At 45.9% G+C, this 1,096,514-nt stretch overlaps 2 protein-coding genes, 3 long non-coding RNA genes and 1 pseudogene across 5 annotated transcripts; 1 reads left to right on the top strand and 5 right to left on the bottom strand.

The window, feature by feature from the left end:
* Positions 1-26,232: 26,232 nt before the first annotated feature.
* LOC146799084 (uncharacterized) lies at positions 26,233-54,962 on the bottom strand. Its single transcript, XR_014969235.1, has 4 exons — positions 54,587-54,962; positions 31,001-31,066; positions 28,007-28,053; positions 26,233-27,896 (listed from the first exon to the last, which is right to left on the bottom strand). It is a non-coding gene; the product is annotated as an uncharacterized LOC146799084 (long non-coding RNA).
* Positions 54,963-56,969: 2,007 nt separating this feature from the next.
* Positions 56,970-149,838, bottom strand: SPC25 (SPC25 component of NDC80 kinetochore complex). Its single transcript, XM_085626484.1, has 7 exons — positions 149,703-149,838; positions 140,746-140,894; positions 140,595-140,660; positions 132,580-132,726; positions 101,633-101,737; positions 85,646-85,744; positions 56,970-58,401 (listed from the first exon to the last, which is right to left on the bottom strand). The coding sequence occupies exons 2-7, from the start codon at positions 140,885-140,887 to the stop codon at positions 58,274-58,276; spliced, it is 687 nt and encodes a 228-aa protein (XP_085482610.1). The 5' UTR covers positions 140,888-140,894; positions 149,703-149,838; the 3' UTR covers positions 56,970-58,273.
* A 167,855-nt stretch (positions 149,839-317,693) lies between these two features.
* Positions 317,694-330,509, bottom strand: LOC146799082 (uncharacterized). The gene is made up of 3 exons (XR_014968844.1): positions 330,449-330,509; positions 321,472-321,583; positions 317,694-317,846 (listed from the first exon to the last, which is right to left on the bottom strand). It is a non-coding gene; the product is annotated as an uncharacterized LOC146799082 (long non-coding RNA).
* Positions 330,510-375,341: 44,832 nt separating this feature from the next.
* LOC146799081 (uncharacterized) lies at positions 375,342-451,027 on the bottom strand. Its single transcript, XR_014968843.1, has 2 exons — positions 450,923-451,027; positions 375,342-379,020 (listed from the first exon to the last, which is right to left on the bottom strand). It is a non-coding gene; the product is annotated as an uncharacterized LOC146799081 (long non-coding RNA).
* Positions 451,028-451,112: 85 nt separating this feature from the next.
* On the top strand, positions 451,113-937,879 carry BTBD7 (BTB domain containing 7). Its single transcript, XM_085626483.1, has 11 exons — positions 451,113-451,296; positions 549,737-549,931; positions 550,767-551,849; positions 638,331-638,539; positions 660,268-660,343; positions 716,261-716,421; positions 774,912-775,055; positions 801,170-801,359; positions 853,691-853,869; positions 865,577-866,005; positions 933,094-937,879. The coding sequence occupies exons 2-11, from the start codon at positions 549,835-549,837 to the stop codon at positions 933,904-933,906; spliced, it is 3,381 nt and encodes a 1,126-aa protein (XP_085482609.1). The 5' UTR covers positions 451,113-451,296; positions 549,737-549,834; the 3' UTR covers positions 933,907-937,879.
* LOC146799080 (transmembrane protein 183-like) lies at positions 739,380-740,542 on the bottom strand (annotated as a pseudogene).
* Positions 937,880-1,096,514: the final 158,635 nt, after the last annotated feature.

Genomic DNA, 1,096,514 nt, shown 5'->3' with positions numbered 1-1,096,514 from the left:
TCAAAGCTTCTTGACCACGAGGAATTCCATATTTACTACTTGTTTAAAGTAAAACCATTTGAAGGTAGAATCTGAGGATCATTCTGCAGAATTCAAAATGTCCTCCAGTTACACTTAGTGCCTCTAGACACATAGAAAGTAACCTGTTCCAGGGTAAATGCGAATATCAAGTGCTTTAATGTTGGAGATAAGGCACAGCAGCGTAGCCAATTACCCTGAAAGTTCTTTATTAGAAAGGTATGTATCTCTTTTCCAAGAGAAGAAAAGGTTGAGGGAAGATTCACATCCCAAAGAACCTTGGTTCTGGCAGAAGGGAGACACAATTGCCCCCTCATTAATTTACAGACTAAGGGGTGTTCCACAACTTGATAGCTGTCAATAGGGGAGATGTCCAGCAGAAATAGCTGAATAAAAAGTGTTCACCGATCTATAAGCCATATCATTGGCTATAAGGGGTGACCGGAAATGTAAAACCTAAACGACTCCCACTCCATCCTTCTGGAGACACCAACCCAGCCATTTCGACCATGCTAAGCGATCAATCTTGGTGGGGCCTTCTGCCCATACCTTTGATTGGAGGCATTGAGCTTCCTGCAAAAGTGAAAATACTAAAGGTATGCTGTTCCTAATATCGAGACCAGGGAAAACTGGTTTTATGTGGTCATGAAGTGTAGGAGGATGAGGATTCCTCCTCTTTGAATATAGGGCCCTCACACACCCGGCAAGGGGTCATGCTTCATCATATGGGCTGCTCCTCGTCAGGTCGGCGCTGCAATACCTGACAGTCTCCCTATGAGGGGCTCTTTGGCGGGGGTCTTTTATTCCAAATGCCGTTTGGTGCCGTTGGGATGAGGTGCTTAATTAGTGTAGATTGTGTGGAGGTGTATAATGGGAATTTTTAAAACTGGTAAGGGAGTACCAGCGAAGACTATTTTAATCAATAGGTCTCCCACCCTGATTAAAAGAAACCAGGTAGGGCGCTCTATTGTGCGGTCAACTTGTTTCTCGCCTGGTAGTTTAACAATCTGGAGGAGATTCGTCAGGACCTAATCAAATCTATCTACACGTGGGTGGTTGTATGGTGTGATCTACCCTTTTAAACCAACCTAACATATGCTATGTGTAGTACCTGATAGAGAAACCCAACTAGGGTTGGTCATATGCTATCTACTTCATTGATACCTGGCAGGTAGCTCACAAGGAATTTCCTTGTGTGGTTTTGCAAAGTCCACAAAAGGCCGGCCGACCTACCCTCGTCTCCTGGGATCGGGAGAAGAGGGTAGGCCTTGAAATGAGATCTAGTCTCCGAAACATTGATACTAAACTGGATGCGCTGACCTCCCAATTGGACGAGGGAACGCATGAAACTCTGCTGGATGTGCTTGAAAACCGGGTCTCGGACTTTCATGAATTCCAAGTGGAGACGAAGGAACAACTCCTCCAGATCGACCAAGTGTTTAGCATAATCTGCGCCAAAATCAAAGATTTAGTGACCTGGTCCCGCTGAAACAACCTCCGCATCACTGGAATGCCGGAGATGACAGCGATTGCAAAGACGGAGACCTACGTAGCAGATATGCTCTATGAATTGTTTGACCCCCACCTTTCTCCAGTCTTTGCCGTGGAGAGCACACCGCGCTCTGGGATCCAAGCCTCCAGTCGGCGCTACCCCCAGACCATTCTGGCCAAGATCCTAAACTATCACGATCGAGACGCTGGACGATTACGTATGGAGGCAACAACATCTCCTTATACCCAGACTTTACTCCGGCTGTGCAGGCAGCGAGGCGGGAGTTCCTTCAGGCTGAACGTCTCCTCGTGCAAGCCCAGGTCCCATATGCACTTTATCCCGCCAAACTCAAGTTCAATCATGATGGGTCAGCTCCTTTCTTCACGGACGCCAAATCCGCCCTTAAATTTGCAAAACATGTTGGTAGGAAAGCATCCGGACAACGTTCCAAAGGGTCAGATGTAGAGGAGAACACTTTGACCGACAACGATTGAAACCGACTAAGGTCCCGAGGTTCTACTGGTTCAAGTTATGTCTCCTGTTGGCATAGTTTAGTTTGTGCTTGTTGGAACTGGGGTACGGGGATTACCTAGATGCATGCGATACCTGGTTTACAGTCTGTGGCACTGTTACACATGTTCTTTGGTTCTAGGTGCAATACGTCTACATATGCAGTATACTGAATTTAGATGGGCCCCACAAAATTTTTATAGCTTTGAAGTTCACGCAATAGCTGGACACCCTTTATACAGACTTCTGTAGGTTTGGGTTCTACTATTGAGAGACAATAAGTAAGACTCACCGAAATGTTCTTGGCCACCCTGAGTAATCGAGGGAGTAAGCCGACGGTACTACGCCCCCTGGTGAGAGCTCCTACTGGTGGTTGTTTTGATGTTCGGGATGGGTATTCTGCAACCTGATTGGGGGGTTGGGGGGTGGGAGGCTGGTTGGGGGGTGGGAGGCTGGTTGGGGGGTGGGAGGCTGGTTGGGGGGTGGGACTTTTGTTTTCTGCCACATCTATGCTTTTTGATTTACATGAGAACTGTCATGTGCAACAGTATATGCCGTTCTGTTTTGCTCCTTCTGATTCGCTGCACTTCATAGCAATAGCCACCCTATGACTTCTTTATACTTTCATACCTGGAACATTAGAGGGTTAAATGATGGTAGGAAGGCCAGATTTGTACACTCCTACTTCCTTAAACACCACATTGATATTTGCATGCTGCAAAAGGCACATCTCAGTGTTCCTTCCTCCCCTAGATTGAGACATAGTAGATGGGGATCGGTTTACTCAGCTATTTATTCAAATTGTTCTAGAGGAGTTGCTGTGCTGATCAGACGAGGTCTGGACTGGAAAGCGGGCGCACTACAACTAGACCCAGAAAGTAGATGCACAATAATGCAGGGTACCCTTGGTGGTAATCCACTAGTGTTGGTTGCGGTGTATGGCCCCAATGCTGACTCACCAGAGTTTTTTCAACATGTGTGGGCTAAGGTGAAAGAGACAAACTGTGACACCATTATTTGGGGAGCGGACTTCAACACCATTCTTGATGACGTACTGGACAGGAAAGGGGTGGCTAGAACACTACACCCTTCGGCTAGTGCTGCATTACAAGCCATATTATCAGATGGGGACTTAGTGGACATTTGGAGATGTACGCACCCGACGGTTCAAGAAGGAACATGTATTTCAGAATATCATAAAGCGTGGTCACGATTAGATCATTGGTTAGTTTCACATGATGTGGATGAGGGAGGCCCTACATTTTCCCCCGGTCTTTATCAGATCATGCACCCTGTCTCCGCTTGGAATTACCAAATTCCGTGCCGCGAATGTACACCTGGAGGCTGCCACAGGAAGCTCTCTTAGACAAAGCTTTTAAGGAGGAGATTAGGGAAGACATAACTGATTATTTTCCCCCTGAATAAAGACTCTGGACACGGCGGCTACGTTGTGGGAAGCTCTTAAAACTGTGGTGAAAGGGAACTGTATAGCCTGTCAGGCGGGGGTGTTGAAGGCCATCCGTGGGACCCTAGACAGACTTGAAAAGCAGATTAAGGAATTGGAATCACAATTTTACTCTTCCGGTGCGCCCGATAAGCTGACAACGCTGAAAGAAAAATTGCTTTAATTTGAGGGAAGTTAAATTCCTAGGTAAACATGCCCATGCTAGGAGATACTGGCAGGGGGACAGGCCTGTGAGAACTCTAGCGGCAATGCTCCGCGCCCCACGGTCTACTGTCTTTATCACGGAGTTGAAAACTGCGGAGCAGTCGGTCATTAGAGGTCCGAGAGCTATGTTAGATGAGTTTTCTGGTTTTTACTCAACTCTATATTACCACACAGGACTCCAGCCCCGAAGGCCTGCTACCATTCCTTGATTCCCTAGAGTTGCTATGGCGGAGTACCAGACACAGGGACTATCCAGATTTCCCCTTTACGGTAGAAGATGTGGCACAGGTCATAAAAAGTTTGTTGTTGAACAAAGGCCCTGGCTCGGACGGTCTAACCACAGCATTTTATGAAAACCTATGTTGAGGAACTAGCGCCCCAGTTATTTGAGCTCTTTGTGGAAGTTTGTGAGTCTGGCGTCCTTCCCCCCCCATCAATGCGTGAAGCGATAATAATTACCCTGTTAAAACCTAGGAAGCCGGAGGCTGAACTAGACTCCTATAGGCAGCTATCGTTCATAAATGTAGACTTAAAGATCTTTGCCAAACTGATTGCTAATAGGTTGTGGCCTCTGCTTCCACTGGTTACTCGTCCAGATCAATCAGGATTTATCCCTGGTAGATCAACATCCCAAAATCCCAGGACTTTGTTTTCGGTATTACATTATTTGCATCCCGAGGTACAGGTGGCCGTTGTATTTTTAGATGCCACGAAGGCATTCGATATTCTAGAGTGGCCATACCTCTTTGCAATCCTGGGTCATATGGGTTTCAGACCATTATTTATAAAACTCTACACACAACCATTGGCAATGTGTGAGGGTGAATGGTCTCCTCTCGGAACCATTTAACATCTGGTGAGGTACGAGGCAGGGATGCCCGCTGTCCGTTGCTTTTCGAGATTGCGATGGAGACGCTCGCAGCACGGATCCGGCAACATCATACCGCTAAAGGGATTGGCTTTTGTGCCTATAGTCTTTTAATTTTATTATATGCTGACGATGTTACTTTATATGTGTCAGATCCAGCATCAAACCTGGATCGGTTATTGAGGGAATTTATTACATTTGGTGGCTTTTCAGGTATCTCGATCAACTGGGCTAAATCTGTTATTTTTCCTTTGATGGACAACACTGTCCAAAGCCCTTCCGAGTTCACTCTTCAGTGGACGGTGGAACCTGTGACGTATTTAGGCATATGGATTAGCAGGGATATACAGGTCTTGTGGAATATGAATTATGGTCGCACCGTAACCTGGCTGGAAGGAAAGATAACTGCATGGGCTGGGCTCCCGCTCTCTTTAGCTGGGAGAATAGCATTGGTTAAGATGGTGGTGTTACCGAAATTCCTTTATTTGTTAATCTTCCCCTAGTCCTTACACAAGGCTTTTTTTTATTATTATTATAAACCTTGAGGTCCTTGTTGATCTCCCTGGTATGGGCAGGTGGACAGGCAAGAATTTCATGGGACCTTTTAACACTTCCTTTGCGTCAGGGTGGAATGGGAGCTCCAGACATGCATGGAGTGCACAGGCTCCGTTTTTACACTACTGGGTACACCCTACTCCTGTTCAGCCTCACGTGGCTGTGGAGGCAGACATCGCGGCTCCCCTTTCTCTACAGGTTTCCCTGTTTAAGGAGTACAGACGCCCTAGGGACGACAAAGATACCGTGGAGACCCTACGTTGGACCTGGAACGAGTTACGGAAAAGAACTGGCACTCCCATCCTATATGCCCCGGGCACATAATCCAATGCTGTTCCCCACGGGAGATGGAATTGGAAGGGAATTGGCACACAAAATGAAACTTCACACCTTTGCAGACCTCTATCCAGAGAGTTCGTTCTGCCCTCCCCTGACGGCAGTGGAAGATAGGCAGGTGGCTTTTTCTGAATTATTTGCATATCATAAAGTCAAAACAGTGTGTCGATCTTTACATAACACTTTTCCAGACACCCCGCCCATTTAAGCGCTTTAATTTTTTTTTTTACTTAAAACGTAGTCTCATCGCCGTCTTATCACAAGGATATATACCCACATGCAGACATCGGCTCCTCTGATGAAACCCCGGGCACTAATGGCGTGGAACGAAGACCTGCAACTGCCGCTCACGGAAGATCCATGGTTGTATTGTTGCAGCCAACTAACGGCACTCTCCTCTAACTACAAACTCCGCCTAATACAGATTAAATTCCTACACAGATTCTATAGGACACCTACCAGTATGCACCGTATAGGTCTCAAGGACGACGACTGTTGGAGATGCGGGATTGCTCCGGCTTGTTTCTTACATATTGCATGGGACTGCCCGCGATTGGAAATGTAGTGGTCCAATGTGTTTAATATAATACACCAAATAACTGGGTTGGTTGGGGATCCCAATCCCATACAGGGGCTGTTTGGGTATTTTAAGTACACACCTGTAAAGTTTAGGAAGCTACACGCTTTACTACTCCTTTTTGCTAAAAGACGGGTAGCCATTCATTGGGGGAGGTAGGAGGGCTCCATCTAAAGAAGATTGGATAAAAGATGTAACCTTTGGCCACTCGCAATTGACCACTTTCTGGGAGCTGATGCCCTCCGTATCGCGACCTAAGGATATTTGGGAACCATTTGTTACGTGGGCTCGCGAACATCAAGAGACGATTGTAAACGCATGGTCACAGGAGCAGCCTGGAGGGGGAACCAGTTAGGACATGGGAAACCATTTATGGGGTCACCACACATGCAGGTGTACATTGGTATATTGACTTCCCTATGATCTTTACATTTATGGATGAGAAGTGCCCTGCAGCGACTTATCGCGTTAAACTTATGATCCAACTCTTTATAATGGCAATACCTATTTGTTGTTATAGGGGCTATGCGTAGAAGAGAATGTATCTAGAAGTAAAATTATAATTCACATGATGGTATTATGTACTGATAACACTAATGAATAAGCAACTGACTGGCTGTTCTTTGTAATGTGTTTATTTTAACAAAATATCAATAAATAAAATGTCACCCCAAACTTGGCCAGGTCTTTCACTAAGGGGTCTCCAAAAGACTCTCCCCTGTGCGACTGGGCCTGCTTCAGATAAGTAAAGATCACCCAATGTGGGATATACCTTTATCATGAGAGGTCTCCAGCCCTCAGTGGACAGGGTGCAAATAGCAATGCCCAGGAAGATCATCATGCATTGCACCCAGCAGAGAGAATGTTGGGGAAAATAAGTGACCCAGACTATTTCACTTCCTAAGCCATTGTGAGGATTTTTGTAATGGTGCCTGCCATGTCCAACAACTTGTCCTGGTATGAGTGCCAGGAGCGGTCTATGCCCTTCTTTGGGTCTCTAATATACATCCCTAAGAAGATCGCAATCCTTGCGTCTATTTTGGGGATTAGGGCGATCTTGCTCTTGAGGTAGGGTGACCAGTATTTTAAAGCAACAAACCGGGACATTTCTCAAAAATAGAAGGACTATAATGTTACGTAAAGCGAGCGCACATAATGACAGAGCTCCTCAGCAGAGAACTACAAAAGGCAGTAATAACATACATAAGATGCTATTTTTAAACCCAGTAGCTTGGCTGTCAGTTAAATTGCTTTCTTGGAACAACTGCTAACTATCCCCGCTTTGTAAAACATAAAAACATCTTCCTACCCCCCCCCCCCCCCCCCCCCCTGTTTTCAGTCGACCCTTTCCAAAAACCGAGACATGAGCTACATTTCTCGAAATCTGCTGGGACAGCTGGTGAAAAACGGGGACCGTCCTGGCAAATCCGGGACGCCTGGTCACCCTATCTTGAGGGAAGGGCCGGGGCATTCCACCTGAAGGCGAGCTCAGGTCTCTCTATCAACTTTCGCAGCTGACCTACGACATGAGTCACAACCTTGGCTGCTGGGGGCCATTCAGAGGAGCGAGGGTGCATCAACTCGTCGGGGTTCAGCATTTCTGAGGTGTCAGTGGGTTGGGATTTTGGGATGGATGCATCCGGTTCTGGGGACAGATGCCGGTGAGCCCAATGGGTGTTGCGCGCCTGATGGGCACCGTTATACACCTGAACCGATGGTTATACCATGCAATTCAAGTGCACTCGCCTTTGTTGACATTACGGACTAAATGGGAAACAGACCTTGGCTGGGTCATGTCTGACAAAGAATGGAAATACCTGCTCGACTACTTGTGCTCATACTTGCAAAACGCCTTATAACTAGGTGATGGAAATCGGCGGCTCCACATTCCCTACTTGCCTGGAAAGAGGGGCTGAGGCGGTGGGATCTGCGGAAGTGAAGCCGTGCAAAGGGAAGAGCCCCGTGGATTGAGGAAAAAGCCCCTTGCCATGAATTGTGGTCTGGAGTCCTTCAAGGAAGGAAGGAAGGAGCGAATGTAATACTAACTGGTGCTCGTGTACATCTCTGGGTGGATTTCGCAATAGATAAGAACAATATAATACTGCAAACTGATCAAGTGCCCAGAGGACGTCTTTGTTGACATGTGTGCTCTACACACACGTTATTTACATACATATGTGCATACCGACACTACATTGAGCGACTGAATAAATATAAACTTTAGCTGTGAGAACACATGAGTGCACTCGTAGGCAATCAACCTGGCCCCCGTATCTCGACCATGTGCAGCATCCACAAATCCCGAGTGAAAACCCCTGGCAACCGGGGTGGGAAGCCCCTTACCACGAGGGATCGTGCACGATTGCGCCTAGGTAAGGACAGGGAAGAATGGGTGTGAAGAGAGGGGATGAAGAAAGGAAGACTGGGCGTGAGGGGAGAAAGAAGACGAGAAAGAGAGCGCGAGAGAGCGAATCGGGGAGAGAGTGTGGGTGTGGGAGAAGGAGAGGAGGGAAATGAGTCAATATAGTGGTGAGAGGAAGAAGAGAAGGAAAAAAAGTGAAGGTGATGGAGGTGTTAGAGAGAAGAGGGGAGCAAAAGATAGAGAAAATGGACAAAATGTGGGTATGAGCGAGAGTAGCAGGGAAACAGAAAGGGCATGAAACGGGGGGACTGAAAAGAGACGAGAGAGGCAGAGGAACGAGAAGAAAACAGATTACCCTGGTCACTACAAGTACAATAAAGGCAGTGGGAGAGGGAGACAGTGGGAAGGAGGAGAACGCAGGAGAGAGGATGCAAGAAGGGTGTCCCATAAAACTACGTAGCTCGTCACACATAAGTTTACATTAAAAGAATATGAAAACAGCGCTTATTTACGTGGAGAGGATTTCCTGAAAACAACCTGGAATAATTTGGCTCTCCTGGACAGCCTGGCTCCAGAGACCTGAAGCTGTAGCTCGCAAACCAACTTTGGCTTCACAGAAGACCTAATAAAACCTATCGCGCCGGGTCATCGCTCATAAAACTTTACTTTATCACGCTCATGGTATAGTTTATTAGTCAAAACAGTCACTCTATCAACAAAAATACGTTGTAAATATTCATAGAATAAGCAATATTTGAAATCATTAATTTTCAAGGAAAAACCTTATGAGAGGGCAGTAATGATGGTATGTGCTCTAATTCTGCTTTCCTTTAGGTGTCTGTGTGTAGAAATCTGCTATGTACAGGGTCGAAACCTTTTGTTCGTCACCTGCCACAATAGAAGCATGTGAGAACCGTGCAACACTACCGCTGCCGGCCAAACTCTTGCTCTAGGACAGTGTTCAGACCACGCTATGCAATACATGCCACAGTAAGTGTGTGGAGAAGCACAAAGCCCCATTGACAATATCCCCCAGTTTCTCTGCCCAAGACTAATAATATGCTTAATGTATTCCCAAATAGCGGGTAGGGTTCACTAAAACGTATAGTGCCCTACGGAGGGGGAATGCTCTGTGCAATGAAATCCTGGGCATACCACCGGCAATGAAATAACTTACACACTTAGGCAGTTCGGGCTGCACTGTTCCCATGAGGCACAGGGTCAGACTGATTTGCATATGGCCATGTCTGAACTGGGGTGGCAGAGTGGGCTAAAGAACAGTGATGGATCAAACCCAGATCTGTTGACTGGGTGTGAGTATTTGATTGGTTCTGATGCTCTGTCCATCACCACCCTCTTTTGTACCATATTAACAACTTGTGCCACAGATCAGAAGGGCGCATGTTACCCAACATTGAAGTAAGCAGGTAATGAGCAAGATAAGGTTTCCTGCAAAGGGCCAAACTTCTCTCATTTGACACCAGTCACAAGACCGAAGGAAACAACGGGTCTTTGTTCATACTTCACATGCCCCTTATCTCCGTTGTCATACTGATCAGCATTAGGCTGCACTTTTGTCTTCTGGTGTCTGGAAATATCAGTCACAACCGTAAAACTGTGTGGTAAGGACAGGATCCTATTTGCTTCTAGCGTTCACAAAGCGGTAACTTACAGTATTTGAGGGCCATCAAAAGGGGACTCCTGCTTTCCCCATCCACCACTCAAAGTGCAATTCAAGTGTCTACGTCATTCAACGTCATGATAATTCGTGCCAGGCGAGCTCTTTGAAAATGCCGACACAACAAGGCTTAAGGAGTGACCAAGGCACCAGGCAACCTGCTAATTCCCATTCCCATCTTTATTCTTCTGGAGCTTCCTCGTTTCACTTAATGTGGTTTGTATTGGAATTAACATAAAACAACATAATTTGCATTTTCAGCTGTTCTTCCACTGGGTTAATTTTGCTCTGCCCTTGCAATGGAATTAGCTCATTTAATTTCACAGTTGCATTTTTAAAGGCACAGTACTTTGCCACCTGATCGGTGTATTTCCCATAGTGACTGTGCTGTCACCAGCCTTATGGCCTATACATTTGACCACTACTATTTCTCTAGGTTGTTGTATTGCCTCTAAAAGAACAAGAAAATAGGAACCATTCCTAATGGGAGTACCAGACGTCATAAAACATCTGTGTGACCACAGCTGCTCAAAATCGTGTACCACTCCAAATCCATACTAGCTATCTGAATAAACTGACACACTCAGTTCATTTGCTAGGCAGCAAGCCCCTGTCAAAGCAATCAGCTCTGCCACCTGTGCTGACATTGCATTAGGCAGGTATGAGGTTTCAATGATTTCTGAAATGGAGCAAAATGCAAAAGCAACTGTTAGTGCTCTTTGAGGGTCTCTCAGATAAGAAATATCTAGAAACAAAATTGGATCAGCCATTTCAAGAAGAAAACCTTTAATATCTGGTCTTGTTGTGGTACACAATTCTGTCATAACACAATCGTAGTCCGGATCCTCAGCATCATCATCTTCTTTGCTGACTGAACCTGGGAGCTGCGTTGCAGGTTTTAGAGAACTGCACCTTTGAATCAAAATGTTTTCAGCTGCCAGTATGATTTGGTCATACCGTGTGAGGCAGCTGTTTGTCAGATGCTGAGTTCTAGTGCAAGTCAACAAAATTTCAACTGAAGAGGAACAAACACAATATGTCCCATGACAATCTCTTCACTTTGTTCAATTGCAGTGCAAACAGCTGCAACTGCCTTCAGCAAACCAGAAAGAGCTACGGCTGCTAGATTTAGTGTAGCAGAACAATAAGCAACAGGTCACATTACTCCTCCATGTTTTAAGTTAGTATGGGTAAAACAAACCCACTTTTCTTCTTGTGACAGTAAAGGTTAGATTCCTTGTCATAATCAGGCATTCCGAAAGCAGGTGCACTACATACATTTTCTCTTAATTGTCTGAAGGCCTTCATGCATTTGTCATCCGATGGTACTGGATCCTTCATATCATTATCCTTGATTTTTTTATTTAGAAATCTGTTTATTAGAGTTTTCGTTGCAGGTAAAACCACACAATACATCATACTTCATCAAATAGCATTGTTACATAAATCTTGTAGTCAGGCGTCAATGTATAACTGATATAAACATGGTGCGTTATATTAACTGTACTGTAACCGGTTGTGTCCCAAGGTATAACCTGTCAAGCCATAAGTAAATCCATCTCCATTCGTATCGTTATGGTCCCAGCCCTAGTGGAGAGCAGCCGCTCACCAGCGTCGATGCCAATTGTGTGCTATTCTCAGTGCTTCCCCGAATAATTATACAAACAGTGCTATACTCCCCATTCTGTAGCTGGGCAGCTGTCCTTCCAACAATCTAACAACTAAAACAATGTACAACAGCAGCTTGCGTCTTCTAGTCTAGTCGGCCCCCACTTCGCTGACCCCTCTCCCATCAGGCTCCACCCTCCCTGGTCCCCACCACTCAAAAAGGGAATCAGGCGCTGATATCCTATCTGCGGCTTGCACTATCTTCGCCAGCCAGCCAGTCGCACCCACCAGCGCGGAGTCCCAGTCAAGTGAACAGCGCCCCATCGCCTAACGCGGCTCCTATAGCGCAGCCGTGCCCTCCCCCAGGGCCACCTCCTCCGATTGTGACAGGAGCTGCCTCATTTCCCCCCACTGGGCGGCGACGGGCGTCGTCCTAAGGCCCAGTGTCTCTTCCCGCCGAAGCGCCACCTCTTCTGCCTTTGCCCACACCATAAAAGAGCTACGCCACGCTCGCACATGCGGTGCGGTATCTGCCTTCCAGCGCTTGGTGATGAGCCGCTTAGCCACTATTATCCCCAGGTCAAGGAAACGACAGGCCATCTTAGCCGGTGGCGGTCGGGGAAGGAGATGCAGCAGGTATGTGGGCCACTCCGATGGAATCTCCCGGCCCGTACACCTGCGGAGTTCCCCATGTATCGCCTGCCAGTATATCTGCAGTGTGGGGCAGCCCCACAGCATGTGGATCAGGTCGGCGCCAAGTGTCGCACAACGGGGGCAGCAGGCGTCCGTTCTGCAAAAATACTTATTGATGGCGCCCGGTGTGAGGTAGGCCCTGTGTAGGACAAAAAACTGTATTTGACGGAATCTCATATTTCGGGGCACCCTCCTTGGCCCCCTCAGCGCTCCCTCCCATTCCCTGTCTACCATAGGGCGGGCAAGGTCCCCCTCCCACTTCTCGCGCAGTGTCTCCAGACTCGGCGCCGCATGAATCCGCAAGGCCCCAGCGATCCACTTAATCAGGTGTCCTCCTCGGCCCATAACATGGAGATACTGCAGCACTAAATGCTGCTCCGGTTCCACCTGCAGGTCCCCCCAGTGACCCACCAGAGTCTCTATCAGGGCCCGGTGACGGAGAAACTGGCCTTGCGCCAGCCCCGTCTCTTCTGCAAGGGTCGCAAACGGCAAGAGGCCCCCATCATGGTATAGGTCCTCCATGGTGTGAATATCAACCGCATGCCAATCCCGTAACTCCGCAGCTCCCAACGTGTCTCGCCCACAAGGGGAACCCTCCAGTGGGATGGCCGGGGCGTATGGGAGCGTGGCCCTCGTCAGCCGGAGGCTTCTTCGGTAGCTTTTACAAGCCACCACTAACAGCAACGGTTTAGGCTTCAGCGCTCCCGTCGTCGGGTGAAAAATCTTGAGGAGCTCGGTCAATGACCGCGGCGGATTCTCCGCTGTCGCCGTATCCTCTCGACACCGGTCAGCCAGCCAGCGAGCCACCCACTGCAGCTGTGCGGCCAGATAGTAATGCTCCAGGCAGGGCATCCCGAGCCCGCCCCCACCCACGGGAAGGCACAATTTCGGCAGCGCAACTCTGTGGCGCGCCGTTCCCCATATAAAGTCGCGGAGGGAGCGCGTGAGGGGCGCAAAGAAGGACACCGGTAGGTACACCGGCAAGTTGGCAAAATAGTACAGCAGACAGGGCAGTACCACCATTTTAACGAGCGCTATTCGGCCAGTCACCGAAAGGGTAAGCGTGCTCAAACGCCATCTGGGTCCGGATCGCGGTCACCGCGCGTCCCAAATTACCCTCCACTAGGTCCGCCGGGCGGCGATAGATCTGGACACCCAGATAGCGAAAGGTGTCCGGCTGCCACTGTACCCGCACTCCTCCAAGGCAGTAGCCGGGGTCCTGGACGTCGCCCCCAAAGGCGTACAGACAGGATTTGGCCGCGTTCACTCGGAGGCCTGAGAGCCGCTCAAAGGTGTGTAGGATGCGATCCAGCCCCTCAGGAATGGAAGATACATCCCTGACATATACTAGGAGGTCATCCGCATAAAGGGACACCTGATGGGTTGCGTCCCCCAGCGGGATGCCATCCGCAAGTTCCCCACGGAGCGTCGCCGCCAACGGCTCCATTGCAAGCGCAAACAGGAGGGGCGACAACGGACACCCCTGCCTAGTGCCCCGGCCAATTACGATGGGATCCGAGACATATGGGCCCGTGCGCACCTGCACCGTGGGTCCTTTGTACAGCAGAGCCGCAAGTTGCAGGAAGCCCAGCCCCAATCCGAACCTCGACAGTGTCGACACTAGGTATCCCCATTCCAAGCAATCAAAGGCTTTCTCGATGTCCAGGACCAAACAGCCCGCCCTGGGCCATGGTCGGGTGCTCTCCCCCATCACCCTAAAGAACCGCCGCAAATTAAGCGAAGTGCTGCGCTTGGGCACGAAACCATTTTGGTCGCCGTGCACCAGCGCAGGCACCACCGGCGCCAGTCTCTCCGCCAGCACCTTCGCCAATATTTTATAGTCCGTGTTGAGTAGGGCGAGCGGGCGATAGGACCCCAGCTGCGTGGCGTTTCGCCCCGGCTTAAGCAGGGAGATCAGATAAGCCTCCTTCAGCGACGCTGGCAATGTGCCTTCCTCTAGGGCAGCCAAGTAGAGACTATGAAGCTTAGGGATAAGGGACTCACGGTGAGTTTTGTAGTATTCCGCCGGGAGTCCGTCCGGTCCCGGCGTTTTCCCTGAGGCTAAAGAGGAAATAGCGTCCCCTATCTCCTCCATCGTGGGGGGGCATTCCAGGCTCTCATGGTACTCCTCCGGAACCACCGGTAAGTCCACCGCTTCCAGGAACTCATCCAGATCACACGCATTCCTCCTGCCCGTTGACCGGTACAGAGAAGTGTAATGTGCCGTGAACGCCTGGTGGATTTCCCACTGCGTGTGAACCAGCACTCCGTCCGGCCCCGCGATCGCACCCACGGGGGTACGAGTCGCATCCTGCCGGATGAGCCAGGCCAGAAGCCTCCCTGCCCTGTCTGACGTGGCGTGTACCCGGGCCGAGTGCGCCGCATAATTAAGGCAGCGGAGCCGCTCAAGGAGATCGTTATGTTGCGCCCGGAGGTCAGAGAGATGGCTCGCGTCCGAGCCCCCCCCCTCACCACGCACCTCCCATGAGAGGAGGCGAGATTCCAAGGAGGCGAGAGCCCCCGCCAACTGCTTCCGAATATTCCAGGTCGCACCTATGCAATGGCCCCTGATGTACACCTTATGCGCGTCCCACTCTATCAGCTCACTATCCATGGAGCCCTCATTGAGATCAAAATACTGTTCGATTGCAGTGCCCAGGGAGGCCCGAAATTCCGGGTCCTCCAGCGCCGCTGTCTGAAGACGCCACGTCGGCACCGGGGGCCTATCGGGCCTCCAGCGAAGCCCCAGAATAAGTGGATTGTGGTCTGAGTGCGTCCGACCCATGTATTCCGCCCGGGTCACCCACGGAAGCACCGAATGGGTGCCCACCACCCTATCCAACCGAACATGGAGGCCGTGGACCGCGGAGTAGTAGGAGTATACTCGGTCGCCCGGATGGGCATTCCGCCACAGGTCGGTGAGCGTCCAGTGAGACAGCCATGCGGCGAGGGCCCTGGCGTTCGATCCCACCTGCGTGCCCCGCAGGGGCGGAAAGGACCGGTCCATGTGCACATCCAGCACGGAATTAAAGTCCCCCCCCCAAAAGCCAGGGGAGGCCGACAAACGGTTCCAGCACCGACGACAGGCTGGCCAGGTAGGATGGCTGCTCCACATTTGGCGCATAAAGAGACCCCAGCAGCACCTGCTGGCCATCTAGTTTCCCATGAACTAAGGTGTACCTCCCACCAGGGTCCACCAGCGCCTGCAGACAGACAAACGGGGTACCCGCCCTTATCCATATCAGCGTGCCTCTAGCGTGCGCCGAACACGTGGTGCCATAGACCTGCCCCCTCCAGCGCGCACGCAGCCTACCCAGTTCCCCGGCCGTCATGTGCGTCTCCTGCAGGAGAGTGATTGCCACCGCGTGTCGCTGCATGTATGCATAGACTGAGTATCGCCGCGCCGGTGTATGCATGCCCCTGACATTCCATGTAATCACATTTGTAACAGCCATGCTGAAAGGACTAAGGGTAATACTGTGGCAGGGGAGTAGGGACGCTCGTCCGGGGCGGGGGGCGGCGGGCCTTCACCTGACTATGAAGAAAGCTGCAACATAAACACCTCAACGCAACTACGCACCACCATGAAGCCGTGCGAAAAACCGAGCCAAACAGGCCAACTGAACTGAAAGGGCGAACCCCTCTACGGGTAATCGTCCAAACCATGTAACAATGCTCGCTAAGTAGAGCTAAGCCCAATTGTGGCTAGGGGGCAGGCAAGTGAGAGTCAATCCGCGCGGGTGCACATCTGCAGGGATGCCTGTGTATATGTGACATGAAGGGACCCCCAGAGTCAGAGCGCAGCGCCGGCCCGGGGAGTGTAGGATTCCCCCCCCCCCCGTCACGCCACCCACAAAGGCAGATGAGCCCTAGCTCGGGCAGCCGCCCTATCGCAGGGGGGCGGAAGTCCAGCCACCACCGCAGCCCACCTGGTCCATCAGTCCCCGGCAGTCCAGCAGCAGGCGTGCTCCCATCCGCAGCTCATGCCTCCGCCCACTACACGGTCAGGAGCCACAAAGTGTCCGTCGGAGGGCTGCAGGACCCATATCCAAGGAGCACCTCCAGCCGCGACCCCAGATCCCTCAAAGTTTCGTTCATATTACATCACTTGGTCCGATGTCTGCGGAGTGACCAGCGGCAACAGCTGGTCGTCAGAGATCACAGTTGATGGGGAGGATGAGCCGCTGGACAACACTTCACCCCGCTCTTGGGCAGCGTCTCCACTCCCGCCGTCCGGCGACCCGAGAGTGGCCACTGCCGCCAGCGCATCCTGGCGCTCCAGTCTGCTCTTCTCCGGGCTGGGGGCCACCCCCAGCCCCCGCCCCTCAGCGTGCCACCGCCTCCTCCCCTGCCTTTGGCGAGATCTCCTGCCGTGCGGTGTGGCAGCCTCCTAACTCCGCGGCCGCCGGCCATCACTGCGCCCCGTGTCCTCCAGCCAATCCCAGACCTCAGATGGCGTGTCGAAGAAGCAGACACCATCCGTGGTGGCCACCCGCAGGCGGGAGGGGAACAAAAGAGCATATGACATTCCTAGTTCACGCAGGCGACGCTTCACCGCCAGGTAGTTGCTGCGGCGTCTCTGCACCAGGGCAGTGTAGTCCGGGAAGAAATGCACCTGTCCACCGCCAACAGTGATGTCGCCCATCCCCCGGGTCTCGCGGAGCACCACGTCCCTGTCCCGATAGTTGAGGAGTTTGAAGAGGAAGGGCCGTGGTCGGGACCCCGGGGCGGGCCTCTGTGTGGGGACCCTGTGGGCACGTTCCACCACGAAGTGCGGGGAGAGTTTCTCCGATCCGATCAGGTTGCGTAGCCACACTTCCACATATTGCTCCGGCTGTCTCCCCTCCTCGCCCTCCGGCAGGCCCACCACGCGCACGTTGTTGCGCCGAGAGCGCCCTTCTGCATCATCCACGCGGTCCTCCAATGCATGGACGCGGTCAATGAGATCCTGGAGGGCGGCTGTATGAGTAGACACAACTGGTCGCACCTCCTGGAGAGTTTGCTCCTGCTGCTCTACCTTGTCCGCCAACTTGCGGTGGTCCGCGTGGAGCAGCGTGAAGTCGACCGTGACCTTGTCGATGCGGGCTTCCAACGACGACCTAGTCTGTTCAAGCGAGGAGCCGATCCGCTCCACAGCCGCCAGTACCGAGTCCAGCTTGGCGGCCAGTAGAGCAGTGGGCGGGGCCGCTTCAGGGTCTCCAGGTGCCGGGGCAGGGCCCAGTCCCGTCACCGGGGCCCGGCCGTCTTTCTGGGCATTGCGCAGCCGGCCCATAACCAACTGTTGTGCAGTGGGCATCCGCCCGTAGTCCAGTCTGCCGGTAGATGGGCCCAGTCTAGCCGCAGCAGGCCCCTCCTCTTCAGAGCCAGCCGCTGTGTCAGGGCCCCACCGCACTCCAGGCGGCCCCCTGTCCCGGCTCAGCGGTCACCGTCACAGTCCAGGTGCCACAACGTAGGGAGCCAGAAAGTGCCCGCCGTCGGTGGGCGTCTCGCAGCGCGCCAAGCGTCGGGCGTCGTGATCCCTCGCCTTCCACCTCCTCAAGGGCCGAGGCTCCCAAGTTGCAGGTCCCACCGGGGTCGTGCCGCCTCCTCCGTCCGCTGTCTCCGCTCCGGGGCAGCCACGCGATCGCCGCTGCAGGGGGGCGCGCCCCCTCCGCCGCCTCCTCCGGGCTGACGGGCCCCGGCGGGTCCCGGATCACAGGGCCCACCTCCGCTAAGGCTCCGGACGCGTCCCGTCCAAGCGGCGGCCAGGCAAGAGGCCCCTCACTCGGGGATCAGCTGCCTCCTGCGTCCGCACCTCCGGCCACTGACCTGCCGAGCGTCGCCGCTCCACTGCTGGTGCGGACCTCCGATATGCCCTCAGTGTGCTCCCGAGGTCCAAGCTCCGCCGCGCCACCAGGCCGCCACAACCAGCGCTCCAACGGTCACGGCCCAGGGGTTACGTGGCAAGCCGCGGCGCACAGTAGCGTGTGCGGCCGGCCGCAGGGCTCCAGCTCTCCTCACCAGCCGCCGGTCTCTCTCCTCCGGCGATCCCGAGCCGCCGCCCAGCAACTTCGCGCTCCGCTCAGCAGACCGCTGCAGCGGGGGGTGAGCGAGCCGTCTCCGCCATCATTTTCGGCCGCTATGGGGGTCCCTGACAGGATATTTTACAGGATGCAGGCACCGATGCGCCGGAGCTCCTCTAGCTTGCGGCCATCTTGTTCGCGCGCCAAGCCACGCCCCCTTCATATCATTATCCTTGATGCCACTAATATGATATCAATATATTGGACCTAGACTGAGTTACAAGGTAGCTGTACACCTTACAAATCTTTCTTTAGGATCTGACTAAAAATTGAGGGACTTTCAGTATACGTCTGTGGAATTTTACACCAAACAATGACGGTATTAAGGAACCAGAATGCAAAAAGATATTGGCTATCCTCATGCAGAGGAAAAGAGAAGAAAGCTTGGCATAAGTCAAGTCATTGATATGGTATACCTTTCTGCATCTGTAGGAATCTGAAACCATATTGCCGCAGGATTTGGTACCACTGGACAACATGGGACCACTATCTGATTAATCTTTATAAGGTCCTGCAAAATCCTCCACTTACCACTCGTTTTTTTAATACCCATCACAAGAGAGTTACAGTGACTACCAAGAACTTCCTGTGAAATACCTTTTTCTAACATTTTTTCTTTGATGGTCTTCATTCCCTCTTCTGCTTCTCTTGAAAGTTTGCATTGCAGAATTCTGGAGTAAAGGGTATTTGATTTGACCTATATTTTAACTCGTTCTGCACGTTCTCTTTGCCTATAAAATCCCATTTCTCTTTTTTAACAGAAGGTCTTAAATTCAGAGGCAGGTCATCGTTTGTGAAATCCGGGAACAGCAGAACTCTTGAGTCTTCATTTTGTTTTTAAAAATTGTATCTTCATCTTGGGTTTCAATTGCAAAACCATCCGGTGTACAGTAGATTACACAGTTCATCTTGCAAAGCAAGTCTCTGTCAAGTAAATTAACAAAACCCGCATCACACAACACAAACAAGTGACAGTTTTCCATTGACTGTTTTATCGGGGACATCTGCTGTTACTTGCATTTTGTTTCTGATTTCTGTTTATTGCTTTAGTGCTAATGCCTAGAACTTGGACTTCTTTTCCTGAGAGGGGCAGGTTTAGGACTTCCACAGAATGAACTGTAGAAGGGTAGCACCAGTATCGATCAGAAATTAGTCTGGGTGGCCATCCACCTCACCATCTACATATGTGCCACTCTGGGCTATCTCTAGGACTGAATAAAAGCATGCAATCCTCCTCCCTCCTCAGGTACCGCCATTGTGAATTTGTCTCTATTGAAAACTGAGGAAAATCATACATTTTGCACATTATGCACAAGGGTTGGTTGGGCATGGGCACAGTTTGTAATCTTCATTTGATTTGTGTTTCGCTTTATTTGGGGAACAAAATCATTCTGGATTGGATATGGATTCTGTCTACTCGCTCTTCTTCAGCAAATTAATATTTGCATTGACTCACAAATTTGTCCCATTCCCTATACCATGACCTTCTGTCTGTACTATTTCAATTCTCACTCCGACACCATGCACCTTGTTCATTCAATAATTTTTAAGCTGCACAAAATGTGAATCAAAACTTAGTCTAATTTCTGTAGTTTTTCGTACTCTGCTTGGTCTGTGCAATTATCAATTTCTCCTTGTTCTTTTTCTGCTTTGCGTCAAAATAATAACTGCAGTATTTGGCATACTTTCTAGCGGGTTCTTCAGTAAGCCAAGCAACAGCAGCCTTGCACTCTATCCATAAATAACTAGGAACAACAATCTCAAATAATGTGTCTAAATTTATCTAAAACATCTTCCAAATTGTGAAGGCATATAGATCACTTCTATTCCAAGGCATATGCACATAATTCCCTCCATGCACTTTCCTTAAAGGAAATTCTGACACTGCTTCAGATTCTGGATCACTTTTCTTTATAATTCCTAAATCTTCCCAGTCCTTAATTTTCTCAGCTAAATCTTTAAAGTGAGTTTGCAAAGTTACTAAACCCATCTGAATTTTTTCTGCTTCTGTCAAATCCATTCTGTAATTCCTCTGTAAATTTATTCTCCTGCTTATATCAACCTCATATTATCCAGTTAAATTCTCAAGTTTATTATGTGCTTCACTAGCACATCTTGCGCAATTACATAACTTTATTCTTTTTAAGTAAATTGTTCCTCGTAAAATGTCTTCAAATTCAATGTTTAAATCTGCAATATTAATCTCCCTCTCTCTAGGAAGTACAGAAGGCTCAAAAGAGACAGAAGCAGTCACACCAGTAGAAATAACAGTAGCATCTCTACTCATGGGTGATTAGCTGTGCTCTACAAATTCACATAACATACAAGTACTAGGCAAAGCAATCAATTTATTCTCAGGTGGAGCACTTGCACTCATTCCTGCACTTGCTACCGCTGTTGTACTGCTAGGGGCATCAGTCCCTGTGCACTCATACCCTCTCCCTTGCACCTATGTGAGGTAAAATCGGTCACTGTGATGGTGCCTGTGTAGCATCAGCGTATGGAGGAGGTCTAAAATCAAAAAAATTATTCTCATCATCTGAATCTTTTTTCTTGTCTAGCTTCTCTCTGTCATCTACAGAGCTATCAGCTTTCTTTCGGTCTATTGTCTCGTTAACTATTGCAGGGAAAACTCTCACTTGTACTGTACCCTATCTCCAGAATCTCTCCTGATTATCACACTTGTTTTCTAATCACCGTTTTAGCAAGCCCGTACACTGTTGCTACATTTTCTTCCCTAAAGTCATTTGAGCCTGTCAGACCTGGCATCATTGGCGTGGGTCTCCCTTCCTCTTTTCGCTTCCTACCTTTTATGTTGGCTGGATTTAGATGCTCTGGGCGCCGTGCCACTGCTGATCAGTGCCACAGCGCAAATGCTCCCCGTGTAGATATGACTGTATGAATTAGGATAACCATAATGCCTAGGTCTGTGTAGTATGTTCTAATAGCAGTTACCCCCATTTCACTGTTACTATTGTGAAACTATCCGTTCTCATAGGCCAAAATAAGCAGGTTGAGGATTATCTGCTATAATCCTATCTCACCTCCAGAACCTGATAGGAACTTCGCGTTTGATATGTTTATGCACAGGACATTGAGACACACCTTTTAGTAAGAACCATTTATATATTCCATGTTCGAAAATGCCTCTTCTGGAAACATGGTATTTTCGTGTCTGAGCTTTCCTGTAGACTTTGCTAGTATATGTATTGGCTGTCTGGTTTTGGAGCAGCAGGTCCAGATGGGTCAGACCTGGCTGGGGAGAGAGATCGATATTCAAAGCATAGGGAGGGGTGACTCTTTGATCTGAGCAAGGCCGTGCCTGGCAAGGTGAATGATGGCTCCACCCCCCCACTGGGCGTCTTGATAGCAGATGGGTGAATGTATGACATTGTTCTGCATTCTGTCCATCAACTGTTGTTTTTGCATTTGTCACCCCGAGTGGGACGGGTATGCTCAGACGTGAGTCCCGTGCTCCCCATGCCACTGGAATCAAGCTATCCTGGCTGAAGAGGGGTGAAACCCCGAAACCGGTCCTAGGATGCTTGGTTCCAGTCCAGGGAGGACCTGGCTTGGCAGTTCGGGCTGGACTATTCCCATGAGGCACAGGGTCAAGGCTCATTTGCATATGGCTGGGTTCAAACTGGAATGGCAAGGTAAGCAAAAAACTATGGATTTAGGCCCATATCTCTGTACTGGGGTTGATGTATGACATTGTTCTGCATTCTGTCCATCAACTTGTTTTTGCATCCGCATTCCGAAAGGGCAGGATGTTGCCTCGTAAACCAAGTGCTCCCTGACCCCACCAAACTGGTTCTGACTGGATGTAGTGATTTGTGGCTTTGGAGAACAAATTCTTTTTAGGTATAAAACGCTGCGCTAGAACTTTGTCCAAGTGTGTTCCTTCTGGATGTCAAGACGAAACTCTGTCAGAGTGAACATAGGAAAGGACTTTTGAAACTTTCACCAAGCTTGCGGAAGAAACTACCCAAGGGCCTGAATTGAGAGCGCCTTCTGCCGAAGTCTCAGGGACATTAGACTTCACCCCGTCAGCCGTCGGAATTCCTGTGCGAGGAATTCTGCTTGCAGGTGAGGTCTCCATCGAGTAATAAGGAGCCTCTAGTTCTACTGTGAGGAACGCAGACTGGGAACCTTGGCTGAATCAGTGTGGGCCGCTGCAGCTAAGAGAGCTGCCGCCTCTGAGAGCCCGCCTGAAATTGAACCTTCGCAACCCTCGCTGAATCTGTGTGGGCCGCTGTAGCTAAGAGAAAGCTGCCGCCGCTGAGAGCCCACCTGAATTTGAACCTCCGAAGCTTTCGCTGAATCTGTGTGTGCCGCTGCAGCTAAGAGAGAGCTGTCACCACTGAGAGCCCACCTGAAATGGAACCTCCAGAGCCTTCGCTGAATCTGTGTGGGCCGCCACAGCTAAGAAAGAGCTGCTGCCGCTGAGTGCCAGCCCCTTTGCCACTTTGCATCCTTGTGATCCGTCCTGTGGGCAGTCGCAGCTAAAGAGAGAGCTGCTGTCGCTGAGTGCCCGCACTTTTGCCAACTTCTCATCATTGTGGATTGTCCTGTGGGCCGCCGCCGCTAAGAGAGAGCTGCTGCCGCTGAGTGCCTGCACCTTTGCATCATCGTGATTCGTCCTGTTGGCTGCCTCAGCTAAGAGAGAGCTGCTGCCACTGAGTGCCCGCACCTTTGCCACTTTGCATCATCGTGATTCGTCCTGTGGGCCTCCGCAGCTAAGAGAGAGCTGCTGCCGCTGAGTGCCCGCACCTTTGCATCATCGTGATTCGTCCTGTGGGCCGCCGCAACTAAGAGAGAGCTGCTGCCGCTGAGTGCCCGCACTTTGCCAAATTTGCATCATTGTGGATTGTCCTGTGGGAAGCCGCAGCTAAGAGAGCTGCTGCCGCTGAGTACCCGCACCCTTGCCGACTTTGCATCATCACGATTCGTCGTGGGGGCCGCAGCAGCTAAGAGAGAGCTGCTGCCGCTGTGGGCCCGCAGCTTGTTCACCATTGTCGAGGAGTGTTGCTATCGTCTCATGGCCCGCCGCAGCTAAGAGAGAGCTGCTGCTGCTGGGAGCCCGCCACGGAGCTGCAAGACGAGAGTCATCGCCACCACCAGCCCGGGCCGCCGCTGAGAGCCCACCTGTCCCCGAGTGTCCGAATCATTGTGGGTGCACGCTGCGGACCCATGCAGCCAAGACCTGTGGTCGCTGGGAGTCTGCCTGTCACCGTCTCCGCTTTTCCGAGAAGCTGCATGCTGTGTCCCCTTTCAACGGCAGGTATCTGGTGCGCAACCGGCCTTGAACTCAGTGAGTGTCACGTTCTGGTGAATACGTTATTGCCTTTTGAGTCTCTTACGTGCATTGTGATTGTTGAAACACATTGAGAGTCTTGAATTGAACCTTAGATAAAGATATTATTTTTCTGTACCTAATTGAGTTATGTCCTTTTTGTGGTGTTGTTACTGCCTTATTGTACATGGTCATAAATGCTTCACACACTGCCTCTGAGATAGGCCTAGCTGCTCGTGCTACATTACCACAGGGTTGAGCAGGGGTTATCAAAGGGGGTATCCCGCTTGCCCTGAGTTAGGAAGAAGGGTCCCTATTTGGACATTGGCACCAGCCATTGCCAACTGGAGACCCCCATTTCTAACACAGCCCATTTATTCAATGCCTCAAATTATGTATGTCTAGGTAGTGGTTTTCTCTCATTTTTGCCGGTGTCAGGAAATTTAGCTTTCTAATAGTAAAGGTACCCTCTAAAGAAAATGTCAAATCCTTGTTACCAGAAGTATACTCATGCCAATCTATGATCCATGTACATGTATAGCGCCCCACGCGTTAACATTTTGTTCGCAGGCAAGCACCCTGAAGGAATCTTTTGACACTCCATAACAGGTACACTAGGGGCTTTAGGCTTTTTCAGCATTGCACCAATTAGTCACTCTTTTCTAAAAAACCTCACAAAACATGTAAATATACAACAACGAATCCCAAATCTATGCCAAAGGTCAACTAATCACAGCACAACTACGACAGCACCCAACCAATGACAGCACAACTCTGTGTTGACGTTTCACTAATCCTAGCATTACTCTAAGAATCACCTAACCAATTGTTGAAGTACACAAAAAAGTGATAGATTGAATTCTTGAATTAAACTCAGCCGTTACTAATTATTTGGGGCCACAATGCAGTCCATTGTTATTTTGCACACAATTCCGCCTCAGTTTGGACCCAGCCATATGCAAATCAGTCTTGATCCTGCTCAAATGGGAACCGTCCAGCCTGAATGGCCAGGCCAGGTCATCCCTGAACTAGAAGACAAGCAACCTAGGACCGTTTTTCAAAACCAATTCCTCGAAGTTGGGTAAGTCCTAGAAGCATAAGGAGTTGAATCGCTCTTTGGCTTTCCCGTCCTAACACCATGCTTCGAGGCCCTGCTTTCCACCTCTGAAGCTAGCAGTCGGATTTGCACTGCGCTTTCCAGTTTCACGGAAATGGAGCGACCCCTGCCCAACTAAAAGAGTTCTATAATGCCATACATGCCATCTTTGGGCCACTGACTCCCTTGGCTGGTTTGCCCCCGACAGCAGTCAGGCCCTCTGAATCTGCCCCTGGAACTGGTCTGATGCCAAGATGGGTGCCTCCACCCACCCCAGCCCCATGACGCAGGTAGTCTCGCGCTGGATGACTAGCCTATCCTGATTACAGACTCAAAGACAACACTGGTCTGACGCTACTCAATATCGATTCAGCTGCCGTCCAGGCAGTATCAACCCCTGGACTTGCCACCCTTGGACAGGCCCTTGCCACGTGAAGGGGGTGAGGGGAAAGAAGGGTATGACCTCTTTGGAAGAAATCTGGTATGAGGAGCTAGATGAAACCAGTGGCCTGGATACCTCCCCAGACATCTGGCAAGCTTTCTCCTCCGGGCCATTATGGAGAAAGTTGCATTTTTTGCATCTGTTATGGTATGGCAGTGGAGGTCTTTGACAACTGCTAGACTTTGAGGTCAGGGCAAACATCTTGACAGAGGTGCCTCATCCGGGGTCGAACTCTTGGAGCCATTGCTGCCCTTTAATCAGGCCCTTACAGACATTTTTCTGGGAGCTGGTAAACTGGAATGTAGTGGCGTGCAATAAAACAATGGATTTAACCCAGATCTGTGACTGGGGGGTGAATGTTTGATTAATTCAGCATTCCATCCATAATTTGTTCTTTTTGCATTTGTCATCCCGAACTCCTGAGAATGAGCATCCATCCTCCAATCAGGCTGCCCCTTCGAAAGGCTCTTCTGTCACACCAGCAGGGCAGCTCCCTACCAAAGTCTGTGATTTTATCTTGGCCTCAACAAAAACTGTATTCGCCTGCCTTTGAGACAAATTTGTGGTTTAGTGCTCTTCACAATAAGTGGCCCTCTTTTCTGTATCTCTGTCGGAGGTGCTGCTGTTTGTGTGCTGTCATTAACCTCAGCAATATAAACAAGCAAGGCTTGGGTCCTTGACTGCCTGGACTGGACCACTATACTAATTGAACACAAGCGAAGTATCCAGGAAGACAATTAACCATGTATTTGATGGGCACATTAGACTAACAATTCTAAAGTGCACAAGCTTTATTCAGCTTAGTTTGTAATATTTTCATGCAGTAGACAATTAAACTCAATTGTACATGTCTTAGAATGAACAATACTTGATTGAAGTACACATTGTCAAACAATACTCATTTTGACACATACTTAAATTCGAAACATACAACAAAGCAAATTTAGGAAAAATTACAAGAGACATTTAAATAAAAAAATAATACAACAAAAATACATATATGAACATAAAACACTTAACCAGTCCTGAATTTAGAATAAGACACTAGGTGGACACTGTCCCGTTCCAAGCTGATGCCTATTGTCCTGCCTGTGACTGAGATATGGGTTTACACATACTATCGGGGTGTTACCTACAAAGGGGAAATACAATTCAACTAATTCCCTCCTGGCATGCCCCCTCATGAATCCCCCGTACTCAGAAGTCAACGCGTTTCGAACCCCTAATGGTTTCGGGGCTCTCCTCAGGACTCTGATCAGGATTTCATTTGTTTGGATTCCCTCTCTGTGGTGTGGTGGGGAACAAATTGGGGTTTGGGCAACTGGAGGATGCCTCTACCAAACTCTCAGTTGTCTTAGGAGAAAGTTAAGGTCCTCTGGAATAGGTCTGTGCCTTCTGGCTACATGCCTTTTAACTGTCGGACAAGATTTGGCTTCACCCAGATGCCCAACAGAATGTCAGTAAGGGCCTCATTAACAGGCAAAAGTGATCCCTGAGTTTACTGTGCCGGGTTCAGAACTGCTGTCAAGAGATTTGTTTTGACCTCAGCAGTATTCTACGAATGACTGTGGCAAAGCAGGTTGATTCCTCTTTCGCCATTGCTGGATTGTGGGATGAAAGCCAACATCTGGGGATGTATCCAGACATCTAACATCTTGGATTTCGTCAAATAAATTGCCATTCTCAAAGTATTCACCCTCCTGCTAATCACCATCCTCATCGGCCCCATATCTGAAATGTGGGGCAACCATATTTGGCTCTGAATGGGCATATTGTCTTGGAAGGATATGTGTTTCAGAATCGGACAGTACTGTTGGCTCTGTTTCTGGTGTCGGTACCAGAGTAGGTCCATGGACAGCTGCATCGAGGAAGAAGCAGGATGTAGTGTCAAGGGCAATGTAGTTTGAACCAGACTTACAGTCATACTTTGTCTTGGGTTGAGTTCTAGTGGCACATTAGGCATTGAGGATGGATCCTCAATGCTAACTGGAGACCCTTTCGGATCCATGGCCCCAAAGGGACTGCAGAGAGATCTGGTGTGGCATCATAGGTGTGGGCATGGGCAACCTTGAACTGCTGAAGCGCTTGTGGTGTAGCTGTCCAGGAAATCTGAACTAGTGTGAGAATCAGTTCCGGGGAGGGAGAGTGACTTCAAGGCCTAGAGGACCTTGGGGAGTTGCATGACTTAAAGAAACCCATGATTTGAATTCTTGTTTTTTGAGGGACTTCCTAGACTTACCTTAACCCGGCAACTTTGAAGACAATCGGCCACAGGCACGGCCTCGGGACTGTGTATGCGCCCTCAACTTCGCCTGAAACTGCCTCACCTTCCACCATTAGTGCTTCTTCTACCTGTGTAGTTCAGCAACTGCAAATTCTGCTTCTCTGTTGCATATAGCCTTTTTTTCATTTTAGTACCACATGGACAAGAAGCTGAGTTGTGTTTTGAGCCAAGGCACCATAGATAGACATCGTAGGTGTTTATCACCGACATCTGTCAGTTACAGTCACAGCATGTATTAAACCTGAACGTCCTATGGGGTAACCCTGTCTGTACACTTCAATAATTTCTGATAGAAAATTTCGGTCAAGAGTGACAGGATTCAAGTAGCTCCAGATCCGTGTCAGAAGGCGCTGAAAGAAAGGAAATGACATCAGCAAATGGAGGTGGTGCTGATATAGTGATCCTGTCGTCACTTCTGATGCTGGAGAGACCTGACACTGAGCCACACGATGCCACCTACCTGGGTGCGAAGGAATTGCTGGAAAGATTCCAGATCCAGCCTGATGCCTGGGGAAAAATCACAACATGAGAAATCTGCAGTTATTAGTCTCTATCAGACATGTTTGTACTCAACTTGTCATCTGAATCAGTTTAATCGCATAAAAAGAAGATCCATATTTATTGCCATGTTGATTGCACAGACTTTCCAACACTGGAAATCGAGTCCCAACTTTTACAGACTTGAATGATAAAAGGCAGAGTTGTGTTACCATAATCATTGTATGCGCGGAGAGAAAATATAAGTCTCCCCAAGTTTGGAAATAGTTTCAATTAAATCTTTCATTAATGCATGTGTAAAGTAGTATTAATGTACATTATCAACCTTTTGCTGAGTTTGTTACTGACTAAAGATACTGCTACCGCTCATGTAGTGCTACTTTAATGTGCAGATCTTAAAAGGTGGCCAGGACGGTGCTGCAGGGACTAAAAACAAAAGACCACCACAAACATATATATGCAAGTACAAATGGACACATCACACACCTGCACCACCCAGTCATACTGCTACAAAGAAAATGGCATTGGTATAATGGGATACGCATACATGGCAACAGACCTGAATCAATTTTGGAACTCACGATTTTTAAAGCCACAAAAGGCTTTAATTTAGTACTCCCCCCTCTATAAATTGTCCCCACTTCAAAACGAAGTCAATGAGCAAAAAGATACATCCCCTGATTATTTATTTTAAATCTCCCTCTTTCTGCTTTGCAAATTTTGGCATGCATGGATATGTGCTGTGAAAGTGACAAGCGTTCCATCCTTGCTGGGGGCCGAGCGTACCTCCGGCTCCACCATTGGCTCCAGTGATATGCATCCTATATTGTGGCCTAGATAATTATCGATGGAGCAACATTATAGGCTAGTAAATCAAAGACAAGAGAGGCTTTTGCGAAACACGTTTACACTTTGACCTTAATTCATGAGGTATGAGATTAGTGCAGGGGTGAGAGGCAGAATCCACATTATGCACAATGACCACGTTTCTGGAAAGCGTTCTAGCAAGCACAAACCCAAATAAAGACACATCGTACGTGCCAGGCACTCCATCAGTGAGTACACTTAGCCGACTTGAGCATCTTTCGCTCTGACAGGGAGTGCCGACTGCACCCAAAAGCGGATCGGGGGCTGGAAAGAACGGCATGCAGGTCTGAGGCGCCAGCACTAATGAAGCCATAACAGGCTCTGCTGGCGCAGCTACCAATGAACGTGCAGCAGCTTGATTCCAAAAAGCTGCACACACAGGGAAATGGAGCCAGGGCAAAGGGCGAGCAGGTTAACACATCCATTACAGGAAGGGCAGAACCTACTCATCAACAAAGAAACAGAATAGCAAGCGCAGATGCTTGGTATTCACTGCTTTATATAGCCAAATGTCCAAGATGGCCACGGTAACATGGAAAGCCATCTGGTACATGTACTTAAATCATTTAAATGTATATTTAATAATTATAGAGTCCACCTCCCACAGGAGATAAATTCAATAGCACCGGCCCTGTGAAATAAGTGCCAGTGCTCAGCACCGTAAACCATCAGCACAAATTAAGCACTGATCTGACTATGCTAGATCCTTCTGGCAATGGCATATCTTTAATCTTTGCAAAGCCAGGTAGTGAAGAGAACTGGGGAAAAAACCTTGAACAGAAGATGCTAGAAGACCCACTACGAGGGCCAGAGATCTTAGAGATATGCGAGTAAGAGTTAGAGTGACAAATCTCTTTTTTTTAAGGGCACTTTCTGTGAAATAAGTGCCAGTGCTCAGCACCGTAAACCATCAGCACAAATTAAGCACTGATCTGACTATGCTAGATCCTTCTGGCAATGGCATATCTTTAATCTTTGCAAAGCCAGGTAGTGAAGAGAACTGGGGAAAAAACCTTGAACAGAAGATGCTAGAAGACCCACTACGAGGGCCAGAGATCTTAGAGATATGCGAGTAAGAGTTAGAGTGACAAATCTCTTTTTTTTAAGGGCACTTTCTGATGAGGTAGTTGTAAGACAGCCCGTGTTGTGTCTATTAGGAACCATAGAAACTCCAGTTGTTTTGAGGCAAGAAGGGAAGATTTTTGATCATTGATGAGAAAATCTAAATCTTGGAGAAGAGTTTGGCATGAACATAAAAATGAGAAAGAAGACATTCTCTGTCTTGTGCCACAATTAGTAAATCGTCCAGATATACTAGAAGTCTGACCTCCTGAGCTCTTGGAAAGGCCACCACTTGGCAAATCTTGGTGAAGCACTAAGGGGCTGAAGACAGACCGAAAGGAAGTGTTTTGAAACAGAAAACGGATCCCCCCCCCCCATTGCAACTGAAGATACTGTAATGTCGATGGACGGGAACATTATTCCAACGGATGGTTACAGTTCCTTCAGAGTGGAGGGGGAGATTACAGCCAACAGATAAGCTGTAAATAGTGGGGAGTGTCTCCAAGGATCGAGTGAGTGTGCAGAGTAAGGAAAGAGTACTCCTTAATGTGGTATCTAGTGCCCTCACACACCCTTGCGGATGTATAGCATCATCATTGGGCAAGGTTGCTCCTCGTGGGGGTGGCGCTGCAGTCCCTCACGGGCCCTTGGTTAGGGGCTCTCTGGCGGAGTTCTTTTAAGGAGTTGCCACATTTGTGAGTGAGGGTGTGTGGGTAGGGGAGTGCTGGTGAGTGCAGGTTTAAAATGAGACAGGGACCTAAAAATATTTAATCAAAAAGGTCCCTGGTACAGGCTAAAAGTTCAAGGGGATGGAGATGCACGGTAGTGCTGCTGTGAGAGGGGAAACAAGACCAGAGTCCCACTACTCTCAACCCGTGTTGTGTATTAACAAAAGTGAATGTGAAAAAGGTCTACATGTTTCGCGCTGTTAGATGGTCCCTATTGGATCCAGGAGCGCTTCGTCAGGACCAAAGAATGGGTGAAAAATAGGGTTCGGGAAAAGACAGCCCGTAATCCTATATGTTACCTGGGTCAGGTTTGCTTGACAATAAATGTCCAGAATCCGTTTTTATACGTAAATCCTGTTCACAGCCTAGAGGGAGACATAAAAACAAGGGGGGGGGGGGGGAAGGAAAAGGGGGAAAAACAAATAACATATCAAGGTTTATATTGTGGTAAATTTAAATTACCTAGACTTAATTTATGCGGTAAAATTCAGTAAGAATAACTCAGTAAAAATAAGAGGCAGAATCCGTGGTATTTGAGGTTATAAAAGGGAATTTATTCCTTACAAAGGAATGATGGTTCGAACCAGGCAATCGAGTTCCGTCACCACGAAGGTTCAGGAAGGGATCAGCAATACATTATTGACAGGTTATAATATTTATAGTAAAATGCATTACAGTAAAGACATATGCAGAAGGCGTTACAGTTGAGAAGAGAGATAAGAGTACACATACGTAATGAAAAAGGCGTTACAATAGGCGTGCATAAAGGCGTATACTAGAAACGTCATTATGATGATGACACAAGTGGGTGGATCCATAAGAGAATCCTGCAAAGTCAGCAGAAATACATGGCAGAGATGCGCGCGCAGCCGCATGACGTGTGATTGACGTGTAACTAGAGGGTGAAGGGAACTTGACATTTAGCCCTACATGAGGAGACAGAAGTCTGGGGTGTCAGGACAACCTAATCCCAAATCGTATCTAATATCTTGTGTTTAAGGAACTATATTATCTGGAAGGAAAGGTCTTTTCGAACAGAGTCTATTCTATACTGACTGCTAGTGCGTGTACAAGCGTCTAAGTGTCTACATGAGATGCGAGGGGGCATGGGCCTACCATGGTAACGAAAGTCATGAATTACTTGCACGGAGACAGTAAGGCCGGGCCCTTTGCTCTGCAGCTGGAGGGATGTTTACCTAAGCTACTAGACAGGAATGCATTTCTTGAGGAGCGGAGCAGATAACTTGAAGGCTGAATACAGTTTTGGCAGGCAACAGGCCGGGCTAGGCACCGTTAGCCGCGCAGGAAGTAAGACAAAGTTCATGGATACAGATACAGGTCCAGGCTGGAGCATTCAGAGGCAGAAGCAGGAAAAGCTCGATGGCAGAATTCAGGGCCTACCTTGCCAGAGCTGGAAAACGTGAAAAGTATACCATATAAAGACGGTGGCAAGGCATACTTAGGAACGGAGTATCTGACCCATTCATGGCAGATCTGAAAGAGGACATATTAACGTTGGACACAATTGTATTTGCGTCTTCATAGCTTGAAGTGGAGGGAACATACATGTACTTGTAGCATGTACATGGAGCCGTTGGGGTCTAGATAGGGGACACAATTGATCATAAAAATTCATATTTCCTCAATATGATACACTTGTGGCTCAAAGGAGGGCACTGGTGCACGGGGTGTGCTTAGGTGCCTTGTGCATGAAAAGGACAACAACCGAGGTAATATCATTGTGTTCATGCAGAATTGTAATGCTAGAGGTGTATCCAGCATAAAGGTGAAACCCACGGTGGTGGTGGTAGGTTCCATCCTTAATCATCATAAGACATACACATGTGTGGTCGTGCCTAATTGGAGACCGATGGTTCGTAGATGCAGGCAAGGGTGTGGCGGTGGACAAAAGGTTCAAAGGTGCCCACCGTGGCGGGTGCCATGGTTCTAAATCACCTCGACGTGCCTGGCGGTGTTAGTACGGTGATCTATAGTAACTGTCGCGCTATGACAGGGAATGGAAACTGGCCGTGGATGAATTCAATGACATCGTTTTAACTGGAGGCGGTAATGCGTGCAATAAACTAGTAGCCCTTGGTGTCAAGTGCTGATGTAGGGTGATCTAGTGTTATGCAATTAACGGGATAAATCAACCCAGGGAATGTTTTTACCGATGCCTTGTGTTGACGTGGAGAGGGTAGGCACTCGGTGACGTTATGTATTATTTTTGTTATACTTTTGTGGCCATCGTATTTACCCATCCAGACCACCTGATAAGAGCACTATATTTTCACGTTGGCCGCTCCAACACTCGCGGTTGCGCCGCAGTCCTTACTGGCTGCCAGGCTGCATATCGCCGAGACGTTATACAGAGTTCCGCTCCACTACAGTTAAAACGAGGTCATTTAATTCATCCACGGCCAGTTTCCATTCCCTGTCATAGCGCGACAGTTACTATAGATCACCGTACTAACACCGCCAGGCACGTCGAGGTGATTTAGAACCATGGCACCCGCCACGGTGGGCACCTTTGAACCTTTTGTCCATCGCCACACCCTTGCCTGCATCTACGAACCATCGGTCTCCAATTAGGCACGACCACACGTGTATGTCTTATGATGATTAAGGATGGAACCTACCACCACCACCGTGGGTTTCACCTTTATGCTGGATACACCTCTAGCATTACAATTCTGCATGAACACAATGATATTACCTCGGTTGTTGTCCTTTTCATGCACAAGGCACCTAAGCACACCCCGTGCACCAGTGCCCTCCTTTGAGCCACAAGTGTATCATATAAACCTTGATATGTTATTGTTTTTTTCCCCCTTTTCCTCCCCCCCCTCCCTTGTTTTTATGTCTCCCTCTAGGCTGTGAACAGGATTTACGTATAAAAACGGATTCTGGACATTTATTGTCAAGCAAACCTGACCCAGGTAACATATAGGATTACGGGCTGTCTTTTCCCGAACCCTATTTTTCACCCATTCTTTGGTCCTGACGAAGCGCTCCTGGATCCAATAGGGACCATCCAACAGCGCGAAACATGTAGACCTTTTTCACATTCACTTTTGTTAATACACAACACGGGTTGAGAGTAGTGGGACTCTATTTGGTCTTGTTTCCCCTCTCACAGCAGCACTACCGTGCATCTCCATCCCCGTGAACTTTTTAGCCTGTACCAGGGACCTTTTTGATTAAATATTTTTAGGTCCCCGTCTCATTTTAAACCTGCACTCACCAGCACTCCCCTACCCACACACCCTCACTCACAAATGTGGCAACTCCTTAAAAGAACTCCGCCAGAGAGCCCCTAACCAAGGGCCCGTGAGGGACTGCAGCGCCACCCCCACGAGGAGCAACCTTGCCCAATGATGATGCTATACATCCGCAAGGGTGTGTGAGGGCACTAGATACCACATTAAGGAGTACTCTTTCCTTACTCTGCACACTCACTCGATCCTTGGAGACACTCCCAACTATTTACAGCTTATCTGTTGGCTGTAATCTCCCCCTCCACTCTGTAGGAACTGTAACCATCCGTTGGAATAATGTATGACTTTTAGGAGCATTGGTTCAGGACCTCTTTCTAATTGCTCCTAGTCCCCCCTCTCATTGATTTGATGGACGGGAACAGCCAGGTAGGCATCTTGAAGATCTAATCTTACTAAACAATCATCTATATGCATGTTAGGAAACCCGGTAAGAGTGTCAGACTTGTCATATATCTTTTTTCAAAACAACATTACTGGCATTTATAATTTGCAAGTCATGTATACAGAAGATTTTCAATTTACTGGACATAACAAGAATTTAGTGTCACATCGGATGCATAACACAAGCATTTGCCACTTAGGCTGTTAACACATTTGGCCCTGTCCCAAGCATACTGAGAAACCTTAATCAGCATCACATTAGTAATTTGTCATTTAATGCCTACTGTACATTACATAGGCTCATTAATTAATTGCTTGGTGAGAAGGAGGGTGATGAACTGGAGGAAGGGGGGCTCAGATCGACTCGAACGCCATGATTCTGACTCTCTGGGCTGTAGTGTCTCCCCCAGCTGTTGCAATCAGTTGATGTCATTCAGTGTGCATCAGTGTACCCAGTAGAATCGCTCCCGTACGTTCTAGCCGGTGTGCCTTGTTCCTCCATCTCACTCTCCGTATCTTCCCCCAAAATTTCCCAAGACTTATGCATCTCAGCCCATAGCCCTACGATTGGGCGTCTGTGGATGCCAGGAGCATCTTCTCTAATCAGCGCCCCCTCCTCTGCTCTAGCGCAAAACTGTGACATCCATTACCCATGTTGTGACCCCTGGGGGTCGCTGCAGATTTCCACATCATTGCTATACTTCTTTTGGCCACAGCAGGTGCCAAGTCAATGAATTTGGATCCCACTTTCCTTTTCTGGGGTCTGGAAAACAGCCCCAGAAGGCAGGGTTACCGGCAACAATCAAGGGTGCAGCCTAGAGCAGCATAGGGAGTCTGTATCACAGTTTCCCAGAACGGCAGCAAGTGGGGACAATTACATGTCATGTGGCCAAAGTCTGCATTCAGAAAGGCACATCTGGGGCAGGGCTGAGGTTCTCCACAAGAAATTACCTGGAATCTGTGGAGAGTCAGATATGTCATGTGGACATAGTTTAATTGGGTGTTGTTAGGCCTGGCATTTCTTGGCGGCGTGATTACCCCTGACTTTTTGCTTCTACCTCCTCTATTTTTGGTACTAAGATGGATAGGGTGTTGCCAACTAAGATGCTTTGGACACCTTGCCACTGCTAAACAGTGTCAAAGTGCAAGTGCTCCCTGTGTACAGTGTAATGGTAATTGGTTGTCCATGATTGGTATGTTGTATTACTATTGAAGTCCCTAGGAAGACTATGTGTGCCAGGGATAGTAATGCAAATGCTACTTGTGGGCCTGCAGCACTTATTGTGCCACCCACTCAAGTAGCACTAAAAAGGGAACTCAGGCCTGCCATTGCAGGGCCTGCGCGCAGGTTCCTAAACTGCCATGTTGTTCTGGTAAGTGCACGCACTTACTAGACCCTGCCCTTCCCTTTCCATAAACACCAGGCACCCCTATGGTAGGTCTAGGGTACCCCCTCGACAGGATGCAGTGCATGTGAAAGGTGGGACATGTACCAAGGTGTGTACCATGTCCTGGCAGTGAAATACTCTTCCACTTCTGAATAGAATGGGAAGGCTGTGTAATATGATTTCCAGCCTATCTTCCCAAAGGCTTAAGATGGAAAGGTGAAGTTTAGTATGCCTGAACTCACCCTGCAATAACACATCTTTTTATGAAGATGGTTCTTGCATTATGTGTTTGTAAGCCACTCTTTCAGAAGTGGCTGGGTTTTTGTGCATTAAACATTTCTGTGTGTCTCTGCCTGGTTGTGGATTGACTGGCTGGATTTGAAAGCGATAGGATCTGGGGGATGTCTTGACCCAGTGGAGGAGGTTAGACAGCACAGGCTGACCTGAATCTGGAGTGTAGGGGGAGGAGTAGCTCTAGAGGTGAAGAGGCCTTGGCTGGTGCTATAAAACAATTCTCCCATCGCCTGCTGAGTGATTGAGAATCCAGACCCCCACTAATCAAAGGAAGAAGGTGTCACTGGTAGAGAGGCACCCAGAACTGGTTTGAGCAGGGGTCAGTGCCCCCTGTAACACAAAGACTTCAAAGCCATTGAGGGGTATAACAATGCGAGCTGAAACCCCTGAACTTTGGAGAATGGCTTGATCAAGTGTGAACAAGACTGGAGCTACTTCGTGGTCAAAAGGAACTTTGCCAAGGAAGAAACAACTGAAGAGATTAATGGATAGGACTGCTCTTGCTGTGTGATCTGGGGCTGGCCTGCAGTTTGCTGTTTCAACTAAGGAAAGGCTAAAGGAATTTTGCTGTGTGCTGTGTCCCCCTGCTTGAAGGACTTTGCTGTATGCTGTGTCCTGAAGTAACTAATCCCAAGGGCCTGAGGTGAACTGGCTCCCTGTTTGGAAACACAGGAACATAAAAGTTTCCAGAGAAGACTCTCAGATACGCTGTGTGCGTGTGCTCTGTCTAGCCTGAGACCTTCGTAAGTTGTGCCCTGTGATCTTAGGCACCTGGAGTTCCAAACGAGACTCAGCGACGCAGTGTGCGTGTGCTTGGTGCAACCTGAGTCCTTCAAGAGGATCGTCCTGTGAACTTGTGAACCGGGAGAGTCAAGTAAGTCTCAGCGACGTAGTGTGCGTGTGCAGCCTGAGACTTTCGAGTGGATTGGCCTGTGATCGTGCACATCAGAAGGGCAAGTGTGTCTCAGCGACACTGTGTGCATGTGCTGTTTTGCAGCCTGAGACCCTCGCCAGAGGTGTCCTGTGATCGGGGGCACCTGAAGATCAAGTGTGTCCTAGCAACGCGGAGTGCGTGTGCTTTCTACTGCCTGAGACCTGCGCAAGTTGTGCCCTGTGATCGTGGACACCAGAAGATAAAGTGTGTCTCAGCGATGCTGCGTGCATGTGTCGTATGCAGCCTGAGACCCTTGTGAGGAGTTGTCTGGTTATTGTGCACCCGGAGTTCCAGTGAGTCATTGGCTCTGAGTGCGGGTGTAGTGTGCAGCCTGGGATATTCCCATTGCCCGGAAATTCAGAGAGATTGCATCGGAGGCCCAAGTCGCTGGACAAGGAGAGGAGAGTGGGTTCGCGCCCCCCAGGTAACGTGTGTTGACTCCTGGGGCTGGGCGCGGAGGGAGACGCTCTCGGCCTCTTTCTCTGTCCTGCAGCGCGAGCCTCTGCTTCGGCTCAGATTGCGGCTCGTGTGTCAAGGGAGTGGGAGCACTGGGGCCGGAGTGCGAAGCTGCATTTACTGTGTTATATCTTACCTGTGGGGGATAACGCATAATAATAATAACGCATAACGAACTGCCTGATAGGTGTGTTACGCATTGGACTAGGTTTGCATAACGAACTGCCTGATAGATGTATTACGCCTAGTCTTAGTCCTGCATCACAAACTGCCGGATTGTCGTATTACACATTGCATTAGTGTTGCATACCGAACAGCCTGATATATGTGTTCTGCATTGCATTAGTTTCACATAACGAACTGACTGATAACTGTATTACATGTTGCATTACTTTTTCCTAACAGAGTATCTGAAGGGGACCGTACGCATTGCATTACGGGGGCATAACAGTTTACAACGTTGTTGCATTACGCACTGCATTCCAGTGACAGGACAAATCGCCAGATAGCCGTATTACGATCTGCATTATTCCTATGTTGTAAGGTACCCAATTGATGCATAACGAACTGCATATTACGACATTAGGATTACATTGGATTGTTTAGTTTAGCTCAATAATAATAGGCCAGGGGGAGCATTACCCCGAAGCAAATGTTGGTTTGATATTGTGTGGTCGCATCGTATGTCTTTTTATAAACATATACTTGTTTTTCGATGAACCCCGTGTGGAGTCTATTTGTGGTGTCATCATTGGGTTGCTGTCAGCGTAATTGCGAATATTTTACACATTGACCTTGAACATAAGCCTGGCTGCTCGTTCCAAGCTACCAAGGGGGTAGAGCGGGGGCTATCTCTAGAGGTGACCTTTCTTTCCCTAACGTTGTGGCCGCGGAGTGGGATTCTAACACCGGGTCCAACAGGTGTATTTTAGCCTCATGTTTCTAGAGACTCTCTTGGGGTAGGCTAGTGATTTAAACCATTCTGAATCTGTGTTCCAGCAGTGCTTCCCACCGGCATCTTATGGTCCCCAGTGGTTCCCCAACCAGACTCATCACATATCTGAACGGTTTTCTAATTCATAGATATCCTACCATTTTACTAAGAAGAGTTACTTATATAAGATGAAAATCATCCCCAACTACTAACATTATTATTCTTGTAATAGTGACCAATTCATTCAAGATTACATTACTGGCCACCACATACAAGATTAACAGCTGTGTCCATCTCTGTGCATCAGGCAGGGTTACCAGCAGTATTGTAACAAGGCTTTGTTAATTTCGAGAGCCTCTGCATGAGGCAAACATAATAGCTATGGCCTTTCACGGTCCCAGCACCAAGATAATAAATTAGTTAAAAGACTTCCCAATGCCACATGATTTATCGCTCAAATATCCGTTTTTAATATATTCTGGAAATTTGCCCGTTTTTTTCCGAACATCGCTTATGGGTTCTGCAATTACACTAATTTTCATCTTGAATACACTTAACTCTGGTATACCTATACTAATTCAACCATGCAAAAGCCTCTAATTTAGTAGGGTGGCCTGCACACAAAAGGGATGCTTACAGGTAGCTTGGAACCTACCAGTAGCTCATCAGCTACTCGTTGGAGAAGCATGTCTAATTATAACACAAGACAGAGCTTGTTTTCTCCCTCTCCTTCAAATTTATGCCAAACTCTTCTATTGGGCTTTTTGCAAAGATTAAAGATACATCATCTCCGCAAGGGTGTAGCATATTCAGATCCCACAACGTTTGTCCAGATTCCAAAAAGGACCTCCAATGGTGGCTGAACCACTTAGACGCCTGAAAAGGGAGGATGATTTTCTCTGTCGCCCCAGATCTGGTCTTGGAATCCGATGCAAATTGGTCAGGTTATAGCTAAAGATGTGGTCAGTTCTCAAATGGTGGTACATGGTCTTCTGAGAAGTTGAACTTGCACATCAATTGTTTAGAGATGCTTGCAGAGTCCTTTGGCATCCAGACCTTTGCAAAATACAGGATAAAATGCACAACACCTTTAAGAATAGACAATCTGTCAGCAGTCAGATATATAAACCACCTAGGGGGCACAAAATCCAAACCTCAAGCAGACCAAAAGTCTCAGGGAATTTTGCCTTTAAAGAAATCTGTCAGGTCGGAGTACCTTCCAGGCAATTTGAACCTTGTAACAGATTGGTGTTACAGACACCTTCAGGATTCCAGCGACTGCTGTCTTCACCCTTTGGTGTTCAATCAACTTTCTTCTATCTTTGGCATAATATCGATGGATCTTTTAGCTTCCTATCTCAATACCCATCTTCCCTCCTTTTTCAGCTGGAGACCGAATCAGCCTTGGCCATGGGTGAGCTTCTTCAATCTTAGCCTCAGACACTGCTCTATGCCTTCCCTCCTCTTGTGATGATTTCTTGGGTATTAGCCCAGGCCTGCAGACAACAATCGTTGTTAGTACTTGTTACCCCCCTTTTGGCAGGCTCAGCCTTTGTATCTAACTATCATAGAACTGTCTATAGAGTATCCGGTATAAATCCTTCACCTTTCCAACCTACTCCTCAGCCCTCAGGGAACGTGTCACAGCCTAATTTTAGATGGTCGCTTGGAGGATTTCAGGTCTTCCTGGAAAACCCCAAACATTTCTGAAGAAGCTGTCCATTTTATTCAACAGTCCTGGGCTCCAGGCACAACAAAACTATACAGACCAGCCTGTTGTAGCTGGTGTTTGGACAAGGGTTCGGATCTCCTTTCAGCTAAATGAAAGCCTGGTGGTCAATTTTCTTTTTAAAAAAAATCTTTTTTATTAAACCAAAACTCGGACTTCTACCATCACATGACAATAACATGTTCGAGTAACAATGCTTATACAAAGGGCCCCAACAGAGCACACTACTCCTCTGCACTATGTATGATCTTAGGTACGGCACTTTTACAGCCAAACAACAGTCCTTTCGTCGTACCCCCTCCTACCCCACCTCCTGTAGTCCCTCCCACAGTTTTCTAATCACCCTTACCCTCTGTGCATCCTCTATGCCCCCCACACCTTTTCCCAATTTGTAGTGCATCCTCTCGCTTTATAGGCCTCACGTTCCATCCTCTGACACCAGTCCACGTCCGCCTCCCAGTCAGTGTCTATCAGCGTAGCAGTGGCCCCCTGTGCCCTCGCTATATTGGGGTTAGCAACTCCAGCTGCCAGTTGCAGTGTACCCAGACCAATCCTGATCCCCTTTTAGTCCCAGAAGCAGGCATTTTGCGCCAAGCAGGACTTCCATGGCCACTACGCTGGTCATTGCCGCCGTCACCCTTGCCCACTATCCATGTATCAAGGGGCAGTCCTAAAGGGTATGAATAAAGGACCTCTCATGTTCTATGCTGATGAGCTCCCACCTCTGGGTCCCCGTCAACCCCCTTATTTCCGACAGCAGTGCGCTGCACCAAAGTGTCATCTGACCAGTAAGCCTCCTCTTCCAGACCAAGAACCGGGAGGCCTACTTCCCATATCGACTACTACTTGTGTATGGCATGGTCGGCAGCAGCCTCTCGCTGAACCATACAGGAGCTATGTAAATCCCTAAAAAACAGAACACCTCTCAGCACACCGGGGACAGACAGTCCTGAGGCAGGCGGGGGCCTCCCCAGACAGAGGGTACACCACGGACTTGGACCAATTGATCGTATACTCGTAATGGTCACCAAAAATACCAAACACCTGCATAACCCGGACAATGGAAGAGTGAGTTTGTGCAATGTACAAGAGAACATCATCTGCATAGGGGAGATCCATTCCTCCCATCTCCCTGGTGCCTCTATACTCCAGATCAATGGTTCCTGTCTAATCCATGTCGCCAGGGGTTCAATTGGCAGTGCAAACACCGTGGGGGACAACTGGCACCCCTGTCGCATGCCCTTTCGGAGTGCAAAGCTCCGTGACACTGTGCCATTAAGCTTGACCCTGGCCATGGGGGCTGATAAAGTAATCTAACCCACGCCCTAAATTTTGGGCCAAAGAAGAGCCTCTCCAGCACCGCAAACATGTAATTCCACTCCACGGAGTCGAATGCCATCCTTGCATCCAACACCATTGCCACTGTCTGCGTCTCCATTTCCGACTCGGTGAGATGTTGCACCCCTTATATGTGCCTCAAGTTGAGCAGTGTGCTTCTGTTGGGGACAAACCCTCATTGATCAAGGTGGACGAGTTAGGGCAGGATCCTCTGCTGTCTGGTTGCCAGGGCCTTGACCAACACTTTGGCCTCCACATTCAGCAATAATATTGGTCTGTATAACTCACAGTCAGTCAGGGGCTTACCCTCCTTAGGTATGACCACTATTGTGGCTGTTCGTCGATTAATGGGGAGGCCCCCCGTGGAGTTAGCTTCCTGGAACATTGCTAGCATTGGCCCAACCACCACTCTTGCTAAACCCTTCTACAACTCGACCATTAGGACCTTGTGTCTTGCCCAACTGAAGCTCAGTCAGTGCTCTCACAATTTCTTCCATGGTCAGATCTAGTTCCAAGCCCTCGCGGTCCTCCTATGACAGCACCGGGAGAGCCACATTTTGGAGAAAGTCCTTGCAGTCTGCATCAGTCATGGATGTCCGGGAGGCGTATAATGCCTCATAATAGGTGGTAAAGGCCTCCGCTATAGCTGCATCGATGTTGTGTGTCTCCTTGTTCGTCACAGATCTCTAACACCCAAGATCCAACTGTCACGCCTTTCCATCCACGCTAATAATTTATCTGCTTTGGCCCCCACAACGTATAATCAACGCTGTGTTGCTAATGCATGCTTTTTTGCGAGGTTCACCGCCAGGGCCCGTAGGTCCTGCTGACGTAGACAAGGGTTTTCCCCTCCCTATCCTTCTTGCCCCCTATTACTAACTGGGCCCCCCTCTAAATACAGGTTTGAAAGCCTCCCAGAGTGTCACTGCCGAATCCACCGACCCCTGATTTCTCAGAAGTTCAACTCAGCACAGTATTGTACTTTATCCCGTATCTCCCAGTCATTCAGGTACCAAGCATCAAGTCTTTGTGGCATCTGGTGGCCCGCCGATGGGCCCGACAAGCGGACCTCCACCGGGGAGTGGTCTAATATTCTTCTCACCAGGTGCGTTGTAGCGAAGAACCACGGCACCTGGGTTCGGAGTGTATGCAAGTGATCTATTCTGGAAAAGCTACCATTTGGTGCTGAGAAATAGGTGTATTGGCGGCTGTTAGACATGGGGGTCTCTAGTTGGCAAGGGCTTACACCTTTGTCGAAGTAGGGACCCTTCTTCCTAGTCAGGATAAGGGAGTTACACGCCTAAAATAACCCCTGCTCACCCCCTTGGTAGCATGGCACGAGAAGTCAGGCTTATCTTAGAGGCAGTGTGTAAAGCATTTGCACAAAACCAACAGTAATACAATGTAAGCACTACAAAAGGACACCACACCTGTTAAGAAAAATATCCAATATTTTTATATACTTAATACAAGACCAAATACGATAAAAATCCACAATACAGTACTTAAAAACCTTCAGTTATCAAAGAATCCTTGAAAGGCAGTTCCTTGATGTCGATAGCTCCGTCCAGGGCTATCACGGCGTCGTGAACAAACAAATCCAAACAGTTCTGGCTGACCGCGGTGTCGCGGGTCAGCAACGGTGTCGGGAAAACCCGCAAACAGTACCTTTTAGAAATGCAGGTCGTCAATGACCTCTCGTTGTAGGTCGATCTCCTCTCTGATGGAATCAGGAGCGCTGGCGTCAGCAGGCGTCGGGTGCTGCGGTGCAAAGTGCAGCGGTGCGGTGCCTTCAGGTCGCGGTGCAAGCAGCGGCTGAGTGGCAGCGTCAGATGGCATCGGTGAGACCAGGGTCGTGGTGTGAGGTGAGGGCGGTGCTCGTCACGGTGCGGGCAGATCACGGTGCAGCAGCGTCATCGTCGTCGTTGCTGAAGCGCTGTCGTCGGCTGACAAACTGAGTCGATGGCACCAGCATCGGTAGGCCAAGGCTGCGGTGCGGGATGAGGGTGGTGCTTTGGGTAACTTTATGAGCGGTGCCCTCGAACCACGGTGCAAGCAGTGGCGTCGAATCCGGCGTGGAGCATCGTCGTCGGGGATACCACGGCGTCGTCGTGAAGCGAGGCGGTGCGGTGCCCACAGGTCGCAGTGCGAGCAGCGGCTCGGTGGCAGCGTCAGCAGGCGTCGGTGAGACCAGGGTCACGTGCGGTGGTGCGCTCTGCCGTGCCAAAGCTTCGGCATGAAGCGAGGTGGTGCGGAGCCCACAGGTCGCGGTGCAAGCAGCGGCTCGGTGACGGCGTTAACAGGCGTCGTCGGTGAGACCAAGGTTGCGGTGCGGCGTTGCCTTCTGCAGTGCCTTCAGGACACGGAGTTGGCAGCGGCGTCATAGACGGCATCGGGCTTGAAGTCTTTGCTGTTGCTGAGACCTCGTGAACAGGGGGCAAGCTCTACCTCAAGCCCTTGGAGCAACTCAGCACAAGTAGAGAAAGTTCAGTCCAGTCCTTTCATTGGCCAAGGCAGAAGCAGCAGCTGCAGGCCAACCCACAAAGCAATAACACAGCAAAAGGGCAGTACTCCTCCTGGCAGCTCTTCCAGCTGTTCTTCTTGGCAGGTTCCTTGATTCCAGCGAGTTCTGAAGTTCTGGGGTTTGGGTCCCCCCTTTTTATCCTCAAATTCTCTTTGTTCTCTGGAGGAAGAGAGGCCTTAGCCTAGTCCAAACCAGTTCTGGTCAGTCCTGGAGCACTTTGTTGACAAGACTCCTTCTTTCCTTTCACAGTGTAGGCCAAGGACATCAGACGCACCACAGGAGGTGGAGCCAGCATTGTGGAGGGAAGGTCCAGCCCTATTCAGGTCCCAGGTGCAACTCCTCCCACCCATCTACATGTAGATCTTGCTATTCAGCCCCGTACAGACTCACCCTGTCTCCTGGAATCCCCCAGCCCCTGTCACTCAAACTCCAGACAAGGAATACACAACCTAGAAGAGGCAGGCTCGGATGGTTAGACAAGAAAATACCTACTTTCTAAAAGTGGTATTTTCAAACACAGTATGTTAAAACCAACTTCACTAAAAGATGCATTTTATCATTCTGAGTTCAGGCATACTAAACTCGAATTTCTACCATATTCCCTGGGTCAGGTAGGATTATAGGATGTAATAATCAAACTGCCCATTCTGGCCTAGGGGGTAACAGGTAGCCTTGCAATAGTGAAAAACGAAGTAGGCTGTAATTCACTATCAGAACATGCCACACACACCAGGGCATGCCCTGCCCTTCACATACAATCAATCAATCAATCAATCATTTGTAAAGCGCACTACATACCCGCGAGTGTCTCAAGGCGCTGGGGATGGGGGGGGCCGCTACTGATCGAACAGCCAGGTCTTGAGTATCCTCCTGAAGGTCAGCAGGTCTTGGGTCTGTCGAAGGCTCAGTGGGAGGGTGTTCCATGTCTTGGCGGCGAGGTGGGAGAAGGATCTCCCGCCAGTGGTTGTTCTTCGGATGCGCAGGGCGGTGGGGAGTGAGAGGTCGGTGGAGCGTAGCTGGCGGTTGGGGATGTAGAAGGAGAGCCGTCTGTTGAGGTAGGCTGGGCCAGTCTTGTGGAGTGCTTTGTGTGCGTGGATGAGGAGCGTGAAGGATATCCTCTTGTTGACAGGGAGCCAGTGCAAGTTTCTCAAGTGGGGGGTGATGTGGCCGTGTCGTGGTACGTCGAGGATCAGTCGCGCCGAGGCGTTTTGGATGCATTGTAGTCGTTTGATGAGCTTGGTCGGGGATCCCACGTAGAGGGCGTTTCCGTTGAGTCTGCTGCTGACGAGGGCTTGGGTGACTGTCTTTCTTGTATCTGTCGGGATCCATCTGTAGATCTTGCAGAGCATGCGGAGGGTGTTGAAGCAGGAGGAGGAGACGGCGTTGACTTGTTTGGTCATTGAGAGCGTTGAGTCGAGGACGATTCCCAGGTTGCGTGCGTGGTCGGTGGGCTGCCCCCAGTGCCGGCCACTAGGAGTCGTCCCAGGCTGAGGGGTTGGAGCCGAGGATGACGACCTCCTTCTTGTCCGAGTTCAGCTTCAGGCGGCTGATCTTCATCCAGTCCGCGACGGCCTTCATTCCTTCGTGGAGGTTGGCTTTGGCAGTGATGGGGTCCTTGGTGAGGGAGAGGATCAGTTGAATGTCGTCTGCGTAGGAGATTATGTTGAGGTTGTGCTGTCGGGCGACGAGTGCAAGCGGGGCCATGTAAATGTTGAACAGTGTCGGGCTGAGGGAGGATCCCTGGGGTACGCCGCAGATGATCTCGGAGGCTTTGGAACGGAATGGGGGGAGGCGGACGCTCTGGGTTCTGCCGGAGAGGAAGGAGGTGGTCCATTCCAGAGCCTTGTCTCGGATCCCTGCGGCGTGGAGCCGTGCACGTAGTGTGCGGTGGCAGGCAGTTTCGAAGGAGGTGGAGAGGTCTAGGAGGATGAGTGCTGCGGTCTCACTGTTGTCCAGCAGGGTCCTGATGTCGTCGGTGGCGGCGATGAGGGCAGTCTCGGTGCTGTGGTTGCTGTGGAAATCTGACTGGGAAGGGTCCAGGATTCTGTTTTCTTCGAGGTATCGGGTTAGCTGTCTGTTGACAATTTTCTCGATGACCTTGGCCGGGAAGGGGAGCAGAAAGATGGGCCGGAAGTTCTTGAGGTCCCTTGGGTCTGCCTTAGTAGGGCGTTTATCTCGGCGTGTTTCCAGCTCTCTGGGAAGGTCTCGGTCTCGAGGGAGAGGTTGATGATGTTGCATAGGTGGGGTGCGATGGAGCTGCTTGCTTTGTTGAAGACGTGGTGCGGGAATGGGTCTGACGGAGAGCTGGAGTGGATTGTGCTCATGGTCTTGATGGTGTCATCGATGCTCACGCTGGCCCAGGCTAGCAAGGGGTCGTGGTCGATGGTGTGCGGAGGGTCTGTTGTGTTGCTGTCTGTTGGGGCTGTCTGGGTGTTGAAGCGGTTGTGGATGTCTGCTATCTTGCGGTGGAATAAGGTGGCGAGGGAGTCGCACAGGGCTTGCGACGGCGGGATGTCGTTGGTGTTGGAACTGGGGTTGGAGAGTTCCTTCACGATGTTGAAGAGCTTCTTGCTATTGTGTGCGTTGTCGTCGAGGTGGTCTTTGAAGGAGGTCCTCTTGGCCACCCTGAGGTGGTGGTGGTTGCAGATGGCGTCCTTGTGTGCTGCGTGGCTGTCCGGAGTTTGTTCACTGTGCCATTCCTTCTCTAGTTTCCGGCGGGCTTGCTTGGAGGCAAGGAGTTCTGGGGTGAACCAGCTGACCCTCTTGCTGGTGTCCCTGTGGGAGGGGGGGGTGTATCTTTAGCAGGGCAAGGGTATTGGCGCAGTCCTCGATCCAGCGTCTGAGGCTGTGGGCAACGTCGTCGGTGTTGGAGGGTTCGGTTGGTGGGCTGAGAGTGAGGTCTGCATGTAGTTGGTCTTCGGTCATTTTGCTCCAGCAGTGGCAGGAGATCTGTTGGGTGCGGTGGTGTGTTTCTGGAAGGCGAAGTGGATGCAGCGGTGGTTGGTCCAGAGGAGTTCGTGGTGTGGCTGACGGAGACGTGCGGGCTTGAGAAGATGGGGTTGAGCGTGTGGCCGGCGGAGTGGGTGGGCATTGAGACGAGTTGCTTCAGTCAGAGGTTGGCGAGGTTATCGATCAGGGTTGTGGAGTTGTTGTCGTCGTTGTTCTCAAGGTGAAAGTTCAGGTCTCCGAGGAGGATGTAGTCGTTGGAGCTCAGGGCGTGCGTGCTGATGAAGTCGGCGATGGAGTCGCTGAACTTGGGACGGGGTCCAGGTGGTCGGTAGACTAGGGTGCCTCTGAGGGTGGAGTTAGTGTCTGTGTGGATCTGGAAGTGCATGTGTTCGGCGGTGCTGAGCGCGTTGTCAGTGCTCGTCGAGACCCTGATGCTGTTCTTGTGGACAATGGCGATTCCTCCTCAGACTCCGTTGGTGCGGTCTCTGGAGGGGATCCTGTAGCCGTCTGGGATGGCTATGGCGATGTCGGGTGCGGAGGAGTCGTTCAGCCAGGTCTCTGTCAGGAAGGCGACGTCCAGGGATGTTGTGTTGAGCAGGTCCCAGAGCTCGATGGCGTGTTTGCGTGCGGTGGTTGGGATCTTTCTTGGAGGGTGGTTCTTCTGCTCTGAGGCTGGTGTAGCTGCAGTTCCGGCAGGTGAAGGGACCGTGTGTGCGTTTCCGGGCGTCCTAGAAGCAGGTGTGGGACCGTCCGGAGTTGAGAGTGTGCAGAGTGCTGGCATCGTAGTGGCGGCGGTCGTCGTGGTGGGGGCCAGGGGTTCTGGTGCTGGGCACGGTCCAGGCGCGGACGGGCGTAGACGGGCTTGCCTTAGGCGCGACAGCGGCGCGGCCGCGCAGATGCCGGCATATATGGGGAGGTGGGAGGGAGGAGCAGCTGGGAGGCAGGGGCAGCGAATGGGCAGTCAGGGGGGCAGGGCCGCAGGGGACGCAGCGGCGGGGGCGGTGAGGGACGATGAAGGGAACAGAAGGCAAAAGGGCACAAAAAACGAGGGAAAACGAGTGTCACAGAGGGCAAGAGGGCACACAAATACAGGAAAAATGAGTGGCACAGAAGGCAAAAAGGGCAGAGAAATACAGGAAAAACGAGTGGCACTGAAGGCAAAAAGGGCAGAGAAATACAGGAAAAACGAGTGGCCAGAAGGCAAAAAAGGCAGAGAAATACAGGAAAAACGAGTGGCACAGAAGGCAAAAAGGGCAGAGAAATACAGGAAAAACGAGTGGCACTGAAGGCAAAAAGGGCAGAGAAATACAGGAAAAACGAGTGGCACTGAAGGCAAAAAGGGCAGAGAAATACAGGAAAAACGAGTGGCCAGAAGGCAAAAAGGGCAGAGAAATACAGGAAAAACGAGTGTGACAGAAGGCAAGAGGGCCAAGAAATTCTGGGAAAAAACGAGTGGCACAGAAGGCAAAAAGGGCAGAGAAATACAGGAAAAACGAGTGGCACTGAAGGCAAAAAGGGCAGAGAAATACAGGAAAAACGAGTGGCCAGAAGGCAAAAAGGGCAGAGAAATACAGGAAAAACGAGTGGCACAGAAGGCAAAAAGGGCAGAGAAATACAGGAAAAACGAGTGGCACTGAAGGAAAAAAGGGCAGAGAAATACAGGAAAAACGAGTGGCACTGAAGGCAAAAAGGGCAGAGAAATACAGGAAAAACGAGTGGCCAGAAGGCAAAAAGGGCAGAGAAATACAGGAAAAACGAGTGTGACAGAAGGCAAGAGGGCCAAGAAATACAGGGAAAAACGAGTGGAACAGAAGGCAAAAAGGGCAGAGAAATACAGGAAAAACGAGTCACAGAAGGCAAGAGGGCACAGAAATACATACAATGCACCCTGCCCACAGGGGTATCTTGGGCCTACCAGGGGGGCGACTCACATGTAGGAAAAGGAAGGTTTAGGGACTTGCAAGCGTGTGCACTTGCCAAGTCGACATGGCAGCCCAGGCTGCGCACAGGCTCTGTAATGGCAGGCCAGAGTTACACTTTATGGGCTGTTTGTGCGGGTGGCACAATCCAGTGATGCAGCCCACCAACAGCATTTGATTTATAGGCCCTGGCACTCGAAGTGCACTTTACACTGACACATAAATCAAATAGGCCAATCATGGAAAACATCAATCCATAACATATTTTATACAGGAGCATTTGCACTTTCCCACTGGACAGCAGTGAGGAAAGTGCGCAGAATCATTACACCAGCAAAAACAGAGTCAAGCATGGGAGGTCAAAGCAAAAAGTAGGGGAAACACGCCAAAAGATGCCAAGTCTAACAGCGGCCAACCGGGTTGTACTCCCTCCATAAATCTGCCATCCCCATTACGGACACAAACTGAGCCAGGGACCCCCCCCGCGGTGCCATCAGCTCAATCCATGCCCGTATCTAGAACTATCCTATCACCACCTATCAGCAGTATTCCTGGTGGGGAGGTTCCACAATAGGCCTCCCACGTCAGTGAGAGTCGTCCCCAAGAGCTGCGGCGGCATGTAAACCGAGCAGATATTTATAGCAGTCCCCTCAGGACCACAAAGCGACCTTAACCATCATACCGCACCCCCTGAGGAACAAAGGGCAACTATTTCTTTACCAGGATACCCACCCCCCTTGAATCAGAGTTATATCCTTCATGGACCTTCAATACATATCCCTTTCTATCTAAAGCTTTGTAGTGATGGCCCTGGACGGGAGTCTCCTGCAGCAGCACCACATAGGGGCTATGGAAACATAAATGTTGTAAGCTACCGTGCATTTGATGCCACTCCCCAGCCCGTTAACATTCCAAGATCATATTTTCAGTTTCCAGGAAGCATTATGTGCACCCCTCAACAACATCCTCTAAAGAATACGCCATCAACCTCTGGCAAATGGCCCTCTCTCCAATGATACTCGGGGAACATACTAAAGACCGAGGCCCCCCCGCCCCCCTCAGGATTCACCATTACCAGAGTTAAAAGCACTGTACTGTGAAGCCTTTGTGAACCATAAATTAAACTGTAAATCCCCTAACTCCTACTACCCTGCTTTGTGGACATCGAACTACCCACATCCCCAACTCGCAGAGCACCTGTCGCCCCAAACTGAACATCCCATTTTAGCCGCAGCCGCCTGGTCAACAGCCTAACAGATAATCAATATTGTCGTTTGAAACATCTCCCATAAACCTTGGTTTAAATGTGCACTACCCAACCCAGAGCAAGTCAAACATTTCACTCCCAAAATTTCCTTGACCATTTGTCCCACATAGCCTCCTCCCATGCCCACCTTTAACCGGTCTCGTACTGCACTTTCTATTTGAGATCACATGCCATTCCTTTCATAGTAGTCTATCCTCGGGTGCGCTCACGTACCCCACGATGGGGAGGCAGACCCTGCCGGCCATACGGCGGGCTGTCCTTTTCTCACCGGGGCCCCTGAACCAATAATTTTTTCTGTCGCAATTGGTCCCCTTTCTGGCCACCCCCTCCCACCAGCCAGCCAGTCCCAAGCTTCTGCAGGGGTGGCAAAGTGCCATGTTTTCCCATCCGTGATAACTTTCGGTTTGGAGGGGAACAGCATCATGTATTTCAGTTCCTTGGCCCGTAGAGCTCTCTTCACTTCGTCAAAACTCCTTCTGTGGCGCTGAATCTGTAAGGTAAAGTCAGGAAAAAAGCAGATCACAGTGTTGTCTGGATGCAGATCTCCTTGTGTGCACGCCGCCTGCAGTATTGCATCACGATACCTGAAGTTCAGTATGCGAGCAATTATTGTGTGTTGAGGGGTGCCTGGTCTTGGGGGTAGGCCCAACGCCTGGTGCACTCTTTCCACCGAGAAAAAGGTTGAGAGGCGTTACGGGGCACTCTGAACCCTCCGGAACGCCTACCACTTGTATACTGCTCCGCCTCGCTTGCCCTTCCTGGTCCTCAGCCTGGCAGACATTGCGGTGCTTTGCGTAGTCAAGTTCTGTACTTGTTCTTCTAGGCGTTTCGTCATGAAGAGAATTCCATGTATGTGTGTCTCTGCCATAGCTCCCTCTGCAGAGATGTTGCCGAAGTCAGCCTGGAGCAGATTGACATCCACAGTTACAGCATCTTCGTTGGGTTCCAGAGGCGCGATAAAGCCCCGCAGCTCCTGCAGGGCAGCCATTGTTATACACACTGAGGGTTCCCACTCGTGCTGTGATCTCCCCCAGGGGCCACACTCTTTAACCCCCACCTCGGGTCAGCGCTCCGGACGCGGAAATCCTCACTGCTTATTTGTCCAGGCTATTTTGTTGCAGTGGTCTTGGAGGACACCCCTTTGTCATTGCAGGGTCTACCTCCTCACCAGCCCTCTTCTCGGGCCCCGGGTCAGGCAGGCCCAACACCCCTTTCCGCTTACTCGAACACTGGATTTACTAGGCCAACTCTTTACTCATTCAGGCATAGCGTCAATCACCACAGCGGTGACACGCTCCAGTCCGCCGAACCCAAAGGATCTTCAGATGCTGCCCCTCCCAGGGGGGCCCCAAACACCCCCTTCAGTAAACTGCAGACACCGGAGTTCAGGGCCTTACCTTCCCCCCCCCCCCCCCCCACCCGGGAAAACACTGCAACAGTACACGTCAGACCCCACTGTCCGTCTTCAGTCTCCTAGACACACACCCGGGACTCACCCGTCTCCCCGTCAGTCACCTCTGGCAGGCGGAATACAGCCTCCCCCGCTGGAATCGCTACATGCGCCGCACCGGATTGACCTTTCACTGGTCTCACACTTCGGTTTGCCGTCTGCTCACTGCTCTATCCAAACGCTGTTGAGCTTCTTCCAGGCCCACCGGCCACCGCCTCAGCCGCGGAGAAGGCAGGGTCCTCCGTATTCCTTTCAGCTGTGAATTTCACCCTATCACACCATCTCCGTCAAGGCTTCCAGGCCCCGCCCGGGATCAACTCATTCTGCCGGGCTAGGCAGAGCCATTCTCCACCACAGTGTCTCAGATCCACCCCCAGACCACCTCTCCCTAACACAGACTGTTCAAGTCCGGGAGGCAAGAGGCCAGGGTTGTTCACCACTCAATGAGCCCCCGGGTCGGCAGGGCCGTGGTCACCATCTTTTCTGAGCCGCCCAGTCAGCTTCGGGCTTGCCCCACGTCACTACTGGATCCTTCTTGGTCTCTCATGCCCCACCACACCGCCACCATAATATCCGCACCACCATAATATCCGCAACACTTTCCTCTCCGGGCCAGGGCCAACACCACAGGATATCGGGGAGATTAGCTCCAGGCGACATGGAGCCTGATCAGTAAGCAGCCATCTTCCTCGGCTGCAAACCATGCCCCCTCCACCCCAGGTGGCCAATTTTCGAGTGCAGGGAAAAGCTTATTATCAACACCTAGAGATCATCTATTTCTGCGGAACATTTCAGAGTGGATGGTGAACCCATCAGAGAACACCCTATGGTCTGTTGCCTATTGAAGGTAGTTAGATTTTCTAAACCTCCAAGTTCCAAATATAATGCTATGTGGAATGTTAACCTTATGTTCAATATGATTATCTCTTGGCAGGATAATATGGATGTTTCTCTCAGAAATCGGTCTGCAAAATTGACAATGCTTTTTGTGTTTGATTTCTTTGAAGCGTGTTTCGTATATCAGCACACTTGATGTCTCCTCTATCCAATTTTCATCTCTAGGTGTTTCTTTTCAAGTTCACAGACGCACCAAGACCAATTTGATGTCTGTACATTACCCCTTTTCCCTGCTCATCCGAAGTTGTGTGTGCAGAAATTGATTGAAAGACATTTTATTGCAAACCTATTTATCATTTTACTGACTGGGCTTTCAATGCTCTAAACAAGCATAATAGAAGCCTCTGATCTTGTAATAAAATTGAGATTTCCCTAGCCTTGGTGTAACAAAGGCATTAATGACACACAAATTAACGTATGAGATGGCTTTAAGAAACTAGCCACACTATAAACAAAGAAAGAACAGAAGAAACACAGATAAAGCAAGGATGAATAAAAGAGAAAAAAGGAGAGGACGGAAAGAAAGGAAGGGGAGGAAAAAAAAAAGGCAGCAGTGAGAGAAAAAGGAAATGTTAGGAAGAAAAATGAGGAGAGGAAAGAAGAGACACTGAGAAAAAAAAGCTAAGGAGAGGAGGAAAGCCAGGGAAAGAAAAAAGGTTTTACAAACTGGGGAAAGCAGTAAGAAAGGGGAGCAAATGAGAGGGAAATAAAGGGGGAGACAAAGGTGGGTTCGAGAAAGACAAAAGAAGAGAGTTAAAAAAATGAGGCAGAAAAAAGAGGGCAAGAGTAGAAAATAAAAAGGACACAGTGTCGTAGTGTGCAGTGGTGCAGAGAATCGTAATAGGCAGTGGCGTAGAGTGTCCCAGAGTGCAGTAGCATAGAGTGGCACTGAGTGGCACAGTGTAAAGTGTAGTGGTAGAGTGCAGTGGAGTGGCGCTGAGCAGAGTGTTGAGGAGTAGAGTGCAATGGCTATGTGGTAACAGTGGAGTGGCGTGGAATGGGCTGGTGTAGAATGCATTAGCGTAGGCCGTAGAGTGTTGCAGAGTATAATAGCATGAATTTAGCTGCGTACGATGCAGAGTCGTAGAATGCAGTGGCGTAAATTAGTTGTGCATAGTAGAAAGCAGTTTTGCCGAGTACAGTGGTGTAGAGTGCAGTGCTGCAAAGTAGAACTCAGTACTGCAGAGAGCAGTGGTGTACAGTCGATTGTTTCAGAATGGAGTGAAGTGTAGTTGTGCAGAGTAGAGTGAGGTGGAATAGAGTGTAGTGGTGTAGAGTAATGGCATAAAGTGCAGTGGCATAGAATGCAGTTGTGCAGAGTAGATTAGAGTGGCATACAGTAAATTGGCAAAGAACGCAGGCGAATAACGTGTAGTGGTGCAGAGTAGAGTCTGATAGCATATAGTGCAGTGGCGTAGAGTGAGGTGTTGCAGAGTGGAGTGGTGTAGAGTGGAGTGGAGTAGAGTGCAGTGGCGTAGAGTAAAGTGGCATAGAGTGCATTTACAGAGTAGAGAGGCGTAGAATGAAGTGGCCTAGAATGGATTAGTGCAGAGTAGAGTGCAGTGGTGCAGAGTAGAATATACATGGTGTGGTAGCACAATTCTACTACAGACAAAACATCTTCAATTGTAATCTCCATTTCATTTGCAGACATACAGTTTCACTGATAGACATATACAGCGCACAAACGATAAGTGATCTCGTGTATTGATGAGTTTTAAAATATTTCTTAACACACTTTAGAATTACCAAAAAATGAGCTTCGCTTGGGCTTTTCCAATTCTGAAATATCTGCACAGTTCATTTAGGAACATTTAAATGTTGTTGTGTACTAGAAAAAAAAATATCATACAATCTGCCTCAAGCTCTCACCCAGAGCCAGTATGATTGTCGCATAAAACCTCTCACTTTGAAGTCAGAGAAAGAATTGTAAACACCAAGCACCCTTGAAGAGAGAGCCTGACATTTGACCTCTGTCTTTGAATGCACAGCAAATGTGACAAAATAAGAACAAGGTTTAAAAGCCTGTTTCCACAAATTGTGCACTGGTGGGTGAACAATAGGGTTTTGACCAGGGAAGTACTCAAGATGGACAGCCTAAAACAAAAAGCCACCAAATAGAAAGCAAGCAAATGCAAGTTACAAACCATAAAGCCAATGGTAAACAACGCTTGGAATACATTCCCACGGAAGCTTTCTGAATGTCCCCAAAATAGTGGTAGCAAACCAGAGGGCTGCGCCTGTTTGGTAGACTTTGACCTAAAAAACAGGAAAAGAGAGTAAGGCAAGATGGTATGAGGAAATGAAAGAAGGGAATGAAGAAGAAAGTAACAAAGAAAGAGAAAGGAGTGACAAGGGAGAGACGTAGAAGAAAAGAAATTGAAAGAAAAAAGTGAAAGAAAGACAAGAAATTGTAAGATAAGGACAAGAAGAAACAAGAAAGGGAGTCAAAAAAGAGAAGTTGAAAAAGAAGCTGAGTGAAAGAAGAAATTGGGCAAAAGGAGAGAAAATGGGGAGAACCAAGAACCAATAGTAAGCGAAAGGAGGGAGAAGAAAGAAGAAGTAACCGACAACATAGAAGAATGGACAGAAGCCCCCCCCCCCCCCCATTCCACCCCCAAGACCCGTTCTAGTGTAAGTGGTGGGACTGAGAGGGTGAAAGTGAGTATGCGTACTCCTATGGAATTGCATTCTGGTGAAAATTAAGACGGTCTTTAATTTATTGTCTCTCCTTTTTAATTATCTTACTTTTCTCTGCTTTCTGTAATGGCGTGCAAGTTGCATGCCTGTTATACTCTTATTATTATAATGATGCATTGTACAATTTATGTGACTGATGATGCCCGATAAAAACTGCAAAAGACACAAATGATGGACGGAATGCAGAACAAATCAAACATTCACCGCCAGTCAAGAGATCTGGGTTAAATCCATTGTTCTTTTGCTCACCATGCCACCCCAGTTTGGACTCAGCGATGTCAGTCTTGACCCAGCTACTCATAGGAGCAGTCCAACCCAAATGGCCTGGTCCTTCCTGGACCAGAAACATACATCTTGGGACCAGTTTCATGGTATCCACCCTCATCAGCCAGGCTAGCTTGAATCCAGTGGCACAGTGAGCCCGGAACCCATGTCTGGGCATACCCGGCGCACTTAGGAGGGCGAGAAAACAAAAGATACACAAATGAAAGTGAGCAAAAGAGCAATGGATTCAACCCAGATCTATTGACTGGGGTTTCAGCACTCCGTCCATCATCTTATTGTATCTGCTATGTTCGCCTTAAGTGGCCACGGGTACGCGCAGACATAGGTCGGTTGTTTGCTGTGCCACTGGATTCAAGCTAGCCTGGCTGATGAGGGGTGAAACCCTGAAACCGGTCCCAGGATGCTTGTTTCCGGTCCTGGCCTGGCAGTTCGGGCTGAACTGTTCCCTTGAGGAGCAGGGTCAAGACTGATTTGCATATGGCAGGGTTTGAACTGGGGGTGACATTGAGCAAAAGAACGATGGATTCAACCCAGATCTCTTGACTGGGAGAGAGTGGTTGAATAGTTTCAGCACTCTGTCCATCATCTTGTGTTCGCACTAAAAGAACTGCCACACAAAAAAAAAAAAAAAGATGGACACAGAAAAAAGGTTAAAACAAAAGTAGCAAAAGGAGGAAACAGAGTAGTGAAGGAAAGAAAATATATAATTTTCAGAAGAGTGTGGGCTAGATAGTCATGCATTTTCAGTTTCCTAGGCACACAGAAAGCAGTGCACTGTGCTTTACAGTGTTGCCTTAGCATGTTTGCAGACTGCCTATTTAAAACCAGCCGACAGGTAATTATCGCATGTGAGCTATTAAGTAGTAGCTGAGAGCTACTGGTAGCTTGTGATCGAACTGTTGGAGACTCCTGCTCAAGCCTATGCTGAGCTAGGACTGTACAATATGCCTTAGGGTTTGTCTTTGCCGAGTGATTAGAAGCCAGACCACTGCTATTGATGTATATCAATAGTATCCCCTGGTTGTGCCATCCCTACCACACCATGATTTAGGAGATGCTGCTACTCTTCACTATATTTTCTTTAACTGATATATTATGAACCTCATGTTAAATAACTTTTGACTTGAAACATCCACCTTGACTCCAACACCCATTTACGTCATATTTCTGTTCTTACCATTTATCCCTTATTGGATGCCTGCTAAAACCATCTTTTCAAACATTGCCTTTCACCGCCACACTAACCTCTGCTCCTATCTGAAGATCCTGGAGGCAGCCAGTTATTCTCATACTATACATAGTTGGAAGCCTCCAATGTCTTTTATTCTTCAACTTGTAGTTCCTATTTCTCCTTTCGATTTGTGTCACTTTTAATCACCCCGATTTTGCCAGTCTAGTATAAAAGTATATATTTAACAAGTAAACAAATAAAATAAAACTCTAGACTGAGCATGACAATATGCCAAACCTGTGATGGGAAGAAGTGATCCATGATATAATGCCCGCCAAGGAATTTTATCTGTATTTTAAGCAAAATGTTAGTTCTTTCAGTTCTACAAATGTTTATTCATTTAAATAAATTCATTCTTGTACACTGTTACGCACAAATAAAATATACATATACAAAACAGCATTAAAATGCTTTAAAGACAAAAAATTATGCTATATTTTGGTTCAAAGCGTATTTCTTTAACATTTGTGTTGGAATTCATGTAGTACATTTCTTTCACATGTAGACTCTAAGAAAGTCTGATCAAACAAAAATCTCAAACCAAATCAGTGATTAATACATCTAAACTTTGAACGGCTATACAATTAGTAACCACATTTATGAGATGTAAAATATGAAGTTAGTTTTTCACATGAAACAAAGTTTGTATGACTATCTTAAACAAAATATAAAAGGCCATCAGCTTTTTGAAAGATGTATCTGATAAGTGTAGAGTTTACCAGTTTGTAGTATGACGTTGAATATTAAGTCACACTGCTCCATGCCATATGTTGAAGGCTAACCATATTGTCAATATGGCTAAACTCTGTACAGATTTGTATGGAACAAAAAGGTAATAACTGTAACTGTGCCACCTTTCCCCTCACTAATCAAGTCAAGTCTTTTTTTTTTGTTTAAGCAGTGAACATAAAAAGGAACAGGTGTGTATTGGATGCCCTATAATTCTCTATATGCTTTGAGGATAAGGCTCCATAAAATAAAGAATTTAAAAGTAGAAATGCAAAACTGTACTGCACTGGGGTAGGGCCAAGACTGGTTTGCGCAAGGTTGGTTTTTATTGTGGCATAGGAGACAGAAGTATGATGGAAAGGACTGAGGCACGGAGTAGTTACCAGTAGCTGCTGTTTGAAGCATTCACCCACCAATTTTTGCCATTTCTTTTACTAGTGGCATTAGACTTTTGAAAGAACCACCCACCGCCCCCAAATATTTAAATTGAATTCCAAAAGGCAAGCTTAGACCTTTTATAATTTGTGCAGGATGCACCAACAAGAATGACTTTCTGCAGGGTGGCCTTCATTTGAGCTCCTAGATACCGCTCATGTGTTCAGGAGTATTGGAAACCATTTCAAGATTTTCTTTACTACAAAATTAAGTTTTGACATTTTGCAATTTTTTCAGCCCATTCTCAGATTTACATTGTGACTAGTTTTCACATAAATTCAACATTACAAACATAAGTATACATGTACAAACGCTAAAAACAAAATAATAAAATGCAGAACAGTTAAAAGTACAGCTGACAGGAAAATATATTTACAAAAGCAGCTTCATATATACAATATTTATATTGTCAATTTATGTCTGGCCTTTGTGATGCAGCCTGTTTTCAATGTGCCTACTCCGTGCATGCTACAGCAGTGAATGCTTTTCTGAAGTTGGCGAGCAAAGCAGAAAAGTTGTTGGTTTCTCTCACTTTCTGTTGAAATTCTGGCACAGATTCCAAAGGTGGGTCACTCTGAGACACTAGAAATAAACAGATTTGAATTATGGTCAACTACTTCCATTATTTTTTAAGTCTAAGCATATTTTTTTAGGTCCACTGTCAAAGGTCCAAAAGTTTATTGAAAAAAATATTACATTTTGATACATGAGGCTTAAAAAAGTAATAGAGTTAATCATGCTTTGTGTCTACTAATCAACATTTTTCAATTTCTCCTTTGTGGCACTCAAAAATGCACATTAACGTAAGCAGGTTAGACAACACAAACTAATGCCTCAACTGCGCGTGCTTAATTGTAAGTTATCTTATTATTCAAACTGTAGGTTTATATAGTCAATGCACGACATAATTTACAATCACATTCACAGCATCTTGATCATGATAAAGCCCAAATTTCATTCAATCTCCTTTGTTGCTCACATCTCCACTTTATAGTGCAAATTGGAGTGAATATATTGAGTAGCCAAAAGACTCAAACTGCCTGTGATCAAATCGAGGATAAGATTTTTGAATAATTATGCATATCCTTATCGTTAGCATAAGGCCTCACTTTGTTCTCTTTTTTACCATTCTGTTTGTAATGCCTTGTCTAGTAGGATAGAATCTTTCCCTCCCAGCAGTTGCTCAGACTTACTGAATAAAATAATTTCTTTGGCTATCTTGTTTTTTCCAGATAGCATCTAATTTAGTAGTTCTTATCCATCTGACTTCTGTGGGAGCCCCACTAAATCATTACTGGGAGCTGGGTCTGCACTCAACAATTTCTATAATTTCACCTTAAAACCATACACAAAAATACTGACAAGTATACATACCTTGATAAAAAAATATGAACGTTAGTTTATTCATAAACAAAAAACAAGCAAAAATCACATTTTAATGGGTAAGTTGCAGCTTTTATAAATTTGGTTTATTTTTAAAAGATGAAGAAAAACGCTAGACTCCAGCTTACCACTTTATTTTTTTAACTCCGAATACATACTCTCTTTTTGCCAACGCATACCAATGCTTCAACTGAGGACACACTAGATCTTATTTTCATTTTCTTATGCTGATCTAATGACTTATGCTAAGGATACCGACATAATGTTTACCTGCCAATGTCAAATTCCTTCACGTTTATAGGATATTTTCAAATTATCAGTTTTACATTTTCTCCATGTATACTTTAGTAATCAGAAGGCCCCCAGAATAGAAACCACACGCCCAAGATTGAGAACTGGTGTTCTAATTTACAGACCTGCAGTACCTCCTGCAGCTAGTCACTCGCCCACTTCATTTAGGTTTTTGCATTTTCTCTAGGAATTTGAGGAGTCTAATCTAGTCAGTGATATTAAAGTCTTCTCCATAGACAATCATTGGGGAAATGCTGCTTACGTTATCTTAATCTGTATTAATGGTTTTGAGTTAGACGTGGGGCCATAACTAGACACCAGTGTAAGCAGAATCTTATCAACAAGGGCATTTGCAGTAATTCATTTGCCTTTAGTGTCAAACTCTTATTTTACCAGCTGTATTCCCCCTACATCTTTCGATAGAAAATAACAGCTCCATGATGGGTTGCTGTTACATAACAATACAATAGGTATTTAATCCAACAATATATCTTTATGTCCATTTAATTTTTCTCACCCTTGATTGCTGCATGTGTGCCTCTTGTAATATAAATGTGCCATATGTACTGAAAGAGAGCATCTTTTTCGTACGTAGACTTCACGTGAATAGGTTAGCCGAATTCCAAATACATTTTTAACCCAGACATTGACAACTTTGTTTCTTGCTATCTCTTTCTACTTGTCACTCTTTTTTCCCTACCCCAAATGGTTTCCCCCTCCCTTACATCTCTCTTCCAGGTGTTTCTTTGTACAACATGCCCGTTGCTCCACTTCCTTTCAATCTGAAAGTATGATACTCTTTTCAGGCTTACTTTTCATAAGTCAGGGTTTAATATAGTGAGTAATTTATGACATGTATCCACTACAACTTAAGTTAATGGAATAACAATATTAATTCTGTGATGACTGAAAAATTTAATTAAACACAGTAATGTTACACTTACAGCAGTCTATTTTGTTTACTAAGCCAGAATAATACCTAGATGTCTTCTTCAAAATAAGTGTTTTAATCCAGCTGTAAGTGAAAATTGCATTGGTTAATTCCATCAGTGCCTAAGACAACAGCTACCCGAAACTCACCCCAACCAAAACAGAACACAATTCCAGTTCCCACAAAAAAACAGTGATTCTTATATTAAACAATTAGCTTTATAGATCGGAAACTGATTTATAAAGCACAGGCTAAACTACAGCACTCTCTAATTTGGCCTGTGACAATGCCTGGTTGACAGGCTTCCAGAATAATTCCCCATAAAAGCATCCTGCAAGCAGGTGCATGGCTTCACAAGTTAGAAGATACATCTGAGCACAATTACTTTGGCCTAAACTGGATGATCTTGCAGGCCCACAAATAAGGCCGAGTACATCACCCATGCAACAAAGATTGCACATTCCCCTCCTAGCTAACAGAGAACTGGCCGGCCAAATGCACTCACTTGGTTTCCTGTGTGTCTATTTAGATGGGGGGGGTCCCTTCTTCCCATTGTCACTGTGCCAAACGTATCAACATGCGAGTGAAAGACATGGAAATGGGGAAGAAACAAATTGAAGAGAGAGGGCTCTACTATTGTGCAGAGCCAAACAGGGAGCAACTGTAACATCATGGTTATGCCACCCTGCATTCATAAATGTAGATTTTCTAGCCACCCTCCGTCTGATAATAAACTCCTCGTTTGAATCTTCAAAGTATGATGGGACATGGCAGATTATTTAGTCTTTAAAGTATCCATGTCAGTTTTCCCTCAGGGGGCAGCCTTGGTTTAGAAGTATTCCATCTCCTTTATTTCACTGACTCACACTGCTATTTTAGGGAGGTGTTTTCAGTCAAATGTATTTAATTTAGCTGCAATAAAAAATTTTTAAAAAAGACGCCTACAAATATTTTTCTTCATTAAAATAATTCTTTATATAAATGTGTAAATCGGAGTTCTACGATATTTCCCTTTATGAATAAGAGATGATTTAGCAGGCGGAGAACACTCAGCTAGTCTCCACTGTCAACCTCACCCTTGACCCCACCACACAATACAGTGCTGTGGGAATCCGAACAGGGAAGCAGGAGGATCGCATGTGAATCAATGAAAGAAATCAACACTGCAAAATTGTAGTTGCAGCTAACTTGTATTGTCTCATGCATGGACTCTTTCATAGATCCACATGCCTGAATCAGAGTAGCAATCAGTGAGCAGCACACAGTGTACATATGAGATTAATATAACATAATTTAGAGATCAAAAATATCAATAGTAAATGAGAAGAGGAGCACCTCAATGGAAAAGATGACAAAAGATGGGTCTCTTGAAGAGCCTGCATTTAGACAATAGTGTCTTGTGAAAGTGTGGCAGCTCTCTCACGTTGTTGCTCTACAGAAGTCTGGCAGACACACTCCGGCATAAAGAGCTGTTTTGACCTCAATAGCTCTCATGGAATGCGCTGGCATTCTGGAACATAATGGAAAACCAGTCTTGAACTGGCAAAAAGGATTAGCTGCCATTGTACACATTGTGATCCCTTATTCTGAAAGTGAACACTTGATTTGATAATTAATAAAGCGTTAACGAATGTTCGAAGGCGTCAAGGCACTGATGTGGTTAGTCCACTGTGGAAGGAGAAGAAACGTATAGTCCCAGCCCTAGGGAGGCATTACATGGAAAAGAGCCAGGTCTTTAAAGCCTTATGAAAACGAAAGTGGGCTTCCAGGCAAGAGATGGAGTAAGGAAGAGAATTCCAGAGCTTGGATGCAGCCAAAGCAAAGGCTCTCCCCCTCCCCCATCTTACCCTTCAGAACTTGGGAATGACCAGTAGATTTTTCCCCACTGAACACAACTGCCTAGATAGTATATATTGTTGGAAAAGGTACTCAATTCCCTCATAGCCTGTATTGTGAAGTGCCTTGAGTACAATGCATAAGGCTTTGAAACTAATTAGTTTATTAACCGGTAGACAGTGCATTTTATGAGTCGCAGCAGAGGCTGAATGATATTTGGGAAGATCATGAATGAGTCTTGCGCCGCATTCTGGACGAGCTGCAGCTTAGCAAAAGTTAGCATATCTTATTAATGTCCAGCTAAAGCACACTGTAGTGATAAAGCCTGGATATAGTCAATGTCGAGACCACTTGTTTACGTGCAGGGGGAAAAGGAAACCCCTTCCTAAGGGTCTTAATCACCCAAAAACAGGATGAAAACATCCTGTTTACCTGGGGATTGAAGGACAGGTTGTTGTCCACCAGAACACCAATATTTGTTGTGGAATCAACAGGATTGGGAAGTTGACCCAGTATTTCTGGCCACCAGGATTGGGTCCAGGTGGACAGTTGGATACCAAAGATCAAAACGTCCGTTTTATCACCATTGAGTTTTAGGTGGGTTTTTACCATCCAGACATCCACAACCTGCATGGAGTTCTTAAAGTTGGTGGCGGATGCCTCTATGTCCTTCGTGATGGACATAATTATTTGTGTGTAATCAGCGTAGGATAAAGCCTGTAATCTAAAAGATCTGCTCAATCTGGCCAATGGAGACACATATAGCTTGAATAATGTGGGGTGCATTGAGGATCCCTGATGAACCCCATATGGAATAGCTATAGGTTCAGAATAGAACTGGCTCACCACCACCATCTCTGATCTATCTGTCAGGAGCTTCAGGGAAGAATCAGTAATCCCAATTTCCTGCAGATGGTCAACCAGCCGGGTGGGAGGGATGTTAAAGGCTGCGGAATGATCCAGCAGGATCAACAGGGCAGCCTGTCCATCATCCACCATGAATGGATGTTGTTCTTCGCAGATAACAGTGCAGTCTCAGTCCCGTGGTTGCTCCTGAATCCAAACTGGGAAACATCCAGCAGATGTTATTGTTCCAAAAAGGCCATCAGCTGGGTATTCAGGTGTTTCTCTCCATGATCTTAGTGGCAACCGGCAACAGAGAAATGGACCAATAGTTTTTCACATCAGATGGGTCTAGGTTCAATTTTGAATAAAGCGGAGGCTTGACGATCGTGGTTCCCCAACTTTGGGGATAGCAGACGGAAGAAATAACCTTATGAAGAGTTGATGTGAGGTGAGAAATAATGATGTCCACTCCCAGCTGCATCAATTTAGGAGAGCAGGGTTCAAGTGGAGAGTCGGAGTTCACACTTAAAAGATACTGCTCAGTCAGTTTGTGGGCCAAGGGGGAAAAAGCAGACAGACAGAAGTCCCAGCTCTTGGACTGTGAAGGGCTACGGGCAAATAGATATGCACTTGAAGATTTCAGACTGTTCAAAGTAGAATAGATAGAGATTTTGGTGAGAAAGAAATTTGCCATACGATTACAGAAGGGCCTGAGAACTCAGTCCTAGAGGAAACAGTGGGTGCAGATAAACAATCAGTTTAAAAAGGTTTCTAGAGCAGCTGGCCAGTGCCATCTTCTTATTACAGTAAATAAATTTTGCTAGCCAGATGGCTGCTTTGTATTCTTTCAAGATAGCTCTATAGCTAGCTCTTTCGAGCAGATCATAACATTTACACCATGCACACACTTGCCACATTTTTGGAATGCGTAAATTCTACAAAGAGTTTAATTGATTTTCAGGAAGACTTTGTATGGTCAATACAGAATTGTATAGAACATCTAATGAGTGCAGTGCTCTTCGCATTTGCTGTCTGGTTCTGAAAGAGAGCTTTCAAAATAACAGGCTCAGAGATTATAGTTGGAATGCAATTTTGCAATGAACTTTAGACTGGTGCACAGAATATGAAGAATCACAAAAGTGGTGGTTTGATTGTGAATTTACCTGACTCCCCTAGCAGATGGGAGCGCCAACAGAAGTTCAGTCTTCCATGAAAGAAACCTGATGTCGGCTTTGTGTAGAGGTTCGGAAATGTCTCTTTCTAATCTTTTAAGATAGGTGTTTAACTCCCCTGAAGGTGCCTAAGTCTGACTGGTGGGGAAGTCTTAACAGTCCTCTGAGAAATTGCTTCATGATTGTTGCTGAAAGGAGAGAGGATGAGAGACAGCCAGTAAGTAAGTAAATTTAGAATAGGAAGAGTCAGGTGGCTGGGACGGCTGGTGGTGGCTGCCAATAATACATCATCTGTGCAGAGTGCTGACAGTCCTCTGCCCCTTAAACCATGAAAGGATGCCTTAAAATGACAGTCCTCTGCCCCTTGCACCATGAAACTCTTTAGGAGTGGGCTGTATGGGTGTCTAAATTGATCCGACTGTAGTGCTGCATCACCATGTTTGACTAACAGGTGGTTGCTGTCAAACTGCATGTTTTGGATACAATGCTGCTTTATCAGCCGGATTTAGTCAATATACTGAATATTCTTTTGCAGAGGTATTGGAGGTAGATTTGGCTTTCATGGTAGTGAATTATTTTACAGCTGTCATTTTCACCAGTCACTAGGACATTGGACACTATTGAGGGAACATTCCCTTTGATGCAAATTGCTAAAAGGGATCAGTGCTAAACTTTTCTGAGGAATATTTACCATTTATCACTACAAGAAAGATGAAGTCCAATACTCGGGCCATATCCTACCCAAGTTTTGAAGGCAATCCTAAATTGTGTGTTGTTAAGTGTCTGAAAGCTTTGAAGAGAAGGCTAACGTGTTTAAACTTGGAGTTAGATTCATTGCCAGCAGCCATGCCAAACAACTTGGACTTCTGACGACCAAGTATTTGACCATGTCCTCTTGATTGTTCAGGTAGTACATGCTGATTGTATTGTCTGTCTGTACTAGAACTCTGTGCACAGCGCTGGTAGGGGAGCCTCGAGGGAGAGATGGACTGCCTTGAGCTTGAGAACGTTATGTGGTAGTTGTTGTTGTTGCGATGACCACAGACACTAAATTGTCAGATTGTGCAGATGTGCTCCCCACCTCGTCAGAGGCATCGGTCATTTTGGTCTGAATAGGAAGATATTGATGTAATGGGTCTCCCTTTAGTAGAGTCTGTCTATTGAGCCATCACTGAAACCACTATTTGGTTTGTTGATTCAAGCAGATTTTGTATTCCAAATCGCTGTGATATTGTGACCATTGGCCTTCAAAGCATTGTTGCAGTGTTCTTATGTAAAGCCTGTCATTTATGCTGTAGGCAGAGTCAATAGGCAGGGATGATCCATATCCCCCTTGCTTTTCGCGATATGGAGCCAGACTTAGCCTGGGGGGTAAGGCATGGGGAACTCCTTGGATGGTACAACCAATGTGGTGTCCCTGTATGCAGAGGACATACTTCTTTACATTCGTGACATCCTCTCAGATCTCTCCCCAATACACACCACGATTCAGGCGTTTGCACAGGCAGCCGGTTTCCAGGTCAACTGGGCTAAGTCGTGTGTGTGTGCCAGCTATGTTGCAAGATAACTCCGCTGGAGGGGAGGATTGGTGGAATTTTATTGAACTGGGGCGAGGGGGGGTGCAAGGCAGTTTGATATCTCAGAGTTGGTCTCTATCAATTGCAAACCGTACAAGGTGTTTTTTCTGAGACCTGGGCACCATGTTAGAGGAGCTTATCTGGGGAACAAGCGCCATTGCATTGCGTTGAAAAAGCTACAAAGAGCGACAATAGCCAGTCAGCAAGGGTGGACTCGGAGCCCCATCGTTCAAGGTTTGCTACTTAACAGTGCAGTTGCAATGGGTCTCACAGTGTTTAAGCGATGATTAATGGGGGAAACATGCAATGGGTCGGGCCCAATGTAACCATCTGACCTCCAGTGCTTCCTCTTTCCCCACAGTTGCCCCTCAGGCTCCATGGTCGATGCAAATCAGGATTGCCCGCCAATGTCTGGCTAAGGCCTTTCACCTCACACGTCATATCTCACCATACACCCCTGCACTCCCTCTGCAAAGCCACGCTCCCCCGAATCCCTTTCGGCCACTGACCTGAGGAGCTGGCATGAGCAATCCTTGATCACAGCAGGTGACATCTTTGCAGATTGCCACTGCCTTTCTTTCGATCAACTAATCTTGGACCGCGCTCTTCCGAGTGGCAGTATCTAACACACCCGCAGCTACACAATATGTGCCATGCCCTGTGGTTCACACAGGACGAAGAACCCCCGACACTCCAGAATACAGACACTTTTACACATCGGGACGGGACGTCACCTGATGACACAAACACAAAGCAGTAAGGGAGCACATGGGGAGGTCACTGACGGCCCTACGGGGCAAAAGGGAAGATGTTATCAGACGGGCGCTTAACACCACCAAATGGGACCAGGCCTTGGAATTTCCCAGAGTGTCTTGAAATGCTCAGTTTAAAACCATACAAATTCACAATTTTACACAGAACTTACCTGATGTCAGAACAACTCAATAACTCTTCCCTAATGCACACCTGAGCTGCCCCTGCTGCCACTCGCCTTCAGCTGACCTGCAACATATGGAGTGGTCTTACCGGGCCCTGTCCGTATATTGGCATTCTGTACAGAACACATTAAAAGAGGTTACTGAGCTCACGAACATCACATGGGAGGCATAGGAAACGCCAGGAGGTGAAACCACGCTGTGCTGGCATGGCTCTACTATTCGCTAAGAGTCCTCAACCGAAAGTGTTGAGCAGATAAATCGCCAACAGTGGTTGCTAGGCAAGGAGCGCTACTGCAATGGGGAAGGGACAAGGGTCATGCCATGAGTTATGAAGCGGTTCAACACATTTGCAAAAAGCCAATTTCTATGGCCTTGGATGCAATCTTACACACAGGTAGCACACAGGCATTTGCGCTGTTATTCCCATTGCTGCACTGCTTTACTTGCTAATTTGCACATTTATCTGCTATTTGCACTGATTGCTCTTAGACTTTTAAATGTTTTAAATCTCAACGCGCATAGGCGACTGTTTTTAATTATCTGCTTAGTCACGGCAATCTCGCTACGGTCCACCACGGCTCTTGGATAGCCGAATGTTGTGGAGGGAGCTGGGAAATCAGGCAGGCCAGGCGCCATTGGAACGGAGCGTGCAACGGCCGCCATTTTAGGTCGGTTGCCGCCCTAGTCGTTTCACACCCAGACAGGAAGGCTACTTAAACTCTCCTTGAGGCGGACGTGCGCCTTGGGTGCGCCACCGGCATGCCAAAGGCAAGCCCGTCTGTGCCCATCCGCGCTCGTGCCACGCTCAGCGCCCGCCACGCTGCCCGTTCCCGGACAGAATGTTACCCACAATATCATACAACAGAGGCAAGCTCCTAGCACTTTCGTGCAGATCTCCGGTATGTCCTGGCCCAATTTTAGGAGGCACAAAGAATACGAGGACGCAGACTTGTCAATACTGCAACCTCAGGCTCTCAGACATCAAATGTAAGCTCCATGATGAGCTGGCCCCAACCAATATTTATAAGGGTTCTTAGAAATAGGGACTAAGTACTCTACCCCTAACAATTTAAAAGCGCCCCAAGGACTGTCATGTGCACTAGTAAATGCACGGTCGTTAATTAAACATCAGTTCTAATTCAGTCACTTTGTCGACTCCCATCCTCTGGACCTGATATTTGTCACAGAAACCTGGGCAGATGAAGCATCAGGTCCCGATCTGGTGACAGCAGTTCCACAGGGGTTCCCAATAACCAGAAGAGATCCCGGCGGACTTTATGGAAGCATGGTTCAGAGAACATGTAGCTCCTGAGGGTCTGTCGCCATACTTCTGCGTTGAACAGGCGCACCGGATTCCAACTGGAGCACCAAAAGTGGGAGCCCCTCCGTGACCACGGATAGTCAAAATTCTGAACTACAGAGACAGGGACGTGCTACTTCAAAAAGCACGGGAAATGTCGAACATTCAATTTGAAAATCAGCGGATATCCTTGTACCCAGACTACACCATCATGGTACAGCGTCAGCGGACCTCCTTCCAAGCAGTGAAGAAGAAACTACGGGCAGCACAACTCAAATATGCCTTACTGTTCCCAGCTCGGCTCAAAATAATGCATGATAAGAAATCTTACTTCTTTGACAGTCCCAATGATGTGGAAGAGTGGCTGGAGGTAATGGACTTAGTGCACAGCCAAGGAAGTCTGTCTGTCTCGGTGAGACATAGCCCCGTACAGTCACAACAGCGGCCACCCCGAGGTCGGGAAGGAGGTTCGAAGAATTCGGTAAAAATAGAACCGACTCTGGCCCAGAGGGTGGCGGGCAGGGCGGAGGCGCTGGAGGTCGCCGGATCCTTTAGGGAGGATAATACCAAGATCTCAACGGACTCGGAGGACAGCACCATTCATTCAGACTTGGAACATAGCATCACTCTTTTCCCATCGGCCACGCCCCAAACTGGGGACGGGCTACTGGTTGCCTAAGGGATGAACATACAATCTTGCCCCGCACTAGACTTGAATGTGGTTGACTGCTGGGGCACGACCACAATGCCTTATGCTGGACAGTATCCTTTTTTCTTGACCTGGGTAGTCCGGGCATCTCATAATGTCTTCAATGCTTATAATGCGATTTATTTGTCGATATGATTGTTCTTGCTCACACGTGAAGTCACTAATCTAGACTGGTAAGATTTTAACACTGAATAATGGTCCTGGGATAATTACGGTCCAGCAGCTATAGTAGACCTCAGATTTCACATATGGTACTCCTTACTACAACGTACACTGATGAGTATGACCTGAGTGGTACAAATACCCCCCCCCCCCCCAGGGCCCAGTAGAGCCACCGGAGCTCAGCAAGCACATATGTAGACGACAGTATGGTTTGCGGCGCGTACCCCCCACACAGCGCACACACTGTTCTATGGTTCATATATGTTTTAATGTTTGGTTTGGCTCACCATTGTTTATTAGCTGCGCCATGTATGGTTAGTTTACGAGGGATAGGGACTTACTGGTCTGCACATACACATAGCCTCCGCATTGAACGGAGGACAACACAACTGGAGGATACATGTCTCACAAGCAAGCCAGCTTAGGCTCATACACCCTGTTGACCTGGAATGTACGGGGACTGGGAGCTGTGACTAAGCGCCATAGAATACATGCCTACCTTCTTCGGAGACGGGCACAGATAGTATTCTTACAGGAGTCCCACCTGATGGAGGCAGAGGCGGCAAAAACTCGACAAAAATGGAGAGGCCGCCTATACACCACTAATTACTCGGCATTCGCGAGAGGGGCGACCATATGGGTTCGTCATGGCGTTCCATTTGAGGAGGTGGACAGGCGTGTAGATGATCAGGGGCGGTATATACTATTGAAGGGTACTTTAGATGGCATGCCCCTAATACTTGGTTGTATATATGCGCCGAATTTTGACCAAGACACATTTTTCTCTGACTTGGGCAGAGCTCTAACGGGTTGGGATAACATTCCCTGGATCATAGGGGGAGACTGTAATGCGATCTTATACATAGATTTAGATAGATCGCATCCTCCATTACACGAGGCCAGCACACACAAACAGGCTGAACTCCTGAATGAGGGGGTGGGGACTCCGGGACGCATGGCGAACACTACACCCTACGCACAAAGAATATTCCTTTTACTCCCCAGTCCACCAGCTCCACACCAGACTTGATAGATTTCTCTGTTCCCCCACAATAGTCACACAAATACATCACTCGACATATCTAGCCAAGACATTCTCAGATGACAACCCCCTGGAAATTACTCTAACGTGGGGCAGGGTCCCGACTCCGGTGCCGACTTGGAATTTAAGGCCCCAACTACTAGAGCATGCCCCCTTTCGGACCTCACTACTTGACACCATTAATAATTACTTTACAGGCAACTGGAATACAGCCTCCTCCAACCTCAGACTGGGACGCATTTAAAGTAGTGGTCAGAGGTTCAACAATTAGTGCCACTGTAGGGGCACGTCAAGAAGCACAAACGACTTCTAGCCACTGAGACATTGATGACGGAGCTAGCTAGAACCAGCTGCAGTGACAGAGGAAGAAAAACTGGCATCTCTCCAGGTGGCTCGCATTCGACACGCAGAGATGCTGGAAATACTCCGGCTCATTGATTACAGAGCGTATACACAACTGAAATACACGGATGCTGATAAATCAGGAACATTACTAGCTCGGATCCTAAGGGGTCACCCGGAAACACCTTTGATCACCTGTATCCATTCACCACAGAAAGGAATGCTTAACACGCAAATTGAGATTAATGAAGCATTTTGCACTTATCTCAGTACCCTGTATGCGACACCAGCGCATATAGATGACGACCTCCTAAATACCTTTTTTGACAACTTGCAATTTTCCCAGATAACGGAGGCTATGAGGAGGGACCTTATAGGCCCCATTACTCAACATGAAATAAGAGCAGCGATCAAAGGCCTTAACCGTAATAAAGCCCCAGGCCTAGATGGTCTGCCCGTAGAATTCTATGCGACATATTTGGATGTTTTAGCACCTAAACTAACGGAGATGTATAAAGCGGTTTGGGATGCCGGTAGGCTACCACACTTTACGATGCAAGCTATGGTGGTGTCGCTTCCCAAACCGGAACGGGACATCACTGAGATGTCCAATTACAGACCGCTCTCGATGCTGGCCACTGAATATAAAATCCTTAGTTAAGTGCTAGCTAGCCGACTAGCCCCTGCTCTCCCCATTCTTATACACAGGGACCAATGCGGATTCCTCCCTGCACGTAGCACTTCACTCAATGTTAGGAGACTTCACCATATAATGAGGGCCACTCCCAGCGAGTACGACAGGGCGGGATGCCTGGCGTTGGATTTACGTCAGGCATTTGACTCCATTACGTGGGAGTACATGTTTGCAGCCCTGCACCGTTTTGGTCTCCCACGGGACTTTCTATGCTGGGTGCACCTACTCTATGCTGAACCTACTGCAAGGGCACGTACCGGGAGGTATATTTCCTCAGCATACGCGGTACACAGAGGTACTAGGCAGGGGTGCCCACTTTCCCCTCTCCTGTTTGTGCTTGCATTGGAACCACTGGCCATAGCTCTGAGGCGGTCGGCAGGAGCTCTGGGAATTCCCATACAGGATGACACACACATTATATCCATATATGCAGACGACATCCTTATATATCTACGAGACTTAGAGGGCGAGACGAATCCACTCCCTATGATTTTCTCCGCCTTCGAGACTATCTCGGGCCTGGCTATTAACGCAGGAAAGTCTCACACCTTTTATTTCCGCGCAGGTCAACGGCCAGGGGTGATCCAATTTGGTACATATCAGATATCTGTGGCACAAGATACATTTAAGTATCTCGGTATCCATGTGTACAGGACTCCTCTGGACCAACTAGAAGGAAACCTAATGAAGGCCATTGCTTCGCTACGTTCCAGCATTTCCTTCTGGACGTCCCTGCCACGGTCTGTAATGGGAAGGATAGCCATCTCTAAGATGGTGATGCTTCCCTGCCTCTTATATTTCTTTGTCAATCTGCCTCTGACGGTGCCACAGGCTACATTTCGTATACTAGACACAATTTTGCTGGAACTCATATGGGGCAGTGGTAGACGCAGAGTTAGCCTCAAGAATTTACAGTTGGCATCGAACAGGGGAGGCTTGGGGGTCCCTGATCTCCGAGTATATTACTATGCATCCCAATTGCAATGGCTGTCCTTTTGGACGGCGGGTAGGAACTTACAAGAAATAAACATTAAGGCACCAGACCTAGATAGGGGTACACTCCATAGGATGTTGCTCCTGGGGGCGAAACTACCCTCGGATGGCTCACCGCTGTTAAAAACGGCATTGCAATGCTGGAAAAAGGCCCTACAGTACACAGCGACCGCAATTCCTTACGCGCTTAATATCCCACTACTGGGGTTGCCGGTGATGGGTGGTAGGCTCACAATGGCTGGGTTACAAGACTGGGTGGATGCTGGAGTGGAGGAGGTGGGTTCGTTCTTTGGGGATGGTGTACTCCTAGATCATGACACATTTGTGAGGGCAACCGGAGCTTCTGACCGCCATTACTTGCTCCATGCAAGGATAGTTCATTACATCAGGAAGACGTGGGCACCCCAACGTGATGAGCCGCCACAACATGACCTGGTACACCTGCTTTACTACATGGGGAGGGGTGGACATCTAGTCAAGTGGCTATATACCAGCATCCAAACGCAAGCCTCCATTAGTCTTGAGGACCTTCGGGGGAAATGGGCAGAGACCACAAACATGGTAATCACAGATAAAGTCTGGGAGAGCATTTTAGGACACCCCAGACGGGTTTCCAGGAGTGCCAAACTTAGGTTTATACAGTATATGGTACTTCATCGAGCATACCTAACCCCAAAGCGGATACACTGCATGTTCCCAGAGGCCCAAAATTATTGCCAGAGATGCAGGGAAGAAGAGGCAGGCTTTGTTCACATGCTGTGGGCTTGCCCACACCTCCAGGATTATTGGGGTCATATACGAAGTGTGCTGGGAGAAATCACACACCTCACAATGACAGACAACATATTAGAGGGTCTCTTAGGCCTACATAAACGCACTAAAGCCCAGAAGGTCTGCCTGCGCTTTCTAGATCTAGCGCTTATACTGGCGATCAGAGCAATCACTATGAGATGGAAATCCCCGAGGAGCCCCCCAATGCATATATGGAGAGAAGAGGTGCTCAGATGGGGCAGCGCGGAAAGCGCGGCACTTAGACGTGAAGAGAGAGGGCTGAGAAAACATCCCATCTCCATGGAATGGGATATTATGCTGGAAGAACTCACACAATTGGACATCCCACTTACAAACCTGGATCCACTACCCTGATGTATTATACTATTAAGCACACAGCTAGTGACAATTAGGGTAAATATGGGGAAAAGGTCCCTAGCACACCAGAGGTATAGGCTGGATTACATGATGTCCTCAAGGGTATGAGGCAATTTAAACGGCTACACACAAACAGACCAGGAAGGGGGAGGGGAGAGGGTGGGGGTAGTTAATTTAATTAGTTTGGGGAACAAAAGTATACACAAATGTTATGGACCCTTATAAACATTACTGATTACTATAGGCGAATTCCGCATGTGGTATTTACTGCATTGTAATTATTAAGTTGTGTAACTGTTGGATACAAAGGTTGAAGCATGTATAGTCACTCAGGAAGTATGACGAGTCAATGCTACACAGGAATGAAAACTGCCATGAAAACCTGATATCATGTAATGTCCTCTGACTGTTGGCTCAATAAAGTTTGTATAAATAATATATATATTTTTTTAAACCCAGAAGAGATCGACCAGGGAAAAAAGGAGGAGGGCTGGCAATAATTTATAGAAACCACTTAAAAGCATTTAAAGACACCACAATAGGAAGCAGAGGTGCTTACGTTTAAGATATCAGCTAGTCATGAATATTCATTTAATGGGATGCCTGTTTACCGACCGCCAGGTTCCAGAGGGAACTTCTTACACACCATGGGCCAAACTCTTGGAACATAAAGTAACATCTCAGAATTTTACCATTTTGGGCGATTTTAATTTTCTCTTAGACAAACCCCTCGATAACGACTCTAAGGCCTTCCTTGACCTAATGAAAAGCACAGGACTCTAGCAAATTGTGACTGGCCCAACCCACGCAGCAGGTCACCTCTTAGACGCCATGTTCACAGACTGTCCATTGTTGAAATATAATAATACTTTACAACTTCACTGGACTGATCACCATGGCGTAATTTTTTCTCTTATTCCACCTTCCCAAATGATCCCCCAGCATGCCCTAGTGAGCAGCGAATCAAGCTATCAATGGCATAGGCTAGATAGTAATGATTTCTTCACCCAGCTGAATAAAAACAGGCTGTGTTTCACAAAAGACCCAGATGTTGCCTTATCACAATACCATCACGGGATAGCAGTAGCAGTCAGCTCTACTGCCCTCTTAGAACAGGGAAAACCAGTAGGACAGCACCAACTGAACCTTGGTTCTCTGCAGAACTAAAAACCTCAAGAAGATTATGTCGCAGTCATGAAAGACGCTGGTGAAAACACTACGATCCCAAAGAAAAGGAAATTTACAAGTCAATCCTGGCACAGCACAAAGAATTGATCAAAAAAACTAAAATTAGCTATTTTTCTGAAAAAATTGAAGGAGCAGAAAATAACTTGAAGGAGCTCTTTGCAACAATGCTGCAACTCAGTCAAATACAAGAAACCAATAACTGCAATATAGACCAAACATTCTGTGACCCACTAGCCTCAACGTTCCACAATAAAGTTTCCACTATCTAGGACACCTTTGTCTTAAAACCAGCTAACCCCAGGGTATCCAATCTGCCACCACATGTTCTACCTCAACCCAGTCTACCTTGGTAACCAAATTTACCGAATCCTGTTTCTCTAATTTTACATCACTTTCTCATGAACAAACATCAAAGCTTCTATTAGCAACAAAATCTGGTTCTCCCCTCGATCCCTGCCTTCTGCAAATAACCCATCTGTTAGTGGAGTAAAATGCTGCGCCCCTCACGGAGGTTCTCAATTCGGGCATAGTAACTGGGACGGCATCCTGATTCATCGGCTGGAGTAGAAAACTTAGCATTAGCACTACTCATATCCTTTCTGCATAACCGAGAACAAATTGTTGAAATAGGCAGCTACAAATCTAAATGTTTCCAGCTTCCTTGCGGGGTGCCACAGGGCTCATCATTGAGCCCTACCCTTTTTAATTTATATGTTGCTCCTCTGGCATGTCTGATCAAATCCTATGGGTTTGAATTGGTGTCGTATGCGGATGACACCCAGATCATTGTATCAATCTCAAGCAACAATCCTAAGATAGCACAGAACTTAAAGGAGTTTATGAGATGTGTCAGCATATGGATGGCCGAGAATTGCCTAAAGCTGAACTCTGATAAAACAGAGGTACTCCTTTTTGGGAAAGCTACCTCCTTCTGGTCCGCAGAATGGTGGCCAGCTGAGCTGGGGACCCTCCCAACACCAGTTATTAAGGCAAAAAACCTCGGAGTCATTATAGACACCACCCTTTCTTTCCATCACCACGTAAACAAACTTAATTCTTCCATATATTACATCTTAAAAATCCTGAAGAAGAAATTGCCCTTCATACCGACAGGATTGCAGAAAACAGTGGTGGCAGCCTTGGTGTTGTCTAAACTCGATTATTGCAACGAAATACTAGTTGGAGCACACAAATCAGTAATAACAAAACTACAGGTTCTCCAGAACTCCACTGCTAGATTGCTCTTCAGTCTGTCCAAATATTCATCTGCCAAACAGGCTCTCAATACATTGCACTGGCTACCGATCGAGAAGCGAATCAGATTTAAAGCACTGTGTGTTGCTTTTAAGGCCCTGCAAAACTCAGGTCCCACTTACATAATTAAACACTTCCAATGGTATACGCCAGTCCGTACTCTCCGCTCAGCCTCCCTGAAACTGGTGAAGGTACCATCCTCCCGCCTCCAAAGATTGGGCGGCAAAAGCTTCAATGTCACATCCAGATGGTGGAACAAACTACCTCTCCATGCAAGAAGCTCCACCGACCTCGTCCTTTAGGAAAGGACTGAAAACGTGGCTTTACACCATGTAACTTGGGCTTGCATGGGTTCCCACACATGCAGTGCTCTGCGAACTTCCTTCATAAGGCGCCTCTGGGTAGTAGAGCGCTATATAACTTCCTGAAACTCACTCGGAATGAGGATCTAACCCCCGTAAACCCTGGCACCCAAGCTGACACTACACATACCCCACCTACCACCCCTCCCGCTCTCACGCCCCCCCATCCTCTGGTAAGCCTGTCCTGCCTTTGCTAACTGCCCAAAAGGTGTCCTTCCATACCAGGGTGCACGTTATAAGCTTCCCCTGCCACACCTCATCATCACTTGGGGTAGCTGTGACCCTACCCTGTCAAATATTCAACCCCCAATGCCAACCACTACACATTTGAACCCTTGATCCAGTTCTACTCTATCATCCTTCATACACAATCCCCCTCAGAACCCTCCCCCGCCGAGTCCGCATCACCATCCCTCCTTTCCCTAATTTGGGTGCACCCCCTCAGCTAGCCAGAATGAGTCATTACAGAGTACTTACCTGACACACCCACCATTCACCTCCGAGATTGAACTGTCCTGATGGCTGCATAACTAAAACCCATTGCCTTGCAAATTTGTCAAGTAGCCGCGAGCACTGTGGCCCGGCACTGTTTTTCTGAATGCCAAGCATGACATGGGATACAGTCTGTTTCCATATGAAAATCCTAATAAAAGCTGTTAAAACAAAAAATTTAGAGGCGAGCACTGGGCACTAAGAAAACGAAAGTGACCACGCACCCTAGCCCTGCCTCACTATCAGTTTTGCAGCATGCAACAGCTGACATTTCTGAGAGATCGTACACACACTTTTCTCCGAAGGAAAACACTTCCCTGATGGTATTGAGAAGTGCGCCCAGATAGTGCAAAATTTAAACTATAGACATGACTGATTTCTCTAGATTCACGTACAGGCTTAGTATGTCCAATAATGCAACAGTGAAGGAAAAGCCCTTTTGCGCCAGAGATGCAGCGTTTGCTTTTATTAACCAGGTGTCTAAGTATGGGTGGATGAAGATTACGTTTTTCTCGGAGATGAGCCACAACCACTGCCATGTATTTTGAGATGCCCATGGGGCAGACTTCAGGCAGAATGGAGAACCTTGTATTGATAATGAACTTTGGCGAAAAGGAATCTGAGAAATGTCCCATTCTTTCCTGCATTTGGGACCTGGAAATAAGCATCCTGAAGATCCACAGAGCACATCCAGTCTCTTTTGATGACCTATGGGGAGATCCGATAAAGTACCTGTTTTTTGCCTTTTGATGCAATTGTTGGCCTGTCTCAGGTCTGTCTATGTGTGTCTCAAGTCAAATTTGGAGCCTTTCTTGCGTACCAAAAAATATCTGGAATGAATACCTTTCCTCTTTGTATAATGGAGGATCTGTTTTTTGAGCAGTAATTTTACTTCCACTCACAGATGGTGTAACTGATTTTGTTGAGGGAGGCAAGGCCCTCTGCCACGTACGTTGCCTGCGTCAGATTGGTCAGACAGAATACTTTTTTCTTGTTCAGCCCCAGAGCTTTGAGTGTATCTGACTCATTCTTCATACTCTACATCTCTTCATCAGCGTGCGGGCCAAGGAGCACAAATTCTGAAAACTGTAGATTTTTAAATTTCCAATTCAGCATCCAGTTTCAATGACGAAAGACAAAGCCATGATGCATGTTGTAGTGCTATGCTGTGACAAAGTGCAGTCGCAGCTACATGAGCTGTGTCTATGGCTGCACTAATGACTTGTTTGGATACAATCTGTCCTTCTTTTAAGACCTCTAGAAAGTATTGCCTCCGGTCTTTAGGCAGAGCATCTGCAAAAGTGAACAAGGATTCCGAACGTATTTCTGAAGAGACTAGCAGTCACTAGCAGATTACAGACTATTTCTGCTGAACCACAGACCTTCATGTCCACCACATCCATGTTTTTGCTCTGCTTCTCAGGTGGTATCAATTTTTCTGTGGCCGATGGGTGCAGTTTGCGGACAGCAGAGATTAAGAGTCAGGTTTTGTTTCCAGTCGAAGAAATGCAGATTTGTATTTCTTGAGGAGATATGATGTAGCAGTTTTTAAAGTGGCTACTGTTATAAATTTCTCCTCTGCAATTTCTGCGAAGTCTGGGATCAATGGCAGAGCAGGTTTCGGAGAAGCTCGATGTTGCAAGGTCTCCATTATAACCGAGTCAATGGTGTGAGTAACCACTTTGTATACAGAGTTGTGCAGCACTTCTGACTAGGACATAAATATCATCCTAAATATCATTCACTGGAAATGAACGTAGTGGAGAGACTGGTGGTGACATGGGTGTGTTGGATGTACACAAAGTATGATAGCTGGATGTACTTGAAGAGGTGTAAGGTGTTCTTGTATGTTTACATCGCTCAGGAGTACGTGGATGACACACAGATGTCGTAGGATAGACCATCGTGGAACCATTGATGGAGCGGAGTCCCTTGTAGTTAAATTGGTTCCAAGGTTATTGATGAAGAAGCAAAAAAAAAAAACAATAAAAAAAAACAAACAAAAAAAACAGTAGACAATGAGAGATTCTGGAACAGGTGGTAGAACAAGTGGTTGCAGAGATTCTTGTAATGGATCCTCTGCTGGTATAATCGGTCTGGGTCCTGCTGCATAAATGGGCTCTTCACCTAAAGATGGCATTATCAGAGTGGGTGGAAGAGACAGTATGAAATGAGGCTGGTGAGTGCATCAATATTGATCTTCACCGTCAACCTCAGGTTTGACTCAAGAGAGGAAGACATACCCGTGGCGAGAGATGGGGACCTCTTGATATCAAAGCAGGTACAGTGGATTGCCTTGACATCAAGTGATGTTATGGAGTTACAGCTGTTGAATGAGTCATCCACGTCAACTAGGAATGGTGCGATCAGGGTACCAAAGGGTATACAGAAGTTTGGGGTGTACTGGGATAGGGCAGGGTCTCTAAATGGTTTTAGGCTTATTAATGACCAAGAGCATGTTCCCTTCCGCAATGGGCTTAATTTCCTTGACGGCGGATGTGGGTGAGGAGTTAGGGAGGGAAACTTAATGAAAGCATTTGTATATCGCAGCAAGGTTGGACTGAGGCGGAGTATAATTCTCCATAGTAAGCATGAAATGCACACATCATTCCCTTATGTATTGTCTGGGTCACCCGGTCTCATTTTTTATCTTTTCAATGTATTGCCGTACTCGTGTAGCCCAGACTTTGTATGCTACTAACATCCTGCCTGGTTACCTCTCTCATGGAATCGAAATCTGACTACAGCCAGAATGTAATTTGCATTGTGAAATTATAGGGCACACACCTGGCCTCGAACAGAGGCCTGCTGCCTTCCAACTTCCTTAGAGGGAATCGCTGTTTGCTTCTGTTCCTGAGGTATCTGTTCCCCCAGGAGACATGCTGAGGCTGCCTCTCATCCACCGAAGATGGCTGGTTTCCTGTATGAATAACCATCTGAATACTACTTTAAGAACGTCCCACACTACACCAGGCTGAGCTCACCCATCTGGTTAAGCATTACATATTCTTTAATGGATTTTCATATTTCGTGTAGGACAATAGGTCATTTAAGAGAATCCTTCAGGCCCCAGCTGCGCCGCTCTTTTAGCACTCCTTCCAGGTCAGTACCAGTTGCATTAGCCCATGGCCTGACATGCCCCTGTTCCACCTCCCAAATTCCAGGCACCAGTATTTGGTAGAGTAAAACACGGGTGATACATAAGTTGGTAGGCTGCTGAAAAGAGGGAGAAGTCTATCTTAATTGTGTTTCTGAAACGCCATGCATCTACTAGGCCCAGATGATTGAGCGAGGACTTACCAGAAGCCAACAGAGCTGGTGTCCCCACCTATTCATTGCTGTGATTTGTCCTGAGGAGGTGACCTGTCAGCTTTAGAGGGGACATCCCCCAAACGTTTTGCCCTAGTCTTCCATTTTTTTGCTGATCTCTTTTTAGTTGGCCTTAGGACTCTGTGCTCTTTACCACTGCTAACCAGTGTGTGTATCCCCTCCCCAAAACATGGTAACATTGCCACATTTAATTTACTTGTAAGTCTCTAGTAAAGTGGTACTACCTGTACCCAGGGCTAGTTAATTAAATGCTTCTAGTGGGCCTACATCACCGAATTTGCCACTAGCCTTGTAAACATATCTCAGGCCTGCCATTACATCCTGTGTGTGCAGTTTAAACTGCTATTTCGACTTGGTAAAATCAACCTTTTTTTTTTTACCAGGTATTAAGCTTCCTTTATAATACATAAGTCACACCTACGGTAGGCCCTAAATAGCTCATAGGGCAGGTAGCAGTGTATTTAAAAAGATTGGACATTTGCTTTTAACTTTTACATGTCCTGGCAGTGACAAACTCTCAAATCCGTTTTTTTTCTTGTGCAAGGCCTGCATCTCCTATAAGATAACATTCTGTTACCTTATTAAATGTAATAAATGCACATCACAAAGGCTCTGTCTGAGCACACTCACAGAGGGTTTGACACTAGTCTTTTGTGTCCCCAGACAAGCTGGGGCCAGGGCAGGGAGGCAGGAAATTCCAAACTCCTTTGGGGGTGGAAACCTCAAGACCCTTCTACTACTCCAAAAAGCTGGCACTAACTATAAATATTGGACCCTCAGACACAAATCTTCAGTACACCCCTGGACCTGTGGAAGACTCAGGACTGTTGTGCTGCTCTGCTGGAAGAGGACTGCTACTCTGCTGCCTGAGTGAATAGGACTGGACCTGCATCTTTAACCCACGACCACCAGAGTGACTCCACAGACTAGTTGTCTGGCCTCCTAAGCAGAGCCTTAGGGACAGAAAAGGCTCCAACCACCTTGAACCACAGCACCTGGACTCCACCCCCAGTCCTAGACCATTAAAGCTGGGCCTGAAGAGGCTATACCAACTAAGCTGTGGACTTTTGGGCAGAACCGAGGCAACATGCTGCATGGGAAATGGTGCTGTGTGACGCATCGAAATCGCTGCTGCGCGGTACATTCTCGACGCAGGACCTTGCAATGCAGCCCCACTGATCTCCAGAATAGCTGCTTCGGAACGTATCCCTGGTGCTGCACCTTGCACCGCAACCCATATGAACCGTCGCTGCGCGATGCATCCTCAACGTGGGATTTTGCAATGCTCCTCAACCAGGATTTAAGGTACTTTGTTCAGCGTGCCAAACTTGGTCTCTGTATCCAGCCCTCGCTCCATCGCGGTCGGCCTGACCGTGCGACTTAGTCCCGGTTTAGCGTGACCAGTTAACCACAGTTGGTGCTCTGGGCTTCTCATCATTGCTTTGACTTACATTTTTTAAACTGCATATCTCCTACACTACAGATTGGATTTTTGGTCTCAAATAATTTATTACCTTTTCCTTTATTTTTCTAAATTGATGTGGCATTGATTTTCTTGTAATGTGTTTTCACTTCATTACTGTTTGAAGTGCTGCATAAATACTTTACACAGTGCCTCTAAGTTAATCGTGACCGATTTGGGCCTACCTACAAGAGGATTAAGCAAAGGTTTATTTGGCATTTGCTTGCGACTTCACCCGGACAGGTATTGTAGTGGCTGTTTGAGCAGGGTTTCACTCCCCTCAACCAGTAACGCTATTTCCTACAGTAGAACCCTAGAGAAATTAGAGGGGATTTTGATAAGCAGGTTAACTCTTGACTGGAGTAGTGATGAATGTGTCCCAGTCCGTATTTGGGGCATATATCGTGGTGACAGTAATTGGGGCGCTCTCCTACCAACCTACCATTTTCAACCACTGCCCAGATTTTACATTCTAGCTGACTTCTTTGTAGTCATAAATTTATCACCAATCAGTATGGCCCCCACAACCTTTTTCATCAAGTGGATGCATGGAACTGAAAAGAGAAGAATTGAGAGCGGAGCCTAAACTGGCCTTTAATCAGGCTCGTCTCCTGTATGAGACAAATACTGGATGCCACTCTCCAGAGTTTCCTCAGTACGCTCCAGCATTTTGTGGGGTTGTTCAGGCATCTTACATTGTACATGGGGATTGCCAGGTGTGGTGGTTTAGTCAGAGTGTAGATGATACAGGGGTTGGATAGATGGTGTCAGGTTGAGTGTGTGTTGTTGAATAAGAGGCCTGGCTTTTAGTGTCAATTCTTGCCCTCCTTCCCTTTCGCAACCCAAGAAAACTCCTTAAACTCCGAGTCGAAAACATGGAGCTGCAACTAGGTAGTATTAGCAGATGATAATCCAGAGCACTGACCTTCCTTCCATTGTTTTTTCAAATGCACCGACTAAGGGTCAAAAACAAGTGGAAACTCTAGGAGGTGTAAAGGGCTTGTTCACCCGCCTGACACCCCTGGGCCTCTCATCCCCCCCCCCATGCATGAACCAAGCACTGGTGTCGAGAGTGAACAGAACTGGCTTATTGGGGACAAATATACCCATTATTGCAGGGATTCTGCTCATGCACAGAACTATGGGCAGGAAACCAGGACCTCAGTGAATTGTGGTGTACCAAAAACTCACCCCAGTACCAAGAACCCCTATCCGACTAGCATCAGTGTCTCATTCGTTCTCCGTATCATCTCGAAGCTACCAATGATTAGACAACCCAGAACAAGCGACTTAAGAGTACTCTCAGGAATGGTGGAAATCAGAAACATCTTTTCGTTATTATTCTCATATATCAGTCCACAACAAGAGTAATCAGAGACACAGTAAAGTGTAAAATGTTTATTTTTAACTACGTGCCCTAAGGTGCAGTACTTTGGCTAACATAAGCAGACAAATTATTAAAAACAAAACCATCAGCATTGTTACAATACCATAGAAAATGAAGGGAGAAATCACATTACAAATGACAGTGGAATACAACCACCCTCCCTTCACTAGTAAGCTAGTTTTATGAAACTAATAGAAGGTCTCTAGGCTTGAATGGGGAACCCCATACCGTAAATATCAGCTTAGGTGAATCACATCACAGGATCAGCTCTGCGTCTAGAAAAGGTTTTCTCCCAGTGCCTGAATCATGCATGTAAATGCAATATTAAAGGCACCAGAGTTTCAGATGTTTGCAGCTGTGTGCGTGTTATGACTAGAGTGTGGGCCGATCAACCTGAATTCAAAAGCATACAATGTTATTTGACCTTGACGGCTTCTGCACACAGTGTTCGGACTAAGGTCGCGGTGCACGTCTAGGGATGTGAAAAACAGACAGTTCTCATGTGAAGAAAAAGCAAGCAAGCAGTTTTTCTTGTAATAACAGCTACCTGCAGTGTTGTGTGCAAAAGCAGCAAAGTGGCAAGATGGCGTTTTACATCTAAGGTGCTTATGCTAACATAGCAATGTGTATACATGGAACTCCGTCTCCACTACACCATCATTCTTTTGGAGTCTAGCAAGGGACTGGTGAGTGTGCTACACCTACCACCAAATACTGCCTTGTAGGAGTCTGGACCGCTCAGGCCATCCCAGGCCAGTGACCCCATCTTGCTTTCACCCTAGGACCGCTTTTCTTTTCTTGGTTCCGCCGGCGACCACTGCTCTATATATTCTACATTCACGCTCAGCAGAACGTGTTGTCTCCACGGCCACTACTGGCATTTGGATGGCACAACTGTTGCCACATGGACCAGGCCCACACCACAGCGATCTTTCAGGCTTTCCTGGGGCCAGCACCTGCCATCTCACTTTTGTGACTGGGCCACTTTACTTCTTTTTTGTCATGTCCTGCCGAAGACTTCTTTTAAAAATAGTTTCTGTTCGGACCCCAGCAAAACAAGATGTCCTCTCGCCCCACTCGTGTGTCTTGTATGGTGTGGCTGTTGTATGGCCGGGTCAGGAGCCACACTCCACAGGACTGGGTATTTATATACTCTTGCGAAGAAGCAGTAGATACTCAGCTAGAAACTGCACCATGAAGAACTGACAGGACCTCAATATCTGGGAATGGAATAAACGGGCAAGTGGTGGCTGGTTTGTGTTGCAGATCCATATAAGTCATGGGTGAGACTGGAACAGCTGACAGTGAAATTATACCGAGATAACCAAAATGTAAATGTACATAAGGAAATGCAGTATAAATACATGTAAGCTCACATGGTGCTTAACAGTTATTCTTTTGTTTTCTCTATGGAAGAAAAGGAATAAAAACAAAAAAGTAAACTATGTATTTGGTTGGAAACTAATTCGAATGACTGACTGTACGGTGCAATAGGAAATCAACCCTAAACAACAACAAACCAATGCTAAACTCATGGTTCCTCAAGTACGTCACGTGGTATGGGGGCAGGGTTGAAACTGTAAACATTAGCTGCGCCTTTACTAACTTCTTGATAAGTATGATAAGCATACATACCAGACATCATTGGGGAGGGGGGGGGAGGGGTGTGTTAGATAAGCTTTTTAAAGACTTCATGAGGAAATTCAAGGGGGTTGGGGAGGCGGGGGATCTCCCTTCTTAAATTTAGGCTCCCTTTAAAAAGAAAAATTAAAGTCGTCCGACTCAATTTACCGGACCTTCGTAGAAGGAGTGGATTGATTCCACTGATACCTCTATAAAAACCCACCCATGCTCGAAATTAAGCACAATGTAGTTTACCAATGCGCCTGATGTTTTCAACTTTCATAATAAACCCAAGGTGGCCCGTTTTACAAATATTATTAACAGTATAATAATGACACTATGCAAATAGGAAATCAACCTTTTGTCATTTTCCAAATTACAATCCATACATTCCTCCACAACACCAACTTTTATAAATTCTTAAAACGACACCATAGTTTTTAGCAAATCAAAAAAAACGATTTGCTGTGGAAATCTGTTCCCAACAATAACTACCCAGTGGCAACACACACACACTCCCCTCCCCCCCCCCAACCCCCTTCATATCATTCCAGAACAGCTGGTTAGTTGATATATGTATGTTCCCATTTGAAAGAATTACAAAGATGGGCCTCAGTTTAAACATGAAATGATGGAATGGGTGGAAGGAAACAGTGCTAACAGAAAAACCTAGGCTCTGGAGGGTTTCACATCTTGTGTCAATTGCAGCACCGCCTCTTGCAATATAGATGCCTGAAAAGAACAAGACTTCAACAATGGATTATTCAGAAGTGGAGTTAACAGGACTCTCATGCTGTGCATATGGGGGGCCCTACACTGCAGGAAGATCAATGCGATATTACTAAGGGAGAGACATCAAGGTGTTCAAAGACAGATGTATTCTGGGGAATAGACGGAGTCAGGGACATCTGAGAAAGAGCACAGGCAGACTTGAATACATACGTTTGGTCTCGTCTAGGTAGAGGGCGATCGCTGTTGAGGTGGTAGTGGAGTGAGAAAAGAAATTACCAGTTGGACATTGTTCAATATCATTGTTCTATTTGGTCAAAACGTATTCAACTATAATACTGTGTTAAAACACAGATTGCCAGCACTCTGCATATGGTGCTAATTTAGTGTCAGATAGAAAAATAGTTGCTAGCAAATGTGAGTACTTGTTTAATTTTTCGAGACTTTATCAAAGGAATCGAGTTGAACGCATTCTGATTGCAGTCAGGGTCACCTTGTTCTTTCATTGAGTTGGGAGCCTAACAATATATTTCTCAATTGTGCATTGTGTGATTACTAATGATTAGTGATTCAGACTAGACTAGCCCATGCATCCAACTAGAAGGATTACATATTTTACAATCCCTTTACGTACCTTCATAGTCTCCCTCTTCATTAATATGCAAGAGAAATGTGTAAGGCTGGTCCAGATCTTTGGGATTGATACATCTGAATACAAACTGCAATCTGTCACCTAAAAGTAAAGCAGTAAAGTTCATATGCACTACGGTTTCCAGTTGCCACAATTCAAATCCAATGTACCAAAGAGCATTCACTGTATTTTGCTCCATGCTAAAATAATTTGCATCAAGGTAAACATTTCATCACAAAATGTTGCTTTGGCACGCCCTGTATTGAATGGTTTGCTCAAAGGTATGTTACTTGCAGAAGCAAATAAATGATTTAAATTATATAAATGACATTTCTGTATGAATCCACCCACAGCTTATATTCTTTTCAGAAATAACAGGCATGGTGGCAGTTCAAATGACTAAGCATACTATTATGCGTTCAACTACTTTACGCAAAAGCAAATAGCCTGCTTTGATAGCAGTGTCATGGTGATTTAAATAGAATATGAAAGCCCTACCGTATTGATGCAGCTTATGGAATTGAACTGCATCCAACGAATAAATGTTGTAGTAGGAACTTGACATTTGCACTGTCACGTCAGAGAAAGATGTCACAAATTAACAAGTTACTTACCTTTGGTAATGCTCTTTCTGGTGGCTACTCTACCTAACCACAGATTCCTCACCTTAGAATATTACCTAGGCACCAGAGTGGATCCGGAGAAATTTGTAGCAATGCTCCTATAGGTCACTGAGTGGAGTTTATGCCTCCACGCTGGTACCATATCGCAACAGAAGTGATGCAGCAGAGCCGCATAGAAGCGCCACCCCTGTGTGCTGACTTAGTTTGTCTTCCCTTTCCGCGCTCTTAGAAGCAAAATGTGAACACTTGTTTGTGACTGCGTGCCAAGTACTAAAGTTGGGATCTTTTTAGATGTTAAAATGAGGCCACTCCACAGAATGGAGAGGGAGGAATCCAAAGTTAGATTTAGAAAGTGCGTTACCGTAAGTAATTAACATGTTTAACTGCAATTCTGCGATTCTCCACCTTACACTAAATACCAAAGCAGTAGCTCCACAAGGTGAAGGGTCTGGGGAGTAGACGCAGATCAAAAGGTCTTGCAGAACCAAGCAAGAAAAATGTCCTTCATATCATCCAATCGGATCTGGCTGTCAAAACAGTAGTGCTTCGTGAACCTATGTAGTGAAGGCAGCAATTTAGATACATAGATTGCTATGTTAGCATAAGAGCATTAGATGTTAGAAAAGCCATCTTGCGACTTTTGCTGCTTTTGCACACGACACTGCAGAGACATGTTATTATTTGAAAACTGCTTGCTTGCCTTTTCTTCACATGAGAACGGTCTGTTGTTCACATCCCTAGACGTGCACTGAGACCTTGGTCTGAACATTGTGTGCAAAACACTCTGAGCCGCCAGACAATGTATGTTTTTGAGTTCAGGTTGATCGGCCCACTCTCTAGCCACAATACGCACACAGCTGCAAATACCTGAATGTCGAGAGCCTTTAATATTACAGTTTGCATGCGTTAGAAACACATTCTGGAGAAGAACATTTCCAGGCGCAGAGCAAAGCTGATCCTGTGATGTGATTCACCTAAGCTGATCTTTACGGTATGGGGTTCCCCATTCAAACCTAGAGACCTTCAATTAGTATAATAATACTAGCCTACTAGCGAAGGGAAGGTGGCTGTATTTCACTGTCATTTGTAATATGATTTCTCCCTTCATTTTCTATGGTATTGTAACAATGCTAATGGTTTTAATTATAATCATTTGTCTGCTTATGTTAGCCAAAGTACTGCATCTTAGGTCACGTAGTTTATAAAATAAACCTTTTAAACTTTACCGTGTCTCTGATTACTCTTGTTGTGGACTGATATGAGAATAATAACGAACAGGTATTTCTGAGTCCCACCATTCCTGAGAGTACTCTAAGTCGCTTGTTCTGGGTTGTCTATACATTGGGACCTCCGACAGAATACGGATAACGAATGGGACACGGATGCTGGTCGGATAGGGGTTCTGAGGTAAGTTTTTGGTACACCGCAATTCACTGAGGTCCTGGTTTCCTGCGCATAATTCTGTGCATGAGCAGAATCCCTGCAACACCTAAACACCGATGCCCACATCCCAGCCAGGTGGATAGCAAGGACAGGCTTTCTCTTGTGCAACTGCAGTAATAGCGTCCTTCATCCTGATGGAATGGGCCATCAGACCACTGGGTAGCTGCTTCTTCGTCAATGTAGAGGACTATCCACTTTAACAAGAGCCTCTTTGGAGCAGACTTTCCTTTCTTTGCACGGACAACATTGAAAACAGTTGATCATAAACCGGACGATCCTTGGTAAATGCTTAACGCCCTTTTGTGGGGCAACCAATCAACTTTCCACTCTTTCGGGTGTGAGATGGGGCTAAGAACGCTGGTAGAGTGATGGACTACCGCCAGAATCCTCAGCACCACTTTGTCTGGAAAAAGCATGGTGTAGGGCAGCTACACTGACAGTTCCTGCAGGCCACTCACAAGGTTAAGTAATCCCAAAGAGGAAGAGAGCCTTCAAGTTCAAGAGACAGTTAGTAGCTATACATAGGCTCAAAAGGAGTACACATGCAAAATGTCAAGATCAAGTTAAGGTCCAACTCTGGCATTCCAAATGGCAGAGTCTTATACGTTGCTTTCAAACAAGTACAGGCAGAGCCTTAATCAACGTCCCTCGCTGAGTGATACGGGGAAAGGTGCATTTAGCCTTCACTCAGCTTATCTACTACCTTGGAGATTCCGCTAGTGGGTCTTTTTTTGATCATTGTTGCTATTGTTCAGAAGGTTGTTCAGGGGTAAACATCTAGGACACCGGAAACAGGCTACTTTTTAGTGCTAAAAGAAGCATAGTCAGTAGGCACAATATTTTTTAAATTTGTTATAATAGCTACAATTTATACTGTCTGCAATAGGATAGGATTTGTATTTCAATAAATCAAAATTCCAGGTTTCCTAGTATTCTTGAGTGAAATACCTATTTGTGATGAAATAGTGTTTGGAGTTCCACTAGCTATCCCTGTGAAATGTCATGGAATTGTTACCTAAAACGCACCTCACTCAAGTAATGTTCAGTGTACTGCATTCCATCAAGGCTCTCTGTCTAGAGTTGACATATTGGCTAACTCCTTAGTTTCATGGAGTCTAGAAAAACCATTTCCAGGCCATGTTCTGGGGAGGAAATTTTGAAAACGTATCAGGGGATTTAAACAATTAAGTGTGGAACAGAAAACACAGAAAGGCAGAGAGGAACAACTGTGATCGGTCTGCCACCAATGCCGAACTTGAACCATCTCCAAGACCTGGATGTGTCGAAAAGGCAGCCTTGATGCAGAGTTCATGGTGATTTCAGATTCCACTGCAGGGCTTGCATTTATCAATTTGTAAAGTTGAGCAGGAGTATGCAAGAAGCTAAGAGCCAGATAAGCCTCAGAATCACCCTCACCTAGATCTAGAATAGAGCCTACAACATTAGAATCAAAGCCCAAATGTACTGGATAGGTAGTGATCACTGCCATCACTTTTATAAACACCTTAGGTGCACTGGTGAGGCCAAAGTGGAACAGGCCACTCTGTAAATGCTCCTACCCCACCTTGAACCGCAGGTAACACCCGTGGGACTGCAGGACAGGTATGTAAAAAGAAATAACCTGCTAGTCCAAGGACACCGACCTCCCTGGTCCAGAGGTGGCAGACTCTCAGCCAAGGATACAATCTACTTTTTGAACAAATAAAAAGGAGGAAAGGAGCATTTATGAGGAACACCCAACCCTGAAAGCCAGAGAAAGAAAGTGATAGATAGTAAAAGAGAAAGAGGCTCCTGTACGTTTCAACTGGGAATGCTCAATAAATCGGTTATGTTTACTAACTTCAAAACCTAGTCATCTTGAGTTTACAACCATACATATGAAACAAACAGCATGTGAAAAGGCCTGGGTTTAGTTTCTCCATTTACTTAGGGCTATGAAGAATAGTCTCCAAACTCCTGAGATGTGTAATCGACTCCTGTGAGGATGTCCAACTGGAAGTAGGAACAGCGTTGTGTACATGTATCCCTTACTTGAGAAGGTGCCCCGCTTCTGCTACCAAGATGGACAAGTTACTTACCTTCGGTGACGATCTCTCTGGTCGCTATTCTATCTAACTGCAGATTCCTCACCTTGTGAATATTCCCCAAGCATCAGAATGGAAACTTTAAAAGAAGTACTCCTGTGCATTGGTAGGTTGCATTGTGCGGTTCTAAACAGACATTGTTCAACTCTGCAAGTGATGAGTGGAGCCGTATATAAGAACTACCCATGCTCATGGACGTCAGTTGCTTACTAGGCTGTCTGCACCCATGGATGCAGAGCCCATTAGCAGACTGTGTAGATCTCTAAAATTAGGACAGTTTTAGGTGTTTAAAAAAAAAAAAAAAAGAGTCTAGTTCACACAACGGGGAGGGGTGAGCGTCCGTGAGGAATTTGATATTAGAAAGAGTATCTACCAGAAAGATTGTTACAAAAGGTAAGTAGCTTGCGATGGATATGGCCAACCACAGATTCCTCACCTTGTGAATGGATACCAAAGCAGCAACTCCCACTGTTGTCGGTCTGTGAACAGGTTCATACCAAAATTTCTTGCAGGACCGATCAGACAAAATACCCCTCCCTAAATACATGACTGTAGCGACAGTAGTGCTTTGTGAACCGACACCCACGTAACCACTTGACAGATACCCAGGACAAGCATTATGTGCCAAAGCAGTGGTAGCAGCTTTGGCCCTGGTGGAATTAGCAAACAAGCATTCAGGGGTCCGCTTCTTCACCAGCGCATAGCTGATCTTTATGCAGGGAACAATTCAACAAGAGATGGTTAGCTATTACAGCCCATCGTCCACTCAAAGTTATTTGGTACGATCAATATAAAATCTTAGGGTCCTCATAAGGTCCAAATGATGGGGTCTCTCTTTCTCCTTAGAGGGATGAGGTGGAGCCAAGAATGCCGAATAGGCAATAGCCTGCCTGACATGTAAAAAAATGACAACTTTCGAAAGAAAGGAAGCTCCGGTCTTCACCAACTTGTCTGGAAAGAAGTTGGTATAAGCAGGGGCTCTGTTTCAGCACAGGAGCGTCACCACACTAAAAAACGCCCCAGGCCAGAGCTGAATAATAAAAGGTAATAAAGTTTATTTATTACCATTTTATTTTTCAGCAACCAACCCGTCCCGAACTGAGTGTCAGGATGAAGCGGGGCCAGTGCTGCCGGGTGGCAGCAGAGAGCTGTGGGCTTAAGTTTAAAATGGGCATTTCCCTCCTTACTGGCCTCATGGGACCCATTGACGATGACGATTGGTCCGAAGCACTCCAATCACCGTGAGGAGCTGCTATTCCCACCCGTCTCCGTTACATAAAATGTAAATACCTACACAGGGTGTACTACACGACACAGATTATGGTGGTTGGAGTTGATCGCCTCTCCCCTGTGTCTCTTCCCCCCCCCCCCCCCGCAACATGCCAGCCACCACTGAGTATAAGGTGAGTTGACTGAAAGAGCCTGCAGCTCACTCACACGTCTAGCCTCCGTTATGGCAGCAAGAAAGAGTTTTAAATGTCAGAAGTCTCAAGGGATAACTGTAACGGGGCTCAAAACCGGTACACACCAAAAGAGTGAGGAGTACGTTCAGGTCACACTGGGGCATCACAAAGTGTTTTGGCAGACCTTTAAAAAATCTCATCACAACAGGTGATTTAAATAAAGATGGCTGATTCAGCCACTGCAGGAAAGCTGAAAGTGCAAGAGAGTAGCGCTTTACAGTGACCAAAGCAAGTTCATGCTGGGCTAGTAAGAAAACAAACAACAAATCTTCAGACAACTTTGGCTGTAATGGGTCAATGTGTCTGGTGCACCACAAATCCAAAATTTCCCAACATCCGGCGCACATTGCTTTTGTGGATGGATGCCTCGCTGCCAAAATGCCATCAACAAACTTAGTTCAAAAGAAGTCAACTGCTGATGCTCAAGCTCCAAACATGGAGGCGCAAACTGTGCAGACCCAGCTGCCCTGCTTCTGCAACAGAAGATCCTCCCGAAGTGGCAGCTTCAGAGGACAGATACTCATGGCCAGGAGTTCAGCGTACCACACTCTGCTAGCCCAATCCTGGACTATGACTTGAGTTCGGTGTTTGCTGATCTTCTACAGACATCGGGGCAGGATAGGCAGCGACAGGCACACAGGAGGCCCTAGCACCACCCTAGATGGAAGGTGTCTCTGAAAGAGCACCTTTGGAAACTCTAGCGCGCAAAAGTGCTGATATTGCACGTTCTCTGTGGTGGTGAAGAGATGGAGCCAAGGTGCGCCCCATTGCTGAAAGGCGCACCTCCAGATGGAACTGTTGTTTGTGATCAGATAAATGCCAGAGTTAGCATGCTCTGGCTTTTAAAGATCCCACTAGGTAGTTGACCACCAAGTCCAGTCAATTCCAGAGGTGCAAAACTTCCTGACACAGGGCCCAAGGCCATGACTCACCTTGCTAGTTGCAGTGCCCTGATGGTTGCGTTGTCTGTGAGAATCTATAGCTGCCTTCCTTTGATGGTGGCAAGAAGACCTTCAACGCTAAGTAAATCCCTCTCAAGTCCAACAAGTTGCTTTGGAGTTGAATCTCCCGCACAGACCAGAGGCCTCAGAGAGGGAGAGGGGCCTGCCACTGACTATCACAGTCCAGTAGCCACCACTGCAGATCTTTTGCAGTCTCCTCCGAAATCTGGTTACAGTCAGACAGATTCCCCTGATGTGCCCACTGGGATTTGAAATCCCACTGCACGGTCTGCATGTGCCACCTGGTGTGTTTGGCCAACAGGATGCAGGAGCCCACCAACCCCAGGAGGTTCAGGGTTCTTAGCACAGAGATCCAGAACAGAGGCTGACACATCAGGACCATAGCATGAATGTGCTGGACTCGGCTCTCCGACAGAAAGGTATGAAATCGTACCATATCTAGGTTAGCTCTGATGAAGAGGAGTACTCGTAAGTAAGTCAGATGTTACTTCACCACATTGATGGTGCATCCCAACAAGGTTAGGAGATTTGCAGTCATCAGCATGTGGTTGACCACCACACCTTCAACAGCCATTTGTTGAGACAGGGGTAGACTAGTACCTCCAAGGTTTGAAGGTGTGCTGCGAATACCGGCATTATCACCACTTTTGTGAACACCCAAGAGGCACTGGCAGGGGCAAAAGGGAGCGCTGAGAACTGAAAGTGCTTCGGGCTTACTATAAACCTCAGTTAGTATTTGTGGGCCTGCAGGACTGGGATATGAACATAGGCGATCTGTAGGTCTAATGTCACCATTCATTCTCTCGGGTCAAGGGCAGACAGGACCTGGGCCAGCTTGAGCATCTTGAAGTTGTCCTTCTGGAAGAAAGAGTTGAGAGGGCAAAGTTCCAAAACAAGATGAAGGTCTTCATCCTTCTTTGGCACAAAGAACTAGAGGGAGTACTGTCGAGTTCCTACGTCTGAGGCCAGAACTTTCTATGGCCCCTTTGACAGACTGGTGGTCCTCCATCAGTCGCCTTGAAGGTGGTGGAAAGTGCGGCAGGACCCACTTTTCTGAAGTGATAGCCTGCCCCCCCTTGAGAAATGACTGTATCCTTCTTCCGGCAGGGTGGCTGTGTGATGGCAAGGACACACTAAAGCAGCTTTGCAGCCATGGCTGCCGGAATAAAACGGGGTCTGGTAAGGGGAATAAGATGGAACGTTGTGCCCGCTGTCTAGAATGTTGTTTCAGAGAATCACAGCACGGGTCTTGAACGTTCAGAAGGGCTTGCTGGACTGGTGGAGGAGTATGGTGCTGATGAAATGCCATGCAGAGAGGGCAAACATTTTGTGAAACTGCTGTAGCTCTGCTTGAACGGTTTCAATGCAGAATACATTTTTTGTCTTCAACTTCAACTTCAAAAAAACTTTATTCGATTCAAAGCAAAAGAATCATAAAAGTCAAACAATTTCATTTACAAACATTATTTCAAGTTCATTTTTAAAAGACAGTCTTACAATTATAACACTAAACTAATATAATTCATTAGCTAATATAATCACAGATGAAGACCCCATAGCTTTTACTTTCAATCAAATTAGATGATTTCATAGATTCTTCGTGCCGGGGCATACATTGAAGGGCAGGTGAAATAAATAAGAAAATCACGATGCAACAATATACAATATACATGATCAAAGGGTCAGCTTCTTGGGGCCAGATTTAGCCATACCGTTTTCTAATCAAAAGTGACACCCGTATAAAATTTAACATTGCACAGCAGACACCAGGTGAAGACAGAGATAATAAATAATCATAACCCTCTTTATAATGGCATGGTTGCTTTTCCTTAAGGATCGGCTTAATAAACCTGATTCTCGGGTCCTTATATAGGGAACAGAAAAGAACAATATGCATCGTGCTTTGGCTATCTTTGTTATTACAAGGACAGGGGGGCAGTCTCTCACACCAACCCCCCGGTTTAGGAAACGCAAAAAGGAAGTGCAAGATGTGTAGCCTAAACCTTGTCAAGTAGAATCGCCATTGCACATGGTTTGTGAAGGTTAAATAAAACTGGTGCTGCAAAATAGCCTTAGGAACATAAGGGCTAACCAGGGAATTCACAAACGGTGATTTCCAATAATTTGTTTTAATTACAGCTTTGATATCTCCCTGTATATTTTCGGGGTTGTCAAAAATGTCACCCAAGCCTATTTTATGGAGCATTTAATTTACATAAGATAGCCAGGGGATCTGTTTCATGTTTGCCAATTTTAAACAATCCCGGAGGATATCTCTGGTGAGCTGTAAGTCCTCTGATAGCCATATTTTGCCCCATAACAGTAAAGGGGAAAGGCGAATGGTGTCACTCACGTAGCTTAGACCTATTTCATTGTGGGCAAATCTGTTTGAGGAGCCTGGTGGAATAGCCAATACACGCTTTAAAAATTTGTTCTCCATGATCTGTATCGTGTCAGGGCTTTCAGTCCCCCAAACCCCTGCCCCATAAGTAGCAACCGACAAACATTTAGCTTTATACAAGGTTTTTAGATGTATAACAGGTTTTTGTCCTAGTTTGCCACAGAAACGAAACAGACCCTCTATAGAGCGACTAGCACTTTGAACTCGAGTCTGCATTAACGGGGCCCAGCTTAGTTTGTTGTTGAAGAGGTTTCCCAAATAATTAAAGTTTTCAACCTTTTCAATGGTGGAGTTATTGACTACAAACTTTCTGGTTTTGGTACCCTTTGGGCCACAAACCATAGCAAAGGATTTGGCGAAGTTTACCTTGAGGTCTAGGTCCAACATGAATTTGTGGAAGGCATCAAGACAGTGCTGCATACTGTTTCCTGTGAGTGTCATAAGTACCGTGTCGTCGGCGTAAGAAAGCATTGGAATGCTCCTGCCGTTGACCTTTGGAAAATCATGACAGTGGTCCAACAGGTATTTTTCCAGACCATTGGTGTACACAAGAAACAAAAAAGGAGCTAATATGCATCCTTGTCGAACGCCCTCAGTTGAGAGGATAGACTTAGTTTTCTCTCCCCCTGGCCCAAACCTTATGGCTACAGTAGTGGATTCACGGAGTCTACGGAGCAAGGTGACCAAGGGTTCCTCGAAACCCATGACCTCCATCATTTGCCACAGCTTGCTCCGACAAACAGTGTCGAATGCACTTGAAAGGTCCATGAAGGCAAGGTGGATGGAGGATTTCCTTGCCTTCATGTATTTCCCTATGATCAGGGCCAGGTTCAGGCACTGTTCGACAGTACCTTTACCTTTTCTGAACCCATATTGGGAATTCACAATAAGGCCCACCGAATCTGCCCATGTTTCTAGTCTGGCTAAAATGACCCTACCCAATATCTTACACGATGCATCAATTAATGAGATTGGGCGATAGCATCGGGGGTCTGATCTATCGCCCTTCTTAAAAATTGGCACCACTACTGCCTCCTTCCATGATGCCGGAATACGGCTAATGACAACTGCTCTAAAAACATTTAACAACAGGGGGGCCCAAACCTTAACATTGTGTTTAAAAAAGTCCAAAGGCACTAGATCAGGGCTTTTAATGGTATGCCTTTCGACAGAGCATCTTCCACTTCTTGTAAGGTGAGCAATGAGCTCAAGGACAAAGAAGATTGAGAGACCACCGATTCCCTAGCGTCTCCTAGTGATGGTTCATTGGATAAAGTACCATGTGGGTTAAAAATGTTCCCAAAATGTGATTCCCATGTTTCGCATGCAATCTGCATCACAATGTTATCCTTGACATTACTTGTAAAAAGGGGGCGATTGATAACTTCCCAGAAAAGCCTACTGTCCTTCAATTCCGAGGCCTTTTCTAGATCTTCCCAGGCTTGGTTTTTTAAGTCCAACTTCCTTATTCTTATGGCTTCTTTATAGGCCAGTCTAGATGCTCTAACCAGTTCTATGTCCCTAGGTTTTTGTTTTAATGCCGCTTTCAAGGATCTGTGTGTTGCCGAGCATGCGGCATCAAACCATCTGGGACCTAGCATTTTGCTTTTACCAATTGGTTTTGTGAGGCGTTCGGCTACATGCCCACATAGAGATTCAAAATTCCCTATGACCTTTTCAGGGGTAGTTGTAGGTGTTAGACATGCCTCGTACTCAGAGCTATATCCGTTTAGGATCTCTGCCTCAAGACCTGCCGCGTCTATTTTGCCCCATTTAAGTGTGATACCTTGGTTCCTACTATACTTTACAGGTTGCTCCCAAACAGAATGTTTGGGTTTAACGGGACAAAGCAGAGATAAGTTTAGACGGTTGTGGTCACTGGCAGCATTAGCAATTACTTCCAACTTATCAACATGATGGAAGTGCCCACTAGAGACAATTACAAAGTCAATAAAACTCATCATACCTCTACTTCCCTGAAACGTCGGTATTGGAGCAAAATTTGGACCAACCCAGGGCTCCACTATGCATAGATCATTTAGAATAATGATGTTGTTTAAGGCGTCCCCCTGGGGTGTATGTTTGAAGTGTAACAGGGGTTGATCATGGGAGTCTCTCAAGCCACACACCTTCGAGTCCCCGTAGGTGCATAATGAACGGTTGAAATCTCCCACCCAGATGACAAATAGTAGGGGTTGCTCGTGGCGTGCCCTGGCTATGGCCTCCTCCAATTTCAACATTACGCTTGTCTCATTGTTGTCAAAGATGTTGTAATACCAGTTAATCAACAACAATGGTTCAGGAAACAAATTAACCAACATTAGCACTTGAAACCATGGGGAGTCAACTATCATAGAAGTTACAAGTTTGCATAGTTTTAAAGAGGTTGCTGTCATTAGGCCACCTTTTGCCCTACCCGCTTGTGAAGGTATCGCTAGGGTATTAAAGGCTTGGAAGCCCTCGATGTTCTGAGTGGATCGGCTCCATGTTTCCTGGAGGCACAGGATGTCACAGTCACCCACAAAGTCTAACCATGCCTCATCCTCCAATCTTGAGGCGAGCCCAGCAATGTTCCAAGAAATAAGGCGCATCCTTACTTCGCTTTGGTTCTTTCTGACTGGTTCAGGTAATACTTCCGGATTATGCCTTAAGATGATTGGACTTGGTTCGCTTTCTTTAGTAAAGCCAGCCTCAGGGACTTGGGGGTTAGAAGTACGATCGTCACCAACGGAAGCACTCTCCCGTGAGTTATCGTCACAGCTTTCTCCCTTCTCCCTCTGGCTGGGCTCTCCTGTTGTCAGAGTATTAGTATTGCCAGGAGAACTTAATGGTGGTCAATCTATCTCTTCCATGCCCGCAAGTGCATCAAAGCGGTTTCTTAAGGGGATATTACTTGGAAACCATCCTAGGTAGTCTTCCCCCTGGAATCTTGGTCTTAGTTCATTATACCAGGTTTGCGAGGAGTTGTTATTGTTATAAATTGATCCCCTAAAGAAACCATCACTCTGTTGCAGAGGACCCCAGTTGTTTTGGTTTGGCCATACGGCTCTATTTCTCCGGGCCCACCCAGGGTGTGTTTCACTGTTAGATGTCTGCCCAGTGTTTTTGTAAAGCAAAGTCGGGGGAGCAAGATTCAAATTTGGATAGAAATATTCTAGACCTATACATTGAATATCCCCAGCTCTAGCAAATCTTGGTTTACAGCAGATGATATTTTTTACCCAGGTGTCGCTGAAGTTGATCAGGATACAGTCCCCCTTTAGGTCCTTCTCACTTGGGCCCACCCAGGGAACTCTGCGTACACTAAGTATTTTTGTTTTAGAATCAGGAGGGAGTGGTCTGTTATTATTGAGCCAGTATATTACTTTGTTTAACTCCTGGTTTGATTCCGTTTTATTAGACAAAACTGGGGGTACTCCTGTGAGTATTACCATAAAAGGAGCTGAGTCTGGGGGCAAGTTTACAGGTGGTGATTTCCTTTTATGTGCTCTCTCGTTGTCATTTTTTGCTGCAGGCCCCTGCGAAGATGTTTGTTTTGGCCCTTGGGTAGTTCCCTGTTTAGAAGTAGTAACTTCTGGTGTTAGTACTGTACTACCCATATTTTGACTAGGGGGCCCGCCACTGCAAGTTTAGTACGAGCTAATGGAACAGGTTTTGTTCGTGCTAAGGGGACCGGTGCTGCCTTAGGGTCACCAGTTATAAGTGTTTTAGGTGTTTTACTGGCATTTTTATTCTCTCCCCCTTTTTTTGAATTACTATTATTGGCGTTACTGTTTTTATTATTGTTATTAGTACCCCCCACCTCGAGTGATTTATTTTTAGTTACTAGAGTTTCAAGGGAGTTGGTGTTAAGAGAGATAAGGTGTTCCAATTGGTCTAATTTTAGATTAACAATTTGAATTTTCTCTAGAACAGGCAGCAAGAGCATCTGAACCGATTTCTCAATTTCCCCCAAAAGTCGGTCATTATTATTGGTATAAAAGAAAAAAATTTCTGTCCCGCGTCAACTGGGTGGGTGCCCTTTTGTTTAGTTGGATTTGTCAGAACTTTGGGTGGAGCTGGCTTCGCTGACTTGGATCTGGTTCCTTTTCTATGGTTTCCCCCTCTTTTACGTTTGTTCGGATTGTTTGGTTCCCGCTCACAGACTACTACATGATCTTGTATGTGGATGGGCCCATTATTGCTCAAATTGCCGTCTAAGGCGTTATCCCCCGTGATACCTGATGAAATAGGTATAGGAGTGAGTGTGGGTGCTTCAGCTTGGGAGTCCCCTGGGTCTGCTATCGTGATTGTCTGGGAGTCAGAGAGTGCCACTAGATTTGGACTAGCCTCTAGGTTGCTATCTGCACTTTTCTCGGGAGTGGGTGCCTTATTGGGGGTAATTTTAGACGCAATATCTCCCAAGGATGAGCGTTTGCCTGTTATTAGATCTAGGGACAAACGCTTTTCGGTAAGGGCGATTTCTTTTTCTAAGATCACAGTTGCCCGAGTTATAAAATCGTCTAAAGTTCCAGTTGCTTTCCCATTGTTCGTTTTTACGGTAACCTGTCTACCCTTCCCTGAGCGCAAGGACATCATGTGGGTTCTAGGAAACAACTAAATATATAGTGCTATAACTTACAACCAAACAGTGTAAAGTAAGAGATCTGGGATCACTGATAAAGGGAGTAGCCCCGACCCAACCTTGATCGTCCCTGGACGGCCCCAGACGGCCCCGCCCCCGTCCCGGGCCTCTCCCGGCGAGCTCCCGCGCAGCGGTAAGCACGCGTTATTTTATGGCTGTTGTGGTGATGGGCGGGTCGTTGGGGGCGGGGCGGGGAGGGAGAGCAGCCCAGGTGGAGCGGGCGCGGGTTCCTGGGACTCCTGGGAAATGGAGTCCCAGCCCTCTTGCTCGCAGCCCTCAGCCCCTGTTTTACCCCAGCAGCAGCTTCAGCCCGGGAAGGAAAGCGCCCCTCTGCGCAGCGGGTTCCGCGAGGCGTGGGGAAAGTTGCGCTGAGTGTCCTCAGGAAATCCAAAATGGCAATGGCAGGTTTGCTAGGAGGTCCCACGGAGTACAAGGCAAGCCGGTATTTGATCACCCGGTCGTTGGGGGCGGGGCGGGGAGGGAGAGCAGCCCAGATGGAGCGGGCGCGGGCGCGGGTTCCTGGGAAATGGAGTCCCAGCCCTCTTGCTCGCAGCCCTCAGCCCCTGTTTTACCCCAGCAGCAGCTTCAGCCCGGGAAGGAAAGCGCCCCTCCGCGAGGCGTGGAAAAAGTTGCGTGGAGAAAGTTGCGTTGAGTGTCCTCAGGAAATCCAAAACGGCAATGGCAGGTTTGCCAGCGAGACTCACCAATGCTGCAGCTCCTCACAGGGCCTCGGGCCCCCAAAGCAACGGCTCTCTCTATTCGCGCTTGCATAGAGCGAAGTCTGCGTTATTCGTGGCTTCTCTTTCCGTCATCTAGCAGGCTCAGGCAGTACACGGGGCTCTCCTCGATACCACGGGAGCCCAGCACACAAACAGGTGTCCTTCGGCTGACTTCCGGCTCTGACTCTGTCAAAAAGGCAAGAGTCGTCAAACAGCTTGTCCATTAAGGATGTCTGATATCCCTCAAGATGCCTGTAGACCTCATCAAGGCATGGCACCAATGGGCCACACCAGTACCCATTGCTCACCCTAGGTAGTCGGTCGTTCCCAATCTAGAATGAATGACAAATTTTGCTGAATAGCAAAGTCCTGAATAGACTAAGGAATGTCCCAAGGTCGTCCAACAGGCAGCAAAACCTGCACCACAGTAGTATCCTAAAAGGCATTAAAATAGCAGCCCAGCACACAGCTGGCATTTGGTGATCTTTCCTACATGTTTCTATTTGTTTTGGTACGCGATCAGACAGAGTAGTAGGGAAAGCACTGGGATTAATTTTGCTGGTGGACATTGGTTTCAGCAGGCTCTTTGACATCGGGTGTTGTGTAAGAAAAGCCTGTCCCCGGTGCCGGGCGATGGCAATGATCAACCTGTATGTTAACAGGCAGACCAGAAAAACGTCTTTCCTATTCATGAGGTTCCTCTCCCTCAACCTCAGACTTTGCCAACCTGGTTTCTGAGGAACTGGTATACAACTATTTCGGTCTACCTGTTGGCATTTTGGAGATCTCTTATGTGGGCAGAAAACACTGCACTATGTACCAGTAGCAGTGCTAAAGGCTCAGATTGTGCCACAGTTAGGTACTCTTGCGTCTTTTAGAGCTATGGAAAGGTTGAGATTTCACTTTCAAAAGGCATTAAACGGCATATGGTAATGGCCAAGTTGAGTTAATACATTTTTCGGAGTCAGATGCTATCTGTAAAGTAGACACATGCTACTCCCAATATATGAACTAGAAGAACTCCTTGGATAGGAGCCTCAAATCTGATGCTCATTTGGCCATGACCATTTGGAAAATATCTGTGGTTAGTCCAAGTTGAATCTTCCCTTGATAATAATTTTTTTAAACCTCCACATTAGCCTTGAGGAAAAGAAATGAATTTAGCTTGAAGTAGATCATATTTGCTGTAGTGGCTCTTGTACTACAGCTCCTTAGACATGCTTCTTAATGCCAGCTCACCATCCCCTTCCCTTTGTGCATCTCTTGGGTATAGGCTGAATTAAATGACTGCAGTATAGAGAAAGATGACACTGGTGGAGGAAGCTGGCTGTTGCTCATGCATAATGGACTCACCTTTATAACATTCAATATGCCGTGAAATAAATTTTCCAGGCTCTGGGACTACCAGCCAAGACATCATAGGGGACTGGAGCAATGGCTATTAAGAGCCACACAAGAATCACTTTGGCAAGTAATGTTCATTTTCAACTGTGTGCATGTTCATCTCATGTCACCATTTAAAAAACACAATCTAAAACATCTGGCCTTCTCAAAGTAACATCACGTGCTATGATAATCTTGGCTATGTGTTGCTGTTATGGTGTGTGATAAAACAATAAAATAAATACATTTAAAAAAACAACAATAAAGTACACACAGGACCACACTTACCACACACTTTGCGGATTTCAAGCCCAAGACGCTCTTTGAAAATACTTGCAGATTTATGCAGCTCCTTTAAACGTTCCTTATTTGCCCTTTTGTTTGCTAATATGGCTGCAAGAAAAATAAAATGAGTTTAAAAAGCATAACTTCTAAACAAACAATTTCAGAATGCACCATCACCCAAATTGAGAGACCGGCAGCAAATTCCACAACAGAAATCTGATATATGAGCTACACTGGGGAAGCTGAAAAAAATACAGTTGTACCCTACACAAGATATCAATGGATTTGGGATGGAACATCCCTTAAAGAAAACTAATCTTAACCAAGTTTAACGCCTTCAATCCATTAAGGCCATACAACTACAGCCCCAGTCTGTGTTTTGAGAGGTTAGAGCTGGGCTGCTCCAGCTTTTTTTTTGTACTGCGATAGGGATTAAACTCCTAAATATAGCAGGTAAGAGGGAAATCTGAAGGCGCTGTTCTCTTCTTCAACACAAGGACACTTTAAGGAGGAAGACATCAGTATACTTCCCGGATAAACTTAAATGACATGCATGTAACATCACAGTAGGAAAAACAGGTCAGAACAGTTCCTCTTGATGGCCAAGTTAGTAGGGATCGTTATTGGTCAGCTGTTATATCTGATCTGATCTGGGAGGGAAATTTAAATTTCAGATCTTGTTGCCCTCACAGACCTGTTAGGGTGTCATGCTTCATCATTGGGCGCTCCTCGTCGGACCGGCGCTGCAATGTCCAACGAGCCTGGTGGCATCTTTAGCGGAGATCTTCTGATCTGAGAACGCCGTTATGTGAAGACCATGTGTGAAATTGTGGAGGGCAGTGACTCCTAAATTATGTGGGGACTCAAAAGAGCTAAAATAGACCCTGGCCCCTAAATGATTTTAATTAGGTTATGTAGGGCTGGGACTAGATAAAACCAGGGAGGCTACTCATGTGATTCTAGGTATCAGGGTAGCCTATAGTTGACAGGGGTCAACATGTTTCGTGTCGTAAGTGCTCAAGATCGAGCGACACTTCTTCAGGACCGTGGGACCACCTAGAGGTATGTATACCGCAATTCTTATCAAAGGGTATCCTGGGTCAACCACAAGTGATGCTGAACCTTAATTATGGTCCAGATTTGAAGTCTCCGCCTAAAAAGATGGAGACAAAATGGAGAGGACAAACAAAAACCACCCATTAACAGCTCGATCATGGAATCATTGTCCAAACATCTTGCGGAGGGGTCAAAGTACCATTCCAAAAGGACCTAGAGTTCCTGCTCTCAATAACAGACTAGTTAGAGAGATTAACAATAAAAAGAGAAACATAACATAAGCTAATATAAGTGAAACCATAATGAGCAAAATCTACAAGCAACAAGAGACTTGAGTGGCCTAGCACTCCACAGGAGAGTACAAGGTATCAGTTCTTACCTCAAAAGGAACGGGTCAGAGCTTCATAGATGATGGAGAAGCAACCGGACCACTGGAACGGTCCCACTATGATAAAACAGAAGGAAACAAGGGCATCGCCAGGTAACAAGCATGCTGTGCATCAAGGACGAGGGGCGTGAAACTACCCATTCTATCAACGCTATGAGCATGGGAGGTGTTACTCAGACCGGTCAATATGCCACAAAAACAGAATAAGGACATCTATATCCTCTCGACAAAGTTTGTGAAAGACCCAAAGTGAAGTGGGGCTTAGGGAGTGTCCCCGGTTACATACGAAAGGCAAGTGATGGTTCCTAAAGTGTCCGGGTTACGGGTGAATGCAGATAAGACATAGGTACTTACAAGTAAATGATGGTGCAATTCTTGAGGGTGAACTATATTACCCTGGTATTAGAGTTAAACAGGTGCACCTCAAGGGAGCCGTGCCGAGTGAAAGACTGATCCCGTTTTGACTGTGTAAAGCGACCGAGCGCATCGGGGCGGTTCTATACAGTGAACCGGGAAGATAGCAGTGGCGGTGTCCCTCGATTGACTCTCAGTATCAAAACTGTATCAGTGCGGAGTATGTGATCTCACGAATGCGACCAAAGAGCTCATTCTTGAAACAGGCAAAGTCTGGACTCAGAAAAACCACACGAACTGTAATTCCAGTAACTGCGTTTATTTAATCACATGCCCTTGCGAATTAAGATACATTGGCATGACAACACGTCCAGTCAAGACAAGGATTATGGAACACCGCAGCAACATACGGTGTGGAAAATCGACGACAAAAATGAGCACACACTATCTCACTCATCCACATGGACCTAATGAATTGCATTGGACCATGATTGAAAGCAACCCCTCATGGTCCAACACAAAACTCTTTGAAACTGAGCAGAGATGGATTTTTCGCTTATCCACCCAAGAAAGAGGTCTTAATGATGATATCCCGTGGACTGAACTAACTTGAATCTTTTCAACACTCCACTACAAAACATATACACTACACGTGGATCTTGTCTGTACTATTCCTCTGTAATCTGAGACACATACCATTCACTGTCTTGGTACTCTCAGTGGCCACCGAAGGGAGCCTCCCACACATTTTATTTACACTACATTTTATCAATATTTCATGTTGCTATTTTGCATATAGAAAGGCCCCCCGACATTTTTTAGCGGGTATCTCTTCTTCCAAATACGACTCATACAAAAACACTGCATTATCCAGATATACATATCACCCCTTTTGAAGTGAACTTAGCAAGATGCGGTTGGAAGTGCATATTATATCTGTATATAGGATAGTCCCCGCTGTCTTCTGGCGGGTCCTCACTTTTAAATATGCAATTTCTAGGAACTTTGCTTTTACCATATACATAATTCCCCTTTGGAAGTGGGCTCATAATATGCACTTCCTTATTCTGAACCAGCTAATTGTGGGTCGTTTTGCTTTGTAATATAGTCTCTTATCTACATAGTTACGTCCCACTTCAACTTTACTATGTCAATTGCGGGTTCACTCACAGAGCCGATTTCTCGCAGTGGTTTCCTCGTCCATAGTCAGGCACAACACTCGGGACAAGATGGGGCCGTCTCGCGAGACTCCGCTACGCTGCCCACGCTCATATACAGGAACTCTCTCCAGTACCGGTAATATCCAGGTGAGGAGAAGACACGTCCTGTTTTGGCCTGCCCGCTGCCACATTCGGGTAAGTCCCTACGGCATGTTCCCTGCACGGACCTTCGACAGAACACAGTTTTGATACTAAGAGTCAATCGAGGGACACCGCCACTGCTATCTTCCCGGTTCACTGTATAGAACTGCCCCGATGAGCTCGGTCGCTTTACACAGTCAAAACGGGATCAGTCTGTCACTCGGCACGGCTCCCTTGAGGTGCACCTGTTTAACTCTAATACCAGGGTAATATAGTTCACCCTCAAGAATTGCACCATCATTTACTTGTAAGTACCTATGTCTTATCTGCATTAACCCGTAACCTGGACACTTTAGGAACCATCACTTGCGTTTCGTATGTAACCGGGGACACTCCCTAAGCCCCACTTCACTTTGGGTCTTTCACGAACTTTGTCGAGAGGATATAGATGTCCTTATTCTGTTTTTGTGGCATATTGACCGGTCTGAGTAACACCTCCCACGCTCATAGCGTTGATAGAATGGGTAGTTTCACGCCCCTCATCCTTGATGCACAGCATGCTTGTTACCTGGCGATGCCCTTGTTTCCTTCTGTTTTATCATAGTGGGACCGTTCCAGTGGTCTGGTTGCTTCTCCATCATCTATGAAGCTCTGACCCGTTCCTTTTGAGGTAAGAACTGATACCTTGTACTCTCCTGTGGAGTGCTAGGCCACTCAAGTCTCTTGTTGCTTGTAGATTTTGCTCATTATGGTTTCACTTGTATTAGCTTATGTTATGTTTCTCTTTTTATTGTTAATCTCTCGAACTAGTCTGTTATTGAGAGCAGGAACTCTAGGTCCTTTTGGAATGGTACTTTGACCCCTCCGCAAGATGTTTGGACAATGATTCCATGATCGAGCTGTTAATGGGTGGTTTTTGTTTGTCCTCTCCATTTTGTCTCCATCTTTTTAGGCGGAGACTTCAAATCTGGACCATAATTAAGGTTCAGCATCACTTGTGGTTGACCCAGGATACCCTTTGATAAGAATTGCGGTATACATACCTCTAGGTGGTCCCACGGTCCTGAAGAAGTGTCGCTCGATCTTGAGCACTTACGACACGAAACATGTTGACCCCTGTCAACCATAGGCTACCCTGATACCTAGAATCACATGAGTAGCCTCCCTGGTTTTATCTAGTCCCAGCCCTACATAACCTAATTAAAATCATTTAGGGGCCAGGGTCTATTTTAGCTCTTTTGAGTCCCCACATAATTTAGGAGTCACTGCCCTCCACAATTTCACACATGGTCTTCACATAACGGCGTTCTCAGATCAGAAGATCTCCGCTAAAGATGCCACCAGGCCCATTGGACATTGCAGCGCCGGTCCAACGAGGAGCGCCCAATGATGAAGCATGACACCCTAACCGGTGTGTGAGGGCAACAAGATCTGAAATTTAAGTTTCCCTCCCAGATCAGATTTAACAGCTGACCAATAACGATCCCTACTAACTTGGCCATCAAGAGGAACTGTTCTCACCTGTTTTTCCTACGTAGACCCCAGGGAGCATTAGAACAGGACCGCTTTAAATAACCAGCTCTCCTGTCCCCCCCCCCTCCTGATTACACATTCCTGTAAAATCACAGTGACATCAGCAGCATTTCAGAGTGGCTTTATAGGGAATTCTTTATTCCCCACCAAGATCATGAAGGAACGATGGAGGCTGTGCTTGACAAGGGGAGAGGATGAAAGCTATCATCACTGCTTCCAGTCCTCACCCAAGAGCTTCCCCCTTACTAATTACCTTTAAAGGAGACAGACGTAAATTCTCCATCATCGTTCTCCACAGGAAGACACATCATAGCTTTTCAGTATCCAACTATTCAAGAAACGAGATCAAATCCTGCTGTCTCCTTACTTCAACCAGCTTATCAGATCATTACACTAGCCAAGCATCAGACTACTGCTCTGAAAAGCTCTGTCAGTACCTATAGGGACAGGAGAGGCCTAGAGCCAGAACTCATGTTCCTCAGAAACCTAAAAGGTCAGATATGATCATACACCTCCCCTTACTCCCCACAATCAGACATAGACCACAGGAATTCTCACATAGCATCCTCACCCCACACAGACACAACCTCATACACATTCCAATTACCATCGTGCACCATCAAACTACTGAACACACATTCCAACTTGTGCTCACTGCAAGCTCTACAGTACTTCGCGGTGTGGTGGTGAGGTTTTCCATGCTTGGTTACCAAAGGCTACAGCATCCATCACGTTAACGACACAACCGCAAACTCTCCTGGACCTGCATCCGAGGCAAGCAAGTGAGCCAACTCCTTGGAGGTCAACACAATATTACTCACTCTCTTTAACTCAGTCCTCCACATTCCATCTCATCTTCAGGCCTCTCAGGCAGCAAAAGACTTAAATGGCAAATTCGAAGATCTCATCTACACGACCTTCCTGGGTGACTTCAACCTCCTAGACAACACAAACTCAAAAAACAATACACACCCTTCACAACCTCAACACACTTAAGGTAGTACAACACATCAACTAACCAACACACTCCAAAGGCCACATCCTTGATCTAGTTTTATCAGCATCACCAACAATTCAAAGCAAACCACATGTACCTTGGGATTGGACCAACCACCTCGCCATTCCCATCATCCTGCTCATCGTCTAACTAACAGAGGTCAACCCTAAGTAGGAACACCAGACCCATCAAAGACTTCTCCAACAACATCCTAAAGCATGAACTGATCTCTTGCACTGCCAACTCCACACTTCAAGTCAACATATCCCAACTCTCCAACTAAAACACAAGTCGAAACTTTGAGCACCATGGTACTCCACAGAAAGGAAAAAAAAGGGAATGTAAACCAAACCACGATTACTTCACATTGTTAGGGGCAGGTCTTCTTGGCAACAGGGGCAGGATCTTTTAAGTGCATAGGAACGGCCTATCATCTCCAAAATCAAACCCAGATGCCAACTGGGAGTCTAGAGTAGCTGCAGATAAATTATATCCAGCAGGAAGGAAAGAACAGGGACCAGAAAAACTTTCAGGCTATCCAGGCCAAGCAGCAAGGCAAAAACCAATAAGAAAAGCAAGCAGGAACTGGAGGAGGCGGCGCATCCACGGAGTCCAGTGAGCGACCAGTCAAACAAGCACAACTGTGATGTAATTGACTCAAAATGGACTCCCGTTTTATAATGACAAACAGGATATGACAAAATTCAGAAGTGGTTTGGCCATCTTAGACTGGGAGATGAATTAATGAGAAACACTCAAATCCACAGGAATAATATATTTGGAGCGAAGCACTAAAGAATACCATTGCAAGATTTGTAGCCGAAAACATGATTAGAGTGCTTAAAAATGCTGTGGAATTATATTCCTCCTTTATGTGGTGTTCTAAAACCGACATGCAGAAATCGCCCCATAGTTCCTTGCGTGTGCTGACTAGGTTGCCACCGCGTCCTAGACTACAAGCTTGCCAAGGAACAGTAGAAGGTGTCAGAGAATGGAAGGCACATCGGAGCCTGCGTCACATCGTGGTGCATACGAGATAAGGGTAGAACCCTTACACATACTACTGAAGTCCCTCTGTATAACACATAGACAACCAATACTAATAAAAGATAAATGGTCCTAAAGACAATCAAGCACAGCATCAAAACCCTGTCTGATTCTACTATTCTATGGTCCAAAGACAAGTGTGGTCATTAACCTCTTCTTCAGTGAAATATACTGTCAGCGAATTGGCAAACCTCTATCTCTTATCTTAGCATCCTGAAAAGGTCATCCTTCCAAACCCCATCTCTTACAAAAATACTTAACCCTTTCCAAGACACCTCCTATGAAGAGGTCTTAACTTTATTCATCAAAGCTCTCTCTGGCAGGCAGAGTGGCAGCCTAGCAATTAGGCCATTCCTCTAACATCTCACTAGTGTGATTAAGCTTCATTTTTCCAAAGGACACTTGGACACACCAGAAGCCAAAAGAGTGGTCAGCACCAGAACACTACAAAACAATCTGAAGGCACAGGAATAGTGCAGTCTCAGAGTCCCACATCTGGAACAAGCATCACCTCTTCTGCGCTGACCCTCCATACCAGATGCCTCAAGTAACTTGCCTCCTTCTCACACTCGTATCACTATTTGATCAGTTATACCCTGGACACAACAGCCTTAGGCATCCTATACATGTCGCCTCAGGGCAGTCACAAGTCTTGATTGAGCAGTACTGATTCACTCACAATGCCTTGCCCCTGCCCAGGACTGCAGTGTGGGTTAACAGTATCCAATCACAGTTAAATAGAGGCCTACAGCTGCTGCCATGGTTGCCTCCTGCACGCTGTTCACGACTAGAAGCCAAATTTGCAGAATGGGAAAAGAGGTAGACTACCCTGAGCATCTCATCGATCTGGTGCTGGCCATGCCCAAGGACACCTTTTGGGTAAAACAGGATTTATTTTTTAAAATGGCATGCATCCTCGACCCCTGCCCTTGGACAAAACAAGGGCACAAATATGCCCTAAACATGGAGAAGGTGAAGGGTATATCCAACAATCTCCCCCCCTTTGATCATCCCCTCCCCCCCACACACAAAGAAAAACCCTTAGGATTGAGATGCAAACACGCCTCACAGTTTGGTGGATGCACCATAAAAGTTAACCACTGCTTCAGAGGCTGCAAGCACTCACTCATTACTGCTTGTCCTCCACTTATGATCGTTTCTGCATAGGCCTATTAATACTGATGAATGAATGAGACCACTGACACTTGTTAATTCATGGCTCTATCAGGCTTCATTACTTCCATATTGATGCTCATGTCTGATCTGACCAATACGGATTCTTCTTATAGGCAGAGTACATTCATAGTCTACTGCCTGGGGCAACTGAGGCACATAAATGCTAGATGACACTGAGGCCAACAGAGCCTCATTACTGCCTCAGAGACTAATGTTCCTTACTCTCTTCCTGCACTGCTATGTGCATTTAAGATTATCAGGCCAAAGGCCAATAACTGCTCAATGCAGACTGGGGAAAACGTTTCCGCCCTAATATTTCTGGGCCTCATTTAGCCTATTTGCACCAACTTTTTGGCATGCTGAATGCGTGAATTTTGAAGGTTTAGTAAAAATTGCTGATACGGTAAAAGGGATGCAAAGGTGATTCCAAACTGTGCCTTTTCCCAAATATCATGGACTTGCCCAGGCAAATGTTTCTGTGTTAAATCCATGAACTTTTAATGAAACAAAAGTCTCTCCGAAATGTTTTTTCTTTTTTTTCTTGGTTCGGTGAATTTTCGTCTAGTTATTTTGGAAATAATGTGAGCGTTCACTCAGAATACACGAGTACTGCATACTATCCATAATGATTGCAATCTCAGGAAAACTACACATTAATTTAAAGCATTTAGTTTAAAAACTAAAAAAATATGCATGTACCATTTAGGTACTAGAGCAACAGGCACTAACTCCCCCAATCCTATCAATGTTCAAGAGGAAAAGGCTAAAGTATAAACTTAGTGTATATATGCAAATCTCTGGAATGTAATGTGCTATTTATTACCATGGTAGACTGTGGGAAGGGACCATGACTCACAAGAGGCGAGGCCTAAAGCGAGTCATGATGCTGCTACCTTTCATCAACAGTGATAATAAATAGAATATTTTACTTTGTGAATCAGCATATATAGTTTATGCCACAGCATTTTTTCATGTGCGTTTGTTATAACAAAAGATATTTAACCACAACCAAGATACAAAGGTTAAAATTGTGCAGCAAGGTACACTGAAGAAATTGTGACTATTAAGAGGGCTGTTTCCATTTGTACCCTAAAAAAAGTGTCCTCCTCATGTAAATTTTGCTATACTATTGTAAAAAACTAAAATTTGACCTTTGCTCTGAAGTAATAAATGTATGTTTATAAGTATAATGTCCCTAAAAAAGGAGTTATAAGGACACTTACTTTTAATGGAATGAGAAATATATATAGTTTTGCCAAGAGAGCTTATCCGAAGTAAGTCCTTGACAAAGCCACTTAGAGGTTCTCCACAAAATGTAGGAATGAGATCCTGTTTGGACCTAGTGGTCGCAACAAAGACAGCAATGACAACCCCAAAAACTCATCCCAACATTTAATAGAGAGTTAGGGGATCATAGCCAAGAATAAGTGTTTATTCAAATGTGACTCAATTATCGGTGTGTCTATGGGGAATACTCCCAGAATTACCTATCACAGAAATAGACCCTTAAGCGACATGCTGGTCAAAACAGATATAAGATCCCCTACAGTGCCACACACCACACTGGGACATCAGCTCAAGGGTTTCTACACCTTTGGCAAGTGTAAAGCTTGCGAACACTCCACCAACTGCAGCAAATGTACTATCCTCCACACTGCGAAACAAAAACATATCAGTCAATTCATTACCTGCAGCACAACCTTTGTGATCTATGTTCTACAATGTCCCCGAGACCTCAGATATGCGGTACATTCGGTACGCAAGAGAATCCTGGATAATTCCAGAGCCATTACTAATCATGAACATTGCCCAGTGGCATGTCACTTTGAGACACACCGTTATAGTGACCTAAAACAGCTGAGGTTCTTCGGGTGGAACAGGTCAGTCTTGATCCCAGGGGGGTGACAGGGTAGCCAATCTTAGGAAAAGGGAATCCAAATTTATCATGGAGCTCAACAATAACCTCTTTAGTTTGAACTCAGATGAAGAGTTATATGTGCATTTGTAAGAATACACTGTAGATTGTATCTTTGTTTTTTTCCCTGTGCTTTGATGCAATCATGTTTTCAGCTATGGGATACCTTTTTCTGGTTTTATTCACAGGAAGGATCTCTCACCTGGCGTGCTTAGTTTGGAGAGGCAGCCCCCGGCTGGGGCTTCCTACCTTACTCTTCCAGGACACTTTGGACTCAATTGGTGTTACGTGAGAGCCGTGTCAAGGGTTTCACGCACGGACAGCCTCCTGGGAAGGACATATTTCAATGCTTTCTAGTTGGCAATTCTCACTTTTGATCTCATTTTACGTCCCACCCACGAATCTATGCACTAGAATCCACACAGGCTCCATACAACTTTTTTGAGATACCACAGCCCTTCACCATGGGACAGGTGGTTTTCCCAGGGCCTAAAAACTCAAGTTCTAACTTGGTCCTTGCCCCATGGGGCTTTATGCCAGACTGTTAGCCTCTCACCATGGCATCATTGTACATTTCATACGTTTGTTACTGTTTTTCCATGGAGGCAGTGCTCTGTGTAATTCCCCACTAGGGGATTATACTATAATGCCCACGGCTCAGGACGTCCCCATGGAGAGTTGCCTGTACTGTGACAGGGAATACATGAAGCAACTATATTATTGGTATATAATGATATAAACAGATGCACATGATTTTCCTTTTATATCCCTCTGTATCGTATTTGACACGTATACTGAGTATTATGTTCATTTTGAGATTACCTCTCATATCTTAAAGCATTGTTAGCTATATACTCATAAGTCACGGTACAGGCATTCTGGTTAAACATAGAGCCTTTTCTAGAATAATGTACACTTCAAGATGATCGACACAGTTACCATGGTTTTTAGTGTTACTGAAGTATCAGTTGGTTGTCTGTGTTAATGCATTTTATACACCTGAGGCCTGTTAACGGCTATATAGTATGCATGTATCACAGCGACTCCCAGGCATGATCAATGCCGTTAGCTAAAAAATTGTTGCAGGATGGTAGGAAGACTTAAAACACGAGGGTATGCAGGAAAACTATCAGAGCAGCAATTGAGAAGGCATCTAAAATAGATACGGCAAGCCTACTAACAACCAGATGCAGGGAGAAGAACCAACAGGAGGTGAGATTGACCTCAACCTTCAACTGTGAATCCAGGTCCACTCAGAGGATTGTGAAAAAACACTGGCGCCTTATAAGATCAGACACAACCATTGGCAGATTAGCCAGTCCCAGCCCACACATCACATATCATAAGAGCAATTCTTTACGTGAAATCTTGGTTCACAGCCATTTGGCGCAAGACAGTGCACATGTTGGATCCTGGCTGAGGGAACTCCTGGGTTTTCACAAGTGTGGGATAAGTAAGGCCTGTGCCAACAGCTTCCACATGAAAAGATATAACCTCCCAACAGGCAAGACAACGAAAATACACAAATTCATTTGCTGCAACAGCGATTATGTGGTGTATGTGTTGGTATGTATGTGTGGCTTGTACTATGTGGGCAGCACCATTTTTCCGGTGAAAATGAGGATTTTAGAAAATCTTCCAGCAATCAGGAACAAGGACATGATGTCTACGATTGCCAAACATTGCGAACAAGTACATGGGAATGTTTCAGACATGTGTTCTAAAATATAGTTTTTTGGTGTTGACCGGATCCCAGCCAAGGCGAGAGTGGGAAGACAGAACGCAGCTTGAGGCGATTGGAGTCTGAATATATCATCCGACTCAGCAGCAGACACCCTGGTTGCCTCAACCACGATGAGGAGCTCCATGTACATTTAGGATAGTTTCCCTTTCGGAATAATCATTGCAGATTTTCTGCATGGTAATTTACCGGTGTTAAAATGCTCGAGTTAGCTTAACTGGAAAGAATAGCACACAGAGCAGACCCCTTTTTTTATGTTGTTTTATTTTCTATATCCATTTCATTTTGGCACCCTTTTTAGAAAAAAATTAGCATCAAGAGTATGCAGGACTTTTAGAACACGACCAGAGATGCGCAGAGCAATACAAGGGAGGGACAAAGCCACTTGGCTTAGTCCCATTTCATTTAGGTATTACACTGTTGGTACCTTGAATCTGCCACTGGGCATATACTTTGCAGTGGTTGCTTCAAGTGCAAAAAGCATGTATTGTTTACTATGTATAAACTTGAAAATATTTTATTGTAAAGTTGAAATATGTATGTATTACTATGTGAGCATCACAGAATAAATTATCTGTGTATTTTTGTCACATGCAATAATAAGCAGTCTTTCCTCCCATGAAACCAGAAAATAACTCATGTTCTCTTTCTCCATGATTGTTTACTCACGTTTTCTGTAGAAAATAAGAGCATTTCCGGGTGTTGAAAATGACTCTGACAAAGACCGTTCCGGTCGAAACGAGTCAATAAAACATTATTCTCCAAGATCCTGGAGTGCGGTAAAAAAATGTACAGGACCGCGTGAGGACTTTTTTTTTGTTTTTTGTTTTAGTCCTCATCTCACCATTCAGCGTCTGCAATTCTAACAGGAAGCCATCCATCTGGCCTGGGCACCCTAGGCTTCTGCAACTGCATTAGCTTAGGCCTAACAAGGCCAGCTTCTTCGTGTAAAGCTTGGTGTAATCATGGGACCAAGGGGCATTCAACCCATCTCATCTCTCTACTTCAAGATAAAAACTGTGACCAAATATTGAAGTTGTTATCATTTAAATGCCCCTGGTCCAGGCGAGCCAAACCCAATGAAGCTTTCAACCAGTTATTCAAAGAGTGGGGGCCCGAGGATCTTTCCAAAGTTTGCACATCTCCCTTCGGGCTATAAGGATCAGGTTAGTAAAACAAACATCTTTGAATTGGCCGCAGCAGGTCCATCGATTCGAAATCCATCCCAAAAATTACTATAGAGAGATTCAAATTAATCTTAACTTTAAAGATGGCACCAAGAGCGCGCTCCACATTCTGCCAAAACCCGCTTAGCTTGGAGCACTCGAAAAAGATATGTACATCAGCAGCAGCAGAAAAAAAGTCACATCTTGGACATTTGGAGGAAACTAAAGGGGCAAATCTAGCTATTTTCTTTTTTAAAGATGTCGTTTAACAAACTTATATAGAATTTGGAGTGATAAATCATATAGATCTACGGCTTTAGAGTCCATGGGTGACTGGTTCCAGGCAACATGCTGTGGGGAAAGAGCTGCGTCGTCGGCATCAAGGAGTTTCTTGTACCAATATGCATCCTCTGTTTTTTTAGGGTTAGAGTTCTGAAGAATAAGCTCAATTTCCCAATCACCACAGATAGCTGCCTGGTACACAGCAGAAAAAGAGTCTAACTGTAGATGTTTAAATTTAGAAAAAGAGCATCCTATTTTAGATCTTAAAAATTCCCACGGATGAACTCCATCTGTGGATACAAGATCGGACCAAATCGCAATGCCAGCTCTTTTAATAGGCAATGCAAGACTATCCTCTAAGCAGGCAGGCAGCCCGGGAGAATCCCAGATGGGAGCAAATTCAGAATAATAACCGATCCCCCATCTGCATCTGACCTTATAACACACCTTAAGTGCAGCTTTTAAGACTTTCAGGCGAACTTTTTTGAAAAACCTTGGTGCACCAAACTTATATAGGAATCCTTCTCCCCCACCCTCTAGCGTGGCCATTTCTCTCAATATCATCCCCCAGTTAGATTCCTCGGTTATAGTCAACAGCATCCGTATGTTTTTTAATTGAAAAGCAAAAGAATACCAAGCTAAATCCGGGACAGCAAGACCACCCTTCAGAAGCTTACGTCTTAACTTCTTCCAGGAGAGTCTAGCGCTCTTATTGGACCAAATAAAACTACCAATTTTACCTTGAATTTTGCGGATATCCCTGCTGGGGAACTCAAGTGGAATAGTACTGAACAAATATGTCAGCTTGGGTAAGATGACCATCTTTACTAGGTTAACTCTTCCATAGATGGTCAGGGGTAGGTTTTTCCATTTTGTGAAGAGATGGTCTACCTCCTTGGACACCTTCTTTAAATTAATCAGAGGTATATTCTCTAGTTTTTTAACTATAGTGACCCACAGATATCTAAATTCCTTACTCAATCTGCCGACCCAGTTATTAATGTTCCAGCACATCACCTCTGTCTTGGAGGGGTTGACTAAATATCTGGAATATGAACCAAATTCCTCTAAAAGATCTTCCACTCTTGGTAATACCTCCACTGGATTGTTAGTATATAGCAGCAAATCGTCCGCATATAAGGCTAACTTGCTGCTAGATTGATGAAAGCTAAAGGGGGTAATTAGTTCGTTCAATCTTAATGCTTGGGCAAGAGGCTCAATATGGAGATCAAACAGCAAGGGCGAGATGGGACAACCCTGCCTTGTACCCCTAGATATGCCAAAACTTGCTGTTAACATGCCATTTAACAGGATTACTGCAGAGGCACCCTGATAGCAGCTGATCAGAGTCTGTATAAAGATTGATCCGAATCCCATTATCCTTAGAACTTCCCAGAGGTAGACCCAGCAAACCCTGTCGAAAGCCTTGGCTGCATCAAAAGCCGCCACAGCCAAGGGTTCCGACCAGGCCACCGCCAGGTCAATACTACCGATTAATTGGAGAGTCTGCTCCTGAATATACCTCCCTGGGATGAAGCCCTTTTGATCTGAATTAATCAGCTGTGGTGCTAGCTTAACCAATCTCCCTGCCAAAACACTCCTAAAGATCTTATAGTCGGCATTTAGCAGGGAGATTGGTCTATATGAATTAGCTTTAAGGGGATCTTTCCCTGGCTTCAGAATGAGAATAATCGTCGCCTCCTTCCACGATTTAGGGATTTTACCTTCCGAACTGTATATAGAATTAAACAATTCACACAATCTTGGGACTAGCTCCCCCTGGAGAAGTTTATAAACTTCGCCTGGCAGGGCGTCAGTCCCTGCAGGTTTATTCTTCTTGATGTTATTTATATGGAGTCTTATCTCACTCTCTGTTATAGGGGCGTCAAGAACATCTAGACGGCCCTCTGTTAATTCAGATAGTTCTTTGTGCTGCAGCCATTTTTGAATATTTTCAGAGCAGAGAGTAATCTCTTCTCTATACAGATCAGAAAACAAGGAGAGGAGGCGAGTTTGCATCTCCTCAAGTTTACGAGAGGTGGCCCCGTTCTCATCTATTAATTCGCTAACATTATTTTTAGCTCGATCCACTCTTGCCTTCCAGGCTAGAAAGGCGCCCGCCTTTTCACCGTATTCATAATTTTGCATATTATGGGATGTCCACTGGGCCTTTACCTTTTGGTCCAGTTTCCCCTATATTCCTGGCGAAGGCGGTCAAGATCACTGAGAACTTGTGTCTGTTTTTCAGGATGGACCTGTAAGCATCTCACCCTTTCGTCCTCAAGTTTAGATATCTCTCCTTTTAATTTATGAAATTCTTGGGCCTCCTCCCTATTTTATTAACAAATCATGCTATGTAGCTGGCCTCGCGTATGAGCTTTAAAAGCATCCCAAACATAATCTAGAGAAATTGATCCTAAGTTAACAGCAAAATAGTCCAATGTGGAGGCTTTAAGTTTCTTAATTATTTCAACATTGGACAACATTGCCCTTTTCAACGTCCATCTTGGCTTAAGACTATACCTCCTCCCTAAATATAAAAAGGAGATGGGAGCATGATCTGATCGAATACTGGGTAAAATGTAGATATCAGGTAGATTTTCTAAACTCAACCGGTCAGCTAAAACATAGACAATTCTGGATGAATGACCGTGTTTTTTACTGAAAAAAGAAAAACCTGATTTATCTCCCATCTTAGCCCTCCAAACATCGGCTAACCCAAGATCATGAATCATGTTGGTCATTGCCCGATGTACACATGGGGCTCCAACATGATAGCTCTGATTTGATCTATCCCGTAAAGGGTCAAGAAGGATGTTGAAATCCCCTCCAATTTTTAAAGGATAAGTGGTTTCTATTAATTTAGATTGCATTTTACAAATGTGCGCCGGATCATTGACATTGGGGCCATAAAATGAGGCTACAGTTAACTCAATCGCTCCGATCTCCAACTGCGCAGTAATCCATCTCCCTGTCTGGTCGGTTGATATTGATTTAATATTACCTCTAGCTCCTGATTTGATCATGATGGCCACCCCTTTGTTATGAGATACCTGTGCCGGAGAACAAAAATGTTCAACCCAATGGTATTTAGAAAAGATAGCCCTGCATTCTAAGTGGCTCAAGTGTGTCTCTTGCAGGAGACAGACTTGAGCGGGCGATTGTTCGAGATATTTCATGACCAATCATTGTCTACGTAGACATTTCAGGTCATTAATATTCCATGAGATAAATTTTATTTCACTACTCATTAGGGCTATTACGTCTACCTAATAAGCTAGCTTTATACAGACATTTTAAGGAGGAGTTTAAATTTAAAATGAGGCTGAGATTGAGGCCATTTTTTTTTTTTTTCTCCCGCAGCATCCCCACCCGTACAAAAGATTATATTTGAGAATTAAACCAGTCTCTCCCGGGAAGCCAAACTAAAGAATAAATAACAATGAATAACCGATGAATAAACCACCCCCCCTTCCCGCCTATTCCCCACTCTCGTTCCTTATTTTGTCAGTGATGACTTTTGGAGATATATATACATATACATTGTTGCCAACAATTGAGCCTTGTTGTAGCGCGCAGCTCGACGGGTGCAAGTAGCAAAATGGACCAGTTTTGCAATTAATTTTACCAACAAAGAGATACTCTCACTCCAGGAGACAGCTAATCCAGGCAGTTTTTTTATTCCTTTAATGCCATCACCATACACAACCTATGTGTATGGTGATGGCATTGATGGAATAAAAAAACTGCCTGGATTAGATGTCCCCTAGAATATATACATACATACATACACCCCCCCCCCCCCCAAGGTAGATAGTTAGGACCAAAATTTCCAGAGGAAAAGCATTTTTTGTTTTACCAATAACTTTGGAGCAGCTTGACGAATCTTCACGTGATATTCAAAAAACTTCCCCTTTTTGGTTCAGATGCGGTGTTGAAATTTCAGGGTGATCCGTCAAGCAGGGGCTGAGAAAAAAGGGGGGCCCGAAAACCTGGCTTCCCGATGTTATGTCTATGGGGATTTTTCATTTTTTGAACAAGACTACGGCCCGAACCGCTGAACGCAATTATACCAAATTTGGCTAGATGTTGGTACGAAAGTGTGCTTTTTGTTATTTGGTGTACATCCGTCCAGTAGTTCCAGAGATATTTAAATTAGATATCTGGTAGCCCAAAAGCCTACTGAAATTTGATTGGCTGCCAACACTTCAACCAGGAAGTGTTGACAGCCATCTTGGACATCGTAAAAATCCTACGGACTAGCAGCTAGGCTGTATTGGTCCGACTTGGGAAGCGTAGATTGTGGTATTCTAAAAATCTATGACTCCAACTTCCACCTGTGGTGTAGCATTGATAGATGTGTTCTACATAGGGAATCGCAATATGCTCCATATTGGCCGCGAACACACCAGCACTTGCTGTTAATTTATTTTGTAACAGATAATATCCAATGGATTAGCAGTTTCACCGCACTTGTATAAGTTAGGATGTTTATAGTGAAACTTATACTATCGAACTTGAGCACGGTGACACAACATTGGTTATATTAATGAATGTAGCAAAGTTTGGCAAGATTGGCCATGTTATAAGAAATGTACTGCATTTTAAAAGAAAATGAATTTGAATAATTTAGCATGTTACAAGGTGGCGATTATAATGAACTGTGTAAATTCCTCCACTCCTTTGTTTTTTTTTTATGTTTTACACCATGCAAAGCCATATACGCAGAAATGTCGAGAGCCAGGTTGTAACTGGACAACCGAAACACATTGACTTTTCGCTCTATCCCGTAATAAACATCATTTGGGACCCACAATTTGGAGTGTCGCTCTTTGTTTTGAATCTTAAAGATGAGACTTGAGTATATGTGAAGCGATTGCGGGCGCTTCGGGCCAGCGGCGCCACTGGCAATTTTGGCAGCACTCCAGCACCAGCAACGGAGTGACGAATATATATATATATATATATATATATATATATATATATATATATATATATATATCTCAAGATTCGTCTCTGTTTCAGCCTCTACCTTTTATTTCTTCCCATTGAAGCAAGGACACAGCAGTATAGCCAGGGTTCACAAAATCCTTTTTTTTATTGAATAAACATCACTATTGGGTGCAGACATGAGACCAAAGCGTTTCAGCCATAGCCTTCTACAGGGTCATAGAATTTTACATGTGCAGAGAGTGCTTTTAAAGGGACAATTCCCTTATCTCCACCACCATTAAAAATACTGACTAGACTGCTGCCTTTCTTTTCAGTTATAATAACAAACATTCTAATGTATTGATTATCCCACATTTCAAAATGAATCAGATATACATTTACATACATGATTTTATTCTACTTTTTTAATTTACTTATTTTATTTATACTTTCTCTGAGTTTACGGTAAAGTACCCACTTTTAACTGAAACAAACATTTGTACAACCAAAAGGAAGAGGAAGAGGTCATCAACCAAAATAAAGTGGAAAATGAAATTAGTGCTTAGAAGAGGGAGAGCATTGAAAGGTTAGTAAGATAACGACCCTTCCTCAATTCAGTGTCTATCTTCATTTCATCATTCCATATATCTTTTTAAACTTTTCTGTTTTTCTTTCCTATTCCCAATGCACGTTCACACATATATAAGTAGTAATATACACACGAGATAATGTATAATACTATACCTCAACAAATGTTAGTAATAAAGTGCAATTAGATTGTAAACATTTTCACTCTTCTGTGCAAAATCATGTACAGAGTAACATACAGTACTATGTCTGACCAAATTCTAATAATAAAGTGCGTTTTGCTCATGAACAATTTCATTCTTCTCTATAGAACCTCAGATGTTTTCTCAAGAACTGTCCTTTGTGAAAACAATGCATTTGAACTTGTGCAAAAGATCAGAAATAAGTTCTATTAGGAGAAGTCCCAAAGCCCAATAGTCCCCATTATATATTGATTAGTCTTTTAAATAGAATTACAATCCTCTGTGCAAATTTGCGTATGGTGCTTTGAGATATATATATATATATATATATATATATATATAGCCTCAAGATTAAAACGGACCATAGTGATCAATTCCCCCTTTCCCGAATATGTTTATACCTAAATGTGCAATTCTGCATCAGCACTTAAGCCATAAGTTATTTCTGTACCCATCAGGATAATCATTTTGGATTCTTCTCTCCAGAGCTCTAGCCCTCTTTTTCTTCCTCTTGGTTTTTTCATGATATAAATTGCTCCATAATATGTCATGTTCTCTGCTTCCCCTTCATGGAACTCCCAGATGTGTTTTGCCATTGCATATGGCAAGTCCCGATCCTTTATCGGTCGTAAATGTTGAAGAACACAGCATTTTAGTGTATTAAAAGTGCTCCCATGCCACAAATACATTCAAGTACATAATTTACAAAGTCTGCTTCACATGTGATCTAGTTATATTTCCATATATTCTTTGGTGTTTTTAGGTCTCGCCTGACCCAGCGTATGCGCTGGTCTGGCGAGACTTATTGAGAGCGCTCCAAAAAGTGCTACCAGGCCAGCCTAGAGCTACAGTGCATGTGCGCGCGCCACGCTTGACCGAGATTACTTTCGTGGCCGCAGGGCCACTTTGATCGCGATCACTTTCAAGGCCGCTTGGCATAGCCAATAGGTCTCGCTTTTGGGAACTTATACGTTTTTAGTTATGCAACTGTTGCATGGCTAAACACTTTTAAAGGTCCCAAAGGCGAGACCTATTGGCTATGCCAATGCTTGTTTTGCATGAGTGCAGGCTTTACACTTTGAACATTTACTGAAATCCTTCCTTAAGTTGAAGCCAGTTCGTAGACAAGTTTGCCTCTCATCCTTCAAAGGGAGATAACATGAGCAATTTAAATGGAAACATTGTAACATCTACTTAAAAAGGCAAACAGTATGCCTAGTAAGACCTTAGTAAATCCTAATTCGCATAGTACTTGGATTAAATATTAAGTATTGCGATCAGTCAATAGTTGGCTGTATTGCTCGTCGCCTCCTTTGAAATGGAGAATTCTGTATTGGATTTAAAGGAGAGCGGAGTGTAAGCCGTTTGAGCCCGGGCCACATCTACTCTATCCTTCCTTACAAGGTTATAAGCTTTTTTTGAATGCCCGATATATTTCATGAACAAATGTGAATTGGGGTTGAGGGCAGTCAGGTTCTGTCAATGACACAGCCTACCGGAGCAGTAGGTCCGGGTAGTATTGCCATGTCCCCATTATTTCCAACTAAAGTAGAAGGAAGCCATGAACAGTCTGTTTGGCAAAAGCGGTTGAGTGGTGAAACCCTTTCGCAGTGGTGTTGACCATCCCTGGGACTGTTCTTATTTTTTCACTTTGGCATTGATTTGATTATGCAATACCAAAACACTGAAAATAGGAGAATGGATGGACGACTTTCCAGGCTGTAAATCTGGTCTAATTGTTCTCTGTATACTTTCGTTGCCAGTGAAGAAATGTTGTGTGATTGCTCGTAGCAACTGTGAAGATCTCCCTGGCTGTATTGAAGCAGCTGCTTGGGAAGTGGTAACTGCTAGGAAGGTTGGGCAGCGATTTTCCTGGAAAGGCGCGATATTCGTTTCCCAGTCCCCGATTTTTTCTTTTTAGCATAACACTTTATTTGGGGAGTTCCAATGTTGCAAAGGCTATCTGGTGGGGGTCTGTCGTTTGGGATCCCTTGGGTTTTAAAAAGGCTACCGAAATAATGTCTGAAGAGTTGAATTGTTCTACGTTCTCATTGTTCTTAAATAATGTCCATGATTCAGAACATCATGATGCCCTTGGAGGTGTATTGAGGAATAAAAAAAGGTTTGTTGGCTGGTGACTGTTGGGGCAATGTCCACTGGGGCAGTGTTGTGAAGGCCAATCCATCATTTTGTGCAGGAGGATGTATTAAGTCGGTAGGCATGAGACCAGTCTCAAAAAGTGCTGCATTGGAATACATATCGTTAAAATCCATTTGTGATGCTTTGGTTTATTGGGAGTTGTGTTTGCTTAGTGACTTGGATGAAGTTGACAAACGACTGCAAGTCATCAGGTGATTTGGCATGCCTTGGACACCCCCCCCACTGCTGCGCCTTCCACTTGGTTTATTGCCATATAACTCTGTGCCAGATGCTTATAGAAAAATAGGGAATAGTTTTTTGTTAGTTACCTTCTCCGCCTAAGCAGCTGGTCTGGATTCACATTTCCATCTTTTACAGATTCTTTTACATTCTCTCTTGGTCATCTGTCCAATTGGTCTCAAAATCTCTTCAGTTTTGTTGTGCACCTCTTCTCCTTGTGCAGTTACCCCAATGGCTGTGCAGCCTGGACCTAGATATAAGTTTAAGCTATTGCACCTGTTTCGCTAAGCACTGTACCCCTTGATGATCTGTTGGGGGATGACTATCATGGGAGTGCTCTTCTCCAAGGGCCACTAATGATGGGAAATGAGATGTTCCTCTTGGAACATGCTCTTGTGCTTCCTGTATTTGAGACGCAGGTGACTCCGGGTGGCAGTCTGAATATCCAGGATGTGGGCGGCAGCATCCTTGGCTCTGTGACTTTGGACTTAAGGAAGGTGGTTCAGCCCACACCGCTCAAGGTTACTTCAGCTTAAGTTGTTTTTTCCCTCAGGTTGTTGGTTATGTTCAGGGGTGTCATGCTCCTTATTAGAATGTGAGGGAATGGGGGGGGGGGGGGGGGGGGGCGGCTTACATGGACGACTGTGTTGGCCTTTTTACTGGTTCATTCCTTAACTATGTTTGGTATGTGCAGTTGTCTAGTACTTTTCTTCATCTCCTCAATCAAACTGCTTAGGAAATGTGCTCACCTTTTCTAGTATTGAGGTGCAGTGTCATTCGTTAAATTTGGAATCAGTATCTCTGCGTTCTTGAGATCAAGTTGTTTATCACCCCCAGTTTGGTCTCAATTCCCAAGACAAATACAGCCATGGTATTTAACAGGTCAACCTGCAACTCAGGTTTAGATGAATTGAAGTTAATGGCTTTGGCAGTTGCCTGTAGTTTTCAGGAGTGTCCAGAACTTTGAATAGTTAATAGTCTCTTTCGCAGGAGTTTTCAAGCAGTCGTGGGGACTGGCCACCGACTTGGTACAGGGGCCAGGTGTTGACTGATTAGTGGGAGTTAACAGGTGGATATATAGCTCAGAGTAGTATAGATTTCAGTCTGTTTGATGAAGTGTCTTCCTAAAGCGTGCAGCGTTATGTTGCAGCTAACGGCTATCACTGAGTTTGTAGCAGAGAAGTCGGGGTCTCTTTCCATTATGCTCTACCTTTTGCTTGCACCTTGTTTTTGCTTTCTAGCAGCTTTTCCCGATTGCGGGCCTCACCGTGGGGTATCGTTTGAGTTACGACAACTGCTGTGATACTGGAGTCAAGCTCACGGCTAACCTAATCATGAGGGTTCCACTCCCATACCGTTTCACCCGCTCCAGGGAGGCAGCGAGCTACAATGGGGGGCACTCTTTGTTGAGCCTAACCCCTTTACATGTGCTACCCTCTCCCTGACCTTGCCACGTCCTCCTCTTCCCCGTCTGCCCCGCCCCACTTGCAACACATCTCCACCAGCAGGGACAAAGTCTGGGCACAAGAGGCAGCAAGAGATGATGCGCCAAGGCCAAGACACAGGCCAAGAGGGTGAGGCAGACTAAGGGAATCAGGCATCGGAGAAGCACAACTGAGGCGACCATTTTCTGTGCTCTCCCAAGCGTTTAGCTTTGGCAGGACGGCCAAAGTCAGCTCCCGTCCTGAAGGAGGGCTGCTCTCCAACAACATTGATCCCCTCTGCAGTGGGCTCTCTTGCCTTGCGGGCCAGCATTGATTGATGGAAGGGGCTGGTAGCTTTTACAGGCTGTTGGCAAGGGGAGACTGTGAGCTACTGCTGCAGGCAGATGAGGGAGGGTGTCCTATCTGCAGGGATCAGGCGGGCACTGGCCACATGGGTGCTAAGCTGGCCACTTCTCCGACCACACGGCGCTCAACCCTTGCGCGGGGTTAGTATCACATCAAGATCGCTCCTGTCTGGTCTAGCTGATTCCCTTCTCTTTATCTCTCTCAGCACAATGCATGGCATGCACCGCTGTGGTCCCTGTTCTCCTGCCGAGCTCCAATGCTCTACTAATCTCTTCCTCCACATGTCAGACCTTTGCATTTCAAAGTCAATCCTGAACGCCAAGTGCAATCAAGTTACACGTTCTAGTAGATAAATGAAAATAAAAATCAGCAAAATCTAGGCCAAAATAGCAGGCCTGGCGGTGAGGGTAGTAAATTAGTACATCCATTAACACAAGAACGTGTACTCTCATTGTTTCTTGATTAAGGATGGCTAAACTCCTCCCAAAATGGTTTCCACACGAATATGAATAATTTTAAAACCCGAAGGGATAGGGAGACAAAGGCAACAAAGATTCCTAAACCCATGTTTGTCTTAGACAGAATATTTAATGCATAATTACTAATGCGATGAGATACCTCAGAATAGTGTTTAACAAGTGACCTCGTTTTCACCAATGCAGCATGTAAGGGTGTGGTATTACATACTGTTCGCGGCCCATTGGAAAACTAGGAACATACAAATGAACTAGCTGGCTGACCCGCCTACCCAGCCTGTTTATTTGTTTCACCTAAAAGACCAAATGTCTCTATTCAGCTCAATATGGAACTAGAAATATATGCTTTTTAGACAGTTCCATACTAACCTTTGGTAGCTTTTCTTGATTTGTACTTAACCTAAGGTATGATTGATCCTTCACTTTCTTTATAATTAAAAATGTAAGTGATCAACTTTTCTAATGTTTTCTATCTTACATTGGGTTTACCCATCTTAGGCCTTCATTACAAGTGTCCTCTTAATTTTTTAATATCAAAACATTTGGAATGTGCACGGAGGCTTCAAGGGAATCAAATCCTATTAAAACATGAAGTCTATTGGCTGAGCAATAAAAATGATCACATTGAAGGATTTACCCAGGGATAAAGATCTGCATCCCACAACTCCAGAGCATGTGATGTAATACTACCACACTAGCCAATCAGAATGAGACTTGCTGGTTTTAGTGCTTAGTCCTTTGGTAGTCATTACAGTTCAACCACCATTTAGTAAATTAGTTAAAAGCACATAATTGACATAAGCTTCCATTTAGTGTAAACCCTTTTGAGTTTTCTAAGCCATCGCCCCTCCAACTTATAAAGATCGAATAGCATTAATACATGTTTTACAAGGACAATGCCATTGAGACCATATCCCTTTACTCATTTTGTACCCTCACATTTGGCTTGAGGCATAATTTGAATGGCAAGCAAGTATCTCATAATAATACACGAAGGAATATTCATTAATGGAAAAAGGCATTAGTCTCATGCGCTGGAAATTCAGAGTTTACTTAAAGTTAACGCATTTGTGAAAATACGCAAACTAGGAAACCCAGAAAGTGTCCTACCTTAAAAGAATCATGGAAGACCCTGGGAATGCATCTAGAAGTACACAATTCACTCAAATGAATGGACTTTTTCCTGACATTCTAAATTTCCACATTTATAAATACAAAGGTTAAAATATTCCCATAAAATACAATCATCCGCATATATTATCAAGTTAAAAACAGTGAGGAATAAAATATTGACAGTATTCAAATCCACAATATCCTTCTAAAAATAACTCGCATTTCGAGCTTACAGACCAAGGGCATTAAAAAGCTAAGCTTTTTATGACAAACATTAGGATCTGATAGAATCTAAAATCTTCTGGCTTGGTGAATTTAGCCACTGCAAAGACCACACCCGCCCTTGTGTCGCTTTTACATAGACTTGGTGAATTGAGACACTGCACAAAGACCACAACTGCCCTTGTGCCACTTTTACATATTCTCAAAGAATAAACACGCTCAGATAGACCCAAAGTCATACACATTGCGGGGTACTAGGCAGGGTTGTCCCCACTTTTGTTTGATCTTTATATTGAGCCGCTAGCCAAGAAAATAATGAGCAGTATTGATATACTGCCTTTTGAATTCAATGGCTGGACCAGGAAAATTGGGCTCAATGCGGATGTCATTTTAATTTTCACAACTAATTTACAAAAAACTCTGAGGTGTGTCCTGGAAGTAACAACTGACTTTGGGAAAGTCTCAGGTTATGATATCAATAAGGAGAAAACGGAAGTCATGGCTTGGAACATGGAGACAGAGGTGATAGAGTGCAAGAAAGAAATGAGATACTTAGGAGTTAGGATCACTCAGAATATTGCAGACCTCACTAAGGCAAATTTTGACAGGGTTAAAAAGGAAATAAGTGTCAGTTTGCGGGGTTGGATGCATCTTCCATTAACATTATTTGGCTGAGTTAATCTAGTGAAAATGATTGTTCCTCCGAAGCTAACTTTCCTGTTTGACTCAATTCCTTTATCATTTAGGAAAGAGTGGTTTATGAAATTGAAGAGTGAAATTAGTTATTTTATTTGGGCATCTAAAGGGCCGCGGATAGCCTGGAAAAAACTTAGGAGGAGGCTGGTGAAGGGTGCTTAAGCACTGCCTGATCTGTGTTTCTATTCCTGGCAGTTTTTAATAAAGAGTGGTAGAATGTTATTGGATGCTCGTACAAAATCAGAGATAGGCAGGATGTTCAAGGAAACGTTAAGAAAAGAAAAGGGAGCAGAATGAGGGTTCATGTATAAATATGCTGATCGGAAACATTTTAAGAAAGTTAGATTAAAAATTTTAAAAGGGCATGGCTGAATTGTGGTATAGAATCAGGAAGACCCTAAAAATTCCTTATTTTAGCCAGTTGGCCCCTAATATGGGAAGCACCAGGTTCTCCGGAATGGACCAAGGACATATTGGCATTACCTTTAAGAGAGGCGGGTATACTAAGGTGGAAGCAGTCATAGGCAGAAGGTCAGTTGATTTCGTGGGGTTGGTAGGCGCAGGCGATAGGTCCAAGGTTTGAGATTTAAGCTCCTCCAGATTCAAAGCTGGTATTTGGTGTTGGGCGAAAAATATAGGAGATCCTAACGAACTCGAGGAAAATTGCTGTCCGGCGTTGTGTTCAAAAAGGAAATTGCAATATGGTATTGGCTGATGCTAGAGATGGAAGATGGGCCAGAGGATCTGTGGGGAGGAAGCTTGCCGGGGACCGCGCTGGAAGACCAATGGCAAGTATCAATGTCTGTGCTTTACAAAACAGTTAAACCTGCATATCTGAGGAGGAACCATCTTTTTACTATGCATAGGGCTTACTGGACCCCGCAAAGGCTATCCAAATTTGGGTCTGGAGGAGTGGTGGCGTGTCCGAAGTGCGGCAGTCCGAATGAAGATGATCTGCATATATTTATATACTGCCCGAAGATTCAGACATTTTGGGAGGCCGTGAGTAATATCCTGTCCAGTGTTTTAAATCTGCAGATCAAGGTATGCGCTGTATTGGTCATATTTTGAAGATTGGATTTGCAATGTACTGTTAACAAGGACAGCGCAAAACTGTTTTTTATGCTATGCTCTTGGCGCGTAGGGAGATCTGTAAACTATGGGTATCTCCGGCTCCCCCAACGGAGGATGATTGGCTGAAATCTATGAGATATATTGCCAAGTTGGATATTTCGGATCAGGGGAAAAAGAGATATGAATTTTGGACTCCCTTTTTGTCTTGATGTGGTTAATAAATAGGGTATACTGAAAAAAGGTCCAATGATTAAGCCTCTACCTGCCTCAGTTGGTTTAGTCTTCTCTGTGTGAGCAGAGGGACGTGGGAAATGGTGTGTGGATCGGAATTAAGGAGGAGGTTTCTTTGTACAGTCCAAGGGCGCTATCTTAAGAGCCTTCAACTTGTATCCCCTTTTTCCAGCGAATGAGGTTTGTTAACTCAGGGTTGGCATCGTTAGAAGACAGGTGGAAACTAGGCAAATGAGGACATAAAAAAAATAATTAAAAAAACACTTTAAAGTGTTCATCTCATTCCCTGGGTTGTATGAAGGATTTGGGTTGTTTAACCCAATCTTTGGCTCCTTGTCTCACTATCTGCCAGAATGGTTTTGAGTCCTTAAGTGAGGCTTCTAGGCCTTCCTGGATAGATTGTTCCAACGTTACTTTGGCCAATTTGATGGTCTCCCTATACGCTGCTCTAGATTCCCTGATCGCAGTCCTATTACCCGACTTTAGGGTAGTTACCAAGTTACTCCTCGTATCCCTACAGATAGCAGAGAACCACTCCTGAGATTTTGGGTTCTTGACAGCCTGTTTGAAATGCTTTATTAAGTAACCTTTAAGGTTCAAACATAGGTGTATATGTCCCTTAAGGATGGAATCTGGGCAAGCCCAGTTCTCAAGCATCTTCCCCATGTGGATAGCCACTGTATCATAGATCCGGGGATTATGTCCTCAATGGAAGAAAATCTGTTCCATTTGACGTTCCTTTGATTATTGGCTACCACTAAAGTATTCCCACTAGATATTGGGCCTCCACCAATGTATGAGACAGAAGGTTACAAACTGGTAATATCAAAGGGGCGTGGTCGCTGTTGAGGCTATGCCCGACGCCCATATCCACCATATTTCGCAAATGAGGAGATCCAAGATAATATATTCTACGGAGCTGGAATAGTGGCATCTATGAAATGTTGGGGAAGGTCTTAGATTCGAACCAGAACAACCATTACAAGCATGTAATCCATGGGTAAGAATAGCAAGGTCCACCATTGGAAAAACGTTAGCTTGGGAATATTCCATGCTGCATCCTACTCTACACGCAAGTCTTGTGCACTATAACTAGGCTCGAAGCTTTAAATTAAATCATCCACAATGATGACTTTATGGGAAGCTGCATACGAGTATAATGTGTCCAATAGGGCAATAATTCTCAATTCTTCCTGCCTACCTGTACTTCTATTGCAGATGTTAATGAACAGAATGGGAGTCATAGTGGATTGCGTCATGAGAAGCCCCTGCCAATTTGGGGAAGAAAGTGACAACTCTGCAATGAAACACTTAAGTGTAATGTTCACCCATGTTAATAAACCGCCTGCTACTCTCCCTGCAGACAAACTAATTGCAGGTATGAAATACCTCTTGTAAACATTCTTTTAAACATTTTTTCACTGCCATTTATCTTGAAAGAGACAAACCCCATGATGGTCGATAAGCTTCCCCTACTAAGTGTTCAAGTTTAGTCTTAATCCCCGCCACATTCCCATTTAGTAATAATGTTGACATTTGCTGATTAGAATAGGTTTCCAGGGGTACTAGTGTAGCAAAGGGGACAGCAAAATTACTAGATGGAATAAGATTAGGAGAAAGTCCTACGGGCCTTGTGGTATTTCGTGCAAGTGGGAAGGGGGTATAGACCTTTCCTGGAAGACTACCAAAGTGGCTCCCTCAGGAGCAACTCTAAATAACTCTAGGGCCAAGTCACGCGTAGTGGAGATAAGAATATTGGACACTCCTTCACTAGGTGCCAATCCCCCGTTAGGTGTGTCAGCGTTCGCAGCCAATATACATCGTGCGCAGTGCTGACACAAGCGGCAGGGTCAGCCTGATCCTTAAAGCCAAAGCTGGTCTCCTGGAACCTGGTGGCCTTTACTCGGACCCTAAGATACTTTAATACACTCTTGAAGGATGATGATGCGTCTAAAGTCTCCTAATTGTGCTGGGAAGAGATTCAATGTAGTGAAAGAATGTGGGCAAAGGAAGTAAGAACCAGAATAATTGCCGTTACGAACCTCCATTCAGATAGTGGTACAATCACATCGTGGTTCCCCTTCCCAGGCAAGCACTCATTGAAAGAATCTGTTGCTTTGGTGTCTGAATCAAATGACCTTTCTTACCTGAGCAAGAAACCATCCATCAGGGTCTCAATCCCTACTCTGGGCCAGGACACCGTTTCCCCTTATTTATCGCAGTTCCCAGACCAAGGATTGCGAAATGAAATATTAAGTGTTAGGGTGGGATCTAATCCAATCTATTCATCCCACTCTACTGCATATAGTTATGGCTTGTGTCTTTTATCTTGCAAATAGAATTGAGTTTTTAAGACCTCTGTTTTTTAAATAGGATGTTCTCCATAGGAGGAAAGCTGTGGAGCAGTTGTCAGAAATGCGTTACTTAGATGTGGCAGTTAAAATGGCTCTGTTTTTACGGTCTGTCAAACAGAGTTTTAATGATGAACTGTAGTGGGTAGTTAGGTTGGGGACCTTTTAATGATTTTGTCAATTGAGTTTTAAAATGTTTTATGGACAATTGTCTAAATAAACTTGTTTTTCTACCTTAACCTAAAGCGCCAAACATATGTGACCCAGTTGTTATATTCTAGTAAGGAAGGGACTAGTTTTGCTTTATTAACAGAGGGGTGAGGGATTTGAACCCTTTGGTTTAGCCAGACCCTGAAGGAGTAAATCCACGGGCAGTCAATCATTCTCATTCAGGCATGCAAGGAGTGCGAACTGATTGGCAGTGAACATTTTTAACTGGGTTGGAATAGAGTCCTTACTATGAAAGTTATTCCTATATGTGTACTGAAGATAGCGGTAGTACTAGCCAAAGGCTAACAGCTTTATGCCACACTTCTGCTTATTAATTTGATAGTGTTTTTAAAGAAGAACCTTAACTAGACTTGGATACCAATAGTTTTTTTCATGCAGTCACCTTCTAGGTTTTTCTCTAGCGTGCCCGTCCAACTTGCCCTACAAACCATTAAAATGTTGTGGGCATTTGAAAAGGAAATGCCCGACAAAGGTCTGGGGAGGCTGGAACGCTTATCGGGGCAACATATTTGTTGCCCCCCCCCCCCCCCCCCATTAGATGAGTCTGAGTGGGATACTAGTGAATGAGCACACTGTACTATGATATTTATGGATCACACTCTGAGAGAACACTAGGACATGCGGGTTTGGGCTGATACGTCTCTAATATGGAAAATGATAGAATCAATGTCTGTACAATATTCCATCTATTTCTGTACACCATGTGCAATATACTGTTTAAAAAAAAAGGGAAATGCCCAATTTAGAGTGTAACCAATGCAAAACCTTGTCCCCAAGCTGTTGAAATGATTCTTCTGCATCCTGGGGGTTGAGGGGAGAATCATGAGACATTACTGCTACGTGAATCATTGACAAGCATGGGGGTTTGCAAACACTCTCCAATGGGGACAGAAGTGATTTTAAAGTGGCAGTGAGCAGTTTGCAGAGCAGTAGCTGTTCAACAACAGGGACTAAAACCAGTAGCTTTGGATTTGGGTTCTCGTCAGAAAAGTCTTGGCTCCTGGCTCTGGTTTAGAGCAATAATGGTAGCAGGTGGATTTACCCCTTATTAATTTCTAGAAGAAAGCCTTTCACTTGTATAATTGGGCCAGCGGGATACGAGGCAACACACACGGTTAGAACAGAGGTTTGAGTGGCTTTCCTTACTTGTAGAAGCAGCAACAACAAAAAAAGAGTCCCTGATGGAAGAGCCTCTGGGTCCCCGATCCAAGAGCCTCTGCGCTCCGACGGGCGTGGATTGGCCCGCCCTTGACCCCAGCAGGGCCTGCCTGCATCCCTCACCGCTGGGTGTGAAGTGCTCTTATATAGCGTGAGAGTCACTCCCGCCCCTCCTCATGGTGCTGGTAAGACTCGGACATGCAGTACCCAAAGAGCCCACAAAAGAAAAGCGTCCTGACATTGCTAATGCAGACCTCGTTACCTTCGTGTACAGCTGCATACGTGAAAAGAAAATCACGAGAGTATAGAGATTTTTCTTCTTCTTCCCAGATGGGAAACAGAATGCATTAATTAAACCTTTACAATTCAATGTTTAAATAAACATTAGATTGTCAATACCTTATTTTAAGATTAAGCATTGGAATCCCATATCAAATTCCTTATATTTGAGAACTTTGTTGGCTGTTTTTGATAGTCTACCTTTTTTTTACCTGTAATTGCGTTAATCTGAGAGTGTAAACACTTCACATCTTAAGACACTGATGTGCTGCCAGCCATAGAAAGGCATTACCTTCCTTCTTGTCTCGAAAGTCTTCCTTCACATCCTGAATTTCTTTTCCCAGCCTCTCTCGATACTGCTCATCCTCCTTTAGTTTTGATATTGTGACCAATAATCCAGCCTGCTTTTCTTCAATTCGTTTGTTCAGTAGAAGGATCTCTGTGATAAAAAACACAAGTCATGCAAAGTAAAAATGTATTCAGGGATGTAGCCAAATAATTAAACATTAAACACCAGGATCATACAATCCATGCAAAGCTGATGGCTTTCCAACAGGTCTCGAACACTGTAGTAAGACTTAGGGGGGGGGGTGTAGAGGGTGAGGGATGACTTCTGACAACAAACCTGCATGGGCACACTATCAGGGCCATTCCAGTGTTCCTTTGCCTCTATGCAAAGCCCGGGCCTCCGAACCAGAGTAATTGTGTGTGGGTGGAAGGAAGTGGGTATACTAGATGGAGGTTGGTGCCCCAGATGGCCAATCTTATCTGGGTGGTGGTGGTGGTAAGGGGGTAGATGGGAATTCCTATGCTGATGATACTCTGATTATTCGGAGGTTCGATAGACCAACTGATTAAATTAATTCAGGATGGAAAATCTGATGGTCTTAATGCTTGAAAAACATTCTTCATGGCATCTCAATTTATGGTCAGCCTGCATGGGAGATCCGCCCTCAGAATCTGCAACATTTAAAGCCTAGGCTACAGTCTAGATAAGGACCTTTCAGTCTAATCCCATAGATTTACTCAGTGGCATCATCCTGTTCGTTCCAGAAGGGGATACTAAAAAGTATCCCCATGCCCAGCTCACATCATGTTGTTAATGCCTTAATTATATCCGGGTGAAAAGATGCCTACGCCCGCTCTGTGGGCTTTCTGATTCCACTATCTGTCAACTAAACTCAATTTAGAACATGGCAATTTGGCTAATCCCTGGCACGTTTGATAGGGTCTCAAAGGCCTTTCGTAAACTCCACTAGATGGTAGTACCTGGCCGGATTTATTTTATGCCCCTCTGTTTGGCACATAAGCATTACTATAGTCACTCATCCACCTCCCTTCAGAAATAAGTTCAGCCGAGAACTTCAGTCATCTTCATTACCTCTGGTCCAGGTTCCTCGCTTCAAAAAGCCCACAAGGGCGAGTCTGCCTTTCCTGTCATTGCCTCCTCTGTTTGGAACACTTTCCCACTGGCCCTTTCACAGAGCCACGTGACCGACAGTTTCAGTTGTTAACACCATGAAGCTTTCAAGTGTATGCATGTGCTGGAGCAGAGTTTTCAGTTTGAAAATTCTGTGGCTTTTGAAGCTCTGGCATGTCTATTCGTTGTACTAATTTATTAATAATTAATTATTTGTCTTGTGCAATTGCGTTTATATTAATCAATCCGTTTGTCCTAACAAGAGAGAGTTACACGTGGGTGTGCATAAATGTGCTGTTTAAAAAATAACGTGCGTGTTTTCATGTTTAAACGTTGCTATGTGCTGTTTATTTTTGAGCACAAAACGCTTTCCGAATTAATGCTTTTCTATGTTGCAAGTGCTAGATAAATGCATACACATAAGGGTATTAGAGGGGTTAACACTGTTTAATCACTATGCTGTGGTAACGTTGTTTTTGTCTCTTTTAATTAAGATGGTCTATTGAGGCCTATGTTGGCCTAAGAAAAGATGGCCGACTTGTGAGCCTGGCTGTGATTTAGAATATGAAAACTGTGACGAGGGAGACCCCTGCTGGAAATGGTCTTGAAGCTAACTGACCATGGTCCTTGCTTGCATGTTTGAAAAACTTTCCATGAGGACAGCAGCAGTTTTTGGGAAATCTCCAAGTGAAATGAAAGTGTCCTTGGCAGCCTTGGGAAACAAAGGAGCCTTAGAGAGAAGCTCTGAACTGTGGCTCGATAGCTGAGGAGAAGCAGGATTAATATGATACATGTTTTATTTTCTTGGTTCCTGTTCCGTAGTTTTCATTATGTGTACTTTTCCTGAGCGGAGATTCTCAAATGTAGCGATGTTACATCCTTTCCTTCTCGCTCTGCTCAGCAAGTCCGGCGGACATTATAGTTTTTTCTATGTTCCCAATGTATCTTTCTATTGTTTAGAAACTATAAGAAATGTTAGCCTAGAGAGGGTTTTTGCCACTTGCCATTTTGCCTTTGCCGCGTACCGAATCTGCGTTGCTGAGGATTGATGCTGAAGGGACTTCGTCTTGAGAGACATTTACCGAGAGACTTGTCCTGACCCGTTCTGACATTTAGCTAGAATAGGTAACTATGAGAAATGATTTACTCTGATTGATTTCCTTGACTAATTTTAGATAAAGCAATATAATTTTAAACATGGTGTTGGATATTCTTTCTTGTCAATTATTGGGTTTGCATTATTGATTATTGTTGTATATATTGTATAGATTATGCTTAGGGACAGTCACAAAAACCAGGTCTTATCGACCTCGGTATAGATGCAGGGTGTTTAGGAGTTTTCCTTCCACAGGTTTATTGCTGGTAGAGTATTTGAGCGTATGTTAGTGAAATGGGCCCTAGCGTATGATGAATGCATGTGCGTGTAACTGTGAGATTACTTTATCCGTGGTAGTGGGTATATTATACACACCCTGATCTCTATCACATGCACTTTATAAATTGTATTTATTTGATTCACGGTTATCCATGACCATTTTTATAAAGACGCAGCATAGTACAATGACCATGTAGCTGCGGTCACTGGCTTTATCCATCCACAGCGCCAGAACTGCTCCAAGCAGCATGATGAATGGGGAAAGTGCAGTAAACACCAGCGTGCTAAGCCCAGGACTAGAGTAGAAGCAGTTAACTGCAGGTGAACTTAAGAGAGGAAAGGGACTTATGAAGGCAATGGAGAAGCATAATTAAGCTGAAACAAGGCATAAGTTGAAACAAGGAATAGAACAGTATAAGTAGATGAAGGAGAGCAATAGAATGTTAAGAACAAGGCAATAATATCAAGCTTTCTCCTTCTTAAGGCTAAACATTAAGAAAAAACGGCCTTAAGACAGTGAATAAGGACATAATAAAATGTTACTTATCTGCCTGTGAGCCGCATTTAAAAGAGGCAGTCTGTTTGTGCCTCATGCCACTTGTACCCTACTCTCTACATTCTAGAACTTTCTTGTTTATGATGTAGTGCGGCTGTCTGTGTGACGCATTAAAGGATTAATGCATAATGATAGCCTCCGTGTCTTGTAATGAAATCCAGATTCTCTGGTCATGTTAATAGGAGAATCGCAATTTACCTCTAAACAAGGGCATGACAAAGTCGGATTATAGATGTAGCTGGAGGAGCAGCAAGAGAAGCAGATTAGAATTGATTACTTATAGTCACTGGTCTACAATCGTAGTGATCGTCACTCAAGTCAAACATTAGAATAATTCCCAACTGTGTGGGGACCAAGAACACTTTTTCCACAAACATTTCTAATGAGGGTGTCAATTGAACATGTCCAATTTAAAAACGCACCCTGTAAATAATTTATATAGCAGTTTTTTTCAAATTTACAGTGCTGTATTAACAAACGTTGATCCTAGGCTGTTGCTAAAAAAAAGTATGCAAAATGATGGTAAAAGGAGCACCAATAGGCATTATATTCACCATGCAAGCAAAGGTTTCCTGTGCCTTTAAGAAGCCTAGATGTTTTCAATCCCAGAAAGCACTTTACTGGTAGTTACCTCTCAGTGCCAGTTCTTTTTGATGGTTAAGAAGAGCAAGCTCAAGAACCCATTGTTGAGGGGTTTTGATCCAAATGGCCAAGAAAAAGCCACGGAAATCGGAGGGTTGTTTACAACTTCAGTAGTCCAGGCCTTAATCCTCTCTGGAGTGGACTACTCCAACATTCTGCACCTAGGGGACCCCGACTACCTAATCCAACGAATGCAAATGGTGCAGAATATGGCAATCAGCCTTTTGTTTAAACTTCCCAAGCATGCCTCCATCTCTCATTACCGTAACCAACTGCACTGGCTGTCGGTTAAAAAAAAAACCATTATGTATAAAGCGCTGACAGTGACACACAACTCTTTCTATAAAAGAGAAGTCCTAAATTATTGTGCAAAAGGATAGTAGAAACCTGTCTAAATGTGTTTGTGCTCACGGTCTGACTGGTTGCTAGTCATTCCCTACACCAAATGGAAGAAGTAGAGTGGCTCAGCCTGCTCGGTTCTGGAAGCCAAGTACTGGAACGATCTCCCTCTTCCTCTCAGATGTATCCCAGAAAATAATGTATTTCCCAAACAATTGAAAACACACCTATTCAAAGTGTAGGGTGGGTGCTGCTCCCCATTGGCATCTGCCCTAGTGCTTGGACACTCGTAGTAGCTGCAGGCTTTAGAAATCAGCACATTCATTCATTCATTCAATGAGAACCATTATGATCAGAACCAAGACTACAAATAACTTCTTCTGCATTGTGGGATCTTCATGGATAGTCATAAATGTTACAATACGGTAGCATGCACATCCCACTAAGAACGTCTCTCTACCATTACAGGTTGATAAGAGATTCACGGAAGCATACCAAGCTTAAGTAAACACATTTTTGTGAGTATCTTGAACTACTAAAGTCAGCCCTCAAATCAGAATCAAGTAAAGTAATGTATTAACCTATGGACTGATTTACAGGATGCGGCCTTACAAATCTCAGGCAATGGGATTTTTTTTTAACACTGCTGGTGTCTTCTTTGACTTGCATGTAATATGCTTACAGGAAGAGGTTTATTCACCAACTACAAAATATAAGAAACAATCCACTTTGAAATGGATTGTTTTGAAACAGTCAAATCTGTTTATTGAACTGTGTGTTTGAGGAATACCTGGTTAAGCCTTGTCAAAATAAAATCCTAAAACACCCCAAACACCTAAAGTGTGTCAGCAATCTGGTGAGGTAGACAGTTCATTGGAGAAGAAGGAAGTATGATTTGAAATTTTGAAAATACCATGGAAAGAAGAGAAGCGTACGCTGCTGGAAGGGAAAAACTGGATAGGGCCCAACAGCTGAGGGAAGCTTTAATTTCCTGACCTTAACTAGATGAAGAAATGGCAACCAAGAAGGTTGTCTTCTAAGATTGAGGTTGCAATGAAGCCTCATGAAAGTTCTTCAACTGAGGGCACGTTAATTTAGAGAGAAGTAAATTTAATTTCCATGGAGGGGAAGGTTTTCTTATGGGAGGGTAGACTTTAAGCATTTGAGAAAGGCTTCCCCTAAGATTATTATTAGGTCCTGGCTGTACTCCGACTGCAGGGTGCTCTTACATTACCCACAATACATGCCCGCCATAGGATACGGCTTGTTCGAGACAGGGCACCATATGCGAATAGGCTTCTGTGGTAAAACAGCATTCCTTAGTAAATACCCAGCAGTCGGAGCATTTGGAGATCAGGTAATAAATCCTTGAAGGCATGTATACTGGAGACTTTTCCCAGTCTGTATATTGGATAGCAGCGTCCCCTATTGGGCGTATTTGTCATAGAAACACTGAGATTAAACTCTTGACCGCATGGTGGACGCATTTGAGCCATTTAAGGCCGTCTATAGTGAGCTGTGGGGGCCTGGACGATACGGCCTCCACTCACCTTAAAACAAATAAAGGGATGAAGGTGAATATAAATTAGAAATCCCACCGAAACGTGCGTTGACCTGGTTGTACTTTTCCCAACCTATAACACCATAACGGAAATTCTTCTGATATATACCAGCAGGGTATGCAATTGGTTGGGAAGGTCATGTATGAGATGAGAGTGGGATAGCGTATTAGTGTGCATGAGGTGAGAATGGTCAGGTGTGATTGACTATAGGGGTATACTTTTTGCAATAATTGATATACGTTTCTTCACATTTGTAGAATTGTCACTTTGTTTCATCTGTACAAGACAAATATTTAATGTGTCACCATATGGAAAAATTGTATGAAAGAATTTATGGCGTATCTGTGGTCTCATAACATGTTTTTAATCATGTAATTTTGTATTATTAAATGAAAAAAGAAATCAACACTGGAAAAATATATAAACAAGTTTTTATAATTTAATTTTTTTTAAAAAACAACACCAGTATGCACAAGCTTATGACTTAATGATTTCAGTAATGGTTAGCCCAGGGAGCACTAGCAGGCCTATATAGAAGAAATGCGGTTGTGTGTGAGTTTCTCGTTTTTCATTGTTTCCCCCACCCTTGGTTCTAGACCTGTAAAGTATTTCTAGAGGGTACCTTTTCCTTGTTAGATTGCTAATTTGCACCATCAGGCGAGAAACGACCTTGCTGACTGAGAAACTGACTGGTCTGTCACATTTTTCTCCTAGCCCGTTGACCCAAACAGTGCTGAAAGCCTCATGTGAAATCTTGCACTTGGTCTAGTGGCAGTGCATCACGTCATCAAGCCCAAGAAGGATGATATAGGACAGGCTGTTGAAATCGGAGACTTTGTGGTAATATTACACTTTTCCAAGATGGAGAATACTTTGGGCGCAGAAGGAAATAATTTTCCTTGTCTTGTATTCAAGGATGCTCTGAAAGAAGTTAGGGTTTGAACTGGTCAAAGTCGACTTTTGGAAGTGGATATGGAGGCCTAATCAATTAAGAAGAGACTGTAATTAGTAGATTATTTTAGTTTTATTGTGTTGCTGGCTTTGAGACGCCAATCGCCCCGTTTTGGATAATCCTAGATTTTTGGGTGACATAAGTGAACAGTTACCACTGCTGCTATGCGGAAGGTTAAAAGGCCAACTTTAGACTAAACGGGAGAACAGTTTATTGGAAGAGCATCTTCCCTACTAGAGAACAAAGGAATTTTCTATGCTTTTTACAACCAAGATTTGAAATTACGCATCACATATCCAGATCTCTGTTCACAAATGCAAACAGATTTGCCATAATGTGCGCATTCAGAACTTCTCTCACCTGATCCATTTGTTGGCTAAAATAATGTCTAGTATCCATCTGTAAGCTTTCTTTGACTTCTTTTTAAATCAAATAGCATTTTAAAAAGACTCCTTGCCCCTCGAGACAGGGAACCAGTTCTATAGTTTACTTCTATAACAATACAGCTGTTTCCTTGTGCAAGTCAGCAAGTTGGTATGATTGAGTAGACACCGGTGATATAGATGGTAGTGGTTTATTCTAAATAGCGAATATCCTTACTGCATAATTGTTTTGACCCACTTATCACTTGTTACACTTTGCCACTCTTAGCATTTGTAAAAGACAACCTCCCCCGCCCCAATGGAGTGGTGTACATGGAGGGAGGCTGGAGGAAAGTTGAGGGGATGAGAGAGACCCTCCAGTCAGTGCCTGGTATTAGATGGAATCCATTCAGAGGCACTGGAGGCTGCTGCAAACTGAAAGACCTTAGCTTTACTCCTCGCTTATATTGATGAGTACCTCTTCTGCAATTGATATTGCTACTGATGGGGCCATCAAGGAGATGGATGCCTCAGCTGCAGATAATGCTTGTGGTCTTTATGGCAATATTGTGTCCTGTAACCCTTTTGTTCTCTCTTGACGTTCCACTTTTTTCAAAGTCTCCACTTCGTTTTATACGAATCTCTTCCTTGTTAGGATGAACAAAAACGAAAGACCTAAAGCAATAAAGACTGAATATCTTTTGCTGGCCATCTGGTTTTAAAGATGTACTACTTTACGGTAAAGTGGGGTCTGTGTGGGCCAAGACACTTTATTAAGTTACTTAACTTTCAAGTTCAGACTACTTTGTTGATTTTTCATGTTCACAAACGGTATTTGCTAAAAACAGAAAAACTAGGTAAGGTGCCACAAGACGAAACAACATTGAAAGACAAAGTTTTCTATATAGACAGCTTTTTTTGAACGGATAACATGTTGGAACACTTTGCTAACAGAAAAAACTCAGTTTAGAGAGTAAAATGCTTTTCAGCAAAAAAATTATAATAATGGAACTGGCAAGCAGGGGAGGTATAAAGGCTGTGCAAATAATATTCTGATTTACCCTCAAGTAGCAGAGTTAAACACATGGTTTATACATACCATTTTGAACTTCTTTCCTTTTTGTAATCATTTGAATTCCCTCTTTGTACTTTCTAGCCCAACAGTCTGTAACACAAAACAGCAGTTTAGTAAGGAGTGGGAAAAAAATATACACATTATTTCAGTTTTGATGAAACAGTAAGCACTTTACCTGTGAGAGCCTTTGCGATCTCCTTGTGAGACTCCACTAAGAGATGAATGGACTCCTCACCACTGGGATTGACAAAGCGAAGCCTAAATTCCTCCATGCACCTGTAAAGGTTTTGCTCATCGTCTGAAAGTTTTTGGGACATGGTACCACTAAAAACACAAAATTCCAAAGTCATATGCTAACCAAATAAACATGAAAGCAGGCCTGCAGAATATTGTGCAGTAGAGGCTAGACTATGGTAAAAATAATCTAAATAGCTTGCATTCATAATTGCAAAATACGTGGGGCAGAGGAAGAAAGCAGTTGCAATGCAATCGTTCTCGCCTTTGGGACCTTATAAGTATTTAGCCATGCAACACATTATCGCACATTACTGCAACGTAGCCTTGCTCGCATATTAGGAAATGTAAATTCTGGTAAATGTTCGTAAATTAATATTTTCTGAATGTTTATAGTTGTACTGTTAGAGCAATGCTCATTTAAGGATTTTACATTACGAACATGCGCCTACACAGTTTCATTTAAACATTAGCATTGAAAGATATGCCAATGCATAAAAAAAAAGAGATTGGGAACAAAACAAAGTAGAGTATATGTTGGTGTACTGCAGTACAAGAGCACGTGCCTGCCCATGCCCCTTCCACCTCAAAAGAACAAGCATTTACAATGCAACGGTCTCGGCATTGTTAAAGTTAGAGCTATTGGCATTGCTCATGACATTATTTTTGTTTATGTTTTTAAAACATTTAAAGAAACAGCATTGTTATTTACAATGTCAATAGCTTAATCACTCTCAAATGCGAGACCTATTGCATTTGCACCCACACACACAAAGCCACCCACACACACAGAGCCACACTGACCTATTTAAATTATGTGCACTTTGTGATCTGCATGGTACATGTTCTTTGCTGCAGGCACATTAACCCTATGTGCTACCTTTCTAGGAGTCAAAACTTCCACTAGACAAAACTCCGATCTCTCTCTAGGAAGAACATTAAACATCAATCATAAGTATACAGTTTTAGAAAAATACACTTATTGATCCTCCTAGGTAATAAAGGTCACGCGAAAACAACTGAAACATTGTGCACAAGTCTGTTGTGAGAGACACTGACAGTTCTGATGGCGTCAGCTGTTCAACTCACTGTCTGTATGAGTGACAGGCAGCTCCTTGGGAAACAAAGTGTTATCATGTATTTGTACCTTAACCCAGGGGAGGCCCCCACAAATTATTTGTGGAACACAAGTAGGAGCTGGGAACGATTTCTACTGTTTAGGGCTGGCACAATGAAATATTTCCTATGCTCCTGGCTTGGAAACCAGCACAAGCTTGATAATATGCCCATGTAATCTGTTTAAACAAATTATGTTGCACTTTCTGTTTTTTCTGCAGCTAAAATAAATTGTATACCAAACAATTTCTTGTGCGTTTCTGTGGCTAATATAAGTTGTATAGCAAACAATTTCTTGTCTGTTTCTGCAGCTATTATAAATTGTATACCAAACAATTCCTTGTGCCTTTTAGGAGGCTTAGAAAGTTACGATCCTGTTCGCAGGGCTATCGTTTTTTTTTTACAAACTTCTGTCAGATGATGAAACTTGTGGCTATGTAGTTGTGTTTCTCCAAGCTCCAGAACCCACTAGGAGGTCCGTGCTTTTAGAATGATTGTATTGATGGATCACGCTAAGGTCGCTCAACTATGCAGCATGCGGGTCTAGCACACTTTTGAACGCTGTTGTTTTATCTGATATGATATAACAATGTTTTATGCATTTTATTCCTGTGTTTTAATTTCTACGGTGGGCTGTGTATTTTGATGTTATGGTTCTTTTGCACATATCCTGTAACCTTTTGTGGCTATTTTAAGCTGAATAAAGTCGATTCTGAGTGACAGGTAAACCAGTTTGATGCTGGATAGGAAGTGGCGTTGTTAGTGTATGTCTGTTTTCTCACGTTGGACTCTGCTGCTACTGACATTTTCTTAGCAGCACGGACAGAAACACACGGCACAGCAATGGCGTCCCCATTGAGAGTGAGACCCACCTTGAAACAACCTGGTCAGGGTCCCTCCCGGCAGTGTCTGTGCCTTTGTCGCCTACACCAGGCAACACCGGCCTGTGAGCCCAGAAGTGCCCCAGTCTTGCTGGCTAGTTGTCACGCTGGCGGCCCTGCCTGAGGTTCAGTCTACAAGTCACAGAGGCAGGGTGAGACAAAAAATCCGATGCGCAAAACTGATCGGACTTTTAAAATGAGTGGTTGGTGTGTACGCCACACATGCGCGCATCCTGCTTTAATCATAGTATGGTGAAAGGGGGTGGGCGCCCCCGCCTCCTCCACCCTCGTAGGAGCTGCTGCCAGGGATGAGCCGGCCATGGCAGCCAGCCACACGGGAGGTCACACGCTGCTGCTCTTAATATTTTCCAGGCGCCTCGCCCTCCTCCTCCTCCTCCCCGCCGCCGCGGGCAAATCAACTCCTTCATCGCGCACAGAGCCACGGCTTCCGATCCCGGCCGCGCCATCTTAGAGGCAGATGGAGAGGGGGTGGTACAGCACGAGAGCAGGGGCAGACGATTCACGGCAAACTTCTCGGGGCAAGGTCATTGCGTGCTTTATATGCCGTTCCCCAACACAGACACAAAACATACTGTCAAACAGGTTTCCCCTTCTGCAGGGCCCATCAATGGAACCCGTAAGCGTTGGGATGCCCAAGGGTACTACGTGATATATAAATGCTTAATAATAATAATAATAATAATAATAAGCCTCTAGTGGCAGAGCTGCATTTGGTCATGGGTGCCTCCCCCACCCCTCATTACAGATTAGTGGGGAAACCGAGTTCCGGTTGAGAAGGTGACTGTGTACAACACCCTCCCCTCCCTTCCAGCGTACTTGGGAGAGCAAGACATGAACTTTTGGGGAGGATTGATCTTGTGGAAATCCCACGGGAAAAGGAACGCGGTTTGGGGTGATGGCGTTGGGTGTAGCTGCGCAAGATGACCCCCTGGAGTTTGGGGGTGGGTCCACGCCTTGCTCTTAGTTGGACAAGGACCCCCTCCTCTTGCAAGGAGACCTTTTTAATTCAGGGGGGTGGGGGGGGGGGGGGGGGGGCAGTGCATGGCAGTCCCCGCGTCTTCAGTGTTTATAGCGAACTACACCTAAACCATGGGTAAAACTGCGCTTTACAATCACGTAGCACTTGTTATCAATAGGCTGCAAATTTAGAGAAAAGCAGTAGCCCCGGATTAAAGAGGCATGCAGTAGATTCAGGACCATGCAGCCTCGGACTTCGGTCTTCTAAACCGACCATCGGGCACCGGGTGACATTTTTCAAATTGGACACCAAGTAACTCACAGAACAGAAAAAAATGTTTCTGATAAAGCTTGTATACAGCGAGGAAAAACAGTCGACAACACAATAAGCACATTTAATGGCAGGGAGTGCGTTCGGGGGTAGACACGTCTGAAGAAAATGAAACAAGCCGAGGGCACCGGAAGACACCGCCGCCTTTCTCCGAGGCGAAGCAGAAATGCCTCGGAGAAAGGCAGCGGCGGTTTCGGATTCGGGGGCGTGTCTTGCTGTTATCTCCTCTTGCCATTGGCTGGAGGAGATAATTAGACTTTCTGCAAAAAACACGCCCCCCGATCCGAAAAGGACGGGGCCTGATCGGAGTGATGGGACCTCTTCTCCAAAGGCTGGCCAGCATTGAAGAGGCCAGCCAATGGAGAACAGGAGAGAAGAGGGGCAGGTTCAAGCCCCTCTTCTCCAAGTCATTAAATCTCGGATCGAGACTGCGCAAGCGCAGCCTTCGAGCCGAGACCTAAAAACCACTAGTAACAATCTACCCTTTAAATCTTTCCATCCAGTTACCATATTATGTATGTGGCTTAAGGATTTACAGGGGTGTGATGATTCAATGGCCTTGCCAGCTGCTCGAGTTGACTATTTAGGAAATGTAAACTGGAAGTAAGTGCACAGGGGCACCGACCATAAAGTTACTTTATAAAAAAATCTCCTGTATGTTTATAGCTACAGACTTAACCTGAAAAGTTAAGTTTCTTGTGAGTGCAATAAATGAGTTATGCTATATTTGGACTCAACATTCTCATGTGCTAGGCCACGACTGCTCAACCAATGACCTCGTCGTCCCTACTTGGTCTCAAACCAAGGACTGGGTTCCCTGGTCGATAGGACCCCCTTACAGACTCCCCTTTGATGCCGCTACATGGACATTCCAAGTTTAAGATCTGAGAAAAGGACAGATATTTTCACTACCAGGGTGAAGACCTCTGTAAGCACTAACGCAAGGCACTTTTCTCATCTGTTTTGCTTCTGCCACTCCCTCCACCTCAGGTCGCAAGTGGCCCTCAACGTGCAAGGTGACCAGAGCTGCTGATTATTCTATTTACTTTGCCCCTAAGCAGACTAGACTAGATCTGTTTTGGGACACAGTTTTGTAGGGAAGGCCACACCAAAGATTATATTTAAAGCATGTGTAGTGGCCTTCATCTGGTACAGCATCACAAGCCTTCACTAACGGGAGGACCTCATCTCAAGTGGATGCGTGATGAACAGGAGAGGCCAAGGGCCCAGACAAGTTAACACCCCAGTCAGGGCTTTAAGTGGGATTAAAAAAGTGGGTGGTCCCTAAAAGTGCGCGGCTTGGAAATGTATAAAAAAATATTCCACTAGAGTGCCAACCTACCCACACATTTGCATAGAATCTCAACTGCAACTGGCATAGGTGACCACTGTCCTGTGAGCTTTGCAGAGAGGCGAAGGATTGGATGGCCACTATTCTGAACACCTTTTTTGACCCACTGACCGGCCCAGAGAGCAACTCACACTGCCTTCAGTCACAACTCAATTCTGCCCCATTATAAACACCCGGAGGAGACTCAGTTCAAAGTATGTCTTACAAAGCAGTAACAACACCCTGGAAAAAGCAAACACACAGGGAATGCACGACTAAGTAAAGCATGTGAAATAGAAGCAGAAAAGACATGGGTTACCTTAACTTTTTTCCACGTTCATTGTTCTCAAATAAATGTATTTTTGCCTGAAGAGCCTAAGAAATGAATACAGGATCCGGAATGGACCCGTTTCAATGACCGTTTTTAAGCGACCCAGCCCACTTAAAGCCTCGCACAAGGGCTACGTCAACTGTGCAGTCCAGGCCCACATGCAAACACCACCTGTGCAGTCTAGGAATGTACAGATGGCTGAACGGGTTCTCCTTTGCAAACTCCTGTTTGAGCTTGCGTGTAATGTTCCCACAGGGCAGGTACGCTCCAAACGTGCCGCTTTCTTATTACAGAATGACAGGTCCATGGCCTCTGCCCCTGAGGCGGCACTGGCTCGGATAGCCTGCTCAGCAGAACATGTCCAGCAGCTCTGTGGAGCAGGCGACCACAGCAGCACCCTGGAGCAGGGGTTCGGTGCACACATTTCAAAGGCGCCGCTTTCTTATTACAGCGACAGGTCCAGGACTGCTGCCCCAGAGGCGGCGCTGCCTCTGGTAGCCTGTTGATCAGCTCTCTGGAGCATGCGACCACAGCACAGACAGCAGAACCCTGGAGGCAAACGGGCAGTGCACACATTTCAAAGGCGCAGCTTTCTTATTACAGAGTGGCAGGTCCATGGCCTCTGCCCCAGAGGCAGCACAGGCTCGGGGAGCCTGCTCACCAGAACAGGCTCAGCAGCAGGAGACCACAGCAGCAGCACCCTGGAGACAGACGGGCGGTGCACACAGGAAGCATCACCAGGAGTTCATATCCCCGGGCACTTGAGAACTTAAAAACAGAATTAAAAGTTAGAAAATGGAGCAGGGCCCGAACCAGCTCAACAGCAGCCAATCAGAGGCGACCCAGGGCCACATTCATCGAATGGGAGACATTTCCATTTGAGAGAATACGGGAGTTGGGATTCTAATTTGTGCGTTAACACCACACCCTGTGAGTTTCCACAGACACTGGCCAGGTTACATCTGCAGGAGTATGTCTGTGGATGACAGACAAAAATGCAGGAGGAAATCAGTACAGAAACACCAATTTCAGTGATAATTCCCCACCTCCTAAGAACACTGTAGTAGTGGTAATCCCAGATGCGGAATTACTGAAGAGGTATTCCCAGGTATTAGTGTTACTGATGATTTCGTTTTACTGCAGTAATACCAGACCGAATTAAAAACAAAACACCTCATCTGCTGTATTTAAGAGGGTGTTTGTGTGTGTGAACCTTTAAGATTTCACTAATATACCCCTCTCACATGAACATTTTGGGAGCGATTCCCTGGCTATCTATTGAACACACAGCCGATGTCTTTGTATTGTTTTGTTTTTCAAAACTAAATAAAGCTTTAAAAAAAACATTTTGGGAGCGACAACACCAGAGGCGGTCCAACCTGGCACTCGATAGGTGTGGCCATCACAGTATGGACAATTTACATTACACTGGGCAGCAAAATATCACGTCGACCACTGCAACAAAAAGGTCTTCACCAGATCCAGGTGACTTCTTGTTATGGTTCCAAACCACGTGGTTTGGAACCATTTATTATAGAGAAAAAATAAATGGTAGAGGGAATAATGGGTGTAATCTTACCCTCCGGGATTTACCATGGGTAGCACCCTTTCCGTTATTTTGTTCACTGTGACATTACAGAGACCAACTTTATGCAAACCAACCTTGGCTCCAACCCTGGAGGGGTGTTACCAGAGCCGCTTGGCAGCATTTCCTCTGAGGCGGGCACGTGACTGTAGTTGCTTGCAGTTTAGGGCTGACCCATACACAGGTGCCCCTCCCTGCATGGTACAGCAGAACTAGCAAAAGATGATGGAATGGAATGCCAGCAGACTAATTACTGTGGCTTAATATTAAGTCAGCAAACAAATGATGGACAGAATGCTGACAATGCAAACATTCTCCCCCAGTCAAAAGATCTGGGTTAAATCCATCTTCTTTTGCCCATTACGCCACCCCAGTTTGGACCCAGCCATATGCAAATCAGTCTTGACCCTGTGCCCCAAGGGAACAGTCCAGACCGAACTGCCAGGCCTTTCCTGGACCGGAAACAAGCTTCCTGGGACCGGTTTCAGGGTTTATCACCCTTCTTCTGCCAGGGTAGCTTGAATCCAGTGGCACAGTGATCAAGGGACCCATGTCTGGGCATACCCATCTCACTTAGGGCCAAAAGTGTTACAGCAAATAAATGATGGACGGGATGCTGACAATGCAAACATTCTACCCCAGTCAAAAGATCTGGGTTAAATCCATCGTTCTTTTGCCCACTACGCCACCCCAGTTTGGACCCAGCCATTTGAAAATCAGTCTTGACTCTGTGCCCCATAGGAACAGTACAGACCGAACAGCCAGGCCAGGTCCTCCCTGGACCGGAAACAAGCATCCTGGGAGCAGTTTCAGGGTACATCACCCTTCTTCAGCCAGGCTAGCTTGAATCCAGTGGCACAGTGAGCAAACTGTAGTGGCATGGTGAGCAAAGGAATGATGGATTTAACCCAGGTCTCTTGACTGGGGGTGAGTGTTTTGATTTGTTCTGCATTCCGTCCATCAATTGTGTGTCTTTTGCTCAATATTAAACCAAGCATTTGACCCAGCGGTCACCTTTGGCTTCTCAGTCAGCCCTATGTTACTTGAACATGCCCAGTGGTCGGTACTGAGCCAATATGTCACACAGACCCACTGAACACAGACACACTGATGGCCTGTAAAAAGGTTGTAAGATACATACGGGCAAGGCTGAACAGGCAGCTGTCTTGGGGCGATAAACGGTTGGAGTCTCTCGGTTACAGAACAGTGGAGCTGAAATCTATCAAAGGCTAAAACCTATCCCATCCTCGTCGCCACTGTAATAAAGTCCAGTGCAATCCACAAGTATGGCATGCATTTAGTGCGGCAGCACAGCGACCTCCAACAAGCCATTACAGGATAAACTGGAGGGCCTTCTGCATTCCATGACCAAACATTCTCATGGAATGCAGAACACAATCTAAAACACAACACAGGCAAGTACAAGAGGTTGTTATGGTAACAATTACCACACGTGCCTAGAGCACATACTAGTGGTTCAGATTGATTCAAGCATTTCTAACCAGCGCTTCGAGGCCAACCAAATGCGCTTCAAGGCACGACTGTGGCAAGAGTAAAACGCTGCAGTGAGTGACTGGCGGTGGGACACTGATTTGCAGTTCCCATGGGGGGAGGCAAGCATGCAGGTCCCACAAGCCCATGCAAGTCCCAAGATGAGGCAGAGAGCAAGGGTGGCGTAACAGCGGGGTGAAGTCACCCACGCGAATGCCCTTGGGAGAAGAAGACACAAATGTTATCCTTCTGCAGATCACTCTGTGCTGCGGGTTCTCCTCAATCGGGTACACCAACCTGCCCTGCCTGCAAATAAAACTCAGACTCGCAACAAGGCTGAGCTCTTTACCATGGAGATAAGACCACCGTTCCACCAAAACACTCATTTAGACAAACATCCATTCTGACATCTGTCAGCAGGACCATTGGAATGATGCAATTGTGCGGCCGCGGTGATTTTCACAAAATTACAGATTTTCCTGCATGCATCTCACGATCGATAGCCTATTATCCCTCCCGCCCGCTCGCTACTCTACTGATCTCGCCATCACCCCAACTCCCTTCCTAATTATCCAACATCCCGGCTTCATAAGCTGTGCCTCTTCTCAACAACTCGCCGTCCTCTTTATTCAGACTTCTTTCCTGCCATAGATCTTGGACCAATGTACTTGCTAGCAGTAAGAAAGCTTAACCATGGATTTGAGGCAAAACGAACGAACACAGGGAGAGTAGACTATTATTGTAACACGCATTTGTAATCCCTGGACGGGGGTCTATTGTACGTAGCCGCTGACATTAGAACACTTAGTGTTTCCATTTACTACAAACGTCTTGATAACGGCAGTGCATACTCACAGTTTTCTTTTACCCTAGCTTTCACCACTGGTTTTGTGATGGTGCCAACATCGTCCGTCAATTTTGAATCCACCTCCCTCTCTGCAAGTCTCGCGTTTCGAAAGAAAATCCCGTTCGCATGACGTATTCATCAACACTACGTCGTAAACAAAGTAAAATAGGTCCAAGTAGGCGGCCATTATCGAGTCAGGCACTACTCATTTTAGGAATAAAAATAACAAATGAGAGTTTCTTTCGCATGGCGAGCAGAATGTATCTCTCTAACACCTCGCAGATTCAGCAAACTGAAAGCGCTGTGCGCCCGCGAGCAGAGGGCTAAGAAAAGAAGCTGCAAGGGGTGGGAGGAGTTGTGTGAGGCACGGAGACAAAATAGTGCTAGTGCCCACGGGCAAGTACAAGAGGTTGTTATGGTAACAATTACCACACGTGCCTAGAGCAAATACTAGTTGTTCAGATTGATTCAAGAATTTCTAACCAGCGCTTCGAGGCCAACCAAATGCGCTTCTAGGAACGACTGTGGCAAGAATAAAACGCTGCAGTGAGCGACTGTAGGTGGGACACTGATTTGCAGTTCCCTGGGAGAGGGGGAGGGGGGGGGGGCAGGAATGCAGGTCCCACAAGCCCATGCATAGCTGCCAAGGTTTCAGATTGCTTATGTGTGACATTTTCATAATTGCAGTGTAATTATGAGTGACATTTTAACGACTATGAGTGACACTTTCACAGGAGTAAAATCAAGTAACGAAGATGAGGGAAACATATCAATAGCAGAAGTTACACCCATTTGAGCAACAAGAAATTCTAATTAATATCTTAAAACTGCTGCAAAACACCAGAAATAGAAGGGCAGTAGGATCAGAGGCTGACTCTCTCACTCGCGTTGATCATTTTGCTGATCACAGCCAGCGTCAGTGAACATTGCTAAGCGCCTTTTTAAACAAATTGCTATTTTGCACGATTGGGGTCTGTGAACATTTAGGATCTAAGCCAATCAAAAAGATAGGCGGAGAGTGGGTGGAGCTTCCACGAAGCTTCCGCCTATAGTGTATACTGCATGCCTCGTAAAGCGAGCAGCGCATGCGCTGCAACGCTAGGCGAGACCTAAAAAATACATACACTACCAGTAACATTTAACTGAAACACATTTACATGACAAGGTGCCAGCCAGCGTGGCACATTATGGGATGCAGGACTCTGCTCCTGCTCACCTGCATGCCATACATAACTTGCAGACATGATAGCTTCAACGCAGAAACCAGCAGAGGTGATAGGAAATACAGGATAAGATGGAATGGTGCTCAAGATCAATAAGAGGTGGGTCGCCACACAGACTATTTTACAGTTCAACATGAATAGTCTAGGACTGATGCAGTCTAAACTAGACTCTGACAAGTGAAGACCAAACCATTTAGCAACTACCCACCCCCACCGCAGTGTGCTGTCATTGGGTGCTATTGCTGCACACCTGGTACCTTACTCTGAGAACAAACTGCAGCAATCCTCCTCTATCTCTCCATTGCCAAATCCAGTGCATCATGAAGCATTGAGAAAGTTCACGAATAGCTGCATTCCTTCTGTTTCTCGATAAAGCCCATTTCCCAGGTAACAACTTATATATGATCAAAAATGTAGGATAGCTTAAGACGTTACTGCATATGATTTTGTGACTACACAGATTACCAGGCTCACTCGGTTCCAGAAATACTGAAAACAAAGAACTTGCAACTGTTCATTGCAAATTTGGGGAGGAATCCGTGCCCAGGGGTAAATGTAAACAGAACTGGGAGACAATGTAGAACGAGTGATGAATGGAATACCACCTTCATGGTCATTTTACTCTACTGGGGAGGAATATATGTCGTTACTACGCATTCAGTTGCAACGCATGCCTTTACCACGCATTCGTTACAACAGAATGTTTTTTCTACGCATTGCCTTTACCTCGATTTTTCCTTTACCCCGCTTTTTCTTTTTTGGGGGGGAGACCCCCCCAAGCCCCCTTTCTTCTTTTTTTTGCCTTTTTCTCACGTCTTCGCCGACATTAAAAAAGGACTGACGCATTTTTTCGGATGAGGAAGAAGACGTTCCGTGATGACGTTGCTTGCGTGGTAAAGACGGTTGTGGAAGCAATACGCATTGTGAAGACGTTTACGAGGTAAGTGTACCGTTGTAAACGTAACGCGTAGAAAAGCCTTCGTGGTAAAGGCTGTTTTCCATTGGGGAGATTACCACAGGTTTCCATACAAAGCTCATATTTCCTTCAATTTCTTTCCATGTAAACAAGGCGTTTTGACAGAAACAACCCACCTACGTGGGCCAGAGGTCAGTACATTCTAAAAGCTCAGTACCAAAGTTTTAAAAATTAGACACATTTAATAATTTGGTCAACTTTCAGCCAATGTAATATTGCAAACTGAAACATGACTGTCTCTCTAGCATGATTATCAGCTGCACATCTGAGCGATCAGACGTTTGGCCAATAACTTTTTAGCTGTCTATGTAAAGACTAATAGCACGGTCTAAGAAATTGGCACTAATTTTCTCACCTGCTGGCTCGAATAAATAACAATATTTCATTTAAATAGCTAATAAATGATGTGGTTTATGACGTGCAATCAGAATTCTTCGATAATAGCAGGTCTAGAAGGACACCATGGTTCTTATCCTTATGTCATAGCATTACATTTTTGATTTTTTGTTGTTGTTTAAAAGGAAGCTGGTACCTTGGAGATTGTGGTTGTTATGACAGCTCTTTTTTCCTGAAAAGAAGAACCTGTTTTGGCCCTGTTCGCCTGCTGTCAACTACAGCACATGCATAATTTAATCTTAAACTGACAACTGAATAAACTTTTCTAATTACTGTGAGTCCCATCCAATTTAACTAGCGTGTATACGTTATCGATATTAGACTGAAAACAAGATGTAAAGTAGATATGATGGGTGACAATAGGAACTCTAGTGAAGCACCATTCTTTTTATAAATGTATTGTATTGATTTATCAAACCAAGAACAAGTCATGTATTGGATTGTGCTACTATTACACTGAGAGGAACATCGGCATTAGCCATATCATAATTACAGTTTACATATACATAGCGTGTCTGCTATGCAACAGAGCAGATAGTTTAATTAAATACGCATTAAGGTAATGTGATTTACAATGCAAAATGAGATATTACATGGCCATTCGAAACATCCATACCCCCCCAAAAAAAAGAAAATCATGCGTTATAACATAGTTACGCATTATTAGCAATAAGAGTAGTGGAGGTCCATGTGTTTGAATAGTTAAGGTAACTATACAACTTGTTGGGCATGGTAAAGACAAGATGACAACGCTAGGAGTGGGAGACCGGATCTGAGCAGCCACCAATCCACAGCAGCTAATCAGTCAATGTCTTCTCCTTGGGTACTCAAGGGATTCTCTAACTTGCTCCCAATAAGGGAGCAGTATGAGGCATGACCACAACACATGTAATCTCTAGTGATGCACCATAATCTACTTTAGAGGTAGCAAAATAGACAAATTGTCATAGCAAAATCTTTGAGAAATGAGGCAATTCATTCCAGTTGTGTGCCTTCAATGCCGGATATCATAAAAAAGCGTTACAAAAGCAGTTCAATCAATCAATCAGTCATTTGCAGAGCGCACTACATACCCGCGAGGGTCTCAAGGTGCTGGGGGGGGGGGGGTGGTACTGATCGAACAGCCATGTCTTGAGTAGCCTCCTGAAGGTCAGCAGGTCTTGGGTCTGTCGTAGGCTCAGTGGGCGGGTGTTCCAGGTCTTGGCGGCAAGGTGGGAGAAGGATCTCCCGCCGGTGGTTGTTCTTTGGATGCACGGCACGGTGGCAAGTGCGAGGTCGGTGGAGCGGAGCTGGTGGTTGGGGATGTAGAAGGAAAGTCGTCTGTTGAGGTAGGCTGGGCCAGTCTTGTTGAGTGCTTTGTGTGCGTGGATGAGGAGCTTGAAGGATATCCTCTTGTTGACAGGGAGCCAGTGCAGGTTTCTCAGGTGGGGGGTGATGTGGCCATGGCGTGGTACGTCGAGGATCAGTCGTGCCGAGGCGTTTTGGATGCGTTGCAGTCGTTTGATGAGTTTGGTTGGGGCTCCCGCGTAGAGGTGCTGCTGACGAAGGCCTGGGTGATTGTTCTTCTTGTATCTGTTGGGATCCACCTGTAGATCTTGCGGAGCATGCGGAGGGTGTTGAAGCAGGCGATGGAGACTACGTTGACTTGCTTGGTCATGGAGAGCGGTGAGTTGAGGATGATTCCCAGGTTGCGTGCGTGGTCGGTGGGTGTCGGGGCTGCCCCCAGTGCCATCGGCCACCAGGAGTCGTCCCAGGCTGAAGGGTTGGAGCCGAGGATGAGGACCTCAGTTTTGTCTGTGTTCAGCTTCAGTCGGCTGATCTTCATCCAGTCGGCGACGGCCTTCATTCCTTGGTGGAGGTTGGCTTTGGCTGTGATGGGGTCCTTGGTGAGGGAGAGGATCAGTTGAGTGTCGTCGGCGTAGGAGATTATATTGAGGTTGTGCTGTCAGGCGACGTGTGCGAGCGGGGCCATGTAAATGCTGAACAGTGTCGGGCTGAGGGAAGATCCCTGGGGTACGCCGCAGATGATCTCGGAGGCTTCGGATCGGAATGGGGGGAGGCGTACGCTCTGGGTTCTGCTGGAGAGGAAGGAGGTGGTCCATTCCAGAGCCTTGTCTCGGATCCCTACGGTGTGGAGGCGTGCACGTAGTGTGTGGTGGCAGACGGTTTCGAAGGCGGCGGAGAGGTCCAGGAGGATGAGGGCTGCGGTCTCACCGTTGTCCATCAGGGTCCTGATGTTGTCGGTGGCGGCAATGAGGCCGTTCTCAGTGCTGTGGTTGCTGTGGAACCCTGACTGAGAAGGGTCCAGGATTCTGTTTTCTTCGAGGTATCGGGTTTGCTGTCTGTTGAGAATCTGCTCGATGACCTTGGCCGGGAATGGGAGCAGAGAGATGGGCCAGAAGTTCTTGAGGTTTCTTGGGTCTGCCTTGGGTTTTTTGAGTAGGGCATTGATCTCGGTGTGTTTCCAGCTCTCTCGGAAGGTCGCGGTCTAGAGGGAGAGATTGATGACGTTGCGCAGGTGGGGTGCGATGGAGCTGCTGGCTTTGTTGAAGATGTGGTGCGGGAATGGGTCTGACGGGGAGCCGGAGTGGATTGTGCTCATGGTCTTGATGGTGTCATCGATGCTCACGCTGCCCCGGCTAGCAGGGGGTCGTGGTCGATGGTGTGTGGAGAGTCTGTTGTGTTGCTGTCTGTTGGGGCTTTTTGGGTGTTGAAGCTGTCGTGGATGTCTGCTATCTTGCGGTGGAAAAAAGTGGCGAGGGAGTCGCACAGGGCTTGCGACGGCGGGATGTCGTTGGTGTTGGAGCTGGGGTTGGAGAGTTCCTTCACGATGTTGAAGAGCTCCTTGCCATTGTGTGCGTTGTTGTCGAGGAGGTCTTTGAAGGAGGTCCTCTTGGCAGTCCTGATCAGGTGATGGTGGTTGCAGGTGGCGTCCTTGTGGGCTGCGTGGCTGTCCCGAGTCTGTTCACTGTGCCATTTCTTCTCTAGTTTCCGTCAGGCTCGCTTGGAGGCTAGGAGTTCTGTGGTGAACCAGCTGGCCCTCTTGCTGGTGTCTCTGTGGGGGGGGTTTCTTCAGTGGGGTGAGAGAGTGTTGGCGCAGTCGTCGATCCAGCGTCTGAGGCTGTGGGCAGCGTCGTCGGTGTTGGAGGGTTCGGTGGGTGGGCTGAGAGCGAGGTTTGCATGTAGTTGGTCTTCGGTGATTTTGCTCCAGCAGCGGCGGGGGATCTGTTGGGTGCGGTGGTGTGTGGTGGGTTTCTGGAAGGTGAAGTGGATGCAGCAGTGGTCGGTCCAGAGGAGTTCGGTTGTGTGGCTGAAGGCGACGTGGGGGCTTGAGGAGAAGACGGGGTCGAACGTGTGGCTGGCAGAGTGGGTAGGCGTTGTGACGAGTTGCCTCAGTCCGAGGTTGGCGAGGTTATCAATCAGAGTTGTCGAGTTGCTGTCGTTGTTGTTCTCAAGGTGAAAGTTCAGGTCTCCGAGGAGGATGTAGTCGGTGGAGGTCAGGGCAGGCGTGCTGATTTTATCGCTGAACTGGGGTCAGGGTCCGTGGGGTCTGTAGACGAGGGTGCCTCTGAGGGTGGAGTTGGGGTCTGTGTGGATCTGGAAATGCATGTGTTCGGCGGTGCTGAGAGTGTCGTCGGTGCTGGTCGAGACCCTGATGCTGTTCTTGTGGACGATGGTGATTCCTCTTCCGACTCCGTTGCGGTCTCTGCGGGTGATCTTGTAGCCGTCTGGGATGGCTATGGCTATGTCGGGTGCGGAGAAGTCGTTCATTCAAGTCTCTGTCAGGAAGGCGACGTCCGGGGATGATGTGTTGAGCAGGTCCCAGAGCTCGATGGCGTGTTTGCGTGCGAAGCGGGTGTTCAGTAGGATGCATCGGAGGTGGTTGAGGTCTTTCTTGGTGGGTGGTTCGGCGGCTCTGAGGCTGGTGTAGCTGCAGTTCCGGCAGGTGAAGGGATCGCATGTGCGTTTCGGGGCGGCCTTGAAGCAGGTGTGGATCCATCCGGAGTTGAGAGCGTGCAGTGTGCTGGCATCGTAGTGGCGGCGGTCGTCGTGGCGGGCGCGGGGACCAGGGGTTCTGGCGCTGGGCACGGTCCAGGCGTGGACGGGCGCAGACGGGCTTGCCTTAGCCGCCATATATAGGGAGGTGGGAGGGAGGAGCAGCTGGGAGGCGGGAGGCAGGGGCAGCGAATGGGCAGTCAGGGAGGGCGGGGCCGCAGGGGACACAGCGGCGGGAACGGGAGCGGCGAAAGGAACGGAAGGCAAGGGCACAGAGTCACAGGGGCAACGATGGGAACAGAAGGAAAAATGGGCACAGAGTCACGGGGCAACGATGGGAACAGAAGGAAAAACGTGCACAGAATCACGGGGGTAACGATGGGAACAGAAGGAAAAAAGGGTACAGAATAACGGGGGCAACGATGGGAACCGAAGGAGAAGGACACAGAGTCACGGGGGTAACGATGGGAACAGAAGGAAAAAAGGGTACAGGAGAAAATACAGGCACAGGAGGAAGACAGACAACAGCAGTCACAGACACCAAAAAACAATAAGGGCAATACAATGAATGACACCGACAATAGGACAGACCTGAGGCCTACCACTGGCCACCAGGGATGAGGCGCAGGTGGTAGCCTGCGGGTGGAGGAGGGCCTTAACTTTCCTCAGCAGCGGCAGCTGGGGCAGGGTCAGGACGCACGAGCGGTGCTGTGCAGAGGGGGAGCGACCTACCTAACAGGTCAAGGATCGCAGTTGGTGGGTAACTACATCAAATGTGGCTGCAAAGTTTTATAACACCACCAGGGCAGGTTTGCTTGTGACCGTGACCTTTTAGATATGGTCAGGCGCTTTTGCAGAATCATAAGTGTAAAATGTTTAAGGCAACAATCTGATCCCAAAGATTCTGCAATTGAGTAGCTACATCGTTCTCAGTAACCCCTGCCCCTCCAACAAGAACGGGGGGAGGGGGAAGTGGGTAAGGCCAGTTAGATTTCCACTACTAATCTTCGCTACAGTAAAAAGGCATCAGTACTCAATAGATTTTTTTTTTTTACTCAGAAGAATTGTCTCTTATGAAACAGTGTCAAACTTTAATAACTTATCCTTTCCTCTTTTTTGTCTTCTATACCATGAAAATTAGTTTTACGATTCTTAGATTTAGGAATGGCACCTCAATCTAGGTCATCACAGACATTGTTTCTAGTGCTTGATAACCCTATGCATTCAGGGTGTACTATTCTTAGTTTGCATCAAATAGAAGTAGGCAGACTATTAAACCTAATAACAATGATTTTAAGTAAAAAGCCCAGGCCACAAACACAGTGTGTATGATGTGTATGATGTTATGGAGTGAGGTACCAGTCACCGATAAACATCCCTTTATTAAATGTTATTTTCTCAACAAAGATATTCGTATTGTTTAATTAATTTTAAAAAAAACCTTTAAAAAATAGTTAATGAAAAACAAAGAAAAAAATAGTTGTAATGACATAAAAAGAAAATAACAGAATGATCCTACAACATGCAAGTTAGTCTCAAATGTCCTAAAGAATACTATCAAAGAGTTTTGAGTAGTCAAACACTAAGTATTCACAATATATCGGGGGGCGTGGTTTCGCCGAGCTGCGAAATGGCCCGCACTAGAGCGGCTCCGCTGGCCGAGCTGAATTAATCCTTCAAAATCCGACACTGTTACCCCAAGTGAGTGCCCGCTGCCGTCCCACTGTCTTGTGGGTGCGGCGACATCACTGGAGACCGATAGTGTGTACCATCGGAGCAGGTGGAGACGAAGACGCATATATGGCCTGCACGCGCATGATCTCCAAGAAGCCGGGACCTCGGTGAATTCTTGCCGGGAGGCCCCGAGTGGTGGCTGAGGGATGTGGATTCGACTGAGCAGTGGCGGAGGGACTGAGGACGGAAATCGTAGAGGGAGAACCTCACGTTGCAACACGCAGCTGCCAGCTGCCGTTGAAGGACTGTGTGCGGTAGGAAAAAGGAGGAACCTGTACGGGAGACTGGGAGGACAGATACACGCCGCACCTCGTAGGGAGCGGCGGTCTCCAGTAGTATCGTTGGAAAAGTGAGGCGCAGCGGGGTGCTCAGCAACTGCGACCTGGGAACATTTGCAGCGGCCTATTTATATCACCACAAGAGTGGGGGGCGCACAGTGGGAGTGCTGCGAAGCGCATAGTGGAGACACTCTGCGAGAGCCCTATAGTGCTGCTGAGACAGAGGGACGCATGCCTGCCCTACTAATCTGCAGAGGGGAAAGACGTCAGTAGTGCCGTTTGTTGGTGTGTATTGATCCCTGGTGGAGGTGACCAGTTGCGGTCACGCTGAGTCTCGCGCCCGGCAGCGGTATCCCTGGCAGACGGGAAGCCCGATTGCGGCAGACATCGTTGAGAGGAGCCATGGGTCGGCCGAGATGGGGAAACCAGATATGAGGCAGCCAAGGCTCACTTTTGACAAAAAAGCTAACAAAGCGGCAGATGGCGAGACTGGGCAGCAGAGTCAGGTGGAGGTGGGGGCATCCGATCCATGTTCAAGGACCTTAAGGCAAGTCTGCAGGGTCTCGACTCCGAAATGGACTCTCTGGCAGAGCGAATGGACCGGATAAAGCAGAGAATGGACAAGCAGGAAGGCCGAATGGGAGTGTTGGAAACTAGAGTCACGGAGACGGAAGAGGGGCAGACGGAAATAGACAAAAAAACTACGTGAAATGGATGGGGTGCTACAGATAATCAGGTTAAAGAATGAGGATTTGGAAGCAAGGTCGAGAAGAAACAACGTAAGTATTACGGGCATATCGGAAACCACAGACATTCAGAACATGGAGAGATACATAGAGACCATGATGAAAGAGCTTTTTGGCCCTGCCTTGTCCCCCATGTTCCTAATAGAACAGGCCCATAGAACGTTAGGCCCTTGGCCGCGACCAGGTGCTCCGCCGAGACCTATCCTGGCAAGAGTCCTCAACTATCGGGATCGGGATGCGATCCTTCGATCGGCACGGGAGAAAGGGGACGTGCAATACGATGGGAACACCATTGCCATGTACCTAGACTTCACGTTGCAGGTTCAAGCGGCCCGCAGAGAGTTTCTGCCAGCCAAGAAGATTTTCCAACAGATCAGAACTAAGTACTTGCTGATTTATCCAGCTAAGTTGCGGATACAAGGTCCCGGCAAGCCCACCTTCTTCACGGATGCTCTGTCGTACGCAAAACAGCTGGCCAAGGAGCAGAGACAAAGGCCGCAGTCAGAAGATGCACATGCAGTAAATAATCTGAGCAACAATGACTGAGGGCTCCGGAGTGCTGCACCAGATGGGCAGATAAGTCCATGGCTTTGAGATATTGTGTAGCAATGGTTTAGTTGGAAGGGATGTTAAATGTATGTAAGAATTTACCTGATAGGATTGTCAAATTCTCTGGTGATGTTGGGGATTTCCCGGCGCACATGTTGATACTGGTACGTAACCATAATGGCTCCATGACTTGGGGTGGTCAGTGTTTATCTCGGCACCCATGAGTGCAGGGGTGTTGTGCTGGCGGACCCACATTCCCCACAGGATGATTCCCTTAGGGCTCCTACTATGGGGCCATTGTTTGCAAGTTTTGGGAATTGGGGGGGGAGTCACAACCTGTTTGGGGGGTTGGTGTGGGAGGGGATGGGGGAAAAGGGCAAGTTTTCTTACGGGTATCTGCCAAAAGATAAATGCACACCCAGTAGTCGATGGTGGTTGGCACAGGAGGTTATATCCACATTGGGGCACCGCCTGGCTGCTAGTACAGATAGCACTAGGCTTGAGGATCTCCGCGCGGTTGATTTGGGGAGCCCCGCGTCTCTTGTGGGGTGTCGGTATGCCTGGTCTCTGATGCAATGATGTCATATCTAAAATGTATTTCTTGGAATATTAGAGGTCTGAATGATCGTTGGAAGGCGAGACTGGTCCATTCATACCTCACTAGACACGGAGCGGACATATGTCTGCTGCAAGAGACACACCTGACGGACAGCACGGTGGGTATGCTTAGAAACAAAAGATGGGGCGAGGTAATCGCCGGAGGGTACTCCAACTATTCACGGGGGTGGCTGTATTGTTGCGCAGGTGACTGCAGTGGCGCACACACCGCACAGTGATAGATAAAGAAGGTTGGTACATTATGTTACAGGGTACACTGTACAACACATCCACGATGATCATAAACACCTACGGCCCCAATACGGACGACCCTGATTTCTTTCAACTTATCGGGCAAATAATGCAAGCATTGAATAACACTTCGGTCATATGGGGGGGCGACTTCAATGCGGTCCTCTCGGACGTAGCTGACAGGCAGGGTGCATCGCGTGAGCACCACCCGAGAGCAACTGCGATGCTGCAAGATATTATATCTGACATGCAACTAGTGGACTCATGGAGAGTGCTACACCCAACACTTAGAGAGGGCACATGTGTGATGCACCATCACAGTGCCTGGTCAAGGCTAGACTTCTGGTTGTTGTCTAGGGACATGCACACTTGGGTAATGGTGGCTGAACACCACCCGCGTACATTCTCAGACCGTGCACCTGTACAGCTGACATTTAAAGTGCCCGGTCCATATATTGCTCCGTTCAGCTGGAGATTTCCTTCTGGGGCATTGCAGGACCAAGTCTTTAGAGAAGAGTTACGGGGGAAGATAGGAGACTACTTCACACTAAATGAGGGCTCAGTGGATTCACCTGGCACAGTATGGGAAGCGTTTAAAGCTGTGATACGAGGTGATTGTATAGCACTCAATACAGGGGTCCTTAGAGATATACGTACCACATTGCGGAGATTGGAGCTGGAGATTGGGGAGCTGGAGCAAATGAAGGTTTGCTCCCCAACTCCTGCTATTATGGCGCGGATCCGGTCTAAACTGTCAGAGTATCATGCGGAGGCGGAGAGAGAAGCAGTGTACCTATATAAAAATGCACAGGCAAGGCGCTATGGAGAAGGAGATAGAGCCGGGAAAACACTGGCGGGATTACTCAGACCACCTAGGGGAGCGGATTACATAACCGAAATGACTGCAGAGGACGGGGAGTTGGTCAGGTCACCGCCAGAAATTTTAAACACAATGTCCCGGTATTACAAAACGTTATATGCGTCCAAGACTAACCCTTCCCAGTCTGATATAATAGACTACCTGGATACCATGGCATTGGCATGGTTTAGCAACAGTGCTAGGCAGTACATGGAGCTTCCCATCACGGTGGAAGACGTTCGGCAAGTAATAAGCAGTATGCCGGCTGGGAAGGCTCCGGGGGCAGAAGGCTTACTGCGGCCTTTTATAAAGAGTGCTCTGATATTCTGGCGCCACGCCTGTTGCAGGCATATCTCGAGGCTATGGAGACGGGTATCCTACTCCCCACGCTGAGAGAGGCTACTATTATAGCTTTGCTGAAACCTGAAAAAGATCCTACAGCACCCGAATCATACCGCCCACTCTCCCTCATAAATCTGGATGCTAAAATCTATGCCAAACTCATAGCCAACAGGTTGCAACCCATGCTGCCACAAATAGCATTGCCAGACCAGTCTGGTTTTATACCAGGCCGCTCAACTGCCCATAATTTACAAACGTTGTTTGGCATTCTGCACTATCTGGCCCCCCATGTACAAGCAATTCCTGCACTACTAGACGCCACAAAGGTGTTTGATTCGTTGGAGTGGCGATTCCTCTTTCTCTTGCTGCCCCGCATGGGGTTTAGCCCCTTGTTTATTAAACAAATACAGTTGCTGTACACAAAACCTATGGCACGGGTACGAATAAATGGGCAGATGTCGGAACCTTTCGCCATAACCAGGGGAACAAGACAGGGCTGCCCATTGTCGCCACTGTTGTTTGCCATCGCCACGGAACCATTGGCAGCTCGGCTTCGCCAACATCACACGCAAAGAAGCATTGGGTTCACGTCCAGAGGTCTGCTGATCTCAATGTATGCAGATGACATGATAATATACCTCACAAACCCCAGGGACAACTTTGTGGAAGTAATGCGAGAGATTGTCCGTTATGGTGGACTTATAGGCATACAGGTGAACTGGTCCAAGTCCGTGATATTTCCGCTCACTGACAACACTACCCAGATCGACACGGAATACCCTATTCAGTGGGCGAGTGAGGAAGTAAAATATCTAGGAATATGGGTGAGCAGATCGGTGCAGGAAATATGGCTGGCAAACTACGGGAAAGTGATGGACTGGATAGAGTGCAAAATACAGAAATGGAAGCACCTTCCGTTGTCACTAATGGGGCGAATAGCCATCATTAAAATGGTGATACTACCCAAGCTCCTATATCTGTTTGTCAACATACCGATGCCGCTAAACACACACTTTTTTAGAAAGCTGAGATGCCACGTCCTCGACTTGGTATGGGCGGGTAAGCAGCCGAGAGCATCCTGGAAGCTGTTGACACTACCCTTTGCTCAGGGGGGCTTAGGTGCTCCTGATTTTGAACTTTATGCCTATAGTGCTCAGGTGCAGTATTTGCATTTTTGGCAGCACCCTATGCCCTTCCAACCCCATGTAGCGATAGAAATTGATAGAGTGGCTCCCATTCCGCTGAAAACGGTGCTCTACCAGCCTTATAAAAGGCCTCATTTAGAAATTGACACAGTGGAAACAATGAGGTGGGCATGGAGAGGGATAGCTAAGAGGGCCAATCTTGAGGAATTATACGCACCATCCATGCCGCTGGGGGGAAACCCGCTACTAACTCCACTAATGGACAAAGCAATCATGCTTAGAGCCACGGCACATGCCTTGGTGAAGGGAGGGGATCTCTTCCCAGACAATAAGTTCCTTACATTACAACAGATGTGCAATGCTCAAACACCCACGGCATCAGACACACTCCTGTATTATCAACTTTGGGCCGCATGCCGTGCTCGGTACGTGTTCTTCCCGCAAGCGCCGCCTGCATTACCTGCGCTAGAAAATGTGCTGGTTAATCCGTCTCCTCGCAAATTGATTACGCGTATATACAGCACAACGCAAAAAAATCGCCGATAATTGTATGCACGGCCAGGGCAGAGTGGGAGAACGACTCATGTATTGTCATCACGGACAAACAGTGGCAATACTGCTGCTCACAGCTAGAACATCTCTCACCCAATTATAGATTGCGGCTAATCCACTTTAACTTCTTGCACAGATTATATCGAACGCCCTCCCAGCTGCACCGCATGGGCATACACCCGGACACGAACTGTTGGAGATGTGGGGCTCCTGGCGCCACATTCTCACACTTGGCATGGGACTGCGGTCCGATACGGACGTACTGAGAGGCAGTGATTGGGCATATTCGACAAATCACGGGACATCAGGTACCAGCCACTCCACTGACGGCGGTTCTGGGCTTTGTATTTGAGGTCCCAAAGAACTCTCGAAAGCTTACGGCCATGTTGTTGCTGCTGGCAAAGAGGCAGGTGGCAATCCACTGGAAAAAACAACAGCCCCCTACAATAGCAGCATGGGTAAACACTGTGGTCTATTGCAAAGACCAGCTGTCACACTATTGGGAGTTAATGCCTAGTAGATCCAGGCCAGCGGACATTTGGAAACCATTTGTGGCCTGGCTGGAGGCGGGGGGCTCTGACCTTCAGTGGGGCTAAGCAGAGAGGCACTGGTGGTATTACCATAAACTGGGGGCATTGACCAATTTCTGAAGTCTGCGTGACACATTTAGAGACGCAAGGGGAGAGTCTCTCTATGATCAGAGATATATAGGAGACTATGGGGCCAGCCTGATCACGACAACCAAGTAAACCGCACGACATGCTCGGTGATATCGCAGAAAACTAGGGTAAGGCAGAGGGGGTGGGGGGGAGGGAGGGATTGTTGTTTTGTTTAGACTTAATACATACACAATTACGTCATCAGCTGTAATGGGATGACGAATGGACATAGCGGATGTTGTACTATTGGACCGTTGCATCGCTGCAGGCCCGCTGGGTTGTACGCGTACAAGCTGTGTTCTGTTGGTAATGCTGATGCCAGAAATAAGCTGCCGGCCTCCGGGTTGTGGGCAAACAGCTGTGTTAACATACTTTTTCACGAGAAAAAAAAAAGTATTCACAATACATCTACCATTAAACTGAATTAATTTAATGCAACAAATGCTTCCAAAGCTTCCCTTAAATCCCTGTTGTGAGACACCAGTAAATTGTAACACTGTGCAAATACATAAATTAATATTTCTACAGTTTTATCACAAAACATACATAAATGATTGTGAGGAAGTACAATCCTAATTTGTGACTTTGATGCAGTGTGCATTTATAATAAGTCTTTAAAACTGAGGAGGAAGAAGGATTATGGATTTAGTTCAACAGAAGGTGCTACAATTAATGTCCGGATTACAGGTTCCTAGGACTTCCAGATTTGGGCACAAAAAGGTGTTTATGCCTAAATCAGAAATCCTAGGTATGCAATATTACCCCACTCTTGGGGTTTTGAGAGGACAACTTTTGTCTGGCAAAACCTGTCCAAATACGGCAGTCAAAAATGTGCAGAAGTCAGTTCAGAAACACTGATTACAATTGTAATTCCCCATTCCACTGGAGAAAATGTGTAATGTGTTGGAATTCCACGTCCCAGAATTAGTGAAGCCTGCAATATCAGTAATCCTGGATGCTGAATTAGTGATCTAGAGTTCCTACGTTGTTTGCAGCCCAGGAGTAGGACCACCAGTTCAGCTGATTGGATTTGAAATGGTTTTGATTTTTCACACTGCACTCTCGTAAATTATTTAGCACTTACTATGAAACATATACTGATGCAACTACTGATTAGAAATCTACTCTGAAACCCTATCCTAGATCACCAATGGTTTACTGGAGGGTATTTATCTCATCTAATTGCATTAGTCATTTGATCGCAGCCCAGTTAACTGGTAATTTAAAAGATGGATATTTACAAATTTGAAGCTAAAGTAGTGGTTGCTCAAGAGATGTACTGTTCTTCTCAAATACCTCGAGTATTTACATTTCCTGGCATATGATAAACACTATTATACCAAGGACTATATTTTTTTAGGACTATATATTTTTAAATCATTGATAGGAATTCTCAGAGGGAGTTAGGTATTTTCGATGCAATCAGTCATGTATCTCGAAGAAGCAGAATTGGCTGATGCACACTGGAGTTGGAATCCTAGCTTTTTGAAGCGCAATTTCAGGTGTCTTGGTTCTTTTCTCCAAATGAAAACATGAGAGTGAGAGGAGATCTGGTGAGCATGTACACTACACTTAATTGTTGTTGAACTCATACTTCTGCGAGATCCCCGCTAGTGGTGTAGTAATTTCCTATATCTCTAACCATCTGATGCTGCCTTATTTCACAATCGCCAAGGTCAAAGTAAGCAACTTGGTTTGATATTTTATCTTCTATACAGTGTGACACATCTAATTGATGTGCCAGTTCACATAATTACAGAACAAAACGTTTTATTTTGTGACTTGCAAAAAGAGTGACAGTTACAATAAATAACTAGGGGAAAAAATCTGCAGGAGATCAGATCAGACAGCATCACCAGATCAACTCATACACAAAGATTTTGTTCAAAATTCTAACCAGTTTTCACATAACCAGCAGGTACTTGGTGTCTGTTTCAAAATATACAAATGTGAAATGGATCATAAAATTACATTTTCATTACCCTAGAGCAATTACTGGAAAAGTGTCTCATACTTCTCAAAGAGTGGCTATCTCACGCTTTGGTTTAAAAGTGCATGAAACAATGTCTAAATTACATGCCTGTAAAAATGTCCAGCTCTTCTCTACTTACACTGGCAGTTCGTAAACTCTGCCTAAAGTTTCTCCTTCAAATTTGTTCTTTTAACGGATGTCATTTGTTTGTAAATTTTAGCGCTCCCGGACCGGATAACAACCAATCCCACGATTGAACAGATTCTGGAAGGCGTCTGTGATGTTAACGTGTAAGGTTACCTTGGATTGGAGCATTGTGGGCACCTCAGCCAACCATAGTGTGCAGCACAGAAGTTCGAAGTGCCGAATGGCTGTTAAGGGCACACGTGCCTATGCCCTAGCGTCCTACGGAAGTGTGTTGATGCAGTGTGCATTTATAATAAATCTTTAAAACTGAGGGGAAAAATGATTAGGGATTTAGTTGAACAGAAGGTGCTACAATTAATGTCCAGATTACAGGTTCCTAGGACTTCCAGATTTGGGCACAAAAAGGTGTTTATGCCTAAATCAGAAATCCTAGGTATGCAACATTACCGCACTTTTGGGGTTTTGAGAGGTCAACTTTTGTCTGGTAGAAGGGGTGGGACTTAGGTAGGTTATATGTAGGAGTGCTTTTGGCGGGATGTCACTTCGGCGGTTGAGCCTGGCAGTGTTCCTGTCTTCATTGACAGTATTTTCTCTGGTCAGGGAGTTTGTTTGCTGGGGTTTTGTCATAAGTGGAATTTCTGGTGTCATGGCTGCGGCGGTGAGAGATGCATTGCGCGTTCTCTGTGAAGCGGGGCGGGAGGACCTGTTTAGGTTCGGCGTGTCTGCCGCAGCTGGGGCAGGTACTGTGCGCCCTAAACGTACGGCGGCGCGGGGGTGGCAGAGGCAGTTGCCGCTTTTTTGCTGGCGTCGGGCAGAGCCCTGCTGTCGGCATTGAATAGGGGCCATGCAGTGGAAATTAAACAAAGTTACGGCCGTCCTTACCTTAGGGGCAGCGGTGCTGGGGTGTTGCTGGCGCTCAGTTCTCTGACAAGTGCAGAGGAGGCGGGTCAGCTGGGGGTAGTCCCCACCCCTCGTAGAGGCCGGGTAGCTAAGAAAGGATCGTCCCTAAAGGGCGTTACCGCCGCACAGCTTTCTGCCTCGCTCCCTCGTGGAGGGCTGAAGCGGGGGCGGGGTTTCACAGGCAGGGTGACAGCCTCTGTTTCTTTGCCAGCGAGCTCCTCCCCTACAAGGCGGGCCAGAGGTCAGGTAGTTACTGGCATGAAACGTTCTTGTTTAGGTGTGGGCAGTGAGAAAATAACCCTTGCGCCTCACATTATTCCTGTCAGGTGCTCTGCTTCCCTGGTGGCTTATTCCAGCGACAGCGGTGAAGAGGATATGGTGGACTCTGTATTGTTGTCTGCATCTAATCATTTAGGTAAATCACAGTTATTAAACAGCTTTATGGAATCGGGGCAATTGTTGGTGGGGGATAATTCTGTAATTTCACAGTCTCCTGTTCCCAGAGGCCCCCCTTGTTACAGCGCTCCTCCTGTAGTTGTGGACCCACATGTAGCTTTACAGCCTGAGGATCATGGGTTTCCGGTGCATAAGTTTCCCTCTGAGGGGGTTGATGTTTTAGAGTCTCTTTCTCATGGTGGGCATGGAGAACATCAGTTGAGACAGTTGGGGGTTTCATCAAGGAGTGAATTCATTTTTCCCACACCTCGTCCCCCTCCTACTCAGCCCACTTTTTCTTTTTACTCCTCTTTTGGTCCTCAGTCTGGTCAGTGGGTGTGGGTTGAGCATTCAAACGCCCCTCTTTCAGCAGCAACAGGTATCAGCTCTTCACGGGGGTTTGGGGGAAGAGTTTGGAGGTCTCGTATTCTTCAGGCAAGTGCGGCTTGAAGGCGCAAGCATCGTCAGGAGTATTGACAGCGGCTGGAGTCTCCAGTTCTTCTTCAACTGAGCAATTTGCATTTTGAGTCAAAAACCAGACAGGCAAGGTGGATCACGAGCGGATTTTCCTCCAACAGCCGGGCATCCGGAGCGGATGTCTGCTTCCAATTGGAGGTTGTATGATGGGTGTGTGGGTGATGGGGAAATGCCTGGAGTAAGCAACATGGGTTTGGATTTGTATGATGATCAATTGGATTATGGGGATGATTGTGTAGATTTGGAAGAGGGGGAATTGAGGGAAGTGCCCAGTGATGATACTGCACAGTTTCAAATTCACAAGAATGTGGTTTCAAGGGCTTTGTCTGGGGCAACAAATGTTCTTAGTGTGTTGCACAAGTCAGGAGCGGACAACTCACGGTTCAAGAACAGAGACGCGGTCATCGTCAGCGTGATGATCCTAAGGAATTTCAGAAACGCTCCGCTCAATTACCGACAGGTAAGCCACAATGGTGAGCTTCTTGGTCTCAATCTGCTAATAAAAAGTGCACTACACATTCTATTGGTGTTGGGGAGGCATCGTTGTCTTCTGATTTGGGTGTTCTTCCTGGGGAGGGCATGTGGAGTATGATTGCACAGGACAAAGCTGTGGGTAGTGGTTTAGTGGACAGCACTTCTAGTAGTCAGGCTAAGAAGGTTGATGAGGCAAATATTGCTGGCACCGTGAAAGAGAGTGAAGATCAGAATATTCACAAGAAGCTCCCTTATATGGGTATAGCGATGCCATTGGGGACTCATCTTTCTGATAAAACAAAAAATAGAATTCGGAAGCACGAGTTTGTAGATGTTTTTAAATTACTACACAGGGACATACAGGCTAAAGGGGGGTCCAAAGAGGAAGAGTGGAAGCTTGCAAAATGCCCCAGGGTCCCCAAAATTGGACGTGAGCCTTCTTGATATATGCGAGTGTATATTGCAAAAGACATGTTCAAATACATGGATATCATTTGTAAGGCCCAAATGCACTTCGGTGGCTATGCATGGCTCAGCTACGATGAAGAATTTAGGGCCAGAGTTAGCATATTTCATGACAAACCATGGGGTGACGTCGATGCTGAGCTATGGCTTCAATGGATGTCCTCTACTCAGCCACCAGCAATGACACATACGGCAAGTGGTTTGCCAATTACATATCGGCCCTTTCAGCCTCGCCCCGCCCAAACGGGTTGGTTTGGAAGAGGACAGTCTCCAGTGTCGGGAGCATGTTGGAACTTTAACCGGGGTTTTTGTACCAGGCAGTTCTGTAGATTCAAGCACGAATGCTTGCAATGTGGGGGTAAACATGCTATCACCCAATGTTTCACTGGGCAAAGGTTCGGTGATCAAGGGAGATTTCAAAGAGGCAGGGGTACAGCATTTCAAGCTATACCAAAGGGCTCATATCCCAATTAGGCTGTCGGTTTTGGAACTATGACGTGATTATCCATATGTTGAAGCTGCTTCTAAACTTTATTGGGGTTTCAGAGACGGTTTCAAGATTGGATATCAAGGGCCAAAGCAAAATAGATGGGCAGACAACCTCAAATCTGCTAAAGAGTAACCGCATAATGTGCAAAGGAAATTAGATGCGGGGTTACAAGCGGGCAGAATAGTGGGCCCATTTTGGCAGTTTCCTCTTGAGAACTTTATTGTGTCACCTTTGGGTTTAGTGCCCAAGAAAGTGGCAGGGGAATTTCGATTGATCCACCATCTATCCTGGCCGGAGGGTCAGTCCATTAATGATTTTATTTCCCCTACGGATACTAATGTGTCTTATGCTTCAGTGGATGACGCTTTGAAATTGGTAAGGACGGTTGGGGCTAGGGCTGAATTGGCAAAAAGTGATATTCAGTCAGCTTTTTGCTTATTGCCGATACATCCATCGGATTTTGAGCTCCTGGGCATGTTTTTTAACGGGGCCTTCTATGTAGACAAAGTTCTTCCAATGGGTTGCTCTGTTTCTTGTGCTCTATTTGAGAAGTTTAGCAGTTTTCTCCAATGGTGCTTTACTAGGAGGAGGGACCATGTTTCTGTTTGCCATTATTTGGAGGACTTTATGTTCATTGGAGCCGCCTATTTGGATCAGTGTAGGAGGGCACTGAGCAACTTTCTGGACATGGCTAAGGAATTGGGTGTTCAGTTGGCCCCAGAGCAGACAGAGGGTCCCAACACCAAGCTAACCTTTCTGGGAATTGAAATTGATACGCTGGATATGACAGCCTGTTTGCCGGCTGAGAAAGTCCAAGAAATTAGGTCTTTTTTGTTGAGTGTCATTGATCAGGCAAAGCTTGAACTCAGGCAAGTCCAGCGTTTGTTGGGTTATTTAAATTTTGCCTGTAGAGTGGTCAAGGCAGGTAGGACTTTCTGCAGGCGTTTGGGAATGGCAATGTCTGGGGCTTATCTCCCCCATCACAGGATCAGGATTTCAAAAGCCATCAGGGAAGATCTTTACATTTGGCTACAGTTCCTTGAAGATTTCAATGGAGTGTCCTTATATTTTGTTGAGGACAACACAATTTGTCAGATCCAACTTTTTCAGATGCGTCATGGGCACATGGTTTGTTCTGGGAGGGTCGCTGGTGTGCAGAAAGATGGCCTTCTCATTGGCTTCAACAAGGGCGTAGTATTGCCTTTCTGGAGTTATTCCCTCGGATTGTTGCTCTGCTGGTTTGGGGGAAGAATTTTGTGATAGATCTTTTCTTTTCCACATTGACAATATGTCTGCGGTAGATCTAATTAATATCCAGAGAGCGAAAGATTTAAGAGTTTTACTCCTTTTGCGGGTTTTCATGTTACAGAGTCTTAAGTTGAACATTGTTTTCAGAGCAAGGCACATTCCTGGCACCAACAGTTCTATAGCATACGCTTTATCTCGCTTCCATTGGCAGAAATTTTGCAGTTTGGCGCCAGGGGCGGACAGCTTCAAAACTCTAATTCCACGGAGCACCTGGGTGCTGGGGGATTAAGGATCATCAAGTTAGTTGAGAAATCTGTAGCTCCCTCCACCACACGAAGCTATCAGCAGGCTTGGAAAGAATTTTTAAGTTATGGAAAATCTCAATGTTATTTTGTGAAGTTAGATGGTAACACACGATTCATTCTACAGTTTGTGTTGCATTTAATAACAAGGGCTTATCTCACACTACCATTGCGGGGAAATTGGCAGGGATTTCCTTTTATGGCCAATTATGGTGGGGTCACGACCCGGTTGAGGATGTTTTGTTAAGGAAAATGTTGAAAGATATCAGCAGAGAGCGAATCCATACATTGCCTTTACGTGAACCAGTGACTTTAGATTTATTGCAAAAGTTGTTGCTACAGTTAGCGTTTTGTTGTTATGATGAATGGGAGGTTTCTTGTTTCAGGTTATGCATGATTTAGTTAGTTTTTGGTGCTTTCAGGGTTTATGAATTATTGGGCCTGCGCGATCAGGCTGACATTCAGAGCAATGAGGTTCACTTATAAGGGAGTAAGCTGAGAATCTGGTTGATCATTCACTAAGGCTCCTTGTTTCAGGCCTGGTACGATTTTTTGTCACATCAAAGGGAATAAGATTTCTAGCGCACACTTGTTAGCTGTTTTAGAGGAAGGTCCTGGTTAGGTTTGGCAAAGATCCTCTCCTGTTTGGCACACATTCTTTTTGTGTTGGGGCAGCCACTGAGGCTGCCAGGTTGGGTTTGGCTTGGGATGATATAAGGAGGATTGGGAGGTGGAAATCGTCTTGTACCCGCTATGGCTATGTCTGAAAATGAGATTTTGTTTTTGTTTAATATGTTTCTTTCCTAATATTTGTTTTTCTGTTTAGGTTGCGTGAAGGCATTGTCAGCAAAAATGCACACCTGGATAGTGGGAAATTCTTTCATTAAATGGGCAGCGATTTTTGCAGAACAACAGATATATGGCAGATCACTCAGACTTCCAAGCATTGGGCATGAAGTATTTTGGAAGGGTTAAGGTGGTATGCGGTGGGCGGGTTTGTTCCCCACTCTATCTGAACTGTCTTCTGCACGAGGTTTTCCTGACATGCTAATTACACATTTAGGAGAGAATGATTTAGTGCCCTTGTCGGGTTTGTCTCTCATTAAACAGATGAAGTTAGAACTCGCTGTTTTAAAGAACAATTGGGCGGGCACATGTTTAATTTGGATAGAGTTTGTATATAGGAAGCATTGGAGAGGGGCAAGGATTCACGCAGCTGTGGAAAAGGCCAGACGGAAGCTCAATCGGGCTATGAAAGTGTTTTGCCAAGCTATGGATATCAAAGTTTTATCGCATAACAATATTACAGGTTCTGAAGGCCACTTATTCAGAGAAGATGGATTTCATTTATCACAAGCTTATTATCTATTAGAAATGAGGGATTTGCTTGCTAATTTCTGCAACGAAAATTTATGGTGCAATAAAAGTGTTTAATGATTATTTCCTTTTCAGCAATCGCTTGGGTGGGACCAGGAAAACTCTGTGGTTTTCCTGGGTGGCGTTTTTGGGGGGTTTGGATAGTCTGGAGCGGGCTTATCCATCCTTCGGGGGCGGGGCGGGGGAGGTCAGTAAGCTAAGGAGGGGAAGGGAAATGATGGGATTTTGCATTTACATGGGCTGTATTCTGCAAGTTTTGTTGGTACTATTTGGGGTATTCTTATGTTAAAATATTGAAGTATAATTCAAAGGGGTTTGATGATGTCAATGATTGTTTATAAGTTTTGTCTAAAAGAGACGAACATTTTTACCTGTCTTAATAAAAGTGGCCTTTTCTGCTATAATAAAGTTAGTGGATTGTGATTATTGCGCGATGGGGAGCATGGTGCGAGGCAGTATCCCCCTGGGTTTTTTTGCGCGGTAGAGCAAGCCACGCTGAATGATACGTAAGTAGATGGGCCGGGACTCAGGTAGGTTATATGTAGGAGTGCTTTTGGCGGGAGGACACTTCGGCGGTTAAGCCTGGTAGTGTTCCTGTCTTCACTGATACACCCACCCACCCTTGTTTTAAAAAGAAAAAATAATTATTACCGTCACTATAAGACAGGTAAAGATTCCCTAATTTTCTTGCAATTTAGGCATTTTTTTGGGGGGGTTTGGATAGTCTGGAGCGGGCTTATCCATCCCTCAGGGGTGGGGCGGTGGGGGGAAGGTCAGTAAGCAAAGGAGGGGAAGGGAAATGATAGGATTTTGCATTTACATGGGGTGTATTCTGCAGGTTTTGTTGGAACTATTTGGGGTATTCTTATGCTAAATTGTTTGGGGTTTTGTTGAAGTATAATTTAAAGGGGTTTGATGATGTCAATGATTGTTTATAAGTTTTGCCTAAAAAAGACGACATTTTTTACCTGTCTTAATAAAAGTGGCCTTTTGTGCTATAATAAAGTTAGTGGATTGTGATTATTGTGCAAAGCTTTTGTTCAAAATTCTAACCAGTTTTCACATAACCAGCAGGTACTTGGTGTCTGTGGCAAAATATACAAATGTGAAATGGATCATAAAATTACATTTTCATTACCCTAGAGCAATTACCAGAAAATCGTCTAATACTTCTCAAAGAGTGGCTATCTCACACTTTGGTTTAAAAGTGCATGAAACAATGTCTAAATTACATGCCTGTAAAAATTACCATCTCTTCTCTGCTTACACTGGCAGTTCGTAAACTCTGCCTAAATTTTCTCCTCCGATGTTGTTCTTTTAACGGATGTCATTTGTCTGTAAATTTTAGCGCTGCCAGGCCGGATAACAACCAATTCCACGATTGAGCAGATTCTGGAAGCCGTCTGTGATGTTAACGTGTAAGGTTACCTTGGATTGGAGCATTGTGGGCACCTCAGCCAATCATAGTGTGCAGCACAGAAGTCAGAAGTTCCGATTGGCTGTTCAGCGCACACATGCCTGTGCCCTAGCGTCCTATGGAAGTGTGTTATAATGAAAAGAGGAACCAGTTCCAGGTAAACTTAAGGTAGTATTTATACAAGTAGATAGTTCCAGATAAAAGGTACAGTGAGAGCCCCACCAGGAGCAGCCTTTCTGCTGCTCAGCCCATTCTCCCAACCTCACTCATCCAACCAGGGCCTGACTGGGAACCAAAACCGGCCCTGGCAAAGTGCTCGGCCGGCCCCTCCTGGGGGTAGGGGGTGCGACCGAGCTGTTTGCCAGGGCCGTTTTGGGCTTTTTTGTTACAGGGCCGATATTGCAGCTATGCTGCAAAAACGTCCCTGAAACAAAAACGGCCCCCACCCTAGTGGCCCACCAGGGAAACGCCCGGTGCCCGCTACGGCCAGTCCTGCCCTGCATCCAACATTCCGCAGCATCATCCACACCAACATTCTACACCACACTCACACTGGCTGAGCAGCAGGTACAACACTTCTCCCTTCGTCATAGTAAAACACAAATGCTATGGTCCAAGGAAAAAGCACACATTGGTATAACATGCACAGAAACCTGAAATGATCCATTGCAACGACCTGAAGATGGTTAAGGAAAAACCAGATAGGATAAAAAGCAAGGAAGACGCAGTACAATGGGTTTGCAAGTAACAACAAAAATGCAAAAAACACACAAGATGAAATGGCAAATTGCATGAATGTCAACATAAGGCAATGCAAAAATGAAAATGACAATGCCCACCCATGTACTCACAAAGAAGAAAATATTTTTTAAGCAGAAAGACAATCCCTACTCACATCCACTCCCCTTCCACACACAACAAACAAACCAGTAGGCTGCACCATGCACAACCAACCAACCCCTTGAGTCACAAACATGCCAGCTGGCCAGGCCGAAATGACGTGAACACAGAGGGGAACAAACCACAACGGTGCAGAGGAAAACACACCACAGCAAAAACATGCTCAAACTAGGACAAACCTCCGAGCTGCAGGGAGGAAGGAAAGAAAGAGAGGACAAGCATACAGAAAAACCTCAGCATCAACGCCAAAACTAAAGGTGAAGCAAAATTCACCTACCAACCACACAAAGGTGGTAGACAAGAGTGACAGAAAAACAAGTCAGCTCGAACACCACGCCCACAAGGGTGACAAACCAATGTCAACCCACAACCACAAAAATAGTGGTAGGCAAGAGAGGCTCTACAACAAGGAGCCTTCACACACACACACCCCCAACAGTGAGAGGTACACAGACTCCCACGACAACAACAAGGGGATCAAGTCAAAACACTGCCCACAAAGGTGACAAAACTATGTCAACGCACAACCACCAAAATAGTGGTAGGCTGGAGAGGCTCGGAACCTAAGAGCCTTCTCGTACACACATCCCCAACAGTGAGAGGTACACAAACTCCCAGGACAACAACAAGGGGATCAACTCACAAACACTGCCCACAAAGGTGACAAAAGTATGTCAACCCCAAACCACAAAAAATAGAGGTAGGCTAGAGAGGCTCGGAACTTAAGAGCCTTCTCGTACACACACCCCAACAGTGAGAGGTACAGAAACTCCCACAACAACAAGGAGACAACCCAGGGTGACCTCACGTTTAAAATATTGATGTTGTCAGGGTAAATATTTTCCAAAACTAGATTTAAAGAGCACAAATCACCAGGTGAAACTTCATCCACATTGAAGACAATTCACGTCATTCACAACATCGGAAAGGACATTCCAATTTAATAGACTTCCATTTGGATTATGGTCATCGACTAGCGTCTTTCAGCGGGTTATAACACAGATTTTGAGTGATCTTGGAAAAGTTGTGTTTTTGTAGATGATATTCTTGTTATTGGGGATACTGAAGTTGAACACAATAGAATTCTTAGTGAAATATTGAAAAGAATAGGAGAGGCAGGACTGGCTGTGCAGAGAGAAAAATGTGTTGTTGGGATGCAGGAAGTTGACTGTTTAGGTTACTACATCACTAGTGATGGCATAAAGCCAAAGCAAAATTTGTGAGTGCGATTGTCAATGTGCAGGTGCGATTTGACAGAGATCAATTAAGGTCCTTTATGAGTTTAGTGAAGTACTACTCCAAATTTGTGCAGGATTTTGCAAGTAAGAGTGAACCACTGGAGGAGGAGCCAAGATGGCGACCGGAGCAGTCGCTTGAGCGCCCGGCTCCGTCGGCCCTTGGCCTCGGACTATCATCCTGATTCCTATCCTTGCTGATTTTCGAGGTGCAACGCGTGCGACGACGCGCTGACTGCGCCGCCGCTTTCCCGAAGTCTTAGCCCGCCCGGATGCCGGAGTTTTTGGTGCCTTTGTTCCTCGCCCTGGACCCTTGCTCTACTGTGGCCTCGGCCGGCCCCCTGGAAGCGTCGCAGTCACCGGACCCGCTGGTGCAAATCTGAGCCCGAGGTCCCGATCCCGCCTCACGCCACGTACGGTCGCCAGAAGAGCCGGGAGAGAGACGCCCGGACACCTCCTGTACCCTGCATCTGACGGGCTGGAGCCAGAGGGTAAGCCCCGGTGTGGCGGGTCTCCTACCCCGCTCTGTGGACCACGCTGTGGAAGGCTGCAGACCCCCTTCTTCTATGGTCTAGTCGGCTGCAAAGAGAGCCCGAGGGAGGGGAAGAGACTGCTGGCTTTCACCTGTTGCGGCGCAGACCTGTTGGGAATTGCCTCCTTGTCACGATCCCCCCCCCTGGCCACGGTACCGTTCAACGGTAAAACATGGCGCTGATTGCCTGCTCGCTGCTGGGGGGTGATGCTCCGGTCTCGCCCGCTGCCCGCTTCGCCCTCCCTCTACCAGACTCCAGCTCCCCAGTGCCGTCCCGGATTGCTGCCGTTGGGGGGACGCAGCTTCCGCTGACATACGGCTCCGTTCTGGCTGCCCTGCGGGACTTTCGTCTGCAATTGTGTGTCGGCTTGCAAACGCTGAGTGAGCGGTTCGACTCTACACTGTCTGCTGCAAGCCGTGAGCGCCCCGTTTGTGATCAACAAGACGTGAGTCTGCCAGTGCTGTGGTCCTCCTGCGGGGAAGCAACAACTGGGTATAACGGTGCTACACCGGTGTCTGCATTTGGCTTTCCCGGCGCTCGGGATCAATCGCTCTCCTGCTCAAGGGCAGATACTTTGTTTCCCCGGTCATTGCTGCCTGCTTTGTTGTTGCCTGCCTCACCGTGCCCGCAGGAGTTTCCAGCTGAACTACACCTGGCGACCTCGAGGAACCGTTCACGGTGGCCTGCGACTCCTTTCATGTGGAACTCATGTACTTTACAAGCCAGGTCTGGATTTTATATGGTGTGCAAGGGGACCTCCATAGATGATCGGCGGCCATTTTGTGACTCTACTTCTCCATCTTCTCCCAAGTGGCCATATTGTCTTTGTCTGTTCGGGATGCGGGGCATTCACGAGGGGGCGGGTCTAATCGTACGCCCGCGATCGGGCCAGGGCTAGATTACTTTCTATCATTATGGCTTCACGGCCGGGCTGGACTGGGACTGGAATTGTCTACTTATGTTGTGCGCACTCGTCGCGATCTGTCTGCCTTCATTTCCGTGGTGTTACATGCTACCTTCCCACGACCGCCTTTGGGTGTAGTGGGGTTTCAGTGTGTGGAGGCTTGGTTGGCCGGTGGTGTCGGGCGCTCCTGAGGATGCGTGGGCTCCTCCCCTCCTCCTTTCTTCTTTCTTCTCTTAGTTTCTTTACTCTATTCTTACTTTCTCTCTCGTCTATATTTCGGGTTCATTGGGCGACAGGCACTATGCTGGGGGGGGGGTAGGCCATAGCCTCCGCATTGGTGTAGGGTGGGGGGGTAATTTACTGTTTCTTTTTAGTTCTATGGGCCTCTTTCTTTCATGTCTCTGCGCTATACTTATTTCGATTCGGGGTCCGGGTGTGGGGTGGATTGAGTGGGGGCGGCTTTTAGGGGGTGCGTATTTACTACTGTGATGATCCTGTTATCTAATTGCATCGCCTTACTGTATGAGATTTTCTATGGCTGTTTTAATGATGCTGCTGCTCTCCAGTGTATGAAGCCGACTTGCGGACTCGAATCTCCTTGTTTCTATCCTTTACTGACTTTATTCTCGATAAAAAATTTTTTTTGAAAACCTTAAAACTAACCTTCACTTCTCCTTCCCCCGGTGTCAAGGATCCCTCCAGTGTATGAATCCTGAATCGTTGCTAATCTTGACCTTGCCGCACAGGGGATGTATTGTTTGTCTCTGTGCTCAACCGTATTGTGGCCGGCCTGCTGGTTGTAGGCCCGTATTTGTTCTTTTACTATGCACAAATAAAGGTTTTTAAAAAAAAAAAAAATAAATAAAAAAAGAGTGAACCACTGAGGGAATTGTTGCGAAAGTAGAAAAGGTTTGTGTGGGGTGAAGTACAACAGAAAGCGGTCACATTGATTAAGGACAATATAGCCCATGCAAGGATTCATTTACCATTTCAATTAGACTTAAAGACAATGTTGACAGTAGATGCTAGTGCAGTGGGTATTGGTGCTATGTTGGCATAGATGCATGGCAAGGTGGAGAAAATGATTTCTTTTACCTCATGGTTTTTGACCGACACTGAGAGGAAGTACTCGGTCATAGAGCGTGAGGCATTGGCGGCAGCCTGGGCAATTGGGTATTTTTGTGGGGAGGAACTTTCACTTTAAGAATGGATCATAAGTAGGGTTCCCCGTTTTCTGTTTTACTGATTTTTACAGATAAATACAGACAAAAAACGAATTATTTTCCTGTCTGTATTTATTTTCAAATACAGAAAAATTCGTACAATAGACCTTCTTTAAATTATTTATTTCTACTCTCAATCATGAGTGCCAGGTCAGTAGGTGACCAGATTGAGAGATAGGGGAGATGAAAAAAGACAGTAGTTTTCCAAATTAAGTTTAATTAAGTGCAGATCTACAATTATGTTTGCTATTCTACAATGCAAGTGTTTTCAGATAAAGCTATTACACTGTATACTGTTGAAACCTTTTCGACATGCAAATGTGAGTAAACTTCTATCAGTTAAATAAATGTGGAAAAATACCCATTGCGGATTCATTTATACAGAATACACAATATAAAAATGGATAAATCCAGAAAAAATGAGCAAAACATAAATTGGGATAAATACAGAAGGAAATGTCGAAAAAACTAAATATTATTAAACCGGGAGCCCTAATCATTAGCCCTTTCTAAAGGTTTTGGGGCTGGATGGCACTAAAAACTGTTCAGGAAGATTGGCTCTTTTGGCAGTCAAATTATAAGAGTACAATTGTTGTGTTCAATATGTGCCTGACTGGAAAAACACAGTCACAGATTGCATGTCGAGGTTACCAGACGATACTGTAGACAATATTGACCTTCCTTTTGAGAAAGTGGTGGCTAATCTTGACAATGTCAGAGAAGGTTTAAAAAACACATTATCAAAGAAGGATTGGAGGGGGGCGTGGCCACGACGCCGAGCAAGATGGCCGCCTGACGCGGGACCTCCGACGCACCGGAGCTTTTCTTTTATGCCGGTTCTCCTCCGGAGAGGATTTAAACATCACGGACATCGGTTTTCGATGTGGGAATGCAGCGCGCTTCTGGTGAGCGCTTTTTGACACATTTTTAGGACCGGGCTGCCTCTTTTTTCACCGCGTTCGTTCTCTCCTCAGAGAACGGCCGCCATTTTGTTTGAGGCGCGATGCTCGTTCTTACTGCTGGCTTGCCTGCATTTGCTCCACATTGCCCTTTTTTAGGGTCCTGCGCCTCCTGAATGCTGATTCATCCTCTTTTTGGACACTGCCTTGCCATATGACTACCTTACTGCTTGTGCTGCTTCACGCTACTGGAATGAGGTAACCTCTGATGATGACTTCCATACTATGTTTCTGCCTCCTCTTTGATTACATTCATCATTGCCTCTGACGGGAGCGTCCATGGCCTGGTTGGTCACTGACCCTGCACTCTTCATTTTTGCATAGTCCGGCATTGGCTTGTCTCTATCTGTTTATTCTGGACTGTCTTCGGGAACATTTCTTTATTCACTCCACAAGCTCTCCTATGGTTACTGCTTCACCTTATATGTGACTGAATGCCTTCACTTTTTGGTCTTACCTTATAGTCGTCCTCTTCCTTACTGCTGGTCATTTCTGATTGGCTTCTATGGGCAAGTTACGTAACCCAAAATTTGTCTTTACTCCTTCGGGGAACTCTCCTGTGGTAACTTCTTCACCTCACTCAACGGCGGACTCTCCTCCCAAGGCAGCGCCAATGGCGGGAGTAGCTCTCCCTCGCTCCTCCTCAACACAGCCGCCTTTAAACAAATCCTCGCCTCCGTCAGCAACATCTTCTAAGCGTCTCAAACAAGATGCCTCTTCATCAGAGAAGTCACCATCCCCTATTTCCATGGAGATGCTTTTTGAGGAAATTCGTGCCCTTCGGCCATTTGTGGAGGAGACCAACAGTAAGATGCAGTTTCTTGAGGAGAAATGGTCGTCCATGGACAACAGAGTTACATCTGTGGAGCAACAGATTTCGGATCTTCAATCTACTTCCCAGAGGGTCTCCTCCTTGGAAAAATCTGTTTTGGCGCTTCAACAGCATACGGAGGAATTGGAAAACAGAAACAGGAGGAACAACCTTCGTATTTATGGTTTACCGGAATCTTTAGAAGGGGACGATCCTGTGCTCTTTTTCTCCTCCTTTCTCCCGAAGCTTTTGGATATGCCGTCCACCACTTCCCTCAATATTCAGAGAGCACATAGACTTGGTCCTCGCTCGTCCACATCAACCAAGCCACGGGGAGTCATTATCCTTTTTTTGAAGTTCACAGATCTTCTCTCTGTTCTCTCAGCGTCCAGGGCCAAGCGGCAGGTCTCCTGGTTGGGTCAGAGAGTGTATCTTTCCCAAGATGTTTCAAATGCTACTGCCTCTCGTCGGAAGGAATTTTTGTCTCTACGAGCTCCTTTGAGGTCTCTTGGTGCTAGATATGGTTTATTCCACCCATGCACTTTCAAAGTTACGCACCAGAATCAGACTTGGACCTTCCAGGATCCTGCTGAACTCAAACATTTCATTCATATCCGTTCTAATTCTGCTATGGAGACCGCTTCCTCTTCTTGTGGCTGATTGTTTAATTGTTTTACACTTTCAGATTACTTGAAAATGTCTAACTTTTGCTTCCCTTACAGGTCATCCATTTTTGTCCCTGTCTTTGTTTCTGTTTATTAGTCTTTTCGTATTGATTATAAATATACTTTCTTACTCCCTTGTATCTAACTTTCATCTCCCTCTATCCTTTGTTTAATAATTGTATCTTGTTTTTGTCCTTCAACAATCCTTTTTGACTTCTCTGCTCCTTGCTTCCTCAGTTCTTTCCTCTATGTGTCGCTCTTGGATTTTTACCCTTTGGTCGTCATAGTGTCTTTTCCTATTCTCAAATGTTACCCATTCTTTATTCATTTATCTAGATGGACCGACTTCCTCTCCACCTGGCTCTTCGGTTATGTTCTTTGTTCCGGTGCGATCCGGCCTGGTCTCCCGTCTTGGGGGATCTGTCTCGTTGAGTGTCGCCATTTCCCCGTTGTCCTATTTCGTACTCCCCTCAGGTATGTTTTCTTCAGTCATCCCTTTGGGATATGTGCTGTCTCTCCTTGTATTCGCTTTCCTTTCCCGCTTCCTTTTTCCTTTTCTCTCCCCTTTACTGGTTGATCAATTCCGATTCTCCTTTATTTCTCTTTACCCCTCTCCTTCCTTTTTCAACCTACTTTATCGATATTTCTCAAAGTTTTCTCTTTTTCGGCTTGTCTTTTGCGCATGCCCCCTCTTTTCCACTTTTTCTGTCCTATTTGATTCTATGTTATTTGTTAATTCAAAGTTGTTACCTGGAATGTAAAAGGTTTCATTAACCCTATTAAGCGGCAGAGAGTTCTGTCCCATTTGGCTTCCTATAACCCAGATATAGCTCTCTTGCAAGAAACCCACCTTAATGATGTTGAATCTCTGAAGTTAAAAAGAAGTTGGGTGGGTACAGTTTTATTTTCACCCTCTGACAACAAAAAGAATGGAGTCGCTATCCTCTGTCACAAAAGGCTTAAATGTACGGTTCTGTCCCAGGAGACGGACTCTGAAGGTCGTTGGATACTAGCCAAATTACTGCTGAACTCTATTCCTTTGACTGTTTTCAATGTCTATGGGCCTGTACAAGCAGATTGTTCTTTTTGGCCTTAAATTACAAAGAAATGTATTCAATATAAGGATGTATCATTTATTTTTGGTGGTGATTGCAACCAGATTGTTGACCCGTTCCTTGACCATAAATCCACAGTCCGTTTCACACCGCACAAACCCCACAAACAATTTCTTAATACTATTTCACAATCACACCTTATTGACTCTTGGCGTCTTGCACACCCTGACACATTGGACTATTCCTTTTTCTCTCCTCCTCACTCATCTTTTTCTCGCCTTGACTATATTTTCCTCTCTAAATCTTTATCTCAGAATGTTCTGTCTTCTTCCATTGAACCTATTGTCATCTCGGACCACGCTCCCATCGTAACAGATTTTGACCTACTCCCACCACATCCTAAACCCTCCCGGTGGCGCTTTAATAGTGCACTTCTTACTGATCCCAACTTTTCTTCCTCTTTTCGCTCTTTTGTAGAAGAATTCTTTTCTCTTAATTCAGATCCTAGTATTTCTTCCCACACTCTGTGGGATTCCTTTAAAGCCTCTGCGAGGGGATTCATCATTGACTTTGTCTCTCGGAAGAAGAAACAGTTTACTCAAAAGCGGAAATCTTCCCTGGTCCATATAAAATTTTTGGAGCACCAGTTCTACACATCTTCTGATAAATTTATGGCGCCGGATCTCCTGCGAGCTAAGCTGGAATCCAACAAATTAACTACTGACAATGCTTCTTCGGTTCTTCTTCGCAGTAGTGCAAGGTATTACGGAGGTCGCAATAAATCTGGTAAGCTCTTGGCCAACTATCTTAAATCCCGTAAGGAGCGCACTCTTATAGACTCTATATATTCTTCTGCTGGCACTCTTCTCCACAAAGACAAAGAAATCCTTGAGCAGTTTCAATTGTTTTACCAGAATCTTTACACCCCAGAATGCCCTCCCACTCCTTCTCTTATTCAGAGCTATTTTGAGAATCTCCCTAAACCGTCTAATTCTCACCTTAATTTTCCGGATCTTGACCTCGATCTCTCACTACATGAACTCTCTGCAGCCTTGACATCCCTTACTAAAGGCAAAACCCCTGGCCCTGACGGCTTTCCTGTGGAATTTTATTTGCACTTTTCAGACATTTTACTGCCTAAACTTTTAACCCTCTTTCATTCATTTTCCTCCTCCGGCAGGGCAGAAGGCACTTTTCAAGATGCTACCATTTGTCTGATCCCCAAAGAAGGTCGCGATCATCAATTTTGTAAAAATTATCGGCCGATTTTGTTAGTCAATGTAGACTACAAAATTTTTGCCAAATTACTTGCAATGCGCCTAGACCCCCTTATGCCTCACCTCATTGGCAAAGAGCAATGTGGCTTCGTTAAGGGCAGACTTACTTCGGACAACTCTCGCCTTTTTCTTAACGTCCTAAATAAAGCTCCCTCACTCTCAACCCCTCTTGCTGCTATCTCTGTTGACGCAGAGAAGGCCTTTGACAGGGTTGACTGGTCTTTTTTGTTTGCTTCATTGCGGTGGCATGGCTTTGGTCCCAAATTTATATCCCTTATCTCTCTCCTATATTCTGCTCCCAAGGCCTCGGTACTTGTGAATGGACAACTTTCTCCATCTTTTAATCTTCAGAGGGGTGTTCGCCAAGGTTGTCCTCTCTCCCCACTTCTTTTTGTCTTATCTCTTGAACCCTTTTTATCCTCCATTCGCAATAACACTTCCATTTCTGGTTTCCCATATGGTTCTAATCAATTGAAACTTTCTGCCTATGCGGACGATATCTTATTGTTTATTTCTGATCCTGAATCCTCCATACCCCCCTTGTTATCCGAGTTTAACGCCTTCTCTTTGGTTTCAGGTTATAAGATCAACTCGGACAAAACCGAAATTCTCCCTCTCACCTCATCCTGTCTCCCCCATCTTTTCTCTGCTACTGGTTTTGCCTGGAGTAGCTCCAAGATTAAGTACCTTGGCATTTTGTTTTCCAACTCCATCTCATCCTCGGTTAAATTAAATATGTCGGCAGTTATTTCCAGGATTGATCAGTCGCTCTCAGCCTGGAATCCCCTCTTTCTTTCCTGGTGGGGTCGATTGGATTCAATTAAAATGATGATTGCTCCTATTCTAATTTATACCTTTTCTATGTTGCCGGTTCATATCCCTACATTTTACTTTAAAAAAATCGATTCTCTTCTTTTTCGATTTCTTTGGAAAGATAAGAAATCCAGAATTTCTCTTACCACCCTCCGTAAGCCCAAATCTAATGGTGGGGTTAACTTCCCTGATTTCCGTCTTTATCATAGATCCTTTTCTTTACGTCAGGCTTCGAGATGGATCTCATCAACTCTTTCTCCTTTCTCGCCCCTTTGGCTTCTCATTGAACACTCTTTACTATTACCCTTCTCCTTTGCCGAGGTGGTACGATTCTCTGCCAGGAATCCCTATTCTCTCTGTCCCCTATTCAAACATACCTCCTCTCTTTTAAATCCTTTGGTTCTTCCCTCCGTGGTCACACGTACGTCCTTTTTGAATTCTCCTATCTGGTATAACTCTCTTATTCTTCTAAAAAATAGACCCATTTTTTGGAGATCGTGGAGGGTAAAGGGCGTAATGTGGGTCAACCAACTTTTTGACGGCATATCCCCTTGCTCTTTTTCCCAATTTCAACTTTTATTTCGATGCCCTTGTTCCTTTCTGCGGAAATTCACAACCCTCATGGCAATTATCCTTGATCGTTATTATTCTCTCCCCTCTACAACATCATCGTCACCTCCCCCTCCTCTTCTCAGTATTCTTGCTACACTCCCTAAAGCATCTCTCATCTATAAATCTTTTGTATCTCCTAATCCTAATCGTGTCAAAACTAAAGTGGAGCTTTCTTGGGAAACAGATTTTTGTTGTACTTGGCCGATTGCTCTTTGGGATAAGCTGTGGTACAGATCTTTAAAAATTTCTCGCTCTGCTTCTCTTACTCAATCCTTATTTTATCTGTATCACAGACTCTACCTCTCTCCCCTTTCTTTATCCCGTTTTTCCCCCTCCTCTGACTCTAAATGCTGGTCTTGTGGCTCTTCTGATGCTGACCTTTTTCACATGTTTTTTCTGTGCCCAGTTGTTTCTACCTTCTGGGGGAAAGTGTGGTCATGCCTCTCTCGTATCTTCCCTCTCCCTTCCTCTTTCACAAACTCTTTTCTCTTTTTGGGTAGCCTTTCTGAACCTTTGAACCTACCCGTTCATCTACACGGTCTCTTTGACCTGACGCTTGCTCTTGCCTTCCAACACATTTCTTCCAACTGGAAATCTCTAGCTTCTATTTCCTTACAAGGCTGGTGGAATTCTTTATGCCATTTTCACAGACTGGACGTCTCCTTTGCCTCCACTTGTAAACCTGTTCGTAATGTTGATCTTTTCTGGTTGCCACTCACCACGTATCTGGACTGCTTGGCCCTAAAGAAACCTATACGTCTCAATGCAGAAAATTTTAGACCCCCTTGAATGTCTTGAACTCTCTCCTTTTGTTATCCCGTATAGGTTTATTTAATACTATTGCTTGTTTATGATGGTAATTTTGCATCGCTGATTTATATAGTTTGAATAAATGCCGTAATTATTAGATAATGCATGGTCTATATTATTATCTTTATATCTTCCCCTCCCCTTCCCCCTCTTTTCCTCCCTTATCTTATCCCTTCTCTTGTCTCCTTTAATGTTAAAATTCTCTTAAAATGCTTTGTGGGTTTCTAACATTGATATTAGCAGTATTAAGTTTTTTCACTGGATTCTGTATTATTGCAATGTATGCTGATATCTTCCTTTTGTTATCAATTCTTTAATAAAGCTTTCAAACATAAAAAAGAAGGATTGGAACATGGGTATGCAGAGTGATGACACGCTCAAGGGTGTAGTGAGACTCATTACAGGTGGTGTAAGAAGGGAGAGTCCCATCCCGGCGGGATTGAGACTGTTTTATAAATTAATAGATGAGATGTCTGTCCAGGGTGTTTGGATACAGATGTGGGGTAAATGGTTTGTACTACCTGTTTCAATACGAGACAAGTTGATAAGGTTCGCACATGAGGTACATTTAGGCCAAACACTCACCAACACGAGGGTAAAAGGAAGATTTTGGTGGCCAATCATGCATAAGCAAATCACAGACTGGGTGGAGAGGTGTGAGAGTTGTAAGGAATCAGAGAAGAGATTGCGTGTGGGGATTGGAAAGAAAAGGTGCATGAAGGTCGACATGTTGTGGAAGCAGAGGATGTATGGGGACAATGAGAAGTATGCTGCGGTCCTGATGGACACGAAGTCAAGGTGGGTAGAGATGGTTTTTATGAGGTCTTTTACTACTGAGGCTACTATTAATGTGTTGAGTGAGGTATTAAGATGTGAGGGTATTCCGACAGTGATCCTCACTGACAATGGGACACAACTTACATCTCTGGATGTAAAAACTGGGAATAAGGCATGCTGTGTGAGAGGATAAACAAGATGGTGAAAAGTACCATGCAACTAGCATGTACTACTGGTATCCAAGTGCAGAGGGATGTAAAAGAAATGTTATAGGCATATCACACCACAGTACATGTTGGAACAGGTAAGGGTCCGTTCTAGATCAAGAGGGGCAGACGTCCTTGTACTAAATTGGTTCCATTTTGGAAGCATGAGAAGATGACAGAGGGAAAAATGGGTGCAGGTGGAGAAAGGGCACATAGAATAGTTCAGTTGGGAAAAGTTCAAACCAGGAGGAGTTTGAAAGTGTTTGTCTAAATTCAGAGGCCCATGTCAAGTAAGTCTGGTTGGTGGTAACTGGGTATAGTTGGACAATGGTCAAACGTGGAATTTAAGAAAAGTGGCTTTGTATCAGAGGAAGAACAGTGTGGAAAGTATGCCTAAGGGTGGTGATGATGCATGTTTGCAGTGGTTACTTATGAATGATAAGGATTGTGGAAAATCACTAAGCAACAATGAGACTCAGATAAAGTGATTGTGTCCCAGAAAACAAAACACAAACAGAACGAGAAGCAAGAATAAGATGAGCTTCTGTTTATTTTGGGGATTATGTATGTTGATACAGCTAATCAGGGGTTTAGAGCAAAACCATTTTTTCTTAAGTAAAATAAATGCATAGGGTTGTTTTAAGTATAGTCGTTCGTATAAGCAAACATTCATGCCTATTAGTACACAACCTTCTATTTCCAGTTTAAGGAAAGGAAATGTTTAGAGTTGTTTAATCTTTGATGCTTATTTGCTTGCATTACTTATATACGTTTTCATCATCGTTGTGGTTGTCTTTCACTTTTTATATGTTGTTTTGTCTTCGGATTTATTTTTATGCTTGATGTAAAGAGAGGAGATGTGTCATATTGTACTTAGTTAGGCTCAGCCAGGCTGAGGCAATTATGACATGTTAAAATTCTGATTGCTATATGTCAACATTCCAGGGGTTGAGAGAAGAGATGACAGTTGCGCCTGGCTGAGAGGAGTTGGGTGTCTATATCTTTGACTGGAATACACATCGATGGAATACAACTGTGGTACTGGTATCTTTGACAAAATCCATTCAGTGTCTGTTGCTTCACCTTTCCAAAACTTGTTTGGTGGAAGCTAAAATGAGAAATTATACACTTTTCCTCCCCCCACTCTAGCTCTTTTTCCGGTGGGTGAATCTTCATGAAACTTGCCACTGTCATGCTGAAACTTAGCTGACTGAATTGATAGATTGCCCAGTTTCATGAAAATATTTCCACAGGGTCAAAAGGTATAAGCAAACCACGTTTTTTTGTTACAGTGGAAAGTGCAGCTGCACCATAAGTACACAATATTATATATACATAAGTCAAAATAATTCTATTTATTTATCATTTCCTGTGGGGTGTTATTTTATGTCCCTGTCTCCGTTATTTGTTACTCTGTTGCAGTACTAGCAACGGCCAATGCATGTTGCTTGCCTTACTCCAAGGTGGGGCTGGAGTACATTTACCACTGTTTTGTAACTTTTATCATTATAGTAGCTTTAGAAGTGTTGTTTGTGTTGGTCAGCCCTACACAGCATGGGTTTATACCAGGGAGAGGAACGGCGCAACATGTTCGAAAAGTAATTACTTTATTTGACGCTATGGAAGTCTCAGGAGAACCCATGGCGGTTATGTTTTTAGACGCAGAAAAGGCTTTTGACCGGGTCTCCTGGGACTACCTTTGGGCTGCATTATCATGGTGTGGTATTGGAGTAGGTTTCATTAAGTCGATACAGGCACTTTATCGGTCACCCACAGCCCAGTTTAGAATTAATGGAGGGCATACATTGCCTCTCCAGATTAATCGAGGCACCCGACAGGGGTGTCCATGCTCGCCCTTGCTATTTGCGGTTTATATCGATCCGCTGATCCGTAGGCTCGAATCAAATAACCAAATTGCCCCGATTCGCATCCAGGGTCAACTCTGTAAAACCTTGGTCTATGCAGACGATGTGGCGATAGTGTCTCCCTCCCCTACCAGGGCAATGTTGGAAGTAGAATTGGAGGCTGAGGTATTTGGACGGATTTCGGGATACGCTTTAAATGGTCCTAAGACACAGATCATAAAGAATTTACAGGCGACCTGCAATGATGTGTGGGTAGTGAAATCGGCAGTCTATTTAGGTATCAATATTTCGGCAGATTTAGGAAAGATCGTGGAGCAAAACATCGAGCCTATAATGGTGAAATGCAAGAAAGATCTCGATAGGATTCACAATCTCCATCTTTCTTTAGTGGGCCGCTCTAATGTGATTAAAATACTTATTTTGCCCAAATTCCTGTATTTGTTTAGGACAATCCCTCTGATATTTGAAGGTAAATGGTTTCTGGCAATTGAACACCTGATTAATAGATTTATGTGGGCACAAGGGAAAACTAAGAGGGGCCTTCGATTTCTAACTCTTCCTAGGGATAGGGGAGGATGGGCAGTACCAGACTTTAAGTTATATTATTGGGCATCAGCCATACAATATATGAGAGGGCTTATGGGAGGAGACACTTCAGATATCCAGGTCAAGTCAGGTTCATTTGACATTTATGCAATACTTATTGGTGAAGATGCTGGGAGTTGTTTCCTGAAATATACTGATCCTGGGTACTATAAACGAACCAAATTTAAGACACTTTCAGCAGGATTTAAAATCTGGGCAGCGCTAAGTAAAAAACTCGGGATGGGTAGATCCAATGCCTACACTAGGATTGAGGGGAATGAATCTCTTCCAGTAGAGATATTTGCGGATGGAATTATGAGTGATTGGGGACAACGGGGGATCCGGAAATTTGGGGATTTTATGGGAGATCAAGGCTTCTTAGAGTTTTTGGAAATCCAAGGGAAGTATGATATTCCTAGGAACAACTTCTTTACGTTTTTGCAAGTTCGGAGTTTCTTGATGAATAAGAAGGGTGGGACTGCTGGGTTTAGTAAAAATAGGGTTCTGGATATGATTGAGGCTGGAGCAGATTGTTCTATAAAGACAATTTATGCTGAGTTATCTTTATTAAAAGGTGACGATTTGGGAAAGTATGGAAGGAAATGGGGAGATAAACTCCAGGTTGATCAGGAGTGCTTACAGGATTCTCTTGAATTAGAGCGGACTATACTCTGCTCGGCAGCCTTACAGGCCCAGCATTATAAGACGATTTATTAACTTTACCATACACCCGATAGGATCGCTAAATGGGAGGAACGACGGGAATTACGTGCCCCCGGTGTGATAGTAGTGAGGCTGATATTGTTCACATATTTGCGCTGTGTCCCCAGCTTAAACTCTTGTTTAAGGCTATTGAATCTTTTCTAGACGTAAATTTAGGAATAAATGTTGTTCTTACACTAGTATGGATCCTCCTGGGGGTAGGAGGGGCAGAAAAGCAGTCTGGCTCACCTTTCTTTTTGTTTGTGGCTATGTCTGTCTTTAGAATTTGTATTGCATCAGTATGGTTGGATAAGGTAGCTCCAACATTCCATCAATGGCTGGCCAGATTGTTGTCAGCATATAATTTAGAAAAAGGGATATACGATAGAAAGGGGAAAAAGGGTAGAGCTCTTGGCAAGCGTATATGGGAACCTGTCAGGAGATGGAAGGAGGATCCTTTAAAATAAGGAGATTGTTTTGGGAACCTAAATTCTGGGGCGGATCTAATGCCTCCCTTTTCTTTCTTTCTTGGTTTTATCAATGTTCCTCCCATGTATTGACTAATGCTGTGTGCAAATTATTTTGATGTGTTGAGTATGGAAAAAATCTAATAAACATATTTAAAAAAAAAAAAAAAGAAGTGTTGTTTGTGAATAGCAATGGGCTTACTCTTTTATAGGTGGGTGTTTGTAATAGCTTGTCCCTCCCGAAGCCCCTCCCTGCGTCCATATTGTGGAACTTATTCTCCCTCTTTCTGCTGCTCCCCCAGTTCCTCACACATTTACAACAAAAACTTCAGCTCATGGGTGTGGCAATCTCTGTACAGAAAAAATAGGAGAGGCGGAGTCAGAGGTCTCTATTCAAAGGTTAGTGAATAGCATTTTGTAGTATGTGAGTACTACTACTATATGTATTAGAAAATGCAGTATGTGAGTTAGCAAAATAGTGTACACAGATTCCTATGGCGTCTTAGACCTGCTACTCAAGTCAAGGTACTGTGTTTTCCAAAGTGTTAGACATATTTTTTTATATGCTTTTGCCTTCCAGCCATGGCTTTCGTAGGATAAAACTCATTTTATATTTAACTCTAGTGATAGGTATGTTTTTGGTTATTTGAATAGTGCACTGTTGACAAAGCTTCTGGGCACTAAAGAAACTACCACACAACATTTTGAAAAACACAGCAACACTATAATGTGAAGAGACAGGTATTTACTTCTTTCCTACAAGTGAACAGCACTGTCTGGGAGCATAGTTCAAATGCAATGAAATTCCAGCTGCTGCTACAAAAAAGGTACTGAATATGGACTTTATGCAGAAAAAGTTGATTGGATGACCATATGTTTTATACATGTAAATGCCATTTCAATTTTGCGGCTATAAAAGGAAGGGAAGCCACATATACCCCATTACATACGGCTGTGAGAGATTAAAACATGATTCTTTTCCATACAGCTGGCAAGTGAAGTTGATAGAGAGCAGGGGAAATATGCTTAGACCTTTACTGTCGCTTAAATAGTCTGGCTGCAGCATTTTGAATTTGTTGAAGATGAGTTTGAACTTTTTCTGTTTCGCCTAGATAGACACTATTACTGTAATCTATTCATGATCGTATAATTACATTGTACGAGTGCAATATGATATTTCATATTCAGAAATGGTGAAATTCTGTGCAGACTCTTCAGTTGGATAAAGCAGTAAGTTTTAACTGTACAACTTTGGGTTATAAGGTATGATGTGCGTCCATAAGAACACCTAGTTTTCTAACTGTTTTAGAAGGTACCGGATGAATACCCAGGGAGAGAGACCATTTGGTATTGTTCGATGTTGAGGACTTTCTGTCTGTCAGTAGTATTTCTTTCTAAATAGGATTTCGCTTCAGAAGGTTTGTTGAAATTTCAGTGCTTCTCTTTATGCAAATTTCAAGGACCATACAAATCCCCTTAGTATTTTTGTGCTCCAAACCTGAGCCTGGTCAACAAATCAATACATTCAATATAATGTGAAGCACATTAGGCTCCACAAAAATGACAGAGAATATTTTAGTATCAAATCATGGGACAAAGGAACTGTGTGTCAGGGTAGAAACGTTGGAGGTGCGCTGGTGTTAAATAAGCTCTGTGAAGTATGTAGTATTGAATGTTTTTAAAGCGTGCGTTTCTAGACACCTTCTTGGGGTACTCCAGAGCCCTCTCCCACTCCCTCTCGTGAAGCACGCGCCCAATTTTAGTTTCCCATGTGGCCCGCAAGGTCTCTAGTGGTCTAATGGTTAGCTTCCGTATGGCCTTATACAGCCACGTAGTTAGATGGCGACCCGCTCCCATGTGGAGAATCGTGTGGAGGACTGGATGTGCACACGGTTCCCCCCCTGCGAGGTCTTGATAAGGACGGTAGCTATCCAATAGTTGAGGGTGAAGCAGGAACTGCCCTGGGGGCAGGTCGTAGTCATCCACAAGATTGTGGAAGGGTCGAAGCTGCCCGTCCTCAAAAAGGGATTCCATCTCCGTGATGCCACAGGATGTCCACGTGCGAAGTACGCTGCTGGTGTAGAAGTGTTCCCGGTTGGGCCATCCTACCAGAGGGAGCAATGGGGAATCCAACGGTGTCCCCGAGGACATGCAGTGAATTTGTTGCATGCACCTCCGTGCCACTGCCACCTGAAGGGGGTACGTACGTTTCGGCTTAGTGCCGGGGAGCAGCAGGCGACATATCTCTGGAACAGATATCCGCCCCGTTATGGTATGCGTTTCCACAGTGTATTTGTCTGCCGTCCAGTGAGACAGCCACTGTAGTTGCGCAGCTAAAAAATAGGTCTCGAATGAGGGAGCACCCAAGCCGCCCTGCGTGGTGGGCAACTGCAGTTTTTTCAGTCCTATTCTATGTCTGGTGGATCCCCAAATTAGCGAACTAAGGAGGGAGTCTAAGTCCCGAAAAAAGGTTCTAGGAGGAATCACTGGTAGATTGGTAAAAAAGTATAATAATCGCGGGACCATAATCATTTTGGCTAAAGCCACTCGTCCAATTGGGGCCAGCGGGAGGCTCCTCCAAAAGCAGACTGCAGCTCTAACGCCCACTAGTGCCCTACCATGGTTACCCTCGAAAATATCTGTCGGAGAGTGATAGAGACGAATCCCCAGGTACCGAGGGGCATCCGCACTCCAAGGTACGTGTTGGGTACCCAGTCTAATCTCCTGAGGGGGAAGGCCCGGGTGCAGCGGGTATACCGTGGATTTGTCCCAATTCACCCGCAGTCCAGAGGCCGCCGCGAACTCCGTCAAAGTCACCCACAAGGGGGTCAGGTCGTCCGTGATATCTCGTATATAAATTAACAGGTCGTCCGCATACAAAGAGACACTGGTGCACCGTGCCCGCAACAGGGATGCCCCAGTGAGCTCCCTCCTGGCGGAGTCGTATGGCTAGGGGCTCGACTGCCAGGTCAAAAAGTAAAGGAGACAATGGACATCCCTGTCTCGTGCCCCTCTGGACCGCAAACTCTGCTGAGATATACCGGCCTAGGCGCACCCGCGATGTCAATTTAGTGTACAGAAGTTGCGTATATGCGAGAAGGGTGGGACCAATGTCTGCTCGCTGTAGGACCGCAAACAGATACTGCCATGTGAGGGAATCAAAAGCCTTCTCTAGATCTAGGATGAGACAGGCCGCCCGGGGGTAAATCCCTTGCACCTGATCTTGGATGTGAAAAACCCGGCGTATGTTCTGGGAGGTGCGTCTGTCAGGGATAAATCCGCACTGATCCGGGTGGAACAGGGGGCGGATTATTTGTAAGTATCTATCTGCAAGAATCTTCCAGAGAAGTTTGCAGTCAGCGGATAGCAATGTTATGGGTCGATAGGAAGCCATTTGCTGCGGATCCCGATGCGGTTTTAAAAAGGCCACGAGTACAGACTCTCGCATAGATTTCGGTAACTCTCCCTTCTCAAGCACAGTCGCCAGCATCGCCACCAAGCGAGGGACCAGGTGCCCTGCAAAGGTTGAGTAGTATTCTAGCGGGAACCCGTCTAATCCCGGTGCCTTATTGCGGGCTAGGGCGTGTAAGGCCCGGGTCACATCTGCTGCTGTTATCGGTAAATTCAGAGCCTCCTTATCCGTCCTAGCGATTTTTGGTATAGTTAAGGCAGCAAGGAAACGCTCAACTATGGCTGGTGGAGTAGCGGCAGGGTCATTATATATCTTCGCATAGTAGTCGTGAAAAGCCCCCAAAATCTCGGCCTGGGACCGCACCAGTACACCCCGGGAGTCTAGGATCTCTGTAATGGGCTTGATATCCGAGTCCTGCCTGGCTAGCCACGCCAAGAGAGTGCCAGTTTTGTCCCTCTCTTTATGCATCCGTGTAGCGCACGATCTGAAGTTATACCGACGGAGATCCACGGAGGCGGCTTGGTATGCTGTTTTTGCGTCCGCTAGGCGCTCTGTCTCTCCCTCGGATGAGGTATCCTGTTTGGTGAGAGCGGCGAGGTGCTGCTTCGCCTTGGTGAGCGCCTGTTCCAGTAACCGTTTAACTCCCGCTATTTGGTGCATGCACTCACCCCGGGCCACGACTTTAAATGTGTCCCATTCTACCAAAGTGGAAGACGCTGTACCAGCATTATGTGTGAAATAATCCTGGATACTACGCTCCTGCTCATGCCTGAAAACCTGGTCTGATAGACAGTCCCGTGGCATCAAATCATGAAGATTTATGCAAAATTAATGTTTTACAGAAGGCAAAAATGAAGGTTTCCTCACAATACAAGCTTCTCTCTGCATCCTTCCAACATACACTTTCTGTCACACTCTAAATATATATGGACTAGTCTGCACACTGCAGGTGTCTGTTGAATGTGATAGTCATTAAAACAGCAATCATCGATAACTACAAAAAAAGAAAAAAAAATCTTCACATTGGAAAGAAGGAAAAAGAACATTGCATACAACTCAACAATATTAGAACTCCATCGGGTGTCACAAAGAAAAGATGGCAACCAACTCATTTTGACATTCAGGCCTATATGAGCCACAATAAAATCTAAATGTAAATACAATTTCTCTCTAGAATAGCATTAGCGTGTCTATATGTTAATATCATAATAATGCAAAACATTTAGTACAAAACTTTATCACCGTCCACCACCGACCTCAAGCAAGGGATGAGTTGACTTGAATGTCCTAAACAATGAAGTTCTTCAATTCTCAGCACTGCAAGAGAAAGGAAGTGGATGAAATGAAAGTCTACAATTATTAAGGACTATTGCCCTGCTCCCTCAGCTGTCCAAATCATTTTGACCTTTTAAATCCATTTACTCACCATGTCCCCATTACTTCTACTGGCATGTGTGTTTGACAAAAAATGCCAGAACGGGTTTTGGAAGAAAATTATATTACCAATATTGCAGAATCCTTCTGGTATCTTTTCACAGACCTTGTGTCTCACATAGCTTTGCTGCTGCCCTTGCTCTCTCCTCGCTTTAGTTTCCTTCCTGTATCCACACTCCAAAGGCACAGATACTCTGTGACTTGAGCCTTGGGGCTCCATGGTAACCTCTCTAATGGAGTAACAGAGCATGGGAATCCTGTCCCCAGCAGTGTTTATAGAGAGGGGGTGTAGGGCTTCTCTAGAAATCATTCTTTTTCCTTCCCTAAACTACAAAGCTTGTAAGTACTGCTGTGGAATGTAGTGATTTTTAGGTGCATTCCGAGTCACCCTGCTCAATTTGCCTATTATCCTGATGTGTTATGAGATTTTATGTTATTTGTGCAATGTGCCCTTCTAATCCTCTTATGGTTTGCTCATTTTATTTGTAATCTTGTGTAATCATTTGATGGACACAGCAGTGTGGTGATGCAAATCTATCTCCTTATTCCATCTATACATAGTAATAATTTACTTTACATTGTTGCAGGCCATATTTAGGCCAGTTGTTCTCTTGATGTCATTCTTGATGTTCTTTTTATAATAAGGCTGTCTTGCCCTATTGTGTTTTACTCATTTACAGCAAGGTTCACAGTTGAGAATTACTTTTTCACATTTCTTTGGTGCTGATTTTGGATTAAAGATATTGATCATAACAGAATGGTTGAGGATGAGGGGATTCTATCTTTTTGTTTATGGCCCGAGTCCCTTACTTTTTTTCCATGTTTGTAGTGGCTGATATTTTATTTTGATAGCTACATGCTACCATGGTTTTCAGTTTTGCATTTCCATTTTGTGTCTCACTGTGCTGAATTCATTGCCATCCTAAATTCCATTCACTTTTTCTCGTTTTCAGTTTGATTACTGTTCTTATTTCTGAGACCCCCAATATCTAATGGTATTTATGTTTTATGGTATTCTTTTTATGGTCAGCTGACTGCTAAGATGAATATTTTTCCATGTGCTATTTCTAACAGAGTGGTGATTTTTGTTTTAAGCAGTGCCAATAAGCAATATCACATTTAATATACGTTTACATTCCTGTGATGTTCAGTAAAAGAGGAAGTCACTATTTCCCTGAGACAGTTAAATATCCATTTGTTCCTCTATTGTGGCCATGCACGTTGTGTTGGCCTCTAATTCTAATTTCAATGACATTACCATACCTTTCTTTTATTATTTGGTATACTTTAATATCCTAATAAATTTAAACCTCTCAGATCTATATAAAACCCTTTGTCTAGTGAATTGAGCATAGAAGTTTAAGTCTGTCAGTGAACACTCAATTATGGGCATTTTAAGCTAGTTTTATATTGTCACAATGTTAATACTTTATCACTTTTCTAAAATAGTTTTTGTGGCTCACATGTGTATGTAGAAAGTGATTTAAGCCATTGCGAGACAAATGTATGAGCTACTGCTGCAGAACCACAGCACTAGGAGCCTTTCTAAATATGGAAGTTTGCTAACTCCCTGGGCCAGTCTCATATACTCGCAGAGACACTTATAATGGTTAGTGTGTTCTTTTATTGGAATTTGTCACAAAGTTAATACTTTATTAATTTTCTAAAATGTTTTTTGTGGCTCACCTGTGTGTGTAGAAAGTGAGCTGAGCCATGGAGAGACAGATAGCCGAGTTTCTTCCACAGAAACTCAGCACCAGGAGCCCTTCTAAGTATGGAAGCTTGCTAACACCTGGGCCAGTCTCATATACCTACAGAACCACCCATCATAGAGTCTGCTTCCAGGCAGGGCTGGGCTGGGAATGCAAACCAGTCCTGGCAATTAAATTGGACCGCTGCGGTGGGGGTGGGGGGTTGCAGGTGGGAAACACTGCTACTGCACATTTGTTACAGGGGCCCGATATTGCAGCACTGCTTCAAAACCAGCCTCCAGTAGCAAAAACGTCCCCCACTGCTCCAAAACCGGCTCCTACCCTTCCAGCCCACCAGGAAAATGCTCGGTGCCCGCTACGACCAGTCCGGCCCTGCTTCCAGGCTCCTCTTTTGCCTTCTGAAGGCACTGTAAAGCATGTTGCACTACAAGGACAATTGTTGCCTATGTACCCTTGTGGGTAGCAAATCCTGATCATTTGTACAAGAGCATGATGACCTCTTATACAAGCAAATGATGGACCACATGTGTTTCCATCGCAGTGTGTCACAGTACAGCACAAAATCATTTTAGTGTGGCTGAGAGAAGTCATCAAAGCATAAACATAGGGCTACCCTGTGTTCCAAGAGAGAACTGTGTGTAATATGGAAAAAATATAATGTTTCGTCAGGATTTGTCGTTGGATTAAACTCAATTTAGAGGAAATCAAAATCATTGACCAGTTTTCGGCTTTATGCTATGAGCATATCCTTCACTGCTCTACATTGCCAACATCTGGCCTTTCACTTTCAATACCATGTGCAATGTTTTATTGGGATGTTCTATTTCTGCTGTGCCAGTTTTCTTTAAATTGATTGGTGGCTTTTATTTTTGCATTCGTCGTGAAGAACACGTCACCCAAACCTGCAATGCAGGTACAGCGGCGATCACACAACAGGTATTAGTTGATAGCAAATAACTAGAATAATGTTTTAAAATGTTGGACCTCCTCTGCCTTGTGTTTTCTTAAATCCATTGCTTGTTTGACACCCTCTTTGCTTGTGCACATGATCACAGTTTATATTGCCACCACCATTTGCTTGCTTTTTACGATTCAGATTAAATGCTTTCTGTATACTTCTACATTCAAGGCCTGTTTTCACAATTTTTGACAATTTATTACAAAATAAGCATAATAATAGTTTTTATGGCAATAATTTGACTTTCTCTTGAATTTATGTTGGTATTGCAAATAGAGGAGATACATTTTCCTCTCTCCCCGTTTGGTGACATCACATTTGCCAGGCTTTATGGAACTGCCACCACAGAGTTTGTCACCTAAGGTGGCTGCCATTGTGCTGGCAGAAGCTGCTTTGTGATGAAATCCCACTTTTTCCAGTGTATCAGAAGTGCATCGAGACCCACACTCAGAATGGAAGTTCATCTATGAAAGTCTAAATTAGGTCATCGTGGTCCACAGGTATTTACCTTGAAAGAGTCCTGTCGGAGGACTCTGTGGCAGATGAAATGCACCTTGCTGCACATTACAACAACAACAAACAAGCATTTGCAATGCAATAGGTCTCGCATTTGCGAGAGTTTGAGCTATTAGTATTGTAAATGACAGTGCCTTTTAATTATGTTTTAAAAAAACCAAACTTAAATAAAAAGCATTGTCATTTACAATGCCAATAGCTCAAACTCGTATAAATGCGAGACCTATTGCATTGCAAATGCTTGTTTAAAATGTATTATTTTTTTAATATGCCGACATGCCCTGGACCACGTGCACGGGAGACCGCATTTGTTTTTCCTTACATTTTTGCCACGGATTCGCAACTCAGTCACGATTTTGTGGCAAAAATGTAAAACAAAAATATTTTTTGCCCTGGTGGGTCCCAGGGGGACCCCAGGACCAGAGCTGGGCAGTCATGGTATTCCCACCCTGCCCAATGGTAAGTAAAGTAAGTAAACGTTTATTGTTTAGTTAATTAAAACCATAACAAACGATTAAAAGAAAAATTGTCCTTTACAATAAACAGATAAAATTATTTCCAGGCGCAGTTTAAAAAAGCAGAATTTCTGAAAATACCCTGCCCAATGGTTCATTTGTTAAAAAAAAGAAATGCTAGGACTCCCGTCAGTAGGCAGCTTCGACCAGCCCTTTTCTCCTGTAGGCGCTGCTTAACACAGGACCAACAATCCCTACAAGTGGAGAGGAAATGTGGCGTAATGGCCAGAGCTGCCGACTTCGGAGCTGGATAACCAGGTTCGAGTCTGGCGTCGGCTCAACATCCTGTCATTGTGGGTGAATCCCTTAATGTCCCTGTGCCTACCAAAAATGAATGTGTACTTAACTGGTGCTCCAACTCCGGTGTTGATGATCAGGTGCCGGTGCTGAGCACCGGAAACCACTGGCTCAAATTAAGCACTGATCCTGCCCCCTTTCCTTTTTTTAAACATTATTTTTGGAATTCGGCTGAAGCGGAGTCCTGTGATGGCTGCCAACACTTCCTGGTTGAAGTGTTAGCAGTCAATCAAATTTCAGCACAGGGACTGTTAGATCCTCACAGTATCTTCGTCCCTAAATTTACAATTTTGGTTTTCTTTTAATATCTCAGAAACTACTGAATTGATTTACACCAATTCACAAAAAGGTCGCTTTCTGGGCTAAGAGCTTCTGCTAAATTTGGTGTAACTCCATTCAGCAGTTCGGGCTGTGGCTGTGTCTAAAACCACTTGCGGTAATTGCATGCAGAAAACTGGTTTTGGGACACCCCCTTGTTCTCTGCCCCCGCTTGACGAATCTCCACCACCTTTCAACACAGCAGCTGTACCGATTGTCGTATTCATTTTGAAAATTTTGTAAAGATTCGTCAAACAGCATCAAAGTTATTGGCACAAAACAAAACGCTTTTCCTATGGAAGCTAGTTCCTAATTATAGCTCTACAACTACCTACTGGCAACTGCCAGTAGAAAATATTTATATATACACATACATGTTTAGTGCAGTAAATGCAGTGGTATAAAAGTCCCATATTTCACAGTCAACCATGCAGTATGGGAAATATTTCTGCATGACGACAATCATCAAACTACTCTGTAGAACTGCAACCATTGTCTGGGCTACTAGGATTCTGCAAGGTGGAGATCCAAATTACATGGCATGATTTTGTTAGTTATGCATCAAATTATGGGACACCATTTCTGGAAGTATTATGTCCATCTATTTTAGTTAGAAACATTTTCTTTTTTGGTGAAATCTGCAAATTTTTGGATCTCACCATTGAACTTTTTCATCAACAATTTAGTCATGAAAGGCAAACCTAAATCTGCAGTGAGTACCCATCATCCGCTCCGGTTTGAGGGAAACGCATTTTGCAAGTTAACCGCCCCAAATTAAACATGCAATATTAAAAAAACATAACGTGTAATATGTTCCTAATTTGCCTTCTCAAACTTCTGATGACATGTACAAACTAGTCGGCTTTTGGCCTCGTAGTTTATGATGTTGCCAGAACATTTCAGTGTCTGTGTGTGTGTCTGTGTGTATATATATATATATATATATATATATATATATATATATATATATATATATATATATATATATATATATATATATATACACACACATATACACACACAAACACATATACATGTATATAATGGTTTATTTAACTTTTTTAGCATAAATCTCGTTCTTTCAGTTTAACACTTTCATTCTGCTTCAAGTGTGGTATGACTGGATTTTCACAGTGTGTAGAACACATTGCCCATCTTTTGTAAAGGTACTGACTTTGTATAATAGACTTGTTAGCAATATAATATTCAGAATAACTTATCTCTTTGCACTGTATGTTACAGCTGATGTGGCATTTTGTAGTGCTAGAAAAGCAAAGTTACTCAGTTCAATGAAACTCATAATGTCAAACAGATAGGGGGGAAATGTGGAGTTGGGACTACTGAATTTCTCTCAGGTGCCCTGCAAGCTGACTTCAGATCGCAGCACTGTATAAAACCGACTACAAGAGCTCGTAGAGGACACATAGTAGAGCACACGAATGTGTGCGTATGTACGCACGATGGCACGCGTGCAGTTACATTCATTCGTTCAAATGTAATTCAGAAAGACATAGTGCACTTCTTTATTAAATATGTTGTATTGCCTTAAGGATTCTAATGCAAAAATGTACTGCGCCCTAATAAGTTTTTGTTTTACTTTTTAAGCACATTTCCAGGGGTTGCAATTGTGTGGTTTGTGGACATACTGTTGGTTTTCAATTCTTCTAGTGACTTTTTATGTCTGCCTTTCTTGTCTTGTTTTGAAATCCCCCACATCCGTTCGGCATTGTGGTTCTCCGATATTTCTGGTTAAAAATGCCCCCAAGCTATCATTATCCTCTCTGTGGGCTGGAAATTGCCTTCTGGATTATTTATGCCCCACAACCACTGGGTTCTCAACGCTTTCGGCATGTTAACGTGTTTTGCTTTTTTAATAGACAATACAATAAATGCACGTGCAACCTGGTCACTAGATGAAGTCCGCTACCAAGTGTCATTGCATTAGCTCTATCCAGGGATGTTTTCCGGGAGCAATGCATGTGCATAATATTAATAAAATGCCCGCCCCATACTGTCACACAATAGGAAGATGGCCCGCTCTGTGCCCGGTGTTTATTGCACAGGGCAGCTCCATTTGCAGTCCGTTTTCAGCCGCAAGAATCTCCCTGAAACGTGAGCCTAAACTTCTAGCGGCTGCATGTGGGCACTGACAGGGCTAATAAGGAAGAATGATGGCGGCAATAAAGGCGGCCGGTCACATTCCTCAGCCGTTGCTGCTTGTAAAAGGATGGTCCTGCCACAGAGCGGGGCGGGGTCCGGGAAGTGAAATCCGGCTGGAGAGCTTGCAGCGGCTGCTGTGCTGCGGTGACCTCCCGCAGCCTCCAAGCATAGCGGTATGTAAAACAAGACAAGCCCGGCGGAGCGTGGCGCGCGCGCTTGGCGGGGGCGAGGGAGCGCATTCCAGGTGGGGGAGCGGACCATTTGAAGTATGATGCCGAGGGCGCCAGTGGGCTGAAGCGCTTCCCAAAAGTGGATTGTATGGCGGCACGATGCACGTGATTGTGCGCGTGCTCGCCATGCAATCCACTTTTGGGAGAACTTTGAAATGCCCCTTTACTAGAGTCTCGCATAGCGATTGCTATCGCAATAGCTAGGCGAGACCTAAAAATGAATAATTAAATAAGGCGGGTGATCCCTTAGGGATGCCTTTGTCTCAAATGGTGGAGCATCTGTCAGGATAAATCCTAAGCGTACTTTTTTTTATCTAGATTTTGTTGCATGCGGGGCGAATTTGGTGAGGTTTAAAAAGGTTCAGAAGAGCATTAAAATTATGAACAAATGATTTGAAGAGTCGTGGATTTAAAATTCTTTTATGATTACAGTTGTATGATATGGAACGCTGGATCGGTTGGTCATACAGCTAGGGAAGGACACAGATTTTATGAAAGGGAAGAACCTCTCCTCCTTTTTGTTGATGGTCTCCATTAGTGGGGGGGGGGGGGTGACATAAAGCAGGATTTTGTTTATTTAGCTGGCTAGTTCATAGTGCTAGATCAATATCAGTTTTATATGAACTTTCGAGCACTAAGGTTACTATTGCAAAGGCTCTTATTCATGGTGTATTGTACCAAGTCCTGAATATTATGCTTTTTAAAAAACATTCTTTATTAATTTTAGGGTAATGTCAGCAAGAAAACCTGACAACAAGTCAGTCAAAAACAAACACCAAATAATAACAATTCGCTGGGAGGTATAGATCCAGATTCACAATACAATGTAAAAACCAGAATGTTAATGTAATATAATAACACACACACAAGAGTCTAAGGAGATTTAAAGACCTGTAGGGGCCAACTCCCCAAAAAATACAAAGTCACAGAACACACTGAGGCCACCTGGGTCTTATGTATATATGCATGTGCTTATGTAAATATAAATATATATATATATGTATGTATATATATATATATATATATATATATATTTACATAAGCACATGCATATATACATATTTATCCACTGTGTGATCAAGTCAGGAATTGCCGAAACGCGTTGCAGCGTATTTCTGAATTAAAGACGGTATTGCCAAATGTTTCCCCCATGTTAGTGTCCGGTTTCGTTGTGAGGAGTCGAAAGTGGTGTTCATATATACATATTTATATACATATATATAATACATATATATATTACCTTATCAACCGCTAAACCCTACTCACCCTAAACCCTAAAATTAGCCTTGCCACCCGAATACCCCTCCCCACCCTAAACCCTAAAAATACCCTTGCCACCCAAATATCCTTGCCCACCCTACACCCTAAAAATACCCTTGTAACCCAAATACTCTTACCCACCTAAACCCTAAAAAATATTGATATTGATATTTAATATGTTTGTTAAGGGCTCGAATGACCAAAGGCCTTGGTGCTGGCACCCGTAAAAAGATCTATTAGGTAGAAATGATGATATTAAAAATCTGCTTTTGTGAGAAGAGCCATATTTTTAGCTGTTTCCAAAACTGTAGGAGGGTAGATGCTGCGTTGATACTTAGAGGGAGTGTGTTCCATAACTTAATGGTGACATCTGAGTAAATTCTCACCCCATGCGGGTCTCTTAATTTTAGGACGTGCCATGCATTTTTGCCGCTGGAACTAAGGGATCTGCACGGCCTATACCAACAGAAACCTTTCCTCACATAGTAAGGGCCTGTGTCATGAAGCACTTTGTACGCCGACCATAGTGCTTTAAAAGGCACTCTTTTTCCCAAAGGCAACCAATGCAGCGGCTAGATAGCTTGAGAAACCAATGAATGTTTGGGAATTTTCATCAGCAGTTGGGCAGCAGCATTTTGAAGTGTCTTTTTTGGATGCTCAAATAAAGAGCATTACAGTAGTTAATCTTAGACAGCACTAAGGAGGTGATAACTGTTTTTTATAGGTCAAAGGGAATGAACTGAAATATCTCTATTAATGTTCTTAGAAGGTAGAAACATGCAGAGGTAGTTTGATTTATCTGTTCTGAAAGCGTGACCCTTGTGTTGTCCCCCTAGAAGTCTATAGCCCAAGTAACACAAACATGCATACATATATATTATACACTTACCTGCAAATTAATTACATTTTCGTTTTAAAGGCATGCGTGGCAAAGGCATATGCGTGGTTAAAAATTTTGTGGTGAAGACATGCATGATAAAGGCATATGCGTTGTAATGGATGTGTGGTAAAGGTAATGTGTGGTAATAACTGAGTTGTAAATGCTGTTTTCCACCCATAACACGAGGTACCACAAGGAATGTGACTGCCACAGGAACCAATCAGCTTTGAGAAACCCAGTCTCCTAAACCAAATTACATTTTGTTTCTCTCCCTCAAACTTCCAGGCCTACTGTTTTTTTAGGTCTCACCTAGCGTTGCAGCGCGAATGCGCTGCCATCGCTTTGCGAGGCATGCAGTATATACTGTAGTGTGGAAGCTTCGTGGAAGCTCCACCCACTCTCTGCCCATTGGCTTTTGTCTTAAATGCTGCCTTCCGATTGGTTTAAGGCTTGTTAGTCCCTCCTCATTCATCATTTTTATCCTTCCACGGCTATTGGCCCCTTTACTCCTAGCACTATTTTCTTTTAAGCCTCGTCTAGCATTGCAGCGCGCATGCGCTGCCATCGCTTTGCAAAGCATGCAGTATATACTGTGGTGTGGAAGCTCCTCCCACTCTCTGCCCATTGCCTTTTGTCTTAAATGCTGCCTTCCGATTGGTTTGAGGCTTGTTAGTCCCTCATTCTTTATTTGTATCCTTCAATGGCTATTGGCCCCTTTACTCCTAACACTATTTTCTTCCCTGTCTCCCCACCCCATCGCCCCCTCCCTCAGTCTGTGACTTTTCAACCTCCCCTGCCCCTCCCCCCACCACTCTCGTTCGTGTTTTCTTGCATGCCGGCACTTCCGTTTTCATCTTTATTATTGCCACCTTGAAATATGCACGTTCAAGATGCGTGCTGTACAAAAACTTCTCTTGTTTAATGAACTAGATTTTAATGTTACTCTAAATATAATAAGACTCTAGGCAACATTCGGGGTATGCATGGCAACTGACGCCTCTTAGTTCACAAATGGCATTGTTGTCGGGCAGGAGGAGCGGCAGTGTTTTAACTCATGCTTAAAACAAGCACTTTTAATAACTTCCTCTCAATTCAGTGCTATAATCTTGTGTACTGAGGTGACGCGCTAAAGAAAGGCACTTTTTTGAATTCTGAAGAGACATTATCGCACATTTACATCATGTTTACTGTCTGATTAACATGCCGATCATTTTCACGTCTCGCCCACTGGCTCGTATACGCTTGGCTCTTCTCCGGCTGGCTCTACCTGCTAATTAATATATTGGCTTGCACACCTCTAACAAAGAGAGATGAATGGATACATGACAGTGAGCCCGGTAAATGGTAGAAAAATAGACTGGTGCAGACAAACAAACAGTCAGTCTCAATTGCCTCACTTCAAAATCATCACTTTCAATTACCTGGAAATCTGCCGGCAACTCCCGCATGCCCCAACCTCATCCCCCTCACCTATTCTTAGCAGAAGCGGCAGATTCTGAGCTGTGCCCTGCTGGGGCAGAGGAGCACGACAGAGTCTGTAGAAGTGCTAGGATCCCTAGCCTCTCCGGGCGGGCACCTAAGCCTTCCGGGTGCCTTCACACTCAGGATAAATGAATACATTTTGTTCTGTGCTTTAGTCGCCCCTCTGTGAGCACTGTCTGGTAGATGAACCTCTGTGTTAATAAACACATTCAAAGAGGTGGTTGGGTACAAACAAACAACAGCCACAATACCGTACGTTTTGAACGTGTAGTTAAATAACTGCTCATCGAGTACCTCATTGGCTGATCATTCCATGGCACTACCAAAACTACATTTGGACACGTTTGCTCAACTGTAAAAGACTCCCTTCTATGGGTAATTTAACAACTCGGGGCTTTGGGGTTAGGTAACCTACTTCGGATGCTGTGTAAAAGAGTAAATACAAAAATTAATGCAATGAAACTAAGCAATCAGTACTGTCTAAAACACTGTGAAAACTGACACGCATTCTGGCATTTTGTTTAGTTAATGTCGATTTCCTAATAGATGCAAGAAAGGACTCTAATAACTTAATGAAATCTGCACTCTTTTAACTAATAGCACCGGGCGACCTTTGACAACTAGGCAATGAATACATTTTCACGTAGCCCCGAAGCCCCCCTGCCCCCGCCCCGATGGCAAACTTCATTGCCTCCCAGTGTTTTGGCGATAACCAAGACGCAGGGTAGTGAGTCAAATAGTCCAGTAAATGAAAGAGAAGCCGGGATTCAGATTCACATGCTCCGATCCCGATCGCGTTGTTTAGTCTGTAAGCACTACTTTTATTAATGAGTTTCGTATTATTAAAGCACCACGGTGTGCATGTGTGGCGACACTTCACCCATGAGGTACGTACCAAGCAATTGTTGACACAATCCACACTGCGTCTTTTTCAATATATTTATTACTAAGTGCAGGACCTTTCCAAGGGATTTTGCACACTACATACATTCACTCCAAAAATAAAACGTGTAGGTAAAAAAGAAATTGCCATTTACAACGTCAATAGCTCTAACTCACAAATGCGAGACCTATTTGCATTACAAATGCTTGTTTTAGGTAGAGGGGATTTGCCCATTGCAAGGCCATATAGACAGTGGTGGCATCAAAGTCCAACAATTGAGGGCACATATGAAATGAAAAGGGATATCGAAAGGTTTGTGTTTTTTACCGGAGGTGTTAAGAAACTGACATGCCAGCCAGTGCTTTAAATGGGACCGGAACTTTTCCTTCTCCAAGGAGAGTACCGGTACTCTTAGGGGAAAGTCAGGCAGGACAGGCTTGATGGCATTTGGGACTGTGCAGCTGCACAGAAAGTGCTCTGCTGAACTGCTGCCGAAAAAGAGAAGGCAGAATGGAGGGAGAGGCCAGTGTTACACCTCTGAATGGAGCCGCTGCTGAGCAATCCCGCAGCGGCTCATTTGCATCACTTAAAGGCTGTTTAGGGTCTTTGATGCCCTGCGGCCATCTGTGAATGAACGTGAAGGGTCTAATCAGACCCTGCCCAGTCAATCAAACTGTAGGTCTGTGTGACACTGGGCCTAGCCCCTAACCCACAAATCTAATTTACTTTTGCAGCGTGACTCCCGAGATGACTGCACTGCTCAGCACCAGTCTGAAGGGGGGTGGGGGGAGTGTATGACACGCTACCCAGCATTGGATTGGGAAGTCTGGCATTGGGCGATGAGGCCAACGGGTCTCTCTTGTGGGTCGGTTTTTGTCAACCGGCCTACAGAGCCTTGCTGTCAGGTCTCTGTAATGTGGCCCCAGCAAGTTTGCAGCAGCGGCTCTAGGCCAGTATTATTCTGGCCACTCAATTATTTATCTTGCCCCCTCCCTCTACCCTGAAGCGGGTTTCAACACCCCTGCCATGTTGTTAAACTGAGGTGAGGCGTTGAGAGTGCAGCTGGGTGCAGGTGATGCGGCCGTTGGGCCATCATCACCTCAGCTCCTGTGGAGCAGCAGCTGCTTTCTGCTTTTTTCCACTGCTCGCCATCCAGGCTAGCGCCCTGAGGCTATAGCTGGCTGGGAAAGGAGGAGAGTAAGTGAATTGGCCTCGCTGAGGGCCTGTTGTTAGCACCTAGGCCCAAGTTTCTTTCACGCCTTGGTGGGGTAGGTATATGTGTGCCTAGGCTTCGCTGTGAGGCACCTTTCCCAAATAGGAAAATTGAGAGGCTGTAATGTTAGGGTCAGAGCTTCAGAATAAAAAACTCTGGAAATAGGTTTGAGTTCCAGCTTCAGCTCAACATCCTGTGATTCTGGGCAAATGACTTAATTTTCCGAGGCCTAAAATAAAAATGAATTTGATTTTCGGTAATGTTACTGGTGCTCAAGTAATCTCTGCTCTTGGGCCTAGTTCACCCTACATAAATAAAAGTACAATATAAAAAGAATCTTCTGTTTGCTCATGTTTTCAGAGTCTGCAAAGGCTGCAACATAATAATGAGAGCGGATTATTTATACAATAATACAAAAGTTTGTATTTCTTCAACATGGCTTTTCTTCCGTTTTTTTAGTTTTAACCATCAGTCATGTGTCATTAAAGCAGCTATACACCACATTTATGACTGCTTTCACCTTATGTTTACTGTTTAAACTTTAAAGTGCATATCAATCAGAGGAGAAATTACCAGCTTTAGGTAATTTTCTTCATTTTTATAATGTCAAGGACATTCGACCACTGGTAATGCCAGTAAAAAAAAAACATCCAGGTGTGAAACATAGCCAGATCAGGAGTTGTGGCCTGTCGGCCACTTTATTTCACCTCGCCCGCCTGGCCAAAATGTAGTGCTTCTAATTTTCGCCGATATTTCTGGCTCTATAAGCTTTAAAATACATAATTTATCAAACATGTGTTAAAAAATTAGCCGAATGAGATTTGCTGTTTCAGGAACAGGTGTGATCTGGGAATGTGGGCCACTTTTTTGTTGGTGCGCGGCCGAATTGTGATCCCAATCCGATCTTGCTGCTACCATAATTGGGCGATTAGCATTCAGTTGGGCACTCCATTGTAGGGCAGGCAGACAGTCCATCAGCATGCACACTACTGTCTCTACCCGTCCCAGCCCACCTGTGTCCATTTGACAAGTTTCACATACTCAACCAAATTGCAGTATAATCTGGTTAAGTGACATGCGAGCTCCAATTGTTCCATTGACTTGTCAAGAGGCAGAGTGCGCTAAAGCAAGAAAACTGGTAATCCACTACATATTTCTGTAACAGAACTTTGGGATAGAGTAATTTAGACAGACTTGAGGTTCAGAGGAAAATCTGATTCTACAGTTGTGGGTTTAATCCTTTTTATGATCAAAAGATTTGAAAATACCCAAAAGCTCCCATTGGGCAGAGAGTACTCCAAGCATCAATGCTATCCACCTACCACAATTAATTAAATTCCCATGCACTTAAGATCAGGGTTGAATGTCTTTAGTTTAGTTGCCCATTAAAAATGAACTCCATCATCAGTTTTGTAATCTGCAACCTCGTCTCATGTTTGAATGCCTTTTACTGTGTGCATGAATATTACTTTTTCTGACTTTTGAGAGATTATTGTGGACAAGGGGTGTCCACCATAGGTCCAGGAGGGCCAGTTCGAGTCCAGGTTTTCTGGCTATTAACATGAGGTAAATGTGCAAGCTAATTATCTGAGTCAAATTCTGTGTGAGTGGTCGTGAATGTGTGAGAGTTTTTTTATGTGATGGGTGAGTATGTGTGAATAAGCGTGTTTAGTCTAGTCTGGGAAGATGAACTCACAGCCACCTAATGGAGTCCAGCCGGGTCTGTGTGAACCAGAGGCAGCATAAGCCCATACTACAGGGTTTGCCAGACTGAGGGTGAGAGGCAGATGGCCCGCAGAACACAATATAAAGATCCCCCAAGCATAGGAGAACAGGCAGTCAATGAATACTGCAGGTGAGAAAGCAAGAGGTTGGGGGGTTGTTCAAGCATGGATGCTAGAGTTCAACAGACTGTGGATAATAAACAGGTTTTCTTGGCACTGAAAAAGAGGTGTTGAATAAAATATCATGGATTTTGAGACGCTGAAGGAGATGGGCAAGAAAAACAAAGGGAAATGAGTGGCTTGAAAAAGAATGGTCTTCAAAATAACGCACACTCTCATGATACGTAGTGACTTTAATCTTTATGACTAGTGTGATTATGTCCAGATGTAGCCTCCTAACATTCTGTCTTCTTGTTCAGGCACTTCCTCAAACCCTTTTTTTTTAAAAATGTTGGCTTTACTGAGCCTCTCACACCATAGGTGATCTTCAACAGTTGTGATTATGCATTAAGCGGGTGTTGTCCTATTTTTTAAAAACTTATGAAAAACACAATTCTCTTAGACCAGGCCAGCATCTCTCAAAAAAAAATATACTATAGAATGTTTGATGATGTCAGATGGGGTTTTGAGATCTAGTGTGACAGTATTCATTAGATGGCCTCTTTAATTTGTTTGTGTGTTTTTCAATGCGAGGTATCAAGACACAGAGGTGAGTTTGCCAGTGTTTCATATTGCAGTAAAGCAAAGCTTTAATTACATTTAGTAAAAAAGCAACACAGTCTTTGCATTCCGGGTCAGTATTACAGCCAGAGTCTCTGTTGTTTGAGAAAGTCAGGTCACGCATAAAGTCCAGACCGCGCATAAAGTCTTTTGTTGGTGATCCATTATTTTGGAAAGAAGAGAAGCAGGGGTGGAACCTTCTTTGTTTTTTCCACCTTCCGTATGAAGCTCTTTTCTGAAACCAAAATGTTTTTCCCCAATGTCTACGCTTGTACTATCTGGAGGGAAGTTGTAGGGAACATCCAAATGCTAGAAAATTGTACTAACGTCTCTTTTGCACCTCTCAAATGCCCAGGAGGCCTTGTCCGTGCTACAAAAACTACTTTAAAATCCCATGGTCTCCTGACCTTGAGGGTCCCACTGTACCTACAGTGTGCTGGATTTATCCAGCCTTTACATGCCTTGCACCTCTTCTGCTTACCTTATGCAAGCTGTACTTCCCTCTCCCACAGACCCAGATTACTTGCTTTACTCAACCGGTCATCATCTAGACCACCATTTGCTCGCTTGTGCTTGACTCACCCATCCTGTGGTTTCCTTGCCAACCCTTTCTTACATCATGCAAGATGTGCTTCACTCTTCCACTCTGTACTGACCCACCATGTTTGATTTACTCAACCTGCCTTAACAGACCCATCCTTTCTCTCCTCACAATTCTCACCTGACCCAGCCAGTTCAAGGCACATTTGCCCTGTGCTTGCTTTGCTTACCCTGGTACCTCTCGTTGTTCATTTCATTCATTTTATGTTGACATATGCTAGCTCAAGTCATCCCATTGCGTTCATCTCAGCCATTTATATATAAGCCATTCATCACATGTATCACCACTCTAGTTCCCTGTAATCAATTCACTTGCCCACTGCTCACATTAGGTACCTGGTGCTCCCATTGAAGGAGCTGTGGATGGTTTTGATTGACCATAGTAGGTGCCTGCTGTATAATAGATGATGGCTGAGAAAGTATTGTAGTCTGCATTGTGTTAAAGACCAGATTGAAAATGTTCCCTTTCCTTTGGGTTGGTTCTGTGACTTCAGTTTTGATGTTTACTGCGTGAAAAGCGAAGGAGGCAACAGAGAGGAAAATGATGTACAGATGCAAGGTGTACCCTAAAGAATGGGTGGCAAAAGGAATAGGCCTATCGTTATCCAGGTTTCTTAGTGAAATTGCCTACAATAGTTGTTGTGCACAATGAGACAATTACTGACTTTTATGTCTCATATGTGCATAGGCTTAGAGACAATCTGCATTGGTATGACATTCCCCAAATAATAAACGTAACCTTTTGCACATGGGAGGAAAACCAAATACTCTACAGATAGCAGAAATATTTCTGTATTATCAAGCACAATTGGCACCAAGAAAATGTGGCTCCCATTAAATGTCTGCCTCCAAGCCCCACCTCCAGCCCCGCCCACAATTGCCCCCTTCTCCATTCACTGCGTCAAATTGATGAGTACCTGCACTTATTTTTTCCCATTTAGAGCACTGATGCCAGCAAACTATTTCAACTGTTCATTGAGTGTTCTTTACCGCCAAACTCGACGCTTCATGGCCACGGCAAGGCACTCTCCAGGATGGATAGAAAAGTGTACATATTGATAGATAACTTCCCTGTACACACACACATATTTTCTCGCAAATGTTTGGATGGCCACGCACAATTAGCCTCGTTTTGCTTCTGAATGTGGCGTTGACGTGAAAAAAATATTCAACACGATTTTGCAATTGTATATTAGATGTGCAATGCATACTCCAGTTCTTAATATTTCCCCAGTAGTTTACTTGACTCCTGACCTCCTCCAACTGAGAGTTCTTGAATTTCTCTAACAATTATACTTTCAAGCTGCTCGCATGGAGAATATTTACTCCCTTGAGACCTACAGGACGTCCAGCAGCGTACAACTTCCTCAGAACTCGCGGCTGCTTCCTGCACGTTTCATTAAAGAGGCTGTGAGGAAAGACGCGGGAAAATTCTGACCTCTGTGGAGCACCCAGTCAAAGCGAGTTCCCAGAGCTGTGTGTTCCCACGTCTGCAGCAAGCGGTCGAGCTTAAGCCAGGATCAGATATCGCACAGTTGCATCAAAGCGAGCTAATATGCATGAGAACTAAACAAGCTACATTTGTTTCAGATTTAGAGGTCGATTTAAGAGTAGTGAGTGGCTTCTCTCACATGAGCATACGCACAAAATACCTTTTTTTGCGTGCAAATAAACGGTGGATCTGTTACTCCGACAGCGCACCTACTAAGGGCCGTGTGCACAACACCCAAGTTGCAAAAGAAGGAAAATGCTTAGGACTATCGATATGTTTGTTTGGAGTCGGTGTTTGTCTTTCATGGGGTTCACAAAGAGAAGCAACGGCTGGAAATCTAGGACAGCCATGTTCTTCCATGAGCATTCTAATTCACATTTACTCATGCAGAATTTCAATCTGGTGGAAAAGTTTGCTGCAGAAATATATATTTTCACTCTCACTTTTTCCTTCACAGAAGAACACTTTTTTCCACAGAAAAATATTTTTTTTCCTGTGGCCAAATCCCATTTCTGACTCTTTACATATTCATGCAGAATATCCGCCATTCTATTCGTAAATGCAATTAACAATACCAAATTCAATCCAGAGTCTTTGGAGCAGGATGCCACATTTACTGTCCCAAATTTAATTTCTTGTGCACTTAAACATTTGCAATATAGGTACCATTGAACGATGCAATGTTTGTATCATTTGTCTTTGGGTGTCTCGAATAGGTAATTTCTACCACTCAGCAGAAGGACTGGCAGAGAATTCCTAAAAGTCAATCATTCCAACTCAAAAGCTAAAGCATTTTAAAGTCAACTGTCCTTGATGGATAAAAGAAGGGTTTCACAGCCATGTGGCAAATATGCCTGAAGGAATAAAGATTTCAGAAAAGGCAATTGTTTAATGACGGAAAGGTGGTTTGTTTTGGCAGGTCCTTAGAATGCAAAGTGTCTATCTGATTTTGAGGTGCAGGTTTTCTGGCGACATGAAGTAAACTTTTGTTGGCAGAGAGCAGGGGTGCCACGTGCCTAGGGTTGAAAGGTTCTGCTTAATTGTTGAGTGATTTGGTGGCTTCGCTGTGGTGGTCTTGTGGTTGAGGGAAGTAGAGGGCTCGGGCACTTACCTGAGAGTTTACATAGCAATGGTGGTGAGTGTGCACTGCCAGGTTCTCCTTGATACTTCCCTCCTTGATCTGTAACACCAGATGAGTGAAGCAGCAGCCCCTTTGGGTTGCTATATTATTATTGTGTTCATTTTGTTCTCCATTTCACTATTCATTTATTTTTGTCAGCGAAATTATATTATACAGTGCTTTTCAGTAAAGACTCTCTAAATTCTTTCTATGGAAGAAGCATGTCTAGACTCTGGCTTTGTGAAAGGGTGACATAGCCACACCCAATCTGAAGACTATTGCATCTGCTCAGATAGTCACGTTTGCATTGGTTATCAACCAACTCTGTGTCCAGAAGTCCCTGCATAACAAAAACAGGCTTTATTTACGAAATGCATCCTGCCCAGGAAGTTCCTTTATGTTAACATGGCTGTGGTCTTTAACAAAGCAGGTTGGCTTACTCAAAACTTCATGCAACAGTTCACAATCAGCTCCTGCATGGAGCAGGTCTTCAAAGTATTTGCTGTCAATGATGAAAATACCTATGCGATAATTCACACTTCCAAAAAATAGTCAAATAGATTCTCGCAGCCTTAGAATCTCTAAGACATGACATTACATACCTACATGTACTTCTGGTTGCACATGCTCGAGACCTGCTAGATATCTATCTAACCACTTAACAACATTAAATCTAAAGAAAGCCTATACAAACTATCATTTCGTCACCACAGGCATACCCAGTGTCAAATAAAGCATGTCTGCAGTCGCACAAGGAAGCCCCTCAAAACTACATCTAACCACCTCCTGTCTAAAATCCGTAACATCACAAACTTTCTCACAACTCTACACCTTATCCTTGAGATAAACGATGACACGTCTCCTATGTGCCCTCCTAAGCTGCAGTTCAGGCATCGCAAATTCTCATCAATAGCAGACCCCATATGCAATAATAAGCTCAAACAATTATTCCTTATTGCCTCTTGATTAACCCATACTTCACAACCTCTCCTTAGCTCCATTATCCCATATGGTTTAGTATTGCTTGGCAAGACTTTGTGGGCGGTTTGGAGGAATAGGAGTGAACCACAGAGCTAATATCAACTCTAAACACTCCCGCCTACTCCTCTTTCCAATATTTACTCACTGAAGTGCAAATCTTCTCATTTAGGTCAATATGATTTCACACCTTGTACCACCCTGCAGGGAAAAAGCTAAAAACACTGAGGACTTCTTCGACCAAAAGACAAATCATCTCCTCTGAACATCTGACAATTTTATTTAAGGAGACTTTCATTTCCTAAATGTCAAGATCCCCTGCCATAAGAAATGCAGCATCTTTTGCTTTCTTATCTAAAAAGAACACCCTAAAAATGGTACTCATCATCCTGTAGACTTGGCATAATAACAACTTTCAGTATAAAATTATGTCCTGTGCAAATAGATCGATTGAACAAAAGATAAAAAAAACCCTAAGAGTTATATATGATCAAGGCTGCATGTTTGGCAGCCGAAACGCGTCATGTTGGACCTTTTCTTGATGTGTGAATAAACTACCACCCTTCTTCACACCAGCTTTCGGAGTCTGTGCCCGTGTCTGCTTGTGTAAGACCCGCCTCTGCTCCAAACCAGAGGACGCGTCGTTGTGCTGGACCACCCAAGCACGGTCCAGATCAAATTGCCACTCGACCTCGTAAACCCAAGGATGACGACGCCTTGTCTTGAACCACCAAAATAATTTATTTAATGGCTTTTGTCGGACGCGTTTCGCCTGCACAGCAGTCTTGCTCACCAACAAGTCAATATAGTTTTCAACTGTTTTAAACCCCATTTCATAGCGTGTCACGTGAGAACTACCACAACAATGAAAGTGTAGACAGACCGGTAGTTTCTTTAAGAATAATAATATTCATCATTATCACAGTGATCTAAATTTCATTAACTGTTGCTGAAACTATCTGTTAATAATTATAATTATTTTACTTTTACAACCATGTGTGGGTTCATGTAATTCTCTACCCCAATTATTGCATTTCATTACCGATATGAATAATATCTCTCGTTTCACCCCAAATGGGCAATCTAATGCAAGTAAATCAGTTAACTTGAATTTAACATATATCAAGCCCAAGTGGGCAATTTAGCATGTATAAAGTCATGGATTGTATTATATACTTCTACGGGAGTTGTGTCCTGCCCCAATGGGCATAGTTATAGCAAACAGTTTCATATCTTAAAACCAGTTGTCTCCTTATAAAGTGATCGTGCAGAAATAAAACAAAACAATAACCAATGTAAAACCAGTTAAAAACACAGAGAGTGCTGGGAAGTTTTACACTTCATGATCTATTCATAGATGTGTATGGAAATCCTCTTCCATATTGAAGCCTTCCGGGATTTTTGTGTTAAGTTCTATAACATAACACAACTCCAACCTTCTCAATTTCTTCTCCCGGTTCCACCCACTTGTATTTGGTGGGATTGCATCTATTACAAAATATGACAAGTCTTGTACATTTTTGCCATGATATTGCTCAAAATGTCGTGCCACTGGATAGGCCCTATCACCATTCTTTATGGCCTTCAAATGCTGAAGTACTCTTTTGTGCACAGGTAGAATTGTGCTGCTGTAGGAAAGTGGGTTTCTGTTGCAATAAACCCCCCCACTTTTTGCCAGACTCCTGATGCATTTTTACTTGGTGTACCCTGGGTCCCTGCCAATCAGGTTTCCAGGGCCTGTGTTCTTTCCCTAAAACACACCCAATTGGCATCTCTGGCCACAGGTCAGGCCCTGGTAACTGGTAACTGGTACTACAGGTACCCATGGCACTGTGACCAGAGAAGGCCTCTAAGGGATGCAGCACTTATTGTGCCACCCTTAGAGGTCCTGTACTACTACACTCACACACTGCTTTTGCAGGCTGCGTGTTTTGGTGCAGTACAAAGTGAAAAGTTGACATAGCCCACATCCCTGTGTGCCATGCCTACAAAGCACTGCCCTGGCCTAGGTCAGCCACCCCTCCAGCTGGGTGCACTATGCCAGTGGTGAGGGCACCAGGGTCTGAGCCCTGTGCCCCTACAGTGCCTAAGTCCATTCTTGGGCATTGTAAGTGCAGTGTTGCAATTAATAGTATATGGTGCCGGGAGTTTGTCATTACGAACTCCACAGCCCCATAATGGCTACACTAAAAACTGGGAAGTTTGGTATCAAACTTCTCAGCACATTAAACCCACACTGATGCCAGTGTGGGATTTAATGTAAAATGCACAACGGAGCGCATCTTAGAGATGCCCCCTGAAACTCAACCAACTTCTAGTGACCTGACTGAGTGGCTGCTTAGGCTGCCACCACTAGACATGTTTCTGGACCCCTGGGTCGATAGCCTGCTGCTCTTGGGGTCCTGAAACAATGCACATCCTAGGACGAGGTGCCAAGTCTTCTCCCCCAGGCTGGGCAGGGTTCACGAAGGAGAAGCTTCAAAGTAATGCCACGTTTGTGAGCCTCTGCAGATCATTTGCTGCTTTCAGCAACTGGTCCCCACTGGTTTTACCCCCCACTTTGGGCGGGAGAACCAGTGGGAAAAACAAGTGAGGAAGAGAGGTGTGCCCACCTCTGCCAACTCCACCCCTAAGGTGGGGGAGGCGAGCTGAAGCACAACCTCGAGTCCCGCCATCTTGAGGATGGGGGCCCCAGCCAACCAGGGACAGGCTCCTGCCCCCTCCCACTGGAGAGTGGCAGAATAGGGGGTGTACCCACCCCAGGGAAGGGATCCATTGGTCCCTGCCCTTTACCTACCTGTAACGCCCCTAAATCTAGTATTTAGGGGGCACCCTGAACCTTGCTTCCACAAATTAAGAAACCACAAGAAAAGAAGATAAGAAGAAGGACCGAAGAGCCATGCAGAGCTAACAATACTCCATCTACTCTTTTTTTGCCCGAGCTACCAGTCCTTGAGGAAAAAATGGATTGTCCCGCTATGTTTTCTAGTGGGACGGGGGCATTAGAGGTCCTACGTTTTTTGTGTACTGACACTCGTCAATCTACTGTATTTGGTCTTGCTAGATCTTGGCATGCCCTTTGGATTAGGTGCAGGAAAATATGTATGGGAGACAACTCGTCTTGAAAAGTGATGCTAATGGCTGTGTAAATATGAGATCTTAGCACCGTAATTTTTATTATACATTTGGCTGCTTCTGCATGTGGCACTTTTTCAAATGTTTTGGTGGCCCTTTTTATTCTGAATTTGTATAAATGTTTCTATGGATTTTCCTTTTAACCTATACCTTTTAATTGTATTGTTGATCTATCTTTTTTAAAGGACAAGCAATCTGTGTTGTATACTTTTTAGGATCTGTGTGATCGTAATAAAGTTTGTTGATGATGATGAGTATTTAGGGGGCACCCTGAACCTTGCTTCCTCAGATCCAGCAACAACAAGAAAAGAAGATAAGAAGAAGGACTTAAGAGCCATGCAGAGCTAACAAGAGAACGGCGCCCACTGACTTGGCCCCAGCCCTACTGGCCTGTCTCCCCTCGAACCTGCTCCTATGAAAACCCCGGTGTGTCCTGCAGCCAGCAACCTCAAAAACCCCGGAGGACCTGCCTGCCTTCACTTCAAAGACTGAATCTCCCATGAACACCGGACTTGTTCAAACTGAAGCTTCTGGCTCTGGCCGGACACAGCGAATCCAGCCCACTCTGCACCCGCCAAACCCGGCCCGAGCTTGAGTGGAAAAACACCATGAGGAGGTCACCCCGGCGATCCTGACCCGAGATCTGGCAACCCCTGACCTGCCTCAAGCCTCCAGACGACGCCTGCAGCCTCAATCCAGAGGATCCCCCTACCGTGACCAGAGCGGGTAAGAAAATCCGATGTCCCAAGGCACCCCTGCACCCGATGCCCCACGGCCTTGTGTGCCCAAACCGACAGTGCCTAACCAACCCACAACATCCCAACTTACCCCTCGAAGTGGTGGTCGCACCCAGAAGATCCTCGTCCCCGAGCCTGCAGTGTTTCTTTGTACCGGAGGTTCTCCATTGGAAACAACAGGGCATCCGACCTCAAAACAGCACCCTGCACCCGGCCGTCCTAGTGCCGCTGAGGGTGCGGCTTTGGTGCTACTTTGGTCCCCAACTTGCTCTGAGCTAAACCCTAGGAGCTTTGCTCCCAGAACCCCATGGCCTGCTTGCCAGCAGCCACCAACCGGAGACCCCCTATCCTCCATAGGATAACATTGGGCCTCAACACTCTGCACCCGGCCGCGCTAGTGCCGCTGAGGGTGCAACAACAGTGCATCATTGACCCTGGGGGATCCCTGAGTCTAACCCCACAACCTTAACTCCCACAGTCGATTACTTACCTGTAAACCGATAACCTGTTTTTCCTCCATAGAATAACATTGACAATTTTCCTTCCAAAAAAACGACTGTGTGGAGTTTTGAAAACTAAAAATATTCTTTCAAAATCGTACAAATAACAAAAACGTGTTTTCTCACCTGTTTGCAGGACATGTCCCAGTGCTGAATCTAGGCATCCAGCACTGAGTTAGAAAAAGTAACGTAAAAGTAACTTACCTGCAATTTGTTGAAAAAGCCTATTCATTTCAATGTACAGCTCCAAAAAGTTTCTAAGTGTGGAGTTTTGAAATCTGAAAATATTCTTTAAAAATCGCACGAATAATAAAAACGCATTTACTCACCTGTTTTCAGGAAATGTCCCTGTGCTGAATCTAGGCATCCAGCACTGAGTTAGAAAAAGTAACGTAAAAGTAACTTACCTGCAATTTGTTGAAAAAGCCTATACATTTCAATGTATTGTGTTTGCTGAGTGTTGCAATCTACTACATTATCTGTAAATCAAAGCAAGTACAATTTCTATTGCATTTTCGAACTGTATTCAATCAAGTAACTTATTACTGCAAAGTATTTAATGCTTACCTGCACCAGACTTGCTTGGTTCTAAAAATAAAACAACAGTATATTTTTTATACAAAAACAATTGGCCTAGAGTTCAGTTATTGAGTGTTTGAATTCATTTGCTGACTGAGTGTGTACATCAAATGCTTAACACTGTCCTCTGATACTGCCTTACTGCTCGACCAAGCTACCACAATTGGAGAGTAAGGTTCTATCTAACTTTAACCTCTGCCTACCTCTGGGGACACTTGGACTCTATACACACTATACCTCACTTTGGTGTAGTATATATAGAGTCAGTTTCTTACAGCTGCCCACGTACTTGGGCACTGAAGCACGTAGACTGCAAAGTCAGTTTTGCACGAGAATCGCCCTTTTATTTTCATTTACCTCTTCGAGAGACTTGATTTATAGACTGAGGTATTTTTACCATGGGCACACGCTTTGCACTTGGTGCATTTTATGAAACCATCTTTTCTGCTTAGCCATGTTGTTGCTGTACTTTTTGGTTTAGATGTAGTTACCATATTGCTCACGAGAGTTTGTTTTAGGGTTCTAGCACGTCTAAACGTTCTTTGCGGCCTGCGCTGCACTATTTTGCCTAGTACAGGGTCATTGCGTATGACGTGCCAGTGTTTACACAGAATGGAGCTCAAGCTGTCTTCCTGTTTAATATAAGTGGTGATCATTCTACACTGATTAATATTCTCACTTTCCAATTTTTCTTTTGCCTTACTTTTGTTGAAAAGGATTTCTTCCCTTGATTTTTTATTTGCTTTGTACAATGCTGATTTTATGCACACTTCTGAGTAACCTCTAGCTATAAAGCGTGTTTTTAAGCAGCTCAATTACTTTTCCAGTTCTTTTTGATTACTGCAGTTTCTCATCGCGCGAAGACACTCTCCATAAGGGATACTTCTAATCAGATTTTTAGGGTGGAAACTCGTTGCGTGCAGCAGCTTATTGCCTGCTGTGGGTTTGCAGTACAATTTTGTTTCAAGTTTCCCTTCATGTATGTGTACAGTCAAATCAAGGAAATTGACACTAGTTGCACTTATGGTGCTCGTGAACTTAAGGTTAAGATAGTTGACCTGAAGTTTATTTACAAAATCTTTCGCTCTGTTTTCAGAGCCTTTCCATAAGACGAATAAATTGTCGATGAATCGACTCCAATGCATTATATTCTCCGCCATTTATTTTTGGTATAGCGCCTGGACCACCGCTCCTCCCACCAGCCCATATGCAAATTAGCATAGCTGGGGGCGAAGCAGGTGCCCATCGCCGTGTTGCACGTTTGATGAAACAGCTCTGCATTGAAAAGAAAATAGTTGTTCGTAAGGCATGTAGATGTCATTGTTAACAACATCTGTGGGTGAGACCATAATTTAAATGGACGGCTCCCTAAAAAATACTTGATCGCATTGAGACCATCCTCGTGCTTGATAATAGTGTATAGCGTGGTTACATCTATAGTTACCAGCAAAAAATCCTGTTCCCATGGAAGATAATAGATTTTCCTTAAGAAATCCCCGGTATCCTGTATATAGGATGAGAAGTCTTTTACAAAAGGGCATAAAAAAAGAGTCTACATATTTTGATGTATTTTCTAGGGCTCTCCCAATTGCTGAAATTATTGGGCGGCCTGGGGGATTTACAGGATCTTTGTGTACCTTTAATAGCAAATATAGTACTGGGGTAACTGGGCTACTGATTTTTAAAAACATTAATTCATCCTGTTTGATCAAGCATTGGTTATACCATTCTTGTAACTGTACATTATACAGGCAGTGGCTGGTAGTCATCACTTCTGTACTGACTTTCACATAATTTGATCGATTGTATAGTTGTTTATAAGCTTCACAGAGATATTGCTGTTTTCCCTATAAAACAACATTCCCACCCTTGTCTGCAATGCATACAATACAGTTTTCATTTAATGCAAATGTATTAACCAGAGCATGATAGTCTCTTTGCTTCTGCGACAAAATCTTCTGCTTTTCACTTGTGTTCCTGTGTAAACTTTTTAATTCATTGATCACAAGTTCACTGTAAATGTCCTCAGAATCTCTGGCTATCATTGGTATAAACTTTGAAGTTGGTCTGAAGCTTGTTGGAGCATCACTACAGATATTTATGCCTTGTATTTCCACTAGTTCTGTAGCCTGTCGATGGTGTGTTGTGTACCAAGGGTTTCATCTATGGTGATGTTGTTGGTTTTAACCTCTAGCTGTCTGAGATCTAACATTAGATTCATATCATTCACCAATAAGTTTCCCGATTGGGCATCACTAGTATTTGATGATGGTACTTGCACTCGCTTTTGATTCACTGTAAAATATTTTTTAGATTTCAAAGTTCATATAAACTTGAAGATATCAACACTTGTTTTTACATAGTCCAAGTCTGCTTCTGGACAATATGATAAGCAAAGTTGTAAAATATTTTTTTCTTTTTCCGTTAAGGTCATTTTGGTCAGGTTTATGATTGATGCCTCCTTGCTGCTGCTTATTTCTTGCTTTGCTTGCTCTTGGGTTTCTCTTTGGCACCTGAGTTGTTTTTCGCCTTTGCGCCTCTGACTCCTTTGCCTCTTCCTCTTTGAGGCTTTATGTTTATTGCTGGTGCTCGGGGGCGAAGGTTGAACCTCCGCTCTTCTCGTGAAAAATAAATTAATCTACCACAGATGGCACGGGACCTCCTGATTGCCCACTCGGGCCTTCGTCTGCGTCAGTGTCTAGCTCAGAACTTTGTATGCTGATTTATTCTGATTGTTGGTCTTGCACTGATTTGCCAACAGCACTCATTCTCTGTCTGCGCAGATTTTCAAATTTTTTGGCAAGCGTGAAAATTTGTCCGCGATCATAGTCGATTTTATCGCGCAAAAACTTTTGCGCGTTTCTCTATTTGATCGACTCCTCTAATTTACCCAAGCGGTCTTTCATTTCTGTTTTGAACTTAATTATTGTCTATATATACACCCACATATATATTTTCCAGATATACAAATATTTGTCGCAAAGCAGCACAGGAACCAAAGCTTGTGCCCTGCCTTGTGTCAACTGAAGAACAGAAAAAATGCACCATATCTACTAAAATATGCCAAATTTGTTCTCTCCCCAGTGCTGGTGCACTTTTGGCTACCATTCACCAACGAACACACCTTTGACCTATCGTGCAAAGGTGTGTGCGTTCTCTAAAACAGGTTTTGTACTGGAAAGTAACCTACCCAGTACAAAAACTATCCTTTAAGACTTTCCCATTTTGTTTGTGTGATGTACAGAGCAGCACAAATGCAAAGTTGGAAAAATACAGAGGAATGAAAACATTTCTCCTCGTTATGCCTGTCTCAAGGAGGCATAAGGATTTGGCACAAATTCCAGTCTAAGAATGCTAGTAGATAGAGATTTGTGTAAAAACGCAAGGGTTGTTGCATGGGAATGCCCATGTACCATCCATGGAAGGGAAACAGCATTAACCACGCTGTCTGCATCACTCATGCTGTTACAACTCAAGCGTTACCATGCACATGCCTTTACCACGCATATCCCTTCCCCATGCATGCCTTTACAATGATTTTCATTGCAAAGGTGATAAAGGCATACGAGTGGTAAAGGCAGTCAGCGCTCTAGACTCGGAGCGAATGGGTGGGGGTGGGAGGTGTTGGAGACTTAGAAGGACTTCCTGCTTGCACAAGATTGTGATCAATCAATCATGGGTTTGTTGAGCACGACTACTCACCCGTAAGGGTCTCAAGGCGCGGAGGCGTAGGGTCCTGTCCATCAAGGAGGAGGTTTATCAAAGAGCCATTTCTTGAGGTCCCTCATCAAGTTGGGGAGTGATGTCGTCTGTCTGAGGTGGAGCGGGAGGGCGTTCCAGGCTCTGGTTGAGAGGAAGGTGAAGGAGCGGCTTCCCGATCTGGACTTCCTGGTGCGAGGGACCATGGCGTGGGAGAGCTGGGCTGATCGTAGGGTCCTTTGGGGTGCGTGAAATGTGAGTCCGTTATTTAGGTATGCTGGTCCGGTATTGTGGAGGGCTTTGTGTTCGTGGGTGAGAATCTTGAAGGTGATCCCTGCCTCAATGGGGAGCCAGTGTAGTGTGCGCAGATGCTGGGTGATGTGGCAGTGTCGTGGCAGGTTGTGGATTAGCCTGGTGGTGGCGTTTTGGATGTTTGGGAGTTTGCGGGTGAAGTTTTTGTTGATTCCGGTGCAGAGTGCATTGACGTAGTCAAGTCTGCTGGTGATGAGGGCGTGTGTGACGGTCTTTCTGTGTTCGAGGGGGATCCATTCGAAGGTCTTGCGTAGGAGGTGGAGGATGTGGAAGCAGGAGGATGCAATGGAGTTGATCTGGTGGTCCATTTTGAATTCGGAGTCCAGGATGATTCCGAGATTGCGTGCGTGGTCCGTGGGGGTGGGCGGGCCTCCGAGGGCGGGGGGCCACCAGGTGTCATTCCAGGTGTCAGGGGTGTGGGCCCATGATGAGTACTTCTGTTTTGTCCATGTTGAATTGTAGACAGCTGCTCTTCATCCATTTGGTGACTGCATCCATGCTTTCTTGAAAGTTGTGTTTGGCTGTGTTGGGATCGTTGGATAGGGAGAGCGTGAGTTGGGTGTCGTCTGCGTGTGAAACAATGTTGAGTCCGTGGGTTCTGACGATGGGGGCGAGGGGAGCCATGTAGATGTTGAACAATGTGGGGGCTGAGGGAGGATCCTTGGGGGACTCCGCAGGTGGTCGGTGTGGGGTCCGAGAAGAAGGGAGGGAGTCTGACCCGCTGCATTCTGCCAGAAAGGAATGAGCGGATCCAATGGAAGGCCTTGTCCCGGATCCCTGTGTCGTGAAGCCTGCGTGTGAGGGGGCGGTGAGAGACTGTGTCGAAGTCCGCTGAAAGGTTGAGGACGATGAGTGCTACTGTCTCTCCTCTGTCCAGGAGGGAGCGGATGTCGTCTGTTGCGGCGAGGAGGGCGGTTTCCGTGCTGTGGTTCTTTCTGAAGCCTGATTGGGAGGAGTCAAGGATGTTGTGCTCTTCGATGAAGGTGGCGAGTTGGTTGTTGATGGCTTTCTCAATGACTTTCGCTGGGAACAGGAGCAGGGAGCTGGGTCAGTAATTCTTGAGGTCGGTGGGGTCCGCCGAGGGTTTCTTCAGGAGGGGGTTGATCTCAGCATGCTTCCAGTTGTAGGGGAAGGAGGCGCTCGCGAGAGAGCAGTTGATGGTGTGGCGAAGCATGGGGCGATAGTGTCCGTGGCTCTGTTGAAGATGTGGTGGGGACAGGGGTCCGTGGGGGCCTCGGAGTGGATTGACTTCATCTTCAGTGTGTCTTCGGTGGTGAGGGCTGTCCAGCTGTCAATCGTTGGCTTCAAGGTGTCAGGGGTGGTTAGTGAGGGTTCTGTGTGTTGGCTGTCTTCGTCAAAATTGTCGTAAATGTTCTTGATTTTGTGGTGGAAGAAGGTGCAGAGTTTGTCCCAGAGGTCTTGTGAGGTAGGGATGTCTGTAGACTCCCTGATGGGTTGAGTGAACTCCTTGATGATGCTGAAGAGTTCTTTGCTGTTGTGCGCATGTTTGGAGATTCTGTCTTGGATCGCATTCTTTCTTGTATTTCTGATGAGTTGGTGGTGGGCGTTGGTGGTGGCTCTGAAGTTGTTGTGGGCTTCCGTAGATATGGAGTTCCTACAGGCCTTTTTGAGGTGGTGGCATGTGCGTCTGGTCTCTCGGAGCTCGCTGGCTTTCCTGGCGTGAGTATTGTTGTTCTTCTTGAGGGGGGCTATGGTGTTGGCACAGTTGGAGATCCATCTGTGCAAGGTTTGGATTGTGGTGTTGGGGTCGTCATTGTCAGTGATGGTTGGGGTGGAGTTGCTGAGTGAGATGGTGAGCTGGTCATCGGTGATTTTAGTTCAATTTCTGTGTGGGAGCAGGTGCTGGGTTCTGTGGATGGTGGGTGTACTGAAGGTGAAATGGATGCAGCAATGGTCTGTCCACGGGAGTTCGGTGGTGTGGCTGAAGGTGATGGAGTTTCCTCTGGTGAAGATGGGGTCGGGGGTGTGTCCTGCTGAGTGCGTGGGCTCAGTCAGAGGAGGTTGTCCAGGAGGGATGTGGTGTTGGGGTCTTGTTGGTTGTCGAGGTGGAAGTTGAGGTTTCCCAGCAAGGTGTAGTTGGTGAACGCGATGGCCTGCGGGGTGATGCTGTCCGTGATGGAGTTGGTGAATGGTCCGCAGGGTCTGGGGTGTCGGTAGATGAGGGTTCCCCGGAGTGGTGGTAGGGCTGGCCTGTATCTTGAAGTGTAGGTGTTCCATCAGGTCTGTGGGCTCGTCGGAAAGTGTGCTCAGTTGGATGGTGGATTTGTCGACAATGGTGATCCCCCCCCGGGGCGGGTGGGCGGTCCTTCCGGGAGATCTTGTATACTTGGGGAATGGCGATGGCGATGTCAGGTCCCGAGGTGGTGTTAGTCCAGGTTTCAGTGAGGAATGCGACGTCCGGGGTGGTACTGTCGAGGAGGTCCCAGATTTCAATGGCGTGTTTGTGGAGGGATCAGACGTTGAGGAGGATGCATTGCAGGGTCTTTGGTGCGGTCGCGTTGTTGCATGCGGGTTGTGCTGGATCCGTGGTCTTGGCGATGCTGCAGGAGTGGCGGCAGCAGTGACAGCTGAAGGGTCTGTGGGTGTCAGCTGGTGATGCTAGCTTGCAGTTGTTGTTGCGACCTGGATTGAGTGCGTAGAGTGTGGCTGGGTTGTAGTGTTGGCGGTTCAGAGGTCCATGGTTCCTGGTGCTAGTCGCTTTCGGGTCGCGGACGGGCGTAAACGGGCTTGTCTGTGGCGCACCAGCAGCCGCCATTAAGTAGGGGTCGGGGAGGGCTGGATAGCTGGGAGGCGGGAGCAGGGAGGGGAAACTGGCTTGGGCTGGTCATGCTGTGGGGTAGGGGCCACGGGGCAGAAGCGCGGGGAAAAGCGGGAGAGAAGTGTACAGAATAAAGAGTAGAGTGAAAACAATAAAAGTGAAAAGGAGGAAGGAAAGTGATAGAAAGAGAGTGACAGTAAAAGGGTGAAATACGAACATGAAAGGAAAGAGGTGAAAGGAAAAGGCAAGCAGAAAAACGGAGTGAGAGAAAGAGTGAGACGTCCACTGGACCACCAGAGATGAGGCACAGGTATAGTCTGCGGGTGGAGGAGCACCTCGAACACCAACACTTGAGAGTGCAGGGGCTCAGGAGGGCCTCACTTGATGGTGGAGCTGCAAGGGTGGGAGAGCAATTTCACTGACAATAAGTCAGTGGTCTTGCTCGTCTGTTCCCGCAGCGGCTGCCATTAAGTAGGAGTCAGGGAGGGCTGGACAGCTAGGAGGCGGGAGCGGGGAGGGGAAATTGGCTTCGGCTGGTCGCGCTGGGGGGAGGGGCCGTGGGGGCAGCAGTGGCGGGGAAAAGCAGGAGAGAGGTGCACAGAATAAAGAGTAGAGTGAAAACAGAGTAAAAGTGAAAAGGAGGATGGAAAGTGATAGAAAGAGAGTGACAGTAAAAGGGTGAAAAACGAAGGTGAAAGGGAAGAGGTTAAAGGAAAAGGCAAGCAGAAAAACGGAGCGAGAGAAAGAGTGAGAGGTCCACTGGACCACCAGGGATGAGGCGCAGGTAAAGCCTGCGGGTGGAGGAGGTCCTCGAACACCAACACTCGAGAGTGCAGGGGCTCTGGAGGGCCTCACTTGATGGTGGAGCTGCGAGGGTGGGAGAGCAATTTCACTGACAATAAGTCGGGAGGAATGGGAAGGATCGGGACGCAACTTGGTGACTAGTTTTTGGACAGGGTTGGGTTCAATGTAGTTTTTTGGGCTGGGGGCCAGGTTTTGGGTCTCAGGATGGGTGGTGAGGGTAGTTTGTAGGGCTGGGGAACAGTGTTAGGGCTCAGAGTGGGGGCTGGGTTGTTTTTAGGGCTGCGGTCAGGGAGGTTTTTAGGGTTGGGGCCCAGTTTAGGGCTAAGGTGAGCGGCTGAGATGTTTTTAGGACTGGGATCATGGTTGTTTTCAGGGCTGATGGATGGGTTTTTGGGCGTGGGGTTGGGGTCGTTTTTAGGACTGGGGGCTGGTTTTAGGGCTTAGGGTGGGGGGCCGGGGTGTTTTTAGGGATGGGGATCGTTTTAGAGCTCAGGGCGAAGGCCTGGGTGCTTTTTAGGGCTGGGGTAATTTTCAGGGCTGGTGGCCGGGTTTTAGGGCTTAGGGAGGGGGGCTGGGATGTAACCTCTACCACGCATATGCCTTTACCAATCATGCCTTTGAAACAAAATTCATCGTAAAGGCACGTGTGGTAAAGGCATGCGTGATAAAGACGCGGTCGTGGTAAAGACCGCATTGTTAAGGCATGTGATGTAATCGCATGTGTGGTTCCATCATACAACCCCCATGGACTGTCAGCTTGATGCACAGTAGTGCAAACTAGCATGTACTGCAACTTAGAATTACTTAGGGGGAACTTCTCAGAGCAAATCCTAGTTTGCACTGAATTGTAAATCCCACCCTAAACCTTTGCATCGGGTTTGCGTTACACAAAGCCTCCACAAACCTTTAGTAAGTCTGGGGCCTCATTTTTCAGTTTTTCTCAAGATAGACTCTTATGCCCATTTTCTCCTGATATCTTTCTGAACTCCTCCATCTGCATTTCTCAGACTTCACCACTTTCCTTTTCTTCACCCGCCTTTCATTCTCTCCATTGCATACTTCCTTGCATCTCCTTCCCCACATCTCCCCATCACACACACACATGCACCCACTCACCGGTAAGCACTGCCTTTTCTTTATCTTTTGCCCTGCCAATATTTCAACAATTGTGTTCCTGCTTCACACACTTTAACATAGAATCACATTTACAATTGACACACCTAAGTGTTTCTCTATGCAGTTTGTAGAGAGGCCAAGGATTGGATGAGCCCTTTTATGACACTGTGATGGGTACTGCAAGAAATGTTCTCTGTCTTCGCCCTGACCTCTACAGTTCTCAATCGTGGCCCATTATAAACACTAACTTACACCCTGAACTCACACAGATACATAAGGCAATATGTTGCAAGACACAAACTACAGAAGCACAATATCCTGAAAAAAATCAAATACTCCCAGGTAATTCAAGAATAAGTCAAATGGGATATATAAATGAGAACAACATCGCTGTTCCCAGGCTTAGGGCCAGTTTTTGCTGGCTGCAGCTGTCATCTGGTGGTGGGGCACAAGGGGGGGCAGGACATTTTCAGAAGGGGCACTGGCACCAACAATAAGACCATGATAATTGCGTACGAATTACATTCCAGCATCCCTAAGGCAGAACGCTACTGATGACTAGAATATCAACCAACCACAACCGGGTCAGAGTTTAAAATCATCTCTCTAACCTCCATGTGAAGCGTCACCTTGTGCACAAAATCGTCAAATTACATAAATGATCTGATTCATCCCACTTCCCCATTTGTAACAAAAGAAATACGCCACACCCTCACCTCCACCTGGCTGGACATTATAAACTCCTTATTAAAACAAGCATTGGCAAAGCCGAAAGGTCTTGCCTTTGAGACAAACTGGCTTTGTTAATGTTTTTTAGCCGTGATGTACAGCATCCACAAAACTGTGCAATATACCTAGGTGAGAAAAAAAGCCTATGACGCAGCTGGCTAGGTCATCTCATAGTCGTGCATACCATGCATGCGTGCACCCGTAAAATGATAGGCTGCTTTTTAGGTCTCGCCTGGCGTAGGCTGCGGACATGCGCAGTCTCACTGGGGAGATTTAATGATTTCGGGTATTTTCTGTAAAGGGCATTAAGCCCCGCCCCTCTTTCCATTGGCTGGCGTCACCGTTCATGCTAAACGGTGGCCAGCCATTGGAAAAGAGCTGTTCGTGATGTTTTTGTTTGGCTTTTTGAGCCATCCCAAGCCAAAAAGGCTTTCACAACGGACGAAAGTGAAAGCGGACCGTGCTTGTTCCCAATAGTTCCCTTGTAGTGGTTTCAGTTGGGCAGTTTGAGGGCTTCCTAATACCCTCGCATGTTTTGCATTGTCTCCGATGCTTTACACCACTTTGACTGGGTTTATAATGTGAATAAATAGTTTATATATCGGGGAAGCTATGGGCACTCATTTGTTGCTTGGAGTTGCAATGGTAGCCTCTTCACCCTTGACCTGCAATGGCAGCCTCTTCACCCTTGACCTGCAATGGTAGACTCTTCACCCTTGACCTCGGACATCCCTAACACAGCCTCTGACTGGGTTTATAATGTGAATAAATAGTTTATATAACTGCATATCGGGGAAGCTATGGACACTCATTTGTTGCTTGGAGTTGCAATGGTAGCCTTTACACCCTTGACCTGCAATGGCAGCCTCTTCACCCTTGACTTGCAATGGTAGACTCTTCACCCTTGACCTCGGACATCCCTAACACAGCCTCTGCCGGTTCTAAAGACAACTCTACATTTTACTGTCCCTGCTGAGCGGATCTTCGCAGCTTCCCAAAACAGAATCCGCAGGTGACCTAAAAATACAACTCCTCTGTGTCCCCCTTTTGTGGAGATAATGTCCCCATCCTCCGTGGCACCCTGTGGAGCGCCTCCCGGGATTGCTTTCGCCAGAGGGGGGTCCCTCGCGTCTCTCACACCCCACCATATAGACTCCGTGGAGTCCTTTCCCTACCTTGAATAACCTCTGTTATTTGCTGTCATATCTGCCCCACGTCAGCGTTAATAGCCTTTCTGAAATAACTGCCCTGCTCAGTAAACAAAGCGCCCGCATTAGAATATTTCCCGGCGGCCCCCGTGGTGCCTGGTGCGCGCAGGCCGTGGTACATTAATGGAGGTTAGCGATAAAAACCGGGGGTGGGCTGCAGGCGAGCCATTAATTCCGAAATTATCCTCGACTCTTGGACGATGCTGGTTGTAAAGTGCCACTGGGCCAGCATCCAGCACTTTCATGTCTGAAACAGCCAACCTAAGCTCGCTAAGCACGCTTGTGGCCACTGCGTGCCAGAGCCACAGGGACGCGCACACGTCAGCCATCCTCAGGGGACTACGATGGCAGTCGTTAACTTCTTCATAAAATGTTCAAGTATTGACATCATCTGGGCCGTGAGAGGTGAGGATACGGTGAAGGAGCAGAGTTTAAGGTTTCGCGCCAGCGACAAAAGTTTGGTTAATGCCAAGATTCACGTCTTATATACCAGTGAATTCTCGTTGCACCCGTTTCCAAGATATTGTCTCACGACCACCCAGTGGTTCTCCATCCAGCTCCACTCTCTTTACTCCAGGGTCCTCCACAGAGCTGTAAGCTGGTACATGTGAGGTTGTTGTAGAGTGTGTGCGCGTGTGTACTTTTGTGTTGGGGGTCGTTATGGGAGAGGGCCCATTGTGTACTCACGTGGTTGGGAAACTCGAGCATGGCAGACCAATGCATTTAAGCTGTGATCTTGGACAAGCCATCTCACATCTTCAGATAAGGCAGGTGTCTTCAAATTGGGGGGGCTGGCTCCCCTAGGGGCGCCTCAAGTGATCCCAAGGGGGGTGCCAGCCTTTGTCCAAAAGAAGCATTATGCTGATAACAGTGCTTTGTTTTAAGCTGAAACAAGCATTTGCAATGCAATAGGTCTCGCATTTACGAAAGTTTGAGCTACTGGCATTGTAAAAGACAATGCCTTTTATTAATGTGTTGTTTTTAAAATAGAAGAATAAAAGGCATTGTCATTTACAATGCCAATAGCTTAAACTCTCGCAAATGCAGACCTATTGCATTACAAATGCGTTTGGCGCTGTGCTATAAAAATTTTAAAAAGTGTTAGGAGAGAGCGTGTCCTGCCTGCAACAACAGGCAGGACAAGCTATTTGAGAAAATAGTGCTCGGAGGCTGTAATTAAACCTACTGAGTAACAACACACGTAATAGGGGGTGTCGCCATGGAAGGTTACAAAATGAGACAAGGCGGTACTAAGGAGGGCCTACTAAGCATATTCGCGAATGAACAGCCACAGTTTACAGTGGACAATACACAAGCCAATAAAAACTTTGGGCGGAGAGTGGGCGGAGCTTCAAGTCCATACCTGAATACAGCATGCCTCGCAGGGCAGCGCATGCCTTGTCCAGACTCGACCTAAAAATGAGCTGCAGTAAGACGCTCTGTAATTGGCCATCAATAACATCTTTTGTCATTTATATCCTGCCTGAGAATATGTGTCAAAAGGGAAGGGACTCCAAATATTCTTCAAAACCCCGACCCCCCCCCCACTTCTAAGAATCACTCTAGGTATACCTGTACACGTTACTAAGGCTGCCTGACCAGAATAGTAGTTTGGCAATCATGTATTTGATTGCGTTTTTAAAACAAAAACAGAACTTAACTGCAATGTTTAAATAAGTCTAGACGTATTTAAACATTGCAAATTTTAATAGAATAACTGTGAAAAATTCTATGGAGGGACCCCAATATTTTTTTTTCCCACGGGGGGGGGGGGGGAAGGGGGGGAGGGTGCAGCATAAAAAAGTTTGAAGACCACTGCTCTAGTGTCTGACCTACCCATGACCCACCCTCAGCTAGAGGTCCTATCTTATTCCTACCTCCATCCACAGTATTAATCTGGCCCCTTTCCTGGTTTCAACTCTGAGTACTTACTTTCCTTTGTTTTTTGAAAAACAATGTATTGAGGCGTAGTTTACATGTCACAAACACAGCGTCTTATTTTATTAAATTATTCAGTAATTCCGTCAGCGTCTGCTTCATTCGCTTTTGAACTCTGCAATTGAAGGATTTGGCTTTGGAAACAGGAGTCGATGCATTTAGAATCCACAAGGTACATCATTTTCTCTTTGCTTATGAAACAGAAGGGACATCAGCGGTGGCTACTCACTGATGACAAACCACCCAATCTCTTGTCTCTGATAGCATTAGACACAATGCCGAGCAATCGGGCTTTTAGAATGTCACTTTCAGACAGCACAAGTCCACAATGTACCTTCATCTAATGTCTTATTGGGTTTATGCTTCCACTGTGTCTCTCTTCTGTTGATTCTCTGCTTATTTTGGATTCCACAATATCCCCTAGTTTGATGTTGTCTGTTTGTGTTTTTGAATCCGGAATGTCTCTCTTTTTTATGTCGTTGTTAGTTTTTTTGTTTTCCACATCATCCTTTTGTTTAATGTTGCCATTTGTGTTTTAGATTCCCCTCTTTTTGATGTTGTCCAGTTGTGTTTTCAATTCTAGAATGACCCTCTTTTTGATACAGCTGGGTGTGCTTTGAATTCCACAGTACCCCTTTGATTGACAATGTCTGGCTATATTATGAACTTCCCAATGTCTCTCTTAATGTTGCTGGGTGTGTTTTGTATTTCACTATATTCCTTAGTTTGATGTTGTCTTGTGTTATGAATTCCCTACCTGTGCTTTGGATTCCACAATATCCCTTTGATATTGTTTTGGTTGTGTCTGATGTTGTTCGGTTATGTCTTGAACAACCCAATGTCCCTCTTTTAATGTTGTTGAGTGTGTTTTGGATTCAACACTATCCCTTTTTTGATGCTGTCTAGTTGTGTTTTGGATTCCACAATACATCTTTGTTTAATGTTGTATTTTTGATTCCAGATGTCCCTCTTTTTATGTTGTTGGGTGTGTTGTGGATTCCACAATATTTCATTGTTTGATGTTGTCTGTTTTTGTTATGGAATTGAGAATGTTCCTTTTTTGATGTTGCTCTGTTTTTTTGTATTACACAATATACCTTTGTTTGATGTTGTAAGGTCTCGCTGAGTCAGCACGCATGCGCTGCTCGGAGAGACATTTAGTGGGTGAGTTTTCAAAGTGCTGCTGGCTGGACTAGCACTAGCGTTCACGCGAGCGTGCACATGCGCAGCCGGCAGCTTTCATTGCCCGAGGCGCCATTTGGAGCTTTCACTTTTTCCGCCGTTGCGCGCGCACCACTGCTTTCACTTTTGCCGTCCCACTCACGTGTTTGCCGGCGCGCACCCCTGCTTTTATTTTTTTCGCGCGATCACTTTCCTTTTGCTTGTTTCTCCACAAGCCAAGCTTCACCCATCTCCAAGCCACCCACAACGTCCCCACTGCGTCGCCGTATTGTATGTCTTCCTCCTGTCAAGCTACTTTTCTCCAGATGCCAAACTTCTTTCCAACTCGAGCCATTCTCATGTTCTTTGCCTACCGAGCTTCTCTTCCACCGCGAAGCAAACCTCTTTTATCCCGGTGGTAGAAATCTTCTCTTCCTATGCCACGCTTCCTCACCACCCTTAACAGTTTTCGATCCCAGTGGCAAGCTTTATCCACGTCAGGGAAGCTCACAACACAGCGCTTTCAAGGTGCGTGTGCATTTTATAATCATTTGTTTTTTTGTAAAAATTCTGAACCAGATGTGCTATGTCACTTGTTTTCAGATGCCAGTTGTGCGTGTTTGCCAAAGCTGCTCAGTGACTGGTGCTATCTTTGTATTCCTGGATTGGGTGAAGAGTAGGACTGGGACAGGAAATTGCCCCTGCACCAAAATAGACTGCCACCCTTTATTAAATCAGATAGCTAAATAAAAAAGGCTCCCTTCCTTCCAAAACACTACTTGCCCGCCCCCACCATGCCTCCAAGATCGCTGCTTTTGTTTTGGTTTAATTCAAATTATATTTTGTATACTTTATCTCCATGTGCCTTCTTTCCTCACCCTCTCATCCCTCACACAACAGTACATGCGCGCCCCACCACCTCTACAGTATCGCTATAATCGCAGTTTTTTTTCTTTCAATAAAATTTTTGTGGGTGGGGGATAATATGTACTTTACAAAAATTTAAAAATATTTATAAAATATTGAGCTGACGCTGAGGCTCCAAGATGGGTACCCAGCTCCCTAGTCAGCAGTTTGCATGGAGGTTCCAGTGTCAAAGGGCTCACTGATTGGCTGTGTCCTCTCTCCCCAACCAACTTAATTTTGCAGACACACTGTTATACCGCAAGCTTGCCCTGAAGGTATTGTATCACTCAATGGTTATTTTGAATCGTTGTCAGGCTCCCTTTATTACTATGGTGAAATTGCTTGTTGTTATTTTCTGTAAATTGAATAATAGCCCGCTGTGCATATCTCCAAGAACACAACTTACAGAAAATAACTAACAACAAGCAATTTCTCCACTGTAATAATACAAAGCAGGTGTTGCTTCGCTTCCCCCATCCGATGATGTTTTGTCTTTCCCCTGTGTTGCTTTCCCTAGCCCCCAACCTCCTTTGTATTGCTTCTGTCCCCGCCATTGCTTGTTGTCCACCCCCATTTCGCTTCAAAGTAAATGGTGCAGCAGACTTCTTCCACTATAGCAGGAAAGAGGATTTTAAATATTGGGTCCAGGTTGTAGAGAAATCGTTTCAGAGGCAGTTTCGGGGTGTTCTCAAAATAGGACTGCACGTCATGCAGCTTTAGAAAGTATTCTCCGGTACCTCTATAATTGCCAGACAAAAAAAGAAAACAGGCGTACAAGTGTTGCCTTTTTTTATGTCATTTGCACTGTCCTGAAAGATCCAGGGCTGACACATCTTTCCAAAGACAGTGGTGACATTCTTTGACTACTAGGGTGTATGTGAAAAGCTGTGTGAGAGGTAGGTGGGACAGTTGCATTTGCAGAATATATGGACTCAGGGGGAGCTTGTTTCTTTAAATATCTAAATTCATTCACATCTGTAATCGTAATTTTGGCAGCAACAGAAGATCTCGGTGCTTATTTCATTTGCAGCGAACACAGACCTGGCTGCTGTGAGCAGTGCAATTGAAACAGTATTTATACTTCCCTGCCACTCATTTGTATAATCGGCCGCAGTTAGCCATGCCATAATCACATACACAAAATAAAACAAGCATTTGCAATGCAATCGGTCTCGCATTTGCGAGAGTTTGAGATATTGTATTATAAATGATAATGCCTTTTATTTGTGTTTTGAAAACCTGCAAGTGATACGTAAACACGTACTTTGTACTTATAGTCCTTGCTTACGAGAAGCAAAGCTGGCAGCAACTGCGCCTCTTTTACAGCCAGCCTGGATTCCCATTAGCAAGCACTATAAGTACAAAGTGCCTGTTTACGCATCGCTTGCAGGTTTTCAAAACACATAAACAACAAGCCATTAGGTCTTGCTTTTGGGACCTTATAAGTATTTAGTTATGCAGCACAATATCCTTACATCAACTGCTGCATGGCTAAACACTTATAAGGTCCCAAAGGCGAGACCTATTTGCTATTCCAAGTTTGATCAGCAAGTAAAAAGAAAAAATGCGTGAAAGCATTTTTTGAAGTGCAAGTTGGGGAGAGCAACAAGGAGGCTGCGGGTGGGGGGGCAACATCAGGTGGGGAGGAGAAGCGATGGGTGACAGAGAAGGAGTACAGGAGTGGGGGAAACAGCAAGAAGGGTGGGGAGGAGAAGCAGTGGGCGAGATGGAAGTAACATGGAGCAGGTGGGGAAGGATACGAGAATGAGCACAACAGCAAGGTGGGGAGATGCACAATAGTGACAGAGAGTAACACAGAGTGTGGGGTTGGATTTCATGAGGGAGGCAACTGGAAAACACCTGAATTTTTGTTGTGTGCCTAACCAAAAAGAAAAAAGGGGTGTTTGAAAAGCAAGCAGAGGGAGTATAGAAGCCAATGAATCAAAAGAGATGGTAAAGAGGCTGTACTTCATGGGAGGGACAAACACAATACTGACACGCTGGGACACAAATAAGAAGCAGGCATGTGACAATGACAGGAAAGCCAACTAATGGTAAGCGTTGGGCGTTCTCAAAGCCCCTGTATGTTCTGCGTAGGCCCACAACATATCTCGCAACAGTCAGATCATGTGCTATCTAGAAGGCTCGACCTGAAAAACGTACTGTGCCCAATGCCCTAATCTAATCTAATAAAATTCCTCCTCAAAAATCCACTGCGGATAAAAGTGGAAAACTGGCAAACTATCGAATGGCTACAGTTTATGGCTAAAATTATGAAACACTGTGGTTTTTTTTGTAAAAGATTTTTATTGATTTTCCTCCATCCAATATAACAAAATGGCAAAGTTTCAAGCAATGGCCTCTTGCAAGAGGCTTAATCATCAGAAAGAAACACTGTGTTACTGCTCAGTTGAAAGATTTACTCAAAGGTAGTAGACCACTTGAAAAACATCAACAATATAATTGTGAGCAGGTAGGAATCACTGTAGTCGGTTTTGTGGTTGCACGGGGTTTTATTGCAGTATGCACACGCCTTTTCACTAGGTTATGACGATAATAAGGTAGGGGTGTCTCTGTATCGGCTTCTCTTGTTTCCGGTCGTCGTCGGTTCGTCCTCGTCCACCAGATTGGGCGCTGTCCCTCCAGAATGAGCGGCCTGCTGTGTCGATCCTCCGGTAAGGCTCCCCCGGAAAGAGAAACAAAAGGTTCCAGGGTCAGTGACCAGCGTATGTGCACTATAGTAGTATTCGGGGAGGGGGTGAGGGAACACTCGGTGCGGTATGTACAAGAAGCGTGGTGAGGGGTAGGATTAACCGGGATGTCCCAAGCTTGACTCGGCTCTGAGGTGTCCCCCCTCCCCTATTATCTACAATCGGCGTCCTTTAGCACCCACCCAGCCCGTGAAACGATCGCGTACCTGGGAGAGCCACGCTCCTCCAGGAACGTGGCTGGGCGGCTCACGGGGTCGTTGGCCTCCTGGCTTCGCCGTTCCGTCTTCGTCTCCTCCTCTTTGATTCCTGCGATATTCTTCTCTCCTTCGACCTCCGTCCGGCTCCTCTGCACCTTCCTCCGCACTCCTCTCCACGTCTCGTCCTCCGGTGTCAACGCACACCTGTGAGAGAGCAGTTCCGGGTATTTCAGCCCATCCTACGTCGTCGTCATCGGTAGGGGCTGGGTCAAGAGAAACGCCTTCCCACTTAAAGGTACGGTGGGCCAATTCCTCGTCAGGCAGTGGGTACTGAGGCCCCTCGGAAGTCCATTCTGGTTGCTGACGAGAAAAAAGAGGGGAGAAGGGGTCGATCACTGCATTAGTCCTGGGGGTAGCTCCGCTGCCTGTTCCTACGCCGTGACACACCTCCCCCCTAGGATTCTCCCGGTCGGGGAGAGGATAGCGAGAGAGGTAATCTGCGCTTCCATTGTCCGTGCCTTTCTTGTGCTTGATAGTGAAAGCGAACGGTTGTAGGGAGAGAAATCAACGCATGACCCTCGGGTTTAGAGAGATGTTACGACTCATCCACTGCAAGGGAGCATGGTCAGTGTACAGGGTGAAGGGGCGTCCCTCTAAGTAATACCTCAGCTTATCCACCGCCCATTTAATGGCTAAGCATTCTTTTTCAACTGTAGGGTATTTTAGCTCTCGGGGAAAAAGTTTTCTACTGACAAAAAGGATGGGATGGTCAGTGCCCTCGTGGTCGGTTTGGGAGAGAACCGCACCTATACCGTAATCCGATGCATCGGTGTGAAGGGTAAAGGGGCGGGTGAAATCTGGTGAAGACAATACTGGACTGGGGGTGATCATGCGTTTCAAGGTGTTGAAAGCTTTCCACATCACAGGAGAAGGCGTTAGGAAGACACTAGGTCGGACGTCTTGTTTGAGGGTGTCTGTAAGGGGGGCAGCTATCTCGGAGAACTGAGGGATGAACCTACGGTAATACCCTACTAGCCCTAGAAAGGCCCTCATTTTCTTCTTGCTGTTGGGAAATGGAGTTTCAGCTATCGCTCTGACTTTTTCTATCTGGGGTTTTATCATACCGTGACCCAGCATGTAACCTAGGTATTTCACCTTGTGGTAACCCACCCTTGACTTTTTGGAATTGACGTGTAACCCTGCATGTTGTGAGGCCTCTAGCACTGTTGTAAGATGTTGTAGATGTTGTTTCCAGTCTGAGCTGAAGATGACTATGTCATCGAGGTATGCCGATGAAAACGCCTGGCAGTCCTGGAGGACGGTGTTCATTAGGCGTTGGAATGTTGCGGGAGCTCCATGTAACCCGAAGGGTAATACGGTGAACTCAAACAATCCGTTCGGGGTGGCGAAAGCTGTTTTCTTTCGGTCTGCTTCCCGCAAAGGCACCTGCCAGTAACCTTTGGTCAGGTCCAGCGTCGTAATGTATCTGGCCTCTCCTAGTTTCTCAATCAATTCGTCGATGCGTGGAATGGGGTATGCGTCAAACTGTGAGATCTCGTTCAGGGCTCTAAAATCCATACAGAATCTCGTACTCCCATCGGGCTTTGGTACCATAACAATGGGGGAGGACCACTCACTTCGGGACGGTCGGATGACCCCCAATTGTAACATCGACTCCACTTCCTTTTGTATTGCTGCTCTCTTGGCCGCGGGGATTCTGTAGGGCCTTTGTTTAACTGTTTTCCCAGGAGTGGTGTCTATCCGATGTTCTGTTAGGGTGGTTTTCCCTGGCCGATCGGAGAAGAGAGAGGCGAAGGGTGATAAGATTCTCATGAGGTCTTCGTTTTCTGTATCCGTCAGCTCTTCGTTAACTACCAGCTCGTCCAGGGTGGAGAGGGAGGAGGCGGGCGTCGGTAGGGTGAGATGAGCTGTCTTTGGGGGGGGTCCTATCCACAACTTCAGAAGATTTATATGGTATGTTTGCACCTTTCGGGTGGTTATTTGTAGTTGGTAACTGGTGTTCCCGATGGTCCCCACCACTTTGTATGGACCTTTCCATTCCGCCTGGAACTTCTTAGTGGACGAGGGAAGTAACACGAGAGCCCAGTCTCCGATGTTCAGTCTCCTCCAGCGTTTCCCCCTGTCATAGAAGGTTTTTTGTTTCGTTTGGCTTTTCTCTAGTGAGGAATAGGCGAGATCACGTAGTTTCCCGATCTTTGATTTGAGGGATTTCGTGTACTCTAACATCTCTTGTTCCTGGTCTCCACTTTCCTTCTCCCACGCTTCTTTGGTCATCTCCAGTAGAGACCTCGGTTGTCGGCCGTAAAGCAGCTCGAAGGCTGAACATCCGAGGCTACTCTGTTTCTGTCCCCGGATGACATAAAGAGCCAGGGGCAGAAGCTGGTCCCATTCCTTCCCGTTCACCATCAACATCTTCTTCAGAGTGGTTTTCAGGGTGCCGTTATACCTCTCTACGAGTCCATCGGTTTGAGGGTGGTATACCGAGGTCCGTATGTGTCGCAGTTGTAAAAGCGCACACACCTCCTTCATTAGACGGGAGACAAATGGAGTCCCTTGATCCGTTAGGATCTCTTTGGGGAACCCTACTCTAGAGAACAATTCTAAAAATCGTTCCGCTATATGGGGGGTGGTGGTTGATCTTAACGGGAACGCCTCAGGAAATCTGGTGGCATAGTCAACTATCACCAAGGCGTATTGGTTCCCCCGTTTTGTTCGAGGAAGAGGGCCGATCAAATCCATCCCGACTCTTTCAAATGGGGTTCCTATGATAGGAAGGGGTTGGAGCGGGACGGCCGGGGGACGATGGGTGTTTCTCTTTTGACATACTTCGCAGGACTGGCAATGAGCCTTTATGTCCTTATATATCCCGGGCCAGTAGAAGTGGCGCACTACGTTTTGTGTGGTCTTTTCGGACCCTATGTGTCCTGCTGTTAGATGTGAATGTGAAAAAAACATGATCTGCTCCCTAAATGAGGTAGGGACTAACAGCTGTTCGGGATCCCCCTTGTTCCCCTGTCTATACAGCAACCCTTCTTTAATCAAAAAACGGGGGAAGGAAGGGTTAGGATTGTCTTGTTCTCTGTGGGCTTGTTCCCATGCGTTCATTAAGGAAGCATCGTTTGCTTGGGCAAACCGGAAGCTTCTGTCTAGTATCCAGGGCTCAGGAGTCGCTAAGGTAGGGAGAGGGGTCCCCGGGTCCTGTCTTACACCCCCTTCTCTTATCTGTTGGTGTAACGTATCTGTAAATAGGTCTAGAAAGTTGGGGTTATCTGTCCCTAAAATGAGGTCTTCAGGGAGAGACTCCAATACTCCCACCCTGACTATGCTCTGTGTACCCTCTGGCAACTCCAGGGGAACGCGGGCCACGGGGTAAGGCTTGACGTCTCCGTGTACACATCTTACGTGCACCTTTACATCGGAGAGGTACTGATGGGGTTTTACGTACTCAGCCTGTATGACTGACTGTCGGCAACCTGAGTCGAGGAGGGCTTTAATCAGGGTCCCGTTCACCTGTACACTTACATGGAAAGCGCTTCCCATCTCGGCGGTGTATAGAATACTTTTGGGAACGTAGCCAATCTCCATCGGTTCTTCGGTCGTTTTTCGCTGGGGACATAAACGAGCAATGTGTCCCCAAGAGCCACACTCAAAGCATTGAGGTCCTCTAAACGTCGGTGCCACAGGTCTCAGGGAGGGGGTCTTAACTGGTTCTGGTCTGGTTTTCCTCTCCGCTCGAGTACCTAGGGGTCGGGATATCTTCTCAGTCTCATACAATGGTTGTTTCGGCTGGGCACGGGCATACGTGGCGGCCATCTCAATGGCCTGGTGGGTGGTAAGGTGGGAGTGTTGCCGCAACCATTTTTGAGTGTTATATGGCAGTGCCTCCAGAAATTGTTCTAGGTAGATTCGGTCCATTATTTCCTCTTTTGAACTGTTGGCGGGGTTCAGCCATTTGTCGGCGGCGTTTTTCAGCCGAAAGAACAAGGTCTTTGGATTCTCTCCGGGTGTACCCCGTTCCTTACGGAATCTAACTCTGTACGCTTCGGCATCTAATCCCAGGTGGTCCAGGATCACTGTTTTAATCTCTACATAGGTGGTGGTGCCGCCCGGGTTGGCCACCTGGTAGGCCGCTTGGGCCTCCCCTGTGAGTAAAGGGGCCAAAAAGAATGGCCATTTCTCTAGAGGCCAGCCACAGGCCCTGGCAACCCGCTCGAAGTTGAGCAAAAAGGCATCGGGGTCTTCTCCCGCTACGTATTTCTGTAGAGAGATCCCAGCCGGCCCCGGAGTCGTGGGACGGGGTTCCGTTGGTGTAGAAAGTCCTTGGGTTTTCAGTACGTCATGGAGCCCCTCCCATTGGGCCGAGACTGTATCCTTGAAGGTGTCCCTGTCGGCCTGGGCTGACTCAGCTGCTGTTCCACTACCCAGCTTAGTTGATCTTGACCTTTCACCAGGTGTTGTAGTAATGCCTCCATCTTTTCGTTACAGATGGCTACTCTGCCGGCATTCTCCACCACTTGTGAGCGGGTAGGAATCACTGTAGTCGGTTTTGTGGTTGCACGGGGTTTTATTGCAGTATGCACACGCCTTTTCACTAGGTTATGACGATAATAAGGTAGGGGTGTCTCTGTATCGGCTTCTCTTGTTTCCGGTCGTCGTCGGTTCGTCCTTGTCCACCAAATTGGGCGCTGTCCCTCCAGAATGAGCGGCCTGCTGTGTCGATCCTCCGGTAAGGCTCCCCCGGAAAGAGAAACAAAAGGTTCCAGGGTCTGTGACCAGCGTATGTGCACTATAGTAGTATTCGGGGAGGGGGTGAGGGAACACTCGGTGCGGTATGTACAAGAAGCGTGGTGAGGGGTTGTGCTCGGGGTAGGAATAACCGGGATGTCCCAAGCTTGACACGGCTCTGAGGTGTCCCCCCCCCCTATTATCTACAATCGGCGTCCTTTAGCACCCACCCAGCCCGTGAAACGATCGCGTACCTGGGAGAGCCACGCTCCTCCAGGAACGTGGCTGGGCGGCTCACGGGGTCGTTGGCCTCCTGGCTTCGCCGTTCTGTCTTCGTCTCCTCCTCTTTGATTCCTGCGATATTCTTCTCTCCTTCGACCTCCGTCCGGCTCCTCTGCACCTTCCTCCGCACTCCTCTCAACGTCTCGTCCTCCGGTGTCAACGCACACCTGTGAGAGAGCAGTTCCGGGTATTTCAGCCCATCCTACGTCGTCGTCATCGGTAGGGGCTGGGTCAAGAGAAACGCCTTCCCACTTAAAGGTACGGTGGGCCAATTCCTCGTCAGGCAGTGGGTACTGAGGCCCCTCGGAAGTCCATTCTGGTTGCTGACGAGAAAAAAGAGGGGAGAAGGGGTCGATCACTGCATTAGTCCTGGGGGTAGCTCCGCTGCCTGTTCCTACGCCGTGACACAAATATGGTTTCTATGCAGGTAATGGAACAAAAATCCCATTAGTGTTTGATGATAACAAGATGCTCCGAGCATTTCATTCCCTTGTTTCTCTAGTTGTGTTCTTCTTAGTATAGTTCTACTGCTATTGATTTCTTATTCTTTAGTTGTGGCTTCTTTGATTCCAGAAAAGATTTTTTAAGTGCTGCATTTTTCCTGTCTTAGCTGGGGGCTTTATCTAGTATGTTGACCATCTTCTTTTTGGAACCAGTTCATAAATGCCAACAGACCCATTTCCGAGAGGAGACTCCTGATTTTCAAAGCCAAAAATGCCTTTAATTTAGCTTTCTCCTGCCTGAATTTGTCCACACGTACAATACAAGTCAGTGGGGAAAAATATACCCCCGATTTTAAATTTCCCTGTTTCTTCTGTGCAAATATTGGCATGTATGCCAGTTTCCGACATTTGCTTACTCTCTTAATTGGGAGTCCACAGGGTGGAATCCTGAGAAGGTCCCTTTTACCATCCAGCTAGACACAGCCAACAACAGGTATGGGCAAATCTATGGGTGTACTTATCGAAAGAATGCCCTGTTATACCCCTTCTTTGTGAATATATGACGGAACCCCGCAGGCATTTACCCCGCACGCCTTTTCCACGCAGTCATTACCCCACGTGCGACATTACTACATGTTACTTTAGCATGCAAGTCATCACAACAACTTGCTTTAGAGGTGCTGGACTTTGGAATAGTACAAATTACTATTTCAACTCCAGTCTACGCAACAGTAGGGAAGGTGTTGAACTTAAAAATCCAGCACCGGTCCAACAAGGAGCCCCCTACAGCAAGTCATTGTAACCTGTGGTAACGTTGCAAATGTGGGGTACCAACCTCGTTGTAAAGGCTGGCCGTTGTAAATACTGCGTGGTAAATGATATTTCTTCTTCTTTGTATGTGCACTCTCACACACACACACAACCAACGAGCAATATCTCTGAAGCAGCCTGTTTGACGGTTGGAGCTTAACAAAACTAAATAAATAACTAAATGATATCCTTTTTCTTAAAATATTTTTATTTGTAACTTTGCAGCATGAACAACAATAAAAACAAACATATAGTGCCAAATACTACGACATCTTGCACTTACACTGTAAGAACCACCATGACTCGTATAGGCAGAATAGCCGCTACGCCCATGTGTCCACAATTACCACCTCAGTTCCTCCCTAGGCACCCACCATCAAGTCCCTGCACATTGATGCCCAATCATCAGCCAAATGTTCATCAGCGCAGATAATTTTCATCATTTCCTCCGCCCTCTCCCACTCCATCAAATCCTGCTCCCGCTGCACAGTATTGGGTCCCGTCACCTGCATACATTAAATAGGTATGCGCCGTTTCGCCAACACCAACCCCAACCCCATCCCCATCCCCAAAATGCAAACCAATACTTTATCTTCTTCCCTTTGGGTAACAGAAGGAAGCCCAACAAACAATGATGGGAAGATCATGCAATATTTAGCCCGCTAACCCTGCATAAGGTCTCTATCACACGTCCAGTAGCCCTGCAGCCAACCACACATCCATGTTGCGTAAAAAAAATGCACAGTCTTGGTTGCACCTGGGGTAATCCGAACACCTGGTCCGAAAAATCCTAGCCAGTCTCAGAGACATATAGCAGGTTTGGTGCAGGTAGTGGAAGTGCATTAGCTGGAAGCGGACGTTACTGGAAATTATTCTGACTTGCTTACAGGCGTACCCCCAGTCTGCGCCCATACACAGAGTGTTGCTAGATCTGTCCCATTGCCTGCGGGCAAGCACACCTGTTTTCAGTCCCTGAGTTTTTAACACTCTATACCATTGGGACACCCCATGTGCCAATGTACGGACCCCAACAGTATCTTCAGCATACCAGAAACCGGGGAAGTGGCAGGAAATCCCGGCCAAATCTCACTCATCGCCTTGGTCAACCGTGCATATTGTAAAAATTGCCTTGGCCCCACCCCGAACTGATTGAGCCTTCGCAAATGTCAGTAGTTGCTCTCCCTGGAACAAGTCCCCCAGCGTCGTGCAACCCCTTTTGTGCCAGTGAACCATTGTCATATCACTTGATATTTTCTGAAATGTTGGTAACCACTTTCGGTCTATTGCCCTGGAAAAAGGGTAGCAACGGACCACTCTACATTTCACCTCAACCCACATTTTTGCAGTGAGTCTTATCACATGAGGGAGGTCCGAAGGTGCATCCCCCTCATCAACATTATCTTCTGAAGAGCATGAACACCTTAGCAGCCAGCCAATAAACACCACTTTTCCCAAATATCACCCGATTACACCAACTAATGGTTTGCTGCAGGTGGGCTGCTTAATAATATAATTCTAAATCAGGGAGGTCCAAGCCCTCCTACTCCCTGTCCGGCTTCAAGGTCGTCAGTGCAACCCTGCTGTCTTTGCCAGCCCAGAACAACTTAATCAACAAGTAGGCCAGGTCCCGAAATGTGCCCCGGGGGACCTCACAGATCGTGTTCAGATGTTACAAGCATCTTGGCAACAACACCAGCTTTTCTAGACTCACGCGACAGACCAGCGATAATGGGAGAGTATTGCAGAAGTCCGAAATTAGGGAGGTCGGTCACTGGTGTTACAGCCAGGCGTCACAGTGAAAAAACAAGTGACTTCGCTGCATTAACATGCAGCCCTGCAACCCCTTCAAACTGCTCCAGCTTGGCCAGTAGGAGTGGCAATGAAACATGCGGGTCATTTTAGCTACACCAGCAGGCCATCTGTCACCCGGAATTCGCCACAGAGTGGCTCCAACGCCAGCGCAAATAATATGGGTGAAAAAGAGCACCCCTGCCATGTCCCTCTTTCCACATCCCAGGCCCCTGACAAAGTACTCCCCACTCTCACCCTTGCTTTGGGCTTTGTGTATAACAAGCACACCCACTTACTGAAACGCGCCTCTAGGAACATGCACCACGTCTCGAACATATAGTCCCAGTCCACTGTGCCAAAGGCCTTTTCTATATCGAGGCCCATCAAAGCCCCATCAATATCCATAGCCGTTGTGGAGTGGAGGAAGTGGGTAAGTCTACGAATATTAAATGTGGTGCTCCTCCCAGGGATTAACCCACACTGATCATCATGTACCAATGTGCCAACCAAAGGCTGTAGCCTGTTGACCAAAACCTTGGCCGGACGTTCAACGTCAGTAGTGATCATAGATTGGGGTCAATAGGATTCCATATGTGGCTGGTCCTTATTGGGTTTAGAGACCATCACATTCACCGCCTCCCTTATCGTGGGCAGAGGCTGAGATGCGACAAGTACCTCACTGTACACCTCGAGCAGATTTTCTTATTACCATGGGCACAAAACATTTGTAAAATTCAGTGAGCAGATTATCCAGCCCCGGGATTTTGAGCACCAGAGCTAACTCTTCTTGTGCAAGCTCTCCATCCAACCACTCACACTGCTCTTCTGTGATTCTAGGCAGTGTGCAACCCCACAGTAAATCCCAATCTCCTCCATCCCAACTCCAGGTGGAGCCCTATAGGTTTCAGCCAAAGAACATCGCAGCATCTCCGTAATGGCCACCTGCGTGTTCTCCCGCCCACCATCCAGCTTTATGAGGGAGAAGATCTGTAGTTGGGGTGCTTCCTGCTGCAGCAAACACGCTAGTAGCCATCCAGACTTATCGCGCTCCCTTTAAAGGCGTTGCCTGTATTCTCGTAGTGTGAACCTATCCAACTCCTCCCACATAGACCGGAGGGCCCTGTGCACCGCTACAGGGCCAAACTATCTTCACGGTCCAACTGTACCCTGCGTTGTAGGGTCATCACCTCCTCCTCCTGCCGTGACAGGTCCACCGTTTTACCAATGCCCTCCCCTCTGACCACACATTTGAAGGCCTCTCACTTCCAGCCAAAGAGGTAGTTGTACGACTAAATTGTATCCTTCATAATATCCATTAACAGGTAACCGGCTTCCGAATCAATTACAAAAAAACTCGGCCAATATGGGGAGCGGGTCCCTTGATGACAGATTTCCAGCAACAGGTCGAGTGCAGGGGTTTTGCATGGGCCCATAACGTTTTGCAGTATCTAGGGATTTCTATACCATGAGACCCTTCAAATGTATTCCATTTCAACATCCTGCCTCTGCTCGACACTCTCTTTAAGGACCTCTATAGATGGGGTTACTTAGAAATTTCCTGGATGGGTAAAGTCAACTGTCTCATAATGAACTTCTTACCGAGACTTTTGTATGTAGTTAGGGTTCTCCCACTCTGTATTCCAAAAGCGGCGATCACCCTCATCCTGAAGAAGTTATGGATCTTTATACGGAACAAAAAGCCCTCTAGGATTCCTAAAGTGGCCTGCTTTCATTCCTCATGGGAGGGTGGACTGGGAGTTCCAAATGTGGCTTGCTATATTATGGCTGCCCAAATTGTTCTGGCACGGGACTGGGTCTCCGACCCAGCTAAGCCGTGGGTTCGATTAGAACAGCTCTCATGCAGGCTCCCCTTTAAACATTGAGTTGTGGAGAGAGTACTCTCCACAACTCGATACATTGATTCACAAATGCGTTTACTGGAATATAAGTAACTCTGAGACACATGCTGAATGGGACCACTTACAGGTTTTGCCTGGACTGTGGCGAATCTGCTTATGAATCTACGTTTGCCCTGAGGAAGTCGTTGGGCGATATACCCAAGACGAAACACGTATTGGCTAAATCTTGGCTACATCTTGGCTATACCAACTATGCCAACCTGCTGTCATGAACCATGTGTAATACATCTACGGTTGTGAACAGGATGAGAAAATTAAGAGATGAGAAAATAAAGAAGAATATTAACACACAAGATTTGGACTGACACTTTTGTGGATTGACTTTCTGATGATATACCTTTGATTACACTTTGCCTTTTGCTCGGGAACGGTATTTTGTTTTGCAGTTAATATCATGAAATGAAACAAAATCGAATTATTTCAACTGATAGAACCAGAGTTATGATTTTTTTTAAGTTTTAGTGAAAAATAGCACCTAAATGATCAAAGCGCTAACCACAGGCATTTTGGTCGTGGAAGACCGCAGAAAAGTCAAAGGTTAAGGCTGATTGTGTTGGAGCGGCGTGGGTCAGATAGAAGCAGTGGTTTGTGCTTGGTCTGGGCTTACCTTTGGACTTAGAAGAATTTCAAGAAAATGTTCTTGAGAAGGTAGTGTCTCAGTGGGAAAGGCAGCAGGATGTATCTGGGGATAAGTGGTCGACAACGGGGAGCTGCTGGATGAGGTCTTGGTGAAGCTGTTGACTAAGGCGGGAAAAGTTCAAAGCGGGAGTAGCTGGATTTCAAGGCTCAGTAGGTCTTCATCTTCGTCGATATGGTGCTGGACCGTGTCGGGCTCTGTGAAGATTTCGACCTTCAAACTCAGAAGTTTTACAGGAAATCGAATTCACCCAGAGGGACGCGGCTGCAGGTTATAGCCGAAGAGGACTCCATAATGTCGGACACCGTTGCTGGGAGGTCCCACTGAAGAAGATTCAGGCGCAACTACAAAGTCAATCTCACCGACAATGCACCCTCGTCGGATCGGCTTGCAGTTAGGTTCTGGTCTCCTATTGGTTCTCAGAGCATTTTTGCAGAAAATATTTCCAAGTCCCAGGTTTGCGGTTTTAGTAGGAGGAGGCACTAAAGCAGCACAAAGAGTCCAGGACCTGGGGGCATCATTTTGGGGTTAGGACTCATTCCAACAGGGACCAGCAGCAGCTGGCAAGTATGTTGCAGGGTCTCTGGAGCTTGTTGTGTCCCTGTAGCTCACACAGAAGGACAGCCAGCTAGCCTTAGAGTAGCTCTGGTGGTCCTGGGTCCAAGGAGCAGGTCCAGTAGTCCTTCCTCAGACAGCAGGGCAGTCCTCCCAGCAGCAGGGCAAAAGGGCAGTCCTTTCAGCAGCAGGGCAGCAGAACAGTCCTTATTCTGAGTCTTCCACAGGTGCAGAAGTGATCTGAAGGGTCTTTCTGGGGGTCCAATGCCTGGTGCCAGCCTTTGTGTGTGTGGGGGGGGGGACACCCTGCCCTACCCCCACATTTGGTTCTGCAAAGTTCTTCCTTTCCCCTGTAAAAAGTCTCCAAACTGTCTGGGGTGACAAAAGGCAGGTGTCAGGTTCCTTTGTGTGTGCTGGAGGCAGAGCCATTTGACTTGTAGGTGGGGCAGGGTACATCTCCGCCCCAGCCATCCTGGCAAGATGGCCCATACTGTCCACACCTAATCCCCCAATGTGTCCCTGCCTGGAAGGAATACACAAACCCCAACATCAGGGCCATTCACAGTCACAGTACCTTGGACACTGGCAGAAGGCAAAAATGGTTGGGACAAGAAAATATCAACTTTCTAAAACTGGCATTTTCAAAATGTTTGACTTAAATATGACTTTACCATTAAAGATGATTTTAAATTACAATTTATTTGAGTCTAAATAGCATATCTCTACCTACTCCCAATCCAAAATTAGCACTTATTAAATCTAATAAGGTAACCCAGTGGTAGTCAAGGGGAGAGAGCAGTCTTACAACAGTGAAAAACGTCCTTACGGTTTTTTTCACTGCCAGAACATGTAAAACTGTAGTACAAATGTAATAAGGTAATCCAGCGTTAGTCAGTGGGTGAGACAGGCCTTACCACATTGATAAATGACTTTGGGAGTTTTTCACTGTTAGGGCATGTAAAACGTAAGTATACATGCACTACCTTTTAAATACCATATACCCTGTCCTAGGAGCTGTGTAGGGCCTACCATTGGGGTGACTTATAAGTACTAAAAAGGAAGGTTTAGGCCTGGCATTTTATAGTCTGTTTTCCAGCTATCAACCTTCAGACTTGAAGGTCTTTAAAGAGTCTGGTCTTACCTTGCAAACGAGGGACATTTTATAATTTGTTTTCAAAAAGGCACATATCCTCTCCTTTTCTGTTCACAATCGGCCTCATCAGCAGGCACCAAAAGAAGCAACTAAGGATAAGTTCAGACACTGGTGGGGTATGGGACAGCATGTACAATGACTGCCTTTGTTTAAAGTAATACTTAGAGTTGAATCTTTGTCTATGTGAAAAAGTAAATGGAAGAAGCACTTTCTAGAACCATATTCACACACAATACATACATGTTCACACACATTTGTATTAAAACATGGCACAATTCAAAAATGTTCGCTAAACTGCACACTGAATTCACCATTAAGATCGAGTTCTATTTGGCTCGAAACCAAGAGAACAGGATGATCCATTTGGCTGTGCTTGCGCCAAGTAGTTCTCCACTGGTTTATCATGTCCAATCCGTCTCGAAACGCCAATCAGGCACATGCATCAAGGTAGGATTTTGCGAGTCCTTAATTGCGATTATTAAGGAATCGCAAAAGCCTATGCATGTAGGAATCGCTATAAAAATAGCGATTCCTACACAATCCTTATTTGCGACTGGCAAATTGCGAGTCGCAAATAAGGAATGGCTTCCCATTCATACCTATGGGCCTACAGGCCCATAGGAATAAATGGGAAATTGCATGCGCAATTTGCGCATGCAATTTCAAGGGTGCAAGGGTGTCAAAAGGACACCCTGTTGCACCCCTGAAATCGATCTGTGCACATATGTTGCGCACACACACATGTTCCAAGGACGTGTGTGTGTAACCTACAACTTTGAAAAATGCACTTTAGTGCATTTTTCTAAGTTTCCGCTATTTACCATCTGGTATGATTTCACGGTAAATAGCGGGCACAAATAGTGAAATCACTATTTTAAAAGGCATCTTGCATTGCATTTAAGAAATCGCAAATAATTGCTATTTTTTAAATTGCGAGTGGCAAGTTGTTTCTTGCATTGCAAAAGCTAATTTTGAGATCGCAAACGGATGATTTTTGCGATTTGCACAGTTTGCGATCGCCTGCATGTGCCTGAATGTTCCCTAAAAGATGTGCTCACAGAGGAAGCAAGCTACACTTTGAATTCTAACTTAGTTCTTCCAGCTGTCCCCTTGAGTTTGATACCACCTCTAGCTTCATGAGGATTATGCCACATAATTTTCATAGAGATCACATACTAGCAGAGTAACCAAAAACTTGGAAAGTCAAATTTGTAAAATAAATGATCAAATAACTGCCCTAAATGGCATATTTAACACAAAGGCTTTCAGCCAAGCTCTTTGTTGAATATACATTACTTCAGTGGCTGCTGCACGTAGGTCTTGACTAGGCTTTGGAGGCGTGGAACATGCCAGGTATGCTAAATCCACCGTAGTTCATGTTTCCCCTGCAGGATTTGCCATATGTGTACAGGGCTTGGTCTCGGGACATATTCTGTGCTTACTACCCAACTTCCATAGCGCCTAGAACCACAGCGCATGGCCTTCAGACGCTGCATATTCTTGCTACCCCTGCAGCCATTGTCTGCTGCTCAGGTCTACGGTAGCTGCTCGGCAGAGCCTGTGGCTATTTCCAGCAGGCAAAGAGTATGGCCTTTCTCCATATCCTATGCCACACAATCCTTTCTTCAGTGCTAATTGGCCCATCCTGCAGCCATGCCAGGCGGTCTTAGGGTGTGGCCAGCAGCCATGTCCTTTACTGCTACTCCTCCTCTGGGGCTCAACCACACCTGGAACCAGTGTTCCCAGCGCTTGTGTATTTGTCCACAGCGTTCCCAGATCAATTGGAGTCACATTAACAGTACTCATTTTTGACTGGGAAAGCAAGGCCATATTTCAGCCTTCTGGGGTCTGCCCCACGTCCCACCTGTGGTTGTGGTATTTCCACCATGCCCCTCGTCTCTAATTTCTTTTTAGACTTGTGTCTGCAGATCAACCCTGAGTCTCTGAACATAACAAACTGTTATTTGGTCAAGAAGGTATTGCATGGGGGTGGGGTGCGAAGTGTCCTAAAACTAGTGACTTTTGAATAAAACGTTAGAAAAACATGCACTAAATTTTAATGCCATGATATCCTTTCTCTTAATCAGTGTTTTTTTTTAATTCTTTAATTTTCGTTGAGCCATTTTGGAGGGAGTTGGAAACAGGCGAGCGTCTAATGTGTATGTGCCAGAGCAGTGTATATAATCATTAGCTGTAATCTCCGAACAAAAAAGCTCACTGCAATAACAGAAGATTCATTGCAACAATAACATAAAAATATGCAATTCCCGCTGAAGCTCATGCACAGCTGACATTCACTGCCCCAGTGCCATAGCAGCCTCCCCGCCTTGTCTTGGGGCCAACAGGAACTGGTTTTCCCTTGCCCCCACCCCCTCACCTTTTCCAGCAGCCAGGCGAGGGATGTGTAAACATTCCCCAACTTTCAGGCCTTCTAAAGTGCGAGAGGTAGTAGAGGGGCCCTGGAGTGAGTGGGCTCTGGTCCTGCAGCATCGGTACTTCCTGGTGCGGGATCACCCAGCTATTTCCTTTCCCCTTACCCACTTTCATTTCCCATCACTCACCATTTCCCCTTACTTAAAGAGGCTCCCTGACATACACCACATGCTGTGGCGACTTTAAACGGTCATTTAAACTAAAGTCGGTTGTCTTTGGGATGTCTAAGCAGGTGTGCGGTACCTTCATCAGAAAATGAACATGTTACCTTCAGTATTGTCTCCCACACTCAGCCTCGCAAACTGATGCAAGCTTCAAGTACAAGCTACTTTTAAAATAATGATGACAAAGTCCTTACAACCTGACTAATGTGACGACAGGTAAATACTTAACATTAGTCAGTCTATTTCAAAACAAAGAGGTTTATTTAGAAAGCTACTTTTGTAATACAAGATCCTTACAGCCTGAGTAACGTGACGACAAGTAACCACCGAACTCTAAATAAGTCTTGTACTGCTCAGAAGCCAAACAGTTATTGATTTTAGACAGTCTTCTCACTAGGGGTGGGCAAAGGATTCATTCCCTACATTTAACAGGAAAAGACCTATTTTAGAAAGTTATCAGAGTCAAAGTGTCATGAATGTGCCCATTTCTTCAAAGGACTAGGGGCAGACATATTTTAAAACTTCTCCTGAGAAGTTTGCAAAACTTGCAACGTGAAAAGACTGCTATGTTTTCCAGCTTCAACCACCTTTGGTTAAAAGAGAAGTTTTCCAAACAAAGTACGTTTTTCAAGATAATACCATTAATTGAAGTGTTTCAAAATAGTTTTTCTCCCACAAACCTACTTTGAGCAAATGTTTTTTCCAAATATTTGCTTTTTTTAAATAAAACTTTGCAAATATGTGAAGTTTCCGGTTCCTCTAAAGTTGTAAATAAAAGTTAACCAAGTTACAGGGGATCGATATCCTTTGTGATTTCGCACACCTTTGGTATCACCCCATGTGGTACTGCGCACTGAAACATGACTTCATTGCATTTATCAAATTGTAACCAGGTTACAGGGGAAAACCAGTCAAAACTTCGAGTACCCTCACCCTACAGAACAAGATATGAACCTCCTAATCGAAGATTCTTCTTTTTTAAGCAGCTGTCCGTTCTGGGGCGTCTTTAGGAGGATCTCGAAGGGGGCCTGAGGCTGCATGCATCCTCGCTCTGCATTTTATTAATTCGCGGGCTAATTCGATTTCGTGTGGGTTCGTCCCCCTATCCCAGGCTCTGTGCCTTGGGGCTGATAATAAAATTACCGGCAACAATTGTGCTCGTCTGCTTTTCGCTAATTCTCAGAAGATGATTAAAGCCCCCATCTGATGAAGAGCAGCGTCAGTAACAGTTAAAGGCCTGTGAAAGCCCGAACTCTCTGGTAACCGATGTAAAATTACATTTTACTGTGGAATAACACGATTATGATAGATCAGCGATTGCTGCGGTGGCCGCAGGCTCTGTGTGCTTTTCACGATGACAAATCGAATTAAGGTGGAATGATTATTGAATTTACGACACCTCCAGGAAGAAAGAGCCAGGGCCAGTGTATTGTTTTATTAGACGAGTAATACATGCGAGAAACCAATTTTCTACATCTGGATAAATTACGGCCTTTTATGCTTGTGTCTGTCTTTCCTGCCGTCTGTCCTTGCGCCTCGTGGTCTTTCTGCCTCTATGCCTTTGTCTCTATCAGTTTGTCGGTCAAGGGTGAAAACGTTCACCTCACTTGGTGCAGTCAGCAGCCTTCGATGTACTGACGCACAAACCAGTGAATTTAATAATGTCCATGTAACTGGAAGAACTTTAATTAAGCTTCACTTGCATCAGTGTTAAAATGCATTGGTCTTTTATGTTAATATCTTGCACTAGACTGGTTTTCAGCGCTGTTAACCTTGCCTGGTAGGTTGCAGGTTGAATTATGCTTGGATGGCTGGGAGAATGTGTGGTTGAAGGGTGGTCAAGGTGGATAGAGTTTGCTGTTGTTTATGAGGCTTCTGGGAATGCACAGAAACTGTGCATCAGCCTGCTCCTGTTCTAAAGAGGGTGAGGCACTAATATATACCAGGCAATGGCACTCATGGTTTCCAAAAACATTAATGCAGCTGAGACCCTTCAAAGAGTTACTACAGAGGGAAGAGTTATATTATAAGAATGGTTGCATCTGCTGTTACAATGGCCAGCACAGGCATTCCTGGGTTCAGATTAGGGTATGTAAGGCAAATATTACGCGTTGAGGAGAAAGTCTTAATATCACATACTTAAATGTCCTTAGCTGTCTATGCAGGTAGATAAGGAGCCAAAAGCTAAATGCACTCAGTATTGGTTGAGGAGGGATGAGAAATGCCCGGATTCAAAACCTCAGCCAGAAAGTTAAAGAAATCCAGATTCCAAGCGTGCTTATCTTGACATGATTCAGGAGTCCAGTTGAGATAGCAGAACCCCATTGGGGTGTCCCAACAGTGTCCAAGCGACTCTACACCCGGCCCTTTATTTTTTATCCAGTAAGCAGGATGAAGGTTACGATAAAGAAAAAACAATGTGAAGGGGTCAGGCCTGTTTCCTGGAGGTTATAACCCTTTGTTTAATGTGTAGGCCAGAGCCAGGTTTTGGTAGCCCGTTTGAATGATAGCTGGTACTTTAGTTTCTTGATGCCCGAAGGTACTGAATTACAAAGATTAGGAGACTATAACGTTTCTGGTAAATGTGGTTATTTACATCAATGCTCTTTCTGTTTTGAAGAAAGAACGGGGCTATACCCCACTGCTTAATTTTTTAAAGCAACAGTTCTGTGCCCGAAGCTCTGCTCAGTTGCCGGCAATCAGGGCAATTAAACGTCAGCCCACCGAAAACCAAGGCCGGTGGTCTTTAACCCACAATCAGACACTCCCTGCACTTTTTTCTCACTCTTGCAAATTCCCGCTTTCTCCTTTTGTGACGGTTTTGCTGTCTTTCTCGTCCTCCGTCTTTCCGATGTGTGTGTTTTTCCCTCTCTTGCTCGCAGTAAATATCTGATGCGGAAAAATAAGTGCTGGTGGTCCCCACTGGCAACCATCGAATTAAGCACTGGCTATTCCATTTCAAGCCATCTTAGTGTTACAAAGAGCGTGAGGGAAATTTGTCTTTAGACTCTGAGCTAGTGCAGAGATTATAAGGCTTTTGGGCTCGTCCTGACTCATAAATACAAGAGTTGCGGTCAGGGTCAGGTACAGTGGACTAATCTAGAGTTTTTGTATAGAGCATGGCTACCCGAAGACCTCCCAGGGCTGCAACGGACACCGAAGATAATAGGGCTGCAAAGGAATCAGTCACGGAAAAGCCATGTCTTCAGTGCCTTAGGAAAGGGGAGTTCGGATTCCATTGAGCACAGCTCCAGAGGCAAGGCATTCCAGAGTTTAGGAGCCAAGAACGAGGTGGAGCGACGACCCCATTGGGATCTTTTAAACCTGGAAATTCTCAAGGTCCGGGCAGAAGAGGATCTAAGTGTTCTCCCTTGCACATGTGGAGAGGCTAACGGTCTCAGCAGTGAGGGGCCTTTACTGTTGAGAGCCCTATGCAGAATGCAGTGTCTTAAATTGCACTCAGCGTTCCACTGGTAACCAGTGGAGTTCCTTAAGAGCTGCCCTAGCAGACTGGTGCTTAGGAATTTTCATTAAGAGTCAGGCAGCGGCATTCGGCACAGGCTGCAACGGTGTCTAATCACATCCCAAGACTCTTTATTGTGTTTTTTGGAGCTGGCAGCTTGCCCAGGACATCGGATAGAGGGATCTGGAAGGCTGCTAGCAAAGTTGTTCCCAAGCAGCATCACTTCTGGCTTTGTCCTCATTAAGCTTTAATTTGCATCGAGCCATCGATCTGGCTACTGTGTGGAGCCAGGAAGTCAAAGTAAGATGACTGGAACTAATGTCAGGGGCAATCGAAACAACCAGCTGGATGTCATCGGCATATGAGACCAATGACAGGCCAAATGACTGAACAATCTCAGCAAGAGGGCGCATGTAAAGGTTAAAAAAAGTGGGGTTCAGGGCAGAGCCCTGAAGAACCCCACATCTCAAAGGAAGAATGGCTGAATAGCAGGCCTGATGCAAGATCTGGAAGGAACGATTTTCCACGAAAGAGGCAAGCCAAACTAGAGCTCTGCCCCGACACCGGCACTTGAAACTCTCTGAATGAGAACGGCGTCAAAGGCAGCACTAAGGTCTAAGGTCTTCACCTTGGTGAAGGAAACGCCTGAGCACCTCGACCACAGCCAACAATGCAGTTTCCGTACGATGTTTAGGTCAGAAACCCATTTGGGTGGGGTGGAGCAAATCCTTTGATTCGAGGAAAACAGGCATGCTATTGACGTGCTTTTCTAAAGGTTTGGAGACTCCAGGGAGCAAGGAGATTGTCTTAAAGCTGCTCAACAAAGGGGATCCAAATTAGGCTTTTTGAGCAGTGGCTTAATTATGGGAGGCCTCCAAGGCTGGAGGACCTGCTCACACGAAAGGGAAAGGTTTACCAACTCTGTGGATACCGCAGTGACACATTTTGAGCCCTGCCTTAAAATCTGGGATGGAGCCGAAAAGATTGTTAACTAGGTTCACAGTGAGCATAGGAAATATAGTAAGGGTGCTCTCTTGGCAATCAGAGTGAGGTACAGTAGAGTAGGGCCTCACTGAGTTGGGTGTATCTGAAAAGGAGCAATAGATATCCAGGATTTTCTTCTGAAAAAAAAAGCCAAGTCGTTACTATGCTCCACAGAGGCAACTGGATTAGAGCTGGTGATTAGAGGCTTCGTAATACTTTTGAGGATCCTAAAGATCTCTTTAGGAGAGTTGGAGGAGTTAGCAATTTTAGAACAGAAAAAAGCAGCTTGAGCAGATTTTATTTCTGCATTGTAGGACCTAATAGACTTCCTGTAAATATCTTTACTAGTCTCATCGTAGGTCTTTCTCCATTTCCTCTTTAGGCGCTTACACTCCTTCTTTAGAGTCAACAGATGGTCGTTGAATCAAGGGGATTTATGGGTCAGTTGGGTGTCTTTCTGCCACCTAACAGGAAGGACCTCGTCCAAAGAATTGCACATCCACTCATTAAACTGAAGAGTGGCTGCCGCATCTTGATCAGAGTGCTCCGGAATAGATACTTCCAGAGCCTCTATCCAGTTTTCAAGATGGAGTTTGGACCAGAGACGCTCTAGCTGCCTGGATAGCGGGGGAGGTAGGTGAACTGGAGATTTGGAGAGACAAAAAGGGATAAAAAAATGGTATGTCCAGGTTAGGGTAAGGGGGGTCTGGACTTAAAGATTGTGAATATTGTTAAAAACAAGATTACTCGTGTGACCCTTATGCGTCAGACTCTCCACCAACCGCCTTAACTCCAGAGAGGCCATGTCGTGTAGGAGGGTTTTGGAAACACAGTCATTCATGAAGATTAAAATCGCCAAGTACGGTAAAATTGAGCCCATCCATTGCTAATCCAGCAATCACTTGAGGGAGGACCTTCAGAAATTGGGTATATAGGCCAGGTGGTCTATACAAAAGTAGGTCTGAGAATGTAAAGGTAGTGCAGAGTGTTAACGAAAAGAGCAGGATTTCAGAGCCCTGAATATTGAACGCCGTAGTTTGACACTGTAGAGATTCCCTGTATATAATCGCTATCCCACCACCAGTTTTACCCTGCCTGTCTCACCCTACGATGCGAAACTCAGAGGGGGGGCTTGAACCACATCCGTCCGAGTCCTCTGTTAACCATTTATCTACACCATAATGGCCAAATAGTCTATTACGAAGATAAAGGTTATGTATTGCCTATAGTGAACTCCGTATTTGTCTTGATACTGTCTGTAGATCTAAGCTCTTCGAAATATTTTTGGTAATAAAAGCTGATGCCGTCTTAGTGGACTGAAGATAGGATTGTACTCTGGCAATGCAGTGACGGTCCATTAAGATCCTAAATGTTCCCTTACAGACCCCTTTGAGATTTTTGATTTGGAATATTTTTATTATAAGTCAATCGTTCCTTTAAACGTCATGCAAACAATGTCAGCAAATAAGCTCTCACTTTGTGTCCTATTTGTGTCCTACCAACACTGCCTCTGGCCCCTCCCACCAGTCACGTAAGTAGTCGATAGCTTAACCTGATATCACTACATGGTTCTTGGCGTTGGCGTGAATCTTAGCTAGGGTCGAAAACATTTGTATAATGCTGTCATTAATCTTCTTAAGGTTACAAGTCCCTCATAAAAACATCTGCAACTTTCTAAGCAGTTTTGAGCACCGGAAATATCCATTATATTAGGTCATGTGTTTCAAAAGGGACAACATTCTTGCCAAAATGACCCCTTATTCTTTTTGAGGCTATTCATAATTTGTTCATTCGGTAAGACATTCCATACTGTCACCAGCCACATTGTTTCAGATGGAGGCTTTTGCCTAAAGAGTTGCGATAACCAATGTCTCTGTTGTTAGCATCTGTGATCAGGCTGATGTGCAGTTCCTTACGACTCTGTTTAGAGTGAAACCAGAGAATTCATTATAGTGGCTTTTAGGCCACAGCATATCCATGAAGCCTCCGTGTTGTTCAGATTCAAAAGATAACCAGTCTTTCAAGACTTTCAGCTGTTGTGATAACTATATCGATGCGGCAGCCGAGCCCCCCACCTTCCCAGGGGCTGTTTTCTGGCTCTCCCTTGCCATTCCAGATTAAGGGGTTCCTCTACTGCTACAGCTTACTTAGCTCAGCTCTCAGGATCTCTACCAGTATCTCTGGGAAGATTTACAATAACGGAGGTGAATCACAATTTTTACAACTGCTGTCCTTCCCCTCCGTCTATTTGGCAGTTAGTCACTCACATTCTTCTGGATAGCTGACCCTCTACAAGGTGGCTACTTGCTTTGTGACATCAATTTTTACATATTTTTAATGTCTCTGCCACACAAGGAAGTGGAGATATCTCAGTCAGGAATCTCTTCTCCTTTGCAGACAGGGAGATATCAAATAGCTCGCACTTCCCCAACTTTAACTTAAATTTGGACACCTTGGAATGGCCATAATTTCCTGGGATCCCCCAGGAGAGTAGGATTTCGTCATTGAAGAGGTTTACTTTATCTGGTGCCTTCCTCATCATACCTTTTACAGAACTATTCATCCTTGTGTTAGCTGCCAGTGGCACCCCTACCATTGCAAAGAGTAGACATGATGCTAGGTTTCAACGTCCCAACGAAAAGGGTTTTGTATGGATCCAGTTTGCCATAACAGAGACATAGGGGCGGGACACGTAGTTTGCCAATACACATCTTGTCATATTCCCCCCATCTCACTTTTGCTAAGATTTGACTCATAAACGACAAATTCACATGAGCAATACCTTTTTCGGTGTCCTTGCAAACCAGGAGCCCTTCTTTACTTTTGTTCTCACATGCTTGCCTGTGTCTGATAAAGACTGCCTGATAGGCATTAATATGACAGTGAAGAGCCCCTACTAGAAGAGATGCCAGAATCACACACTGTGTTGTCCATTATTGTCTCTGGAACTACAGACCTCTTGATAAGTGCAAGATACCAGGTCCTGGACCTCAGACTAGACACTGGAATAAAGGGAACCTTGATAACGAGATTTGCCACTCTCCAGAAGGGAAAAGTCCAACTTTTCAGGCAAACTTTGGTAATGGTGTTGTGTCTGTGTCTAACTGAATTCGCCACTCAGTGAGCTCACATCACGAACCCTATCACAGTATATGAGCATGTACTACTGGAAACACACATATATATATGTCTACTGATGACGGGCTCAACCCAGAAACACGTGTCTAGAGATAAACAGCAATGTCTGCACCAACTTTGGTGAAAAACTCCAGCTAATTTTGAAGTAAGTTTGAACTGTGTACTGCATTTACCAGGATGCAAAGGAGCGAACTGTGCTGGACTGTGAGGCAGTGTGCTCCCAACCCCCATTCTGTTTAAAAGGCTCCCTTGAGCCAGCAAGCTGACGAGCTTTGGAGATGCACCTGTGTGCCTGTGAATGGTACTGTGACCTGAGAGAAACTTTGCAGCATTTCCAGCAATCCCAGATCATTTTTCTTTGCTCTCTAATACTGCTGCTCTCTACTGATGACGGGCTCAACCCAGAAACACGTGTCTAGAGATATACAGCAATGTCTGCACCAACTTTGGTGAAATACTCCAGCTAATTTTGAAGTAAATTTGAACTGTGTATTGCATTTACCATGATGCAAAGGGGCGAACTGTGCTGGGACTGTGAGGCAGTGTGCTCCCAACCCCCATTCTGTTTAAAAGGCTCCCTTGAGCCAGCAAGCTGACGAGCTTTGGAGATGCACCTGTGTGTCTGTGAATGGTACTGTGACCCGAGAGGAACTTGGCAGCATTTCCAGCAACCCCAGATGATTTTTCTTTGCTCTCTAATACTGCTGCTCTCTACTGATGATGGGCTCAACCCAGAAACATGTGTCTAGAGATATAACCAACTTTGGTGAAATACTCCAGCTAATTTTGAAGTAAGTTTGAACTGTGTATTGCATTTACCATGATGCAAAGGGGCGAACTGTGCTGGGACTGTGAGGCAGTGTGCTCCCAACCCCCATTCTGTTTTAAAGGCTCCCTTGAGCCAGCAAGCTGACGAGCTTTGGAGATGCACCTGTGTGCCTGTGAGTGGTACTGTGACCTGAGAGAAACTTGGCAGCATTTCCAGCAACCCCAGATGATTTTTTTTTGCTCTCTAATACTGCTGCTCTCTACTGATGATGGGCTCAACCCAGAAACACGTGTCTAGAGATATACAGCAATGTCGGCACCAACTTTGGTGAAAAACTCCAGCAAATTTTGATGTAAACTTGAACTGTGTACTGCATTTACCATGATGCAGAGGGGCGAACTGTGCTGGGACTGTGAGGCAGTGTGCTCACAACCCCCATTCCATTATATATATATATATATATATATATATATATATATATATATATATATATACATATATATACATATACATATATCAAACAATGTAGGTCAATTTCCAGGCACGCTCAATGCGGTTGCTCGCAAGGGGCTTCACCCAAAAGCCCAAAGCAATTTTTTGTTTCCAAAGAATTTGCTGCACTCAGTGATTCCAAAAGTCAAACCAGCGCTACTTCACCAATTTGAATTAAAACTGGACTTTTGGAATCATTGAGTGCAGCGAATTCTTTGGAAAATACACACACACACACGTACGCACTCACTTATTTATTTTTTGGTGTCAAGCAACCAGCAGATATATTTGTGTATGCACAAGCCTACTGTAAAAGAGGAGAGACAGAACTTCAAGTGAGTAGTAAGACTATTTCAGTATCCACTACTTTGAATCAAAGCACTAATGGCACCAGGCAAGCAAAGCAAGTGATCGCAACACTCCCCAGAAAGAGCTCTCTTGTCTCTTCCATCCAAGCATCTGTTCATTCATCCTTTCATACACTCACATTTATTCAGCATTTCACCTCTACATTCGGTCATCCATTGATTCATCAGTCTTTCATTATTCCATCTTTCTGCTCATCGATATCCAAACCTAACTATCCATCTCCAAACCTATCCATCAACTGTATCCATCCATCCATCAGCCATCCTTTCACTCATCCAACCCTTTCACTCTTCGATCCACCCTTTCACTCATACATCCGTCCTTTCACTCAGCTATCCACCCTTTCACCCATCCATCCATCATTTTACTCATCCATCCATCTTTTCACTCATCCAGCCTTTTACTCATCCATCAACTCTTCCACCATCCCTCCATCCACTCATTAATCCATCAATTTACCATTTCAGTCATCCATCCATCCTTTCACCAACTCGTCCATCCATCCATCCATCCGTTATCTCATCATCTATCCAATCTTTCTCTCATTAACCATCCACCCTTTCACACATTCATCCATCCACCCTTTCATCCATTTATCCACCCATCCATCCACATATCCACTCATCCATCCATCCTTTTACCCACTCACCCTTTCATGTTAATTATACGCCTTTGTCTGCCCAGTTGCAGAGAGAATAGGCCCATTAAGAAGTCCACCCCCGCTGTAACTGCTAGAGCAGGGAGTTCACGATGCCCCTGCAGAGCTTTTGACTCTTGGTTATTGACTTTGTGGTGCACCCCTTGAACAGTTTAATTCCTTTCAGGCATTCCAGACGCGTTGGTAACACATATACAACTTGCCACTATAGACCACCACCTAATGGCAATTAGGTCAGATTTATAACTTATATAATACAAAAGACAAAACTCTATTTTTTTCCAGAAATGTATATTCACTTTTTTACACTTGCACAGCCCTAAATTACTAGTAAACACCAACAACAAATAATCCGGGAGACATCCTATTTAAAGTTAAATCCTGAATTGCCAAAGCACGAGCCATCAATTCGTCTTCCGCTTGTACTCCGGCAGGTGACGTAGGATCCATCCGGCAGGGGTCAGCATACCCGCCGCGAACACAGCGAAGACAAAGACTGTCTCCTGCAAGGAAGGCAACAAGAGCGAGTTACATCAGGGCACGGGAGAAATCACACTTTACAGCCTGTTGGCAGAATACGGACCCTGAAACGTCAGTAGCCATTACTTAAAAGAAAGGGCAGCAGTTAGAAAACACAAATTTCAAAGCCATGCGGTAATGCGATAAACTGGCCAAAGAACCATCACGGCACCATAAACTGAGACTACTAGGCAATGGCAGATTCAATGCAACTGGCTTCCAGCAAAAAATTACTAAACGTGGCTCACATAAAGCCAAGAAAAATCCCTTTGACAGCCATCAGGCAGTTTAGTTAGTTTCCTGTAGATCTGAGGTTTCCAACACAGGGGCGGCTCCTCCACGTGGGCGGAGGAGCATCGCCCCACTGCTTTCTCGCATTGCGAGAAACAGAAACATAAAATGGTATTTTAAATACCATTTTATGTTTCTGCTTCTCGCACTGCAAGAAAGCAGAAGAGTATGCCTGGTTGGGGGCAGGCGGGTGGGCAGTCCTGCAGGAGTCCAGGGGAGGTGTGGCTAGACCACTGTTGTGGGCGCTGACTGTTTTGTCGGCCCCAGGGCTGATCAAACCAGTCATACGCATGCAGCCTACATAGAGAAAATGACCTGCCCATAGAGGCCTATGCGGACGGCATCATAGCCAATCACAACGCTGCCATTGCAGCATTGTGATTGGCTTAGAGGAGGGAGGGAGGCTGCCTGCTTCCTGTATAGAGAGGAGACGCGACGCGACGCGGGACCGGAGGAGCTGGTAAGTTACATTTTTTTTAATTTTATTAAATTAACTCCCCCTCTCCCCGCGCAATCCCCTCCCCGCGCAACCCATGCGAGCGTCACCCAATCCGCGAGTCATACCTGCCGCGACTGTTCCAACCTTTTCTGTAGTGAAAACTACTTCTGGTCACTGAAAAACATCATGAACTATAGCCAGGGCTTTCAGTGGGCCGGGTCTTGCCGGTGCTGCACCGGCAGTTCTAAAACACAGGTGCTGAGACGAATCCCTATCGGGCTCTCCTTTTTTGCCCTCACCCTCAGGGTGGAAAAAAAATCTTAACTCTGCAGCAGTACCACCCTTCACTGGGACGGAACTTCAAAGAGACTCGTTATAGTTCAGTCTCATCATTTCGCACTGAAGCGTTTTCAATATTATATACAACAAAGCCACAGTTGTTATTTATTTGATGCAACTAACAACCATTGACAACGCCAATAGTCCTGGCTTGTTGTAGGTGTAATGTTAGTTGTTGTATTATATATCTGGATGCAATGACAGAAGCAGGAAAATACCAGTTAGGCAACACACTATGCTAGGCACAGATGTTTAGCTTAAGTGTTTTTAAGCCGCATCCTTAATTACAACCACCACGCCCTGTAACCACCCCAGTTTTGTTTATTTCCACTTAAAGCTTTGACTACAGCCTAATAAATGGGTTTTAGATACTGTTACATGAAGTCCACAGAACTAAAAAAAACGCCTCTAGAGTATCCCAGGCCTGTTCCAGTGAGCAAACAGCATTAATGCCACATGAATTTCATAGCAAATATTAACTTGTGTGGTTTTGTCCCTTGTTTGTGAATCACACTGAGACTCAGTGAGAGAAAAAGGGAGAGCCGAGCCTAGGGTCAGGCTTGGCACTGAGAGCCCATGCACAAGCTGGGCCCTGAAAACATGACATAAACTAAGGTATAATGTGTTCAAAATTCATAAAAGTGTACTTTTAACAGCTGGAAGCTTCGACATTAAAAAGTCACATTATAGCCCTGTACTCAGAAGTACTTATTAAGAGTGATAATTTTTAAACATGAACCATTAGAGAACTAAGGGACAAAACAGTTGTCATGTAAACTCTGTATGTGACCAAGATTGTTAAAGAACATTATAGTCCATTAAATCAACCACAATAGGTTTTTGTGCAACTGGTATTCAGAACTCACATATTTGAAAGTGCTTTCATATGCAATACTGAAGAAAAGCTTTGGTGAAATAAAATATTTGCCTAACATCACACAATTTAGTTTTCTGGTTTCACTTTGTATAAATCAGCCACTATTGGATATCTATTTATCCTTCCTTTTTTATGTTGAAACATAGTTTTTACCTCTTTGAGCATTTTTCTGCAGAATTTTACATAGGTAGAAGTCACATGAAAGCTTGGCTCATTATGGACTCGAGGTTCCAACAGGACCTCGTGCTGAGCCTGAGCCAGAGCCAGGCTTCTAGCTCGGCTTGCGGTTCCAACAGGACCTCAAGTTGAGCCAGAGCCAGGATTCATGCTCCGCTCGCGGTTCCAACAGGACCTCAAGCTGACGCAGAGCCAGGATTCAGGCTCCAGTTTTCAGTGGCACACCCACTTCTATAGATATTTACAAAAAACGTATCTCGAGAGTGACCGGCACAGTGCACCTCAGTAAGACAATAATGACACACAATCTAAAGCTTGCTTTAAGAAGCTAGGCACTCTTTAAAAAAAGGAAAAGACAACAGAAGAAAGACAGAAATAAAGCAATGACGAATGGAAGAGAAAGGAAGGAGAGGAAGAACGGAAGAGAAAGGAAAGGGAGGAAGAAATAAAAAGACTGTAGTAGGAGGAAAAGTAAATATAAGGAAGAAAAAGGAGGAGATGAAAATAGCAAGAGACAATGAGAGAAAGAAGTAAGGAGAGGAAGAAAGAAATGCAAGAAAGAAAGAAAGGAAGACACGGTAAGCCAGTAAAAGAGAAAAGGATACAAAAAGTGAAAAGCAGTAAGAAAGGGGAGTGAATGAGAGGAAATGGAGAGAGAGAGAGAGAGAGAGCATGAGAAAGATAAGGAGAAAGAAGAGGGAATAAAAGAAAAACCAAAAAGAAGACAATGAGAGAAAAAAATCAGTGATTCCAGAATAATAGAGAAGGCAAGAATAAAAACAGAAAAACAAAAAGAGAAAAAGAAAGTTAGTAAAAACAGAAGCTAAACAGAGAAGAACCAATAAAAGAAAAAAGAAAAAATGATTAAAATAAAGAAACTGAGGAAGGGGAGAAGTGAAAGGAGACGAAGAAAATGGAGCAGCGCAAAAGTTAAGCTCCACTTACTTCTATATATCATTTATGTGCATTATATATTCAGGGCGGTTAACTTCATAACTTGTGTGTTTCACCTTAATAAAATTGTAGTAGGCTATCATTTCCGAGCACGTTAACAAATTTCATGTAGTTGTACCGAACTGAACGATAATCAGTGTAACCGCATTTACTGAAAATATTTAGATTTGATAATAACTGTATAAGTGCTAAGGATTAATAATATTGTAATGTGCTTCTATTTTGTTTCTCGAGTTAACTTAGCTTGACGTAAGGCCTTAAGCTGAGCATTTGCACTCATAAAGTTTGCCAGTATGCTGTTTTCTTTTTCATGCAGGTGTGTTATCAAGTTCCTCATTAGCTAGAGAAAAGTTTATTGTTATATATTAGACTGATAGGGAGATCTGAGAAAGGAAAGCTGGCAAAGGACGTGAAGGGATGACGGTGAAAGGAGTCTCCTGTACCAGGCATACTAGGAAGATACAACTTTCAAGGATGAGAAGATGTGTACCTAATTGTGTGGAGATGGGAATTTAGGGGGTTTACCAACTCACAGTAAATGTCATTATGGGATTGGCTTCTGATGGTGAAAAAGAGATATGGATGTTCAGGAGCCTTCAATTGTGCTTTTAATTAGTGTTCCAGAGTTAATTAGGGCAGACTTCATCCTGACTCTGAGGAGAGCAGACCTTTCAGCTGGGTTTCCCCGAGTGGAAAGCTTCATGCTAGACACACTTTCATTTCCCCATAACTTCTACTGAGTTTCACATTATGCTGAAACCTTCTTCGCTTCCCCTTTAGAAATCCCCAGCCTCTGGCATTACTTAATTTAGATAGTTTCTTTATGGAACACCTAATTTGGATATTTTGCATTCTTAACATTTTAGTTGTTACTATTCTGCATTTCATAATACTGAAATTTAGAGATACCCGATCAGTGCAATATTTTGGCTGTATTGATATACCTTCTTAATCATTGTCAATTTCGCTGATTTGTGATTTGACTCATTCTTGGAAAAGAAACCTTTAAGGTTGAATACCATCCTCTCTGTCGTTGTTGTGGACCCACATCGGCTATACTATGTAGTATCAATAGCTCCCTCTCAATGCTTCAGGCCAACAACCAAAGGCCTACATGACCAGAGAGGGATACTATTTGATGATTTCACCAAGGGATTTCAATATCCCCGCTCTGTCAAAAGAAAAAAAAAGAGGTATGTTATGGTATGTTATTTATATTTAATAGAGCGCAACAAATCACCCTTGAAGGGGTATCTCGGCGGTAGAGCGCAGGCCCAGAGAAAGATAAAAGAAAAGATCAGTGGTTAGAAAAGCCAGGTTTTGAGAAGTTTTTTTACGCAAACAAAATCAGAGCACACACAGATGTATAGTGGAAGATAAGACTGAAACAAGTAAAGAGCAAGCCAGAAAGAAAAAAGAGTTTAGGAAAGGAGATCAAGTAGAGTACAAATCAAGAAGAAATAATAAAAAAAGAGAACAAGAAAAGAAAAAACAAAGTGAAAGAAAGAGAAAAACTGGGAAGGAGGGTAAGTCAAGATGGCAATATGGAATGAAAAAGAGGAATAAAAACCAAAGTAACAAAGAAAGAGAAATGAGTGAAAAGGGAGAGAAGTAGAAGAAAGGAAAAACATAAAGAAAAAGTGAACGACAACTAGAAAAATGAAAAAGACGAGAAGAAAAAAGAAAGGAGACAAAGAAGAGAAGTTGAGAAAGAAGCTGAGGATGAAAGAAGAAAAAACGTAGGAGAAAGGTGAGAAAGTGGGAAGAACCAAGAACAAATAATTAGAGAAAGAAGAATGAAAGGAAGCAAAAGAAAAAAGAAGTAGCAAACAAAACAGAAAGATGGACAGAAGGCACCCCAAGACCCCATCTATCGCAAACAATGGGATGGAGAGGGTGAATGTGACTATGAATATGTGTACTCCTATGGAAATGCATTGTGGCGAAGATACACCTATGTCTTTCATTTCTTGTTTCTCCTTTTTTATTACCTTCTACTTTTTTTGCTCTCTGTTTTGCCGTGCAAGTTTGCATGTTGATTACACTCCTATTATTAACATGACACATTGTACGGTTTATGTGACTGATGATGTTGAATAGCATAAAAAGAAAGACGGACAGAAGAAATGGAGGAAAAGAAAATAGCAAAAGAAGTAAACAAGAAAATGACAGAAAAGCGAAAGAAAACAAAGAATTTTGTAGAAGAGTGTGGGGTACGTGGTCTTGCATCTTCAGACTCCACAAGAAGCAGTGCATTGTTTTACAGTGTTACATTAGCATTTTGCCAGCTGGCAGGTAATTATCACGTGTGAACTATTCAGAAGTAGCCTGCGAGGCACAGTGACCTGTTGGAGACCCCTGCTGTGGATGCTTCTCATCTGATATAGTAGCCAGTGTATTCATTCAGGATCAGTCAGTTTGTGTATTGTGGCCTTGGCCTGCAGATATATTGCAGAGCATTCACTAGGCTTGTATCAGTTGCCGTAACTCGGTATTTATTTTTAAGGGTCCCTTCCTACACAGTGAATGGACATGTAAACGCAGTGATTACGTCACTCTTGTGCATTCCTTTATTAGGTGCATGCTCATTTCGGCCTCGTTTGAGCCCACACCGGGATTACAAGTCATGGAGGATAGTGCAGACAGAAACGCACACTCCAGTCGTCACTAAAGGGAACTGACACAGACAGACAATGAGCCACCTATGATGGCTGACACATGGGCTACTGCCTGGCAGGCCACCAGGACTGACGGTAGCACCCACACATTTTGGGTTAGATGGCCCTGCCAGTGACGTGCATGCCTGGCAAACTTACTCTTCTCCTCCTAGGGTGCTTGGCAGCATGTTTCCTACCAGGTGAAACAGGAACAACTGGGGTATGCACCCAGTTCCCAGTCCTACTAGGGGCCAGTTGCCAGGTTACTGCATTCATTTACTCACTCGTTTTCCACACCCTCCCCTCCCTAACATGGCCCAGTCCCTTGGGTCATTATGGAGCCTGTCATTATATCATGCAGCACACAGCTGTGTGTACACCAAGTAAGTCTCCTTGCCTTTCTGAACCGTATTTCCGGTCGCAGTCCTACAATCTGCTGACTACTACAAAATGGCGGCCCCCAAATACCTTATATTCTCCTGATGGGTTTGAGACTGCAGCCCTCTAGAACACTCCTACCAAGGAGTCCTTAAACTCACATGCTATTTCATTATATTCACTAGGTATAGATGCAGTCACATGCAGACCACAGCCTCACCCTGTTGTATCCAGAGAGGGTTTTCTGCTGTGACATTCATTACATCCTTCACAAAGACCAACATGCGTTGGTAAATTGAAATCAGTGTATCAAATTCACAAATAATAAAAAAAAAGCAGAACCATGTACCTTAATTCTGGGGCAAAGGTGAGAAATGGCATAAACCCCCCAAACTCTGTGGATAGGTGAGGAGACTTAGACCACCCACCCATGGCTAAGGTGAGAAGCAAAGTCCCTTGCCCTTTGGAAAAGCATGAGGTGAAAGGGCACTAAATGTGCTCCTTGGGCAAGGTGAATGGTGCTTAAATACACCCCCATCTTAGGGAAAGGATGGAGCAAAAAACCAGGGTGCTAGGGCCAGTGTTGGCACCCCTGGTCTTCCTTGTCACTCACCATTTTGCAGCACAAGACAAGTCACTGGTGCCCCAGCGCCCTGTTCCCAGTTGAAAATAAGGACTGGATGAGCTGCCATTAGTCCTCAGCTTCTCCCTCACAAATAAAGGTGATGGAGGTCTGGGGCAGCAGATTGCTGCCTTGGCGCCCTCTTTACAGTACTGAACATGGCACTGGGGCAGGTATCAGATGCCCCAGACCTCCTTGGGCTTTATCAGCCTGTGAAAGGCGATTGCTGCCCCACCACTCTCTTTATAATTTTTAACAGGGCACTAAACCAGCTGTCACAGGCCTCCTTCACACTTTGAACACATGAGGCTGAAGGCCAGGAGACAGGTGCCAGGAAACCGTGTTTGCAATATCAATATTAGGGTGTGGGGTACTAGTCTGCCGCCCCATTCCTCTTTGACGAGTACCATTTGTATGATCCCATAAAATGAATTAATGCTCACCTTCATCATTATATTGTTTTTTTTTTTTTTTTTTTTTTGTAAAAACCTTTATTGACATTTCAACAAAAGACAAGTATGGGCCTACAACCCCCGGGGCCGGCCGCTAAGCAGTCAGAGTAACAGAAGCAAATTTTAATCACAGGCAGCACCTCGGGGAGCAGATTCTCCATGCTAGCATACTCTTGGCCACTGAACAGCCCAAATAGGGACCAGGATACAAAAGGTTTTCATTTTATAATAAGGGATAGAAGGATCAGGTGCCAAACAATTTCCCAGCAGCAAAAAATGGCAGGCAGAATAGTAAACGCCGACAATAAACAGCAATCTATCCAGGCAATGGCGCTAAAACAGGAGGTTCAGGATGTGGAGGAATATCACGGCCATTTGCGCCTGCAGTCCCCTGCCCTAAGACCCAGAAATCACCACGGAAATTGAGGCACACATAAAAAAGCAGTGATTGGCAGCAAAGGAGACCTACCGTGCTGACCCCAGAAAAGAAGACAAAGAAGAATAAGAGAAGAAAAAGGAGGCCATAGAAACAAAGTAAAAAACTAAAGAATCCCCTCCCCCAACCCCCCACCCTGCACCTCTGCAGATGAGTACGGCCCCCCCCCCCCAGCAGTGTGCCTGTCGCCCCGGAACCAGACCCGAAATATAGAAGAAACAGAGAAAATGGAGTAAGAAAGGAAACCCCACCAGATGGGGGAGTAAAGAGAGTATTAATAAACTGGAGGAGGGCCTTCAAAACATGCCCCCGGCTTCTCCCTCCCGCACAATATGTTCCTCCCCAAAACAAACAGTAAACAAACACAAAATCGACCATGTCAAAGAAAAAATTGGGAGCATTATGCACCTATTACACTATTAGTTACGTCGTGAGAGCACGCAACCCCTGTGCCAGCCCGCCTGTTAGATGACAACCTCTGAAGGATCAGCCTTATCCTTGGCCACTCTTTGCGAATCCACCCATGCATACCCATCGACCCAGTGCCATGTCCAATGTTACAAGGAAGAGGAGCGTCCAAAAAAGACCAGGAAGCGACACACACATGTAGGGTGGACGTCTCTGAACACCAAAACAGTCAACATTATGGAGGACCATCTTTCCCAGTACTGCCCCAGGGTCTGTACTGCACACAAGGTCCAGGAAGGCGGAATCAGCCAGAGCAGGCGACTGTTGCTGGAATATTGCCTGGGTCGCCGGAGGTTGCGCGTGGGACAAAGCCACCACCCCCCGCTCAAATCCAAAACCTCCGGAACAGACCGGACCCACAGCCAGCTGATCACACGTTGGCACATTGTCCGAAGTTTCCAGCTTTCCCCTATTCACAGGGGCGGCCACGACACTGTCCTCCTGTGTGAAGTGTGACAAGTCCCTGTGTGCCTGGGGACCGGCAGATCGTAACTGTTCCGACGCTGAAGCAACACTATCAAGCTTTCTCCCCAATACCGAGGCGCCGTGAACCAGGGTGGAATGAAGGGCACCGAGAGCTTCGAGAAGGTCACCGTACCCCAGCCCAGCTCCCGGCGCCCGCTCCGCTACGCTCCTCTTAGGCACACACTCCCAATCTTGCTGAGACCCAGTGTACAGGATGATAGACTCCATCCTAGCAAGATGGCCGCCGGGTAGGTTCATCCCAGATTGGGACCGGGACTCAGGCACAGGCGCATCAAGTTCCATGTCACTGGAAACAGGGTTCCGGGGGCAGACAAAAATATATATCCAGTGTGTGGCCACAGGTAACAGTCATCCCCACCACGGACCAGCGCCCGCGAAAATCCGGGAGCAGCCCGCGGAAATCGGGACGCGTTACGGGCAGCGTCCGGGCAGCTCACCGGCGAAGGCTCAGGCAATTACCGGAGAATCCTGGAATTGCCACCCCGGGCATGCACTCGTTCCGCTACGCTCAGTGGTAGGAATGACCACAGCGAAATTCAGGCCAATATTCGCACCGCTCCGGTACTCCGGCTCCACCCAGTCACCAATGGCCGCTGTTGTTGAACTGCCGCCCGGCCATGTTGTCCACCCGAGGTCCCGGTTCCAGGGTTGCACAGGCCGCAAACTTCAAATGGACATTTCTCCGGCGGTACCGCCGCCAGAAACTTCAGAATCACACGATCGGTTGCCGCTCTCAGCCACCAACACGGGCAGATAGCGCAGGCTAAGGATCTCATGCAGGATATCTGTGCGGGATGTGGAGGTTCACGGAGCCGGGAGCCTACGCTGCCGTCCCGATCGCCATCTTGGCTCCTCCCCCCATCATTATATTGTTGATATATCAATAAAACAATGAAAATTCCTGAAAAAACTAAAGTTAGAGGGTATCAGGGACTGAACAATTTGAAGGTCTGTTGAGTATCTTATTTGATTGCTCGTCCCAATAGCCATGTTGCCACCCTGCACTTAACAGTAGACGTGAACGGTGTAAAGTGTCTCCTTATGAGGGTCCCATTTAGGACGGGAAAACACAAAGAGTCAAAAAACATCCCAAACAATCCCAGATCTTGATTGAAGATGAAGATTAATATGGAAATTACTAGTAAGGCCCCAAACATCAAGAAAGAGGAAAAGGCCACGCAAGAAAATACTGAAGCAGATCTGGAATTCAGGGACCAAATAATAGCAACAGGATGAAGAATGCAATCTAAAATAGGAAATGAATACATTGTGACTCATCCATCACTTGTAAATGCCTCCTTATATATAATTCCAAGAGGAACTGCCTTCACAGGAAAAGACTACTTCATCTTAGATTGAGAATTTCAGACTTTCTAGGATTGATTACCATCTTGGAAAAGGCGGTTTAAGTATCTTGCCCTGGTTCCTCTCCTGAAAATTCATGGTGCCGCTATAGCACATGAAGAAGCCCAAGATTGATATCCCTTGCCCATTTCTGAATTCTGCTGTGCCGTTGCTGCCCTTTTTGCCCGATGCACGGTGTAGGTCAGGGAACATCTCTGTGTGCAGTCTGGGTGACGAGGACAATTAACCGCAGGCTGAGCATGGCGTACAGCAACATGCTTCTTGACTGCGCGAGGAGCACATCGTCTCCTGAGAGCTTGCTACCTCTGGTAAGCGCTCAGTACAGATTTAGAAAAGGAAAGCTAAGGATGTAGCAAAAAACCTAACAAGCATTTACAATGCAATGGTCTCGCCATTGGTAAAGTTAGAGCTATTGGCATTGCTCATGACATTATTTTTGTTTATGTTTTTGTTTTTAAAACATTTAAAGTAACGGCATTGTCATGAGCAATGCCAATAGCTCTAACTTTAACAATGCCGAGACCTTTGCATTGTAAATGCTTGTTTAAGGTGCAATAGGTGTATTTATTGAACTCCGGCCCACATTTACAAAGATTTTGCATCGGGGTTCTGACGCTTTTTCAATGCTGCTCCAACATAAAATCTTTTTTGGTATTTAAAAAACACGCAAATATTGATTTTCTTCTTTCCCTGGTAATACTTACATAGAAGTGGCGCAACGCAGCATAGCAAGCAAAGTTGCAGTGCTGCGTTGCATTGCATGTTCTCTGTTCCCGACGGTACTGTGCTTTCCCTTATATGACCCTAGATATGAATGCATAGCGTCACTCTTATTCCCTCGTCTCACTGCTGCTTCTGTCTCGTTTCACTTTCCGCTAGCGCCAAGATGCTCCTTGGAGTGAACGCAGCGCTCTGTAAATAAACTCATTCATTCATTGCCCTTAGAGAGCAGAACGGAACCACATCTTCAAAGAAATTGTGCAGTTCTGGTCCCTCACGCACTGGCACTATTTGGGCTGCTTAGTGTTAACTTGAGCACCCTTGGGCTATGGTGCGAGGGTGTCTGTGTTGTGGTCAGGATCGATTTTGTGCAGAAAGGGGTAACTTCCTGCACAAAAACCATACCTTGAGGCTATTTCTTTTTTGCACATGCTGCAGAGTGCAGCACACGTTCAAAGAGGAAATATTTATGAACGGTAAAGATATTTCTCATCATTACGCTAGCCTCAGGTCTGTCTCTCTTTGTAAATATGAGTTTGTGTCAAAAATCATTGGTAGAACCAAGGGAATGCCCATGCACCACCCATTGAACGCCAACGTGATGCAAAGTAACGCAAGGCACCACAATGCTCTGCAGTGGAGTAGCAAGGTCAGGGGGTACCCGGTGTAGAAACTTTGTCACCCCCGGCTTGACAAAATGGCAAAAATATGTCTTTAAAAGACATATATTTGCCATTTTGTCACCCCCCTCCGGGATTGCTTGTCACCTCCGGCTTAACAAAATAGCAAAAATATGTGTTTAAAAGACATATTTTTGCCATTTTGTCACCCCCCTCAGTGATGACACCTGGGGTGGCCCGCACCCACCGCACCCCCCTTCCTGCGCCACTGCTGCTCTGCTCTGTGCTACTTTTTCTTACAAAGCAACGCAAATCAACATTTGCATGGCTTTGTAAAAACCCAAATAGATTTTGCATCGGGCCTTGTCAAACAACTGACACCACCACGACACAAAATCTTTGTAAATATGGGCCTAAACGAATAACGTTAATTGCATAACTAAACACAAAAGAATGACGTTTGGCGTTACAAGGAAGAGAGAAGGATGTAACCTCACAGTCTCTGAACTGTGCAATATGCTGTCCTGAACTCATAACCCGGCTAACACACTTGGCCAAGCTGTGTGGTCCACAGCCCATAGCTGTACTTGATTACTTTCAATAATTGTCACTTAACGCAACGATATAACCGTATGTTCTTGAGACACTGTCAAATGTTGATTATATATATATATTAATGTATGTATATATGTCAAAAACTTTAAAATCATATATATATATAGATATATATATATATCTCAAAGGCTTTAAAATTATATATGTATATATATATATATCATTTTAAAGTCTGATATATTTTTGTGACGTCTGTTGCCTGATTTATATCTCTTGGTGGTTTGCTTGTGCTCTGGCTCTTGAAGCCGAACCAGACACCTGGCTTTGCTACCCCCAAGTCTGTCATTGTCCCCCGCGTGCCGTGGTGTCCCCTAAGTCTTCGGGGCACAGGGATCTCACAATACGCCGCCTGGCTCCGCTGGCCTCGAGGTAAGGTCGCGACTCCCGGAGCCGGGAAGTGAATTCAGATTTGGAAATTTGTTTAACTCGATTATTTCGCCCCAGGTTCTATGATCAATGAATAGATTAATGTGTGCATCTTTGAAAAGCTGTGCTCTTAGCTTTGGAAGGCGCTGTCATGTGGCCACGTGTTGGTGCGGTTGTGACTCGTTCCTTTAGAACGCGTCACGATGAGTTGGATGCGCGCGGACGGCCGGCGAAGCGCTGCCAGTAAACAAGGACATGTTTGTAACCTTTCGTCCTTAGTCGTCTAGTATATCAGACGTGGCCGCTGCACCTGTGCTTTCTGCTTAGGCATCTGAGAATGTAAAGAGATTTAAACTTCCGCTCAGCGCTCTGAAGCAGCATCCTTGCGGTGTAGGCGCTATGGGGCAGGCCACAAATAAACAAAGTTTACCACCCATGCGTTTGAACGCGAGTGGGTTTGTTACTGGCAATTTACACGACGTCACAACATTTTTACTTTTAGTCTACAGCACTGCAACAAGAAAGATTAACGTTGAGAAACTAATATAATGTTTAGACACTCACTACATTAATGTATTTATTATAAATAAAAATCATGTTTGTGAAATTAATTTGGGTTGGGTGTTTCGGTGACATGCTGTCAGAGACCGATTTTCTTTTGTCATGCTCAGAGCACTGCTGGGGGGTCGGGGGGTCATGCAGATCCTGGTGTCTGTCCAGCCGCTGGCATGCAGCTCAAGAGAGAGGCATTCTGGGAAAGCGAGCACAATTTGTTATCAAAGGACAGTCATCATGTCACATGCCGTTAATCGGAGACGAAGCTATGGCGAGTAACCCTGCCGCGTGCAGGGAGTGTCTTCTGAGTTGAGCACTTTGAGAAAACTCGGTGTTGCCTAAAGGTACTTGACAGCGAGTCCAGGGCAGAATCGTGTAACCTGCCTCACTGCCTACGTATTTGGGCGCTGTGCAAGTTGTGATGCAGGCCAGTGTATCTGGGCAGTAACGTCACTTGATTGATTGTCTTCTGAGTTGGACGCTCTGAGAGTCGAGTTGAAGGGCAGTGGTTTGGGACAGTAATAATGTCATGCGTCTGAATGGCTTGAGTGTGACTCTCCAAGAGTTGATGTGCAGGGCAGTGCTTCTGTGCAGTAATCTGTCATTGGTCCAAATGTCTTTAAAATTAAACATTGAGAGCTAAGGTGCAGGGCAGTAGAAATGGGCAGTAATCATGTCACCATCTGACTACCTTGTACGTGGCGCTCTGAGGATTGAGGGTCAAGGCAATGGTGGGCTGTAATCTGTCATACATCTCAGAGTTGGGAATTCGGAGAGCTGAGGTGCAGGGCAGTAGGAATCGGCATTAACCATGTTACAAGCATGTCTGCTAAACTCCCAGATCCGCAGGGCCCTGGCCACACCTGCTCGCGCCAATACTCACGTCTATTAGACGCCCGGGCTCTGTACTCTTACCTGCTGGATTGCTTGCCGCTGGTCCCAGGATAGGCTGCAAGGAGCGGTGGAGGGCGCCCCTTCCTCGTGGTCCTGTGAGATGCTGGGAGCGGGGGGCAGGATCCATGGCTTAGTTCCATTCGTCATCAGAGTATAGAAGAGACAGGCAGCCACCCCAAGAGCCAGGAAGAGAGGCCGCCAGCACAAGCGTCGACAGCGTTGACGGCACCCCCAAACCTGCTGCCAGAACATGTCACAGACTTTTCCATATCGATATAAACCAGCCTGTCCTGCTCGCTGCCCTCAAAGCAGTACTCTGCCCGTTTCTCAGAGTCAGACCCGTGGGGGCTGCCTGCGGAGTCGTTGGTCCCAAAATCCATCATTCCTTGAAAAAACCCCATCCATTGATGGTTGACGTGTGCGGGACATGTGCAAAACGGAAGTCTCGTCCCCCCTGTGCTGACCTGTCCCGTCAGAACTTTCTCGAACGCGGAGGCAGCACTCCGGCCTTCCTTCAGCAGTGCAGCATCCTGACTTGATTTAGTTACAGCACGAGAACGCGACAAGCTAAATAAAGGAAATCAAAATACCAGTCTGGAGCCTGTCCAGGCTTACTGGCAACCCCTCCCTACTTTTAAAAGCATTGACTTGTCTAACTCAGCCGGTTTAAGGGACATTTCCTTTGCAAGGTTTGAACTGTTGTCTCGTGAGCTAAATTCTCCCCTCCGAGTTACAGGGCAGAGGCTGAGGCGGCTGGAATCTGCTTTTCATTTGCCTGGTCCAGATGTAACAAGGCCGAGCAAAAGGCAAGCACACCACTGCCTTTCTCTGAGGCAGAGCAGAAATGCCTCGGAGAAAGGCAGCGGCATTTTCGGATTCGGGGGCGTGTTTGTCTTTTCTCTCCTCCAGCCATTGGCTGGAGGAGATAATTAGACTTCTTGCATAAAACACGCCCCCCGATCCGAAAAGGACGGGGCCTAATCGGAATGACTGACCTCTTCTCCAATGGCTGGCCAGCATTCAAGAGACCAGCCAATGGAGAACAGGGGAGAAGAGGGGCGGGTTCAAGCCCCTCTTCTCCAAGTCATTAAATCTCGGATCGAGACTGCGCAAGCGCAGCCTTCGAACCGAGACCTAAAAACCCATGACATTCAGAAGATAAAGTACTATCTTGACTTTGTATTCAATCCCCATTTCCACATAACCTTAACTCCCTCCTACGCTATACATTTTTACCTGCTTCAAACATGTTTTCACACATGCAGTACCACATTATACAATCTGCAATATCAAGACTTATATTTCTAATTATTACACATAAATGGAAAGCAAGATTTCTAGGAAAAGTGTGTGGATTACCGTGATGCAGTGCTCAAAATACTACCAAACAGTAGCATATAAGTAATGGATCATGTAATTTATGAACCATTACAGCTCGTGACCATAACAACAAGCCCACCAATAATGTCATCGAGGTCAGAAGCTTTCACAAAGACCGATACTTCACACACAATGAAACAATTGTACTATGCACATTTCAATTCCGTATATCTTCTGCCACTATGCCATTTAACCATAATCCATGCAACAGACATGCAAACTATAACTCACACACCAAATGCAATCTGTACAACTTCACAAAATTTATAGCAATAAGTAACAATACCTAAAAGCACAACATGATTACATAACAACACCTACTCAAACCAATCGATAATACTATAGTCACAGCAGTCTCATCAATGGTAACGAGATGGATAATCACACTTGTATAATCGTTTACGCCACTGATGCAATTTGTAATCGCATTTCTCACATCAAGGGTGAGGTCAAAAGAATTGTATTTTGTGTAGTTGATGGAGCTAACCATTACTGGTGAAATGTAATAAATTTTGGGTTGTCATTCGTAAACATAACTTTGCATTAACTGTAGTTTTCTAAAGTGAATTTCAGATGCTTTTCAAATGTACATTTATGTGGTAGGACCAAACCTAACGATAACTTCCTTGTAACAATAGTCTTTCTTTTAATTTCAAGATTTTCTGATGATATACTGCATCCAACCTCTATTAAAGCAACCTCTTCGACAGTGACAGTGGATATTGGTTAAGACCAGGCCTAGCGCCCAACCTGCCATGGGTGACCAGCCCCCACTGTCCACAGCCTTTGGGGCTGTGGGCAGCTTTGATTGACTGCAGGGCCTGACCTTCAGGTATGCACAGAAGGGGATGCAGGGCCTGGTCCATGGCAAGATCATTCACATTGTATCTCAACCCCTGTTATAACTTGAGGAATTAGATGTGTTTGAGAGACTAACTGACTATGTTAACAAGCATTATAGGAAGTAGTATGATGGTGTGACTAGTCAAGGTAAAGGGTAAAACAAAATGGCTGTTTTCACATGGGGTTTGTAGACCTCGAGAACAGGTCTGAAAATCTAGCAGCATGATTATAGAGTTTGGAACCTGGCTTGTGAGTTCACTACAGAATCCAAACACTCAGTCTGGACCCCCTTTTGAGTTTGTCGACCTGGTGTGGGTTTACAAATCCATGGCTGAAGACTGGTGAACCGAGTTTGGACCCCCTCTTTGGTCACTAACAGCTTTGTGAACCTTGTTTGGGTACTGAGCCAGTCAGGAAACTCAAGAAATATTTAAACACCACTTTCAGATTTTCAAACACATGGCGTCTTAATCAAATTTAGGGGCCCATTAGGATGGCAGGCGGACTTTAGTCCTCCCGCCACCCTAGCGGTGCTGGGACTGACCGCCATTGGTGCAGTGGCATCCTCCATTCCCAGCATTGTGGCGGGCGGTGCTCACAGCTGGGAATGCACTGTGTGCATTGTTATGCACAAGGTGACAGGCACCGCGAGGTGCGTGCCACCATGTCCATGACAATGCCGATGGTACCCCCATGTGCACCCCCACCCCCCTCTACTCTGGGGGCCCGCAACGGGCCCCCGACAGCAAACCCCGCATGCCTTTGCCACCACAGAAAGGCACGTCTCCGCCTGCATCCAAGCATGGATGGCGGTGTCATGCAGAAACTGCCACCATATTGAGCACCTTTTCCACCCGGTCGACTAGTCGACTGGCGGAAAACCGGCGGTCCGAAATGGGTGGCGGGCAGGGAAGGATGTAGGACGGATCGCCACCACCATGCGGGCGATGGTGATCCTCCCTACATCCTAATGGGCCCCTTAGTGTTTAGGTGATGGCTAGGATCAATATGTGAGATAGAGTGTAGTGTAATGATAAACTCATCTTGAAGGAAAAAAAACATAGGGCCCTGCAGGCTCAAACTCAGGTCCGTGGAGACTGTACACCTAGTAACAAGGACTGTACTTTCTGTAAAGTTAGCAGACTTCTGGTTGTGTCTGCTTGTCAGGTCACATGACTCAGTTGGGCATGAGGAAAGGCAATCTTGGAAGAGAAGGCACACAGGACAATTGAAGGTCTGCACATAAAACTGCCTTTCCCAGAGTCAGAGTTGCGGCCCCAGGCACCAGAGGACCGGCACACACTGAGACACTTCCAGGTCCATAATAGCAGTTACAGTATTGAGGCCTGACTCACAATGAGCACACTTGTCTGGCAACAGTGATTGTTGTGTCTCATCGCTACTGGCACTAGTTTGCACCCAGCTTGACTCATTCCTTTACTTTTGTTGTTTCCCCAGTTTTGGTTCCCCCTACTACCTATTCTACTGTTCCTCATTATTTCTCTTGATTACTATTTTGTCTAATTATATTTCCCATTCTGTCTTTTTTCTCCGCTGGTGCAGCAGTGGTCTTCATTGTCAGCTTCTTTCTTAGGGGCCGATTATGTTGGCGGGCGGATCGCCACCGCCCGCATGGCGGTGGCGATCTTCCCGCCAACATTCACCGCCCGCCTACCTTTTCCCTTCGCCACATTATGATGGCGAGGGGGAAGACCGTCCACCGGTTTTCCGCCGGTCGACGAGTCGACCGGGCGGAAAAGGGGCTTAACATGGTCGCCATCCATATTAAGATGCAGGTGGTCACTCGCCTTTCCATGGTGGCATTGCCGCCATGGAAAGGCTCGCAGACTTTGCTGTTGGGGGCACGTAGCAGGACCCCAGGGTGTTGGGGGGTGCACATGGGGGGTACCGATGGTACCCCCCTGCATTTGCATGCACAAGGTGGCAGGCACCGCGTGGTGTCTGCCACGTTGTGCATGCAAATGCACAACATGCCTTTTTCACATTGCGGCGGGTGCTGCTGACATCACCGCCCGCCGCAATGTAAAAAATGTGGGATGCACACGTCAGTGTGGCGGGCGCATCCTAATTTCAATCGCGGGACCGCCGCACATATGGCGGGTGGTCTCTTTTGCCGTCACGGTGGCAGGCGAACTTTGTCCGCCCGCCATCGTAATGGACCCCTAAGATTTCTGGTACACAAGGGGCTAGTTACTGCTTACCATCTGCTTGCACTGGGTAAGTTCCAGTCTGTGGTGTTTGTTTCTCATACTTACCTTCTGTGTTTAGACCTCTGAGCAACAGCGGTCGGTAGTAGGAGTAGCTGCAGGGCGGTGATGTGGGGAGGGGGAGGGGCAGGGTGGGGGGTAGTAAACTATGGATTGCGGAGGTCTACAGGTAAGTTAACATATAAATTAATAAAACGAATTTCGTTGCGTGCACTGCATCCCCAAATGCGATGCAGTGCACGCAACAAAATTCGTTTTATTAATTTATATGTTAACTTACCTGTAAACCTCCGTAATCCATAGTTTACTACCCCCCCACCCTGCCCCTCCCCCTCCCCACGTCACCGTCCTGCAGATACTCCTACTACCGACTGCGGCTGCCTCTGAGTAATTTGTGTTGTTCGTCCCGTAGGTGGAGACCTTACCTTGATGCCTCTGACTACAGACACTGTGTATAGGAATCTACTCTGGATTTTCCAACTACCAACCTACAGGAGTGTTTCTATCTCTCTCTCTCTCTCTTTTCCCCTCTGTTCCCTTACACCCGCCCTCATCCACTTAGCCTGTGTCCTTGACCTCAGACAAGGATGTAAGTCGGTCTCTAGGGAGAGAATGAAGGATTGGCTTTGACAACATCATGTTTGCAATAACAAGTCTGTGACACTGCTTTCTGCAACTTTAAAAGCATCCTCAATTTTACATTGGACAAAACTTTACATATCCTTTCACCTCAACAGAAAGTGCCTATTCTATAGCAACTTGAGCCACGTTCATCAATTGTGTAGAGCAGAAGTCCATAGCAACTGCTGCTGGGAGTCCTGTTGTTGTTCATCTCAGCCATGTCTGAAACAGCTGACAAGGAGCTTTCTAGACCTTCGAGGGCTTCTCCACCTCAAGAAGTGGGGAAAAATCAATTACACAGAAGAGATTGTAAAGAGCGAAAAACATCCAATGACTCCATAGTTTGGACAATTTTTAGTCATTATCCTGCACCCGAAATGTTTTTATTACAAACTCTGCCACCAGACGTTGAGAGGCCAGTACTCCTTTGGAACGTTGACCATGAAAAGTCACCTAAAAGCAAACCCGAAACAATGCAAACCACTGTAACAGAAGCTAGCCAGGACACAGAAACAGGACAAAATGTTTCAAAATAGATGATGCAAGAGATTGGATGGGATAACCGTCCCAATCTCAGCATATTTGCATTGCACTGCATTCAGTGCAAAATAGACGTGTTTTGCCGCCAAGAACCAAATCCCAGGATTAAGAAAGAGAAGATGGCAGACCACTACTAAAAATACCTTCAATAAAAAGATAATAAACACATTGCTTTATATATTCAAGTGGTTGTTCTCACTACAGTTCCACCATACTTGATTGAAGAGTCAAAAAAATCTAAACAACCCACAACACCAACAAATACTAAGGTGCCGATTACGATCCGGTAAAAACTGGGTACGAACCGTCGGTCGGAGCGTTTTCTCCGTCCGACTCGTACCCGGTCGTAAAACTTTACAAACATGGAATAACGATTCGCACGGAAACACCATTTCCGTACGAATCGTAAAAAACACCGACCGACGAAAATATACATACGAATGTGATCCGGGAATGCTGCGACGTGACGTCGGGACGCTTTCAGGCAGCGTTTCACGACCCAGGAACCACGATTCGAACCGACAGCAGTCCGGACGGCAATATTTTCACGGCACCCAAAAAGTGCCGGAAAAGCGAAGTACGTCGCGAAACGACCAGAGTAGGTGGCCCGGTACGCGCCGTACCCCCCCCGCCCCCGTACGTATGCGCCGACCCCCCCCAGCCCCCGTACGTCCGAGTCGTACCCCCCCAGCCCCCGTATGTACGCGCCGACCCCCCCAGCCCCCGTATGTACGCGCTGACCCCCCCCAGCCCCCGTATGTACGCGCCGACCCCCCCCAGCCCTCGTACGGCCGAGTCGTACCCCCCCAGCCCCCGTACGTTCGAGTCGTACCCCCCGTGTATGTACACCCGTGTACGTTCGAGTCGTACCCCCGTGTATGTACACCCGTGTACGTGTCGAACCCCCCCGTGTATGTACACCCGTGTACGTTCGAGTCGTACCCCCGTGTATGTACACCCGTGTACGTGTCGAACCCCCCGTGTATGTACACCCGTGTACGTTCGAGTCGTACCCCCACCCGTGTATGTACGGTGCGTACCCCCAGGGGGTACGCACCGTACATACACGGGTGGGGGTATGACTCGAACGTACACGGCTGTACATACACGGGGGGTTCGACACGTACAAGGGTGTACATACACGGGGGGGTTCGACACATACAAGGGTGTACATACACGGGGGGTTCGACACGTACAAGGGTGTACATACACGGGGGGGTTCGACACATACAAGGGTGTACATACACGGGGGGTTCGACACGTACAAGGGTGTACATACACGGGGGGTTCGACACGTACAAGGGTGTACATACACCGGGGGTTCGACACGTACAAGGGTGTACATACACGGGGGTTCGACACATACAAGGGTGTACATACACGGGGGGTTCGACACGTACACGGGTGTACATACACGGGGGGGTACGACTCGAACGTACGGGGGCTGGGGGGGTACGACTCGGACGTACGGGGGCTGGGGGGGGTCGGCGCGTACATACGGGGGCTGGGGGGGTCGGCGCGTATGCGGGCACATGTCTCCATGGTTGCTATGGGAGTTCGGTGCGGACGGTGTTTTTTCCATACGGTTGTAACATCGGACGCACGGGATGGATCGTGATTCCGCGGTCGGACTTCACTTTTCACATTTGTACGGTAAATCGTCCGTGGACGTGTCGGACACATTTTCCGACCCGAGGCTGTGTGGGGAATAATTCCCAATGCGATTCGTATGGACTTTTTACCATGCGAATCGTAATTGGCAGTTTGTACGGCACTTGTACGATTCGTACGGTAAAAAGACCGGATACGAGTCGTACGAGGAATTTTTTTACCGGATCGTAATCGGCACCTAAATCTGAAATAGAAAAAAACCCAGTCCTTCTGAGAACCACATAATAAACTCAGTAAATGACGGGGTCTGAATTTTGCCCATGGAGGATGAGGTGCAGGGCGGGCAGCTGGGGTAGGCTGCCCATGTTGGTCTGGATGGCAGGCATGGGCGAATGTCATGTGCAACAGGGGTTGACCACCTGCGTCAAGTTGAATTGTGAGACATTTGAATGTGGTATATCATTAAAAAGGAACACTGAAAAAAACATACTTTTTAGTTTTGATTACAAATCTCAATTTTGCCAGTTACGGTTAGCTCCACAAACCATAATTCTTACCCCTGCCTTGCGTTTGGCATGCCAGTTAGGTTTGCATGGCAGGCATGAGATTTATGGATTGTGGAACTAACCATCACTGGTGAAATTCAAGTTTTTATTTGTTTTTATTTGAATCCATTATTAAATATTAAATGTCTTTTTAAGTGAGTCTATGTAAACACTTTCTGCTACCAATAAAGATATCAGAAGTACAGTGCACTTTCTTCAAATATATAGCACGGAAACACAAAGGTGTCTGAACCAATCGGTGAAAACGATAGCGGTAGGCAATTAAGACCAGATTTTGCTGGCAGGACCACTGCTGCGCTTTTGTTACAAGGGGCCGATTTTGCAGCACTGCTGCAAAAACGGCCTCCAGTAACAAAAACGGCCCTACAGGTCGGAAACCGGCCTTCACCCTTCTGGGCCACCGGGGAAACGCCAGGTGTTTGCTATGGCCAGTCCGGCCCTGATTACCAGCAAGAAAGATTTCACATTGAGGCATGCCTTATAAAGTGTTTGCTACTATCAACGCACGATACACAGCAAGTGTAAAATATTAATAATAATCGATATTTTTAACAACTATATTTTTGCAAACAATGTTATGTATTTTAGTATATATTTTATATGTATGCAATGTATGTTTTTTGGTATAGGATTTGTTTGTATTTTTAATTTTTAGTAGTTATTAATTTTTTTTATTTGATTATTGCGTTTTTAGTTCCGTAGCGGGTTGTGGGTTTATAGGGGAATAGGGTGGGAAGTAATTTAATTATATAAAATTAATTGACTATTTTTAGTAGTTAATAATATTTTTCATTTAAATTTTGTGTTTTTAGTTCTGTAGCAAGTGATTATATTTGTTAAATGGGTAAAGTAATTTATTATTATTAATTAACTGGTTTTAATTTTAATTAGTTAATTGGTAATTAATTATGGTAATTGTGTAATTAATTTTATGTGTGTTGTGGTGTTTATAGGTGTAAACGGTGGGAAAGGTGGGAAGTAATTTATTTTTAATTGATAAATTAATTAGTTGTTAATTCATTTTAATTAATTAGTAGTTAATTATGGTAATTGTGTAATTAATTTTAGGTGTGTGTTGTGGTGTTTATAGAAGTAAAGGGTGGTATTTTGTGTTTAGTTAATTATTATATAGTTGTTAATTAATATTAAGTATTTGATATTTATTTTGTGTAATTGTTCATTTGTTGTGTGTTGTTTTTACTTTTAGAGGGGTAAAAGATGGGTATTAAATACATTTTTAAATATTTAGTGATTATTTGTTAATAGTAATAGTTTTTCTATTAAAACTGATATTTTAATGTGTTTTATTAATTTATAGTTTAATTTAGGTGTGTGTTGTGGATATTATAGTGTTAAAGCATGTGTACTCAATGAATGTTATTTATTGTTTATTAATAAGATTGTTTTCATTAATTATTATTTATGTTAATTATGGAAATACATGTAATTAAAAATGTTGAAGTGTTTTGTTAGAGTGGTGTTATAAGGTAGGAAATACAATAAATATATTTATGCTTTAATTATTTTTTTTGCTTGTTAATATTTGCTTCTTTTAAATAATTTGTGTTTATAAATGTATTTATTAATTTATTTTATATATTATTTGTAGGTGTTTGTTACATGTAAATAATATTATAATATTTGTTCTTTTTATATGTTTAATATATTTAATTTTATATTTTTTAAATATCGTTTATTTTTATGATTTTTTATTTAATTTTGTAATCATTTTTGGGTTTTTTCAATTGTTATTAGTAACTTTTCTTGCTCTGCTATCCAACACTTTCCGTTATGTTGCAATCACTGGAGTGGGAATAGTAATTTTTACATCTCTGCTATCCAGCACTTTCCCTACTGTTGCATTCAATGGAGTGAAAATAGTAATTTTTACCCTTCCGCCATCCAGCCCTTTTCCTACTGTTGCACTCACTGGAGTGGGAATGGAAATTTTTACCCCTCTGCTATCTAACATTTTCCCTACTGTTGCACTCACTGGAGTTTGAATAGTAAATTTAATTCCTCCGCTATCCAACACTTACCCTACTTTTGCACTCACTGGAGTGGAAATAGTACATTTTTCCCCTTATTTTAAATTATTGATATATATGTATATAGATATATACATATTTTATTTTTATATCATTTAAAGTTTAAAAATAAAATAAAGATAATAGTTAATGCATTATTTTTAAGTAAATATAATGTATATATATATACATTTTTATGTTGGTTTATATCTTTTTAAATTATGTTTATTTGTTATATTTAGCTAAAATGTATATTAAATGTAATTTATTTTGTTACAAATAATATTAATATTTAATATATTTACTATATATTATTTTATATATATTTGTAAATCAATATTTTTTACATCTATATTTTTTACCTCAATATTTTTGATTCAATATTTTTGTACTTACCTGTTAAGGTATTGGAGTCGATATTTTTGCAGTCGATATGTTTTTTCCAATATTTAGACCATTGATGTTTGTTAAATTGATATTTTACTTGTAAGTATGTTAATAATATATATCTAATGTATATGTATGGTTATGCCTGTGTGTGTTATATATGTTTGTAAATCTTATACACCCCTGAGTGTAAGGTGTGCATGTATCAGTGGGGGTCATGACGTCCATGGCGTCCCTCCAAGAAACGCACCTTAACGACTAGTGCAGGGGTCTCCAACAGGTCGATCACGAGCTACCAGTAGCTACTTCTAAATAGCTCACCCATGATAATTACCTGTGAGCTGGTTTTAAATATACAGCTGGCAAAATGCTAAGGCAACTGAGCAAAAAACAGTGCACTGCTTTCTGTGGCACCTGGGAAACTGAAAATGCAGAACCATGTAGCCTACACTCTTCTGAAAGATTCTCTGTTTCGTTTTTTCATTACTTTTTTTTTGCTCCTTTCGTTACTTTCTTTTCTCCCTTTCTTCTCTCCATCGTCTCTTTTTAGGTCTCGCCTGACCCAGCGCATGCGCTGGTCTGGCGAGACTTATTGAGAGGGCTCCAAAAAGTGCTACCAGGCCAGCCTAGAGCTACAGTGCATGTGCGCGGGCGCGCGTGCCGCGCTTTACCGCGATTACTTTCACTTTCGCGGCCGCAGGGCCACTTTGATGTTTGAACGCGATCACTTTCACTTTCGTGGCCGCATGGCCGCTTTGCATAGCCAATAGGTCTCGCTTTTGGGACCTTATAAGTATTTAGTTATGCAACTGTTGCATGGCTAAACACTTATAAGGTCCCAAAGGCGAGACCTATGGGCTATGCCAATGCTTGTTTATGTTGCAGTTCTTTTATTGAGTAACCCCAGAGTATAACTGACATGTGAACTTGCACGCCAATATAGAGAGCAAAAAAAAAGGAAGATAAATAAAAATGAGAAATGAAGGACATAGGCTTATCTTCAGCGCAGTGTAATTCGATAGCAGTCTCCGTCCCAACGCTTGTACTAAACGAAGTCTTGGTGTGCCTTCTGTCCATCTTTCTAAGTTTTGTCAGTTACTTCATTTTCTTCTGCTTCCTTTTGCTTTTCTTTTGCTAATTATTTACTCTTGGTTCACCCAACGTTCTCTCCTTTCTACTATTTTCTTTCTTCTTTCATTCTCAGCTTCTTTTTCAACTTATCATCTTCTTCTACTTTCTTTTTTGTTCCTGTCTGTTTTCAATTTTTAGTTGTCTTCCCTTCACTTTTTTATTTAAGTTTCTCCTTTCTTCTACTTCTCTCCCTTTTTTACTCCTTTCTCTTTATTTGATATATTATCCCTGCTTTCTCACCTTTCTCCTATGTTCTTTCTTCTTTCATTCTCAGCTTCTTTTTCAACTTTTCTTCTCTTTACTTGTTACTTTTTTTTATTCCCCTCTTTTATTCCCTATTATCTCACCTTACCCTCCTTTCCTCTTTTTCCTTTTCATTCACTTTGTTTTTCTTTCTTGTTATTTCTAGCATTCCTTCTTGATTTTTACTCTACTTCTTCTCTTTTTCTCTTTCCTTTACTCTTCTTTCTGATTTGTTCTTTCCTTTTTCAGTCTTATATTTTTCTAACTCTTTCTTTTTCTTTCTTCCCCTTACTCCTTTCATTTCTTTCTCTCCCTCAGTTTATTTATTTTTCTTCTTTTTGCTTTTCTACTTTAGTTGTTCTTCTTTGTTTAGCTTCTGTTTCATTTGTCTTCCTGTCTTTTTTCCATTTTTTATTCCCACCCTTTCTAGTTGTTATTCTGCCTTCTTGCATGTTTTTCCTCTCATTGTCTCCTTTTTTCTTTGTTTCTCTTGGCCTCTTTTTTCTTCCTCTTGTTTTTCTTTCATTCTCTCTTCTTTCTCCTTATCTTTCTCATGCTATCTCTCAACCCTCCTTTTTCCCTCTCATTCAGTCTGCTTTCTTACTGCTTTTCACTTTTTTGTAACTTTTTATCTTTTTCTTTCACTAGATTTCTGTCTCTTCCCTTCTTCCTCGATTTCTGTCTTCCTCTCCTTAGTATCTTTCTCTCTTTGTGTCTTACTTCCTTACTCTTCTCCCTTTTCTTCCTTACATTTCCTTTTTCTCCAACAACTGCATTTCAAAAAAAATCCTCTAATTATTTTATTTTCCTTTCTTCCTCTCCTTTTCTTTTCCATTCATCATTGCTTTTTTTTGTTTGCTGTGCAGTGTGTCGGCCATTGTCAAGATAGATTTACTTGTAAATAGCTAGGAAGTTAGAGGTGGGAGAGCAACTGAAAACACGTGCGATGCTCGAGTCTGAAGCCTGGCTCTGGCTCAGCTCGAGGTCCTGTTGGAACCTTAAGCCCATAAAGAGCCAAACTTTCATGTGGTTTCTGCCTATATAAAAACCACAGAAAATGCACAAAGAATTAAAACCAATACATCAACATAATGAAGGGGAAAATAAATAAATGAATAAATAACCATATAGTGGCTTATTTTTACAAAGTGAAACTAGAACACCTGGATAAATTGCGGTTTCCCCGCTGAAATTGTGTGATTTCTAGCAAATATTTTTTTTCACAAAGCTCCCTTTTTTTTATTTTCACATAAGCAAGCACTATCAAATATGTGAGTTCAGAATACCAGTTGTACAAAACCTATTGTGTTTGATTTAATAGACCATAATGTTGCTTTATGATAATCTGGGTCACGTGCGTGGTTTACATGACAGCTGTCATACCTCTTAGCCCTATAACGGTTCATGTTTAAAAACGATCACTTTTGATAACTACTTCTCAGTGCAGGGCTATTACGTGACATATTAATATCAAAGCTTACACATGTTTAAAAAAAAATCCACATTTTTCAAATTCTGAAAACTAACATATTTTATGTGAAATTTGTTGTATGATTTAGATAGCAAAGATTTTCAGGGCTCGGCTACTCGGCTCAGAGCCAAACCTGACCCTTGGATCGCTCTCCCTGTAAATTAGATGGCTCGCCCACCTCTATATGAAGTCTGCATGGGTCTCGCAAAATGTATTTTTGCTAATGGTCCTTCATGCCCTGACTCTCAAAATGAGCAGTGCCATCTTGTGTACAGTGATTAATTTGTAAAAAACATAAGTGTCGGGGTTCTTGTCAAGAGGCAGCTTGCACCAGCCCATTTCCCTTGCTAGCGCCGCCTAAAACAGAACCAACTGCTAACAATGAAAGTGGGCAGAGGTTGTGGTCTAATGGCCAGAGCTGCCGACTTCGGAGCTGGAGAACCAGGTTCGAGTCTCGTTCGTCGGCTAAACCTCCAATGATTCTGGGCAAATCACTTAATCTCCCTGTAAATTAAAGAGTCCTTTACTGGTGCTCATGAAAAGCACCAGTGTTGATGATTAAGTGCCGGTGCTAAGCACCAGAAACCACCACCTCGAATTAAGCACTGCTTGTGTATTGCCCAAAACTAAGAACACAAGTCTCAGTGTGATTCATAAACAAGGGACAAAACTGATCATTGGGGACCACACACGTTAATATTTGCTCTGTAACTCATGTGGCATTAATGTTATATACTCACTGGAGCAGGCTTGGGATACACTAGGGGCAGTGTTCAAGTTATGTGGACTTTATGTACTGTTCTCTAAAACCCAAGTATCAGGCTGTAGCTCATGATGTTTTTCAGTGACCAGCAGTAGTTCTCACTACAAAAAAGATTGGAGACCCCTGACATAGACACTAGGGGGTCTATTATGATGTAGGGCGGATTGCCACCGCCCGCATGGCGGTGGCGATCCGCCCTAAATCATACCCCGCCCGCAACCCATTTCTCCCCCACCATATTAGCATAGCGGGTGGGACCCCGGCAGACGGAAAGACCATCCGCCGGTTTTCCGCCAGTCGACCAGTCGACCGGGCGGAAAAGGGGCTGGATATGGTGGTGGTGTCTGGAAGACACCGCCATCCATATTAGCATGGGCAGCGGTGCAGGGCTTTCCATGGTGGAGACCCCGCCATGGAAAGCCATGGAGAGTTTACTTACGGGCTCCCGTTGCGTGCCCCCAGGGTATTGGGGGGTGGGGAGTGCACATGGGGGGCACCTATGGTATCCCCCTACATTGTCACGGACAAGGTGGCAGGCACGTCGCGGTGCCTGTTACCTTTTGCATGACAATGCACAACGTGCATTCCCAGCATTGTGCGGGCAGTGCTGTGAGCACCGCCCCCCACAATGCTGGGAATAGAGGATGCCACCGTCACGGTGGCATCCTAATTGCCGGTGCGGGACCGCCGCACCACTGGTGGACAGTCCCTGCACAGCTAGGGTGGCGGGCGGACTAAAGTCCGCCGATATCACAACATAACTAAGTTATGTGAGCAGTACTGTTTAAACCTAACCAGTAACAGAATAAGTGCAAGCCAATATTAATCGGGCAATAGTTTAATATTTTACATCCATAGTATGCTTTCTCGGAAATGACAGAATGTAGCACAGTTTAAACCCCAACACACACACATGCACAAACACACACACTCATTCATTTATCATGTGCCATATGTGCATTCATGCATAGATACATTTATAGCCAAACAAACACATCACTACACAAGTGAATTATATGTTTACATACAGTACATATATAATACATACATTCACATGTACAACTTGGCACCAAACTGACAGAGTTGGCAAAGTGATGCCTCCAAACACTAAAATATACTCCTCACACAAACCAGTACACACATCCACAGCCATCAGCCACACTTGTCTTTCACAGCCCATTAAAATGGTTAGTGGAACACCCCACACCAGTGTGCCCCCAACGCCAAAGCCACGATATTAGCAAAATGATACTCACCAACATTGCACAATTTTCACACTTACCTATGACCACAATTACAACACAAGACATTATACACCCTATTCACACAGGCACAGCACCAAAGCCATTTAGTTGTCTAATCAATGGTCCCCATTAATCACCCCTCATGAACAAACAGAAGATATTAGTAAAACCATCTGTAATTCTGATCTGCAAGAAAACTGAGAACCATGACAAGAGGCACCTTCCGAACTGCGGACATCACTGAGGTGCCAGTCAAAGGTGAGAAGATGTTGATAACATAACTTAACACCGCACACAGGCATAAACATGTATACGTGTAAACGCAAGAAGTAGGGGGGACTAGGAGCAGATAAAGGTCCAATACCCGCCTGATGATCAAGCATGCCATCCCCAGGGGTGTGTGAGGGCAACAAGAGAAAATCCTGGGGATTTCCCTTGGCATCCTGTCCATAACCTAGTTATATATAGGAACAGTACCCCCTTGTTGAATTGATACACATGTATACACCTGCATCATATACACGAGTCTACATACATCACAGACATTAATGTGTTTATAAAGACGTGACCATAGGAAGAAAAACTGATGTGCTGACATGACGTTTTTGACATAAATATGAACTTGCCATTGTCGATACATTATTCAATATTTTCTGCTTAATTTACAGATTTTAACAAAGAATTGTGTTGCTTGCTCAAGCGCATCAGCAGTTACTAAAGCCTGCACATCGGGTTCATCGTCACACCAAACACTTTGCAGACGTTAACTGTTCATCGTTCATTAGCAATCCGGCATTAATAGGGATACAACTTTAGCCCAGATAGAGTAAAACATTATATTGTGACAAAACACCGCCACATAAGGTGCCACAGAATTCTGCACAGTTTAGCTTTTCTTGACTCATAACTTACCCAACATTGCAGCATGATTTGGTCTTCTTTTGCCGCATAATTCCAGTGGCCCTGTGTACACCTCCACATACATTCAGACTACTACAAACATACTTTACAATATGCACACCTTACACGCAGGAGTGTATCAGATTCACACATATATAGCACACACATGCATAACCATACATATACATTAGAGTTTTATATTATTAACATACTTTGCATGTATGCACCGCTTGCAACACAGACGCTGTCACATTCGTAGGTTTAGACGCACTTACAGCTGGTCCCACTTTCCCCTTGGGGGGCTTGCTCTGGATTGTGCGGCGCTGTAGCGTCAGAGAGGGCCGCCCGCAGAGTCTCCTGGCCCGCAGAGCTCCCATCCACGCCGCGGACATCCTTCCAAACTCCCCTGTCGGCCGGTCCGTCACAGCGGCGCAGAGAGAGGGACAGGCAGGGCAGACCAACTCCGCACCTCCTCCTGTTGGCCTACAGTGACATCGAACGGGAGCAGCACAGCCAGGCTTCTGGCAGCTCCAGCTGGCGTGGGGAGGAGGGGCTGAGCAAGGCAGCCCGAGGGAGAGAATGGAGCATCAGGGTTAGGAAGAGGGGCTCACAGGGAACGCTCAAGGGTCACTGCAGGAGGCCATGAAGTAAGCAATTCAGAGCAAGTTTTAAGGCTGCGTCACAGTTACTACGGCAGCCACTCAGAGATTACTTCCATGGAGGAGATGTAACCTAACGGTCGGAGCAGCCGACTTTGGAGATAAGGGGCCAGGTTCGATTCCAGACCTTGGCTCAACAACAACATCCTACACTTCTGTGAAAAAATGGGTACAACCATCTTGTGCTCGTCTGAAGCAGTCCAGTGTCCTTGGGCGCTGTTAAACACACACACAAATCACTTCTGGGTGCCTCTGTGTTGCTGGTTGCGTATAGAGTCGCCAGTAATCTTCCTTACTCGGAGTCCAGGCCTTCCTCGTCACAGTTATGACTAGTAAGCGAAAGCTCCTATCCACAGAACAAGCAAATGAAAAAGCACCTATCTCCAATCCCTTCAAGATGGCTGCCCCTCATGTAGTGTGGAAATGCTATAAAACGGAAACTCGCTTACCTCACTTCCTGTAATACCAAAGCATTAGAACATTTTCAAATCACTCCTTACGGGATGGGAAATTAGAACTGTGATGATGAAGATCTGGACTTGGAATAATGAAGATTACTAGTAAGTAACCAGGGCATTACCTCTTTATCTGTCTTCTTCACCGCAGTCATTACCCATGAGCTGAAAACAAAGCAGATATCGGCCTCAAATACACAATAAAATCATGTATGTTCATTAGTTATTGATAATCTACCCTCAAATCTGTACATTGATCAGAGCTCAAAATTTAGTCTTCTATCACCCAGCTCAACAATGACTGTCAAAATCCCACTGACATATTTCTCCCACAACTGTAACCTATAATGTGACCTAAAAGTGTGTTGAGAAGAAACATGTAGCCACATTACAAGCACCTACCATAGAAGCATCTTTGAATGATGCTCAGAAGACCGCAATTCCTCTTGTTGACCTCCCATCTACCTGACTCCACAATGCTGCTTCCTTCCTTGCATGTGTTGTCAGAACTGAATGTTTCGATCATCTACTCACTGCAGATTGGAAGGTTTCAACCCCTGACCTGCTACACTGAAAGTAACACACTTACCCTAAACCTTCCTAAAAGACCTTGCCTATTGAGATAAATCAACAAGGCTCTCTTGACATCTAACAAATGCAACCGTTCTTCTTCCACTGACATAGCAGCCAGATAGAAAACTGGTAGGACTATTGCGGCTGATGCAGGAAACTCTGACACCTCTTTAGCCTGAAGCTGAGGCTTATCTGGGAACACCTTAAGGAATTGTTCTGTATACTACAAAGCACCCAACTGCCCTATCCTTCTGGTAGATGAATGAGATGGGCACCAAAAAAATCACCTTACATGTTGAAAATGTAAGACCCACCTTGTCCAAGGGCTCAAAAGGAGATTCTTGCATTGCTTACTATTGAAGGAGTAGGTCAGCGAATGACTAGTCTCCATAGAAGAAAGGTTTTACCAATCTGAAGACCAAAGAAACCACTCCATCCACCTGTGGGCTCCTAAAAGCTCTCATTGCCACCCACTGAGCCAGTAAAGCATGTGTCACCAATCCCATAGCAAAAACATTCTTCAAAAACTCTAACATCATAATTGTTTTTTGTCAAAACTCTCTTAACCGATACTCATATACCATTTGTCAAAATGTCCCCCAATGTACAGTTAGATTTTAATGTGGATGGTCCTCTAGACTGTTGGATTAACTCCTCTACGTCGTTAAAACAAACTGTAGGCTGCAGATTTACCCTTTCAACAACCATGCCCCCAACCTCGCGCTGGCCGAAACCCCACGCATCCACATAGCCAGAGCAGGCAGAAGATCCTTCTCTCATATTGCAGCCAAGACCTGGAACGAGCTACCGCCAGACATCAGACGCGTCCCCTCCCTGAACACCTTCAGGAAGACCCTCAAGACCTGGCTCTTCGGCTAAACAGATCTGCAGTCCCCCCCCCCCCCCCCCCCCCCAGCGCATTGAGGCACTCACGGGTGAGTAGCGCGCTTACAATTCCCTGATTGATTGATTGACATAAGGGGTTGGATGGTGACTCTTCTCGGGACAGGAGTGTTCGCTCATGAGTAATGGCTGTGGTGAGGAAGACATTCAAGGAGGTAATAGTGATGTGTTAAGGCAATAAACCTAACAGACATGTACATTACTATTGAGGCAATAAGCGGGTTGACATCCTCAACTACAACAAGTGTTTTATGTAGCTAGTGCCTGCTGCTCCACAGTAACATTACTCAACTCAAAGTTGCCTATTCTCTCGTACTAAAGAGACAAATTGTGAACCTCTTGGAATTAAAAAATACGGGTTACAGGCTGCACAGAGCCTTGTGCAATAGACATCTCAACCTGGGGACTTATTACATAAGGTGCCCCGGGGCGCAACGGGCGTTTGCGCCCGCTTTGCTCGCCCCTGGGGCACTTTGGTATTATAGAAGGGGACGCAGGCGCTTGTGCGGCCCCTTCTCTATTACCGATAGCGCTGGCGCACTTAACGCACCAGTGCTCTCAACAGAGGGTGTTTCCTCATTTGCATAGGGGCGTGCCCTATACAAACAAGGGAATTCCTTTGACTCTGCGCCCGCGCCATATTACAGATGCAGGTGCAGAATCAAAGAAACCCTCATGAGGCGCCCTGAAAGTGCGCCAATTAAAAGGTGGCACACTGTCAGTGCGCCTCTAGACAGCAGCTCTCTGCAGGGGGAAAAGAGAATCACTGACTGCACCCACCTGCAAGGGGATCGCTAAACCCCTTTGAAAGTGCATGCGGGTGCCGCCTGCATTATGAAAACACGAGCGGCTGCTCAGTGTTTTCACATGAATGCGCTGCCCTGGGGGCAGCGCGAGTTCACAGATGCCCTGGGGGCAGCACATTAACCATAATGGGGCGCATTGACATTGTTTGCGCCCAGCGCACCTTTTCAAAGGTGCGCTGGCTGCAAACAATGCCAATACGTAATATGGCCCCTGATGGGTTATCTTACCACTATTTGATTACCAGCTTGTGCATCTAAAACTGAAAGAGGAAAGTGTTTGATTGGACAGAAGCTGTTTTTTGCTTTAATGTTCCCTCGGTTCAGATTAATCCTGGCTCCTCGGTTAAATGAAAACGAGGAGCTAAACCTCCGAGTGTGCCACCCTGACTTTTAGGTTTCTCTAGTCAAACTTTCAATCTGGCAAAAGTTTTCACATTTTTCTCAAAACGTTTGGATGGATTTACTCGAAATAAAAGACGTAGTTGAAGCTGGACAACCCAATAACTTATAGTCTAAGGTTGTTTCCAATCCATCCAGCATTTTCTGCTTGTTAGTGAGCTAGAGTAGGAGGAAAAGTGAAAAATTCTACTTTTGGGACCATGCCTTTACCGCTGACCAATCTTTGAATTACTGTGACCAATTGAAAGATGGTTGCCTGAGCTCACCATTGTCATGAACTCCGCCCATCACTGCGGTTCCTGACAATGCTTTTATAAATGACTGCTTGCTTGGCGGTCATTTATAAATTAGGTAGGTGGTCCTTCCATCATGGGGATAAAGTAATTTACTTTGTCCCCATGGCGGAACAGTGGTCCGTCCACCTAATATTGAATTAAGGCCCTGGGGCTTAATTAAGATGGCCATATGGAATGGAACCCTCTAATATATCCATGACTCACTGTCCACACCATGTACATGTTTTGCTTCTTCTATGCCCACGGTACACCCCCACGACCTCTACCCTGCTGGCATCAATGCGTCCTTTGGTCACACCACAGACAATGATTTTTGGTCCCTGGGAAAATGTTCACGAGTACCCAAGCAGGACAGCATCGATAAAAAGCTAAAAATAAATAAAAGAAAGGTGCAATTACATGGCTGGGTTATTTTGAAGGCACACACATGCTCTATTACGCATGTGCACCTACAAAATGGCATGGGTGCCCCTTTTTTTTTTTACCGAACCGAGATGGATCAGTAAATGGAAAAAAAAAGAACAAAAGTTACGAAAACATTGGTACTGTGAAGTGTTGGAATATTTCACGAGTTTCTTTCATGAACTGCCTGCAAAAAACGATGGTTTTCTAGCCAATTGATTGACAAAGAGAGTGTTCCCCTACACCCTTCTGGAGAGGATCTGTTAATGGGGTTGCCATGAAAAGATGTTCCACGCTTGCCCTTCATCCCCTGTCCAGCCTTTGTCTGCACATTGTGCAGTGCCCTCATTCCTGGAGGTTGTCTGTGCCCATTTCGTGCATGGTACATCGCATCAGTGTGTGCCTTGTGCTTTCCAATGCTTCTCTTTGTTCAGCACTGTCTGTCAGTACAGCTCTTTCAGCAGTCTTTGATTGCTGACTTGACAAGGACACCTCTGTTCTTTTCGTTCTAACAATTGTTCCTCCTAGGTTCTATTTGAAACGGCTTTTCTTTCAAGTATTTCATATTTCATTCAATTAATTTTTCAGCATTTTTGCCAACTTGTCACAGGCATTTTGCGATGTGTGCAAAGAAGATTCCTTGTCTTATAATTCTTTCGGTTCACAGCATGGCGACGATGGCTCCCCCCCCAGTCTTTGAGATGGGGACTGCGAGGAGAAAACGAGCCGATTACCCCTGTTTTTTGGGCTTCATGGCAGGTCCCGAATGCTGAAGGCTGAGTCCCAGGGTCTGCGCTCACCCTTTAGATGCTGCTCTGGCACTGGAAGAAGTCACCGGTCCAGCAGTAAATGTGTCTGGCAGGCTGCGGGTGGCACACCTTGTATGGGTTGTGGGAGAGTTAAAAAACCAGAAGAGTTTTCAATTATTTCTCCTATAGGAATGTTTGTTCTCGGTTGAAACATAACCCAAAAGGAGGAGGCAAGATGGCGGCTGTGTGAATGCTGTAGGTGCCGCTCTCCCTGCCGCCGGTAGAATGTTGGTAAAACGGACACTTATATAAAAAAAAAAGAAAAAACCCCCGGGAATACGTGCAAAAACTAAAGCAAAGACTTACCGCTGAAAAGGGAAAGAAAAACTCCTGGGGAGTGGACCAGGCTCGGATGAGGTTGGAGCGCGGGGCCGGCGCTTTAATCGCAGCAGCCGCCCGTGTGGCGAAGGGAGCTTGCTTCGCTGCAGCCAGAGAGCAGCTGAAGATTTCCCGGTGGGCCTGAAAGACTCTACAGGCTCAGGTGCATTCCCAGGGCAATCTGGATACTTTCGGGTGTAGCAGCAGCATGCCGCCGAGGATTAAGGTCCCACTGAAGGACTCTGGTGCAGTTGGGGGCAGCAGTAAGGGAGCTTCATCGGTCCGACGTGTGAATGCTAATCCGAAAGCTCCGAACACTGCTCTCTCTGCCAGCCAGAGCGAGGAGGGGCCACACGCAAGGACGCCTACGGAGGAGAAGTGTCTTGTCGACACAGCAACTAGACCGAAGCAACAGACGCTTCCTGGAATGTTTGCAAGGCGCGCAATGGCGGACTCTATAGGGAGAAAGTCAACAAGCAAAGGTAAAGGCAAAAGTAAATCTAAGGCGGTAAATATCCCCGAGATAGTGGAAAATACAATAGAAGATTCAACTGGGGAAGTTCTTGCTACAAGGGAAACATCCTCTGTGGCAGTGACAGTGTCTAAAGTATCTATAAATGCAGAAAGGAAAGATCTAAGCCTGGATGACTCGAATGTTAAGATACTGAGTACAAGCACAGAAGTAGAAGAAAGAAGGGAGGTCAGTAATGGAATACAAGGAGAACCCTCTAAACAAATTGCGCTTGACACTTGCAACCCTCAGGAGTTAAATTCAAAGAATAGGGTTTCCTCCCAGATGGATGGCAAGTATACAGGGACTCCAGAGGGGGATACATTTTTCTCGCTGATAGATGAATCAGAACTCACCAATAATAGCGAGAATGAAGGTACTGATTATGAGTTCACTGGGGAGGCTAGTGGTAGCCCTCCCTCAAAACCTGAAACTCAAAGGTGATTACCAGTTTGCACTAAAAGGCGAAGTATCAGAGATAAAGAGAAAAGCCTAGAGTCAAAAAACAGCCAACTAAAGTGGGACTACTCCACTACTCATTTTGGGATTGAAACTGACGACGAGAATGGTTTTCAGTCGGACCCCCCCTAAAATACCAGTGTAACCTAAAAACAATCCGGAGCTGCCCCCATCAATGGAATTAATTTATTCAACGTTAAAACAAATGCACACAGAAGCACGTCACGAGCATAAGAGAGCCCATTTGGCCACTAAGAAACTCCAAGGGGCTATACGTAAGGTTAATAAAACTTGCTCTGAAATCAATGAACGGCCCACAGCACTAGAGGAGCGTATCGTTCAACTTGAGGCAGGGGCTGATAATACAGGACAACAAATAGCGTCAAATGAGAGCAGGATGTCTGATGTAATCTGGAAATTAGAGGACTTTGAAAATCAGCAGCGACGAAATAATCTCCGCTTACTGGGGATTGCTGAAAAGGCAGAAGGGGATGACATTTGCGGATTTGTCCTTAGACTACTTAAGGGCGCTTTTCCCGAACTGACCCAGTGGAACTGTGAAGCGGAGGTTCAAAGAGTGCATCGATTTCCTTTGATGTTAAAGAAGAGAGCTGGACAGGATGAGATACCCAGAGCTATACTTATATTCTTTGGAAATTTTCTGCTGCGTCAGTCCATTTTCGAGAAAGCCAGACCGGATGTGAGACGTACAGCAGAGGGGCACTCATTTTTTGTTCGACCTGACTTCTGTCACACCACGGTAGAGAGGAGATGGAGACTCCGGCAGTTAATAACCCCTTTTCAGAAGCTGGGCTGCGAGGTCTTTTTAATGAATCCCGCTAGACTCAAGGTTATCCTTAAAGACACAAGTAGAGTATTCACATCAGAGATATTGTCCCAGGAGTATCTGCATGAACTTTCTCAGAAGTAGAGTTTTCCCCCCTTCTTTTTTCTTTTTCCCTGGGGGGTTTTTGATTCTACTGTACTTTTCATTATGTTCTTCTTGGCAGGGAACGGCAGGGGGCACAGCATGACACAGGAGGCATCACAAGGGTCTATGGACCTGTTTTGCCTTTTTGTAGGGGTTGGGGAGGGGTCAGGGGTGGAGGGGGGTCCGAAAGTGGGAAAGGTCTTTATTTTTTATTCACACACTGGTTTTGGGTGGGCACTTTTTAGGATGTTTAAGCATAATTTTCAGTGAAGAAACTCAGAATAGCCACAATTAATATTTGTGGACTGAATGCTCCACAAAAGAGACGGAGAATTAGTTTGGATATTCAATTTCTGCAGGCAGATAGTCTCTGCCTGCAGGAAACACATATAGAAGCCAGCAGGAGTGGGATTTTGGAGCTGACAGGCTATCAGTTGATTTCTCGTACTACACAGGATACTAGGACCAGAGGGGTGGCCGTATTGGCAAGGAAAGGTTTAGCCAGATTTCCACGATCTTATGTTGATAAAATGGGTAGGTGGATAATCATACAATGCTGTTTGGAAAATAGCGCTTTTACACTTTGTTCGGTTTACGGATCGGTGTTTGATGCTGTAGGTGCCGCTCTCCCTGCCGCCGGTAGAATGTTGGTAAAATGGACACTTATATAAAAAAAAGAAAGAAAAAACCCCTGGGAATACGGGCCAAAACTAAAGCAAAGACTTACCGCTGAAAAGGGAAAGAAAGGCTGGTATTAGAGGAGAAACATCTAAGTTTGGTTGGGAAATGCAACGGAAGGAAAAAAAACTGCTACAGACATTATATGATGATCTGGGAAGAGCAGAAGTTGACCTGATTGAGATTCTTTCTGGCGGGGGCGACCCGGTGCTAGCTCAGTCTAGAATTATACTCATCAGGTCAACAATTACAGAGATCTCGATCCAAAAGTCGGCTGGTAGATATATGGCCTGGCAGAGCAGGGCGTATGAAAGTAATGAAAGGGTTGTACACATGCTAGCAGTCCGTACTCATGAAGAAACGGTCCAAGCCCAGATCAGTGAAATTAAAGATCCCAGTGTTGGCATGGTTTCGGACCCTGAAGATATTCTCTCTGCTTTTCAAAATTTTTATCAGAATTTGTATACAGATGATATCCAGATAGGGGATCAAGAGATCAGTGAATATCTTATTGGGCAGAATTTAGAGAAGATTTCTCCAGAGGAGAGAAGAAGATTAGAAGCACCAATTTCAACTGACGAGATATCAAAGGTGATTGACTCTATACCGTCCGGCAAAGCCGTTGGTACGGATTGGATACCTGGGGAGTTTTACAAAAAGTTTAAAACACAGATGATAGATATTATGTTTGAGCTTTTTCTAAATGCACAACTAAGTGAGATGGCTCCGGAATCGTGGAAATCCGCCAATATTGTAGTTTTTCCGAAGAAATATAAACCTCTAAATGAACTGGGATCATACCGCCCAATAACGCTGGTTAACAGCGATACAAAAATCTATTAGAAGATTTTAGCTAACAGACTTGCCTCAGTGATTCAGAAAGTAGTTTCTCCATGTCAACACGGCTTTGTCCCGGGGAGAGGAATGATAGATCATATTCGGCGTACAATTGCTTTATTTGATTCTTCTAAGGTTACGGGAGACCCTATGGCTCTTATACTTTTAGATGCAGAAAAAGCTTTTGATAGGGTCTCCTGGCCTTTTTTATGGGCAATTATGGAAAGAAAGGGTCTGGGAAAAGGATTTATAGGGGCTATCAGCAGCATGTACCAAGAACCTGTTGCCAGAATTGCCATGATGGGCTCTACTTCTGAAGTAATTAAAATTAGCCGTGGCACGCGACAAGGGTGCCCTTGTTCTCCTCTATTGTTTGCGGTTTACATCGATCCTTTAATAAAGAAAATAGAGGAGAACCAAAAGATTCAAGCTTTTCATACTATTGGAGGGTACACCAAGATTTTAGCAAACGCGGATGACTTGGCAATAATAACACCAAATCCGAGAGAGGCCCTTACAGAAATAGAAAGGGAAGCAAATCAATTTGGCAAGATTTCAGGGTACCATCTTAATGAAAGTAAGACGTTAATAGTCAAGAATGAGAAAGCTGTTCTGGACGATGCTAGAGTTGTTGGCAACGCTAGGTATCTAGGGGTCAAAATCAGTGCTAACATAGATGAAATTGTCAATATTAATCTGGAACCTCTAATACAGAAATGTAAGGTAGAGTTTGATAGGATGAATAATCTTTATTTAACACTATTAGGTAGGTGTAACATGATCAAAATGTTGTTTTTACCTAAAGTTTTATACTTTTTTAGAGCCATTCCTGTGGAGATAAACAAATCATGGTTTTTGATGATGAATCAAATGATTACTAGATTTTTGTGGGCTGGGCAACGTCCTCGAAGAGCTTTGAAATATATGACCTTGTCTAGAGATCGCGGAAGCTGGTCAGTTCCAAATTGCCAACTATAATATTGGGCTGCGGTATCACAGCAGATGTCTGTGCTATTGGGAAGACACAGTGGGACAATAAGAGAAACAGCCAATGTCTCCATATATGAGTTAATATTTGGGACAGAGGCCCGCGGTGGTCTCATGCGACATATTGACTTTGCTTACTTTAAGAGAGTTAAATTTAAGGTATTGATTGGAGCATTTAGGATGTGGACGACAATCCGAAAAAAACTGGATATTGGTAGAATTCATAGATATTCCCCCTTAGATAATAATGATTTGCTCCCAGCTATATTTCATGATGGTTATATGAAAGTATGGGTGGATAGAGGTGTGAGACTTATCGGGGATTTAATGGAAGATAAGGATGTATGCTTATTTGATACTATTAAGGACAAATTTGGGATAGGGAACATTAATTTTTTCAAATACCTACAATTGAGGGATTTTTAATTAAAAAGGTAGTTAACTGCAGTAAAATTCCCCTATTGGAAATGTTGCTTGTGGCTTTCCCAACCTTATCTACAATATGTAAATTACTTAATAAAGAAATGGGTGACGATATAAATAACCATATAACCCGCTGGCAGGAGACGCTTCAAGCAGACATTGAGGAATGTGAGGATTCACTTTTGTTCAGCCAGACAGCATTTATTTCGGCCAATCTTCAAGTGCAGTGTTTTAAAACATGGCTTAACTTATACATTACACCAGCACGGATTTTTAGATGGGGCGGGACGTCAGGTATACATTGCTCCCGCTGTGGATTATTAGCTGCTGATAGCGTGCACATGTTCGCCACCTGTCCTAAACTCGACCCCTTGGTAATTGAGTTGAGTAATTATTTGAGAAATATGCTGGGATTTGAGGTAGATGTTACACCTCAAGTAATAGTCTTGGGGGTAAGTAAGCAGGAAATGGCAGAACCAAATCAGATTTTGCTATTTACAGCTATGGCGGTGTACAAGCTATGTTTGGCTAGTGCATGGCTTGACAAAGATCCCCCTTCAATACATGTTTGGGTGGGGAAGTTATTAGCCATATATCGGTGGGAGAGTGCAGTATATAAGCGCAGGGGATTCAGTGCGAAAAAGAAAGGGACTGCTATATGGGCACCAGTATTTGGATGGCTTAATGAGGATTTGGTCCCTTCGACGTTAGAATAGCTTTATTATTTCAAAATCCTTCAAGGGTAGGGGTTACAGAATGTACTTTCATTTTTCCTTTTCTTCTTTTTATTTTGGTATATAATATCCGTAGTATTTCTGTATAAATGTACCTCCTTAGGACCTGAGGGAGGAGGGTGGGATGATGAGGGTCGGGGTGGGAATTGGGGGTGGGGAAAATGAAAATATAAAAGACATCGAGAGTTTATGTGTTGGCTAGCATATGCCGTGTTTGTTGTTCTTCTGTTTGATGTCAAAATAAAAAAATAAAAAAGGAATGTTTGTTCTCTGCTATAGCAAAAACTGCTGAATGGAATCACAACAAACTTGTCTTGAAACCAAGGCCGTTTTGTGAAAATCTGTTCAGTAATTCATGAAATATCTGTCTTACAAACAGTGTCAGGCAGACTTCGAAGGTATAGAGCTGTCTCTGCAAAATCTGAAAAACAAATGGATTTGCTAAGACAAGGGAGCATATCTACCATCATCTATTCTGGGTCCACAGACCCCAGTAGAATCCTCAGATACTCATAGATTGATGAGCTGGCCATGACTGGAACATTTTTGTTGCAGCCGTCATTACTTGATGTGAGGCTCCATTTCTATGTCACAAAGAAAACGCTTCAGGGGGGAAACGTGAACATTTGTGGGGCAAAAAGGGTCCTACAATGGCCTTAATTTAAATAAAAAAGCACATAATTTCTGCCATCACTTGAGTTCCCAAACCACAGAAAATGACCAAAAACAATTAACAAATCACAGTACACATGTAAACGTGCAGTGAGAACTGTTGCTCAAGAGGATAGGTGCTGGGCCGGGCTGCAGCCAAGTCTGTGAGCCCAAACCCTGGGCACTACAAGGGTTGGTCGCCATGGGAGGTCCGGCACAGAGCTAGGCCACCACTCCAGTACCTGCGGCTAACACTAGCTCTGCATACATAGAGGCTGTGTACAGCGGGTGTTGTATGCGCAGCCATTTGGGGGCCTCGCCCTGCAGTCAAAGTGTGCTATGCACAGGTAAAGGCCATGCTTAGTAAGCCATGGCACAGGATGGGCATCATCCATGGCCGGTGAAGGGCATGCCAAAATGACATCATAATCAGATTAGGACATGCCTTCCAGCAGTCACAGCTTTTTATTTGTATTCTGTTACCCACAGTGCCCTTTGAACAAAGGGTGTACTTTCTAGCTACACATTGTGACCAGATTTAGAATTTATATTAGAACATTGGAATGTGGAGCACTCCAATAAAGACAATGGAGTGCTCCGTGCTTCTACGGGCCGGTAAAGGCCTGTAAAGCAACATTCCAATGTTGTTTTCACAAAGGCCTCTTGGAGCCCGAGGGGATTTAAAACCCCTCGAACTCCAAGACGCCTTTGTTTAATTTGTTAGAACATTCTGCCCTCTAGTGGCAGAATGTTATAATAGCCTTATAGCCCTTCGTAGCTTGGCTATACCGGCTTAAAGTCAAGCTCCCTTGTTAAAGTTCCTCGCCTTCGGCTCGGGCCTTTAACGCTGGAGCGGGTGTTTAATAGCTGGTATAGCTCGCTACAGCAGGCTATAAGGCTATATTATTTTATGTGTGTGGTTTCTGTTTTGAAAGTCACAGTCAAATATAATAAATAGAGAAATACACAATATCTATGACAATAAGAAGACCAAGGAAGACGGAAAAAATATGTTCAAAGTTGTTACCATTTTAATAATTTCTTCTCATATTATTTAAAACAATGATATTTGTACAAAACATTTAAAAAACTTATTTGAGTTAATAAAGATATTGCCACTTTTTAACCTTTTATTTATACATATTGATTAAATGTAATGTGTTAAATATTGTGTTTCATTTTTTAAATGTTTTGTACAAATATCATTTGTTTAAATCATATGAGTAGAAATTATTAAAATAGTAACAACTTTGAACATATTTTTTCCGTCTTCCTTGGTCTTCTTATTGTCATAGATATTGTGTAATTTGTTTACTTTATTGATATTGCCAAGGAGTTTTTGTCATTACTATTCAAGTCCCTGCCCTAGGAATTGAACTATCCATTGTTCAGGGGGTCCTTGTTTTTTCTCATTTGACTCAGGGTCCTTGGACTGTCTGCGGGCCCTACTTATGTGCAGAGGGGGAGCTTTCTGTTTTTAAGGTCCGCTTGGCTTTGTGTCCTGGGCCCATAAAAAGAGCTTCTAATATATGACAGCACATTGTGTTATACATAAAAAGAGTGCTTAGGTGATGCCTATGCCCACATTGTTGGTAATAAAATGCATTTACAGTGAACTCAGCTTCTAAAAAAATGAATCATTAGGTCTGCAGACCATCTCTTGAGATCCGGAGAGTTGGATAGAGGAAGTCCCACATCCAAATCTACAATAACACTTTGGCGGGGTCCCTTTTTTTGGGTCTGCACATGAACCCCAAGTCCATGGACTTAGCACATAATAAAAATGGTTTGTAATACAGGGTTATACATTGTTTCCACGTTAAAAAAGAGTTTTTAGGAAATGCCTATGCTCACATTGTTGCTAACCATATATGTATTTTGTTTAATAAATGCTCGAGAGCCACCGATCTGGACTTGAAGTCTATGAACTCTTAAGCCGCAAGGCATGATTGAAATCTGTGACAAACCTATAAGTAGCGGAGTGCTTCCTGTTTCCAATCCGCAGACTCCAAATGCGGGACTGTGGACCAGCCATAAAGGTTTAAAGGGAAAGCAATGATCATACTGGTTTAGACGTTAGATGTTCCTCCTATTAAAACATTGTGTATGCTTGATTGAAAAAAAGACCCTGTCTTTATACATTTGTATAAATCTGTGCTGAGGAGAAGTAAGCATAATAGTATTTTGAGGCAATACCATAGATGCCATTTCTGAAGTGAAGCAACCGCCTTAAGAACAGATTATTGCAGTGCCCTCATAGCCCTCAGAGGCAACACAAGAAAGTTATCAATTCGCCACAATGGAGGCGACTTCACAAGGAACGGATCCAACTTTAAGGACAAGTTATTGTTTCTTCTGCTCACATGATATTAATGTATGTTTAAACAAAACTCAGAATTTCCCTGTAAAACACAGTTAAAGTGACATTATAGTTATGAATCAAAACGTAGAACACAAAGAAACTCACTATTTATGGTTAGCTATGTAAAACTATAGCCTACAATTTATTGCTCATGATCTCACAAATGACATCACTGACACCTCAAATGACATTGTCAATCATAATTTATGCTTTTTGAAGATAAATGAATGTCTTACTAACAGAAGAAACAATAACTTTTAGATTAAGGTCTTGTAAATCCCATAGAGGTTTATACAAGTTTTCTATAGATGGGGAGAAGAAGTTGGAAAATCTATGGGTAACCTGTTAACCAATTACGTCAGTGGTGAGCTTTAAACAAAAAGAGTGTAATATTCACCTTGCCATTCTTCTTTTAGTAACTTACAATTAATGATTACCTTTATGAGTATGAACAGATTCATTTCAGCCTTTAAATATGTTAAAGTTGATGCTTGTCCTGTAGAAAGTTGTTTCATCGATGCGCACCACCGATATGCAGCATTAACGGGTTGATTTATTTTCCTTACACCACATCTATGTACCTTGCAGAAATATATTCACAAAGTGCATAGACGTAAAATTAAAAATAGTAAATCCATACTTACCTTAATATAAAGGATATTTTCGCAGTTGATATTCTAGCTGTGACATTTTTGTAACAGGATATTTAGGACGTCATATTCCGGTAGTATACTATACAAAAACCCCGTACAAACACACACATGCAAATCAATATAGGGTTTATTTATCCTTTAGCCATCTACTAAGTGAATTGATTAATTACTTCCTCCGATTAACTGTTTGTCCCATTTCTGTAGATAGGCAGGGACCTAAAATAGTTTTGATGATAGAGCTTCAGCTCTCCCTCCCTTATTAATTTATGGGGTTACCCTTCAGGTTACCTGTTGGAGTTTGGAGAAGGGATATCATTTACTAGAGGGGAAGTGTTGAAAGAGTCCTGATGCTCTTCTAGTCCTTCAACAATAGTAATAAATGCCATATTACTCTCTGAGAATCTGCATGGTGAATGGTATGCTGTCTTCATTATCTAGTAATTGTAAACAAATATACAAACCTAATACAGAACATAAGGGGTTACATTTGTACAATGAAATAAAATCACGTTTTGTGTGCCTTTTGAGCACTGGCAGATTAGATTTCCTATGTCAAATCATTCTAATGTTTAATGTGTAAATCGGTAGGCAGTGTTTTATCACAGTGTAAGGCGGTACTATGGTAATAATAATACGGAATTTGACCTTCGCACTGTAGTAATAAAGAGAATGTATGTCGCACATGTTAAAAAAAAACATTAGCTGACGAACAGGGTGTCTACCCTTGAATTACTTACGTGGGGTCTGGTGACGCGGGTTGAAGATTCAGAGGGGTGTGCCCATCGCAATAATCTTTGCCTTACTGGTTTCCTGGAAGGTTGCGAAGGAAAGGATGCGGTGGATTTCCTCACCAGTGGCTCAGGAGCTGGCTGTCACCTGAATCACTCTCTTCATGTTTCGTCCTGTAGCGAGTTCACCGTGTGTTGCTGCAGAAACTGCCCCCGGGCGCCCGCCCTATCATCGCCCGTCTGCTTAACTACACGGACAGGGATGTCATCCTTCAGCAAGCGAGAGCGCGAGACTCTCTTTTCTACGACTCGCAGCGCTTTCTCATATTCCCAGATTACACCAGACGCGTGCAGCAGCACAGGCAGTCTTTCCTGGAGGCTAAGGCTCACCTTCGGGGCCTTAAACTCCCATACTCCCATCTCTACCCGGCCCGCCTACGGGTGATATATGAATCACGCACCCATTTCTTTGAGTCCCCTGAGGAGGTATTTCAGTGGCTTGAGAAGAAGGTCCGGCTTAAGCACCACACTCCACGAGGATTGACTCTGACTCATAATCTAGTGGTCCCGGGCGTGGTTCCCTGGGAGAGGGTGGTGGACAACAACGTCGATCATGATCTAAGAAGAGATCCACGGCTCGCAGCAAATCCAATAATAGACTCCCTGATGCTCAACCAGAACTCTCAGCGTCCTGAACGATATAGCTCCAAGAATTGTAACTATGTATGCTTTATGTCACTCAGGAGATATTTTTATTGCAGGCTTCCATTGTCTTACGAGTCTCTGACCCTTTGTTGTTTTGTTTCTCTATGGGCTGGAGACTTGTACAGGAGATCCATTGGCAGCTCCTAGCTGCTAACCCCTGTTGGGGTTCTTGCCTGGACCATGCCGCGACAGATACTTCTATGTTTATGAGGTATTGGGGTGGGGAGGTGGTTGGGAATTTTATGCGGGTTTTGTTAATGCCACTATGCTCGCTGCCATGTGTGACTTAGGGGTTGTCATTGCCATTCACTTCACTCTCCCTGTGACTCTACATTATTGCCAGTCATGCCACCGGAGTTAGATAGGGGTGGGAGTAGAGAGCTCCGAATCCTTCATTGGAATGTAAATGGCCTGCTTGATAAGATTAAGCGAGGAGCGGTGCTGCACCAAGCCAAACGCCATAGGGCAGGCGTTCTCCTTCTCCAAGAGACTAATTTAGCGGGAACCAAGACACCTTGCTTGTGGAGGTTTGGTTTCACACACATCTATCACGCTGGATTTACTAGAGGCTCCCGGGGAGTTGCGATTCTTGTACACCGTTGTGTCCCCTTCGTTCATCATAAGATGTGGTTGGACCCCCATGGTAGATTTGTCGTGATCTACGGGACTCTGTATGGGGAACCTATTGTTTTGGGCAGTATCTATGCCCCCCCCATCCTGGTCCTTTGTTGAAAAGCTGACGACACTCTGGACTGAACTCCCGGCAGGGTTGGCCCTGGTTGGCGGAGACTGGAACGATGTTCTCTCTCCATAGCAGGATAGGTGGCGTGCCGCGGCTCGCATGACAGGGACCCAGGATTCCAAACTATTACCCCTGGTGCAGGGATTGGGATGGATTGACTCGTGGAGAATGTTACACCCCACTACGTGTGCGTACACATTTTTCTTCGGCGCACATGAGTCCTTCTCGCTGTTAGATTACCTTTTTTCTCAGGAGCAAATACACATAGATTGCTCGCAGCCGATATTCTCCCTCGGGGTCTATCGGATCACTCGCCGGTTTCCCTTCTCCTGTCTCTAGATCCCAGGCGCTCCCAGTTTCGGTGGCAATTGTCACCGTGGTTGCTACGTGACACTGAATATAGAGCACATATCCATAAATCTCTCGCAGAGTACCTCTCCTTAAATACTGGCTCGGTAGCCTCTCCTGTTATTTTCTGGGAAGCGTTGAAACCCACCCTCAGGGGGGCCGATATTGCAATTTGTACGCCGCGGCGCCAACAGCATCGCGACAAATTGATACGACTTGAGGCCCAGTTACTTGACTTGGAACGTACGAGTAGGGGCTCTGAGGGAGGCTTTGCGCGCAGACACTTGGTGAATGTACAGCAGACATACGCCAGAGAACTCCTCGATGAAGCCTGTTTGTACTGGCTTGCCACCCGTAGCCGGATATATCAGTGGGGACACAAGCCTAGTGCTTTGCTGCATCGTCTATGTCAACAGACGCTGCGCCCTCAGACGCTCCCATGTATACGTGGCCCTGACGAGAATGCTCTTACGGACCAGTCTGCTATCGTTGATTGTTTTGCCACTCATTTCACGGATCTATATGCCCCCCACGAGGTCCTGCCCGCGGCACTCGTCCAGAAATGTATAGATGACTTTCCACCTCAGGCCCTGTCCGATGAGGTGCGAGACACGCTAGATGTTCCTGTGTCGCTAGAGGAACTGCTGACGGCACTGCTCAGTATGCGAGTGGGTAAGGCGCCAGGCCTGAGTGGTTTTCCCTGCAAATGTTTTCAGAAAACCCATCTGCAACTCCTAAAACCGTACTTAGCAGCTCCTGAGGCTTCTGCAGAGAGCGGTAGTATTCCTCTTGACTGGCGGCATGCAGAAATTGTTGTGTTCTTGAAGCCTGGACGCCCCCCGGAACAATTCTCGTCCTACTGCCCGATCTCTTTACTCAATGTGGAGGCAAGCTCTTGGCCATGGTGATTGCCAATCAGTTGGTCCCACATATCACAGAACTGGTTCATCCAGACCAGGCAGGCTTTATGCCGGGTCGTGCCACGCGGCACAATATCAGACACGCACACAATGCTATAGCCGCGGTAGCCAGACTGGGGTGCCCCGACGCGCTCCTACTAGCGGACATGAATAAAGCCTTTGACTCCCTTAGCTGGACCTATCTCTTTGCCTTGCTTAGCCATCTAAATATTGGCTCCCGGCTACTGAATCTTATTCACCTACTATATACAGATATAACCGCCTTGGTTAGGGTGGCTGACTCGGCTTGCAGGCACTTTCCTATTGGGCGGGAGACGCGCCAGGGCTGTCCACTCTCCCCTTATCTTTTAGCTCTCACCATGGAGCCACTGGCGACCTGGATTCGAGTGGACGCCCAGATGTGTGGTTTTGAATGGGCACCGAGAATTTCCAATCGCATAGCGCTGTATGCGGATGATGTTTTATTTTTTCTCACGGATCATTACCGGGCTGGCCCATGCCTCCTTCGCATTATGCAAATATTTGGCAAGACCTCAGGCTTGTACATGAATCGGGGGAAATCGTTTCTGTGGCTGCTGCAGGCGGGTACCGGCTGGGCGGCTGGTCGCAGGAAGTAGTTATGGTTCCAGATGGCTTCAAATACTTAGGTGTCTTCCTCTCGGCATCCCAGTCTGTGGCGTGGGACAAAAACCTTGCCCCCCTGTGGGTACAGGTAGGCGACCAGGCGCGTGTATGGTCTCATATGCCCTTGTCTCTTTTTGTCTTTTTGGCAGATCAGCTATTTTTAAAATGGTTTCCCTACCCCGCCTTCTTTATCAGTTACAGACTCACCCCTACCCGATCAAGCAGACATGGTTCTGTCAACTGAACGCTATTCTCGCCCATTTTCTTTGGGGGGGAGGTGCATCGCGAATTGTGCTGAGGACCTGCTTCCAATCTACCTATTCCAGTGGAGTGGCTTCTACGAACGTTCATGCGTACTACCAGGCATTGCACCTTCTAGTCCTTAACGAATAGTGGTATGGGGATCGTGGGGACCCGGCGTATACCGTAGAACGCTAGCTGCTGGGAGATACTGCCTTACATATGGCGCTCTATTCGGTGACGCTATTGAAAGAACTACCGCCTGCCACCGTCATCATCTTCAAGATCTGGAAGTCTGCGCTCCGCCAGATGGGTTGGTGGGGGAGGCTCATCAGAGAAACACCACTATGAAATAATGGGCAACTACCAGAGATGGCACGACTGCCTGGCTTTCAGGGCTGGGGGGCCATTGGAATAGACACGGTGGGGGTGGTTATGCGTGGCTGTACCCTCAAGTCCTTCCTTGATATGCAAACAGATTATGATATGCCCCGCACACAATTCTACCGATACTTACAATTCAGACATGCTTTTACCCCTTATATATCCCGCCTTAGGGAGTTGCCTGAGTTTAACCCTGTTGAGGCTAAAATCTTTCTGGGGAGTTGGGAGACCATAAGATCACCAAAATATACCGTACGATTATCAACAATACACCTACCACCCTACATAAAACCAGAGAGGCATGGCAACAAGATTTGGGCCCCTTAGAGGAAGATGACTGGGTGGAAGCTCTGGAGTCCCTGCATAGTGCGGTTATCGCGGCCCTCATACATCTTATCCAGTTTAAATATCTCCATAGAGCTTACTACACAAGACACAGGTTGTGGCGTGCTGGGCTAATTGTCTCTACATTGCCTAAACTGTGGGTCACTGGAGGGTACCTTCTTACATACTGTGTGGTCCTGCCCTACCCTGTCGAGGTTCTGAAGGGGGGTACTCACATGCCTGTCTGAAGTATTGGGGTGGAATGTTTCCACTTCCCAGAAGCTGGCCATGCTCCATATTACAGAGGACCTGGGTGGCAACAGGTACAAGCGCCACCTTTTATTTTTAGCCTACATGCCTGTCTGAAGTATTGGGGTGGGATGTTTCCACCTCCCAGAAGCTGGCCATGCTCCATATTACAGAGGCCCTGGGTGGCAACAGGTACAAGCGCCACCTTTTATTTTTAGGCCTTACATTGGCAAAGAGAGACATTGCCCGAGCCTGGAAGGAGGAATCCCCGCCTTTGCTTGGGGTATGGAAAAAGGGTTTGGACTTCTGTATGGGCCTGGAAATCCCTGTCTTTGAATCGAGGGGGTGCCCTAGGAAACATTATAAGATCTGGAAGAGGTGGGCCGACTATAGAGGTCTATATCTAGAACCTCCTCCCCCGCCTGATATCGGGACCTATTGCTGTGAATCCAGCGCACTGGACTATGTGTTGTATACCTGCTAGATGTGATTCCGGATGGCATGGACTCTCCATATATATGTGCCAATTCTTTTTGTCTGGCAGAAGCGGCGTGGCGCAGTTCTTTGTTCTTTTGTTATTATTTTTCTTTGTAACTAATTCTTTATGTGGCCATTGTCATGCTCATACTGAAAATGTTGATATTCATTTTTGCTATCACCTACGTGTATTGTGGGTGTTGTGTGAGGCATTCCTTTTGCATTGGCTGTCAACAATAACATTTAGTTGTGAAAAAAAATATTTTTTTAGTTCACATGTGTTTCTATTGTCATGTCAAAAATATATTTTTATTACCTGAAAACCCTGTTGAAAAGTCTTCTGTTCATGTGAAGCTATGGTTTTAATTGCAGAAATTTGCCAGTGACAGTAAGCTGTCACAATAAAGCCAATCCTCTGCTATGCACTACCCTTGCACTCGTAATTTCATCAATGCCTTTTATAAACAATTTTTCCACTGTAAAAATAAGGTTAAGAAACTTCAACAAAGATTTTTTCAGTGACTTTTTTTATAGTTATATACTTAGGCCCGTTGCCAAAGGAAGTAAGCAAAGGGAAGTAAGCAATGTATTTGTGTCATAGCTACGCATATTGGTATGTCAACGCAGGTTGCAGGCTTTGGGCCTGTCCCAGCGACTCTGACTGTGGGACCAGTTGTTTACAATCAGCACGGCACTAGGTGTTATGCTCGCTCTGCACACCTAGGCCAGCCCTGCGCCCTCCGCTGTAGAGCCGCAACTGGCAGTGGGTGGCCTTCGGCTGCGCACAGTTTCAGAAACTGCCTTCGAACAGGCCCTGCACTCAGTGTGAACGACCTTCAGCTGGGCAGTTCCCTACTGTGAACAGGGCACCAGGTAGCTGCTACCTGGATCCAGTGGTTGAAATGGAAAAATAGAAGTGTACGCACCCTGTAACAGAGTACCTCTTGTTTCTGAGAAGTGCTGGTACTCTCTAATTAAACGTATTACATCTGTACTCTACCTCTCAAAATAAAAAAGTGCTAGTACTCAGTACTGGACAGACCCAGCCCATTTAAAGCACTGCCTGGATCTGAAGGTGGACTAGGACTGCTCACAACTGCCCAATGTATACATGTCTTGCTTTGTTTTGTTTCTTAACAAATATCGCCTCTGCACTTCTGCACATTGGGGGAGACATAAACAACCCTCATTTGTGGAGACTCGTTCTGCACTTTTCCCAGGGTTTCTTTTTCCTATTCAGGTGTTCACAAATGTGCTGTATTCCTGTATTGATGCTCAGAGGGAAGCAGAGTGCCCACTGCATAATATGTGAAGTTTTACTTTCCTATTTTAAATTTCTAAGCCGGATGTCAAGCCCCTGTGGTCTTAACCATTAATATTAGCTGGGGACATTAATCATCATTTCTGCATGGGGACATTAATGCTTTTCAGATGTGCCACTGCGCCTTAAAACAACAATATCACTTTTGTGTGGTCCAGGGCCAACATTCAAGGATTTTATCTTTATTTGGTCTGGCTTGACAGCGCAGCTGCGCCAGACAATTATGTGAGAACTGTGAGAAAGTGCCATCTTTCTTGCATGGTGTGCCCCCACTTTTTGCTAAATTGCTGAATGTACTTCGATTGATTGTACCCTGGGTTCCTGCCAATCAGGTGCCCAGGGCCTATGTTCCTTCCTTAAACCACACAAACTCCAAATTGGCAAACCCTAGCCACATGTCAGCCCCTAGTAAATGGTACCCTAGGTACCCAGGGCCTTGTGGCCAGGGAAGGCCTCTAAGGGCTGCAGCACTCATTGTGCCACCCTCAGAGGCCCTGTACCCTTACACACACACTGCCCGTCTGGGTGCAGGACAAAACAAAGAGTCGACATGGCACACATCACTGTGTACCATGCCCATCACCTACACTACCAAGGCATGTCAGCCACCCCTCTAGCTGGGTGCATTACGCCTATGGTGTGGGCACAGGAGCAGGAGCCCTGTGCCCCTACAGAACCCGGGTCCATTCCTGGGCACTGTAAGTGCAGTGCTGTCATTTAAGAGTACATGGTGCTGAGAGCTTGTCAAACACGAGCTCCACAGCACCATATTGGCAACACTGAAGCCTGGGAAGTTTGGTATCAAACTTCTCAGCACATTGAACCCACACTGATGCCAGTGTAGGATTTAATGTACTAAGCACCCCAGAGGGCATCTTAGAGATGCCCCCTTACAGCTAACTTACAATCCACGTCTGCTCTGAGGCTGCCCAGGCTGCCACACAGCAGACAAGTTGCTGGACCCCTGGGTGGGAGAGCCCCTGCTCTCCCGGGCCTGCAACAATGCACATCCTGGGTGAGGTGAGAAATCTCCTCCCCCAGGATGAGCAAAGGGAAGCTTCAAAGGCAGGCCGCCATTTGGAGTTTCCCCAGGCCACTGCAACCCCCCACTCTGGCGGGAAGCTTGGCCGGAAACCCCATACAAGGACAGGGGATGTGCCAGCCTGCCCACCCCACCCCTCAGGTGGGGGAGGCGAGGTGAAGCACATCTCCGGGCTCTCGCCATCTTGAAGATGGGAGGCCCTACCCTATCAGGACTAGGCTACTGCCCCCCTCCCACAGGAGAGAGGCAGGATAGGGGGTGTACCCACCCCAGGACAAGGACCCATTGGTCCCTGGCCTTCACCTACCTGTACCGCCCCTAAATCTAGTATTTAGGGGCACCCTGAACCTTCCTTCCACAGATTCCAGATAGAAAACTACAAGAAGAGCAAGAAGAACAAGGACCTGCCCTGCAGCTGCTAAAAAGAGAAGAAGACACCAACTGCTTTGGCCCCAGCCCTACCGGCCTGTCGACTCTCGAACCTGCACCAGCGCGGCATCTCTCGTGGCCAGCAACCTCACCAACCCCGGAGGACCTGGCTACCCTTTTGGCTCTAAGCCCCTGGGACTCCCATGAGTAGAGGCTCTACTCAAGAAACCTATTTTTAACCCCTGGCAGCAGCCCGGAACCGCGGACCCAACACACACTGCACCAGCCAAGCCTGGCCAGTGCCGGAGTGGACAAAGACCCTGAGGACGACCCCACGGCGACTGTGACCCCGAGTCCGGCACCCAAGGACCCCCCTCGACATCCCGGAAGAAGCCTGCAGCCTCAGAACCGAGTGCCACCCCAACCGCGATCAACCAGAGGGTAAGATTCCCGACGTCAAAAGGCACCCCTGCACCCGGCGCCCTGCGGCCCCCTGTGCCCAATCCCGGGGTACCCACCTAACCTACAACTACCCAACTTACCTCTCGAAGTGGTGGTGGCACCTGAAACATCCTCGTCCCCGAGCCTGCAGCCTTTTTCCAAACCGGAACATTCCCATTGATTTCCATTGAGCGCCCGAAGGCTCAAAAGCACCCTGCACCCAGCCGCCCGAGTGGCCCTGGCAGTGCACTCTCTACACTAACCTACTTCCCCACTTGCCCTGAGTAAGTGACCAGGAGCCCAGCTCCCACAGCCGCGTGGCTTGCTAGACAGCAGCCACCAACCAAGGCCCCCCTATCCCTCATAGGATAACATTGGGCCTAACTCTCTCTGCACCCGGCCGTCCTGAAACCGCTGAGGGTGAACCAACTGAACCTACCTGACACTGGGGGACCCCTGAGTCCATGCCCGGAATTTCAACTCTGCCAGTCGAGTACTTACCCTTAAACCGCTAACTTCATTTTCCTCATAGGGTAACATTGACTGGCTTTTTCTTCAAAAATCTTCTAAGTGTGAACTTTTCAAAACTGCAAAAATTCACCAAAAATCAGCCAAGTGACAAAAACAAATTTACTCACCTGCTCCTAGGTGAACTCCCAGTGCTGGATCTTGGTGCCCAGCCCTGACCCTGAAAAGTGTTCACAACTATACTTACCTCTAACTCATTTTTCTCCCATAGGAAACCATTGTCTGCTTTTCTGTGAAATTTCTTCTAAGTGTCTATTTTTGCAAATTTGAAATATTCTTTTAAAATCGTACCATTTCTGCAAACAAAATTACTTACCTGTTTTTGATAAGGACCCCAGTCCTGGGTCTAGGTACCCAGTCCTGGATTACTAAAGTAACGAAAAAGTACTCTACCTGCAATTTGAATTTCTTACCATAGAGATCCATTGAATGTTTTCTCTGAAATATTTTCTAAGTGCTAACTTTTGAAATAGCTAAATATTATTTAAAAATCATTACAGTTATTAAGTCGACTTTCATCACTTGATTCTGAATACTGACCCAAGGCTGGATCTAGGAGCCAGACCTGGAATTCCAAAAGTAATCTGAAAAGTAATTTATTACAAATAACCTGAATTTACCATTGAGCTCAATGCATTGTTATGTTTAGGAAATAGGATTGTTTATTGCAACCAACTGTGACTGTTTACACAAATGTATTGCTTAAGACAAAAGTATTTATATTCAACCTCTCATTCTGAGAAAGTATATTTTTACCCCTTTGTGGTTCTAAAAATAAAACAAGCATATATTTTATATATACAAACCATTGGCCTAGAGTTCAGTTATTGAGTGTGTGAAACCATTTGCTGACTGAGTGTGTACAATAAATGCTTTACACTGTCCTCTGGTACTGCCTTACTGCTCGACCAAGCTACCACTTTTGAGAGTAAGGTCATACCTAACTTTGACCTCTATCAGCCTCTGGGGGACTGTGGACTCTGTACACCCTGTACCTATTAGGGAACAGTATATACAGAGCCACTTTCTCACAAGAACCACAAGGAAGAGGGGATTTGGCTCCGCCCACACGTTGGGTGCCAGGAGTTCATGTTTTGATTGAGCAGAAGTTGTGTGCTTCCACAAAAAGTGCTTGCCCATCACACAGCTGTGATCATTTTGTTTATTTATCCAGCTGCCTGAGCTTGACCTTTAAGGGGCGCACACATGCCACTGTAATGCTATTAAAGTGTCTCAGAGAACTAGATAATGAATGGTGCTTTTCCCTGCAGCAGCACAGATAGGAGGAGGCAGTAATTAACGTACATGGAGTTTTAGGTCTAGCTTGAGAATGCATTCTTAAGCCTGACCTATTGGCATTGCTAATGCTTGTTTTGAAGTAGCTCTCTCCTTGTCTCTCGCTTCTACCCTCCTAGTTAGGCCCTGTTTAGGGCCAGAATCCTTTCCCTTCTCATATCTGTTCCTGTGATCCACCCTCTTTCAATTTCCTGTCATATTCCTTATTTAGTTACATCTTTCCAGATGATTAGTCGACAACCCTTACACCATCAACCCTAGCTACACAGACTCCTCTGGGTTGCACAACATTGCACATGAGTGAGGTCCCCAGAGGATAGAACACTGTGGACTGCATAATTACCTGTTTCTGCGAGTTGCTCGTCCGCGTCTCCATGAACTAGTTCTGTAATGCAGGTTCCTATGGGTTGCTGCTCCTGTGCCCCTTTAACTGGTTGTGTTGCCACTATTCAGTTCCCCCACCCGTAAATAGATCTTAAATAACGTTTTTTCAAACTATTTTTAATTGCCATTCCAGATCAAAAAAAACACAAACTACACAAAATTTGAAATATAGCTAAGATTTCAAAATTTGGCTAAGCACAGATCTGTTTGCTCGTGAATAGATTTTGAGAGAGTTTAAGGCTGGTAAACAGTGCTCAAATGAGCCTTATTTATGTCATGATACTTATTTCTCATGTTGTCGTCTTGGTCAGATGCCAAAGGGTCATTTCCTCTCAGCTCCACTTGAAATGGGATTTCCTGTGATGTCGTCACTGCAACAAAGATCATGAGATGTCATCCCTGGTGATATCATAATTATGCTAATTAGTTATTGTGCAATTTGAAAGTTCTGCCTCTGTTTGGTCAATGTTGGTAAGTGTGAGTTAGCATTCTAGCAGTCGCCTCACTTCATGCACATTTGGATACACAGATGCAGAGGCACACAAGAGGCTGTATTAGAAAATATTCGCTCTGGTGCAAATACAAGTGCAAAACAATTTGGATTAGTGCATAAACCATAGGCTTTCTAAAAGAAAAGAAAATGGATTTTGCATAATGTTTGCAACTCCTAATAAAATAGAACAAATGATTTTGTTAAAAAAAAGTCTCAACTTTCGCATTTGAAAGGGTAAGAAAATGTATTTTATCGACTTAATATTAAGTAAAAGCAGCAAAAATAAAGCAAATTCAGTTGGTTACATGTTTGCCCTGCCGCAGATCCCACTTTCTCCTTTCCCTATAAAACATGCAGCAGGAATGGTGCAACTGGATGTGTCCTGGATTTCTGAAATATGTCTTCAGGTGTAGCAACCACAGGGCAATAAACAGGACATCCTCCATGCTTGGACTGGAGTCCAGAATGGATCAACGCTGTACGTCTGTCACTGAGTATGCGCTTGTGAGGATACCCTCGTTCCAGGGAGAGCCCCCACAAATAAACACATAGATCCTCTGTGAGCACCCAGCCATTTGGAATGTCAATCGTGGTTGCCATGTATCGTGACGTTATTTCCATGTCCAGGTTCTTCTGTTCGGTCTGAGGTCTGCTCCTTGAGTGATGCCTCTGTTTTTGCACCCCTGACGGCTGTTCTTCAACCACAGGGGATTTCCATGTCTGTTTGCATCAGGGGCTTCCCTTCCCCTGGCCTGTTTTCTGTGGGGGGCAGTGCTGGATCTGCTGTCATCTCATTAGTGACTGCAAGGGAGTCTCAGTTGGCTCCGACTCCGGATCTTGTTTTCATTGGGGCTCGGATGCGGTCGGATCTGGGTATTATGTCATTTCCTGCCTCGAGGGGTTCGAGATTCGGTCTCATCTGTGGTTTGTTGTCGGATTCTGTTCGGGCGGTGTCTCTCCGGTTGACGTTGCCGGTGATCTCGCAGCCATAACGTTCTTGGTGCCCCATGGCCCGGTGGCCCCTCTCTAGCCTCCATGTGGTTCATTCTGAGGCTCTGGTGGGTACACGTATGGTAGTTGTCCTGCCTTCTGCCTCTGTCCGTGAGTTCCGAAGGGGACTGGGCTGGTCGCTGCTGACTTCCTACATCCTGAGGGGATTTTTTTTGTTCCCTCTGGACCCGTTGATACTCACTGCGGTTACCAGCTGGTGTGGTTGGGGGCCTGGTCAGGAGCTCTCCGGGTCAGAGGCCTGTAGGATGTCTTCTGGAGTGCCCGTTCTTCCGACTGGTGGCTATTGGAGGTGTTTCGGCTGGTCCTCTTTCACTTTTCCCCTCCACTGTGGGGCTGGGTCTTCTTCTTTTAGCTGGCCCACGCACCTGCCTTGTCCTCTGTCAGTCGGCAGGGTGGGAGGAGTGCTCTGTCTTTGTCTGCTGTTGCGGATCGGTTGTTCTGATGGGCTCATTCTCCTGAGGGTCTCTCTGGGCCATTTTCTTTAGGGAGGTCTTACCTCTCCGACTGGTCGCCTGAGCAATGAGGTTTCCTCCTTCTCAGGACTTCTGTGTTCCTCCCTTTGTGTTGTCAGGGTGTGTCGGTAATGAGGTCGCCCTCCAGTAATTCAGATTATGTGCCACAGCAATGCTCTTCTTCCCTGGTTGTTTTCCAGGGGATCGGAGATGGCGGTGGATGCCCTGTCATGTCCTTCGCATTTGGTCCTGTTGTGGTGTTCCTTCCATTGCAATTGTTTCTGCTTTGGGTACAGAAGGAGAGGGCTCTGGTTGTACTGGTATCTTCTGGTTTACTCATCTGATGAAGGCTGTGGTGAGGTTGGAGTAGCCCCCCTCCCTCCCCCTGCCTGTCGATTCCATGTCTCCAGGTTCAGTCATTGGCGTGACTCCGGCTGTGAGATTGGAGATTGGACAGGAAGGTTTTCATGTCACAGGGTCTCTCAGCTTCTGTGTCTTTTTCAGTGCTGGCGTCTGGTCTGTTGTCACCTCGGGCTTCCTATGCTCCGTGTTAGATGTCGTTTCAGGCCTGGTGTGATCGGACCAGTTTGATTTCTCATTCCAATTCTCTTCCTCCGGTGTTGGGATTCCTCTTGGATGTTTTCAGTTGGGTCTTGGCCCTTGCATTCTTCAGGGTTAGTGGGACCCTTTGTCCGCGTTCATATTCCCTTGGGGTGGTTTGGTGGACAACCTGGGTCTTGTCTCCAGGAACTTTGTGGCTTTTTTTCTTCTGTACGTCTGGTCCCGCAGGTGGTGTGTCCTTCCTGGGTTCTGCAGTTGATGTTGCGGACTCCAGTTTTCTCTATTTGTGCCCTTGTCTTCTGAGGGGTTAGGTCAACTTGGGGCCTGTCTGCAATCCTGGCTGGGGTGCAGAGTGCTTCTTTGCAGGTTTTCTGGGGACTGCCACTTGGGCAGTTTATTCTCCTTTATGTCTCGTTGTCGTGGGGTCCAGGGTCCAGTGGTTCTAGATTTGTTGGGTTCCTCAATGCTGGTTTTCGTGTTGTGCACAAGCTTAAGCCAGTGGCTTAAGCTTGTTTGCATTTTTTGTGCAGTTGTCCCAGCCCGCTTATTGGCTTAGGTAAATCTCACTGAGGGAGTCATCTGGGCAAGAAGGAGGAAGGGGTAATGCAGTGATTACTTACTGGTAATAGCATTGCTCTGAGTTCTTCTCTCGCCGTGATGGCTCAGGCCCTGTGGTCCCATGTGGGAAAGTGTTGTGATTGGAGGCAATGGGGCCTCACTGAGTGAGTCATTACGGCGAGAGAAGGACTCAGAATAATCCCATTACACGCAAATAAATGCAGTATTCCTGTTACAGGTGCAGTATCAAGTCACTTAAATGTATGAGGGTGTCTAATGGCTGGTTTGGGGTCGGAAGTGTCAGAAACCAGGATTTGGTGTTTCTGTTTTGCAGTGAATTAGCTAATCATCCATCTTCATGCAGGTCGTGAGAGGAATAATTCATAAGGAATGAAGTCTTTAGGAGTACTCAGTAAGGAGCTATAAAGCAGAAGAGAACATGCTACAATTTTCATCATGACCACTAGAGGGCAATATGACATTGTGATTTACCTTTTTTTTTAAACTATGTTCGTTCTCCACGAGTTTATTTATCGATGTAATGCAATGTAAGCACACACGGGAGTGTAGCGTACCCAAAAGGGAATTTATAATTCAGCGGTAGACCGAACAGCCAGACGCATTTAGCAGAGATAGAGACGAATATTTCTTGTTACAGTAAATAACGTTAAAAACTTTCTGAAATAAATTAAAAGCTCTAAGAGGCCCAGTATTTATTGTGTTCCTCTTGTGTTCTTGCACACATTGAAGCGAGAATAAGAAGTTTGATTTATACATCCTGTAACAAATATTTATAAACCAACACACTAATGTAGGCATACAGAGGATTTATGAAACAACCCAGAAAATATCATATGGGGGTACATAAGTAAAGGTGTAGCTTTAACCGTCCGTCTTGGACAAAGCGCCTCACGCTCTTACCGTCTGCCTCAAGTAGACGTAAGCGAGCCAAAGCTGTCTCCTCTGCAGATCACTGACACGGCTCCATGACACAGACACATAAGCAGTGAATGCATTTTCCATGTCATCATTCCTGAAAATTAAAAATATATATATATATTCGTTCAGAGAAGAGTTTGTGATCAGAATTGGTCACATTGCTTACCTAATTCTCTTGAGCTGATGCAGACTTGTGCAAGCCAATAGAACAAAGCATTTCAGAACTCAACAATATGACATGATTTTGCCAAAACATGCATAACTCGTGAGGTGAACATAGCAAACACAACAAGATGTTGGACGGAGTGCTAAAACCTTTCAACCACTCACCCCCAGTCAAAACATCTGGGTTTAATCCATCGTTCTTCTGCACACTTTGCCATCCCATTTTTGGACCTAGCCATATGGAAATCAGTCTTGACCCTGTTTCTCATGGGAACAGTCCAGCACTAACTGCCAGGCCAGGTCCTCCCTGGACCGGAAACAAGCCTCTTCAGCCACGCTAGCTTGAATCTAGGGACACACCGAAAGCTAGGGACCCACGTCTGGGCATACCCTTAGCTACTTGTGAGGTGAACAGTTGTTACGTAACATGATGGTATTAATGTTATCAGCCTCAGAAAGATGAAGGCTGAGCTGCTAGCCTGTGTGACCATCAGATTATGTGCAGTTGTCTACATTAACACTCTAACCTATTTTAACCTGATGATGAAAAAGTTATTTAAAGATTTATTTTTTTGTGTATCATTAACAATGTGTAATAAGCATTTTCATGCACCATTTTGCATGTAAAGACTGATATGGTGTGATAGCCTTTCAAACCAATTTCCTATGATGTGTAGAAGTACGTTTAATAATGTGTTTTACTTATGCCACATTTTTTGTTTAAGACTCCACCTTGGACAAAATGGATGCCATCTCTGTCACTCATTCATGCTCCCCTTCAGACACCCTCTCCCCACAGGCTCTGCAGCACACAGTCAAGATGAGGTCATATTAGTTTATTTTCATAGGTGTATTGTTTTGCTCATAATGCACTTTCCATGGTGTGGATGGACATTTTTGCTTGTAACCACATCTTCCATTTCTACACAGGACCTATTCTCTGGAAAAGGTCTATTGTCTATTGTCAATGTTTCATATTTTGTTCAATCATATACGGATGACATTAGCATCGGGGGTGCTAAATAATTATAAGGAAATGGGCTAGTGCTTAAGTGCTACAACAATATCTTATTTATTTTCTAAGTGTTCTGATTAGCAGAAGAAATTATACATTTGCTCACAGCACGATGAATCTACAGAACTGTTAATATGAAATAGTTATGTATAAAAATGTCTAGAAGACTTTGCAATGTTATGATGGATGCTACCTAATTTCTTTTTGATTTTGCTGCTCATTTTGGACTTAAAAATAATTTCTGATTTTTGCCTGCTCTGTATACCTCTGTGTCTGAGAGACTTTATGGCATTGACTTAGTACCACTTAGTTTGAATTTTTGTAATAAAACTCTTTAGCTTTTCATTGATCTAGAACTCAATTATTGAGTGGACCCCATTACTTAATGAATTGTATTGCTCTGCTATTTGATGTCTGAGGACGTGTCTTAACCCGGGCACATTGCCTCATGAAATTAAGGTTTAACACCGTCTCTGATCCAGTAAATGTGGGATGTTTGATTTAAGTACATTTTTAAGGTGTCTACATTTTGAGGTACCAATTTGTTTCTGCAAAGTTTGGTAGCAGAGGATGGCTGCATGTTAAAGAGCACCTCCTTTTGCTGTAAAACACCTCTAGATTTCCTTCCTTTGCACAGTCTGTAATGACAGTGGATTTCCCGATCTGAGGATTTTTCTGAGAAATCTGACTTGTAGTGCTGTTCCTGACCAATTTGGAGTGCCAGTATGATTTGGCGGAATGAGTTTGATGACTGAGAGTGATTCTAGTGTTTTTGTGGCATGTTGCTGAACTTTGTATGTGAGATGGATTATTATGCTATATGTGACGTGTTTGGCTATGGAATGCTGCTTTTGGGTTGAATTAGTGGTTTGATCACTGTTGTTCTGATGCATCATTCTTATTTGTGATTTTATTTAAAGGTTTGGTTGTATTATTGATTGATTTGGTTATCGGATTTTTCTATATCCAAGATCTCAAGATATTGTGGTTATCCGTCTGCATAAGGTAGAGTGTAGTGCAAAGCACTGCATGAAAACAGATAGGGGTTTCTGAATTTAAGTTTTCTTTTTCAGGGTTGCGTGTCTAATTTAGGTTGGTGTCTTTTGTTCCTAGGTGCACAGGAGTAATTGCATTAGCCAGGGTAGATTGCTACTGGAGGGGGTGTGTCTAGTGTGAACGGGGTTGATTATTAGAGCGTTTTCTGTAGCTGCTCATGTTTTGTTTGCCAGATTAGTCTTACTTTAACTTGATTATTCCTTTCTATTTACGTGAGCAGACAAGGTTTATTCTGTTATTTTTGAGTAGCTTCATTGAAAAAAGGATTTAGCAATTGTTTTCCTCATTTACAGAGAGGTTGAGATGTGAGTGGTTAGCTGGGATTGGTGAGACATCACCACAAACCACAATGGCACGCCGCCTTTGGTTGGCTGCTAACAGAGCTGCATTGTGATAGATTGATCTTTGACAGAGCCATGCTGGAGTTGGTAGTTGTTCACGAGGTTGTTTTGTGTGATTTTCAGATCGTTTGAGCAGAAATAATAGGTGCTGTGTTAAAAAATAAGATTCAGGATTTTGCTGTTGAGGTAACGTCTCCATACAAAATGATTAAGGTCATTAGGTTTTACGCGTGTACCTGAACGGCATGAATATACTGCTTCAGATAAAAACGTACAATTTCCTTTAGAAGGTACTTTAAACATTAGAAAGCAGGACTATCTGAGACAAACTATGAATGACTGAAAGCCGTTACCTAGACCTACACCGTTAGAGGCACTGCACAAATGGGATCGAAGGGCCACAGAGAAAGAGAGAAAGAAATTGACAAAGCAAGTGAGGGGCTCAGTTATAGCTGGAAAATAAATGGGATTGACAGGGGAAATGTTGGAGGGAAGGTAAGAGATAGGGAGTGAAAGGTTTTCCAGCAATAGTCAAGAGACAGATGACAAAAGGAAATCAAATGAGGGAGAAAAACAGAATCAGGATTCAGATGAGGAAGATAATTTTCTAAATGATCTTTTGAATTCCAGGCCTCTCCCATATACTGACAGGGTACTGGGACAAGGAACTGTCTCACTCTTAGTGGAGTGCCAGATATGGGTGCAGCAGAATATAGGACAGAGGATCTGACAGACACTTCAAGCCGCAGATTATTTACTGTAGAATGTTCCCCCAACGTCAACTGGATCCAGAAACTTTTTTGCAGTACCTCTGCATGCCAGTAGGTGGCGTTGATCGGCTCTGCATCAGCGTCCATGCCGGATGTGACATGCGCAGTGCCTTTATAAGCACCACCCCAGCGTGCTGGCATCAGTTCTTTTCTTTACATTCTATCAGTGCAAATTCAAAGAGAACTACCTCAGTCCAATTTCTGGATTATTTTCTCGATGTTTTGTCGACCCTTTCAGGGTTTTTCACTTCCAATATGCTTAGGGATGTCCCATAAAAAACGTATCGGGTTTAAATCCTATGGTTCCTGTCATAGACAGATGTGTGTGACATAACCCCATGTTGGGCCACGACTTCAAGGCCTGTACGGAATGTCACGCCATAAATCCAAAGGCAGTTCGGGAGCATTCCCTTAAGCTCCTGGTCACCCAGCGGCAATCAACCCCATGACGCCCAAGGTCCCAGTCATCAGAACATCCCAGGCCTGTTTGTGGAGCCGTTCCTGGTACTTGTCATCACGCTCAATGTCGTCGTTGAGTAAGTACCACAAAAAAATCTAAAAAAATGTAAGAAATCGAAATGCTCTTCGACTTTACTGCACTGGTCCAAGTCTCTGGACAAAGTGTGGGAACAACACCACCATTCTACGCCTCGTTCTGATACGTCAGCTGCAGAGTGTGAGCCTGGGTCCGCTCCGGCCTCCTTCCCGAAGTGACTGATGCCCAATTAAAAGATTTTTATGAGGCCACACACCTCATATTTGGGTGGGCCGACCCCTCTGGAGTAACTAAGGGCCCCACTGGATTTGCAGATTCCTCCAGTGGATTCCCGCTGGTAGGTCAACTCTGGTCGTCCGAACGTGACCGTCTTCAGAGCCCGTTCTGGTGATGTTATTCCTGGCATCGCCAACGCCTCATGGTGATGCTGACCCCATTGTAATAGTTGAATCAGATACTGGCTTTTTGGGGGATGTCCCTTATGGACATGCCCTTTAATGGCACCTGCCTCTTTGGCGACAAGGCAGATTCGGCACTCAAATGATTTAGGGAAAGCAGGGCCACTGCCCAATCGTTAGGACTCTCCACAACCCCATGCCAGCCCCACTCTGCCTTTTGCCCCTTCCATGGCAACGGTAGGGAGTACCAACCATGTCCATGCCCACCCAGGCACCAAGACCAGTACTGTTGTGGCGCGGATGCATTTCGCATAACCCCATAAGACCCAAGGCCTGAGGTCTGCCCAGTTCATCTCTTCCCCGGCAACCACAGCCTCTAAACCCCTTTAGTTTGCCTATCACAACTATGGGCAACCAGTTTTTGGCAGGATCAAGCACCACCTGCCCCATTGTCAGTCCATAAGATTGGACAAATGGATGCTCCAAATTATTCAGAGGGGTTTCACCCTTCCATTCACCAAAACCCTTCTGCCCATGTCACCATTCTCAGATTGGCTGACGGAGGACCACCGCTCCATCAGGAAGTGAGGACTCTTTTGGCCAAAAGGGGCCATGAAGCGAGAGCTAGCATCAGAAGTAGGCCATGGTTGCTATTCCTGCTACCTTCTGGTGCCCAAAAAGGATGGAGGCCTCTGCCCTGTGGAGGTCAGCTGTCCCAGACTTACCCTACAATGACTTTTGGCTGCTGAAGGCAGGCTTACCCCAGGCAATCATCACCCACCTCCAGACTATAGTGGACCTCTTGCATTTACTGGAGGTTCACTAACAACATGCAAAAGTCACACCTGACTCCCTCTTAGACACTCCCTTTCATTGAAGCCATTCTGGAAACAGTGCAATTTTGGGCCTGTCCTCTGGAACGGTAGGTCCGAGATGTTTGGGCTGGGACTCCAATGTTTCAGCCTCTATCCTGGAATTCAGTGAGACTAACTCAGGTTGCTGGGCCTCATGGCCTCCTGCTTCCTGCTGATAACACATAACAGATGCCAGCTGGCATATGCGGCTCTGCAGTGGGACCTAAAGTCCGAGTGAGGGCAGCATCAGGGCAGTCTCTCCGACCTAGTCCAGACATCAAAAGGAAACTGCAAAACATCTGCAGTGGTATCTGACGAACTGCCAATTGGTCAACAGCAGATTCTTCTCCTTGTTCCACCCCCCCCGATCTGACTGTGGTGACAGATGAGTCACTCTTGGATAAGGAGCAGACAGCTGGGAGAGGTGAAAATCAGAGGACTCTGGTCTGCAGCAGAGTCTCAACTCCACATCAACCTGTTGGAGTTGAGAGCAATTCACCTGGCATTGAAAGCCTTTCTTCCTTCTATCAAGGGATGGCTAGTTCAGGTGTTCACAGACAACAAAACTGCCATGTGCTGGTGTAACAAGCAGGGCAGGACGTGTCGTGGACTCTGTACCAAGAGACCCTGCATCTCTGGACATTGGCAGAATGTCAGAACATATTCCTGTGTGTTATTAGAGACAACGGTCCCTATCAAGGAAATTATGCAATCAGTGCAGGGGAACCAATGTCTCGTCCATAGTGTTCTTCCCGCGTTGCTCAGAATCGAGCAAAGTCGAGGGGAATTTCTAAAAAAGAAGGGGGGGAAACGGTGAGGCGCGGGTCGGCGAGTGGGCAAGTGAGCTTACCTTGTGCAACTGTGGTGAAGCTGATCCGGGGGTGCAGGAACACTGTGTGCGTATGCCAGTGCATGGACTAAATCCGAAAGTGGCTAACACTGGTGCGCATGCGTGCACCGAGTGAACACTAGAGCAGCTAGTGGCAAGGTTATGGAAATCGGTAGGCGCCATGATAGGTGTAGTGCATCGGGGGAAATACGGTGGGAGATGGTTGGGTAAAGGGGAGAAGGGGAGAAGGGGACAGCAGATCGAATTTAGTCAGATCATACACTATGAATAGTGCGCAGCATGCCATAATATGTCAGAGTAAAGAATTGAGTATCCAACAAACATGAATTATGTTGGTAGATTGTGGCAACATTATACAAGCAATGAAAATCTTCAGGCCTCCTGTACGCCTTCCCGCAGATACCACTTCTGTCCAGAGTTCCGGAGAAGATCAGTAACAACCGGGCTCAAGTCATTTATGTGGCTTTGGAATGGGCACAGAAAGTATGGTATCCTGAACTCCTGTGCATGAACATTGATCCTCAGATCAGGCTGCTCTTTTGGAAGGATCTCCTATCACAGCAATAGGGCAGGTTCTGCACCTGAACTTTTGTACGCTCTGCATTTATGCATGGAGATTGAGCTGTGGCAATGGACAGTCTTTGACCATCCTCCAGACGTCTGCGATGTTATTCAGCCAGCTAGTATACACCTGCCATTGGGACAAGTTTGTGGCTTGGTGTACTTCCCAAAATCTTGATCCTCTGGCTGCACCTTTGTCGGAGGTGTTGTTATTTGTTCTGTCATTAGCCGGCACGAAAGTTGCCATATCGACTTCTTTGTGGTCGCTGGATCAGGCCTACCTGTTCAAGTCACCTGTTGGGACTTGTTTTCGAAAAGGACTGAAACACATGCGTCCTCCACAATCCATCACCATGCCCAACTGGGACCTGAACTTAGTCTTGGCATTTTTTGATGTGCTAGCTCATTGAGCCCATGCATACCTGCCCTCTGCGTCTCTTAACCATCAAAACAGTCTTTCTAATGGTCATTTAATCGGGCAGGAGGGTTAGTGGATTGCAAGCGCTCTCTGTACACCCTTCATACACAACTTGTTTCCAGACAAGCTAGCTTTGAGAACACTTGTCTGGTTGCTGCCAAGCAACACCCTTTCACATCAGCTAGACCATCACATTGCCGACCTTCTTTGCTCCACCTCACCTTCCCAAAGAGGAGGAGAGACCCTGTCACCTAGACCCAAAAAATGTGTTGTCATTCTACATAGATCGTACCAAACACTGGGTAGATGATCAACTCTTCATTGGGTTCGCCAGAGTAAAGAAAGGAAAAGCTGTGCAGAAACTGACCATTTCCAGATGCATTGTTCTCTACATTAATATCTGCTAAGCACGGCCCAAAAAGCAACCACTTGAGGGCTTGTGTGCTCATTCCACGAGAGGCAAGGCTGCGACTACTGCGCAAGCTGGTGGAGTGTCCATCCTGGGCATCAGTCAGGCTGCGACATCTTCTTTGCACATGTTTGCCAAGAACTACTGCCTGGACAGTGAGGTCTGTTGTGCGATCAGTCCTCCAAGACTTCCTGGTCTGAGTCTGTTCATAGACCCACCTCCAGGTAGGTACTGCTTGGGTAGCTATTTTAAGGTAAGGAATCTTGGGATAGAAGTCTCTATCAGATTAACAAGTTACCTTCAGTAACTCCTTATCTCTTAGAAACTCTACCTAGTTGTAGATTCCTTACTGGCCCTCTCATCCTTCCTGTCATTTTCAGTATCAATTTTTGAATCATCAATTCGTTCTTTCATAAGTTTCCATGTTTAAGCATTTAAATCATCACCCCAATGCCAAGGAGATGGAGACAGCTTATAGTTTTTTTAAACCCACAATGACATTAGATACTGCTTATGCTCATAGGAACAACCTGATATGTTCCTTGACAGATGTTGAGAATAAATGTTTAGAGCTAATCGAACACAGAAGAAGAGCAATGGATGGTAGATCGAAATCAGAAAAGGACCAAAAGTATAGAAACAAGTGGGCTAAAGAAGAAGTACAGCATCAAGAAACAGGAACTATGGCAGCACTGACAATAGATTAGAAACATAAAGGGAAATTATGTGTACTTAGAGATAAATACATAATTCACACTAAAAGTAAGGGAAAAAGTGATTGCGATTACACCTTTGAGTATGGGGGCAATTGGCCAGTCTTCATGGGAGGTCAAGATCTTGTTATTCCTAGAGTTTATTATGTTTGTGGGGAACATGCTTATTTTACATTATCCCAGTATGGTTCATATTATTTAGGAGTAGTTTTCCCAAAGATTTATCATGTAGAACAGTTAGATGATCCTATGTAGAGTTAACATACTAGAAGTAAACAAGGTGGTTGTGGCACTGAAATAGTTGGAGACATATTTGGTGCATTGAATCCTTCTGTAGGAGTAGTTCTTAATGATTTCAAGATTAGAATATTATCCACTATAGTTGAAACGTTATCCAATAGTACTGCAAGGTCATTGTTAGCTGAGGACACTGAAATGATAGCTGTAATGTCACGGTCCCTCGGAGGCCTCTCAGGATCGGTTCGTTGCTCAATTGGGATCCACCTATTGACAACCTTAATTTCCGAGTTGCTATAAAAGCACGGACATTAAAGGGGCTCAATCGGGGGAAGGAAAGGAAGGGAACAGCGGGGAGGGAGACCTGTGGAGAGAAACGATAATTAAGACACTATGAGCGTGGCACCAATACAGTTTATCTCACGCCTTCCTTGTGGCAACATATGTGTATCTACCTGTAAGGAAAAAGAACTCTTTTGTGGCAGCTACAACAAGAAGGACGATCGATTGTGTCGTCATCAGACCTTCTAAGGGCTACCTGGTTTTTGTCTGTCACTCGTATCACATACAAGTAATACTCAGAGGAGGAACTGTGAACAAATAAACATATACACGTAAACAAGCTCTTCACCGTTCCGTTGTTGAAACACTCCTTTACAAGGCATACCTTACTCACCATAAAACGTGTGACTGGGCCTCACAAGGGAAGAAGGGATTACGCTCTATCCTCAGCACCTCTCAAATCTCCCCTGCTAAGACGAAACAATACACACATAAAACACTTATGTTGGTGGATTACTGAAGTCATTGGTCATGCATCTCATCTTAATCACCAATACCTATTCAAAGTACCCGTGGAGTTTAGTGTAGATATACCACCTGGTAGGGAAATACCAGTCCCAGCATTCAATGTCCCAAAACAAGAGAGATCGCTTTCGTAGCAAAAGATGTGCAGAAGTTTCTATGGTCTCAATGATGCGATAGCAGCCGCTAGCGCTGGTGTCCTTAATAACAGAAGTGGACTCTAGGCGGTGTCACCGACACCCGTTTTCAAAGTACATGTGGTTTCTGCTCAGCGGTATTAGCCAATAGCGCTGTATCGTATAATAACAAGGAATGACTCTAGGCGGTGTCACCGACACCCTTACCCCCACCCGGGCGATCTGGAGCAGTGTCGCGAAGTTCCCTCGGCGTCCAACAGCAAGTCCGGAATAATCTGCCCGGTTCCTTCTGCCAGCTCCGGCTTACGTAGCCGGCCGGACCCGCGCTGCGTCACTTCCTGTGCGCGCGCGTAGCGAAGGAGGCCGGGAAGGGTAGTTCGGGATCTTAGGCCCTCCAAAACTCCTGCATCTCGCGGAGACGGACCACGGTCCTCTCCCAAAAGGCTTCTTGGTTCGTTAGCCATACGGAGTGTGCAGCGGGCGAGACTTGGCACATGACAGCACATCCCTCTCCCAACGACCGCTGACACGAGCCAGGTTTGTTGGGGTAGCGAGCATGAAAAGCTTTTATGCACCAGGGAGCATGCATTCCCGCTGTGGGTTCCCACGAATTCTCCTCCATGCCGTATCCTTTCCATGATACCAGATACCATAACTTGGACCCCCTACTTTTGGAATCCAGGATTGCTTGAACTTCATACTCCGGCTCGTGGTCAATCCATATGGGTGATGATCTTTTCTTTATGTGTAGGATGGTTTCAGTAATGACACATGAAAAACCGGATGTATCTTCATTGTTTTTGGGAGTGCTAACCGCATGGCCAAGGGCGATATCACTTTTTGTATTTTACAGGGACCAATAAATTTGGGATTGAACCCACTGTGTCTACGAAACCGAATGTTTTTTGTCAATAACCACACTGCATCTCCTACCTTGTAGACTGGGTTGGGTTGGCGGTGTTTATCAGCCATGATTTTGTAGATACCCTTTGCTTTTTCCAAGTTTCTATGGGTGTCTTTTAAGGTCTGTTGAATGTGTTTATTCTGGCCTGTACTTCCGGTACGTCCAGTGTGCTTGCGGGGTGGATCAAGGAGATAAAGCGGGGATGGTACCCGTAGTTGCTGTAAAAGGGCGTGAACTGTGTGGATTGATGTTTGGCGCTGTTATAGGCCAATTCTGCCAGGCATAAGAGGTCCACCCAAGCATCTGTGTTCTTCTCCACATAGCACCGTAAGTATTGCTTGAGGGTTTGACTCAGTCTCTCTGTCTGCCCGTCTGACTGAGGGTGAAAACTGGTGGTTTTTGATGTCTTCATATGTAGCGCCGTGCACCATGCTCTCCAAAATCTCGCAGTGAATTGAGGGCCCCTGTCGGAAACAATATTGGCCGGAAGTCCATGGAGCCTTATCACGTGAAACAATAGTAGTTTGGCTAATTGTCCAGATGTGGGTTCTTTTGCACAGGCTATGAAATGTCCCATCTTGGTGAGACTGTCCACCACGACCATGATGGCTGTACATCCCTGATCAGGTGGTAGACCCACAACGAAGTCTATTGAAATGGTTTCCCATGGTACCAACGGTGTTGGTAGGGGTTGTAACAGCCCTCTGGGTTTTCCATGGTCTGTTTTAGCTGTTACACATGTCTCACACCGGTGGATCATGTCTGTGGTGTCTTCCACCACCGTAGGCCACCAGAACTGGCGATAGATCCGATCGAGGGTTTTCCTGATACCATTATGTCCAGCACTGTGCGTGTTGTGACACCACTGTAGCACCTCCTTCCGTAAGGCTCGATTGGGTGCTAGCAATTGTTTGCCTTTCATCGGGAGACCCTTGATTACCTTCCACTGCGTGTGTTCTTGTAACCATTTCCTCCAGTATTGGTTCTTTATCCCTTGTGTTATTTTCTGGAGGAAGGTGTCGGTTTGCAGAGCCCCGATGACTTTTTGGGGGTCCAGAACTGAATGAAGTTGTTCTATCCGATTATTATCGGGGGTGTCTTTGCGGGACAAGGCATCCGCCTTCTTGTTTTCCGCCCCTGGTCGATACGTGACTAGGTAATGGAATTCTAAGAAAAAAAGCATCCAGCGTAATTGTCTAGGAGATAACATCCGAGTGGACCTCATAAATTGCAGGTTGCGGTGATCTGTATATACAGTCACCACGTGTTTGGCTCCCAACAGCTGATGTCTCCAATCGCTAAACGCTTCTTTTATGGCTAGTAGCTCCTTTTCAGCTATGGTACACCGGGTTTCTGCCAGATTTAGTTTACGCGACATGTAGGCAACCGGATGGAGTTGGCCCGCCGTCTTACGTCTCTGCGAGAGAATGGCACCCACAGCAACATCGTAGGCATCCGCCTCCACTATGTAAGGGCTCTCAGGATCAGGATCAACGCAGGGGCTGTGACAAAGGCATTCTTTAATCGCTGAACGGAAGTCTCGGCTTCTGTTGTCGAACTAAAAGGTTAGTTTTTTCTCAACAGTTTAGTAATGGGAGCCACCACAGTAGAAAAATGGTTGATAAATCTGCGATAAAAATTCGCAAATCCGAGGAAACATTGAATTTCTCTAACAGTGGTAGGTTGTGGCCAGTCTTTTACCGCTCTGATTTGTCTCTCGGACATGACCTGTCCGGAGGGCATCAGCATAACTTCTAAGAATTCCACTTTTTCCACATGGAACTCACACTTGCTGAGTTTACAGTATAGTTTATTCCGTCTTAGGGCTTCAAACACCAGACACACATGAGCCTTATGCTCATCTACTGAGGAGGAATATATTAGGATGTCATCTATGTATGCCACCACAAACCTGTCCAAAAACTCCCGCAGCACCTCGTTAACAAAGTATTGAAATGCAGCGGGGGCGTTGCACAGGCAGAAGGGCATCACCGTGTACTCATAGAGCCCGTATCTGGTACGGAAGGCTGTCTTCCACTCGTCCCCGTCCCGTACTCTTACCAAGTGATATGCTCCTTTTAAATCTAGGAGTATGTAGATGGTGGCTGATTTAACCTGTTCCAAAAGAACTGGTATCAAGGGCAGTGGATACCTGTTTTTAATCGTCACATTGTTCAATGCCCGAAAGTCTATGCAGACTCTCTTTTCTCCGTTGTCCTTCGGGATAAAAAAGAGCGGAGAGGCGGGCGGTGATCTTGAAGGGCGTATGAAACCGTTCTCAAAGTATTTGTCTAAATATTCCCTTATGTGAGTGTTTTCTGCTTCGGTTAATGCATATAATCTCCCACAAGGTATTACAGCTCCTGGCACTAAATCAATCCGGCAATCGTAATGCCTGTGTGGGGGGAGGGTATCTGCTAGTTTCTCACAGAAAACTTCTTGATATTCTAGATACCAAGAAGGCAGCTGTACATTTGTTTCTGCCACAGTCGCTACTTTATGTGCCTCCCCTGTACTGATTGCTGTCCTACACTTTTCACTATCACAATGTTCATTACACCATGGACCACCAAACTCCACCTTGTTGTTCCTCCAATCAATACACGGGTTATGTAATCTCAACCATGGAAGGCCGAGAATTACCCCGTATTGAGGGGCTTTAATAACATTGAAACACAACCATTCGGTATGCCCTTCCCCACAACTCATTAGTAAGCTATCCGTGTGGTACCTAATAGGGCCTGTACTCAAGGTCTTTCCATCCACAGCCAAAACCTCTTCGGGGCTGTCTTTGGCAATCAACCCTAGGCCTAACTGCCTGGTAGTCCCTTGGTCCATAAACATCCCCGTGGCTCCTGAATCGACCATGGCCTCACTCCTCTGCCATCCTATAGGAGTCTTGAGCTTAACTGTTAAAAACAAATGTTAAGAGGACAAGGCAAGTGCATTCATTGTAGAAGGTATGTGTAAACCACCCAAGGACTTCCCTTCTGTTTTCCTCGGGTGTATCAGTTTTCCTGTGGGCTCTCAGAGTACATCCCAGATACCCTTTTAACCCCTACGCTTGTTCGGGGTTTGGCCAAGCATTCCCTGACGAAATGCCCCTTTTTTCCGCAATACATGCAGAGGCCTGTTTTTCGCCTGATCTCTCTTTCGGCTCGGGTCAGTGGGGCTCGAACGGTACCTATGTCCATAGGTTCCACTACCGGTACAGCCCCCACACCTGGCGCCCTACCTTTCTCGAATCACATAGGCTGGTGCTCTACTCTCTTCCTATCCCCTCTGCGTTCCCCCATACGATAATCCAATTGTAGAGTGAGGTTGATAAGGTCTTTGCAAGTGGAGGGCTGAGGATCGATCTGGGCTAGCACGTCTTTCATGTCATCCTTCAGCCCTTGATAAAAGAGAGCAGCCCTCTTTTCCTTTGGCCATTGGGGTTCTGCTACCAAATGTTGGAAGGTGTTGAAGCACACCACCAATTCCTTGTTACCCTGCTTAAAGTCTAAAAGTTCTCTGTCCGCCGAGAAGGAAGCCGCCCTACGGTCGAACACTGTCTTGAATTCTTTCCGAAATGCTTCCCAATCGTACAAAAGTGGGTCGTCACGACGCACATAAGGTACAGCCCATTGGGCCGCATCTCCTGTCAGATACGAAATCATAAAGGCCACTCTAGCTTGATTTGTGGGAAAGGCCTTGGGTTTACAAGAGAAATGCAATAGCACCTGTGTCATGAAGACTTGTACTTTAGAAGCCTCCCCATAGAAACGTTCGGGGGCTGCCAAAGGAATGGGCGTGGGCATCTCCACTGTAAAAGGGGAGGGGACAGAGGAGGTTCCAAACTGAAAAGGGCTCCCACCCACCTCTACCTGACTGTGCGTCAAAGGGATTTCTCTGTAGTCTGTTAACTGTTTCCTGCAAAGCCGCGGTTTCAGCCCTAGAAGCCGCTATTTCCACCCTGGAATCTATGATCTCCTGTTGTAGTGCTCCTAACGTGACTAGTACGTCTTCCAAGGTGGCCATCGTAACAACGAACCGACCGGGAGAGGTATATTTAAGTAGGCAGATTATTCTGTCACGGTCCCTCGGAGGCCTCTCAGGATCGGTTTGTTGCTCAATTGGGATCCACCTATTGACAACCTTAATTTCCGAGTTGCTATAAAAGCACGGACATTAAAGGGGGTCAATCGGGGGAAGGAAAGGAAGGGAACAGCGGGGAGGGAGACCTGTGGAGAGAAACGATAATTAAGACACTATGAGCGTGGCACCAATACAGTTTATCTCACGCCTTCCTTGTGGCAACATATGTGTATCTACCTGTAAAGAAAAAGAACTCTTTTGTGGCAGCTACAACAAGAAGGACGATCGATTGTGTCATCATCAGACCTTCTAAGGGCTACCTGGTTTTTGTCTGTCACTCGTATCACATACAAGTAATACTCAGAGGAGGAACTGTGAACAAATAAACATATACACATAAACAAGCTCTTCACCGTTCCGTTGTTGAAACACTCCTTTACAAGGCATACCTTACCCACCATAAAACGTGTGACTGTGGGCCTCACAAGGGAAGAAGGGATTACGCTCTATCCTCAGCACCTCTCAAATCTCCCCTGCTAAGACGAAACAATTTACACATAAAACACTTATGTTGGTGGATTACTGAAGTCATTGGTCATGCATCTCATCTTAATCACCAATACCTATTCAAAGTACCCGTTGCGTTTAGTGTAGATATACCACCTGGTAGGGAAATACCAGTCCCAGCATTCAATGTCCCAAAACAAGAGAGATCGCTTTCGTAGCAAAAGATGTGCAGAAGTTTCTATGGTCTCAATGATGCGATAGCAGCCGCTAGCGCTGGTGTCCTTAATAACAGGAATTAACTCTAGGCGGTGTCAACGACACCCGTTTTCAAAGTACATGTGGTTTCTGCTCAGCGGTATTAGCCAATAGCGCTGTATCGTATAATAACAAGGAATGACTCTAGGCGGTGTCACCGACATCCTTACCCCCACCCGGGCGATCTGGAGCAGTGTCGCGAAGTTCCCTCGGCGTCAGACAGCAAGTCCGGAATAATCTGCCCGGTTCCTTCTGCCGGCTCTGGCTTACGTAGCCGGCCGGACCCGCGCTGCGTCACTTCCTGTGCGCGCACGTAGCGGAGGCTGGGAAGGGTAGTTCGGGATCTTAGGCCCTCCAAAACTCCTGCATCTCGCGGAGACGGACCACGGTCCTCTCCCAAAGGCTTCTTGGTTCGTTAGCCTTACGGAGTGTGCAGCGGGCGAGACTTGGCACATGACATGTAAGGTCTGTGGCTGTGCAGAATCGTCGTGTATTAGACATCCTTCTTGCAAAGGAGGGTGGAGTCTGCAACATGTTGAATTTTCGGCAATGCTGTATCTATGTACCTGATAAGAGAGAAGAATTGAAGTATACGAAGAACATTAAAGGGAGATCTAAAGGGATTGGATGCTACAGGTACTTGGGGAGCAGTTGGAAATCGATTTGCCGCAGTAAGCAAATGGTTTGGAAACCTTGGAAGTGGAATATTTTGGTCAATTTTGAGACCCTTTGTGATAACTGCCTTTTGTGCAATATCTTTATTTATAATCTAAAAGGAGTGCAAGTATATGAAAGCAAAAAGAGAAGTACAGCAGTAGAGGGTGAGAATAGGAAGAAAGAGAAAGGATGTGGAACTAGAGGAGAGTCAGTGTAGATACTATGATTACATGAAATAATTGAAAGATTCCATATGATATATGATGAAAACCTCAAGGTTTTGATTTGTCATCTGATAAGATTTGTGTATTGATTGTGGTGGCTAACAATGCCATCAGAAGGGGGACTGGAGCAGTGTAATTTAGACTCCACCCTTACACATCACAGTAGTGCAATTTTATATGTGCACCTGACACTATATTCACTGTGTGCCTTAATTTATTAATAAGTGAAGCATTTAAACAAATTACTGAAATGAATTCACTGCAGATACTGGAGATTAATATACGGTTCACTAATATTTAGTTTGAACACAGATTTTGTATTCTTTATTTCATTTTGCACTTACAATTCAAATTCTATTGCATATGTAAAGATGTGTTCTTTTACTCATGTTTTGCAGTTCATTTAAAGTTATACATGTGCATGCATTCTCAAGTATTCGAAATGCACATTAAATGCTAATTTAAGGTAGTCTGCCTACAGGTCTTAGTTGAAATGCTTCTTGTTTCACCAGAATGTTTTCACTTTTTTCCTTGCAGGTTCATTATCATGATTTATGTTAGCTAGTGAAAGCTTTATGTCTGTATTAGACGGCTGATAGAGAGGCCTGGGAGAGGTGTGGCAGTGAATATGGAGTAAAAATGGTAGAAACGGAAGCTTTATGTTGACCATGTACCAGAATGGCAAGATGTTCAAGGCTGGGAATGGCAGCTTTAGTTGATGCATTGGGAACTTAGAGCAATGTTGCAGAAGCACATGAATCGCATTTAGACTGAATGCTGGTAGCGTGAACAGGGATAATCTCATGTTTCTTTTATATTAGTGTACGCAGAGCTCTGAGATAGTCCTGTTGGAGTCAGGTATTAGGAGAGATCCCTTTTAGACTTTGAGAGGTACAGACCTCTCTGCTTTCCCTATTGTTGCAAGTGGGAGGCTTTATGCTAAACACGTAATTCCTTTTCTTTTAGATTTCTACTGAAGTCTGGTCATGCTGACAACTACCTCTTCTATTGCTCCTGAATTAGAAACCCTCAATAGATCTTCTTTGATTTGGTGGTAGAGGGGAGATACTGCCTTTCTCTAAGTTTCTTTATGGAAGACCTGTTCACTTTTATTAGCTATTACATCGTTGTGGCTGTCACAATTCTGTATCTCATGTTATGGCATCTCAACCAACTGAGATATTTTACTTTGCCTATTGTACTAATGTAATCTGCATATGGTTTGCGTATTGACTGGATTGATTGGTAATCCAAATAAAACACTTTAATCATCTTCATTGATTCCTGGTCCTCATTGTGGCATCACATAGGCTTCACAAGTTAAATTGTATTGTTGATGTTTACACCCTTCCAGTGTTTCATGTCAGCTACAAAGTTCATTAAATCTATAGAGTAAATTCTTCGATTTCAAATCACAGTTGTAAAGCCTAGGACGCTCCAGGAGGAGCAATAAACATAGAGCCCGCTCAGGAAAGTTCAGTGCTTTCAGCAATGCTGCTGCACTGGTGGCTCCACTGAAAGAACTGCCATTCCCTTCCTACCTGGCAAGAATCTCTCAATTTGGCAGGGGATCCTTGCAAAGGGAGAGGTGGGCATGGCTGCCGCTGACCTTGTGGGCAACTGGCCAGGTTGTGAATTACCCCATGATTCTTAAGATTGTGCTATTCTATTGTTTATCATACCGGTCCCTCTCTGAAACAGTGGGTTTCTACTTCTAAGGGTACTTGTCTCCCAACCTGCTCACCTATACTTATCTCCACTGTGCTTCTTATTTCCTTGCATCCACTTCCTTGCTGTCTCTAGGCAAAATTGGCCGCTATAGTCCTCATTACGAGTATTAAATCCTCATCAATGGAGTTAATACTAATGACGGTCTTGCTAACTTTGGGCTTGTAAAATTAACAGGGAATACAGGTTGAATCCTGAGAACACCCTGAGTAAGGATACTTGCCTGGGGAATCGGCAATTCTAGGTCTGATTCCCCATGAATGCCTCTGTCTCTCCCACAGTCTCCCCTGGACATTTCAGCTCATTTTAGTTTTTAGGAGAAACATGAGCAGTTCCCAATAACTCTGTCGACCTCATAATTCCAGCTGAGGCCGATTCCAGGATTAGAGGCCATATCATGAATTACGTGTCTCTCAAAATGAGGTACTGAGTGCCCGGCCTTTACCTGACAAGTTGTGAAGTTGTTTTTACCCTGTGAGTAGGTTGCAAACTGTGAAGCTATGTAGCCAACTATGAGTTGGCTGCAGTGGTATCCCCATGGGTGAAATTGCCCTGACAGATTCTGAGTTCGTAGGGTGCAGACAAGCTTCTGGTGCGTCTCCCATTGTTTTCTCCCCACTGATTCGGAATCGGGACGAAACATGCAGTAAATGCCCTGTATTTTCGTACCACCAAACAAATGGGGTTGGGCTCATAAAATCAGTCAAGCTGAGCCACCAGAAAAGTATACAACAACACACTGCCACAACTGACTTCCTTTGAGCAGCTCGTGAGCCATATTGGAATTTCATATACGGCTATGAAGAATTCAATTCAAACTGTTCTTCGTCACCTATGACGGGTCAGTTGAAGAAGTGGATGACCATGTTACATAGGATGGGCTGCCAGTCCCTGCTGCCTGAACCAAGTTTATGTTAGCACATTGGTGCTGTCATTTCCTGCCACATGAGAGTGGATATCAGTTCTATGTCCTGAAGAGAACCCCTTAAAAGATGATGAAATGGGTTCAAAACGCGTTGACCATCATTTGTGCTCCTCCTATGTTTATAAATATCCCCTTTTCGATAAAGGAGTGACACTGTTTCCCAGGGAACCACTAACTTTCATAGATTTTCTCACATATTTGTCACCTGGCTCAGAAGTCATGTCTCTCTAGAGGTGCATTGTCCATTTATCACGGAGCAGCTGAATTTATTCTGAAATATTATATATATGAAGGAATCTGTTATTAAGCTTATGCTCTTGTCTTGGACATTTGAAAATAAGAACTGGCATATTGTATTGTATTGTTTGTATTGCTTTTTGTCTTGCATATGTTTTTAATTTGCTTTGCAATTACTGTGATTGTATCTAGTGTTGTGATTTTTTGTTGGTGGGTGGGTAAAATATCTGTGATTTAATTTTGCACGTGTTCCTTTGTGTAAAACAACAGCATTTTGTATGATGACTTTTAACACTAAAAAAACCATAAAATAAATGGTGTCCGTCTTTATTGATTAAAGCGGTCACGAATGAATTGAATTTGAAAGGATTGGTCAGTTATGGCACTGTTGGTGTTGTATACTGTATTTCCGTACCAGCATGTTACTTATGATTCTGGATCTGAAAAGATGTAATTGCATGGCGCATGGGTAGAAGGTCTGGCTGGAACTGGTGATTCTGACCAAGTAATTTCAGGCAGGGTCAGACTAGGACTAAAAATTGGCTTGAGCAGCAAAATAAAAGTGGCCCCCATTAGCAAACCAGAAAGCTAAAAAAAGTGGCCAGCATTTGCAAGTCAGGCCATTTTTTTACTTTGTAGGACGCTGTATGGGTATTTTCCAAGGTATAGGAGATTGCATGCAGTTTTGTTTGCAGCAGCAATGCTTGTGGCAATGTTAGCGAAATCAAAAGCAAAAACCGGCCCACGTGGCCAAAAAAAGGCCCAAAAACTGCTAAAAAACTGGCCTGCACACTGATCTTTCAGACCAGCCCATCAAGCACTGCCTTATTGTCCTATAGGCCAGTTCAACACTGATTTTGAGACTCATGCAGGACATAAATTGTAATCAGGGGTTATATGTCTTGACTTTGCCTTCAACATCGTGAAGTGTAAAAGATGATTTGCACAATTTACCAACAATTTATACAAAATGGCAACTATAATCTCTATGAAGGAAGATGTCAGCAATAATAAATACTTCCCCTAATTGCAAAAGAAACAAGCATTGGCAAAGCCTGCAGGTTTGCCTTTGGGATGGCATGCAGATTGGAAATGTTCATGCCTTACAAACAACAGCACATTGGCTTTGTCAATGCTTGTTTGCTAAAAGCAGTTTGAAACAAACAAAGACAAAAGGATCTGTAAAATGAATGGAACAGCAAACAAGCACTGGCAAAGCCAATGGGTCTGGCATTGGTCTAGTGACCTTTTGGCTTTGCCAATGCTTATATTATTTGGGGATGGTTATTGTATGAAGACATCCATTGTATGAAAACAAGCACTTTGTAAAAACCAAAAGTATATTTTTGTATGTAAATACACACATTGCAATAGTATTTCCTTGCACTGAAGGATACTGATTGTGCATATGGTTTCATTGTCCATGAGCAAAATGCCGTCACTCACAGTCAGGTAAGCCAATAGCTGAAGTGGGCTGACCCTGTACCCCATGCTGTATGCTTTGGTGGGCTGAGGCAAAATATGAAAGACATTACAGCAGACCAATATATGGTAAGGGCTGACTGAAACCCCTGTATGTGTAATATATACATTTTTTTCTAAGAGGTGTTGGTTAATGGCAGACCTAAAAAGTTTTGCTTTCTGTTCGTGGCATCTGTTTTTTGTGTGCTTTTAGCAGCACTCGCTTCCTAGAGCTAGCTCGCCAACTGATTTTAGATGTAAACTTTTCCCTTGTGGATTCTAATGTAAGTGAAAGAACACACCCAAACAGCTAATAAAACAAGCACTGGCATAGCCAATAGGTCTCGCTTTTGGGACCTTATAAGTATTTAGTTATGCAGCAGAATATCCTTGGTGCAACAACACCAACTGTTGCATGGCTAAACACTTATTAGGTCCCAAATGCGAGACCTATTGGCTATGCCAGTGCTGCAGCTCCCAGAGTCCTGAAAAAGATGTTTTAGTTACATGGGGCAGAGGGCACACTGGCTCCACTGCAGGTGAATGTGTGGGCGATTTGGAAGTCACAAATTTAAATAAAAATTTTAAAAATGAAAATAAAGAGAAAAGTGGTCATAGACCAGACAATGCGGCCAACTGCCATTGTGCAGGATGTGCAGAGTGGTTTTGGTACAGGGCCAACCCACCATGAGCTCAAAGTTGACAGGAGGCCAAGCCCAAGCATTGCTTACAATGAATCCCTTGTGCTTAACAGTTATTCTTAGGTGGTATGCAAACAAAAAAAGTAATTTAAACATACTCCTGTAGAAAGCAGACGGTCCACACAATAAAAACACTTCAGTACGCCGTTTACTATAGTTCAGATACTGAAACCGAAGAAGACGCTATATAGTCTAAGTCTGGCATCATTCATAACTTTTATATAAGCATTAACAACAGTCAATATAATCGACCCCGCTGCCAAGAGTAGTTCGGAAATCAGTTTCATAATTTACAATAAATGACTTCCTCATAAAACACGGCCGTATGAGTCATCGACTGTCACCAAATTCACGTGTGCTCAGTACACATATATCCGTAACCCGAGCCTTAAGAACACAGAAACCAGTGCCAGGTGGTGATGTGCCTACTTACTGTTGAAGGAGAAAAGTTGCTTTCCACAAAGAACAAATACAAAGATGACAACCGGGCAGACTAAAGTGAGTACCGGGGGTTTGTAAATTGTTCTCTTCTTCCTTGGCAAAGGTTTTTTTAAAAGCGTGCTTTTATGAATTGCTTCGCTGTGTGCTTCTCAAAATGCACGCACCTTACAAACAGGAGTGCAGCACTTCGCTCAGTCACACATGCAAACATTTTGCAATTTGCAACGGAACAGAGTAGGGGTTCAGTTACTCCTCCCATTATACACAAATATTTTGATTAGCTCGCTGTGGGATCATTTACATTGCTACTCTCCCACAAAACTTAGCTTTTGCTAAGTAGAAAAGGTATATTTAACAATCAATCAATTCCAATGAGAAATACTATTTAAACAAGACCAATTGAAAAGGGGAGGTACGCTTTGAGAAGATCACGTTTGTAGTGCGAAATACGGTTAAAAATGTAAAATTCATTAAAATTGTTTTGGCAAGTGAGCCCACCAAAACAGAAGTTTTACCAACATTTGTCAGAGAAATATGGTTCAATGTACACTGAATTTCACAGTAAATATATCGCCACCTTAGGGGGCGATGGAATGGGCAGTGCGGTGGCAACATGTTAAAGTGGGCTGCACCGCCGCAAGAGAGCGACTGTAGGTAGGATGGTAATGAGACACTATGGTGACCAGTGGACAAGTTGATAGGATAGGGGCAGAGCGGTGGTTGGCAACAGCGATGGGCCAGGTGGTGGTGTTCTATCCCTTAAGTATGTATTCTGATGATCAGGGTGGGTTGGGTGATGATCTTTACCTCATTTGGATAAGGTGCCTGCCTGAAGCTAGTTTAGGTAAGGCGTGTGCCGTGGGCTGGTTGTGAAATAAGCATATTCGTGGCCAGACTCTGAATCTGATGGCGGGTGGGAATGTCTAGCCATGGAGTGGATAGGGACCTGGCCTATCTCTGAGGCAGCATGAGCGCAGGTTTGTGCTTGGTGCAGAGGAAGCCGTGCCTGAGCACAGCACTGGCCTGGCATTGTGATCAACGTGGTTGGCAAAACATCCAGAATGGAGGATAAAAGGAGAACTACCGATACGCGGGAAACAGCTGTTAATCCCGCTCATTTCCCTATGGAAGCGGGTTTTTGCTTGGTGTCACACCCTCCCCAGTTCAGGGCACAGTGGCATTGCAAAAACCACCGAGAGAGTGTTGCAAAAGTTTTGGTGGCCCTCTGTGAAAAGTGATATCTGTTTGTGGGTCATGGAGTGTGTTACTTGCAACCAAATGAAAACCTCGCATGCCCGACCAGCAGGACTGCTGCACCCTTTGCCAACCCCAGACCTTCCCTGGGAAAACATATCTGTGGATTTCATTGTGGGTATGCCGTCAGACAAAGGATACAAGAACATCCTGGTGGTGGTGGACTACCTCACAAAAATGGCCCACTTTATCGCCTGTAAAACCATGCAAACGGCAGGTCAGTTAACCCAACTGTTACTGGTCCACGTGGTGAGGTTACATGGGCTCCCGCAAGTGGTAGTCTCAGACCGTGGATCCCAATTTACAGCCAAGTTTTGGAAAGCCTGGTGTGCAGCACTCAAGATAACCCCCAACCTGTCCATGAGCTTTCATCCTCAAACGGATGGCCAAACCGAAAGGGCCAATCAATCCTTGAAACAATACCTGCGGTGTTATGTGGATAATACCACCGAAGACTGGGTGGACGGCTTATGGGTAGCTGAGGTCGCTTACAACAGTGCTACACACAGTTCCACCCACCACTCACCGTTCTTTAGCACTTATGATTTTCACCCCAGATTCATCCCCTTTGTACATCCAGCGAAGACTGAGGCCCTACCAGAAGTTAGGGAGAGAGTGCTACACATTCAGAAAACCCTGAAAGAGACACAAAGGAGGTTGAAAGAGGCAAAAGGGCGTTATAAGGCACATGCAGACAAACATAGGCGTTCAGGTCCCGTTTATAAATTGGGGGATTATGTGTGGCTATCCACTAGGAACATTCAGTTCATGAGGTATAGCATCTTTAACCCAAAGTATATTGGTCCCTACAAGGTGGTGAAGCTCATTAATCCAGTGGTGGTCCGACTAGCTTTGCCCTCCTCCCTGAGGATACATCCATCTTTCCATGTTTCCCTCCTCAAACCCTCCTGTTCAAAGGCCACCGGAGGTCCGCCTCCGGTGCTGGTGAACGAGAACCTGGAACATGAGGTGAGGGGTATCCTAGACTCTAAGTGTCACGATGGACGGGGAATTCTCTCCTCAGGATGACGCTGAAGTTAATGGGGTCCACCTCCCATCGTCCCCAGTCCGGAGAACGTGTAACACACACGGACTATGGAGACAGGTGGGCGAGGGAAGGAAGGGAAGGAGCAGCTGGGAAAAGGGATCTGGAACGAAACAAGCACACCGTCAGACACCCGTCAGTAGTGACCCACTTGTTGCCTCCCCCCTCCCACTTTGCAGTGGTTTCTCACCTGTCACCTTCCAACCCGGGGTTTTGGGGGTTCTCTGGCCTGGCCTGCGTGATGCTCAGTTGAGGTTAGCACTGACGTATCACCGCAGAGCCCGGGCGAACCCTTGGGATCGTACCGGACGGGCAGAGGGATGCTACCCCCTGGGAGCAAAAGCCAGCACTTGAACGGCAGTGCTTGATGCCCCCCAGAGCGCGTTCTGGATCAGGGTCGCTCCCAAAAGAACGAGGAAATCGCCTCCCTGAAGGCTAAAGGAAAGAACAGTACTCACAGTTGTGCAGTGCTGAAAAAAGGAACGGGCGCTGCTACTCTAAACCCGGAACTCCGTGGGCTGAGGAGCGCCCCAGTTCGCGCTTCCACTCTGGACCCAGTTCTCCGTGGGCAGAGGAGCGCACCAGTCTGCGCTACAACTCAGTACCCGGAACTCCGTGGGCAGAGGAGCGCGTGGAATGGATGAGGGAAGAAAACAGGAACGTGGAAGGTTGTTCCGACGCGTACCCGCGTCGGGGCTCACCGGCGAGGTTTTCACCTTCGCGCTACCACTCTGGACCCGGTAATCCTTGGGCAGAGGAGCGCTGATGGAGGTTCCCTGGAGTCTGGAACGTTGAAGCTTGGGAGCTCCCCGCGGTCTTCCTTGCTTCAGGGAAGCGGCGAGGTAACACTGCTGGAGACGGAGAGGCTGGATACAAGGACGAGGGTAAGGCCGAGAACGCAAGGCTGGAACGTTGTTTCCGAAACAAGAGTGCGAACAGGACTGGCTGGAATCATCGGCACCGCTTGGTGTTTGTTGGCGGTTTTAACTGCTGTCGCACTCAGCGCCGAACACGTGGGGCATGTTCTGCCGGGCGTCTTGGGAAACGTAGTTCCCCCGCGTGGCGGGGATGCGAGCGGTGTACTACCGGTTCTCGCCACCTGACAGTACACCCCCCTCCCCACTGAGTCAAGCGAGGGCAACAGTGAAATGAAACCTAAACATATAAAAACAATACTGGCATGCCGCGGCTGCCCACTCCCTGCCCTGAAAAGATCATAAAAAGGAGATGCCAAGATGTCTCCACGTTGGCTCAGTCTTCGGGTGTGGGGCGGGGGATGGGGAGGGTTTTCTTTCTGACTCTCTCAGCACCAGGACTTTGATTTTGGGCTACACTGCTTTCAGACTGACAAATTAGCTTCAGTAAAATTGACATTCTTTTAATAAGAAAAGTTAAACAATTGGTAAGATACAATATTGAGCAGAGGGCGACTTCCAGACATAAAGGTTGTAGTCTTTGATGTCTTTGCATGTCTGATAGCACACGATGCTGGCATTTCCTCAATGACGTAACAATGAAAGATCCCTACACAAAAGGTCCTGCCCAGACCCAATAATCACATGCTATGTAAATCTCTTCTCGTTTCTTTTCTTGTCATATTTTTGCCGTCATAGAGATGTTTGTCCAGCAACAGAATAGACATTCTCAGTGCCAGAGGACTTGATGCTAGCTAACGTTTCCGCCATACAGGTGCAATGCAAGGATGTTCGACACTCCAGGCAAAATAGCATTTAGCTGCTGAAGCACTACCTTTCTATTACACTAAAGGCTGTTTTTCATGCATTTCCTTGCTGTTTAGCACCAACTAGTGATAACACAAATAGGCTGCAGTCTTATCTCACCTGATGGGTGTAGTCAGAAGCAACATGCTACATCTAGCGCAGCATGGAGTATCTTGTTGGGGACTAACACACAAACATTACATTCCTCTGTTAACAGCTCTTTCAATCTTTCCAGGTTTTGCCCAATGTGCCTTAATTTGCAGTATTTTTTCTAAAAATATTCTTCTGGCTGTAACTACCTATTCACTTATAAAGTGGTCGCTAAAGGGACAGTCTTATATTTTCTCACATCGTTTATATGATTCAATAATGCACAGGGGTAACGACCTGTCCCTCCCTTCCTTCGTTGAGAACGACATCTCATGTAGATCAGCCCGCATTCTACCGCCATTTATTCATTGTATCTGTCATTCATGATGCATGCAGTGTTGCCTGTGCAAAGGTCTGGAAAGTTTACCAATGGCCTTGGCGTTGGCTGTTGGCTGGGACCACACATGCCTATATCAGGTCTAAAGTGTGGCCACTGATGTCTTGAGGACCATCCCACTAAGGCTCTGCATACTGGTCAAAGTACAATCCCTTCTGCACTTGACTCAGAGTAGTGAAGGCGAGCAGGCGCAGGCGTCCCAGCGAGGTAGTGAATGGGTACTTGAGCTCAAAGCTCATGAGTCAATCAACAGATCCAGTATAGTGAATATCCAGCCTAGTGTTTGTCTTTGTATGAATAGAAAATACTTTAATCACCCAATTGTATGCAATATTACACACTTCAATAGTCATATACTTAAATAATGTATCTAGACGCTATCTCCCTTGCTTGCCTGCCCTAGCCTGCTATCTCACCATGTCCTCCCAGGGATTTCACTGGGTACTGGGTTCCCCGAGCTCTAATGGCAATCATGAGTTGCGTGAATTCGACTCATGTCAAACAATCATCCACAGTTCACAAGATGCACTCATTCAGTATGTCTTTTCCCTTCGTGGGTAGAAGAGTCTTGCAAGTCTTTTCGGCTGTCACGTTGCACTCCACGGATTTCTCCTGAATGCTTATTAAAAGTTGGATGGAATCAGCAGGTGTCTATTGAAGTCTATCGGCGAGGTGTCGGGCGCTTTCAATAGCACATCAGCACGGCCATCTTCTAGCAGTTGCTGTGCTAGGTCCTGAGAGGGTGGTCAAGTGCCGAGTCGCTCTGTGATTGCCAATCCTGAAGGGGTTCCAAACGAGACGTTAGGCAGGTACAGTCCTAGGCAGGGGGAGGTCCTCCGCAATCTGCAGCGGTAGCTCAAGTCTGGGCTGACTGCTCCACAGATGCAGCCCTGACTGGGACTTTAGTTGCATCTCCACTTGGGTCTCCAGCAATTCGACAGTATTATCTCTACTCGGACCTTTGGCAATTTGGCAGTTACAGCCCTGACTGGTCATTCAGAAGTCATGCAATCGCAGACCCGGCTGGGCCTTTGGCAATCACGTGATCACAGTATTGCGTTCCCTGCCAGGATCTGGAATGAGAGTCTGGGGGAGGGGGGAGCACAGTTACAGGGAGTGCTCTCAAGCAGTCAGATTCTTCCCAGGTATCCCTCAGCCACTGGGGATGTGCCGGACCTCTCTCTTTCTTGGATAGTCACTCCTGCTGCAGGGAAAGGCAGGCTCCTTCCCTCTTTCAGAAAGCAGGCTGACTTGCGGCATTTCAGGGCAGGTGCAGCGCTCTTCCAGCAGGAACTCTAGACTTCAAGTGATGTTCCCACACCTCTGAAACTAGCTGTCAGGTAGACACCAGCCCTTGTTGCAGAGCAGTCCTTTAAGAACTCTGCAAAATCCTCCTTTCCTTGCTCATAGAGAACTTGGAACTGAAACATAGTTTGGGTGGGGGGTTGGGTCCCACTTTTCCATCTGTGGATGTGGACTCACTGTCTCAAACAGAAGAAGTGGTTTGAGGTGGGTCTTCTTCCAAGTGTCCTTCCCATGCTATACTTCAGACACAGCCTTTGTCCAAAGTAAGATTTCATACAGCAGGTAGCAATGTGGTGGTCTTCACTCTGGAGCACTCACAACAGATGTTCAAAGAGGTGTGAAGTTTCTACACCTGGCTGTCATTAGTCCAACTGAAGGTGTAATCAGGGAAATTCAAAACGTAAGGCCTTATCTAGAGACTTCCTCACCTTTCACAACAGTCTGCAGTGCCATCCTCACGTCTACCAGCTGCCAAATGGAAGGGTCATGGGTACTAATCAGCAGTTCGTTGCAAGCCAAATGGCCTCATAGAAATCTAAAGGATCCCTGACTCCAATGTATTTTCATGAGTAGAATGGGGCTACTGGGTTCAGAGAAGTAAAAAGGCCTAGCTATGGTGTCAAGACATAGTGTTCTCTTAAGAGTTGAGGTTTCCGGACTTGCAAGAAGGTTGTGGCGGTCCTGATGGAAACAGAGCAGCCGTTCTAGTCCTTGGGTCCATTGATGGATAAGTCCTTTTTCCTGTTTTTATCTTCTTTTTTTGTACTTTTTTGTGTCAAGTATGGTGATGTCCTGACTTTGAGTGCAGTCTGAGGTGTTATGTTTGTCAGACAGATATGTGGGGGTGCCTGTTGTGATGGCTTTGCAGACAATGCAGCTGTTCTTCGAGATGCACAGCACATGCACAGTAACAGCTAGAGCGAGCGGTGAGGCCAGTCCTCCTTTCCTTTTTAAATCAAGCATTTTTGCACATTGCTGGATTGCACATACTGTTGTTTCAACGCGCTGTTTTAAAGGGTGAAAAAAGACTTTTTAAAATATTCGTGAGCACACTGTGTAATTTGCACTGTTTATTTGTCTGTGACCGGACATTACGTGAGTGCTGGTGAGTTGTGGTCCCCGGTCCGTCACGGCAAACAAGTGCCGATTGAACGGAGGGACACAACGCGACTCCACCCACTCCCGCCCCTCATTTCCGGTCTCGGAGCACTTTAGGGAGATGAACTGCCGGCCGCGCCACAGTAACAGCTAGAGCGAGCGGTGAGGCCAGTCCTCCTTTCCTTTTTAAATCAAGCATTTTTGCACATTGCTGGATTGCACATACTGGTGTTTCAACGCGCTGTTTTAAAGGGTGAAAAAAGACTTTTTAAAATATTCGTGAGCACACTGTGTAATTTGCACTGTTTATTTGTCTGTGACCGGACATTACGTGAGTGCTGGTGAGTTGTGGTCCCCGGTCCGTCACGGCAAACAAGTGCTGATTGAACGGAGGGACACAACGCGACTCCACCCACTCCCGCCCCTCATTTCCGGTCTCGGAGCATTTTAGGGAGATGAACTGCCGGCCGCGCCACAGTAACAGCTAGAGCGAGCGGTGAGGCCAGTCCTCCTTTCCTTTTTAAATCAACCATTTTTGCACATTGCTGGATTGCACATACTGTTGTTTCAACGCGCTGTTTTAAAGGGTGAAAAAAGACTTTTTAAAATATTCGTGAGCACACTGTGTAATTTGCACTGTTTATTTGTCTGTGACCGGACATTACGTGAGTGCTGGTGAGTTGTGGTCCCCGGTCCGTCACGGCAAACAAGTGCCAATTGAACGGAGGGACACAACGCGACTCCACCCACTCCCGCCCCTCATTTCTGGTCTCGGAGCACTTTAGGGAGATGAACTGCCGGCCGCGCCACAGTAACAGCTAGAGCGAGCGGTGAGGCCAGTCCTCCTTTCCTTTTTAAATCAAGCATTTTTGCACATTGCTGGATTGCACATACTGTTGTTTCAACGCGCTGTTTTAAAGGGTGAAAAAAGACTTTTTAAAATATTCGTGAGCACACTGTGTAATTTGCACTGTGTATTTGTCTGTGACCGGACATTACGTGAGTGCTGGTGAGTTGTGGTCCCCGGTCCGTCACGGCAAACAAGTGCTGATTGAACGGAGGGACACAACGCGACTCCACCCACTCCCGCCCCTCATTTCCGGTCTCGGAGCACTTTAGGGAGATGAACTGCCGGCCGCGCAGCGGACGCGCGCAGCGGGCGCGCCGACGGCGCGCCAAAGGCAAGCCCGTCTGCGCCCGTCCGCGCCCACTCCGCGACCGGCACCGGCCATACTGCCATTCCAAGGTACGCTCAACCCCTGCGCTGGTCACGCGAGGAGCTGCTAAGTCTACGCTGCCCTCCCTGTGCCTGCTCTCAGAGGCCAGAATCCCGGCCCCTTTGAGCTGTAGTACTTGTGGATACATACCAATATGTGGTCATCGCCCGTCGAGGGATAGTAAGACTAAATTTAATGCCTGCCTGCTCAACTGCAGATCCATGATTAAACATGCCTCGGAGATCTGGTCTCTTTTAACCTCTTGTGTGCCACGCCCTTTCCCCGCCCTGTGCCGGCCGTTACATTAGCGGGCGGGGTTCATGACGAGCTGGACTCGTCATGGGCACAGCGCAACCGCGGCCCATGACGAGTCCAGCTCGTCATGGGCACTGAAGGGGTTAAGCGATGGGACGTGGGATGCCATGTTTCTCACTGAAACCTGGCTTAACCTGGATACTGTGACTTCCATTACACTAGCAATTCCATCTGGCTTTAAAATGTGCCACGCTAACCGCGAAGGGGGAAAAAGGGGTGGCGGAGTGGCCATTATCTTGAGAGATACTTGGATTTTGGTGTCCACTGTCCCATCGCTTGGACAAGGCATTGAGGGCCTACACTTCTGTATTAATTTTAATCCCTCTTTTTCCCTTGCTGGTATCCTCATTTATAGACCACCAGACTGCACTTCAATGGCGCTCCAAAATTTATGCAGCATTACTGCTCAAATGTCTGTAAAGTATACTAACTTTATGGTTTTAGGCGATTTCAACCTTCATGTGGATGATGTAGGCTGCTCACAAGCCAATCAACTGGTTTCATCCTTAGCAGGTGCTAACCTTATTCAACGGGTGTCTGCCCCTACGCATACAGCAGGTCACACCTTGGATCTTGTATTCACCAACCTTGCTGATGCTGCTATAGCGTCCCCCTCTCCTCTAACTTGGTCTGATCACTATTTGATTCCTCTCAGCTTCTCCCTGCCTGACCTTAGACAAAGAGAGGGCCCCCGTTTCATACACAAGAGAAACCTGAAAAATCTGAACGAAGCAGGTTTATGCGCTGCTATACAGGCCACTTCCCCCAGCCTGTCGTATGATCCGAATGCAGATGCAATCTCCGTGCATAATTGGATTGCAACGGCAGTGGACTCAGCTGCTCCGGTTAGAGTAGTTAAAGTTACCAGACTGTCCCCCACTGCCCCCTGGTTCTCCTATACCCTTAAAGAGTCTAAAAGCAAATGCAAGTGACTTGAACGCCTGTGGAGAGTGCGCTATGACAAATTAGCCAAGATATCTTATAAACAAGCTCTAAAAGTTTTCCATAGGGACATTAAAGCTGCCAGGAGAGACTATTTTGTTAACCGCATTGTGAATGCCGACCATTCCTGTAGTGAAGTGTTTAAAGTAGTTAAATCTTTCTTTAATCCCACGGCTATAGAATCTAATATGACTCCTACTCATGGTTTATGCGACAAAATTGTGCACTACTTTGACAGCAAAATCTTAAAGGTCTATGACTCTTTCGGCCCATCTGTACCAACTATAGAATCAGACACACCCCCATCGAAGTTAATGTTTTCGGCACTTAGCAATTTTTCGCCCATATCTTCTAAAGAAGCACTAGTTGCCATTCAGAATTGCCACTCCAGTGCACCCGATGACCCTTGCCCGCCAAAACTGTGGAAAATACTATCCGCCCCCCTAGTGGACACGCTACTCCAATTATGGAACTCTTCGCTGTCTACTGGCATTTTCCCCGATACCTGGAAACATGCCACACTTTTACCTTTAAAAAAGAAACCAAATGGGGACCCAGATGATCTCACCAACTTGAGACCTATCTCCCTACTCCCTGCCCCTGGCAAAATGCTCGAGAAACTAGTGCAACGACAAATGACTACTTTCATCGAGCAAAGCGGAGTTTTGCATGATACACAATCGAGTTTGAGGGCAGGTTTCAGCACAAAGACCGCCCTCCTTGAGGTAGCCGAGTTGATAAGATGGTCACTTGACTCTGGAGCTTCATCTTTACTGGTGCTCCTGGATCTTTCGGCGGCCTTCGATACCGTGGACCACTCCATAATGGTCAAAAGACTACACGAGGCAGGATTTGGAGGAATGGCGCTGGCTTGGTTGTCTTCCTTCTTGAGCGGCCGCACGCAGGGGGTCGCTCTCAAGCCTTTTGAGTCATCCCCACTCCCGCTAAGGTGTGGTGTCCCTCAGGGCTCCGCCCTGAGCCCATTACTTTTCAATCTCTATCTGGCTCCGCTCTTCTCATTGATCAACAACTGGGGTGTGAAAGCGATTTCCTACGCCGACGACACACAGCTGTTCTTCTCATTTAAGGAGCGATCCGCAGAAGCTTTCATGAACTTTAAAGGCTACCTGCGTGACATAGTCATTTGGATGAACGCTAACAAATTAAAGCTTAACGCTGGAAAGACCGAAGTCATGTTCTTCGGTACGGGCGATGCCCCCGACGCGGATCTATGGTGGCCAGAGGAAATGGGACCATCACCCCCCCCCCGCTAAGAGCATTCGCAATTTAGGAGTACGGTGGGAGTCGGATTTCTCTCTCCTTGCCCAAATTCAGCAGGTCTCCGCTACCTGCTTCAGAAAATTAAAAAATGTAAGGAAAATTCTGCACCTCCTCCCGGAAGATTGCCGGAAAATAGTAGTCCATGCCACAGTCACATCCAGGCTGGACTACGCAAATGGCCTCTACCTAGGTCTCCCCAAATACGCTAGCCATCGCCTCCAGCTGGTTCAGAACGCGGCTGCGAGACTGGTTCACCGAATTCCTTTCCGACACCATGTCTCTCCGCATCTTAGGCTGCTCCACTGGCTACCGGTCGAGCAAAGAATTATTTTTAAGGCAATGACTCTGGCCTATAGGGCCTTACATGGCAATTGCCCACGCTATCCGAAGGAGAGATTACGCCCCTATAAGCAGAATCGGGCATTACGTTCTAACTCTCAGAATCTGCCACACTCCTCCCGTTTCAGAAAATCACGTCTGGGTGGCAGATCCTTCACGGCCAAAACAACCACACTGTGGAACCTTTTGCCTAGCCATTTACGGCTGGCAATTTCTGAATCCGGCTTTCGAAAAGCTCTGAAAACATGGCTCTTCGGATCAGTCTAGGGCTCAAGGAGACCGGCCCTTCTCACCTCTGTATGTCATCCTAGCTTTCTCTACTGCGATAGCGCCGGGACACCCCTGTTTGGGGTAGCTGTCGCGCTTTACAAGCTTCAGTATTATTATTATTATTATGCTGCCGCCTGGTGAGGAGAGCCAATGGAGTTCCATCAGGATACAAGCCATGTAGTCACATTTTGTAAGACCCTTGATGAGACACGTTGCAGCATGTTATGCTTTACAGGGGGAGACAGTATGACATTTGGAATGAAAACATGTCAGTGTCAGGCAGAAAAATGCTGCCTTAGCCTTCACGAAACCATCGTCAACATTTTTCACCGGCGATAACGAGGGTATTTTTGGGGTAATAACAGCTGTAAAGACCCAGAGAAAAAGCCATCAAATAAACAGCCATTACGCTTAGCAACCTGCCAGGAAACAGAGGAAATCATAGTGTCATCGTGAATTACTCCTATTTTGAGTCCAAACAAACTTGTACTTTTGATTTTTCAGGTTGTTGTGATCTGTTTGCCACTGTACCTTGATGACAACGAGGTAGAAAGTAAGCTAGGAGGACCAGCCACACCAGTCACTGCCAGCGCATGATTTTTAAGTTTTTGATGAATATTATGTAATGTCGGTACCCTTTGATGATCTTGTGTGTGATAAAATTTCACCTTAAAGTTGATCGGTCATGGATTGTAAACGGGAAGACGAACTTAACACAAGGCCGCTACAATAGACATTTTCTATCAAAGCGAAGTGGTAAACGATTGCAAAGCCTCGGAGGAACATCATGTAAACTCAGCATTTTTAGAATACATATGTGGTAGTTTATTGCTCATTATTACTTGTAATAGTCATAGACAAAGACAACTTAACCTAAAACCCACACAACTCAGCAAAGGTATGATAATAGGTTTTAACAAATTGACTATAAGATTATATGAAGATAGATATATAATCAGTTGTCTGCAGATGCTAGTATTGATATCTATTGTTCAAAATGAAATTGTCGAAAACCGATCTATAAAAACCAGTGCACTTTCTACTGCTTTATTTGTACAATATACTATGGTTTGTTTTTATTAACTGAAATAAAGTTACCTTTGACTGCCAGAGCACCTGATAGACACAGGCTGTATTCTATAGTTGATTTTTGCATTTCATTGGCCCACGCTCTCGTAATAATAACATCCCATCACTACTCCCGCAAACAAACAACACTTAGATAATGGGCCCAAATAATAAAAATCATATATGATGTATGTGTAATACTACTGGAGTCTCACTTGACGTATTCATCAATGCCTCTTTGAATTGCCCTCATAGTCTTTAAGCTAACCGTAACTGAATGTTTCAGTTCTGGTGTCTTCCTTTTCTCTATGATCATTGCTTGAATACACATGAAAACCACTTTGCAGACTCGTCTGTATTCCAAACTGTGGATGCAATTCACAAAGGCATTTATGAGTACATGAAGTATTAATCCATGGATTCAATAACTTTTTTGTGAATTAGCCCCAATATCTGCAAAAGGCTTCTACTCGTAAGAAGAAACTCAACTTCACAAATCAACATTTAAAGATGCATGTGAAATTAACAGATAACTTCTTTAACCAAGCCCGCACCCATGGGTTAATTTAGTCATTGAAGTATTGACATATCCTTTTTGGTAGGTAGCTGCTTCAGTTACATCATTTGACATATATCAATGTGGTGCTGGAAGTAATATCACAGGTCATTTTTCCCTCTCATGACAATGGAAGTGACACTACAAAACCCTGAACCCTAAAATACGCCTAAAATACAGGTTCTAAAAGTTGTAAAAGCTAAGGAGCTTTTGAAGATCAGTTATTAACATTCACTAAATAATGCAATCAACAACATACATGGTCAGACTGGAACAAAAAATAGGCCCAGGCACCGAAATAAAAGTGGCCCACGATACTAAAAACAGACACACGGAAGGTGATCGTTGTCAATATAGCAAAATATTTGCATGCTGTGTGGAAAATTGGAACTAGCGGATAGAGTGCTATTTAGGAATTTAGTAGTAGTCTTTCCATATACTAAAGGTATTTTAGACAAATTTTGTAGAAATTATGTTTTGAAAACGGTGACCTAGTTCTCCCATGAGATTATTGTATTTATGGCACAGGAATTATACAGTGTAAAAACATGCCTACTGGGATGCTGCTATTTTTATACTTTAAAGCCGTTTTTAGACAACACTGTAGGGAATGTCATTTTGTTGGAATCTAAGATATGAATATTTTTGTACAGTTGGACTGTGATATAACTGACTATTTTAAATAATTATAAATAATTAAAGTGATTTTATGAGAATGTTTATAGATTATTGTTTCTGTACTATACTTATGATATTTGTATTGTGTATGTTTTATGGATTGTTAATCCAAAAGAAATAGTTATCAATATAAAAGCTTGGACCCTAATTATGGTACATTGTATGTTTCTATTTTAAAACAATCTGTATTGAAAACTGGAGACGGTTTATGTCAATAAACAGCAATTGACACAGCGCCTAAAATACATGTACTCAAAGTTATAAAAGCTAAGGTGCTTTTGAAGATCAGTTACTTACATTCATTAAATAACGCAATCAACAACATACAGGGTCAGATTGGACCAAAAAATAGGTCCAGGCACCGAAATAAAAGTGGCCTACGTTAGCGAACCTGATAGCTAAAAAAGTGACCCACATTTGCAAATCGGGCCAGCTTTGAACTTGTGAATACACGCTATATGAGTATTTTGAAAGGTATGGGTGACTGCATGTATTTGTGTTTGCTGTAGGCAATGTTTATTTTAATAGCAGGGAAATCACTACAAATTGACCCACCTGGCCTTAAAACCGGCATAAACTCCTAAGAAAACTGCCCACACACTCACTGATCTGTGAATCCAGCTCATCGGGCAATGCGTGATAGCTCTATAGGCTAGTCTAGCCTTGCCAACACAGGGGCAGCTCTGGCTACCATTAAATGGTGCCATTGCTGAAGTCCTGCTAAGTGGTACACATCGCGGGTTAGCCTAACGCATTTCAATGCTTGGCCCCGCAATGCCGCACTGAATTTATGTACCACACCAATTAAAGCTCCCATTGAATTGATGGAGGCGCTCTCAGCATGGCAGCTCGAAAATTCATTCTACTGTTATCCTGCTCGTGAGAGCTCAACGCAGAGACTGAAGACGAGGAAAGGTGAGGTTTCCTCCGAAACAGCTCTCACTTGGTTTCAGGCCCGAATATCAAATACTGGTGCCTGGAGCAGTCCTCTGACCCTGTGATTAGAGACAGGTGCTGCAGAACATCATAAAGCAAAGATGGCAAAAAAACAGTGATAGGGCCTATTCTGTTCACATTTGTGTTCCTTTTTAATCATTAACATGTAAAAAATACCAAAGTTGTAATCTTGTGCAGTTTATCACATGGCGATGATCCAGATTTCACTTCCTTGAAAAGTGACACAGGAAAAGATGGATTGTTATGACAACAATCTATTGAATCGAACTGAAATATGTGCCTGGCATAACACAGAAGTTTACTAGAATATAGTAATGGCTCTAAAACAGGTATCCATTGGTTGTTAAGGTGAGAACTATGTCCCCGAGGTGAACGTGGTAGTAAAGGGAAATAAGTTAGTGGTCTTGCATAAGCACTTTAAGAGCACAGGGCAGTTTTTATGCAACTATATGGCCTAATTGGCGAAATTTGTCTCACTACATGAGCAAAGCTTGTTCCCTATTCGGCTCCCAGTTCTCTTTTCGGTACCACTGAAAGTGTCACTCAAGTGTAAGCAGACTGAAATTGTGGATATGTCACATCAGCAACCTCAAAACCTGGCAGCTAGGTTGCTGCCGTGGATATTTCGCTGTACAGAAAGCTGGCTCCAGGGCCGCCGGCCCGCAGTATTGAATTAGCTGTCACACAGACAGCGTTTCGATTTACCAATGTAACTGAAAAAGCATAAAAGAAGAAGAATGTCGATGCACCAATAAATTTAACTTGAATTTCTATATGATTTCTGTTAGTATCAATTAGTGTTAGCTTCACTACAAATCTGGGCCGTTTAAGTAGTCCCTTCCTAATAGACTTTCAGAAATAAAGCTTGTGCCGTAGTTTATGAAAACATATATATATATATATATATATGTATAGAGGTGATCAAGGCAGCTTGAACGGCCGAAACGCGTCCTGACACAGAGGAAATAAAATAATGCTGCACAAAGTTGGTCTACGCTGGTGATTTCCGCGCACAAGCGGGTGAATATCGCGAGTTGCTGTGATATATATATATATATATATATAGCAACAACCTTAAGGTGACAAGCATAGATGACTCTCTATGAATTACTAAATCACCCGATCGCAGATTAAGAAACACGGAACTCCAGGTTTATCCAGTTCTGCCATTCACCTGACTCTTGTATCCCACAGTTTAATGCAGTTTCCAGCACTGTATGTACAGTCATACTCCTCCCTCCTGTCAGTCATGCCATGGCCTGTAACAATGACCCAACAGCGCCCTCTACCAGTTTGCTGCACCTCTCCTGCTGCCTTGTGCTCCTATCTCCCACCTCAGTGTCGGCCTACACACAGAAGGGGTTCACTTTCTTAACAAGTGGTGTTAGGGGAATATAATAAATAAATTAAAAAACACTTACCTGCTGCTGCACTGCTGGCCGCCGTCTCGGGATTCTTCTCCTCGGGGTCCCTGCACACTGCGCAGGCTCCTAGACGCTAATCAAGACGCTGCTCTCATGAGAGCAACACTGTGATTGGCCTGAGCTGGCTTCTTTAACGCTTGCTCTGGGCCTAGGAGCCTGTGCCTCTATTCCACCCTGCTGTATACCACAGCTCGGGTGGAGAGAGATGAAAGTGCGCCTGATGGCTTGGTCGGCATTAAACAGCTGGACAAACCCTCATGCGCACTTTACAGTGTGTGCTACTCCCCCTGAACTCCTAAAGGCCCGACCTGCCCAGACTTGGCTGCCTGCAGCAAAAAGAAAATGGTTTCACTATCATTTTACGTTTCCTGTTTCTATCTGCTGCCTGGCACTCAAGCAGGGGGGGTTTACGCTCCTACGCCATAGCAGAGTAGCCGCCACTACCTACACAGCTTCACGCTTGCTATGCGATCTCTCTGCCTGCCTTGAGGTACTTCCTGTCCTGATGATTCTGGGAGAGCCAGGCCCCTGGCAGGCTCGGACAGAGATAGAAAATAGGCCAGTTCACCAAAATAAAAATGCCCCCCATTAGTGAAAGTGTTAGAAAGCGTTAGCCCTGATATCTTTTGGCATGGTTAACTTGTCTTTTTGCTTCTGACCTACTGTTTTTGACTGTATGCGAGTTGAACTTCGTTGTTGCTGGTTCAACTCTGGGCACTTTATCACTGCTGACCGGTGCTAAAGGGCATGCTCTGTGTCTAAAATGTATTGGCATCTGGTTTCTCCATTATTGGCATGTTTGATTTACTTATAAGTCCCTAGTACAGTGCACTGTGTGTGCCCGGGGTCTGCAAATCAAATGCAGCTAGTGGGCCTGCAGCACTGATTGTGCCACTCACATGAGTAGCCCTTCAAACATGTCTCAAGCCTGCCACCGTAGAGCCTGTGTGTGCCATTTTTAACTGCCATGTCAACCTGGCAAGTTCACCTGCTTGCCAGGCCCAAACTTTCACTTTTATTACATGTAAGGCACGCCTAAGGTAGGACCTAGGTAGCCCATGGGCACGGCACATGGCATTTAAAAGGTAGGACATATGCTTTTAAGTTTTACATGTCCTGGTAGTGAGAAACTGCAAAATTCGCATTTCACTACAGCAAGACCTATCTCTCCCATAGTTTAGCATTGGAGCTGCTTGAAAACTTTACAAGGGTATCTTCCAATTGGGAGCAGACAGAAAATTGGAGTTTGGTGTCTCTGGACTCACAATTTAAAAACACATCTTTCAGTAAAGTTGGTTTTTAAATTGCAGGTCTGAAAATGCAACTTTTAGAAAGTTGACATTTTCTTACTGTAACCATTCTGTGTCTCTGCCTGTCCCTAAAATACATGTGTGGGTTGGATGCCAGTTGGGTTTTGTGAATTCACTCTAGACAGTCACACACAAAGAGAGCTCAAGTGTGCCCTGCATATCCTGATAACCCATCACCAGGCTGATCGGTCTTCCTGAGCTAGAGTGGTGGGAGGAGCTGACACTTGAACCTGCATAGGGCTGTGATTGTCCCCACACACACAGCTGCATAGCCCCCTGTAGTGTGTCTGGAGCAAGGGCCTGGAAGGGCAGGGTTGTGTGCACTACAAAGACTTTTCTTTGAAGTCTCCCTACTTCAAAGGCTAGAATGGGTATAAGTACTGGACCTCTGACACCATATACTCACCATTGTACTGCCAGGAGCGACTGCCACTTTGATGTTTGCTTTGTTGCTGTCTGCTGCTTCTTGCCTGGGAGTGAGAGGACTGGACTTTGCTCTCTGCATCCTGCTTCCACAGTTTCTCCAAGGGCTTAAGTTGAGCTTGCCTCCTGTTGGAAGTCTCAGGGCCATCAAATACTTAACCTGTAGCACCTGGGCTCCTCTGCTGAGAGCCCTACTCTTCCAAGTGGTGCCAAATCCAGGTCCTGGGCCCTTGGAAGTGAGTTTGCTGTGCTAAAAGAGAAGAAAACTGCACCTCGACTTCAATTGTGACTGGTGCCGCTTTTCGCCACCGCACAGCTGTCTGCACTGGAGCTGTGGTCACCGCTCAATGCAACCACTGCAACTTGACACGCAGGCCCCGGTGCCTCTGCTGTGCGTCAGATGATCTGCCACAGTGTGAGTCTCGAGCACCACCTGTGACTCCATGGTGTGACATTGACATAGTGAAGTCGACGCCTGTTGTGTGCACCCATCCGTCCTGTTGCTTGCCACATGCCACTTGCCCCTTCCTTCATTGTTGTTTGCCCCGTCACATCTTTCTTCTGCACCTTTTCGTCTCTCACCATTCTAAAAAAAAATCCTACACTAGATGAATAACTCCTAAGTTATAGCGCCTAACCTGGCTCATGATTATTCTTTCTGCACTCGTTGCCTACTGCCTTTCTGAATGAAAAGACACAATGGTTTACAAACCCATAAATGCTAAAGAAACACCAGGAACAAAAATAAATATGAGAAAGCTCATTTTCCAACTATAATGACTGAAGTGTGAAAGATAAATGCAAAAACAACAGTTGATGGACAGAGTGCAGAACAATGTCATACATTCACCCCAGTACAGAGATCTGGGCCTAAATCCATAGTTTTTTTGCTCACCATGCCATTCCAGTTTGAACCCAGCCATATGCAAATCAGTCTTGACCCTGTGCCTCCTGGGGAACAGTCCAGCCCGAACTGCCAAGCCAGGTCCTTCCTGGACTGGAAACAAGCATCCTAGGACTGGTTTTGGGGTGCCACCCCTCTTCAGCCAGGATAGCTTGATTCCAGTGGCATGAGAGCATGGGATACACGTCTGGGTATACCCGTCCCACTCGGGGTGACACATGGAAAAACAACAGTTGATGGACAGAATGCAGAACAATGTCATACATTCACCCCAGTACAGAGATCTGGGCCTAAATCCATAGTTTTTTTGCTCACCATGCCATTCCAGTTTGAACCCAGCCTATGCAAATCAGTCTTGACCCTGTGCCTCATGGGAACAGTCCAGCCCGAACTGCCAAGCCAGGTCCTCCCTGGACTGGAAACAAGCATGGCCAGGTCTAAACTGGGGTGGCATTGTGAGCAAAAGAATGATGGATTTAACCCAGATCTCTTGACTGGGGGTGAATGTTTTGATTTGTTCTGCATTCCATCCATCAATTGTGTGTCTTTTGCTTTCTCGCCCTAAGTGCGCCAGGTATGCCAGACGTGGGTCCTGGGCTCACTGTGCCACTGGAAGCAAGCTATCCTGGCTGAAGAGGGGTGAAACCCCGAAACCGGTCCTAGGATGCTTGTATCCGGTCCAGGGAGGACCTGACGTGGCAGTTCGGCTGGACTGTTCCCATGAGGCACAGGGTCAAGACTGATTTGCTTATGGCCAGGTCCAAACTGGGATGGCATGGTGAGCAAAAGAATGATGGATTTAACCCAGATCTCTTGACTGGGGGTGAATGTTTTGATTTGTTCTGCATTCCGTACATCAATTGTGTGTCTTTTGCTTTCTCGCCCGAAGTGTGAAAGATAAGCATGTCTTTTTTGTCAGGCACCGTACGGTCATGTGATACATTAGAATCTGGCCACACACTGCTTTCTGATAAGAGATGCCACAGGCTGCTTTCCAACTAAAGTTACTTCAGGTCCTTGTGGTGCAGAGTGCTGGGTACTGGACGTCTCTGTCCCAGGCAAGAGCACTGAGAAGTTATCAACCAAAATGACATTTCTGAGCCTGGAACCCTTCACCACTGTACACCATGGGATTATATCTATGAATTGCCACAGTGACTCCAGCCTCCAGCTTTGAACCGCCTCTGTGAGCTCACTGCACCAGCTGTTTAAACCTCATTCTCTTTGTTAATGGCCCTCTCCTCTCATAGGTACAGCTTTCTAACGTCCAGCTGAGCCATAGACGACCGCTGTAGACAGCCGAATACTTTCTCCAACTCCACGGATCATCTACTACAGCGCATTGACCCCCACATTTGTGTTACATTGTATCCAGAAGTGTTCAGAAGGTGACACAATTATGTGATATAAAGCACCTGAATAGCATATCTGTGAGTTGATTCATTCAGGCTGCAGTGACAATGCATTATGGTACTATATTATTGGTAGACCTGTCAGATTTAGGGTGGTCTCCCCACAAACCTTTTGCCTTACTCCTCCATATTGTTCTGATCTTGTTTTTGTTTTCCTTAGAATTCTGTGCAATTTACCACTGCTAACCAAGGCTTAAGTGTGTGTGCTTACTCCTTAAAACATGGTAACATTGGTTTCTCCCTGTTTGGCATATTTAATTTACTTATAAGTCCCTAGTAAAGTGGTACTGCATGTGTCCAGGGCCTGTAAATTAAGTGCTCCTAGTGGGCCTGCAACACTGATTGTGCCACCCACTTAAGTAGCCTTTTAAGCATTTCTTGGACCTGCCATTGCAGCCTGTGTGTACAGTTTTAAACTGCTACTTCGAACTGGACCAAACCTTTTTATTACATTTAGGTCACCCCTAGGTTAGGCCCTAAGCAGCCCACAGCGCAGAGTGCAGTGTATTTAAAAGGAAGGACATATCATTTTAAGTTTTACATATCCTAGTAGTAAAAAACTCATAAATTCATTTTTCACTACTGCAGGCCTGACTTTCCCTGAGGATAACATTGGACTTACGTTGTTACATTTAATGAGCTGTAACTTCCAAGTGGCAACAGGTAAACAGTTCATGATTGGTGACTTTGGAATTGTAATGAGAAATCCACTTTTATGGTAAAATGGGATTTCAGATTACAATTTTGAAAACACCACTTTTAGCCATTTCGTGCCTGCAGCATGTCTCTGGGTCACATGTGTAGATGTATTTGGCAGTTGATCTTTGTGTATTCCTCCCAGACAGCCACACACAAAAGAGAGATTAGGTGTGCCTGGATGGGCCATCACAGGCAGGATTGGGGTGGAGCTGGGCACAGCCACACTTACACCTGAATAGGCTGTGTCCTGCCATTACACAAAGGGAAGCATATCCATTGTAGCTAGTCTGGAGCCAGGGCAGGGAAGGCAGGAAATCAGTGCACTTCAAAGGGAATCCTCTAGTAGCTTCTCCCAGTTCAAAGGAGGCACCAGGAATAGGTATTGGACCTCAGACACCAACTCTTCAGTACACTTCTGGATCCGTGGAAGTCTATTCCAGGAAGAAGGACAGCTGTGCCATTGAATGAACTGTCACTTTGCTAGACTGCTGACCTGAAGGACTGCTACCCTGCTGTACTGACGTTCTACCCTCTTGTGCATGGGTGAGAAGGACTGGACCTGCAACCTGTACCCAGGACCACCAGAGTGAATCAAAGCGGTAGTCTCTTGCAACCAGCTCCTGGATTCTGCAACTGTGAGTCTCACCCTGCCATGCGGTACCACCTAAGTCCTGGACCCTTGGAAGTGGGCCTGAAGGTGCTCTGCCAGCCCACCTGTTGACCCAGCAGAACTAACACAATCTCATCTACTGTGCGGCGCAACCCCCAGCAGAACCGAAGCATCACATCTGCTGCATGGACTTTTCTGTCGCAAGGACTTTGCTTTGCTGCCGCAACCCACAGCCGCATCGGAATTGCTGCTGCACGATGCATCTCTGATGCAGGTCCTTGCATCGCAAGCCCCTCAGGACTTCGGAACCAGCTAGTGTGTGAGGCATCGTCGAAGCACGACCTCATATCACAAGCCCCCACATTGACGGCCTCCTTGATAACAACTTCACATTGCAGGTCCCCGGAACCAACGTTACGTGGCTCAGCTCCGACTCGGACCTCACATTGCCTCGGCTGCACGATGCATCCTGGACACGGAATCTCATACAACTTCGCAACCAGGGTTTAAGGTACTTTTGTTCAGCAGGCCTAACTGGGTCTCTGTAGCAGGCCCATGCTCCATTGCGGTCGGCCTGAACTTGTGACTTTGTCCTGGTCCGGCGCGACCAGACATCGAGAGTTGGCGCTTTGTACTTTTTGGCGCTACTTTCACTGCTATCCTTAAACTTGCATATCGTTGGTTCTAATAATTAGATTTTTGTCGTTTTGGTCTTAATTTATTTATTAAAAATTACAGTTTTTCTAACTAGGTGTGGAATTCTTTTTGTGTTTTGTTTTCACGTTACTACTGTTTGGAGTGTTGTGCACATACTTTACATATTGTCTCTGAGTTAAGCCTGATTGTTCTGTGCCAGGCTACTGGAGGGTTGTGCACAGGTTAATTTAGGATTTGCTTGTGACTTCATTCTGACCAGGATTGCGGTTGCTGCTTGAGTAGGGTTTTAACCTCTTGACCAGTTACCCAATTTACTACAATTCGCGTTTTTTTGGAATCACTGAAGGTAAAGACCAGATGTTCCTTTTCGAGAAATCCACACACAAAAGGGAATTAGAAGGCCAGCCTGATGTGTACTATACTTAACTCGAAGCTACACGTTCACACTGTCACGCAAATTATCTTCCGGGATTATTATTTTTATATGCAGGACATTTCATAATATCGCACCGATAACCAGTAAAGAACAGGCCGAAAACCTACAATTCCAGCAGGGACTGTGCTTAATTAAAAGACGCACTCAATGCACCAATGCTTTTTTTAGTCCTTTATTTTAGTAATGCTGTATTTTGGCCCAATTTACGGGTAGCCAAGAATTGTCAAGAGGTTGCAAATTCCAAACTTCTGCCGCAGTTTTAAAAACATGTCTTCCTTCTTAAGTCACATTTTGGGATGGCCCTTAGTGGGTAACAAAACCATGGTGTCTCCAAGCAATCTGGGTTCCAATCTTAGCTTCTCTCCTTAAATAAACGGTGTGGCCCTAGGCAAATCATTTCATCTGGTTCATCACTTTTCAAACTGAACCTATACCTAAAACCTGATACTAAAACCTCGGTAAAGTCCAGTGCATGGCTCACCACCCTCACATGGCTGAAGTAAGTGTTCCTCAGGTGAGTCCGAGGTAGAGACTGCTTTGTGACAGAGTGTGCAGTGTGAATGCAGCAGTCATTCTGAGGTATTCCGCAAAAAGTGCGAAGCCTTCTTAAATTGATGATAATTAACCAAACTAACGCACATAAGGTTCAGTAGAACTTTATGATTTTCCATCAGTTTAGCAACATCGCAGAAAAATTCGAAAACCAATGGCAACGTGAACAGTTGTGTATTTTTTTCCATGAGAAACATAATTGCTATAAAGGCGGGGGCTCTGTGCATGTCATAAAATGTAGCCTCACGCAGGAAAGGAAGGGCACACACTGTGGGAGGAGGTGTGGGAGTCTGATCGCCCTCTGGACTCCACCTTTTCTGACATGGGTGTTACAGGCATGCACCAGTCTTTAATGTGCACCAAGTTCATCCCTGGCCTGTGGCCATGCCATGTATTCAGTATAAGGGGAGCATGGTACATAAAGGGCTTTGCACAGAACCCAGTATATAGGTGTATATTGGACGCGACACATGAAGTGCGGCTACTATGCATTCTATTTAGAGGTGTGCAGTACACAATGAGATAGGTAAATAAAGACAGGGCAAGACCTGCGGCTTAGCATTGCGCGCACTGCATACAGGTGCACAGTACGTCATGCTCCGTCCCTCCCTCCCATGTTGTTGTTGCTCACCCCGTCCCTCACGCATCCCTGCTGCTTACCCCGTCCCTCCCGCATTCTTGCTGCTTACCTCGTCCATCCCGCGTTCTTGCTGCTTGCCTCAACAGTCCCGTCCCCTCACGTTTTCTTGCTTTGCCCCATCCCTCACATCCCCTTTTTAGGTCTCGCCTGGCTCTGGCGTAAGCGATCGCTCAGCGAGACTCTAGTAAGGGGCTACCAAAAGTGCTCCCAAAAGCGGATTGCATGGCGAGCACGGGCACAATCACGTGCATCGTGCCGCCATGCAATCCACTTTTGGGGAAGCTCTTCAGGCCACTGGCGCGTGCACTGGCGACGGGCGTGCGGTTACGCGCACAATGACGAGCAGAGGCGCCATATGGCTTTCCTCTCTCGTCATGGTGCGCGCACATCGCACACCACTCGCCAGCCAGCCTGCTTTCACTTTTGCGGGTTCCTGTATGCGAGGCTACTTTGCTGGCATTGTTTTTCTTCCATCAGCTTTGTTAAAATTAAAGGCTACAACATCCACGTGTGCATGGGAAAAGAGAGACAATTTGCAGATATATAAGGAAGGATTCTTGGCTATTAATCATTCTAATACAACAGCCTTCCTTACAAAAAGTTATTTCCAGCCTAGAGAACTTGAACGTTTTTAAAGGTAGTTCCTTTTTCAGCCCAAACAGATATGTTTTTCTGCAATTTAACAACTACTTCGGATTAGCATGCACATTCAATTACCCCTTAGGGGCAATTGGTTACCTCTGAGGGTGAATCATTGCCCCTCACTTGTGGCACTTAGATTTGTGGCGCTTAAAAGTTAAAGCAATCGGCTTCATGGTCTTTCAGAAGAGCATCTTGCTGCTCTGCAGCCAAAATACCACATACCTGGGCGCGATCTCTAAGCAGAGTTTTGATTCTGTGATTGGTATGTGGAGACAAAGATAAAAAGCATAAGTGATATCGAGATGTTTTTAAAGCATGTTGGCATCGATGTGGATTCAAGTGCGCTGTACTTTACAAAAAACCGAGGCCTGAGTTTGGGAAGCCGTCTTTGATCCACCCCTGACTCAGATGACTTTCCTGCTGATGATGGCATCAGCGAGCTACAGGCTGGTCATGCCTTTTAAGTAGAATAAAAAAGTAATTAAAAAAAAACTTCTTTGTTTCAATTAAATGCATGATTTTCATGTTTTTTAAAAATTCCAACTTACTTTAACAAGGCCTCAGAAGGTGACTCCCCCTCCATAATCGGGACCCTCGATTTCTATGGAAATTCTGTAATTTGGAAGGTTACATCACCTATGCAGCCCTTCATTAGCTTGATTAACATGCATTCAACTAACTCTGTAATTGTTGCCATGTCCTGTCATGCCATGATTATGTAGCGTTTGCGACAGACGTCCTTTTACCATCCTCTCCATTGCAAATAAATCCATACATAGAACTGAGCTACAATGCAAGAGTAAGTACACCACCAGTTGTACTGTAAGTTTAATCTTTTCAGTCATACCTCTCATTCTGCATTTTTATTTACTACACCACCAATCCTGCCTCTTCGCCTTGAAATGGTGTACAGAGTTTTGCTATTAAAATTGTCAGGGGGAGAGAGAGAGGGAGAGAGAGGGAGAGAGAGAAAATAGATGACTGAATGTAAATTGAGTTTGTCAGTTGAGTGTGCAGTACAAACATTTGCTCACAGATGTACCGCACCCTGAGGAAAACAGCATTCTATAAAAATGCATGAGGCAGTAGAAGCTTTTAAGCATAAGGGATGCAGCAGCATCGGCGACTGCACAAGAGTACACAGAGAGGCCGTTCGTGCATCTGCTGCCGGGTGTCTGGCACAGAGATTCCATAGATCCGAGACCTCACGTGGAGGTTGGGAGGCATGGCATACACGCAGGAGTAAGGGTAACACACTTGGACAGGAAGGATAGTCTATGTCAGAATACAATCTCTGAGTTAGGAAGTTCCAAGTTCATTTCTGATGCTGTGTCCTGACCTAAACCTAGCTAGAGTCAAGCTATCCCCTTGATACCTCAAAGTAGTTTTTCACTTACTTCATTACAGAGTTCTCAAATTAAGGCCAGAATGGCAGGCTGCTGATGGGCTTATTATTATAAATAAGGAAGGACTGCTAACTCTTCTTCTGTGCAGAGGCACAACCCAGTTTTAAAGTCTGGTTGACAGTGCAGTTGTCTGCATGACGTATTGTTACCATTCCTTTATAGAGAGTGGGCTTTGGCCCCACCCAGATGAGTATCACTTTCTCACCACATGCTATTGGCTGTTTGGTGTTTTATTCCTCCTCGTATAGAGTGCTTGTATTGAAATCCACAAGGGACTATTTGACATCTGAAAAATATTTATCAATCATCCCACATTCAATTCTTTACTTCGTATATGTATTTTATAGAGAAAACAATGTTTTTATTCATTTTTTTGTGAGATAAGCTTTTTAAAATTCTTTTGTCAGGACACGTGAGCGTGCCATTAGCATCACCACCTCTCCTACCTCAATCACTACTACCACCATCATTGAACCACACCAGCAGTACTCTTACCACCATGATACCAGCATCTGTGTCCACCATCTTTGTAGGTTCTTCAACATGACAGCCCGACTTATTGGCTTTGTCAATGCTTCTTTAAGGAGAAACTTAAAATACCCGAATCTTTTGACACCAGTTATTACACCTTGTTCAAGGGGACATTAACAATATTCACTGGCCTCATTGAGCCTTGGGGTAGTCATTTTTGCTAAGGAAGCCGGAACGGGCCATCTATGTGGGTGTTCGATTTGGTTTGAATGTTGACAACCTGGCATTTCAATCCGTTTGGTTTCACTCAGCGGCCTATCAACTTGTTCCACTGCAGTATTTGGGATGATTTGCAAGCTCTTTTCGATAAGGAGTTTGGCAGCCGATCAAAGCTATGGGGTTGACGGACAGTCAGGCTGTTTCTTGTTTTCTTTTTTGTTTGCACTTCAAAGATCTTTTTTCAGTTTGTGTTTAGGTGGTTAATTTAGGAACTGAAAAAAATCAGATGTTGTCTTGTAGATGTCTTTATACAGCTCCTTCCCAGCCCAAGACGGCAGAGAGTGCATGAGAAAGGGGGGTTTTCAGACGTTTCCTTTCTAATTGTCGAGTTTCCTTCCTGTGGTTGATTAACGCTAGTGTTTCCCCGGGCAGGGCAGAAAATTTAGGGCTCATCTTTTTTTTTTTTTTTTTAGGGTGGGCCGTGAGTGTGGACTGGGTCGCCACCTCGTTATAATGAGGGACTAAGACCAATGCGTCATCAGTCAAGCTCTGCGGGAGCTGATCTCTGCATCTAGTTTCTCTTAGTCAGTTTGCTTACGATCTCTAGTCCATATTATCTTTTTTTAGGTCTCGCCTAGCTATTGCGTTTACGCAATCGCTATGCGAGACTCTAGTAAGAGGGGCATTTCAAAGTGCTCCCAAAAGGGGATTGAATGGCGAGGACGTGCACAATCACGTGCATCGTGCCGCCATGCAATCCTCTTTTGGGAGCACTTCAGCCCACATGCGCCCTCGGCATCATACTTCAAAGGGTCCGCCACCCTGCCTGGAATGAGCTCCCCCGCCCCCGCCACAGCATGCCGAGAGATTGGGCAAGTTGAATTGCAGCGTGAAAATAAAAATCCGAGCTTAATCACGGCGTCTCAGCTTCCGCACTGTGTGATTTTGGCCAAATTCTTTTTCACGAAGCCGCTTTTGTGCACATCACAAATGACCGCATCTTCAAATGCGCCAGTTCGGAAAGCTCTGAAATGCGCCTACATGTTACAGAAATGCATTCTTTTAACTTTAAAGACATTTGATCATGTATTTGTTTGTGTCACAGCTCGCCAACCTTCACCCCTTCTCTCGCTCGCTCTCTCCCTATTCCCGCCTCGCCTTTGCTTTCTCCCTCCCCTCACTTCTCCTTCCCTCATCTCCTCCACAATCCGAGCTTAATCACGGCGTCTCTGCTTCTGCACTGTGTGATTTTGGGCAAGTTGAACTGCACAATGCACGAGTTCGGACATGCTTTCCTGCAACATGCAGTGCCATGTGCACTTTCACTTTTCAAGCAGCCCGGGGGAATAGCGGCCGCTTCTTTCAAAGGAAATAGGTCTTGCATTTACAGGAGATGAGCTATTGGCATTGTCAATGACAATGGCTTTCATTTATTTGTTAATTATAACAACAGATAAATAAAAGGTATTCTCAGTTACAATGCCAATAGCTTAAACTCTTGCAAATGCGAGACCTATTGCATTGCAAATGCTTGTTGCGTTCTTGTTGCTTGCGCCTTTCCTGCCAACCCATTCCGCGTTCTTGCTGCTTTTCCCCTCCCACTCCTCATTCTTATTGCTGTCAGAAATGGCGAATACCTTTGTAGACCTGTTTTTTCTGGCCCAAATTCCATGAAGAATTCCCAATTTCATGTGTGTTAATGCTATCATGTATGAAAGCGAGTGCTCTGAAGGGCAGTAGGTGGTGGCAGGGTGGTGGTAAAGGTGGCAGAGGGAAGAGGGAATGTAACCTGGCATTGGGATGCATTACAAGTTCGCCCCTTCATGCAGACGTAGATAGGGCAAGGGCCATGAACTAGAGTAGACTTTTTTTGCTATCGAAACCTGAAGCTAATTTACAAGCAGGATTTTTCATAGGGAAAAATTGGGTACGTTGTTCTACACCTGGAAATTCTGGGTGCCGGAACAACGGACCACTTATACTTTTGCGGAACAGTGTCCCTCCTGGAGATACTATTGTGTTCGATTTGTAATCCAGACCTATGCAATATCCAATAATTATGATGTATGTTATAATAGAATATTTCGATAATAAAGCTAGTTCATCGTTAAAAGCCTTGGGGCGCAGGCTCCAGTCAACCAGGTCACACAGTTGTGGTGTTTCCGGATTTATGACTAGATTTAGGGGTTGAATAATGGTTAATCCGGCCACCATTGCCTATAAAGCAGAGGGAAATCTGCCATATTTAAAGCTCCCTACAAGAACGGTGGAGGTCTCTACCATAGCAGTTGCCATCTGAGAATAAGCTGTCAAAATGACTACTCAATAGCAAAAAAATATTCCTACCTTGGAAAATATCTTTGTGAAGGACATGTTTATGTGTTTATTTCCAGGAAATTAATCTCGAAATAAGACAGCATGTTTTCACATTGGATATAAATAAGCGACTGCTAAAGGTGGAGAGTTTTCTAGTGGATGAGTACAAACATCTGCAAGGGGACTATTGAATTTTCACAGGCCGGGTTGAAGCGGGCAAATTACAACCGTGAGCCGTGGTCCAGATAATACCTGCAGAAAATATGTGGGTCACAAAAGCAGAGAGGAAAACTGATCCGGGTCAAATAACAAGAACAATATCAATTCAAAGAAGTCGAGCACAGAACGCTGTAATCCTATACACAAAAGACCCACCAGACTTCACGCTGTTTGAGTATGAAGAACTATACACACTTCTGCAAAGGCAAAAACAGTTTATTTTACTGTTTGCTTTTCGTGGACACCCACATCTTACAGCTCAACTCTCTCAATCAGACAATGGGCTACTACTGGACTTATAGCGGTGGAATTAAATAACTAACATGTCTTTTTTAGATAATGCGATCGAAAGGCATCTTTTATTTTTTAATACAATTCTTTTTCAGGAAGGAAATGTTTTTAAACTTTCTCCTCCTTAGTTGTTCAATTTCAAGCCAAGACACATATGGAAAAATGTACTGAAGAGTGAGAAATTATGATTTCTACACATATGTAATAAGAGGCTATGATATCTTAACGATCTGACCCATGGGGGCTAATTCATCACCCTGCTTACCCTCTCCTGATGCATTTTTAGATCTGGGTTCTGGTTCGACAGTGCAGTAGTCTGCAAGAACTGTTGATATAAATGTTTCAAAATATACATAGAGTGGGCTTTGGCAACGCCCAAGGGAGCTTTTGGCTCTTTGATGTACCGCTTATGGGGTGCTTGCATTGAACTGGATGAGGCACTATCTTGCTTTTCAAAAGTACACTGAATTATCACACAGTATTTTCTTATTCTCATACATGCCCAGTATGCGCTGTATACTTTATTTACTGTACAAAGGTAATAGGCCTAGCTTTAATGTGATAATGCATGGAAACAGCAATGTGAAAAAGCAGTTTGCTTACATTAGTACTTTAAATCCAGACATATTGGCTTCACGAATGCTTGTTCCAACTTGAATAGATCCCGGGAGATATTAAAGCAGTATTTAAAAGAGAAACATAAGTGCCACCCTCTGCAAGCTACCATTGCTTGTGTGACTCTTCTGTCAGGGAAGAGTAGATACGTTCTGCATGTTATGCCATTTCCCAGCTGGTGTCACTTCTGTTCGTGTACATTGGATGGATGGAGCTTTTGACTGACAAAAAGGTCTGAAATGTACGATTTGAGCATTTGCACAGACAATTGGTTGGATGTAGGTATAGTCTGGGTCTCTTACAGAACATCCTTTATATACTAAGGCTGTACTTTTGGGGAGCATCCTAATATATCCAGCATGCTCCTGGCTTGCTAATGCACACTGGTCTGAAACCAGTTAAACAGGCACTTTAACAAAACTCAAATATAGCACTCACATTCATATAGTAGCATTGGAAAGGATTCTCTTATTAAAGTGCTACATTTATCATAATTCTACTATACAACAGCACACCTTCCGAAAATGTACATCTTTTTTGACACTCCATGAGGTACGTTATATTTTTTCGAGAAGAATAGAAGCAAAAATAACTCTACTGTTACCTCTTCTTGCTCCTACAATAAAGAAACCAAGAACAGATTATACACCCAGTCGTCCAGAATATTCTTTTTTACCCAGTACAAAAATCCAGTCATCATCAGAATAGAGATCCTCTATTCTTAGTCAGCAAGGTCCCCAAAAGCTTTCTCTCATCCCTAGTTAGTTTTGCTTTAGCCAATATTCACTGTTTGTGCTTCAGGTATGATTCTGGCTCTCCAAATGTTTTTGAAGGCATATCTGAAACTAATTTCTCTACAGCTGTTTCATGGTCTTAGATCTTCCCTTCTCTCCAGATCTCTCCCTAAAAGTCTCCACTTCTACAGAAGGCCTCCATCGAACAGACATTGATTGCTATCTTTATACTGATTTCACACTTACTATGTCTCTCACAATATTGGGATGTGAAGTAATTAGCCACGAGCTACATTAATTTAGTGCCGTCTTAACGCATGAATATGCTGGGCAGTTGCCCGGGGTCCCCACGAGCAAAGAGGCCCCATACAGACCAGAATTTAACACTAATTTTCGGTTAAACGTTTTTATTCCTGTGAGTGGTTGTGTAGGCAGGGTCCAGTGCACTCCTTTGCTCGGGGCCTATAAAGCTGTTAAGAAGGCCCTGCACTCATTTGCGGAGTTTGTCAGTCTGTTGAACTCACATAAAACAGGTTTATGCAGGAGTCGGAAAACAACTGACCTACTCATAATCAGGGCTGTAATGTTATGTTGTGTCAAGCCATGTTGGTGGCCTATATTATGTACACTGCAAACACATTTCTGTCTAGCTGCACACTGCGGCGTAAAGGTTTGAGGTTACCATCTGACCTTCACACAGCTGCTTCGATATTTCGGAGGAGGATAAGTTTAAGGGCTAAACTTACATACTGTACTTCCAGGTGGAACATAGTAATATATGGGGAGAGAAAGAGCATAACAAGCTAGTAGTTACTAGTTAAACTCACAAAACCAGGGCTAGCAGAGAATTATTGCTTTGGTTTGGGAGTATTAGAGTAACTGTGCCATTGTATATCAGGGCAAGGGGTTAGTCAAAGCATGATTTGCTGTGGGCCACAAAAAAGACCTAGAACCCACTAACGAAGACCAGTTGCAGATTTGAATTTATTAGGTGAAATATTATTCCAAATCTGTAGGCTATGTCCTTCTATGAAAGAACCACTTTGGAACTTATTGAAAAAGGTAAGATATTTGCGTGGAGTGAGGAGCACAGGGCTTAATTTGAGTAGGCAATGAAACACATTTTAAGAGCAACAATTTCAACACCTTTTTGAGTAAAGAAACAAACAATACTCAACGCTGAAGCAAGTGACTAGAGCTTTGGTGCTATGCTAGCACAGAAATGTAAAGATGGGGAGGAACTACTACACTTGCATCTCGTACACTCAATGAGACAAAAAGAAGATAAGCAGTCATAGAGAGGAAGACTCTGCCCAGTGGCTGGGCACCAATAACTGTGGGGTCACCTGTTCCTCCTGAGAATTTACCACTAGTCCCTACTTAAGAGTCCTGTAACCAAGCAGTGTTTACAAAGCTACGTCCAGATTATCTTGCCTGCCTTCTCAGGACTGGCAGTACTGCATGAAGTGTTTGTTTGGGTGGAGAAACCAGTGGGCAGATGGCCTGTTTTTGCAAGCCTGGAAACACTGGATGGAGCACTTGGCTCAATTTCCAAGGAAGTATCGAAGAAAAGAACCTGTGGTAGATCAAATGTGTTTCAATGACATTCATACAACGCAAAAGAGATCAAAGAAATTCCTTGGGATCACCAGTGACAAGAACCTTAACATGCAAACACATGTAAATGCATCTGCATGCAGTGCAATTCTCCATCCCAACCTCTCGAAGAAGGTCAAACCTTTCATCCTGTCTCTAGACAAAGACCACAGTTCAATAACTAGTAATATCCAGACTGGATTACTGAAGAGCAAAATTAACTGGTTTATCAAAATGCAGTTTGGCTGATTTGGAACGTGGTTCATTAGTAGGTGCAGGTAGGTACCTACAGCTAGTAATAAAACCACAATCACACGTAAGGTCCAGTCAAGTCTCAATTAATTAATTCTTGCTCAACTCTTGGTAGCTTGGCTCACGAGCAGTCAGGCTTAACTTAGGACACAGGTGTATAAAGCATTTAATATCACCAAAACAGTAAATAAGTAAGACACAAAGCACAATAAAAATCCAACACCAATTTACAAAAATAGGAAATATTTTTATCTTATCTCAGAGTCAGAACACCAGCATCCAGCAGTCCAAATGGGGGCACAAAGTGAGGAGACACAGCAAAAAGCCTTGTTTTCTCACAGGCTACTATCAAAGTGACCTTTAATGCCAGCATGAGAGTGGTAACAGGAACAGGGCGTTTAGACCATATCACATCTTCCCCACAATCTCTCTGATGGCTCCATGTAGAAGCTAGGGTCCACTTTAAGCTAGTATGCATGACACCTTAAGCCCTACTCCTTGATATGCCTAGATACTTCACAAAAAAATCTCATGATCTCAGGAGGCAGCAGTTCCTTGCAAAGTACTGATTCACTATTGCTCAAACCCCCAAGATTCAGAAAAAAGAAAAACAATGCACGCACTTTCGCCAGATCCACTCCGAGAATATGGAACTCTCTCCCACTTGAGATTCGGGACAACCCATTGATAAGCGCCTTGAAAAAAAGAAGTCAAGAGGATCCTACAGACCAGACATCTAACTTAATGCTCAATAGTGGGCTGGACTTGGAGACTACCGCACACACAGTGTAGTTCACACAGCTGTGGAACCATAACATAGCAACAGGAAGATGTTTCTTGTGCAATGAACTTTTCTTCTGGTGCAGTGTGTTAGTTACCACAGAATACTATGTGATGTGTAATATGTTGTATTAACTCAACGTTTATTTTCAGGTGCTCGATGTCTATTTTTATGAGGTATACACATTATGTAACAGGTTCTTCCAGTCTTGTATCTGTAAAGTGCCTGGATACCTACAGGTCACGTTCGCACTTTCTAAAACTCTCAAAATAAGAAAAATAGGTGGACAACATAGAGAAGTAAAGAGACTGCATTGCAACCCAATTGGAAAATTAAGGAACAGTGCCTGTGCAAAATGATACACTCTTGAGAGGTAACAAATTAGTAGCCTGTACTACCACCAAGAATACATTTTTGACCATGGTGCCAGCAAGAAACATAAGCAAAGCTCAAACCAAAAGGAGTGTCTAGGAAAATCATTGCTGCCTGGAATGAGTCTGACAAGGAAAACACATAGTGAATAGATGCTTGGCCTGTGGGGAAAAGGAAAAAGTGACTAGTAACTTGCATTGCACCAGTGACCCCAATGATCATTCCAGAAGATGTATGAGTTTGAACTTTAAAGGAGCAGAGTTTGCTTTACCACAGAAAAAGTATGCTATAGTCATAGAAGACTGTAGGAGCAAACAGTTTACAGTTAATTTATTTCTGAGATCTCAACGCCTACCATCCTCACATTTCAGAGTAAAGTTTTTTTTAAAGAGCGGGCTTCCCTCATGAACTGCTAACTGATAATCAAACTGAATTTGTTTTCAGTGAATTGAGGTATTTCTTGGAGAACACCGGCATCAAAATCAGAGGTCTGTGTCCTACCTTCATCAGAGCAATGGTTTAACAGTAAGAATGACTATGTTCAGATGATGGTAAGTTACAAATTGGATGCAGACATAGCAATACAAAACATGTAAATTGCTGACTGGTGCTCCATCGGTGACACCACAGTGTTCTCGCTGTACCAGTTCATTGAGCTGTGATGTGGGTCAGAGGGGGTGCAAGCCAGGTAACAAGTTGAATCTGTGGAGGACTGTGGAGCAGATTAATTAATAACCTGCTGGTGCAGGGATCAGCACTTTGCCACCGGTTCTTATCAAGTAAGGAGGAATCAACAGTGGAGCGAAGTACAAACCATAGGTAATTTATTAAGCATTCAGAATGGGTCTCCATCCAACGAGCACCATGGAGTTACTCAAGGAAAGGAGCACACTTGAACAATGGCTACATTGGTTTTTATAGGGAAGATCACAAACAAGGAATGCCCAGAGGTAAATAGCACTTTGGAAAGAACACACAAATGAGCTAAGGCAAGAATCTGACAGCCTCGGTGTTTTGTGCAATTTCTACGTTTTAAGGCTGAACAACAAAATGTGCTAGACTTTACTTAAAGATTAACTATTGCCTGAAAACCTTCGAGCAAGCTGACTCTGCATGTTTACGCAGCCTACAATGTCTCAACTTTAGCTTTGTGACCTAATGTTTATGCAGGTAGCGTCAGGGACAGAATCAGGCTGGGAACAGATCAAAGGTGAGCATGAATGAAGCACAGCTAAATTAAGAAAATAAGAGATTCAGATTTTAAGGTTTCACAGTCCTTCCTTTTCAGCTGTGCTGAATCCATAAGGAAGTTACATATATCAATTTTCATTATTTCATCAATTTCAAGTTGCACCATCATTTCTCTACTTAATTCATGAACATTAATTGGGGAAGGCTTGATACTGTTACAGGTAGCTATATAAGCTGTACATGTCACAGGGGCATGCTGAATGCAGCAACAGCAAGTGAGAAAGATGGCTCCTATAATCACTATTCCCTTTAATTATGTCCAGCCCCAAGCAGAAACAATACCTCAAAACCATTCTGACCAAATCCATGTTCCTTTTTCCTGGTGTAATTCTGCAGTTATTTGATTAAGCTTTTGTGTGGCTCAATTAACATTGAGGGCGTTTTATGTATTTGACAGTGTGAATCATTAAGAGAGACGGTGAAGTGATAATGTTCAGATGCGGTAGAAGTAGGGGGCACTAGGCTATGAACAGGGTAATATGTTTTAAGCCTCAAAAATAGACCCAAAGAAAAATCCCAATACTAACAATAGAAAACATACAAATATCCCTATTTTTCTCTTTCTAATCCAAAACTGTCGGCTTTTAGCGAGGGCATTCGGGGCAAGTACTTTTATTACAATAGGTCAAAAACACCTTCCTAAAGGGCCTTAATGACCGACAACTCTACCTATTTCAACGTATTCTATATACAAATACCTATTTCAGAAGAACACCTAACACTATTCCCTATACTGATCTTTTATATCCAACCTGTATGTTTCTTAACCTTCCTTCCTCTTACTGTAGTATTTGTTGTTTGATTGCCAAGGTAACAAAGAGTAGCGTAACGATCAGCCAGAAACAGAGCAATGTAGTCTCAATTTTCCCGAAATTTCCCCACTACACTATTAAGTCCCAAGTGTCTTTTGCTTCAAAGCCTCACTGGCAAGCTTATGTACTGGTCCGGATGTTGGTGGTCTTGACCACCGGCATGGGTTGCCATCTCTCCAGAGATAGTTTCTTCAATCAAAGTCTATAGTTCTTTTCTGCCCTTGGCCACACTTTGTATCAGGGCTGAACAATGTCAGGATGTTCAAACAGAATCTGTTCATCTGGATCAGGCATGATGGCAGCAAGTTATTATTCCAATGTCACCACTTCACCATGTTTTAAAAGATCAGCATCTCCAAAAGGCACTTGCTGAGAGATCTGATCATATTCAGGTATTCCTCTTGTTATCCACTGATCATATGGAAAAGGGAGTGGCGCTTACTTTCTCCACATCACTGGCATGGAGCTGGTGTCTGTGCCCTGTGTGCTTAACAGCAGTCTGGGTAGTGAAGAGAACTTGCACTGGCCTCTGAAACTGTTGGGTAAAGACACCGTCTCTAGGCCTCAGCTTGTGACCTGGACCTTTAAGACTGGGAGAGAGACTGGCCTTCACCTGTGAATGGATCAAATGCAGATCTTTAGTCAACACAGTAATCAACAAGAATGGTAAATTCAATGTCAGATTGTCCTTGATCTTGGTACACCCTATACATTTGCTGACCTCCCCATAACCACCTCAACTGGTTGCAAGACCTTCAAAGGGCAGATCTGGGGGTGCAAAATATCCTGTTGAAACGGGGTACCTTTTCCTGTGCTATAAGTTTGGCACATCATGCACTTCTTGACATAGAACTCTGCCACTCTGGGGATCAGATTATTGAACCATACATGATCTAACATGGCCACTATTCCTTTAGCACTGATATGGGCTGAACGGAGGGCCATGGTAACAATAACATTCACATAATAATTTGGAAGCATTCATCTTTGCTTTCCTGACAGATCTATCCAACATCCTGTTGCATCCTGGCACCTATATTTTTTACATTGTTCCTTCTGTTCCTCCGAAGCTTCTTCCTGTACTTCCTTAATAAAATCTAGAGTTTGATTAAACATAGTCACTTCTGGTGTCCATCTTACTGCCTCTACAATATACATTAAACTATACTCTAAATAGGCTGATCGTTAAGCTGTTTCATTGGAAAAAGTATTTCCCTGTATTACCTCATCTATAATTTTCTTGTGGACAAAATATTTAACAATAGCAGCTCTATTTGGTAACATCAAGGTATCCAGTATCTTTACTGTTCATTCCCCATACTGTATCTTATCACCAAGCAAAATAAAATAAAACCTCTTTTTTTCTTTTGTCTTTTCAAAGTCATCCGAATGAGGGGGCATCTCCAAAGGTATATATATTGATATTTACAGTCAAATCTTTACTTAATTCACAAGCTCTAGTCAAAGCTGTCAGCTTCACAGATTGCGTTGACATTTGTTGTATTTTACATAACTCAACCACAGATTTCAAGGGAGTAATTATATAAGCAGCAGTACTAGAGCCATCAGGTAGTTTGTAACATGCACCATCCACGGACAGTTCCCCTGGTGGATCAGATATAGGGCTATCTGTCAGGTCTACCCATCCCTTAGTCTCCTTCTCAGTAATAAAATATGCAATCATCATCTTGTTGGGACTCCACGAGGGGTAGTACAGTGGGTGGATTCATGTTACAGCATTTCAGAGTGATGTTTTGGAGCAAAAAGTATCAACTCATACCCTGTTAATATTGCACTGGTCAGGTGCTGGGTCTGAATAATTTTTTAGAAATCCACTAAATGTGGTACTATAACTGTTCAAATTGTGACCTTACATATACATTTCAGATTGCTTTATCGCAGTGTGGTCCAATGTGGAGGAGAAATATGCACATGACCTATTCCTTCTTACATGGGACCGTGCCAAGTTGCAACCATATTTTACATGCAAAAATTTATAATAATCAAGTTTTACCTAAAGCAGGAGCATTACATAAAGCATTTCTAAATTGCAAAAAGACAGCTTCACACTGATTAGTCCAAAGAAAACGGCATGCATACGTGCTTTAATGTTAAGGCAAGCAGGGGGTTTGTAATTTATGAAAAATGTGGTAATAAACGCATAGATATTAGATTGAGTCAGTGGTTTCTGCAAGTTCTGCACCAATTATATCCTATGTTGGTGTATCGTCTCACCCCCCCTTTGACACGAGAGACCTAAATAGGTAATCTTCTGTTGATAATACTGTTATTGAAAAAGAGATACTTTATGTCCCAAGGATACTAAGTGATGCAATAATTTCACTGTAACTTGTTTCAAACTTTCTGCTGTATTGCTGTCTCCAACGAGTAGCTTACCAGTGTACGGTCCAACCTGTATTTTAATAAATAAAACTCAGGCATTCAAAACAACATCTCTTTTATATTTTCACAACTCATAAACTGATGCCTATAGAGAAAATAGGTAACATTTTAAAAATGTGTTTAAAACTATTATTTCAGTTGGAGATGTTTATTACTCACTTTTTATATCTTGGTGCAAGGGGTATAGTAGCTATGGTTTGCATGCACTACACATGCAGCTCTTCAGTTTAAATTGTCAAAGCCTTGCTTTTTTTTCTTCATTACTGCCGAAAATCCTGCCTAATGCACCAATGTGATCACTGCTAATACTCTTGGATGGGGTGCTCATTTTACATTACCAGTAACTTTTGTCACAGAAAATGTTGGAGACCCTTGTACTAACATTCAGTTGTTGTGAAATAGGGCTTTGAACAGGGATGTCAGAAATCCCATGGGTGTATTAACTTTACCTGAGAAACAACAGGATATTGAGGGACTACTATCTTGTTACTTTACTCTCACATCAATCACAAATTGATACACTTTTAACCTGTATTTCATCCCTCCTTTTAAGGACAAGAAGAATAGGGCTATTACATACATTAGAGGACATTTCCTCAAAGCGAGTAAAGAAATCAGGGACGGCCTCTTCCCTGTTTCTGTTTACAAGCAGTAAGGAGTGCCCAATCTATTTTCCTAGCTGGAACCATTGTTTTTATATAAGTAAGTATGTTACCATGGTAGATCCAGAATGAGCTGACTAGGTTTCTGACCAAGTTTCCTATCTCTATCAGCTGCTATAATGGCAGTCCAATCTCCTCCCAAATCAACAGCATGATCCTGTTTCCAGGTAAGTCACCACATATCTGGTGTCAGGATCATACCAATAAAAAAAAATATTGATATCTGCTAAAGTCATGATACAGGATTCAATGGCTGCCTATACATGAGCATAAAACCCCCTAGGATTTTTCCTTATGTCTGGTAAGGAGGCTTTTAAAGAAAGTACATCCATCCTTTTCCAGGGCGTATATATCCAATTGTATAAAAAAATGGGCTCTAGCATTAGGACTATTTGGGTCATCATTATCCTCATTCCCTCTTCCAGGAATGAACTGTGGCGCAGCTTCCCTCATAGGTCTTTATTCAAGGAGAGGAAGAGAGTTCATTAAATTATCCAATTATCATTGCAATAGCATTATTAATTCTATCTACAGGGAAGGCCCCTATCTGACACTGTCTATTAATTGCTCTAACATCATCCGGGCCATTTCGCCCTGTAGTCATCTCCCATTGAACCATAAGTTGATGAGAGAGCTTATTTATAAGACAAATAAGCTCACCTTCAGAAAAATCCTGAATCTGGTTTATCATGTCTTCTACTTCTATATCACTTAACCAATTTAATACCATCAATCTCATCGCATCCTGACGAAACTGAGGTACAGCAGAGCGAAGAACTCGAGGGGTTAGAGCAGATGCAGAAAGTACAGAATCATTAGACATTTGAAGTGCAGTGGCCTGAGGTGGAGGCGCAGAGGCTTGGGATGGGGGTGCAGTGGCTTGGGTTGGGGGTGCAGTGGCCTGAGTTGGAAAGGGTAAAGAGTGTACCAGTACTGGTTGAAAAATAAGGGGCTGAACAACCGCAGGCAAAGGAGGTGGAACCGGGGGTACAAAGGGAAGAACATTCAATGGTGCAGGGGGAAGAGGTGTTAAAGGTACATATGGGGGTGGGGGTTGTTCTATCAACAACCTATCAAAATCTGAATCCACATCTTCTTGGTGGACCTGAACTGCTACAGTTGGTCTAACTATATATTCCTTAGATATTAATAATCTATGCTCACTATCTAAACATTACTTTTTCTCCTGAACTTCCTTATCCATCAATTCCTTATACTTCTGATACTCTGTTTTCCTTTCCTGTTTCCTTTGTACCTCCTCTGCCTTGAGCTGCCGCTCCCTCACTTCTTTTCTCCACATACGCAAACTGTCAAACATAGCTGGCCCAACTTTCTTTAAAAACAATCGTTTCTCTAAATACTCGAGTTTGTGAGGGTCCATGGTTCCCTCTAATGGCCATTGTAACTGGGGATCCCCTTTTGTATATTTGTTCTAAAATGCATTTATACATGATGGAACAAATACCATATTTGATGTACATCTCAAAATTTGGCATACCTTCTGGTGGCGCCGGCGAACTTGCTTCCAAAATGCTCTGCTTATCGCAGCAGCAACAACAAAACTTCCACAGAGTGCTAATCACAGGCATGGTATACAAGATATTTTTTTTAAACTTATAAACAGAGAGAAATAAAAAATATTCTCACATTACCTGTAAGAAAAAATGTTAGCAAAAAACAAATAGCAAGTTCCAAAACAGAGTCTAAGTTTCAAAATACCAAACAGATCCTAGGTTTCAAAATTCCAAACAGATTCCGAATGGAGTACCAATTCCAAACGGATTACCAAACAAATACCAAGTCAAGACGAATATCAAGTCAAGCAAATACCAAACATATCCTAACCAAATGAACAAATAAACCGGTTTAATACAGATTTACCTCATGCGTAGTCTTCGCCTCCCACCTGTCGATCCTCCCTGATCCAAAGAAAATCACCAACCGAAGGCCCCAGTCAAGGCTAGCAGCCGCCAGGAAGATCAGAGTTGGAGAGCAGAAAAATCACCTTGGACCACGAGCAACACTAATCTCATCAGGTGGGGCGCTTCCTCAGCGAAGTTCGTCTTACCAACCTGATCTCCTGCCCTGGTCCGATTGCAAGCGCTTGATGGAGACCCACGTTTGAGCACCAATTTGTGGAGCAGATTAATTAATAACCTGCTGGTGCAGGGATCACCACTTTGCCACGGGTTCTTATCAAGTAAGGAGGAATCAACAGTGGAGCGAAGTACAAACCATAGGTAATTTATTAAGCATTCAGAATGGGTCTCCATCCAACGAGCACCATGGAGTTACTCAAGGAAAGGAGCACACTTGAACAATGGCTACATTGGTTTTTACAGGGAAGATCACAAAAAAGGAACGCCCAGGGGTAAATAGAACTTTGGAAAGAACACACAAATGAGCTAAGGCAAGAATCTGACAGCCTCGGTGTTTTGTGCAATTTCTACGTTTTAAGGCTGAACAACAAAATGTGCTATTCTGAGTAGACTTTACTTAAGGATTAACTATTGCCTGAAAACCTTCGAGCAAACTGACTCTGCATGTTTACGCAGCCTACAATGTCTCAACTTTAAAACTGTTTATGCAGGTAGCGTCAGGGACAGAATCAGGCTGAAAACAGATCAAAGGTGAGTATGAATGAAGCACAGCTAAATTAAGAAAATGAGAGATTCAGATTTTAAGGTTTCACAGGTCAACCAACAAATACTATAAGTTTGACAACAGCACTGGGAGCACCAAAAAGTATACAAGTATGACAAGCAAACAAAACTTGGAGAAAGCGAATGAAAAAAATCTCAACCATCGTAAATAAAGTGGGGGCATTGTGACAGTAAAGCTGCAAGGGGCATTCTGGCTAAATGAGTAAAGACCACCAATGAGAATGGTGAAATGTCAGAGAGTTGGGCCAATGCTGCTAATTGGAATAATTCCAATGTTGCTCTCTTTAATAAGAAAGGGCAGGGGAGTGATTGGAAGAGCTCAGTGAAGAAGGACAAAGCTACGGTGTTCATGGTCACAGACATCATCTTGAGGGAGAAAGCCCACACATCCTCTAGCACTGTGAGACAAGAATCTCAGTCAAGCAAGAAGCGTATTAGTTGTTGTGCAAGAGAATAAGTCATTGACTGCCAAAGCCCACAGCAGTATTGTAGCCAATTGGAGAAATTTTCTGGCATTAGTTGTCTTTCTCTTTATTGCTATACCTCACACTGGTCTAAACTCTTTTAAAATTATTCGTGGTAGGGATCCAACCGCTAAACAATTTGAGTTGGATTTAACGCTGTCACTCTGCTTGCAAAGAGATAAAGGTATTGGTCTTCCACTAGAGTCAAGAATAACACCAAACGCACTTGAGAGATGTACATGCAGTATTTGGATCAAAAACATGGTGCTAAGAATGTGAGGTTGGAAATTGGAAAGTGGGTCAGGGTTAAAAATTCTAACGAAGTATGCAAGGGTCAAAGCACGTTTTCTGATCTGGTACAAGTGACGGAAAGCTACACTAAAGCAGAGTGACTGTAAAGTTTGGCATTTCAGTCTGTTATCTTACTTTGTAAGTGGAAACTCTTGAATGGATGATAGTGTGAGTATGTGGGAAAACAAGAAAGATGCATCCTCTTACAGTGAAACAGTTGGGGAATTTACAGAAGGTGTGGATGTCCGTGAGATGAGTTCTAGCAGTATTCAAGTAGAACACTCTGTGGCTAGCAAATAAGACAAAGGTGGTTGTGGTCGATCCACGAAGGATGGAATAAAAACCAATCAAGTGATGGAATAATCTGGATCAGAACAGGTTTCCAATTTTGGACATTCTCTAAGGTGCACTGTGAGATTTAAAGATGATGTTGTAGGATAAAGCTTCTTAGGTTGTTCTATAGGTTTCCCTTATATTACTATAGACACTTTTTGGAGTTTAATTTACGTTTTTATTGTTTTGTTGTTATGTAAAATTTACTCTGTTGCTGTGTATAAGTAAGGAGGATGTGTGATATTGCTCAGCTCCAGAAATAGCATGGGAACTCTAGAACGAAAGATTGAGAGCAATATTAGGATTTTATTGTCTGCAGTAGGCAGATCTGTTTTGAGTGTATCTAAGTGCTTCGCAAACGTTTTAGAATCATGACTCAATTTTAAGAACCAGTCCTAGGATGCTTGTTTCCAATCCAGGGAGGACCTGGCTTGGCAGTTCGGGCTGGACTGTTCCCTTGAGACACAGGGTCAAGACTGATTTGCATATGGCTGGGTTCAAACTGGAATGGCATGGTGAGCAAAAAAACGATGGATTTAGGCCCATATCTCTGTACTGGTATGAATGTATGACATTGTTCTGCATTCTGTCCATCAATTGTTGTTTTTGCATTTGTCACCCCGAGTGGGACGGGCATGCTCAGACGTGAGTCCCGTGCTCTCCATGCCATTGTAATCAAGCTATCCTGGCTGAAGAGGGGTGAAACCCCGTAACCGGTCCTAGGATGCTAGTTTCTGGTCTAGGGAGGACCTGGCTTGGCAGTTTGGGCTGGACTGTTCCCATGAGGCACAGGGTCAAGACTGATTTGCATATGGCTGGGTTCAAACTGGAATGGCATGGTGAGCAAAAAAAACGATGGATTTAGGCCCAGATCTCTGTACTGGGGTGAATGTATGACATTGTTCTGCATTCTGTCCATCATTTGTTGTTTTTTCAATTTTAAGAACGACAAGACTTTCAAGAATCACCTTGCTTTAATGGACATAAGGTGGCGATTTCTTATGTAATTATTTTGTAATACTGTTTTTTTGCATTTATTATTCAAGAAAGAATGATGCTATCTGCAATAATGACCCCTACTGGCTGAGCACTGGGTAGCTATCTGCATGGTCCAGGGAGTTGTGCTATGGTATGATCATGCACAGACTGGTAGAACATAATCAGATTATTGAACTCCAGGGACTTCCTTTGGCTTGTGTTAGTCAACAAACTACGGATATAGTTTTCTTCTGACCCCTGTTTGCGCAGTTCAAATCAAGCTCTTTCAAGAGATGATACACAGGTTTTTCCAGACTTCACAAATGTGCAGCTTCTGCTTTTCTGTTGTTTTTGAGGACCAATAGCCTTGGTCTGAGTTTGGGACTGCATCCTACAGTGCCTTGGTCTTGTTGGCTGCATACACCTCTCTTCAGGGCTAGAAAGGGACTAGGCTACACAGACAATTTAATGTAATTGCCTGAAGAAAGCTGTAAGGCCAGTAGGGCTGAGTCAGTCACATTTAAAGCTACTGTTTGATTTGTAACTCAATCCTTCCCAGTTCAACTGGTCAAAATACTTTATTTACAAACTAAATTCACTATGACACCAGCTGATAGCGCGCACTCATGTTCCCAGTGATGTGCGCGTTCCTGGCATTGTCCTATTCAAACCATGTTACAGCAGATTAACTGCTGACGTATTTCCACATCTTCACTTCTTCTACATGAACATTGCCGGATAAAATGGGGCGATGTGAAGTGGTGGAAATATGTCAGTGTTTCATCTGCTGTAACATTGTTTAAAATCATAGTACAATGCCAAGAACACACACATCACTGGTAAGCACCAACCAAAGATTGCCTTGCGACTCACCAGTGGTTTGAAACCCACAGGTTGGGAAATGCTTGTGTAGCTGTTTTGGTGTTGCCTCTGAATAAACTTATGTTATTCACCAGAAGAACCATACGTTCATCCTTACAAAGATGTTCTCCTTTTACATTGTGCAACGTGTCATCTCTTCTTTGAAGCGTTCGAGAATCTAAGGGAAAGTCAGCCCTGCCAAGTACCACGCATCCGTGGTCAGACTAAGAGATTGTAATGCTGGTGTTCGCATTACCACATTAAAATGCATTTGTAATGCATATATAGGTATCTGGCACATTTTGGGGTCACCAGGTGCTCCAAAAAACAGCCTCATGTGTAGCACTTAATCTCTTCACTGTTGCCCTGCCATGGCATTCAGCCTGCCGGCGGGCCTGGAGGGCTCGTTGTTATGATGGACATGGTATACAAGAGATACACTGTACATATCCCGTGTGTAAAAACAGATGTTGTTCTCTCGCTCAGCTTTTCCCGGCCACTCTGAGACACATGTGCATCTGCGAGAACATGAGGATTGGCTCGCATGAATTCAGAGACCACACAAGATGAAACAGAGCGCTGCGGTTGGTGTGAAGGGCAGACAAGTCAGAAGCTCCGTCTGGGATTTGAATTTGTCTACTGTGACACGTAAGGGAATCCTTTTCACATGTCTGATTTTAATGATATTTACTGGATTCGTTTGCAGGATCTACAAGCAGGACTACAACACAGGTGAGCTACCTACACACACTGTAATAACTTACGCGCGTCACCTGTAACTGAGGCATCACTACAGTGGGCACTTGACTTCTAAGAACGACACATCTGGAGAGGTGAGAAAGAAGAGTTATTAAACAGGTAACAGCTCCTCGTACACAGACTAGGCGCTTTAGTGTCAGAGTAGACGAGGCTAGAGCGCTGATTTGTTGTCCGGAATTGCAACTTTTTAAGATCTTTATTTTTATGGTAGTATACTGGCATTTTATCTCCACTGCCCCTAAATTGTAGTCGTCTAATCTTGTACATTTGTATGTAAAGGGGTGTATGCATATACAGAGATTAGTGTGCATTTTAGACACAAACGTTACGGATGGACAGAGATGAATTGATATTCCACACTGTGTGCACATGTGGATCAGAGGTCGTATTTCAGACAGTGTGTGTGTGTATATTTCAGGGTTTCGTGCGGTATGTGCAGATGTACTTCTCTGAAAATCTGTTTTTGTGCACTTGTTCAATGGGGCACACAACACCGTAACGAGTCCTCTGTCCCCTCCTGTTCAGCACATTTAGGGTTGTTCACTTTGGGTATTCTACTGGGTGCGCCTCCCCCTAGATAGGGGAGGGGGGGCACCTGGGGTTCAAATTATCTGTACTGTGCAGCAAGCATATTCAAGCACAGCTCTTGTGTTCGTAGGTTAGAGTGGGACACTGGGGTTTTTATTAGGGGGTACCAAAAAGTAGACTATGTAGAAAGCATGGAGTGCATCCGTCTCTGCAGGGGTGTTTAGGATCACACATGGGCACATCAGAATGATTACATTGGCCCCCACCGACAGAATAAAAGTGAGTGAGAGTGACCTATCAGCATAGAAAAAAGAGGACTCTGAATAACACGGGCCACATAAATCCAAAAATGCTGCCGAGGATTATATCTGCTGATCACCCCGAAGGAAGGAATCTTCTTTGTTACCTCAATTGGTTAATGCAGTCACTGCAGAGATGTTGTGTTTAAGCAGAGAAAAACAGAATTGAGTTGTTGTGGTTTGTATATTGGAATACAAGGGCATGACATGGTCTGGTTTCAGGTTCCATTGTATCAATTTGTCTGGTTCCACTGTGAGCATTCGATTTATTATGGTTGCATCAGTGAAGACAGATGAACCTGTGTCCTGTATGGTCAGAGCTTGAATAAAGAAGCTGAATTCAGATCGCTACGCTTCTGTATATACTTTTGCAGTATGGAACCTTCCACGCCAATTTGGCTAAGAGCTGGAGATTGAACAGTTTCTACGACACTTGGACTACATTTTGGTACCTCATTGGTACTGTCATTCAGATGCAAACTTTTGTGCCAGCAAGTACAGTGTAACTATAGTTCCTGTTTTATTGCCTGCGGATACGGAGATTGGCAAGGAAATCACTGTGTTACAATCATTGGCCAGAGGGGTGCAGAGCATTTTACAACCCTAGAATTCAGTTGGAAACTTCGCCAGGCAGCGAGGAGCGGGTTCCAACATTTGAAGCCTCTGGGTGCGCGAGTACATCATTCTGCTGTAGGTGCCATCATCGTTTGCACACACTCAGGGTTGGCCATCTTTCGCTAGAAAGCGCGGTGCTTGCCACACCTCATTTACACGTTGTGACGCTCATCGCGCATCAGGTCACGCTGCGTGACCGTGGGTGGCTACTTTGGTTCTTTACATGAGAAACAAGCATTTGCAATGCAATAGGTCTCGCTTTTGTGAAAGTCAGAGCTATTGGTGCTGTAAATGACAACGTTTTTTAGTAAATTTTTTGGTTTCTAAGCATTTTACCTTGCTGTTCCGTAACATGATTCAAAGTTACAAGAGCAACCCTTATGTCCCTGCGAACCGGGTAAGTACACTGTACTACAAAACAATGTTCACAAGGAACTAATTTGAAAATAATCATCTATCGCATACAACATCAATAGTTGTGTTTGAATTAATCTCTCATAGAACTAACATGAAGTCAATACTAAACACAGTAAGCCTACACAGAACCTTTCATAATTTACCAAGCCTCAACCGAGGTCTTTTATTTAACACAGATTTTTAGATCACATATAAAAACATATTATATATACATTACTCCTCTCTTTCTTACATTCGCAGTGCAAAGTGAACCCCAGTGAAGAAAACCATAACCTCACAAACATGAATAAACAAAAAATAATGAAGGTGCAAAAGGTTATTGGAAAAATTAACAAGGACAGTTTGTAAATAATATATGATAATTCAGTCAAAGCTGTCTCTTATTTCGTTTGTCGACGGCGTTTCGACCCACTTCTAAATACCGGGTCTCATCAGGACTGTAAATATGGGGACTGGTGGAGGGAAGAAAAAAGAGGGCGAGTATAACTATATTGGAATCAAGATACTAATATATACAGTTAAAAACTTTAAAGGTATTGTGAATTGTTACTTTATGGCTTACCAGTTTTTAGCATACATTAGTCCATCTCGGATCCAGTATGCAAAAGAATGAGCAAAATAAAGTTTTGTGTCCAAACCTGTAGGTAAGGAACATATATGTATTTTAATTCATGGTGTAAATTCAATTGTGACGTTAATCATCGAATCACCACGGTGTGGAATATTTAAATGTACTTACTTTGACTTTTTTAATATAATTTTTTATATTATTTTTCATCCACGGATAATGGTCAAATGGTAGACCGAATATATGGCGAGACACGCTTCCCTACAAATAAGGAATAGGGGTTGTTAATTGTATTTCATGAATATTCAATCATGGGGGTCCTAAAGTAACACCACGGTGTCGTGAATTCCTTTAAAACCACTTACTTGGGCTTTATATTAATATTCCTCCATGATTCAGAGGTGCCCCAACTATTCAGGGAGATACGACCTGTTCTTATCTCGACTTTTCTGTAATGTATCGAAAGAGTTAATCAATACATGACTCACCACAGAGTCTCCACGCTGAAGCAGCGACTGCCATTACTTACATGTCCAATTATCTGCAGAGAAGGAAACGTAGTCCGTAGTCAGGAAGGGCAGTAAACATTTGGCCCTAAACTCAGTGCGCGATTAATCCGTGTCGTGCCAGTAGCGGAATGAATCTCGCTGGCTCCCAGACCCGGAAGTGAGCGAGAACTTTATCTATCAATCCCGGCCGGAGAAAGGAGAGCAATAACAGCGGCCATCTTGTAGTGGCTAACGGTGTTCCACTACTCAAAAAATGAAATGATGAAATCGCATATGCTTAAATGATAAAATCCTAATCATGAAAATGCACAAATATTGTACCTAAAAGCGACATATCAGGTAACTTTTTTCATTTACGAAACGTCCTGGTCTATGTCTTAAGGGACCGATTTTGGTGAAGAAAATCGTGGCCATTTTGGATTGGGAAAAACGAAAAGGGGAGAAACTTCCCAGTTATCTAGTTAACAATACAAAACAGTGAGAAAGATGTGTTACATATGGCATTTACATGGATACATGCTAAAATACAATAATTACTGATGCAGGACCAATTCCACATGCAGGGTCGAATCAGTTTGTGATACAATTCCCATTAATGTCATAATACAATCATAGTTTATCAATTCACATCATTATCCCATTGTAACAGCCATGTTTGCATATACGACAATTTCAACACACAAAAAATCGATTTTTCTATTTTTTGAAAACATTTTCCTATCAATTCACATCTCGCTAGTATGACATTTGCTGAGATCAAGACATGTACTCCTACCTAGTTTGGTCTAGATGTTATACAGAGATTTACTCATTGACTGAACCCTGTCAAATATTCAGTGTAGACTAATGAATTTTCGCCACTCCTCAAGATTATTTAGACCTTTTTTGATAGACCCACACTTGTCTATCCATTTACATTCCAAAGTCTGGAGAATCAGGGACATGTCACCACCTCTGCGTGGAAGTGTAGCTTTCTCCACCACCTGCCAAGTTAGATCATTGGCTGTGTGGTCCTTTTCAATAAAGTGATCGACCAAAGGGGCATTCAACACTTTGCACCGGATTCGGCTCCTATGTTGGCCGATCCGCGCTTTTACTGGTTGCATAGTTTGTCCTATATAAATTAGATCACACGGACACCAAATGCAGTAAATGACATTAGAGGTTGAGCAATTTGTTAGATCATGCAGTTTGGTCTTGATGTCGCCATGTTCAAAGAATTTTGTCTCTCTTGTGAGGCTACAGGCCACGCAGTTCCCGCATTTATAATGCCCTGTCACCGCTGGTAATGACCAAAGTTCTTGTATGCTCCTTTCGTTTTTAAACACACTCGTGTCTGAGTGAACCAGGTGATCTCTGATATTTTTTCCTTTTTTAAAAGAAAATAGGGGCATTTCTTTGCAGCAATCTAAAGTGTTCAGGGTGGACCAATGTTTTTTGATTATCCGTTGTATCTGTGTGCTCCAAGGGCAGAAGGTGGTGACACACACAACTTTTTTTATTGGTTCTCTCACCGTTTTCTCCAATAAAACCTCCCTAGGACTAAACCAGGCCCTCTTCATTGAGGTTTTAACCAATCTCTTGGGATATCCTCTTTCACGTAACCTAGAACTCAAAAGGTTGGCTTCTGTGAAGAAATCCTGTTTCTCTGTGCAATTTCGTCTCAACCTCAGAAATTGGCCATACGGTAGGCCATCTCTGAGGGACCTAGGATGGAAACTGTTATATTGCAATAGTGTGTTCCTGTCCGTCGGTTTTCGATACAGTGTAACATTTAGGTGGTCACCTCGACATCTGATTTTAAGGTCTAAGAAAGGTACCATTTCTTTATTTTTGTAATAGGTGAAAGTGAGTGCAGACTGGCAGGTGTGTAAGTATGTTATGAATTTATCCAGATCTTCAGTGTCTACCCATACGAAGAAGATATCATCTATATATCTTTTCCAGCACTTGATGTTAGTATGGAAGGGATTGTTGGTATTGATGATATACTTTTCTTCTAGGTCTCCAACGTAAAGATTTGCCAAATTTGGGGCAAAAATTGCACCCATTGATGTACCCGAACATTGCTGGTAGTAGTCAGAATTGAACCTAAAATAATTTTTGGTCAGGGCAATGTTTAACAGATCGATGATAAATTCTGTGGGGACCTCCAACGGTGCTGGTCTTTTATCCAAAATTTGTTTAATTACCTCAATACTGTCTTGTTGGGGAATATTTGTGTACAATGAATTAATATCCATTGTAACCAAGGTCTCTATATCTGGATTGTACTCCATATTTTCAATCAAATTGATCATATGGGTACTATCTCTAACATAGGTAGGTAAATCAGGAACGAATTCTTTGATAAAGCTATCGATATAATGAGTGTTAGACCTGGCACCTTGGCGTGAGTTTCCCTTCCACTTTTTGATGGTGTGCCTCGACTGTTTTGCTGGTGTTGTCCGCTCAGGGCACTGCGCCACGGCTAATCCGTGCCGCAGTGCAAGTGCTCCCTAAGTAAAGTGTACCTGTAATTGATGTCCATGATTGGTTTATTGGATTCACTGTCAGTCCCCAGTAAAGTGCACCAGGGGTGCCAGGGCTTGTGAATGCCAATGCTGCTGGTGGGCTTGCAGCGCTGGTTGCGCCACCCACGGAAGCGGCCTTGTAAAGTGTGTCTAGGGTCTGCCACCGCAGACCCTGTGCGCGGTCCGGGACCGTCGCGCTGACTGCGCAAGTGCCCCCACTTGCCAGTCCCTAAACCTTCCCTTACCTACATATTAGCCACCCCTCTGGTAGGCCCGAGGGCAGGGTGCATTGTAGGCATAAGGTAGGACATACCCTGATGTGTGTGGCATGTCTTAGTAGTGAATTACAGCCCTTGTCGTTTTTCACTATTGAAGGCTACCTGCTCTCCATAGGCCAGAATGGGCTGCTGGGATCCCGCCAACGCTGTGACCCCAGTGGACTCAGAGAGCATGGTAGAGTGTCAAGTTTGGTATGCCTGAACTCAGAATAATAAAATACTTCTTGTAGTCAAGTTTATTTTAATATCCTGGGTTTGTAAATACTACTTTTAGAAAGTTAGTATTTACTGACCTGACCATCTCAGTCCGCCTCTGCTGTGTGTATGTGTTCTGCCTGGCAACAGTAAGGAGCAGGGTGGGGGAATCCCCAGAGACAGGTTGGCTGCCAGGTGGTGGGTAGAGAGATTACACCTGGATGGGTGGGAGGAGTACACCTTGACTCTTGAATAGACCTGTGCTCTGCCACCACAAAGCCGGCGCCACCCCCTGTGGGGCGGCTGATGTCTCTGCCCTGCTGCTGAAAGGAAAGAGCAGAGTCACAATAACAAAGTGCTCCAGAACTGGACTGAGCCAGGCCTAGGCCCCCTGGCGCTAAAGAACAAAAGAATTGGTGTATAAAAGTAGGAGCCTGGCTCCTAAGAAATCAGAATCCTGTTTACCACAAAGAACCTCTGCCCGACTAGAAGGAGAAGGAGACGCTGGAGGAGCTGGCCTGCTGCCTGCCTTGCTGAGAAAGGAGAGGAAGAGACTTACTGAAAAGACTTTGCTACTTTGTGCTTGAACATTCTCCAAGGGCTTGATCTGAGCTTGCCCCCTGAACTGAACCCCAGGAACAGTGGGTTCTCTGTGCTTCTTGCTCATCCTCCAATTCGAGCCGTGTGGGCATCCCGCTGGAAAAGAGACTGCGCCCCTCATCGCCCCTCCTAGGGCCGTGACACTCAGAAGCTCGCCTGCCTCCAACCCGTGAGAGCCCCGCTCCGTCCCGAGCCGCTCTCTGTCCCCGGGCCAGGCCGCCTGCATCCCTGTCACCGCCTGCTACTGGAGCGCGCTGAACGCGCTATCACCCCTCCTGCCGGAAGCCGTCCGACGACTGTGATCCCCGCCGGGTCATCCAGCTGCACTGACTGTGCCCTGTGACCCCGCTTCGCTATCCTCGGACATCTCAGGCCGCGCCGCCTCCGCTGTGGAGACCCTCCTGCACCGCCGTGCTAAAGGGTCGCTGGCCGCGCCTGCCTACGGGCCCACACCTGCTGATTGAGGACCCAAGAACACTTCCCAAGCTGAGAGTCGCACCGACCTGTGCCGACTCTCCACATCACGAAAGAAGTTCCAGTATCGGGCTCGGGGCCCGCAACGCCTTATTTCCCCGTTCGCAGGAACCGATCTCTGTGAGTACTGGAACTACAAGTAAAGAGGCTACGAACTATCCATTTGGAAACCTACAAACCCAGAACATTTGCCTACTGCATAACCTGGTGGCCTAGCGAAAACGTTATTGGTCTTGTGATAAGCCTGTTGAGATATATATACCTTATTTTTACATAAAGAATCGTATTTTTATATATATCCAAGTCTGGTGTCCGTTTCTGGGGGGATTAATGTATTTACTGTGTGTACAATTGTGAGTGCTTAACCAACAACGCCTGAGGAATCGCCTTGGCTGCTCACGCCACGCACCTAGAGGGTGAGCAAGGGTCATTCGCGAGGGGTTATCCTGCGCCCTGACGTGGGGGAGAGGGTTCCTGCTTGACACAAGGGCAACCTTGCGCCAACCAGAGATCCCCGACTCTAACAATTGGTGGCAGCGGTGGGATTTCGGATTTGCACTTGTAATTTGCATACAGTGAATTATTAATCGCCAGATAGTGAGAGCAGACCAAATAACGCAGCCACAGGTTTGTAATTGTTGAACTTTGTTGAGACATCTGCCATTACTGCAACCATGCCTGGCTCGCACTCCGCTGGAAGAGCACTCTCTGTGATTTCTGGAATAGATGAGGTGGATTGGGAGAGACTGGAAGGCTACACGATGGAGCAATTGAAGGGCTACAGTGTACAATTCAGAGTCCCCCATGCTGGATGCAAGAGGAAGACCCAGTACACCAAGGCGTTGAGAGCCTGGAAGGAGTCACGAGACCTACGGAATGCGGGGGACATCGTTCCACCCGACAACCTTGAGGAACCCAGCAGAGTCCGGTCGCCAGAGGAGCTGGCAGACAGGGCAGCAGACAGGGCGCATGCAATGGAGATGGCAAAGTTGGCAGGACAAATGGAAATGGAAAAGCAGAAGTTGGCCCTGGAGGCACAACAACGCCAAATGGATCATGATATCAGATTGAAGGAGTTGGAGCTGAAGGCGAAAAGTTTGGACACCGCTCCTTCTGGTGGCAGCACTCCACCGGCGCAGGTAGAGTCCAAGGTGTACATCCCCAAAGATGTAGTTAAGGAGTATTTCAGAAAGGATGACATAGGGCAGTGGTTTAGGGCCTACGAGGTGGCCATGTCCTCACACCGGGTCCCTGAGAAAGACTGGGGAGCGGGGTTGTGGGGAAGGTTCCTTGCTGAAGGGCGTGACACACTGTTAGATTTACCCTTAGAAGTCCAGACCTCATACCCCCATATGAAGGAAGCTTTAATGAGCAGGTATGGGTTAACTCCTGAGCTATATCGACAGAGGTTCAGGGAGACCAAGAAGATCCCTGAGAGTACGTATGTGGAATATGTGACCTTTTTCTGCAGAGCGCTGGATGGTTGGGTGAAGGGTAGCAAAGTGAATGATTATCAAGGGCTGCTTGATTTAATTGCATGGGAGCACTTGTCCAGTCAATGTTTTCCTGAGCTACGCCAGCACCTGATAGATAGCAAGCTGTCCAACCCGAGGAAGCTTGCTGAGGAGGCGGACCGCTGGCTCAGCACCAGGGTCCACCAGGGTCAAGGGGGAGACTCCGCCAAAGGTGGGCAGGGTCCCCAGCAGAAGAGTGGGGGGGACAAGGGTAAACAGAAGGGGTTCCAAAAAGGCCCCCAAAGTAATTCCCAAGGGAACCAGCAGAAGGGTTCTCAGCCTCCCCCAACCCCGCAGCAGAACGGGGCCCCGACAGGTAGACCTGTTCCAAAGGGGCCCTTCAATTGTTATAAGTGTGGCGATCCGGGTCACATTGCCTCTGATCCTAAGTGTCGCCTGTTTGGTAAGACCGCGCCCACTGGTGCTCCACCCCGGCAAGTAGCTAGTGTTAACTTTGGGGAGGAAGTAGCAGTCCAGGAGGGTGGGGGTCCCGGGCAGATGACCCTAGTCTCGCTAGGAGACAGTGAGATGGTCCCTGTAACCTACCTGCCCTCTAACACTAAGAAATATGGGCAGGTGGTGACCATCAATGGAAAGAAGGTTGAGGCTCTTAGAGATACAGGAGCCAGCGTGACCTCGGTGAGGCAACACCTGGTGTCTCAAGAGCAGATTGTACCCAATGCCTACTGTAGGGTTGTCAATGCTGACAACGTAGAGAGTCGTTGTCCAATGGCTCAAGTTCCCTTTGAGTGGGGGGAGGTCTCTGGTACTCTACAAGTCGCTGTGAGAACTGACATGCCTGTAGATTGTCTGCTAGGGAACGACCTGGAGAGTTCCCCTTGGGAAAAGGTGGAGAAGACCACGCATCTGAGGATGGTGGGTCTACCCGACTGGGCGTGCGTGACCACCCGGTCCATGGCAGCCAGTAGGGGTGTTGAGAGGGTCCTGGAGCCTGAGGGAGAGGTCCAGGAACCGGCCTTAGGGAGAAGGCGCAGGAGGCGCGGGAAACCGGCCCCCGAAGTTCCCACGGCCCAGGAGGAAGTAGACCCTGAGGGGGATGCTCTGGAGCCTACCGGGGAACAGATTGCCGAACTGGGAGACTTGCCTGAGCTGACCCATTGGCAGCAAGAAGGAGGTCCCTCCAGGGAGGAATTCTGCAGGGAGCAGAAAGAATGCCCTTCTCTCGTAGGTATGCGGCAACAGGCTGCAGACCAGGCCAATGGTGTTCAGGCCAAAACACACTACGTGTACTGGGAGAGTGACCTCCTGTATTCCGAGCCTAAGGCTGCTGAACCTGGGTCAGCCCGTGTGCTGGTGGTACCCCAGAAGTTCAGAACCTTCCTACTGGGGCTGGCTCATGATGTGCCTTTAGCAGGACATTTGGGGATGGACAAGACCTATGACAGGCTTGTCACCCACTTTTACTGGCCCCAAATGCACAAGAATTCAGATTCCTACTGCAGAACCTGTCAGACTTGCCAGGCAAGTGGTAAGAGCGGAGGGAAGCATAAGGCTCCTCTGCAACCTTTCCCTGTGGTCGGTACGCCATTCCAACGAGTGGGTATTGACATTGTGGGGCCTCTGGACCCCAAGACAGCCCTGGGCAACAGGTTCATCCTGGTCTTGGTGGACCATGCCACCCGGTACCCTGAAGCCATCCCTCTGAGGACAGTGACGGCCCCCGTGGTGGGACGGGCACTGATGGGAATTTTCTCCCGAGTGGGATTCCCTCTAGAGGTGGTGAGCGACAGGGGGACCAATTTCATATCCACATATATGAAATCCCTGTGGAAGGAGTGTGGGGTAACTTACAAGTTCACCACTCCTTACCATCCCCAAGGAAATGGGTTGGTTGAGAGATTCAACCGAACCCTCAAAGGCATGATCATGGGCCTGGACGGTCCAATGAGGCGTAAGTGGGACGTCCTCTTGCCATGCCTGCTCTTCGCTTACCGAGAGGTGCCGCAGAAGTCTCTAGGGTTCAGCCCCTTTGAGCTTCTGTATGGTCACCCGGTAAGAGGACCTCTGAGTTTGGTAAAGGAAGGCTGGGAGCAATCTCCCAGGAAACCTCCCCAGAATGTATATAGTTACATGCTGGCCTTCCGAAACCAGACTCGGCGTTTCAGGCAACTTGCTGAGGCAAATCTGGAAGCCAGCCAGGAGGAGATGAAGCGGTGGTACGACCGGAATGCCACTCTGGTAGAGCTTCAACCTGGACAAAAGGTGTGGGTCTTGGCCCCAGTGGAGCCGTGTGCACTTCAGGATAAGTGGACAGGTCCATTTGAGGTTGTGGAGCGCAAAAGTCCTATCACCTACTTGGTGGACATGCAGACTCCCAGGAACCCTTTGAGGGTCCTACATGTTAACCGCCTTAAGCCCCACTTAGAGAGGACCGAAGTGGGCATGCTGCTGGCCACTGGTGATGGAATGGAAGAGGAGACCGAGCCTCTTCCTGACCTCTTAGTGGCCTCTGAGAAAGATGGGTCAGTGGATGGAGTTAACCTCTCACCCACCCTGACGCCCGAACAACAGGAAGACTGCCGCCACTTGCTGGGACAATTTTCCGACCGATTCTCCCTGGTTCCTGGTGTCACAGATTGGTGCGTCCATGATGTGGACACAGGAGACAGCTTACCTGTGAAGCACAAGGCTTACAGGGTAACTGACAGGGTCAGAGCTTGCATTAAGGAGGAGGTCTCCAAAATGCTTGCGCTAGGGGTGGTTGAGTCCTCCAGCAGTCCTTGGTCCAGCCCCGTGGTCGTGGTCCCAAAGGCTGCTGCGCCGGGAGCCACACCTGAACTCCGGTTCTGTGTGGACTACAGAGGACTCAATTCAGTCACGAAGACTGACGCGCACCCCATCCCCAGAGCTGATGAGCTCATTGATCGGCTGGGGGCTGCCCGGTTCCTCAGTACGTTTGATTTAACGTCTGGGTACTGGCAGATCGCCTTGACCGATGGGGCCAAAGAGAGGTCAGCATTCTCTACACCAGATGGGCACTTCCAGTTCCGAGTCATGCCATTTGGGATGAAGAATGCCCCTGCCACCTTTCAGAGGTTGGTCAACCAGGTACTGGTTGGGCTGGATGCGTTCAGTGCCGCCTACCTGGATGACATCGCAGTGTTCAGTGCCACCTGGCCTGAACACCTGCGCCACCTCTGGGAAGTGTTGATGGCGCTGCGCCGAGCAGGCCTCACGATCAAGGCAAGCAAGTGCCAGATCGGGCAGGGTTCCGTGGTGTACTTGGGACACCAAGTGGGGAGTGGCAAGGTGGCACCCTTGCAACCCAAAATTGAGACCATCCTGGCTTGGGAACCCCCCAAGACGCAGACCGCAGTGAGGGCCTTCCTGGGGCTCACTGGGTACTACAGGAGGTTTGTCAAGGGCTATGGAACGATCGTTGCCCCCTTGACAGAGCTGACTTCGAAGAAGCAGCCCAGGAACGTGATTTGGACTGACACCTGTCAGAAAGCTTTCGACACCCTGAAGACTGCCATGTGCACGGCGCCCGTGCTCTTGGCCCCTGACTTCTCCAAGGAATTCCTAGTCCAGACAGACGCTTCCGAGCATGGTGTGGGGGCTGTTCTCTCACAGATGACTGAGGAGGGCTGGGACCAACCCGTAGCCTTCATCAGTAGGAGGTTACTTCCACGGGAAAGTAGGTGGAGTGCAATTGAGCGAGAAGCGTTTGCTGTGGTCTGGGCGCTGAAGAAGCTAAGACCCTACTTGTTTGGGTCTCACTTCCGGGTTCAGACGGACCACAGGCCCCTCAGATGGTTGATGCAAATGAGGGGTGAAAACCCGAAGCTGTTGAGGTGGTCCATCTCCCTACAGGGTATGGACTTTACGGTGGAACACCGTCCTGGTACAGATCACGCCAACGCTGACGGTCTGTCCAGGTATTTCCGCCTTAGTGACGAGGAACCCCCTGGGCAAGGGTAGTTCTCCCCACATTTCAGCTGGAGGGGACACGTGTTAGACCTGGCACCTTGGCGTGAGTTTCCCTTCCACTTTTTGATGGTGTGCCTCGACTGTTTTGCTGGTGTTGTCCGCTCAGGGCACTGCGCCACGGCTAATCCGTGCCGCAGTGCAAGTGCTCCCTAAGTAAAGTGTACCTGTAATTGATGTCCATGATTGGTTTATTGGATTCACTGTCAGTCCCCAGTAAAGTGCACCAGGGGTGCCAGGGCTTGTGAATGCCAATGCTGCTGGTGGGCTTGCAGCGCTGGTTGCGCCACCCACGGAAGCGGCCTTGTAAAGTGTGTCTAGGGTCTGCCACCGCAGACCCTGTGCGCGGTCCGGGACCGTCGCGCTGACTGCGCAAGTGCCCCCACTTGCCAGTCCCTAAACCTTCCCTTACCTACATATTAGCCACCCCTCTGGTAGGCCCGAGGGCAGGGTGCATTGTAGGCATAAGGTAGGACATACCCTGATGTGTGTGGCATGTCTTAGTAGTGAATTACAGCCCTTGTCGTTTTTCACTATTGAAGGCTACCTGCTCTCCATAGGCCAGAATGGGCTGCTGGGATCCCGCCAACGCTGTGACCCCAGTGGACTCAGAGAGCATGGTAGAGTGTCAAGTTTGGTATGCCTGAACTCAGAATAATAAAATACTTCTTGTAGTCAAGTTTATTTTAATATCCTGGGTTTGTAAATACTACTTTTAGAAAGTTAGTATTTACTGACCTGACCATCTCAGTCCGCCTCTGCTGTGTGTATGTGTTCTGCCTGGCAACAGTAAGGAGCAGGGTGGGGGAATCCCCAGAGACAGGTTGGCTGCCAGGTGGTGGGTAGAGAGATTACACCTGGATGGGTGGGAGGAGTACACCTTGACTCTTGAATAGACCTGTGCTCTGCCACCACAAAGCCGGCGCCACCCCCTGTGGGGCGGCTGATGTCTCTGCCCTGCTGCTGAAAGGAAAGAGCAGAGTCACAATAACAAAGTGCTCCAGAACTGGACTGAGCCAGGCCTAGGCCCCCTGGCGCTAAAGAACAAAAGAATTGGTGTATAAAAGTAGGAGCCTGGCTCCTAAGAAATCAGAATCCTGTTTACCACAAAGAACCTCTGCCCGACTAGAAGGAGAAGGAGACGCTGGAGGAGCTGGCCTGCTGCCTGCCTTGCTGAGAAAGGAGAGGAAGAGACTTACTGAAAAGACTTTGCTACTTTGTGCTTGAACATTCTCCAAGGGCTTGATCTGAGCTTGCCCCCTGAACTGAACCCCAGGAACAGTGGGTTCTCTGTGCTTCTTGCTCATCCTCCAATTCGAGCCGTGTGGGCATCCCGCTGGAAAAGAGACTGCGCCCCTCATCGCCCCTCCTAGGGCCGTGACACTCAGAAGCTCGCCTGCCTCCAACCCGTGAGAGCCCCGCTCCGTCCCGAGCCGCTCTCTGTCCCCGGGCCAGGCCGCCTGCATCCCTGTCACCGCCTGCTACTGGAGCGCGCTGAACGCGCTATCACCCCTCCTGCCGGAAGCCGTCCGACGACTGTGATCCCCGCCGGGTCATCCAGCTGCACTGACTGTGCCCTGTGACCCCGCTTCGCTATCCTCGGACATCTCAGGCCGCGCCGCCTCCGCTGTGGAGACCCTCCTGCACCGCCGTGCTAAAGGGTCGCTGGCCGCGCCTGCCTACGGGCCCACACCTGCTGATTGAGGACCCAAGAACACTTCCCAAGCTGAGAGTCGCACCGACCTGTGCCGACTCTCCACATCACGAAAGAAGTTCCAGTATCGGGCTCGGGGCCCGCAACGCCTTATTTCCCCGTTCGCAGGAACCGATCTCTGTGAGTACTGGAACTACAAGTAAAGAGGCTACGAACTATCCATTTGGAAACCTACAAACCCAGAACATTTGCCTACTGCATAACCTGGTGGCCTAGCGAAAACGTTATTGGTCTTGTGATAAGCCTGTTGAGATATATATACCTTATTTTTACATAAAGAATCGTATTTTTATATATATCCAAGTCTGGTGTCCGTTTCTGGGGGGATTAATGTATTTACTGTGTGTACAATTGTGAGTGCTTAACCAACAACGCCTGAGGAATCGCCTTGGCTGCTCACGCCACGCACCTAGAGGGTGAGCAAGGGTCATTCGCGAGGGGTTATCCTGCGCCCTGACGTGGGGGAGAGGGTTCCTGCTTGACACAAGGGCAACCTTGCGCCAACCAGAGATCCCCGACTCTAACAATGACCCAGTGGTTCCATTACAGACCCACAGCCAGACAGAATAGGTCTCCCTGGGGGTTTAACCGAGTCCTTATGCACTTTAGGTAAAGTGTACAGGACTGGACATTGCCCTGACCAAAAATTATTTTAGGTTCAACAATCCCTTCCATACTAACATCAAGTGCTGGAAAAGATATATAGATGATATCTTCTTCGTATGGGTAGACACTGAAGATCTGGATAAATTCATAACATACTTACACACCTGCCAGTCTGCACTCACTTTCACCTATTACAAAAATAAAGAAATGGTACCTTTCTTAGACCTTAAAATCAGATGTCGAGGTGACCACCTAAATGTTACACTGTATCGAAAACCGACGGACAGGAACACACTATTGCAATATAACAGTTTCCATCCTAGGTCCCTCAGAGATGGCCTACCGTATGGCCAATTTCTGAGGTTGAGACGAAATTGCACAGAGAAACAGGATTTCTTCACAGAAGCCAACCTTTTGAGTTCTAGGTTACGTGAAAGAGGATATCCCAAGAGATTGGTTAAAACCTCAATGAAGAGGGCCTGGTTTAGTCCTAGGGAGGTTTTATTGGAGAAAACGGTGAGAGAACCAATAAAAAAAGTTGTGTGTGTCACCACCTTCTGCCCTTGGAGCACACAGATACAACGGATAATCAAAAAACATTGGTCCACCCTGAACACTTTAGATTGCTGCAAAGAAATGCCCCTATTTTCTTTTAAAAAAGGAAAAAATATCAGAGATCACCTGGTTCACTCAGACACGAGTGTGTTTAAAAACGAAAGGAGCAAACAAGAACTTTGGTCATTACCAGCGGTGACAGGGCATTATAAATGCGGGAACTGCGTGGCCTGTAGCCTCACAAGAGAGACAAAATTCTTTGAACATGGCGACATCAAGACCAAACTGCATGATCTAACAAATTGCTCAACCTCTAATGTCATTTACTGCATTTGGTGTCCGTGTGATCTAATTTATATAGGACAAACTATGCAACCAGTAAAAGCGCGGATCGGCCAACATAGGAGCCGAATCCGGTGCAAAGTGTTGAATGCCCCTTTGGTCGATCACTTTATTGAAAAGGACCACACAGCCAATGATCTAACTTGGCAGGTGGTGGAGAAAGCTACACTTCCACGCAGAGGTGGTGACATGTCCCTGATTCTCCAGACTTTGGAATGTAAATGGATAGACAAGTGTGGGTCTATCAAAAAAGGTCTAAATAATCTTGAGGAGTGGCGAAAATTCATTAGTCTACACTGAATATTTGACAGGGTTCAGTCAATGAGTAAATCTCTGTATAACATCTAGACCAAACTAGGTAGGAGTACATGTCTTGATCTCAGCAAATGTCATACTAGCGAGATGTGAATTGATAGGAAAATGTTTTCAAAAAATAGAAAAATCGATTTTTGTGTGTTGAAATTGTCGTATATGCAAACATGGCTGTTACAATGGGATAATGATGTGAATTGATAAACTATGATTGTATTATGACATTAATGGGAATTGTATCACAAACTGATTCGACCCTGCATGTGGAATTGGTCCTGCATCAGTAATTATTGTATTTTAGCATGTATCCATGTAAATGCCATATGTAACACATCTTTCTCACTGTTTTGTATTGTTAACTAGATAACTGGGAAGTTTCTCCCCTTTTCGTTTCTCCCAATCCAAAATGGCCACGATTTTCTTCACCAAAATCGGTCCCTTAAGACATAGACCAGGACGTTTCGTAAATGAAAAAAGTTACCTGATATGTCGCTTTTAGGTACAATATTTGTGCATTTTCATGATTAGGATTTTATCATTTAAGCATATGCGATTTCATCATTTCATTTTTTGAGTAGTGGAACACCGTTAGCCACTACAAGATGGCCGCTGTTATTGCTCTCCTTTCTCCGGCCGGGATTGATAGATAAAGTTCTCACTCACTTCCGGGTCTGGGAGCCAGCGAGATTCATTCTGCTACTGGCACGACACGGATTAATCGCGCACTGAGTTTAGGGCCAAATGTTTACTGCCCTTCCTGACTACGGACTACGTTTCCTTCTCTGCAGATAATTGGACATGTAAGTAATGGCAGTCGCTGCTTCTGCGTGGAGACTCTGTGGTGAGTCATGTATTGATTAACTCTTTCGATACATTACAGAAAAGTCGAGATAAGAACAGGTCGTATCTCCCTGAATAGTTGGGGCACCTCTGAATCATGGAGGAATATTAATATAAAGCCCAAGTAAGTGGTTTTAAAGGAATTCACGACACCGTGGTGTTACTTTAGGACCCCCATGATTGAATATTCATGAAATACAATTAACAACCCCTATTCCTTATTTGTAGGGAAGCGTGTCTCGCCATATATTCGGTCTACCATTTGACCATTATCCGTGGATGAAAAATAATATAAAAAATTTTGTTAAAAAAGTCAAAGTAAGTACATTTAAATATTCCACACCGTGGTGATTCGATGATTAACGTCACAATTGAATTTACACCATGAATTAAAATACATATATGTTCCTTACCTACAGGTTTGGACACAAAACTTTATTTTGCTCATTCTTTTGCATACTGGATCCGAGATGGACTAATGTATGCTAAAAACTGGTAAGCCATAAAGTAACAATTCACAATACCTTTAAAGTTTTTAACTGTATATATTAGTATCTTGATTCCAATATAGTTATACTCGCCCTCTTTTTTCTTCCCTCCACCAGTCCCCATATTTACAGTCCTGATGAGACCCGGTATTTAGAAGTGGGTCGAAACGCCGTCGACAAACGAAATAAGAGACAGCTTTGACTGAATTATCATATATTATTTACAAACTGTCCTTGTTAATTTTTCCAATAACCTTTTGCACCTTCATTATTTTTTGTTTATTCATGTTTGTGAGGTTATGGTTTTCTTCACTGGGGTTCACTTTGCACTGCGAATGTAAGAAAGAGAGGAGTAATGTATATATAATATGTTTTTATATGTGATCTAAAAATCTGTGTTAAATAAAAGACCTCGGTTGAGGCTTGGTAAATTATGAAAGGTTCTGTGTAGGCTTACTGTGTTTAGTATTGACTTCATGATAGTTCTATGAGAGATTAATTCAAACACAACTATTGATGTTGTATGCGATAGATGATTATTTTCAAATTAGTTCCTTGTGAACATTGTTTTGTAGTACAGTTCCGTAACATGAAGCACCGGCAAAGCCAGAAAGAAACAATGCACTTTGTGCTTGTAGTTTTAGTAAAACAACTCCAGTGACAGAAAAACAAGCCGGACGGCTGTCTAGATTATTAAAATGCTGTGTTGTAGCATTCACATGTGTTTCTGAAGTTAATCTTATCATGCATGTTATAAAATGACAAATAAAGTTAAAAATAAAAAGCAAACAAAATGCCCGAGTGATATTCTGATTAAAATTAGCAAATAACGTGCCTGATTTGGCTCGAAGGCACTGATTTCTGCATGTTATTCCATATCCCAGCTGCAAAACTCAGAATGGCATGTGTAGGGGAAGAAATACCGCACGGTAATAGCGCACTGAAGGGAAGATTTACCATTTCTTCATGTAGCGCAGTGCAGCAGCTAGAAATTACCAAAAATAATCCTCAGCCCTACGGAGTGACGAAATTTGGACATACATATTTAAATGTTTATTTTTGTCTTCTTTTATCTCGTTCTACCTTCACTGAAGCATTTCTCTGTATTCGTCCCAACTGTAAAGGAGCACTTCTCCAAATTATATTTTCTATTCATATTCGGAACAATATAATAAAATTTAAATTAAAAAAACTAATGAGTAGGGGCACTGGTGGATGTAAATGATCCATTACAGTTGCAGGGCAAGATTACTACGGTGGGGTGAGCGACAACCCCTGCGCTTTCCCATCAACCACAACAAGGGCGTTACGTCACTCATGTCATCAACGTATACCAAACACATCTGACTGATGTGATGGCCTTCTATTCTAGTTCTATATATGAGGACATACATTGCATGACCTTGCAGTCTACTGCACTCGTCGTGATCTAGAAAACTATTTAATTTGCTTTATAAATTCACGTAAACAGGACAATGATACATGAAACTGACACACTTTACTTTTGTACACTTCCCTAACACAAAATGCTCTTTAGCTCAACAGTTTACTGAATTAAGTGCGTGCAGTGCCTCCCACAGCATAATGAGCTCTCGAAGTGTCGAAACAAACCAAGAAGACAAAGAAACTAATGACACTGACAACTGGAAAATGACAACTTGATCTATACATTTATCAATATGAAGCAGCACATGGCAAACGATCTCTGTCACGTCCGTTGTTGATCTCACCAAATGCTTTTACAAGAAGAAATAAAAAAAGTGTATTGTTGAGTTTACAAAAAGGTATTCAAAAACTGCAAGGAGGGGTGGGGCCAAAGGAAGGGTTCGGGTGAAGGAGGCGTGGCCTACCTTCAGGTTCAAGGGTGCAACGGTGCTCTACTTCAGAGGAAAGACCTGGCGGTAGAGTTGGGACGACCTACTAGCTACAACGTCAGATCAAGGGTGGTCTGTAAATGGGAAGGCGGGGTCTGCTGTGCAGTGACCAGTGGAGAGAGAGCATGAGAAAAGACGGATGGAAAAGAAGGAAGCTTTCGGCACTGGCAGAGTTGCCGTATCTCTCGTACGCGTCTTCACTTTAGTGATAAGATCCCTGTGGCCTTTATGCTTGTCGTCTGTTTAGTCATTACCAAGCACTCGTACACGAAGGGAGTGGGGAGAAGGGGAAAATGAGCCCCTAGGTAGATCGCCAGATGTTGCCGAACCGCTAGAGTGTTCGAGTCTCGGCAGGGACGCTAGAGACGCAGCGCACGCCGCGAGCCGTACACTTGCACATTGCCTGTCCGGACGCATGCACATCTCCTGTCCCCCTTCAGAAGCAGCGCTCGCCGCGAGCCGTACATGTGCACATCGCCAGTCCGGGCGCGTTCATATCTCCTGTCCCCCTTCGGAAGCTAAATCGACAACAATGGATCTCGCCAAAGCGAGCAGCGCATGCGCTGCGTCGCTAGGTGAGACCTAAAAATAGTCAGAATCCAGCAGTAAATGCGATGCGGAGTACTGCGGACTACTTGAATACTCAACACTAAGCACAGCGAGTTGGTGCATACTGTGGAGGCACTAGTAGTGGTGTTTTGTTGGGACTACTATACCATACAGGAAACAGGTGAGTGCATATTCCTTGAGGCACTATGGTGGGATCTATCTAGACTGGGTCCAGAACTTTTTTTTTAGTACATTTTTTGGGTATAGTTCTTCAGTGACAATTTAAACATGGCATAGCAAAACTTTTCTACCAGCCACCCGCATGCGTTTTGGGTTTAAGAGATAGAGCCTTCCATGAAGGGGGTGGGGTGGAAGGAGTATGTTGAACATTATATTGATGACACTTAGAAAATGTCAATGGAACAGAAGAAAAGGTTCCTCATGCACTCTTTGTGTCCTGTGGGGTCGAAAACATTTAGTCGCATGCTAAAGACTATAGTTAAACAGCCTTTGGATGGTATTGTGGTGGATTTGTTGGGTCCGGTTGGAGAGACACAGGAGTATGTGATTGTGTTGATAGATCTTTTAACCAAGTGGTCTGTGTTGGATATAGTGCAGAGAGTGGATATGACTACAGTGTTAAGAGTTTTTAGATAAGACTTTTGGGTAGGAAGGTATCCCTGCTTTGCTCTTGAGCGATAATACAGTGAAGTTTGTTTCCAATGATCCAACAAGATTAGGAAGCTGGTGTGCCTACATCTTCCCAACAGATGCTTGAGGTCAGACTCTGAGCGCCTGCTAAAAACCACCAGAATAAAAAGGGCCAGATGGGGGGGGGAAGAGCTTCTTCTCACCTGGCACCTAAGCTGTGGAACTCACTCCGGCGGGAGATTAGATTTACTTCCTCAGAGGCAACATTCAGGAAAAAATGGAAAACATGGTTGTTTACCGAGGTCAACTAATTGCCAGTCCGACCGCTGTCATTCATTAGTCCACTGCTCAGCGCTGGGAGGCCTTTGGGTAGCCATACGATCTATAAATCCTATTAACATTAACAATGCGGCTAAAGCATATTTTGAGAGGGTAGATGTGAAGCATATGACCACTGTCCTTTATAAACCCGGTGGCAATGGTACTGTGGAAAGATTTAACGCGTTATCAAAGGGGTTATTCAGAGTGCGGTTGGTAAGAGGTGTGATTGGAGGATTGCAGTGAAAAAAGCTGTACAGGCTTACAGGGTAACTAAGAATGTTTCTACTGGTGTGTCCCCGTTCGTAATGATGAGAGGATGGAACCCTAGGTGTAAGTTCACACTGGAATGGATGTGTCATAGTGCGGTTGACCAACGGTCTGTGGAAGTGGTAAAACAAAGGTTGGAGGCGGCACATAGCAAGAGTACAGAGTACTATGATGCTTGCCCATAAGGTCAAACCGATTGGGTGCAGATATAGAAGCAGGTTAAGATGCCTAAGGCCAAAAGTCAATTTTTCTGTTAAACTTAAGAATAGTAAAGTGTTGAATCTGAAGCGTGTGGCTTTATGTTCTAATGATCAGCAGATGGAGGGTGATAGTATGGTGGTTAAGTGGAGGAGTTGATTCTCTTTGGTTCGAGGATATGTCTGAGTTTGAGTTTGTGGGTGACCAGTCAACATTGCCACGGGATGATGTTGCTGATGTGCCGGAGTAGGAGGAATGTGTTGGTGGTGCGACTAAAGAGTGGACGAGCAGTGTTGGTGAATATTCCAAAGAAGGTGCACAGGAACAATATTCTGATGGTGAGGAAAGGAAAAGAGTATTATCATGATGGTTAAATGGTTATGTTATAGGATAAATGGTAATTCGTTTTCTGGTGTTTTGATTTCTTTTAGCATAGTTTTATTGTTGTTCTGCATTTTTTTTCATTTAATGGGGAGTGTTGTTGTAGTGTCTTGCCTTTCTGCTTAGCCAGTCTAGTTATCATGTAGAACGTTGACATTCATGTGATGAAATGGAATGTTGGTATGCTGGACTCTTGGAGTCAGTTGGGATTGGGCTGAGCAAGAAAGAAGCTGCTCCTGGTGGGGTTTTATCTCGGCATATACTTGGAATAAACTTCTAAACCTACTACTTCGTCTGATTCCTAATTTATACACCCTTCACTACAATTTTGGCGACGATCTGGCTGAACTTCTGCCTACTACTTCAATGGACTTTCAAGATTTAAGTAACTTCACGGTAATGAACTTCCTTTTCTTCTAACTACTGATACAGAAGCATACTGGCACCCTGCGAGCCCCACCAGTGACCACTCCACTGGTCTCCCTGATCCCTTAAGTGCCAGTCCCTGCTGTAATTTGCCGGCGCGCTTTTCCAAATATCCGTGGCGGATTCTCTTGCCTTTCTGCCTGTTCTGTTAGTTCCCTACTCTACTACCTTTGAGGACCATTTAATGCCCTGCTGCGTTGGAGGACTTCTTCCCAACCTAACCCAATTGTGCCTAAAAGTCATTACTGTACCTGCCTACTTAAACCGCAGTGCCCTTCTTCATGTCTCTACACACTTTTACTGTGTCGCTCTGCAGCCTGTCATGTTTATTTTTGGATTTGATGCCTGAAAACTTTCACCACTGTGTTCTGAGATTTTGCGGTACCAACTGTGATGGAGCAGGGGAAAATACAAAAATGTTTGTATCCCCTTCGAAGCTAATGACCTCATAACCTTAAAATACTAACTTTTTGAATGCATGTACTAATCAACCAATGCACCTTTAATTAGACACTACACGTGGGAAAACTAACTGACATTTGCAAAAATCTAATTTATTTACCAATGTGAAATTAAATTAACATAGGTTTGTGATTTGTGTAGAAAAATAGAAGTAGATTGTATGTATTTTGTTAGTAGTAAAATATATTGTAGCAAAAAGGATGCGGATGGGAAGTAAATTGGCTTTAAATGACGCTTATGCTAGGTAACACCTAACACGGGTCATTAGAATGGTGGGAGGTAAACAGAAGAGCTTATTTTCTATGTCTAATTTCTGCTATGTTGTTTTCATATTAGCTCCGTTCGGGCCTGCTAGGCCTCGCTGAGAAAATGGCTGCTGCCGAGAGATGTGATTACATGTAACAAAGATGGCTCCCGCGCATGAACAGAATGGAAGTTTCAGTCACGAGTGTGTGGCCTATGCCCAGAGTGAGAGATGTCAAGGCCGAGCTGACCTTAGACAAGAGCTGTGCCAACAATCCCTGTGTAAATGCATGGGAAAGGATGAGGGACTCGAACTGCAGAAGATGATCCTATTCATCCTTGATGAAAATTGTTGCAAATACTTTAACAAAGTTAAATATTGGGACTTGACAAGTCACAAGAGTGGTGCAAAAACGTATTATTTACAGAACCGGTTTAGGCAAGGAGGACAATGAGGTGACCATCACCACCCCTCCAATAGATCAATCAACATAAATACAGCCCCTAAAAAGTTTCAATTTTGGCTATAGCAAGTTAGGGAAATGGTATAAAAAGTGGTGCTTATGATGACGTTGTGGCACTTGCTTATTCTTCTATTCAACACGACACGCTGTCTGTTGAAACGATTTTTCTTCCTGATGCTGAAAAGACTTTGACACTTTTGAACTTCGAACTTTGATGGGGAAAAGGAACGAGACCGTCGAGGGATTCTATCCTGGGAGGTAATACGTCCGAGGAGGTTAGAGGGACAGTCAGTCAGTTTGGGAACCTATCCTGTGATCTGCGGTTCATGTACTGGTGAACCATTCTCGTCATCGCCCTCAGGCCAAGGGTAACGAGTATTTTCCGTGTCTATTTCAATCTTTACTTGAATGTTTATGAAATTAATGTCTATAATTGTGTGTCTAATGAAACTTTACTTATTCAATTTATTCAATGAATCTAGATAAAATTTCATGCTAACTCAAACTGAGTCTGTGGTTATTAGAATTAAAGTTATGATCAATAAATGTTAAAGGTTTATTGTGATTGAGCTGGACATAATCGCCATCAACTGATTCCCACTAGCTGGTCCATCGACCCAAAATAGCGGAGTATCTTGATGTTTATAACCGAAAATTCTAGAGTCAAATGTATATAATTAATATAGTTACTATTTAGGTAAAGAAATAGTATTAAGGTACCCCGTTTGTCTTGCAGCTCGCCAGCTTATCACTGATCCAGAAAACTGAGTGAATGAGTGTTTTCAGTGTTATGGGCCCCGCCGATGAATAAGTGGTGTAAGGGTTTTCTGGGTTGGTAACGTTTGTAAAGGTTTTGTTATAGCTGCAACAGTTTTCTTGGTAGCAGAGTTATGGTTTCTATATGTCAGTTTAGGGGATTATTGATTGTTAATTTTTATGTCTAACACTTCATGTTAAGTTTTATGTCGCGTTGTATGTAGTCGGAATTTTGAAGCTTACGGGAAGTAGGAAGTGGATTTGTGTGACAAAAGAAGTCACATGGAATTGTGCATTGTCCGATTTCAATTTGGTGACACCACAGGACTGTGTAATGTTAGGGAAATTCATGTGTGAGTTGTGTTGAGTGAAATAGCAACAGGTTTTCTTGTGAAACTCTGGCCTTAAATCTCAGGAGCAGTATAGTTTCCACATGTGTTTTCCCCCAGAGAAACAGGTTTATCTCTTGCTTGAGAGAAGGGGTAACGTAGAGGGAAGAGCTACACTTATCGAATGAAACAGTATTCTTGAATGTTTGAATAAACTATCTCTTTTGTTTAGCGAAAACGGATCATGGTAATGTATTTATGGTGTAACTAACCAATTTTGTCAAATCAACGATTTATACAATTGTGCCGATAATTTTTGTAAAGGAGGGGTCAGCAGAAGCAGGAGTAGAGCGGACGTCAACAAGAACCATGCTGGGATTGGTCAGTTGCGGAAATACGAAGAGCTTTTTGATTGGTATATTGGTGTGAGTCACGCTGAGATTGGTCAGTGTGAGAGTGACGTAAAGCTTTCTGATTCGTGTGTTAGTGTGGTTCGCGCTGGGATAGGACAGAGTAGTTACGCAGATTGGAGAAGAGTTGTGTGAATTGTTTCGGCAAGTAATTGTAAAATATGGCTTATTATGATGGACGAGAGATAGAGAAACCTTCATGGATTACGAAATTCAAGAGCCTTTTTAAGAAAGACAAAAAGATTGTAACGAGAGAGAGAGAATTGCTTCCTCCACCGAAAACACCTGCATCTTACATGATGACTAAATATGGTTATCATACTTGTATTTGGTTGGAAAATTGGGCACAATATACTCAGAATGATGGAGTAATGGCATTTCCAGAAACTGGTTTGTTTAGCACAGCTATACTACGAAATTTAAGAAATAAAATGATGAAGCTTGAACCGAAACCTAGACCGATACAGTTTGAAGCCTTAGGTGAATGGGAAGATGAGATGTAAAAAAGAGAGAGACACAGAGGTACAAGGGACAATGGGTTTGTTCCTGGAAGAGTATGGGGTTGGAGGCATGAAGACAGGATGAGACGATGGAGGTACGCTCATATGACGGATGGTATGTTTCCTGCTAGAACAGTTGAGGAGGGAACAGGAAAAAAGTGTACAGAGAAAAAGAAGCATACAGTACCAGAAAGGAGTGGATATGGAGTAAGTGATACAGATGATGAGTTGCTGGAAGACATATTAAATAAAAGACCCCCTCCATATCAACAGGTTTCTGCGGTGGTGACACCAAATGCACCGCCAATGGAAACTGGGATGAACCAAAATCTAGAACGATTTTCTGAAGTAAATAGTCCATTTAATAGACAGAAAATACCACAGACTGTAGAACTTGATTATCATAATACATCTGAACTAGCAAGAACAACAAAAGAATTGGCTGAGAAGATAAAAGAATTGACAAAGAATGTAGAAGCTGTAACTGTACCAGTAACCATAGGTCCAGTGATACCTGTACTTGAAAATCAAAAGATAGATGAACATTCCTTAACGATTCCCTTAAATTGTAGTATGCAAAAAAAGTACGAGTAAAGATTTATCCTGAAATTAGGGAGACGAAAGATTCAGTCAGATTAACTCCACCTATGGATTTGACAATAAATCAGAGTCCAATAAATAAAATTCCAATGGGAGCTGAGTGAGCAACTGAAACACCAGAGAAAAGTGTGAATAGAGTAGATTTGAATGAGAACCCTGTGGGTCCAACGGCGGAGGAATTAAATGAATGGGTCAAGAGTCTGCAGAAGAAAGATACAGAACCACAACCTTTGGATGTAGTTAAATTAAAATTAGACATGGAAGAACTGATTCTAGGAACTATTGGTACAGATCGGTTAAAAACATATCAGGATGAAGAGTTGATGCTATGTGTAAAAGTATTACTTGGAGAGCTAAGAATTTGGATGAAAAATTGGAAGAAACAGCAATTGGGTTGGGAGTAGATTTTGCAAAAGTTAGAGGGTTACAGAAACCTTATAGAGTAGATTTTAGTGAGGAAGATATAGAGAATTTGAAAACTTCAGGATGGTTAACTTAGATTAAAGAAGTAATTGTGTTACTGAGAAAATGGGGAGATGTAGATAGATGGAGAAGTAGATGGACAAAGAGAAAAGAAGATACGGCTGACAAAGCAACTTTAGCCTTCCCGGTAAAAGAAAAGGAACCAATAGTAGTAGAATGTCCAATGAGAGAAATTCCAAGAGGAGTTTATGTACATGTCCCATGGTCCAGACAGGATATATTGTCATCATTTACAAATGATTTTTCAAGATTGAGAGAAAAGCCTTTAGAATGGTATAGACAAGTGGAAAGGTTTGTAAAGGTTTCAAAGGTATTGTGGGAAGATTTGGATGGATTGTTTGAGATTGTTGTACCTGCTGATTTATAAACAGAATGTAAAATCACAATTGATTGGCCGAAGGAAGAATATCCTAGAGATGCCAAAACAGGAGCTCCAGGTCCAAAAGTAATGAGAAAATATGAGCAAGTAATCACCTTTCTGAAAAATAAGACTCCTCCAAGAAAAAACAGATTGGGTGAAGAACGATAGAACAACTCAGGAAGCAAAAGTGTCTATGCATGCTTATTATGAAAGGTTGCTTCTAGTTTTTAAACAGTACAGTGGATATGAGAGCTTAAGTGAAAAAGAAATGAGTCACTTTGTATATCGATTTGTGTATGGTCTGAGACCTGAGATAAGTGAAATGATTAAACAGCATATGCTGTGTTGGCAGTCTAGTACAGTGGATGAGGTTTTAAGGTATGCGAAATATTGCAGTGATGACATTGAAGCTAGACAACGTAAGCTCAAAGAAAAAGCAATGTGGGCACAGGTGAAGGTTGCAGAACAGGAAGAAACTCAGATACTTAACCAGATTAATGACGCAGGGCAGAGAAAAATGAAACCAAACATTGGTAAAGGAAAAGGTCAGATGAATATAGAAGACGCTAAAAAGAAATGTCCACGTCATAATTGTGGAAAATGAGGGCATTGGAAAAACGAGTGTAAATTACCTCCAAAAGTTAATACCGAAAATAAATCATTAAATCCACAGGTGCAGAATGAGGTGGGTTATCAACAACCGCCACAGCAACAGGTAGTTACTCAACAGAGTCAGGTGCCACAGCCATCTCTCCCAAAGAGTGTAAATCGTCAAAGATACAGTGCAGAGACAGGATTCTACGGTGGAGAGCAGGTAACGAAATTGCCGCGCGCAGCTGCTGTTTAACAGTATTAGCTACGACCGGATGGAAATGAATCGGATGAAAGTTTATGACGGTGCCTAGGAGAGGAAGAGGAGTGCGTGCTTGGCACAACTCTAGAGGTAGATTATTCAGGTCTGTTCGTGGCTGGAAAGGTAAATGGTGTAAGTATTACTTACCTTGTAGATACTGGCGCTACCCGTTCTACTGTAAGATCAGTTGAATTTCCAAACCTTCCTCTCTCAGGTGAATTCATCCAAGTTGTAGGTGTCTCAAACAGACAAATTAGATCCCCTCTTACTAAACTAGTAGAGGTGGAAATTGGTCCCTTTAAAGACATGCACCGTCTTGTAGTGTGTGATTGCAGTCCTGTAAATTTACTTGGACGTGATATCCTTTGTAAAAATGAACTGCACCATCTATTGTACCCCAGATGGTATTGATTCAAGACATCAGATGATGATGTTCTGTATAAAGTGACTTTGACAGCACTTTAACCAGAACATTATGATACATTTCCTGAGTTTGATGCAGAGAAAAATCCCTACTGAATTGAAAGGAAAAGTGAAGACTGATGTATGGGATTTTACAGGTGAAGATATAGGTCTAATGAAAGCAGTTGACCCTGTAAAAATTACTGTAAAAGAAGAAGCAATTTACCCGAATACTCCACAGTACAAATTAACGCCAGAAATTATTGAGGGAATAACACCAGTGATTGATAAAATAATTGAACAATGGATTCTGAGAGAAATTATGAGTAGTCCATGTAATTTACCTATAATGGGATTGAAAAAGCCTAATGGAACCTATAGGATATTGCAAGACCTGAGAAAGGTTAATAAAATCGTTGTTCCCTGTTGTCCAATTGTACCAAACCCTGCTGTAATACTGTATCAGATTCCACATGATGCAGAATGGTACACAGTTATTGATTTGTGCCATGCATTCTTTTCAATTCCATTACACCCTGATAGACAACCATTATTTGCCTTCCGGTTTGGTGACCGTATTTTGGCATGGTGCCGAATTCCTCAAAGGTATACTGAAAGTCCTTCCATTTTTAATCAGATTCTGAAGAAATCTCTAGAAGGTTTGAAAATGCCAGAGAAATCTGTTATGGTCCAGTATATTGATGACCTATTGGTGGAATCAAGCACCAAAGAGGCATGTATTACTGACACCATTGCATTGTTGAATCATTTGATGTAAAAGTTCCATTTTTGTTGAATGAGCAAGAGATGGAAGCTTTTGAGCAACTGAGAAACAGGTTGTGTAAGGCCCAGCGTTGGGAATGCCTGATTATGAGAAAGAATTTGAGTTGTACTGTAGTGAAAGAGACGGATGTGCACTTTCGGTACTAGGACAAAGGCATGGAAGAATGAGACGGCCCATAGCATACTTCTCAGCTGTTTTGGACCCAGTAGCAAAGGCATTGCCAGCAGTAGCAGCCACTTGTGTAAGTTTGGAACAGAGTGAAGGCTTTGTGATGGGATACCCATTAAAGGTATATGTCCCACATTCAGTTGAAATCCTTTTGACCAGAACAAAAACCCAATTCATGACACATAGTCGATTAACCAGATATGAAAAGGTGATTCTGTGTGCAGACAATGTAACGATTGTGAGATGCATAAGTGTGAATCCTTCTACTTTATTACCTGATGCAGTAAATGCAGAGGTCAAAGATGACGTTGATCACAATTGCCTGGATGTACTTGAATTCTGTACAAAGCCCCGCCCTGACATCAAAGATGAACCTCTAGAAGAATCAGATTATGTGATGTTTGTGTGGATCATGCTTGAGAAAGAAAGAAGGAATTTTGAGTGCTGCGTATGCTGTATGTACGGAGGCAGACATCATGGAAGTATCTTGTTTGAGAGGAATATGTTCAGCCCAAGTTGCTGAGCTGACTGTTCTGATTCGAGCTTTTAAACTGGGAAGAAATTTACGAATCACTGTGATCACGGATAGCCAGTATGGCTCCGGAGTGGTGCATGATTTTGGACAGATCTGGTCCCAGAGGGGATGCATGACTTCTTCAGGATCTCCAATTAGAAATGGTGAGTTTGTGAAAATGTTGCTTGAGGCGATACAGCTGCCTAAAGAGATTGCAGTTGTGAAGTGTGCTGCACACAAAAATGGTGATGACTACATTACAGAAGGCAATAGGTTCGCTGATGAGATAGCTCAATATTGTCCCGGACATACAACTTCAATGAATCTGAGGCGGGAAAAAGAACATGTTTCATGTCCTTTGATGTTTATTAACACAGTTGAAACATGGGAAGAAGTGAGACAATTGCAGGAAGAAGCAGGTGATGAGGAAAAAGAGATATGGATAAAATCAGGCTGTAGACAAAGAGAAGAAGATGGAGTTTGGGTCTATAGGGATGAAAGACCAGTTATGCCTGATAGCATGATCTCTAATATGGCACGGATGTACCATAGACAGGCACACATAGGTAGAGATGCAATGATCAGACTTTTCAAACAGACTTGGTACAACCCAAAATTTAGGGTTATAGCTGAAAGCCTTTGTCAAAGATGTCTTATATGTCAACAGTTGAGTCCAGGAAGGAAAACAGTAGTGAGTTTAGGAACTATAAGACGAGAAGGAGGTCCATTTATTTAATTAGTGATTTATAGAGCGCGAACCAGACCCGTTAGGGTATCAGAGCGCTTTACAGTAGTAACAGGTGGGATACAAGGACAAAAGGGGGAAGAGATCCAAACGGATAGGGACAAGTAGATGCAATATATTGGTAAAACAAACAATCATAATACTCAGATACATTTTGGGGTAAGAACAAATCGATACATTGAGCTAGAAAAAGCAGTCACAACACCCGGGAGGTTTGTTTGGAAGTGCCGGGTGGTATCATAAGGAGAAAAGGACCAACGATAGTGCCGAGGCGATAGGTGAAGCCAGGTTATGGAGATGATTGTAACGTGAGCGTTAGGAGAGGAATTTGCCCATTAGGAAAGTTTTAGCCTCCTTTTTGAAGTGAGCTAGAAACGATATTCTTCTGATGGCGGGTGGGAGTGAATTCCATATTCTTGGGGCAGCCCCAGAGAAGGCCTGATTGTACGTTCTTTTTGTCCTGAAACGTGCGGGTTGGAGCAAAAGGTCTCTGGCGGACCGGGTGTTTCTGGCTCCTCCGGATATCACGAGTTTCTGGGTGAGAAATGCAGGGGACTTGGAGTAAAGAGCCTTGTGGGTGATGCAAGACAGCTTAAATTGGATTCTGGCCTCAAGAGGAAGCCAGTTCAGAGCTTTAAGGTGGGGCGAGATATGGTCGAACTTCTTAGAGCCAGTTAGAAGTCTGGCGGCGGCGTTGAGGCAGGCTTTCAAGGGTACCATAGAGATCTTGGGTAGGCCTGTGAGGGTGGAGCAACCATACTCTAGCCTAGGGATGACTAGGTCCTGAATTGACGATTTTAGATCTGGGGTGTCGAGGAATGGTTTCAGGTTTCTTAGGTAGTTCAATTGAAATCTGGCAGTTTTGGCCATCGAGTTGATATGGCCACGCATGTTCAGGTTGCCGTCTAAGGTGATTCCAAGGGATTTAGCAGAGTCCACAAAGGTAGGAGAGCAGTTTAGCGCTGTGATAGCCTTGATCCATTTTTGAATGTCTGTATTGGAGTTAGGTGGTGAAATTAAGAGGAACTCCATTTTTTTAGCGTTGAGTTTAAGCTGGTTAGATGTGAGCCAGTGAACAGTCAACTTCAGGGCCTCATTCAGGGAGCGAATGTCCTCTGGAGAAGAGATTTTGATGTAGAGCTGTGTGTCGTCGGCATACATGTGGTAGGAGATATTGGCGGTGCGCAGCACCTCTGAGAGCGGTTCAAGGTAAAGATTGAAGAGGGTAGGGGACAGGGTTGATCCTTGAGGGACTCCAACCGTGATCGGAGAGGAAGCGGACAGGTTGCCGTTGATCAGGACTCTCTGTGACCGATTCTGGAGGAAGGACCTAAACCAAGCAAGAACAGTGCCATCTAGGCCCATCCTAAATTTGAGGCGATTAAGCAGAATTTCGTGGTTAACCGAATCGAAGGCCGAGGATAGGTCCAGGAGGATTAGGAGACAGGTTTTGCCTTGGTCAAAGGCTTGAAGGGCATCATCCACGATGTGGAGGAGTGTGGTTTCTGTGCTGTGCCCAGGTCTGAACCCAGATTGCAAGTCGTCTAGTAGGTGGAAGTTGGTAATGTGATAACTCAGCTGCTGTTGTACACATTTTTCCAGCACTTTAGCTAGGAGTGGGATATTGGAGATAGGTCTGTAGTTGTCAGGTGAGGTAGGATCTAGCGTAGGTTTTTTTAAATAGGACAACCTGGCTGGCTTTGAGAGAGTCAGATATCGATCCCTGTAAGAGGGAGGCATTGATTATTGCAGTCTAAATGGGGACGATAGCCTGAGAGGTAGCGGCTAAGCAGTTTGAGGGGAGAGGGTCATTGAAGTGATTGTTGGGGTTCAAAGATGTCAGGCTGGCAGTAGCCGTATACTCTAGATAACTACTAACCTGCTGATCGATCGGCAGGAACGATGACGTGCAGAATATCTCTCTCTTCCCACAGGTGCAACCCCACGCTGGTGAACCAAAACAACCACCAATGCGTGGTAGAGGCACATAGGGGGAAAAAGAGAGGAACAATAAAGGAAAGAATAGGGTCAGCTTGGCTCTTCTGTCAGCGAGCTGGAGGGTCTGACGGGGTAGTTCTCTAGCAGGCTGTAGTGAGGAGGAGACAGACAAGTCAGGTAATTAGGGAAGGAAGTACCACATACCCCCTACCTCCCTTCTCCCGTTCTAGGACTACAACTCACCTACTGCGTGCACGAACCTCGATTCCCCAGTCATGGAGACCGTTAGCTTCACGGTCTAGGAAACGGCAGGAAACGGTAGATAGGGTGTTGTTTGCTCGGAGCCAGTTCGTTCTGGGTCTTTTGCGAAAGTGGTAGTTATCCTCACTACCAAGTTACCTCTGGCGGTAACCAACACTGCCTATCTGAACAAAAGGCGTTCTCTCTCTTAAAGCAACGGTAGAAAGCAAGCGGCGGGGCTTCCACGCCTCCTCGCGCAGGCTGCGCAGAACGCTGCCGAGGGAAACGGAACTCGTGGATTCCTCGGGGAAGTCAATGGACTACTGCAGTTACGTCACTGCCTAGAATATTAGGATTCAAACGGGTGCTCCTGCTCCTCCCAACGGAGTGTGCTACCCGATTACCTGATCTTGGTACCTCGGGCAGGAACTGGAACCAGGGAGACCTCAGGAGCGGCGTGACAACGGGTTTTGGACATTGGAGTCTCGGCGAAGGAAAAGTAAGCGAGCGCTCGTCCTCCAGCGGGGAATACCATCCGCTAAGCGCTGTCTTCAGGGAACTTCTTCGGATTGTCAAGCACCGTTTCTTCAGAGGGGGATGGTCTTATAGCGGCGGTCATGTGATCGACCCCGCTTCCGGTGCTCTGCCGTTGGACGTCCCGATGTTTTCTGGGACTTGTAGTTGGTCTCGGAGTACGCTCTTTTTCCGTGCTGTGAGATAACCACTGGGGGCGCCGATCTTCCGTCTGGTAGTCAGATGTCTCGTGAGGATCATGACAGTACCCCCTCTCAAGGACCGCCGTCTCGGCGGTTGTCCTGGTTTACCAGGATATTTGGCATGGAATTGTTGTAGCAGTTTTGGGCAGTGTAGGTTAGCTGCTGGTTCCCAAGTCCGTTCTTCTGGCCCAAACCCTTTCCACTCAACCAGGTATTGTACTCTTCCCCTCACCTGTCGGGAGTCTAATAAGGCTTGGACTTCATATTCCTCTTGCCCTTCCACCTCCACAGGGAGGGGAGTCAGAGGTAGTCTCATGCTGGCAGGGCATGGTCGGAGAAGGGAGACATGGAAAACAGGATGTATTTTCCAGGAGGAAGGTAGGCTTAGCCTTACCGCAACAGGATTCAGGACTTGGTTTATTCGGTATGGCCCCACGTACTTGGGTGCTAGTTTACCCACCCCCTTTAGATGTAAATTCTTGGTGGATAACCATACCTTGTCTCCCACCCTATACTCGGGTTCTGGCGCTCTCTTTCGGTCAGCGTATAGTTTTTGTGTGTTTTGCGCTGTCTCTAAATGGAGTTTGGTTTCTCTGAGAATGGTGCGGAGATGTGTATGGTGTTCTTGAATTGTAGGGTGTGTGGTGACCACAGGCCACTCGAATGGAAGAATGTCGGGGTGAAAACCATAAAGACAAAAGAATGGGGAACACCCTAGGGTGGTGTGTTCTGCGTTATTGTATGCGAACTCTGCTAACCATATTAAGGGGTACCACTCTATGGTGTTTTGGAGGGTAAAGCAACGCAGGTACTGTTCTAATGTCTGGTTCAGGCGTTCTGTTTTGCCATCCGTCTGGGGATGATAACTTGTGGATAGACGGGCATCGATGTTCATAGTTTCACATAGTTTTCTCCAAAAGCGTGAGGTGAACTGGGATCCTCGGTCTGTTATAAGCACCCTTGGTAGTCCGTGTGCTCTCACCACATGTTGTAGGAATACCAGAGCCAGTTCGCCCGCTGTGGGTAGTCTTTTGAGAGGGACGAAGTGGCCCATCTTTGTTAGGTGATCAATAATTACTAGCACGGTGGTGTATCCTTCACAGGGTGGCATCTCAACTATGAAATCCATCAATATCGTGTGCCATGGGGCTGGTGGGATGGGTATGGGACACAACAGTCCCACTGGTTTCAAATGGCTGGTTTTGCTCTGCGCGCAGACGGCACAATTCTTCAGGTATTCTTTGGCATCTGTTCGTAAGGTGGGCCACCAAAAGGATCTTTCGAGCCCTGCTATGGTTTTGTATACCCCCAAATAGCCTCCAAGAGCGGAATCATGTATCCAGGAGATCGCTTGCTGTTGTTGTGCTTTCTGCGGGAGAAATAAGGCATTGTTCTGGAACAGGAATTCCCCTTTTTTGTTTCTGTGGGCGGGGTCTATTTGTATCCAGGCTGAGATGTCGAAGTCGGTTAAGGACGCCTTTACAGCCTCAAGGTATTCGTCTGAAAAGGCGAGGGCATGCACTTGATGAGCAAAAGCCTTGCTGGGCAGGATCGACGGTGGATCAGGGGGTAGGCTCGTTTCGGGGTGTATGGGTTCTTCCATACGGGATAAGGCATCGGCCTTGCCGTTCTGGGGTCCAGGTCTGTATTTGATGAGGAAGTCATAATCGGAGAAGAACATGGACCAGCGTAACTGACGTGGTGTGAGGGCTCTGGCCGATTTCAGGAACAAAAGGTTTCTGTGGTCGGTGTACATCTCAACTGTATGGCTTGCCCCTAGCAGATAGTGCCTCCACTCTTCGCAGGCCCGTTTGATGGCCAGCAGCTCCTTATCCGTGATGGAGTAGTTCACCTCACTCGGGGATAGTTTCTTGGAATAATACGCCACCGGATGGAGTTGCCCCGTTTGTTGGTGTCGTTGAGACAGCACTCCTCCTATGGCGTATTGAGACGCATCCGTCTCCACCACGAATGGCCGGTCAGAATTCGGGTGTAACAAAATGGGAGCTGTTGTGAACCGTCGTTTTAGCTCCTGAAAAGACCGTTCCGCCTCTTGATCCCAGACAAAAGGGGTATTTTTTCTCAGTAGACGAGAAATGGGGTGAATCACCTTTGAGAAGTCCTTTATAAACCGCCGATAGTAATTGGCGAACCCCAGGAATCGTTGTACCGCCTTAACGTGGCTTGGGGCTTTCCAGGAAGTGATTGCATCTACTTTGGCGGTATCCATTTGAAACCCTTGTGCATTAATAATGTACCCTAAGAAGGCGACTTCCATTACATGAAATAAGCATTTTTCTAACTTGGCATATAACGAATGGCGTTGAAGGCGTGTCAACACTTCCTGCACATGGGTGATGTGTTCCTGTAAGGTGGACGAATAGATGAGTATGTCGTCTATGTAGACTATGCAACACACCTCCAGCAGACCTCGGAGGACTTCATCCATAAAGAACTGGAATGCTGCTGGAGCGTTGCATAGACCAAAGGGCATTACTTGATACTCGTAAAGACCGAACTTAGTTCGGAACGCCGTTTTCCATTCGTCCCCAGATTTTACACGAACTAAATGGTATGCACCCCGAAGATCTAGCTTGGTGTATATTCAGGCCCCCTTGAGCTGGTCTAGCAACACGGGAATCAAAGGAAGAGGGTATCGATTCTTGATGGTTATCTTGTTGATGGCGCGGTAATCGATGCAGGCTCGTAACTCGTCGCAGTCTTTTTTGGAAATAAAAAAGAGGGGAGATGAGGCGGGCGACGAGGAAGGGCGGATGAACCCTGATTCCAGATTCTCCTCCAGATATTTCTTGAGATAGCGGGTCTCCGGTTCTGTTAGGGCGTATACACGGCTGCAGGGGATGTCCGCTCCAGGTTGTAGATCGATCCGACAATCAAATGTTCGGTGGGGAGGTAATTTGGCCGCTGTTTGTTTGTCGAACACCGGTTGATACTTCAGATACTCGTTGGGTAAGGAGACAGCACAGCAATATTCGGGTTCTTCCCGACCTTCAGCGAGGAAACTTGCTTGTGTTCTGGAACCATTGTCCTGCAAGAATTGCCGAGTACAGTGCGTTTTGCAATACTCAGAGGTCAGTGACACCGTACGTTCTGCCCATCGTACTACCGGGTCATGTAGCGTCAGCCACGGCATGCCTAGGATCAAACGGAATTGAGGCGCGTCTATCAGGTCAAACTGCAGAATTTCGTAGTGGTCTTCCCCTACCCTCATTTTCAGGGGTATGGTGTGATGTCTAACAGGTCCGGATGTTAAGGTCTTCCCATCTACGGCTTTTACTATTTCGGGTATCATCTTCCTTTCATACGGCACCCCAAACCGTCGAGCATATTGGAGATCCATGAAATTTCCGGTGGCGCCTGAATCCAACAAGGACGCCACGTCTACCGGGCTGTTCTCGGTGATCCATAAAGTTACACACACATTGATGTGAGCTACTGCGGGTTGCATGGTGTTAGCTAGTGCAAGGGGGATCCGTGAGAAATCGGTACCCATGGCAGTGATCCCTTCCTGTCGTGGGCTCTCTAGTTTTCCGACTCCTGTGAAAAGGCCGCTGCTGGCACATGTGTGGGACCGGGTCTTTCGGGGGGCCTTGGCTCTCGCGCGGCATTCCCTGATGAAATGCTCACTCTTTCCGCAGTAAAGACACAGCTTCTGTTGCCTTCTTTTTTCCCGTTCTTCAGGGGTAAGAGGACCTCGCACTCCCCCGATCTGCATAGGTTCGCTAAGATCTGTGGTTTTTGGACGGTCCTCGGGGAGCGATCTAATCCTAGGCAACGGGAAGCGGTTCTCACCTCGGACTTTATCAGTCTTCCGTTCTTGCAGGCGATGTTCCAACTGTACTGTGAGATCAATCAGTTCCTCACAAGTGGGAGGCAGCTGAACCACTTGCGATAACACGTCTTTCAGCTCACCTCGAAGACCTTGGTAAAAGACGGTGGAACGTTTCTCGGTAGGCCAATCGGTTTCCACCACCAATCTATTAAAGGCCGTGATATATGATAGCAGATCCTGCGAGCCTTGTCGGAGAGTGAGCAATTCACGATCCAAGGATAGCATGTGCGACTTTCGATCGAATAGTCTTCTCATTGCTGCACAAAGGTCGTGGAATTTGTGCAGCACCGGGTCGTTTCTGTCCATTAATGGAATGGTCCAGCTAGCTGCATTACCCCCCATTTACGACATCATGAAGGAAGTCTTTGCGGTATGTTCCTGGAAGATCGTTGGTTTACAGAGGAAATGTAGCCTGCATTGGTTAAGAAAGGTCTCAAATTTCTTGGGGTCCCCAAAGAACCTTTCGGGGGGAGCTAATGGTATACCATGAGTCTGGATGACATGCACTGTCGGAGCAGAATCCTGTGGAGGTTGGGACGTGCCAGAAGGTGTAAAGAACCCTGTACCAGAGGCACCACCCCCCAGTACCGGGGTTGTGCGTGTCGCAGGAGGGGGAAGGGTCCAATCTTTTATGTATGTACTCTTGCCAGGGCCTTGCCTAGTAATGCCTGCAACCTCCCTGCGCAAGGTACACATTTCCTTTTTCATGTCTTGGTTCTCTAACCGTGAAGCGTGCACTTCCTGCTGTAAAGCCGTAATGCTTTCCAACAGGGAGGACAGCACGACATTGGAGTCCATCGTTCAGGCCGAAAGGTATACGTGGGCTTGACAATCTGTCAGGCTGGCAGTAGCCGTATACTCTAGATAACTACTAACCCGCTGATCGATCGGCAGGAACGATGACGTGCAGAATATCTCTCTCTTCCCACAGGTGCAACCCCACGCTGGTGAACCAAAACAACCACCAATGCGTGGTAGAGGCACATAGGGGGAAAAAGAGAGGAACAATAAAGGAAAGAATAGGGTCAGCTTGGCTCTTCTGTCAGCGAGCTGGAGGGTCTGACGGGGTAGTTCTCTAGCAGGCTGTAGTGAGGAGGAGACAGACAAGTCAGGTAATTAGGGAAGGAAGTACCACATACCCCCTACCTCCCTTCTCCCGTTCTAGGACTACAACTCACCTACTGCGTGCACGAACCTCGATTCCCCAGTCATGGAGACCGTTAGCTTCACGGTCTAGGAAACGGCAGGAAACGGTAGATAGGGTGTTGTTTGCTCGGAGCCAGTTCGTTCTGGGTCTTTTGCGAAAGTGGTAGTTATCCTCACTACCAAGTTACCTCTGGCGGTAACCAACACTGCCTATCTGAACAAAAGGCGTTCTCTCTCTTAAAACAACGGTAGAAAGCAAGCGGCGGGGCTTCCACGCCTCCTCGCGCAGGCTGCGCAGAACGCTGCCGAGGGAAACGGAACTCGTGGATTCCTCGGGGAAGTCAATGGACTACTGCAGTTACTGCACTGCCTAGAATATTAGGATTCAAACGGGTGCTCCTGCTCCTCCCAACGGAGTGTGCTACCCGATTACCTGATCTTGGTACCTCGGGCAGGAACTGGAACCAGGGAGACCTCAGGAGCGGCGTGACAACGGGTTTTGGACATTGGAGTCTCGGCGAAGGAAAAGTAAGCGAGCGCTCGTCCTCCAGCGGGGAATACCATCCGCTAAGCGCTGTCTTCAGGGAACTTCCTCGGATTGTCAAGCACCGTTTCTTCAGAGGGGGATGGTCTTATAGCGGCGGTCATGTGATCGACCCCGCTTCCGGTGCTCTGCCGTTGGACGTCCCGATGTTTTCTGGGACTTGTAGTTGGTCTCGGAGTACGCTCTTTTTCCGTGCTGTGAGATAACCACTGGGGGCGCCGATCTTCCGTCTGGTAGTCAGATGTCTCGTGAGGATCATGACAAAAGAGGATAGAATTTTTGAGAAGGATTGTTCATCATAGACTTTAAAGTTGGACCAGAGCGCTTGGTTTTTGAGGGAAGTCTGGGAGGGCGGCGTGGAGTGAGGAGGTAGAGCCGGTGGAGTTTGGAGATAGGTAGCAGACATGAGTTCCTTTCCTAGGGCAGAGATTTTATCACAGAAGGAGGAGAATTGCTCGCATGGGATAGGAGAGATAGGGATTTCTTTGGACGTTTTAGCCAGTTTGTTGGATTGGTGTTTGACCAACTCGAATAATTTGCGAGGCCTGTTCTTGGCGTTATCCAGTTCTGATCTGAAGAATTCTTTTTTAGAGTTGAGGATTTTCTTGTTGTAGGCGTTTTTGGCCTGGCGGAGAAGTTTAAGATGCGCTGCTGACAGGTGCTTTTTCCAGTTCCATTCTGTTTGCCGGAGGGACCTTCTCTCATTATTGAGGGATCCTTTGAACCAGGGGTTCCTGTCTTTGATCTGAGTTCTTTTTAGTTTTAGCGGAGCAAGGTCGTTGATAATTTTGGATATAGTAGTGGAATAATGTTCAGTGAGGTTGTCGACCGTGGTGAGGTGTGGGGGGGAGGTCAGTTTCACAGCGGGCAGCCAATTTCTCGTGGTCAAGGTTCTCTGTGTCTCTGATCCATCTTTTGGGGACCACCGGTTGCAGTGTCCATGTCTTGTGAGTGCCAGGCAGAAGGAAGGTAATAGCGTGGTGGTCAGACCAATTGCAAGGATCTATGGAGAGGAGGTTGACCGCAGATTCCTTAGAGATGATCCAGTCTAGAATGGCACCTTTCGAGTGAGTAGGGAGAGAGCAGGCTTGGGTAAGGGCTTGGTCGGCCAAGAAGTCTCTGATGGCGCTGACCTGCGGGTACTTAGGGTCGTTCCAGTGCAAGTTGAAGTTGCCAAGGAAAATGTCAATGGAGTTATGGGAGGCCTTGGCTGTGATGATTTTCATGAGGTAATCTGTGAAAGTGTCATTCTTGCCAGTACTTCTACCTCTGCGAGGTGGCAGGGCTGCCTGCGAGGGCACAAGTGTCTGAGGGATAGCAGAAATGGGTGGAGAGGGGGCTCGGAGGAGGAAGTGGGGGGTAGAGTTCTGCAAGAGCCTGATATTCGAGAGAGAGAGAGAGCTCGGTGAGGTGCAGGAGGTTCTTTAGGTCTGTAATGGAGCTGTGGATGCTCAAGGTTAATTCAGTAGCTTTGCGGTGGAGAATGTCCAAATCCCTAAAACAGGGGTGCTCTTGCGGGCAGGAAGCCGATGGTATGGGGACGGAACTGGTGGAGTGTGATGTAGGCCTAGTAGTGAGGCTAGGTCGACCAGAGTCATGAGTTTCAATAGCCCGCGGTAGGGAGGATTTGAGGTTGAAGGTTTGGGGAGGCTTCTGATGGCTTGTGCTGGTGGCCTGGTAGATGGGCTAGGATGTCTAGAGGGTCGGGCCATGGGGGGGTATCAGTATCCATAGGAGAGGGATGAGTATGTAGGCTGGAGGTCAGGGGTAAGGGCATGTCGCAGTTGGTAAGCGCTGGATGCATTGTAGGGGAGCTCTGTCGGCCTGTGTTCGGGGCCCTGTCATGGGTGGATGGTGAGAGGCTGGGTTCCCTTGGTGGATTAGGCCGGGGAGCGTGGACGAAGGGGGGGTCGTGTACATGTTTTTTAAGGAGAGAGAAGAGGTCCGAGAATTTGTTGAGGTCTTTTGGTGGAGCTTGGATCAAGATGATGCCGTTTTGTATAAGGTGATGGTGAGGTCAGCACGCAGGTTTGCGGATGGTGCGATCGTGAGTTTGCAGCCGTGTGGAATGCTTCTAGTTTTATGTACGTTGAGGAGGTTCGAGAATGTTTTACGCCAGAGAGACGTTCTCCTGGAGTAGAAGATAAGGTCATTAATGATTGTGCCCTTGTCTGCGCTGGATGGTAGGTCGGAGATTAGGGTTTCAGGATGCCTTTTCAGGATGGAATGTTTGAGGGATTTAGAGGCGGTTTTGGAGAGGTTGGAAGGATAGGTAACGGTGTAGGAGTTGTTGCCCGTGGGGGTCAGACCAGGTCCAGCCATGTTGGGGAGAGTGTGGAAACTTTCGTCCAGGAGGTCTGTTGAGAGAAATGAGGTATGTAGGTCGAAGTCCCCCAAATAGGTCTGCCCTATGCGCTAGGCTTACCTAAAGAGTGCACAGTAATGCCCAGATGAGTTGCCACCTCTAAGGGGTCCACGATGTAGAAAAGGACCAGAAGGTCAGATCAATAAGGTTAGGGTATCTAATCATCGGTGGGAATACTAGAACAGATTGAAAAGCAATGGCAAGATGGCAGCTACAGGCGTTCAACCGTCCTCTATCTTAGACCAAGATACACTTTGAGCAGTCCTCTTTTCGCTTTCCATGAGGAGGGATATGAGAGGACAGAGAGATTGTTCAGTCCTCTTTTTATTCCTAGGAGTGCTTTGGAACAGTCCTCTTTCACTTTTAATGAGGAGGGGCATGTGAAGACATTTTTGGATTCCCAGGAAAATGCAGAAACAATTACACAACACAGTAGCCGTGGTTTTTTAAGATGGCGGACCCGGAATGGGTCAGAAGCCGCCATGTTGGGGCCAGGCAGCAAGCTACTGATAGTGAGAGAGGCACATGTTAAGAATCTGCACCTCAGCAGATAGGAAAAACTGCTTCAAGAACAAGACAGGGCGCGAAACGATGGTCAGGGCACCAACAGGCATCTGCGGGTCTGCAGCGTGCCGATGCAGTATGCGGTCATAGAGCGCATCGAGGGCAGCATGGTCCTCGGGACTGGTTCGGGCGCTCGCCCAAAAGTGCCGAGATGTGCGTGAGACAGTCCGGGCCGCGGAGAGTAGTGCGGTCTACGTGCCAGGCTTGGGCGCTCGCGAGCGTCTATGTGGTGAATCTCCCGATCACCTCCTCACTCTGACGGCCTGCGAGAGCCCCAGCAAGGATCCTTCCTGGGCAAGAACCCCTGGTCTCAACCAGCGCTGGGTCGGGTCCCCAGTGGAGCGAGAGGGTGCAACCACCTCACTCCGACCGCGGAACCAACGGTTACCAGAATGCAACTAGATTTCATTGAAATGCCCCCGAGTAACAGACTGAGATATGTTTTGGTGGTTGTCTGTTTGTTTTCTCGTTGGGTGGAAGCATATCCGACAAGAGGGAATGATGGAGTTACTGTAGCTAAGCTCCTGCTGAGAGAATTTATTCCTAGGTGTGGTTTTCCAGTCACGATAGAAACAGATAGAGGAAGTCATTTCCAAAATAAAGTCATCCAGCTGATATGTGAAGCATTTGACATTCAACAGAAGCTGCATTGTGCCTACAGACCAGAGGCTTCTGGGGTGGTTGAGCAAGTAAATCGCACAATCAAGAATAGGCTAGGAAAGATGGGTCTAGCCACAGGACTCAAATGGCCAGATGCCCTACCTCTTGTGCTCATGAGCATGAGGAGCGTACCCGACAGAAAAACCGGTTTGAGTCCGCATGAAATAATAATGGGACGAGTAATGAGACAAGCATTCGTACCTGTCAACGAACTGCTGACTATAACTGATGATCTTATTCTGGACTATTGCAAAGGATTGGCTGATGTGGTGCATTCTGTGTTTTATCAGGTTGGACTGGATGTGATCACTCTTGAAAGAAACCCAGCTCAAGATCTGAGTCCGGGAGACGGGGTCCGCATAAAAGTCCACCAAAGAAGAAATTGCCTGGTTCCTCGCTGGGACAGACCACGACAAGTGATCCTAGTGACTAACACAGCAGTAAAGTGTGCAGGTGTGAACAATTGGATTCATGCCAGTAATACGATCAAAGTCCCAGATCCTGGAGATCGACCTGTGAGTCGACATCTGGAAATATCAGACACCAGTTTGGCATCTGAGACAGAAACTGAAACAGTCAGAGTTCCAGATCCTGAAGATCGACATGTAAGTAGGCATCTGGAAATATCAGATACCAGTTCGACATCTGAAGCAGAACCATCAGAATTTGGTGAAAACCAAACTGAGGACATTAAAAACCAAACTGAGGACATTGAAAAGCAAACAGAGGACTTTGAAAAACAGATAATTGACATTGAAACAGGAGAAACAGAAATAATTCACAGTGATGTTGAACAACCAAGTCCAAGTACAAGTTTTGAGGAAATCCCTTCGGAAGTAAGTGGAACAACAGAAGAGAATCTAAAATCAGACGAAGAAACAGAAATCATAAAGTTCAAAGTTAAAGAAAGCGAAGTGAGATCTGAAAAAGAATCGGAAGAAAGTGAAAAAGAACTAAGAAAAACGAGAGGACCAAGAAAGAGAGCTTGGAAAGTGGAACGAGAAGAAACTGAGACTGGACTAAAAAGGCCACGAAAAGGAGATAATTGGCCCAACGAATGTAAAAGACTGAGATATAAAATAATAAATTTGAACAAAGACAAGGAGGAACAAGTGAATGAAATAACAAGTCAAAGAAATCAAATACATTTGAATAAATGACAATTGCAAAGACCAAAAAGAGTAAAAAGACCTAACTTGAAATACAAATCACCTGAATGGACTTACATAGCACTGCCTGACATCGAAGAGGTGGATAGCAGTCAAGAGAACTCAAACGAAAATTGTAAACAGGAGGGTGAAGACAAACTGGTGAACTTAAAGAAAATTTGAAGGACCAAACAGTGCGCCAAGGGCAGTTGGTTCAAAGGCCATATATTTCTGAGTGTGGAGAGATATGTTTTTCTGTACATATCTTAGATTATAGTTTACCGTGGCAGAGAATGAAAATAGAAGATCTAGGTGTAGTTTCCTACGCAGATGGTGTAGAATGTGTTTTTATTGTACAGGTATACTGATGCTTATTTGGTTCATTTTAGCAATAGTCATTCCACTTAGATTAAGTGCAGAGAATACGTCTGGAATGAACAATAAAACAAATAGTGATAAGGCACATAACACAAAGGATACTAAACACTGATAGATAATACTGAGTTACATAGAGACAGGTCATTAAATGATTTTTCTAAGAATGTTTTTACAAAGCTTTTATATGAATATGTAGAGACAATGGATGTTAGGGATTGTTATGTCTGCATGCAGTTACCTGCGCCTGTGACAGAGGGTGTAACATATCATCACCTTCCTTTGACGTATGGAATAATTTGCAGTGTGTTGGCTAGTTTATTTTATAAGACAGGCAAACTAGAATATTACTATACTGATATGGATGATGTTTTGGCAAAGTGTCTGTAGTTTCTGAACTAAACAAGGTAAAGCCTGGTAACGTCTTTGGAGAATTTTTCTTAGAAACAAAAGAATTAACACTAGAATATGCATTCAGACACTTACTTGTAGATTAAGTAAAGACGAAAAAGTATGTTTAGACATGGTAGAGGATAGAAGAGTTAAGTTTCAAAGAAAAGTGTCTGGAAAAAAGATGAAAACACCTCTTTGGGGTTTTGAGGAAGGAAGTTATGATAAGAGAGAAACTAATGTAGCATTAGGGTTAGATTTGCCTCAATAAGGGAAATTGTGTATTCGTGGAGATAACACTAGGTATGATAACTATTTCGTGGGTGCTAGTGAATGCCGAGATACATACAGAATTATAGGGGGATAGGGATTCAAAGGAGGAAAAGATCCAGTATTCCCAGGGATCTATTTTGTTTGTGGGAACAAAGCTTATTATAGGTTACCGGACCATTGGTACGGAACATGTTATCTAGGCCTGGTCTTTCCAAAGATATTTCATGTAGATAGGGGAACTAAAGGAACTCATGAAATAGGTAAACCACTAACACGTAGAAGAAGGGAAAGTTTCTCTGAGATAATAGGTGACATTTTTGGAGCATTGATACCAGCAGTGGGTGTATCTTTTAATGCATATAAGATTCGGAAATTGTCAACAATAGTAGATCGTTTATCAACGAATACTGCTGGAGGGTTCTTGATGGTAAAACTGAGATGGTTGCCATGAGAGCTATGGTGATGCAAAATCGACTTGCCCTTGATATTCTTTTGGCAAAAGAGGGAGGAGTCTGTGGAATGCTGAAGGTACAACATTGTTGCACTTACATTCCTGATAAAAGTCAGAATATACAAAAGTATATAAAGAATATTACTGAATTGCATAAAGAAATTAGCCCACTGGAGGTTGATGGTGCTTGGGAGAAACTTGGTAAGAGTTTTTCCTCAATAAAGAAATGGTTCACAGAAATAGGTAGTTCATTAGTTGGGAAAATATTACTACCAGTGACAATAGTGATATTAATGACATTAATATTGAGATTATCATGTGTATGTATTAGAAAAAGAAAAAGAGGAAAAAAGGTAAAAAGACAAAATGAGAAACATAAACAAAGAGAACGAGAAATGGGAGAGATTGAATTAGAGGAATTTAAAGAGAAAATGTACAAGACTAAGAGACAGAAGGTGAAGAATACAATTGTTTGAACAAAATGAAGAGGACAAGAAACATGATTTCTGATAATTTGGTAGAGATGGTTTTTGTGGTGATATTTAAAATCACCAAAGGGGGGAATTGATGGAGCTGGGGAAAATACAAACATTTTAGTACCCCCTTCGAAGTTAATTACCTCATAACCTTAAAATACTAACTGTTTGAATGCATGTACTAATCAACCAGTGCACCTTTAATTAGACACTACATGCGGAAAAACTAACTGGCATTTGCAAAAATCTCATTTATTTACCAATGTGAAATTAAATTAACATAGGTTTGTGATTTGTGTACAAAAATAGAAGTAGATTGCATGTATTTTGTTTGTAGTAAAATATATTGTGGCAAAAAGAATGCGGATGGGAAGTAAAATGGCTTCAAATGTCGCTTATGCTAGGTAACACCTAACACGGGTCATTGGAATGGTGGGAGGTAAACAGAAGGGCTTATTTTCTATGTCTAATTTCTGCTATGTTATTTTCATATTAGTTCCGGTCGCTGCCGAGAGATGTGATTACGTGTAACAAAGATGGCCCCCGCGCATGAACAGAATGGAAGTTTCAGTCACGAGTGTGTGGCCTATGCCCAGAGTGAGAGATGTCAAGGCCGAGCTGACCTAGGACAAGAGCTGTCCCAACAATTCCTGTGTGAATGCATGGAAACCCGGATGAAAGACTCGAACTGTAGAAGATGATCCTATTCATCATTGATGGAAATTGTTGCAAATACTTCAACAAAGTTAAATATTGGGACTTGACAAGTCACGAGAGTGGTGCAAAAACGTATTATTTACAGAACCGGGTTAGGCAAGGAGGACAATGAGGTGACCATTACCACCCCTCCAATGGACCAATCAAAATGAATACAGCCCCTAAAAAGTTTCAATTTTGGGTATAGCAAGTTAGTGAAAGGGTATAAAAAGTGGTGCTTATGATGACGTTGTGGCATTTGCTTATTCTTCAATTCAACACGACACGCTGTCTGTTGAGACGATTTTTCTTCCTGATGCTGAAAAGACTTCGACACTTTTGAACTTCGAACTTTGATGGGGAAAAGGAGCGAGACTGTCGCGGGATTCTATCCTGGGAGGGAATACGTCCGAGGAGGTTAGAGGGACAGTCAGTCAGTTTGGGAACCTATCCTGTGATCTGCGGTTCATGTACTGGTGAACCATTCTCGTCATCGCCCTCAGGCCAAGGGTAACGAGTATTTTCAATTTCTATTTCAATCTTTACTTGAATGTTTATAAAATTAATGTCTATAATTTTGTCTAATGAAACTTTACTTATTCAATGGATCTGATAAAATATTATACTAACTCAAACTGAGTCTGTGGTTATTAGAATTAAAGTTATGATCAATAAATGTTAAAGGTTTATTGTGATTGAGCTGGACTTAATCGCCATCAACTGATTCCTACTAGTTGGTCCATCGACCCAAAATAGCAGAGTATCGTGATGTTTAAATCCGAAAATTCTAGAGTCAAATGTATATAATGAATATAGTAATTATTTAGGTACAGAAATAGTATCAAGGTACCCCGTATGTCTTGCAGCTCGCCAGCTTATCACTGATCCAGAAAACTGAGTGAATGTGTGTTTTCGGTGTTATGGGCCCTGCCGATGAATAAGTGGTGTAAGAGTTTTCTGGGTTGGTGACGTTTATAAAGGTTTTGTTATAGCCGCGCTGCAACAGACTGAGTTCTTTTTCAATCTTAAACCCTCCTTAAGCACGTTGTGTACTACGCAAAAAACGTTCTAGTCTGCTGCATGTTTTATTCTGAGTCCGAAGATTTGGGGTTTTCCCAGAGGAATTTGTCGAGCGACTTAGGAGCACATTTGAGGGGGCAGAGACTGAGTGATGTCCGGTGACTTGGCATACTTTATTTTGCTGTTTTATTTGACTAAACTCAACTCTGCGCTATGGCAGTTGAACCGCTCCTTACTTATTTAAAAATAAACAGTAGCGCATGTCACTTTCAGCACGCACTTACCAGCACAGTGACGTGGGCATCTCCATTGGATCTTCTGTGACACATCCATTTCCAGCTTTCCGCGATCCTCCTTGTGACGCCTGTTTCTGACATTTTGGTGCACGTACGCACCGTGAACCACCCTGCACCAGGGCTAAAACGTGCCGCCATCCTACGTTTGACGCACCGTGTTTTCTAGTCTGCAATGCATTTCACTGTGCTTTTGCCAACCATTCTGCCAACCACGTTTCTTTTCTTCTTCCTCATCATTGTAACGTTGTTTTCAAATTCTTTTAACGTTATGGGAACTTTATCTGTTTGTAATGAAGCGCAACCCATGACTTTCTCCTCGCTCCTGAAGTGCTTATTTGGCAGAAGTTTTATGTCATCGTTACCGTTGTCATCTTTCTTCAGTCCAAGCTTTGGTGTTCATAACGTTTTCACGTTTCGTGGCTGCTCATTTTAACGCTTCCTCCATGCCATATTTAAACATCATGACAAGAGTTGTTTTGGATGCTTACGTTCCTGAGTCCTCTTCAAGTATCCTGCCCATTCTTGACCACGGTGACTACCTTATTTATTTTATTTTATTGTTTTTGGGACATTTGCTTTGTGATACTTGTTTAATGTAATTTCTACTCACGTTACCACTGCACCTTAATTGTTTTTTATGCTCATGCATGATTTCCTTCCACAGTCCCACCCATCGGGTGAGAGTTCGCTCACCAGTCTTCTTCTGAACACTTTAGTTATGTGATGTGGTGCATAGATCCTTAATGTGCTGTGTATGTTTTGCTTTATAATGCTAAGTTGTAGTTTGAATGATATAAGTTCCATCTCTTTAAAAAAAAAATGATAAATTTAAATGCTTAATGTGTAGTTCTGCCATTACTTTCTAAAATATTTCAAAGTGATTTTCATATTCTTCTTATTAATGTTGATGAGACTCGTCATTTTCTTCGCAGGTTAGCCCTTTCCAACTATTTTAGAATTTTTTGTAATTTCTTCTTGATGTTTGTCACCTGCATTTTCATTCTTCTTTATTCATTTTACACTCATGAGTTTTCTTGGTTCTGTGCACGGAACCTCTTCCATTAATTCACTTCAAAAGTTCTGAATTCTTCTTCTTCAAAAGTTCTGCCAGTTCCTGTTTCACTTTGCGCAAAGGTTTCATCTATGTTTGTTCCTGGCAATTGAAGTTTTCTCTCTGATTCACATTTGTTCGCACTCCTGTTGGGTGTTGTTCCTCACTCTTCTTCTTATTTCCTTCTTGGAGATTCTTGCTGTTTTCTCCTGTTAGGAGTACTTTGAGGTTTTCCCACTGTTCCACATCTGTTCGTACTCCTGTTGGGTGTTGTTCCTCACTCTTCTTCTTGCTTTCTTTCTTGGAGATTCTTGCTATTTTCTCCTGTTAGGAGTACTTCTCTATTTATTTTTGCGCTTTTCTTCTTTGCCTACTGTTCGTCGGTTCACGCCTTCATACCAGTCTGGCCAATTGGTGTGTTTTGCTGTAACCTTGAATGTGTTGTGTAATTCTCTTTTGTTGTTGAAAGAGAAGATGTCTTCCTTCCTTCATCCTTGCTTTACTTCTCCTCTTTCTAGGTTTTTCGTATTGTACTTCACATCTTTTTCACATTTTGTATTCCTCTCCTTATGTAATTATTGTTCTTTCTTTTCTTATTCTTGCGTTTCTCGTTTCTTGCTCTTCCTATAAGTGTTTCTCATTGTTCACATTGTGTTATTGCATTGTTTATACCTTGTGCTTTTTGATGCCATTATAAAGGGGAAGATGTGTAGTGTCTTGCCTTTCTGCTTAGCCAGTCTAGTTATCATGTAGAATGTTGACATTCATGTGATGTAATGGAATGTTGGTATGCTGGACTCTTGGAGTCAGTTGGGATTGGGCTAAGCAAGAAAGAGGCTGCTCCTGGTCGGGTTTTATCTCGGCATATACTTGGAATAAACTTCTAAACCTACTACTTCGTCTGATTCCTGATTCATACACCCTTCACTATAGTGGTGTTGTAAGTTTGATTGGTGGTTTCCTTATTGTAAGGCGGGGGTTGTTGTGGTTTTGTATATTGGAATACAGTGGTATGACATGGTCTGGTTCCAGGTTCTACTGTACTAATTTGTCTGGCTCCACAGTGAGCATTCGGTTTATTATGGTTGCAGCAGTGGAGCCAGACGAACCTGTTTCCTATATGGTCAGGAGCTTGAATAAAGAATCTGAATTCAGATCCCTATGCGTCCGTGCATACTTTTGCGGTATGGAATCCTCTGCAACATTTAAGTCCTGCTTTGTGTACTGGAAATTGGGAACCCAGGGGGAGCATGGCACGCGCCGGTCTCCCCCAGGGCTGGTTTGCGCAGTGGTAGCAACCACTGTATTTTGATTGGTCAGGAGGGCGGGGGCGGGGATTTTTAGGGACGGTTTATCTTTAGGCTACCGTGGCGGGAAGGTTTTTAGTCAGTCGTCAGTCTCCTGAGGTGGGCGGAGTTTCGCTGAAGCGCGCTCCTGTCAGTTTCCTCAGCGAGTGTAGCTTTCTTTCTGGTGATCTTTGCGCTGTCGGAAAGTGATGCGGTGCGAGACGCGATACGCGTCATCTGCCAGGCTCGGCAGGATGATCTCCTTCAGCCTGCTGTTCCCTGTGAGGCGTGGGTGAGTTTAGAGCGTCCCAGGCAGAAGGCAGCTGAAGGGGTGGCTATGGCAGTGGCAGCATGTTTACCTGCTCACGCCAGGCCCCCTGCGGAGTTGCTTCTATCGGCCGGGTCCGGTAATTTAAATGACGCTCTACATGCAGCATTCCTTTTCAGCCGGGCTCGGTGGTGAATTATCGAGTCAAACAGCAGGAGGGCATTCTCAGGAGGAAGGTGAACGGGGCAGATCAACCAAGCGCTTGTCAGGCGCTGCTAAGAAGGCTAAATAAGCTCCTTCTTTATCTCGTGGGGGGCAGAAACGTGGGAGGGGGTCTTAAAAATGTTATGGCTACAGTTTTGAAAAACAAAGCTAATTCTTTTCACACATTACAGGAGCAGGGTGCGCTCGTCACAGAGGCAGTTGTTAAGCACTACCTTACCTGATAATAAGGAAAATGTAATTCCTCAGGTTAAGCTTGAGCAGAGGTCTTCCTCACTTGTGGCATACTCGAGTGACAGTGAGGAAGATTGTTTGCCAGATTCTGAAAACATACCAAATGTTACTGCAACTTTTAATGACAAAGTATCTTTAGAGGGGGCCCATTCTGAATCCTTATTTTCTATGGAGAGATCAGATTTGGCTGCAAAGTTTAATTTAGACAAGCAGTCTTTCTATGATGCAATACCTGATTTTGACGACTCTTGTCAGGTTTCAGGCTCAGATTTTAACAGGTCATCGGGAGAACAGGTTATTTATCCAATGGAACATATTGGTATTCCCCTTGGTCATAGGCACAACGATTTTTCAGATTACTCTTACTTAAGAGATGGTAACTTCAATACCAAGTCCCAGCCCATTTCCTATTTTGATTCGGATTTAAGTCCACAGTCTGGTCCGTGGGTTTGGGTCGCTCATTCAAGATTTAGCTTTTTCGGTGTCTAACGACGCTACACGCCAGAAAGGTTTTAAGAAATTGGGTTTTGCTCCCTCTTCAGGCTCGAGCGGCTTGAAGGCCCAATTTTCTGCTCCCTCTATTAAGGAGTCTGATGTTACCTGTTGTTTGTCTGCGGAGCAGGATGCGGCTTCGTAAATGGAGACTAATATTCAAAGAAGATCTAGAGCGGATGCTTCTTCATCAGCGGAACAGTTAAAACGGATGTCAGCACATTCTTGGAGGTTGTATGATGGGGGCGTGGGTGATGGAGCAAAGCCGAGTGTGAGCAACGGATTGGTACCGTAAGAGGATATTTTGGATAATGGGGATGTTGAGGATGACTTCGAAGAAGGGGAATTGAAGGAAGTTGATTATGAAGAACATGTGAAGGTTTCACATAAGAAATCTGGGGTGCATAAGGGTTTGTCGGGGAAAACAAATGTTTTTAGTTTTTTTACAGACGTCTAGAGCGGATAAGTCATCGTCTACAGCGGACAAGTCATCGGACCGAGATCGTCTGAGCGGACCTCGACAGCGGGAGGATGCTAAAGAGTTCCAAAAACGTTCCTCTCAGTTACCTACAGGTAAGGGGCAGTGGTGGAATTCATGGCATCAATCTGATCGCAAAGAGAGTAACATGCATTCTATTGGTGTGGGTGAAGGGTTGGTGGATACTGAATTGAAGTAGCGATTACGTTAAGGCAGGCTACCACACACCATAGTACCCTTCACCGTATGCTCAAATTCCGGTATAAACGTGGTAGGAGCCCGCTGCACTACATTTCCCAGCAGGCAGTGGGAAATCATAGAAGCAAACGTCTTTGTAGCATGGCCCCCATTTAAGCACCTTCTCTTCCTGGGAACGGTGCGTGACAATCTTGGATCTGAACTCCGGTGTAGGCGGATGCTATTCCCCGCCGGATTTCTGCTTGGTTATTCACCCGCGTCTCTCCAGTTTCCCGAACACTCTACACAGCATGGACGAAGAGAGGTGCTGTTTTCGCCCGTCTTTCTGGCCAGGGATCACGCAACAAGGAGCAGTCAGGTAACGGCAGGAAGGCGCGCAGGAGCGCCTCCCCGCCCGCAACTCCATTTGCTTCCGCAGAGTGCGTTTTGTTTTGCACAGCTGAGAGGAGTGCCGGAGCACTTCCCTCTCAGCCAGCGACTTGTTTTTCTTTCGCAGTGTGTGTGCTGTGTTCGTGACAGCAGGGAGGAGCGCCGGAGCGCGTCCTTCTCATAGCGATATTGTTTTTGCGGCATTTTCATCACGCTATAACACTTCAGAGGAGAACACCCTTCCATGTTTCAGGAGCCGCACTTGAGACATCTGTATTATGCTCGTTTGTTTTTACCAACTGATTTTGCTTCTCCTTTACAGCATTCGCTGTGGCTACTTTCCGTTGGCTCTTTTTGCTGTGGGGTTTAACAGTGATAGAGCTCTCTCCAGATTTGGATGTTTTCCTTTGGTTCTGTTCCTGCTTGTTTTTTGTGGTATTGACACTCATAAGAATTGGATGATATCCCTGTTGTGGTGACCCAACAGGAGGATTGCAGTATCCCTATACGAATTTCAAAGGAAGGCTGCAGCAGGGCTCCTAGTGAGTGCATGCGTGATTGAATTCGTGCATGACCTTGTATGTGTTTTGCTTGAGATGTGTCTTACTCCTGTTTGTTTTCTTCTTGACTCTGTAGTCCTACAACCAAGAGGGACGCCATCCCAAGACCAGACCAGGGAATAAACGAGTGCTATCTACAACACAGTTTGTTGTTTTATCCCTTCCCCTTTTTTCCCCGGGGCGCTCCCTTCAGCAGCAGTGTTTCCGTTGCTCTGTTGAGGTTGCATTCAGGGGAATTGGGGAACCTTTCAGCTAACCATCGTTCCCCCTGGTCACTGCGACATGGTTAGTGGCGTTGAATTGGGTTCTTGTGCTACTGACAGTCTGACAGATTGTCAAGCCCAAGTTGAACGCCCAGCCTGCACGATGGATACCAATGTGGTTTTGACATCGCTGCTGTAAAGCCTGACGGCTCCGCAGCCGGAGGTACAAACCTTCCGCTTAGAAAATCAAGATCTTAGGAAGGAGATGGGCACGTTACGCAGGGAGGTAGCCGGTCTATCCCGAAGGGGTCAAGGAACTAGCTCTTACATTAGAGAAGCTACACTACCCTCACCCCCCCAGTGCAAGCAGCTCACTCTCCCTCCTATACCACACAAGGGGGTAGGTTCTTTTCAGCCACTCCTGCTTCCCCACCAACTACCGACTCCATCCCCACCGTCCATGTTATCCAAAACACTAGAATACCTCTGGCACCTCCAGAGCGCTTCTATGGTGATCCTAAGAAATGCGAGACTTTTTTTAATCAATGTCGGCTGCACTTCTTGTGTAAGCCTGCACTGTTTCAGGATAAAGCAGCAAAAACCGCCTTCATGATGTCCTACATAGGAGGTAACACAGCCAGCTGGACCATCCCTCTGATGGAAAGAAACGATCCAGTCCTGCACAGGTTCTCAGACTTTTGTTTGGAGATGAGGAAACTGTTCGATAGAAAATCGCATATGATGACTCTGGATCAGGAACTGCTCACCCTGCGACAAGGGTCTCAGGATTTGCTAACTTATATAACCTCCTTTAATCGACTGGTGGTAGAGACCGACTGGCCTCCCGAAAAGCGTACCACTCTTTTCTACCATGGGTTACGGGGTGAACTAAAGGATGTCCTTTCCCAAGTGGTTCAGCTACCACAGACTTGCGAGGAGATGATCGACTTGGCAGTCCAGCAAGACCACAGACTACAGGAACGAAAAGGAGGCAGAAATAGAGGGGATAATCGTTTTGTGTATTCTCGATTCAAACCACCAGCCGAAGAACACACTAAACCCTCAGAAGTGCCTGAGCCTATGCAGATAGTGGGAATTCGGGGTCCCCTCATTACCGAAGAAAGAGAAAAAAGAAGGAAGAAGGAAGATGAAGCTATGTCTATACTGTGGAAAAGGAGGCCACTTCATCAGAGAATGTCGTGCTCTGGTACAACTTCCAGGGAGAACCCCCTTGCCAAGGGTACAAGCAGCAATGGGTCAAGGAGAACCGTCGGAAAACTAAAAGGCCCGAGTCAGGCTGAGATCCCTGGTTTGGGGGAGCGACGCATATTGATCTCGTCTGTAATAGCCAACACCCTACAACCAGCCGTGGCACATTTGAACGTTAACATCACTCTCTGGGTCAACCAGGAGAGTCCACTAGAGGTGGGTGCCTTATTGGACTCCGGTGCGACTGGAAACTATATCGATCAGAAGTACGCTCTGAACATAGGGGTTTCCTGGGAAAAGAAGGAGATCCCCAACAATGTAAAGGCAGTAGACGGAACTGCATTGTCTTCTGGACGTTACGTACCGCACTCTCCCCCTTGTGATGCAGTTCGGTGTAGACCATTACGAGTACATCCAGTTTGACCTTATTGATGCCCCACAGTTTCGTCTCATCCTAGGCATGCCTTGGCTAACCTTACATGACCCTGATGTTCGTTTAGCAGCCCGCACAGTTACAATGAATTCTGACTACAGTAGCAAATATTGCACCAAGCTTGCGACCTATCTAGGAAGGCGAACCATTTGGCCACCGCATGCGTAGCAGACCTGTACTGCTGTTCGACCACCTTGCCTGACGTGTACAGCGAACACAAACCTCTCTTCGACAAACAAAAGCTACACAGTTACCACCCCACCGAGTATATGACTGTCGCATCGAGCTGATGCCAGGTGCTGAAATCCCTTGCAGCAGGGTGTATGCATTGACCGAACCGGAAACAAACTACCTAAAGGCATACCTCGAAGAAAACTTAGTGTCTGGGGTTCATCAAGCATTCTTCACCACCGGCCTCGTCCCCACTTTTCTTCATTCCTAAGAAAGATTGTGACGAACTACGAACCTGCATCGACTATAGAGCAATTAACCGTGTGACCGTAAAAAAATTGCTATCCGTTACCTCTGATTCCAGTGCTCTTTGACCAACTAAAAGGGGCTCGTTATTTCACAAAGCTCGACCTCAGAGGCGCTTACCACTTAGTACAAGTAAAACATGGTGACGAGTGGAAGACCGCATTCCGAACGAAGTTCGGTCTCTTCGAATACAGGGTGATGCCCTTTGGGCTCTGCAATGCGCAAGCGGCCTTCCAATACTTCATGGACGAGGTACTACGCGGATTCCTGGAGACATTCTGTGTCATCTACATAGACGATATTCTCATCTACTCGTCTAATCTCCAGGAACACGAGACTCACATGAAGGCAGTCCTGGACAGACTCCAACAGCACTCGTTGTATGCCAAGCTAGAGAAATGCTTGTTCCACGTCCAAGAAGTCGCCTATTTGGGTTACGTCATCAATGTCCATGGGTTCAAGATGGACACATGCAAGGTTGATGCTATCACTCAGTGGAAAAACCCCCATAACGTAAAATCGGTACAAAGCTTTCTGGGTTTTGCCAATTATTATCGGCGGTTCATAAAGACTTTTCAAGGATTATACATCCTATCTCCAGTTTGCTAATGTCCCCTTCAATTGGAGAGAAGAAGCCGAACAGTCTTTTCAAGTGCTAAAAGACAGGTTCACACAAGCTCCTACCCTGCGACATCCTGACCCGCACCTCCCTTTCATTGTCGAAACGGATGCTTCTCAATACGCTCTAGGAGGGGTTTTGGCTCAACGACACCCTGAAACAGGACAGATACACCCTGTGGCCTATTTCTCAAAGAAACTCAATCCCAGCTAAATAAACTATACGATATCCGACAAAGAGCTACTGGCCATAAAAAGAGCATGCGAGGAGTGGCGGCACTATCTTCTAGGAGCACTTCACACAGTTGAGATCTATACAGACCATCGAAACTTGCTGTTTCTAAAAACCGCCAAGGCCCTTACACCACGTCAGCTTCAATGGATCCTCTTCTTTTCCATTATGATTTTATTATCAAATACCGACCAGGACAACAAAACAGGAAAGCGGAAGCCCTTTACCGCATGGAAGAATCCGATAACGAAGCGCTGACGGAGAACCCAGAACTGCCTTTGATACTTACCGAAAAAGTCTTCCTAGTCCAATCCGTTGCATTACTCACCTCACAAGACTTTCTGGAGGATGTCCGAGTGTCCTTGGCCGATATCGACGTTCACACCTGGCTTCAAAAGGATCCAGAACACCAAGCAGAGAATGACGACTTACTATACCATTATCACGCATTATACGTACCAAACGCCGTATTACAACAACAGGTTCTGACTTGGGCCGACGATTCGCCATTGGGAGGACACATGGGAATATACAAAACAATTGCTTGTATTGAACGATCGTTCTGGTGGCCCTCTTTGAGGAAAGATACCAAAGAATATCTAAGAAATTGCTCTGTGTGTGCGCAGGGAAAGCCTGTCATACCAAACCCACAGGTCTACTACGAACACTACCTACACCTCCTCGACCCTGGCATACCATATCGATAGATTTCATCGTGAAAATGCCCCCCTGTGACGGATACACTGTCATTCTGGTGATAGGCGACCACTTGACGAAGATGGGACACTTCATTCCTTTGGAACACTTACCAACATCTTCGGAACTAGCTTTAGTGTTTCTTAAACACGTGGTCAGAGCTCATGGAATACCCAATGCTCTTATCACCGACAGGGGAACGCAGTTCACTTCCCGTTTTTGGAGAGCGTTATGCAAAACCATGGACATCGAGGTCAGACTCTCCACCAGTTACCATCCGCAAACGGATAGGAAGACGGAACGCCTAAACCAGACATTGGAGCAATACCTCCGTTGTTTTACCATGCAAAACACCATGAACTGGTTCACACTGTTATGGATGGTGGAGTTTGCCTACAACAACGCTGAACATTCCACGCTTGGGTGTGCTCCTTTCTTCTGTCTTTATAGCCACCATCCTAACATGCTCCCCTTCGAATGGCCCATCGAGTCCAGGCTTCCGAGCATTTAATGAACATCATGCTCATCTCGGGGCGGTGTTAGTAGATGCCGAACAACAGCTCGCGACAGCACAAACGGCGCAGAAACGTTTCGCTGACAGGAAAAGGTCCACGGAACCCATTTATCAGGTGGGGGATAAGGGTTTGGCTATCCACAAAGAAATTACATCTCAGGGATATCAACAAGTTAAAACCCAGATATATAGGCCCCTACAGCATCAAGGAGATCATTAACCCTGCAGTCATGGGACTATCCTTACCCCGTTCCTGGCACATTCACCCTGTCTTTCATGTGTCCTTACTCCAGCCATGCCCTATCAGCATGAGATTACCAGAACGACCTCTCCCTCTGGAGATCGATGGGCAGGAAGAGTATGAAGTCCAGGCAATCCTGGATTACGGACTAGTAAGGGGGCGGATTCAATATCTGGTAGATTGGAAGGGTTTCGGGGTTGAGGACAGGACTTGGGAACCAGTACAGAATCTCCACTGCCCAGAATTGGTAGAACCCTTCCATTCAACTCATCCAGGAAAACCTGGACGACCGCCGAGTCGGCGATCCTTGAGAGGGGGTACTGTAGCGATTACGTTAAGGCAGGCTACCACACACCATAGTACCCTTCCACGTATGCTCAGATTCCAGTATAAACGTGGTAGGAGCCTGCTGCACTGCATTTCCCAGCAGGCAGTGGGAAATCATAGAAGCAAACGTCTTTGTAGCATGGCCCCTATTTAAGCACCCCCTCTTCCTGGGAATGATGCTTGACAATCTTGGATCCGAACTTCGGTGTAGGCGGATAGTATTCCCCGCCGGATTTATGCTTGGTTATTCACCCGCGTCTCTCCAGTTTCCCGAAGAGTCTACACAGCACGGATGAAGAGAGGTGCTGTTTTGCCCGTCTTTCTGGCCAGGCAATCACGCAACAAGGAGCAGTCAGGTAACAGCAGGGAGGAGCGCCTCCCTGCCCGCAACTCCATTTGCTTCCGCAGAGTGCATTTTGTTTTGCACAGCTGAGAGGAGTGCCGGAGCGCTTCCCTCTCATCCAGCGACTTGTTTTTCTTTCGCAGTGCGTGTGCTGTGTTCGTAACAGCAGGGAGGAGCGCTAGAGCGCTTCCTTCTCATAGCGATATTGTTTTTGCCGCATTTTCATCACGCTATAACACTTCAGAGGAGAACACCCTTCCACATTTTAGGAGCCGCACTTGAGACATCTGTATTACGCTCCCTTGTTTTTACCAACTGATTTTGCTTCTCCTTTACAGCATTCACTGTGGCTACTTTCCGTTGGCTCTTTTTGCTGTGGGGTTTAACAGTGATAGAGCTCTCTCCAGATTTGGATGTTTTCCTTTGGTTCTGTTCCTGCTTGTTTTTTGTGGTATTGACACGCATAAGAATTGGATGATATCCCTGTTGTGGTGACCCAACAGGAGGATTGCAGTATCCCTATAGGAATTTCAAAGGAAGGCTGCAGTGAGTGCGTGCGTGATTGAATTCTTGCATGACCTTGTATGTGTTTTGCTTGAGGTGTGTCTTACTCCTGTTTGTTTTCTTCTTGACTCTGTAGTCCTACAACCAAGAGGGACGCCATCCCAAGCCCAGACCAGACCAGGGAAGAAACGAGTGCTATCTACAACAAAGTTTGTTGTTTTATCCCTTCCCCTTTTTTACCCGGGGCGCTTCCTTCAGCAGCAGTGTTTCCGTTGCTCTGTTGAGGTTGCGTTCAGGGGAATTGGGGAACCTTTCAGCTAACCATCGTTCCCGCTGGCGACTGCGACAAGGTTAGTGGCGTTGAATTGTGTTCTTGTGCTACTGACAGTCTGACAATTGAGTTTTCGATTGGATGTGGTATTAAAGAACACAGGTTACAGAAAAAGTTTGTGGTTTAATGGGCAGTTCTATTAAGTCCAAAAAGGTTTTAGAGGTAGACAATGCTGATAAAGCCAATAAAGTGGAGGATCAGAATATACATAAAAACTGCCTTATATAGGTTTTGCAATGCCTTTGTGGTCACATCTGTCAGACAAGACAAAAAATATAATTTGGAATCATGAGTTTGTAGATGTCTTTAAGCTATTACATATGGATATTCAAGCCAAAGAGGGATCTAAGGAGGAGGAGTAGGAATTGGCTAGGAGGCCCAGGGTTCCAAAAACTATTGATAATTGGACATCGGCCTTTCTTATATATGCAAGTGTATATTGTGAACGACATCAGGATCGAGCGGTAGCCATGTTCAAATATATGGATATAATTCGGAAAGCACAAATGCATTTCGTCTCTGGGAGTGGTCCCCAAAAAGAAAGAAGGAGAATATCGTTTGATTCACCACTTATCCTGGCCGGAGGGTCAATCTGTCAATGATTTCATTTCCTCCTCAGACACCAGTGCGACTTACGCTTCAGTGGACGATGCCTTGAAGTTGGTGAGGTCGGTGGGGGCTGGTGCGCAGTTGGCAACGAGTGATATAAAATCGGCTTTTCGCCTTCTGCCGATCCACCCTTCGGATTTTTAATTATTGGGCATGTTTTTTGATGGTGCCTTTTATTTTGACAAAGTTCTTCCCATGGGATGTTCTGTCTCTTGCGCCCTATTTGAGAAGTTCAGCTCGTTTTTACAGTGGTGTTTTACCCAATTTAGTGGACATGCTCTAGTTTGCCATTACCTGGATGATTTCCTGTTCATCTGTGCTAAACAATCTAATCAGTGCAGTTTAGCTCTGCAAAGCTTTCAGGACATAGCTCAGGAATTGGGTGTACCTTTAGCTCCTGAGAAAACAGAGGGTCCTAGTACAACATTAACTTTTTTAGGAATTGAAATTGACACAATAGACATGATAGCCAGATTGCCGGCAGAAAAAGTTCTTGAGATAAGGTTCTTTTTGTTGTTATATGTCATTGACCAACCTAAATTGGAACTGAGGCAAGTCCGACGTTTGCTGGGTTATTTAAATTTCGCCTGTAGAGTGGTCAGGGCAGGTAGGACTTTTTGCAGGCATCTGGGTATGTCCATGTCTGGGGCTTACCGTCCTCATCACAAAGTTAGGATCTCAAAGGCTGTTAAAGAGGATCTACATATCTGGCTACGATTTTTGGAAGACTTTAATGGAGTGTCGATGTACTTTGTTGATGAAATTTTTTTGTGGCAGATTCAAATATTTTCGGATGCGTCAGGTGCGAATGGATTTGGATTGTTTTGAGAGGGTCGGTGTTGTGCAGAAAGCTGGCCCTCTCTCTGGCTGCGACAAGGACGTAGTATTGTCTTTTTGGAACTTTTCCCTTTGATTGTGGCTTTGATGGTCTGGGTAAGGAATTCCGTGATCGTACTGTAATCTTTCATGTTGATAACATGGCAGTGGTAGAATCCATCAATAAACAGAGAGCGAAAGACTTGAGAGTATTACGCCTTTTACGTGCTTTTATGCTTCAGAGTCTGAAATTAAATATCGTTTTTAAGGCGAGACATATTCCTGGCACTAATAATTCCATAGCAGATGCTCTGTCTCGCTTTCAGTGGCAGAGGTTTCACAGTCTGGCACCAGGGGCAGACCGCATCAAAACGAACATCCCTCGGAGTGTTTGGGAACTTGGAGAATGAGGATCGTCGAGCTAGTGGAAAAATCGATAGCTTCCTCTAACAAGAGAAACTATCAACAAGCTTGGTTGGAATTTTTAAGTTATGATAACTTTGATTTTCATTCTGGAAAGGTGGTCAACAATGAACAAAGGGTTTTGGACTTTGTAATACATTTAATAAACAAGGGTCTATCACACACTACCATTGCGGGAAAACGAACCGGTGTTTCTTTTTATGGGCAGTTGTGGCGGGGATACGACCCGGTTACAGGAGTGTTGGTTAGGAAAGTTTTAAAAGGTATAAGCGGAGAGAAAAAAACTCAACTTTCTCTAAGGGAACCAGTGTCTTTTGATTTATTGCAGTTGATTTTGGAACAGTTACCTTTATGTTGCTATAATGATTGGGAGGTATGTTGTTTTCGATTATGCATGATTTGGCTCTTTTTTGGGGCCTTTAGGGTCTCTGAATTGTTGGGTTTACGAGGATTTTCTGGTTTATGCAGTGATGATATTTTCTTACAAGAGCAGAAATTTAGGATTTGGTTGAGGGCTTCTAAAACTGATCAGTTAGGTAAAGGCGTTTGGATACACTTAAACAGAAGCGGGGTAGATGGATGCTGTCCAGTTGGGGAGTGGGAGGGTTTTTCTAATTTAGTTAGTACCAAGCGGGGAGTAGTATTTTGTCACATGGATGGATCTAAGATTTCTAGTTCTCAACTGCTAGCAATATTAAGGAAGGCCCTGGTTAGATTGGGTAAAGACCCCCTCTTGTTTGGGACTCACTCTTTTCGCATTGGCACTGCCACTGAAGCAGCAAGGTTGGATTGGGCATGGAATGACATTCAGAGGATAGGGAGGTGGAAATCAGCTTGTTGTGCTCGCTACTTTAGAAAATTATCTCTCTACTTTTTCGATCGTTAATTGTTGTCTTTCTATTTAGGTCGCGTGCAGGGCCCATTGTCAAGGAAACTAAATACTTGGATAGTGGGCCTCTCATTCATAAAGTGGGTTGCGATGTTTGCTGAAAAACAAATGTTTGGAAGATCACTGGGACTCCCAAGTGCCAGACACGAAGTTTTATGGAAAGGCAAGAGTGGCATGAGGTGGGAGGGTTTATTCCCTATGCTTGCAGAACTCTTTTCTTTTCGGGTCCTCCTGACATGTTGATTATACATTTGGGAGAAAATTATTTAGTGTCCCTATCAGGCTTGACAATTATTAAGCAAATGAAATTGGACCTCGCCGTCATTAAAAACAATTGGCCAGACACATGTCTAATTTGGACTAAATTCATTTTCAGAAAAGTTTGGAGGGGGGCTAGATGTCATGCTGCAGTCGAGAAGGCTAGGCGAAAACTCAATCGGGCCATGACTGTTTTTTGTCAAGCTATGGGGATAAAAGTGTTGACTAATTGTAACATTACCAAAGCAGAAGGACATTTGTTTAGAGAAGATGGCGTGCACTTATCTCAGTTGGGTCAGGCCTATTACTTAATGAAATTGAGAGACATGCTTGCTAATTCGTGGAATGAAAATTTATGGTGTAGTCCTTTTTTATAATTTGGTTTAATTTTTCAGCCAATTTGGGGGGTGGGGCCAGGAAAACTCTTTGGTTTTCCTGGCGCTATTGGGCGGTGGGAAGTCTCGAGCGGCCTTATCCATCCCTCAGGGGGGAAAGGAATAACACAGGGGAGGGGAAGTGAAAACAGGATTTTTTATATTACATGGGTGTTCTTTCAAGGAAAAGTCGTTGGATCTGTTTGGGTACAAGTTTTTTGCAAAGTTTGGGGCTTGTAAGAGTTAAAGTAAATATTGTGAAGTCAATTTATTTTGCAAGATGTTTTGTTTATATATCCTACCTGTCTTAATAAAGTGGCCTTTTTTTCTATGAAATTTATTTGTGGTTTGTGATTACTGCGCAAAGTAACTTATGTCTTACAGTGCTACAAGGTCACAGCCTGCGACTAAATGCACTGTGTACTCACATATTGTTTAAAGCTGTATTACACCCTGTATGAGACAAGCTGCCGTAAACCGTTCATTTAGTGTTCAATAAAAAGCAAGCATTAACCTTCCATTTTAGAGGGTTTGCAGAAGTTTCAATATAGTTAATAGAGTAATTTCTGATATTTTTCGCGTTCCATGCACTTTAATGCTTGGATTTACTCGCGAGTAAAGTGTCACTCTAAGTGTCACACATTTGCAGTTGAACGTGACTATGAAACCATGGAAATGTCACGCATGAGCTGCAGCAATCTGGAAACTTTGCAGCTATGCATAGTTCACAAGAAAAGGGGTTAACAGGTAACACCTGTGAGCTATCTGAGAGGCGTAAAGTCAGCGGAGATACGCTGAGATCTAGGGACGGCAGTTTTCTATTGGTATCTTGTAATAAATGAAGATTGTGAGCCTAAGTGGTAAGGAGGGCGCTCCCAAATTCAACTACGAAAACGAAAAAAAAACAGAAGTAAAAAAACACAGGTGACAATTCAATAGATATCAACGAATTCTGCGCCATTTTAAAACTGAGCAGTATTCACAACCCACTAAAGAAGACTACGAACCCCGGTCCATATACTCCTATAAAACAATTACACTAGTTATGATTTATCAGAACATACTTATAAAACAAGTTGAAATGTCAGTACTCCAATGCAACAGTGCATAAAATAAGATTATTATTCAGTACTGGTTGTTAAAACATAAAATAAACCTATTCGTTTATTTTCGAGTAATCTGCTATCAGAGGATTCTAAAGCTTTATATACTTAGTTATGTAACGTTAACTCATCTAACCTGCGTTTACGCACATCAGCAAAATCCAAGCGAACCAGAAGAGTCCCTTTTCTCTGTTTTACACTGTCATTTCAGTCAACAGGCAATGGTTGTCGCGCGCACGTCAAACCCCGGGTTCGTGCGCGTTCATCTTCCCCAAGCACGCGCTCGTCTCTCGCAGGAACGTGCGCTCTTGCAATTCTACGACGTCGAACGTGAAAAAAAAGCCCCTGAGGGGGAAGGGAAGGAAGAGGGAAAATGGCGGAGGGAGGAAGCGGGTAGAGGTGGGGGTTGTGGCATCTATCTGATCGGACGGGGCACCTACGGGCTGCGGCCGAGGAAGAGGAAAGCAATGTCATGAGACCAGGGTCGCAGAAGGAGCGTATCTGCCTGAGGTGAGAAGCTCATAGGAAGGGGTGTGAGAGCTGTGCTTCGGCGACTTCTTGTGCGAGGGATTAGATATATTGTAACTAATTTCGCCACAAATCGAAGAAAGCAGTCATATCGTATATGTGAAGATTCGTAACTCCTTTCAAGCTATACACCCCTCACGTCATTTGCCATTGTATAACCTCATAGTTGAGTACTGATGATTAGGATCCCGGTGTTGGGAGGTTAGGATCACTGGGGTTACGAGTTAGGATCTTAAAGGACCAGTCTGGGTGTTCCAATTGAGGGAGGGAGGTGTGGGATCAGAAGTTGTGTGACTCCTGGGGGGCGAAGGGAAAAACGTTTGGCATGCAGGTAAAGGTGGGTTCAAGAGTGTTGAGGATCGAGGTTAAGATTCGTGGTTCCCAGGGCCAGGATTTTATTTGAAGGGGGTGGGAAAGTGTTTCTTGTTTAGTGAATGAGGGGTGTTGTTTGGGTTCCAGATGAGCAGTGAGGAAAGAGATAAGTGTCCATTCAGACTAGCGAGAGGGCGGAGTGTGTGGGTCTTTTTTCTATATTCACTTTCATTTCTGTCATCAAGCGAATGTTGTCACTTATATAGTTGGGATGACTTGGGGGATCTAATTGAGGTAGTTGAGACTTGAAGACCGGGAGAGTGGTTGGGCGAAATACAGGGAAACGTAGGTGGGGTGAAGCATTGGTGGTCCAGGTGAGTGATGGATGGTATTGGCATCTTGGCAAGTAAGTGGCATCTTGTTGGGTGTTTAGTTAATGGATGTAGTGGCATATTTAGGTTAAGTGAGTAGTCCGAGAGTGTTTTGCATGTGAGGAGGCAGAGGTGTGGTGAATATCTAGATAAGTACGGTTGAGGTGTGTTGGGAGTCCAGGTACTAGACCGATGTGTGTTGGGTGTTAGATGATGGGGTTGGCTCCAAGGAGGAGAGTGGTGTATTAGTTGTGTTCGGATTTATATTCAGGGCTAACTGGGGGAAGACAGGTAAGCAGTGTTACGGATCTGGGAAAGGGAATTGTGATGCATCTGTGGTTTATCTGGTCTGTGCTGATAGTGTTGAGATCAAGGTAGGTGAGGCCATCCTGAAGGTCAGACAGGTGTGTAAGAGGAGCTGGTTGTGTTAGGCGGTAGTGGCGTGGTCGTAGTGAGGATGGGGGGGAATGATGGGCGGGCACCAGGTGGGAGAAGGATCGTTAGAGAGTTCTTGATGACGTTTTTCAATAGAGGAGTTCTACACGTCCTGGTTATGTAAGGGTAAAGTAAGATTTCTGATGCAGAATAGTTGTGGATAAGTTACAGATGACGTGAGAACAAGTGTTGGTATCTGAGGAGGTTTTTTTGTGGTACTGCAGCCGGGGAAAAGGAAGCTGAAGTCCAGTCGAAGAGGGCTTAGTAAGTGTTGAACTATTAGTGGTCTATGATTGGTCGTTGGAGGGTCCAGGGGATGAGTGTTTTGGTTATAGTTGAGAAGTAAAGGGAAGTTGGTCGTCCTCATGAAACAGGATCTTAGTTGTGGCGGACAAAGGTGAATGAGGGGTGGTGGTAGGAGGGACAGACGAGGGGGAGTGGTGGGTACTAAGCAGGAGCTGTGTTGTATGTTTGCTTGAAGAGTGTTTCATTTGCCAAAAGTAGTTTTCTTTGATTCCAAAATATTTTATAAATTGAGTTTTGGGGTTTTTATGGCCGGGTTGCAGCATGTTGATCTCTTCAGGGAGTGTGTTTACCTCTAAGCTTGAACGTAACATTTCTGAGTATTCCCATATTGAGGATGAATCGGTTTTACAGGAACAATATCGGCAACATCTGTACGCCAAAAGCCATGTGTTTTTTTTTAATCTTTTTTTTTATAGGTGATTTCTTTTCAATCATTGCTGATTTAAGGAATGAGATTTTTTCTAGAATGAGAATTTTTTCTAGAGCCTAAATAATGGACCTACTTTGTTAGAAGTAGATTCCGGACTTAGCTTAAATGACTTATGCGTTTTGTGACGTTTCCTGCGGTTTGCAGTATAGCAATATAGAGAATCAAACAAAAGTATGTTTGTTCCAAAAAAGTGTTTCCCTTCCAGAAACGGACTAGTTGAGTAAATTTGCAAATTTATTTTCCGTGCAGTCAATTGCTATTCTAAGAGGTGTAATTTGCCTGACACATTCTGTGCTTGGATTGTTTTACTCTTTTGGAAACTAGGTAGTTCAGATGCTAGGTTCTAGGAAAACACCTATTTCCTCATGTTAGTGTGTGATGCACAGAATCTTGAGGTTTCCACCTTGTATTTAGAATATGCATTCATTTTCATGCTTATTTCCCATTATTGCGCTCGCAGTGCTCTTGGTAAAACTGAGTAAAATTGTTTGTGCCAGTTTTTCATTCAGTGCACAGATATGAACGAGGATGGTTGCAAATTTTAAATGAGGCTGTCTGTTAGGGAGACCAAACAGCAAGGGCATGGTTGACAGTCCATAATCTCAACCTTTTCTATGGTTTTAACACGGCATTGCCAACTGTGTTAATGATTGCAAAGAAATTGACTTTGAAGGCGTTAAAGTCGTGATCCATTTCCATATTTGAAGATTAGGTTATAGAATTGCTAATAACTGTAAAATGTGACAAATGTCCTTTACGACCTGTCTATTGAATATATTACAGAGTACGATCAGTCTTTATTTAGTTACTACCCTCTCTTAATTAAGAAACGTTTTATCACTTGTAAAGTTAAGTCTTGTAATTTTAATAGTTTGTTAATGTATGTGCTATTGTGTTTAATATAAATGAATGTTACAAATTATTGAACCTTTTTAGGTAAATAGGTAAAATTTGGCAGCTATTGTGAAACACAGCACTAGTCATGTAATGCAAAAATGTGAAAACAAACTGTAACGTGCTACTTAACAATCTGAGCGACTGCTGAAAACGGTTTTAAGTCTTTTTTTGGCGCTAATTTTTAGCACACTGCTGATTTATCCTTGAACGCTCATGTTTTGTGCTCACTGTCCCCGCCACCCCCCAATAACACAGTGCACAACTAGAACCAGCATTGGCAAAGCAAATAGGCCTAGCTTTAAAGCGCCAGAACGTTTAGAGGCATTTACAAATGCTGACTACATTTATTGCATGCACAAATGCAGTTTATCACATTAAAGTGTGTACTCTTGGCTTTGCCAATGGTGTACGAAAAAAGTATTCCTTTTTGTTCAGAATGCATATAAGAGATAAAGAATTAAAGATGACCAGCAGCTTGATGATTGAGGATACTTTTAAGTTGTAAAAAAAATAATCCATCAAGCATTGCAGTGGAAACAATTAATGGCAGGTTGAAAAGGTTAAGCAAATAGCCAATAGTATGAGATGAGGCATTAATCTTAACTCTGGGTGGAACCACAGACTACTTTATGTATGTATGAAAGAATTTAAGCCAGACCTTTTCAGTATGGTAACAATTGGAGGAAAGACATTTTTGTACACTATGATGACATAAATGCCCAGTGCAAATGTTGTTTCCTCCTATTACTTTTGGCACTGGCCTTTAATAGATAACCTGAGGATATATGTGTTTTTTCTGATCAGTTAGCTGAGAATTTGGGGACGTAAATGTCGAATGCAGAACAGAATCCTACTCATGCTCTATAACGCATCTGAAATAGAACTTTCCCTAGATTTACCCACATAAAAACGTTAACTTTCCTCTAGTTTGGCATCGCACTTAGTGCTTAAGACAGCAATGAGAATCCATTAGAATTTCATTTTAGTAGCATGTTGCCAAGCACAGCTATTATAGTGACACTTGCTAGGTGCCAGTTGTGCGTTCATCTTCGCCTGATCAATCTGTAATTATGCTTATCATATTTCTTTGCTTCTACAAAACACTTGATGATGAAATTAGAAATAGAAACTTTAATGCCTTGTCTTTACACTCTTTTGGGTGGTTTCATATACCATTTAGGGTTTTCCTTACATTTTGTATTCAACAAAGATACAGATTCTGCTGACAAGGCTGTTTAGAAAACTAGCTTTGTCTTGAGTACAAAATCGAAGTGACAGAATGCCTCAGTTTTGTAATGTGGCAAACGGGCACTTTCATGTAAAGTGTGGTGGCTTGATACCTTGTACTAGACTCTTTTGCCTTTTATGTTGGGAAAGTAAAAAACAAGTCTCCTTGATAGATATATTATCTTAAAAGGATTCCACAACGAAAATATGAAACCACACATTTCCAAATAACATTTTTGAGCCAGTTGTCAATCTTTGTACTTTTCATGGTAATTAATTTTAACACATATCTAGGTTACTTACCGGTAATCCTCATTACCTTTGAATCCTTTCTTCCTAGTAGTAAGTACTGTGCTGAAGAAAAGTAACACTTGTGTACATTGTCTTCCAGAGGTAACTTTCTTTTTGTCCTTTACAAATATGTTGTGCATTACTAGGGGATTTCAAATTCATTAAGTCCACCATCAAATTTCAAGATGTTCCTACACTAGCTGTCAGTACATTAATATATATGCTTTTCCCAAGAGGATGTATGCCACTGGAAAGTTTGTCTGTATCCCTCCAACAAGGTCAAGGGTTTATATATTCTGAAAATAAATGTAGTATTTTATTTGTGTTTATTGTAATGCTCACCATCATGTTCTCTCTCGTTCGTTTTTGTTGCATGAACAGCAGTAGTTAAACTAGATGATACGTAACACTTTGGAGGATGTTGATTCGCCTTAGGTTTTCGGGAAAATCATCTCATAGCTTAGTTCCTTCCTCTATCAGTGATCTGTCAAGAATGTCTGGACCATCACTATTTTGATATGCACAGTTTGTTTGCGCTGGAGCATTGAAGTGTGGCATGTTGGTCGAAAGGGAGTAGGCCTGATAAGGAGTTGGGGAGTGTTTTCATTGATGGGCTTCCAAGTTAGAGGGTTGATTCGGGGTTATATTTGGTGCTCTGTGGATAGAAAAGAGAATTCAGTTCTGAAGGTGGATATATACATTACACAGCCCAAAAAATGATGCCGTTTTGTTTGTGTATTTCTTTTGTCCTGGCTAGAGTTTCTCTAAAACATCTTGAATTGAGTGAAACTGTATGATTGAGAAGATGTTTTTCACCGATTTAATTTTTAACAAATCATTGCTAAAATTATGTAATGACTCTGCGTTTAATCTTTTTATGGCACCTGGCGCTTTAATTAACTTGATTTTCTAAATAATGTATTTTTGATGATGACTGTGCCAACAACATTTTCTGAAACTCTTTTTTAACTTCCCGAGTTTTAGATTCATTCCTTAGATTGAACAACACAATCAAGTTTCCAATGTTTACTACAGAAAAGCCCCCTCCATTATTCATTGTACCATGCATAGTTAACTGTGGCCATTGTTTATTTTTCTGTAAAGAATTTGTAAGACTTTTTATAATCTTGGTTTGTGGTGTACAACTGAACCTCTTATTAAGATGTTTTACCTCTTAGGACAGTTGTGAATTTAGGGATGTTTGCCCATGACTGCAGAATATAGGGTGACAAAGGTACATACCTTTAATCTGAAGATGTAGTGATTTTGCTCTAAAATGCATTTGTTGCAAACCATTTATGAATCTCTTGTCATTAGTCTGTCATTAGTCTTCTGGATGAACCATACAGTTAGGGAGGCTCAAGACATTGGTCTTAGACCACTCCTGATCCCCAAGTTGTATTGCTGGATTTTATTTCTGTTGAGGCTGCTCAGACGAGTTGCATATAAGTGTATGTGACGGATCTGACAACTCTGGAGACCGAGGGGGTGTTTTGATCGCTTTTATTTGTCTAGTCTTTCGTTTACGAATGGGGGAGGGTCTATAGTAAGGTAGGGGAGCTTCGGTGATTCTTTCCCTGGGCTCTCTCCTTCCCGCCGTGGTCCTTCCTCTCCGGATTCTTCCACAGTGGAGGTTAAGCTGGACGGGTCTCCCCAGGTCCCTGGGTCTCACGCACTCAAAGAAAGAAAACAGCCCTGAGAACTCGGGTTTCGGCCCGGTCTGATTAGGGGAACGGGGGTGAGGGAACACTCGGTGCACTGGTAGACAGACCTTCAAGTGAAGTGGTGCTCAGGAAGGGGTGTGACTGGATGCATACACCAACGCTACTGACTAGTGCCCGGTTGTCCCCTTACTCGGTCCCTCCCTTTCTTTCTCCCCAGCCCCGTATGCGCTGTCGTACCTTGGAAAGCCACGCTCCTCCGTGAACGTGGCTGGGCGGCTCACGGGGTCGTTGGCCTCCTGGCTCTCGTCGCTGGGGTTCCACGTCGTCTCCGGCCGTCCTCTGCTCCTCCTTCGCTCCTCCGCTGTTCCCAGTCTCGTCCGTACGTCCCCCGATCTTCTCCTTCGGTGTTTCGCCTTCCTCTCCGCCAGTTCTCGATATCCCGCTCCTGTTCCTCTCAATCAACTCCTTCCGCTCTCCGGTATCCATGCACCCTGTGGAATAGGCTGCACTTCCTATACTCGCCCAGGCTTCCTCGTCATCGCTGTTGGGGGTGGGGCTCTCTGCACAGGCCTGCCAGTTAAAGGAACAGACACCAGGATCTTCTGTTACGCCGGGTGTCGGGGTTCCCATAGGGAACCACTCGTTTTGCTGTGGAAGAGAAGGAGGGGAGAGGGCATTGGTCAGAGTCTTGGCCTGGACGCCACGTTCCTCGGTCCGCTTCACCCCGTGACAGTGTAGCATCCTAATGTATGCAGGGATTATGTCATTTTTCACCATGATTTTTTCTGAGCACCATTTCATATTGGTCTTTCTGGACAGTTAGAGAACTTGCTGCAGCTATTTCTGACTATGATGCAAATATAAAGGGGTTCCCCTGCTAACAAATATGGTTCATAAGGCAGGGATAATCTAATCCAGTGCATACAAAATCTTAGGCAACTCTTCATTCACAACAAGTAAAATATATCATAACACAACTGAGGGCACATGATACAATAACCAGAGGGACATATGAATAAATATCAAATTGGATATTTATTATCCAAAAATATAATATTCAGTATATGCTTTAAGAATAAATAGCCCAAAAATACATCACATTACATATCATTGGTTCAACCATACAATTTCTCATACCCCTCATCCATCCACAGCATACATCGAAACAAAAACACAAAGAATTATTTGGTCATAATAAATACATATAATATATGTGAAAACAAACACTTTCCAACAGTTTTTTTTTTTTTTAAAGATATTTCAGCAAGAATAATTATTTTTACAATTCTCAAAACGGTGGTTAATGAATAATACCTTTTTCTCTATGCACGTTTCGACATCACTCCATCTTCAAAGGCTGTATGCCATGTGCTGTAGTTCAGACTATACACATTTCCTTGTGTAGCATATGATGAGCCAAATAATTCGGTTTAACAGACTCAGTTGAAAATAAAATTGTAGCTTTTCTTGAATTAAAAAAAATGTATTTAAAATCCAAGGTTTAAGATGCTTGCTTGATGTATGACTTGGCATCTAGAGGTTCGTGTTCGTATGGTTCTGGACTATTACAATAGAGACATGTGCTTAGTGTCCTAGAACTAAATGGGTGCTGAGGAATGCCCGTTTAACCAGATTTCAGAACTTTCATAAAAGCAGATATTCCGGGTTTTGATCACAGGAGTGAGTCTATGGTGTCGTGTTACGGTTTCCCCCCCTAAGCTCTCCCAGAGCTGCTTTCAGTTAAATTTAGCTTGGGGTATCCTTATTTCGTTTCCCAACTCGAGCATGATATGAAGTTTAATGGGGTACCAGTTTCTGCATTTTTTGGGCTCTTAATTTTCCTCATTAGATTGAATTTGTTTCTGTGATTGGGAGTTGGTGGAGTTCATTCGAGGCTGGCATGGTCAGTTGATTTCTTTAGGTTCAAACTGTTTCTCGTGCCTTGACTTTGTTGCAGAGCACTGGAGCTTTAATTTTTTGACCTGCCCTTATAAGTTAAATGCAGTGGTTCACTTGGGGTATTAAACTTGGATTGATAAATAGGATTCTCTGATGTAGCTGTGATTTGTGGATAGTAACGGTTCTCTAAGTGATTAGGTAACCCTTCCAATCTATTTTTTTTATGGGTACTTTATTGACATGGGATTGATTTAATGTTTGCTATTTGCAAATGAAAGAAATTAAAGGCAATATTGAGTGATAATTTGTCAATGGTCACACTGACTAGATGTTGAAAACTGGCACAATAGAGAGACTTTCTGGGTACTTTGAAAGAGGTTCACTTTGTTGTTAATTATTCTGACTTATTTGTTCCAGTTAATAATAAAAAAAGTCGGAAGTTAAGTGACCGCGCTTAAGAACAGTAATAAAATCTTAAGTCTGATAGGAAAAATGTTCATACATGGTAAAGGATTCAGAGAAGTAAGACATTTTATGATTGGAGATAATGGTAAATTGATTTGAGCATCAACATTAGTTTGATCTCCTCATTTGTCATAGCAAATAGACTTAGAAGCTGAGTGAACACATCATGCACGTTCAGGATGTAATGTATGCAAGTGTAAAAATGTTAATGGAAGAAGCGGCTATAGTCAGGGTGGCCACCAATGCCAAGGGAGACTGTTCTTGCAGAGAATTTTCCTGCATCAGCTCTCTGCGTGGTGAGCTAAAAGGAAGAAGTGAAGCAAGGAAGAGCAGTAACAATTACAGAAATAAAGAAGGTGCGTAAAGAAGTTATAAAAAAAAAGCAAGGTGGGAGGATCATATTCCCAGATAACCCATCAAATGTATATCCTGCAGAAAAGTAGCTAATCCAAATTAGGCTGCTACTGTCAACTCGGTTTTACTTGGTGATGACAAGAAATGGGCAGAAAAATTGAAACCAAAGGTGGCGAAACCAGAATATTAGTGTAACAAAACCTAACTTTTTGACTTTTAAAATACTTAATTTAGACAATTGAGTCCATTAAAGTGCCAAGTACAATATACAAAGAATTGTGCAAGCCTATATATATATTTTTTTAAATGTCTAAAATTAGTGCAAATAAGTAACAACTCCTTGTGCAATACAGTCCATGCATATGGAGCATAAAGACAGATGAACTCATAACATAATATCTTTCAAATTTCGACCCGGATCCAGTATAAATTATCCTGGATGAATGGCAGGGCTTGGAGAGGTAACTGAGTTCCTAATTGTTTTATCCGCTCGGTCCAAGAATTTAATGAGACCAGTAATTGTTTGAGAATGAGCTTCATTCAAGTGAAATTTAACAGTTGCCGGTATTAACAGCGTCCCTTGTTTAATCAAAACCTATCTTAAATTATTTGCATTCAGGAGTGGGATATTTTTAGTCTACGTGTTTACTGAACAACTGAATTAGTATTTTGACCAGAAGTCCAGAGTGTTCAGTATCTCCTTTCAAATGGATGGTAAAAGCAATAGGCCCAGATTGATATTAATCTTCTCTAGGAATTTTCTTCTTTTTTGTAAATTATTTTTTATAAAGAAATCATTCATGATATCAAGACCTTGCAAACCATGAGTTAAAGAAAACAGGACGGTTTCGTTAATGCCTGATAATGGCTTCAAAACTGCAAGAAAATTGTGGCAACTGGAAAAACTGACCTCTGAATTTCATAACTAGAGTCCTAATTGTCTTGTAAAAACCTGCTAATGTAAATAAGTAGGGCACTGGGGTCGATAAAGCAGTGTAGCGATTAGCCTAAAATAATTTGCTGTAGCTGGAAAGTATACATAAAGGCAATGGTGTTCCAGAGTACAGAATTTGATTCGGCCCAAGATGTGTGCTTCCACTGAAATGAGCACTTGTATTGCACTTTTTGGCTTTTGGCAAAACTTGTATTCAATACAGCAGGATTTAGCAGGTTATTGTGGCAAGCCAATTGATCCTGATTGAAGGCCTCATCTGTTTTATTTAAAAATATTACGTAAAAACCAGTAGGCCTGACCTGCTTTTTCTGAAAGGCATACATTAATTAACATCAACCCTAAAAAGGGTGATTTTTGTAACTTTGTCTGAAAGCTTGCAGAGGAGTTTGCTACATGGAGTATCAGAGATTACTGTAGTAGGAAAGGGTTTTGGTTACCCCTTGTGGCAAATTGTAGATATAGATTTGTTTTGTGGGAATCCTTGTTCACTCCTCTTAGGAGAGATTTTATTTTGTTTAGTTAAGTATAATTTTGTATACCTTTGCAATTTTGACAGTTTCTCTGATGGTTACCTTGTGTGAGAGCTTAAGCTAACAAAGTAGACCTAAGTGGGTTATGGTGATAAACATTAGACCTGATTGGTGCACTGGGGAAAGTTATGTTTGATGCTATAGGTTTGATCTGCCTATGTTGGAAAGTTTTGACAAAGGCAGTAGACCTATCCTATTCATTGTGAAAAGTATATGTTAAAGCTAGTTGGTCAGTGGGTTGTTGACCCAGTGTGTTCCAGGTTACCGACTGGTAGTTTGATAGATGCAATCTCAAGATTACTGTGTAGACAAGTCTGTTGGTGTTGGCCACTCCTGAAGGTGTTTACTGAGATGATTCATACTAGGCTGTATTAAACCGGGGTTGTATGTTTTGGAAACTGTATTTTTCTACATAAGTGTAATTTTTGTTTTAGTTCATGTGCACTTGACTAAGTCTGTGTTGGTTATGGTTCAAGCCAATAGTTAAGGCTATTGGCCTTGTAGGTTCTTTGGTAGAAGTTATATCAGAGTCCATAAGTGTGATCTGTTTATTAACCAATGTTATGACAAAACCAATAGGCCTGATTTGCATATTGTGAAAAGCATGTGTTACAAGGCAATAGGCTTTTAAGGAATACTTGTTATTGCTAACGCCTATTGACAGGTACTTGATTCATGGAATCTCACAGATTACAGTAGTAGGCAAGGTTTTTGGTGCTGGATTCCCACTTTGAAAAACTGTGTGTAAGCGATTAGTATTGTGAGACCCTTGTACGAGAGATAGTATGTTGCTTTCACGACTGTATCCTTGATTGTTACCTTGTGGGAAAACTTTAGATTAATACAATAGGCTTGAGTTGATGGTGACTTGCAAATAATAACAGATATATGCGGACTGGTTAATTAGGTAATGATATTTCAGATGCCATAGTTCTGATATGTTTCTTATGGAGAATTACGAGAAAGGCAGTTGGCCTTGTTTATTAACTGTATAACACATGTTAAGGATAGCAGGCCGTTAAAGGTGGATTGTTTATGCACTGTGTTAAAGCTGACAGGCATTTTGTTACATGAAATCTCACAGACTACTTTTTATAGGGAAGGATTTTGGTGCTGGTTACCCCCTTTCACCAACCCAAGGGGTAGAAGATTTACAGTCTAATTTTCATATGTTTTGCTAGTCTCTTCGGAAAGCATGACATGCTTACCTGTTTTAACCAGGATATTGTTAAAAAAAAAAAAGAAAAAAAGTTACATCCATATATAAATACATATCCATATAGGTCATAGAGGGCTTTTGGGTCAGCCTTCTTCCGTCATTGGTCTGGCTGTCATAAATTGAAGCAGTGTTAATAATACTCCGTGTACTGCATGGGTTTGTGGTTCAGTCCACATCTGTCATTAGCTCTCTTGGCCTGTGAATGACTGCCTTTTCAGATCACATGAGTACACCAACCGGATGATAAATGCACTTCACTGTAAGTGATGGTAGGCCAGTCCTTTAGTATTCTCCTTTTTATAGTTTCCTGTTCAATTCCTTGCTTCTCCACTTTTCTTGTATTTTAATTTTTCTAAAGATCATGTTATAGCTCGTTGGGTAGTGCTAACAGGATTTTGCTTGCCTCTTATTTCATATGCAGGGCACCACATTGTGCCTGGCTACTTCTCTAAATCAAGCAATCCTTATGGAATGCAGTTGTTCATAGTGTAAATTTATATTACCACTTCAAGATGGGCAACATGTTGGGTCTAAACATCTTGGCAATGCTGGCACTTTAAAACAATGATAGACTATGTACAATGCCACTGGAAGCTAAAATCCCACTGCATTGTTTAGTTATTTTTGCAAGCATATGCCCACCATGTTTAGACTCCAGCTGTTTTTTTAGGTCTTGCTTACGCAGCGCCCAAGTGCTGCTTTGGAGTGACCTCTTGGAATCACTCTGGATTCTTTTTAAACTCGTGCATGTACTGCACTGTTTCCAATGAGCACTCATGTATGTATGGCGTTTACCTCACGGGAGCGAGCAGCGGCGCCATCCGTTTGTTATTATCGCTCCCGCACTTTGGAAACATATGGCACCCCTGCTCGCTCCCGAAGGTAAACGCTGTACATGGACTGAGCATCAAAGCCGCGCCCCCGCTCCACCACCGTGGGGTTGCCGGCCCACACCTGCCCCTGCACTAGGTGTCCCTTCTCCGCTGCTTTTGGCAACCTGTCCTTCTATCCCTGCTGTAATAAGCATTTCTGGCACCCTCTTCTCCTACCCCTGTTGTCTGTGACACTCGCTGATTCCCCTCCTCCTAGCGGGAGGGCCGGGTTCATGTCAGAGCTGCGGATAAAGTTCAGGGCAAAGTTAACATCCGGCAGGTGCGGGTTGCAGACTCCGCGGCATTGCACACTTCCTAAGTAGGGGGCAGGACCTGCATCCCTTGATCTGCATGTGAGTACAACTCTTCCCTCGTTACCGGCAGGTGCGGGTTGCAGACTCCGCGGCATTGCACACTTTCTAAGTAGGGGGCAGGACCTTCATCCCTTGATCTGCACGTGAGTACAACTCTTCCCTCGTTACAGTACCTGCCGCTTAGGTCCCGCAGCTGCAATCAGTCCACCACTCTTCACAGCAGCTCGAGCGCGTGCATGTGGCAAAACAGAAACGCCAGTGCTCGCGCAAATTGAATGTATTTTATGTTGTTCGTACTTCCTAAGGCTGCCCACCCCTCTCTTCTCTCTCACCCCCCCTCCAAATCCTCTACAAACATATAGGAAAAATCTAGAATGAAGAAATAATTTAGGGACTGCCACAGAACCTAAAGCACCAGTGATGCGTCTTGCTGTTTTCAAAAGTCTACATATACCATTCTTTATTTTTTTCTACTGTTTAAAGCTGAATCTCTTTAAATGTTTAATACAATCTGAGGCAGTCCTAAGTTTTTCAATTTTATTTGTTTTTAACATAATGCCATTACCAGCTACTTCTATCAACCCACCACAGGGTAGCCCGCTTAGGGGCACTAGACTAGACTACCATGCTTCTAATACCCCCAGCCATGTGCCACAAGTTCCACACACACTGCCCATGTTACCCATGCACCTCACTCACTCTCTAGATCTTCCCACTTTCTCACACTGCCTTATTCATGTGCTACAAACTGGGTCACTGGAATTATGCAAATATGTGGCCTCAGCAATTTTCGCATGATTTTAGATTTGCAGCATTTGCCACATAATCCATCATCTGCTGCATAATCTACAGATTATAACAAAAAAAAATTGGTTCTAGCTCAAACTGTTCAAAAGTTACTAAAATTGCAGTGACACATGTTGCTGCGCACTGAAAGGCCCTTTTCAAAGCTGAGCTTGCCATCTTTCTGTTCCTTATTGCAATACTTAAATTTCAAACTGGTGCTAATGCGTTGCAACCAATGCTGTGACAGTGTTACCAAGTTTAACAAGCATTGGCATTGCCAATAGGTCTCGCTTTTGGGACATTATAAATATTTAGCACAATATCCTTGGTGCAACAACTGTTGCATGGCTAAACATTTATAAGGTCCCAAAGGCGAGACCTATTGGCTATGCCAATGCTTGTTACTACTTGTATTCGTTTAATTTATCTGGCATGTTGAGTTTGTTTGTCTTTTTATTGTAGTAGTTTCAGAGCGAGAATGCAAGAATGAGTCAATGTACGGGTGATTTGATGCACGAGTGCAAAGATGAATGTCAGAGTGCCTAATCCCATCAATAACACAAAAGAAACGTCTTAATGCAGACCAATTGGCATTGTTAATTCTTGTTACTCATTGGTTTCCACTTTAGAGGGGATAGCAGGATAATCTCAAGTAAACATTTTTTTAACCATCTATTGAGATTTTCCACAGTATGTTATAGCAAGTACAGGAAGTATTACAGTTAAGACATATGTATTGCCACAGTGCGGCCTACGTCCTTAATAGCATGTGCTGACTGTGCTGTGGCAGTGCAAACTGTGGTAATACAATAACCTAAACAAAACTGTAAGCTTAAAAATCTAAATGCCTTCCAATCGGTGCAAGCAGAAGGCAATCATGCCTACAAATCACCTGAGGTGGAGGGCGGTGGCATCGCCATGATGCATGTAGTTGAATTAAGTTGAGAGCGTGATGACGCCCATGTTGTGGCCACTCGAAAAGGCAGGTGGAGTGCATTAGTGTTGAAGGGGTGCTCTGTGGGTGTGAGTCAGCGCTGTTCTCACTGCCTAGTGCACCCTGGAGGGTGGAGTGAAGCTCATCCCATGCAGATGTAATGGGGCGCTTCCACAATACATGAGCTTCTTTGTGGCGTAGTTCAGCGGTCTCGCCCCATCGGATGGCTGCATCCTCCCAGTGTGCCACGCTAGGCAGCGTCTGGGCCTTCCATCGCAATCATTTGTCTGGCCAGCAGTAACGCCATTTTGATAAGGTGGTTAGAATCCCCATCAGCCCTGTGGCACTTGTTGAGGCCCAGCAAGCAGCTGCATATGCAATCCAGGTTAGTCTCAGGTAAACTTAATGAATTTTGTGTTTGGTAATGTGAATTAAATGCAAATCCTTGTTAAGAGTTCAAAGGTATAAATATTTAGAGAGAGCAATACTGCGTATAATCTTATTGCAGAAGCCTCCTTTAAATGTCAGTGTAAACAAGGATTTGGGGGTAACTGATTTATTGTTTAGAATTTTGCTAAACAATCGGTGACTCCTACAATAAATTATTTGTGTTTTTGTGTGCAGACTACTCTGATACATGGGCAACTATGAATCGATGTAATCTGGTAAAAACCTTTCCCAGTTTCTTTTGGGGGAAGCACAAGGGTGCTAAGTATTGCTCTTAGACCTGTTCTGGTGATCATCACACCACAACTGATAGGCTTTCAATCTACTGGTTCATGGTTGTTGTCGAAACTTCAGTTGCATGAAGCTGGACATCTCATTGGCATTGCTGCCATCAAACCACTTTATAGAGAATTTTAGGAGTGTGCAAACTTTAATCGACATTTAAATGTATGACTCTGTGTTAATCATAATATGGGTAATTCATTTGAAATTTCAGCAAAGGCTTTTCAGAGTTCTCTCACGTTTTTCCAACTGGTTTGACTGGATAATAAGCCATTTCCAGCTAAATTAAGAGTATATTATTCCATCATATAATTTAAATATTAAAGCTCTTAAATTCAGCCTTAGTGTTGGATGATTTTGCCATTCTGGCCTCCAGTCCAGAGGCATTAGTATTGGCTGCATCTCAGTCACAAATTGTCAACTGTTAGGATATTCCTTATACCTGATGAAAAGCAAACTTGGGACATTGAACTCTGAATTGGTGCATTTGGTAGATGCAATATCTGGTATTTTGATGTGAGCCTGTCACAGAAATTAGGCCACGCATTGCAGCTGATCTGTCTGTTACCTTAGAAAATGATCGAATTTTTTTTTAGATTTTTAAACTTTCACTTTCTCTCAGCATCATAGAATAGGTGGACTTTTTGCAAATATTTATACTACCAAATCTTTCTATTTTTTCTATATTGTTTCCTATATGATCGTATTTTATATTTAAGAAAGCAAAATGTATTCGTATAGAAACGTAAGAATGTTTCATCTCTTAAAGTCCAGAATGACTTTCACAAAGAATCATGTGTTGGCTTCTGTGTTCTTTTGCTTGGTTTTTTCATTATACTAAACTTGTGATGGCTTCTTCTAAATGTATCGAATGTATTCTCTCCATTGCTGAGGAATTATCATCCGCTGAAGTAAGCACCAGCTTTCTCTTTGGTGTTATTTCACCTAAATGCGGCAAGAAAATCTGCCTCAAGATGATTGAAGAAGTCTGGTGTGGTACAATATTTGTAATGTTATGACCCATGAACCACCATCCGGAAATAATCTTTCTTTATGCTCTTCCCCTGGTTAACATGCAACGTGGTTTCACAGTATAGAGAGCTTTTTTGGGTCTGTTTTTTGTTTTGTTATGCCCCCTAGGTTGAATGCAGGATTTCTTAGATCTATTTGTCTTCTTTTCGTTGCTCTTCTTATCTATGTATCAAATCACTGATCAGGGCAGTTTATAGCACACTGTATGTGTCGTACTACACCCTCCTTGCAGAATATAAATCCTTTTTATGGTGTGTAACATATATTCTGGCGAGGTCTGCACGAATACAAATTCCTTATAATGTGACTGTTGCATCCTTAGTGTTAGCCATCCCATTTATAGGTCTCAGATACTGGTAGCCTACGTGTCAACAGCTGGACATGGTAATTGCCCTATTGTATTCGACCCCCGGTAGCCCGCATGGTCTACACGTGTATAATGTGCCAGTGCAGGTGTCTGCAGAAAAGAGTTCCCAAATTGGAGGAAAAACGCCTTACAACAAACAAAAAAAAACAGCTCCTTACTGAGCCCTATTGGCTTTGCTTATTTCCCATGCCTCCCACCCTTGTACACCATGTTGCTCCCTCCTGTCCCAGTCCCCACCCTGTCCATTGCTTCCTCCTCCTTGACTTTGTTTAAATTTTTATAAACTTTTCCCTTCACCCCCGTCCGTTGCTCCTTGTATCCGCTCTCCATTGCTTCCCCTGCACACGCTTCTTTGTTGCTCCCCCACCCCTGTGGTAGTTTAAAAAAAACAATATATATTCCCAGTTGCCATTTATCAGCAGGCCACTCTGCTTTTAAGAGAGAACTCTTGGCCAAGTATTTTTATTTTATTTTATTTGTTTTCTGACCCAAGTGGCGCCTATCACCTGGGATCGGTGAATAAGATAAAAAGGTAGAAAAGAAAATGTTGCTCATGCCAATCAGTAGGAATGCATGGTGGTGGGTGTGTGCACTTAAATATTGAAGCATGAACAAGTTTACTGAATACCGTGATGCTAGCAGTGTCATGATGCAAAGACAGTACACACGTGCCATGTCTCAATTAATGTTTTGGGCAGTGACGCACAGCATTTACAACAAGCATTTACAATGCAACGGTCTCGGCATTGTTAAAGTTAGAGCTATTGGCATTGCTCATGACAATGCCGTTTCTTTAAATGTTTTAAAAACAAAAACATAAACAAAAATAATGTCATGAGCAATGCCAATAGCTCTAACTTTACCAATGCCGAGACCATTACATTGTAAATGCTTGTTGTCTTCATTTCCAGGGCTCACTACAGCTCCGAGAACGATGCGCCTGCTGCGGAGATAGCTGTCTGTAGACACTAGCGCAATACAGTGACGTAAAAGATGACTAACTCGTGGCTCCTCCAGGGACAACCAGACGTCACTTGTTCGAGCTGTGACCACGCTGGGAGCAACAGTCGAGTGACACATGGGCTCCAAAACGATTTACACCTTCGTGTCAGCTAAAACACACCATGGGGAATGAAGTTGAACTTGTCTGTCGCTTCGTACGGTGCTAAAAGACATTTATAAGCTCCTTGTGGCTGTGCCATATGTGGGGCTGCATGTGCTGTACAGGAATGTCAGATATGTGTGCATGAATTACACGACCAGTGACTCCTTACATAGGACGGAACACAACCAGATCTGTTCTTGCTTCATACATGTTTATTATTACTTAGTGGAGTCTTTTTATCAACCTTTGACTAAATAACGACAGAGTAAGGTATTATGTTCTGGGATTACATTGTGTGCCCTATAGGTTAGATACCACTGTTTACAGGGCGTGCAGAACTCGCTACTAATTTACAATAATATAACCGGGACCGCCAGGTTACACCCGGATCACTACAAACGCACCAATCCAGAGTTACCTTTACATAAAATGCACATCTTTGACCACAGATTTCAGTCACATACATTTCTCCTGTCGGTGCATTAACCACCGATGCTGGTGTAGACACGGGATAAACAAAAGGTCTCCGCAGCACGTGCTTTAACTCTTTAAGCTATCTCAAATTACAGTCGGTTAGCGAACAATTAAGTAAACGAGCTTAACTAACACGTCTTCCTTCTTGGGACTTTTTGTGGGGGTAGTGTTTGTGGAAATAATGAATACACGCAGGCGGAGCATATGGCGACTGTCATTGGCTCTGCTCCTCGTGACGCAGCCTATCATAACTTCGTGCCTGCCTGGGCCTCACAGTTTTGGTTTCCCGGACTACAGTGTCTGCCCACAGGGTGTCTTCTCAAACAGATAAAAGAAAGTCTATCGTGCAGGGCGGCCTGGGCTGGTAGTTTCCTCCGGTCTGTGGCCGTCTGTCGACCCACGCAGCTCGCGTTGAGCCGAGCCTCTATGCCCCTGCACAAGAGGCCTGTTGAGCGGAGGGTGCTCGCGAGACCCGGCAGCTATTGACACGGACGCTTTTTAAACACCGAGGTTTGCTTTCCCCAATAAATAAGGGCGCGGCCCGTGCCAAGCGCGCCATAGAACCAGCGCCGCTCCGAGGACAGGGTGAGGAGAGGTGAGGAGACCAGAGCAGCAGCCGGACGCAGGGGGAGCGGACGAGCACACCACTGCCTTTCTCCGAGGTCAAGAAGAAATGCCTCGGACAAAGGCAGTGGCGGATTCGGATTCGGGGCGTGTTTGTCTTTTCTCTCCTCCAGCCATTGGCTGGAGGAGAGAATGAGACTTTCTTTAAAAAACACGCCCCCCGATCCGAAAAGGACGGGGCATGATTGGAGTGACGGGACCTCTTCTCCAATGGCTGGCCAGCATTTACGAGGCCAGCCAATGGAGAACAGGGCAGAAGAGGGGCGGGTTCAAGCCCCTCTTCTCCCAAGTCATTAAATCTCCGGACTTCTGGTCTGCCGACCGGATGGTCCCGAGACCTAAAAATCATTTCAATTTTTACCCATGCAGATGAGACCTGTACGCTTTGCCAGTGCATGTTTTTCTTTTTAAACACCGAGGTTTGCTTTCCCCAATAAATAAGGGCGCGGCCCGTGCCAAGCGCGCCATAGAACCAGCGCCGCTCCGAGGACAGGGTGAGGAGAGGTGAGGAGACCAGAGCAGCAGCCGGACGCAGGGGGAGCGGACGAGCACACCACTGCCTTTCTCCGAGGTCAAGAAGAAATGCCTCGGACAAAGGCAGTGGCGGATTCGGATTCGGGGCGCGTTTGTCTTTTCTCTCCTCCAGCCATTGGCTGGAGGAGAGAATGAGACTTTCTTTAAAAAACACGCCCCCCGATCCGAAAAGGACGGGGCATGATTGGAGTGACGGGACCTCTTCTCCAATGGCTGGCCAGCATTTACGAGGCCAGCCAATGGAGAACAGGGCAGAAGAGGGGCGGGTTCAAGCCCCTCTTCTCCCAAGTCATTAAATCTCCGGACTTCCGGTCTGCCGACCGGATGGTCCCGAGACCTAAAAAATCATTTCAATTTTTACCCATGCAGATGAGACCTGTACGCTTTGCCAGTGCATGTTTTTCTTTTCATGCAACCATATCACATGGAAAAAGTGGGCCACTGTCTTCATGTAGTAGCCATATATTTGCAATAACATTTAAAAAAAAAAGAAAGCCATTACATATAATTTTAATAGGATAGTGCAATTTTTTTTTTTTTTTAGTAGGCAGGTGTACCTAGAACAGGTATAATTTTCAGTTTTAATGCACATCACTGGAAAATGACTCTTATTGCCACAAACATACAGTTGGCTTTGAATTACTGTACATGGAGGAAATCGTGTAAACACACAAGGGAACTAAAAAGAGAAAAATAAAAAGACAAAAAGCATTGGCAAAGTAAGATATTGGCCCACCTGTCCTGGCACTTTTTAAAATCGGATGTGATTGCTCAAAATGCCATCACTCAGTGCAAGAGAGGCAGTGGCTGAGGTGTGTTGCCCTATGGGTGTGGGTGTGTGTGTGTGTGTGTATATATATATTTCCCCTCCCCCCGAAGGTTACATGGACGTTATGGTCAGGAGATAGAATAAGAATAAAAAAAATAGAACTTTACTGGAAAAGCCAATGTTCTAGTCTGGCTCAGATTTCACTTGTACAAAACCACAGAAATTCAGCAATTGTTGCTACCTGAGCTAGCTATAATTTACACCCCCCACAATGCCCTGCTTGTGACCTATTACATCACTCATGAAATGGTCAGGGACATCACTGATGCCATCTTAAATGACATCATCCAGTGATTGTTAAAGATATATACTAAGTACTACAAAAGTTAAATGAGTATAGTCCGTGGACTACTAATGAGTGATACTATTTGTATCACATTATGAGTGGCTGAGTGGCTCTATGGGTGTGTGAAGGGTTGTATGGGTAAGTGCGTGGTTGTGTGTGGGGGTGTGTCAGTGGTGAGTGAGAGGTTGTATAGGTGTGTGATTGGATGTGAGTGGCTGTAGGGGTGAGTGGGGGTATAAGTGGTGTATGACTGAGTGACTCACTGATGAGTGAGTGGCTGTAGGGGTGAGTGTGCTTCTGTCAGTGACTGTATAGGTGAGTGAGTACATCTGTTAGTATCTGTGTGAGAGGGTGTGTAACTGTATTGATGAGTGAGTAGCTGTATGAGTGAGTGAGTAGGTGTGTGAGTAACTGAATAGATGACTGACTTAGTGTGTGAGTGGCTGTGTGTTGGTGTCTGTATGATTGGATGTGTGAGTGGGTGCATGGTGGCTGTATGGGTGAGTTAATGGTTGTGTGAGGGGCTGTATGAATTAGTGAGTGGGTGTGTGAGAACATGTATGGGTCTGTGAATAGGTATGTGCGTGGTTGTGGGGGTGTATGAGAGGTTGCATAGAGGTGAGAGTAGTTCTCTGGATTTTGTTATCAGTGATGTCACTGACCATGTCATGAGTGATGTAATATGTGAGATCATAAGCAGTGCATTGCGGGGACGTAAGTTATAGTTAGCTCAGGTAACTATAACTGCTGAATGTCTATGGTTTTGTGCAAGCCAAACCTGAGCCGAACTATAACTTCCCTGTAACCTTCGGTTTTTAGGTGAATATCTAAGGTTTTTAAAAAAAAATTCTCTTTACTAATCTGTAACTGTTGAGTGTGTGTGAGTGTGAGGGAGTGCGTGAGCATCTTAATGGGTATGTGTCTGTATGGGTTTGTGAGTAGCTGCATGTGGGTCTGTGAGTGGATGCATAAGTGTGTGAGTGGGTCTGTGAGTTGGGTGCATGTGTCCTCACTTCTGACCTTTTAATTTTTCTATTTCTGACCTTTATTCTGCCTCTTTCTGCTCTCCAAACAGGGACTACAGGGGAGCCTCAAGGCCTACACGGTCCCTACCTGCTCCCTGTCTCCTAAGGGAGCCGTCATTGTTCTCACAGACAAGGAGCTGCTAAACATGCAGCTCCTTGTCTGTGAGAACAATCATTTTGTCTGTTTCCCTGCTGCTCTACAGGGGGCAGGTAAACAGATGAACCTCTGCTTCCAGCAAGTGAGAGCATTTTGTCAGTTCCCACTTGCTGAAAGTGGAGTATTTGCTCTGACTTGGCGGGAGCTGTTAAACCTCTTGCCAAGTGACATCAAACAGCTATGCCCCGGGGGTGGGCACCCGGGACATAGTTGGAGCCGGCCCTGGGGGATGGTGGTCCCCAGGGCCCTATTGACTCCAGCAGGGAGCCCCCCCACCCTTAATGAGCCTGTCCCGGGGAGTGGGCAGTCCTTGGGGACGAGAGCCGGTGAAGGGAAGCTGCCCGTCCCACCCTCCTTTTTTAAGACAAAAAGATAGCCCCTGTGAGGTAGTGGTACCTGAGGTGTGGTGGATCAGAGCCCCCTCCACCAAGCATTTTATTTTAAGCCCTGGGGAGGTGGTGGTCCCCAGGGCTCTGGGTGTCCACGAGACCACCCAAAAATGTTATATGTAGCCCCGGGAAGATAGCCCCTGTGAGGTAGTGGTACCTGAGGTGTGGTGGATCAGAGCCCCCTCCAACAAGCATTTTATTTTAAGCCCTGGGGAGGTGGTGGTCCCCAGGGCTCTGGGTGTCCACGAGACCACCCAAAAATGTTATATGTAGCCCCGGGAAGATAGCCCCTGTGAGGTAGTGGTACCTGAGGTGAGGTGGATCAGAGCCCCCTCCACCAAGCATTTTATTTTAAGCCCTGGGGAGGTGGTGGTCCCCAGGGCTCTGGGTGTCCACGAGACCGCCCAAAAATGTTATATGTAGCCCCGGGAAGGTGGTGGAACCTGGAGGCATCCGACCGGGTACCCTGCTTCCTAATATAATTAGCACAAGGGAAGTGGTGGTCCCAGGGGCATTGTGTGCCAGTCTCCGTTTTCAGAATAATTCCTGTATGACCCCGGGACCAGGCCCACCCGAGGACTACAATTAAATTAAGCACAGGAGCCTGCACTTGGGGTTTTTTGAAAATATATATTTTTATTATTCGCTGCCACATTTGAAAATATTTCAGAAAAATCGCAGTGAATGAAATAAATACTTTTATGCCTTGGCTGGGTTACAGGGGAACCCCAACCAAGGCTTGGAGGTCAGGGTGTTCTCACCCTGCCCCCTTTTCTCCCCCCCCCCCCCCCCAGTTTTTGTTGCTGTGAGACTCGGCTGAAGCAGAATCCTAAGTGGCTGCAACACTTCCTGGTTGAAGTGTTGGCTACCAATCGGAGCTCTGAATTTCCCAGCACGAGTTTGTTATTATTCGTGAAGTCGTTGCGATCACAGATATCCTTATTTTTTTCCCCTTAAATTTCTCAACAACTGCTGAACGGATTTACATTGGAAAGCATGATCTGCGAACCAAATCTACCTTTCTGCCAAATTTGGTGTAATTCCGTCCAGCAGTTTGGGCTTTAGTCGTGTTCAAAACTCCTATTGGAATTAACATAGGAAGCGCCCTTTATTTTTTTTATACACCCCCCCCCCCCCCCCCCCCCCCTTTTGTCAGCCCATGCTTGACAAATCACCCAGAAACTTTCTATGTGCAACAAGAATCACAGGTGCACTTTTTTAGGAAAATATTGTGAAGATTCACTAAACTATGCCAAAAATGTAGCTAAGTTAAACGCTTATCCAGTCAATCAGGATTTATAAAGTGCAGTACGTGGGGAGGCTCTTCCAGCACTTTGCTGCAATGTCTGAGAAGTGTCCTCCACTTTTGCTTCGGTAGATGCGGGGAGTATGGGCAAGTCAAAGGGAGTCGGAGCGTAGTCTTCTCAATGGTTGGTAGAAGTTCAGGCGGTGGTTAATGTAGACGCGTCCTTAGTTGTGTAGAGCCTTGTGTGCATGGGACAGCAGCTTGGAAACCTAGTCCTATCTATAACTACCCACTGGTGACTGCCTGTGTGTGTGTGTGTGTGTGTGTGTGTGTGTGTATATATGTGTATATATATATATACTTTAAAAAACCATAGGTTTCACACATGTTCTAGTTAGCTGGACATTTCACTTGTAAAAAACCAATGAAATTCCCCCGTTATAGTTAGTGCAGGCAACTATAACTCACGCGACCGCAATCCTCTGCTGATGACGTCCGATATTACATCACTGTATTTAGACACTTATTTACCCATGTCTTCTTCCATTAATCTTTAGCTATACATATATTACAAATATTTATTTTTCATAAAGACACATATGTCATCAGTGATGTAATATCTGACGTCATCAGCAGAGGATTGCGGTCGCGTGAGTTATAGTTGCCTGCACTAACTATAACGGGGGAATTTCATTGGTTTTTTACGAGTGAAATGTCCAGCTAACTACAACATGTGTGAAACCTATGGTTTTTTCAGTGAATTTGTACGGTTTTTTAAATGCTAAGTTATGTATTTATTAATTATTTTTTTCCCCCAGGTTTTTCACCGTGCGCGCGCTGTGGGCGCTCTGCACCCACGGTTCGCCGTGCGCGCAGCGTGCGCGCACCTCGCGATTTAAAAAAAAAAATTAAAAAAAATTGTTTTTTTCGCCCTTGGGGGTCCTTCTGTGACCCCCTGACCAAGGCTAGGGGGTCAGGAACTGTCCACTCTGCCCCCTTTTCACGTTCTCCACCTTTTTTTTCACCCCCTCAGACTGCGAGAGACAAAATGGCAGCCTACACTTCCTGGTTTCGACAGATTCGAATGTTTACCGACATCTAACAACCAATCAAAATTGCGCTCGCGCACGGCATGGTGCGCGCACCGCGCGCGCACGGTGCGCGCGTATAGATATTGATATGCTTTTAAATGCTATTTTCTCAGGAAATACTGAACAGATTTACATCATACCTGCAAAAGGCACTTCCTTGACCTTATGGCTACCTCTGCCAAATTTCACGTAATTCTGTTCAGCCGTTCGGGCTGTAGCTGCGACTAAAGGTCCTATGGAAAAATGCATGGGGAAAACGCGTTTTGGGACCCCCCCTTTTTCTCGGCCCCCGCTTGACGAATCACCCCGAGATTTTCAGGGTAGGAGCTGAACGGAGCGCCCCATTAGTTTTGAAAATTTCGCGAGGATTCGTCAACCGGCGCCAAAGTTATTCAAAATAGAATTTTGAGATTTCCTATGGAAACTAGGTTGTAACTAGAACTAGTAGATAATATACATATATATCCACTCCGCTTTTCCCTAGTGCATCACTAACACTTCAATATGCTGTTGCCAGGAATTTATTTCAGGTGTACAAACGGTGCTGCATATATATATATATATATATATATATATATATATATATATATATATATATATAGTTACACGAAGCTGTCAACACATCTAAAGCTGTCTCTAGGTCAGACCTAAAAATAAATCCCCTTTCCTCTCTACTGTCTGTGGTTAGTTACCAAAGGGTGTAAGATTTTGAACTACTTTATTAAGTTGTTAGTTGCGAAAGGGCAAACACGTACGTCTTCAAGGAATTTAAGTTCTGTTTAGCAGGCTCTTTTGCCCTAATATATTTGCTAATGGTATAGAAAGCAAAATGCTCCCTTTTTTCGCTGGGGCAGCCATGCGCTTTACAAATTTGATAACATAACATTGCTCACCAAGGGAAGGTCTTGTATTATTGTGCGTGAAAATTGTGATTGTCTACCCCACCGGCAACACACTTGTCTCAAACCCAGACATGTTGTTACAACAGCATGTCTGCTTCTGCATTTTTTTTAAATATTAAATGCGCTAATTAAGTAGTGAGTGCTAGGATTTTTTTATATTTTAAATCTGTTATATTTTAGTTTTATTCTGGACTCTTCTTATCTGTTATGCCAGCTCAGTAAATGAGCTTATTCTTCAGTTATCAACCTTCTTTATCACCTTACATGTGAATCTAAAAAAGGATGTAATCAACACCTTCAGAAACACGTAATGATAAATTATTCATTAAGCCTTTTCCTGCTTGAATTGCAGTGGCTGCTTCCTGTAACGAAGCTTATGAGGGCTTTCATCTGTTAAAAAAACATAATGTGTCCAGTGATATTACTAGCCTCTGGGGTGTAGCTTCGAAGTAAGGGGGTGTTACACTACCTTTAAAAACGTATTCTGTACTAAGTAGTGTTGGGTACAAGGGCTTTCAGTCGAGAGTGATGAAGTGGCTGTCGAATTTCACTTGGAATTTTTACATGCCCACACCGACACATGCACTCGTCTCTTCTAAAGGCCTTAATAAAGGTGGATTATTTTGAAATGTGTGGCGTTTTAGTACCCCTAACAAGCCGCACTCTAGCATTCCACTGTCGCTTAACCCCCCCCCCCTTATATCCTGCTTCTCATATAATCTGTTTTAACAATATTTTATATTTCAGTGTTACTGTTGGGAATTCTGAAGCTCACCCCCTCCACCCTGAAGAGATTCCTGTTGGTCATCCTGTTAAAGTGTTAATTTCTTTATCTAAAGTATTGTTCTTTCATTTTGATTACACAGACCGGACTGTTTAGATTTATGCAAAATAGTTTCTGAATCAGTTCTTCTTAACTGCTCTTGATTATTAAATAATTATGAAGTGGAAGAAATGCCTGTTTTAGATAATTAATTCATACAGAGGTGAAGCTTATAAGGAGGTGCTCGAGCAGCAAGCAATGGGCACTCCAAAAACATTGTATACTTTTATAGTGACTTAATGGAATCATCTGAAGAATTCCTTCTTCCAAGGTCCACCACCCACTTTAATTGTTCTTTCTCGAACTGCCAAAGTATGCATATATTTATTTAGCATCTTCCTACGGTTTTCGAATGTGATTTTTCTAAGTTATCGTTCTGGCGTAATAAGGTCTAGGTAATTAATGTTTCTGAACATTCTGAGTTGTTTCATTGTAACCCCATCGTCATACGTTCGTAATGTTTTGCATAAGTTGCTGTAACCCAACTAACCGGAATTACCGCAAAAGTACACGAGATTCCTTGTAAATATGCATGAAGAGTGATTTCTTTTTTTTTTTTTTTTTTTTAAGAGCTAAATGCCCCCGCACATCCAAAATAGATTCAAAGATGTATATTCCACTATGAATAATACACAATTTAAAACTACCCAAAAACTGCGTGAGCAGCCGTTAGCGCTTGCCAAATTCTTTTTGTGCTTATTCCCCCCCCCCCCATGACTCTTAATTCTGCATCAAAGAGTAATGTGGAATCACCGCAATTACTCCAATTACTCCTGCATATTTAAAATTGCTCCCAGGCCTAGTTATAGTGTCTTGCTACTTTTAATGCAGATGACATGACCAAATAGTAAGTTTTAAACTGCGCAGTTTCCTGAGGCATTCGTTTTATGTTATAGAGATCCTGTGATTCGTCCTACTGCTCTTTCTCTTCAGAAGAGAGGAGCAGGTGCGTTTAATAGCACGAGGCTAAGTGACGTACATACTCTGAACCATGGACCGTTTTAAAGAGCTGGTTTTTTCAGCCATCTACAAACTTTCTGAATGTGTGTTCCAGCTATTTTGAAGCGGTTGGGAGTTAGAATCTTTGCTTGCCCAGGACCTTCTAACAGGTCTAGAGTCTCTTGCTGGGTGTAGGACTAACATTTTCAGGGTTTCTATCCATTGGTTCCTGATCGATTGATTGCCCTCGAAGGTAACGAAATCAGGCAAATGCTTTTGGTGCTCTACAACATGGGAAGGTGTATGAGCAAGAGCGCATTGAGTGATTGTCTTACTAAAGGCCTGTTTATGTATACAAATGTGTTAGAAAGAACATAAACGTGTGAAAAATGTGAGTTACGGTCCACAAGTATATACTTCAGTAGATTGGGCGCCCGCAGGGGAGATCTTTTACTGGATTCAGCAAATGAAAGGGTTGACTCAGCCATTTCTTCTTCCAAGATCTACAAAAAGTCTTTTTAGTGGACTAATAACACCGAACTAAGTAGCATGTGTGAAATCGTTGAGCTGCAAGACCTGTTAATAGCATTTGTCTGGAATCCAGTTAATACCAATACTACCCCAGGTCAGTGTTACGTTTGTGTCAGAAGCGGTAAAATGTGTCTTAAAGCATTTTATGAATAATTAAAAAAACTATTAAGTGTGGTCGACATTACATTAATGCAATACATCTAAAAAGACGTTTCATTAGGTCAGGGAACAACAGTGCTTTTGAAGTCTGTTTGCTGACAAAAAGTCAGGTTATAAAGGTAGTTGATGCAGCGCCCATTACCTCATAGACTGTAGTTTACCTGTTCCTTGACAGCTATTCCAAGGCTGTTAATTGTGGAAAATGCCTGTTGCAACACTTTTTCAGCGAATTCTGTCCCTCATTTTTCAAAAATGTTTCATTTGTTTTATGTAATCTCCAATTTTATATTTTTATGCACACAATGATCTTCCCTAGTCACTCTGGCCTCGTACACAGTGATACCAGTAGTGACTGTCATTGCAGAATGTTGAAATCAGAAAAGTGGCTGAAGGGATAAAGCAACACTTTCTTCATTACATCACTTAGCTACAAGGAAAAGATGGATTCCATGGGCGGATGTGGCATGAACAATTGAACATTAGACTGTTGTCATGGTTACTGTGCTCACATGTTTATCTCTGTATGTTTCAATTGCATTGATTTATTTTTTTCCACTTCTAAACGTCCATTGTTTAGAAGGGTACTATAGATTCATTTTCATGCTATGTTCGAAATATCCGCTTTTGTTATTGGGTTTCTTTTTTCTCGCTCCTAGTCATTCGTCTGTATAGTTTCAGCACTTAGAATCTCGTTTGGTGCAAGATGCTTTAAAAACGGTAGGTCCTTGACGATATCTGTAGTGTCAGAATAGCAAAACCGTAGTTGGTGCTCTTATGGTGTGCCTTCCTTCATTGCCACTTTTCACGTCATAAAATAACGTACCAGAGGAAAATGCTGAATACAAGCCCCGGATAGTAAACCCGGTTCTTAACTTGGGTATGAGTCGTATGTGTGCATGCAATTTATGTATAGGTCTTTACTAATCGTAATGTGACGTTTTCCAGAGGATAGTGTAAACCTTGGCGTTAATGTGCTTTAGGTATAACGTGAAGCCACATACACCACGCTTAGCCCTTTACAACTTGCAATTATCAAGGTATGAATGCAGTCCTGTCACTGCTTTACACAGCCATCCGCACACAATCACAAAAAACAACCACAAAAACAGTTGATATGTTCATAGTGTGTAACAGCAGCCAATGCAACACTGCTTTTTACAGTGCACCCTGCAATGCAGCGCTCGTCACATTTAACGTAAATAGAGGTCAAGTACTTTACATCTAGGTAATGTTAAACATCTTGTTTTTATGCAGAAAGGCCCACAACTGTGAGTCTTTATTGAAAATTGTACAACACTTTTTTCAAAGGTAAAACTGACCCATTTAACATGCAACAGTGTACATATTTCCATCAGCTAAGTGCGGAGCAGGAGGCAAAAGTTCTTTGCAACAGAACAAAATCCAGAGAAAGCAAATGCCTCCCCGAGCACTTCATATAGTCATTTTGATTGCACAGCTAGCCGAGGCACTTTTCAGACAGGATTTCGAATTGCAAACAAAAGCTTTATTTTTAATACAGATTTATATAGCGCAAACTCGACCCAAAGGTATTGGAGCTCCTTACATGAGCACCAGTTACGTTACACAAGGACACATTCCGGCACAGGGAGATTAAGTGATTTGCCCAGAACCACAGGATGTGGATAAAACCCAGAGGCTCGAACCTTGGTTTCCAGCACCAAAGATGGCAATCTAGCCATTAGACCACATCCTCTCCCCTTAGGCCTTCCTGAGAGCAGGGGCAGCAAAGGCCAATTCACAAAGTCTTGGGGTGGGGGGGGGGGGTGTTTGCAGGTGGGGAAACCTAGAAACATTCAAATGACAGCGCTCAGCCGATTGTGTTTTCGTTGTTGGTAACATCGCCCGTGTTTCGAGAGCTCATAAAGGGGAATGGTCTTGCTGCACCCTGCGATAAGGAATAAACGTGAAACAGTGCCCCAAAGTCGCCATGATGTAGCAAGGTTGCTAGCATGCTGGGCAATCTGGCAGTGCCTTGTTTTCCTACAGAAAGCTTAACGTTGAGAAGTTGGTTTTGGGGCGGGGTGTAAATTTATGTGCAAAGATGGGTCCCATTGCCAATTCATGACAGCCTTCAGCGCGAACAAAAAAACGCAGTTGCTGCAAACATTTGCATGAAGTAAAATATTTCATCCACTTAAATCAGCTGGGCCCAATTGCAGGCACACCATTTTATCTTAACAAACACAACATCAGTGCATAAATATGAACAAGAATACAATTACATGTAATTGAACTCACGTTCATGAAGTATTAGGCTCCCACATTTGATGTGTTGCACACATGCCGCCCATAGACTAGTGGCCCCCATAGTGAGTGTCGCCCCACTTGCCCTGAGCTACTTGCATGGCGCCACACCCTACCCATGAAGGAGTCCTCTCCCCGCAACGTTAACACACTCTTTCCATTCGAGTATAACTTAGCTTTATTCAGCGTTTTATATACATGCCCCACTTGTGTCCAGGCACTGACTGAAAGAGAACATTTGCTCTCCTTGCAGCATATACCCATCCCGCCCTAAAAGGGTGAACCCCCGTGCCGCTCACACAGCGCCCTGTGTTGTAATGCAATGTCAGAGCACAGTGCTTCCTCATAGGGTTAATCATAATTGCAGGGCGGGGAGACTCAACCTGTTGAGAGACACCGACCAGGAACACTCTCTGTACCTTCCTCCCAAGTCACTGACTGCTAGGTCGCCGCTGCAGCTCTGCAGAGCCGAGGAGAGCCCATCCACCCGTACCCGATCCAGCACCATGTCCACCTCGGATGAAGTGGATGGGCTCGGAGGCGTCTACTGCCCCCAATATGGCTGTAAGTTTGAGGGACGTGGGCAGGGCGAGGGCGGGTGGCGACACTGAACCTAATAAGGAAAACGATCAACACAGTGAAGTTGAGTGTCCACGCATTATTTGTTTCCTTGTTATTGCCCCCCCCCCCCCAATTCTATGGGGGGACAACTGTTCTTGTGAGCCTTGTTTAGCTACACTTCACCGCCAGCCCCCATATTCAGAGTATCACCGGAACCTGAGGAAAAGGGCGGGTTGGCAAGAGTTGATCACTGTAAAAGGCTTCACAAAACTGCTGCTGCCGGAGTGCAGACATGTTGGTGCTCACAGAGGAATTGTTTTACTGCATTTCTCTGCATGTCCCACGGCAAAGGACAGCTGTGCAGGAGGGGCAGGTCTCAACGTGTCCCTCAGCAAACTTTTTAACCTGTGAAGTTAAACTACAGCCCCCTTTTGAGAGTGCGTCCCTGACTATCTATCCATGTTGTTGCCATACTGCGTGCGTTTCCCTTTCCTGTGTTTATTAGATAAGCACTTTGAACGATTTCACTGGGAGACGAAGAAAGTAACGCCGCAGACTGTAGGTGTTCGGGTGCAGCATGTTCTAGAGTGGCTAATGCAATCAAGAATGGATGGCGTGAAGCAGACACTTCAAGAGCCTCGGCGGTAGCGGCTGCCATTGGGCAGGAAAGTGGACAACAGGTGGGGGGCGGGAGCAAAGCAACAAAAAAAATTAAACCAGCGCAGCCGCGAAAGTGAAAGCGGCCGCGCTGTATTTAATTAGTAACTTGATCCACGATGAGGGAGGAATGCAGCTGACACACTGCACTCCGCCGCTCGCTCGCTCGCTCCTGAGACCAAAATGCCGTGGGAGTGAACCTTTAGGTGAAGAGGTAGGTCATGCACCCGCCTTTGGCCATTTGCGTGCTTTCATTATTGAAAGCCACAAGCAAAGGCCAATCGAATATGTGAGAGTTGCCAGACACACAGAAGTTTAGGGGAAGTTTGGAGTGCTCACAAGAAGCCTCCCATAGACAGCGCATGTGCGCTGCGCTAGGCTCGACCTAAAAAAGCTGGACCTTATACTTGGGGCCATATTGTTAAGGGTTTAAAACAGAAGAATTGTATGCAACTATCTTATTACTAATGGGTGTAGAAATGAAGCAGATGAGCTAGGTTGGGGATATTTGGAAAAAATCATCACTTTGGGGTAATCATAATTAAAAAACTGTAACTGTTATTGGTAAAACACATAGTAAACATTCTGACATTGGCAATGCCTTTTATGACTTTCTGGATGTCCCAGTAATGGCTTTCCATGTGGTTCAGGTGTGACCTTCACTGGGGTGAGTCTGATTTCATTACAAGACCGGAGGCTACATTATGCATTAATCCTTTAATGCAGATCACAAGCAGCCGCACTACATCATAAAGGCAAAACTGTTCTAGAATGCGGTGAGCAGAAGCAACAAAAGGCATGAGAGACAGACTGCCTCTTTTTTAAATGCGGCTCACAAGCAGATAAGTCTATCTTTTACTTGCTTATTAATATCACAATGTCTTAATCATTGTACCCCCTTTTATATATTTCCTTGCCTTAATTTACCTTTTCTTATATTCCCTTCACCATTCACAACCTTGTTTCTTATATCTGGCGCTTGTTTCCCCCCTCGCCCTCATGGGTGACCATGGTTCCCCTTTCCCCGTCACCCCTCCTCACACGACTTCCTATTAAGGTTGTCGCTTCCCTCTGCTCACTCCTACCTCTCTCCTGTCTCTCATCAAGCTTCACTTCGTTTTTTACCCGTGAGCGCTTACAAATGTCAAACGCGCTTGTGTGTCAAGCGCGCTTGTGTGTCCAACTCTCCTTGCCGACACCTAGTTCATTAGGCCAGCGCGCTCCCTGCCTTTGAAATTTTTGTAATTTCGGTGTTTTCTTAGACGTGCTCGCTTCCCCCTCGCGAGCGCGTCGCTAACAGGCTCAACTAAGGAAAGTACCTTGGCAACGGCGCTTAAACGTGAGGCTTCTCCTCACGGCCTTTTCTCTTCACCGGCAGCAGCTGATCTCGAGCGAAGTTTTCAGTTACTTCGCTTTCACGATCAGCTGCTGCCGGAGAAGCCTCAACTGTAAACAAATATTTTTCAATCGATTCCTGTCATATAAATAGGGTTCCACACCCCTAATATTTATTTCAGGGTCAAGGTGCTCTTTTTTTAGCCCCCCTTCTATATTTTATATATAAAAAATAAAAAAGGATACTTATTAATAATTTTAATATATACCTACCATACCATAAAATAAAAAAGTAAAAAATATATTAATTAATAATTTTAATATATATACTTACCTTACCCAAAAAAAAAAAGCGAGTATTTCAGCCATTATCAGCTACTTTCCTTTAAAGCTTATCTTTAACCTTTCCCATTATGTCTGACTTAGACTCAGACGAGGCTACCGCAAGCTCTCCAATTCATGACGATAATTCTTTTAAAATGTTTCTACAAAAAGAAATGAGATCCTGTATGCTCTCTACCTTCAAGGAATTTATGTCCTCAAAAAGATCTCTCTCCCTTCCCAATTCTGATTCTACAGATGATCCGAGTATTCATCGCAAAAAAAGTAAAAAAATCTAAGAACTGCGATTATCCCTCTGATTGCAATTTGGGAGGTCAAAGCACCTCAAACGTTATGGGAGGTCGTAGCGCCTCATTTATGATGGGAGGCCATCGCGCCTCAAATGACTATGGTGTCCCTCGCGGCACAAATGTGATGGGTGCCTCCAGCGGCACAAATTTGATGGGTGTCCCTCGCGGCACAAACTACAATTCAAGGCAATCTGTCGCAGTCTCTGACTCTGAAGAAGAGGAAGGAAATGTTAACAGTCCCTACGATGAATTCGTATTAGACTTAGATGACCAAGACCTTGAATTCAACAACATCCTTGACCTCGATTCCCCTTCCTCAAAAAATGTTATCCTTAACCCTCTTGGAGAGGAAATGTTCTCCCCCCTTAATATTTCACACCCCAATAGTTCAAAATGGTTCCCACAAGAACACGTGTCTAAATTTATCACTAGGTGGCTGAGAAACTATCTCGAAAGAGAGACAAGAAACACCCTGAGATCAGAGTGTCCTAGACCCTCTATCCAAGATAAGGTCTCCCAAACCCCCAACCTTAACCCTGACCTTATTAAATTTCTATTTAAATTGGGAAAGGACCCTAGAAAAGGTCTAGAGAGAGCCCTCAAAGGTTGTCAAGACCGCCTACTCGACATCCTTGGTCCACTCACAAGGATCCTCGACCTTGCCGAGGAATCGCATATCTCCAATACCCCCCTTGACGTTAACCTCATTCCAGGCTGGAGCCAAAGGGCGATAGTTCTCCTTGGCAACGCAAACTCTAGCCTCAACATAGAAAGAAGGAGAACTATCCTCACCAAGATCAACCCGAAACTGGGTGACCTGGCGGAAAAAGAACCCTCTGATAACCCCAAAGGGCTCCTCTTCGGAGAGGACATGATTAAATCCATCGGAAAGTACGTTGCTACTTTTACCGACCTGGACAGGGCCCAATCCAATATGAAAAGAGTCTTCAACGCAAACCTTTTTGGACAGACTGGAAGAAGAGGGCGTTCTTTCGGCCGTGGTATCTAAAGGCCCTTCTCATCGTTCAGGGGTACCGGAAGAGGGTTGTACCCATCTAACCAACAATTCTACCCACAACGAGGCAGAGGACCACGAAACAGAGGCTACAGGTCCAGAGGAAACGCCAACCGCTCCAATCCTCAAAGTAAGTCTCCCTCTTTCTTCCGTTTCTTCCCAAGTAAGGGGCAGACTAAAATACTTTTACCACATTTGGGAACCTATAACTCAAGATCCATGGGTTCTCGAAACCGTGCAGGGTTTCAAAATAGATTTTATAGATATTCCTTTTCAAACAAATCCCCCTCAACCGCTAACACTTTCGGAAGAACATCAAAAGATTGTAGAAGAGGAAATCTCTTCAATGCTTCAAAAAGGAGCTATCGTTCAAGTGCCATGGTCACTAAAAACCTTTGTCAGCACTCTTTTCCTCGTACAAAAAAAGGATGGAGACCAGTCATAAACCTTCGGGAAGTGAACAAATACCTAGTTTACAGACACTTCAAAATGGAAGGCATTCACCTTCTCAGAGATCTTCCCCTGAAAGGAGATTGGTTAGTCAAACTAGATTTAAAAGACGCATACTTTACCATCCCTATGGCCTTAGAACATCAGCCCTTCCTCCAATTTATATGGAAGAATCGCCTCTTTCAATTCAAAGCTCTTCCTTTCGGGCTTTCCTCTGCCCCTTGGTGCTTTACCAAGATCATGAGGACTATCGTCTCTCTTCTGAGAGAGAGAGAGAGGGGTATTCGCCGCATCTATCTGGACGATATCCTCAGCATGTCCCAGCTCTACTCCCAACTTTTAAAAGACCTCAATTCTACAATGAATCTTATCGAAAGTCTTGGTTTCATTCTAAACAGGGAAAAATCTATCTTAACTCCCTCAAAATCTCTAGAATTCCTAGGGTTCACTGTAGATACCTCGAACTGCCTTCTCCTTCTCCCTTCCAAGAAAATTGCGAAAATTCGAAAAGAGATCAGATATGTTTTGAAACAAGAATCTCTAACGCTCAGGGAATTAGCCAGACTCCTAGGTTTACTTTCCTCTTCCATCCAAGCTATCTTTCCGGGCCCTCTGAATTACCGTGCCCTTCAAAGAATAAAAGCAAAGGCGCTCAAGCTTGGCCTCTGGTACGGAGATTCTGTGACCTTAGACCTGGAAGCCAAATCCGAACTCTCATGGTGGCTAGAAAACTTGGATGCATGGAATGGCAAAGCTATCTTCGGATCTTCACCGGAATTTATCCTGGAATCGGATGCCAGCCTTCACGGTTGGGGTGCTCGCCTCCTCGACCAAAACACTGGTGGCGCTTGGTCTCTCGAGGAATCTTCCCGTCATATAAATTTCCTAGAACTTACTGCTGGCATGTACGCTCTAATGAGTTTCAAACACTCTCTCCAAGGGAGATCTGTCCTTCTGAAGATGGACAACATCTCCGCAGTTTCTTATATCAACCGCCTCGGCGGTACCAAATCTGCAGACCTATCCGCCTTAGCCAAGAAACTCTGGATGTTCTGTTTAGAACACAAGATCTCTCTCAAGGCAGATTACCTTCCCGGAAAGTCGAACCTTTCTGCGGACTGGAACTCAAGATTCCTTTCAGACCTTACTGATTGGAAACTCAACGTGCATGTTTTCAATCTTATCTTTCACTTTTGGGGTCCACTGGTTGTGGACTTGTTCGCCAGCAGACTAACCTTCCAACTTCCGAAATATTTCAGCTGGATGCCGGACCCTGGAGCTCTAGCGGTGAATGCCTTCCTCCAATGCTGGTCGAACCTTCAGGGCTACGCCTTTCCCCCCTTTGCCATGATCCAAAGAGTCCTACAGAAGGTCAGAATAGACCAATGCACTCTGGTTCTGATAACCCCCTTTTGGCCTTCTCAAGCATGGTTCCCGACATCTCTGGAACTGTCCTGCGACATCCCCTTTCTCATCCCAGCGAGCAAAGGTCTGATTTCCAACGCAGACGGAGAAGATCATCACCTAATCATTTCAGGGAATTTGAACCTTCTTGCTTGGAAAGTGTCAGGCAATCCAACGAATTGTCTGGACTTTCGTCATCAGCTCTCACTCTCCTCGGTGAATCATGGGCACCTGGAACGCACTATAGGTACAATAACATCTGGAAAAGATGGGTTTGTTGGTGCATGGAGAGGAACCTGGATCCCGTGGAAGTTCCTATCGTCAATATAGTTAATTTTCTTGTCGAACAGTTCGATAGAGGATTAGCTTATAGATCTATCAATTGCTACAGATCAGCAATTTCCGCTGGACACTCCCTTGTCAACAATAAGACGATAGGTAAAAATGTTATTATTTGTAGAGTTATGAAAAGCATTAGACTCAATAGACCACCTAGACCTAAATACCAGACTATTTGGGATGTTAAAGCTATCTTTGAACTTTTCTCTGCTTGGCCTGATAATGCTTTTCTTAACAGGAAATGCCTTTCGCTCAAACTTGCTACTCTTTTATGTTTAATTTCTTGTCGTAGAGTTTCTGATGTGAAATGCCTAGATATTTCTTATAGACAATATGATATGTTTGGAGTTAAATTTGATATATTTAGAAGGACTAAAACCATGTCACTCTATTTTTTATCCTCGTTTTGATCTCTGCAAAAGACTGTGTGTTGTAGACTGTATGAAAGACTATGATCAGAGATTTAAAGACCTTCGCCCTTTAAATGCTAATCAACTCCTTATCTCTTTTGTTAAGCCTTTTAAACCGGTTTCTTCCTTGTCCATTGCTAGATGGGTCAAGTCAGTTATGAAGCTAGCTGGTATTGACCTTTCTAGATTCCAAGCACACACACTCAGAGGTGCCATGGCTAGCAAATCATTCTGGTCTGGTGGTAAGTTGAATGATATCCTTAAAGCTGCTGATTGGTCAAATGCTTCTACCTTCGCCAACCACTACTGTAAACCTATCGAGCACATGTCTGATGTTGTTCTTCAGGGCTACCAACATGCATAATGTAGCCTCCGGTCTTGTAATGAAATTGCGATTCTCATATTAACATGACTAGAGAATCTAGATTTCATTAAAGACACGGAGGCTATCATTATCCCTCCCGTCCCAACCTTGGACGGAGTTGCTCTTGAACTATTTTAATAGAACTTGGCTTATTTGTATTTACATGTGCTCGTAATTCTTTCCATCTACCTCTTAGCGTATTTACATTTCATCTTTCTTTTCAGACCGCTCCACATGATGTCCTGCTACATTCCTTATCCAGGTTCAGACGTCTCTCCTTCAGTCTCAAGTTCAAGTTTGATTTCTTCTTTGGACTTCCGCTGTTTCGCTTCATTTAAAAGAGGCAGTCTGTTTGTCTCTCATGCCTTTTGTTGCTTCTGCTCACCGCATTCTAGAACTGTTTTGCCTTTGATGTAGTGCGGCTGCTTGTGATGTGCATTAAAGGATTAATGCATAATGATAGCCTCTGTGTCTTTTTTTTTTTTGTTTGAAACCGTTTATTGCAATCTCAAATATATACAAGTATGGGCCTACAACCTTCCGGCCGCTAGAGTGACAGGAGCATATGACATACATACAAAAAAAAGGCTCTTGGCGTTGCAGAGAGGTAAATCAGGAGGTATCAACGACGTGGGCCACATGACTCCGAGCCCGCAATACGGTTTCATTTTATAAGAACACAACAACACAAAAAAAAACCACACCCGCAAGGCAACCCGCAATCCGAAGTGACAGCACGTGCTCCTTAAGTGGGGAACCCCAACCATCCACAAGAATCTAAAGAGGGGAGCGGGAAGAGAGCAGGGACTGGGGGACCCTGTGCCCGGGGCCGGGGGAGGGGGTCAACTAGGGGGACGGAGCTGGCGAGGCAGCCGGCAGCAGTGGTGGCTCACAAATACCCCCGCGGTAGGCGTTCCAGGGGCCCCAAACTTTCACCCACGCCCCAGGCTTACCTCTCGCCACGAGCCTCTGTGTCTTTAATGAAATCTAGATTCTCTAGTCATATTAATATGAGAATCGCAATTCAGTTTGCAATGTTTTAAGGCAGTGTTTCCCAAACTGGGTGGTCACGACCCACTGGGTCTCCAGCCGTTTTTTGGTGGGTTGCGAAAATCTGAGAAACAAATAACACCTTTAAATTCAGTTTTTTTTTTTTTACATTTGGTGCTTCAAAGGCAGAAGTCAAATGACATACTGTGTTTTCTGGCAAGTTGCAGTAAGAGAAAGAAAAGTAAACACCAAAGTGACAGGAGTTTTTTTAAATGAATTATGTGACAATTTTGCTGGAGTATAGGAAAGTGTTATGCCTTTTTTTGAAACACACAAAATGTAGATACCTGTAAATGTACTATATTCATTTAGCAGTTAGGAAAAGCAAGAATGAAGCACATTTTTTGTGCAATTCTAAAGTGTGGTGGAATAAGATATTGTAATATATATAATGTAATACGAGCAAAACCAATCGAGACACATTACTTGGTGATTCACAACTGGTAACTATTCACTGAAACCCGATTTCCACACGTTATTTGTGCGCTATATAGTTTTAGCATTTAAACAGTATGTCTGTGCGAAGTTAGAGGCCACTTTAATAGAAAATGTGCTGTCTGTAAATGACAGTGTGCTACAACACGATGCTTTAGTTACATTAAAAAATCACACCTCCTAGTGTCCATTAAAGTTAGGTGGGTTTGCAAAAGTTCCGGCAAGTGGGTCGTGGTCTAAAAAGTTTGGGCACCACTGTGTTGGGGTACTGGTCTCTGCTCATGTTCATGGTTAGGTGGTTGCCTTCTCTATTGAGGTTGTATGATTTGGGTTTTTACGGAAATACCTGGGATGTGCAGAATGTGCAAAAGGTGTTTCTCCTTTGTCAGATGTTTGTGTTTGTTGAATCTTAGTTTTGAACTTCTTGATTGCAAACTCTAGGCTAAAATTGACTATATTGGAAGTATGCAGAATTTTCCTCTGGTATCAATGAAGGTAGTGCAGATTATACAGTGCTTTATGAGACTGCTGTTATTGGGTTGCGAAGAGCTCTGAAAGGAAAAAATCCTGTAGTGCTGTGGTCCTGTTTCTTGCATGTGCAAATAAAATGTGCTGTTCTGTTTGTTACTTTGTAGCTGAATTAATTTCTACCCGTGAGGCAGAATGATTACTGTTTAGTAATTGTTTACATTTCACGCTTGCTTATAGGCCTCTATAGCTCAAACCTAGACAGGACTACAATCCAGTAATCTAGATGGTGACGTGAGCACTCTCTTCAGAAACTTTTAAAGGTGTGGGTAAATGTTCACTTCTGTACATTTATGCCAAAAAGTGAAGTAACAAATAGAAACAAATGATTTTGGCATCCCAAGCAGGCCCTATGCAGCCTTTGAGGCATAGATTTCACCTAGTCCACCTATGCAAAAAAGCCCAATTTTTAGCAAGGGTTTTGAGCCTCAAGCTCTTCTTATACTAGCTTGTTTTGATGTATAGAGTGTATGGTTCCCTGTGTGTATAGAGTAGCATATGATGTGGAAGTTGAAAAATAGAGTCTAGCAGAGAAATCTGTAGGAAAATATTGTCAGTTGTCAATTATCCAGAGTATCCATTTTGTTTTCAGATACGCACACAAAATGATTCCAAATACTTCTTTTGCGTTATATCCTAGTTTGATGTGCTTATGTTTCCAATACAGTCGGGTATCCTTGGGTATGATAATTACTATACAAGATATTGTCCACTTTTTAGAACGATTCAGCCGACACGTGTTCCACCCATTCCTTTTGGCACGCAGCCCTGGAATTTGTGGAAATTTAAGATGCAACAAATTGTAGTTAACTTTAAAGATTTTTGAAACTCTGGTTAATGGTGCAAAACTATAGTGACTATATAGTCCTTAAGTGATTGCACTGCACTTGTGATTAAATGAGAGTAAGACTTATATTCCATGTAAGTGTTGTTAATAGTCTACTCCTGTTATAAATGTAGTTGTAACGAGCAAATTGACTGAATAGACAGCCTGGCATGTTAGAGTAAATGTTCCTCTGAATGAGGGCAAAACAAATGAGCAGAAAAGTGCAAGGACGTTGGCCCAAAAAGCTTACCGTACTCGGGCATAATACCCTTCACTCGATCCGATCCCTGCTGTCCTGCCGGAGCTGTGGTCTGCTTTTGTGGCATCCCGGTCAGGCACCATTTTTGAAGGACTCTATTAGTATCCTTCCTTAGAATGTATGCTGTACATAACCAGCGATGGCACTGGTCATGAGGGCGCCATGTTATTTGTAGAGAATAGTTTGCTACGAAGGTCGGGAACAGTTGTAATAAACTTGTCTTTTTTGCTGTCATAAGAGATTTACAATGCGGAAAGATAAGCCTATCGAAACATGAATATGATTAATTACTTTATTTCGGAAAATTTATGAAAACAAAAAATCCTTATTGGTTACTTTCTGGTGATTAGGTTAAGAATGTGCTATGTTCCACTCGATATGTTGTAGTTTTACCTCAATCCTTAAAACCCCAAGAGGCATCCTGCTCCCCCGCCGTCCCCCACAACTCCATCCCCCTTTTGCCCTGGGGGCCTACAGTAACCCCATCCATATGGTAAGTGTGAGGAAATGAGTATTATTTTGGGCATAATTTTACCCTATTGACTGGCAGAGAGAGTAAAGGCCAATTTCCTCTCACTTTCCTTGCTGAACACTATTCAGGCTCTGTTTGAGCTAGCAACTAGGGAGCCCTACGACACCCAGCTGGGCATTACTGAACCATAGAGACCCAGACAAAGCCAGGGTGGTGTGACTAGTGTGTCGTTCACACTACTTTTTCTTACCAAAAATTCCCTGCAAACGTCAGACTTTGGCTAAAATAACAAATTTTGCTCAAATTTCAGTGTGGGAAAGTTCCAGAATCTGCTGGGCTCATCATGTAGCAACTGTAACAAACAGTAGACCATTGCCCAGTGAACTGCTTATTAAGATTTTAAGCAGCAGCAAAATACATTAAATTAGTAAAATTCCCAAACAATGCAGCAGAAAAAATGTATTAAATAGAATATGAAAATGACAAAAATGGCACTACGGATTAGGAGATAAGAATTTGTGATCAAAATGCTCTAAAGCACTCATATTTACGAAGGAAATGCAAAATATATGGTAGTCCAGGCCTATTATCAATAGTGGCCACTCTTGTACCAACAATGATCAGTTACCAGCAAACTATTCTTCCCCACAGAGACAAGCAGCTGAGGAGATCAATCAGGGAATTGTAAGCGCGCTACTCATCCGTGTGCGTCTCTAGGCATTGAGGGGAGGGGGGGTCCGCAGATCTGTTTAGCCGAAGAGCCAGGTCTTGAAGGTCTTCCTAAAGGTGCTCAGGGAGGGGGCACGTCTGATGTCTGCCGGTAGCTTGTTCCAGGTCTTGGCTGCAATGTGAGAGAAGGATCTTCCGCCTGCTCTGGCTCTGTGGATGCGCTGGGTTTCGACCAGTGTGAGGTTGGAAGATCGGAGGTTTCTTTTGGGTACGTGGAAGTTGATTCTGCCGTTGAGGTATTTAGGTCCGTGTTGTGAATGCATTTGTAGGCGTGAGTGACGATTTTGAAAGTGACTCGTTTCTCCATGGGGAGCCAGTGGAGACTTCGTAGGTGTTGGCTGTGGTGTTCGTGTTGGGGGATGCCGAGGATGAGCCTGGCGGTGGTGTTCTGTATTGTCTATAGTGTGCGGAGTAGGGGCTCGTTGATGCCGGCGTAGAATGCGTTTCCATAGTCTGATCTGCTGTTGATGAGTGCATGGGTGGCTGTCTTCCTTGACTCGGGGGGGGGGGGGGGGGGGTTCACTTGAAGGTCTTGCGGAGGAAGGCGAAGGGTGTTGAACCAGCTGGAAGTGACGGCTTTGACCTGTCGGTTCATGGTGAGTGAGTCAAGTACGATGCAGAGGTTCCTGCCGTCGTCTTGGGGGGGGGGGGGGGTAGGTGGGTGGTCTTCCGAGGGTGGTCGGCCACCAGGTGCTGTCCCATGCAGAAGGGGTGGTAGGGTGGTACCGAGGGCGAGGACTTCTGTCTTCTCGGCGTTGAGCTTCAGGCAGCTGTTGGTCATCCAGACAGCGACGTTTTACATTCCTTTCTGGAAGTTGAGTTTGGCAGTGGTGGGGTCTTTGGTGAGGGAGAAGATGAGCTGGGTGTCGTCGGCGTAGGATACGATGTTGAGGCCGTGTTGTCGGACGATGGCTGCGAGGGGGGCCAGGTAGATGTTGAAGAGGGTGGGGGCTCAGTGATGAACCCTGTGGGACTCCACATGTTATTTTCATGGGGTCGGAGAGGAAGGGTGGGAGTCTGATCCTTTGGCTTCTTCCGGTGAGGAATGATCGGATCCAGTCCAGGGCTGTTCCTTGAATGCCTCTGTCATGTAGTCTGGCGACTAGTTTTCGATGGGAGACTGTGTCGAAGGGGAGATGCAGGGGCATTCAGTTTCCAGTCTAGCACTCTCAAATTCCTCTGGTCTTCCTGGCTGTCTTCCATGAGGACTACCGCCACAGATCCGAAGGAAATACTACCCGTACCAACCCTTGCTTTCTGCTAATTTAAAAAGTCCTAGTTTCTTCAGATGCTGATTAACGTCCTCCTTGGTCCATTTTAGTTCCCCAACAACTAAGGAGCTTTCTAGGGTACCAGCCTACAGTTCACACTAGGAGGAAGGCTTAACCTTTTTCACAAGTCAGGACCCTTCGAACATATGCTAGTTCCAGCTGGTCTGCTGATTATTCTTCCAAGATGTCGTCCTTCCGTATTTTATGTTGTTAATGCTGCTAGAGACATGCTGCTCTTACCTTTTGAGAAGCACTTCAATCTGTGAGACTTGACCTGCTTAACAGACAGTTTTCTTTAAGTCCAGTTGGTCTTCCAAAGTGCGGATGGTGGGCGGGAAGCTTTTTATAGTGCACACTAGTCTGTTCTGTTGATCACTCCTGAATCAATAGTTTGAAAAATCAATTTGTGTCCGTTTTCCGGTAATCTCAGTACACGTTTTTTCTTTGGTTATTCAGTGTAACAGAATCTCTGTGTCAATATATGCTACTCCTAATTCCTACAATTTTGGCTGTTTTATCGAAATCAAGGAAGCCAACCCCTCCTGTTGAGAGCAGAGGCAGTTTAGCTGGGAACAGACCACCTTTGAGTGGATTCCTCAGACTAGTCACTGTTTACTATTAACAGGCAACATACTTGGTCTTTGTGAAGCCTTTTGAGGGTTAGCCGAGCATTCACCTGGTTTACATGGCAGAACACATTCGCTAGAAACTGTTAAGCAACTTCAGTACCCAGAATCAAAACATACAAGTACGAAAAGGCGAATGCCCCTACAAAAATATTGCCTGTAAACGTTTGTTGGAACTCCTTTACACAAAGAGCAAATGGTATAATTGCTATAAACTATGGGAAATGACGAGATGATTCTATTTCAGCTACATTTTCCAACATTGAATGCCCTAGTCTATTTATGTACATTGGAAATGGCTGTAGTTCTCAACCTGGTCACATTCGTGCAAATAAAAGCACAGATGGGGTAAATATCGGTGAGATAGGTAAGTGTTTGAGATGGTCAAAGAGAGGTAGTTTGATTTATAGATTTACTCAGTGTAGGCATTAACACGTCTGGGTCCCGACTGTGCTACACTAGAGATGGAAGTGTTAAGACTAATATGAGGTACACGGTTGAGAGATTGTGGTGGGCTTGTCTTCTTTTTTTCATTGTCAGTAATTTGTTCTGAGGAGGTGGGTGAGATGAGGTATACAAACTTTGACAAAATGTCCGAGTTCTAGAGTGGTGAAAGAAGTAGGTGTCTCAAGAAGGCAACGTGAATTGGATACGGGAACTTAACACTTTGAAAAAATCGCATTCGTTTTGTAGAAATGGCTAGGCAAAGAATGTTTTGTCTGCTCTTTTTCAACTGTGATGTACGTGTGCTGAGTTGACACGGGGGTGAGAGAACTTAGGGTGTGTAATGTTATGAAACCGTTTTACCTTGGGTTTAGCATGTAACAGATATGAAACAGCGTGAAAGAAATGCTGCATTTTAAGTTTTCACTAACTTGAGAAGAGTTGGAAATAGACCTAGTTCCAAAGACTGATTTTAAAAATAGCAGATAATGAGAATCCATTAAAATGCAGAAGTTATTTTGCGGGATCTAGTTGCATTAATTTTTTTGAGGGAGAAAATGTCAAAGTTAATAATTGTGTTTTTTTTTTTTTTTATATGCGTATCTTCGCTTTTTAAATAGAACTCCTTCTCCCATCGTATTTGTTGAATAACATTTGTGGCCAGCTTTTGAGAACTCCTATATCTAATTTCATTGCTAGGGAGGGGTTAATAAATTAATTTTATTGTTTTCAGTTCTCTACTCCCATGTAATGCAATTTGGGACAGGGCTGTGCACTACACTTGACCGATATTAGGTCAAGATTGACAGTGCTACTGTCTGACTCAAAAACAAAAAAAAAAACAACTCCATCTATCGATCTATCTGTATCTTTCTCTATACCTCTCAATCTCGGTCTCTCTCTATATCTCTCTCTCGGTCTATCTCTCCTTAAACCAGTGGTTGATTCGATCAGTCTGAAATATTGGCTTGAGACACTGTCAGTAAATTACACCAAAACAGAGGAGTATTTCGGATTGTCATGCTATTGCTTTTGGTTTTGCCACCTGGGGTGCTTGCATTGCAGTGACAAATGCAAAAACAGTTGATGGACAGAATGCAGAACATTGTCATACATTCACCCCAGTACAGAGATCTGGGCCTAAATCCATCGTTTTGCTCACCATGCCATTCCAGTTTGAACCCAGCCATATGCAAATAGGTCTTGACCCTGTGCCTCATGGGAACAGTCCAGCCCGAACTGCCAAGCCAGGTCCTCACTGGACTGGAACCAAGCATCCTAGGATCGGTTTCGGGGATTCACCCCTCTTCAGCCAGGATAGCTTGATTCCAGTGGCATGGAGAGCACGGGACTCATGTCTGAGCATACCCGTCCCAATGCTTAGTTTCCGGTCCAGGGAGGATCTGCTTGGCAGTTCGGGCTGGACTGTTCCCATGAGGCACAGGGTCAAGACTGATTTGCATATGGCCAGGTCTAAACTGGGGTGGCATGGTGAGCAAAAGAATGATGGATTTAACCCAGATCTCTTGACTGGGGGTGAATGTTTTGATTAGTTCTGCATTCCGTCCATCAATTGTGTGTCTTTTGCATTGCAGTGAGGCATTTTTTTTTTCTCATCTGAAAAGTAAACTCACCCATCACACTTAGTGCCACATTCATTTCTTTATCTGAAACATGCGTACAGAAAACAATGAGCAATTTTTTAAAACTGTGGCAAGCACTTTGTGAATGTTTGTCATAACTCACGACCAGACCCTAACATGGCTCCCAAATTACTTTTTGTTTCACATAACTGAAAATACCACTTTAAGCAAGAATGCCAGTGCGACTAATATCCTTACTACTGTCAACACCATCACCATAACCAATCCTACAAACTATACCACCACTGATTCCAAATATTGGCATCGCCATTTGCTCTACCTTTTATTTGCCTTCTCAAGGAAACATCATTTATTTTCTGGTGTCTGTTGCCACATGAAACCCAGTCCTATTGCCAGGGCTTGGTTTAAAGTGAAGTCTGCTTAAAAGTGATTCCCGGGGAATGCTTAAAAAAATTGCAAACTTTCCCATGTGGCCTAAAGCCTTTGGGTTGGGCCAAATGGCTTTTTGGGGTTTATAAAAAAAAACAAAAACGAATTGCTCTAGAATGTCATTTTATTTAATCTGTTTTGGTTTCTGAAAGTCATGGTTCCCATTTTAAATGTCCTATACATTTTATGCGTGAGTTGACAATATGTTCACCAGGCCAGTTAGCTAAAGGTAATGGTTGGATAAACGAAGTGTGAGCAAGTCATTCACTAAGTGCTCAAACAAATGGTTCTATGTGGCGAAGTGCGGTTAGCCTTTAATGATTTAAATGCACGAGCTATGATTTCGGTCCCCAAACCCGCTCATCTTAAATTGACCCATTTTTATTAGAACTTTGCGAATGGGTATGTTTGTTATTGTAAAATTGTATTCAAATGCTGTGCAACTGTATTGAAAAGTGTAACATATCATACAATTTTGCATGTGCAAAAATTCTAAGTTATCGCCTTTATAGAATGGCATCTGGTTGAATACTTTTTTTTCGTTGCAAACATGGGATATTGTTCCTTTAACTTTTCAGTGCAACACGTTTCTTTGCGGCCGGTTAAATACACCATCTACTCCAATGTGTAATAGGACTTAGTTCCCCATAAAAATCTGCACGCCGCACACCTCCATCCTTTCAGTGATGTCCCCCAGAAGCGATACAAAAGCAAGAGAGCTGCAAGCGCATATAAAGATAAATAAAGCACTACACTTTCTGTCCAATCAAAAGTGTGAAACCATGATTCTCTAGTACTAGAAAAATGCCGGTTGTGACAGTGAACAGACTAGTATGATGCATTAATTTTGTGTGTAATCTTCTCCATCCGTTCAGTGGAAGTATGCCCTAGCAGAAGTAGACTGCCGTACATAATTTCCTAGAGAACCTGCTTTTCACGATTGTGGTAATAGTCTTTTTTCCGATAGAAAGTCAGAGCCACGTGTCGCATTTTGAAACACAGCAGGGTACCATCCTCTGCTCAGTTAATAGGCTTCGTATGTTTGTCCTGACTAGTCACAGCATATGTTTTTGGTATCAGACCAGCTTTTCAGTTTATTGTGCCATTTTACTCGATTCCTTTAATATTTACTCTGAAGCAGGCAGTGAGGAAAAAGTAATTTTATACAGTTGGGATTTTTGTTATTTTTTACTTCCATTAAATATATATGCATAATTTATGACTGGAACTGTAAAGAAAACGAGTATCTGCTTGGATGCCGCTGTGACCTGGTGTGAAACAGCACATGATTTTGCAGCTGGATTTCTGTCCTGGTGAAGCATTTGTATTAATCTGATGACTGGCTTGCATTATCAAAATTGCCACCCTGACATGTCACAAAATTATCTATGCATTGTCCTTAAAGCTGTTAAGAGATCTCCAGTATATCTGACACAAAACGTACCTGCGAAATGCATCTTTGTTCTACCTATCAATTCTGTCCAAATTAGAGTAAAGAAGAGCATCAGCTTTGTCCACAATCACTGTCGGGTCACTTGGTCTCGAATATTTATTTATTTGTTTTTCCTTGAAAGTATTTACGTACTTGTCTTGATTAAGACCTCTCTAGAAGGTTGGTTCCTTGAGTAAACTTGTTTGATTGTTTGGTCGATCCTTTTCCTGAATGATTTTACTGATGTGCTGTATGAATGTACCAGCTGTTAATTGTTAAGCTATTTGCAGCTGGAGAACACCATAAGGAGTCTCATTTGTGATTTTTGAGTTTATATACTTCGATGTTGTTGTCATGCTCTTTTATTTTTATAGTAAATAACATATCTGAAGCAATGGTGACAGCCTACCCAGTCTAGGCATATTCCATCAGAGGCTTCCAGGAGTTCGAAATAAAGGTGCTGCGATTGCATAGATGAAGGGAGCGTTTTACAGTTGGTTACAAAAATGGAGAAAACTTTGCATTCCTAGTCTGCTGAAGTGGTCAGTGCATACCAGGTGCAAAGATATGTTATTGATCTATGTAGTGGGGCATGGGGGGGGGGGGGCGGTGTTATGTCTATCCCACTACCTGCCTCCTCCGAAATCACCCTTTATCCCCCATAAAGTGATATGTAACTTGATAGGAAAGAGTCTATCAAGTTGCTCGTGCTAGAAGAGCTGTAAAATATATTGGAAATCGTGTAGGAGCTTCCCAGTGCAACTTATTTCTTCACATTAGTAGCTAATGGGGTATGCAGCGTGGGAGTACAAGTGTGCTGCTGTCCTCCTCTGTGTTCGCACCATGTCAAAGCAGTTCAGTGAACCCTTTCACCCTGCCCGTTTTCCTGGCTTTTTGCTTGCTGCATTTTCTATTCTTAAGTCGAAACGCTGTAGTCTCTTGGCTCCGTTTGTAACTGGACGCGATACAGAGTTTCTGGTTGCAGCTCCGGATGCAATGACATTTTGTGACCTGGGACGAAAACTGTATTCCTGGGGCTCACTTCCTTTACCTTTAAAACCTGTAAGTGTTTATAAACATGCTTACCAGATTATTGGCTCTGCATATATTGTTTGCTGAAAACTTGGTTAGAATTCGATTTATGCTTCCAATATCTGCATACTTTGTGTCCTAAATGTTATGTTTGAGCTAAATGTAAAATGCATGGTATCACAGATGAAAGTTTTATTTTAATATTTCTGGTTTCCTGCTTATGGCCTGTTTTAGAGACCGTACTTGCAGCTCCTTAGATTGAGGTTTCATAAAGGGCTTGATGTGAATTTTTGTAAGCAAAACAGTATTGGCCTGTGAGATAGTGCATGTTTATGATTTGATCAAAATCATTGCGGCAGTGTGACCTGGAACGTTAACCAAGGATGTTGAGCTCGATTTTGTTTTTCAGCTTTGTACTGTGCAAAAGATTGCCAAATACCATTTGATTACTGAAGATTTTCTCTGTTGCTCACGTATTGGATATGACTTGCTACCAGCGAGTCTTCACCTGGGAAAGTGTATCATTAATATTGTCATCGAATTGTCCAATTAATGTTTAGAACTGCCATGTTAATTGGCATGCTTCAATTTAAAACGGTACTTCTGGGAAGCTCTTGAGCGTTTCTTGTGCACTTCCCTTCCATGGGCACATGCGTTGTAAAATCATAAATGAAAGTTTTGTTGTCATTGCATTACAAATAGTAACGGCAATAAAGAGATGGGATGAGCCATTTCCTTAAACGAATTTTTCCATTTGTCATGAGTGTAAGTTTTTGTGGTACTACCGGCATAGCGATGCTAGTGGATTTATTTTCTAAAACACAATCTGATCTGTGATCACAGAAGGGTTTATTTGATTATGAATGCAACCCGTATTAACTCAATGGGCTGCCTTGTTTTACATTTTTCGTCCGTGAGGATTCATTGTAACTACTTTCTGTTGTCTTTGGGAATGTATTAGCACAGAAAAGTACCCCTATTAAAAATACATTATTTTATTTGTACAGTTCACGCCCTATTTTCTTGTTTTGTTTGGGTGAATCCTTGGCAGGGCTTTCCTAGATGTTTGTGGAATCATTGCATTGGAGTTATTCGTCTAAATTTGAAACTGGTATTGTGCAATAGTATTTTGATTTTGAACGGACCTGGTTGCAGCAGATTTGAGTATTGCAATGCAACCTGTGTGAATTTTTGGGGGATTTTTGTTGTTTGTTTATTAAGCCATGTAAACATTTATCTCTTATTTTAGCTAATTTGTTCATTAGTGGATTGCAACACAGAATAGTAAATTTTCAGATCTCCATATTTTCACGTCTCTACATAGATAATCTATTATGCTCTTTCCAGGCTTGACATCAGAAGGAAACCCAAGGATTTAGCAGTAGTAACCTGTATGGGAGTAATACCTGCCAATGTATTAGCATTCAAGCCAGAGTAGATTGGTTGCTGGGCCAATGTCCCCTTATAGGAAGCAAGTTTAAATAGGACTCTTTTTTTTTTTTTTTTTTTTTTTTTTAAAGCATTTTTAGAAAAGCTGTCTGGCATTAAGAATTGAAATTTTTGGACGGGCTGGGTCGGAAAGCAGAGCTGTCAAGACTTTAGAGTACTGTAGCCTCACCTGCTAGTTTCAAGAAGGTTATTTTTTCACTTCTTGAGTTTATGGAGACACAATTTTGATGATTTAGCTAACGTGGGTGTGCTCCGAGTGGTTTCAGTTTGAGTTGAGAAAGAAACCAAAGGATTTAGGGAGCTATGACTCCCCTGTTGGGAGTGATGTCTGCCAACTTTATGGATGTCCTGTGAGATGAGAGGAAAAACTCAGCTTGGTTCTAGGGTGAAATAAGTTAACAGGAGATGGGGTCTGCCTTGATTGGAGTTTCTGTCTAATTTATTTGGTCTCTTAAAAATACATCAAATTGGTGCAACTGGAGCTTTCAGGACTAGGGGAGGAGCTTATTTGTTTTTATATGATTCTAGTACATTTAATACATTATTTAGTTCTGCTCTTGAGAATTGAGGACTTCTTTTTGTTGTGACTCTCGCAACATTTCAACTCTTCTAAAGAGCATCTTTTCCAACAGAGGTTGGCTGAGAACCCCATAGTAGTGTTTAGGCTTTTTTGCAGAGATAATCCAACAACAGCTTTGATACAAGAGTTGTATCTTTAGTGTCTAGCTTTCCAGCTTAGCTTTCTGTAGCCAATGAGGTTCATACTACTGGTCCATGGTATATCACAGATGTGCACTTTGTGTATTTGACACCATTATGTTGCAGGTCAAGTTTTTGCACTTTCTGCTGAGCTATTTTACATGCATACAACTGTGACCAAACCATGTCTATTCCATGTATCGCAGGTATGCCAAACATGCTGGTTTTGGCAATGATAGTTTAAAGTGAAGTAAGTGTTGTGGGAGGCAAGAGGGTGGACGAAGGTAGAAGAAATGGAAGTGCTCAGATTTCCTCCCAAGTCGATCACCTTAACCCCAAATGTTTACTAGCTACTTTTATGCCACAGACCTACTGTCGAGTTGCAAGCTGCCAAGAATTTTGCTTTTGGCCTAGTCAATAGTGTAGTGTTCAAAAACACTCATTAGTTTTGGTGTTACTGCTTTGGATGCAAGGTATTAAGGAGAAAAACGTTGAACCTATAAGAATATTTACTATTTTGTCTGTGCAAGTATCCTTTCACATGTGATTAAGTTGATTGTTGCCTTCATTAGGTAATGGTTAAGAGTATTGAAATGTATGTGTTTTTTTTTTATATAAACCATTTTCACATCCCATTGCACTGTTTGGGAGTGGTGTCTGCAGCAGTAAGTTTTTGGGAATTCTGTTGCAGAGTAGTTCAGCGATGGTCTCTTGTAAAAGTATTCATTTTCATAAAGGCAGGATCATTCTGCATTACTAGTGCTTCAAAAATGCGCCTATAAGAAAACTCCTCTTAGATAAAGTAAAATCTGTTATCTTGCAGGGATCCTACATCAGTGCTGATCAACAAGATACATGGGTGTGCAGAGCTTTCAAGTTAATTTTACACATTCCTATATTTTGGAAATTGATTAATTATTTAGCATGCTGATGCATACTCTAATATTGATGTTGGCTTTATTTATAGAAGGATGGAGTTGGCCTAACGGCTAGGGCGGTCTACCTCGAATCTGGGGAACCCGGTTAGTCTCTGCAATGACGCTGAACATCCTGTGATTCTGGGCAAATCATTTAATCTCTCCGTGCCTAACAAAAATGAATGTGTCCTCATGTAACGCAACTGGTGCTATGTAAAGCGCTCTGATATCCGATTCCGGGTCAAGTTCGCTCTATATAAAACTCCGTTTAAAAAATCAGCTCTCGTCTTGTATTTAAATGGGTCTTGGCACACACTGAAGATCGCAAAATTGCGCATATTACCTCTTTGAAAAATATTCCTCATTATTGCACCTTTTTAACAGGGGTGTGGAATTTAATAAAATATCTACTTGTCCATGGGGCAGGTTGCTTCATAAATCTACTTGTCCTGTAACAAAATCCACTTGTCCCTTTTGTGCCATGTAATGTGGCGACAAATTACGGCAGCAATCTCATTAAGCAAGAGTTCTGATAAAGCCTCTCTAATTATGCCAGGGCTTGTACCATAGTAGGGTTTGAATACTAGCAATTCCCTTATGTTGCTACATTTCTGCAGGTCTACATACTGGGGCTGAAGGTAGTGGTAAGCAATAGTTTAAGGGTTGGAATTCCCTTTTGAGTCTGTGCAAACCTACTAACTTGCATGTTTTAAGGGTTTTCACCAACTCCTTTTCTAATCTTTTCCCATACTGAAAAAGGTTGGAAATTTACTCCTGGCAGTGGCAGATGTAAAACTTCTTCAGGGTTGGGGAAAAAAGTGGTTGGAGGAAAAGTAAACTTGAAACATTCAGATGTTCACATGAGCAAATCTACACAAGCACATTTGCTCATGCTAAAATGCAGTTCACAAATATTTTCTAGGAGTACTATTTCTTGGCCTACTTCTGTAAATTCTTGTGAATTCACGGAGACTGTATATATGCACGTAACACATGGATATATACCATGGATGCACATTTGAGACTTTCTTTAATAATTGGGCCTCTAATTAGGCCTGGTGTCAACCATGACCTTTTGTGTTTAGTAAAATTATGTCTCTCTCTCGGTCTATCAGCTGGCTTCACTGTGAGTGACAGTATTCTGCTCTATTACAAGGAGCATATTGGCACACAAAGTAGTTTTGTTCAGTGCCTGAAACTGCTGTGGCAATGTGTGCTTTTTGAGACCAAAAACAGTTTTTTTGCTTTTGCCAATGCTTGTTAGAATGGCGAGGGCCCTGCAGCTCCCACACAGATAAGGTTTTACAAAAACCATGCCTAAACAAGTCACATATTGACAAAACCAAAAACCTGACCACCAATTTCAGACCTACTGGCTTTGCCAATGCCTGTTTATTTTTGTTTCCCACAATCGTATTTTAACTGGTTACACTGATTTTCCATTATGAATATTTTTGGGAAATACAAGCATACATCAACATGTTACTAAATGATGCTGCAAAGATATGGTACCTAAAATCTTACAGTAGTTTAGCAAAATATTTTTTTCCTACTTGCATTTTTTTGTGAACATTTTATTGTGAAAGCAAAGAATCATCACTGTTGCTTTCAAGCTTCTGCAAATATTTGCATATAATCAGAGAGCATTCTGGGAGCATTATACATAGCCTCATATTACTAAACTTTGAAAACGTGTGTACATGTTTATACTGGAACCATCATCCGTATTGCAGGCAGAGCTGACATTTACTTTTAGTGCTCACCCTAATAATAAAGGCTTTGCATTAATGAACCATAAATACAAGTTTGAACAGCGTTAACACATGGACACACATTACCTTAACTGTAGACCATGCCCTTCCTTGATCCATAATGTGGTATTGTAAACTGGCAGCTAAAGATTTTGTCCTGTAGGGGGTTGGGCCTACTTGTCCCAAGGACAAAATGGACATTAAATCTTGTTGCCCTTGACCCCAAACAATATGTCCCGGGTGTCGGGCTATAGGAATTCCACATCCCTGTTTTAAGTATTTGAAACCGAAATTCTGTTTTGAAAGAACGTTCGTAATTTGTAAGAACACTGAATGCTTTAGTAATGTAACTCAAAGCCACAAACTCATCCTAAATATCATTGTCTGTTCTATCCAGTAGGATTGTAGAGTATTTTATGTTGCAAATATCCACGAGACAGGCCCAAAAATACCGATCTGTTTTTCTGCTCATTTGAAAAGATCAGCTTGTATCAAGAATCTACTGCACACCTTCCAAATGCAGTGATCTTACAGAATAACTAGTGTGTATAGATCAGTAGATGGCAGCCTGGTCTGGTTAACTCTTGCCGTTTTTATTCTCTGGCAGTTTTGTAGATCAGTGGTTGGATATGTCATTGTACAGTGGTTCTTAACCTTTTGACTTTTGTAGACCACCAGTGAATCACTGTTGGAAGCCTTTGACCTCTGCTTAAGCAATTTCTATTATTTGAACTACAGAACACTACACAAACGCATATGCGTCCTACAGATACACAACTTATGGAAGTAATTTAAATTCCAAACAGAAATACGTGAACATCAACATTTTTATTTTGATGGAGACGACGGAGCTTTTTAAAATCTAGTTTTATTTCTAAAAAAAAACTATATGCTAGAGTCTGGTACATCACTTTATCTTTGATCTCCTAATGCAAGCTCTTTTTGTCTGTGCATACCATTTGCGCCTTCATTTGAGGTCTCCAGTAGTCCATACAAGATTTCGTTTACTGTTCTAGTTCTGTCTTCACAAATCAAGATAATGACACAAACTTAATTTTTACCTTCCAATGTAAAACGTCTTCACATATACAGAGCATATTAAAATGTTAAGTTTAGCTTTTTTATGCATATAACTTTATTAATCTGCTGATTACATTTTATAAACAGCCACAGCCCCACTGAATAGGAGTTTCCTAGAATTAAAAAAACAAATAGTCTTCAGATCTGAGTGATACTGGCGGCTGACAAATACCATTTTGCCACTGGTAAAGAAAAGGGCCAGACCCGCAAAAAGTGTATTAATGGAATGCATTTTGGGCAGGACTTCCAGCTCCCTGTCATTTTTTGTAAGCATTTCTTTTTTTTTTTTATCTATTTGATTTGTTTGCTTTTTAGTCTTGAATTAATTTGTTGTACATCACATCAGTACAACATATTAAAATGCAAGATCCTCCTCTCCCTTGCTTTAAAACTTTCTGCAATTCTCTCTCTTGCTCTTACAATCATCTCATCTTCTTTAGGTTCTTGGCTAGACAACGCATGCGCTCTCTCTAAGAGACTTTTGTATCTAATTCAGTGGGGTTCAGCACGCCCATAGGCTTACCATTTGTTTCTTACTTCGGCGTTCTCTTGTCCTGCATTTCTGCTGGTCCATGGCATGCATGCGTCATGCATCTTCTTGTGTTCATCCCTCCCCCCCCCTCCTCCCCCCCCATGGCATGGATCAAGTACTTCTGTATTACTTGTATTCATCCACTGTTCACATGTTGGGAGCTACTTTTTTCTATGTTTTGGAGCACTTGACACAAGTGCTTGTGTTTTTACTTGCTCAACTTGCTGTTTTTTTAATTTATTTTTTTACTTTCACAGAACAAAGGATGCTTGCATGACCTAAAGTGGGCAGTTATTAGATCCCTACCCACCCACATTCGGAAACATGGAGTCTGGTACAGAATGTTCACAAGCAATACAAAATGCGCCAGGCTTTAAAGTAAACAAAACGTCCTGGAAAAACGCCCTGCGTCCTATTGTCTCTGAAAAGCTTTAGGAGTCCTTTCATCCTAAAATCACTTGATTTTAAGAAGGGCTACCAACATTAGAAAGAGTTAAACCCACCAAATCATGGGTATCGTGACAGGCATACAAAGGAATCCCCCCCCCTCCCCCATATATACCCATTATCAAAAACACAGATTTTTGTAGTTGTAGACACAAATAGAATGATAGTTGTTGGCACATGCAGATCTTAAAGACATGAGGTTTGTTTTATTTTCTAATATGGCCTCCTCAACTGCTCGCTTATCAGTAGTTGTCTTCTTTCTGTCTCTGTTCCCTCGGGTGTTAAAATTATTATTACTAATGTATGGTTGTTATACTGCCTCTTAGTCTCATCTATGTCTATGAAACTTGCCTAGTATTGGAGTCTATTGTTGGGAGTTTTTAAACGCTAGTAATTTTGTGGAGTGAAGCAAGCGTAGGAGTCTGTAGTGACTGCAGGCGCGAGACGTGGAAGAGCATCCTCAGTGCCCAGGGAGAGCTAGCGAAAATACCCCTGGGGGTATGCACAGCACCCGGAAAGAAAGAGTTGCTTATAGTGTTCCATGCCCGGTGCGGGGGGGATCTGCATCCGAAGCCAAGGTGGCCGAAGCAGCATAGGGCCATGAACCGCAGCTTCAGCAGGTCGCAGAACCTGTGCTGCCTGGAGAGTAACAACACCGTGGAGGTGAAGAGTAAGATGAGTCGGCTCAGCTCTCAATTGCACTGAGGTACGGGTACACTCCCTTTTTCTGTACAGCTTCTGTAGTTTGGAGAATGGAGGCTGTGGTGTAAGTTAATCCCTGGTATGTAAGGTGCTGGTGCATCTATGACCATTTTTGTCTTTCCCCACATCGGACCTAACCCCTTCCAAACACCCCTTTATAAGGGGAACAAAGCAGAGCTAAAGACCATGATCTCAACATTATATATATTTCTTCATTGTTATTTAAAAAGTTTCAATTTGGTTAAAAAGTTCGATGAATAGCGGGCCTGCTTGGAGTACACGGTTCTTACGCAGCATAGGCTGTTGCTCAATGATGGACTAGATATACCTGCCTTTTGTCCCCACCTTCTTTATGATGGTAACTCCGGCCACTATGCTAAGTCAGTATTTTTTGGTAGACGGTGTCTGCAGTATTTAGATTTTGTGGCTGTAGAGAAAGTATGTGGGAGGTGGTGGTGTCACCAGTCTGCATGGTGCTGCAGTCTGTGTATCCGTTACAGTGTGAAATGTTTGCATTGCTCGCTACATGCATGCATTGGAATCTGCTGTTCGTGTCAAGACACTACTGTAGGTCATATGTCCCTCACACAAAATGATCGCAAACACAATCCATTTAAGAAGCAATCGATCCTGTATTCAAAATGTTCTCACCAGGCAGTCGCAGCTCCCCTCCCACATCAAGATGTTACTTTTTACACGCTATATTCTCATGGCTGTTTTTTGTGCGACAGGCAGTGCTTCAAGCATTGACACTTGTGCAGCACCTCGTTTCAAAATATTAACGTAATCTGTACTGTTCAATGAAAGACCTATTCTACCTGCTTCAAAAAGTCCCCACCATCTTTTTGAAAGCATATTGGCCCTTTAAAGTCTCTTATTTATCCTCGACCCTTAAAACGTTTATAACACAACAATTGAGTATCCTGTCTGTAGGATTAAAGCATGCAAGAATGGCTTGTATCGAAAGTGGATGCCCCGTTGATTAAAACCTCCACTCAGGAGCTCTCTTCTCTCCTTAAGAGTGTAGGCCAAATACAGACTAGATGAATCATATCTTCTTTGTCTGACATGCATAGGCGGTAGATGGTTAATTTTAGTACGAGGTTTTGTGGATTTTATGGCCTCTTTAGATCTTTGTAGCAATTAAAAAAAAAAAAAAAAAAAGTCTTTCATAATGGCCTGTGGACCAAGGAAGCATGCGATAAATGCCCTTTCCGTCGACAATCGGGAGTTTACAAAGCACAAACACTTTTTCCTATTTAGGTCTAGTTTTTGCTGCTAATGGCCTGTGGGCAGACCACACTGCACATTGTAGTAACACGTTTTCTAGGTACAATTAATAAAAGTACTTAGCTTGCCTCAACCTGGGGAAGGGGGCATTTTACCCATTTTAAAAAAGATTTTACTCCGTGTACACCTACAGCAACCTACGGCGCAGAGGTTTGGGGGATTTCCAAATGTCATAATATCCAATATGAAGAGAATGGGTTCTGCCTCAAGCTCTTGGGTGTCCCAATCTCCTCTCCTCAATTTGTGTGTTCTAGCGAATTAAAGCTACATTATGTTGAAGACTATATCAGAGCGAGCTCTGCTCTATTTTGGCTTGCCATATGGAAAAACAAGGCGGTGGCCCTCACCAGAGACGACTTAGCACATTGTCTTTAAGTGTGAGAATGTCATGGACATCCCATGGGTAGCAGAGGTGAGAATTAGTTCACGTAGGATTAGTTATGGACTTGTTTTTGACAATCCCACGAATTAGACACTGTAGAGACAAGCATTGGCATAGCCAATAGGTCTCGCCTTTGAATCTTATAAGCGTTTAGCCATGCAGCTCACTTAGCTGCCCTGAAGTGAAACAAACAGCCCCCTGAAACAAAGCAGGGTACAGGTCGCATGCACCAAGACCAGGTCATATATTTGTGGGTTCAAAGGTCAATGAAGCCATAGGAAAATTAAACTGGTTTTCAGAAACTGTACTTAAAGCAAATGATGGCTCGCACGTTACATTTTACGGTGTATACAGTTTGACAGCCACATACAGGCTGTCCATTTACCTCACTGTACGGGGTAGAGGCGCAGGGCCCGATCTAGTAAGATTTACTGTTAGGAAGTGTGACTTAAATTTGTCCAGGAATAAACAGTAGCACGTAAGTTATAGCAACACCCCTGTAAATTGGGTCCATTGCCCCAGGCTTTGCTGACTAAGTTGTTTATAGGCAATATTAAATATGGCTTTTTGTGAAACAAGCAGGAACCTTTCTACAATAAACTTTTGTTTTTACTGAAACTGAATGTGTAGTTTATAAACTCAAACAGATTCGTAGTAGGACATACCCAGGTAGTGTGTAAAATATTAGTCATCTGATACTGCTAGTAAGCATTGGCAAAGCCAGTACGTTTAGCTAGTGTTAGGTGCATGGAAGTCACTGTGTCCGGGTGCAATAAAGAAAACTCAGAGAAGTGCCAAGATACTGCTTGGGTTGCACATCATGGAAAGCTCACGATTTTAGTCTACATATTTTAGGCCATGACCTTCAATATATAGGTCATGCCCCTTTTAGAGACACCCCACTTTTGTCATCCCACTTAAAGTCTTGGCATAATAGTTCCTCCTTTTAGAAACTGGTGCTGCAGGAGGGCTCACTCTGATATCATACGACTCTAATGCTGTCGGGTGCTGCTCGTCACTGCAGATCTGGTTATAGTCCTGTTGAGATCCAGCCTGCTGTGTGGGATTTCATTAAGATCTCTAAACGTGCAAGTCTAACTTATGATAAGTGACACTTGAGATCCTCCGCAGTAATCACAAAGCCTACAATATTTTTTTTGAGCACAAATACCTTTCACATGCAAAGCATTTTAATAAGTGATACTAAGGATAAAGTAAACCCAATAAAACAGTCTCATCTTCCGGGAGTTGCAGAATAGAAGTCCCAGATTCACCAGGATAGTGGCTGCTATCCAGTGTCCATCGGAACATTTTTTTTTGCATATGTAACTTATGCCCTGGCTTTTTAAAGGGAGTGTGTGCTCTAGTGGGATTAGATAGCAATGTATGTAACCAGGACGATACTATGTATCAACCCTAAAATTCATTTTGTTTTCTATATTGGTGAGTACAGTTAAGTTGGTAAATACAGCAGAACTACATATCCCAAAATACTAAGCGCGGAAATCAAGCACGACTTCCCATACAAAGACACAGACGTGCAAGGCTCTTACCAGTTCGGGCTGGAGGGGGGCGTACAACAACCGCGTGGGAAACTGTCATTCTGCATAAATGTTAGCGCAAAGTTAACCCCAAAACTTTAGGTACTGACCTGCATTATATCCAGATTGGAACCACCGCAAAATTGGGGTCTTTTCAACAAGATGTGATGGAGGCCAAGCGGCAAGCTGATTGGCCAAAGTGGACGTGTAGCGAGGAAACTGTAGCGTGCGAGGTTCAACGTGTTCATGCACACATTTTGGATGTCACCAGCTTTGTCCAATCACAAAATCCAAATTATTTCTAACCAATATTGTAGTTTCATTCTTTGACTAGTCAGAGAATGTGCAGTATCGTCACTTATAGCTTCCTGTTCCAACTTGTTGTTCCTTAACTAAGTAGTTTATGTAGTCGTTCGTCCCCGATTTTCAGCAATCTCCCCATCAAAACAATGTCTTTTTCTGGTTTTATGCATCTCGGATAGGGAGTTTCAATAATCTGAGATAAGATCTCCCAACTTTTCAAGAAGAAACAGTGTTCCGGAGCAGGCGAGGGAGGTGTCGGAGTGTATACATAGAAATGGCAGCTGCAGTGTCCCGCCTTCCCTGTCCATCTTTTGATTTGGAGCGGTGCCTGTAGCCAGTCACAACCTCTTGGAACCCCGGTGGAGTTAGCTGAGCCCACATTAAGCACCCAAGATCAGCGCCTACGTCCGAAGCTCCACATGGCCACCTCACTCCCCGCGGCCTGAGGTTGTGCCGCTACAGGTGACTTTGACACTCGCTGCCTCCACCGCCTGGCTTCCAGTCCCGCCAGCTAGCTCATTCAGGTAGGCACCGGCAGCTGATGCTCGACCACAGCTGCTGTTTGGTGCTCTGCTACCTCAGTCTGCTTGGTGAGAAGTTGGGGCAGATGCCTGTTTACGTACATAGAGGATCCTATATTCAATGGTGAGCCATAATCATTGTAGAAAGAGGACTGTGTAAGGGAAAAACTACTAGAGAAAGAAAGGCAGGACTGATATTCACGCCGTGCTGTGTCTGAGTCGGCCCTGTACCCGCTAATTAGGTGAGCTGCATAAATGTAAAGTGGCGGGGTCCCGGTTAGGAAATGTGGAGGTGGGTGCGGCGCGTAGGGGCCATCTGACACAAAACCGCTCCGCTGCGGGCTCCCCAGAGCAAAACGCTCTGGGAGTAAACATTTCAGGAAAAGCTGGGACATCCACACGCCTTTGGCCAATTGCGTGCTAAAGCCACACGCAAAGGCCCATAGCGTTTGAGCACCACACGTACGAGCTTGTCTAAAAGCTAAAGTGATTCTAAGAGGTCTATTTCCTAGGGCAGCACATGCGTGCTGCGCTAGGCTCGACCTAAAAAAGGAGCTGCGAACGTCCCTGTATAGGCGCTATAGCGAGGATAGATTTGCCAAGGAGTCCAGTATACCTAGCATAGCTGTGTATATGAATATTGAGAATGATCAACATCTGGCCAGTTATCTGATAAGCCGATGGGAGCGTGGCCTTTTGTTCATGCCTAAGGACAGGCATTGTTAAGTACCTATTATGCTTTACTCTGGGCTTTCAAGAAAATCTTGATTTTATCCCCTGTCCATGTGATGGGCATTCGTACCAAACCCTGTTACATTTCTTCTTTTACTGTGATTATTATGAACAACATACTAAATCGTTCCTACTCCCTTTTAAAAAAAAAAACCGAAAAAAAACCTCGCATACTCGGACCATAGAGATGCATAAAAAACCCTTCTCACACTGGGAGAGGACGAGTTAATAATTTGTGTGGGTGTCTTTTTGAAAACTGCTGCAGTTCGAGCCCATATTTCGAAGAACACTGTATAATTGCACTTTAATAGCTCGTACTGTATTGACTTAAGTGTAGTTTTTAAGATTTTATGATTTTGTATGTATTTAAATATTGCTTGTGCTCACTTCTTTTATGGATACATTTGTATCCGAATAAAGTAATAAGGTAAAGGTTAATTCATTATTTTTTAGCTACAGCAAGGTATGTATGAGCAGTGGCAAGTTCCCAAACAGTAGATTATGAATTTGTGTTTTAAAAACACTGAGTATCCAGTCTCCAAACAGATCTGAGATTTTATGATCTCATAATTCTTTAAAAGCATCCAAACATGCGACCTTTTGATAAAACTGTTGTAGGAGAGTGGAGTATTGTGTTGGTGCTGGTTAGGCCTCGCCATTCAATACTCTCTGACCCCAAAGATGGTTCTTCAGTTCACTCCAATAAATCATTGGCTCATTCCTGGTAGTGTGGTAAAGAGCAGTCAGGCTTTAGTAGAGGAACATGTTTTAACAATTTCGGAATACAAGCATGGACAATAAGAAATTGACATGGCTCGAGAGAGAAAATTCACCAATTTATAAAAAAAAGAGTATTCTTATCGTAATTTAGACACCAAAATGAATGGCGTACATATAACTGGAGTTATAGATTTTAGAAGCAATAAAATATCAGTGCAAAAAAATACAGTGAAACTTTAAAATTGCTGACAATGGGAAAAACCACCAGTGACAATCAGTCACTTGCCGATCGAGTTGTGTGGTAGCCTTGCAAGGTAAAGGTGATGCGGGTCCCAGGTCACGACACTTACATTTTACCTGGCCAGTGGCTCCCAGTTGTCCTGGCTGTCCCTGGTGCTGAACGGAAGCTGCAGGAAAGCTGCTTTTGCCGCTTACACTGTGCTGCGGGGAACAAGATGCAAAAACACAACAAAGGGGTGGTTGCAGACGTTGGTCAAAGGTCAGATGAAATTCCTTTTAGGTGCAGCATCGAGCACAGTTGCCGGACTGGTGACCATCCAGCCTTGGCAGCGGTAATCCTTGGAAAAGAAAGATACTTTGGTGGTCCTGGAAGATGCAGTAGCTGTCTGTAACTTTGTGGATGGAAGGTCTACAGTTCCCACAATGCACTGGAACATATGGATTTGGGCAAGGAGGGTAGTTTTACTTGTAGTTTGCATGGGACTAGTGCCACTAATTCAGGGTAGTCTGAGGGTGCTTCAGGCTTTCACTGGGGTCCTTCTGTCCGGGGGAACTGAGTGTTAGCCTAGGAAGAGTCTCGATCAGGCAGTTCCAGAAGCGTCACCACAGGTGCAGAGTAGCCCTCTCTTGCTTTGTGTAAGTTTTGTTTGTTGCAGACACAGGTCTGTTTTATGCAGGTTGTTCAGAACTGAGTTTCTGGTGTTGGGGGTAGCCCTTAAATCCTAGATTTTGGGGCATTATCAGTGTGGGTGCAAGTGGCCATTGGGCTGCTTGCTGCAGTGGATAATCCACCCCTGAGGTGACCACAAACGGGGGTGTAGGTCTCCTTTTCTACCCAGAACACTCTATTCTGCCACTTCTAAAAATGGCATAGCCCTTCTTTCAGTGTACAGACAGGGCTGCCCACCCTGGAGGCGTTTTTAGCCTTCTTTCAGTGTACAGACAGGGCTGCCCACCCTGGAGGCGTTTTTAGCCTTCTGGTGGTGTACACCTTTTTGACTATCTAATTTCTTCACTGCTCAGGTGCAAATGTACCTGGGACATGCAAAGGGCTGTTTCTTCCTCTGGGAGTCAGCCCTGATGCATATCCAGGGCAGTGCTGCCTTTGAAGCTCATCTCCTTGATCTGCCACTTCACTAGCCTTCCTGGGAGGGAGGAAGTGTGTCCTCCCTTCTGCCAGGTCTTTGTTCCTGACTACTGGGAGTGCTCACACTGCCTGGCAGAAGGTTGAAATCCTTCTTTGCCAGGTGTCTAGTTTTTAGAAATGTGTGGTTTTGGTAGATTTCCCTAGGTGGCCACCGAGCCTGGTGCCAAAAACCCAGCTGACCCCTCCTGCAAAACCAGGTCGTTTTGTGATAGGTAATTTTGATGTCTCCACAATACCTTTTGGGCCATAGCATGTCGCAAGTACTTGGCCCACCCACACAAATAAGGTACCATTTCTATCAGGAGACCTGGGGGGGAGGAAGGGGGGTAATGCTGGATCATAGGAAAATTGTGGTTTTTCTGATACCAGAGGTTATGACACAGTAATGCAAGACAAATGTGTGACTTTGGTCACATTTTGAGGTTTGCATGGCATTGTGAGTAAAAACACTTGTTGAGATCCATGAGAGGCACACCACCCAGTACTCCAAAATTTATTTCTATTTTCAAAAATATCTAAAGGTGGTAAATTTTCCCTAGAGTCAAACTACACCTTAGCACAGAAAGACAGTTAAGGCAATTATGACTGCCTATCCATCTGTTCCTGAAGTACACACACATACTGGTTGGATTTGGCAGGAGGGTTAGTGGAAAGATTTAAAATGTATATTTTATTTACAAGAGATTTCACACAAAGAAAATGCACTGTTGATGATTAAAAGGTTAAAAACCTGAACGAATGACTCCCAGCTCGTGAACTGTAAAGCCACCTCAAGGCAGCATCCTCTTCACAGGCCATTCACACACCTTTCATACGTGACACACAAGACCATTCACACTGCCAGCCGCGGGCCCAGCACATTACAACATTCACATCAATAGACAGTGCCATTCAAGGGCTCATCACTTTTTACGCCCATAGACTTAACACAGCAATTGCACCGGCTTGTGGTTGACATAATGTGTGCAGTGGCGTTTGGCTAGCAGAGTGTGTAATGACCAGCAGCAAGTCATTACTCGCACACCATCAGCCAAGCGCCAGCCCATGCACGCTGCCAGCCAAGCGCCAGCCCATGCACGCTGCCAGCCAAGCGCCAGCCCATGCACGCTGCCAGCCAAGCGCCAGCCCATGCACGCTGCCAGCCAAGCGCCAGCCCATGCACGCTGCCAGCCAAGCGCCAGCCCATGCACGCTGCCAGCCAAGCGCCAGCCCATGCACGCTGCCAGCCAAGCGCCTGCCAACCGCCAGCCCAGCGCACACCGCCTGCCAACCGCCAGCCCAGCGCACACCGCCTGCCAACCGCCAGCCCAGCGCACACCGCCTGCCAACCGCCAGCCCAGCGCACACCGCCTGCCAACCGCCAGCCCAGCGCACACCGCCTGCCAACCGCCAGCCCAGCGCACACCGCCTGCCAACCGCCAGCCCAGCGCACACCGCCTGCCAACCGCCAGCGCACACCGCCTGCCAACCGCCAGCCCAGCGCACACCGCCTGCCAACCGCCAGCCCAGCGCACACCGCCTGCCAACCGCCAGCCCAGCGCACACCGCCTGCCAACCGCCAGCCCAGCGCACACTGCCAGCCAAGCGCCAGTCCGTACACACCATCAAACTTTTATTTTATATTTTTCGTTTTATTGAACAGTTGTGAAGATATAACGGGTCATAAAACCCCTCAGCAGCATCCAAACACAAACAAAGCATATGCACATGATTACTTAGCACAGCGCGGCACGTTATAACATTATACAGGAAGAGCTTCAATGACATTAATATTTCTGTCTAGTTCAACTGATACAAATATTTCCTCTTGATACGTTCTACTTTGTCCATTTGTAATCCCACTTCGCCGGGCACCCTCGAAGCTTGAACACATATTTTTCTGTTATCATGGCATTGTCCATATCTCTGGCCCATTTTGAATATTTCGGCAGGACTCCGGTCCCCCACCCCTGAGCAATGTTTCTTTTTGCCTGTGCAAACCCCAGAGAGGCCCATGTACGTTCGGTATGAGTCAGGTCTGTGGCTTCCCACACGACCAATAAACAAAGTTGTGGGGATAGTGTGATAGCTTTCCCACACACACTCATCAGCTCTGAAACAATTTTCCCCCTATACGTTTGTAGCAGCGAGCACTCCCAGATTATATGAAGGAGAGTACCTTCGGATGTACACCCCCTAAGGCAACTAGAGTCATTTCGATGGCCCATCTTGACCAGTGTGTGTGCAGCAAGGTAGGATCTATGTAGAACTTTGAGTTGGACCAGTCAGAGACGCATTGGGGATGGCAACCACCCGGGGGGAGGAGAGGGCCTCTTGCCAGTCATCATCTTCTAAGTAACCAAGGTCTGTGTCCCACTGTTGATGAAGCCGAGTTAACGGATCATGCTGGTTGTTCACAAGTTTGCAGTAGGTAAGCGAGGTCACCTTACTTGTCAGCGGGGTCAGTCAAAAGTCTGTCCTCCAGCGGGGAGGCCTCCGGCAGAGTCTCTCCCTTAGGGACCACAGAAGTGAGTGCATGTTGGATCTGAAGGTAGCGATAAGTTTTGGACATGGCTAGCTGATATTCTTTTTGAAGATCTGTAAACAAGAGCATAGCGTTGCGTTTTCATAGGTCTCCCACCAAGGAAAGTCCTATGAGGTCCCATTTATCGAACCCTGGACACCTGCTAAGTATGCCAAGTTGTTTGGATTCCAACAGGGGGGGTGTGTAGCATAATTTTATTGTGCTAGCCCAGTTTCTTAGTTACAGTATGCCAGGTTGTCACCGTATGTGCGGTGGGGCATGTGAGGTGTAGTCTCTTGGGATTGGACTAGAGTTCGTGTTGGTAATCTCCCGTGGAGAGAACCCATCTATCTGTGCGAAATGCTGGCTCCAGCGGAGGTGGGGGGGCAAAAACCCATTGGTTTACTACAGCAAGCTGAGCGGCCCAATAATACTGCCGTAGGTCGGGCAGCGCAATTTTCCCCCCCCCCCCCATCGTACCATCCTCTAGTGAGCTTGCTTGTTGCTATACGTGGGCATTTCCCGTCCCAGAGGAGGTTTCTGACCTCTCTCTCGACACTGACAAAGTAGGCGTCGGGAACTCGGTGGGGAGTGTTATGCAATACATACAAGAAGCGAGGGAGAGCCAACATCTTGAACAGTGCTGCTCTGCCCAGTAGAGTGCGAGCAAAAGCCCGCCAGTGAGTTGCATCTTTCTGAAATCTGAGCAAAGGGGGCAGGAGGTTAGCTTCGTAGAAGTGAGTCGGGGTTGGGCGTGATATAAATACCAAGGCAGCGAAAGCCCTCAGTGGCTACTGTGATGGTAGTATCTTTGGACATCCATGGTATCGGACCCTGCAGCATGAACAGAACCGATTTGGTCCAGTTTATGGTGTAACCGGAGTGGGTGCTAAAGATCGCAAAGATGTGCAGGATTCGGTGAATCAAGGCCCTGGGGGCTGCCACATACAGTAAGACTTCATCAGCATAAAGTGAAATTCTAACCTCATGCTGATCTGTCCAGTTCAGGCCCCTGATCATGGGGTCACCCCTGATTCATGTCGCCAATGGTTGTAATATTAGGGTGAAAATGAGGGGCTATAGGGAGAAATCAAATTTGGTTTTAATAAGAAAGATCACAAAACCCAATTGGAACTAGATACAAACCTATAACTACAAACACATCAGCGGTAACTAAAGACCTCATTCTAATGCCGATCGTGAAACTAAACAAATATAAAACCATACAGACCAGGCAGAACACTATTAGACTGACGGTTTCTCCAAAAATATGATACAATCTGAAATATGTGGGCACACAGAGCCCAGGATTCGGACAATTGGCACACTGCATACGACTGTCCTTCCGTACACCTCTTCGCAAATAGACTCCATCTCTTAAAGGGATTTTTTGGGGGAGTGGGAGGAATTAAATCGGGAAAGTGGCAATCTTTCAGTCTAGCAACATCCTCCGCCACTCCAACTCTAGGAACACTTGCCTGTTCCACTACAACAAGGCTGCTTATCACGGACTCCTGAAGCTGAACAAAAGTCATCTTTGACGCTAGAGAACACTCCTTGAACACAACAAAAGCATTAAATGTTGCTAAATTGAAAAGTTGGATGGCCAACTTCTTATACCAAATGCAAGCCTTACGAACAGCGGTGTAAGGTTCCAACCTCTGATCTACTCTATCAACACCACCCATGTGCTTATTGTAGTTTACAATGCACACAGGTTTGCGCACTTCAACAACCTGAGCCCAAACAGTCACATGTGAGTAACTGTCATCATGGATGGTAGTCAGCATGTACACATCCCTCCTGTCCACAAATGTCACAGCTAGCAGTTAATCACTACGCAAGGCGCTGCACAGTCCCCTCCGAAGCTTTTTGAAAACAAGCTCTTTGGGTAACCTTTACGGTTAGAGCGGGCTGTGCCACAAGCAAGAGTGTCCACTTTGAATAATTCCTTAACTTCTACACTGCTGTGCAATTGTTTATCTAGGTACAAATGGTGACCTTTGTTGAACAGTCCTCTAGCAAATTCCCACCCAATTTTCTCTGAAACTCCTAAAGTGGACCGAAAACCAGGGGGGTCAATAGTGGAATCCCAAGCAGTGTACACTCAAACAATTGACATATCTTTTTCTACTCTCAGACAACATATACATCTTAATTCCATAATGTGCCCTCTGGCTAGGAAAGTACTGACTAAAAACCAAATGACCCTTGAACAGGACCAAAGACTCATCCACAGCTGTTTATTTCCCTGGAGTATCGATCTCTGAAACTCTATCTACAAAGTGACCAAGAACAGGCGGAATCCTAAAAAGACAGTCAGGGTGATCTTGTGGCAACGCCAAAGCATTATCAACAAAATGCAGCATCCGAAGCAAAAATAAATACCGATCATGCCCTCATAATTGCAGGAAATATGGCAGCTGCCATCAATGGACTGGTAGACCAATATGAAGCCAGGGATGGCTTCCTTATCAAGCCCATCAAAAAAGTAAAACCCAAAAACTTGTTCAACTCCTCCAGATGTGTGGGAGTCCACCATGTAGCTCTAGAGTGGGGCCCAAGTCGGGCACTGTTGTACCTCAAATTCTGTTCAGCTTACAAATTAGTCTGCTCAACAATCTCATCCAAAAATACATCATCCATGAACAACTGAAAAAACTGTATAGGCAAAAATGTTTCCCAATTCACTCTGCACCCTGCATCACCACTAAAGGCAGGCAACACCGGCTGCACCATGTTTGAATCACCCCAGAGTCCAGTACTTTCAGTAGGAATCCGTGCAGCACCAGGCTACATACCAGATGCCTCTTGCTGCACCATCGACACATCAGTGTCCTCTAAAACAGACACTTCATCTGCGCTGAGAGTAGCTTCATCAGCACGGAGAGTAGCTTCATCATCAGATGGTTCCTCATGGACAAAAAACTCGCTGCCAGAATCTTACACTCCCTCCTCTCCCTCAGTCTCATAATCCTGGTCAGAGGAAGATTCAAAAAAGCATACCGCCACCTGATGAGCAGTAATAGTGCGGCTAGCCATAATCCTTACTAATAAAGGTAACGTGTCAAACAAGTCAACAACAAACACTTTGTAAAATAAGTAATAAACAAAATGTGGCTTTAACACACAGACCTATATACTACAAAACAATACCACTCACTTGCCAGAAGCAGCTAGACTCCCCACCACCTACTGTGCACACACAGCAAGGACAAATAATATCCCACAAAAAAAAGAAAATTACACATTAGACAATGCAAAACACATCACAAAGAATTTCATGCTCAAAACACTAACTAAATATGCTGCTATTATGACACCACAAAAAATTATTTCATTCATGACAATAATACTCATTTGGAGTAAACACAAAAAAATATTTTTCTTACTAAATAAATGCAACTATGCAAAACTCCAGATTAACCACTGCTGAAACCGCAAACAAGAATCAAAAGCTTTGCACTAGAATAAAAAGTAGAAATAAAACATTACAATCACATTTGCAAATAATGCACCAGTCCACACACAATCCACCAACCAAGCTCAGGGGTAAGTGGGCCTGAAAACATAAGTCCGATCTGCCCCTAGGGAGGGCAGAAACAGCCAAAATATTCACCCCAGTAATCGGAGAGCAACCCTTGTCCAAGGGGCCGCTCCCAACAACACAAAAACAATGCCTGGTGTCTAATGACTTCTGCCCCCATGGGCCAGAAAACATAAGGTTGATCTGCCCCCAAAGGGGGGGGGGGCGGGCAGAAATGGCCAAAATATTCACCCCATAAAGTAGAGCGACCCTTGCCCAAGGGGCCACTCCCCAATATTAAAAAAACCCTGAAATTCCTGGTGGCCTAGTGTGGCACACAAAACTAAAAAGGCAGAAACTGCCAAAATAATGCTCCCCAAAGGGTAGCGACCCTTGCCCAAGGGGCCGCTCCCCATAAATATATCCCTGGTGGTCTAGTGGGGCACAAATGGCCCAATCTGCCCCCCAGGGGGGCAGAAACTGCCAAAAACATTGCTCCCCAAAGGGGGGCATCCTTGCTCAAGGAGCCGATCCCCGCAAACAGAAGAATAACTTAAAAAAAACAAAAAAAAAAAAAAAATGTAAAACATCCTTGGTGTCTAGTGGCCATTCCTGCTGCACCATCGCGCCCCATGCGCAATCACGCAGCAGGAATGCTCAAAAGAGGCATCACCGGAGAAGAAAACACTTTCCTTTCCCCGAAGCCTCTCGTTTACATTCTCTCCTCCCCGAGGAGAAACTCGCCTCCTCACTCACTGCTGTACGCGCTGGAAGCGAATGGCGTCCAGCTCGTTCAGTTTCATGTAATGTCGGCAGGCGGGGCGCGCTGACATCATTAGATGGCGTGGAGAGGTGGGGGGGCAGCGGAAGGGCTTCCTCTGCCCTCCCCGGTGTGGGCAGCATGAAGGGCAGCCCATGTGGGGGAGTGCCAGCGCTTCCCTGTGGGTGGGTGCTAGGACGGCTGGGAGCTGTCCGAAGCGCACGCCCACATGACACTGAACGGCTCCCGGCTGTCCGATCCATGGAAAGGGTTAAGCTGTATTATAGGAGATACCGGTTATCTGGTCAAGGAGGGGGTGGTGTCCTTTGTAGTCACACCCTAATTATGAAAAAAAACATAGGTAAATAGCATATAGCAAGTGTTAGCCATTGGCATCTTTTATAGTTCCCACACACTAGAACTAGTAGGTTGAAGTAGGCCAAGGATCATACAGCCCGCCTCATCCTTTAAAGGATGCCCCAACTGTATACATGTGGCATAGGTGAACCAGGCTCAAAGGTAAGACGCTGAATACCTGGATGGTCACTGTTAGGAGTGCCCGGGTCCCAGCACCTTGGTACAGTTATATACTCTCAGTGCCTGTCCGCAACAAGCTTATTTCATGTGCAAGCACTTGTCTAGGCTTTTGATTTATTGAAAGAGGTATACATATCACAAGGTAACATCGGAGAATGACCGAGCACCCTCTGTCACATACATCAATTATCACACCGATGCTGGTGTGATCCCCAGTAAAGCTCGCCTCTTTAGCTAAATTTGCTGGTGCGGTGTCCTTGTACGAGATTTATCGAGCAGCATGAGTGCGGTTGATAGCCAGTCCCCCTCTAATTCTGCTACTTATGTCCCTGTGCATTACAACGTCTTGTAGAGGAAAGAGATCTCTACTTTCGGTGATTGTCGTATCTATAGCATGCATTCCTGAGTATGGAATACACCGGGTTTCTTTCTTTAGTGGACATCTTAATAGATATTGCTTTATGTAAAGCTAACTTGTGGGTAACCAGGGGGAATATACTTTGAGACATCTATGTCCCAGGATCCAAAGAAAGTTATTTTGCTCAAAACCTATCTTGCTACGGCTTGCTAGAGTGCAAGGTTGTAAGAGTGTACTAATTTAAGTGGTTTGTTTGAGGGGTCAGAAATTCTACAGTTAAAATAACCGAAGAAGTTAGTTTCAAAAGGTTGGGAAGGGCATGAAGTATCAATAGGTTACCTTGATTTATGTCGAATTGGCCCCTTGAAAGATATTCAGGTTGGAAGGGAATTTACTACCTCCCAAGCCATAGAATGCTACTTTACTTGCTATTATAATGTTGGCAACCCATATTGTTTTTATCATATTGGAGGGCTCACTTTTGCTTGGTAGTCAAAGCTGTCACCATTAGTATTTTCACCACCAGACCCAATCGCTCACATTTTAATGGTGCTTTCCCCCCCAGCTAAAGAAGTTTTACTATAGTTTGTGGGATTCTGTTTCAACTCACTATTTCTGATTCACTTCTTCAGACGTTCTAGATGTAGTAAGATCATTTTCTCTAGAAGTAACAAGGGGAAGGAATGGAAAGCTTTGATAACGACAGTCTATATTTGTGTATTATATTTTAATGGGCCAGGCTTTACATGCATATCTTGCTCTATTGCCATTTTGTCATGGTAACTTTTCCCAGGGTCAATAAGGGATAGGGTTTGGAGGCAGTGACTAAAATCTTCTGTTCTTTTACACTGGGTGGCCTGTCATAATGGAATGGTCTTATCATGCATGTTGTGCTCTATCGCCCTTTTTTCCTAATCAGATTTATGCTTATCTGAGAATATCGGAAAAAAACTTGTGGTTCGTAGAATTATTTCCAGTTTGGTGATATCCTCAATATATGCAGGTGGGGATGGGTTCTTCATACATACCCTGCTGTGAATCTTTTAACCTGACCAACTATCTGTTTAGTTTGAAAAACATAGCTCATGGGATTTGCAGCCTGGTTGTTCTTATTTGTTGCCTTCCTTTACTTTTTTCTTTTTAGGTCTCGGGACCATCCGGTCTGCCGAAGGCAGAACCGGAAGTCGAGAGATTTAATGTTTTGGAGAAGAGGGGCTTGAACCCGCCCCTCTTCTCCCCTGTTCTCCATTGGCTGGCCTCTTCAATGCTGGCCAGCCATTGGAGAAGAGGTCCCGTCACTCCGATCAGGCCCCGTCCTTTACGGATCGGGGGGGCGTGTTTTTTTGCAGAAAGTCTAATTATCTCCTCCAGCCAATGGCTGGAGGAGATAACAGCAAAACACGCCCCCGAATCCGAAAACGACGCTGCCTTTCTCCGAGGCATTTCTGCTCTGCCTCGGAGAAAGGCGGTGGTGTGCTTGTCTTTATTCGAACGAAGCTGCAGCACTGGCTCCAAAATTGACTTCGGTTGTTATAATCTCATAGCCCATAAAACTGTCCGAGGAGCGAATTTAGTAAGAATGATTTTTTTGTTGTTGTTCCAAATGGGCTTTATTATACCGCTTGCATCAAATGTTTCCAGCAACATCGGCGCTATGCTTTCGATGCGGGCTTCCATGAGGGGGCTGGCCCTACGTCCTGCTATTCTTATGCTTCGTAAAACAGCGGGAGGAGCGGTATGCATGGAGTGCGGGTGCGTTTAAAATATCCAGATGTATCTGGGAGAATGCCAGGATTGAAGAACTTTAAAAATCTCCTTTGCTCTCGATTGAAGCACCTTAAGACTAGCGAGTCGTTTTTTATAAATATATATTGTCTATGCACTTTTGTACTGAGATTTTTATGAGACAATGCGTACATTGTATGAAATGGCAATGAATTGAGTGACGCCTGATTACTTGCATTCCGAAACGCTTCCGACTTCGCGGCGCCTCGAAGCTTCCATAGAAACGACCAGACCATCCATTGCATTTTTTTCTCCCTCGGCCCTTTGAAGCGCCAGAATCTACTTCCCTGTTCACTCTCATCTAAGTAATTGTATTGTTACCAAAGTATTTGATCAGAAAACCAAACAAGGTAATACGGTTGTACACCGGATATGTAACTTGAATGACTACATAGTAGATGAGTGGTAGAGGTAATGAATTGGAAAATACGATTGAAGTCGACAAATTGCACCCCCACGCTTCGATTCGCCTATAGTTTTGAGTAAGTGCTGTGCCAGCAGCGTGAAACACCACGCACCCTTCCCTCTTACCTCCCCCCAATCTTTAGCACTTTGAGACAGCCTTATAATAGCACAGGCAATAAACAAGCGGTCACTTACAAAATGACATTCTGGAGCAGGTAGCCCCGCCCTCTTGTCCATCATTGAGCCTAGTGAGTGCGTAGGAGGGGCAGACGTGCAGTTCGCCAGAAGTAACCTGGTTTGCTGTCTTGACAGTTAACATTTACACAGACGTGATTGATTACCCCCGGCAGCTTGTGCGACATGGAGACGGCATGGCCCACAGACCATGCCAGTACCCAAAATATTTTTGGCTAGTAGTGTTTATCTAGAGGCGTGGTTTATGAAACATGAGTGCTGTTTTGTAAACCCCCTGCTAATCGGAAGAGGCAGTTTCCGCAAACTCCTTCCTTGTAGAAGCGAAGGCCCTCTTTCGAATGCCCGCATTAACGTCATTTCCGCAGTTGTCTAGTATTCTTCTGTGTCCGTACAAAGTAACGCGTATTACAGCATCTCGGTGTTGGCGTGCAAACCTGTTCACAAAGCGTCTTATTTATTTGGTTTTGTAACTTGGAGCCGCACGGGTGATACATGCGTTTGACGGCCGATAGTGACCACAGCTCCTCCCTGTCATGTCTGGGGTTTCACACTGCCTACAATGTCCCCGGCACTGCTTCACCCACTCTTGTTACTCCGGTTTTTGTGTAGATTATGACTATTTTTTTTTCTTCCGGCGTGGAGGTTGTTTCACGGGTTAATTGATCAGCGTGAATAAATAGTTCAGCTATTACACTTGTTCCCCCTTTTTTCAACTGTTTCGTGTGGGAGGTAGTAGTGTGAAAAGTTTTGAGCTTTTGGTGTGGTGTGTTTATGGTGCTCTTCCCCCCCACTCATCTCTCTCTATCAAGCCGACTTCCACTCCTTTCCGTTGACCCGTGCTCTTCCTCTTCAACCCCCTTCTCTAGCCAGGCACATTCCTCTCTCTCTCGCTCTCTCGCACCTCGCCCTCATGCTTGCCCAGTATTTTCACCCTCTCCACGCACTCCTCGGCCCCCCCTCACGCCTCTTCCTGGTGACTGCTCTCTACTGTCCCCCCCACCATGTATCTCTCTAACGTCCTTTCCCCTTCCCCCCCCTCTCTGCTCTCCACCTCCTCGCGCCGTCTCTTTCACACCATCCTTTCTTCCACCTTACCTCGCCCACCCGTCTCCGGTTCCTTTTCTTTCTCTCCTGCAGTCTCATATCTTTCGACCCCCGCGCCTCAACCGCCCCTGCCTTTCTCTTTTTTTTTTTTAACGTTTGCTGGTAAAATCTTCCCTTCTCCTTTTTACACCCCCTCATCCTCTCACCTTACCTGACTGCCCTTCCCCGCCTCCCTCGAGCGCTTTTTCTCACCCGCCCCCTAAATCTACCACCCCTAATCTCCCCACACATATTTGTACATTCATTTCACCTTCCATAGACTACAGGTTTACATTTTAACATGGATGCACCAAACTTGCAACGGGCACATCATAAACTGTCTATTGGCTAATCACGTCACCTATACCTATAAACACTACAGAGCAGAACAAACTGCTCCAAGTGAGGCCTTCGGACGTGATCTCCTTAGCAGGACACACTGCTTAATTTATGTTACGAATGTATTGTGTTACACAGAACGACCTTAAACCAGCGAGGTTTCAAAGAAATGTGCAGAGTAGGTTTACGAGAACAGCGTATATGCATTGACCGAAAATTAATAAGATGCAGAGTTCAGAATTAGAAGCTCACAACCTCACAACTTCACTATCTCTCTCTCACTCACTACCTCAATCACTCTCTATCTCACTACCTCACTCTTTCTATCTCACTAACTTACTTTCACTCTTTCCCTACCTCTCTCTCTATCTCACTACATCACAACATCACTCTATGCTTATATATCACTACCTCACAACATCCCTCTCCCTCACTACCTCACTCTTTCACTACCTCACTCTCTATCTACCTCACTCTCTCTCACTACCTCACTCTCTATTTCAATACCTCTCTCTATCTCACTACCTCACTCTCTCTCTCTGCTAATGCAATAGGTATCACATATGCAAAAAAAGCTAATGTCAATAGAAATGACAATGCCATTTATTTAGGGATACAAAAATGATAAAAAAATAATGAGCAATACCAATAGCGCTACCTATAATATTGCCGAGACCATTGCATTGTAAATGCTTGTTCTTTTTGTTACCTCGATGAATGACAAATGGTGGTCAACCAAGTCTGCATTATGTAAATTTGTTTTTGGAATGGTTGGTTTCAGTAAGTCACTATCCTTGTTCTGTGCGATCAGAGAGACTTCCTTTTTGTTTTTGGGTGGTTGCATTTGTTTGCAATTTACAACCTTGATTGAGGAGTGTGAATCAATGTCCTGAGCTCTTTATTTAATCTTTGTCCCAATGATTTTACTTGGAATATTTCACGAGAAACCATCTTTACTTGCTTTGAATGAGAAGCATTGGTGGGCACTTTTCGACTTTCAAGCTGCTAACATGGGCTTTTGACTAATTGTCTGATTATTTGACATTGCAGATTTTTATTTCGATTTTAGGCAATGTTATTTAAATTCACTGTTTTTAAAGCAAAACGTGAGAATGTATAAAGGCTGCAATTAAACTTTTGGCTGATTTTAAAGATGGGGACTTTTTTAACGTTGCCATATTTATTTTAAAGACAAACAAGCGGAAAGTCATTGTTATGTTTTGCAATTGACAAGCAATTAGTATGTCATTTAACAGCGAACTTTTCTGAGTATTATTCATGTTTGGTTATTGTAATGTATTTTGTTGTATTGTTTTTATAGTTGTTTTTTACACAGGGAGTAAAGCTAAATTGAATTGACATTGCAGATCAGGCATGGAATACTCGTTAGTTTTGCTCTCTAGATGCTAGTGTGCTTAATTTTATCAATCCGTGGCGTGCAGGAGCACTCTGATATGCAACATGCTTGTGTACAAATTAATAGATTGTTTAGACCAGCAAGCTTCATATCTGTACCCTAGACAAATACTACTTGTGTGTTCAAAAGGTCTATTCCCAAGTCCATTTTCTTGTACTGATAAATGGCTGAAAAGTTAACAGGGTGTCACAGGTATCCCTAGATGCAATTGTCAATTCTAATGAAATATTTATAATTGTATCATCTGTTGCTGACTAATAAAGTCATTTTGTTTTGTTTTTTGCTTTTCATTTTAAACAACCATACAAGAGATAATGGCATGTCAATCACTGGCAAGGCACATACTTAACAAGTACAGGTAGCTCTGGTGAACTGATTGCAGAGCATACAGTCAAGGTTGCAGTTGTACATACATGGAGCAAATCACAGCAGGAGTGGAAGCATACCCCAGTACATCATCCACACAGCCCCTTACTCCCAGCCGAGGGAACCGGTCACACTTTCCACAGGACAGGGGTACAGCCACCCTTCCACAGTCTCCCCTCACCACGCTTCATAGTGAGCGGTACATACATTAAGCAGCTCTGAACGTCTACACAGTCTGCTTTGAGCTCGTACCCCCCCCCCCCCCCCACCCCCCCCATTGCTACTTCACCCTCCCCCGCGATAGCTGCCTCATTGTCCGTTATCCAAGCCAGAAAAGCCTGGTAGGGTCCCTAAATATACTTCAGGTGGCTGCAGACCGGCATCAGGTCGCGATAGCCATCAGACTGAGTATTGCAATATTCCATGTCCACACACCATTCCTGTAGTGTAGGGAGCGGTCGCTTCGCCCACCTCATCACTATTCTACTCCTTGTGAGTAATTGTCCCAGGGCCATCAAACGTTTGGGGGATGACTCAATTTACTCGCCTGTTATCTCCTGCACATCCCAGAGTACAGCTTCCCAATAGTGCTGCATCCCTGGACAAAATCATGCTACTTTGACAAACCCAGCCTCTTCTTCTCTGCACCAAAAGCAGCAAGAATTATCCCTAAAGCTGTAACGAATTAACATTCTTATTATCCTAATCAGGCACTTGCTGATGTCCTGATGATTGTAAAAGTTATGGGTCTGTGAGCCCACCTCTTGACACCTCTTTGTTGGTCCCTAAAATGGATAATTGACGGATTTATTTTCTTGCAGCGCCTGTTATATCTCAAAGACGAGTTAAAAGCCCCAGAGTCAAATTGTAATGTTTGAGGTAGACAGTTCTTTCTCAGTCTTAGAGGCATCCTTTACAATTGTTTCCTTGTTGGGGCTGTTTTTGTGCTCTCTTAGGGTAGAATGAGGGGGGGGTGTTCAGCTTCACCCTCCATGACCTCAAAGTTGACTTTTAACGTGTCTACTCCGTGTGTCCTTTCATTTTCCATTATACTAGGTATTGTATTGTAATTGCATTTATATAGCGCTTACTGCCCTTGATGCTACATGATTTTGGCGATTAGCACGCTACTACGGAACCCATAAAGGATTAGTGTTGAATTAGTATAGTGAAATATGAAAGTAATTTGAGTGGTGGATATGTTATTCAGTTATTTGGATAGAGAAGGGTAGCGGCGGAATAGAAGAGGAAAAGATTTCCATTTCTATAGCGCTTGCTACCCCTGATGGGGTGTTGAAGCGCTTTTTTGGCGAGGAGCAGGCTACTCTGGAACCCATAAAGGATTAGTGATGAATTAGTATAGTGAAATATGAAATTTGAGAAGTGGACATGTTAGTCTGTTGTGTTGATTGAAAAGGAATAGTGGAGGGATAGCAGAGTAAAGGATTTAGACTATTTTTTTGTTTGTTTTGTAGGTTATGGCAGTAGGAGGAGGCTAGGGATGAGTAAAAAGGGATGTGGAGGGGAAGAGTCGGAGGAAAGAGTTTTGAAAGGCTTATCCTTTTAGGGGCTGCATAGTTATTCTAGAATTTGCTTGAAATTCGGCTGTATCAGATTTGTCTTTGGGAATGTGCCCATTACATTCGGAGTCTGCAGAGTATTTGCCAAGTTTTGTACTATAGTTTGTTCGAAGGGCTCCTGTTCAGTAAGAAGCTGGAATTTTTCATTTGTGTACTTTAAGCTCATTTTGCTTAATCTCTGTATTGGCTATTCTTGAACTCATGTCAGTTGAAGATGAAGGAAAGTATTGTTTCTATAACCGTGGAGATGAGTTAATTGATTTTCCCCAATCTCATAATTCCTTTCTTTAGGTTTAAATCCGCATGTCTATGAACTCCTTGAAGGCTCTTCAGAGGATTGTCAACCTGAGTAGGAAGAGTTGGATTTGCAGTGTGTAGAACTGAGCAGTTACAGAGTGGGCAGATATACCAGTAGCTCTCACGTCACGCGGCAGCATGCTATTAAATCCAAAGGCTGATTTCTCCCTGAATGCTGGATCCTTTGTTCCAGAGAAGGATATTTTGATGCTGCTACTCATTTATCAGATTATTCCTGCTCCTTTACTATGATTGTCCATGAAATAAGACCTTAATATGCATCAAATGTCTATCCCTGTTTTGATCCTACCTCTTAGAGCCTGTTTGGCTTGTCTCTTTAAGGGAAAAGAGATCTATTTAATAAATGCAAGGTCTGCTTGATATCTAAGAATTGCCTATAAACCTGTCTGACATGCATTGAGCAAATGGATGAATGAGATACTTATAAAGCCCTGCAACTACTAAATGAGTGAATCCCGGCGCAGCGTGAGCAAAGAGTGCACCCAACCAAGGTAATAACCTGTTCTGAAGTCAGTTTTGAAGGTGGTTCCTACAACAGGCTTCAGATGATAGGAACCCTAAAGTAAGTGGTAGCTTGTTCCATGTATTGGCTGATGTAAGGACAAAGAGTGTCCTCCTTGTCTAGCTAGTCAGGGCCTGGTGATCTCTAATAAAAGCAAATTGTGGGCAGTAATGAATGAATCTGTTCCTTAAATATTTTAGGCCCTTATTATAAAAGACTCTCTGTGTCATGATCAGACTTTTAAAGTGGATCATTTTATGTCCCAGAAGCCAATGGAGAGATTGCAGATGTGGTGATATTGCCTGCTGATGTGGATCCAGTCTGGTAGTGACAAGAGCATGGACCGTTTTATGTGAAGAAGCTGGCATGGCGTTGAGAGTTTTGTTTTAAAGAACATAGAGAAAAGCAGGTTGACACTATATGACAGAATCTGAGAACGAAAAGAAAGCTCGGAGTCAATTTTAACACCCAGGTTTTCCACTCAGTTAATAGGCACTAGAGGAGCTCCCAATTTACCACCACGCATTGGACCAGATTGATTGAGCACCTCCAAAAAGCAATGTTTCTGATTTTGTTGGAATTAAGTACAAAGCTGAAAATTTTCATGTAAGGCACAACCTTGGTGAGACATGTTTTAAATAATTCTTGTCATAACTCAATTCTTATTAATAGAAAATATCAGTTGGGTGTTGTCTGCATAAGACACCAATCGTAAGCCAAATGATGGTATGATTGCTGCAAGGGTGGAGAAGGGCATATAGAAGTTGAACAAGGTAGGGCTTGAGGAGGAACTTGCGGGACCACAAATTTCTATTGTTTTGAAATAGAGGAAAATGGTAGGATCAGATCGGATTACCTTTTGTTTGAAGGAAATGATTTGTCAGCTCAAAGCCTTAAAACAAACGCCTAAGTCCTCTAAGCGTTCTGACAAATGTCAAGTAAAACCAATGTGGCTGAATGACTTTAGTCCAGTCTGATTTTAATGAATTTTGCAACTTAAAGTAGTGCTGGTTTGGTGGTATGATTTGGCCTGAAAACTTATTGAGGGGTATGAAAATAGCGCAAGTTTCCAAATAGTAAAAAAGCTGATTGTTCTCTATTTTTTCGAGCATCCTGGAGGCTGCTGGCAGCAGCGATATGGGCCTGAATTTAGACCCAACCGTGAGACTGGCAGTGGGTTACTTTAGTAGAGGGAACTACCTGTAAATGCTTCCAGCAGTTGGGAACAGTGGCAGTAAAAAAAGTCTGATTGAATAGCTCATTGAATACTGGATAGATGACCAGCAATGTCTTATCACTTGAATCACTGTTACCCTATGTTTTTCGAGACTATTTCTTCAGGGTCCTCTGTTGAACCCCTGAATCCTAACGATGGTTAAAAAAAGCGTTCTTTCTTATGAAATCTCAGACTGTAATCTCCCTTTCTTGAAGCCAGGTTCTGCATATTTGGAAATTTGCCCTATTAAAAAAAAATAACACTGATGGCCCTCCATTCTGTGCAACTATACGCTGATTTCTCTTGCCCAGTTTTGAGCAAAAATCAAATCTTTAGCAGGCGGCTCCTTTTGGTTCTCTTCTATCATCATGGCACACAATATGCTAAGTCCTTTTCAATCTGACTGCCATGCTTCTTTCAGCACAGAAAACAATTGAGATTTCAGCCACTAATGATAGTAACGAGACTTCTAGCTGCAGATTCATTGCCGTAGAATATTCCCCAGGCATCACACTGGTTCTGGAATTTTTTTTGCTGTAACCTGCATGCCGGTAGGTGGCGTTGTTTGGCTCTGCGCTGGAATTGACATACACTGAGCCACCTCAGCACGCTGTTAGTTCTTTTCTTTCATCTCCAGTCAGCGCATATCTGTGAAGAGCAACCCCTTAGTCAATTTTCAGCTGACTTTTCTCAACATTTTTTTCCAGAATTTCATCTCCTGGTGTGGATGTACCCTAAGAAACCAGTGGGTTTCAAGCCATCTGGTGCCTGTCCAAGCGGTCTTTGACTTTGCCAGGCCTGTCCAAGTCCTTAGACGAGGCGCTGGAGCTTCGGCACTCTAGGCCTAGGCCTTGCTACTCTACTAAGCCTGTGCCAGGGTTTGCTCCTTGCCTCCCTGACTTTTCCCTTGCTGGAGCCCCTCAACTAAAGGAGTTTTATGAGGCCATGTTCCTCATAATTGGGCAACCTGACCCCTTTGGAGTGCCTTTGGGCCCACTGGTTTGGGAGGGGTCCCCACTAGTTTCCTGCTGGCGGGTTCGCCCTCGGCGACAGTCTGGCCTGTTGGATCCAGTGCTGTAGCCAGAGCGGTGCCACTGGCGCAACCACAATCTTCCCCAGGCGCTCTCTAGTACCGATGCCCCCACAGAAGACCATGGGCAGCAACAGAATCACAGATTGTATGGGTGTATCAGCCCAAGAGAGACACTGTGTTCACTGTGCTAGGGCCCTCTAATAAAGATTAAAAAGACACCAAAGTGGCAAAATCCAAGAGAGCACTTCAGTCACTCTCTAACAGAGACTCCTTTCGCTGCTTATTTTATAAGGGAGACTCAAAAAGTACCCCCACAGATGCCACTGCATCTTCCTACAGGCCTCAAACTCAATCCTCCCTCTCCAGAGGATTCTACAAGGGTGGTTATAGAGGAAAACATTTGAAAGGAAGAGGTAGAAGTACACTAACCCATACCTCTCCATCTCCCAACAATTAGTGACTTAACATCTATTTTCCTCGACCATCCTACACCTGTCTGGGGAAGACTGCACCAGTTTCTTCCCATTAGGCAATCAATCAAATCAGACAAATTGGTATTGAACATTATCCAGCACGGTTATTGCCTAGAGCTCACCAGCAATCCTCCCAATAATCTACCTCACTTTCACACTCTCTAGAGAACCAACAACTGTTCAAACAATGAGTACAAGATCTTCTAACAAAATGAGCTATAGAACCAGTCCCAATACAGCACCAGTGGTCAGGGGTTTACTCACTTTACTTCCTAATCCCCAAAAATGGACGGTTCTCTATGGCCAATCTTGGATCTCAGTCCTTTATATCCGTACATACTATTGGAACACTTCCATATGGTCACACTTCAACAGGTTCTTCCACTCTTACAGCAAGGCGACTTTGTCAACACTGAACTTGAAGGACGCATACTTTCACATTCCTATTCACCCAGCTCATCGCAAATATCTCATATTTGTGATGGCAGGAAAGCACTGTCAATTAAAAGTACTCCCATTCGGAGTCACTGCTGCACCCGGATTATTCACCAAATGGCTAACAGTAGTAGCAGCTCATCTAAGGAGACAATAAATGTCTTTCCATATTTATACGATTGGCTCATCAAAGCTAACACACACCACAAGTGTTTACAACACTCTCGGATTACCATAAATCTCCATCAGTTGGGATTCACAGTCAGTGCACTAAAATCCCATCTTCAACCCTCACAGCTGCAGCTCTATCCAGGAGTTATGCTAAACCCTCCCAACAGGTTTAGCCTATCCCAATGCAGCTGGGATTCACAATTTTCAAATACTGCTACTACAATTCCAAAGCAACCAGTATCTTAACAGTCAGAACTTTCATGTCACTCCTAGGGATGATGGCATCATGCATTGCCACAGTGTCTCATGCAAGATTAAAGTTGCGTCATCTACAGGAATGGTTAGCATGTTAATGGCATCAATCACAGGGTCAGCTAAAAGATCTAGTGTTGGTAGACAGCCTCATCCATCGCTCTCAGCAGTGGTGGAACACACAAAAGGGCTGCCCTTTACCGACCCTGTTCCACAGATCGTACTCGCAGCAGACTCATCCCTCACAGGGTGGGGTGCCCATCTACAGCATCTAACAGTTCACGGTCTCTGGGACACCAAATTCTCCACATCAACCAGCTAAAGTTTCAAGCTGTTCACCTATCTCTAAAAGAATGTCAACCTCAACTAATATGGAAAGTTGTCCTAGGCTGGATGGACAATGACCGCTATGTCCAATAACATGGAGGAGACACACTCTACAGTTATCGTGCCTCTTTGACAATTTGGCATTGGGCAATACATCACAAAATCCAACTAGTAGCAGAACACCTTCTAGGGATGGACAAAAAATGTGCAGACCTTCTCAGCAGGATGTTGCAACAAGTCCACGTCCTCCTCCCATACTACCACAAATGGGGTTTTCCACAAATAAATCTTTTTGCAACAGCAGAGAACTCAAAATGCCCAAACGTTGCCTCCAGGTTCCCGCACCCTCTATCCAAAGGCAATGCCCTATGGATGAATTGGTCAGGAATATTTGCTTATGCTTTTCTGCCTCTCGCTCTTCTTCCATTTCTGGGTCGGAAGCTCAGGCAAACATCTCTCACCCTTATTCTAGTGGCTCCCACAGGGGCTTGTCAAACATGGTTCACCACACTACTAGAATGCTCAGTAGTTTCACACAAAAATCTTCACCTCCCTTCAAACCTTCTTGCCCAGAACAATGGGGAAGTCCAAAACCCATGGAACTCAACCTAGCGATTTGGCTCCTGAAGTCATAGAGTTTGGATAACTAAATCTACCACCAGATTGCATGACTATTCTTGAAGAAGTAAGGAAACCTACCACTAGAGCATGCTATGCAGCAAAGTGAAAAATGTTTGTTATATATTCTAATAGCCAGACAATTGACCCACTAGATGATTCTATACAACAAATTATGTATCTATTCCATCTGCAATGTACAGGCCTTACCTACACCTTGCAGCGGTGGCTGCATATCTTCAAAAGAGACTACACTCAGACCTATTCAGAGTACCAGTAATTAAACCTTTATGGAAAGTCTTAAAAGAGTGATACCACCAAATGTTTCACCTGCATGGAACCTTAATATTGTTCTAACAAGACTTATGGGTCCACCTTTTGAATCACTGCAGCATTGTCCACTGCAATTCCTTTCTTGGAAGGTTGCTTTCTTGGTTGCTATCACTTCATTAAGACGTGTCAGTGAGCTTCTGGCAGCAACATTGGCAGAACCATTCTTCCAACTCCATAGAGACTGAGTTTCTTTTCCATTCCATTCAATAACTTTATTTAGGCCACTAGGGCCATAATAGTACATTACTAAAAAACCACAGGCAGTAGATATACAAGGCAGAAAAACAGTACATGAATTTCAGACTCTACCTTGTAGTTGCAAGCAGGACAATCACACGTATTTTCTATGACCCATTTGCTAGTGTGTGCAAATAATGGAAGGTTCCCTAGTCTAAACTGCACGCACAATTTCCTGGTCATTGGGGGAAAGATCACATCCAGGAAGTGTTCCTTACTATATACATCTTTTACTTTTAGGAACTCAGCTGTCGGTCGACAGTCATTGGGACTTTCCTGTATGGACAGTATATTGGATTGTCTATAGTATTGCACTAGTTCCAACCTAGACATCATTGCGCATGATGTCTCAGGGGTTTTCCAGAGGTCCTTCCTACCTAACCTCGGGAGAGATCCCTTATGTGGCAGAGCCACTGTATTTTCTTGGTGGCAGAAATGGACAAAATCTCCTTAAGCTCTGCTTCGTAGATGGACAACTTCGGGGTCACCCATACCCGGCTCTAGAATGTGATGGGTCTAAGGGCAATCTCTTCATCAATAGACCTCATGCCCAAGTCCATCCGGAGGGGTACTAGGGGGGTGCTACAAGGAAGGCCTAATAACTGCCTCATGAAGTTGTTCTCCACCTTCATAAGATAGAAGGTAGAGCAATGCCCCCACAATTCCACCCCTTATAATGTCCCCCCCCCTTGCTTGGGCTTTATATATTTCCATGACCGGGGCAGCTGGCTTGAATGCAGAGGTTCTGTGAAATTTCATAATCCCGCCCACGGTCTGGGTGAACCAGAGTCTTGCTTTGGCCATCTGGGGCCCACACTCAAAGTGCTCTGATAATGTAACACCCTGATAATCAAATATCCTCACCCTTTCCAAGAGTGTACCATTTAGGGAGGGATTTGTTTCTTTTCACTAACCCAAAGTTCCTTTCAAAAGTAGTCTCTGCTTTTCATATCTGTTGAGTTACCTGCTTTCTTCCCTCAATCTGATTGTCGCAGAAAAAGCTCTGCATACATTAGATGTCAAAGTAGCATTATTGTAATTTATTGATGGAGCATAATATTTTCACAAAACACCTTTTTGTTGCCTTTGCTCCCCCTCATAATGGGAAACCTATCTCTAAATATGGTATTTCCAGATGGATCGTTAAATGTATCCAAACCTTGTATGCTATATTAAAGCAACTGAATGTTGTCTATACCTCCTTTTTAGGTAACATTCCCATAGCTGACATTTGTAAAGCGGCTACATGGTCTGCACCGTACACATTTGCCCAACACTATTGTGTGGATCTATTAGCACGTCAACCAGCTAATGTAGGACAGGCAGTGCTAGGAATTTGTTTTCACACAACTGCAATTCCCACTGGTTAGCCACCGCTTTGGTAGAGTTCTGCTAAACAGTCTATGCAAAGCATGTGTATCTACAGCACTCATGCCTCGAACTAATTATGTTACTTACCCTGTAAACATCTGTTCTTGGCATGTAGAGCTGCAAATTCACTTGTGCCCTTTCTCCTTCCCGGACACCTGTGGTCGTTGCAGTTATTATTCACTTTGTACGCGCATGGACATCTCTGTATTACACTCACTTACTCCATTGTCACCCTTTGCTGGAAAACAATCAAACACTAGAGTCGATGCGCAGTATCACCGAAAGGAGAAGTCACCTTACCTTGTGACTGGAAAAGACTTCTTCGAAGAAAAACAACTTGCAAACATCTGGACCCAACACTAGATAGCAGGAGTATGCAAAGCATGTGAATCTACAGCTCTACACGCCAAGAACAGATGTTTACAGAGTAAGTAATATCCTTTTTAGGTCTCGCCTACGCAGTGCGCATGCGTTGCATAGGAGGACCTTTAGCCATCGCTCTGCTCATTTTCAAGCACACACTCGTGCTTGTGGCGGCATCCACCTTGCGGGAGCGAGCAGGGGTGCGCCACAAGCACGAGTGCAGTGCTTGAAAATGAGCAGACCATGCACGCACCACTCCCGGGCTTGTTCCTTCCATGCAGTTACCAGCAACACGAGAGTGCGGTGTCTTCTACTTTCTCTTTCCCTCTGTATCTCCCAGTCTCTTTTTCCATATATTTCTTTCCTCCAAGTGTTCACACTTTCTCTTTTCTCCCTCTTCCAATCATTTCCTCTCTCTCCGCACGCTTGCCCTAGTTCTCTCCCTTCAGTTTCTCGTGTCGCTCTCACCCCTCGTGCATACTCCCTCCCCCCCACCCCTTAATCAGTACTCAGTCAGCACCTAATCTACTTGGACACAAGATACAGCACTTTTGTTCCATAAACTGAAGACCCAGCGCACTCTCAGGACTGACTGAGTACTGCACGATGCTGTTGCTACGCCGATCAGTTTGTCCTCGCTATAACTCGGCTGGGTTCGAGCCAGACCCCGCACCCACCTTCTGTTGACAACTGATTGATTACCTTTCCTCCTAAGAACGAATATTTACCCAACTTTCAGTCAGTACTGAAAGTTTTCTTTGTGCTTCCTGCCTGAACAGAATCTTTAGCGCTCCTTCGACTTGCCCTGGGGTGACGGGGCTGTGCCTGCCTTTGACAAATACTAGAATGCGCAGCATTTTTACTTCTTGGTTATTACACAGGGGAACAAAAGGGGTTTGCTAAAGTGCCACGTATTGGCTAAATTTTACATTTGGGCAAAATGGTGCAAAACGAACGAGCGCTTTTCTCCCAGCTTACATAATTATATTGAGGCAAACCGGCATTTGTCAGACACAATGTTTGTTGCACATGGGGAAAAAAGAGAGCGAGTCCGCATCCTGTTAGTCTCTCCCTCCTGTTCTCACCTCTCCCTGCATCTCTCGCGTCCCGCATTTCCTACTGTCTCATCGCTGCTCTCCTCCCCGGTTCTGTGCCAGGGCGTCCTTCTCCCACCACCTCTCTCCCCACAAATCTCCTTCATACCCTCCTGCATCGCTGCGCTCCCCCCCCCCCCCCCCCCCCACAGGCTTCTGGGCAGGCCCCCTGCCGTCTCTTGCACTCTCCAGGCTCTCTTCTCTTAGTATGTCTCGGTCACCACCTTGCAGAGTATTATATGTAGCATTTCTATAGCGTTTTCCTGCCCCTTGACGTCTGTCTCTGTCTCTGTCTCTGTCTCTGTCTCTGTCTCTGTCTCTGTCTCTGTCTCTGTCTCTGTCTCTGTCTCTGTCTCTGTCTCTGTCTCTGTCTCTGTCTCTGTCTCTGTCTCTGTCTCTGTCTCTGTCTCTGTCTCTGTCTCTGTCTCTGTCTCTGTCTCTGTCTCTGTCTCTGTCTCTGTCTCTGTCTCTGTCTCTGTCTCTGTCTCTGTCTCTGTCTCTGTCTCTGTCTCTGTCTCTGTCTCTGTCTCTGTCTCTGTCTCTGTCTCTGTCTCTGTCTCTGTCTCTGTCTCTGTCTCTGTCTCTGTCTCTGTCTCTGTCTCTGTCTCTGTCTCTGTCTCTGTCTCTGTCTCTGTCTCTATCATTCTGAACATGACATATTTGTTGGTGCAGAGGGTATAAAGACGGTGTGCTGGTGGGTGGATTCATTAAGAGACAATATAGCAAAGGTTGCTAGTGGTCAGGCCCCTTTAACTTTTATTCATGCTTGCTGGCAGTGTCCCCCACCATGGATCTTGTCTCATGCACAACCCAATAGTATCCTCCTACAACTTGCCTTTCTGGTCACAGACATGTAATATTTCTCATCTTCTTGTCAATTGCATTTAGAAATGTCTGCATCCTACCCAAACAACACTATCTAGATTTGTTCGTTCCCTTCCCAGCTGCTCCATTTTTTGAGCTGTTCCAACTCAGACAGCTGATCTACAATAGACATTTAAGGATCCCAGATTGCTTGAGTGACGAATTTCTGCATAGTAGTCATACCTTAACTCCCTGTCCATTATGTTGTACCTTTTATTCTATGGGCTTTGAATGACCGTTTTAAAAGTTAAAGAGGTCACCCTGAACCAGTCGATTTGATGTAACTTGAATCTAAAGGGATACCATCGTTTTCGGGAGCAGCACTAGTTCAGGGACTTCATTTGAGATCAGTGTGCCGTTATTGCTGCTTTTCCAGCGCAAAGGCTAACTCGTCTGAGGAACTCTCCTCTTGCAGTTCTGCTATAATGGATACCTCTAACCGCGTATTCCTCACCTTTAGAATATCTTCAGGGGCCAGACTGGATCCAGAGAATTTCAACAGAATTGATGCAGTGTGCTGGCATATGGCGTTGTTGCTCCACATAGGCTTTGTACTGCCCCGGACACATCAGAAAGAGGCGCACATAAGTGTCACCTCTGTGCCCTGGCACCTGTTTGTTTACTTTCTGTGGATTCTGGCTCAGATCTGGAGCTATTCTCCCAACTTGTGGTTCCTAGGACTACTCCAAAATTTACACACCACGTTCTAGAGAATTCTGCACCCTTTGAAAACTATAGACAAGTGCAAGTACAAAGAAATATCAAACGAGCATTTGCAATGCAATAGGTCTCGCATTTACTAAAGTTTGAGGAATTGGCATTCTAAATGAATGCCTTTTATTTACTTGAAGCAAATCATTTTTTGTGGGAAATGAAGCTAATGGGAAGAGAGGAGAGGATGTGAGGTGTAAAACTGTGCCCTGGTACAGGAGAGGAGATGCTAGAAAGGTGGTTGGACTTGGAGGTGCAGAATGAAGGGCGAGAAGGGACAGTGGGGAGTAAGCACACAAGGGTGAGCATATCACAGAGATAAGTGGGGAGGAAGCACACTAGGGTGAGCACATCACAGAGAGAAGTGGGGAGGAAGCACACAAGGGTGAGCACATCACTGAGAGAAGTGGGGAGGAAGCACACACGGGTGAGCACATCACTGAGAGAAGTGGGGAGGAAGCACACATGGGTGAGCACATCACGGAGGGAAGTGGGGAGTAAGCAAACAGGGTGAGCACATCATGGAGTGAAGCGGGAGGAAGCACACATGGGTGAGCACATCACAGAGGGAAGTGGGGAGGAAGCAAACCAGGGTGAACACATCACGGAGGGAAGTGGGGAGGAAGCACACAGGGTGAGCACATCACAGAGGGAAGTGGGGAGGAATCCCACAGGGAGAGCACATCCCAGAGGGAAGTGGGGAGGAATCCCACAGGGTGAGCACATCACGGAGGGAAGTGGGGAGGAAGCACACATGGGTGAGCACATCACGGAGGGAAGTGGGGAGCAAGCACACAAGGGAGAGCACATCTTATGTTCCTTCTCCCGTGCCTACCAAAAAAAAAAGCTATTGTCATTGTAAATAACAATGCCTAGTAGTTGTAGAGCGCCTCGATCGATATTTCTATCAGGAGACTGATGAGCCACAGGTGTGACTTCTCAGGAGGCTTTGTGTTCTTTAGTTGGTGGTTTACAGTCCCTCAAGAGCAGTAGGTGTGGTGGTTTGTCTGGTCAGCTGGATATAGGCTATGCCCCTTTTCCTTTATCTGCTTAAAGTTGGAGTGCTTAGAAGCGGCCTAATCGGTTAGTGTGAAGTACTACATTGAATCGGAACATGTTTATACATTCAGAAGGCAAACCCCTTCTAGTCGTGTGCTGCCTGCTACTTTTTCCCAAGCTAGCTACAAGCTGTGTGCCTGTTACAAATGAGAGATGTGCTGGAGTGCTTGTCATGCCCAGGATGTGCCGAGGAGCGGGAATGTGGTTCTCTGCATAGCCCCATTTCTTTCAGTGAACTTCTAGTTCCTAAATCCCCTATTGAGAAAGATTTATTTGGTTGAATCCACCTCATATGACATAAGAGTAAAATATTGAAGACAAAATGGAAGGGAAAATATAAGCTTTCTTAACGTACAGTTCTCCTGCACTAGTACTCTTCATTGATCCACATGCAAGCCACTGTAGTCTTCGCTGGTGTACGACATGTTTGACAACATTGCCTACATGTGCTCAAGAATCTGAAGGTGAAATCTGGTGAACAGCTTACACACAATCCACTCGCCTTATTGGTTGAAATATGGGTTGACGTTCAAAGTGGCGGAAGGGCTATCATTTTTTTGTGGGCGATTTTCAGTTACGGAAGTTAATTAAAAAGCATGTGAATCTGTGAGGATACCAACAGTGGTCAACTGGAGTTACATTTAACTAGCTTTTTCTTATATACAGTTGCTGTCTCGGGAGAGAAGTCTGTACATTCATATACCTCACTCTATATTAGTGAAAAAATAAGTCATTATCCTTTGAGTGGCAAATTATGATTCTATTTATCCACAACAAAGAACATAAATTGGTTCTGAATGTATTCATTTGACTAAATATCTTTTCACTTTTTACACCTGATTGGTCTTTAAAAAAAAAAAAATATTACATTTTTACTAAGCCGACATGTAAACTCCCTGCTACCTAAGAACCCTTGGTTGAGGCTTTAGAAAGCATAAGATGTAGAAACAATACTTTCAGAGAAAGAGGAAGGAAAACAATTAAAAGACTAACAGTAGGACATGCATTGTGGATTGCTGGAGGAACCTGACATGGACTCCACAGGTTAGTTTAATGGAAAGAGGTGGTGGGTCGATGGGGGTAGGTAGCCCGTAGCCACCTGTTCCTTGGATAGAGGGGCAATAATGCACTCTGCACGGGGGCGCACTTTAAAGCAGAGGCGAGTCTTGCCCGAAACCTCTTTGTGCCTTTGGAGGGATGTGGGCAAGACTTGTGAGCAAAAGTAAATTTTTCAATAATGTAGAATGAGTTAACACTTGTTTGTGACGCCAAAAACAATAAACTATGTTTGTAAGCTCTACGAGTCAATTTTTTGACGTTTCAGGGGGTGCGCGTGCTGTTAAAGCAAGTGTGAAAAGTATAGCATTTTGTTTATTGGTAGGGAACAGACCCGCTTAAAAAGCAGTAAAGCAGTGAAAGTTTTCAGAGTATTTGGAATATAACACATGGAAGACTGGGTGTTTCACAGGCAAACGAGGAAAGGGTTAAAAGGATTATGGCCTCAGTTCGTGTGGGCGGGGGGTGGGGGTAGCGATATAATTATGGCACCGGGTGGATCATGCGGGGCGCAGTAGGCATCTCTGGGGAAACGCAACTCGGAACTCTGTTGGTACAACTCGCAGTATGCCCATCTGCTGAGAGCGGAGCAGCGTCACAACACCGAGTCTGCAGCTCTACCAGAGCCCATACAGTCGTTGTGCCCTGGCCGCCCCTCTGCAAGCAGCCCAGCCCCCAGTCACATTTCTGTAAATGACCCTCCTTTCACCCTCTGATAACAGCAATATTTATTTGTCGGTCGAGAAGCTTCTTCCCTAAACATGGCACCCGGGGGCAGCCGGTGCAGCTGTGTCAGTCAATATGAAGGCCGCGTGCACGCGGGTCTTTCCTTTTGCTTTTTTTGTGCGTCTGTATGCCCTGTGTTGGTTGTCAGCCCCAGCACGGTGCACTACTGATATACGCACACCATTTAACACCTGGTGATGCTGTGTCCTGCTCTGGGGTGACGCCAAAGCCCCCGCAGTTACTTTTTAGTGTCCAAGTAGAGGCCGCGCACAAATGAGTTGGTGCTGTGGCTCCCACGCACAGAACCTCCGCACAACTAAATGTTGTGTTTTCGCGCACAGGTTCCTTGGTGTGGGGAACAGCTTGTTTTGCCCTTCTTGGCGGCACGGGAAAGAAAACAAATCTCGCGCGCGATAGAGCCCATTTATACACAAATAACCCCGACAAGTTACCACTGGCGTGCACTTTCTGCACGATGTGTCTCTTCTGCAGCCCCCAAGCGGTCCTCTGGTGTGAGATGCGGCCCTGGAGCTGTGTGCAAGCTTCCACTGACGCTTCGCAGCCTACATGGAGTGCTTTATGCACTTTGACTTCAGTTCATCCCTTGGCCACGATATTAAACAAGTGACGCGCGCGTCACGCCTGTGTCTGGGCACGATCATTGTTCCTCCCGCGTCCTATTGGTGCCTATTACGCGCTTGATGCGCGTAATAGACACCAATAGGTCATGGGAGGAGCTATGCGTGCGCCTCGGACCAATTGCGTGCAGTCTTTTAGAATAAGACGCATGCAAAGGCCAGTGGGGGAGCTCAAAAGGAAACACACGAGCGATTCCTAGGGTAGCTCACATTCCCCGTTTTTCACATACAAAATGTCTCATGCTGCGCAGTGCACCGGCAGGCACGAGACCTAAAAAGGGTGTAGCGTATTAACAATTAAAGCAGGCTCTAAAAAATACAAAATCGAGCGTTCTCAGTATATATTAATGGAAAAACTTTTGTTAAAAGGTGAGTTGTTCCCGGGGGTGGGGGAGGTGGAGAGAAATAAATAAAGGACCTCTTGCCTATGGGACAGAGAGAATAGTCCCTATGAGTCAAGCAAGAGGGTGCATTCTGTAAGGATGATTGCGGCGAAAGCAGGCATTCATTTTGACTACAGGATTGGAAACTTTCTTGTGGATAATAAACCGTATTAATGGTGGCTTCTAACTTATGACATGGGAAGTTCTGCTAGTGGGACTGAATCTTTTCTCAAGCTCTCTGCTTAATCACAGCAATGTCTGCTGCTCTATTTTAATCTCATTCCTTCAAACCTCCTGTACTTTAACCAACATCTCCCACACATGACAGTAAACAACCAATGCAATTCCAACCACACACTTCCAAAGGGACACTCAAGATCCAATTAAACAGTGCTTTACTTCCTTTCCAGGGGTAGTCTGTCCAGCACAAATGCTGCAAGAGCGTCCGCTACTTAGGTGAATGGTAAAGGGACATTCTTAATTTACATCCACATGGCTTTGTACTTTTCACTATCTAGTCAATTAGATAATGGCATGAGAAGAATCTTTCCAACATTGTAAAGTTTGGGTGCACAAACATTTACACCATATTAGCAAGATACCAAATGGAACATAAATCAGAGTTTGTGAAATGCACATAACCTAAGCAACCTTTTAAAGGTGCAGGCTATGCCTACTAGCTGAGAGGGGGCAAATTTTGTTGTGCCCCTCATGCTCATAAAATGAGGTGACATTCAGTCAAGCGAGATAAATCCTTAGTAATGCCTGAAACCATAGCCAGACTAATGCGAGTCCTATATCTTAAAACTGAAAACCTACGTTAGGTAGGCTACTGCCCTGACTGAGACTTGTTTGCCTGCCTCCTTTCACCACTGTAACCTCGCCTTTCAGAGGTGAAAAACTTGGTTACAACCCAGAAATTCTTGACGTTTCAGGTGTTACTGAGGTAATGGTAAGAAAACACATTTTAATGTCGGACAATCAATTTAGTGGTTAAAGAGACATTCCATGCATTGACTTGTAGCAGTTTTATTCAGTCTTAACCCAACTATACTCCAGGAAATTTAAATTGGGATCCTTGCTTAAAAAGAGTAGTTGTTCTACTAAATGTGCCCATGATGACTGACGTTCCCTGCCGCATACAACTCCTGATTCTGCCTCTTTAATGGTAGGTTGCAGTCCCGAAAGCCAGTTACTTAAATCCATGGGGCTCTGCAGCATCACATGCATTTCCTTAGTTACAGGGAAGCCATTAGCTTAAAAGCGAGTTTTGAAAACAATTTATTCGCTGCTGCATTGTCTACAACAAATCCTTTGGGGCCCCAAGCTCTTGATGTAACTGGTGATTCGCTACCTCCATAGCTTTTTCAAAGAAGTGCGAGAGGCTTTCCTTCACCAACTACCATTTTCCCCTATCACCCCGTGTCTGCATACCCTGACTGACAGGGAAATCCCGACTTAACTCGCGAGCAGCTTATACAGACCTGCTGGCCGGCAGGGACTGCTCTCTGTCTTCTATCACTGTGAAAGTGGCGAGTGTAGCTCCAGGTCCAGTGAGAGAAGTACTGCGAAGAGGGTGATATGGGAGGGTGGCAGGAAAGAGAGGCAGTGCGTGGAGGGTGGTATGGGTCAGTGCCAGGTCTCAGGGTAGTGTTTTATTCTGGGTGAGAGGGGTTTGATAATGTTGATGGCAGTACACCAGGTCATTTATTTTTGTTTGTGGAGGAGAAGGTAAAAATAGGGTGATTTGGGCAGGGGAGGAGTTGGACATCAGGTGCAATTTGTTATATTCATGTGAAGAGTGACTGTGGGGAGAGGTAAAGGGCATGTTGATCATAGTTTTCCCATGACTGCTCTGTCCCTGAGCTGCTTATTTGAGCAGGGCATAAGGGTGCGGGTGCAGTGGAGTTTAGGCATAACATAAAATTGTGCATGGGTAGCATTGTATAAAGGGGATGTTTTTCACCTTAAGAGTTTAGGTTCATATCAGAGACCACTTGAGCTTCTTTCTTGTTTTCTATTTGATGTCACCCAGAACATCGCCATTATTCAGTTACCCAGTGAATTTCTTTGTTGGGCTTTAGAGTCCTGTAGTGTCAGTCACCCATGGCATTAATGTCCGAATAGGAATGAGCATTAACAGCTCCAGGCAATAATGACTACTGTTGGCCCTTTTTTAGGTCTCGCCTGGCGTTAGCGCGCATGCGCTGCTCTCGCCATGCGAGTGCCTTTTGCGATCGATTCTTCCAAAGCTTTCCATGCATGCGTACGGATGGACAAAGATGGGTGCTCTCGCCATTCAGCCCAAGCTAACATGCGCGTACGTATGGACAGTCCGATGCCATCTTGTTTTAACTAGCGTGGTCTTCACTGCTCCTCTCCGAAGAAATGAAAAGCTGATGCATAGTAAACAAGAGTGAGCAGCGCCTTGGGTTGACTCTAATGCGCATGTTTTTTTAAAAAACGTTCTTTAGAAATCCGATGAATGGGATGCCTTGAGCCGTGCTGCCCCGCCTTCTCATTTTGTATCCATGTACGCCGACATTTCCATCTGCTTTTCATCATAGTTTCCTGCTGTGCCCTGCTCCTCTGCAGTGCACTGCTCAGCCCCGCTAACTGCTCTGTCCCTTGCTTCTTACTATGCATTTTTCTACTGAAACTAAAGCTGCCGTGTGCTGATGAGCATTCGCTATGTTTATTCATAGGAGGGGGCCAGAGTAATCGCCCCCATGGAACAAGAAAACCTGTTTTGTGCCTCTTGCATCTGTGTATGAAATGCCATATTAACCGCAGTGCAAGGACCAGAAATTCCTGAGTGGCTTGTAAACGCGCGGGGTGTGTTTTCCAGCGTCACACAGAGGCGATCTCCACTCCCACGTCTCTTGTAGTCTGAGAGGGCTCTTGTGTGGGGTATTGTGCATCGCATTAGGCACCCGAAGATGACTTGTAATGTTTGCCCTTAGCTTGCTTTGCTGGCTGGTTGTCTCTCCGGTAGTGCCTAGAAGCAGCCAGCTTACTTCCACTCTAGTTCACTGAGAGCAAAGCTGCAGGCTCCGGGGAGGCTGGACATGGCGGCAACCCTTCCAGCTGTCAGCCTGCCATGATCCCTCGTAAATACCTATACCGGGCGGATTCCGCAGCTGCACCGAGACGGACTTCTCGCCTCGCCTCGTCTCCATCAGTTTGCTAGTGCCGCCGACTGACTGGGGTGCGCCCGGCGATGTCACCCTGCTGACCGTGCTGCTGATCGGATCAAACAGCTTTTGCGTCATTCCTTTGTTAGCTACACTCACTGCGAGAAGAAGTAGGTCATTAACCTTTCAAATATTGCTTTCCTCTGACCAGTCAGTCTCTCTTCACCCAAGCGCCGTTTTCATGACTGTAAGTCAACCTTTTATTTGCTTAGCTGCAGGGAAAACATATTATTTAATGTGTTGTCTATTAGGCGTTGGTACACAGACCACTAGTAGCTCCCATCAGCTTAGGAGTCTCTGTATTTTTTCATGAATGACCGTGTAGTTAGCTTGACTTCATAGTCTAGACAGCACCTTTCATGCTCGATTTCTTAACTTGTTGAGCAATCTGCATATTTGCAGTCTGTTTTGAATTCTCCCTGTTTTAGTGTAGGTGAGTGAGGCAGGTACGTCGTATAAACCGACGTTTAGACGCCTACACCCTTTGTGAGCCCCCGCCTCCCCTCTGTCTGGGATTTGTAACGGTCCAGGGGTTTGCTCTTTGTCTTGCGAACTCATACTCTCAAGATGTCGGTTACAGTTTGCCTCAATTTGAAATCCTGCCAAGTAGGTTTACGTTTGCAAACCGGAGAACGCTGGTCCGCAGGCTGGAGTGTCTGCGGGCAGCTTACAACCTGTGAGATGTGTGGTCTCTGGCATCCAGCGTGTCTGATTTTGGTGGCTAGACCGTTTCTTCGCCCTCAGATTTAACAGCTTATCTCAGTTATCCTGTGTATATTTAGTACTTGTGAATTCTTGGGTGGCAGCGGTGCGCATCTGGGCTTGCATTAGGTGGCTCTGTTGCTGAATTTCAATTTGCACGGTTGTCTAAGGAGCGCGTCTCGCACCCTCTTTCGTGTGTGATCACGGTGCCTTTTAGGAAAGGGTTCCACGCCCAGCTTTGAGGCAAGCATAGCTGATTCCCAGTTTAGAATCGATTGCATTGTATTTGGGATGCATGTTACTCTGGTGCCATTTCAGACCGTTTTCTTCCCATTGCAGATTCTGGTGTCTTTGGTTCCCGGTGCAGGTTTAGTCATATTATACGCGCACTTCAATTCTGCGCTTTTTGCACATTCTTCCGAGACACGCCACAGCTCCCAACGCTGAAAAGCAGCATTTTTTGGCCAAGTAGCCGCAGAGAAGCACTCTTCCGTGGAGCAGTGGGTCCTGGGCTGGGTACAGGTGGTCTGCAAGTCTCGCATCAGGGTTGCACTTCACACTGGATAATTGTTTCCGGGACATGTGGGCTGGGGCGTGGGGGTCGGGGAAGGGACATTGGCACGCAGCAGATAGATTTTGAATCTGGGAAAGAGCCTCTCTAGCAGTGCACAAGTCCTAACAAGCATTAAAAATGCAGTAGGTCTCGCCTTTCATTAAGTTAAAGCCATTTGCTTTGCTATACGATACCATTAGCAAAGCAAATGGCTTTAACTTAATCAAAGGCGACACCTATTGCATTTTCAATGCTTTTTTGAGTTATTGTGCAGATTCAGTAAGGGACCTGAATAGTCCCTGTCAATAGAAATGAATGACACTAGCCTTGAAGGAAATCTTAGACCAAAGAAATAAGGAGCCTGAATTGCTCAATGCCACAATGAGCATCGAAGTTCCAGGGCTGTAGCGAGGCTGAATTAGCCTTGGTGCCCATTGATATTACTGAGACACACAATTGACCTAGGCAGTAATGTCTGTGAATGTACGCACCCACTAAAGGTGCATCAGTATTGGTCCAAGACAATAACTAACCTGGATAACACTGGGGAGTCTTTATGAAAATAGAGGCTGGTTGGGCTGTCATGATGCATGCCAGGATGTTGATCCAGATCTTGGGGGCATAGATATGTAATGTCTGTTGCTTTGCTAGGTCGAGCCTACTGGGAAGTGTAAGCCTCGCAGGCAGTGCCAATTGTCTGGTATTGCTAGCTTACAAAGAATATACAGAGCGCCTAAAGTCCCACCCTGGTGCTTACTACTGCTTGGCTTTGTCACTTTCATTTGCCTGCTTCTTATTTGATAGCTTGCTTTCTCCATCTGGTTTGTCCCATGCTCACTTTTAGTGAACTGCTTTTTTCTTTTTGATTAAACACCCTATAAAAGTGCTTGCGTCCTGGAGTCTCCCTACTGTGCTTTTCTTCCTTCTGCATAGCTCTCTCTCGTCCATGTGCTTCTCCCTGTGTTCTCTCTTCCGTCCATGTGCTTCTCCCTGTGTTCTCTCTTCCGTGTGCTCCAGGTTGCCCCTGCCTGCATGTTTCCCCCTACGCCTCTTTGCTGGCCTCTCACTCGTGCCTCCACCTCCCTCCTGTTGCTCCCATGTGTACTTCCCAATTTCTTTCCCCACTCTGCCATTGCCCTCCTTCCCCCTTAATTTTTTTTTTTTTTGGGTGGCCCAAGCAGGAATCTTCTGGCTGCCCTTCTGCTTTATACATGCTCTAATTTTAATACATATATATATATTTTTTTTATTTACCAATCCATCTTGGATCTGTGAATAAAAAAAAAAGGTGCCTGCTTCACATGCATGCATGATGACCCATTCATGCTTATGCCATGGTGCATTTGATCACCTAAAAAATTCCTTTTTGAACTTAAGACATTTGCAGAGCCATTGTGTCGCAAAGGCAAGGCCTATTGCCTTTGTCAATGCTTGTCCTTTTGTTTTGATAAGCCAAGAGCCACCGAAGCAAGAGATGAGGGTGTGGTTAGTGAAGGATTTGTAGAAAATACAGCTGATTTTGAAGATGGTATGAGCTGGCAAGGGGATTTAGTGCTGTTCGTACAGGGTGGAGGTTATGTAACCATGTTTCTTCAGGGCCATTATGAGGCATTCTACGATGTGTAGAATTCTATTGAGTGTGGGCTTTGTAGAGTCTGGGAGGCAGTAGGGTAGGATATTGTCATCATCCAAATGAAAAGGTGTGAATAGCAGTTCTGAAGTAGTTTTATTAGATGAACGGTTTAACAGTCTATAGAGATTTATTTTTTCTTAAACAAGAGACTTCAATATCCTTTGGATAATTTTATAGTAATTTCAGTAATTCAAGGGGTTAAGAGGGAGGCTTTCAATCATTAAGCCTGTACTATTCAAATTTATGGAGGCAATTTGTGATGTTTTGATTTACTTCCTGTATTGTAGTGGCTGATTAAACACCTTGCATTCTTTAATGTTTGCCACCTATATACTGATTCTCAAGATAGTTTGAAAATGTTTTTCAATTAATCTCTTGGCTTTACCTGATGCACGCACTAGCTGGACTGGTGGGTTCACTCTTTTGTTAGGCCTTGGCATAGACTGATTGTCAGGACCCACCATGCACTGTGGGTTGTGACTGCAATTGCCCTGGCATTCTGCATTACTGAAGAATGCCTGACACACAGGGCAGGTCTGCCATATGACAGATAGCAAATGCAGCTTGCGCTCTGCAGTTTAAGTAAAATTAACCCTGTACATTTGAGGCATTCTCTATCCTGCTGACCAGTCCCTCATTTTAAACTCCAGTAGTAAAGGGGCAAGCCAGTGATGATTATTAACTTAGGTAAACTTTTAAATCTGTAAACTGTACAGTGACCTACATCCTATCTTCACCGGAGAAAGAACTAATTTAATTTTGCATACTTTTTATTTTTCAGAGATGGATGAAGGCCGTCTAGTATGATGTTACTCAGGCTGAACGTTTGCAATGGATTGTGGGGTTATCCAGAGGAGACACTTCAGGCAGAATGCCTGAATGACTGGAAAAAACATGGGCGCTAATGCATCAAACTACCCACACTCGTGTTCCCCGAGGGTAGGGGGAAATGCACAGACTCAGCAGACCTTCATAGGTAAGGCGCTAGCAGGATTTAAAATGTATGTGTAATTCCCAAAAAGTAATCATTAAATTATGCAAAGTGGTAAATCCATTTTAAGATGGAACCTAAATCGTAGATTTTCACCCCTACTGACACTGAGCCTTTACTATCGGTTGAACACTGTGTCTAAATAGGCATCTGCTAACTTTATGTATTGTTTTCGGGGGGTATCTATAGAGTCCATACCGATGCCTAAAGTGCAGTGTAGCACTACACCTAGCCATCGGGATACATATCGTACATGTGACAGGCAGTTCTGCTTATATTAAGAAGTCTTGCAGTACTACTAACTGTAGAAGGCATAGCAATCTTAAGAGGTAGGTTTTAATCTCGAAGTTGTATCATTAAGCTTAAAAGTCTTAAATGCATTAGGCAATTGTTCCAAAGTTTTCAATCTTGGTTCCTGTGCTCAAAAAGCCTTTTGGCGCATGCAGACTTATATTATTTAAAGACACCGGGTTACATAGATAGAAAAAAATCTCATTAGATGTTAACTAGGCATAATATAAACAGGTCTTGATTTGCTGCTAATCATCAGCTACCCTCTATCTCCGTATCAAGGGGTGTTCTAATTGTAGCTGAGGGTTTTAGGAGTGGGTTATAAGTATCTGTGGTGGGCCAGCATTTTAATCATTTTAGTTTATTGTAAGTATGAGCGTCTTCCAGATTGAAGATTAAATATTCCTAGGTTTGCTAAGCCACAGGTTGATTGTCTCCAGGCTGTCATTTTAATTTGTTTTGGTTATGTAATATATATATTTCATCGCTGCAGTTCTTAACATTTAGCTATTTCCTCTTCAATCTACAGGAACATCTTCCTACTCTCATCAAGGCTATGGGTATGAGGCTAAATTGTATAGCCTCGACCATGGACACGAAAAACCGCAAGACAAGAAAAAGAAAACCTCTGGCCTTGCCACACTCAAAAAGAAGTTCATAAAACGGCGAAAATCTAGCAGGTCAGCTGATCATGCTAAGCAAATGCGGGAACTTCTTTCGGGCTGGGATGTTCGAGATGCCAATGCTTTGGTAGAGGAGTATGAGGGGACGGCTGCCTTAAAGGAGCTTTCTCTGCAAGCCAGTTTGGCAAGACGGGAAGCCCGAACGTTGCAGAGAGACATGGCAGATCTTTACGAATACAAATACTGTACAGATGTAGATCTGATATTTCAGGAAACATGCTTTCCTGTGCATCGTGCTATTTTGGCAGCAAGGTGTCCATTTTTTAAGAAGTTGCTTTCTTCGTCACCGGAGTATGGTGCTGAGATTATAATGGATATCAACACTGCAGGCATTGACATGCCCATGTTTTCTGCGTTGTTACACTACCTTTACACAGGAGAGTTTGGAATTGAAGACTCTAGATTCCAGAACGTTGACATTTTGGTTCAGCTCAGTGAAGAATTTGGGACACCAAATTCTCTAGATGTGGATATGCGTGGGCTCTTTGATTACATGTGCTACTATGATGCAATTCTCAGCTTCTCATCGGACTCTGAATTAGTTGAAGCTTTTGCCGGAAACCAGGGCTGCTTAGAAGATGAGCTCAGAGCTCATAAAGCTATTATTTCTGCACGGTCTCCTTTTTTTCGAAACTTGCTGCAGAGGAGAATAAGGACAGGTGAAGAAATCACAGACCGCACACTCCGGACTCCAACCCGCATCATACTGGACGAATCCATTATACCAAAAAAGTATGCAAAAGTAATTTTGCATTGTATGTACACTGATGTAGTGGACCTGTCCTATGTTTTACACTGCAGCCCATCATTAGGGAGCCTAAGTGAAGTACAGGCTCTTGTAGCAGGAAAGCCTAACATGACGCGAGCTGAAGAAGCAATGGAACTGTATCATATTGCACTCTTCTTGGAATTTACCATGCTTGCACAAGGTAAGTTTTCAGTTTGCATACTTTACAGCTGGCAAATATATTTTGAAAATGAGCATGTAAAACTGAATTCTTGTGTATGGACTATAAAATGCAATGTATGGGGAAAGTTGGTGAGAGGGTTTTGCAACCAGCAATTCTCCAGATATGCAGCTCTCAAGTTCCAACAGTGTAATACATATGAAAACGAGTTTCAATCAAGTGAAATGGTGTTTGTATCTTTCTATCAAAATACCTTCATTCACATCGTTCTTAATGCAGTTTCGTAAAAGGTACAACAGTTGATTGGAAGTAATAACATTCTGACAATATAATGAACTGTAATGTAGAGCCAAAATGTTGTTTCTCATGGTTATACGAAAAGGCCATTAATTTCACCTCTTGTTTTTTTTTTGTGTTGCTACATTTTACTTGTCTCAGTTTCATCCTTTGAAATCTCTCCTCTTTTGGTATATTGCTGCAGGTTTTTTTCCTAGTTACAAAACAAAAAACTGGAAATTCTCCATTTATTAGTTCCACAATCCGTAATTCGCACAGTAGTCAAGCAAACAGCAACTCTTTAAGCCAAATTCGTTCCTCATGACCCCTCCAACAGCCTGTTACAAATACTCTTAATCCTTTTTTAGGCCTCGCCTAGTGACGCAACGCATGTGCGCTGCTCGCCTTGGCGAGAACTATTGTCGGTTTAGTGTGCGAAGGAAGACTAACCATGTGCGCGCACGGACAGACTGTGCACGCGCATGGCGTCTCCTCTCTAGCGATGGTAGCTTTCACATGCTCCCACCGTGCGCTTGTTAACAATGAGTCGGAGAATACATAAAACCACTAGATGGCGCCAGAGGGTGGAGTTGCTGTGTTTTCAAAACACATGCTTGCACATTTTGACCTCCGCCAATTCTTTGCCCAGGGTGTTAAAAAACCTTCGAAATAGACATGCCGGTGTGTGACTGCTAATGGTGCGAGGCTGATGACCATTCCATGCTCCAGTATGCAGCCGATTCCCTCTTCACTTTCCTTTCGAGGCACACACGCTTTTCCTTTAGCCATGATCAGCGAAAGCACGGGTGCCGCGATTGTTGAATAAGTAAAAAAATAATGTTTTTCTATTAGTTTACTTTTGCTACAATCGCGGCAACCGCGCTTTACTTTAACATAGAGGTAAAGCGCGGGTGCCGCGATGGTTGAAAAAGGAAAGAAATAGATGTTTTTCTATTTGTTTACTTTTTCCAACTATTGCAGCACCCGCGCTTTAACTTTTAACCATGTTAAAGTAAAGCACAGGTGCCCCGACCCCATGCCTCCTACTGCCCGGGTTGTGCTTTCTTCACACCCCTTTTCCCAGGCTCCAGTAACGGCCGAACACAGCGCTCCTCCTCACCAGTGGAATAGGTAATTCCTGTGCGAGGGTGACGATGAGTGTCCGCAGCTCAGATCCGCAGCTGCTGCCGCCTGTCAGGTGAGGTGGAGGGTCTTGGTTGAAAAAGCGTCTTCCTGGAGGTTGCTGCCCCGGACACTCGCTGTCCTTCCACTGCAGAAGGGTGCCCGCTGCAAGTCTCCGCTTGTGCGAGAAGGCTCGTATTACTGGGGTGCAATAGTGCCACCCCCTGTCTCTAGGGTTAAAAACCACCACCAGGTGCTTAGGGTGATTGTCAGTGTTGGTGCCATGTGAGTATGTCTTATTCCAAATACCGCAGTATCTGTGTTTGTCAGCGCCTCATAGTGTGAGTACCGCAGTTCCTGGGGTCATATAAATCCTTGCGAGTATTGGTGACTGAGTACTGATGGTCCGTGTGATCGTTCCTGCTACTGTAAGTTGTAATGACGCTTGACTACCTCTTATTGTAAGCACCGGACACCACATTTGTCATTGTGCGTGCTGATGGCTACTGAGTACCTCACCATCCTGTTCGTGAACTCGCCTTCCCCCATTAATGGGGCGACTCACATAAGTGTTTCCCTCCGTGTAGGGCCCAGGATGATGGCAGAGTGCCCCTATGCCACCCCATCTACAGTGCACCGCGTGCGCCTCCTGAGTTTCCTTCTATTTGGTGCTATACAAACGCCTGAAAAATAATGTTTGAGTGTAAACTTGGTGAGAGTGTGGACAGAGGGCCCTGAGGTTTAGAGTCCTTCATACCGGTACCTGCTCCTCACTCTGTACAGCTATGGTGCTCAAACTACCCATCGGTATCTCTCACTATCGTTCACCTCTGACTGCTGTTCACGTTTCTAAAGACCTGATGTATAGGTGCCCTGAAGATTTGGGAGCCCGGATGCATTGATGTTGGCTGCAGGTAATGTTTCTAGTAACATTAAGAAAAATACCTACTAGACTATCAAACGGGACCGGGAAGAGTCCGTACTGCCTACACTCCTCTACCAGCCTGATTTGCCCTGTGGCCCAGTCAGACTTTCTCTTAAAACTACTCACCTCGGACTGTTGCTCCTTCACGCTATTCAACGTCTCCTCACATTAGTGCATGTCACACTGCCCACCTCTGTCTGCTTCTCACTCCTCACTCTGCCCACGGTATCTCGTCACTACATTCTACCCACCAACATTTGCTTCTCACTTAGTCCTCCCCTACGTCTCCTCACACCGCCCACCTCAGACAGTCTGACACTTCTAACAGTCGCCCTCGCCGTATACCGCACACCAGTGCTTGGTTCTCACGCTTGCACCAACATCTGCTCTTACCACTCTTAACCAATGTCTGCTCCACACATCGCCCACCACTGTCTCCTCTCACATCACACTACGCCGATATTCTCTGCCAGGCCCTACAACTGCCCATCGTTGCCTGCTTCTCCCACTGCCCTCTAGTGGCTGCTTCTCACACCCCTATCGCTGCCTATATCTGGCTGCCTGCTGTTTACTTGTTGTCACACACACCAGTGTCCGAAAGTCTGTCTCTTACACTGTCCGCAGCGTCTGCCTCTTAAATCGCCCACCCTTGCTTTATTCTCACACTGGACCTTAAGTCTGCTTCTAACTTTGCCCACAAGTGTCATCTTCCACTCTGCCCAAAACTGTGCTTTAAACCTGCTTGCGATTGTGGAAGCGGAGTTTAGACTCCGCATTAGTTGTGTGTATCACTAATCACTTGAGGGGTAGAGGCTGGCGGTATGGGCCGTCTGCTTGCGGCCTTTTCGGCAGCGGGTACCTACATGGGCGTGTTCTTGTTTTGCATATAAACTTTAGGATTTCTATGTGGACAATAAAGGAGTTACTAAACCCCAGGACCTTGGAGAGGCCGTCCGACTCTTCACACACACACACCCATTCAGTGGCTGGCCTCTCGGCTGAGTCTGCCAACAAGTCAAGCCATTTGTTAGATAGGATGCTGTGTGTGAGGGAAACGCCCTCGCTCCCGTGACCTCAGTTTCCCTCCGGTCTAGTTGGGGCCCTGGGGTCTGAGTAGATCACCCCCCTTCACGGGGTGCCTTTAGCGGCTCACATGTGCTACCTTACCACCAAGCAGAGGCCATTCTTGGCGCGGGACAGTGGAGTAGGTGTTACACTCCCGGGAGGAAGGGTTACTGGAATGTACGGTACCGCGCCATATTCTGTTAACGCTGTAGACCGGTGTGGCGCGTATAGTGTGTGGCAGGTTCCCGATGTCCCGGAGTCTTTGTGTGGGGGGTAGCGAGATGATCCCAGGGCTCTCTGCGAGACGGGAGGGCCCAAGTGCGGGGCCTTTGCCTCTAGTGACTCGTAAAGTATCTCAGGAAGTGGGCTTCCAGTCGCAATGTCCATGCTGTCCGTGCAGGCAGTATTAGCAGAGTATTTGCAGCTTGGTGCTGACAGTAACAGCAGGAGTTGATGTCTATTGATGCAGCTGTGTTTTGCACATTCATAGAGCCTGTCTTCGTAATCTCACTTTTGTTACATAATACCAATTCACTACGGGTGGCATTTCCCCCGATGTATAGCCATGTATTTTTCATCCGTATTTCTTTTGCATCAATAATATAAAAACTAAAGATCTCCGACGGAGAAATAGTTAAAATAAGTGTCACAGAAGGGACAAAGGAAAAAGATTTTAATACTTAAAGTGATTAAACACTGGTTCATTTTGAGTAATTTTATTTGTTGAAACAATTTAAATACGTTTTCAAAAGACTGCATTAGGTTTCAGGGGTGTCAAATGTTCCTTCTACTACATGTGGCTGTAGGAAAATTTTCTGCTAGGGAGATCCTGCATTCATTAATACTCAATATGGCACCAGCGATGTTCTCTGCCCTCCACTTTCAGAAGATCAGGCTCACTTTGTAATGTGTGTCCGGAAATGAAAGTCTTGTGTAACTTTCCAGGTAAACAGTCAAAGAAGCGCGATGGGCACATTTGTATACAAAAGAAGGAAAGGCGAATGTTTTTATTAAGTTTCAAATGTCAGTGAAAATGTGTGAATAATAGAAGAGATCTCATAGGCATTACATTTGGAATTAAAGGTAAATTTTCCTCTTGAGCTTTTAAATTAACTCCTAATGAGAAACTCTGGAAAATGACTATTAAGGAGTTGTGATATTTGGTTATGGTAAACCTGATATGAATAGAGGGAGGTCTGTTTTGCATTGTAATACATTGTCATCCGTGTCACTGTTACAGCTTTAAATGGTAGAAAAAATTAAGCGGGACTGTATAATCCTCCTTCTGCTGTTATGTTGCTATGTTTCCCACAGTAGCTTTTTATTCCCACAGAGTGCGCTTTTGTAAAATTCAAAAGCTGCTCTGCAGAAAAGGTTTAGGGTAGATAACAGCAGGTGGGAATGAGACATACAGCGGGGAGGGCCTACCAGCATAGGTTCGGTGGAAGTCTGCGGAATTTCCAGCAATAAAAACCCCTCACTCCACGGCAGCCATCTGTGCCTGTGCCCAGCTATGAAGTCCAGGGTGTATTGATCATGATTCATCACCGTCATTCACTCAGCCCCAGCCTTCGTTCGTGCATTCATACATTCGTTTGTTTGTTCATTCATTCGTTCGTTCATTGTCGTTTGTTCGTTCATCCATCCATCTAATCCCAAACTCCTTTCACCAAGCTCCAGACTGGTGATGAGACTAACTCGAAGCGAGCTGAACACGGCACACAGACTCAAGGGGGCAATCCTTGCAGCCAGGCACAGCCAATAAGGTCTGGTTTACATTTAGAGTCCCTGGTAAAACATTAGAAAAAGGCTCCTGGAGAGTAAAAACAACAAGCATTTACAATGCAATAGGTTTTGCATTTGCAAAACTTTGAGCTACTGGCATTGTAAATAACAAACCTTTTTTGTATATGTTGGTTTTCAAAACATATAAATAAAAGGCATTGTCATTTACAATGCCAATAGCTTAAAATTTCGCAAATGCGAGACCTATTGCATTGCAAATGCTTGTTATAAGTAGATTTTGACTCCGCTCAGAGCAGATTAACATCTGGCGCCCACTTGCATGCCTGTCCTATCCATGGTTTAAAACCGCTTCAGACCTCTTCTTGTAACTCACTGAAATTAGCCCTTAACTCCTCCTTTGAGCATCATCTTTCCTAAACCCCTTAATTCTGTTTTGCCTTCTCCTATTATAAAGAAACCTGGGGCTGACTCTACCCTTCTGATGACTTTTTTCTGTCTCTGGTTAGCGGCAGCAAAAATGCTAAAACATCATGTGGCCAAGATGTTAAGTATTCCTGTGCAACCTGGTAACATTTATATAAATAAACAAGCAGGTCTGCAACCTGATATTATTACAGAATTGATGATTTTGACCACATATGATGAGCTCAAGTTTGCAGTGTCAGCTTGCTGTTATTCAGTTCTGTGGAATTTCTTTTACCTAGACATATTCTTTGCGAGTCCAGGACAACAATTCAGCATGTTTATTTTGTCTACAGGAGAGGTTGGTCTAACCCCCTTATCACGAACCCCTTTGCCCGTTTAGAGGCCACAGTATGGTTGCGGGAAAGAGGATTTTCCTGTTAGTACCCATACACGCATATGTATAATATGTTTAAATTGGTATGTATGGATCATTAATGTATATGTTTTATTGTTATGGCAAGCACTTTAAGAAAATAGCGGGTTGTACGCTCAGCTTGAATTTATAACTGTGGGTCCCTTACAAAAATGTGTACACACACATTCAGAATTTGTGGCTATTTATAATGATCCCAGAATGATCCTTTGTTGTCTGCAAATACACACAGGAGAATGGAAGCAAGTTTGGCAATTTTATTTTGATTGGCATTTCTCCAATACATCATTTAAACCGGTTTTATGTATGACAAAAATAGATAATGAGTGTAAAACCAGTATAGGAATCTTAAAACTAGCATGGGAAACTTAAAAATAGCATGGTCATCTTTAAACTATCATGGACCCCCCCCATTCTTATAAAACAAAATCAAAGAAGTGCGTCAGCAGGCCAGTGATTGCTGTATCTTGCATTGATGTACATTTAGGACTTTCAGGAATTGACGAGTACAGAAGAATATCTGGAGACCTGCAACAGTTTGAGGGTTACAGGTGTACTCCTAGCAATCCTTCGGTAATTTAGCATGGATAAACAGACGTGTTTTTGCTCAAGCTAAAATCTTCCTAGTGAATGAAAATTCACTTGTTAAAACATTTTTTTTTTCTCTAGGCCGTCGCAGAGTATATTTCTAGACCCCTACCTCTCAAAGAAAAACTAACTTTCCACCCTGGAAAACATTTTGCTATTGCCCTGGTCAGTAATATATTTCTGACATTTTCCATGGTTGAAGGAGTTTGTGAATAATCTTAAACATGTAGGTTTGTGTGTGCACGCAAACTCACAAGGCATTCCAGTACTCAACTGATTACTTCTCATCTGCTCCAAACCCTGTGAGTGATTTGTTCACTTTAAAATCTTCATGCAGGTGAATCCTTCTGTGGTTTATAAAAAACATTTTGCTTGCGTGAGACACTTACATGCATAGATGGACCATAGCGTTTTGACTAACAAGACTCGCAGAGTTAAGCTGTAAAATATAAGTGTCCAGTGATTGATTTAACACTGTCTATTCTAACAGTTATAACTAACAAAGGTAACGGTGGCACAGTGAGATGAAGGCTCTGCCCAAGAATTGCACAGTGGGATCAAATGGAGAATTGTCAGACTTAAGCAGATCCTTGGTATTCCAAGGCACTGTAACCTTTTTGTAATCGAGTGAATGCTTAAAAATACATTACCAGAGCACTTCATAAGATGCTTCCTCTGTAGCTAAAGTAAGAAAGGGTGATTATACATCCTGAACTGTGCTATAAAAGCACTCCAGCATAATGCAAATGCACTGCCTACATCAGAAATCTAGCCTAAACAAAGCCCATTTATAAAAGGCCATCTGTATATGCACACCCTGTGAAGCGCTGGTATGTCCAGAGCACTGTATAATCAGAAAGTTGTATGATCTGAGTCTTGACAGAATCCAAACCCTGGCCTAATATGAACCCTGGCATAATCAGAGGCTGAGATTTCACATGAGAATACTGCTGTAATTTGACACATTACATAATTTCAACTAGGACAAGGGAATTGTTTATATGTGAGATATCTGAACTATGCAGTCCTTAGGGTAAGGAGATATTGTATACGACTCCAGACCCCTTTTATTAGATTTAGCTGCGACGTTTGGCATTGTCCGTATCGGCTGAGGGCGATAATGATTACAGACATAGCTTTGGCTTGCTTCACCTCTATATGATTGTCAGAGTGCACACTGTCTGTCAGGCTTCCTCTGTTTACCGTTCTGGAGCTTTCCTTCTAGTATGTGGTCCCACAGGATTCAGTCATATTGCCCCACCTTTTTACTCTACCATATGCTATTACCCAAATTCATCCTATCTAAAGGAGTTAATGCAACCATGTATGCTGAAGGTAACCAGTTATTAGTAAGATTGGTGGTGACCTTATAACGTGTGTACATTCCCCAAGCTGTCTGAGGTGTATTTGGGAGTGGATGCATAGCAGTTGGATCAAGGTCAACCGGGAGAAGGTTGAAGTGATTGTGGTGAGCTAGTAGCAGAACTTTGGCTTAATGATTACTGGCCAGCTGAATTGGGGCCTCATCTCCCAAGTGGAGGAAGTAAGTTTGGTAGATGATCGATCCATTTCCTGTGAGGTCTCTGCTCTTACGTCAAATTGTTCTTATATAAATTACTGAGGAAAATGTGTTTTTAAAAAGAATGGTGGAAGATGGACCATCTCTCTGATTGTTGGTTCCAGAGTAGATATGCCACTTCTCTTCACCTTTGCGCACATGGCTACCTGATCCATAAAATGCTGGTGAGCCACAACCAAGCAGCTCGACTAATACTGGCAGCTCCTAAATAGCCATGCTCTACTTTTCCTGTTTTCTTTACACTGGCCTCCTATCTGAAAAAAGTTTCCACTTAACCATCCTAGTTATTGCTCATATTACATGAGGTTACTGTCCGCCATGGTTCTAATAAAAATGTTTGACTAATTATCAACCTTTTAGAGCCTTACGTTCGCTCTCAATCTTTTGTTGTGACCTACTTTTGCCAAATGTAAAATTTGAGGTCATAGCTCCACAGTTCTTAATCAAACTTTAGAACTCCTGGCAACAGGTTTAAAAACATGTGACTTTTTAGACAAAGGGGTTCCTAAGAACCTGAGATGAAGAAATAGAATTACCTAAATCTAATCTACAGTTGTCTTCTAATAAGATGCAGTTGCCTGCCATTACCGCCTGCCATTGGAGAAGAGGAGTTATTTACTAGACTTTCTAATTCTCCATTATATGTTGGTCTTTAAATGTATAAACATTGATTATGTCTCACCATGATGCAGAATCATAGTTTTGAAGTGGGCTGTTTTTTTTGTTTTAGATTTGTTTCTCAAACTAAAATCTACAGAATACCTGCTTTGTATAAATCCTGAACTAACGCAATCTTACATTCATAGTATAGGAGCAATTTTCACAGCTTTTTTTAATCAAATTTAAAATGCATCACTGAGGTATTATTTTAAGACAATCTCAACTTAATACAGCTCATTGAATTAAAAATGAGAAAATATTTCTTCCTACAGGCAGTTTTCCTGCTTATTGTATTTTTAAATTTAAAACTTATATTTAAAAAATGTGTTTTAGAATTCTACTTATCTTTGGAGTCAATGAGTTCAGCTTCACCAACATGTTCAAGTGGTCTTTAAGGGTGTTGCCTGATTTGGGTCCATTTGCCATTTGAAGGATATGGAGGGGGTCTTACAGATAACTCAATTGGAGTTTGTGACAAATCTCACTTCTCATCTCTCTCCTGTTCCATTTTTTCAGTTTGGAGAAAAAAAGGGCCTGTAGAAAGTTACTAATTGGGGAATGTAGCAGGGGCTAGTGCTTTAAGTAATTCCTGTTCATTAGGCGTTGTTGAAATGTTTGTCCTGTCCCGCATCTGAATTCCTTAAGTACGTTCCTCTTGGAGGACAAATTTAAAGTGATATCCAAGAGTTGGAGGTGCAGGTTTGGCCCGTCTTCTTTGTCAGCTTCTTTTACATGCCTGTAACATGAGTTAATTTGTGATTCTTGTGATGTGACATTTACAGCCCTGCGTTTGGCATCAGTGATGGCATACTTGCACCAGTCGAGCATCCATGATTTGCCATATTTGACAGGATAGCATATCAATTTTGCCCTCCATCAGATTATTAATTTCTCTCTCAATTTGATGGAGTCTTAACTGATTCTGCATCATCACTGAGTCCATTGTATAGTAATATATATGTATAGTTCATTGCCTTAATTCATCCATAGAGTATCATCCATATTCCCTGAAAGTGACATTATAACATGCTGGTGTAGACCTGGAAGCCAGTCATGTTCCTGTCCCTCCTGGCAGTGTGTATTTTCAGATGTATGCCTTTAATTTGGATCGAATTAGTTTGCTATTTTATTTGGCATAATGCCCACATTTAAAAACAAACCTTATTAAACCCTTTAGGTCTGGTGTTGGCTGCCACTCTTTTGTCTTTGTCAGTCCATGTTTTTTGTTACTTTTGTTTGTAAACGTTTATTGCTCCGGAAGCTGGTGGGCCCCCACCACATAAAGAAATTGCTTAAAGCAAAAATGTGTATTGGTTTTGGAAAGCACTAATTGTCATAATGCACCCTAGTGCACCCTAGCACTGAAGAGACTGCTTTGTGTGCTGCAAGGGTGCTCTGGGGGAAGCAGGGCATGGTGGGGGGGGAGGGATGGGGTAGGAGGCTATGTCCTTTGTCAATGATTGATGTGAACAGACCAGTTTGCTGATGCAGTATGCTACAGCTGGCAGAAGAAACATACCAATGAGACAGACCAGTGGGAGAAGAGGGCTGGCTGAAAGCCCCCATACCAAAGTATATTCTATACATTTCAGTAAAATCAAAAGGTCTATGCTAGGGCCTAACCTAAAGACAGACAATTGTTATACCTTATTTTGTCACTACATTCTCCAGAATCCTATGGGGCTATTTGCTAGTATGACGAGCGGTGTGCGACCCACTTCGCATTTTGTATTTAAAGCTCCCTGAGCTATGGGTTGACGAGCCCGTATCCCGCACCCGCGCGCCGTGAGAGGTACTATACCTGATAATTTTTGGCAGTCTACAGCACCCCGCATACGTACCTGCTCCCTGCTGACGAGAGGCAATTACCTCGAAACACGTGTCCAGGGATGGCATTTTAAACTTTTTACTCGTGGCATAGGTGTACCCGCCGCTGTCACTACATTCTCCAGAATCCTATGGGGCTATTTGCTAGTATGACGAGCGGTGTGCGACCCACTTCGCATTTTGTATTTAAAGCTCCCTGAGCTATGGGTTGACGAGCCCGTATCCCGCACCCGCGCGCCGTGAGAGGTACTATACCTGATAATTTTTGGCAGTCTACAGCACCCCGCATACGTACCTGCTCCCTGCTGACGAGAGGCAATTACCTCGAAACACGTGTCCAGGGATGGCATTTTAAACTTTTTACTCGTGGCATAGGTGTACCCGCCGCTGTCACTACATTCTCCAGAATCCTATGGGGCTATTTGCTAGTATGACGAGCGGTGTGCGACCCACTTCGCATTTTGTTATTTTTTTTTTTGTAGCTTCTCTTTATCGCCTGATTTATCGGAGAAAAGGATGAGGCTGAGCAACCAACACGGTCTCCTCTTTCCTTCAAATGCATTTTTTCCTAATCATGTCCTGGATGCTTGACTGGTGTCAGACATGTCTCCTTCGGTGCTTCCTTGTTCACACTACATTTGTGCTGTAGAAGTGGCAGCAGTCTTATGCCTTTTAGGAACACACTTGCCAGACAGCACAGCTGTCTGCTTTGTTAAAGACATCTTGAAATGTTTCTTGGTAATGTATTCTAACCATTGCTTACAATTGGCCTTGTGTTTTGTAGCTCAAATTTGCTTGCTTTCTATGTGCTGGCTTTATTTGTTTTAAGCTATCCAGCTTGAGTTGGTCCCTCCTGTGAAGTCTAGCCTGTTTACTGTATTCTTCTACAAGTGCCTGCTTTTGATGAACAGGCTTTCAGATCTTGTTCTTATCTTGTCAGCTGTGCATTCAGAGTCGAAGTTCAAATGTCAGGCTCTGTTATCCAAGGGAGCTTGGTGTTTACTTTAGGTTTTGTGTGACAGTTTGTGCCACTCTCCTCTATGCCACTTAAATTTAGCTATGCCGAACAGCAGCCATGCTGGTGTTCAACTTGGCTAAAACACATGGTCAAAGACAATATCTATTGCGTAGGAGAGACCTATTGGCTTGGCCAATGCTTGTTTTCAATTTCATGCTGTTGTAGGGTCCCTTCTTGGTGCCATAGTCTCGATTCTAGTTTATCACATTGTGGGAAGGTCACTGTTGCAGGCACTAGTGTGATGTTTTCTCTGCCTACCCTTTTGCTTCCCTTCTGTAATGATGAATCGTAGTCTGTGTTTCCAAATGCTTCATTTCTACCATCCTGGTCGAGACACCAGATGCCTATACTTCCAAACGGCACCAGTTCTGACCTCATTTCATTTCACCACTACATCATCAAATAGGATCACAAAACCTCTTCCCCATTTTTTTTTTAAAATACTTTTTAACAACAAACATCAGCATTACAATCACGTTACAGAGGGGGGGGGGTGAATCTGGCGTCATGACTACAATAGGCAATAGTAATCATTACAGAATATAGTCCGGAAAGTCTAGGGCGAAAGGGGATCTTCATTGCATGTAGCTAGGGGAGGTTGACCTATATTCCCCCCCCCCCCCCGATAGGCATTCCACAAACCTCATGTTCAAGTCCACTTCTTGGGGCACCCTCGGGACACATACACTGTTTGTTTTTTTCCGGAACATTGACCAGTCCAAGTCTTTCTCTCAGTCTCACACTGTAGGCGGGAGTAGCGCCCCCCACCTCTGAGCAATATTTCTCTTGGCAATCATAAGCCCCAAAGTAGCCCACTGTATCGTGTAGGTATTAAGATCATTCGGCTGCCATATATTTAATAAGCATCTACGGGCTTCTAGTCGAAGATGTGTGGGCAAGACTGCATTAATGGTGTCGTGTATGAGGCTCCAGTAAGATTGTATGGATTCGCATTCCCAAATTATATGCATAAAAGTGGCCTCCTGACCACATCCCAGTCTGCACTCACCCCCGTCTAATCTCCCCATCCGTACCAGCTGAGGTCCAGTCGCATACACCCTATGGAGGATTTTAAGCTGGACCAGTCAGAGGCGAGCAGGTATGGCAACTACTCTGGGTGAGGAAACTGCATCATGCCATTCCTTGTCGTCCATCTCAATACCATCTCTGGACGAATTCTCTCGAAGTGCGTGAAGAGGGTCTGGCATGTTATTGATGAGTTTTTTGTATATCAGCGATATAGTACTGTCTGGGATGTGACTGTCTAAAACTCTATCTTCAAGTGGGAAGGATTCGGGAGGGGCAGTTCCACGCTGCAAGCGGGAGCACAGGGCGTGCCTAACCTGTGTGTAGCGGAAGAACTCCGAGTCAGCCAAGTCAAATTGCTTTTGCAGTGCAGAGAATGGTTTAACGTCTGTCTTGTCCCATAGGTCACCAATGCGTGAGAGGCCTATTAGGTCCCATTTGTCAAACCCCTTAATTTTCCACAAGCTACCCAGCTGTTCCGAATCCCATAGTGGTGTCGCAAGTGTAAGTCTTCGATCGCAACCCAGGCCCTTAGAGGCTGCGTGCCACACATGTACTGAGTGCTTGGTGTGGCCCGTAAGTGGAAAACGTCGTGGTCTGGAATAAAGGGCTCTATTGTAGTTCCCACCAGAAAGCAACCATCTGTCCATGTTATAGCCTGGATCTTCGGGTCGGGCGTATGTACCGTGGTTGATGGAGGCTAGCTGAGCCGCCCAATAATACTGTTTAATATCTGGGAGGCTAATACCGCCATCATACCAATTCAGGGAGAGTTTACCAAGAGCGATACGTGGCTTTCCCTCCCACAATAGATTTCGCTGGAGGCCATCTACCTCCTAACATATTAGAAACCGGGGCAAAGACATTTTAAAAAGGGCCGCCTTTCCCAGTAGGGAAAGGGGAAGCGTCTTCCAGTGAAGTATGTCTTTTCGCAGCCTGAGCAAAGGGGACGTAAATTCTGGGTATAACGAAGTGAAAGATCCAGGGAAAGAAAGATCCCCAGGTACTTGAAGCCATCAGTGCGTATTTGTATTGGACACCCCTGCAGTGGGACCGGCGGCTTCCCCGCCACCACAAAAAGCAGGGACTTACTCCAGTTAATCGAATAACCAGAAAATCGACCGAAAGCAGTGAGGATATCCAATACCACAATCAAGGACTGCCTTGGATATGTCAGATAAAGCAGAAAATCATCTGCATAGTGGGAGATGCGGTCCTCCCATTCCGTCGACCAACGCATACCCCGGATCATTGGGTCTCTGCGGATCCAGGCCGCCAATGGTTCCAGCGCCAGAGCAAACAGAAGGGGGGGGACGGGACAGTGGACATCCCTGCCGGGTCCCTCAACTCAAAGGTTGCAGATTTCTTATTATGGACTACCACTTGGGCAAGAGGTCGAGCATATAGTAATTGTACCCAATGAATATATTCCAGGCCAAAACCCATCTTCTCCAGCACCGCCCAAAGATACAGCCACTCAATAGTGTCGAATGCTTTGGTGGCATCGAGAGAGACTATAATAGCTGGCTCTAGGATGGAGGCCGCCCTACCCAGAACAGCGTGTACTCTACGAAGATTAAGTGCCGTATTCCGATGTGGAATAAAACCCGATTGGTCTGGATGGACCAGTGCCTCAATCACTGTGTTCAGCCGGTTGGCCAGCAATTTAGCCAGGATCTTAGGCTCTGCATTTGAAAGGGAGATCGGCTGGTATGATCCACACTCCTCTTTGGGCTTCCCCTCCTTGTGAATGGTGATTATGGTTGCCGTCCTCTGGTCTTTGGGTAGGCACCCATTGGCTCTGGCATCTTTGTACATTCTCTTGAGATAAGGGGCCAGCCTGTCTGGTTTGAGTTTGTAGAGCTCAATCGGCAACCCATTAGGACCGGTAGCTTTACCGGAGTAGAGGGTTCTAATTGCTGTTGCTACCTCCTCAGTGGAGATGGCACTATCCAGGAAGTCGCTGTCAGTAACCGACAGCCTGGGCAATGTTATGTCAGTTAACATCTGATGAGAGTCCTCCACAGAGTAAGAAGTCACTGAGGTGTAGAACGCGCCGAAATGAGCTGCAAACCTGTCAACAATGTCTTGGGGATCCGTAAGGGCCCCACCCCCTTGCCCATTGACCTCGGGCACCAGTCGGCTGGCCCACTCCTTGTCCAACCATGCAAGCAGTTTCCTGGCTTTGTCTCCCACCTCGTATAACCGCCCCTGTAGTGCCCTCCCCAGGGCTTTTGCCTGGTCTGTAGATAGCGCTCTTAATTTCTGCTGTTTGAGAGCGAGGTGGTGAAGTTTCTCGGATGTGGCGCCTGAAGTCAGGTCTGCCTCCAGTTGACTAATCTCCGTCTCAGTGGCTTCCATTTCCCTATGACGTTCCTTCCTCGTCCCCAAAATTAAAGAAAGGGCCAGACCCCGTATCACGGTTTTGAAGGCTTCCCACAGGATCTGCGATGATTCCACAGAACCCTCATTATCGATAAAGTAGATATCTATGGCTGCGAGGAGTTCCTTACGCATTTTAAGATTGCGGAAATACCACAGGTTGATGGGGGCCACCCGCCCCACCTGGCTATAGCTAGGGACCATATGCATCTTCCCCATTTTGATTATACAACAAAATGAATGATAACATAAGCATATAAGATATCAAAATTACATAACACAATTTCAAGGATTAATAGATTCCACTGGCAAGTAAAAGCTTCCCGAGAAATGAACAAAGGATAGCTCAACCAGATTACAAAAGTAATTTGCGTGTCCCAGTGAAACCATACTGACATACATAGTCTTTCAGACTAGTTTGTTTCCTTACAGTCCTCCCAAACCTCCCTCCCTCCTTCCCATCTCTGCTGTTTTCCTCAGGAAGCGTAACCCATCCTCCATTAACTTCTCCACTCGTGGTTTCCCTTGTCTCACCATATTTCCCACTGGCAAATTAACATATTCACAGCCATGTTTCATATCATAATACTCCTTGTATACTTGTTTAGCTTTATCAATACGTCCTTTCACCACTTCAGCTTACCAACTCACTCTTCTGGTACTTGGCATCTACTCAGTTATCTTTCGTCAAAGCATTCCTCCCTCTCATTAATTCAAAAGGACTGTGTCCAGTTGAGGTACACAGCGCAATTCTGAACGCCCTTATGGACCGAAACAATTCAACCTCCCATTCCAATCCATTACCCTTAGCTAGCTGTATTGTACCTTTAATCACTCTATTAAATCCTTCGCACAGCACCATTTCCAGCTGGATGATAAAGTGAAGTGGTACAATGGTTTACTTAATTATGTTTCAAAACCTTTCTCTAATACCTCAGCCACAAATTGTACACCATTGTCAGTGATCACCAACTTGGGCAACCCTTCCCTCTGGAAAATGTTATCTAAAACATTTACAACCGTACCAGCATCCACATGTTTTATAGCTTCCACCTCTGGCCATTTAGAGCAATGGTCTACAGCAACCACTAGATATTTCTGCACCGGTCCACCCCAGATTGGACCCGTAATGTTCACTCCCAATTTTTCCATGGCATTCCCGGAACACTACCTGGACAGAAAGGTGGTCTCAACGTAACCTGACTTTTTTTTATCTGTATTTTCGCATAACACACATTCTCTGACTTTCCTTTCAATGGCCAACCCCATTCCAGGCCACCAGTACAATTCCTTCATGTGGTTTTTAGTCTCTGCAATTCCTAAATTCCTCTCATGACACAAATCGGTAATCCTGTTAACGTTTCTGGTGCACAATCCTACCATTTCGCGATAGCTTGTTGTCCTCTACTGACCACTCTTGTCTCTTATCTCAGTTCCCAAAACGCCTTCAACTCTGTAGGAATACAGTTCTTAGCAGGCCACCCTTCCATAATTCTGACCCTAATCTCTTCTAACACCGAATCCTCCCCGCAGGCCTTACACCATTCCTCTGACTGCATGACACCTCTTCTTCTAAGCATGCCACACTAAACTGTTCAATGTCTTCATCCGTCACAGGAAGTGGTATTCTTGCTCTAGAAATCTGCTACTTTATTAAGTACTCTAGGCATGTACTGCACAGTATACTTCAAATCGAGGAGCTTTACAGATAACCTTAGAAACCTGGGGAAGGCATTATATAACCCCTTAGTGGACAAAACCTTCGTAAGCGGTTTATGGTCACTTCTTAACACATGCCAATGCTTTGCGTTCTATTACCAAATATTTCTCTTCGGTTAATGTTAGTGAACGTGACCCAAAAGCAACTGCATGCTCTTCTCTGCCTCATATCTTTGGGTGAGCACATCACCAGTGCCTTTCCCACTCGCGCCAGTCGTGACGTAGACTTCTAAGTGGGATCAAAACCTTGCAAAGGCATTGCTGCACACAACAGAAGTAAATTTCTCCTGACATTTAGCAGATTACTCAAATTTACATTTGTATTTTAAGAGCTGTCTTATATTGTACATTTTGTTTGAGAAATTTTATTTTTGATGAACTTCAAATTGAATTCAACTAGCCCTAGAAAGACCAATATGTCATCTTTGCAACTTGGTTCTTGAGAATTTTTCACGGCCTCCAGCAGTGCCCTTTTAGCCTTAATACCCTCGACTGACACCTCGTGACCCAAATATGTCACACTGCAGAGCAAATTTTCATCTTTTAAATACAGCTGTCAGCCCTTTATCCTTCAATACATCATACACTTTTCTAACTGTGAAATCATGGTCTACTTTGGTTCTGGCCATTATCAAGATGTTGTCCTGAAAGAACATAACCTTTTTTACATCTTTAAATAATTTGAACATAATTCGCTGAAATATCGCAGCAGCAGAAGCCAACCCTAAAGGTACGGTCACAAACCTAAAACATCTAAAAGGAGTTATGAATTTGGTTAGGCTTCTACTCTTCTTGTATTGAACCTGGTGGTAAGCAGCAGTGAGTCTATTGTAGTGAATTACTTTACTCCCTCTGTGACCAAGAGCATTTCCCTTATTCTTGGCAATGGAAACTGCTCTACAATTACCTTCTTGTTCAAGGCCCTCATATCTACACACAATTTTCGCATTTGCTTTCCTTGAAGTTACCAATGGTGAAATCCACTCTCCCGCATCTCTATTACAGCTGCAGCACACAACTTTTCCAAACTGCTCTTGACCTTCTCCCTCAAGGCTAAAGGGATAGTTCTCACTTTGTGCACCTGTGGTAACACACCTCGTTAAGGCACAATCCTATGCTGGAACCCCCTTAATTCACCAATTGCGCCTGTTAATACTTCTGGATACTCTTAGAATTTCCTGTTCCAGCCCACTGTTGTGTTGAACTACTAACACTGGTTCCTGACTCTTTGGCTCAAGTATAATCACCAAGTCTTCCTGACCTCAACCTAGAACCGACGGTCCTGCTTACACTTAGCTTCTCTATCTTTAAACTTAAAATCTAATTCTCTCACTCCCATCATTTTAATGTTCTCCCCCCTGAACGTCTTAAGATGAACTCCTGTGGCTTCCAGAAAATGACCTAGGATCGGAACAAACTTTTCCCTCAATCTTTTTATTATCAATCCTATAGGGCGACCCTGAGTCATCTGTAACTGTGATAGTATTCCCTTATAACTGTCGCGCTTGGGTCTTACCTTTTTGTTTTTTATAAATCTATTTTTATTGCAATAATCAAACATAGCATTGCGATGACTGCAATTATCATAGTACATTTTGTTGAGACATAATCCAACAGTGGGGCAACACTATCAATGTCTGGACAGTCAATGTACCTCAACCTCCCCGACAGTGCATTGGTTTCCAACCCCTTCAAACAGATTTTCTGAAGACAGCCCCACAGGATCAACTCGAGTGATCGGCATGCATAACCACCCACTATATTCGTTCCACTTCCCCAAATTTTGGTCCATTTGTTCGGGCGACCTCTACCATGTAAACCACCCTCTCTGCCTGCACACACCAATCCATATCCGCCTTCCACTCTGAGTAGGGGTGGATCTGGACCTCCACATCTTGGCTGTTACGTTTGGCCCGCATAAAGCCCAATGTCACCCAGAGACGATCCTTGCTATTTAGATTTGTAGCTTCCTATATATTCAAATGGCACCACTTTGCTGATCTCGTCATGTCTCCACTGCACACGTTCATGACACAGGATGTCACCGCACCCCAGTAATCCTGGAGCATCAGGCAGTCTCACAGCATATGAAAGAATGTGCCCTCATGCCCACATCCCCTGGGGCACATTGCTGACTCAGCCCTGCCCATCTTAACCAGTGTCGTACAGGCAAAATAGATTCTATGTAAGATCCTGAGTTGTATGAGTCTAAAACTGGAACGTATGGCCACCTCTCTAGGGAAGGCCATTGCCTCCTGCCATTAGTCATTCTCAAACTATCCCACATCGTCCCCCCACCCTTCTCAAATATGTGGAAAGAGTTCAGGGCAGTTATTTCAGATTTTGCTATAAGTTAGGTAGATCGCCTTCTTCCTCATATAGTCATCAAGTAATCTGCCTTCCAGCGGGCAGGACTCTGGAAGCTCCTCTACCCTTGGTAGTGCCCCTCGTAGAGTATGACTGATCTGGAGGTAGTGATATGCCTCAGTGTTTGTTAGTTGGTAGTCTCTCTGCAAATCCGCAAAGGACCTCCTCCTCCCCCCTCCCAACCCCATCCCCCCGATCCACAGGTCTCCCACTCTCAAGAGGCCTATTGGGTCCCACTTATCGAAGCCTTGTTCCTTCGCCAGTACCCCCAGTTTCGCTGTGTCCCATAATGGGGGTCACCCTTCCCCATCATCTCAATGCCCTCAGTGTAGCATTCCATATTTGTATCGTGACTGAAGTCGGGGTAAGAAATGATTTGTAGTTACTCCCACCATAGATTGCTCTGAATTAACCTCCCGGCGCATATTTCGTAGGTCCATTCGATACGCGGGCTCATGAGGTACGTGAACACAATGATTGACCGTCGCGATCTGGTCTGCCCAGTAGTATTTCTGAAGGACTGGGAGTGCTATTCCGCCGTCATACCAGCCTCTGATCAGTTTTAGGAGGGATATTCTGGAGACACTCCCGTCTCGGAGGCGTGTACGCAGTGCGGTATCCACTGCATGAAACTATTAGGGCGGTACTGGGTATGGAGTGTTGTGGAGAATATAAAGAAAGCGGGTTGAGGGTCATCATTTTAAAGTGATGCTTTCCCCAACAGGGACAGCGGCAGGGCCCTCCAATGTTGGACATCACTTCTCGGAGGTGCAAGTGTGGGCTCAAAGTTGCGTTCATGAAAAACGCCAGGGTCTCTGGTAACGTAAATCCCCAGGTAGCGGAACCCCTCTATGACCGCCCTTGCTGTGCTATTTCAGGGGAGGCATGGGGCATCTCCATGGAGTACATAAATTAGCAACTTATCCCAGTTGATAGTGTACCCCGTGTATTTATGATACAGGGCAAATATTTGTAGTATTCTATATTGCGTGGTGTTCGGATCAGCTATGTACAGCAGGATGTCGTCTGCGTAGAGGGAGATTTTGTCCTACTCCATGGGCAATTTTAGCCCTCTAATTAGTTGGTCACCCCTTATCCAAACCGCCAACGGTTCCAGCACTAAGGCAAAAATCAATGGAGAGTGGACAGCCATGCCTCTACGCAGCGCCAGTGGGTCCGAATATAAAAGCCGAATCCAGACCAAGAATCATGGTTCGCATTCCTTTTTTTCTAGAACTGCATACATGAAGTTCCATTCTGCCGTATCAAAGACCATCATTGCATCTAGCAATATCACCCCTGCATCTTCATGGATATCGGCAGCACAACCCAACACCCAGTGTAAGCGTCTCAAATTAAGTGCCTCTATTGCTACCTGGCATAAAGCCGGATTGGTCCGGTTAGACCAGTGACAGCATGACTTGAGTCAGCCGGGTCAACATTACTTTTGCTAAGATTTTTACTTCTGCATTTAGCAGCAATATTGGCCTGTAAGATCCACAGTTATCAGGCCGTTAACCGTCTTTATGGATTACCATTATATTAGCTAGATTTTGATCCGTCAGTAGTATTCCAGCCTCTTGAGTCTCCTGAAACATACATAATAGGAAAGGGGCAATCTTTGCTGCCGTGAATTGGTACAGTTCAATTGGTAGGCAGTTTGGGCCTCCAACCTTCCCTGGGTTCAGTGCACGAATGGCCTGTGAAACCTCCCCATCGGTGAGGTCCATTTTCAGGAGGTCTATTTTGGTTGATGCAAACTTGGTATACAGAGGTCTAACTGCACTTCCTCAATTGTGGTCACATAGGACGTGGTGTATATTTGTGTGTGGTAAGCCAAGAAGGCATCAGCTATTCCCTGTTTATCCCTGACCGGAGTACCCTCCTGCCCGGTCACCTTAAACACTCATTGCGACACGGCCTCTCGTCCATCTAGCCACGCCAATAGCTAGCCCGCCCTATACCGTGCCTCATATAGACGGTGTTTGGTCGCACGTTATCTGGCCTTGGCTGCCTCTTCAGCAACATCCCTGGACTCCCTATGCTTGAGCCAGGCGATGCCTCCCTGTGGTGTGGTCGTCCGAGACCATGAGGGTCTCCAACTCCTGGATTTCCCATTCTAGGGATATCATGATATTTTTTTGTGACCTGCGATCAGGGATATACCTTGACCTCTAATGGCCATTTTAACTGCATCCCATAGCCTTTGTGCTGAGTCTACTGTCCCATCATTCTCTGCAAACTAACGATCGGTGACTTCCTGAAGGCCTGCTTGAATACAGGGCACCTTGAGATACCAGGGATTAAGCACCATCATGCGCCTCGGTTCTAGGGAGATCTGTCCATAAGTCGCACACACTGGGGAATGATCTGAAATACCCAGAGGAAGATGATGTGCATCACTGGAACCAGGGAGCTGGTGGGTCAATGCGAATATTTAATCTATTCAGGATAGACTGCTGGGTTCTCTCGAGTCGGGCAGTAGGATTGAGGGCTCGTCATGTGTCTGTTAGGCCCATCGTAGACAAAGTCTTAAACTTTACTAGAAGTCTCCCTCTGGCGTGAGGGCTGACGGTTGAGAGTGTCACAAAGGAATGTGTGGGTCTCCTCCCAATAAAAGTCTACCCTCAAGGAGGCGGAGGTACATTGCACCCAGGTCTGAGAACTCTGGGTGTGTAATCTCTGGGATATGTGAAGTGAAATTGTTGACTAGCTGGGTCTCCCCTTGTTCTGTGACTGCCACTAAGTGGCCGAGAGTGTCATGTCATGCTGAACAATAAAAGGAAACGAAATACGAAGAAGTATACCCACTCCTCTACAGCCTTTCGTATAACTGGCATGGCCAACCATTTTGTATCCCCACCTAGTCATCGCACAATAAGTTGTACCCTGGACTTGGGTCTCTTCAAGGAGAACTATGTCTGGAGAGGTCCTGTTCAGATATTGCAGGACCACTCCCTTTTTAATTTTGTCTCCTAGGCCATTCACATTCCAGGAGAGGATTTTAAAGCTTGGTGTCGGCAATATAGCCGCCATCAGACCTTGTCAACGGGCACACCCTGATGGAATGGGGACCATTTGTCATCCTCCCAGACATGGAATAGAGGGGGGTATGGGGAGGGGGGAGGAATCACATGTGCAAAAACCTAAGCAATGTGGAAGCTCATTAGGTGCCTGGTGCACTGTAACCACAGGGGAAGTTCTAATGTCATGACTACTTTTTAAGTGGGGCTGGGGTAAGAGAGAAGGCCCAAGTGGACACTGTGTCTTCATGAGTGTCATCGCTACTAACAGACTTACTATAAACAGACAACACAAAAACACATTGCAGCCCCTTTCCCTGCCTCCCTGCATGACTGACTTAATACTGCCTGCCCCTGCCCCCAACTGAGCAGAGCGCCTTGTACCCCTTCACTTGTAACTTATTGTGGGGGAAGTGCGGATTCATTCTACTGCCACTCCACTGATCCCCCTCGAAATAAGCATCATTTGTTACCGTTTAGTTGCCACTCCGTCCTACAGCAGTTCTTAGTGTTCATACTGGAATACCCTCACATTTGGAAGGTAGGGAGTATGCCCAGATTGTTGCGCTCCAGGGTCAACACTCATAGTTGTGTAGAGAACCAGCTGACGCTTCCTTGAGTGAGCCGATGGCTTGTGCCCCTTATTTAAGGATCATTAGGGTGCCCCAGTTGTTGGTACGGGTCTTTTCCTTTTGTTGCTCACCCACTTTAAGCACACCTTCGACATTCAACACACACATGCTAACATTAGCATCCTCAGATTCCGTTGTTGAATTCTGCGTGAGAAGATTCACTCCCTTCATGCGCCCCTTTCTGTCTTATGCACACCTTCTAGAAGTGTCCAATAATACCACATCCTAAACACTTTTGGTTCTTTGCAGGACACCTCGTCTCATTCTCTAAATGTCCTTCGTTTCCGCACCTAAAACATCTGTCTTTGAATGTAGATTGATCAAACGGTTCAAAAGTTTTCTCTTTGGGTGATATTTAAACGTCGGTTTCCTCACCAATGTTATCTACTTTCTGTGGAATGACTGCTTTGGCACACCTGCCAGTCCGTTCTGCTTTCTACACAACATCCACTACTTCCTGGGCTGATGATTCCCCTATAGTCCGCAACTTATCTTGAATGTTCGAATTTGTGCAACACATCACAATTTGATCATGTATGAACTCATCGTGTAAATTAGCAAATCTACACGCAAACTTCAAATTTTCGGGGCAGAACGTAATCTTCCACGGATTCCTCTTTCTCTTGTTTCCTATGAAAGAATCTGTAACGATCTACAGATACACACACTGATGGATTGAAGTATGTATCTAAGTCTTCTAGTGCATGTTTGTACACATTTCCTTGCCTCTGCAGTCTAACTTTCTTTTATATGCGATTGTATATCTTCAAACTACCTGCACCTAAACAATGTAATACAATCTTTTATTATCCATTCAGGTGTCAAATCCTCATCTTCCTCAAAAGTGATTCTCGAAATACTCCTGCCGCTCATTCCATTTTAAAACAGGTTCCCCTTTTCCTGCTAGCAACGCCTGTGGCGCTGATAAATTCCACACATTTCCTGAAGCCATAGTAATACATAAACAAGACGACTGTAGTAAAAAATTAAATACACTGACTTGAAAGAAAAGAATTCCAAGTGCATATTGGCATTTAAGTGTAAACGATGAATGAACCTGTTACTTGTTCGAAGTGTGCCTATCGCTGTTTCAATAAACCAATGACAGGCATAGAATATTCAAAGCGTGCCTGTTGCTGTTTAAATAGAATCAAATGCAAGGATGAAGAGTCCAAACCGTGCTGACTAATTCAATGTTTCAAAGTTCCGGTAGAGCGTGCCTGTAGCTGTGGAAATGTATTGTCCAGTCAGGGTTTGTACTTACTAGCGTGCCTGTCACTGTATCAAATGTAATAACTCATTGGTGTAGAAGCCACAGGCTGTTCTTCTCCAAGCGTGCCCGTCGCTGTGCTTATGGCGATTACTGCTCCCAAAATATGGCTATAATTCCTGTAAGTGCGTGCTTTCTATAGGAGTCCTGTTCACAGCTGATGGTGCACACTCTTGCAGCACCTTGGAACTGACATGCGCGCATCTCAAAGAACTGATGTGTGCACTGGATTTCCACCCTCGCGCTGTGATTCGTGTGCTCCACATTCCTCTCACTGCTGCCCTCGCTCTTTTCCATGTGCCTCAGAGGCTGCAAAACTCCATACGTCTCGCGCTCATACCAACCGTCCAAGCAGTTTAAAAGGTAACATTTTTTGATTTTTACCTCGTCTGGGGGTAAATAGGAGCACGTTTTACCTCACAATAATTGAATATTTCCTTATTCAGCAACCTGTTCTGTTTAAATCAGCAAAGAGCTTGAAATAATTTCTCTGCTACAGAAAATTGTCGTTGCGTAGTGTAGGTCCTCTGTACCACAACAACTCCTAGTAGTCGCCAAATGCTGTAATGATGAATCATGATCTGACTTGTTTTCAAATGCTTTATTTTCTACCGTCCTGGGATAAGCACATCAGATGCCTGCACTTCCAACCGGCACCAGTTCTGATCTCATTACATTCCAACACTACATCATCCACTGGCTATTTCACCTGCACAGTCCACCTTTACATAGCTACATTCCATGTGCGAGTCTCGTGTGCCCTCACCCAGGGCTGGACTGGGAACGCAAACCCGCCCTGTCAATTGAGTCGGGCCGTGCGTGGGGGTGGGGAGGGAGGGAGGGAAGGGAGGTGGGGGGGACTGGGGGAGAGGGAGGGACTGGGGGAGAGGGGAGTTTGGGGGGGGGGGACTGTGGGGGGGAGGAGGGATTGTGGGGGAGGCGGCATTGTCTGTGGTGGAAAACACGGCAGCTACTTTTGTTACAAGTGGCCGATATTGCAGCTAAGCTGCAAAACCAATCGCCGGTAACAAAAAATGTCCCCCTCCCTGGCGGCCCACCATGTAAACGCCTGGTGCCTACTACGGCCAGTCCAGCCCTGCCCTCGCCTCACAATGTACATTTTTGAATGTCGGTGCTTCTTTTCCATTGCTTCAATCTGGAGATTTTTTTTATGGGGAGTAGGCCCACCTCCTTTGCTTTTCTCTATTCCACTTGCTTTGCGCTACAGGCGTTTTTTGTTTTGAAAAAGCTTGTGATGGTGGGGACAGAGCAATTATAAGGGCCATTGTTCACTGTGGACCGTGAATTCACCACATATACTTGCTCTTTTCACACGCCATTAAGATCCCAGACCTGCTATAGGTCTCCGGAGATCTCCCTAAAATGTAAACACAACAGTGCTCACAGGCACCGAAATGGCAGTATCAGTTCACTTTTCTCCCTCTTACCTCGTACATGAGTTCGGGATGGGTATTTGCAGTTTTAAATGGTTGTAACACTTTTTTCAAGCAGTCAAATTTCTAAATTGTTTTGAACCCTCGTGTGCGAATTTAGACTGAACCGCATTTTCCTGGCATCTTCCGCTCCCAGGGAATCGTGCCTGGGGGAGGTAACACTCAGACATTCCTTTAAGTCTCTGCGTGCGCAGATTTTTAGTTCCGCTCCTAGAATATTTGTTACAAACCCCTTCAGACCAAATTAGCACCAGCCACGTGTGAAGCACTCTTCCCAATTTAGGAGGTCATCTTCACTTTCAGTGGTCTGTGGTGCGCGGAGAAGAAAAGTCATATCCGATTACTTGAGTTTAGAGTGATTCATCATCCAGAAGCCCTGTTCTTTCCATCCACAACAACAAAACTGCACATAATTGCGTCAAAATGCACGGGCTTTATTCCACCTGCTTAGGGAAGCATTTATTCTTTTGAATTTAGGACTTCAACCACGTGTCTCAGTTACTGCTGCTCAAAACGTTGGTGTGTAGAACAGGGTTACAGAAGCCTTGAGGAGTCTTGATTTCAGTAACTTAGTACTGAACCTGCCCCACAAGTCGTTCCTACCCACCACCGGTCTCTATTTAGAAAACACTAAGGCAACGTTCCTTTTTCCAAAACTCCTGGTCTTCAGCTATAGATGCCAAAAGATGCCCTTCAGCCATTCAGTCTTTTTCAGAGGATTTGGTTTGTTTTGTGTTTGCAGCGAGGCTACCTTTTGTGGGCTCTGTACGATCATACTGAGGAAAAATGTCTTTATCCGGTTGAGAGTCTGGGGTCTGATGTACAAAATTTCCATTTTAGGGGTCGCAAATTGTGCACGGAAGTTTAACTGTTCATCAATATTCATGAGGTAGTTCGCACATTTTAACTCACTATGATTGGATGCCATCGCAAGGTTGGTGGCCTGCTGTGGTTAGCAGTCCACCATGTCCATGATAGTATTTACATAAAGTAAATGCTTATTTGGACTTCTTTTTTTTAATTTTTTTTAAATAAAGCCGGCACTTTTTTTTTTTGTAAGCCTGTTGGTTTGTGGTGGACAGCTGACACTGGCCAACAAACTTTTTACACATCCTGAAAAGGGTCGGAGTGCAAAGGGGAGCTCTTTCGCTTTTACAAATAGGTTGGTGACTCCTCAAAGGAGTTCGTAACACACCTATGGCTTTCAAAATTGTGGTCACAAACCATAGAAACATATGATTCAGCTTTACAGTTTGGAAAGCGATCCTTAAAACCTTCCCTTCCAAATTGTGATTTTATACATTTCTAAAAACTCGCTGATATTTAGTAAACACTTACCGAATTGTAAAAAGGGATCTGAAAGAAACACGTTAGTTAGATTCCTCACCTTAGAATATCCCCAGGCGTCAGACTGGATCCGGAAGATTTTTCGTCAGCAATACCCCTTGCGCGTCGCTAGGCGTCGTCTGCGGCTCCGCGTCCGTCGTCGGCGTCGTGTGCCGGAATGATGTCGTCGGAGTACTTAGACGCCGCCCTCGCGCGCTGACGTCAGTTCTTTTTTCCGCGCCAGTAAGCGCAGATCCGGGAGAGCTACCCCTTTAGTCACTTTTTGACTAACTTTTTTCGATCCTTTTTGATCTTGTCTCGACTCCGGTGCCGGTAGGATGCCTGGTTTTAAAGCCTGTGCTGACTGCAACCGCTTGATGTCGGTTACAGACCATCACCGCCGGTGCCTTTACTGCTTGGGCCTCGACCACGACGCAGAGTCGTGTTCGGACTGCAAGGCCCTGACCTCGAAGGCTAGACGGGAGCGGTCCCGTAAGCTTCTCGAGCTACGCCACTCGGCTCCGCGCCCCTCTCGATCCCGGTCCAGGAGGAGGTCCAAGGATCGGTCGCGGAGCCGCAGCCGACGTCCTCATCGCTCGTCTGGCTCCAAGTCTTCGGGTAAGTTGAAGCACTCCAAGAAGTCCAAGAGGCGACCCCGCTCTTCGGACTCCCCTCTCGCGCGACTCGGCCGAGGGTCAGGGTGGTTCCACCCCCGCGGCTCCAGCGGAGCCGCAGGTGCCGCGCAAGTCCCCATACCCGCCGGTCCCTGGGACTGACGCGACGCCGGCGGAAGTCAGTGCCTTCCTCTCGGCCATGAGGAACCTGGCTCCGCCGTCGACGCCCGCTGGCGCGCCTTCGGGCCCCACGGGCCCGACTGGGCAACCTTGCCTGCGGCGGCTCAGGCCCTGGCGCCGTCGACGGCTCCGGCCTCGACGCCGCAAGTGCCCGAGGGACCCGTTCCCGAGTCCCGGTCGACCTTGTCACGCCTCCTCCGCTGGCGTCGACACCGGTACCACCTCCGACGCAGACTCCGCTCGGCGTCGAGCCCCAGTTCAGCCCCGCTCCGGGCCCGGCGCCGTTACGGCGTCGATGGACGCCGCGTTCGGCGCCGCTGGAGACACATTATGTCTATCGCCCGGCTCCGATCCTTCCTCCTGCATACCAGGAATCGGATGATGGGGGCGAATGGGAGGGATATGAGGATCCTATGGCCGTTTAGTCTCAACTGTCACAGGACTGGGCAGATGAACTGGGGGAGGCCAGTGGTCTGGATACCTCTCCAGACACTGGATTAATCTCTCCTCCGACTGTGGCTTCGGAGGAGGGTGCTGCTTTCTCTGTGGTGCTGCGCAAGGCGGCCGCAGCCCTTGGGCTCGAGCTACCTGCCGTGGCTGTGAGGACTAACGTCCTCACTGAGGTGCTTCAGTCTGCAGCAAGCTCCACTGAGCCTCTGCTGCCATTCAATGAGGCCCTCACTGACGTTCTGCAGGGCACCTGGTCCAAGCCCTCCACAGTTCCTCCTGTGGACAGGAATGTCGCCAGGCGCCACCGCCCTGCTCCGGGCGACCCCAGTTTTCTGTCCCAACACCCTACCCCCGAGAGCCTGGTTATCCAGGCCTCTACCTCCCAATCCTCCTTCCCGACCGCTCCGCCGGACCGGGATTCCAAGAGACTGGAACAGTTCGGCAAAAAGCTGTTCTCCCTTAGTTTGGGCATGCGGTCTTTGAACACCGCCTGTCTCTTGGACCGTTATTCCCACTCTCTGTGGGATACGGTAGAGGACGTGCTGCCCCTGTGTCCGGAGGAGGTCCAGACACGACTTACCCAGGCTCTGGCCGATGGGAGGGATGCAGCGCGACATGCTATCCGATGTGGGCTTGACACTACGGACTCGCTGGGTAGGGCGATTTCTACCTCAGTGGCGCTTAGACGTCACGCCTGGCTGCGGTCCACGTCCTTTTCGGGCGATGTCCAGAGCACCCTCATGGACATGCCCTTTGATGGCACTCGCCTTTTCGGCGAGAAAGCGGACAGTGCGCTGAATCGCTTTAAGGACTCCCGGGCTACGGCCAAGTCCTTGGGCCTCTCGGCTCCGCGGTCGCAAACTTCCGCCTTTCGCCCCTTTCGTGGCCAAGGAAGGGGTGCCTCCTCACGTACGCCTAGCCACCAGCCGCAGAACCAACCTGCGCGCGGTCGCGGACGTGGGTTCCGCCGAGGCGGTTCTGGAGGACGACGCGGTCAGCCCACATCCACCCCGGCAGCATCCGCCTCCAAGCCTTCCTAGTCCGAGCTTTCAGGCCCATTCCACGCCAGTGGGCGGCAGAGTTTGCCATCACCTGCTCCACTGGCGGTCCATCACATTGGACAGGTGGGTGCTGCAAATCGTCCGAAGGGGCTACTCCCTCCCCTTCGAGACGACCCCTCCAGCCATGCCACCGCAGCACCACCGTATCTCGGGGGATCATTTGAATCTTCTCCACGAGGAAGTTTCGGCCCTCTTGGCCAAGGGGGCCGTCGAGCGCGTTCCGAGCCCAGAAGTAGGTCGTGGTTGTTATTCCCACTACTTTCTGGTTCCCAAGAAGGGAAAAGGGGGCCTACGCCCTATCTTGGACCTCCGGAACGTCAATGCCTTCCTCCGGAAGGAAAGGTTCAAGATGTTAACTTTGGCTCAGGTTCTAGCTGCCCTAGACCCTGGAGACTGGATGGTAGCGTTGGACTTGCAGGACGCATATTTCCACATCCCCGTCCTGCCGGCCCACCGGCGTTACCTGCGGTTCACGGTGGGCCAAGAGCACTTTCAGTTTACCGTGCTCCCCTTCGGCCTCACCAGTGCCCCTCGGGTGTTCACGAAAGTGATGGCGGTGGTCGCAGCTCATCTGCGCAGATCAGGGGTTCCAGTCTTCCCCTATCTCGACGACTGGTTGTTGAAGGCGGGCTCGCCCCAGACAGTCGTCTCCCACCTCCAGACTACGGCGGATCTCCTGCATTTGCTGGGATTTTCCATCAACGTGCCGAAGTCACACCTGAGTCCCTCTCAGAAGCTCCTCTTCATCGGAGCGGTTCTTGATTCGGCGCAGTTCCGGGTCTATCCGCCGGAACAGCGGGTCCGGGATATTCAGGCCCTGATTCCCATTTCGGCCTCTATCCTGGGTTTCGGTCAGGCTAGTGTTGCGGCTTCTGGGGCTGATGGCCTCCTGCATCCTACTAGTGCATCACGCCAGGCGGCGCATGCGGGCTCTGCTGTGGGACCTGAAGTTTCAGTGGGCCCAGCATCACGGCAACCTGTCCGACCATGTCTTGATCTCGGAGGGCACTGCACAGCAGTTGCAGTGGTGGCTCACGGACCGCGATTGGGTCACGGGCAAGAGCCTCTCTCTTCCCCAACCGGTGCATGTCGTAGTGACTGATGCGTCCCTCCTGGGATGGGGTGGCCATATGGGAGAGGCGGAGATCAGAGGCCTCTGGTCTCCGGCAGAGTCTCGTCTCCACATCAACCTGTTAGAGTTGAGAGCGATCCGACTTGCACTGAAAGCCTTTCTTCCCTCTGTCAGGGGAAGTGTCGTGCAGGTGTTCACGGACAACACACCGCCATGTGGTATTGCAACAAACCGGGCGGGGTGGGGTCGTGGACCCTTTGTCAGGAGGCTCTGCGCCTCTGGACGTGGCTGGAACACCAGTGCGTCACCCTAGTGGTTCAACATCTGGCGGGCTCTCTGAACGCTAGAGCAGACGAACTCAGCCGCCGGTGCATGATGGATCATGAATGGCGTCTGAACTCCGAAGTGGCGCAAGGTCTCTTTCAGCAGTGGGGAGAGCCTTGGTTAGATCTATTCGCCACCGAAGAGAACGCGCAATGTCAGCAGTTCTGCGCGTTGGAATTTCCAAGGTGGCACTCGCTCGGCGACGCTTTTCGTCACGAGTGGAGTTGCGGTCTGTTGTACGCCTTTCCGCCTATACCACTTCTGCCCAGAGTGCTGAAGAAGGTCAGACGCGACCGGGCCCAAGTCATCTTGGTGGCTCCGGATTGGGCACGAAGATACTGGTATCCCGAGCTACTCAGTATGTTGACCGATCCTCCGATACGTCTGCCCCTTCGGGAGGATCTTCTATCGCAGCAGCAGGGGACGGTCCTCCACCCGAACCTGTCCAGCCTCCACCTCCATGCGTGGAGATTGAGCGGCGGCAGTTGATGCCATTTGACTTGCCTCCTGAAGTCTGCGATATCATTCTGGCAGCCAGGCGTCCCTCCACAAAGACGGTATACGCCTGCCGGTGGAACAGATTTGTGGCATGGTGCACAGCAAAGGCTGTGGATCCCCTTTCCGCCCCTCTTTCTGAGGTTCTACTGTTTCTTCTTTCTTTGGCCCGGCCCGGCAGGGCTCTGCCCTGGGCACCCTGAAAGGTTATCTTGCTGCCATCTCTGCCTTCTTGCGGCTTCCTGATCAGCCTTCTCTTTTCAAGTCCCCTGTAGTTACACGCTTTCTAAAGGGCATTACTCACACGTTCCCTCCTGTCCCTTTTGTAATGCCTCAGTGGGACTTGAATCTTGTTCTCACATTTCTAATGTGCGCTCCCTTTGAGCCTTTTCATAATTGTCCTCTTCGTCTGCTGACGCTTAAGACTGCTTTTCTGGTAGTCATCACCTTGGCTAGACGGGTGAGTGAGCTCCAGGCTTTATCTTCAAAGCCTCCTTTTCTCTCTGTTCATCCGGACAAGGTTGTCCTTCGGCCTCGTTCCTCCTTTCTTCCGAAAGTGGTGACTCCATTTCATCTTGGGCAGTCTGTCACCTTGCCCACCTTCTTTCCGCCTCCGCATCCTTCCAAAGAGGAAGAGAGGCTCCACCGTCTGGACCCAAAACGTGCGCTCGCCTTTTATCTGGACCGCACAAAGCAGTTCCGGGTGGACGACCAACTTTTCGTTGGATACGTGGGTGCTCAGAAGGGGAAAGCTGTGCACAAACGGACTATCTCTCGGTGGGTCGTTTTGTGCATCAAAATTTGTTATTCCTTGGCAAAAAAGGACCCTCCTGTTGGGCTGCGCGCCCATTCTACTCGGGCCACAGCGGCTACTACTGCTTTGGGACGGGGTGTCCCTTTGCAGGACATCTGTCAGGCGGCGACGTGGGCTTCGCTACACACGTTTGCCAAGCATTATTGCCTTGACAGCCAAGTCCGGAGGGATGGCTTCTTTGGCCGTTCTGTCCTCCAGGACTTTCTGGTGTGATCTTGGTTCGCAGACCCACCACCGGGGATGGTATTGCTTGGGTATCTATTCTAAGGTGCGGAATCTAACTAACGTGTTTCTTTCAGATGAACAAGTTACTTACCTTCGGTAACGATGTATCTGTAAGAAACATTAGTTAGTTAGATTCCTCACTGACCCACCCATCCTCCCCGTTCTGCGAACTGACATCTAGGGTTAAGGTTATCCTTTTCAGGCCCCTAGATTTTATTTTTGGCACCAGTGTCGGTCTTTGCATGGCTCTGCGTTCCTGGCGCGGAAAGCTATGTACAAGAACTGACGTCAGCGCGCGAGGGCGGCGTCTAAGTACTGCGACGTCATTCCGGCGCACGACGCCGACGGACGCGGAGCTGCAGACGACGCCTAGCGACGCGCAAGGGGTATTGCTGACGAAAAATCTTCCGGATCCAGTCTGACGCCTGGGGATATTCTAAGGTGAGGAATCTAACTAACTAATGCTTCTTACAGATACATCGTTACCGAAGGTAAGTAACTTGTTCTTTAATAAATACTAAAAAGTCATCTAACAATCTCAAACCCTGTGATTTAGCAAACCGCATGGTTTTTGACCACCAATTGCCTTTGTTTAAATGGCCCCTGGTGCCTTGTACGTATTTTTACTTAGGACTCCTATGGTTCGTAATTTTAGTGTCTTTGTACAAGAACAGAAAAAATATAAACACAAGTTAATTTTGACGCTATTTCAGTGGCTTAAATGGCACCAGAGCAATGATTGATGCAGTGGTGTACTTTAACAACCTGTCTAAAATAAATTGTCTCTAGATGGCAAGCTCTTTTAAAAATAATCCTACTTCCTAACTGCAATGTGTAGTTACAGATGTATCTGTCAGAAATAGAGGCTGACAAACGTAGCAAAAATGCTATAACTTCTTTTCGAAGGCTTTAGTGGGTGAGCTTATGTTGATCTCATGTGGAATGAATTACATATCTGTGGATCCATGATAGTAAACTTCCAGTCCTCCTTGCAATGGAGTTTAATTCTTGGGGCTTCTCGGAAGCATCTGGATGCCCGGTTGATCTCCAAAGTTGTGCTGAAGAATGCATGACTATTTCTCGGAGTTTCTCTGGATGCATTAAACACCAAACCCGCCAATTTGGATATAACACTCTTGGTTTGGTGGTAGCCTATAAAGGGAAGAGAGGTCAGCCCTAATGCTATCAAACGTGTCTAATCGTATGACTAGTTATATTTTGAACACATTGCAATTGTTCTACCAGTCTTCTTTGGTATTATGGCCTTAGCATATTACAGTTTTGAGTTTATAAGTGATCCTGCAATTGACTGTCTAAATACAATACTGTTCCTTTTGGCTTTCTCAGTCATAAAAGGCTACACTTGCAACTGTTCCCTGTATGTGCTTCAACATTTAAACTCAAAAACAACAGTTGATGGACAGAATGCAGAACAATGTCATACATTCACCCCAGTACAGAGATCTGGGCCTTAATCCATCGTTTTTTGCTCACCATGCCATTCCAGTTTGAACCCAGCCATATGCAAATCAGTCTTGACCCTGTGCCTCATGGGAACAGTCCAGCCCGAACTGCCAAGCCAGGTCCTCCCTGGACTGGAAACCAGCATCCTGGGACCGGTTTCGGGGTTTCACACCTCTTCAGCCAGGATAGCTTTATTCCAGTGGCATGGAGAGCACGGGGCCCATGTCTGGGCATACCCGTCCCACTCGGGGTGACAAATGCAAAAACAGTTGATGGACAGAATGCAGAACAATGTCATACATTCACCCCAGTACAGAGATCTGGGCCTAAATCCATCGTCTTTTTGCTCACCATGCCATTCCAGTTTGAACCCAGCCATATGCAAATCAGTGTTGACCCTGTGCCTCATGGGAACAGTCCAGCCCGAACTGCCTAGCCAAGTACTCCCTGGACTGGAAACAAGCATCCTAGGATGTCCGTCCATCAATTGTGTGTCTTTTGCTTTCTCGCCCTAAGTGCGCCAGGTATGCCCAGACGTGGGTCCCGGGCTCACTGTGCAACTGAAATCACGCTATCCTGGCTGAAGAGGGGTGAAACCCCGAAACCGGTCCTAGGATGCTTGTTTCCAGTCCAGGGAGGACCTGGCTGGGCAGTTCGGGCTGGACTGTTCCCATGAGGCACAGGGTCAAGACTGATTTGCATATGGCTGGGTTCAAACTGGAATGGCATGGTGAGCAAAAGAATGATGGATTTAAGCCAGATCTCTTAACTGGGGGTGAAGGTTTTGATTCTTGTTCTGCATTCCGTCCATCAATTGTCTTTTGCTTTCCCAACATTTAAACAGGTATGCGATTCAGTGACTTTTCTTTAATATGCTGCATTATAATTAGTATTTGTGTTGTCTAATATTCAATAAAACCTTTTGAACAAAAAAAAATGAACTGGTACTCTACACCACCCCTAGATTCCTTGCTGTTTACAAAAGAGTGGCGCAAAGACCAAATAGTTTAGAAGTTTGGGGAGTGTCGCTTACAAATTGCTAGATGACGTAATGAATGTTAGTGAGGTAGTATTCATTCAGTGGGTGCCCAAATGGTAGTAGGGCAGTTAAATATTATCGTACCATTTTAGGAGTTTCGTTAATGGCTTCTCGGTCTGATGGGACAAAAACTTGGTGCTGCCTAAGAGTTTGAGACAAATGATAACTCTGGCTGGTGAGGTGCATATTTTGGTGCGCAACATCACAAAACAATAACAGCAAATATTTGTATTCTTGACTGAGAATTGAGACCAAACTGAAATTGGCTGTGGGGAATAGCCTTTCATGGTAGTGATAACATTTGCAGAATTACGATGTTGAGTTTAGAAGTAGTGAAATGTCCATGCATGCCATGGAAGAAGTTTACTTTTGATATTAGGGTTTACTTCCAGGCTTTGGGAGCTCAGTGATTGATCCTTAATGATGCACTCCTACCTCACCATATCTGCACATTTTACTACACACCAGTCTTTGCCTCTTTGTGATTTTAGTACACCCACCTGTGTTCTTTTTGGCTTTTCACCAGTCGCTGTTTAGTAACGGTGTAGCAATGTTGTGTTTTTGACTGTAATTTAAATTGTTTTGTAAATTGAATCGCATTGATGCTTGATTAAACATGCTTTTTTCCCTATTAAACTAATTACAATGACGAACCTGCTGCAGCTCTTCCATTCCATTTATTTTAAAACTGAGAACAGCCAATAAGAGTACAGGAAACTAAAATTGGGGGGACGGGGAGCAGAGGAAGGTTGGTAGGGGGATGTAACCTACATCTGAACTATGCTTAACTGTGCACACTGTTTTTGTACTCCCTTTAAGGTCATACAAAGGTTATTCTTAACGAGAACCCTTACATTGCCTTAAGCAGATGTGTTCCATGAGCCATATCATCCATCTCTGGTAAACCTTTTAAAATGTATTTCAAACATAAATTCCTTCATATTATTCATACTTATTAAAGTTGACTTCACAAGTTGACTTCACTTCAGACTGTCCGCTATGAGCAGTGCATGCTCTGAACCAACCAGAGTAGAGTATCTTCTTAAACATCTAAAGAAATGTTCTGCCATTTACTTTGATAGTCTACCAGCATTAACCTGGGATCATTAATCTGCTGCATTTTATAAATGGTGATGCACACCAGACAAAGCCTAAAGAATTTACCAATCTTATTTCCTACTTATTTATTTATTTTTTTACAATTTTTATTAGAAACAAAGGCAGCAGCAGAGACAATAGGCTTAACAATGTAGGTAAGCCAGTACATACGGTTACTAATCAACCTCAGCGATCATCTATCTCGCCGGAGTCCAGGGTATCAAAATTCAATCGTAGCCATTCGCTCCACCTGAAAAGCATTTGCGTGTCCCTAGGTCAGGAGACTGCATATCACTCTGTCTATTCATGATCGTCCACCATATGTGTCATCCAGTCCTTCGCTCACCCCACTTCCCAGCGACCTCTCCCTTCTGAGTTCTATTGTTGGAGAAACACATATCTCTCCTCTATACTTATTCCATTTCCCCCACTTGTGGTCTCATTTGTGCGGGCACCCCCTTCCTTTAAACAGTTTTTTCGGCGAGCATGGCATGATCCATATCCTTTGCCCTATCTGTAATCAACGGTATGGTGTCCACTCCCCACTTCTGGGCAATGTTCCCCTTAGCTACACACCACCCCAATGTGGCCCATGCCTGCTCAGCCTGCGTGAGGTCCGTCGCCTCCCAAATATTGAGGAGACATAGCGTGGGTGTCAGGTGAATTGTCTTACCACACGTCCTAGTCAATTGCCTGGTAACCTCAGTCCAATATCTCTGTATGTGAGGGCAGCCCCATAAAATATGCAAGAATGATCCCGTCTGACCGCAATGTCTTAGGCAGAGTGTGTCAGGTTGCCTATTGAGCCTGTGCAGTAGGGTGGCATCAAAGTATACCCGATGCAGGATTTTAAGCTGCACCAGGCGAAGGCGCATCTGGATAGCCACCTCTCTTGGAGAGGACAATGCCTCCCGCCAGTCCTCATCGGCCAAATCTCCTAGTTCGTTTTCCCATGACTCCCTGAGTTTCAACATCGGATCAACCCGGTTGTTGATCAGCTTCTTGTTTGTGAATGATTTGGCCTTACGGTTCATAGGATCCAACAATAACCTATCCTCAAGGGGAGAGGAGTCCGGAAGGGGTGCATTTTTAGGGAGGGCCGATCCAATAGCATGGCTGATCTGTAGGTAACGAAACCGTTCCGACGGAGCTAATTGATATTTGGTTTGAAGTTCAAGGAATGATGCCTTTTTGCCCTTGACCCACAGATCGCCCACCTTGGAAATTCCGATCTCCCACTTATCGAACCCCGCATATGCGCTAAGTCTCCCTAGAATATCCGTCTCCCACAGTGGGGTAGCCTTCGTAAGTCGTCCCTGCCATCCCATCCGTCTCTGCGCTCCATGCCATACCTCCAACGTGCGCGCCGTCGGGCCGGTCAGTCCCATTTTCTTATGATGTGTACAGAGCTCTATTACAGCCCCCTTTCCCCAACAACCAATGATCCGTGCGAAAGCTCGGATCATGTCTCCCGAACACCCAATGGTTAATGGCCATCAATTGTGAGTCTTCGTAGTAAAGGCGCAGGTCCGGCAATTCTATACCCCCATCATACCATCCCATTGTTAACTTGGTCATAGCTATATGGGGCGGTTTATTGTCCCACAGTAAATCTCGAAGTGCGGCCTCAATCTGCGAAAAATAGGATTTAGGGACCGGACTGGGCATATTGTGTAACGCATAAAGGAATCGTGGCAGAGCAAGCATCTTGTATAGGGACGCACGATCCAACAATGTTAGTGGGAGAGTTTTCAAGTATGCGACATCTGCACGAAACCGCGCAGCAGCCCATGTAGATTCCTTTAAAAAAAACAATGTGGTATTGGTAGTGATAAAAATCCCCAGGTAAAGAAAACCCTGGCAAACCACCTTGATAGTGTATCCTCGAGGACTTCGAGGTGGTTCACCCCAAAGGGAATACATCTGGGATTTAGACCACTTTATTTGATACCCCGAGTGAGCCCCAAAGATATGAAAGCTATAAAGTACCCGGCGTAGTGATCGCGCTGGGGAGGTAAGGTAGAGTAAAATATAATCTGCATATAATGATATTCGGTCTTCGTGTTCTTCTGTCCATCTCATGCCTCCGATACCCGGGTCTCCCCGTATCCAAACCGCCAATGGCTCGAGAACCAGGGCGAAAAGGAGTGGCGACAGTGGACATCCCTGCCTAGTGCCCCGGCAAAGGGGGAAGGAGGTGGAGCGGTGATTATTCACTTAAGACGTGAGCCCTGGGTTGTGAATATAATATTTGAACCCATCCCTTGAATTTGGGGCCGAATCCCATTCGATCAAGAACCGCAAACAGATACTCCCATGCTACGGTTGCGAACGCCATTTGCGCGTCAAGTGCTAGTAGTATAGCCTCCTCTTCCAGGGTATGTACCCGCCCAATGACCCCATTCACCCTTCGCAGGTTGCGCGCCGTAGTCCGTCCCGGCATGAATCCAGATTGATCCGGATGGATCAAATCTGTTAAGTAGGGGAGCAGACGATTCGCCAGTAGCTTGGCCAATATTTTTGCCTCTATTGCAATTAAAGAAATAGGTCTATACGAATGACACTCATCCACAGGCTTGCTGGGTTTATGGATAACCACAATAGCAGCCTCTCAAATGTCTTCTGGGAGGAGGGCACGTTGGTAACTTTCATTATAAAGATTAAGTAAATGAGGAGCTAGCATGGAGGCCATTGGCTTGATTAGTTAAATTGGGAGTCCGTTCGGGCCCGCCGCTTTACCTGTGCGGATATCTTGTATGGCCTTATGGACTTCTTCAATGGATAAATCAGCATCTAATGCCATTCCGTCTTGCTTATAAAGACCCCTCACTTCGATGGTGGCAAGAAGGTCTGCCGCCCATGCGGCCTGGGAGGCTTCCGGTGCCCCATACACTGTTTTATAATGCTGAGCGAATGTTTCAGCGCTGTCACGTTGGGTCTGTGATCAGAGTATCCTCGGCACCCTTGAGTGCACACACCCATCTTGCTGCCTGCTCTTTCCGCTCTAGCCAGGCTAATAACTTTCCGGTACGTTCCCCCTGTTCATAAATGCGGTGCCGGGTGGCCAATACTCTCCTATTAACATCCTCTAGTAGCAACTGCTTATACTCTTGCCTTTTTATGGTTAGTACGTGTTGAGTGCCTGGATCTCGGTCTCGAGATTTAACTTCAAGACGTAGAATTTCTGTTTCCAACTCTAGCACTCGTCTACGGCGCTCGGCCCTATGGCCAGCCATCGCCGACAACGCTCTCCCCTTGATCACCTCTCTGTATGCCCCTCATAGTGTAACAGCTGACGTGACCGAACCAGTGTTTTCTGCAAAGTAGTACTCCGTATCTTTCCTCAGAGTATCTCTAATGTGAGGGACCTTTAGTGCCCAGGGTGGAATCCGTACTGGGCCCGGTTGTGGTGGGCGCTGCATACCCAGAACCGTCAATACAGGGGAATGGTCTGACACTCCTCTCGCCAGACATCGTGAGTCCTTAAAGTCTTGTATATACTGCGTGTGTGTAAACAGTCTATTCGTGATTGACTCCCGTGGACCCCCGACTGAAATGTGAAGTGTCCCCCTAATGTGCGCCCACCTCCACATGTCAACCATCCCCAAGGCTTCTACGAAGTCACGTAGGTGGGAACCGTGCGCTGGGTCACATCTAGGGGGGGGGGGGGGGGAAATCTATCCACGAGTTCGTCCATCGTCAAATTAAAATCACCCCCCAATACCAGTGTGCCCATTGGTAGATTTAGTAGTAAAGCCCCAACGTCCATCAGCGTCGTACGTTGTAAACCGGGAGGTGTATATACTGAAACAACATTAAGAACTCTACCTTCCCACAATTCTGTGCATGCTACGTATCGTCCCAACTGATCTGTCCAGGTATTTTGAAGCACGTATGGACAGTTTTTCTGTAGGAGTATTCCAACCCCCCTAGATCCAGTAGTGAAGCCTGAGTGCGCCAACATACGGTATCCTTTCCTATCTAGGGCCTTACATGAATTCCCATTTAAATGAGTTTCCTGTAGTAGTACTATATCCAGTCCTTGTCGGTGGACAAATTGCAACACAACACCTCTCTTAATCTTGTCTCCTAACCCATTGACGTTCCAGGTGACAAGTCTAAGCCCTTGACCTATCATCATGAGCCCCAGGTAGCAACATGTGAACAAGTACAGAGGGCCCGCTATGGCCGGAGCCCCTCAATGCAGAAAATTGAGCAACCCCTGGACTTTCCCTGATAGCACTATAGTATTGGATCAGCCCCGCTGTCGCCTGCACATAACAACCAACCAATCCGTACAAATCTACACAATCACAAAATCTCGCCACCAAAAAACACCCCGTGTTGCCCCCCCCTGCCCCCTTCCCCCTCCCCAACCATTGAAACTCCCTAGGAACCCCATCCTTAGAAACAAACCCCCCTCCCTGCGTAACGGGACCAGAACTGCCCGCCACCCCCAACATGCAGAGTGCCTGTCGCCCCCCCCATAAACAATTCCAGGGAACGCAAGTAACCCCACTCCCAGTGTGGTCGCTGTGGAAATTTAGCCTGCAAACTGAACATTATCTGCGCCATCTTGCCTCTCCCCAGCGCCACGCACAGCGAATGCACGGCCGCCATTTTAGGCACCCCACTCTCTCCCCGCTCACTCTCGACCGCCAGCGCTTTCCCCTGGCGCTGCGAGCATCCCCCCGCGCGCAGGCCACCCCCGCTCTCTCATACAGGCCATAAACCCTCTCCTTCTGCGCGACCCTGCTACGGAACCACTTCCGACCGACAACCCATACATGGTCATGCCTCTCCTTTGATAACCCCCTTCCTCTGCGCCCCATTGTCTGAACTGGTCCCAGGCCATCACCTAGCCCTGCGGATGCAGTTTATTGCCCCTACTGTAAGGGAAACACCCCACATCAAAGGGATTACAGTAGATCAAAGCCCCTACCCCCTGAGACCCGGCCGGTTGCACACACCCCCGGGAATTAGCGGAATTCCCTGCTGCGCGATAGCCATCTCCCACTGCGGGTAGGGTGGGAACCTCTACTGTAACCATGTGTGGGATCAGATCTGAGCCGGGGGCTTCAGGGGATGTTCTTTCAGGCATCAAGGGAATCTCAAGAATATACTATGTATAATAAAGCAATAAACCAGTGTATAAGAGACCAGGTCTCAGAGATGCAGTTAGAGCACCTCGTGACGATACCTTGCTGTCTGATCTGATGTGTTCTGCTCCGACGGAATAAAACTTTGTTTCCTGCCTTCCAGTCTCCGGCGCCTGCCTCTTTTATTGGTAAATTATCGAGTGGTATGAGAGGCGATTACCGCCGGGCAAATACTTGAAAGGTTATCGACTGAAACTGCCGCTACCATTTAACAATTGGCGCCCAACGTGGGGCCCATCAGCGACACGTGGATCCAGTGGGAGAGGTCCAGACGACAGAGTGAACGACTGCAACGATCGGGAGAGCTCCTGCCCAATAGACCCTCGTCTGGCAGCCGATCATCCGAACTTCACTGGTTCCGAGCAGACCTCTCTCGAGTGATCTACGGTCCTGACTGGGAACCATCAGGAGTGCCGCGGCAAATACGGAGAGTAGAGGACGATCGGGCGCTGGAGGCGGAAGACGAGAAACTGTCCACGCGGTCTGGGTAAGGTCGTGAAATACGACAAAAGTGCGAAATAATTGATTGATTGTTTGAATACTAGTATTGCTCATTGATTGTTCTCTTTGAGATATTCGCTGTCTACAAACGGGGAGGAGTAGAAATACTCTCTCTCTCTCCCTTTGCAGATAGTGAAGGGTAGGTAACGCAGACTTTTGTCCCCGTTGAAACCCGTCGTGCCTATCTTTATCTCCCCATTGATTGATTGTCCGAACATTGATTGTTTTGAAGAATAGTGCTTTTTGAGATATTCTCTGTTTGCAAATAACGTAGAATAGGAATATTCTGTCTAGTCTTTGCAAATAATGAAGGGTAGGTAACGCAGACTTTTGTCCCCGTTGAAACCCGTCGTGCCTATCTTTATCTCCCCATTGATTGATTGATTGATTGTCCGAACACTAGTTGTTCGATATTGGTTCTTTGGAGGTATTCTCTGCTTACAAATAACGAAGAATAGAGATATTCGGTCTAGTCTTTGCAAGCAGTGAAAAGATAGGTAGTGCTGACTTTTGTCCCCGTTAAAACCCGTCATGCCTATCTTCTCCCCACTGATTGGTAGTTGGTTCTGCCCGGACCGCTTATTAGAGGTGAACCACCCGGCTCCACTGGAAGGCACCCCTAATAAGGACATGTTCACTAAATATGGACTAGTCGCCGTAGCTTATAGCAAGCTGTGGCATAAATATACCAAGAAGGACCCCGAAAGTCAGTGGCCACTGATGGGATCCTTCGACGACCGCAAGATAGAAGCGCTAGAAGTAGCTCTGCGTAGCAATAAAACGACGCCTACTATGCTTGACAGTATTGGCATGTGGCGCAAAGAAGCGACGCAACGGAAAAAGAGGGAAGAAGTAAAAGCAGAAAAGGAATTACGAAAGGCAGCTCACCTTGCCGCTAGAAAGTTAGAAGAAGACATAAAGGAGAGAAGGGAAACTAAACTAAGACAGGAGCCCGAAACCTCAGGCCAGTACGCTGTTAGGACCCCTTCTTTGCTCTACCCTGAGTTGTCCTCCAAGCAGCGAACGAATGACGAGTTACTGTTAGGTCCCCCGATCATTTACATGCCCCCTCCGCATGCACCCTCCCAATCAGTAGTGCAACACCCACAACCCCCGAACACGAGCGAAAGCAGTACAGGGGCCTCGGCCCTCACGGCCTCCGCGCCGGCTGAGCCTCTTGTACTGAACCCAATGTCGACTACAACGCTAGATGACCATGAGATGGGAAAGAAAGAGTCCACCAGAATGAATCGATTAACTAAGGATGAACGAGCAGGAATCGATAGGATAGTAGGGACGCTGGTGGAGCGAAAAGAAAGTGAGGAGTATATAACAGACGTGTATAGCTCGTATGCCGACAGCCGCAGACGACACCTCGTCGTACGGCTCTGTTATCACGCCCTGAATGCATATGAGGACAGATACCACGATAAAGGTCCCGAAGGCTTAGCGGCCCTATATAGGAAGGTAGACATTGGGGAAGAAGGAGAGGGCGATGTAACGAACCTCTTCACTCGTACACTCGAGGTCTACCGACACCTTAAAGAACATGGACAGACCACCAAAACAGAAACCCCCATAGCAACTAAGCCCCAGGGAGGAAGGGCCGATGCCATGATGCCCATTAAAGAAGCTGCCCCCTACTGGGTCCCCCCACGGGGTCAGGGAACACACGACGACATCAACCACCAAGATGCGAAGGGAAGGGTTGTATATAACTGGGTCTACCAGCCGTGGGACCGGCAAGATATTTTGACCTTTAGAAAGACTCTACCCGACTTGAGAAAGAACCCGACTGCCTTCTACACTGAATTGGGTACAGCCTTAGGCTCAACGATAATGACGTTAGCAGATATCGACTTGTTCTTTGGGCTATGCCTGCCGGCTGATGTGTGGAAACAAATCCGGAAAGTTGACCACGCTGAGCCGTTCGGATATACCTGGATACAACTAGATACCATAGATAAACAGCGAGAACCAGGACAGAAACCCCCGAAAGCCATCTTAGAGCTCCCAGACAAGATTGTACAAAAGCTGAAGACTCTAATCCCAGAAAGAAAGGTAGACTGGTCGATAGTGACGGCTTGCCGCCAGAAACCCCAGGAGGATGTGTCTGAATACTTCTCCCGATTCGAGACTGTGTTTTCCGATTACAGTGGCCAAGACATGACCACCGCAACCGGACACCACCTCTTTGTCCAGAATTATGTAAAGGGTCTGTCTCAAGAAGTTTCCCAGAAGCTACAGACCAGCGAGAGCAGTTGGGCAGCCTCCAAACCCGCAGCGATTCTCCAGATGGCCCAGTATTACGAAAACCAGAAGAACGAGAACGATAGGGCGTCAGAGAAGAAGAAAAAGGAATTAAAGGAGAGGGTGATGATAGCACAGTTGCAAGGGGTGACCATAGGAAGGGAACCCCCAAAAGAGAATTACCAACCAACCGCCCCTAGAAAGCTACCCCCTAGAGACCATACACCTACACCCTACAACGGACGGAGAGACTTAGACGGAAATCAATGTGCGTTCTGTAGAGGGTTCGGACACTGGAAATCCCAGTGCCCGGTCCTTCTGGAAATGAACAAGAATAGGGACCCCAGAGACACAGCATATGACCCCAGAAATAGAGGACAGGGACGAGGGCACACGAACAACACCATCAACGACAGGCCAGGCAGACCAAACACCTTTGATCGCCCCCGCCAAAACCAGTGTCAGCAGTCCGACTATGAGAGCACTCATGACTTCGCATAGGACCGCCAGGGGCAAGGGAGGGATCCAGTCGAACTCCGTGTTGACCAGCAAGGTCCTTACGTCACCGCTAAGGTCTTGGGCACAAAATCTCCATTCCTGGTAGATACTGGGGCGACACGTAGTGCGTTATCTAAACGACTGATTCCTAGGGCACCCTTGTCTGGCTCACACGTAACCTCAATAGGCTTTGACGGAACGCCCTCCACTAACCCCTTATCAGCACCAATCTCCTTTGACTTAGAAGATAACACCACTGACACGACCTTTCTGCTCTCCTCCAACACCCCCGATGCTATTATGGGACTTGATTTGCTAAAACATTTCCGAGCCACCATCAGATGCTCCCCAGACGGAGTTCGAGTCATCCTACACGATAACCCAGATCTGTCCAGACCCTGTCACACACGGCGTATGCTCTCTATAACCGATGCTGATATGTCCCTACTCGACACATTACCTTCACATCTATGGGCTAAAACCGACTCAGATGTAGGGCGCATGGTGATCGACCCGGTACACATAACCGTCCGACCGGACGCAGTGCTCCCAAAGCTTCCACAGTATCGGATATCACCCGAAGGCGAGAAGGCATTGGTGGAAATCATCGAGTCCCTGGTCGAGGCAGGAGTGGTAGAAGAAGTAGTCAGTAATGTTTGCAACAGCCCTATCCTACCCATTGTAAAGAAGCAAGGCGAGGGGGATGAGAAAGCCTACCGTTTCATTGTTGACTTGCGAGAGGTTAACAAAGTAGTCATACCCCAGTACCCCGTAGTCTCAGACATCACCACCATCCTCACCCTGATTCCATCCACTGCCACCATCTTTACTGTTATTGACCTCAAGAACGCATTCTTTTCCATCCCCATCCACCCAGACAGCCGCTACCTGTTCGGCTTCACTTTAAAAGCCCGTTCGTACAGATTCTGCAGGGCACCCCAAGGCTACACTGAGAGTCCCAGTATTTACAGCCAAGCCCTCAAGAGGCAACTGGATGCAGTCCAACTACCCGATGGAGTGGTGTTGATACAGTACGTCGATGACATTCTTTTGGCGGCCGACACCACTCCTCTTGCCGTCACAGCCACCATTCACCTCCTCCGCTTCCTTGCGGAGAACGGTCACAAGGTCTCCAGAAAGAAATTGCAATTCTGCCAGCCCCAGGTAACGTATCTAGGCCACCTACTATCCAAAGACGGGAGGAAACTTACCCCTGACCGAATTCAAACCATCCTAGAAACCCCTGTTCCCAAAACTCAGAAGCAAGTACGATCCCTAGTGGGCCTCACCTCCTTTTGTCGACAGTGGTTGCCAAACTTCAGTCTTACCATAAAGCCTCTGCTTTCCCTGCTGGCTAAGGATGTCCCCTTCCCCCTCCCCTGGACACCTGAATGTCAATCCTCCTTCAAAGAATTACGAAACGCCCTCTGCTCGGCCCCAGTCCTAGGAACCCCAGACTACACTAAACCTTTCTCCCTCTACACCCACGAAAGGGAGGGATGTGCGTTGTCTGTCCTAACCCAGTCCATAGGCCCTAAGCAACGCCCTTGTGCCTACTTCTCTGCCACTCTTGACCCCGTAGCCAGAGCTTTGCCCGCCTGCCTTCGAGCAGTAGCCGCCGCTGCTGTCTCTATCCGACAAAGTGAGGGGATCGTGCTCTCGAACCCCCTCACGGTATTGGTACCCCATGCTGTTGACACCCTCCTGAACCAAACCAAGACTCAACACCTGACTAGCGCACGACTGACTGGTTATGAACTGACTCTGCTTGCACCCCACATCACATTGAAACGATGCACCACTCTGAATCCAGCTACACTACTGCCTCTCCCTGACGCTGACCCCAATGCATCCCCTATACATGATTGCGTGACCCTCACCGACGAACAAACCAAGAGTAGGGTTGACCTCCGGGATACTGCCTTCCCGGACCCTGACGGAGAACTGTGGGTGGATGGCTCATGCATCAAGCTCCCCGATGGCACCACCTCAGCTGCCTATGCAGTCACCACAGCCCGAACAGTTGTTGAGAGAGCCCGCATCACACAGCGATCCGCACAGGCGGCGGAACTAATTGCTCTTACACGAGCCTGCATCCTGGCAGCAGGGACAACCGCAAACATTTACACAGACAGTCAGTACGCCTTCGGGGTAGTTCACCACTTTGGGCTCTTATGGAAAGAGAGGGGATTCTTGACTTCTCATGGCACACCCATCCTGCATGGAGATCTAGTCTCTGCCCTGACCGAAGCAGTCCTCCTCCCCACACGGTTAGCTGTGATCAAATGCCAGGCACACAAGAAGGTGACAGACATTATAGGACAGGGAAATGCACTGGCTGACATTACTGCCCGAACCACAGCCGAGAATAGGTCCACGACCCGTATGTACGTGACCAGGTCACAAACTGAGAAATGGAAGGATGCTAGGGAAACAATTAGGGATATCCAACTAGCCAGCACACCACACGAGTTAACTGAATGGGCCCGGGTGGGATTGAAGGACGATGACGGTTGCTGGCGAACCAAAGACTTGAACAAATGGTTGTTACCAGATTCATACTTGATCCCCATGCTGACCATGGCACACTCCCCCGCACACATAGGGTCTGCCCCCATGATCGAACTCATCTCTAAAGTCTGGCACAACGACAAAATACCAGACTCAGCCAAACGTCTAGTCCAACAATGCCTAGTATGCCTCCAACACAACCCTGGGAAAGGAACTGCTGTACCCCGGGGAGGGTTTGGGGTCCCCAATCACCCCTTTGAAGTCCTACAAATGGACTATGTCCAGTTAGAAAGGTGCCAAGGTTTGAAGTATGTACTTGTCATTGTGTGTGCCTTCAGCAAGTGGGTGGAAGCCTACCCAACCCATGACAACACCGCTATGACTACCGCAAAAGTACTACTGAAGGAGTTCTTCCCCCGATACGGCCTTTGTCGAATTTTGTGGAGCGACAATGGCCCCCACTTCGTAGACGAAGTTATCCAACTCATCTTAAAAGGGTTGGGTGTAAAACAGAAGTTCCATGCGGTCTTCCATCCCCAATCTGCAGGCCTGGTTGAGCGACACAATGCCACATTAAAGCTTAAGATAGCAAAAATAGTCGCCACCACAGGGCTAAGATGGCCAGACGCTCTCCCACTAGCACTGCTATCAATGCGTTCCACCCCCACCAAACACCACTTAACCCCCTACGAGGTCGTCTTCGGGCGGCCCATGAACCTTTGGACTGCACCAAAACCGACATCCATCCACGACGTCCCGGACGTCCTCATGTCTGATTATCTGTACAATCTAACTAAAACGTTGTCTATCATCCATCAGCAGGTGCTGCACGCCATCCCCGATGTTTCCAGGGGCCCCGGACACGACATCCAACCTGGTGACTTTGTCTTAGTGCGTAACTTCCAGCGCACCAAGAGTCTGGAGCCCCGGTGGACGGGCCCCCTGCAAGTCCTGATCACCACCCGAACAGCTCTTCGAGTGGAGGGGAAACGCAATTGGCTGCACGCACACCACTGCAAGAAGGTATCACCGACCCTGACAACCACGGACAACGTCACCGCCCAAGAGGAACTTCTGGACAAAGACCGACCATCCCTGAGCCGCTGCCCGGATACAGAGACACTTGAATTGATTGAATATCCCGATCCCACTGTGCCATCCAAAGAAGGGTATAACTTGCGACGAAAGGAGAGGACTTCGGCTAAGCAGACCACAGGCTAAGTGGAAATCTCAGAGCGGTAGCCTAGTCACCTCAAAGGCCACCAGGAGAGAAACTAAGCAAAGTCTGTGGTTCTGCCCGCTACCGAGTCTCTCGAAGGTGATGGAAGCGCCCGACATGAAGGTGATGGAAGCAACCGGACGTCCGAAGATCCCCTACAAAAACCCAAAGACTGACCGAATGCACAGCTTTAAGACTATAACACTTTTTATTACCCTTCTCTTTTGCCTTCTCCTCATGGTCACCTTCTGGATCATGGAGGAGAACACACCCGCTCATAAGACATTGCTGACCACCGTTCAACCTACCACCACGAAGGAGCACCATCTGATCTCACTTTCACCCCAACTCCGAGAAAGGCGTAAGGAGTTCTGGAATAACTCTTTTGTGCAGTTGCTCCACCAACACAATCTTGCCACCAACGCCACTAACTGCTGGATCTGTGGATTGCTACCACATGCCACTGGGCACTCAATCCCTTTCATCCCTTCACCTTTTTCTGTCCATGGTTCCTGCCTCGCCTGGCTGATCCTTCTGCAGGAGAGCTACAAGGACAATGCCACTTCCGGCAGAACCATGTCACACTTCTACCATGGGTTCTGGATGAACAAAACTGGTAGAACTTCCGCCCTCTTCTGCCCTCTGAGATCGAACGCTTCCTTTCACATGGACATCCCTGCCAAAGAACGAGTTGAAATGCAAGTGTTCAACAATCCAGCCAGACCCACCTTCTCTTACCTCCGAAAACGGACCGCCGCCACCCTAACAGTGGCCCTGTCCGTCATCAACATCACTGGATCTGTATGCCTCGAAGGCCTGGGGGCACAGCTGGTGGGCCACAGCTCCTGCCTCATCACCCGAACATTGGATTCAGTTGACCCACCCTCCTTTGTTGCCTCCCCGAATATGTACTTCGTCTGTGGTACTAAGGCCTACACCTGGCTCCCGAAAGGTTGGGGAGGCACCTGCTACATCGCCTTTGTCCTTCCTCCGACGTATGTGGCTCCAGCAAACCATCACCGACAGAAACGGGCCAAAGACATTGTGCAAGCCGACTCCACTGGAGCACAGTTCATGGATGCAGTAAAGGGTCTTGTTCCGCTCTGGGGTCCGATGGCAAACAGCCGTGCCATCCGCCACTTAACCCAGGCAGTCGAAACGGCAATGAACATTACGGCTGGCGCCCTCGCCAACAACACTGCCGAGCTCCAGGCCGTCCGCTTAGTGGCCCTTCAGAACCGCCTCGTTCTAGATGTGGTCCTGGCTGATCGTGGAGGAGCATGCCGCATCATTGGGTCCAGCTGTTGTACCTACGTACCAGACAACTCACCCTCAGTCTACAAAGCAATTGAACACCTCCACAGACTGTCCACAGAGGTCCATCAAGAGCAAGAAGAATGGTCGCTGGGGAGTTGGTTTTGGGACACTATTAAAAGTTGGGGATGGAGGCTGTTTTCATTTATCCTAATACCGATTGTGATACTATGTGGATGTTGTTTGGGGATTCAGTGTCTGCCACCTTTATGTTCGCTTTTTATGAACTGCATCTGCCCTAAGACTTCGAACTTTGAAACAGAGCGGATGAAAACCCTCTATGAGGTGGAAGTCCGCAGTATTATGGGGATAAATCCGAACTAGACAAGCTGGCGAGATATGTTAAAAGGGAGGACTGTGGAAATTTAGCCTGCAAACTGAACATTATCTGCGCCATCTTGCCTCTCCCCAGCGCCACGCACAGCGAATGCACGGCCGCCATTTTAGGCACCCCACTCTCTCCCCGCTCACTCTCGACCGCCAGCGCTTTCCCCTGGCGCTGCGAGCATCCCCCCGCGCGCTGGCCACCCCCGCTCTCTCATACAGGCCATAAACCCTCTCCTTCTGCGCGACCCTGCTACGGAACCACTTCCGACCGACAACCCATACATGGTCATGCCTCTCCTTTGATAACCCCCTTCCTCTGCGCCCCATTGTCTGAACTGGTCCCAGGCCATCACCTAGCCCTGCGGATGCAGTTTATTGCCCCTACTGTAAGGGAAACACCCCACATCAAAGGGATTACAGTAGATCAAAGCCCCTACCCCCTGAGACCCGGCCGGTTGCACACACCCCCGGAAATTAGCGGAATTCCCTGCTGCGCGATAGCCATCTCCCACTGCGGGTAGGGTGGGAACCTCTACTGTAACCATGTGTGGGATCAGATCTGAGCCGGGGGCTTCAGGGGATGTTCTTTCAGGCATCAAGGGAATCTCAAGAATATACTATGTATAATAAAGCAATAAACCAGTGTATAAGAGACCAGGTCTCAGAGATGCAGTTAGAGCACCTCGTGACGATACCTTGCTGTCTGATCTGATGTGTTCTGCTCCGACGGAATAAAACTTTGTTTCCTGCCTTCCAGTCTCCGGCGCCTGCCTCTTTTATTGGTAAATTATCGAGTGGTATGAGAGGCGATTACCGCCGGGCAAATACTTGAAAGGTTATCGACTGAAACTGCCGCTACCATTTAACAGTCGCAAGTGTACAGTTAGTGTCTCACCCCCCTCTCCCGAGAGCCCATAAGCTCGCCTCGGGCAGGCACGTCTGCACAGCGCTCCCCAACAGCGGACCAAATCCTAGTTGAGTAGTCCAATCCCATTAAACAGCATTGCACTCCATGACACACATACCATTTTCAAGCAGTGGAACAGTTCCAAAGAGCCAGTATCATTGACATTCCACCGGTAACAGATCCAGACCAACCCCTCCCAAAACCTATGTATATGGGACCTATACTGTAGGGCTTTTTTTACACCAATGCCACACTCCCAAGGACACCCGGGGCACCCAAGGTTCGATAGCTACACCATAAAGTCTCACCCGGCGCTGAGTTAGCGCCCTCCCGCAGGCTCCTGAGAATCAGAGTCAGAATGCGCCAGGGAGCGCCGGTGCTGGCGCCAGTCCACATCATCTGCCGCCGAGGATGTCTTCTGGCTTTTTCTCTCGACCCTGCGCCAGCCCTCTAGCCAATCCCAGGCCTCCTCTGGACGGTAAAAAACCAAGATTTTCCGTTTGCTTCCACTCGTAGCTTAGCAGGAAACATCATAGCGTACCTGAGTTCCTGCTCTCGCAGAGTCCGCTTCACCTCCAGGATACCGCGGTGTAGCTTCTGCACTCTGTTTAAAGTCCGGAAAGAACATGATCCTACTGTTTTCCAGGGCGAGCGGCGGGGCTGCTCTTGCCGTTTGCAATATAACATCACGGTCACGAAAATTAAACACCCGCACCAGCAACGGTCGCGGGGGTGCCCCAGGCCTCGGACGGCCCCCAGGCACTCGATGAGCTCTTTCAATTGTGAAGCACTTGGAGAGTCCCCTGGGTTGTAGATGTTTAAGGACCAGATCCTCCACTAATAGGTCCACCGCCTGCCCCTCCGCCCGTTCCGGTACGCCAATATTGCGGATGTTGTTCCTGCGCATTCGCCCTTCGTAGTCGTCCAGCTGCAGGGCCATTGCCTCGTGAGAAGAACGGAGTACTTTGACTTGTTCCTTGAGCAGGGCGGTATCGGTAACTAGCTCCTTGGTAGTGTTCTCCACAGTTCCAATTCTCTCCGTCATTTTCTTCATATTTTCGCGGATCAGCGTCACATCTGTGGCCACCGTGTCAATTCGCACCTCTAGGGAAGTCCGCACAGCCGTTATCGCCTCAAGTAGATCCCTATTCGAGGGCTCCGTGGCTTCGCCTGTTGTCGCAGCCTCCGTTCTATTCTCCGCCTGCTGCTTCTGCCATGCAAATTTATCCAGATTCGACTGGATCGCAGTCCGGTTCGCCCGGCCGGTAGCCATCGTCTTCAGTCTCCGAAACACCCCCCCCCCCCCCCCCTGATGACCTGGGCGCCTCCGCTAATCACCGTCGCCAGCAGTGAAATCCTCCACTTGGCCTGTCGGTTTTCGTGGGAGGCACCTCTCCCGGAGGGAGATCTGGCTTAATCCGTTACCTAATGCGCTCAGGCGATAAGACAGTGCGCCTCCGACCCAGCCTTAGGAGGTTGTTCGAGGAACAGGGCCAGGCTTCCTCGATAGGCGCGTCACTACCACTCCACCATAGGTGCCACCCCGTCCAGGAGGCAGACCAGGCCCGACGGTAGGCCTGAAATCCAGGGGTCCCCAGCAGCCCTCGCTCCGCCACCCGCGCAACAAGTGCCCGGTCGTTTCTTGTCAATGCACCCGGCCCCATCAAAACGGGACACCTCCGTAGCAGCAGACTGCAGCTCCTGATCTCCTCTGAGGGGGGCCTCCATTTTTCCTCAGGGGCGCCAAAGCAATGGGGCCTCCACTGACGACCAGCCTGAATCACTGCACAAACGGGGCTGCATGGGGGCCAGGCCCTGGAAGCCTTAACCTGCAGAAGTCCACTTTCAGGCTCACAGCAGCAGGCTCTCCACAAGTAGTCCCAGTTAGGGGTGCCCCCATTGACCGTGCCACAGCCGGTAACAGTCAGGTAGTGGGGAGTACACCCCTAATCAGTCTCCACCCATATTTAGTGCCTGATGTCCCAAAAATGAATGGTCGCCATTAATATTTTCCCCCCTCCATGGAGCTTGTTGGCCTTGCTGTCCACGGTGCCTCCCCTGGCACTCAGTCCTTTAATGTTCAGCGTTGGAATCCACTCACCGCCGCCTCCCAGGCAGAGGAGGCCGAGCGTGCTCCCCAGTACAGGCCCTTCTCGAAATGCGACTCTGGGTCAACACAACCTCCGCCGGGCCTCTGTCCCTCCCGGCCGATGGAGGCACGTCACCGCAACTGCCACGAGTGTTCCGGTGGCAGTCTCCCGCAGGGCAAGCTCACTACCCTTCGCCGCCTACGTCGGGCCAGGCCCCAGCCTCGGTCTCGCATGGGGCGCTGGCTGTGCGGCGCCGCACCGCTGCCGGCAGGGAGACTTCAGCCGCTCGGGCTGCTGGAGCGCGGTCCGCTCACCTCCACCGATTTCCACCAAAGTTTACCGGGAGATCGTCTGGGCGCCCCCCCCCCCCCTCCCCCCCACAGTTGTTTTGCGGCTCTAGGGCAGAGATCAGGCCGGTAAGGGCGATGTTTTCCAGGCTATTGCGGGAGTGGCGCTCCAGAATAAAACTACCGAGCGGCCATTCCCGTCGGCGGTTAGCCCCGCCCCTTATTTCCTACTTTTGATCATCGGAAATCACTTCTGCATTTCCTTTGCCAGACACTCCTTGCACAGTGATCCTCGCTGGCTATTACCACTACAGAAAACTCTACAATGAATTACAAATGGCAGAATGTGTGCTGTTGAAAACCGTCCTTTGTTGGTCAAGCTGGTCCACACATTTTAATTCTGCTGCAAAACCTGCAAAAATATTAATTTGTGGCAAACTATTAGTTACAAACTCGCATACCAATCTCCAGTCCTCATCTTGGTTTATGGCCTGCAATTATTCCTCCTTAATGATAGCAGTTTCAGCAACCTACAAAGTGCTTCGACTGTCTGGCCCTTGTCTGGCCCACTAACAGCATATTGGATACATTTTAGACTCCAGTCAGTGATAACCTGTAGATTAAAGTTGTTGTAGGCATGATGGGGGAACCCATCAGTCTCCATCAGTATCGACAGTGCCAAATATGTCCAAGACTGAGGTCAGTGCTGACTGAGAAGGGGGTAGGGATTAGAGATAATGGAAAAGGTATGCAATAGAATATTTGTTTGTAGTCGCACATCTCATCAGATGGAAGCTCTTTGATTGTTCTGAAATCTGTTTAGTATAAAAAAGGCCATCATTCACAAGAGAACACCGGGCTACTGTTACTTTATGCTTACTTCAAATTAAAAGACAGTTTTATAATTTACGCAGATTTCGCACAAATGATCTCATTCTACATGAACTGAGATGTGCATACCTGAGACGACATAACTGATCCACCGTAGAAAGCCTTCAACCTATGATTTGCCTGACTGTTCTTGTTCCAATGGCATGATGCAGTTGTTTGTGCTCTGCAATTTAAGACACAAAGATTCACACAGGATCTGCATATAACACTGTAGAGGCTCAAGAGACAGCTGTTACAGCAGAGTTTTGGGGGTATGACCTAATCCTGGTATGTAAGTGCAAGAGACAATACAGAGGTCCACCAGGAGTCCCATAATCCAAACAAGTAATATCTAACTCTCCCTGGCTATCACTAGCCTGAGTTCTCTGTGGAAGAGGTTGGATAATCCGAAGGATGCGAGGAATGTCTTTTTAGGAGATTATGCAAAAGGAAATTCAAGAAGAGTCTCAAACGGAAAGCATTTGGGAACATGTTGATGTCTGGCTTGAAGATTCTCCACTGGAGAGCCAGGAATGCATATGAAGAGCAGAGCCAAGCAGGGACTTTCTGACATCAACAGGGAGGAAAGCCAATCATTGGATCCTCCAATACTGTGGTCCATTAATCCTGTGGTAGATCCTTGAATCCCAGGATCTTCAAATCCTGCTATAGATCTTAGAATCCTACTGTAGCCTATCACTCAAATGGGGTTTGTGGCTACGGCTTGTGGGGGGCTTCATGGGTAAAGGATTGAGAGTGCTGCTGATGGGAGGCAGGGAGCTAACTACGGGGCAGAATACATGTGAAAGTCACAATCCTTGGTAGCATGACTCCTGTCACGCCAGTGTAAATAGACTACATTTTGAGTTGCATGACAGACAATACTGATATTCAATACACCTGTCACATATGTGATCTCAAACATCTAGTGTTCTAAACTGTTCTGCTGTTTAGCAATTTACACCAGCACTAAGTGACATTGTTCAATTCCATTGATGGAGCTGCAAGATTGTGAATGAAGTGATGGAGTGGATCCACTTAAAGCACCATAAGAGCTGGTGACTTTAGACACTTTTTAAAGTTACAAATTACTTAAAAAAAAATTAAAAAAAAATTAACCATGTAAACAAAGCATGTTATTCTAAAGAGGTAAAATTGTTTTACAGTTCATGCTTTACAAAGCACATCTAATTTTAAATAAAAATATAATGACCTTTATTCACAGTTAAGTTATAACATTCATATCAAGGACTATAGCCTACCAATTCTACCATTATTAGTGATTTCAGATTGCTTAATTTTCAAATGTCTGGCAACCAACAATAACTTGATTCAGTTTCTTTGTCTCTGCTACATAGCCTCCTCAAGAATTATTTTTTGTTCCACTTTATTGACCCAAAAAGTAATTATATATCGAAATCTTGCACAAAGACCATGTGATGGAATCCAGGGAATGTTAGTCCATCATCTCTTTATAGTGTTTACAGTACATATTATGATAAGATTTCAAATTTGTCTTTATTCCAGATAAATCGACCATCCTTGAGTGATCCATTAGTTCAATGTACCTTAAAAAGACTGTGTGAACTAATATCTAAAACAATTTCCTCCGTCTTAAGAAATAGGGCCTGGTGATTAAAAACATTTGTATATTTAAAAGCAGATTTAGAACTCAGTTAAAAATGTATCAACATTGAAGTGGTAACAAATATTAGGCACCCAATTATAAAGTGAAATGCCAATAAAAAAAAAATGATCAAAAAAACTACCTGAACGAGTCAAGTAGACAGGAACCTAACCGGGAAAGACAAAAGGTGTAGGAAACAATTTGATCCTTAATGACACCGTTTTAGAAAGAAAGGGAAGGATTATCTCTTTCTATAGTCCCCTCACTCACCAGGGTTTCCCCACGGTGACATGCTTCATCATAGGGGTCCTCCCAGTCCTCTACGGACTGAGGCGTGCTACGACTTGCGGTGTTACGTAGGAGCACTAGAAACTTGTGGACTATGTGTAGTGAAAAGTGAAGTAATGGGAGAGTGGGATAATTAAAATAATCAGCTAGTGGGCTACAAAATAAACTTTATTGGTGCTCTAAGCTGAAAAAATTAAAAACGGGGTAATATGACAAGGGACCCTAACTGTAATGGAAAGGTGTGCCTAGCATATATTTAGGTCAACTAGTTTCGAGCTTCCCCAGCTCTTCGTCAGGACTACACTGGGACCAGCCCAGTGTCGAGAAACTTGCCACTCCTAGTCAACCTCATTAGGTGCAATACGTGTGATGCCACAATAATAAGGCATGCGTTTTTTTTAAAAAGAATACATACGCAATGTATGTCAGCACAATGGTCTGTAAGGTACAAAACAGTTAATTAGGGAGAAAAAATATATATATATATGTATAATGTAATACGTAATTGTCACTAAAAATTTTTGTGAGCACACTACACCCAAGTGTATGCACACTTTCTTATCTGACGTGCCGCTAAGTGAAAAAGAGAAGAGATACAATTATTCACTCCATGCCGGCGCGGTGCTAGAAAAGATGTGCTGAAATTCATAAAAATGATTAAGTCTGACTAAGTACACACATAAACATACAACACAGAACATGTAACATACTTAAGAAAAAGCAACACTGTGCCTCATGGTCACTGGAGGGGATGCGGCGATCTCGTACATCTAATGGAGGATAGGAATCGAGGTCGTTAGGGAAAAAGGCGTGTTCCGTAATGACGGATCGCCCTGCGGGGTGAGAGGGAGACAGCCAAGGGTCTCCTCGCACCGCACGGGTATGGAGAATGGTAAGGCCCGCAATCTGAGGGATCATCTTGTCCATACACGTCCCATTACGACGAAAACTGCAGGCCCCCAACGCCTGCTCCAACCCCTACCAGAGGGCCATTTCCCATGCGGTAACTGCAGTGTATGTTACCTCACAAAAGTGACCAAGACAGTGAAATGCAACAATGGGATAACCTGGAATCTTCGGTCTTTAACAAACTGCAACACAACAGGTGTGGTTTACTTGATAACCTGCGTTTGTAATTTCCACTACGTAGGTATGACTACCAGGAAAGTAAACACCCGAATGATTGAGCACCGTAGTAATTTCAGGTGTAAACGGGATAATACCAAGATGACCACCCATTTCCTGGAAAAACGACACACACCCAATGACTTCAACTGGGTTGTCTTGGAACATATCAAGAATCATCCCAACATAGAGAAACAGCTACATGAGAAGGAACAACGTTGGGTGTTCAAGCTACACTCAGACAACAGGGGTCTTAAGTTCACTTGACCAACCTTCTCTGGTATACCAGCAGAATAAGCCACTAATATCTTTCACGTTGGGCATTACGATAACCTCGCTTAAGTGATATCCATTATTGAAATATTAACATCATTCTATTAGTCTATATACTTCTTCCATGTTTCACTTCTGTATTCTGAGTCACCCAAAGTTGAGAGTGATTACCATCTCTCCACAGCCCCATTTCAACTTAAATCTTTTGAAATTAGCATCTCATTCCTTATCAAAACTCACTTCCTCCCCATCCCATTCCAAGATGGCGGCTCCCATCACAGCCGGTCTTGTTGACCAATCGCTGAGCTGCTCCAGTCAGCCTTCGCAATATAGTTCGAGTTTTTCTTTACAGAAATAACTTAACTTTAACATCGCTCCATATCTCGCCCTCATAACTCGGCCAAAGCTGCGAGTGACGGCCAATCTACTCCGGAGCTATGTGATGTATAATAACTTTATTTAGAAATAAATTACAATACTTAAGAGTATTCCACACCCAGTCTCATCCCTTTCCAAGATGGCGGCTCCAATCGCATACCGGCATCGGAGCTTTCTTCTCTCTCTACCCTTATGACACGCTCGCCAGCACATTAAAACAGGGCAGCAACGAGGACACGCCAGAATGCGGTCCGGGAGGTTTGGCTTCGAGTAGGTGTCATATCATGCGGGGTTCAACGTACAAGTGCGTGCTACCATTCTCCATACCCGTGCGGTGCGAGGAGACCCTTGGCTGTCTCCCTCTCACCCCGCAGGGCAATCCTTTTTCCCTAACGACCTCGATTCCTATCCTCCATTAGATGTACGAGATCGCCGCATCCCCTCCAGTGACCATGAGGCACAGTGTTGCTTTTTCTTAAGTATGTTACATGTTCTGTGTTGTATGTTTATGTGTGTACTTAGTCAGACTTAATCATTTTTATGAATTTCAGCACACCTTTTCTAGCACCGCGCCGGCATGGAGTGAATAATTGTATCTCTTCTCTTTTTCACTTAGCGGCACGTCAGATAAGAAAGTGTGCATACACTTGGGTGTAGTGTGCTCACAAAAATTTTTAGTGACAATTACGTATTACATTATACATTTTTCATCATATCACTGCCAAAGCTTTCCCCAGGCCTGCGACGCTGAGATCACAGTGGTTGAAAATGCCTAATGGCTTTACCACGTGTGGTATGTGTAAAGCTGATCGAAATGGTAAGAACTGCAAGGAATACATTACGGGCTCGGGACAAATACGTCCAATTAGACATATCATTAATTGCACCAGCGATTTTACTGTCTACGTCCTGGAATGCCCCTGTGGCCTTCGATATGTGGGCAGCACAAAGCTGCCCCTAAAACTAAGAATTTTACAGCATTTACGAGCCATCACGAACTGTGATCACAATTATCCTGTGGCACGTCACTACTCAGAATTCCACAACAGTGACAATAGCAGTTTAAGATTCTTTGGCATTGAACGAATTTTGAAACAAACACGGGGGGGTGACAGAGAAAGAAGTCTAAGAGTACTAGAGTCCAAATTCATTATCGATCTAGACTGCAAGGTACCCAAGGGACTCAATAGTGGGGAGGAACTTGCGACCCACATAGGGCTATAGCCTGCCATTTTCGCCTTCCCTGTAATCTCGTAACCAGTAGTGTGTTTTCTCCTAACCTATGTAGGCTGGGATTTTAAAGGTTATGGTATCTTATAATTTTTATTTTTCACACATTTTATTTAGTAAGGGTATTAGGATACCGATGAATGTGTAATTCACCCCTACTGGGATAACATGCTTCAATAACCACAATTGTGGTATATGTTCTTTATGGTATGTCCCATCACCCTTTCTTGTGTCACAGGTAATCATGTATTTTCACTCCCATATTCCCTCATCACTTTTTCCCATCTAGCACTTAATAAAGGCCTCTTCCTGTTTTTCCCCGCAGCGTATACCATTGCAGAGCATTCACCTATATGAATTATCATATATGAACGGTGTTATGATATAGGCGCAATTGCGCTCCTACACCGGTATCGAGTTATATGCTCTATTTACTTTTATTGGTGAAGTACTCTGTTACAGAGACAAATTGTACTATTGATACCCCATGTCATTAAAATCAATGATTGTATATTAATCCCCAGGAATGACAGAAGCTACAAACTAGAAGCATATGTATTCACGTTGAAATCGAGTTCGATTAAATTTGTATAACTTTATTGAAAAAGGATGATTGACAAATGGGGCATAGCTTATAATTGTGTTGCCAACTCAGTTGAATACTTTTGCGTGAACCACCATTGTAATTTCATATCACGCCACATCGTGATTATGAGTGACTCTTTGCATTGTCATTTTATTGGGGTACATGATTGAATTTGATTATGGCAATAAGTTGTTATCATTTAAACAATTGCGGTCTATGAATTCGTAAATAGATTGTTTTTGATGGACGTGAATCAAATAATAGAATGAATTTGTACAATTGTAACGCTATGCTTGAATAATAGCAGTATTTCCTTTATGTCTATCAACCATGTCCGTGTATTTCTACGGCTTGTGGGAACACAGGAAGTTACTTGACAAAGGCTAACGCCGAAACGCGTCGTCCTGAATTAAGCTAGTGCACAAATAAAGTTTTTTGTGCTGTTTCCTGGTGTGCTGTCCCTTTCTCTTCCGGATTTAACTTTGAGAACAGGATCGTAATCATTACATTATACATATATATATATATTTTTTCTCCCTAATTAACTGTTGTTTTGTACCTTACAGACCATTGTGCTGACATACATTACGTATGTATTCTTTTTAAAAAAACGCATGCCTTATTATTGTGGCATCACACGTATTGCACCTAATGAGGTTGACTAGGAGTGGCAAGTTTCTCGACACTGGGCTGGTCCCAGTGTAGTCCTGACGAAGAGCTGGGGAAGCTCGAAACTAGTTGACCTAAATATATGCTAGGCACACCTTTCCATTACAGTTAGGGTCCCTTGTCATATTACCCCGTTTTTAATTTTTTCAGCTTAGAGCACCAATAAAGTTTATTTTGTAGCCCACTAGCTGATTATTTTAATTATCCCACTCCACCATTACTTCACTTTTCACTACACATAGTCCACAAGTTTCTAGTGCTCCTACGTAACACCGCAAGTCGTAGCACGCCTCAGTCCGTAGAGGACTGGGAGGACCCCTATGATGAAGCATGTCACCGTGGGGAAACCCTGGTGAGTGAGGGGACTATAGAAAGAGATAATCCTTCCCTTTCTTTCTAAAACGGTGTCATTAAGGATCAAATTGTTTCCTACACCTTTTGTCTTTCCCGGTTAGGTTCCTGTCTACTTGACTCGTTCAGGTAGTTTTTTTGATCAATATATTAGTGGAGGGTGAACCTAACCTCAAACCTCTACCTTCCCCTTATTTCTTGATAAATAAAAAAAAAAATGTCAGGGCTTTGACCCACCAGTTAGTCAACCTAAGTTTTTTGTGCACCGCTTCAGTAGTGGTAGAGTGTTTTGTGAACCCAGAACTCCTCTCCAAATGCCTACACCTGTATAGTCTGTTTTATTCATCATTTGCGGCACCCAGGATGGGCCACCGTAACATGAAATTGAGTTGAACCTTATCATTAAGTATATATATATTCACAGACTGGCCATTCGGCAATTTAGTAGTTTAGCCGAGCAAGAACATTTTGAAACGAGCATTGGCATAGCCAATAGGTCTCGCGTTTTGGACCTTATAAGTATTTAATTATGCAGTACAATATCCATGAACCCTGTACATGGACACCATATTCGCAATACTGACATTCAGTTTGACGCATACTTGCAAGCTGCAAAATTGATACAGATGAGTAACTTACTTTTCATTTTATGACTGTCTCCCTACTAAATAATTGTTCAAGCTCTGTGGTAAATGCCACTGATGCTCGAATTCTAATATTTTGTGATTCCTACTGAGAAACACAGCACACCTCTTTGAGTCCAAAACATGCTTCATTGAGACATTCACATGCCTGGGAGGTTGCGGTTTCGAGTTGTCCCACTTCTCAGAGCTGATGTTACTCATTCACATCTCTACCTGTGTTGAGTACTTAATTGTGAGCCATCTCCATCTTGTTCCTTGTGACGTCTGCATGGTTGGATTCTTCATGTACATCTTCTAGAACTCCTGCCACTATATTTAATGGACAGGGCATTTCTCAATGAGACCGGTATTGACTACCAAAATAGCTACAATATTTTACATCAACAAGTATGGTTTGGTTTTGAGAGCCCTCTGAGAGGACGCTACGGGCAATTGATCATGGGTGATGCGTTTAAAAAAACAAAATGGACTACCTGCAGGCCCTCTGAGTACTCTGGATACAAGAAAGAAATATCTGAGCTTTCAGAGTACAACCAACTGAAAAATAGGTTTTCTCAGGAATATGTGGTCGGCTAGACCTAGATCAGTTTGTCAGCCACGTCTGTAGAAAATGTCACTGCTCATGCTCTGTGAAGCCATTAAGGGAGACGTGCTTTATTTGAAGTAGATATTCAGCCTTTGCGTCAGTTCCGCAACATCAAAAGGTAATCCAGAAGATACATCTTCACAATTAGTCATGGTCAAGCTAGCCCCACGGTAAAAAAATAGTTTATACCCAGACTTATTGCAGCTTAGTTGTGCTCCATTTTGTCCACCACCTTTATATGATATCTTATACATAATGGAATCTGCACATTCCAGTCCATGTTCCTGAAACTTGAATGTTTAACTTTACCTCCACCTGATCGAGTGTCCTTCTAACTGCTTTGAAGAATTCCTCGACTGAAGCATCAAATTCTAGTTTAGGAGGGTATTTTCTAGATGGTTGTCATGGTAAGCAGGCCACTAGATCCAATGTAGGCTGAGATAATAAAACTCCTTCAACTTTCTAGTTTGCTCGCAGAGAGGTCACTAGATATAGCAACAGTGAAAAGAGATCTTGCGGCCATTTCACCTTGCCTGTATTACCCAGACCAGACATCTCCTTCAAAGCTGTCTATTGTAACTGATATTGAGAAACCTGCTGAACAAATTTCTTCTCATGCCTTCTCTGGCTTCCACTCATTTTGCAACGGAATGTCGTTATTGGTCTTTGGCCACTCTTTAGTACCTAAGCATTGTTGCCTTCTGTAATTTTAAACTTTGAAGAGCTGCACATATCCGCAACCACCTACTGCTCGACTACTAGTTCAGGATCTGATCTGGTTTATGTAGTGAGACTGCTACCCTAATAGCTTTTAACTAAATACCTTGTATCTTAGATCAGGGAGACCCCTGCTTGCTACTCTTACTCTACTTGTCTGTGGCCTTCAACACAATAATCTCTCAATGGCTGCTGGTACAGTGAGGTTCTGCTATCAAGTCCTATTTTAATTTTCTTCCTTGCTTTCTGATCATGAGTAAGTGGTAAGTATGAGGAAGGATATATCCAACAGTTTATACAAGTTGTGGCATCCCTCAAGAATCTATACTAACACAGTCCTGGTTTAATCTTTAACTAGACTCACTAATTTTATATTTGGCTGATACCGGAGTTCTCAATAGCCTGTATGCAGAAGGTGCACAACTTAACATAAACCTATCGTACCTCAGTGACCTCCTCTCTTCTTGCCAATGTCATGAAATGTAAATAATACATTTTTTTTATGGTACCCAAGAAGAACCGAAGGCCTTTGTCCTATTCTAGACCTGCATCTTCTCAACTCCTCCCTCCAAGAGGAAAAATTCAAAATGCTCACCCTGGCCCAAGTCTCATCTGCCCTCTACACTGGAGACTGGATGGTGGCGTTGGAACTGCATGATGTCTAGTTCCATATTCCTTTCTAGACTGCCTGTCAGAACTACCTGCGGTTTGTGGTGGGAGAAAAGCATTTTCAGTTTGCTGTGCTCCCCTTTGGTCTCACCAGTGCCCTGGTGATGCAGCGGTGGCAAAACACCTTCGGAGGTCTGGGGTGCCAGTCTTCCCCCATCTTGGTGGCTGACTTTTTCAATTTTGCAGTTGTATACCGTGAACTGGACCTGAAGGTTTTGGAGCGCTTTACATGAGCACCAGTGCATTACACAAGGATACATTAATTTTTTGGTAGGCACTTGGGAGATTCCGTGATTTGCCCAGAATCACCGGATGTTGAGACGACACTGACTCGAACCTGGTTCCCTGGTTCCAAAGTCTGCGGCTCTGACCATTATGACACATCCCCTCTCATCCTCTGTTAAAGGCGGGCTCGCAAGCAGGCAGTCATCAACCACCTCTAGACTGCGGCAAACCTCCTGTGGTCTTTTGGGGTTCGCTGACATTGTACGAAAATCACGCCAGACTCCTCCTCAGACTTTCCCCTTCATTGGATCCATTCTGGACGCTGTTCCGTTTCGTGCCGTCCCCGAAGAAAGTCTAGGTCATTCAGACTATGATCCCGAGGTTTCAGCCTCTGTTGTGGATTTCAGTGAGGTAGACTCTTAAGGCTGCTGGGAAGGATGGCCTCCTGCATCCTGCTGGTCAAAGATGGCAGGTGGCATAGGCGGGTTCTGCACTGGAATCTCTGTAGTTTGGTGGGGTGCGAGCTATATTGATCCCTTCCAGGCCATACTGTCGGATGTCTTGTTTTATCTCATGCCCAGCAAGGTCTTGCTTTGGGAGCGTTAAGTGTTGCCTTTTGGCCGCCTTATGGTTGCCTGATCAGCCCTCATTGTTAAAGACACCTGTTCTGATGCATTTTTCAAAAGGCTGCACCATATATTCCCCCCTTCTCCTTTTGTGATGCCCCTGGGGGAAATTCAATTTTGTCCTTAATTGTCCGATTTGCACTCCATTTGAGCACTTCACAGCTGATCCTTCTCGCTCCATGCCATTAAGACTTTGTTCCTCGTTGCCATCACCTCAGCACTGCATGAATGAGCTTCAGGCTCTGTGTTAATCTGCCAAGCTCCGCATCCTTTCTGCCCGAAGGTTGTGATGCAGCTCCATGTCCGTCAAACCATTGCCCTGCTGCAGTTTTGTGCTTCGTCTCACCCCTCTAAAGAGGAGGAGAGTCTCCACTGCTTGGACCCCAATAGAGCTTCTTAGCTTCTACAGAGATCGTACCAAAGAACACAGGGTGGGCGATCATCTCTTTATGGGGTTTGCTAGAGTGCAAAAAGGCAAAGCTGTGCAGAAGCATACTATCTCCTGTTGTATTGTGCTTTGCATTAAGATTGCTGAGAATTGGCGAAGCAGCAGCCTCCAGAAGGACTTCAAGCTCAGTTGAGTTTAGACATGACAGAGGTGGTAGTAGAAAGATTAAGTATCAGTCTAGTTGCAGCATTTTCTTTTTTTACTACCTAGTGTGGGGATTCAAATAGTCTTAAACACAAAGGTACAAAATTTCCATAATCCAGACTGGATCTAATAACAGCTTAACTGCTTTCCTACGGGATAAGTCGGGAAGGAGAAGTAGAATCTTCATCTGCATCTTGTACAGAGAAGCACATGGCCAAGACTTTGTTTATCTTCTCAGTAAAAAGGTGGTGTAGATCCACTAGGGATCCAAGGTTGTTTGCTGACTCCATGGGCACAGGCATGGATCCTAGCTCGGAGGGCAGCCATTGGGATAATTTTCTCAAAATTAACATTTTGCATTTGTCTTAATTCCCTTTGGGCAGTTGGTCTAAATCTAATTTGCAACTGCAAACAGAAATTTGGTTGGTTCTCTTGGATGGAAAGAAGTATTGTGTGCATATGACATGATATTCATACCAATTGAACAATTCATGGAGATCAGTGAAGTGATGCAAACGTTAAACAGGGTGGGCCACAGGGAAAGAGCTCTGTGGAGCCTCATTGAAGTATGAGGAGATTTTGGATCCGTTAGTAGGGAGTGGTACTGACTGGCCTCTGTCCGAACGAAATGAAAATAGCTACTTCAGCCCAGATTTACCAATGCCCACGTTGAAGATACTAGAGTCCATTGCAGCATGAGACACAGTGTCAAAAGTGAGTAAGACCAGGGTAGTATAGGTGCCTTGGTCTAGCAACATACTTAATGCACCTGTGACAGATACTAAAGTGTTTTAGTGCTATGTGTGGTGATAAACGCGCACTGGACTGGATCTAATGGGCTATGGCTTCCAAGCAGGTGAAATTGTCTGTTTACTGCATTCTCAATTTTAGATGGAAAAGAGCAGTGACATGCCAGTTATTACTAATGATGGTGTCAGCAGAGGGTTTATTAGCTGGTTGGTGTACTCATGTTTTGTAGCAGTAATATTTTCTGGATTCACATGCTGTGCATTATTCCGCCATGTAGTGGTTGGGTATGGAACTCTCTTCTTACTACACCATTCCTCCTTTTTTGTTTTGTAGGTCGAGCCTAGGCAGCGCACATGCGCTGTCTCTTAACATGCTGTCTACTTCTGTGGGCTTTCACCACGCCCATCACTTTAATTTGTTCCTTGGCTTGCCTTTCAAAAATCCTTTGGTTTCATTGGTACATGCTTTACATTTGTCCCGCCTTTTGGTTGTTTTATTCCCGCCCTGGAGACTGACCCTGTTGCATGGAACAGTTCACTTCTGGCCATTTAGTTAGTTCAACTTTTTCTTTTGACTCTGCTCTCGGGCTACCTCCACCCATTGCTGAGTTTTCTGTTTGTGTCTACCTGCCCCAACCACCCCCTCCCAGGTTGCTGCTTGCTCGTCCCAACTCCCTCCGCATTGCTGCTTGTTTTAAAGGCTCTTACCCTTATGGAGGCTGTAGCCCTTTAACAGCAAGGGCTACACACAGAACGTGGCAATAAAATGTCTCGCTAAACACCGGCAACACAACCGCCTCCCACAACACTGCTTGCTGGCCCCCACCATCCCTCCAAGGTCGCTGCTTGCTCCTCCCAACTCCGCCTGCATGCTGATTGTTCTGCCCCTCTCGCTGCTTGATTTAAAGGCTTATACCCTTATGGAGGCCGTAGTCCCCCTTAACTGTGAGTGCTACATACAGAATACGACAATAAAATGTCTCTGCACACCAACAGGGTTCATATGAGCTCTGTTGACTGACAATTGGTGTTTGCGACAATGTTATCATTTGTTAAAACTCTTCCCAAGGCACCGCAGGAAGTGTAGTTTTATTGCTGCAGTGTATTTAATGCCTGAACAGGATAGACATATTGAGTCTCTATTCTTGCCATAAAAATGATTGCTCCTCATTTCTAGCTCTTTATTTGTAATAATGGGCGACAGTTCACCTAAACAGGGAGTGACGTTGTGTACCATTTGCCCCTCCTAAATTTACATTAATGGATTTACCTTTTTCCCCCTAAACCCCTGACAGCATTTAATGTCTTACTAACAGGCTAGGGACGAATGTTTGTTTACTTTCTGTTCGTGCTGCACCATGCATGACCTCAGAACGTAGGGGCAGGATTCACTATTAGGAGTAACTAGGGGCCAAGCAGAGAACAGGCTATCTCTTCCTCGCCTTTCTCATTCATCTGATTATTTATGTCCTGCTAGTTTTTTTTTTTTCAAACTCCTGCCACATCTATCTCCTCTCCCATCTTCTGGCATCAGTTTCCCTGCGCCTTAATCATCTGTTTGGGAGACGGTCTAGTGTTTTACCATATCTTTTCTGTACTTCATAGGTCGTCCTCACTCTGAATGTGCAAACGAAATAGAATGTCTATTGTGATTTGCTGTATTTTATTAGGGGTGGGTGGAATTTGCGTACTCGCGCTACGCAAAGCTCCGCGAAACGGTAAAAAATCTCCGCAAGCAGAAATTCCGCGAACACGCGGAATTGCTTATCGCGATGGTTTTTCCTGTTCGCAAATGCTGTTTGTGTGCTCGGGGGAGATAATTTGCAAACACGCATTTTGAGAACGCGATCAAGCTAAAATTCCGCAAAGCCACAAAACGCAAAATTTTGGGGAATTCCGCGTTCTCCGCGGACCACGAAATTACCCAAATTCCGCAAGCGGAACGGAATTTACTGCCCAGGCCTAGATTTTATCTTCTCAATGAAAAGCAAAGCAATGAAAACCATTTGTCATTCATAATACACCACTCATTGCATATGAAACATTGACGCTTTTAAAGCAAACCAGACTTTCAGATGTCGTCATTCAACAGCGCACCTCACAATTAAACTCCACTACATACCACTTTGAAACACAGAATACCATTCCACATGATTACACTTCACATAATTCCAGTACACTCAATACCACATAATTACTATGCACATTTAACTACACACCATGTCACAAAATTCTACTACACAAATCCACCACACTCAATTCCACAACTAACAGTTCTAATCCAACCCACATAATTCCACTCCACAGCACATACATCCACAACAAAACACGTGTAAAAGATCGTCATTTACAACCCCAGTAGCTCGAACTGTGCGAGACCTATTGCATTGCAAATGCTTGTTTGGTTGAGCGTAGGTGCCTGTTACCATTTGGTGCCTTGTCCATCCCTCTCGTAACGTCAGATTCCCGCCCCGGAAGCATGGCCGCCATCCTCGGATTATTTTTTCCACCGTTGAATATGAAGCAACCGCTAAAGTTCTATGGATGTCATAAGTGAAGGAGAGAAATTTGACAGTTTAAATACATTCTCAAGAAAAATCTATCTTCAATCTATATAGAGTTGAAAGAAGAGGGTACCGAAATGCCCAGAAAAACACAGAAGTAGTAGGCGAAAAGTGCACTTCACAGACTGATCAGTCTAATAGTGCATAGCGAGGGGGTCTGAATCGCTGGGTGCTATGCAGAACATGCCTTTTAGATTTTGCCCCTAGTGCTACTCAAATCTGCCTAGAGACCGCCTCCAAGTCTGCAGTCTCTACCTACCTAGGAACGACAGTGCTGAATGCTGCAAAATGTGCACGGAGTTTCAGGCAAAAATGCTTAGAATCAGGAAGAACTGCTATCTTCAGGCTGTTGAATTGCACACCCTACTAAGGCACCTATCTTGAATAATCTCTACATGAAGATCCTGTAAAAGTTTAGCAGTTTGTGCATATTGCTGCCATGTTTTGTTCCACTGTTTCAGGCAGCAACTGTGCTTTTAAATGAAACCGTACTTCTCCAGTATTAGGGGTGTCTTTCATAGATTCACATGCTTGAATATTCCCCGTCGTCGAAGTGGGAGTCCCACGGTATATAAAAAGCAATAAGTGTCATGTATATAAATAAACATACATAACCACATAATAGCATATACATATCCAAATAAACTTTATATACAATTCAGAAATAACATATCAAGTGAAAATACCATAGGATAGTATTGACACACAGGAAAGCATTGAGAAAAAGAATCACTTTACTGACATATCATTGTCGTTTTATAGTCCAAACTCCAGCCAATCAGGCGCAAGCACCCTCTAGAACCTTCTCCTCAGAGGCTCAGGCCCTCAGATTTTCTACCGCACGTCGTGTGAAGGGAGTCTCCCTGAGCTCTCCTCAGTTCTTTGGTCTGGTTTGAGTTTCTCATCATGTCTTCAAGTCAGAAGTCTCTTTTCCGTCCCTGTTCATCTTGTGGGAAGTTAAGGCTTTTTTCTGAGGACCCTCATGAAAAATGTATCTATTGTCTTTACCCTGACCATAAGGTGGCCAACTGTAAAATCTGTAGAACCTTCTCTCAAAAGACTTTGAAGGACAGTGAGGGTCGCCTTTTATTGTGGCTACAAAAACTGAAGGATACGGATAACCCCCTTTCTGAGGTGGAGAGTGTAGCCTCTATTCGAACAGGAGTCTCCTCCAAGCGTGGTAGTGTTCAGGACTTGCTGTCTCCCTTTCTGAAAAAGAGACTTCAACTTGAGGAAGTGTCTACAGGCCAAGTCTCTGTTACCACGCCAGCGCCCCCGAGACATAGCTCTCAGGCATCTCTGACTCCGTCAGCGCATGTTTCTAGTCAAAAACGCGCAAAACTGTCGACGGGCCCGTCGACGGCCCCTCCGTCGACGAGATCTGCCACTTTATCAACCTCGTCGACGACTGTGACGACGGTATCTAGCAGATTTCCTTCGTCGTAGACGACTACTTCGTCAATGTCTTCACCGTCGACAGTGGTGTGTGTTTCCCTGAAGACTATTTCGTCGACTATTCCACTATCTTCTTCGTCGACGACTAGGAAGCTGGCGCTTCCGTCGACGTCTAAGGCTTCGTCGACGATAATGAAGAAGAAGAAGAAGTCATCGCCGTCGACGCTCACAGCATCGTCGACGGTGTCGTCGACGGCGGGCAAGTCGTCGACAGCAGTATAGTCGGCACGGGCTTCGTCGTCGGCACCCTCGTCGACTACATCGACGGCGGCTTTGTCGGCGACTTCGTCGACTATCGTCTCGACGACGGAGGTGTCAAATTTTGCAACGATGCCTTTGGTGCCAATGTCTACACCAGCGCCAGTGTCGGTGGACACCTTGTTGCAGCGTCGCCACACTGTGCTGGACTCTGTTATGATGCCACCGGTCACTCGGCCATCTCATCAGCTATTCCCCACGGTTGCTGAGGAGGTTTCGGACTCTGATGACGATATTCAGTCCTCTTTTCGAGATGCTCGTAGTCCTTCTGAGCTTCACATTAAATGCCAAGATTTTGAAGAGGATGATTATTCGCAGGACTATTACTGTCAGGAGCAACATCCCCCTGCACAAGTTCCCATGGCGCAGCTTCCGTTGTCACTCATCTCCAACCTTCAATTCATGTTGGAAGATTATAATCGGCGATTTCCGGCTTCCTCTCATAACTCTCCACGTGAGACGCCATCTGCTGTTTCGTCTACCCCTGTGTTGCCAATGGTGCCGACACCATCCGCACCTGCATTGGTTCCCCCTGCAACAGGTGAGGTGGTGGACAATCTGGATACAGAGGAGGGAGAGCTTCATGATGACTACTCTATGGCGGACTGGGATGACTAGCAAGTCAATTCGCCGGCATCACCTCCAACATCGCCAGTAAATTCACCACCTGTCGACATATCAGGGTTTCATCAACTGATGGACAGGGCAGCTCAACGTTTTCACCTTCCCATGGTGGTTAGGGAGGAGGACTGCTTTCTGTACGACTTCAAGTCCCAGCCGCAGAAGCAGATACGAGCCGTGCCCATTAAAGACTTTATCTGGAACGAGGGCATTAAACTGATGGAAACGCCTAACTCCATCCCGGCTGTCCTCCCGCGACTGGAGAAGAAGTACAAGGCCCCGGACTCTTCCCCAGCTTGCTTAGTGTCTCAGCCTAAGCCAGACTCGGTGATCACCCAGGCGGCGCAACGTCGCTCCAAAAATCCATCGTCTCCGCTTTCGTTACCTCCGGATCGTGACGGCCACCACCTGGATGCCATTGGCAAAAAGTTTTCAACCATGGCTTCAACAACAGCCTGGGCAGAAAACTCATTGGCCATCCTCGGTTGTTACGATCGACAAATGTGGTCGGACATGGCGGCTTTGGTTAAGCTTATCCCGGAAGTTTAGAGCGGAAGCTCTAAAGATCCTGCAAGAGGGTGAGAGGGCATCCTCCGAAATCGACTGCTCCGTCGACATTGCCTCCACAGGTTTTCGTCAATTGGCTGGAGCGGCTGTTTTAGACTACAGGGTTGGCTTCGTTCCACCTCGTTCCGTCAGGAGGTACAGGCCAAGATTCTGGACATGCCGTATGACGGAGAATCTTTATTCGGCCAGCATGTGGAGGACGCTTTGCAAGCCATCAAGAAGGACACGGAGACGGCTCGCTCCCTCGGCACTCTCCAGTTCCGGAAGCAGCCCTTTCGGGGTGCGCGCGGCCACGGCACCTTCTTTTCGTGGGTCCTCTTCCCAATACCGCTCCTACAACCAAGGACAACAACGTTATTCCTCACAGCCACAACAGTCTTACAGACAGCAGTCTGGCAAATCTTATAGAGGAAAGTCAAATTACAAGGGAAACTCTGCCAAAAAACAATGACTGGGTACATCAAGCGTCCCCTCTTTCCAGTTTTCCCCTTTCTCCGGTTGGAGGGCGAATCTCCCAGTTCTTTTCAACTTGGTCCTCAATCACTTCGGACCGCTGGGTTCTGGACATTATTTCAAGGCGCCTTGCCCTAGAGTTTGTGAAGGTTCCCCCACACACCTCTCCCTCCGGACCTCCTCCCGCTCACCTCAAAGAACTTTTCAATCAGATTCAGATAATGCTCAAAAAAGGGGCCATCAAAGTGGTTCCGAAATCACAAAAGAGATTGGGGTTCTATTCCCGCTTTTTCCTCATACTAAAGAAATCTGGGGAGTGGCACCCCATACTCGATCTAAGGTCACTCAACAAATTTCTCAAGGACCAATCATTCCGCATGCTCACGCTAAAGGACATCCTTCAATTCTTCTCTCAGGGCGATTTCATGACAACAATCGACCTTCAGGATGCTTATTTCCATGTGCCCATAATTCCACGCCACAGGAAGTACTTACGTTTTCGTGTGGGTCACAGGGATTTCCAATTCAAGGTCCTGCCCTTCGGCCTCCGCTCAGCGGGTCTTCACAAAGATCCTGGCCCCGGTGGTGGCTCATTTGAGACTGACGGGCATACAAATATTCCCGTATTTGGACGATTGTCTCATCAAATCTCAATCTTCCCACCAAGCGGCCCTCGATACTCGGCGCTGTCTCAATCTGTTTCAATCTCTGGGCTTGTCGATCAACTTGCAAAAGTCTCAGCTCACGCCAGCTCGGTACAAGACCTTTCTCGGCGCTACCATCGATACGAGCACGGCTATGGCCTTTGCCTCTGCGGAACGTCAAGCACGGATTCGACAGCTTGCAAGCTCCATCGCAGCAAAGCAGTCAGTTTCAGTCCACACATTAAAGTCTTTTCTGGGGATGGCGTCCTCATGCATCGCTTTGATCCCACATTGCAGACTGAGGAGTCGTACCATTCAGGAGGAATTGGACAAGCAGTGGCGTCAGGTCTCCGGTTCCTTCAACGACCAGCTCGTGGTGACACCCCGCATGGCTCAGGCGCTGCATTGGTGGACCCGTCCTTCCAACATCGCAGCAGGAACATCTTTTATAACGACAGCCCCAGAACTCGTTCTTACCACGGACGGATCCATGGAAGGCTGGGGCGGACGTCTTCAAGATTTATCAGTCAAGGGCAAGTGGACAACGGCTCAGCGTTTCTGGCACATCAACAGATTGGAGCTGATGGCCATTTTCTTGGCGTTGAAATCCTTCCGCCTCCAGCTCCAGGGGGAGTCAGTCCTCATTCAGACGGACAACACCACCTGCATGCACTACCTGAACAAGCAGGGCGGGACAAGATCTCTGCTGCTTTCCTGTCTGGCTCAGAGGATTTGGAGTTGGGCCATAGTCCATCGGATTACGCTCCAGGCAGTCCATCTGCCCGGCATTTCCAATACTCTGGCGGATGCACTCAGTCGGTCAACGTCATCGACCCACGAGTGGGAATTGCATCAGCTGACTCTAGACTTTGTCTTCGGCCTTTGGGGTCGCCCGACTATCGACCTTTTCGCAACCCCTCAGAATACCAAATGCCAGTCCTACGCAAGCTGGTTTCCCCACAAAGGGTCGTGCGGAAATGCCCTTTCGATAAATTGGTACAGGATATTTGCATACGCTTTTCCGCCGATCCCTCTGATTCCTCGAGTGTTGCGGAAGATGCGGCAACGACCGTGCCAGATGCTCCTCATAGCTCCACAGTGGCCTCGACAGGCATGGTTCTCGGAGTTGCTCCTCCTCTCCCAATGCGAACCCATCCTTCTCCCGAGGCCGGACCTTCTAACAATGAACGACGGGCGGATATGCCATCCGAATCCCAGTTCACTCAACTTGTCGGCTTGGAACCTGAGCACATTGAATTTGCTCATTTGAACATTCCACCAGCCTGCAGGGAAGTGTTGGCTAAGGCAAGGGCGCCCTCCACAGTGAAACTTATAAGCTAAAGTGGAAGCGATTTTGTCTTTGGTGTGCGTCCGCTCAAATACATCCAGTGCACGCCTCCCCGAAACACATTCTGCGGTTCTTCCTGCAGTTAGCGCAGTATGGACTGTCACACTCTACCTTAAAGGTCTTTTTAGCGGCAATATCTCGCTTTCGGCAGGACGGCTCGTCCTCTCTCTATTCATCTAGAGTAATACTGTTATGATTCCGTCCCCCAGTCCAACTCTCCTCAGGATTCTGGTGATGCAATAGGGGTTCCATCTCTCGACACCCCCAACTTCTGCACTGATGGCACGGAAGGTTAGTGTCATCAAGTGAGGGAAGGGAAGGAAGGGAACACCGGGGAGTAGAACCTGTAAAGGAAAAACAACATACAAACACAAAACAATACAATGGTAATGTCATGTAAGGCTACTCTCTTACATTCTCACTAACCATGACTACTCTCTTAAAGTCTCACTACAAAGGAAGACGCCCTCTTTGGGATACCGATTAACCTCTCGCTGCGTTCATTGGCCTCACACAACGAAAGGAAAGTACTGGACTTCTCCCCCAAACCCCGTTAACAAGGTCTCAGACCGGGCGTGTGAGTAAGAAATGTTTCACCCACACCTACGAATTCAAAGCAGTTGGCCACTCCGTGTGAGCGGGAGTCTCATGAAGGGAAAGCAACGAGACAAACCCCCGCCGGACGCGTGGACAACCAACACTTATCTGGCAGATACAGCCGTAGTCTCCTGGGGCTGTGTTGCACTGACGTCTTAAGCAGCAGCGTTGCTGCTTTCAAAGTGCACCTGAAATACTGCCGAGACTGGTATCAGCTTGTCCGCTCTGTCCCTCACCGCGAAGGAGAACCGATGCCGGGCTCTCCCTTCTCCAAACGAGATCTGGAACGGTCGCGCTCTCCGGAATTACGTACGACGTCCTGTGCGTGCGTTGATCCTTTTGTACACGCGGCTCCTCCCCCACCCGGTCCTCGAGCATTCTGGGGTTTGTAGGCCAGGCAGGCGTGCACTACCCGATCCCTGACAGTAGGTCCCCCGCCCCAGCGCCTCCTAGAACCGGGCTTGTCCGGGTGTCGGCGGTAAAATGCCCGAATTCTGGCCGGTGCTTGTACGTTGTCACAGGGTTCCCAAGAATCCTCTTCTGAGGTATACTCCTTCCAAAAGACTAGATACCACAAATGTCCCCTCCGGTACTTGGCGTCCACTATGCGACGCACCTCATACTCATGCCCTGCCTCTCCAGAACTGGTGGCTGCCTCTTCCGCCCTCCCGCGGCCGGCTTCAAAAGACTGCAGTGGAAGACCGGGTGGATCCGAAGAGAGCCCTGAAGTCGTAGTTTGTAAGCCACGGGATTGATCCTCTTCACCACTTGATAAGGGCCGATATATCTGGGATGGAACAAGCTACTCAATTTGAAGCCTATATTTGTGGACAACCACACCATGTCCCCTTCCTTATACTGTGGGCCCTCTGCGCGGTGCCGGTCTGCCCATAGTTTGTAGGTTAACTTCGCCTTGATCAGGTGATTCCTCACTGAAGCGTGCCCCTGGCGGAGCGCTCGCATGTGTGCCTGGACCGACGGCTGAGTGCTCGACACCCGTGGCAGGGTGATCGGCAAAATCCGCGCACTGAAACCATAATTGGCTAAAAAAGGAGAGACGCCTATGGAGCTGTGCGTCGCGTTGTTGTAGGCCAATTCGGCCATCCATAACAGGGCGACCCATGAGTCCCGGGCCTCTTCCGCATAGCATCTCAGGTATTTCTTCAACGTTTGGTTCAACCGTTCTGTTTGTCCATCCGTCTGGGGATTGAAGCTGGTGGACACTGCTGACTCGATACGCAGGGAACGACACCACCCTTTCCAAAAGCTGGCTATGAATTGGGGGCCTCTGTCCGACACTATGACCTGCGAGACTCCATGTATCCGCACCACGTGTTGAAGCAACAATTGCGCCGTTTGGCCCGCCGTAGACCGGTTCTTACAGGGAACGAAGTGCCCGATCTTTGTCAGGCTGTCTACCACCACAAGAATGGCTGCACACCCCTGATCCACAGGGAGTCCTGTAATGAAGTCCATGCTGATGTTCTGCCATGGTGACTGAGGTGTGGGCATTGGAACGAGCTTGCCCCTTATTTTGGATGTATCTGATTTACCCCGTGCACAGTGCTCACATGCAACTACCCAGTTCTTAACGTCCGGGACCAGCGAGGCCCACCAGAAGTATCGTTGTACCAAAAGGGTGGTTTTGTGGATGCCGGGGTGCCCTGCTAACGGAGACTCGTGACACCAATCAAAAGCCTTTTTCCTCAGGGCCTTTGTAGGTAGAAACGGACGTTGATCCTGAAAAGGAAGCCCCTGTCGGATATGCCGATCAGATCCGCAATCCGCCCACCTGTTCCAGGCTTCCGGACTCCTGTTATTTCTTATGGTATCCAGGTATTTCTCAGCCTGTATCACGCAGATTACCTTGGAGGAAGGGATGATAGCCGCCTCTGACCCTTCGACTTCCTCTTCTGTGGTTAGCATCCTGGACAGAGAATCCGCTTTCCTATTGTCCGCTCCAGGTCTGAAGGTAATGATGAAAATATACTCCTCGAAGAAAAGCATCCATCATTTGTCTGGGGGATAGGCGTCGGGCTGTTCGTAGGTACTGCAGGTTTCGATGGTCGGAGTACACTGTAATCGGAAACCTCGCCCCCCATAAGTATGGACGCCACTCCTGGAAAGCCTTCTTTATGGATAGCAACTCCTTTTCGGCGATGTTCTAATTTCTTTCGGCTGGGAGGAGCTTCCTGGAGAGATAAGCCACGGGATGTAGCTGCCCTGTGTCTTTGTCCCGTTGTGACAATATGGCCCCCACTGCTTCGTTAGAGGCGTCTGCCTCAACTATGAAAGGAGTGTCTAGCTTAGGATGACGCAACACTGGTGCTGAAGTAAAGGCCCTTTTTAGGAACTCAAAAGCCTTTCCCGCTGCGGGGGTCCATTCAAAAGGCACGCCCTTTCTGAGGAGCCTGGTGATCGGGAGGGCCTGTTGCGAGAACCCCTGTATAAAGCGTCTGTAGTAGTTGGCGAAGCCAAGAAAGCACTGCGTTTCCCGAACATTGCTTGGAACCGGCCACTCTTGCACAGCTTGGATCTTTCGTTCTGACATACTCAAACCCTCAGGACGGAGAATCACCCCCAAGAACTCCACTTCTGACACACCAAACTCGCACTTGCTCAGCTTGCAGAACAAGCGGTGTTTTCTCAAAACTCGTAACACTTGTCTCACATGTTCTGAGTGACTGCTCACCGAATCTGAATAGATCAAAATATCGTCTATGTAGACAACTACTGTCCTGTCTACATATTCCTTCAGCATGTCATTTAGGAAGTACTGGAATGCCTCCGGGGCATTGCACAACCCGAACGGCATTACCAGATACTCAAATAGACCATAGCGGGTCTTGAAAGCAGTCTTCCACTCGTCCCCTTTGCGTATGCGCACCAGGTGATGCGCGCCTCTAAGGTCTAACCTCGTATATACCTTCGCCTCGCGCATTTGATCCAATAAGACTGGAATGAGGGGCAGTGGATATCTATTGCGAACGATGTTCTTGTTCAGCATGCGGTAGTCACAACACTCCCTCAACTCCCCATTGGCTTTCGTTATAAAAAACAAAGGAGACGCCGCAGGAGAACGGGAAGGTCAAATAAACCCTATCTCCAGGAAGTGATCCAGATAGACCCTGAGGTACTTGGTCTCAGGCTCAGAGAGAGCATAGACCCTACACACCGGAAGGGTGGCTCCCTCCACTAGGTCTATCTGGCAATCGTAGGGCCTGTGGGGTGGAAGCGACTCGGCCTGGGTTTTGCTAAATACGTCTGCAAAGAGAGAGTATTCACTGGGCAGAAATACCTTTCTCCGCGGCTGTAGCTGCTACGAACGGGCAAGCCAAGGCGGCCGCACATGACCCCCCTCCTGGAACCAAATGGTCCTGGCATTCCTCAGACAAGAACAGTACTGTTCTCTTTCTCCAATCTATGGTCGGGTTGTGTAAGCTAAACCAGGGCATCCACAAGATCACCTCATACTGAGGGGCTTCTATGATGTTCAACGCCAAGGTTTCTATGTGGCGTCCCTCTCCTACTCTGGTAGTCAACCTAAGTTGTTCTGTTTGTTCGATGAGGAGACCGGAGGTGAGTGGTTTTCCGTCTACCGCCAGCACTTCCTCGGGGATTTCTCGAGAAACCTTCCGTATGGCCAGTTGTGCTACCAACCCACTATTTATAAAGTTTCCGGTGGCCCCTGAATCTAACATGGCCTTAATCTTATATGGTTGGTGGCCATTATCTTACCACATAACCATCTCTATATGTTTTTCGGTGTCTCCCTGACTGGTAGTGGCAAGAGAAGGGATCCTCCAAAGATGCTCGCCTGTATTCGCTGGATTGTCCGGCGATACTTCGTGCAAATCAGGACTCGTGACAGTGGCTATGGTCTTTCGATTCCGGTTAGTCCCCCCTGGTCTTTTGGGTCGAGCGGGACATTCCCTGACATAGTGTCCCTTCTTTCCGCAGTACATACAGAGCCCCTGGGTCCTCCTACTCTCCCTTTCCACCCGGGACAGTGGAGCACGAATGGCACCCACCTCCATGGGCTCTGAGACCGCTGCGTTGCTAGTCGCCTCATTCCTTGCTCTATCACCCCTGAACCTCTCACCGCCTCGATCTGCGAGGCGTCCATCCAACCTCAAGGCCAAGCTGACCAAATTGTTGCACGTCTGAGGTTGGGGGGATCTATTCTGGCTATGATATCCTTAAGCTCGTCACATAACCCCTGGTAGAAAAGAGACAATCTCTTCTCTTCGGGCCAGGCTGCTTCAGCCACCAATCTATTGAAGGATGTCAGATATGTCACCAATTCATTTTTTCCTTGCTTTAAAGCTAAAAGCTCTCTGTCCGCACTGAATGTAGTAGTGCGCCTGTCAAATACCCCCTCCAGGGCGGCTCTAAACTCGTCCCAATCGGACAAAACACTGTCATTATTTCTTACTAGCGGCACCGCCCAATTGGCTGCGTCGCCCGCCAAATAAGAAATGGCAAACGCCACTCTGGAGTGATTATTCGGGAATGAGGACGGCCTGCTAGAAAAATGCATCAGGATTTGAGTCAAAAATACCTGCATTTTCTGGGGGTCCCCGGTGTACCTTTCGGGGTTGGCTAACGGAATGGGAGGGGGCACGGTGACCTGGATGGGAGGAGTTCCTGTGCTTGCATTAAAAGGGTTCCTCGACAACCTTTCTACCCTCTCCCGTAATGCCGCCGTTTCTGCCCTAGAGGCTGCCAGTTCCCGTTGGACTGCGGCTAGTGCTTGCAAAACCTCGTCCATACTGCTTCCCTACAGCACTCCCCCAGAACCGGGAGGAGATTTAATACTTGGGTGAGTAAATCTGTTACGATTCCATCCCCCAGTCCAACTCTCCTCAGGATTCTGGTGATGCAATAGGGGTTCCACCTCTCGATACCCCCCACTCCTGCACTGATGGCACGGAAGGTTAGGGTGATCAAGTAAGGGAAGGAAGGGAACAGCGGGGAGTAGAGCCTGTAAAGGAAAAACAACATACAAACACGAAACAATACAATGGTAATGTCATGTAAGGCTACTCTCTTACATTCTCACTAACAATGACTACTCTCTTAAAGTCACACTACAAAGGAAGACCCCCTCTTTGGGATACCAAGCTCTTACTCATATACTGATTACTGTTAGCACCAATATGTTCTCACATTCATACTAGCGAATATCACAGAGCCCAGCCCCCCTCAGCACCACACATTTATCCATGGCATGACCGCAACTGAGGGGAAAAAAATGCCCCTTCCCCTTCTTGTATACTGAAAGGTCTTGACAGGGCTTCATGAAACAAAACTGGCGATTAACCTCTCGCTGCGTTCATTGGCCTCACACAGCGTTTCGAAAAGGTTCAGAGAAACACCCCCCGGAATTGAGATTAAATCAAATAGTCTTCAGAATACGGTTACAACACCGCTGGTGGAATGTGCTTCCAAACGAAAGGAAAGTACTGGACTTCTCCCCCAAACCCCGTTAACAAGGTCTCAGACCAGGCGTGTGAGTAAGAAATGTTTCACCCACACCTACTAATTCAAAGCAGTTGTCCACTCTGTGTGAGCGGGAGTCTCATGAAGGGAAAGTAACGAGACAAACCCCCGCCGGACGTGTCGACAACCAACACTTATCTGGCAGATACAGCCGTAGTCTCCTGGGGCTGTGTTGCAAGTCTTCAGCAGCAGCGTTGCTGCTTTCAAAGTGCACCTGAAATACGGCCGAGACTGGGATCAGCTTGTCCGCTCTGTCCCTCACCGCGAAGGAGAACCGATGCCGGGTTCTCCCTTCTCCAAACGAGATCTGGAACGGTCTCGCACTCCGGAATTACGCACGACGTCCTGTGCGTGCGTCGATCCTTTTGTACACGCGGCTCCTCCCCCACCTGGTCCTCGAGCATTCTGGGGTTTGTAGGCCAGGCAGGCGCGCACTACCCGATCCCTGACAAATACAGCAATTTTTCAAGGGTCTCTTCCGAAATTTCCCGCCCTTTTGGCGTCCTCCACCCACGTGGTGTCTGAACATCGTATTGGCTCAGCTCATGAAGGCACCCTTTGAGCCAATCCACTGGGCGGATTTCACATTCTTAACTTGGAAAGTGGTCCTCCTCCTTGCTCTGACTTCCTCCCGCAGAGTCAGTGACATTCACGCCTTTACAATACAACCTCCGTTTCTTCAATTCAGATCGGACTGTGTTATTCTCCGCACTAATCCGGCTTTCATGCCTAAAGTGCCATCCGGTTTCCATCTCAATGAACCAGTAATCTTGAAAACCTTTTTCCCGCATCCGCAGTCTCCGGCGGAGCAGAGTTTACACTCTCTGGACTTAAAGAGATGTCTTAAATTTTACATCAGCAGAACACAATCCTTTCGCAAGTCGGATCAGCTGTTTGTGGCCTACGGACGCACTTGTAAAGGACAGTCCGTTACCAAGCCCACGATTGCCCGTTTGGTTTCTTCAGCAATCTCCTTTTGCCATCAAGAGGCTGGAAAGCCTCTTTCTTCTGGAGTAAGGGCTCATTCAACGAGAGCCATGTCATCTTCCACTGCCCTGTTCGCTGGTGTACCCATCCATCAGATTCGCCGGGCAGCTACGTGGTCCAGCAGGCACACGTTCACGAAGCACTACTGCCTGGAATCGATTAATGAAGCGGACACTGCTGTGGGACAAGCAGTTCTACGGAATCTGTATCAATAAGGTGAGCCTCTGCTACTTCCCTCCTCCTTGGGAATTCTCAATTGCGTATTAAATACGTTGTCATTGTATTTCATGCAATATTATTACGGCCTTGTCAGCCGGCTGCTGTTTACTGCTCACTATTCTATTCAAGCATGTGAATCTATGAAAGACACCCCTAATACTGGAGAAGAACAAATGTTACTTACCTGTAAACTGTGGTTCTCCAGTATTGGTGTCTTTCATAGATTCACATGCGACCCACCCTCCTCCCCTCAGAGGCTCTCTTCTCCTCTTTCGGCTCTTTTTTCACTCTCGTGCTACGAAACTCTGAGGGCCTGAGCCTCTGAGGAGAAGGTTCTAGAGGGTGCTTGCGCCTGATTGGCTGGAGTTTGGACTATAAAACGACAATGATATGTCAGCAAAGTGATTCTTTTTCTCAATGCTTTCCTTTGTGTCAATACTATCCTATGGTATTTTCACTTGATATGTTATTTCTGAATTGTATATAAAGTTTATTTGGATATGTATATGCTATTATGTGGTTATGTATGTTTATACATGACACTTATTGCTTTTTATATACCGTGGGACTCTCACTTCGACGGGGAATATTCAAGCATGTGAATCTATGAAAGACACCAATACTGGAGAACCACAGTTTACAGGTAAGTAACATTTGTTCCTCTCCAGCACAGTATTTTTCCAAGAACTAAACCTTTCTGACATAGGGTTTTTTTCTAAAGACTGTTCATCTTTGCCCTCTTGATCTCCAGGTGTAGACAAATATTTCACTTCACAAATCAAATGTCATGATTTAATTTAAATATCATGAAATAGCGTTGTAAAGGTTGCTTTTTATGGTGTTCAAATATAATGATCAACTCCTGTCTTTTACAGATTCCCTTTTTTGTCAAAATCACTCGCTCACATGTATGTGAAAGAAAATGTGACATAGTAGTGCTTGTGGAGCGAAACAGTCTTGTGCACTGTAGTCCATAAAGGTATCCTAGTAACTAAAATTAAAACATTAGTCATCGCTGTCTTCACTAGGGGATTTTTCTATAGTTTCTTATGTTGGACACCCACAGAAAGGTTAAAACAACAAACGAAATGACGTAATGTCATCTCTGTTTTCTTGGGTGGGTATGGGTCAGCAGACGCGTCTGAATGTTCAACCAGCCACCAAACAAGAACTAGTATCATATGATAGCCATGTAGCATAAAAAGGAACAGGAAATTACTAGTCCACCATGGGTAATCGAGGTCAGTTTCAGCTGACTCGATCAATTCAATGTGGCACTTTCACATTGAGCGGCAGCACTTGCAATGAAATCAAGCACGTTTCATCCTCTTTGTTACGAGCAGCATAGTACAAGCTCTGTGCCCTCCATCAAGGCCTTGCAGTACGTAGCGTGCAGCCACAATACCCTTTGAGCCATTTCCCTTACCTCTGCTCACCAATCGTAATGTTAGTGGAAGCAGTGATCAACTATGTTGGGTTGACTTCTATTGGACCACTATGGAAAGAACAATACATGACCTGATCTGGACCTTGTCTCTCTAAAATGCCTGGCAGTATTTCAGTAATTGGTAAAAATATACTTGTTATTTTAAGGGCATCTGTTATACACTTTTTGGTCTGCTAAGCTTTGTCTTGTAGAAAAGAAGACCATGTCCACTATTTCATTTAATTGAGCCCTGCCATTGATTACAAAATAGCATCCTTAAGTCTCTGGTACAGGACCGCTGTAGGATAAACTAAGCATGCTTGTGAATTCACTTGTTCATAGTAAGACCTGGTTTGTTGTCAGCGTATTGATGTGGACAATTACAAGAATAAAAGAGGAAGCCAGTAGCACATTCGAAGTGCAGTAGGTCCGAAAGACCACTGGGGCATATTTCTTGTAAATCTTCCCAAAAATAAATCCCGATCTGCCGCAGTACTTTTGAGCAAAAATAAACTGCGTTTTTTTTGATCCACCACAGGACATACATTTTGTGAATAATGTATATTTAGATATCCAAATCTGAAAGAAACACGTTAGTTAGATTCCTCACCTTAGAATATATCCCCAGGCGTCAGACTGGATCCGGAAGATTTTTCGTCAGCAAATACCCCTTGCGCGTCGCTAGGCGTCATCTGCGGCTCCACGTCCGTCGTCGGCGTCGTGCGCCGGACCGGGATTCCAAGAGGCTGGAACAGTTTGGTAAGAAGCTGTTCTCCTCGCTCAGTTTGGGCCTGCGGTCTTTGAACACCGCCTGTCTCTTGGACCGTTATTCCCACTCTCTGTGGGATGCGGTGGAGGACGTGCTGCCACTGTGCCCGGAGGAGGCCCGGGCGCGGCTTTCCTCGGCCCTGGCCGATGGGAGAGATGCAGCGCGCCATGCAATCCGATGTGGACTCGACACTACGGACTCGCTGGGTAGGGCGATTTCTACCACGGTGGCGCTTCGACGTCACGCCTGGCTGCGGTTCACGTCCTTTTCAGGGGATGTCCAGAGCACCCTCATGGACATGCCTTTTGATGGCGCTCGCCTTTTTGGTGAGAAAGCGGACAGTGCGCTGGCTCGCTTCAAGGACTCCCGGGCTACGGCCACGTCCTTGGGCCTCTCGGCCCCGCGGCCACAAACTTCCGCTTTTCACTCCTTTCGTGGCCAAGGAAGGGGCACCTCCTCACGTCCGCCTAGCCACCGGCCACAGAACCAGCCTGCACGCGGTTGCGGACGTGGTTTCCGCCGATGCGGTACTGGAGGACGACGCGGTCAGTCCACATCCACCCCGGCAGCATCTGCCTCAAAGCCTTCCTAGTCCGAGCTTTCAGGCACATTCCACGCCAGTGGGCGGCAGAGTTCGCCATCACCTGCTCCACTGGCGTTCCAGCACGTCGGACAGGTGGGTGCTGCAAATCGTCCGAAGGGGCTACTCCCTCCCCCTTAGAGACGACCCCTCCAGCCATGCCACCGCAGCACCACCGTATCTCGGGGGATCATTTGAATCTTCTCCACGAGGAAGTTTCGGCCCTCTTGGCCAAGGAGGCCGTCGAGCACGTTCCGAGCCCAGAAGTAGGTCGTGGTTATTCCCACTACTTTCTGGTTCCCAAGAAGGGCAAAGGGGTCCTACGCCCTATCTTGGACCTCCGGAACGTCAATGCCTTCCTCCGGATGGAACGGTTCAAAATGTTAACTTTGGCTCAGGTTCTAGCTGCCCTCGACCCTGGAGACTGGATGGTAGCGTTGGACTTGCAGGACGCATATTTCCACATCCCCGTCCTGCCGGCCCACCGGCGTTACCTGCGGTTCACGGTGGGTCAGGAGCACTTTCCGTTCACCGTGCTCCCCTTCGGCCTTACCAGTGCCCCTCGGGTGTTCACGAAAGTGATGGCGGTGGTCGCAGCTCATCTGCGCAGATCAGGGGTTTCAGTCTTCCCCTATCTCGACGACTGGTTGTTGAAGGTGGGCTTGCCCCAGGCAGTTGTCTCCCATCTCCAGACTACGGCGGATCTCCTGCATTTGCTGGGGTTTTCCATCAACGTGCCGAAGTCACACCTGAGCCCCTCTCAGAAGCTCCTTTTCATCGGAGCGGTTCTCGATTCGGCGCAGTTCCGGGTTCATCCCCCGGAACAGCGGGTCCGGGATATACAGGCCCTGATTCTCATCTTTCGGCCTCTATCCTGGGTTTCGGTCAGGCTAGTGTTGCGGATTCTGGGGCTGATGGCCTCCTGCATCCTACTAGTGCATCACGCCAGGCGGCGCATGCGGGCTCTGCAGTGGGACCTGAAGTTTCAGTGGGCCCAGCATCACGGCAACCTGTCCGACCATGTCTTGATCTCGGAGGGCACTGCACAGCAGTTGCAGTGGTGGCTCACGGACCGCGATTGGGTCACGGGCAAGAGCCTCTCCCTACCCCTACCGGAGCATGTCGTAGTGACGGATGCGTCCCTCCTGGGATGGGGTGGCCATATGGGAGAGGCGGAGATCAGAGGCCTCTGGTCTCCGGCGGAGTCTCGCCTCCACATCAACTTGTTGGAGCTGAGAGCGATCCGACTTGCACTGAAAGCCTTCCTTCCCTCTGTCCGGGGAAGTGTCGTGCAGGTGTTCACGGACAACACACCGCCATGTGGTATTGCAACAAACAGGGCGGGGTGGGGTCGTGGACCCTTTGTCAGGAGGCTCTGCGCCTCTGGACATGGCTGGAACACCAGGGCATCACCCTGGTGGTTCAACATCTGGCAGGCTCTGAACGCCAGAGCAGACGAACTCAGCCGCCGGTGCATGATGGATCACGAATGGCGTCTGAACTCCGAGGTGGCGCACGTGCTCTTTTTCAGAAGTGGGGAGAGCCTTGGTTAGATCTATTCGCCACCGACGAGAACGCGCAATGTCAGCAGTTCTGCGCGTTGAAATTTCCAAGGCGGCACTCGCTCGGCGACGCTTTTCTTCGCGAGTGGAGTTGCGGTCTGTTGTACGCCTTTCCGCCTATACCACTGCTGCCCAGAGTGCTGAAGAAGATCAGGCGCGACCCGGCCCAAGTCATCTTGGTGGCTCCGGATTGGGCACGAAGGTACTGGTCTCCCGAGCTACTCAGTATGTTGACCGATCCTCCGAAACGTCTGCCCCTTCGGGAGGATCTTCTGTCGCAGCAGCAGGGGACGGTCCTCCACCCGAACCTGTCCAGCCTCCACCTCCATGCGTGGAGATTGAGCGGCGGCAGTTGATGCCATTTGACTTGCCTCCTGAAGTCTGTGATATCATTCTGGCAGCCAGGCGTCCCTCCACAAAGACTGTATACGCCTGCCGGTGGAACAAATTTGTGGCATGGTGCACAGCACAGGCTGTGGATCCCCCTTTCCGCCCCTCTTTCTGAGGTTCTCCTCTTTCTTCTTTCTTTGGCCCAGCAGGGCTCTGCCCTGGGCACCTTGAAAGGTTATCTTGCTGCCATCTCTGCCTTCTTACGGCTTCCTGATCAGCCCTCTCTTTTCAAGTCCCCTGTAGTGTCACGCTTTCTTAAAGGCATTACTCGCACGTTCCCTCCTGTCCCTTTCGTAATGCCTCAGTGGGACTTGAATCTTGTCTTAACATTCCTGATGTGCGCTCCCTTTGAGCCTCTTCACAATTGTCCTCTTCGTCTTCTAACTCTTTAGACTGCTTTCCTGGTAGCCATCACCTCGGCTAGACGGGTGAGTGAGCTCCAGGCTGTATCGTCCAAGCCTCCTTTTCTATCTGTTCATCTGGACAAGGTTGTCCTTCGGACTCGTCCTTCCTTTCTACCGAAAGTGGTGACCCCCTTTCATCTTGGGCAATCTGTCACCTTGCCCACCTTCTTTCCGCCTCCGCATCCTTCCAAAGAGGAAGAGCGGCTCCACCGTCTGGACCCAAAACGTGCGCTCTCCTTTTATTTGGACTGCACAAAACAGTTCCGAGTGGACGACCAGCTTTTCGTTGGCTACGTAGGTGCAAAGAAGGGCAAAGCTGTGCACAAAATGACCATCTCTCGGTGGGTCGTTTTGTGTATAAAAATCTGTTATTCCTTGGCAAAAAAGGACCCGCCTGTTGGGCTGCGCGCCCATTCTACTCTGGCCACAGTGGCTACTACTGCTTTGGGACGGGGAGTCCCTTTGCAGGACATCTGTCAGGCAGCAACGTGGGCTTCGCTGCACACGTTTGCCAGGCATTATTGCCTAGACCGCCAAGTCCGGAGGGATGGCTTCTTTGGCCGTTCTGTCCTCCAGGACTTTCTGGTGTGATCTTGGTTCGCAGACCCACCACCGGGGTTGGTATTGCTTGGGTATGTATTCTGAGGTGAGGAATCTAACTAACGTGTTTCTTTCAGATGAACAAGTTACTTACCTTCGGTAACGATGTATCTGTAAGAAACATTAGTTAGATTCCTCACCGACCCACCCATCCTCCCCGTTCTGCGAACTGACATCTAGGGTTAAGGCTATCCCTTTCAGGGCCCTAGACTTTTTGGCACCAGTGTCGGTCTCTTGCATGGCTCTGCGTTCCTGGCGCGGAAAGCTATGTACAAGAACTGACGTCAGCGCGCGAGGGCGGCGTCTAAGTACTCCGTCATTCCGGCGCCGACGACAGACACGGAGCTGCAGACGACGCCTAGCGCCGTGCAAGGGGTATTGCTGACGAAAAATCTTCCGGATCCAGTCTGACCCCTGGGGATATTCTAAGGTGAGGAATCTAACTAACTAATGTTTCTTACAGATACATCGTTACCGAAGGTAAGTAACTTGTTCTTTATGGGTGCTTTATTTTCCCACTTAATTATTCTATATTTGTAACCATTTTATCTAATTTAATAGTTTTGCTGAATACGTGAAGTAACTGTAATAATTTTGCTTTCCTTGTAGGCTGTGAGGATATAATAGCAGAGAGCATCTCTTTAGAAACTGTCCTCGCCATTCTCAAGTGGAGTTCTCAGCCATATGGTTCCAAGTGGGTGCATCGTCAAGCTTTACATTTCCTCTGTGAGGAGTTTACCCAGGTTATGACGTCAGACGTTTTTTATGAACTAACCAAGGATCACTTGCTTACCATTATTCAGTCTGATTATCTCCAGGTAATTCTATCAAATTAAACTCTGTGTGATTGGTATTATGGTTTGTTTTTTGCAGTGTTCTCTAAAATAGACCTGATGTCATCGCTCTTACGTTTCAAGTACCAACCCCTTTACACTAGGTGCATTCTGAAGTGCAGGTACAATACAATATTGGTGTCTGCATGCTAGATAGCCAGTGGATGCTTTCACTGTTAATCTTGTGGCAAAGTGTTTCTCACTGTGTTCATAGAATACAATTGAACTGCGTAAAGTGTGAACAACTCTTTTAGTGGAGAGGGAGTTTGTTTCTCAGTGTCCAAGTTTTTTCAAAGATATTACAATTAAAGGAGCAATCTTTGGAATTGATGCAAAAATCTTAACAGGATGATTTTGTAAAGTAAATCACGTAGACCTGATTAAGTTTAAGGATTTAATAAAGAAGTAAACGACAGTAGGTGGTGCTCCCTTTCCAGCTAGCAGTCAACTGACTTTCCTAGGAACCCATTACATCATTACTTGAAGAATACTCTAAAACAGAATACTTATCACATCATAACTACCTAGAGCTATACCCACTAATACAACACTTCATCTTCCCTTTAATATAACACATCTTCTTCCCTTTTAATATTCACAATAACATTAATAGAATATTTTATTTTTTAAAGAAAAAACTATAGAAAAAAAATAAAGCATGAATACAATATTACAAATACCTGGGCAGAATTCGGTCTCTGACACGCTTTGTTTCTTTCTTCTCTCGCTTCTTGTACTTTATTTCCTTACACTTCACCATCATCATAAATTCACTAAAACCTTCCGAGACCATTTCATCGTCCATGTCATCCTTGTTATCCAATTTGGCACCTACACTCTTCTCATACAATGCAACTCACTGCTTGTTCGACCGTTCTTCATTTTCTAATTCAATATACAACTCATGCACCTCTTTCACTTTAAAGGGGCCACACAACTTCATGCAGCTCCCTTCCAATCTTCCACTTTTGACTTTGACTAAATCACCTGGTTTCATCCACCCATCACTCTCACGTTCTTGTGCATTATTGCCTTGATCATCACCCTGCTTCAACATTTTTTTCATCTATGCAGGAGGCATTTTTATGTTCACATCCCCCCCCCCCCCCCATGACTTTAAAAGGAATTTCCTTGGTGACCCCATTTTCATTAGTGCGATACTCCCATACTAGATCCTCCACCATCCTCCTGACATTATCTTTGTTGACACAAGCCATTTGAATCACACCTTTTATCAAGCGGTTCACCCTCTCAACAACCCCATTTGCCTGTGGGTTGTAAAGTGAAGTGCGAGAATGGCAAATACCGCAACCTTTCAAAAAAGTCATCTCACCAGAAGTCAACTGAGTGCAATTATCAGTTATAAGTTTGACTGGATAACCACCTTCTGAACGCTTCCTCGAGAAACTCAATAGTCCTCTTGGTCGTGATTTCATGCATAAACTTGACTACCAGCCATTTTGAAAGTACATCAACCATCACAAGAGCAAACTTTCACTCGGGCGTGTCAATTCTCATTTGTCCAATGAAGTCCATACAAACTGTGTGCCATGGTTTACCAGAATGACCTATTTCACCCATGACAGATTGACTACTTACTTTCAATCTTTTTTGCCCTTATTTACAATCCACACACTGAGTCACCCAATCCGTGGTATCTTGATCCATACCTGGCCACCAGATGTTTTCACATGACCTTTTCTCTGTAAGTGTTTGACCTAAGTGGCCTTCGTGTGCCAGCTTGATCAGTTCTATAGCAGTATGGTTTTGTAGTCTGACGCACTCCAGTGTAATCCGATTACTCCATGTGAAGAAAGTGGGTGGTGCTGGTGGCTTAATCCTTCTGAGTGAAAGGAATGATATCCACAATAATTGCGTGGTCCTCAACAAAAGAGGGGCGTCCCCCATTAGCACTCGAAACAGACGAGTAATAAATTCGACGAATGTTCAAAAAACAATTTTTCAAATCAAATGTATTTTACTTTTGTTGATTCAGGTTAATCTGAGACTTTTTGATAACCTTATTTCCTTGTAATCATTTCATCTTCATGATAGGAAAATTCAAATTAATCTCATTATTTATGTGTGCCTGATAACCCGATTCATTTCGGGCCGCAGCCCTTCATCAGGGGAATAATATCTGTAATTCTTAAAGGAAACATTCGATCAGTCGCCACACATGTCCTAAAATCAATTTATTACCTAGGGTTAATATGCATTTCTCGCATAGTATTGTCATGCGTTTTAACGAAAATGTGACCCCAGTGCGACACGGTGAAAACCCAATGAAGAGCAATAGAAATTCCGAGCACCATAGTCGAAATACACGTGTTTGATGGACCGGTCCCCCAGTGCGACACGGTGAAAACCCAATGAAGAGCAATAGAAATTCCGAGCACCATAGTCGAAATACACGTGTTTGATGGACCGGTCTCGTCACAGTAAATATTAACACAAGCGAATGTAACCTGAGATCGATAACGCCTGCTCCCGGTGTCAGTGAACTTTCCCAGTAGTGTCATGTGTCCGGTTCTCATGGGCGGTTGTGGTGAAAATGCTGTGAAACCCGTGTTAAAATGTGTAAATGTCAAGCCGTCAAGTGTGCACTTAGCCAGTGAATATATAGCATTGGTTTTATCTAAAAAAACAGAGTTCTCACAGACCTACCCATGTAAAGAAAATTGTAGATGCGTGCTTAGTGACAACACTGTGTAGCTAATAATTTTGGGTAGTGAGCGATAGTGAGTGGTGCTTACTTGAAAAAAATGTGTAGGCGGTGAGAGTTCCTCAATATCATGGCCTTAACCGCGTCACAACTCTTTGCTAAATAAGAAGTCATAGTATTACAAAAAACATTCTGGTACAGCTGTGTATTGAGTACAGAGTAAAGAATAATACTGGCAATTTCCAGCCTCTTACCTGAGGTGATTGCAAGTCGGCTTTCATGAAAGTGCTTGGTGCATCTGCTGATGGTGATACCTAAAACATATTCTCTCCTGCTGTTTGCTACCATCTAAATCCCTGGATTTACCCCTGACTTTCCAGTACTTCATACACCAACATCTTCACTATCAACACATGATACTTCACCATCGATCTTTCTTTTTTCCATTTCCTTCATACATGGGTCAGACTGTTCTACAATTTTTGCAATTTCTATGGCATCATGTAAAGATGGATTTTTAGCTGCCCATAGCCTTTCTTGCATTTTCTTATTTTTGCATTGTACAATTAGTTGATCGTGAATAATTTCCTCCCTAATGACCCCAAACTGACATTTAACAGACAGTTCACTCAGCCTAGACTCAAACTGATCTACTGTTTCCTCCGTTTGTTTGCGGTTGAGTTTATAACTTATACCTATACATTACTATATCACTTTCTTTAGCAAATCTCCTTTCTAACCTGACCTTTGCTTCTAAATACACATTTGGAATTTGTTGACAATTATTACCTATAGCTACAGGTAAATACTTAAATATGTGCTGACCTTCTTTTCCTATAGTGCTGAAAAGTAAATCTTTTTTCCTTTTGTTGCTTAATTCACTACCATCTAATGCCTTAATATAGTTTTCAAAAATGTCAATCCACTCATCCCATTAAATGGGTGGAGTCCCTGTTTGTGCTAGGAAAGCAGGCGGTGGTATAATTGCTGCTTCCATGGTTGTATATACTATCCACCCCCACCTTCTTTGCACCTTCTAGCACTGAATGAGAAAATTATATTTTCCTTAAAGTGTGTGTATCACTGGTGAAAGTGGAGACGCAAATGTACTTCAGTGTTTATACAACACACAATTACAGTGTGCATATCACTGATGAACGTGAAGGCACAAAAGAACTTTGGTGTGCCTGTCATAGCACAATCCTAGTGTGCCCATCACTGTAGAAACGTGAAACATTTAATAAAGTACCTGTACCGGTTAATTTATAAATCACCTGGCAGGTTCCCTCAACTCCAGGACGGACGAAGTCAGCCATTGATGCCTAGCAGATCAGGAATGGCATCTCCAACCGGAGGTCTCTTTCAGCAGGGGGAAGAGCCTTGGTTATATCGGTTTGCCGCCCCAAGAACACGCAATGTCAGCAGTTTTGTGCACTGGAGTTTTCAAGGTGCCACTCGCTCGGAGACCCTTTTCATCTCAAATGGAGCTCAGGCCTCCTGTATGCCTTTGCGCCTATTCAAAAGTATGGAATCTGCAACTAGATATTGTCTCTGCATTACCGAAGTGCACATAGTATTCCTATAGTATAGGAATATGTTCCTCTACTCATCAAAAAAAGGAACACTGGAAGAACTTGCTAGCGGTATGCAAATTAAATAACTTTCCCTCAATTAAGTGAGCTCCCCACTAGTGTGTAATGTAAACTGATACTTTCAAACTTCCCCCTCATGCCTTCTGCCATCACAGCTCCCTTTTGATATGTGCAGTAGCTTGGCTTCTTTTAGAGCTCACACACACAGCTGGGCAGTAGCAACATCTGTCATGGATGTAGCCTTACGGCTAGAGCGGTCCACCTCGAAGCTGGGGAACTGGGTTAGTTTCGGCAGCAACGCTTAAAATCCTGTGATTCTGGGCAAATTACTTAATTTCCCCATGCCTAACAAAAATTAATGTGTCCCTCTAACGAAACTGGTGCTCATGTAAAGCGCTCTGATACCTGATATCCTCGGATCTAGTTTGCGCTATATAAAACATTTTTTTTAAAAACCAATTCCACTCCTGCCCTGAGTTCAGAAGAAGATAAAGAACGACCTGGCTCAAGTCATCCTTGTGGCTCCTGATTGGGCATGGAGAGTCTGGTATCATGCACTACTGAGCATGGCTATCGATCCTCCAATCAGGCTGCCCCTTCGGGAAGATCTTCTGTTGCAGCAGCAGGGCAGGGTCCTCCACCCGAACCCGTCCACCATCTGCCTTCTTACATGGAGATTGAGCAGTGGCAGTTGATAGCTTTCGCCTTTCCTCCCCAAGTCTGCTATGTTCGTGCAGCACCGTGACCAAAACCTGTTGCTTAGTTGCACCCAAGTTTGCTGAGCACCGGAGTGCTGTCTGAGAGTTACTGGGACCCTTCGAAGTAAAGTTATCGTCTAAGGAAGGATTAGCCTGTGACCACGAGAACTGGCAATCCAGTGATGACTGGACTTCTGCCAGACTGAAGAAGACTTCGAGGGATGTCGACCCTGCAACTAGGGCTCCCTCACCATGTTCGTGGACCGAGGAATCCCTGCAGGAAGACCCCTGTCGACCACATCGCATCCACAGCATTCTTAGAACATCTTCAGCAACCATTAACCCTTGCATCAGGACCCCTCCATTGGAATCCATTGCAAAGCTAATAGTGTCTGGAACTGCTGGAAGACTACTTCTTTGAAGGTAAATGTACTTGAGGACCTTGCTGGCCCCTCTGACTCCATCGTAGTTGGTCGCCCCAAGTACTTCTAACCAACCACATTGATACTTACCTAAGATTTGTTTTCTTTGAAAAGGTTTCTAGGTGTCTAATTTGTTGACTTTGACAAGGTTTGCTCACAGTTGAAGTGAATTGACACTGATTTTTATTATTGCTTGTAAAATTTGTATCTCTGGAGCCCTCCAGTGAATCTTTTTCGTTCTGATGCTTAAATTCTTTCAAATATATAACCTATGCTTATAAAATGGTGTCGGATTGTTTGGTTTCTTCTTCAATTGTTTTCGTGCTGCTTAAATGCTTAACACCTGTTCCTCTGTGTAAGCTTTGCTGCTCAGTTCCACAGCTACACAGAGTTGAGCTGAGGGTTTTCCAGATGAAACCTACTGGACCTAAAGGGGTTGGTAAGTGTATTACACAGTGAGGTTGCACAACCACTCCATATATCACACCCCATTTCCTCACACATGTACATTGTATCTATTGGGAGAGGGGGCATTAACCGTCCCAATAAATTAGTGTCCCAATGTCACAGGTGAGACCGTTTTGGCTTTGCTAATAGTCTGGTGCCACTGAAAGTGCTGACTAATATGCCTTTCATTAGCCTCAACAGCTGTACCACATTAGTGATGCTCCATTGCTGCATAATTCCTGCAACTCTAAATCTATATCTCACTTTAAACTACATTTGTAGTGTACCATAAAGCTACCAGTATAACATTGTCAATAGGTTGGGTGAGGTTCTGGAACAACCACATTTCCAAGCACCTACATAATCTCAGATGCTTTTTAGTACCTTTCAGTGCCTCTGAAAAAGTGTTAATTCCACTCTAATTCTGGAATACTTACTTGCTGTTCTATTTAAGAATACTGATGTCTCTTTCAGCCACAATGAAAAATACAAAAAAGTGATCACATACTTGAATTAATATTGGCCACTGGTAATTACTCAAGGCTGCATCCCTGTCCATCTATTTTTGCACCCCTCACCCCCTCAGATTAGTTCTAGCCATATATATAAATCGGTGTTGATCCTGCTCCACTAGAACGGCCCAGCCCAACCCAACCTGCCAAGCCAGTTATTTTCTGAACTGGAACACACACCGCTCAAGACCTGTTTCGTCCTATTTGAGCCTCTTGAGTTGGTGCAGCTTGGTTCTAGTGGCACAATGAGCTCGAGGTTCGCATTTACGTATACCCGTCACAATGAGGAATGCAAAAAAGTGATGGATGGAATGCTTGAATTAATCTCAGGCACCCGCACTAAGACTGATTGCCATAATCCGGGTGCCTGTCTAGAATGGCACAGGGGACACAAAAATATTGGTCTAGAATGTGGCTTGAGCTATTGTCAGTGGCTTAGATCAAATCACGCATTCCTTCCATCACCCAGTTTTTGTAGTAGACATCCAAGGTGCGATGAGTATGCCGAGGTGTGGGGTCCTTGCTCACTGTGCCTTCTGGTTCAAGCTGTACCTCACTGACGAGACCTAAGTAGTTTGAAACTGGTCTGGGGTAGCTTATGCTCGCCTCTGGAGAGGACCTGGCCCAGCAGTTCGGTCTGGATTGTTCATATTAGAGCAGAACAAAGTTTGATTTGCATAAGTCGGGTCTTGCTCTTGAAAGACACAATGGGTGAAAAAACAATGGCCTGGAATGCTGCCTGTGGAATTGTCAGTGGCTGAGATTAATTAAAGCAAAGTTTCCAACACATTTTTGTTCTTTCAGCCAAGCATCTGTCCATTATGAGTTTGTTTCCACATACTCCTTGATGGGCCAGTACCGAAAAAAAACCCCATCTGAATATTTGTGCAACTTAATTTTTACCTTGTTCACCGCATGCATTACAAATTCAGATTTTACACAAAATACTTTTCTGTACTTTCGGATGTAAATGCCTAGGTCATTTACTATTGTAGTTTAGGTTTCCAGTGCATATAGATATGAATTTCAAAAGACTCATTTTTTCCTGGAGTGGGATTCTCATGACTCTTTTGAAAAGAGATTGAGATGCTGAACCTTAGCCAGAAACTTTGGGTTACAAAGCTTGTCCCTGAGATCATTAATGCAGAACTACCATTCCTACTGTGAAAGATCTTTGTTAGAGATTTATCAAGGCTGAATCTATTCAAGATTCAGATCCTGTGAATTATTCTGACATCTAGTGGATAGTTCTGGAAACTACTTGTAGTAAACAAAGTTTTTGGTTTTGCTCTTCAGCCATAGGCAGAGCACCTCTTCAAAGCCCAAAGATTTATCCAAATTATCTCTTTGTAGATCAGATTCAGGTGGTCTTGCATTTCCTGAAAAACTTGATGACTGTAAAGAGGATGATGAATCTGAATCTGTCAAACTCCTTCTCTATTACAATATATATCTTGGTACCTACCTGACGTCGAAAATATCTCCACAAGGGAGCATCCCTTTTCACTCGTCTTGTTTCAGAGAAAATCTCTTGGTTCACTTAGGGTGGTTCTTAAAGCAACTAAGACATGTTTACCAGGAAAGCAAAATCTAATATTTGAACTGAAATCGTACAACCCCTCTCCAATTTTAGAACCTCTGCTTCCATTTAATGAGGTACTCTTGGTTAATTAGGTACTCTTGGAACCAGTGTTGGGTGCCTGGGAGAAACCCTTATTGGGTCTGGCAATCCATAGGCAAATTGACCTGCGCCTTGTGACCCAAAGTGTTTTCCCCCAAATTCAGCCGCTTTTCAAAACTGAACCCAAATGCTTTTCCTTTCCCGTATAGACTGAGATTTGAAGGGGCGGACCTCTATGATGGGAAAAGGTTTGGCCTCTGGCAGTGGCTTGGTTCATGGCGGTAGTTATTTGACCCTGTGTTGCCACAGTTGGATGCATACCATTTGCTTTTCAGTTGATGGCAAACGCTCCTCCTGGACATTCCTTTTCAAGTGCAGACGTTTGAAAAGAAGGCATAAATCTTCCCTGCAGTGCTTCAAAAACAGCAGGGCCACAGCACGATTGCTGGGCCTGGCTGCCCAGCGTAAAAGTTCCACCTGCAGTACCTAACATTTCAGAGCTGCTTTAGGGCAACAACCGTCCCCGTAAGCATCAGCCTTTACAGCTGAGCCAAAGACCAATTTTTCTCCTTTCTAGGCAGAGCTGGATCTAAGGGATTAAAGGAAACTGCAGCAGACCCTTTCCCAGCCATCTTCTGCTGCCTCTGCTACCTCAAAACCACTCAAACTCCCCCCTTCACCCCCTACATCTTTCACCACTAGCTGTTGTTGGTTATTAAAGTTTTCGCCGGTGTCTGGGAGAGGATCACAACCGATCTTTGGATGATCCAGCTCATCTACAAGGGCTATGCCCACTTGTATCTCTTTCCCTCCAGGCTACCCTCCTTCTGCCAGGACGTGCTTTAGAGTAGATGCCTTGATCTTGGATGTGGAAGTTTTTGCTCTATTGAACAAAGGGAGCATAGACCTGTGGCCATGGTAGAAGGGAATTCTGGATTCTGCTCCCTTTACTTCTTGGTTACCAAGAACGATGTGGGTCTAAGATCAATCCTGAACCTTTGTTTCCTGAATTTGTTTTGTTCAGCCGAATAAGTTCAAAATGCTGTCCTTTGGCCTTGTTGGCACTCAGAGGTGGCTTGGCTATTATGGCTGAGCTGCATCATAGGATGTGGAAGAGTAGATGACAAAAAATGACGTCCACTTGCTGGGGATGGCACCTTTTATATGGCTCAATGCCATCACTTCTGGAAGTGGTGCACTGTTGCTGCGAAATCCAATGACACCTTTCAGAACAAGGGAGTATTTGCTGGAAAACGTAAGTAACTATTCTGGTGCTTTGGGGAATCAGCAATCAGATAGTGTCCTCAAGAAAGCACATTATTGATGGTAAAGAACTTCTCTAATACTCATAGCCTGTATATTGTGGGGCCATCCAGGCAATTTCTTTTGCATTTTTTTCCTAGTTTTATGTACAATATTGGAATCCTTTTAAAAAGTCTTAGCCTGTCTGTGAGAAAGTGCCATCTTTCTTGCATGGTATGCCCCCACTTATTGCTGAATGTACTTTAACTGAGTGTGTCCTGGACTCCTGCCAATCAGGTGCCCAGGGCCTATGTTCCTTCCCTAAAAAACGCAAACCCAAATTAGCAAACCCTGGCCACATGTCAGCCCCTGGTAAATGGTACCCTAGGTACCCAGGGCCTTGTGACCAGGGAAGGCCTCTAAGGGCTGCAGCACTCATTGTGCCACCCTTAGAGGCCCTGTACCCTAACGCACACACACTGCCCTTGCAGGCTGAGTGTCTGGGTACAAGACAAAACAAAGAGTCGACATGGCACACATCCCTGTGTGCCATGCCCACCACCTACACTGCCCTGGCATACATCAGCCACCCCTCTAGCTGGGTGCACTATGCCAGTGGTGTGGGCACAGGAGCATGAGCCCTGTGCCCCTACAGTACCCATGTCCATTCCTGGGCACTGTAAGTGCAGTGCTGCCATTTAAGAGTATATGGTGCTGAGAGCTCGTCAAACACGAACTCCACAGCACCATAATGGCAACACTGAAGACTGAGAAGTTTGGTATCAAACTTCTCAGCACATTAAACCTGCACTGATGTCAGTGTGGGATTTAATGTACCAAGCACCACAGAGGGCATCTTAGAGATGCCCCCTGAAACCTAACCTACAATCCACGTCTGGTCTGGGAGGCTGCCTACGCTGCCACACAGACATGTTGCTGGACCCCTGGGTAGGAGAGCCCCTGCTCTCCTGGGCCTGCAACAATGCACATCCTGGGCGAGGTGCTAGGTCTCCTCCCCCAGGATGGACAGGGGGAAGCTTCAAAGGCATGCCACCTCTGTGAGCTTCCCCAGGCCACTTGCAGCACCCACTCTGGCGGGAAGCCTGGCCGGAAACCCCAAATAAGGACAGGGGATGTGCCACCCTCCAACCCCACCCCTCAGGTGGGGGAGGCGAGGTGAAGCACATCTCCGGGCGCTCGCCATCTTGAAGATGGGAGTTCCTTCCCAATCAGGGCTAGGCTACTGCCCCCCTCCCACAGGAAAGTGGCAGAATAGGGGGTGTACCCACCCCAGGACAGGGACCCATTGGTCCCTGCCCTTTACCTACCTGTAATGCCCCATAATCTAGTATTTAGGGGCACCCTGAACCTTCCTTCCCCAGATTCCAGATTCCAAAATTCAAAGAAGAGCAAGAAGAACGAAGACCTGCCGAGCAGCTGCTAAGCGGAAGACACCAACTGCTTTGACCCCAGCCCTACCGGCCTGTCGACCCTCAAACCTGCTCCTGCTACATCCCGGCACCTTTTGTGGCCAGCAACCTCACAAATCCAGGATGACCTGGCTACCCTTTAGCTCTAAGCACCTGGGACTCCCATGAGCAGAGGCTCTGCTCAAAATCAGCTTGTAATCCCTGGCATCAGCCTTGAACCGCGAACCCTGCACACTCTGCACCGGCCAAGCCTGGCCTGTGCCGGAGTGAACAAAGACAACGAGGACGACCCCCCCGGCGACTGTGACCCCGAGTCTGGCACCCAAGGACTTCCCTCGACGCTCCTGCCGACGCCTGCAGCCTCAGAACCAGGTACCCCTCCCCCAACCGCCATCAACTGAGGGTAAGATTTCCCGACGCCAAAAGGCACCCCTGCGGCCCCCTATGCCCAACTCCTGGGTACCTACCTATCCTCCAACTATCCAACTTACCTCTCGAAGTGGTGGTGGCACCTGAAGAATCTTCGTCCCCGAGCTTGCAGCCTTTTTCTAACCAGGAGCTTTCCCTAGGAAATCAAGTGAGCGCCCGAAGGCTCAAAAGCACCCAGCACCCAGCCGCCAGAGTGGCCGTGGCAGTGTAACGTCTGCACCTATCTACTTCCTCATTTGCCCTGAGCAAGTGACCAGGAGCCCAGCCCCCAGAACCGCGTGGCCTGATAGTCAGCAGCCACCAACCAAGGCCCCCCTGCCTCCCATAGGATAACATTGGGCCTAACTCACTCTGCCCCTGCGCCGCTGACGGGGTAACAACTGTACCTATCTGACCCTGGGAGACCCCTGAGTCTGTGCCCAGAACCTTAACTCTGCCAGTCGAGTACTTACCCAAAAGCCGATAACTCCATTTTCTCCGTAGGGTAACTGACTGGTTTCTTCTGAAATTTCTTCTAAGTGTGGAGTTTCTAAAACTTAAAATATTCACCAAAAATCAGCCGAGTAACGAAAACACTTGCCTGCTTTTAGGAGCGATCCCAGTGCTGGATCTTGGTGCCCAGCACTGACCCTGAAAAATATTCACAACCGTACTTATCAGTAACCCAATTTTCTTCCATAGGAAACCATTGACTGTTTTTCTGTGAAATTTCATCTAAGTGTCGATTTTTGCAAACTTTAAATATTCTTTAAAAACCGTGCTAACTGTGAAAACGTAATTACTTACCTGTTTTAGATCCTAGTACTGAGTCTAGGAGCCCAGTCCTGGATTACAAAAGTAACGAAAACCTACTTTACCTGCAACTTGAATTTTCTTCCATAGTGAATCATTGACTGTTTTTCTATGAAATTTCTTCTGTCAACTTTTAAAATGGCTAAATATTGCTTAAAATTCACAAAAGTAACTAAGTCGACTTTTATCACTTGTTTCTAAGAACTGTCCCAGGACTGAATCTAGGATCCAGTCCTGGAGTTACAAAAGTAATCCTGAAAGTAATCTATTGCAAATAACTTAAAACTTCCATTGAGCTCAATGCATTATTGTGTTTGAAATTGTGTTGCCTATTGCAACAACCTGTAACCAGTATTCACAAAAGTCAATTGCATGTTGCAAAAGTATTTACCTAAAGCATCTCATTCTGAGAAAGTATATTTTAATACCTATTGTTGGTTCTAAAATAAAACAGACATATATTTTTCATATAAACCATAGGCCTAGAGTTCAGTTATTGAGTGTGTGAGACCATTTGCTGACTGAGTGTGTACAACAAATGCTTTACACTGTCCTCTTATACTGCCTTACTGCTCGACCAAGCTACCACTTTAGAGAGTAAGGTTATATATAATTTTAGCCTCTGCCAAACCTCTGGGGACTGTGGACTCTGCACACACTGTACCTATTTGGGAACAGTATATACAGAGCCACTTTCTCACACTGTCAGTTTGGTATCTTTTTTTATTCTTTAATCATCCCTTAAAAGTTGCACAAAAATCTCCATGAGGACTAGTCTAGCGACATTGCTAGAAAAAGAGCTGTAGTTGTATGCCGTCTGGAAAGTTGGAATGATTAAATTTTAAGTGTTGCATGGAGTCTGTCCTACTTCACCAAGTTTCCTCTCTTCAGTCGCTTCCAGATCACACCTGTTGGTTGGGTCTCTTGGGAATCTTGTTTAATTTGATGCTCAATCTATTTAATCCTTTTCTCGTTGTTTGTCATGGTTGCAAGGTTGCTAAAATTAAACTGCAGTAACAACTTATCCTCTACATTGACCTATCTATTACATCTAATACAAACTTCTAGCCACAGATTCTTTTCTTTACTTTAAAATGATCCCGGGCGTTAGACTGGATCTGAAAATTATTTGTGAGCAGTACCCCTGCACCGGTGGGTGCCACTGTTCGTCTTTGTGGCATCATCGGCACTGGAAGTAGTGTGTGGTGTCTATATAGGTGCCACTCCAGGGCGCAGACGTCAGGTCTTTTTGTTCATCGTCACGTAGTGCAGATCCGGAGAGAGCTACCCCCAGTCATTTTTTTTACTTACCTTTTTGAATTTTTGTCAGTCTTTTTTGGGATCTCCTAGTGTGGCAGGGTGTCAACTATGAAGGCCAGCTTCAAGCCCTGCGGCGTCTGTCATCAACAGATGTTAGTGACGGACCTGCACCTTGTTTGCCTCTGGTGCCTTGAGCAACCACAACGTGAAGACATGCGACATTGGTTCTCCGCTGACCGTTCCGATCCCGGCTCCAGTCGGGCCCCTTGGATCCACGGATGGATCTGGACTGGCGCCGGTCATACTGCCTCGACATTCCCCCGGTGCCGGTCTCTGCTCTTGTGATCCCATTCTCATTCCTGACTCTGATACGGAACCGGAGGGGTGTCATCCAACCCCAGCGCAGACTGAAGTCATGGCTTCCAGGCTGGAGCCCAATCCCTATACCTATGGGCTGGTACTCAGGAAGGATTGAGAGGGGTCGCTGGACCCTGAAGAATACCAGCCCCTAACATGGACTGGTGTTTGGAATTAGTGGATGTCAGTGGACTGGACACCTCTCCAGATAATGTCATTGTCTTTCCTCCTGGCTATGGAGGAAGGAACCTCTTTTTCTGTGGTGGTGAGAAGGGCAGCCAAGATGTTGGACCTTAGCCTTCCTTCAGTGGCAGTCAAGACTCGTGTTTTCGGACGGCAGTACCCCCTCGGAACTGCTTCTCCCATTTAATGAATCCCTCACGTGCTGCTTGGGCTTTGTCCAAACCCTGCACAGGGGCTTCTGTGAACAGGACCATTGCCAGTTGCCACCGCCCTGTGGGACCCCAAATTCCTCACGCAGCCCCCACCCCGGAAAGCTTGTCGTTCGTGCTTTCACCTCCCCGGTAAATCCTGGGGCATTCCCTATTACTTCACTTGAAAGAGAATACAAGAGGCTGGATACCTTAGAAAAGAAAATGATTTCTTCCACCAGCCTGGCACTATGGTCTGTGAACACTGTGTGCCTTTTGGGCCGTTACTCCCATGCCCTGTGGGATTCGGTTGCGTAGTTCTGCCCATGGTCCCGGAGGAGGCTTGGGCCATACTCTCCCAAACTATGACTGACGGCAGAGATGAGCCAAGTTCACTATCAGATGTGGGCTAGACCCGTCCGGCTCATTAGGTAGAGCAGTTTCTTTGTCAGTGGCCTTGCAGAGCCACACCTGACTAAGAATGACTGGCTTTTCTAGTGATGTCCAAGCATCGCTTATAGACATGCCCTTTGATGGTTCTTGTCTCTTTGGATACAAGGTGACCTCCACACTGGAGCGCTTTAAGGTTAGCAGAGCTACTGCCAGTTTCTTGGGCCTTTTCTTGGCCTCTCGCTAACAGTCCACTGTTCGCTCCTTTCATGACCATGACTACAGAAGGGCCTTCCTGCTGCATCTTTACCCAGCCAGCCATCATGGTGCGCACGCTTCACACCCTTTGTGTGGCAGAGGACGCGGTACCCACAGACCCTGTGGGTTCGGCAGGCAGAGGTCCCGCCAGTCCACCCCCCCAATACATCTCCTCCACCCATGCCACCCACTTGCGACAGGCTGATAGAGGACCATCTCTCCTTGCTCCACCAGGTTGTAGCTGCTCTCTTGTCCAAGGGAGCTAAAGAGGTTGCTGATGCCAGAAGTAGGTCGTGGTTGTTATTCCCGCTATTTGTTGGTGCCCAAAAAGGACAGAGGCCTTCATCCTATCCTAGACCTGTGCCCTCTTAATTTCTTCCTGAAAAAGGAGAAAATCCAGATGCTTGCTCTCGCTCAAGTCTGGTCTTCCCTGGACCCAGGAGAGTGGATGGTAGTGTTGGACTTGCAGGACGCATACATCCACATTCCCGTCCTGCTTGCCCACAGGCGTTACCTGCAGTTCAGTGTGCCACAAGCACTTGCAGTTCGCCGCGCTCCCTTTTAGCCTGACCAGTGCCCCTGTGGTGTTTACCAAGGTGATTGCAGTGTTTGTAGCTCATCTGCGGAGATCAGGTATGCCAGTCATGCCCTGTCTCGACGACTGGCTTTTGAAGGCTGTCTCGCCCCAGGCTGTCGTATCCCACCTGCAGACTACAGTGGACCTCCTGCATTACCTGGGGTTCACCATCAACGTGCCCAAGTCACACTTGACTCCCTCCCAGACACTCCCCTTCATCTGAGTTGTTCTGGACACAATGTAGTTTTGGACATATACTCTGGAACAAGAGTCCAGGATATTCAGGCTATGATACTGATGTTTCGGCCTCTATCCTAGATTTTCTGTGAGACTGACTGTGGCTGCTGGACCATATGCCTCCTGCATCCCACTGGCATATGCAGGCTCTGCAGTGGGACCTAAAGTTCCGGTGGACGCAGCATCAGGGGAATCTCTCCGGCCTGGTCCAGATCTGAGGTAACTGCAAAAGATCTTCAGTGGTAGTTCGCGAACAGCGATTGGGTCAGCAGCAGACCCCTCTCCCTTCCCCAACCGGAACTGACAGTGGTGACATGTCACTCCTGGGATAGGGCAGCCATCTGGGAGAGGTGGAGTTCAGTTACCTCTGATCTCTGGCAGAATCCCGACTCCACGTCAGCCTATTGGAGCTCCGAGTGATCGGATTGGCATTAAAGGACTTTCTATCCTCCATCGAGGAAAGGCTGGTGCAAGTGTTTCCTGGGGTTCACCTTCACATGTCCACTGGCATATGCAGGCTCTGTAGTGGGACCTAAAATTCTGGTGGGCGCAGCATCAGGGAAATCACTTCGACATGGTCCAGATCTCAGAGGGAACTGCAAAAGGTCTGCAGTGGCAGTTAACGAACCGCGATTGGGTCAGCAGCAGACTACCTACTTTCTCCAACCAGATCCGACAGTGGTGACGTGTGTCACTCCCGGGATGGAGCGGCCATCTGGGAGAGCTGTAGTTCAGATGCCTCTGATCTCCGGTGGAATCCGGACTCCACATCTGCCTACTGGAACCCTGTGTGATCAGGCTGGCATTAAAAGCCTTTCTGCTCTCCAAGGGAAAGCTAGTACATTGCTCACAGACAACACCACCGCCATGTGGTATTGCAACAAACAGGGCGGAGTGCAGTCGTGGACCCTTAGTCAAGAGGCCCTGCATCTCTGGAGATGTCTCAATCATCACGGTATATCCCTGGTGTTCCAGCACCTGGTGGGGTCTCTGAACTCCAGGGCGGACAAACTCAGCCGAAGATGTTTAGCGGATCACGAGTGGGGTCTCCATCCGGAGGTGGTGCAAGGTCTCTAAGCGATTTGGGGTGTGGGGGGGGGGGCTTGGTTATATCTGTTTGCCAATGCTGAGACCGTGTAATGTTAGCGGTTTTGCATGCTGTAGTTTCCAAGGTGGTATTTGCCCGAAGATGCTTTTCATGTCGTCGAGTACAGCTCAGGCCTCCCGCTTACCTTTCTGCCAAAACCACTTCTGCCCAGAGTTCTCAAGAAGCTCAGGAATGACTGGGCCTAGTTTGTGATCCTGAGCTGTTGAGCATGGCCCATCGATCCTACGATCAGGCTGCCCATTCGGGAGGATCTTCCTATACAGCAGCAAGGGAGGATTCTCCACCCAAACCTGTCAACAATCCGCCTACATGCGTGATTGAGCGGTGACAGTTGGCAGCTGTTGACCTTCCGCCAGAAGTCTGCAATGTTATCTTGGCAGCCAGGCGTCCCTCTACTAAGACTGTATAGGCCTGCCTTTGTGGCAAGTTTGTGGCACGTTGTGCGGCACGTTGTGCGGCATGGTGTGCAGAGAAACAGGATGACCTTCTTTCTGCTCCCCCCTCTCAGGTCCTTCTCTTTATCCTTTCTCTTGCCCAGCAGGGCTCTGCCTTTCTGTAGTTGCCAGACTCTCTTGCCCAGCAGGGCTCTACCTTTCTGCAGTTGCCAGAGCAGCCATCCTTGTTCAGATCCCCTGTGGTGTTGCAAACCTTTCAAAAACCCATTCACGTTTCCACCTTAGGCCTTCAGTATGCCTCATTGGGGCCTTAATCTCGTCCTTCTATTTCTGATGTGCGCCCCCTTTGAGCCATTGCACAACTGTCCTCTCAGGCTCCTTACTATCAAGTAAGACCATTCTTATCATGGAAGCGAACAACCTGACATCCAGCCCCACTCGCAGATAAGCGCACACCGGCCCTTACCAAGGCGGCCTCTCCATCGTGGACTATTACTCCACTTTACTGCTCTCCTCAACCAGGAACGTTACTCATGCGCTGAAGAAGTTCATTTTATGAACGAAACGTGTTGTCTGGCACCCTTTTTTTTTTTTTTTTTAAATAAAGAATTACTCAAGAATTCTTAAACCTCACAAGACTCATTGACTAATTGATTACCATTTATCGCAATAACAAGCAGTGCATTGACATTGAGGTTTGGGTTTTGACAGTATACCTATTGACGATCCAGCTAGAACGTTTTTTTGTATATATGGATAACATTGAATGATACAATATTGTTGACTGTTTTATTGTCATTTACAGTTACCCCTGAAGAAGGGCATAATCTGCCCAAATTGCATTGGGTTACAATAAAGACTGTTTCGGATGAACCTTGCGCTTGTGCGTGTTCTTTGATAGAGGTCTGGATGGGCACACTCAGAGCATGAGAAACTTGAAAAATAGCATGCGACCCCACATGTGGAATAAACGTGATTTGTAGTATCATAAAGTGGTGAAAACCATGGAATACACGGAAAATCACAGATTACAATTTATTTTAATGAGTTGCAGATCACTATTCAGCTGTACGACTAGGATTGGGATAACGTGTTGCCCCATGCATCTTTACACATCCCTGTGTGCCATGCTCACCAGAACACTGCCTCTGGTAAAGGTCAGTCACCCCTCTAGCAGGCCTTACAGCTCTCAGGCAGGGTGCACTATACCACAGGTGAGGGCACAGTTGCATGAGCCGCTTGACCCCTACAGTACCTGTGCCATTCACAGGTATTGTAAGTGCAGTAAAGAAATTTTAAACCATAGGCTGGGAGTTTGGCACCCCGAACTCCCAGCTCATGTTGGCTTTACTGAAGACCGAGATGTTTGGTATCATACTTCTCATCCCATTTAACCCTCACTGATGCCAGTGTTGGATTTATTGCAAAATGCACTCAGAGGACATCTTAGAGATGCCATCTGAAAAATTACCTAACTAGTGTTCTGGCTGGGTGGCTGCTCGCCTGCTGCCACCCCCAGACATGTTTTTGAACCCCTGGGTCGAGAACCTCCTTCTCTCGGGGTCCTGAAACAGCACATCCTGGGCAAAGGCGCCAAGCCCCCCCCCACCCCACCATGATGGAGGCTTGCCGTCTTTGTTAGCTGACCCTGCCTTTTGCTGCTCCCAGCAGCTGGCCCCCACTGGCTCTGATCCCCACTTTGGGATGGAGAATCAGCGGGAAAACCAAGATAGGAGGAGGGATGTGCCCACCTTTGCCAACTCCACCCCTCAGGTGAAGGAGTCGAAGCGAAGCTCACCTCTGTCCCCTCCATCTTGAAGATGGGGGGGGCCCAGCCAACCAAAGAGAGGCTTAAGCTCCCCTCCCACTGGAGGGTGGCATCATAGTGTGTACCCACCCCAAGGAAGGGACCCATTGGTCCTGACCTGTGCCTACCTGAAACGCCCCTAATTTTAGCATTTAGGGGCGACTCCCGAACCTTGCATCCAGACCAGCAAGAAGGAGGAGGACCGAAGAGCCATGCATAAGGAAGAAGAGGACACCAACTTCCTTGGCCCCAGCCCTACTGGCCTGTCCCAACCTCGACCTGCTCCAGCGGAACCCCAGCGTGTCCATTAGCCCCCTAGAATCCGGAGGAGCTGCCCTGCCTTCCCTGCAAAGACTATGTCTCCAGTGAGGACAGGACTTGCTCAAGAACTAGACTCTTGCTCCGGCCGAATCCTTGAGTCTGCACCACTCTACACCTGATGCCCACGGCCCGAGTTCGCCAACACCACGAGGAGGTACCCTCAGCGAACCTGACCTAGAATCTGGTTATCCCGGACACACCAAGCCTCCCGATAAAGAATGCAGCCTCTACCTGTAGGGTCCCCCCCCAACCGCAACTGGAGTTGGTAAGGAAATCCGATGCCTAAAAATACCTTTGCTCCCGATGCCACTCAGCCTTTGGGGGGGGGCCCCAACCGACCGACGGTGTCCAGGCACCCCCTTGCATCCCAACTTATCTTTCCAGCTGGTGGTCGATCCAGGAAGCTGCCCTACCTGAGCCTGCAGTCTTTGTCCGACCGGAGATTTCCCATTGAAAACAGAAAACAGTGCATCCCCCTTTGCCCTGAGCTGAACCCTAGGAGCATTGCTCCCATAACCCAGCGGCTTGCCCAAGAGCAGCCACCAACCGACAGCACCCTAGCCCCATAGGCTAACATTGGGCTTCAGCACTCTACACCCGGCCGCCCTAGTGCGGCTGAAGGTGCTCTTTGAGAGCATCCTTGACCCTGGGGGAACCCTTGTTCTAACCCCAGAAACTCGATTCTCAAAACCAATTGCTTATCTGCAAACCGATAACCACATTTTCTCCCATATGATTGCATTGACTACTGAATAGGTACATCCTAACCCGCAATGTAGTGGTTAGGTTGATTAATTGACTTTGATTTTTGTAAGTTAATAAATATTGTGAACCTTTAAATATTGGAAGGAAGGAGTATTCTACTGTTTATGAATATTAAGATCCTGTGGTAGAGAAGGAAAACTAGCTTACTTGTGATGCATCTCCATCATGGGTATCTTTGTTAGATTAATGAATACTTCATCCTCCCAGTTTTGGCTTGGCAGGTGGAAAATGACAGTGATGGAGATTAATTATCTTTTACCTATCTGTCAATATGAAGTGAAGCCATATCACATAATGAATGAATGAATGTAAAACTTGCAGAGTGCACTGCCCCTCGCAGTGAAGCATCCTGGCATTGAAGTTGGTATCCATTGGTCCCAGAGGAGGGGGAAATGAGGTGGGACGTAAATTAGATTAGGGAATAGCAGTGTGTGTGTCAGAGGGGAAAGAAGAGCCAGGTCTTCAAGTGTTTTTACATATGACTTTAGATCCTATGAACCGCAGAGGGGTAGGGAGTTGGTTCCTAGGAACAAGAAGGTTTAGCCACCTTGAGGCTTTAAATCTGAAGAGAGGATGGATTAGGAAGGTTGGCCTGGGAGGATTTCAGTGTCCCTTGGGCTACATGGGGAGTGAATCTGGCAGTCAGGAAATTTGGTATGGTGGCCTTAAATGCTCCGAAGACCAGTGTAGGGATCTTCAAAATTATCCTTTTGTGTATCGGTAGCTAATGTAAAGTTTTTAGAGCTGCAGAAGCAGAACTCCTTCTAGGGAACTTCTGCACAAGTCTGTCCAGAAGTATTTGTTTCAAAGATCTTGCATAAAGACTGTTACAATAGTAGAGTCAAATAAGTGATTAGCTCAAAGGCAACTGTTTTCCTGGCTGCTAGTTGGAGAAAGTCAAATAACTTTCTTAAGGATTTGATTAAGTTGAAACATAGGAGGCTAGAAAGGTAAAACCTGGGGCCTGCGAGCAGTAGATTAGACAGCCTGTAAAAGATTGGGTGGGGCTAACCTTAAAAAAAAAAAAAACAACTATGATTTTTGTTCCTTTCAGAGAGCTTGAATCAAAAGTGTAGCATTGAAATGCATTGTGAAAGATGATGACCAGGCCACCTCAGCGACCCTCATCTGTCGTTTTTTAAGGATCCGATATCCTGGAGGAAGGGATTGAGCAATAGCCAGATTACACCATTCCATAAAACAGCGTTCTGTGATTACAAGAAAATCTAAATGGAGTACCTTGATCAAGTTGTGGACTTCTTGCGCATGTTTGCTAAGTGATCGGTTATTAATGAACCCGCCTGATAATTAGTTATTATTGGGCCTTTGAGTATGGTTTGTAGTATAAGACCAAACTTGCCTTTGCACATTATTCAGGATATTGAACCCTCAATAAGGGATGGGCCCCCAGTGTGCCCTCAGTGAAGAGCAATATGCTAATGAGATTTCAAAAAGTCATAAAAGGATTACCTGGAGAGGCATGGATAGGGGCCTGGCACTGGCCTCGGGCTGCAGACGGTCTTGCCTTTGGCGTGCCTTCGCATTCTAGCTATTTGAAGCAGCCTCCTGTCTTGCTGCGAAAAAATCATCCTAGATTAAGCTTCTTCCTGTATGGCTCCATATCCGTGAAATCCTTTTTCAAAATCAATTTTTTTTGATTGCCCAATTGGTGGTTTGATTCCTTAACAAAAAAAGACTAAGCCAAAATAGTTTACGTTTTTTTTTCTCCTTTTGTTTCTGTGGAAAAAAATACTGGGGCCTTAGACATGGATGGAGAGTAATAAGTGTGTGTGTGTGTGTGTGTCTAATGAAGATAGAACTTATAAGTAGCCTATTGAAGGTGGAACAGATTTTCTTAACAGGGTACTCTTACTCAAATATTCAAAACAGTATTTGTAAATATGTAGCTAATGATGATGTAATTGTAATTACATTCAATACCCATATGAACTACTTTTTTCAAACGTAACTATTTTATTTTGTGCATTTACTTTAAAATCCTTTCTTTCTTTCACAGGCAAGTGAGCAAGAGATTCTTAAGTATCTCATTAAATGGGGAGAGCATCAGCTGATGAAACGAATAGCTGACCGAGGTGAGATTAAGGGATTGTGGTCGTAAGAAAAAAAGAGCTACATTTGAGATTGTCTAATTATAAATGTCATTTCAAATAATAATGGTAATCTCTTTTTGTACTATTGTGAAAAGCATTGTGTCCTTGTCAGATAGACATGCATACAACTGTTTTTTGTTTGCCCAGTTTTTTCTCACATTCTAGACTTGGAATCCACTATTGTAGTCATATAACTGAAATGTATGGTAAGTGCCCAACTTTTCACAACGTTGATGTGAATGTCTGATTCTAGGCTTTGGTAAAACTATTTTTTCTGAGGCGTAATATTCCTGCAATTTATTTCTTAAATGCTTTCCCAAGCACAGACTGTATTTGGAAATTAAACCAGAAATAGTTGATCCTTATATACAATACTTCTGAAACAATGAAGCTAATTTGTGATGATTCATAGTATTTTTGGGATGGAAGCGTTCCTTGTGCATTCCAATGCATGCGTTCCATAAGAGTTAGAGGTGAGTTCGAGAGACTCCTTTGGGTGGAGCCAGCGATTAATTGAAATAGGTTTTAAAGAACTGGTAAGAATATATCTTTCAGACTGTTGCATTATGAAGCCAGATTTACAAAAGAAAAGAAAACCCTTAAATGTTAAAAATGGTGTTGGGTGAGGGAAAATCTGTAAGACCTCTTTATCTGGATTAAAGTTGAAAGCTACCCGTAAACAATACAGAGAAGTCATTGACTCATGCAGACAAGACTTAGAAGTGAACCAATACAGACAAGTTGTACCCCGCCCTCCCCTCATCCCCCCCTCCAAATAAAATTAGGGAAAAAAGAAAAATAGCTGTTGAAAAAGAAATAATTTCTTTAGTATTGAAAAGCACTGTTAAAGAAGCTGTCGGCAATCAAACCTCTGAAGCCTGTAGGTAAAAATAAACATTAATAAGAAACAAACTGTAAAAAAAACAAACTGACACCCTTGATCCCAACCACTTAAGATTTTTAGGCGGTGCTATGTAATCCGAGCAGTCCTTTGATAGGATTGCACATGTGGAGTAGGAACAGATAAACAAGCCTTGTACTGATGAGATCTGGCAAAATATTGAGTCAGATGCACCAGTGGAGGACATAGAACCTTACCCACGCAGACTTTTATACAACATTTATGTCCATCCGCACTTACACAATTGGCTGGTAAATGGGGGCACATAGAAGGAATGCCATGATAATTGACATGTCTTCTGTGATCACAATGAATATGAAAACTAGAGAAAAACAAACCTTTCTTGGTGGCATAGATGATCAGACAGCCCTAGCTTACCAACACTGAAGAAAAGTGTTACATTGTTGTAGCAGTTTTCCCTTTAGAGGGTGTAAGTGTCTGACATTGGAGACACTGATGATGCTACCACCAAACAAATCAGCGAAAATGATTGAACCTCACATAAAGTGGATGCATGGGGCTAAACCAATGAACACTGGTTATGCAATGACACTCCAGGTAACCTCAGCTAGAGAACTGTGCTGCAAGATCCATCAGAAACAAACAAGCCCGCCTTGATAACATGTCCTTAGCTGTAGCAAAAAAAAAAGATAATTGGCTCAGAGATAACATGGGCTCAGCAACAGAAGCTGGAAACACCGCGGAGGAGTAAATGCTCCGTGCTCCATTGAGCTCCATTGACAGGTCTTTCTTTGCCAAATCTAAAGATGTCGACACTCTGATTGTGAAGCGGCTCCTAGAGGAGCTCTTCCAAAATTAAAAGGAACACTTAGTGTAATATGCTGATCACCTCGTGCAGTAGGACCATTGGCATGAACAGAATGTGGTGAGGTCATTGTAGGAACCTACAGAGGGAGAGGACATTGGACCTGACAGGGTAAAGAGGCTGGATGGAAGAGGTCTTTTATGTAAAGAATAAACTTCCTGCTGATCGTCAACTACTGTTCTACCATCCTTTCCTGATGAGGGCCCCTTTTTAGGTTGAGCCTGGGCAGCGTATGCGCGGCTGTGAGGCATGCAGTGGTGGAGTACGGAATAGAAGCCCCACCAACTCTCCGCCTATATTTGTAACTTGCTTGCGTCATTGTACTTCGTAAACCCTGGCATACGATTCATTATTAGGCTTGTTAGTCCCTCTCTGCTACCGCCTTGTCTGCATGTATTACCTCCCATAGCGACTGGACCTTTTACTGCTGTTGTTACATGGTCTGCTTTATAAGTTGGTGAGCACTATTTTATTTAATGCTCTTCCCCTATTTCACCCACTACCTCGCAGCATGCCGCCCGCTTTTATTTTTTTTATGTTTACTAATGGCAGTCCACCTTAACTATAGCGGCCGTGTTTTATTTATTTTAGCAGCGCGGTCCGCATTTAGCATCATCACTTACTTATTTAAAAAAAATTTTAACTATCACCCATGCGGCGCTTTCACATTCATAGAGGACGAGCCCCTTTCTTTACACAAACCGCATCGAAAGAAAGGTACACGGACGATTTAAAAGTGAAAGCACAGCATGAGCGCTTTTGCGCCCCCCCCCCCCCCCCCCCCCCAAAATCCGTTTGTCAACTTGTCAAACGGATGCTTTTTTTTTTTGTGAAAGCCCCCATGCCGTGGTTTCACTAAAATGTAGGACACGCCCTTCATGAATGTGAAAGCGCCGCGTGTATAAAAAAAAACAAAAAAAAAAAAACTATCGGCTCCCAAGTCCAGTCATGCACAAGCAGGGACACGGACTCAGTATATAGCTGGTGCCAGATTCATTTATTTAGTGAATACGAAAGGTGCTGTCTCTGACACATTTCAGACACAAGACGGTGTCCTTGATCACATGAACAGATATCAGTAACGTAATTTAAAGGGAAAGTGGCGCTTTCAATGACAGTCAGCACTGATAGACATAGAAAAAATACTATGGATATATGTATCGCTTTTCCAGAGCTAAACATCTGTCTTATCATAAATATCATAACCCAATAATATCCATTGTATGTACATATATGTACTATACGCACAACCAGCAGGATGTCATTTGACTATCTTTGTCTTCTATTTTCGCCTTCTTAACTCTATTTGACTATATTCATATGCATGTTCATATTGCATTGTTCATCACATCGTTATCTTACTTAGTGCATAATTTTATACCTGAAAGTGCAAATTTCAATTCATCAATTATATACACATTATGTCAACGATAGATACAAACTATATTTTTTTTTTTATAAAAGTCATATAAATATGTTCCAAAGAGATGCTATTAGGAAAAAAGGTTTTCTTAAAAATGTGCAAATACGCGGATTGTGCAAAAGAGGCATTAACCATGTGCAAATACGCTGATCGGGGCAACTTGTATCATAGTGTAAATACTATAACAGCTCTGCATAAAAAGTTGCCAGTCTCGGTTCTAAAGCGCGTAAAGTGCATAATCGTGCAAATTTATACTTGTGCAAAATGTGTAAAAGTAAAAATCAAGATCATACGGCGGCAGCTCAATCCTCTCATCTTCCTAGTGGACTGACTATCTGATGGGTATTTTATAGGTACTAATACCTTATATATAATCTCATCAGTATACCCTAGGACAGCTGTAAACACTGCGCGTCCACAGGGGAGATAGTGACCAGGGAGTCCCCTGACACCACTAAAAAATTCATGGCATTGTATTATAAACTACTTCATTCTTAGATGTTAACCTCATAACATTGTTTAAAATCCTAGCGAACCTAGGGATATTGTTACGTCACAGCCTTTTTGTATCCTCCCAGATATTATTCTTATTAGATACTGAGGTATTCTCTCTCACAGAAAGTTGTGTGAATCCTCTCCGATATTCTAACCCATAGGGGTCTTCGTGTCCAGCTCGACGATATACCTGGATTCGAGCTGGCTCAATCTTTTCTCCCTATTGCCTCCCCGTTTGTTTTGTGCCACTGCATCAATAACAAAATATTGTAAACAATTCAAGTTGTTGTTATGAATTGCTTTGAAATGCCTGGCCACCGGGTAGGCTGGTTTGGAGTTCACTATCGCACATAAGTGTTGTAAAATTCGAACATACACTTGCAATTTCGTGCTACCCACGTAGCATAAATTGCAGATACACTTTAACACATAAACTGCGTAGTCAGTTCTGCAAGTGTAATGTTCTCGGAGTGCAATAGGTCTATCTGAGAAAGGTGTCAAATATGTAGCAGTATTGATGCCGAACTTACAGGCCCGGCATGAACTGCACCTGAAGAAGCCCTTTCTTGGGGACAGCCAATTCTCCGTTTTGTTTGTTTCAGGGCTATTCCTCACTAGGTCGTTGCGCATCGAATAAGCTCTTCTAAAGGTAACAGTAGGGGTTTTCGGGAGGATCTTTTTCAATGTTTTGTCAGTAAGGACAATAGGCCATTGTTTTTTAATGATGGTTTTTATGTTGTTTGCCTGTCTGCTATAGCCTGTGATAAGTCTCAATTCCATGTTGTCTTTGCCATGGATTTCACTCGGATCTGTTCTTGCTGATTCTGCATGCCTATTGGGGTCAAGTAGGGCAACACGGTCCTTGACATTTGCCTTCCTCATGGCCACATCCAATTTCTTGGATTGGTACCCCCTGGCTTTAAGCCTTTTTTTGGCCTCCATTTGATGATGTAACCGGGCTTCTGGTGTACTGCATGCCCTATGTATGCGAAGAAACTCCCCATATAGAATGCTGGATATCGTGTGCTTTAGGTGAAAACTACCCGCATGTAACACAGTATTGCCCGAAGTGGGTTTCCTATGTAGGCAAGTCTCTATTCTACTATGTACTGCTTGTACCGTGATGTCTAGGAAATTGGCAATTGTCGCATCTGTTGGCAGCGAAGTGTAAATTGAGACTATTATCATTAATTATTTACACAAATCTGCTGGCCTGATCTTTCGTCCCACGCCAAACCTAGAGGGAAACAATGAAGCCCGCAATCAGGAAATACATGTCCCAGGATGCATCTACTAAGATGTGCATCCAGCAACGCCCACTGAGGGCTGAAACTTCAATAAAAAGCACGAAGAAAAGATGGCGAGCGTATAGTGTGGCAATACGCAGCCCATGAGGAAGGGGCCGTGAGCCCTGAAATACGTCGGCGATTTATGCTAATTTCAATTTCTGGGAATGCAGAGGCGAGGCGGCATTTAATTGCCAGATGGTGAGAAACGCTGAGAGTGCTCTCCCAATGCTCAGTTCATATTGTTAGAATATATATAATATATATAATATATATATATATATATTTTAATATTTTCAATGCAATTGGTCTCGCATTTGCGAGAGGTTAAGCTATTGCATTGCCAATAGCTTATACTCTCGTTAATGTGAGACCTATTGCATTGCAAATGCTTTTTTCTTTAATCTTAAAATACTTTTCAATAAGGGCTTTTGCTCACGGAAGTAGTTGTGGGGGTGGGGGGAAAGCAGTAGTCTCAGTCACACAAATGCTTGTAAGTGCCCCTGCACTGATGCATTTTAATGAATTGTGCAAAATACAATATGACCAGAAGGAAGAGATAAAAATAACCTGTTGGAATGTCTTCAGCCTGATGGCGAGACAAAGAGGGCATTTGACACACACAAAGCACCTTAATGGCTCTCATTTATCACCTGCCTTGAATCCGAGTTACCCTGAGCACAGACAGGTGGTGAATCAGCTTTGCGCAGACATATGTCGCTGTGGGGAGTTTCAGGCACGCCCTGCTGGGCTACCTTCTAGGATGGCCACATAACAAGACATCAAACAGTCCCAACGCCACTGCGAGCGACAAGGAGGGAGAGGGAGTTATTACAAGACTGGGGTCAGCACGGGTGTATGGAGTCCCCTTGCTGTTTTTAGGACGAGGACTCCCTTCCCTTTAGGCCTAACCTGAGAGATGTGACCTTGTGCCCCAGCACTGCATGTATTTGTAAACATTGCTAGCGTTTAACCTAGCCTCAGTATGTTTAAAAACCTCCATCCCACTGGCACCGCCCCTTTTATTTTTGAGAATAGCACAAGAGGGGGTTATGTTTTGACCTCTCATCTGAGGAACAGACTGTTAACCCTTCTATTGCTCAACAAATTGCAAATGTAAAGGATTGTTGTGCTTTGAAGCAGGATAAAGCAGTACAAAAGGGGGTGGTGATGGACGTAGCATCAGAACCAATCAAACACTCACACCCAGTCAACAGATCTGGGTTTGATCCATCACCGTTCTTTAGCCCACTCTGCCACCCCAGTTCAGACATAGCCATATGCAAATCAGTCTGACCCTGTGCCTCATGGGAACAGTCCAGCCCGAACGGCCAAGCCATGCCTTGAAGCAGGATAAAACAAGCATTGACAGCCAATAGGTCTTGCCTTTGGGACCTTGTAAGTAAAAAAAAAAAAAACTGAAGTGTAAGACTTAACATTACATTTACTGCATCCTGAATACGAAGCTGCGAGACATAATTCTTTCTGAGCTGAATACCAAGCAGTGGTGCGCGCAGAAGGGCCCCTGCGAGCAGTACTGAGCCAACATACTGAACTCTGGGGTCCGCGTGGTGAATCTTCGGGAGCCTTCCTTTGCGGCCACCATTTCTGTCCCATAATATTACTCCTCCTGTGGAGCCACACCGTGATGAGAGCAGCACCTCTTACCGCGCGCTGCCAGAGCTGCACTTGGCTATCCTCACTACTTCATTCTCCAAGAGTCTTTCTCTGAGGTACTCTGGTTGTTGCTACACATGTGGGGCGCAGGTAGCTTATCCAGGGCCACTGGAATTATGCGATTGTGCGGCCGCGGCCATTTTCGCATAATTATAGATTTGCCGCATTTCCTACATAAACAATCATCTGCATATTCTGCAGAGTTTAATAAAATTAATAGTTTCTATCTCAGATGGTTCGAAAGGTAATAAACGCAGCACGTGTTTTGCTTTGCAGTGGAAGACCCTTTGCAAAGGTTGACTGGTCATTTTTCTCCAGCTTGTTGCTATATTTAGGTGTAAAACAGCTATTTAAAAGATGCACCTAATGCCCAGACAGCGTTAACAAGTTTAAAATTGGCAAAATATTTAAGTAATTCAATTAAACAAATGTACCGGATAATTTGGCTTTTCTTGCCGCATAATTTACTCAACCTTGCCTCATAATTTGGCCCTCCACAGCCGCATAATTCTAGTGGCATTGGCCTTAACCTAGAGTACCTGATAGTTTCTGGCAAGTTTCGGTACTCTCCAATTAAAGGACTGCACCTTTACTGAGAAGTGCAGGTACTCTCTCTCAAAATAGAGAAGTGCTGGTACTCAATGCAAGTCCAGTGAACTCATTGGCAGCGGTGATATAATACGGGTTTCACAGCATCCATGGCTGCCAGTGCCAGCTAATCCGTACACTCTGCATGGACAGGGAGGCCTGTAGCGGGGGTAAGAGTGCCCACCAATAAGGGCAGAGTGTGGCTGCATGATTGCTCGTGTTGTATCCAAAGGCATGCTCCTACCCTAAACTAATCAAATGCGGATGACAGTACCGCATGGTCCATTTTATGGGCACAGTGCAAGTTCAGTTGGTTTTCTTCCAGTGTTCAATATTATCAGGATGATTTAGTCTAACCTGAGATGCGTGGCTGTTGTTTCTGTGTGCACAAGGTGCGTGTAACGTGCTTCGGCTACATCGGGTAGAAACAAAACATTTGCAGTAGTGAACTCGAATTTACGCAGGTTGTAAATCCGTGTGTGGAAGCCTCCATCTTGTGTGGCATGTGTTTTTAAAAGCTCTGGTGCTTCGGGCTGTGGGTGGCTGGGACGCTGTTGGTATAGGCCCTTCTTTTCAGAAATCGCCCCTTCTCAAGTAAAGGGCCTCGGTGTCAGTGACGTGTGTATGGAATGTGTGTCCATGAACTCTCGGGTTAAGGCACAGCTTTTGCTCTTACTATATTTAACCGTATCCCGTGTGTCTGCTCTAGTGGGGGAGAGGCAGAAAGGGTCCTCCGGGGACGCACAGCTGTGATCGCACACCAAGCCTCCCAGCATCTATCTGGGGCTCAACACGGTACTTGCAGATTGCACTCGGAGCCGTGTGGTGGTCACACGCACCCTGTCTTGCAGGTTAACCCAGATTTTGCTGTAGCTGGGAGATGTGACCTACAGATCACATCTCGGGAATTTACAATACCCTACGAATGACTTTCCTTGGAGTTGAATATGGCACCAAGTCTCTGCAGCACATGTATGGCCCCGTGTACCTATCTCACTGGAAAGTACAAGTTACACCTGCAGATGTCTGCAGCAGGTATAATAACCCGGCATGCTATTCAACTCCCAGATTATACATCTCTGCAGCTGGTGCATTAGCCAGACAAGCTATATCACTGATCTTGGAACATATGAATGGCAGATAAAGTTTGCTCCAGCGGGGGCCCGGCACCACCAGCTATTCCCGTGGGTCATTTAAGTGGGTTTTAAATTTATAATCTGCATTTTATCGCCTTTCAAATACTTTTTAAGCTTAATTTCATAAACTTTTGGGATTAATTGACTTAATTTGTACAGTCCATTGAAAGCAGATTACATTGGTGAAGTTATTTTGTTTAGCCTAATACACCTGAGAAATTCTAACTTGTCGATCGGAAAGCTAACTAGCATTGGCATAGCCAATAGGTCTCGCCTTTGGGACCTTATAAGTGTTTTGTTATCCAGCACAATATCCTTGGTGCAACAACATCAACTGTTGCATGGCTAAATACTTGCACGGTCCCAAAGGCGAGACCTATTGGCTATGCCAATGCTTGTTATATATATCTTATACAAGTTAGCATTATCACAATACACCATTTCTCGACTCCAAGTTTTGGTTTAATTTTCATGAATACATTTGCTTGATGTTCTTTCTTAGGATGCCCACATTCTTAATTTTGACCACCACAAACATAGAAAATACTTTCAGAATCTCAGGCAGTTGGTTCACTGACCTTGCCTAGGTCTCGCCCGGGCAGCGCTTGTGCTGTATCTTTGAGACATGCTTTATTCAGATATGGACTTTAAGCCATTCCCATTTTCCACCCATCTTTTCAATTAGCTCCTGTTACTGTCCTTTGTAAATGGTTGCTTTTGAATTGTCAATAGGTTTAGTAGTACCTCCTTTTTTTCCTGTTCTAACCTCCCATGAAGACTGCCCATGTTACATGTGTTGTTACTCTGGATGTTTTAATTAGTCTGTGAGCACTATTTTTAGGTCTCTCCTACGCAGCGCGCATGCGCTGAATAGGAGGGCCTTTAGCCGTCGCTCTACTCGTTTTCAAGCCCACACTCGTGCTTGTGGCGGCATCCACATTGCGGGAGCGAGCAGCGGCGCGCCACAAGCACGAGTGCTGTGCTTGAAAATGAGCAGACTGCTCTCCCAAGCGCACGTGCACCACTCGCGGGCTCACCTCCTCCTCCCCCTCTCTCACAAGCGAGGTTTTGAATTAGCGTGGTCGCTTTCACCACACTAATTCGAAACAGATGTTAATTAGCGCGTTCCCCGCGCTCGGGGTGCCGGAAGCGGCATGTGACCAGTGCTTGTTTTACCAGCCACCGCGCTCCCTTGCCTTTGTTCTTTCTCTTGTTATTCCATCCATTCTCCTCTTTCTTCCCTGTCGATCTTTCCCCTCTATTCCTTCTACCCTCCATGCTTGCCTCTACTGCTTCCTTGGTTTTCGCTCGCTTTCATGCTTTATTTCCTTAGTGTTTATTCTGTCACTCCTTTTCTGTTCTCCCTCTAAACCCCTTCCTCCTTTTATCCCTCTCCTCTCGTTGCCCCTCCTCCTTTCTTCTCATCTTATTTTCTTCCTCTCCATTCTTCCCTCGTCTTCCCCTCTCTTCCTTGCTTCCTCGTTTCCTCCGTTTCTCTCCATGTCCAGCCCCCTCTCCCTGGCACCTCCGACCTTTCCTGCTGCCTCCCAACCGCCCTGACAGTTGGGAGCCGGTGCCTGCGAGCGCAGAGTCGCGGTCACCGTGATTTATGCCGTTGGTGTAACAGCAGACACACTGCAGTCCATCACTGCAGTCCCCCTGATTAAAATTCAGCTCCGGCCCGACTGCAGCACTCCACACCTATGAAGACCAGAGGTTTCCGATTTGCTTATAAGAACTCTATCCCTGCCATCTGTGTTGACAGACACAAGTTTCTGTACGAAAACTTTTGTTTCTAGTTACTTACTGCTAATTCGCATGGGTACTGAAGCTGACCATTACTTCCCTAGTTGATTGTAATTGGAGTATGGATGTAAACTACCATTGGAGTATGGATGTAAACTACCTGTATCTTATTACAGGACATAAAGAACGCCCAAGTAATTTTATGATCTGTGTGCACCCCTGCTACTCTTGCATAGCACATCCATTTAGGTACACACCCTGGATATCTGACGTGCAGCATTAAAGTATTCGGACTGCAAAACTTTAAAGGGATGAATGAATGTGTGACATTTCTGTTGCCCACGTTGTTAACACATTTGAGCGATTAATATTGCTGTAGATGGTGGACTCCTAACTGGCGTGCCAGCAATTAGTGCTAATTTTGCAGAATTGTACTTCTCAGGGTGGTGGAGATTTTTAATAGCCAAGCAGGCAGGCTTTGATTACACGAATTAAGCCCTTAATTTGAACGTGGGCCTGCTTGCTTCAACCGCTTAGGCAGTCTCTGGAAAGCCCTGCTGAGCACGGCCCGTGCAAGTGCTTCACACGCTGTGCTAAATAAATGAAGCGCAGGAGCCAAGCTCAGTACTTGGAACTCGTTTATCTGTGGCTGCGATCATCCTTTCTTTGTTCAGATATTTAAAAACAGTGGTATAGTCAATAGGTCTCGCCTTTGGGACCTTATAAGTGTTTAGTTATCCAGCACTTGTAAGCTCCCAAAGGCGAGACCTATTGGCTATGCCAATGCTTGTTTGAAATGACTTTCTCCTGCCTGCTGTTGCAGGCAGGACACTTTCTCCCACATCTGCAACACTTGGTCTCATGGTTTAATAAATTAAAATATTGGCACAGTGCATCGCATTTCCCACATGACCATATTTACTTAAATAGCATTGCTACAAAAATAAATAGAATAAAAAACCGGGCGCCCACTGTTAGGATCCCTTTTTTCAGCAAAGCATCATGAATAGGAAGTCGAAACCTTAAGGCATGATCCACCCCCATGCTCGTTCATGAAAACGCATAATTTTTAGACGATCCCGAAGTAGCAATGTACAAGGCACTTTAGAGACTTCTCCTACCGTGTATAAGTGGTCGTCTCATTCACAAATCAGCGCTTGGCTTACTGATCCTGCTTCCGACTGGTGACCACGCCCCCATTCCTAGCGACTAACTTTGAATCCTGAATGTACGATTTGCCCTCGCCTTGTACCTGCTTCGTTACAATATCGGATACCCTCGACGCCTTGGTTTGTGACCGGCGCTGCTCCGCTCCTTCCCTTCCCCGGAGCCGGCCAGCGCGGCATAACTGTCGACAAAGGGATTGGTCGTCGCTGCTCCGCTCTCTTCCGTTTATTCGGAGCCGGCCAACCTTGAGTGTTTGTTCTGCTGCTTCCCTTCTCCAAAGCCGGAGCCGGCCAGTGCAACGCGCCCTCTTTCAAAAGGTGAGTGTTCATTGCTGCTCCGCTCCCTTCCCTAACCCGGAGCCGGTTTAGGGAAGGGAGCGGTTATTCCCCTCACTTTTAGCAGACAATAACTCATGAGGAGGTTTTTTTGCTCTTCTCGAGAGTTGATTTTTGGAAGTTTGGGGACGAAGTCTTCGCTCCTGTGGAAGTTCTGTTGTTTGGTGCACATCCCGGACCAACCTGACACCCACCACTTTTCTTTTTTTATTTATTTACTTCATTTGCGAGCATTTGTTGTTGGGCTTTTGTAGCCTTTTCAGTATTCCGCACTTTAACTTTAAATGTTTAAAGTTCAAGCGCACCATACCTTCAATGCCCCAAAAAGTAAATAAATACACAACAAAGGCGGGCTGCCGCCTTTGCATAATTGTCGGCATTACGTTTTAACATGGCGGCCGCCTGCCTTTAATTTCTATTATTGACTTTTCTAGCATTGACGTCACTGTGCACTTTAAATTTAAACATATAAAGTTAAAGCGCCGCATATTGCAATGGCTACAAAAGCCTAAAAATAAAATGCTCACGCTCGTTCTTTAAGCCACTGGGTAATAGAATTTAAATATTAGGTCTTAATGAAATCAATGCCTTTTATTTATCTGTTGGTTTTTAAAACCTAATTAAAAGGCATTGTCATTTATAGTGCCAATAGCTTAAACTAGCAAATGCGAGAGACCTTGCATTGCAAATGCTTGTTACACTGGTGACGTGGATGGGATCCTGAAAATCAGTAGCCATTGAACAGACCCGCGATATTTACTATTTCGTCCGCACAATAAAGTCTCCCAGCACAAAGCTAAAAATCGTACCTTCTTATTGGCTGTATGCATGCATGTCACTTTGTGCCGCACCACCATACAGCCATAAAATAGCTGCTTCCTCCTGCCGCATTTTAGCTGGCATTCTGTGTCTGAATGTGGTGGTCAAGATTCAAGCCATTAAGCCAAGTAGCTCTGATATGCAAATGTACTCCTTGTATAAAATGAGAAGCCCGAGACCAGGCGGGGAGGGTGTGCGAAGATCAGCCAGGAGTAGCCATGCATTAGCAACTTTATGGTGGCAGCACTAGACATAACGCTCCACCAGCAAACAAGGTGTGTGTGTGTTTAGGGCTGAATGTGGAGTTGCATTAGATATGAAGAGAGGACGCAACTGTGTGGCATGTGCTTGGAGGCAGCTTGCTGAAAAATAGAACGTTGGCCTACTCCTTAGATGTTATCTTAAGCAGGAGGAAGCACTGAATTCATCAAATAAATTAAGGTGTTAAAATACACATATTAGATAATGTGTTTTTTCACTCTGGTAGTGTTTATGTACATCCACGTGTTAAAGGTCAGTCTTGCACACAGAGCCAGTGGAACCACCATTGCATTCAACCAGATGTCATGTGCCGTTTTCCTTCTAGCGCCTCTCCATATCCATCAAAGTCAGTGAATGGATGGTTGGCCCATATGTCACTGCAGAGAGCCTCTTAATTGACGTAAAATTTGAGAAAATTGAAATCCTTCTTTTCCTCGATGCTGAATATAAAACCAGATTTATGACAAGCTGGAAAATCAAATTGTGATTGAGGGCTTGGATCTGAACACAGCACGGGCACGTGAATATTATTGGTCTCTACACAGGATAAAAGAAAATATATGAATACGTAGGAAGCAGAAAACATATGCAAGAACATGCACAGTATAACGAATACTAAATAAGGAAAGCGACCTGGGCTAACACCTTAATATATATCACATTTGTTAGTCCTTTATAATTGGAGCAACTCCTGCTGACTCAGAAACTGATGCCCAGTTCCTGTGGTGGCCAAAGTCCCTCCTCCCTTCGGTAGCTGGCGGTGGGTGCCTTTGGTGCTGTCTGGGCGGGCCTCTGCTGTTCGCGGCGGCAGGGGGTGTATGGCAGCATTTCAGGGCCACCAGCAGTGCCATTTGCTGGCCATCTGTCGGTGCCCTGTGGTTGGCGCAGCCTGGTGCGTAGCGGTCGATGCCCGGCGGGGGCTGTCTTATAGCAACTGACCCAGTGGTTGTTGCCCTTCAGTGCCATCACTCCCCTTTCATGCAGCAGCAGGACAGAAAAGCATGCAGCTGCTGCACTCCGTCCACCCTGAGCCTATAGGAAGAGGAAGGAGAGCTAGGTAGTAGAAAGGGGAAAGAATGGGCAGAAAGTAAGAGGGAACATGAGTGGACATAGGGAATGTCTTGGGAGAGTGTGAGAGGAGACACAGAGGGGGGCCAGTAACAGGAGCAGCACACACAGTTCATGAAGAACCCATGGTAAATGCAATTTTGTAGCCTAAATCTTTACTGGATTCCCATGCTGTGCATTATTCCGCCATCTAGCGGTTGGGTCCGGAATGGTAGTCTTTCTTTCCTTATTTTTTTTTTTTTTGGTGGACATCAACATACCACCATTTGGTGTCCTCATGTGACGTTGAGGGGCTTCCTCCGGAAGCCCTCGCGTTTGACCGCCATCTTAAGATTCTTTTTTTCCGCCAGAAGGTTGGAGAGAAGAATCCACGAAAAAATAACAAATTATCCACATAAAAGGAGGAAAGGGTCTTCGACGAACTGGACTTCGATCCTACGAGCCGGAGTGCGACTAAGAGAGAGAAACAAAACTTTGACGACACGAAGAATGTGCATCCCTGTGCGCGCTTATGGACAGATCGCCTATCAAATTCTTTGATAGTTGTCACCAAAAATACACACAAAGACCAGCATCCAGTCTGCAGCCTTTGCCTGCCACTGGATCACCGAAGCGACCAACGCATGCTCAGCTTTCATCCCAAAGACGTTGAGAGCAAGAGAGAGGCGGAGAAGAGCCAATTATAACATGCAAGGTCAAGACCCACCACCATTGCTTCGAGACCTGGGCCTCTCCAGCAAAGACTAGGACCACGTCGACGAAGGTCCAGAAGTCGAAGGGGAAACAGACGTCAGTCGTTGAGGTCGAGAAGAAGACTCTAAAGGAGGTAAGGGAACGGCAGGCCTCGAAAAAGACAAGCGAGTCCAGAAAATCTGCCTCTAAGCCCTCCAAAGGAGCCTCTGCGTCCAAACACTCGACGTCCGCAAGTGCGTCCAAGGGAAAACTATCCATCGGTTCCTTAGACAAGGACTCCAAGACTGCAAAAAAGACCCTCGCAAGTTCAAGGACGTCGAAAAACAGTCACGAAAAGGACGCTCAGATGTCTGAAAAAGAGGTCGAAACAGGCTACGACAGCTGCATCGGCGCCGTACAGCTCCAAAAGAAAGGCGGAAAGTCTCGACGCCGAAATTCACACATCCGAGATGGAGAAAAAGAAGAGGAGATTTGGAGCAGAAATGGCAAGTATCTTGCGACGCAAGAAAGATTTTGACAAAGATGAAACTTTTCAAAATTCCACCGAAAAATTCGATCGACATCGAAAAACATGTAGACGAATTGTGGATCGGGAGTTGTTGGCGGCTACAAGACGAAAAAGAAGAGGAAGAATTCTTCGAAGACGAGGGAGAGGAAGAGGAGCAAACATATGCGAGTTCGGCGACTTCGGAGTCTCAAACCTGCAATGGCAAGATCTAGACGCCGAATCACCAGAAGAAGCAGTGGAGACATCCATCGAGGCCTTCACCAGCATATAACATTGGACTGTACAACCAAGTCATAAAGAAAGCAGCAGACACCTATGGAGTGCAATTGGGAGAAGAAAAACCCCAATCATGTTTTCTGTTAGAAACCTTAATGCCTAGTCAAACAAGGAGTCCATTCCTTCCCATGTTGCCAAGTGTTTTGGATCAAGGCAAGGAAGCTTTTAAAGAACCAGCCACATGCAAGGCGGTCACACCAAGAGGAGAGAAAAAATACAAGAATTCCTCGAAGTATCCTATGTACATCATTTTCAGTGCCAGCAGACTCAGTCATAGCTTCGATGGCTCGAAAGAGAGCTAATGTACCTACTAATGCGGGCCCTCCCCCTGACAAAGGGAGCAAAATGGATGCATCTCATAGATGGGAAGGAAGGTTGAGAGATATGCAGCAATTCAGTGGTGCATAGCTAATTCGAACGCTTGGATCAACAGGCATGCATATCAACTTTGAGAAGAAGTTGGAGAGCTGTTACAACACCTACCCAAGCAATTCCAAAGGAGGGCAAACCACTTAGTGGAGGAGGGGATAAACATGGCAAACACATGTTTAAAATGGGCCCTAGACGCTGCTGAAACAGCCAGCAGGCAAATGGCAATTGGCATCACCGAAAGGAGGCATGCATGGCTGCGAATCTCTGGTTTCAAGCCAGAGGTGCAAAATAACATTCTAAACTCACCTTTCAATGAAGAACAGCTATTTGGAAGTGTGGTGAATGAAAAACTAAACCAATTAAAGAGACAATGAAACCGCAAGGTCCATGGGTGCACTGCAGTTCAGAGGCATGCGTAGAGGCAAACACTCGGAGACCAAGGGGCAGAGGTAACCACCAACCAACAACCTGTCACCAAACCTTTCAACAGACTTATCAAGGAGTAAGCCAGGGACAACCACAGGGGCTGCAGCAGAATTGGCAATACCAACATGGTAGGTAATCCTTTCGATGGCGCCCTCGGGGAAGAGGACAGCCACAACAAGGGGGGCACAAACAGCCACTAAGTGACTGCACTCAGAACTTGTGCACACTCCAAAGACATCACGGAGTGTGCTACACAAAAGAAAAACAAGGCAAACCAAAAACTAGAAATTCAAACTGTTCCTGCAATATATTACACCAGTAGGAGGCAGGTTAACATACTTCCTCAGAGTGGAAAAAGATAACTTCAGTCAAATGGATACTAATCATAATATAGTACGGTTTCTGCATAGAACTGGCAAACCGCCAAACGAAAGACCAAGCAAAAGATACGTTCCAAAAAGGAATTATCTCAATTACTCCAAGAGGTACAAAAACTTCTGAACAAACATGCAATAGAACAAGTACCACGCAAGGAAAGGAACAAGGGCATTTACTCCAGGTACTTCCTTATTCCAAAGGAGGACGGAACTTTACAACCAATACTAGACCTAAGGTTCCTCAACAAATTAATAAAGACTCAACGATTCAAGATGACCACACTGCAAGAGATAATACCTCAGGTGCAAACAGGAGACTACATGGCAACCATAGACTTAAAGGATGCGTTCTTGCACATTCCCATGAACAAGATACACGAGTCTATTAAGATTTGTGGTCAACAAGACACACTACCAGTTCAAGGTGCTAGCTTTCGGGCTAAAATATGCACCAAGAGTCTTCATAAAATGCCTAGCTGTGGTAGCCGCTCACCTAAGAAGACAAGGAATTCATGTTTACCCGTACCCAGACAACTGGTTAGTAAGAGCAAGCTCCTACAATCTATGCTAACAGCATATACAGCACGTAAAAGAAACACTAATTCAACTAGGTTTCTCTATTCACTAGGACAAATCGTCAACAGAACAACAAAAGGTGTTCTTAGGAGCATAAATCAACACAATATTAGGAAAGGTGTTCCCAAGCGAGAGGAGAACATTAGCACTACTGAAGAAGACACATCTATACCGCAGGGGGCAAGCTCTGACAGTGAGTACAGTGGGGAAACTGCTGGGAATGATGGCTTCATGCATTCATTCAGTCCCCAACATTCGCCTACACATGGGACCGTTCCAGGAATGGCTTCAGCAGCTATGGTCACAGGCAACAGGGAGCTAGGAGGATCTAGTTGTTGTCATGCAGACAGTTCACCAAGAGATGGCATGGTGGAACAAAACAAACATAGCACAGTGCAGACTTTTTACAACACCAACTCCGACAGTGACCATAAGAACAGATGCGTCCCTAATGGGATGGGGATCACACATGAACAACCTCAAGGTGAGGGGACTGTGGACACAGCAGGATGCAGTGAAATACATCAATATCTTGGAGTTAAACTGTGTTCTTGGCTTTAAAAGCCTTTCAGAAAGATATACAGGAGAAGTGTGTTGATACAAACAGACAACACAACAACAATGTTTTACATAAACTAGGAGAAATTCAGTCGGTGGCACTCGACACTAGCTCAAGAGATTTGGAGATTGGCAATTCCAAGGGGAATAGACATGATAGCAGTACACCTACCAGGAAATAACAATGTCGAAGCAGACAGACTGAGCAGCCAAACATCATCCCACAAGTGGGAACTAAATCATGCAGAACTCCAAAGAATTTTCAGGAAATGGGGGACACCACAAATAGACCTATTTGCAACACCCCACAATGCAAAATGCCAAATCTTTGCATCCAGGCGACCTTGCAGTCAGTCCCTAGGGAATGCTCTATGGATAGACTGGTCAGGGATATTTGTTTACGCTTTGACCCCAATACCTTGTATCAAACAACAGGAGCAAAGAAACATAAACCACGTTGAGAATAGGGTAAGTATATAAAAGGCGACAATTTCTCAACTGGTATCATTTAGAGAAGACCGTTGGGAATGCATGTGCAAAACATTACAAGAAGGAAGGAGAGACTCTGAGTCAGTTATCTTTGAAAAATATGCTCATGGCATTATGTATTTTAACAAACAGAAATGACAAGGGCAAAGGAACAAAAATTACAGAATATAAAGGACAAATTACAATTGTAACAGCACTGCAAGCAAAACAAATTTGCGTGAACAACCCGAATTGTACTTGGTGCTTGAGTGTGTTTGTGACACAACGGTGTGGCGACGCAAGTGACAATGGGAAATCAGCTAGGAACGGCGCAAGGTGAAGTGAAGTGAACAATTATACAGTGAAATCAGAGGTTCTAGTCAGAAGTTTTTGGGTAATCAATAAGCAATTATTCAGAGAACCACATAAGCAGTGCGCCATCAATTGCGCTGACAAGTCGACGACGTTTCGATCCAGTGACTTGGGATCATCATCAGGACCGGGTTGGTATGATAAAGGCGGTGCTGTACAAGGAGAAAGACTGGGTGAGGGATGGGAAGATGGGTAGATTTACTCTACAAACCAGGTACTCCACTAGGTTCACTAGCCCTCTTTGGGCATAACTTTCCTTCATTCCGGTCTGTCACCGGTTCACTCTCTCCTACTCTGAAGATTCTATCCAACGCTTAATTGGTGGCCCTTCCCTCCTCCCTGGGCCTCCCTCCTCCACCACCCCAGCTCCTACACCCAGTTCTTCCCGCATCCTTCTAGACAAACTTGAGAAACTTAAGAAAAAAACAAATTAGAACCGAACTGCACGCACGTATGCTCACAGAATATTTGAAATCAGGCGTGATACCTCTCGGTCTACAAATAAGAAATATTCCAGCCATCTTCACTCAAGACCCCAAATTCCGCACTAGCTTCAGTCATCTAGCGACCACCTGCTCTCGCCCCTGGGTGGTTTTAGGCATCGACTCAGCTATTGAACACAGTCGCAAAGAACTTGAGGAAATAGCTGAATTAGAAAAACTCATTCTGGCTGATACCACTTGTACAGATGCAAATAACCTTCTCGACAAAATCAACTCAACCATTGTCACTTTCAATACCTTTGAGCTAAACAAAAAAGTCACTAAAATCCAAAAGGACATCAAATTCTATAGCGTTGATAACACCTAACCCTATCTCAGAGAAGAATTCTATAATACACCCTACATTCCACCTAGAACCCGCAACTGGGGTAGATACCGCAACAACCAGCGCGTTACCTTCTCTGATTCTTCGAATACATCCTTGGAGGACTCGGATGGAGTAGATACTCCCAGCACTTCCAGATCTGCCCCCAGACCACAACCCATTCTTCCACAAGGTTTTTTAAGACCAAGCCGTGGACGCGGCCAAACCCAATCACGACCACGGAACAACCGTCAATACCAACATCAATTCTCAGGCGAAAGACAAACCCGCAACAGATTCTACCAATGGGGACCCCAACAATAACTGTACCAATTAATACTACCATTCCCACCCCAATGGATCCACTTACCATACCCATCTTCAATTTATCTAATCACACCCTGACTCACAATGAAATCCAGTTACTCAGCAGAAGGCTTAGCTTCGTACCCACCTAATGCACCAATTTTTTGGACCTACAGGCCAACCTACTACTCTTCTTTCGCTGCATCAGACTTAAACCGTTTTTCTCTGATAAACCACCCAACCTCACACCCTCTCCACCCTGGTTTCACCCCCCCTCCTACTTCAATCCCCCTTCATCATCCATGCCAGCAGAGATACAACCCTTCAAACGTTTGGTCCTACAAGAAATCACTGACCTGGGAGCCCGTTTTGAATACGTCCCATACAACATACCCCTGTCAGAAAAACAAGCTCTCATTAATCTCAAAAACAATGGGGAACTGACTATCAAACCTGCGGACAAAGGCGGCGGCATTGTGTTGATGGATCACAATAAATATGACCTGGAAATAAAGACAACTGTCCAACAAGAATCACTGCCGACAACTTACAAAGGACCCTCTACCAGATCTGAGACAAAATACGGGAAACCACAGGAAGGGCAAAAGCCCTTCACATCATATCCCCCAAAGAATTTAATTTTCTAAACAACCAATTTCCACGCACACCGGTCCTCTACGTACTCCCCAAAATCCACAAGGATTGTACTAACCCACCTGGACGTCCCATCGTGTCAGGTTGTGGTTCCATATTGGAAAGTATATAGATGCATTCATTAAAGATTTTGTCCCTGCTACGGATACATTTATCAGAGCTAACATGGACCTTATCCTCACCATTGAGGATAGACCCTTTGATAACACAGATCTCATGGCCGGGTTAGCCATTGAATCCCTTTACACTAATATCCTGCAGATGGAGGGTCTCCAAGTTATCAGAAATCTTTTAGACACCAGACCAAGACCCACTTTGATTCCCACTGACTTTGTCATGGATTTGCTTCAAATTGCCCTGGAAAATAACTAATTTTTATATCACGACACCTATCTACAAATCAAAGGAGTCTCTATGGGAGCTTGCTTTGATCCTAACTTTGCCATCCTTTTTGTGCACAACCTTGAAAAAAACCCATATCCTCACCACCATCAACCCATACTTAAACCACATTTCCCTTTGGCGTCGCTATATCGACGACATCCTGGTTTTCTGGAAAGGCACTACAGCAACACTTGACCAGTTCATTTAATGGCTTAACCACTCCCAAGAACACCTTAAATTCACTTGTGAAACTAAAACCAATTACCTCCCTTTCCTGGATGTTACTATACACTCTGAAGATGGAAAGATTGGCACTTGCCTCTGCTGCAAACCTACCGAACGAAATACTCTCCTCCAATACTCCAGCTACCATCCCCGGGGACTCCGGGATGGTCTCCCATATGGTCAATTCTTACGTATCCGTAGGAATTGCAAATGGCGAAAGGATTATTTCCACGAATCTGATATTCTAATGAAAATACTGACAGAGGGTACCCCGAACGCCTAGTGAACAGAGCCCGCAAGAGGGCTTTGTATTGTCAAACAGAACTAGTCCTCACATGGCAGCCCAAAAAGACTGACCAGAATACCTTTTGTCTCTAAATTCAGTCTCTGTAGTAATATGGTCAATAAAATCATTAAACGCAATTGGCCAGTGCTCAGACGATTGGATGACTTCAAGGAACTTCCCCTTTTTTCTTATCAACGTGGCAAGAACTTGGCTACACATCTGGTCCACGCCATAACATGTCCTACCAACACCAGAGAAAAAAACACCATCACTGCATCATGGGGTCTGCACCCCACCATTGGATATTACAAATTCCAGAATTGCTCAGTCTGTAACCTTACACATAACACAAAGGAGTCCAAAACAGGCAATAAAACATACACTCTCAAAACCCTTACCAACTGCAGATCACAAAACTTCATCTATGCCATCAGATGCCCCTGCGACCTTGTATACATCGGCCAAACCACCCAAATGATCAAACAGAGAATCATCCAACACAAAAGCAGAATCTATTGTAAAGTACTGAACCCACTACCTTGAGAAAAACCACAATGAAACCGACATCTCCTGGCAAGTTGTAGACCAACCCCTACTGCCCACCAGAGACGGCAACATCAAAGCTCTACTCAACAAAAATGAATGCAAATGGATGACTATCTGCAACTCTGTCAACTCTGGGTTACATACCATCGATGAATGGAATAGCACCATCTTGCTAAAAATGGTCCCCCCTCCATCTACAAGTCCGCATTACCACTGTTACCACTGTTCCCATTTAAGTTTTCTCCTCACCGTTCGCTGCACAGGCCCTTTTCCACTAACATAGCCTGCTTGTCATAGCCCCTCCTTCATCCCTGGGACCATAATCCCCTTACTCATGATATTGTGGGTCACGTACAGTTATCTAGACCTACGGCTTTCTCTTATCTATGCCTATGATCTAACTCTGAAAACTACAAGAAATCGGAGGCCTTGCTTGAACCTAGTGTCCCTAAACCGACACTAGACAGAATGACGTGCGTCAACACCTTTAGCACCCAGTCGAGTTATATCCAGAAAAGTATACGTAAACATTGGCGCATATTAAACGTGGGCAATGATTATTTACCTCTCCCATTGTTTTCTTTTAAGAGAAGTGCCAATCTACGAGATACACTTGTTCACACACGCCCGAGAACCATTACAGCTTCAACCAATATACTCTGGAATTTGCCTCCAGTACAGGGACACTATGCGTTTGGTGGCTGTGCGGTGTGTCCACAGACCTCACACACTGTTGAGATCGACCTGGGCTTGGGTAAACCATGGAGACAAATGAAGCATACCAATTGCAATAGTGATAAGGTAATCTACCTTATTACATGTCCCTGCAAGAAGAGATACGTAGGGATGACGACCAGAAAGGTTAAGCTTAGAATCATGGAGCATAAAAACACTATAAGGTGCAAAAAGCAATCGACCCGCCTGACCAACCGCTTTTTGGAATTGAAGCATCAACCTGATGAAATCAACTGGACAATTCTTGAAAAACCCTTTATTCCTCCGCATATCACGGATGTGTCATCGTTCCTTTTTAAACGAGAACAGCGGTGGGTTTTCAGAATACACAGTGACACGATGGGTTTGAATGATGCCATCCCTTGGACCTCACTTCGCTAATGTTGTCCAATACTAGCTCTCAGGCAGTTACGTGATTTGAACCAGAGGGCATATGGTACTCGGACACTCCCTAGGTTGGCGTTGACATCACCTAATGTCAGGTGCTGTTATCTGAATCAGAGGGTATTTTGCACTATTGACATTCTCTAAGTGGGGGTTGGCATCACTCAACGTCTGATCCTTGCATTTACCCTGGTGTTTGTTCTTCCATTCTTCACTTGACATGGAATCCCTAATCAGATGCGGCCTTTCTGACGCTCTAGTTTCACACCTAGTGTCTCAGGTGCTCTGTTTGACTCCTGTCTATACCCAGCGATATGCCCCAAGTGATGCGCGCCATGCGTTTGATACTTCTGGGTAAGCCCTATACTGATTGGACTTATTTTGTGCGTGGTGAGTGGCTTTCCCGCCTATGCTAGTGTATCATGTCCATCCATGCTTATTATTGTGGCGCCTGATCCCGGCGTTCAGCGATATGCTGTAATTGATTTGCGGGAGTTGTTCTATACTTAGAGTCCAATATGGTTTTTCAGTCCGCCCAATGAACATTCTTTTATGTGAGTGCTTCTCGGTTTCATCGCATCACGAGCTGCGGTATGACTTTGTTCAGTGTTCCATTGATCCAAGCAATTCCAGACTACATCTCCCATGAGGCCTTTTTCTAGAGTGAGTCTCGTGAGTCGATCACGAGACACTGGTTTGCTCTGGTCCTGCCCTCCCGGATAACTTCCGGGTGATTACCGGCTTTTTTTAGCATTGTCGGTCGCGGCTTCAGTACCGCCAGGGACAACCAGGAAGACCACCTGGGGTAGCGACGGCCAGGTAGGCTTTCACTGACTTGGGCTCTCTTGAGACGTGTTTGGTAACAGCGAGCCATTGCATGATGACTGCTTTGCCTGGGCTCAGCGAGATGCGTGTGTGTTTGTACTCACTACGTGGTCTATGCAGCGCGTTTCTCCCGTGAGAACTTGTCATGCTAATTTTTTAGCAGGTTCCTTGCCGACTTTTGCTTTGTTGGAGTAGACTCGCTTTATACATTGCATGTTGGCTGACTAAATCGGAGCACAGTTGTTTACAAATTGTTCGCGTGTTTCTGTCAAGCACAAACGCGCGCTAAGTTGAGCTCCCTCCCCTTCGAGTTTTTAGCAAGTCACATCATTTTGGTGTTTGACTCGCATTTTTGTATTCCTCGAGGGGGAGAATCCATACACAGTATCCGCTTTATATGCTCGCGTTGGAATGATATGTTCAGCGCGTAGATTTTTGCTGAGTGTAGATAATAATGCTCAGTGCCCCAAGGGTTGGCTACATATGGTGTGTACCCCCGCTTATTGTCTTGTGTTGTCTATAAGGCCTACAATGTAGATTGCATTTCACAGGATAGTACTATTCCTGTGCTTCGCTCGGTTTTATCTTCCTTAGAGCGAGTTATATTTGAAGTGATGGGTGAGCTCCTTTGTAGGGCTCCGCACTCCAGCTGTAGGACTGTTGTTAAAGGTTGTTTGACACACATGCGTAATAGCTCTTTTGAGTTACACTGGTTTAAAGATCATTCTACCAGCTATGATACCTTGTTCTATACTAGGTTGTCTTTTATTCTTGTTTTTACAGAGCGCTGCCTCACGCCCTGAGTTGTCACCAGGAGCGTTGATGTACAGTCCCGATCTTTGACGGGTAAGCTGAGCAGTGGGAGACCTGCTGGTACCTACTGCCGAAAGTCACTAATTGTTCTACCCCCTTGCTAAATTAATCTGTGCTTTTCTTGTGTTTCTCTCTTGTGTTTTGCACAGGCACTTCATAAAGAACCCCTGCAGCACCACTTACCATCTATTGAGTAGTTTTATCTGCCGGAGGTATCGTCCTGATTCTATTCAGGTGTATTTTGTTTTCACCTGGTACTGGTTAATGTTGCAGTAGTAGCATTTGGTCCTGATGAAAGCCATGATCACAATTTTTGATCATAATGGCTGTAACATGTTGCCCACCCCGTTTTATTTTTTGACATCTAATGATACTCAATAAACATATTTTTTGTTAGATAGTCAATTTTAACTGATCTTGCACATACACTGCACGCTTCACGTTATTTCACCACACCCAAAGCAGCTTTAGTCTCTGTTGCATTAGGCCTCACTGGGTGATTAAGACCCAGAAAACATCCGTGAGCTCCTCCTTCCTTAGCCATCTTGGAGTTGTAGCTCTTTAACCACACTAGGTTGTGGTTAAAAGGAGGCCCCAGATGATGAAGCATGCCACTTCGGTGGGTGATGGGACTCCGTCCTCTTTATGAGGACTTTTTTGCTTGTTTGTAGCATTTGGATTTGTGGCTTTGGACAATTAGTATGACGTTCGTAGACCCACGGATTTCTTGTTGTTTTCAGACTTAGATACTAGGGGATTTTTTCCGTGCTGGTCTTTAAATTATCCCTTTGACCCCCATTTTTTACCGGTAATTTTGGAGTATGATCTAACTCCCCAACAGTACACCAAATTGTTACTGATTCTGCATACATGTAATTTGAACACAATTCTCTGTTTATCATGCTCCGACGTAATTTACTTACTGTCTCTCTTGCGCTATCATTCGACAGATACCCGCTTTTTGTTGCATCATGTTGCATGTTTATAATACTGATTGGATACCCCTTTACCAATCCAATGGCTGTTACTGTAATTTCCAATTGCATATTTTTGCCTCACATACGAAGTGGAAGCTGGTTTAGCCCTGTTATAATTTACTTTACCAATGGTTGTTTCCTTCCCCTTGTTACATTACCCCACCCTCTCCTTCACCGTTCCCGCCTCCGGTCCCCGCCCCCATTGACGCGACTGCTGCGTTTTGACCATTACAATACCACGACTGCATAGATGCGCACGCACATCATCACATGATCATCCTCGTATCCCTTTAAGTCTACTTCCTGGTTGGTCGTCACCTCACGCGGCGATTCACCGCGGCGGACACCGGCCGATTCAGACGCCATCCGCTCCTGACTGAAGCTCTTTTTATTAGGTAAGCCATCTCCACCCTCATCCCGTACCCCTATTCACTTCCACCCCCCGTGCCCTCCTGGGTTTATCACACCCATTGCTTATTTGCCCCGTTTTCTCCCACAGAGCCATAAGCCCGTACGGAGCGAATTTACTGCCAAGGTTTTCCAGGACACTGCTCCTGAAATCGATTTACTCTACAAATCAGGTACTCCACTAAGTTCACTAGCCCTCTTCGGGCATAACTTTCCTTCATTCCTGTCTGTCACCGGTTCGTGTGGACCCATTATTTTTCCCTTCTTCCCTCAGACACGCATCCGTTCTGTCTGTGCTCCCCTGCCAATGTTATCACGGTTTCTGAGCTTGCTACCATTCCTGTACTAGGTTCACTTGTCACCCAGATGGATTAATTCCCGATTCCACAGATACGCCGATGGACAGCATCACACGGCTTCTCTGTTCTCCCAGGTATTCACGATTTCTGGCACCCACCACGCGCCCATTTCCCCTCGATATATATCTTGCTGAGCCCTAATATACCTCCTCATTTTATTCAAGTGGCTCCCTTAATATAACACAATACTTGCCCCCCCCCCTTTTTAACATTGCACGCTAGGCGATTCATGTCTTGCTATGTCTCTTGAGACCTTCTCATCCCTCTCTTGTTACTCGCTTACAACCACGCAAGCCTTCGCTCCTTTTCGGCATCTCCCTCCTTTTAATATAATCCCCCTCCTTCTCTCCTCTTCCCATCCCTCACCCAGCCTTTCTCCTTCTTGTACAGCACCTTCTTTATCATACCAACCCGGTCCTGAGGATGATCCCAAGTCACTGGATCCAAACGTCGACCTGTCAGCGAAATTGATGGCGCACTGCTTATGTGGTTCTCTGAATAATTGCTTATTGATTACCAAAAAAAATTTGCGAACATCTGACTAGAACCTCTGATTTCACTGTATAATTGTTCACTTCACTTCGCGCCGTTCCTAGATGATTTCACATTGTCACTTGCGTCGCCACACCGTTGTCACGAACACACTCGAGCACCAAGTACAATTCGGGTTGTTCACGCAAATTTGTTTTGCTTGCAGTGCTGTTACAACTGTAATTTGTCCTTTATATTCTTTAATTTTTGTCCTTTGCCCTTGTCATTTCTGTTTGTTAAAATACATAATGCCATGTACATATTTTTCAAAGATAACTGACTGAGAGTCTCTCCTTCTTATAATGTTTTGCACATGCATTCCTACCTGTCTAATCTAAATGATACCAGTTGAGAAATTGTCGTCTTTTATTGACCCCAATACCATCACTGAACAAGGCGATCAGCAAATGCAAGATCAGCCAAATGACAATGATTCTCATCGCACCACAGTGGGCCGGCCAAACTTGGTTCTCAGAAATAATGCACAAACTGCCAAAAAGAAGGACTTGCTAACAATGCAAAATGGAAAAGTACTTCACACAGAACCAGAGAGCTTAGGCCTAGGAGCACATCTCCTGAGGACTTAGAATTCGCACATCTCAAACTACCAAAAAACCCAACAAGGAAATGTTAAACAGCGAAGTGGAAGAGCTATACACAATGGTGTCTTAAAAGACTTCTTTCAAAGAAGATTACAAAGAAGAGAACAGTGCTAAAGTAGTCAACACATTTACTGGAAAGTAAATTATGCTATACATCATTAAAAGTGCACTTAGCAGCAATTGTAGCTTACACCAAAGGAGAAACAGGGGAAAGGTGTCATCACTTCACATGTGGTCAAGTGGTTCCTAGAAGGAGCAAAACGAATTGCACCTCAAAGTGGTGCCAGCACCCACATGGACCTGAACATAGTTCTAGCACAAATGATTAAACCATTCGAACCACTGCACAAAGCAACGCAACAAATGCTCACACTAAAGACTGCCTTTTTGGTAGCAATAACATCCTAAGTAGTTAGTGAACTACAGGCACTAACACTACAGGAACCGTACTTCCAAATACATAGCAACAGGATTGTCACGAGGACAGATCCTCAATTCATACCAAAAGTGGTATCAAGATTCCACATCAGCGTGTACAAATAACAAGTTTCTTTAAAAACCCAAAGGCAAAAGCAGAAAGAGCCTTGCCCACACTTGACGCTAGAAGGGCGGTCATGTAGTACATTGAAAGAACCAAAGAATACAGGAAAACGAAAGTTCTTTCTATCCTTTGCAAACAGTTTCCTAGGATGACCAGTAACCGAAAACACCATTGCAAGATGGATAGCGCAAGCCATACAGTTATGCCACAGGCAAGTAGGACAGGCCTTACAAGGTGCCCCACGGGCACACAACAAGAAAAAGGAGTAACTATTGCCTTTCTAGCTACTACTTCATTTCATGACATCTGCATGGCACCAACATGATCTTCAGTGCACGCATTCACAAGACATTACTGTGTAGACATTCAAATGAGTAAAGAAGCACAAGTTGGACTAAAGTTCTTACAACATCTATTCCCAAACCAAAGCTCATCTTCTACCCAACCACCACAAGACTAGCAAACCTCTACAAAGTCTATGCACAGCATGTGAATCTAGAAAAGATTCAAGCTGCAAAAGGAATAGTTTCTTATCTGTCGGTGTAATTTTGCAGCTTGAAAATTTCTGGATTCACTAGCGAACCCACCCTCCTCCGCCAGGTAGAATGAGAATAGGAGGAGAAGGGGAAAAAATAAAAGAATCTGGAGATGGCGACCAAAGGTGGGAGCTTCCGGAGTCACATGAGGACACCAAATGGTGGTATGTTGATGAGCAACAACAACCAAGAATTGGCATAGCCAATAGGTCTCGTTTTTGGGACCTTATAAGTGTTTAGTTATTCAGCACAATATCCTTGGTGCAACATCTACTGTTGCATGACTGAACACTTATAAGGTACAAGGTTTAACCATTCAACAGCTGATGATGTTGCACCAAGGATATTGTGCTGCAAAACTAAATACTTATAAGGTCCCAAAAGCGAGACCTATTGGCTATACCAATGCTTGTTAAAATTATGGCACACACTTCCAAGCATCCAGAACATCTGGCTATGACTTGAGTTTATCTTCTGATGTTTTGGGAGGCACAAGTAGCAGAAATGATGAGTGAATTCTGTATCTTGGGTGAGGCCATATGTTCCACATTAGTTGAACTCTTCCCAAATCTTTGTAGGCATGTCCTTTTGTTGCCAATATTTTATTAGGTCTGGCTTGATAGCACGGCTGCCAGAATGATGCAATATTTCCATGTTTTCAACTATACAGTGTGATTTGGTTCCACCTATAGGAGCATTTCTCTCACATTTTATTATTTAATGTCTTATTCCGTGGCTTGTGGATTGCAAGCATTGCAAAATATAAAGGACTGTTTTACATCTGAAAGCTGCAAGCAGCCATCACATGTTTATTTCCTTGTCATGCTTTCGTTGCAAACAGAAAGCAATCCTATTTGTATCTTTTTTTTATTTACAACTTTGTTCACTTTTTGGTACTGGATCTTGGCTACAAACTTCATGCTCCGAGCGAGTGGGGGCATCCGCTTGTTGTTGAAAAGGGGAGGTCGAGTTTGTAAACTGATTAATGTCCCCTGAGAAGTAAAACCTCTGAAAATGTCAAAGCAATGAAAATGTGTACTTTCTCACAGTCCGTGAAAATGGGCTGTCAGTGGGCAAAAAGTCTTGTAAAAATGGACTATTTCTTTTGCTATTCCTGAAATATTTCGGTGCAGGTTTGTTTGACATGGGATTTAAGCAGAGTTGGATATGTAAAGGCTACCTTCCTAAATCCAGCCTATGCACTCTTTCACACTTAAACAAACAACACTCTCTCTACCCACACCTCGCACACCGGGAACGTCACCTTTTGAGTACAGTTTTAGGATAATGTTTGCTTCCTGACGTACATACATACACACACACACACATACACACACCATGTCTTGTCACGGCTGACACATCTGATCACTGACAGTCCACAAAGAAACGTTTCTGTACGCTAAGAGTGCGTGCTGTTTCGCAAGGCACAATGATGAATTACGTAAAAAATACACATGCATTAAGAAAACAGGCATGATTTACCTGAGGAAGAAACAGTCCACCTCTGCAGAGCGTACGGCTCAGTTGCGAAACCTCCCAATGCTTTCCGGTAAACGAAGAAGGTGGCTGGGGTAATTTGCAGACGATCACACTATGCCTAGTGGGTCATCCGGGTTTCAACGAATGGCTGGCCCAATTGTGCAAGTGCGGTTACAGCCAGACGCACACCTCCTCCTCCTCCAATATATACCGGAGTTTATGCAGATTGGACGTCACTTTGCTCTCCGAGCTCTGCAGAAGGAACTGACATTTGCTCTAAACCATCTGTTAATGTTCAAAACACTTAACTGGGCAATCGATTTAATAGAAAGGATGTGCGTTGTAGTTGTGATCTTTTTCAATAATAAAATTATATAATGGTGTATTTGTGTCATTTCGTTTGACCTCACCGAGAGGGCTGAGATACCCAGCCGAAATTTGTTTGGGGGGGTCTGTATTTTTTTCTGGATGTAGCGATATTTCCCCAAGAGCTAATTGTTGGCACATCTCGACGATCCAAAGACACATACATATTTTGCCATGGGTAGTAAACAGGTCAAAGTTTGTCGTCAGTTGAAATTGGAGGCTCTACACATTTTGAAAACGGGTAAAGAGATAGCAGCATAAAATTACATCATGTGTAGATTAATGCGCACTCCACTTGGCGCCATTTCCAATCCCACGCCCGAGTTTCCTGACTACTCAGGGAGGTGACAGGTCACGAGACCGGAAGTATGGACGTGTTCTTGCAGCGAATCTGCGGCTTCCTTATATAGGTGGGGAGCAGCAAATATACCTGCCCAATCGATATCAAATAACTGTCTAAAATAAAACAAACTGTTGCGACACGGAGACATGTAACTACATCAAGATGCCACTCCTGATTTCCACTTGACCAATAGGGCTGGAAAGGTGGCTCAGCGAGTTAAACATTTGCCTCTGACATCGAACATCATTGGCAATTCAAGAGTTCGAAAAGTGTTGACAACAATTAAGACTAACCAGGTTGTTTGATTGGGAGTCAATGCATGTGATGACAGTAACACCTGGCAATTACAGCTAATAGAACGGACAGATGTGCTGTTGCAAACAAAGTATTTGTTCTGCACATTAAAATAGCACACAGAGAATTTCTGGATTCAAATACGCAACCTAGACAACTAAGTGTTTAAAACTGAAACTTGCCACAAACCCCTTTTTCCTTCTGTTGCTGTAAATAATAAAAATAATCTACGTTCCCTATCTTGCCTCCTTACAACCGCCCCCTCCCCCTTCCAGTATATGATTTAAGTATGAATCATTGTTTAAAGATTGAAGTTTTACCTTCCTGATAAAGTTGCTTTGTATTAATGAAACCCCGACCCCCAACTCTCCAGGCGATAATCACTTTAGGGATCTTAAAAAGAGTCCAGAAAAAGGGTTCCTGCGTCTACCAGTAAAATGATACATAATGCGCATAGAGTTTGTGACGAGTTATATTTTAAATTCCATTAGAAGCATACAATAATCCATTTCACAACAACCACAGCTTAGAGGGTTGAGGTAACCCGCAGACCCGAGAGCGCGCTGCTTTTGAGGAGGGACAAGAGGCCAAGGCCAAGTTTATCAATTAATAATGCAGCTATTCGGCCATTTTCTGAATAATTTACTTAATGCGGCTATTGTTTGCAGAACATATATGAAAGCGCTCCAGTTCCACAAATCGAACTTTCATGCAAAAATATTGGTTTATTTAAATCTTTTCATACTGCTTTGTCTTTCTCAACTTTCTGGAATAGTTTAGGCAATTTTACTTGCCTCTTAAAGATGTTTCTTAAAACTCGAGCACTTAAATTAAAAAAAAAAAAAAGCAGGTGGACCAACCATCTCTAACTCGATTTTGGTTCAATTTTTCATTCAGAATTCAAGTGGTTTCACATACAGTAGGAATAAGTAACCGAGACCAATTTGCTCTGTGATTCTTGAAACCTTTTTGTTTTGAATAACGAAGTAAAACTACATGCACCGGCTTACACCGAAACGCCAAATGTTCTCTTCACACACCACATGGAACACGTCGAGAGTTGCCCTTCTAAAGGTCTTCTTTGATTCTATCCGCTTAAGAGAGTTGAAGCCCGTCCATTCCTCAAGTAGATAAATTCCTGCCTGAACATATCCCTGAGCTCCAAGGAGCAGTAAATTAAATTAACTTTTTTACCTTTCCCGGCCGGCGACGGTTCTCGAAACAAGGCTCGCAGTGGAAAGATCGACTCAGCGACCCCCTTGTGGTTGAGTCGTCCAAGCGTCACTGGGTGCCCAAGACTGGCTCTGCTCGTGGTTGCACGAGCACATTGCCTCCCCGGGTAACTGAGAAGCAGCAAGGTTTGGGCGCGGCCCAACAGCACCTGGTGGATGCGGAGCGCCTCGGGTGTATCCCGGGAGCTCCTCACCTAGCCGTGCTCAGAGGATGCAGCAGTGCTTCAAGCACGCAGCGTCTCGCAGGACATCCAAAGCTGTGCACTCCTTACCTGCGCTCAGCAGCGACTATCCCATGTCTGCATCAAAATGCCGTGGAGTCTGGTCGTACTGCAAAAGCGTGTCCGAAAAGAGCCGGGCGGGGCGCCCTGCACAGGATTAGAAAACCGCTAGGCTATGTGCATCAAACAAAGAGGACAGTACCGCTTCTGGGCAGCTTTTTTTTCCCCAAACATCCTGTATGTAAAGAGAGAACAAGCCCGCAAGTGGTGCGCGCGCGCCATATTGAGCGATCTGTTTTCAATTATCGCATCCATGTCTGGGCACGATAATTGAAAACAGATGTGGCCTGTGCGGGTAACCGCAAGCAATAGGCCGTGGGCGGAGCAAAGGCGGGACATGCACCTGCCTTTGCCCAATTGCGTGCTGTCTTTCTTAGAAAGACGTACGCAAAGCCCAATAGCCTGGGAGACAAACGAAAGCACACCCACAAGCGTGTGGTGAGCTTTCTAAAGCCCATTACTAAAAGTCAAGCAAGCAGCGCATGTGCGCTGCTCTAGGCTCGACCTAAAAAATGAAAGAAAGAAATACAATTTCGGACCCAACCACTAGAAGGCAGATTAATGCACAGCCTGTGAATCCAGAAAATTCTTCAAGCTGCAATACTACACCGACGGGTAAACTATTTGTTTCCTTTTAATAGGTAATAAAATATATCTGAATGAGTCATAAAATTAAGAGCCACAGCAGATATTTGCCTCTTTTGCTAAGAAGACATCAGGAATAAGTCTTTAAACCTCAGTGTGAATTGTTACTAAAATATATTTTTTAAATATCCTTCCTCCACTTCAGGAAAGAGCCATTCTTGAAGCAGCACCTCATCACAATGTAACTATTTAGTGATGGGTACATTTAGAGAGACTCCTGCTTCCCTATCAAATCTCCAATAGAATCTACCCTCAATTCTGTTCTGCCTCCACCTCTTAATCTTCTGGCATCCTTATCCTTGTTGAGAGACGGAGGGTTGCCGTTTGGAAAGAGGAGTGTGGCGCTCGCTGTATTGTCCCAGGAGAACACTGTACATAACTACAAAAAACTCAATGCAACAGGTGTGTGGTGAGAGATGGAACCCTGGAGAAGCTGGTATAAATAGTGTATGCGTGTTTGTGGGTGTGTGTGTCTGGGTGTGTGTGTACATTAACTGGATAATGTTTTTTTCTTTAACTTGGCCTGCCAAACACCATCAGTGAAGGGCTGGGGTAACTGCAGTTAAGGTAATGCATTCATCATTATTTAACACAGAAATATGAGCGAATAGCAAATCGGGGCCTCTGTGTGCTATAGCTCTAGGGGCCCTGTTAATGTGACAACCGCAATGCTCCACATGGTGCTCCATTTGTTAAAGTTGCAGAAATACAACGCTTTTCAGGACGGGGACGGGGTTATAGGCGTTTTAGAAAGTCAACAATATTTTAAAACTGCATAATATCCAGCACACCTTTTAGTCTGAGAGTTGTGTGTTCAAATGTAATGGCAATAAGTGCGCACACAGCTATATGTGGGGGGGGCTCCACTGCGTGGTGGGGCGTTGCTCGCAGTGGAAATGTTGTGGGAATAGTGCCCTATTCGGGGTGTAGACAGCACACACAGTACCTGTAAGTCACATTGAGGTGGGGGCTGTATTGTGAATGCCACTGATCTGCTTAGAGCAATTTTGAATGTGCCTACATTAGCCATGGCAATGCACCTCCACCCACTATGATCCTGCGCCTTAGAGCCTCTGAGAAAGAGGTGTCATGCCTCATGGTTCCAGGAGGCAGTGGTGCCATGGCAGGGGTGCATGCATGAGCACGAGAACATCCCAGAGAGAAATAGGGCCCCCTCTCAATGTTAGAATTGGAGCTGCGCTTCCGTAGAGTCGCTGGCACTTTAAACATGCCTATTTCAAAATAACAGTTTCCACTGATTTAAGGCTGAAAAAGAATGATTACGAGTAAAAAAGTGTGCCGCAATAATGCAGCTAAATTTGCAAATCTTGCCACAATCTGGGGGGTCGGGGGGTGGGGGGGGGAGGGTTTGATTGAAGTCTTCAACCCTTGTGGCAGCAGCTGAACGTTATGAAGATGCATTTCCTTCCACACCAGTTCTCACTGACTTGTTGTTAATGGACAATTTTATTGTGAAGCTTCTGAAGAATACGAGCGTGAGGGACATCAGAGAGAAGCGGATGCTGCCGTTCCACTGTACTTAATTTTGCTGTTGATTGGAACTAGTGGTACAGATAGTGGGCTGTCAGCAGTTCAGAGTAGTTTTTTTCTTTTCTTAAGTGATTGCCCGCGCATCGTTACATACCTATGGGTTTCTACTAGTCACGCTGTGTAACTGTACTGCGCATATATCTCTTCTTTGTGCATGTGTGTGACAGGAGGAACAGCCGCAAGCAGCCACGCGCCATGGTGACAATAGTCTGTGCCCGCTGACTGTTTATGCAGTTGCACGCTCACCTCCTTAGTGTATGCAGCTGTGGGCCTATTGCATCAGCAGCTGAATCAGTGTGTGAGGTGGCAGCTTCACGCTCGTTGCTGCGGATTCATGCCTCTGAATCCTGGTACCTGTTCCCTGCTGCGCCTGTGACGCGGAACGCGCTACGTGGAGGCCATTTTGAATTGGGAATACGTGTGGTGTCTAGCATGATTTTGCCAGTGTCATGCACTCTTTCACAAGCTAAATTTGACGGTCTCATCGACAGTGACACTCCCACTTCCTTAAACTACATTTAGCTTTGCACGTCATCGGCAGTGACATACATAGATACATACTTTTTCAAGCTATTCTCGGCGTCGTGCGACAGTGACACGCACACTCTTGAATATTAATATATTTCAGTTTCCTCTTCCACAGAAATTCCTTATTGGTCCTGTTGGGATTTACAACAATTGGTACACTAACTGCCTGATATTGTGTTATTTATTTTACCTATTGATCTGGAAGGAATACTTGTGTGCGAGGCATGTGAGCTGTAGATCACTTGCTTTGCATAAGATCGCCATCTAGTGTTGGGTCCGGATGTTTGCACTTTGTTTTTCTGGAAGAAATTTTCCCTAGTCACGAGGACGGGGGGCTCCTCCCTTAGGTGATAGTGCACATGGTCATCGGCTCCATCTTCTGATTGTTTTTTTCTGCCAGCGGATTCAGATGTGGATTGCTGCCCTCCGGTTTGACGTCGATCCTTCTCGACGCGTATCATATTCACACTCTATGGTATTGTTTCCGTCCATGTTCCCCTTTCTTCGCGGATCGTTATTCCTAACGAAAATTTCGATCAGAGAGCTTGTGGTAGGCCGTCGGGCGTAGTCCCTGGTTCAACTCGCAGTCGATGGAACAAACTCCTTTCAAGTTCTGTCCTCGGTGCTACGCGAAATACCCACGCACCGACTGACAAGAGGTCTGCAATTTGTGTTTGTCACCCGACCACAGAGAAGACAACTGCGACGTGTGCCGAGCTTTCTGCTCCAAAAAGACTCTTCACAATCGTCTGGCCCGACGACGCGACATGCAGAGACAACAAGCAGGTTCCATTCTGGACCTCTTCGGACCTCAATCTGAAGAGGAGGCAGGAGACCAGCCCATCGGAGCTGATGAGGAACAAGAAGACCTCTTCGTTTCGGAAGATAGCTCTGAGTATGAAGACATCCCGCTGGGACAACGTACAATGAGTACAGCACCTACCTCGCCCCACTTTCCACTTCCATCCAAGAAAAAAGCTCTGCACCAACCTGTGCCCTCTGGCCCCGGTTTGCGCCAGGAACAAGCTTCCGAATCCCCGCCTTCGGGCTCTGCACCGAAGCATAGTAAAAAGCCTCCCGGCTCCGAAAAGCGCCATGCCAAATCGGGCACCGAGCCGAAGAAAAAGTCTGGCACCAAACATCCTCTGTCGGCACCGAAACAAACTTCGGATCCGAAAACTCAGGGCAAAAAACCATTGATGCCGAAACATTCGGAGCCAAAACACGGAGACGCCGAAGTCACCAAAAAAACATGTGTTCGAGGCATATGAGCTGCAGATTATACACTGTGCATAGATAACCATCTGGTGTTGGGCCCGGATGTTTGCAGTTTGTTTTTCTTCTTGGACAATGTTTGGAAGTCACGAGTTCGGTGACTCCTCCTTCGGTCCGTACTGCGCATGGGCTTCGGCTCCATCCTCAGATTGTTTTTTTCCGCCATCGGGCTCGGATGTAATACTTCGTGCTCCGGCTTCGAACCTCTCCAGTTCGACCTTCGACGAAAAATCCTCGTCCATCGAGATTCTTCAGACAAAATCATCTTCTTTATCTCTCTTCGGCACTTCCTCGATTCCAAGCATCGGCAGCGGCCTTCGGGCCTATCTCGACTCCGGTCTCGGCCGATGGAAAGGACTCCCTTTAAGAAGTGCCCAAAATGTGGGTCTAAATTTCCCCACACCGATCTACATCAGGTGTGCAACCTCTGCCTCTCTCCCGAACACGAGGCCCGAGACTGCCCCGCCTGCAAGTCTTTTCGATCGAAAAAGACTATTCAGGATCGACGAGCTCGACGCACCATGGCGCACTCATCGACCTCGGCTCCACCTGACATCTTCGGAGAAGACATCGGAGCTTCGGGACAGCAGCACACCGAACAGGAAGACGACCTCGTCAGCGCTTCCGAGGCCGACGACTCCGACGTGGAGGAGATCACACCGGCGCAGAGGGTCGTGAGTACTCTACCCCCTCCCACTCCCGCGCCCATACCGAAAGAGACTTCGGTTACACCTTCGCCTCCGGGCCTAGGCAAAACCAAACATACCGCTTCCATCACCCCACCTTCAGGCCCGGTGAAGAGGCATCATAAGTCTCCCGGGGGCTCGGGCTCGAGCCAGCCTACTAGCGGCGCCGAAAAACACCCTTCGGCACCGAAGAAAACCACACCAAGCTCCGTTCCGAAGCCATCGGTGTCGAAACCTGGCCTCTCGGTGCCGACCAAACATAAATCCCTCGGCACTGACGCTCCCGTGCCGAAACCTGCCTCGGCACCGAACAAAAAATCGGAGGCCCCGAAAAAGCATGGCACAGATAAACCAAAGAAGCCGTCGGCCCCGAAAACATCGGCACCGACCGATCAATCGGTGCCGGAGGAGCTATTCACGCCAGATCCTCGACAAAAGACTTTAACAAAGGATCCAAAGACTGGACATTTGACTTTGTCTTCAAAGAAAAGACATTTAGACAAGCCAGCTCCTCCTCCACCGCCAAAACGGAAGGACTCTGCCCCATCCCCTTTCAGAGTACCCTCCCCACCGCCTCCACCTCATCCACCACCTTCTCCACCCTTGCCTCATCGCTCTCCAACCCCGTCTCCAGACCCTGATGACCAAGGGGATCCATACTATGATCCAACAGATGCCCCACAGGACCCCACCCCTACGGGAACACCAGACCCATGGGAGGATTATCATAATCCTGATGTCCCAGATGTGCCTCAGGATGATCTTTATCTATCCAGGCCATCTCCACCAGAGGACTCCCTGGGGTTCCACCACTTGTTACAATGGGCGGCACATTATCATGGGGTGGAGTTACACAGTGATCCAGTTGAGGAAGACTTCGTACTTGACACTTTTGACATCGCACATAAATCTACTGCCATATTACCCATGCTTAAAGGGGTGACCAAACATGCGGCAGAGGTTTTCAAAGACCCAGTCAGGGCCAGAGTCTTAAACCCCAGAATAGAGAAAAAATATAAGGCAGCCCCCACAGATCCTGCCTATATTAAAGGACCTGCGCCCTTTGACTCATTAGTGGTATCCACAGCTAGAAAGCGGTCCAATTCTCAGTCATCGGGTGAGGCTCCACCACCCGATAAGGAGTCCAAGCTGTTAGATGCGTCAGGCAAACCAAACGCACTGCCTTGCAAGCTGCCAATATGTGGCGCATCGCCAACACGCAAGCGCTGCTGGCACGGTACGACAGAGCGCACTATGATGAGCTGGAGACTATCATGCAACATCTCCCAGAAAAATATAAAAATAGGGCTCATGAACTAATACAAGAGGGGAAGATCATTACCAACACCTCTATTAAATGTGCACTTGACGCAGCAGACACAGCTTCCAGGGCTATAAACACCAGTGTTCTGCTTCGCCGCCACGCCTGGCTCAGAATCTCAGGCTTTAAGCCGGAGGTCCAAGCATCTATATTGAACCACCCTTTTGACCAACAACACTTATTTGGACCAAAAGTAGACGAAGCCCTGGAAAAAATGAAGAAGGATACAGATACGGCGAAGTCTATGGGAGCATTACAATCCGACACTCCTAGACGCTCCTTTCGCCGCTCCTCCTTTCGAGGCACTGGCAGGGGTTACTCTGCCGATAACGCCTCTACCTCCTACAAGTCCCCTCCTCAGACTACCTTCACAAAGGGCTATCAAAGAGGTGGATATAGAGGAAACAATAATAAAGGCAGGGGCAAAACCAACACCGCCCGTTCTGCCACACTGCCCACACGATGACTTTCCCCCGCTCCCCCCATACCATTCCACTCCAGTCGGGGGCAGACTACAAGACTTTTCTCAAACCTGGGAGACCATAACATCAGACAAATGGGTGACCCAAATTATTCGGTCAGGGTACTGTCTCGAACTAACACCTACCCCCCCAAATATTCCACCCAGGCACCGTACAATGTCACAAGAACATACCACACTGCTGAAACAAGAGGTAATCTCCCTCCTGCAAAAACAAGCTGTAGAGCAGGTCCCCATCAATCAACAAAATTTAGGGTCTACTCTCTGTACTTTCTGATACCAAAAAGAGACGAGACTCTACGGCCCATTCTAGACCTCCGGCCTCTAAATGCATACATACATTCAGACCCTTTTCACATGGTAACTCTCCAACAATTTCTCCCACTCCTCTGCCAGAACGACTTTCTCACCACACTGGACTTGAAAGACGCATACTTTCATATTCCAATACACCCTTCTCACAGAAAGTACCTCAGATTTGTAGTGGATGGCCAACATTATCAGTTCAAGGTTCTCCCCTTCGGGGTCACAACCGCACCAAGTGTGTTCACCAAATGCCTAGCAGTAGTGGCGGCACACCTCAGAAGACAACACATTCACGTCTTCCCTTACTTGGACGACTGGCTAATAAAAGCCGCGTCCTACAACCAATGTGTGCCACATACAAACACTACCATCCAACTGCTTCACCAGCTAGGCTTCACAGTGAACCACCAAAAGTCCCAGCTGATACCGTCTCACACAAAGCAATACCTCGGTGCCACTATAGACACCTCAAAAGCCATAGCCTATCCCAATTCAGCCAGAATCGCAAGCATACAAGCCTTGCGCCAAAGATTCATTCTTCAGCACTCTCTCCCAGCAAGAGTGTTTATGAAGCTAATCGGGATGATGGCTTCTTGCATCTTCATAGTGCCTCATGCAAGACTCCACATGCGTCTACTCCAAGAGTGCCTAGCACGCCAGTGGAACCGGGCCCAGGGGCAACTGACGGATCTGGTGTTGGTGGACGGTCGCACCCATCGCTCTCTGCAGTGGTGGAACACCACAAACCTTTCCAAAGGGCGACCGTTCCTGGACCCGGTTCCTCAGGTAATTCTAACAACAGACGCATCGCTCTCCGGCTGGGGAGCGCATCTATTACACCTCACAGTGCAAGGTATATGGACGCCACAACAAAAGTTACTCCACATAAACCATCTGGAGTTATTGGCGATCTTTCTAGCCCTGAAATCATTTCAGAAACAAGTCTCAGCCAAAGCAGTCCTCATTCGCACAGACAATATGACTGCAATGTACTACATTCAAAAACAGGGGGACGCACACTCTCCACAGCGCTCTCGGTTAGCACAGAGCATATGGAGATGGGCAATCCCACAAAAAGTCTCTCTCCTGGCACAACACGTCCCAGGGATACAAAACACCCTGGTAGATCTGCTCAGCAGACAAACGCAGCAAATGCACGAATGGGAACTGCATCCACAAGTTCTTCACCCATTCTTTCACAAGTGGGGGCATCTTCAGATAGACCTCTTCGCCACCCACGAAAACAAAAAATGCCCAAGCTTCGCCGCCAGATACCCACACCCATTGTCCAAAGGCAATGCGATATGGATGAACTGGTCAGGCAAATGTGCATACGCCTTTCCACCTCTCCTGCTAATTCCATTAGTGGTAAGGAAGCTACAACAGCACTCCCTCACACTCATTCTGGTAGCTCCAACATGGGCCAGGCAGCCGTGGTACACCACACTACTACAGCTCTCAGTGGTACCACACCAAAAACTGCACCTGTCCCCATGCCTCCTAACCCAGGACCATGGAGAAATCAGGCACCCGGACCCAGCTCAGCTCAACCTTGCGATCTGGCTCCTGAAATCTTAGAATTTGGATACCTTAACCTTCCCCCTGATTGCATGAACATTATCAGGGAAGCCAGACGTCCTACCACTCGAGCATGTTATGCCGCAAAGTGGAAGAGATTTGTTGTTTACTGCCGTAACAATACAATCAACCCTTTAGATGTATCCATACAGCACATCATATGCTACCTGCTCCATCTACAAAGGTGTAACCTGGCATACTCATCCATCCGTTTACACCTAGCAGCAATTGCTGCTTACCTGCAAAACAGACAGCATTTATCACTTTTCAGAGTGCCTGCTATTAAAGCTTTCATGGAAGGCCTTAAAAGAGTAATTCCGCCCAGGGCACCACCCACACCTGTGTGGAATCTAAACATAGTTCTTACAAGGCTGATGGGACCGCCTTTCGAACCAATGCATAAATGTGAGCTGCAGTTCCTTACTTGGAAAACAGCTTTTCTCGTAGCTATCACTTCCCTTAGAAGGGTTAGTGAAATACAAGCGTTCACTATACAAGAACCCTTTCTACAGATACATCACAGTAAGGTGATACTTCGCACAAATCCAAAATTTCTGCCCAAGGTCATTTCCCCCTTCCATCTCAATCAATCGGTGGAATTACCGGGTTTTTTCTCGCAACCTCAATCTGTTGCGGAAAGGGCTCTACATACACTTGATGTTAAAAGGGCTTTACTTTACTACATACAAAGAACGCAATCTTTCAGAAAGACTAAACAGTTGTCTCGTTCTCTCCACCACATAAAGGCAACCCCATCTCAAAATCAGGGATAGCTAGGTGGATTGTAAAGTGCATACAAATTTGCTATCACAAAGCAAAAAGAACATTATCTGTTCCACCTAAAGCCCACTCTACAAGAAAGATAGGGGCTTCTATGGCTTTTCTAGGGAACATACCCTTAGATGACATCTGCAAAGCAGCCACATGGTCAACACCGCACACCTTCACAAAACATTACTGTGTAGACGTGCACTCCAAGCAGCAAGCTAGTGTGGGCCAGGCTGTACTAAAGACACTGTTTCAAACCACTGCAACGGATACCGGTGGTCGCCGCTAGGGTTGGGTACTGCTATATAATCTATGCACAGTGTATAATCTGCAGCTCATATGCCTCGAACGGAATATGCTACTTACCAGTATGCATCTGTTCTTGGCATGTAGAGCTGCAGATCTATACACGCCCACCCGCCTCCCCGGCTACCTGTATCCGTTCCAGTCTATCTTATTTAGATACAACACAGATGGGTTTCTTTATTATTATCACTACGCTCCATCTTTTCCCTGCTGGCGTAAAACAATCTGAGGATGGAGCCGAAGCCCATGCGCAGTACGGACCGAAGGAGGAGTCACCGAACTCGTGACTTCCAAACATTGTCCAAGAAGAAAAACAAACTGCAAACATCCGGGCCCAACACCAGATGGCAATCTATGCACAGTGTATAGATCTGCAGCTCTACATGCCAAGAACAGATGCATACTGGTAAGTAGCATATTCCTTTCAGTGATCTTCTCGCCAAACCTGATCCTAAACAAAAAATCCTGGTTATACACCCAAAGACTGGGCATAGCACCACTAAAGTGACTTTAAAAAGAGGTGCTACTACAGAAGAGTACCACATACCATTGAAGTAGAGAACTGTCTGGAAAAATCCTTCCCCTCCTCCTCTTCCTTCACCCTCTCTACCCCAGAGTATACCTGTGCCAACTTCACCGGAGCACTCACCACACACACCTGACAATTGGGGAATTGGGATAATAATGATGACTATCAGCCTGGAGACATGTGGGATGACTATAATACTGATTCTCCCACTGATAACGACGCAGACATATATCCTACCAAACCTTCTCCTCCAGATGACAGTGTAGGATTTGTCAAGTTGTTAAGTAGGGCTGCTACTTACCATGGAGTCCCACTACAATAAGAATCCTTTGAAGAGGACTTTCTTTTTGAGCCTCTACAAAACACTCAAAAGTCTACACATGTTGCCCATGTTGAAAGGCATGACCAGACATGTGGGGACATTTTAAGGATCCAGTTAGGGCACGTATCCTTACCCCAAGGGTAGATAAAAATACAAGCCTCCCCCATCAGATCCAGTTTGCATAAAAGGTCAGTTACCATTAGATTCACTAGTAGTTTCCAATGCATGTAAAAGGGCAAACTCCCAAACTACTGGAGATGCACCACCACCAGATAAAGAATCTGAACTTCTTGATGCTTAAGGAAAAAGGAAAGCCTCTCAAGCTGCTAACTTCTGGCATATTTCGTATACGCAGGCGTTGCTAGCACGCTATGACCGCGCACACTGGGATGAAATGGAACAACTCGTCCAGTTTCTCCCTCAAGAACATAAATCAAAAGCGCAAGACCTGGTTCGTGAGGGCAGTTAATTTCTAATAACCAAATTAGATGCTCCCTAGATGCTGCTGATACATCTGCCAGAGCAGTAGTGTTCTTTTAAGAAGGCACGCCTGGCTGTGCATATCCGGTTTTAAACCGGAAGTTCAAACTTCCATACTAAACACACCCTTTGACAAGGAACACCTTTTTGGGCCAGTGGTAGACACTTCATTGGATAAAATGAAGAAGGATACTGAAGTGACTAAATCCATGGGAGCACTTCAGTATCCACAAGGGCGTGGTTCATTTCTATACTCCTTTTATCCAAACTACTTCCTCAGACACTGCGTCCACCTGTAGGGGCAATAATCAGCCCTCCGGTTCCAAGGGTTTCGTCCGAGGCACTTAGAGGAAACAACGGCAAAGGGCAGACTTAGAAATTCCCAAACACGTACCTCGCCATCCAATACAAATCTGAGACTTGCCCATAGTTCCTACGCTACCTCCATACCCCCCCCCCCCCCAGACCACTTAACACCTGTGGGGAAACAACTGTCACAATGTCTTCCAAAGTGGCAGTCAACAGACAAATGGGTTCTCCAAATTATCCATTCAGGTTACAGCCTGGAGTTCATCAACACTCCTCCAAACATTCCCCCAAAGCTGCACAGACTTTCCCTGGATCACCTAGACCTTCCCAAACAGGAAGTATGATCGCTGCTATTAAAGCAAGCCATAGAGCCCGTACCACCACAACACCAAGGGTCGGGCGTGTACTCCTTTTACTTTCGAATTCCAAAAAAAGACTGCTCTCTGACACATTTTGAATCTCAGAGAACTCAATCTTTACATAGTCAGACCACTTTCACATGCTAACACTGCAACAAATACTACCTCTTTTTTGCAAAAGGGAGATTTTTCTTTCTACTCTAGATTTAAAGGACGCCTACTTGTATATTCCAATCCATCCGCCCCACTGCAAATTTCCCAGATTTGTGGTAGCCGGTCCACACTACCAATTCAAAGTGCTCCCATTTGGAGTCACCACTGCCTCCAGTGTCTTCACAAAAGGTCTGGCGGTAGTAGCTGCGCATCTCAGAAGACAAAGCATACATGTCTTTCCCTATCTGGACGACTGGCTCATCAAAGCCAGCACATACCAGCAATGTCTCAAGCACACTTCACTAACCATTCAGCTGCTTCAACAGCTAGGGTTCTCAGTCAATGTGTTAAAATCACATCTTCAGCCAAACAAAGTTCAAGATGACCTAGGAGCCACTCTAAATACTCAGAAGGCTCTACCGTATCCCAATGCAGCCAGAATTCAAAACATTCAGACGCTCATTCTCAAATTTCAGCCCACTGAGTCACTTCCAGCTCGAGTATTTATGCAGCTGCTGGGAATGATGGACTCTTGCATCATGATCGTTTCCCATGCCAGGCTACACATGCGTCCATTTCAAGAGTGTTTAGCCAGTCAGTGGAACCAGTCTCAAGGTCTATTAACCGATCTAGTGTTGGTAAGCGGCTGTACTCATTGCTCTCAATAGTGGAACATACAAAACCTATCAAAAGGGTGGCCGTTTCCACAGACCGTGTTAACAGTGGACGCATCCTTGACTGGCTGGGGAGCTCATCTTCAACAACACACAGTGCAAGGACTGTGGAGTTGCCAGCAAAAGATGCTCCACACCAATGACTTAGAGCTCATGGCAATCTTTCTAGCTCTCCAAGCCTTTCAAGATCACCTGTCTGGCAAAGCTGTGTTAGTCCGAACCGACAACATGACAGCTATGTATTACATACAAAAACAGGGGTAGGGGGGGACACTCTCCAACTGTCCCACTTAGCCCAAGACATATTGAAGTGGACTATTCACCACAACAAAAATCTCCTAGTGGAACACCTCCCAGAAGTCAACAATCAGAATGTGGACCTCCTCAGCAGGCAGAGGCATCAAATACACGAGTGGGAACTTCACCCTCAAGTTCTACACCCATATTTCCAATCGTGGAGAGTCCCTCACATAGACCTGTACGCAACACCAGAAAATGCATAATGCCAAAGCTTCACCTTGAGGTATCCACACCCTTTGTCCAAAGGCAATGCTCTATGAATGAACTGGTCAGGTATATTTGCCTACGCTTTTCCGCCTCTCCCACTCATTCCATCAGTGGTTTGCAAACTCAGGCAAACATCCCTCACGCTAATACTAGTAGCTCCAACATGGGTATGTCAACCCTGGTTCACAGCCATGTTGGAACTCTCTCTCTGGTACCACACCAAAAATTACATTTGACTCCCAGTCTCCTCACACAAAGCCATGGAGAAATCAAACACCCAGATCCCAAACAGCTGAACCTTGCGATCAGGCTCCGGAAGTCATAGTTTGGTTATCTCAACCTTCCACCAGACTGTATGAACATTATTAGAGAGGCCAGAAAGCCTCCGCAAGGGCCTGCTACGCAGCCAAATGGAAGAGTTTTGTCATCTATTGCAATAACAATCACATTAACCCCCTTGATACTTACATACAGAGCACACTCTGCTACCTGTTGCATTTGCAGCAGTCCGCATTGGCCTATACATCCATCAGACTGCATCTTGCTGCCATATCAGCTTACCTTTAAAATAGGCAACATTTATCACTATTTCGAGTGCCTGTCATCAAAGCATTCAGGGAAGGGCTAAAAAGGGTAATGCCACCAAGACTCCCACCTTCCCCAGTATGGAATCTTAATATAGTCCTCTCAAAGCTAATAAATCCGCCATTTGAACCCATGCACAAATGTGAACTACAGTTCCTTACTTGGAAAACAGCCTTCCTCATTGCAATCACTTCATTTAGGAGAGTGGGTGAACTACAGGCACGAACCATAGAAGAACCCTTTTTCCAGTTACATTAAGATAGTGGTCCTTCTTCCCAACCCTAAATTCTTACCTAAGTTTGTATCTGCATTTCACATCAATCAGTCAGTTGAATTACCTGTATTCTTCCCTCAACCTGACTCTGTTGCATAACGAGCTTTACATACCTTAGATGTCAGGAGCTCTTTTTTTATTACACTGAATGAACAAAATCATTTCTTAAAACCAAACTACTATTTGTAGCTTTTGCACCACCTCACGAAGACAATCCTATCTCCAAATCAGGAATTGCTTGGTGGATTGTCAAGTGTATTCAGAGTTGTTATCAAAAAGCCAAAAGGACTCTCCCAATACCCCCTAAAGCACATTCCACTCGCAAGTTAGGGGCTACTGTGGCTTTCTCAGGTAATATCCCTATTACTGATATCTGCAAAGCTGCAACATGGTCTACACCACACACATTCACCAAACACTATTGTGTAGATGTGTTAGCTAGGCAACAAGCTAATGTGAGCCAAGCAGTAGAATCTCATTCGCCCACCCACCTCCCCGGGAATCTCTAACTGCTATAGTTCTCTGTTTTACTATGAATACTTACGCATGGACATCTCTACTCTTTACTACTACTCCATTTTCTTACCCTCTGCGGAAAACAATCTAAAAGATTGAGCCGATGACCATGCGTACTATCACCTAGGGGAGGAGCCCCCTACCTCGTGACTAGGGAAAACTTCTTCCAGAAAAGCAAAGTGCAAACATCCGGACTCAACACTAGATGGCGATCTTAAGCAAAGCATGAGATTCTACAGCTCTACATGCCAAGAACAGATGCATACTGGCTACATAGCATTTTCCTTTCCTGCAGTGGTTGGAATGTGACAGTTCTGAAGGTACAAGTATCCTTTGTGCTCAGAGCATATTATTCAATCGCCATGCCAAATATTAGTGCCACCATTTTTTCTAACTAATCCTGGTGATTTACCTATTAAATGGCTAAAATGGAATAAAGTTTTTGAGAGATATTCCAGAGTAAGTGGCACTAGTCTAGGGACTGAAAGGAAAACAGTGCGGTTATTGCACTGTCTTGGCTCTGAAGGTCAAGATGTTTTTGACCACCTACCTGACATTTTTGATGAGTATACTGAACATCTAAATGAGTATGAAACATGTATAAGGAAGCTGGACAAACACTATATCCCTAAAGTAAGTACTATTTTAGAAAGGTATCCATTTGGAAAACGTAACCGAAAGCAGGGGGGAGCCTGTTGAGAATTGTTGCAGTTTTAAATAAAGTAGCCTCATCTTGTAAATTTGCAGATCTGGTAGAAGAAATAATGACCAATTCATGTTAGGTTGTAATATTGAAAGTGTACGAGAAGAACTTAAAAAGAAAGATGAACCAACACTTGAGGTGTTAGTAGTAGCTAAAACTATAGAACACTCTCTGAAATGTGTAGAATCCTTAAAGGGAAAATGTAATGGTTAGGAAGTGTCGGTGGTTAACAAACCCATGAAGAAAATAGAGAAGAATAAACATACATACACCGAGAAGACAAGACATTTTTCAGGAAAACGCTATAGATGTTGAAATTCAGGTCATTTGGCTAATGATAAGTGTCCACCAATCACGAGTGATACCCACAATGGGGTACAATTAGTCTCTCACGAGATGGAGAGATTCTTGTGTGACTGTGGTATAAGACATAAAGTGTGGGTTATATCATCCCAAAACCAATGGGATGGTAGAACACTTCAGTAGGGTTCTCAGAGACCATACATTTAGCAAAGGATAATGACCTGAACTGGAAAGAAGAACTTAACAAAAGAGTTGAGGCATACAGATTTAGCTCACTCTACAACTGGGGAAAAAACCCTTTTGATCTGTTTCATGGTAGATTGCCTAACACTGTTGTAGTTCCTAGCTGGGTAAATGATGCCATGGAAAAAATTGCAGGAAAACCTGTGGATGACAACTGGGAATTAAAAGAGGAAAAAAAAGTAGCAGCTTGTAAAGAAATTTCGACAGCAGAAGATCTTGTATGAAAGAGGGGATTATGAGAGATTCTAAGCCAATAAGAATGTCCAAACTATTTACTAATGCGGTGTAGACGGAAGATTCCCACATATGGAATCTGAATAGTTATTCCATTTGAAAGAAAGTTGGATGCTGCAGGTAAACCAGAGAGTTTCACTTCATTAACTAATGAAAGGAATAATAGTTTGAACAAAGGTTCAGAGAAAACGAAGAACATTCCTGATGGTATGGTGTGCAAATGATCTCTCAGACTAAAGACAACTCCTGGCTATTTATAGGAGTATACAAGGGTAATATGAGTAACATCTCTTATCTTAGGTTGTTGTAGTGTTTCATCAAATTCGATGGATGTTGGGAAAGTTAAAATTGCATGATTATTGTATCAATCTACTTTCACATATGTATCTTGTATACAGCTGTATAATTTTTTTAACCTGTTTACCACAAGCTTGCTTAACATAATAAGGGATGTGTGTGATATGCTGATGACCTTGTACAGTAAGACCATTGATATGAATAAAATGTGGTGAGGCCATAGTAGGAGTGTACTGAGGGAGATGACCGTTGGACCTGGGAGAATGAAGTGACTGGATGGATGAGGTCTTCTTGTAAAGAATAAACCTCCTGCTAATCATAAGCTACTGTTTGGAGTGATCCTTTCGTTGTGAGGGCACCTTGTTACACGGAGGCTCTTGCAGGAGTGAACTAAAATGAAAGATTTAGGAAGTTTACAAAAGGTAAAAATTACCTTGGAGAAAATGTTCTCACTTGCAGTCATGGCATTACTGGGTCTAGTAACCTCCTATCCTGCGAATGGAATTTTATAAACTTGCTGGAACAAGAACTTTATCCTTCAGGATCACAATGACCTAGAAAATCACTCTAGACTAAATAATATAAGGATTGGGAGGGTAGTGTGAGGTGCTGAAGTGGGAGACATTAGGGGTATTTGCATTGACTCTTCAAGTGATGTTCAATAGCAAATGCAAAATTTGAGAATGCAACAGCTCTATTTCAAACATTCTACTCGCATACCGTTCTAAGGACAAGGACTATGCAGCAATCCACTCCATGCCAAAATACCTTTCATGGGAAAGGAATGGGTCAAGGTACAATATGGTTCGAGGCATGTGGGCTGCTGAATTCATATCTGTGCATAGATCGCCGCCTAGTGTTGGGTCCGGATGTTTGCACGTTGTTGTCCTGGAAGAGTCTTCGAAGTATCCTTGGATAGGTGACTCCTCCCCTGGACTACAGTGCGCATGGGCATCCTCTCCATCCTCAGATTGTTTTTTTCCGCCATTGGGTTCGGATGTGCTATCTTAGCTCAAGTTAGGAAAATATTTTGTCGAGGCCAAAAGGCCTTTAGTTCGCGTCGGTACTGTTTATCGATCGGTTTTCGATGCAACCTTGTTAGTTTACTAACTTTCAGCACCGACTTTTTTCGCATTTACCTGTTCATCGACTACTTCGACGATGGAATCGAGGACGCCATTCAAGAGGTGTCCGGTATGCAATGCGAAGTACCCACACATCGACGTCCATCCGGTGTGCAACAAATGACTTTCGCCGGACCACGACGAATCGACATGCATGGCCTGTGCCCGGTTCCGTTCCAAGAAGACTCTACGGAATCGACGAGCGGCGAGACTCGAGGCGCGGCACCGGCCCCAGCAGACATCTTCAACGAGGCCGAAGACGTCGAAGAATTGGAAGTCTTACCCTCCAGTCCCGTTTCCGAACACGAATCCGGATCGGACGAAGTCGACGAATCACTCTTCCACAGAGGTGAAGACGACACCGAGGTAGGAGACGACGAGGAGGCCTTAGGGGCCGAAGAGAGTAGCTCCAATGATGAACAAGGCCTACCTGTTCAGACCGAAGAAAGCCCAGTGCCACAGCCTATGGCTCCGGTCGAGGGATCGCCTTCGGGCCTGACCCGAGACCCATCCCGCAGTTCTTCGGCCCCGCCCTCGGGCCCGGCCTCGGACATTCAGCGGCAGCCATTACTGCTTAAACCAGCTGGTTTCCCTTCCATAAAACCGAAACCGAAAGCTGCTCCGGTTCCAACGAAACCGAAAGTGGCGCTGGTCGGATCGAGGCCTTCCACGCCTTCGACGCCAGCGCAACGCGTCGGCACCGACCGCACCAAGAGAGACTTCGGTGCCGAACTTGAAGCGGGCGACGTCGGAGTCGACAAACGGAAAAAGGCCTTCGGCGCCGACAGACCTGCTCGGCTCACGGCACCGACGCCACTGACACAGAGGGCTGCACCGCCTGCTGCGTCTCGCATCGCTCCCTCGACGACACCAAAGCCTCACGCATCGAAGACGTCAACGGTCATCTCCGCACCTCGACTCGATGAACCACCGGCGCCGAAAAAGTCCACGGCCGCCTCTACGAACCTGGTCGGTGCCAAAGCCTCAAAGGCGCCCCAAGTACGACCTGGTGCGACACAAAGCAGCAAAACCAAGGCTGCCCTCCAGGACCCGTCGGGTTCCGGTCCGATCGAAGCTCCAGCAGCCTCTTCGGTGCCAGCCAACATTACCTTTGGCTTGCCTCCGTCAACAATCCCGAAAATGTTCCAACTCAGGACACGGGTCACCCAGACTACGATTACACCTGCTGAGACGTCTCCGTCACGTGTCATCGACGCCAACACTGGCAGGATGATTCTCCACGAGCGAAGGATAACTTCGGAACCACCGTTGGACCCTTTCAGGATCCCACTAAAAAGGAAGCTGCCTGTAGAATCAGAACCTCTCCTTTATGAACCTTTCCACTCATCCTACCAGGATCCACAACTATTCTCCCCCACACGCTCCGACACGGATGCGTTGGAGGACTACATGGATGACCAAGTCCCCTACCATGGAGACACAGACCCTGATGACCAGCAGGACCCTGATCACACTTGGGGCGACCCTGTAGACCCAGGTGCACCTCTCGATGCACAGGACCCACAACTCTATGGGGCAAAAACATCTCCCACAGAGGATACTGCGGCGTTCAACGCTCTTATTGAACGTGCTGCAAATAACCATGGGGTGCAGCTTCACTCTGATACCATCGAAGATGACTTTCTTATGGACACTTTTGCATCCTCAGAAAGGCATGTAAACACTCTGCCTATGTTGAAGGGAGTCCTCAAACCAGCCAAGGACATTTTCAAGGAAGCCACCAGGGCACGGGTGATAAACCCCAGGATTGATAAGAAATACAGATCAGCACCTGAGGATCCTACTTACATCAGAGGACAATTACCACTAGACTCCATTGTCGTAGCGAATGCTCGCAAAAGGGCACACTCGCAAACGACAGGTGACGCTCCTCCCCCGGACAAAGAGTCCAAGGTGCTAGAGACCTCTGGTAAGCGAGTTGCCGCCCAAGCTGCCAACATATGGCGCATAGCCAACACTCAAGCGCTCCTCGCTCGCTACGATAGAGCGCACTATGACACACTGGAGCAACTACTTCATCTCCCTGACCCCTACAAAGAAGGTGCAGAAATTCTTATCAGAGAGGGACAGCTACTCACAAATGCTTCCATCAAATGTGCACTAGATGCTGCAGACACGGCTGCCAGGGCCATAAACACAAGCGTCATGCTGCGACGACATGCCTGGTTACGGATCTCAGGATTCAAGCCTGAGGTACAGAACAATATACTCAACCAGCCTGTCAACCCCGACTATTTATTCGGGCCAGAGGTTGACACCACCCTTGAGAAGATAAAAAAGGACACGGACACTGCAAAGTCCATGGGCGCTCTCCAAACTCAGTCCTTTCGGAGCGGCTCCTTTCGTCGCCCCGGAAACAAGGGAGCAGGTAGAGGACAGGGGTCACAACAAACGTATAACAAAGGCAATACACAGACCACCTACGATAAAAACACCCGAGGTGGATATCGCGGCTCCAGTACAAAGGGCAGAGGACGCGGCTACGGCAACACCAGGTCCTTCCCCAAGAACAAGCAGTGACGCCCTCTCCCTTCCTCCCGACCACAACACCTGTCGGGGGAAGGCTACAAGGGTTCCTGTCCACGTGGAACTCCATCACCACGGACAGGTGGGTCAAAGACATTGTAAAATACGGTTACTGTCTGGAGTTAACCTCCACTCCACCCACAATACCACCAAGAAACCGTCCTATGTCCTCAGAGCACTTAACGCTCTTACAGCAAGAGGTGCAAAGTATGCTTCTAAAAGGCGCTATAGAGGTCGTACCCATCCACGAGCAGGGTACGGGGGTGTACTCCCTCTACTTCTTAATTCCAAAAAAGGACGGGTCACTCAGACCTATATTAGACCTGAGACCCCTGAACCAGTACATTCTTTCAGAGCACTTTCACATGCTCACTCTACAGCAAGTCCTTCCGCTTCTCAAGCAGGGAGACTTCCTAGCCACACTGGACCTCAAGGATGCGTATTTCCACATACCCATCCACCCCTCACACAAAAAATACCTCAGGTTCACTGTTCAGGGGCAGCACTATCAATTCAAAGTCCTTCCCTTCGGCGTGACAACAGCGCCCAGGGTTTTCACGAAGTGCCTAGCTACGGTGGCAGCACATCTACGGAGGCAGCATATACACGTCTACCCCTACCTAGACGACTGGCTCGTTCAAGCGAAGTCAGCCCAGCAATGTGCCAGCCACATGTCCCGCACCATTCACCTTCTTCACAGTTTAGGATTCTCACTAAATTACCCAAAGACCCATCTCCAGCCCGCACACGTACAACAGTACCTAGGTGCGACTATAGACACTCTGGCGGCCACAGCTCAGCCAAATTTAGTGAGGATCAACAGCATACAACTGCTGATCTCCAAGTTCAAACCCAATCACTCACTTCCAGCGCGAGTGTTTATGCAGTTAATAGGCATGATGGCCTCCTGCATCTTCATAGTCCCGCACGCGAGATTACATATGCGCCCGCTTCAGGAGTGCCTAGCACGTCAGTGGAATCAGGCTCAAGGACAGTTGAAAGACCTAGTGTTGGTGAGCGGTCGGGCATACAACTCTCTGCATTGGTGGAATCCACAAAACCTTTGCAAGGGCCGACCATTCCAAGAGCCTGTCCCACAGATAGTACTGACAGCGGACGCGTCTCTCCAGGGATGGGGAGCTCATGTACTCCACTACACAGTGCAGGGACTATGGACGACACAACAAAAGAAGATGCACATCAACCTTCTGGAACTGATGGCAATCTTCCTGGCCATGAAGGCATTCAAAGTACATCTATGCAACAAGGTCGTGTTGATCCGGACGGACAACATGACCGCAATGTACTACATACTGAAGCAGGGAGGAACACACTCTCCACAGTTGTCTCATCTGGCTCAGAGCATGTGGAAGTGGGCCATTCAGAGGAACATGTTCCTCATGGCGGAACACCTCCCTGGCAAGGACAACCAGATGGCGGATCTGCTCAGCAGACACAGCCACCAGATCCACGAGTGGGAGCTACACCCATCAGTACTCCAACCGTACTTCCAGCAGTGGGGTCATCCAGAGATAGACCTATTCGCGACAAGCGAAAACGCAAAATGCCAAAGCTTCGCCGCCAGGTTCCCACATCCGCAGTCGCAGGGCAATGCGATATGGATGAACTGGTCCGGCAGATTTGCGTACGCTTTTCCCCCAGCGCCGTTGATACCGCTGGTGGCTCGCAAACTCAGACAACACTCCCTGACACTCGTCCTAGTTGCACCCACGTGGGCACGCCAGCCGTGGTACACCACCTTCCTCGAACTTTCCGTGGTGCCGCATCAAAGGCTGCGGATCAAACCCGCGCATTTGACGCAGAACCATGGAGAGATTCAGCACCCAGATCCGCAACAGCTGAACCTGGCGATCTGGCTCCTGAAGTCCTAGAGTTTGGCTATCTCAACCTGCCACCTGACTGTATGGACATCATCAAGGAGGCCAGGAGACCCACTACAAGAGCTTGCTATGCAGCCAAATGGAAAAGGTTCGTCATTTATTGCGGTAATAATGACATTAACCCGCTGGACGCATCCATCCAAAACATCATCTGTTACCTCTTACACCTATACCGATGCAATCTGGCGTACACCTCTATACGTGTCCATTTGACCGCAATATCAGCCTATCTGCAAACCAGGCAGCACCTCTCACTATTCAGAGTGCCTGCCATCAAAGCATTCTTGGAAGGACTCAAACGAGTCATTCCACCTACCCACCCACCAGCCCCAATGTGGAACCTCAACGTGGTCCTCACACGCCTGATGGGTCCACCCTTTGAACCTCTACACTCATGCGAGATTCAATTCCTTACCTGGAAAGTAGCCTTCCTGGTAGCGATCACTTCCTTAAGAAGAGTTGGTGAACTCCAGGCACTAACAGTTCAAGAGCCATTTATACAGGTTCACGCCAACAGGGTCGTACTATGTACCAACCCCAAATTCATGCCTAAAGTAATATCGCAGTTCCACATGAATCAGACTATTGAACTGCCCGTTTTCTTCCAAAACCCACAAACTGTCGCAGAAAGAGCACTACATACACTAGATGTACGGAGGGCCCTCATGTACTACATCGACAGGACTAAACCCTTCAGGAAGACAAAACAACTGTTCGTTGCCTTTGCCCCGCACCACAAAGGTAACGCCATCTCCAAAGCAGGGATAGCCAGATGGATAGTTAAGTGTATTCAAATCTGTTATCAAAAGGCAAAACGCACATTAACTATCCCACCACGAGCCCACTCAACACGTAAATTGGGGGCTTCCATGGCTTTTCTAGGAAATATTCCCCTGCATGATATATGCAGAGCAGCCACATGGTCCACTACACACACATTTACAAAACACTATTGTGTAGATGTGCAGTCAAAACAGCAGGCAGCTGTAGGACAGGCTGTTCTCAAAACACTTTTTCAGACCGCTGCAGCTGGCACTGGTAGCCGCCGCTAATAGAGGGCACTGCTATGTATTCTATGCACAGATATGAATTCAGCAGCCCACATGCCTCGAACTGAATATGCTACTTACCAGTATGCATCTGTTCTTGGCATGTAGGGCTGCTGACATTCATATCGCCCTCCCTCCTCCCCGGCGCCTGTAGCAGCTGCAGCTCTCAGAATTACTGTATAGCATGGTCATCACTTTCTGTATCTACTCCATCACTGCCACAATGGCGAAAAACAATCTGAGGATGGAGAGGATGCCCATGCGCACTGTAGTCCAGGGGAGGAGTCACCTATCCAAGGATACTTCGAAGACTCTTCCAGGACAACAACGTGCAAACATCCGGACCCAACACTAGGCGGCGATCTATGCACAGATATGAATGTCAGCAGCCCTACATGCCAAGAACAGATGCATACTGGTAAGTAGCATATTCATTCTTCAGCCCCCGTAAGTGTCTCTCATTCTTTCCCGGCACACAAAACACCAGTATGGGACAGATTAAAGTTTTACCTCAAGTGCTGGCAGTAACACTAAAGAAATGAGAGCAAGAAAAGAACACCCATATCGGCCCCTCAAAGAAGTCATAAAAATGTTGTGATACTTGGCAGAGGCAAGTACGCCACTTGTTCAATGCTGCTGTTAACCTGTACACACAGACCTAGGATTTCAAAGGTTATAAATATTGCAATACCATGTCTAAATGTATTAATGCACTTGGTTGTCAAAAGTTAAAGATGTCACTCAGTACAGATTAGCTGTATCTCTGATTTATGAGATTAGGGCCTTTTGAATAAAAGCATCTGAAGTGTGCATAAAGCATAGAATGCAGTTAGACTGCTTTTTTTTTTTTAATCTAGGTTAGTTGAAAACCTACTGTTATAGGATAATTTTCACCAACTGGATTAATCTCCTTTTTTTGTTATTATTAAAGATTGACAGATTGTGTGTAATCCTTATTAAATCAATTGTAAATTGAAGTTTTGCCAGAGATTTGTTTAAATTCCCCGATTTGTTGCCTATAGTATTTCGTCTCAAACAATATTATGCTAATATCCAAATTCTTTTAATATTTTTTAGAGCCCAATTTACTGAGTGGTACAGCTCACAGCGTGAACAAGCGAGGCGTAAAGAGGCGGGACCTAGACATTGAGGAGTTGAGGGAGATCCTGTCGCTAGTGCTTCCTTTCGTCCGTATAGAACACATTTTGCCTGTGAACAGTGAAGTACTGAGTGATGCTGTAAGTTCTTTGTCCCTAATGGTGAATTCTGTGTGACATGAGTATCTGTTTGAGATTTCTTTTTTTTTTTTTTTACTTGTCCCAAATATGCTTTCACTTAAATAATGAATGAGCGGTATGATCATTCATTCCAAAAGTGTTGCAATTTTTAGTTGCCTTTTACTATGGTTTTCCCCCATTTTTAGGTCGCGCTTTCGAGACGTCTTGTACATACTTTAGTATATCCTTCATATACTTAAGTATATAGTACTCTGTGGGCTTACTGCTTTTTATTGGTTTGTTTGTGTCCTTTAAAAATCCTTACTTGCAAGTGGTCAGTCTTTCCTATTTGTCCCTCCTTTTCACTCCACGGAGAAATGTCCCAGCACTTGTACCCTTCCACTTGTCTGTTAAGGGACAACTTTTCCCTTTCTCTAAGAGCATTTGACCAAAATGATGTTTCCATGCTCGTGTTATTGTTTGCCTGTGCTCCCACTTCTGTTTATGTAAACAGGGCTGTAATTCTTGTTATATCCTCACATTTGCTGTGAATTCAAAGACCGAGATCAAATGCCAGACGCAAGGTAATTTTCTTTCCCTGATTTTAAAGAGAGGATTTCCCTATCCTCCGAAACCCTCCTAAGTTGCTGCTTGCCTTTGTTTCCTGCTGGTGTTTGTCCAGCTCCTCCGAATGGCCGGTGCCTGCCCCTTTATTACTCCTCGTACTCCGCTGCACCTTTAACTCTGCCCTCTTCAATTTCCTTGTCGCCGACAGCCGTAAAAGACCAGCTTTTGTGCTTTGATAGGAGCTGCTGCAGCGGGCGTGCGGTGCTGCTCGGTGAGCGCTTTACTTGAGAACCAGTTACATTGCACACTTTCATATTCATTTTTTTCGGCATGGGACATTAAAGTAATTTGCACAGAATCGCACAATGTTAAGCTACCCCCACAGTCAAACTGACTAGAGCCATTTCATATCTATCTCATGCTCACTTTCACTAGTTTTTTCTTTCACACTGATTTCCAGCCACTTAATTTTGGTAATTTTAAAAGCCTGTGGTCATGGTCTGCAAAATGTTACATGACAGTGACATCTTGAGGTGAAAGGAAGAAAGCACACGATGTAGCTACATCACATGCATGAACAGTCTGACAAAACAAACTCTCGGCATACATAGAACAGGGGCTCTAAAGTTACTACAAAAACTACGAGGGAAATACGGAGCTTCTAGCACACTTCACTATTGAGAAAAAGGCAAAGAAAAGAGATAAATTCATAGCCAGCACTACAGCAGAAGTTATCTTACACACCCTTCTCTCGTTGGTGTTATCCTCGTGTGACATTTCTGCTCAAACCATCTCTCCTGAGAGACAATGTATGCAGTCGACATAACCGTGTGGAAAGCAAGCAACTACACAAGACATTGGCAGCTCAAAAATTGGGAGCTGTGCTGTAATAAGCTTGCTTAATAAAAATAATAAATCTGCATGGGGCTGCTATTGTTGATAGAGAATATGGTCAATTTGTCTTTAATGACCTCTTGTGTCACATAATTTGCTCTTCCATGATGCATAATTTAAGCGCTTTGAGCCTCACAAGGGGCAGGAGAGCACTATATAAAGAGAACACAATACAGTTAATTAGTAAACGCTGCAACATAATTTGGTCTTCCATTACTCCATTGGCCTGGATTATTTATACTACACTGATTCTTTCTTTTTTTTCTCTTTTTTTTTTTTAGCACACAACAGCCATGATAATGTGGAAATTTCACAGATTTCTGCAACGCCTGCTGGACCCACTGAGCCATATTCATGTCTGTGAGCACAAACTCGCTCTGTGGACTTCCCCTGTACTATGAGTTATGAAACCATCTCCCATTGTCAATTGCGTGGTGTAAATACTTCACTGGAATTATCAACAATGCAATTGATGCTGATGATAATTATTCCCATTAGTGATGTTTTTTAATGTAATTGGGTTCAGCATATGACATTGCAAAACAGTGAGTTTGTCTGTGACCATAAGGAGGTCTCTTAAGTCCGTGTAACTTTGGTGTAACTTGTAGTATCGTCATCCACCTGAATTATGCGATTCTGCGGCTTTGGTATTTTCCGCATAGATACGGATTTACCACATAATCCATTATCTGCTACCTAATTTGCAGATTTCAACAAAATAAAATGCTTGCTTCTACCTCCAGCTAGGATCCATCTTTACTAAAGCATGACAACGTGTGTTGTCATGCAGTGGAAGGCGCTTGACAAAGACAAACTTGTCACCCTTTGGTTGCTTATTGCTGTATTTCGGTGATAAACTAGTGCTTATGGGGGTGAATACATTTTCCCCAGTGAGTTTGTAACGTGTACTAATAACCTAGTGCATCGTGCTATAGCAAAATGTGCCTTATGACACATAATATGCCCTTTTTCTTGCCACAGAATGTGTTCACGGATAACACCACTGCCATGTGGTACTGCAACAAGCAAGGCGTGGTGGGGTCGTGGACCCTTTGTCTAGAGCCCCTGCTTCTCTGGGCATGGCTTAAACAGCAGGGCATAACCCTGGTGGTTCAACACCTGGCAGGTTATCTGAACGCCGGTCTGACGATCTCAGCTGTCGATGCCTTCAGAATAACGAATGGCATCCCCAGTCGGAGGTGGCGCAAGGACTCTTTCATCAGTGGGGAAAACCTTGGTTAGATTTGTTCGCCTCCGAAGAGAACGCGCAATGTCAGCAGTGCTGCGCGCTGTAATTTTCAAGGCGGTGACGCATTTCGGCGCGAGTGCAGCTCAGGCCTGTTGTACGCCTTTCCGCACATATAACTGCTGCCCAGTGTTCTGAAGATCAGGAGCGACTGGGCCCAAGTTATACTTGTGGCGCCGGACTGGGCAAGGAGAGGCTGGTGTCCAGAGCTTCTGAGCATGAGTGTCTTTCCTCCGATCAGGCTGCCCCTTCGTGAGGATCTTTTGTCGCAGCAGCAGGGGAGGGTTCTCCACCCGAACCTGTCAACTCTGCGCCTCCATGCTTGGAGATTGAGCAGCGGCAGTTTATTGCTTTTGACCTTCCTCCAGAAGTCTAATGTTGTTCTGGGGCCAGGCGTCCCTCCACTAAATCGTTAGGTGCCTGCCGTTGGCAGAAATTACTATTACACTGTACAGAAAGGTCTATTGACCCTCTTTCTGCTCCTTTTTCTGCTGTCCTTTTGTTCATTCTTCCCTTTGCCCAGCAGGGCTCTGCTTTGGGAACTCTCAAGGGTTACCTTTCTGCTCTGTCAGCTTTTTTGCGGCTGCCAGACCAGCCTTCTCTTTAAATCTCCTATTGTAAATAGATTTCTGAAAGGGTTGGTTCATTTATTTCCACCTACACCCTTTATGCTCCAATGGGACCTTAATTTGGTCCTCACTTATCGGATGTGCGCTCCTTTTAAACCTTTGCACAATTGTCCAGGGCATTATTTTTACCAACGGTTTGTGACCCCACTCCATCTGGGTCAGTCCATTACTTTGCCCACCTTATTTTCTCCCCCACATCCCTCTAAGAAAGAGTAGCTTCTCCATCGACTGGACCTAAAAAGAGGGTTGTCGTTCTACTTTGACCGCATAAGAGAGTTCCGCGTGGATGACCAACTCTTTGTGGGTTATGTCGGAAAGGCAGTGCAGAAAAGATGGGTTGTTCTCTGCATTAAAATCTGTTATGCCTTGGCGAAGAAGCCGCCCCCTGAGGGATTATGGGCCCATTCCACAAGGGGAAAGGCTGGGACTACGGTCTTGGCACGGGGTGTCCCAGTCCAAGACATCTGTCAGGCAGCGACGTGGGCATCATTGCACACGTTCGCAAAACATTATTGCCTTAATGGTCAAGTGCGCAGGGAGGGGCACTTTGCCCGCTCAGTCCTGCAAGACTTTAGTCTAGCTCATGAGTCTGCAACCCACTGCCGGGATGGTATGGCTTGGGTATCTGATTCAAAGGTAAGGAATCTGCAGCTTGAAGTCTCTATCAGATGAAAAAGTTACTTGCCTTCGGTAACGCATTATCTGGTAGAGACTCTTTCTAGCTGCAGATTCCTTACAGACCCACCCATGCCTCCCAGCTTTGTGGACTGATGTTGTAGGTCTAGGGTTACTCCCCCTTCAGGGCCCTAGTTTGCACACGTTTACGTCAGTCACTTCGTGGCTCTGTGCTTCTGGTGTGGAAAAACGGAAAGTAGTGACGTCCGCGCGCCTGGGTGGTGCCTATGCAGGCACCGCGACATCATAACAGACGCTACCGAGGCCAACAATGTCAAGCGGAGCCGAATTGAGCAGCACAAGGGGTATTGCTCAGCAAAAGTTTCCGGATCCAGCCTGACCCCAGGGAAATTCAAAGGGAAGTAACCTGCAGTTAGAGTCCCTACCAAATAATGCGTTACTGAAGGTAAGTAACTTGTTCTTCCGGTCCAGGGAAGACCTGGCTTGCCAGTTCGGGCTGGACTGTTCCCATGAGGCACAGGGTCAAGACTGATTTGCATATGGCTGGATCCGAACTGAGGTGGCGAAGTGAGCTAAAGAACAATGATGGATTCAACCCAGATCTGTGACTGGGAGTGAGTGCTCCGTCCATAATTTCCTTGTGTTTGCTTTGATCCTACTTAAATACAGGAAGCAACAATCCTTCCTTCCGACCATGGTCTCCTCGAAAAAATTAGCATTTGGTTTCTTTAGGTAACTAGTGTAAATCTTATTTCAATAACTGTTTGTTTAAACTCAATCTTAAGTGTTTTGTGGGAAAGCTCTTCTGTTTAACGCCTAAAATTTGATTTTCAGGTTCCACATTGGTGAAGCTCCAGTGTACCCCAATCTCAGCCCTCATCTTTCAGTCTCCTGTAAACTCACTTGTTCAATGGTTTGTGTGGCTGTATGTTATCCGCCATTTGTAGCGCGCACGGATACTCGGAAGTGTCCCGGCGCGAAAGCCAATTCAGAAGAGACAGGGAGACGTAGACCACGGCTGGAAGATTAATAAAAAGCAAGGTTTTTAACTGCTTTTTAAAAATCCTAAGGTCATGGTTGTTCCTAAGCTCAAAGGGCAGGCTATTCCAAGCCTTAGCCGCCCTGACAGAGAGGGAGCTACCTCCCGTTCTAACGAGGCGGTAACGAGGAATAACAGAAAGTAGTCAAAGCGTCTCCTGAGATATATGGGCCCTGATTTGTAGAGGGCACCGTGAGCAATGGTAATAGCCTTAAACAGAACACACTGGTCAACCGGAAGCCAGTGCAAATCTCAGAGAAGTTGCTTAGTGCTGGGCCTACCCGGAATACCCAGTAGCATTCTAGCGGCCGTATTCTGGACGTTCTGTAGCTGTTTTAGCTGGTAGCCAAGAAGACCAATGTAAAGGGCATTGGTGTATTCTATCCACGAGAGAAGAGAGCACGTGTCACCATTTTTTTTGCAGCTTTAGGCAGTAGTGGCAAAAAATTCTTGAGGAGTTTCAGTGTGCCGAATCACACTCCCGCCAATTTATTAATCTGCTGTAGGAATCTGAGGGCCTCACTGAACCAGACCCCCAAGTTTTTAACTGGGCTTCCCATTGACTTAGGCATGGGGTAACACTCGAGCCACAGGTCATCCCTAAAATGCAGCGGGAATGACCCATGGAGGAGTACCTCAGACTTATCCTCATTGCATTTGAGTTGGGCCAGCGCTAAGCATTTAAAAACTTCTGTCGGGCAGTTTTTAGATAAATCAGGGGATAAAGCTTTTTCTTCCACGTGAAGAGAAGCTGGGTATCATCAGCATATGCTCTGATTTTAGCACCCAGCCCTTCCGCCAGATTAGCGGCATCACATAGACGTTAAAAAGGAGGGGGCTCAGGGTTGAGCCCTGAGTGACGCCCGTGGTCATGCTTCTCGGTGTGGAAGAGAATGGCGGCAGCCAAACTTGCTTTGTTCTATTTGCCAAGGACTCGATCCAATCGATCCAATCCCACACCAGGCCAGAGATTCCAATATTGGACAAGCGGGCTAGGAGTTGGCGATGTGGTACTGTGTCGCACGCGACGGAGAAGTCCAATAAAACCAGGGCCGCTCTGCCGCCGGAGTCAAAGCACTCTCTAATAGCCTCTACTATATGAGGCCCTGAAGCAGACTGGGCTGGGTGGAGGGCGCCAGAAGGCTCAACAAACACAGAGAGCTGTTTGTAGGCTGCCTTCTCACACACCTTCGCCACAGCCGGGAGGAGTGATATCGGTCAATAGCTAGCCAGAGTGGCAGGGTTTAATGAAGGTTTTTTTAGCAGGGGGTGGAGTTTTGCCTGTTTCCATTCTGTTGAATCCGTGGCGGTTTGAAGCGACAGATTAATGATTGTTTACTTCAGGATTAACTACCTCCGCCACTGCTGCCAGCTGCCTGGCTCCGTAGGGATCGGCTGGGGACCCTGATTTAAGGGATTTATGAATGGCCAAAGTGTCTGGCAGAGGAATAGGAGTGAACACTGTCAGGAGAGTGCGGCTTGGATCTAAATCTGAGGCTGCCCGAAGCGGGTGTCCGCCTGCACATGGAAAGCAGTCCCAAAACTATCCTGGATTGTTTGCATTTTATCTTTAAATAAAAATAAAACAGATAACTGCTCGCTCCAGGAATTAGAGGCGGAAGCGACCATACATTCTGCGCATGGCTTCAGGAAACTCTGGACAATTGCAAAGATTTCCTTGGAGTTATTTTTAGATTGCTCAATGCGCTCCGAATAAAAATGGCCTTTGGTCTTCTTGGCGGCATAGTAGCTGTTCTGACACTTCCTAAGTGCTATTTTGGCCAGCGGGCAATAAGCTTGTCTCCAGCTACGTTCAAGCTTTTTGCATGATTTTTTTTGTTCTTTAAGTTCGTTGGAAAACCAGGGTTTGGACGGGGTGTTTCTTGCTGTCTTATAGAACAGAGGTGTGGAAAAATGTTCCACCGCTCTCGAAACCCAGTTATTGAAACCCCCTACACCATCCGACAGGACCCCAGAAGCACCAGGGCGTGTATCTGTCAGAACTCTGCAAAGAGCTGCAGGCTCCATACGTGAAGGAGGTCTGTCCACGGATGACCTCGTAGGCGGATAAGAGGGCTTGATGGTGGAGGAAAATTGAATTAAAAAATGGTCGGACCAGGGAGAGGCTCCTGTACAACTATGGGAAAGTTGGATTAGACTACATCTAGGGTATGCCCCCCCGCTGTGTGAAGGGGAATTAATCCATTGAGTCAGGTGGGAAAAATCTAAAGAATCATTCAGTTCTCTTGTATCAGAAGCCTCCACACAATCCAAATGAATGTTGAGGTCCCCTAGAAGTAGATAGTTAGAATAATGCAGGGCTCTAGGCACAATGGCTTCATCTAAGGTTTTTAAGAAGGAGCTAGAGGGACCGGGAGGGTGATATATCAGTGAGGCCCCCAGTAAAAAGTGCGGGGTCCAAAGCTTCCCCCTCCATAATATCATGTGACTGCCTGCGTCCAAAATTAAGTTTTCCCTAAATACTACCGCAACCCCTCCTCCTCTGCCTGTTTTACGGTCAACCCTGGCTATTTTATACCCCGCAGGGATGGCCAAGGCGGTAGCTGGAGCTGGAAGCTCGTTGAGCCATGTCTCAGATATAAATAGCAAATCTAATTGACTATTAGCCAGCAGCATGTTTTACCATGGACCGTGCATTAATTAGGGCAGCTTGAGTACACCGGGAGTTCTGTGGGGCAATAGGGTCGTGAGTAGAGGGATAAATAGAACCCAGGTTATAATTAAAATGGTAGTTGCAAACCTGACAAGCCCTTGAAATGTTATCAAAGACCCTCCGTTCTTGGCCGCACTTACTCATGTGAGCACAAATGGACATAGTTTTGGCGCAGCTCAAAGATAGGCGAACGTTAGGCAATTCTGGTGGAAAACGGGCAGCATGGCTGGCGCTGGTCGCTTCTGACGCAGGCGGGCTTGCCTTATGTGCGCCTTCAGACAACGGCGCGTCAGTGCAGCGCGCATGATTTATGCAGAACTGCCCAACAGCTAGAGCGCGCTTTGAGCAAGATGGCGGCCTGGGTTGTCCCACCGAGAGTCCGGGTGATGCGTGTGTGAAAAGCAGCTTCAAATGTTTTAAAAGCACAATAGCGGCACTTTACAATATAAAATTCAAGTTCGATAGCAGCATAAATTCTAAAAACACATTAGCACCAAACAGCGGCATGAGTCATGGTCTCACACACTTGGAGCCAGAAGAAGCGGCAACCTAACACCACCTCTCTCCTAAGGCTGTAATGTAATGAGGTGCTTATATAGCCCTCTATCACCCGACGGGTATCCTGGCGCTTAAAAAGGAGAGTCCCCACCAGAAGTTAATAGGGGCAGCCGAGGTGTGACGCAGGAAGGGAGGAAAAGAGATATCAGAAGGAAAAATTACTCCAGCCTAGGGAATAAAAACGTTTTCATCTTTTTCTTGAAATCCATAAGACTTTGGACCCGACGTAGATCCAAAGGGAGAGTGTTCCATAGCCGAGAAGCCACGGCAGAGAAGGATCTGCCACCTGTTCTGGACCGCCTGAACCTGGCTACATTAATCAGAAATGCAGAAGCAGAACGAAGGTTTCTAGTGGAGAATACCAGCTGAAGTTTATTTGCAGATTCCTATGGCCCATTCCATGAGCTGCCCTAAAGACAGTGCATAGAGCTTTGAATTGAATTCGCTGGCGGATCAGAAGCCAATGCAAATCTCGCGAGGCTAATGGGGTTGAGGTCCCTCGCTGCCTATTTAAAGCGAGTTTCGCTGCAATGGCCTGTATTCTGTACAGCTTCCCGATAAGGGTGTTAGGCGCACCCAGATATAGAGAGTTGCAATAATCAAGTCTGCTGAGAATTGCGCATCTCACAACCTGCGTTCTAGCAGAGTTAGGCAAGAAAGGGAGGATCTTTCTCAGCACTCGGATTAGCGAGAAGCAAGTGCCAACCGTTTTGTTAACCTGAGAATTCAGTTGGAGATCCTGATCCACCATCACCCCCAGATTGCGTACTGTGCTAGAAGGGGTAATAGGTGCGCCAGTAGGGGACAGCTGAAAGATGGGTAAAACAGGCTGATCAGATCTTCTGGAAGTACACAGGACCACTTCCGTTTTAGAGCTGTTAAATTGTAACCAGTTTTTCTTAAGCCACTTTGTGGTGCTAGTCATACACTCGTGAAATCTTTCCAAGGAAAGGGAATCATTCCCTTCCAAGGAAAACACGAGCTGGGTATCATCCGCGTAATTCACCACCTCCACTCCAAAAGATCTAATAAGCGGAATGAGAGGCTGCAAATAAATGTTAAAGAGCACAGGACTGAGCCCTGCGGGACCCCCTGTCGAAAGGAAGACTGGTTAGCGGAGAACGTCTGAAGGCACACTGTCTGTGTCCTGTCTGTTAGATAAGAACAAAGCCAGTCAAGGGCGCGACCGGTCACACCCTGGTCTTTAAGTCTCTCCAACAGTATACCGTGGTTTACAGTGTCAAAAACCGCTGACCTGTCCAACAGCACCAAGATCACTGACTGGCCACTGTCCGCCCGCATCCTCATATCATCAAGCACGGTAACAAGTGCTGTTTCAGTATCGTGCTTGGGCCGAAAGCCAAATTGCATCTCGTCAAGGAGCGAATACTCCTCAAGATACTGGGATAGTGACTTACTGACGATGCGTTCCAGAATTTTAACAGGATATGGCAATAAAGAAATTGGCCGATAGTTGGCCACACACCCGGGGTCAAGCGTGTTTTTTTTTTTTTTAGAAGAGGGGTCACAACTGCTTCCTTCCAGTTTTTAGGGACCTCCCCCGTACTCTAGGATAGACCACAGATCTGTCTTAAATAGGGAAAGAGCTCGGCCCCGTATTCCTTCCAGATTCTGTGGGGAAGGGAGTCCTGGGGGACCCAGAAGAGACACCCCTGGCTGAGGTATCAAATGTTTCCTCGTCCGGAATGCGAAAGCAATCCAGAGTATGCTGGCAGTGTTTTCAAATGGTAGGGTTGCTGGGCTTAGAGTCTGGTGATGGCAGAGAACACTGCTCAGCATTGGACAACTGAGGATCAGGTTCTTCCGCCGCTGTTGGTGGATCAAAATCCCTAACTATCTTGTTGATTTTATCCTCCAGATAGGATGCTAACTCATCGCATAAAGCTTGAGTAACAGGAATTTTGTTATTAGCACAGTCCGGTTTAGACAGACTCTTTACTAAGCTGAATATAACTTTGGTGCTATTAGCTGCTAGAAGAATGGTATTAGCATATACTCAGCTTTAGTTTTCGCTATAGTGTTTTTGTACAGATTAAGTTGATTCTTAAAAGTATTTGTTTGAGGCATATGAGCTGCAGATTATACACTGTGCATAGATCGCAATCTGGTATGGGGCCGGATGTTTGCAGTTTGTTTTTCCTCTTGGAAAGTCTTTGGAAGTCACGAGTTCGGTGACTCCTCCTTTGGTTCGTATTGCGCATGGGCTTCGGCTCCATCCACAGATTGTTTTTCGCCAGCAGGGACAGATGGAGCGTAGTAGTAACAGTAAAGAAACCCATGTGTGTTGTATCTAAATAAGATAAACTGGAACGGATACAGGTAGCCGGGGAGGCAGGTGGGCGTGTATAGATCTGCAGCTCTACATGCCAAGAACAGATGCATACTGGTAAGTAGCATATTCCGTTCGAGGCATATGAGCTGCAGATTATACACTGTGCATAGATTATATAGCAGTACCCAACCCTAGCGGCGACCACCGGCATCCGTTGCAGTTGTTTGGAACAGTGTTTTTAGTACAGCCTGGCCCACACTAGCTTGTTGCTTGGTTTGCACATCTACACAGTAATGTTTTGTGAAAGTGTGCGATGTTGACCATGTCGCTGCTTTGCAGATGTCATCTAGTAGTACGTTTCCTAGAAAAGCCATTGAAGCCCCTATCTTCCTTGTAGAGTGGGCTTTAGGGGGAACAGATAGCGTTCGTTTTGCTTTGTGGTAGCAAATCTGTATGCATTTTACAATCCACCTAGCTATCCCTGATTTAAAAATAGGGTTGCCTTTATGTGGTGGAGAGAAGGAGACAAATAGCTGTTTGGTTTTCCTGAAAGGTTGTGTCCTTTGGATGGAGTAAAGTAAAGCCCTTTTAACATCGTGTGTGTAAAGCCCTTTCCGCAACGGTTTGAGGTTGTGAGAAAAAGACTGGTAATTCTACCGACTGGTTTAGATGGTTTAGATGGAATGGAGAAATGACTTTGGGTAGAAATTTTAGGTTGGTGCGGAGTACAACCTTGTTCTGATGCATTTGGAGAAAAGGTTCCTGTATAGCGAGTGCTTGTATTTCACTAACCCTTATGAGGGAAGTGATGGCCACTAGAAAAGCTGTTTTCCATGTGAGAAATTGGAGCTCACATTTATGTAATGGTTCGAAAGGGGGTCCCATTAACCTTGTGAGAACTATATTCAAGTTCCAGACAGGTGAGGGTGGTACTCTGGGTGAAATTACTCTTTTGAGGCCTTCCATAAACGCTTTGATGGCAGGCACCCTGAAAAGCGATAGGTGCTGCCTGTTCTAAGTAAGCAGCAATTGCTGCGAGGTGTAACCGAATGGAAGTATATGCTAGGTTACACCTTTGTAGATGGAGTAAGTAAAATATGATGTGCTGTATGGACACATTTAAAGGATTGATTGTGTTGTTGTGGCAGTAAACACCCCTTCTTCCTCAGCCTGCTGCTGAGGAAGAAGGGGTGTCCTCCATCGCGGAGATTTCCAGCTCCAGTGTGAGGACGAATTGTAGTGTACCTGCCACTCGGGAAGCGTGTAAGTACTGTTGCTGAAACCCTGCTCCACCACCCAAAAAGACATCCAAACACTAGCCCTTCCCACTCTGAGGTAGTCGGCCGGCCACTTCCTATAGTCGGATCAGAAAAAATAATTTGGATGCTCCGCCTTTGGGTCCGGCACAGAGAACTACCACACGGCTAAGTCATTGGTATCGAACTCCTCGGATAAAGCGCATTCATCAGTCTCCACCCAACGTTCGAGACTGAAGCAGCAACCGACTACATCTCCCACGATGCGGTACAAAAAACTTTCCTCAACTTCCAAACCCTCCATTCTGAAATATACCAAGACAAAACCCTTGAAACAGTCCTTGGTTTCTATGTCTCCTGTCGAGCCAATTCTGGAGAAAATGGATTTTAGACTCCGGAAAATCCACATTTAAGAAGGTACAGGGTGAATTATGGCCTCTCCACAACCAGAGGCAGTTAACTTTTGAGGAGGAATTGGACGTTCCTGTACTTCTCAAAAAGAGGACAATGGACTGGGCTACCAGCCCTACTAGTCAGCCTCCACCCCCCGCACCGCCTCCTTCATCACCACCTCCACCATACCCTCCTCCTTCATCTCCACATCATGACCCTCTCGATGTTACCCCCTGTATGTACCCTTGGTGAACCTGGAGGTGAGTGGGAGAACCATTAGTGGATCCTGATCCTTGACACTTACGATACAGATACCGTGACTCCTAATGACCCAGATCTCAATCCAGCTCACCCCTCCCCTCCTGAAGATGCTGGTGCTTATCAGCAGATAATAATTAGGCCAGCTACTTACCAGGCAGTCCAATTACATAAGTAGTCTGTAGAACAAGACTTCCTTTTTCATACACTGTCATCCAATCACAAAAACACACGATGTTTGCCTCGCTTCCCAGCATGCTACGTTACTCTGATATATTTAAAGAGCCAGTACATGCCAGTGTAATTACCCCATGGGTAGATAAAAAAAAAAGTGGCTCTTTCAGAACCTCTTTGTATACGCACTACAGCTCGTAAGAGCCAACAGTCAGGCAACTGGGGAGACGCCACCTCCTGAAAAAGTGTAAACGTATTGATGCAGCGGGAAAATGAGTAGCATCACAAGCAGCTAATCATTGGCGCATTGCAAATTCCCAGGCCCTTCTCCCACATTGACAGGGCCCATTGGGACGAGATGGAACTGCATCTCCCTGAGGAACATAAACAAAGAGGGCAGCAAATTGTGCCAGAAGGTTTGGCCATCACTAACACCTCCATTAGATGTGCCTTCGATGCAGCGGATACAGCCACTAAGGGCATTAATACCCGCAAACGTCTCAGAGGACATGCTTGGCTCAGATGTTCTGGCTTCAAACCAGAGGTCCAACAGGCAGTCCTCAACATGCCGTTCGACATCTGTTTGGCCCTCAGGTAGACACCACTTTAGGTAGGATGAAAAAAGACACCGATACTGCTAAAGCTTCACAAACTTCTACTCCTAGAGGCTTTGTATGTTGTTCCGGATACAAAGCCACTGCCACAGGCACCTCCACTTCTCAGCTCAACAGAAGCAGGGCTAAACCACCTACACTAAAGATGTTTACAGAGGCTCCTTCCAAGGTATTAACAGGAAGGGGTAGGGGTGCCTCTAAAGATGGAGCCGCCTCCTCTGCCAAACACACCACATAATACCTTTTGGGGGAAGACTACAGTAATTTCACACACTCTGGGAGTCATGTTCTACATTGTACTTTGTACATGGAACTAAAACTTTCGAAAACAAAACAACTTTTTATAATCTTTTCTCCACCTCATAAAGGCAACCCTATATCCAAAGTCAGATGGATAGTTAAATGCATTCAAGCTTGCTATATTATAGCCAAAAGACCTGTTCGAGGAATATGAGCTGCAGATTTCACACTGTGCATAGATCGCCACCTGGTGTTGGGCCCGGATGTTTGCAGCTGTTTTTCCTCTTGGAAAGTCTTTGGAAGTCACAAGGTATGTGACTCCTCCTTTGGATCATATTGCACATGCGCTTCGGCTCCATCCTTAGATTGTTTTTTTTCCGCCATCGGGCTCGGATGTGTTCGCGCTCCGGTTCCGAACCGTTTCAGTTCTGCTGATCGGCGCGCAATCCTTTCCCTTTCCGCGGTATTGTTTCAATCGCGATCTCAACACTCGACGCGACTCATCATTCGAAGTCTTCCATTCGGGTCGTCGACTAAGGCCTTCGAGCCTACCTGGCCTCCTGTCCTGGCTGATGGAAAGGACGCCATTCAAAATGTGTCCTCGATGTGGGTCGAAGTTTCCCCACACCGATCTACATGAGGTGGGCAACCTCTGCCCCTCCCCAGAACACGAGGCAAGAGACTGTCCGGCTTGCAAATCCTTCCATTCGAAGAAGACTATTCGGGACCGACGAGCGAGGAGAACAATGGCTCACTCGTCGACTTCAATCCCCGACGACATCTTCGGATAAGGCGTCGATGTTCCGGAAGAGCAGCACACCGAAGAGGGCCTCGTCAGCGCCTCCGAAGCTGATGACTCCGATGTCGAGGACATCACTCCGGCACAGAGGGGCGTGAGTACTAACATCGACCCCCACCCTTGACGACATCGAAAAAGGCTTCGGTCACGCCTTAGCCCTCGGGCCTAGGCACGACCAAAGACACTGCTTCCCATACCTCGCTTTCGGGCCCGGTGAAGAAGCCCATCAAGCCTTCCGGCGGCTTGGGCTCGAGCCAGCCTGCCGTTGGTGCAGAGAAACTCATCAGCACCAGCACCGAAAAAGAAGACTGCCTCCTCCTCCTCTGCGCCGAGCTCCACACCGAAGCACTCTGCGCCGAAGACTGGCACGAGCTCCTCAGTACCGACACCATCCCCCGGAGCCCAGCAAAACACCAAAGGCCCTCGAAACCCACACCTCAAAGCCGAAAGTCATCTCGGAACTGAGGAAACAGACATTTCGAAGCCCCACGGTTCAAAACAACGAACCGATGCCGAGTCGACGCCTAAGAAACCTATGGCTCCGACACCTTCGACACCGAAGGATCAGCCCCCCAGTCCTGCCAGGATAGCAAGCAATCTGAAAGAAACACGTTAGTTAGATTCCTCACCTTAGAATATCCCCAGGCGTCAGACTGGATCCGGAAGATTTTTCGTCAGCAATACCCCTTGCGCGTCGCTAGGCGTCGTCTGCGGCTCCGCGTCCGTCGTCGGCGTCGTGCGCCGGGATGACGTCGTCGGAGTACTTAGACGCCGCCCTCGCGCGCTGACGTCAGTTCTTCTTTTTTCCGCGCCAGTAAGCGCAGATCCGGGAGAGCTACCCCTTTTAGTCTTTTTTGACTAAATCTTTTTGATCATTTTTGATCCTTGTCTGTCGACATCTGGTGCCGGTAGGATGCCTGGGTTCAAGGCTTGTGAAGATTGTCATCGACTGATGTCGGTGACCGATCACCACCGCCGGTGCCTCTACTGCTTAGGCCTCGACCACGACGCGGAGTCGTGCAACGACTGTCAGGCCCTGACTTCGAAGGCTAGGCGGGAGCGGTCCCGCAAGCTTCTCGAGCTTCGCCACTCGGCTCCGCGTCGTGCGCGATCCCGGTCCAGGAGGAGGTCCAAGGATCGCTCGCGGAGCCCTAGCCGACGCCACCATCGATCGTCGGGCTCCAAGTCGTCGGGTAAGTCCAAACACTCAAAGAAGTCCAAGAGGCGACATCGCTCTTCGGACTCCCCTCGCCGGTCGCGCGACTCGGCCGAGGGTCCAAGTGGTTCCACCCCCGCGGCTCCGGTGGAGCCGCAGGTGCCGCGTCCGACCCCATACCTTCCGGTCCCTGGGGCTGACGCGGCGCCGGCGGAGATCAGTGCCTTCCTCTCGGCCATGAGGAGCCTGGCCCCGCCGTCGACGCCCGCTGGCGCGCCTTCGGGCCCCGCGGACTCGACTGGGCGACCTCGCGTGCCGGCGGCTCCGGCCCCGGCGCCGTCGACGACTCCGGTCTCGACGCCGCAGGTCCCCGCGGGGCCCATGCCTGGGCCCCAGTCGACGCCGGTTGACCTTGTCACTCCTCCACCGGCGCCGACGCCTGAACCACCGACGCCGTCACCGGCGCCGCCGACGCCGACGCCTGTGACGCCGACGCCCCAGTTTAGCCCTCATCCGGACCCGACGCCGGCACGGCGTCCGCCGACGCCGCATCAGACGCCGCTAGAGACCTACCATCTCTACAGTCCGGTTCCGATCATTCCTCCTGTTTATCAGGAATCGGAAGAAGGGGGCGACTGGGAGGGGTTCGAGGACCCTCTGGCTGTTCAGTCACAGCTTTCTCAGGACTGGGCAGATGAACTGGGGGAGGCCAGCGGGCTGGACACCTCGCCAGACGCTGGATTCACTTCTCCTCCGACCGTGGCTTCGGAGGAGGGTGCAGCATTTTCTGTGGTGCTGCGCAAGGCGGCTGAGGCCCTTGGGCTCGAGTTGCCTGCCGTGGCTGTGAGGACCAACATCCTCACTGAGGTGCTTCAAACCTCAGCAAGCTCCACTGAGCCTCTGCTGCCGTTCAACGAGGCCCTCACTGACGTTCTGCAGGGCACCTGGTCCAAGCCCTCCACAGTTCCTCCTGTGGATAGGAACGTTGCCAGGCGCCACCGCCCTGCTCCGGGCGACCCCAGCTTCCTGTCCCAACACCCCACCCCCGAGAGTCTGGTTATCCAGGCCTCTACTTCCCAATCCTCCTTCCCGACCGCTCCGCCGGACCGGGATTCCAAGAGACTCGAGCAGTTTGGCAAGAAACTGTTCTCGTCCCTTAGTTTGGGCCTGCGGTCTTTAAATACCGCCTGTCTCTTGGACCGTTATTCCCATTCCCTGTGGGATACGGTGGAGGACGTGCTGCCCCTGTGTCCGGAGGAGGTCCGGACGCGTCTTACCCAGGCTCTGGCCGATGGGAGGGATGCAGCACGGCACGCCATAAGATGTGGGCTTGACACCACGGACTCGCTAGGTCGGGCGATTTCCACCACGGTGGCGCTCCGCCGCCACGCCTGGATGCGGTCCACGTCATTTTCCGGGGATGTCCAGAACACCCTCATGGACATGCCCTTTGATGGCACTCGCCTGTTTGGTGAGAAGGCGGACAGTGCGCTGAACCGCTTTAAGGACTCCCGGGCTACGGCCAAGTCCTTGGGCCTCTCGGCTCCGCGGGCGCACACCTCCGCTTTTCGCCCCTTTCGTGGCCAAGGAAGGGGCGCCTCCTCACGTCCGCAAAGCCACCAGCCGCAGAACCAACCTGCGCGCGGTCGTGGACGTGGCTTCCGCCGCGGCGGAAATGGAGGCCGACGTGGTCAGCCCACATCCACCCCGGCAGCATCCGCCTCAAAGCCTTCCTAGTCCGAGCTTTCAGGCCCATACCACGCCAGTGGGCGGCAGAGTTCGCCATCACCTGCTCCACTGGCGGTCCATAACATCGGACAGGTGGGTGCTGCAAATCGTCCGAAGGGGCTACTCCCTCCCCTTCGAGACGACCCCTCCAGCCATGCCACCGCAGCACCACCGTATCTCGGGGGATCATTTGGATCTTCTCCGCGAGGAAGTTTCGGCTCTCTTGGCCAAGGGGGCCGTCGAGCGCGTTCCGAGTCCAGAAGTAGGTCGTGGTTGTTATTCCCACTACTTTCTGGTTCCCAAGAAGGGCAAGGGGGGCCTGCGCCCTATCTTGGACCTCCGGAACGTCAATGCCTTCCTCCGAAAGGAAAGGTTCAAGATGCTAACGTTGGCTCAGGTTTTAGCTGCCCTAGACCCTGGAGACTGGATGGTAGCGTTGGACTTGCAGGACGCATATTTCCATATCCCCGTCCTGCCGGCCCACCGGCGTTACCTGCGGTTCACGGTGGGCCAAGAGCACTTTCAGTTTACCGTGCTCCCCTTCGGCCTCACCAGTGCCCCTCGGGTGTTCACGAAAGTGATGGCGGTGGTCGCAGCTCATCTGCGCAGATCAGGGGTCCCAGTCTTCCCCTATCTCGACGACTGGTTGTTGAAGGCGGGCTCGCCCCAGGCAGTCGTCTCCCACCTCCAGACTACGGCGGATCTCCTGCATTTGCTGGGGTTTTCCATCAACGTGCCGAAGTCACACTTGAGTCCCTCTCAGAAGCTCCTCTTCATCGGAGCGGTTCTCGATTCGGCGCAGTTCCGGGTCCATCCACCGGAACAGCGGGTCCGGGATATACAGGCCCTGATTCCCATCTTTCGGCCTCTATCCCGGGTTTCGGTCAGGTTAGTGTTGCGGCTTCTGGGGCTGATGGCCTCCTGCATCCTACTAGTGCATCACGCCAGGCGGCGCATGCGGGCTCTGCAGTGGGACCTGAAGTTTCAGTGGGCCCAGCATCACGGCAACCTGTCCGACCATGTCTTGATCTCGGAGGGTACTGCACAGCAGTTGCAGTGGTGGCTCACGGACCGCGATTGGGTCACGGGCAAGAGCCTCTCCCTACCCCTACCGGAGCATGTCGTAGTGACGGATGCGTCCCTCCTGGGATGGGGTGGCCATATGGGAGAGGCGGAGATCAGAGGCCTCTGGTCTCCGGCGGAGTCTCGTCTCCACATCAACCTGTTAGAGTTGAGAGCGATCCGGCTTGCACTGAAAGCCTTCCTTCCCTCTGTCAGGGGAAGTGTCGTGCAGGTGTTCACGGACAACACCACCGCCATGTGGTACTGCAACAAACAGGGCGGGGTGGGGTCGTGGACCCTTTGTCAGGAGGCTCTGCGCCTCTGGACATGGCTGGAACACCAGGGCGTCACCCTAGTGGTTCAACATCTGGCGGGCTCTCTGAACGCCAGAGCAGACGAACTCAGCCGCCGGTGCATGATGGATCACGAATGGCGTCTGAACTCCGAAGTGGTGCAAGGCCTCTTTCAGCAGTGGGGAGAGCCTTGGTTAGATCTATTCGCCACCGAAGAGAACGCGCAATGTCAGCAGTTCTGCGCGTTGGAATTTCCAAGGCGGCACTCGCTCGGCGACGCTTTTCGTCACGAGTGGAGTTGCGGTCTGTTGTACGCCTTTCCGCCTATACCACTTCTGCCCAGAGTGCTGAAGAAGATCAGGCACGACCGGGCCCAAGTCATCTTGGTGGCTCCGGATTGGGCACGAAGATACTGGTATCCCGAGCTACTCAGTCTGTTGACCGATCCCCCGATACGTCTGCCCCTTCGGGAGGATCTTCTGTCGCAGCAGCAGGGGACGGTCCTCCACCCGAACCTGTCCAGCCTCCACCTCCATGCGTGGAGATTGAGCGGCGGCAGTTGATGCCATTTGACTTGCCTCCTGAAGTCTGTGATATCATTCTGGCAGCCAGGCGTCCCTCCACAAAGTCGGTATACGCCTGCCGGTGGAACAAATTTGTGGCATGGTGCACAGCAAAGGCTGTGGATCCCCTTTCCGCCCCTCTTTCTGAGGTTCTCCTCTTCCTTCTTTCTCTGGCCCGGCAGGGCTCTGCCCTGGGCACCCTGAAAGGTTATCTTGCTGCCATCTCCGCCTTCTTGCGGCTTCCTGATCAGCCTTCTCTTTTCAAGTCCCCTGTGGTTACACGCTTTCTCAAAGGCATTACACACACGTTCCCTCCTGTCCCTTTTGTAATGCCTCAGTGGGACTTGAATCTGGTTTTGACATTCCTGATGTGCGCTCCCTTTGAGCCTCTTCACAATTGCCCTCTTCGTCTTCTAACTCTAAAGACTGCTTTTCTGGTAGCCATCACCTCGGCTAGACGGGTGAGTGAGCTCCAGGCTTTATCTTCAAAGCCTCCTTTTCTATCTGTTCATCCGGACAAGGTTGTCCTTCGGCCTCGTCCCTCCTTTCTTCCTAAAGTGGTGACTCCATTTCACCTTGGGCAGTCTGTCACCTTGCCCACCTTCTTTCCGCCTCCGCATCCTTCCAAAGAGGAAGAGAGGCTCCACCGCCTGGACCCAAAACGTGCGCTCTCCTTCTATCTGGACCGCACAAAACAGTTCCGGGTGGACGACCAGCTTTTTGTTGGGTACGTGGGCGCTAAGAAGGGGAAAGCTGTGCACAAACGAACCATCTCTCGGTGGGTCGTTTTGTGTATAAAAATCTGCTATTCCTTGGCTAAAAAGGACCCTCCTGTTGGGCTGCGCGCCCATTCTACTCGGGCCACGGCGGCTACTACTGCCTTGGGACGGGGAGTCCCTTTGCAGGACATCTGTCAGGCGGCGACGTGGGCTTCGCTACACACGTTTGCCAGGCATTATTGCCTTGACAGCCAAGTCCGGAGGGATGGCTTCTTTGGCCGTTCTGTCCTCCAGGACTTTCTGGTGTGATCTTGGTTCGCAGACCCACCACCGGGGATGGTATTGCTTGGGTATCTATTCTAAGGTGAGGAATCTAACTAACGTGTTTCTTTCAGATGAACAAGTTACTAACCTTCGGTAACGATGTATCTGTAAGAAACATTAGTTAGTTAGATTCCTCACCGACCCTCCCATCCTCCCCGTTCTGCGAACTGACATCTAGGGTTAAGGTTGTCCTTTCAGGCCCCTAGATTTTATTTTTGGCACCAGTGTCGGTCTTTGCATGGCTCTGCGTTCCTGGCGCGGAAGGCTATGTACAAGAACTGACGTCAGCGCGCGAGGGCGGCGTCTAAGTACTCCGACGACGTCATCCCGGCGCACGACGCCGACGACGGACGCGGAGCCGCAGACGACGCCTAGCGACGCGCAAGGGGTATTGCTGACGAAAAATCTTCCGGATCCAGTCTGACGCCTGGGGATATTCTAAGGTGAGGAATCTAACTAACTAATGTTTCTTACAGATACATCGTTACCGAAGGTTAGTAACTTGTTCTTCAGGCTCTATGCGCCAAATTTCAACCGGAACACTCTCTTCCAGCTCGAGTGTTCATGCAACTTATAGGAATGATTGCCTCTTGCATATTCATAGTACCTCACGCAAGACTCCAGATGCGTCCTCTCCAAGAGTGCTTAGCACGCCAATGGAACCAGGCCCAGGGTCAATTGACAGTTCTGGTGTTGGTAGACGGTCGTGCCCATCGCCCTCTGCAGTGGTGGACCACCAAAAACCTTTCCAAAGAGCGACCGTTCCTGGAGCCGATTCCTCACTCTCATCCTAGTAGCTCCAACTTGGGCCAGACAACCGTGGTACACCACACTGCTGGAACTATCTGTAGTACCACACCAAAAGTTAAACCTCTCTCCACGCATCTTAACCCAGAACGATGGAGATCAGGCAACCGGACCCAGCTCAGTTAAACCTTGCGATCTGGCTCCTGAAATCCTAGAATTCGGTTATCTTAATCTTCCCCCTGACTGTATGAACGTCATTAGAGAAGCTAGACGACCTACCACTAGAGCTTGCTACGCAGCCAAGTGGAAACGTTTTGTGATCTATTGTCACAACAATAACTTCAATCCCCTAGATGTGTCCATTCAACACATCATAGGCTATTTACTACATCTACAAAGATGCAACCTAGCCTACACCTCTATTAGACTGCACCATGCGGCCTTGGCAGCTTATCTACAAAACAGGCAACATCTATCACTCTTTAGAGTACCTGCCATAAAAGCCTTCATGGAAGGCCTCAAAAGAATGATTCCCCCCAGAGTGCCAACCTCACCTGTGTGGAACCTAAATATCGTTCTCACGAGACTAATGGGGCCTCCCTTTGAACCTCTACACAAATGTGAACTTCAATTCCTAACATGGAAAACTGCATTTCTTGTAGCCATGACTTCCCTCAGAAGGGTCAGTGAGATACAAGCACTCACCATTCAAGAACCCTTTCTGCAAATGCACCATAACAAGGTTGTTCTCCGCACTAATCCAAAATTCCTCCCTAAAGTCATTTCTCCCTTTCACCTAAACCAATCTGTGGAACTGCCCGTATTCTTCTCGCAGCCACAGACCATTGCAGAAAGAGCTTTCCACACACTAGATGTCAAACGAGCCTTACTCTACTACATCGAGGGAACACAACCCTTTCGTAAGACCAAACAACTGTTCGTGTCTTTCTCTCCACCACACAAAAGGCAACCCCATCTCCAAATCTGGGATAGCTAGGTGGATTGTCAAATGCATACAGATTTGCTACCGCAAAGCCAAACGTATGCTCACTGTTTCCCCTAAAGCCCACTCTACACGCAAGATAGGGGCTTCCATGGCATTTTTAGGGAACATTCCCTTAGATATCTGCAGAGCAGCTACATGATCTACACCACACACTTTCACTAAACACTATTTTGTAGATGTGCAAACTAAGCAACAAGCTAGTGTGGGCCAGGCTGTACTCAAAACATTGTTTCAAACAACTGCAACAGATACTGGTGGTCGCCGCTAGGAGCGAGTACTGCTATATAATCTATGCACAGTGTGTAATCTGCAGCTCATATGCCTCGAACAGGAACGCATCTGTTCTTGGCATGTAGAGCTGCAAATCTACACACGCCCACCCGCCTACCTTTATCTGTTCCAGTTTATCTTAATTAGATAAACCACTCACGGGCATCTTCACTGCTTATTACTACGCTCCCATCATTTCCCCGCTGGCGAAAAACAATCTGATGGAGCCAAAGCCCATGCGCAATATGATCCAAAGAAGGAGTCACATACCTTGTGACTTCCAAAGACTTTCCAAGAGGATCAACAACTGCAAACATCCGGGCCCAACACCAGATGGCGATCTATGCACAGTGTGTAGATCTGCAGCTCTACATGCCAAGAACAGATGCATACTGGTAAGAAGCATTTCCCTTACCGTTTATTCCTAGAGCACACACCCCCTTAAAAATAGAAGCGATTATGGCTTTTTTAGGAAACATTCCCATTGCTGACATTTGTAAGGCACTTACGTGGTGTACCCCCCATACATTTACTGAACACCATTGTGTGGATGTTTTTATTTTATTTAGAGAGCTTTATATAGCGCTAGCTAGACCCGGAGGTATCAGAGCGCTTTACATAAGGAAACAGCGTGTTACCAGTTACAGAAAAATTCACAATAATTACAGAAAAATTACAAAATCAATACGGGAGTTATTGGCAGGACGAGTATCAGGATTAAAGATCATGGGGAGCTGGGAGTCAATTGGAAGGAGACAGCGGCGGAGAGAAAGGCGAGACATATGTCCGAAGTCCGGCTGCGTAGGTGACAGCCAAAGCGGTGTGCCAGGGCCAATCTCCCCTATAGCTGTCGGTGCAGCTCCACCGGTAATCGGCCATGCGGTTCGGGCTCTGCCGGATGAGTTTCAAGATTGAAAAAGAACAGGGGGAGACAGGATAATGTCATGCTGATGACAACTGGTATAAATATAAAATTGAGGGTGGTGACTTGCAGCAGGCAGCAGTCCTTATCTGGGTTAGTATGCACTTCCACATATCTAGAAGGAGGACGCAGTACAGGTTGACTCTTCTTGGATCTAGGAAATGCTTTTGGAACTTGAAGTTAAACTCCCACATTGGTTCTTGCCGAATCCCAATAGTCTTTCTGCACCAGAAAAGTAAACATTTAGAATAAGCTAAATTGCTAGGAGTCGATTCCGGGATTGTAGGAGTTTTTGCCAGTCGAGAAGTAAATGGCTCATACATATGGTACAATGAACGGATCACACAGGCTCGCAGACATCGCAGTTTTTCAATGCACTCTGGCCTCAAGCGGACTGGAAGCAGAGCAGTAGTTTGATGGTGCCTTTTGTACAATCTCATCCAAAATGCTGCAGTGCAAGTAACAGTCCAGGCATTTTTACAAATGAGAGCAAATTTCATGATCTCTTCTGGGCGTATATAGGATGCAAGCATCAGCCAAATTTCTATGGGATAGTCATCTCCAGTGTTGCTGTGTAAGATTTCTTTGTTTCTCTTGCTCCTTTTCTTTTTCCCTGCTGCTAATACCTTCTTTGGCATTTCTGCCATGTCATTGTCACTTTCGCACTCTCCATTCACGATAACGGATGAAAGACCTTCCTCCACTGGTACGAGAGATGCTTTCAACCCGCAAAGTGATTTTACTTCTTTTTGAATTGCGTTGGCCACAGCTTTCCTAACACGACCAGACTTCCCCACAGCAGGATCAGAATTGGCATAATCTGCCACTGTAACACTGTTTTAGGACGCCAACAAGCTAATTTAGGTCGAGCAGTGCTAAGGACCCTGTTTCAAACTACTGCAACTCCCACACGCTAGCCACCGCTTCTAAGGAGGGACTGCTTTACAGTCTATGCGGAGCATGTGTATCTACAGCCAAACATGCCATCGAACGGATTATGTAACTTACCCTGTAAGCATCTGTGGCATAAAGTGCTGGAAATTGACATGCACCCTCCCTCCTCCCCAGACGCCTGTGGCCATTGCTGTTATGTTTTTACACTTTTGTCTAATGCATCACTATTAGCATGGACATCTTTATTCTCACATTTTCCTTACACTCCTTTCTCACCTGCCTGCGGGAAAACAATCTAGCAAAGGAGTCTATGCCTACGTGCAATATCACAGAGTAGGATTCACAACCTTGTGACTCAAAAGACTTCTTCGAAGAAAAAGTTGACCAACTCCAACACCAGCTGTCTGGAGTATGCAGAGCATGTGAATCTAAAGCACAACATGCCACGAACCGATGCTTACAGGGTAAGTAATAATCCTTTTGCTCTTGAAAATCCATGTACTTTTTATAAGACTAAAACACCACATCCTTGGGTTATACTAGGCTACAGTCATGAAGAAGAAATGGTACAAATAATTTAGGACACAAAACATAAGTTCGTGAAACAGTTAAAGTGCATCAAAAGTGTCAAAATGACTGCTATTTGAAGGAATGAGACCGTAGTCCTAGTTTTAGTAAGCTGCTGAACTTGTTCGGTCTCACTCCTCTAGTTAGAAACTACTTGCAGTCAGGTTTTGTAGGCACTGCCTGTTCCTGTGTCCACAGTTTATCTATGATGTACCCAAAGGCCACTAAGGAGAGGGACGGCAAAATGTATGCTGTCCAGCAAAAGAAACACACAAGTCTGCCCCAAGCCATTGACTCACTTCCAGTTCTACTCATGGGTCCTCTCCGGTACCAGGTTTATTCACGCTTCATGTCATCATCCTCTAAGAAGTCAAAGGTGAAGTTGAAAGACAAGCCTGACCACAAACTCAAGCAGGACCCATCTCATTCCCATCAATCCCCTGCCCCCTCCCCTACCAAAGTAGAGGCCTTCAAGGAGGCCATGCTGCAATTGTTCTGAAAGATGGCAGCTCTCTGGAGCACTTTCAGGCCCCCATGGAACTGCAGGGGTTCCCAGTCAGATTTCTATCTACAGTGTCTGATCCAGTGTCATCTGACCCACATTAAGTACCTGCTTGGTCGCCAACTGGCAGCAATGTATTCCTCCACACCTATGCCGAAGGCTTAATCAGACCCGCCCTCTCCACTGCAGGCGTCCTTTCCAGTGTCACCTGCTGCAGAGACAACTGATGAGTGTTTTCGGATCTGAAGCCATCATGGGCCACTGCCGTGATGATATCCTGTTATGAGATAACCAAGGTACAGTTCCCAGGCAGTACCAATCCCTTATCGCCAGTACTAAAAATTGGATCAGATTTGAACAACACAAAGTCCTTTAGAAACATTTTGTATGATGACGACGAAGTGGATACTTATGTTATAAGCTCAATGTTTCAGTCTCTCCTTGGTTGTGGCACAGACTGTTCTGAGGCTTCTTTCGTCTGTAGTGTGGTTATGATTTCACTGCGTACATTGCTAAGTTAGCATAAGTAAGCATAAGCTTGGCTGCCATGTTGCCGCTTTTGCACACGTTTCTACAGACATTTGTTTTGCTTGACTCCTCTGCCTGTGCTCGCTCACATGAGAACCGTCTACCTTTCACTTCTCTTGCTGTACTCTGAGGCTCTGTCTGCACAGCGTGTTAAAGGGCAAAAAACAATGTGCTCCGTTAATCTGCTGTTGGTCAGTCCCACGCAAGTTAGACATAATACTGCCACAGGTGCACTTCTGAAAATCCAGTGCTTTTAATATTGCATTGTAGGCATGTTAAGACACTCAGAAGAAAATCTTTCAGAGAAGAAGAGCTGTGTTTGTTCTGAGATGTAAACCTTTGCATCTAAACCTGGAGTTATGGGGTCTCCATGACAAAGCCCAGAGGTATTCTATAATTAGCACGGGGAGGGTGGCAAGGCACATTAGGTCTTTTTTCCACTAGCTTAAAAAATGATCTCCCTGTTCATATTTTATGGCATTGTAACAATGTTCACTATATTGAGTTTATGCATTTTGCTCCTAGTATTGGCTCGTGCACTGCATTATAGAGCACGTTAGTTAAAATAAACATTTTAAATATACTGTGTCTCTGAATACTCAAGTTGTGGACGAGTATGAGTGAGTTGATGAGAGTGTTCTTGCTCCCACGATTACTGAGAGAGTCTGAGTCACTTGTTCTAGGTGGTCTAATCATTGGTAGCTTCGCTGTAGTACAGAGAATGAATGAGACACTATAGCTAGTCGGATAGGGGTTCCGGGCACTAAGGTGGGTTGTTGGTACACCACTATACACCGAGGTCCTGGTTTCCTGCGCGTAGTTCTGTATATCTGTATATGTGCAGAATCCCTGCAACACGTCTTGGCCTTGTGAATCCTCCTGGTCTCTTGTGCCTATTGGCACATGCTTGTTCCGCATTGCCTCCACCTGCAGTGGGCATAGCACTGGGGTTCCTGTAAGAAAGTGCCCCTTTTTGCATGGTTGCTCCCCACTTTTTGCCTAATGTTGATACACTTTGACTGAGTGTGCCCTGGGTACCTGCGAACCAGCTACTCTGGGCCTATGTTCTTTTCCTAAACGGTACTATTGCAAAACCCCATTGGCAACTCTCTGGCCACATGTAAGTCTCTTGTAAAAGGTACGACCGGTAACGAGGGCACTGTGACCAGGGAAGCCCTCTAAGGACTGCAGCACTTATTGTGCCACCCTTAGAGGCTATATATATATAGTCACAGAAAAAACCGTAGGTTTCAGGCACGTTATAGTTAGGAATTAGCATTTAAAAAACCTCATTCACTGAAAAAAACCATAGGTTTCAGGGGTGTTATAGTTAGCTGGACTTTTCACTTGTACAAAACCATTGAAATTCCCCCGTTATAGTTAGTTCTGCTAACTATAACTCGCGCGCCCGCAAGGCACTGCTGATGACGTCACATATTACATCACTCACGACATGGTCAGTGACATCACTGATGACATCACTGATGACATCTCAAATGACATCACTGATGACATCACTGATGACATCATCCAGTGAATGTGTGTTTTTCTGAAAATTAAATATGTTTTATATATGTATATCTCAAGGTCGATTGAAGAATAAATGGGTATATAAGTGTCTAAATGGATGATTTGTTTTTGAAAAATTGATTGTGTAACTGACTAAGTGTATCATAGTGAACACATGGCTTAGTGAGTAATGTTTAAATATGTAAATATCTGTATCAGTCTCTCACTTTGTGTATAAGTGGCTGCATGGGTTGGTGAGTAGCTACATGGGTGTCTATATAGGTTATTAGTTGGTTTTTTGAGTATCAGTCGGAGTGTCTGCCTGGTTCGGTGGGGGGTATTACGTAGTGCATAGGTGCATGAATGAGTGACTCACTGTTTGTATGTGTTGAAGACAGCATGTGTGCAGGACTGTATGGGTGGATGAGTGTGTGTATGGGTGTGTTAGTGAGTGAATGACTGTCTCAATAGTGTCTTTATGAGTAACTACATATGTTTTAAACTAGTATATGTGACTATTGGTGTATATAAGTGAGTATATGTGAGAGTGAGAGATTGAAAGAGTTCCTGTATGAATAAGTATGTGTTTCTATAAGTGATTGTTTAAAAGACTAAGTATGTGTAAGTTTCCGTAGAAGTAAGTGTGGTGGTGTGTGTATAACTGTATATGCAAGTAAATGTATGTTTGATTCTTTATTAGCATGAGTGACTGTGTGTGAGTAACTCTATGGATGAGTGGCATTGTGTAACAGGATGTATAGGTGCATGAGTACATACGGTGAGTGAGTACATGTATGAGTGACTGTATAGGACTGTTGGTGAATGAGTGGATGTGTATGTGGATCTTTGAATTACTGAAGAGGTTGTTGTAACTGGTATTGGTATGTCCATTGTTTTGAAATTTTTAGTCTCTATTTTTGAATGTGTGTCTCAAAGGTTATATTAGGGTGAGAGGAGGTCTGCCACTCTATCACAAGGATGATGTCATCAGTGATGTCATGAGTGATGTCACTGACCATGTCATGAGTGATGTAATATGTGACGTCATCAGCAGGGCATTGCGGGGGCGCAAGTTAGTTAGCTGAACTAACTAGAACGAGGGAATTTCAATGGTTTTGTACAAGTGAAAAGTCCAGCTAACTATAACACGCCTGAAACCTATGGTTTTTTCAGTGAATTTCTGAGGTTTTTTAAATGCTAATTCCTAACTATAACGTGCCTGAAACCTATGGTTTTTTCTGTGAATTTCAAAGGTTTTTTAAATGCTAATTTCTAACTATGCCTACAGAGATAGGACATGTGAAGAAAGAAGAAAAAATGCACAGAAAGAAAAAAAAGAAGTGCAGAAAGAAGCAACAGAAGTCCTCAAAGACGAAGAAAAGTGCAGGAAGAAGGATAACGTGCAGAAAGAACAAAAAGAAGAGCAGAAAGAAGCCTTGTTGCAAAATCATCCTGTACCCTCAACCTTTTCGGACGGATACTGGTGGTAACTGAGTATGACTAACCAGTCCTAGAGCCAGTGCTATGTTAAAAGACACTGAGAATACAGTGAAAACACCTACATACACTAGGGAACATTATGCGTTGGGGTCCCCCTGTGATTAGCATGACCTCTTCTGTAAGCCCCTAGTATATAATAGGGCAGGGGGATTAAAACTACCTCTTAAAACAGGCCACAGGGCGTTTTTGCACACGTTAACTCAGGCCCCGTCCCCTCCCTTCACCACTTTGTAAACACGCCCTGTGTCCGTTTTTAGTTGGGAGATTAAGTTCATTTGAATCCTGAGGGTCCCTAGGGTCCAACTAGCCCACTAGGTACCTCCAGTAAGTGCCACAGAGCTGCGTTGCAGAGAGGTGTAAAAAGTGGCACGGCATGGACCACCTATCTGCAATGCAGCTCAGTGGCGCTTACTGGAAGCACTTGGTGGGCTAGTTAGCCCCCAGGGGCCCTCAGTATTGAAGGGAAATTATATCCCCAATTTAAAACGTGCCATAGTGCGTGTTTGCACACGTCACCTCAGGCCCGTCCCCTCCCTTCACCACTGTGTAAACGCGCCCTGTGTCCGTTTTTAGTTGAGAGATTAAGTCCCCTTGAATCCTAAGGGTCCCTAGGTTCAAGCTAGACCACTAGGTACCTCCAGTAAGCGCCACAGAGCTGCGTTGCAGAGAGGTGTAAAAAGGGGCTTGGCCTCAGAACACCTGTCTGCAGCGCAGCTCCCTGGCGCATACTGGAAATGCCTGTTGGGCTAGTTGGCCCTCAGGGACCCTCAGTATTGAAGAGGAATTAATTCCCCAACTTACGAATGGCCAGGGGGCGCGTTTGCAGAGTGCTGCAAGGAGGGGGCGTGGCCTCCGGCACGATGCCAGTCTTTTATTTATTTTAATTTTTTAAGAAGGGGGGCTGTGTGGTTCCCCTTCTTATTCTAATTTATTGGCCCCTATGACCCCATCCCCCAGGGCCTGTCTACTAATTATATTTTTTTGACCCCAATCCCCAGGGCCGGCCACTGTTTTTTATTATTTTTAAAAAATATATATTTATAGACACACCTAGGACATGCTTGACAAACCGTACGTACCTATCACCATGACGATTTGCGTGATATTCATTAAAAGGCGACTATGCATACAATGAATCCACGTGGAATGTATTTACACCACTAGTGAAGCTCTGACATGTCTGATGCCCTACCGTGCGTAATCCCGGTAGACACCCTTGTCATTTATTTATACAAACATGGGTAGCTATTGACGGGCACATTTAATACACATGCACACCAAGCCATTCAAAGGGGATTCGACAAAAATTCGACAAACTATGCAAGAAACCCCCCTCACGGTTAATAAAACACACATCCACTGCCGGATGTGTAATACTTTTTATTTTACTCTCTGGAAAGGGGACGAACATCACTTGAGTCACAGCGCGCTCCTGGCAGAGCCCAATGCTGTGTTACACCCACCATTGCCTGCTAAGTGCCACACACCTCTGTGTTGTATTCCACTAGCTAGTGCATATGCTATGACACTCTCTAGCCATGTGCACTGTAACACCACCCCGTGAATATGTCATGCCACACTTGTCTTCGCACGGGTTATATTGCCCCATCTAACGTGCCTTCCTCGATGCCTATGTTGTAACGCACAGTGCTATGCCATAGATATATCAATCTGGGATCCATATCTTTGTCACAGTGCATATACAACGTTACACTCCCCAGCACATATTTTATATTACAACTTTAGAGACTAGTTAGGTTACACAACACTGCCCTGAGCATATTACACTCCAAGGCGCATATTGCATAGCACGCGCTAGTGCCCGTGCTATCTCGCGCTCTCCAATGAATCTGTCATTGCGCACAATGTATTGCATATTATATTTCACGCCCAGTTCATCTTATATCACAGTTTTTGGTGCATAGTTTATACCATACACTATCTAGTTTTCATTTTCAATTGTGCTCTCAGGACTATGTTCTATATAACACTGTGTTCACCTACCCTTTTCACGGGCATTACATTTTGCGATAGGGGGTGGAGGGTCAGGGGGTGTTTCTGCCAAGTGAGCCCGGAGTCACAGTCACAAACGTCCTCTTCTTCCTGAATAAAAGTGAGATTATGCTGCATACTTGTTCATATTTTAAGTAGTTCGCACAGACACACGTTTTAAAAACAATAAAGTTCCTAATACCCTCCTTCTCTGAACAGTTAGCTTGCTGCCCCATCCCCCTCCTCCCTATCCTCTGTTGTGTGAATCCATGGACTAGCCTCCTCCCTCCTGCCATGCATGGTCTGGTGTGCTGCCACTGCCCTCAATTTAGTATGATATACCAGTCCACTCCTCCTGCCCTCCATTGCCCAATTCTATGCCCCATCATTGACCTCCTGCTTAAACTCTGTGCTTAGCTTGCTGCCCCTATTCTCCTTCCCCCTGCCCTCCGATATCTTTGTGCATGCCCCTGCTCCATCCTTTTTGCCCACCATGTTCCATGGACCTGCCAATCCTATCTACTCCGAGTGCTCTGTTGAGCTGCCACTCCCCTCCCACCTGCCTAGCATTGTCAGATGACTGTAACCTGTCCCTGCCACCTCCACCCTGCCTGTCCACAAGCCATGCCCCTATCCTCTTCCTCCTGTCCTACATGGTCCATTGTACTGCCACACCCTTCTGCCCTCCCTGGTCTGTTGTGCTGCAACTGCTCCTCCTGCCTGCCCCGTGTGGTCTGTTGTGAGGCCCCTTCCCCTGAACTTTCTTGTCTGTGCACAGGTCCTGACCCTCCCTTCTATCCTCCATCGTCCTTTGTGCATGCCCCTGCACCCTCCTTCTTGCCCATCATAGCCATTGTGCTGCCACTAACCCTCCCACTTGCCATGCTTGGTCTTCTGTGCTGCCATGGCCCCTCCCACCTTCCCTGTGTGGTCAGTTAGCTGCCCCTGACCCCCTCCCACCTTCCCTCCATGGTCTGTGTGTATGCCATCACAGTCTCACTGTTGCTCTTCATGGTGTGTCTTGCTTCTATTGCCCATCCTGCCTGACCTCCATGGCTATCTTGCTGCTCCTGCCCTGCCCCCTTGCCCCCAGCCCTCTGTTTACATGTGCAGACCCCTACTCCCTCCCTCCTGGCTTGTCTGTTCCATTGTAATGCCCCTGATCTGTCCCTCCTGCCCTTTATGGTCTGTTATGCTGCAGCTTTCTCTCCTGTCTGTCCATTATGGTCAGCTAGCTACCATTGCCTCTTGCCCCTCTGTTCTCTGTTGTCCATGTGCATGGTCCTGTCCCCTCCCTCTTGCTTTCTATGGATTGTTGTGCTGCACTCCCGTCCCGCATGCCCTGTGTGGTGTATTGTGCTGCTGCAAACCCTGATGCCTGCCCTGCAGGGTCAGTTTGGTGCACCTCTCCATGTCCCTCCTGTCCTCTGTTATCCAAGTCCATGTCCCTACCCCATTTCCTTCCATGATCCAATGTACCATACTTGCGAACATTTAGAACTTGGTAAGAGATTTTGAAAAAAAACTGGGGTATTGATTTTCCCCTTTGAGTTGCATTGAAAAAGAGGAGATTGTAGACAGGAGACAGATCACATAAAGCCCATTTGAGCTTAAAAACATTGGACGTTTCCTGGCTGAATCGGGTCTGTTGGCATGTATGGTTGTACTATCATTGCCTCTTCCTTCTGCCCACAATGGTCTATTACATTGCCACAGCCTCTCTTGCAAGTCCTGTATTGTTGGTTTGTTGCCCCTGCCCCCCTTTCCACTGCCCTCCATAGTCTGTTGTGCTGCTACGGCCCTTCCTGCCTGCTCAGTGTGGTTAAATTGTTGCCTTTGCACCCTCCTACCTGCCTTCAATTTTCAGAGTCCGTGCCCCTGGCCTCTGCCTCTCAACAGTATCCTAATGAACAACTAGATTGCTAACATTCTAGTTTTATTACAAAAGTGTGGAACGCCTGACGTCATCTTGATGTAATCAAAACTGTAATACCTAGAGCATTTCCTTTAGAAATTACATATATGAGAGAGTCTTATTGGCATCAAAATTATGGTTAGTGCTCTAAAAGACTAAAATAAGGACATATTTTCTGAGTTTTCAAATAGCGACAAAGCACTTTTAAATTATTTGTTATCTTTATGTTTTTTTCTCCAGTTGACCACTTGATTAAATGTTGCACTTAGGGGAGAGGATGTGGTGTTACTTCCAGAACTGCAGACTTTGCAACTGGGGAACCAGGTTGGAGTTTCTGCTTCAGCTCGACATTCTGTGATTCTGGTCAAATCACTTAGTCTCCCCATGTCTACAACCAAAATGAATTTGTTCTTGTGTGATGTAACCAATGCTCATGTAAAGCACTCCAATACCTGACAAGTCTACACTATATAACACTGCATAAACACAAAATAATAAGTGTTTTCCACACTTCTGTCATTGGGCTATATTTGGGCTACATCTGGGTGATATTTGGGCTACATTTGGGCTCTGTTTTCTCTGGTGGCCATCTTGGGAGACTTATTTGTTATGAAGTTTCCTAATTTCCTCATTTACTGCAGTCTCCTCAGTAGGAAATAGTTTCAGTTTTTTACTTTGATTCCATCAAGAAGGCATTCAGATGTGTCACACATTGGCCATAAATTCAGAATGTTAGCACTCTTTTTGCTCATTAGATCACTGTAGTAAAGCTACTGCTCACCAGGGAAAACTGCTGCCGGTATTGAAAGTGCATGTTTCAGTCTGCATGTCAGAATTTTTTAACGAAATAGAAGAGGATTTGAGAAGTCACTCAAAATGTGCCCTAATTTTTCTTTCTGCAGCACTAATCATACTTTTTATGGAAAAATGAACCCCCTCATTTTGTTCCTTTTTAAATTGAATCTTTTAAGAGTTACCACTTTAATCAAAGCAAGATGGCTTCAGGTGTGCCATACGTTTATCATAAGTAGGACTGTTAGCATTCTAGTTGTTCTTTGGAACACTCTGGGAAGCTGCAGTAGAACACAAAGGAATCAACTGACAGTCTCTGCCCTTGTTGGATGTACATGTTTTACTGAGAATGTCAGACTTCATTCTCACATGACTGAGAAAGATAATGTGAATTTACAGAAAATAAGCTCTCAGTTTAGCTTATAGATCACCTTCCAAACCTCTGTGGGAAAAGCATGAGAAAATATTTTTCTCTCAATCATGATATCCCAGCAGAAGGCTTTTTCACATGGTGAAATCACCTTAGAACATACCAATATTCCTAAAATGAGTATGGTACCATCCACAAATGATTTATAATGTAACTAAAGTCTTAAAACCTTCTATTAACTGCAATGCTTTTTAATGAGGTGCTATCATGTATATTGGTCTCAAGATGGCTGCCACCACTTCTTGGATGAAGTGCTGACAGCCAATCAGATCTCAGGATGAGATGTGTGGTTAGGCTCCGCCCACATATATATATGATTTTACTTTTGATTTTCTCAGGAACTACTGAACAGATTGACTCCATATATGCAAAAGGCACATCCCTGAGCTGAGGACTACCCCTCTGCCAAATTTCAAGTAATTCTGTTCAGCTGTTCGGGCTGTACCTTGGACTAAAGGTCCCTATGGTAAATTGCATGGGGAAAACGCGTTTTGGGACCCCCCTTTTTTCTCAGCCCCCGCTTGAGAAATCCCCCCGAGACTTTCAGGGTAGGAGCGGAGCGGAGCGCCCCACCTATTTTGAAAATTTCGCGAGGATTCGTCAACCGGCGCCAAAGTTATTCCAAATAGAATGTTGCGGATTTCCTATGGAAACACGGTCCTAACTATAACCATCTACTGGCGACCGCCAGTAGATTATATATAGATAGATTTAGATATAGATATAGATATATAGATATATATATATAGATATCGTGTTTCCATAGGAAATCTGAAAATTCTATTTTGAATAGCTTTGGCGCCGGTTGACGAATCCTCGCAAAATTTTCAAAATTAATGGGGCGTTCCGCTCAGCTCCTACCCTGAAAGTTTTGGGGCGATTCGTCAAGTGGGGGCCGAGAAAAAAGGGGGGTCCCAAAAGCGTTTTCCCCATGCATTTTCCCATAGGACCTTTAGTCGAAGGTACAGCCCGAACGGCTGAACAGAATTACTTGAAATTTGGGAGAGAGGTAGTCCTCAGGTCAGGGAAGTGCCTTTTGCAGGTCTGGTGTCAATCTGTTCAGTAGTTCCTGAGAAAATAGCATTTAAAAGCATATAAATATCTATAAGCGCGTACCGTGCACGCACCGTGCGAGCACCCTAACGTGCGCGAGCGTAATTCTGATTGGTGGTTACATGTTAGTCAACGTTCGAATCGGTCGAAATCAGGAAGTGTCGGCTGCCATTTTGTTTGTTTTCAGTGCGAGAGTGAAAAAGGAAGGTGGCGAACGTGAAAAGGGGGCAGGGTAGAGAGTTCCTGCCCCCTAGCGGGGGTGCGCGCACCGTGCGCGCACGGTGAAAAACCCCCAAAAAATAAAAAAAATTAATACATAGTTTATTGTATAATAAATATATAAAAAAAATAATACATACATAACTTAGCATTTAAAAAAACGTACAAATTCACTGAAAAAACCATAGGTTTCACACATGTTGTAGTTAGGTGGATATTTCACTCGTAAAAAAACAATGAAATTCCCCCGTTATAGTTAGTTCAGATAACTATAACTCGCGCGACCGCCACTCTATCACAAGGATGATGTCATCGGTGATGTCATGAGTGATGTCACTGACCATGTCATGAGTGATGTAATATGTGACGTCATCAGCACTGCATTGCGGGCGCGCGAGTTATAGTTATCTGAACTAACTATAACGGGGGAATTTCATTGGTTTTTTACGAGTGAAATGTCCAGCTAACTATAACATGTGTGAAACCTATGGTCTTTTCAGTGAATTTGCAAGGTTTTTTAAATGCTAATTCCTAACTATAACGTGTGTGAAACCTATGGTTTTTTCAGTGAGTGTATGTATATGTATATATATATATATATATATATATATATATATATATATATATATATATATATATATGGTTTGCTGAACTCAATATGTATATGTCAATATGAAAACTCATACATACGATAAGTGTTTTAATGCCTTTTTCCTTTTTTTAAAGCAATTTTGGGTTTTATGAAATGATTTTGTCATTAGACACAATTTTAACTTTTGTTGAAAAATTGTAAAGAATTCAGACCGTGTATTATTTAACTGTATGAACTAGGTTTATAATATAGCTGCTGTGTGTATATATAATGCAGTTCGAGGCATGTGGGCTGCTGAATTCATATCTGTGCATAGATCGCCGCCTAGTGTTGGGTCCGGATGTTTGCACGTTGTTGTCCTGGAAGAGTCTTCGAAGTATCCTTGGATAGGTGACTCCTCCCCTGGACTACAGTGCGCATGGGCATCCTCTCCATCCTCAGATTGTTTTTTTCCGCCATTGGGTTCGGATGTGCTATCTTAGCTCAAGGCCTTTAGTTCGCGTCGGTACTGTTTATCGATCGGTTTTCGATACAACCTTGTTAGTTTACTAACTTTCAGCACCGACTTTTTTCGCATTTACCTGTTCATCGACTACTTCGACGATGGAATCGAGGACGCCATTCAAGAGGTGTCCGGTATGCAATGCGAAGTACCCACACATCGACGTCCATCCGGTGTGCAACAAATGCCTTTCGCCGGACCACGACGAATCGACATGCATGGCCTGCGCCCGGTTCCGTTCAAAAAAGACTCTACGAAAACGACGAGCGGCGAGACTCGAGGCGCAGCACGCGGCACCGGCCCCAGCAGACATCTTCAACGAGGCCGAAGACGTCGAAGAATTGGAAGTCTTACCCTCCAGTCCCGTTTCCGAACACGGATCCGGATCGGACGAAGTCGACGAATCACTCTTCCACAGAGGTGAAGACGACACCGAGGTAGGAGACGACGAGGAGGCCTTAGGGGCCGAAGAGAGTAGCTCCAATGATGAACAAGGCCTACCTGTTCAGACCGAAGAAGGCCCAGTTCCACGGCCTATGGCTCCGGTCGAGGGATCGCCTTCGGGCCTTACCCGAGACCCATCCCGCAGTTCTTCGGCCCCGCCCTCGGACATTCAGCGGCAGCCATTACCGCTTAAACCAGCTGGTTTCCCTTCCATAAAACCGAAACCGAAAGCTGCTCCGGTTGCAACGAAACCGAAACCGACGCTGGTCGGATCGAGGCCTTCCACGCCTTCGACGCCAGCGCGACGCGTCGACACCGACCGCACCAAGAGAGACTTCGGTGCCGAACTTGAAGCGGGCGACGTCGGAGTCGACAAACGGAAAAAGGCCTTCGGCGCCGACAAACCTGCTCGGCTCCCGGCACCGACGCCACTGACACCGAGGGCTGCACCGCCTGCTGCGTCTCGCATCGCTCCCTCGACGACACCAAAGCCTCACGCATCGAAGACGTCGACGGTCATCTCCGCACCGCGACTCGATGAACCACCGGCGCCGAAAAAGTCCACGGCCGCCTCTACGAACCTGGTCGGTGCCAAAGCCTCAAAGGCGCTCCAAGGACGACCTGGTGCGACACAAAGCAGCAAAACCAAGGCTGCCCTCCAGGACCCGTCGGGTTCCGGTCCGATCGAAGCTCCAGCAGCCTCTTCGGTGCCAGCCAACATTACCTTTGGCTTGCCTCCGTCAACAATCCAGAAAATGTTCCAACTCAGGACACGGGTCACCCAGACTACGATTACACCTGCTGAGACATCTCCGTCATGTGTCATCGACGCCAACACTGGCAGGATGATTCTCCACGAGCGAAGGATAACTTCGGAACCACCGTTGGACCCTTTCAGGATCCCACTAAAAAGGAAGCTGCCTGTAGAATCAGAACCTCTCCTTTATGAACCTTTCCACTCATCCTACCAGGATCCACAACTATTCTCCCCCACACGTTCCGACACGGATGCGTTGGAGGACTACATGGATGACCAAGTCCCCTACCATGGAGACACAGACCCTGATAACCAGCAGGACCCTGATCACACTTGGGGCGACCCTGTAGACCCAAGTGCACCTCTCGATGCACAGGACCCACAACTCTATGGGGCAAAAACATCTCCCACAGAGGATACTGCAGCCTTCAACGCTCTTATTGAACGTGCTGCCAATAACCATGGGGTGCAGCTTCACTCTGACACCGTCGAAGATGACTTTCTTATGGACACTTTCGCATCCTCAGAACGGCATGTAAAGACTCTGCCCATGTTGAAAGGAGTCCTCAAACCAGCCAAGGACATTTTCAAGGAACCCACCAGGGCACGAGTAATAAACCCCAGGATTGATAAGAAATACCGATCAGCACCTGGGGACCCTACTTACATCAGAGGCCAATTACCACTAGACTCCATTGTCGTAGCGAATGCTCGCAAGAGGGCACACTCGCAAACGACAGGTGACGCTCCTCCCCCGGACAAAGAGTCCAAGGTGTTAGAGACCTCTGGCAAGCGAGTTGCCGCCCAAGCTGCCAACATATGGCGCATAGCCAACACTCAAGCGCTCCTTGCTCGCTATGATAGAGCGCATTATGACACACTGGAGCAAATATTCCAACATCTCCCTGACCAGTTCAAGGAAGGCGCAGAAATGCTCATCAGAGAAGGACAGCTACTCACGAATGCTTCCATCAAATGTGCACTAGATGCTGCAGACACGGCTGCCAGGGCCATAAACACAAGCGTCATGCTGCGACGACATGCCTGGTTACGAATCTCAGGATTCAAGCCTGAGGTACAAAACAATATACTCAACCAGCCTGTCAACCCCGACTATTTATTCGGGCCAGAGGTTGACACCACCCTTGAGAAGATAAAAAAGGACACGGACACTGCAAAGTCCATGGGCGCTCTCCAAACTCAGTCCTTTCGGAGCGGCTCCTTTCGTCGCCCCGGAAACAAGGGAGCAGGTAGAGGACAGGGGTCACAACAAACATATAACAAAGGTAATACACAGACCACCTACGATAAAAACACCCGGGGTGGATATCGTGGCTCCAGTACAAAGGGCAGAGGACGCGGCTACGGCAACACCAGGTCCTCCCCCAAGAACAAGCAGTGACGCCCTCTCCCTTCCTCCCGACCACCTAACACCTGTCGGGGGAAGGCTACAAAGGTTCCTGTCCACGTGGAACTCCATCACCACGGACAGGTGGGTCAAAGATATTGTAAAATACGGTTACTGTCTGGAGTTAACCTCCACTCCACCCACAATACCACCAAGAAACCGTCCTATGTCCTCAGAGCACTTAACGCTCTTACAGAAAGAGGTGCAAAGTATGCTTCTAAAAGGCGCCATAGAGGTCGTACCCATCCACGAGCAGGGTACGGGGGTGTACTCCCTCTACTTCCTAATTCCAAAAAAGGACGGGTCACTCAGACCTATATTAGACCTGAGACCCCTGAACCAGTACATTCTTTCAGAGCACTTTCACATGCTCACTCTACAGCAAGTCCTTCCGCTTCTCAAGCAGGGAGACTTCCTAGCCACACTGGACCTCAAGGATGCGTATTTCCACATACCCATCCACCCCTCACACAAAAAATACCTCAGGTTCACTGTCCAGGGGCAGCACTATCAATTCAAAGTCCTTCCCTTCGGCGTGACAACAGCGCCCAGGGTTTTCACGAAGTGCCTAGCTACGGTGGCAGCACATCTACGGAGGCAGCATATACACGTCTACCCCTACCTAGACGACTGGCTCGTTCAAGCGAAGTCAGCCCAGCAATGTGCCAGCCACATGTCCCGCACCATTCACCTTCTTCACAGTCTGGGATTCTCACTAAATTACCCAAAGTCCCATCTCCAGCCCGCACACGTACAACAGTACCTAAGTGCGACTATAGACACTCTGGCGGCCACAGCTCAGCCAAATTTAGTGAGGATCAACAGCATACAACTGCTGATCTCCAAGTTCAAACCCAATCACTCACTTCCAGCGCGAGTGTTTATGCAGTTAATAGGCATGATGGCCTCCTGCATCTTCATAGTCCCGCACGCGAGATTACATATGCGCCCGCTTCAGGAGTGCCTAGCACGTCAGTGGAATCAGGCTCAAGGACAGTTGAAAGACCTAGTGTTGGTGAGCGGTCGGGCATACAACTCTCTGCATTGGTGGAATCCACAAAACCTTTGCAAGGGCCGACCATTCCAAGAGCCTGTCCCACAGATAGCACTAACAGCGGACGCGTCTCTCAAGGGATGGGGAGCTCATGTACTCCACTACACAGTGCAGGGACTATGGACGACACAACAAAAGAAGATGCACATCAACCTTCTGGAACTGATGGCAATCTTCCTGGCCATGAAGGCATTCAAAGTACATCTATGCCACAAGGTCGTGTTGATCCGGACGGACAACATGACCGCAATGTACTACATACAGAAACAGGGAGGAACACACTCTCCGCAGTTGTCTCATCTGGCTCAGAGCATGTGGAAGTGGGCCATTCAGAGGAACATGTTCCTCATGGCGGAACACCTCCCTGGCAAGGACAACCAGATGGCGGATCTGCTCAGCAGACACAGCCACCAGATGCACGAGTGGGAGTTACACCCATCAGTACTCCAACCGTACTTCCAGCAGTGGGGTCATCCGGAGATAGACCTATTCGCGACAAGCGAAAACGCAAAATGCCAAAGCTTCGCCGCCAGGTTCCCACATCCGCAGTCGCAGGGCAATGCGATATGGATGAACTGGTCCGGCAGATTTGCGTACGCTTTTCCCCTATCGCCGTTAATACCGCTGGTGGCCCGCACACTCAGACAACACTCCCTGACACTCGTCCTAGTTGCTCCCACGTGGGCACGCCAGCCGTGGTACACCACCTTCCTCGAACTTTCCGTGGTGCCGCATCAAAGGCTGCGGATCAAACCCGCGCATTTGACGCAGAACCATGGAGAGATTCAGAACCCAGATCCGCAACAGCTGAACCTGGCGATCTGGCTCCTGAAGTCCTAGAGTTTGGCTATCTCAACCTGCCACCTGACTGTATGGACATCATCAAGGAGGCCAGGAGACCCACTACAAGGGCTTGCTATGCAGCCAAATGGAAAAGGTTCGTCATTTATTGCGGTAATAATGACATTAACCCGCTGGACGCATCCATCCAAAACATCATCTGTTACCTCTTACACCTATACCGATGCAATCTGGCGTACACCTCTATACGTGTCCATTTGACCGCAATATCAGCCTATCTGCAGACCAGGCAGCACCTCTCACTATTCAGAGTGCCTGCCATCAAAGCATTCTTGGAGGGACTCAAACGAGTCATTCCACCAAGCCACCCACCGGCTCCAATGTGGAACCTCAACTTGGTCCTCACACGCCTGATGGGTCCACCCTTTGAACCTCTACACTCATGCGAGATTCAATTCCTTACCTGGAAAGTAGCCTTCCTGGTAGCGATCACTTCCTTAAGAAGAGTTAGTGAACTCCAGGCACTAACAGTTCAAGAGCCATTTATACAGGTTCACGCCAACAGGGTCGTACTACGTACCAACCCCAAATTCATGCCCAAAGTAATATCGCAGTTCCACATGAATCAAACTATTGAACTGCCCGTTTTCTTCCAAAACCCACAAACTGTCGCAGAAAGGGCACTACATACACTAGATGTACGGAGGGCCCTCATGTACTACATCGACAGGACTAAACCCTTCAGGAAGACAAAACAACTGTTCGTTGCCTTTGCCCGGCACCACAAAGGTAACGCCATCTCCAAAGCAGGGATAGCCAGATGGATAGTTAAGTGTATTCAAATCTGTTATCAAAAGGCAAAACGCACATTAACTATTCCACCACGAGCCCACTCAACACGCAAGTTGGGGGCTTCCATGGCTTTTCTAGGAAATATTCCCCTGCATGATATATGCAGAGCAGCCACATGGTCCACTACACACACATTTACAAAACACTATTGTGTAGACGTGCAGTCAAAACAGCAGGCAGCTGTAGGACAGGCTGTTCTCAAAACACTTTTTCAGACCGCTGCAGCTGGCACTGGTAGCCGCCGCTAATAGAGGGCACTGCTATATATTCTATGCACAGATATGAATTCAGCAGCCCACATGCCTCGAACTGAATATGCTACTTACCAGTATGCATCTGTTCTTGGCATGTAGGGCTGCTGACATTCATATCGCCCTCCCTCCTCCCCGGCGCCTGTAGCAGCTGCAGCTCTCAGAATTACTGTATAGCATGGTCATCACTTTCTGTATCTACTCCATCACTGCCACAATGGCGAAAAACAATATGAGGATGGAGAGGATGCCCATGCGCACTGTAGTCCAGGGGAGGAGTCACCTATCCAAGGATACTTCGAAGACTCTTCCAGGACAACAACGTGCAAACATCCGGACCCAACACTAGGCGGCGATCTATGCACAGATATGAATGTCAGCAGCCCTACATGCCAAGAACAGATGCATACTGGTAAGTAGCATATTCATTCGTTTGCATTTTGCACCACTGTTGCGTATTTTGCACCTTTGCATTCTTGCACTTTGAAGGCACATTTTGCACTTTAAAAATCAGGATTTGCACTAAAAATCTGCGTATTTGCACAATCAATATTTGCACCTTAGATTCATGGAACCTGTGTTTTTACATGGTCTGGACATTTTTTCAATAAGTTAAAGAAGTTCTAAACAGACATCATCCAATAATATTACTGTGGAATTTTATAGACCCATGCTGCTATAATTACTAATATATTTTGCACATATTGCGTTTTTGCATTTGCCATGTAGACTAGTGTATTTCTTCTATGTTTATCATCACTAGCATCACGAGGTCATAGAGTGCTCCAAAATATAAAGGCTCATGAAGCGGCAGTTACTTTATGTCATCAAGGCCATCTGGTGGCCGAAACGCGTAATGGCGTGCTGTGTGGGTGCTGATTTTCATTAAAAAAAACCTGTGAAGCACGAGTCGGTGTCCGTGTGCTTCTTCCTCGCCGTCAGGAAGTGGGAGATAGCCTTTTGGAATATATATATATATATATATATATATATATATATATATATATATATATATATATATATATATATATATATATATATATATATTACTCATACATACTCACTCTCTCTCTCTTTCTCTCGCTAAACCACCCATGTGATCAAGGGTACGTTGTATGCCCGAAACGCGTCATATGGCTTAAAAAATAAAGAAGTTCCAGCCACGAAACTTTGGGTCCGTGACTCCGTGTTCTTGTCCGTGCGATTCAGACGTGCAGGAGTCGTCTTGCAAATAAAAAATAAATATATATATAAAGGATGCCCGCCGGCTGCCTCTTTATGCCTATGGAGAAATTGGCTGAATTGTGGGCCACTGCACTCACGGATGGCTTTTGTCACTGGTGAAGAGCGGGCGGGCCTGCCTGCTAATAATCTGAAGTATATTTGGAGCAGCCAGAGTATGTTTTGGGTATTTAAACCCTAGCACGATGGAGGAGTGAATTATACATCAATGACAGGTACTCGCATTGTGATTTTCTTTAACAGCACGAGGATGAACATTTTTCACAAAACACGCTTTGAAAATGTTACCAAGCCCTACATGGAACTTAATCCTTTTGAGGCTGCAACAGTACTATATTGCGATGGGATTTTGTGTTAAAGACATTTATAAACGTGGTTTAAAAATGAAAGGACGTGGCTATGCTTGAGAACCTGTACTAATGCATTATGGACTGGGTAGTTCCAGAAAATGGAGAATTATGTGATCATGACCCACTCGAATATTTCACGATTTGAACATTCGGGACATATTGTTGAAGAGTAGGGAATTGCACTAACATGTGAAATGATCATCCGTGTTTTGAAATTCATGTAAAAGCAGTGTGAAAAGTGTAATCGGAATTATAAACAAGCATGTCAGTCCTCTCTCACTGTCACGTCAGCTAGCAGTATTTAAACTTGTAAACAGCCGTTCCTCGTCTTGGCATATGATTAAGACCGTTACCAGGTCGAAACGCGTAATGCTTTTGCTTGTACCTGCTGAATAAATACCTGTGTTTTACTTCACTCCCGACTGGAGGGCTTGTGTGCTCTTACTTTAAAGGCTGTGGGAGACTACATTTGGAATATATATATATATATATATATATATATATATATATATATATATATGCACACGCTCTCTCTTTCTCTCTAAACCACCCCTCTGGTTGGGTGCACTATACCAGTGGTGAGGGTACAGGTGCATGAGCCCTGTACCCCTACAAAGTCAATTTTTAGACATTGTAAGTGCAGTAATGCCATAAAGTATGTTATGGGATTTTGCTTTCCTGAAAACTGAGAAGTTTGGTAACAAACTTCTCAGCACATTAAACCCACACTGATGTTAGTGTGGGATTTAGTGAAAAATGCACTCAGAGGGCTTCTAAGAGATCTGAGCAACGTCAACTTCTGAGAAGGCCTGAGAACAGATTTGCTCTCGTTGACGATAAATCCCAGGTTCTGTTAAAGAGACCCCGCTTGCTGGAGTTGTCTGTGTAAGGTTCATGCGCATTGCCTTGAAACCAAGGAGAGGGGGCTCTTAAAGCCAAAAGGCTGGAGCACCCAGAAGTATATGTATAAAAAAAAATGTACCTTTTGGCTATTGCTCAACAATTACTATTATATCAAAAAACACACCGACTCATATATGCACTTCCAAAACCCACTCTCCTCCAAGTTTGTATGAAGCACCAGTCGTGAACAAAAAGATAGTGTCAGATATAAAAAAAAAGGATTTTTTATTTATCAATGCTAGTTCATAAAAAGGTATTTTATGTAGTAAACATCAATGTATACACAATTTAAAAATGATAAAATTACACACAGTATTTTTTCCAATTATAAAAATTACATATTCTTAAAACAAGGAGAACACAAATAGACAAACAATGTGTCATACAAATGTCAATTTGGATTTGAGGAAGACAGTGTTAGGCATGAATCCCTAATCCCTGACTTTCCCTAATTCTACCCAATTTAACACACACAAAACACAAGCGTCGACGTGTTTGGATGGCATTCACTTGGCTTTTGAGAGAAGAGATATGTTGCTGTAAAAAATTAGATGTTTCCTTGCAAATGAGTTAGAAAATCCCGCCAAACTGTATGAAGCATTTTTGTTGTTGATATATATGAGATGTCGCCGTTTTTCGGTATAATCCTCAATATTAAGAATGGGAATTTAGACATCTTTATGTGGCTCTACGTCAATATGTAGAATGTGTATTATCTGAATTTGTCATGTTTTGATCCTATGGTTGACCATTATGTTTCTTTATAGGCATATTCGATACCAGACTTGAATATAAACAAATAAGGAGAAAATATTTTATGTCCTGAAGAAGGTGGCTTTATATGAAGTGAATGCCATCGAAACGCGTCGACGCTTGTGTTTTGTGTGTGTTAAATTGGGTAGAATTAGGGAAAGTCAGGGATTAGGGATTCATGCCTAACACTGTCTTCCTCAAATCCAAATTGACATTTGTATGACACATTGTCTATTTGTGTTCTCCTTGTTTTAAGAATATGTAATTTTTATAATTGGAAAAAATGCTGTGTAATTTTATCATTTTTAAATTGTGTATGCATTGATGTTTACTACATAAAATACCTTTTTATGAACTTGCATTGATAAATAAAAAATCCATTTTTTTTATATCTGACACTATTGTTTTGTTCACGACTGGTGTTTCATACAAACTTGGAGGAGAGTGGGTTTTGGAAGTGTATATATGAGTCGGTGTGTTTTTTGATATAATGGTAATTGTTGAGCAATAGCCAAAAGGTACATTTTTTTATACATATACTCAGGGGCATTGCGCCATAAGAAGAATATCGTCCAAGTACACGATCATACGTATGCCCTGAGGAACTCCACTGCTGGATAAAGCACCTTGGTGAAACACCATGGAGCTGAGGACAGACCGAACGGAAGGGTGGTGAACTAGTAAACGAGATCACTCCAGCAAAACTGCAGGAATCACCGATGGGAGTGATGGATTGGAATCACTAGATAGGCATCTTTTAGATCCAACGGTACCATCCAGTCCAATGAAGGACATCTCGGAGTAGATGGATTCCCTCCATTTTGAAATGGCAGTATACCAACCACCCGTTGTACTCATTGAGGTTGATAACCGGTCGGCGTCCCTCATCGGGCTTGTCCACCAAAATGATGTTGCTGAGGAAGCTATGACAGTGCAAAGCTGATCAGCAAATGGCCCCTTTGCGAAGCAGCTCGGAGACCTCTTCGTCGATCAGCTGTGTCTCGTGGGAATTGAAGGATATTGGCCGAGGAAAATCCTCTTGACGAGGGTTTTTGTAAAACTATATATGAAAACCTTGAACCGTCTGTAAGACCCATGCGTCTGAGGTAATGGTTGCCCAAGCGTCCCGAAAGGTCGCTAACCGACCCCTGATGCAAACGTGGGTCGCCGATAGAACACTTACCGCCGGGATTTCCGCCGCCAGGATTGTTTTTGAATCCTCCGTGCCCTCTGATGCGTTGTCCACTCGTTGGGTAAAAATTGTTCTAGTTCGCGCTGGAGTAATACTGCCCGCGACCAGAGCCTTGTCCCCTTGGGGGATTCTGTTGGAAACCACAGCCCGCTGGTTGAAGACCCCTTTGATATTAGACTGGGCCTTATCCAGCGAAGTAAATTTTGCAACATATTTGCCAAACTCCTTTAAAAAAGGGTCTCTGAAAAGACCCCCCTGGGCCACTGCCCCCGAGGAGGCCAAATCCCCTAGCTTAGGGTCAAGTTTGATCAACAACGAGCAGAGACGCTCCGTTGATAGGGCACAGTTAGCATTGCCCATAAAAATGATGGCTCGTTGTGCCCAGTTAGAAAAAACCTCTAGAGAAATAGGTGACCCTGAGACCTTGGCTTCCTCAGCCATGTCCAAGATTTTTGTCATGGGCCCAATGGTGTTTAGGAGCTTATACTGGCATGACCGCCAATATCTATCTATGCCCTTCCGCGGATCCTTCATGTATTTCGCCAGGAAGGGTGGCCATTTTAGAGTCCAATTCCGGAGTGAAGGCAACCTTGTCATCTAAAGTGGGCCTTGGGGACTCCGCCCTTAGACAACCCAGAGCTTCCTTTTCCAAGGGTTTACGGAGGCGACCCGCAACAAACTTGGCCACCTTGTCGCCGGGAGCCCAGGCATCTGACCGGGGATGAATTATCTCATCCGGGTCCAACATACCGGAATCTTCTCCCAGTGTCTAGTAAGGAATGACTGCCGGGTGCCAAGGCCGTTAGGGGCCCGCCTCATCGTCCAAATCCCCCTGAGAGTCCTCATTCTCAAGTTCCGGGGAAGCTGGGTCTGGGGTGCCCTGAGGTTTGGCTACCGGGATGGGGGCAGGGGTGTGAGGCGGTACCGTGGTTAGGAAAACCCTTTTTAGGGGCACAAACGCATCTTTATCCACCCCTTTAGTACATTCCTTTTTGGGTGGTGGGGGACCCTCTCCAGACACAGGCTCATCCAGGGGAGCAGGGAGCCCTGCGCACGCTTTTGCCAATTTAGTGCATTTGTGGACAATCCTATCTGAGAGGCGCTGCTCCATAGGGCCAACCACCTCATTCACCACCCTATAGATGGGAGGAGTCCACGGCCTCGAAGTCGTCGTCCCAAGGTAAGTAACCCTGGACCACCTCCTCATAGAAATCATTTTGTGATTCCATTATCACAGTATGGGTACGTGTATAAAAAATGAATATAGCAAGGAACAACAATGCCACCCTGTATCAACTTCCCTTATATAATGTGTGCTGAGCACTTTAATAACCGGTTCGCCAAACCAAATTGTGGCAGACCAGAGGACTGCAAGACTTTTGGGCAGTCCTGAGGACCGCAGTTAGGCTTGCACCACCTATAACGCGCCAAAGCCCTCAGAATACTGACCGGGCTGCTGCCTTACTGCGCGTTCGTTGTGGAGATTGTGCATTGATGAAAAACTGCCTGTAAGCGTAACGTGGGAGGACCCGCTGTACAGACCCCTGCCGGGGCGTTTTTTTTAACAAATGCGGGGAAATACAACCTGTACTCGGGCGTCAGGTGATGGAAGCATGGACAAGGCTCGATGGACTTGCTTCTCGCAGCGCGGGTCCTCCTCCGAGGAGCCGCGGTGTGAGACCAACGAGACGAGCGAGTCCCCCTAGCGGCCCTACAAGGTACCGTAAACAGCAGGGTGCGGGCCGCGTAAATAGCGGGAGACGCTCCCGCGGCCGGTTGAGGAATCTGTCAAAACAGTGTACAAATACATATAAACAATTCCCAGGCTAACGCTGACCCAAAGCAGTGGGGTTAAAATACAATATCGGAAACAATATCAGACACAGAAACGTGAAAGCTCAAGGAAAGAAAAAGATGACATAACTGGCTGGCGAAGAAAGAGGAAGGGCAGACACCGATAAAGGACTATGTATTGCATGGTGATGAACATAATGGAAGGGCTATATACTCGGATGCCTCCCTGGATGTTATGGGAGATGACGTTTTTCTTTGTTCACATTCAAATAGTTGTTGATTTATCTTTCTGGCTGCTGTGAGATTTAATGTTAATAAAGCGGAGAGATATAAGCATAATCAGAGGCTCCGGTCCTGACAGAGAATCTCTTCATCCTGAGCTAGTCCCTTGGGATATATATTAATCCTGTTACATATCTTGACTCAATTTGTCTCAATTTCTTTTCTCTTTTGCCTTCTCCTGATTTGTATCCATTCAAAACTAAAATGTTTTCCAGTCAGTTCCCTTGTGTTTTACAATGTTTTACTGATGCATGGTTATTGTTCGTTGCAGGTTTTCTGTTATTTTTCGTAATAAGCAAACCATGTTACTCCTATATCTTAGTCCACATCAACACGCAGCTGTTGCATCTTATTATCTTGATATTATATTCTTTTCCATCATAGTGGTTATTTCTTTAGTCCCATTTGTTGTTTTGTTAGCCACAATTTTTGGTTTCTGCTGTCCTGGTAATGACTTCTTGCACTTTTATTTTTAATTGAAGATGCCTTTTGTTGTGTTATTGCTGGATTCATCTCAATCAATTTGTCTAAGTGTGGCTCAATCCTTAAGGTGGTCAAGTATTTTGCAGTATATTTCTGAGATTCTTCGACTTTGCTCTCTTATCCTAATTTGAACATTCTATTGAGTCTTTCCATCTTTAATTTTCTCCTTTTTGGGGATTTTCTGCTTTAAAGAAATCAGTTCACTCACTTAGTGTATTTCATTTCTTTGAATTTACTTTTCCTTTCATCACTCTGCCTGTGAAATGCAACTTTTTTCAGAGCAGTTTATTGTAATCCAAAGTTATTCCCTAAATGAAATACTCATATTAGGTCGTCTGATGAAAAATGTCCGCATCTAATATGCTGTTATTTTGTAGCTGTTTTTATCCTATGTAGTTGACCGGTTGTTATATGTATTTTTGTCAAGTTATATTACTTATTCCTCTCTGAACTCATATGTGAAGCATTGGTTTTAGTTATTACTGGTCAGCTTATTGAAAATATTCTTTGAATTTGTCATGTGTTCCATACCTGACTAGTACAAGATCGCCAATAAATCTCAGTGATCTATTTTTGCCAGGTATTTTACGTTATTTTCTCTCATGCTAATTCCTTACACCAGCCCATCATGAGATTCGCGTTTCTTGGGGAGAAGGATATTCTTAAGGCTGTTCTACAATTTCTGTATATAACTGATCTTCATAAAAAATACATTATTCAAACACATGCTCATAATCTCTAATAGCATTGTGTGTGTTCGAAAAGACCAGTGTTTCTCTAGTTTTAAAAGTATTTTTTTCATTCTTGTTTGATGTTCTTTGCAGGTATATAGCAAGATCACATTTATTGTGATCAGGATGTAACTATCTACCAATATATTTTAAAGGTGAATCAACATCTGAGAGACTTTTCATCCTCTTCAGTTACCCATAGCTCATTTCGCTTGTTCCTATTTACTTCATAATCTTCCCTATTTATTCAGTAATTTGTCTCTAGTTTCTATTGATTCATTTAGTGCTTTAGTGCTTCTTCTTTATAATCTTACATATTCATTACAACAATGTTTCCTCCTTTGTCTGCATTTTGATTTCTATATATTTTTTTGCAGGTTGCTTAGAGACTTTTCCTGTCTTTGTTTTCGTTAGCTTGTCTTTTGTTTGAGTTTCATGTTTTTGTGTGTTATGTCCAGTTGCCTTGATTTTATTGTCTTTTCCAATAGCCTGCTGTCTTTTTTCCTACCATGAAAGTACAGGACGTGTCATCTCATGATTTTTCTGGACTAACTGTAGATCTTGTTGCACGTATTTAATGTGTATTTTCCATTGTCTTTGGGGAGCTTCATGTTGTAATCAACCAATTCTTGGAAAAGTTCAGCACAAAGTTCTTGATTACTTGACATTAGAAACATTCTTAGTTCCTTAGGAAGTCTGTTGACTTCAGTATATTTTGCCAAGGACGGGGTGTCCCCAGTGGGCCTGCAAAATTTGACAATGAAGTTGCTGTCTTTGTAGCCATTCTTTCTTTATTTCAGCTGTCGGTGCAGCAATAGGGCTTTTCAGGGAAGCTTAACACATCACTCCACTCCTCCTATTAACAAGCATTGGCAAAGCCAATGGGTATCGGCAATGCCAGAGCTATTGACCTTGGCAATGTGAATGTCTTTTAGCCATGTTGTCTAGCAGCACATCTGCAGATCAGCATGGCTGAAAGTTACTGAAAGCCCAGAATCGCAGGATGTTGAGCCGACGCCGAGTCTTAGTCCCCCATGTTGAGTTTATTGTCCTTCCCCCTCCTTACACCAAAAAGCGTTATGACGTGGCCTGCGCTGGCTGCATCATAGCACTTTCTCAGTGACTTTTAGCCATGCTGAACAGCAGATATGCTGCTAGACAACATGGCTAAAAGGTATTCAAATTGACAAGGCCTTTAGCTCGGGCATTTCCAAGATCTATTGCCTTTGCCAATGCTTGTTTGGTGTTGACAGTTTTTGCTGAACAAATGTGGAGATGATAGTGAGAAACAGTTGAGGAGCTTTGAAGTGAAGCGAGGATGTGGTGTAACGGCCAGAGCTGCCGACAGGAGAACTGGGGAACCAGTTTCGAATCTCTGGGTTGGCTGAACAGTTTGTGATTCTGGGCAAATCACTCACATTCATTGTCGTGGGCTGGGAGAAGTGTATCATTGTGTAAAGTATCTGGTAAGCACTTAAAACTGGTGACCTAAAAATGAATAGCTACATTACAGATGGGCGGGCCACAGATGGGGGGGGGGGGGAGCACAGATGAGGGGGGAGCACAGATGAGGGGGAGCACAGATGAGGGGGGAGCACAGATGAGGGGGGAGCACAGATGGGGGGAGCACAGATGGGGGGGAGCACAGATGGGGGGGAGCACAGATGGGGGGGAGCACAGATGGTGGGGGGGCGCACAGATGGTGGGGGGGCGCACAGATGGTGGGGGGGCGCACAGATGGTGGGGGGGCGCACAGATGGTGGGGGGGCGCACAGATGGTGGGGGGGAGCACAGGTGGGGGGAGCACAGGTGGGGAGGGGAGCACAGATGGGGAGGGGAGCACAGATGGGGAGGGGAGCACAGATGGGGAGGGGAGCACAGATGGGGAGGGGAGCACAGATGGGGGGGAGCACAGATGGGGGGGAGCACAGATGGGAGGGGGGAGCACAGATGGGAGGGGGGCCACAGATGGGAGGGGGGGGAGCACAGATGGGAGGGGGGGCCACAGATGGGTAGGAGGGTAGGTAAAAGATAGCTAGATACGTAACCTATAGATAGGTAACGGATAGCTACAGAATAGCTAGAGGGTGGATTATTGGTAACATAGCACATGTATTTGTAAAGCGCACTTATCACCCAAGGGTCTCAAGGCGCTGAATAACAGATGTTTGTTACCCAACTCAATGCTACTCATTTTATCAACACCAGATGGATGAAAGGCTGAGTGGACCCGCGTGGATTTGATCCTGTGACCATGAGGTCGAACACAGGCCTCCTGCAGTGGATGCATTAGTCCACTAAGCGACCAGACCTCGGCTAATAGATGGGTAGATGATAGGAGGATAGATAAGATAGCTAGCTAGGTAAAGGACAGCTAGGTGAAAAACAGCTAGCTAAAAGTTAGATAGCTAAAATACTTGTTCAAGGCATATGAGCTGCAGATCACACTGTTGCAAAGATCAGCATCTGGTGTTGGGCTTGGATCTTTGCACTTGTTTTTGTCTTGGAAGAAGTCTTTTGTAGTCACGAGGTAGGTGACCCCTCCCTAGGACAATAGTGCACATGGGCATCGGCTCTATCCTTAGATAGTTTTTTTCCGCCATCTGGTTGGGATGTGAATTGCTGCGCTCCGGTTCAACGTAGTTTCGAATCACCCTCCGACGCGCAACAGATTTCCACTAAACGATATTGTCTCGATCGCGTTCCCCTTTCGACGTGCAACTCTAACCACACTTCCCGACCTACGACTTCGGAGGCGTTGGGCCACACCGCGCCGTCGACTCCTGCAGTCAATGGAAAGGACTCCTTTCAAGAAATGCCCTGGGTGTGGTGCTAAGTACTCACACTCAGACTTGCATGAGGTTAGCAACCTCTGCCTCTCCTTGGAGCACGAAGACCACAACTGCCAGGCCTGTGCATCATTCAGGTCGAAGAAAACCATCCGGGATCGTCTGGCTCGTTGTCACGAAATGTCTCGCGGAAGCACCTCGGTTCTGGACTTCTACGACGCCGGTTTCCAGCTTGAACAATCGGGTGATGAAGACATCTCCGTCTCCGAGGCAGACAACTCTGAAGCCGAAGAGGAGACAGTCACCCTGGCTCAGCGGTCTGGGAGTACCGAAACCCCTCTCCCAAAGAATAGGTCACAGGCTTCGGTGACACCCTCTCCCTCGGGTTGACACCACGAAAAAGTTTCCAGTGCCTCGCCCTCGGGCCTGGCCACGAAACAGACCCATAAGCCTTCCGGCTCGGGGGTCAAGCCAACTCCCTTCCGTTGCCGAAAAGTCCTCCCCGGGACTGAAGCACCCGGCCAAAGACTCTTCGTCAACAACGAAAACGGGCTCGACACTGAAGATGTCGAAGCGCGATGTCAAGCACTCGCAGCCGAAGACCTCTTCGGAGCCGAAAAAGGCTTCAGAATCCAAAACATTGGAGCCGAAAAAAGTCTCGGAGCTGACCAAACAAACACTCCAAGACTCCAACAAGACTTCACTGACGCCATCCAAAGGCCCGGCATCGAACAATGACAATTTGTCTACACCTGACTTTACGGATCCCAAACAAAGGACTTTGTTCATAGATCCAAACACGGGCAAAGTAATTACCAAGCCTCCTAACAAGAGGAAACTGGACATTACTATCAAACCTCCAATTCCTCAAAAGAGAAAGGACATGGGCACTAACACCTCCCCACCTCCTCCTCATCCACCGCAACCAATTCCATGGGTTTCTCCCCACATCCTGATCTTTCACCTCAATCATCACATCATGAGGATGACACGGGTGGGGTTATGGATGATGATACCATCCCACAAGATGTAGACCCTTGGGATGGCTATGATAATGATCCCGACCCACAAAATGATCCGGATATCCTTCCATCTATTTGTGCAACTCATTCACAGGGCTGCACAATACCACAGGGTCCCTTTACATTCTGACCTCTTAGATGAGGATTTCCTCTTGGAGACTTTTGCACCATCGCAAAAATCATGCACCCTAGCTATGTTAAAGGGCATAATGGAAACATGCCCCAGAAGTGTTTAAGGACCCCGTCAGAGCAAGGGTTCTTAACCCCAAAATAGACAAAAAATATACCTCCTTGCGGAACACCTCCCAGGGGTACAGAATCAGATCGCAGATCTGCTCAGCAGATCCACGAATGGGAACTTCAGCCGCAAGTTCTCCCATTCTTTCACAGGTGGGGACACCCAGAAATAGATCTGTTCGCTGCACACCAAAACGCAAAATGCCCAACCTTCGCGTCCAGGTATCCACACCCATTGTCCAAAGGCAATGCGCTATGGATGAACTGGTCGGGCAAATTTGCTTACGCTTTTCCGCCTCTCCCCCTCATTCTGTTAGTGGTTCCGAAACTAAAACAACACTCCCTCACACTGATCCTGGTTGCTCCAACATGGGCCTGACGACCATGGTTCACAACACTATTGAAACTATCAGTAGTTCCTCACCAAAAGCTACGCCTCTCACCCAAGCTTCTCACTCAAGCTTCTCACTCAAGCTTCTCACTCAGAACCATGGAGAGATAAGGCATCCAGATCCCAATCAACTCAATCTTGCGATCCGGCACCTGAGGTCTTAGAGTTTGGCTACCTCACTCTCCTGCCAGAGTGTATGAATATCATTAAAGAAGCTAGACGCCCTACCACTAGAGCATGCTATGCGGCAAAATGGAAGCGATTTGCCATTTATTGTGGACACAATCAAATCAACCCGCTAGATGCTTCCCTTCAAAACATAATTTGTTACCTCTTACATGTACAACAATGTAACCTAGCATACACTTCTACCAGAATCCAACTAGCTTCTATAGCAGCCTATCGCCAAAACAGGCAACGCCTGTCTTTGTTTAGATTACCTGCTATCAAAGCCTTCATGGAAGGACTCAAATGAATAATTCCACCTAGAGTTCCACCCTCTCCAGTTTGGAACCTAAATGTAGTCCTTACCAGACTCATGGGTCCTCCTTTTGAACCGCTTCACAAATGCGAACTACAGTTCCTCACTTGTAAAGTGGCTTTTCTGGTCGCTCTACCATCTCTCAGAAGAGTAAGTGAGCTCCAAGCACTAACCATACAAGAACCATTTTTACAAATGCATCATAACAAAGTTGTTCTTAGGACAAATCCTAAATTTTTACCAAAAGTAGTATCTGCCTTCCATCTCAATCAGTCTGTTGAACTACCAGTGTTTTTCCCTCAACCAGACTCCGTGGCAGAAAGAGCTCTTCACACGCTCGACATTGAAAGAGCCCTACTATACTATATTGACAGAACAAAATCCTTTAGAAAGACCAAACAATTATTTGTGGCTTTCTGCCCACCTCATAGGCAATCCCATTTCAAAATCAAGAATTGCGAGGTGGATTTTTAAATGCATCCATTTATGCTATATTAAAGCTAAACTCAAGTTAACCATTCCCCCTAGAGCTCATTCCACTCGCAAACTAGGGGCTTCTATGGCATTCTTAGGGAACATTCCCCTAGATAACATATGCAAAGCAGCAACTTGGTCTACACCTCACACCTTCACAAAGTATTATTGTGTAGATGTACAAGCAAAACAACAAGCTAGTGTGGGCCAGGCTGTATTAAAGACACTTTCAAACTACTGCAACAGATACGGGTAGCCACCGCTAAGGGGGTCACTGCTGTACAGTCTATGCTACAGTATACGATCTGCAGCTCGTATGCCTCGAACGGAAAATGGTACTTACCAGTATGCATCTGTTCTTGGCATGTAGAGCTGCAGATTCGTATACGCCCACCCGCCTCCCGGAGACCCATATCTGTTCCAGTATTATCTTAACTAGATACATTACACATGGGCACCTTTTTTCTATTTTCCTACTAACTCCATCGTAACCCTTCGTGGCAAAAACAATCTTAAGGATGGAGCCGATGCCCATGCGCACTATCGTCCTAGGGAGGAGTCACCTACCTCGTGACTACAAAATCTTCCAAGACAAAAAACAGTGCAAACATCCAAGCCCAATACCAGATGGCGATTAATGCAACAGTATACAAATCTGCAGCTCTGCATGCCAAGAACAGATGCATACTGGTAAGTAGCATTTTCCTTTTTATGCAGCGCTATATGAATATAAAGCTGCGATTGTCAAATTCAATGTAAATTAAGCTTCCACAATGCCTCCCTCCAAAATAAAGGCTGAGTACATATGTCTAGCATTACCTGACATAAAACTGATGTTTGCAGCAACGGAGCTCCCGCTTACTTGAATTTCTGACAATGCATTTGCAAAGGGAAATGACCCAAGCTTGAAATTTTGTTGATCCACCAAAGCGAAAATGCTCAAAAACAAATGCATGTGATCTGCTCAATTGCTGTTCAACTCTAAAGATAGCAGTTGCCTGTTTAGAATGGTTTCAAACTAATATGTCCTGTGTTTATTTTTGTTGAGATTTGATAGCAAGTAATTTCCATAAGTGCAACATGAATTATTGCAGAAAGGTAAGGCATGTGATGACCCCTGTGAAAACAGGGTCTCTACTGGCCAATGCCCAACTGCTGGAGAGAGGATGTGGCATAACACCCAGAGCTGCCGACTTTAGAGCTGAGCGATACCAAAGGGGATGATGGACGGAGCGTTTGAGCAAATCACTCACCCCCAGTCAACTGATCTGCGTTTAATCCAACATCATTCTTTAGCTCACTCCACCACCCCAGTTCAGACATGGCCATTTGCAAATCAGTCTGACCCTGTGCCTCATGGGAACAGTCCAGCCCGAACTGCCAAGCCTGTCTTCCCTGGACCGGAAACAAGCATCCTGGGATCGGTTTCGGGTTCATAACCCTTATCAGCCAGGCAAGCTGATGAGCGGACCTAAGTCCACAAAGTACATAAAACAGGTTGGTTTTCGAGACCGCGGATGTGCTTTTCTAGGACTAGTTCAGACATATACTTACCAAGCATTACAACACAAAAGCTAGTTACAGAGCAGATAATCAGTCTGCCATCCGTCGTCTTTGGGCAGTGTATTTACATGATAATCTAAGCCCTTCTTTTCTACTGCCTCTGAGCTTGGGTCATGCTTGCTATTCTATTGTTTATCTATGTTAGAGTCCTATGAAAATGTCAGTAAAGCATGCTCATGTTAACAGTGCTATACAAAAAGGGGGGGGGGGGACCAAGGAGCTTATACAAGGTCCAGTGTCCACGCTCCTTATATCTACATAAATATCACAAACAGGACACTGTTCCTAAAAGTAGGGTGCAAAAAGTCACCCATACAATAAGGTGCAAAAAGTCACCATGTGTAAAAAGAAGAATCAAAAGAAGGAAAGAGAAAAGAATTCCTAGGTAAAGGGACCCTCAAATGAAAGGAAAAACCATTGTGTCCTCTGTTGCCCTCACACACCCCATAGGGTGTCATGCTTCATCATCGGGCAGTTGCTCCTCGTAGGGCCGGCGCTGCAATTCCCTACAGGTCCCCCGAAGGGTCTCTTTATCGGAGATCTTTTATAGGACTGCCTGATGGTGCATGAGGGTGTGTGGGGTGAGGGGTCCAATGAGGGTAAAAACAAAGAGTGCGTGCAAGTGTTAAGAGAAATTCGTAAAGGGTAAACATGCAGCAATTGTCTGAATCGTGTACCCTAAGCAGACTCAACTGCTGAATAAAATCTAGCCCCAATGGCATACTATGCCCGGGTATAGAAAGACATAGGTCAACATGTTTCGCGCCTGCGTCGCCTTAAGGGTCGTTGGCGCTTCGTCAGGACCAGAACTATAAAATGTAATGTGCACGTGAAAACCAATTAAAATACCCTCAAAATCGATCAGGGCGGGCAGTAAACTGTATCACCCAAAATCTGGCTACAGCTGCATTATGTGACCTCTCCTGATCAGTACGTAGGAAAGAAAAACAAAACAAGGTAGAACACAAATTTAAGCATCAGGAACACCTTGATGCCACATGATGTGCCACCGCTGTGTGCACATCCAGTACATAGAACACAAAAATGGATAAGAGCATGAGACAAAAACCACACCGAATAGTGCTTGAGGACACTGTGTCCAGAGGTATCAACCGCTCTAAGTGTTATACACATAGCGCCCCATCAATGTTAAAAAATTGGTTCTGAATGAGTGCTTACCTCGCACTGCTGAGGAAAAACCGCTGGCACAAGCAACAGATGCCCCTAATTTAACGGTCTGTGAATACAGGAGATCACCAGGAGTTAACACAAACAGACACGGAACCTAATATATTAAGACCCCACTAGAAGTAGTGCCCGTGTCCCTTTGAAACAAAGCTACTCACAATTTTCATCAGATACTGCCGCCTACGCACCTACCCCATCGTTGCATCTGCCAGAAAACAACGAAGCTTTACACGGTGCTTTTATAACAAATCACCGGGGTCAGGTGTACTGGGCTTTAACTCTATCCGGCAAATCATGTACGTTAAAAAGCTTAGTGCGCATGCTCTAGGACTTAAACTTAACGCGCATGTGCAATGGTGGGGTAAACTATTCCCCCGCACATGTGCAAATCATACGCTCTATACACACGATAATGCAACGAAACTGTCCTGTTTGTGATATTCATGTTCACAGTACTCCATTATTGATATTTAGAAACACTCAGGCCTGCTCTCCGTGGGCCATGAACAAAGATGGATCAGATGATGTCAGTGGATCCTTATTTATGTGGATTTCTAAAAACAAACTGTTTACATCCTGCTGCGCTTGGTGGTTCTGGAGTTTAGAAACTTAATGTTAGGTTATCACTTTAGCTACAGCACAAGCCTAGTGCACCCTTTTCTGCTTTGTTTTTCCAGCTTAAATTCAATTTACAAAATGGCCTTTTCACTTTATTGTCCTCTGTTTTTATGAATCACCTATTTTTATTCCAAAAAAGGAAAATTATACCTAATGTGGGCTTGTTTCCTTAGTTCTAGGTTTCAAATAAAGAGAATTATGAAAATTGTTACAGATTAACGTACAGAGGGTAGTAGATGATTCCTTTTTTGTAAAAAGTGAGAATAGCCATGATGACGAACTAGGATAAAAAAATAAGAGAAACTATTTTGTCCACAGAATTTTATCTGTTCACAGATATAAAGGCCCTACTGTTAACTTTGTGTGTTCCTTATCTTTTTCCATTTCTGAATACAGATGAAGAGAGGTCTAATTAGTACACCACCTTCAGACATGTTACCAACAGCAGAAGGTGGAAAATCAAATGCCTGGTTACGGCAAAAAAATGCTGGGATATACGTCCGGCCTAGACTTTTTTCACCTTATGTGGAGGAAGCTAAGGTGAGTTGAACCATTTTGTTACCAAGCATAAAAATGTATTTTTTAAGTGAATTAGTGAGGTTGTATGTGAATTTATAAAGCACAATCCTATCTATAAAGCTATAGTTTTGCAGCATGAATCTTTTCTGGATTCATATACTGTGCATTATTCAGCCATCTAATAGATTTGTGTTTTGGTGTCATCGACGTACCTCCATTTATTGGTCCCCTTTGACGTTGTTGTGCTTCCTCTGAAAGCTCCCACCTTTGGTCGCCATCTTCACATTCTTTTTTTTTTCCCGCCGTTGGGTCTGAAAGCATACAGATGAGTCTCCTAAGGTTCACCGAAGTTAGAAAGTCCTCAATAGAAGATACCCGGAGAAGTTCTGGGTGCAGGACAGGGTATCTTCCCTTAACAACGGATACAGAAAAATGTGCTTGCTGGGGGCTTCCTGTACTTGGTAATGGAGAAGACACCATTCCAGTTTAGCAAAAACTGCCACCAAAAGTTTGCGAAAAAGGATCAGCACCCGGTCTGCAAACTCTGCCTGCTGATAGATCATCGAAGTGAAGATTGCAATGCCTGTGCGGTGTTCCCCCCCCAAGACTTTGAGGGTAAGACAGCGACAGAAGACAGCCCATCATGCAACGCAGGGCCAAAACCACACCATTTCTACGAGATTTGGGCCTCTCCAGCGCCAAAGAGAATGTTGTTGAAGGACAGGAGGGGACAAGGAAGCCAATCTCCAAATAGTGAATGCCGACCGAGGGGGCAAGAAGACTTTGAGATCAGAGGTAAGAGACTGTGTCCTAAAAAAACTTCAGCCAACTCAAGAAAATCAGGCTCTAAAACCTCTAAGGTGGCATCAGTGTCGAACCACTCTGTGACTGCAAGCTTTTCCAAAGAGAAAAGCACCCTCTGATCCTTCGAAAAGGACACTGCAGAGATAAAGACCACCGAAAAATCCAAGACGTCAAAGGGCGGTTGAGGAAAAGACACATTGATGTCGAAACGAGATCGAAAGCCCCGGGTCGACAAACATGCTGATTCATCGTCAAAACATAGGTACGAACATCTCGATGACCAACAACAAGCGGCTGAGATCGAGAAAGAGATTACTCGAAACTTAAATGCCAGCATTTTTCAAAGAAAGACTTCAACGAAAGTCTAAAACAACTTCAAAAATGTAGTAAGTCTTTGATGTCGAAGGAGCAAGGGGACAAAGGCCTTGAGGAAATAGAGCCGCCTTTAACCCCTGAACCTCAAGAGGAACAAGATCAAGAGATCATACAGGAGGAACAAATTTACCAGGGTTCTGAGGCTTCAGAGTACCAAGACTCACAATGGCAAGACCTGGAAACACTCACCAGAAGAAGGGGTGGACCCATGCCGCTGAAGACCAACTCCACCTGATATTGGAATGAACAATCAGGTGATAAAGAAGGCAGCAGAGATATTTGGGGTACTGTTATAAGAGGAGAGGCAACAATCAGGTTTCCCATTAGAAGCTCTCCTGCCTACACAATTAAGGAATCCGTTTTTACCAATGGTCTCCAGTATCCTAGCTCATGGAAAAAAGGTGTTCGAGGCATATGAGGTGCAGATCACACACTTAGGATAAGATCGCCATCTGGTGTTGGGCTCGGATGATTGCAGGTTGTTGTTGTCTTCGGAAGAAGCCTTTTGGTCACGAGATAGGTGACTCCTCCTCTGGACAACAGTGCGCATGGGCATCCACTCCATCCTCAGATTGTTTTTTTCAGCCATTGGGTTCGGATGAACTTTACCACTCCGGCTGAAAACTTCTAAAAATCCAGCTTTCGAAGCGAAAAACCTTTACGACTCGACGTCGAAATTCAATCGGACCGGTTCCGGACACGGCTCATGGAAAGGACACCTTTTAAAAAATGCCCCCAATGTGGAGCAAAGTTCCCCCACATTGACCACCACGAGGTCTGCAACCTGTGCCTCTCGCTGGAACATAACTAATCCAGCTGTCCAGCCTGTGCCGCATTCCGATCCAAGAAAACCATCCGGGACCGAAGAGCTCGACGCCATATCATGGCCAGACCATCTCCAGAACCAGAGGACATCTTTGCCCAGGATGTCCCGGGGGAAGATTCCGAAGACCTCCAAATCATATCCGAAGCGGATGATTCAGATGACCTCATCACTCCGGGGCAACGAGTGAATTACCAACCCCCCCCCAAAAAAAGGCATTGGTCAAGACTCCGCCAGCTGGCCCCAGTCGCGACCAAAAATAGTCTTCAGAAGCCCCGCCCTCTGGCTCGGCGCCGAAGAAACATAAGCCTACAGGTGGCTCGAGCAAACCACATGTTATAGTACCCACAATACTTTTGGCACCGAAGACTCAACCTCTCTGCACTGAAGCAAACTCCGAAACCATCGAGACTGAAATCTCCACCGGCACCGAAGCGTTCTTCGGCACCAAAATCATCATCGGCACCGAAACCATCATCGGTACCGAAACAACTGTCTAAAGTCCAAAAGGACTCTACCGATCATCCAAAACATAGATCGGAACCGAAAAAATCTGCACCAAAGCCACTTTCGGACAATGAAGAACTTTTTCGCCCTGATCCCACACAAAAAAGGATTTATATCAATCCAAAAACTGGACATGTCACCGCTGTGCCATACAAGAAAAGGAAGCTGGACACAACACCTTCTCCAGCTCCCATAAAGAAGGACTCGCCACCTCACCCATTCGTCCATCCTCTCCTATATCACCTCTCACCCCACCCCCCCCTGCCCCCACCTCCTTCTCCTCTACCAACTCCTTCACATACACCACCTCCACAGGAGGAGGATGATGACTTACGGGGAGGGGGTGATCCGGATGACCTTAATGATCCTAATGATCCTTTCACACTTCCGGATACGGCACCCTTAGATGACTGGGCTTACCCTTTACCTGATATTCCTGATCCCACTACATACGCCTCCAAACCCTCCCCTCCAGATGACCACCTAGGGTTTGGGCAGCTGATGAACAGGGCGGCACTTTTCCATGGCATCACCATGCATTCAGATACACCCGAAGACGACTTTCTTCTAGACACATTCGAACAGTCTCAAAAATCAGTTCAAATCTTGCCCATGATTAAGGGAGTCCTAAAACGCGCCACAGAGGTTTTTAAAGACCCTGTCAGAGCTAGGGTTCTTAACCCCTGAATTGAAAAAAAATATAGACCTGCCCCAAAAGATCCCGCTTACATTAAAGTACAGCTCCCTCTAGACTCTTTAGTAGTTTCAAACGCACAAAAGCGGGCTAACTCCCAAACAACAGGAGAGACACCGCCCCCAGACAAAGAGTCCAAGCTATTAGAGGCCTCGGGCAAAAGAGTTGCAGCACAAGCTGCTAACCATTGGCGTATTGCCAACACACAAGCCCTATTAGCCCGATATGATAGGGCTCATTATGATCAGTTAGAAGATCTTTTACAAAACCTACCAGATCAGTACAAATCCCAGGCCAATGACCTCATCCAAGAGGGGAAACTCATATCTAACGCATCAATCAAATGTGCACTAGACGCCGCAGACACTGCTTCTAGGGCGGTCAACACAAGCATACTACTTAGACGCCATGCATGGCTACGTATTTCAGGCTTTAAGCCGGAAGTAAAAACAACAATACTTGGTCAACCATTCAACCAAGAGCAACTATTTGGGCCTGCAGTAGATACTGCACTTGAGAAGATGAAAAAAGATAACGAGACTGCTAAATCAATGGGAGCATTACAGTCTCCACAACCACGAGGCTCCTTTCGACGCTCCTTCTATAGGGGAGCCTCCAAAAATATTGGGACAGACACCTCTTCCACTTTCAAAAGCTCCGCGCAAACATCTCCTAACAGAGGATATTTTAGAGGAGGATATAGGGGAAACAACACCAAGGGCCGAGGTCTGGGCAATACCAACATCCGCACCTCTCCAGCCACTAAACAGTGACTTGCCTCCACTCCCCCAAGACCATTTCACTCCGGTCGGGGGAAGACTCCAACAGTTCCTACCTGTCTGGAATTCCATTACAACAGACAAGTGGGTAAGACAAATTATCCAGTTTGGTTACTGCCTCGAACTCAAACACCCCCCCCCCACACATACCACCCAAACACCGTCCAATGTCACCACACCATCTTACACTCCTCAAACAGGAACTTCGGTCCTTGCTTCAAAAACTCGCAATAGAACCAGTTCCACTCCAACATCAGGGTACAGGAGTATATTCTCTATACTTCCTAATCCCCAAAAAGGACGAGACGTTAAGACCCATACTCGACCTCAGACTACTAAATCAGTACATACACTCAGATCACTTCCATATGATCACTCTCCAACAAGTCCTCCCACTACTTCAACAAGACGACTTCCTTGCCACATTGGACCTCAAGGACGCATACTTTCACATCCCCATGCATCCTGCTCACAGGAAGTACCTAAGATTTGTGGTAGACGGACAGCACTATCAGTTTACGGTCCTCCCATTCGGAGTAACAACTGCACCCAGGGTATTCACCAAATGCCTAGCAGTAGTGGCAGCGCACCTCAGGAGACAACAAATCCATGTCTTCCCGTATCTTGACGATTGGCTCATAAAAGCCAATATTTTCGACAAATGCGTTCTCCACACTCAATGCACTATTCAAACCTTACACAACTTGGGATTTACCATCAACTATCCCAAATCTCAACTACAACCCTCCCACATACATCAATATCTGGGAGCCACCATAAATACTTCCAAGGCCATAGCTTATCCCAACACAGCCAGGATAGCCAACATACAAAACCTCATCTTAAAATTTCAAACTCAACACTCTCTTCCAGCAAGAGTGTTTATGCAACTGTTGGGCATGATGGCGTCCTGCATCTCCATTGTGCTTCACGCACGACTTCAAATGCGTCCCTTGCAAGAATGTCTAGCACAACAGTGGAACCAGGCTCACGGACAACTTACCGATCTGGTGTTGGTGGACAGTCGCTCACTGAAATGCTGGAACACCATCAACCTGTCCAAAGGGCGACCGTTCTTAGAGCCTCTTCCACAAGTAGTGCTGACAACCGACGCATCTCTCACAGGGTGGGAAGCCCATCTCTTACAACACACCACTCAGGGCAAATGGACCACTCAACAAAAACTGCTCCATATCAATCACCTAGAACTTCTAGCGGTGTTCCTAGCACTGAAATCTTTTCAAGTACATCTAATGAACAAAACTGTCCTCATCCGCACAGACAACATGACGACCATGTATTACATACAAAAACAGGGGGGGACACATTTTCTCCAACTGTCCCAACTCGCACAGAACATTTGGAGATGGGCAATTCCCCAAAACATCTACCTGCTAGCGGAACACCTTCCAGGGGTTCACAACCAGATTGCCGATCTCCTAAATTGACAGACACGACAAATTCACAAATGGGAATTACACCCCAAAGTCCTAATCCCATTCTTCCAAAAATGGGGCCAACCAGATATAGACCTGTTCGCCACACACGAAAACGCAAAATGCCCAACCTTCGCCGCCAGGTTTCCACACCCACAGTCAAAGGGCAATGCAATATGGATGCACTGGTCAGGCAGATTTGCGTACGCTTTTCCACCTCTCCCACTCATTCCATTTGTGGTACGCAAGCTCAAACAGTCTCTAAAACTGATTCTAGCAGCTCCCACTTGGGCACGTCAACCCTGGTTCACAACACTTCTGGAACTCTCGCTAGTTCCACATCAAAAACTGCGCCTTTCCCCGGCCTTATTAACCCAGAACCATGGAGAAATCAGACACCCAGATCCGCAGCAACTGAACTTGGCGATCTGGCTCCTGAAGTCTTAGAGTTCGGTTACCTCAATCTCCCACCAGACTGTATGAATATCATAAAAGAAGCTAGAAGACCTACTACTAGGGCATGTTATGTTGCAAAATGGAAAAGATTTGTCATTTACTGCACTAACAATAATATACGTCCACTGGATGCTTCCATCCAAAACATTATTTGCTATTTACTACACTTGCAAAGATGCAATTTAGCGTATTCCTCCATACGTCTACAACTAGCAGCGTTAGCAGCCTACTTACAAAATCGACAACACTTGGCACTATTTAAGGTACCAGCCATCAAAGCCTTCATGGAAGGTCTCAAAAGAATTATTCCTCCCAGATTACCACCTTCTCCAGTGTGGATTCTAAATATTGTTCTAACAAGGCTCATGGGCCCTCCATTTGAACCTATGCATAAATGCAAACTGCAATTCCTTACATGGAAAGTGGCTTTCCTTATCGCAATCACATCCCTGCGAAGGGTAAGTGAGATACAGGCCTTAACTATTCAAGAACCATTCCTACAACTACATCGTAACAAAGTGGTTCTTAGGACAAACCCAAAATTCCTACCAAAAGTCATTTCCCCTTTCCATCTTAACCAATCAGTCGAGCTGCCAGTCTTCTTCCCTAATCCAGACTCAGTAGCTGAGAGAGCCCTTCATACCTTAGATGTTAAAAGAGCCTTTCTTTATTACATCGACAGAACCAAACCTTTTTGCAAAACCAAACAACTGTTTGTTGCTTTCTCTCCACCACATAAAGGCAACCCCATTTCAAAATCAGGTATAGCCAGGTGGATAGTTAAGTGCATCCAAATATGTTACCAAAAAGCTAAACGCACTCTTACAGTTCCCCCTAGAGCGTACTCCACACGTAAAATAGGGGCTTCCATGGCATTCTTAGGGAACATTCCCTTAGATATTTGCAAAGCAGCCACATGGTCTACCCCACACACCTTCACTAAACATTACTGTGTTGATGTGCAATCCAAACAACAAGCGTCAGTAGGCCAAGCTGTCCTAAAAACTCTATTCCAAACTGCTGCAACAGATACAGGTGACCACCGCTAGGGGAGACATTGCTATATAGTCTATCCTAAGTGTGTGATCTGCAGCTCATATGCCTCGAACGGAATATGCTACTTACCAGTATGCATCTGTTCTTGGCATGTAGAGCTGCAGAGCCACACACGCCCACCCACCTCCCCGGGACCTGTATCTGTTCCAGCATTGTCTTAATTAGACATTACACATGGACATCCTTTCTCTTTATTCTTATACACTCCATTTCCCATCATGGCAAAAAACAATCTGAGGATGGAGTGGATGCCCATGCGCACTGTTGTCCAGAGGAGGAGTCACCTATCTTGTGACCAAAAGGCTTCTTCCGAAGACAACAACAACCTGCAATCATCCGAGGCCAACACCAGATGGCGATCTTATCCTAAGTGTGTGGCTCTGCAGCTCTACATGCCAAGAACAGATGCATACTGGTAAGTAGCATATTCCTTTCAAGGAACCAGCAACATGTAAGGCGGTCACTTCAAGGGCAAAGAAGATGTATAGACATTATTCAAAAGATTCAAGTTGCATAAAGGGAACAGTCCCAGCAGATTCTATAATACCAGCAACAGCCAGGAAGGGAGCTAACGTCCCAAGCACCACAAGGCTGACCTCCAGATAATGAAAGCTAAAGGGTGGAGCCTATGGGGTGAAAGATAGGAAGGAGTGCCGCAAATCAGTGGCAGATTGCAAACGCTCTGCTAAATCTTCCCGCCTACCAACATTGAGTAGAAATAAGAACTAATTAAACATCTCCCAGAACAGTACCAAAAGAGGGCAGCACACCTGGTGGAGGATGGCAAAAACATCATAAATACCTGCTTAAAATCTGCACTGGATGCAGCAGAAACTTCAGGAAGACAAATGATATTAGGAATCATGGAGAGATGACATGCCTGGCTAAAAATGTAAGGATTTAAACCAGAGGTGGAAGCTAACCTACAAAATTCACCATTCATTGGTAAATAACTGTTCAGAAGTGTGCTGGACAAAACCCTTAATCAGTTGAAAAAAGACAATGAAACTGCAAAGTCAATGGGGTCCCTACAGTTTAGAGGTAACATGCGGATTTGGACAGTTCCCTCACAAAAGGCTACATGAAGGCGTCTCCTTCAATACAGGATCATCCAATTGAACACAAGTCTTATCAGGGAGGTAATCAAACAGGTCAGCTACAGCTGAGACCAAGCTGGCAGTACCAACAAGGCAGACAGTCCTTTCACGAACGACCACATGGTAGAAGACAGACAGAGCAAGTGGGGGGCCCTCCCAGCAAGTAAGTGACTGCTTAGGGGTCACACAAAGCACTCATCAAATAACAGAGTGCAACAACAAATGTACAATCAAGAGAACTTGTACAGTTAACACCGGTAGGGGGAAGAATAAGAATGTTACTCCAAGAATGAAAATATCATCACAGACACGTGTCTTAAAACTAATGCAATTTGGATAATGCTTACAATTAAACAGGACACCTCCAGAAAAGAGACCAAGGAAAAAAGTACATTCAAGGGAGGAAACAACCCGTCTACCTAAAGAGGTAGCGGAGTTGATGTCAAAGGAGGCTATAGAATTGGTGCCAAGCCCGGAGAGAAACAAATGAAACTACTTAGCATGTTTTTTTGATTTCAAAGGTAGATTGGTCACTCAGACCAATTCTAAGATCTCAGGTTTTTAAACCAGTTCATAAGAACTTAAAAATTCAAGATGATTACCCTACATGAGGTTATACCCCAGATACAAGTGGGGGATTATATGGCCACAATAGATTTAAAGGACGCTTATTTACACCTTTGCATGAACGCAAGCCACATGACCTTCCTCAGATTTGTGGTAGACAAGGAGTACTACCATTTTTTGGGAACTGACTTTTGGGCTATATTCAGCACCAAGAGTATTCAAAAGTGCTTAGCGACATTAGCAGCACACCTACGGAAGCAGTAAATACACATTTACCCCTATCTGGACGACTGGCTGGTAAGGGCAAATTCATACAAAAGATGCACAGAGCACATAAAACAGGTGATCACACTGCTTGTCCAGTTGGGATTCTCAGGTCACATGGTGAAATAATCACCAGAACAGGAAAAAATTCTCTTGGAAGTAAGAATAAATTCCAAACAGGGGAAAGAGTTTCCAAGCGAGAAGACAAAAATGGCGCTTTTGAAGGAGACACAGCTGTACCGGAAGGGGCAAGCTCTGACTGTGAGGAGGGTGGGGAAGCTATTAGGAATGATGGCTTCTTGCAACCCGTTGATACCTAACACAAGACTTCACATGAGACCAGCTCAGGAACGGCCGCAAAATCAATTGTCACAGAGAATGGGCAGTTGGAAGCTCTAGTGGTTGGCACGCAAAGAATAGAGGAAGAGATGGCATGGAGGAGCAGACCAAATTTATCTCAAGGAAGAACGTTCAGACAACCAACTTGTACAATGACCATAACATCAGATGCCTCCCAGATGGGATGGGGAGCACTCATGAACAATCTCAAAGTCCATGGAGTCAGGAAGAACTAGGATGCAGTGCAGCACATCAACATCCTAGAGCTAAAATCAGTATTCCCATCTTTAAAAGCCTTTTAGAAAGAGCTCTGAGGGAAATCAATATTAATACAGACAGCACACCCACCATGTTTTATGCAAACAGGGTTGGGGTCACAGTCTCTACCACTATCAAGACTAGCACAAGATATTTGGATATGGGCTATTCAAAGTAAAATAGAGATAGTAGCAGTCCACCTACCAAGGAAGGACTACATAGAGGCAGACGGACTAAGCAGACAAGCCTCATGGTATCAATGGAACAAAACAATACTTTCAAATGTTTCAGAAATTGGGAACACCGGAGATAGATCTTTATGCAACACCCCAGAACGCAAAATGCCAAAGCTTCACCTCCAGACAACAGTGCCAACAGTCAATGGGGAAGGCACTGTCGATAGATTGGTTAGAGTAATCTGTGCACTTTTTCCCCAGATACCACATCTTCACAAGGTGATCAGCAAATGCAAAATCAGCAGTGTGACCCTAATACTAATTGTACCACACAGGGCAAGACAAACATGGTTCTCTGAGCTAGTGAACCTTTCACCGGAGAATATTCACAAACTACCAAGAAGCCACGATCTACTCTCGATGCAAGAAGGAAGGGTGCTCCACCCAGAACCAAAGTCTTTAAGCCTGGCAGCATGGTGCCTGAAGACTTAGCATTTGAACATCTGTAGTTGCCGGAAGAGACAATGGCCATCTTAAGAGAAGCTTGAAGAGTAACAACTAGTGTTAAATAGCTAAAAGGAAAATATACTCACTATCGTGCAGGAAAAGAGGATTATTAAAAAGGATTTCCAGGGAGAAGACCGAGCTAAAATACTTAATATACCTTCTAGAGTGTAAGCTGACCTGATGATCTTTAGAGGTACATTTAGCAGTAATAGTGGCATACACAAGGGGTCACCTTGAGAGAAGTCCCTTCACATCACCAATCATTAAACAGCTCTTAGCTGAGGCAAAAAGAATTGCACCCCCAAAGAGGATGCCAGATTCTGCATGGAACCTAAATATTGTGCTCACAATAAATGAAGACACCCTTTGAACCATTACATAAGGCAACATTACAAATTCTCACACTCAAGACTGCCTTCTTAGTGACAATACCGCCACTGCGCAGAGTTAGTGAATTACAAGCACTCCCGATACAGGAACCTTACGTTCAAGTTCACAAAGACAATCGTCATGAGAACAGACCCACAGTTCATGCCAAAGGAGATCTCACAGTTATACATTTATCAAAGCATTCAGATACCACCAAGCTTATTTGAAAAACCAACGACTCATGCAGAAAAAATATTGCACACTCTAGATGCTAGACAGACAGTAATGTACTCCACTGAAAAAAAGACAAAGGCTGACAAGAAAACAAAGCAACTCTTAGTATCATTTGCAAACTGTTTCCGGGAGAAACCGGTTACAAAGAAAACAGTTGCAAGATGGATAACACAAACTATTCAATTGTGCCACAAAAATGCAGAAAAGATGTTACAAAACACTCCTGGCGCACAGTCAAAAAGGAAAAAAGGAGCAACCATTGCTTTTCTGCCAAATACTCCACTACAAGACATTTGTATGGCAGTAACTTGGTCATCAGTGAAAATGTTCACCAAACACTATTGTGTAAATATTCAAATGAATAAGGAAGCACAAGTAGGACACAAGGTCTTACAACAGCTGTTTTCAAATTCACGCTCATCTTCAACCCAACGACCCCTATGCTAACAAACTGCTACAAAATTTATGCACAACATTTGAATCCAGAAACATTTACACTGCAAAATGTATAGTTTCTTACCTGTCGGTGTAGTTTTGCAGCTTGAGGAATTTTCTGGATTCACTAGTGAACCCACCCTCCTCTGTCAAGAAGATGAGGAGAAAACAAAGAATCTGAAGATGGCGACATAAGGTGGGAGCTTCCAGAGGAAGCACAACAATGTCACAGGGGACACCAAATTGAGGCATGTCAACGCCCACCAACACTAAAATAACAAATAGTACAAATAGTAGAACGACAAAGTTTTGGAAAGAATTCCGGATCCAACCACTAGATAGCAGAATAATGTACAGCATGTACATCCAGAAATTTCTACAAGCTGCAAAACTACACCGACCGATAAGAAACTATACATTACTGCAGAGGTAGACCGGTCACAAATACAGAAGAGGAGAAAGGATACACTATTGTCTGGTAGAGGGATCAAGGGTAGTAGCCAATGACTGGGATCTACTGGTTCACTGCGGAGAGTGATGTGTGGGGCAAGTGGAAAAGATTACTAGTGGCTGGGACCCTACAGGTGCACTGTGAAGGGTGGTGAATTGAGCATGTGGAAAGGGTTACACAGTCTGTTCTTTGAGAAACCTGATAACCTGTTTTGTTCTTGTTTGCTGAGAAATTACTAATGTGCGTTTTGTTATTATAAGGCACAAATACATATGTTTTCATTGCACAAGCTGGGCAATTCTTTTTCACTTTGTATTAATGAATGTAATGGCACGTCTTTTAACTAATTCCAATGTACCCACCATCATTGTTCATATTGTGCAAGGGGGGACTGATTGGGCAGTTTTCCTCACAAACCAAAATATCTTTGCTGTGATTTGATCCACTTCCAAGTGTGTATTTCTTCTCATCATCCTCTCCATGTATCACTGTATGTATGTCCTCACTGTTTCTCCTCAAAACGTTACTGAGGTACACATCTAGATGACTTGACCTGGAAGTAAACTGCCTTACTGTCTAGTAGTCTTAGTGCATGCATGTTTAAAAAAAAAAATCCATGTAAATGGTGAATCCTCCTCTGTATTCGGTCTGTCATTCAAACTTCATTTTAGCTTTATTTCTATGTTTTCGGTTTCTCTTGATGCCTTTTCACAATTACCTCAACATGGGTTCTTATGTTGTGAACAGTTGAAAGTGATTCCACCAAGGCCCCCATATTTCCTTGTTTGTTTGGGCATCCTCTGTATCTGTAAATGACTCCTGTTTTTGAGCACCAGTTTGTCCCCCCAGCGATGCCTGATGGGTAGGGGTGCTCTCCAACGTGTAGTATATGGCTATATCCCTCTTGGCAAGACGTGTGCCCTAGCCCACCAGAATCTGTTCTTCCCCTGAAGGCTTAGGTCTCCTCAATATCCCCAGTAGTATCATCGTGTGAGAAATATCAGTAGGCCTCTCCAGTACCAGGGATAGTGTATAAATAACTTTGTCCCAATATATGTTAATCATTTGGCATATGATTTAACTCACCCATTCCCCCTGGCATCTTTTGCAATTTGGGGAGTGTATCCTTCTCATTCTCCAGAGCTGGCTAGGGATTAAATAAGCCATAAGGTAAATATTGAAATTCCATCAGTCTCGACCTAGTGTATATGGTGGATACACTGGGTGCAAGTAATGCACTTCTCAAATCTGCTTCATCTTTGGGGCCCTGGTCACCCTCTCATCTTGCTGTCAGGACCTGCAAGTTGTTTAGGGAATTGGAAATAAGGGAGTGAAATAGTCTTGAGATACTGCCCTTATTCATGCTGTCCTTTGTTAGTTATGCCTCTAGGGGGCTGTAGTCTGAGAGTGCCAACCAGTGGGATCGGTAAGCCTTAAATGCATGCTTTAATTGGTGCTATAAAAGAAATGATTTGTGGAGCTCAAATCCCCCCTGTAATGTGGTGATAGGCTTCAAACAATTTCTATTCAATACATCGCCTAGCTAGGATATCCCAGCTTGATCCCACATTTTGAATCCTAACTATACTGTATGCCTTTGTAGGGTTCCATGTCGTAGTGGTGTCTCTTATGTAAGCCTGCCCTTCCACTATATATAATGAAAATCTGTCCTCCAGCAATCTGCCACAATCCTGGTTCAGGAGAAACTAGTCTTCAGGCTAGGGCCCCATGAAGAATGTTCATTATACCCGTTTCCTCCAATAAGTCTCGCTTAACACAAAAGGCAGCGTCCCCCCTTTCACCAAACAACTGGTCATTTATGATGCTCAATTGAGTGGTAAAGACACGTCTGCCATACACTTTTGTATGAGTGGGTGTACTTGTCAAATGGTAATTGAGTGTTAGACGGAAAAACCTCACTCACATATTCGTGGCATGCCTCCTCATTAGCTAGTTCATCCCATCATGGTAAAACCATGGTGGTCTGAACCTTTAAAAAAAAAAAAAAAAAAAGGTGATCAGGCTAATGGTGTTTGATACATGTGGGATCCCACGTGGTGGGGCGGAATATCCAATTATGATGCATGCCACAACTATTTGAGTGAGGCTTTTCTATCCAAAATCTTTCTTTTCTGTTGGACAGTAGCACTGGATAATTATGCCAGTTGCAAAATTCCCCTCCCATATGTTTTTTATGGACTTGTGTGGAGGTTATGATGTCAGAAGTGGTAAGCTCTTCCTCTCCTGTTGTGGTACATAATTAATCTAATGTACCAGTTTTATTGGGCAGTCTCTCCACAAACGTGGCATAGGAACGATTTGCCCTAATCTGCTTGGAGCCCAGATGCCTTTCCATAGGTTTCTAAGATTATCATTAGTCACTGTCCTATTCATTTTGGGTGACACAGGAAAAAGAGTGTCATCTGCATACAAAGATATACCTTTCGTGTTTTCCTCTAGTTGGCTTCCCTGCACTAGTCCATGGCTTCTAATCCATACTGCTGGTGGCTCAGTTGTAAGAGTGATTAACAAAGCGAAAAGGAGACATCCCCGCCTGGTACCTATTGAAACACCGAAGGGTGGCAGGGAAGGGGGGAAGGCTCCATTGATCATAATCTGGCCAGTGGGTGGCTGTAAAATAAATTCATATGAGACAAGGTGTGGTCTAAAGTTCTTTATGAAGTACTTGGCATGGAAAATCCCAGCCACTGCATTGATTGCCTTTTCAAAATCAATCAGCACCTGTGCACACAGACCAGGTAATTCTTGCATACATTCCAGTGCAGTCTACACTCTTCTAATGCAGTGTCTGGTACCGCTGCCTGGCATAAATCAATTTTGGTTGTGATGAATTAACATTTTCTAGTACGTTGTCTTCCCATTTAATAAGTGAGACTGGACAGCAGGAGTGGCATTGGTCGAGGGGCTTACGAGGCACGATGGAGATTGTGGCTAATTGGAGGTCTTAATGCCCCTTTTTAGTCTCTTCATTTAGGGTTTGGGCATGAGATACGACTGAAGTGTTTGAAAAAGTTCTACGGGAAACCATATGGGCAGGTGTCTCACTTACATGCCAGTGAGAGCTCTTGTCCTGAGTTAGTGGACATTTGAGATCAGTCTTGTTCTCAACCGAGAGCTTTGGAAGGGGGGGATCTTGTATTTGTGGACATGTTAATCCTCAATAGGATATGGGGTGAGCTTTGTAAAGATGTTGGTAGTATTCTGTGAACACAGTTGAAATCTCTGGTGCATCTGTTTTTTGTGATCCAGAGACATCCCTCAATGTCCCAGACAGTCCCAGAAGTAGGCTCTCTGGTCTAGCCAACATAGGATTTGTCTCTAGACTTGTACATTGGTCGCTGCAATGTCATCTGTGCAAGTCTCACTGTGTCCAATGCGATTTCTCAGCCATAGTCGCTCTCCGTCTCTAGCTGTTGCAGTAATGCTGTCTCCCTTTCCCATCTGGAGTGCCTCTCACAAACATTTGCCATGAAGTTTCCACAATCTGCACTATTTGGCTCTGCAGAAGTAATTTTTTATTTTTTTTTTAGCCTTAATTCTTTTGGGTCTGTTTCAGATCAAGAGGTCTGCAAAGTCACCTCTATTAGTGTGGGATTAGAAGAGAGGAAAGTACACTCTGAAAATACAGTGCAGTACATTTGACAGGAACTTTTCCCAACAGCTTACTAAAGGATTTATTTCAGCACAGGACAAGACTAGTGAAAGGGGGAGGGGAAGAGGTTAACCCGTCTTAGCAGCTAAGGGCAGCCAGAATATTTACAGGAAACGACAAGCAATGATTTAAGTCGTATGTTCTCATGGTCAAGCCTCCACCATCCTCACCTTCACAGCCCTACCAACAGTGAGAGGAATATCCTTCACCATCTCAGTATAGCTGAGTGTGTCAAAAACCACATGGGTATTCAGTCTGATACACTAGAGACAATAATAATAATATAGACATTTAATATAGCACACAAATCACTCCCGAAGGAGCATCTCGGCGCTGCACTGCTGAGAAGGAGGAACTTCCTAAAACAGGTCTTCAAAGTCTTCTTGAAGGCGATAGTCTGAGCATAAGCAAAGATTAGTGAGGAGTTTATTCCAATGATAGGGGGCAGTGTAGGAACCGCTCTGATTTGAGGTCCGAATGCGAGGGATAGTAAAAAAGAGCCTTGTCCGAGGATCTAAGGCATCTTGCAGGTCGATAAGGTATTAAATGCATGGGCAAGTAGACCGGGAGGGATGTGTGAAGTGCCTTATGTGTCAGACAACAGAGTTTAAAAATTACCCATTTTTTGATAGGCAACCAACGGAGATTCTGAAGAGTAGAAACGAGAGGGAATATTACAAATTAGTCTAGCGGCGGTGTTCTGTGCCACCTTTCAGCTTCATCAACAAAGAGTTGTTTACTGATGCTAACAGAGCATTCCCATAGTCCAGATACATACCAATTTCAGGAAGGTTCTCCAAAAGTTCATCCGCAAGTATTGAGCTTCTACTCATTGGCCAGCTGCTCCATGAGCTACTTGCAAATAAAAGCAAGTTCCTCCCACTGAAAGAGTGAAAAGGTAATCTTCACACAGAAATGGTGGAATCGTTGTGCCCTATCGCATCTATTGGAAATATACAATCATACTCATTTCGAAATGTTCTTGTACCCCATAGGGACTTGGAGGTGGACTGACCCTGTAGTCACACACTTTAAAGAAGATCCGGTCATAAGTAAAAAGCCACAATTCCCTGGTTTCATAGTAATAACCATCTTTTTGTTTGGCTTTTTCATGAGAAAGGCCCCGGGCCAACTCCTCTAGTGCCCTACTTACTTAATCAAGGCCCTCTTAGGACCTAGCTGTGTCCTCTAAACCCTGTATATTGCCAAACGAATGCGTTGCTTTGTTTTTGATGCAACTATCCAGTCAAGTGATGCAATATGTCTCCGCCTACGCCCATGTTGTGACGTTGCACATAAGGGTCTGTCTGTCCGTTATGTTCACTATCAATGTCTTTGTTCATCACGTAAGCTGTTTTGTTGCCTACTCATGTTGTTTATTTCTTTTGTTATATAACAAGGGGGCCATTTGTATTTCTAAATGAAGGGGGGGGGGAAAGAAGAAGAAAAAGCAAAATAAACTACAACAGAGGATCATAACCGTTAAGAATACGTTGCTGTTAATTTTTTGTTGACAAGGGGACGAGGATGTAGTGTCTAGATGTATGTGCCTAGATTAGTTTTATTTTACTTTAGACACAATGACTGTCAGTATCACTTGAGTTTTTTTCTTAACTTGTTCAATATGAATTACCATGCACATCTATGCAGTGACCCATGGGTGAGTATTCATAGCATATCCTATCCCTTGGCCCCTGCACCCATTCTCCTATGTATCTAGGTTGATATCAAGGTCAGCTGTCTAATGTCTCGCTAGACCAACTTATAATGAAAATGACAGTACCCTGCCTCAGGGAATATTGCCATTTAACGTTTTCTTTCTTACGGGTTGATAACCTATAAATCCATCCTTGCTCTTTCTCGAAGAGTATCTTTTCAGGATGCCTTGTTTCATAGTTTAGTTGTTCAAACACAACCCACTTTAGATCATTGCTGGTGTGTCTCTTTACAATGAAAAACTCCTTCATTTTAGTAGCGTTTTTTCCACAGCGTTTCTTACTTCCGTATTCACAAATTGTAGTCTTAGCTTTTCTTATAGTCCTTCCTATGTAACGGAGACCACACGGACAGGTGATCATATAGATCACCTATTTAGAATTACAATTTGTTTGTTTTCTGGTGGACGAAGATGTCGATAGACCCAAATCAATTGTATGTATTGTACAAGTGAGATGACCTATGCTGCAATGGCCACATCGTAAATGTCCTATCAGTCTGGGGAGGCCCAAATGGCTATGAGTGGTGTCTCAGATAGGCGTATAGAAATCGCTGTGGCAGCAACCGCTCTGAGACAACCTGGGAGTCCTCTGGCCACTGGGTCTAATACAGCTGAAAAATAAGCACAGGGACGATGCTTATTACCATATAGTTGTGCCAAAACTGACAATGCACATCCTTCTCTCTCGTGTACTTAGTATGAAAGGTTTTGCATAATCTGGAGTGCCTAACACTGGAGTAGAACATAGGGATGCACGGAGCTGCTGGTATGCTTCCTGACATTCAGATGTCCATGGTAGAGGAGAGAGCGTGTCTTTGGTAACAAGGGACAAGAGGTTTGATAATAAGGGAGAAATTTGGAATCCACTGTCTACAGTAGGAAGTAATACCAATAAGTGCCCTGACTTCTTTTTGGGTACTTGGAATAGGAATTTTTAGTATAGTTTGAATCCTGTTTTTAGTCAGCGTGCGTCCTTCCGTAGACCAGAGGTGATCTAAATAAGAGACCTCAGATTGACAATATTGTAACTTATTCTTAGAAACCTTATGTCCCTTGACAGCAAGATGATGCAATAGAGAGCGTGGCTTCTTTACAATGCTCAACTGTCTGCGGCTAGCAAAATGTCAACATATTGCACCAGTGTTACTCCTGGTGGCAAAAGAAGTTCATCCAACTGTCGCTTAAGTGCTTGATTGTAAATGCCAGGGCTTTCTGTATTGCCTTGTGGAGCCCTACAAAATCTGAATGAGTGGCCCCGAAATGAAAATCCAAAAAGATATCGGCTCTCTTGATGTATAGGAATAGAGAAGAAGGCATTCTTAAGGTCAATGACAGAGAATACAGTAGCTGTAGATGGAATTAATGTCAACAAAGTTGTAATAGCTGAGACAACAGGATATTGAGGGATAACTATTTTATTGACTTCTCTCAAGTCAATCACAAATCTGTCAATCTTATCCCTTGTTCTATTGCCCTGTTTTAGAATGGGGCTATTGCATACATTAGAGGAAACTTCCTCAACAACTCCTGTACGTATCATATCATCAATGCATCTTCACCTTCTTTTGATATTTTATATTGCGGGACCCTTGGTAAGGAAGCATCCTCCCGAACCTGTATATGTACTGGGGAAATATCCATTCTTCCCACATCTGTATCAGTAGTAGCCCAAACACATGAAGGGACAGAATCAAGGTCTGGACATAAAGGAAAATTATATTGTTTAGGTAATGCCTTTTCCCCAAAAATGACACGTACTCCAGATGGGGGAACAATGTATAGTAGTATGGCAATAGTTCAAAAGATTATGTGGGGGAAGTAAAAAGGAGGCTGTAGTCTCAACCTGCAAAGGTAGTTTTTGGGACACAGGGCTAGGAGTTGGTTTTCCATCAAACCCTATCGATGTGATCACTTGGCCAGACAAGGGTGTCCCAGGGACCAGTTTCTGAGATATCGCACTACGTGTTGCCCCTGTATCCACTAAAAAGTTCTGATCCTGCCCAAGTATGGTGGCTGTTATATAGGACCCTGACTGATCTACAGGTATCTCAACTGGTCCTCCTTGTCCTACGCTGTCCTAGGCAAAATGTGTTCCCACAGTTTCCTCTGATTCCCAATCCTCCATAGAATATTGATTATTTTGCCGATCAAAATAATTTCCTGACCTATTCCTCTCTGGAGCTTGAACCTGCTGTGACTGTTGTCGGGGAGCTGAAGTACCTTGATTACTAGTCACTTCTCCCCTTCCTCTCCCACCAGCATCTAAAACAGGGAATTCAGAACTCCAATGTCCTTTCTCTTTGCAATAAGCACATTGATCCACTCCCAGTGGAGTTTGTCTACGCGGTGGCCCTACTGGAGGCATTTGTCTATAATTCGGACCATAATTTTGGCCACGGCCTCGACCTTGGGGTCCATAGGCCTGAACCATCATCACCTTAGTTTTCAATTCTTTTAATTTTCCTTCTTTTCGTTCTTGCTCAGTGGTAACCTGATTCTGATTATACTGAGTCATATCTAATATAGCTTTTGGAGTCACTGAAGCCCGTGTGCTTTCAGAGTTCTTTAAGCGAACTGATATCTCAGGAAGCAAATTTCCAACAAATCTATCTACAAATAAATGTGCACCTGTAGGTGTAGCTGTATCTTGTCCACTAAAATCATGGAACACTTCCTCAAAGTGAGTAAAGAAATCCGGGACGGCCTCTCCCTGTTTGTTTACAAGCAGCAAGGAGTGCCCAATCTATTTTTCTGGCTGGCACTATCGTTTTTATGTAAGTAAGTATGTTACCAGGCAGATCCAGTATAAGCTGACTAGGTTTCTGACCAGGTTTCCTATCCCTATCAGCTGCTAAGATGGCAGTCCAATCTCCCCCCAAATCAACATCATGATCCTGTTTCCGGGTAAGTCGCCACATATTAGGTGGTAGGATCATACCAAAAAACACATCAATATCTGCTAAGGTCATGATACAAGAATCAATGGCTGCCTATACATCTTCATAAAATCCCCTAGGATTTTTCCGTATGTCAGGTAAAGAGGCTTTTAAAGTGAGTACATCCGTCCTTTTCCAGGGGGTATATATCCCATTGTACAAAAAATGGGCTCTAGCATTAGCACTATTTGGGTCCTCATCGTCTGCATTCCCTCTTCCAGGAATGAACTGTTGCGCAGCTTCCCTCATAGGTCTTAATCGGGGAGAGGAAGAGAGCTCATTACGGTATCCAATTATCGTTGCTATGGCAGTGTTGATTCTTTTTACAGGGAAGGCCCCTATCTGACACTATTAGTTGCTTTAACATCATCTGGGCCATTTCGCACTGTAGTCATCCTCCATTGAACCATAGGTTGATGTGAAAGCTTACTTATAAGACAAAGAAGCTCACCCTCAGAGAAATCCTGAATCTGATCTATCATTTCTTCTACTTCCATTTCTAGATCACTTAACCAATTTAATACCATCAACCTTATTGCATCCTGACGAAACTGAGGTACAGTAGAGCGAAGAACTCGAGGGGTCAGGACAGATGCATGAACCATAGAATCATTAGTCATTTCAAATGCAGTGGCCTGATGTGGGGAGGCGCAGAGGCTTGGGGTGGGGTTGCAGTGGCCTGGGTTGGAGGGGGTAAAGAATGTACCGATACTGGTTGGAAAGTAGGGAGCTGGACGACCGCGGGCAAAGGAGGGGGAGCCGGTGGGTACAAGAGGAGCAATATTTAGGGGTCCAGGGGGAAGAGGTGTTAAGGGTACATATGGGGGCGGGGTCGTTCTATCGACAATCCATCAATATGAGTCCACATCTTCTTGGTGGACCGCTACTGTTGGTCTAACTGTATATTCTTTAGATATTAATAATCTATGCTTTCTATCTATACATTCCCTTTTCTCCTGAACTTCCTTATCCTTCAATTCCTTATACTTCTGATACGGTCTTCCTTTCCTGTTTCCTTTGTACCTTCTCTGCTTTGAGCTGCTGCTCCTTCACTTCTTTCCTCCACATATGCAAACTGTCAAACATAGCTGGCCTAACTTTCTTTAAAAACAATTGATTCTCTAAATATTCAAGTTTGTGAGGGTCCAAAGTTCCCTCTAATGGCCATCTCAGCTGGGGATCCCCTTTCGTATATTTGTTCCACAATGTATTATACATGATGGGTGCACATACCATATTTGATGTACATCTCAAAATTTGGCTACCTTCTGGTGGCGCTGGCTGACTTGCTTCCAAAATGCTCTGCTTATCGCAGCAGCAACAACAAAACTTCCAAAGGGTACTAAATACAGGCATGTTATATAAGATTTAAATGTATAAACCGAGAGAATTCAAAAATATTCTCACATTACCTGTAAGAAAAAATGTTAGTCAAAACAAATAGCAAGTCTCAAAAGAAAACTTAGATCTCAAAATACTAAACAGAACCTAAGTTTTCAAATTTAAAACAGTCCAAACAGATTACCAATCAAATACCAAGTCAAAACAAATACCAAGTCAAGCAAAGATCAAACCGTTCCAAATCAAATGAACAAATGAACCGGTTCAATACAGATTTAACTCATGCGTAGTCTTCGCCTCCCACCTGTCGATCCTCCCTGATCCAAAGAAAATCACTGACAGAAGGCCCCAGTCAAGGCTAGCAGCCGACCAGGAAGATCAGAGTCGGAGAGCTGAAAAATCACCTTGGACCACGAGCAACACTAATCTCATCAGGAGGTGCACCCCTCAGCGAAGTTCGCCTTACCGACCTGATCTCCACCCCCCGGTCCGACTGCCAGCCCTTGATGGGGTCCCACGTTTGGGCGCCAATTTGTGGAGCAGATTAATAACCTGCTGGTGCAGGGATCACCACTTCGCCACGGGTTCTTATCAAGTAAGGAGGAATATACAGGAGAGTAAAGTCAAACCATGGATAGTTTATTCAATCGTTCACGAATAGGTTTCCATCCGACAAGTACCATCAAGATACCCAAGGATAGAACACACTGAACAATGGTTACATGGGTTTATATAGGGAAAATTACAGACTAGGAACGCCCAGAGGTAAATAGAGCTTTGGGAAGAACACACAAATGAGACCATCTGTAAGAATCAACAACCTTGGTGCCTTGTGTAACTGTCGCGTCTTGAAGCTGCATAACAAGATAGGCTTATCAGAACAAACTTTGTGTAAGGCTTTATCATTGTTTAAAATACACACAAAGCCCACAGTGTAGACATCAGCTGTTCTTTTGTGCTGACTTTGCATGTTTACGCAGCCTACAATGTCTCAACGTAGATTCGTGACCTAATGTTTATGCAAGTGTGGTGTCAAGGATAGAGTCAGGCTGAAAACAGGTCAAAGGTGAGCATGGATGAAGCACAGCTTAATTAGAAAACGAGAGATTCAGATTTGGAGGTTTCACAAAAGAGTGACTGCCAGTGAAGCCTGCGGTCAGGTCTGTTTAATGTTTGTGTGCCGAATATCATGGCTGCACTGTCTTGATTCCTCCAGATGCCTCTTTATTTGACCACAAGACACTCCTTGCCTCTTCACCTCACACATACAGGTTCCTGCTAACTCCTGCTTCATCTGGATTACCCTGAAACAGGCCATACCAGTGGTGCTTACCCAACCCATTTGTACTTTTAGGACTCACGCATGTTATATGCAGACAGCCTTTCCTGCCCAGAATGGCCAGCAGAATCTTTCACCTCAGTCTTCCGTTACTGAACATGATTACCAATCTTTCCTCTATAATTTTCGGCCCGATTGCAAGAGCACCTGTAAATGAGGGTATGACGTTTGGCAGCAGTGTCTTCTTTCACCTTCAAATGGACCAATCTGAATGTTGTCACTTGAGAATATGGACAAGATGATGGTTGTAGAGTAATCAGTATTACTGTATGTTGTAAGTTTTGTCTTGCTAAATGACATTGTAGTAGTCCTCTGGAATTTTAAATAGGTGCAAGCAGCAAATGCTCCAGTATGTATGTTTTGAAGCCATCTATTGCTTATTTGTTTGTCTCCTGCTTCTCAGATTGACACACTATCTAGATTGACTCACTCTAGAATTTTTTAACCATAAGACTGGACCCATTGAAGAAATCTGCAGGCAACTCGCCTAGGCTACACCACTCACTTTCCACAATTATTTCCTTCACAATAAGCTTCAGAGAAGTTGCTCAGATTCAACTATAGTTTATACGAAAATGTTAATTTTACCTATGCATAGTGGTTTATGCAAATACGGTTCTGTGCTCTTGCTTTGCACTCTCACCAAATTTTAAAAATGGAAAGGAGGTGGATGTAAGAGCGAGAATCTTGACCACCTATAACTACTGATTAATCGTTTACTCAGAAGAGCCCTGCTTCTGTGATCCATCTTGTAGTACCTTGTGTTATGTAACCAGTCAGAGAGCTGAGTAACGATGCGCCGAAGGGACAGTACTACTAGTGTCTTTAGATTTTCTGATACTGGTGGGCAGCCTTTGTAAAGTTTTAATGATGCCAAGAGTGTGCAGGGTCTCAATATAAAAGCGAACGATTTGAGTGGTTTTATTGAGTTTTACAGACTTAGAAGGTAGTGGCTGTGGGTTAGGGTAACCCCGTGTTTTGGTTTTCATGTCCTTGTTCTTTCAATGTGTTCTATTGTGGAATCTATCAAATTACCTTTTAGTTATTTAGTAGTCACTGTGAAAATATGAAAATCACTTTTTCCGCCTTATGGGCCGTTCCCTTATAGGAAGCCTCGGTGTTGGTCGTTTGCTGTTCTAGCTGTGTTCCTTTGGTTATTTAATACATGCAAATAAGTTTTTCTTTATACTGTTTCTTTTAGTTTACTTCAAAGTTAATTTATATTTTTAAATGGATAAATTCTGTTGATTTTTGTCTTAGAACTCATTTGGGCGATACACAGGAAATATTGCAAGTGAAGAGCTTCTAGTTGAAATCCACTTGCAACTTCACCCAGTGATCTATACAGCATACCGAACGTTCAAACATGCTTTTATATATCCCATGTGTCTCCTGCTGAATTTTTGCATCTTTAACCCATTCAAAATTCAAAGTATTGATTCGCATAGTGAGTCTGAGTAAAATCCGCCATTAATGAGGTGTAATATGCCTTTCCTAAAAATTGGCACAACCGAAGCCCAATAATGGACTGCTCCCCCTATTTTAAACATGCGTTATCTCAAAAGTTTCAGAACTTGGTTTGGTTCGGTTCAGCTGTGAACAAGTTGTGAAAGTGTCTCTGGCTAAAGCTGTCACATCTACTAGATTCACTTCTTCTCTTGGTATTGTACCCACCTAAAGTGGGATTCTAAGGAGTGTGAGAAAATGTTGCCCATCTAAATGTTGATTGCCTCTAATCATATATTGTTTCCCATTACAATTGCCCATCTGCCATTATCACATTTCACTTAACAAAAATAGATTGACATCTCTGCTTCAACTTGTAAGTACTGCTAAAAGGTGCTTACAAAATATATTTCTAGAGCCAGGATGGCAAAAGTGTGGGAGATGACTAGTAGTGTCTTGGTGAAGGGCTACTTGAGAGGTACACTTGGTTCTCAAAGTTTCATTATGTGTACTTAAGTTCCAGTCTTCTTGCACTTTTGCCAAGCACCATTACAATACATGAAAATTATTTTAGGCAGGTTACATTTCCTTTGTTTTACTTAACCATAATTTATGTTGTCCAGCTCGCTCTTCTGTACTTTGATTTTTCACAGCCAGTATTATGGACCATTACTTTTTAAAAGACAGATGCTAACTTAAGATCTGAATGCCTGGATCTCTTGTTTTCCCAGTTTGTCATAATTTCAGTAAGTGCCCTGAGGCATCCAGTATGGTTCCATATAGAAGCTTTTTGCACAAAACCTGAATAATAACATCTAGATCTTCTTGAATGGTAGCAGGGCCTTTGTTATCCATAGCTTTGGTGACAAACCGTTATGCTGTGAAATTTACACGGCAATGTGTACTGATATACAGAATATTTCAAGCTAGTAATGCATTAAATATCAGTACATGAAAATATTTTCCTGTTGTAGGTGAACATTTTGTTTTTGGTTGATAATTTTAAGTCCAGAATTCTGTTCTTTCTATTACTAATGATGCTTCTATGTGGCTTGTTGCTTTAGCAAGTCAGTGTTGAAACAACCAAATTATTTATTTTCAGCTCTCAATTTAATTATATATTCCAAACTACCCTGTAGACCATGTAGGTATTTACTGAGAGCAAAATTCTTACTTTTTTAGGTACACCTGACAAAGCAGTCAAGTGCGGTCTTGATTTTTCTTTGATTTTGACAAACACTACTGAAAAGGTGCAAGACTTTAAATTGAGAAGGCCTTTGTGTGTGCAAAGGAATGCTTGCAACTGCCTAGTAGGTTGAGAAAAAACACTTGGGGCATGGTGTTCAAAGATATTCCGCAGCTGCAAAGCCTGTGAGTCGCAAAATCACGGGGTTAAGGATAGCAAAATATCTTTTTCCTATGTACGAAAGACCTTTTATGAGTCTCTTAAGCCTTTACAACTTGCATGAGGGTTTTGCACTCTTGTCCGAATGATAAATGGGGTGTGAATGAGGAACCCCCCCTCTTATTTGTGAATCAAAGAGGAATGTATCAATGACTTGTGACCGCAGTTGTGTATCTGATTCGCAACTGTAAAGCTGTTGTGAAATGTGTGCTTCCATTTTTGGAATTTCCACTTACCCAGTTATATTTCAGAAAACCACTTTGGCCTTTGCTTTAGCCAAAAGATCACCTCAGAAGGACTCTTCCTGTTTACCAAATGATTTAATGAATTCTAAAAAGGCTTGCATAGCTCATTCTCTTATTAGAAGAATCAGTGATGTTTGTGTCTCTAGCTGCACATTAATACATTTTATATGGTGTCCTTAGACGAAGAGTCATGCAAACAGTACTACTGCTTAACTTCTACGTACTTTGGAATGTATTTACCTTGATGTATTCGAGAATTGTAGTGAAACTTTGATCCTGTGTTTTCATTGAATTTATTCAGTGTCTTTAACACCAGCACAGTATCTAAACAGTACCCATGTAAACTTTGCTGTAATATTGGCTATAATATCACCATTTTTATTCATGAAGTGTTGTCTTTTTTCAGTCTGTGCTAGATGAGATGATGGTGGAACAAACCGATCTGGTTCGGTTGCGAATGGTTAGAATGTCCAATGTCCCTGACACACTGTACATGGTAAACAATGCAGTGCCACAGTGCTGTCACATGATCAATCATCAGCAAATGAACAATAGCCAGTCTAGTCCTCCCACGGTGGTTGCAAACGAAATTCCAGGTAAAGAAACATCTGTTGTCTTGTTTGAAATGTGTTAACAGTTTAGCGGATTGCGTTTTTTGCCAGTCTCCACTGGTGGCAGAAACCTTAAACTAGTAAAATGTGCATACTGAAGCGTTCAAGATGATATTCCATCTGCAGAGTCCTCCGCGTCATTCCTCCATGGTACATTTTACAACCAATATTCATAAAATCACTAATTTAAATGAAACGTCCCAATATCAGCATTATATATTGCTGCAGTTAATTACCCTTCGTTCAAGTCCCTAGTTAACCTGTTACTTAAATCAATAATTCAATTTTTCTTTTGTATTTTTTTCTTGTCCTTACAACCTGAAGAATGTCTTCTACCCTCTTGTAATGTATGTAGAACAATGACTGGCAAGCAAGTATTTTGTGTGGCATAATAAAAATACACAGTGTAATTTACCATAAAATAAAAACCAAAATAATGCATTGTCGTAGCAACGTTTACATGATCACATTATTTAATTGTAGTTTTATATAGTGTGAACAAGATCTATTTGGTAGCAGAGCACTTTACATAGCAGAGGCTGATACATGAAGCAACAAGAGACAATATACAAAACTGATCAAAGAGGCATATAATATAAAATTGACTGTTTTTGGTGCTGTTGCTTGTCCTCTAGAGGAGAAGGTTTGCATAGTATAGTAAGGATTTGGTTGGAGTAATACAAGCGATCGGTACCTACCTAGGCCTCGGCAGAGATTTCAATTCTGCAGAGGAATTGCAGGAATTTTGGAAAATCTGCGATTTTCTTGTAATGCCGAATTACTGATTTAATTAAAATGCATCCGCTCCGCTGGCGTAATTCAAATATGCAGTGGTTTCTAAAGTTGAGAAACCACTGCATACCACTCGGTGCCCTTAGATACTCTGCAATGATTAAACGTTTTAATCACTGCAGAGTATCTAAGGGTGCTAACTGATATGCAGTGCTTTCTAAACTTTAGGAACCACTGCATACCATCCACTCTGCGCCCTTACAAACTCTGCAGTGATTAAAACGTTTAATCACTGCAGAGTATGCAAGAGCTCCAAGCGGTATTTGCCTGTGCTGTTTTCATAGACCAAAATGCACCCTTTCATCCATTTTTGGACACGGGGTGCATTTTGTACTATGAACATAGCATCACATGCACACTCCTCCCCATTGTGGAATTCTGTGGAATCTGGTGGAATTTTAATGTAGTTCTGTGTGATTTAGCAGAATCAAACTCTGCCAATTCCGCCCACCCCTGTAGATGTGCTAGGGCTCACTGTGGATTAAGTAAGCCTAGAAATGATGTAATATATGTTGGCATTTTGCAGCGATACTTCCTGTGGGAAAGGGTTCATTGTTGTGTATCAGTCTTTGGAAGAGCAGCTCTTTGAGTTCTTTTTTCTAGGCTGCCTATGGGGGGTTAATTTTTAAGAAGTTGAGGGTAGTGTTCCAAGTTTTTTTCCACACTTCTTCCCCTGTCAGGGAATCAAAGAGGATAGAAACCTATGGTAAAGGTCTCCTCCGCAAGGTTCACACTTGTGTCTAGCTGCCTCCTAGGCCACTACTCTCACGCTGTGTGGGACTCAGCAGCTTGGGTATTGCCTATGGTCCTGGAAGAAACATGTGCCATCCTTTCTCAGGTCATGGAGGATGGTCATGATACGGCCACATTCACCATTTGCTGTGGGCTCAATAACCCGGTTTCCATTGCAGACATGCATGGATGCGATCCACTGGCCTTCCAGAGACATCTCGGCTAGCCTCAAGGACATGCCTCTTGATGGTTGCCTACTTTTTGAGGCCCAAGAAGACTTAGCATGGTTAAAAGATAGAAAGGGAACAGCATGCTGCTCCCACCAGCCAGTCGCATCAACCGCTTCGTCCCCTCTGTGGCTACAGTAGGGACTTCCAGGCTTGCCAACAGCCTCAAACGGTGCGTCAATCACCCTAGTCCTTTCAGTACTGTGGTTTCCACAGGAAAGGGCAACAGAGACAGTTTTCAGGCCAGTCTCCTCCCCACCCCCCTTTCCCTCATGCTGCATCCCCCCCCCCCCCTCCCCCCCCTCCTCCACCTGCCTCTTTAACGTGCCCTTGCAGGCAGGCAGACAGCAGCCCTGTCTGAGGCAGGATCTGACATTTTCTGACAGGTGTGGCAGCGATAATTTAGAACAAGTGTGTCCTGAAAAGTGTTCGACGCGGTTAAACATGACCATTTCTCGAAACCCTGCTGCATCTTGCACCGTCCTCATTACGGCTGTCGGAGGACCGTTGTCTCTCTTGCTGCAGGAAGTGCAATCTCTTTTGGGCATAGGAGGCATAGAGAGGGTCCTGGTGTCAGAATTCGGACATGGTGGTTATGCCTGCTACTTCCTGTGCCTAAAAAAGTCAATGTGCCTTTGTCCCATATTAGACCTTCCCCCTCTCAATTCTTTCTTGTGAAAAACAAGCTAAAAATGCTCATTCTGGCCCACGTGTTGATTGCCCTTGAGCCTGGAGACTGAATGGTAGCTCTGGACCTAGAGGATGCTTATTACTACATTCTCAGCATACCAATAGGCATTACCTGTTCATGATAGGCCAAAAGCATTTTCAGTTTGCTGTGCTTCCTTTTTTGGTCTCGCCTGACCCAGCGCATGCGCTGGTCTGGCGAGACTTATTGAGAGGGCTCCAAAAAGTGCTACCAGGCCAGCCTAGCGCTACTGTGCATGTGCGCGGGCGCGCGCGCCGCGCTTTACCGCGATTGCTTTCACTTTCGGGACCGCGTCGTGCTTGATTTATTTCTATTATCCTGAAAAAGTTGGTTCCCCGCAAAGTGAGATTTCTGATGCTCGCACTTAGTTTCGCCGGAGCCATCGCTGAGAAAGATCCGTAAATGTTTTTTTCCTAAATTTCTTGGCACTGGTTTGCTTTGGGAGTTCTCATTCGTCAGGCGGAAAAAAACGAGCGTGAGAAAGAATAGCTCGCTAATAGTGAAGGAGGTGGGGAGTTTGCGTTCAACCGCTTGAATTATAAACCAAGTTATTTAAAATGAAAGTTTGTATTAATGGTTTTACTGCCATCCTTCATCTTCTCGGAGCAGATGGAGCCTTTGTGTCTTAGCACTGCGTTCCGAGAAACGGCACAGACGCTTCTCCAGAGTCCGCATGTAAACATCACGGGCCCACATAATTGGTTAATTTATTGTTGAGCCATTTTGTTTAATTGACCGTACTTTCTTTAATACGCCAAATCGAACAGCTCACTGGGTTAATGTGCCTGCTGTCGAGATCTGTATGTAAGTACTTACTGCTGCATTGGATACAGGCAATCCCTGGTATTTTACAGTCTAAAAACCTACTGGATGTCCGGGATAGGACCACTCACCTCTGTTCTGGTATTAGCCGAGACTGTCTCCCAAGAAGGTGTGGCTCTCGCATCTGTTTTGCCCCAAAAACTAATGATATCCTTTTGCACTTCTGTGAGGCAAAGATTTATTTGTGCTACTGAGCACTTTTGAGGGGGCCCATTCCTGACCGTTCCTCAACATGTTTTTAATGTCGCGAATTGAAAACTGTAAATCTGAATTTGCTGGTCAAAATGCACACAGCCCAGGCACCGCTGGTCACTAAACCTGACTCCTGTCCGAGACCAGGATATGTCCCCTCAGATCTCTCCCAGGCTTCCCAGACCGGCAGCGGGTGTCTCGAGGTTACATCTGTGCATAAGAGACCTACAGCTCACAAGACCATCTGAGCCGTTCATCGTCCAGAGGTCTATATAATCAATAGCGTTGAATTGGGTAATAGTAATGCCCGTGGTTTACAGCTCTTAGAAACTGACAAACTATGATAACAAGTGCTGTATGTATTATAATGTGTGCATTTCGACAGAGGTTTTGAAACCAGGGTATGTGAAATCACGTGTCTAATCTCCACATCCTACTTACGTTTTTTAAAAAAAACACAGCTTCCTGCCAGTCACGCAGTTTCGAAGTGCTGTGGGTGCTACCAATACTAATTTCAGGTTTGTTTATGCAGGTAATCCCGGCTCCGCCGTTTGGGCTCGTTGTGTGATCCTGTACGAGAGTTCCATTATCTGTAGGTATTGGATGATCTTAGAAACCCGAATAGCCAAATTAGTTAAGTGCTATTTAAAGACGGGGCCATTCGTTGACATTTCCACACCCAGCTCAACGGCTGCTCACCACACGTAGGTATTCCTACAACCAATAGGATATTTCGATAAAATTTTGAAATCTCAATTTGTTTCCGTTGACTAAAGTAAATCCAAGGAAACCTGGTAATTGTTGCCTCCTTTTCGACATCCCGTAACCATGTACCCCGCTAATTCAAACGCTTTAACGCTCCCCAAATTTCACATCTCAGGGTGTAAAGCGGGAACACGACGGAACCTTATACTATATATAAAATTCTTGAAAAGTTAACTAAAGTCCCACATTGGCGGATGGGTTGGGCAAGGGCATATGACAGAGGGTGCAGAGTGTGAGGGCCTGTCACCCCTCACACTCTGCACCCCCTCACCCTCAAATAAATAAGAATACAGTTTACTTCCAAGGCACTGCAGTCATTTACGTGAGCCAGTGTCAGATTGTGTATTTTTTTTCAATACTAATACAGCCTTTACAGAAAATAGAAATACAGTTTACTGACAAGTCAATAAACAACCAACTGCCCCCCTCGCACACAGCCCACACACTGCCCCCTCTCACGCAGACCACACACACACTGCCCCCTCTCACACAGACCACACACACTGCCCCCTCTCACACAGACCACACACACTGCCCCCTCTCACACAGACCACACACACTGCCCCCTCACACTCTGCACCCCCTCACACTCTGCACCCCCTCACACTCTGCACCCCCTCACACTCTGCACCCCCTCACACTCTGCACCCCCTCACACTCTGCACCCCCTCACACTCTGCACCCCCTCACACTCTGCACCCCCTCACACTCTGCACCCCCTCACACTCTGCACCCCCTCACACTCTGCACCCCCCTCACACTCTGCACCCCCCTCACACTCTGCACCCCCTCACACTCTGCACCCCCCTCACACTGCCCCACTGACACACTGCACCCTCACACATTGCCCACTCACAAACGTTACAGGAGCAAAACGTTTCCAAAACACATTTTAAGCATTTTTTTGTTTTGTTTTTGGTCAATGTTTGTCGGTGCTATGTATTTGGTGCTTAATTCTTGTGTAATTTTATTTAGCAAATCCACCAAATTCACTTGGAGGTTGCGGTCTGGAAATGCGCTCTCCTTCTACTGGCACACGCATTCAGCTCACCGTCCTGCATACCCCCTCACCACCCATATGCTCTGTCGACAAAGTCCCTCCCACCCTTCCTTTCATCTCCCCTTTTGTTTGTACTTTTAGCGTGAGTATTCACAGCCCTGAAGGCACTGGAGTAATTTACATGAGCCCCTGTTTTTTTTTTTTTGCGTTCAATTAAAAAGACAGTACTTTAAATAAATACGAATACAGTTTACTACTAAGTCACTGCAGTGATTTACGTGAGCCAGTGTCACACTGTGCGTTTTTTTCTCAAAAGAAAAGAGTTTACAATACAAATACAGTTTCCTTACAAGTCACAAACCTCACATGAAACGTGAATGAAAAATAAAACGTAGACTGCACACTCTCACCACGCACACACAGTTCCCACCCTTACACACTGCACTACACACATTAGACCCCACAAAATGCCAACTCACACACTGCCCTAGCAAACATTAGCCCCCTCAAACTCTGCACCCCCTCATCCTCAAATATATAAGAATAGAGTTTACTTCAAAGGCACTGCAGTCATTTACGTGAGCTAGTGTCAGATTGTGTATTTTTTTCAATACTAATACAGCCTTTACGGAAAATAGAAATACAGTTTACTGACAAGTCAATAAACAACCAACTGGCCCCCTCTCACACAGACCACACGCACTGCCCCCTCATACACAGACCACACACACTGCCCCCTCTCACACAGACCACAAACACTGCCCCCCTCCAACACAGACCACTCACACTTACCCCTCCACACAGACCACTCACACTTACCCCTCCACACAGACCACTCACACTGACCCTACACACATTAGACACCACAAACTGCCACCTCACACACTGCCCTATCTACATTACACTCCACAAACTGCCAGCTCACACTCTGCACCCCCTCACACTCTGCACCCCCTCACACTCTGCACCCCCTCACACTCTGCACCCCCTCACACTCTGCACCCCCTCACACTCTGCACCCCCTCACACTCTGCACCCCCTCACACTCTGCACCCCCCTCACACTCTGCACCCCCCTCACACTCTGCACCCCCCTCACACTCTGCACCCCCCTCACACTCTGCACCCCCCTCACACTCTGCACCCCCCTCACACTCTGCACCCCCCTCACACTCTGCACCCCCCTCACACTCTGCACCCCCCTCACACTCTGCACCCCCTCACACTGACACACTGCCCCTACACACTCTGCACCCTCACACATTACCCACTTACACTACTTTAGGCCACACACACTGCACCCTTACACCCTGCACACACACACACAGCCCGCACCCTTACACACTCACACTTTGCCCTCATACAATGCCCCCTCACACACTACCCTCTTACACACTGCCCCCTATTTTGTACGATGTCAGTAGGTGCATTTTCACTTTTTTTTAAAAAAGTCACAAACGTTACAGGAACAAAACGTTTTCAAAACGCATTTTTAGACATTTTTCGGTCAATGTTTGTCGGTGCTATGTATTTCGTGCTTATTTTTTGTGTAATTTTATTTAACAAATCAATAGATTTCACGCGGAGGTTGCGGTCTGGAAATGCTGTGGCGCGCACGTGCCGCGCTCTCCTACTGGCACACGCATTCAGCCCACCGACCTGCACACCCCCTCGCCCCCCTATGTGCTACCACAGCATCACTGAACGCCACAGCATCACTCGTCGCCACCACAACATCACTCCGCGCCACCACAGCATCAATCTGTGCAACCATTCAACAACAACTGGTTCAAATATGTTCTCTCAATGTTTCAAGCTTTATTACAAATGTCACAAAGATGTTAATATTTCACTTCTGTACTTGGATTTTCGTCACAATAAAATACACTAAACATAATCTTCACAAAAGTTATTTACAAAAGTTTAAGCTATTGCCATTATAAATTACAATAACTTTTATTAAAGTATTAATTTAAAAAAATTAAAAGCCATTGTTATTTGTAATATCAATACATCTAAGTCACGTAAATACAACACATATTGCCTTACAAATGCTATAGGTGTCACATTTGCGAAAGTTAAAACTATTGGAATTGTAAATGACAAAGCTATTAATTTAGCTATTTTCAAAACCAACACCTAAATACAAAATTTGGCATTTACAATACCAATAGCTCAAACTTTCCTAATGCGAGACCTATTGCATTGCAAATGCTTGTTGGCCTTATTAGCACTTTTGGATGTTCACGAAAATAATGGGAGAGTTGCAGCACATCTTCGGAGGTCAGAGGTCCCAGTCTTCCCCCTACCTCGACGACTGACTGTTGAAGACCGTCTCGCCCCAGGCAGTTGTTACCCACCTCCAAACTATGATGAACGTCCCAACATTGTTGGGATTCACTCCCAACGTTGTTTTTTTTTTTATAATTCTTTTTCATTAAACATGAATCAGTATGGTTCCATAAATCAGGTCAACAATTACAGAAAGGAGGAATTCATTCAGCATAGTGACAAGGTGATCACAGAGCGTAGCAATGGAATCTCATGGGATACATTTATGGTGAAGGCAAGTCATCAGCGGTGGAACTGAGTGGAGGACTACAGATCTCCCCTCAGTATTTATTCCATGCCCCCCAGATTTGGGACCACTTCCTGGGGCAACTCCTCGCAATATACACTGTCTTTTCCAGAAACATACACGAGTCCATGTGTTTCTTCCATTCTGTTATGGTGGGTGGATTTACAGCTCCCCACAGCTGAGCAATATTCCTTTTTGCCACCATGAGGCCTAGTGTTACCCAGATCTTAACCGTTCTTTTCAGGTCCGTGGGTTCCCATACATTCAGTATGCACCTCTTCGCTTCAGGGCGGATAACCAATTCCATCACTTCACCAAGTACTACATGTATCTGGTGCCAATACCTCTGGATCCGATCACATTTCCCAGCGGATATGCATGAGTGTTCCCTTGTGACCACACTTTCTCCTACACTCACCCCCCCCCCCCAAGCCCCCCGCCCTCCCCATGCGGACCAAACAAGGTCCATTAATGTACACTCTATGTAATTTTAAGCTGTAAAAGTCTTAACCTGGCTGAAATGCCTACTTCCCTCTAGAGGCCAGTGTCTCTTGCCATTCCTCGTCATCCAGTTCGAGGCCATCCCTCTCCCACTTTGCCCTAGTGCCCTGGAGGGGACCAACGGTGTTGTTTACTAGTTTCTTATATGTTAGAGATTGCTTTTTCTGGTAAGTACCCATCAAGCAGTCTATCCTCGAGAGGGGTGGATTCAGGGGGGAGGAGCCTTTAGGTAGTTGGGGCTGTAGTGCATTTCGGATTTGGAGGTAACAGAAGTATTCTGGGGTGGTGAACTCATATTTCTGTTGCAAAGATTCAAATGTCACCACCTCGCCTTTCACCCACATGTCCCTGATACTCGAGATCCCTATGAGGTCCCATTTATCAATGCCTTTCAACTTCGATAAGTCGCCCAACTTCTGAGTCACAGAGGGGCGTTGCTAGTGTCAGTTTCCGCTCCCATCCCAGACTTTTGGATGCTGTGTGCCAGACCTGTACAGTGTGTCTCGTCGGTCCGGTGAGGGGAAACCGCTGTGGCCTGGAGTAAAGAGCTCTGTTATAGTTCCCACCAGGGAGGAGCCACCGGTCCATGGCGTAGCCCAGGTCATCTATACGGTGATATGTGCCTTGATTAATAGCTGCGAGGTGGGCCGCCCAATAGTTTTTCTTAATGTCTGGGAGGCTAATCCCACCGTCATACCAGTTAAGGGTCAGTTTGTTTAGTGCTATTCGGGGTTTCCCTCCCCACAACAAGTCCCCCTGTAGGCCATCAATTTCTTTAAAATAGCGAGCAGGCACTAAGTGAGGATTTTACGTTCGGCATTTAGGAGAGAGATAGGTCTATACGAGGCGCATTTAGTTTTAGGCTTGCCCTCCTTATGAATGTTGATGAGTGTGGCCACCCTCTGATCTGGCGGGAGTGTCCCCTGTGTCTTGCTCTCTATAAACATGGATCGTAGGTGCGAAGCTAGTTTGTCTGATTCCAGCTTATAGAGTTGGATTGGTAGGCCGTTGGGACCCAGTGCCTTGCCTGACCGGAGGCTTCTAATCGCTAATGCAATTTCGTCACTAGTGAGGTCGCTGTCTAGTAGTTCCTGGTCATCAACTGATAGGTTAGGGAGTGCTATGTCCCTGAGGAGGGACTGGGAATCTTCTACCCTTTGAGATGTGTGTATGCGATAGATGTCACTATAGTGAGCTGCGAAAACGTTGGCAATAGTTTGGGGATCTGTGGTGGATTGGCCATCTTTAATTAATATTTCCGGCCATGCTATGAGCTTACCTGCTTTGTCTCCAAGGTTGTAAACTCTGCCCACTGTCTCCCTCCCCATGGATCTGGCCCTTTCAGTGGCTATTGCTTTATATTCATCCCTTTTAAGTTGCAACATGTGGAGCTTTTACTGTCATCTCCTCCAGTTCACCTTCTAGCCTGAGAACCTCACTTTCAACAGTAACCAGATCCTTGCGTGCTCCGGCTATCGGGGAGAGTGCCTGCCCTCGTATCACTGACTTAAATGCCTCCCACAGTGTCAGGGGCGAGTCTACCGTACCTTCATTTTCTTGGAAGTATTGGTCAACAGCTTGCAACAGGGCCTTGCGCACCCCTGGGTCCCGGAGGTACCATGGTTTATAGGAGCTATCTTACCCTCCATGCCACCCCCCCCCCCCCCCCCCCCGGCGACCTATCACCAAATGAGCCTATAGTGGAGGGTGGTCTGACATGCCCCTCGCCAAGTGTCTGATGTCGCGGATATATGCTATTTGGGAGGCTGGGACAATAACGTAGTCTATACGGGAAATGCTATTGTGCGTCCCAGAGTGAAACGTGTGTTGGACACTATCCGGATGGTACATTCTCCACGCATCTGTTAAGAAGTCCGGCAACCATCTGGATGACGACCCAGTGTCTCGCGGGGGATATCGGTCTAATGTGCCTGAAACCACAGAATTGAAGTCCCCTCCCATCAGCAGTAGGCTCTCCGTAAGCAGTTTAGTTCCCAAATCTTTGAATGTGCGATTCTGAAGGCCTGGTGGTACATAGATGGACATGCAGGTGCGCGTACGTCCCTCCCACTGCCCTGTGATACCAATATATCTCCCAAGGTCAACCGACCATGTAGATTGGACCGTAAATGGGAAGGAGTTTGGCATCAGTATTCCTACACCTCGGGAGCCAGTGGTGAAGCCTGCGTGGGCCACCAGTTTGTAACTCCACCGATTGAGTGCCTTGCAGGAAATTTCCCACCAAGTGTGTCTCCTGAAGGGACCAAGTCCGGGGTGCGTCTTCTAATGTGCTGTAACACCACGCATCGCTTAACCTAGTCTCCTAGCCAGTTGACATTCCAGCTCAGGAGTTTAATGTTGCAATCCCCGTATTTGTTCATGGAAATGTGTGTCACTTCCTCCCTTAAAGCACAATCACTGCGTACCGATTAATTGAAAAATAAACAACTAACAATACCCCAATCCCAACAACCCCTCTCCCTGCTCCCCTGCACTCTGGGCCTTAAACCGCCCATAAACTCAAACATGCAGAGTGCCTGTCACCCAACTGAAGAACTAATTGTAGAAAAGTGGGGGTGAACTGGATGCTACGTTTTCCCAACTCTCCCCTATGTCAATCAACGTCCCATAGCTCCCCGAGAGGGGCGAGCCCCAAGAGTCCTATCCCATCAAACGTGTTGAGTCCCCATAAATCAATTGTTGTCTCTGTCGCAAGGTACCTGCATCCCCCGTCGACACGGGGAAAGTTAATAAATTGGCGGATCTCAATGCGCCCCGGACCTGGATCTTGCCCTCCCATGGGCAGGCTTGCTGCGTTGTTCAACGGGAGTTATGATCCTTTGCTCCTCGCCAGCCATCCAGCCATTCTGCCGTATTTTCGGGGTTGTCGAAGAACCAAGCCCTGCCGTCTGCCTCCACGCGAAGTCTCGCCGGGAACAGCATGGCATACTTAACACCTTTTTCACGGAGCAACTTTTTGACGGCGAGGAATGATCTCCATTGTTTTTGGACTGCCTGCGTGAAGTCCAGAAAAAAGGTTGTATCCGCATTTTCATGCAGGAGCGGTGGGGCCACTCTAGCATTTTAAAGAATCTCGTCCCTGTCACGAAAGTTCAGCACCCGCGCCAACAATGGTCACAGGGGAGCCCCAGGCTTTGGTTGTCCCCCAGGGACCCTGTGCGCTCTTTCGATCACAAAAAAATGTGAGAGGCCCTTAGGCTGAAGGTGGGCAAGAATGAGTTCCTCCACAAAGAGATCTAGTGTCTGCCACTCCGCCTGTTCCGGTACACCTAGGATTCATATGTTGTTGCGACGGGTGCGGCCTTCATAGTCACCCAGCTTACTTTTGGCAAATTTCCGGAAGAGTTGTAAGTCACAGACCTCAGTTTGGAGGTGTGAGGTGTCGTTCACCAAGCTTGTTGTTGTGATCTCCAATTGCTTGACCTTTTTGTTGATTTTCGCTAGGTCCGCCCTGCTGAGCGTGACGTCAGTAGAGATTGTGTCCATTATTTGTTCCAGAGAGGACCGGACCCCGGAGATTGCCTCCATGACGTCCGTGAGAGTCGGCTTCTCCTCTGTTCCACCTCCCGGTTTATCTCTGATCTGTTGATCCTGAGGTGATGTCTTGGGGAATGCATAGCGGTCCAGTTTGCTCTGTTGGACCACCTTGGAGCTCTTTGCCCCTGACATCGCGGTGGTCCCAGGGTCAGATCTAAATCTGGGTTTCAGAAAAAATGTATGGCAACCCTCAGTCTTTCTTCGCCAGCGTATCAATCGAGAGGCGCAGCGTCTGTGGGCCCCTGTTTCGTGGGTGCAGCTCAACTCGTGAGGTGAGGATGAAGCGATATCACCTAATTGTCCAAAGATGGCCTCGACTGCGCACAAGACACACTCCCCAGGTCCGTAGCCGACTCCTAGGTCCCTCAGCTCCCAGACCAGGCCAGACACAAGGTAATGGATTGAGCCCCAGTGACTTTATACTCAAGCCTCGCATCCGCTTGTCACTGCAGAGCTACAACACCACCAGGGTATGAAGGGGGGAGGGGGGTAGGCACCCTTTGCAACACTGTATGCGTCAGCCAGGACTCTGTTAATGTCCAATTAAGTCAAGGCCTCTAAATCAGCCCCTCGCCACCTCCTCACCCCTTCCGTGCAGGCCGCTCCGGTACTGCAAGGGAAAATCTTACCACGGCGCCTCCCGCTCCCTCGCAGGGATGCGCCAATAGTTGCGGGTTGAATACAGCTGACCTCAGCCCTGGGTCTCCAGCAGTTAGGGTGGGCGCCGCGCCACCCGTCGAGTCACACCTAGGTCCACTGAGGTTCGGGGGCTGCCCCCGATCGCAGGTCTACTGCTCGTCCGGAGTCTGCAAAAGGAGTTCCGTTTTGGTGCGTTTCTAGGGGTCATAACAATGTCAAGTTTGGCTATGGGGGCCCATAGACCAGGCCGACTTCTGATGTTCCCCGCCGTGCTTAGTTATGCACTCGGCTACGGCAATTACTTTAGCGCCCGGCTGTGCCTTCCGTCCAGGCCCTTAATGACGTCAGCGAAATCTCCGTCTACGGGAGTCGCACAGTTGCGGTTCTTACACCGATGGGAACTGGAAGACTTCCTTTCTCGAACGCTGGTCTCGGGGGCCAGGATAAGTGTCACAGATAGTCAGGGGTATGAAGGGTGCAACGGAGTAAACTCAATCAGCGGCCATACTGCTACGCTGCTTGCCCACGCCCCCGACTCCCAACATTGTTGGGGTTTACTGTCAACGTACCAGAGGTCACATCTGAGGCTTTCTCAGATGCTCCCCTTCATGGGAGTCACTCTGAACACTGCTGGAGTGCAGAGTCTGGTATGTTTGAGCCATAATCCCAATGTTTCAATCTCTGTCCTGGTTGTCAGTAAGGATGTCTCTAAAGCTACTGGGACTGACAGTCTCCTGCATTTTTATGGTCAAGCATGCCAGATGGCATATGCAGGTTTTGCAGTGGAATCTGAAGTCTGTGGGAACAGCACCAGGGAATTTTTCAGAACTGGTCCAGATTTCGAAGGAGACTGCAAAAGCTCTGCAGTGGTCGCTGCAGGATCGCAGTTTGGTCAGCGGCAGAACCCTCTCCTTATCCCACCCAGAACTCATAGTGGTGACCATTGCATCACTTCTAAATTGGGGAGGCCATTGGAGACGTCTAGTATCTTGTGGAGGCCTGTCACTATATCATCCTTCTGGAGCTGCGAGGCATCCGCTTGGCGTTGAAAGCTTTCCTGCCCACAATCAAGGGGAAGATGGTGCAGGTGCTCACTGAAAACACCACCACCTTGTGCTACTGCAAAAAGCAGGACATGTTGGGGTCATGGGCCCTGTACTAGGGGGCTCTGCGTCTCTGAATGTATGTAGGCCGCCAAGGTATTGTTCTGGTGACCCAACCTGGCAGATTCCCTAAGCTAAGCTGTCGATACCTTGTGGATCAGGACCCCTCCCGTAAGTGGGAAGAACCCTGGCTCGATCATTTTGTCACATCCAAGAACGTGCAATATCAACATTTTGTGCTTTGGAGTTTCCAAGGAGTCTCTCGCACTGAGACTCGTTCTGCATCGAGTGACACTCTGGAGCCTTCTATGCTTTCCAGTCCATTCCTCTCCTGCCTAGAGTTCTGAATATGATCATGACCTATTGGTCACAAAGCATCCTACTAGCCCTGGAATAGGCATGGAGAGTACGGTATCCTGCACTCCTGGGCATGAAAATCTTTCTTTCGATCAGGCTGCCACTTCTGGAGGATCTCCTGTCACAGCAGCAGGGCAGAGTGCTGCACCGAACCTGCGTAAGCTAACATCTTCTCGCTTGGAGATTGAGCTGTGACAGTTGACCGCCTTTGACCTTCCTCCCGAAATTACCATCCTGACATCCAGGCAACCCTCAACCAAATCTGTATACACCTGCTGTTGGGATAATTGTATTGCCTGGTGCACTTCTCAGCAGATGGACCCTCTACAGGCCAAACGGTCCAACATTCTGTTGTCTCTTGTTCCTATCCTCCAAGGCCTTGCCTTGGGCACGGTTATAGGGTACCTGAATGCTCTTGACCTTATTTTTTATTTTATTTTGTAACAACTCAAGATGCAGCTATAGACCACATTAAGGTTAATAAGGTATTAAAGGAATGCAAAGCATCTGGTCATGCCTCCTTGGCTAGGGGAGAGGGATGTGGTGTGATACTAAAGAGGGGAATACATGAAAGCCAGGGGGTAACAGAGAATAGTGTGGCAATCTCGCGGAGGGGTTGGTTCCAGGGAAGACAATGGATGCAGAATAACAGGTCACAGACTAATTAGTTAGTGTTTTGTGGGTGTGTGAGGTGTGAGCATGCGAAGAATGAACTCCCCTTGAGAGAGAAGGTGGTGTGGGATTGAGATGTTAATTCCACCGAAGGGACTTTGTTCAGATATCCCTGTCTTGGAATGAGGTAACTAAGGGGATGCATAGCAAGTTGCCATAGAAGTTTGTCCAGTTTCACAGGCCTCAAAGTTTAGTCAAAACGTTGCAGGGCACGGGGAAGTTGACTGGGTGAAGTATTGGTCTTTTAACCTGAGCATGTGATCTATCAAGGATTTCCTGGTGAAGATAATTTGTTTGGATTGTGCTAAGCCATGTGTGGTCTGTTCCATGGCGAGCATGTGGCACATCTTGTGGAACCAATGTGCTGAGGGGGGTTTATAGAGGAGCAAGTGGTCCCTTCCAACAGATACAGTAAACAAAGCTCATAGAAGTTTCAATATTTTTTTGTCAACAGAAATCGAATGGGGTAATACAAGTATTTATTCAATCTTGAAACAACCGAAAAAATAAATAGTGGGAGACACACAAGACAAAAAAAAATATATAGATCAACAAAGCTCAGACATTTTACAAGTGACTACACAAATAAACAGATAATGTCACATCTATCTTAAAGTACCTATATTATCCTTATTAAAATAAAAAACATTTGAGATAGTCATGGTACTCCATGTTAACATTTTGATCCCTCTTTATAATCTGGATATCCTCATCAGGATTTAATTGTATATGCCTTAGACAAAAAATGCCTGAAATTGCAAACATTAAGGATGCGCAATTCTTGAGAAGGGTACACCCTAATCACTGAGAATGTTGGAAATGAATGTAAGGAAGACTGGCTGGCAAGATAGGAGGTGGTTATCAAGTTATAAACAGCCACTGGTTGAATCGGCTGTGGGTAATCGAGGGTTGAAGTCTGGCAGGGGCCAACGTAACAAGGTAAGTACAGCCGCTGGCGGAGCAGGCTGCGAGCTACCACGGGTTGAGGTCTGGAGGGCCCCACAGAAAGGCTGGGCCTGGCGTCACCAGTCTATGAACGAATGCCAACAATGTGCGGCACCCGTATGCGCACAATAAGATGAGGATCTATGGCTCCCATCTGCAAGGGATAACGAAGACAACTTCAATTGTGATGCTCCTCGAGGAGCAGTAGAGAGGAGTGGAGTACGAAATCCGCCTTTGCTGCGTGGTCTTTCAAAATATTTGTCACCTTTTTCTGGCCCCTGTACTTTTGATGGCATTAGAACTCTGTGCACTTTAACCCTACTGTAGTGAAGGCAGCAATTTAGATACATACATTGCTATGTTAGCATAAGCGCGTTAGATGTTAGAAAAGCCATTTCTGGAGGCAACAGCAACTGACACGTTCATTACTGTAGAAACTGTTGACACTAGAGTGGCTCCCCCTGACAGACTATATGACATAGACATAGACATCATCTTAATTAGAGGTGACATACAACGTACAATACAAGGGATTTTTTTGGGATCATCTGACCTCTTCCTATGACATTCTCTTGGCGGAGGCGGACTGGCCCCGGCTTTCATTTTAGATGCTCCTAGAGGGGAGGAGGTAATCCTCCCGTCCTTTGCGCACACAGTGCCAAAGGAGCACGCTGAAAGGTTTGCCGAAGAGTGGGCTCAGGTGCTTGCTCCGGTGTTGTACCATACTCAGGTTGGGTGGGATAAATTGTCTCCAAGCCATGAGATTCCTTTACGGTCTATGCCTCAACCACAGCCCTAATATCCCATGCGCCGCGAAGCTAGATCTCACGTCGCGGAAATCCTTGAGCAATTGGAATATCAGGGTGTTATTGAAACGTGTGTGTCACCAATGAATAATCCTTTATTCACTGTAACGAAGCCTGATGGGTCGTACCGCCTAGTTTTGGATTCCCGGCATTTGAACTCCCATTGCTGGATGTGTGCTGTACAGAATACCCACAGTTCTGCCCTTGTTGATCGTCTCGTGAGAAAAAGGTTTAAGACCACACTTGACATATCCAATGGCTTTTACAGCCATAACCTGTCCTCTATTAGTAGTCAGTGGACAGCGTTTACTTCTGGCGGCAAACAGAAGCAGTTTAAGAGATTAGCCATGGGCTATAAAAACAGCCCTGGCGTCTTTGCCGCACGTGTTGTCTGTTAGAGAGCATTGACCCTGATGCGTACTCGTATGTTGATATCTATCTCACGGACGACGAGTTGTGGCCGCATCTGTGTCGCGTTGATCGCATCATTGTCATGTTTGCAGACTACGGTTACAAATTTAACTTTGCGAAGTCTCACATTACAGAGTATACAGTGTTTTTGGGCTATGAGCTCAACAATGAGGGTCGAGGGTTAGATCCTCACTTTCTGAAGAAGTGCGCATGCTTGAGTGCTCCAACAAAACTGAAGAAAATACAATCTTTGCTGAGCATTCTGAATTTCGGTCGGTCGTACGTACATTCCTTATTATGCCCCGCATATCAATCCGCTTTATGCCTTGGTACAACCTACTTTTTCCAAATCAAGCTGGCTGCCAGAGCATTCAGCTATTTTGCAATCTTGGCAAGCTGATCTTCTTGCTTCGAAATACTTACTGACACGTGAAAACCACACTAACCTGGTGATAAGAATTGTGCCAGGTGCAGTGGGTTTCACGTACTTGACGTTCAATGAGGGCGATACAGTCTATTGCATACAAATCACACTTGTAAACTTCGGCTGAACTGCGCGTTTCCACGGTTGAAAAAGTTTTGACTGCGGTGCAGATGGCGATTTCTTAAAGAACGAGCGCTGTCGCAAGGAAAACGCATGTTAGTGGTTACACCATATCCTGCTCTAGAGGCAGTGACAAAAGCCAGTGTACCTAATTCTAAAGCTTTGCATCCGCGTTGGATACAATGGGCCACTTCTTTGACATCGCCAGATGTCACCTATATCTTCGATGCCTCATTGCAGACTCAGGAGTTTTAGCCGTATGAATTTGTTCATCCGGCTCCTCTGTCTTTGCGCCTGCTCGAAGATTACCATTGTGTCATTTACACTGACGGTTCGGCGCAACCGGCGACTGGATCAAAGCATGCCTATTCGGCGGCCTGCACAATTGTGGCGGGTACTTTCGTGAATGGTGAATTCCAGTCTGATGTCGTGCATACGCAGTCATTGGGTGATTGTACCGCACAGTTGGCAGTGCTCCGTGATCTGGTGCTTGCACTGGAGTTTGCTGATCCTCGGGTTACTACTCTTATAGTAAGTGACTTGTTTTACTGTGTTCAGTCCTTTAACAACAATTAAACTTAAGGAACATCTGCCTCTAGTAAATGTAATTCACACTCTTGGTCACCAGCGAGTTGGTGTCGACGCTGTCGGCAACAGCTTGGCTGACGAGGCAGTGAAAACAGCAGTGGCAATATATCTAGTAGCAACAGTTACAAGATCCAAAAGTAAGATCGATGATGACATCTTGGCAGCTATTGCTGCTACGGAGAAGGGAAGTAATTACCCAAGAGGTTTCCCTTCTCGGTACCATTATCACTTAAGTCCTGATAACGTCCCATTAGTGAGAATTAACGATGTTGGTGACAGATTGATTTCCAACGTGGACTGCAGACCAGCTTTGATAAAAGCAGCTCATGAGGGTATGGCCTCTGCCCATGCCGGCGTTGCAGCAACTGTTACTAGTGGCACGGTTTATATAAACAGGCTCGCACTTATGTTCTTGCTTGTGACATTTGCCAGCAGATTAAACCTTCAAACCGCGCGCCCACCACAAACTCAGTTGTACATCTAATAAACCACTTGGGTGTGTTTATTTAGATCACTGCGTTCCTTTCTCCTCTGATACTGCGTACAAGTATATCTTAGTTGCAGTGGATTCGTGCACACGTTTTCTGTGGGTATGGCCACAAAGGAGTGCTGATGCCCGTACTGTCATAAGGGATTTGCGTGTCTTTGTGGGAATTTTTACGTGTGGTACCTTTCATTCTGATCAGGGCCCTGCGTTCGCCTCTAAGGCGTACAAAGAAGCCATGAGATCCTTGGGGCTCCAAGTCAAATTTTCGTCTCCATACCGACCTGAGGGTAATAGTGTAGTGAAGCGAATGAACCGTGACTTAAAGCAATCCTTGACAGCCAGGGTTTTAGGCACTGGCCGGAACTGGTTAGCCCATCTGTATAACGTACAAAGTGCACTTAATAATCTCCCTAGAAGATCTCTGGGTGGGCGGACCCCATACATGATGCTCTTTGGCATAAAAATGTTTGTCCCGGACCTTGATGGTCTAGACATGGCGGTGTCTGACGCACCCTTTGACGTAGATGATCACTGTGCTTTGTTGCAGAGTCTACAAGAGACCAGAGACAGTCTCGCGAAGGAACACTTGCCCTCCACATCAAATGCTGCGCTTCAGATTCCGGTAGTCGGCTGGCTACCTCGAGTTGGAGACCTGGTCCGTGAGAAGGTGGAGAACAAGGAGTTTGGCCCCTCTTATCGTGCCCCAGTTCCAGTGCTTGGCGTGCAGGGTATAGGAACAGTATTTTACCTCCACTTCCTGGTCGCAAGGATAACGGGTACATCTCCATTGACAATGTCAAACTACAGCGAGTGGCCGATTCTTCTTAGTATGACTCCAGCGGTTTCTTGCCCTGCGATGCTGAGAAATTCTATTTTGGCTCTGGCTTATACCACCATGCCTAATATTGCCATAGAGATGCATACAGTACTGATCCTTGGTTGCTACCACCGGCTGGTGGTCTACCTGAAGAGACTGAGTATGCTTATCCCGCAGATGTAGCAATGCCTGTTTTACAATCAACCGCAGTTAACCAGTCCCGTTTCTCCTTTGATACTAACTCGGACTTCCAGTGCCCCATCAAAAGTTTCTATTTTTTCTGTTTGGTTTAAAAGACATTTTTTGATTCCCCCTTGGACTTACATTTGGCTGATGCTCATATGTATTTTTTTATTTATGTCCATTGGATTTGTGGTGGTATTTTTTCATCTTGTGAGTGGACACTACCTAAAAGAAAGATCTACAATTGGACTAATTGGAACTTTGGCCCCCCACTCCTCATCACACATCATGAAGAGGGACCAGACTTTTGTGAATATTACTGCCTGGCCTGTGATAGATGGGATTGTGTGGGATGCAGTTAAATTTCAAATTCATGGACCCACTGAAGTTATCAATGTTCCAAATGTATTTAGTGTTTCTATGGGTGATGTTGTTAAACAGAACATCTGCTCTGATGATTGGGACGTTCAGGCCATAGAAGCACTGTTTTCTGATTTGAAATATTATGCCGCTTTTGATGTTAAAGCTTTGTATTTAGATACTGCTAATTACGGTGAGCTGTTTGGCAATCATCTCCTGCATAAAGCCAATACGTATCGAAATTTTGTAAATTATACGCAATGGAAACATTGTCCAACGCCCATGCTAGGCAGCTCCAGCACATTAGTGAACAAATTTGCCTATTTTACTGATTTCAGTGTTTCGAAACCTGCTGCCTTTTATTTTAAAGTGGCAGCAGAGTCTGCCTCGAAGGTTAGGCTGACACACACTAAATTGTTGTATTCCAAATCCTTTATGGATGATTTGTCAATCAGGGGTTATGATCTTTGGAAAGCTACTAGTGATCTGAAATCGGTTTGGGGTTCTAAACCGTGGCAGGTACAAGGAACAGAAGCTTTGCATCGTGCCCGTCTCATCCCGAACCACATATTATTTTTGAATTCTACTATTTTTCAGACCACCTGTTTTGTATTGGCTACTTCTAAAAAACTGAATTCCCCCTCTACTCCAGATCTGGGTGCTTATCCAAATTGGGATAATCATACAGATCTGTCCCTTGATGCGTTGCAGTCATATCTCTAATACATCCATCAATATTTCAAAATGAAATCCGGAAGGATGGTTAACATGGCAGACAAGCTCAGATTCCTGTCAACATCGTTTTCTGCAGAGGAGGGCAACATCGCCGAAGGACCAGAGGACTGCACGGTCGTCGTGGTCCAAAAGAAGACGTCTAAGGGGGTAAGGGAGTCGTCGACCCCCCAGACACTCGAGCGACACTCGAAAGGGTGAAGCTAAAGCCCCGAACGATACTCGTAGGAGTGAAGCAAAGTCCTCGAAGGGAACATTGCTGCCGAAACACTCAGCGAAAGCAACAGCAACCAAGGACAAACAGCCCAGCGGATTCTTCGAAAAGGACTCCCAGACAGCGAAAGGCCATGAAAAATCTAGGTCGTCGAAGGATGCCCTCGAAAAGGACACCTCGGCGCAGAGAAAAGAAGGTCCAACAACTACTTTGACGTCGACTATCTCGAAGCGAAGCGCTCCAACTCTTGACGCCGAATAGGCCGCCGAGGTGGAAAGGAAGAGGAAGCGGCTCGAGGCCGAAATGGCGAGCATCCTGCAGCGGACAACGGACTTCGCAAGAAAGGATGAGCCAATACACCTTCCCACCGAAACCCGCGCTCGAAGTCGAAAGAGACGACGAGGACGCCGAACCTCCTAAACGCCTGAACCGGTCGAGGAACAGGAGGAAGAAGCCCTGTACTATTTTGAGGGCGGGTACTACGAGGATCAGCAGACCTACGTCTTCCTCGGAGGCACAAGACTTAGAGTGGCATGATCTCTACGCCGAATCGCCGGAAGAAGGGGTAGACACATACCCTTTGAGGCCCTCCCCGCCAGACGACCTAGGGATCTACAATGTGGTCGTCCAAAAGGCTGCACAGACATATAGGGGAAAATTGGAGAAGGAGAAGCCGAAGGCATGTTTTCTCCTGGAAACTCTACTGCCTCAACAAACTAGGAGCCAGTTCCTGCCCATGCTCCCTAGTGTGCTGGAGCAAGGAAGGGAGGCCTTTAAAGAACCAGCAGTATGCAAAGCAGGGACTCCAAGAACAGAGAAAAAGTAGAAGCACTCCTCAAAAGACCTTGCATACATCCAGGGGTCAGTGCCAGCCGATTCCATAATTACAGCAACGGCTAAGAAAAGGGCCAATGTACCCATAAATGCCAGACCACCTCCAGATAAGGAGAGTAGAAGGATGGACCTCACGGGGAGGAAGGTGGAGCGAAATGCTGCAATCCAATTGAGCATCCCAAACTCCAACGCCCTGATCAACAGGCACACATACCAGCACTGGTAGGAAGTGGGGCAACTCCTAAAGCATCTACCAGACCAGTATTAACAAAGAGTGGTTCACCTGGTAGAAGAGGGCAAAAGCATAGCGAATACATGTTTAAAATCGGCCTTGGATGCTGCGGAGATGTCCAGCAGACTAATGATGATCAAAGTGACCGAGAGAAGACTCGCATGGCATTGAATTTCAGGATTCAAGCCAGAGGTGCAAAACAACATCCTGAACACACCCTTTAACAGAGAGCAAGTGTTTGGCACACCAGTTGACGACAAGTTAGCACAGCTCAAAAAGGACAATGAGACCGCAAGCTCCATGGGAGCGCTGCAGTTCAGAGGGATGAGGAGTACACCCGCAAGAAGGCCAGGTGGTAGGGGAGGCAACGTGCCTACTACATCGCACCAAACATTCCAACAAGGCTATCCAGGGAACAACCAAGGCCAGCAGCAGGGACATCAGCAGCAGAACTGGCAGTACCAGCACCGGGACCAGTCCTTTTGAGAGCGCGCAAACTGACGAGGACCGACACGAAGAGGAGGCCAACAGCCTTCCTCCAAGTGACTTCACCATGAAGCAAACACCCACCCTAGCAACACCTCGGGGTGGGCCCTAAGACATGGAGCAAAACAGAAACCTGACGTGCCACAAAAAACAGTCCCTCGAACACACAACACCAGTAGGAGGCAGGATAAAGGACTTCCTCCAGGAGTGGAGGAAGGTCACTACAGACAAATGGATATTAAACATCATACAATACTAATATTTTCTTCGTGCCAAAGGTGGACGAAACACTAAGACCTATCCTAAGATTCTTGAACAAATTCATAATAATTCAAAGATTCAAAATGACTTCCCTATAAGAGGTAATACCACAAATACAACAAGGGGATTAGATGGCAACTATAGATTTAAAGGATGCGTACTTACACATCCCCATCATCCACAAGCACAAACGTCTACTAAGGTTTGTGATCAACCAAACTCACTACAAGTTCGCAGTAAAATCCACACCAAGGATGTTCACAAAATGCCTAGCAGCGGTAGCGGCGCACCTACGAAGGCAAGATATACCTACCTCGACGACTGGCTCCTAAAGGCAAGTTCTTACAGCCACTGCAAACACATCCAGCAGGTCGTACAAACACTGAGCCAACTAGGCTTCTCTATTCATTGGGGAAAAATCGTCAACCGATCCGGAGCAGACCAAAATATTCTTAGGGGCCGAGATCAACACCATACAGGCCAAAGTGTTCCCCAGCAGGAACAGAACATTGCCGATATTGAACGAAACACGTCTTTACCGCAAGGGGCAAGTTCGGACTGTGAGGATGTTGAGCAAGCTAATGGGAATGATGGCGTCATGCATCCACCTGGTCCCAAATATTCGACTACATATGAGACCATTCCAGGAATGGATACAGCAGCAATGGTCACAGGCAACTGGGAGTTGGGAAGATCTAGTGGTTGTCGCACACACACTGCATCAGGAAATGGCATGGTGGAACAAGGAAAACATATCACAGGGGAAACCATTCACACAACCAACTGACAGTGACCATCACAACGGACGCCTCCCAGCTGGGGAGGTGCGCGCACATGATCAAACTCAAGCTGAGGGGCCTATAGTCACAGCAAGATGCAGTCAGACACATTAACTACCTAGAACTAAAGACAGTGTTCCTAGCCTTAAAAGCATTTCAGAAGCACCAGTACAGAGACAGGGTGTTGATCCAAACAGACACAACTACTGTGTTCTACATCAACAAGCAGGGTGGAACACAATCAGTAGCACTATCAGGGCTAGCACAGGAAATATGGACATGGGCCATTCCACTAAGAATAGACCTACTAGCAATAAATCTCCCAGGGAAGGACAATGTGGAAGCAGACACTCAGCAGACAAACGTCAGCATCCCACGAATGGGAGCTCAACCAACAGGAAATAGAGAAACTCTTCCGGAAATTAAGTGCACCGCAAATAGACCTGTTTGCAACACACCAAAATACAAAAAGCCAACACTTCGCATACAGACAACCAGACCATCGTTCCCAAGGGAATGCGCTATGGATAAGTTGGTCAAAGACATTTGCATACACTTTTCCTTCCCATACCACTGATACACAGGGTATTTAACAAATGAAGGATCAGCAACATGATGCTAATACTAATAGCACCTCATTGGGCCAGACAGTCCTGTTTCTCACAGATAGTAGAAATGGCGCAAGCACCAGCACACAGATTCCCAAGGAGAAGGGACCTGTAAACGATACAGGACGGAAGAGTGCTGCACCCCGAGCCAGAGAGCCTCAGCCTAGCAGCATGGCTCCTGAAGACCTAGAATTTGCACACCTCAATCTACCAGCAAGCACAATGGCGGTGCTCAGGGAGGCAAGGGGACCTAGCACAAGGAAGTGCTACGTAGCAAAGTGGAGAAGATTCTCCGAATGGTGCATTAGGGAGAAACTGCAAAGGAAAATTACAAGAGAATCAACAGTGCTAAAATACTTAACGCATCTACTACGAAATAAACTAAGCTACACATCCCTAAGGGTGCACTTAGCGGCGATAGTGGCTTACACAAGAGGAGAGACAGGGAAAAGCTTCTTCACCTCCCAAGTTAAGAGTTCTAGAGGGGGAAAAGAGAATCGCACCTCCAAGCAGAGTGGCGGCACCAGCATGGGACCTCAACGTAGTGCTAACTCAATTGATGAAAACACCATTTGAGCCTATTCACAAAGTTACACTGCACATGCTCATGCTAAAAACAGCCTTCTTAGTAGCTATCACATCACATCACTACGAAGAGTGATTGAATTGCAAGCGCTATCACTTTAAGAGCCTTACCTACAGATACACAATGATAGGATTGTAATGAGAACGGACCCACATTTCATGCCAAAGGTGGTGTCACGGTTCCACATCAATCAGACAATCCAAATACCAAGTTTTTACCAAAAACCAACCACAAGCATAGAAAGGGCGCTACACATGCTAGACGCCAGGAGGGCGGTAATGCACTATATAGAGATGACAAAGGAGTGCAGAAAGACAAAGCAGTTCTTTGTATCCTTTGCCAGCAGTTTTTTGGGACGACCAGTTACCAAAAATACCATTGCACGGTGGATTGCACAAACTATACAACTCTACCACAAACAAGCAGGACAACAGTTAAAAGGAGCAGCTCATGCTCACTCAACAAGGAAGAAAGGATCAGCAATTGCGTTTCTAGCAAACACGCCTATTCAAGACATTTGCCAAGCCGCAACATGGTCTTCAGTGCACACGTTCACTAAGCACGACTGTGTAGATATTCAAATGAACAAGGAAGCGCAAGTGGGACAGAAAGTCTTACAACACATATTCAGTAACCAGAGCTCATCTTCCACCCAGCCACCACAATAACCGCAAACCGCTACAAAGTCTATGCACAGCATAGTGAATCCAGAAAGATTCACGCTGCTAAACGTATAGTTTCTTACCTGTCTGTGTAGTTTTGCAGCTTGAAGACTTTCTGGATTCACTAGTGATCCCACCCTCCTCCGCCAAAAGGATGAGAAAAGAGGAAAAGGGTTAAAACAGGAATAAGACTTTAAAGGTTGAAAGAAGAGAGAGTAACACAAGACAAGAAAAAAGAATCCAAAGATCCCCACCTGGGCCACGAAAGAAAGAGAAGAGACTACAATTCCAGACCCAACCACTAGATGGCGGAATAATGCACAGCATAGTGAATCCAGAAAGTCTTCAAGCTGCAAAACTACACCGACAGGTAAGAAACTATATGTTCTGTACCCTCTAGTATACGCTGCAGGCAGCCTTGCCTTATTCCGATTGAGATGAAACTTCACACTTTATTACACATTTCCTTCTGTACCCTTGATTCCTTAGGTTCTGAGGAAAATACGTCCTGATACAGTGCTAGTAATTATCATCGCTCTGGACTGGCTTAAGAATAGTGCACCTCTATGTCCCCTGCTCAATCTTCCTCTCGGGTGGATATCCGCTTGCAATTGGAGGGGCAAGTTCTGCCCCTCAGCCTCCAAAGTTTACGCCTTCATGTCTGGAGACTGAGGCGGGACACTTGAGCTGCTTTCACCTACTACCAAAGGTAGTTGACGTGATTCTATATGGTCATTACCCCTCTACCTGTCTGTTCTGGAAGATGGAATAGGTTTGTCGCTTATTATGCACAGCGTGATGGGGACCACTTAAGGGCTGCCCGTAATAAAGTCCATCTTATTGCGCTTTTGCTTGCTCTACAGTGGTGCGCTTTGGACACAAAGGTGGGCATCAAAGCCTCATTGAATGCGTTCAAAGGTGATTCGAGTTGGTCTGGGTACTGCTGATTGTTTGGGGTGAACAGTCAGCAATAGTGTGGTGCTCCGTCGCTATGTCTGAATATGATCCAGGCTTTTCTGGGGAATGTACAGACATCTCGTATAGATATGTTTAATGAATTCAGCCTATTAGGTGAAAAAGCCGATTCTGCCCTGGAACTCTCCATGAAAAGCCAATTTCTGCTGAACCTTTTTACTCATCACTTTCAGTACTTCCAAGGCTACTTCAAAGGTTTGGCATATAGGCAATCACCCCAGTCCTTTCTTTGCTCAGGGCTGGGATCAGGCAGGCAACATGTGGTTGCCCAGGTGCACTTTCTAGTCACTCTCCCTTGCATCATAAGCCTTCGAAGCGGCTTTAGTTTGCACCTAGGGGTACCCTTCCACTCTGTTGGAGCCAGGATCCAACATTTTCTCCTGGGGAGGCAGTGCATCACATCTGACATATGTCCTCCAAATCGTCCAGCAGGTCTATGGTCTTGTTTCTTTCCGAACCATAGCAGCTTACTTCCACATAGGAGCAGTTGTGAAATGAGCGCCTATCCATCTTATTCACGAGGTGCAAGGTCTACTGTGCAAAGGGTCCGTCAAGAGGGTGCTGGACTATGAAATAGGGACCAGTTGTTACTCCTGCTATATTCTCATGCTGAAGAATGATGAAGGCCTTTGTCCTGTTTTATATCTTCATGGAAGGAAAAATTCATAAAGCTCACTTTGGCCCAGTTCTGTCTGCCCTGGATGAGGGCGACTGGATGTTAGCCTTTGACCTACCGGACACATACTTTTGTGTGTCCATCCTACAGTCCCACTGAAGTTACCTGCAGTTCAAGTTGGCCAAAAGCGTTTTCAGTTTGCTGTGCTTCTTTTCTGGCGTTACCATCGCCCCTCGGGTATGTACATGAAGGTGCCAGTGGTTGTCACAATCCGTCTTCGGAAGTTGGGGATACTAGTTTCCCGATACCTCAATGACTGACTGTTGAAGGCGGACTCACCACAGTTAGGCATAGACCAATTCCAGAGAAGAGCAGATCTGACTTCATTGGGGTTCTCGATCAGCAAGCGGAAGTCACACCTGACCCCTTCACCGAGGCTTCCTTTTATCAGAGTTGTCTTTAACATTGTGCAGTTCTTGACCTTTCCTTCATCTCAGTAAGTCCAGGATACTTGGCCTATGATCCCGATGTTTCAGCCTCGGTCCCTGATCTCGGTAAGAGCAGCTGAGGCATCTTGAACTGTTGGTCTCATGCATCCGGCTTGTCATTTTCAGTACATGGCATATGCAGGCTCAGCCATGTAATCTGAAGTCTCAGTGGGGCCAGCAGCAGGGAAACCGGTTGGATGTCATCCAGGTTTTGGAGAAGACCACATAAGATCTGCAGTGATGGCTGCTTAACCACACCCTCACCAGCAGCAGGCCCCTCTCTCTTCTCCACATGGAGCTGACTATGGTGACTGATGTGTCACTGTTGGGTTAACAAGGCCATCTTGGGAAGGTGGAGATCCGAGGACTCTTTCCTCTGCCATACAAACTGCCTCCATATCAGTGTGTTGGAGCTGCAGGCAATTCGCATGGTGTTTAACGCCTTCCTTCTGTCCTTCAGGGGTAGGCAGGTACAGGTTTTCACAGACACCACCACCACCCCGTGTTACTGCAACCAGCTAGGCAGAGTGTGGTACTGAGTCGTGTGCCAGGAGGTTCTGCTCCTGTGAAGGTAGTTGGAATGTCTGGGCGTTTCCATAATAGTGAATCACCTGCCAGGTTCATTGAATGCCAGTGTGGACAAGCTCAGCCGGAGGTGCCAGGCAGATCATAAATGGCAGCTTCCCTAGAAGTGGGACAGAGTCTTCAGACAATGGGGAGAACCCTGGCTAGATCTATTCACCACGCAGAAAGAATGGTCAGTGTCCAAACCTTTGCACGTTCCTAAACATGTCGTCCCTAGGACTGTGGTGCGATACAGGACTCCTGTATGTCTTCCCACCTCTGCCTCTCCTGCCCAGACTTCTGAAGATTAGGAACAACGAGCCCAAGTCACCTAGTGGCTCTGGATTGGGCCAGGAAAGTGTGGTACTCTCAACTTATGAGTATGTGCGTCGGCCATCAAATCAGTCTTCCACTTCGGAAAGATCTTCTGTCACAACGGCAGAGCAGAACCCTAACACGTGCAGTCTACATCTCCATGCATGGAGATTGAACAGCAGCAGTTGACTGCATTTGACTTGCCAACCAAAGTTGTGGTAGTCATCCTGACTGTCAAGTGTCCTTCTCCAAAGTCTGCTTATGCCGGACATTTGGACTAATATGTGACCTGGTGTGGATCTCTTAGGATTGTCCCTTGCAAGCCAAGTGGTCAGATATTTTGTTTTGACTTTGGCACAGCAAAGCTTTGTAGTGGGCACTATTAATGGTTACTTAACGGCCATCATCTGGTTCGGACGTGATTTGGCATACACCCAGTCTTGATGGGTGTGTTGGCTCCTGTTGTGGCCTCGTAGTCCATTGCCTTCCCCGTAGTGAGAAGAGATTCTTGGCTATCTGTGTCGACCAATTCCTCTGATCCGTCATCCTAGACTGATCGTGCTTCTTGGCCCTCACAGCCTGTCTGGCAACTGTGTGCTCCGGCCTACCCTTTGGAGAACGAAGTTTATTTAATAGACGCCTTTCAAGTGATGTCACTCTAAATGCGCCTTGGCCGATCGCCATGCCATCTGCAATCTTTGCCTCTTCCCCGCGCACGACAAATGCACCTGTGACTGTTGCTTGGTTTTTCCCAGAAAGAAGACTCTGTGCCATTATCGAGGCAGATGGTGGGCCCACAGCAGGATGGTGCAGTTCTCTTCGGAAATGCCGGAGGTTTTTGGCAAGGTGGAAGCGAGGTGAGTTGCCAGACTTTCAGGCAAACCATCCCAGTTCTGGGCTCAGACAAGGAGAAGTTGGAGTAAGAAACACCCAGTGATGATCCATTCACCTCAGTCTGGGTCCAGTCCACACGTGTAGACCACATTGTCAATGGTCAATGCTAAGATTTCGGAGCTGAGGAAATACCCTTCAAGGGGCATCGACCAGCCCTGAGCAAGAAAAACATCCTTGGCGTGCATCAAACCTTCCAAGTCTGCTCTGCTTCAGAGCCGGTGATGACTGACCGTCTACACCGAAACAGTCATCTGCTCCGAAGCCCTCTGCTGATAACACTGAGGAACATCCATTCTTTGAGAGGCAGAAGAGGATCATTATCCACCCAATGCCTTACAGGGTTCCCTCTGCCAGGGGCTCCTTTTGAAGGCAGCAACCGAGAGTAGGCTCAAGAGCCACCTCTTCCGACCCACTTGGTCATGCCATAGTCGGCAACAGAGTTACCAACAGGGTGGCACACAGGGCTCCTTCAGAGGAAGTATCTCCAAGGGCAGAGGCATGCCTATTAAGGGAATCTCCACCTCTAAAAATTGATTGGGGGTGGGGTAGGGGTGGAGAATTCAATTGTGCCTTTACCGGTGGGAAGAGATTGCCACAGACAGGTGGGTCCTACCCATCCTCGAGCATGGCTACTGCCTAGTGCTCACTTCATCCCCACCAAACATTCCACCCTGTACCCACACCCTGAGCATCTCATGCTGCTACAAGATGAGGTGCAGGTGCTCCTTTTCTAAGGAGCCATAGAGCCAGTGCCCCATCAGCAACAGGGAAAAGGCATCTGCTCCCTATACTTCCTCATTTCTAAGAAGGGCGGATCCCACAGACCCATCCTCAACCTTCTTCCTTTCGGCAGATACACCCTGTCAGAACACTTCCACATGGTCATCCTATAGGATGTCATCCCCTACTGCAGCAAGGCGATTTCATCACCACATTAGACCTGGAGGGCGCCTACTTGGATGTCACGATTAATTCTGTTTGGTGCTACCACCGCTTCATGGTAAGTTCAAGGTACTACCTTTTGATGTCACCACAGCCCCAATGGTCTTACTAAGTGTTTAACAGTGTGAGTTCCTCCCCTTTTGAGAGGAGCAGCTACCGTCTTCCCCTACCTTGATGATTGGCTGATCAAGAGCTCAAACCGACAGGAGTTCTTAACCCACTCCCAACCTGCAATCTCCCTGCTGCACAGCCTAGGGTTCAGTCAATGCCACCAAGTCACACTTGGAGCCTCTTCAGATTCAGCCCTTTCTTGGGTTAGTACTCCACTCTGTAGTGGGCATGGCCTTCCCCAGCCTTCAGTGTACAAGCATTCCGGCAGCTTCTGCCTCTTTTATAGCTACTCCTTCCACTCCCAGTTCACACATTTATGCGCCTACTGGAAATGATGGCATTCTGCATTGCCGTCGCGCCTCATGCCAAATGATATCGCTTCAGTAATGCCTCTCAAGCTAGTGGTCACAAGCTGACGGTCAGTTGGAGAATCTAGTATTGGTACGTACCAGCACCCATCACTCACTGAAGTGGTGGATCAGGAACAACCTGTTGCATGGCAGGACCTTTGCAGTACCAGTCCCTCAAGGGACCATCACCACAGATGAGCACACACCTCAAGGACATGGCAGCCCAGGGTCTGTGACCACTTCATCAAAGAGTTCTCCACATCACCCACTTGGAACTGTTAGCCATTCATCTAACTCCCAAAGCTGTTCTATAACAGATTCAAGGCAAGGTAGTCTTTATGTGGAGAAACAACATGACCGCCATGTTATACCTACAGAAGCAAGGATGCTCCTCTGTGATCAGCCCTAGCACAGAGTATCAGAAAGCTCAACCAAACATCCCTTCCTCTTATCCTGGTGGCTCCAATGTGTGCCAGGGAACCATGCTCCTCAATGCTTATTGAAATTTCCATCGCCCCACACGATAAGCTCCTGAAAAGGCAAGTCCTTCTCAAACAAAACCATGGCAAAGTTAGACACCCGTAACTCAGACTGCTCCACATGGTGATTTGGCACCTGAAGTCTTAGTTTGGCTATCGTAACCTACCCTAAGAGTGCATGGACATACCCAAGGAAGCTTGTAGGCCCCCTAAATGTACTTGTTATGCTGCTAAGAGGAAGCATTTTGTCCACTACTGTACTCCAAACCACATAAACCCACTTAGGTCTACGGTGCAAGACATTATTTTGTTAGCTCCTACACTTAATAAAGTCAGGTTTAGCCTACTGCTCAATCTGGCTACATTTAGCGGTCATAGCTACATACATGCAAAACAGAGTAACACTCTTCCGGTTATTAAAGCTTTTGCGGAGGGCCTTAAATGTGTCCTAGCACCATGGGTACTCCCAGGTCCAGTCTGGAATCTCAATATTGTCCAAACCAAACTTATTGACACCCCCCGCCCCCTTTTGAGGCCCTGTATTCGCTCATGCCCTTTGTGGAGTTCACTCTTGGAAGTGGCTATCCTGGTAGCCATAATGTCTCAGACGTATGAGTGAACTACAGGCCCTCATATTAGAGGACTCTTTGTTCCAGGTACATCAGGGCAGAGTGGCTCTTGGAACAATCCACAATTCTCTTCGAAGTTAGTCTCCCCATTCCACCTAAAGCAGACCAGCGAGCTCCCAGTATTCTCTCCAAGTCCAGACTTTGTAGTGGAAATGGTACTTCTTGCACTTTATCTCAAGTGGGCCCTTAGGTACTACATCAATGGTTATTAACATGTGGTCCCAGGACCCTTGGGTGTCTGCGAGGCCTACTCAGGGGGTCTGCGGCTGTGTTAGCAAATTAAAAAACATTCAAATTAATAAAGTATATACAACATGTGAAAAAGTTTCCTATATTTGATTGTGACTAAAAAAAATATTTCAATATTTGAGCATTTGTTCGGTCTATACTTGTTTTTAGGTCTCACGCCTAGCGTTGCAGTGCGTAGCAGTGCTCGCGCAGCGCGAGACCTCTTGTACCGGGTTCTGAAAGCTGACCACACGTTCGAGCGTGTGGTCAGGCTTTCGCCGGCTACCATTGGCTTTAGCGTGTGTGTGTTTTTTTTTTTTTTTTTTTTTTTTTTTTTGTTTTTTAAAGGCACGCAATTGGGCAAAGGCGGTCGCATGTCCCGCCTTTGCTCCACCTATTCCTGTTGGTGTCTGTTACGTACATCAGCGCGGCACAGACGTCAGGCTCCCGCTCCTCTGTGGTGCGCGCGCACCACTAGTTTCGATTCCCGCTCCTCTGTGGTGCACGCGCACCACTGATTTAAATCGCGCTGTTCAGCTTGTTTACAAAGCGAGAACACGCTCCCAAATGTCGCTTTAGCAATGGGGTTGGGGCTAGGTGGTTTGCTTACAAAATGTGTAATCTGTGTTTTCTTCTGAAATGTGTCTGCGTTTTGAAAAGGTGAGAGGTTACCTGAATAATGATGATTTATTTTTTACAATGATGGATTCCTTTGGTGGGGTGGTGGTGCGCTCCCACCACGGATGTCTTCAGTCAGTGCTGGTAACACTTTAATTAATTCAGCTCCTGTTTCACGCCCCTGTCTGCCTCCTCGTGCACATGCTGGGGTGGGGGCAGGGGATACCTACAGCAGACTCTTCCCCACACTTGACGTGTTGTCACTTGACGGGCTCCCACGTGTCGTGAGGACCCATCTGCTTTTTTACATAGTACGGTTTTCCTTCAATGACTCAGAGTCGCCCCTCTGTCCTGGCTTCACTTTTTCGAGCTTATGTGATCCTCTACTTCAGAACCGCTGTTTCACCAGAGACTGCGGTAGAGTTTTCAGGGCGTGGTTGCAGAAATCAATACTGTCTTTTCCAAAGCGAGGTGAGGGGTCGCAGAACGCTCTGTGTTTTAGGAGGACAGGGGTACCCCAATATGCGAACCAGGGGTGATACGTTGTAGAGAGGAACAATGGTTCTAGTTGGCCTAAAAAGGTCCAGGGAGAATTGACCCTGTAAACATGAACTCCTTAAACTGTGTAAAAAATCTTTAAAGGTGGTTCTACAACTGTTGTCAATGCGATGTCTTTACTTTAAGTTCACCCTCACTTCTCACGTCACGCTTATTGTCACTTACTGTGTGAGCACCTGAATTCTATCAATGTGTAATAAATGCTTTTCATACATTGACCTACATGTACCTCCTTATATTAACTATTGCTCTCCTCTGAGAATTAAGTTCTTGTACCTCTACGAACCATCTATGGCACCAATAATACAATCCCCAGAATACATCAGTATAATTGAAAGCCCAGTTATAGAACGGCATATTTCCCCCGGCATGTAGCAACTGGTTGCTCAACTGGATGTCGTTTGTTGCCCCCCTCATCTATAGGCTGGTGTCGGAGTGTCCACATCTGTAAAGACAAACAAGAAACAAATGGCTTCTTGTGAGGTTGAACTTGAAATGATGCATCTTTGTAAATGGGTTATATTGTACTATAGTGGAATAATGCAGGGGTATCGTGCTGTACAGTCGCTGGAGGTTTGGTTGAACTGTTGTAGTATGGCACAGAATAATGACAGGGTTAATTTGAGCTGGTTTGGTCTCTTCTAACTTCTTTGGTGAGGCCCAGCACAGCGGCATCTTGGATTATAGCTCCAGTGGCTGGGTTGGTTTAGCTATTGGCAGGTCCATTGGAATTATGTGATTGTGCGGCTGCTGCAATTTTTGCATAATTCATTTTCCACATTTGCCGCGTAATCCATCATCTGTCCATAATCTGCAGTTTCAAAAAAATGTTTCTAGCTCAAACCGGTCAAAAGTTACAAAAAATGCAGGGACACAATTTGCTGGAGAGTGGAAGCCCTTTGCTAAGTTGGACTGTTCATCTTTCTGTTGCTTATTTCTATACGTGGGTTTTAAGCTGTTACTAATAGGGTGCAACCATCGCCCATGCAAGTTTTAAACAAGCATTTGCAATGCAATAGGTCTTGCATTATTAAAGTTTGAGCTATTGGCATTGCTAATAATAATGCAACACCAATAGCTCAAACATTCAGTAATGCAAGACCTATTGCATTGCAAATGCTTGTTTTGTATTTTTGTGTATTGTTTCGAAGTTCTAATCATTTTAATCGTTCAGGCTGGGGGCCCTCAATTTCCAATAAGGACTCAGTGAAGGTCCCCAGATTCCAGTATCGATCCATTGTGGGTCCACTGAAATAAAAAGGTTAAGAGCAGCTGTACTACATTGATAGTACCAAGTCCTTTAGCGAAACACAATTGTTTGTGGCCTTTGCATAACCTCATAGAGGTCATGCCATTTTTAAGGCAGGGATTACCAGGTGGATTTTCAATCTTAAACGCATCCAAACCTGTTATGCATAAGCCAAAAGAACCCTCCTCCCTTCCCAATGCCTCACTTCAACCACAAAAAGGGTGATGCTATGGCTTTTCTTGGGAATATTCCCTTAGCAGTTATTTGTAAAGCTGCCACATGGTCCACTCCATACACTTTCACAAAAGACTGTTGTATGGATATTTTTTCCAGGCAGCAAGCTAAAGTTGGTCAGACTGTCCTTTAGGAGTCCATTTCAGACATCTGCACCAGATGGGGCAAGATCCAAGGCAGCACATACAGGTCATCCTCAGGCATCATTGGGGAGGCTGGGTGCAAATTTGCAATCCAGTATTGGGTTCCCCGTTGAAGTCAATAGGGATCGGTCCGGTCACAAAGAGGCTGCAGGTTTGGACTGGGGGGCGAGTCCTGCTAAACCAACAGTAGGGCTCAGGTCTCACCTCGCTTGTGGAAGTGGGGATACCTTTGGTCCTCTAATTAGGCCAGGACAGCTGGGTGCATAGGTGTCCTGAATCGCCTGTTTTTTGTCATCTGAGACATTCATGGTAGAGGGGCCTGCACAAAGAGGCTGCATGCGGCGTTGGGAAGCCCACAGCTGGGAAGCCCAAGGTGGGCTTAGAGTATGGAGGGTGGGGACAGTGCTGGCACCATTGGCCCACTTTAGCTCTGGCTAGGGGGCACAGGTGCTGTGATGCTTCTGGTGTCTGGTTTTTTGCAGTCTGGAGTCCTCACAGCCCTTTTGGGGTTCTTGTAGGATGCAGGAGAGCAGCTCCACTACTCCACTGGAGTTCCAGGGTCTTGGTTGAAGGTTGGAAGTCCTCTTAGGCTTTTGGAGGCATGGGAAGCTGCAGGACGAGTTGTCTTTGGCGTAGCTGTCGAGGACAGCAGGCAGGCTGGCAGGGTTGGTGCCAAGGTAGTTGCTGGTCTTCTGTTCTTGCTTTTGCGACTCTTCAGCGCCTGTCATCTTCCAGTAGCTCCCTAAATACCAGATTTAGGGGCGTTAGGGGAGTGTAGGGTAGTAGCCAATGGGGTCACTACGCCCTCTATATGACCACTTCCTGTCGGAAGTGGGCATAACCCTGTCCCAGAGAGCCTACTCCTGCCATCACAAAGATGGCAGATTCTGAAATTTCTTGTCCACATCAGGTAGCCCAACTTAGGAGTGGAACTAGCCAGAAGGTGAACACATCTGACTACTAATTTTCCCACCTGTCCAGGCGCCAAAGGAGCCCTGGTCGGTGGAGGTGGCATTCCTCTGAGGGAAGCATACCACAGGCGGCAGCTTCTTTGAGGCCCCCTGCCTTGAAATGCAAATTTACAGGTCATTTTGCTGGAATGGGGTGTAAAGACCCTCTGTGAAGAAGTGGCTCTGTATATACTGTTCCCAAATAGGTACAGGGTGTTCAGTCCACAGTCCCCAGAGGTTTGGCAGAGGCTAAAGTTAGATATAACCTTACTCTCTGAAGTGGTAGCTTGGTCGAGCAGTAAGGCCGTATCAGAGGACAGTGTAAAGCATTTGTTGCACACACTCAGCCAGCAAATGGTCTCACACACTCAATTTTATTTTAGAACCAACAATAGGTATTAAAATATACTTTCTCAGAATGAGATGCTTTATATAAATACTTTTGCAATATGCAATTGGCTTTTGTAGAAAGTTACAAGTGGTTGCAATAGGAAACACAGTTTTAAACACAATAATGCATTGAGTTCAATGGAAGTTTCAAGTTATTTGCAATAGATTACTTTTTGGATTACTTTTGGAATTCCAGGACTGGATCCTAGATTCAGTCCTGGGACAGTACTTAGAAACAAGTGATAAAAGTCGACTTAATTACTGTGAAGATTTTTAGACCATATTTTGCTATATTAAAAGTTGACACTTAGAAAATATTTCATAGAAAACAGTCAATGATTCCCTATGGCAGAAATTTCAAGTTGCAGGTATAGTATGTTCTAGTTACTTTTGTAATCCAGTACTGGGTGCCTAGACTCAGTACTGGGACCTTTATGCAAAACAGGTAAGTAATTACGTTTTCAGAAATTATACGATTTTTAAAGAATATTTAAAGTTTTCAGAAATTGACACTTAGAAGAAATTTCACAGAAAAACAGTCAATGATTTCCTATGGGAGAAAATTGGGTTACTGGCAAGTACAGTTGTAAGTATTTTTCAGAGTCAGTGCTGGGCACCAAGATCCAGCACTGGGAGCTCACCTAATAGCAGGTGAATATTTTCGTTTTCGTTACTCGGCTGATTTTTGGTGAATATTTTAAGTTTTGAAAAGTCCACACTTAGAAGAAATTTCAGGAAAAACCAGTCAATGTTACCCTATGGAGAAAATTGAGTTATCGGTTTAAAGGTAAGTACTCGACTGGCAGAGTTAAAGTTCTGGGCATAGACTCAGGGGTCTCCAAGGGTCAGGTAGGTACAGTTTGTTCACCCTCAGTGGTACAAGGGCGGCCGGGTGCAGAGAGAGTTAGGCCCAATGTTATCCTATGAGAGGTAGAGGGGGGGCCTTGGTTGGTGGCTGCTGACTAGCAGGCCACGCGGCTGTGGGAGCTGGGCTCCTGGTCACTTACTCAGGGCAAGTGGGGAAGTAGGTAGGTGTAGAGGTTGCACTGCCAGGGCCACTCGGGCGGCTGGGTGCAGGGTGCTTTTGAGCCGTCGGGCGCTCAATTGATTTCAATGGGAAAGCTCCGGTTTAGAAAGACTGCAAGCTCTGGGACGAAGATTCTTCAGGTGCCACCACCACTTCGAGAGGTAAGTTTTGTAGTTGGTGGATAGGTAGGTACCACAGGATTGGGCACAGGGGGCCGTGGGGTGCCTTTTGGTGTCGGGAAATCTTACCCTCTGTTGATCGTAGTTGGGGGGGGGGCACCTGGTTCTGAGGCTGAAGGCTTCTTCAGGGGTGTCGAAGGAGGTCCTTGGGTGCCGGACTCGGGGTCACAGTCGCCGTGGGGTTGTCCTCGTGGTCTTTGTTCACTCTGGCGCAGGCCAGGCTTGGCGGGTGCAGTGTGTGCTAGGTTTGCGGTTCCGGGCTGCTGCCAGGGATTAGAAGTAGATTTTGAGTAGAGCCTCTACTCATGGGAGTCCCAGGGGGCTTAGCGTCAAAAGGTAGCCAGGTCCTCCGGGGTTTGTGAGGTTGCTGGCCACAAGAGATGCCGGATTGGAGCAGGTTCGTGGTTCGACAGGCCGGTAGGCCTGGGGCCAAAGCAGTTGGTGTCTTCCTCTTCTTAGCAGCTGCAGGGCAGGTCTTCTTTCTTCTAGCTCTTCTTTGAATTTCGGAATCTGGGGAAGGAAGGTTCAGGGTGCCCCATAATACTAGATTTAGGGGCGTTACAGGTAGGTGAATCGCAGGGACCAATGGGTCCCTGTCCTGGTGTGGGTACACCCCCCTATCCTGCCTCTCTCCTGTGGGAGGGGGGCAGTAGCCTAGTCCTGATTGGGGAGGGCTTCCCATCTTCAAGATGGCGAGAGCCCGGAGATGTGCTTCACCTCGCCTCCCCCACCTGAGGGGTGGGGTTGGCAGGCTGGCGCATCCCCTGTCCTTATTTGGGGTTTCCGGCCAAGCTTCCTGCCAGAGTGGGGGTTTGCGGTGGCCTGGGGAAGCTCACAGAGGCAGCAAGCCTTTGAAGCTTCCCCCTGCCCATCCTGGGGGAGGAGATTTAGCACCTCGCCCAGGATGTGCATTGTTGCTGGCCCAGGAGAGCTGGGGCTCTCCTACCCAGGGGTCCAGCAACATGTCTGCTGTGTGGCAGCCTAGACAGCCTCAGAACAGACGTGGATTGTAGGTTAGGTTTTAGGGGGCATCTCTAAGATGCCTTCTGGGGTGCTTGGTACATTAAATCCCACACTGGCATCAGTGTGGGTTTAATGTGCTGAGAAGTTTGAGGTCATGTTGAGTAAAATTAGTTCTTTTGGATGCCTTGACTTTAATCTTGAAGAGGTCATTTTTCACTAAATTCTCAAGCATCAAGTATTTTATGAGAAGTTGGTGCTTGAAATGTAGATTTCTTTTTGAATTCAGGATCTTTCCTCTCCATTTCAGTGTTGGGTAATGTAGCGAAGAAATAACGTAAGCGTAGGCTTCTCATAAATTTGAATAAAGCTATTTCGTTCTCCAGCATTGTAGTGTGATAAGTTGGTACAAATCCTAATCCTTGGTTTAAGCTTGTACTATTCCAAGATGGCCCCTATAAGTGCTGCCTTTAGTAGTCCTTTCTTTGTTGCACACCGCGTTTGAATTCTTAAACACGCTGTTTTTGGCGTGTTGTGAAAGAACCAACTCTAAAATTGAGCGATGTTGGGTTGACACGTTTTGGACTGGAATACTATAATAGAAGCACATTCGGTGTATCTGAAGGTAAAAAAGTGTCATGTTTCTGATATACACTTTTGAATTAGGCTCAGCGTTAAGGTGGTCATGATGATTTCCCGTTTGTTTCAGGATCTTAAGTTGAGGCAATTGTGTAACGTTCCATTAGTAAGCCGGTTTTATGCAAGAAGCCTGGTTCGACGCGTCATTGTTTTTTTCGGTGTTCTGTTTCTATGTATTTTCAGCGGGTGTCACTTGGGCTTTTTTGGACATTGTGAGGTCTTTACTGTGATCATATGCACCGGGTGCTAGCGCGGATAGGATATCGGTTGATCTTTTACTTTTCTCGCGTTCACGGGTGGTTTCTCGTTTTTATTTCACCACGGAGGTCTGATTTTCTTACTTTTTTCGTGAAAAAACAGTTATAACTTCATCAATCTGTGATGGTCTAAATAAAATTCTGCGCTGTCATACACTTCATGTTGATTTATTAATTATAAGAATTGAAATGTAAACCTTTTATAATGTTCCCCTGCGCATTACATGGAGACATTGTATTAAAAGTGTATTGTTTGTATGATTTACAGATTTTTATCCCCTGATGAAGGGCCGATGGGGCCCGAAATGCATTGGGCATGCTAGTAGAAGGGCATCACAAGAAATGGATTTCATCGACATTATATATTGATACAAAGATATTATGCCTCAAGAAAATATCTGTGATTACAACGGATTAAAATCTACAATATGAAGCAATCAACATATTTTGCTTGTTTTGTATGAAGCTTTATGTTATGAATGTTTTGATTTATATTTGAGTTCATTCAGTCATGTTTTTAGATTATGGTTTAAAAATGTTAGAGCAACAGCTATAAGGATACAGTGCGCAGAGGTCAAGTTGAAACACTGGATATAATTTGTTGTTGATTTATGACTTGTTTAGGCAGCACGACAGCCTTTGCAGCACGCCGTTTCTTAAAAGAGACACACAAAAAGTATATATGAGTTAAATTAATTGAAAAGAGGAGCACTCCTGAATTAAACACAGGGATGTGTGCCATGTCGACTTTGTTTTGTCTTGTACCCAGTCACCCAGCCTGCAAGGGCAGTGTGTGTGTGTGTGTGTGTGTGTGTGTAAGGGTACAGGGCCTCTAAGGGTGGCACAGTGAGTGCTGCAGCCCTTCGAGGCCTTCCCTGGTCACAAGGCCCTGGGTACCTAGGGTACCATTTACCAGGGGCTGACATGTGGCCAGGGTTTGCCAATTTGGGTTTTGTGTTTTAGGGAAGGAACATAGGCCCTGGGCACCTGATTGGCAGGAGTCCAGGGCACACTCAGTCAAAGTACATTCAGCAAAAAGTGGGGGCATACCATGCAAGAAAGATGGCACTTTCTCACACAACACCCCCCCAAACAAAAGGTGAATGAGACTAACCTTGCCCTATGGAGTCTTCATTGTCTAAGTGGAAGAACCTGGAAAGTCCATCTGCATTGGCATGGGCAGTCCCTGGTCTGTGTTCCACTTCAAAGTCCATTCCCTGTAGGGAGATGGACCACGTTAGTAGTTTTGGATCTTCCCCTTTCATCTGCATTAGCCATCTGAGAGGTCTTTGGTCAGTTTGAACCAGTAAGTGAGTACCAAACAAGTATGACCTCAACTTCTTCAGGGACCAAACCACAGCAAAGGCCTCCCTCTCCATGGCACTCCAACGCTGCTCTCTTTGGAGTAGCCTCCTGCTTATAAAAGCAACAGGTTGGTCTTGGCCTTCATCATTGGTCTGCAATAGGACCGCTCCTATCCCTAGCTCAGAGGCATCAGTCTGCACTAAAAACTGCTTGGCATAATCTGGAGCTTTTAGAATTGGTGCTGAACACATTGCTTCTTTCAGGGTGTCAAAAGCCTTTTGGCAACTAACTGTCCAGTTAACCTTCTTGGGCATCTTCTTGGAGGTGAGTTCTATGAGGGGAGGGGGGGTCACAATGGACCCATATCCCTTCACAAACCTCCTGTAGTACCCAGTCAAGCCAAGGAATACCCTGACTTGGGTCTGGGTTGTTGGAGCTATCCAGTCCATGATGGCCTGGATCTTGGATTGTAAGGGTTGTACTTGGCCTCCACCTACAAGGTGGCCCAAGTACACCACAGTGCCCTGCCCTATCTGGCATTTGGATGCCTTGATAGTGAGACCTGCATTTTGCAGAGCCTCTAAAACCTTCCCAAGGTGGATCAAGTGATCCTGCCAGGTGGAGCTAAAGACAGCAATATCATCAAGATAAGCTGCACTAAAGGATTCCAGCCCAGCCAGGACATGGTTCACCAACCTCTGGAAGGTGACAGGGGCATTCTTTAGCCCAAAGGGCATTACAGTAAACTGATAATGCCCATCAGGGGTGGAGAATGCTGTCTTTTCTTTTGCTCCTGGGGCCATGCCAATCTGCCAGTACCCTGCAGTTAAGTCAAAGGTACTGAGGAATTGGGCTGCCCCTAATCTATCTATCCGCTCATCTGCTCTTGGAATAGGGTGAGCATCTGTCTTGGTGACAGAGTTGAGCCCTCTATAGTCCACACAGAACCTCATCTCTCTCTTTTCACCTTGTTGATGAGGTTTGGGGACCAGAACCACTGGGCTAGCTCAGGGGCTCTCAGAGGGTTCAATGACCCCCAACGCCAGCATTTTGCTGACCTCAGCTTTGATGCTTTCCTTGACTTGGTCTGACTGTCGATAGATTTTGTTCTTGACAGGTGCACTGTCACCAGTGTCCACATCATGGGTACACCAGTTTGTCAGACCAGGGGTCAGGGAAAAGAGGCTAGCATACTGTTGCAAGACTTTCTTGCAGTCAGTCTGCTGTTGGGCAGAGAGGGTGTCTGAAAAGATCACACCATCTACTGAACCATTTTGTGGTCTGTAGGAGAGTAGGTCAGGGAGAGGTTCACTCTCTGCTTCCTGCTCCTCATCAGTCACCATCAGCATGGTGATGTCAGCCCTGTCATTGTAGAGCTTAAGGCGATTCACATGGATAACCCTTTTGGGTGTCCAGCTAGTGCCCAGGTCAACTAAATAGGTGACCTCACTCTTTCTTTCTAGGATAGGGTAAGGGCCACTCCATTTATCTTGGAGGGCCCTTGGTGCCACTGGCTCCAAAACCCACACCTGTTGCCCAGGTTGAAATTCAACCAGTGCAGCTTTTTGGTCATACCAGTGCTTCTGGAGCTCCTGGCTGGCCTCAAGGGTCTTGGATGCTTTCTCCATGTACTCAGCCATTCTGGACCTTAGGCCAAGCACATAGTCCACTATGTCTTGATTGGGCTCTTGAAGAGGCCTCTCCCAGCCCTCGTTTACAAGACAAAGTGGTCCCCTTACAGGATGACCAAACAGAAGTTCAAAGTGTGAGAACCCTACTCCCTTCTGTGGTACTTCCCTATAAGCGAAAAGCAGGCATGGTAACAGGACATCCCATCCCCTTTTGAGTTTTTCAGGGAGACCCATGATCATACCTTTCAATGTCATGTTGAATCTCTCAACAAGGCCATTGGTGTGTGGGTGGTAGGGTGTAGTAAACTTGTACTGCACTCCACACTCCTTCCACATGTGTGTCAGGTAAGCAGACATGAAGTTGGAACCTCTGTCTGAAACCACCTCCTTAGGAAACCCTACCCTGGTGAAGACACCCAGGAGGGCCTTGGCTACTGCAGGAGCTGTAGTAGTCCTAAGTGGAATTGCTTCAGGGTACCGAGTAGCATGATCCACTACTACTAGAATACATTTGTTCCCTGAGGCTGTGGGAGGTTCAAGTAGACCCACAATGTCCACTCCTACCCTTTCAAAGGGTACCCCCACCACTGGTAGTGGGATGAGGGGGGCCTTTGGGTGGCCACCTGTCTTGCCACTGGCTTGACCGGTAACACAGGAGCTGACAAACCCCTTCACCTTTTGGTGCATCTGGGGCCAGTAAAAGTGACTCACTAGCCTTTCCCAAGTTTTGGATTGCCCCAGATGTCCAGCTAGGAGGATGTCATGAGCCAAGGTTAGGAGGAACTCCCTGTATTTCTGTGGCACTACCACCCTCCTGGTGGCTCCAGGAGTGGGGTTTCTTGCCTCAGCATACAGTAATCCCTCTTCCCAATAAGCTCTGTGGGTACCACTGACATCTCCCTTTGCTTCTGAAACAGCTTGCTGCCTCAGGCTTTCAAGAGTGGGACAGTCTCGCTGACCCTGGCACAGCTCTTCCTTAGAGGGTCCCCCTGGGCCCAAGAGTTCAACCTGGTAAGGGTCAAGCTCCATGGGCTCAGTTCCCTCAGCGGTATCCAAATCCTATCCTTTTGGAGAGGGGTGCTGAATGTTTTGCTGTACAGCAGCTGGTTCCCCAGTCTTCTTACCTTTTCTCTTGGCTGGGCCATTATTTCAGGCTCAAGACCTACTTTTTTTTCACTCTTCCTCTTGCTCTATGCTCTGGTTTGCACACACACCAATTCAGGGATGCCCAGCATGGCTGCATGGGCCTTTAGCTCAACCTCCGCCCAGGCTGAGGTTTCCAGATAATTTCCAAGCAGACATGCATCTGGCAACTTTGGAGAGACCACTACCTGGTTCAGGCCAGTAACGCCCCTCCCCTCTCTCCCCCCAAGCCTAATGTCACTATGGCCATGGGATGACTAGTGGTGACACTGTCAGCGATGATGACTGGGTAAGACTTCCCAGTCAAATATTGCTCAGGGGAAACCAGTGTCTCTTTCACCATATTGACACTGGCACCTGTATCCCTCAGCGCTTCCACCCTAGTTCCATTCACCCAAGGGTACTGTAAACATTTCTTCAAGTTGGGTGGCCACACAGCTACAGTGGCAAACACCTCTTCTTCCAGGGAGACTAGACTTGCTTCAGTGTGTTCCCAGATTTGCTCAGGGTACACTTCTGATCCCATCTGTATACTTGCTGCCCCAGGAGTAGCTGTACTGGGTGCCTTAGGGGCTTTGTTGTGGGGGCAAGATTTATCTACAGTTAGGTGTCCTGACCTTTTACAGTTATTACACCAGGCCTTTAAGGGATCAACGTTCTTCCCCCCCCCCTATAGGGTTGAGGCACATAGGGAGTAGTTGGGGTCCCACCCACCTGAACAGGTTTTTGGGCCCCTTTGGAAGACTCAGACTTTTTTATCTTGGGGATTCTCAACACCTTTCCCCTGGGGAGGCTTTGTGACCACCTTCTTCTGGTCACCCCCAGTGGCTGTCCTTGTCACCCTAGTCTTGACCCAGTGGTCTGCCTTCTTTCCCAATTCTTGGGGAGAAATTAGACCTATGTCTACCAAATGCTGATGCAATTTTAATTTGTGCAGTTACTTAATATATGTTCCTTCATGAATAAATTGTACAACCCAGTAAAATCCTGCACACCATGTCCAGCTAACCAACCATCCAGTGTCTTTACTGAGAAGTCTACAAAGTCAATCCAGGACTGGGTCTGGGTTTCGTGAGCCCCCCTGAATCTAATTCTATACCTCAGTAGTGAGTCCAAATCCCTCAATCAGAGCTTGAGGTCATAGGATCCTGCTTCTGGCCCAGAGAGGGTCAGAAGCCTGTCTCTGCAGTTACCAGAGAACAGTTCCCACAGGTGTGCCCCCAAGAGGTTTCTTTACTCTTCTGATTTCACAAGCCCTCTCAAAGGTTATGAACCATTTGGTGATGTAATCACCTTCCTCAAATTTAGGGACAATCCCTTTGGGGATTTTAGGATCAGAAGTTTTCTCCCTATCCTTGTTTTTATTATTGCTGCCACCATTGATGGGTGCTAAACCCATCTCTCTCCTTTCTTTTTCTAGAACCTGGACTCTAGCTCTAATCTTTTGGGAAGCCTTACAAGGCTGTCCTCTTCACTGGTGGGTCCCCCAGTGATCTCTCTGGTACCAGTCACCTTTGTAATCTCTAGGTCCCCAGATGCTAATTCTTGGCCCTCTCCTTCCTAGGGAATAGTGTGGGGGGTTATTATCCACCTCCTCTTCTTCCCCTTCCTCATCTGACTTACCATCAACATGTTCAGATGGGTGGTCCTTAGCATACTCAGCCAAGAGCTCCTGGAGCCCTAGTTTGGTTGGATGCAGGCCCATTGATATATTTTTAAGTTTGCATAGGGACCTCAATTCCTTGAAAGACAAGTGTAAGTAAGGTGTGAGGTCGAGCTCCTCCACCAGGTCCATGTTATTATTTTCACTAATAGCTGGGTTTGTTTGAGTCATTCTAACCTAACAGTTCTAATCCTTTACCCTGACTATAGTGACTTTTATTTTTCTAAAATTCTAATGGGACTTAAGCAAGGCCCTAGCAAGACTTTTAATACTTTTGGAAAAGACCAATCTGATTTCTGAAGGCAATTTTAAGAGTTCTGGTGTGTGATCAGATGGTAACCAAGTAGTCCAACAAATGCAAGTTTGTATCCCACCGCTGATCCACCAATGTGAGAAAGTGGCTCTGTATATACTGTTCCCAAATAGGTACAGGGTGTGCAGAGTCCACAGTCCCCAGAGGTTTGGCAGAGGCTAAAGTTAGATATAACCTTACTCTCTCAAGTGGTAGCTTGGTCGAGCAGTAAGGCAGTATCAGAGGACAGTGTAAAGCATTTGTTGCACACACTCACCAGCAAATGGTCTCACACACTCAATAACTGAACTCTAGGCCAATGGTGTGTGTGTGTATATGTATATATATGTATATATATATATATATATATATATATATATATATATATATATATATATATATACATACATACATATACTTGTTTTATTTTAGAACCAACAATAGGTATTAAAATATATTTTCTCAGAATGAGATGTTTTATATAAATACTTTTGCAATATGCAATTGGCTTTTGTAGAAAGTTACAAGTGGTTGCAATAGGCAACACAGTTTTAAACACAATAATGCATTGAGTTCAATGGAAGTTTCAAGTTATTTGCAATAATTACTTTTTGGATTACTTTTGGAATTCCAGGACTGGATTCTATATTCATTCCTGGGACAGTACTTAGAAACAAGTGATAAAAGTCGACTTAATTACTGTGAAGATTTTTAGACCACATTTTGCTATTTTAAAAGTTGACACTTAGAAAATATTTCATAGAAAACAGTCAATGATTCCCTATGGCAGAAAATTCAAGTTGTAGGTATAGTATGTTCTCGTTACTTTTGTAACCCAGTACTGGGTGCCTAGACTCAGTACTGGGACCTTTATCCAAAACAGGTTAGTAATTACGTTTTCAGAAATTATACAATTGTTAAAGAATATTTAAAGTTTGCAGAAATTGACACTTGGAAAAAGTTTCACCGAAAAAACAGTCAATGATTTCCTATGATTCAGTGCTGTGCACCAAGATCCAGCACTGGGAGCTCACCTAATAGCAGGTGAGTTTTTTCGTTTTCGTTACTCGGCTGATTTTTGGTGAATATTTTAAGTTTTGAAAAGTCCACACTTAGAAGAAATTTCAGGAAAAACCAGTCAATGTTACCCTATGGAGAAAATTGAGTTATCGGTTTAAAGGTAAGTACTCGACTGGCAGAGTTAAGGTTCTGGGCATAGACTCGGGGGTCTCCCAGGGTCAGGTAGGTACAGTTGGTTCACCCTCAGCGGCACAAGGGCGGCCGGGTGCAGAGAGAGTTAGGCCCAATGTTATCCTATGAGAGGTAGGGGGGCCTTGGTTGGTGGCTGCTGACTAGCAGGCAACACGGCTTGGGGAGCTGGGCTCCTGGTCACTTACTCAGGGCAAGTGGGGAAGTAGGTAGGTGTAGAGGTTGCACTGCCAGGGCCACTCGGGCGGCTGGGTGCAGGGTGCTTTTGAACCTTCGGGCGCTCAATTGATTTCAATGGGAAAGCTCCGGTTTAGAAAGACTGCAAGCTCGGGGACGAAGATTCTTCAGGTGCCACCACCACTTCGAGAGGTAAGTTTTGTAGTTGGTGGATAGGTAGGTACCACAGGATTGGGCACAGGGGGCCGTGGGGCGCCGGGTGCAGGGGTGCCTTTTGGTGTCGGGAAATTTTACCCTCTGTTGATCGCGGTTGGGTGGGGCACCTGGTTCTGAGGTGGAAGGCTTCTTCAGGAGTGTCGAGGGAGGTCTTTGGGTGCCGGACTCGGGGTTCTCAGTCGACGTGGGGTTGTCCTCGTGGTCTTTGTTCACTCCGGCGCAGGCCAGGCTTGGCGGGTGCAGAGTGTGCTGGGTTCGCGGTTCCGGGCTGCTGCCAGGGATTAGAAGTAGATTTCTCAGTCTTCAGTGTTGCCATTATGGTGCTGTGGAGTTCGTGTTTGGCGAGCTCTCGGCACCATGTACTCTTAAATGGCAGCACTGCACTTACAGTGCCCAGGAATGGACCTGGGTTCTGTAGGAGCACAGGGCTCCTGCTCCTGTGCCCACACCACTGGCATAGGGCACCCAGCTAGATGGGTGGCTGATGTATGCCTTGGCAGTGTAGGTGGTGGGCATGGCACACAGGGATGTGCCATGTCGACTCTTTGTTGTTCTTGTACCCAGACATCCAGCCTGCAAGGGCAGCGTGTGTGTGTAAGGGTACAGGGCCTCTAAGGGTGGCACAATGAGTGCTGCAGCCCTTAGAGGCCTTCCCTGTTCACAAGGCCCTGGGTACCTAGGGTACCATTTACCAGGGGCTGACATGTGGCCAGGGTTTGCCAATTTGGGTTTTGTGTTTAGGGAAGGAACATAGGCCCTGGGCACCTGACTGGCAGGAGTCCAGGGCACACTCAGTCAAAGTACATTCAGCAATTCTGCAAAAAGTGGGGGCATACCATGCAGGAAAGATGGCACTTTCTCACACCCTCTACCAGAGCAGGATTTGTTGCTGGGCTCCTGAGAGTGCTAGCCCTCACTCCTGGGGGTCAGAAACTAGTCTGTGGTGGCAGGCCGGTCAGGACCAGTCAGCCAGCACACTAGTAGTTGGTAGTTTTTCAGGGGGGACTTCTAAGGTGCCCTCTGGGTGCATGTATTAATAAATAAATCACTGGAATCGGTGTGGGCTTATTAATACAAGATGTTTGATACCAAACATCTTTGGTTTCAGTGAAGCAGTCATGTAGCTGGGGAACCCTTTCACCAGTGTCCAGCATATGTATTTAAAATGGCTTCCCTTGTCACATGTACCTGCAGTAATTTAGCTGGCCATCACAGGGGCAGATCTGTTCTTGCAGATACGTCCACACGTGTGAATAGTGCACCCTGCCTTAGGGCTGTAAGGCCAGCTGTAGGGGTGACTTACATATACTGTATGCAGTGTCTGTAGGCACAGCACACAGGGATGTGTGCCATGTTGTGTTTTCACTTTTGTCTGCACCTAGAGATACAGCCTGCAATGGCACTCCGCATTAGTTAGGTGAGGGGTTCTTAGGGTGGCACAATACATGCTGCATCCCTTAGGGACTCTTTGGGACCCCTGCCCTCCGTACCTTGAGTACCATTTACTAAGGACTTTCAGGGGTGCCAAAGATCCTGCCAATTGGGGGAACAATTTTACAGTCTTAGGAAAGAGATTTGGCACTGGGGACCTAATTAGCAGAAACCCAGTGCACTTCCAATTCAAAATGTTGGGGTGCGTATGTCAAAATGGGGCACTTTCCTACACTGCCAAAGCTACTAACAATCTCACTTCTCAACTTCCTCCTATACCTAGCCCCATCAAATTCCTACTCTATATTTTTGCTGAGCTTGTTGAACAGATATCAACACCGTACTTACAGAATCTGTCACCAAACAAGACAGAGCAAGCATCACTAACACACACCAACACACCCTGGGTTAACTAACATTGAAAACCTAGCTCAGATTCCTCCCCCTCAGGACACCTGCAGACAAGGAAAATGCATACCTACTGAAGGTTCTCCTCAAGACACCGACACCAGAGCCATACAAGCCACAATAACAAACAAAACACTGAAGAACCCTCGGAGCTACTGGAACTGTTGCATGTTCACCTTTGCTGCCATATGGCAACCCAAACAAGTTAACCTAATCTTTAAACGAGTTCAAGTGATTCCTGTAGCTCAGAACTACTATCTACTAGACCAAAGCCAAATGAGACCATTTAACCTTCTGGTCACACTGACAATTACATATCATGCATCCTGATCAACTCAAGATACTTGTGGAAATATTGCCTCCACATACACAATCTATTCAGTGACTCCAGCCAGACCTCAGTTTCATCATTGAGACCTGAGCAGGAGACAATGACACATCCATTCTACATGAAGCTGTTACCAGTGGAAACTTAACCATGCACAGGAATCGATCAATCAATAGATATGGTGGGAGATTCGCTTTAGTGTGCAAAATATTACTAGAAGAGACTACCATGATCAAATACCATTCAACACCGTAGTATGAGTCCCTTACTCATTCACTGTTCACTAGTTAGGGCTTTCACTGCAGTATTCCTCCTAAACTATGACCAACTCCCACAAAAACAAACATTTGTGTACACCTTCTTGGAGTCTTTATAGGATATCTTAATTGCCCACCATAATCCTAGGAATTTTACTAGGCCTCAACACTCTGTTTGACAAACCTGTCCTCCCCCATGCCACAGGCCTTCTCACTAACCTTGAAGCACTCAGTTTACATCTGGTCATAGATCCACACATAATGAGGGCCTTATCATTAATTTGATCAGTCAGAGGCAAACAGGCCCTTGACCAGACCATAGACCTCTTAAGATTGACAATTTCCAGTCAGAATTATTGATGATATGACCACTTAGTACCTGATATCTGTCAGCCTATACCGTCTCAGGTCTTTGACCAAGTGGCACCCCTGAAGCTTCAAATCGAAGGCAGTCATGACAGAAGACTCGCAGGCAAAATCTGAAACTAGCATACAGGAAGGAAATTTAGAATCCTAGAAAAACATTTTAGGAAATAATGCTACCTGAAAGAAATCTGGTACGGAAGCTAAACAGAATATACAAAGCAGCATTTAAAAACACAAATCTCACTACTCCATAAGTATCTCAGACACCCCCAACTAGATAAAGGAACTAGCTGCTTGAATCACTCTGAAGAGTTATGCAATAATGTTGCGGAACACCCGAGAAAAAAGGCAATGATTTTGAGACCCTCTTACCATAAGTCAGTAAGCTCATCACTCAACCAAATATTGACCACATTAGCATTCATCTATGATTCTTTAAACCACTTTCCGTAAAAGAAATAAGGGAACTATTAACATCACTGGAGTATCTGCTGACCTCTACCTCTAAATATGTTCAAGCTGGTTCTCGAAGCAGCTTCTGCTGCTTTTCTGGCCAGAGTGATCAAGTATCGTCAGGCAAATACCCAAGGTAATTAACAACATCATACATTAAACATATTCAGAAGAAGAAAGGACTAGAACTCAAAGAACTACAGACCCATATTAAACAAATTATTTCTAGGTAAACCTCCTGAGAAACATCCTTTCCGACCAATAGACTTCTCACTGATCTGAAAGAGGTAGAGAATCGATATTAATTGAAATGTGTTGACATCCGGAGCAAAGTAGACTCTAGCAGAGTAGCTGCATTGCTCTTCCTTGACATCTTATCTTGCTAATGTGGTGGACCACTCATTTCTGCTCCAAAGACCAAATGACACGATACTGCAATGCGGGCAACTACCCTATAATGGATTCAATCGTACGTCACACAACTCTTATGTCACTGCTTCCATTTGCTTCAGCACCTTGCTTCTTGCAAAAGGTGTGTCCTGCAAAGCTCAGTGATTCACCCCATTTCCGTCATTGCATTCTTAACCCTAGCTTGAGCTTATCTCCCTTAAACGTATTTGTTACAGCTATGTCCAAGACAGCAAGGTTATTCTTTTGGGAGCCTATAAAAACGTAGAACATGTGGCCCCACCCAATGCCTGCTGACTGTATCCGACCATGTTACAAGAACATCTGAAATGAAGTCTCTTAAGAGTTAAGTTAACTTTTGAAACGTGGACAACGTATGGTCCAACTGGGGTTTGACGTAAGGCGATTGGACACATCAAGAGAAGTAATAAACTTGGAACTCATTAGGTAGTTTAAACTATCACTTGAAACTTACATGCACAATGTGACAAATTGTATCTTTTCACTGTTGGAGCATTAACCCCTTCGCCGCGGCGCTGGGGGGGGGTTTGGGGGCAGTTGCGGGTCCGCTGTGCTCGTGACGGAACCACTCCGTCACGGTTGAGCTGTGCTCATGATGGAGTGGTTCCGTCACGTCTCCGCCCACTGCGCTAATCGCCTGCACAGGCAGGGAATTAGCGCCGCGTGGGCGGAGCGGCCGCCAACGGCCGCAGCATGACGGAACCACTCCGTCATGAGCACAGCACAACCGTGGCTCATGACTGAGTGGTTCCGTCATGAGCGGGGAAGGAGTCAAGGGAGAGCTTCCCCTACCTGACTTTTCCACTTGGTTTACCGGCCTCACTTGCTTTAGTGGTGTCACACCGGGACAAAGCTAATACATGGGGCTTACTATGCTCTTGCTCAGCAAATTCCAACTAACACAAAATGCTGCTGCCAGATGCTTTCTTAGGCTGAACCAACAAGGCCACAGCACCCATTCCCTCAAAGTTACGTTGTCGGTTGAAGAATATCCTTCAAAGTGGTCTGCCTTTTGCATGGGACTATCTGATCCAGATTCAAACGTTTCTCCCAAAATAGGAACATTAGATCAATGGAACCGCTGGTAATCATCCCTCCGTAGACAAAACCCAAATAGGTGGCAACTCCTCTCGACCAATATGTTTGTAACACCTTACCAAGAAAATACCAGTAATCGGCAACCACCTAGACTTGAAAAAAATTAGTAAAATCTTTGCTGTTTCCTCTATCATGTCTGAACATATCAATAATAATGAGATCAAGTTTATTGACTTGGCATTCGTTGATTTAAAAAAACATGCCTAAATTGCCATCCAGCGCTGGAGCTAGGCACTGCTGCTCTATTCACACAGTGCTACTGGACTGGGCTGGAAATATATGGAGGATCCCGATCAGATCCTAGAATTCCGTTTCACCCAATATAGAATTATCATATGTGGACTACACATGGCTGCCTCATTTTATTTGGTTTCCTCATTTTATATCAATCTGCACACAAAGATGCTAGTTTCCATATTGTTTGTGTGACTGCTTCTATGCTTGCAGGGCTCCGTACCATCCATACTTATGCAATGCACCAATTGTACCCTGGCTCCGATTTTCAAGCCTTGCACCCCTTTTTCCACTAGATAGGCTACGCCACAACCAACACACGTTCAACCATACACCACCCAGAGCCCCAACACCTCGATGAAAATTGTAACTCTGTGACCTTGCCAGAGTTCTGAAGTGCTATATAAATACGCATAACTAAGTAGAATGTTACTCTGCAACCAAAAAGTACATTAGGTATGAAAATGTGTGTATATATGTATGTGTATGTATATATATATATATGTATATATATATATATATATATATATATAATGTGCATACAATTATTTCAATGTTGGCAAGCCTTCTATGTGCAGTCAGCACTGAAGTGCATTCCCATAATGGAAACCTACAATTATATTTCGATCCACCAAAAGGCTTTCTGACTTTTTCTGACTTTTTTTAATGTATTATTTTTACTTTTTTTTTCTTTCTGCAGTTCCTCATCTTAGTGTTGTCAAAGAGATGGTCAAGCGTTTGCTGGAACTTCGGCACACAGAGCAAGTGCAAAGAGCATATGCTCTTAACTGTGGAGAGGGAGCCACTGTCAGCTACGAAATTCAGATTCGTGTGTTGCGAGAGTTTTCTCTCTCTGACGCTGCTGCTGAACTTCTGCAGGTAAATACTGGATTGATTAGAACAAAACATTGCTCTGAAACTGGACCTATTATACAGCAGAGGAGATACAAAATGGCATGCACTTTAATTCGTTGGGACCGTTTCCTGTGGTGCCATGTGCATTGCAAGTTCGTGTACAACGACTTAGCTGGCTTGTGTCTCTCTGCACAATCTGATACAAGATAGTGAAGGGCTGTCCATTGTTCACAAGTTTAAGGAGACTGTTGCGCATTTCTTGAAATTAAAAAAAAAAGGGGCTGGTATCTAAAATTACTGAAACACCATTAGGAAACCAAACTGTGTTTTTTTTTTATATTTAACCACACATGATTTTAAATATGGGGCGCTCAATGTTAATTTCGAAACATTTTCTTTCCGATCACCTTTTAGAGGTATTATGTAAAGAAATTATAAATTGAATCCTTGTTTAAGGTTGAGCCCGGTCATCCATCTAAGGAGTTGGTGTTCTCGATAGGCTAATCAACTGCAACTCAAGTATCTGAAAGAGACACATTCGTGATAGATTCCTTACCTCAGAATATCCCCAGGTGACAGACTGGATCCGGAAAGTTTTTGTCAGCAGTAGCCCTGCGCGTCGGTAGGTGTCGTCATGCTGCTCCACGTACGTCGCTGGCGTCGTAGCTGCCGAGATGACGTCGTCGGAGCTACTTAGATGCGGCCACATGCGCTGACGTCTGTTCTTTCTTTTTCCACGCCAGCAAGCGCAGATCCGAGAGAGCGGTACTCCTAGTAATATTTGACTTGGTTTCTGAGTCTTGTTTTGTCGAAATCGACTTCTGGTGCAGTAGGGATGCCCGGGTTCAAGTCCTGTAGGGACTGCCATCGGAAGATGTTGGTGGCGGATACGCATGACGTGTGTCTCTTCTGATTGGGGCACACCCATTACCCCAAGACGTGCCGCGATTGTCGGGCCATGGCACGAAGGCCTTGTGGGAGCGTTCCCGAAAGTTGTTGGAGGCCCGGCAATCGGTTCCGTGCCACTCAAGGTCCCGCTCCCGTGGGAGGCCGAGGGACCGGCCGCAGAGCCGACACCATCGTTCTTCGGAATCTGGGACAGGTAAGGCGAGGCGCCATAAAAAGTCAAAGAAGCGGTGTCTCTTCGTCTACCCCTCACCGGTCGCGGTACACAGTGGAGGGGGCGGGTGGTCACTCCCCCGTGGCTCCGATGGAGCCTCCGTTGTTGCCTGCGGTCTACCCGCCCTTCCCGGGGCCGGGCGCGACTTCGGAAGAAATACAGAGCTTCCTGTCTGCCATGGGCCGTTTATTTGCCCCTTCGGGTCCCTCCGGAGCGCCTTCGGGCCCCGTGGGCCCGTTGGGTGGTTCTGCCCCCATGCTGCCGCATTTGGCCCTGGCTACGCTGGCAAGATACCCTGCAGCCCCATAGGCTCCGGCGTCGGGGCCGACGCCAGATGTGACGCCGTTGCCCCCGGGCCCGGACTACGTCGAGCCTGGATTGGTCTATTATCCTCTGATTCCTATTCCAGGGGGGGGGGGGGGGATTTATTCCCTTTCCCTGGGCCCCTCATCCTTACCAGCCCCTTAAGCAGCCGGTGGACGAAGGGGAGTACTGGGAGGGGTCTGAGGACCCTCTTGCAGCCCAGTGTGAGCATGACCTGGACTGGGGAGGGGGGGTGATGTGGAGAGTCCTGGTGATCTGGATTTCTCTCCACACCCTGGTACGCTGTCCCCTTCGGTAGCTACGGAGGAGGTTGGGTCCTTTTCTGTGGTGTTGCGTCGGGTGGCAGAGGCTCCTAACCTTGAGCTCCCATCGGTGCCTTTCTGGACCAATCTCCTGACTGAGGTGCTGCAGCCAGCGACCTCGGCGGAGCCACTGCTGCCATTTAACGACGCACTTAGACATTCTGTTAAGCACTTGGAACAAACCTAACAAAGAGGTTCCTGTGGATAGGGGTGTTTCGTGACACCATCGCCTGGCCCCGGGTGGCCCCGGTTTTCTCACACAACACCCAACGCCTGAGAGTCTGGTTGTCCAGGCCTCTGCCTCTCCAAGCGCATTCCCTTCCGCTCCTCCGGACAAGGAATCCAAAACACTTGAGCAGTTTGGGAAAAAGATTTTCACCTCTGCCAGTTCAGGTTTGCGGGCGGTTAATACTGCATGCCTTTTGGGCCGCTATTCACACTCTGTGTGGGACACAGTGGCACAGGTGCTGCCCCCGTGTCCGGCAGAAGCCCGGGCGGTGCTCTCCCAAGACATTACCGTGGGGAGAGATGCTGCGAAATTCACTATCCGCTGTGGTCTTGACACCGCTGACTCCCTCGTCAGGGCAGTTTCCACTACGCCTGGCTCAGGACAACTGGCTTCTTGGGGGTTGTCCAGAACACTTTTTTTTAACATGCCGTTTGATGGCACGCGCCTCTTTGGTGACAAAGCGGATAGCACACGGGAACGCTTTAAAGACTCCCTCGCGCACTCCCTTGGGGTCTGCTTTTCGCTCCTTTCAGAGTCAGGGTAGACGCGCCCAGACGCTTTCCTTTCAGAGCTACCCATACGCTTTCCTTTCAGAGCCGCCAGCCTGCGCAGCAACAGTCTCTGCGCAATCGCGGACGAGGGGCCTGCCGCAGTGGCTCATGGGGCCAGCGGGCAGGTCAGTCCGCCACTGCCGCCTCAAAACCTTCCTAGTCTGGTGTTTCAGGCCCCCCACACGCCAGTGGGTGGCAGGATTCGCCATCCCCTCCCCCACTGGCGCACCATCACTTCGGACAGGTGGGTTCTGCAGATAGTCCGGAAGGGCTACTCCCTCCCCTTTGCCTCTGCACCTCCAGCCATGCCACCTCAATACCACTGCATGTCGGGGGATCACTTGGCACTTCACCAGCAGGAAGTTGTGGCCCTCTTGGCCAAGGGGGCCATCAAGCACGTTCCGACGTCAGAAGTAGGTTGTGGTTGTTACTCCCACTACTTCTTGATACCGAAAAAAGACAAGGGCCTGCGTCCTATCTTAGACCTCTGGAACGTCAATTGCTTCCTCCGGAAGGAAAAGTTCAAGATGCTCACGCTAGCTCTGGTCCTGTCTGCCCTAGTCCAGCAAGACTGGATGGTAGCGTTGGACTTGCAGGATGCTTATGTTCGAGGCATATGAGCTGCAGATCACACACTTAGGATAGTAGATCGCCATCTGGTGTTGGCCTCGGATGCTTGCAGGTGGTTGTTGTCTTCGGAGGAAGTCTTTGGTCACGAGATCGGTGACTCCTCCCTTGGACGACAGTGCGCATGGGCATCAACTCCATCGTTAGATTGTTTTTTTCCGCCATTGGGTTCGGCTGCAACTTTTCCGCTCCGGTTGGAAATATCAATTCCAAGCTTTTCGAAGCGCAAAACTTAACAAACATCGAAGCACCTTCATTCTCGACATCGATTACATCGGCTCTATTCCGGATGTCGACTTGGGCCGCTGGGCCTATCCACGCCATGAAGCCTACGGCTCATGGTAAGGACGCCTTTCAAAAAAATGCCCCCAGTGTGGAGCAAAATGTCCGCACAGTGACCACCACAAAGTCTGTAACCTGTGCCTATCACCGGAACACAACGAGTCCAGCTGTCCAGCCTGAGCATCCTTTTGATTCAAAGAGACCATTCGGGATCGAAGGGCTCGAAGACACATCGTGGCACTTCAACATCCCCTATCCCTCCTTCCTCTCCTATACTGTCTCCTATCCCACCCCCTCTGCCTACACCACCCTTACGTATACCCTCTCCATCACATACACCACCACCACAGGATGATTATGATGACCTTAGGGGGTGGGGGTGATCCTAATGATCCGTTCACGGATCCAGACACCTCACCACTGGATGATTGGGCATTCCCTTTACCAGACAAGCCTGACCCTCAGCCATATCCCTCAAAACCATTGCCTCCTGACGATCACCTGGGGTTTGGCCAGTTATTAAATAGAGCAGCAATATACCACGGCGTCACAATGCACTCAGACACACCAGAGGAAGACTTCCTATTAGACACTTTCGAACAGTCTCAAAAGTCTGTACAAATTCTGCCCATGATTAAAGGAGTCATAAAACACGCCCCCAAAGTCTTTAAAGACCCCGTTCGTGCCAGGGTTCTCAACCCACGGATCGAAAAGAAATATAGGCCTGCCCCTGAAGATTCTAATTACATCAAAGGGCAACTCCATTTGGATTCTTTGGTAGTTTCCAATGCTCGGAAACGCGCCAACTCCCAAACCACAGGAGATGCACCACCCCTCAGACAAAGAATCCAAACTATTGGAAGTCTCTGGCAAAAGAGTAGCAGCACAAGCCGCTAATCACTGGCGTATTGTCAACACCCAGGCCCTACTAGCACGCTACGACCAATTAGAGACTCTCTTACAACATCTGCCAGACCAATATAAAACCCAGGCAAATGACCTCATTCAGGAGGGAAAGCTCATTTCAAATGCAGCAATTAAATGTGCACTTGACGCCGCAGACACCGCCTCTAGAGCAATTAACACAAGTGTGCTCCTTCGACGACATGCATGGCTACGCATTTCAGGCTTTAAACCAGAGGTACAAACTACCATACTTAGTCAGCCATTCAATCAGGAACAGCTCTTTGGGCCAGCAGTAGACGCTGCCCTTGAAAAAATGAAAAAGGACACAGACGGCTAAGTCCATGGGAGCATTACAGTCTCCCCAACCACGTGGCTCCTTTCGGCGCTCCTTCTATAGAGGAGCCTCCAAAAATATTGGAAAGGACACCTCCTCTACATTCAAAACCGCCACACACACATCCCCCAGTAGAGGATCTTTTAGAGGCGGATACAGAGGAAACAACAACAAGGGGCGAGTTCGAGGTAACAACAACACTCGCACCTCCCCTGCCACAAAACAGTGACTTTCCTCCACTCCCCCAGACCATTCCACTCCGGTTGGGGGAAGACTAACACAGTTCCTACCTGTCTGGAACTTCATCACAACAGACAAGTGGGTCAAACAAATTATCCAGTATGGTTACTGCCTGGAATTTACAACTAGCACGTCAGTGGAACCAGGCTCACGGACAACTTGCGGACCTGGTGTTGGTGGACAGCCGCACACATCGCTCTCTCAAATGGTGGAACATAACAAACCTCTCCAAAGGGCGGCCGTTCCTAGAGCCTCTTCCACAGATAGTGCTGACAACAGACGCATTGCTCACAGGATGGGGAGCCCATCTCCTCGGCCACACCCCTCAGGGCAAATGGACCACTCAACAAAAAATGCTCCATATCAATTACCTGGAACTGCTAGAAGTGTTCCTAGCACTAAAATCATTCCAACTGCATCTCCAAAACAAAACTGTCCTCATCCGGACAGACAACATGACAGCCATGTATTACATACAGAAACAAGGAGGCACACATTCTCTCCGGCTGTCCCAGCTCGCACAGAACACTTGGAGATGGCCATTCCCCAGAAAATATACCTACTTGCAGAACACCTTCCAGGGGTTCACAATCAGATTGCCGATCTGTTAAGTCGACAGACTCAACAAATCCACGAATGGGAACTACTTCCCCAAGTTCTAATACCCTTTTTCCAACACTGGGCCAACCAGACATAGATCTGTTCACCACACACGAAAACGCAAAATGCCAAACCTTCGCCGCCAGGTTTCCCCACCCGGAGTCAAAGGGCAATGCAATATGGATGAACTGGTCAGGCAGATTTGCATACGCTTTTCCGCCTCTCCCACTCATTCCATTAGTGGTATGCAAGCTCAGGCAACAGTCTCTCAAACTGATCTTAGTAGCTCCCACATGGGCACGCCAACCGTGGTTCCCAACACTACTGGAACTCTCGCTAGTGCCACACCAAAAACTGCATCTCTCCCCGTCCTTATTAACCCAGAACCATGGAGAAATCAGACACCCAGATCCAGGTCAACTGAACCTGGCAATCTGGCTCCTGAAGTCCTAGAGTTCGGTTATCTCAACCTACCACCAGACTGCATGAATATTATAAGAGAGGCCAGACTACCTACCACTAGAGCCTGCTACGCTGCAAAATGGAAAAGATTTGCCATTTACTGCACTAACAATCATATAATCCCACTGGATGCATCCATTCAGGACATCATTTGCTACTTACTGCACTTGGAAAGATGTAATTTGACATACTCATCCATACGTCTCCACCTAGCAGCATTAGCAGCTTACTTACAAAATAGACAACACTTGTCACTCTTTAGAGTACCTGCGATCAAAGCCTTCCTGGAAGGACTAAAAAGAATTATTCCTCCCAGATTACCACCCTCTCCAGTGTGGAATCTAAACATTGTACTTACAAGGCTCATAGGATCCCCATTTGAACCTCTGCATAAATGCGAACTACATTTCCTCACATGGAAAGTGACTTTCCTTATCGCGATCGCATCCCTCAGAAGGGTAAGTGAGATCCAGGCTTTAACCATACAAGAACCATTCTTACAATTACACCGTTACAAAGTGGTTCTTAGAACAAATCCGAAATTCCTTACAAAAGTCATATCTCCGTTCCATCTTAACCAATCAATAGAGTTATCAGTATTCTTCCCAAATCCAGACTCGGTAGCTGAAAGAGCTCTTCATACCCTAGACGTTAAAAGAGCCCTTCTTTACTACATCGACAGAACCAAATCATTCCACAAAACAAAACAATTGTTTGTCGCTTTCTCTCCACCACATAAAGGCAACCCCATTTCCAAATGTGGGATAGCTAGGTGGATTGTTAAATGTATCCAAATATGCTACCACTAAGATAAACGCACACTAACCGTTCCCCCTAGAGCGCATTCCACACGCAAAATAGGGGCTTCCATGGCATTCTTAGGAATCATTCCCTTAGAAGATATTTGTAAGGCAGCCACATGGTCTACAACACACACCTTTACCAAACACTATTGTGTTGATGTACAAGCAAAGCAACAGGCTTCTGTGGGTCAGGCTGTCCTTAAAACTTTCATTTCAAACTGCTGCAACCGATACAGGTGACCACCGCTAGGGGAGATACTGCTATATAGTCTATCCTAAGTGTGTGATTTGCAGCTCATATGCCTCGAACGGAATATGCTACTTACCAGTATGCATCTGTGCTTGGCATGTAGAGCTGCAGTCACACATGCCCACCCACCTCCCCGGGACCTGTATCTGTTCCAGCATTGCCTTACTTAGACATCACACATGGACATCTCTCTCTCTTCTACAAACTCCATCATTTCCCATTATGGCGAAAAACAATCTAACGATGGGAGTTGATGCCCATGCGCACCGTCGTCCAAGGGAGGAGTCACCTATCTCGTGACCAAAGACTTCTGCGGTGGTCGCAGCTCATCTGCGCAGATTAGGGGTCTCAGTCTTCCCCTTTCTCGACGACTGGCTGCTGAAGGCGGGCTCGCCCCAGGCAGTCGTCTCCCACTTCCAGACTACTGCTAATCTCCTGCATTCGCTGGGGTTCTCCATCAATGTGCCGAAGTCGCATCGGTTTCCCTCTCAGAAGCTCCTTTTCATCAGAGCGGTTCTGGACACGGTGCAGTTTTGGGTTTATCCTCCCGAACAGCGAGTCCGGGACATTCGGGCTATGATTCCGATCTTTCAGCCCTGGTCCTGGGTTTCGCTCAGGAAGACACTGAGGCTGCTGGGCCTCATGGCCTCCTGCATCCTGCTGATCAATCATGCCAGATGGCATACGCGGGCTCTGCAGTGGGACTTGAAGTTCCAATGGACGCAGCATCAGGGAAACCGGACCTACTACGTCCAGATCTCGGAGGGCACTGCACAAGACTTGCAGTAGTGGCTCACGGACCAGCGTTGGGTCAGCGGCAGATCCCTCTTCCTTCCCCAACCGGAGCACAAAGTGGTGACGGATGCGTCCCTCCTGGGATGGGGCGGCCACATGAGAGAGGCGGAGATCAGAGGCCTCTGGTCTCTGGCGGAGCCCCAGCTCCATATCAATATTTTGGAGCTCAGGGCGATCCTACTTGCACTGAAAGCATTCCTTCCCTCTGTCAAGGGGAGGGTAGTGCAGGTGTTCACAGACAACACCACCGCCATGTGGTACTGCAACCAGCAAGGCGGGGTGGTGTCATGGACCCTATGTCAAGAGGCTCTGTGCCTCTGGACGTTGCTGCAACACCAGGGCGTTATTCTTGTGGTTCAGCACTTGGCAGGTTCTTTGAACGCCAGGGCGGACGAACTCAGCCGCCGGTGCATGATGGATCACGAATGGCGTCTTCGCTCAGAGGTGGCACAAGGTCTCTTTTAGCGCCACCGAAGAGAACGTGCAATGTCAGCAGTTCTGCGCGTTGGAGTTTCCAAGGCGGCACTCACTCGGAGACGCTTTTAGTCATGGGTGGAGTTGCGGCCTGTTGTACGCCTTTCCGCCTATACCACATCTACCCAGAGTGCTGAAGAAGACCAGACGCGACCAGGCCCAAGTCATTCTTGTGGTACCGGACTGGGCTCGAAGAGTTTGGTATCCCGAGCTACTCAGTATGAGCATCAATTCCCCCGATCAGACTGCCTCTTCGGGAGGATCTTCTGTCTCAGCAGCAGGGGACGGTCCTCCACCCGAACCTGTCCAGCCTCCACCTCCTTGCGTGGAGATTGAGCGGCGACAGTTGATTCCATTTGCCTTGCCTCCTGAAGTCTGTAATGTGATTCTGGCAGCCAGGCGTCGCTCAACACTGTATACGCCTGCCGGTGGAACAAATTCGTGGCATGGTGCGCAGCGAAAGCTGTGGATCCCCTTTCTGCCCCTCTTTTCTGAGGTCCTATTGTTCCTTCTCTCTTTGGCCCGGCAGGACTCTGCTCTGGGCACTATTAAGGGCTACCTTTCTGCTCTTTCAGCCTTTCTCAGGCCGCCTGATTAGCCCTCTTTTTTAAATTCCCCTGTTGTCAATAGATTTCTCAAAGGCATTATTCACCTTTTCCCTCCTATTCCTTTTGTGATGCCTCAGTGGGACTTGAACCTGGTTCTCACATACTTAATGTGCGCTCCCTTTGAGCCTCTTCATAACTGTCCTTTACGGTTATTAACTTAGAAAACTGTCTTCTATCACCTCCACTAGGCGTGCGAGTGAACCTCCATGCAAACCACCTTTCCTTGCGGTTCATCTGGACAAGGTTGTGCTTCGGCCACGTCCCTCCTTTCTACCAAAAGTAGTCACTGCCTTTCATCTGGGGCAATCTGTCACTCTTCCCATTTTCTTTCCGCCTCCGCACCCTTCCAGAGAGGAAGAGAGGCTCCACGGTCTGGACCCAAAACGTGCGCTTTCATTCTACCTCAACTGCACATAACCGTTCCGCGTGGATGACCAGCTCTTTGTTGGCTATGTGGGCGCCAAGAAAGGCCGGGCTGTGCACAAGAGAACTATCTCCTGCTGGGTTGTCTTGTGTATTCAATACTGTTACTCCTTGGCTAAAAAGGAGCCTCCGGTGGGGTTGCACGCCCATTCCACCAGGGCAGCGGCGTCTACTACGGCATTGGGATGCGGTGTCCCAATGCAAGACATGTGTCAGGCGGGCACGTGGACCTCGCTGCATACTTTCACTAAGCACTATTGCCTTGACAGTCAAGTCCGGAGAGACGGCTTCTTTGGCAGTTTGGTTCTCCGTGACTTTCTGGTGTAATCTCACTTCGCAGACCCACCGCCGGGGTTGGTATTGCTTGGGTATGTATTCTAAGGTAAGGAATCTATCACTAACGTGTCTTTCAGATGCACAAGTTACTTACTTGTGTAACGATACATCTGTAAGAGACATTAGTTAGTGATAGATTCCTTACCGCCCGCCCATCCTCCCCGTTCTGCGAACTGTTCTCTAGGGTTCAGGTCATCCCTTTCAGGGCCCTAGTTCTATTGCACCAGTAGTCGGTCTCTGGCATGGCTCTGCGTTCCTGGTGCGGAAAGTAGTGTACAGAACTGACGTCAGCGCGCCTGGGCGTGTCAAAGTAGCTCAGACGACGTCGGCTACGATGCCAGCGACGTATGCAGAGCCGCACGACGACGCCTACCGAGGTGCAGGGGTACTGCTGACTAAAAACTTTGCGGATCCAGTCTGATGCCTGGGGATATTCTTCGGTAAGGAATCTATCAATAACTAATGTCTCTTACAGATATATCATTACACAAGTAAATAACTTGTGCGTTACTCCGGACCATGATGGGCTTCCTTGTTGTAGAGAGAAATATTAGCCTGGGAATAAAACTGTGAAGGTCCGCTGTCAGTCACCTGCACTGCACTCTTAAGAATGAAAGTTGGATGATGATTAGTTTTTGAATTGTACAACTCTGATAGTCGTGTAATTCTTGGGTATTCCTTCAGTGGTTTAAGAGATACAACCTGCAACACTAAGGGCCTCATTTTGATCCCGGTGGATGGGTTACTCTTTCACAAAGGTGACTGATGTCCCATCCGCCGAAATATAATTCCCATAGTATAGAATGGGATTTGTAATTGGGTGAACGAAATGTCCGTCACCGTAGTGATGGAGTTACCCCTCTGCCGAGATCTAAATCAGACCCCAAGACTACTGAAGCAAGTTTTTTTTTTTTTTTTGCTATATTCCTAGTGTTGCAGGGATTCTGCTCATGCACAGAACTATGCGCAGGAAACCAGGACCTTAGTGAATTGCGGTGTACCAAAAACTCACCTCAGTACCCAAAACCCCTATCCAACTAGCATCAGTGTCTCATTCGCTCTTCGTATCATCTCGAAGCTACCAATGATTAGACAACCCAGAACATGCGACTTGGAGTACTCTCAGGAATGGTGGGAATCGGAAATACCTGTTCGTTATTATTCTCATATCAGTCCACAACAAGAGTATTCAGAGACACCGTAAAGTTTAAAATGTTTAGTTTATAAACTACGTGTCCTAAGACGCAGTACTTTGGCTAACATAAGCAGACAAATGATTAAAAATAAAACCATCGGCATTGTTACAATACCATAGAAAATGAAGGGAGAAATCATATTACAAATGATAGTGGAATACAACCACCCTCTCTTCGCTAGTAACCTAGTATTATTAAAATAACAGAAGGTCTCTAGGTCTGAATGGGGAACCCCATACCGTAAATAACAGCTTAGGTGAATCACATCACAGGACCAGCTTTGCTCTGTCTGGAAAGTCTTTGCCAGAATGAATGTCTTATGCATGCAAACTGCAATATTAAAGGCGCTCGAGTTTCAGATATTTGCAGCTGTGTGCGTGTTATGGCTAGAGCGTGGGCCGATCAACCTGAATTCAAAAGCATACATTGTTTGTTGGCCCTGACTGTTTCTGAACACAATGTTCAGACCAAGGTCGTGGTGCACGTCTAGGGATGTGAACAACAGACCGTTCTCATGTGAAGAAAATGCATGCAACCATTTTTCATATAATAACATCTATCTACAGTGTTGTGTGCAAAAGCAGCAAAAGTGGCAAGATGGCGTTTTAATGCCTAAGACGCTTATGCTAACATAGCAATGTGTATATGTCTAGTTTCATCTCCACTACATTAGACGATTGTATAAAGAAGCATAGAAGGTTTTCCTCTCCATATTGTACAATTAACAAATTGTGTTTGTTACTGTATTTTGGACTTCAATCAGTAAATCCTCACTTAATAATTGGAAATGGAAATCTATTCTAATTAAATGTATTATCAGTTGATGAATGAATTGTACTAAAGTGTTATCTTTCTTGTCTCCTTTTTAGAACCCTCACAAATTTTTTCCAGATGAACGCTTTGGAGATGAAAGCCCACTTCTCCCTGTACGTCAATCCGGACGATGTAGAGTGAACAGCACCCCTGCTACAGAAACCATGTTTACAGATATAGACTCTTATGTGGCCTTTCACCCACCATTGCCCCCTCCACCTCCTCCTTACCATCCACCAGCCACCCCCATACATAGCCAGTTCCGGGTAGGTTGGAAGCAGCGGGCGCCCAGTCAGCATCCCTCGCGTTCTTTTTCATATCCCTGCAATCATTCACTCTTTCATACCCGAACTGTTCCAAAATCCAACCCACCCGTTTACTTATCTGGTGCCAAAGTTGCACCACCTGATTGCACTAATACTACAGGAATGGGGAGACAGACTGTAGCAGCAGCAGCCGCAGCAATGGCAGCTGAGCAACAAGCGGTAAGAGTTTTTGAGATACAGGTTGTCATAGTTTTACAATCCACGCTTCCCCAATCTTGCCCATGTAATAAATTACCACAATTCATATTGTTGCTCTGAGTTAATATAAAGTACTTCTCATTTGCATTTAATTGTCAGCCAAATGTATTTTCTAGGTGTAATGTGAAGAGCAGGGAAGCCATCTTGATCCATTCTCTAGACCAAAGATTGAAGTTATTGTTGGTGTGCAAATATTATATGTTCATGTTTAAACAGATATGCGAGAGTTGTTTAGACAATTGCCCGGCACCACACCTCCTACATACACCAGTTAGCCTCCAGTTGCACTTGCTTGTATCTAATGTACCAGACAAACCTTAACACTCAGGAGGTGATTATAGTTATGAAGTCCGAATGATGCTGATTTCTTAATATTAAAATAATTTTTTATTCATCATAAAGTACATGAATCAAATCTGTTTCCATTTCTGTAATTTAACATATTTTCCATGTATATATTCATGGTTGCTACAGCCAACACGTTTTGTGGATAAGCTGCTTTCTCAGGGCCAGGTGGACTCCCCAAATTGCAAGGTTTTCATATGTGTCGACGTCACTCTCTAGATGAGTGCCAGTGGGATGATTAAAAAAAAGAAAAAGGAATCCATGTTAATCTGCATACATTTCTTGGAACGTTGCTTTGTGGCGACTAGTGCTTCAATCGCAAGTCAGTGAACATGAAGCTCTGCAAAGAAACCTACAGTTTCCTTTTGAAAGAAAGAATCCTTAAGTACTCAACCCCTTTTCCGACCTAAAGTAATGTAGGAAGTCCACAATTAGACGAGCATTTTCCTAAATCCACAATTAGACGAGCATTTTCCTGAATCCCACATCTTCAGCGGAAGTCTTTCCACACCCTTGATTGTAAAAGTGGAGTACTTTATTATGTAGATACTTTCACAGAAATTCGTAAGACACAAACTGCTCTGTGTAAACTAAGGAGCTTTTCACGAAGGTCTAGACCTTTTTAAACCGACTATAACCAGATTGGTAATTTCATGTATTGTCACATGCTGTGAGGAAGCTGAAAAACCTTGATTTGATAAGCCTGTAGCCCAGTCTGTGAGAGGGATAGCATTTGACATTGTAGAGCTGTTGCCTGAAAGCTGCCATTTATACAGCGGTTACCCTGGAGGTCGGGACATACTTGTGCTAAGCATTTGTGTTTGGACATGGACTCCAGGACATACTTGGCTGATGAATATTATTTTATGCACATCAGACTTAGTCTCGTGGCCTTGATCGCGCTTTAAAATTAGATTAACGTGCTACCCTATTCTGTTTGGTGATGTTAAGAAGGCTTTATATAGCGCACATTGCCCACGTCATTAAAATTCTGTGATGAATAAAGAACGAACTACTCTTAATCTTAGGGTTGCCATATGTGTTATTGTAGATCACATGCTTTGTCTTTGCCTGCCGCCTAGTGTTGTGTCCAGTACTGCAACTTGTTTTTCTTTAGTCTGTTTCAGAATATTGCTTGTGCAGAAACAATCCTGGTCACAATTCAATACAATAGATACCGTCTCCACCGATTTACAGAGGGGATCTTGTGTTCTGTGTAGAAGCCACGTTACAATCTGAGGTAGAAATTAGGAGCTTTATTTTGAGCCCAGAAGACCTCGTTAGTCACGTCAAAAAATCTACTGACCAAGAAGACATCAAGTCTCATGAAAACGACTTCGTGTGGCGCGGTATAGAAACAAAATCACTCAATTAAATGTTCAGTTTGACAATTTAAATGTTATGTGAACTGATAAGTTCTACATCAGCTTTGTGATTATAGGTGGTCTTACGTTATAGATGTTTTGTTAAGGGCAACATTCACCCTTAGGGCATCTTGGCGCTGTGAGAACCTTACAAGAAAGGATCAGAACCTAAATCATTCCTGAAATAAAGAGCATTATCCCGTTAAGATGTGGCAGGTGTCGGGTACAGTATGTTCGAGGCATGTGGGCTGCTGAATTCATATCTGTGCATAGATCGCTGCCTAGTGTTGGGTTCGGATGATTGCACATTGTTGTCCTGGAAGAGTCTTCGAAGTATCACAAGATAGGTGGCTCCTCCCCTGGACTACAGTGCGCATGGGCATCCTCTCCATCCTTCGATTGTTTTTTTTCCGCCATTGGGTTCGGATGTGCTTATCTTAGCTCAAGTTCGGAAACTTTAGTTTAAGGCCAAAAGGCCTTTAGATTTCGTCGGTATTGTTCGGTATCGACCAGTTTATTTTGTGTTTTAGTAACTTCTTCACGCTTTTCGGATCTGCTTCGGTCCGAACATCGATCAACGCTCGACGATGGAATCGAGGACTCCTTTCAAGAGATGTCCTTTATGCCATGCGAAATACCCTCACGTCGATGTCCATCCGGTGTGCAACAAATGTCTCTCACCGGATCATGATGAGTCAAAATGTATGGCCTGCGCCCGGTTCCGCTCGAAGAAGACTCTGCGGAATCGACGGGCAGCGAGATTGTTGGCACAGCAATCGGCGCCTGCCCCGGTCAACATCTTCAGCACCGAGGATGAGGAAGCCGAGAGCGTAGAAGACATAGACTCCAGCCATGCTTCTGAACGTGAATCCCGATCGGAAGACGATGATGAGGTGATCTTCGAGGACGAAGACGTCGTCGGCGAGGTAGGAGACTACGATGAGGCCCTTGGGGCCGAGGAAGATAGCTCCAGCGAAGAGCTAGGCCAACCCGTCGTTACGGAGGCCGAGAGACAAAGTCGTCATAAGGCTCAGGTCGAGGGATCGCCTGCGGGCCTTACCCAAGATCAGTCACACAGATCTTCGGCCCCGCCTCAAGGCCCGGCCTCGAACATTTCACAGGAGCCATTAATATCGAAGACGACTGGATTTCATTCAGTGAAACCGAAACCATACGTGGCACCGGTTACATCGAAACCGAAAGTGAAACTGGTTGCGATCGGATCGAAGGCCTCGAAGCCCTCCACTCCTTCGACGCCGGCACAGGTCATCGGCACTGAACACACCAAAAGAGATTTCGGTACCGAGCTCACCAAGACGTGTTCCGGCACCGAGCCAAAGAAGAAGGCCCTCGGTCCCCACAAGGCGCCTCAGCCTATGGCACCGAAGATTACGGCCCAACCCACCAAGGTCAAGGTGGTCGATCCGTCTGCGTCGACATTGAAGGGTGCGGCGCCTACCAAATCATCGGCGCCAAGGAGCGTCGATACCCACCTTCGGATCGACGACCCAAAGACTGGGAAAAAATCGGATACCGCTTCGACGCCTGCCTCCAAGGTGCCTATCGGTTCCAAAGCGCCATCTGCGTTCACCTTGCAACAGGTCTCCGCATCGTTGCAACGCATCAGGGACCGGGCAACCCTCGAACCTACGTCGGGTCCCGAAAAGCACAAGGCCGCAGAAGCTCACTTGGCACCGGCGCATATCACATTTGGATTGCCGCCGCCCAAGGCACCGAAAATGTTCGAAATTCGGACACGTGTCCACGAAACACAGACACTATCCGCTGGACAAATCGATATCGAGCCTTCACAGGCACACGTTATCTACGCCGACACTAGTAGGCTGCTGCTCCGCAAGCGGAAGATCACACCAGAGAAGGGTTTGGACTCATACAAGATTCCTTTGAAACAAAAACAGTCAGCAGGTTCCACACCAGTGCTTCACAAAACCTTTCAACCCTACCTTCAGGACCCACCGTCTTTTTCTCCTACGCATTCGGAGGCAGATGCCGGAGAGGACTATATAGGGGATGATACCACTTACCCGGTGGATATCGATCCTGATGATCACATGCAAGACCCACATCCGGCATGGGGAGACCCCACCGACCAGGGTAACGCACCAGATGCTCCTGACACGCAGCTTTATAATATAAAGACATCTCCCACGGAGGACACTGCTGCCTTTAATGCCCTCATAGAACGGGCTGCTGCCAATCATGGAGTGGAACTCCATTCTGACACTGTAGAGGAAGATTTCTTAGTGGACACGTTCGTCTCCTCTGAGAAAACCGTCAAAACTCTGCCAATGCTGAAGGGGGTTCTAAAACCTGCAAAAGACATTTTTAAAGAAACAACCAGGGCACGTGTGTTGAACCCCAGAATCGAAAAAAAAATACAAGCCAGCACCCGGAGACCCTATGTACATTAAGGGTCAGTTACCATTAGACTCCATGGTTGTTTCTAATGCTCGCAAACGAGCACATTCACAAACAACGGATGATGCTCCTCCCCCCGACAAGGAGTCCAAAGTGCTGGAGACATCAGGCAAAAGAATAGCAGCGCAAGCAGCAAACATCGGGCGCATTGCCAACACCCAGGCACTCCTGGCCCGTTATGATAGGTCACACTATGACACACTAGAATCACTGCTACAACACTTGCCAGATGAATACAAAGAGGCAGCGGAGCTCCTTATCAGAGAGGGACAACTCCATACAAATGCGTACTAGATGCAGCCAACACTGCAGCAAGGGCGATCAACACTAGCGTAATGTTGAGGAGGCACGCACGGTTGAGAATCTCAGGCTTCAAACCTGAAATTCAGAACAATATCTTAAATCAACCGGTCAACCCAGACTTTTTATTTGGCCCCGAGGTTAACACTACCCTCGAAAAAATTAAAAAAGACACAAACTGCAAAATCAATGGGGGCTCTGCAGTCGCAGCAGTTTCGGAGTGGCTCCTTTCGTCGCCCCGGGAATAGAGGAGCAGCTAGAGGTCAGGGGTCCCAGCAGCAGTACAATAAAGAGGGTACGCAAAGTACCTATGATAACAACAATAGAGGTGGATATCGTGGATCCAGCACCAAAGGTAGAGGACGTGGGTACGGCAACACCAGGTCCTCCCCCAAAAACAAACAGTGACGCCTTCTCCCTACCCCCCGACCACATAACACCTGTCGGGGGGAGACTCCAACAGTTCCTGTCAGTCTGGAAGTCCATCACCACAGACAGGTGGGTCAGGGAATTTATCCAGTACGGTTACTGTCTAGAATTAACGTCCACTTCACCCCACATACCGCCAAAGCACCGTCCTATGTCCGTAGAGCACTTGGCATTATTGCAGCAGGAAGTACTAAGTATGCTGCAAAAAGGTGCAATAGAAGTCGTGCCCGTAAACCAACCGGGGACAGGGGTGTACTCTCTGTACTTCTTAATCCCAAAAAAGGACGGATCTCTCAGACCTATACTAGAACTGAGACCCCTCAACCACTACATTCTGTCAGAGCATTTCCATATGCTCACCCTACAGCAGGTTCTACCGTTACTCAGTCAGGGAGACTTCCTAGCCACACTGGATTTGAAAGATGCGTATTTCCACATACCCATACACCCATCGCACAGAAAATATCTCAGGTTCACTATTCAGGATCACCATTATCAGTTCAAAGTTCTCCCCTTCGGAGTAACAACAGCACCCAGGGTCTTTACCAAGTGCCTAGCGACAGTGGCTGCACATTTACGGAGACAGCACATTCACGTCTTCCCTTACCTGGACGACTGGCTTGTTCAGGCAAAGTCAGCCCAGCAATGTGCCAGCCACATGTCCCACACCATTCACCTTCTTCACAGTCTAGGATTCTCACTAAATTACCCAAAATCACATCTTCAACCCGCACACGTACGCCAGTACCTGGGCGCGACCATAAACACTCTGGCAGCCACAGCTCAGCCAAATTTAGTGAGGATCAACAGCATGCAACTGCTGATCACAAAGTTCAAACCTCAACACTCCCTTCCAGCGCGAGTGTTCATGCAGTTGATAGGCATGATGGCCTCCTGCATTTTCATAGTCCTGCACGCGAGACTACATATGCGCCCGCTTCAGGAGTGCTTGGCACGTCAATGGAATCAGGCTCAAGGACAATTAACAGACCTAGTGTTGGTGAGCGGTCGGGCATACAACTCTGCATTGGTGGAATCTACAAAACCTTTGCAAGGGCCGACCGTTCCAAGAGCCTGTTCCGCAAATAATACTGACGGCGGACGCCTCTCTCCAGGGATGGGGAGCTCATGTACTCAATTACACAGTGCAGGGACTATGGACGACACAGCAACAGAAGATGCACATCAACCTTCTGGAACTGATGGCAATCTTCCTAGCCATGAAGGCATTCAAAGTACACTTATGCAACAAAGTCGTGTTGATCCGGAAGGACAACATGACTGCCATGTACTACATACAGAAGCAGGGAGGAACTCACTCTCCACAGTTGTCTCATCTGGCTCAGAGCATGTGGAAGTGGGCCATTCAGAGGAACATGTTCCTCATGGCGGAACACCTCCCAGGCAAGGACAACCAGATGGCGGATCTGCTCAGCAGACACAGCCACCAAATGCACGAGTGGGAGCTACATCCATCAGTACTCAAACCGTACTTCCAGCAGTGGGGTCATCCAGAGATAGACCTATTCGCCACAAGGGAAAACGCAAAATGCCGAAACTTTGCCGCCAGGTTCCCGCACCCACAGACGCAGGGCAATGCGATATGGATGAACTGGTCAGGCAGATTTGCGTACGCTTTTCCCCCAGCGCCATTAATACCGCTAGTGGCACGCAAACTGCGACAACACTCACTGACACTCATCCTGGTTGCTCCAACATGGGCACGCCAACCGTGGTACACCACCTTTCTAGAACTTTCCGTGGTGTCGCATCAAAGGCTGCGGATCACACCCACACTTTTAACGCAGAACCATGGAGAAATTCAGCACCCAGATCCGCAACAGCTGAACCTAGCAATCTGGCTCCTGAAGTCTTAGAGTTTGGCTACCTAAACCTGCCACCTGAATGTATGGATATCATCAAGGAGGCCAGAAGAGCCACAACCAGAGCTTGCTATGCGGCTAAATGGAAAAGGTTTGTCATTTACTGCAACAACAATGACATTAATCCGCTGGATGCATCCATTCAAAACATCATCTGTTACCTCTTACACTTATACCGATGCAATCTGGCATACAGCTCCATACGTATACATCTAACCGCGATAGCAGCCTATCTTCAAAACAGGCAGCACCTCTCTTTATTCAGAGTGCCTGCCATCAAAGCCTTCTTAGAGGGACTCAAACGAGCGATTCCTCCAAGACACCCACCGGCACCAGTGTGGAACCTCAATGTGGTCCTCACCAGATTAATGGGTCCACCTTTTGAATCTCTCCATTCATGTGAGATTCAATTCCTCACCTGGAAAGTAGCTTTCTTAGTGGCAATCACTTCGTTGAGAAGAGTTAGTGAACTCCAGGCACTAACCATTCAAGACCCATTCATACAGGTTCATGCAAACAGAGTTGTACTACGTACCAACCCCAAATTCATGCATAAAGTGATATCGCAGTTCCACATGAATCAGACTATTGAACTGCCCGTTTTCTTTCCAAATCCACAAAATGTCGCAGGGAGAATGCTACATACACTAGATATAAAGAGGGCCCTCATGTACTATATAGACAGAACAAAGGATTTTAGGAAAACAAAACAACTTTTCGTTGCCTTTTCTCCACAACACAAGGGCAACGCCATTTCCAAAGCAGGGATAGCCAGATGGATCGTTAAATGTATTCAAATTTGCTATAAAAAAGCAAAACTCACATTAACGATTCCCCCACGAGCCCACTCAACACGAAAGTTAGGGGCGTCCATGGCTTTCCTAGGAAACATTCCTTTAGAGGAAATATGTAGAGCAGCCACATGGTCCACTATACATACATTTACCAAACACTACCGTGTAGATGTACACTCAAAACAGCAAGCAGCTGTAGGACAGGCTGTTCTCAAAACTCTTTTTCAGACTGCTGCAGCTGGCACGGGCAGCCGCCGCTAATGGAGGGACTGCTATATAATCTATGCACAGATATGAATTCAGCAGCCCACATGCCTCGAACTGAATATGCTACTTACCAGTATGCATCTGTTCTTGGCATGTAGGGCTGCTGACATTCATATCGCCCACCCTCCTCCCCGGCGCCTGTAGCGGCTGCAGCACTCAGAATTACTGTATAGCATGGTCATCACTTACTGTATCTACTCCATCACTGCCACAATGGCGAAAAACAATCTACGGATGGAGAGGATGCCCATGCGCACTGTAGTCCAGGGGAGGAGCCACCTATCTCGTGATACTTCGAAGACTCTTCCAGGACAACAATGTGCAATCATCCGGACCCAACACTAGGCGGCGATCTATGCACAGATATGAATGTCAGCAGCCCTACATGCCAAGAACAGATGCATACTGGTAAGTAGCATATTCATTTTGGATCAGTCAAATATTGTTTAAGCACAGGTTTTTAAAGCTTTTATACATTTTAGGACGTTTTCTAAACTAATCTCGGAGTGGAGGGTGTTCAATTTTGAAGCTGCAGCCTCTCAAAAGTCCCTTTGATCAATTGTAGTGCATTTTACTTTAGGACGTTTTATGAGTGATTTATCCGTAGATCTGAGGGAGCGTGAATCAACATGCTTATGATAATTACATACTCAAGGGGCATGCCTCTGCTTATATATTGCGTTGTGTACAGGACGTAATAATTTACAGACATTACTGTGCCATGGAACAGAAAAGAGTTATGTTTCCAATTCAGATTATAAAGAAACACAGCGCATGTGTGATGCACAGCTGGGAAACCAATATAGTCCTACTGAACGATCTGGCCTAGACCAAGAGGCTCGAGGATTCTCCGTCCAGACGCACAGGCTGAGGTACCGAGACTTCATGTTGACATGTCTTTTCTTGTACACCAGTCAAGTGCTGATTCATGAAGAGCTACCATCTGTCACTGTTTGTGAGAAACTGGCTCTATGTATACTGCACCAAAGTGAGGTACAGTGTGTGTATAGAGTCTAAGAGTCCCCAAAGGTCGGCAGAGGTTAAAGTTAGATAGAACCTTACTCTCTAATAGTGGTAGCTTGGTCGAGCAGTAAGGCAGTATCGGAGGACAGTGTTAAGCATTTGATGTACACACTGTCAGCAAATGAATTCACACATTCAATAACTGAGCTCTAGGCCAATTGTTTTTGTATAAAAAAAATATACTTTTATTGTATTTTTAGAACCAAGCAAGCCTGGTGCAGGTAAGCATTAAATACTTCTCAGTAATAAGTTACTTGATTGAATACAGTTAGAAAATGCAGTAGAAATTGTACTTGGTTTGATTTACAGGTAATGTAGTAGATTGCAACACTCAGCAAACACAGTACATTGAAATGTATAGGCTTTTTCAACAAATTACAGTTGTTACTTTTATGTTACTTTTTCTAACTCTGTGCTGGATACCTAGATTCAGCACTGGGACATTCCCTGGAAACAGGTGAGTAAATGCGTTTTGGTTATTCGTGCGATTTTTAAAGAATATTTTCAGATTTCAAAACTCCACACTTAGAAATTTTTTGGAGCTGTGCATTGAAATAAATAGGCTTTTTCAACAAATTCCAGGTAAGTTATTTTAAGTTACTTTTTCTAACTCAGTGCTGGATGCATAGATTCAGCACTGGGACATGTCCTGCAAACAGGTGAGAAAACACGTTTTGGTTATTTGTACGATTTGTAAGGAATATTTTTAGGTTTCAAAGCTCCACACTTAGTCGTTTTTTGAAAGGAAAATTGTCAATGTTATCCTAAGGAGGAAAAACAGGTTATCAGTTTGCAGGTAGGTAATCAACTGTGGGAGTTAAGGTTCTGGGGTTAGACTTACGGGTCCGCCAGGGTCCGTGATGCACTGTTGCACCCTCAGCGGCACTAGGGCGGCCGGGTGCAGAGTGTTGAGGCCCAATGTTATCGCATAGAGGATAGGGGGTGTCCGGGTGGTGTCTGCTGACAAGCAGGCCACGGGGTTGTGGGAGCAAAGCTTCTAGGGTTTAGCTCAGGGCAAATGGGGAAACAAGCCAGCACAAAAGGTGCACCCTCAGCGGCGCTGGGGTGGCCGGGTGCAGAGTGCTGTTTTGGCATCGGGTGCCCTGTTTTTAATGGAAATTTTCGTTTTTGGTTTTTAGCTACAGGCTCGGTCCAGAAAGACTTCCTGGAGGAACCAACAACTGGGCAGGTAAGTTGGAGGGCTCGGGGCATAGGTACACCTCAGGTTCCTTTCTCCAGGGCGGCAGGATGCAGGGGTGTCTTTTGAGGTCTGATTTTACCTTACTGGGCTTCTCGCGGTTCGGGGGGGTCTCCGTGCAGAGGCTGCAGGCGACGTCTGGGAGTCCTGGAGGGGTCAACCCACAGTGGACTCGGACTCTGGAGCACTGGGGGACCTCGCTGGAACCAGTGGGCCACACGAACTCGGGCCGTAGGCGACGGGTGCAGTGGTGTTTCCAGTCGTCGAGTTTCTTTGTACTCAGCAGGCTCCAAATTTTGTTTAGCTGCTTCTTTTGAACAGAACTGCTGTTCACAGAAGATCCAGTCTTTGTTGAAGGCATCCGGTCCTCCCAGGGGTTCTGGAGGTCGCTGACTGCAGGACAAGGTGACTTTTGGCGCAGGATCTCTGAAAACTGTAGATGGGCCGGTAGGGCTGGGGCCAAGTCAATTGTTCTCTGCGGTCTTCTCTACTGAGCGTCGTCTTTCATCCTCCTTCGTAGGTTGCGGGAATCTGCCTTCTTGGATCAGGGCTGCCCCCTTAATACTGTATTTAGGGGGCATTTTAGGGGTCTTGAGGTCAGTAGCCAATGGGCTATTGCCCTTAGGGTGACTACACCCTTGGTGTGCTCACCCAACGTGGGGGAGTGAGCACAATCCCTAGTCCTGATTGGGGGGTGCCTGCCATCTGCAAGATGGCGAGCACTGGAGAGTGGGCTTCACCTCTCCTTCCCCACCTGAGGGGTGGAGTTGGCAGAGGTGAGCACACCTCCTGGTCTGACTAGTTTTTCACGCCCATCTTCCCGCCGAAAGGGAGGGGAGACGGGAAGGGGGCCTGCTCCTGATTGCAAAAGAGGCTGGGGGTTGCATTACAAAGGCTGCCAGGCCTTTGAAGCTCCCCTGCCACAGATGGCTCTTCCTGACCTGGGGGAGGTGTGAACACCTCCGCTGTGGAAAGGCTTTGTTTCTGGGCTCAGGGAGCGTAGGCTCCCACCCTAGGGGGTCAAGAAACATGTCTCGTGGTGGCAGGCTGGTGTGTTACCAGTCAGGGAACCCACCAGAGGCTGGTCGTTTTTCAGGGGGCATCTGAGATGCCCTCCGTGTGCATTTTTCATTAAATCCCACACTGGCATCAGTGTGGGTTTAATGGGCTGAGACGTTTGATACCAAACTTCTCAGTTTTCAGTGTAGCCATTATGGTGCTGTGGACTACGTAATGACAAGCTCCCAGCACCATATACTCTTAGTGGCAGCACTGCACTTACGATGCCTAAGAATGGGCTTAGACACTGTAGGGGTACAGGGCTCATGCACCTGCAGCCTCACCACTGGCATAGGGCACCCAGCTAGAGGGGTGACTGATCTATGCCAGGGCAGCTGGTTGTAGGCATGGCACACAGGGATGTGTGCCATGTCAACTCTTTACTTTATTGTGCACCAAAACACGCAGTCTGCAAAGGCTGTGTGTAAGTAAATGTACAGGGCCCTAAGAGGTCTTCACTGGTCACAGTGCCCTGGGTACCTGTGGTACCATTTACCAGGGGCTGACCTGTGGCCAGAGATGGAAATTGGGTTAGTTTTGGGGAAAGAAAACAGGCCCTGGGAACCTGATTGGCAGGGAAAAAGTGCATCAGTAGTCCGGCAAAAAGTGGGGGGGTTACTGCAACAGAAACACACTTTCCTACACTGTTTGGCAGGATTTTTTGACATTTTGTTCACCCCCTTTTATGGTGTGTAGGTTACTATGTCTAGAAAGACTTCAGGGCTCAAACTGCGGCAAATGTCGCCACACCACATCAGTGACGGGCCGCTTTTGGCTCGTCTCTATTGTCAGGCGTGCTCCGACTGCCAACCCATGGCTCTGAAGGCTTTGAGGAAGCAGTCCCTAAAGCTGCTTGCGGCCTGACAGATGACACCACGTCACTCGACTCCTCGGAGGTCGTGTACCCAGTTAGGAGGAAGGTCCCTGCACCGCTCCAGAAGTCCTAAGTCCTCTTTGTCCCCCTCAAAATCATCTGGACATTCAGAGGAGCAAAAAGCACAAGAAGTCGAAGCGTGCTTCGACTTCTTCCCGTCTGTCAGCCGACGCGATGGAGGAGACTCCGCATTCAAGGCCTCGCTCCACGGAGCCGGAGCCTGCGCCTGCACCATCCCTCCCCGATGTTTCTTTAAGATCAAGCGACCCCTGCCCAAGTGAGATAATTTTAGGAGGCTATGCACCTCATTTTTAGGTGGCCTGTCCCCTCCAGCACACCTTTGGGCGCCACGGAGTCAGAGGAGGCTCCATCGGGTACTGCGCCTGCAGCTCTTACCCAGGTGTAGATGCCCCCCATGGTTTCGGACATGGATTTGGACGAGTGCAGGTCGTGCCTCTGCGACCTTCCCAGACACTATTATGCCTGACGGCACCCACTGACTGCATCAGCCCTACCTGATCCCCCGATGACCCTGAGCCAGTAACGCATCGACTGACACAGGTTACGGCGCTGACAGGACCTGCAAGTCTTGCATCGTTTCCTGAGCCTTATTCTGAAAGGCTAGGAGTGGGAGAAGCTTAGAAGGGGTTGCTGGATCCTTTAGAGACCAGCCTGAAGAGGAAGTGGACTAATACGAGGAATTTGGTGAGGTCAGTGGATACTGGCATGCTTTTTCCCCCCTACTGTGGCTACGGAGGGGGGGAGCGTCTTATGCTATGGTAGAGCGAAGGGCGGCTGAGGTCTTTGGCCTTCAGCTTTCTTCAGTGATAGTCAAGACTAACATCTTGACAGAGGTGCGACAGCCAGGTGTTTCCTCCTGGGAACCCTTAATCCTATTTAATGAAGTACTCACAGACAACCTACTGGGATCCTGATCCAAGCCCAGCACAGGGACTCCTTTGAAAAGGAGAATTGCTCACTGCCCTGCTCTAAGCGACCCAAATTTCATCACCACCCACTCTACCCCAGAGAGTTTGATAGTCCTGGCATTTACATCCCAGGGCTCGTTCTCTTTCGCTCCCACGGATAGGGAATCCAAGAGGCTGGATAGTTCGGGCAAGAAAATGTTTTCTTGCGCCAGCCTTGTATTGCAGCCAGTGAACACTGCACGCTTATTGTACAGTTATTCCCACACACTGTGGGAAACTGTTGCGCAAATGCTGCCACAGGTCCTGGAGGAAGCCCGGGTCATCCTTTTCCAAGCAGTGTCAGATGGGAGAGATGCAGCAAAGTTCGCCTTTCGATGTGGTCTAGACACTGGGCAGAGCGATTTCATAGGTGGCTGTCAAACGCCACACCTGGCTGAGAACATCTGACTTTTCGGGGGATGTCCAGGCCTCGCTCATGGACATGCCCTTTAAAGGCACCCGTCTCTTCGGAGACAGGGCAGAACCGGTACTGGAGCGCTGTAAGGACTCAATGGCTACTGCCAAGTCCATAGCCCTATCAGTGGCTGCACGTCCCCAGTTTGCCTTTCATGGCTACGTAAGTGGCTTTTACCCGCACCAGCCATACCCCAGCCACTGAGCAGCACATGTTCTCAACACGAAAGTTAGGGGCGTCCATGGCTTTCCTAGGAAACATTCCTTTAGAGGAAATATGTAGAGCAGCCACATGGTCCACTATACATACATTTACCAAACACTACCGTGTAGATGTACACTCAAAACAGCAAGCAGCTGTAGGACAGGCTGTTCTCAAAACTCTTTTTCAGACTGCTGCAGCTGGCACGGGCAGCCGCCGCTAATGGAGGGACTGCTATATAATCTATGCACAGATATGAATTCAGCAGCCCACATGCCTCGAACTGAATATGCTACTTACCAGTATGCATCTGTTCTTGGCATGTAGGGCTGCTGACATTCATATCGCCCACCCTCCTCCCCGGCGCCTGTAGCGGCTGCAGCACTCAGAATTACTGTATAGCATGGTCATCACTTACTGTATCTACTCCATCACTGCCACAATGGCGAAAAACAATCTACGGATGGAGAGGATGCCCATGCGCACTGTAGTCCAGGGGAGGAGCCACCTATCTCGTGATACTTCGAAGACTCTTCCAGGACAACAATGTGCAATCATCCGGACCCAACACTAGGCGGCGATCTATGCACAGATATGAATGTCAGCAGCCCTACATGCCAAGAACAGATGCATACTGGTAAGTAGCATATTCATTTTGGATCAGTCAAATATTGTTTAAGCACAGGTTTTTAAAGCTTTTATACATTTTAGGACGTTTTCTAAACTAATCTCGGAGTGGAGGGTGTTCAATTTTGAAGCTGCAGCCTCTCAAAAGTCCCTTTGATCAATTGTAGTGCATTTTACTTTAGGACGTTTTATGAGTGATTTATCCGTAGATCTGAGGGAGCGTGAATCAACATGCTTATGATAATTACATACTCAAGGGGCATGCCTCTGCTTATATATTGCGTTGTGTACAGGACGTAATAATTTACAGACATTACTGTGCCATGGAACAGAAAAGAGTTATGTTTCCAATTCAGATTATAAAGAAACACAGCGCATGTGTGATGCACAGCTGGGAAACCAATATAGTCCTACTGAACGATCTGGCCTAGACCAAGAGGCTCGAGGATTCTCCGTCCAGACGCACAGGCTGAGGTACCGAGACTTCATGTTGACATGTCTTTTCTTGTACACCAGTCAAGTGCTGATTCATGAAGAGCTACCATCTGTCACTGTTTGTGAGAAACTGGCTCTATGTATACTGCACCAAAGTGAGGTACAGTGTGTGTATAGAGTCTAAGAGTCCCCAAAGGTCGGCAGAGGTTAAAGTTAGATAGAACCTTACTCTCTAATAGTGGTAGCTTGGTCGAGCAGTAAGGCAGTATCGGAGGACAGTGTTAAGCATTTGATGTACACACTGTCAGCAAATGAATTCACACATTCAATAACTGAGCTCTAGGCCAATTGTTTTTGTATAAAAAAAATATACTTTTATTGTATTTTTAGAACCAAGCAAGCCTGGTGCAGGTAAGCATTAAATACTTCTCAGTAATAAGTTACTTGATTGAATACAGTTAGAAAATGCAGTAGAAATTGTACTTGGTTTGATTTACAGGTAATGTAGTAGATTGCAACACTCAGCAAACACAGTACATTGAAATGTATAGGCTTTTTCAACAAATTACAGTTGTTACTTTTATGTTACTTTTTCTAACTCTGTGCTGGATACCTAGATTCAGCACTGGGACATTCCCTGGAAACAGGTGAGTAAATGCGTTTTGGTTATTCGTGCGATTTTTAAAGAATATTTTCAGATTTCAAAACTCCACACTTAGAAATTTTTTGGAGCTGTGCATTGAAATAAATAGGCTTTTTCAACAAATTCCAGGTAAGTTATTTTAAGTTACTTTTTCTAACTCAGTGCTGGATGCATAGATTCAGCACTGGGACATGTCCTGCAAACAGGTGAGAAAACACGTTTTGGTTATTTGTACGATTTGTAAGGAATATTTTTAGGTTTCAAAGCTCCACACTTAGTCGTTTTTTGAAAGGAAAATTGTCAATGTTATCCTAAGGAGGAAAAACAGGTTATCAGTTTGCAGGTAGGTAATCAACTGTGGGAGTTAAGGTTCTGGGGTTAGACTTACGGGTCCGCCAGGGTCCGTGATGCACTGTTGCACCCTCAGCGGCACTAGGGCGGCCGGGTGCAGAGTGTTGAGGCCCAATGTTATCGCATAGAGGATAGGGGGTGTCCGGGTGGTGTCTGCTGACAAGCAGGCCACGGGGTTGTGGGAGCAAAGCTTCTAGGGTTTAGCTCAGGGCAAATGGGGAAACAAGCCAGCACAAAAGGTGCACCCTCAGCGGCGCTGGGGTGGCCGGGTGCAGAGTGCTGTTTTGGCATCGGGTGCCCTGTTTTTAATGGAAATTTTCGTTTTTGGTTTTTAGCTACAGGCTCGGTCCAGAAAGACTTCCTGGAGGAACCAACAACTGGGCAGGTAAGTTGGAGGGCTCGGGGCATAGGTACACCTCAGGTTCCTTTCTCCAGGGCGGCAGGATGCAGGGGTGTCTTTTGAGGTCTGATTTTACCTTACTGGGCTTCTCGCGGTTCGGGGGGGTCTCCGTGCAGAGGCTGCAGGCGACGTCTGGGAGTCCTGGAGGGGTCAACCCACAGTGGACTCGGACTCTGGAGCACTGGGGGACCTCGCTGGAACCAGTGGGCCACACGAACTCGGGCCGTAGGCGACGGGTGCAGTGGTGTTTCCAGTCGTCGAGTTTCTTTGTACTCAGCAGGCTCCAAATTTTGTTTAGCTGCTTCTTTTGAACAGAACTGCTGTTCACAGAAGATCCAGTCTTTGTTGAAGGCATCCGGTCCTCCCAGGGGTTCTGGAGGTCGCTGACTGCAGGACAAGGTGACTTTTGGCGCAGGATCTCTGAAAACTGTAGATGGGCCGGTAGGGCTGGGGCCAAGTCAATTGTTCTCTGCGGTCTTCTCTACTGAGCGTCGTCTTTCATCCTCCTTCGTAGGTTGCGGGAATCTGCCTTCTTGGATCAGGGCTGCCCCCTTAATACTGTATTTAGGGGGCATTTTAGGGGTCTTGAGGTCAGTAGCCAATGGGCTATTGCCCTTAGGGTGACTACACCCTTGGTGTGCTCACCCAACGTGGGGGAGTGAGCACAATCCCTAGTCCTGATTGGGGGGTGCCTGCCATCTGCAAGATGGCGAGCACTGGAGAGTGGGCTTCACCTCTCCTTCCCCACCTGAGGGGTGGAGTTGGCAGAGGTGAGCACACCTCCTGGTCTGACTAGTTTTTCACGCCCATCTTCCCGCCGAAAGGGAGGGGAGACGGGAAGGGGGCCTGCTCCTGATTGCAAAAGAGGCTGGGGGTTGCATTACAAAGGCTGCCAGGCCTTTGAAGCTCCCCTGCCACAGATGGCTCTTCCTGACCTGGGGGAGGTGTGAACACCTCCGCTGTGGAAAGGCTTTGTTTCTGGGCTCAGGGAGCGTAGGCTCCCACCCTAGGGGGTCAAGAAACATGTCTCGTGGTGGCAGGCTGGTGTGTTACCAGTCAGGGAACCCACCAGAGGCTGGTCGTTTTTCAGGGGGCATCTGAGATGCCCTCCGTGTGCATTTTTCATTAAATCCCACACTGGCATCAGTGTGGGTTTAATGGGCTGAGACGTTTGATACCAAACTTCTCAGTTTTCAGTGTAGCCATTATGGTGCTGTGGACTACGTAATGACAAGCTCCCAGCACCATATACTCTTAGTGGCAGCACTGCACTTACGATGCCTAAGAATGGGCTTAGACACTGTAGGGGTACAGGGCTCATGCACCTGCAGCCTCACCACTGGCATAGGGCACCCAGCTAGAGGGGTGACTGATCTATGCCAGGGCAGCTGGTTGTAGGCATGGCACACAGGGATGTGTGCCATGTCAACTCTTTACTTTATTGTGCACCAAAACACGCAGTCTGCAAAGGCTGTGTGTAAGTAAATGTACAGGGCCCTAAGAGGTCTTCACTGGTCACAGTGCCCTGGGTACCTGTGGTACCATTTACCAGGGGCTGACCTGTGGCCAGAGATGGAAATTGGGTTAGTTTTGGGGAAAGAAAACAGGCCCTGGGAACCTGATTGGCAGGGAAAAAGTGCATCAGTAGTCCGGCAAAAAGTGGGGGGGTTACTGCAACAGAAACACACTTTCCTACACTGTTTGGCAGGATTTTTTGACATTTTGTTCACCCCCTTTTATGGTGTGTAGGTTACTATGTCTAGAAAGACTTCAGGGCTCAAACTGCGGCAAATGTCGCCACACCACATCAGTGACGGGCCGCTTTTGGCTCGTCTCTATTGTCAGGCGTGCTCCGACTGCCAACCCATGGCTCTGAAGGCTTTGAGGAAGCAGTCCCTAAAGCTGCTTGCGGCCTGACAGATGACACCACGTCACTCGACTCCTCGGAGGTCGTGTACCCAGTTAGGAGGAAGGTCCCTGCACCGCTCCAGAAGTCCTAAGTCCTCTTTGTCCCCCTCAAAATCATCTGGACATTCAGAGGAGCAAAAAGCACAAGAAGTCGAAGCGTGCTTCGACTTCTTCCCGTCTGTCAGCCGACGCGATGGAGGAGACTCCGCATTCAAGGCCTCGCTCCACGGAGCCGGAGCCTGCGCCTGCACCATCCCTCCCCGATGTTTCTTTAAGATCAAGCGACCCCTGCCCAAGTGAGATAATTTTAGGAGGCTATGCACCTCATTTTTAGGTGGCCTGTCCCCTCCAGCACACCTTTGGGCGCCACGGAGTCAGAGGAGGCTCCATCGGGTACTGCGCCTGCAGCTCTTACCCAGGTGTAGATGCCCCCCATGGTTTCGGACATGGATTTGGACGAGTGCAGGTCGTGCCTCTGCGACCTTCCCAGACACTATTATGCCTGACGGCACCCACTGACTGCATCAGCCCTACCTGATCCCCCGATGACCCTGAGCCAGTAACGCATCGACTGACACAGGTTACGGCGCTGACAGGACCTGCAAGTCTTGCATCGTTTCCTGAGCCTTATTCTGAAAGGCTAGGAGTGGGAGAAGCTTAGAAGGGGTTGCTGGATCCTTTAGAGACCAGCCTGAAGAGGAAGTGGACTAATACGAGGAATTTGGTGAGGTCAGTGGATACTGGCATGCTTTTTCCCCCCTACTGTGGCTACGGAGGGGGGGAGCGTCTTATGCTATGGTAGAGCGAAGGGCGGCTGAGGTCTTTGGCCTTCAGCTTTCTTCAGTGATAGTCAAGACTAACATCTTGACAGAGGTGCGACAGCCAGGTGTTTCCTCCTGGGAACCCTTAATCCTATTTAATGAAGTACTCACAGACAACCTACTGGGATCCTGATCCAAGCCCAGCACAGGGACTCCTTTGAAAAGGAGAATTGCTCACTGCCCTGCTCTAAGCGACCCAAATTTCATCACCACCCACTCTACCCCAGAGAGTTTGATAGTCCTGGCATTTACATCCCAGGGCTCGTTCTCTTTCGCTCCCACGGATAGGGAATCCAAGAGGCTGGATAGTTCGGGCAAGAAAATGTTTTCTTGCGCCAGCCTTGTATTGCAGCCAGTGAACACTGCACGCTTATTGTACAGTTATTCCCACACACTGTGGGAAACTGTTGCGCAAATGCTGCCACAGGTCCTGGAGGAAGCCCGGGTCATCCTTTTCCAAGCAGTGTCAGATGGGAGAGATGCAGCAAAGTTCGCCTTTCGATGTGGTCTAGACACTGGGCAGAGCGATTTCATAGGTGGCTGTCAAACGCCACACCTGGCTGAGAACATCTGACTTTTCGGGGGATGTCCAGGCCTCGCTCATGGACATGCCCTTTAAAGGCACCCGTCTCTTCGGAGACAGGGCAGAACCGGTACTGGAGCGCTGTAAGGACTCAATGGCTACTGCCAAGTCCATAGCCCTATCAGTGGCTGCACGTCCCCAGTTTGCCTTTCATGGCTACGTAAGTGGCTTTTACCCGCACCAGCCATACCCCAGCCACTGAGCAGCACATGTTCTCAACACGAAAGTTAGGGGCGTCCATGGCTTTCCTAGGAAACATTCCTTTAGAGGAAATATGTAGAGCAGCCACATGGTCCACTATACATACATTTACCAAACACTACCGTGTAGATGTACACTCAAAACAGCAAGCAGCTGTAGGACAGGCTGTTCTCAAAACTCTTTTTCAGACTGCTGCAGCTGGCACGGGCAGCCGCCGCTAATGGAGGGACTGCTATATAATCTATGCACAGATATGAATTCAGCAGCCCACATGCCTCGAACTGAATATGCTACTTACCAGTATGCATCTGTTCTTGGCATGTAGGGCTGCTGACATTCATATCGCCCACCCTCCTCCCCGGCGCCTGTAGCGGCTGCAGCACTCAGAATTACTGTATAGCATGGTCATCACTTACTGTATCTACTCCATCACTGCCACAATGGCGAAAAACAATCTACGGATGGAGAGGATGCCCATGCGCACTGTAGTCCAGGGGAGGAGCCACCTATCTCGTGATACTTCGAAGACTCTTCCAGGACAACAATGTGCAATCATCCGGACCCAACACTAGGCGGCGATCTATGCACAGATATGAATGTCAGCAGCCCTACATGCCAAGAACAGATGCATACTGGTAAGTAGCATATTCATTTTGGATCAGTCAAATATTGTTTAAGCACAGGTTTTTAAAGCTTTTATACATTTTAGGACGTTTTCTAAACTAATCTCGGAGTGGAGGGTGTTCAATTTTGAAGCTGCAGCCTCTCAAAAGTCCCTTTGATCAATTGTAGTGCATTTTACTTTAGGACGTTTTATGAGTGATTTATCCGTAGATCTGAGGGAGCGTGAATCAACATGCTTATGATAATTACATACTCAAGGGGCATGCCTCTGCTTATATATTGCGTTGTGTACAGGACGTAATAATTTACAGACATTACTGTGCCATGGAACAGAAAAGAGTTATGTTTCCAATTCAGATTATAAAGAAACACAGCGCATGTGTGATGCACAGCTGGGAAACCAATATAGTCCTACTGAACGATCTGGCCTAGACCAAGAGGCTCGAGGATTCTCCGTCCAGACGCACAGGCTGAGGTACCGAGACTTCATGTTGACATGTCTTTTCTTGTACACCAGTCAAGTGCTGATTCATGAAGAGCTACCATCTGTCACTGTTTGTGAGAAACTGGCTCTATGTATACTGCACCAAAGTGAGGTACAGTGTGTGTATAGAGTCTAAGAGTCCCCAAAGGTCGGCAGAGGTTAAAGTTAGATAGAACCTTACTCTCTAATAGTGGTAGCTTGGTCGAGCAGTAAGGCAGTATCGGAGGACAGTGTTAAGCATTTGATGTACACACTGTCAGCAAATGAATTCACACATTCAATAACTGAGCTCTAGGCCAATTGTTTTTGTATAAAAAAAATATACTTTTATTGTATTTTTAGAACCAAGCAAGCCTGGTGCAGGTAAGCATTAAATACTTCTCAGTAATAAGTTACTTGATTGAATACAGTTAGAAAATGCAGTAGAAATTGTACTTGGTTTGATTTACAGGTAATGTAGTAGATTGCAACACTCAGCAAACACAGTACATTGAAATGTATAGGCTTTTTCAACAAATTACAGTTGTTACTTTTATGTTACTTTTTCTAACTCTGTGCTGGATACCTAGATTCAGCACTGGGACATTCCCTGGAAACAGGTGAGTAAATGCGTTTTGGTTATTCGTGCGATTTTTAAAGAATATTTTCAGATTTCAAAACTCCACACTTAGAAATTTTTTGGAGCTGTGCATTGAAATAAATAGGCTTTTTCAACAAATTCCAGGTAAGTTATTTTAAGTTACTTTTTCTAACTCAGTGCTGGATGCATAGATTCAGCACTGGGACATGTCCTGCAAACAGGTGAGAAAACACGTTTTGGTTATTTGTACGATTTGTAAGGAATATTTTTAGGTTTCAAAGCTCCACACTTAGTCGTTTTTTGAAAGGAAAATTGTCAATGTTATCCTAAGGAGGAAAAACAGGTTATCAGTTTGCAGGTAGGTAATCAACTGTGGGAGTTAAGGTTCTGGGGTTAGACTTACGGGTCCGCCAGGGTCCGTGATGCACTGTTGCACCCTCAGCGGCACTAGGGCGGCCGGGTGCAGAGTGTTGAGGCCCAATGTTATCGCATAGAGGATAGGGGGTGTCCGGGTGGTGTCTGCTGACAAGCAGGCCACGGGGTTGTGGGAGCAAAGCTTCTAGGGTTTAGCTCAGGGCAAATGGGGAAACAAGCCAGCACAAAAGGTGCACCCTCAGCGGCGCTGGGGTGGCCGGGTGCAGAGTGCTGTTTTGGCATCGGGTGCCCTGTTTTTAATGGAAATTTTCGTTTTTGGTTTTTAGCTACAGGCTCGGTCCAGAAAGACTTCCTGGAGGAACCAACAACTGGGCAGGTAAGTTGGAGGGCTCGGGGCATAGGTACACCTCAGGTTCCTTTCTCCAGGGCGGCAGGATGCAGGGGTGTCTTTTGAGGTCTGATTTTACCTTACTGGGCTTCTCGCGGTTCGGGGGGGTCTCCGTGCAGAGGCTGCAGGCGACGTCTGGGAGTCCTGGAGGGGTCAACCCACAGTGGACTCGGACTCTGGAGCACTGGGGGACCTCGCTGGAACCAGTGGGCCACACGAACTCGGGCCGTAGGCGACGGGTGCAGTGGTGTTTCCAGTCGTCGAGTTTCTTTGTACTCAGCAGGCTCCAAATTTTGTTTAGCTGCTTCTTTTGAACAGAACTGCTGTTCACAGAAGATCCAGTCTTTGTTGAAGGCATCCGGTCCTCCCAGGGGTTCTGGAGGTCGCTGACTGCAGGACAAGGTGACTTTTGGCGCAGGATCTCTGAAAACTGTAGATGGGCCGGTAGGGCTGGGGCCAAGTCAATTGTTCTCTGCGGTCTTCTCTACTGAGCGTCGTCTTTCATCCTCCTTCGTAGGTTGCGGGAATCTGCCTTCTTGGATCAGGGCTGCCCCCTTAATACTGTATTTAGGGGGCATTTTAGGGGTCTTGAGGTCAGTAGCCAATGGGCTATTGCCCTTAGGGTGACTACACCCTTGGTGTGCTCACCCAACGTGGGGGAGTGAGCACAATCCCTAGTCCTGATTGGGGGGTGCCTGCCATCTGCAAGATGGCGAGCACTGGAGAGTGGGCTTCACCTCTCCTTCCCCACCTGAGGGGTGGAGTTGGCAGAGGTGAGCACACCTCCTGGTCTGACTAGTTTTTCACGCCCATCTTCCCGCCGAAAGGGAGGGGAGACGGGAAGGGGGCCTGCTCCTGATTGCAAAAGAGGCTGGGGGTTGCATTACAAAGGCTGCCAGGCCTTTGAAGCTCCCCTGCCACAGATGGCTCTTCCTGACCTGGGGGAGGTGTGAACACCTCCGCTGTGGAAAGGCTTTGTTTCTGGGCTCAGGGAGCGTAGGCTCCCACCCTAGGGGGTCAAGAAACATGTCTCGTGGTGGCAGGCTGGTGTGTTACCAGTCAGGGAACCCACCAGAGGCTGGTCGTTTTTCAGGGGGCATCTGAGATGCCCTCCGTGTGCATTTTTCATTAAATCCCACACTGGCATCAGTGTGGGTTTAATGGGCTGAGACGTTTGATACCAAACTTCTCAGTTTTCAGTGTAGCCATTATGGTGCTGTGGACTACGTAATGACAAGCTCCCAGCACCATATACTCTTAGTGGCAGCACTGCACTTACGATGCCTAAGAATGGGCTTAGACACTGTAGGGGTACAGGGCTCATGCACCTGCAGCCTCACCACTGGCATAGGGCACCCAGCTAGAGGGGTGACTGATCTATGCCAGGGCAGCTGGTTGTAGGCATGGCACACAGGGATGTGTGCCATGTCAACTCTTTACTTTATTGTGCACCAAAACACGCAGTCTGCAAAGGCTGTGTGTAAGTAAATGTACAGGGCCCTAAGAGGTCTTCACTGGTCACAGTGCCCTGGGTACCTGTGGTACCATTTACCAGGGGCTGACCTGTGGCCAGAGATGGAAATTGGGTTAGTTTTGGGGAAAGAAAACAGGCCCTGGGAACCTGATTGGCAGGGAAAAAGTGCATCAGTAGTCCGGCAAAAAGTGGGGGGGTTACTGCAACAGAAACACACTTTCCTACACTGTTTGGCAGGATTTTTTGACATTTTGTTCACCCCCTTTTATGGTGTGTAGGTTACTATGTCTAGAAAGACTTCAGGGCTCAAACTGCGGCAAATGTCGCCACACCACATCAGTGACGGGCCGCTTTTGGCTCGTCTCTATTGTCAGGCGTGCTCCGACTGCCAACCCATGGCTCTGAAGGCTTTGAGGAAGCAGTCCCTAAAGCTGCTTGCGGCCTGACAGATGACACCACGTCACTCGACTCCTCGGAGGTCGTGTACCCAGTTAGGAGGAAGGTCCCTGCACCGCTCCAGAAGTCCTAAGTCCTCTTTGTCCCCCTCAAAATCATCTGGACATTCAGAGGAGCAAAAAGCACAAGAAGTCGAAGCGTGCTTCGACTTCTTCCCGTCTGTCAGCCGACGCGATGGAGGAGACTCCGCATTCAAGGCCTCGCTCCACGGAGCCGGAGCCTGCGCCTGCACCATCCCTCCCCGATGTTTCTTTAAGATCAAGCGACCCCTGCCCAAGTGAGATAATTTTAGGAGGCTATGCACCTCATTTTTAGGTGGCCTGTCCCCTCCAGCACACCTTTGGGCGCCACGGAGTCAGAGGAGGCTCCATCGGGTACTGCGCCTGCAGCTCTTACCCAGGTGTAGATGCCCCCCATGGTTTCGGACATGGATTTGGACGAGTGCAGGTCGTGCCTCTGCGACCTTCCCAGACACTATTATGCCTGACGGCACCCACTGACTGCATCAGCCCTACCTGATCCCCCGATGACCCTGAGCCAGTAACGCATCGACTGACACAGGTTACGGCGCTGACAGGACCTGCAAGTCTTGCATCGTTTCCTGAGCCTTATTCTGAAAGGCTAGGAGTGGGAGAAGCTTAGAAGGGGTTGCTGGATCCTTTAGAGACCAGCCTGAAGAGGAAGTGGACTAATACGAGGAATTTGGTGAGGTCAGTGGATACTGGCATGCTTTTTCCCCCCTACTGTGGCTACGGAGGGGGGGAGCGTCTTATGCTATGGTAGAGCGAAGGGCGGCTGAGGTCTTTGGCCTTCAGCTTTCTTCAGTGATAGTCAAGACTAACATCTTGACAGAGGTGCGACAGCCAGGTGTTTCCTCCTGGGAACCCTTAATCCTATTTAATGAAGTACTCACAGACAACCTACTGGGATCCTGATCCAAGCCCAGCACAGGGACTCCTTTGAAAAGGAGAATTGCTCACTGCCCTGCTCTAAGCGACCCAAATTTCATCACCACCCACTCTACCCCAGAGAGTTTGATAGTCCTGGCATTTACATCCCAGGGCTCGTTCTCTTTCGCTCCCACGGATAGGGAATCCAAGAGGCTGGATAGTTCGGGCAAGAAAATGTTTTCTTGCGCCAGCCTTGTATTGCAGCCAGTGAACACTGCACGCTTATTGTACCGTTATTCCCACACACTGTGGGAAACTGTTGCGCAAATGCTGCCACAGGTCCTGGAGGAAGCCCGGGTCATCCTTTTCCAAGCAGTGTCAGATGGGAGAGATGCAGCAAAGTTCGCCTTTCGATGTGGTCTAGACACTGGGCAGAGCGATTTCATAGGTGGCTGTCAAACGCCACACCTGGCTGAGAACATCTGACTTTTCGGGGGATGTCCAGGCCTCGCTCATGGACATGCCCTTTAAAGGCACCCGTCTCTTCGGAGACAGGGCAGAACCGGTACTGGAGCGCTGTAAGGACTCAATGGCTACTGCCAAGTCCATAGCCCTATCAGTGGCTGCACGTCCCCAGTTTGCCTTTCATGGCTACGTAAGTGGCTTTTACCCGCACCAGCCATACCCCAGCCACTGAGCAGCACATGTTCAGCAACCCCTGCGAAGCCGTGGTTCGTTTCGGCCACTTGAGTCGGGTGGTCAGAGATCGGGTCAGAACAACCCATCCGTTTCTTTCCTCTTGGACCCGGAGAGCTTTACCTCTGGCCGTTTTTGGTCTCCCATGTCAAAACTGTGTGCTTTTTCTGGTTATCTTCAAGGTCCTGTGGACTACAGTGTCGACCCCTCATCCTATGTGCATGTGGCATTTAAGCGCACCCTGACTCCGACTGGTGTGGCTAGTGTCTTCAGCTTCGGTCGTCGGTGCTGCAGAAGCGCCACGTGACACTGTTAGAGTTGTGGTGGTTGACGGCCTCTCTTCAATCAAGGTCCTTTTTTCCTTCGAAGGCCAGCTCCCAAAGTCCTTTGTCCTCGCTGTTGCCTGGTAAGCCATGCTATAGGGGGTTGGCACTGCGACCTTTTCCACGTTTACAGCGCACGTGCGGTGTCCCTGACTCACCACCTATTCTCCTGATGTTGGCATGTGCGTCTGTCCCATGCCTTCTGGGTTTTCCCGGTGACTATGGCTCAGATGAGAGAATACTATCTATCCCTTCATGCTATGTTTGGTTCTCAGCCTCCCTCTGGTGTGCTTCTCAGCCCTAAGGAGGTTGGTGAGGCCTCAACTGGTTCCAAACTGGTAGGACCTCCCTTGGTGTTGGCAGGGCCCTCCAAATCTGTGATAGACTTAATCTTTGCTTCGGTTCACAGCCCTTTCGGGTTCCCACCTTTAACACCTGTGTGGATCAGCTGACGCCAGCTTCGGCGACATCGATTTCCCCTCCTTTATCTCTCCTTCCCAACACTGAGGTGTCACCCTCTTGAAGCCGGTCAATGTGTGGATCGGCGTCAGTGGCACCGTCCTCTTCGTGCTACCTTCCTCCTCCTTAGGAGAAGCCCCCTGCTATTTTTTCCTTGACACACAGGCATTTTGGTTATGTGGATGATCTCATGACTGAGCCTCCCCCAGAGTTTCATTGGGTTTCTGCCCTTGGTGACGCTAGTGACCTTGATTTCTTCTCCATCCGTGTGCCTGTTTTCTCCTCCTCGCCCCACTTCGGAGGCTAGGTCAGCTTATGCAGAGTTTTAGTTCTGAGGCTGCAACTTCCTCCTGTGGATGTTGCCATTGATCCTCTACTTGCAGTCCTTCAGCAGGGCCAGCTGAGCCTGTACTACCCTTCAGTGAAACCTTCTGATATTCTGTTGAGCACTTGGGCTAAACCCGTTTCAAGGGCTGCCGTGGATTTGTCTATAGCTCATAGGCACCATCCTGTCCCTGGAGACCCGCTCTACCTTTCCTGTCAGCCTACTCCGCACAGCTATGTGACTCAGACTTCTACGGCCTCCCCCAGCTTCGGCGCCGTGCCGGTCTTTCCTCCGGACAGGGAGTCTAAAGGTCTGGATGCTTTAGGTCGATATCTCTTTTCTGCTACCAGCTCCACTTTATTGTCCCTAAATATAGCTTGTGTGTTTCTAATGTGTTGTGTTTAATTTTAATTTTCTGACAAACAGAAACAAATCCATATATATATATATATATATATATATATATATATATATATATATATATATATATATATATATATATATATATATATATATATATATATATATATATATATATATACACTGAAAAACCATAGGTTTCAGGGGCATTTTAGTTAGTTGGACTTTTCACTCGTACAAAACCATAGAAATTCCCCCGTTATAGTTAGTTCAGCTAACTATAACTCGCGCGCCCGCAATGCACAGCTGATGACGTCACATATTACATCACTCATGACATGGTCAGTGACATCACTGATGCCATCTCAAATGACATCACTGATATCACTGATGACATCATCCAGTGAATGTGCGTTTTTCTGAAAATTACATATGTTTTATATATGTATATCAAGGTCGATGGAAGAATAAATGGGTATATAAGTGTCTAAATGGATGATTTGTTTTTGAAAAATTGATTGTATAACTGACTGGTTAAGTGTATCTTAGTGAATACATGGCTTAGTGAGTAATGTTTAAATGTGTAAATATCTATCAGTTTCTCACTTTATGTATAAGTGGCTGCATGGGTTGGTGAGTAGCTACATGAGTGTCTATATAGGTTATTAGTTGGTCCTTTGAGTATCAGTATGAGTGTCTGAGTGTCTGTATGGTTCGGTGGGGGGTATTACGTAGTGCATAGGTGCATGAATGAGTGACTCACTGTATGTGTTGAAGAAAGCATGTGTGCAGGACTGTATGGGTGGATGAGTGTGTGCATGGGTGTGTTAGTGAGTGAATGACTGTCTCAATAGTGTCTTTATGAGTAACTACATATGTTTTAAACTAGTATATGTGACTATTGGTGTATATAAGTGAGTATATGTGAGAGTGAGAGATTGAAAGAGTTCCTGTATGAATAAGTATGTGTTTCTATAAGTGATTGTTTAAAAGAATAAGTATGTGTAAGCTTCTGTAGAAGTAAGTGTGGTGGTGGTGTGTGTGTATAACTGTATATGCAAGTAAATGGATGTTTGATTCTTTATTAGCATGAGTGACTGTGTGTGAGTAACTATGGATGAGTGGCGTTGTGTAACAGGATGTATAGGTGTATGAGTACATATGATGAGTGAGTACATGTATGAGTGACTGTATCAGACTGCTGGTGAATGAGCAGATGTGTATGTGGATCTTAGAATTACTGAATAGGTTGTTGTAACTGGTATTGGCATGTCCATTGTTTTGAAAATGTTAGTTTCTATTTTTGAATGTGTATCAAAGGTTTTTTTTTTTTTGTTTAAAAAAAAAAAATGTATTAACATTTTTGGAAATGTAATCAACATTTCAACATACAAAAACAAAACAAATAGGTCATGTTACAATATCATCCAGCTGCCAGGTCTACACCAGCACCTGGCGGTCAGTGTCACAATAATAGTAAGCAGCCTCATCACCCCGTTGTAGTCCTGCATGATCACTCAATCGGATGAAGTCGTAAATGGTCAATTAAGTACACCCAGTAGTCTCGGGGCCTCGACCCTCTGGGAAGCTCCTCCTCATACGTTTTGAGAGTGTCTTTACAGAATGTTAAGTCTTTGATCCATTGCTTTAATCGTAGGTGCTAGTTTACTGTTCCAGCATAGCGATATTCGCCGTTTGGCCAACAAGAGTGCAATCACAGCAAATTTACGTTTCAGAGAGCGCAAGTCAGGCATAATCCCCAACAAACAAGTCTTTTCTGAACATTCCAGCTCCACTCCCACCATTTCGCCCACCATCCCCACCACCTTTACCAAATACTCCACCACCGCCGTGCACCTCCAAGCCAGGTGACAGAAGTCCGCCCCCTCTTCCCCACATCTGCAGCAGCGCGAGTCCTCCCTTAAACCATACCTGCAAAGTCTAGCCGGTGTATAATAGGTCTGGTGTAGATATTTGTAATGCAGCATTCTAAGATTACCATAAGGTGTCAGCAATTCAGTCAGGGAACAGGCTATCTCCCATTCTTCCAGTGTCAGCGGGTCATCTAATGCACTATTCCATTTTTCCATTGACTTCTGCGTATTTCCCGCTATGTCTTCTTGCAATTTACTATAGAGTCTCGACACCAGTTTAGTGGCAGTGGGTGTTGTTATCAGAAACTGCAAAGCCAGCAACTGTGGCGGCTCCTCAGGAAACGAAGGGTAAAGTGTCCTCAGTGCACTTTGCAATCTGTAATACGTGAACTTAAACAGCAACGTTTGTTTACTAATAAATGTAAGCTCGCTTATTGTCTGAAACGTTCCATTATTAAACAGATCCCCCATTGTGGTTATGCCTACCTGCCGCAAAAGCCCCATCCCTACCTTCTCCCGCGTCACCGACCGTTCTGGATGGTGTGATAGAGGCAGAGCCGGCGAGTATAATGGTAATTTATGTGCTTTCTTCCCCATTACTCGCCACGCCCTATTTGTCGTATCTATTGTATTTATATCGCGCTTATGCAGCGGAGCGCGCACATGCGTAAGGACTGCCGTAGCGGAACTGGCGTCGCATCTCCCTCCTCTACTGCAGTGTGTGTCAGGAACGGGACGGGATGGTACCAGTAGTGTGCAAATTGCGCCTGCGCGCATAAATAGTATAGCAGAAAATCCGGCACTCTAAACCCGCCGTTAGCATACGGTAGCGTCAGTGCTCGCATTTCAATCCTGGCCTGTTTACCCGCCCAAATCAGTCTAAGCACCATCGCTGATATTCTACGGAACACTTCGGCCGGTGGTTGTATCGGTATATTATTGGATAAATACAACAACTTGGGTAAGACGACCATCTTGACAATGGCCAGTCTATCTGCCAGCGATAGTGGCAGCTGTATCCATCTATCTATTTTCCCTTCCAGCGCCCCTACCGCCCTGCCATAGTTTGTTCGAATCACCACCTCCGGGTCCCTATGATACCACACTCCCAGATAGCGCACCGGGTCCGTTTGCCATTCAATTGGGTAGTCCAGCTGGTGCGGGTGGGTAGTGTCCAACAAGGGTACAATGACCGACTTCGCCCAATTAATGCTTATCCCGGACGTCTGTGCAAACCGAACATACTCCCGCAGTAATGCATTTAAATTCACCTCAGGATCGCGCACATACAGCAACATATCGTCTGCATATAGCGATATATGGAGCGGCCGTTGAGGAAACTGCAGCACCGAATAGTGATGTCTCTGCCGTATTCTACACGCCAATGGCTCCATTGCCACCGCGAACAGCAAGGGGGACAGCGGGCAGCCTTGCCTTGTCCCCCTGCGAATAGGTATCGGGTCGGATATATATCTGTTTACTCTAACTCGGGCCTTTGGGGCCGTGTACAGCAGCTGTATCCATTGCAGAAATCGCAACGGAAATCCCATCCGGCGGAACACCTTGTGTAAATATGACCATTCTAGAGAATCGATTGCTTTCGCAGCATCCAGGAGGACCGCAGCCGCTTTGGTCGTTGGCCTTAAATAGTGTGACAACGCAAATAATGTTCGTGTGTTGTGCGTGGTGGATCTGGTGGGGATAAATCCCGACTGATCCGGCAATATCAATCGGGTCATTAGCGGCTGGAGCCGTTTCGCCAATAGTTTGGCAAGAATCTTTACGTCAACATTAATTAGGGATAGAGGCCTATACGATTCGCAACTCTCAGGGTCCTTGTTTGGCTTCAATAACGCAATGATAAGCGCTTCACGCAGCGTGGGCGGCAGCAGCATCTTATCGTGAGCATGTCCGTACATCCCCACCAGACGAGGTGCTACTTGGTCAATGAATGCCTTGTAGAATTCACCCGTGAACCCATCTGGGCCCGGTGTCTTCCCGTTTGGCAGCGATTTAATCACCTCCGACACCTCCTCCACTGTAATAGGTTCCGCTAAGTACTCTCTGTGTGCATCTGACAGCCATGCTATCGCTACCTCCCCTAGATAGTCCCCGATCTCCTCTTCCGATGTGGTCTGCTGTGTCTCGTACAATTTTCCATATGTAGCCCTAAATTCCCTTAGGATATCCTGCGCCCCATACTGCAGGTCCCCCTGTTCATTACGCACCCCACGTACTATCTGTGGTGTCCTCCCCGCACATATTTTGGCTGCTAGAGTTCTACCTGGCCTGCCACCCTCGCCATAGTTTCTGGCTACCTGTCGCTTCGATATGTACTTGAGCTCGTCCTCTGCAAGTGTTTGGTATTCAGTGATGATGTGTCGTATTTCGCTTAACAGCTTAGTGTTTTGTGTACTCTCGTATTCTCTCTAACTTGCTAATTTTCTCCTCCCGGGATATCAACTGCTGGCGAATATTTTTCAATATTCCAGCACTCGTTCCAATGCAGATCCCCCAAATGGTAGCCTTAAACGCCCCCCACAGCAACCCAGGGTCTTCCGTGGTTGGCGCATTCAGTTCAAAGTACTCCGTCACGGCCTTACTGATTGTGTCAGCATATAATGGGTCAGTCAGTGCTCTCGCATTGAAACTCCAACTAAACGGGGGGGGCATATAATTCGGCAGCTCAATGGTGAGTTTGACCGGATTATGATCCGATAGGGTTCTAGGTAAATGGCACACGGATCTTGTCCACAGGAGCGCTACCGCAGACCCCAACCAGTAATCTATCCTGGACCAGCTATTACTAACCGCTGTCGTATGCGTCGCCTCTCTGCTCTCCCGGTTCCTCGTTCTCCATATATCCTCAAGTTCCCTATCTGCCATTATAGCCAGCAATTTTCTCCTAGCCCTGGTATGAGGTTCAATTGTATTACATGACCTGTCCCAACCATCCTTCAGTGCTATATTGAAATCTCCCCCCCCAGATCAGTGGTATGTCAGGTAGTTCACCCAGTTTATTCCACACCGTAGTATAGAATTCCGGGTCGTCCACATTTGGCCCGTATGTATTAACCAATGCTACGTGATGTCCCCGCAGTCTCCCCGTGACGAGAACAAAGCGTCCCACCTCATCCTTATACGTAGTGTCCACATCAAACTGTACCCCCTTCCTGATCAAAATCATGACCCCTCTGGAATAAGAGGAGTACGACGAGTAATGCACCGACTCCGCCCATCTACTCCCAATTAGCATAGGCGCTGCTGGCGTGATGTGCGTCTCCTGTAACATAGCAACATCAATGTGATGCCGATCTAAGTATGCCAACACATGTCTTATTTTCTTGGGGTTGTTCAGCCCTCGTACATTCCATGTCAGAAACGACAACCGGTTATCACGTATCATGCTATCTTCCACCCAATTGTCTCGCATTATAACGGCATCTGTCCCACCGCATCTTCCACTACATTCAACCCATTCAGTCCCCCTCTGATCTCGCGTCTCAATTGCACCCTTTGTATCTGTAATGCCCCCTTCGTACCATAACCTATTAAACGATCCCCAACACCCCCCCCACCACCCACTTCAGCAACCCAACTCTGCCAAAGACACTCCCCATTCCTATGAAACATTTCAACCCAACTGGATTTGGGGAACACCCACGCGGAGGGGGATCCACCAAGAGCGCACCTTTCCATCCAACCTAATGGATGTGGTCAGTTCATTCGGAATACATGCAAGATCCTAGTACACCCCTCTTCAGCCAGCTCAGCAGGCATATATCCCAGCAGTGACGTTTTATGTGGTGAACCAATGCATCGTGCGCCATAATGTCGCCCGGCATTTCCTACCCAACAGACCTCCCGTAAGCTCACCCACAGTTCCGCATGTCCCTAAACGTTTGCTAGAGAGCTCGTGTCCACCAGATAAGCAGCATAGTCTACAGCTTACCTCCCATTCATGCGATATCTTGCATACCGCTTCCCGGTCGACACCAACCCCCCATAGTCGTCATCTCCTGTGCAGCAGCGTCCAGCTCACCTCCCGCGATCTCCGTCACAGCCGTGTCCTTTGGTGTCTACCATCACAAATATTACACTGTCCCGCACATCCATCCTCAGTTCGAGTCCATGCCTTGATCCACTCGTCGTTGCTCCTTACGCCGAGTAATGATCCGCTTGATAAAGTCTTTGGCCTCCTTAGGCGTCTGCAGAATTGCCGTTTTCCCGTCATATGTGACCTTCAAACGCGCTAGGTATAGCATAGCATACTCAATCTGCAGCTCCCGGAGTTTCTTTTTGACCGGGTTGAACTCTTTACGTGCCATCTGGACCGTCACCGTGAAGTCCGGGTAGAACTCCAGCTCGTTGCCCTGATAGCTGATCTTGCGTTTGTCTCGTGCCATGCGGAGAATGGTGTCACGATCTCGATAGTTCATGATCCGCGCCACTATAGGTCTCGGAGGCAGGCCAGGTTTCGGTCTCGGGGCCAGTGTTCAATGCGCGCGTTCCACCAGGAAGATGGGTGAGAGGGACTCTACTCCAAACACGTTTTTGATCAATTCCTCCACGTAGGTTTCCATCTTGGCAATGTTCGTGGACTCGAACGCCCACGATTCGTACGTTATTGCGACGGGACCTCGCTTCCAAATCCTCCGCCTTGTTTTTAATAACATCCAGCAGCCGCTCCATGTCCGTACATTTTCGGGCTGTGGCGTGCGATTCGTCTTCCACCGCCGATATACGGGTCTCCGCTTCCACCAGTCGTTCCCCGTGCCCATCCAGCTTAGCAGCCATGTTGTCCACTCGTAAAGTGATAGAGTCTAGCTTGCCATGAATGTCCTGCAAGCTTTGCTGTATAGCCTGCAGGGCACCCTCCATACCTACTGGCGCCACCTGCACAGCCTCCTCAGCCGCCTCCGGAGTCTCCGACTGCGCTTTCGCAGATTTTTTTTGCATCAAACTGCAGCTTTGTCTGGCCTCGGTCGTTCTTTCCCATTGTGACGATCACCTCCACGTGTGCGCTTAACCCCTCCACACGCGCACTGTGGCTGGCTAAGGATCGCTCCGGAGCTCGTACCTCCTCACCACTTCTATATCGTGTGTCCTAGGAGTGCTACTTCATCCCACACGCCGCTTCCGTGTCACCGGCTCCAATAGCGCTTCGAGGGCAGGTGAGCTCACAGTTCGTCCTCTCAGGCGTTCATTACACCCTTCTCCTGTCCGGCATGCTCGTCCTCCCAAGCCGCTCACACCCGCACCTCCACGCACAGCCCGTTAGCAGCCCGGCAGTCCATGCACGTGTCGCGTCGCCAGGTCCAGCCGCTCTCCGCTCGCATCTGCTACCTGCCTCCAAATCACGTTATCGTGAGCAAGTCCGTGCACTCACATTGCATGTAGCAGCCGCACGTCGAGCGCCACGCTCCGCTACTCACTCGTCTGCTGGAAGGCATCAGGCTCCGCTTCAACGGGCGCCATTTTGCGTCCGGCGCCGTCCTCTCTTCCGCGCTCTCCCTCTTGATCTGTCTTAGCGCCTCTCCTTAGTGTCTTCGCCAGGTATCATCTCCGCTTGTAGGGAGCTCCCATGCGCAGTGTATGTAGCCTCTCCGTCCCTGCAGCACACGCCCGTCCAGCTCACTACAGTCCGATCGTCTCATCCGGCGCCGCCATATTGCCTGACCCAGTGCCAGCCATGTCCGCCCGGAGTACAGATTGCTTCGTGGAGCCTTATCTTCGGAGCTGCCGGTCACCTCATACATTCTCCAGCATGCCCATCAGTTCCGCCGCCCCGGTATGCCGTTTACATGCCTCTAGGATCTCCGCATGTCGTCGATATTTGCCGTTTCCTTACACCGACCAGCGGAGCCGTCTTAGCAGGCGGCCATCTCGCCGTGCGCCCTCTAGCGCCCCCGAATGTATATCAAAGGTTATATTAGGGCGAGAGGTCTGCCACTCTATCACAAGGATGATGCCATCAGTGATGTCACCCGTGATGTCATCCGTGATGTCACTGACCATGTCATGAGTGATGTAATATGTGACGTCATCAGCAGTGCATTGCCGGCGCGCGAGTTATAGTTAGCTGAACTAACTATAACGGGGGAATTTCTATTGTTTTGTACGAGTGAAAAGTCCAGCTAACTATAACGCCCCTGAAACCTATGGTTTTTTCAGTGAATTTCAAAGGTTTTTTAAATGCTAATTTCTAACTATGCCTACAGAGATAGGACATGTGAAGAAAGAAGAAAAAATGCACAGAAAGACAAAGAAATGCAGAAAGAAGCAACAGAAGTCCTCAAAGACCAAGAAAAGTGCAGCAAGAAGGATAACGTGCAGAAGGAACAAACAGAAGAGCAGAAAGAAGCCTTGTTGGAAAATCATCCTGTACCCTCAACTTTTTCAGACAGATACTGGTGGTAACTGAGTCTGACTAACCAGTCCTAGAGCCAGTGCTATGTTAAAAGACACTCAGAATACAGTGAAAACACCTACATACACTAGGGAACACTATGCGTTGGGGTCCCCCTGTGATTAGCATGACCTCCTCTGTAAGCCCCTAGTATATAATAGGGCAGGGGATTAAAACTACCTCTTAAAACACGCCACAGGGCGTGTTTGCACACGTCACCTCAGGCCCCGTCCCCTCCCTTCACCACTGTGTAAACGCGCCCTGTGGCCGTTCTATGTTGAGAGATTAAGTCCCCTTGAATCCTGAGAGTCCCTAGGGTCCAACTAGACCACTAGGTACTTCCAGTAAGCGCCACAGAGCTGCGTTGCAGAGAGATGTAAAAAGGGGCACGGCCTAGACCACCTCTCCAACGCAGAGCAGTGGTGCTTACTGGAAGCACCTGGTGGGCTAGTTGGCCCCCAGGGTCCCTCAGGATTGAAAGGGAATTATTTCCCCAACTTAAAACGCGCCACAGGGCATGTTTGCACACATCACCTCAGGCCCCGTCCCCTCCCTTCACCACTGTGTAAACGCGCCCTGTGGCCGTTCTATGTTGAGAGATTAAGTCCCCTTGAATCCTAAGGGTCCCTAGGGTCAAACTAGCCCACTAGGTACCTCCAGTAAGCGCCACAGAGCTGCGTTGCATAGAGGTGTAAAAAGGGGCGTGGCCTCAGAACACCTGTCTGCAACGCAGCTCCCTGGCGCATACTGGAGATACCTGTTGGGCTAGTTGCTCCTCAGGGACCCTCAGTATTGAAGGGGAATTAATTCCCCAACTTACAACTGGCCAGGGGGCGCGTTTGCAGAGTGCTGCAAGTAGGGGGCGTGGCCTCTGACGCGATTCCGGTCTTTTATTTATTTTATTTTTTTAAGAAGGAGGGTTGTGTGGCCCCCCTTATTTTTCTAATTTATTGGCCCTGGGGACCCCATCCCCCAGGGCCTGCACCCTAATTTTTTGTTGTTGAAAAAAATTATTTTGGCCCTCCCAAGGCCTTATTCGGCCCCGGGGACCCCAACCCCCGGGTCATGGCCTTTTTTTAAAATTTTAATTCTTTAGGAGGGGGGCTGCGTTGCCCCCCTCCTCAGGCCACTTATGGCCCCGGGGACCCCATCCCCCGGGGCTGGCCTTTGGTTTTATTATTTTAAAAATATATATATTTATAGAAACACCTAGGATATGCTCAACAAACCGTATGTACCCATCACCATGACGATTTGCGTGATATTCATTAAAAGGAGACTATGCATACAATTAATCCACGTGGAATGTATTTACACCGCTAGTGAAGCTCTGACATGTCTGACGCCCTACCGTGCCCAATCCCGGCGCCCCCGCCGGTGGGTACTCTCCAAGTAGACACCCTTGTCGTTTATTTATACAAACATGAGTAGCTATTGACGGGCACATTTAAATACACACGCACACCAAGCCATTCAAAGGGGATTCGACAAAAATTTGACCAAACTATGCAAGAAACCCCCCTCACGGTTAATAAAACACACATCCACCGCCGGATGTGTAATACTTTTTATTTTACTCTCTGGAAAGGAGACGAACCTCACTTGAGACTCACAGCGTGCTGCTGGGTGAGCCCAATGCTGTTACACCCACCAGTGCCCACCGAGTGCCACACACCTCTGTGTTGTATTCCACCAGCTAGTGCGTATGCTATGACACACTCTAGCCCATGTGCACTGTAACACCACCCCGTGAATGTCATGCCACACTTGCCTTTGCACGGGTTATATTGCCCCATCTACCGTGCCTTCGTCGATGCCTATGTTATAACGCACAGGGCTATGCCATACATATTACAATCTGGGATCCATATCTTTGTCACAGTGCATATGCAACGTTACACTCCCCAGCACATATTTTATATTACAACTTTAGAGACTAGTTAGGTTACACAACACTGCCCTGTGCATATTACACTCCAAGGCGCATATCGCATAGCAAGCGCTAGTGCCTGTGCTATCTCGCTCTCTCCAATGAATCTGTCATTGCGCACAACGTATTGCATATTATATTTCACGCCTCGGTTCATCTTATATCACGCTTTTTGGTGCATAGTTTATACCATATACTATATCTAGCTTTCATTTTCAATCGTGCTCTCAGGACTATGTTCTATATAACACTGCGTCCACCTACCCTTTTCACGGGCATTACATTTTGCGATGGGGGGTGGAGGGTCAGGGGGTGTTTCTGCCAAGTGAGCCCGGAGTCACAGTCGTCCTCTTCTCCCTGAATAAAAGTGAGATCATGCTGCATACTTGTTCATATTTTAAGTAGTTCACACAGACACACATTTTAAAAACAATAAAGTTCCTAATACCCACCTTCTCTGAACAGTTAGCTTGCTGCCCCATCCACCTCCTCCCTATCCTCTGTTGTCTGAATCCATGGACTAGCCTCCTCCCTCCTGCCATGCATGGTCTGATGTGCTGCCACTGCCCTCCATTTAGCATGATGTACCAGTCCACTCCTCCTGCCCTCCATTGCCCAATTCTATGGCCCATCATTGACCTCCTGCTTAGCCTCTGTGCTTAGCTTGCTGCCCCTATTCTCCTTCCCCTGCCCTCCGATGTCTTTGTGCATGCCCCTGCTCCATCCTTTTTGCCCACCATGTTCCATGGACCTGCCACTCCTATCTAATCCGAGTGTTGTTGAGCTGCCACTCCCCTCCCACCTGCCTAGCATTGTCAGATGATTGTAACCTGTCCCTGCCACCTCCACCCTGCCTGTCCACATGCCATGCCCCTATCCCCTTCCTCCTGTCCTCCATGGTCTATTTTACTGCCACACCCTTCTGCCCTCCCTGGTCTGTTGTGCTGCAACTGCTCCTCCTGCCTGCCCCGCGTGGTCTGCTGTGAGGCTCCTTCCCCTGAACTCTCTTGTCTGTGCCCAGGTCCTGACCCTCCATTCTATCCTCCATGGTCCTTTGTGCATGCCCCTGAACCCTCCTTCTGTAGTAGGGGATCTCTGTGTATAGTCATAATCTATGAATAGTCCCGCCCATGTGCGGGGACCCCGGAGCAATCAAAATATCTCTTAAGCTGTCCTGCATTTGCAAACCTGCAAAGACACTTAAGAGACAGACAAAATATAACAGCCTAATAACAATATGGCTGCACTGGCCAGCACTTCATCTGAAGTGAACACAAAAGCCAAAATAAAGTTTAAATGTCATTTTTATTCACATCTGACATGTTCCTTTATTGTATCACACTCCCTTCACCAAAATCCCTTTAAACAATAGAGAGGAAGGGGTGGACAGACAAGCCCTATAGGCTCTCATTATGTGTCTGCTAAAAGGATACCGTGCCTTTAAGGAACTCTCCAGAGACCCCCCGGTATCCCAGGATGCACAGCCAAAGCAAGTTACTTTCAGTTCTTTTTTCCGGCTCCTGCTAGCAGGACCCTGGAGCATTGAGCTCTACCCTTTTGGGTGGATATTTTGGATAAAAATTGTTTTTTTTTAATAAAGTTTGTTCATTCGACGTCTAGAGCCTTTCTCTGCTGCATCCTGCAATTTGGTGCAGTTTGACCCACTCTTAGCATGGCTTTATTTGATAAATGCCCTGAGTGTGGGAGGAAAATGGCCAAGACGGACCCACATGATGTCTGTATTCTCTGCTTATCATCTTCACATGTCCCTGCTACATGTGACATCTGCAAGACCTTCTCCAGGAGGACCCTGAGGGACAGAGAGAAGATTCGCCTTCAGGGACAGGAGAAGCAGAGAACAGGTGGGACTTCTGGGCATGGAGGATCTCCTTCCCCATCCTCTGCCCATGCTTCAGCCACTGGAGGGACCTCCGGGCAGAAAATGGAGCAGAAACGACGCCTACCGGCCGGAAGATCCCGTTCGACGACGAGGACTACGACGTCGACAGCGAAAGGTACAGCACCGGTGTGTTCGCCGTCGATCCAGGGCTCTGGATCTCGGCGTCCTCGACGTTCGCCGTCGAGAGAGGGGCTGGCGAGACCTCAGACTAGGTCGCCGTCGAAGGCTTCACAGTCGACGTCGACACACCATCGACGTCGTACTGAGCCCCGCAGCCAGCGCCGCTCGCCGTCGAGGCGAGCCCGCTCGCCTCCTTCGCCGTTGACGCATGGATCGACGTCGACGACATCGACGCGAAGCCACCGGCGACGGACGTCGAGGCGAGGCCGTCGAGGCGAGGCCGTCGAGGCGAGGCCGTCGAGGCGAAGGAGATTGCCGTGGAGGCGAAGGAGATTGCCGTGGAGGCGAAGGAGATTGCCGTGGAGGCGAAGGAGATTGCCGTGGAGGCGAAGGAGATTGCCGTGGAGGCGAAGGAGATTGCCGTGGAGGCGAAGGAGATTGCCGTGGAGGCGAAGGAGATTGCCGTGGAGGCGAAGGAGATTGCCGTGGAGGCGAAGGCACTCGACGTCGAGGACGCCGTTCGACGTTGAGGGGACGTCGTTTGCGTTCAACGGCGAGGAGAAGCCGTACGAGGTCCACGCACGGCTCGACGTCGAGGAAGAGATCACCTGGTAACACTTCTTCAGTGATTACGATCTCCAGTCGTGGATCTAGGAGAGCGGGACGCTCTCCCTCGTTCACTTCGGCCTCTTCACGGAGTAGACCCGCAAAGAAGAGAAGGGTGGACGGAAGTCTCGACCGTGCTAGTCCGGGTTCTCCCGCAAGGAGTGATGGGAGAGAGTCTCCAATGGACCCGCTGCCTCTACCGCGACCGCAACCTAAGCCTCCCACGCCGCCTCCTCCTCCTCCACCTGACCCCCGGCTCCCAGTGGCGCCTCCTAAGCGACCTACGCCACCTCCGCCTCCGGTGCCACAGCTCCCGCCTTCTCCTCGGCGACCAGTGGCTCCTAAGAGACTGAGATCACGCTCTAGATCGCGCCGGAGGTCACGGAGCAGACACAGATCGTCCACTCACACAAGGCATGGACGACGGAGGTATAAATCTCGATCCAGAGGTATTTGGACTCTTCTGGCACTGGCTGGCTTTCCCCCACGTTATCGGGAACGCCGCCTACTAGAATCTCGCCAGTGGATGATATTGCCACTTTCCAAGATGTTCTGATGAGAGGGGCGGCAAAATTGGGAATCTCAGTGACAGTACCAGTTCCCCCTACCTCTGTGATATTCGAGACTTTACACAAGGCGCATCTATCACGCCCCCTCCTCCCTTTTGTTCCAGGTCTGGAGGAACCAGCCATGGAGGTCTTCGTGACACCGGCCGTGGTGAAGTCTGCCCCCTCAAGGTTGCAAAAGAAATACAGGGCCCCTGATTTGGACCCGGCGTTCCTCAGGGTGGACCCTCCCCCGGACTCTGTCATTGCGGTTGCGGCTAGGAAGCAACATGCCACGTCGCCCTCTTCCACAGCTCCTTCGGATAAGGAGAGTCGCAAGATGGACTCCTTGGGGAGGAGGATGTGCTCTACGTCGGCCTCGACTATGAAGGCTGCTAGCGCCTCCGCTCTGCTGGGTCGCTATGACCGATCGTTATGGGACTCCCTGCAACAGTTTGCTGACTCCCTGCCTAGGGATAAACGGGAAGACTTCCAGGAGGTGTTGAATGAGGGCATGATGGTCTCCAACCAGATCATCAGTGCAGCGGGTGATGTGTCATTGCTGGCGGCCCATGGGTACTGTCATGGAGTACACATGAGGAGACATCCCTGGCTGAGACTTACCTCTCTAAAGCCTGAAGCGCAGCAAAAGATTGCTAACTTGCCTTTCTCTGGCACGACGTTGTTCGGGTCTCATGCGGATGACGAAATGGCCCGCATGAATGCCGAAGCAGAAACCCTGAAGGCCGTGGGGTTGGAAAAACCCAAGGAACAGAAGAGATCATTCCGTTCCTATGGCAGGCGTTATTCTAAACAACGCGGCCAAGGGCGTCAGTCTGGTCACCAACAACCACACCAGCAACAACAACAGTTCCCGAGGCAGTCCTTTCAAAAGCGCCAGAGGGGCAGAGGCCAGCATCAATCCTCGTCGGGGAACAAAGGCCCGGCCGGGTCGAAGCCCTGAAAAGTCACTTCTCCCTCATCCGTTACCCGCTCCGGTGGGGGGGGAAAGTATTCAATACTACCTGGCAGAGTGGAGAACAATAACTCAGGACAAGTGGGTGCTGAATATTGTTTGCAATGGGTACAGTCTTCGTTTCACCAGCCCGCCTCCACAGATCCCACCAGTGCGCTCTTCCTACATGGTGCGAGAGCTCCAGTGGGAGGCGGACGTTCTGTTAAAGAAGAAGGCGATAGAGACTGTTCCTTTGAGGCAAAAAGGAAAAGGTCTTTACTCAAGGTTCTTTCTTGTCAGAAAAAAAGGACAAGAACGAGTTCAGGCCTATTCTAGAGCTGCGTCAAGCAAACAAGTGGATCCGCAGAGAAAAGTTCCGTATGTTGTCCCTGCATCAGATTTACCCTCAGTTGCATCGAGGAGACTGGCTGTGCGCCATAGATCTGCAGGACGCTTACTTTCATGTGCCGATCGCACAAAAGCATCGCAAGTTCCTGAGGTTTCTGGTAGGCAACAACCATTACCAGTATACAGTACTCCCGTTTGGTCTGAAGTCTGCACCAAGGACGTTCTCCAAGTGCATGGCAGTGGTGGCGGCACACTTGCGGAAGAACAAAGTGTTTGTGTATCCATACCTGGACGATTGGCTGATCAAAGCTTCCACGTACCAGGAAGCCCAGTGTCATTTCAACAGGACAGCTGCCTTGCTTCATCGCCTGGGACTGCACATCAACATGACGAAGTCAGTGCCGATCCCTGTGCAGTGTCTCCAGTACTTGGGGGCCTCAGTCAATACTTTGAACGCAAGCGTGTGTCCTTCGGAGGAGAGACGCTTATCTATCCGTTGGAAGGCCCTGCACCTCCTCTCAGCCCACTCTCCTACAGTGAGGACGGTGTCCTCTTTACTGGGGTCGATGGCTTCATGCTACTTTCTCACCCCCAATGCCCGTCTGCATATGAGCCCTCTGCAGGAATGTCTGGAGGATCAATGGGACCAGAGGCGGAGGCGTTGGGAGGACAGGATTAATCTGTCCCAACACGCCCTACAGTCTCTGAAATGGTGGTGCTCCTCAGAGAATGTCTGCAAGGGGACTCCCTTTCACAAGGATATTCCGGTCCAGACCATAGTGACCGATGCGTCTCTCCAGAGCTGGGGAGCGCATTCGGGCCCTCTTCAGATTCAGGGGATATGGTCACCGACGGAGATGACTTACCACATCCCTCCTTCAAGACGAACTCCCTGCTAGTTCAGACGGACAATACTACTACCATGTATTACCTCAACAAGCAGGGGGGCTCCCGATCACGCACGCTGTCTCGGGAGGCACAGACGATCTGGAGTTGGCTGGTGGCCAGGAACCTAACGATCATGGCAACCCATCTGCCGGGAGTGCAGAATGCCCAAGCAGATGCGCTCAGCAGGCTCGTTCAAGAAAATCACGAGTGGGTGCTAAACGACGACGTGCTAAGAGACGTCTTCGCAGAGTGGGGCACTCCGGATATCGATCTGTTCGCTACGGCAGAAAACAGCAAATGCTGCGACTTCGCGTCCAAGTACTACCAACCAGGGACACTGGGGAATGCCCTATGGATCAGCTGGTCCAACAGCTTTCTCTACGCCTTTCCACCCATTCCCCTGATTCCGGCGGTGCTGATCAAGCTGTCGCAATCCAGAGCCAGGATGATCCTGATTGCTCCGGAGTGGCCGAGGCAATGGTGGTTCACCGACCTTCTTCACCGGTCTGTTCTGCCACACCGGCGCCTGCCGTGTCGGCCGGACCTTCTCACGAAATTCGGAGGACAGATGGTTCACCCCAATCTCTCGTCCTTGAGTTTGGCGGCATGGCTCCTGAGCTAGTGCAGTATGGACACTTGAACCTACCTCAGGACTGTATGGAGATCTTGAAAGAGGCGAAGAGACCGTCTACGAGGACTTCTTACGCCTATAAGTGGAAGAGATTCTGCTTATGGTGCACGGCAAAGGACATTGACCCTACATCCTGTAAAGAAGATGTTATTTTGCCTTATCTGCTGCAGTTAGCTCAATCTGGGCTTAATTTTCAGTCTATTAAAGTTCATCTCGCAGCTTTGACTGCGTATAGAAAGGGCCCTTCCCAAACCTCATTTTTTCAAATCCCTGTGATTAAAGATTTTCTGGAGGGTTTGCTTAAGGTGTTTCCCCCTGTTAGACGACCTTCTCCACCATGGGAATTGAACGTGGTGTTGTCCAGATTAATGAGGGAGCCTTTTGAGCCTATTCATAAGGCTTCTCTGCAGCATTTGTCCTGGAAGGCCGCCTTCCTTGTGGCCATTACATCGGCCAGGAGAGTAAGTGAGATTCAGGCTCTGTGTTGTCAAGAGCCGTATACTGTATTCCATGCTTCTAAAGTGGTAATGCGTACTCATCCTAAGTTTTTGCCTAAAGTGATTTCTGATTTCCATGTAAATCAAATGATAACTTTGCCTACATTTTTTCAGCATCCCTCCTCTCCGGCGGAGAGGTCTCTGCATTCGCTAGATGTGCGTAGAGTGTTGAAATTCTATCTAGATAAGACAAAAGACATCCGCAGGTCGGATCAACTGTTTGTAAATTATGGTTCAGTAAGAACTGGTCTAGCTACCTCGAAACAGTCCATCTCCAGATGGATTGTGTCTTGTATTCAGCTCTGTTATCAGAAAGCTAATAAGACGTTAGGGGGTAAGCCTACAGCGCATTCGACTAGGGGCAAAGCAGCGACTACAGCTTTGCTTAGGAATGTTCCTATTGCTGACATTTGTAAGGCTGCCACCTGGAAGTCGGTCCATACGTTTACAAAGCATTACTGCCTGGACTCTGATGCTAGGGCAGATGAGCAGGTTGGACAGGCTTCGCTGAGGAATTTGTTTGCACAGTAATTTGTTGGTGTTCGGTTTTTACTCCACCGCTGTTTGTTGGTTGGGATCGGCTTGCCATTCTATTCATAGATTATGACTATACACAGAGATCCCCTACTACAGAAGGAGTAGTTTCTTACCTGTAACTCCAGTTCTGTAGTAGGGGTATCTCTGTTATAGTCATAAGCGACCCTCCCTCCTCCCCGGTAGAGTAACCTGACAGTATCAGGCCTGTTGTTGTACACCTTCAAAAAGAACTGAAAGTAACTTGCTTTGGCTGTGCATCCTGGGATACCGGGGGTCTATGGAGAGTTCCTTAAAGGCACGGTATCTTTTTAGCAGACACATAATGACAGCCTATAGGGCTTGTCTGTCCACCCCTTCCTCTCTATTGTTTAAAGGGATTTTGGTGAAGGGAGTGTGATACAATAAAGGAACATGCCAGATGTGAATAAAAATTACATTTAAACTTTATTTTGGCTTTTGTGTTCACTTCAGATGAAGTGCTGGCCAGTGCAGCCATATTGTTATTAGGCTGTATTATTTTGTCTGTCTCTTAAGTGTCTTTGCAGGTTTGCAAATGCAGGACAGCTTAAGAGATATTTTGATTGCTCCGGGGTCCCCGCACATGGGCGGGACTATTCATAGATTATGACTATACACAGAGATCCCCTACTACAGAACTGGAGTTACAGGTAAGAAACTACTCCTTCTTGCCCATCATAGCCATTGTGCTGCCACTAACCCTCCCGCTTGCCATGCATGGTCTTCTGTGCTGCCACGGCCCCTCCCACCTTCCCTGTGTGGTCAGCTAGCTGCCCCTGACCCCCTCCCACCTTCCCTCCATGGTCTGTGTGTATGCTATCATAGTCTCATTGTTGCTCTCCATGGTGTCTCTTGTTTCTAGTGCCCATCCTGCCTGACCTCCATGGTCATCTTGCTGCTCCTGCCCTGCCCCCTTGCCCCCATCCCTCTGTTTCCATGTGCAGACCCCTATTCCCTCCCTCCTGCCTTGTCTGTTCCATTGTAATGCCCCTGATCCGTCCCTCCTGCCCTTTATGGTCTGTTATGCTGCAGCTTTCTCTCCTGTCTGTCCATTATGGTCAGCTAGCTATCATTGCCTCTTTCCCCTCTGTTCTCTGTTGTCCATGTGCATGGTCCTGTCCCCTCCCTATTGCTTTCTATGGATTGTTGTGCTGCACTCCCGTCCCTCATGCCCTGTGTGGTGTATTGTGCTGCTGCAAACCCTGATGCCTGTCCTGTAGGGTCAGTTTGGTGCACCTCTCCATGTCCCTCCTGTCCTCTGTTATCCGAGTCCATGTCCCTACCCCAATTCCTCCTGCCTACCATGATCCAATGTACCATACTTGCGAACATTTTGAACTTGGTAAGAGGGAGATTTTGAAAAAAACTGGGGTATTGATTTTCCCCTTTGAGTTACATTGAAAAAGAGGAGATTGTAGACATTAGACAGATCAAATAAAGCCCACTTGAGCTTAAAAACATTGGACGTTTCCTGGCTGAAACGGGTCTGTTGGCATGTATGGTTGTACTATCACTGCCTCTTCCTTCTGCCCACAATGGTCTATTATATTGCCACTGCCTCTCTTGCCAGTCCTGTATTGTTGCCCCTGCCCCCCTTTCCACTGCCCTCCATAGTCTGTTGTGCTGCCACTGCCCTTCCTGCCTGCCCAGTGTGGTCAAATTGTTGCCTCTGCACTCTCCTACCTGCCTTCAATTTTCAGAGTCCTTGCCCCTGGCCTCTGCCTCTCAACAGTATCCCAATGAACAACTAGATTGCTAACATTCTATATTTATTACAAAAGTGTGGAATGCCTGACGTCATCTTGATGTAATCAAAACTGTAATACTTAGAGCATTTCCTTTAGAAATTACATACATGAGAGGGTCTTATTTGCATCAAAATTATGGTTAGTGCTCTAAACTAAAATGAGGACATATTTTCTGAGTTTTCAAATAGCGACAAAACTTTTAAATTATTTGTAATCTTTGTTTTTTTTATCCAGTTGACCACTTGATTAAATATTGCACCTAGGGGAGAGGATGTGGTGTTACTTCCAAAGCTGCAGACTTTGCAACTGGGGAACCAAGTTGGAGTTTCTGCTTCAGCTCAACATTCTGTGATTCTGGTCAAATCACTTAATCTCCCCATGTCTACAACCAAAATGAATTTGAGCTTGTGTGATGTAACCAATGCTCATGTAAAGCACACCAATACCTGAAAGTGTGCACTGTATAAAACTGCAAATACACAAAAAATAAGTGTTTTGCACACTTCTGTCATTGGGCTACATGTGGGCTACATCTGTGTGATATTTGGGCTACATTTGGGCTCTTTTGTCTCTGGTGGCCATCTTGGGAGATTTATTTGTTATGAAGTTTCCTAATTTCCTCATTTACTGCAGTTTCCTCAGTAGGAAATGCTTTCAGTTTTTTACTTTGATACCATCAAGAAGATATTCAGATATGTCACACATTTGCCGTAAATTCTGAATGTTAGCACTCTAGTTGCTCATTAGATCACTGTAGTAAAGCTACTGCTCACCACGAAAGTCTGCTGCTAGTATTAAAAGTGCATGTTTCAGTATTCATATCTGAATTTTTTAATGAAATAAAGAAGAAGATTTGAGAAGTCACTCAAAATGTGCCCTCATTTTTCTTTCTTCAGCACTAATCATAATTTCTAAGGCAAAATGAACGCCCTAATTGTGTTTCTTTTTAAATTAAATGTTTTAAGTGTTACCAGTTTATTCCAATCAAGATGGCTTCAGCTGTGCCATACTTTTGTCACAAGTAAGACTGTTAGCGATCTAGTTGTTCTTTAGAACACTCTGGGAAGCTGCAGTAGAACACAAAGTAATCAACTGACAGTCTCTGCCCTTGCTGGATGTACATGTTTTACTGAGATTGTCAGACTTCATTCTCACATGACTGAGAAAGATAATGTGAATTTACAGAAAATATGCTCTCAGTTTAGCTTATAGATCACCTTCAAAACCTCTGTGGGAAAAGCATGAGAAAATAGTTTTCTCTCAAACATGATTCATGATATCACAGCAGAAGGCTTTTTCGCATGGTAAAATCACCTTAGAACACACCACAATTCCTAAAATGAGTATGGTACCATCAACAAATGATTTATAATGTAACTAAAGTCTTAAAACCTTCTATTAACTGCAATGCTTTTTAGGTCTCGGGACCCTCCGGTCGGCAGAAGTCTGGAGATTTAATGACTTGGAGAAGAGGGGCTTGAACCCGCCCCTCTTCTCCCCTGTTCTCCATTGGCTGGCCTCGTAAATGCTGGCCAGCCACTGGAAAAGAGGTCAGTCACTCCCATTAGGCCCCGTCCTTTTCGGATCGGGGGGCGTGTTTTTTGCGAGAAGTCTCAGGGAGGAGACAACAGCAAAACATGCCCCCGAATCCGAAAACGACGCTGCCTTTCTCCGAGGCATTTCTTCTTGACCTCGGAGAAAGGTGGCGGTGTTCATGGCGTCCTCTCCCCCTGCTCGTGGCTCCCGTGTTGGCTGCTGCTCTGGTATCCTCCTGAGCTGTGGAGGGCAGAGTCTTCACAGAAGAGACCTTTGTGGAGAGCCGTAGGAGCCATTTCATGTGGTCGGGTATGGATGTTGGCGATGTGAGGCTTCAAACAATCCACGCATCCACTTGAGTGAGTAATTGGCGCCCGGGTTGTGGAATGAGCGCCTCCATTTCACGAGCGCTTCTCCTTGCTTCTGAATGCGGTCATCGGCTTCGCGGCAGAGGGTGCTCTATTGGCGGCTTTGTTGGCCTGCTACATTCATGCTGCTCTGTGCGGAGACGTGCGCGTGGGAGGAAGGAACAAAAACGCTCAGGCAGGAGGTGTGCACTTACCTGCCAGGAGTGACAGGTCTGCTTCCAGCTGCTCGCGCGCTCGCTGGAGCGGAGCCGGTGGCATCGACCATTAACGTCACGTGCCACGGGCTTTTATAGGTTTTTAGCCTTTACTTGTGCCCATATCCTTGCGGTTGCACGGTATCCTAACTCGTGCACTGCATCGGTGGGAAGAGATACACCAGTGGTCGGTGACTATCGAAGAGAGTGTTTCTTTGATTGACAAAGCAACGCCTGGCATCGTCCATTTCGCAAGTACAATGTGTGCTCGCCTGAAAGAGTGAGACATGCTAGAGATAGGCCGTTTATGGGAGGGACATAATATAGTCGTTCATTGCCATAACATGACGCAGCACAACGCTGTTCTTGATCGAACCGGGTCTGATGCGCACTGACTGGGTGTGATGAGCCTCGCACGTACGATTTCAGTGCTGAAGTTTTGTCACCGTTCTAGAGCATTAATCCACTCAGTAGCGCCCAGAAGCGGTTCACCTTCGGCCAGGCACAGTTTGTAAGGCCACCTATGTGCCTATTGTTTCAGTCAACATCTTTTACATTTAAAATGTCTAAAACTCCACAGGGGGGGGGGGGGGGGGGGTCTTCTCGTTGGCAGGAATGTACGAGAAAGTTAACATTTTAGCTGGCAAGACAGCTCAGTGGGTTGAGTCACCACTGCAGAAATCTGCCGGTTCCGTAATCACATCACAGTAGTGCGTTGTGTCAGCCTTTCACTCATTTAAAGTAGATGAAATGAGTAACACTGAGATGGGAAATAACTCTGTTTTAAAATGCTGGTGACCCATGAATGCCCAGTGTTATTGTTGTCACCGTTCCGTGTGGAGGGGACACGTTTACCCTGTTGGCGTAGGTTCTTTTGAGCATCAGACACTTTTTCCGAAAGTCATTTAAATACCACAGAGGTTTCTGACCGGGAACTGGTAGTTTGACTCTCAGGCAACACACAAATGGTTCAGCGTTTAGTTTCTTTTTATTTTATAATGTCCAATCATAGAGCCTGAATCCGATCTTCAAGACCCAGGAACAAAAATTACGAAAGTAAAAACTAGACACCATAAAGGCAAATACATAGTAACAATGAAAGAAAACAACAAGCATTTACAATGCAATGGTCTCGGCATTGTTAAAGTTAGAGCTATTGGCATTGCTCGTGACAATGCCGTTTCTTTAAATGTTTTAAAAACAAAAACATAAACTAAAATAATGTCATGAGCAATGCCAATAGCTCTAACTTTACCAATGCCGAGACCATTGCATTGTAAATGCTTGTTAATGAGGTGCTATCATGTATATTGGTCCCAAGATGGCTGCCTGCACTTCTTGGATGAAGTACTGACAGCCAATGAGATGTGTGGTTAGGCTCCGCCCAGATATATCTATCTATTTAACTCTAATATTCTCAGGAACTACCAAACTGATTTACACCATTTAAGCAAAAGGCACGAGTCTGAACTGAGGACTACCTCTTTGCCAAATTTGGTGTAATTCCGTTCAGCAGTTCGGGCTGTAGCTGCGTCAACAGGTCCTATGGGAAAATGCATGGGGAAAACATGTTTTGGGACCCCCCTTTTTTCTCGGCCCCCGCTTGACGAATCACCGTGAAATTTTCAGGATAGGAGCGGACCGGAGCTGGCCAAAGTTTGGAAAATTTCGCGAAGATTCGTCAATCGGTGCCAACGTTATTCGAAATAGAATGTTGCGGATATCCTATGCAAAATAGGTCCTAATTAGAACTACCTACTGGCGTCTGCCAGTAGGTAATAAAAATATATATATCTTCCCCTACCCAGAGCATACAATCCTTTTGTATACCCAAGATGTTGACATGGATATATGTATGTGTGCGGTGAATGTTTATATACGTTTATTCCTGCTTTGGGATCCCCACTGTTCTGCCTCTTATTTGGGTTTGGAAGGTGTTTAGTGCTAGGATTATTGTCTTGGGTTGTGGTAGATATATGTGCTTTGCTGTTTCCGTGGGACACACAGGCCCCATTTTTCTTATTTGGGTCATGGTCCTTCATTTGTACTGTGCATAATGGGCTTTCGGCCAAACTATTTGCAACAGGGCCCCCTTTTCTGCAGGTGAATGCATGCCTTTAGTGTTATTGAGTACGCCAGGTATAAAGTGAAAAGCTGAGATGCTGTAACCTTGGAGCATGCTCTGTCCTGACTGTACTTTTATTGCTTAGCAGTGAGGTTTGAAAGTTGCACCTTGTAATCTTTCAACTCTGCCTTTATGTAGGTTTATATTTATTGCAACATGAAGGCAACCTGGTAAAGAGCTGTTTTCTTTGCATTGGCAGGAATAGATTATGTTGAGTAGGAGACTCTGGCTGGAGGGCCAGATGTTGTGAGGGACCCTATAGTGTAGTCCCAGAAAGCTTTACCTTGCTATTAAATCATGTGCATGTTTTGTGGTGATGATTGTTCACTGTGTTTGGGTGCATATGCTTTGTGGTGGATGTGCGTTGTCCCACCACCGTATGTGTCAAATTTAAAGGTCGCAGTCATACCCAGTTGCCGGCCCTGTGTGGCAGATTTGGAAGTCGTGGTCAAATGTTTAATTTGAAGAGTTGCCAGCCCACTTATGGTGTCAACATCAGTATCCCTGGTAGGAGCGGATTCTCTTTGTTGGGGTTGCCACGCCCCATAACATTGTTGAGATCAGTTTATTCAGTTCATTATTTACCCCAGTGATGCTTCATAATGGTTGGGGGTGCCATGCCCAACCATGTGTTTGAGATCAGTCTTCTGTAACTTAAGCTGACTCGCCCTTTATTGTTATGGTAAACACCTTTTTGTGTTGAGGGCAGGCTGCCTTGAGGAAAATGTGCTATTTTGCCTTTGAAGGCCTGCTATTCTAGTAGAGGTTTGTAAGCCTTCCTGTGTGTGACCCATCCCCTTAACAGAAGTTGACAGCGTGTGTGTAGTAAGAAAGATGTATGATGTTATCCTTATGCAAGCTTTTTTCTTAGAAAAAGATTTGAAATCCCACCAGGTGTGCAAACACTTTTGTGAACCATATTAGTGGTGAATGTGATTACCTATATGACCTTTAAATGCTGTACATTTAAGTGATTTGGGTGAGAGAGATGGTATGTGTCCTATATTGTATGTAACTGCAACCATGGAGAAACGGTGCTTGGCTCCTGCATTAAAAACAAGTGTTCTGCAGTGTGCAACTGGTATGTGTTCGTGTTTTTTCTCCATGTTTGCTGCCTGCCGCTGTGCTCCTTACCAAAGGGTGTTTCAGCTTTCTCCCCAGTCTGCAAACTCTGTATCTCACTTAACTGGTTGTAGCATATTGCTGCAAAAAAAACTCCAGCAATAAGTGGGTGCTTCTTATCTTTCTATTTATTTTCTTAATTAAAGTGCAAATGTGCTCCCATAAGATACGTTTCGGGTGCCCGCACAGACACACACTACTTTATTGGGCGTTGACTCTTCCCCATTGTTGCCCCATAATGGTGGTGTTTTGTTAGACAGGAAAAAAACACATCTGTTATTACCCAGCTTTTCCCAGGATATAAATCTGAAAGGAATGTGAAGACAGCCATATGTATGTGCGTGTGTATATTTGATTGGCCCATGTATCTATGGGTGTGCAACCAAGCTACACTTGTTCCTGAACCCATGTTCACGGGTAGTTAGGTGAATTCTTGGAATACTTATTGTATAGTGAATAAACATGTCATTGCAACTTAAGTTTTCGTGGCTCACTTGAATAAACTTCTAATATGCGTCAATTAGTACTTTGACTTGCGTGCTTTCGTTGTCCCATTGCATGTGACAAATGCTATGTTAGAAATGGGGGTCTCTAGTTGGCAGAGGTAGGTACCTTTGTCAAAATAGAGACCCTTGCTTCTAGTCAGGATTAGGTGTGATACACACTTTAGATGCGTCCGTTCCGGAGTCCTTGGGGAGGCAATGCAACCGTTTTGTTGCAGGCAGGAGAAGTGATGCTTCGAATCTAGACTGTAGGGGAGGAGATGCATCGACTCTGACAGTTCTGGTCTGCATGTGATGCGACAGAAAAACTTGCTGCACAGGTGCAATGCATAGAAATCTGGTATGCTCTGGTGATTGATGCGACAGCAAGCGTTAGTGCGTGGGTGTTCTTCTGGTGTGGCGGTGCTGCAACGGGAAAAACAGCCACAAGAAAGGCAATGCGTCGATTTTCTAAAGTCTTCAGGTTTCTTCCATCTCTCAACAGCAGGAACAACCTCCAGATGCCCCAGATTGGAATAGTCCCCTCCTGGCAGACAGAACTCTCAGCAGCAGAGTTCACAGGAGCTGGGGGTGAAGTCTTTGTGTCCCTGGGACTTCAGAGCAGGAGGCCAGCACACCAAGGCCCTTAAAGATTCTTCTTCAAGCAGGTTCACAGCAAAGATCCAGTCTTTGTCCTTTCCTTGGCAGGAAGAACTGCAGGCCAACCCTGCACAGCAAAGGGACAGTACTCCTCTTTTCAGCTCTTCTCCTTGGCAAAAGTTCCTCTTGAGTACAGAAGTGATATAACGTTCTGGTGTTTAAGGACTACTACCTATACCCTATTTTGTCTTTGTTCTCTTTGTACAAGGGTCTCTGCCCCAGTCCAAACCAGTTCTGTCTCACTGGTGCAGTATGACCACAGGGGGTGGGGACAGCATTGTGCAAGGGAGACAGGCTCTAGTTAAGTACAAGGAAATCTCCTCCCACTACTCTAAATGCAGCCAAGCCCCATTCATCTCAGCTCTGTCAGCCAGGCACACCTCAACTTTCCCCCTCCCCACTCCCCCAGTGGCTGTCTACTGGGAATGCACATCCAGAGCCCCCGTCATTCCAAAACCAGACAGTCAATCCACAAGCATAGGCACACGGACTGGTTAAACAAGAAAATGCCTACTTTCTAAAAGTGCAATTTTCATACACACAATATAAAAACCATGGGGCAGATTTACAAGCCCCTTGCGCCACTTTTGCGTCACTTTTCCCATGTTAAAAGTGGCGCAAGGGGCTTGTAAATCTGCCCCATCTTTACTAAAAGATGTGTTATTAAATTCTGAGTTCAGAGAGCCTACACTTTATTTCCTCTGTCTTGTCCCAATGGGAAAGTTATACTTGTAAGATGTTGGATAGTATCTCCCATTCTATCCTATGGGGCAGATAGCCTTTCAATAGTGAAACGAAATTGGCTGTATTTAACTATCTGGACATATCACACACACCAGTACATGTCCTACCGTTCACATACACTGCACCCTGCCCCTGGGGTGCCACAGGGGTGCCTTGCATGTAAGGGAAGGTTAGGGCCTGGAGAATGGGTGCACTGACCACGTCAACATGGCAGTGTAAAACTGCGCACAGATGCATGTCTGAGATACCTTTCAGGGCTACTCATGGGTGACACAATCAGTGCTGCAGGCCCACTAGTAGCATTCGGTTCGAGGCATGTGGGCTGCTGAATTCATATCTGTGCATAGATCGCCGCCTAGTGTTGGGTCCGGATGATTGCACATTGTTGTCCTGGAAGAGTCTTCGAAGTATCACGAGATAGGTGGCTCCTCCCCTGGACTACAGTGCTCATGGGCATCCTCTCCATCCTTAGATTGTTTTTTTCCGCCATTGGGTTCGGATGTGACTATCTTAGCTCAACTTAGGAATATTCAGTTTTAGGCCAAAAGGCCTTTAGTTTTCGTCGGTACAGTTACCGTTCGGTGTCGACTACTAGCTTTAGTGCTCCGCACCCTCTTCCAACTTTCAGACCGGTTTGGTCCGAACATCGAAGTTCGATCGACGATGGAATCGAGGACTCCATTCAAGAGGTGTCCGTTATGCCACGCGAAGTACCCTCATATCGACGTCCACCCAGTCTGCAATAAATGTCTCTCGCCAGATCACGACGAATCGAAATGCATGGCCTGTGCACGGTTCCCATCTAAGAAGACTCTGCGGAATCGACGGGCAGCGAGGCTGGAGGCGCAGCAAGCAGCGCCCGCTCCCACCAACATATTCAGCACCGAGGACGCCGAGAGCGTGGAAGAAGTTGTCTCTAGCCCCGCTTCAGAACATGATTCCCGATCGGACGACGACGATGAAGTGATCTTTCGACGTGAAGAAACCGTCGATGAGGTAGGAGACTTCGACGAGGCCTACGGGGCCGAAGAAGACAGCTCTCCTGAGGAGCTAGGCCAATCCGTCGAAACGGAGGCCGAAACTGTACGTCGTCATCAGGCTCCGGTCGAGGGATCACCTTCGGGCCTTACCCAAGATCAAACACATGGTTCCACTGCCCCACCTTCCGGTCCGGCCTCGAACACTCTGCAAGAGCCACTATTACCGAAGACGACCGGGTTATTAAACCCAAAACCATCCATCGCTCCAGTCCCTTCGAAAACGAAAGTGAAACTGGTGGTGGTCGGATCGAAGGCGTCGAAACCATCCACTGCTCCGACGCCGAAAAGTCGTCGGCTCCGACCGCATACAAAGACTTCGGTGCCGAGCTCACCGCAGCGGATGCGGTTGACACCCAGAAAAGGCAAACCCTCTGGCACCGAAAGGCACAGAGACCTTCGGCGCCGACATCAAAGGCCATAACCTCCGCGGTCAAAATGGCCGCCCCGGCTACGTCAACGCCTAGCGCACCGGCGCCGACTAAGTCCTCGACTAGGTCGAATGTAGATACATCCCTTCAGACCAGTGACCCCCTTCCTACAAAAAAGTCGGGGCTGGCCTCGACGTCTACTCCTAAGGTGCCCATCAAACCACCATCTGCGTTCACTGAGCAGCAGGTCTCCGCATCTTTGCAACGCATCCGTGACCGGGCAACCCTCCACTCTATCTCGGGTCCCGACACAAGCAAACCCTGTAAAGTGCACTCGGAGCCCACCAACATTACGTTTGGGCTGCCATCGGCACCGAAACTATTTCAAATTCGGACACGTGTCCTCCACACACAGTCCACCACCTCTGGCCTTACAGAACAATACTCTTCGGGGCCACAATTTATCGACGCCGACACTGGCAGGTTAATGCTCCACAAGCGCAAAATAACGCCAGTTAGGGAAGAGGAGCCCTACAAAATTCCTCTTAAATGCAAACTGCCAGCGGAGCAGGAACCAGTGCTCCAAGAACACTTCCAACCCTTCGATCCAGATCCGCAGTCCTTTTCTCCTACCCCTTCCGAATCGGACGCAATACAGGAGTATGGCGGGGAGGATACCATCTACCCTGGGGACGTAGATCCTGATGAGCACCTACAAGACCCGGATCAGGCATGGGATGACCCCACAGACCAAAGTGTCGCGCCACATACCCAAGATGCGCAACTCTATAACGTAAAAACGTCTCCTACAGAGTACACAGCTGCATTTAATGCCCTCATCGAATGGGCTGCTGCTCATCCTGGGGTGCTGCTCATCATGGGGTGGAACTCCATTCTGATGCCATTGAGGAAGACTTCCTGCTTGACACTTTCGCATCTTCAGAAAGAACTGTCAAAACTCTGCCCATGTTAAAAGGGGTTCTCAAACCTGCCAAAGACATTTTCAAGGACACCACAAGAGCCCGGGTGTTAAATCCCAGGATTGAAAAAAAATACAAGCCTGCACCCGGTGACCCTAAATACATTAGGGGTCAGTTGCCATTAGACTCCATGGTGGTTGCCAATGCTCGCAAGAGAGCCCACTCACAAACGACTGGTGATGCTCCTCCCCCAGACAAGGAGTCAAAAGTACTAGAGACATCGGGCAAACGCATTGCAGCGCAAGCAGCGAACATCCTGCGCATTGCCAATACACAGGCACTCCTGGCACTTTATGACAGGTCACATTACGACACGCTGGAGTCACTGCTCCAACATCTACCAGATGAGTATAAAGAGTCAGCGGAGCTACTCATCAGAGAAGGACAACTCCTCACTAATGCATCCATAAAATGCGCCCTTGACGCAGCTGACACAGCGGCTAGGGCAATAAACACAAGCGTCATGCTACGACGCCATGCCTGGTTACGAATCTCAGGCTTCAAACCCGAGATCCAAAACAATATTCTGAACTTACCAGTTAACACAGAATTCTTATTTGGCCCAGACGTTGACACTACCCTAGAAAAAATAAAGAAAGACACTGACACTGCGAAATCAATGGGGGCTCTGCAAACGCAGCAATTTCGTAGTGGCTCCTTTCGTCGCACCGGAAATAGGGGAACAACAAGGGGCCAGGGGTCACAACAGCAGTATGCTAAAAGTGGCACACAAAGCACCTATGACAAAAACAACAGGGGTGGATATCGTGGATCCAGCACCAAAGGCAGGGGACGTGGCTATGGCAACACCAGGTCCTCTCCAAAAAAACAAACAGTGACGCCCTCTCCTTACCCCCCGACCACATAACACCTGTCGGGGGACGACTCCAGCTGTTCCTGTCCGCGTGGAAGAACATCACCACGGACAGGTGGGTCAGGGACATCATCCAGCACGGGTACTGTCTAGAACTAACTTCCACTCCACCCAACATACCACCAAAGCACCGTCCTATGTCAGCCGAACACTTAGATTTACTCCAGCAGGAAGTGCTTGCTATGCTCGCAAAAGGGGCAATAGAAGTAGTGCCCATCGACCAGCAGGGCACAGGGGTGTACTCTCTGTACTTCTTAATCCCAAAAAAGGACGGCTCGCTCAGACCTATTCTAGACCTGCGACCCCTAAACCTATATATTCTGTCAGAGCATTTCCATATGCTCACCCTCCAGCAGGTTCTCCCACTACTCAGTCAGGGGGATTTCCTAGCCACGCTAGACCTGAAGGATGCATACTTCCACATACCCATACACCCTTCACACAGGAAATACCACAGGTTCACTATTCAAGGGAATCACTATCAGTTCAAAGTTCTCCCCTTCGGAGTAACAGCACCCAGGGTCTTTACCAAGTGCCTGGCAACAGTGGCAGCGCATCTGCGAAGACAAAACAGTCACGTCTTCCCTTATCTGGACGACAGGCTAGTTCAGGCCAAGTCAGCACAACAATGTGCCACCCACATGTCCCAAACCATTCACCTTCTTCACGATCTGGGATTCTCACTAAATTACCCAAAATCAAGTCTCCAACCTGCGCACGTACAACAGTACTTAGGCGCAACGATCAACACTCTGGCTGCCACAGCTCAGCCCACTTTAGTGAGAATCAACAGCATGCAACTGCTGATCTCAAAATTCCAACCTCAACACTCCCTTCCTGCGCGAGTGTTCATGCAGTTGATAGGCATGATGGCCTCCTGCATTTTCATAGTCCCACACGCGAGACTACATATGCGCCCGCTTCAGGAGTGCTTAGCACGTCAATGGAATCAGGCTCACGGGCAACTAAAAGACCTAGTGTTGGTGAGCGGTCGGGCATACAACTCTCTGCATTGGTGGAGTCCACAAACCCTTTGCAAGGGCCGACCGTTCCAAGAGCCTGTTCCACAAATCATACTAACAGCGGACGCGTCTCTCCAGGGATGGGGAGCTCATGTACTCAATTACACAGTGCAGGGACTATGGACAACACAACAAAAGAAGATGCACATCAACCTTCTGGAACTGATGGCAATCTTCCTAGCCATGAAGGCATTCAAAGTACACTTATGCAACAAAGTCGTGTTGATCCGGACGGACAACATGATTGCCATGTACTACATACAGAAGCAGGGAGGAACGCACTCTCCACAGTTCTCATCTGGCTCAGAGCATGTGGAAGTGGGCCATCCAGAGGAACATATTCCTCATGGCGGAACACCTCCCCGGCAAGGACAACCAGATGGCGGATCTGCTCAGCAGACACAGCCACCAGATGCACGAGTGGGAGCTACACCCATCAGTTCTCCAACCGTACTTCCAGCAGTGGGGTCATCCAGAGATAGACCTATTCGCCACAAGCGAAAACGCAAAATGCCAAAGCTTTGCCGCCAGGTTCCCACACCCACACCCACAGTCGCAGGGCAATGCGATATGGATGAACTGGTCCGGCAGATTTGCGTACGCTTTTCCCCCAGCACCATTAATACCGCTGGTGGAGCGCAAACTAAGGCAACACTTACTGACCCTTATCCTAGTTGCTCCAACGTGGGCACGCCAGCCGTGGTACACCACCTTTCTGGAACTTTCCGTGGTGCCTCATCAACGACTGCGGATAAAACCAGCACTTTTAACGCAGAACCATGGCGAAATGCAACACCCAGATCCCCAACAACTGAACCTGGCGATCTGGCTCCTGAGGTCTTAGAATTTGGCTACCTAAACTTACCACCTGACTGTATGACTATCATCAAAGAAGCCAGGAGACCCACTACTAGAGCCTGCTATGCGGCCAAATGGAAAAGGTTTGTCATTTACTGCAATAACATTAACCCACTGGACGCATCTATTCAAAACATCATATGCTACCTCTTACACCTATACCGCTGTAATCTGGCATACAACTCAATACGCATCCATTTGACCGCGATAGCAGCCTACCTCCAAAACAGGCAGCACCTCTCCTTATTCAAGGTACCTGCCATCAAAGCTTTCTTGGAGGGACTCAAACTAATAATTCCCCCAAGACACCCACCAGCACCAGTGTGGAACCTCAACTTGGTCCTCACCAGACTGATTGGTCCGCCCTTTGAACCTCTCCATTCCTGTGAGATTCAATTCCTCACCTGGAAAGTGGCTTTCCTAGTGGCCATCACTTCCTTAAGGAGAGTTAGTGAACTCCAGGCACTAACCATTCAGGAGCCATTCATTCAGGTCCACGCAAACAGGGTTGTCCTACGCACCAACCCCAAGTTCATGCCCAAAGTCATATCACAGTTCCACATTAACCAAACTATCGAACTGCCCGTTTTCTTCCAAAATCCGCAAAATGTCGCGGAAAGAATGCTCCATACACTAGATGTGAAGCGGGCTCTCATGTACTATATTGACAGGACAAAGGATTTTAGAAAAACTAAACAACTCTTCGTTGCCTTCTCTCCACAACACAAGGGCAACGCCATTTCCAAAGCAGGAATAGCCAGATGGATCGTTAAATGCATTCAGATTTGCTATCACAAAGCTAAACGCACATTAACGGTTCCCCCACGAGCCCACTCAACACGAAAGTTAGGGGCATCCATGGCTTTCCTAGGAAACATCCCTTTACACGAAATTTGTAGAGCAGCCACATGGTCCACTATACATACATTTACCAAACACTACTGCGTAGATGTACACTCAAGACAGCAGGCAGCTGTAGGACAGGCTGTCCTCAAAACTCTTTTCCAGACTGCTGCAGCTGGCACAGGTAGCCGCCGCTAGGGGAGGTACTGCTATATATTCTATGCACAGATATGAATTCAGCAGCCCACATGCCTCGAACTGATTATGCTACTTACCAGTATGCATCTGTTCTTGGCATGCAGGGCTGCTGACATTCATATCGCCCACCCTCCTCCCCGGCGCCTGTCGCGGCTGCAGCACTCAGAATTTCTGTATAGCATGGTCATCACTTACTATATCTACTCCATCACTGCCACAATGGCGAAAAACAATCTAAGGATGGAGAGGATGCCCATGCGCACTGTAGTCCAGGGGAGGAGCCACCTATCTCGTGATACTTCGAAGACTCTTCCAGGACAACAATGTGCAATCATCCGGACCCAACACTAGGCGGCGATCTATGCACAGATATGAATGTCAGCAGCCCTACATGCCAAGAACAGATGCATACTGGTAAGTAGCATAATCAATTTACAGGCCACAGCACACTCAGTGCATTCTACTAGGGACTTACCAGTAAATGAGCTATGCCATTCCGGGACAACCATTTGTAATAACAATTTACACAGGGAGCACTTGCACTTTGACACTGATCAGCAGTGCCCAAAGCATCTAAGCCAAAACTAAATCCAGCACAGCATCAACAAAGGTAGCACTTTCCAACTCCAGCCATTAGATGACGGAATATGGACAGTATGTGAATCTAGAAGAAGTCAATGCTGAAAAACCTGCCGCTCACGTTGAGGAAGCTGCTGCTCGAGTAGAATATCTCGAGCTGCAGAAAGAAGCAGCGCCGCCTTGCCATTCGTGCTGATTTTATTGTTCGGGACAAACTCCTGGCGCTAAACATCCGCATGAGCAGCATGACGTACCGCCCTCCGCTACTTGTAGAATTATCCGGAGGGCGGCACAGTTTTTTCGGCTTTTCGTGGATTTCCGCATAGCAGAACTCCACAAACTCCACCCGGGCCTAATTGTCTGCATTTTGGTGAACCTCCATGTGTCCACTAGAGGATAACCTATAAACGATCATCATGTTTGTTTATTTATCACATGTAATTATATTAGATATCAATGACTTGAGAAAGCTCATGATTTTTCTGTGACCAAGGAAACCACAGGTCTACGGGTCGATTTCCCTAGATGTCTCTTCAGCGAGTTTCCGTGAATGCCTTTTTGCTTCATTTTGATATTCTGATCAAGAAGAATGTCCATTACCTATAATGATTTTGTTTTAGGGACTAATTTTAGGTTATGTAAATCTAGTTGTATATATTGTTGTTAAATCTTTTCTTTCCCTCCTCCCCTTATCTTTACAACTTGGGGTGGGGAATTCGATTAATTTATTCATTGTTTATTTATATCAAAGAAATTTCCTTGATGTCAAATGAAAGTTAGTTTTGCAGCGTGAATCTTTTATGGATTCACATGCTGTGCATTATTCTGCCATCTCATTGTTGGGTCCTGATTCTCTTAAAAAAACATTTGTCCTTCTACTATTTTTGTCTTTTGTTGTTGAGGGTGTGTCAACGTACCTCCATTTGGAACCCCTAGTGATGTCGCTGTGTTTCCTCCGGGATCTCCCACCTTTAATCGCCATCATCAGATTCTGTTTCTGCTGTTAGATCTGGATGCATGCAGAAAGCTCTCCAACAATCTGAAGGAAAAAGTTGCCGAAAACCGAGAAAAAGCACTGGAGGACCACCAGAGCGAAGAAGACATCAAAAGATGGTACCGGAGAAGTTCTAGGAGGAGTAAAAGGCATCTCCAGTGATGGTTCCGTAGAATGCACTTGCAGGGGGCCCCCTGAACTTGGTGATGGAGAAGAGCCTATTCCAGTTTTGCCAAAACTGCCACCATAAATTGCAAAAAAGGACCAGCACCCGGTCTGCAACCTCTACCTGCCGGTAGATCACCCTAGTCAAGACTGCAATGCTTGTTCAACTTTCACCCCAAAGACACTAGGGGTAAGACAGTGACAGAGAACACAAGTCAGTGGGGCACCACAAGACTGCATACTTATGGATTCCTCAACCTAATTTTGAAATAGCATATACACAACTCCTTATGACTAGTCCTGATGAAGTCTGCTGCTACAGTTATGGCATTAGACGAAACGTGTGTTGGCAAAATGGACTAAATGGATGTGTAATAAAGAACTTGTTGAAACCACAATTTCAACTTCTGACTTTTGAGTGCTCGTAGATCATCCTCATTGACGTTTGGAATTCTTCCAGGAGAGAAAGACTTGGTGGCTCTTCCTAGGGCACCAGATACTTATGGATGTTCTAAAAAATGCTAACAGTGTTTAGTTGCGTCTACTGTGGTAGTGTGCGCTGTCTTCCCCAGCCACCACACTTATATGCTTCATCATAACACAAGGCTACGTTACACAAATGCTCACGCTAAAGATTGCTTGTTTTAGTAGCCATAACATCACTACACAGTGAATTACAAGCTCTCATGTTACAGGAACCTTACTTTCAAGTTCACAAACACAGAATTGTCATGAGAACTGACACACAATTCATGCCAAAGGTTATCTCACAGTTCTACATGAACCAAAGTATTCAGATACCACGCCTTCCAAAAACGCAAGCAGAGAAAAAATTACACACTCTGGGTGCTAGACGTGCAGTAATGTATTGCATCGAAAGGGCAACAAAGCAACTCTTAGTATCATTTGCAAATAGTTTTCTCGGAAGACCGGTTACCAAGAACACAATTGCAATATGGATAGCACAGACTATTCATTTGTGTCACAAGAATGCAGGAGAGACATTACAAAACACTCCTAGTGCACATTCAACAAAAAAGAAGGGAGCAACCATCGCTTTCCTAGCAAATACTTCTGATCAAGATACTTGTATGGCAGCAATATGGTCATCAGGGCACACGCTCACAAGATACTAGAATATAGATCTTCAAATGGGCTTACAACATCTATTTTCAAATAAATGTTAATCTTCAAAGCAGCCACTACTGTAGTAACAAACTGCGGCCAAATCTATGCACAGCGTATGAATCTTGAAAAGAGTTGCGCTGCAAAACGCTTAGTTTGAAACCTGTGGGTGTAGTTTTGCTGCTTGAAGAATTTTCTGGATTCACAAGCGAATCCCCGCTCCGCTGCCAAGAAGATGAGGGGAAAAAAGCTGTGGAAAAAAAGAATCGGAGGGTGGTGACCAAAGGTGTGAGCTTCCTGAGGAAGCTCGAGGACGTCACGAGGGGTACCAATTGAAGGTACATTGACGCCCACCAATAACAAAAGACAAAAATAGTAGAAGGCCAAAACGTTTTAGGAGAATTCTTGACCCAACCGCTAGATGGTGGAATAATGTACAGCATGTGATGCCAGAAAATTCTTCAAGCTGCAAAACTACACAGACTGGTTAGAAACTGTTACCTGTAATCTTTTTTATCCATCAAGAATATCTTTATTGAATTAATTCACATCCTAACCAGCTCATTGAGTAATAGCCATAGTGATGGATTTGGAATTCAATGGACCCATTGTACTAGTTATCTCTACCAAAAGATCTGGGCTTATCATGCTGTAGAGTTACACGCTGCCTACATTTAAGGAGCAGATCAGCCTATGTTCCCAGTTTACATCAAGACCGTTTTTCCATATAGAAGGGAAAATATAATCGTATTTTGTTTTACTTGCTTATTTTATTTAATAAGTCGAATTGCTTTAACATAGAAAAATGTACCCTTTAGACAGCTGTTGGGGTTAAAAATAAGTTTAGTGTGTTGTACAGTAGTGTGCTTGGGCTCCGTATTCCAAGAACGTAATGATGAACTGTACTGTCATCTGGATCGCTAATGCAGATTTTTTTGTTGTCAGAGGCGAACTTGAATCATGCCTGTGCGCCAGGACATAGCCCTGTCTCAGGAATTGCGTTCTTGTTGGACCTGAAGGGGCGCCTAAAGCGCTACCCTACTGCCTTTACCAGGAGTTAAGCAGCACAAGCGTGGTGTGACCGCACACCCTTTAGTGATCAGTAGTAGTAAACAGTTCCTTTTCACCCCCTCACTGGAGTGAGGCTTACAGGCTAGCTCACTGTTTTTACACATTTTGCTGCTGTGTTCTTAACTCACCCTTGACCTACTTCAGGTAGATGTGGAGTTCTGCACTGCGCAGGAGTAATGCCTCTTCTCTGGATATATTTGTGTTTGGGAAGGGTACAGTACAAGGATAGAGCAGTCCTGTCAGTATGTGTGGTTCGTGCATGTACCTATGCTTTCAATGAATGCATTAAATGAGCGATATAGTGCTGTGCAGTGCGTGCGCAATGAAAGCATGTGCTTTGGTGTATGTGTGCTTGTGTGAAGTAAAATACATGAAGTGTGAAGTGTTGTGCAGTGCATTTGGTGAGTGCCTGTGTTGAGTGTGCTTGTAAATAGCACACCCTGGTAAAACACAGAATAGCTACAGCGCTTGCAGACTGAATGCATCTGTGTCTATAGAGGTACAATCAGCAGCGGCTCCTCTGCAATGGCAGAGGAGCGACCCCCCCCCCCCCCCCCCCCCCCCCCCCCCCCACTGCCTGGCTCAGAGCCAGCAAATGAAAAGTAAAATAATGTCAGTTTTATTTTTCATTTGGCGGCTCTGAGCCAACTTTGAGCAGGGAGGGCTGGGGCATGGGAAGGAGGAGAGCTATGTGCCCTGCCTAAGTGCGCATATGTGTTTGATCGGCTGTCTCAGGCTGAGCAAAACACACATACACACTTAAGTTTCTCCAGCCCGGCTGCATTGAACAGCCGGGCTAGAGAAACACCCGCAGGATCCCTGGTCTGAGCGGAGTGTCTTTTCAGCCTGCTCTGACCAGTCCCTGCACGGCTTTCACACGAGCAGCACAGGGATATCAGTTAGTCTGTGACACTGCCCCAGTGCTTGCTGGGACCAGGAAGGACGAGTCACAATGCAGGAGGCAGGTGGCAGCTCCAGGGAAGTAACTTTTTTTATTATTAAACCCCACCATGCGATTGCTCCCCGCACACCCTCCAACTGCCTCACCACCTCTTTATTGTGGTGGCCGCTACTGGGTACAATACATGAAAGGAACCGTGGAGAGTAAGAGTGCTGTGAATGTACACTGAGGGCAGGTGTCTGCAATGGTACATTACATGGAGGACCCTGGGTTCCATTTTGGGAAGCCAGGCCTTGCCTGTTGAAGACATGAGTAGAGGCATCCCCCCCAGATAGATGTGTGTATTGCTGTATTCCTGTGATCTGGGTGGGACACAAACTGAAGGAAGAGACTCCCTCTCCCCCCCTCCTTACCCTTCAAAAGGTTGCTCTTTGATTCAGTAATAGATCACAAGGAATGAGTCTGGACACATCTCAGTAAGGTGATGGGGCTGATGAGCAAATCAAAGAATAGGACTCAGAGCCTGGGATTAACCTTTTGATGCATATCTCACTTTGGCTGACATCCAGGTGCGAGCTCCGTTCACGCCTGTGAATTGTGTTGTGGGTCAATCCGCTTCAGGGTCATGCCTGCTGTGACAGACATCGTTTCAAGGGGAAAAAAGAAAGAGGAGTGAACAATTCAAAGGAAGTAGAACTCCGTCCTAAAACTCCAAATCACAGTTGGTGCCTTGAAATGGACTATAAGATGGGGAAGTTTAGACCCCCAAAAATGAAATCTACTAAGCAGCCAGACTAGCTCTGTGGGCATGGGAAGCTCTGCAAAACTTCTGCCTGTGACTTCTGCAAAGGCCTGCCAGTCTCTTTTGGTGAGGGGACATCACCCAGGAAAATCAAGATCACCTCCCCCTGCAGCCCCAGTGCCTGCCTACTTGCCAAGACCAGTGTTTCCCGTTAGGCAAGAGAGTTGTGTTGGAGGGATTGAGGTCCATTGGGAGCCCTACTGAGAGGACCACCATGGTGAGGTATGAGGGAGACTGCTGTGCACCGATCAGGTCCATGCCAATGTGCAGAGGAGATCTGGGGGCCCCGTATGCCAGGAGAGGGCCGCCATGACCTGAGCCATGTCTTGAGTAGCACGCAGGAAGCGCCAGGCCTGCACCTCCTCGTTGCGATGACCCTGTATGCAAGAGGGGGCCACTGCTTAACGATTTGTTGCCAGAAGCGTCAAAACTTGTTACTGCCTTAATCTCGGACACCGTGTGATCGGCGACGCTGCTGTGTTGAGTCAGAGTGTTGAGAAGTCTAAGCGCAGCCGGGAGAATCATGGTGGTATGCCAGAAGTAGCTGCCGGTACACTCATTTCCAGAAGTTCACATCATTACCCAGCTTGAAGATTGTGGCTGTGACTGTGTGGGTCAAGTCTGCACACCAAGGCCTTCACCAGACTGATTCCTTGAGGACCCTCAAGTACGCTGTGTAAGACGTCGCATACTCAGCCCCAGCACATATCCCCATGGTGGGATGAGTGACTTACTTCCTCTTCAAGAATCAGGATCAGTTCCGATCACTGGGACAAACCAGCAGCGTGACTCGAGGAAGAGTCTGTGCCTGCCGGGTGATGATGTGTGCACAGCGGGCAGCCTGACTTCTCACTGAACAGGATCTGGATTTGTGAGTGCCCGCGAAGAGGGCACTAGTTGCACCGCTGAACATTTCCATACTGCGGTAGTGGGTACGACTTGAACTGGGCCTGTGGGGGAGCCGGGGGACTCACTGCTAACAGTGCTTTGTCACCCAAGACACTTTTTGATTAATTTGTGAAGAGTTAAAGAGGGACTCTGGTGCAACTTATCAGTTAGCATTCCCTGGACTGGATGTGGCCACCTGTGAATGGGTATAGCCCCTACTGCATTTTAAGGAAGAGGGTGGGACAAGGATTTGCCTGACGAGTGTTAGAGCTCCGACCTCAAAGAGATTGTGTTATTTCTCCTTAATGTTGTTATTCCTTTGTATGTGTAGAGTGAGAAATAAAATGCATCTTTTTCTTTTAAAAGTAAGTATTGTACTGGACATTGATTTATTGTTCATACTGTGTGCACTTTGAGTTAGGAGTCATGTTTTCTTTAAAGTATTTACACTCCAGCCCCAGGGAGCCTTTGACTGCTCATCCACAGCCACCACTGAGAGTCAAATGTAGAAGGGATACTTTGGCCAGTTGGGATATTTTGTCCAGTTGCTTAGGATCCATTTTAGTTTGGGCCTAAGACATCAGGAGTAAAAAGCCTCCACTACCATGGTTGGTCACAGTTGCCCCTGCGTGCCTCGTGGCCCTATGCCAGGAGTTCTGACATGAACTGTTACAGGTAAGCAACTTTTCTTTCTTTTGCCAGTGTATTACGTAGCTTGTATAGAATGAAGTTCTCTAAATCTAGAAAGTGGTGTTGTCCCCCCCCCCCCCCCAAATGGTTTGCCATCTCCTAGCTTGTTGTTCTGCATTATTTAAGAAGGCTGAAATTATAGGCATAGTTTGAATCACTTTGAGTGGTGAATGCTGGGCACATGACTATCCCATATGGCAAACTATCTTTTTTTAGTAAATGATGTTTTTCAATAAGTGATATTGAGCAGATTATTTATGATGGGTCTGTTGCAAACTATTCCTCATATCTAGAGTGAAGACAGTAAAACATTTAGTCAGACACAACATAATAGTAAACATGACTGTGTTGAAATAATTGTGGAACAAATCAAGTATAATGCAGCTTTTGTGAAAGTGTAAAACTCCAAGGAAAGTGGTTCTCAAAACCCTGTGTTCTTCTTTTTTTATTAGTGTGGTGAACCTGTTCTGAACGAGCTTATGCCAGATATTGCGATGGGTGTGTCCTCTATGTCCCTGAAAGACAGAAGGCTTCCAGAACTCACAATCAACACTGATCTTAACCAGCCTGTTTCAGAGATGGTACTAGGGCCTCCACAACACATGTCATGCATTCAAAGCAGACACCTGCACAACTCGCGTAAGAAACACGTGTTTGAACAAAAAATGGATATTCGTGATAGCCAGAAGGAGTATCCTGATTTCTATGATTTCTCGAACGCTGCTTGCAGACCTTCTACTCCTGCACCCAACAGACATTCATCACCATCACAAAGCATATACTTTGGCCCAGACTTGCACAGCCACAGTAAACCATCATCAAGTGGTTTAAAGTCTGCATACCTACCTAATCAAATTTCTCCTAAAAAGCCCGAAGACTCTAGGAGAGATTATATGCTTTCACATGATGGGCATCCGCACAGACAAAAGAATGAACCAATGCACCTTGATGTCTTAGAACAGCCTCCTCAAAGGTTGGATTTGGCACTGGCTGCCCAGGAGAATGCAGGAAGTGGTGGTCCTCATGTTAGGGGAAGAACGAAAATGGAAACTGACTTGACTTATGGCTTAACCTCAAACAGACCTTCACACTCTGCTTACAGTTCCGAGATTCAAGATGAGAGGCCGAACAGAAGACTGGCAGACAGTGAATCTTTAGATCACGGACCACAGAGAAACACAGACCTAGAAAGGGAAGAGGCTGTTAGCAGAGAACGAAGGTCTCCAAACAAACCAGATTTCCTCTATAAAAAATCAGCCCTATGAAAGCAACCTCTACAAGTTATCTCTGTGCCTAAAAGTTGTGGAGTGTCTGATTTGTTGCAGCTTTTAGTCTGACTAGACAAATGCAAACATGCCAGCAAATAACTGTTTTTATTTCATTAGAATCACATTTCTGTATATACGTGCTTTGTCGGGGATAGCATGCTCTCAGTTTATTTGAATGCTGTCTGTGTTTAATGAGTTGGTTTTTTGTGTTATCAGCATAATAATTGGCAGAGCCTTTTGCAAAAATGTATAGCTGGCACCTTTTTTTTTCTTTGTGCCCAAAAATGTAATTTACTTACTATTAATTCAATATACATCTCTTAATTTTCTACAAATGTGCTTTGAAACATCTGTTATCCGGCACAGTATAGATACATATGATGTAGCATTTTAAAGGCCTACAGTTTGGCATTTTACCTTCCATGTTAGTTCTCTCTCTGCAGTGGGTTGCTCAGTACATGAAATATTTCATACTAAAAACAGTGCTTTTCTAAACAAAAAAATGTCCAAAGACCAGAGCTTCAACACATTCTCCCCTATAAAACTAATTTCATGTTGCATACTTTTCCTGATTGACAGTGTTTATGTATTTGAATAATCATTTAACACTGGGCCCTCAGTTAAATTAGATGGTCTGTTTAACACGTAGTTGACCCGTAATTGAATTACAAGCTTGAATTAGCAAGACCGGTTATCTGGAATTTAGCTTGAGCCGCAATTCGGGAACATTCATAACAGTTTGGCATGAGACCCAGAACCTGTTTGATTTCTTTGATTCGAATAACTATTCTTATGATCAGCATATTTTGATGACGAAGCTGCGGTTTCATTTAAAGCCAACTAACACGTTTTGTCTGCAAATGAGGAAGTGCACCATGTGTGAAATGTTATTGTTTTGAAGGGGACCTGGTGACAGCCAGATAAAATGCTTACGCTAATTTATTCAATCAACAAACACTAGTGAAAATTTAATTTCAAGCTGCCCCTAAAACTTTCATCTCCTTGTGCAATAGCAGTTAGGAAAAGATACCCCACATTCCCTTGCAATGCAAGCGGTACTAGAGTATTTTTATTCACTGTTTTTTAAAAAGGTAAGACTGTTCAAGCATATTTTTTTAAATCAGAACAAATCTCTGCCTCCGTCCATAACTTACACATTGTTTCTTATTTATATTTGACTTTCACTTTTCACTGCATAGGGCTGATCCTATTAGCAATAACATATAAGGGGATGGGAGTTGGCATTTTCAAAACCTCAAGATTTAGACTGTGTTCTCAACTCGGAAGTGTTTACTTTGAAAATAACTGTCAAAGAGGGTGGTAGTTTTTTTTTTGTTGTCACGGGCTGAAGTATCCTCCAGTCATCTGTCAAGCCTTCAGTCAATTCCCCATTGAGTAGATTATCAAGGTTTAGATAATCTTTGATTAAACATTGACATGGTAATGTGCTATATGATGCATCCTACTCCACAAAACTGATTACTGATATGTGAATGACACAATTTAATGCACATATAGAAAATGTTGTGAGAAGTACCGCTGTTGTATTCAGGATCAGACTATTTTCTAAAAACATTTGTGGCTTGTGTAACAATGTTATTTTTTTGGAGAACGGTTTGTTGCAAATCTCCGCATAACAAATATACTACAAAAAGGTAGTGTAAACGCTTACTTATTAGTATTTTCTTCAGTTTTTCAATTTGTTGAGTCTTTGCGGGTAGAGGTCTTCCAAGTAGTTTATCAATAACATATAAGTGCAAAACCTCATGATTTTTAACTACAAGTTCATTGAGGTTCATGTATCCCATAAAATATTTCAAAGGATAAGTTGGGAACCACTTGTGATGAACTACGTCCAGTGTGCAGTGTGTTTACGAAGGACTTTGGCATTCTATAAAATATTTAGGTTTCCATGTTACTGTATGATTAAGATTTGGTGTTTAGTGTTAATTGCCAACCCATACTTTAACAATTCACTGTGTCTCTCACTGAAATTGCTGAGCCGGTGACCAAGAAATTTATGTGAGAAATGTTTGCAAATGACTGCTAAATCTAACAATTGACACTATGACAATAGAAGGCCATTAGCCAGAAATAGTGAGGGAATAATTAACTATTAAAGCAAGATTTCCATGAGTTAAAATACCATGCCATGACCATTGGCATCGGCCACATCTATGACCTTAACATCATTGCTTCATTAATAGAAAGATCTCTAGTTTATAGGCAGAAAATAGGATTCAAGGGTTACATTGATGCAGAGACTTCTCTATTAATTTTCTTTTGTAGAAGAGGGCATTCCGGCATTATTTTCAGTTTGAAAGTACATAAACAAAAGCAGATTGTTTTGAAAGCACACATTTAAATAGAATTTAAAAAAAGATGATTGGCAAGGATACTGAAATGAAACGCCAAAGTAATGAGTTGCATCAGAATTCAGTATTTCCATGTGACTTGAAATGCATGTTTCACATGTGAAGCATTTTAAAAAAGGGTTAATTTCTATTGGTGCTTAGTTATTAGAAACCATAGTATTGTATGCAATGGGTTATTAATTGGCATTTTTGCTACTCCATTTATTTGCCACATGTATTTACACTAATTGTACCATAAATGTCTGTTAAACTTGCCCACTTGTTACCTCAAAAACAGTAGTTTTGTTTCTGATCTTATAAAACTAAAACTTTCTTTAATCAATCACAATTAGAACATGTTGGTTTGCACTTTTCTAAATGCAGTTGTGGTTAGTTTTGCACCACTGATTCATAAAACTCAACCTTCTAAAGAATATGCATCAGATTAGGATTCTGTGTGTTGAGAAATGTTTGACTGTTTTGTAGGTTGCTGGAAGGATGGCATTGAGTATATTCCATTCGGTAAATTATGTATACAAAACATGACTAATCTCTTCTATCTTATATTTTTGTCTGAGGATGTTTCCTGAACCAATTTCACAGAGGCAGTAAAGGGAAGGGAGAACTACATATTACTACAGATTTCATTGTGCCCATTTAACAGGTGCATTTCTTTTTCTGTAATTTTTATTTTAATTAATGTGCCTCACTTTAGTCAGAATCCATCATGCACCTTTCTTGAAACCATTATTTTCTGAGGCATAAATATATTAACTGCAGCATGGAGAATGAGAATGTTAGATCATTGCTGAAGTTGTCCACAAATGCTAGATTGTCTTTAAAATACTAATGGATGAATACCATTATATCGCTCAGTATCTAGCTTTGCTTGAAAGAAAATAAAACATAGCCACCTCTACATGATGAATAAGAACCTTTGCTTTTATATGTGTAAGGTTGCTAGTCATTGTTTTGAATAATTAAGTCCAAATTTGATGCTACAGACCATGCATACGACCAATGAAACAAATATATATTTTCACATTTTAGTTCTAATGTCCTCCCTCAGTAAGGGCTAGAGAGTGTAGCTACATATCAAAAACTGAACATTAGTGCAAATCGAAACCCTATTTTGAAAATTTGATGGCATCTCCCAAAAACTCAGTTGTTTTGAATTGTATTATCAGTATTTAATGATAGATCTGGTATGAGATTCTGAACTATTTCTTAATTTGCTGACACCTGTGGTACTGTATATAAAGCGTAATCATCTAAATCGTCACTGAACTTCAAGGCTTTTTAACATATTGAGATAGTGGAGTCTATTTTATGGAATGTGTAATGTTTAAGTGTAATTGTCTAAATGTGATGGGGAGATTGACCCGAGAAGCCATGGGACAAAACAGTTTCTTTAAAATGTATATTGGATCTGTGAGTGACTTAAAAATATTTGGTTATATTTTTAAGGGTTGCAAATCCTCTGCTAATGTTTAATTAATTGCATAGAGTAAGTGTGTTCTAACCTCCAATAATTAAGTGTGTGCATTCATTGTCATGACCAATTTTGCACATTTAAAAAAAAAAAAAACTTTCAACATTTGTTTGGATTCACATTTTGAGATTATATTTCTCACACATCCGTTTCCTTGTGAAACTGCCCCTTTTGTCAACGTTTTTCATAAAAAGGGAAAAATTAATGTTCTTGTTGTGACTAGGTTGGTATAGGAACCTAGTATTTGTAAATTGGAATACGCCCTGGTAATATTGATAGTGTGGTTATATGGTAGGTGTAATGTACTTGTATATCGGGCTAATGAGCACATCCAATTTTTTTTTTAACCAAGTTAACTGGTTACTTATGGGACACACACAAAACGGGAAGGTCTCCATAGTATATCGATGAATTTAAGGAATAGGTACTGAAAAGTTAACAAGTGAAACTACATGCATTCCTAAGACAATCAAACTGTTCAGACAATCTACACAATTTCTGTTGTAATGACAAAGTTGGAGTCAGTACAATTTTTGTTTCTCTTACTGATTTTCTTATTTTACTTTGCACAACTCCGAGTGCGAATGGTGCCAGGGGGAAATGTTCTGTGATAAATACTCAACAGATCAGTTAAATAATCACTGTATATTAGACATAACCTATATGTTGTTTTGGGCCTGCTGCACCATTCTTTGCCTTATGCATTCGTTTTTTCTTCTCCAATCCAGCCTCCCAGGCCTGTGTTTTAGGGAGTCACTTAAGCATAATTCTTTTTTACTATTCAGTACACATTGATTCTCCTCTTACTCAATCTGAAAAGCGATCACACACTTGGCTGTCAATTTAATGGTACTTAATGGTGTACGAATTGCTATAGATGCAGGGTCATGGTGAAACTGTTGTATCATCGTTTTGATTGAAAGAGTGTTCATGTTGTATCCCTTGTAAACCTGTTGCTATAGAAATATCATCCACATCATAAAATGTGTATGGTTGCATTCATTTTAAATCAATTTGCCACTTCTTGTGAACAGGTTTTAGATTTACGGAATTTAAGCAGTTGATTAATTAAATTGAAGTTTTGTTTATTTTCAAGTAGGACGCTATTTTATGTTTTAGGAACCGAGGTTCAAAGAAATGTTAAATGTCAATTTTTAGGGAATGTCAGAGTCAATGATCTGATTTTAGCTGGTACAAAAACACATTTAAAGCAGTACATACAAGGTTTGAATTAACTGTTCTATCAACAGTACCACACCAAATTGCATCTCAGACATTTAGTGACTCCTACATTTGTTGGCAGAAAAGGTTTGGCTGATCAGTTATGTCAGTCTGTATTTGTAATACCACTGATAATGTGTTTTCTGCTTAACAGATTTGTTGTTTAGCAACTTGCATATACAGTAATTTTACTTCAGTGTTTTTATGAACACTAGTGAATAACCGGTTTGGTGGAACATGCAACAAATCTGGTTTTCATTGTAATATTTTATTCTTAATCTTGCTACTAAGCACACAATTCTGAAAATATTCTTAACTGTTTTTATTTTTCTACAGTTATGCTTGTATTAGTGACCTGATGAGACCGTAATCAAGCTACCTTTTCTTGCTTCCTTATTTGATTCACTATTCTAACCCTAATGGCGGGGGTAGTACGTTCTTCCAAAGTTGAATGAATAGAACCTTGATACACTGGGTATCCATGATTGTTTCAGTCCCTGTGTGCATGCCAGCACCATCTGGTAAAATACACTGCAGAGATATAAACATTCTTAAGTGCATGTATCACTTGAATTTCTGTTATATCCTATAAGGGTTTGTAGTGTTGCTGGGTGTACTGAGTGGATGCAATGATCCTCCTCTTCTCCCCATCGAGCAACATGTGGTAAAAAAAAAAGCATTTGTTCTTACCTACAGGCACGTCAAATGTGTACAGTCTTTTAACATAGCAATTTGTTTATGCAGCAAAAGGAGTGCAGTTGTGGTTTTGGAGCTCGATGCTCTTTCGTTTTTCATTCTGCTCTTTGGCAGTCTATTTCACTCGCTAAAAGATACTGCACCCTGATGTGGCTAGTTTTCACCACTCACCTGAGAGTAAGGTAACAGCACCATTTGTACCCTTAAATTTAAGAGACAGTTAAAACAAAGATTTTAATTGGGATTCATTTTAGATTCGAAAGAGAATTGGTAATCAGGGTGAATGAACCCATTAACAGTGGAGCTTGAAAAGTTTGGTCCTGCGATAGAAAATACATGAATGCATTTGACTGAGTCTAACAACTTCAGAATTAGTTGCTATTTAATTTTCCTCATTTCTCTCTCTGCTTTGTTTGCCACTTATGCTTTGCATTTAATCTCACTGTTCTAGCACTTTTAAGAAGGCAACACCTGCACTTTTGTTTTGATCGTTCCAGCCAGTGCTTTGCTGTATTATTTTTATTTACTTTTGTTTAATAGTATGAAGACTCCTTGTTGCATGTTTGACCTTCCATTCAATTCAAACAGTTTATAAACTTTAATTTGACGTTTTAGCAAATTAAATAAAAATCATAGTATGGTAACCTGCATTGAAAATTCAATATTGTAACCTTGTCATGTATTTAATTTTCAAAATTGGCACTCGTATCTATATCTTGTATTGTTTAGATTTGGGCATGCCTATTTTTCTGTTTCAGAAGTAGTTATTTTGGACATTAAGCTATTTTTATAATGTACATTTTTGGTAGTCCTTGCCAAAATGTACATTGCCCGGTCGCAATGGATGACTCCCTATCATGGAGGAAAAAATGTTATTTGGTTTATGTAGTTTGTCAGTGTTTTAATATAGTGGTCTATTCAACCAGTTTTATATTTAGTTTCCTGTAATGTGCTGTTGCTGGTATAAAGTCAAGTGCCTTCAGTGCTAATGGCTCGGAAAGAAAAACCTTCTAAGAACTGATTTCATGTCCTATGCAAGCGTTTTCTACAACCTGCATAACCAGTACTTTGTAAGATTTGTTTACGCTTCAATTGTATATAGTGTTTTATAAACAAAAAATAGTATTTTTATTTAGGTACTTCCAAACTTGAATTCAAGTCTTGTGTAATGCATTGTAAAACAATACATTTCTCTTTTAAGTACCATTGCAGTTGTACAAATGTTTTCACTGGTTCTATTTTTCTACTGTTACCAGAAAGCATGTAACATTGACTTTAGCCTACATATAGTTGGCATTTCAAAATAAATGGCTTGTATAGAATATACTTGTGTGGAATAATCCTTAACATGAGGCAGTAACCTTGGTTTAGTCTGTTCCCTCAATTTTACACTGTGATTCAATGATGGAATCTCAAAACTGAATTCATCATACAAAGCACGCTAAAGTCCACTATAAACAACACAAAATAGTGGTTTGTTAGGCAGTGGTGTCTTAAGGGAGTGGCCAGGGAGGTCTCAGGCCCCCAGCAGCATCCCTCCCAATCTGCCATATCGATCTCCCCACAACCTGTACCCCAAATAGAATCCGTGTTTGCTTTTGCATAGGCTTTTGTTGTAGTTTCGAAGCGTGCCCTTTACCACCATGCTGCTTTCATTTTATCATTGAGAAAATGCAGAAGTGGTGAGGCATTTTATTTAAAAAAAGTTTTATACAGCGCAAAAATTACCCATGGGTGTATCAGAGCGCTTTACAATTGAATGAGAAAGAGGAGGCATATAGATCAAATAGGGTAATCGAAAAGGTACAGGAGAAGCAAAACTTTAAGCCAAGCAGAACAAGGCTTAATCATAAACAGTCAAGTAATATACAAGGGTGAGGGAAATGTCAGAGCGGGCCTGGAGATTAGTAGATCAAGAATAAGTGAAGCACTTTGCAGTTGCCCAGGAGGAGTAAGCTACGGGATCCAACAATTAGAAAAATGGAAAAAGAAGTAACTCTCAAACCCACAAATCAAAATACAGTCATAAAACTCAGATAAACCAGGGTGAGGAGGTGTGAGAGATTAGAACAGTTGGCACAGTGAACTGTCCACCATTAATTAACCTAACCTGAATGACGTTTTAATTTGTCACTTATTGTAGTCAATTGTGACTCTTGCCTATTTGTTATTAATGTAATGAGTGAGGCGATTTTCTGTATCCTGAGAAAAAATATTAGCAGTAAACGAAAACAAATGCCCGAGAGAATGTGCATTCTTTTATAGTACATGGAACTTGTGAGGTCTCTTGGTTCTAGAAGGAAATTAAAAAGAACATTAGAGTCGCTGTGGCAGGACCTGGAGTTTGAAAGCTTTTCCTTTCCTCGTGGTGGAGGGGATTTCTTATGAATAAAACTTGTTCGTTTCATACACATGAACCTTCCTATCGTGCTTCATTACAGGTATATATGTTTATGCCAAACAAGTGGGAAAAAATGTGGCCCAATAACATGCGTTATTTGAAGCAGCCGCACTATGAAACATACATTACAACATTTCTTGCCACAGTACAGCAAGATTGCTATGGAAACACTGTGTTCGAGGCATATGAGCTGCAGATCACACACTGAGGATAAGATTGCCATCTGGTGTTGGGCTCGGATGATTGCAGGTTGTTGTTGTCTTCGGAAGAAGCCTTTGGTCACGAGATTGGTGACTCCTCCCCTGGACAACAGTGCGCATGGGCATCCACTCCATCGTCAGATTGTTTTTTTCCGCCATTGGGTTCGGATGAACCTTTTTCCGCTCCAGCAGAAAACTTCCAGCAATCGATTTAACTCTTCAATCACCATTCCATCGACATCGAAATCAACTCGGACCGGTTCCGGAAGCGGCTGATGGACAGGACACCCTTCAAAAAATGCCCCCAGTGTGGAGCGAAGTTCCCCCACAGTGACCACCACGAGGTTTGTAACCTCTGCCTGTCGCCGGAACACAACGAATCGAACTGTCCAGCTTGTGCCGCTTTCCGTTCCAAGAAGACCCTCCGGGACCGAAGAGCTCGACGCCATATTATGGCCAAACCAGCTCCAGAACCGGAGGACATCTTTGCTCAGGATGTTCCTGAAGATGACACCGAAGATCTCGAGATCGTGTCCGAGGCCGACGATTCCGATGACCTCATCACTCCAGGGCAGCGTGTGAGTACCACCCCCCCTGCCCCATCCAAAAAGACATTGGTCAAGACTCCGCCAGCTGGGCCCAGTCGCGACCGGAAATCCTCTTCAGAAGCCCCGCCCTCGGGCCCGGCTCCGAAGACATCTAAGCCTGTAGGTGGCTCGGGCTCGAGCAAACCTCATGTTATTGTACCTATAACACCTTCGGCACCGAAAACTCCACTGTCGGCTCTGAAACAGGCTTCAAGACCGAAATCTCCTTCGGCACCGAAACGTTCCTCGGCACCAAAGTCTCCACCGGCGCCGAAACGTTCTTCGACATCGATGCCTAAAAGTCCCTCGGCACCGAAGATTCCGTCGGCGCCGAAGATTCCGTCGGCGCCGAAGATTCCGTCGGCGCCGAAGATTCCGTCGGCGCCGAAGATTCCGTCGGCGCCGAAGATTCCGTCGGCGCCGAAAAAAGTTCATAAAGACCCGAAACGGCCATCACCACCACCACTTTCGGAGCCGGATGAACTTTTTCGCCCAGATCCTACTCAAAAGCGGATCTACATCAATCCCAAAACCGGACATGTCACTGCCGTCCCATACAAGAAACGGAAGCTGGGCATCACACCACCTCCAGCTCCCATACGGAAGAAGGACTGTACTACTTCACCACTTCGTCCTTCCTCTCCTGTGTTACCTCCTAACCCATCCCCCCCCTCCTCCTCCTCCTTCTCCTTTACCTTTACCATCTCCCTATCATTCACCTCCTCCACAGGATGATAATGATGACTTAGGGGGAGGGGCGGACCCTGATTTATTTAATGATCCTGTTGATCCAAACAACCCTTTTACGTTCCCAAACACAGCACCAGTAGATGACTGGTCTTATCCAATGCCTGACATGCCTGACCCCACTACCTACCCCTCCAAGCCCTCCCCTCCTGATGACCATTTGGGGTTTGGCCAACTAATAAATAGGGCAGCAACATTCCATGGCGTCACAATGCACACGGACGCCCTTGAAGAGGACTTTCTCCTCGATACTTTTGAGCAGTCACAAAAAACTGTTCACATACTGCCCATGATTAAAGGGGTTATAAAGCATGCCACTGAAGTCTTTAAAGACCCTGTTAGAGCTAGGGTTCTCAACCCACGCATCGAAAAAAAGTACCGACCAGCCCCGCAGGACCCTGCATACATTAAAGCCCAGCTCCCTTTAGACTCCTTGGTCGTATCAAATGCCAGGAAGCGTGTTAACTCACAGACAACTGGAGAAACGCCTCCCCCGGACAAGGAGTCTAAGCTTTTAGAGGCCTCAGGCAAACGAGTCGCCGCACAGGCGGCGAACCACTGGCGTATTGCCAATACCCAGGCCCTGTTAGCCCGGTATGATAGGGCGCATTATGACCAACTTGAGGACCTTATGCAACATCTGCCTGAACCCTTTAAATCCCAGGCCACTGACCTCATTCAAGAAGGCAAATTAATATCTAATGCCTCCATTAAATGCGCCTTAGATGCGGCAGACACTGCCTCTAGGGCGGTCAATACTAGCGTCTTACTCAGATGACATGTCTGGCTCCGTATTTCCGGTTTTAAACCGGAGGTTCAAACCGCAATTCTAGCTCAACCTTTCAACCAAGAGCAGCTATTTGGCCCTGCAGTGGACACTGCATTAGAAAAAATGAAGAAGGATAATGAGACTGCCAAGTCTATGGGAGCACTGCAGTCTCCTCAAACCCGGGGTTCCTTTCGTCGCTCCTTTTATAGAGGAGGCTCCAAAAACGCGGGAACTGAGACCGCGTCCACCTTTAAAAATTCTGGACAAACATCCCCTAACAGAGGAGGCTATAGGGGAAACAATAACAAAGGTCGAGGGCGGGGCAACAACAACACCCGCACCTCCCCAGCCACCAAACAGTGGCTTGCCACCACTCCCCCCGGACCATTCCACTCCGGTCGGGGGGCCGCTCCAACAATTCCTACCTGTCTGGACTTCCATCACCACAGACAGATGGGTAAGACAAATTATCCAGTCTGGCTACTGCCTCGAACTAATACAATCCCCCCCCAAACATACCACCCAAACAACGTCCAATGTCCTCACATCATCTCTCTCTCCTCAAACAAGAAGTTCAATCCCTGTTACAAAAACATGCGATAGAACCAGTCCCTCTTCAACATCAGGGAACAGGGGTATATTCCCTATACTTCCTCATTCCCAAAAAGGACAAAACATTAAGGCCCATACTGGATCTCAGACTACTGAACCAGTATATACATTCGGATCATTTTCATATGACCACCCTCCAACAAGTCCTCCCACTATTACAACAGGGAGACTTCCTTGCCACATTGGACCTCAAGGACGCGTACTTTCACATCCCTATGCATCCCGCTCACAGAAAATATCTACGATTTGTGGTAGATGGGCAACACTATCAATTTACGGTTCTCCCATTCGGAGTAACAACAGCACCCAGAGTGTTCACCAAGTGCTTAGCAGTCGTGGTAGCGCACCTCAGAAGACAACAGATCCATGTCTTCCCCCTATCTGGTCGATTGGCTCATAAAAGCCAATACTCACCAAAAATGCGTTCTCCACACTCATCGCACTATTCAAACCCTCCACAATTTGGGATTCACTATCAACTACCCCAAATCCCATCTACACCCTTCCCACTTACATCAATATCTAGGAGCAACCATAGATACATCCAAAGCCATTGCTTATCCCAGCACTGCCAGGATAGCCAGTATACAAAATCTCATCTCTCAATTTCAAACTCATCCATCTCTTCCAGCAAGAGTGTTCATGCAGCTCCTAGGCATGATGGCGTCATGCATCTCCATAGTCCCACACGCACGACTTCAAATGCGTCCCTTACAGGAATGTCTAGCACAACAGTGGAACCAAGCTCACGGACAACTTACCGATCTGGTGTTGGTGGACAGTCGCTCACTTCGCTCACTGAAATGGTGGAACACCATCAACCTGTCCAAAGGGCGGCCGTTCTTAGAGCCTCTTCCACAAGTTGTGCTAACTACCGACGCATCTCTCACAGGGTGGGGAGCCCACCTCCTTCACCATACCACTCAGGGCAGATGGACCAGTCAACAAAAACTGCTCCACATCAACCACTTGGAACTCTTAGCAGTGTTCCTAGCACTAAAATCCTTTCAGGTACACCTAAAGAACAAAACTGTCCTCATACGCACAGACAACATGACGACAATGTATTATATACAGAAACAAGGAGGGACACATTCTCTCCAACTGTCCCAACTGGCACAGCAAATCTGGAGATGGGCAATTCCCCAAAACATCTACCTGTTAGCAGAACATCTCCCAGGAATCCACAATCAGGTGGCCGACCTCCTAAGTCGCCACACACAGCAGATCCACGAATGGGAATTACACCCCAAGGTTCTACTCCCCTTCTTCCAAAAATGGGGACAACCAGACATAGACCTATTCGCCACTCCCGAAAACACAAAATGCCCAACCTTCGCCGCCAGGTTTCCACACCCACAGTCGAAGGGCAATGCCCTATAGATGAACTGGTCAGGCAGATTTGCGTACGCTTTTCCGCCTCTCCCACTAGTTCCATTTGTGGTACGCAAACTGAAACAACAGTCGCTAACACTAATACTGGTAGCTCCCACTTGGGCACGTCAACCGTGGTTCACCACACTTCTGGAACTATCTTTAGTTCCACATCAAAGGCTACGCCTCTCCCCGGATCTATTAACCCAGAACCATGGAGAAATCAGACACCCAGATCCTCAAACACTGAACCTAGCGATCTGGCTCCTGAGGTCTTAGAGTTCGGATACCTCAATCTCCCTCCAGACTGTATGAATATCATAAAGGAAGCCAGACGACCTACTACTAGAGCATGTTATGCCGCAAAATGGAAACGATTTGCCATCTACTGCGCTAATAATGACAGACATACATCCATTGGATGCTTCCATCCAAAACATCATTTGCTATCTACTACACTTGCAAAGATGCAATCTAGCGTATTCCTCTATACGTTTACACCTAGCAGCCTTGGCAGCCTACTTGCAAAATAGGCAACACCTGTCCCTTTTTAAGGTACCAGCCATCAAAGCGTTTATGGAAGGTCTCAAAAGAATTCTTCCCCCAAGATTACCACCTTCCCCAGTGTGGAATCTCAATGTGGTTCTAACAAGACTTATGGGTCCCCCATTTAAACCTATGCACAAATGTGAATTACAATTCTTAACATGGAAGGTAGCTTTCCTTATCGCAATCACTTCCCTACGAAGAGTAAGTGAAATACAAGCACTTACACTAGAGGAACCTTTCTTACAACTACACCGTAACAAAGTGGTTCTTAGGACAAACCCTAAATTTCTTCCAAAAGTGATTTCCCCTTTCCACCTTAACCAATCAGTAGAGCTACCAGTCTTTTTCCCTAACCCAGACTCCGTAGCTGAAAGGGCCCTACATACCTTAGATCTCAAAAGAGCCTTGCTTTATTACATCGACAGGACAAAACCTTTTCGAAAGACAAAACAACTCTTTGTTGCTTTCGCACCACCACATAAAGGCAATCCCATCTCCAAATCCGGTATAGCCCGGTGGATAGTTAAGTGCATCCAAATATGCTACCAAAAGGCTAAACGTACACTTACAGTTCCCCCTAGGGCGCACTCCACGCGTAAAATAGGGGCTTCTATGGCCTTCTTAGGTAACATTCCCTTAGAAGACATTTGCAAGGCAGCCACGTGGTCTACCACGCATACCTTCACTAAACACTACTGTGTTGATGTGCAAGCCAAACAACAGGCCTCAGTGGGCCAGGCTGTCCTAAAAACTTTATTTCAAACTGCTGCAACGGATACAGGCGACCACCGCTAAGGGGAAGCACTGCTATATAATCTATCCTCAGTGTGTGATCTGCAGCTCATATGCCTCGAACGGAATATGCTACTTACCAGTATGCATCTGTTCTTGGCATGTAGAGCTGCAGAGTCACACACGCCCGCCCGCCTCCCCGGGACCTGTATCTGTTCCAGCATCTGTCTTACTTAGACATTGCACATGGACATCCTTTCTTTCATTCCTATACACTCCATCTTTTCCCATCATGGCGAAAAAACAATCTGACGATGGAGTGGATGCCCATGCGCACTGTTGTCCAGGGGAGGAGTCACCAATCTCGTGACCAAAGGCTTCTTCCGAAGACGACAACAACCTGCAATCATCCGAGCCCAACACCAGATGGTGATCTTATCCTCAGTGTGTGACTCTGCAGCTCTACATGCCAAGAACAGATGCATACTGGTAAGTAGCATATTCCTTACTCACTGCCTAACAAAGTGCATGCCACTATGACTTTACCCACGGAACCAACTTTTCTAGAAGTTCTCAATATTTTATCTCATTGCACAAATGCAACCCCTTGTATCCTGGTTTTGCTTGACTAACTTTTTAAAACCAATACAAATTAGAAACCTCCATGGCATAAAGCATATTTTCAGGAGGAGCAGAATGTAATATGCTGTCTATTATAATTGTTGGTGGACGAGAAGAAGAGCATCGTGACTCACTCAATGTTTCACCTTTCATGAGGCATGGCCACACTCCGAAAGTGGTGATAAATAGAATATTCCACTCTGTGCATTTGCATATAAACTATTTATGCCTTGCCAATGAAGATAAATGTGGCCCAATAACACATTATTTGAAAGAAGTCATTCACTGATTTAATATCACAGTGCAAATGCCAAATTCCCTGTTATAACAGTAAAACGTAACTGAGAGAAAATGCTGTTTATTATCTCTGAATGCATGCTACCTAGTTTGACAGAGTATGAAAGCAACTCCTTTGAGTCACCAGGCCTAATCAGTGTTATGTTTTTTCGCAGTACATGCACTTGACCCACTGCATCCTGTTTCTATATAAATATCTTTTTCTGCACTACACGTCAACGTAGCCTAGCGTAAACCATACACGCAGAGGTGTGTTGTGTGAAATGCTATTTAATAAATTTCTTGAGGGGGCATTGTGGCACACTCGGATTTTTCGCTTCACTAGTTGTTCCTCCTCGCACTCAATAATATGAAATAGTTTAGCACCCCACATTTTCATATAAACACTGCATTTTTGTATATATGTACATTTTGAATGGCATGTGTGGAAGCTTTTACTGTACATAATATAGAAGCCTTTGTTCAGTTTGATTCACTTCCCTCCAGCTGATTAGTTTCAAACTTGACAGTGTATCTAGATAATCAAAGCCCGGAAGCTTACCTATTGCCCATTGTTTATTAAGAAACGTCTACATGAAAGCTAAGTAAAACCTGAACATTTTATTAGTAATCAGGGTCGTTTGTTGGCTGATAATTGCAGTAGTAGCTTTACAAATCTACGCTTAACAATATTGTCTTTTGTTTAGTCATCCGTATATTAATGTAGGCTGAATATTCCAATAATCATGCTACATTTTTAGCTTTACCTTACTGGCAACAGCTTCAAGATTTGGACTTGTACACAGTGTCTAACAAAACCTTTTTTATCTAACAGTATTTTTAAATACTTGATTACTTTTCTTTTGACTAAAAGTTTATACTTGAGTATTTCACTCACAATTTTCTTTGAACATCTCCGTGTGATAAAAAGAACATAGTTGTATACATTTAATATAGCAAGTATGTGATAGGTAAAGAGTAATATGTGTTCCTATGTTGCCAAGAATAAGTTCTGTTGACATTTACAATCCTTTGGACTGATATATATTTTAGACTCCGCTCTAACTGTGTGACTTTTAGAGCCGCAGATTAGACAAGGTCCTGGAGGGGGGGAGGTCATGCAGATGACGGGGGCAAATTGAGACTGAACTCACAGCCCCTCTGTGGAACACAATTAGATGGTGCCATTGTGGATTAACCAGAACTGTGGTGGGGTGGCGCGGCGCTGCAGTAGGGGTGGCTTGGTCCCATTACTTATTGCAACATTGAGAACACCATATTCAGTGCGGAAAAACAAAAACAAAATGGTTACCAGTAAGGGCGTGGAAAGTCTACTCAAACACCTGTGAGCCATGAGACATTGATCAAGTGGCGAACGCAAGCAGGAAGGTTGGTTTCATAAAGAACTGGAAACCGTATTGAGGCACAGCAGCGACGGGCAACTAAGTCTGTAAACCACAGACCATGTGACCTGCTATGCTGGCGATCTCAAACATCAGCTAATCAGACTTCTAGCACTGATACAATGACTGATGAAGCCTCTCTAAACAAATATTAACTTCCATGAAAAAATCTTGTGAGACACTGAAGATCAGGTTAGATACAGTAGACATGGGACTCTTGATAACAGATCAGGATAAACTGTCAACTAGGGTGGCAGACACTGAGAAAACATTAACGGAACTCCATCATACAACCACAGAAAAGCATGCTCACTATTCTAACCTTGAAGAAAGGATCCTGTTTTGGGAACAGAGGGCTGAAGTTGTGAAAGCTCACTACTGCTGGAACAACAAGAGGTGTGTAGTGCTGTCAGAAAATGGAGAAGGTTCAAAATTGAATTATTTCTTGAGGGTTGGTTCATGAGAGAAGTTGCTCCCAAGGGCCTCAAGTTTTTTTTATGGGCATAGAGCATACAAAGTCCTGGTGCTATCTCTGGGGCCTGGGGACCCATTTTGGACGGTCCCAGACGATTTGTTAATTACAGAGTTTGAGACCACCTCTTGCAAAGACCTAGACAGAGTAGCGCCTTAACAGTGGACAGTAAAAGCGTTCTGATCTTTGCAAATTCCATGCCCATGCAAAGTAAATTAAGCTCCTTTCTTAACGTGAAAATTAAACTTTACAAATTGGGATTGAAATGCACATTGTTTCCAGCAAAACGGAAAGTTTAAGATGAGTAGAAGGCTCACTTCATCACAGCCCCTAAAGTAGCCGGGGACTGGGCACAAAGGTGGATCACTAACAGTGTGTAAGTCCTGAGTTCCAGATATGGTGGGGAAGAGAAAGAAACATGAGAAAATGTCAGGAGACCTATGAGAGATCAGAACATGGCGGAGAGCGGTATTGACACATCAGGTAGGATTGGACCTATAGTTTTGTTCGACTTCATGAACCTTGTTGTTAAGTTGCATCCTCTAATTGGCACTAGTCATCGCCTTGGTCTCTATCCATTTACCTCTCATCAATCTTGAAGGCCTCACAGGTGCCAGAAACACCCATCTCATTGGCTCATATAATAGGAATCGTCTTCAGCCTGGGTTTGTAATTCTGCTCTCATTACTAGATCCTACAGTAAAGCAGGATGTATTATCCATCTTCCTAATCGCTATGGTTCACGACAGACTCGGGTGAAGGAAATCAGTGCATGATTTGAGACTACTATTGGATGTAAAATGGACTCATCCACCAATGGCACAAGAGCATTACTCACTAAAGCATAGTCAATTTTTGACTAAGTCTGTGAACCTGGGAGAAAAAGATGTAATTCATGTAGTACCGCCAAGGGACCATAAACCCATCTACTTTATAACGAGTTATTGACTTTTCGAAAAAGTACCCAAGTTTGAAGTGGGGTCCTAAACCTGTTAATCCCAACGCCACAAATTGACACCTCTGGTTAACACTATATTCCCCTCAGCAAACCTCACCAAAGAGTTTAAAAAAAAGTTATCAGCAAATTGTCCTGCCCAGTACCGGGAGTATACACCATGGCCACAGAAGCTTGCTAACCCTGAAGCCACACGGGAACTGGCGTACCTTACTGCCTGTATTGGCTGCCTACGTAAAACCCATCTCCGGCCTTGCAGTCCAAAACAAATGGCTCAATGTTACAGGCCTGCACCGTGTTCTAAAATGTGTCACTTTTGTCTCACCGCTGTCTGGAGTGTCTAGTGGTTGATGCTTATGTTGCTAATTTGAAACCTGAGTTTTTATTCCTATGGCACATTTAGAAGTATAGTCTAAGAGGCCGGACTCTATGGGCGCCTCGGCCTTTGATATGGTGGATGCTATGTGCCCTGTTAGCTGCTATGCCAGTACCCTGTGGGAGTTGACAAAAATGACAGTTGTCAGCTTGCCTAACCACATGAAAAACCTTTCTCTACTTTGATCAACAATGATTTGGACACTCCCATATTAGTACTCATGCATGGTTTGGAATCCATGTGCACTCTGTACCTCAATCTATGGCCTTTGCTATCATCTTACATGTGGACACTTAACTGTATTCTTTGATGTACAAGGAACCCTCTTCAACATGCTCTTAGATAACAGCTGTTAGAAGAGATGGAAAACTGCTTCCTGGAGGATTTCAATAAAAGCAGAGCCACTGTATGTCCACTGGACCTTTCCTCCCCAGTGAAGCAACTCCACCAGTTGTAAAGGAAGTTTCAACAGTGCTCCAGGGTGATACAGTCCAAGTAGCTCCAACCATCACAGCTGACCCAACATACCAAAAATCTTTTTTCCTCGGAGTGATAGATGAATTTGTGTTATCAAAAGCAGTATCTCCAGTGACCACCATCTTCAGCTGCCTTAAAACATATTTGATTCCCACCACCCCTTCCACACCACCAACTTACTTTGCTAGGAGAGGGTCTGCCATTTCTTCATCAATTTGAAGACTGACACGAGGGATCGTTGGGTCATCCAGCTAATCAGCAATGGATATGCTGTACCCCTCTGGTCTATTTCTGATGGGTACTTAAAACCATAGATGTGTCAGCTTTTAATATCCCTCAGGTACCAAACTAAATCTGGAACTTTTCCAAGCATTTGTTCCACCGGCCAGTAGGTGGCACCATCTTTCTTTGTGGCTACCTCATGCTGCCTCTGGAAGTGACAACCCTGAGACGTATATATGTGCTTTCTTGCATGCTGACGTTGCTTCCTTTCTACCTACACCCTTCATTGCAAACCAAAGCTGTACTCCAAAACTTTTGTTGGAGGTTTACTGATTCCAAAAACAGGTTCTGTTCTAGGGAACGGTCTCCCCTGAAGACCACAGGCTCCTAACGGTACAGTGTCTAGGTTCCAAGCACGATTCAAATCCCTCCAACAAATTCTCCCTGGTGCACACAAAAGCAATCGTGGGGCAGGAGGCATAACTGTACGTCACTGAAAAACAGAAATGGCTAAATGTGTCACTGGAACCATGTTATACCCGGCTGAAGAGCCTATAACAAGGGCAAAATCGGTCTTGGGTTGTTTGTGTTTTAGTTCAGGGAGGGCCTAGCTAGGCAGCTCGGACTCGACTGTTCCCATGAGGAGCAGGGTCAAGACTGATTTGCAGGTGGCTGAATCCAAACTGAGGTGGCATGGTGGGTGAAAACGATGGATTGGGATGCGGCCCAAGTGATTGCCAGTGGCTGAGATTAATTCAAGCATTTCATCCATCACCTTGTTGTTTTTCTTCTATCCAGATTGTACCTTTTTTTTAGGTGCCATTAGCATGAGGGCAGATTCAGCAACATGCTCTTTACTAAGTCATAGCTGATCACTGTCCACTATGTACAAGTCTTGAAAACAGGTGGACTTACGGAGACTAGAATGGAGGCTCAATCCCAGGGAGCAGATAAATTGGGACTCAAATATTTAATACAAGCTATGGAATTGTACTTTATAGAAAACACTGGGAGGATGCAGTCTGGGGTAATCATATGGTAAGCATATAAAGCAGTCATCAGAGGGGCAACTCATAATCACTATTGCGAAAGATAAAGCCAAAGAGGTGCTAGACCTAAAGCAATGTCTTAGAGAATGGGAGGCAGATTACATAGAAGACCTAAAGGCTGAGCAATTTCAATGGATAGTGTTCACCAGAGAGGAATATTAGACTGCTGGTGGAGGGGAATGCCAGGGCATGAGCCAGGGCATGATCCCGGGCAAAATAACACAAACTATATGAAGTAGGTAACAAAGCAAGTAAACTGCTGGCCTCGCTGGCACATCTGGAAGAGGGCCAAAGATGGGTTCTTAGACGTAAAACTAATAGAAATGCACTGGTTGAGTATGCAAATGAGCTTGCACGGGCTTTTTCAAACCACCTAGACTAATTGTAGCACCTTAGATGTGTGAAAATTTGTATGAGATAATTTGACCCCTAGTTTGTCCAGAGAAGATAGGATACTATTGGACCACAAAATAGAGTCTGCAGAAGTAACAGACTATCAAAACAACTTTGAGGCAGGATAACTCCTGGGCCCAATGGACTATCATCTGAATTCTTTATACCAGAGCGGGAAATTGGACGAACGCCTTACACATCTGCCTCATGAGGCCCCTACACAGGGTAGCCTACCGCAGGTCCTTCAGCTCTGTGAATGTAGTTATAAAAAGGGAAAACCTATGAAGCATTGAGCCTCGTGCAGACCTATTTCTTTAATCAATGTTTTGCCAGAGGTGCTGGCCTACCACTTACTCCATGCACTTGACAAATTAACAGCTATGGGCCAGTCGCACTTTATGCCACACAGGTCCACGTCTCTATCTCAGTCACTTAAGCAGCATTCTAGTGAAGCTGGATAAAACAAAAGAGCCTTTGTTTCTGTTGTTTCTTGATGCCAAAAGGTGTTGACCCACTTGAACGGTCATGGCTGATGGCAGTCTTGGAGAAAATGAGCTTTGCCTAGAACTCGTGGCCTGGATCCAGTGCTATTCATTCGTCCTATAGCAAGAGTACAGGTAAACGACATGAGAATTCCAATTGGTCCGAGGGATGAGACATAGATGGCTGCAGTCCCTCTTGTTGTTCGCTCTTGCAGTGGATGCATTGGCGAATTGGGTGAGGTCTGAAACCCGAATATGTGATCTGAAGTGGGACTTGGAAAAGGAGGACAATATACTCCTTTATCTGGCAGACACCGAGCTCTCAATTGCTGGAGTGCTTGAAAGTCTAATCTCAATCCGGGACATTAGAGGAGTATATATCAATTGGCAGAAGTAGGTGGGTTTCTGCTTATTGATGGACAACCCCCAACGGGATGGGAGTGCCTTCCGCAATAGATGCAGTAAGGGTTCAGATACCTAGGAATATATGTTACAAAAGGCCCTAACGATTTTGAGTCGCAACCTGCGGAGGATCCTAGACAAATATAAAGCAGATATCGAGCAGTGGAGAGAACTCCAGTTTTGGGACTATACAAAAAAGGTTGCACTGCCTAAATTCCTTTACATGCTACAAAACATGCCCTATGGAGTCCTGGTTAGCTTCTTTACTAAATGGTCAGTGGGACATAGTCTCTGCTATGGCGTGGAGACCCAAAGGATAGCTTGCGCTGATTACATGAAAGAGAAACCCAAATGGGGGTTTCATAGCCTTGCGTGATCTGAAGCTCTGCTACTGGGCAGCCCACATACCAGTGTTCAATGACTTGGCCTTCACCATACAATGGGATTCTTCACTGCAGGCCGATAGGAGGGAGATATCAAGGAGTCACCTGAGGGAATTATATGGAGCGCACCCCAAGAGCCTAAAAACTACCCTGACCACCACGGTTAATAACATTTGGAAGTGAGCTACTCTGGAACTGATTGGAAGGGCAACCTCAAGCTGCAGGCACCCTGTGGGACTCCGCTATCTTCACCGAGGGATTTCAGAAATTAGCTCGAAGGCGCAGCTCCAAGAATGTTGACACATGGGTCTCCGAGGGGCTGCTACCATTTAAGCAGCTCCACAACAATTCGAGCTTGCAAACACCCAGTATTCTAGATACCTACAGGTTATACAAGCATTGTCCTACTACAATCTACCACAGGTTTCAGATTGATGTCCCCTTGAATGCAGAGTGTTAGTGGAGTCACTGCACAACCATACCATATCACAGATATCCACAAAACTGTTGAATTATTGCTGATACCCCGTAGAAGATCTCACAAGTAGATGGGAGCAGGAACTTGGGATTCTACTGGCAGATTTTGGGGACAGACCCGTAAATGTGCCATAAGGCCTCAGTTAGAGTAGGCTTTCGACTTGTGCTGCTCAAAATACTACACTGAGCGTATTATACTAGATCAAGACTGTTTAAAATCGGGAGGGTGGAAATTACAAACTGTTGCACCCAAGTTGGCACACTGTATCTACCAACAAATGCAGTTGTTTTGGATAAGTGTGCATGAGAAGATCTCAAGGGTCGCAAGAGTAGATCTGGATACGAACCCACAAACTGTGATCCTGGGAATATGAAGAGATTAGACACTCCCAAAATGTACACTGATATTCTGTAATATTGCACTGATGGTGTCCAAGAGAGACCTTATTAAACTCTGGCATTTTAAGAACGACCCACATTGCTGGTCCGATAGACCCAGAATATGGACTGGTGTATGCAGACAAAAGCATCAATATACCAAGCACAAGGATGCCCTCGGAAATTCCCCAAAATATGGGGCTCATAGAGGCAGCTTCATGAAGATGATTGAGAACTTGCTGCTTAATGTGAAAATGCCTGTAAGTTTAGCCTAGTAAATTGACGTTGCTAATTAGTCTGCCCAGGGAGGAGGATGAATTCTAGTAAAAAGAAACACACACACATATATACACACACACGTACGTTGTGGACCAGATTTCCGCTCCTGTGAGTGCCGCAATGAACAAATATGATGTATAAGCAAATGATCCAGATACCCATAAAATGCCTATAACGTTGTCATGTTTTATTAGGTTTTATACTATCCTGGAAAACTCAATAAAAATGTCCTAAAAATGTCATGAAAGTTCAGAAGATACTCGCGGGGGCTCACCTATTGCTAAAGACAGTCCTTGCAACATCCCAGGGGCTTGTGGTGGTAGAGGTTGTGGCCACCAGCAAGGACACAGTCCTCTTCCTCCATCGCCTTCTGCTACTGCACAAAGCCACTTTGAATTCCCCTCCGATGGTCTTGCATGCTAGCTAGGGGGCAGAATTAATATTACTGGCTTGGCTTGCATGCAGTTACCTCAGACCAGTTGGTGCGGCAGGTTGGTGAACAGGATTACACTCCTTTACATCTAGTCCCCCTCCTGTTCTACCATGCTTTTGTTTAGTCTTTGGCAGAACGCTTTCATCCTTCCTCGTGCCTCCACCCAAGCAAAGGTAAGTTCTAATGCATAGCTTGGCAAGTGATGTTATACCCAGTGATTTTTGGTCCCCTAAAATATGAATTACTCGAATTATTATTAGACATTTGATTTCTGAACACCTTCCTTCGGAAGGACACTCTTAAGATTTTGACTTTGGGCCAGGCCTCTTCTCTCTGGATCCAGGTATCGGGATGGTGTCCTTGGACTTGCATGACACATACTTTCATGTACTGTTCGAGGCATTTCCATTAACATATGCAGGTTCTGCGTTGGAACATTTGCCTGCAAGTGGCCTAGCACTTGGGTTGCTGAACAGCATCTATGTTTCTGAATAAGCAGCCTGTGACCTTTATCAGTGGCTAACAGAAGCCTTCCTGATCTCCAGTTGGCTATTCTCCCTACCTCCACCCAGAGCTTGCAGTAGTGACATGATGAGTGCATCTTCTTTCTGCTGGGAAGTTTAATCTCTTTGGTCCGTGATGGAGCAGAATATCAGTCTTATGAAGCTTTCTCCTACTCACTTGGCCCTGTAGGCCTTACTCTCGTCCATAAAAGGGAAGCTGGTTTAGGTCCTGATGGACAGTACCACAAGCAGAGCAGTGTGCTGTTGTGGGCACTGTCCCTGCAAGCCTAGACTGTGACCGTGGTTAGTACTGCAGTGGTTCATCCTGCATGGGATCCCTGACTGCCAACAATCAATCAGCCACTCTATGTTAAAGCAGATTTGCTCAGCAGCTGTGTAACTGGCCCTAAACTGGGTCTGTATCCTAAGGTGACCCAAGGAGCCGTTGCTAATGGAATGCGCCTTGGGTAGACCTTTTTGCTGCTGCTGAGAATGCAAACTGTTGTTACTGTACACTTGAGATTCTTCCCAAGGTTCCCTGTGAGACTTTCTTACTGCTGTGGGACTATGGTCTAATGTTTACCTTCCGAACTATGCCTCTTCTGTCATGAGTTCTGAAGCCCTCCAAGACACAATTTCCAAATCAACCCGATAGCCCTGCATTCGTCCAGGATGATGTTGTGTTCTGATCCATTCAGCCCGAGTATTTAGCTTCCGCTCCCTATCCCTCTACAGGAGGACCTTCTATTACAGTAACTAGGCAAGGTTCTGCAACCTAATTTCCACAAACTACTCCTACATGTGTAAAGATTGAGCCGGACCAACTGTATGACCTGCTGCAGAAATAGTGGATGCTTTCATTGTTTCCTTTATTTTTAGGCAAAGTTTGTTGGCCTGGTGCGGAGCTAGTCTGGTTGACCTTCTTAGGCCAAGCTGTCTGGCTGTCACTAACCCTGCAAGGCTTTGCCATGGGCACTGTTAAAGGTTTTGTGACCATTTTGGGCTTTGTGTGATTGCTTGACCAAGTTTTGTAATTTAAGTCTTCTGTTGTGATGCCTTTCTTATAATGGATCATATACGTTCTCTCCTGCACCCTTTGTTATGCGCCAGTAGGGTCCTGACTTGGGCCTCTTGTTCTTGATGTGCATGCTTTTCTATGCACAGTTGTTTGAGATTACTAACAATTAAACAGTATTGCTCATTGCATTTACTGCTGCACACCTTGTCAAAGCAATGCAGTCATTATCAGTGCATCGTTCTTATACCACCACCTTCCCTGAGAAATTACTGCTCTGAACTTGTGCTTCTTTTTTTGCCTGAAGTGGTCACCCTTCCACGTGGGACAGTTGATTCTTCTCCCTGCTTCTTAAGGTCTCGCCTGGACAGAGCAGATGCTGTCCTTGAGTCTTTTGTTCTTAGAAAAAAAAATAACCTTGAAAAAGGCTTAGGGCCAACCTGTTACATACTATTGGTTGGCTTCAATGTTGCTCATTTCCTTGCTTCTTGGCGGTCAACCCCCTCTAGGCACCTCCCTCATCTTCATTTCTCTTCATGTGCCAGTCCATGTTGTAAAGCATAAACCAACTAGAGCTTCTTGTGGCCAGCCTCCAACCACCATGCCCATCTGGAGGTACTTTTTAGGTCTCGCCTAGCGAACGCAGCGCATGCGCTGCTTCGCCTTGGCGAGACTCTATTGTCATCGCTTTTGTTTGCGAAGGGAGACAAACCATGTGCGTGCACAGACAGGCGATGTGCACGCGCATGGCGTCTCCTCTCTGCAAACAGATAAGGAAGGGCTGGCGTTACACGGCGCGCGCATTGCGCGCTTTAACTTTCCGTCCCCCCGTCGGCTCCACGGAGACAGCTTGCTGTTTACAGTGCCTTTCTCCAAGGCGGGGTGCACGTAGAGAGGCGCGATGAACAGACATGCATCGCTGGGAAACAAACACTTTGGCTTTGTATAGGACTCCAGCTTAAGGCAGAGATTGCAAATGTATCATGACATTTTAAGATTCCGATGAAAGCTCGAAAGAAGGACGGGATGGTCTTGTTGTAGAATCTTCTAATGGAAGCGGAGCTGTTTTCCGACTTCCTCCTCGTGAGCCCCACTTCTTCACCCTCTCCTCCAGCCCCTTACCTTACCCAGCCTCTTCCTCCTCCATGCAGGCGGCTCAGGTCTCCAGTGAGCCGGTTTATTGGGCTGTCTGGAGGGAGAACGGGAGCACCCATGCTCTTTTCCATCCCAGGTTGTGGAGGAGCTTCTAGGGGCCCCGTTGCTCTCACGAGTCCTGCTTCTGCAAGTTGTGCGAAGTGCTTCGGACCAGGACCAAGCAGGCAGCAATCACAGAGAAAGGGTGATGTGGTTTTCAAGTCCACGGCTAGACACTGGCGCGGTGCCGAGTGGGGAAATCCGGAGCTTGAATAAAAACAATTCCCCCTCTGGCTCGGGCACACCACACCCAGGTCAAGCTACAATGTCCACCCAACTACTCCACCCCCTCACACCACTAGACATGGAACTCTAAAGGCAAGTACACGGGTGGGCATTCTCTTCTAACATTTTCAGACACCTCCACTCCATTAAATATTTGTCATGTCTAAAGTCCATCTTCAAGCAGTGAGAATGGTGCCCTGGTCTCTGCAGGTACCCAATTAGATCTATTTTGCTAAAAAAATACCTTTAAAAGAAACCCTCACTCTACCTACCACTACCACCCAATATATACTCCACGCCACTCAGATCTGACATATATTTGCTATGAAACAACATCACCAACAGACTAGGCCAGACACCCACATCCTGAAGTGCATAAATCATCAAAGAATCCACACCGTTGGCCAACTCAACAGCACCTTGCGGCACCAAAACAACATACATCTAAGATCCATTTAGATAATGCTTACCTAAACATGCAACATCCTCATGCACACCACATCTCATCAGAGCTATACATCTTACTGGAAAACATTCTGTACAGGCCAGGTACCGGGTAACTCACCACCCAGCTCAACGAAAAATATGATCGTCCTCCGGCACGTCCATCCATACGCACAAGACACTACAAAGACCTTTAGCAGGAGCAAGGGCATTTTCCTTTAACATTAACGGACACAAACATGGTGACTAAGCTATACATTTAACACATCTCTACCTACCAAACACTACGAAGTAGAGACAACTGATCTTCGAAACACCAGAATAATAAACAAGCATTTGCAATGCAATAGGTCTCACATTTGTGAGAGTTGAAGCTATTAACATTGTAAATGACAATGCCTTTTATTTATGTTTTAAAAACCAAAACATAAATAAAAGGCATTATTATTTACAATGCCAATAGCTCAGACTTGCGTAAATGCGAGACTTATTGCATTGCAAATGCTGTTTTTTTTTAGGTTGCAGTCTACCAGACAGTACAGCTGTGTGGTATGCGAAAGACAAATTGGGGAGTTTCAGAAAGTTGACCTGGGAATGCATGCTGCCTGTTTCAAGCCATTTGCTTTGCAGTTTGTAACTCGCATTTTCTTGCTTTCCATTTGCTGGCTTAGGCTCTTCCAGGTTCACTTGTATTGTATTGTATAATCTCTTATAAAGCGCTATCTGCCACCCTACGGGTATCCTGGTGCTGCGAGACTCTACAGCATGAGACAGCACAGAACGACTGGTGAATGGTCAGGGTAGATGCCATACTATTCCTGACAGAATAGCCAAGTCTTGAGATCTTTCCTAAAGCCTAGCAGCGTTTTGGCCTGACGCAGCTCTAGGGGGATCTGATTCCACAGGCGAGCTGCCACCGTGCTGAAAGCCCTACCTCCCATCCTGACAAGCTTTACTCTGGTGACAACTGCCAGGCTCTGACTAGAGGAACGGAGGAGTCTTTCTGGTTGGTACCACGAGAATCGTTCCCGCAAAGGTAACGGGCCAGAATTATGTAAGGCCTTATAGACCATAACCAGCGACTTGAACTCAATCCTCTTTTTAACAGGAAGCCAATGGAGGTCCCTTAGTGCCAGCGTTACAGATGATTCACGCTGTCTCCTGAGAGCCAGTTTGGCTGCAGTCGACTGAACTCTTTGCAATCCCTGTACAATATAGAGGGGAGCACCCAAGTACAGTGAATTACAATAATCCAGTCTACTCAGGATCACACTCTGGATCACCAGAGACCTTGTCTCATCAGGAAGAAGCGGGAGGATTTGACGAAAAGCTCTCAGCAGAGCAATACAGGTACCAATTGTTTTATTGGCCTGAGATTGCAGCTGAAGGTCTTCGTCCATCATGACCCCCAGGTTACGGACTGATTTTGCTTGGTCCCTCCCATGTCAAAAGCTAATTTACTACTATCCCTCCGAGAACTCAGTTTCTTTACAGGGCTGTAAATCTTATTCTTATCTCGCCACAGTTGCTCTATATTCAAAGACAGAGGTCAAATGTCAAGCTTTTTCTTCCAGAGAGCTCCGTTTTACTTTGCTTTCGGCTGATTTCAAAGTGAGTGTTTTTAGTAAAAAGGAATGCAGATAAGTCTCCGCATGGAGCCCACTGTTGCCCCTCCTATACTCCATTTGCGAGGCTGTAACATAAACCTTAAATAGCACATGTAACATGCGGATGATAGATTTTTGTATATTTCTTTTTTTGTTTGCTCTTTCTCTCACGCTTTCTCCCACGAGTATGGTTTTCCTACTTGTTTCTTTTGGTCGTTCTGAGCTAATCTTCGCTAGTATTTCGAGTGTGTTTACTAAGTTTCCAGCTGTGCTTCCTGTGACTGGGCACACATGCTCATGCAAGCGATTTTAGACAGTTTTCTGTGTCTGAGCTTGAGGCACCAATGCTCTTGGAGGTGCAGGGCATTTTGCGCTGTCTGAGCGAAGGCATTGGCAGTACTTTTCTCTTGCATCTTCCTCTCTTTGGTTTCACCTTTTCTCTTATCTTCATATTTTTTTCTCCCCGGTTGTGCCTTTTCACTCCTCTTTATTTTAAACTTGCTTATCTATCTATCCTTCTTTGGTGTGTGAGTTTTGTTCCATGTTAGTCTGTCTGTATTGTCAACGTGGATACCCCTGTCATCTAGTGGCTTTATCTGGAATAGTTTTTAAAAGTTTGGACTTCGAGCGTCATAGCCTGGTGGTATTTGAAGGCCCCCCCCCCCTCAGTTCTCTCGGGTTTTATAGCGTAATCAGGTTTGTAGAATGTGCATGTGTTTTACTGCCTTGAGCAGTGGCATGAAATAACATACTAGCATTGTCCATGTTGCTTGTTCCTTATTCCCTCCCACCCTACCGTTATCCCACTGACAATCAAATTGTCAGTGTTGAACCCCGCCCGTGTAACAAAATAAGTGCTAAAACGCAGCAACACTTTCTAACTTTTAGCCATACCGTGCAGCCACGCTGCTGTACAACGTGGCAAAAGGACAGTGTCAAGCTTGAGTGCATGTGCTCGGGCGCACGCTTTGTGTGCCTCTCTCTGTGCTTCAATTCCCTCCCCCACCACAGATCAAGTCACTCTGCTGGCCTCCACCCCCTCCCCCCGCCTCACTATACTGTAGCAAGCCGCGCAATCACTTTCATCAGTTTCACTTTCGCGGCCAATGCTTGTTTCCCGCACGACCAATGCTTGTTTAATCTCGACTCCCTGTCAAAAATAACCAGTTGTCCTGCTGAACGCATCTCTGGCTGTCCAGCAGTAAATCAAATGTTCTGTGTCATCATTCTCAATCCCAGCGAACAGCAACCACCGCCTTCAGCACTGAAGATTACCAGCTCTGAAGAATTAGAGCTATGACGGATCGAGCGCCGCCATTTTAGAACGTTCCATGTGAAACGTTCTGCCGTAAGTGGGTTAGTAGAGGAAAGGGCTTTGTGGAAAAGAGCTAAGGCATTCAGACAAGCTGCAGGTGCAGAGCCTCTTATCTCCCCTTAATGCTTGACCTGATTTGCTTCTGAAAACATTTATGTGAGTGTGTGGCAGTATTCGGGAACCGATTAGAAGGCCATAGCTACGACCCATTGCTCAATTATCGTTAGTTTATGAACGAGATAATATGCTCATTTCTCATAGAATCACATATGATTGCAATTACAGAAATATCATACCACCTAAAGTATTATTTTACTGTTGAAGGGAAGTCGTTCACCATAAAATGTGTTGAGATTGTCACAAGGCTATGTGCTAAACTTAAAGAGAAAACAAGCATTGGCATAGCCAATAGGTCTCGCCTTTGGGACCTTATAAGTATTTAATTATGCAGCACAATATCCTTGGTGCAACATCGACTGTTGCATGGCTAAACACTTATGTCCCAAAGGCGAGACCTATTGGCTATGTCAATGCTTGTTATATATGTTTCTGGGTCCTTACCCACAGGTACCACCTGTGGCTTTCTTCATCATTGGACTCACACCCAGATCACCTAGTGTGACTGGGCGGGCTCTACACGTTTGTAAGCGGAGCTTTTACGAGGTATATGCAGTGAATTAGGTGTGTTAAAAAATGCCTATAGATCCTATAATCCTGTTTTAATGAGCGAGGAAGCAGTCTTTTTTACTTATTATAAGTGTGAGAGACTCTTCAGTCTACTGGCTGTGCTGTACCTGTTCATGTAGGAAGCTTTCGCTGCTGCTATACTGCTCATCTTCTCTTTGCATGCGTGTGCATGCATGTGTAAAGGAAATTTGCACCACTGCTCTTCTGCGTGATGTTTGTGTGAAGGAAGATTTGACTGACCCACGGGGTCAGCAAGACAATCATTCTTCCACGTATGCGTGTACCACTTCGCGTCATAGCGCTTTGTCTTTGTTCAGCCATGCTGCACAGCAGTTGCTCTGCTGTACAGCATGGTTAAAACAAATCGACAAAGTCAGTAGATCTTGCATAGGCAAGACCTATTGCCTTTGCCAGTGTTTGTTTTTCTAGCATTCACTGCTTTGCAGTTATTATTACCTCTCCCTGTCCTCGTTTGCCCCATCCTTTCCCACCCTCTGTGGTCTTGCTGCCTCTTCCTAATCCCCACCAGCCTACTTGTAGCTCGCCCATATCCCACACCGTTTGCTCTCCCCCTCCCACGCCGTTTGCTCTCCCCCTCCCACGCCGTTTGCTCTCCCCCCTCCCACGCCGTTTGCTCTCCCCCCTCCCACGCCGTTTGCTCTCCCCCATCCCACGCCGTTTGCTCTCCCCCTCCCACGCCGTTTGCTCCCCCCCCTCCAACACCATTTGCTCTCCCCCCTCCCACGCCGTTTGCTCTCCCCCCTCCCACGCCGTTTGCTCTCCCCCCTCCCACGCCGTTTGCTCTCCCCCCTCCCACGCCGTTTGCTCTCCCCCCTCCCACGCCGTTTGCTCTCCCCCTCCCACGCCGTTTGCTCTCCCCCTCCCACGCCGTTTGCTCTCCCCCCTCCCACGCCGTTTGCTCTCCCCCTCCCACGCCGTTTGCTCTCCCCCTCCCACGCCGTTTGCTCTCCCCCTCCCACGCCGTTTGCTCTCCCCCTCCCACGCCGTTTGCTCTCCCCCTCCCACGCCGTTTGCACTCCCCTCCCACGCCGTTTGCTCTCCCCCTCCCACGCCGTTTGCTCTCCCCTTTACGCAGTTCGCTCGTCGTTCGCCCTCCAATGCCGTTCGCTCTCCCCCTCCCACGCCGTTTGCTCTCCCCCTCCCACGCCGTTTGCTCTCCCCCTCCCACGCCGTTTGCTCTCCCACGCCGTTTGCTCTCCCACGCCGTTTGCTCTCCCCCTCCCACGCCGTTTGCTCTCCCCCTCCCACGCCGTTTGCTCTCCCTCTCCCACGCCGTTTGCTCTCCCCCTTTACGCAGTTCGCTCGTCGTTCGCCCTCCAATGCCGTTCGCTCTCCCCCTCCCACGCCGTTCGCTCTCCCCCTCCCTTTGCTCTCCCCCTCCCGCGCCGTTAGCTCTCCCCCGCCCGCGCTGTTCGCTCTCCCCCGCTGATCGCTCTCCCCCCGCCCACTTCGTCCGCTCTCCCCCGCCCGCGTCGTCCGCTCTCCCCCCGCCCGCGTCGTCCGCTCTCCCCCCGCCCGCGTCGTCCGCTCTCCCCCCTCCCGCGTCGTCCGCTCTCCCCCCTCCCGCGTCGTCCGCTCTCCCCCCTCCCGCGTCGTCCGCTCTCCCCCCTCCCGCGTCGTCCGCTCTCCCCCCTCCCGCGTCGTCCGCTCTCCCCGTCCGCTCTCCCCCCTCCCGCGTCGTCTGCTCTCCCCCCTCCCGCGTCGTCTGCTCTCCCCCCTCCCACGTCGTCTGCTCTCCCCCCTCCCGCGTCGTCTGCTCTCCCGCGTCGTCCCCTCTTTCCCCCCACGTCGTTCACTGTCCCCCTCCCTTTTCCTTTCTCTTTCATTGCCCAGTCCATGCTTGCCCACATTTTGTGTACCTAAAAAGAAAAAGGTGTAAAAAACGCTGCTGTTGGTCACAATGCAATACACACAAGATATCAGGGCTGCAGATTTTTTTTTTAGCACTCCAATCAGTGCTTTGTAATCAGTCTTCCCTGTCCTAGTTTGCCCCTATCCCCTGCCCTCTGTGCGGCCTAATCCCGGATCTCACCATCTTGCCTTCCGTTCTTTGTTCCCTGGACCGTGCTTGTCAATTTTTTGTTTGCCTAAACACTTATGAAGAAATTGTCTAAGTTTTGAATGCTACTCTCATGCATGTCAATTCATCAAAATGCCTGGGGTAGCAGAAGTGACATTGCACGCCCTCACTCACTCACTCTCTCCACTGTTCCCTAGAACGTGCGCGGGTGTGCGCGCGCACTAAAGTATCTCCGAGCGCGCAGTGTCCCAATTGTGGCGCGCACACACACACAGCCCGTTCGCGCCGCCAATTTTACCAGCTGAGCAGTTTGTGTGCCTTTGTGAAAGTATTCTTGTTAATTGCAGCGCCATCATGCGCTGCAATTAACATGAATACTTTCACAAAGACCCACAAACTGCCCCACTGGCTTGCACTATTAGGTAAAGGAATGTGGTAATCTAAAGCGCAACGTGTTTTTGATTCTGAAAGAACACGTCGCGCTTTAGATTACCACATTCCTTTGCTAATAGTTGGCATCTGCGGGGCTGAATGTGGGCCTTTGAAATAGTTTCCATGCTAATTGCAGTGCACACGGGCGCTGCAATTAACAAGAATGCTATCTCAAAGGCCCACATTCAGCCCCGCACTATCAGCAAAAGGAATGCAGAGTCATACACAACGTGTGCTTTCAGAATCGTCTGAAAGCACACGTTGTATTTGACACTGCAGTTCTTTAGCTAATAGTGGGCAGCTGCGGGGCTGAATGTGGGCCTTTCAGATAGTTTTCTTGTTAATTGCAGCACAGGTGTGCACTGCAATTAACAAGAATACTATCTCAAAGCAGGCACCGATTCTAGCGGGTGGGCCAGGCCCACCCAAACAGGAGCCTTGGCCCTCGCAGTGAGGGCTTGAAGGCAGGCGCGCAACGCCATGGGGCTCAGTGCTTCAAACCCTCCCGCCCCCGTTCGTGTGTATGCGCCCGGGCTGAGACAGCTTCCCGGGCGCGCACACACACAGACAGTTTTTGAGATTACCACCGCCGCACCAGAGTACTTCACAGGTCTTTAAAAGACCATTTACATTTTAATGAGGCTTTGTTTATTTTTTCACCCCTTCATCTCCACATGGCAAAGGCGACAATGTTCTGCTCCACATGGCAAAGGCGACAATGTTCTGCTGCATTGATATTTCTTTTTCAATGCAGCGCCCGGAGAAAATAAGTTTGTTTATTCCTATTCACCTTTCCTGACCCCTGCAGCTGCTTATCACATCAGGCTGTGACACTAAGTTTGACTAATGGAGAAGGTAAGAGAATGTGTTACTATTTGTTTTTCTTTTTAAAATATGCACAGGCCCAGCAGCACACATACTTTGTGTGTGCTTCATTTAAATAGTTTTTTATCATTATCATGGCCACTGCAGGACAACAATAAGACTATACAAAATGCCCAGATAACACTGGTGATTAATGATCCAGCTAGAGCAATCATTTGTCTGTTAGTAGTTTTTAATAGCAGATGAACTGTATTTTATGTGGAAGCTCAGTGGGTTACTGCCTTTGTCACAGAGATCCTTGTGCAACTTGCAGTTCAGAAAGTTACAATCCTAACATAGGACAGTGACCAATGAACTGTCATCAAAGAGCTGCATACAAACATGAATGGTATAGTTAGAACTTCGCTTTTGTTTTTTTGTGCTGTAGTTAGAACTTCATCAGTCTTTCATTATTCTAATTTTGCTAAAATTAGTATGTTTGGGCAGATCTACATTTTTATCAGTAAAGCTGACCCCCATGGAATACTCTTTAAATCCTGAGGTTGTGTTTCGCCAGACCAAACCCTCTTAAAATATGCAGCCCACCAGTATGTATGACATGTGATTCCTACACCTTGTAATCCTCATTGGCTTATGTGACATTCCCTGTAGACTGATTTACACACTTGTATGATTCATTGTCTCTATAATGTGTGCGTGGTGTAAAGTACTGACACACACTACACTGATATGAGTAGCGCTGTACAACAAATGAAATGCATATGACAGAGGGGGCTACGTAAAGATGAGGGGCACTGTTGGAGGGTGGCAGTGAGGGAATCCGAGGAAGAGGTCATGGGGTGGAGTGGGGAGCTAGGGAGAGATGAGGGCACTGCTGGAGGGTGGCAGTGAGGGAGTCTGAGGAGGAGGTCTTGAGGGGGATGGGGTACAGAGTTGAGGGGCACAGGTGGAGGGTGGCAGTGAGGGAATCCGAGGAGGAGGTCATGAGGGGGAGGGGCTATGGGGAGATGATGGGCACTAGTGGAGGGTGGCAGTGAGGGAATCCGAAGAGGAGGTCAATAGGGGGGTCATGGAGGGATGATGGGCTCTGTTGGAAGGTGGTAGTAAAGGTTATTTACGGAAAAAGAGGTTATTGGTCCGGCGCCAAAAAAGACTTTCGCATCAGCGCTGAAGTCGGCCCTGTCATGGCCTTTCTGTTTTTGTTTATTTAATTAGCAGTCGGGTCATAAGGGCTACTGTGCAACATACTTTAAAGTGCGTGCTAGTTATATTTACCGCTATATTCAATGTTTTAAGTTTGAAGGTGATTTTACTAATGTTTTTACCGGGAAAAATGAAAGTGGAGCCCGGTGGTGCCTGATATGGGGCTGGGGCCCAAGGTCAGCTGTGAGGTAAGGTGCACTGGACAGGAGTAGTGGATAATCAAGCCTATAAGGGAGTGTGTTGCAGAGTACCACTGTTGCAGTCCTATGCTTTTCTAAACCCGAAGTGTACTTGCCTGTGTTACCAATTCATGTCATGGCGTGTGTATCTAAATTGAACACCTGCCTTTAGACCCTTCATGTGGTGCTACAGGTGTGGAAATGCACCGTCCTTTCACTTTTTTAAGCAAAAATTTGGAGTGATATTTGGCGCTGCACCCACATGCGCGGTCTGATTCCCGGCGCACATAGCCTGGGCTGCAGTGCACAGAGACCTTACACTGCCGCACACAGAGGAAAAAAATTTGAGGGAACATTGACTCTCTCCCACTCTCTCACTCTCTCACACACTCACTCAACATACATTTAAAAATCATTTTTTATGCTTACCTCAGCTGCCAGGGAAGGTCATATTCCAGCTAATCGAACTCCATTGTTAAACTAATTGTGGAAAATATATATATTCCACTATTAGCGTAATAAAAACATTGACAATACAAAGAAGCCTGCAGCCCTAACTGATGTCCATAAGTACTATCTGCCTATATGCTCCTGGTTTTTCCATCTCTGAGTCCAAGGGTTGCAAAGGGCAAGCCAGGGGTCGCAGCTGCGACCCCTAAATGACATCCATGGCTACTGCTGGTCACAATGCAATGCATACAAGATGTCAGGGCTACAGATATCTGATCCGTTTCTCTTTTGTCTCGCATTAAAAAAAAAACACAATGGCGTTCAACTGTGGTAACAAACAGCCTTGCCTGCAGCAGGGCTCGCTCAAACCTGGGTGTACTTCGGAGATCAATGTATATCTGACAACGATCTATTTGACATGGCTACAAATATTAACTTGTCCTTCCAATCAAAAACCCAGCCGAGTGGGCCATCTGCTTGGCATGACCTGGGCCGATTACCTTGGTGCCTCTTTCACCAGATTCTGTGTACAGCAATAGACAGTCCGTAGCATTCTTGTATTCATCTTTTACAAAATTTTTGACAGTGGCGAGTATTTTTGGGGGATGAGTAAGAAAGTATAAAGTGAAGAGTGAAAAGGTCACGTCTTCCCAAAGTGTTTTTTTTTTTTTTAATTTAGCAAACATTTGCAGTATGCATTACGTGATGACAGTGACATTCAAACAATTTGCCACAACAATCTTTCGAAGTTAAACATTTTGTTGGACCACAGAACCACGTCATTTATAAAACAAAATCATTGCCTGATTTCCCGTCTCGCATAGCAAGACCTAAATGCTGCAATTTCATGGGTCTAGCATACCAAAGAGTTGAGAAATGTTAACTTTGTTGGCTATAACGGAGAGAATTTCAGTTCCTGAATTCTGAAAAGCACGTCTAGGAATACATGTATATACAGGCCACACTTTGCGATCAGAACTGCCTCAAGATACAATTCGTTTTGCAGATAAAGGAAGCAGGTACAGGAGAGTATGTGAGTTGCTCCACATCACAAGATGCGTTGGGTGTGGAAGCCAGATTCGAACCCACAACTTAGATGCTGTGTGCTGTTGTGTGTGCTTCTGCTAATAGATAAGGGCACATACATAATGCTAAATACTACATACCCCTCCACCCCAGCTCAGAGGTAGCTTGGAGCACGCAGGACTCATGAGAAGAGATGGCAGGAAAAGCAGGAATTGAACGCCACAACCTGCAGTGAGGCTACCGGTTCCCGGCTGCCTAACAGCACAGAAATAAAACTGTTAATTCCGTAGTCTCAGACAGAGTTTTTCCAAAGGTAGAATAGTGGTGTAGGATAAGCACAGACTAAACACCTCAACCAACCTGCCAGTTCAACTGCTCTCTACTCCTTTCGATGTTTTTACCCTCTGACCACTTCACATATCATCACATTCCATGTCTAACCTCCTATGAATCCGTAACCTGGATACCACACACCTTCCCCCAACACATTAAAATACAAAGAAACTACAATTCCACATAATAAACATACATGCTATACAAGTTAAACAGAAGAATAAAATGCTGCTAACATTCTGATCTCCGTTTCATATTCCTAAATAGCCAGGCCTCTTAATAGTGGGAGGTTTCAGTGACAGAGTCCATCGATGCCATCTTGACTGCTCATAAGTAAACTTGTTTTGTTGATCATTCCACATTAACATGAACACTTTGCCACTTTAAGGTTCCAGATTCTGTTTTGCTGGCATTTTAATTTGGAATATCCTGAATTTGCTGCAGGAAGCTTGATCTTGACCCAATCTCCCACATTAACACTTGTCTGTCTCACATTCTTTCGGGCATCAAACACATTCTTTATTTTCAACATATTTTACATCTCATTTGCTCACACTTCCACTCTCCGCATTAGCTGACCTGTCAAACCTCTCCTCTCATTAACACACCATGGGAACATCAAACAGTTGGGCTTTCTGCCTTTCAATAATTCAAATGAAGACCTTCCAGTAGTGGATTGAGGCGTCAGCTGATAACTCTTTACCTTTTCTCTCACTTCATTCACCCACACTTTGTCACATGCAACTCCCAGTTGTATGGTCTCCTTCGATACCTTATTAAATCTTTCAATCATGCTATTCGCTTTGGGATGATAGAGAGTTGATCTCTTAAGACTTATACCCCTGCACAATAAGAATTCTTCAATGTGTTTCAATGAAGATTCAATGCCTTTGTCAGTTAATAGAGAGGTTGAAGTTCTTCCTAAAAACAATAACATCCTTTGTTTCTACAAAATTCACCATATTCACCCCAGTATAAATCTATACAGCCCCCCCCCCCACATAACGATCCACACTCGAAGTTCTGATGGGACCAACTATATTTAAAGCAATTTCTTCCCCTGGACTAGGTAGCAACTTGCGTAAAACTAATGGTTGTGTGAAACACTTCAATATTTTTCCACTATTAGAACACTCACTGCACTCTTACTCTATGTTCCACCATTAAATCCATTCCTGGCCACCAGTAAGTTGCACAAATTCTTCCAATGGGCATTGGAGATACATGTGCAACTCTCGTGAGCTTTCTTAATAATCCGTTCTCTGAGACTTCTTGGAGGTACCAATCTGGTATCCCTTAATAGAATACCATCCTGATCACTCAATTCATCTTTTATGCACCAAAAAGGCTTAACACATTCTTCACACTAATTTTCAAACACCAACACCCCTTCATAAATTGCATGACTTCTAGCAACCACACTAATTGGTTTCTGGTGACATTTCCTCATTATTCCCCTTACACAATCTAGAAAAACAGTCTGCTATTGAGTTGATAACTCCATACACAACATCCTATTCAAATTCCTGAAGCGCAACCACCCGTTTGTGAATTCTAGTTGAAACGCTGTCAATTCCTTTGTTAAAAAAATACCCTTAATGGTTTATGATCTGTTTTTATTTCAAAATGGTCACCCCATAAGAATGGCTTTACCTTCTTTACAGCCCACAAAATGGCAAGGGCCTTCTGTACAATCAGAGTATTTAAACTCTGCCCCATGTAATGCTCTGGAAAATTAGCAATATTCTCATGCCCATTTTTCTCTTGTAACTGTACTCCACCAAGAACTTTGGAACTTGCACTGGCCATTAAAATGGTCTTCTGCCCAGGTTAAAAAAAAACTCAAACAAGGAGGAGTTTGCTAGCAAGATTTTAGAGCCAAGTATTCCCTCTCACACTTCTTTCCCCATACAAACTAATTTTCCTTTTTTAACAGATCTATCATGTACCCACACTTCTCACCCAAGTTCACTACACATTTTCTGTATTATTCCACCGTGCCTAAACATTTCACAAGTTCTTCCTTATTAGAAGGACTGAGCATATTGCTGATAGCATCTCCAAAATCCTGTTTAGGTTTGATACCTTTCCCTGAAATCACATGACCCAAATATTCAATTTCAGGTACATTAAATTTACGCTTTTCTATTTTCAAAGTTAATCCACTAGATTCAATTTTCTTAAACACGGCTGGTACCCTATCCTCATGTTCTTCAAGAGTGTTACCGTATACCAATATGTCATCTTGATAAATCTTTATGCTCTGTAACCCTTTTAATACAGCCTTCATGGCTCGCTAAAAAGTGGAAGCTGCAGAAATCAGCTCAAAGTAATGTACTAAAAGGAGTCACAGATGGTGTAAAGGCTTGAGACAAGGGATGGAACTTCACTTGATGGCATGCTGAGGCGAGATCCAAGGACAACAAAAGTAGCTCTTCTCAACGAACATATTTCGTTTATATTGGTGAAGGGATAGTGGTCCACCATGACATTCTTATTGAGCTCCCTAGAATTCACTCCCAACCTTGCTTCGCCACTCACCTTCCAGGCCATCACAACCGGTGCTAACCATCCAGAAGCTTCAGTATTTTTTATGATACGCTTATCCATTGTTATTGTTATTGTTAACTTCGGTTTATATAGCGCCAACTCACCTACAGGTCTCTAGGCGCTCAAGACCGATGACAAACAGCTATGATTCAAAGCGTAAGAGAGGCAGAGAAAGGCCTACAAATGCAGCTATTTAAATGGGCCAAATGCCTCCCTAAATAGAAGCGTTTTTAGCAGCTTCCTAAAACGCAGGAGATTTACTTCTCTCCGAAGCGGTTCTGGTAGTTTGTTCCATATCTGTGGAGCCAAAACCGAAAAGGATCTCCCTCCTTTGGTTGCTAACTTGTATCGAGGGCAGACCAATAGCTGGGATTCAGAAGACCTAAGAATTCGTTTGGGCTTATAGACCTCCAAGCGTTCTTTAATATAGGCGGGGGCTTGCCCATAAATTGCCTTATAGGCCGTGCATAAGCTCTTGAACTCCGCTCTCTGCTCAATAGGGAGCCAATGTAGCTTAAGCAATAGAGGAGAGGCATGGGTTCTTCTAGGTAGCCTGAAAATTAGTTGCGCCGCATCATTCAGGACAAACTGCAATCTATTGGTCAAGGTTTTAGGCAGACCTAAGTAGAGAGCGTTCCCATAATCCAACCTCGAAATGATTGTAGCAGAGACAACCATACGGAGCATGGAAAGAGAAAGGAGGGGAGCTAGCTTACGCAGCGGTCTGATCAAGCCGGTACACATCCCTACTACGGAGGAAATCTGACTGGCCATTGACAACTCATTGTCAATCTTGATACCAAGACTTTACTTTATCACGTGGTATCGGTGTGGGACCTAATTCCTGGGGCCAATATAGGTCACTCCAGGGTGAGGCTACGGTCAAAACCACCAAAACCTCAGTTTTTTCCGGGTTTATTTTCAACAGGTTTGCAGTCATCCAGCCAACCGTATGTCTAAAGATGTTCTGGGCATTGGTTTGCGCCAAAGCCGTATTATCAATACTCGGTAGCAACTGGGTGTCATCTGCGTAATTGAACACACTACAACCCATGTTCACTAGAGAGTCAATCAAAGGTTGCAGGTAGAGGTTAAACAATACTGGGGATAATGCAGAGCCCTGAGGGACTCCGCACTCCAGAATACCTACATCGGAGATACAATCCCCCAGTTGAATCCTCTGCGTCCTGCCCGTCAAAAAGGATTGAAGCCATTGATGGACCAAGCCCCTTATCCCAAAAGTGGCCAATCTGTCCAGTAGCAGGGAATTGCTGACAGTATCGAACGCCGCCGATAGGTCTAAAAGTATCAGGGCACTCGGTTTCTTACTGTCAGCCATGCCTCTAAGCTCATCCAGCACCGAGAGCATCACCAACTCGGTGCTGTGGTGTGCACGAAACCCTGCCTGACGCTCCTGGAGTAGATGGTGTGACTCCAGGAATAAGGAAAGGGACTTCAGCACATGTTGCTCCAAAACCTTGGACAGAAAAGGCAGTTGGGATATCGGCCTATAGTTTTTTAAAATAGCCGGTTCGGCTCCTGGCTTCTTTAACAAAGGCTTAACTCGTGCCTCCTTGAGACTCGATGGTAAATGGCCAGTCTCCATTGAGCTATTAAGAAGGGAGATGATATGATCTTCTAGAATAGGACGCGCCAGACGAAAAACCCTGGAGGGACACGGGTCCGCCGGGGAACCTGACTTGGTTCTACTCATGAGCTGCTCAAGACTTAAAGAGTCTATCTCAGGGAACCTTGAAATAGAGACTTCCGAGGGGATTTGGACTTCATGTGACGGAAGCGGGCCATTCAAGGTACTATTCTCAATCTCAGAAAGAATAGTCTCCACCTTCTCCAGAAAAAAACGTTGAAAAGTATCAACGTTTATTGTGGTTTCAGTCGTTTCTGGTTTTTTACTCAACTCTGTTAAGATTTTAAACGTTTCTTTCTGAATATTCTCGGCCTGATTTATGCGGGTTTCGTAAAATTCTGCTTTTATTGCCATAATCGGCTTTTTATATGAGTTGAGTGAGATTTTATACTGTTCCCGGTCTATACCATCTTTTGTTCTCCTCCAGTTCCTTTCTAGATGGCGGAGCTTCTTTTTGTGGTCCCTCAGAAGCGGGGTGAACCATGGAGCCCCTTTTCCTACTCCTTTTGCTTTTTGTCGTTTCTCGGGTGCTATCTGGTCAATCGCCTGACTCAAATTCCGCATTATGTCCCTATAGTCCTGATCTAATTCCCCACTAGAGGCCAATGATTGGGCATGATCAGGAAGAATACTGGTCAAAGATTGTGAATCAACTTTTATCCACTGACAAACTTTTTTCAGTTTTAGTGTTTTTTGGGCAGGATAACCAACAGTGGGGATCTCACAATTCACCAAATGATGATCCGACCAGATACAAGGTAAAATGTCCACAAGGTTTACCTTTGGGTCTGAGGTCCAAATAAGATCAAGGGTATGCCCCTTAATATGTGTGGGGGCATCTACAAGCTGTTTAATGCCAAGTGAAGACATAATATTCTCCAGGTGTCGAGTTGCCGGATCTTTATGGGCTTTATCCCAATGCATGTTAAAGTCCCCGGTTACCACAATTTTTTGATATCTTGTGCGAAAATCAGACATAATAGGGGCAAATAAATCGTTAAATGCTGAGGTAGAATTTGGAGGGCGGTAAACTGTAAGAATCACAAGGCATGAATTATTCAGAGTAATCTTCACTCCAAGTATGTCGGATAGATCTACGGTCTCAGCCGCTATTTTGACGACCTTTAGATATTTTTTATTCAAAATTGCTACCCCCCCCCCCACCCCGAGCGTTGTCGGCACGATTGTGTCATACCGCATCGTATTCATTGGGAAGGGCGGCTATGATGTCAGGCAAGGAATTATCGCCCAACCATGTCTCCGTAAGAGTTAAAACATCAATGTCCTCATCCTGAAGAAGAGTGAAGATTTCAAGATGATGCTCATGAAGCGACCTTGTGTTCAGGCTGGTTAGCTTCAGAGAAGGCGGGTCAGTCCCAGACCTCCCTCTGGGAGGTCGAAGGATATTCATATCCTCTAGCTTAGTCATAATAGTGGGATCTAGCTTCTGCCTACCAATATCTAAATAATGTAGATCTCTAGAAGAGAATACCTGTCGCGGACCAGGAGACCAAGCCCCTGAGCCCGGCCGAGCGCGGACGGGCGCAGACGGGCTGAACTCAGGCGTAACTCCCGCGGAGATCCGGCGAGCCCGCTGCGCGTGCCCGCTGCACGTCATCATGACCGGCTTAAATAGAGGTCTAGCGTCCTTCTGACGACTAGACCGTCAACAAAGATGGCGCAGCCAGGCGTCCTTCTCTCCCCCCCAATATGTCCGCCGTAGGTAGTGGAGATGGAAAAGGGACCCGCTAAAGGAGCGGTGAGTGTTCCAATAATTATAGTGCAAGTAAGAGGGCCAGCGAATTAAAACCAGGGGAACAAGAAAGAAAATAAAATAAAATACCAAAAGCGGGAATCGTTAAAAATACAAGCCGAAAATTGCACTGTTGCCATTCTAAGCGCAGCGCGCTATGCGATCACACTGCAGGTCAGGTCAAGAATTGCCACTAGATTAACCCGGCTTAAATAGAGGTCTAGCGTCCTGACAACTAGACCGTCAACAAAGATGGCGCCGCCAGGCGTCCTTCTCTCCCCCCCAATATGTCTGCCATAGGTAGTGGAGATGGAAAAAGGACCCGCTAAAGGAGCGGTGAGTGCAGTGGCGTAGCTAGGGGGGGGGGCGGTGTGGGCGGACCGCCCCAGGCGGCACTATTAGGAGGTGGCAGCCGCGCCGCACTGGTGGCCCGTTGCGGCGGTCTTTATAATTTAATTGGGGACACTCACTGACACTACTGTGAGTCATTAAAGTAGTGTCAATGTCCCCAAATAAATTATGAACGCCGCCGCAACGGGCCACCAGTTCCGCTCGGCCCCAATTTTTCAAGTGCACGTGCATAGTCGCAACTCCTGTGCGCACCGCGCCCCCAGTGTCGTGCACTGCGTGAGCTGTGAGGTCAGGAACTACTGCTGGCAGCCTGAACTCACTCAATTGCACTATTGTAATCATTCACCCGCGGCGCGGCTCTGACGAAAGCCTGACATCATGATCCAGTGACTAGAATGCCAGGCTGTGCTACTTTGCAGCGCCGCGGGAACGTCACATCCTGCTGCTGGAGCGGGCCGGGAGATTTGAGGAAGGTGAACGCCTCCGTGCTGGCCATTTTGCTGGTGGTGCCGCAAATTGAATGATGGCGCCGGAGTTCACAACGCTGCTGCAGGCACCTCGCACCGACCCGAGCTGTCACCGTGCCTGTAGCTCAGCTGTTAATTTACTCCCGGGCCCGCCGAAATTATTGCAGCCACCTTCACTATTTCTAAATAATTTCGGCCTCATTCAGACTTGCCAAGCTACTGGAGTGTCGAGTTAGAGTACCTGTCACCGCAGATCCTGCAGCCTCGTGCCCAACTTGGACTTCACCTCTCAAACGACGCGAGTACTTTTACTGACATTTTTAAGTGTTCCCTAATCTACGGTGGCACTCGGTGGCGGTGAAGATTTGTATTTTGAAAGTACACCATCACCCGCCAGGATATCCTGGTGATTCAGTTGGCTTTTTCACGAGACCCCCAAAGTGAAGGAGGTTTCAGGCGGGGCCTTATTTAGTTGACAGTATTCAGCTAGATTTGCAAACACACTGGGACTTCACTTTTCTCCCAGAGCATGTTTTATTTTGCAGTTTTATATGGCGCGAACGCGACCCGATGTTATTGGAGGGCTTTACTTGCCCCACAGTTACATTACAAGGACACATTCATTTGTTGTTTGGCACGTGGAAATTAACTTCCCAGATTTTTCCAGAATCACAAGATTTTGGGCCGGTTCGCCGAGACTCGAACCTGGCTCCCAGTGCCAAAGTCAGCAGCCGTTAATAATTTTTCCATAATCAGCACCGCCATGTTCTGCATCGTGAATGAAGAAAAAAAACACAGCAGATTTGGTTTGCCCTCTTATGTAATGCCATACCAAATTGTAGCAGCTGACGCCCCACACCACTCCTGCAAGGCTTCTATGAGGATGGAGCTACTGTACAATTCAGAATCGGACACCGATGTATGCAACCTCTGAATGAGGAGTTGCGGTACTGTGGGGGTGTTTAGAGGTAAGACATATTTTTTAGCCATTCGTTTTCGGTAGATGTCCCATTATCCTGCCATCTCTACAGGACAGCTTTCTGTTTGGAGTCCTCCTCTAATTGCACCATAGGCAAGCAATCACCTGAGGGCATGTTTTTAATTATCAAGCTGTTTGCTTTGCAAATAATATTTCCAGTAGAAGGTTATGTGAATATGATGAAACTAAGGCGACTGGCTTGCCTTCGTTTTCAAGCCTGCTTGTTTGTTTAAACCATACGGCGTGTCGATTAGGTAACAGCTACTAGCACGATGTGGGGCAACAACGTGTGCTTTGTTGTTTTACTGCAAAGACAACAATTGATGGACAGAATGCAGAACAATGTCATACATTCACCCCAGTACAGAGATCTGGGCCTAAATCCATCGTTTTTTTGCTCACCATGCCATTCCAGTTTGAACCCAGCCTATGCAAATCAGTCTTGACCCTGTGCCTCATGGGAACAGTCCAGCCCGAACTGCCAAGCCAGGTCCTCCCTGGACTGGAAACAAGCATCCTAGGACCGGTTTCTGGCATTTCAGCCGTCTTCAGCCAGGCTTGCTTGATTTCCAGTGGCATGGAGAGCAAGGGACCCACGTCTGGGCATACCCTTCCCACTCGGGGTGACAAATGCAAAGACAACAATTGATGGACAGAATGCAGAACAATGTCATACATTCACCCCAGTACAGAGATCTGGGCCTAAATCCATCGTTTTTTTGCTCACCATGCCGTTCCAGTTTGAACCCAGCCATATGCAAATCAGACTTGACCCTGTGCCTCATGGGAACAGTCCAGCCCGAACTGCCAAGCCAGGTCCTCCCTGGACTGGAAACAAGCATCCTAGGACCGGTTTCTGGCTGATGACGGCTGATAGCCAGAAACCGGTCCTAGGATGCTTGATTCCGGTCCAGGGAAGACCTGGCTTGGCAGTTCGGGCTGGACTGTTCCCATGAGGCACAGGGTCAAGACTGATTTGCATATGGCCATGTCTAAACTGGGGTGGTGTAGTGGGCAAAAGAACGATGGATTTAACCCAGATCTCTTGACTGGGGGAGAATGTCTGCATTGTCAGCATTCCGTCCATCATTTGGTTGTTGTAACGCTTTTCGCCCTAAGTGGGATGGGTATTCTCAGACGTGGGACCCGTGCTCACTACGCCACTGGAGTCAAGCTATCCTGGCTGATGACGGCTGATAGCCAGAAACCGGTCCTTGGATGCTTGATTCCGGTCCAGGGAAGACATGGCTTGGCAGTTCGGGCTGGACTGTTCCCATGAGGCACAGGGTCAAGACTGATTTGCATATGGCCATGTCTAAACTGGGGTGGTGTAGTGGGCAAAAGAACGATGGATTTAACCCAGATCTCTTGACTGGGGGAGAATGTCTGCATTGTCAGCATTCCGTCCATCATTTGTTTGTTGTAACGCTTTTCGCCCTAAGTGGGATGGGTATTCCCAGACGTGGGACCCGTGCTCACTACGCCACTGGAGTCAAGCTATCCTGGCTGATGACGGCTGATAGCCAGAAACCGGTCCTAGGATGCTTGATTCCGGTCCAGGGAAGACATGGCTTGGCAGTTCGGGCTGGACTGTTCCCATGAGGCACAGGGTCAAGACTGATTTGCATATGGCCATGTCTAAACTGGGGTGGTGTAGTGGGCAAAAGAACGATGGATTTAACCCAGATCTCTTGACTGGGGGAGAATGTCTGCATTGTCAGCATTCCGTCCATCATTTGTTTGTTGTAACGCTTTTCGCCCTAAGTGGGATGGGTATTCCCAGACATGGGACCCGTGCTCACTACGCCACTGGAGTCAAGCTATCCTGGCTGATGACGGCTGATAGCCAGAAACCGGTCCTAGGATGCTTGATTCCGGTCCAGGGAAGACATGGCTTGGCAGTTCGGGCTGGACTGTTCCCATGAGGCACAGGGTCAAGACTGATTTGCATATGGCCATGTCTAAACTGGGGTGGTGTAGTGGGCAAAAGAACGATGGATTTAACCCAGATCTCTTGACTGGGGGAGAATGTCTGCATTGTCAGCATTCCGTCCATCATTTGTTTGTTGTAACGTTGTTGTTTTACTGGACATACGATCCAACATGTAACATTCGAAGAACAAAGGTTTGTTTGTTTTTAAAATTTATTTTAGCTATAGAAATTGAAAATGTGCAAGGCTACCTTGGGCTCCCCAGTTGAAAGAATTAAAAGGTTACTTCTTCAGATCGCAAACTCTGGGGTTCGCTAATGATCCAGATTTCGATGTGCAAGGCCTGCAAAACACTTCCATCCAATATTAATAATTAGATCTGGTGTTAGTCAAAACCTTTTGACTTCACTAAAATGAATGTATCACATACTTACTTACAATGGCTCATCCTACTTAAGCTACTGGTTAACTTCACTTTGAGTGACTGCATTTTGCTCTTTCACAATGAGCACATCCACACATAAGAGAGTTCTCTTCAGTGCTAGTGTTTTTGTTCTTACTTTATAATCACTTCAGTGTTGCATTTGTTTTTAGAGCCTGATGTGATAGCAGGACGCTTTTAATGTAAGAACGGCACAGTCCGGTCTCATCAGTTCTGTTATCCTGCCAATGGTGTTGAAAATAGCTGTTGGAGTGCGCTTTGTTTATCTGACTTAAGCTACTTCGCAGCATAATAGGTTGTGTAGATTTCTGTATTAAGTTATGCCTTCTTTCTTTCTTGCAGTCTTTCCTTTCTTTCCTTTTTCCTTCTTTCTGACTTTCATTCTTTCTTGCTTTTGTTCTTGCTTTCTTTCTTTTTTACTTTCGGTCTTGCTATCTTCCTTTTTCTTTCTTGGCTTCTTTCTTTCCTTTCTTTTTACTTTCTCCTTTTTGTTTCGTTTTTTGAGCCTTCGTTATTTCTTTCCTTTTTGCTTTCTTTTTTCCTTTTTGCTATCTTTTTTTCCTTCCTTTTTCTTGCCTTTGTTATATCTTTGTTTCCATCTTTCTTTCCTATTTCCTTCCTTTTGGTCTTTTCTTCTTTCTTTCCTTCCTTCTTGCCTTATTTCTTTTCTTCCATCCTCCCTTCTTCCTTTCTTTTCTTCTGTCCTGCCCAACTCACCCAACAAATAAACTGGGGAAAACCTAGCCGATGCTCTGGCTTGGCTCTGTGAGCCCTTTAATGAGCAGAGCTATCAAAATATTTCCAAGTGTGCAGAATCCCTTCAATGTTGTTCTAACATCTTAGAACAAAGGTTGATGAAGTTCCCAAAAAGCAGGTGTACAATGCTTTATTAAAAACAAGAACTGGCAAAACCATTAGGTCTGTAGCTGGCTACCAGGTTTTGACTTTGTCAGTGCTGGCCAACACCTATCAAAGATACCCTGGCTGCTGGAGTACAGGAGGCTGAGTGAGGTAAGAGCTAAACGGTTTTCAGAGGGGAGGAAAGGATCTTTAGTGAGTGGCAGAGTGGCAGACAGTTCACAGACAAGTCCTATAAAACAAGCATTTGCAATGCAATAGGTCTCGCATTTTACGCAAGTTTGAGCTATTGACATTGCAAATAAAGCCTTTTATTTGTTTTAGTTTTTAAAACCGAAATAAAAGGCATTGTCATTTACAATGCCAATAGCTTAAACTTGCGTAAATGCGAGACCTATTGTATTGCCAATGCTTGTTTATATAATTTACCAGAAACTGAAGCCATTTTGTGTTGCGTCTAAAGCAGAACTAGTTTGGGCTCTGGAGCAGAAGAGAACGGTTGCCTAAGTGCGTATTCACAATAGGCAACAGATTTCATATAAATACCAATCAATAGCAGTATATTGATGTGCATTTGTGCTTGTGATGTGTGCATTTGTATGTGTATAAGTAAAGAGAAAGGGTATTTAGGTATATATCTATGGGCATCTATGTTAGTGGAACAATATATAGATCTATGCTATGACAGTGAACATTAATGTGGCTAAATTAAATATGCTACTGGGGAGAATGTATACTAATACATGTATGCCCTCCCCCCACTCCCATTTTATACCACAGAACAAATGTCAGATTTTATGTTATTGCCATAGAGCAACCCATTTAATGTGGAAAAAACGCTCTTCTTCCTCAGTGATTATTTGCTACTATGTCTTTAGAGTATACTATCTCTGCTGATGCTCACAAGGCCTATTCAGTGTGCCTGCATCTCGCTGTACGGATTTAATCCACTATCTCCTCTTACATGTTTATTATATATAAATGTATTTGTTTATAACTGCTAAACAAGCCATACATCAAGTATGCAAAGGGTAACGTATTATGTACTACCAATCTTGAGTTAGGGAATAGTCCTCATGATACACTTGAGGCTTTGCTTCTTGTAAATCACTTCCCCTCCCATCCAGAACATTGCTGACAAATAATAGATGACAAATTGCCCATAGATAGATCAATAATTAGATAGATAGATAGATATATTACTTTTGCTCGTTGTTTTCTTTCCTGCAATTGAAAAGCTTTCTATTAACTAATAGATACAGAAGCTAAAATGAAGCCAGTTAATTGGGGAGACTATGATATTTGGTAATTTAATGTCAGCTGTAGATGATGGATCCCCGAACAGTGTCATGCATGTGCATGTTTGCATTGTGCTGAGGGGATTACCAGGTATTCGTTCACGCAGCTCTCTGATGGATGTCACATGCGGTTTTTCTGAGTCCCCAGATAGATCATGCAGTCTGTGTCTTTTCCATTGTACTGCCAGTCACCGGTGTATTCAACTGTGTAGCCTTGGGCCGTGTTATGTATGTGCATGTAACTTGCATGATTGAGGTAACTATTAGTGGCGATACTACGTGTCTCTTGGACCTCTTTCAAGTGCTCGCCGTCCTTTTTCCCAGCCACCCCCCCCCAGGGAGGGGGGGGGGCAATCTGAGGGATAGCCCCGGGCGCCACAAGCTCTAGCTACGCCTCTGGGTAAGTGTTCCAATAATTATAGTGCAAGTAAGAGGGCCAGCGAATTAAAACCAGGGGAACAAGAAAGAAAATAAAATAAAATACCAAAAGCGGGAATCGTTAAAAATACAAGCCGAAAATTGCACTATTGCCGTTCTAAGCGCAGCGCGCTATGCGATCACACTGCAGGTCAGGTCAAGAATTGCCACTAGATTTACCCGGCTTAAATGAGTTTCTTTAATTCATTGGTCATGTCATCCTTCACTGATGGCCCATTCCTAACTTTGCATACGTTAGATACAGAGTTGGGCTTAAGCTTTATAAGATGCACATAGTTTTTTTAAACATGCTAAATTTTTCTGAAATAATTTTGGAAACTCCTTCACATACTTCTGTCCAGGAGAGACACTACAACTCACCACTGTTCCTTCACTCACATTATCTTTTAACCTTTCAGAAGGGGATTTATTTGGATCCAAATATACCTTCAAGTCCCTTTGGTGAGACCAACTTATGATGGAATCACCTTTGATAGAAACCTAGATTTTCCCAGCTACAATTCTTCAAGACAATTCAAAAATCCAAGAAAATATATCTATCTCTATTGGTTTCCCTTCATAACCTTCCAGTTTAATGTCTGGTTTAAATAATTTAACCTTTTGCTTTAACTTTGAGTCAAAGAAGTTTTTTGATGTCAATTGAGTTTTGCTCCAGAATCAAAAAGCATTTCCACTGGCAATCCCTCTACTAGGACTTCCACTAATGGTCCCTCACAATCATTAGAATCAACTTGCAAGACTATTTCATCACATTCACTGTCATAGTCTAAATCCACTTCACTGATTTATTGTTTACCCATGACATTGCAGCAGTTGGCGAAATGAATATTTTCCCCACATTTTTTTGCATCACGCTTTCCATCTTGGGCAGTTCCTTGAACTTGGTCACATTAGTGGTGTTACCACATCTGAAACAATTTATACTACCTTTTCTGACTTGTTTGTTAACTTCTTTCTTTACATCTTTCTTACCACATGCTTTAACGAGGTAGACGTTATCTCCATCACCCTTCTCAGTTAACAATCTGTCCTTCTTCATAGTTTCTACACAAGCAACAAAGTGTTCACAAGTTTTAGCAGTCGTGAGAACATCCTTCAAATTTGGATCATCCTTTTGCAATATTCAATCCTTAACTCTTATCAGTTGAGCACCCAAGCCTGAATTGGTCTCAAAGACCTCTTCAATTGACGTTCCAAAATTGCAAGTGGAAGCTATCTTACGCAAAGAAGTATAATCTTCCACAGATTCACTCTGTCTTTGCATGCTCTTCCCAAAGTGATACCTTTCTAAAACTATACTCACCTTGGGAAGATGAATCAAGTCCAGTGTTTTCATACAAATAACACATTTTTTCTTGTCTTGTGCATCCACATCAGATAAATCTGGCAAATGCTCATTGACTTCCCGACTCTCTAGATTCAAATAATGCATCAGAACGCATCAGTAGAGTTCCTTCTTTCAACACTTAGCTGTGTACCACATACTCTGGAATAATGCATAAAAACGTATTTCCTTTTTGACCATTGTATGTTTGGTTCCACTGAAGTTGATAGGAAAAAGGGAGGAGCTGTAATTCCCTGCATTTTGCACAAATCAAACCGTAAATTACCTAGAGTTAAACCAAAACAAGATAATAATAGTTAATAAAGAACTCTTTAGCATCTCAAAACACCAAAGCCATTCAAATTAGTCATTTAAACTGCTATTCAAAATAGTCAAATTGGTAGTACAAAGACCTCTTATTGTCCAAGAACCTGTGAAGAAAAAGAAACGAAACAAACTAAAACAAGGCAAAAAAAAATAAACGGAATAAAGTTTAACATGCCGGTATTATAACGAATACCAGAGTAATCCTATGCAGAATCCAGTCCAGAAACAAGTTGAAATGAGAAGCAATAGCCAATTGGATTGAAGCAAGCCAAGTCACATGACCTGGTCACCTCACTTAACACACTCCGTCGATGCACCAAGCAGAGTAAACGAGACTCATTAAACTTGAGACTCCGCTGCAGTGTCCATGAAAATCACCGGTAAGAGTGCTAACATCATTCATTCACAAACTTTATTCGAATAAACATTGTATCCATAAAAGTGCAACAATGGTTAAAAATGACAAAAGTAACAATACATAATAGTAAGAATTACAGTTGTATAAACACAATATCATAAAATTTGATAGCAAGTTGAGACAAAAATCAACAATAAAAGGTAAATCGTTAATATGTAAAACCAACCCATTCAAAATTAAGTACTATCCTTGTATGATTAAAACTCAGTGATTAAGCATTGTCTTACGCGCCCTAGTGGCAATTCTCAAAAATGTGCTTAAGCGGAAAACCAGCTCTTCATCAGCCAAGGCAAGCATACACGAGTAAGCAGAAACCACACTAATAGGCCTGCTCTCATAAAAAAAAATGGGAGGAGAAGCCACTAAAAAAAGAGTTAAAATATTAACGCATTCAAAAGGAGATTCAATACTTAAAGCCACAGGCTCCAATGGCGTGTTCATAAAATCAAAATGAATTAACGAACACTTGTTCATTAATTCATTCACGTTCAGGAGCAAATGGCATTCAGCTTGTCTGTCGTTCAATTGACTCCGAGTATATCGGCCTGCTTAGGCGCACTTCGATTCATTCAATTATGGAGAAGGCACGGGTGAAAGAAGCTGCCCCTCGCTCACAGAAATTCATTTTGAGTTTACGAACACGCCATTGGAGCCAGTGGCTTCAAGTACTGCATTTTTGCACCCCTTGTCCCTGTTGAATGTTGTTGTCTGCGTTGGTGCCCGGGTCCGCTCCTGGAAGATATGCATTTGAAAACATAGACGTGTCTCATGCTGAGACGCCACTGTGCCCCTCACGGAGAAGATCGCTGATACCTCAAGTCCATTGGTGGCTTTCCACACTATTGTTTGAATTGGTTCCGCCTTGCTGCGTTGTTTGTTCCTTTTTCCCATGTCATGATGAGGCCCGAATTGATGGGCCGAAACGCGTCGACCCTACAGAACAGAGGAGTCTGAAAGAACATTAGTGTCACATAAAGAAAATGAATACACACTTTCCTGGACTGTGTTGAGGATTGAGGTATCCCCTCAAGTGTGTATTGGACTACCTCTCTTTGTTTTAGCTTATAATCGGCAACCGTTCTTTAGAAAGAATGGGTATGAAGGAATTGTGTTTATGTAAACCATTGGTTGTGTATATGTGGTTTTGATGCTTTGTGTGTCGTTAAAAATGATAAAGAATTGCTCTATATTTTATTTGGAGTTGGTATGTTAATGTGAAAATAAGCACAAATTATTCTGTAGGACTGAGTACCTGATTGTATGTTGACTTTCCAGGTGGGCAAGTTGAACCCCAGTACCATAGTGTCCTCATGGCTTACCATGACAACATTTTGCAGCAAACTGTGACGTGTTTCCCATGCCGCCTGAGCAGAAAGAAGCCCCAAACTGGGGAGGAGAGCTTTCTTATTTTGCCAAAGCCTGAACAACCTGTTGAGGTGGAGCTAAGCGATTGTGTTGGCCTTTCTCTAGGACTGTGACTGCGGTAGAGATGGTGGTGGTTGTTGCAGGTTTTTGGGGTGTTCTAAAAAACATGAAAGCAGGTGGTGTTGATAGAGCTATAGGACTAAAAGCAGGTTGAATAGAGGAGAGCTGTTCTTCCTCTGTGCTACCCTAAACAGTAAAAGTTATTGGCTCATCATCACCTTTCTCACTTCCAAGGATTTCGGAAACCTTCCTTTTCCCTTCTCTCATGGCAATCCATAGCAAGATCACCACAAAGGGATCTTGGAGGTTTTAATGACATTGGGGAGCGCACTTTCTTTTTCTTGATGAAGATCATGAAGCTGATGGGTCCAAATGAAGAGCAAACACAATATCCTTCTCTGTAGTCACCTTCCTGCTCTGCATCTACTTCCAGAAGATTGGGTGTTGCAGGCGGCAGCTACTAGTGCTGACTTTCCTGGAAAGATTTGGTTCGCTGCTGGACAATTCGATTTAAACTCACCTCTCTCAATGACTGCAGTCGCTGCAGCGCTGAGAGACATGAGCTTTGGTTTTGGTGCTGTTGATCCCGAGGTGATCCTCCTTCCAGCCTTTTCCTGCCCAGATGTTGGTGCAGCAGGTATGTCGTGTTTCTGCGAAAATGAGGAGGGCTTGATTCCTGGGATGGCAAAGGCAACATACTTCTTCTCCTCACTGGCCATTTTCTTGTCAGGAACCTCCTTCCTTGGGATCCTCTTCTTTACTTTTTTGCTTTATATATGGGTGAGCACTTTACATAAGTAAATCTTTATTCGGTTATAAAAAACATTAATAACCATTAAAGCACATAAGAAAACATATCACGCACAATATACTCAATATAAAAAGCTTTTTAGAATAACAGAGATTACTTCAACCAAGGTTTGTTCTATGTTTGTAGATACACTTTAGAAATGTAGCAACACTTTTCGTAATCAATGTAGTATTCAGAAATTGCAGGTGCAGCATAGCAGGGCGACACCTTCTGAAGCCAAGAGTTCTCAGCAGTGCAATTAGCCATAATTTACGGTGTTCAGAATAAAACTTACAGAACAATACAGTGTGCATTGTTGTTTGTTCTGACATTTCATCGCAAGGGCACGCCATTAGGCCCTCTTTCCAGTTATGGCATTTAGGGAAGGCTACAAGTCTATGAAAGACATTCAGTCTGAATCGCGTCAACAGAAAACGCTCAAATTGTGACTCGACATAGGTCAAGTATGGTTCCATTTTCAAGGTAGTCGCGACTATTAGAGAGTGTTGAACAGATGTTTTACTTATCTCCTTACTCAGCCGTGATTCTTCCATGTGAGAGAGAGCCCTTATTTTTAGCTCTTTCTTTGAAATCTCAGCCATTAGTTCGGGGTTAGCATAGTATTTGTTCAGCCCCAAATCAGTAAGGAGATTTTTCACATATAGCAGCCACTCGATTTTCCCTGCATGCTCCAAGGACATGCAGTCTGCCACAATCTCCTTTGTAAGTGAATTTTTTGATGACGTCCAGATACGGCGCCACAACAAAAGAGGTTGGATTTTGGCCAAATCTTCAATGTGGGCCATACCAAGTTCAGCGTGGCAGAAGAAAATAGATGCTCGCTTGGGTGTCATCAAGAGAAATCTCATAAAAGTATTCTCTGCAACTTGCAGCACATTCATGTTTTTATGGCCCCACAAACCTGCCCCATAGAGTGCGGTGGAATGGCACTTTGCTACATAGATGCGAAGGAGTCCTACGGGTGGCCTCTTTCCTAACTTCTGGGAAAATTTTATGAGGGCCATTATTGCTCGCAAAAGTTGGTGTTTCCGAGCTTCGATGGCCGCTTTCCAATTAAGTTTTTCGTCAATCATAACCCCAAGGTACGGATATTGAATAGTCAGATCCAGTCTTTGTCTAAGGAAATGGTCTTTTCCCTTTTCCTTCCTTTTCCTGCCACCATCACATAGGTTTTTTTAATGTTTATTTTAAGGTCCAGGCTGCCCATGAACTTTGAGTACCTATCAAGGGCTTTCTGCAGCTCTCGCGGAGTACGCGCCAAGATTACTGCGTCGTCCGCATAAAGAAGCGCTGGTATGAGGCGATTTTTTTACTCGTGGGAGGTCCTGGGCCCCTCTCAGCATCTCTACCCCGAGACCATTGGTGTAGATAGAGAAAAGAAAGGGGGCCAAGACACAACCCTGCCTCACGCCACGTTCCACCCTAAAGGACTCAGATAGTTCGCCCTGTGTTCCAAAACGGACCCTAGACGAGGCATTGGAATATAATGCACGGAGAAGGTTTGCAAGGGCTGGGTCTATACCCATATCGGTGAGGACTGACCAGAGCTTTGAATGGGAAACGCAGTCAAATGCCGCAGAAAGGTCGACATAAACCATGTATAATCTTCCTTGTTTTGCTGTTACATACTTTCCCATTAATAAGGCTAAGTTCAATGCCTGTTCTATTGTTCCAAAGCCCTCCCGGAAGCCAAACTGGATGTCAGATAGTATGTTACGATCGTCTACCCACTCCTGGAGGCGCTGGAGGACCACTCTGCCCAAAACTTTGCCAAGCGAGTCCAATAATGAAATTGGCCTATAACAGATCACCTCTTCTCTGTTTCCCTTCTTAAAGACGGGGACCATAATCGATTGAGTCCAAGTTTCAATTAGCCCGTGGTTCATTGCTGCGTCAAACACTCTCTTTAAAATTGGGGCCCACAGGTCTAGTTTAAACTTGAAAAAATCGACTGGTACTCCGTCTGGTCCGGGGGCTTTTCCACATTTGCTTGCTTTAACAGCATTTATGACTTAGTTTATTTCAAAATTTAAAGAGATCGGAAATAAAGTTTCTTGTGGACTATGATTATTCTTCTCTGACAAATCCACTCCTTGTGTTTTGCCAAATACTTTAGAGAAGTAGTTTACCCATGTTGGGCCATCAATCGCTACTTCTACTGTTGGCTGGTCACAGCTATCTGTCAGGAAGGGAGTCTTCACTACCTTCCAAAACAGCTCACCATTTCTAGTCTGGGAGCTCTCGTATAATTGATCCCAGAGAGCTTTTTTTAATTCCTGTTTCCTTCTTTTGCAGGCTAATCGGTATAATCTTCTTAGCCTGCGAATCTCCTCTTGGTCTCTTACGGATTTTGTCAGAGCTTTTTTTAAAAGTTTATGGGCTGAGGTACATTAATGGCTGAACCACCCTTTTTTCTCACCCTTTTTCCCTTTTTTGTTACATGTTAAAAGATCCTTTGCTTTCTCCAGAATTATACTAAAATTATGCAACAGTTCTTCTTGGCTAGTGTCACTATCTAGGCATTTCACAATGGCGGGATATACCGCGTGGACCACCTTATTTGTCATAGCAGCTGGATCTATCTTGCCCCAACCTATGGCGTAGCCATTTACTTTTGTAAGGTGGATATTGTTCTGGGCAAGTGCAGTCATCATCGGGTAAGGTTTGAATTGCCCCTGGTCGATAACCAGATTAAAAACCAGGGCAGCATGATCGCTTAAAGTGTTGACTATCAGTCTGAAACTCTGAGCGTTACTTTCCAGTGTAGCTGTGACCAGGATGTAGTCAATCGTTGACTCCCACCCCCTGCCCAAATAGGTAGCCTGTAGCTGCCCGAGTGGAGTATGTTTTATTTAAAATCACTAGGCCTAATTCTGACAACATTTCATTTAGAAGGTCTCCTACCTTTGTATGACTAAAATGAGTCGTGTAATTAGCTATTTTTTCCCCCACCCCACAGATATTACTATTTTTCGCACCGCAGGGGTGATGATTGAAGTCACCACCCCAAACGATGCTTGGGACGTCTGACCCTTGTATTTTTTTGTCAAGATGGAGAGTTTATTGCGGAGAGCCCCGAGTAGATTTGGTCTCTCACTTTCTAGAAGGTTGTCATAAGTATTTACTAAAATAATTGTCCCCTTCCTCATGAATGAAAGTTTCAGTATCTGATAATTGGTATGGAGGCTAAGGGGTGTTACTTTTAGCCCTGGTATGGTGTTTTTTATGAACACCATCAGGCCCCCCTTCGCCCTACCGTGAAGACCTGCGACTGCCGCTGAAAAATATGTTTTATAACCCATCAGATGCTGTTCATTGATGGACCATGTCTCTTGTAAACAGATTACATGGTAATCTTGAGCAAAGTCCATTAGGCTCCCGTCCATTATTTTGGTGCGTAAACCTGCGATGTTCCATGACATGATTTGTACTGTGATGGCAACATTTCTTGAATCTGAGCTTTTGTTTATACGAGCTACTTCTGCCACAGGGGAATTCTCCGGGGCTCTTTGTCCTACATCCCCCAGCTGCTTAGGTGGTTGGCTACAGATATTCCCCATGATAGTAGTGTCAGCGCCTCCAGACAGTATTGAATTAAGTACTGCGGGGGGGCTGACATTTTCTATTTTTTGTGTTTCTGCATTTTCACTTACGAGAGCAATGCCATTTGGGGAGGATTGATGTACCACGGTGAGTTTTTGTATTTGAACGTGTTTCACATTGTCAATCTACGTCTTCCAAACCATACAAAGCTGCAAAATGGTTAGAGGTAGGTATATTGAACCTCTGATGTGACTGGGGGTAGTTGTTCCGATGTGCTGCATTTACGGTCTGAAATGGGTGGTAATTGTTATTCAAAAACCTCCCATTTGACTGAGGGTAAGAAAGATAATTACGAGCAGCTTGATAGGAGAAGTGATGATCTGCTTCCCTCCGATCCGGAAAAAGATCTTTTGCAGCATGGGGTTTAAAATGGTAAGTCAATTCTCGTGGATAGAAGTAGTTGACAAAATGTGTGGAAATAGCATCCTCCCCTCTGGCTTCGTACCAATCGCCAATGCATCTAACCGCTCTATGGTCCCCGAAATTTATAATTATCACATCCCCCTTCTTTACTTTTGGTCTTGTTCCTACCCAGCTCGTGCCTCTCACCATAAGAATTTCCCCATTTATATGTGCAGAAAGAGGTCTATTTTGATTCAACCAATACATAGTTTTATTTTTTAGCGCATAATAATCCTCCCTTACACCCTCTGATAGTTCAGGTACCCCTGTCATAATAATCGTGTATGGGGCTGATTCAGGGGGGGAAGTCCACTCTTCTGCTTAATGGAATATGTTGAGGCTGGGATAGCCATTCGCCATTCTCATGATCTATTATGTCTATTTTCTTCGTGTTATGTGTTACCGAAGAATTATTTTTATTTTTGCTTTTTGGTTCTTCAGTTTCTCCTAGCTTTCCAGGTTTAGAGCTATTACCCACCTTGATCTCCCTGTCTGATTCTTTGCCATTTATTATGGGGTGGATTCTGCCTATGTCTGCGATTTTATTAAATGATTTTCCTGCAGAGTTTTCCCCCGGAGCAGTACGCGATTTCATTGAAGTGTCGCTAGTTGAAAATTGCTCTGGCACGGGAGAAGGGGGGGGGGGGGGGGGGCTTGGTCAATAGTACTGCTTTTAGTCTGGATATTTAAGAGTTCGGATATGGCTAAATTGTTCCCTTGCATTTGTTTGCTCAAGTCATCAAGGTGTAGGCTTATTAATCTAGACCTTTCAAGAAGAGGGAGTAAAAGGGACTTAACCATGGTCTCTATTTTGGTAAGTAGGTCGGCCACAAGGTCCTGACTAGGTGATGACCCTATGGCAATAGTACTTAAGGGAGGGTTATTTGTCGCTAAAAGGCCTGGTTGATTCGAAGTTTGAACTAAAAGTTTAGCCTTCTTCTTTTTGGCCAGGGATGACATGGTGGAAGCGCCGCGTCTCTTTCTTACAGGTTGTCTTTTCGCCAGAGATTCTATAGTCAGTGGAGGCGAAGTAACTAGGTTCGGTGAATCTGATAGCCCTGATAAAGTTAGGCTAATTGTGTGGTCGGGAGGGGGAACCATGCCTAGGGAATTAGCCTGAGTCGCTGTTTTATCCTTTCCAGGGGTAGAATAGGGGTTAGAGGTTCCTGCACCCTCGTTTATCACCCCAGGGGAAAGGGCTTTCCCAATTGTGCCCAGTGAGGAACGTTTACCAGTTAACAGATCTAGAGATAGGCGCTTTTCTGTGTCCGCTATTTCCTTCTCCAAAACTGTAGTTACGCGTTTGAAGAATTGATCTATTGTTCCGGACACTGGGCCTTTAGAAGTGTTGACTGTTAAAATACGCGGTTTCCCTGCGTCTAATGACATGTTTATAGACTACAGGGGGGTTACAGAAATAAATTACCACGGGAGTCCAACTTTGCACTAGAACAATGTCCACGACATGTAAGTTCTTTAGGCAGTGCACGGATGCTATTCTCACCACAAGATGGGGGTTAAGGGGGTGGCCCGTCCCGTCCACGATCGTCCTCGGATGGCCTCAGACGGCCCACCCTTTGCCCGGGCTTCGCCCCGGACTACGGCCCGCACGCGTCCCGCTCACGCGATAGAGGGCGTGACTTTAATAGCAGGAGGAGGAGGGGCCGGGAAGAGGCGCCAGGTGCGATGTCCGAGAGCACCCTGGGCCTCGCAGTCCCAGCCTCGGATGTCAGCCTTTTACGATAAGAAAGCGCCAGATGTCTCTGAGTCCCCACTGCTCCTCCAGGGATTTAAAAAGCGCAACAAGAACCAAATGTCCGATTTCTCGCCTGCGAACGGCTCCCGCGAAGCGGGGGCCGTGAGGCGTTTTAAGGCAGAAGTTAATGAGGGGAGGGGCCGGGAAGAGGCGCCAGGTGCGATGTCCGAGAGCACCCTGGGCCTCGCAGTCCCAGCCTCGGATGTCAGCCTTTTACGATAAGAAAGCGCCAGATGTCTCTGAGTCCCCACTGCTCCTCCAGGGATTTAAAAAGCGCAACAAGAACCAAATGTCCGATTTCTCGCCTGCGAACGTGCTAACAGCTTTAAGATTAAACACGAGCGCCTGTAAATGCTTTGCCACTGGGGAAAGGCTGGCATAGAATGTTGCTGTCAGGAGCGTGCGCCCCGGAAGCTAAACTTGTCAGTGCTGCGAGGCTGAAGCTACCCCAGGAACACATGCCAGGGAAGCAGCAGCGGCTCGTGCGGAGTATAAACTTGTCGGTGCTGCGAGGCTCGCACTACCTTCAACCGTAGGAGCACTCGAGCACGGTAAACAGTTCAACAAATAATTAGACTGCCAAAATCCATAGAAGTAATTAGGGCACAATTGCAGTGTCCGTACTTTGTCTCGCACTCTCAGGGAAAATTTGAACGCTGTGGGAGCAATTAAGCACCACAGCACACAGGCCACAGAAATTTGAAAGTCTGGAAGAAGGGCTGGAACCCACACTGTGATTTATGCTCGGGAAGATTTAAATAAACAGTACCTTTAAGTACTTAAGAGAATTGAAACCATGACACAAATGCTGTTAAGCAGCCAGGGTTGTTGAGATTAGGTGGACTCCCATCCTTGTCGCCAGTGTAAAGACAGTAGTCCCAGACGGAAAGTTTCCAAAGGTACAAACTGATTTGATGTAAAATGAGCACATAATAGACACCTCGGCCTACTGCTCTCCTCTCCACGTTCTCACCTTCTGACCACTTCACTTGTCATCACATTCCGTGTCTGACCTCATAAGAATCCATAACCTAGATACCACAAAAACCTCCTTATTCTCCTTTAGGCCCCATCGGGATCCGTGCATTCCACGCTCCTCTGCTTTTAGTGAAGCATTTCCTTGTGTACAGCACGCATCTAAAGGTAATGCAACAATTACAATGTACGCCACATCGTATTTCTCAAAACAGACGTCTGTGACAATAGGAACAGCACTTAAGGATTTTTCATGTTTTAGGGTCTGGACCATCTAATCAGGCAGTCAGCATTTCCTCAGTGGGCAGCAGGCTAGGAAAGGTTGGATGGACAGCCATGATCTTACTCTGAATGTGCAATTGGTCCTTTTGTAACACACAGCCCTAGGCACATAGCTATCAATAGTGCAGCGCGTATGTTCCAAAGTGCAAAAAATATATTTTGTTCCACAGATGCCATAATCTTTCATATCTTTTGAATATTTTCGTGCTGTTTTTTTATATGTGCAAATTTTCCATTCTGTTTATTAAGTGCTAGTGCCTATCAGTGCCTATTAAGTGTTCGCACTATTTCTCTAAAGTGCAAGACTGTTTCCACTATTTCATGGTTACATTATCATTTAGAATAAAACGAAGTCCCTCCCTACTATTCTTTTTGGGACCTTTGTATATATCCGTATAGTTACAGTAAATAGTTAAACTGTCCCATTAGTGTACTTAAGTGCTATAAACCAAAGTGGTAGTGCTTATAAATTTCTTTTTGTCCTCTAACAAAGATTTTCCTAATACTTCATTACTCTGCTCCTACTGATGTCTGTGCAAACTTAGGTGCAGAGTTTAATAGATGTATATATAATACCTACTGGTAGTCGCCAATAGGTAGTTATAGTTAGGATGGAGTTTCTATCAAAAAGGTGATTTTCAGCTTTCTACATCTTTGGCGCTGATTGTTGAATCTTCATGAAATTTTCCAAAACAATTTGCCCGGTACCTCAGGCACTGCCTGGAAAGTATGAGGGTATTTCATTAAGCGGGGGTTGAGAAAAAAGGGGATGTCCCAAGACGCATTTCCATAGGACCTTTAGACACGACTGCAGCCTGAACCGTTTTACGGAATTACACCAAATTTGTCAGGAAGCTAGATCTTGGTACGCAGATTGAGCTTTTTGTGATTTGGTGTAAATCCGTTCAGTTGTTTGGGAGATATTAACAAGAAAACAAATTTGTACATATAGGGAGGCAGATCCCCCATTTATCCAACAGGCCCCCATGTTGAAATCTGATTGACTGCCAACATTTCAACCAGGCCGTGTTGGCAGCTGTCTTGGCACTCTGTGTGGAGTCCCACAAAAAACGTAAAAAATAAAGGAGTTCGCTCCGGGGACCGCCGCCTCCCTGGGCCTAAGTACCATTGAATTCAGGGGGGGGGAGGGTGACCGCGCATTCCCCGCAAACTCAGAGACCTACACCTCCCAGGGGCACTTTAAAATATGGATGCAGGCAGGCCTGCTCGGCCCACCGCGCCCCGGGGACCACCACCTCCCCGGTGAAAAATCCAACTGAGGTGGAGGGCCGCATGGGCTCCCCCCTCATGGAGTCAATAATGGCCCTGGGGACCTCCTTCCCTCCCCCCCCACTCCCCCCCCAGGGCCGGCTCCAGCTATATCCTGTGGTGCCCACCCATGGGACATAGCAGCTTGCTCTAACTTAACGGGAGCTTTCACAGCTCCCGCTTAGTCATAGCAAACGCTCTGCTGTCAGCAAGCAGAAAATGTAAAACGTTCCCGCGTGCTGAGAGCTAAGGGGTTGTCTGTTTGCCTTCTCGTAGAGATGCAGGCAGGGAAACAGAGGACAATTGCTTTGACACCCAGGGAGCCGCATATATAGCAGTTCTCAGTGTGTCAAAGCAATGCTGGCTCTCGCAGGAGGCAAGGAGGCGGCAGGGACTGCGAGGGCCTTGAGACTCCCCCTGCAGTCCCCAATTGAGGTAACTGTGTGCCCTCGGTAGGACAAGAAAACCCAGAATAAAGAGGATGAGACTCAGGTGATGGGGCCCTTGGGGTCGGCTGGGGAAGTTGTTGGAGATCCTGCCCCTTTCGCCATCACTGTGTAAACGCCCCTCTTGGCGCATTACTAGCTGGGGGATTAAGTACCCTCAGCTCCTGAGTGTCCTTGGGTGCCAGAACCCCTCCTGTTACCTCCAGTAAGTCCCACACAGCGGGATTGCTGAGAGATCTTCGGAGGCCATGCCCCCTTGCTCCACCACTCTGCAAATGCACCTCCTGATGCACTACTGGTTGGGGGATGAGGTTCTCTTGAATGTTGAGGGTCTTTGGGGGGAGGGCAAAAAGCCCTCCTATTACTTCCAGTGAGTCTCACAGAGTGAAATTGCCAAGAGCTGGTCTGAGGCCACACCCCCTTACTCCACCACTCTACAAATGCGACTATCTGAAAGAAACACGTTAGTTAGATTCCTCACCTTAGAATATCCCCAGGCGTCAGGCTGGATCCGGAAAGATTTTTCGTCAGCAATACCCTTGCGTGTCGCTAGGCGTCGTCTGCGGCTCTGCGTTCGTCGTCTGCGTTGTGCGCCGGAATGACGTCGTCGGAGTACTTAGGCGCCGCCCTCGCGCGCTGACGTCAGTTCTTCATTTTTCCGCGCCAGACAGCGCCGATCCGGAAAGAGCTTACCCTTTTAGTCACTTTTTGACTAAACTTTTTGGACTGTTTTGTCTAATCTCGTCGACTCGATCTGGTGCCGGTAGGATACCTGGTTTCAAAGCCGGTGACTCCTGTCACCGACTGATGTCTGTAAGGGACCACCACCGCCGGTGCCTTTACTGCCTTGGAGCCGACCACGATGCGGAGGTGTGCCCCGACTGCCGGGCATTGACCTCAAAGGCTAGGCGGGAGTGGTCCCGCAAGCTTCTCGAGCTCCGGCACTCAGCTCCGCACCGTTCACGGTCCCGGTCGAGGGACCGGTCGCGGAGCTGCAGCCATCATCACCGCTCGTCGGGTTCCAAGTCTTCGGGTAAGTCGAAGCATAGTAAGAAGTCCAAGAGACGACCTCGCTCTAAGGACTCCCCTCACCGGTCGCGCGACTCGCTCGAGGGTCCGGGTGTTACCACCCCCGTGGCTCCGTTGGAGCCACAGGAGCCACGTCCATCCCCATACCCACCGGTCCCTGGGACTGACGCGACTCCGGCGAAGATCAGTGCCTTCCACTCGGCCATGAGGGGCCTTGCTCTGCCGTAGACACCTGCTGGCGTGCCTTCGGGCCCCGCGGGCTCGACTGGGAGGCCTAGCGAGCCGTCGACTCCGGTCCCAATGCCGCAGGTCCCCGCGGGATCGAGGCCTGGATCTGTCGGTGCCGGTCGACCTCACGACCCCTCCTCCGCCGGCGCTGACACCGGTGCCACCCCCGGCGCTGTCTCCGGATGACGCCGTTCCCCAGTTCAGTCCCGGTCCGGGCCCGACACCAGTGCGGCGCCGTCTGGCGCCGATGGGTGACCATTTCATCTTCTGCCCGGCTCCGATCATTCCACCTGTTTACCAGGAATCGGAGGACGGTGGCGACTGGGAGGGGGTCTGATGACCCTCTGGCCCGCCAGGGTCAGTTATCACAGGACTGGGCAGATGAGCTGGGGGATGCCAGTGACCTTGACATCTCCCCTGACACTGGCTTCATCTCTCCTCCGACTGTGGCTTCGGAGGAAGGTGCTACCTTTTCTGTGGCGTTGCGTAAGGCGGCCGAAGCCCTGGGGCTGGAGCTACCTACTGTGGCCGTGAGGACTAACCTCCTCACTGAAGTGCTCCAACCGTCAGCAAGCTCCTCGGAGCCTCTGCTGCCGTTTAGTGAAGCACTGATGGACGTACTGAAGGTCACCTGGTCTAAGCCCTCCACAGTACCTCCTGTGGACCGGAACGTGGCCCGGCGCCACCGCCCTGCACCGGGTGACCCCAGTTTCCTGTCCCAACACCCCACGCCTGAGAGCCTGGTTATCCAGGCCTCTACTTCCCAGACCTCCTTCCCGTCCGCTCCCCCGGATCAGGACTCCAAGAGACTGGAGCAGTTTGGTAAAAAGCTGTTCTCCTCCCTTAGTTTAGGGCTGCGGTCTATTAACACTGCTTGTCTCTTGGACCGTTATTCCCACTCTGTGGGATACGGTGGAGGACATGCTGCCCCTGTGTCTGGAGGAGGCCCGGACACGGCTCGCCCAGGCTCTTGCCGAGGGGCAGGACGCAGCGCTGTATGCCATCTGATGTGGTTTGGACAGGACGGACTCGCTAGGCTGGGCAATGTCGTCCACAGTGGTGCTTCATCGTCACGCCTGGCTGCGGTCCACGACTTTTTCTGGGGATGTCCAGAGCACCCTCATGGACATGCCCTTTGATGGCAGTCGCCTCTTTGGCGACAAAGTGGACAGTGCGCTTGAGCGCTTTAGGGACTCCAGGGCTACGGCCAAGTCCTTGGGTCTCTCGGTCCCGCGCCCGCAAACTTCCGCTTTTCGCCCCTTTCTTGGCCAAGGAAGGGGCGCCCCCTCACATCCACCTAGCCACAGGCCGCAGAACCAACCTCCATGCGGTCGCAGACGTGGATTCCGTCGAGGTGGTACAGGGGAACAACGTGCCGGTCCACCCACATCCACCCCAGCAGCATTCGCCTCAAAGCCCTCCTAGTCCATGCTTTCAGGCCCATTCCACGCCAGTGGGAGGCAGAGTTCGCCATCACCTGCTCCACTGGCGTTCCATCACTTCGGACAGGTGGGTGCTGCAAATCGTCCGAAGGGGCTACTCCCTCCCCTTCAAGACGACCCCTCCAGCCATGCCGCCGCAGTGCCACCGCATGTCTGGGGATCACTTGAATCTTCTACAGGAGGAAGTTGCGGCCCTCTTGGTCAAAGGGGCCGTCTAGCGCGTTCCTGGTCCAGAAGTAGGCCGTGGTTGTTATTCCCACTACTTTCTGGTTCCCAAGAAGGGCAAAGGGGGCCTACGCCCTCTCTTGGACCTTAGGAGCGTTAACGCCTTCCTCCGGAAGGAGAGGTTCAAGATGCTCACCTTAGCTCAGGTACTGGCTGCCCTAGACCCTGGAGACTGGATGGTAGCGTTGGACTTGTAGGACGCTTATTTCCACATCCCCGTCCTGCCGGCCCACCAGCGTTACCTGCGTTTCACGGTGGGTCAGGAGCATTTTCAGTTTACCGTGCTCCCCTTTGGCCTCACCAGTGCCTCACGGGTGTTCACGAAAGTGATGGCGGTGGTCGCAGCTCATCTGCGCAGATCAGGGGTTCCAGTCTTCCCCTATCTCGACGACTGGTTGTTGAAGGCAGGCTCGCCCCAGCAAGTAGTCTCCCACCTCCAGACTACGGCCGACCTCCTGCATTTGCTGGGGTTCTCCATCAATGTGCCGAAGTCGCATCTGAGTCCCTCCCAAACGCTCCTCTTTATCGGGGCGGTTCTGGCCTTGGCGCAGTTCCGGGCTTATCCTCCGGAACAGCGGCTCCGAGATATTCAGGCTCTGCTTCCCATCTTTCGGCCTCTATCCCGGGTTTCGATCAGGTTGGTGCTGCGGCTTCTGGGTCTGATGGCCTCCTGCATCCTGTTAGTGCATCACGCCAGGTGGCGAATGCGGGCTCTGCAGTGGGACCTGAAGTTTCAGTGGGCCCAGCATCGGGGCTACCTGTCCGACCATGTCTTGATCTCGGAGGGCACTGCAAGACAGTTGCAGTGGTGGCTCACGGACCGCAATTGGGTCAGTGGCAGATCCCTCTCCCTACCCCAACAGGAGCACGTAGTAGTGACGGATGCGTCCCTCCTGGGATGGGGGGGCCACATGGGGGAGGCGGAGATCAGAGGACTCTAGTCTCCGGCGGAGTCTCGGCTCCATATCAACCTTTTGGAGCGGAGAGCGATCCGATTCACACTGAAGGCATTCCTTCACGTTGTCCGGGGAAGTGTAGTGCAGGTGTTCACAGACAGCACCACTGCCATGCGGTATTGCAACAAACAGGGCGGGGTGGGGCCGTGGACCCTTTGTCAGGAGGCTCTGCGCCTCTGGACATGGCTGGAACATCAGGGCATCACCCTGGTGGTTCAACATCTGGCGGGCTCTCTGAACGCCAGAGCAGACGAACTCAGCCGCCGGTGCATGATGGATCACGAATGGCGTCTAAACTCGGACGTGGCGCAAGGCCTCTTTCGGCAGTGGGGAGAGCCTTGGTTAGATCTATTCGCCACCAAAGAGAACGCGCAATGTCAGCAGTTCTGCGCGTTGAGGTTTCCAAGGTGGCACTTGCTCGGGGACGCCTTTCGTCGCGAGTGGAGTTGCGGTCTGTTGTACGCCTTTCCGCCTATACCACTTCTGCCCAGAGTGCTGAAGAAGATTAGGCGCGACCGGGCCCAAGTCATCTTGGTGGCTCCGGATTGGGCACAAAGGTACTGGTATCCTGAGCTACTCAGTCTGTCGATCGATCCCCCGATACGACTGCCTCTTCGGGAGGACCTTCTGTCGCAGCAGCAGGGGACGGTCCTCCACCCAAACCTGTCCATTCTCCACCTCCATGCGTGGAGTTTGAGCGGCGACAGTTGATGCCATTTGACTTGCCTCCTGAAGTCTGTGATGTGATTATGGCAGCGTCCCTCCACAAAATCGGCATACGCCTGCAGGTGGAACAAATTTGTGGCATGGTGCAGAGCAAAGGCTGTGGATCCCCTTTCCGCCCCTCTTTCTGAGGTTCTCCTCTTTCTTCTTTCCATGGCCCAGCAGGGCTCTGCTCTGGGCACTCTTAAAGGTTATCTTTCAGCTATCTCTGCTTTCTTTTCAAATCCCCTGTTTCTCGCTTCTTCAAGGGCATTACTCACATGTTTCCTCCTGTCCCTTTCGTAATGCGTCAGTGGGATTTGAACCTGGTATTGACATATCTGATGTGCGCTCCCTTTGAGACACTTCATAATTGTCCCCTTCGTCTTCTGACTCTTAAGACTGCTTTCCTGGTTGCCATCACCTCTGCTAGAAGGGTGAGTGAGCTCCAGGCTCTATCTTCTAAGCCTCCTTTCCTTTCTGTCCATGCGGACAAAGTTGTTCTCCGGACTCGTCCTTCCTTTCTTCCTAAGGTAGTGACTGCCTTCCACATTGGGCAGTCTGTCACGTTGCCCACCTTCTTTCCGCCTCCGCATCCTTCGAAAGAGGAAGAGAGGCTCCACTGTCTGGACCCAAATCGGGCGCTGTCCTTTTATTTGGACCGCACCAAGCAGTTCCGGGTGGATGACCAGCTCTTTGTGGGCTACGTGGGTGCCAAGAAGGGGAGGGCGGTACACAAGCGAACCATCTCTCGGTGGGTCGTATTGTGTATCAAACAGTGTTATTCCTTGGCTTAAAAGGAACCTCCTGTAGGGCTGAGGCCCCATTCCACTCGGGCCATGGCGGCGACAACTGCCCTGGGTCGGGGAGTCCCCTTGCAGGACATCTGTCAGGCAGCAACATGGGCCTTGCTGCACACGTTTGCCAAGCATCTTTGCCTGGACAGCCAAGTCCGGAGAGACTGCTTCTTTGGCCGTTCTGTTCTCCAGGACTTTCTGGTGTGATCTTGGTTCTCAGACCCACCACCGGGGTTGGTATTGCTGGGGTATCTATTCTAAGGTGAGGAATCTAACTAACGTGTTTCTTTCAGATGAACAAGTTACTTACCTTCGATAACGATATATCTGTAAGAAACATTAGTTAGATTCCTCACCGACCCACCCTTCCTCCCCGTTCTGCGAACCGACATCTAGGGTTAAGGTTATCCTTTTCAGGGCCCTAGACTTTTTTGGCACCAGTGTCGGTCTTTGCATGGCTCTGCGTTCCTGGCGCCGAAAGCTATGTACAAGAACTGACGTCAGCGCGTGAGGGCGGCGTCTAAGTACTCCGACGTCATTCCGGCGCCCGAAGACGGACGCGGAGCCGCAGACGACGCCTAGCGACGCGCAAGGGTATTGCTGACGAAAAATCTTTCCGGATCCAGCCTGGGTATATTCTAAGGTGAGGAATCTAACTAATGTTTCTTACAGATATATCGTTACCGAAGGTAAGTAACTTGTTCAATAGTTAAAAAAACATAGTAATCCACTGAAACAAAGGTTACAGGGATGTTACAGTTAGGCTGAGGTTTCACTTGTGCAAAACGATAGAAATTCAGCAGATATGGATAGACGAATATTTTGTTCCTCCTCAAATGCGCAGCCACCACTGCCATGCATTTGGAAAAGGTCCGAGGTGCTGACTTCAGGCCGAAGGGCAGCACGGAGTATTGATAATGGTTGTTGCCCACTGTGAAGCGCAGGAACTTGCAATGTTTTCTCGCTATGGGCACATGAAAGTATGCGTCCTGTAGATCTATTGCGTATAGCCAGTCGCCCTGATGAAGTTGAGGGTAGATCTGATGCAAGGACAACATCTGAAATTTCTCTCTTCAAACCCATTTGTTGGCTTGTCGTAAGTCGAGAATGGGTCTGAACTCGTTCTTGTCTTTCTTGCGGACTAGAAAGAATCGTGAATACAGCCCTGTTCCTTTCTGATTTAGAGGAACAGGTTCTACCGCCCTTTTCTCTAGGAGGGTGTTGGCCTCCTTCTGCAACTTGCACAGCATGTATCTTGCTCGAGTTGGAGGGATTGATGAAGGAGGGCTTATAAAACGTATTGAGTATCCACTATCCACTGCGAAGAATATTCAGCACCCAATTGGCCTGAGTAATTTTCTGCCACCCTGCCAGATGATCTTGAATACCCCCCATACCCCCTCCTCCCCCCTTCCCCCCCCAACCAGGAGCGGACAACGGACGAGGGGGAAGAAACCCTTCAAGGCTTCGGACCAGCAGGAGCCTTGTTCCCCTGTCCAGACTGCTTGTTAGATCTTCCTCACTGTTGTCGTTTTTGAAACTGCTGAAAGGAGCGCTGGAACTGCTGCTGTTGGTTGGACTGACGACCCTGAGACCGTTGGAACCTCTGAGAGGAATAACGCCTCTGGAAAGGACGGAAGGTCTTGCATTGTTCTTTAGGTTTCTCCAAACCTACCACCTTCTACGTCTCCATTTCGGTCTTCATGCGGGCCATCTCGTCGCCGGCGTGGGAACCAAAGAGCGTTGTGCCAGAGAACGGGAGATTGGAGATTCTTTGCTGCGCTTCAGGCTTCAGTGAAGTGAGATGAAGCCAAGCATGACGTCGTAGAGCAATACCATGGCAATGCCCGTGGGCTGCCAGAAGTGAAGTATCCGCTGCAGCGCTGATTACTTGGTTAGAGACCATGAGGCCCTCATTCACAATCTCCTGGAAGTCTTCCCTCTTGTCCCTGGGTATGAGATCCACAAATTGCTGAAGGGACTCCCACAATGATCTATCGTAACGGGCCAGCAAGGCCGAAGAGCTTGCCGCCTTCATGGAAGTCGCCGCGGTGTTACAAGCCTTTCTGCCCACTGAATCCAGCTTACCGTGGAAGTCGGAGCCGTAGCATGCTGTTTTCGTGCAGCCACCACTATCACAGAGTCCGGAGTGGGGTCCAGCCGGAGGAAGGCAGGATCCGAATCAGGCGGACGATGCTTCTTCTGCAACCTCAAGGGTGCAGACTTGATAGAAGACGGCGTTAGGAACAGTTCCATAGCTGGTTCCTCCAGACCCGGCAGCAATGGACGTGATGTCTGTCTCTTCTGCAGAGTCTCAAATATCACAGAGGTCGGCTGCACAGGGTTAGACAGGGGAATGCGGAGTTTCGTAGCCCCTCTGACCAGAACCTCCTGGAAGGTAGAAATGTCATCAACCGGTGACACCCTTTGCGGGGGAGAGTCCGTGAGAGTACCTCGCTGTACTCGTGGAAGATGTATCCCTTGTATGGTGGGACCGAGACCTCTCATAATAACGACAACGTGATCTTGTGGAAGACCAGTGGCGTCTATGTGACCGATGTCTCGAACAAGACCGTGTTCTTGGCCGTTGAGGTTCCACAGGGCGCGTGGGCTGAGGAACCACAGACCCAGGTTGAGGCTGAGGTGGAGGAGGTGGTGGTGGAGGAATCGCTAGTGGAAGCGGAGGAGGCGGAGGAGTAGCTGGAGGCAGAGGTGGAGGAGGAGAACTTGGTTTTGGCTGTGGTATTCCTGGTGGGACCACCGGTGGAAGCGGAGCAGGAGGCTACCTAGTTGGTGAGTAGGTACGTGAATACTCCGAACTGGGAGACGAGACCAACCTCCTTCTTTTACGAGCGGGCCGTGAGGAAGGCACCCTGGATGCTCCATAAGTCCCTCTCGACGTCGATCCACTGCTCAACGTCTGGCGTCGACGTAGTCTGGAACGCGAAGTCCCTGTCAACGATAGGCTCACCACTGATCGAGGGCTGGAACGGGACGTCGAACGCCGGTATCAACATCTCGACGTCTACCTCCTTGATTCTCTCCTCGACGTCGACTTTCTTGTAGAAGATTGCCTCCTCCATCTATCTTATATCAAAGGAGGAACAAGGGCACCCAAAGGAATTAGACAGGGACCTTGGGTAGATACGTATTGCAGGAAACAGTGGTCCCTGAAACCAAACGATAGAGCAAAAAATGAATATAGTCAAAATTGGAACTATATTATAGCCAATGTCCGGCCGGGCATGGCAACTTTAATAAGTAGAAATTCTTGACAGTAAACAAGGAAATGTAAGTAGAAATTCGGTGGGACACAAGCCTGTATCCTCTGACTTACATACCAAGTAGACAGAAAATGACAAAACACAATCAGGCAATTACAGTGATGTTTCTTTGAGAAATAATGAATAGCGAAACATCTGATATTCAGATTGCCACCTTCACACTATATTACATACAGCAATATTTAAGGTGTAGGGTGGGCAACAGAGTCGACGGCGTTTCGATCCTTATGAGAAAGATACAGGATCATCATCAGGACTAATTTAGTTAAATTGCCCTTATTTTGAATGCCTCATGTTGCCATGGAGGCAACGGAAAAGATGCCGATTCACGAAAAGGTAACGTTGAGTTAAGGTTTACGGTAGGACAATGCCTACGCACAATTCTTCCGGGAGGAAGGACACGGATAGGTCTCAATCAACTTGCAGAAATGGGTTCCGTGGCCATGCAGTGTGTACGGACGATGCCGGATCAACTGTGATTCACAGTTGATCCGGCATCGTCCGTACACACTGCATGGCCACGGAACCCATTTCTGCAAGTTGATTGAGACCTATCCGTGTCCTTCCTCCCGGAAGAATTGTGCGTAGGCATTGTCCTACCGTAAACCTTAACTCAACGTTACCTTTTCGTGAATCGGCATCTTTTCCGTTGCCTCCATGGCAACATGAGGCATTCAAAATAAGGGCAATTTAACTAAATTAGTCCTGATGATGATCCTGTATCTTTCTCATAAGGATCGAAACGCCGTCGACTCTGTTGCCCACCCTACACCTTAAATATTGCTGTATGTAATATAGTGTGAAGGTGGCAATCTGAATATCAGATGTTTCGCTATTCATTATTTCTCAAAGAAACATCACTGTAATTGCCTGATTGTGTTTTGTCATTTTCTGTCTACTTGGTATGTAAGTCAGAGGATACAGGCTTGTGTCCCACCGAATTTCTACTTACATTTCCTTGTTTACTGTCAAGAATTTCTACTTATTAAAGTTGCCATGCCCGGCCGGACATTGGCTATAATATAGTTCCAATTTTGACTATATTCATTTTTTGCTCTATCGTTTGGTTTCAGGGACCACTGTTTCCTGCAATATCCTCCATCTATCTTCGCATTGACGTCGATGGTGATCGACGGCGACCGCCGCTTGTGAGACCCAGATCGACGCCAATGTCTCGACGGCGCTGTTCGTTGTGTCGACGTCGAACACGGGGAACCCCTCGACGGCGATCTCGACGTTGATCGTCGACGTAACTTCGACCCAGAGCCCTGGATCGACGGAGAGCATATCGTAGTCATACCTGCTCTTGATGTCGTCGCCGTCCTCAACTTCGACTGGGAACGGCATCCTTTTTCTGCCGTTTTTCCACTGGGGAGCCACCCAGAGGTCGAAGCATGGGACTTGGTAGAGGACTTACCCTCTCCTTTCCCAGAGGCTGAAGAAGCTGCCTTCTGTCTCCTCTGTTCCATGCCTTGTAGCCGAATCTTCTCCCTGTCACGCAGGGTGCACCTGGAAAAGGTCTTGCAAATGGCACAGGTGTCAGGAACATGGGACACAGGCAAACACAGGATACAAACTCTGTGGGAATCCGACTTGGCCTTCTTCCTACCGCATTCAGGGCACTTGTCAAATAGAGATGGCATTTTGACAATTAAACAGCAGAAATACTGCCAAAAAACTACAGCAGTAGTTAGCTAAAGGCCAAAGACGTCAAGTACAAATGCTAAAGTCAAGAAATAATCACAAATTTTTATGAAATACCAAAAAAAAAGTAGGGCTCAATGCTTCAGGGTCCTGCTAGCAGGAGCCGGAAAAAAGAACTGAAAGTAAATGCCACTGGCTGTGCCTCATGGGATACTGTGGGTCCCTGGAGACTCTTAAAGGCACGGTACCCATTTGTAGACAAATAATGGCAGCCTATGGGGGCTTCTCTATCCATTCCTTTCATCTTGATCATGAAAAAGGAGTTTTTTGAAGGAAAGTTTTCTATGTGTAAAACTCAGTAAATTACTAAACTTAAGGTTAAACTGGCTATCTTTTTCACTTCAAGATGAAGTAATGGCCAGTGTAGCCTAGTTTCTTAGGCTGCATTATTGTCTTTTTATCTCTTAAGTGTCCATACAGGCCTTCCTGAAGAAAGGCAGAAGATGACAACTTAAGAAGATATATCTAATGAAGTGTTCCGGGGTCCACGCACATGGGCGGGACTATTCACATGATTATGACTATCACGGAAATACCCCTACAAGAGAACTGGTGTTACAGGTAAGAAACTACTCCTTACCTGAGCTAACTATAACTCACGCCCCTGCAATGCACTGCTTATGAGCTCACATATTACATCAGTAATGACGTGGTCAGTGTCATCACTGAGGACATCTCAAATGACATCACTGATGAAATCATCCACAGAACCACTCACACCCCATATAACCTCTTGTATGCTCAATCACACAATCACTCACATGCCCATAACAGTACTTAAACACCCACTCCTCCAAAGAGCCACTCACACAACCATTCACCCCTTCAGTTGCCAATAAAACCAACTGCCCTGATCGCCCAAGGCTGCAGGTCTTATACTGGAACTTAGCAGGCCTGAATAGCAAGACAGATGACCCCGAATGGGGCAATTTCATTGACCAACATGAGATCTGCATGTTCCAGGAGACGTGGGCAAGAGGTGACGTTTCAAAATCGGGTTTTGCCACCTTTAATATTCCTGCAACATCTGGTGGAAAAGGGAGACATTCGGGAGGACTAAGCACATGGGTGGGAGTTCACTTAGGCTGTTCATCAAAACGGAATCATCTTCAAATTATATCCTCTGTTTTTTTGCACTTTTCCCTTAAGATCTCCATAGCCCTTCTAAATGTGTACTCTAGACCAGTTAGCCAGGGACAGGAGTCAAAAGCACTTGAGGAACTAATCACATTTTTAGCCACCATTGCAGACGATTACACGGTGATCATAGGAGGGGATTTCAATTGCCAGTTTGAGCCATTAGATGGCATGCTACAGGACAGTCTCTGTGAAGAAAGGTATTGGGCCATCCGACAGACTACGTGTCCACCAGTTAAAATTTGGTCCCCTCTGGTGATGCAGATGAATTGCCTTGTTCTAAAATACTCTTTAAGGGCATGCAATGGAAGAACACAATCCGATACATCTAGCAACTACGCCTTCACTAGAAATGGGCGAGGCTCCTTACTGGACTACATTTTAATTGATTCCAAATCCTGGCATAGGGTAATTGACTTTAAAGTCATGGCACGACATGATAGTGACCATAACGCTCTTGTATTAGACCTAAATGAGCTTAATCCCGGGGGTGCCACAGGTGACAGGTTGTCCCTCTCAAACTGTAGGAGGAGAGTGCGTTGGGCAGACCTAAAACAGTCCCAAGATAGACTAGACTCCCTGTACGAAGCCATCATCCCAGTGCTCTCGGCTGCAATTAATTCTGTACCTACTAATGGCGCCAGAATTGATCGCTAGATGGTCACCCAGAACCATGCTAGGCTAATCGCAATCACGGTAGATTTCTTCTTTCCTATAAAAAACAGTGGGCCAAATAGGAACCCCCCCCCCACCCCTGGTATAACGACCAATGCTGCAAGGCCAAATCAGCCCTGATTACATCTATCAAGGCCAATGACCGCCCCTTAATTAAAATATCTAGAGCGGCCTACAAGGCCAGTGTCAACAAGGCAAAAAAGGGGTGGGAGAGCGACAAGAGGGATACCTTGAGAAGCTCCCTGGGTGCCCGTGACATGAGGACCTTTTGGAAAGTGGTCAACACAGGCAGTTCCGAGGTTAAATCGCGGATAGAGCCAAACCTGGAGGTAGATGTATGGCGGGACCATTTTGAGTTCCTCTATTCAAGGGGGAGACACTGGATGACTCAGCCGCCAAGGGCTGTTCTGCGGGGACCGATCATCCGATTGCATCCATGCTCACCAACAGAACTTCGGATGACACCCCCATTATAACCCTTAATGAGATAACTGGCGCCCTCTCCAAAATAACCCCGGGTAAAGCCCCCGGATTAGATAAGATTCCTGGGGACCTATTCCTCAGCAAACCCACTGTTTGGTCACCATATCTCTGGGTGCTATTCAATGCCATACTCCAAGGTATGAAGATCCCTGCTAGCTGGGCCGGAGCCAAAATAATTCCCATATACAAAAAGGGCTCACCAGTGTTGCCAACAAATTACAGGCCAATAAGCCTTATAGATATTACACAAAAAATCTTCGCATGCGTGTTGTTGCTCCGGCTGCAGAACTGGATGGAGGAACATAAGATACTCATTCCCCTACAGGCAGGGTTCAGAGAAAAAATTTCCACACTGGATCAAATCCTCAGGCTACAAATTTTACATTGAAAGATCGTGTGTCTGGAGGGTGACAGCCTCTACCTAATATTTTAGACCTGAGGTCCGCATTCGACCTGGTCCCAAGGGAGAAGCTGTGGGCAGTTCTCCATGAGATGGAGGGTTCCACTTTACCTGTGTCAAGTCATAAAGCGGTTGCACGAGGGAAACTATGCCCAAATTAGATATGGCAAGGAAGGAAAACCTACTGCCCCCATTCCTGTAAAAAGAGGCGTTCGTCAGGGATGCGTGCTCGCCCCGACCCTTTTTAGCCTTTACATAAATGGACTAGTTGACTTTCTGCTCACCGAGAAAGACTTAGACGTCCCTAAGTTGGCATCACGCAAAATCCCAGGTATGAAGTTTGCTGACGACACTCTATTAGTATCTAAATCGCCCATGGGGATACAGAGGGTGTTAAATAGATTCGATGCGTTTTGCAGGGAAAAAGGGCTTGAAATTAACCTTCAAAAAAACAAATTCATGGCGTTCAATTCTGCCAAAAGCACTCAACATCCATCCTTAAATGGCAAACCCCTAGAGAGGGTATCTTCCTTTGATTATCTCGGCATCACCATTACAGAATCTATGGACTGGGGGGGTCCAAATTAAAAAATCAACCCTGAAACTGGCGCAATCATCAGGGGGCTTAATGAAGGTTTTTCGAAAACCTAGCCATAAACCTGTGAGTCCTGCCATAGAAATATACAAGGTCCAAGCTAGGGAAGGGGCGCTGTATGGTGCAGAATTATGGGGACACCGCAGTTCTGAGAGTCTCACACAGACCGAAAACACCCTTCTCAGGCAACTGTTTAGCCTCCCAATGAGTACCCCTCTTATGCCACTTCGACTGGACCTGGGCGTAATGGCCATTGCCGATTAATCTAATCTCAGACCCCTCCTATTCTGGCGGCGCCTGTGGGTTACTCCAGAACTTGCAGAATACAGGGAGGAACTAAGAGGTGATGAGTCTATTGGGGGTGGGCAAACTACTGTAGTGAAGATCGTTATCTACGTATGTACAATGCTAAGTTAGCATAGCCGCGTTAGATGTTAGAAAGCCATCTTGCCGCTTTTGCTTCTTTTGCACACGACACTGTAGTCACATGTTATTAAATTGAGAAATGTTTGCTCGACTTTGCTTCACATGGGAACTGTCTGTTAACATCCCAAACAGTGAGCAGCGACCTTGGTCTGTACACAGTGTAAAAGAAACAGTCTGGGTCGCTAGACGGTGCATGTTGTTGAGTTCAGGTTGATCGGCCCACTAGTTTAGCCATAACACGCACGCAGCTGCAAATACCTGAAAGTCGAGTGCTTTTAATATTGCAGTGTTACATGTTTTCATTACATTCGGAAGAAGAGCGTTCCTAGGAGCAGAGCATAGCTGATCCTGTGATGTGAACTCTCTGAGCTGATTTTTACGGTATGGGGTTCCCCATTCAAGCCTAGAGACCTTTTATTAGTCTAATAATACTATTAGTGTGTTAGAGAAAGGAAGGTGGCTTAGATCCACTGACATTTTAGTATGATTGCTCCTTTCATTTTCTATGGTATTGTAACTATGCTGATGGTTTTGATTTTAATCGTTAGTCTGCTTATGTAAGCCAAACTGCTGCATCTTAGGACACGAGGTTTATAAAATAAACTCTTTAAACTTTTACCGTGTCTCTGTTTATTCTGTTGTGGACTGGTACGAGAATAATTACGAAAAGGTATTTCTGATTCCCACCATTCCTGAGAAATATACTAAGTCGCTTGTTCTGGGTTGTCTATACATTGGGACCGCCGAGCTAAACCTCGGATAACGAATGGGACACTGATGCTGGCCGGATAAGGGGTTCTGGGTTCTGAGGTGAGTTTTTGGTACACCACAATTCACTGAGGGCCTGGGTTCCTGCGCATAAGCAGAATCCCTGCAACACTACCCTGGCTTTTCTATATTCGACATACGTTAGAGAGTCTGGGACGAGGCAACCTCTGGGATGACCCGGAGGTTGCTTGTGCCTCAATCTCTAGGAAAACGCTAAGGGACTGCTACGGGGAATTCAAACTGGCCCAACTCCAAAGAAACCCGTTAGAAGGTAAGCGGACTGCAGCCTTCCTAGAAACCAAGGACGGGTATAGCCTAGAGCCGCCATTGAACGACATCAAGCCGGCAACCGCAAGAAAGCTTTATTTGCAGTTCAGACACAGAGTCCTGCCACTCCGTTCTTATACAAACACGTGGGGGGGGGGGGCTCGCAAACTTTGGGATGCCCGGCATGTGACTGCCCCACAGAATCAGACCTTCATGTGTTTTTTAGCTGCCCCGGTTACCACAAAGCGAGAAAACTGTGGCTGGTACAGATTTGCAGAAACCTAGGTACCAGGCACTGTTGCAAAGCTTTTAGGATACTGAAACACGATTCTAGTACCCGGATAGTATACTCAGTAGCAGGTTTTTTATTTTCCATGTGGTGTACTCGCAGAGCACTTTTAAAATCAACTCAATAAATAAGGCCCATAGCTTCTCATAAATGAAATGAGGAATTTTAAAGGGTCTTTCACCATCACTGTTCAATTGAGCACATTTGTATTGCTGCACCCTATTTACATTTTTGGATTTATTGTTATATTGGCTAGTTGTCCTCGAGAATCTGCATCTAGTGGCTAAGATCAAGTTCTGATAAATGGACCTGTCACCTGCTCATACAGCTCGCACATGCACTTTTAAATGCCAGTACTGTTTCCATCTTCAATCAGTTCATTGTTGCATATGATCCGATTCTCTTATTTGTGGAGCTGCCTGAATAGAATAGATCACACCACACATTTGCGTCAGGCCATACCTCTGTATGTTTTAATTGTTTTTATTGTATGTATCCAATCTTGCTCGATCTCTTTTTATCCATATTGTTTTTAAAGTAAATGTATTGTATGCAATTTTAGACATACTTTTATGGTCAAATTTACCAAAGTAAAATTACTGAACTGAACTTACCCATAGAGCCACTCATACAACCAGTCACCCACACAACCATACACTCACCCCTACAGCTACTCACACACACTTATTCACCTATACAGCCACTCACACAACCCTACAGAACCACTTACATACCCATTCACACATCCATACAAGCACTCCCATGTCTGCTCACAGACCAATAGTCATTCACAAACAATCACTCTCCAATACAACCACTCACACACCAACTCATGGACCAAACCATCACTCAAACAGCCACTCACTCAGTCACTTACACACCCAGTCAGTATGCTTTTTTTTATTAGGGAATAGGGGGAGGGTCACACGGTCCCCTCCCCGGGGTTGATTTCAGTTCCGGGCTTTAAAAAAAAAAAAAATGATTTTATTGATTGGCCCCTCCCTAGCCAGGCCAATTTCGGCCCCGGGAATCCCATCCCGCAGGGCCTGCCAATTACTCCAGTTTGCATGGAGACCACGGGGCAGCCTCAAGGCCCCTCGCAGTCCTTGCCAGCATGGTTTCCCTGCTCTCTCGACAACGAGCAGGGAAACAGACCAAAGCTCCGTTTTCAGCAAGTGAGCGCATTTTCACTGCTCTCGCTTGCTGGAAGCGGTGTGTTTGCTATGGCTTGGCAGAAGCTGTTAAAGCTTCCGCCAAGCCACAGTCAACAGCGTAGGGCACCCTGGGAAAAAGCAGGAACCGGCTCTGGGGATGGCAGTCCCCAGGACCATCTATGGCTCCAGGAGAGTGGCCACGTGGCACCCCTCTGTTGTTGTAGAAGGGCTAGCCTGGGAGAGGTGGTGGTCCCTAGGGACAAGAATGGCCCTGGAGGGGGTCACACGGCCCCCTCCTATTTAAAAAATAAATAAACACTAATTTGGCCCTTGGGAGGTGGTGGTCCTTAGGGTGAGTCTGTGAGGCCTCCATTACTAAATTAAATAGTCCCGGTGATGTGGTGGTCCCCAGGGCATGGGGGGGGGGGGTGTCAGTGCTGCCCTCCCAATTTAGATTGCAATAGTTCTAGGGAGGTGGCGGTCTGCAGAGCATGGGGGTCCACGAGACCCCCTTCCCCCCCCCCCCCATTTATTTTCCATATTTATGGCCACATGTCCCTGGCCCACCCTGGGGCTTAATAATCGAGAAGTACAAGAGCCTGTGCTTTTTTCTTTTTTTTTTTTGCGGGACCCCCTCTTTTTCTCAGCCCCTGCTTGACGGATCACCACATAACTTTAAAGACAGCAACTGAAGTAAGAGTCATATTAGTTTTGAAAAATTTGTATGGATTCATCAAACAACCCCAAAGTTATTGGCAAAAAAAACCGCTCTTCCTGTGGAAAGTAGGGCCTAACTATAACTATCTACTGGCAACCACTAGTAGTTAATAAATAAAAGGGTTTTCACTTACCTGTGATATACTTACATTTTTATTGTAAAGGTATGTGTGGATTTGACTTGCATGGTAATGGTATGAGTGGTTCTGTCATACATCCATGAGCCTATGACTATCTTTTGAGTCTTAAAAACCTACCATTGGTAGACTTTACTGCAGCCGCGGTCCATGCAGGTAACAGCACTGGGGCGGTGGGGCCGTGTAAGGGGGGGATTCCGAGGGACGATGCCGAGGGAAAACTAAATAATAAATCTTCCCTCTACATCGTCCCTCGGAATCCCCCTATACATGGCCTCACTGCTGTTACCTGCACGGACCGCGGCTGCTTCACTGGCACTCATTTGCTTACCTCTGATTGGTCAGTGCCTGCCATGTTTGCTTCCTCCTAATCTATGGCTAGGGCGGTAGATCTCAAATTTGGGGAGCTGGGTTCGAATCTTGGCAATGACGCTCAACATCCTGGGATTCTGGGCAAATCACTTAATCTCCCTGTGCCTAACAAAAATGAATGTATCCTTGTGTAATGCAACTGGGGCTCATGTAAAGCGCTCTGATACTTTCAGGTCAAGTTCACGCTATATAAAACTCTGAAATAAATAAATGTGATTGTTCCTTAGATGCAACAAGGACGAAGTACTGATTACTGTTTCTATTGGTGTCCTTTCCGTGGTTGCACTCAGATAGAGGTACTTATTTCCCCACCCTCTACTGCTTGTTGATGTTGTCCCTCTTTGCCCTGCCTATGTAGTATCGATTGACTTTGTCAATTTGTTTTTGTCCATGTTGTACAGCAGCACAGCTGCTGTGTAACATTGCAGAAAGTAAATAAAAGCACTATGACCCGATCAACGCTGGCCACGTCATAGCAATTGATTTATTGTTTTTACTTTCAACCATGCTGCTTTACAACATGGCTAAAAACAACTTTGACAGCCAATGGATCTTGCATAGGGCGAGATAGGCTTTGCCAATTCTTGTTCTCTCTGCTGCATCCCTCCATGGAGAAGAGTTCGGGTCCCAAAAAGAGCTCTTATTTTCTACATCAAGCACATGAAGTACAAACTTTATATTGGTTGTGCTGGTGCAAAAACCGAAAGGGCGGCTCAAAAACACTCCTTGTCCAAGTGGACTGTTCTCTACATGTAGACATATTAAGCCCCAAGGGTCTTCAGGTGCTTTCTACAAGGAGCTAAAGCAGCCATCACTGCGATGGTGATGGGGGTGTCCCAGTGTTAAATATCTGCCATGCTACATCAGGGGCATCTATCCATAACTTTTGCAGGAAGTACTGCTTCTATTTGTAAGTCTACTTAGATCTGCAGGAATCCCTGGTATAACGCCCGTTCCTCAGACTCTCACCCATGGAGGAGCTACTGCCTTGGTATCTATTTAAAGGTAAGGAATCAGCTGTTAGAAGATCAGAAGAGCAATTACTTAACCTCTTTCTGTGGGATACTCTAAGTGCAGATCAGTTGCCCCATGCCTTCCTTCCCTCTCTGTAGAATGGACTTGGAATTCTGAAAAGGTTTAGAGTTAGATTTTGCACACTGTATTTTTTCTTTTTGATGAGTTACTGTTGTTCTGTGTAGTTGGGTGCAAATGAGTTTACAAAAATAACTGCGATCAGTGTACAGGGATGGCTTCTATATACTGCTTTGGGTTGTCACATTTAAAGGAAGAGTGAGGTACGGATGAGTCCGATGGCTCCACCTCCGGCATGCTGGAGCAATTGCTAGGAAGAGTTTCATATACAGACTGGTGTCTGGGAGGAAATAAAAAGATGAGGATTTTGTAGTTTGAGTACCCACCAGAAAGTGTTACTGGAGGTAGGAGGATGGATGGAGGCCGAAGAACTGTCCTGGACTTTCGACTCTTGATGATTTTTTGTTTAATGTTTATTATGTAGGGCATGATTAAAATGCTGTAACTGAGCCAGGTTCTGTTGACCCGCAATGGATTGGCTGGTTACCCTAGATGTCAGAGTCTCACTTTCATCTGCCAGTCCTATCCACTCACTGGTGTTGCACGAGATTTACTGTGGGGTTCCGCGTACTCCTTCTGTATTGCCATTTAAGGAGCAGATTTTTCACCAAGGTGATTGCCATGGCAGTGTATTCACTGTAGAGGTCAAGGATCCATGTAATCCCATATTTGAAGGACAGGATAGTGAGTCAGGGATCCCTGTGGTGTCCCAGTACATCTTCAGTGCCCAATGATCTTTTTTTTCAAATCTTCTGCTTCACACTCAACGTCCGGAATTCCTGACTGAACCCTTCAAAGAGGCAGACCCTCAGAGGCACTCTGCTAGATCTGACCTGTATTTCTGCTTTTCCTCCTCTGCAGAGGATTACATATACTCGAAACATGATTCTGATGTTTATGGCTTAGACAATAATTACACTTCTGCAAGTTCCTACCATTGTTAGACTTGTTATATGTGGACAAGGTCTAGAGCCTTCAGTTTGCTGATTTAAGCTAAAGCATAAACCATTAATTGGGATGGTGTTGGATTATAAACACTCATATGAGTTGGGTCCACGGTCCATATTAAAATAAGAAATTCACATACAATCATTATTGGGTCTATTTGGCCTGATAGCCTCATATTTCCTGTTTTTCACACATGCTAGGTGGTGAAAGTGTGCTCTTCAGTGGTGCTTGAGGAAACCTCGGGGTACTCTCAGTTTTACTGCAGATTTTCAAATCTATCCTCCCTGATCTGTGATGGTGGATGACTCCCTCCAATTTGTTGGTTGGTCATCCCTTCTGTCCTACAGTGTTGTAGGCTACTAGCATTAGACGCCTCTTTCTTGGGTTGCTGCACCTATCTGAGTGACATCTTAACCAGGGGCCTTGTCTGAGCAGTACTTTCACATAAATGTGCTGGAGGTCTACCATGCCATGAAGGCTTATCTTCCTTTCATCTCAAAAGCCACCATCGGAGATCTTTTGGAGAATACCACCACAGTCAAAGCAATGTGGGGTCTTTTACACTGAGTTGAGAGAATTCAACTGTAGTGGTGATCCTAGCAAGGGGGTAGTTTACCTCTAGCAGCACACCTCAGAGGGCAGATGCTCTGAGTCCTCTATTAGACAGCCATGAGCGGGAACACCATCCTTAAGCGACAGAAATTATATTCTCCAAATTGGGGTGTCCATGTGTAGATCTCTTCATCACTGCCCAGAAGAGGTTTTGTCCCATACCCTTCCCTCTGAATTGCTTCCTTGACATGCCTTTAGTTTCATATGGTCACAGGGCCTGCTTAATGCATTTTTCCTAATACAGTTTCTGTCAGCAGTCCTATTGAAGGTATGGTAGAATTTGAGCACTGATGACCCTGAGTGCCCCAGACTGGGTGAGGAGGATTGATTACAATGATAGTTTAGAACTCTGCACTTCTGGTGCCTCTCTTTCTCTATTGAACAGCATGGGCCTGTTCTCCCTACCAGGTGGCCAGATCCTGAAAAGCTGCTGTGGTTCGCATTGAGTTATTGAGTTCCACCAGCAGAACTGCTTGCCACCTGAGTTTGTGGACATCAACTTGGCTGCCAGGAAACCCACTTATGCAAGTGACTGTAATATGTTCGTTCATTAGTGCGAGTTGGATGGTCTGAACCCATTTCAGTTCCACCGTTATGATGTATTATGCTTTGCACTGTCACTTGCCCAGAAGTGGCTACTGTTAAGGGTAATATGGCAGCCCTGCCTGCCCTTCGCGTGTCTCTCTAACCAGCCTACTTTTAAGTTGTTTCTAGTGGCACGTGTTCTAAAAGGTTTACTTATTTTTCTCCCACTAAATTCATTGTTTCTCACTGTCATTTGAATCTTGCTGGGACATCGATTCTCGAGGCATCTCTTTGCACAGTGATGTTTTTTGCTATAACCATGATACTTGAGCTTTCAGAAAGCAGAGCTCGGTCCTGCCATCTACTTTCTTACTGCCAGGCAACAGCTCGAGCTTTTCCCTGGGTCAAAACCTTCCATAGCAACATAACTCAGCAGTCCATTTAGCCCCTTTTCCTCTCTGGTTACTCTGCTCCAATTTGGACTCTCACTGGGGTCTTCCCATAACCTTTTATTTCTAATTATACATTCAACCATTAGAAAAACTCTACTAGTCAATACAAAGTTTATTGTATAGATTACTTAAAACCATGACAATAGAAAACATTTAAAAAGAAGACACCTATTATACAAAGGCAAAAGTGAATAATGGTTCCTTGCAAGACCCTATAGTTTAGCTGGCATATTATGCCCCAAAAAAGAAAACTCTTAGTGTACAAGCTTTCGCTCTACCTTCTTCCCTTTCAACCGTTAGAAAAACTCCTTAACAGCTTTAACACAGTTGCCTACCTATATGCTGATATGCAAACCCTCATTAATTTAAGTGGGTAACTCCACCTGTCTCTCAAGTAAGCCCTCCATTCTGATTTCAGTGTTTGAAGGGATGAAAAGGAACTACCTAAAACGTAGTTGATCCAAAACAGAGACCCCACCCAAAGCTGAAAATCCCAACTCAAGGGACAATGCTCTGTGGCCTTGGCTTCTTGGAGAATATCCTCAGCTTGTGATGTGGGCTCGTACCTTGGGATGTTTCTCGATACTGACTTGAAATTAGTCCACCAAATCCCAAAAGTCATCCCATCTTGCCTTTCTTTTATATACGCCTCTCGAGATGCATTTTCCCTTTACTTGCTTTGCACACAAGGTTAGGATCACCAATGCATATGTACAATCTACTGTTTCAACTCGGTCTATGTAGTATCCCCTAATAAACCGACAAACCTGCTGCAAAAGATTCAACGTACCATAGTGAGATTCATTTTTGGACTCAAAATATTTGAATCTGTAGCCAACCATATTAAACAACTGCATGTTGCTGCCCATAAAAGGGGACCTTCCTAAAAATATCCTGTATATTGTGCAAAGTCTACAACAACACAGCCCCTCATTTCTTCACTCGCCTCAAAAGCTCCGATCAGCCTATAAAGCCAATTTCTTTTTGTGCCCTGCTTCAGTTGTACATGAGGAGGCCGAGGCATTTGAACTCTTGGAGTGTACACTTTGAACACCAACTTCCTCGAAATGTGCCCTAAGGCCACCTATCTATAATTTATGAAAACGTTGAACTTTGACGAAAATATCTAACGTCATCTGCAGCCCCACCTCTCTCCATCTCAACTATTGGCTTTAAGAGACTGTTTTGGAGTGATGGAGTGCTTTACAAAACTTCAGAAACAAATAAAGGAGGATGGAATTGTGCGGGTGCTCCATGTCCTAGGCTGAGACACTACTCAGAGTACAGCTGCGAATCTGCTGGCCACTGCACAGCAACATGCAGTGAACTGAAGCCATATGATGTGAGCCATGCTCCCAAAAAGGGAGTGGAAGTAAGTCCTAGTAGTGCAGTGACCTTGCATATGTTCACATTCCATATTAAGTGGTGTAGTACGGCCCAAGTGGGTCATAGCGGGAACATCTGTTAGAGAAAAGTGCTTAGACGTAGGGCAAGTTTACAGTTACACTGTTTGACACCAGAAGGTAACAAAGTAGTAAAAGTGCAGCAAAATTCTGCAAATTGCGGTTTCTACTGAAAAATAAATATTCCCTTTGGTGTTTTATCGGTTCTAATTAGTTTTAACTGAAAAAAGAGATATTAATAATGATATGGAAAAGGCTCATTACATACATTCTGACTAGATGCCTAAAGGTTTCTGCTCTCATTGATGTTGGATACAGAGCTACGGTACAATTGCACAATATTTCTAAAAAAATAATGTACACAGAACTAGAAGCCCTCTAAGTCTTTCTACGAGGTATCTGAAGGAAGGTGGAATCTGACTGCATGGTTGCCCCCACTTTTTTCCTGGTGTTTTGCTGGTTTTCGACTTAGTTTGTCTGGGATCCTGCTATTCAGGACACCAGCCTATCTGCTTTCCGCTTTAAATTGATTACATGTACTTTAGGTACACTCCAGATTGGATTCTGGGGTACCCTTATGAGTACCCCAGATGCCTACCAGGGGCTGCAGCTTGTATCGTGCCACCCCTTGGAGGCCATTTAAAATTACACAATAGGTCTGCAACAGCAGCCTGTGTAAGGTGGTGTATGCACCCCTTACTGAGATATAGGTTTCCTATATCTCTCCATATCACTGCACATATAAACCAATCAGTCACCCCTATGGCAGGCCTTATCAATCCTGAAGGCAGGGTGCTGGGTTTTATGTGAGAGGGTGCCCATGCATGAGCAGAGACCCTATGCAGCATTCGGAACTTTTATTCCGGGGTTGTTTGTGATGCAGCCAAACCATATACTCTTAAGTGCATTATAACCTTGCGGTAAATTCTAACTTTGGAATGGCTGCATGGAAACATGCCGTGTTTGGTGTCAAACACCTTGGAATCATACCTCCACACCAGTAACTCATGTGGGAGGTATGATCCACCCTACTAGAGGTAGAAACATGGCACCACTGGTATACCCAGTACCAGCTTAACAGAGCCCTGGCATCACAAAATGGATGCTACCAGCCACAGACACGAGTCTGCCCTCCTGCTGCTCAACGAAACTCCAGCAGGGGAGGCTGGACAATAGGTTTCCTGTCACAGGGAGGTGTGACCACCTCCCAGACAGGCTTTAGTGTATTGGGGCTGGGTGGGTGCACTCCAAGAGTGCTTTGAAGGCTGCACTGGGGGCACATTTGGTGTCCCTGTGCATAGTCCAGCTCAAACTGGTTGCAGGGGCTGCCAGCCCCTGCTCTGGCACGAAACTGGACAAAGGATATGGGTGTAGCCACCCCTCTGTCCTGACCCTCCCATAGGTGGGTCCCCAGAGTTTGTCCCACCCCTTCCTTGGGTATAAAGTAGGAACCCCTGACTACAGGACTTTAGATTTACCTGGACGAAACTCTGCTACAGAATCCCAGAACTTCTACTATCTACACAATGTTGGATGACCGAACAATCTCCCTTGGAGTAAAGGAGTTACTCCCCTGCTTGGCAGGCACCAAAGACGCATCTGTCCGGTTTGCATCTCCGAAGCTCCTGAGGACTCGGAAGAAAATTGCAACACAGGAGGTGGGTTATCATGGTCTCTGAGGTTGATCTGTGCGCTCAGCAACTCTGAGGCCTGTATCCCTCGTGGAGACTGTGCAACCCGAACCCCTGGACATCGCGGCCATTTGCAGAAGCATCAGCTTTGAGGCAACCTCTGAGACTGAGCTTTGAGTTACTTATAGCCCTGACCCCGAGCAGCAATTCCACTGAAGATTGTCGGCCTACACTCCACAAGTGTTCTGTGAGCTGGCCCTTTGTATTTTCCTTCGAGGTCCCTTGTCCGTCGACTTGTGGGTCCCTGAGAAGGGTACTTTAACTTTCAATGGGCTTACCTGGTTGCTTCAGACGTGCCCTGACTCTCCATCGCTTGGGGAGTCTCCAGGACCTTTTTTTGAATCATGCCCCGGCACACATTCATAGTCATTATAACAAGTAAACAACTTGACTAATAACATAAATACATGAAAAACATTGATAATTTTAATGCATTTCTTGTTGAGACTCCAGCCAACACATGTTTCGTCGCTCGGGACAAGACACCCGCGACTTCCTCAGGGCTTCCAAGAGGTGCAAACGTCTATGTGCCTTCTGACTGGTTATAATTCCGTCCCAGCCTCATTATGGCTGGGCAAAGCAAGTAATCTCATAAAAAGTCAAAATTTTCGCATATATCAAAGTCGCACAAGATGAAGTAGACTCGTGCCAAAGTGAGGGCTTCTGTATTTGAAAAACCCCCGACGAGCTGTAAGTTACAGCGACAGAGCATAAATCCGACTCCCGGCACCTCCGTACGGCCGTAGTCTCCAGGACCTTGCTGGTCCACACCGAAGCATCTTTTCTCTGACCGCGTGGGTTGCAGTTGCAACGGCTTGTTGGTGTTCCCTCCAAACACTGACCCCCCAGCACTCTATATCCTTCGTGGGACAGCTTGCATCTGGATTCTGGTCATCGTCTCCTGGTCCCCGTGGCTGCAGAGTCAAGCTTCACCTCTTCGCACCTGAAACACCCAACCTCGGTGGGCATTCGTCTATCGTGCCCCTGGTCACTGGCAAGTGACCCAGACTCTGTCCCCACTGCTTTCCAGTTCTTCACATCTTCTATCCAGGCTTGGATCACACCGGACACTTCTCCTTTCCACGGCAGCAGCACTTTGCAGCACATTGCCATTAAAAATGACGACGATTCCAGACACCATTTGACACCTATGCACCCGGCTTCCCTGGGTGAGGTAACACGAGTACTCCGGTTCTCCCATGGGTGCTGGCCCTAGAACCCTTTAATTCTGAAAGGGTTTGCTCTAAGTCCTCTCCTAAGCATCCTTAACTTTAAAATTCCAACCGCGACTTTCCCATAGAATTGTATGGAGCTGGCACCTGTGTTCTCACACTGCACACGTCCCCCGTGGGTCCCCTGTGTCACTACCTTGGGTGGTTCCTTGGGGTCCCAGCGATTCTTCGTGCTCTAGGCACTGTGTCTAGTCAAGTCGGGGTTCTTATACCACTTTCTTAATATATGGTTTGGTCTCCCTCTGGGGCCTGTTGTATATTGTGCTATTTACTATCGTTTTAGAACTGCAATATTGTATGCCTTGCTCTCTAATCTCATAAAGAGGTTAGTAGACAGTGTTTAGTAATAAATACATATATTTTATATATACCTTGTGTGGTTCTCCTTTCATTTGGTCATTCAGGAGGTTATAATCTGGTAAAGCAAGCGGCTTTACATTCCTTCGAGTCTTGGCCTGAAGGCTTCTCTCCATAGCTACCACTAGGATAGCTTTCAATAAAGCTTGTCTTAAACCTAATCATCAATAAGGGTTGTTTGAAATGGTGCAAAACATTGCATGGGGTGTGGATGATATTCAGCAGGGAAATTATCATATTGGAAGAAAAAGCGAGGTAACTGGAAATGTGACTGCTAGGGACTCTTAACAGTGCCTTTACTTTAGAGCTGAACATTTGGATATTCTGACATTGTTTGATCACTGTGAGTACATCACAAAATTGGGAAAATAAATCTGCCAGAATTCTGCTCAGGGCAATAACCTACATTGGTTGATCACTACAGCTGCTGGAACATAACGAGTCCTTAGTATATTAATTGTATTCTTTGTCTTTGCTATTCCCTTTTGTACTCCAAATTCTTGTACATTGACCTTGGCTGACTGTGTTGATACACCCAATGGGCAGAACTTAGCATGCTGTCTATAGAACAGGTACTGGATGCGCAAATCACTCATTTGGAGGTCAAAAGTGGTATTAGGCACCTAGTGGTAAAAAAACAGGGGGCTGTGGAGTACAGTTTGTGTTACGACTCATTCAGGATGAGCTATCCATGCAATTATTAGATATGTATGTATCAAAAAGAGAGGGATGGCCATTGTCACCATTTACTCTGGAAGGTGTTGTGTTGTCGTAGTCGAAGCCTCACTGCTATTTTAGGCAAAGTATTGTAAAGCACGCTCCCCCTTTTATTTCTAAACATAATATACATTTTTCAAACATGGGACGCATAAGACAATAAGTATGAATTTCTCCCCATGCTTTTCATTCATTTTTCTTCAATACATTCCCAGGTAATTCTCATGAAGTTTCCTGAAAGTCTATTAAGCCCTATTAAGCAGAATATGTTGGCTCTTGAATCTGCTTCTGGGTCGACAATTATTCACTATGCTCTTGTTTGTGCCATTGATCAGTCTTCCCATCCTACTACCAATTAAAGACAAACCGTAAACACTGTTGAATGTAGAAAGCAACCCATTTAGGTTTCTGGTATTTACTCGTAAGTCAGTGTCTAGTTGCTAGGCAGGGGCAATCTTCAATGCTTGCTGCGAGCTTCCTCCTATGACTTATTCACCTACTTGACATAACCCGGATGCTAGGGGGCAGTGCTAGGTCCTTTTCCATTAGAGCACTAGCTGATGTATGGGAGCCCATAAGGGGTGTGTCAGTTATCCTATTGCATCAGATCATATGTTTTCAGGCTTTCCTATCTTCACTCTTATTGAATCCCAGGACCAACTCTATGAATCTTTGTTACCTTCTTCCCTTTATAGAGGTTACTGTCCTAGTATACAATATGTTTCTGTCTTTTGCTTAATTGATGAACCAAGTTTCCTTTTCCCAGTACCTCTTTAGACTGGGTAATTGCCATACCATGTGAAAATGTTCGGCCTCCTCGTCCCCACACATAAGGAATTTTGCTTGCACTCCAGGTAATAATTACTAATCCTTCTAGGGGTGATATACATCCTATGTATATGAATAAAATGTACCAACTTGATGCGGGCATTACGAGAATCCCACTGGGCATTTTTTTAGTATGTTTTCCTAGTCCTCCTCAGTAAGTGGTCTAAGTATATAATTTGCCCATATCTATCGCAAGTCTCCTAGTGTAGTCTTGAACTCAATCTAAAGTATAACCGCTTTATGTCTATCATTGGTGGTAAATATTATTCAGGACCCGTTGTGTACCTGGAACTTGGTATTTCCTGCCTTTTACATTTGCTTTACTGCTGCTATAACTGTCTGGACCAGCAGGACTGCCCCTGGGGGTTATTATACTCTTGAAATGAAATGAAGGTTTTATAAAGCACATGTATGCCAAGGCATCTTGGCGCTAGGGCTGTCCTAAAAAACATAAGCAGAGGAAGCAAGCAAAGGTTAAGACTTGCGTGCAAACAGCCATGTTTTTAGCACTTTTCTAAACAGCTGTCTGTCAATCAATCAGGGGGTTTAAAGCGTGCTACTCACCCATTTTTTTTTTTAAAACATGTTTTTATTGCAGAGTTGTAAACAAGGCATCCAGTAAGTCAACCTGTACACGCACGACATCTCAAAGCTCATCTGTCGTTATAACAATGCACACAGCCATTCAGCCCACATCCCGGGGACCGGGCGGCGTACCATCACAGTGACTCAGAGTGTCAAGGCGATCACCTCACAGAGATGTCAGGTCAACAGCGTAATATAGTATCTGCTTTTATACCCATCAAACTCCCTCCCCACAAACTCCGCCAAATATAGTCAGCCACTCAGAGTTGGCTGCACCAGGATTATCCTTATCCACAGCACCGGTCCACATTAGCTCCCTCCCGGAGGCGCAGTGCCTACAGCCTATCCAGAATCACATTAGAGGTACCCAGGGAGAGCTGCTCTGGAACCCCACTCCCTTCTGGTCCTTAGTCAGAGAGCCGGACTGCCGGCGCTCTTATCATCCCTACAACTATACCCCATGAACTCCCCCCTACCCCTCCCACCCCCCAACTGCTGCTGCTGTGGGTTATACTTGTGGGTTCTGACGCTATGGCTCGCCATTTATCGGGTTTTGCATGTGGTCTCTCAAGCCTCCGGGAACCCCGCCTTCCGAATGTTCGTGCTCCGCGCCCTCCAGCAGGTAGTCTTGCAGAGCCTGTACTATCATCTCCCAAGCCCTCGCCCACTCCAAACCCTTTTCATTACCTGTCTTGACAGCCTGTCGCCTTCTGAGCACACTCTCACATCCAGACCATTTCAACAGCTCAGCCGTCCATCTCCTAACTGAGGGGCCCTCCCGGGATTTCCAGTGCCACGTAATTTCTCTCTGGGCCAACATGAGACCTAGGTCAACGAATTTGCTTGTCACCTTCGTCTTTGCCGTGTGAGGGAACCAGAGCAGGAGACATGCCGCCATGTCGAATTCTACCTCCCGGTCTGTGACCGTGGGCGTGCTACTCACCCATGAGGGTCTCAAGGCTCGGGGTGGGTGGGGTCTGGGGGGTGCTCTGGTTCAGCTGAAGAGCCAGGTCTTGAGGCTCTTTCTGAAGGTGTGCAGAGTAGGGGAGTGTCTGATGTTGACTGGGAGCTCGTTCCAGGCTTTGGTCGCAATGTAGGAATAGGCTCTTCCACCCGCTCTGGTTTTGCGGATGCGCAGGGTTTCTGCCAGGGCGAGGTCGACGGAGAGGAGGTTGCTTTTGGGTACGTGGAAGGAGACTCTTTTGTTGAGGTATTTGGGTCCGATGTTGTGGAGGGATTTGTAGGTGTGGGTGAGTAGCTTAATGGTTATTCTCTTCGCGATGGGTAGCCAGTGGAGGTCTCGTAGGTTTTGGGTGATGTGCTCATGTCGTGGGATGCCACTGACGAGTCTGGTCGCGGTGTTCTGGATGGTCTGGAGTTTGCGTAGCAGGGATTTGCTGTTTCCAGTGTAGAGGTTGTTTCCGTAGTACGGTCGTTAGTTTGGCTTCCCAGTGTAAAAGGCAGGGAGTTCCAGAGTTTAGAGGCCAAATGAAAAAAGCTTCTGCCACCCCATTGTATGGTCTTTAACCTAGGGATGAACAGCAGAGAGGCAGTCGACCTGAGATTACGTTGTGAGACATGCCATTTAATGAATTTGCTAAAGTAGGCAGGTCCAGCTCCATAGAGGGCCTTGTGAACAATGCACAGAGACTTAAATTGGACCCTCGCCTGGACTGGCAGCCAATGCCGATCTCGAATACTTTGGAACACCGGACTGAATTTTAAGCAGTAGACGTGCTGCGGCATTTTGAAGTGATGGAAGCTTGCGTATGGTCATCTATTTTGCACCCAGATAGAGGGCGTCGCAGTAATCAATCTTTGATAATACCAAGGCTACAATCACTGTTTTCCTTAGATCCATCGAATAAAAGGTAAGATTTTTTGGGGGATCTTCAAAGTGTAGAAGCAGGATGATGTTATAAGATTGACCTGGTCTGATAAGAATAGCTGATTATCTAGAGTAACTCCTAGACTTTTTGTCTTCTTTACTGGGGATGGACAAGGTCCGGCTACTTCTGGCCACCAGGCTGTGTTCCAGAAAGATGTATTTTTACCAATTAGTAGCACTTCAGTTTTATTGGTATTCAGCTTTAAACAATTGTCTCGCGTTCATCTGATAATGTGGACCATACAGTTGTTAAATTTCATTGCCACTTAAACCGGTTTTGATGATAAAGACAACCCGGTTTGAGTATCGTCCGCATAGCAGATAGCAGATAGCAGATAGCAGTAAAGCTATGAGAGTGGATGAGTTTAGCTAGTGGGGTAAAGTAGACATTGAACAGAGTTGGGGGTAGCGAGTATCCCTGGGCACCCCGCATGGCAGGGTGTAGGGATGTGATTTGTGTCCTCCCATTGCTAGTTTTGTTCTCTGTTTGCTAGAAATGATCTTAGTATATTGGAGGCTCTGCCTGTGATCCCCATTTCAGATAAGCGTCAGATGATTAGTTGATTGTTTACGGTATCGAATGCGACTGAGAGGTCTAGCAAACTTAATATTGCCTTCCCTCCTCCATCTAGCTGGATGTGGATCTCCTCTGTGGCTGCAATGAGTGCTAATTCTGTGCAATGTAAAGGCCGAAATCCGTGTTGTGCAGGGTTCATTTTGTCATTTGACTCTAGGAAATGTAGCAGATCTTCGTTTAGGGCTTTTTCAAGAATTTTGGATGGAAACAGCAGACGGGGGATTGGCCGATAATTTTTAACCTCAGTAGGGTCTCGCAAAGGTTTTTTCAGGATGGGCTGTATTAGTGATTTTTTCCAGATGTTTGTATTTTGTATTTTGTATTTTGTGGGGTATTTATAGAGCGCGACGTTCGCTCCGGAGGGAGCATCTTGGCGCTAGGGAACCTAAGTGAGCCAGTCCAAGAGGATTAGATGGAAGCTTTGGAGTGATCGTCCGGGAGATTAAAGATCCAGGTCTTTAGCAGTTTTCGAAAAGGTTTTTCCTGGGTTTGTTGTCTGAGGGTTTTGGGTAGTTTGTTCCAGGCTTTAGTTGCAAGGAAGCTGAGGGTCTTCTCACCCTTCGTTTTCAGATTGTATTTGGGGAGAAGAATGAGGTTGTCGTTGGTTGAGCGAAGGTGACGGCTGGGCAGGTAGTGGGGGAAGCGTTTGGTGAGGTATTTAGGGCCTGTTTTGTTGTAGGCACGAAAGGCTATGATCAGGATCTTGAAGAGAATCCTTTTGTGAAGGGGGAGCCAGTGAAGTGAACGAAGTGCTGCAGAAATAGAGGATCTGCGGGGAAGGCCCAGGACAAGACGGGCGGCTGTGTGTAGTACGCTCTGCAGTTTTTGGATGGTGTTCTTTTTGGCTCCTGCGAGCAAGCCGTTGCAGTAGTCCAGTCGCGAGATTATGAGTGCTACTGTCACCGTCTTTCTGGCATCGATGGGAAGAAAGTCAAAGAACTTTCTCATGGATCTGATCATTCCAAAGCATTTGCCTGCGACGGTTCTGGCATGCTGATCGAAGGAGAGGTCGTAGTCAAAGGTAACGCCGAGGTTCCTGGCCGACGAAACTGTCTGGGGGGGGGCAACAGAATTGTCCGGCCACCAAAGTGCTGGACAAAAGGAGATATTTGTACCGATCGGAAGGATCTCCGTTTTGCTCGAATTGCATTTAAGGTGGTTATTGTCCATCCATCGAAATACTTCAGTCAGGCAGTGTTTTAGGTTGAGTTCAGCTTTGGTAGATAGTTTGTCCAATGGCACAATGAGCTGAGTGTCATCGGCATAGGAGGTAACAGGTATGCCGAATGATTCTATTAGATTAAGGAGGGGAATGAGGTAAACGTTAAAAAGGAGAGGGCTCAGGATGGAGCCTTGCGGGACACCTGAGGAGACAAGTTTGTCTTTGGAGTGAAATGGACCCAAAGAAACGGTTTGGGAACGGTCGGAGAGAAAAGACGAGATCCAGGATAGGGCAGAGTGAGAGATGCCGATGTCCCAGAGTCTGCTGATAAGGATGGTGTGGGAGACAGTATCAAACGCCGCCGTAAGGTCGAGAAGGATGAGGATGGAGTTTTTTCTCTGATCTTGCAGGGTTTTTATAGTGTCAGACAGTTCAATGAGAGCGGTTTCTGTCGAGTGCTTGGGGCGGAATCCGGATTGTTGAGGATGGAGAAGGTTGTTTTCATCTAGATAGTGTTTCAGTTCATTGTGGACTAGATGTTCCGTGATTTTTCCCAAGGCCGGGAGTAACGAGATTGGGCGGAGGTTGGTGAGATCCGTCGGGGGTTTATTCGCCTTCTTCATAAGGGGTTTGACGATTCCTTTTTTCCAGCGGCTAGGAACTGTGCCTGAGCTAAGCGAGGAGTTGATTAGGTTGTTGATGGTCGGGTTAACCTCGTCGATTAGTTGGTGAAGTATCTTGGGAGGACAAGGATCAGACGGGGAGCCCGATTTACAGGCCAGGATGGCTTTTTTCGACTGCTCAAGAGTGATAGGGGAGAAGCGACTTAGCGTACAGCTTTGGGGGACCAGTGGGGGGGGCACTGGGAGAGTGGCGGGGGGGGGAAAGTTGATCTGGATCGAGGCAATTTTTTCCTCGAAGAAGTCAGAAATTTGATCACAGAATTTCTGGGAGGGGGGGATTTCAGGCAAAAGAGCCTTGGGTTGCGTAAATGATTTGACTATCGCAAACAGCGCCTTTTGTTTTTGGCCTGCGTTATTTATGGCGTTGATGTAGTAGTTTTTCTTTGCCAGTTTGATTTCCGAAAGGTAGTTTTTCCTAGTTGCGATATAAGAGGTACAATAAGTAACCTCGTAGGCCTTCCGCCATTTTCTTTCTGCCTTTTTACAAAGCAGATGTGCATTAGCGAGTTCTGGTGTAAACCAGGGGGCATTGGGTTTAGTTTTGCCCCGGGAGGTGCGGGGGCGTGAGGGCGGGATTCTGGATTTTATTTCTTGGGTGATCCAGTTGTGAAAAAGATCGGCGTCGGTATCAATATTACCGGAGAGGGTGGGGGCTTGAGTTTGTATTGACGGATTGAGAGTAATGTTATCCTGGACCTTTTTCCAATTGATGTGATTGGCGGGGAGGGAAACAGATTTGTTGCGGTTGGATAGGTTTTCGTTCAGGATGTGAAATGGGATCAAGAAGTGATCAGACCAGATCTGGGGCAAGGGCGATAGTGTGGTCAAGAGAGAGAAGTTTGTGCAGACTCCATCGAGGGTATGACCTAGGGAGTGGGTGGGTGAGGTGACAAATTGCTTAAAATTGAATATATCGAGGGTTTGAACGAAATTGATGGTATGAATGTCTGTTGTCGATTCTAGATGGAGGTTAAAATCACCAAGGAGGGTGAAGAAAGGGTATCTGAGTGAAAGTTGTCCTAAAGAGTCGTGCAGTGAGTCGAGGAACTCAGATGCGTTGCCGGGTGGGCGATAAATGAGTCCGCCTGAGAACGAAGTATGGTCGTTTAGTTTAATGGAGAAGCCTAGTCCTTCAGTCTTTTTTAGGGACTCTAGACTAAAGGTGTGGCAGGAGAAGGTGTCTTTGAGAATGATTGCAACACCTCCGCCACGGCCCTTGGCTCTGTCTTCCCTGAAGAGTGAGTAGCCCAGGGGAAGAGCGACAGCAATATCAGGGTTACTGTCTGCTGTTAGCCATGTCTCAGTTATCATGAGGCAGTCGAGGTCGGACTCCAAGATAAGATCGTGTATATCTTGGTTGTGTTTGCACATGGAGCGCGCGTTGATCAGGCCGCCTTTGAAGGGGGGCCGAGGGGCCTGAGGCATATTGGCCGGTGGAACTGCTAAATAGAGCCCGGTGGACCAGTGGCAGTGTTTGCAACTGACTGGGCCTGAAAGTGCGGCTAGATCGAGTATACATGGACACTGCTTAGTGACCTGTAGTTGAAGGAGGTCGTTAGAATGGTAGGAGATGTGGGAGGTGAGATGGGCAGAGTTTCCTGCGCCTGTCGCGGTCTTGTCGCGGACGGGCGCAGACGGGCTTGCCTTAGGCGCGCCTTCGGCGCGCAAACGGCGCTCCCGCTGCGCTCGTCCGCTGCGCGTCTTGTATAGGCACATTTATGGGAGACCAAGGGGGGTGTGGCCTCAGAAAGGGGCGGAGTCAGCGTGCACGCCGGTGGTGATGGCGGCGGCAGGCTAGAAGAGCCAGGAAGGGCGCGAAGCAGCTATTTCCATCAGCTGTGCGCGAGCGCTGAGTGAGGTAAGAGGCTTAGGTCTTAAAATACAAGTGATCAAATTGTGACACCACACAGAGAAATTTTAAAAGAACAGAGTACCTCCAGTTCCCGGCTTCCGCCTCAGGAGCTGGGTCAAAAGGTTTCTGGTTGCAGCTCGAGAATCGGCTGTTTATATACACTGAGCGGGGGGCGTGGCCTCAGAAAGGGGCGGAGTCAGCGTGCACGCCGGTGGTGATGGCGGCGGCAGGCTAGAAGAGCCAGGAAGGGCGCGAAGCAGCTATTTCCATCAGCTGTGCGCGAGCGCTGAGTGAGGTAAGAGGCTTAGGTCTTAAAATACAAGGAAAGGATCCTGCATCCAGAATATTGTTTAGGAGGGGTGCAAGGTGGTATGTAATGGTACTAGGGACCCTATGAAGGACCATAGCCGGACAGATGTCCAGTGGAGATCCAGATTTAGTTGACCATGTAAGCCTCTCCACTCATTCGGGGGTTAGGAGATTAAACTTTTCCATGTGAGCCTGTATAGTTACGCCGCCATGATCCAGGCAACCCAGCACATCTGGGTTGTCCCCAGCTTGATGACTGGAGAACTTGTCGTATGTTTTTTACTTTATTGTAAAAGAAATCTGCCAGTTTATCACAAAATTCTGTGTTGGAGATCAACTGTTTACTTTCATCAAATTTTGATAAAGCAGTGACTGTTTTAAAAAGCTCTCTTGCTAATTTTTTTGCGGAGATAATATTCTCAGTAAAGAAGTGGGATTTTGCTGAAATTATTGCCTCTTGTTCCTTTTCAATAATTTTTATGCTATGGTTTTTTTCCACTAAGGAGTATTCTTTCCTCCATATTCATTCTTGGGCCCTACACTGCTTCTTAAGTTCCTTCAGCTGGGGCGTGTACCACAGTGTTGATGGTTGCTCCCTGCAGTTACGTATATGGTTTTCTGGGGTGAGCTTGGTGACGGCTGAATCAATCCAGACAACAAAATTGAGGACTTCCGAGTCAGAATCAATGTTTAGACAAGGAGTATGGGAGCGTAAGGCTAATTCTAAGTCATGTGTATTTATTTTCCGCCTTGGGCGAGTTGTAGCTGTACTATTGATGTTAGGTGCTTTGAGGGTCTATCCTGGGATGTTTAACCCAAATAATACAGCTCTATGATCTGTCCAGGCAATAGGTAGGGTGCTCTCAAAAATAATCTGTGGGTAGTTAGTGAAACTATGGTTCCCTATGTGGGTTGGCTCAGTAACGATCCGGTTTAAGTCAAAACTCTTTAGACAGTCAGTTAGATTGAAGGTATCTCTGCATTCGGTAGATTCCAAAAGGAAATTAAAGTCACCCAACAAGGTGAAATTGGGATACTCCATGCAGGATTCCAAAAAGGTCTGTATGGAGGAGAGAAATCTGTTCATAGGGCTAGGTGGCCGGTAAATTAGGACCCCATTAAAAAGCTACATTGTTACTTTGAGGAAAACCATAATAGCTTCTTCCTCCAGTTGAGGGATGACTACAAATGTGGTCTTAATATTAGTACGATAGGCAATGGTAACCCCCACCCCCTTCCCATTGCTCTTCCTTGTCTACTCTGAAGAGCCCTTCCCCTTTAGGTATGGCCATATTACGATCTGTATCAGAGGAGCTGGTGGTCCAGGTTTCCATAAGGAAAATTATGTCGGGGTTGTGCTGATCAATAAAGTGTGCAAGTTCATATTTATGTTTGGGAAGTGACCTAGTGTTCAGTAATACACATGTAAGGAAGGAATCCCATAGCTCACAATTGTGAGCGGGTAGAGAGTTTTCGAGCCATGCATGATATTTTTGGGCGCCATCATTATTAATGCAAGTAGCAAAATCTTCTGCCCATTCAATTAATTCCACCAATGGCTCTCCCAATTCAGGTCCCCAACTCTCCCAACCTCCCTGTCCTTCCACACTCCAGTTTTCATCTCAGTGGTGCTTCTGCAGACATTCAAGATGCATGAAAGGTGCACATGTGACTCGTTTTATGTTTTGTGAAGGCGTCTGGCCTAAGAGGGTTTGAGAACTTGTAGCAGTCCCTGTGCACCAGTGGCCCCTCTTCAAGCCGCAGTAGAATCTTTCCCAGCTCTAGTAGTGGTAGAGTTCAGTCCGCCTTATTCAGCCTGTCTGAAGCTCTGTTAGACACCCACCGCCTTAGCCACAGCAGTTGTGCTGCAAGTTAATAAGCGGTTGGGAGAAGCAAGTCACCCTTCATGTGTAGTATGTAGAAACTTCGATAAAGCTATTTGGTATCTGCAAGAGCCCCCTAATGTCGGTTAGAATGGAGTGTATTTCCTGAAATCACCCACCCCTGAATCGCTACTGGTAATGTAAAGAAATATGGCAGCCTAGAGAATGCCACCACCTTCACAATCACAGAAAAAGAGACAAGGAAACCCTTGGAGTCAAAAAGGGACCAAGGGTAGTAAGTTTTAAGAGACAACGGTCCCTTTATAAAGAAAATCAATCTAATTTAGCCAATCAAGTTTGGCTCTGTTGGTGTCTTAATTGACAGTATCGAGAAATGTATTCACAAATAATGAAAACACAACAATACATGAAGAGGTGAGTGAGCTCGACGTGTCAGGGTAATGGGAAATCAGCCGATCTCCTTACCACAGGCAAGCTACTAACCGTCGAGCACAACTCACAGCGGCTTAATCCTTGGTTGTCTCTTAAAACTAACCACCTTCACAATGGCAATTCTTCCCATCACCTTCTTTGGAAGTGTCTTCCGGAACTGTGCATTGCTCTATATTGCTGCTACTGGCTTTCAGATATTTATACCTTTCTTTCAGTGCGATATATATTTACTCCCGGGTGGCATATGGTAATAGGTTCCTACTTGACCTCAACAAAGGTGTAGTTGCTACTTCTTCCACATGTTGTCACAACGGATAGGCACCATATCTTGTTAAGGCACTTATGGCTTTCCCCGATTAAGTGTTTAGATCGCGTAGATACAATATCCTGTCGCCTGTTTAAAAGGGACTTGTGATGTTCTGCATTTGGCAGCATAATACTTATGTAGTGCTATACGTCTGATCTTCCAGGCTACCCCTGCCTCTTAAGGTGCTCAGGAGTTACCCAGCACTTCAATCTCACATGGTCATAGGGATTCCAGAAATTAAAAAAATCTGGAGGTATAGTACGGGGAGCGAGGGCAAAATATTAAAGGGGTTTCATTCTAGATGACCAGACTTCTGGAAACAAAAACGCTACTGGGTCTAATGGGGGACCTCCGTTACCGTCATCAAAAGTGGGTATCTCACAGAATTTCTTTCTAGTGCTGGAAGGTAAGATACTAGCCACATTTGATGATTTAATTCAAAGAATTGCCAACCTGACGACCATACTAGTGATTATAGGTAATTCGCTGGGGAATCTGCGAGGGAAGTTGCAAGCCACCATCTTGAAATCACCTCCCTTAGGGCAGTAATCTGTCTCATTAATAAAATTCATAAAACCGGCATAGGAGGTCCATTTTACGTTGAGTAGTAATTCTGTCCCAAGTAATCCCCTGCCCTCTTCAACGACTTCTCAGCATGTCGTTAAGAAAGTCTCTGTAGGGCTGGAGGCTGGTGGGTCTGCCTCGGATCTCCATGTTATATGCCCTGAGGCATGTGGCCTAAGGATGGGTCCGCATATACATGATCGTACCCCCTCAGACCTTATTTCTCCCGTGAAATTACCATCTGACTTCCCCCTGCCGGTACACCTTACATTTTAGCTTTGGCCTATGTATCTCCTCTTAAACAACTTGAAACGGAATCCTATGAGCAACTAAAAAAGAAGGTGGTACATTGGTTAGCAGGGAGCTTGTCTTACTTGCTGAGACTGCTACTGTTTTAGGAGATTATAATGATCAGAAGGGTGGGGTGCATTGGGTATCTTGTATTCTAAATGAGTTTCTATCCACACCACTCTCCTCTAGCGAGATTTCATTGTTACCGCTTGGATTTTATTTTTATAAACCTTAGAGAGGGAGGGACACTTGCCCAAGGGAGTTTAATCCGACCCGTAGTCGGGGACTTGGTCTCAGGTCAGCCCATATGCACCAGATGCCACTAACTAATAGATTTGAGCCCTTAAGTGGGCTGAATGATTAAGACTGACTGGGTAGTCCTAGTATTTAAAATGTCCCTGTCAGTGCAAATGCCCAATAAGGGAGCTAAAGGTTTTGAGTAGACTTATAGCAGGAGTGCAGGGGAAATTGGAGGATTGATTGGCTCAAGTTACTTAGTTGTCATGATATTATTAACCTTCAGGAAACATGGGATTCCAAAGGAGAGCTAAATGTGAATGGGTATGTAACAATGGGATCCCTTCTGAAAGTGGGAGAGTCCGAGGAAGCCTGGTTACCCTCGTTAAAGTCGATTTGAACTGCAAGCATAAGAGGATTCCTTCTAACTCCCTGTGTTTTTGGATGAGCTGGCAGCATTTCTCAAGGTCTACATTACCTCTTACCGCATGGGATTTTAATCTTAATCTTAATCCTCGCAGTAATTGTTATTTGTATGACTTTACGGACTCTGATGGGGCGATGTTGATCAGGTGCATATTAAGCACACTGCACAAAGGGACTTTCTGAATGATTTAGTTGCAGATAACAATTTAGTCAACTTGCTCAGTAAAAGTTCTTTAGAAAGGCCTGATATGGTTCCAACTTTATAGGGCTTCTGGTTGGGGCTCGATTATTGATTACATTTATGTTTGTAAGAGGTTTTTTCGGACTTTGTCTAGTTTCAACACTGTATGGAATGTCCATTGTGACCACAAGCCATTGATTGCTACTTTTGTGTGGGCAGGCAGTCAACGTCCTATACAAGGCCCTGACGTTACTAAGGACAAAGGGCGAAGACTTAAATGGGGAAAGGTTATCCCAGAGACCTTTAACGCCGACATAATTCGGGTCTGCCAGGCAGATCTTAATAGGTCTGGATTAGGAGACCCTAGGTTACACTATTTTTAAGGCTTGTAATGCAATCTGTTTTTACATTAATTCAACCCTTCCTAAGCCCGGAGGGGCTGGTGGGGATGGGGGTTGGCCAATTGTACCAAGACTAGGAAGGACAGTACTATGTTCTGGATGACCCTGAATCATTCTTTTTTTATTTTTTTTATTTTAAAGATGACCAGCTCTCTGGTCAGCCTGCTACTGTCCCTGCTCAGGCCTGGGTGGACCACTCTTAATTGCTTTATGATTACCCTGAGCCTTTGATTCAACCCACTGCAGAAGTTCATAGGCTCACAATTAGCTGGGAAGAAATAAACAAAGCCATCATTTCCTTACCCCTGGGGCTAATGGAGTCCCGGGTGACTTATTGAAGTTCTTAGTGGAACTGTGGGCTCCAGCTATTACCCTGCATGTTAATGTGGCTATCTATGGCCCTTTACCCGAAACTTGGCACCAGTCGGTAATAGTTCCAGTATTTAGAAAAGGAAATAGAAGTGACCCTGTCTGCTATAGGCCAATCCCTCTTGTGAACTCAAAATTATTAGAGTGTTATTGTGGAGAGACTGACTAGTTGGGCCAACGAGAACAATATTTTATCCAAGCTTCGATATGGGTTCCGGCCTGGCAGGGGAACAGTGGAGCAGAATTTAAATTAATATCTTCTGATTTCCAAATATACGAAGGCTAGAAAGGGCTCGGTTCATCTGGCTTTCATGGACCTCAGTGCAGCCTTCGATATGATTAATAGAGATACATTGTGGGATGAGCTGGGTAGTCCATGGGGGTCGATGTGAAATTGATCACGTTTTTGAGAGCTCTTCATACGGGTCTGAGGGGCATGATAAAATATGGGTCTGACGGGGAGTATACCCAGCCCTTTAATAAAAAAGGTGCGCGCAACCGGTTTGCATTCTCATCCCTTTTTTTTTACTTATAATGTATATTATTCGTTTGGAAGGGGTGCTGCCCAACAGTGGTCTGGATGTCCCTAAATTAGATGGTAGACCTATTCCTGCGGTTCTATATGCAGATGCTGCAGTTTTAATTGCCTGTACAGCCAGAAGCCTACAGCGGCTTCTAGACTTATTTGTAATTTTTATGAATGATGTGTATTTATTCATCAATTATAAAAAAAAATCATATTTTCTGGTGGTTGGTCCTAAGAATACAAAAAAAGCTAATTTCTCAGTGCAGGGTCAGAGTCGAAGTTGGGTGGATGATTTTCCCTACTTGGGGATTCCATTAATTCTAGTCTTAGCTGGCAACCAATGATTAAAAATAAAATAAAAGGCTACTTCGGGCCTTAATGATTTTGCTAGTCGGCTGGGGCATAGACTTCTAAAACTAATGTTAGACATTTATAAGGCCAAATGTATCCCTATGGCAAAATTTGGGAGTGAGATTTGGGACTATGCGCCTGTTCACAGCATCCAGGTAACAGAAAATACGTATTTAGGGTTTTGTTGTCGATGGGACAAAGCATTCCAGCAGAAATTATACATGAAGAATTGGGCATGAATTTTATCTGATTTTATTCGATTGCGTCCACTTTTATTTTGGTGCTCAATCTGGTATAAAGAGGAGTTATATTTAAACTGATCAATTCTCCAGCCGCTGTCTGTCCCTTGATAGCACACTTTATATACCCTGGTTACATTATATAAAATCACTGCCCATATAGCCCACGAGACAAGCACTCACTCTTTCATCCATATCAAGTACAGGAGAGGTGTGGTGCAGCGGCCAGGGCAGCTGACTTCGGAGCACAGGGCTCACGGTACGATCCCCGGCTCCAGGGAGGGGGCACCTCAGCTCAGCATCATGTGACTCTTGGCAATAGCTCACTTAATTTCCACAATGGCCCCCAGCGCCTTGAGACCCTGTAAGGGTGAGTAGTTCGCGCTTTACAAATACAGATTTACATTATCCATATAGCCCAGAAGAGACACTTCCATCATGTACTATGGAGTAACGTCCTCTCCATCTCCAAATCTACTTTAATTACTTTTCAGAAGTATTATATAAATTCCATGCTATAAATGTTTTTTGCCAAGAGGGCCACTACTTTTCTTTGCTAGTTCTGGCTGGTATTTTGTCTTTGCGCATTGAGGGGTTCTGTGCTCACTGCCACAATGACAACAGTGTGCTTGGAGGGCAAAAAGGAAATAAATACGATTCAGGTCTAGAATCTCCAAATTAGTTGAAGCGTGAGTGGGGTCCAAGTAAGTAGGGTCTTTGGGTGGCGTCGCTGGGGGTGGGGGTTGAGGCGGTGCAGTAGTCTTGGTCGTCGAAGTTGCCATAGAGCGTCTTGATCTTGAGGTGAAAGAAGGAGCGGAGTCTGTCACAGAGGTCTTGGGATGGAGGGACATCTGTTGTTTCGCTGTTGGGTTTGGCAAATTCCTGTATGATGGAGAAGAGTTCCTTGGAATTGTTGGCATTGGAGAGGATTCTGTCTTGGAGGAAGTTCTTCTTTGTGGATTTGATGAGTTGGTGGTCTGCCATGGTGGTTGTTTTATAGGTGGTGCGTGTTTCTGGAGTTTTTGCTGATTCTCCGTGGCTTCTCCAGTTGCCGACAGGAGAACTTGAAATCTTAGAGTGCCGTGGTGAACCACTTTGCTTTCATGTTGTCATCTTGTAGTCTTTTAGAGGGGTATGTGTGTGTTGGCGCAGTTGGCGATCCATTGGTGGAGGTTGCTTGCCATGTTGTTGGCGCCTGTCGTAGTTGGGGGTGGAGTGCAGGTGAGGGCGAAGGTGAGATGTTCTTCGGAGACTTTGTTGCAGATTCTGCATGGGAGGAGGCACATGTGCTTGTGTGCAGTGGGTTTTCGGAAGGAGAAATGGATGCAGTGGTGGTCAGTCCAGAGCAGTTCCATGGTGTGGCTGAAGAAGATGCTGTTTCCTCCTGTGAAGACTGGGTCGAGTGTGTGTCCTGCTGTGTGAGTGGGGGTGGAGACAAGTTGCTTCAGTCCTATGTTGGTGAGGTTCTCTAGGAGGGCGGTGGTGTCGGGGTCGTCGTGGTTGTCCAGTTGGAAGTTTAGGTCTCCGAGTAGTATGTAGTCTGCGTAGGCCAGGGCGTGGGGTGCGAAGAAGTTGGCAATGACGTTGGTGAATGGAGCACGGGGGCCAGACGGTCTGTAGACAAGGGCTCCACAGAGCGTCGTTCTGGGCTTGGTCTTGGTCTGGATCTGGAAGTGGGTGTGTTCCATGGGGGGCGAGGCGTCATCAGAGTCGGTGTTTGTAATGTGGAGGGAGCTTTTGTGGATGATGGCGAGGCCTCCTCCTGGGCGGGTGGGGCGGTCTTTTCTCTGGATCTTGTATCCATCGGGGATGGCAGTTGCGATGTCGGTTGCGAAGCTAGCGTTGGTCCAAGTCTCTGTGAGGAAGGCAACATCGGGCGTGTGAGTGTTGAGGAGGTCCCAGATTTCTATGGCGTGTCTGTGTGTGGAGCACATGTTGAGGAGGATGCAGTTCAGTGGTTTTTGTATGCTGGCGTCCGGTGGGCTGGGGGCAACTGCTGGGATCAGGAGGTGGGTGAAGGTGCAGCAGCAGTGTCTGCAGGAGATCGGGCCTTGGGTGTAGCTCGGTGTTGAGAGCTGGCAGTTGTTGCTGCATTTGGGGTTGAGAGCGTGGAGGCTGCTGGGGTCTTAGCAGCGGGGGGTCGGAGGGCCCAGGGTCCCTGGTGCTGGTCGCAGATAGGCACAGACAGGCTTGCCTTTGGTGTGCCATCGGCGCGGTAGTGGCACGGCCACCATTAGCTAGGGGTCTGGGGAAGGTGACCAGCTGAGATGCGGGAGCGACACACTGGGGGGGGGGAGAGGTCACGGGGGCAGGAGCGGTGGGGAGCGTGGGAAGAGGGAGCAAAAGAGAGACAAAAGAGAGAGAAAAGAGGCCAAAGAGAAAAGCCAAAACCAGCAAGGCAGAGAGAGTAAAAAGAGAAAGAGCTAAATAGCAAGAGCAAAAAGAGAAAACGGGCACAGAGGACACAGAACAGAGCGTAATAGCAGAAGAGCAGGGTTCTCTTCCACTAGACCACCAGGAATGAGGCGCATGCAGGAGCCTGCTGATGGATGTGGGCCTCGAACATGTACCTGGCAAGGAGCTCGGGCACAAGGGTAGTCGCTCAACAGTGGAGCTGTGTGGGGTAGAGCAGTGACACTGGCCAGGAAGGTCTTAGGTCACAGGGTAGAGGGGGAGGATGAGGAGGAGCTAGAAGAAGGGGAATTAGTGGAAGGCGGCAAGGAAGGAACAGGTGAAGAGCAAACTTGATGGTCACAGGGAGTGAGAGGGTGGAGGCTAAACAATATTTGTTTAGTATTTTCCAGAACAAACCAATTAGAGTGGTTATGGCTAAGAAGCGAGCCAGGACAGTGGAAGACTGAATGTTTGCTGGGTGGCAAGCTTTGGTGAGGAAGCCAACCTTGACCCCAGATAAGCGGGATGTGGGGGGCTGCAAAGCCTGTTTTGGCGTCTAAAGGGCTGGACGTGGGGAAGGGAACATGAGCTAAGGCTGAGAAAGGGGACATGGGGGATGAAGAAAATGGAAGGGAAGAAGGAAGCGAGGGAGGAAAAGAGCTCAGTGGCGAAGGGGGGGAGAAGGGCACAGGTGCTGAAAAATCTTTGTTGGTGAACACAGTAATGAGAAGCGGGCAGGTGAAAGACTTGGAAGGACTGGTGACAACTGAGACACAGGCATTGGTGGGCTGGCCACTTCATTACCATAGGATGAAATTGGCAGCAGGGGTGAAAGGAGGACTTGAGGATGTGGCGAGCATTTTTGTACAAATTAAGTGGCATTTCTTTGATAAGCTTGGGAGAGTTGACAGAATGGGACGTACAGGTTGTTTCTGACACGGGGCCCAGGTTTTGGGCTCTATTTGCGTGGACTCTGGAGTGCAGAAGAGTGGCCTGAACAGTGGAAGAATGGGGGCAAGTGTATTGCATTTCTGGAGTTTTGTTCTGTTGGTGGTGCCGTTGACAGTGTGGGGCAGTTTGTCAATTAAAAAAACGTGTTCAATATGGACAACATGGAAGTGGTGCAGATAGTGAACAGGCAGTTGGCTGTGGATGTTTGTTCTAGGTTGCTTATGCCATAATATTGTGTTCTAAGCGAGACATGTACCTGGAGTTGACAATAATATTGCGGGCAGTTTGTCTTTTTTCCAGTGGCAGAGATACTGTGGACTTGCTTTGGGGGGGGAGACAGAAAAAACACCAATGCCACTGGAGCTATGGCAGGTAGACATAGGGTTCTGTAGTTGGTTGTAGGTTCGTAGACAGTCTGTGGGACAGACGTATGCACATGTGTGGACAGAATTTATGGCTTTGAGGTTGCAATTGAATGCAAGTGGCATAGGTGTGAAGACGTTGTACAGTTTATCATGGACAGTATAGACAAAGGTTGGCCCAGGGTTTAAATAGCAGGCAAGCTAGCGGGCACTGCATTTGTAGGCAAGTTGCTATGGGGGTATGCCCCGTCTGCGGGTGAATTGGGAAAAAGATTATTGGAGGGTTGGGCAGAAGAAGGAGGTAACAGCGGGAGGAAGAAGAAACTGTTGGTTTGGCTAATACTGAGGAGGGTGATTAGCATGTGCACATGATTTGTCTTAATGAGAATGAGACCGTTTTATTCTCATTATTTATGAGCTGGTTGTTTTTTGTGTTCCTTTTCACATATTGGAGCTGTTGGTGGGCATAGACTAGGTGCAGAATGGTGGGAGGATGTAGACATATGAGACTGGAAGAGCAACGTTAGATTGGCAAAGTAAAAAACAGACCAAAGGCTATTGGAAGTATGGTGTGAAGTTGCTAGGTTATCCAGTGCAATGTTTCTGCCCAGTGCAGCAGTTCGAAGGTTCATAAAAGGGTCGTAAGAGCGGGTGACAAGGTTTTTCAACATGAAGACAGGTCAGGGGTGACGGATGTTCAATTGCTGGCAGTGTTACGTAAAGCCATAGCACACTTGGTCTTGTCACTGGCACATTATTGAACATATTTCTTTACAATGGGTGCAGCAACTGAGGCCACCAGGAGAAGTTGGTCTGAAAGCTGGATAATGGAGATGGAGAGGTGGACAGCAGGCTGCTATATGAAATATGTCCAGCATAAGGGTGAAATGGATGGTCTGGGTGTGCCTAGTGATTCACTTTCTTGCTGTTTCTTGTAGGTTCTGCCTGGGCCTGGGGCGGGAAGAGCTCACTATTTGGATAGTAGGACACAAGTGGGTAAAAAAGCAAGAGAACAATAGAAGGCATGGCGCTCAGTTGGGGTTTAATATGAACACATCCATGGTCCGATGGTATGGGAAATGAGGCATAGTGTGGCAGGGTTTGTTGCCTGCTTTGTATAAGTTGCTGGTCAGCGAAGACTTTCTGAAATAACTAGCAATACTGAATAATTTGGTGAGATCAATAGGGCTGGCCTTGATAATCGACATGAAACAGATATGAGGGCAATACAAGCTAACTGGGCTGGGTCAGCAATATTATGGACTGAGGTGATTCCCTGAAGAGTAGCGAAGAGGCCAGCCGCCATTGATAAAGTGAGGAGTAAGTTAAATGGAGAGATGCACAAGTTTTGTTTGGAGGAAGGAGTGAGTAGGATTTTGCAACCCTGATTTGAGGGACAAATCAGTGTTTTTTTGTCATGGTGATGGTGTGTATTTGTCTGCGATCAGGATAGATTTGTATTTGGTGAAGCTGCGGTAAGCATTGTCAGAGGCGTTAGACGTGTTTATGGAGGCCAGAGAGGGTGATATTTACATAGGTGAAAGGGAGACCATCGGAGTCATGGGGGGGGGGGGGGGGGCAGAAAACCTCCAGGAGAGTTTTTCTGAGTGGTGATTTGCCAAGATGACTGAATAGGGTTTATTGCTGTTGGGGTGAGTGAAGCAGTTTGAGGGGTAGGGTGGCAGGGATTTGACACTTGCAGGAGGCAAGAAGGTAAAGGTTTACAGTTATAGGATGCTAAAGCTAGTTCGGGAGGTAGAGAGTACGTACAGTGACAGGCAGTCTGGCTAGGATAGTAGTGTGGGTAGCAGAAGTGGTAGGGGAATTATGTATAATGAGGATGTTAGATTTATAAAGCAATTTGCCTAGTGTAAAATATTGTGATGTGCGCTGGCTTCAATAAAGCGGCCTTTTCCACACTACAGCAAGTCCGTGGTCTGTGCTGTATTATCTTGACCAATATGCTTACTGTGCAGGCCTACTGGCCTCACGTCGCACCTGATACACTAGGCAGCTAAGAAAAAACAAGCATTTGCAATCCAATAGGTCTCGCATTTCCGAGAGTTTGAGCTATTGGCATTGTAAATGACAATGCCTTTAATTTGTGTTTTGAAAACCTAAAAGCAGAGCTTATGTACTTATAGTCCTTGCTTACAAGAAGCAAGGCTGGCAGTAAAAGAGGCACAGTTACTGCCAACCTTGCTTCTCATAAGCAACGACTATAAATACAAAGTGCGTGTTCACGCACTGCTTGCAGGTTTTCAAAACACATAAATAAAAGGCATTGTCATTTACAATGCCAATGACTCAAACGCTCATAAATGCGTGACCTATGGGCCACCCGGAAAGCCGTGTGAACAAGCAAGATGGGACAGCGTTCCGCGCAGTGAGAGTACTTTGGTTTCAAACAGCAGGCATCATTTATCATGATGAAGAGCTTTGCAGCAGGATGTCAGAACGCTACTCATGGAAAATCAGAAGCAGTTATCACTCTATAATTCTATGGAATCTAAGGACTTGCTGCAACCAAGCTTAAGGTCATACAATTAGTAGTTTTACACTGTGCCAATTTTTTAAAGATTGCATTAGTGCCCTCGAGTGAGTTTAATGATGTCTGCATTATAATTTTTGGTTCGTATAATAATAGATATAACGCAGGAGCACTATATATATGGTTAAATGCGCTTTTTCAGACACCAAGGGGCCGATTCCGATGGCCGGCCGGCCGGACAGCTGTCCGTAGCCTTACCGTGCGACCGACACGTACCCGTAGCCGGTCCGTCCTTTAGAGGAAGTACGATGCGCATAACTGCCAAAAACACGACCGACACGTAGGCTGTGAATCAAGCCCCATTCTCCGTCCGAGCCGTAACTCCTAAAGATGAACCGAGTCGCCCGGAAGGAGTATCCATAGCAGTTTCCGGCATGACAAGTACGATGTGTACTTCCTACGTGCCGGGCAGGTCGTCACGCACGGGACGTCACAGCATCCGGAAAACAAGCCTATCAGCTACGATTTGCGCCTCAAATCAATACACGGCTACTAGACGGACCAGCTTGCAGCGGGTACGAGATGGAGCAACAAGCAGCGTGTACGACATGAACATATCATGAATCCCATCGCGCAGGTCAGACTAATACTCTACATTTATGACCGGATCAGGGACCGACGCCGACGGCGGTAAGTCAGACACCTACAACACAAACAAACGACACGTACCCGCAAACTGGCACACACACACAGGGGATCCACATCCTGGCCACTAACAAAAGCCCACCATAGGGTTGCATGGCCAGCACCACAAACACCCCCACCCATAGTGGATCTGTTGCCCATCACTACTGCCACTCCCACTCACAGGGGACCCGTTGCCCATCACCCCTACCACCCCCACTCACAGGGGACCTGTTGCCCATCACCCCTGCCACCCCCAGCCATAGGGCTTATGTTTCCCATCACCCCTGCCTCACCCACTCACAGGGGACCTGTTGCCCATCACCTCTGCCACCCCCAGCCATAGGGCTCATGTTGCCCATCACCCCTGCCACCCCCACTCACAGGGGACCTGTTGCCCATCACCCCTGCCACCCCCAGCCATAGGGCTTATGTTGCCCATCACCCCTGCCATCCCCAGCCATTGGGCTTATGTTGCCCATCACCCCTGCCCCCCACTCACATGGGACCTGCTGCCCATCACCTCTACCACCCCCACTCACAGTGGACCTGTTGCCCCTCACCCCTGCCACCCCCAGCCATAGGGCTTATGTTGCCCATCACCCCTGCCACCCCCAGCCATAGGGCTTATGTTGCCCATCACCCCTGCCACCCCCAGCCATAGGGCTCATGTTGCCCATCACCCCTGCCACCCCCACTCACAGGGGACCTGTTGCCTGCCACCCCCAGCCATAGGGCTTATGTTGCCCATCACCCCTGCCACCCCCAGCCATAGGGCTCATGTGCCCATCACCCCTGCCAGCCATAGGGCTCATGTTGCCCATCACCCCTGCCACCCCCAGCCATAGGGCTCATGTTGCCCATCACCCCTGCCACCCCCAGCCATAGGGCTTATGTTGCCCATCACCCCTGCCACCCCCACTCACAGGGGACCTGTTGCCCATCACCCCTGTCACCCCCACTCAAGGGGACCTGTTGCCCATCACCCCTGCCACCCCCAGCCATAGGGCTCATGTTGCCCATCACCCCTGCCACCCCCACTCACAGGGGACCTGTTGCCCATCACCCCTGCCACACCCACTCACAGGGGACATGTTGCCCATCACCCCTGCCACCCCCAGCCATAGTGCTCATGTTGCCCATCACCCCTGCCACCCCCAGCCATAGGGCTCATGTTGCCCATCACCCCTGCCACCCCCACTCACAGGGGACCTGTTGCCCATCACCCCTGCCACCCCCAGCCATAGGGCTTATGTTGCCCATCACCCCTGCCACCCCCAGCCATAGGGCTGATGTTGCCCATCACCCCTGCCACCCCCAGCCATAGGATGGGTGATGCGTAACACATCCAGCATACTCCAACATCAGGTATGTCCGCAAAATACATCCCCCATAACATCATGACAACAGTGTGTAGTCTGTGACAAATGCCCACAACAGTGATTATGGCTACGAGCATACAATGTAAGTAACAGCACATGTGTGACCAACACATGAGTGTGACATACACAAGGCAAGCATCACCATAGCACTGTGGCAATGTAAAAAGAACACCCCTCCACTGTGTAGAACAGAAGTTAAGTGGGGGCTCACAAAATGCAGCACCAAACCCCCCTCATCACAGTGAACAAAAGGTGTCATCATGGTCAAAGCTGCAAATAACAAACAGCATGTATGATCCCTGCTCCCAACACATCAAACACTTCTGGGGCAAACTAGTGGTTGTGTCCCATACACACAGAGATGTGGTGAGGCTAACAGTGCTGTGAAAACATAACACACGCTCGGCCATGTGCAGACAAGCACCACACATGGGGGCTGACAATGCATACAGCGTACAATGACACAACAGCAGAAGTGACCATCACCAAGCATGCACGCATCTCGAAAATAGACACACCAATCAAAACATCATGTGTAGACTGTAGGTGTCAGCTCACAAACTCACATTCCATACCCAACAACCAGGATGAATGTGCACAATGTTGTGAAATGACTCACAGGGACAGCATGCAAAATCACAGAAACAGCATCCAGACAAAGGCCCACAACAGCAATACCAATGCACTGGTGCAGACGCACAAACACAAACAGGCAAACTCACACTGCACATCGGACACAACATGTGTGTGTGTCACAGTATCCCCAGGCAACTACACAACACATGAAGGGGGCTGAACCACAGTCACACAGATGTGGACACAGTGCCATACAAAAGAAGTAAACCATCATTGGGACACCCTCAGTGGGCAATCAGGCATTGGGAGATGAGGGAGTACAACAGACACATGTGACACAAGCTGAAATGAACACCAACTAAAACGGCAAGAGGCTGACACACAACACCACTGCCCCCAGGGAACAGACAGTGGGGTGTCACAAGCATGCATGACACCTCCACTGTGATGACAAAGGCAGATGTCGTACAAACTGGGAAACCCAGACTTGTGTCCTGTGCCACAAACGTACATCACACATACAAAACACAAATCACTCAGCATGGCCACTCATCCATGGACAAACGGGAGCAAGGGGACCATCCATGCAAACATTCACATCAGGCCACCCTCAACACCACACACCCTTAACTGCAACAATGTGTATCTGTGAAGCCCACATGGACAGGTGACATTGCACATGCACCCATGATAAACACAGGAATGTTGGGATGAACTAAGGTGCACAGACACATCACACAAGGACAGTTTACAACCCTGGGCAATGACAGACATACTGCACAGTATGCGGGACATGGCCATGACCTCGGAGCTCATGTAACCTTCAGAATCCCTGCCACAGTCCCAGGACAATGCAGATGCCAAGGAGAAACACAAGGCACACATGCTGACACTTGCCAGCATCGCAGCCGTGAACCCGACAAGTGGGAGCAGTCTCACACACACAAATGTCTCAATCACTGAAAACTACCACCTAGGGACAACTATATGATATTGCGAACAAACAAGTGCCTTGAGGAACCCTGACTGTGTCCCATCTGTGTCTGACAACATCATCACCACTGACAAATCCCAATGATGATGCACCAATTAACAGTAGTGTGTCATGCACCCACACATCTGGTAGCCCATTGGAAAAGTAGTGGGATGAACCCAGTACCACTCAGCAAGCATCAACAACAGGAACATATCAAGGGAACACTGTCTGTGTATGAACAGGGTTGTGGACACACACACATGCTCATACAACACACACCATGGGCCCAGGCCATGTCACTGGACAACACACTTTCTTGAGTGGACACAACTCCTGTGGGAGCCCAGCTGTGCCAAACATATTCAACGCAAGTCCCACTCATGTCTGCAAAACACTTGGTCAGTCAGCCATCAGTTACCACACAATGAAGGCTCTGGTCACAACAGCCTGGGTACGGGAGTCTCCCCTAAGTCATCTGCACATACCCAAAACATATGTCTAGCAAGTTGCACAGAGTCCCCAGTTGCTCCTAATACAATGATGCCCACACCTGTAGGTCCAGTGTTGATGAGCATAAAGTATGTGGAAGTGACAAATTAGACAATGGGAAGCACATCATATGTGCAGGGGTGCAAGCCACAGATGTGACCATGCCAATGAAATGCTCACAGAGAGATGTACACAAATAGTTGATCTTGACACACCCCGGTAGCTGCAAAGGATGACATGGATACCCACCAGAATAGGATACATATCTCATGGACCACAGGGAGTACCTCACATCAACACATCAGTATTCAACATTGTAAACCAAGCATTACTGGTGCAAGGGCATGTAAAACAACATCAACATAATGTACAGCTAAATCAAGTTCGAAGGGATAAAGAAAAAAGCTTTATTCAGCATATTAAAAGTGAAACGTCTGTTCTAACAAAAGGCCAATGGCCAGTCCATGTCCAAATGCTAAGGAGAGAACTAGAGTGACAACTGTCGCACCTTGCTTGCCTGCACTGCTAAGGACCGGCGTCATCCCCTCGGAGGGGCATACATGGGGGCAGGCCAGGCACCGCAGGGACAGGATCAGGGCGCAGCCGAAGGAGGCAGTGAAGAGGTGGTGGATGCAGGCGAGACACTTGCAACTGCAGTGGAGCTGACTGAAGTGGTGGGTGCTGTCACAACTGTGGGCCACAAGTCAGATGGGGTGGGTGCCGGCACAACTCCAGTGGGCAGGTCAGATGGAGTGGATTGGCTCACCACTGCAGTGCCCAAGTCAGACGGGGTGGTCGTGGACTCCAAAGCAGTGCCTACGTCCATGGGACGGAATGGGGGACAGGTGAGGTCGGCAGGACGGGGGGGGGGGGGCACGGTCCTCACATCAGTGGCACCAACTGTCTGACCAGGTGTGGAGGAGCAAGTGCTGGGGGGGATGGCCTTAGCATTTTGGGGATGGTGTATCTGTGTGTGGGGGAACCCGAGGCAGGGTGTGGCTGGGGAACCTCTGGAGTGGTGGCCTGGGTGATGGAGGACGGAGACTTTGCCTTGGAGCTGCGTGGTGGTGGGGGGGTCTTGCTCTTCTGGTGCCGGGGTGACTTGCGGGTGGGCATCTCGGTCTGACTGCGCCTGGGGGAGGGTGTCCGGGTGTGAGGGGCACTCCCTTCTGTGTGTGGGGACTTCCTCTTCCCCTTGTAATCTGGATCTGCAGGGTCAGTGGGGAAGAGGCCAAGGTCACAGAGGAAGAGCTTCTGGGGGGATGGGGTTGCAGGTGAGGCACAGGAAGGGGGCTGGGAGGGAGAGGTCTCGGAGGACTGTGGAGTGGTTGTGGATGACTGTGTGTGTGTCAGCAAACCAGCCCCTGTGAGTGTGGAATCAGTCCCCTGCGCTTGCTTGTGTGCATGTCTAGACCTTGGTTTGGGGGTTTCTGTGCTTGGGACAGGTAGGGTGCTAGGAATCGTGGGTGGTGCAGGGGTAGGAGGGGTGCGGGACTGTTGGAGGAGGGACACTACTGCCGTCAGGGAGGAGGCCACGGACTGATTGGTCCTCTGTAGGGCAGACATGCCCGAGGAAATGCCCTCCATGAATGACACCAGTTGCGTTAACAGACCTGTGTGTGCATGGAGGACCTTCAGCATCGACGTCTGCCCTACATGGATCTGTCGAAGTAAGTCCACAGACTCCTCACTCAGGGCAGCAGGGGACACAGGGGCAGGGGGTGCGGTGCCTGGCACGAAGGAGACATGCTCATGAACACGGGAGCCCACAGGGACCTCTGGGATGGGAGCCAATGGGAGGGGGGTGGTGGTGGTGGTGGGGGCGGGGACAGCCTCACTGATAATCTCAAGACTAAGGACAGAGGGGGCAGCTGGACCCAACGGGCTACCAAACGCAATTTTTAAGCACGACCCGGACCTGTGGTCGGAGATACTAGCACCAATGTTTAACCAAATATTCAAACATGCAGAGTTACCCAACTCCTGGAAAGGGAGTATCATCAATCCCATTTTTAAGAACGGTGATCACCGAAACCCCTCGAACTATAGACTGATATCTCTAATAGACGTGGAGGCCAAATTATATGCCTCTTGCATTTTAGCACAACTACAAGCTTGGATCTCAGAAAAAAAGATCATGCCAAAATTTCAAACTGGATTCAGGCAAGGAATGGGAACAATAACAAACGTAACCTGCCTATCAATTCTTATAGATCAAGCCGCAGGAAAAGGTAAGCGGCTACATGCTTGTTTTATTGATATCAAGTCCGCCTTCGACCGAGTAAATAGAGAGCGCTTATGGAGTAAATTGGAGAATTGGGGGCTGCCTCTCCAGCTTTTAATAGCTATTCAAGCTAGGGAAATGGCGGTTGTACAACAGGATACATCTCAACGCACGAAGGTCTAAAACAAGGCTGTGTTCTAGCACCCACCCTTTTCAACCTCTTCCTGGCTGACCTCCCTAGGGCAATCGAGTCAGCTGATTGTCATCCCCCCCACCTGGCTAACAACCCAATCCACTTTCTTCAATATGCTGACGACATAGTGTTGTTGAGTAAAACCCCAATCGGTTTACAAAGAGCCATTAACAAACTAACTTCATACTTGGAAAAGGAAAGTCTGGAATTAAATAAAGAAAAGACAAAAGTTGTCCGGCTGGTTGACCCGAAGAAACTAAAATATAAATGGACGGCACAAGGGTTACCAGTAAAAGAACAAGAGAACTATAAATATTTGGGCCTAATAATAACAAAAGGAGGCAGTCACAACGACCACAAAACAGCATTAAAAACAAAGGCACAAGCCCTTATCTTCGCCCATCGCTCCATAAAAGCTAAAATGGATTGCCCCAACTACAGCCACCAACTAAAAGTAATGGCAGCCCAGATAATTCCGACTTTATCCTACGGTTTGGTAACATGGTGTGGGAAGGAGGCCGATCTACTAAACATCTTACAGACCAAAATTTATAAAGCAGTCTTCAACCTGCCAAAATCTGCTTCGGCCGCACAAGTTAGGCTTGAATTCGGACTGCAAAACCAGAAACATCGGAGTATGAGCAGTTTTGTGAAACTCTGTAATAAACTTCGATCCGCTCACACAGACACACTGGATTGGCTAAGTTGGGAGGAAATAAAACAACGTGGAGAAACTGAAAAGCCGACCATTTGGGGTCAGTATTTGAAACAGTGTGTGGAAATGCTGGAGTTGGACTCAGTCTGGAAATCAGGGTCTGAAAAGGCACTGTTTAGTAAACTAGCTAATGCGGCGGCCAAAAGGAAATCTTTTAAGGAAGACAAAGAGACATTGGCAAAACGTCGGCATAGTTGGACAATCATGAACTCTTTCAGACCCTCAAAACCTTTGCCCTACCTAGCTTCCCACTTCAATGCTCATCTTAAAAACGTATTTATTGCTTATAGGATGGGGATGCATGTCTCAAAAGACCTATTACCGTCTTGGAAACCGCCGCACCAGACGAAACAATGCCGTCTCTGCGGGTATTATACAGAAACCTTGGATCATCTTTTCTGTATATGCCCGGCCCTGATAAAACAGAGACGCCAATTTTTGAAACAAATTTTAAATGTGCTTAATATTCGATCTTGCAGACAGGCAGTCACTTGTTGGCTAAGTGGCTCCTCGATTATTTTAGCTTGCCGCGGAGTTAAATTCTTCGAAGAAGTAATGAAACTCCTTTCTTAAATTCTGGACAATATAAGTACATCTTCTGATAGTAAGACCGATTATTTATTTCCAGTATTAACTACCTTTTAAAATGGAAAAAAGAGATTTTTTTTATATAAATTGTATTCACCATGTGTTTTTTGTAATAGTTTTAATTAATTATGCAAATAAAGTTCTTTGACTTTGACTTTGACAGCCTCACTAGCTGGGGTTTGGTGGCTGCTGACACCCGCCTCCACAAGTGAGTCATCCTCAGAGCTGCTGTCGCCCTCAGCTGGGGGGGATGGTGCTGATGACTCCTCTGTGTGGCTCAACTCGCCCTCCGTGCCACTGGGTCCACCCGACTCCTCTCCTTCTGTCCCTGTAAGGCTCTGTGGCTCCTCCTGGTCCATGGAGCTGTCCCCTCTTGTGGCCGTGGATGTATCTGGATAGGAATAGGAAGTAACAGAACTACATCAATCACCTGCACCGACTGCACACACCACAGTGAGTACATCACATCACAGGGAAAGCCCTGGCATCATCAGCTGAACACAGCTCAAAGTGCCAACACTGTTTAGGATAAGACAATTATCGTTCTCAACATCAACCATGGCACACATATCCCTCCTTGACTTTCACACATATGTCTGTTGCATGTTGGATGCTAACACCCCAATGTGCCAACATGCACCACCCACAAATCAGTTGTACATGCAAGTGAACATGTAGGAGTATGTCACTATACACACAGCACATCTCTTGCTACTGACTCAGTACAGGTGTCCGGGTGAAGGGATGGGCAGAGACTCATTCCACATGCTTGTGATGCATGCCAGCAACACACACTATGATGTACTCCTGTCCTGATGGTCAATGCCACAATGTGGTGCATGGTGCACACTTGAACACAATGCAGGCTCACTCATAGCAAGTTAAATGCCATGGCACTGGTATGCCCTGAAAGTCAGTCAACACTGTCTCCTGTCACAGGGGCAGGGCATCCAGACAACAATATGCACTGACTCACAATCCTAGCTCTGGGGTAAAGCAAACTCAGCAGATGACCGGCGCACTTGCCCATCCCATGCAAACAACATATCCAGGAGCCAGAATACCCCACATCATGCAAATCAGACATATGAGTGTCAGCAAACACAAATCCCTGTACATTAACACATCACAGTCTGCCATGCATGTAACTAGGGGTGGGCGGAATTTGCGAAATTAACTTTCGCAAATTATCGCGAACATTTTTAAAATTATCGCAAACGAGCGGAAATATCGCGAAAATGCGGACGTTTTTTTCCCGCATGTTCGCGAGATTTTCTGCATGGTTGCGGGTCGCCAACTTACCCATGTGGTTGCTTGCGGGCGCGGCCATCTTGTTTTGAGTTGTATCGCGGTGCATGATCGCGAGAAGAAAGACATGATCGCGCGACACATGACGTCACTGCGGGCGCGAACTGTCGCGAGACAGCGCAAATGGCTAAAAACAATACAACATCTCATGGAGAACGCGACCGGATCAAGAAAACTTGTCGGCGAACGCAGGGATTCAGGTAAGGCGATCGCGCGCGAGAATGTATTATTTTACAGCGCGAGCAAGAAACAAATTATCGCCAAGCTGCGGAAACCGGAAATTTTGGCATTTTCGCGCTCTCCGCGGAACGCGAAAATGTCAAATTATCGCAATTTCCACGAACGGAACGAAATTTTCGCCCAGGCCTACATGTAACCCAGCTGCATGAAGGACACAGTTGCATACACCATTATGCGCTGTCAGATGATCACACACCTATATGTCACACAGGTCTTGTCTCTCACAGTCACATCGCAGATGTCATGCTGACCCTCTGAATCATGGACACCCCAGTTGTACGTAGCAACAAGCCACACCCTGATGACACAGAGGCAGACACCTGAGGGCACATGTCACAGAGCACAACCTGCAATTTCATACACAGGAGTGGGATTACAGAGTGTTTCTAAATGCCCTTGAGAGGGCAAGACTGGCCAGGACTAAGTGGAACAGTGTTTGGCCCTGGACAGTAGTCAGGTGGCTAAGCAAGTGAGACATACTTGCTATACATACTCCTGAGGCCCCTAAATTGGAGTCCCCTGCTGCATGGGTTTGTTTGGAATACCCCAGCCACATGTTGTGAGTCAGACCAGCAATTGGTACACATCTCAAGGGCACACACAGATCACATGTCATATCTCAGGCATTGTGTAAACAATTGACCCACCCATGAAACACACAACAGATTCACGGGAACTGATGCTGACCGGTACCTGAAGCATAGCTGACTGCAGGGACACAGTGCCCTAGTGACACAAGCAACAGATTGGAGGGGCCACACCTGTGGAACAGATGAGGAGGGTGCATCACACAAATGAGGGACCTGAGTTTGGGACTACAAGAGCTACGTAACGTGGAAGTGTGAGCAGGGCAAAAGACTGCTATTTGCATGTCAGACATAGTACACAGATCAGACATGGACTCACCCCCTTCCTGCTGCTGTCTGGCCTTCAGCTGCCTATCCAGGTACGGGAAGACCACCGCCAGGATCCGGAGCATGTGGGGAGTCAGGGTCTGGTGTCCACCCCTCCTGCGTGGAGGTGACAGCTTCAGCTGGACTCTAGCTATCCTCCGGGTCCGGCTCGAAGGACCTGCCACCTCTTCTGGCAGTTGCGAATCCGGCGCTTGTAGACCCCCACAGAACGAACAGCCCGGGCGATGGTCAGACAGATCTCCTGCTTCTGGTGGGCATCAACCTGTGAGGAGGAGAAAGTGAAAAGTACATTAACACACATGCCCCAGATTGCTGCAGCACAGTCATCATCACAAAGGGAAATAAATTACACAGGTAGTGCAACCATGGGGAATAGACATGGCATCATCACAAAGGGAAATAAATTACACAAGTAGTGCAACCATGGGGATTGCAAAAGCACATGCATGTCTGACATGTTAACAATGCCTGGGTAGTTTGAGCTTGCAATAATGCACTTTAGCAGCAGGAAAACTATTCATTGCATGTACCTACACACTTTGGGGGATGAAAGCAGTCATTGAGACTGTGCCACTGGTGTACACACTGCTAGTCAGACAACATGCATAATTAGGAAGGCAGTGGACTGCACACTCCCCTGCTTTCCCATAGAGCTTTCTGTACTCTGGAAGGAGCCCGTCCAGCTGGGCCTGGTTCTCCTCCTCAGTGAAGGCTGGGGCCCTCTCCAGACTACGTGCCATAGCAGGAGCCAGAGGATGCATAGACAGCAGCAGTGGTAGCAGGGATGTGGTCCAGTAGCATGTAGTGCAGGCAAGTGAGCTCCCTGGGGGCTAGCCAGCCTTATATCTGTGCTGCAGAGGCAGACTCTGTGCCATGTGTCCCAAGTGATAGGTCCAACACGGTTGCATTCTATGAATCTGGCCAATCCATTTAAAAGTACGACTCGTACACGCCTTCCGCATCATTCAAATCTTCACCTTCATGGGACACTTGAAATTGCAACATTGTTGTAGGCATCCAACTGAATTTCCAGTGCACAACTCGTACAACTTTTGAATCCGCATCCGTCTCCATGACAGTCCAGAGCCAATGGGTGCGCACGGCTCGTTCAACTGAATGTACAACGCGTATTTTGAATGTACACATGCACCCATCTCCATACGATTCAATGGCCAATGCGTACGCCTGTCTCGGACCATGCCTGTCCGACGCATATGCATGATAGTCACCCGCGTCGGACCTCATTGCATTAAAGCGTACACACGGCTCGGACATGACCCGTGCAATGCGTACACATTGTCCCCCTCGCGTCGGACCTCATTGCATTCAATGACAAAGCGTACACACGGTTCGGTCATGATTCGTGCAATGCGTACGCATTATCACCCGCGTCGGACCTCATTGCATTCAATGACAAAGTGTACGCATGGCTCAGACATGACCCGTGCAATGCGTACGCATTGTCACCCGCGTTGGACCTCACTGCATTCAATGACAAAGCGTACGCACGGCTCGGACATGACCTGTGCAATGCGTACACATTGTCACCCGCGTCGGACCTCATTGCATTCAATGACAAAGCGTACGCACGGCTCGGACATGACCCGTGCAATGCGTACGCATTGTCCCCTGCGTTGGACCTCATTAGTGTGACTATTATACGGATGCAACACACATATACTGGCCATGGACACCTGCGCACACCTGCCACACTATAGCATTGGCCACACAGTGTCCCATGGCAGGTAAGGCTGCATTCCCTGGGTGTTTGGGGGGGCCACCGCAGTTTTTTGGGCTGGCACTTTGTGCAGCCACTCCCAGGCTGTGAACGTGTACATGGGGGAAGAATCCTTTGTGTGTTGTGCACATTACCACTGTGATGTGCAATTGTACAGTAATGGGCATGAGTCAAGGCCACTGTGTCAGGTTGGATATGTTTAGGACATGTCACATACACCCTGAGTCCTGGGTGTGATGGCATGTACGTCACAGTGAGACCTGTAGCCACAATACTGATGTGCACCCACAGTCTGTGTGCATGTTGTGTCTCAGATGTGTCTGATCACGTTACCAATGGGAGACAGTCTCCACATCCATGTGGTATATGCATCAACCTTGATGGGGTGTGTGTCTAAGAGACGTACATGTAGGGCCGGCAGGAACAACAGTGGCCACTACCTGTGGGACTTACGCTTGCCTTGTGGTGTGTACGTGCTACGCCATGTCCATTGCTGTGTTGATGTGGCAATACAGGGAGCCTGGGTTTCTGCATGGCAAAGATCTGTGATGCCTGGGAGACATGAGGCCTCAATTGTCACTGGGGTGTGTTTTATTTAACGTTGCAGCAGCACATAGGTTGGGTGACACAGCCAGATGATTGGCCATTGCACTACATGGGACTCATGTGGACTTGAGATGTGAGGTGGTGGTCTTGTAGGTGACATGTGTGTCCATGCCCAACAGCACACACCTCAGTACATTGTGTAATGTCATGAACTAGCATGTGATAGTGAGCGTGGTCATGGCCACATGGGTGGATGTACTGACAATCTTCCTTTGTGCATCGCTGTACTGCAGGGCACCAGCTGTCCATCGTCCATTCCCAGACCTTGCAACCATGCAGGAACGCGACTGCATCAGACGGTACCACTTCACAAGGCCACTGATTGAGGAGTTGGCGGAGCAGTTGGCGCAACATCTGCTACCTGGCCGGACATACCCTACAGCACTGACCCCAGAGGTGAAGGTAATGGCAGCCCTGCACTTCTTTGCTACCGGTACCTTCCAGTACACTGTGGCTACTGCTGGTAGTATGTTGCAAACGATGTTTAGTCGGGTGCTATGCGATGTCTTGGAGGGGATGTTGCAATTCCTCTACCTGTATATCAAGTTCCTGAGCCCAGATGAACTCCCTGAAATTAAGGATGCCTTTTATATACTGGGGAGGATGCCGAACGTCATCGGATCTATTGATGGGACACATGTTGCCCTGATACCACCACAGGCACATGAGCAGGCATACCGGAACAGGAAGCACTACCATTTGATCATGCTCTGGTGGTCTGTCTTGCTGACATGTTGATCACACATGTGTGTGCACGGTTCCCTGGTTCGGCGCACAATGCCTACATTATGAGGAGTAGTCGCATTGCAACGCTGATGTCACACATGCCAGCTCAGCGTGCCTGGCTTGTCGGTGTGTACTGACTGTTTCTCATTGTGTGTGTTTGTCACTGTTTTTTTCGGCACTCCTACAAAACTCAGCTACTTGTTCATTTTTGTGTGTGTAGGTGACTCCGGATACCCCAACATGCCGTGGTTGCTGACATCCCTCAGTAACCCTGTGACACCAGCTGAGCTGCGCTACAATGAGGCACATGGTCGGAGCAGAAGGGTGATTGAGCGGACATTTGGCCTCCTGAAAAGCCGCTTTCGCTGCCTGGACAAGACCGGAGGTGCCCTCCCATATGAGCCTGCAAAGGTGTGCAAAATAATCCTTGTCTGCTGCATGCTACACAACATGGTGGTGCGGAAGGAGGTGCCTCTCATCCAGGATGATGATGACCAACGTCCGGCACCTGTGGAGGATCCCGGCCTGGGCCAAGATGCCAGTGATGATTAAGATGATGGTGACGTCCGCTCCCAGCTCACCAACAACTTCTTCACCTGAATGTGAGTTTCCAGGGTTGTTATGTGAATGCATGGAGGTAGCCTGGAATGTGTTGAGCCAGCTCTGTTGCTGTCTGAGTGTGTCTGTGTGCCACTTGACTGGATGCGTGCTGTGATGTGTCCATTCAGGTGGTGTGTACTCCACAATAGGGTAGTACTGACTAGTTTTGTGTAGGTGTTTTGCAACATGTTTTGTGCATGTGTATTGCATTTCTCTCCTGTTCTTCTGTGCTTTTGACTATATCTTGTCTGTCCTTCCCAGGGTCCTTTGCCTGTTGTGTGGTCAACACTGACCCCCAACACCCAGAAGCCAACACCAGTGTGGAAGTTGACAATTCCCATCAACTGATGTACCACACATTCCTGGACTTCCATTCTCCAACACATTGTGAGCGTGTGTCCACTGCTACGTAGAATTACTGTGCAACTAGTGTGGAATAAACGTGTTGCTAATGTGTAATGAACCTGTGCTACGCTTTGTGCGTTGTCTGTCTTCCCACATCTGAGTGACATCTGCTTACCTCACCTGCTGACTTGTTACCACTGACTGGGCTTGGTGTTGTGTCTGTGCATGCCAATGTGTTTCAGGTCAACATCATTGTGTGTGATGAGTAACATGGCCATGGTGAGTATGTTTTATGTTGCAATAGTGGTGTGTGTGTGTTGCTCACATGTCACATCCCCATGACTCATCTTACGTTGGTCTGATTGTTGCAGTATTTGGCATGCACTGTGTTGTGTAGCAGATCGACATCTCCCTGAACATGACAAGTTGGAATCACAACAGAGGCAAGTATGGTGTACTGGTGAGTTTATTTACTAACATGTGTGAGGGAAGTGCACAGGATGGTGGGTGCTATACAGTGGTATGGGAATCCAAAGATCACATTGGAGTTCGAAGTGCTGGTAGATGAAATGTCCAGAGTAAAGTCCACAGTCATCTAATACATTGGCCCAACATGAACCCTTCATGTCTTGTGGGCGAGTTGTGTGCGATTGGACAAGGTTAACGGGTTGCGCACAAAGAACATTGTCCAGAACAGGTTTGGAGGCCCTGGGGGATGTGCTGGGACATCTGCCTCTCACATGTCCTTCTTCAGATGACCCCTCTTCTTCCGGGGGGGGGGGGGATCCTCATGTGCAGACCTCTGCGGTGCAGGGGACTCTCCGCCAGAGTCCTCCTCCCTCCCTATGGCGCTGGCAGATGGTGTTGCGATAGATGTTTTGGGCACACAGGGGGGTGTGGACAGGTTGGTGTTGATCTGGCGGAGGCATTGTAGTAAGTCCTGATGCACCGCAGTGATGTCATCCCACTTGGCCTCTATGCGGGCATGGTGGGCGACCTGCTTGTGTTGCATGTCCTTGAGGATCCCCACTACCTGGCCAAATCCTCCGGTGCTATCCTGGTACGCATCTAAGATGCGTGCCATTTGGGGGTCATCATGCAGTCCAGACCCATCTGCAAGGCGTGCCCTGTGCCTCCCACCCCTCCCAGCACCCCTCTCCACATGGGCAGGACCAGCGATGGTACGCACATGTGGCACTGGGACCCCTTGGGTGGTGTTGCTGGTGGTGTTGGCTGTAGCTTCCGGGGGGTCCTGTGTCCCTGTGCTGTGGGCGTTGATTGTCCTTGGTCTGTCCGTGTTGGCGGGGGTGCCCTATCGGTGTCCAGATGCTGGAGGCGTGGGTACAGGGGGGGCAGATGTTGATTCTGCTGGTGCTGCATGATGGCTCACACCGGAGGGGCCAGGTTGGTTGTCGAGTCTGGGACTGGGTATCCTCGTCATTTGGTTCTGGGTGCCCAGCACCACCTGTGTTTGGAAGAGACACACAATGTGATTTATGTTTCTACATGCATCGTTGGTTCACAAACATGACATTTTCTACTTTTCAAACAGATGCCTGCCTGTACACTGCTTTTTCCCAGCTTATCACATACAGAGTTTGATATTGTTGTTGGCCATTTCCCAGCATGGCCTTGTGCTCCCCATGTCAGAGCCCAGTGTCAGACATCTTATCAGTCCCTTCCCACTCCCTGTGAGGCGAGTATGGTTTAGTTTGGTCTTGCTGGGCCATGTGGGTGGGTGTAGGTGGTCTGTGACTGCGACTCCCATCATACTCTTGGCTACACCCCCCTTCCCAGCATGCCCATGCTTCCTCCCTCTTGACTCTGCTTCCCTGTGAGGGGGTGTGACAGCAATAGCAAGATGGCTGACTGTGAATTTCTGGTGTTTGTTTGGCTACAAGTCCCAAGTGAGCCCCTGTGCTTCACACAGCAGCACCCAGTACGGGGTATCTTTTGCTGATATTTCAATGAGGTGTGTGTCAATGCATTGTACCCGGTGAGTTGTGTGGAGTTTGTGTTGGGGGGGGTGTCTCCCCATGCCAAGTAGTATGGTCAGGGCTGTCAGTCCTCCTTCCCATCATGAAACGTGCTTCCATTGTGGGGCGTGCAAGTTGTCTTTCAGGACGTCAGTCAGTGGTGTCCTGCTTCTGATTTGCACACAACCCCTAGCAGGGCCTTGTGCTCCCCACAGCAGGAGCCAGTGTCAGCCATCTTGTCAGTCATTTTCCACTCCCTGTGATGTGGGCATGTTTCAGAGAGGTCTTGATGGGCCAATCAGGAGGGTGTGCATTATCTGTGACTACAGGCCACATCATGCTTTTGGATACACTCACTTCACCTGCATCCCCACTCTTCCTTCCTGACAGTCAGCTGTACTGTGAGGTGGTGTGTTTGTGGTGGCAAACTGTCTGGCAGGGTCTATTTGGCTTAGTGCCACTGGCTTGCTCTATTTGTTTGTAGGTTGGTGCATGTCATGACACAGTCCCCAGTCACTATGAGATGGCAGGTATTGTGTGTGTGTCTGACTGGCATACACATCTTGGGCTGATTATCTATTGGTTAGTGTAGCTTTGCTTGGGGTGCATGGTTTCACTGTTCCCTTGCCACACAATCTTGGGTATGTTGTTTGTGTACTCACCAGGCTCTGGGATGTGTGTTAGGCCATGGACGCTCTCTAGTGGTAGGATGTCCCGCACCTTCTCCTCCCAGGTCCTGAAGTAGACTGGTTTGGCAGGAGGGCCACCACCGGTGCACTGACTCAGGGCGTGATCTTTTTCGATGAGTTTCTTGACCCTCCTGCGCACGCCATACCACCTGTTCTGGATGTCGTCCTTTGTGCGCCTTGCTGGTGCTTGTGCGTTCACCTTGTCCACAATCCTCGCCCACATCTTGGTTTTCTGTGAGATGGGGGTCCTTTGAACCAATGTACCAAACAAATGTGGCTCTACTCTGATGATCTCGTCTACCAGCACTTCTAACTCACTAACTGTGAACTTTGGATTCTTCTTTGGAGTCATGGTGATGGGTGGTGGTGGTGGTGAGTGATGTGTGTGTGAGGCTGCAAGTGATGGTGGGTTGGTGTTGGCTTTGCTGTGTGTATGTGTGTGTGCTTATGTATGAGGTACTGATGGTGTGTTAGTTGTGTGATGTGTGAGTTGTGAGTGTGTCTGTGGTTGCTGTGTACTGGTGTTTGCTGCTGGCTGTGTCTCCTGTTTGCAAGGGATGATGGTAGTGATTGTAGTCCTTTATATAGTTGGAGTTGTGGGTGTGTCTTTGTTCCATTATTTTTTGTGGTTTTTATTGGCTTTGTCATTGCTTGTTTGGTCCTTTTTTTGTCTTTTTTCCTGTGTGTTTTGTAGGCACGAAGGAGACGTTCATGTGACGGAAACGGACGCTGCTGTTGTCTCGTGCGGGCTTCTCCGCCTCGTTCACGCTGCCTGTCTTGGTACGCGTCGTTCGCGGCGGTCTCTATTGCTTGTGTGCCGGGTTGCATGTGCGTATCGGTCGTGCGGCTTGGTCTCCGTGCGAGTCGGTCTGGTTTTACACACATTGCATCGTACTGCGCTAATCGTACATCGCGGGTACAGGTCGGTCGGGTTCATTCCGGGTTTGTGTCGGTCGGTGAAAATCGCGTCAGTTTTCCGGCCGGATCACTATTTTCCCTACGGCTCGGTCGTACGGCTTGTATTCCGTACGTGTCGGTTGGAATTCACACGCGTTGCATCGTACTGCAAGGGTCGTACGGCGCTGGTCCGTGTCGGTCGGTATTCGGTCCGGGTCTGTGTCGGTCGGTTCGTTTTGCGGCCGGAATCGGAATTGGCCCCCAAGTGCTAAGACAGGATGGATTTTTTTTCAAATATCCCCTTCATGGTCAGAGCTCATTTTAGGAGGATTTAGAGTAGATGATGCCATTTTGTAATATGAGCACTTTCCCGCCCGCTAATATGAGTACTGCAATGGCCACATTACGAAACAAACACAACAAAAGAAATACCTTAAGTGTTTTGTTCAAAAACAGTTTTCACTGACAAATGCTATAAAGTTGTCACTACTAAATCACAAAATTGTTTGTCTACGGTATCAGCGAAAAGTATAAGACTGACTGTTAGAAATGGGATTTCTGGATGGCTAGGGCAAGCGCCTAAGCCAGGCAGAAACCACCACTCTAGTCAGGGCAAGGGAGTTACACACTGAAGATAACCCCTGCTCACCCCCTTGGTAGCTTGGCATGAGCAGTCAGGCTTATCCCAGAGGCAATGTGTAAAGTGTTTGCGCAACACACACACACAGCAACGACACATTAGGCACACCACAAAGGAAACTCCACACAAGGTTATAAAAAAAATAGCCTTTGTATTACTCATAAAACACATTAGAATGCAATCACATATACACACTGTGCAACTTGGTATGACTTTACAGGGGATTATATACCTTACAGGGCCAATCGGGCCACTGTCATAACCATTAGAATGCACAGTTAGCAAAGCAATCATGCTCCTCTTAGGTATAAACTATATTGCTGTACATTACACTGGCGGAGTGCACACATTAGGATTAACCCCTCATCAGCAGTATACTAAAGTATCCACTTATAGCTGGACACACATGAGGCAATCAACCCGTCTAGGATGGCATCCATACCAACAGAACGGCATGTAACAGACCTTATTAGAGGACACATATCATACATTCCTTCTGCCCACCTTCTACTACACCATAGGCATAACATAAATCAGTGCACCACTAGGCGCTTGTCATTCAGGGCCTGTGACACACCTAGGATGAATCACTGCGCCGCTAGGCCCTGGTCATAACCTCACACAGAATAGATTGTAGACCATATACAGCCCTGCGCCACTTGACGCTCGTCATGTAGATTCACATGGAAACCGGTCAAAACACCTCCGGCTACCCTCACCCAACTCGCTTGTGTCACGAGGCACTGGTCCCCAAAATGCGTAATACCCTTCAACACAAAATACGCTGCATTCGTTTGGCCCTAACCACCTTGCCAACTGGGCATTTAACCTGATTTCACAGTTAGGGTAATACAGTCATTATGAGCAGAAAGCACTCCGCACGGTGACTGACTGGCAGGGCCCTCCATTGTGAGCAAGCAACGTGGGCCAAACGGTGTCGGTGATATGCGCGGGACTTTGACCGGAGGAGTTACCATAGAAGAACAGGAGGAGGCAGAGGTACGGTACCTGCCAGCATGTTGAGGAGAAGCGGGACCATTCCTCCCACTATAGCGCGTCTCCGCTACCTTACGGCTCTCTGTGGCGTCCTGTTGGGCGGGCCGCATCGGCCGTGGTTTTCCCTTCTCCTGGCAGCTTTCTCTCTGTGGTTGCGGGGGTAACGTGTTGAGGCTGCGGTCAGGCTCCACACGGCTCCCTCAGCAGCACGATTGCCACACACAGGAAACGGACAAGCAGTCCCTGCATTGGAGACCTCTCCTAGTCTCAGGTGGGTTCGGATGCAGCACGGAGCAAAATCTCCTTTTTAAACAGAGCCCCTGAACTTGTCTGTATGACCTTAGCCGAGGTAGACCGGGGACAGGCGGCATGGCTCCACTCACTGAGGCCCACCCACCAGAGAGGCACTCGTTCCTCTGCAGGTTCCTGGAATGTCGGGGCCTTGGGAGGACCCGCAAAACAAAACAGGTGCAGTCTCTGCCAGGACAGCAGCGGTGACTTCCGCATCGGAGCCCTCGTGCTCCAGGGGAGGGGTGGGGCTATCACCTGACTTCTCCTTGGCGTTGCCCCAGCAACACAGGGCTAATCCACGCTGAGTAGAGTGCGCTCAAGAGGCATCCAAAGTGCTTACCATGCGAGGACTGAAGATGAAAAAAAAAGCAAATGCAATAGGACTCGCATTTACGCGAGACATATTGCATTGCAAATGGGCGGGGGAGGGGCAGGGAGGTGCGAGGTATGAACAACAGGAGTGCTGGAAGGGGCGAGAAGGCACGGACTGCGAGAGGGGGGGAGAAGGCACAGGGAGAAAATAGTACTCGAAGTAAAGGGGCCAGTAGCCATGTAAGGATACAAATGAGGACATGGCCGTCATAGGGAGGGACTAACACACCTATCAACCAATGGAAGGCAGCATTTAGTAAAGGACAAAGACAACAGCCTATGAAAAAGATGGGCGGGGGAGTGGATGTGGCTTCTCTCCCGTACTCAACTACCCCAGATCAACCCCCGAGCAGCGCTTGCACGCTGGCTCAGGGCTTGACCTAATAATACCTATGCACTTCACTAATCAAAATGTGGAAAAAATGTAGGTCGAAGGATGAATTGTTGAATGTGCCATGAGGCACCCAGTTTATCCCAAGTAAATAACTTCTGTGATGTGTATAAATGTCTCCCCGAATATCCCTTCCCTTATATTCAAATACCGCATGGATGTAAAGAGGCTAACCAACTCCAAGAATTATGTGCTATGTAAAAATGTTTCCATTAACAGAGAAGCCAGGTAAGGCAGGCTGAACGTTTGTATGATTTTGATGTGAGTCTAATTTATTCCTGTCTTAGAAAGGTCGAGTTTACTATAGCTGACATTAATTAATTATCCTCATCGTGAGGTTTCTTGTAGGGTGTCTAATAATAGCACTCAGTGCTTTTGGATTTCATGCTGTCTAACTGCAGCTCTTTCTTCGTTAATAACATTCCTGTGAAAGTTTTTCTCCGATCAGCTGCACTTTGACTTCTCTACAGCGCCCCATGAAACCCGCTCTCCTTACTTCCATTCATGAGGGTGTAGTTGACCGCTGTATTCACCGTACCCCTGGTGGATGAATACTGCATCACCTCACAGACAACTAAACTGGAGCCCTGGTGACTGGACTACCTATTTCCATGACGAAGAGTGTGGTAGGTATCGAGACTGTGGCAAGGAGAGTGGCGAGGGATATGATTAATATGCCTCATTTTGACAGAGTTCATAGGTTTCCAGGGTGAAATATGCAAATGATGCCAAAATACAGTAAGGCTGCCATACTTATAATTGGAGGTTTCATCACATGTTGTTGAACTTTTAAATGGATAGCACCAGCACTGTTGTGTAGGACTTTCACGCCTTTAAGCACCTCCCACTAAGCCTTTAACACTTCTGAGGGGGCTTTTGCAATACTTAGCTGCAGCACTGGATGGTGCTTTACGTGGAAATGTGTAAGTGCAGGTTTTCACTATCTTGAGTACCTTTTTGCTCCTGAGAAGTATATGTACTCCCAATAAATGTATTGTGGCAATTCTAGGAAGTGCAGGAACTATCCTAAATTAAAGAAGTGCGGACTCAGGTGGACAGTACCTGCTGAAAGTGCGCAGGTCTGTGTTATTTATAATCTCTCATCTGATGGATCTTTTTAAGTTGACTGAGACGCCAAGGGAGTTAACAATCATAAAACAATTCAATCTTCGTGAAGCCCACTTGGCCACACAATAAGGACCAAGAATCAGTGATTGAAGTTAAGGAGTTGTATTTCCAAATAATAGTCAATCCAATATATATCCATGTCAGGAGAATATTAAAAAAAAAATACAAGATTACAGCTGGCAAGCTGAAATATCACAATAGGTTCAATCTTAATAGGACAAGATAGGATCAATCACATCCACCGCAATTCAAAAACTGAAAATTAGAAATAGGTGTTCCTTAAAGGAAGTCTGATTCTCTCTCCTAAACATGAATAAGTTCTAAAGTTGTCTAATCAAGGCTCTAAGTTAGAATAAGGATGGTTTGTAGAATAGGTTCTGTTGGATATTTGAAAGTGCGAGACGGTGTTAGTATAGTGAAGACTCCAGTAGAAGTCTTTCAGAATTGGAATAAGTGTTTAGCATGAAGCTTCAAATTTGCAAGAATTAAGGAAGCAGAGAGGTCTGTACCTCTCACCATCTAAGGAAATCTGCTCTAACTTCTAACAGTCTGAATACCAACCAGTTGGCTGACAATACTAAAGTACCAGATTGTATGAGATTAGGATTTGCTGGAAGAGAGCAGTATAATATCCAGCCTACTGGTCACTATATAAAACGAGCAGGTTCTGATTTGATGGCTTGGATGCGAGGTGGGGATGCTAATTTGGATCTGCACAACTAGTGATCATAGATGCCCCACTCTAACTTCTGAGGTTCAGGTCTGAATGGCAGTAAAGTTATTTAGGGGCAGTGCTTATGTATGTGCCGCCGGTTGAATGTGCTCGGTACTGGCTCTCATTTTTTTATGGATCAGGACATATTTTTCACCATCTGACATTGACCTAGAACAAGAGAGAGAAACGCAGACAATGACGAAGAGAACAATAGTAAAACAGCCAAAGGGAGAAAGCAGGGAGGTAAAAAAAAAAAACAGTTTGAGTGAGAGCAAATAGATTTGGACTGTAAAGTTGAGGGAAAAAAAGAGGAAACAAGACTTGGCAATCTCGCAAACCCAGCATTAGCCAGATCCAGGTGTGGGCTCCTAAGATAAACTTTCAGCCACTGCACTCATTTTTTTAAAACAAAGTAAGCACAGCACAGACTTATTTCGAATAGGAAAGATTCAAATCGTTTTTGACACAGCCCCTGAAGCCTGCACTCTTGAGTCTATGCAATAGAAGGCCATGGTTAGTTGTTTCAAAGGCTTCTGACAGATCAAACAAAATTAGTGTCCCACAGCATGACCATTGACCTCTATACTGAGGTCATCAAACACTGAGAGAACGACCAATGTAGTTCTCCTAGCGAGCCAAAATCCTACGTGATGAAAGTCTGAAAGGAGAGGGTTTCCACAAAGCCTCCTAAAATAGCACATTCCTGCCTTTTTAACAATTTAAAGTAAACCAAAAAGTGATGAGTAGTCTGCTTGAATAAATCTCAGCCACTGGAAGTTACTCTGGATTGCATCCCAGTCCATCATTCTTTTGCGGATAACGCCATGTCAGATTAGAAGACTCAGCCATATACAAATCAACCCTTATCCTGCTCCAATAGTAACATGCAGCCCAAACTGCCAAACCAGATCCTCTTTGAATGAAAACACAAGCAACCCAATACCTGTCTTGCTCTAGTTTGGGCTCTTCAGTCCGGTACAGCTTGGTTGCAGTGGCAAAGTGAGAATGGGACCCACATCAGGGCATACCCGTCCCACTTAGGGCATTACACTGAGACAAACAAAAAAGTGAAGAGAGGGATGCTTGAATTAATATTAGCCACTGATAATTACTTAGGGCCGCATCTCAATCCATCGTTCTTTTGCCCACAGTGCCACCTCAGATTAACCCAGCCATATACAAATCATCCTTGATCCTGCTCCAGTAGCAACAGTCCATCTCAAACTGCCAGGTCAGCTCTTCTCTGAACTGGAACACAAGCAACCCAAGACTGGTTTCACCCTAGTCGGGGCACCTCAGTTGGGTGCAGCTTGGTTCCAGTGTCAAAGTTAGCATGGGACCATTGTCAATGCTGTTCTCAAAATGTAGCACACATTTAATGCAAAATAGTTTTATTACATACAAATGAAACCACATAAATCACTGCCACCACCAATATATATTTCATTACAAATTGAAAGATCATGTGATATGCCCAGGTTTTCGGTTCTCTTACTATCGCAAGTTGCTGAAAGTTCTGAACACAGAAAGAAATTATAATTAGTTGCTAGCTAGTAGTAGCTAGCCCAGGTTGACTAGAAGTAGTTGAGTGGTTTCACGAAGGAACAAAAGGGAAGCAGCTTCCACACTTGGTGACCACTAATTAAAGTCTGTGGTAAGGAAGAGGGGTCTAGCTATTAGAGCAATAATCTTGAATTGGGATGCAGGGAGATACTCATCATGTGGAGTCTTCTAACCAGTCGATCCAAACATGAGGAGTTATTACTTGAAAGGATGGTAGTTTGGCTCTTTTCATAAGTGGAGAACAGATGAGATGGCTAGATCTAGACTAGAATGGAGTTCTCAACCCACAGTTTGTAGCAACAAAAGGCTTGCCATCTCATCTTCTCCTTTCTGAAATTTCTGTTCTCAAGCCTACAGATATTGCTGCCTCAGTGATTGTGGGGTCGACCAGAGATTTATTGGCCTGATTACTAGTTTAGCTGTCCTCCCGCTGAGTGCCATGCCACCGCTCCGCGGGAGGACTGCCAAACCTATAGTGAGGCCGCCAGATCCAGGTCGGGCGGGCAGTGCCGCGGCAGTCCCACAGCTGTGCCTTTCTAAGGTTCAAAGGAGAGCCTTAGAAAGGCACCACCGTGAGACCTCTGCAGCGCATTCCTGCATGGGAAGAAATGCACCTTGTTGTGCATTTCTTCCCATGCAGGAACTTGGGGGTGCAATACCAAGGGGGCACACCATGTATCCCCCCTGAATGCACCCCAGATGCAGTAGTGCCCCCTGAGTAGCCTCTCTGCCACCCTTTCCATGGCAGGCTCACCACCATGCAAAGTATGGCAAAAAGGCAACTCGTAATATGCTTGGCGGTGCCGCAGTCGCACCGTCAGCATACTACTCTACCTAACTGCTGTGCCACCGCTGCAGAGTCATGGATACCCGGTGGTTGCAGCGGTCCAGTGGCAGTCCAACCGACACACTTGTAAAGCGTCCCACTGTGCTGCAGCATACCTGCCAACTCACAGTGCCAACGTGCGACACACAATATCAGGTCCCATCATCTGGTCACACGGCCAATATCACAATGTGATAGGGAAAATGAGCTGAAAACCATTGTAAAAAGTGGTTTTAGAGCTCGATTTCTGAGGTTCTGAACTGCCGACCTCAATTAATAAGTGTGAAAATGCCCCAGGATATTGGCACCAGCCTCAGCAAGCTTTTTGTTTTTGTGGGGGAGGGGCTTGGGGTCGGGGTGGCGTGCCTTGTAGGTACTTCTCTGCATGAGTCCCCGCCCCCTTCTCAAAGAGTAAGATTGTTCTTCAAGTTGGCAGATATGATGAGGTGGTGGCAGGAGTGCCACCACGGGTTCAGCGGTCCGATGGACCGCTGAGCTTGTAATCAGGTCTTTAGTCTTAATTGCAAGAATGATGTAGCTGCTATGTAGTTGGTGCTGCAAGGAGAGTAGAGGTGGAAAATTGAGCTATATAGGAATAAGTGTAATTGTACTGAATTTCTGAAGACCATTGATTGTGCAGACTGTGGTATGGTTACTTTTAAATGGGTCTTTTCAGTATCGGGGATGCTGAACAGTAGGGTGTTGTTTCCATTGACATGGGAGTGGACCAGAACTCAGATTGCATTTCTTCAATCTGGTTCCACTACAAACTCCTTCACTTTGTGCAACAAAGCTAATTGGAACCATGTGGTTTTTGTCTTGTTTGGAGTGTAGGTCCTGAAGCTGAGATTGACACTTGTGAAGAAGCCAGCATTGTTGATAAGTTGATGCATCAAATCAAGATTATCACTGAGACTCAACTAGTTGATTATTTCCTGTGGAAATTGTCAAAGAGCACAAATTACAATTTCCTGCAGTTTGTTGAACACCCATGAACCTCAACTTTCTTTAATCCTACCGCTAATGGTTCTTCTAGATCATGGAGCTAAGTTCTGCTCATTTCTTCCAGCCTAAGAAGCAGCCCAAAGGACCATACTGAATATATGCTGGCCTGCCCTGCTGATTTCCTTGTCTTTGTGGAAGCCCCAACCATGCCAAGCATCAAGATACACAAACTGCACCTGGAAAGGCCTCTCTCCCATCACCAGAAATCAGAGGAGGGCTACTCAAGAAACCTACTGCTGTAAAGGCAGGTTAGTAGAGAGGTGACTGTTAGGTGAGCACACTTACTCGCTGCACCACCTTCTTCTGTTTGGTTTCTTTATTCATCAGACCATCCTGTTATTGTGGAGATTCTGCCCTGGGTTGGCTTAACATGCAAGCAGGAATGAGAGAGAGATGTTTGTGGTATGTTGACAAGCCCTTTGTATCTGTAATATGTTTCTGTCTGTCTTGACTGTGGTCTTCTCTGTCATTGTCAAGGTTGCTTCCCTTCATTCCCCAAATGAGGCACACTGACCAAGATCCCAGATAGCGAGATATCTCCATTTTTGGTATCTGACACCACTAACCTGAACAGGTTTCCAATAATCTAATAATTGTTTGTCAATATTTTTGCTTGGTTTCTATATTGCTTCAGGTGTCTGCAAATATTTGGCTCAGGAATAGTAAACGTTAAAGATCCTTTACAAAGTAACTTTATTTTGGTGGGACGTTTGCAAAGCTTCCATTTTGCAGTGTGCAGACTGATGTCAGCTGACAATCCTGATCATTACATATTTTCATAAATTACGTAACTGTTTCAGGGGATCTGTAACTGCAGTGTTATGTACTGGGTTGTTTGTTTTAAGATTGTGTTATTTGTGATTATTCAGTGGTTCAGAGCAACATTTAGAGTGTTTTTCTAGAGACCCTGGCTTTACTACTATATTTTATTAAATTTTATTTTTATGGTTAATTGTGTATTGTGTACTTTTTAACTGTTACATTCTAGATATATTTGTGTATTCAGGAGTTAAGATTAAAGTGTTGTGTACTTATAACTCTGACTGTATAATCAGCTGTTTATTGCAAATGCGAAAATTGTGTTGTACTGTAGCTAAACTAACCATACACCACCTCACTTCAGCTAGGCCTAAACTGCTCATCGATGTCGATGCGGAGAATCAAGGAGGCTTATTATGGCCCAATCTACAAAACGTCTGAGTTTGCAAAATGAAATCCTTTGAAACCATAAAAGCGTGTTGTGAAATGCACAAAAGTTACTTTGAGTTTGCAAAATATTCCGACTCGCAAAGTAACTTTGCAACCTCTTCTGAATCACAAATAGAAGGGGGGGGGGGGGGTGGTGGTGAGGAGGTGCACGATATAAGTGTTCCCCTCCTCTTTGTGAGACTCGGTGATGTATCAATGCTTAACGACGGCAATTGATGCAACAGTCCATTGAACTCTTACCCACCCTTGACTGTTAACTGTAAGCATTTAATAAAATGTGTACATAAACTACTTGCCTCTAAAATAAAACCCTCTCCAACTTCCTCTCTACCACTTTTCCAAGATCTTAATTTTATTTATTCTATGCCGTCTGCCACCATGTAGCGAGAGGTGGTTTTGCTTACTTTTAAATTCACACCGCCTTCTGATTGTCACATTTATTCAAAAACCTTGTTCATAATAATATACAGCTCCTAACTCACTTAGTTTACGAACACATATTTTGTGTTGCTCAGTGTTGCTCAGTACAAGCCCTTTTAACCCTTTTTGTGTCTGATCTTTTGTGCATGCCTTACTTCCATAAAGTCATCATCCATCCTTGGGCGACAGGTGGGTGGCATTGTCTTCTGCCTCCAGAATTTTATTGTTATACAAAACTGCAAACCCATCCTTTGCCTGAATTATATTTGCCTGAACTTCTACTAAGATCCAAAATCTGTTCTTGTGACACGGGCACTGCAAAAAAAAAATGCATTCTTTTGATGATTTGTGGCTCAACCTTTGAGCCAGTCTTGTATTGCATCAATTCATTATTGAGCCTACTGAGTTATTCGAGCACTGATAAGAAAAGATAATACCTTTATTGTATGATTGCTTAAAACCATTACAGAGGTATCAAAATTAGCAGAATAAAAAAAATCATATGCTTAGAGAAAAGCAGCATAAATACATTGGCATTGCGTAAGGCCAGGCAACAGCATAGCAGGTGGGTCAGCGATTCCTTTCTATAGTCACACAGTCTGCAGCGGACAACGTTCTTAAGCAAATTCCAGCCAGCATTTAATTCTCTCGTTGAAAGGGGCACTAACCTTGTCCAGAGCATTAACTTTAAGCCTGTTTGCCCAGTGTTTGATGGAGATGTAATTGCTTTGTCTGGGTTGTGTAAGAGGGTGTGTATACCCCTTTCCAGTAAGGCATTGATGTCAGTTTCTCATGGCAGCTTTAATGGCTGAGTAAGTGTCTTGAGCAGCTGCGGCCTGTGCAGGTAAGAGTGGTGGGCTGGATTGGGGGAGATATTGGATGGACGACCCGAGGGAAAATTAAATAAATAAATTATTTTTCCCTTGTCTATCAAAATCGCCCCCCCGGACACACCACCTCACCGCTCTTAGCAGCCTATGCCATGGGTTTCCCTCATTAAGAAGATTGTTTTTTAGACTGCTTTCATTGTGTTCTCAGGTGCGGCTGTTGTCTGGTAGACGTATTTCACCAGAGTGACCATACATTTGAGTTTTTGGGTGACGAGCACAAATTAAAGTTTGATCAATGTGTTCTGTGTGTAAGAAGGTAGTTCTTCCAGCACTGATGCCCCAGTTTCTCCAACGAGACTCCAAAAATGTCCCAGTGATTTGTCCCCACATATTGCCAAACAGAACACCCTTCTAGAATAAGTCTGGAAAGTGTAATCAATAATCAGTCTGCCCATGTGTATTTATGAGTACTATTCGGTCAAAAATGTATATTTAACGTTAAGCAAAAATCCAGTCAGACTGAAAAGTAAAAATTACTTAAACTGTAACCACACTGTTGGGTCTTGAGGAATCACGCAACTCCTTATCCCGGCTAAACCGATTTATTGCATCTCGAAATCCTGATATATAAACAACAAAAATGTCTCGAGTCTTCTTGGGTAATTCTTTTCTTCTCCTCGAGGCTTCGACTTTCTTCACCGGATTCCAGTCGGCTCAGTCAGGAGGGGAAGGCACCGAAAAAAAAATAAACAAAACAAAGGTCAGCGCGATGTGCCAAAACATATGTGAGGGAGAGGGAGTGGGGGAGAAAATACACCCCTTTAGTTCAGTCGACAGGTTGCAGTAGAGCGAGAGACCGCCACCGTAAGTGAAGAGAACAACAAGAAAAAACGCTCCTTCGTTTTAAGGAGTTCCCGAGGGGTTTCCCTTCTCAATACCCTGGGGCATTACTCCTATCTGCCTCCTGCTTCCCAGGAATCGTGCACGTACCTGTGCAAGCCACGTTCCTCCGCGAACACGGCTGGGCGACTCGTGTTGTTGTTGGCCTCCTGACACTCCTCACAGGGATCACCGCCGGAATACGGTTTCGCCAGGTCACCTTCGCTCCTTGTCCATCCTCTGAGTTGTTGTATGGTTTCTCTCTTCTCTGACGTAGCGATCCCTTCCTCCCAATTCACTGCTCTCATGTCTTCTCGTCCCGCTTCCTCTTCCTCCTCCGGCATGGTGTATCCCCACCTCCCGGGGGCATGGCTTGTATCCGCCTCGTCTTCTGGGGTTTGGGATTTAAAGGGCCCGTAGTACCTATTGTTAAGATCGTCCTCCGTGTATTGTACGTCGTATAGAGATCCCGGGGGATGAAAAGGAAACAAAGGTGTGGGCTTGTGAGGCAGAGTCTCTTCTTCCTCCTTAGGATCAGGGTCAACGGGAGCCAGAGCCTGACACACACAAATAACACCTTTTAAAGTCCCAACAGCTAAGGCAAAAAAAGAAAAAATTAATACAATGCATAACGCATTCTAGATTGATATAATAAGACAAAGAACTTAAAATGAGTAAACATTTTCCTTACATGAAAAAATAAAAGATAATATAACTTATTTTTCTTCAGCTGAAGTCCATGAACTTGAAGTAATACACAAAAATGAAAATCCACAAAAGTAGAAAAACTGAACCCCCCAAAAAATGCAAAAATGCAAACAATAACATAAAATATCCAGTGGGAAAAATAATAGTCCATGGGACCCAAAAAATAAAATATTACAAAATGATTCAGGAAAACCCCAAAATAAAGGAAAATAAAGATGAGAAATTATATTCAAAGACTTTTGTAACAATGAGTATTTGTAAACAATATATTACTATGTATTTAAAACGTAGAATACACATATAGAAAATGTATTGAAAATGTAATAGCATATTTCAAAAAAATATCCTATTACTGTGGAAATAAAACATATTACCAAACTAATGTCTCTTGATTTGAAATAAAATTAAACTACATAGTTACTTTCCCCAATAATTCCTTAACCTGTTGGACTTTGAGGGGGCTAGATTTACTATTCCCACTCCAATTTTAACCACATTGAGGCAAGGGGTGAATTATGAGTGGGGTAGATTTACTATTGTACAAACAAAGAGTATGCAGTTCCTAACAAAAGAGAGCAAAGACAAATACTAACTGTAAAGAAAACACCAGTGAAATACAGGAGAGTGATCTCCTTGTTGGAAAAAGGCCCTCACACACCTGACAAGAAGGTGTCTTGCTTCATCATCGGGCCTGCTCCTACTCGGGCCGGCGCTGCAATGCCCGATCAGGCGCCCGTGATGGGGCCTACTTAGCGGAGATCTTTTTTCCGAGGCCGATAGGTGAGGTGCAAGTGAGGGTCTTGGTGTAGGTGAATGTGAAAGTGTGTAACGAATTTAAAATAGGGAAAAATATTCCAATCAAGATAATTTTATTGAATATGGTTCTTCCCCTAATTAAAAATGAAAAGACTCGCGTATGGACACCCAATGTTGTGCTATTATACGCTGAATTGTGAGGTCAACATGTTTCTTGCCCTGTTATCAATTCGATGGCAATTCCTCAGGACCTAATAGAAATCCTACCTACACATTTTTTGGTGGTGGACATCAAACACATATAGTGAAAAGTGACCACCCTTACAGCACCCTAAAAAATGTGAGGGTACCTCTGGTGTAAATAAAGTTAAATGTAACCCTTGTTTTTTATGATCCGGGCCATAACAGTACCGGTCGCCGTAGACACTGAATTCTAGTGCCGGTTCTCAGGTGGAGACAAACTGTTTATCCTACCCCGGCGGCGCTACCGGTCCAAACGATCTAAATTTACTATTCCCACTTTAATCTAAACCACATTGGAGAAAGCATTGGACTTTGTGGGAGGATAGATTTACTATTCCCACTCCAATCTATGCTACATTTGACAAATACTTTAACTTGCAAATATATTAATACAAATGAACTTTAAATGATAAAAACACTAGAACTGACATCCATACATTTTTCAGAAACCCCAAAAATTGTAAAATTATATGACTTCTTTCCATGATAAATCTTTAAAATGACAAATATTAAAACTAAAATTCAATACAAATATATTACATTTTTACAACTTATTTGGCATTAAATGTAATATAAAATAAAAATAGCATCAATAGTGCAACATTATAAAAAAACAACATTCAATACATAAGGAAATATTGGAATTTATGAACCATTTTTAATACTTAAAAATAATTAATAAATAAAATAAATCCATAATATCAAATATTTTAGAAATACTCTAAACTAGTTGGCGACATGTTTAACTTTTTTACAACAAAAAGTTAAAGAAATTTAAAACAAAAAACAAAATCATTAAAACATTCAAATATTTACTTAAACAATAAAACACCAAAGTATGCGAAGAAAAATAAACATATCTAAAGTTATGTTTTTAAATAATTGAAAAATATGTATATTTCAGAAACCATTAAAAAAATCCCACAAAATAAATTCCAAACACTTCCCACACTTTTCCATATAAACCCTACATCCTGCATCAAAAACTTAACAAAATAGCTTTAATTAGAAAATACATAAAAAATTCCTTGATCACACATAACAAAGAAACCCAAAGAATTTAAATAATATAATATAAATTAGTACTTTAATAAATTTAAAAAGATGTCTATTAAAAAATACAAATTATATAAATATTTAACTCGAAAAAAAGCTACCCACCCCGTGCTCCTGTAAAGACATCTCATTCCTAAATTGTTTAACAATCTTAAATCACAAAAAATATTAAAAAATTAAGCAAAACAATAATATTGCTTACTGCGATAGTATACAAAACAATATTTTTAGCAACACTATTAAATATCTCACAAAAAACTATTTTCTTACCTGTGATATTTAAAATAATTATATTTTGACAATCACGATATAAATGCAACAATTTTATAGTAAAACATTTTTTAATTTAATATTTTGGTAAAGCACGCCTGCTAGGTGTGTTCACAATGGTTGTTTGTGACCATATCAAACGCTCTTGTTTTAGTCCTCCACGCCCTAGCCTAATGGAGTGGCATACTTCTCAGTCAGAAAGTTTTAGATGCTAGATGATCAAAAGAATAGCCTTATCATATGCATGAGCCCCATGACCCCAACTAAACCTGACACACCCGCAGCTGTACTATTGCTTCAAGCAATTCTAGCTTACAGTTTTACTTGAGAATAGAGGACTAAATTCCCTCCACTGCTGTTGCTGCATCAGCAGCAATGCAACCATTCACTACTGAGATTCTAGTCACTTAGAACCCCTCACAGTTCACCCACTGAAGGTTTACCTTCTAGCCTAAAACAAGTGTCTCAGACTGTCACTGCAGTTACCAACATACTGGTACTGTTGGACCTTTTGTAATACAGTAGTACCTTAATTGCAGTGGAGACTTTCTAATGCCTCCCTATACTCTTAACCATTATGTCCCTCGTATTCCTGGCCCGCGGTACCTTCTATCCCCCAAATCCTGATATCACCAGCCCATCTTTCCACATTTTTTTATACCACAATGCTTTTGGGGCCATTCACGTCTAAAGCTTATTTTCTCACAATTTACAAGCATTCATCCTATTTTCTTTCTATTTGGTAATTTATCACTTCTCAGTGACCTCTTTTTTCACTTTTTTGTAGTTATTAACCACTTTCACCTCTCGGCTACCCACCTAGCACTGCTTCTTATCTGCTGTCCTTTCACTTTCACTTCTTATTGTTTCTACTCTGAATTCCTCCTTATGCTGTCAGGTCGGATGGGTGTGTCAATAATGTAAATCCACCCCTCTAGAGAGTCACTGCTGTTACCCAACATTTCCTAAAGTCCATTCCTGGGAGGAATATTCCCCATGAAACTTATTACAACTATTCTTTTATGAATAGTTTGTTGTTGGTATTCCTTACCTACCTTGAGCCAAGACATTCCGATGTCATTGACCTTCTGAATGGATTACATTTCTCAAAACCCCATCATTTTTGCACTGTTCTGCTGTTATAGTGAAAACAGTTTATTCTCATTGTACTAGGCACAAAAAGTGCTCTGCGGGAAGGAATCTGTGTAAGGGTTATATGTATGCATCATTGGACAAAAATAATGCCTAGCATCCCTATATTCCCACAAACTATGGTTCCAGCTAATAATCTATGCCACTTGATAACCCCTACCCTTTTCATGAGTTGTCGAGACTGGGGAGGAATCCTGTATCCTTTTACTTCTTTCTTCCTTTTGGTACTATCGCACCCTTTTCCCACCCTGGCATTTATTTTCTTCAATTATGAAATTCACATTTTGAATGTTTTTTTAATACCCATAACTATGTTTTTATTATTCCCACACATTTGATACTTAAGTAGGGTAATAAAACAAATCTTTTTAGTCAAGACGGCATGCACAGCTCCTTTGGCGTTTTGACACCTTTCAAATATTATTAATTTACCTCTTCATCCTATGAGAAGCGTTGTTTGTCATCATCTTTTCACTCATAGACTACTGCCAGCCACCACCACCTCAAGCCTTGAAGGGCGGTTTCATTTTTGCGCCATACCGTGATACATAATACTTTATGTTCTACGAAATCCTCTTACATTCATAAAAAATTACTATCTCTGGGCCATTATGCTTTGTGCTTCTGCACTTACATTAAACTGAATTAATTTGCTTGTATCCCTTCATCTTAATCTTTACATTTTCAGCTAAAATGACCTCACTCTGACGGCCTTTCATGCTCAGCCACCCCCAAGAAAAATGCCCCCACTTTCATAGCAATTATGTCATCCCTTTCATTTTCTATCTGGGAACTCGAAGTTCTTTGTATGGGTGCACACATACCCCAGTCCCACACTCCCCAACGTTCTTCCTGGGTCAGGGTGGTCTTCTCCAAACACCATCTTACCTTGTTTTGCCAGCCGCGTGCCACACCAAGCTCAACCCCTCTTTTCAATATTTGAATCTCTTATTTAAACTTTGGTGTGTTCTGAGATGCATCTCACTCATCGCCTCATGAGTGCTCCTTCTCATACTTCAACTGTCTCCCGCCCAAGACTTTTCTTGGCTCTTTTCCCCCACACTATATCACCGCCCACTAATGCTTCCTGATTCCACTCTTCTCTAAAGTCCATTGACTCCCAAAACTTCTAGCAGTCACCTCCTTCCTTTCAACTCTTGTGCCCTGGCCTTTCCCATCACACACCCCATTGATGCCTGACACTTGCGTAGAATAGTGTCACCCCGAAAGCAGAATCTGGGTACACGTACAACATAACACGGAAGAAGTGCCGCTCACAATTTTTTGCTAATTTAAAGAAAAGTACATTTGGCAAGTAGGAGACATCAGTTACATGTGTACATGAAGAACAAGGACGGTGTGCAGAGGTTTCTATTCATCCATCCTGAAGGTAAAGTTGTTTATGAAGTTTTCAGGTCTCCATCTAAAACTGGTCCTTTATACCTCAACATCCCTGTGCTAGAAAACCTGAATGTTCAGTTCACACCTCTCACCAACCCTGTAAACATTTCCTACTAACTCAGGCCAAGAAGGGTGCCAAGGAACCCACTGAAGCATTTACACCCCCCCACCGCCAAGGAGTTAACAAGGAGCTGCATGCTCCCTGACCACAGGAGATGCGGGCACATATGACACAAAGGTTCTTGCCCACCAAGGTATCCTGAGAGATCCAAGTATAACTTCAGAACATTCTGACCCTGGGCTACTCTCTCAAACACCAGTGTCTCCCACATGGAGTTTGTGCTTGCCAATCTAACCATGAAATCCAAGCCTACCAGCACAGATGCAAAGCTCACAACCTGCTGACCTACCCCTTACTGGGGAGGTCTGAAGATGACATGCGGTCACTGTGTTGGCAATTTCTTATATCCTAACTGCTGTCTCTCATAAGGGAGGAAATGCCCTTCCTGTAGGAAGCCCACACATTGTTGAAGCTTCTCTTTCAAGCACCACTTGTCATCCTCGCTTCAAGGCTGTGGCTGCCCAATGTCAAGTCCAAGCACTAACCCTAGAGCAGGTCAACTCTTTCTCCAAGGACATTGATGAAGATGAATTTACCAATCATGCCAATTCTATTAATGCATGTGCCTGTGTTGCAGGACGCCATTGATTTTTTGTGGCACAACACAAGGTCACACAGTCACAGTGGCAGCTCCTCCGCTAAGGTGGAGGAGCATCGCCCCACGGCTCATGGAGCAGTGTAAAATAAATGATAATAGCAGAAGTTATTTCTGCTACTATCATATTTTTTTTCTGGCCAGGTTGGGCTGGGCTCGGACTCCAATGACGTCCAGGAGGAGGAGTGGTTGCTGCACTCCAAAGTGCGCAGGACTGCTTGACTGGCCCAGTTGGACCAGCCAAGCAGCAGTCCTCTGCACTTTGCATGTTCCCCACCAGACTGCATTACACGGGCTGGTGGGTAACATGCCCACATGCCCACTCTCCCATTCCCCGTCTGAGTGCCGAGCCACAGCGCTCAGACCATGTGATTGGCTTACGGAAGGGAGCCTGTGTGCTTCCTGGTTTCGGTAGAGAGATGACGAGGGACGACGTAGGAGAGACGACGTAGGAAAGATGTGGCGAGAAAGTTCTTGTTTTTTTAACTTTTGTAATTCACGCCTCCCCCATGACCCCCACCCTCCGCTCCACTCCCTTTCCTTGACAGCCACTACAGCAAAGTCACCCTGCTGATTGTCACTAATGGTTTCATTAGGTTGATGTGTCAAACTCAGTTTGTTCACCTTATGCCTACATTTCGACTACAGCCCTTGAAAGTCCATGTAGTTCAATACAGTTTGGTTTATTTTGGGACAATGACCATAAAATATACTAGTTTAAGAACATGTAAGTAAGAACAACACATGAAGTTTTATACATTGTAAATAGAACACCACAATTATGATTTTTCAATTATAGTACGTTGTATGATTTTCCAGGCAGCAAGCAAAAAAATTAGAAACAGCAAACACCAAGGTTCTAATTAGGATGTCGGTTAGAAAGGTTCTGTGCTTTCTGACCGACATCCCTGGTTTGATTTCCGACCGCCATATTACAATTACAGCGGTCGGAATTCAAACCGGCCGGTCAATCTGACTGACTTTCAACAAGCTCGAGGAGCCCGTCGGCCAGTCAGGAGGACCACATAATCCCGTGTGGAAGGCGTTTTCGCCTTCTGGATTATGATGGGACTCTCTAAGAACAAATCCATGTTGGCCTTTCCGACATGGATTCGCTGTGGGAAAGTGCCTTTTGGGGCCCTTAGCAGGGCCCCCTTCCCCCTGTCCCTCCGGATGGGGGCATGGGTGGCACATATGGTGCCCCCTGTAAATCCCTGCACATGTGTGGCATGGTGCATGGATGTACACAGCCTCCTATTTCTTTACGGGACTTTGTACTACGGCCACTTTACGGCCGCAGCACAAGCTCCCATAGAGAAATGGGAGTATGTGACAGCACCATGTGCAGTCACATTGTAATTGCGGTGTAGGGACTGCCGACCGTAGGTCAGTCGGTCCCAAGACCACAACAGCGTCATTCGCCCGACATCGTAATAATGCCATAATGTCTTATCATATCTAGCTTGATCAGATACATGGCAGCCATTACATTACAGATGCTTGTGTTTCTAAATGATTGTGTGAGCCGTTTTTTTCTTGGGTATGCATATACTGGGCAAAAGAAAAGAAAGTGTAATTCATTTTAGACCCATTATTTTCTCATTATCTTCCTCCCACTTGGAGATAAAAATTACCAAGCCTTGGCTCGACATAAAAGATATTGTCAAATGTTGGTTCCACCTCATGTAAATCGATCCTAAATGTAGGTGTATAGTTCCAAGTTAGTAAAACAAGCCTTATTTAAGCTCACTCTCGTGGATTTTGAGATCAAAAACTCCATGAACTGCTTTTAATGAACTAATGAAACCTCACTAACAACTCCATGTTCAGGTAAGTGCATGAACAATGGCCCCCTAACTCAGTAATTCAAGCAGACTATAATCTAAGCCAAGTGGTAATTGAAGGTACAAATAAAATGTAAAAAGTTAAATGCAATAATGTAGAAAGTAAAAAAGAACAGCATGACCTGTGAATTATAATATACAATGGAATGTGCTGCATGGAAGTCGGACATTTCAATCCTATTGTAAATACAGGATCATCGTCAACACCAAAGTTATAAGCCAACCAAAAACAGCTTTTCCTATCGAAACGTGGCCCTAACTGTAACTATCCAGTGGCGATCGCCACTGGGTTATATGTATATAGCTCCAAAGATTAAAAAATAGTGTGGGTTCCCCGGTGGACACCAGGGCATTCAAATTAAGATTTTTTGTTGAAAATAATTTTATAATAAATGAGCGCCAGCAGGCGTTTTGTTTATCTAGTGCTTCGATACTGAGCCTTATGGCATTTTTGAAATTCATATTCTCTCTGCTGGTGGTGACCCTAGGAGAGGCAGGGATACCACCAAACTTTTTTTTTAAATTTTGTATGGGGCTGGAGGTAGTGCAGCAGCCACCCAGCAACATGAAAAGAAAGTAAGTGTCCTGGGTTAATAATTCATCACCCCAGGACATCTTTTTTAAAAGCACTCCAAGCTGGAGCTGAATGCTTTTCAGTTGGAGTGTGAGGACCTCTGGTGGTTGGTTATACGGTTGCACTTTGTGCCTCGAGTATTTAAAACACAAGCATTGAAAATGCAATAGGTCTCGCCTTTGATTAAGTTAAAGCCATTTGCTTTGCTAATGATATTGTATAGCAAAGTAAATGGCTTTAACTTAATGAAAGGTGAAACCTATTGCATTTTTAATGCACGTTTAGGACGTGTGCCCCGAGTGAAAGCCAAGTTTTGGCTAATGGGAGACCTATAAAGGTGGGGAAGGGAACTTTTGGGGCGTAGGGGAAGTAACGCAGAAAGACAGAGCTGTGAAAAGGAGCTCTGGTCTGCCGCCCTGACATTGGCCATAGAGCCAATAGTGAAATACAAGGTGGCCTGAGAACATATACCAACTATGGCAGGGTGTGCATTTACACACTCCAAGCGTTTTCTACTCGCTATAATCTCAGCATCTGGGTGCTCCATTTAAAAGTTTTAACAGAAACCTTGGGTGTTTTCACACAAACCTGAAGGATCTGAAATACATTAAAGTGTTTTTCCCACAAACTCCACCTGGAAGTTTATGTGCAGACCAATGTGGGAAAGTGTCGGATGCCGATAGCACTATGAGACCTTCCTAACGGCAACACAGCGCCATTGCCCTGTAACGTATAGCATTACAACGTTTTCGAAAGGAAAACGCAAAAAAAAATTAACAGGATCCCACTCACCCACAAAAATAGCTCTATGTATGCAACGGTGCCAGCTTTGGATTCTAGAAACTGGATGAAACAGCTGAGCAGGTTTAGGCGCCTGCTGCTGAAATCTGGTGCATTCACATTAAACTGGTTATCACCAAGACCAGGATGACATAACCTTTAAGCTATTCGGGTCAGTAAAATATTATTCGTGAGTTTTGTTCATAATAAGAAATAATTTTTAAAACGTTTTGAAGCTGATAGACGGCGAAAGCAAACTCTATAGAAAGGCAAATGGTGATTAACGCAGAACGGCATTTCCGGTGGGAGGGCAACCCTCGCCCAGACCCCAAGACAAAAGAACCAAAAGGCAGCGGCGAGAAGAGAAAGAAGGCCAAAAACAAAACAGAGGCCCTTAACGAGGCCCTCGGAGTAAATGTCACCGGCTCGCGACGTTTACGAGTGTGCTGCTTAGCATAACAATGCGGTACAAAAGGGGTGGTGATTGATTGGTTCTGATGCTCAGCCCAACACTCACACCCAGTCAACAGATCTGGGCTTGATCCATCACCGTTCTTTAGCCGACTCTGCCACCCCAGTTCAGACATGGCCATATGCAAATCAGTCTGACCCTGTGCCTCATGGGAACAGTCCAGCCCGAACTGCCAAGCCATGCCTTCCCTGGACCGGAAACAAGCTTCCTAGGACCGGGTTCTGGCATTTCAGCTGTCTTCAACCAGGCTTGCTTGAATCCAGTGGCAAAGTGAGCAAGGGACTCGCGTCTGAGCATTCCCTGCCAACTTATGGCGAACAAAGCGGTACAAAAGGGGGTGGTGATGGACGGAGCATCAGAACCAATCAAACACTCACACCAAGTCAACAGATCTGGGTTTGATCCATCACCGTTCTTTAGCCGACTCTGCCCCCCCAGTTCAGACATGGCCATATGCAAATCAGTCTGACCCTGTGCCTCATGGGAACAGATGCTCCGTCCATCACACTGGAGCCCAGACAGCCATGTCTTTCTGTTTGAGATTGTCCGATTCAGGTGCGAGTAGCCACATCTCTACAGTGAACGCTCCACATGACCCCTGCCTGGATAGCAGTGCAGAAAGCTAGAGCCACTCACCACCAGTGGCAGACAAGCTGTCAGTGCAGTTAACTCTCAGGAAGGCAACATTCCCTCATCCGCCACACTCAGAGATGCAACTCACTGGCAATAGGCCTACCAAAAGAGCTCTTCTAGACTCTCCTCCGCCATCAGTCCTGCAATTCCTCATCACCAACCCCCTAGTGTCAATGAATCACAACACCAGACACCTCCACCATCAGTCCCAGAATTCCTCATCACCAACCCCCTTGTGCCAGTGAATCACAACAGCAGACACCTCCACCATCAGTCCCAGAATTCCTCATCACCAACCCCCTAGTGTCAATGAATCACAACACCAGGCACCTCCACCATCAGTCCCAGATTTCCTCATCACCAACCCCCTAGTGTCAATGAATCACAACACCAGACACCTCCACCATCAGTCCCAGAATTCCTCATCACCAACCCCCTTGTGTCAGTGAATCACAACACCAGACACCTCCACCATCAGTCCCAGAATTCCTCATCACCAACCCCCTTGTGCCAGTGAATCACAACACTAGACACCTTGCCACCCAAAGCTAGTTTCCTCTACCCCAGAGACACTCTACCCAATATATACTAGTGTAACACGTGCAAGCCTTCAACTGAGAGCAGCCAGACCATGAGACCGAACAGACATCAAGCACAGAGTGCCAAGCGAATGACAGTTCACTGACCACAGAAAGTTTAAGAGACTGTCTTCGATAGAGTAGACAAATCATGGGAGCATCACGGAGTGCAGACGGTGCAAGACGGTGACCATCCACTGAGCACAGCCAACCTATGGGACAGCCCTCAACAGAGAAGATACATCATGGGACTGAACAGTCACTAAACACACAGTGCGTAAGGAACGGTCTGCAATTGAGTGTGGACAAGTTTATGGGATAACAACTACAACATAAGTAAGAGGGCCATTTGGTTTTTCCATGACGCTATTTTTATCGTTAGACATGCTTTGGAGCAACGGCGCCTGGCAAACACCACAGACGCTTGTTTTTTAGCATGCCTGCCACTTCACGAGTTCGCTATGTTCGACATTCACTCCGGCCAATTAGCCACTACGATTGCACCTTGTCAGTAGTTCTGACCTCACTTGATGTAATCGAATGTAGACACAAGTAGTGTTTTTTGTCTTGTGATTATTAGTCCACATTTTCACAAGTTATGTACGATGAATAATCACTCGTATTGAGGTGTTGATAGCTAATATCGCTACCAAGACACCCACTTTCGCTCCACAGCACGGTTCCAAAAAATGTTTGTTCACTAAAGCACGTTTCAAAACTGCAATCAAACAATGTTTTGTCTCTGTATGTCTCTTTATATGTGGTTTGTCTGTCTTATTTTCTTTTTCAGACATTCTGAGCCCCGGATAATTAGGAGGCTCCTGGGTAAAACCGTGAGTTTTACCATTTGATCTCCACAGGTTAGGGTGCGCCTTAGAGTGTGCATACCGCCGTGGAGACTCCCATGGTCCTGATGAAAGCTTAGCCGATTGGGCACCAAAAGCAGAAACATGTCGACCTAAAAATTGGTCAAGCCCTGGTTAACATCACTAGCCAGATCTTGCCCAATTCACGTTTTTATCGGTTTTTGATTTGCCAAGAATAAACTTGTCATTGGTTAAAATCACTTACCTTTTAATCTCACTTCCCTTCACAACCAGAAACCAGCTCCGCTGTAACACAGGCGTCGCAGCACACCAGAGAGGCATTCGGCCTCTCTGGTGGGAACCCGATGATGAAGCATGTCACCAACTAGGTTGGTGAGTGAGGGTTCTTTTAACAAATATTTTTGGTTTTTGCCCGTGCCTCTTTTTTGCTCCCTATCTCCTTGTCACTCTTTTGTTGTTTAATTGATTTAACCAGGGGGAACAAGAGTGATAGTCCCTCACCCTCTCTGTGTTCTTGTGATATTTTGCAGCGCACAGCTGCGAGGGTTAACTCCCTTTCTTTTTGCCCTACTTTAGCGACTCTACTTATAGCAGCATGGATAACCTTGGCCTCTCTTACTCGAATGAAGAGGTGGATGCTCTGTTGGCAGACCCCTCACTTTTTTCTGACCCCTCGATCGCCCAAACAATCTCACAAACCACAGAGTGGGATAAATTGAGCGAACAAAAAAGAGGGCGAATACGTACCATTCTCCATGGCACGATCCTCACTGAGTATTTAAGAAACAACATAGCACCCAAAGGTCTGCTGGTTACCAACGCCCCTCGCATTTTTCTGGATGATGCACAATTCAGAAAAGAATGGGCACAGATCGCCTGGCACTGTACCAGGGATTGGTTAGTGCTTATAATAAAAACAGCGCTAAGGCTCTCGGAGGCTATTATGGTAGAGATCCAACTAACGGAAACCCACTTCAGAACTACCTTAACTGGCTACAAAAAACGACTGGACGAACTGAATAAAGAGATTAATGAGTACAAGGATTCCCTCACGCAATCTAAAGCACAGAAATTCCAGAAGGATTTATCAAGATGGTCCTATACAAAGGCATACCCATACACCAGCCCAGACTACACTCCACCTTCAAGAAATGACTACAATACGGATAGTTCATTTGAGGGTTCAACAGCAAGTGATTCGAGTGGTGATAGCTATAAAGCACGCCAACGGGGAAGGGGAAGGAATAGGCGACAATATAACAACCAGACCTGGCATCCCTTCCAGCAATCATCTTTCCAACCCCCACCATTCCATCCCATGATGGGTTGGAACCCTGGTTTTCTACCGCATCCCCAATACCAACAGAACCAGTATCGCCCCCCTTTTTTAGAGAGGGGCAGAAGAGGCCGCGGACGGAGAAGAGGACCCACTCAAGTCCAATGGCAACAGGACGAAACAGTGGGGGACAACACGCGGAGCAAGGCACCACGAGCAGGCCCCAGCAACCAAAGAGTTTAATTACAAATCTCTCCTCAGTGATACTGACACCTGATGAGACATCAGTCTTGGAAAAAGGGCTAGGTTTTGTACCTACGGCCCGTTTCGATAAATTCAAACTCAAATGTGAACTCTCAAATTTCTTCAGGAAACTGAAACTTAAGAGTTTCTTTGAAAGGCAGCCTCTGGATAATACCCAGCCGCTACCAAGTGACACAGGGTTTAAGGTAAAATCCACCTTCACTCCGCCTCCTTATGCTATTCCACCGGAGATTACAGCGTTTGAACAGGCAGTATCCAACGATATTGACGCCTTTGTAGAACCAAATCGCTTCAAGAACATGAAAACTGGCGAGTTTCAAGCTTTACATTCTTTACAAGCCAACCCAAACATCGTGATAAAATCGGCAGACAAAGGTGGCGGAGTAGTAATACAAGACACTACTGCCTATGACACGGAGTGCAGACGCCTCCTCAATGACCCTATCAGCTATACTCCTCTTGTTACTGATCCCACCGATGAACTCCGAAGTACAATTCACCAACTGGTAGAAAACGCAGAAACCCAGGGTTTTATCACCAAACAAGAAGCAACTTACCTCACAACCAGTGAGGGTATCATCCCTTACTTCTACACCCTCCCTAAAACTCACAAGAACAGGATACCTCCTCCTGGACGTCCCATAGTATCTGGGATTGGCTCTCTTTTGGAACCCTTGTCACGTTATTGTGATTTCTTCCTGAAACCACTGATACAGGCTACTAGTACCTACCTTAAAGACACGAAAAGTCTACTGGCCCTCCTCCAAGAGATCACTCTTCCGGATGGGGTAATTTTTCTGGTGACCATGGACATTGAAAGCCTGTACACCTGTATTCCCCAGGATGACACCATCAATGTAATCAGGAGCACCCTTGATTCCAGCCCTTGGAATCATACAACACCGCGTGATTTTGTGATCGCATGTGCCACACTTGCATTAAAAAGAAATTTCTTCGAATACAAGGGCAATCTGTTTTTACAGTCAACCGGCACATCGATGGGCAGCACTTTTGCTCCTTCGGTAGCAGGGCTGTATGTATTTGATTTTGAGAGTAAATTTATCCTAACGCCACAAAACCCTTTCGCGTCCAATATTTTCTTTTGGAAAAGATATATTGATGACGTCTTGATCATCTGGCAGGGTTCTGAGGATTCCCTCCTTGATTTCTACAACTGGGTGAATGGATGTGATCCTCACCTCAATTTCACACATACTCACAACAAAGATGAAATGATCTTCTTGGATGTGGTAATCACCAGGGTAGGCGATATCCTCCAAACTAAAACCCACCACAAACCGACGGCAAAAAACAATTTACTCCATTTCACCAGTTACCACCCTCGCCCATTGAGGGAAAACCTGCCATTCGGTCAATACCTACGGCTCCGTCGTAACTGTAGTGAGGTTTCAATGTACAAAAAGCAAGCCAATGATCTTACTGCCAAATTGAAAGATCGTGGTTACCCTACTAAAATACTGGCTAAAAGCAACAAACGAGCTCGTAACCAAAACAGAGAAGCCCTTCTGGAAGTTTATGAGAAAGGTGATCAGGACACTACACCTCTCACTTGCGTCACAACTTACAACGCAGCCTCCAACGCAGTGAGCAAGTCCATAAAGAAGAATTGGAATATTCTGACGAGCAATAAACATGATTGGGAGAAGCCCTTATTCTCTTATAAAAGAGCAAGGAGTATTAAGGACTCCCTTGTACATACCCGTCCGAAAATTCAAGAAAGAAATCAAGATCAGTCCATTGCCAGTACGTGGGGTCTTCCGCCCATTGTTGGCCACTACCCCTGCGGGTCATGCAGTGTCTGTCATTTGACCTCCCCCTCTAAGTATTTACTACTGGAACAAGGCAAACAATGGATACAGAGAATGCACACCAATTGCAATTCCACCGATGTGGTCTACATGATCACTTGCCCATGTGGACTGAGATACGTCGGTATGACGAGTAGAAAAATAAAACAGCGCATTTGCGAACATCGCAGCACCATCCGATGTCGCAAACTGAGCACTAAATTGGCTGAACATTTTTTACAGTTGAACCATACCACAAATGACATGAGATGGACGATCATCGAAAAACTCAGGCCTGGAGCAAATAACCAACAATTGCTATCTGAGAAAGAACAACGTTGGGTCTATCGTTTATCTACCCACCTCCAAGGTCTGAATGATAATATCCCTTGGGGTTCCATTTTGAAAAACTGATTCCACCATACATGACATCAACTCCTTAGTAGCCTCCGTGTAGTTCTTGGAACCGCACACTGCATTCTGTGTTTGTTGCCAGCACGATTTACCATGTTGACATTAACTCCCTCGTTCATGGCTGCCCATAGATATTCCTTATGATGCGATATATGCCAACCCGGGTATATTAACATCCAGGAAAATAGTCTTTAATTTGAGATTATACGCTGGAAACTTACGTTTTTAATAAACGTTTACATCAAAACAACCTCCAAATTACGAAGGGGAAGCACTAGGCCCCTTCAAACTGCATTACACGCATATGCACATAATAATTATTACAATTGGAGATCAGACATGGATATCACGTTTTTCTAATGGTAATATTTGACGGAAAAACGTTCCAACTCACAACCTCCCAATCGTGAGGGGAGAGCCAATAGGAATCCGACCCTAACATTCGTCATTACCCGCCCCTCCTGTTGCATCAATCACGAGGGTAAGACCAATAGGAATACATCCTCAACATTCGGAATCACCCGCCCCTTTGGGTTACACGCATACGTACGTAGAAACAATCACGTGATTGGAACCAGGAAGTATTTACTTCCGGGTTCCCCGCTCACTCACTAAGATCCGGGCCGAGGAGGACAGATCGAGGTTGATCGCGGGAGTGTGCGAGCTTGGAAGTAAGTTGACGAACCGCTTTTCTGACACCGCATTAGGTTCCTTCCAACTTCTGTTCCTAAAGCAGATGATAACAGTTACGATTTGCTTTTTTATCTCGCCAGATACTATAGCTCACTACCCCCCTCCCGGACCCATGATGTTAGTAACAACTACAACATAAGTAAGAGGGCCATTTGGTTTTTCCATGACGCTATTTTTATCGTTAGACATGCTTTGGAGCAACGGCGCCTGGCAAACACCACAGACGCTTGTTTTTTAGCATGCCTGCCACTTCACGAGTTCGCTATGTTCGACATTCACTCCGGCCAATTAGCCACTACGATTGCACCTTGTCAGTAGTTCTGACCTCACTTGATGTAATCGAATGTAGACACAAGTAGTGTTTTTTGTCTTGTGATTATTAGTCCACATTTTCACAAGTTATGTACGATGAATAATCACTCGTATTGAGGTGTTGATAGCTAATATCGCTACCAAGACACCCACTTTCGCTCCACAGCACGGTTCCAAAAAATGTTTGTTCACTAAAGCACGTTTCAAAACTGCAATCAAACAATGTTTTGTCTCTGTATGTCTCTTTATATGTGGTTTGTCTGTCTTATTTTCTCTTTCAGACATTCTGAGCCCCGGATAATTAGGAGGCTCCTGGGTAAAACCGTGAGTTTTACCATTTGATCTCCACAGGTTAGGGTGCGCCTTAGAGTGTGCATACCGCCGTGGAGACTCCCATGGTCCTGATGAAAGCTTAGCCGATTGGGCACCAAAAGCAGAAACATGTCGACCTAAAAATTGGTCAAGCCCTGGTTAACATCACTAGCCAGATCTTGCCCAATTCACGTTTTTATCGTTTTTTGATTTGCCAAGAATAAACTTGTCATTGGTTAAAATCACTTACCTTTTAATCTCACTTCCCTTCACAACCAGAAACCAGCTCTGCTGTAACACAGGCGTCGCAGCACACCAGAGAGGCATTCGGCCTCTCTGGTGGGAACCCGATGATGAAGCATGTCACCAACTAGGTTGGTGAGTGAGGGTTCTTTTAACAAATATTTTTGGTTTTTGCCCGTGCCTCTTTTTTGCTCCCTATCTCCTTGTCACTCTTTTGTTGTTTAATTGATAGGTCCTTAGCAGCCAGACTATATACACAAACTGTCATTGAGCGCACACAATGCAAGGGAATGACCATTCTCTGAGCAGAGACAATCTATGGGACAGCCCTCAGAGTAGGCGACCCATGGGAACGAGAGTTACACGGCTAACAAAATCTCCTTTTCTAGTGGATATAGCTCCTCACATGCACCTTACGCCAGTTCGTTCCCTCAGGTCCTTGTCATACTAGTCATCCACTTTGGGGACATCTTGATACCATAAAATGTCTGGCCCAATCTGTATGCTTACACATTTGAGAGTGGGTTACGTTTTTAAGGCACATGCCTTAAAGTAATGACAATCGACCCGGTGCCTGAAGTCCTGTGTGTCGCTCAGTTGTCAGAGGTTATGTGAACCGCACCTGCAGCATCACACGAAGTCGCTGATGCACAACCCTGACTTAGACAGTGGCTGAACTATTTGAGTCCTAACAGTAGTCCTTTTAAGTCATCTTCAGCAAACCATCTATCTTCTGTGAAGATAGAGTAACAAAGTGGTTCTTAACCTTCTGACTTCTGTGGACCTAGACTTGATGATTACTAGAACACAAGAATCTCCACCGTATCTTTATTGGAATCCAAGGATCCCCACTAAGTCATTACTAGAAAACGGGGACCTCTGCATATGCATTGTCAAGGATCTGAACCACAAATCAAAAAACACTGAAGCAAGCATTCATAAAAGAGAAACAAATGATAAAATATTGCATTCTCAAACATTTTATACAAAAAATATATAAAAATTTCAATGCAAAGGTTTGCGCTCATCTATAATCCATTGAGTCCATACTATATTCTGTTTGATGCACCCCCACAAATCAATCTGAGAATACGAACTTATTTTTTGTGCCTCAAATTTCGAATGCTTCTACATTTACAAAATGTTTTACCGGTTTCAATTTTGCTTCGTTAGTGATATGCACTATTAATCAGTCATTGTTTAATTTTCTAAGCATTTGCGTACCCTGAGTGGGTTTTGCGGACCCCAGTCCAAAGGTCAAGAACCACTGCAGTAAAGATCCTCTCACACAAACTTTTTTCCTTTTTGTTACCTGGTGGACACTAGTACAATGCATCGGCAGAAAGGCTGCTGGCTTGCGGTGGACACTAGCACAATGCATCGGCAGAAAGGCCGCTGGCTTCACGGTCACTCAGAGCCCCCTTTCTAAGTTATGCGGTGGACACTAGCACAATGCATTGGCAGAAAGGCCGCTGGCTTCACGGTCACGTCAGAGCCCCCTTTCTAAGTTATGCGGTGGACACTAGCACAATGCATCGGCAGAAAGGCCGCTGGCTTCACGGTCATGTCAGAGCCCCCTTTCTAAGTTATGCGGTGGACACTAGCACAATGCATTGGCAGAAAGGCCGCTGGCTTCACGGTCATGTCAGAGCCCCCTTTTTAGGCTCAAGGACACGATCCACTCCAAAGGCTCCTTTTGTTTGCTATGTAGCTACAGCGTCTGCTGCTTGCTGGCAAGGACTACGGGTTCCGAGAAGGATGCAAACAGTAACGAGAGATTCATTCCCGCGCTGGAACCGCTCTTAATCAACTGCCCTGTGGAAAGCGGCTAGAGGCTGACTTAAAAGACAAAAAGATCTACTTTGAACCACTGACACCTCAATGCGGAAGACATCTCACATCTAAAAAACATTTAGATTTTATTTTAAAGTACTTCAAAATGCAGTATACTCAGTACCGCCTTGTTTCTAATAGGTATATGTAACATCTGGAATTTCACTAAACATTACATTAAGCATACTGGTAGTGTCAGTGATATTTACAATATGGAGTTTGAAATTTCACTGCGCATAAAGCAATGCAAATGAACAGAGGAACAAATAAATAAATTATATAATTAGATCTAGTCCATTATGCTGAACAGCCCTCTACTACATTCAGGCAGCAATTCCTACAACCGATCACACAGCAAACGGTTGTAGGGATTTAAACTTTTTTGCAACTCCACTAGGGGTTGGGGATCTGGCGCCTTGATGGTGACAGAGAGTGCACTGTAGTGTTGCGCTCTAGTCCTTGCATGCTATGTGGCTACGTAGCGTGCGAGGACAGCGCTAACGGCTACTGCGCATGCGCGAGTCGGGAAATCGACCGCGCGGTCGTGTCTTGCCCGGCGTTCTCATATAGAGATTAAATAAAGTAGTTATTGAGCCAATATACTACCATCTCCAAGTGTCATCATTCAGGCAGACCTCCTACATTACAGTGGCGACGAGGATAGGATCTTAAAGAACGTGGTGAAGAGAATTGAGAGACCAGACCCACCACTCCTGCAAGCACAGGCCAGCCTGGAAGCCACCACTGGGGACTGCAAGTAGGAAGACCATCTTTGAGGTGCACATAACCGAGGGAGAGCGCGGCAGAGGCAACAAGAAAATACAGGAGCCAACCACAGGGTGAGAAACCAGCAAGGGGGTAGAAGGCAAGATAAGGACAGAGAAGACTCCAACCCATCGGGTTGCAGCACGCAGAGACGGGGGAGCAGAAGAAACACAACAGGAGCAGGCGCAGGAAGGAAGCGCGGACGCGCCAGGCAGTCCAAGAGGCCCAGGGGCGGCACCAGAAAGACGCGCCGAGATGAGCGCGCAAGGATCTTCGCTGCGAGAGTATTTCAAGAACTATATTGCAGCTCTAGAAGATGAAAACGGAGAACCCTTCCCCAGCGTGAGGAAGAAAAGGATTCTCCTGCACAACTTAGGCCCGGAAGGCATAAGAGTTTTTCAGAACTTGGTCCCCACACCCAGACAAGCTGCCGACGACGACGTATTTAAGCACGCCATTGAGGATCTCGACACCCACTACCGCCCGGCGGTGAATGTTTCCATTGACCGATACAATTTCCAACAAAGGAAACAAGAGACCGGTGAATCCATAGACGATTATGTAGCAGCTTTGAGAAAGTTAGCGGTGACATGCAAGTATGGAGTGCTGCATGACGAGTTAATAAAAGATCAGATAGTCATGCACACCACCAACAAAAGTGTGCAAGACAAGCTGTGGACAAACAGTGAGGCGTCACTAAAAGAAGTAATTGCCATGGTAAAAAAGGAGGAATTGACAAAAAGGTGCGCTGATGCAGCGAAAAGGGAGACGCTCCAGAAGACCATGGTGAACAAAGTCGACGACGGCGAACCACAGGGAAGGAGCAAAACCATGTCTCCGGAAGGTAAAGGACCAACTAAATGGAAAGGGAAACAGGGGCAAACATGGAAGCAGAATAGAGACCACAACGTGTCATGCTACAGGTGCGGAAGTCAAGCACATGCAGCCCAAGACAAACGTTGCCCTGCGTTTCGAGCGAAGTGTATGTTCTGCGGCATAATGGGACTCTATGAAAAGGTTTGTCGACGAAACACGAAGAGACCGATGGTGAAGTACGTTATGCAAGATCAACAGGGGGAAGAAGAAGAACAAGAGGAAGATGACGGGGTACTATGTGTGGAGGACCAAGTACTGAGAATTGATGGAAAGCGCTCCCGCAAACCGACATGGTCATAGGAGGAGTGAGAATCAAGATAGTAATAGACTCGGGATCCCCATACACTATCATCCAAAGAGCAGTGTGGAAGGAAGAATTCGAGCCCAGTTTGGGATCAAGGCTAGAACCACCAGATATACGACCAGTATCGTACACAGGTGAACCGATTCCCATGGTGGAATACAGGAAGTTGATCTTCGAATTCAGAGGAAGAAGTGCGGAGTGCAAACTATATGTAGCGGAGAAGGGCCCATCCGTCCTAGGATGGATGGATCAAGGTGATCTAGGGATCAAGTTGGACCCAGGAGGGGACACACAAGTGCTTATGACAGCGCCCGGGAGCTGGCCGGGACTGGAAGAGATGAAGAGCAAATTCCCAAAGGTATTTAGAGGGAAGGTTGGGAAACTGGAGAAAGTCACACACAAGATTGTACTCAAAGAGAACTCCAGACCAGTATCCCACAAAGTCCGCAACGTGCCCCTAGCCATAAAAGAAGCAGTGCAAATGGAACTCCGTAGACTGGAGCAAAATGGAATAATAGAGCCTATAGACAGCTCGGAATGGCTCATCCCCTTGGTAGTGGCAATGAAACCCAATGGGAAAGTCCACCTGTGTGTGGACCTTCGAGAACTGAACAAATGCCTAATCGTGGAAAAATTCCCATTACCTCGAATCGAAGAAATGTTGTCCAAGACCAAGGGGGTAAAGTGGTTCTCCACCATTGACCTTACTTCGGCCTATCACCAGATAGACCTACATCCGACAAGCCAGAAACTGCCATCTTTTATAACACCCTTTGGATGCTACCAATTTCGCAGAATGCCGTTCGGCCTTGCCTCAGCAGCGGCGGTGTTCCAGAAATTAATGCATCGCCTATTCCAGGACATCGAGGGCATTCAGTACTTCCAAGATGACATACTGGTGATGGGGACAGATAGAAAAAACCATGATGAGAAGCTGGATAAGGTACTCCGTGTGCTAGAAAACAATGGCCTGACCGCGGAATGGGAGAAGTCCCGACTGGGAATGACGTCTGTCACCTACCTGGGTCATGAAATAGGAGGACAAGGCATCACGCCTAAACGCGCAAATGTGGAAGTGATATGCAATGCTATGGCCCCATCCAACAAAGAAGAGGTGCGATCCTTCCTGGGGATGGCAGAATATTACAGCAAGTTTGTGCAACATTTTGCTACCAAGACACACCACCTACGACAATTAACAAGGGACAAAACGGTATGAAAGTGGACAGAGGAAACACAAAAGGAATTTGAAACCCTGAAGAAAGACATCAGCCAAGCAGTGCCACTGCAGGGATATGACTCGCTCGGTCGATCAGTACTGACGACGGATGCCAGCGAGAAAGGACTGGGGGCAGTCCTCATGCAGGAGAGGAGAGAAGGAATGACGGAGACCCTCAGTTTCGCATCAAGAACGCTATCACCCACTGAACAGAAATATAGCGTAATCGAGAAGGAAATGCTAGCGGTGGTGTGGGTCATGGGGAAGTTCCGCCAATTTCTATGGGGCACTAGGTTCAAACTCAAAACGGATCATAAGCCACTAGTCAAAGTGCTCACCTTGAGTGGGCATGCCAGTGCCACACCCCGCATCGCAAAAATGACACAAGTTACTAGAGTACAGGTATGATGTGGAGTACATACCGGGGACACGAAACAAAGTAGCAGATTACCTTAGTAGAGTGGCAGCCATGGAAGAAGCCCCGAACACAACAATAGAAGAAGAAGAAATGGTAGCGGTGATGGAAGATCCAGAAAGAGTGATAAGTAAGCAAGACTGGACCCTAGCGTACGCAGAAGACAGGGAGATTAGTGAAGTCAAAGAGAACATAATACATGGATGGCCTGAGAAAAAACGGCTAGGTGAGGCGCTCAGGAAATACTACGAAGTCAGGGAGGAACTATCAGTGGGGGACAAAGGCATATTCCTGTACAGAGGTGATAAAGTAATTCCCCCGGCAGCGTTAGTTCCTCGACTGGTCGCGCTACTACACGAAGGACATCTAGGAATAGTAAAAACCAAAGCGAGAGCGAAGCACATGTACTGGTGGCTAGGAATGGACGCTCAGGTGGAAAGGCATGTGAGAGAATGCGATCAGTGCCAAAGAGCGGACAAAACACTGAATCCCCTACGACCGGCTTTGGGGAAGTTCACACTACCGAGTGGCCCGTGGGAAGAAGTGGCCGTGGACATTCTGGGACCTGTGCTGTACACCCATGGAACACGCCAATACCTATGTGTTCTGGTCGACAAATATTCGAAGTGGCCGGAGATACACATACAAGAAGTAATGGATGCAGAGACAGTGATTAAGTTTCTAACTACCGTTTTCCTAAGGGAAGGTATTCCGAGAACCATCCTGAGTGACAATGGACCTCAATTCACGTCGGAAAAGTGGTACAAGTACGCCGAGAGAAACGGAATCAAACTACTACACACCACAGTGTATCACCCGTCGAGTAATGGACAGGTGGAACGATTCAACAGAGTCCTTATGGGGTCCATTCAAGCAGCCATCATGATGGGAAAAGATTGGGAGAAGGAGGTACAGAACATGATTTGGGCCTACCACATCACCCCCACGGGCACGGGGTATAGCCCATTCCAAATCTTAAGAGGAAGACACCCCTTCACCAAGGACAACGTGACATGGAGAGAGAAGACGATCACCAGTAAATGGTCTCCCGCAGTGGTACAGCACAATCTAGAGAAGGCCCAGAGGATATACACAGAGTACTACAATCAGAGGAGAAAAGTAAAGGAAACCACTCTGGAGAGAGGAGAATGGGTGAGAGTCAGATTAGCTATACGGAAAAGGAAGGGAGACAGCAAGTACAGTTCACCACTACAGGTGAAGGAAGTGTACGAGAGGGCAGCATTGCTCAGCGATGGGAATGTGTGGTCCCAAGATCGCATGTCCAAATGCAATAAGATTCTAAGATGGCCCCTGGAAGAGAATGAAAAGACACAATAAGAACCTAAACCAAGCGAAAACGAAGGAAGTAAATCCGCCGAAGAAAGAGACACGAAGGCGGAAGAGAGCCGCGAGGAGCAGGAAGATCAAGGGACGACGGAGACGGAGGAACAGCAGGAAGAGGAGAGTGGTACCCCGAGGAGAGGAGAACGAGGTACCCCCCTGAGACAGGGTGGGGAGCGCAGCTGAGGATGGTACCCCAGATACTTCCTCCACTCCGGTAAGGCGTACCAGAGCAGGCAGAGTGGTGGTAAGACCCAGCCGCTTCCAAGACTTTGATCT

The sequence above is a fragment of the Triturus cristatus genome, chromosome 9, assembly GCF_964204655.1.
Source record: "Triturus cristatus chromosome 9, aTriCri1.1, whole genome shotgun sequence".
NCBI lineage: Eukaryota > Metazoa > Chordata > Amphibia > Caudata > Salamandridae > Triturus > Triturus cristatus.
Note: the sequence above shows the minus strand (reverse complement) of the source record. Positions and strands in the feature narration are given on the sequence as shown.

What these genes read in the sequence shown, in the direction of transcription:
- SPC25 (XM_085626484.1), bottom strand. Translation starts at nt 140,887, where the DNA reads ATGTCCCAAAAACTTTCAGACGATGAGCAAAACCTTTACAGGTGCATG. An exon ending in CTTTCGAGACAAGAAGGAAG is followed by an intron (nt 101,738 to 132,579) that starts GTAATGCCTTTC and finishes TTTTTCTTGCAG; the next exon opens with CCATATTAGCAAACAAAAGG. An exon ending in TGAAGAGGGAGACTATGAAG is followed by an intron (nt 58,402 to 85,645) that starts GTACGTAAAGGG and finishes GTTTATTTCTAG; the next exon opens with TGTCTCAGAGTGACCCACCT.
- BTBD7 (XM_085626483.1), top strand. Translation starts at nt 549,835, where the DNA reads ATGACTGGAAAAAACATGGGCGCTAATGCATCAAACTACCCACACTCG. An exon ending in GACTCAGCAGACCTTCATAG is followed by an intron (nt 549,932 to 550,766) that starts GTAAGGCGCTAG and finishes TTCAATCTACAG; the next exon opens with GAACATCTTCCTACTCTCAT. An exon ending in CTGCTGCTGAACTTCTGCAG is followed by an intron (nt 853,870 to 865,576) that starts GTAAATACTGGA and finishes TCTCCTTTTTAG; the next exon opens with AACCCTCACAAATTTTTTCC.